Genomic DNA, 1091190 nt, shown 5'->3' with positions numbered 1-1091190 from the left:
ACCTTGAACGGTAGCCAGAGAGCTTATGTTACGAGAGAATTGATTCCGTGATTCATGCTACATTTAATTCATTTAATTATTGAATTGATTGCCGGACGTCAAAAATACTTGAATTCCGAATTTATACTCGTAACAAATGGTAAAAGAACGCATTCCATCCGGAGCTTGAGCCGGAGCAGCTCACTGATTTTAATCAGCAAAACGAGGAAGGATATTCGCATTTTATTTGTAAATCCCCAAATATTCGAAGATAACGTCTTTTCTCATTCCTGTGCTCTCGAAGTATATTCAGTAGCAATGTTTCCTTCACACACACTCGTATGCGTGCGTTGTTCAGAAGCCGAAATTATAATTAAATAAATTTATGCCCTGAAATTTTTGGGGCTAGTGATTTAAAGGTATCTCCCTGAAATATCACGAGAAAGACGCTTGTAAATCATAAAGAGCGTATATAATGTTAAAAAGAGGGATTGTATTTATTGCTGTACGAGTAGTATTATGCGAAATTTACAACTGCGTCGCGTGTATAGCCAGTGGGCCTTCAGCCGCGATTTTGTGAAAAAAGGCGCGAGAATGAGAAAGAGAGAGAGAGACGTGATAAATAAGGAGAGAATAAGCATTTTGTATGCTCGCGAGCGCCCTTTCTTTTTCTCTCGCGAAATAGCCGTACTCTCTCTTTCCCATGGGAACTTTTTCCACATATTTATTTACTTCCTTATCACACCGTTGGCCCCACGTTTCTCGTTCGTTTCCTTCGGGCTCGTTTTTTTGGATTCCGGAGACGGTATTTACGACTGCGTCTTTTCTTTACCACCCCGTTCCCCCCCTCTTTTTCCAAGCTTCTTCTCTTAGCGTATATACCTATCACGAGATAACGATCTCTTTTCGTTATTTTCCTGCGTGCATTTATTTCGGTAGATGCCGCAAAGATATGGAATATTCGTTCGATCGATACTTCATTATTTTTGAACGGTGATCCTCGCCCGTGGTTAACAGTGCGATGACGAGCGAGGAAAAAAGCATTTTTTATAAATTCATTTTTGTCTTTCTTCGACTCGAAAATTCACAACGTGGGTGGCAACAATAGCTCTGTCACGTTACGGGTTATGGGACGTTCGTTCTCGCCCGAAAAGCAGCTACGAAAAATGTCTTCGAGTTCTGGTAGCGTCTCAACGGTAACAGAGATCAAAAATATATACACACTTATAATATACGTGATATATAATCGAGTTGAAGACTCGACCGTCGAGCACAGCAAGATGATCGATTGCACGAAATGAACGACTGTCAAGTTGGAGAGTTGTCCAGTGTATCGAGCCGTATACAGCAGCCAAGAGAGATCACGAGTCATAGGGAGCCATACACGCATCAGCACGAGAGATCGAAACACTCGCAGCATGATGTACATGTATATTTCTCTTTCTCTTTTCATACACAAGTATTCGTGTCAGTGTGTATCTGCATGCCTCTACATAAGCAGTATGCATGTGTGCGTGTGAATTCCTACACACGTTCGAGAACAATCGTGACTCGATATATAGTTGAATCTGCCTCTGCTGCTGAATCTCTTTCTCTTTTATTTGTCTCTCTTTCCCGACGTATCGATCCCATAACGATGATCCGACAGATCCTCTCTCACGTCGCCCCAAAGATTTTATCTGAATTTAACGCGTTCGCGTGTGCCTTGCTCAACATTTTTTCCTCTCTGCTCCGAACTCTGTACTTTCGTTCATATATACTCGTCCCGCGTGAATAAAGATACTGAATAAATTATTGTTAAAACCAAGGCATTTTTGTTGTATGATAATATCGATTTGCTGCTGGGCGAAATGCTTTTCGGATTTTTCAGAGATTTTCCTCCTTTCCGAAGTCACTCAGTGGACATTATTATTCGTTGGGTCTAAAGAGAGTGAGACATTTATTGCCGCCGCGTGTATTTATTCTCAGGCGATTTAGTTGCTATTTATTTATACAGATATTTTTGGAATAAAAATTCTAGTGCCCATTGAAAATAGTTTGTGCGCGGAGTAGTCAAGACAGCTCAATGGGAAAACTCCTATAAGCGCGATCAAACATTTTTTAACGCTTTTCCGTCCCTCTTTTCCATTTTTTTAATGCGGCGCAACCCCCTCTTGAGAATGGCCGTAGGGTCGCAAGGGGCTCGGGAGGTGATTTCTCTCATTTTAATACAAATTGTTCGGTAGCCACAGGGTGAGCGAGACTGAACCGCCGATCGTTCAAATACGGAGCGAGGGAGATAAAGGGAGAGAGAGAGAAGAACGCGGTACGAGCTTACCACATGTCGCTCAACAACGAACCAGCTCTGTGGTCTCTCTCATTACGGGCACGATCCCCGAGCACGTGGAATAGCCGGAAGACATCGAGAAATTGTCTCTCGTTTGTTGTGAAAAAATGTTGGAAGGAAAAAATGAATGGAAAATGAGAAAAATAATTCTCAAATTACTAGACACTCGATGGAATCGGTTCGAATGACAATTTTTCAGGGGGAAAAATTCTCAACGAATTCCAAGAGACGAGCGAACATTGAAAAATCATTCGAGAACTGGATACCGCGGTAAATTCAAACATACAAAATATTTCTTCGCGATATATATATATTCGAAAGTAATGCCGCGTTTTCGTTTCAAAAATTGTTCAACGTAAGGAGGATTAGTATATTTGAAAAGCAGTCCCTCGTTATCGCATGCGCGAGCGAAGGAATAAAAGTGTGTCGTTTCTTTTGTATCGGGTTACTACACGTACACTTTGTCTCGTTAAATTGGAGCTTTTCCTTCGTTCCCTCTCTCCTCTCCTTTTCCAACTACCCTTAACGAGAAATCGCCTTCACGGGGGGAGTCCCGGAGAGAGAGAGAGAGAGAGAGAGAGAAAAAGAGGGGCTGGAATTGGGGGATGAGTCTCATCAGCGTGATAACCCCTGGAGGAGCGCGTGTCGCCCACTCACGGTGATTGCGCTGCCAGCAGGCTTGTATTAAACATGCACATATACGCTTATATATATATGAACACACAAATGTATATAGTCAATTTATCCCTTCCATTCTTCCTCTTTTCAGGCTCTATCTCGCTCCAACTTTGCTCGCAATCGTTCGTGAACCGCTACTATGTGTTTGTGTCGTATCATCCCTCCGGCTATTCTCTCGTCTCCTCACCTTCGCCCTCGCTTTATTTCTCACCCTGTGTGCGAGTACAAAGCGCGGTGGAGGGTGAAGGAGACGCGGCTGGGTGCGAAGAGGACCGCGAATCCGTTCGCCAAACTCCACCATCGCTTTCCGTTTAATTCTCTCTCTCTCCCTCTTGTGCTTTTCTCTCTTTGCCAATCTGCTCTTATCAACCCTCTCGCTCCTCATCCACGATTTCCCAGCATTCGAGTATATGTCGAGGTTGCAGCCTCCCCTTGAAACGACCGAAACGAACGGACGGTTCGTTCGTACGTCCGACCCTCGTTCCATTCGATTAGATTACAGTACGACGAGCCGTGGTCTTCCATATACGTATTGATAAACAAATACATGTATAGAGATAGGATAGAAAATGTTGAAAGAGCGAGTGGGGAACAGAGCTTTTTTGAATACAATTCGTACGAGATCCCTTTTCGAATTTGAAACTCCAAAACTGTGTCGATATATATATCGAAAAACTACGAGATTTCGGCAAATAATCATTTGCATCAATCGCAGAGTTTACTTTTTCGTTTATGTTTCTTATCGAATTTTCTAGGCTAGATTTTTCACATAAACTCGGATATTTTTGTAAAAAAAAAAGACCTTTTTTGGTTTTCGTTGTGTTATTCGATTAGAGTGATGTTTTTTTTTTTTTTTCATGCTCCTTGGGTATATTAAATTTGGACATATGTCGAAATTTGTATATACAATGTAGTGCAATTATTAGCATTAAGCACGCAGATTCCCAATTGTTTCGATTAGAGAGAATTCAATTATCTTCATTGGCTAAAAGTAATGAGGGTTAAGCGGAAAACATGCAAAGAACAACCCTTGGGACCTCTAATAGTGCTCACTACTTATATTCGATCGTTCGAGAGTATCATGTTGATTTCTCTCATCACGATCCCTTGCACAAACCATTGAATATTCAAGTTTTTCAAGCTTAAATTAGCAATCGACGCTAATAATTGACAGTTAAAAAAATAATTCGGCAAATGTATTTAATCGGGAACTTGCAGATCCCTGAAATTCGGAGTTTTTTTTTTTTTTTTTGGACATTCTTGATAAATGCCACGAAAAACTGTTGAAACCTATGTATACGCGCATACATAAAAGAGGAGCCATTAGGCAAATTGCCCTCTGACGAATTTGATTGGGCGATTAGACTAAACCGTGCGTGATCCATTACCACAAAATTGTTATGATTATTCGTAACCAATCAATTTTATTCTAATTTGCTTGTAGTTTTACGAATTTCGAGCAGATGACGTTGATTAGTCACGCTCTTCGCAAATGGATAGTTTTGATTATTCTATTGTTTGGATCGTTGCTCGTAGCGTGTTTGGAAGTGAAGTTTTTTCGATAATAATCATTAAAGTGCGTTACATAATATAATAACGAAACTTGATCGAGCGTTTACACATTTAATTCGTATTTCTCTTATTTAAGTTTCACAGCACCGAGGCACACATTGGACAACTTTTATCGTCTCTTCCTGGGCAGCTTATATATATAAAGTCAAATCGTATCGAGATAAAGGAGGATACGCACAGCGAGAGAGCACGAGAGAGGAGCCGAAACGTAAAGCGGGAGTTAAAACGCGATCCAATTTCTCAGGCCATTGAATGCGGCGACTACCATCTGTCTAACGCCCGCACTGTCGGAGAAAATACGTACACGCAGAGATAGAGAGAAATACACAAGTGAGCAAAAGAGAGAAACCGAGTTCCTTTTTTTCTGCTGCCTCTCTTTGTCTTTCATTTTTTTCCTTACAACCGAAGCGTGAAATGCGCGCAAACAGAAGCTCAAGCCCGGAGAGTCTACGTGCCCCGGGACTCTCGTCGTAGTTGCCCGCTTTACATTTTAATCAAATCATTTCTCTGTTATGCGCGTCAGGCGCGAGCGAATCTCTTTTTCTCTCGTCGACGCTCGGCGAGTCAACCTCCACGGCCGATCTCACGGGACCGAAGGGTTTAATCTCGTTCTCCGTCCTGTGCTACATCTCTGCTCGTCTCGTTCCTTCTCGCTGCACTTCTTTTCATCCGTTCTCCCTCGGTCACTCCCCCTCCCTCCTTTTTCCTCTCTCTCTTCTTTATCTTTCTCCTCGTTGTTGTACGCGCGAGCCGCAATTAGAAATAGTTCGAGACGCTCAATAGCGAGGGCGCTCTGTGAACCAAAGCGGAAGTGATCTCGTGCGAATTCACCGTGGAAGGTCGTTCGACTTAATTGCTGCTTCTTTTACGGTTCTTCTTAACTCGAGCGCGTATTACACAGTTTTGCGTTAGTATACATATAATCCGGTGCGCGGGTATATGCGTTCTATCGATTAATATTATTGCACGTGTATATTAAGATACACGAGATAAAGAGAGCGAGATCAGTTATTGTTGATACAATTAATAGTTTCAAGTAAGCTATTTACAAGATCGAATTAGTGGCTCGCGTTAGACGGAGCGATTCGTTCTCTTCGTTCTCTGCCAGCATGATTTAAACCGCGCTCTGGGTATTGCTCACTGATCTCACTGATCTCATCCGATATTGCTGATAATGGCTCTACATATACTTCTTCCAAGTTATTCCAATCGTATAGCAAAAGTCTTTCATGTCTGCATATACATGCATGCCAGCCGTGTATACATGATGCATCGAGCGGTAAATTATGATTGAAGGTAACTCCGAATGGAATCATCTTCCAGAGAAACTCTCTCCAGTAGCGCTCAGTCGTTTATATATCAGTCGCTCTATATATATATATGCACATATTTTTTTAATTGTATTGTAATAGCGTGGGAAGCTTATTCGTATTATAGGGACGTTCGTATTATACGAGCTATGTATACGAACGCGGTTCTTGTCTCGATTAAAAAATACCAAAGTGCGCCAAAGGTCGGTTCCGCACTGTATATACATTTTTTAAGCTCTTTCGCACAAGAAAAATAAGCAACTTACGACATTCATCAAAGTTAAGTACAAAGACGTTCTACTTGAAATTTCGAACTTCGAACTGCCGTTATTTTCGTAAAAATTAAGTTCCTCGTAAAATGAAACACAATTTTTCTCGTATTTTTATGAGCTCTCTGAGACAGTTACCGAAAATATCGACCATACTCGCCAGGCCGTTATGCGACAAAGTCAAAAAAAAAGGAGGAATTTTTTGACAAAGCTATCCGACGAACTGAATTTCTTAAGATAGTTTATCCACGAAACGATTTTCTTAAAAAAAATACACGAAAATCGTTTATCTTTCCATATAACGAATGAACGCTTCTTATGAAGTTTATGAAAAAGTAGACATAACAATAAAACAATGAGACGATTGTTTTATTAATAATAAAAATATATTACGTTAAGGTAGATGGGCGAATATTCGCTATCCAAGATTACGCGATGATATTTTTGGTAGGCAAAAATGAATTCGTACTGGATAGATTTGCAAAATTTCGACGCTAGTTACCGCGTAGTTTGGCAGCAAATCAATTATTGAATATCGACTTTTCTCTGACACTTATCACTCCGGCATATGAAAACCGTACACACATGAAAAGTTATTGAATTTTTTCGCTAGTTATATCCAAGATTTCGCAAAAAAAAATCGATCGTTGTATTTCGTGGATATTCAAGAATACATGAGTATTTTAGTTTTTGAATCTTATTGTTGAAAATCGGCTGAAATATGAAAAAATATCTGATGAGAAATCATTCGGATTATACGACAAAAATGGATCAGTAACGTTTGACAGCGCTGCATTCAATATACGTTCGCATGTGATGACAGTTCGACCTTCCTTTTTGATCGTTCATTTTTTCATTTTCCTCCACTGTAATACCACTTTGAACAGTAAACTTACTTTATAACCTATAAAATTTGTAAACAAAAGTGACAGCGTGACATCAATAGCAGCGGCAGCTGTTGATCGACACTAGTCAAAATGAACCCTTCAAACGTCCTTTTTATAATAAAATTGTATAAAAATGTTGGTTCTTTACCGCAATTATATTTCTAAAATAATAAAATTATTGTTTTCAAGCAAGTTTCGTCTTTTGAAATTTTCGAAAAATATAGTTGCTGCAAAAATCGAGTAGCCGTCCACCTTAAAGAGAACGAAATTGGTAAAATGAGCACTCGTAACCTCAAATTTGCTTATTTCGGCATATTTTGTTTCTTCTCGGCTTTGTAACGAGAACGATATACGCATAGAAGAAGAGAAAGAAAGAGATGAGTAGAGAGAGATAGAGGTGCGCAAGCATGCAGGGGAGCCGAAATCTGATGACGAAGTACCCCGCGTTCCAAATTTGAGGAGAAATATTCGATCTTGGAATCTTGGAGTTAGTAGTCCGACTGATCATCGACGAGAGCGCACGAAAATCGCAAGGGCGCTCGCGCAAACAAATTTCAAATTGAAACAAATTACAAGAACAATTTGTCCATACTTTTCTCAACTCATCGGGACCCGTCCTAGATCAATCTGACCTCAACGATCTGTCAAAGGATTTGGAGTCCATCGGAGGACATTTGTTCATCCTTAAAAGAATTGAAATCCTCATCGATATACCACCATCGTCCTGCATATATTCAAGAGGGTCATTTACCGTCGATATCGAGCGCAAAACGCAGGTTGTTATGTCAATCCATCTCTCTCTCTCTCTCTCTCTCTCGTCCGATCATTAATTTATGAGAAAACAAGAATTAGCCAATGTAACAAGAAATAACCGATTATTGTATAGAAAAGCAAAGGTGTTAACAGTATCAGATCGAATGAAAAATGTTATTTAACAAATGTTGAATCTATTTTTTGTCATTTAGTCCTGTTAGTACCATTGTTTCTACATTTACGCATGTTTATTCTCACTTGTCCGAAAAAATATAAAAAATCGCTACAGCTTGAACCATTCCTGTCATAGACATCTGTCTTTTTATTAACCCTTTTTTCTTGGTTCATATTTCCCTTTGCGATCTCTAAAGCGATTTTTCACATAAAAAACTGTAATATTTAGCCAGGGACGAATAAAATTTCGGGTTCAGTCAGTGCGATGGATCCCCGTTTAATTAGTGGCTTGTAATTTCATTCGCCAAAAAATAAGTTGCAAAAATTTATTTACAATTTTGTATTAATAACTGTGACGCGATAATATCTTTAATAAGGAATTAAAAATCGACCCAATTTAGACACCCATGAGATACGATCTTACGGGGGATTAAATCCATGTCGTTAGAGTACGAATATTAAGCGAATTTGTTAATCAATTATTTTTCATCAATTTTCCAAATATTGACCACCCACGTTCCGTGCAAAGATCCTACTGCAAGAATGCTCTTCGCCATGTGATACCCGAAAGAGTATATAAATATACGAGGTAGTTCTTTTTCTTTCACTCAGCAGAGTTAGTACGGCCGAAAATGCGGCGTGAAACTTGAGTGTATTACTGGCATCCTTCTCCATCCCATCGCTGTCGAATCCTTAAGCTCGATTATCTTCGTGAAAGCATTCGGCAATTCGGCAAGCGCGAAGAGCAAACGACTTTATCAATGTACATGTAAGTTTTGTACACCTTTTGCTGCTTCGTACCGAGAGATGGAAATAGCGAGGGTGAAAGCAGAGGGACGAAGAGACGGAGCAGGTCTGAAAGTCGACTGGGTTTTCTCGCAAGGTCGACTGCCGGTACACATGTACAAAAAGCGAGGGTGCAGAGTTGAGAAGGAGGATGACGAGGGTTCGGGGGGGCGAGAAGCAGAAAGGAGGTTGGCGTGTGGCACAAGTTTGCCCTCGTAGTCTGGCCTTCTTCCCTCCTTCTTCATCTTCAATGAAAGTTCGGGGGTGAAAGGGCGCAGAGCAGGAGGGTTTGGTATAGGCAAAGCGTTATTATGCGTGCCTTTTCTATATTTGGTGGAAGTTTATATAGCTCGGGGAGTGAAGGAGAAGAGTGGCTGAGTCGTCGAGAGGGGTTGACGTAGCGAGTTGAAGAGAAGGAGAGGCGAGAGAGGGGCAAAAGTGAGAGAGAGAGAGGGAGAAAACACGTTTCGTCGGTCTTCTCCGGTCAGGGATGAAGGGGGTGAGTGAAGGGGGTCGATAAAGCAGCGATCGCGCGCACGGGACTCAATTACACGCTCCGGTGGTCCCTTCCTCGCAACCCTAGTGTTCCCACCCCCGAATGCACTGACAGATATACAGACATAGAAATAACGTTGATATTACTATAGTTAACATTGCCAGCATCTCCCTTCGTCGTTTTATCCGCCGGATCTCGTCCCTTTTCGACCTCCCACCCCGAGCCTCTCGGATACGCTTCATCCCGCACCGCTGTCGTTTTTTTTCTTCTTCTTTCAGCTTCGATCGAGACGTCCTTTCCTACTCTTGCTCGGTCTCAACCCACGACGAAGGTCCTTTCGCGCTTCCCCGGCGAGCTCCCGTGCCAACGGAGCACAGCAGTTTCCCCCGGCACACCGTTCGACCTATACAACCCTTCCGGGAGAAGAGAAGACACGCAGTCGAGTTTTATACACGCAGAGGAGGAGCAACCCTCGATCTACTTCCTTCTCTTTTTCTTTCCTCGCATCTTCCTCCCCTTCTTTCGTCTCCTTCTCCCGCTCCTTAGTCTTTCTTCTTGCAAGTCGTTCGAGTCTCTTACCCGCAATCTTGTCTCTTTTCCCACTATTTCCAGAGAGAAGACCAAGCAGTGAGAGAGAGAGAAGGTGGAGTGTTGCTCTCGCCATTTCGTAATCGCGGCAAGAGTGCGCGCACCACGTTTTACCGCCATTCCTTGCGATTCTCTCGGGCGCCTCCATTGCTTCCTACGGTTATGTCGCACCCCAGCTCTCGTTCTTCCATTTCTCCTCTTGACGCCTCCCTCCTCTTTTGCGGTCTCTCGCACTCGTTTCTCGAGGGAGGGAGGGAGAGAGAGAGAGATCCGGAAGAAGAAGGACGTACTCGGAGGCGCAGCGAGGAGGGTGAGACTTCCAGCATCAGCTAACGCCGCGCCAACCCTCCTTCTGCGCTTGCTCGCGATTTATCGTTTGCACGAGCTGAATACGCGCCTGCTTCTCCTCTATATCCTCTCTCTCTCTCTATCGCTCATTCCTGCTGACTGCCTTTACAGCTTTCACCCAGTCCTTTCTAACCCCACGCCAGATGGCGACACTCTCGGAAAGCCACATTGCTTCACAACCGAAGAGAGGAAGTGAGCTTTGGGGATGAAAGATTCCTATATATGGGTGCGGACATCGGTGAATCTTGAAATCACCGAAAAACGATCGCCTACGACACTTCTCGATGTCGATTCAATTTCCGTCGACAGAGGATCTAAAATAAAAAACAAAAATTTCGGAATATAGCGCCCAGTAAAGAGTCGAGTTAATAGACGTTTTGTTTTGTTTTTTGTTTTTTTTTTTTTTTTAAATAAGTCGATCGCGGTAGTTGGATATTGCACATTTAATCGGGACAGCCGAGCAAGCACGGTGCAGGGTCAATAGTTCAATTTTTATTGGGATAAGTGCTCGTTTATCCCGGAAGCGATAAACGAATTTATATCTCGTACCCTCTCGGCCACAAACGGCTTTGTATAATCGTAAAAAGCTCGCAAACCACGTGACATGTATACACGTTCATCGTTTGGCTTTACATAGGAAAATGCCACTTGGTTCCCCATTCAAGCTATAACCTGCAAAACGTTCTCCTTTATTTCCCCTCTCATACGCACGCATGCGACGTTGACGTATTACGAGCATATGAATGTGGACGCATGAAGTTCGATGGGCAATGTTCAATTTGATTGACAGGGCGGGATAAAAATGAGGCTTTTTTCTCTAATGCATGCATCTATTATATTATGTCTTCTCTCACTTCGATTGGTCATTGACGTATGCGCGGGAGCCTTGCGTCGCCCGACCTTAATATATCTTGTTCCATTCCATCGTTCCAACTCCTTTTCAAATATCTCATATTAGCGCCGAAATATCTAGGGAATATTATCAATTTGACAATCATATATAATTGATTCGCAAGCTTTATTTTAGACGTTCAAGATTAATTCATGTTAAATTTGAAAAGGAAGAGAAAAAAATGGCTCGAGACGACGAGAGGTGTGCACGGCGAAGATTCGATTATGCAGCGATTTAATTAACAGAGCTAATTCAAGAGCATCCTGCAAGTATAGAATTGCGAGAATCTCGTGAATATATGTATAGTTTCATGCATATATATTGGTCGAAGGGTGCGATGCTGCGTGCTTGGAAATCCCTTTTCCGTACCTCGACGTCAACTATGCAAGTGCATGCTCAATTAGTAACGATAGGTGAGCAAATTAATTATCGTACGCGCCAGGTCGCGATCCATCGCTACATACCCGAGGCTTTCGTACGCCCGCATGAGCGAAAATTAATTTAATCGACTCGGGCTCTTTTAGTATCTCGTTCGAAGGATGAATTTCCAAAAGCTGCAATTGTTATTCAAGGCAAATTATTCTCGTTTGGTAAAACTCAAACGATTTGCTCGAAAAGAAAAAAACAAAAATAAAAATTCTCAACGCTGCAAAAGCGAAGTACTCGGAGTTTCTGTCAAAAAAAAAATCGATCCGAGTTATCGAGACATGCTTTTAAGTATTCAGCTTCAAGTGAGCTTGCAGCAGAATCACAAGAATTCTTCCCGACATGACTGTTTCATTTTCTGTCTGGACGATTCGGTATTTAATTAATCGTAATTCCAGCCATTGCTGTATTTTCGCCACTTAAAAAAAAATCGCATGTAAACGTCTCGAAAAATTCCGAGATGTCATATCTTTTGAAGCATATTTATTTATGTTTAACGAGCGCTCATGAGACTGATTAATATTGAAATGATTGACCCGAGGAATTCATGAAGATTTAAACGCGCAACGTATACAAGCGCGCGCGGCCATTTTGGTACTTTTATATAATGGTCTGGGAGAGCCAGAGGGAGCTCGTCGTTTTCGCATACGGTATTTATATGCACGGGGGATGATTCAGTAATGAAATACGTCTGGTGATCGCTCGTAATGTCTTCACAGACTCCATACTCTTTATTTTCATCGTCCCGAGAGAGGAAAGAAAGAAAGAAAGAAAAAGAAGGAAAATCGTAATAATAATAATGGCAATAATAATAATCTTGAAACATTGGGAGAGGTATTATCGCATACATGCGCGTATATGTATATGCGGTTACGCGTGTGTGGCGGACAATAATATTTCACGTGGGGCGCGAGGCTAATTGAATGCTACCACGGTAGTTTCAAAGCTTAGCCATAGGCGGGCCCAACTTTCTCTTTCTGTCTTTCCTCTTCTCTTTCTCCCTCTCTTTCTTCTCTTTGGTGCTGCTGTAAACATAACTCCGTGTGCTGGATCCTTCGTTCGTGTGTTGGCGCGCATCTCTCTCGGTGTGGAAGTAGCTTTGGTCCATCGGGATGAGAGTGTATATGAGAGTGTACGAGGAATTCCGAGTGGATCGACGATAGTTTTTATCCACACTCGCGATTAATCGCCTCGGTCATTATTCATAAATAATATCTGCTAATTCTACGGATTACATGACAAATATTCACCGTCTCATTAATTTCTGCGGCGAAACATAAAAATCCGGATTCAAATCGGCCTCCGCTGAATCGCTGGACGTTCCAACCAACAAAATAACTGAAAAATTCGCTTAGTTTTCATTGTGCAATTTTAATAAAACTGCACTTTCAAAAGAAACAAAAATTCCTTGCATCTTTACTGCGAACGAGTGTATTAGAAATTTTCTATAGAAGCGTCGCGAAAAAAATAAGAATATCCCAAAGCCTGAATCTCAAATCAGTTTATGCAGTAATGAAAATAACTTGACCAACATGGAATTCTAGAATCGAGATTTTATAATTAAGAAGAACCCATAGATCGAAGCACACGTGCATAAAGCATTACAAGTGTTCGTATGATACATACATTTATCTGCAGGGATGAGTTTTCATACGAAGGGAGAAAGACGAGAGGGAAAGAGAGAGAGAAGAGTTTTCGAAGCCTCGGATGAATATGAGAGTGCTCGGGAGGGACAATAATTAAACAGGCGGTTAGTTTACGTCGACCTCCCGTGGTTTTTCGTAGCCTCTCGTCGCACCAGAAAAAGCGAAGGACATATACACGCGTGTAAGAAAATTCGTGTTCGCGTTGGACGACGTGAGTGTGTGCGTATAGACGTTGCGAGGCAGCAGTTTTCGTGAGACCCATTGGGCCCCACCGTGAGATGCATAAATATCGTTCGCGTATATAAGCGCCCCCCGTAGGTGTAGCCGGAGAGTGAGGGGTCACACCTTCTTATAATTATTAATGCGACAAATGACCATGCCACGCTTATGTATACGACGATCCAACGCGTTTCATAAAACATATGAGCTCTCTTCATTTCTTCCTCAACTCTATCCGATATTCCGCTTCAAAATCACCTTGTTCAGCCTCAATAAAACACGGAAGCGGTGTTGGTAACGAAATTTATCGGGTTGTTGAAAAATCAAATTGGCTTTATTTTATTATTTAAAAAGCTAATAAGCGGAATAAAACGTTGAAATTTTTATACTGTCTTGACAATTTTTTAATCGATTTTCAGTAATTCCATTAAATTAATCGCGATTTTAATGCGATAGTGATAATTACACTAGGAGGTACTATTTGCTCGCTATTTTATGATATGCGAATCCTTTGCGACCGCATCGATAGAATAAAAAAAAATACATCTTAAAACGAGAACTCGGTTAACTTGAATATTTTTTAAATAAAACAAAAACTAAAGAATTATTAATAAATCAATAAAACATATTTTATCGAACAAGTAACGCTAGACGCGTCATGGATCGAGATATTGGGTTTTTTTTTCTTCATTCGTGTTGACATTTATCGAACAAAATCACATAAAATTCGTTTAGTTGAATTCGTCAGTATCACTTATACTGTGGAATTCATTGAAGGAGATAATTGAATCTAATCGATCGGTTAAATGGTATTTATTGAGGTGGAAAACGTTGTATAAAGTTATTGGGTGCGTGTGGAGACTCACCTCGATCATTTCGTTCCTGTGTTGTCACACCTACAAGCTCCGTAACACCAGCATCGAAGGAGGCTTTTGATATTCAACACTATACTCGATTGATTTGTGATCTTCGACTTCGACGACGAGACGTAGGCGGGGCTGAATTGAGAGCTATCGTATATACAAAACAGGATCCTTGAGATGAAAGTATATGTGCACACGCGTACATGAATCCATTTGGATAAATAAATGTAGCATGTAATAGATGTGTCGTGCGTGCATCGTAAGAACGAATAAAAGATGAGAAATTTTAATAGATCGTGCTGGATGATCGGTGATTGTCTTGAATTTTGGAACACCTGCTCGACTGCTGCCCTCGTCGTGTTGATGATGTACAGCGGCCCGAGGGCTGTTTTTAGAGAGCACTCTAATTTTTTTATGTCTTACGATTCAAGAGTTCTTTTCTATGACTGAAATTTCAAGACGCTCCTCATCGACTGTTTGGTTGAAACATTAACAGTCGAAAAGTACAGAAATTAAGAGTACGGATCAGTCGACTAATCTCACTTGGAATTTTCGAAATCGAAATTCTTTGACACACAGTTTGATCGATTAAAAAAAAGGCTCTGTCAACGTACGCAGAACGATGGCAAAAATCGACTGACAGAGCCTTTTTTTAATCGGTCAAACTGTGTAAAAGAATTTAGATTTTGAAATTTGCAACTATCTCTCTCGCACTCACGGCTGCGATATACCGACTGTGATCCATCCTGCTTGTGGCCACAACGATTTACTGGCCCCTTCAACCATCTTCCTTCAACTCAAAATTTAATATATTTTTAAATTCGATGTCAAAGATTAAAACCATTATATTTATATGAATTGAATCACGTGAATAAGAAATGTTAGCCCAATGGAACAAGTGACAGCTGTACTTTTTAAGGTTATATACGGTGATCTAGCTCTGCGTTCAATAACGAGACTGCGTTCAACGTTGTCAAACGTTGCCTTTTCGTAATGTACTATCGAATCATGTCGAAGACTCGAAAAATATTATTTCATGATTGAAAAATGAAGATAACGCTTTTTACTAATGACCGAGATAATTCCTTTGAAGAAATATCGAAAGACTAATAGTACGCGCAAAAAACTAGCCCTTTGGGCACATACAAAATTCACCGGAAAGAATAAGCTATCGATCGAAGATGGAATAATTATTATTTAATGATTAAAAAAATAATCCGACGAAAAAGAGAGATGAAAAAACGTGTGGGTACGAGAGACAAGGAGACTCGAACTTGGCTTCGCGCAGACTCCTTTTTTACGTTATTCCAGGCGAGAGAAAAAATCTGCAGGGGGTAGAAGAACGCGCGCCGTGCCATGGGGACCGCGATATGGGGTCTTGAATCTTTTATATATATAAATGCCAAGAAGATGCCGGAGAACGAAGGTATAATGCTCGGAAGAGGCAAAGATCAGGGTAACCTGCCAGAGAAAAAAAGAGGGAGAGAGCTTGTGAATGATTTTCTCAGAGAATATGTGCGTGGCTTTGACTCCTTTCTCTCTCCCTTTTTCTCCCAGTGTACACATACCGACCATTAACCCACCTCACGTCATTAAATCATCGTTGCTGTCATCGTCTTCGTTATATCCACAGCCTCCGAGGAATCTTTCTCTTTTTTCTCATATACGCATTTACACACTTGGATGTGCATGTGTGCGCGTGGACGTATCTAAAGCAGAGATCCATTTGTATAAACGTAATCGCATATATTTTGCGAGCATGAGAGTTCGCTTGTGCGTGTCCGTAGCTCGACGATCAACTCGAATTCGCGTTTATTGAGTCAAACGAATTCAAGTTTATCGAGTGTAACAAAACACACAAGTGTTGTGGATGAAAACATTTTTTTTGTTGCTCTGTAAGATTGAATCAACAGCTAAACGAGGTGAACGCGCGCAGAGTCTATGAGAACTGCAATTATCTATCGCGTGATTGATTAGAGGAACATAAATTTCGTGGCATTAAGCACGCGGAGAAAATAACTGGGAGACATTTTTAAATGGGAGGAAAGAAAATTTGTCATCAAGTTCGTGTGAACGAGAAAAGGGACTCGTAAAAAGCTGTCGAAGATATATTGAAAGGAGGAGCATAAGAAGAAAACGAAACGATGTTTTGGGCAAGACGCCCGTGTGTTCGGGAGGTACCCGCGACGGGTTACTCGCGCGCTTTTTTGGCCAAAGTCGTTCGCGGGACCGCGCGCACATATTCAATATGGAAGACGAGCAAACTTCCATACGTATATATATTTAAATAGCTCAGGAACAGAAGGACTCGGGCCATCCGAGTTTCCCAAGTGAGTTGAGACGCTCTCACGCCATTTTGGTTGCTGCTGCTCGCACACTAGTGCTTCGTATTATAGACATGCGTATACATATATTAAAAAGTATATACAACGAGTAAAGACGAAGAGTCAAGGCGTAGGCCCCGCGGGGGGTACGTCACTGTCCTCTCGGATGCTGCCGAGTGTGATGCCGGACCAGCGGACGCGGTTGAGGCCGCCCGATCTTCGGGGCCTTACCATGGGCCTGCCGGTCACCGCATTCCATCCCTTCTCAAGTCCATTCATATGCGTATACATATATATATATGTATATTTGTATTAAAATAAAAAGTAAACGAAAAAATACATTTGTATATGCGTGTATATGTAGATTTTGTTGGTCGTTTTTTCGTCGAGCAAAGAAAAGGAGAGAACGGATTCGAAGGAGATACTCTGACACTCTCGTACGAGGTATCATCGTAGTTGCTGCTATGTGGGCTCCGGCTTTTATCCCACTCCAAGCCAGATAACCATCGCGTTCACTCAAGAAGAGAAAAGAAGCTGCTGCTTTTTCTTCGTCTTTATATTTTGCTGGATGTGGGTAGCGCACTTAGGAATATCCATACGCACGCGTGAGAGAATAAGAGAACGAGAGGTTAGAAGCCAGAGAGACGGAGATGCATGGAAGCACCGAAGAAAGAGAGGGAGAGACGAAGAGACCCCACTGAGCGAGATGCTGCACCGCGGTGGGTATTCCGGGTACAACCTGCCACTCGTCAAGCCCACCCTCGTAAGCCCCCTATCCATAAGCACATCTGTATAGATATTCTTCCTCCTTTTTCATCCATGATCCTGTTGAGTAGCGAAGAAAGAGACGAAGCAGTTTGCTCGCCTCTTTTCTCGTTGATTCCTCCCCGTATAACACAGTTTATCTGTCAATTTCTCACTGACATAAGGGCCTAAAGTACCTCACTTGACGTGTTATATTATTTGGGTTACGACCTTTTCGTATCTCTCGCTCGAATAGCTATACGCGTATTTTCTGCGATGATGCTCCGCTCTCTTAGACCTCTCATCTCCGTGCCATGTTCTCTCGCAATACACTTATATGGGCTTGTGTGTGTGTGTGTGTGTGTCAGAGTTACTTTTCTCTCTCTCTCTCTCTCTCTCTCTCTCTTTCGGTTCACGCTTATATGCATCTCTTTATGCGTTTTATATGGCAGAAGAGACTCTTATCTATACAGGGTGGTCCACGCAACGTGTGCATCATTTTTACGACCAAAATATGCGTTGCACGAAAAAATGTTTGATACAAAAGTTGCATGATTTCGAAGGCTTCATCATGCAGTGCATTTGTTTTTTTCATAGATAGAGACGCTTCGAAGATTCGAAGGTCACCTTTGTTTTTTCAAACGAAACGCTATATTTTTTATAGCTTAATACGATAGAGTATCGAATTCTGAGTAAAAAACTGTAGACCTTTGTTAGCTCTAAACCTAATAGGTACCGAGTTATTTCACTTTTTAACATGGAAATTTTCTTCATGTAATATCATGTTAGAGATTCAAATCTACCGCAAATTTTTGAAGGACAGCGATATTTACATTACAGTATTTATCAATATGGAAACATTTACATCACATTTACACATACACACACATTTATTATGATTCTCAATCTTTGAAATGTTTTTGTAATACAGTATCGAAGCTTCTTCCGATGATTGTGCGTGATAATCACAAAGATATGAATGTAAAAATGAATTTTCGTAATGGTGAAAAACTTGGTATCCTTTTAGTGCATGGTGAGTTCTATAGAAATGCAATAAAAGCTAAAAGCTATGTGTATGCCGAAAGGTATCCTGAACGGATTCAACCGTCTCAAACCATATTGCAAGTGGATAAAACATTTCCCAATTGATGGATTGGTCGTGGAGGACAATTTATGTGTAGCCTCCACCCTCATCAGATATTACTCCTTTTGATTATTTTCGTGAAACACCTGAAAATATGAAACCACGTGTATTACAGTAGATCCGGATATGATTCAGAATGTAGTTTCTTCATTAGTTAATAGATTGCATCACCGCAGTAATGCCAATCGATATCACGATGTCACTTTGAACGCTTACGTTAGTTGCGAAGGTCAATACTTTTTTACTCATCGGAATTTGATACTCTATCGAGAGACTCGGTAGTAGAGTCTCGGGCCTCGGGACAAGTACATTGACAGCCCCCTGTCGTCTGCTGGCCCGAGGCTTTTGCCAAGATTTTTTATACTTTCTCTGAATAAAACGATTCGCGGTGGTGGAGGTAAAATTGGCATGTGATTTTGTTGAATTACGAAGCTCAGGAGTCATTTAGCAACTTGAAAATTGAAGTTCAAGCCAATCAAGAAATTCTCTTTCGATTGCGCCGAAAATCAGTACGATCGATGGCGCGATTGCTGAGATAATATTTTTATTTTTGCGCTATAAAAAAATATAGGGTTCTATTTAAAAAAATAGAGGTGACCTCCAAATCTTCGAAGCACCTCCAGCTATAAGAAAAAGAAATGCACTGCATTATGTAGCCATGTAACATTTTTTATATGTAACATTGTTTCGTGCAACGCATATTTTGGTTGTAAAAGACGTGCACACGTTGCGTGGACCACCCTGTATACACGCATAAGATCGCTGAAGCGCGCGCGAGAATGCACGATCGTGGCCCTGATATTGAGAGAAATAAAAAAGTTGCCTGAAGCCTTCCTGACGTATTCTAATAGGTACGAGAGCTTTCGCACTGACTACTCATCTCATCTCTTTCCTCCCTCTCTTTCTCTCTTTTTATTCCTTCATTTTACTCCTTTTTCCCTCGCTCTTACTATTCCAATATTCTTCTATGGAATTTTTTAAGTTCAAACTATTGGTCTATTTATATTGTTTCTATCGATGCTTGCTGGAAATGTGTAATATGAAAAAAAAACGAATTTTATGCCGGAATAATAAAAGAGACGATATTTAGCGAAGGGTACAGACTGACTTTTTACAGAACTTTATTATGCTTAGTGAGCAGCGTTAATTTTCATTTTTTTAACTTAGCCGCGTGATCAACAACCGTGAAATTTTTTTTGCACGTTTTCAAGTAAGCTACATGCTTTGCCACATTTCGGAAAATTTATCATAGAAATTGCAGTATTTTATGAAACCGGAGTAAATTTAGATTCATATCTTCCAAGTTGTATATTCAACTTCTCTGTTTAGCAATTATTTTGCAAAAACAATGTTCTTTTTTATAATTCCAGACAAGCAAAATTGCGACATTGGCGGATGATTTGAACCTTGAGAACTATTAACTGATAGCCATTAAAATTTTTTTTTGTTTTCGTAAAATTCTACGATTTGAAGTTCACGTTTCAATGAAATTTCGCTTTCGAATATCGAGATAAACAAACAAAATAATTTCAAAGTAAAATTCGCGCAACAACAAAATTCTGATGAAACTATAACGAAGAAGTGATTTTACCTAAATGTCGACCGAGTATTTATAAAAATGTGCATGAATTTGCAAATATTGAGTAACAACGAATCAGAATTAAGGTCTAAGGCATAAATTAATCACGATGAATTAATTGGTTAAATGGCAAAACTGTTTACGCGTCAAAGCTCCACAGGAATGAAAATACTGAAAGAAAAATTGATTGGAATGGTTTTATAAAAAGAGAGGAAGTTAACGCAGATTGGTCGTTGACTGGATGAGATCGCTAATTCACAGTAGAGTTCCTGGATATATAGACAGAGTGAACAAGTTGTTTTATTCGTTTGTTTTATATATACGCGAAGAAAGAAGAGAGCTAACAAGACGTTTCACGGATCAGCATAGTGCCAGCGAGAGCAAATCTCTCTGTTCATTCAGTTTCTCTCTTTCTTGCAAATGTATTTCGTAGGTGATGCTGTGCTCTCGGGAGGTCTCTCATTCCCGAAGCGGAGCAAATTTCAGCTCTTCTGTACGATTCCTCTTCTTGAATCCCAGTCGTGTCGAGAAGTCAAGCAAAAGAGAAAGAGAAAGAGAGCTAGAGAGAGAGAGAGAGAGAAAGAGAGAGAGGGGGGGGGGAGTAGGGGAGACAAGCAGGAGGAGCGGAACCGAGCCAGCAGCAACGTCACAGCAACCAGCAGGCAAAAACTCTGCATACATTAATAATTTCCAGGAGCCGCACTCACTCCGAAACTCTTTCTGTCCCGCTCTCTCGAGAATTAATTCTCAGGTTTAACTGCCGCGCGTTCTCCTTTTCCTCGTCTTTTTTTTCTCTCCTCAAGAAGAGGCAATGCTTCCCTTTTCGTTCTTATTTTCATGCCAATTGCGACTCCGATTCGTCGAAGTCTTTCGGTATACATGGCGAGTTCCCGCAAAATCTTTGATTCCATTGGTTTGCGAATTCTCAAAAGGTATCATAGATTAGAATTTTGGCTGGAAAATAACTTAATTAAATAAAGAGATTGATGAATTTCAATTCCAGTTTAGCCCGTTCGACGCAACACGCAAATTTATGCACACATTATATATTGCGTTCAATCATAATAAATCGGAGTTTGTAAAGAGTGATAGGAAGCATTTTTTCATGAATGTGACTGATGACCGAGCAGATGGATTTTTGAAATATTATTTTAAATATCTAGGTGTCCCGAGGGATACACGATCGAAAAAGTCATACAGAAGCGTCGTTTTTTCCCCGCTCCGCGTTTCATTCACGCATGATTCACGTCTCGCAGTAAGATTGAAAGGAGTTGAGACGCGGTGACGGGAGGGAGGGGCGGAGCAGTTTTGGAAAAAAATTAAAAAAAAAAAAAAGCAACAGAATCGAATGAAAGAAAGAGGAGAGAAGAGTCACGAACGAGCAGTCGTTCAGATGGATTTGACGCTTATAAACGAAAGAGCTCCTGCTCTATACATTACCGAAAAAAAATGTATACGCATATATCTTTACGTACTAAAACGTCTGCGAGAAACAAGATTAAAAACTGAAATATGTGATACGCGCTCCTGCTGTTAGTGGATCTCGCAGGTCGCGGGACTACCTGCTGCACGAGAATTGAGAAACAATCCGGGGTATAATTTAGTCCGTGGAATTTTTATACATTTCAAAAGCACACAGATGTCGTGATTATAAAAAACGATATTTTTACATTTCACATTGTTTTTTCTTATTTCATCATTGACTAGATTCGCCGATCAAATTTTTCGTTGTCATCGAAGCAGCAACTGCTTTTTTTCACCTTCAACTCGAACCCCCGCTATATATCCATCCAGCATATATTATAGCCTCCTTTAACTCGTTCAATCGACTCTGCTTGCTGAAATCTCCGGATGAGTCCACTCGCAATTAAAATACTTGCGGATTCGATTCTTTGATCGAGGTACTTGACGTTTTTTCATCGAAACTACTTTTCCTTTGGGCTCATTTGAATGAGCAGAACGGCAAGAATTATTAAGAGTCGAGATGAGTTTCGATGGATTTGGAATATAGTTGCGTATAAAAAATTTCACCTCCAATGAGCGACGCTTCCAACGAGTTAAAGAGAAGAAGAAGAAAGCGTGTACGTTTAAGCAACAACGAAAAAGAACCGAAGGAAGTAAACTTTTGGAAGAACAAGAAAAGGGAAGAAAATGGGGAGGAAAGAAAAAAGGGAGATTAAAAGAGAAAGAGAAAAAAGGAGGCAAAGCGCGGAGAAAGAGCGAGACGAGAGGCTGCAAATAAAGGTATATGAAGAGCAAGTGCATGGCGAGCAGCGGATTGCACGTCGTAGTTCGTACGTGCTGGGTCACCGTGCAAGCAGCGAAGAGAGGATCGAGAGTGTGCCGCCGGGGCAATAATTCCGGCGTTATATCACCTATCGACCTAAGTATTAGGCGGCGAGCTACATAATGACGTACATCAGCGACTCTCCATCGTGTGTGAAATATTATCCGTATCGGTGTGCGGCTCCGTCTGTGTGTACGTAGGGCTGGTTGAATTTTGCGTCGAGAGGTGAACCGCGCGCGGCTCGATTACACGCTATTGGGAACTAATTCGAATCAATTTAGTTTGGAGGTGCTGGTGCCGTATCGTCCTACTGGGAGACCATATTCGACTCTCTATATTTATCTATATTTCTTCAGTATATCTATATACATTAATTGCAAATCGCTTAAACATATTTCTATATTCATCGATTATAATCTGCACTTTTATTGTAACACGACGCTTTCAATCGCGCGTCCATTGAAAAAAAGAAATTGAGATCGAACTCATCGATACGACAATAATCTTGAAAAGTTGAACGTTGATCGGATTTTTTCATCGAGTGTAAAGATTAATATATTTTCCAGTTTTTTTTATAGACTCAAGAAATGAATTTGCGATCTATGAATAGTATAAAATAATTACTCTGATGCGTTTGTGGATTCTGAATATTTACGTGTTATTGTTTGAAACCATAGATTCATGTGCTAATGCTTTTTTTATTTTTCAAGTAGTCAGAATCGTTTTGGAAGAACTGAATAAACTCTCGTGGCGCAACCGCTGATGGGTCGAAGACTTTATCGGAAAGAGTACAAAATCAAATTTAGTGGAAATGAAGTAATCGATGGACAATTGCGATGAGATATCAACGTTTTTGAATATAACGATCAAATTGATACTAAAATTCTGTGCTGGTGAGATTTTTTCACGTCTGAAGATCCAGAAGTTCGAAAAATCCCAAAACGATCCGAAGCGATTCCACGCGATTTGTCTTTTACGTTTTTTTTACTTTATCTCTTCGACTAGAGAGAGAGAGAGAGAGAGAGAGAGATATGTGAAATAAAAAATATTTTCTCACCGAGTCCCTCGCGTGTGGGCGAGATCGTGAATCCCACGATGGGTCGATGGAAAAAAAAACGAAAAATTTAATGGCTGTGAATTGCGTCGGGTTTTCCATTGTGTCAGAAACTTATCAAAAGTTCTTCTGCTCCCAGCACGTACGCTTGATATTTTGGTACGTTCGCCGCGTACATGTTTCACGGCTCAATTCGATCGGTGTTGCGAAGATCCACCGTGTTTAATTTGTCAATGGGGTTAATACGATTATATATAAATATTTCACGATATACACAGGCGGTGTACGTATCGTGAAAATCTACTTTGTAGAGGCGGTACGCAGGGGATGACGTTTATAAATTGAAGGGCAAAGTTGGTGTTCTTTATCGTGGTACATATACGTACGTATTGTGGTATTTTCAAAGGGGGCACGAGTCAAGGGTTCGACCAGGGCACATGAACTTTTTCCTCACCCCCCTCCCCCACCGCCACACTTTCTAAACAGTTTAATTCTCCACGGAGATCGACGAAAAGCTTTTGGAGTTGGTAACATACACGAGAATCCCCCTTTTCCGCACTTGGCCGCGCGCGCCAGTCCCTCCTTTCTACGAATAAACTTATCACATATACATGTATATACACTTTGATATCGCTCGAAAGCTACCTCATCCCCTCCAACTCGTAAATCAGGGATTTAAAGCGTAAGCGCGTATAATTCGCCGTAGTTTTGACCGTAAACGCTTTAATCGTGTCAAGCACTGCGAGATCGAAAGAGCGACCTTGTCAAAACAGTGGATTATTCACGGTGTTGACTATTTTTTATATTTCGGTGCAGGAAACTCATTCGTTTTTTTTCTCCATCCAATTTCGAGGAATACCAAACGACGGATTGCTGTATATCAATTTATAATTGAAAAGAGAAATATTTATTTTTATATTTTTCATTATTTATTGTGCTCAATTTTATCGCGCTGTTACGATTTTTTCAACGAATTCAACCAAGTGTTCGAGGTCAAGTGTCATCATTTTCGATGAATCTTATACACCAAAAGATTTTTACGTGCATATACTTTCACAATAATCTCCGAAGTTTTGATTGAAACAAAACTTGATTCGGTCCATTCATCGATTACAGGTATAACGAAAGGATCGAGGGAAAAAGTAGCGGAAGTGGAAAAAATGATTCGCGGAGATAAAAAGTAGTGAGTTTTCGTAAGATGTCCCGAATCTGATGCAGTGAAGTAATATCAAGTTTATACCGGATGGAGGACGAGATGGGTAAATTGTATGTACGTCGAGAGAGACAAAAGAGAGAGAGAGAGAGTACAAGGGGATGAAGACTTGTATAGGGAGATAGGGCGATGTGGCGCTTATTGGACCCTACCAACGTAATAACGACGATGCAAACGGAATTAATTTACGAGAAGGTACCTCCGGAGCATCAAGAGCAACTATAGTACATACAGGAGGGAGAGAGAGAGAGAGAGAGAATGTGAGAACGAGGAAGAGCGAGAGAAAGTGAGGGAAACAGCGTAGCACGTTTCGTCGAGGAGTTGAGTATTAAGCGAGACTATATAGTGTACAGAACGTGTGTGGTAGGCGTGAGAGCATATCCTCCTATATCGATCGTCTGCAGAGCCCTCTGAGCTGAGGGTCGTCGGGCAAGGATATACACATGTATGTATATATACTCATAGATATACCGGAGGAGACACAGGTGACGCGTTCGAAACTTTTTTTTCACCCAAATTGTCAATTTTCTTTCTCGAAACTGGTGTCGACCTCCCTTCTGCTGCTATAGTATTATAAGCTGAGCGAGTTTGGTGTATTAAAAGGAGGGTATTCACCCGGCCCTCCTCCATGACTGTAAAATTCGTCTGGGCGAACTTTTGATGATTAAATAAGGAGACAAACATCCTGTGGGTCACACGAATTTAATAAAACTCGGTGTCTATCAGTAATGATTTCGTCCTCGTTGAAAAAAACATAAAGCGATAACTGATTTCCACTAAAGGACTTTCGGCTTTGTTAATTTAACGGAGATTATTAGATAATAGGATTCGCCGCGCGGATAAATGATTTCGTTAACGACGGAGATGAAGATGGCGGAGAGGATGCATTAAACATGCTAATTCGATATATCGAGTGAACCAGACTGTTTTAAAAGGATAGCGGCGCTCTCGGCATTCGTAATTGTCTCGGGAAGATGGAGAGGGTAGGGAAAGATATTCCAAGGGGTGTTTGCGGGCCTGATGCTGGTTGGTTGAATTTCGTATGCTGTCCAACATCACAACATGCTGCGTTATCAAAATTATTGTTCTCGCCCTTTCCGACCAATAGCACATTGCGCAGCTTCCCAGTTCCCTCTCTTCCCAATTCCATCTCACCCTCGCTTAGCTCCACTGTTCCACGCCACGAGCTCAAGAGGACACCGAGGACAAGAAGAGGAACGAGATACCCAGGGGATGGTTAATGCGACGCGTTAACATTCGCAGGGCACCCTGCGAACCTTGAAACCTTGCAAGCTGTGGCTCCTTACACTCTATACTTTCTCGCCTTTGTGTATATGTCCATACTATTGTTCAGAAAGCAGTCTTCGGTTCTGGACTACACGGTGGATGTGCCCTGGCGTACCAACCCCGTGTATTGAAACTTTTAATAGCGTGAATCTTCGAATGCAACACTCTTTCCCTGAACGAACTCCGTGGCAGTCCTGAGTACCGCGACGAAGTGCATTTGTTTTTCTATACAAAATGCTTCGTTTTTAAGGATCGCGACGATACAATGTTGCCATGCTAACCCATGTTAAAAATATTAAGAATTTCAAAATGATTAAAATTTAAGAATATTTGGTAACCACACGGCTCTCGAGTAATCGAACACTCAAGTTATGAAGCATGGAGTTTACATATATATGCAGTTATACATCTCGTGCATACGAACTTGGATTTAACGCTAAATTATTCGATAACAATGCGGTAAAAAAATTGACAAAAATAGTATTTGTATACTTGATGCCAAAGAATGTTATCACCAAATTTGATCAAATTCTCATTATTTTTATTTCGTGTTCCACCCTCCTTAACTTTTTCATTGTGAAATGACGACTTTGAATTCGTTTTTCTTCGTATCGATTTTTTACTGTACGATACTCGATCTGCCCACTTTTTCGATCAGTGCCGAATTCATCCGCGGCTAACGATTCTCTTGATGATTCAATAAACATGTGTTGGACCACAGTATAAATATTGCTTAAACATAAAACATAACTATTTCAATATCTGCGCGAGCAGTGAGCTGCTCAATGGCAGGTGTAAATTTTAATAAAAACTTTATTGATTTTCACAGTAGTTTTAGATCAAATGGAACGCTGCGTCCTTAAATTTCAAAACAATGAACGATTAAAAAGAGCTTTCGTGGGTTAGATAAAAAATTGCCGAGTTCTTGTCCCGAAATTGGGAAACTGCACGTATGCACGTGTATCTGAGAGAGGAGGGTCCATGGCAAAGGGTCGAGAATGCCCACGACCCTTACAAACCAAACGAACAAGGTTCCATCGACATGTGTAGACAATCATACATTTTCTCATGCGAATTGAATTTACGCCCTGCTTCCGTTGGGTACCAATCGAAGTGTATTTCTGCTGATGCTGCTGGTGAAGAGGTTTGTACAGGGTTTGTTGCGCTGTCGTTGCAGAACGTCACGTGTATCTCATAGGATATGTTCTATATATACGTAGTATGAAAACATATTGTAGCATTATTATGATTCGTTCGAGAGGCAAAACGCGAATATACGTGTACATTTCTAATACATATTTATACGTGTATATAGGAATCTGGAACGTTCATCTCGAATTGGCGGTCCATGTGGACTGTAGAAAAAGAGAAAGAGAGATGCGGAGAGGAGCGATGCAAAAGCTGAGGCTTTCCCGCACACTCGGTCCACTCCATATCCGTTTTCAAGCTCCGACGAAGGGAGGAGGCGCCACGTGTCTCCCTTTACACGACGAGAAACACCACTGGAGAGATCTCATATTAGAGGGTATTAGGTATTCTGTATTCCGTGTATATTCTACTCTCCTCTATCTCACATACTCTTCTCTTTTACCTTCCTCTCTGTCACTCTCGCTCTCTCTCTCTCTCTCTCTCTCTCTCTCGCTCTTGGCTACGAACTACCATTTTCCATCGAGTTATGACCGATACACGGCTGTGCTGTATAACCTCGCACTATTATACATGTATATGGTCAAATGTATATATATATATATTTAAATATATATACAGCATCACGAATTCAAACACTTGTATTTCGTATGACAACGAAATATATAGCGGGTGCACGAATAGAACCATCCTTAGAGGCCACCAGCTGACAAAACCCAACATCCACAGCATCCACCGCTGTGCCATACATCCTGTTAAAACAATATGGAGCTTGTAATATGCCAACAATCAGAATTTATCTCTCTTGCATCGAGTTAATATAAAAATCGTACGACCTTTATTTTTATATGCGGAAAAAGCGAATATATATGTATCTTAAGTTTCTCGATGGCTGGCCAAAGCGTTGTTGGATCGGATGAAAAAAATTCATACGAAAGATAAACAACGGATGGAAGATTTTTTCGAGTTCAAAAAATCATCGACATTGTACGAAAATAATTATTTTCCGAAACGCTTGGAGCGAAAATGTTTTTGCAAATCAGGCTTCGACTTATGAGATTCTTCTTTACTTACCCGATAATTGAACACAAACTTTTGTACATTGCACATACAAGCTTTGCTGGGATATCCCGCGGTGTGTGAAATCGAGAGAGGAGTTTAAGAAAACGATCGCGAAGAGGCCGAAGGTTCGAAGGTGGAGCAAAAGGGTACACGCGTATATATACTAATAGGTATATAAGATTCTGAAGTTATAGTATATAGTGAGGAGGAAATCTATCCTCGATGGTGTTGAGGATGAACAGCAGCAGCTCGCGCGCTCTCCAACTCCTTCACTCCTTTTCTTTCTCGCACTCTCTTTCTCTCTTGGCTATATATTCTCGATCTTTCTCTCGTTTCTTCGCGGCATAGCACGACTTTAGCCTCACCGCCCTGTAATCATCGCGAGTCAGTGGCGGCGGACGCTAATTATGTTTCATAACACTTCTTACCCCCACCTAATATCCACTCCCTTAAGGGCACCTCATCATTTATTTACATCATATTTATCCCGGGGGATACGCTGTTTCTTTTCTCTCTCTCTCTCTCTCGTTCCTTCTCGCAGATACTCATGTGTGCGAGTTCACGTATAAATATATCGGACTCTTATGCGATCGCTACCTTATATACGTTTATTTTATATATACGAGAACAGAGGCCATCGAAGAACGCTTCGAAACGCTCCGCCTGTATTCGTGTATTCTACGATATGATACCCGCGTAAACGTGAAGATACACACCCGAAGACTTTGACTTTTCGCGAACCCATTTCCGTAGGACCGATTTCACCGCTCTTCAATCCTAAATGTATGTATGTATGTGTATTAAGAGTCTTATATATACATAGAAGGCTTTTTCGCTTCTGATGCTTCTGCTCCGTTGCCAATTTTCGGAGCAAAAAGCGTGAAACATGACCCGGGGTGCCGCACTTGTCGATGATCGTCCCGATCGCCGCGATCATCTTCTCTCCCTCTCGCTTCTCTCTCCGCGAAAGCAAAATCTCATTATCCATGTTCTTTGCCACACTCACCTCTCTCTCTCTCTCTCTCTCTCGATGCATGCCTCTGTACAATATACATTTTTCTCAGAGTCATGTCTTTTTTCGTTTCCTTTCTCATTCGATTTATGTACTACGTATACGCAACCTTCGAGCAAATTTTCCCATAGTTTTCTCATATTTTTGTACGAAGCTTATCGAGACGGTGCAGAATAGCGATATAAGATGAGACTTTTTTTTCCCATCGGCGTTAAATGCTTTTTTGCCTCCCCGTACACAGAACACTTCGTTTATTTATTTAATTTTTCTCATTCAGTTTCGTATATCTGGGTAGAAGAAATGTTATTTTCTCGCAGATGGAAATAAAGCCTTTTTGCAGGTTTCGTTGCGAATAATTAAGCCCGAACGATAGATATCTTTGGGTCATTCATCGGAGCGTGCATACCCATTAGTGTCAATTATTTTTCGTATTTTTTACGGATTTCTGTGTTATACGATCGGAAGAAGAAAAAACTTGGTTATCTTCATCTTCGTAATATTATTTATGTATGCACTTAGGATAAATAAACATGAACGTGTTTGGTGTATTTGGACAAGTTCTCAGTAGCCGCAGATGTAGATGAGCGTCCCTTTACCTACCGCTCGTAAGATACTTCGCCGGAAGTTAATTAGGAGCGAGAGCGGTTAGCGTTATTCGATTAATTCCACGGTCGTACGGTTCTCTCTGGTACTTCACGACCAACAGACAGAGAAATCGTTTAAAGCGTTAAAGCAGTATCAGTAGGTACCTATCGGAGGGAATGGCTGGCGGGTATAAAAGGGAGAGAGAGAACGAGTGAGACACTGTTTCACGACACGGATTTTGGGATTAGCTTCCTCGTGTGGAGTTGGAAAGGTCCGGAAGGTCCGGGTGCCAACTGTGATGGTTTCCCTTCTTCGAGGACCAACTATTCCGGCCTCTCTTTCACTCTCCCCTGCATAGCTTCTATCCAATATCCGTTCTCTCCGTCTTCCTCTATATCTCTTACTGATATGGTCTGGGGAAAAGCTTTCTCGAAAGACTCCGACTCGCATCCAGCCACAGTAAATTGGTGGCACTTCTGCGATCCGGCGATTAAGTGGTCTTAGAAACGAGGCAACCCTATCTTTTCTCATTCACTCTTGTGCGACGCTCATTCTTCGTCTTCGGTAATTTACCGCACACCCAGTTCTCGACTCGTAACGCGGTGTCACCGTTCTTTAACGTTACCGTCGTTTATTTTCTCTCAACGAAAATTCATATCGAATAATCTATAGCATTGGAAGCTTGTGGCATTCCAGTGTTAATACAAAAGTGGATCTTATTCTTTAAGAATAAAATATTACATTTTTATTTTTATATTTATCATTTTGTTATATTATTTATTGTATTATAATACACAAAAAATATAACCATTCTCGTTCAAAAGCGTTAAATTTTTTAGAAAATGCGAAAACGTCTGAAATGCATGTTTCCCAAATTTCATGTGGTTTAATAATTATAAAATTTGCGCTGTATCGCGAGTATCTCATTTATCCTATTAGACCCAGTATGCAAGAACATATCGTGGCTTGGATAATTTACTAATTGCTAGGAGGGAGACAAGAGCCCCGAGCAAAATCCCATAAATCATAGATCCTCTCGCTCACCAGGCTGATCTTCGTACCCGACCAGCGTTGTATGAGAATTTTCTGCATCGTTTTTCACTCGCCGCGTATGCGAAGCTTCAACTTCGAGCAAGTTCATTGGCTGTAGATGCGGGTGAACCAAAAAAGTTGCAGAGAAAATAAAAAAACTCATCAACGAAGAATCTTTTCTCTTTAAAAAATGAAAAATAACTTGATTTTCACAATCAAACATCGAAAATATGTCGACTTTTAACGCATTCCTTCAAGATTCCATACGAAAACACTTGAATCCTATTTCAATAAGATTTGCACTCTGTAAAAAAGGTTCGAACCGTCCCCGTCTCGGTCGCCGTGCAATGATTTGAATTTTTAAAGCGAACCTAAAATAATTTAGTGTCAAAGTTTTTCAATTCAAAATGAAATTTTGCAAAAGGGATGACGAGGAATTTCGACGAGATTATTGTGCGTATAAACATTGCACGGGTGTTCGGCCAGTAGCGCGATTTACCGCGTTTTTATATGCACGTAATGCGGAGGAAAAAGAAGAGAGGGAGAGAGAGAGAGGCCGACACGGAGCGGTAGTGTGGCGCGGCTACCTAAAACTCGAAACTTGGATCCGATCGTGTTATACGATCGATCGATCATCAGGAGTTTTGACAGGTTCGTTTTGTAAGTCGAGAGAGGGTACGTAGAGCCTCCGCCCCTTTTTCTCTCATGTCAATATCTGCGAACGGCGTGGGTGCATATATGCGTATAAGCATAAACACGTACATATATATACGGGGCTCAAGTGTATACAAAGCTGAAACGTCTGTCCAATAATATCGGTAAATTATTAATAGCGAGAGCCGATAAATTGAGAGGAAGGATAAATTTTCGAAAGGATATATTTCGGTACATTTGAAAATGGCTCATGGAGCAAACGCGTGTCTTTGCCATCTGGAAAACTTTGTCTCGTTTTCAATGCGATCATTCGCCAGAATATCTGTCATTGGCACAGAAACGTGTATGAAGGTTCTGGATAAACGAAATGACGTAGCTGTCGAGAGCTTCGAGATAAGCGAGTTACGTCTTTTCGTACAGCCGCGTGCAATGTGTTCAAATATTATTTCGTTGTTTGTGCTCGCACAGTCGCGTTGCGGGCTTCGAGAGAGAGAGAGATTAATCGTTCAGTAGCCAGAAAGCGAACAGAAGCCGGTGACTTTTAAGCGAGCATTATTTTCCTGAGTTAACAGCAGCAGCAGCAGCAGCAGCAGCAGTCGGAGCTCTAGCTCGAGCTTGCGGCTCTCGTCAAAGGCTCCATTTATGTTTTTCGAGTGTTTGGAGACTGTCGGACCGTCACGCGAGCCTGTTTAACTCTCGGCTACCACCTTCACCCTTGCAAACGTATCTGTATATGTGTACACAAATATATATGATACTTAAAAACACGGTTCGAGCTAATATAACACGTCTGCATATCCGTTGTACTCTGTATGCCAATCGGCTTTGCTCTATTTTTCATAATACCTCATTTCATATCTCGAAGCCTTTTCGAAACGACATACAAGCGTGCCTACCAACGGCTTCGCACGTCAAAAATGTGATTTTCATTTTGTTCTTTTTGCTTTGTTTCTTCCAATCTATCCTACCGCCATTACGATCCATCGACTCGAAGAATCGCCGACTAATACGTGCTAAATCCTATAAAACGTATAATCTAGTCCGAACGACTATCCCCGCGCACATATGTTACACGATGCATATCAAGAAACCCCATGCAGGATAAATGGCCTGCGTGACTCCATAGGAGAGAACTCTCTCCTATTTATTGTTTTTCTGCGTCGTGTGCCACGCACAAAAAAGAGCCAATTTCGTGATGCATTCTCGTCAGTTTCGAATTACGAGGAAACCTTTTTTCTTCTTTTATTCTCATTTTTTCTCTAGTTTTTATCCACTTTGGCTAAATAGACTTTGACGACCGCAACTTTCGAAGATCGATCATTCTTTTACGAGAATTTTGGAGAATGCGTCAATCACCCCTGCTTCAGGTTATTGTTACTTTCGCCAATGGGTTATTATTATGTGTGCTCGCTTTGTCAGCCTCCACAATTCTTCGATACAATTCGCCTCATCTTTTGCTGCTCCTTACAGACACTTTTGACCACGAAATACTGCCAGAGACTGCCAAAGAGAACCTCTTTAGAAATTACGTCCATGGCTTTCGTGCTTGCCCTCAATTGTGCGGCAATATAACCAAACAGTAGATCCATGGAAACTCCCAGAAAAATGGATCTAGTCGAATTTGAGATGTAACAAGAGCCCGAAAAGCCTAGTCGCACGAGCCTCGAGTCTTTGGAAGAATTTTTTTCTCCACTTTGTACGTCGATTGTACACGAAAATATTTCCTCGTGATTATTTTTTCAGGATCTATTTTAAATCATTCGTTCTATTTCAGTTCCGACATTTTTCTCTCAGTTTGATTTCCATTTGAATAAAAGGGGAAAGTTAAGTTTATGAGAAATGAATAACGAAGATTTTCCGATTATAAAGCAACCGATTAAATTTATCAGTGAGCATTTAAGCAATAGTTTTTTTCTCGAGCCAAGGGTTCGTCATTTTTTGGAATCTTGAGGTCTCTTCGGGTACTCTATAGGATATATTTCCCGCGTCGTCGTATCGGTAACGGTGATCGAATCGGGCTTGAATAAGAATGACAAGAAAATAATCATGAAAGGGAAGAGAGATCGAAATGTGAGGAAAAAAAAGCGCGATTCCATGGGAAAGAAGAGCGGAGGAGTATTGAAAGGCGAACACACGCGCGCATTCGGAGCAGAACTACTGTGGAGGATGCGTACAAGAGTGTGTATATATGCCGCGTAACCGCGGAGCGATTTGTCCGGATCAGCGTCACGGTCTAAGGAGATTATATAGACATGGTCACTTCCCTCATCTCCACAGCTCCCGGCAAACGAAGCAGCAAATGCTTGAGGCTTTGCATCAGATATTCCTTTTTCAGATGTAAATATACGCGGTCAAGAGTGCTCTTTATTTCTCTTTCTCTCTCTCTCTCTCTCTCCTTTTATTATGTTTATTATGTTTGTATTTTATAAAAATGTTCCCAAAGGCAAGTGGGCATAAAAATTATCATCACCGTAATCTCTCTCTCTAGTAATCAAACCTTTTCTTTGCACGTGATCGACGGTTCTACGCTCCAATTTCGACCATTTTCTTCTTCGAATACGGTTCCCACGGGGGTTCTAAAAATTGCTAACTTGATGAAAAAAATGATTTACTTTTGTTCAAGAAATTTTGCATATCGCAATAGATTATTGCAAATCACTATTCGCCTTCGGATTAAAACTTTCTTTTTTTTTTAAATTAAATTCGCTTACACGAGACTCCGTAACAGTGGAATGAATCGGGTTTTTGTATTGAATTCCAATTCGAAGTAAATTGTGTCCGATCCAATAGAATTAATAATGAATTTGAAAACGATTTATTTAGATTTAAATAAACATCTCGGTTGGAGGGCGCAACAGTTACGAAACGCACGAAAAGGAGACCTCACAGTTTAATATACAAAGTATAGGAAGTTGGGATAATGTAGATCGAGAGAGAGAGAGAGAGAGAAGGACGGGAGAGGGGAAGGATAAGAGAGTGTAGGTAGCCGAGCGTGGGTGATGCCTCCGGGGCTGCGTAAAAGATTTTTATCCGAGCGAGCAGCTCTTTGCTACATGTCGATTTAAAAAACTAACTTTTCCCATTACCATATATTTAGGTTAACACGTGATGCGTATCGCAAGCAACCTTAGCAGAGGCAGCAGCAGCAGCAGCAGCAGCACAGCGAAGCAGCTACAGCGAGAGTATGAAGAAGGCAAAAGTGCTATCACAAGAAGGATGAAAAAATAGCCTCTCTCTTTCTCTCTTCGACGCTCACCCATCGCGGTTTAACAACCTGTCTCTTATCTCGGTGATGTAATAACGCGGTTCCTATATTTACGAGTTCCGAAATTGTGGCCACGGGAAAACTTTGAGATAAAAAAGGGTCGTCAATTTTCGACTACGATGCTTCATGGGTGATGCTCCAATAATAAATCACAGACACTGCATATAGAATTGCATTAACGAAATTATGAATGAAATTTTACTCGAGCGATTTAGTAATTCAATACATCCAATAATAATAATAATGATAACCGTAATCATTATGATAATAATAATAATAAAAATGTTAATGACAATAGTAGCAACTCTTTGCGAGGAATGCTAACCCAAACAAAAGTACCGACGCAATATTACCGTGTGTATACTTTAATTCTCTCCCATAATCTAAAAGCTTCGTAACTTTTCAAAGAAGAGCCGCCAGCGGCCGTTTCCGGTCGTTCGGTTCTTCCGGCCATCGTCTCTTTCTCTTATCCATCGCACGTCTGTTTTGTTTTGCCCCCTCCCCCTGCTCCTGCTACCAATACATTCTGCCATTTTTTAACTTGTTTTTTATTGCATTTTCGAGCTACGAATAAAGTTGTGGAGGTTTATTATCGTTATTACACGAATTATGATCAGGTGAAGAGACCCAGACGATGTTCGTGCTTGCCTGCGCCCGAGCGTTTACTGTTATTAGATCCAAAAACGACTTCAAAGTGAGCGAAGCCATATAGCGGTGAGTATAAACATGTGGAGAACTCGGGAGTTTAAGAGGTCTTTTGAAAGGTGTAGAAGGATAGACTCGACGCCATTTTGTCGAGTAAATAAGATATCTGGCATCGTAAAGGTTCATTTGTAAAAAAGAGAACGCATGCGTTCTCTTTTTTACATCGCGACGAGCTCGGCTTATCGGAGAAAATGGCTTTTGCGGATGTGAAAAATGTTGTAGCATCAAAGATGGCAGATGGGTGAAATCATTTTCGAGGCGAATCAAGTATATAAAAAGAGAAAAATATACTGCGCGCGCAAAGTTTAATTCGTGTATTAATCCGTACATAAAAAAAATGCTCGTTCGAGCCCAGTCTCATTTCTGGTAGTCCGCGCATCAATCCCTAGAACCGCCATATTGTTTGGTGCAAATTTTCACCACCGAGCGTCGCAGGTACGCGTCCGTTTGAAAGCACATTTATCGTACCACGCGGGATTACTGAGAATACAGCAGACATTTTTAAAGCTCTAGCGATCCCGAGCATCGTTCAGTTGGTAAAATATATCATCCGCCGTTAGTTATTGCAGATAAAACAACAGCTTCTCCAGTGCACTGCACTCTTCCCGATATTTCTTTGCTGAGAACAATAAAACAATACGCGTCGAAGCCCTCTCGATCTAAGATCATATCTTTCACGGTCCGATAATAACCGCAGATTTTCAAACCGGGACAGTGAAGATGGGTCGGCGTTGAAAAACACAACTATAGGAATTATTATCAGCACGATTGTAGCCGCATTTCGTACTTCGCTACATTCTTGGTATGGCAAGAGCCACGCTCATTTTTCGCGCTCTAATTGATATCTGAGCGCGGGATTCGTGACTCGTGTTGGCATTAAGGAAAATCATAAGACACAATATCTCCGCAGTGAGAATAATCAATGTAATAAGCACCGATGAAGTGTATACAGAGAAGACTCGACAACTCTGTTACCCAGACATTATTCAATGTCGCATTGAATCATAAGCCTGGCTCGATTCTTTTATCCCATTATTTTATACAGTAAACTTCCACCATAGATAATACAGCTGTTTCGCGCTCTTTTCCCCTGTGGCATTTTCAACCGAACTTCTCCGTAGTAAATACGTCTGAGTGTAGTAAACGTTGGTACTACTTGCCATCGCTCTACCGCACATATATTTATATATTGCTCTTGTGCTATCCCGGACGACGCCACTGGTACACGAATGAAAAAAAAAAATGTTCACCCCGTCAGAGTACCGCATTGTGCAAATGTAAGCTCGAAGCTCGGTTAGTAAGTAGATACGGATATCGAGAAGAGATGGCCGCTCTCAGGTGTCAAGTGTTGGCTGTCAATTAGCCTTGGCCAAATGTGGATTCGCGAGATTCAGCAGGCAATGTCTTTCTATTTTCTTTGTTCTTGAGAAGATTAATATTTCATCGCGGGCAGTGAAAAATGGATCGCAATTGAAATTGATGTAACGGACGAGCTGATGTTTAAATTATTTCAATAGCAAGTTGGATCTTATATTTACGAAAACAACATACGTGTTACGCGAACGAGAATATTTTTTCAGTTTACGCGAACGAAAGGAATTTATGCGAAGCCTGAAATGAATTTGGATCCTGGTAAAAAGCACTCTAAGCTTTTTTCTCTCATCTGACGATGAATGCCTCGCATGATTTGCCATTAAAACGACGAAGCAATCCTTGCAGCATCTCGCATCGGTACGTGGATCGATTGGCTTAAGAAAAATGTTGATTGTCCCATCTCCCCTGGGGTTCCTTCTCTCCTGGAATAATCCTATACGCGCGCTTACACATCGGAAATCGTGCTCAGTCAGCCCGCCCAACGCCCAACACCCGCTCCTCCCTGCCCTTCTCTTCATTCTCTTGATCCGGCGTGGGAGGCGCGTTGCCGGGCGGCAATGCCGTCGCGTTTAAAGTCCGACAGTAAAACAATAAATTGCTACTCAGCCGCGCCGCAGCCCTGAAGTTGTGCGGGGCAACGTGCGGAGGCGCTGCTCTCTCATACTCGCGGAAGGGAGGAAAAGCGGCCCCTGTCAGCAATTGCTGCCCCTTCTCTCTAGAGGGAGAGAGAGAGAGAGAGAGCCCTTCGCATGCTCTCTTACTCTCTATCTGCCGCGAGTCGTAAGAAAAAATGGCAGCTGGTGCTGGCCCCGTATGTGTGCGCCGGGGCTGCGGATGGAGGGTCTATGGAGCAGCTTGCACGTACGAGAAAAGATATACGAACCCGTATATATATGAACGAGTTGGTGGAGGTACAAAATGCCCCGATGCTGTCCGTACGTGTACACGAATCGTCTGTCGGCTTCAACGCTAGCTGAGAGAAGAGAAAATGTGGAGGTGGATAGTGGTTTCCGCGCTGTATCGAGTGCCCTAGGAAAGAGGAGGAGGAGAAGGTGAAGGAGGAGGACGCTACCGGTACTCGCGAACGTTCGCACGTACACGCTCGCTCTTCAGGATCGTGTTACTCAACTCTCTTTTCTCTCTCTCTCTCTCTCTTCCCTTTTTCTCTCGAGTACATGCCACTTGGCAGGATCTCGTTGCAGCGTAACATGTCGTGGAAGTGGCACACGGCGGTGGTAGAGAGAAGCGCGAGCATTCGAGCAGTACATAACGTTATGCTATCGGTCTCGATGTGCGGAGCGAGAAGGAACGTATAGAACGTTACGAAGAAGAAGCTGGAGGGGAACAAGAGGTGGCTTCTCGCTGAGTGGCGCTCCGATCGTCTGGGCGTGAACTTTCTGACGAAGCAAACTCCGCCGGCCACGCCCTCAAAAACACTCCGAACACAGCGGTGTGTGTCTCGTTCTTTCACCGCGCTCTCTTCCAACTTGTGTGATGATGGTGGGGGATGTGCGGGGGGCCGGTGCTGACGAGAACCATCCCGCCGGCATCGCGGGTCAGTCTGTCAGGCAACCGGTCTGTTACTCGGTCCGAACCCCGATCGTCGTCTGTCCACGGCTTATTTCAACCGGACGACAGCATAGGCGGCGGCGGCGGCGGCTTCCGAACGTCCTCCATGTCTTCTCCAGCGCCGCTGCCACCACCACCCGCGTGATTTTTTTTCCCCCTTTGCTCTTAAACTACCCCCATGAGAAGGAGTTACGCGATCTCTCCATCAACGAGAACTGCCGCGACGATCGCACTTCCGATAACTAGTCGCGTTCAGTGCTCACCATTATCAAGCCCCGTGCACTACATTAATATCGCGTCCTCTATTCCAAGATTAAACATATGATATTCTAACTTTGTGTGTATTGTGCCTTGTTCTTCATTCGAAACAGTGTCGTTCGCCGTTCCGCATACGAAAGTTCCTCCGGACAAGTTGCCCCTTTTGTTAGAAATTTTAATCGTCGAGTGTTCGGAGATTTCGGCTTGGACCATTTGGTCAGAGTTTTTTTTTCAGCTCGTATAGGATATGACGAGGTGTCGGGTTTTCGGGTCCAAGGGCAGCATCGTTGCGTCCTGACCGCGCTCGTACAGACCCTAAAATTGAATGTCCGATTCGTTTAATTCGCGACGCTGTTCATCCATTTTCTTATTCCCTTCCATGATTCGCCAGTTCATTTGGAAATAAGTGCGACGTAAGATCCCGAACAAGCTCTCCGCGAGGTGCTCTCGTAATTGTTTCTATTATTTATTATTTATTTTTTTAATTGGTGAACGAACGCCAGGTGCGAAAAGGAGTGTGGTGGGTGATGTTGCTGGAGTCGCGAGGACACGCCGGTAGGAAGCAGAGAAACGGTCTGACGCTGAGTTCTTACGGCGGCATCGGGGGTGTTGCTGGCGGCGTCGGGGTCGGTCCCGGCGTCGTTAGCGGCGTTGGTGTTCATGGTGCTGCTAGCGAAGAGGACGACGACGACTCGCGATCGTTGTTGCTCGGTGCTGTTGGAAAATTGTCAGCCGATACAGCACCGACGACAGCAACAACGACAATGCCGACGAGTCCGGGTGATTGTACGCATACGGATCACGAGGGAGAGGACTGCAGTTCCAGTCCTTCGCCGAACAATAGTCTATTGAACAATCTAAACAACAATTGCAGCAACTCGAATCGACAGTGCGCCACAGACTTTAGTATAGCTGCGATAATGGCTAGAGACTCGCGTCAACAGCAACAGCAGCAGCAGCAGCAGCAGCAACAACAGCAACAGCAACAACAACAACAACAACAACAACAACAACAACAACAACAGGATCATGAGCAACAAAGTCCTAACCATCACCATCACCATCATCATCATCATCATCACCATCATAGACACTCGCAGCAACAGGCCGTCGGTGGTGGGAAGCTTCATCAGCATGGTGAGTGTGTGTCTTCGAAGCGCGCGTAGGTTGCGCCGGATTCGCGTGTGCCAATGAATAATCATAGCGTCATAAGATATAATTTACAACTATTATCGACCCGGTAGCTATAAGAGGATTTCAGTATAAAGCGTATTGATTAATGATCCGCGCGATTAGCCAGGTCAATTAGTATGATTGGAAGCCTAGGATGGAGCCAAGTTTGCGCATTAATGCGTTTGAAGCATCTTAGTGACTTCATCGTCACTTCTCTTTAGTGGCAACTCTTATTATATACATACACGTATAAAGTGTCCCTAGTCTCTATATAATAACGCTAATCTGTACATCTTGGAAGGTGTCTGATACCGGTTGTTAGAATTAAACGTCCGACGGCAGCTGGACGAGAGCCCTCTACCCGCGGTAATAGACTCAATCAGAAATGGTGGAGACCATCGGTGCCGTTATACTCAAAAGAGACACACATCATTCTCCGATGATGGCGAAGACGACGGCATCAATTAATCGGGGTATAGCCTCTGTAACAGCGTGTGTGGTGTAACGCTTCTTCGATTGTACACGCACGTTCGTCGTCGTTGAAGGAGCCTGGCGCAGGCATATTTATATATTTATATCCTATATACGTATAGCACATTGCAGATATTCGAGATGTAATAGCACGGATGCAATGACGCTGTGATATCAGTTTTTATTCGCTGTTAAAGATATGTTCACGCGACACGACTCAGCCACGAAGACACACGACAGAGAGAAGAATCGTGGTTGTTAATGCTAATTGCGACCGATAAATCCCTGTTAATCAGTGAATATACCATAATTACGAGTCACTGCCGCGATGATAGTGCTCGGCAAGCAAGCAAGGCTGTACATCTCCGACCATTTACTAGAATCTCTCTCAACTTGGAATGTTCACAGCATGTGAGTGCAATAACGCCGAGTTTTACGATCTCGTCTCCTTTTCTTGGCACGTAGGGATGACGCTGATGACACTCCGCGGTGGATCGCTAGCGGCCAACAAATCTTCATTTTCGATTATTCGTCCTTTTTTTTCCTCCACGATATCCATGTTTCCCGTCGTTCTCGTTGCCGAGAAAAAGTTTCTTCTCCAATCTGTACGACTCAATTCACTCGAATTTATTGTAACTTTGGACTCTTTCGAGGATTGCACGATTATTTACGGAATATGAATGAAATACGTATATGAAAGGAGAATAAAAAGCGTTACGGCGAGGACCTGTGCGCGCAGCACGTGGCATTGGGTTTCATTAACGCGTCTCGAATACTCGTGCCCGTAGCCCAACCGTCCCGGGGACTGGGATGTAATAAATAGCCAATGACTTAGTTAAGCGACGACGACGAAGATGAAGAAGAGAGGCGGATGGCGAGAATGAAGTGAGATTGGAGGACTCGAGCCTGCGTTGGATGACTGCTGCACAGGAAGAAAGAGAGAGAAAGAGAACATGCGTGTGCCTCTCTCGAGAGCGCCGAGTTACGAGGAGTTCGCGCGCGCGCGCGCGACAGGTCAGCTCTTGAATTTTCTTTCTTTCTTATGAATACTGTCGAACCGGTCAGCAGCAAAACGGAAGACGACTGCTCGACCCCGCGGCATCACCGGATCATAATGTACAATGAAAGGGAGAGAGGCAAAGGGAAGCAGCGAGAATTGGAGGGAGAGAGGAGAGAAAGAGAAAAGGCAAGAGCTACGGCGAAAAGTGATAAAGGTCCGGTGGAGCCTGCGTGAGCGCGCGTATTGAGGAAGCCGAACCGAAGAATGCGAGAGACGCGTGAGCTGACGCCGGACCAGCAACAGCAGCAGCAGCAGCAGCAGCAGCAGCAGCAGCCAGAAAAAGAAATAAATAATAAAGAAGCGAGAAAGGAGAATTCCAAGCTGCCGGTTGGAGTGGGAATTCCTAATAAATTAATTCCACCGCGGACCCAACACTTTCGGGAGGGTCCCGGTAAATCGTATAATGTTTTGTAAACAAGCGGTCATTGGGTTGTCGCCAGGAAGATCGTGGTCCTCGAAATGCCAACACAAAAGAAGAACAAAAAAGGAAAGATGAGACGGGTAGATAGCGAAGGTGAAACGGACAACACGACTCTCCAGGATGACCACAAGCGTGGGCAAATATTTGAATTTTTTCCTCATGATTTAGTGACGAAGTAATTATGAGTAATGGCGAAACAAATGGAAATAACGAATTCTTTGACACGTAGATGCAGCATTTTTGACTAATCGCATACGACAATGTTAGCTCATCGAAGACATCGACTTATTCTCCCTCATGAGATTCTCGACGTTAGAAAAATGGATGTTTATCCTTCATACGGTTTTCTTATATACTGCTTGGCTGAACGACACCATTGCTGTACCTTGGCCACGACATGTTTAGTGACGCATCGCGGAGCCGTCCAGCTTGAGGAGAGAAAATGGAGCGAGCAGTGCATATAGTCCCGAGTCATGAGTTTAGAGGACGTTGCAGGCACATAACGGGGGCTGGTTTGAGGTTCCATATTAGCGGCGTCAGCGACGGGAGACGGGACGAGAAAATTATGTAGAAAACTCGCTCGTAACACTATACGAAACACTGTAAATTGTCTCTAGATATACGGAGGCGCGCGGCAGCTAGTCTGCATGTGTGTGCGCGCCACGTGGATCGGTTAGCCATTATATCCTCTCTCACCGATGGTGTTTAACGGGAGAGGGCGCGCGCAAGTGAGCGGGGGTTCTCTTCTCTCGTCTCTCTGTAATTTAGAACCCGATAACCTTTCTTTCCGCGGACCCCGTGCGTTTCGTGGCCTCTTCAACGGCCTCGTGCGCGCGGCGGTCTCTCTTTTGCCGCGATGCACGCGAGCTCTTCGACGGCAGTTAAAATTGTATAGGATCACTCCTTTATGCATCTTGTATGTATATATACAAGTGAGCGTACAAGCGTTTACACGTAGATGGTGCTCGCAGCAGTGTATTTTCTCAACTACACAACTCGCCAACGACTCGCAACTTAACGGCACATCCTATGGTCCCCTTTTGTCCTTTCAATCTCTTCTTCTCTTTCTACCTTGCTCACTCAGTTTCTCTCTGCACTCGGATAAACAACGAGGCACCCGTCAATGGAGAATAAAATTTCGATGAAATTGCCGTGTCCAGCTGTTAAGCAGACGAGAGCGACAACTCCTCTGCGTATGCCTGCTGCCAGTGTGAAAAACTATATAAATCTATTCAAGCCATCAGCGGCCCAATGATTTCTAGCCTCAATCTCATTTTGCATGACGCACCTCAGCCAATCGTCCTCTCCGACGCTTGAGATTAAGCAATTTTTTGCCGATCGTTATTTTCTGCTTCTTCGCGCATTCGCGATCTTTTATGTTTTTACCTTCACTCCATTTACATTAACGGAGCCCGCAAATATATAAAGATATGGTAATTCATTTTTGTAGCAGCCAATGATTTTCTCATTGATCAAGTCGCTGCTCGTCTAGATCAGTATTTCAATATGAAGCTGAATCACATAGTCATCCGTATATCAAATGTCCTATCGACAGCTGCAGGGTCGTGATGATCGCTAAAATCTTCACTGTATACTCGCGATCTACCGATAACGTCAAGTTTCACTGAAATTACGACAAAATTTGCAATCATTTTCCGACAGCGCTCAATTATTTCTCAAAGATGTAGAAATGGGTTTTGAACATGTGATAAGAGGAAGACAAATCTCAAAAGTTCATGCGACGTGTGTGAAATGATAAACAATCGATGTCCTTGCTAGCTGACAGGAGAAATAATCGACTCGGAGAATTGAGCAAGATGTCTGACTGTCAATGAATTAGCTGATGGTTGAGAGCCCCCTTCTTTAATTCGTCGGTGCGTATACACGGGAGACCACACAGGGGAGTATGACAACACAATAATATGCGGGAGGATACGAAACACACTGTGTTGTCTCTTTTTCTCAACTTCATCAGCACACTGCTCCAACAGGCTCGTATTTTCGCCTCGTCATCGTTGAAGCTACACTTACTCTTGCGCTTCGGGTCCATGCACGCGAGCCACGCGTGCGAGTCATTAAAAAGGTTTTTTACAGGCTTTTTTCTGACTCTTTTCCGACATTCACTATTTTTCTGAGCAGGCCCCATTCATTCATGATCGCGATATTGGCTCGAGAGTATAATATAACTCTCAAGCACGAGGTTGCAATGAGAAATCGCCAGTAAAGACTTTTTGGCAGAGAGAAGACATAAATAAATAGAATTTTCACGTCAAGTCAACAGATGTTGCGCGATTGAATATGCTCAATGGAACAGAGAGAAAACGAAAAATCTATCTTTTCATCGTATTTCGCAATTCTCATTTTATACGAATGTGCATAAGTTGGAAAGTGATAGTACCGCGGGGCTCTATTCGCACGACGTGAAAAGAATGACTTTCATACGTGTGTTTGTGTCTGCAGGTTTGATGATCCAATTACGAGGAGAGAAGTAAGATTTTGACTGGGCACACGGCTGATGAGAAACGATTCTTGCAAGCTTTGGGTGGTGTTTTCATTTTTGTTGCTCCCTGCATCCTCCTCTCTTGACGAACTCATCGCTATGGGTCGCCAGATCTTTTCATTTTGATGTTTCCTTAACTATATATATATTCGCGTCTTGAAAAGTCGTTTTTCGCTTTGAAGAACCTTGGTCGGAGCAACACGAAGTCTTAAAGTTTGTTCTCTTCCGTTCTCTGTCTTTTTTTTTAGAAACTGCAACAGTTCTTCTCTCACAGTAGAATTTGTGCATCTGAGAACTCTCGACGAAAGTCTCAACAGCCACACACACACACACACACACTCGCATTGGCGTAAATGTTTCTCCCTCGTAAATAACGTCCCACACGTCCGGTAATACCGGTGGTGGATGTCTCTCCCTTTTGCTACATACCATCGGGTACACACTATAATACTTAAACACAAACGCATATATATATAAACGAAGGAGAGCACATTCGCATCGCACTCCTCGTGGTCGTTCTTTTCGTCAGTCGTTTAACACCGGCGTTGACGTTGTCGAATAAAAATACTCGGGGCTGTTCCCTTTTCCCGAGGACCACACGCGCGTCTAGCTCGAGATACGCGTATGGAGAGCGGCCAATTAAGAGATACCATTGCTCGCTCATCCGACGTGCTAGGCTCCTCTCGAAAAGCAGCCTCCGAGGAAGAATCTTCGGAGGAATACCGCGAGACCGAAACTGACAAGTTTTTTACCCGAATTTTCAACATTTTATCCCTCGCGCTCGACGAGGGTTTTATTTAGCTTCGACTATTCGTTGCAGATTTTTTCAAAGCGGAGAATAAGAGGGAGAAAGGCTAAGGAGTCGAACAGGACTCGCGCGATTCATCGCAATGGCCGCTGCAACTGTAACCACCCACGCGAGTCCACGCGATTTGTAACGGAGAAGGAGAACTGACTCCAGCTTCAATGTGTGTCTTCGTTTAAGGTTACAGTGCGTTGTGTCGTGATTTTCCAAGATTATACGACAGGCCCGTATATACGTATATAAATAAATGTAATATTTATCCGTGTGTGCGTGCGCGACAATAACGTTGCAGAAAATGGCTCTCTCGGCATTCAGGTCTCGCAAAGTGAATGCTTTGAATTATCGACTGTTACTCAAGAGCCTTTTCTTTCCCTATATTCTCTTGGCATATACTCTATGATCATTTTGTCGCGACTTCGCGAGGTTTACGGTCATCGTTCCACTTGGAATCTAGAAACACACTTAGAAATCCATCTGACTCGTGTATTTCTTTGATTTATCCACGGAAAATCATATTTCAAACATATCATTCAGAATGCATGCGAAAAGAAAAAGGCAAAACGTTAATTTTGCTCTGTTTTTCCAGCAGCACTGACGCATTCTCGTCGGCCCGTGTTCCGTTCCTCACGGATAATAATTATTCGTCGAAAAAATTGAATTTAATAAATAATCATTTTTGAAGAATACACCTTTCCCGAGAGTATGGCGCTCACGTCCTCGAATAAATTTACCCATTAAGCCCGTTTACGCGCGGCGTACAAGCATCATCGGGATCGTCGTCACGGCTCGGCTCGCTCTCATGTTAATGAAGGAATATGCATAAATATACGTGCGCATGTAATGCAAGCGTACACATATACATGTTAAAACATATAAACTACGGTTGCACAGTTTCGAGGCAATAAGTGGATAATTAAGCCTTTTTTATTATATACGGAGCGTAGGTGTTATTACATCTTTTACGGACGAGCTCTCTTCGACGTTTTGCTACCGTTCTCTTCCTCAAATCCTTCGGAATCAAACCTCATCTTTATCGTCTTTTCGGTATTCACGAATTTAACCTCGTGAGTCAATGCTGTACCGCGCGGACGAAGTAGACGCGAGCTTGAATTATTACTGTGATGAGGAGAGTTTGAGACAGCAAAAAACACGGTACCGAGAGACTAAGAGCGATTAAGAGACTCGAAGAGTTAAAAAAACAGAGGGAGAAGAAAAAAATCGAGGGCTCAGTTCGTACGGTTCTTGACGACATGTGGGTGGAGGATGCTTCTGCTTTAAAATACATGGAACGTTTTTTTGTATTTTTGATCTTGTCTTCTCGTCGACGGAGCTTCCTATTTTTTTTACGACTACTTATTCCTTAGCTTCATCATCGCAGCCGTGAGAGACGATGAAGTTTCTCGAGGATGCGCTCGCGTCAAAAAATCTCCCTCATAAAATTAGGGTTGTAAGATAAGGCACACACACACACGAGGAAGAGCGACAATTTACACGTATAACGATCAATTAACATTAAGATTGAACTAGTCATTTGAAGTTTTAGGGATTCAGAGGGCGACGCGTGTGTAGACTCATCGGGATTATTCTCTTGTTGCAGAGAGGGAAGCAAGCGGCTCGGGAGTCGGTCGTGTAAGTGCACCGCCGCCGAGCCAGGATTCCTCGGTCGACATGGACGACGAGGTCGAAACCGATGACGCCGGTAGCACCAATGGCAAGGCTGCCTCGCCTGTAAACCCCTTGCTTCAGGAATATTCCAATTCTGAGGAACTAAGGCACGTCGTGTGTCATCTCGAGACTAAAGATCTTTGGGACAAATTCAATGAACTTGGCACGGAAATGATCATCACGAAGACTGGCAGGTGAGTCCATCTATTTCACTTCATTTGTTATTCGGCAAGAATCATTATTTTTATTCGTCTGTTTTGAGTAGATATATAGGGTAACATGGGGAAAAATGGACACTGCGTACGTTTTGTCCCACAAAGTTGAATTCTGGGGCAAAACGGACTTGTCCGAAACTCAAATTTCATAAAGCGCATAAAATTTTTTTTTCGGTTCCAAATCATGTCCTGACCGTAAATCATGGTAAATTGTTGAATTCCACGGTGACGTCCCCAAAAAATTCAAGTTTCAGAGTAAAATTGATTCCAAACTACTTTCTCACTATCCATCCGCATTTTCGACTCATATCAGACAAGACAAAATCCTGCATTGACGCCGAGGTGAGCGAGCAATTTGCAATGTTACGCTCAGAACAATCCCTGAAGAATCCACAAAGATAAATATTTTGGTAGAAAACCCTGCATTGACGCCATATTTAGAGGAGGTGAGCAAACTATTTACAAATTTACGCTTAGAACAATCCGCAAAAATATTTTGGTAGAATGGCAAATTTCGGATGCGCAAAAAAGATTGAGTGGATACGAAGCCCACTCTCCTTATGAAATGAGTGGGTGTTCATTTTTCCCAAATTTTTGTTTCCAACAAAAACGCTCTCAGGATCTGCCTCATTTTTTTTCATTTACATTCAAGGAATAGAGCCTGAGTGATCCCATTTCTTTTCCCATATTACCGAGTTGACATCCTATTCGGAAACAGTCGCTTGGAACGGCTGCATTTCAAAAAATGTCGATTTTTCGATTTTTATGCCTCTTAGAGGCTGTGTCCGTTTTGCCCCGAAAATTTTTTTGTTGAAATTCCCGAAACTAGGACTGCAAATCGATTGTGGGACTCCAATATAGTGCCAACACCAAATATACCCCAGCACGATGGACCCAGAGTTGATTTTTTGCATGGCCCAAAAACATGAACTAAATGCGATTTCAAGATTCGGCTCATTTATCTTTCTTTCATGCCAAGGTGTGGGGTCCGTTCCTTTTGTTATATTGCTGAGTTGACATTCTATTCGGAAACAGTCGCTTGGAACGGCATTATTTCGAAAAATGTCGGTATTTCGATTTTTATGCCTCTGAGGGGGCTGTGTCCGTTTTGCCCCAAGTTTTTTTTTTTACGAAATTCAGGAAACAAGGACTGGGCATCAATTTTGGGACTCATAAATAAATGAAAGACTATATATACTCATCAATGAAACTTGCTTAAATCCTTAAGTGTCCATTTTGCCCCATAGTACCCTATGTTGAAGTAGTTCGGCCGTTCTACGACTAGTCAAGTTTGCAACTACTTTATGTTGATTAATTTTAAGTCTAAATTATTGATAAAATTGACAAACACTTACATTGAGAATATTTTTATCACAAGAATGTAATAAAATGCTTGAAAAATATCATAAACGATAAAATTTACACTTCAACTTGACTAGTTAATAATTTAGTCCGACACTTCAAATACACATAACCAAGAAAACATTTTTATTGTGCGTAAGAAAGTTTATATCGGTGTAACGGCACCGAGAAAAAGGGATGATCAATTCATGGAAAAAAAAGCTAAGCTCCTAGACGAATGAAAGCACGTGAGTCAGTTTCAAAAATAAATTTGATGAAATTTCCGCGATTCCCCAATTTGCCTGAAGTTTAATCAGCTGTTACCAGCAGTCCAACGTAATAACTGACATCCGCTTTCGACGCGTCAAAAACTCTACTTTTTTCATGTTTTCTTTCTCAAAAGCCCCGTAAGGTAATGTTTTTTTTTAAAGGAACGAAATCTGTGATAAATTTTCTTCACGATATAAACTTTTCCGAAGCTCGAACACCGTAAAACTTTTTCACAATAAATATTATTGCGAGTTCTCTCATAGAGTACCGTGTTAAAACTCAAAATTGTAAATGTAATAATTCAAAACTATGCCCCGTAAGAGGCCCCGAAACTGTATTTATCGTCCTCAGGGGACCTTAAACTATCATCTACCGCAAAAAAAATGGATCTTCACCGAACTACTTTAATTTACCGAAACCAAACGTTTTTCATGCATTATCGTGATTTAGCAGATTCATTTATTTTATCATTACGTTTGAAATGGTTTTTTTTATAACCTTTAGTAATGAATTGTTCATTTGAGGCACGTTTCGAGAGAATAGATCGAACTACTTCTTCTTATAAATCATCGTGCAATTGTTTTTTGGACTACACGAGTAACGCGTAGGGTGTCACTGAGACTACTGTCCAGGTGACATAAAACATGCTAATTTACTGAAATGATAAGGACTTTGATGTCATTTTTTTTCGATTTGAACGCTTCTTAAAACCATTTCACAATGAGAATTGATATGATAAATTTCATTGCTGCACGTAACTTAAATGGAAAATGCTTTCAAACTCGATTTTTCAGTTTTTCGTTTCTCACGTTCTATTAAATTTCTTTTTCACTTTACAAAATCACTACAGATTTGTATTTTTTTTTACTATAATGTTTTTTCATCATTTGTTAAATTTTTTCTGAATTGTTGTGTTGACATTATTTACAGTTGGTTTCGTAGTTTTTTTTACATACCACTATGTTTTAAATGTTTCCCATTCGTCATTCGATGCACTCGTCACTTGCGCGTTTATTTGACAACGTTTTGTTCCTTTGAACCAAACGTTTTTCTTGCATTACCATGATTTAGCAGATTTATTTAATTTTATTCATTATACGTTTGAAACGGTTTTTTTTATAACCTTTAGTAATGAATTGCTCATTCGAGGTGTTAATTTACTGGAATGAAAAGAATTTGAAAATCGAGCAGATCGGAACGAAACTCATTCCTCAAAGTAAAAGTTACACTGCGCTCGCGCGTTTTTGTATCCGAATACAAGTTTTTCATGATTAAATAATGAATGAAGTAATCGATATTGGAAGAGTTTAGTATCGGGTAGACGCTTCCATTTATTTGTTGCGAGGACAATTGAGCCGTGTCGAGAATTGCAACCCTTTCTCTAAAGAGAGGGGGTGGGTGAATATAGGGGTGAGATTGGTTGGTTCGGTGACACACGTCTGGTGAGCAGAGGGTGAATGTCTCGGGTCGTTCGAGGTTGTTGTTTTCTAGCCGGTTTGGTGGCGTGCACAATGCCGTTGGTGTTGGAAGCGTTTGTTGGTGCTCTTGCGGGTACTACATCAATGTCTCGAGTCTCAACGTGTCAACGTCATTGGTCTCGCGACTCTTTCTCATTACGGGGGTAGAGAATCGACCGGTTGGGGTTCTTCCAGGCTATGCCTTTCTCTCTCTTATTTTCCTTTGGATTAGAAAAGCAATTGGGGAGTGAGTTGAGTGCGCGAGCAGTCGTGTCGACGAACCGACACTTCTTTTTCTTTCTCTCGCTCTTTCTCCGGCGGTTGAGATTCAATCAGTGAGCGGGTTGGTCCGAGAAACAGGCAACTTTGACCAGTTGACCGTCCAAAGTGGTCGAAAAGCGAAACGAGCTCGGAGATGGATTGTCCCAGATTGAAATGAACGATTGAAAGAAAGATGAGGAGTTGAGTGAAAAGAGTCAAGTGCTCTTTCCCTTTCTCCTCTTTCTCTCTTCTCGGCTACTGGGCAAATGACTATATATTGACCCGCGGTCAATTAGCCCCGAGACCTCACGCCGAGCTTCGAAAGACCTCTCTCTCTCTTCTTCCGCTCAAATCGCTCGAAATAACCTCACCTATTTTATTCTTTCTCTCTTTTCCCGCAGAGTTGCCCAGCAGAGTTTTCCCTTTTTGCGGTATTTCGAAAAAGAAAACTGGTGAACAACGCATTAGAAAAAAGAGAAAGTTTCCGGGAGCAAAGGTTCATCATTGAATGCGCTCTCGGAGAGACTGAAATCTTAGCTTTCGCTCATCCTAAACTCGTACCTCTATTTTCTGCTGATTTATTGATGCATTTCCGGTTGGCGTTATTTTTTAAAGTTTATGCGTCAAAAGTGCTGGTCCTTTGAATTGCAAATCTGTCATTTGGAAGCAAAGAGATCTTCGGAACGAGTCGCGAGAGAAGTAACATTTTCGACTACGCTGTAGAAAAGGGTGTTTTTTTTCTAGGGTGAATTATAATGAAACTTGAGATACGTCATGAAAGACGAGAGCCTAATTGCTCAGGCGGCTATTGACAACAAAAATAAAACCCCCTTTTCTCTCATCCTGGAGAGTGAAAAGAAAAGTCGACGAGGAAAAAAGGACGTCCGAGACGAGATGCTCGAAAATTTTTTCGTTCCCCTGAGAGGGGAGGAATTGTGCTCTAGTCAGTTGAGTGCTTACTCGTCCATCAGTAATTAGATCATTCGCTCTCCCATTCTCAAGTCTCTCGAAAAAATCGAAAAAAACAACTTCCCCCCCCACACTCTGCGCTTCTTCACTATCCACTTCCCCCCCCCCCTTTCCCGAGGCATTTCCTGCTCTGTTTCAAGGGGCAACTTCCTACTGCTGCGTGAGTCGGGAAAATGTTTTTGAGGCGACCAATCTCTTCGGTGGTTTCGGCCCCTCTCGAGAGGGTGTAAAGAGGGTGGCTTTATCCTTGACGAGTATATACTCATAGTTCACGCCCTCTTTCGTTCCCTTCGATCCCTCAACTTTTCTCTCATTCTTGCTCTTTTATCGTAAATGACGGAGACGAGGGTGGAGTTGCGATTCTTAGTTAATTCGATGAAACAGCGAGGGTGGTTCTTTCGGTCCTAGGACTTTCAAATTTATGCGCGTATATTTGCCGAAGAGAATGGTCATATAATTGGCGTAAAACGTACAATCGAAAAAATTATAGCTTGCAAAGAAGGAAAAAATGCCTACCAATATAATTGGAAGAAGCTCCTGCGAAATGGCGATGATAAATATAACGAGTAATTAAGCAGCGATCAAAATAATATATACCCTTGATCTTGCCGATCTTTGTGACGAATAAATAAATAATTAAAAAAATTAATTATCACTTCAAGACACGTCTGGAATATACATAAATCGGCTGATACGGCTATTCACGAGGACTTCAATTTCACGGACGAAATAATAGAGCAGGTATATCTTTCGAGTAGTGGGATGGGAGAGGGAGAGTTAAGCGACAATTTCCAGCGTTACGGGAGCACTTTCATTAACTAGAGAACGGGTTATCGCCTCGGTCATAGTCAGGGTGGTTAAATTAATTGAAGAGGAAGGATGGCAAGAGAAGCACGAAGAAGAAGAAGAAGAAGAAGTGGAAGGAAAAGGAGGTGTATCTCGTGGTTAAGACGACGGCCTGTGCGAGATGTCGCCGGAATAGCGAGAGGCAAAAAGTTGCATACTTTGTTTAAGAGAAAGGGAGAGAGCGCGGGCGTTCAATTCATTAACAAAGGGTGAGGGCGCTTGATAAATAAAAGCATTACTCGCAGTCTCGTTGTGGTGAACGATCGTACTGGATGAATGCATACCAAAGAGAGTCGACAAGGGGGCCGTGAGGACGAGTCGAAAAAAAAGAGTGAGCGAGAGAGAAAGAGAAAGAAGAAGCGAAGCACACGAGATAAGATCGGCGGGTGTCCCCAGCGTTTTAGTGGTCGAGCAGCGGGGGTTCCGACACGATATTAATGTTAGCTTTCTCTCCCTCGCCTCTCTTTCCTTCTTTCCCGCTTTCTTTTTCATCCTCCTTTTCTCTCCCTCTCTTTCCCTCCTCCTTCGCCCATAAAGGTCAAACATGAAGAATCCTCGGAAGGACGAGAAAACTATCCTGACTACTATGTTCCAAGTAGCGGCTGAGCAGAGAGAGCGAGAATGGACGCTTGTAGGGGGGGGGGAGAGAGGTAGGGAAGGCCGCGAGAGCATCGCGAAACTTGCCACAGGATCGTGCGGTCATGTTTGTACGACCAAAAGACAGTGCGCGCATCAGTGCAAAGGGTACATTCTAACTCTGTGTGTATCAAGAAAGCTTATGAATCGTCCTCACCTTGTAAAACGCGGCTCTCCAGTCGGGACCACAGTCGAATCCCTGAGTCTTGGCTTACTCGCTTACGACACACCGTTTTACAGACTCGAAACCAGTTGTCTTGGATTTCGGGCGTAGTTTTGTGATCCGTCGATTCGATTATTCGAGCTTGGGTTGCCTTTATTTTTTCAACTATTTCACGGAGCCATAAGCATATCTTTTAACGAGCTGAAAATCGAAATACAAATAAATTAAACTTCGGTATATGCTTTGTTTCGTCCTCTCAACGAAATAAATGATTATTTTATCGATATTTTTTCAATGAATTTGGCAGACGAATGTTTCCAACGTGTCGAGTCTCTTTCGAGGGCTTGAGATCCGACGGTCGTTATGCCGTACTCATGGACATTGTGCCCGTCGACAAGAAGAGGTATCGTTATGCGTATCACAGAAGTTCGTGGCTCGTCGCCGGCAAAGCTGATCCACCGACCCCTGCGAGACTTTACGTACATCCCGACTCGCCATTCACCGGCGAACAACTTCGTAAACAAATTGTCTCTTTCGAGAAAGTCAAACTCACGAACAACGAAATGGACCGACACGGACACGTGAGTAAAATTTCATGATTTCGTTATTGTACTTCCGGTTCTTCCAATTTACAATATCAATTCCTTTATTACCATAGTATTTAGGCATTAATATTTAATCCCTTCGGTGCTGGCAGTGACGCCATTTGACGTCAGATCAATTTGTCCATTTTGCTCCGCCATTTTGAATTTCTGCAATTTTCGTAGAAATCTTTTTGGTCTTTCTTTTTTTTCAGCGTTTTGGGGACTTGGAGTGAAAAATGTCTCGTCGCCGCGAAGGGGTTAAATAAATGCATTCGCATTCGTTTTAGCGATAAGAAAAAAAATTGAGTAGTAGTAAGATTATTGAGAAAAATTAGGATTAGCCAATATTGACATTGATTCGAAGAATTTTCAATCACTACTGAATCGCATGCGCAATAATCCAATATTGAATAATCATTGGACTCTGCGGGCAGGTTTATAATTACTGCGATGATGTTACATTTTCGAAAAGTTCATATTTCTCAATGGCAATTACTTCTGACATTAGTGTTTTCATTCAAGTGACGAATCGGAGGTGGTTTCTTTTCCCATTATTTAAATTGAATTGTGCTGATGGCCGGGGCGCGCGGCGAAAATATCGGGCTTCCTCGCGTCACACAGCAGCAGCCTCGCGAGTTCCCTTTAAAGTTTCAGGACCACCCCGAAACTCGTGCGAATTTGGGCTGGCTCGCTCGCCGAGCTGTCTCGTGTTAATTTATCCGCGCAGGAACGAGAGGATATTGAATTGCCGGATGGGAGAAAGAAAGAGAGAGAGAGAGAGAGAGAAAGAGGGGAGAATGCATTTCCCTGTTGGCACAGGGAACGTAGACACGGGATGTCAGACCGTCGGCAGACCGGTCTCCGTTAATCAGTCATGCATTTATACCGCCTGGCGTATTACCGATAACGAATAATCCGATTGCTGCATCCACCGTTGCAGCCCTCTCTCTTTCTTCCTCTGTCTCTTCCTAAAATATAATATCGTTGGCACAAACGTGCTCGATTGCAGGTGCATAGGGAACGCTCCCATGGATCGGTAATCAACCCAACGGAATTGACGTCGAACGTTTGACTAGAAAATCTTCATTATTCAGTGGCAAAGGAAAGGCGCGCTCTCATCTGTCTCTCGATGCAATATCGAGTATCTTGATCGGTTGCTTCAACTATATATTCTTCTCACAAAAGCAAACGTCATCCTGCGTGCACTCTGCGTTCGCCTCAAAAATTCAAACGCTTCCCTTTTCCTCTTCGTTTCTCTGCTTTTTTTCTCTATCTCTCTGATGGAAATAATTATCGTTAGAATTATCAGGTTGACTCGATCAAATGCTTAAAAAATCATCGCATCTGTCTGCTCCCTCTGAATCTAAAATTCATCGCCACTAAACTTCAATCGACATTCTCAGGAGCTCTCCAAAAAAAGGATACCTCATTTTTCGTAAGACATATTTAAAAGTCTCGCGTCCTCGTTCGTTGGGCGAAAAATTATTCGCACACGCTTTTATCGCGACGACCAATCTATTTAAATGTGAGGCTACCTTTCCAAATTTTCTGCGCTACGACGTTGAACCCTTTTATTAGGAAATAAGAACGGAAATGGCTCAATTAACAGCCACGAATTTGGATACCGCGGAAGTCTGATAATAATATAGGTGCGAAATTGGAATAAAGAGTTTGACGAAAAAAATGAGTGAATTAATGAAATCCATTTGTCTAATTAGACTACGAAGTGCGTTCCGGAAATTTTTTCTCACTGCGATATTACTCTGCTGGTGATGCGACAGGACCGCTTTGTCGCAGTCTTCGCTTTCTGCGAAGTCACTTTTCGTTGAAACCCCGCGTTTGATTCATTTTACACCGATTTACGTGCGATGTGATGTGTGCGAAAGGGGATCAAAATTTATTCCAAAAAAAGGTGTCGGACCATCGTCTCTCGGGCTTTTTTGTCCCTCTCGTAGCTTCACGGCTTCTTAATTCGTTCGCGGATTGACGCAAATACGAAAGACGATCAAGGATGAAAAAGAGCCAGCAGAGAGTGAAAAGTAGAAAGAGAGATGAAGAGTAACGCGAGTTCGAGTTCATCTCCCGTTCGAGAAGCCGGCGCGTCGTGAGAGACGTCCATGGCAAAAGTTATCTCTTGAATGGGATTTCGCTGGGACGCTGTAAAGCGTACGAAAGTGACGAGCACTTTTCCATTCCCTCTTTTTCACCTTCTTCTTTCAAGTCTTTTTTAGTTAAACCGTATTGGCCTTAAGTTGACTCCATTCTTCAATCACACTTGTCAAATTTATGAGCTATTTTGCGGTGACGGGTGGAACAAATCCTTTCAAAAAGCCAGAAATAGCTTGGACGGAAGATATCAAAAGACAGAGGTACTATCAATGGTCGGAACAAAAATAGTGAAAAACAATGGAGTCTCGTGAGAATGCGCGAGAAACGAGGCGAGGAGAGGAAGAGGAGAATGATGTTAAAAATGACATTGAGCATATATTTTTGAAGGGTAATTCGTGCTCGTATGTCGCCTTTTGAAGGATTATTTCGAGAACTCGTGCGCGGTGTAACGAAAGCGATCGGATGATTTGACGTTTTGTTTTGACACGAATTTTTCGTTATTGTTCAAAAGCTCGGAAATCTTCGGCGAGCTCTAAATATCGTGATTTTTTTTGCGGTTTCACCGTGTGGTACGACTCCGACTTTAATTCGATCGTAAATCCATCACTCGAGCTTACGAAACTTTAGTATACGCACTTGTACTTGTGCTTTTTTTGTACGCGCGCGCGCGCGTGTATTCGTCTCTGATATATTTCTGGACTCTTTACAGCTGGTTCTGAACTCGATGCACAAGTATCAACCGAGAATCCACCTGGTTAAACGTCCAGAGTCCGGGCACAAGGATCCGATAGAAGATCTCGAGCGTGAGCCGCACAAGACCTTCGTATTCCCGGAGGCCATTTTCACCGCCGTCACCGCCTATCAGAATCAGCTCGTGAGTATTTTATTTACCAACTTTTATTTTTTCTCCCTTCTCTTCCTCTCTCCCTTTTTCTTGTTTCTCTAATTCTCCCTTTACATGCACCACCTTCTTCTTCTTCTTCTTCTTCTTCTTCTTCTTCTTCTTCTTCTTCCTGCTACTGTTATCCTTTCTCTCACTCCCCTCTCCCTGCCGCTGCCTACCTTTTTGCTCTCAATGGACCCGCTCGACAGAGGGCCTTTCCTCTCGCATCTGTCTCCCCCGTGTATCTCTCGCCTCGACCCAATTCCGCATTTTTCATTTCTTCAACTCGGCACGCAAGAGCAATATCTCAAAAGCGAGTTAGCTCTTAAGGAGCACGAGATTTCTTCTCCCGAGTCACGCCCTGCTTGCGAAGCGAATACAAAATGTGCAACAATTTCGAAATTACTTCGAATCTGATAATCTAGTAGAAAAAAAGAATATTGTAGACCATTCACCGACCAAGTATTGTACCGGGAAAGTTGAAGTGCATTGTCGTATCGTATTAATCAATTGCCATTGATTCAGTTTTCGGAGTTTTTAAAATATTCACGGAAAAATTAATTTTTGTGGTCGAGAAAGTGTACGCAGATCCTGAAGTCGGAGGAGAGCGGGAAGAACGATGGAGATTCTTAGGTCCCCGGGTCGTTCGGTCTACCGTACATTACCATATTTTACTATGGTCGTTTGGGGAACGGGGTATGCAGGAGGGGGTGGGTTTCTATTTCTCTCTTTCTCTCTGATATGCTATGTGTCCCTGGACGTTGGATTCTCGTCTTCTGCGTTGGCTTCTTGTGTGGTCCGTAGTCGTCAAGTCTCGTGGCCGTCTCGTCGACGTCTCGCATTCCCGGGGCGTCGGGACGCCTTCTCAGTCTCTCTCTCTCTCTCTCTGTCATTCGCTCTCTCTCATCTTTTATATACGTGCATATAAATATATATATAAACATCTTGGGTGTTTTATAATCGTGGTTTTGCTCGTCGCCACGTGTCCGCATGTACGAAACGTTGCTTTTGCTCGAGCGTGTTTGACGATCGCGATCAAGAAGCGGAGGAGAACGAAGAGGAGAGACGATGATACGAAGAAAATGCGCGGAATTTATGCCGATGTTTCGTTGTATCCAACGAACGATCTACGAGGGTGACAATAGACGAATGGGAAATGCGGGCTTCGAGTTTCCACCTCCCCCCCCCCCCCCCCCCCCTCATTTTTTGACTTGTCTCGTTTTTAGAGTTAAAATGAAATTCGAGTGTACTCATACGGGACAAAGGATGAAGAGTGAAAAAGAGCGAAAAGTTGTGAGAAATTTTGACGCGATAGACGGGTTAACGGGTGGTCCGCGAGCACCGTTTTACTTTCAAAGCTCGCTTCTCTCTCTCTTTTTTGCATTGTGGCGATATATATATGGGTAAAGGATAGGAAGATACGTACGAGAGAAAGACGACGACAACGACGTAGCTGTTGATGATGATGATGAGGTGCGAAGAGATGCCTCGGCAATTACCGCCCTCTCACGTTTCTTGTACTTTTCTCTCTACCTCTTCAGCCTCGTCCCTCTCTCTCTATCTCCATCTTTCCTTTCTTAATACCTTTCTCGCTTTGACGATTTCTCACTTCTTCGGAACTTTCCGGGGCACTTTTGCAGATTCTTCATCGTCTCGCGGCTCTCTAACAGTCGAGACTTTCGTCATTAGAGTTCTCGTTCGTTGTTCTCTTCGCTCTTCGTTCTCGAACGCACAAATTACAGATATGTCGAAAAGATCGGGGTAAAATGGAACGCTCGCGGAATATGACGGAGCAAAAAAGAGCACCGTGATACGTTTACCGTCTTGAAAAGAGTGTGAATTAGAAAAAAACACGAGTCTTGGAAGTCTATGGAAACGGGAAAGCGCCTTTGGCACAAATGGGAGTTGGACGCTCGGAGCGAAGTCTTGTGCTTTTGATAAGGGCCTAAGCAATGGCTCTCCGCGAGGCCTTCGTTTCTCGAGATTCTACGCCGCCATTTTGTTCAGAGTCCGTTGAATCGGGTACACGCGGAGCTTGAATTTCTTCGCTCTTTCAACTTGACTCGCGGAGTGTCGGATGATGATACACGCAAATGATAAATATATCCAGAGCCAGCAGCGAGAGGGTATGAACGTCGGTGGCTGTTAACGCGCGCGAATGTTTCAGGAACAAAAGTCCCGACGGAGCACCGAAAATGACGAGCGAGTGGTCGCCGCGCGCTTGCCTCGTTTAACAGGCTTTTTTGCCGCGACTTCCGTGAGCGCTCCAAGGGCAAAAGCCCTGAAAGGGTCGCGCGCTCGCGCACGCCAAAGTAGTCGAATAAAAAATATGAAAAAAAGGCAAGTGAGAGAGGGAGAGAAGGACTCGTATGTTGGTATCGTTGCTGCGGACGTTTTTGCCTCTCGCCACCGCACCATCAAAACCATAAGAGGGACGAGAACGAAATGCTACTCGCGCGGTAACGACCTCCTGCGTACGACTCGATCTCCCTATTTTTTTATTTCCCTCTTTCGCTTCGTTTCTTCTTCCTCCTCTCGCGCTTGTAAGCTGCTCCGAGGGTGAGAGAGAGGAGGCCGTACACACGTCATAATTCATAACTTAACTGCTACCTCGCTCACTTTTTTTCCCGCGTCCTTTATTCTCTTCCGTTCTTCTCTCGTAGCTAACTTGTTGTTCTCCTCGCTTCTGCGTACGAGTGCCCCTGCGAAATGCACTTTGCGCGGATGACCTTTTCCCAATTTTCAGCGCGCTTTGCAAAAGCGAAGCCATTCGGTATTATACCGCCAATTGAGCTTTCGCAAAGATTTTTTTCTCGTCTAACATTCCGTCATTTTCGCTCTCCGTTTAACTTTTTGTTGAATGGAACGAAGCACTTTTCGATAACGCGAGAATGTGGTCTCGTTCTTAAATCGCGGAAGTGACGCTCCATGAAATTCAGGCTTTTAGCCCGAGTGATTTACAAAGATTAACACGAGCAAGCGATGTTTTCGCAATAAGCACTTTTCCGGTTAGAGGCCCCCGATTAGGTGCTCTCGGGAGTGCGACCGTTCCGGAGGTAAAACTCCGAGGAGCGGCCGCGGCGATGTGCAAAGAGAAAACGAGACGGGGGGATGGAAGTGTCTGTACGCGCAGGCTGTGAGACTTTCGACTCCTTTAGTCTCCGAATAACGTGATAAAGACGAACGCAGAGGAAGGGAGAGAGAGAGGGGAGACAAAGAAGAATAGGGGAGGGCGGTGAGTTGTTTCTTGGTGTGAGCACGAAGCGAAAAACCGCCGCGTCTTTGGAGAACGAACCAAGTTGAGAGCAGAAGAGACCCCTCTCAAGGGTGCGTGGATTCCGTGCAGTCGAAGCTCTTCTACAAAATATTACATGAGAGAATTTCGGTAGATGCAATTTTCAATCCTCATAAACCGAGACGCCCTTGGCAAATAGTCTATTTGGCTGCATTTTAAAAATAATTCGGATGGGCTGACTCATGGAAATTAAGCCCAAAGTCGAATTAATCGGTCAATTTAATTGACCCTGAAAGAAGAAATCTGTTTGAAAGATTTTCCATTCCCTGCTGTGAGACGTATTTTTATAAGATTGACAGTTATAAAATTTTTGAAGGACACCCTGTATGTAGGCGCGTATATATGTAGCATGGAAAAGTATATAGAGGCATATATAGTAGCACGCGGATAATGGCATCTTGGACGTGGTGCGTGTTGGCGCACATGAAGAGGGGACTAAAGGAGGAGCCGATGGTTTTAGTGGCTGCAGGCGTCGCGGCCTCGTAGTTGTCGGCTTCGTCAGTCAACTCTTCCTCTCTCTCTCTCTCTCTCTCTTAAAGCACAAAAGAAAAACATAAATAATCGGCCTCAAATGAGACAGGAGAGACGATGTTACAACTGCTGCTCACACGGTGTGTGTCCCCGTGCGCTTTCTGCCTACCGCGCGATTACACTGTCCTAGTTGTTACTGCGCCATCCAGCCTCGCGTTTCGTACACTTCAAAATTTAAGATTTACCTCAACTTCAACCTCAATATTCACGCAATGAAGTGGGTTGGTGCGAGAAAGATTTGCAGATATTTCTTACGGATTAATCATTGAATTTTGATAACTATGACAACTCTCGTGGCTCGGCCTCAACGCGATTCCATGTACCAGGAGAACTTTCAGAGGACTCGATTATTCTGTTGCGCGTGGGTCTGAGAAGTCTTCGGGATACAATTAAATGAAGAATTAACTAGCTGCACAAGTCAGCCGGATTCCGAGGGAAGCGAAAATGATCGTGATGCGGCTTAGCCATTTCTCAGAATGCATTTGAGCGTCGAATTTTTGGCAATATTTTTTATGATGAAACGTTCGTCTCACACCGGAAGGAATAAGGCGCTTGCCTTTTGCGACGGCGGAGCAAGTGATGTTCCAATAAATAGTTGTGGTATAATATGATGATATATAAGAGTGGTTGGTGCGCGGGCTCTCGTGATGATAAAGCGGTGTACGTAAATTTATGAGGGTCGCAAGGATACATGGCAGGGCCTAGAGTTGAACATGGCATGCAGCACACGATGTAAAATCGTTTTTCCTTGCACGAGTAGATTGCAGGGTTGGTCACAGAATATGTGGGAGAAATGGCACTCAAGTTTGTCTCACATTCGCTTCGACACGTACGTGAATACACTCGTATTCGTATGAGCGCAAGTGTGAGATTCAGAGACGAGAAGAAAGCAAGGAGAATCTTGTGCACGAGTCCCCCCCGTGAATGTACAACGGCCACCAGGCTCGAACGTCAAACGAATCGTGTTCGGTGTACGAGGGAGTAAGAAAGATTCTTTTAAGGGGATCAACCAGAAGGCGGCAGTTAAAGCGTGGCGGGCGCGCGACCTCTTCAATGAGCGTGTCTCTATTAAATCTATTATTAGAGAAAGGCAGCAGATTTCTCTCGCTCCCTCTCTTTTCCGCTCTTATTACTTTTATATCCTTTTTCTTTTCCTATTACGAAACTATATCCTTTCCACAATAATTGTGTACCGAATGCTCTTTTACTGGGAACAAAGTCGCTGTTTCAATTTGTTTCACGAGTTGCCTAATCAACCCTCGTACAATTGTGCAAAAATGATTGATTCTTTCGCGGCTGATGCACAAAATATCGAAAATCGAATCAGAGATGTTGGCGCGATAGATCCTCGAGGACGAATTTTCGATTGTAATTCGATCGTCCGCTTTTCCTGTCAATCTTATCGTTTTTGAACGAAAATATAACTGTCTCCGTTCTCATCCATTCTAAATTCAAGAGGAGAAAAGGGGATGAATCATGATTTGCGATTCAAGCCTGGGGAATGACTATCAGTTTAACGATTCTCCGCATTTAAATTGATTCGACGATCTGGTAATTGCGTTTTCGTTGTAACCTAATGAATAACCTCCCGCGAGTACCAATAGTCGAATTAGCTGGCGTCTATTATCTCATGAAACCAATCAAGGCTTGTACAGATATGTGGCACTGGGATTGAGTGGAATTTCGTATCAAGCTTTTAGTAGTCGCATTCATAATTCAATTTGTAAGGAGCAATCGAGAAATTCTCAGCTTCAATAAAAGACGCGTCGATTTGAAGCACCGTTGAACCATCAGCCTGTCAAAATGGGACTGTAAAAATGCATTCTTTTCAAACATTGAACGAAATTTCGTTCGTGCGAACTCGACAATTGTTTTGGTCTCTATGAATGATTAATAAAAATGTAAAAAAATATTAACAGAATCAAGAGTCTCGAGAATGTGAATCTCGCGGGTCATGCAGGCCCGGTTGATCCAAAGATAAAGTGAATTTCAATCTCTTTCTTCATATCAGATTAACGGAAATGCGTGCAACTTCAATTTTATTTGCACGTATGTTTAAATGGTACGAGCAGATTGCTGGTTTAGTATAAAAATAAAATCAACTTTATAGTTTCGATATATTGGGACGAAAGAACGATCGATCATTTTTCGGCATTTATTTGAGAAAAATCTTCCTCGAAACCGCAAAAGTCACTATATTCACGAGTAGTAAATCGGTCGGCGCGTTGAGGTAGAAGGGGGAAGCGGAAATAAGATGCGGACAAGATGAGAGGAATGGAAGTGGGCCAAACGTGGTTGCTGGATTTCGGCGGATATTTCGCGTCGTGTCAGCGAAGCCGTAAACCGTCGTGTGTGTGCTCGTTTATTCTTCGTCCATATCTTTCGTCTGCCCCCAACAACGTTAAAACCTTAAGGGCGTAAATTTACTCCCTCTCTTGAGACAGCTCATGCCTTTTCGGCCATTTTTTTGTCGCGAAATTCTCATTCGCGTTCTCATAATTCTCTCTTTCTCGAGATGCTTTTCTGCGCGTGGAGATCACGAGTTCCGCTGTGTATATATGCGAAGCTCTGTTGGACGGAGCTCCGTTCATCAAAGGATCAAAAGAGCCCGTTTTGCACGAAGCTGTTGGCGCCGATGTATATACGTTGGCAAAGTATTGATGCAGCATGGGAGACGATCGTAAAGTATGAGGCTTCCTAAGTTTATGTACTTGTGTACATTCTCAAATGGACATTAAATGAAATAAACACCAGGAAGAATGAATATATCAAATTTGTACGAATAACAATTTGAACTGCTGCGCATAAACTTTCGAAAAAAAAAAATGAATCAACATCAATTTTATTATTAGTCGCTACTGCGAATATGATGATGCTGCGCAAGTTTGAATAAACTGACACTAACCGGAGAAATGATAATGTTAAATAATAAGTCCAGTGAAATTGCACGCGCGTTCAGTCGTATCAAATGAATGTTGAATTTCGTCCCGTCACGTTTACGAGTACTCGCCTGCAAAAATTAACGTCAATAAAGAGCTAATTGCAAAGTAATAAATATTTAAATACCATTTTTCCCCTAAATATATATTTACATATATACACACAAGCTCAAATAGTTGAATGATATTTTACGTGCACTTATAAGACCGAGGAACATAAATTTCTTTAACACGCTGCATACACTAATTTTTCGACGTCGTCGTCATACTAAAAGAAACTCCGTAGAGCCGATTTACCTTTGACTTTTTTTTCTAATCGTATGATACCCATAAAAGTTATCCCCGACTCATCTAAATTTCCCACCGCGCGAGCCACGCAAACGCTCGTAAACGTTAGGAGAAAAAAAATCAAAGGAAAAAATAATTGTTCGTGATAATTCGTTTTTTCATATCGTCCGTCGTAACAATCGGTATTTTCACGAGAATTTCCGTAACGGGGCTCGTGTGGGAGCGGGCGAAAGGAGTCGCGGCGAATAAAAAGCGTTGAATTGGCGCTAGAGAATTGCCGTACGTAATACAATGGCAAAAAGAAAATGTGCTTTGGGCGCATTCTCGTTTACGAGGTGCATGTGTATACGATTCCGGGGCTGAAGTGAAGGGGAGAGAAAACGAAGGAAGCAGGAAAGTAGAGAAAGAGAGGATGCGAGGGGGGGGGGGGGGGGGGGGAATGGGCCAGATGTTTGGCTAATGATGTCAGCGAGGAATCGTAACTAAAACCAAGCCGTTCTCTCGCGAGGCTAAGCTCGGCTCAGAGTCTCGTGTCTCTTGTTCCCCGCGTTTTCGTAGTCGTCGTCATAGTCGAGATGCATTCGTCGCCCACCGCCTTGCACCACCACCTTCTCCGCATCCTTCTCCGCATACGCGTTATTAAGGCTTTTGCCAACCGAGGAAAAGAGCTACGAAATAAGATAAAGATAAAGAAGAAGCGGGAGCGCTGCGGATAGGAAGAAAGAGCGAGAGGCAAGAGAAAAACAGGAAGAGAAGAGCCAGCGTCTTATTACCCATAAGCAAGAGAGAAGACTATCCCGCCCGCACGTGCACACGCGTTCCTCACGCGAGAGAACGACCCGGAGTTCCTCACCCATGCTCTCAAACTCGGATCCCCAAGTTCTTGAGCCCGGCCCTGGCGAGAGAAACCCGCCAGGGTAATTGGACCACCCACTTGACGCTTCGGCCACCCCCGCGCGTCAAACGCTTAATCGCACACTTCTTTAACTGTACGAATCCGTCTACATAATACATTGATACGCGTGCATATGTAAATAAATAGGTTACAACGCTTCTCGCCTACACTTCGATCTACATTCTTCCAAATCGTTCTTTCATAATCATCTTCCCATTATGATTGAACTGGTACACATGCAATTAAATAACTTTACATGTCGAGACACCGATTCATCAAATTTATCATTTCGTCTCTCGAAATGGAGAAAAGGAACGAAACAAGTATACCAAGGTCGATGGAACTTTTTTAATCTGTACAAAAATGCTCGAGAAATATATGTGGGGGGCAGATCCGTTACTTTTCAAGGAAAGTGCGTGCGCGCTGGATCAGCGATTTTGATGCTGCCCTTGAAAGTGGCGGGAGAATTTTTTGAAATTTTAATAAGCTCAATTTTTAAATCATTTTCAAAAGTTTTTATTTCAGCTGTTATATCACTCAGAGATCCATTCAAACTGCATAAGTGATAAACGCAAATCCGATTCAGTTGGAAGCTATCAACTGAATCAGCAAAATTTTATCTGTTTTTAAAATTCTCCCAAACTTATACCAGTTGCCGAAGTAGAGGGTTAAATAACAGCTGCTTTTTTGTGAGGGTACATTCTGTTGATATCTGCCCTAATTACCCTGCTCGACTGCCTCGATTTCGTGACTACAGGGCCATCCAAAGATGATCGATTCTTCAAAAATCGCTATGTTGTTTAGAGAACTGTCATTTTTTTCAATTTGGAAATCGAGCTCGGATCCGAGTTATGAATTTTCGAACATCCCGGAAATTGCACTAGAAAAAAAAAGAACAAAAACTCCCGACTGAAAAACGCCTCCACTTAAGAAAATAGTAGTAAACTTTAAAAAGTATAAAATAAAATAGATGTCGAGATTTTCGTCGAAAGATGTCTTTACTACTTATTCGATTATTCGATTTGAGGTTTCAAGTTTACAAGAGTTGAATTGGTTCGAAAAGAAAGTTCTCGTTACACTTATTTGTGAGCCTTGAATCTGATTCGCCATTTTCGACACTAAGAAAATCGGAGCAGCGATTCATCGACGACTGCTGGAAAGTTCGCGACTCGTCGAGACCCCAGGAATAAATAACTTCGCTCGATTACACTGACAACGTTCGCATACGAAAAGAGATTTGAATGCAGTTCGATTTGGGTCTACTCGCCTATTCTTGAATCCGATTTTAGGCTGCAGCTGGAAAGCAAAAAAGACATGTGAGAGCTAACGAGGCGATCTAATAAGTGGGATTCTCATATAGAGTCGAGCTACGAATAGGAAGTTCTCGTTTTACTGTGTCAATAAAGAGGCAAATGAGAAACACGAGCAAAACATGATGGGGGAGTTGTGCACTCGTATTGCATGTGTGCCACTGGGGGGATTTGAAAAGAAAACTTTCGCTCGTGTCGAAGTAACAAATGCAGGGAGTGTATTTGAGAAAGAGATTATGGAGCGGGCAGTCGTCGAGGCCCTCGGCAAGGTCGGTGGTCGTGAGGAAGGACTTTTCGGGGCTTCGAAAGAGGCACAAAGTGCCTGTCAAAAGAGAGAACGATAGGAGCCACCGGGATCGCTTTTTTAATTTGTTTTTCCCTCTCCGGTATCGCTCATTTTTCAGTCTCTGCGATATGCACCTCCGGAAGCGTTGTGGCATCCTTGAAGGAAAATATTCGTACAAATGTAGTTACGCGGAGCGAGGAAGAGGGAAGCAGAACGAAAGAATTTGTCACTCGAGACCAAACGCGAGTAAAGTCCTTTCGGTTACGAGTCGCTGATCCGAGTGTAATATACAAATGTGCCCGTATAAATCAAGATCCTGAGCAACGTATAGAGATATTAAATATATATAATATAGACATCGTAAAGGATGTTGAGCGTGTACGCGTTGTCCTTCCGGCGCGAGAACGGGGCGTTGATGATCACATCCGAAATGATTAATGACTTTAGTGCGGTGTGATGCGTGCGATAATCTCTGCGAGATTCTCCCCATGTCCGGTCTCTATTCTCTCTCTTTCCCACTTTCTCGTCCTTAAGGCTGCGTTTTTTTGTTTCCTCACTCCCTAACGCAAGAGTATTGGGCGCGCGTGAAATACCACGTGGAGATTGACGACTCTATCTCTGTTGATTCGTTCCAAATCCGTGGGCCTGCTGGCTGTGCCGACTTTACGATCAATCAAATTTTCCCTCTTTTTCAATGGCTTCTTTTCCTCTGCTTTTTTCCTCTTTTACACAATAATTAGAATCATCATTTTTTTCATAGATCTCGTCGACGAGACTTTGACTTATTTGAGTTCACCTCATCGTCTCGACTTATCTGATTACTCGTTCTGCCTCGCCATTGCACGTCCCATATGTTTGACCCTCTTAATATTACCCAGGATACGTGCGTGTACGAATGATGTGGAAAATATGTCGGGAGGCTGCTCGTTTTTGAAGGCCACCTGCGAACATCCTCTTTGGCTAAGCCAAATAAGGAACACACTCGCACTGTCTGGGTGGCCTCCGGCGTTGTACGCGCATATCGAAAAGCAGGACTCTAACTGCGCGGGGGTAGGTTTGCGGTTTGCCGGGGACTTTGAAGCTTCTCCTGGTTACTCGCACAGCTCATAGGTTATGTTTATATATGGTCTGCGGTGTACAGGTCGCCGCGCGAAAAGGGCGCAGGAAGTTGGACGCGCGGATATGCGGTTATAATTTGATACCGCGGACAGTTTCGCCTTGTAGTGTTGAAACGGAAGCTCACGTTCTTAATTAAGGATAAAAAAAAGCATGCGTCGGGTAGTGAGATTAGAAAAATGAATGTTGCTATCAACAGCCTAATCAGATGAACTAAAATATGTTGTTTTCGGTTGTTTTTTATACATTCCCAATAGTGGATGTATACGCATATTCGTTTGAAATGAAGAGCTCAACATTTCGATTAAGGAGGGTGGATCGCGAGGATACAATGTTGCCATGCTAAACCATATGTTAAAAATATTAAGAATTTAAAGGGATGAGAATTTAATAGAACTTGGCAAATGTATTCTTTACAAATATTTAAGACAATATAATTCTTTTAAGATTTTTCTACCAGATAGCTCTCGAGTAATTGAACACTAAAGTTCACGCGTATAAGCATAGAGTTAACGTATCAATTATGCATCTCGTGAATAAGAACTTCGATTTAACGCTCAATTATGCGATAACGGTGTGGTAAAAAAATTTGAAAAAAAATTGTATTTGTGTACTTGATGCCAAAGAATGTTATCACGAAAATTGACCAAATTCTGATTATTTTGATATCGTGATCCACCCTCCTTAAGTTGAAGTTAAGAAAAGTTTACAATGTGACGTAACGGTGCTTAGACGTTGAAAATGAAGGGCAATTGGTTCGTGGTGATTCGTTGAGAGATCTCTTTGAATAACTGCGCGAGACGTATTCCATCAAAATAAACTGCATTGAAGTGAATCACATCATTTTTCCTCGTCTCAGCAGTCATTACACGTCTATATAAACCTTTACGCAGTGGCCCTCTTTTCTCGCTCCCTTTATATACGTATACGTATAGGAACGTGCAGTCCTTGGCACAGTATAATAAAGTATCTGTGCAATTTTAAATTATATCATGTGGGTCGTTTTACCGAGAGCTTGCTCGGTCTCTCCACGAGAGCTCGCCAGCTTTTATTCCCATCAAGGAAGATAAATGTTTCGTGGGGATTTAACCCGGCTACCAACACGGCAAAGTCTCCGGAACGCTTCGGAAGATTTGCAGTGCTGCAATAATTGAAACGAGCGAGCGAGAGAGAAGGAGAAAAGAGGAGAAAATGAGGCGGAGGGGGCGAGAGAAAGCGCGCGATAAAGTTGGTGCTGGTGATATGCTGTTATACACAACGTATATTCTCTCTCCCCTTTTGGTGTACGAAGCTGCGATTTCGTTTTGTCGCGCCTCCCCCTCCCATAGTCCTCTAATTTTACGAGCCGTTGACTTCCGATCGATCCCTGGCGACGAGAGAACCTTCTACGTATATTATATACCGGTAATACATACACACGTGCGCATACGTGTAGTAGTAATGCAAGAGAAGCTTTCGTGTCCGCGTGCTACGGGTTCGTCCACGCCGTTTTCAACGATACGGATCGTTGACGATGTCGCTTGTACCACCGACGAACCGACGCAATTTCGTAGCGAATTGCCATTTGACGCGGTACCCGCGACGATAACAAGACTCTCTCTCTCTCTCTCTCTCGAAGGGTGAACAATCCTGCCTATATACAGATAAATGTGTATATACGTGCGTGTATGAATGAACATGTGTACGAAGCTAAAGTTCCCTTCTCCTCAAGGTCCTATCTCTCTATCTTTCTCCGACTGATCATCAGATAACTCTCGGAGCAAACTACCCATAAATTTAGTACATCTCGTCACAGTTCTTTCCAGCGTTATTTCGACGAGTTTCCATCCAAGTTTTTTCCTTGAGTGTGTGAAAAACACTTTGGAATATGTGAGAGAACTATTGTTGGGTATATATATAGAATTTTTCAAGCGTTGCGGCGCACGTCGCTTCGGGAAACGTTCGTTGCAGAATTTATGACGATGGATAACGTTTGATTGCAGATAACGAAGTTGAAGATTGACAGCAATCCGTTCGCAAAGGGCTTCAGGGATTCTTCGAGATTGACTGACTTTGAGAGGTGAGTCGTACACTCTCTGTTTCATACGGATTAGGTCAACAAAATAGATTCCTCATTTTAAAATATAGCTCATTCGACTTCAGCAAAGAACGATTAGTTCGAGGAAACATCGCTATAACAATAACTGCCTGACATGCAATTGATACTTTGTTCCTGGAACAACATTAAATGGAATGAGAAAATCGCGGATTGCCCGAGTCCTCTAATCCAAAAGAAACATATAACATAATCGAGTAGTTTCCCTTTCAGGGAAACGATGGAGTCGATGCTGGCCGAACAGCAATCGTTGAGGTTTCCACACCGATTGCCCTTCGAGATGGGTCAATTGCAAGCGGGCGCGACGAATTTGAGCTTGGAGGAGAAGGCGCTCTGGGCAGCGGGTTCGCAATTCTTGTTAAGGACAGTTGGCCCTTACGCGCAGTTGGTAAACCCAGCTTTGGTATATCCTGGTGCATCGGGAGCAGCGGGCACGAGTCATCAGCAGCACCAGCATCAACAGCAGCAGCAACAGCAACAGCAGCAGCAGCAGCAGCAGCAGCAGCAACAGCAACAGCAGCATCAGCAGCAACAACAATTGAGTCATTTGTGGTGGGCGTCGTCTTTGGGTCCGACGTTATTTGCCGCGGCTCATCATTACCAACAACAACAATTGGCAGCTTCGAGTTCACAACAAAGTCCACCGCCGGGTCCAGCAGCACCGCGACCGATTTATCCCTCGGCCCTTGCGCTCGCCCATCATCGTTTCTCTCCCTATCCATCCTCAGCGATCAGAAAACCATCGACCCCGGCGAGCGCCTCGCCTTCGGCATCGAGAAGAGCAACGCCATCGCCAACCGACAGCCTTTATCGCGAGGCCCAAGATCTCTCGCCCTCGTAGTAGTCGTCGTGAAGACTCTCTCGTGATCGCGAACAATTATCACAACTCCACTCATATTCATTACGATAATTATATTAATTATATTAATATCAATAATAATTATAATAACGATGGTGCGACGACGAATGCCGTTGATATCCCGGTGAGATATTTTTTCAAACATTCCCAACAATCATTTTTCGCAATCGCTCTTATACACACTGTTCTTCTCTCGAATTCGTTTTTATTTCTTCTTTTTTTTTCTTTTTTTTATCATTTCCTTGCGACGACGCACAAGTGGATCCGCGTCAAGTATCGCGCTCAGGTGAATCGAACTTTGATGAATTTTCTTATGGCCCCAGGAAATTACGGAATAGAAATGTTTTCGACGCAATTTCACTCCAGTCGTTAAAAAGTCATCAGTAGATAATTGAGCACGAATTATCGAGGGGGTCGCATGAAGAAAATCGACAAATATCTTTCCTCGCGCGAATAGAAGATTTGCCTGTAATATACGTGCACAGAAAATGCATAATTTTTCGTATATAGAGCGAGGATTTACGCGCGTTGTACACGAGAGGAATTTTCTTTCATTTTTCTTCTATTTTCTTCATTCCCTCGTGTATGTGTAATAATCGGGTTCTCCACTGTATATATATATAATGATATTCACGAACAACGGGTTAAATCTCCTTTCTATTGTAACATAATAAGCTCTATTATATAAATGTATATGTAAAATATATATATAATGTATATCGTATGATTATACTTATTGTTATCGTTATTTATGATTTGTCCGTGTCTCGGTTGATCGCTGGCGTTCGTTGCGATCGCGATCGCGACGAGCGATAATAATATTTGATTTTCATCGATTTCATGAGACGCTAAAAAAAGAAATGTTTCTCTTTTACAAAAAAAGAACGAATTGAAAGAAAATTCGCAATGCGACGCGTATCGCTTGAGCGATCGACGTCTCAATTTGTGAGTTCGATTAGTACTACTATAGTGCGTAAAAAAAAAGTTATTGTATTGTTATAACGAACAAAAATGAACATTGCTTGTTGTTTTTATTTCGTTCATGTTTTTTTTTTTTTTTTTTCTTCGGAAACGCATTGCAAACGCCATGAAATCGCTATGCAAGCTGTCTTCTGTCTCTGCCCACCCTCTCCCTGCAATGTAAATAAAAAAACGACCCCGAATAAAACGAAAAAAGAACTCTTGTACCAATACGTTGATGAGAAGTTTCCTGAATCGTTCCTCAGCTCTCCGATACTCGGCCCTCCCGACCGCGTCTCATGCTTTATAGAACTACCGAACTCTCGCGGGCAATGGAATTCGCTCCTCTGAGCTCTCATCAAATTTTTTTCACCTCGTTTGTTTTTTCTCTTCGGCGATTTCCTTACTCCGTTAATTTCCTCGATCACGGCCCACGACATCGGCAACGAGAGAGTACACCAGACTGCGCAAATGTTGGCGTAACAATTTGATTCAATCGGTCTCCATCTGCCCGGGATAAAGAGAGCGCGCGAGCGAGAGGCGAAGGAAGAAAAGGACAAGTTGCGCTGCGGAGAATCACGCGATCCGCGAACTCGGCCTCTGGACTCGATCGAGCGATTCGCGGAATCAACGAATCGCTGAATTCTCTCGTGTCCGCAATTCGCACACGCCCGGACAATTTCTCGTACAGTTGTTTCGTCGTGTGCGGGTGGCTCGCAGGTACACTCGTTTATTTTTTACTCAAGTATACTCAGCGCTCACGTGTGTATACGACCGAGTTTGCATTAATGTGTTTGAATAAATAAAACGAGTGGTAAGAAAGCGCATGCACTTCCGGTATATCGTCAGCGGACTAAACGCTTCGGCGATTTTCTCAGACTGCACTACATTCCTTCTGTTTGCTCTCTATCGATTCTTCCTCATCATTTTTTAATAGTACAAACGTATCCTTCCTGAGATAGCAAATTACCTTTTTTATTTCGATCTAAAAAGCTTGTTTCATCGCCGTTGATTTTTCGGTGTGCTCGAACACATCAATTTCTAATTTCTCGTTCACATATTCGTGCAATTCATCTCGGAGAATGCGAAACTCTTGAATCGAGATTTAAAATTTGTTAGCTTTTGCTCTCGTAAAGGGGTTTTCGATTCGACAAAACTTTTGTAGAATCGACGATATTTTCGTTGTATTTTGTAATGAGCAACCTCAATTGTGAAGCTAGCAATAAACTAAGTTTTAGAAACATTCGGATTTTTGTCGAGTCGGCAAATCTCGCAAATTTGATGGTATGCTAAACAAAATATTTGTTTGATCCACAAATTTATTTTTTCAACATTGAAGGGCAAAATAATTCGGGTGCGATCGGTCATAAAAATTCTTTTTTCAAGCTCTACCTTCAAATCTTTGCATTCGAAAAAATATGTATTTCATAGCTATGGAAATCGAACTTATTCCATCGCAGAACAGGGAAGCAAAAATTAAGTCGCAGGTTTTTTAAGGGGCCTACCCTTAAAAAACGTTTTTATTGCGTTTTTCGAAAGTATACATATTTAAAAGAATCATACTAAAATTTTATGAAGATCTGAGCGCACCTGCGTCATTTTAAAATAACGCGTTTGGACAGCTTATGTTGATAAAAACTCCGAAACTATTCAACCGATCCTTACCTCAATTTTACGACATTTTTGAGTGGAAATGTTTTTTAGTTTTTGGAAAAATGGCCGCCATTTGGTAATTTTTGAAAAAAATCGAAAATCGTACGATATGCCCTACAGCTATTCACCTATTGAATCTAAAATCCTTTTTTTTTCTCCGATCATCCATTCCAGAGATTTTGTCAACAGCGCGCCACCATATTTTTTTGGACCTGTTTTCTCCCCCATTTTTCTGTACGAAAACTTAGTAAAATTGAAATAAAAAAAAAACAAATTTGTATATTTTAAGAGTGTATTTTTTAGGCCTAACACTTTTTTAAAATAAAATTACCGGTAAATTGGAGAAAAATAGTATAAAGAGGAAATTCGTCAAGTCTTTATTGAAAGTTGTGTGTATTCCTTTTTTTTGAGCATCATATTGAGTTATCAAGGTTGATGTGAAAGTGTTTCTACCCTGAATGGGGAGACTTCCGGTAGGAGAGAGCGAAAGATGTCGGAGGCCAAGTGGGTATAAACGACTGGAAGTCACGAGAGATTCCTCGTGAGTGAGAGCGAGGCGCGCGTACGAGTGCGGAAACGTTCTTTCCGCTGTAAATCAAAAAACCGGGCGGGTGAAGCAAAGAGGCGAAATGTTCACGAAGATATTGCAGACATACGGACATTTTACCGACAGAATAACGCCGCATGAGCATCTTCGCCAATTACATTTACGCCCGACGGCATATTTCCCCGTAGTTGTTGGAAAACGCGCACGGAGCCCTGGGTTTTGTGTGCGGCGCGTTGAAATGTGGCACACGCGGCCCGTTACGTGTGGGGACTCGCGAGGAAAATTAGCGCGGCGTCGACATAAATATATCGAAGACGAGAGAGGCACACAAATTCATCGCGGATTCACGCTCGCCTCCGAGCACACTTCTCATACTCGCATTATTTCTCGACGAAAAATCATAAAAATAGAACAAAATTCGATTCATTTCGAGGTGTCATTCGCGGTGTTGCGAGAATCCTGCGCAAAAATTTAAGCTTGGAATAGAATTTCCTTCAAATGAACTTTCATTATTTTTAGTATAAATATTCAAGGAACCGCGCTGAGCTCCCGAAAATTTCAATTTTCAACATCGTCGATATGCGGAAGAAATAAAAAAAAGTCAAACTTTCTATTATCGTATGAACTTGAATTGGAGACGTTGAAAAAGCGCGCTGAGACAACGACGGTCGGTATAGTACAATGTTCAATAATGCACGAGACGTAAATGAGATTTTTCGGAGACGTTCAGCCAAGTGAAAAGAGTTTGGAGCGTAATCGCCAAGAGTTCTCGACGCGTTTACACGACGAGATCGCAGCAGGCAAGGGCAAAAGTCGAGTGCTACTTATTCTTGTCATCTCCATAATCATCGAAGTCTCGAACTTGAAGTTTTTATCGGGAAGATAAAAATTTTTAAGGGCCCGGAGGCAAGTTTATAAAATCAGAAGCGCGGTTGGTGCTAATGTTGTTGGAAAAAAAATTCGCGTCATCATATCGCGTCGAGCGTTGGTGATAAAGAAGTTAAAGCAGGAGAAGAGAGCGAGAATTAAAGGGTGGAAAAAGGGTCTCTCCGCGGGGAGAGTAAGACGGAGAGATTCATTCCGGACTCGGGAATTAAGTAGCGGCGTTTTAATGCGAAATGAAGGCATTATAAAGCCATTAGGACGAGAGTGAGAAAGAGCGAGCAAGAGTGCTTTGCGGCTGAGGGAATCCTCCGCCCATGTGTACGTCTCGACTGCTGCTCTTCTACGCGTCCATAAATATGGAGGTGGTACACGCTGTTTTGCACTTGCGTGCCAATGCGCATCAACTCTCTTTATTTGAATACACAAAACATTAACGGCTCTTGCTCGGGCCCCGAAGGACGAAAACGTTGATATAATGCGGGGGGGAGTGCTACGTGCGAGCTGGGGGGGAAGAAAATAATACGAGAATGAGGAGAGAAAGAAAGAAATAGAAGAAAATGAGTGAGTTGAGAGGAAGAGAGAGAGAGAGGAATGGAGAGGTCAAAAGATTTTTTCCTACGCGAACGAATGAAAAGTTTAGCTCAAGAAAGGAGAAAACGAGAAAGAGAAAAATTAAGTGGAATAGGTGGAGAGAATACGTTGCTTGCTGGGATGTATATAAATGGAAGGGCGAGAAGAGGCTCGAAGAGAGAGACTCTTTCGCGTCAAGCTTAATAACAACTTGGTTAACTGATGTGTGCTGTGAGCAGGCGAGGAGGGTTTGTGAGGGGGGAAAGAGAAAACTGCACCTTTGGAGCTCTTTCGGTCGATGCTCATTCAGCGTGTCTGTTAAATCGTTAATTACCCTGCTGGAAGAGAGCAAGTTGCAGTTAAATCGCAAGAAGGAGAGGAACTCGAAGATACGGAGGTTGAAAAAGAGGACTTTAAGGGGTGTCGTTTCGTAAAAGATGGAGATAAAGACGAGTGAGAGGGAAGAGCGCACCTATCCGGCAAAGGTTCCTCGGGGAGCGAGAAACCTCGAGGAGGAAAGGGCATGCACAGGCAAAAAAGGGAAACGAGAAGGAGGCGCAGATATAGGAAATTCTCTTCAACAACGCATGCAGGCGAATGATCGAGGCTGCTCCCTGCTGCTGCACTCTCACGACATCTTTCTCTCCCGCTCATTCTTCGTGGATGCAAACTCGACGCCGAAACGCCCACTTCCGGTTATGCACACTCGGGCTATTTTATTCGCAAAGTTGTATTCGCTCGAGAACTTTGCAGCTTTCCTGGATATAGCGATAACTTTCGTAACAACTTCTAATTACTCCTGAGCGAATTCTCATTTTTTCGGTGTATATCCCCGTGCCATCGAGATTGCTGCGCGACGTGCATTCGTTTAAACGGTATCCGCAACAGCAGGCAGATTGATCGATTTCTCCAAAAGTGTCTCCCTAATATTTCCACTCGTCCGCATTCGTATGCGTATAAATGCTCGGGAACGAGTAAATTCACGACTGATTGCTTCAGCGGCTGCCAACTCGTCGGAAGTTGATGCATCGAAAAGAAGGCAACGCGTAATGGCAAAAGGGAGTGAACGTAAAACCGTAGATCGCCGCAACTCCCATTGCTCTACACTTAAGTGTGCTGCACACACTTGCAAAGCCATGCAAGGAGAAGAGCTGCCAACAGTCATCAAGAATTGCAGTGCGGCATGCAAGCGCTCGCCGGAAAATGCGAATGTACTGCTCCGCCGTGTATTCAAACGTGTACACACATCCCGAGTATTCTCTCTCCGTGTAGTATTATTTACTCGCGACTCTCTTTCTCCTCTCTCGCACGGCTAATTTGCCGTAATACGTAATTTGCCTGAACGAAGGCACGCATTGCGAGTACAGATATATTATACGCATGGGCTATAGTTATAAACTGAATACGCGCGCTCGGAGCACATTGTGTACCGCTTTTATATTGCGTGCAACCTGTCTACGTACCAATGTACATGAATTTTTACTCCTATATGTTTATGCCCGTATATATCTATGTATATTTGCATGCAAACTTCAGGACACACCGAGAGACCCGCTCACCGTCGTTATACTCCTTGCATTTCTCCCTCTCTCTTTCTATTTCCCCTCGCCTAGGCGAGCATTAATTATGCCTGCTTCACAGGTGCCAACAACTCGATTATCAGGCACGATCCGATCAGATCGCTCACTGAGATTGCGGCAACGCTCACGCTCGCGCGTGTGAGATAGCGAATTCTCTCTCTTCGTTCTGTGGACTCTCTCTACCGTCGCCCGCTCTTTCACATCATACCGCAAATGCGTGTGCATGCATGCAGGCTTAGATTTTATATAGTATGACGATGAAACACCCCCTTTGCGTGGGCGATTCTCCTTTTCCCTGGACGACGACGCCGCATCCGAGGCTCGCACCTATCGCTTCTTCCACCGTTTATAAAGCAACCTGGGCTTTTTTTTCGTTTTTATATACATGACTGGCTCGCCGTGAGAGTTGAGCTCGTCTACGGTCCTAGAAACTCCAAGTTTTTTTATTCTTTTCCGCATCATGTTCCAGACAATTGTCGCATTTTTAAAATGATTTTTCTTTTAATTTTTATCGCATTAATGCGAAAACGCTATCAGAACGGTAAAATAACGACAAGTTTTTCATAAAAATTTGAGCACCAGCAAATATTTTCTTCAGTCCATTAAATTATTTAGAGCTGTGCAAGATTTAATTTCTGGTCGTGTTCGAGTTGCCAATTAGTTTTATTCCTCTGCACCCGAATAAATTGTTACACGACGGATAGGCCGTCGGAGTTGAGGCGTGAGAAAAAGTGGATTCGCGTTGAATAAAATGGCCGCATCAGGCCGATCGCGCGGGGGTGGCTATAGCGAAAGAAGAGGAGGACGCGACGAGAACCACGACAACGACGACGACGGCCGGAGAGTATCGATTCGGTCGACGCTCGAAAACTCTGCCATGTCAACACTCTAAACGTAAAACTCGATTTCGTCTGTTTACTCTTTCACGCAGCTAAGTAAAAATTTCAAAAATGTCCTCTCGCTCATCGCCCTAAAAACTCGATTATTAGTTACATTTGCATATTCAAATTGTTAATTTCGGTATTTCCAAGAGGCAAGAAAATTTCTATATGTATGTTTCTACGCGTGCATATAAAAATTGAACAAAATTAAAATAAAATTAAACGAAATACGAAGCACAACTCAAAATCTTTTTCCGTTAATTGTTATTTAAATCGCGACAAATAAATTTCGTGATGGGCAATGAATCGGTGTGAATCCGGTTCTGGTCTCTTATTCGGTTGTGACGAATGCGTGTACAATTTGTGATAAAGTAAACTTTGTGACCGACGTAAAAGGTGTCATGGGGTAGGCAAACTTCTTCGTATTTTCATTTATTCATTGCGTCGATGAGATAAAAAATCTGGTGTTCGAAAACGGACTACAGTCGGGATCGGCTAATTGAATCACGTCTTTTGATATTTTTTATATTCGCGTAATCGTTATATTCGCGACGAAATCCGGTAGAAACGGATTTTAGTTTGATTTTTGGACACTAGGCGCTGCTGCGCTGGATAAATTTCCAAAAATTAAAATATCCGTATTAATACGAAAACACACCGATTCCACTGATAAAATGTAACTGCATTAGTTTATGCATATACCTGCGTAGATATGTGAATCCAGATAAATTTCTCATAATCATTCATAGCACGTGTATTAATCGAATGGATTAATTTGCGAAAGCGAGCATACCCCTGCGTCTCTGTTTCTCGCGGCGTATCGCGGTTCCAAAAATATCGAAAATATAGTTTCGAGCGAATATTTCGTATTCGTAAATTAGGAAATTTCATAAATCTATTTTAACAATTGAACGGATAATTTCTGGTTATATGCCAGAAAATACGGCGATGGACGATTTAGCAGAAGATATTTCTACGATTTTTGCATCCTATATTTGACACCTCTACGGAAGCAGGTGATCATATTTGCCGTTTATAAAAAACGTAGAAATTGTAGCTGAAATTCATTTATATTTTGGCAATATGATTTAACTTTGGCGCACATATGGTATTTTTTGTTTTCGCAAGCAACTGAAAAAGTGCTGAATTTATTTTATTTTATTTTGTTTTCTCGTTCTTTGGGTGGTGCGTAAGAGCACGCACGCACGACACGACTCATTGAAACCCAAGACTCAAGCGTGATATTTGATTGGATATCGAAGAGTTGATTTTTCCTTCGGTCATAAATTTTAAGATTAGTGACGCGCGGTAGGTCCAATACGGTGTTATATACACGACCTGCGAATAATATGTGAATGAATCAAGTAACTTCATATATGTATGTATATAACGTATAAAGTTAGAGAGAACACTTCGAAGTGGACTCTCGGGTTTCGCCCTTCAAAAAAACCTCTACGAACGTTCTCCGCCAGCCGAAATGAGCGAGATGAAACGAGGGAGAAAAAGAGAGCCGAAGAATGGTCTCTGAATATTCTCGGCTCGCTCTAAAGCTCCTCGAATATCGCGTAAGTCCGATCTAACGAGGGAAACCCCCAATCTCCTTCTCCTTCTCCTTCTCTTCGCCCCCTATCTCACACGCTATATCCTTCTCAACAGCTCATCTCCCTTTCTCCCCCCCCCCCCTCACCCCACTCGCTCTTTCTCTCTCTATCTTTGGAGCTTCTCGTTTGTCATCGTTTCTTCGCTCCTTTCTTTTGATATCCACTTCTTTCGGTGCTAACAACAATGAACGGTATTTTTGTCAATGTCGAAACTTTGGTTTAAATATTTCGAACAGAATGCAACGTTTTGTTCCTCTTCGAATTGAGGATTTAACAAATTTCGTGTCTTCGGTCATGAGAGTTGACGAATGTGCAGGCAAAACCGAAACTTTTCTGTCTGCAACAGTTTCGAACGATCTTTTGAACGGTTGAGCCTGACCAATGAAAATTATGCTGAATTTGCCTGCGTTGAGCTGCATCATTGAAAGATATTATTGTGGGGTTGCATGCAGTTCCCACACGTGGAATTCGAGGCTTTTTTTTTATAACCGGAGAAACACTTTGCAAGTGAAAAAAAAACGTCATTTTGGTGCTGTTGCTGTGTGAATTGTACGCAATTAATTAACCAACTCGAAAATGATTTTTTTCCAAGTTTTAATGAAAACCAGGTAATATCAGGATTCCGTGGGAGAAAATCCTTCATGCATTTATTAGGAGACTTATCTAGAGGTAAAATAAGTTTTGAAAATTTAAAGTAAATCGGTGAAATTATTTTCTAAATATACATCATAAAACACACAAACTTTGTTAGGCAGTTGGATTGAGTGACGAATTTTGGCATAAATAGTGGTTAAAACATCCGTGAAGTTTCGTATTGTACTAAAAATTCTACTTCCTTTTTGTAAAATAAATTCATTTCAGCTACAAAATAATTCTCGAATTCCACTTGTGTATAGGAACTGCAAATGATTCTTCAAATTGTTGAAGACGCGAAATATAGACAGCAGCGAAAATAATAATAACCGACGATGAAAAAGGGGTACCCAGAGTCTGAAAATGTTTCAACATTTTTCCTCGACGGTACCCAAGACGAGCAGGGCAAAAGCGCGTGTTTATCCATGGAATAAACTGATTGCTCGCAGATATTCCAACGAAACTGTGATCTCGAAATTCTATTAATTGTCCTGAGATCTCTAAAAAAATGTTTAATTTTTTTCAAGCGCGTGTACAAAAGTGGAAAAAACGTACAATGCTTCATATTGTTCGATCCACTATATATAGTGTTATATACATTGGTGCTTAAATGCGTTAGTGCGCGTGAGTGTATGTTTATAGAGGCGATCGTTTAAATGGTCGAGTGTGAGGAACGGTGGTAAACCGCATGAGCGGTCGTCGAGTACCAAAGATATTTCCGACGTTCAATAATACCTGCCAAGCGGCTCCGCGAAATCGCACGCTTTCGATATTGGAGTACATTACGAGTGCAATACCGCCGATATTTCGTCGTCGAGTGTTTGACACGCGGCAAGATTTGCGACGTTTCGATCGACCAAATATCCTGGCTACGTGCTCGTGAAACTCCCAACAGCACCTTAAATATTGAAACTTAAAAAACGTTTGTATGAAACTATTTATTCACGTCTCGCTCTCTCGTAACGATTTCTTTTTATAAATTCATCCATTTCATTGATTTTTATAGCAAGTACTTCGGTTCAAAGACTTTTCCATTGTTTTATTTTCGAGGAATCATTTTCTATTTACATAGTTTATTCCTAAACTGTCCAAATCTTTACCCAATCTATTTCTGTTTATATCAATGAAAAAGAAAGGAAAAAAATGTACTTTCGTTCCAGCAGTTTTCGTGTCAACGTCTTGTTCAGAAGTAAAAAAACGTTAAAAGGTTCAAGAAAACAGTTCGTTAAATCGGTGGGTCCGATGCAGACGACATAACCGGTTGGATAGGAAAGCAACGCAGTGAATAAAAGTTCGATAACTCAAGAAAAACGTACCACCACAATGAGTTTGATCGATCCATCCCATGAGTTAAAAATATACATAATTTATATTATTTTCCATATCAAAATAAATACACAAATAATACCGAATGAATCGAGTGCCTGATGTGAAAAAATGATTTCCCACAGGTTGACCGATGCACGGAGGTGAGGATGCAGAAAAAAAAGAAGAAAAAGTGTAGAAAAATCGTTTGTTCAATTTGACGAGATCGCGATAACATAATCGATGGGACGGATGAATAAGTGTGTGGGTGTGTTTCCTGGTACGGTGAGAATAAAAAATGTGTCTATATGGGGGTTGAAAAAGCTGCCCGCTGTGACAATCAGGTCCTTAAAAAAAATAAATGAGTCTATATAAAAATATTCAAGGGCAGCCCCACTGGTACGCTGAGATCTGATGATCTTTCTACGTAATCCTTGACATCTTAGGAGCGATCGATCACTCTCGATCGTGGATTCGAGCGATTTTGCTAGATCCAAGGGCGAGGAGCGAAAAAGAGAAAAAAAGGAGCCCACCCGGATGGTCAACTCGAAGAAATCTGCGGGTCGTTTTCTCTCTTTCGAGAAGTCGAACAAGGTTAACGATTTTCAAGTTTTCTTGTGTATCATTTTTTTTTTCATCGATCAACTATGTTTGTTCGAAATTTCCGGCTGATTTATGAAATCGTGAAAATCCTCGAAAATTTATCGTCGATTAAAGGCTTTTGATAAGAGTGAAAAAACTGGTCGATTCGACTGGGATTAAATTTTATATCCTGATAAGTGTTTCGTGTTTCGTCTGGCGGGAAAATAAAAATATTTCTGTGAGTCAGGAGAGAAGAGCGTGAAAAACGTCGACGGTAAATCAAATTTTTGGGACTCAACAGAACCGAAACGCTATGAAGAAAATACGAGTAGTTGTGTGCGTGTGGACAAAAAAAAGGAAGCTTTATGACGCCAGATAACGAGCTTCTTTCACGCTTCTCGTCTCAACGGGGGAGAATTTCACGCTTTTCAAAAATCGGATGTAATCCCTGAGTAGAAAAATTGTCTACGCGTGTAAGAGGAAGAGAGGCAAAATATGGATAAAAAATGTGTGTGTGTGTGTGTACAAATAAAAATGTATGCCGACCACGTGAAATAGGGACGGGCGAACAGAAAGGGATCGTCACCCTGCATTACCTGCGGTACGTGGCTGTGAAAATATTTGGAGTCCTGGGAGAATAAGGGCCATTGTATAAGTACAGAGAGGAAGGGCACGCCCTAAAGTCACGGAGTTTCATCCTTTTTTCTCAATATCGATATATGTATGCACTTTCTCCAGGCAATGATCATGCCGGGCTTAAACCACCTTTGTCCTCTTATTATTCATTTTTACGGAATTTTATCACACGAACTACATCACTACTGGAGATTTTTTTGAACACTGATTGAGAACGGTATATCGGTGACCAAAGCTGATCTCGTTTTTCTCAATCGTTCGATACGAGCAACGAAATATTTCGGAACTATGACACAATTATTTGCTGAAAATATAGCTGAAGAAAACGTTCTCTTCAATGAAATGGATATATTTCGCTCATCTGTTGTTTTTCCTATAGTGAAATAACGCTGTCGAAAAAAGCTTTTTATTCGCTGTCATATTTACGTTTAAATTTGCTGATTTTAGTGTCAATTTTAATCAATCAATTTGGATTTTAATCAACGTAAAATCAATTTAGTGAGATTTTAATGTCAATGATAAAATGCGTCAGGCAAATTGAAGGTACTGACTATTTTTATTGTTCTTCTGTTGAAAAGAATGATCCTCCAAATAGGGGAGATTGAGTACGGTTGTGACGATTTTCGTTAGTTTTATCAATATGCTAGAAAGCTTAACGAAAAGTATTGTTTAATGTACATTGGTATACTTACTCAAATTACAATGATTTTCCTAAGTACAATGGTTAGTTCATATGAGTTAGGAAAAAAGGGAAATTGTCACAATCGACCACATCCCAAGGACGGTTGTGATAGTACCTGGGGTCAGTAGATTTGCAAGCAATATGTAACGTAATACAACATAACGCAATAAAACTTTTTCAGAAACCAATTAGAACTTTGCAACAACAGAAATAAAATCTGGGAACGTTTCAACCGAAAATTCTCAATTTGGGGCTTGAATTTTGTTTCAGTACGCTAAAAAACATTATGGATTCTACTTTTCATCCCATTGTAGCTTTGTTAATGCAAAAAATTTACCTTCAAAACATGTGCTACAAAATCAGCGATCTGGGTCATTGGTATCTTACGTCACAATCGTACCCAATGCACTTTTTGCAAACGAACAAACGCCATGTCAATAAAAAACTGTCTATCGATAAAGCAAGCACTCCTGTTTAACCACCAATGTTTGACTTATTTCGAGGAAAAAACTCTCATTTCTCTATCGGTATATTTGTGTAAAAACTGCAATCCTTTCGAGTTCTCTTTATAACCGAGAATCTATAAAAGCAACAAAATAAGAAGAAACTGTCGTTGTTCGTTTTGTGAGATTTTAGACTCCATGTCTGCAGTCAAACGCATCTTCGGTGTCAAAGTTATGCAGGGTGGGCCCACACGATTCTTGGGCGGGTGTTGCAGAAGATGATGGTCCCCGAAAATTTGTGGAAAAAATTACCCATTTTACAAAAAGCATAAAAAAGAAAAAAAAATGAGATTTTGCTTTTTTTTTTATTTTCGAAAAGTATTTTTTGTGTACCCTGCGTTTCCATAATACTGTAATTTGTATTTTTGAATATCAACCGATCGCGATGTTGTTCTATCGAGAATAATTTTTTCGGGAGCACAAGAAGAATGTAACTATTTGTTAACATCTGAACGGCTGCGAGACAATAACGTCGATTTTTCGAAATGCCGGATTTTTCTCTTTTCTTCTTCTGTCACGATCGTTCATAAGTTGCTCAATGGGACAGTCGAAAAAATCAAAGTTACGCGGGCACAGCTTAAGGCCCATTGAATTCCGTCGGTCGTTTGACGAGCAGAGAGACTCAACAATTGCGGCCATGTTCCGGTTACTTTCCGAACATCGAATCAAAGTCACAAAATTGTAAGAGGAATACGAATAAAGGAGAAGGGGAAGGTGAGAGAACAAGAAAATAAAAATAGAGAACCGCGCGTGTACGCTATGTTGACACTAAATCCCGCAAAGTTTTGACAGTTCCATGCATGTCCCGTGGATGTCCCTTTTGTCAATCGGATTTTACCGACTCCGAATGTCCCTGTGCCTTCCTGACAGGTTCGTGATGGAACGAAAAATGATTGCGTACTCGTTTTGACTTCTTATATTCAATCGTAGGGTGTTTTTTTTTTCGGGCGAATACTGCCATTTTTAACTTCCGTGAAGTGAAATCCGATTTTCAAAAATATAGATACGCTGCAGCTCTTCCTTTTACTTATTTGGTTTCAAGACGCTACAGCAGCGTCTCTTGATAAATATGACATTAAATTGACTCGAGTATAATCATCGAATTCCGATCATTTTTCACTGTCTGCACATTGATGAACACAGTTCTTGTTGGCTGATTTGCTATCAAATGAGAAAAAAGTCATAAAGGTTAAACATTTCGAGTCATTGAGCAAGAGTTTCATTGACTTTGCTCTGCCTTATAAAATAAATAGAATGTTTGTATACGACGCACCTAAAACTCATCAAATGTAAGTATTCGTAATAAAAAATGAGTAGCGTTACGATTTACGAGATTTGGAAAGTTAGCTCGAGGTATTTCATGGTTAATCCGAAGAGATTTCTTTACGAGAAAGAAATCGGTGGAATCGAGCGGTTGATCGATCAACAATAGTTGTCTAAACAGTTGTGGAGTGAGTTCGGTATAGAACTAGGGAGAGCAAGAGAGAGAGAGAGAAAGAGAGAGAAAGAAAAAGATCTTTTAGTGCGTGTTTGGTATGACACGAAGTGGAGAGGAGACAAAATTCGTGTGGTATCCGTGACGAAATTCACGACTGCAGGTGGCCTACAGATGCCTGGGATTACGGGGTTTATATACCCCAGCGGGATATTGATCCTATTGTGTCGGTTGCGCTGCTGCTGCCCGGCGAACGAGCACTCCCAGCCCAACTCTGCTTCGAGTCTACAGGATTCCGTAAAACGGTCAAGGCGACATTCTTAATTCTCGCACTAACCACAGATTTAGAGTGCGAAATATCTAATTTCCTTTTTTTTTCTATTTTGCTTCATTTGTCTAAATATTTTCACAATTATTTATGGACCGATCAAATTGACGATAATTTTTTTTCTTCATTAGTTCTTATACCCGACGAAATGAAGATTTGTAGTTATTCTTTTACAAAAGCTGCATAACAATCCTGACTAGCATAACTAATATTATAAATGCGAAAGTGTTTGTTTGTTTGCTCTAATCTAAGTAACCAATCTACTTGATTTTTGGCATAGAGTTGAAAGGACGGAGAGTAACATTATAGGCCATTTTTCGTCCTGGAAAACAATTAAATTCCCAAGGAAGATTTACAGGAATATTCGTAAAATTGTCCTTTCTTCGCGTCCTATCAAACCAGCCAAACGACTTGATTTTTATCATAGCAATAGTTTAAAAGACGGAGAGTGACATATACATCTGGTCTCATGGAAAAAAACTTTAAGTGTCCAAGTGAGATTTACAGGAATTTCGTATTTTTACAGTAAAAATCGTTCTTTTCAATGCTCGAAATTTACGTCTCATCGGTTAGCGTTCTTAAATAGTGCACTGTTCTGTATGCATGGTCGGTGTCTTCTTGGCAAAATTTTTCAAATTACAATGCGCGAGCCAAGTCGCGGATAAAAGCTGGTTGCGCATTTGGTTCGCGTTACCGAAAATAGTGTGTTTTCGAGTTTGCGTAGCAAATTAGATTATTTGTTGTCATAATGTGACACAAATCATGGAAATGTTTCTCCCAAATTTTTCATATTCCTTTTTTTTTCAGTTTGGAACGCCTGAGCGAAATTTAGTTTTCGATGAATTGTCAATGTTATTGAATCCTCACAAAAATTTTCCTCACAAATTCGACTTGCAGGCTTTGGAATGAAAGGAATAAAAAAAGCGTAATAATGACGGAATTTAGAAGAGGAAAAGGAAGAATCGGTGCATGGCTAACGAGGCAACCGTGACGAGGCAGCAAAGTTGCTTGAGAAAGTGAAGGAACCGCCGATTTTCATTTTGCCCGAGCTAAACGCGCTCAATTGGCCGGGAATTAGCCCAGAAGGAAGCTGCCCATTTGCCTCGAGCCAACATACGGCAACACGCCACGTCAAAGCTTCTCGATAGGAACGAGGTTTTCGCGATAGCCTAACAGGCCAACGCCACGCTCCTTTCCCACCTTCGGGCCAACCTATTTCTCTCTTCCTCTTTCTCCCTCTCTCCTTTCTCTATCCCATGTGCACACACGCGGCTTAATCTTCTTCTTGCGCCCTCTTTCGTGAGTTTGCACACGTTTTCTTTCCCGTAGATTTGGACTCGCGATTGTCAGGAAATTGGGTACTTCTTTGCTGAAAATTGAGATACCGAATTCAATATAACCGCGAGTTTGATTACGCATTTTGCTTGCTCCTCCAGAATATATATTGAAATATATTTTTTCGCCTCGGCAATGAAGACCCGTATTTCAATTATCGTATCGATGCTTCACATCGAAATTCCACAAGTCTTCAAGTTCGATGAAATATTGTCAAATATTTTCACACTCATAATAAAATTATTATTCCTCTACTGAAACTCATGGGTCATCATATTCGTCGGGTTCTTAAGAAATCATTAAAAATAATTTTCACAAACTCGCTTACATTCGAGTAAGTGTATATGTAGAAAAATTGTTGGATTTGAAATCGTCAAAGTTCAACCATTTTTCCTCATCAGGAACGATAGAATTTACAGAATTGAAAAAGAGACGCTCGTATCGGCTCGAAGCCAAGCGCATCGAAAGAAAAAGCGCCGGCGCTTTCTCTGCCGTATACTCTTACGCGAATATGCCGGTTTTGCGACGTTATAGAGCGCGTTTTCAAAACGCTCCCACGGATGATCCGTTCGGGTGAATAATCCGAGCATCGGTGACGGACGAAATACATACTTGCCAAGTTTTATATAAAAGTTAAACAATAAAAATGGAGAAAAAAATGTGACAAGTTGGAGAAATTGTAAGAATAATTGGATCGTGATGTATCTGATTAGGGAGTAGATAAATCTGGATGATTGGGGGGGGGCTCTGAACGACCGAATACTTTGTTGAGATCGTCGACGGGAAGTCCGTGAGTATTCTTGGTGAATTTTCTCGAGGATTCTTCGAGGAGAGTGGTTTTGTGAATCGATCGTTGTGTGTTCACATGGGCGGAACACACGATCGGTGAAAAAGGATGAGATCGAAATCCAATATAGGTATGTATACGGATATTCGAAGAGGTAAAAAAAAGACATACTATATAGGTAAGAGGGATACCACGAATTCCACGTTTGTAACTCGGTTACACTCGGCGAGGCACGAGCCCCGTCAAGGAAACGCGCCAATTTGCCTGTCGCATCGTACAACGAGAGGCGTTCGAGTCTCGAGTTGGCGTTAACGCGAATACACAATTCCCCGTTGTTGTATCCTCGATACGTGACCCCCTGCGCCCCTCGGCTTCTCTTTTTCTCTCATTCCCTCGATTCTATTCTCTTCCTTTCTCGTCTCGACATCGAATGGCTGGCGTACACGCAAGTCCCTGAGAAATAATCGGGACACGATATAGGTTCTCCTCCTATCCCCCGAACGAATCTCGCTTCGCTTGTGATTGAGCAAAACAATCCGAAGGTGAGAAAATTTCGCACTGGAAAAGCCACACGAAGATAATGGAAATGGGAATAAAAAATACTGCGACTTACAAAAAGAACGCCCAATTGATTATAGTAAAAACAATGGAAGGGAAGGAAAATTGGAGAAATTGCTGTTGGTATACAAAAGCGAGATCGCTCCGAATCGAGTATCTTTTTTTGGGGCACTCTGTCATGAAATGTTGTTAGTGTACACACATAGCTAATTGGATCGTCGTAGAGAGCCGCTTAATGACCGAAACGCTCGAGAAAGCACCAGCGGATTTCCGGATATACGATTCCTAGCTCTGTTCATATAAACACACGAAATGGGGTGGTAGAGGAGCGTTAGTGAAAGGGGCAAGGCAGAATAGAAGGACAAATCCAAGGGTGTGGTGTTAAGGGGGGCAGACGTAAATTACAAGCAGAAGCGAACTAAGCGATCCTCTCTCCTCGATCTACGTATAAACGTGCTTAGAGTTGCATTCGCTCAATGTGTATATAAATGTATGTGTGCCCATGCGTCTAGTTATAGCGAAGCTTATTTCTCGGCTGTAATTAACTCGCCGTAGGAAGTTTCAAACTATCTTCGCAGACGAATCCTGTTCGACGATGAATCTCACAAGGATTCTTTTCCTTTGTTTCCACATTGAGTTTCTACTACCCCAACAGATTTATCTTTTTTTCTGTAATCACTTAGATCGCTATTTCTAAATGTACGAGTGAACGTGATTTTTTAATAATTGCGCGGAAAGCCAGAAAAAAGGGGGTGCAAAACGAGAGCCAAATGGCAATAATAATGAATAATCGATATGAAAATTGTCAAAATAAAAAAAGAACGTTCAGATTGAGGGAAATGGAGGAAAAACGTTCGAGATTGAAAACAGATTGAGAAAAGTAAAAATGGAAAGAGACCGGCGAGAAATGGGAATCCGGATGATGAAAATGGTACGAAATTGGAAAGGAGAAAGAATGAAAAATAAGAAAGAATCAGAGAAGAACGACGAAGTAGAAGAAGAGGGAAAAGTGGAGAACGGAGAGAAGAAGAGCAAAGCTGAGAGTAGTGCAAGAGCGGGCGGATGTGTCTAAGGTAATTGAGGCTGAGGGGTCATCCGGGTCGAAAGAGAGTCACGAGTCACGAGCGAGCGGTTGCGAACAATACCGTGTTTTAACTCTGCAAAGTTGCTTCTTCTCGTTCTTCGCGTTCCTCCTCTTCCCTTTCCTCTAGCCGTTACTCACTTCTCGATGTATTCGCACACCGCGAGCGAGCAAAGCATTTTTCTCTTCCGTTTCTCGTTTTCCTTTCTCTTCGTTACACTTTTTTACTCTCTTTTATTTAAACATATATATTGCATGAAAAAAATACATGTATAGTAAGTACAAGAAATAAAATCGCATTGCCCAATGAACTTTGGAACTGTGAAATAAAACCTCGGCTCTTCCTTCTTACGCTTAGCACCTCCTCCCTTCCTGCCGCCTTCTCCTCCGTTTCGCCTTTTTTCATTCTCACCACTTTGCGATACAACCCCATCGGCATTGATCCTCGTCGTCTCGCTGTACTTATTAGATTTGATCCGCAGTACAGATTAACATTGAAACAAACGTTATTTATGACGCGGTCATTACAAACGGGCGTATAATATATCCAAGGAATATACACGATGACCCACGATATTCAGCGCATTCTTCCCCTACCGAGCCCTCGAGCGGTGTATCACCTCTCGTTTAATATTACGCGAAACAGAGAGAGGAAAAAAAGAAAAAAGATTATGTTAGACACGTCAAATCGCTTTTATTTATTATATTTTTATTCTTAACATCTCAATATTTATATCTACTTTTTATGTGTTATGTTCCAGATGAAAAAAAAATACGATTGAACGATAAATGGATTGACATTCGCCAAAGGGAATATTGAGGTATAATGCTGACAGAATTAACGGAACAATTTTTTTTCCAAATTTTGCAATACAACTATTGAAGGATAACAAGTAACAATCACATTTTTTGTATTATTCCTTGTATGTTATGTATTTATTAGAAAATATTAAAATAAAATATATGTTTGACATTCAAAAAAACGATCCTATATGATCCGATATATTATATTATTTGACATCGTCCCGCGGGTATTTGATATAGAATTAATATATAACGCTTTCAAACGGTTTTCGAAGTATTGGATTTTTTTTCTAATAATAATAATGGGAAATTTGTGTGAGTATTAAACCGTTTGGTCTCTTCGGGGCAAGGCGTGAGGCACGAGGCGCTGGGGTAACAAAACGTTCTGGGATTCCAACGACTCGATTTCTTTTTCAGAATTTTTAAGAAATTTCTTCATAAGAGGGCACTTTGTTGACAGTCATCAGAGTGACCAAAAATACGTGATCTATGCGTATGCGTGGGTAATTTATAACGTATCCTCTCTCTCATATACATGCACAAAAACTTCCGTATCTCCGAAACTGTATATTGGTGAGAGCCGAACCGTTTTCTAAATATGACGCAACCGTGAATAAACGAATATTTGCCACTGTTACGTTTCTATGAAGACATTCCAGTTAAGGTTGATGGGTGACGGCTACGTGATTTTTGCAGCAACTATATTTTTCGAAAATTTCAAAAGACGAAACTTGCTTAAAAACAATGATTTTATTATTTTAAAAATATAATTAAAATTTTTAAATATAGGAATGGAATAAATATAAAAAACCAATATTTTTATACAATTTTATTATTAAAAAAACGTTTGAAGAGTTCATTTTGACTAGCGTGGTGCAGCAGCTGCTGTTGATGTCACGCTGTCAGTTTTGTTTACAAATTTTATAGTTTATGAAGTGAATTTACTGTCCAAAGTAGTATTGCAGTGGAGGAAAATGAAAAAATGAACGATCAAAAAGTTTAACGGGATAAAAATCGTCGTTTTGTAAAAATTTACAAAAAAACGTGGCGAAACTAACGAACGACAAAAAATATGACCAAAAGGTCGAACTGACGTCACATGCGAACGTATTGTAGTGTAATCCGAATGATTTCTTATCAGATATTTTTTCATATTTCAACCCATTTTCAATGGTAAGGTTTAAAAACTAAAATACTCATGTATTCTTGAATATCCACGAAATACAACGATCGATTTGTTTTTGCGAAATCTTGGATATAACTAACGAAAAAATTCAATAACTTTTGATGTGTGTACGGCTTTTAAATGCCGGAGTGATAAGTGTCAGAGAAACGTCGATATTCAATAATTAATTTGCTGCTAAACTACGCGGTAACTAGGGTCGAAATTTTGCAAATCTATCCAATACGTATTCATTTTTGCCTACCAAAAATATCATCGTGTAATTTTGAATAGCGCATATTCACCCATCTACCTTAATATAAAACATGAATGCATGTGAAAGTCATGATAAAACACGATCACTGTTGTATAGGGATCGCAACAGGTGTCACGACTGTCACGTTGGCATTTTTTTTACTGAAAATGGACTTGTGTTTATTGTGTCTGTAGCGACTCCTAGCGTTTAGTGGCGGATTTCGTCACTTCCGTTCCACAGCATTTTTGCAATGTCCGCAGGCGCATCGCTCCGAAGATAATTGATTTTTCACTGTCGAATCATTAGTTTTTTAATCAACTAGCTCAGGCGCGAGCTACGTGCGCATTCTAGTCGGTTTTTCTAGACAAATATATATCATGTTTGTCAAATTGTTAAAAAATAAAAATTTAACCGAACTTATATCAGGTGATTTTGATAAGAATTCTTATGTAATTTCAATCAATGAATGGTACTTTCTAATGTATTTTCATTATTCTTTAATGAAGTTTCTAACAAAGCAATTTAAATAAATTAAGTCATTGATTGTATCTAACTGTTTGCGTACATAAAATAAGCTCTGGAATGGAATGTAAGATAATGAGTGTGTGAGGGAACCATTAGGAACAATTTTATAATAAATACATACCATGAAAATTAGAATTTATATGTGGCTGTTTTAATATTGAAAAACCATTTTATTCCTTTCAACTGAATTTTTCAGGCACTTTAAAAAACGAAAAATAACTTCATTATGACGACTAAATGTTGGTTTTTTCTTTCGTGCCTGTCATTTCCGAATAAGCGTATAAAATTTTACAGGTTATCAAGAACGAATCTTTGTAAATCATTCTGACTTTAATGCTAATGAACCGTCACTGGTGACATTCAGTGTAGTATTCATTCATTGATGTATTATTAAAATATTCTGTAGGCATCACCGTGCACATTATTATCTGAAAAATGAATCTCATGCCAAAAAAATAATAAAAATAATTTTAATAAGAACATTATTGACAAGTTTGGTTTTGAGATTACCTAAAAGCTTACATATGAAATAATATTTTCACCGAGAATAAAAAAAACGACTCCGTAATTGCCTTTCGACTAAGGGGATTCTGATTCATCAATTTCTTACACAATTTAATGTGACATTGGCTAGCCAGATTCGATTTCGCAAAATTCTTCCCTTTAAGTCGTATTTGAAGTTAATGCAAACAAGCTCCTCTCACTTTTATTTTTTTCCGAACTTGCATATTTGTTTCTAAACTGAAATCGTATCTTTACTCGAGATTTGGTCGATTTCCCCTTACTCGTAAAGTTGAAGTGGCCGCCATTTGTTAAGAATTTTGTAAATGACAGCATATTCAGACGTATTACACGAGGCCAACCGGAATACCAATAAAACGACAACGATAAAACTCGCAAAATTCGATATTGCGCACACGGATTTTTTTAGTTAGGATTGCGTTTCGTTCATAATGAGACAGAAAATATGACGTTAAATTTTTCATTGATATGAGCATATTCGCGCCTATACTTCGCATTGTGTCGGTGGATATTTAGATCCGACGCTAGTTCGTTCAGTGTCTGGGTATTGTTTAGTGTGATAAATATTCTGACGATGTCAGGCAGTTTCGCACTCGTGCTCTAAAGTGAGAGATTTCGTTGTCATGGAAAAATTCCAAGACTTCTTTTGCAATTTTTGGGTATATTTCCGAAAACCGTAGCCGCAGATCGGATACAAATTTTGCACAGACCTTTATTTTGGCATTTTAAAATTTTCAGCGCGACTCGAATAGTTTTCGAGAAATCAATTTTTTTTTCTTTTTTGCGATGTTAATAATAACAATGATTTTGTTTTGTCATGGGCGTAATATCGTCCTCTTGTCATTGAGAAAAAAATACCAAGCGGAAAAGATCGAAAAAAACATCAAGTTAGTGCTGTCTCAAGGGCAATAAGTGATTTATTTAAAGGATTGTTTATTCGACTATTTCAGGTGCGTTGAACGAATTCTGCACACATGTCCAAAGATGTTCCGGGCCCACACAACCATTTCCACATATAAATTTTAAAGTCATCGAACTTATCATTATCGATGGACTTTCTGTTTGATGAATTTTCCAATCGACGAATTGTACTCGATAAATTATTATTTGACAGATTGTAATCGCTGTGAAAGTTCCGCCAAAGCATTGAGAGGTTCGTGCAAAGTTTATATCTGGTCGGTTGAATTTGAAAAATTGTAGAAATGAAAAAAAAAATGAAAATTCAGTTTTTCCGAAACTATTGCGAGTCTCTAAAAATCCTTCGATGGTTTCTTTTAAAATAGTAAAAAGATGCTTTTCCACAAAATTTCAGCCCGATGGTATTCGGAAGTTTGTCCAAAATGTGAACGCGTTCCACTATGGTGAAGCGATACAATTTCTTTTTCTTTGCATCCGCGCCTCCAAACGGGTTTTCGATAGGCATTGAACTTTAGTAAAATAACATGGAAATAATGTAAAAGAAGACAAAATAAAAGTAAAAATCTCCCACGGTATGATCAGTCGATCGCAATCGAAGACAAATTAGTGTTGCGTGATGCGCGTTGATTCTCTCCGATAGCAAAATACAACAGCGGACACGGTACATAGGCTTGATCGTCGATCGACTTGATTGCATTCGGAAAGTATAGAATCCGTATAGATATACATGAATTCATAGGCATGAAGAAGTCGTAATCCGAACGATTTTATGCACACAATTATGGTAAGTGCGCCTTTTCGACACAAAAGTTATCGATTCAAGTAACATTTGCTTTCACAAGAAAATATAAAACGTGTTATTTCTTTAAAAGGGAATAAGCCTTGGAAAAGGTATTTTAGATAAAGTGCATTTTAACGAATAACGAAAAAGCAGTTTATTTCATCGACAGTCAATTTATAATTTTAATTTTACAGTTGACGCACGCGTCTTTACGGAATTTAATTAACGTTCTTTTCAGACTTTCAAATGAATTTCGAATTATTTGTAATTCTCGGTGCTCTGCTATGCGAAGAACCAATCCGTACGATGCATGACGATGCATCACTAGAGTTTTGTCTGCATGGCGAAAATGATTTTGATTTTCAACTATTCGATTTTGTGCATTTGGTAATGCGCGAACTCACACGGTTCTTCGATAGTTTATTTTTTGACCTCTCTGTATACCTACATTCGCTGCGAACTTTTAAAAAGTAAAAGAGATAAAAGAGCGGATCACGCATGTGTTCTTTGTTAGAAATTTTCCCATCGCCGCACTAGCAAACAGACTGCGTGGTGTAAAAGGCAAAATATGCATAAATACAAGTTACAAAAGAGTACAAGGGAGGAGCGCTCTCAATCTTAGCGCACTCGGGCATAAGGAATTATAAACAAAAGATGATGAGCGGTGCCTTCTATCAAAGGGAACACGCGAGCTTTGGCGCCAACCAAGTCCACACGCGTCAACTCTTTTTCCCTTTTCTTCTTTCTTTACTACTAATTATAATTGTTTATTCCTCACTGCATTTTCCGCAATTTTTTTCCCCGTTTTATACACGTTTTCTCACCATCCCCGGAAATTCTCTTCGAGAGTTCGCGATCCATCGTGTCTGTGTTTTGTGTCCCGTGATGCGCTTTTCCGGTTGGGCGGGGCTCGTCTCGCGTATGTACTCATCTTTTTGTGGGGCAATTGGAACTTTTCGATTTATTATATTTTTGTAGTTACTCAAAAATTTGCTCAATTTCGATTTTTCACCAATTTCTGCATTTCTTTGAATTCTTTTTTTACCGATGTCCAATGACTATGGAAAATGACACAATTACCGAAATGTCGATTATTTCACCAACTTTGAGTATAAATTCATGATTTCCCATAAACTATTTTTCTAATACTTAGCAGTCAGAGGCCGTCGCCGCGTCGTTGGATCATAAAAGTTACAGGTTTTTGACGAATGGACTTGAAAATACGTACTTCTGCAGTATTCCAAGAGACTAAAATTGTGCGAAAGTTGATGCGATGAATTGTAGATCATTTTTTTTCTCAAGAGGCTCATTGAATTATCGACAATTTGCGTAGTCTCGGGGTGAACGCGAACGAGAAAATGCCGCGACTTTCCTACGAAAGGTGCACTTGTAAACACAATGTTTATAAAGTGAGCTCTCGACTAAAGACAGCCCCGGACGGTATCGCGTGTCCCTGGTACACGTGCAATTATTATACGACGTTGCGTTTTCTCGTACCGATCGTTCACTCTATATCGCGTTTAATTCTTTTTTTAACCTCCCCTCTGTGGCTTCATGCTGATGAAAGTACGGGAATGTACGAGCGCGCTTTACATACCATTACGATAGAAATTTTTTCGTATTTTATTATTAAATAATTGAATAAATAAGAACATTCATTGGCTGATGTCACAAACAGTGCAATTTTGTCCGATTTTTTTTTAAATATTTTACGAGATTGATTATTTGTGAATGAAAAATCACGAAGCGAAAATAAATGGATAGAAAGTTAAAAACCTTCAAGACTTGATTCGAACTTCGACGAAAAATGGAGGCAAACGTATTTTCCCCCAAGTTAATCCACGTGCTCTGTCGAGCTACCGGAATCGTGTATTCCTCTTATCATCAACACGATCTAAACATGGCACAGTACACTTCTAAGCGACGAAACGAGCTGCTGCGGTAGAGCAGGAAGGGAGAGGAACACAACTTTTTTATACCTTTTATTGTAACCGAGGGATTGATGGAAAGAGTTTAGGATTTGAACGGTGGGACGGTGTATAAGAATATCTAAATATTCTTTATGCTCGTATTTTATGCTCGTCACGACACCATTCCTTCGATACGATTTCTTAGGACCCGGATGGCTTTCGATTTTTCGAAGAAAAAAAAAATTATTTTCATGTTCATCCCCAAATTGGGAACAATATGAGAATAATTGAATTAACAAATTGATGACATAGAAAATTGAACAGTACCTTCAAGTGGGAAAAGAAATTTGTTCGCGCGACGATAATTTGGTTGTTTCAAACACTCAATAATAATTAATAAAGCAAGCTCATCTATTTTTCTCCCCACGACGACGGGAAGATTGTAAAATCGCCGAAAGTTTTGTGAACCGACAATTTTCGATTTGTTCGTGACGAATTGTTGATCCAACAGAAAAAGTTGCTCCATCAATGAACTTCTTTTCCTGGTGTATACAAGTTTGATAAATGTCTTCAAATTACATAAAAAGTATACTCAGAATTTAACGGACCCGTGGGTCCGATTTTCATTTTATTTCTTCTTACCAATGCCTTTTTTCCTTTTCAGTCAGTGATACATCTATAAAATAAAAGGACCACGACTCGGTGTAGCTTATCTTAAAAGGGAGATCTTGAAAAGCGGCCCCCGCTTCTTCTCTGCTCCCCAAATTCTCGAGAGCTCCCGACCACGGAATGTCGTTCAGGACGCGTGCGTCTTTCTCCATCTACCACTAATTTCTGTAAAAACAAGAGACCATTCGAGACACTTGGTTTTTTGTGTTATATTTTTTTTTCTCCGCCCTTTCTTTTACACGCGACGGAACACGTGACACGATTATTTGAAGATTATCTGAGCACCATCTACGGAGATCTTTCAATTTTCACTCAATTGACCCGCTAATTTCGTCGACGAGATTTTTGTCATCGATCCACTAATCACGACACCTGTGGCTTCTTCGTTTTCAGAAGAGAATTTCTCGTTTCAAACAACCCCGGAAATCTCAATATTCGAAAACACTTTTCTTCATTTCTTTTGATAATCATTCTCGACATATTTCGGTGTTCAATTGTATTCCCTTTCGATTGAAATGCATCAATAATGATCTGTGTCAAGATTAGTCTGTTAAAAAAAAAAAAAAAAAAACAAAAATAGCGATTTACGAGGCCAAAAAATTTACAAATTGAGATGGAAACGAGAAATGAAGAGAAGCGAGATTGTGATTCGACAAAAATTTCAGAACAATGGTAATTGAGTTTAAGACACAGGACGATCGAACCATTCCTGGAGGTGAAATTGTCGGGGTAGAAAAATGATGAAAGTGGTAAAAGGAATGAAAACGCAGTCGGCGTTGGGTTTTAGTGAAGTGTCAAAATAATAATTGGTTATCAACATCGATGGGGCGACAGGCATTGAAAATAAATTTATACGTTCCGGTGAAATTCCTCCAACGTTTTGTCAAGAGCCGAGGCGAAGTTTATTTCTTTTTCATTTGTTCGTGCCCCATAATCATCCCAAGCTAAGTATAATTGAGGCAATTAGAGAAATTTTGGAATAAGTGTCAGGAACGAAATAAAACAGAAAGAAAGAGATAAAAAACGAGGACGATTTTGACGCACCTGTCTAATTCCTTTCCAAGAGACATTCGAGACAAAAGAAGTCCCTAAAAATTAAACAATCGCGTTTTTTTAACCGTTCATTTATTGATACGAGACTATGGGACTCGAAATCGTGTCCATATGGTGAGTGAAACAGCGGGACCACAGAGGTTGAAATTTTCTGACTTTTTCACCCACGAAAACTCGACCCTTGTCGTCGTCTCGCTTCGATGACTCTAAAACACAATTTTTCTACTTCATTTTTTCCTCTCTCTCTCTCTCTCGCTCGATCTTCATAGCTTCCGGGCAACCCTGGGCGTGTTCCGTATAAATCTATTCTGAGAGTAGAACGCATCGAACCTCACACTTTTACCAACAGTTTTTCTTTTCGCCTTAATAGAGAGGTGTGTGCCGTAAAATGTGGCAACGTTTATTATCCGCGCCGCGCTGTTCCTCTCTCTCTCTCTCCTTCTCTGTATCTATCAATTTTTTCCTGTAACGGCCAACAGACCAACTGTCCTAACGTCTAAAACTTCAAAGCGAAACGGAAAAGATTCATCGATTTTTCCACACCAAATGTGCAGTGTCTCGAACGACCAACATTCAAAATAAAAGAAAAAACAACAGAAAAATGATTAGAAAAACGCGGGCTCGAGCTATTGCTATTTTATATTGAGATCGTTTTTCCTCGCAAGGAAATTTTGAGTAAATACAATAAAATTATGCGACACACTTTTATAGACTGTTCATTTATTTTATTATCAATAATGCGTCCGCAAATTAGGAATACATACAAAAAAGTTTTTCGTACCAACAATTGAAATAAAGAAAATAAACTATTTGATCGGACAAAAATTTAGTTGGTTAGTTAAGAAATGAACAAATCCGTTTAACTCAATTATACATAAAATATGCCGAACTTTCTTTCTAGGTAGACATTTGTATAGAAAATTGATTTTATTCGTCATCGATAAGATTTTGTTAAGTTACATGAAGACAAAATCCGACTATGAAAATTATTTATTATTTTCCACAAATCATGTTTTGGATAAAGTAATAATACGAATTCTAAGTTATATTGAACTGACCAGTACGAGTCGGTTTACAAAATATTTATTATTCACAACAAAACCGTTAAGATACTTCGGTACTTGATATTCAAATCAATATATCATAAATGTGTACGTGAATTAAGTAGAAATAAACAAATATTCCGAGTTCTTCGAACAAAAGATTTGGTTTCGCTCGTTTCGTCAATTCGCATAAACAAAAATTTAGTGATTCTTAAATCAAACGACAAAAATATCGACTAAAAACATTTAGTTGTTGTAACGATTTTTTTCTCAGTGTATCATCGCCATATCGAATATCAACGAAAATTCATTAACTTGCAAACGTTTCGATTTTTCTAGTCAAGCGATGGGAAAATTTGCTGATGAAAAAAGAACCTGCGATGTTTTTTTTCCCTCGGGCACATGCACAGCAGGTCGATTTTGGGGCGATTTAACGACAATGCGGAGGGTGTGAGCGCAATTTATCGATGTTGCTAATTTTTTGAGTCACGTGACCCTTGCTAAGAAAATCTTTTTCCACAATAAAGAGAATTTCGAATAACCGACTAAATTTGTCTGTGTGCTCGTTTATCTACAGACAGAAATACAAAGACGCTGTGCTACGAGCATTGGGAGAAGCCTCCTGGCACGTGCTCGTTTCCACTCGGCGCGTGGACGAAATAGGGGTTGCAATAAAACTGAACGCATCACACTTTCGTGTGTAACTGAATGGGTGGTGCGCAGCAGTGCGGATAACCTTACGGAGATAAATATGATGTAACGAGGGAGGATGTGCCGAGCCATCATCCCCAATTGTATTTATTTATTGCCTTACACATGCAGCTGCCGGGTGTATAGTCCTTCCAGCTAATGATCGAGGAAGTCGTTGCACGATCGTCTAGGAAGCCTCAACTATCGTGTGTATCAGATTTGAAATTTGCATAGCTGATCGGCGATTAAAAAGGAACTTTACAAATCAATGCACAGTGCACTGAGAACTTTTTCACATCGATGAAAACGTCGTCGAATCAACATAATAAATTTTTTTTAATCAATTATTTTCGTTTTGCCTGCTATAAGATTTGCTGATTTACCTAATTTTTTTTTGTTTAACCAACTATTTTTTTTTTCACCGCGTGACGAGTTAATTACCTTGATCTTGTACTTCAATCTTGTACTAATTCTCTGCACGTTTGAGAAATTTTCTCGATAACTCCGTGTGGAGTGCTCAATCACCCTGTTACCATACTGCTGTAAGATCATTTCGAAGCTTCACCAATTTTCAAATTGTTCCAATTTTTTGTCTCTTCGAATTTTTCAGTTCAGAAAAAAATGACACTCCATTTTCGCCAAATACTGCTTGGGTATTTCAGACTCTGTTATAGAATAAGCAAATAATTATGTTGTATTCCAACGACGTATAAACTTCAATACCTCCGCGTGTTTCGATTTGTGTTATTAAGGTATTGAAATGATTGGAGAGTTTTCAACAGAATGGCATTTAGTGCAGGGACGCAGGAGAGGGATTCATGGTGCTGTTGATTCCTCAGAAAATCCAATGTCGATAGAAAAAGTTTTGATGAATACATGTCGTTCGTTTTATAGTTTATTGTTCGAAAAATTCGATGAAAAATTTTAATACTGTTTTTGAATGAAAAATGGTTTTAACGGAGGGGAGAATTGTTATTCGAAGATACAAATGGGAGAGATAATCGGAAAAATAGAGAGAAAGAGGGGCGCACGTTTTAATACCATTAACGAGAACCGTCGCGGTGGCACGCGTCGAAATTTCTGTCCTCTTCTCTGTTTCGCGTATGGAGAATGATCCTCGGTCGTCACGGGATCTAAATCATTCAGAATTTAATGCCCCAATCTCGATCACATTGTTCTTTATCGACGTATGGGCACGCGTATATATATTATATATATAATATAAAAAATAGAAAATATTTCCTGGCTCAGTTATTTCGACTACGGGACGATGCTGAGTCAGAGGTCTTCGGGTCTTCGAGCGAAATTTGTCATTGAAATTTTGTTTCCAGCATCCTCGGCGGAGCCGACCGCACACCCATCCTTCTTTTCACATTCTCTTCAAAATCGAGTCTTCGTTCAAAGGGTATTTAAAATTTTTCAAAGAAATTCACGCGATCCGCAATAAAAGGGTAATTTCAATATGTCAGAATAGCGTGGGTATAATTTTTATGATACGCCAAGACGAGGAAACATTTTGCATAAATAAATTCCAAAGGTCAGTTCCGCGAAACGCTTGCGATTGGCCCGCGCTTAGGCTTCAGCGATTCTCAACAACTCGACGAAAATGTTGATTAACGGGTGTTTTACGCGAGTGAACTCATTGAGGCTTTCCATTTTGTGTCGTGATCGGGTATCAGTGAATTCGCGTGTGCTTAACGAAAACTCACGGCATGTATGAATTGTAAAAGTGACGCAAGGTGTTTTTACCAAACAGCCGGAGCGAAAGATCGAGGAACAGGGTGAGCTCGATGATTACCAGGCTTCGGAATACTCTGTCCGCAAACACCGCGTGTGGCGAACTCAATGTATAAATTCCTATCCATGCATACATGCAGACATCAGTATTGCCCCGATCACTGCGCGCAACACAGCGAAACACGGTTGTTAAGACAATTTGACGAGTTACGGGGCCGTGACTCGAACCACTGGTACTGACAAGAAAAAAACAATGACAATAAAAAAGGGTATCATAAATAATTTAATTTAGGTCGCGATGTAGAGGAAGTGCAGCATATATCAAATACCAGTTTGTTTTTAACGAATATCTAAAACATTACAGGAGAGAACATTGGGAAAACTGTATGAAAGCGTTAAAAGAACTATGAAGCTTTGATCACCTTGAGCAAAACATTTTAAAAAACTTGAGAATTGCGTCAAATTTTGAGTTGAGCAGAAAATGTCATTCGACTTATAGTGCAAGTAAATTGAAATAGGCGTATTCCAAATTAAGGAAGTCGAGACATATTAGAATGAAAATGGTGTCATCGCTTTTAAACCGATTGCATCTTATAAAGTGTGGAGTGTAAAAAAAAATCAGTTAAATTTTCAGACAGTTTAGGAGAGCGTCGTTGCTGAGAAAAATCAATAATAATTTGGGCCAAATAACATGTAACCTTATGGAAGTCAAGACACATTCGGTCATATCTCCGTTAAAAATTATGCTAAAAACATGAAGCTTTTTGGGCAGCATGAGCAAGGCTTGCCGAATAATGTCAATTCAGTACATATACGGTTCAGTATATATAAAATAATAAATTTTCAACATAATCGACAGAAAAATTGTTGCTGGAATATCTAACGATATATATAGTCTTTTTCAGATTATACATCTAAAAGGGGCGGTTGCCAGCAACATCAAAAAACCACGATTCAATATAGGAAATACCCCCCGGTGGAGTTGATCATTCGAGAGCATACCGTTATTGAAGAAAAGGTATTTTTCACCGACTTAAGTGACGCGATTTCTCAAACGCCCGTTGTGGTTAGCTGAGAGGACGTCGCGGAAATGGAGGGACAATACATCTGTAAATATTATAATAATATTTTCATATTGCTTCGGTTGAATATTTTATCATCGTTTTGAATGTGAAAATATAAATTTAATTTGTACCAAAAAAAATTGTGAAATGTTTTTTACAGAAATCGCCGGCTGGGTAAAAATGTTGTTTACCGAGACCAAAAACAAATCAGGAGATGCTATTTATTCCATCGGGGCTATATATCGGACGGTGTCGAATTAAAGCTCGCGGTTCGGGTCATGAGTTCGGCTAGCTTGCCGACAAACATATTTGTAGGATGTGCAGTGACGGTTAAAGGACTCTTACAATATGATGGCGTCTGTCCATTCTTAAAGGTCTCAAAGGGTTCGGACATAAAGCTGACGAAAGGAAATATAATCGACCCGGAAACTCTAATGGACGCTGCACTGATACCAAAAAAGGTACCAAATAATTCAATTAATTTATCTATAGCAACATATGCGAATCTTTATAAATTTTAAATTTAAATTATAAATTTTCCTTTTACAGAGGGTACAAAAAGAATAAGAGCCGTACACCAGAGAAGATCACGGACGAAAAAAAGGGAAAAAATGCGAGATGAAATATGAAGAAATTAGAAAGAACAGACAAAATAATAAGAGGCCAAGGAAATTGATGGAAATTATGGGCGAGAAAACTAAAAGAAGGAGAGAATGCAGAAAAGATGATCAGAAGAGGATGAAGAAAAAGACAAGGAAGATTGGAGGACAGTGATAGAAATGAAAAGCATGGAAAATAGGAAGAAAAACGAAGATTACGAGGGAGAATAAAAAGAAAAAGAGAAAAGAAAGTAGAGTTTTTCATTTTGCACATTCATTAGTTGAATAATAGTTGATATATATTGTGATGAACGGTAAAGTTTCTCGTTTTATTTTCAATTTTATCGCACACCTTGATAAATCAATAAATAATTGGTTTTTTTTCTTTATTTTCATAGTCACATCGATTTGTTATGTATTCAACAAGCAAAGTGTTCAGCTGTATAGCTACATTGCTTTCGTTCTCTTCGGGCGTGGTCGAGGTTCATTTCTCGATCCTCTCTCTGTCAAAAGGTGGCTTTTCTACAGGTTATGTGATCTAGGTCATTCTGTTAGTGATTTTCAGTGTCCAGGTCGACGGCTCTTCTGTTTTCAGAATCCTGGTCGATGACTGTGGTTTTCGATGTCCAGGTTGACAATTTTTTATATCTGAAGAAGAAAAACGAAGAGAACGCGAGGGAGAAGCAAACTTTTTTGCTTTTGTGTATTGATTTGTTGAATAAGAAAAAAAAAAATTCAGTGATTTTGTAATTAATAGAAAAGTTTTATTATTTTATAAAGTGAACATAAAAAACCAAATAATTACCACAATACTCGTACACTTTTTGTAGCATATTCTTGTTGTCAAATACACTCTTGTCGATTATCCTGCTGGTAAATACACTCTTGTCGACTATAGCCTGCTATTAAACTCGAAGCGGATTACACTCATACACTTTTGAAAAGTGGGACTTAAACAGGGGATCCTCGCGTTCCATTCGTACAGCCGAACGACGAATCGCAAGCAACAGGAAAGCCTACAACCGTTCGTGTATACACAACTGTCAAATTAACGGTATACAATTGTCAAACTGACAGCGGGACTACGAATTTGAAAGCCTTAGCAACCAATCACAGCACGAATAAAACGACAACAATGCCCCCCGTTGGCGACCAACTTCGGGCGTTACTCACCAACTTTTTATAAGGGGAAATAAGGGGATTTTTTTTTTGCGGATAGCATTTTTTACGCCAGAACAGTGTCATAATGCATTCTTGACACTAGAAATCAAAATAGGAAAAAAACCTTCATGAAGATTTTTGAGAATATGAATTCAGCCACGCTGTGCGGTTGGTCGAGATCCACTTGTGAAGTGTGAGAAGATTGAGGTCTCGAAAATTCGTCACCGCAATAAGGAGAGTCTCGAAAGATCGTCGAAATTGATGATACTAAACTTGGCAACCGCAAGTTGACGTTGGAGTCGAACAAAATGAATGAAAAAATTATTTGTAGTTGCCCAATGTTTTATTTCACGAATCATTTGTACAGGTTGAGAAACTACGAACTGCAAATAAGGAAGGTAACAAAATTTGATAATTGCAAATCGTTTTTTTCGTTCTTTTTGTACGTACAATCGCGGTTGAGTTATTGACGGCCTTTGGATATTCGGTGGCTTTGAGCGGGCGTAAAATTTTTTGGAAAAATAGTTATAGTTGTCTCATGGAGAATACATTGTTAGTATTATTACGATTGCTGTTTTTGATGTGAATATTGTCGTGATTTTCAAGTTTTTTTTTCATTCTATAGGAAACAAATATCTAAGGGTGAACCATTCGGTCAATTTCGTCGATCTATACGTTCGGGAGCGTATCTATGTACCTGTCGTAAGTTTGTACGAAAACGTTATAATGAGTGTCCTGAAATTCGTCACTAACGAATGTAAATAACCTTGTCTCTGGCTATTGGAAATTTAATGAAACTATTTCGTTCTTTTCCGTAATGACAAAATTCTAAGAAATATACGTAGTCCTCAGTCGATTCTTTATTTTCATTGATCGTTTGGAAGCTGCATTTTTTAATTAATTTTTTTTCCTTCTACAACTTTTCATGTAGGTTTTTTTTCTAATGGTATTTTACTCTAAAATCTATCGCTATTCGACATTAAATTAAAATTTTTTATGCCATATGTGAATTTTGATAAGTTTTTCCGTTAAACAACATTTTTATGCGAAAATTCCAACGTAGCCAACGAATTATCATCAACGGGGATATTCTCTGAATGTAGTGGAAAAAAATTATTATAATTTTTTTGGAAAAGTCCATCATTTAGATGATTATCGATCAACTGAATATTTGTTGAGTTTCGCGAATTTAATTTTGGTCGCCACGATTCAAATACATCAATCAAAGAGAAATAAATTTCGTTTCTCATTAATCGATTTTGAATCATTTATAAACGAAAGTTACTTCGTTCCTCTGATAAGTTATTTGGGAGTAGGGGATTATTTTTATTTGAAATAAATTGCAATTGTCATTGGTCCGGTAAGTTTTGGCGGTCCAGAAAATATAGAAAAATAGCACTGATCATGTGCGCACGTTCGATAGGACAAATTTCATCTTGCTCGAATGCATCTGTTGTGGTTTAGTCTCAGAAATTTATAGCCATGACCCCGGCGGATGTGTAATCTCTATCGAAGCGTCTAATGACCATCTCGAATTATCCCGGACACCCTCGTGCGCGGATCTCTCTTCTGCGCCTCTTCTCCCCTCTCCCTCTTTCGTTCTTCCTTCCCTTGGTGCAGATTTCTCGATGTTGGCTCGAATCTCGAAGACCACTCAAGCGTGATTACATCGAGTGAAGTATCGGAGAGAGAATAATGTGGATTAACTGTGTAAAGTGCAAAGAGAGAGAGAGAGTAAGAGAAGAAATTTTTCCAAATTCAATCCAAAGCAGAGAGGAAACTAAACTGCAATAATCAGAAACTCGAGGCAAAATCAGCAAGGACAAGAAAGCGAAAAAATCGCTTTCATAAAAGGGTGAAAATAAATAAGAGACCAAAAGAATGATGCAAACAATGGAGTTGGCACATTTTTTAACCGGCAAAGGCAATTGCCAGAAGTAAACGAAAACAATGACGAAATAAAGTTAGCAATTCTGATAAATTTAGAGAAAACCACGAAAAGGAGGCGAAAGCATGATGGAGAAATGAACGATTATTTCGCATTTGTCAGCCAGCTGTTGATTCCGGGGTCATCGACTAATCCGATATTCCCGGCTAATCCGTGCCACGCGATGATGGCCGTGTATGGGGGATGCACACGTGGCTAGGAGAGTGCAGGCCACGAGAAAAACTGCACTGCAATCTCCCTCATCGTTGGTCGCACATACGGTTAGGGATAAAGTTCCTTATTTTTCTAGTGATCGTTCCGTACTTTAACGCGAGACAAGTGACGGGTGTGACGAGTACACGCGCCACCCAGCGGGACAACTAGAATAACACACTTGACTCCACTTTGTCGAATGAATATGCCCAACTTGTTCGCCCTAATAATACCCGCACTTACAACGGATTGACGCTTTTTAATTACTTGAGAAATCCATTACGTTTCACGCTCGCAACTGAAACGGTAATTTTTTTTTTGATCAATCAAAAAACTGCGGTAGCGTCTCGACGCCAGCAACCAGCTATTTTTCATATTTTCTCGTTCATTGTTTGAGCGAATGACATCCATTGTGTCAGTTTTGATATGGCCGATTATTTTAATTCGATGGAGAAGAATCAATCAACAAATTCATGAGTGAGCGTGTCAAGGAGCAATTTTAATCTGTACTTTTTTAAGGTTCGCGGTTATCCGTTTTTTCTTTCTCATGAACACGTTTTAACGTATAATTGAGTTGATATTCTCGTGGCAGCATCAACTTCGATTAAAATTCGTAATTGCATCAAATTTGTTCGAATTTTCTGCTCACGAGTAAAATAGAGTAAAAAAATTGATCCTGTATCGCTTCGGAACAGCTGCGAATTTGTAAGGTTATGACTTAATGGCAATCGCGAGACGAGCTCACGCGCGCTGTGTGATATCAATCTGCGGTTCAAATCATCGCATTAATTCCCTAATTTTCTTTTCATCGTTTTTATTCTTTCTCGTTTTTTCATTCTTCGAAAACTGGTACAATAAAATTTTATTGCCGCGCATAGTCATCGTATTTTTTCGGTTTAATTTTATTTTTAGGATGGCCGACTACGTTGGACAACTGTCCCGGTTTATTTTTTCTTTTTTTTAAGGGTTCGGCTCTTGTGACGCCAGAAGCACGCGCGCGTCAGCCGCTCAAAGAGCTCCGCAATTTAAAATGAAAATTTCGTGTAGAAAGGAAAGAATGAGCAATATCATATTATTATTGAGAGAAAGGAGAGTTTCGATGGCTTGAGTCCGAAATAAATTCAAGGCATGGCGAGAAAGAGTACCGACGCGAAAGAGCTTTTGGCAGCACGTGCCTTTCTCGACCTCGGTACTTTCTTTCGTTTTTTAGTCTCGCTTATCTTTCATACACGAATATTTTTCTTCGAATGTATTTTCAAAAAAGGACGATCGTACAGTCACATCCAAGATTTTGACTTAAAATTTAAAAGTGATTTATACAGATAATTTATGCGTTCATTGCAACAATTTGGAATTCATCAATCGGCTGGTTTTTGTCACAATAAAATTGCAAAGTCGCGGACTTTTTGAGTCCGAGCACAGTTTCTTTAAGCAAAAACCAAGATGAGCCGCTGAAAAACTGGCCGCGGAAGTTTAAACTTCTGGCCAAAAACGAAATCGCGCCGACAGATTTGGCATTCAGCTTTAACTCTTCGATCGAGTTACCAAAAATCCAGTTAATCAGTTTTTATTTTCGTGAATAAAGCATTTACCACAATCGACGTACGTTAAAAAAAAAAACGCAGAAATGAAGAATGTGAATATTGGATCCGAATCAGAATGAACTTGGACATTTTTCATTGGAGCTTTTCCTTTATTTTTCTGTCTTCCTTTTCTACAAAAATATTCTTACTTCCTGAATGCTCAACAAATATGACAGAGCATCTCCAAAGGTTGCGATCGCATTTAATCGCAATCCTCGGTATTACATTCACACTGTTGTGCGTCATCCCAGTTATTTATTCTCTTAACGATGTTTTTTCAATTGGCCGAGTGATTATAAAAATTCAGCGACCATTAAATATTTACTTTGCCAGACAATTTTGACCCTAAATGTCACGTACCCAAAAAAGATCTGAGCTTCCGCATACGTGATGTCGGAGGAGTAAAAAAAGGATCGTTACCCGTGTATTCAGGTACACCGAAATTTGGGGAAACGCGTGAAATAACTGTGAGATAAAAAAGAAGGTTTCGTGTACCGCGCGGGCGACCACACACACACTCACGTTTACATATACGAATGCTCGTACACATGTGTACAGACATAAATGGTTACGAGTAATTTTGGGGTGCGCACTGTTCGTCACAGGTGAATAAGCCTCGCGATTCTCGCACGAGGGACCAGAATTTCGCGTGCATGTCGCATTGTTATGCACACACGGACGGGGGAGAAACGAGAAAGCAGAAAACACAGCCCCCGCAGTAGCTCTACCGCGAAAAAATCCTTTCTCCTTCGCTCCCTTTCCCTTCTGCTGGTCGCTGTTGCGAGTTTTTTTTTACTCATCGCTACCTCTCTTTCTATATCTTGGACTCTTTCTCGCATAATACGGGGAGAACAAACTTATTATTTCGGCCGTTAAGAAAATAAACACACGAGGCGTAAGGTGGAAGAAGCAACGAAAGAAACGCGGTGCAAAGAATAACGACGAAGAAGCCTTACTCGAGAATTGAAGAGGGAAAAAATAGGTATATATGTTTATGGATAAGGAAGAGGGCTTGGAGAACACGCTTTTGCTGCACCGACGAAAATTATAGGCGAGCAGCCAAATGGCTTGAAAAATGCTTAACCACAAATCAAGGTGGTGCGTAAGGCGTGGGAGCCATCTGTCGCTTCGTCGCCGTTTCTCCGGTTTCTCCTCCTCCTCCTCCTTACTTTCTTCTCCTCCCCGCTGTGGCTATTTTACCACTCCGCAGAGGCGATACTTCCTTCCAGCATTTACTTATAATACTTGAACGCCTAATTACCTCTCGACTATCCTTCAGTGCCACCTTTCCCTTCTCCTCGCCCGCGCGCTTCGCGTACTCTCGAATCTTCTTCCAACACCTCGACACAATGTTTTTCCCCACAATCGCAATGCGAATAATAACAGCGCTATTTTTCTCGCTCGAAATCCTTCGGCGATAGAACATTTCATCGTAACGCTTATCGCTCCTAGAATTTTATTCCGCCTTGGTTTTTACTCTTTGAGAGAATACTTTCTTTGTCGGTTTTCTGTCGATTGACGTTCCTGTTATTATATCGCTCCAAATTGGCCCAGCAGGCCTCTTCCTATTGCTCATATCTCACCCTCCCTTCTCCCCGCCATTTTCCTTTTCCCCAGCCGCTTCGAAGAAAAGATCTAATGAAAATTATGATTCGTCGGAAAAAATAAGACACTTACAGCCTTCTTAGAGCGCGAGCTTTGGTTTATCATCTTCTTATGTGTTCCGCTAGATAGTAACCAACATTATTCCTCGTTGATTCCAAGTAAAAACTTTAGTCATCTTCCTTTCAGTTATAATTTAAGAAGTTAAGATTTTTGACCGAATCAAGCGTTCCCGAGTTAAATATCAAGTGCATGAAAAAGAGCCAAATGCGACATATCCTAAATAATATTATAAATGCCAAAATGTGTTTGTTTGTTTGTCCTTTCTTCACGCCCTAACTAAACAACCAATCGACTTGATTTTTGGTATACAGTTAGTTGAAAGGACGGAAAGTAACATAGGCTACCTGTGGCCTGGTCGGTGTCTTATTCCTTCTGGCAAAGTTTTTCAATTTACGACGCGAGCAAAGCCGCGGGTAAATTCTAAAATGATTAAATCAAATGAAAGTGTCTAGTGTACAAAAAAAGAGTGTCGAATCACGACGAAAGGAAAAGAAGCAGTCCAAGACTGTAAAAACAGAGTGCCCACAAAAGTGATTTTACCATATTTGATATCGATAAAAAATTAAACATTCGGGGTCGCAATTCACCCAATTGATCTTTTTTTTCGTCTGTCATGATAACTCACTTCTCGTCGTCGTTTCAATCTCTAACACATGACCGATCCGCACCGTGCACCCAGCTTCTCCTTCTTTCTCCTCCTCACTTTAACACGCTTGTCCGAGGAGTGAAATACGAAACCTTTCGTGACACGGCGGAAAAGTATCCTCTCTTTTTTCTCTTGTACGTATAGACAAACCTTCTCGCGCGTTCACGATTCCCTAAGTGTTTTGTAAATAAATTATTTCGTTTGCGGGCTTCTCCCTCGCGGATTCTCCTCTGGGAGCTGTGTCCACTCGAGTATATAAACTCTGCTACTCTCTTTCGACGAACTAATACACACGACACGAGGCAAGCTCCCTTCCTTCCGCCAACCGCGCTTGCTTTTCTCTATTAGCTTCATCCACGAAGAAGAGACTCGTAACAGGATTTGACCGAGGGTATCACACTTTGCGATATATCTCGTCTCTCTCTCTCTCTCTCTCCCTGTCTCAGTCCATGACACACCCTCCCTACCAAGATTTTTATGTTTCACGCAATTTCTATCTTCCTCGAATCCATTTTTACCTTCAAATCCCCGTCCCTATCTTTTTTCCTCCGTACTGCCACACTAGAGACATACCTTCGTCTTGTGCGATCCAGTCAAGGACGATAAGCAGTTTATTACATGTGATATTTCTCTCCAATTTTATTTCAGCCGAGGTCCAACGAATGAGAAGCTGCAGAGAAACTGGAAAGCCCAAATCGATTAATTTTGTCAAAGACATAGACACAAAAGTTTGACGGATTATCTTAATCTTGAGGAAGATTACGAGAATCCAATGGAAATAAAAAATTCCAACTTTAAGAGTTGAAATTTGGAAATATTTGCAACTATTCCCGGAATTATTGTAGAATCTACCGTCTGGTTGTCGAGAAAACAATTAACGAAAATCACATTTTTTGAAGGGTTGTGTATACACAGGCTCTTATCGCAAGCACACCTCCTGTGCAACGATTCGGACTTAATGAAATAGGATCCTCCCAACTGAGTGAGCCAAAAACGAGAATAAGAAAATATAATGTTTTCAGATATCTATGATGTCTCGAGAAAGCCTTGTTATCGGTGAACATTATTTGGGAATGGAAAAATAAAACACTTATTTGAGGTTAACGAGTAATAATGACATAAACGGTGGAAGGTTTGACAACATCATGAGCCAGTTGGTTTAAAATATAGATATGCATACGCATAGAGGAGAGACCGGGGCAAAACGGGATACCCGAAAAATGAGAGAAATTTTTGGCTTTTTTTTTTCAATTTATTTTATAAATGTCCGAAAAGAACATGAAACATATTTTTTCCAAAATATCTGGTTTTTTCGGATTTTGATTTTTTTTTTTCAAAAAATTCGTTTTTTTTTCAAATTCTCTTTTTTTTTACATCACTTCCAAAGTGAAAATGTTTTTGCACAGATATACAGAAAGTATTTGTATATCTGCGATTACTGCCTTGCAGATTACTGTTTATGATATGTTTGCGGATCATCATGCGTGTGGTTACACTTGCACATGAATCATGTGCCCACTCCGCACAATTTTGGCACTGAATCCATGATTTAGTGGATAAAGAATACAAATTTTTACAAAATAAACATTGACAATCTTCTTTTATATTCATATAATTAATTTTGAATTGAATTACAGAGGGTGCGTTCGACGTACGTTAGAGCGTTGTAAGCGCTGAGAGCGCTTACAGCGGTAAGTCGGAAGCACTCGGTTACGGGTGCAAAATGCACCCAAAGTGCATTGAATTAAATTTATAGTAAAAAAAAAATTTCATGAGTTTCCCAAACTTCTGAAAGGTTCAATATTTCCTTAGGTATCCCGTTTTGCCCCGGTCTTCCCTAAATAGAAAATGGCTGTTGTCACATTTTGCTTGACGATTTTACTACGAAAATATTTTAATATTTATCATTATATTAAAAATGTATCAAGTTAAAAAAAACTTAAAAAAAAACACATAATTTTAATAATCGCAAGAATGAATTTTGATCGTTACATTGATCATTAAAAGAGCAAAAAAGTTCAGTTGCTTTTTTCAATCACAAGTAACGCATATGATTTTCCTTAAGATGTTGCGTTATATTTTTATTGTTTTCAAGTAAACCACCAAATTCACATTGTAACATTCCTTCAGAAGCAAAAGAAAACATTCTGTCGATTGTTCGGCGAAAACTCATCGTTTTGTTTGATCGATCAGTGAATAATTAATAAACGATCATTTTTGGGAACCGTGATAGCGATCGTCTAATTTGTAATTCCATGCTTTTCTTACAATTTTTTCATACTTTTTCTCAATATTCCTCTCATAATACCAATGTTCACCAACGACCGTAGGCATCTTGCTATGTAAAAACGTGTTTTTTTAATTTTTTTAATTCACGAAAACAGGGTAGACTATCGATCGAAAATTTAGACGGGACGCGTTCAGCACATTTTAAAGAGTTCACCGTGTAAATTTGAAGAAAATGGTGACATTTCGCCACTTGTCCCGAAACTTCTCAACAGTGAATTCTCCATGTAATTTAAGGAAGTTGAGGCCTTACAGTCATTTTTTTTACCCAAAAGTTATGACCTGTACCCTTCAAAAGTTAGGCCAGTTTACAGTTTGGCAATGTTGCATACACTTTAAAGAAGAGTTGGGAAAAAAAAGACGAAAAACTGGTGAAAGCTCAGTCGAAAACACGGACGGTGACGATCCTAGTCTCAAAAAACTGCACGGGAAATAAATTATTATTAATATAATCTCAGCAAATTTCCTAATAAATCTGAAAAAATAGGCATTATTCAGCAAGCCTTACTCATGTTGCCCAAAAAGCTTAATATTTTTAACATCGTTTTTAACGGAGATATCACTGAATGTGTCTTGACTTCCATAAGGTTACATGTTATTCGGCCCAATTGTTATTGATTTTTCTCAGCGACGACGCTCTCCTAAACTGTCTGAAAATTTAACTGTTTTTTTTTACACTTAACTTTATAAGATGAAATCAGTTTAAAAGCGATGACATCATTTTCATTCTAATGCCTCAACTTCCTTAACGTATTCGTACATCCACAAAGTAACAGTTATGAGAAAACTTTTTTTAATTCAACGAATTTCTTCATAACGTGAGACTGGGATTTCCGCGTCTGTTCTATATCGTCCATTCTAGCCAGGCTGCTCCGATAAGCCAGTTTCCCAATATCTACTCGTCGTCTCTTATTCATCCACATGCAGACTTGTACCGTTCCTCTCTTCCTCTTCCTTATCCCCCCGCCCCCGCCCCCGGTCTCCTTCTCCTCATCTTGCACACTGACTATATATCGTCTGAAACGATACATAACAGCAGCTCTCGCCGTCTATACCCTCTATCTTTCTTCCTGTTTCTCTGCTGTGCGCAACGACACGGAGGATCGCGTAGCCAATCGTGTCTCGACCCGAGGGTCCTGGTGTGTATACACGGGGAGCGGACGATGCGATACACCGGCCATGATTGCTCCCTAAGCATAAAAGAGTGGAGCCGAGAGGTCTCTCGCGTTGCCAATAAAAACGTTGTCATCTCGGGGTTGGGAAGCACGTGCCCTGGCAATGCCGCACCCTCACAATCTCCCTCTTTTCGAATTTTCTTTTTTCATCTCTCTCGTAGCTTGCCCTTCAACCAGAACATTTTCCTCTTCGCTCTTCCTCCTCTCTAGCCCCGGTGCTGCTGGTCATCGCACGAAAAAATTCCAAACCTGTCGATATTTATTAGAGCCGCTAAACGTGCGGCGGTCGTCTCCAGTCTCCACTGCTTCGAGCCAAGAGGGTTTCTTTCCCCCATACTCGGAGAACTTTCCTGCCGCAAAAGCCTCTTTGGAATCACACGTGAAACATTTATACAAATACTGGTCGCAACTGTGTAACCCACATAAGTGACTCTTGCTTATGAATTCCAGCGAAAAGCAGCCTTATACGCTGGAAACCTCCGCCCCACCGACAACAACCAACCCTATACCTTCCATATATCTTGATTTCACGACCCTTCGCATGGGTATCAGGTTCCAAACACAAATCGGGAAACTGCTGGTTCTGACTCTGCTTCTCCTACACCAGCGGACACCCCACCCTACATCCAGCATCCGCGCGGCCCTTCTTTCATAATCCAATATCTCTCCAAACTCCCCGCTTTTCTTTCCCTTCCCTTCTTATGTGCTTTTACATGCCATGGGAAACAAACCGACCGAACCAATTTCCAATCCCTACATATTTTCTATTCCCCCAGACTGAAATCCACGATTACGGATAATCATGAGTAAATTACTCACGCATCTGTGGAGTTACACACTTTTTGCTCGTTAAACTCGACTTTTCGTTACGCTTTTGTACAAACTGTACCAGCCTTCGGTCCTCGGGTCGTGAGAGCTTCGATCATCGAAACTTAATTGTGTCCTATATCACTGCTAGTTTCTGGGGCTATCTTAAAATCCGTGGAATTCCAACTTTTCTCCTTCGATAACATCATGACCGATGATGAATTGAGTTCACACAAATGCAATGCTCGAGCAGGATGTATCGACGTCTCTCCATTACATGCTCCGCGTCTATGCGATTCACATTAGAATTGTACATCTGGCTAACTTTTATCGAAACTAGATGCTAGACACACCGCTCCCAGACGAGCAGCAGCGCAGGGGGAAGATACGACTTCTGACTTCTCGTCTCTCGGGACGATTAGGTGTCCATGATATGGTGAGAAACAGGATTCGTTTTTCCACGTATCTTCGGTTTCGCGCATCACGTAATCGAGAAAAGCGCACACGTTATATCGTCAGCCACTGAGAGATGATTGAAATTTTAGTAGACTCTTGGGCATTCGGAGGGATATTTCATGATGAAAAACTATACTATATCGTTGCCAATGAAATTCGAATAGCGATCTCATGTTTTCCCACAAATGTAACATGACACCGTAAGATGTTGTATTTTCGACTGTTGACATCAAATTGCTTTATGCCTCTTGCGCTAATTCAAAGTTGAGTTTCAATGAGCGTGTTATCTTATTCGTATGCGGGGTGATTGGCCGTTCATACATTCTATGCCATCCAGTTGATAGATTTGATTAAATGTCTGGAAGATGGTGTGGAAAGCGAGCGCGCACTATCCAAAATCGACGCGATATGGTTTTCGGCTGTTTTCCCCGCTGGTGTGAGACTCGAAAGGGATTAAGTAGGCCAGGATTCGACGAAATACGTATTTGGTAGTGGCGATTTAGTCGGACATGACATCAAGTTGTTTCCTCATAGCTGCCGCTGTTGAGCTTGAAAGACCACACGCGGTAGCGGGCACGCCTCGTTGGAGGAACGCGCCGCTATTTAGCAGCCCTTAGAAGTGATTTAGTGACGGGGCAAGGGCACAAGAGACAGAGAAAGAGATAAAGAGCGGGAGGGAGTGAGAGGAGTCGAGGTATTATAGTGGCGTCGTCGGGGGTTGCGTTACGTTTCCGTGTAGTCAAGGCTTGTCGGGATCCCCCATTGTAACATGAGCGGCCGACCACACGAGGGGTAGCGAAGTGTGTTGCTCGGGTAACTTGCGCGTGGTCTGCTAATATTGGACGCCTCTGGGTTCCACCTCAGGGCGTTGATATTCTCTCGCTTCTTCATCCACATTCTCTTCTGCTTCCTTGTTCCTGTTCTCTCTTCCTCTCACGCGCGTGCTTTGCGTTCACGTCCCTTTTCGATCTTGCGTAACAGAGGAAAAAGGAGGAAGGCCACCCACAGGCGAGGGTTCCTAGCTCCGGTCCTCGTTCATCTTTCCTACTGTATATTATATGTTCGCTTATGCCCAACCCCTGTAACTTCCTGACCCCTTAAAAACGCCACAGCATCCCTCTATGATTATTTCATTCTGCGCGGCCACTATATACATCCTGTGAATCCACCACAAAAATGCGTGTTCGCCGTAGCGACGCGCATTATTATTGTATAATGCAACTCTTTGTGATTAGGATCGCGGAGGGGCGGGAGAAATGTTAAAAATGGCTTTATTATTGGAAATTCTCTACTCACATTTGTCGGGACTTCGAGCTTTATTGATGGCACTGTTTTCTGCCTTTTGCACACACGACCGTGGGACTGGTTTCCTACGGAAAAATAAGTTGACTTAAAATTTTTAGACTTTTGAGAAAACGCTGCTCAATATTTTCTTCAGCAAAAGATGTATCGAAGTATTGAAATAAAGGAGCGTCAAAGTATTCCTCGCAAATTTGTCGATGGAAGCGCGTGTGCCGAGAAAAGGTGGCAGTCAATAAGGAAATCGATGAGAAGATATTGAAAAAAAGAAACAGTTGGACGAAAGAAAAGATCAAGGAGAGCGCGCTTGGGTAGAGACTATGTATATAGGTACGTTCGAGCGATGAACGAGTGAGAGGAGGCAGGAGATGAAATGCTGCCGCTCTTCAGCAAATTGCTGCTCTCCCTGAGAGAGAGAGCGTGGAAGAGAAAGAGAGAGAGAGGAAGACGAACGGGAGAGTAGGCAGCATCTTCTGTGAGGAACAGCAGCAGGAGCAACATGGCCATCGGTCTCTGGAACGCGAAAGCGCGCGCGTCCATTGCCATCGGTCGGAAATCAATTTACGAGCGTAATGCATAGGTATCCGACTAATTCCCCGTCGAAGTCGATGGAGGGCAGGGCGCCCGTGTTTCTTCGCTGCGAAGGGTGCATCACACGTACGCGCACGGTCTTCCACGAAGAATAATGAAAAAAGAAACGATGAAAGAAATTTAAAAAAAGTCGAAATGGAAAGAGACTTTGCGTCTTACCTCTCCATTTTTCTCGATCCCGCACGTCTTGCTCTCCGCGGTGTGGAATAAATGAAGCAAAGGCAAAAGAGACTCGTGCGTCGTATGAAAAATCCTACTCGTGAGACATTTCCGCTAAGTACGAGGGTACGAACTAGATCTTTTTTTCATCCTCTTGCTTCTTTTCTCCTTTTTCTTCGGTTGCACTTTTCTTTGTCTCCGCAGCGGAGACACGTACGCAAAGATTGAACTGGATTCGCTCTCTTGCTGGGAGCTTAAACGCGAACGTGAATTTGAGCTCTAATTCAAACGTTTGGAGCTCGCATGGTAATGCGAGCGCAAAACCTCCCGTATTAATACTCTCTTGCTCCGGTTCTCTTTCTCTCTCTCTCTTTCCCAATGCAAGGTGAGTTGATGGCGCAAGAGTATATTGTGAGAAGCCTTTTCTTGCACGCTGGGATTTAACGCTGCCGCAAGGCCTCTTGAACAACGTTTGCGCTCCCTCGCTACTGCTGCACTTTACAGCAACAACCACCGAGTCCGGCCTGGTGGGACTCTTCCATTCCTCCTTTCTCTCTCTCTCTTTCTTCCTCTTCGCTTCCTACTCCCTCTCGCCTCGGAGTATTGGTCAGACGAGAGAAGATCTCGCCGACAAAGCCGAAGATTTCCCGGCTAATTACTAGGAGACTAATTGAATGCCGCTCTCTTCACTCCACCTCTTTTCTTTTCTCTTCTCTTCGTCTTTCTGGCTCTTTCGTCTCTTCTCCTGCTGCAGTACTCGAAGCTCACCTAACTCTCGCAAATTCTACGCGCGCAGTCGCACCAACAAATTGCGTGGGGCTTTTTCTCTCATATCCATCTTCGTATCCTGCTCGTCCTCTTCTTCTTCCTTCGCTCTCTTGTTCCTCTCGTGCAACTCTCCGCTCGAACTCTATTTGAAAGTTTGGCGAGTGAGCTCCGAGAGACCAAGGACGCCAGTGAGCTTCTGCCATTGCGGTCATTCTCCTGATCATGCGTGACTCATTCATATTCATGCACTTGGCTAATAGTCTCTCTCGAGGACTACACCTCTCTTTCTCGCCCTCTTCTTCTTCTTCTCTTTTCCTCTTCTCACCCTCTCGTGAAAAACGCCTCTGGCGCGCATCCACTTTTTGCCCACAGTTTCCTCTCCCGCCGTCTTCTCTGGCGCCGCTAACGCCAACTTTCATTCCTTCCTTATTTATGAGAATTTCATTGCAGTCCTGCTACCTATTTTTTCACTTATTTATCGTTTCGGAAGAAACCTAGAGACATCTTTTTCTTAGAGGTCGGAAATTGAGTTTTCCGCAAATCTCATATAGTTCAGCCGTTTATAGCCAATCGATAATTCGTTCCCCAATCGATCCTATCGAGCAGAAGAAAAAATAACACAGTGACCCAGTCTGCGAACTAACCTTCGGCCGAGAAAATCCGAGGTAGAAACGATCCCCTAGGAGTTTAGAAGCGACTGGAAAATCGTAAACACCCTAAAGTCGGAGGTTAATCTCGGGTAAGTTGGTGGCGGAACGAGCGACCGGCTAATCCGGCCTCTCTCTCTCTCTCTCGGAGTGAAAATTCTTTTGACTTTGGCCAATGGAGAGGATTGACTGGATGAAAAATTCGGTCAGGGTTTATTTACACACAGGATACACGAAATGCATGAACATTTATTCGAGGCAGGTGACAAAGAGCCGATAATCCAATGTTTTCCAAACGTTCAACGAGTAGAATGAGAAGAAAAATAAAGTTTTGTCCACTGTTGTACAGTTTGATCTGAGACGAAAACACTTTGGGCTGTTCAGGTGGTAGGCAGTGTGCGTGATCTAACGTGGAAAATCGTTTGGAAAACGAGCGTGACACGCCTACGTGAGACTCAAGATTTTTTGATGAAAGGTGGCACAGGCCTCCAGGGAATATCATGAGAGACTAAGAAAATCGTCTTTCGTTTTTCCAAGTCTAGCTGCCCTCTCTCTCTCTCTCTCTCTCTCCCTCGCTCTCACCACAGGGGTAGATGACTTTTCGAGGCTACTTGGGAAAACTTGGAGGCACAATTCCCAAATGATGTGTAAAAGGACAACGAAAAGATAGATAGACGCGGAAAAATAGCCTCAAGACATTGACGCGTTCACAAATCCTGGTATTTTCATCTTGTCAAACCGCACATCTACGGGATCAAATGTACACATGTAAATAAATGATACATACGCATACAAATCTACATGCGACGGAACAGCGGTTGTCGTCGTAGGTCCAAACGCGGCGTGAAGTTATCCATGAAAATCCCATTTTCGACAATGTCAACTGTCGAATAAAGATAGTTCGGTTCGGTCACTCTGCTCAGTCCGCTGATGTTTCGGCTCTCTCGTTTCTAAAAAACTTGTCTCCATTGGGAGTCCAACTGAATGTTTCGACAACGAGAAAAGTCTCGGTGAAACACGACGTGTTTCGACCTTCGAATCGCGTAGAATTCAAGCTCGACCGAAAAAACTCTGGAGAGTAAGAGAGAAGAAGAGCGACCGAATGACAGAGTACACGCAGGGCGCGTTTATACACACGCAGTCTACTCACTCGTCTGCCATTTAACGTCGAGTTAACGGTTCGTTTACTGAATAGAGCACGTCGGAGCCTCGGCTTTTATTTTTATTGAAAAGATGTTTGGCCTCGCCAACAGTGGAATCGTGCTGCGACCCCGGGGGCTGGATTCTGTGTTTTTTTCTCTCTTTCTCTCTTGACGCGGATACCGTGGCGTCTACAGGGACTCGGGGACCACACCGTAGAGGATGTTCGCATGCACCCCTTGGGACAACAACGTGTCGAGCGAGTCCTCTATACCAAACTCTCTCTCTCTCTCTCTCTCTTGCTCTCGCTCTTTATTCTTTCTTTGTTTTTCTCTCTCTCGGACACGGTTCGCGCGTGACGAATCGCGGGGTAGTTTTTGTCGCGTTCACCACAGAGATTCGGGACGAGTCAACATTCGACGCAGCGGGAGATATTCTCTCCCTCGTCATCCACCAAAAATTCATTCCTCCTGTATATACACAAAACACCGCATATATCTATACGCATTAACAACCCGCAAAAAAGAGAGGCGAAAACGTAAACGAGACTTTATTCGTGTGTAACTTACGCCCTTTTTCGTATCGTAGCGGGAAGTCTTATTTTTCTATCGACAATGATATTATAGGTTCATTCCTGTGTACGTCCAAGAGCTTTACAGGCTTTGACCATATTTCCGATTACGAAGGACCGGAAATTCTAGGCGGGAAATTAAAGTACTTTGCTCCTCGTATTTTCGGGGCTCGAAAAGGGGCGTGATTCTCGTGTCACGTGTCACATGATTTCCTGGATGTTCAGGTACGGAGTAAGGAGAACGAGGGAGATAGAACTACATACGAGCGTGCTCTTTGTATTGACACTTGCATTTTTGTGTGCCATGTGTATATTGAACAATCTGAACCATCGATCTAAATTGCAATGGGCAAGCACAGCATTAATCCGATCGAAGATACCAACACCGCTCGCTTTTTTAGCTCCGTTTATATTTCTTAGTTTCATCCATACATTGACTCGTGTAAACTTGGACCAGCTGGCCGAATTATTATCTAAATCCCCTTTTTTCTTGCATCGTTGATGAGATAAATAATTTTCCTCTTTTAAGGATTGAAATCGAAATGATTCGTTCTGCTTAAATATTATAAACGTGGAAATTTTCGAGGATGTTTCGATGTTTGTTACCTAATCTCACGTCAACCGTTGAACGGATTTAGACTATACTTTGCACACAGTGACATCGCAGTGCGTTTCCTTGGCATAATGCTTTAAATTAAATATGTTAGTTTAACAGCGCTTCAGTTCTGAATAACTTATTAATAGATTGTGCTATCCGAGAACGTTGTCTTCACTAAACTTCGACTTATTCTTCTTGTTTCAGGCACTGTCATTTCATTGGTGGTTCATTTTGATATAATATTTTAATTCTGATTTTTTCACCACCGATGTGGCGTCCGAGTTGATTTAGATCGTGCTCTGGTTTCGTTATCGTAATTCAGTCAAATAAGGCGAGTCGTCTTCCCACCTTATAATCAAAAATGTTCGGGCTTTTCAATGAAGTTTTGGAGATTTTCGTTATACGTATTTCGTAAAATTTCATTAACATGAAAAAGGCTACATTTTTAGAATTTTTCATCTCGTAAAAAGACTTTGCACATCAATCTCTCGTATTTTCTCGCGATTCAATCATCAATATCGTAAAAAATCCATGGTTCAAATTGACACAAAAATCTCTGCAGGAGAGAGCGGGCTAATTTCAGACGCGGAGTAAATATGGGCACTGCAATATCTTTATATTCCAAAATCCCCACGTTCACGCGATTGGACTCATGTCATAGTCCTATCGATATTTAATAAATTCACATTGTACGAGACATCGATTGATATATTTTCGTCGAGGTAGAGACGATTTTAAAATTACACACATTTTGATGTAATTTTTTCCTATAAAATGTATTTATGAAACTGCAGAATAAACGGTTTCGATGTTATTGAGAAAATAAATTTAATATCCTAGTTCCATATGAGTATCATAAACGCAGCTCAAATTTTGGCTTTTCCCACCGTTTTTTAACTATCAATTAACTCGTGAAATTTCGCAGTTTGGGTTTGGGGGAATTCCGGACGTTCTGCTCCTACCCCATATTGATTATTTTTTTTTTTTTATTTCAAATACCTCGTAAATACATATGAAAGAACACACCAACTTATGATATTGAGTGCATAAATAAAGCAGTGAACGATGTGAAAGCAAAAAAGTTATTTTTGCTTTGAAAAATATGAAGATCCATTATCCGAAGACTGGATTATGTGAATCTAGTGTGAAATGTGGGCTCTGAAAGTCGCACAAGCGAAAGTACGAGTCGAGCATTTGCCACACGTGTAGCAATTTTTAATGCAATCTAGATTTTTCCTATGGGCCGTCTGGAATTACTCAGGAGGTTTGGGGTAAATCCGAATTTACGGAGTGTTGTTTTTTGCTAAATATTTTGCATTTTTTTTATCTATCAATTAAAATTTACATCGGAATTCGTAAATAAGATATAAAAGAGATATCAAACATCGAAAATTTATTTTGTAATTTCATCATGCGGTTCGTTATTAATCAATTTCCCTTAGGCTGTCGGAATTATCCCAATTTCCCGAACGCGTGTTCCGATGAATACCACCGATCTGGAACTCTCTTTCAGAGAAGATTACCTATAAATTCGATAGTTTGAGGCAAAGATCTGCGCCCCAATGTTTTCAATTATACATAGAAATATAATTTACATTAAACCAAACCGTGAAGAGTAAATGAGCCAATCGCTAAAATAGTAGATCAGCACACAAAATGGTGTCTGTATACTTTGCCATTGAAGGCCTCCAGGTATCAATTATTTCACATATTTATGTGCATATAGACGGTACTCACACACGCCCATCATTTCCAATTTCCTGCCCTTCTGCGTATATACATATCCACGTTATATTTATGTTTATATCTGAGCGTTATAAAGTATAGCAGTCGAGTCAACAATGACTGCTCATTATCCCTCTCGTAGATCTCACACCGAAGACTACCTCGTGAAAAACCAACCGTGAAGAAATAAAATTCACGGTTATATATGTGTGAGAGGATATATTATGAACGATTCTTGGTAACAGAAGAGAATCACTGGAGGTTTCAACTCCGGATACTCGCAGGATCGAAAGATCAACAATAAAATCTCTACCAATTATTCGTTTCTCTATGGGTTTTAATGGTTTTTCAGTGATTTTTCACAGCTTTTTAGTCCGGAAACTCGCTGATTTTCGAAAGTTTTCCATCCGTTTTTTGTTGATTTAAAACGAATGACCGGAAATTGGCATGAATGTTGATAAAAAAGAGATTACAAATTCTGTGCATATTCCTCTTTATCGGAGACATTACTTCCGTAAGACGTTGAATTAGAATAACTAAGCAGCGTTCAGAGCGCTGACTATCCCACCGGTATTTATATTATTTGTATGACGGGGTGAGATTTTTTTTCGGAAATGGGAAAAATATGAATGCGGACAGGTATCTGAGGGGAGAAAAGGAGGTTTGGATTAGGTCATAGAGACCGTAAACAGCGGGCCGCAAGATAAAAATGAGAATTTATGGTGAAAATATTTGTGCGCATTCCCGGACGCATCGTTTCGTCGAGGTCCACGAAGTCGAGCCCGCCCGTGGTCCATCCTCGGGCTCCCGAAGTTCACTCCACCAAGTGACTCGGGGAAAAACGACGAAAGGAAAAATAAAAAGAGAGAGGGAGGGAGGGCCAGAATCGAAAGAGCACGAGGAGAGCTAGTTCTCGTCCCAAGTGAGTGTGAGGGTAGTTCTCTCGTTCTCCTTCTCTCTTTTTCTCGAGCATTGACAGTTTTGTTGAAAGTTCGGGTCATAAATCCCCGTGTACATTGTTGGACTTTCAAGAGGAAACCCGCAATGCCATTGTGACACGCCTTACCGACTGTTGTAAATAATAAGCCCCCTTTTTCGTCTCTCATTCCGTAGAAATCTTTCCTCCTTTCTTTCTCTCTTTCTCTTATCTTCCCCGCCGGAGCTTCTTCCTTCTCTTTGACTCTCGTCGCAGTCGCCTTTCGAGCGCGAGTGTCCTCCGGTCTGCTCTTCGGATTATATGGCATTTTATACAACTCGTTGAGCTCGATATATACGCAGACAGGGTTGACACCAAAAAAATCGTCGTGTCAACAAAAATTCGTTTGGTTGAGAAGCGAAGGGAGGCGGTTCATTCGCTGCGTCATTTAACTCATGCTATTACTTTTTTTCCGAGTTCCCAGTTAATACGTGTAGTCTTGTTAATAAAATGTTAATAAAATTTGCATTTATCAAAATACTTGTACAAATTTCAGTCTCTGCTTTTATTCTTTATGTATACTTAACATTTTATACATTTTCTTTCAAACGTGCTATTATTTAAAAGTTCGAATATCACTAAATATGATTTGATGACTATTCGCGTCCCGCCGACGTTGCAGGAATGAATATTGAACTTGATCTTGGTATAAAAATAAATTTCTCCGGGGCCTTTTTTACGTGTGGATGTGACAACAAAAAATGGCACCGCTCTCTTCCCCGAGTACCACCCACGTTGAACAGCTTAATTCTTTTATTTCCCCCCCCCCCCCCCTCGCGACGCCCTTTCTAATTGATCACACCTAATTAACAGCGTCGCGATTTCATAAGTTATGGCTATACAGAGGCTCATTCCTTATTTCGAAGACCTTTCCACGGCGTTCGAAAAAAACAACTCGCTGAAAAAGTCGAACGAGAAAAAGTAAGCAACCGACGATGATGCTTAACAGAATTTTGCTCGCAGAATTTTTATCTGACACAGATTTATACGAAAATTAAATGAATTTTCAGAACTCATCAAAATAATTCAGATCCTGAATTATTTTACTACATCTACGTGATTGGTTAAATGTTAAAATCCTTATGCAAATGCCTGTAATAATATTTATATTCGCATATTGAGAAATACATCAACTTTGCCGCGACGAGTAGGTAGTCGCTCGCGAAAAGGCGCACGACCAAAGGTAATTGGATGTATTTCACGCTCCCTCTTGCCTACTCAAAAAGCCTTCGAGTGCAGAGGTGTCTGACGAACGCGACGAGGGTCGCCTAATGCACCCTCGAGCATCGTACCTCGCATGCACTGCTACGAACATGGACCCTCCCTGTACTTTTTTTCATTAAAATGGAGATCTATGTTTTCTTCTGTGAGAGATTACTGTCAAGCGATTGCGAAAAATCTAGCTTCGACTTGATCCGAAAACCAAAATTAACGCGCACTGGCAGATACACTTTTATTCATTGGAAAATGTTTCATCGCAATAAATTGAGCGCCATTGATAACGAGGTCCGTATTACCACGAACGCGCGTCTCTAATCGTCGCGAATTGGTGTGAATCCATTTAAGATGAGATGCGAGACGACCTGCTGGCAAACGCCGTCTTGCTCGTAAAATTTTGTTCGCACAGCGTGGCTGTATCATGCGAGTATAAATATTTATTTATCCTTTTTCATGCCATTTGTTATTATTATTTTCCTTTCTTTTCACATCTCCGCGGGTTTTCGTTCCTCACTTAATTCCCTTTTCTAACGTGGTGTGTCCTCTCACCCGGTTAAAACCACCACGACACCGCACCGTATCACATGCGCGACGCTCCGCTGCTGCTACTTACTGATATTTATTGCACCCAGAAATGTGTACGGCACTCATAAATCTCCGCATTCACACGGGCTTTCTAATTTACATATTCCCCGGCTCACCCTCATCTCCTGAGAACACACACTCGGCATTTTTTTATTCATCTTTTATTCCCTTCTCCTTTATCACTTTTTCTCTCTTGACCATGATCAAGTTTTCACGTATGCTTAGGCTCTTTTAATTCTCTTAATTCTCTTGACTAAAATCGCATCTTCTGATGGCGTCTATTCGTAATAAGAAAGCCGTCTGCGAGGATCTAAGGATCCACCTTCCATTATTCTTGTGAGAGCAAAATTTGTAAATTCACCAAAATTTTTATTGATTAACTAATTACGATAACCAAATGAAATCGATAAAAAAATCGGTAATCTCAAACACTTCATTTGTTGGCCCGAACAAATATTTCGGGCCAAACATTTTCATTTGCACGTAGCAATTGCACCAGCCAGCACAAAAGTTTGTTGAACCTACAAATTTTTTGTCTTACTTTTTGTCGATTGCATTTATAAAAATTTCCATTCATACTTATAATTTGTAAATTTTCATATTTCTTGCTGGTAAAATAGGATCGTTGCACGCAATTTGAATTCGTAAAAAAAGAAAATTATTTCAAAATCTTCCCTGATCGTTCAATATTTACTCGTACTCCAATTCGCCCGCCACCTCGTTCATTTCCTTCAAACAATAAAGCAATAAAAAATTCACTCCATAACGAGCATGCGGCTTATATTTCGGAAAAAATTTTATCGCTAATATTTCCTTCCTAAGAATTATTAATAATCTTTTGAAAACCTGACCCGACAGCAAATGGGGCAAAATTATTGGCAACTTTTCATAATCTTCGACCGAACACAAAAGTACAAATGTTCCTCTCGTTGATCAGGAACCGGGGGGTCATTCGGGACGACGAATATTCAAGTTGTGGATATTGCGCCGGGGATAATCACGAAGACCACCGTGTCGGGTCTGCGGCGTGTTCGCCGGGCAATAACGCTCGGGACACGATCAACGCGGCAATTTATATTTCACACCACAGGCGCCGTGATTAATTGGTGAAAAATCAAAGGAACTCTCTCGGTTTATTCTCTTTTTTTCCAAGGTGATCTCAGTTTTGAGGATAAAACGGTACGCTCACCTATATGAAAATATTTTATTCGATATAGCATCGCCACTATATTTGTAAAATTATCATTGAACTTTTCATACGATAAATTTTCTTCCCATTTGAGCCATGTACCATTAAAAATATTTTTCATTTCATTTTCTGTTATTTTTTTGGTGGACATGAGAAAAAAATTATAATCGTTGGGTGTGATCTGTAATAAATAATTTTTTTTCAGTTTGAAAATTTGAGAGAATTAGTTTCGCAATAAATCCTAGTATTTGAACTTTGATAAACACGTTTTATCCCAATAAAATTTTTACCCAAAATTTTAAAAGAATATCTGAACGCCATCGGAGACTCCACAAATTTTCTAGTAGACCGAAAGGGTGGGGTTCAATATGTCGAATAACTGAATTGTAGAACGGTCGATATTTCGAAATTTTTAAAATTGTGATATCAGTTTGGAGAAAAATAAGTAATTCGAAATTCTTATTCCCGATCGACTATTCAGCAGATTGCGCGTTTAATCAAATATTCCTTCTTTGAATTCGTATTTACCCGAAAATATATATTTCAATAGTTTTCATTTCGATTGCAATTTTAACAGACCATCCGAATGTCAAAAGTTCATATTTTCGAATTCAAAATGGGGAGTAATTGTTTTACAGACAGACCAGAATATGGAGTAGCAAAAAATCGAAAGTGTATTTTTCGAGCTTATAAAACTTAGATATGCAGAATAGCGGCAGCTCGAAAAGGCGAAAGTCAAAATGGCGATGTTTAAAATTCCGGATCACCGGTCTGAGTAAGTGAATGAGTGAGACGCGCGTATTTGGAGCTCCACTGCATTTCTTTATTTTGATCGATCGACTTTCTAACGTTTCGCTATTTTGACTGTTCGACTTTTTGGTGTTTCAGTATTTCAACCTCATTGTCAGTAATATTTGGTCTTTCGTTATTATATTTGCAAAATTGTGAATTTTCACAGTATCGCTGACCGTAGTAATTTATGAATCGAAAGAGTGATAGTCGAATTTTCGTAAAATCGATATTTTAGTCATCATCCTAATGGGCGATTGTTACATTCTATTTTCGATGTAAACGTGCTTCGAACCTTGCAGTTTCTGCTTTATTTATTTTCGCCATTCAAAGCTCTAGTCGAATCTATCCGTCTCCATATTATCATTTAAAGTTTATAAACTCGAGATTTTAGCTGTTCGAAATTTTAGTCATTCCAACACTTGATCCCCACCCTTTTTTTTTATCACTCCAAATTACACGGATATTCATGAGCTTTTGTACCCATGTTTTTGTGGAACATGCATTTATACACGTGAATTGATGGATATTTCGTTTCTTCTCGAATTTTTCCTGTCGAGTGGGCGCCACAAGGCGACGCTGCCCACATAAATTTTTCAGCGACTCCACACACCACTCTATCCGTATATCTATACGTCTCGGATTTAATATATATGTATATATAATGGAGCGCAGAAGCACCGAAACGAGGCGTGAGAAATCATTACGGTGTGTTCTCCCTCTCCCTCTATTTTCTCTCGCGGATGATGGGAAGGTGAGAGAAGAGGCCGTAGAACCGTTAACGACTGCACGACCCTCCAGGAATATTGCAGCGAGATTCACACAGGCGCACGCACACACCGGGGACTCTCGTTTTGCCCAAGCACTTGTAAAAAATGCACTCTTCGTCGTCGTTTTTCCAAATTTTTCAATAATTCCAAAGCTCCCGAGAGTTTGAGGCTTTCTCATGCGCACATGGGAGTGCGCGTAAGCATTAAAATTCCGTTGTAAACTCCGATCAGTGAGTGATCGCGGAAGATACGTTTGAGGGGCGAGGGTTGTGGCCAGGGAAAGAAGGGCGTGCGGAAAGCTCCACGAGTCGCTTTGTCGAATAGAAGGAAAAGTGAGAATAAAAATAAAGGGAGATGAGAAATAGAAAAGGAATTGGGAGTGTGGCGAGAGTGAGCGCCTCGATGAGGGGGATGAAGCGAGAAAGAGAGTGAGAGAGGAGGATGGTCCAGCATCGGGAATGACGCTCGACGCATCTTCCAGAAAAGAAAGAGACACGAAGGGTTGGGGCGAGAGAGGAAGATGCTCGTAAAATGGAAATCAATTACATCTACACTTAACCACTTAAACTGGTTTCGCCACGGTCCTAAAGCGCGCGAGCTCTCGCGTCTCTCGTTCTCTCTTCCACAGGCGTCTCTGCTCGCGCGATCCACCATTCTCTCAATATCTTTGTGTTAACGTGTACGTGTGCGTGAGTGGCTCTGTTAAAAATACGAGTGAGATTCGGAGGCTGCGAGACAACGTGAAAATACTTTTATACTTTCGAACGTGCGTATATATGCGTGTTTAAATGTGAATGCGCTTCGGTGATGGTAGTAGAGAAAAGAGAAAAGCGATGATACGGTATACAGAGGTCGTATAGCAGCCGGTGAGCACCGCTGGAGGCTCTCCAAAGCGGGCCTCTCTGCGGCTCGCCGCAGATCATTCGTATCAACATAATTACAAGCTCGGGAGCCGCCTCTCTGTTTCTCTCACCTCGCTCCACCCATCACAACAGTGCACGAGCTCGTCCTCCGACTCCGCGATATATGCCGTGTCGCTATGTCTATACCTGTATCCGAATGAATATACGTGTAAATTTTCGTACGAGTGTTGATAATCGCGCATGTGAGTGATTTCAGAACCAAAGATTTTCTCCGTCGCTGCAGTAGTTCGGGGGAGGAATATTTTTCCTCTTAAATTCAGTTATGCCCAATATTATTCGTGGATGATGAACCGTGCTTCGATTCAGCGCGCTAAAATCATCGATTGATCGATTTGTAAGAGAGGAGGGAGAGAAACTTTTATAATGACAAAATACTCTGAGTTGCAGTATATTTGTGAATTGCGATTAGCGCAATAGAAAGAGCTTCGTTGATGTTGTTTTTTTCTCCTTTGTTTTTCTCAATGGAATACGCTCTGAAATATATACGCATAAAATAGGTGTATATCACAATCGCATATATAGACGCGAGAAGTAGTGAACGTCGTCCGTGCGTCTCGGCGCGGACGTGCGCTCCCGGTGGTTCGGGGTCCTCGCCGCGCGACAACGCCCCACACACATGCACTTGCTGTACCCGCGAGAGCGGTGTTCGAGTTTTCTACCCTGATCCGGGGTCGAGTGTTAGTCACGCTATAAGAGCGCAGGCTTGAAGAGAACCAAAAGCCAGAGGAAGCGAGAGAGAAAAAGAGCTTTAAAAATGCGGCTGCATCTAAAAATAATTGCGCGCTGACAGGGCGTGAAATGAATTTATTTAATTTCAGATAGGTATAACAGAATTACACGGCAGTTGAAGGTGCGATGAAGCTTGGGTCGCGCAGGGCGAAGGAACGCTCAATATAACCTATACAGATCGAGAAAGAGAGTACGAGAAAGAACGAGAGAGGAGGAGGAGGAGGGAGAAAGCTCTGGAAAGCGAAACAGCGAAACTTAAGATGAGGATATATTACCATTTGAGGTGGGGGGAGAAGGGGTCTGATGCTTGAAAGGGTCGTCGAAAGATCGAGAGGAAGAAAGTGAATTAGAGCGAGAGAGAGAGAGAGGAAGAGAGAAAAAGCTTCTCATTGTCGAAAGCCTCGAGTCTTTGCGGACGTGAAACGAGAGAATATCCTGGTATGGTGAGAGTTGCCCACGGGCAAAACCTCGTTCCGTTATACAGGCCCCGAAAGTTCAGTCTGGAAGAATCGGGGCTTCTCTATCGATCGAAATTCACGAACCGACTGAGCGAGAGAGGAATAAGGACTGGAGAAAGCGAGATGAAGCTAAAGGGTAGCGACATGACGAAGAAGGGAATTTTAGTAGGAACAATGAGGAAGATTGACCAAAGAAATAAATAAACCCGCGAATTCATTCACTTTTGACCTTTTTCTTCTTCAATTTCTCCAGACAACACTTCGTGCACGCATTACCGTGCAAGTTCCACGAAGATGAAGAAATCGCTAGGCTCATGGATTGTTCAAGTGAAAATTTCACCCCAATAACGATACTCAACGATCGATTACTTAAAAACCATTTATTTTCTTGTTTCATATACCCACGAAGTTTTTTTCCGGGTTTGTGATATTTTTTTTCTTTTTTCCTTTCGTATTGGTATATTCTCTACATTTCATTGAGACGCATTCTCGCTACAAGTACATGCTTTTTTCATTTTTGTCTTCTTTTTTTTATTTTATTTTATTTTATTTTTTTTCGTTAAATATATCATGTATTTATAGTATTTACAAACGATCTCGTCAGAAACTTCCGTAAGACACAAACAAAGTATTTTTTTTGCCTCATTTCCGTTTCCTCTTTATCCATATAATACTATCGTGGTATGGTATGCAGATCCGATTTTTTTCGGACCTGAGAATTGAAAAGGGTTACGGTTATGAACGAAAAGTGAAAACCTATTTCCTTCTTTCTTGACGGATGTTTCATGAATTGGTTTATCGAAGTGTTTTTTTTTTTTTTTTTTCTATTCGAAATGCAGTAGCGTGGCAATTTTTAATCGAAAAATGTATGAGGTGAAATAAAATAAAATTCATCATTGATATTAATATTAATATTTTGAATGGGTTTTTTTTCAATTCTTCACTTGAAATTGTTGAATTGTTTTAAAAACTGTGGAAATTCGTAGCTTTTTCGCTCAAACCACTAAGATACGAACGACGATACCCGTACACACACTTTTAAACAATCGATCGGCAAGATATTTACAAAGTTGATTTTCGATCGAAAACGAATAATAAAATAATCACTGCTTAAACTTTCGCTTAAATTAAAACTCTTACTTCCGTTCTGTTCGTTTCAAAACGACGTTTTCTGTACACTATACATCTACTTACACCATAAGTAACGACTACCATAATCGCAGGTGGGATAATTCTCGGTGTCTTTCAGTATATTTTTTTTGTCGCTGTATCGTAACAGTTGTTCCATGCAAACTTGTTGGATAAATTCAATGGAGAACTAAAAATGGTTTGCAACTTTTTGTCCAGTTGGTAGATTTGAAAGAAATAATTGGTCCACCTCGAATTATCCCGTTAAGTAATATCATCACATTAAAATAGTTACGACTATTACAACAAATGCTATATCGTTCCATCGACTCGTCGCAACGATCGCGAGGTTTGAGACGACGATATAGTTCTTTGGCTCTTGAATCATTTTCATATATATTTTTTCTCATATATAATATCGAAACAAAACAACGATGAAACAACTATTTTCTTTTTTGTTATCGTCACAAATTACGGGACCAAAATGTATCGTTTTGTACCAACTCTACGAATATTTTCACTGAAAACCGTCTCAATCGGACACTCGAAGAATGCTTTTTTTCTCGACCCGATACAACTCATTTTAATGAAAATTCTTTCATCCGTTCGTCACCATCCGCAAGTTCAGTGAAAAATTCAAAAATAAAAACATCTTTTACTCAAATCCGAATAATTAACTTGCTTCCACTCAATAAATTTTGTCGGAAATACAAATGAAAATTAATTTCACTATTAAATACCGTTTTGGTCCTGAGATAATGTAAGAAAAAAAAACATTAACTTATAAGAATAGTAATAGAATCATAATATCAATAATAATAATAATAATAAAGTGTCACTGGTAAAAAGTGGATATCTGGATCGAAAAACGCAGGAAATTGTTTGAACACGACTTTTGAGATTGAGAAATTTTGTTTAACCCTCGCGTCTTTATCTGATGCGATCGGTGTCGATATTTCTCGTGAATCGTGATTGAGAGAGGAATTGTTAATTGGGGCTATTGGTACGTTGTCGCAAAGGCGGAGTCGTCGAATTGGGATTATGATAAGGTGCATATCTGACTGGTCCGCTGGATGGTATGGAGGAGGGCGAAGTACGTCTTGAGATAATAGAAACTGGTGGTGGTTGCCATGACCAAGATATACCGTGATAGGGAAACGCGGCTGACGGTTGGGGCGGCGGCGGTGGGGTCCCATAAGGCGATGGTGTTCCACCTCTGCTCCCGTAGAGCAACGCTGCTGCGCTTGTCGGTGACGTTAACCAGGGTGATAAGGGATGCGGAGGATGCTGACCACCGTTGCTCTCGTGTTGGGCGTTCAACGCAGCCGCCGCCGCAGCCGGCGACGTCATTGCTAAATGCTCGTACAGTCTTACCGATGGCACTCCACAGCGCACCAATTGTTGCTCCATCAATTCCATTGGATCTCTGCAAAAGAAAGGAATAAAGTATTGATTAGAATACACCTCAAAAATATACGGAGTTTTAAAGCGAACTGCGGATGTTGATGAAACATGAAAATCGGTGGGAATGTGGAGCAATGTGCTGCGGGGGTGAGAATAAAGATCGACAGGATGGTTCAACTATGATGTAGTTGTTTTGTTTTTTTTGGGAAGCATCGATCGATTGACTTTGCTTTCAAATTTTTGAACGTCGATCCAACGCATCGGAAGTTTTTTTTCCCAATTGCAGGTTATTTTTATGTAATCATCCGATTTTTATATCAAGTTTGACGTGAGTTTGGTTAATTAAATTGATTGTATTAATGAATTCATTTTACGATGATTGCTGTGTCCGGGATCGAACTTTTTGTTTGAGGTTTCATTTTTCAACCGTTGTCCAAGCGATTCTTAAATGCAGGCGCTGCGAAGAGTGAAATTTTGAAGAACGCTTTGTACGTTTCGAATTTTCTGGTACTTCGATGACTCAAAATATTCACCAAACCACTGCTTGTCAAATATATATTTCCTCGGATAAAAACCTTTTCAGTTTTTAAATTTCGTCGTCGGGAGGCCCGCGCGCTTGTGCACGGGTAAGAAACTTCCGGGAGCTGCCGGCAGCTTTCCTCCTCTGTAATGTGGCCAACGAGGCTTTGACTCTTTCTCTCTCTCTCTCTCTCTCTCTCTCTCTCTCTCTCTCTCTCTCTCTCTCTCTCTCTCTCTCTCTCTCTCTCTCTCTCTCTCTCTCTATGTATATATTCAGTGATGTATACGAAGACCGAAGTGGTTGGCGCCGCGTGATGAATGATTTCGTGAGCCAGCCAGCCACGCTTAATTAGCCTCAATCAGGATTCGATTGTTAATCGATTTGACGCTTGATTATAATCGACGGGGAGAACGTTGACTACGGGATACTATATTATTTCCCTTTACAGTTTCATATTGTACATACATAAGAATATATGTAGGGGAGAGCGGGGTAAAACGGGATACCCGAAAAATTTGGTAAGTGTTTTTGACTTTTTTTCTCAACTTTTATATTTGTCCGAAAATGAACAAAAAATGTATATTTTTTTAAATTTCTGTTACTGTCTACGACAGTAATCACAGAAATTGACTTTTCACGGTAATTTTTCATATTCTGTTAAAAAAAAAATTATGGAGCAAAGTGGACTTTCTCTCGAAAAAAATGCTCCACTACTGACGATTCTGAACAGATGTCTCGAATATACGGTGAAATTGAATGAAATTTGAAATTATTTTAAAAAATAGGGCAAAGTGCACTTTTTGAAGAAAAAATTTCGTGTCCACTTTGCCCAATTTTTTTTCATAAAAGCCAGATTTTATTCGATTTCACCGTACATACGAATGAAACAAACATCTCCGTTTCTTAAACCGTAAATTAAGACACACCCTTCGTTCGAAAAAAAGTTTTTTAAAATTTATATTATATTCTTCTACTTTTGGCAAATCTCCTTTGCCCCAAAATTCAAAATTTCAGAAAAATCCACTTTGCCCCAGCTCCCCTATTTTGGTGGGCCGTTATCTGTGATCACACTTGCACATGTGCCCACTCCGTACAATATTAACACTGAATCCATGATCCGGTGAATGAAGAACACAAACTTTTATAAAATAAAAACACACCCAAGGCGCACTGAATGAAAATTGTAGTAAAAAAAAATTTGTAAAATTTTTTAGGGAAATTGCCACGGAAAAGTTTTTTTTTTTTTTTAATTGAAAAAAAATTCAGTACATTTTTTGGTTTCTGGGAGTAAAGAATAGACGAAGCTTTTCAAACTCCTGAAAAGTTCAATATTTCCTTAGGTATCCCGTTTTGCCCCTACATTAAAATATATCGATATTCATGGATGTATGAACGAGCGTTCATATATATGTATGAAGCTCGTCGTATTCTCTCGCGTCTCAAACGATTGGGACACTGTAGACGTTTCCTTTTTTTCCATCACAATTTTTTCTTTCGCTTGACCCCCACTGTATATTAGGATTCTTTATCTCTCCTCATCGTTACCAACGACATCCAATGTGTGTTGTTCGTTAATGAAGCCACGTCATTTCCTACCTTCGTGATTGTGCTCGTTCGCCTCGCATGAAGAAATACGGAAGACGAGAATAATGAAAGAAAGAAAAAAAAAGGGAAAAAGAAACGACGACAAGAAAAAAAAAGAAAATGAAAAATTAATATCAAGTTAGTAGAAAAAACATTATCGCCTCTGGAGATTTGAGCAAAAGAAGCCGTGAGAAATTATGACGTTGATCGTGTGACAAATCTTTTGTTGTTCGCCTCAGCTGTGATTATCTCGTGATCTCTTAATTATAAGTAATTCGACGATAGAGTTATTGAGAAATTCTCGATTTACTCTCGTCCCAAATTTTCTGCTTGTTAAGTTTTACTGATTTATCTTGAAGGAAAATAACTACTCGAGAAATAGAGATTTTGAGGCGTGGAGAGCTTTGATGTAACTTATTCTCGAAGGTCTGGAAAAAATGAGACACTCGCGTGATTTTAGTAATAAAAAATGTAATAAAATTCAATAAAAAGTTGTTTGTTTTTTTTTATGGAAATTGAAGATGAGTAAAAATAAAGTCTCGGAAGAGGAGGAAGAATGAAAGTTCCGAAAAAGAATAATCGTCGACGTTGGTTATCCACGATCTTCGCGGAATGCGATACGTTAGAAATGATTCAATATACGAAAAATCCATAGCAGCCTTCGAGGGTATCCCTCTCAAGCTAACCGGATGCGAAAAGTGTTGCTTTCATAAAACAAAAACAAAAGTGTCTCGGAAGAAATAGAGGAACAAAAACGGCACGTAAACATTGTAGAGGCTCCGAACGAGAGGAAAGGAGACGGATAGATGGAAAAATGGGTGGAAAAAAAATCGGCAAACATTGGAGAAGAGAGAGGTGAACAATAGAGATTCCGCGGCGTGTGTGTCCAAGTATATGTTTCGGTGGTGGATTTGAAGCGCGTGGAGTTAGAGCGTCTCGGTTACTACTGGCAAGCTCTGCTTAGCACGTAACTCGATAGCCGAGCAGCAGGAGCAGCAGCAGCCCTGGACGTCTCTGCTCTCTTCGCCCTTTTTATTTTATATATGCACGCGCTCTTTTCCTTCGGATCTTTGTGTATGTCCATATACACATATATGTGCAATCCTATACCGTTTTCTTATTCCTTCATTTTTAATCTGTATTTTCTCTCTTTTATTTTCCACTCTGTCTTTCTCTCGGTCGAAATGTTGCAAAAGAGAGAACTAAATGACGAGGACGCGGCGTCACCCTTGCGCATGTTTATATATAATATTGTTCACGTATGTGCGTCATATCGCATATACACGCATATACTCGAAAAAAGGGCAAAGGGAGAGAGAAAGGGATTAGGGGGCCTGGGGCTAATCGCCGTCCGCTCTCGGACGTGCCAGACCACACACCGTCGCGCACCGCCGACGTCGTCCTCTTCTCGTCGTGTCGTTTTCTCGTTTCTGGCTCCTGCTGCTGGTGCTGCAACCGCGATATTCTCCTGCCGCTTACCACCCTTCCATCCTCCCTTCGGATCCTCCGTTCTCATAAAATGTATACGTCTTGTTGCGTCAAAATAAAAAGGCTGGTACCGGACCGCCGAACTCTATATTAGGAAAGGCGCTTTCAAATTGCCAATCCTCGATATGATTTTCGATCGCGATTGCGACCAAACCGGGGTTGTGCTTTCATTTACGTTTTCTTATCTCGCTGAAGATTTAATGGCCCGTGAAGGTAGTTTATTGTGATTGAGTTATTAAGTCGATGGCCTTTTCGTGATGGCTCAAATTTCGATACGAAGATTCATCGATTAATATTGGAAATACACGTTTCTCTTCTTGAGATGGTTCAATCAACGTTCGAACAGTCCGATTCAAAATGTCTTGTTTGCAATCATTCGAAAATGAATTCCCTAGAAAATTGAATAATCCCGAATTCTGTATCAAGTCCTACAATCAGATCTCATTCCGCTAATGTTCGTTGCATGTTAATTTAACATGGGGAAGCGCGACGGAAAGTGATAATTTTATCCGTGCGCCGGAAGAGCTCGTCCCAATTCGTCACAAATCGGTCAACGATAAGAGATAATGGATGATATATTAATAATTCAATTAAGGAAGATGTACGGTTTCGTACTTATCGAAATATTTCATCTCCATTGTCTTTCGAAAATTCAATTCCACATGTGCAACGGAAGTCTGCTCCTTCGTTTCGGAATATTCATATATACGTTATATAAAAACGGATCGTTCTTTTTTTAGTTATTTTAATTATATACGAAGAGTTTGAAGGGACGTTGTGACTTTTTTGATACGAGAATGACGATTCGTCGCCACGGCTTCTCTCGACCGGTATAATATTAACGCTCGTGCACACACCTGTAAAGCAAACGGAAATGACGGGGCACCTATACTACAGTCTTTATATGTTGCTGGCTCATCTCTTCTTCTTCCTTTTCTCTTTAAGAAATCTTTGCAAATTTCTCTTCCTCTCTCTTCCCCGCTTTCTTCGCACACTCTCTGCCCCAAGTCGTACACAAAAATGTAAACTTGTATATATGTATAAAGCGGCTTTCGAAAAGTGGCCTTGAATCATCGTTAATGTTTTCATAAAGCTTCCTTACGCTCGGACAATAAAAGTCCTAATTACATGCAATTGAGCGCGGTCTCACTATATCACATTACCCGATATACCTATGTACGTGTAAAGGGAGAGAGAAAAGTTGTTTAAAGATATGTATGCGCGCGCGCGCGCGCGCGTATTAGTGGAAGTCTTCGGATCCCTCAATTTAGCGAGCTATCCGTCTTCTCTATTATTATTCACGCGCCTGCCGGGGCGATGCACGTTATTCTTCGATATTTCATTGCCCGGGATTTCCATGCTTTTCCTCATTCCTTTTCTTGTTACCAGTTGAACCTGAGATTCAACGTCAGTGCCATCGGATGCAATAAATACTATTCATTCCTCGCGATCCTCCGACAACTTTCAGCCCACATTTTATCGATAATGATTCACTCATGCCCGCGCCAAACCTTCTAATTAGAAGATCCTCATCGATGTTTAGCTCCTTTGCTCTTTCTCTCTTTTCTCTGTATCGAGATATCTCGCTCGCTCTTTCCTTTGCACCGGTTATACACTCCTGAGGAATATCTTTTAAGTATTTATCTTTCTCTCTTCTATGGTAATAAAAATTGAGATATTGCGATGAACTTTGCGGGTGGAAACAAAGTACCTGAACACGGGGATTTTTCAAGTTCACTTTCAACGAACGGATTCGATATAGAAAATGGGAGCTGCGATCAGCGCCGATTTTTCCATGGGCCAGAATACACAAGTTACCCGAAATAAGATTGAGAACCAAAAAACTTGCGAAATTTTAGTCATATTAGCTGATCCGCCGGCGCAGCACGATTCAATTTTATTCTCTCCCGATCTCGTTTTTGTTTTTTCAAAATTGGTATAATCGCGACGATACAATGTTGCCATGCTGAACCATGTCAAAAATATAAAGAATTTCAAAATGATAAGAACTTAATCAAATTTGGTAAATGTATTCTTTCAAAATATATAAGACAATATACATTTTTTAGATTTTTCTACCACATAGCTCTCGAATAATTGAACACTAAAGTTCACGCGTATAAGCATAGAGTTTACATATATATACAGTTATACGTCTTGTACATAAGAACTTGGATTTAACGCTCAATTATTCGATACCCATGTAGAAAAAAAATTTGAAAAAAATAGTATTTGTATACTTGATGCCAAAGAATGTTATCACCAAATTTGATAAAATTCTCGTTATTTTGATTTCGTGATCCACCCTCCTTAACGACATCTTACGAGAAGTGAAAATGACATCGATCGTTCGTATCTCGTATATTGAAAGACGTTTGAATAAAAACGATCAAGATTTGAGAGATCGGGAAGCAGAGTATCGCGAGCTCGTCAATCTTTGGTGTACATAGGCGACGCGATGGCGATATCTATAGCAAAAGTGGCTCTTCTATGGTCTGTGGGATGCTCTCATCTCGTTTCTCACGCGATCGCCCTTACGGCTTTTGCTCGATCTCTCCTACTCATCGTCTTGGTCGAGTTCGTCGTCGTCTCTTCGTCGTATAGTCGTCACGAAAGGCGGCACCGACAGTTTAACGCGAGAGGGAATCGAAGCCGCCTTGTCGGCTCCTTAAGCGAAAGCCTTTAGCGGCTTTGAATGCTCTCTCATTCGCGGCCTCAACTCATTCTCTCTTTCCTCTCTCTCTCTCTCTCATTCTCTATTCTCTTATCTCCGTTTTCCTCTCTCCCCATCCTTCTTCCCCTCTTTTTCCTCTTTTCTCTCTTTTCTTCACTTGCGTCCTTCGTTTTTTCCAACCCCTCCCCCTCGCTCTACCTTCCGTTCTTATACTCTTAGCCCTGCAGCAACTCGCCTTCAATTTTCGCCGAACTCGACGACACGTTCCACGCGAGAGATAAAAACGAGGCTTCAATAATGAAGCAAAAGAACGAGAGCTCGTCTCTCTCGTGGCCATGTGCGAGACGCAAAAATGAGCCTCGGGCTAATGTCCATCACTCGTTCGACAGTGTGAATGTCTGATCAGCCAGATTGGAGCTCTCCGCGCGCGCGCGCAGTGCATCGTTTAGGTGAAAAATCATTAGCCATCGTATTACGACGAAATAATGATAAAGCGACATTAAATCACGACTTTCCTCACGTAATTACTTTTGTGGAAATAATGACGTTAAGGGCTTTCATGTGTCCATGAATCATGAGCCTGTGTGTCGTCTAACTACGCAAGAATTCAAACAATCAACATTCCCTTTCTCTCATACCAGTCGAGCAGGGTATGAAAATAATTGTTTGATTTCGCTCCATGAATCTAACCACGATTCACTGACTTACGAATGATCTCAAACTTTCATCGGGTTTCACTTCATCGCATTACGAAAATGTCGGAAAGATTTTTACACAGAGAAATTTTTTTCCACCGGGAATCTGTAGGAATCTGTAAACGCAAACTCTTTCCCCATTGATTTTCAATGCTAAAACCTAAATCCTCGATTCGCAATGATTCGTCAAAATTTTCCTTTCTACCGAGATGTTCTCTGCAATGTATGGAGTGGAAAAAACGCCCTTTCTCGTCGAATAACTCGGTGTAAAATTCTATCGAGCGAGGCACGTATTAGGGGCTCTCTCTGTCTTTTGCACGGCGTTATACCTGTTATTCTCGCCCTCGGGCTGACACAGGGCATTAGGTAAGTGGTAGATAATAATAGGTTACACCCCGTTGATGGGCCGAGGAGCCCACGGTCAATCGGGCGGCGAGGAGAGGCGGGGAGTGGAGGTAAGAAAAAGATCTCTTTCTCTTTCGCTCGATGTTGGGAAGCTGTGCCGAAGCGGACCGAGAGTGTTGAGACGGGATATGCGCCACGTAAAATAGGAGTGTGTGTATGTGCATAGAGTGCGAGGAAAGGGTGAAAAAGTAAGGAAGGAGAGACAAGAGTAGGAAGGAAAATGTATATCGCGAGTGCTGATGGTCCTGGAAGCTGAGAGTAACTCTTTCTCGCGCAAGAAACAAAATATATAACTACATACATTGGGCGATGTCCATATAGAAATTTACCAAGTAAAGATGGTATAAGAAGGAGGTGAAGAAGCAATGGAAAAAGAGGATGATGAGAAATGGAAGAGTGCAAGGAAGACGATCAGCTGAGAAAAAGAAGCTAAGAGTATAGTTGAAGAAAAACAACGACAACGAGACGAAACGAAAAAAAGGAGTTGCGAAAATAGAGGAGAGGGAGCGAGACGGATAGAGTAAGTGCGAGAGAGTGTAACGGCAAAGAAATTAATAGCCATAAAATATGAATAGAAATTAGCAGGTTCGGGGTGGCGTGACGCGTTTGCTCGCTCATTTCCTTTCGGCGCGTTGAAAAACAACAAAACAACGAAATACGGTTCCCCGAGCCTGTAATTTACCCGGTTGCCGCCGACCGCGAGAGTAGAAGGCCCCGCGAACACGCTGGAGTTTGCGTCAAGGGTCTCTGCAAGAGAGAGAGAGAGAGAGAGGAGGCAAGGGAAGGATCTCTTCCATACACGCTCGCAACGAGTTCGATGAAGCTTCCTCCATCTTCTTGAGCCCTCACCAACTTATCATCTACACATACGTGATGATCTTCGCTTCTCTACCTCTCTCTTTCTCTCCACCTTGCTGCGAAGAGATTCCGAGATCTTCCACCAGGTAGCACTCGTCTTGCTAACCCCCTCGTCTCTCGCTAAACCGTTTTTTCCTTTTTTCCTTCGCTCTTCTCCCATGCATGGACCATTTACCAGCGATTGTTGAGCGTTTAGAAACGTTTTAAAATCCCCTCGATGCGCACATACTCTCTAATACTCATCGTATCTCCCGCGGCGTTGAAACGCGCGCGTGCATTTGAATATAAGCCAAAGCGTTTTACCCCGTACAAAAAAAAAAAAAGGATACGCGGCTGCGTGTCACTGCTGCTCAGCATTGAAATACTCTCATTTGTAGCTCGCGCAGTAAATTGTACGTCTCTCTTGTTTCGAGCGAAATCGACCTTGAGGCGTAAAATGTCTTCGCGAAGATTTAATTTCGCAAGGGAGACTGGAGAGAGATCAATTCGGGGAGTTGCTCGGAATTGAGAAAAAGAAAAAGAGCGTGAGAGGTACGTACGAGTGGCAGGTAATGAGTCGGTAATAACCCTAACGCCTTCATCGGTCATCATTGACTCCGACAATTTTTTCTTTCCGGAGAATCGCGCGAGAAGAGTCGAAGTTTCGTCATCTTTACCTCTTTTTTATCGACGGTGGAGAAACCACCGGCAGAAAATCTCTTCAGCGCACTTCCCTATCTTTCCTCGCGTCTAGGCGCATTCGCACAAAATCTTCTCCAAGTTTCTTCCTCTCCCTTCTCCGCGAGAGAGAGAAAGAGAGAGAGAGAGAGAGCGCTTTTGTTTTTGCGTTTTTAACAGCGGTTATTAGCTCCGTTGGCGTTGCCCGCGGCTTCCTCTCCGGCTCTTGTTCGGAGATCACTCTTCCATCTCCTCTTCGCTCATGGAAAAGGAAGGAAGCGAGTAAAGAAGAAGGGAGAAAAGACTCATCCCCTTTTTCTCACCCCAGTCACAAGGACAGAGCAGAATCCTCCTTGTCCCTCGTCCTTATCGTTATACTTTTTTCCTCTCGCTTTCGCTCTTCCTCTCGGTCTCGTGGTCCTCCCCCTCTCGCTTCTTTTCGCAAGCTCCTTTTATTTTTCACCGTTTGCCCCCCGCTCCTCGGGACTCTCTCGCTCCTGCGGTAATATGGCTCGCTAATGGGCAGAAAGAACAGGGACGAAACGCTCACCGAAACATGAAACAAGATGGAGCAAAGAGCGAGATAAAGAGAAGGAGAAAAGTGGCGGGCGAGCAAAGTCGCGGACCGCGCGGGACTCCTCTTTCGGGCTCTGCGAGAGAGTAAGAGGAGAAGAAAAAAGTGAGCGAGAAAGAAATCTGAGAGTTGGGCCATATCAGCGGAGTCGGCTACGGTAATGACAGGCCGCCCGCTCTCGGAGCTAATATAGATGAATGCCCTGCCCTTTTTGCCCTGCGGCCCGGGCGCGCGTTCGATATTATACATACCAATATGTCTGTGCATGTATATAACGCTGTGCGAGAGTGTGCGCGAGAACGAGAAGAAATTAGGGGAGAGAGAAAAATCTGTGTCTGCACGAAAGACCACAATTTATAAGGAAATAATTGTTCGAAAAATCTTGACGACGGATCATCGAGCACGATAAATGTCCTCTTCGTGTATCTCAAAACTATAAGATTGCTTGATCAACCGGTTTCACCGTTACAGTTACAGAAGAAAATCCATGTATTCGTTTTTATTATTATTTTTTTCTCATTTAGCGAAGAAGTGGACCGAGAGAAAGAAGTCATTGCAACTACGAAATGTGGCATTACGGGGTGCCAATGATCATCGCAAGGCTAAAAATAATTGAATGACCAAAATTGTTTTGGTTCAAACTACAAATTCATTCTGTCCAAAAAAAATTCAGTTTAATGAAGAAAACTCTTCCAATAACATCAATTTCTATTGAATCAATCATTTTTTTGTCTCAGTGTGTCCGAAATTCTTCATATTTTATGTTCGGAGAGATTTCGAAAAGTCTTTACACAAAGATCTACGTGAAATAAAATAGATATTGAATGGCGAGAGTCATGAAAAATTAAAGTGTAACTCGACTGGCATTATTTTGATAAATTCTTTACGAAAATAACGCGCACAAATTAACTAAAAATTCCGAGCCTCTCCCCTCGGATGGGTCGAAGGAGATTTAGTTAGAAAGAGGAGGACATTGAGAAATCTGCGATGTGGAAGATGATCGAAAGTTTGACCATAAAAAGGGGCAAGTTTTGAGGGGGTGGAAAAGGGGTTGAGGAGTATCGGGAGCATCGCTTTCATTTTTTCTCTCCCTCGCCTTCTCTCTCTCTCTCTCTTTCGTTCGATCCCAGGGGCCGGTGGGTTCTGCGTTGTGGTCCATGGATGCGGAGTGAAAGAGAGAGGAAGAAGAAAAGCATGCGAAGAGCGGAGGCCGGAGGGGCATCTATCTATCAGCGCCGGCGTGAAGTGGGCGGGAGCATGCGCGCTATTGCCGCGTAAGGCCACTCTCTCATTAACTCTGGACGCCGACGAAGCCGTGCGCAGATCTTCCTCTCTCTCTCCCTCTCTCAGTCTCCCCGCGTTCTCTTTCTTCTGGTCCTTTCTCGCAGCTTTCTTTATTCTCTTCTTCACAGCCTCTCCCTCTTTCTCTCGCTTCTGCTGCCGTTGCTGCTGCCGTTGCTGCTGCGGATTCGCGATCTTTCATCCCTCGTGCATGTACGCGCGTGAAAGATCAAGAGAGAAAAACGTATACGTGACTCTCACAAAGTCATGCGCGCATGCTCCAACGTTACGTGTTATCAGAGAGGCGGCGAGTTTTGGCTTTTAGCAAAAGCCTATCTTTCTCTCTCTCTCTCTCTCTCTCTCTCTCTTCCGTTCGCTCCTTATTCTCGTTTTATCTTTTCCTTGTGGCTAGAGTACGACTTTGAATCCCTGCAAATGTTCCACTTGCGGATAATAAGAAAGAGAGAGAAAGAGGGAATGAGAGATGATCTTCCGAAGGGAGACTCATCATCGAACATATTCCGATATAATTCGCACGTGCGCGAAAAAACCGCGCCCTCGACGCTTTCGAATTCTGAGCTCGCGAGTGTTTCCATGTGTTTGTGCGCATTCCAATCACTATAATAACTTTTTTCCGTATTCCATCGGGTTCATTTTATAGCAAATTATTATCCAACTAACAATCGCACTCCTCCTTCGTTGATGATTGTTTCGATTCGCATAATTTAACGAATTCACTACTGGTAAGAGTAGTTTTATTCGGTGTTCAGTTTTTTCATTGAACACACGTGTGTTGAGATCCTCGCCAATTAGCAATTATTTGTCCCACGACTGTTTGATCTTCTTTGAGTTGTTATTTGTGTTTTTGTTTTCGGTTGCGCGAATATTTAAGGTGATAGGGGCGATGTGATGCGATGAGGGGGGGTCCGACGAATTCAATTTGACTGAAAACAATTTACATACATAATACAAAACAATTTCTCCTTTCGACAACAAGAACCCGATAACTTGAACGAGAGACTCGTTTTCGGGGAAGAAATTAGAGATTGAATTAAAAATAAACAATTTATATATCAATAATTTAATTTAAATTCTGACCCAAATACGTCGTTTCGCGTTATTTTATTCGTCAAGAGCCAGGGAAGCGGGGGAATAAGGAGCCAAATTTGCTTGGATTTTTTATTATACGCACGGAGAAAGTGAAAGACGACAGGGATTACCTGATGATGGGAACTTCTCTCGCCAGCCTCGAATGTGTACCGCATTATATACAATGAATATATAGTTATATTCGTGTGTGTGTACGTATATAAACTCGCGTGTTCTTCTCGACTTTTTCGAGCCGGGTTATAATAAAGGGACAGGTGTTGATTTGTAGGAGGTGGGCCACAATTTCTTTCTTTCTCTCTCTCTCTTTTCTCATTCGATGATGCGTTGGGGCGTTATAAGCTTTTCGTCGGGTATCGCTAGTGCCCGATTCTATATACACACGATGATTCGAGGATCAAGCATACGTGTGTGTCTACTAAAAGTATATATTTTATAGCTGCGGATTCGTTCGTGGACGCGAATAAGAAATCATCCCGTGAGATACAACAACGAGAACCCAAAAAAAGGGCCTCCGATGGGTCTGTGCCTCATCGTTGATGAGTGACCGAAATCTTTTTCCAAAGATTATAAACGTTTATGTATATACATATATGTACGAAATATGGGATTAAAAAAGACAAAGTGCTGTGGTCGGAAATGAAAGAACAAAAATTTAACTCGCAGACAGGTGTTTTGACACCCTTTTCGAGAGTGCGCTTACGCATAGGGGGTTGAATATCGAAAATGGATCAGCTTTCTCCCATCATTGTTTGACGTTCGAGATGAGAGATCGTAACAAACGCATCGAATTTTTTCAAGTTATGCTTCCTACGGCAGATGCACCAGGAAAATTTATTTTTCTTTTCAATACACTTATGACTAGTCATATTTTTTTCCCGATGGCATTCGACGAATAATTGTTCTACTCGGATCCTGCAACCAAAAAATCCAGAGCACGAATTTCTGAATGACCAATTGTAGCAAATAAAAACATTTTTCTGTAGTCACGAAATGTTGAAAATTGCCTTCTGTCTCGTTCGAAGAATTGCTATTCGGGAACCATGCAGTGTCACAGTCTCAGGTATATATGTGGAGATATATATATACATATATACAAGTGTTCATGGCAATATCGAATCGGGACTGGGACAGCACGTACCCTCGCGATAATTGGAGTCCCGGATCAAATTACTTCGTTGGGGCGAGCCTCGACGAGTTTTAGGACAAATCTCTCCGAAGAATATACATATGGAGGCATTTATGTGCGAGCGCGTGTACGTATTGGAGTCGAAAAAACCCTCCTCTAATATCTTCAAGGTCGCGAGATTCAACGATATTATGGGAATTATTTCGTATTCGTTATTCCACAAATTTCCATGCCTCTGATGCTTCGCAAAACATTTTATTCTCATTTTTATGTCGATATAACCTTTTTCTGTCAGTTGCCATAAAAAAATGACACTTTTCAGATTAATTAATAACGAATATTTATTATTCAAACGTTGTTACGATAAACTGGAATTCGTGCTGTGAATGTCAGTTAATTGAACATTCAATCGTGACAACGTCGAGACAGGCTTGTCATCAGCTCCGTCTACTACGATCGTAAAGGAGAAAAACAACAAATTCGTAGTTTTTAACGCGTCGATGCATAAAAATGAGTAGGACGCCGTTCGCTCTTTTCTGGAACGTGGGTAACTCGTTATTTTTTCATTTCATTACACTTTAACCGTAATCCAAAGAACGACTTGAACGAGCTGGAATTTATTGAGGTGCAGCTTTTGCGTTCACGTTATTTTTATTTGAAGAACGAGAAAAAAAGAACTGCGAAAAAGGGAGAGGGGCGCTTGTCCAGGCGTCGTTAGAACGAGAGAGAGAGAGAGAGAGAGAGAGAAATGGGCTACCGATAAGCGATTAATTTATCAGAACAGTCGCGAAATAATATACATATATAGGCATCCGTATATATTTAAGTATACATAGCTATGTCTTCCTGGATTAATAACGGTATACAGTCAATCCGCTGACAGATATATTGCGATATGACGCTGTGCCACACGCTACTGTGGCTGGCCACGCTATCTTATCCTGCGTGCACATTATTCCTCTCTCTTACTCTCTTTCTCTCACTCGCTTTACAAGTTTCCGAGTGAAGTCGCCGTAAGATCTCTCGCGTGATCGCGTTGATGAGGAGCGAGAGAGAGAGAGAGAGAGAGGGAAGGGAAGAAAGCGCCGAAAACCGAATGTCTATAATATCTACAATCATATTTGGATGTGTATGTTATGTGGATTTTAATGCGATCGTATATAGATCCACTTAAAATGAAATACATTGCGATAGGAGTGCTCGAAGACAGCAGCAGGTGCTGCATCTACTAATATAACTTGTGAGAATACGAACACGTGTTTCTTTCTTTAATCGCTTACACGATAAGCGAGCCTTTTTATAATTATTGTTCAACACAAATTTAATATCGTTTAGATTATCGGTGAGTATGTTTGAGCGAGGAATTAAAGGGATCGCGAATCCGCGCTCGATCCAGTTCTGTTATTTATTCAACGACTAATCTGATGTTTACTCACCGATCGAAATCCGTTAGTCTCGACGAGTCCCGGAAACCTTTGGCGAATGGATTACTGTCGATCTTCAATTTGGTGATCTGTAAAAAGAGAAAAAATTCATAAAATAAAGAAATTCGAATTTTTTTGGGAATTCGAATTTACAAATATTCTACTTACCAACTGATTCTGGTAAGCGGTTACAGCCGTGAATATCGCTTCGGGAAATATGAAAGTTTTGTGTTCTTCTTTGCTGAGATCACTGATATGGTGTCCCTTGTCGTCCTCGTGACTCCGGAGTTTCACAAGGTGTATTCGTGGCTGATATCGATGCATCGAGTTTAAGACTATCTGCAACGATGGATCGAGAAAAAAAAATTGCGATTATAATTGATAAAAAAAAAAAAGCATTAAAGGAGAAAGAAAAAAACGCTGCATCAGTTTCAAGACAAATTGTCAAGTTTTTTCAAGATCGGACGAGTTGTATCGATAATTAATTTATGAGCTGCACGCATTATGTTCTTATGCGTTTTACGAGATCGATGATTAATGGGATAATTAAATGTCTCGGTAAGAGGCGAGCACAGCGGGTAGCTTTTGCCTCGTCCTTGGACTGTTGTAAAACGTTCGATTCACCGTATTGATGAGCGATTATCTGTCGATGTCAACGGGCACAAGTGACCGATAAAAATGAGCCCCGCGTTACAGGACGTGAAAAAGAGTTTTATTTGCGTCGAATAATAATGAGATGGCGATTTTTTTTTATCAAGTTTGGAAAAAAAATCTGAAAAAACCCGAAAATTCGTCAACAATGTGAGTTATTGTCAAATGATAATACGATAACAGGAATAATAATAATAATGACACTTTTGTACGGTGCATCGAGTCGCGTGAGCCGAGTTTACCGTACCAACGGCAATGTGAGCAAGAGAGAGGGAGAGAGTAAATGTTGTACGCGCTTTTATACATACAGAAACGATGAAACACGCGATCGACCGATAATGTGCCAAGTTCGCTCTCGTTATATCGATTTCCCGTCCGAAGCGACGATGCTGCTCTCGCAGCGCGACAGAACAAAAGCGAAACTCCTCGTTTATAAATCCGCGTGTGTATAAAATCGGTTTATAACGTGGATATTTTTCATACGCTATTCGTGCTGCCGTGAGCATGAGTGCACAATTTAAAAGAGGTGATTTGTACAAACGAACTCGGAAAAATCATGTGTGCAGTGTAATTAGCAAAAAAACAAAAAACCGTTGTCGAAGACAAAAAAATGTTTCTCAACAATTTTGTTTCGAAGCTGATAAATAAAATTGTCAAGGGGATAATTTTGAGGGAATACGAAATTGAGAGGGTTGAAAAAGACTCGGCTCTTTTGTTGTCAGCTGTGAGTTATTTATTCGGCAGCAAATAAGAAAAAAGTAAAGCGAGCATCGGAAAAAATAGTGTAATATATGGTAGGACGCGTGAAATTATCGGTAATATGAAATATGGGAGCGGCTGCGTGATGCCTACCGTCCGTGTTACGTACCCACATTAAAAAATAAATTTATATATTTATATTATAATGTATAGGCGGTTATATATGTGTATGCATAGTCGCGACTGTTGAAACTTTTAACGGACGCAGGTGGCCCACAGTCTTGAGGCCTGGACGACGGAGACGAAGACGAGAATGTCCTGCAACTCGCAAGTTCTTCGTCTCGTTGGATGTATCGAGGTGGTAGCGGTAGTTGTAGATGTACCTTGTGCTTGCTCGCACGCCATACACCTCGTTTACATATGTAAGTGCCTCGGAGAACGAGAAGAAGGTAGGAAAGAACAAGTCAGAGGAAGCAGAGGGAGAGAAATAAAGAAGGCAAAGGAGGAAGGACCTTCTAACGCATAAAGCCCTCGCTCGTCGAGCCTTCGGCATCTGATAAACCTGTCGTGGCTATCTTTAATTCGATGACTTACTCCGTCGTGAGCATCCGCCGAGATATCGGCAAATAAATGAGAAGTAGGAGGAGCACCACGGCCGTACGCGTTTCCCGAATTCGCACGGGAATCCACCTATGCACCTCTTTCGCTATGTTTATAAATGTATTTATTTTTACACGCATACAGGGTGTCGTCTCGAAGGAAATAATACATTTCACAACAGCCGATTATTCCTAGTTCAATTTGGAAAGGAGCTTTTAAGGTCGTGTGCTGGGGCCAGGAAGAAACGATGTCACCGAGATGAAATTTTTTGTTAACGTTCGTGACCCCACTAACAATCAAACTGTCAAATTTCAAAACGATCCACAGTACAGATATTTAGAAAATAAATCGCAAAGTCGGACTACTTGGTGTGCTCATCGCATTGTGCGTTTATGGAAATGTTCCGAACATTTTTCAGTACATTATACAGAGTTATTAATGATTATAATCGCAAATTTTCCCAAATATTGAGCACACGAAATGTAAGGCTTCGGAATCATGGCCACAGCGTATAGCGACACAAGCGCTCCCTACTTCAGCGAAAAAAAAGTGTCGAGAAACAAACACTTCGACTTTGAGGTCAAAGGAACGAGGCGCGTATATGATAGCTGTGCGACACTGCTGCCAACCTAAGCGTATTATCATGGGTTATTATTTACGTTGTTGCCAGTTCGTCTTGCAATAATTGATCTATAACAAATTACCGAAAATAATGCCATAAACTAATAGAAATAATTCCTGTAACCATAACTTTGTCAAAAATGCATATTCTTTAAACTGAGGTGGATTTTTTCCTCGAAAAATTACATCAAATACGACGATAATTTAATGACAAACAGTTGGTTCTGTGCATAAGCATAGGGCGCCCCCTTCGCGCTTCACCCCCGACGGCTAGACCCAACAACAACCTTAAAAGCTTTATTTCATTGTAAAGGGGCTAATTGAATTCAATTCAGAAAGAATATTTTATCAATAAGTTTCTTTTTCTTTCTTGCTGTTCGGCGTTTCAGCTCCGTATCGCGAAGTTCTGTTGTTCGTAAAATGCTAATGGATTTTTTTAATTTATTGAGAACACGGAAAAAATTAAACGGTACAATATTTAGCGTGCAATCGACTGTAAAATTTTAAAACTTCACTGAATTTTCAGTTTTTATAATAATAAATATTGCAGATAGGACCGCAAAATTTACTAAATACTACGGTAAAAGTTCCTAATTTGAAGAATGAATATTTAATTTATAGGAAAATTCAATGTTGTCCCATAATAATATCATGAATTGCAGCTCGTCACTGCACTGTCGGTACTCACGGTAATTTTTCAAATTGAATTCTCTTCGTGAATTTTCTTTCTATTTACTATTGCGACACCCTGTATGTAAATTCATAAAAGTACACTCGCACGCTAGCGCCGAAACTAATGTCATCGCGCGCATAATTAAAGAACGTCTGCCGGCACATCCGCTGCGTGCAACATTGTTTCTCATCGCGTACAAGCAAACGCTTGTCCGGCAATTGTGAATTACGATAACAAATATGTGGTTTTGTAAATTTAATAGACGCATGAAGTTCGAGCCACGAAACTGCTGAATCATCACGACGAAAAGTGCGAGGTTCTTTAAACCAACTCGACTGTTTTACTTTTATTTCGTTGATTACGTTTTTCGTTCGCTAATTGAGCAAAAAGAAATGGGCCTGTCCGGCAAAGACTTGCGGGCGTTTTTATTGGTTCGTTATCGTGCGCGGTACGGAGGTAATTTGTGCACCGAGCAACGAGAGATAGGCGCTGAACGAAAACGTATAAAAAAATGTTTTCCTTTGCAATAATCGGTTCTTTCTTTTTCGCTCTCCTTCCCCCCGCCCCTTTCGCTCGCTCTCTCTCTTTCTACTGACCCAGAGTCGCGTCACGAAATCGGTAAGATCGCATGCAAATGTCGCGATTGTAAAACACGTATTACATTTTCATTTACATGGGCAATAACGCGATAATATTCAGGCCAAAGTTTTTTTCATATATTTATATATATATGTATATTGAGAGGCAAAAAAAATTGTTTGAAATGTGAGTACGAAGATCGATGAGTGCGCGAAGCATGAATGTTATCATTAATCTTAATGGTAATTATAAAATAGAACTGGGAAGATACGATGATGATTCAAGAATCGACATCATAATTATGAAAAAAAAAATTATTCGCGGATGAAACGTTTTCAAATTTTTCTCCCCTTAATCTATTTATTTAAGGCACTCCTTGCTTTGGACAAAGCCGGTTTTCGAGTAAAAAATAATTTCGCTTTCGAGAGGATAACTAATTAATGCACGTTAATTATTTCCGAATAATAATTAATACGAACTCTCAATTAAATCGATATTAATTAATCCTGAAAAAAATTGGGAATGGCACAGGCGCGAGCGACAAACTTAAAGTATTTGTGAATCTCTCGCATCAATCAACAAGCGGGGCACGTCCCAATAATTAAATTGATCAAAATAGTCGAGTTTTTAGATTCGAAGATGAAAGTCCTCATACTTTATGACCCTCGTACACACGCACGCGCACACACACACACACACACTGAGATACTTTAATTTTTGAAATATGCTACCGAACACAAGAACGTGTGTTTTCGATAACGAAAATAGTAAAGTTAAATACATGCATATGTATGTTTTCCCGTTCTCTCTCCCTCTCACCCGCTCAACGGTCTTTCTCATTCTTTTTCCTTAACGTCGAAGCCTAAAGTTTTAGGTTTCCCGTTGCTCCTCAATTTGCATGTGGCGATTTATCAAACAACGCGCCATCCGTGTAATACACGTTGATAGCGACATTACACGGGCGATTTATGGCCGGCGCTCCCACTCTTTCTCTCTTTCTCCTGGAACATACTCGTACATACAAAAGTGTGTATATACAAACGTATATATATATAAATTTCGAAAAATTTGTCTCTCGTATTTTTTCCTCGAGGGTATTTCGACTGGTTGACTACTGCTGGTCTAGTAGCCGCTCTCACGTACACGCAATTGTGTTAACGTTGGATACGAGTGAGCGTAAGTCGAGGGACCAGTTGAGAAAAGGAGAAAAAGAGGAGGACGAGGAAAGAGACGACAGGATCGATCGACGAGCGGGTCTCAACGCGGTTGCTACCGGTTATATAATTAGTCGGATCTCACTTTATAATAGCCAAGAAGGAAGGTATATACGTGTGTAAAGCTACGTGTATAAATACGAGCGAGAAAAAAGGAACGATATAGAGAAGAGAAAGGTGAAAATATTTTCAAGGATTAGCCCGACTTGTTGCGCGGCGCGGATACTTGGAGAAAAAATGAAGAATTAAAGAAAACAAAAAAGCAGAGCCGTGAGGAAGGGGAGAAAAAAGGAAGATGATCTCTTCTCGTCGTTACACGATCTTCTCGTCGCGGAGACGCCATAGCGAATGAATCCGGGCCTATATAAGTAATTCGCAGGCACAATACCGATAATTAATGCGAGTTTGTAAATGAGAATAATAAGAGAGGGAAAGAAGAAGAAGCAGAAGAAGAAGAAGGAGGGAGACGAGGAAGAAAAAGGAAACGTTGAAAAATCGGCGGGGAAATATTGCATTGATTTAATTGAACGTGTGTGTCCACAGCGTACGAATGAGGGGAGGATAAAATTTCCTCGTCGTCGCTTCAAATTTTTTGCAAATATATATGCGGCTGCATACGTGTGTATGTGTGTGTGAGTAACGTATAGAATTCTGGTGAAAAAACGAGGGGCTCGTGTATAGTATAATAATTGAGCGAGACCGCCGTGAGCCCCGAAGAGAAGCTACGACGATGATCATCGTCGTCGTCGTCGTCGTCGTTGTCCCGAGTCTGTGCGACTCAACTTCTCTCCTTCTCTCTCATCCTCTTTTTCGATCGCTCACACATTTACATGAGCCCTCGTCGAGGCGAGCCGAGGTGTCCGGTGCCACTTCATTGATTACGACGTGATTTCGAATTCGCCCCCTTCGTAAAGTCTTCTACCACGGGATATCTACAGGCTTTTTCATAGACAGTTAATTAAATGTTTGCTCAATTTCTGTTCTCGAATCAGCGAAACTCTCACTTTCAAACAATTAATTTAAACTCATTTTCAAAGAAGATGTAATCCGTAGGATAGTCCGATTGAACGATTCGGTGTAAAAATTATTATGACTTACATCAACCGAGCGGATAAACGTTATTTGAATAATATCCCGTTAGGGTGGTCCATGAAATTTTCGTTTTTCAGCCATGAGAAATTTTCTACCAACTTTTTTCAACTGTCCGAGTTCTCAAGTACTTTGTCAAGGGATTTGGAGCGTGAATAAATTTTTTTCATCATTTAAACTGAGAAGATTTAGAATGGTGTAATAATAAATCAGTAGGTTTTGGTATTTCGGAGAGAGCTTGTTAGTGTTGATTTTGGACCACCGTGTAGGGCGACAGTGTGCGGGACTCTCTCGTAGCACAGGCGGGGGTCTTATAATATCGCGTCATACGAAACGATGAAATAGTGGCCGTAGCAAAGGAATGTGTTCTCTACCACTTGAGTCGTCGAGTTGAGAGTTGACTGGCGTTGCTTGCGTGCTTCTATATTTTTCCCCTTTCCTCCCCTCCTCTCTTCTTCTCTCTTTCTAACACACATAAACTTTTTTTCAACGGCAACACCACGAGACACGACTGCTTACCTCTTCTTCTGCCACACGATCTCGCTCCTGCTCATTCACACTCTTTTCTACGCACACTTTTCGTCGAATTTCTTTCTTTTTATTTCATCATCGTCTTCTCTCTCCGTTCTCCGTTTCTCTTATTTTTTTCGTCCCTAACGCACGAGCCTGCCAGAAGAGAACCAAATCTCCATGAGCACAAGTGTTTCTGACTTCTCTCGTAAGTGGAAACCTCCGGCTTATAAGGTATAACGCTATTTCTGAGGGTGTTAAAAGTACCGGTGCACGTATACGCGATACGTCATCCAATCTTTCTAATAAATTCCCGATCAACTCTCAATTTCATGGATTCGCCTCATAAATTTATTCGAAAATCAGTTATAACCAATCGTACAACCTTTACGAGCTTGTTCGGCTTTTATTTATTACCATTATCTTGAATTATTCGTCAAACTATCATTTAGACATTTTTTCCATCATTTTTTCTTTCGCACTCGGTTTAGTGCGAGCGAATCAATGCGAAGGATTTTCATTCCAATATCGACGGGAACTTGGAAATTTTATATCGCACGTTACTGAAAGTTGTCGCCGCATCAATTTCGTTGTTTGGCTTATAAAAAGAATCAAGTTGCCGGAAATAAATAGGAAGGAATTTCTCTGTATATGCTCTGAAAAAGCATTTTTGGACACCTGCTTCGGAAATTCCGATCGAAATACCTCTCATTTGTACACGATTCCGTATATAAACTAAGTAAGAACTATTTTCGTTGCGTGCAATGTACGAAATGGATACGTCAGTGGATACGTATTTAGCTAATAATATGCGTTAGGAATCAAGAGTATTTCGGAAACGAGAAAAATATTTTCTTCATTCGGCTGCTGATTATCTCGATAAAATGAAGGAAAAAAGGGGACCTTCGAATTACATCGCTCATTGATCTGGATACCGCGAGGAATACGGCGAGGAGAGAGCGGGAACGGAAGCATGGTAGTCTGCCGAAGATTCAAAAGGTTATCTCTCCTCGTATAGAAACTTTTATTTTGGTCGGTTTGTGGTGAGGCTTGGGCCAAAACGAGGCGATCATCATGACAAAAGCATGGCTGGCAAACATTCCCTCAATTTATTATCTCACGGGCATGTGCTGCCGTTGTTAGAACGATGCGAGTCTTTTTTCCCCTTTACTTCTTTACAGACAGTTTCATATTTTTCCAAATGTAAGTTTTTTTTTTTTTTTAATCCACTGTGCCCTCGTGTGCGCCTACGTTAACAGTGATCGAGCTGCTTCTGTGTTCGCCAAAGATCAGCATATAATGCTGATTCGTTCGTAGACTTCTTTTCAAAGCATTTTTTCCAATTCTTTTTCTCTCCCACTCGACGCATAAAAGTCTCTCGACTCGGGTACACACGATTTTTTCAAACCGTTCATTTCAGGCAGGTGAGAGAAATTGCGTGATAAAAAAAAGTAACCCAAACAAAGACGAGCTGAAAATGTAAACCGGTCTCGAACTATATACTCCCGAACATATATGCATATATTTATTTATCCATACATTTTCTTTTCTTTTTTTTCAATAGAATTGTGAAATTCGGAAGTTTACTTGTTTAGCTCCGGATCAAGCTCACTTTCGTCACGGAATTTTATGGGTATTCTCAAAAGAACTATTCGTGTAGCTATCGGAGACCGAGCATGTTTTATCAGTTGTTCCGACATAATGCACTCGTCTCTTGATATCTACCCTCGTTCCTATGACCAATGTCATAATAATTCTGATCCATGCCTACTCCTCCACTGGAAATGAAGAAATGTATGATGGTAAATGAGTGTTTTTTTACTTTTTGTGGGTAGTTAGAGGCTCTGCTTTAAACATATTTATACGTGTATGAATATAAAGAAGGGAAATGGCAGCAGCTCGTATATATACTTGGTCTGATAAAACTAGTTGTCCTATCACGATACGTGTCCCAGGTAATATAACTGCTCGGTTAGCGTGTTTCGATTTCTCACTTTCTTCCCTCTCTCTCTCTCCCTTAACGCAAACATATCGGAGCAGTTGTTTTTATTTCATATTACAGTACGAACCGTCCCGGTGTTATGAGAGAGAAAATAGGCAATAGAGCTAGCGATGCTCTAGGTGTGCGCGCGAGAGAGGTTTCGAAGGGACGACAGTAACGAGGAGATTGCCTTGTCATCGATCGTACGAACGAGCCAACACCAGCAGTCGCAAAAACTCTACGAGGCGGAGAGTCTGTTCTGTAGCTCGCTTTGTATACATGCATAATCGATCCCGCTGAGCATACTATTTTTTCTTTAGAAAACTCTTCTTTTATCAAACTATCGATGACGAGTTATTGACTCGAGTTATTCAGTGCTCCGAGTGCCTTTCATCGAGGTGGAGTTTCCATCGAAAAATTCATTTTAAAGTAACTCCTGTATTGCATGCTAGTCAAATGAGTGCTAAATTTTCAAAACGCTTTTAGACCAAGTTTAACGTACCGATTAAATGTATTCTTAGTGGATTTGTATTACAGCATATCTCATGAGGATGTAAAAATATTAAAAACCCTAGTTTTGCAAAACCATCAACTGATTAATGCAAATTTCCACGCTGACACATTTTCACTGGTATTTTTCAAAGAATTATCTGCGTTTTTTCATCGATTTTATTGCAACGAGTCTCATTTTGTTCGTCAACCGGTCCTCTATGAATCCACCGTGTAGTTGTTTTTTTAACTCGATCGTTTCACTGTTGCAGCTAATTGTTCATTAAGTGAAAAAACTTTTTCATTCATAATTTTTGAAGGAATGAGTTTAAAGGAAAATCTACGTGGTGAATTTGTAGAGGATCAGTTGAGGAACAAATAATGAGACTTGGTGCAATAAAATCGGTTTAAAAATACAGAAAATGTGTCATCATGGGAATTTGCATCTATCAGTTGATAGTTTTGCAAAACTATCATTTTAAATATTTTTTCACGTTAATAAGATATGCTTTAATACATATCTACTAACAATAAGTTTAATCGTTACGTTGAACTTATTGGTCTAAAATCGTTTTGAAAATTTAGCACTCATTTGACTAGCATGCAGTACAGGAGTTACCTTAATTGCCTGAATCGCACAGATCAGCATTTTTTATTTTGTCGATTGATCTGACAAGTGAAATTCCAAAGGAATGAGAGAGTTTGAACGACAGACACGATATATATTGAGGAATGTCATTAGAAAATGTTTCCCCTTACCTGGCCATGTTTATCCATGTCGTTATTCGTCAGCTTGACTTTCTCGAAAGACACAACTTGCTTTCGCAGTTGTTCTCCTGTGAAGGGTGAGTCAGGATGAGCGTAAAGTCTCGGAGCTGCCGGTGGATCGGCTTTGCCGGCGACGAGCCAGGAACTGCGATGATAAACGTATCTGTACCTCTTGTCGTCGACAGGTACGATGTCCATGAGGACTGCGTAACGTCCATCGTTACGTAGGTCGCTGAAGGACACTCGACACGTTGGAAACATCCGTCTGCAAAAGATAAAAGCAAAACTGAAGATAGTCTGAAAGATTTGAAAACAAAATTGGTCTCCGAGTGTTTCAGAGGCTCGAGGAATATCAGAGAATCGTTGGTAAATAGTTCAAGTTATTTTTTCTCATAAATATGAAGCCTATTTGACTGACTGGAGTCGAGAAAAAACCGGACGTCAGATTAAATGGGGTTATCAAAAGACAAGTGAAGGTTGACGAAAATTAAAAGGCAAAAAAGACCCGCAGCACGCACGCATAGCCACACACACACACACACACACACACACACATACACACACACAAGGACAAACAGTTTAGAAATCCGCTCGACATAACCCCAACCTCAAGAGGCCTGAATTACAATCGCACGTTTGGGGATTGTCACTTTGTCCCCTTGAAAGCCCCTTCCGTGTTCCCGATGGACTAAGAAATAAAGTATAACAATGCGTTACGCGTCCACGGGATAGCGAACTAATTTGTGCCGATACACGAACGACATACGGTAGATGGGAGCTCGATTTTATTTTCCATTATCTTTTATAATCTCATCGTTGTTGATCCGGAAAGGGTGGAGAAAAGAGAGCCCTCGCAGCCAGAAGAGAGGACAAGGACAAACGGAATAAGTACAACGCGGAGATGTTCTGTCCCACGCAGAGACGCACGAGCCGAGGAAGACCGACCGTCTGTCCGGGGCCATGCAACCGCCACAATAGATGCCCCGCGATGGCGCGTTCAAGGAACAAGCTCGTTGACGGCGAGTGCATGATTTTGAATGTCCCAACTTCTCCGGCACGCAAATTACCCCCGATCGAAAATACTTTGTCGAAACCTTCCTCAAGCTCGGAAACGTTTGATCCTGAAGAGGCGGGAAAATCGCAAAACAAGGTCAGGAGTCCCGTAGCGAAATGTCGCAAAGTTAGAACTCCTCGTCAAGAAGGACGACAGGGTTGCTCCGACGAAACTCCAACGACTTCGAACATCCAGGGAGTAAAAGAAAAAGTTGGTAAAACCTTGAAGCTCGTCTCTGCGAATTCATCTGCGGGAGGAACCGATGGACTACTCGTCAAGGTCCTCAATTTCCCTCGTTTACTGACCTCGATCGCGAACGACTGCGGGACCCTGGTGACTGATATTTCACCGATGAACAAGTGTCTCGCCGCTGGAGTCATTCTCGTTGGAGGTCAAATAGTCTTGGCTCTGATAGCTTGGGAACATCCGCTTTGTCAAGGCTTTTTTTTCGCCGAATTCTTCGGATTGGTGACTCTCGTTGTCTGGAGCGTTATCGGTTCCATACCTCTCTAAAAAATTCAGGACCTTTTTTCCTCTTCTGTAGCCTCAGTTCCGTGTGAAATAAAATTTGACCCTGACTCCTTGCAAAATAAAGTGAAGATTGACAAAAATATCTCTTGCTTCTTTCGTTCATCGGTTTCGTCTGCACGCGACAGAAAATAATCACTGGACAAAATAATAAATGCAAAAAGCGAAGAAGAAACGAAAGCAGTGCTCCAATTGGAAAACCTTAACACCGCATTAATCGACTTGACTGATGAGCTGTTGAGATACAGAAAGCGAGCGCAGGCACTCCGTTGTCTAGAGGGTAAGAGAGAAAATCGTTCGGCTAATTTCGCCGGATCCTTTGCCTACGATATATACAATGGCGGAAACTCGCTAACGTGGAAAACGGATGAAGGTGTTGCGCGAGTGTCGAACGAGGCTTCCCAAGCAGGCCAGGGAAGCGGGTCGAACGAATTAAGGAAAGCCAGAGTGTGGATATTACAGAAATGTTCCAAGAGAGAAAGAGAGAGAGAGAGAACAACTCGACAAACGATCGAGTAGCCTGGATTAGAGTTACTCGACCATTACCTCGACTAATGACTTCACCCGAGCGACGCCAGGTGGTGTCACCATCATAATTAACAGGGTTCGTCGTTGTCTCTATTCGCCTCTCGTATATTCTCGGGGGCGATCCTTCACGTTCTACACACCCTTAACATATTATCTCCGACATAGACAGCTCTCGTTCTCATTCTAATCGATTTTATTCCTCTATAAATTCAATGCTCCGACCGTTTAAGTTGAACCTTCCGTGCACGTGTATAATAATGACTTTATGTCGAAATGACATATGGTTTTAACATGAGCTAAGCAAACGATTGTCCGAGCTCTGTTACACAATGCTTAATAACCTTTTCCCAGTGACTGAAAATGATAATAATGAGACAATTACAGTGTTAACTGGACTACAAAGTGTCATGGCTGCAAGTTTTCCTGATACGGGTCGGTCAGTTGAAACAAAAGAGTAACGAGTTATTCCAGTGGAAGGAAAATTATCGTCGAATCATTATGAGTCTACCGAACACGTTTACAAAGTTAACGAGGTTCTTTCAATTCTTGTTTAGTCTTCTTTGTTCCAAATTTCTTTTCATTTCCTCTTCTTCTTATTCCAACTGCCAGGCAGAAATGTACATATTGTCCGGAGCTAAGCTTTCTTTAAGGTTCCTTTTCAAACACATGAGTGAATAACTCACGATGCTTTTTTTCATTCGCTCCTCATTCGTTTCTGGCTCGTTTGATTCGTTTGTCCTTTGTCTTCGACAACTACTCGCTGCATCGTGCGCAAGCCAACAGCTAAACAAGGGCTGTGTGCTTTTAAGCCTGAAAAGCTTCAGGGATCACATTTGAAGTTGCCATCGCGTTTTTTATCCTTCATCCTCATGTTTGTTTCAGATTCGTGTCTGTGTCCTGTGTGTTTATGTGTGTATATCTGTGGATTTAAACATGGAGCGTAATGTTGGTTGTTGGAAACGCTGATGAAGGGTTCGCGTGACGAGTTTGTGCTCCTATCCTCTGTTCTACACCGTATTACATACTCTATACTCTGCTTCGCATCCTGTCCTTCTCCTCTCGCCTGGAAAAAGAAGCGTGTTACCAAACGTGTTATTCCCTATCTTTTACATTCGTGGCCACTCGTTTCTTTCCTTTTTTTCTCTTTTTCAAACACTTACACGTGCGTGTAGCCTTGCCTACATTCATTCTCACGTTAAAATAAACCACGTGGAAGTGTTTAAATCGCAACTCCATCGTGAGGATATTGAGAGTGGCATGATTGCCAATAAGCTTTCTTTTAATTCTCATATTTTCTCTCTTTCGGTTCAATTTAAACTGCTCGTTATTGGTGCCGAAAATTGTCAATTTTTCTTCACACCTTCCGAATTTTTGCCTTTGCTGGGAAAGTGAGAGGGCAATAGTTGACAAACTCAAATTGAAAACAAATATTTTAACTTATCTTTTTCGACGTATTCGATAATAGAGACCTTAGAAAGAATGAACATTGACGAGCTATTATTTTTCTACGGTGGATTCCACATTGCGAATGAGACAATGAAAATTTATTCGAAGATCGTTTGCATGCTATTTTTTGTTTCCAACGTGTCATTGTCTTAACAACTCGAAGCATAATTTTTCAAAGTTCGTCCGAGAAGCGGAGAATAAAATTCATTGATATTCTTTTATTACGATGAATTGCCACGCGTGTTGGGCGAGACAGAAACAAAGAGAAAGTCGAGATACGAGCAGGGAGAGTGGCGCGATATTTTCGAATAGCTTTGTTGTGCGCGTTACGCGAAAAAGGGCTGAGTCTCATGAGCTCGAAGACGAGAGGAGAAGGTCGCTGATGAGAAAACCTTCAAGACGGGTGCGAAACGTGGGAAAATGGAAAAGATTTTTGGGGGGGCTCTTTCGTGAGAGACATGCTGAGGGTTTGGTGGAGAAGTCGACTTCTCGACGCCCCGTTGAGACTCCAACAATTCCACCTGATTGCTCGAGCGCAGTGTGTCGTATATACGAATATTATTCACTCCGTCTCTCTCATTCTCGTTGACGTTCTATAAGCGTGAAAAGTCGTGTTAGCGTCGAGACGTGAAATTTTCTGGCTTGTTATACAATTTAACGACGCTATTTTCTACGCCTCGAGTCTCGTCTTTCATCCACATGCCAGAGGACCATCGCCACCATTTTATTTTAATTCTTTCACGAATACGTGTCAACAAGCAGTTTTTGAATAATGCTCGATCGATTCAAAGGGCCCTCACCCTCTTCCCCTTCTCCTCACTCTTTCTCTCTCTGTCGCGTGTCTCGGCGATCTCGACGACGTTGGAATTCCCTCAAATTTCACGCTTTATCGAAACACAATATCTTGCTTTCGGATGGAGAGATCTACCGAAGGTTAAAGTCAAATTTTTTAGGCGCCACTCGCTGTTTCATCTAAATATGTGTTTACACTTTTATTTTATTTTCAGTCCTTGTCCTCACGTTTTCACCCAATTTTAACGAGACCGTGAAACTTTTTTTCTCTGGAAAAAAAGAACTCTTCGGTTGTAACTCTTCTTAATTATTGCTACGATCTCCGAGGACTCTTTTTTTACAACGTTTCTATAAATATAATTAGAAATAATATATGAAATGATATTATAGAAATAGTATAAAAAAGTAAAATGTATCGTTCGAACGGAATGATGAAACTCTCAATTGCTAATTCCACTGATTTTTTTTCAATCTAATCTATTGATAAATACTCCATTCCTCTTCCCTTTCACTCGTTTTATTTCAACAATCTAATTGTAAGTATATTCATCTTGCGTGAAGAGTGGAAACATTTAATATATCTTTTCTCGCTAACAATTCGTTTCTCTGCTGCATAAATACAAGCACGCAGCTGTTAGCGTTTCATCCGGGATAATTAATCATTTTTATGCGACGCGGTAATTAAAACTCTTGCTACTAATGCTCGATGGTGGAAACAAAGAAACGGTCTGATTGACGTATTGAGCTGGGAATGGAAAATGAATTAAACAAACCCAAAAAGTAATTAAACAAACCCAAAACAACGAGTATGCCGGAGACTACATTTTCTTCTGTCGAATTGACAATTTATTTATTCTTGATGCTCGAATGTATTTCATGACTCAATTATGTCGGACGATGAATAAAAAACTTGTGTAAAATTTAATTTTAGCAGTTCAAGCACCCTTCGAATAATTCGTTGATCGTGCTCACCGATTATTATATCAATTTTGAGTGAACTTCACTTTCTCCAGGGTAATCTCAATAATTTCACAATTTCCTCTCTTCTCGAAGGGTCAAGATGGATTATTGATTGAAATTTGTATTTTTGGACGGGCGCAGCAGCGGGTAGGAAGAAGGAGAAGTAGAAGCGGATAGTTTGCATTTTCAAGGCTGTGACACGAAGAGGGTCGTTGTTCCTGCGTATATTGAAACGCGTGGTGCATCCACGTTCTTCGCGCCCAGAATTGTGCTGCACCCCTCAACACATACGTAGATATCTATACGTATATATGTAGATATGGCCGTGTATAGTAGAAATATACACGAATATACTCGGCAGGTAAAACGTATAAGCACGAATATCTCATAATTCCGACGTGGTCACGCATCCCAGGAGCGCGCGTGCAGCTGTCCAAGCCACGAAAGATAGAGAGCGGGAGAAAAAGAGGAAGAGAGAAAGAGAGGAAGAGATCCTGGACTTTATTAGCATAGCCTATAAAAATGGACACCATTCGCTCGCGCGCTGTTTGGCTCGCGCGACCGTTTTCTCGCGTAGCTTTACGATGGGACACCATAAATTATTTTTTTAATTTCTTCGAATATCTCATAAAAAAAAGGGAGAAGCCGGAGTGAGGGGGAGAAAAAATAGTTGAGAGGGTGAGAGAGAAAGAAAGCGCCTCATCCGTTGATGACTCGGCACTCGAACGCTTCCTAAATTATATTAAATAACTGCATAAGCCCAGTGGCTCCGATAAATAATACGTTCAGATAAGTATGAGATACACGCATTCGTTTCTGCGTGTATATATACATTCAGGCACGAAATCTTTGTATGTTGAACTCTCCGTGTCAGGTCTATTATACACGCGCGTGTGTTAACCTCAATGGTTTTGCGTCGAGTACTAAATTAATAAGCCAAGCTCGCGAGAGAGATCGAGAATACGAGCGAGAATAAAAGAGGTAGAAAAATATCCTCGTCGCGGGGGGATCGCGAAAATTTATTCTCTCTCGATGCGTATACGTACGTATTAATATGTAGGTATATATTTTTCGTGTGTACGAACGTGTGTAAATATGTGTACACATGCGATGACTCACCTGCCGGTCTTGGTGATGATCATCTCGGTTCCAAGTTCATTGAACTTGTCCCAGAGTTCTTTGGTCTCAAGATGACACTCGACGTTTCTCAATTCCTCCGAATTACACGTTGTTCTATGACGTCTCTGTTGCTGTTGTTCACGCTCCCTCAACTGTTTCCTCGTCAAGTTGCCACTGCCGTTCCTCCTCACACCGCCACTCTCAATGTCATTATCCAGCGAATCCAATTTTCGGGAATTCGTTATCTCGTCGCTCAAGCTCGGTGGACCACACTCGTCTAAGCTGCTGCATTCTTCGACATCGACTTCCTCCTCGTCGTCACCACCGTCGGCCGACTTTGCCTCCTCGCTTTCCGCCTCCCCCATCCCTTCGTCTATTTCGTCATCTTCGTCCTCGTAAAGTATCGGTCCTTCCGTTACTACCGTCGCTGTTGCTACGATATTCACCGGAGACGTTCTCACCCCTGATCAACAGACAAAGTTCGAGGGAGTTCAATATTTCGCCAATTTTTTATCTCCTGGGCCATTGTTTAAGTTATTCGACTAGCAAACGCGCTATATCCTTCTACCGACCCTCGATATTAACCCTTAGTGTGCATCTGGGGTCAGGTTGACCCCAAAATTTTTTTCTCATACGTGAATAGCATTTACAGATGAGCATCTCATAAGTAAAACCCTCAATATTAAGAAATCGTTATCCCCTCTCTAAAAGTAGGGAGCATAGCCAACTTCATATACTCCAAAATAAATACACTTTTTGGAACGGTTGCAAAGTGGGACCCTTGTCTGTAAAACTCCGTAAGGATTCTTTTCAAAACTCAAAATTTAATTTTTTACCAGAGATTTAACCGAAAAAGTGCTTTTTACGCGCACTATCAACTTTGAGCACGTTTTTGAACAATGAAGAAAGATTTTTTTGGAAATCCGACTTTGCAGCCTTAAAGTTGGATCAATTCACTGCAAAAAGTGACTAAACCTTTTATTCCGAAAAGCGCGTAGTTACCGAGATATTCGATGTCAAAAATGACCTGGGCTCAAAGTGACTCCATGTGCACGAAATGTCTCGCTGTCAAGGTGTGCACACTAAGGGTTAAAATATCGATCGTCCAATTATTGCGAATTGACTTGATCACTAAATTTCCAAAAACCTCTAGAAAATCGATCCTCTGAAAAGTATTTTTATCTGCTGTTACAAAATCACCAAAATTTCACGAACGAGAGTAATTCGTATTGAAAAATAACAATGTTTGTTATTCTATCCAACAAACCATCGGATAGGACGAAAAAATGTTTTGCCTCTGACATTACTCGCGGCGGATGCGTATATACACGCGTTAAGGGTGTTGGTGCCCGTTGCGATAATAATTAACGCACGCCGAGAATGATTTCGGGGCAAACGTTTCCTACTCTATCTCTTCTCGTACAAGAATACGAATATAAACGTGTAAACACATTTCAGTGAATGAGAGCCACCAATATATAAATACGTAGTAGAGAGAGAGAGCCAAAATTTGCTCCGGTGTGGTCGAGTAAAATTAGCGAGAATATTGCACGCAGTGTACAATATTTATTATTTATTAAACGGGCGTATCGTTTCGTTGGGCTCGTTTCGATTAATGCAAAACCCACGGGGGAGTTGCGCGACGAGCAGGTATTGTATGCGTCCCACGGACATATATATCTATACGGTTGAGAGGTGTGGCGGGGTTTGTATAACTCGGTCTTTCTCTCATTTACTCACACGCTACTGTGTGTGTGTGTGTGTGTTCATTCCATGCCAGAATCGTTAAATTATCCGGTTGTATAGAAATCAGCGTGTATATAAGAGAGCTGGAGGGAGGATTGAGAGAGATAAAGTGCTCCCTGCACGCGTGCACGATGCACAGTGGGTGCGAGAGGATTCTCGCCAATCGAGATCGTGAAATACCGCGTAACGGAATCGCGACTCGGCGACTGTGAGAATCCCAAGATACGCCAAAGTTTTTCAGTTTCGATATCATCGCATTTTTCATCAAAACATATTCATCAGAACGTCGATTTCTATAACACTTTGCGTTCTACATGCCGATACGGAGGTCGATCGAGAGATACAGTGATGTACGAGTAAAAATATTAGGGCGCGAGTTCCGTATAACTTTATTGTCAAAACACATTATATATATCGCGCTTGATTCAGTCAAACGGAAAATATTCTCAAGTATTCAATGGATCGTTGACAAACGATCGGAATGATAAAATTATTCAATTGGGAACATTATAAGGCACTCAGACTTTTTGATGAAATTAAAAAATAAATAATTAATATATTTTCAATGCGTTGAGCTACAGAGTTCGAAGAGGTCGCGATCGAAAGGAAAAAAAAATAAAAATGTGTCAACTTGCGGTATTCACTGAACTAGCCGCGCTGAAGTTTCCAACATTATTGGAGTCCAACGAAATGATGTAAAAAAACTCTTGAATTATTCCGGTGAATCTCCAATTTTGGTCCCTGCTGGATTTGAAATTCGTAGTTTTTCAACCTACACCAGCCATTCGTCAAATAAATAATTAGTGAATTACAAATCTTTTTTCGTTCATTTTGTTGGACTCGAACGTTGCAATCTTCAGCGTCGTACTGAACTACCGTAATTATTTCATTATTAAAGAAATAAATTTCTAAAGTTATCGAAAACAGCTGAAAAATACTATCCCTACTTTAAAGACTCCCTAGAAGCGACTCGTCATAACACAAATGTGGAGTACTTGTCTCAGAGTCGCTACCGCGACTCTAGATAGTCCTGTTCCATGAGTAGTTTATTTGTAATTTCGAATCGTTGTTCAAAGTTGTTGATTGTAATGAATCAAGTTGGATGAGAATGAGCAAGCGTTAAAACTCGATTCTTCTATATTCAATGGGGATTTAATTTCAATTATTTTTAATCAACTCTCATGAAAAGTATCAACGTTGCGAATATACGTATACGCGTGTACACGCACATAACTTACGCTTCATTTTGTCAGGTATTATTAAGTGCTTGTAAAGCCCAGCAGTAGCGAGCGTGGAGTCGCATCCTGTGCAGCGTCTCGAGTTCAATTAATACTCCCAATATATATAATAAAAAAAGAAAGAGAGAGAGAGAGAGAGAGAGAGAGAGAGAGAGAACGCAACTCGAGCATTTATTCCTGTACGGACTCTCACAGTGCGATATAACCATCGATGAAATACATTTGTCACTCTACCCGCGTGAATGCGTTCGAGGCTTAATAATTACCGGACTGAATCGAGCACGACAAGGACGAATGAAAAAAGGGGGAAGAAATGAAAAAATAAAGAGCGAAAAGCTATAAGGACGATGTAGTTTGGGCAGTCAACGCCGGACGGAACGAACTTGATGTCTGGTGGTTAAAAAAGTGAAAAAAGTTCGAGCACTCGTCGCGAGAAAGGCAAGACCGCGAGAAAGAGAGAACGACGAAAGCCAACGAGTGAGTTTCGTGCGGGGAAAAGGTTTGTCTATGAAATAAATTAGAGCTGTTGTAGGAAAAAGTGTGAGTCGCTTCTTAGTTGTATTGCTCGTCGGGAGAGAACGCTTATCGCGCAATTATATTGACCAGCACGCGAACTTGCCATTATTATATTTCTCGTTAGAGAGCAAGAGAGAGAGGCAAAGGAAGGGAGCGAAAAGAAGAAAAGGAGAGGTTCTAACACTCGTGGGTGTTTAGAACTCGAACTCCTGTCGCGTATTGCTATTCGATTTTATATATATAGCTATATCCTTTTAATGATGGAGCTACACGTATATATTTCTATATACCATTACAAGTACAACCATACAAGTATCGGTATAGATGTATATTCTTAACACCAGCATTATACGCTGCAATATCTTGTTGAGCTCCCGGCCACTATCATTTCCCATCAATTTACAAGTTTATGAACTTTACCACGTATTATATACCAACCAGAAGATGAGAACTTCAACGAGACTTTAAATTCAACTTGATTTCGTTGTGATGTAGACTTTATGCAATTGTATTTAACAGCTAATCAGCCATGTCACGCTCTTCTCTCGTCGCATATTAACCCGGTGGTCTTTGTAAATCTTCATATTCATAAATGCCTCGTGATGATAATTTTTTTTTCGTTTCGTATCCGCGTATGGGGCCTTTTACATTCAATCTATTTGTAGATCTCCAGAACTAATTATTTCTTTTGAATTACAAATTCCTCATAAAAAATAATTGGTACAGTTAATCTTTGGGATTTTTCTAATCTGCGCTGCGCTTTAATTGCCGCTCTTTTCTTTCCAGTTTTCTTACACATTTCATACAATTTTTCGACAGTTCCTCGTAAAAAGTATCATAATATTACGTGCCAAATGTTTGGACACGGAAAAACAAGTTTTTCGAGGGGATAAATCGAGGTTAATGAGACAAATACATTCTAGAGAGCAACTGTACGTTTGCATCGACACTTTATTTTCATACGCGGAAAGCCAACGAATTGAAATATCGAATTGAATTTTTGGTGAAACTTGAAACGCCTCGTGCTTCAGAAAGGAGCAATTCGCTTTCGCAATTCGCGATGCTTTTCGCGGGACCGAGAGCGCGAGAACTCACGATTATTATATTTCTCTCGTTAGAGGAATAATGCACGACGACGTGAGAGCTGCGCGCTTTACAGGCACGAACTAAAGGGTGCGAGGGAGGCAACGAAGGGAGGGGAATTTGCCCGCACACGTTGACGTGAGTTAATGCAAACTATTTACCTATCTCGCGAGTCCTCGCGAACGCGCCTCACACAGCAGCCGGATCACAATTTAGTATATTGTACGTGGGCTTTATATACATGTGTATATATCAAGCACATATAGACCCGAGAGCTCTCGAACTCCCGCTCTTTTACATTCGCACGCGTATACACATAGAAATAGAGGGAGAGAGAGAGAGAGAGAGGAACGGCAACGAGCACCCGTGAGGATTTACACCCGTGATTAATTTCGGCCCCGCAACATTTCGAGTTCTTCGCGCAGAAATAATCATCTGATTTACGATCGTTCATTGAGAATAAATATTACGGTACTGTTGCTACTCCTGACGCGGTGAAATAGTGAAAATTGTGCGAGCCCGCTTATGTGTATTCGTACAGGGAGAGAAAAAGCGTCTCGAGCTCCTAATTCTATGACGAATGCCAAATCATTCAAACTCCATTGATTATTTGTATTTTAATTTATTCTGTTTTATTTGCTGACGAGCTCCGTTTGACGACGCGACGCGTCCAAATTACGATTTCAAATGAGGCAGGTTAGCGAGACGACTGTAAAAACGTGCGCGACGGAGCAATGGAAGACTTTCCGCGCTTCTAAATTTCTTGATGCTCGAATGAACGTAGAAGAGTCACAACACTGTTGAATAGAAAAATAATGATGGGTTTTTGTGAAGAAATTGATAAATTGATCAAAAATAAAACGATAAATTTGTGAAGGTTAGAGCCCGAGCAGAACCTCAACGCTTTTTATTTCCACGTCCGTGCTCAAAATATTTAATGTTATGGTTTTAGTTATATCGGATAATCACGCATTCCGATTATTTCAGGTTATATCTATTTACATCTATTTACAATTTATGGCAATAATTAGTCCTCGGTCATTAGCCATGATGTTACATAATGAAGGAATAAAAATATTGCGTCTGAATCGGGATTGCGCGATTCCCGCACATTTTACACGACAATTTCTTTTCGAAAATTATGTGACAACGTACCGATCGACACGTACTCTTGTCACATAATCTTTCTCTCTCGCTCTCTATCTTCCTTTTCCATGTTTTTAAATCTTCTCTTCTCTCTTTTTGTGGAGAGCAAAATATCTTCAACGGGTCTCTCTTGTTAATATATGCATCCTCGTACACGTCGTATATATCGTCGAACAAGTTATCCGAACATCCATTTACTTTATCATATACGATACCGGTGGAGCACACTCCTCTGCAATGCGAGTGAGTTATTTTCATTTTTTTTCGTATTCTTTTCTTTAGCTCCACTTCACTCTTCGCAGGGCTCATTTTTGTTCCTTTTTTGCATGTTCGAAGGGATGTTATCTGTCGTGAATGGCGAAAATTTTCCGGCTCGAGAGTCCTCGCGCGATTACACGCGCGGTCAAATATTCTCGATATTATTTATACACCGATCTCAACGTTTCTGTACTCGCGATCGAGGAATATTCTTGCCATCGATCTCACCTTCCATATTTTCCATTACCGCGTTTTGTTTTTATTGAACAATATTTTTTATACACTTTATTCGTGCATGGAAAATTCATTTCACGTTACTGTATTTTATTTCATTGATTCTGCAACCCTCCTCCGATTTGTTAGGCTCTAAATCGATCATAAATCAATTATAATCAGAGAAATATATTCCAATTAAGGTTCCATATATGTTTCTTCGCAATATCCTCTTTCACGCATTGATCGAAGGAGAACGAAATTTAAAAAACTTGCACAAGTGCGAGCATAAAATGTGAAGGTAGTTAGTGAAATTCGAATAGTCATATAACTTCGCTCGAGTTTGCAATCGAGGTGTAGTTCGTGCACGAAACGATTTTCTTAAGAACGTCTTGAAATTTACACAGAATTAAAATGGGTAGTCGACTGACAAGCATTTCAAATTTTGAAGGATTCGTCTTATCGGTTATTGTGACAAACGTTTTTAAATATGAAGAAAAATACGCAGAGTTATAGGGACGATGCGTAAAAAATCGTTTATCTTTCCGCATATATAACGAATGAACGCTACTTACGAAGTTTACTAAAAAGTACACAATTACAATGAAGCATATAACGAAGGTCTGGAAAAAAATTCGAGACGATTGTCTTACCAGTAATAAAAATATAATACGTTAAAGATTGAACGATATTGGTAATGAGCACTCGTATAACCTCACATTTGCTTATTCCGGCATTTTGTTTCTTCTTGGCTTGGACGATTCTTGGCATAGCCTACTGTATTTTTATTAATACTTTTTTCTTGATTCATTTCCTTTTGTGTTTTCCCTTTGCACTCTCTAAAACAGCTGTAGTATTTTTGCCAAGGACGACTAAAATTTCGGGTTCGATCAGTGATGGATCCCCGATTAATTAATGGCTTGTAGTTGCATTCGCCAAAAGATAATTTGAAAATATTTATTTAGAATTTCGAATTAATAACCGCGTGACATCAATTTAAAGTGATTATATCTTTGATTAGGAAGTAAAAATCGATCCAATTTAGACACCCATAAAATACAATTCTTCAGACATGATCTAATACCTTAATTACGTGCAGAAACAACGATTCAGAGGCTTCCGAACGTGTTTAGAAGGAATTTTGAGAGAAACCATCCACGTGAGAAAAAATTGTATTGATTTTTTGTCCCGGTTCGTCGTACCCGTATATATTTCCGATCGCGTTTCATCCGATTTTAAGGGTGTGAAGGAAAGAGGAAAAGAAGGGAAAGAAAAACATCGCGTCTCGGAGGATCGCATGTCCCCATAAATAGCACATAAATAGCGTATTTATGTGTAATTTAGAGGAAACCCGTTCCTTATTCTTTCCTCGGGAAAGATATACCCGCACGGGGATTAAATGCGCCGACGGGACGACGAACAACCTCGGACATGGAGGAGCAATCCTGCTGCGTTTTCGCTGCGCTTCTCTCGCGATAAACTCCAACCTCGGAACGATTTTTCGCTCGCGCTTACAGCATTTATATATATTAATAGATTCGCATGAAAAATCTACACTTTTGCTCGATACGAACACGCAATGAAGGAAAAAGTGAATGCACCTTGTGTTTAGCGACACTCGGCGACATGATGTTTTCATCGCTGCATCTGCGCTCAAGTATGACGATTATTTTAAACGCATGCGTTAAAGGATTCAACCTGATTTCATTCGCATTCGATTATCATTTATTTTCACACTTTTTCTCATAACTTATCGCGCGTTTTTCGCTCGTATTTTTCTTCCGTTTACACGTGATCGAACCAGTGCCTTGCCTCACAAACGTGCTCGGTGCGCAGAGTCGATTTCCTTCTCCGCATTAATCCGCGTACTTGCGTTGGATTAATTTATGAATTTTCGAATGTTTTACCATATCATTTCTTCCCAACAGGACTTCAGTGCTTTTCAAATTCCATTTGTTTACTTGAGTGCCTAAATCATTTTTTTTTTTATCTCTTTAAAGAAAACTCGCTCTGCACGACGTCAATTGATAAGTCGAGTTTTACGTGATTAATATTGATTTATTTATCTGCGTACTATTATTATTATTATCAGTCAAACGACAAAACGAACATGATGAAAAAACTGTTTTCCATTTCGACATCTTCGCTCGGGTGTATATACAATAAATATTCGAGGTAAGCGAAGAAATATGAAATTCTTGTATCAATAACGAAAAATTATATAGTACCAACGAAATATCTAACGTGGAATTAGATGAAGGTGAAGAAATGTGCTGGTTCTTTTTTCGTCGTTAAATCACGTTCTACGATACGAAATGTGCAACAACTCGACACAACACTGTTGTGGAATAAAGAGAACAAACCGATCGGCTTTTTTTTATTCCTTCGCCCATTAAAAATAAGAGCCTTTTGTCACTCATACATATACGCGCCCGCTGGGTCTTAAGGCGCGTACGCGCCACGTTTCAATTTGTACACGTGGGTAAATCCACTGCGTGTTATTTTCCATTCGTCTATTTAATGCATGCATAAGTATACTGTATTTTGAGACTGTTTCGTTATGCTTTTGTGTTTACGAAGGTACGAGATTCGACAAGTATCGAACACAAATTTGGATGAACTGAGGGCGGGAGTCGAGATAATTTCGTTCGCGACCGCAATCTTTTTCATTCACTTTATTTCATTTCTTTTAACATGCGTTCAATACCATTTCAACGGTCTCAAGACTTTTAAAGAAAATATTAAATTTTGTTAAGTGAGAAAAGTCCGAGAAAATTTTATTACGAGTATCGCGCGACGTAGCGATGATTGTCCTGTTAATCGAAGCGAAAATAAGTGAACCGATGGGAAAGGTGGTTTTACAATAGCATCGGAATCTGTTGTGCGGTCATTAGACGAATTCGAAGCTGAACGAGGCGTCATAAAAACCAGAAGAAAATATTTTACCTGCAGAATCATATTCTTTTTCTTCTTCAACGGACCAGAGACGTCGTATATCTCTACGATCTTTTATGGCTGAAATATTCTCGTGTTTTTCCGCAAAAATGTACATTTTTTTCTTCTCTCTTTTTGACTCCGAAGACCGGTGAATACCGCAGTGATATTTATAGCCGCAAATGCTCAATCGTTTTACCAGCAGCACGTCTGCGGATGACGAAGTTTCAGCCACACAATATCGCAGTTTTCTTCCATAGACATACAATTTACCTTAACTCCGGATATAGCGAGTTACAACTTTGGCAGACCCCAATTTTAGGAGCTCTCGAGGCTAAAACTTTGTTGGAAAAACACTTCTTCCCCGTGAGAATAACTCTCTGAATTGTACATGAATTCCGCTTAAACAGGGGGGCTCATAAATTATTTTTGTAACTGAAGAAATCATTGAGAGCTACCGAATTAACCTTAAATTAACCTTCCTCCGTAATTACATCTTAAAATATTATGCTTCGAGGAGTCGTTGAAAACTTGGCTGTTCCGCGGGATGTATACTCGAATTTTTATTACTTCGATGCATGCCTTGGGTGAATGTTTATTTCGAAATGCTTCGATTAAATTCGACGGATTATTCGCGGTAAATATATTTGGTATTTCTAACTTTTAGTGCTCATATGCCGATCTCATTCCCTGGTCCACATTCCAGGCGCAAAAAAAGAGTGAAAAATTGTTGTTGCGTGCCAACACGTTGTTCCTGTCAATTAAAAGTATCCAGCAAAGCTAAAGAGCGATCCCCGAGCAGCCTATGAAGAAATACGAGGAGAAACGTGTGCGAAAGACGCCGGAAAGTTGCCTGCTTTTTTGTTACGCGTATGCTGGCTCATGTACGGAAAGTGTTATGTACGTGAAAATAAAAAAGAAGAAAAAAAAAAAGAGGGCGAAGGAAAGGGACAACGCGGTGCAAGCAAGACCACCCAGAATCCTGTCACCATCGAGCACGACAGGCAAAAACGAGAGAGAGAGAGAGAGAGAGAGATAGGAGAGGAAGGAAGAGTGAGAGGGAACGAGAGGCGCAAAACTGCGCGTGTATATAGAATCACACGCTGCGAAAGGGTCTCGAGTTATATTATACGGAGCTTGGCAACGGAGGGAGAAAAGGGATCGTCCGGGGCACTTAAGATCCTTTGGCGATCGCGTTACTCAACACGGAGCCGGGCTCGCATCTTTATTTCTGTATATGTATATGTAGTTCCTTTTTTTCCTCATTCGCCTCGAGGAAGAAGCGTTTCTTCTTCCTTCGCGAGGTTTATCCGTTCATCAATCGTCCTTAGAGATGCATACCACAATTTGTGAGTTTGCCTCGAAAGTGAAGTGAAGTTAGACTCTCAGGAGATCTCGATCTCGGAGCTTCTGCGTATATAAAGCTTTTTGAATAATTTGAGCGAGGCTTTTGCTCCAGTCCGAAGCAACGCTCCCTCATCCTCGACCTGCTTCGGACGCGTGTGTCAATTCTTTCGAAAGATTCGGAGCTCTCAAAAGCAGTCTCGAAGTGTCCAAGTCGAGGATTCTTCAGGAACTTTGAGTGCCCGTCGGAACGAAAACACGAGCGAGAAATGCGGTAAGCACTGTCTTCAGAAATCTCCCTACGAACGATCCTTTTTCTTAATTTATTCTCACGGATACCGCGTCATCTCCGTTGCGCACTGTTTCTTTCCAGGGTGCTTTTAAAAAATGATAAATCTGATGTAGTGCGATAAATAGGAGCGAGACTCACGATGATCGAGACTCGAGGTGGTGACGAAAGGTTTGCCGTTGCATTCCACGGTGTTGGCGGCCGTGTTACCAAGACCCTGCAGGTGGTAATGTCCGAAGGACGGACCCCTGGGCGCCATGATGGCCGCGATGCTGAAGTCCGTTGCTTTACCCCTCTCCCCCTTCGCAGGCATCCCTCCTGCCCTCCTGCTTCTTCGGGGCGTTTGTAAAGCACAAAACTACACCGCACCCGCACCAGAAAAAACAACAATAACAAGGGGAGCAACAATTTATTCAGCAAACGACGATTCCCGGATTGTTTTTATCGAGGATTTATCGAGAGGAACTTTCGCGCTGTCCAGATTCTTTCGAATGTAGTCGTTTGGTGTTTCTCCAAAGATTCCAAATCTCTCGATAACCTCGTGCTTCCACGGTAATCAAATTTGAAATAGGGGATATTTTGAGACGAACACCAAATCGAGAGTGAAAACCATCGTCGTTGAGTAACCGCGCGCGCGCGCTCGCTATTTCATTCCTCGTTAAACTGCCTGCGATCGATTCGCGTTCGCCTCGTTTTTAACACACGATTAAATAAATATATAAAAAAGAAAAGCCGATAAAATAGCGGTGGAGAATTCGAAGGAAAATTTCGTTGGTACGAAGTGTGTGCCGACGAAACCGTATATACGCACTATCTGGCGTTTGGGGTTTATAAACGGGAAAGATTGGACGATCCGGCTCGGCGCACAACGCGTCTGCGCTCACCGACTTCCCGAACTCCACTGACCTCCTACTCCTCCTCCCACGTTATTTCGCGCCCCACCACCGTGGCTGAGCGTCCACAACGGAGAACAAGTTGACGGAGAGACCGAGTGAAAAGAGAGAGAAACGGTATAATGGGGCGGGGGGGGGGGGGAGAGTGAGAGTGAGAGAGAGAGAGAGAGAGGAGCTGATGTTTCTTGTCCGTTTGGATTTGCTGCGCCTCCGATACGTCCGTCACTTCGTTCGGGTAATCCCCGTTGCGCTCCCGTTCACGCTCCGAGCTCGAATGCGCGCGCACCAGGCCCCGCTCACACCTTTTTTCGTGCGAGCGGCTCTCCCCACTCCCGGGCGTTCCATCGTTCCTCTTACTCGCTCCAGCGGTTCATTCGCGGCTCCGTTCCAAGCGGTGGGCGTGGCTCGCTCCTTCGACGAAGGGGAATTTCGATCCATGCCTTTTATTACACCTCACCACGTTCGCCAATCCCGTCTCTTGCTTCAATAATCAATGGGCGGTAACGCGTCAAAACCCGCGGGGATTCACGCCCCTCGCGAATTGAAAGGGCGATCTCGGGAGAGAAGAAATAAAATGAAAAAAGGGACAATTTTTATCGCGCGACGCCGGGGATACAACGCGTACACCGACTAAATCGGCGCGCGTTTCCGCGCTTCGCGGAAAGAAATCGATCGCGGTACCCCGGCGAAAAGAATAAAAAATATCACAACCCTCCGACGCTCTTTTTCTTTTTTTTTTCTTTTTTTTTTTTTTCTTTATCCAAGAGGTGATACAACTCCGCATGTGTACTGCAGTTTTTGCGTCCTTCTCGCTCTATTTATATTTCACTCGTCTCCGGGTTGACGCGAAAACGTTCGTTTTAAAATGGAGGAGGCAAGCTCCAGAGAAAATTCACCAACTCTCTAATAAAAGTTACACCGCACGCCCCCCCCCCCCCCCCCCCCCCCCCCCGGAGACATTTACATTTTGAGGTGTGCGGCAAGCTTCGCTATACAGGGAACTTTTGGACTTGCGAATACTTGCGAATCGTAATTTCGCTATTCCAATGCAATATCTTAATCAAAATGCCCAACGCGCACGCCGAGTTTGAAAAAAAAAAAAAAAAACAAAAAAACACCAAAATATTCTCATTTCCCATCGTTTCTCTTTCTATTTGTGAATTGAACTTTCCGCATACGACGAGGAATATCTTGCCACCAGAAGCACAAGAGGATCGAAATTGCACCGAAATAACGTATTCATTGGACATTTTGGTCGTTCGCAGGAGATTCCTACGTGGATAAATGAAAAAGTGTGAAATTAGTACGAGGATAATCGAGTATGCCAATCAATATAATTGAGAACGAGAGCTAGGAAGCCAGAGAGAAAGCTTTTCGAGTTGAAGATGTAGCCGAAAACGTGTGTAATAAAGACCGTTACGAGAATCTTTCCGAGTTAAGTATCTCGATCGATCACGGGCATGCCATATTTCGTGCTGCTGTTGCTTCGGGATAAATATCCCTTCCCTCCGTGGATGTGAAAAAAAAAGAATTTTTTCCCCCGAGAAGAGCGACCTGAGAAGTCGCAAAGGGAGGAAGTGAGTAAAATTTAAAAGGAGAGAAAAAGGATGGAGAAGGAGCGAGAGAGACGGGAAATAAGTACGGCCACCAGGGGTTGATTTACGGCGTGTGTTTAGGCACTTAGGCGCTTTACTGAGCCTCCTTTATTATACTAATTTCTCGGGCATGTCAAAATACCTGTAGGATATACCCAGTACAAGAGAGAGAGAAAGCCTCGAGCGCCCTCTCGCGGTTGTCGTTCTCGACCTCATCGTCGTTCCCGTCGTCTTTTTCGTTGCTGGTATATTCTATTCGACACGCTAGGTGCACCCGTAGCCAAGAGTATAAAAGGTAACCTCCCGTTATAAAATATGAAGCTCGGTTCGCCGCATGCCACCGCACTCCGTGTCATGTCCCATCCACCTCATATACTCGCGGCTATTTCCGCTGACAATTTCCAAAAGGACTCAACTTACATGCCCCTACTGCGGTAATGTCACCGAATATACGCCATTACGCTTTTTTTTCTTCTCTTCCCTCGATATAAATGCTTACGCGTATACGAGCATCACTGCTATTATATTTAGGTAGCGAGGAGAGCTCATGTCCAAAGTCAAACCACGGAATAAACTGTCATGGCTTTTTGCTGTCTCTTTCTCTTTTTTTTCATCATGCTCTGTTTCAGGCAGAACCGTTTTTTCTTTGGATATCGAGCAGACTCTCTCTCTCTCTCTCTCCTTCTCTCTTCGCAGTTTTCTCTCGTGCTCAGACTCATTTGAACGCCATTTTCTTCTCCATCATTCATGCCCTTCCCTTTTTTTCTCTCAACCACTCGAGAGTTCTATTTTTGACTTCTTTTTTTTATGTACGCAAATGTGCAACGTGTTGCTGTACGACATCAGATCTCTCTCATTCTCTCGCCTCGTGTGTCTCACGCGTGGATAATCGGTCAGATCTCCGGACAGTGATAAGTGCTCCGCGACTGGACCACAAAAATGTATTTCACGATTTATCGTGACATTCGTAGCTTTACGCTCGAAAAAAAACTGCTTTCTTGACCCTTGAAACAACAATGCTCGAAGAAGCCCTTCTTGGAAATACAGTGATCATCTTCGACTACTTTTTCCGAATTCCATGGCAACGCAACGGTGTTGAAAATTCGAATAGCGGGCCATTTTGTCTTCGTTTTGACAATTTTTTTCTAAGGAAAACCTTTTTCGCCAAAAATGGAAGACTCGCGAAAGCGAGATACAATTTTTCTCGTGTTCTCATCATTTTTCTCAAATATTTCCCAGAGGATTACTTTCATCGAACGTTTATAAAAACAAAAATCTTCATTTTCTCGTTAAAATACATAAAAATAATGAAGGATCGAATGGGGGTATGATTCTGTTGTGTTCGCAAAGACTGTCACGAAGGGACGAGTTATCGAGGCGTTTAAGGGGTTAAGGCCAAAAGAGCTGAACTCCAACTCGATTTCTTACAAAAATAAGTTCGTATAATAAGTTTATTTAAGAAATTGCAAATTCGAGGTTGTGTTGCCTCGAGACCACTCGTTACAAATTCTCGTCAAGCACTGGCGATTTTCAGTTAATCAATAATGTTGTCTCGAACTTTTCCTTCTGGAAGTTTCGATGCTGACATCGAGGGTCGATATGCGCTCGTTCAGGAACGTCGATATTTCGCCATCGATGCGTCTACCCTCAGAGCGCTTAATTTGTAAACTCTTTATTTTATGAGTGCGATATACGGACACAATAATTCAACATTTCCGTATGACTCCATGTTCGAAATTTCGACCCGATGGCATTTCCGACGAGCGGCGTTTTAACTCCATCATTATATCGCGGAATCATCCGACATTCTGTCATTATTACACACGCATGCAGTCCCTATATAAAACTCTTCTGACGTCAGAGAAAATTCCAAGTATTTACATACTCCTATGTAATCATAATTCACGAGGACATGATATTTTTATGCGTGTATGTGTGAATAAATTGGTAAGATCGGTTGATACGGGAAAGTCACAAGTGGAATAAGCTCGAGGGACACAGAAGCGAGAGCAATGTATAGTGTAATACACAAGCTGCGGTATGGAGAGCGAACTGAGAGTGGGAAATGTTGGTGGTAGCGGAGCAAAATCTTGAGCAGCTTCCACGGAGTGTGTAAGTCTGCGTGCGGATACAGCTCGGGGGCATGTGCACACGTTGCAAGTCGATCGGAGTACACACATTAGAGAATAGCAGCGTGTGTGCGTCGACGCGAGTTTTCTCTTTCTCTCGGCGGGATGCAAATGATTTGAACTGCGGGAGCAAAAGGAGCAGATATGAGGAAAAAAGGAAGAAGGGCTCGAAGAGCAGGTAAGATTTCGCGAGAGAAAAGAGCCGCGTGGAGGTGGGAGAGAGGGTTGAACGTTTATTCGTGGGAGGAGAAGGAGTGGCGATCACTTTTTATCTCCCTTCCTCTCCCTCTTTGGCTGCTCCGCGAGAGCGGGAGGACGATCTTTCGTCGTCACGACGATCGAATGGGCCGAGCGGGGATACCGAGCGCATTGAGTTATATATATATGCATACACGCATGCACGTGAGTATGGTGCACAGGCGTTAGGAAAAATTTAAACGCGGCAGGAATATACAACGAGAGAGCGCACACCCAACACCCAATGCGTAACTCTCATCCCCAGCATGCACGCTCGTGAACCGTCTCATTCATCATTCAACCAGGAGATGAGTGCGAGAGGGGGAAAGATGAGGATATTATTACCGGGAAGAAAAATACCGGGGAAGGGACGATGAATCCTGAGAAGGAAGAGCGATGGTCGGTCTTCTGTAGGTGACGTTTATTCCGCGTGGAGTAGGTACTCGGGGCGTTATTGAAACAGGTAGGAAAGATCGACACTTTGTTTTGTTTGATTTCTTCTCCTCCATTGCTCTTCGAAAAGGATTTTAACACTTTTTTTAATCGTTAATATTCTGATTGGTTAAAAGTATAGTCGTCGTTTCCAACATTTGAGTTTGTCTTTAATAAAATTATGTTATTCGTTGTATTCAATAAAAACCAAATATTTGAATTATTACGTGAATTTTTTTCTGTCATCCATTTCCGCTGTCATGAACACGCAAGGGAGAAGAAAAAAACATTCAATCAACACATCGATTTGCTTGGGATTGGACAATACATAAATTGTGATCGAAGAAGAAATGACAATTGTGTAATTGTGTCGTGATCGATTTATGGAGTTTGACGAGAATTTATTGTTGGTCCATTTTTTCTCAATTTGTTAATCGGACTCTGAAGTCAATTTATATTACGTATAATTAAATGCACATTTTAATGGCTGGTGACGACCACCATAAACACCGAATTGTGAACGCATAGTTATGCTTGTTAATTCGGACGATTTGGTCAATGTTTCTCTCATAAAGTGCCAGTTAATGGCCGCCGATTTTTTGCAATTTTATTCATTAATTAAAGCGAATGAATTTTCCCTATAATAACAAAAACTAATTGGCTTATTTCGATATCAGGTGAGAAGATTCATATCTTTTGAACTCATCATTCAGTCATCGCGGATGTTTTAACCAAACTTCAAGTAAAGACGATATTATACAGAGTTTCGTTACTTTGATTTTCTTTTGGTAAAATAATACCATCTTTTTCTCGTTTTATATGGAGATCGAACGTGGCAATTGTAGCGATGAAAAGTTCTTGGTATTACCGAGTCAAAAATGCCATAATTCTTGGAGCGATCATCCATATGTACCGTTAATATTCGTCCTTTATCGATTGATGAGTATGCCACAGGCTACAATAATCGCGTATAGGTATTGAAACGTTCGCAGGCCACCCAAGTACGAGCTCGAGATCGGTGGCGATCCTCGAGATATTCCACCGTATTTTATATATGTATGAACATTATTTTCTCACTATTTCATCTTCTCTATTTCAGTACAACGAATACATCTTAAAATACACCCACTTGTAACCACCTCAAATATTGAATGAAAGAGTATTTAGCCGAAACAACAGAGTACGAGTTTTCAGCGAAGATATTCGAACCGACACAGTTTTTTGAGATTCCGATTGATTGTACAACTCGTAATCGTTCTCAGTTCATCCGGTCATATTCATTCAGTTCGAAGGGAGATCCGCAGAACTATATATAGGTGAGGAGGAAAAATGGGCTGAAAATTCCAAATTTCTTGCAATTCACACCCATCGCAAAAAAATTGAAATTTAATCTTCACCGGGCAGCAATTTATTCTTCAACATTTTCATAGCCAATCGATGACACTATTCAAAAGTTGTTGAGCCAGTCTCGGAAGGATCACCGCGGGATGCTGCTGCTGGCAAGCATAAAAAATCAATGCCAAAAAAAATAAGAAGGCGAATGAAAGGAAAGAAAAAAAGGTCTATAAACGAGAAGCAAGTTTTGTACGTCGCCGTTGCGTCTGTTGGCGCGTGTGCGATAAATTTAAAAATGATCGTAGTAACGCCAGGAAATCGGTATTTTATGTCCGCGCATTCGAATATCTATAAATTCTACGGTCTTCAAGCTTCGTGAAAAGAAGACTCAATCTCCAATTCATAAATGGGAATTTCTCGTTTGGTTAACAGTCTTTGTAGTGTTATTTACACATATGTGCATTTATACGTGCGTGAATAAAGGAGATTCCCTTCCCTAATGTGTGTGTGCGTGTGTGTGTGTGTGTGTGCACGCGCGCGCGAGTATAAGTAGCGGAAAAGGTGAGGTCGCTTCTCTCGTAACGAGAAGTCACGAGTTGTCAAGTGCCCTTAACGATAATTCATAACCGAGGAGATTACGCCTTGGATATTAATGTGCCATGGTCATGGCGTGCGGTATAACGGTTAGCCATATCCGAATCACATCAACACCGTCGTACCGGTGTATGTATAAAAGTATCCACATATTCGAAGCTTATTCTCAAAGTTTAATGAAACGTTAAACGTGTATGTCAAGTACGCGTCTCAAATTTTCTCCACCAATCAAATGCGGACGAGAGAGCGATGAGCTAACTTGACGAGTCTTGGGTTGTCATGGTGGAAGACTAGACAACAATCGTCCAAGCCCCCCTCCTTGACACTATACGATATTCCAAAGTATCTACAGCTCTTACCGAACTGACCGGTTGGTAATCGAGCCGGAGCCAACATTTGTTATACCTGATTTTATTCACCAGTCATCGTTTGACCATTTCGAGCGTTCGCTATCACCCACATTCCGTATTAACGAGATTCATAAGTTGTCCATCATTTATTATCGAATGTTCTTCATTCCGTTTTGACACTAAAGAAAATCATGTCCGGGCGGAAAAAAAACAGCGAGCCTCCAATCATTTTGACAGTTGTTCCAGACAATTTTGTCTTTGATACCAAATCATTGAGCCTTTTTCCATGATTACCCGGATAATAATTGAGAAAAAGAAAAATCCGAACAATTGCCCGGTCAAACTGTTCGGTGAATCGAACTTGTTGCCAAGATTCGCAGAAATCGGTGAACTTCATTAAAACGTATCTTATCGAGCATAAACGTGAAAGCATGAACGCGGTTGAAATTTACTCTCGAAAAGGAGAGAGGATAGGAACGCCTGTGTGTGCAGAGCGTCCAACGAGGAAGAGCAGCCAGACGTTATCGCGAGTCTCTCGCACCCACCTACGTTCCTACCTGCCTACGCGCCACGATCCATGTATTCCTTAAACTTCATACTTGTTCGTATTAACGTATATATGCACAGTAGTTGGGTATATATAAACAGCATGGGTGGCCACATGTGGCGAGGGTGTCTGGTGACACATTATTTTCGCTCGCCCTTTCTGGCCAATGATGCAGTTTGAATTCGCTCTCTCTCTCGCTCTTCCATCTCGTTTCTTTCTTGCTTCCTCTCTTTCTCACTTTTATTTGAAACTTTTTGTGACCGCGAGGACTCGAAACCCCATACAGTCATCGAGCTTTCGTTGAACACATTTACTTTTATTGTCTCTCGGGTACTTTGCCATTATTTATGTTCCTGCACAGAGCAGAGCGAGGCATCGTTAGCTCTGCACTTTTCACCGGCGTACACGTACGCTTGCTGGCGAATATGAAAAATTATTTACAAAAATACCTCTTTATCGACGTTCTATCGAAATTCCCATGATTCCTCGAATTCCTCTATTATCTCTTGCCCTTAATTGGGCACACTACATTGATTACAGTTGGGAGTGAAAATAACGTTTGACTATGTATTTTCGTATCGTGGAGGTACACCCGATTCGATATAAATCATGTGATTAGATTCGATCTTTACAAATTATCAGCTCTTCGCGAGCTTATCGCACAGAGAGGAGAGAAAATTGGTTTTAGATTAAATGAAAGTCATTTATCTGAAAGTCAGAGGTGGAAAGATAATCGTCTTGAAAAGCAGGAAGAGTCTTGCGGTGGATATATAGAAATTGAAAAGGATGTCAGATTTGTATACACTCGTAGTACAGATATTTATATATATATTGCGCGTTTGAATGTACAAGGGCTATATGTACAAGTTCGTTCACCGATTTCGTAAGTTATGCTGATCCAGAAACCGCGTCGACGCATTATCGCTTCTCCTCTGTTTCTCTCTCTCTCTCTCTCTCTCTCTCTCTCTCTCTCTCTCTCTCTCTCTCTCTCTCTCTCTCTCTCTCTCTCTCTTCGCTTAGGCGATCGTCGTTTCAACATCAATAAATAAATATTAAAAAGATGGCTCAGCACTTTCGTTTCGTTTCACGAATATCTTCTCTTCGTCTCCGTCTCGCTTTTTCTCGCACATGATCTTCGTCGAGAGACCACTACATTTGTCATACCGGCGATAATCCTCCTCCGAGCCTCTCTGTGCTATCGACTCGGCCTCACACACCGGCTCACCCGTAGAGATTTTCGATTTTTTTTTAATTCTTTTACGATTCGACGCGATTTTCTGCCTCCCCGTTTCATTCAACAAACAATGAATATAATTATTGAAAGATAGGAACGATGATCGTGGCCAGTGAAGGATAAAAAATAAATTTCTATTATTATATATGACGAAACTCGATTTTCATCAATCTCGCGTAATCGCCGAACGCGAATAAATAACAAATCAGTATTTTGCTACAACGTAGAATCCTAATGGATGTAAACATGAGTTATAGTATAGAATACTTGTTAGGCAAAGAGGCGTGTCCGGAATGATTATAAATATGTTAACGCGTCGGAGAAATGGGAATAAGTATGGATTATTCATGCCTCGTCAACGTTCGGGGATCGTTCCCGCCCCGCGATATACACGTGTTTTAACACCAATTCGCGGACTAGAAACGCTTGTGCGGCTGCACGACTGCACCAGCAGAGAATCGTCGTGTTTCTTCTTGCCGGAATATCACGTATGCCAGAAAAAAAAACGAATGCGCGCATATATCTATATTTGTAAACCCACGCAGCCACTCGAATGCACTCGTCAGAAGAAGCAAAGTCGGGTTCTCATTGTGCCCTTTGGAGAGTACGAACGAGAATTCTCGACGTCCAGACAGACTGTGGCGTTAAATATATACAATATAGAGAATATGCGCATACGAAGGAATTTATAGTTCACAATATACGTGGATTTTGAGATACTTATCCGCGGCGAGATACTATTTTTAGATAGGAAAACTTTTTTCAACACGCGTAATAAACATGAGCTTAACTTTTTTCCTCCTGATCGTTCTCTCTCCGTTTCTCTTTTCTTATCTCGGGTCTGTCGGATAAGTAGTTACACACCGTACACAGTGTATGCATAAGTACGTGAAAGTTAATGTGGAAGCATCAAGAGCACGAGGATTAAAAAAGCGAAAAGTCTCTCGGGAGCGCGTTGGCGCCGTGGTGCTCTTCATAACACAACCCCTAAAAAGCCTCTTGAGAATAAACTCTTCTCAACTTCGGGGATGACGGGTTCCTTTCACCCCAACCCCTTTCCTTCTGTTCCTACGATAGTTTAACTCGAAAACGGACTGAACAAGTCGCGGACGAAAGTTATACTATCTAATTCGGAAATCTTGGCTCGCGTGCAAGACTAGAATCGAAATTAACATTGAAATTAACAAATTTGCTTGCGCGTAGAACTCCAATGAAAGAATAGAAAATAAATTGAACGATTCTCCGACTATTTTTTCATTCGATCAGAAATTTCTTGTGAATTATTTTACCCATTGCGTTTAATTCGATACGATTTAATTTGAGCCGTCACGGAGTGTGCACTGGAAAATAAATTTATCGATTCAACAAAGTTTTTATTGCATCTACAAATCGTGGGGAACAAAAAAAATCCGCGGAGAGAGACCGAACGAGAATCTTCGCAATCGACAGAAATATCGTATAAACAAAAGTTTTGTTGGAGCAATAAATTTTATTTTGATCGTCGCGATTACACTTGATTTTATCGAAAATTCTATATTGAATAAATCATGCAGTCGTTGATTAATTCTGAAATTTAAAGAAATTCGGCCAACTGCGAGATGAAAAAATACTTTTTCGAATTTCTCAGTGATTCCAACCCTACGAAGGAGTTATACACACGAATCCGCCTACGCGAATGGAGTCTCTCGAAATTAGCAAGTTGGTGCATCGCGCCGGAGATGCTGCGACGAATATTTGTTAAATCTTATAAGTAATATCAGTGGATGCTGATTTTTTCATTGATCTTTTTTCAATGGAAAAATAGATTGTGTACAAGATGGTGCGGATGATCCTATACTGTAATGCGTAGAACTTGAGAGAAAAAAGGAGAAAAAGGGGGAACGAGAGAGAAAGGCTCTCGACACCCCGTGGCGTCTAGCGGGCGTGGATACTTGGACCACTATTTGTTATTCTAATGCGCTGCGGTGCGCATTATATATTTGTTTGGGCGTGGGCGCGCGCGATCACATTCAGAGGCCGTTGGGCTCGCGATGTGTGAAACACGTTGTAACCCTGCGGCGGTTTCACTGCTGTTGGAATTTTTGCCTCGCGACTCGTTTTTTTTCAACATTTTTTTCTCTTCGTACTGTTGCTTCTGTTGCTTCAACTCTTTTGAACCTGATCCTCTCGACTCTCGGCCACCACATTTACGCTCTTTTTTTCTGCAGCCGCGCTTTGAATTCCAACAAAAACGTAACTTTTTTTTTCACAAACAGTTCTTCGCAAAGCTCTCAAACCAATATATACATTTTATATTGAAAGCATCGATGCTATATGCTTTTGAAATATTCAATTAAGATCATAGCAATAATGCGTTGGTATTCAAATGTTCTCTTGTCACATATTACATATTATTCTTCTGGGAGGTCGAAATTTCATGATGTTTTTCAAGGTCTCCAGGTGACATTAGTCCGAATGGAATTGTCTTATTCTTGTTTTTTTTTTTTTTTCGATATTTCATTTTTTTCGTTTTCATTTACGGAGTAATCTTCATGAAGTTTTTGACCCAAGTGGTTTCCTCACTCAATTCATGAAAATTTTACAAAGTTTTCCATTCCAGTTATGCTTTCAAAGTTTTTTGCAATAAAAGCATGTTTCACGATGGAATTGAGTGTTATCTCTGGCTTTCTCGATTCGAGAGATCGTTGGGGATATTTTTTTTTACCCCCGTCTCATAATTGTTTGCGGCTGGGGAAGCAGGGCAGGTGGGAGTGCGATGAGGGCGCTCCTGGTGGTTCGCTGGAGGCGAGGTTGTCGATAAGCTCCTCTCTGGTTCGAGGCAGAGAGAGAGAACGAAAAATAAAGAGAAGAGAGAAAATTGTGATTTTCTCTGTGTGCTGATGGGCTCGACCGTTACAGCGTTTCGGTCCCCTCCCTCTTCTTTTTTCAACCCCCTTAAAGCACGCCGCTCACTTTCCTGCCACGTCGTCCAGTTACGATGCTAAATGGCCGAGCTGGGACTCTAATCGAAATTAGTTTTTTAATTGGGAGGACTTATTTAGTCGTTAGGCATGCGAAGAACAAGGGGGAGGGGTCGTTTCTTTTTTTCCGTTCTCCAACCGGTGGGCGTCTCTTTTTCGGGCTGGGAAGGATGCGCAAAAAAGATGTATATTCGAAAAACAAAAAGAAAACGAGCCGAATAAAGTGAGCTCTTTCGCTCTCTCGCACCGCGTAGTCTTGGTTCGCCATCTGCTTTTTACGCGAACGACCTGAACTCTCTCACTGTATAAAAGAGAAAATACATACATAGCTTAACTTCACTCGAGCGCTTATAACGACTCTGGCCAGAAATTATCCAAGATTACGCGAATTTTTCTCGACGTTCCACGAATAAAGTACATGTACCCGTCTGTATGTAGAGGTGCAAGTAAAGCAAACTGGTGAACAAAGGGGGATCAGAATAGAGAGACATTACTCTTCTCCTCCTCCTCATCCTCATTATTGTTAGAAAAACTCACGGTGATTGCTCGCCAATATTCGTTTTTCTTTGGTTCTAAAAAAGTATTGACTATCAACGGAGCTCTATTAATCCTACATTAATTTTGTATCTTAAAATATGCTAGCAATCGAGCGACTCTTTTGATTCGACGAAGAAGCATAATAATTCGCTGCTATCCTCGTAACTAAGTTTCACAGCGACGAAGTCCATTAACTTTTCCGTTGAAAATACGTGCGTTTCGATGATTTTTTCAAAAAGAGTAAATTGTAGACGGCGTATCATCGTATCATACAAAATTTTTGCACGCGGTCCAGCGAAATATTAATGTTGCAATTAAAGATAATCCACGAGAGATTGAATTGGACGATAAATGTTTGAATAACACTGTATATACACCATCTCCGTAACGCGGTTGGTGTAGCAAGTAATGAGGAAAACGCGTTGGGAAACCGGTATAATGTACATCTCGTCGAATTAACCGAATAAGTTTCTCAACGCTGCGAGGGAAAATACAGCGTAATTTCTTACTTTAAATTTGTACTTTCTATATATACACGCGGTAGAGAAGAAATTTAATGAGGAGGATGAAGACGGTGTCGGCATAATTCGTCCTCGAAGAGTTTTCAACCCTTCGCGGCAGAAGAGGGTGTGATCTTCGGGGATAATTTTGCATTAAAAGTGAAGCATCTCGAAAGAGAAAAGCCGACAGAAGAAAGAGCAAAAAGCGCTTCGAGAGCCTGGTACGATTATAGTAATTTATATTAGTTAAATCGACATTATTGCATTTGGTTTATGTCGAAAAAATGAAATTCAATTGAATTTTTAATAACGACGATCATCAATTACTCGATAAATCGAAGGATGAACTTAACACTGCTGAGTAATTCGCATTTCCTCCTTTAGATTTCGGATCATGAAGCAAAATAGCCGGGATTTGCACGTATATATCAATGCGGAACAGAATCGAAAAGCTAAATTTGATTAGACGATAAAGTTTCTCCGCGGTATCTCGAAAGTTTATCTATGTATTTATACAGATGTATCCTGTAGATTAAGAAGAGCATCAAATCCCCTGAATCCCAGCAATGAAATCAACGAGCTTGGAGAGCCAGTGATTCGCCTCTCTGGCAATTTACGACACATTATTGCGTACAAACACATTGGATAGGCGCGCACGGCTACGTCCTTTTGTCGCGGGTAGATCAAGTTGTGTATGAAGGAGAAAGAGCAGAAGCAGGGAAGGGAAAGAAGGTAGGATTTAGGATCGGAGCCAGAGACTGTCTTTCGCTTACCAGATTTTTTCCTCCGACTTATTCCAACTAAATTCCACCGTACGACGAAGGAAAAGACAGAAAGGGAAAGAAAGTGGGGTACGAATAAAAGTAACCTCGGTAAGACGGTCCAAACGTCTGTCTTTCACAGAAGCGAAAAGAGCTGAACAACTTGCTCTCCTATCCAGTGTATACATAAGGAGAGAAACCATCATCTCGTTGCTTCTTCCCTATATCACCGCTCGTCTTTTTCAGCCAACCCCCCTTCGAGTTCTCCCCTCTCTATACATCCGCTCGATAAAACAATTGCCGTGGGGATAATCGGCATTATTTACGCTGGATTCACTCGGAGATACAAAAGAGCCCTCGTCCCTCTTCCAACATTCGTAAACTATACGATTTGCCCTCTCCCCTTCTTTATCTTCCTCTCTCTCGCGCACACAAACTTTCGGTGTGCCCGGTGCGTTTATATATACATGTGCAACATAGTCAAGAAAAGTTGACGGCGTGTACGTGGTCCACGGATGCGGCAAGGCTGGCCGATCAATCGCGTAGTTGTTTAGAGAAGGGCGTATCGAGCATCGAGTTTCACGCGGATACGAAGCTGCCTTCGAGTTACGCTGGACCATAATAGAGGAAGAGCCTTGTGAGCAGAAAGGGCTTGAGCCATAGGAATATGCGCGTCTTCGACGGTACGATTCGCGTCCTTTTTGTCAGCTGGGGTTGAAACGACGAGGAGAGTTTGCGACCGAGGGTGGATTGTCCGTGGAGGTCGAAGCTATATCGCAGAGGGAGAAAGAGAGACACAGACGGGAGCGAGAGAACACTTATAAGCCGAGGGTGATCTCTCCGCTGCGCACAATTCTCTCTCTCTCTCTCTCTCTCTCTCTCGCTTCCTCTTGCTCCGGATTCTCGTGGAAACGCTACCAGCTCCAGTGTACACTGGCTTACGGCTTATCCCGGAGTCCGTCGTCCACCCACGATCGTGGGGAATGGAGCTCCGAGAGCAGGACACCCCGAGCTAACTCTCCATCTTTCTCTCTCGTCGCTAAAGTGGCCCCCAATTAGATACGTCACGGGATTTCGATGTCGTGCGCCCGGGGAACCGAATCCCTCCCTTGGGAGTTATATATACGCTCTTCCTAGCTAATATACCTTGTGTATACATGTACATATGAAATATACTTACACTTATGTGGCCTTAGTTATATCTACTTGGTGTAGTTGCCGGCCGTAAACCTTTTCTTACGAATCAAATCCCCGAATCTCCTCTCTCCCTCGTTCTACGCGCACTTGCGATGATCGTTTGGGTGGATCTGTTTACAAGCTGTGTGTCGTATGTAACTCAGGGGGATGTCTTTTTTTCTTGCTTCGAGCCTGCGATCCATCTATTGAGGGAGAGCGAGGACTTAATTCGTGGCTGACAAAGTGTTATTAAAGGCAGTTCGATGATTGATATTCCTGCGCGGAAAGCAATTTAATTTTTGCATCTTTTCAAATATGGTTGTATACGCACGCGTTGCCTTTTGAAATTTTTCGCATCCGAAACGTATCCGAAAGATTTTTGGAGCGAAACTATAAGCAGAATGGTTTGGCATGAAATTTTTTTAGGTGGAAATGTCGTTTACGACATTATAGTATGCACAAAAGATATCTTTCATTGTTATTATAACGAGCTGCGGGATATCGCAAAATGTCCAATATGGTGACACATTCGTGACTTCAAAGTCTTTTTCTTCGATGCTCGCTTTTAATGGCTGACGAACGTACGACATTATGCATTGTGTACGCATGCGTTTAACTTCGTCGTAATTGCGCAGTTCCTCGTGTAATTGTCGGAGGCCACGCTTAACGTATGTCTTTCGTCATTTTTCCTCTCGCAGCTTTTATGACGAAACCACACATGTTTATTTTGCGTTTTGTTTGACTTGGGATTCTCGCTTGGTTTACCGTACCAATCGAAAATGCCTCGTCGCATTTCCTTCTCTCTCTCTCTCTCTCTCTCTCTCTCTCGTACCGACTCCGATTTCCATCGGGACTTACCCTTCCCACGAAACATGTCGCTTCTCAAACCTACTCTGGAACCGCACATCGACGTTCATTCTGTTGCACTGTTCTCTCCTCCTCTGTTGTGGCGTGCACGTCGTTTAAACGACGCCGTGGCCCACGATTCCTCAACCGCAAGAGCCCGCCATTGTTCGCTGATTTTCTCCTCTTCCCAACCTTTCTCTCTTCCTCTCTTTCGGAAATACTTCACGATCTGTCGGTACAAACTCCCATCGAAACGTGAATGTACACTCGTGCACGTAACCCCATCGCCTTTCTCATTTTGCCGCTTTACAAGTGCTCTTCCGCCATTCTACATTTCTACATATACAGTCCGATCAAAAAATCGAAATATATTTCAGGATTTCTCTCTGAAAAACCTTCGATTTTAACGACAGAGATTAATTGATCGATAATGCGGAAAGATTTTGGGATAATCGTATAAAATCAAAAGGGTAGAAAGCACGTGCAATAATAACACACGATCAAGACGAAGGAACCATAATATTGCAGGGTTGGAAATATGAAAATGAAATGAGAAAGAAAAACGTGAACGCAGAAGTGGTTTATCCAAGCGCAATGGCGGATCCGATTGAGGAGGCGCGAGGGATAAGTTGCCCACAGTAAAAATAAGACGAGCGCGTGGCACTTTCTTGCACGAAAGAGCTCTCGATAATCCCCTTGAAAACATGATGGCGGGCGCAGAAGGCGCCTTATTGATAAAAAAGGGAGAAGAGAAAAAAAATGAGTGAAACAACCGGACGAAAATGTTGAGTAAATTTGAAACTGAAAAAAGAAGATAACATTTGCGCGCAAGTGGTCGGAATAAGGAAAGAAAATATGAGAAATATATAAAGCTTTGGTTGGGACACGTTGTACGTATATAAAAAGTTTGCACCCCTCGTCGGAGTTTGCGTCTCAATACGCGGAGAAAGCCACAGCGAGAAATCTTACGAGGGCTTTTTTTTATACGCACTAATGTGGAACGACGCCATCGCCACCCTCTGTACGTTCCAAACGATTGAGAGCTTCGCGAGTGCGAGAGAAAAGGAGAGAGAGAGAGATTGAGACGGAAAAAGATAATAAATTCTGTCATTCTTGTATATATACACAGACAACCGTAAAAAGAATAAGAGAGAGTCTGTCCGTTGGCGAGAAAGATGAAGAAGAAAGTGTGGCCTCGAATAAAATGTCCTCCAGCGCGCACCCTCTCGCGCGCAATAGAGGGTGCAACTCTCTCGTTCCCTCTTTATCTGGGAGAACAAAAGTGCAAGTGAGACGGGGAGTACATGGGGGTTCTCTTCTTCGATCGCGAGTCTCTCGAGGCAAGTTTCTCTCGCGTATGGGCGCGACCTCCCCACACCTTAATCGCATGTACATAACGATAGAAGGCGCTTTCTGCGAGGCTGTCTACCTTCTCTGCGTATACCATTCACGGTATGTACTCGCATACACACATATATGTATATATAGAGACGGGCGAAGGGTGGAGAGCCGAGGGATAGAGAACCCCATTACCCGGGAGATTATGGTAAAGTGACTAGCTGACACTGAGAAGAGAGAGACAGTTGGAGTTAGCTCCGAAGGGAGGGTCCGGACAATTAGGGGTGGCGAGAAGTGGGAGGGTTTACACACAGAGGGCGGTTTACGCTTCCCACAACCCCCTAAATCCCTCCGGTTCTAATGTGCCTAAATCTATCTATATATATGCTCTGTGTACTATCTTGCACGCCGAGTTCTCGAGGGGAGCCGATTGTTCTCCACATAAACGTATCTGTATTCCATCTACCCGTTAACATCCAGCAGACGTGATAAAATGGACGGAGAAATATTTCGATGCGACTTATGAAATTAACTGCTCAGGTAGAAATGTCAGCGAAATATTTCTCGGCTTGTTCCACCTTTGGAAAGTGTCTCTCTATCCAATAATCACTAACTCCCAACACCCACTTATTCTCCAGGTGGGATAATTATCTCTTCAATTAATCCCTTTACAAAATGGCTCCCTAACGTCTGGACGTTGAAGAACAAAACTTAAATTCAATTGATACGAAACAAAGATATTTTCATCAAAACGGATACGAGGATACCCGATTCATTACGAGTATAGAATCCGAAATTTCGCAACTCCCATTATGATGAAAAATACGGAAAATAATGCTACCGAACGACCAACGTGCGGTGTATTGAAAGACTAAAAAAAAAAAAACAAGCCAACGAACCCGTAAAGAATAATAAATGTCATTGTGTGTACCTTGACGTCGTCGTCTACCCTGCAGAGAAGTGTCAGTCAGTCAGTCACTCAGTCAGTCAGTTCGTAGCTCAGTTAGGGGTGAATCCGTAATAAAGTATATATAACCGCAAAAGAGAAGAGAGTGATGTCGTCTCGGAAGCTTATGTAAACGTAGATATATGTCCATTTATATATGATGGCGACGAGGGACGTCAGAATGATGATGATGATGATCCGTGAGCGTATAGAATAGTTCAGAGCCCCTCGCTTTTCAGCCCACCTCAGCACCCGTTTCTCTGCCTCCCGTTTACGTACGGACCCCTCACTCATTTTTTTTTTTATTTCTCGCTCTTTCAACTCTCTACCAAACGCACTGGTCGTGATCCCTGCGCCACAGCCCCTGTACATACGAACACACGGAGCAACAACTATTTGGCTTATTTGGGCAAACTGTCGGCAGGCTTGGGGTTGCCTCCAGGGATGACGTTTCGTGCAAATAGAGATCGAATACACAGGCAACATACATCTGCATGCACATGTAGGAGAAAGCTGCGCGCATCTCATCGCGTTCAGCAACGGTCTTTGGCGGGGGATGCTCATGGAAACCGGTGAGCCGCACCCCTCGATGGATTTACAGGAGACACTCAAATGCCCGAGCGATTCCAACTTCCTAACCAAAGTGAAGACTCCCAAACACCCCTTTTCTCTTATTATCTCATCTCGATTGCGCCCTTTAACCCTGTGCTATTCGAAAAGTGGATGAACTCGTACAAAACGCCACCTAAAATTATTATCAGTTAAATGTGAGTTTTCATCAAAATTAATAAAATCTTCCCTTTGCGTGAATTTCAACTCCAAAATTGGAGTGTGATTATTCCTGCACAAGGGTAGAAAAACAATTTGGAACTCGGCGTAATTCCTGAAACTCGCATATACAATTCAGTTGCACTGATCGATTTTATTCGGAGATCGCGTGGAAGATATAAGCTTGACGATACTGCGTAAGCCGATTGTCTCTTGCTCTGACGTATGTGGGGATCCGTAAAACACACGCGTCACACGCGGTTTTGTTTAACTACGAGGGTGGAAAATTCGTCCTATCCGTGGTTGTACACACTTGCTTTGGGAATGATCCTATTTATATGTTTATGTTTGTAAACGGGTGATATAGATATACATACGAATAGAAGCATAACTTCGATTAATCTAATCGCCCCGCCAGCATCGCACTCGCTAATTTTCATCCCTCTAATCTCATGTACGTGAAACTTGGTGTTTTATTTTGTTCGTTTTTGTTCGTTGAGTCGTCGGAGAACGAAGAACTGCGGATGAATCCCCGTGGAATTTTCACCCCTCCCTCATCTATAATCCCTCAGATTGTACCGCCTGATTCTTCGAAAATGCTAATCCGATTTGTTCGGTATGCGATGAGCCAGTTCAAAGACTCTCCCGATTCGATCTTTTTGACTCCATGAACGAGGGTGGATTTAGCCGCGTTTCTCGAATAGAGCGTTTGACCCACAAAGACCAAATACTATATATCTCAGTCTTGAAAAGAAGTTCAATACATTGTTTTTTGTCACAAAATTTTGCAACAGGATTTCATAGGTTGAAGGCTCTGCGTCAATCGAATTAGCGTTAATGAGGCTTTCAGAACACGATAAAGGTGCTCTGATCAAGTTTTAATGGTTTCCTTATTCCCAAGCGCGTGCTGCAGCAGAAAATAAAAAAAAAAAAATATAGCTGGAAGACTACAGGGAAGGAGAGCATTCAAAAATGCTCGAGTAAACGTTGCATTCGTTCTCGCACATCTGCTTCGTACAAACGCGACAAGATCATCCTCGCGCGAGAATTTCTAGGAGGGTGCAGGTGTTTTTTGGTCTCGACATATATACAGACGCGATATATTATGCCTATGAAATCGCAGCCTTTTTTAATAGTGGTAATGCTTCTTGTGAACTCTGCCTCTTCACTCTTGTCTTCACTATCGTTGATCTCTGCTTTGAGATCTCTCCGTTTGAGAAAAGTGCCTTAAGACTCGAGAACTCCCTCTTTAAAATGCATACAGATGAGATGCGGGCACAAATTTTGTTGAGAACAAGTCCAGCCTCGCAATGGAAGTTTTCTCATGGTCAGCGCGCACAAAAGAATCATTGTTAGTTTCAAAATCTGAAGGATGTACGAATCAATGGTAAAATTAGAATTTGCATTTGATCGGAGGCCAGCTTCGCTGTTATTCCAGTCGATTTTTTTTCGAAAGCGTCGAGGTACTTAACGCATTCCTTTCAATTAGAATTTGGAAATATTCGAAGAATTAGTTTCTTGGGAATAAAATGAGATCAGAAACAATAATTTCTCCACTGCAAATACGTCATCGGCTTTTCTACGATTGATAGAAAATTATTTCGAGTTATTTCCGTGCTGGGTAACGTTGAGTCACACTACATTTCTCGATCGACAATCCCACGGATGAATTGTCGAGTAGGAATTTTGTCTCCTCGATCTCATAGGCTGTGGTGAGGGGTGTGGTGTCAAAATGTTCGGGAGTGAGGAATTTTCGTTTCGGGTTTATGAATGAGGTAACGATAAGCGTTGAGAATTATTTATTTGAATGAGAATGCGAGTGATTCGAAAAATAAAAAATAGTGGAACGAGAATTGAAAAAAGCGCTTGGACACGTCGTAACAAAACGAAAATGACTTGCCGAAAGTCAGTTAATCTACATGTACAATTTATACATAGATAAAAACGTTCGAAACGTTCACCTGGTCGAAAAACCGTAGTCCAGACAGCCGAAGATCGGGACATCATTTTTTGGATATATATAGAAGTCCCGACGGCTCGAATCGATCGAAAAATCCGATATATCCGCGTCCGTCGCTCCGATTGACACGTTGCTTCTCTATATAAAGACCAACGTTAGTGTTCAGATCAGACGAGAACTTCATCCCTTCGGTCCTTCGTCCCTTCGTTTCGCGTCTCCATTATTTTCCCCACAAATAAATATACCTCCGCCGGCACACCTCATAAATTATCCTATAAATCGTAACGGTTTGCGTACTTACCGATACAACTGTGAAAGTCTGAACGATTCCAATTTTCGATCAGCAGTGATGAATTATAATAATTAATCGGACATTCAATATCCTCGAAATCAATTATTCAAACTCGTCAATGGTAGAAATTAGGTTATCGTCTGCCCATTATTTATTCCAATATAATTCAGGTTTTGAGATATTTCATTTAAATGTACCAATATTTCACGAACTACTAATTCAACAAATGTCGTCTACGCAAAGTGTATTTTGCTATTTGTAATTGTTATTATTAACGGAATTTTGTATGACTACAATGTCAATTGATAATGAAAATGGCTTTCGTCAGTCGCAGGCATTTTTTGTATCTGCTTGCTCAAATGAAATTGATATTTGTAGGTATATTTACATAACGAACGATTCAACTTTCAATATTCCATCGTCATTGATTATTTCACTTAATAAAGTCTCAAAACTTCTGGTTGTAATTTTTGTTTACCAACTTCAGCCTGACCGTAATCAACGAATTGAATGCGTTGCTTTTGCAACTTTGGCTATCTGCGAATTTTATTTTCGGCTCGATAACGTCGTAATTAAATTCGAATAGCGATTCATTCACGCACAGGTGGAGAAGACCATAAAAATATTCTCGTGATACATTTTTATCAGCAGTCATATATCGTTATGAAATTCAGGGCATATATGAGGAGTGCAAAAAAATATCCCGCACCAGTCGTAAATCTGCCATTTGTTTTTTTCGCCTTCTCAACCTTTTAATAAAGATCTCCAGTTTTCATTAATGATTTTTTCACAATATATCTTAGAATAAAACACTTTTGGCGAAATGTATCTGCGCAGTTGTTTGCTGGCGTAGAAAATCACTTCGATGTAAAAATAAATAACATTTCATTGGCATGAGAAACAACGAAGAGAGTTATTATTTCGAAAACAAAAAAGAATAACTACTCGAGGTCTTGAAACTGTTTTAGAATCGTTCCAAGTCCAGGTCTTCCGCATGGACACGTATAAAAACAGACTCCAAGAACGTAGGCTACCGCCATCTGTGCTTCTCCACCAGAAGCTGCTCGAGCTCATCTTTCATTCTTCCATTTTTGAGCTACAAAAAAACAATGATAAAATGTCGCCCTCAATGAACTCTGCATTCCCGAATAATATCCGTTTTCGCTTCTTCATTAAAAAAATGCTTTCCATTTACAAAAAATGCTTTCCACCCGATAAAGAACTGCCAATCGTTTCATTAATCGCCCCAAATTGGGAAAACGGGGGTAGATCATCGTTATTCCAGACAAAATAAAAATCAACTTTTGCTAGTACTTACATTTGCAAAATTAATTGTTTCCTAACGTTGTGATGTACCGAAAAAACTAAGTTCCAGCGAGCCCTGATTAATTAAACTCGAACAAATGATAGTATGACTATTTCTATTCCGTGTTGAACTTCGGAATGATATTAAGGTAACTCCTGTACTGTATGCTAGTCGAACGAGTGCTAAATTTTCAAAACGCTTTTAGACCTAGCTCAACCACTGATTAAAATTATTGTTAGTAGATATGCATTAAAGCATTTTTTATTAGGGTGAAAAAATATTTAAAATGACAGTTTTGCAAAACTATCAATTAATAGATGCAAATTTTAAACGATTTAATTGCACCAAGTTTCATTTTGTACCTCAACTGATCCTCTACGAATTCACCACGTGGATTTTTCTTTGAATTCGTTCCTTCAGAAATTATGAATGAAAAAGTTTTTACACTTAACGAACAATGAGCTGCAACAGTGAAACGATCAAATTTAAAAAAAAACTTCATGATGGATTCGTAGAGGACCAGTTGAGAAACAAAATGAAACTTGTTGCAATAAAATCGATGAAAAAACGCAGATAATTCTTTGAAAAATACCAGTGAAAATGTACCATCGTAGAAATTTGCAATGGTTTTGCAAAACTATCGTTTTTAATATTTTTACATGTTAATAAGATATGCTGTAATACAAATCCACTAACAATACATTTAATCGGTACGTTATGAAAATTTAGCACTCATTTGACCAGCATGCAGTACAGTAGTTACCTTAAGGAAGTTTATTTTTCTATTTCCACTCCAATTTTTCGTATTCTTGATCTATTTTTTATTCCGACTTTACATACATTTTCTTGTTCAACTCTGTGTATTTCGATGGCAGGCAGAGTCGAAGTTAAATTCGACGTGAGAGAGAAAAAAGAGGGGGCGGGGGTCAATGTTAATTTTTGATAAATACGAGGGATCGAAGGCTAACAAAGAATGTTGATTTAGCGTGGTAGTTGGGCTCGTGTTTGTTATTTTGATGAGGTATAATATGGAATGGATCTTGGGTGTTGATGCATGGCGCGTAGCGGGGTGCCTTATATACACAGCCCGTCTCTGTCTTTCGTTGGCGGGAAAGCCCGCGAGTATGGTGCGCGATGGTGGAGCGCCCTCTCGAGGCGATTTGCAGTTTGCGTGCTTCTTCAGAGACCCCCGTAGACAGGTATACAAGTTAGAGACGTCCATCACACGTCATTCTTTTATGTATTTAGACATATCTCAACGTGCATAGCATCTTCTATAATATTCTTCCCTCTTTCTTTCTCCTACCATCGTTCCTTCATTTTTTCCATCATTTTTCCTCTCTCTCTCTCTCTCTCTCTCTATCCCTACGAACGCTTATCATTCATCGGTCTCTCGCGCGCGCATATTTCAACATTAATTTCCCGGATGATGATGCATAGACCCGCGTCAATGGCCGTTTATAAGCGTGCCCTTCCATCATCGTTCGTTTCATGGATTCCGTGCACTGTCCAACGAGATCGACTGCTTCTCCTTTCGCGTTTTTTCCCCTTTTTTTTTCAATTCTTTTCCATCATTATTTGAATTATTTAAATGATCGAGCTCATGCTTCAGCGCCTATGGCTCGATTATACCTCATTTATATCACGCAGTGCTCTTGGCAGCCCTTCGGTAGTCGCACACGCGCCATCATATTCACGCATCCATGTGCGTGTGCTTGTATTTTTTTATGCGCTATGCGTATGCAGCGAGAGAAACTATTCCGATTTAGTTCCTATTTTTTCTCATGTCATTTTTAATTCGTTGAATTTATAAGTACGAATTTGACCTCTCGTCAGATCTTGTGATTTGTGATGCTTCTCCTTCTCCTTGGGACTCGTCTTTTCCCTGTCCCGTCGTGATCCAATCGCGGCAAATGGATTTGACCAATTTACATACATTTTAGTCCGTGAGAATATGCTCGACAACTTTTTTCCACAGAGAGCAGCGTTTGGTAATTAATTGTTCAACGGATTTCGGTGTCAGTGGGCTCAAACGTTTTTGGGACTGGATCAAAATTATGGAAATATTCGCATATTATTCTTTATTCGATACAAATAAATAAATATGAGTTCTCTTACTCGATCATACTTTCTCTGTTATCCAATTTCTCATTCTTCCAATGGTCGACAAACGAAAATATCTTTTGGTAAATATAATGGTCATATCACATGTGTTGAATAACGAAGGAGGAAAACACAATGTATATACGTTTATGTGTAATTCGAAGATGCACGATAAATGTCCGATTGTCCAATTCGCAGTCTATAATGAGCTCAATAAAACTTTTTTAGCTCCGTCTCTCTTTTTCGTAATAAAACGACGATAAAAATGATAAAATGGCACATGTATAAATTTATTCTAATGCGCTTCTCTCCTTCAAGAGATCTCGTTATCGAGGGTCGGATCGTCAGGCTTGACCATAAAATTCACGAAACCGTCCACGTCCTCCAATTCCTTGGAATAAAATTTCGCTGCTATCGTAGCTCGCCCGGGCAGTCTGGGGGTCATCGAGAATGTGCAGAATGCTTCTTCGCCGGGCTGTACGCTTTCGGACAATTTTATCTTCAATTGCTCCTCGAGGCCTGGGCCCTCGATCAAAAATTTTCCTTTTCTCAGGGCTATCGGCAAGGGATTAGCGAATCTTGCTGAAGCCTCCAGCTTTTTTCCTACCATTGCTTCGTCTTCTCTCTGAAAAAGAAGGAAAATACGAACACTCGAAAACCGTTACATTATAAAAATGATTTTCAATCAATCGTGAAAAAAAATCCTGTCTTCTAAGCCATTCGGTGGATAATTATCGACCTCGTGTTCTATTTATGAATGTTGAAGACCTTTAGAAAAACACACGCAAGATGCAAGATTAATTAAAAGTTTTTTCCCCTCATATTTTCCCGACGCGTATAAAGAAACATACTCTGCGCTCGAAGAACATCGAACCACTTTTCCACGATCAAGATACTTGTAATAAAGGTAATTGCAGTGCATCAGACATTTTACCTTGATTTTAATGTCAGGCTTTCGAACTCGAAAGTCATCCTGTGCAAAATACTCGAAGTTGGTGTCCTTGACGGTCGCGAGGCAAGCGATGTTGAAGGCGCACTGATTCAATAATCTCGGCCCATATTCCTCCCACGAAAGTTCCAGTTTCACCTCTTCAACGTCACCCGGTCTGACTAAACGTTCCGTTTCCGATCTCTTGACCGGATCACCGACGCGGCCGGTGTAAAGCACCACCTCAACTCGCAGAATCACCGAAACTCGGTATTCCAATTCGCTGCTTCGATTTTTCATCAACAATATCACGCTGAAAAAATCGTTGTGATTATCGATTGTCAATGAGTTTTCGAACCCTCTTAAAATTCATTTTCCGCTGTCAATTTCTGCGTTTATTCTCTTTTTTGCTTTTTTTACCTGAACGGTTCACCAATTACTATGTCATCGAGCAATTCAAAGTTGAACATAACATCGTTGAACTCTTCATTCAAGTAATAACGGCTGAAGAGAGACTCGCTCTGACGGAGCGCCTTTAGCATAGCTTCCCGTTCCTCGTCCGATTCTGTAATGTCAGCAGCGTGATCATTCACCCGGCGCTAGTCGGTATTTCTATTTTCATTTTATAACCGAAAATAATCGTTTCAAAATCACCAAAAGTTCGGATGTTGCAACAAAATCGCTTTATAGAGCATATTCTTTTCTTTTTTCTCAGCAAGGAATCTCTCCTGAAAAATACTCACTCTCAGGAAATTTATACAAGTGTGTTATGTCTTCTCTTTTCCACTCTCCCACAGCTTTCGTGCTTATGAGTTGGCCAATACTAAAAAGAAGAAGTAGAAGAAATAGTAGATCGATCACAAACGTTATCATTCCAACTTTTTATTGAAACATTCAACTGATTTAAAGACTTACCCGTACATGTCCTTACTGATCAATTTTAACGGCTGCGTAGGTCCGTTGTAACGCCAAAAAACCTTATCAGCGTTAACCTCAGCAAAGAGGAAACCATTGTCATAAGGACGAAGAACTTCACCATTTTTGACAGCAACTACAGATGCTGGACCACAACGATAAGCATCTTCACTGAGTTCTTGAGGCGTTGCATCAATCGCTTGCCAACCCGCATATTCGGGCCCTAAATCAGGTCTTTTCATCCAAACTTCGTTCCACACGTGAAAATTCCTGATGACGAGAAAATCAATAGACCAAATTATCAATCAAGGATCGATGATCAATGAAAGAAAACTCTTGAAAAGTGGAAATTTTAACCGAACACAGACGAATTCATAAAATCCATGATCTTGGAGTCGAATAAAGACTGCAATTGTTTGACATTGAAATATCAGTCTCTGCGGTGTGAAAAAACTTCCGTTATGACGTAATTACCAGATAGAATCGCTGTTTAGTTCCTCCATAATTTTTCCCTCGGCGTCAACGAAATAATCGACCGTCAGACTGTTTTGTGTATCGTGCGCACTCGAATAATTCGTAACGACGCGACACGGAATTCCCAAAGCTCGACAAACCGTCGCTAAAACTCCAGAGAAAACCCAACATTGTCCATACTTGACAGGCTTTTTCGTTCTGTAATATTCTTGAAGAATTTTCATCGATCCGATCCACTTGGTTGGAGGCGTACCACCACCGAAGTCGTTCGACCAATTGCCCATCACTGCTCCCATGTCGTCCGGAGAATTTACCTAGATTATACAATTTAATTGGAAAAATTATTTTAAAAAATGAATTTTCCAACTAGCTGTCTCAATCGAGTGCGGAAGAAATTAATATCAACTTACCGCAGCTGACAGAACTCGACAAATAACGACTGGGTCGTTCCGGGAAGTTGCTCGAGTCTTTCCAACTTCGTTCATCATGTAAAGAGCACAATCCAATATGTCCCGTTCGAATTGCGAATATTTCCAAACTGTTGGCCTCAATCTGTTGTAACTTCCACGCCAAATTAATCCTGTATCTGTCATCACGTACTCCTGGCGTCCTTCTTCGCCATCGAGATAAACTACGTCCTCTAAAATTTATAAAAATAAAATGAAACATTTTTCTAGATCAAGCGGATTTCGGAAAGGTTTGTCGCTAAGGACAGAATAAAATGAAATATAAACGCGAATGCACTGGTTTCATGACGGGGCATAGCGTTTTCAAATTAATTTCACAGCCAGGCGAATGAAGTATATGGAATCTGAACGGTTTGTGTTCCAAGTTTAGCCATCTTGAGATATGATAATTTAAGGATTGAAACTCGAATGTTTCAGGATATGTCTATTATAGAATGGGGGGAGCAAGGAATTAAACGTGTTGAATGGAAACATCATTGATTGTCATTGTCGATGAACTGTTAAATATTTTACCTCTGCACCAAGGATTGAAAATGATATAGAATGCTTCTTCAACAGCAAAGCTTACAGCGCCCTCGGAATTCTTTCTTTTGCTGTCGATCTCGATCTTCCATTTTCCCACCAGAGCATTGCCTGGTGATTTAATCTGAAAAATTAAAATTCCTCATTCGAAAATCAATTCTTTTTCATTTCGGATTGAGGCAATTTGTCTCCTCTAACCTTAATTCTAATCATATTCGCTTCGATAGATTCGATCGTAGCTTGCCACGATCCTTCCGAAACATCGCCAGGATTAAGCAGTGGTATCACAATAAAAGTTCCATGTCCGTACTGCGGTTTTTTAATTCCATCGAGCGTAAAAACAATTGAAAGACCATCGAACGTGGCATCGTAGTCACGTGAAAGCGTGAGATTCAAATAAAACTCTTGACCACGGCGAATAACCAATCTTGACTTTCCACCTCTCCGATTCATGATCTCGTATCTCGAAGTTCGATGAGCAATCCCATTTTCTTCGAAACACGGATCCACACTCACAATCGTAAGAACCGGAATTCCATAATCTTCCCCTGCAATTAATTATGTCCAAATTATAAATCACTCTTCACCGAGACGCCTCATTGGAATAACCATGCATTTATGTTGTACGCGAGTTGTACGTCTCGATCTCGACGATTAGATATGGATATTAGGGTGATGCAAAAAAATCGGTATTTTTTTTCTCTGAGCTCCAACGGAAATCGTTAGTACATCAAAAAAAGTAATTTTCCCAAAATTTTCGCCAAAAAGTTCGCTTCGCGAACATTTTTCTTTAGCTCTTATAGCAGAAAGTGTTAGTGTTCGATGGAATCATGAATCTTATAAAATTTTGTCACTCCCGAAAAAATTTAATGGCTGCCCCGCATAATTGATTTCTTTTTTTTCTGTATATTTAACTATAAATCATGGGATTAAAAAACGTGTGGGTAAAGATGGCAATTTTTGTCGTCCTTCCAGAAGAAGAGGTGAATGTACTTTGCAAAGACATAGTTTTTCAAAATTACGTCTTATAACAAATATTTTTGCGTTTTCTCGAGCGATTGATTTCAATTTTCTTGTATCTTATATACAGATATATACCTTCATGCACGAAAACTTACTAGGGCATCGTAAAAAAAAGAGAACATGCCAAATAAAGCTGTATTTTGCCGAATTCAAATTTTTTATTTCAAAGTCTGATATATTTCACTGCAGAAGACGTTAAAATTTAGGAATTTTCTAGTTTCCACGTATATATAAAAATTAATAAAATATTTCGACGGAGTTCTGTTAGAAAAAAAATGGAGACTAACGGATGCAAAATCGCAAATATTTTTCATCAAACTTCCAAAATCGGTCTCGTAATTTTTGCGGATATAAAAAAAAATGAAATTAACCAAATCGTGAAAGGTTTATTGTACAAAGTTGCCATCCTGTACAAACTCAAATGGTTTGATTGTAAACAAACAGTTTGGAACTGAACATTTTTATACATTTATATTTCATCAGAATTCAGTGAAAATATTTTCATCATTTTTATATCAAATGGGAAAATGGGAAAATTACCAAATTCTAACGTCTTCTACGCTGAAATATCAGACTTTGAAATAGAGAATTTTAATTCGATAAAATTTTGAAAAACTGTTTTTGCAAAATACTTTCATCCCTTCTTTTGGAAGGATGACAAGAATAGTTATTTGTAGCGTTTTTTAATCTCATAATTTATAACTAAATATACAAAAAAAAAGGAATAAACTATACGAGCTAGCCTTTAAATTTTTTTGAGAGTGACAAAATTTAATTAGATTTATGATTCCATGGAGCATTAACACTTTCTGCTATGAGAGCAAAAAAAGGATCGCTTCGCCATTTTTGAGAAAAAGCAGAAAATTATCGAAAAGTGGTTTGAGCACTAACATTTTTTTTTAAATCTGAAATTTTGAGAAAATTACTTTTATTTGATGTTACTAACGATTTCCGTTGGAGCTCTGAGAAAAAAAATATCGACTTTTTTTGCATCACCCTAATGTATTAGTACCAGAGTTATGCCTTGATATTCACAACCATTTAGAGCTGAAAGAGAAAAAAGACGGTTTATCGAATGTCTCCGATGGTCCGCTTACTCGACTCTCGATCTCATATTATCTCGTTATGTGCCGAAGGTTTTTCACACGCGCAGAAATTTTTTTTACGAATAAAATCGAGATAATCAACGATGAGCGAAGAACAGAAAAGTAAAAGTCACGATCATGATCGAGAGAACGTTCAAAAGGAGAAAATTAGACAAAAAACAAAATTCAGAAAATCGAACACAAATTGAAAAATTTAACGAAGCTCATCATACATAACTGACAGAACCGAACATTTTCAAAAACATTTTAGTTTCATCTCCCTCTAATCAGGAAAATAAAACTATCGAAGGTAAGAGAAAATCCTGCATGACTGTTCCTACGTACCAAACTTTAGAAATATAATTATTGAAAGAATTTATATTACAATAGTTCTAATAATCGCAATAAGCGACAAATAAGCCAGACGGTTAAAGAAACATTCAGCATATCAAAAAATTTGCTCGTTACTCTTAGCTCCCAATTCCGAAAAATTTCTCCCTCCACCCCAGCTTATTCCTAAACCAAATGAAAACTTATCATCATGCAGTGGCAAAAATTCACCCACTGGCACAGAGTCTTTCAATAATGGCCTCAAAATTATCAGAATTACCTGAATAAAGATGTTTCGGAAAATTCCGCGGATATTCCTCTTAATTCAATAACTGATTGTAAGTCAACAATTGAACACTTAAATTCGACAATAAATAAAGTCTCGTTTAAAGATAATCATCTTTCATAACTCCAATTAAAATTACTCTGAACAATATCAGATCGAGAGTCAAATGAGCAGACCATCGGAGACATCTGATGAACCGTTTTTTTTTATTTTTCAGCTATAAACGTTGTGAAGTAAAAACATAATTGGGACTAGATTCTACTATATGTAATTATCTTCGAACGAGATGTTACAAATAATCACGATCAAACTCCACCCGTCTTCGGCGGGTTCGATTTAATCGGCGTGTTATCCTCTATAGAATTTCAACGCGAACCGCATTTAATCAATGTCAGATAATAATTTAAAGAATAAATAAGTGACCTGCGAAGGGCGGAAGGGGGAGGGGGGAATAATCGAAACAACCTCATTGTCAAAACCACCGCCACGCAAGCTCGATTCGATAAAGATAGAAAAAAATGGAGTAAAAGGCACTGTAAAATTGTTATATACAAGTAATCAACAAATGATTTTGCGATTCATGACTAAATATTAAAACTTACAATGAAATCTGAATGGAAAAGATCGGAGTCGTCGGTCGTTGAAAGCGCGATATCGGTCGTAAAATCTATAAAACATCGTCGAATTTCAAACGATGCGACGTGTCAAAATATTTGGAAAATAGGTCTTATCAAAATTTGGCCACGAATAATAAGACTTATCGGAAATGAGAAAAGCGGTTAATCGGCGTCGGGTCCGAGGCTTTATCGGAGACACTGCGATCTCGTCCGACCAAGCACGTCCGTAACTACTGACTCCTGTTCAACGTTTATGAATAAATTAGAATAAGAATCGCAGTGTCGAAGAGGTGGGTCACACCTGTGGAAAACGCACGATGTATCGAGCGATTCACAAGAGACGAATGAACATCACAATAACGTTCATTCGGTGGTGCAATCGCTAAGCAAGAGATAGAAAGAGAGAGAGAGAGAGAGAGAGAGAGTCAGGAGAGGAGGGAAAAATCGTGAAGTTAATGCTTCGCATGAGAGATGCATTCAAGGTTTTACCTCCACGCTTTTAACGTTCTTCTTCGCGCCTTACCATAACTGGCACCCACCAAAGGATTGCGCTTCTGCGCGTATGTCGACGATTTACTGTTGTCAGAGACGCATAAAGTTTCATTCGTGCGTCAATAGGTGGTGGGAGTGCGCACGGGCTATGAAAGAAAACCCGTCACCCACTTGGCGGTACTCATAAATAAATAAAACGTTTTCAAATGAGCTTAAATTTATTGGAATTCTCGCAGATTCATCTCATCACCCCGACGGCGTGAATTACTCGGGTGCTGTTTTTTATGGAGTGAAAGAATAATTGCCGCTGTATTGGACAGCCCGTTTTAACGATCCTTCTATCCTTAGAACATCATTTTCCGCGTGAATATCACAATTAAATTCTCAATACGGTCTTGGAATGAAAAAACGGATAATTCCTTTCGCACCTTTAAAAATGCCGCTTGAAGAACGTTCCGATGACGGATAAATCATGAGTCGTGGGTCAATTGAAATTCGAAAAATAATTAACTGCGATGTAACGTACTTTTGTGTTACGATCTATACGCTCAAAAATTTGATGGGTGTTGAAAACAAATTGAAAATAACTCAACTGAGCTATAATTTTACCCTAAATTTTCTTCTCTCCAGGAAACAGTTTCGATCTTCATTATGTGACAAAAAACGAAACGATGTCAATAATTGTTTATGCTAATTTTCGATTTCTCCTTTCGTTGGGAATCGAAATTTAATTTGTTCGTTCAATGAAATTGATTTTTTAAAGCAGCTTGAAGCAAAACAAAATGACTCGAAAGTATTGTAATGTCGTTTGTAATTAGCCAATTTGCATGTAAAAATCAATGACTCATCTGATCCTCTTATTCTCGAGCACGTGTTGAACGAAGACTCTTGATGAGTTTGAGAATCCAATTGCAATAATGAATAGACGCGGTTATGGGCGGTGAGCGTCACGTTCCTATGAAGATTCTTTTGCAGACATATGCACTTATGCCATATATTTAAAAGAACGATTCAATCCTATACGAGATCCAGACGTACGTGAGACATTAACATTACACTCTAAGTATAATTGCAAAACGCTTTGGAAAGAGCCATATTAGTATATTTCTCGCGTGTGAAATTGCAATCTTAAGTAATCATTCTTTCATGGTAGCTCAACGCGATAATTGATAATACGTGATTGGTAATGAACGGTTTGCCCAAAGCAGACAGAGAAGAAAGAGGCTCTTTGTAATCGTAGCACATCAGCGATATACTTACACTTTATGTGTAATGATAGACCGAGCCAAGATGTTCACGTGTGCATAACGGTTTCAAATTACAAAGCTCAACTCTTTTTCGGCCTGTTTTTTTGTTTAATCAAAACAATAGCAAAACGTTAAATATCCTTCTCAATTTCTACACGAATTTCTGAATTGGGTCAAAGAATTATATACGTTTCTCATTGAAAAACTGAAATATATTAAAAATAGAACATTTGTTGTCTGTAATTGCAGAAGAGTTGAAAAAATTTTCAAAAAAAATAACCAATAAAGAAATAAACCATTTTCACTTTTTTCATATCCTTTAGTAATATCCTAAAGTTATATCTTGTTTGGGAAGACAGTGAGAAATAATCGTGAGAATAATCAAGGATTACGACAAATCATCGCGGCAGCGGTAGCAGAAACTGGTATCGCTATTAAAGATTTATGTCCTTAGGTCGAAGATAATGTCTCGTGTATGCGAACGAACAAGTCCATTTGTGAAATGAGAGTTAAACACATCGAGGGGATCGTGTACGTGACGCATCGAACCTTTTTACTCGACCGTATACACTCATTGCTTGATAATTCGTCACGAGAAATCGTTACAAATTGTCTTTTCATGTACTGATATTTACGACAAGTATACGCCTCGGATTATGTCTCTCCTCTCGTGAATTATTAAATAAGTATAATTAACAGTGTCGTGCTCGACTAATCTCGCCCACTCGCGACATGCGCACCTCCGGAGGAACCTCGATTAAATTTGCATTTCAACGCATTCGGATTTGACAATGAGACCTTTGAGTTTAAGGCCTCGTTCGACGAATTATGATTTCATCAAGGCCTTTAATTAAAATAATAAAATAAATGGATCATTCGAATATGATATTTCTTGGAGAAATTACACGCACTTTAATGTCTCCTGCATGTGGATTTATACATTTTCGCATACGTCATCTCTTCGAATATATTATCGATTGATTACCCATCTCATAGTAATCACATATGGAAACAAGATCAATCAATAAACATTATGCAAACAGACCTTCAAAGTTTATTCATTCAGGAGGAAAAAAGAGAGCCTCGCGGAATTCCGAACGATATATTTTGAGGAGCAATTATCGAGAGGAAATCGATATACAGTTCAAATCTGCATATCACACGCTCATATATACCTTCGTTTCATGTTAAGGAGGATGGATCACGAAAAATAATCAGAATTTGATCAAATTTGGTAATAACATTCTTCGGCATCCTGTGTACAAATACAATTTTTTTCAAATTTTTTCACCACATGGTTATCGCATAATCGAGCGTTAAATCAAAGTTCTTATGCACGAGATGTATAATTGCATAATGTATGTAAACTCTATATGCTTATACACGTGAACTTTAGTGGTCAATTACTCGAGAGCTATGTTGTAGAAAAATCTGAAAAAATTCATATTGTCTTATATATTTTTAAAGAATACATTTACCAAATTTTATTAAATTCTTATTAATTTTGAAATTCTTAATATTTTTAACACGGTTTAGCATGGCAACATTGGATCGTCGCGATCCACCCTCCTTAAATCTCTATTTGTGTGCCAATTACATCAAAGTATTCTACAGATATTTCAATAACATTCCAAACTGATTAGATTTTCGTTTTTACTCAGAAAAGTGAGGATTCTTCTCTCCGCTTTCGTTTATACGAAAAAGATTCGATAAAAATCAACGATAAGATAAAAATCATGAATTTATCCGGATAAAAAAATTCAACAATGATGTTTAATCTCACAGACCTGGTATTAAAAAATTGACACACATATTGAGTGTATTCTCATGATTGTTGAATATTAGTGTGAGCCCACGATGTACTTTATTGTACGACCATAGTCGGAAATGTAAATGGAAAAAGCACATTCTCCAGCAACTTGTGTGAGAGTTGTGCAACGATTGTGTATTCCTTTGGTCGTTTAAGAAACTGGTGTGTGGGTTTACACACTATCACAACTTCCCATCTGTGCAAACAAAAGCTGAAAACTTCGCAACCGTTCTTTTCTCCATTCTCGAAGTACGAGCGAACGTGAGTTGCCGACAATATTTCTATAAATAAAATATTTCGTAGAGAATTGACCGATTGGCTTGTTTGGCGCAGCGGATGCTGCGAGAGGCAGAGTGCGATGTCATCACTTGCGTAATTATAACGTAACTTTCATTCATCTTTCACTCAGAAGCCTCGAGGCTACGATGAGACGGTACAATCTGCGTGAGTGCAATTTCCTATATCTATATATGAATATAATTAAAACGTGCGCCTCGATCATTGCTATCGAGCGGAAGCAATGATGCTTCCCACATGTTCGAAAAGTTCTCGAGTTTATTTTCATTTGAGAAAATTCTCACCGAACTAATCGACGATCTTGGAAAATAATAAACCTGCCAAGAAAGAACCAACAACGGAGGCTTTTGTTATCGTTGAATGCACGATTTATTAAAAGCATTAAAAGATCCATGAGGAGAGAAAAAAAAGAAGAATAGCGTCGATTATTCTCAATATAAACAAAACGACGTCTTTGTTTACGAATTCCTGCAGCATGTTCTACAACGCGTACATTGTTCCTCTTCCCTTTCAATTTCGTTGGCTAATTTTTAGAGTAGCATTCGTCATCGATCGAGAAATATCCCAGAGTGGTTCAACACGTGAGATTCCTCCAGTCGATACACATTGCCCGTATACATATGTTTTGATACATTGCTGAGTTTCGCAACTAGGCTCGTTCCTCGGTCTATTCTCGGCAAAGTGGTCAAGGCGACCGACGGGGATTACTAGCATTTTGAGTTACGATCCCAGGGCGTTTCCACTAAAATTATTCCGCACCGATTTCCAAGTACCTTCGATTCTGTCACCATCGGAAGAGCTACGTCGAGAAATGTGAACGCGCAGATGATTTGGTTGGAGAATTTTATGAGAAGACATTCACCGATGATGTCACGACCCTGACGTTCCCTCTGACAGGAAGTAAACAATGCAGGTGTCCCTGGATATTGGATATTGGTTTCTCAAAGATTACTTAATAACAATTTTCCGCTCGTTAATATTCTGAGTTACGTTAAAATTCTGAGCTAATGTTACGAAGCAGTATTCTAGGATTTTTCAGACATTACAGATGAATTACTTGATTCAATATTGCGCAATTGACTCCGAAAGAAATATTTGTTTCTTTTTTCATTTTTTTTTTTTGCCAAAATCTCAGTTTCAACCGACCACGTTTGTAGTAAATTTGTCAAAAAAAGCGTCCACGAGCTGAGACGTCTTTTGCACAAGAACTCACGGACCATTAACCCCTTTTAACGGCAGGGTCAAGCACGCGGGGCTGTGGGCCCGTGCCTTGAATTCTCAAGTTCATTAGAAATATGAGACAGGATTTTGCCACTCTCCGAAATAAATTCGTCCTGATCGTGCCGTTTTCGAGAGCGGAAGATATTGCATTTGAACCCCTTAACATAAACATCTGGAAAATGTCTGTACATTTTAGTGTCCTACTAAAAATATCCGAACCATTTTCAGAGCGTTGTAAATGAGTTTTCGAAAAAAAAAACATGCAACAATTTTTTTACTCCATTCGAATGATGTCCTAATTTCGTTCCTATTCAAGTTTCAATTTTTGTTTACGTCAGCCAGCAAACCAAATGAGAATATTAATCGTGAGCTTTTAGATAAAATTTGATGAAAAACGAGTTTCGGAGTACTTCAAGAATCTTCTTCGTTTTATTTAATTTTTGACAACACTCAATGTACAGTATAATTAACACGAAGACTTGTCACTTATCTGTTTATTTTGTCATGACATTAAAATAATAAGGCTGAATGAGATAAGACTCACCGTTGACAGAACTCGTTGGCGGTTTCGGTAAGCATTCTGGCCGGTCGCAAACGGGTTTAAGATCGAAGCCTCTGTCGTGGGGTCGGAAAATAGCTCTGAATTTTGAAAAGCACGAGCAACAATTACCCATGTTTTTGAGTCCTTTTATATAAATTTCACTTATCGACAGTAAGTTGCACAAAACCAATAATGCTGGAATATTGTTCGATCCAGATCACTTTTTCACTACTTCTACGTCGAGTTTTTTCGACAGACAGTTTCTTTATTGATCATGTCACTTGGAAAACGTGGCTCAAGTGTGGAGAGAACTAGAAAGCAGATTCTTATGCCTCAAACACAAAATTATGGAAACAACATCTTTCAATTGGCGATTGAGAAATAAAACAGTTTAATGGATTATCTCAAGATCGATGCTGATTGAAGTCGGTGGCACGAGCACGACTGTCATAATCGACAGTCGTACTATCGGTACGCCACGATACCATCTCCCTACTTCGAACTTTTGGCGCCTACCGAGACTAAGCCAACGCAACACAACTGGCGTTCTCTCCCTCTTTTTCTCTCATTCTTACTCTCCCGTGCACTTCATTCTCTCTCGTGCATACAGCAGGGAATTCCTTCTACCTCCGAGTGACAATGACTCCGAAGCTGTGAAGATAACTTGTGAGTAATACGACCTCAAATAATACATTCGTGTCATTCGTAGAAAGTGAATAAAAAACTCAACATCTGTTTGGCAAACCGACCGGATACGTGCTATTCCATTTTTTCCTATGAGCTCAAGCATGCATACCATTTTGACCGCGTAATGCCACATTTCGTTGTTCCAATGACTTTTTTTCTTAGTATACTCATGGATTTCATCGACTGCTGTAACTGGCCAATAAAAAATCTTTCGTTGCCAGATGAATTCAATTTTGATGGGTTTCTATTGAATAACAATAAAAAAAAAAACTCTTGAAATTTTATGCTGAATCATTATAATTCTTTTCGATTAAACATTTATTTTAATCAAGATAAAAACCACAATCACGTTCTAAGGATACATGAAAAGTTGAAACATCGGAAATTCGTACGAAGCAATCAATGGACGTTAATTTTTCGTCTAATGAAACTCCCTGTAGTGCAGATTTCGTTGAACTATCAGAACCAAACGGATGTCACAACACGTAAAGCGTCATTTTTAGAATCTACTCATTTGCTAGTCATCGTCCACTTTGGTCTGTCTTCGTTCCTCATCATTTTTTTGACGAGATGCGTGCATCATTAGTTTATCATTACAAAGCTTTGAAGTCCGTCTCGATGTACGTGCCATGTAATCGGGATGCCTAGTCGTATTACACCGACTTATTGGCACGTAGTCGTTATTTCTTAACGTCTCTTGGCCACGTACGATACAAGAACAAAAAAAAGTAATTCTCGTTGCACCCAGTATACAAGTTCAATCAAATACGTGGCTTATTGAATTACAATTTAAATCAATTAATATTATTTTCTCGAGGCCATGGCTCAGAGATCGAAAAAGTAGGTTCTCCCCAATTGACGATTCGTGCAACAAAGTAACATTTAAAAAATTCGAACATCGACCGAGAGTTTTCTAGTGAATTTCTCGACATGGCATAATACATCGCATAATCAATAAATTTACGTCGAATATCCATGTTTTCAATTTTAATAACCATTTTATCGCTTACTGTAGAATAATCTAAGCTCGTCAATTCTTTTTAAAAAAAATTTCAATTTTCAAAAAAAAAATAATTGTTTTATTTAATGTTTAATTTTTGAAGCTCGTCCTCCAGTCGAATGACAAAAACTTTACAACTTCTGATGGGGGAAAAACATTCTCAATATATCTATAAACTAAGAACAAGATTATTATATATTTTAACTGTGAACTAATCAGAGCATTGCCAAGGGTTTTTAACGAACGAAGAATACTTAATTTCCAACAATATTTAATGCAAAAAGTCATCAAGTTTTGACCGAAGTTGTCACCGTTACGTTCGCACTTGTAAATTTTTTTCTGATACACACAGTTTCTCGACCTTTTTGGAATTCGTCGACTCTTAAGGCAAGGTGTGATTCCATTGTTGAATTTCGATGAATTTCTGTTTATGTATTGTTGAAATGAGTAACTAAATTGATAGAAAAGATCAAAATGATTATTTTTTCCAAAAAGAAATAAAAACCTTTTTGACATTCTTACGTTAAAGGATCTACCCTAACTAGAATTTTCAAAAAATCGATTTTTTTATTGCATTTTCCGAAAATATGCACATTCAAAAGTATGATAGTAAAATTTTATAAAGATTTGAACAGTCTAAGTTTTCTTTTGAGCGACGTTTACTTGGCTGTCTGAGCACGCTAATGTTCGCTCCGTGCGCGTACACATACTACTTTGAAAGTGAGCGTGTGTCGTGTATACGTATTCCTCCAAAAACGCCGGAGCCCCCTTTATGATGGCGCTGACAGAATGCATGAATACACTCATACTATTAGTGCAGTAGTATTAGATTTTTGGCTCCGCCCACGCGCACAGAGCGGCGCGTACCTGTCTTTGTTTAAATGAGTTTTTCTCAAAATGACGTTTTTTGACAGCTTGTTGATAAAATCTCCAAAACTATTCAACCGATCCTTACCAGAATTTTACCACATGCTTTTTATGACTATAACTATAGCGTGAATCATACGAATTTTGAAATTTTCAGTGGAACTATTTTTTATTTGCAAAAAATTATGAAAAAAACGTGCTTTTTCGTAGTTTTTGGAAAAATGGCCGTCATTATATCATTTTTGAAAAAATAAAAAATCGCATGACATGCGCTATAGCTATTTATCGATTGGATCTAAAACCAATTTTTTCCGATTATCTATTCCAAAGGTTTTATCAACAGCGGACACTCATCTTTTTTTTGGACCTGTCTTTTCTGTACGAAAACTGAGTAAAATATAAACAAATTTTTTTGTGTATTTTAAAAGTATATTTTTCAAGCCCAACACTTTTTATATCCATATTTATAATTTATACCGGTCAAAAAATTCGTGAAAATAGTCTTTTTTTGCCCGTCTAATTAGGGTAAACCCCTTAAGAGTTCTTTTGAAAACAAGTCTAAAGAAGTTGTAGAGTTTTTGGTGCATCTACCCATCGTATAAATACACCACAGAAAATTAAAAACGAAAAACTTGTACTCAATCTGATTATTTGTTCCATGTGTTTAATATTTTCTGATAAAATTCTCTGAAAAATTGTGTGTCATCCTACCATTAAAAATATCAAAAAATCCGAATGTAATAATGCGATTTCATGTTAGTTTCGTTATTTGGCAAACCGTACGGGTTACAGTTCTCAACTTGGGTAGATGATTTTATTAAAATTATCATTATCGAGAGTCTCACAATCGGTGATTGCATGAGCAATACAAGGAAAAATGTTATGATAAAAAGACCTACAATGTTTCACATTAACGTGATCGCAGAAGTTGTATATTAAAAAGTTACGACAATGAGAGAATGGGCTCGTTGTTAAAATTGTTTGGTTGCACTCCCGACCCCGACACAGCTCTTTTGTCCTCAAGAACTATTACGTTGCGACCAAAATCTTCCAACTGGATAAACAAATACCTGTACTCGTATTTACCATACGCGTTCTGAAATGAAAGAGAAAATTTTGTACTACGATAGACTTAAGGCCAAACAAATCAGAAAATGTGCTTATGTTTATCTATTTTTTTAAATTTCTTTGATCATATTGAAGTTTTGTTCCTGTGCATTTTTTTTTCTTCTGCTTCTCTACCCTATTCAGATGTCATGAATTGTCAATTATAATAATTATTAATTAGGTAGAATCATAAGGAAAAGTCTCAAAAGATTTTCCAATTGATATGATACTTGAAGGAGAAAAAAAGATGTCTATTATTCTCTCATTATTGGCACAAAAATTTCATCAGAAAATTTCTATACCTCTTGAACTTCCAAATGAACAGTGCCTCGCTTACGACTTCCTTGAATATAAAATTGCATCCTCATATGATTGACACCATTCTGTTCGTACAATGTGTGCTTCACATGGCCTCGTCTACCTCTCCTTGATTCCTCTCCATAAGCTTTGATTGGTTCGCCCAAAGCATCTTTAACTTTAGGATCCTCCATACAACGATCCACAGCTTTAGTATAAACATTGTTGGGACTTTTGCCTGAGAATAGTTCTCTAAGTATCGCGTAAAACATTAGAGCGGTAACTCCAACTCCAGCGACGATTACACTCATGTACCAAGCTGACTTTGTGTTTTCTTTGACTGCAAAATCATTTTTTACTTCAAGGATTCTGTCAAAATCAGAAAATATTTTTTGATTTGTTGAAACGAAATTACCTACTTCTGCAAAGCCGGTTTGCAGTTGAGTGCCGGATTCACTGTGTTCTGCTTTCGATAACGATTTTTGACTAGAATATCGTCGAGTCAAACTTGCTGGGACTCCAGGGCAATAGGAAGAACACATAATTGAGTTGGTAGAAAGTATCGACGATCTTCGTAATAAATGGTTCATGGCTCTCGATGATGCCATTTTCTGAAATGAAAAGATCAGTGTTTTTTTCATTCTTCATGGTTTGTTTTTATGGTCGTTAATCAATTTCAAAAATTTTTTACCCAATGTTATGAATAAACGGAATTATGAAAATGGAAATTTTGAATACGATTTTCTTCGATTACGTCATTACAATAACATCACACATAACCTCAAATACTCAAGATGATGTTCTATGTTCTTAACTGAGAACGTAGAAAACAATGTTCCACAATGATAATTGAAGAAAATAGATTTAAAAAGTATTTTGCTTGTATAACAAAACGATAATCAATGAATAATGAATGGTTTGAGTGCAACCGTCAAGTATTTTTATTTCATTCACCTCCAGAACTCAGACGTCCGAGTTTTTCAACTGAACTCTATTGATATTTGAACCTGGAACGACAACTCGGCTTACTCGGCGTTTCGAGAGAGACAGTCGAAGTGTGTACAGCTACCTTTGTCGGTACAGTCCACCGTAAAAAAAATTGAGAGCTCAACGCTTCAAGGTGGCACTTGCACCGTGATTCTCGCCGAGACTTAACTTGTTCAGTATTTTAAGTCATCAAGGTAAATTCTTTCTGTCTTTAGAAAAAACACAATTATTCTTAAATAAAATTGTTAACATATATTTATTCATACACTCATACGAAACGCATAAGAGAATGCCGTGCTCAAAGGATTATAAACAATGGAGGAACCACAAAATATCTGTTAACACAACAAAGACAATTACCAAAACGATGGTTTTTTCTTCGAAACGTTGTAAATCCGAAACTAAGGCTCAAAATGAAAAAAGTTATTCTTCTTTTTCGTATTTTTTTGGCCCATTTTTCATAACCCAACCATCAAATGCAGGCGCCAAAGTTACCGTAATCTCCCCAAAAAGTTTTGTTTGCTGCTCTTTATATAACTGCCATGTGCGAAAATGGATGGCAATTTGTTCAATGAACCATCGATCAAACAGGCAAAAATTATTGCGCATGTTGAGTTGGATGGGTTCTATTTGCGCAAAGTACCGTTCAAAGCTAAAATCTTTGTAACGTAATTGTATTTTTTTATATTTCCAAAAAAAATCATTTACGTTTAATTTCATGAGTGAAGCAAGTCGGTAAACTCTCCCTTTACTTTTACCCTTGATTACTATGAGAACAAAACGAAAGAGAAATCGTATCCTATAGGTTTTAAGGTAGGAGTCGCACGACAATCGATATTAGACGAACTCGTGATTTTTAAATTATATAATTTTTACGTGATAAACTTTCATAGGATTAAACTTTCATAAAGGATTTAATAGGTTACCGAAGATTATATCAAGAAATTTACGATCGAAAATAGAAATATAACACGGCATCTTATGAGAAACCCATCCCGCCAACACTATGATTGCAGAATTCATTTCCTTATCGATTAGATACAGTTTATGTTAAAATTGCTCCTCATAGATTATATTATAAAGATTCCAATGTGACAATAAAAATATAGGACCATCGATTCATTCGAAGAGAATTTTTAAAATAATCTCGATGAAAACTCAGAAAATGGCAGGAGATCGACTGCCATGAAGTGGCTCGATATACTTGGCAACGTTAAGGAGGGTGGCTACCGACGATACCATGTTGCCATGCTAAACCATGTTAAATACATTAAAAATTTAAAAATGATAAGAATTTAATAAAATTTGTTGAACATATTCTTTAGGGCCAAATTTGACAATACAAATTTTTTAAGATTTTTCTTCTGTACAGTTATCGAGTAATTGATCACTAAAGTTCAAGTGTATAAGCATAGCGTTTCCATATATATAGGTATACATTCCGGGCATAAGAAATCTGCTTTCAATCCGTAATTACTCGATAACTAAGCAGAAGAAAATTTTGAAAAAAATTGTGTCTTCGCACTTGATGTTGAAGAACATTATCACCAAATTTGATCAATTTCTTATCAATTTGACGAACGTAGCCACCCTCCTTAAGAGGATGGATCAGTCAGTATATCGCAACCGCGAGTGCGAGAGAGATAGCTGCAAATTTCAAAATCGAAATTCTTTGACACAGTTTGACCGATTAAAAAAAGGCTCTGTCAATCGATTTTTGCCATCGTCCTGCGTAGGCTGACAGAGCCTTTTTTTAATCGGTCAAACTGTGTCAAAGAATTTCAATTTCGAAAATTCCAAGTGGGGTTACTCGACTGATCCATACTCTTAAGAATGTTTACATATATGTATACTTTTCGTGATAGCCGGCGAATTTGGAGGCTAGGATATCTGTCAACTGTCAGGTGAGAAGAGAACCGATATATATATATATATATGAATAAACCAAGTCAAATAAGCAATCATAAGATATTTCTAATCATAAATTATTAAATATGATCTTGTATAAATTTATACGAATACAGTTTAAATTGCCCTAAAATTTACTCAATACAGAAAACCTTTCATATAACCTATTTTATTTCGACGATTAATAAATAGTCATTTGACCATAGAGTCGCGCGACTCTTACCTTAAGAGGATGGATCAGTCGGTATATCGCAACCGTGAGTGTGAGAGAGATAGCTGCAAATTTCGAAATCAAAATTCTTTGACACAGTTTGACCGATTAAAAAAAGGCTCTGTCAGTCGATTTTTGCCATCGTTCTGCGTAGGCTGACAGAGCCTTTTTTTAATCGGTCAAACCGTGTCAGAGAATTTCAATTTCAAAAATTCCAAGTGAGGTTAGTCGACTGATCCATACTCTTAAGAGGCGAACTTGATATTTATTGCCTCTCCTTTTCTGAGCCAGAACAATTCAACGATCTAAAAGATTGTATAAACAAAAGATTACAAACAAAAGCCAATGTTGTTAGCTGAAAGTGGAATTCAAATATGGAAACAAAATATGGAATCAAAAAGCTACAGATTAAATGGGAGCCAATTATGTTTGTTGATAACACTTGTAAATAAATTAGCCAAACTTTCAAATAATTTAGTCGAGCTAATCGTATAAAACGAATAATGAACGTTGACAAATTTAATCTAGGTCCGAACAAGGAGGCAACCAGAGAACGATTGGGGCCTCTCGTCTCTCAGTTCGAATATTTATGTGTGGAAAACAAGTTAACAAAAGAGCAGCTGTTTCAAAAAGACACACTCAAACCGCCTCAAAGGGGATGAAATTCGACGATGATACAATCCAAATACTTGTAAACGAAGGAACTGTACGTATAACAAACATCCAATTATTTACTCGTTAGATCACTTTGGCTTTTACTATTCGACAAACGTGACCATATAACTTGCTCGAAATTAAAACACTTCCGAACGTAAGAGATTATTTATTTTTATCCAATGGAATGAGTCAATTTTTCAACCATTCATTATGACCGGAAATTCGCTTTACTTTTTTCAGCTACGAGAAACGCCGGAAGCAAATTTAAGATTGACGGCTCAATCAATTGGCGTACAAACGACTGGATTGATGGTTCATGACAATCATTGATGGTTCAATTCCAACGATTTTCAGTGACGAACAGTACCATCGCTATTACTATAATTTTTTGTTCGACACTTTGTTTTTCTTTTCGCATTTTTGGTTTACGATATAAAAATATTTGTTTCGTTCGATGTGGGTGGCTCAACGATGTGGAAAACAATCGACACTCGGTAAAATCACGATTATTTAATTGCGAATTACAGTCAATTGTTTTCCAAGGCTCCGAGTGATCGAACGTTATCTGGTTTCTTAATAAAAAAAAAGTTGAAGGGATCCTGGCTGGACCCACTACAGTGTTCAAATTAGTTTTGTAATTCTTTGAATTATCTAGCAGTACTATTTTTGTAATCACAATAAATATTTTTTCGTACTTTCTCATACATTTTTTGTCGGACTGGCTCGTGAGTTTCCCTATTTTAAGGACTAAAAGTTGTGTAATGTGAATCTTCTTCTAGAGACGGATTGCAAACCTGGCTTAAACTGCTTTTCGCACATTTTAGTTCTTCCTCGAAATCCATCCATATTATTTTCGTATATAAAGTTTCAAAAAACGCAGGCACTATGCAGGCGTTTTAGCGACATGAAAACTAATAATAATGCATAGCAATTAAGCGAATAGAGATTTCACATTTCGAAATATCGAAATGTTTTTTAAGGAAGGAATATGTAAGAAATTAGAGAAAAATGGTACTCTTTTTTGCTGAATTTATCGATGAAAATCCTGTTGTAAAACTCAGTCCGTGAACTCAGTCCGAAAACCGTCTTTTAATCCTTGACGCACTCTCAAGTTTTTTTTTACATTCTAGAAAACCCCAAGTGCTGTTAAAGTTTTTTCAGCTTTCATTCAAAAATCAAACTAAATTATTCGAGATGAATTTTTATGAAATTCGTTTAAAGTTCCTTGCCGATTGGAAATTAGAACTATGTGCGAATTTTATAAACGATTTTTTGTTGAGAAGTTTTTATAGAACGTGAGCTTTTTAATAATGTTTTTAAACTTTTTTAATGATGTTTTTTGAAATTTATTGCCAGGACAAAACCACACAAAAACATTGATATTCTATTGCCGACTCAGCGAAACATCATTTTTCAAGAGTTTGAAACTTCGGATAGGGAAGTTACATTAATCATTTGCTTGGTTTGTCATTTGAAAAGAATCAATAAATCATTTTGAACCTGCCAAATGCGTCCAGTCAAAATACCCTATCATCCAGTAAAAATAGTGTTTTTTACCTGTGAATCACAGTAGCGGTTGATTTGAAGGCTCTTTCTTCAACACTCAATAATTTATTAATCAATGGAGCCCCGCGATTGAAATCCGTACCAAGAATTTGAACACTTATGGTCCAGAGCTTGGCCCGATCGGTCTCTCGTGCTTTAACTAGGAGCATCACACGTGCGCAGTATGGTCCTTCGATATATCGTTCTTGTATTTTGAATTTTATTGAAAATGCAAATATAGAAAATTATTTGAAACTAAGGTCGCGACTTTTTAATACTTGACGTTCCTTTTTTATTTTTTGAAGTTTTTATATTCACTGATTTCACTTCTTTTTGAGAAGCGTGACAACTATACAGGAATCGTATTTCATTCACTGTATTTGGCAACGTTAGAAAACAATCTCATTTAAAAAAAAAATAGATTATAAAATTTTCTCATTTTTTTTATTTTAAAATTTTTTATTGAAAATGCAAGTATAGAAAATCATTTGAAACTAAGGTCGCGACCTTTTTAATACTTAGCGTTCCTTTTTTACTTTTACTGAATACTCCTGTATCGCTTAAATAAATTTCAATTCATATTTCCATTTCAATGGTCATTCCTACATTTATTGATTTATAATTGGAACAGTAATTAATGACATTCCTCGAGGAAATGTTCGAAACACGAGAAACTTTTACACCATGAACATCTTCAATTTCACGTTAAGTTTAGGATGAGATACCAACAGCAAATTCAACAGGGTTTTCGAGCTGCTTATTTAGGTCGTTGTTTGCAATGCACCCACTTTTTTGAGAAGGCTCTATAATGAAGAAAACATTTGAAACATTTATCGCTTTGTATTTTTTTTTCCAAGTCAAGTAGTTGCATGTTTATTTTCAAGTATGCCCTTTCGGGTTTTTACATAGTCCCCCCCCCCCCCCCCCCCCATATTTATCGCTTTGTAGGGTAATATGGGGCAAAACAGACTTTTCCGAAACTGAAATTTTATAAAATGCATAACATTTTTTTTTCTGTTCCAAATCATGTCCTGACCATAAATCATGGTAAATTGTTGAATTCCACGCTGACATCCCCAAAAAATTCAAGTTTCAGAACAAAATAGATCCCAAACTACTTTCTCACTATCTATTCACTTTTTTGACTTATTTTTAAAAACCACAATAGTAATTAAATTACGAACAAGGATAAAAGGTTTTTTATTCATTTGTTACAAAAATCGCACTCATAGCTGACATCTTCGTCTTCAATACTTGTACACAAGGTGCCCATTTTTTGCATGTTAAACAGTAAATCCAATCTTCGGAGGACGACGAATATAACCCTTCGCAAAAAATGCAAGAAACGTCTTCAGAAGACGAGGATTTGGCTGTCTTGGTGAGCTTTTTTTCTGTCTGCTAAACTGCTACATTTCGAAAAATGTCGATATTTCGATTTTTATGCCTCTTGGAGGTTGTGTCCGTTGTGCTCCAGAAAATTTTTTTGAAGAAATTTCGGAAACTAGGACCACGAATCAATGGTGGAACTCCGATATAGAGCGAACACGAAATATACCCCAGCACGATGGACCCAAAGTTGATTTTTTGCATTCCTCAAAAACATGACCGAAATGGGATATAAGATTTGACTCATTTCTTTTCATTTACATCCAAGGAATGGAGCCTGAGTGGTCCCATTTCTTTTCCCATATTACCGAGTTGACATTCTATTCGGGAACAGACGCTTGGAACGATTGTATTTCGAAAAATGTCGGTTTTTCGATGTTTATGCCTCGCTGAGGGGTTGTGTCCGTTTTGCCCCGAAAGTTTTTTTCTACGAAATTCGGGAAACAAGGATTGGGCATCAATTTTGGGACTCAAAAATACTTGAAAGACCACATGCTCATCAATGAAACTTGCTTAAATCCTTAAGGAAGTTGAGGCATTAGAATGAAAATGATGTCATCGATTTTAAACCGATTGCATCTTATTTATGAAGTGAAGTGTAAAAAAAAATCAGTTAAATTTTCAGACAGTTTAGGAGCGTCGTTGCTGAAAAAAATCAATAACAATTTGGGCCAAATAGCATATGTAACCTTATGGAAGTCAAGACACATTCAGTGATATCTCCGTTATAAATGATGCTAAAAATATGAAATTTTTTGGGCAACATGAGCAAGGCTTGCCGAATAATGTCATTTTTTTCAGATTTACTAGGAGATTTGCTCAGATTATATTAATAACAATCTGTTTCCCGTGCAGTTTTTTGAAGCTAGGATCGTCACCGTGCGTGTTTTCAACTGCTGAGCTCTCACCAGTTTTTCGTCTTTTTTTTCCAACTTTTCTTCAAAGTGTATGCAACATTGCCAAACTGTAAACTGACCTAACTTTTGAAAGGTACAGGTCATAACTTTTGGGTAAAAAAAATGACTGTACGGCCTCAACTTCCTTAAGTGTCCATTTTGCCCCATATACTACCCTATATTAGGGTGTTTAAAAAAAAAATCGATATTTTTTTTTATAGACTGAAGAGGGATTTATAGTATACGTAACAAAAGTGATTTACCCAAAATTCGGGATTTTTGGAAAAATATTTGAAGGTCCCTAATAAAACCACTTTTCTATATATTTTCCTGTTTTGGTAAAAATCGTCGTGAAAAAAATCATGAATCGTTTATGCAAACATAAAATAGACTTGAATAGTGAGTTGAACATGTGCATTTCAGTATACGACTCAAATTAATTGCAAAATTTATATATTATTTATGAATATTCTGCTGAGAAATAATTCTTCTTTATTTTACTGATAATAAGTAGCATATTTTACCCGCATTTTTCTCGAAAGCTCTAAAAACTTCGCGTATAGCTGTTGAGCTACGTCCTTGGCGCGGTCAAAAGCGACTCTCTATATATTGGCATTGTTACGGGGTGCATACTTGGTACATTACTTATTGCATTACTTGCTACAAGTAGTGTATTTGTTATATTGTTATAATGTTTGACAGTTTCCAGACGCCTGTATGTAAAACCGTTGTGCCACTCCTAGTCACCATATGTTGTATACGCAAGCGATTTTCTATTCAGACTGTACAATAAGAAATGCGCGTGCGCATATAGACTTGCGATGATCGAAGCAAGAATGGCTCAGCTCTCACGCTCTCAGCTGCATGGTGGTTTGAATGTAGGTAGGCCCGCTACACGCACGGTCAATAATATTGCGCAATATAGATGATTGCACAATATTATTGAACGTGTAGATGTAGTATTGAAACATTGCGCAATCATTGAACAGAAGTTTGAGCTATTTTAAATTTATGGCGCACTACACGCTACACAAACTCATTGTGCAATATTATCGACCGTGTGCAGCGGGCCTAATGGAGTGCACGTTCCAGCATCATTCCAGTTCAATGCCTTGCCTCACTGCCTCGTCAGTTGCTCACAGACGTTAAGTTGCGTTAAGTGATAAGTCGAGAATATGAGGTAGTAGAGTCGAATGGGACGCCAGTAGCGTGGGCGTCAAGTTGAAGTAAACACGCAAAATTGACGCGCCCGATCGATTTTATGTTTTTTTTATCCGAATAAAGCTTTAATTTAAAAGCACGACATTAATAGCGTGGGGATGATATTTCTAATTCAAATTGTTCAATCCTTCATGAGCATTTCAATGCCATTTTATCGAATGAAGCGTTTTAAAACACCAATAGAACAGGACGATTTTAAAATGTGACGGGACATAACCTTGAAATTTTGGAAATTTTATCTCAAAAGTGTTTTTTTTTCTTGTGTGACTACAATACTTGTTGAAACGTAGTTCAAATAATCTCTTCGCAGTGAAATTATGTAGTTCTAATAATTCAATTCACCAACGACAAAACTAAAAACTACAATGAATTTCACGTACGAAGAAGTTACCATAACGGATGTCATAGGATGGATCGCTGTTGCGGTTATGGTTGTTGGTGGTGTTGTGCCATATATCCCTCAATATAGAGAAATTAGACAAAAAGAGGATACTGACGGATTTTCACTCTACGTTTGCTTAGCTCTTCTTATTGCTAATACACTTCGTATTATATTCTGGTTTGTGTTTATCGCTTTATTCTTTATTTATCAATCAGCAGTTGTTTTAGTCATTGCCTAACTGTATTTTAATTGGTTTAAAAAATTATTTGACAGGTTTGGAAAATTTTATGAGATACCTCTTCTTTTACAAAGCATTTTGATGAATTTAACTATGCTCTTGATGGTTAAATTGTGCGTGGACATACGCAACAAAAATCAAATAATAAAATCAAAACGACGCGTGTTTACAGGTAAATACAAGCACAGGTGTGTTGAATTCTTTGTGATTAATTTTATTGTTTTGCAATAACGATTTGTAAACGCTAGATTTACAGCCGTTCTTGGAAAACTAAACTTTTCCACTGTCGATCGGTTATATTTGCTCCGCTCTGTAAATTTAGTTTAAGGTGTTTATATTAGTTGAATCAGTTTATGCGAATACTGTACTATTGTGGTTGCCCTGTCTAATGATGGTTCTATTAGATTTGGACACTAAATACTTTTGGAAATGGACAGACTTTCAATCATATCTGGAATTCCTCCTACTATTTGGTGTACTGAGTGGAATACTCATGTACATTTTCTCGAATAATGTGATATTCGTTGAAGGAGTTGGCATGATGGCTGCATTGACCGAAGCAATGTTAGGTGTGCCTCAATTTTTGTGGAATTTACGAAATAAATCTACCAAAGGAATGAGGTGAGAGCAAACATAACTAAAATAATTATCTATCGTTAAAAATGAAATTATTTCAAAATTTATTTCAGTCTAGCCATGGTTATGATGTGGATGGTTGGAGATACATTCAAAACCTGTTATTTTATACAAAGACAAGCTCCTCTTCAATTCCGAATATGTGGAGCTCTACAAGTCATCATTGATGTCTTGATACTTGTACAAGTCTATATTTATCGTAAAAACCCTCCGCCAGTGCTGACACTGGCACGAACAGACTAAATCAAAGCAATCAATAATTGTCAATTGTAACCTAATCTTCCTTCATATCAAACTAATTAATGTAAAGTTGTACAAATCTATTTTGTATGTGTTATACTAAAATATATGTGTATGTGATTTTCATCAAAGAGCAATTAGATATCTCCGAATCCAACGTAGCAGAAAGTTTAAATATTATCATATAGCTTGCGTTTTTTTTTTTACTGATTCCTAAATAAAAGAGCCGTTCCTGTCATCAATGAAAACAGATTACCATCAGTCGGTAAATAGCTGCTACGACTTTTCAACATTTCATTTTCTTCAATTATATTTTCGAGAAGTGTTACACTTTTTGATCATTGACCAAACAAAGGATTGACGTTTGGAAAAATTAAATTCGTTTAATTTTAAAAAAGTTACGACTAATTTAAAGCTATTTTTTGTTTCATATGTTCGTCAAAATATATTATTAAATAAATGTTTTTAATTAATCAAACATTCATAAATTAACGACAAATAATGAATAAATTTGAAAAAAAAGGCGAAAGTCAAAATTGAGTGGGCAATGAGTTTTGGAATGCAGCCGGTATCAATTCATTCTTAGGTTATAGTTGCAAGATTTGCTAAAAACATTATCAGAAGATACGGACTTTGGTATCAAATCTTGCTCTATCTTGAAGTCAATTTGACGTAAATTTGTTTATGAATTGTTATCGGGGTAGCTTCATGATGCAACTAATGAAAATTGAGCAATTTTCGGAAAAAAGTCTTCTTTGTCGACTGCGAATTTTGATGCGCAGTGGCATCTAGAAATCAAAATTGTAAACAAAATCTCATTTCGGAGGGCGAGTCGATAAAAACTTTGCATCGTCTCGAGATTTTCGGTCCGAAAGTTGCCGAAAAGTTGTGCTTACGACGTTGCGCGTTACTCTGTCCGTTCTGTCCAGAACGTCCAGAATCAAGAGACTCGGTAGTTTATTTTTTTTCCTAAAACGAAATATTGTGTTTACCTTTTTTTTAAGAATCACTTTGTGCCAAACAATACCTAACAAAGTCATATTTCTTGTATTTCATGGGACCTTGAAATACGTGAATGTTTGAATATAAACACACTCGTTGAGTGTTGCATCGAGAGGTTATATGATCTTAATACTTCACGCATATCAAGTAGATTGATAATCAAAATGTCTAAACGTAAATTAGATGAGTATTTGGAAACTCCTTCGAATCCTACGTATTATAAAGTTCCACCCAATAAATCCACGACTGTGCAAAATTCTCTTGACTCCGATGAGGAAGATGCTGAAGTGAACGAAGACCGATACAATGTTATGAACGAAGAGGAATTCGAGGGTCAGTATTTTATTCGCATAAAGTGTGAATTATCAATCGTTTGCAAGAAAAAAATATCTACAAGAGTCATAGGGAACAATCATTTTGTTTTTGTTCTCTTTTATACCAGTTTTTTATAAAAAGTTCACAAGCTTTGTACTTTTTTTAAGGTATCGACGATGAACCCTTGACCGCTGAAACCAGTGCAGGATTCACTGCATTCAATATGAAAGAGGAACTTGAAGAAGGTCATTTTGATAAAGAAGGACATTATCTTTGGAACAAGGAAAAAGAAATCCGAGATAATTGGTTAGATAATATAAATTGGGTTCAGGTATGCGATTGCAAAAAAAATCTTCAAAATTAATCATTCAATGAATTCATGGATACACTAGCTTTTATAGAAAAGATCAGTTGGCAGTCACAAAATATTAAATAATATCTGGATAGATGGTAAATTAGATTTTTGTGTTGAATTATTGACATATATAAACATAGCAGTATTTTTTATGGAAAAAAGACATAGAGAACAAACAAAAGGACCAAGGTTTCCAGTTTTCAAGTATTTGGTGGATTTCTCTGGCTCCAGTTAACGATATAATATTTTCAGATTAAACCCAGAGCCGAAGGAGAAAAATCAAGTGTCAAAGACAATGAATCTAAAGGTTTAGCAGACAGTGACAGTGAAGATGATGACGATATCCTTTTTGATCCCACCCCTCTTTATAAGCAAATTCTCGAATACTTAGAGACAGGGGAAACAGTATCAAAAGCTTTGTGTAGGCTCGGCAAGGGTAAAAAGAGAATGACAACAGCGGAAAGATGGAAAAAAAAGAAAGAACTGGCGAAAAAGCAAGGAGCCGAAAACGAAGGGGGTTCTCAAAAAGACGCAGATCCCAAAAAACCAGAGGATGGAAAAAATGCAACTGTTAGCGACGAAAGTTCAGACAAAATAGTCAAATTGACTGAGCTTGCTAACGAACTACTGACACGCACTGGAAATATGGACATTTACCAGGAGAGTTATGATTCCATCAAGAAAAAGGTTACAATTTATATTTACTTTTCTACCAACATAAAAATCATCAAATTGAAATTGACTAATTGAACGAAAAATTTTCGTATATTTTACAGGTCGAAAAATGTGACAAACAAGAAGCCGAGTTGGATATGTATGCAGATGATTTCGATACGAAAGAGAAGGCCAAATTCACAGAGAACAATTTGACGAGTGGAGAGAAAACAATGGAAACAGAAGAATCGAATCGAAAAGACCAATCGGATGATGAGAGTGTGACGTGGGAATTGAAATGGTCACAGAACGACGATGCTGAGATAAACGGTCCTCATACAACGGAACAGATGCAGGCATGGTCAAAAGAAGGATACTTCAAAAGCGGCGCATGGGTTCGACGAACCGGCCAGCAGGGACAGTTTTACAGTGCTGCGAGGGTTGATTTTGAGTTGTATTTGTAAATTATTGTAGATCTTATTTGCAAGTAGACCAAAATGAATTATTGAAGATTTTACGAGCTTTTAATTTTCTAGAAGTTCACGAATGATTAGAGAATGCGATTTTTTTCAATAACGAAAATTTATTCCAGATTTCATAAATAATTTGTTGGACTCTGTCTCCTCAAATCTCGTGTCTTTCTTCCATGATTCATGTATGTTGCGTTTGGTCCAACACACTTTTTGTAATAAGTAATGCAGTCTTCATTCTCAAATTTTGTTGAATTTCGTCTTGTAACGCCAAACCTAAAAGGATATGAGATTCAGTTATGGAAAATTCAGTTGAAACAACAAAATAAAAGAACGATAATTGTGTTTTTTTGTTGGCACTGTACCTTGTTAAATAATGAAAAAAGGGGGACCTCGACAACATCAATTCCAGTTCGCATATCAAACTTGATCGGCAATCTTCCTTATCGACATTCACGAACGCATGTATGATTTCCATCGTATTTAGGCTGGAGGATCAAAAGATCGAAAGGCTCAAGAGAAAAATAATCAGTTTGGAGAAACTTTAATTATTATTCCATGCAAAAATTTTTTATTTTCTATCCTAATTATAAGTGTAAGAAAGAAAATATCAAAATATATCGTGCACAAATTATAAAACTTTCGACATAATTTTTCACTAACTTCTTCAGATTTCTTCTTGATCTAGAATACGATTCCGGATGCGGAGCCCAATCATTGCTGTAAACTTCGTGCTCGTGATGCGACGAAGCATATCCTGTTAACGGTGGACCAGGGTAACTCGAATATTCCGGCGGACCAATCGATGGGTAATCATTCTTGTAAAAATAACCCGTGTACTTCAGCAGACCAAGCAATTTGAATGAGAGTGCGATAAAACCGATCAAAGTCACAACTACCAACACAATCTTGATCTTTATCACCACGAACGTAACCAAACTCTGCAGTCCTCCCATAACTGTGAATAATTCATGTGTTTTTACGATTTCTTTGCGCTTCTGACTTCGTTTACAATTTCTTAAAAAACTGTCAAATATATACGAAACATTCGAATTGATGAATTCGGAGAGAAGATAGAAGTGAAAATCCAAATTCTCACGTATGCACCTCATAAATTTTGATATGAATCTGAAATTATTGTTTTACACGATAAAAAAAGTAACGTGCAAGAAAAAGGGAGTTTTGAGAATCACTATCCCATAATTAATCGCAGTCTTTTGTCTCAATTTGCATAAATTCTGGTACTTTTAATATTTTGGGCTCAAAATGTTGGATATTATAATTTGACTTTTTCACTAACGAGCCTCCGGAGCCTCGACGATACAGAATGAACTTTTAATGGCACAACTAATGACAACTTTAAAATAATCATTTGAAGCGAATAATTACAAGCAATGCGATGCAGAGGATTAACATAAACGGTGCTGAAGCCGGACTTCCTGACGGCTGAAAGTTTCATGAAATTTATATTGATGAATGGCCCAACAAGCAATTATGTTCGTCGATAATTCCCTACACTTCGGAGTGAAAATTTCTTAACGCATCGTTAAAATTCACTTACAGAGAAACAGATCGTGATAGAGCTTGTGTTTTCGCGTCTCAACGTAGTTTGTGATCTTTTTTTCCTCGTCAAAAGCCTTTGTCAGTCGATTTTTAGGTCGAGATATTTCGTGACCCATCGCGACCAAAATTACAACGAAAACCACCACGATTTGGGCAAACTTCATTTCGAATTTTCTCGTTATCGATCTTTTAACGAACGAGTGGTTAATGCCGAATACGCGAGTTGACTGAAATCCATGCGTTCTCGAAATACTTTTATACGAGGCTAACAAACGTGCTCGAAGGATAAAAACAGGTGACTTAATAATTTTTTGTTCAAGCAAGGTCAAAACTCTCTTCGCTTTTCTCCGTTAATTCTATTATACTTACTTTACGGAACGGAATGAGTTCACGCGTATTTTAGAACGAACGAAAGAGAGAAAGCTGTTGATTCGAGTGTACAATGTTTACTTAGGAACGAAGCGGCGTAACTTTCAAATTCACCCACTAAATTACTCCCAATCTCGACCTTTTGCTTCGTCACTTTTGATGGAGAACGAGAAGAATATTTTCTATCGCTAGTTCAAATTGTCAGCGAGTCGATAATTTGATTTTAACACTTCGGAGTGTCTCACTCTCGAAAATGAATCATCGATGTTGTATTTCCAAATTTATCTTTTATTCTATCGTAGAAAATTAACATTTCTATCAATATAAACATTTTTAAGTGTGTTTTGTGTATACAACGTCTTTTAGTTTCTCTTCTGGTGGTTCGTCAACAGGAAATCTCAATTTTTCTTGTGACGTTGCGTAATAATTTCCGGATCAATTCCAGAGCAGGATATAACTGTCTTTTCACCTGATATAAATGAATCACAAAAATTATTGATTATACTATAATAAAAACAACTGCAAAAAAAAACAATTCAATCCGCAGCAACCAAAAACAATTATATAGTCATCATTTGGTGTATCGAATCCACAGTCATCACCAGCCAAAATTGGGATATCAAGTCATACGAAGAGAGCATCATTTCGAAATCGAAATTCTTTGACACAGTTTAACCGATTAAAAAAAGGCTCTGTCAGTCGATTTTTGCCATCGTTCTGCGTAGGCTGACAGAGCCTTTTTTTAATCGGTCAAACTGTGTCAGAGAATTTCAATTTCGAAAATTCCAAGTGAGGTTAGTCGACTGATCCATACTCTTAAGTAATCCGCGGCCATCACCAGCCAAAAAGAGTTAAGCCATGTAATGAATTAATCAATCCGCGGCCATCACCAGCCAAAAATAATTGAACCATGTAATGAATTGCGATCATCAAGAATAAGAATAATGATATGAAAACCATTACTTTAGATCCTGATTTCGTATTTGATTTTGGTTTTTTTTCTCTCAATACGCACATGCATCCTCAATCAACTCGATGTGTTGGCTGACTGTTTTTTTTTCGTGTCATTTCGGGTTCATGACAACGGACCACAAGAGAAAGAAAAAGAAAACACTCGAGCGCGAGCGTTTCGCCAAGTTCACTCAATGAATAAAAATAATTTATTTGCAATTATTTTCCATTGAATTACATTGGGTTTTTTTTTTTTTTTTTTTTTTTTAAACAAAGTGAAAATATGTAGTACACGATTCGGTTCAAATCCGCAAAAGCAAAAATTTTAGAGTCACGTCGATAAAACTACAATCAAATTAGCAAACTCTCTCCTTATTAGATTTTTTCGTCAGATCGCATTTTAACCTTAATCCAATGAGCAAGTTAGTCTGGAATCGCAACGTTGGGCGGATTGTCCTTTCGGAAAATGAAAAGAAGAAAAATATTGGTTATTCCCCAAAAAGGAAGTGGGGTCACTTCCGTGATGTCGGGGCGTTCATTCTTCTTATCTCTCGTCCCATCGCATTTCTCGCTTTCCCTCTTTCGAGCCTATTTTACTTATTTCCTTAGCTGTTGTGTCCTCACCATTGTCGCGTTGTTTTTCCTCGACCATCCTGGCGATACTATCGCACGGAAGAGCTCCTGTCCCCTTCTCTCTTCCTCGCTTTCCTTCTCTTTTCAACGGCCTTATTATGGACGATGGGGAATTGGGGAAAACTTTGCTATCTACTTGCGGACGTTGGTACTTTATCTTCTCCCTTGTGTTTCCATACTCAAACCGATTGTATTACGTTATATATATATATATCCGGCGAGGAAATTTCGGTTCTTCCGTCATTTATCCTTTTGTCGAGGACTACTTTGATCCCCAAAACCACTTGACGCTCAACTACTTTCGTGTGAGTGTGATCCGTACTTACCGAATTTCGTTTATCCTGCTCTCACTCGTGAGATTAATATTCTTTAAGAATATAAATGGGACACAAATATATGGAGTATTTCGAGTTGAATTAAACACATCGGTTTCGTGAAATGACATTTACCAATGCGGGTCAGATTCTTCGAAAGCTTCCGTCATTCGATAACTTAATAATTTCATCGATAATTTATTGAATTTGACAATTTATTGAATTTGACATACGCGATTCGACCAATTCATATTTCAAGCTCTACAGGCGATGTGAACTTTCAAAAAAATTCGATACGACGTGAAAAATAAATATCCGTAGCTGCGATATATCCTTGCCTCCTTTTATTTACGTGTGCTCAATTGGATATAGGTCAGTTACGAAATCGGAATGATTACGGAGACGTTGTTAATAATTGAGGTTAATTTGTGATACGAAGATGAAAACCTGTTTGGCACGATTATATCGAAGATTTTTGGATGAATATATATGGGGCATTCCAGACCAAATCGACCACTTTTGAACCCGACTCCTTTCGATTTGGCGGAAACTTTTTTATCTTTTTCTACTGTACCAAAGAAATTTTTCAGAATTTTTTCAAATTTTTTTCCCGACCCAAAAACAGTTATGAATTAAAAAAAAAAATGGCGTTATTTTTATTCGTTTTTTTTTAAGTTTTGTCTTCGAATGTACTTTTCAGAAGAAAATATGAAAAGATCATATAAATTCATCTTCAACGTTTTTTTTTTTGAGAATTTAGATAAAAAACGAAAATTTTGGTATGATTCCATAAGGAACTTTGAAGTTTTCTACAAGTTCTCTGAAATTTTCAAAGTCGAATCTTTTCGCTTTCCATTCTTTTTTTCACTACAAAAAAAAACTTTTTCTTAAATTCAGCTCATTTGTAATGACACCGCTTTGTAAATCTTCTAGGATGTACCGAGAACCTTAAAAGTTGAAAAGTAATGATAATTATAAAAATAAAAATCGGTAATCATAGGAAAAATTTTAATTTTTTCCAAAAAAAAAACCAGAAAAAATTAAAAACAGCCCTCAGTATATTATTTTTTTAATACCCAAAAAAACCTAGTTTATTAAATCATTTCAATTACAGAATCTATAAAAAGAAAAAAGTGTAGAGTGTATAACAGAGAGAAATTGAAATGAATTTTATCCCGATGAACCTACTTAAAAATTTTTAAAAGCTTATAGTTTGAGCAAAATCCTACTTTGAAAATTTGAAAATTTGGGGCCTGGAATGCCTCATATATACACTTGTGAAATTTCAGACAGGAAGTGAACCGTTGGAAGATCCGATCGATAAGCAATGGGAAACGTCAGGGTATGAAATATAAAATACACAAGAACACGTCTCCTCTACTCAATATACAATATAATTTTATTACAAGTTTTGAACAATATTTTCTTACTGTTTTCATTTTCATCTTTTCTTTTTTTAATAGCAATGTACGAAATTTTAATATAGGATTAATTAAAATATTCTGGCATGGGATCGAGCCCAAATATTTGTAGTCTGAATGCACTCGCGACTTAGTTTTGCCAATCGAAATAATTCCGAGCGCGAAGGTAGCGAATCGCCGGAATTACACAAATTGACGATTACATCGTAGTTTTATAAACCTTATTCATAACTCGTTACGTCGATTATTGTTTAGCATTTTTTCCGAGTGCATCGGTCGTGCCGAAAAGTTTTTGAAGATGATACTACAATATTTGCTGCCAATAAGTGTTAACGATAAAAAAACTTTGTGGCCTGAGATGTTCGAAATCTCATTTTTTTCTACCGAAATCAAGCCCGATAAAAAACATGATATAGGTTAAAACATACGTAACGAACGGAGAGAGCCCGACAAAAGATCAGTCCCGGGACGCGGCTGGTCCCAATTGTGACTCACTCGAGAAAATATCAAACGAACCGCGAAAACAATTTATCTCGCAAAGTTCGGAGAGACGCGGGAACGAGACCGAGAGATCGTTCATGCCCAGAGATTTTTCATTCTGATTATACATCGACGCGCATGTTACCATCGATTTTTAATCGGTTTTTATGTCTCGTTGACGATGAGTTTAGACACGGTAGCGTCACAGTCATTGAAACGTCTCTGGGTGACTAAAAAAATGTCCGTATACTTCGGTGACGGTGATTAATGAATGCAATTTCTGTGACGAAATCTTCGTGTAACCACCGTTTTCGGACAGTCCATCGATAATTGACCACCGATAATGAAATACGACGTTAAATTTTTAATTCATTCATTTTTATTTGGTATTTCGCTGGAATTTAAAACTCAACAACCATTAGATTCGTTTATGAAACAAAAATAAGGTAACGACAAAGGAAAATGAGCGAATGAGCGATAAAAGCGAAGCATAATGTGCCGGAGATTCGAGGACTTGGCGTAAAACGGCACGTGCGTTATATACTATAGCGTAGAGATGTACATATATGAGGAAAGGGGATTGAGCTTTAGGGTAATAGCAACATGTTGATACAGATGGGTCTATCGAGTACGAAGACGTGTATATACAGAGACAATTAATTTGGACAGGACAGAGTGATACATCGGGATGAAAACATGTGTAATTTCAGCACGTTTATTTCATCTCCGTTCTTTCTAATTTATATATATATATATTTTTTTTTCAAATATATAAGCATTATTCTGCGGGTTGTCTATTCTGGAGAGTGAGAAAATCGGAGTTATGTGGACCGAAATAGTCGTGTGAAATTAATATATGTATAGGAGCTATGTGACAAAAAGAAAGAAAGAGACAGAAGAGAAGAAACAGAGGGAGAGATTTGTCGTGTACAAAAATAGCGACCAACCGGCAGTCCGCTGAAAACAGATTAAATAGATGGGCCAAGAAGGAAGCTTCGCGGTAAAATGACAAGGGAATAAAGTTCCAAGGAATATTACACGTGAAAATGGGGAAAAAAAGGAGGAAAGAATTCGAAAAAAAAAGAAACGAGAGTGAATTTTCGTGTCGTGTGAAGATTGGGGAAAAGAGAGAAAGAGAGAGAGAGAGATAAAAAGGGAAAATCTCATTTTCATCACTTCTCTTTGCCCTTCTTTCTCTCATTCTTTCTTAAACCCAAGTGCTCTCTTTCCTTTTACCATTTCGAAGGCATCACCCAAACACAAGATGCACGGAGCATGACTAAGAGCCATGACTAACTAGCTCGGGCGAAATGCCACCCGAAGAATTTACCGGGTTAAACCCCCGCCCTCGGAATGGTTGGAAAACCTCGGAGGTTCACGGGCTCCGAGAAGAGAATTATTTAAGTTGGATACAGCACTACGGAGTAGATGGATTCGAATTTAAAAATCCGTTAACAACGCTTCCTAATTACGATAGAAAATAATTACAGTCATTTATAATCAATTAGACACTGATTTATACCTACTTTTACCGCGGGCTATCTTCCTCTTAAAATATACGCCCGAATTCCTTTTTCTTTCCTGTCTCAAATGATTCTTTCAAATTCAAAAAAATACTCATAGCCAAAAGAGAAGTACATCGTAGTGTATTGCAGACAAATTTTATTCTACACTGATTTTTTGAGGACCGATAGTGCTGAATCCTGTCAAATTAATTCCTGTCGATTGAGGATGAAAGAAAGGGTCAGTTGAAAAATAGCCTATCCCGTTTTTACAATTCGTTGCTCCGCACCACCGATAAACCGTTTATCTGCTTTTTTCTCCTCGATACTCCTTCGTAAAAGGGTACATGCGTTTTCATTCGTTATCGTTCGTTTGTTTTTATTTTCAACCCTCTCGGACCGTATGTTGCTTGTACGCGACACACGCTTCCAGGCCTCATAAAACGGCATCGATCAGTAAGGTCGAGTTTTTAACTGCCCAGTTCCATCAAGCAAGGTTAGCTTCGTGTTAAGTTGGCGCTGCTGTGTGAAAACGTGCTTTAGTTATCACAAAAGAAAAGTGATTACACATTTGTTTTTCATACCCCCCTCCCCAAGCCTTTGAATCCTTTGAAAGGTAAGCTAATATGATGCATTTAAGGTAGATTCATTCGTAAATTTTCCTTTCCATTTTAAATTTTCATTCGTAAAGAAAGTATTTTGAGATAAAATTATGAAGGGAATAATTTTCCTTCAATGCGTGAAATAGGCCTCGGTCTGAGAGGGTTAATACGAGTTTGTTGAAAACATACATACTTTATTCGTTCTATTTTCCCATAGGTATAATCGACATTAAAAACGTAACATCTCGTTCCAAACGTAACATCGCATGAATTAATAAATAAATATATGAATAGAATAATCGTTTATACATAATATGCATACGAGTCTCCTGCTAAAAGTCGAGACAAATGCTCGCTTCATTACGGTTTTGCGAATAACGATTTTTAGCAGTTGACCCATGTGCAACGTGTTACCTTACCGCATGTGTTTTCATGTGTATTTTGGCGTGTAAAAATCGTGAATAATGCAAAAATACAATGAATCGGAGGCGTGTCTCGTGTTACATTTTCGTTTGCTTTTTATTTACTCAACCTATAACGAACTGTTATTTGTTATATTGCTTCAAGATTAAGGTATCCGCGCATTTCGATATTCGCGGACGAGAGCAGAGGGCAAGAGGGCAGATGATAAATCGAGGCGAAAGATCGTAGACGCACTGGTGAAAAAGGAATATACCGAGGATTCCAATATGGAGTTATGGTTAGGGTTGATGGCAGTCCGACAGTACGATACTTGTTTTCCGGTCCTCGACCCCAACGCATCAGTAGTTAGTCCTTCCGTCTCTTTCGCTCTCCGCAGCTCTCAGTCTTGTTCTCCCAGCAAGTTTAACTCTATATTTCGCACCGCCGCCGCCCTGGGCGCGAAGCATATTCCTCGGTGCTCTCATCCACAGCTTCGTTCCGAGACTTCCGGTATCGCGAACTCCCGTTCCGGGTCGTTTGTCGAACGCGCGAGATTTTCACGCGACGAGGCGAGAGATCTTTTTTACTCGAGTTACTTTTTCTCTTATTTTCACCATTTTTTTATGTCTCCCTGGCTGGCACCCTTTCGATTCAACCAATGGCATTTGCCAACCGATGCCTCCCGCCATATCCGTTCACGAGTGTCTCTTCTCCGGCGAGCCAATTCTCGTTTTTCTCGCGCGCGCGACGTTCCGTCTTCTCCCGCTTCTTTGAATTATCCGTGTACAAAATTGTACAAGCGTGTCTGTTGTTGCGTGTACGTGTATGTGGGTGGCTGTTTTTTGTTGTTCTCGGTCCCCTTTCACCCTCGCTCCTTCGTTCTATACGACTCGGAATCACGCAAGATTCTTAAGGGGCGCATGAGGTGGGGGGAGCAAAAGAAATATAATTTTGTTCCGACCGCGTTCGTTAACGGGCCATGATTAAGGAAAAAAACTGAACGAACAAAAAATAGATGTGTGTCAGCTTAATATATACCCGTGTGCCCCAACGAGATGATCTCTTCTCTCGTTCCGTCCGCACTGTGTCTTTGATTAGTGTCACTCAAACGTGCTGAAAATGTTCTCTCGGCTTTGTATGCGCGTACTCATATATAAATACATGTACATACAATATGTGTACGTACATACGCAATCTCGGAAGACTTTTATACTCTCATTCGCGTATACGCTTATTGGCCTATATTTTAAGTACTCATTGCCCTACGGTTTCATTGAACGCGTCTGCTCGCGTTGCGAATAACTGGAATGATTACACACGTTAATTTATGCACGTTCCAAGATCCGATCAGTTTCGATCATAATTCAAAAGGCAAATTCGCGAGATTCAATTGTATTTATAAAATTCGCAACAAATTGCGGCCACTTCGACTTCACGTTATTTTTAATACCTCGGCGTCAAGACGCCGCTGTGTCTCTAGATAATTGCAAATTTTCTTCTCTGTCCCGTTCAATCGAAGTATTTTTTTTTTTTTTTTTTCGAACATAACAAAATCATATTTAGTGTTTGATTAATTGCTTCGATCAATCGTTGCGGAGGGAAACGAAATGAAAATAAAACTCATTCAATTATAACGTAAGGCAACGGTGACTCTCGAATCAAATGATTTATAGAGTATTCGTAGTAATATGAGTGTGATCTTCCCGTATCTGGGGAATTGTTTATCGCAACCTGCATCTTATTCGATATATTACCCGCTTTATTAGTGTCATTAAATTCGAAGTTTCGATCGGCGCAACATTCGTGCAATTATTACGCAGTAATACATTTTTTTACATTGCTTATGTGTATATTTATATATAAATATTCATTGGCACTGGGAACAAAGTTTACAAGAGAAAGTGAGAGAGGGAGAGGGCCGCGGCGGTATTGAACGGATCGTAAATCGCACGTCGTATAGGTTGCAAACGAGAAGAAAAAGCAGCCCTCGCGGATCGTGTATTCAGAATAAAGGCTACGAATTCGTTGGCATTGGCCCGTAAACATGACTTCCGAAACTTTGTGCAAACGTTGAGCGAAGTCTACCGCTCTCTTCTTCTTTACGCTTTGATAGACGGGTCTTGCTTTCAGTCGATCTTCTTGATCTCAACTTTACTATGACTCCGGCGCGTCGAACGAGGCGAGTGAAAACGGTACAGCATATTACATTCCTCAAAGTCCGGCGCTTTCTCGGATAAGGAGCAAAGATTATCGGATCGAGGGATGAGGGCAAAGGCAAAATTGAGATTTCGCTCTCGATCGCTCAGAGCCTTGAGGCGCTCGTACACACAAACGTGCATTCACACGGTCACTCGCTCGTACATACAAAAGAAAATAGCACTCTGAAATAGCAAGGCCAGAAATCGATCACGCGGTTTCGAAGAACCAACGAACCGGAAGTCCGGTATATTCGTGCATCACTGACCAAATAAAACAACGATAACAACAATAAAAACAATTTGCCAAAGTTTAGGTCGGAAACGAAGATCCTGATGGAGCTGCATTTTCAAATGAAAACGCAACGATTGATGCATTCGAGTTTTCTTTTTTCTTTTTCATCCGGAAGTTCATCCTTCCAATCACTAATTCATAGCAAGCGCAAAACAAAAGATCATAGACCATTATGACTCCGCTCTCTCTCTCTCTCTCTCTGTCTCTCTCTCTCTCTCTCTTTCGCTTTTATCGCAAACAAAACAAACGCGTCTCGTTGTGTAAAAGTTTTCAAACAAATACGACGTGCGGTTTTTCCGGTATGGTGGTTCTCTCGTATTCGTAGTCGTAGTCGTACTCGTAATCGTAATCACCGTTTGTCCTTGGTAATCTAGTTTGTTGTTGTTGTTGAATAATTCTCGATCTAGTTGATGGTTTTGGGCTTTGAATTCTGTAGAGTGAAAGTACTTCCGGTGGAGCTTCTCTGAGGGAGGTTACATCGGCAACAGCGTAAACACCAACATCCTCGTTGTTTCTACGCTGCTGATCGTAACGTTCATCCGGCGTGTTCCTTGCCGGTGTACAAGTTTCGTAAGTTTCACGATGAGTATTGACACTGGGATATCTCGAGGTTTGGTAGAAACTCGTTGGTTCCGGTAGAGAAGTGTCGAAACGATGCTGCGGCGAAGATTCGAGGGGGGGTTTGGCACGAGGCAGATCGTACAGCACTTCCTCGTTTCTGGCTATCAAACGTCTACTGTACGACTCGGGGTTTTTGTCAGGCTCGTCGTGGCCACGACCAACGTAGACTAACAATTCGGGTCTGTTCGGTGGTGCGTAAGCGGGCCTCTTTCTCCTTTTGGCTCGCGTCACATAAGCTATGAGAGCGAGTATCGTCGCGGTCGCGACGAGACAACCGATCGCTGTAAGTGACAAGTACAACGGACTCAACCGACATCGGAGTGAACTTTCGGACAGAGAGGAGAGAGCTTTGCCCGAATATTCCTCGTCGGCGCACACAATCTCTTTCGCGTCCAATTCGAGCCTCGTCTCGTTTCTCAACTTTTCGGCGTTGATGACATTCCATAACCAGTGAACCGAACAATTACAAACGAACGGATTACCGCCGACGCGTAAAACGGACAAAGCGTCGATCGGAAAATCTGTTGGTTGCAAACTGGCGAGGCCGCATCCGCGCAAAGATACGTACTTCAAATAACGCGCGTTGTAAAGTATCCGTCCTGGTAATTCGGCGAGTTCGTGATTACCGTCGAGATTGATGCGCTCGAGATTTACGTTGTCGGCAAAGGCGCGTGGCTCTATTTTTCCGATCATACATCTCTGCAGATCGAGGCTCTTGAGCTCGTACAAATTGCGGAAAGCCAATGTCTCGATAACCTCGAGCGGATTTCGTCCGAGCACAAGACTCGCCAGTACACTCAATCTTGCCAATGATTCGGTCGGTACCGTTGTTAAATTGTTGCCCTGAAGATCGAGATGCGAGAGGGCCGGAAGATTCGCAAAAGCGTCATCCCCGATGTTTCTTATTACGTTGTTGGCGAGATTCAGGGTTTTGAGAGAACGCAGAGTCGGCAATGAATTCCCGTCGATCTCTTGTATAAGATTATCCGCAAGATCGAGGTGCTCCAAGCTCGTTGCTAACGCAAGATTCTGAGATGGCATTTCGAGTAAAGAATTTCTTCGTAATACGAGTGTTTCTATACCGTGAAGATTCCTTAGTAAACCATCCGGCAAACTCGTTATCGAATTTCCGCTTAAATTTAGAAATTTCAATTCGCTTGTTTCCCGGAACGCCAACTCGTCGATGTCGGTTATGTTGTTGTTGCTTAGATCGAGCTCGCGCAGCGACGTCAGACCCTTCAACGCATTTTTCGTCAATGTTCTTATCGCGTTGTTGCTCAAATTCAAGCTCGTCAAGCGCTGCTGGAGAACGAAATTTTCACTGCCAAGCTTGTGTATCAAATTCGAGCTCAAATTCAGACTCTCGAGATTGTCGTAAAAACCAAACGTCAGGTGTAGACTCGCCACTCGATTTCCCGATAAATCGAGATGACGAATTTCCGGATTCAATTGTATCGGGACGACATCGAGACCGGCGTATTTGCACGAGGCACGCAGATGTTCGTCCTCGCAATGACAGCGCGATGGACACAAACCGCTCGACGTCACGCTCGTTATTGCCAAAAGATTGAGGAATGCTATCGCTATCGGCAGTGCCGTGTACTCCGATTGCCTCGGTGCCATTCCATACGACCTTCTTGCAGCTCTCGTCCCTTTAACCTGTCAACAATCGAATAAACCTCATTTTAAACTCAGTATCAAACGTTTCCAATTAAATTCACAAATAATACGAAAAAACACTTGAAAACTTATGCCGAGCGCACGTTTTTACGAATTCATCAAAAATTGAGGCAAAAGTTTCTTCGCTCATAGGATATTCACGATTGAATAACGATTATTATTTCCATCCGAATTCCCCGTGATATCCAATAAATTCCTTCGTAATATGAATTTTAAAAACGACCAGAATTTGGAACTCTCCAGCGCCGGCGGAAGCGAATAAATCAATAAATAAATTGAACATTAAATTCCTGACTATACATACGAATGTTCGGAATGCGTCCGACAATAATAACAATAACAATCAAACCGAACTTCATTAACTCCGATTCGTCCAATTATTGTTTGAAATATCAAATTTCCCGTGTCGCATTAAAACTTTTGTCGGCGTAAAACAACTGTGGTCACTCGCCCAATAATTATTGTTGTGAATAATCGAGCGAATCGACTTACGAGAGAAAGGGCTCGAGGGGATTTTCGCCAAGTTTCCAACTTTATCGCGAGCCATACCGAGCATCTATATATATATACATATATAATATCCGCGTAGACAGTAATCTCTCAGTTTCTTTTTGCGTAAGCTACAACGAGATGACTCGTTTTCTGCACGGTGTAAAAGTAATAAGAAAAAAGGATCGGGGCGGAAAAGGTATCGGAGAGGGAGAGTGAGGGAAGAAAAAACGCGAGGCTCCGGAAAACTGTACGAACCGCACCCGACTGACAGCAATCAAGACGGGCCATCCTATCGTCGAGAGTGCGAGTTTTCTCCCTCGAGACACACGAGAGCAGTTTTCCCCGATCTTTTTCACGCTTGGGTTCAGCCCCGATATCGTTATAGGCGCGCTCCTACATAATGTATATATGTATACTCGTATACACAGATGAATGCAGAGTAATCGGCGTGAAATCTTTTCCAATATAGGCACGGAAGCCAATAGAGATCCGCATCGATTTCATTCCCATGGAGAGAGCATCACCTTTTATTTCGCGAATCATTCGCGACTACGTATGTACTGCCTATGTGTATATGTATATATATAAATGCATAGTTATAAAAACGAAAGGTCTTCGCGCACGTTTACCGCGAGTGTGTGCATCTCGGATGTGAAAAATAGAATAAAAGCGGCTCGCGAACGGTGCGAGTCGATACGCGAAAACGTTTCAACTGATCGAAGGGCGGGGCGAGAAGGAAGAAAAAACTGTGCAAAGTAATTCAGATGTGGGATTTCAAACTTGAGTTCCAGAGATATTTTAATGTAGCGGACCGGGTATATAATTGTATTCGAGTTGACAAATTAATTTTAGAATGAAAAAAAGAATAGTTGGGGTAAAAAAAAAGATGTGTGTTATGGAGAACTCCTGCTCGTGTGGGAAATGCATGCGGAAAATTTCCTGCCTCTCTTTCTCTCCTAGATACTCCACACTTTTATTCGCTGCGATGCACCACAAGCTGTCTCGTCCTCTTTCTCACTCGCTCTTTTCTCTCCTTTCTACCCTCGTCTGTAGATACACTGCACACGTGACTAGATAGATACTATACATGGAGGCAGAGTGGCAATAGAGCTTCGGCGGCAGTCTATTTACGGATAGATGCACGGGTCACGTCCGTTTTCTCTTTCAAATTTTGCGCACGGTCGCGTTCTCACTCGCTCGCCCTCTCGTTGATTTTATAGAGAGAAAGCGAGAGAAGAAGACGGAGAGAATCTGCAATCTCTCGCACTCACCGCTGCTGCTGCATCCAACCGTCCTCCTGCCCCCTTACTTTCCTCGCTCAGCCCAAAGGCGATATCTTTTTCGTCCAAAGCTTCATAGCACAGATGCACTTTTCCAACCAATATATGTATATAGCTTCGATATAGAAACTCCTCTATACGTACTTTGATACAGAGAGGCGTTTGTGAATGCCCGCTTCGATAACTCGGTCAAAGTCTCTTTTTCTCTCTCTCTCTCTCTCTCTCTCTCTCTTTCTCTCTGTGTGTGCTCCACGAAAGGAAAGGGGAAGGAAATGTACCGAGGGAGAATAAAATAGCGAACTGATGGACCCGAATGAATGGAGGAAAATCGGATAAACGTGTGTAACAAAGAAAAAAAATTAGCGGAAGGAAGAGAAAGAGCTTTTCGGCTCTTTAACAAAATACCCGCCCCGCTGCATATCACCGCGACGATTTTATCGATAAAAGATGGCGAAAATTGAAAGAGAAATCTTGAATTTCAAACTATTTCAACATTCTCTGTGTACAAACACGTTGAGATCGAAAAAAAAGTTTCAATACACCGCGACAAAATTCAAGTCGACCGAACGCCGTTTTTTATGTTGCAATCAAACTGCATCGGATGACAGAAATTTCTATATTTATTTCAAAGATTTTTTTTTCATCGACCACGAGTTATTTTAACCGCTAAATTCATATTAGTTTGCTCACGCTCTGATTACTTTGATTGGAAAAAATATTGGTGTCTATTTTATTCTTTTCTTTTTTTTTCTGTAAAAATATCCTCTTTGATTAGTCAACCAGAGATCGTTGTTTTTATACTGTTTCATCGCGAACAATTTTTTTCGGATTATTCGACATCGTGAACTCCTCCTAGAAGCATTTTTTCTCAATGATATACATAAACTTTCCGTTTGCTTAATTCAATGAAAAATAGGGAAGATATACAGTGCTATTTTTCACACACACACTTTATCTGGTTTGAGCAATGATAGCTCGCTATAACAGAGTTACTTCTTCGATCTTCGGGAAGGGATGGTCGCGATAGTCTCCTAGAAACGCCTGCAACTTTTCTTCTCGACGAATCAAATCACACATGCTCTTTCTGTTCCGGCGAGATTACTCGTAGCGTGTTCTCGACCGACGCGCAAAAATCCTATAAATATTTCTGATTTACTTATCACCCTAAAGCTGTACGGCGAGACGCCCAATCTCCCCTCGTGCGCAGGGAATAAATAATATATATGGGCAAACAAAACCAGAACCACTCCCCTGTCTGCGGACGAAAGAATACAATTAAAAACGTCCAATATCAACAATAAAAAAGTCGAACGTCAATATTGGATGAGAATTCCGAAATATTTCAAAATTCAATAATAATCAATCAAGTTTTCGTCAGTATACCCATTGACTTTTTTCTAATTTTATAATCGAGCGCATCGTACGATATTATTTTTATAAGAATAAAAAACAAATTGCTCCCTCAAGATGGTCAAGATGCACGATGCTCGAAGCTTACTCTATGAGGTGCTATATTATTCATTTTGGCTTACTCACTGAGGAAGCTTCGAGCATCGTGCATCTTGACCATTTTGAGGAAGCAATTTGCAAATTTTTATTTGCAGCATTTTTTTTGTATACAAGGAAATAACGTATTTTCTCTACCTTCTTTTACGAACTTTAATTTACTTCTTTGTTTAAATTCATAAAAGAAAAACTAAATGACGTGCCATCAGTAAAAACAAACTTTCAATTTTCATCGTTTTTCTATTTACATTGAAATTAAATAATTCAGACAACTTTGCTGAAAAGTATAGAGGAATTTATACTCAATATCTTATAAAATTTCCAAAAATTGAAGCGGTTAGGCGATTTTTTGAAAAACTCATATTTTCTTAAAATTCAAAATGTCATAAAATTTAAACCGCTCAACCGATATTCTCCAAATTCAATACCAACCTTCCTATTATGATAGTCTATTTATAAAAAAAAAATCATTAATAAATCTTAAAATTTTCGAAAGTTAGAGAGTTTTTATGAAAATTTCAAAACGTCGTCAGATTCGTAATTTTTTACGAATTCTGGCAAAGTTATCAGAGAGTGAAGAGCTTGTATAGATTAACATCTGTGCAAAACGGTAGCCCTGTATCTCAAACCGTTTCCGAGTTATAAACGTTTGAATTTTGCAGTGCCATAACATACACACACACACACACACACATCCGGGCATTTTTTCTAGATATGATTTTTCGATGTTTTGGAACATTTTGAGCACATTGACATTGAAAACTGGAAAAAAAAATTTCATCGTCACAAAGCTTGCTCGATGAGGAAGCAAAATGAGATAAAATCAAAGATCGGAAATTCAGGGATCTTTCCTCGCTGGCCCCAGAACCAACGCAGACGATTTTTTAGGCCGAAAAGTAGCAAGGGGTAAGTGGGAGCCGGTTGGGTGAACGGTTTTCTCTATGTGAAAGAATCCGCGACAAAAGGGCCGGAGACGTTTTGCCACCGGCCCGGAAAGAATGGCGAGCAAGCACGGTGTGTCTCCGTTCTCTCTTTTGCTTCCCTACAATATATAATGCACGGATTTACAACCGCTTTCCTCTCTCTCGGCCTTTGCCGCCGGGGGCGATATTACCCTCGCTTTCGGCACGGTTATAGATATACCTAAAACGAAATTCGTCTATAAGTATATACACGATGAAAAGCGCGCGTATCGCTGCAATCGCGATAGCGACAAGGGGCGGGTTAACGAGACTAATCAGTGGCCGAAATGCGCGTAAGGCTTAATTGCAAGCTTTCAAACAAAAATCCCAAACCACAACTTCGTATATTTCCCTCAATCAAGAAAAACGTACAAGCACCAAATAACTTGAAACGATAAAAAAATGAAATGAAACGACGCTCCGTGCCGAGTATATCGAAGTAGTAGTTCTTTTATCGCATTTTTTCCATCCCACTTTTTGACGGGTTCATTTAAAAGGCTCGGGGGCGAGCAAACTCTTTCATCGAAATATCGTCGCAGCACTTGGAATTCGGAATACTTCAGCCACATGTCCTGCGTCACACAGCTCTGTGTACTCGCTTATAGATCGCTCGGGGCTGGCTTCCAGGGTATCCGGAGCGCATAGATCAGAGTAGCGCGGGTAACATCAAACCGCATAGTTCAACTAGTATACAAAACGGGGGGGGGGGGGGGGGGGGAGCACGTCCATATCTATACACGTGAAATGATATTCGGTGGAATAAGAAGGTGTTGCAAAAAGTGGCATAACCGCAGTAACATCCGGCCACACTTGCCAACCGCTTGTACAACACAGCCATGCACCATTTCTTCGGGTATGTATATATATACGCGTACATAAGATTATGTACGTGAATGCTTGAGTGTACGTCGTTTCCACCGCAGGCAATCAGGCAGTTTTTTTCTCGAGCCCGAGATTGAGTCAGAAAGAAGGTCGGATCGTCTGGAAAAATTGAGAAAGAAGCTCGAGACGTAGAGCGCGGTCCGTATTATGGAACGTTCGGGTAGTTTTCGTGGAAGGGTGTAAAACCGCGTTTAAGATATATACCCGGCAATCGAGCTATACGTATACACACCTACGTTGTCCACGTATCGCGTCTTGTATATAAATATAAATATATATATATATATATATTCAAGTGAGTAATATAATCTTGCATCCTGCTCCCTCACCGCTCTCCTGTGCCTCGCGTTACTTCTTGAAAAGGCAAGAACCCTGCGCGTCTTATACATTCCGAGAAAACTCTCACCCTTCCGATTTTCTTCGCTTCGTGTATTTCCTGCGAGGCCGCACACGGAGCGATTGAACGCTCTGCAATCCTCCTGTTAGCCCCTGCTCCACTGGGGGGAAAACACCTCTGAATTTTCCCTGTGTCGGATTACTGGTTTCACATTTTTTCCGTGCCACTTTTGGAGGGTGTGAAATAGTTTAGATGCCTCGATCTTGCTCGGGGAGCGAGAGTTATTTTTCGATGATTTGTCAAGGCTTAAATGACGCATCTCAAATTCGCCGTAGTCGGATTTGTCAAAATTGTCACGATGTTTTTCCATTTATAAATATATTTTTCGTTTCAACGCACGGCGCACCGACTCGCGCGCGGTTTATGAAGACATTGCGCAAACGCGGGCGTTTTCACCCTCGCTGAAATTGCTCTCGATGTCTTCTTCACAGGAAACTAACGGAAAACTGCACGAGTGGTAGAAAAAGAAGAAAAAACGTATTGACGTGTAGAAAAATCGTAATAGAACGGCACCCTCGGTCGGCCGACGTAAAACTAGCGACGAGCGAGGGGGCTGCTTGCATTCGGATCGCGATTACAGTCGCGTGCTCGAGAGGTGAAAAAAGCACGGCACGGGTTGGCAAAAAAAACGATCGATGAGCCGGTAAATGAATGAGTTTAAAGAGAATCGCCGAGAGCTGTACTGGCACACATAAACGTTAAAAGCTTGATTCCTCAACACAATATCGGAACGAGTTTTTCGTATTTCTATATACCGCACCCCTGATCACACTGGCAGAAAGGATTTTTTTGTTTTTAATTCGAAAAGAGGGGATGGAAGAGTGGCGTGCACAAGTCTCGTCAGGGTGCACGTTTTCTCTCCCGGAAAATTCTATCATTCGTTCCCGTGCTGCATGCACATGCAAAAATTCAGCAAGCGGCTCGTCTGTATATAGGGTGGCGCACTCGACTAGTTGGTCGATGGTCATCGACCTCGAAACTCGACTGCACATAACGAGAGGATACCGTATATAGTTTAAAACGTAAAGCAAACGTCTATATACGTATATACACGAATGTGTGTATATATTTTGTATTAATATGTCGATGTGCAGGTCCCCGTGTGTGCTTGAATCTCGCAGTTAAAAGAGTTCAGTAAACTCTTGGCACACGCAACGTGACATTTGTCGATATGCTTCTAGATTCACGAGTTTCCTGCTACGATTCTCGTAAAAGTATACGTATATTTCACATTAAGGGGCTGTGCGCGCGCGCGCGCGTCTGTGCGTCTGTGTATCTACGTATATTCGCAAAGAATCGTTTCTCTTTGCCAAGTGGTTCTTCTGCTTGCCAACCTATATATTATCCGTCTTTTTTCCCATGCCACTCTACGTGTATACGTTTTTCTGAATACGTTAGTAGTTTCTTACGTAGCCCACATACGCGAATCTACGTATAGGTGAGCATGAAATAATATCTGTGTTTCTCAATATGAATAGGACGAGTTGAAAGTTTTTGCGATAGAGTGCTCGGAACAAATATACGCGAGTACGTTCGCTGCGTTTATAGCGAATGCATGTATTCGTCGTTATACGTGCGTGTATTGCGAATAAAATGAAGAGGTATAGCCTTGACGTCGTAACTTTATTGGCCAAATTAATCGGTTTAGATCCTCTTTCGTTTTCGATCCTCTCAACGAAACTCCACTTCTTTCCAATCGTGAAATACTAGCCAGCCCTCGCAATTTACAATAAAAATGTGTAGTAATGGCGGCATAATATGCGTGTGTGCACGGGGCACTCCGCATTTCCAGGTCAAGTCAGCTTCGAAGCGGGCAATGGAGACGGACTAAAAGACGCGAAGAGAACTCGCGAAGACTGAGACACAGTAGTACAAATAATACAATTTGCCATAGCATGCATTATGCATGAAAATGGCATCGGCCAAGTGGCTAGACCGCCCTCGATCCTCGTTCTCTGCTTTACTGGGCATAAACATATATTTGTGTGTGTGTGTACATGCACAAAAATATATATCTATTTCCACGCTACGATTTTTTGCCTCGTCTTATCCTTGTCTGTAATAGAATCTTCGCCATTCACTCGATTTCTCAACGAGCATGAAAGCGCAGTCATCCCCTCACTCGTCTTCGTCGTTGCCAACGTCTTCGCGCGAGTTGGGCGTTCTCCAACCAACTCCCGGATTTTCATCCGGTAAAGCATAACAACTAGGGGTGCATTCGATTCAAGGAATTTCCCTCAAGCACCTCTTTTTACTCCTGCGTATCTTGACAGTAGCACGGAGCTATCCTCCATTCTATATTTCGTCGTAGAGCTCTTCAGATATTTGTATATAGATACCAGCAGTAATTCCACCCCTCGGCTGGTCGCCGTTTCGACTCGCCAAAGTCCTTGAAACCGATTTGAAGAAAGTATCTGCGGATAGCATCTAGCTTTTGAGCAGTCTTTCAATCCCGGCAAAATTCATCTCAAGTTTCGATAGTTTCATTCGAAATTGAAGAACGTGATTTAACAAATGAACTCGAAATTTCAAATGACTTCGAGCTACTTTTCAAACCTCATATAGTATACTTTATTCTTGTTTCCGCCGTTCATTTCCCTACAGTATTTGTGTAAGCACGCATGGATATTGATGCAGTACGTATATAACCCTGTAGACGGCTTCGTTTTCAGGCCTCCGAGAGTCTCGATTCCGCATATCCCAGCGCCCTTTCGCCCGAGGCACCCTTTCCTATTACTCCTCTGTTATGCTCCCGTCGTGTCCTCGTCCTCTTCGTGATTCGGGTTTTCTAAGATCGGTACAACACGAAATTACCCTGAAGACTGGCCAAACTCATTCCAAACTTGGCTAACCCCGCTTTTGGAGAGCGAGACTACATGAACGAGGTTTGAATTTGGGAAGGGCCTAATATTTCTTTACTTAACATGAATCGGAGTATGCGAGATATGCTCTCTTCAATTTAAGCGGCGGCGACATGGATTTTGTGTACGCGCAAGAGTGATTTTCAATCTTATTTCTCACAGAACGCGTACTCTGCCTCGCCATACATACGCGTTTGTTTAAATAGTATGTATACGTATGTGTGTTACATAAAATATGCATGCATATATGTGTTTACCATCCGCGACATAGCTCCGCACAATCGTTGGAGCGCGAATGCAGTCTCAGTCCGGCGAACTTGAATTTAAACCCGAGGAAACGCCGTATAGAAATACACGGAAGCCTCAGCCGGGAGTTTAAACGTAGCAAATGCTCGACGTCGGCCGAGAGACAGAGGAGAACGAGAATTGCGGGAGCAGTAGACCAGAAAAAGAGAAAAATAAATGAAAAAGAGAAGGGAAGAAAAAAATTCAGTAAAAAAATCGTATTTCGTGGCAAAAGCTGAAGCTCAGCATTATTTTTTTTGCTCTAACTTTTATTTTGTGCTCTCCTTTCGAGCCCTTGTTACGTAGACGATTTTTTAACTCTTTTGACCTAGAGTTTTTCATTTACGTGTAAATTTCAGTAAATTCAATAATAAATTGGAGCTTGTATCAAAGTTGTATTTGTTTTTGCATCTACGATTCGAGCTTTATTTAACTATTTTCAGCGAGAAACTTCGAAATTCTGCTGCTGAAAAAAACCGAAAAAATTTCGTCGTGCACACCCTCAGAAATGCGTGCTCCGCCAAATTATATTTTTCATAGAACGACGAAGAATTTCATTTGGACAAATGACGACCAACCGAGAAATTTGTTCCCACGTAATCCGCGGGAAATTGTTGCCCGAATTTCCGAAAGTCTTTCCCTAAGTAGATTAACGTTACACAAGGTAATTCAATCAAATGACGGATCTCACCGGAAATACTGAAAGACGACCAGTGTTTTTAACAAAAGTACAATTAACCGTAATATTTCCGGAGGAGCGTAATTAAATGTAAATTCAAGGTAAATAAGTTTAAAATCGTGGCGGGGTATGGCCTTGGTATATACGTATATAGATTATGACGTACGTGGAATATCGAATGAAATAGTGCGCCACGGGGGCTGCTCCCGTAAAAATACCATCACCTAACGAGACACCGCATGCCATGTACGTAAATGAAGGGAGGATACGTTTCCATACAGCCAAAAGCACATCCACACAGGCATTCGCATGTATATACAGATATAGAGATGAAATCCATGATTCGGAAACACGGAGAGAGCAACCGCGAGGAATAAATCAAATTAGAGTCTGATAAATTCGGAGCACGCGACTCCCCGTTGGCTATCCACTTTGTACATACACACGTTCGTTCTGGGGCAGCGGTACCAGAGAAACCAGAAGGATCAGACCCTTCTCCGATACATTCGGAGACACGTACATACATATATTTATGGATGAAATAGGCATACGTATGTATAGTCGAGATAAAACATGGTATACGTGGATTTCTCGTGCTTCGGACCTCCCGTTGCTCTCTTCAACGGTTCCGAGGCTGATGCTCGGGTTGCCGGCGCGAGCATGTATACGTGTATATGCACGTCGATGTGGGGGATCGGATATGCAACCGCCCCGCTCCGTTCGTCGATTCCACGAGACAGAGCGCAGCAGCCCTCTCGGATCGTCGGCGGACGCGGTCTGATCGGATTCCTACATTCGCTGCGAGCAGCAGCTGTATTCCACCTGTTCGGATAGAAAACTCGCTCCGGGTAACCTATTCGCCCTTTTTCTCGGCTACGTCGCTGATGACGATGCTGCGCTTCCACTTGCGCCCATCTTCCTGCTCTCTCTCCCTATGCTGCTGTCCTATCCTCACTGCCGAGGAGCCGAGGCAGCTTTGTAACGATTACACCCTACCCGCGGACCGATTTCCAACCGGTTCCCATAAATCTCGGGCACTGATCCCGAAAAGATTACACCGAGACTCGTTCGGAAAATTTTCGTGATCAAAAAGAAAGGGGCGGCAGCTCTCGATCTTTCACGGTTATGCGTCACCTCGCAATCGTTTTTTTTTTTTCATTTTTTTTTTTTGGAATGTCAAGCTCGCGGTATTTTGTACCGGGACGAGTTCTCTTGGTCGCTTTCGAGAGATGGAAAATGATCCCCCGCTTCTTGTCCAGAACAGTCCTTTTGTAACGAACGTTTTTTTTCTTCCGGTCGGCGTCATCAATCGAATGGCAAATGAAGCTTCGGATTCGCCGAATTCATCAATCTTGAAAATATTTTGATCCGACAGGCCCCATCACTTTTTTCACCAACTGATTTATCGACCGTCGTCTGCTTACACGAGAATCGAACCCCTCACAAAGTCCAATACTCATACAATACGGAAGCATCTTCGATGTACGTTTATTTATATATAAGAAAAAAGTGTCAAACTTTATCAAAGTTACGCGAAAGCGTTTCCCTTATCAGACGTTATACCGGTGATCTATAATGTGTGTAGCTCGCGATTAATGGAGCGTTCCTGTCACGCGGCAAACCACGATACGCACACACACACACACACACACACATATCTTTATAAACGTGCATGTATATAAGTGACAACAATTTATATACTATACAGAGTCTAATACGATGATCCATCTCTTGTGTCTTGGCGACAGTAATTTCGTGCGGTGGCAAGCTCAAGAGGCGAGGCGAAGTGCCGAAGAGATATTCGAGAATCCCCGTGGGGAGGAATGGGCCGTAGGATTGGTGACGATAGGACTGACGATGGTGAGCGGTGCTGGCGGTGATGATGCTGGCGGTGCTGGTGGTGGTGAACATGTTAGGTTCTGGTGCGACAATCAGATTAGAGAGACAGCCCGGACTGCCGCAAACTCGAATTCTCGGCGCATTATCGGCTGCGGAGCGAGAGATGAGAGAGAGGAAAAGCGTTTCCCGAACGCGTTCGCACCAAGGCGTACCAAGCATCACATCGTACATACGATATATTTACACACACACACACACACACACACACGGGCGCTTACGTGTGATTTACCTATAAAGTACATTGTGTTTCGTACAACAGGGTACATCCGTGTATAACGCTATTTCTCAAGCGATGCCAATCGCACATGTACAAGTACGTTGCTTCATGTATGTGTGTACATGTTTGTACGTGTAGGAGAGAAACCTGGAGATCCCATCTCACGGATGGTCGCATTTCGCAGCTGCTCCTCTGTCCGCTTTCCTCCACTCCACTCCACTCTCCAGAAAACGTTATACACTCGACGCTCTCTCCATCTCACCTGTTTCGAATTTAAAAAAAAAAAAGGAAAAAATCGTGTCTCTGGCTTCAGAGAAAACACCCTCTTGCACACTACGACCTGGCTACACCGATTAGCCGTTTTCGATAGAAAAAAGGGAAAAGAAAAAAGTAGTTTGATCGATGTGTACCTCCTTTGTAGACGGAACGATTTCGTTCCCCAAAGGAATGCAATTATTCGATTTAATGGAAAATTCCGATTGCCATTTTTATGCGATTGCCGTTTGTTATTTTCCTTCCAAACTCTGCTGAACGCTCTTCGTGATGTCCCGGAGCTATATGAGAATATGCGCTTTTAAATGAATAATCGGGCGCGATGTTACCGCGCGGGGGTACGTCGGGAAGGACTCGGTCCTCGAGTTCTTGTTCACGCATATATTTCTTGTCTAGATGCCATTTTTTTCGGATAACGTTCACCTCCATAAACGTTCTGGTGCAACTGAAAGTATTATAAAAAGGAAAAATTGTGAAGGTAAAAGTTGATGTAGAATTTTATAATATTACTAATATCGTTCCATTGCAAATTTCATAATCCACGCTGGTTAGACGATTTTTCAGTTCGTTTGTACTTCACCACTCTAGTCTACATTTAATCCTTATTTTTGGCATGAAATGTAAAAGTAAGAATCGGAATTCGGAATGTACTCCATTCTGAATTCAAGGACCTCATCTCGAAGATACAAACTGCAGTCAACTCGAAGCTCATCACTCTTCCCATGCGTTATACGCTCAGTTTCAGAACTAACCGAGCAAAGAGGGAGGCAGGGAAATACTCGAATCTGAATACGAGAGGTCGAATAAAAGAAAAGTTTCCATCGCGCAGCGAGTACCAGCGGAGTGCTCGAGTTCCACCGTCTCATCGGTTTTTCTTTACTTTTTAGTTTGTTTTACATTCGCAAGAAAGTATATGGGGGCTTAGGAGGAAAAGTGTAGAGCAAAAGTGGAGACACTATCAGTCATATATTCCTGGAAGAATAAACGTACGTAAAAAGGGAAAAAAGAGGTGGCAACGCAGTTTGCGAAAGGATGATTTATATAGTCACTCCATTTGTCATCCGGGATATCCAGTCCTCGAGATCATTTTATTCATGGGACACACTCTACAACGAATTCTGCAGCGTGGAGCATGCACTTTTTCTTCATCAATGTTTCAAAAATATGGGTTTTTAAATCCAGCGCAAATTTGACGCGAAGGAAAACGTAGCGATTGAAGAAAAAGTGAAAATTGAGAAGAGCGATTTGTTTGTTTACCGACGAATACGATTCGATTAGTCGTTTTTCCGTTGCCCGATCGCGCTCCAGGACAAGTTTCCCGTGAGCCCCGGGGCTTTGATGATCCGCCATCAACTCGAAGTTAAAAACAAATACTGCATTATTGGCGAATATGATTCGAGTACCTACCTTTTTCCAGGTCAATTCAATTATCCACGAAATCGAATTAACTTTCCAACTAAACATCGCGTTTCGTGTATTTTTATACTGTTTGAGAAACACATGCGTCCTTTTTCGATAAGAAAATCAGATTTCTCGATCTATTTCAAGCGAATCGAAAAAAAAACTGCTGGCAGCACTCTAAATTTTTGTTTCCATAAAACTCTCTTTCACTCTACCGTGGGATTTGCTAAAAGAACCAGTGACCCACATATAAATCTTCCAAAAAAGGAATAAAAAATACAACGAAGAGAATAATACAAATTCGAGTTTTCCGCAGTAGATAAAAGTTTGCCAATTTTTACTTGACTCCTCTCCCGTAAATATCTCGTAATTTTATTGCGAATGAGTGAAACCAGAGGAGAAGAAGAAGGAAAAGGCGAAGTCGTTAGTGGAAAAAAATCGAAAAGGCAAAACAAACTTGCTTTCCTGTCTCGTGCATGTTTAATGAGAATTAGAGAAATGGGAGTAGTGGAAAAGTGGAACGTGGTGCGGGAAGGAAATTATTCGTAATAGTATATACATACAAAGTATTTCAAGTCTGTACATTATAGAGATATAAACATTTAAAAAATATATACACGCGCGTATACATATATTTGATCCGTATAAAACGAAATATTTCTATAGAAACGCGCGTCAGTCGATAAACCGCGCACGCGTATCTGAAATTTCGTTCAAGGACGCGGTGATGCACAGTGTGCTCTTCGCAAAGAGCGAACACCAAAGCTCCCCTCTCCGTTGGCAAAAGCAGCAGCAGCAAATGCCAGAGCAGGCTTCCGGTCCTCGCAGTTGCACTTATACCAAGGTCTTTGGACCGTCCAGGAAAGCCCTGGTAAGGCGTTGCCATTTTCCAGCAACGGATTGAAGATGTATGAAAGATAAGAGAGCTCAGACTCCCAAGATTCCCTCTCAACAAGCCCACTCGCATTCGCTCTCCGAAACTCTCGTCGTATCGAATGTCCCGATCTCCGGTGCGGTGTACTCCAACGTGTGTTTATTCGTGTAGGTTTTCCTGTTTGCTCTACTGACCCTTTCCTCTCTCTCTCTCTCTCTCTCTCTCTCTCTCGCTCCTCTTTCAGTGCTCGATGCTTTCTCGTCGAAGCCCTCTGTCTTTATGTCCCTCTTGCCATATCCGCACCACCTGCCCTCCATTATATCTTCCCTTAATACCCAACCCTTTCGCGCAGCTTCCTTTGTCCGGGTTTCTATGTGTTTTTTTCCTCGTTTTCATTTTCTGAAATTCTCGTTTCTTCACGTGGGTCTGTCTCTACTTACATGGATATTGAAGTATTTTACTTGGGGTGGTACGTTTTTAAGACGTGGGAATTTTCGTTACCACAAGTACGAGCCAGAGGAAATAAAAGGGAAGAAAAGGCTCGCTTTAGAGCTTGCTTTTCAAATTTCAGGCCCCTTTGTTCTTCGACTGCACTAAGGCATTTTAAATACACCGCGTGCGCGCGTATGTACTTTGCTTGAGTAAAATTCAATCTTTTTCGAATGAACTCTCAAGCTGTGCACTCCGCACGCTTCTTGTTCTCAGACTTTTTTTTAATTACATTCCCGTTAATGCGGAAGAGAAAGTTTCTGTGTCAAGCTATCGATCATGAGAGTTCTCAGGCATTTTAATCGCTGGAAAAAACTGCCAGGCTTTCAAAGGCACGATATGCGAACAAAGTCCGAAATCGTTTTCACTGCTGTGGCATTATCGCGTTAATTTTCACCCAGAGTGAAACCCAAATTGACGAGAGTCGAGAATAAACGGGAATTAATAATTAATAATTGAACCAGACCGATTAATTATTCGAATGATTTCCTGATCGACGAAGACGAGAACGGCGAAAAATAACTTTGACATTCAGCGTCTTCGAAGTTTCTCACTCTCCGCGTATAATACGAGTTCTCATTTGAGGATAATAATGGACCGCAGACGTCTGATGAAATCTCTAGACGTTCGTGATTCATGAAAGAAATGTCAGGGGCGAGAGTGGGGCATTTGGGAAGAAGGTTTCACGTGGGGAGGGCGGAAAGCAAGCGTCACGGATCGTATATATTAAATCGCATATAGATTTATATTATACCCTCGTGCCGACAAAAGTTTTCATCCCTTCTCACAAAACAGCTCGATCGCTAATGGTCATGCTCTCGAAACCGTTCGATCGATCTGAGTATTATTAATACTCAGCTCTCTCCGTCTGTCTGTCTCTCTCGCTCTCTCGTCCTTTTCCTCAACACATCCAAATGATATACACGTACATTCTTCCATACCGGAAAGTTGGAAAAAAGTTTTTTTGTCCGCGAGATGACAAATTATAGCGTGGAGAGGCGCCGCGTATATACTTTGGGAAGGGAGATGAAAAAAGGGGGTGGAGTGTAAAAGCAGGAGCTTGCAGCGGGCAGGTTTGCAGGAGAAAGGAAGTTGAACGCAACATATACATATACTATAAAAGATGAGAAACCAAGAGGAAGAGAGAGGCGTTGGCCGCGAGGCAAATCTTCTCTCCTAGTGACGATACAACAACGCCGAAAGAGGAGAATTGATGGCGCGACGCGCGAAGGCGAAAGAACGCGAGAAAAAAAAAATCAGCGAAAGCTTCACCCATATACTTACCGGAATTTGACAAACTTTTTTTCACTCCTGTATTTATTATCTTTATTATTTTTTTACAACTTGGAAAACGAGACGGATTATTATTTGGCGAAGCAAGACTCCCTTCTTCAGTAGGGGGTTACAGAACAAAAAAACCAAGGAAGAAGAAAACGCGAATAGAGTTCGGTTGGGAGGAGGGGGTTGTGGGCGAACGCTCGATGGGCGTTGCCCGCACTGTCCGCCAGCGAGTGAAAAACCGACGACAGCGAAGGGAACGTGGTCCATTCAGAAATTGATGGGAGACGACGACAGACGTGCTTTTGTACATTCATATATTTATATATAGCAGAGAAAAACCGACTATAGCTACCAAAAATGTATACGGTCCATACGGGATGTTCCGTACGAAGTCGATGTATTTTTAAAACTTTATTTTAAATTAAAAATTAAATTAAATTAAATTAAAAATAAAAATTAAATTAAAAATTAAAAAAATATATTATATTATTTAAAAAAACAAGTATTTTCATTATATTGTTATTCTTCTGGATATCATGAAGCCCCACGATGATTCATTTCCATAGAAAAATGAGCCCTGCGTAAAAACTGCGACGATGAATCTCAAGACCCGTAAAAATATACTTCAACTACACGAACGATTAATGGATTTAAAAATATTTCATTAAGCAAAGAATGTTGATCTTTCGATATTTTAATTTTTCACATCTGCAATGAATAACGAAAGAGTCGATTTTAAACAGAGCCATCAATTAACGTGCTCATCATCCAAGTAGCCATGATAGCAGAGCGAATGAATCCCGGATTACAGAAATCGATTTGGCCCGAATATTTACAGCTCGACATACCCGCGAAGCTCCTATGGCCATTAACAACCCTACCAGGATTCGATCTTCCCAACAGGCCTATCAAATTACAGGTTCGCCAGACGTGAGCAATGGCGAAAATCCATACGGGAATAATGGTTTGACGAACATTCCTATCCAATTACACTTGACGACGTTAATAACGATTCGACGCGTCCTGAATTATAACATGAATTTCGCATTTTTACATTCTCTAAAAATAGCATGAATCCCGTTGAATAAGTCGAAGAATTCGAGACTGCGGTGAAAATAACAATAAAAAGAGATTGCACGAAATCATGAGAGTGAGGGCGAGATTGAAACTCTCGTAAAATCGGAGCAAAATGTCGAGGAATATATTATTTACGTGGTGACTTTGCCCAGACGGTATTCCCCGTTCGAGTGAGCCTTTTGTCGAGAAAGATCCTAAAAATTCCGCATCGTCAAAAAATGGCTCGACTTCCTACGCGGAATATCCCATGCCCGTTTGTATAAAAAATGGTGAGTATATGACAATACAGCTTAAAGGAGAAAGAGGAAAAGCAGGAGCGAGAGTACATCGAAGAAAAAAGACAGAGCAACAAGGTGCTATGTACTCTATAGATATAGCCGCATGCATTGAGAATCTATACGCGTATATAAAGTACATGCTGGTATTCTCGCACGATCTTTCACCTCAGGCTGGGTCAAGTCACCCCGTATGTACGCGGGGATAGAAGGACGCGTCGTCGGGAGCGTTCACCGGGGCAAAACATATTGCCTCTCGTTTCCTGGACGGTTTTCTCACGCGAGTCGACGTCCGACACACGTTCGCGGTGGATGACTATACGGTACAGCAATTTCACCATGGAAAACCACCGAGTACACTGCTGAGGTAGTGTCCAAGTTTTGGATGCACAAAAGCAACAGCAGAGAGCTTGTCTAGCCGATCTCTGTATACCTATATCCAGGCCCATCCAACGCGCCGGTACAAACTATGTATGTATATAAATCATATGCGATGATACGTGTATAGGTAGAATTTTCGTCGGGGCACATTATGGTCTTTCGTACGTTTGTGGAGAATACACGTATACAATAAACTATACATAATCGTGGTCGCACGTCGCATCCCCTAAATTCACGAATAAAAACTCTCCCGGGAAGGCATATGTCACCTTACGCGTATTAAGGGAGCCCCCTAGTACCATCCGGGATATTTATGTGTCTCTCTTGTATATTCCCTCCGACCATGTTCCCTCCTGTTCCCCGTCTCTCCCCTTCGCTCTCCTTGCTCTTCGTCGCCCTAACCCGAAGCCCTTGAACACGCTTTTCGCGAGCCGCCTGGCAAAGAGCCGCCTAGCTCTTGAGACTTAGACAAGAGAGAGAGAGAGAAAGATGGAGGACGCTGAGGACCACTATACGAGGGAGAGACCGTGAGGAAGAAGAAGACGACGACGAAGAAGAAGAAGAGACCCTCTGTCACTGTTGGGCAACGTTGGGTGCAGCAAAAGCTCTTCTCTCATTCTCCTTCCTCCGCGAGGCTCCTCCACGACTAGCTAATCCTAATTTATTTCACGCCGAACTACCGTGGGCAACTCTTCTCCCATCTCTCTCTCTCTTGGACTTTCGTCTTTCCCTTTTCCTTCTCTGTGTCGCTTATGGGTGTAAATGAGCGGCCCTAAATGGGGTTCCTGTGGGCTTACGGTATGCGACCTCGCTATTCGACCCTTATAACATCCACGGAACGAGCCTATATTCATGCATAGACATATATACACACGCATCTACGTGCGCCCGAATATATATATCTGTAGATTGAACTGTGCTATGCCATACTTATGGGGGATTTCATTCCAACTCGAATAACTTTCGATCTTTATTAAGAATACGATCTCGAGACGAGTTGAGAAGCTCTGAAAAGCATCCTTTTATCCCCGCGTTCAACCAACTATATTTCCTGTCTTTATTTTTCCCTTATTTTCTTTTTTATTCAATTCTTCTCGTATAAACTTATTACAGGACAATGGTGATAAAGATTTGTTTAATCCGGGGGAATTCTTTGTTGAATGGGAAAAGGTTCATTTTTATGAAAGCATTTATTGACGAGTGACGGTGCTCCGACTCTCGACACGCACATACGGAGCTCGTATCTTTAATACTCAAAACTTGCATTATTATTTTTCGATTCGTATATAAATTAATATTTTTTTGTCGCTGCATTTTTTGTATAGTTTTCGTTGAATGGGTCAGGGCTTCGGATCCGTGGAGCCTGGGAAGTAATTCACAGACACCATCGTATTATTTAGGCTCCGAACTCTCGCGATTTCTCTTGTTGAGCCTATAAAGACACGCTGATTGGGAATTTCGAGTGAGGACCGTATCTCCTTTATTCTCGGGCATTCAGGAAAACTCACAATCTCCAAATCGTTTTCCCTTGATAGCGTGTAATTTCGCATTCGAATTTGGCACGCCCGTAATACCGTTTGCCGGCGCACAAGAGTTCCCCTCGCGCCCTCGCGTATTAATTCCCTTTTCCTCCCTTTCTTCTATTCCCGCAATATATAAATTCCCTCCTACTTCTTAATCCTCCGATTTCTTTTGCTCAAAACCGTATAAAGAGCTCGGTGTATCAGGGAACATATAGTACACAGAGTACTCTTTTACATGAGCCGCGAGAACCGAGAAGCTCACGGATAATCCTAATTTATTTCCTCTAAAACCCAAAACTCGTTTCGGATGCGCGCGAACCTGTGCACACGAAGCAGGCTACCAGCAAGGGGCAAATATAGAGCATTACTCGTGGATTTTTCATTCGGTGGCACGGAGAGAAGGAACCTCGTCAAAAACCTTTAAATACCCGAGGCTTCCACGAGAACGCCACAATAATGGAATGTGGGGTAATCGAAAAAGATCTTGATTCCGCATTCAATGAATAAACTTTGTTCTACGAGTAACAACATTTTCAGGGGATTGATATAGGGTCCCGCGTTAATTGGATTCTTCTTCTTCAACACATAAAAGCGAGCATAATAAGAAAAGGATGTAATAAAAGAGAGCGAAACAAGTTGCACGAAAAGGCTGCTCGTTCAATTTTTACGAGTCTCTTTTGATGTTGACCAAAGTCTATGTTGCAAAGTAAAACGTCAAGATTCCGGAGAATCATGACGTACAGATGTTCAAAAGCGGTGCTCCTTGATGAAATTTGCCGGCATTTGGATTCCTCCTTATGTACGTTTGTGAAAAGAGAAAAAAGCGATATGCACATTTACGTATATACACATTGGTAGGTCAAACACGCGAGGGTTTCTGTGCCGACGAGGAGAACAGTTTATTTTGGGCTTATTCCAATTCATTTTGCACGCTTCTGTAGAAAAAAAAAAAAAAAAAAACGAAAAGAAAAATGAAAAAGCGGAGAGACGATACTCGAGGTATGAAGAGAAGAAGAGGGGTTTGCTGCAAATGAGGCCTGTCGCGGTATGCTCCGTCGTTAAAGGCACTCTCAGCATGTTGGACGCTCCGAGGGTGGTTGGTGTATAGTTCTGCAAAAGACGTCTGTCGAGAGCCAACAACGAGGATGGAATCGCGACACGGGGATAACACGCCACGAACGAGCGAGAAGAGACAGAGGGAAAAGGAAAGTGGCTTAAGAGAGAAGGAGAGAGACCTCGACGCGATTGAGATAGACCTGGAGCGCGTCATTTCACGATGAAAGCGAGGTCTCTCGTGGGCGCTTAATTTCACGCCACACACACACACACACACTCACATTTTCTCTTCGTCGTGTCTGTCTCCTCCTGAATGCATAATTGCGGGCGAAAGAGAAAGAGAGAGAGAGAGAGAGAGAGAGAGAGAGAGAGAAAGAGTGACGAACGCCGGTAAGCTTTGATGGCGTCTCACGAGGGAGCGCCTCACACTCAAAGCGATCCAATGAGCATTTCGGGCACTCTGTCTTTATCGTGATACACAATCGCGAAAAAAGATGACTTAATCGACGCTAAAGCATCTTGTGATTCTCTGTAGCTCTCGCAGCTTCGAATTATTCAAGCTCGAACTAAGCTGGAGTGATTGAAATGGGAGGAAATGAATTTCAAGATTTCAGGCAACTCCTCGTGACTACGAAATTTTGGCTTTAGCTCTAGCCACATCTAAACATGCGTGCGGTGATCTTTATTCGAATGCAGAGAATCGTGTGTTGGAGAATATCAAGGATGTCATAACAGACTGGCTGGTATTGGATGAAAAAAATGTTTTTCCCGACGCACTTGGAAGTACATGTTTTTTGTAATCGTAAATATTCGAGCATCTGGATTGAAACGACCATTTTTTCCATGTCCTCCATTCCGTACAGGATGCTGAAGATTTTCAAAAGTTTTACACGAATGTCTGACTACTTGGGAGAAAAACGAGGGATCTCGGTTGAACGAGGCGGGCGAGGGAAATGGTCTTTTTCGCGAAAGAATACAAGGCTACGCGAGCGGAGGGCGAAAAAAGAGAGTGAGCATCCGAGAAGAAAGTTTCGCGAGCAAACAGCTGCCCTCGCATCGCCCCTGACCTTCGTACAAGTTGCATCGGTATACTGACATTACGATGGCTTCGTAACTAAAAGTTTTGCACAACAAGAGGCGAGTAGATAGTGTCGCTATGGGAGACACGACAGGGCTATAAAAGGCTACTTCGTTCAGTCTCTGCGTGTCCTTGTATCGGGACAAGAAGATTTATATATAGAAGGAGGGACCAAACTTTCAACGAGCTATTTCTATCGCATAAAATACCGGATATATTCTATAGTTGTCGTGACAGCAAATTGAATGACTTAAACGAATGACTCTTCACGCACCGACGATTATCAAAATTAAGTAGACATCGAATACGACTTTAATGATAATCGCATTTAAATTTTATTGTACGTTTGTGATTATATTTATCGAACCCGCATACGACGCATACTCTTATCGCAGACCATATTTTTTTCCAATAGTTTTCCAGTTACGAATGAAATTTCCTCGACTCCCAGAAGAAAAGCGTTTTGACTCAAAATCAAAAAGGTGCTCGCCCTCCTGAAATCCGACTCATCCACGCATGAATGATCCTCTGAAGAATTCCTTTAAAGATGAATCATCGATGTGTCATAAAAATCCAATTTAATTCGACCGCGGGGATATAAATACGATGATCTTATCGATCGGAGTAGCAGGATAGAGGAGCGGCGGAGGGGAGGAGTTAGTCGATTTCCAACATTCTCGTTGATATCGTTAGATCTGGACTTTCGAATGAAAAAGTTATGGTCGAAAGAATACGAGGGTTCTTTGGGGCCGAATGACGGTAGGTGCAGCGTGGAAGCTCTCATCGACGATGTTGAAACGAGCTCTTCGTTCTCTGTTGTTCGTTCATCCAAACGAGATTCCAAAGATCACTGAAACGTTTACGAGACGTTACAGTGATGTATTTCGTTCTTACTAGTCTTTAGATAACGCTGGCTATCAAATTCCCTTTTGGGAGCGCGGCGCCGATAAAGACGAACGAACGACAGTCAGAGAGATACAGAAAAAAAGAGAGAAAGAGAAAGGGACGGGGGGCGGGGGGGGGGGGGGGCTGAAGAAGGAGAGGATGAGATCCGAGTGAGATATATGCGTGTACGTAACATTAAGAAATGTCTGTGGAGGGTTTCGAATCAGATTTAAGTGGAGTACAGCGGCAGGTGCATCGAAGAGAGGCGAGGAAGTGAAGGGAAGAACGGTAAAGCCTAAGAAGGAAGAAAGAGCGAGCGAGAAGGAGAAACGGAGATGCAGAACATTCATAGCGCGAGAATGCGATCGGTTTTCGTTAGATGTATCGATAAAGGGCCAAGGATTAACTACACATTTAGATTCATGGTCATATATTTATACGTATATGCATGTGATAGCATACGTTTAATCCTGTGGCTATAGCGTTGATGTGGCTGCTATGTTGGTTAACTACAGGAAGCAACCGCAACTCCCTTTCTTCCTCTCTCCCTCCCTCTTTTCTCTCGGGTCTCTGGGCAAGGGATAGAAGCGTCGATTGCACGCGCTCGAGTTCTGGCACGAAAATTGAATCCCGAGGGAGGAGGACTGATCACGAAGAGATCCAGAGAGAGAGAGAGAGAGACGGAGAGAATTGCCAAGAACGAGCCCGACGCTCGACGAGTTTGAGAGCCATCGCACCAACCAAGACTCTGACCTCAAGGGTTCAAATTGATTGCGTGCTATTTAGTTATATATACACATCTATTGGTACAGATGGAAAAATGAAATTTTCTTTCTTGATTTATATACGTAGCAAAGAGGCTTTAATAATGCGTGAATTTACAGCGATTTCATTAAAATATGTTAAAAATCATGAATTCTGAAAACGTTAATTCCAGCATGTCTTTCAACACCTACAAATATTTACCAACGCATATTATTTTGACTGGATTCCTCTGAAATCCGATTCCAAAAAATACATTCCATTCATGTCGATATTCTGACCATTGAGGTGCAACATATTGCACGTTTTTACAGAGATCGACCGTTAATTCGTCTCTTTAAGGTCTCAACAAGACTCTTGACAATGAAGAATACAACAAAGCATAAAAGCGTCGTTGAAAAGAGTACCAAAATATCCTTAAGCCAAGATACAAATGGAGCATCGAGCCGCAGGTGCTCCAGAAGTCAGTCCTCCGTGTCGAATGCCTCTATATATAAGAAACCTGACAATCTCCACTATTTTCGGGTCCTGTGCGCATTCGTAATATACAAGGGATTGTTCAGGCGTGAAAATCGGGTCTGCGAGTGGTTTGGAAGTCGGAAAAATCGTCGTGTCGACGAGCTATTAGACATACACATATATTTATCACTGTATATAAAAGTATATGGGAGAAACATCGAATCGGGACGAGTTTCGATCACTCGGAAAAGGGAGAGATACGAGCTGATGCTCGGGGAGCAAGAGAAAATCTTCGGGAATAAGAAAGCACGAAACAGCTGCAGTCATTTAGGAGATCTGGGGACAGTGCGAGGAAAAGACGAAATGATTCTTGTTCGTTTTTTTCGGAACAGAGATTGCTCTCTCTCTCTCTCTCTCAACGGATATTTGTCGACTATACAGATAGAGCATTTAGTGCTGCTTAAAACGACAAAGATGCGAAGACGCGTATCTCTGAAAATAGTATCGCGGGGGAACGCAGCACGTATTGTGTGCCGACATGAAAAGGATGGGGACAGTGTCTCCAAGATTTTCTCGACTGGTACTGTCTATTTATAAAATTGACACATATATAGATGTACATATTGGTCCATTTATCTGTCTTTCTCTCGGCGGAGTTAACGAACGAACGAACGAACGAACGAACGAACGAACGGAGGATCCGCGCGGTGTTGTACGAGTACACGACATCCGCGCGAGATGTTTTCTCCCTGCTCGCCCCTCGCCGTGTATTCGTATGTATGTATAAACGTATATCGAAGTGAGGTCTAGAATATTTTTCTTCCTTTCTCGTATCGTTAAAGAAAAACGACCCTCGATATAACCGTTTAGTCGCAACGTCGAGCCAAATTGCTTATTGATAAGAAAGTTATTACCAGAAAACGAGGTACCGTCTGGCTCTTTATTAGCTACGTATAACTCGAAAAAATGCCTCCAGCGAATATGGAAATACGTTTACTCGGAATAAAAGTTTGGTAGATTTTACATTTTGCGATATTTTTTTTGTAGAAAGTTTTTCGAGAATAAATGGTCTCGCAGACAGTTGACGTTTCGTGGAAAAATATTGCTAACTCAGGACAGAATCATTTATTTTAGTCAATCCCTTGTGACCTGGTTTACAATATTTTTATAATATTTGCTTCACTCTTTGAATTCTTCGTGACAATTATCGGTCGTAATAAATGAATTTCTATCGAGATGGCGTACAGACGCAACTGAAGTGTTTTCTTATTATTATTATTATTATTATTATTATTATTATTATTATTATTATTATTATTATTATTATTATTATTATTATTATTATTATTATTATTATTATTCTCCCCTAATTTCTGCCGCCTTGACGTGGTGGGGGGGCTTACGTGTCCCTCACTATTCTGAGCTCAGCCCAGAGAGGGGCACAACTAAATGGCAGGACCCGGGTGAAGAATCGGACTTCACTGCGGCACGTCCCCTGGCTGGTCAACAGGGGATGCCCTTTTACTCAGTAGAGTTTAAGGGTAAGAGGAAATAGCTCCCTTACGCATCGGACGACCGAGTTTTGGCTCTCCGGTGGGTATGTCCCCGAAACGGGAACGCCCTCTAGATATAGAGGGTAGGAGTGAAATAACTCTCGTGGACCAAAGCAAACCGATACCTTCCATGTGCTGCCTGCTACAGGTGGGAGGGGCCGAGCTCCGATGAACCCCTGAGCTATGCCGGCGGGGCCTTCGGGTACCCATAGGTCCTACCATGCCGGACAGGTCGGAGGCGAGGAGCCAGAGACTTAAAAGTAGCACTCGGGGAGACAACCCTTAAACAAAAACATTTTGAAGAACGATGCAATGAGTAAGAACTTAAATTCTTTACCTCAAGCGAGCAGCCTCAAAGAGGTGAATCTCGCCGTCGATTCCGATCGGGTGCAAGCCCCGGTGGTCGGCGTAAATGGTCCCACGGATTTTGGGGGGGACCAATTATCCATTGCAGGCGAGGGGAGGATGGGAGGCAAAGAGGCGTTGCGGAGCTACGCGTCGGCTGCGAAGTCGAATACGGACTCGGGCGCACTCGATTTGACGTCCCCCGAGAACGGGCGAGACACAGAAAGGCGTAAGGGGAAAGAGGGCTCCAGCTACAGCATGGTAGCCAATAACGAAGGCCGCTCGGCAGAACAACGCCGAGGGAACCTCCTAGACACGAAGGCAGCGGCTCAGAAGCCGAATGGCGCGAGGAAGAAGCGGCAGCGTTTGCAGCGCACGAAAGAGGAGCTCGTCGAGTTAAGAGAGCTTCTTATCGTTAGCGAAGAGCGAACGCAAGCCGGTCTCGCTGAAATGAGGAACCTGGTCCGGAAGATGTTGGATGCGATTAAAAAACAGCCTAACGTCAACCGGACCGTGAAGGACGGCATCCCTGCTCTGGTGGAGCAACTAGAGCAGTTGGAAGAATCCAGGCGTCCATTACAGCGGCTGAAAAGCTTGCTGGACAGCCCGGACCCTCCAGAGCGGGATGAAACAAGCCCCGAAGCAAGCCCCGGTTTAACCACGACAGAGCCCACCCCATCAACATCACGGGGAGGGCAAAAACGCTCGGCAACGAGCTCTCCCGTGGCCCCAACACCACTGGCCGTGAAGAAAAAGCGGGAGGGTGGCTCCCCAAAAAACAACGAGGGGGAAGGCTGGACCGAGGTTGCGGGGAAAAAGAAAAAGAAAAAGAAAAAGAAGAAGAAGAAGAAGAAAGAAGGAAGCCCAAAGGAAGGGACTGCAGTAGTAGCAAAAGAACTGCACACTACAGTACCCCCAGAAGGCACAACGCGGCGAAAGAAAGCGGCTCGACCAAAACCGGACGCTATCCTGCTTAGGCCAGCCCCGGGGAAGTCTTATAAAGACGTCTTGGGCTCAATTCGTAAATCGATTGAGCCCGAGACATGCGGGGTCGACATAAGGGAGATTCGGCGAACGGTTGCAGGTGACGTCCTGGTTGAGCTGCAGAAAACCACGGCGGAGGCTAGGGCCTCCTTCTTCGAAACCGTCAGAAAAACGGTGGTAGGTGCAAGCTATGCCAGGGAACTGGTCCCCAGGACAAAACTGGAGATCGACGACCTGGACTGCTGCACCACGAGGGAGGAGGTCGAAGAGGCGGTGCGAAGGGTCCTGCCGGAATACGCTGGGGTCCTGCAGATTAAACTGACCCGGCCCAATTCGCGCGAGCAAGTGGCTGCAATTGTGACCGTTGACGAAGAAAGCGCCAAGGTACTTTTGCAGTCCGCCCGCGTAAAGATCGGGTGGGTCAGCTGCAGGATTCGGCGGCGGGTGGACGTACCGAGGTGCTTTAAGTGTCTCGGCTATGGCCACCACGGCCATCGGTGTACCGGTGTGGACCGCAGCAAGGCCTGCTACCGGTGCGGCGCAGGGGATCACACAGCATCGGGCTGTAAGGAAAGCCCGAAGTGCTTCCTCTGCGCTGAGGTTGAGAACGACCCTGAGGTCTGTCGTCACATTGCGGGGTCGGGCCGATGCGGAGTATTCCGTAAGGCCCTTGCAAAGGCCAAGCAGTGATGGCGGTAGTCCTCCAGGGGAACCTCCACCGGAGCAGGGTGGCCGATGACCTCCTGGTGCAGATCTGTCTCGAGAAAGCTGCTGATATTATACTCATCAGCGAGCAGTATCGGGACAGGGAAGGCCCAGGATGGTACTCGGACACCCTCGGCACGGCGGCTATATGGGTCCCGGATCGACGACGTCTCCAAGTCGTCGACCATGGTTCGGGCTCCGGCTTCGTTTGGGTGAGAGGCGGCGATGTTACTTACGTCAGCTGCTACTTCACTCCGAACGAGCCGATCGCGGATTTCCAGGCCAAACTCGATGGCCTGGAGGACGCAGCCCGGACCATGGAGGGCGAGCTGGTAGTGGCCGGAGACTTCAACGCCAAGGCGTTGGAGTGGGGGGAACCCTGGCAAGACTCTCGGGGTGGTCGAATCCTGGACACGACGTCCAGGCTCGGGCTGGTGGTCCTTAACACCGGCTCGACGTCCACCTTCCGAAGGCCAGGGTTCAGGGAGACGATCCCTGACGTCTCCCTAGCGACGGAAAACCTGACATCACGAGTCGAGGACTGGAGGGTGATCGAGGACTATACAGCCAGCGATCACCAGTACATCACGTTTCGTATACGTGATGTAGCTCCAGTCCGGGCCCGACAACATCAGGGCCCTGTCAGGTGGAACGTCGCAAAGATGAACCCCGGAAAGTTGTCTCCGGCCCTCATACGTGGCCAGCGAGCTCTATCCGGGACCCGACAAGGAGGAATCCCGCCCATGCAGGCCGAGGAGACGGTGGAGGTGGTTATGAGCCACCTTCACCGGGCCTGTAGGGACGCCGTGCCGCGGGTGAAAGCCCGGGGTGGACGACGTCCCGTATATTGGTGGACGGACGAAATCGCGGAGCTGAGGCGGGAGTGTCTCCGAACGAGGAGACTCGCCCAGCGAGCACGGCGCCGCGATCCCGACGCAGCCTCGAGCACTGCCGCCTACAAGGCGGCGAGAAAAGTGCTCCGCCGGACCATCGCGCAGAGTAAGCACCGCTGCTGGAAACAGCTTGGAGAGGATCTCAACAACGATCCTTGGGGATTAGGGTACAAATTGGTCCTCCGAAAACTGGGAGCCTTTTCCGAAAGCGCTCCCATGGACGCGAGGATCATCGGCAATATCGTCGACATCCTTTTCCCCGATCATCCCAAGCTGCCGCGCCGCCCTCGAACACCGGAGGACGCACCACTCCCCTTCTTTACAGAAGAGGAGTTAAAGTGCGCGGCGCGGACCTTCAAAAACAAGAAGGCACCAGGCCCAGATGGCCTGCCAGCAGAGGTGCTGAAAGCCGCAGTTGAAGGACATCCGAGGCTCTTCCTGACGATGTACAACGCTTGCCTGGCTGCGGGGGTTTTCCCTCGCCGCTGGAAACGGGCAAGATTGGTACTAATCGGGAAGGGCAAAGGCGGACCAGTGGACAGTCCATCGTCCTACAGACCCCTGTGCATGCTAGACACAGCCGGCAAGCTCCTGGAAAAGCTTCTTCGACCTCGCCTCCACGCGGCCCTCCAAGCCGCTGGAGACCTTTCCGCAAGGCAATACGGCTTTCGGAAAGGGAGGTCGACGATCAACGCTATCCAGGAGGTTGTCGAGGCAGCCAGGGGCACGGAGCGGGGGAATCACTTCTCCCGCCCCGTCTGTTTACTGGTCACGCTGGATGTGAAGAACGCGTTCAACTCGGTGCGGTGGAGCGACGCCTTGAGCGCGCTGGAGCGGGATTTCAGGGTCCCCGGGTACCTTCTCAGGATGCTCGAGGATTACCTGAAGGACCGCTCCTTGGAGTACACCACCGCGGATGGTCCGGTGAGCCGGGAGGTAACGGCTGGGGCAGCCCAGGGCTCCATACTGGGTCCCGACATATGGAACGTAACGTATGACGGGATCCTCCGTATGGAGATGCCTGAGGGCACTTTTCTGGTTGGGTATGCGGACGACATTGCCGCCGTCATCATCGCGAGAAGCGTTGGGGCGGCACAGATGCTGCTCAACCAGGTAATGCGTCGGGTCCGCTCTTGGATGGATGACCACGGCTTGGAGCTAGCGCTGGCTAAAACCGAGATCGTCCTCCTCACCAAGAAGCATATTCCGCTACAGCGGGATATGCAGGTGGGAGAGGCGACGGTACAGACGACGGCGTCGGTTAAGTACCTGGGGGTGAGTCTCGATTCGAGACTCACCTTCGGGGAAGAAATAAGGAGGAGAGCAGACAAGGCGGCTGCGATAACGACGTCTCTTAGCAGGGTCATGGCCAATATTGGCGGTCCCCGACCTTGCAAGAGGCGTCTCCTCTTACGCACCGCCGAGTCAATAATGCTCTACGGCGCCGAAGTCTGGGCCGATGCGCTTCGGTACGACATATACCGCAAGCGCATGGCCGGAGTACAGCGGAGAGGGGCCCTCCGCATCGCGTGCTCCTACCGTACGGTCTCGGAGCCAGCCGTGCTCGTCATAGCCGGGGTCATCCCAATTGACCTCCTCGCCCAAGAGCGGAAGTCCGTCCACCAGGGCAACCCGGAGGACCGGGCTCGGGGGAGAGAGCTTGCCAGGGCCGTGAGTATGCGGACCTGGCAAGAAAGATGGGAGGGGGATCCGCGGGCCAGGTGGACAGCGAGGCTCATACCTCAGCTGGACGCCTGGGTCAACCGTCGGCACGGGGAAGTAAATTATTACCTCACCCAGATGCTGACGGGGCACGGACGGTTTCGGGCCTATCTCCACAAAATGGGGAAGGTTCCGGATCCGTCCTGCCGATGCTGCGGATCTCCGCGGGACGATGCCCTCCACACGTTCTTCGAATGCGAGGAATGGAGAGTGTGGAGGGCCCCACTGGAGGAAAGGTACGGGAGCATAACTCCGGATAATATTGTCCGGGTTATGCTCCTGGGCGAAGAGCCTTGGGCGGAGGTCGACCTCTTTGTTGAGGTCGTCCTCCGCCGCAAGCGGGCCTTCGTGGAGGATGGGACGCCTTGAGGGGCGTCCAGGGAGATAGAGCGCCACCCCGAAGTAATGCGAAAGCGGTTCCGGGGTGGTTTGCTAGGAGACCGGGGATGGGGTTTTTAGCCGGTAGTTCCGCTAATGGAGAGTCCGGCACACAGGGGGCCTTAGAGGCCCCCCCAGTGCGTAAATGCATTTTCCCCAGCCCCGGTATATAAATAAAAAAAAAAAAAAAAAAAAAAAAAAAAAAATTATTATTATTATTATTATTATTATTATTATTATTATTATTATTATTATTATTATTATTATTATTATTACTGGTGTCTATCAATTAAATTGCGGATAAAATATTATTTTAAGTAAATTATTAACTGATCGGAAAGTTTTGGGCACCATAAAGTTTTCGATATTTGGGCGATCTTATTTGCGAGCATTTATGATGTGCCGTAAAATTTTTATGAAGTAAAAACTCTGTTAATATCTAATGATACTTTTACGAGCGTTTGAACACGAAAACTCGTTCCGTAATGGACTATTTTAAAGAGACATAAAAAAAAAATATATTTTTTCTTTGGATAAGGTGAGTGCGGTAGGGAATTTTCAGATCCTATTATTTATTAATCTAGCTGGCTCCCATAAAACTCGAGCGTGAATCTGGTGATCGGGAAGGGAGAGACGAAGGCGCGATGTATAGATGAGAAAGTTGATCGTCGTTGTGAACCCAACGGGGGTCGCAACCGAGTTTGGGAAAAGGCCAACGGGGGGCGTCTAATTCATTCTCCGTACCGCATACAAAGCTAGCACGAAAAAAAAATCATTTCCGGTCTATGTACCGAAAAAGAGCCGGAGACTAATCGCTTTCATTTTTGGTGGGTGGTTTTCTCATTTTCGTGAGATGGAAAATTGATGAGCGGTTTCATTAGTTCCACCACTGTGGAATAAATTTTTATTAGTATTATCTATTCTGATATTTTCACGTCATACAAGTGAGCGATTAAAATATGAAGTTATTGAATTTTTTTTTCTATTTGAAATTATCCGAATCTGACTGAAGGAAATTCGAAGAAAAACAGTAATAAAAAGGAGAAATATTTATGCCGAGAATCGACGATGAACTAGTCAGAAACGGATCGATCGATACAGAAGCACATTTGGCCGAAACGAATCGTCCCTCGAAGAGTTGAAAAGAGTGAATTGGTCGAATCCATGGGAAGAGAAAAGCTCAGTTCCACGTTTTTGGTTCTAAAACCGTAATGAAGCGTGGAAAGAGCCTAATGACAATGAAAGGAGAACTCTGTGAGAGCAAGTACATGTAGGGTAATATGGGGAAAAATGGACACTGCGTCCATAAAGTTGAATTCCGGGGCAAAACGGACTTTCCCGAAACTGAAATTTCATAAAATATGCATAAAATTTTTTTTTCCGTTCCAAATCATGTCCTGACCATAAATCATGGTAAATTGTTGAATTCCACGCTGACATCCCCAAAAAATTCAAGTTTCAGAACAAAATAGATCCCAAACTACTTTCTCACTATCTATTAACTTTTTTGACTTATTTTTAAAAACCACAATAGTAATCAAATTACGAATAAGGAAAAAAGGTTTTTTATTAATTTTTTACAAAAATCACACTCGTAGCTGACATCTTCGTCTTCAACACTTGTACACAAGGTGTGTGCCCATTTTTGGTTAGTTAAACGGTAAATCGAATCTTCGGAGGACGACGAATATAACCCTTCGCAAAAAATGCAAGAAACGTCTTCGGAAGACGAGGATTTGACTGTCTTGATGAGCTTTTTTTCTGTCTGCTAAACTGCTACATTTCGAAAAATGTCGATATTTCGATTTTTATGCCTGGCTTGTTTTTTTGAAGAAATTCCGGAAACTAGGACCACGAATCAATGGTGGGACTCCGATATAGTGCGAACACGAAATATACCCCAGCACGATGGACCCAAAATTGATTTTTTGCATTCCTCAAAAACATTACCGAAATGGGATATAAGATTTGACTCATTTCTTTTCATTTACATCCAAGGAATGGAGCCTGATTGGTCCCATTTCTTTTCACATATTACCAAGTTGACATCCTATTCAGAAACAGTCGCTTGGAACGGCTGCATTTTGAAAAATATCGATTTTTCGATTTTTACGCCTCGCTGAGGGGCTGTGTCCGTTTTGCCCCGAAATTTTTTTTTTTTTACGAAATTCGTGAAACAAGGACCTGGCATCAATTTTGGGACTCAAAAATACTTGAAAGACCATGTGCTCATCGATGAAACTTGCTTAAATCCTTAAGTGTCCATTTTGCCCCATACTACCCTATATAGGGATGAAGAAGAGGGGAGGAGAGGATGAGACGAGTGAAAAGTGAAAGGGGTGAGAGGTAGGCTAAAGGAGCTAGCGAAATAAGAGGAACGGGCTTGCCGGGGGGTTTGGTCGGTTGCCTTCGTTGCGAAAGGAGATCGACGAGAAGAGGAGTGTCTCGAGAAAAAGCCCAGTAGCAGAGCGGGCACGACTGCGGGCAATCTAATTCATTTCTCAAGACGAAGACGAGAACGAGGACGAGGACGAAAAAGCGCGGAAAAAGAAAGGAAGTGGGGAGAATGGGAAAAAAATTGAAGAAAGAGAAAACGAGAATGAGCGAGTGAGGCTCGAGAAAACCCATTTCCTTTCTGAGCTATTAATCGATAAGCTGAAAATCGTGTAACTTGGGAATGAAAAAAGGGTGCGGGAAACTTTCTCTCCTATTCTATGCACTTTTTCTCTTTTCATCTTTGAATAAGTACTCGTATAGGGTTACTCGTGCTACTTTGACACCCTTACTTCCTTACGAAAACGTATATATCGTGTATACATATTTATGTGCATCGATATACGTATGGCGATATTGCGGAATCGAACACAGCGAAAAGCTTTTGTCTCAATAAGTAGTGTCGTTTGTAAAATACGTTTTTCTTCAACGTCCCACGCAGTCGATAATTCTCCCCTATTTTTTTCCTTTTCTATATCCATCCACTGCATATAGTTGAAATAAAGAGAATACAGTCATTTCAAGAGATCTGACATACGTATGAATTGCACGAGGAAAGTGCAAAAGGAAGAGGGAAAAGAGTGGATTTTTCTTCAAAGACATCCGATGCTTTTGTACTGAAGAGTGTTAAAATATCCATTATTCGTATCGACTTTCCCTGCAAATTCGAGAGCTCTACTTGCATGCGATCTTAGTTACGTATATGATGCTAAAAAAATTATGTTTTTTCAAACACAGAGATCGAGATACGGAATATAAATAATTCAAACTGTTTTCTATCATAAAGATATTGCAATTCATATCGAGTCGGGAATTGTCAGTCGCCGCAGGAAAACTCACTGATTTGCAATAAAAACACGAATAAGTTTTATGAATATCCTCTTGAAAAAAAATTCCGTTGAGCACAATCAACGATTATGCGAACAGATTTTTTGACTCTTCTTCTCTCCATTGATTCGCAGCTACTTAAAAATTTAGCGATGAGCCTCTTGCAAATAAATTATGACTATTTAAATTTTGAAAAACGTACGATCGCTCCAAGTGCCTTCGGTATAGTGAAATTCAAGCGAAGGTAACAGACGACTGCACAGCACGACATTCGTAATTATTCAGGCACACGGACCGCCTCTTTCTAGCACGGATGTTAATAATTATTAGACTTCATATCGGGTTTATGACCAGACACCGATCGATGGAGAATAAAAAATGTTCCGTCGTGCTGACGGAACGCTGTAAAATCTAACTTAGGTGTTTTTTCGTGAGCAACATGACGGCTGCGAGGCTTGTGTTAATTGCTCAAGCAGAGCATCTGCAAAAAATAGGTAAAAAGGAGAAACTCATTTTATAATATCTTTGCTCCGCATCGTCGTGGAAAAAATCAGTTTTTTCGAATTCAACGATTTAAAAAAAAGTAAGGCAAAATATACGGGAGAGATTTGTTGAAAACGAGAATAATGCGAAGGAATTAAAGCAAAAGAATAATGGAATCCTCTGCGCAACATAATTAAATCCGGAGATTTGGTAGGAAGCATTAACAAAGAATTAATTTTATCATGGAAGAAGAGAGAGAGAGCGGATAATTTTCTTTGTAATAATGTGAGTTATTTGTGAGCTGCGTCCCCATGGAATTTTAAAGAGAAAGAGCCATGGAGGGAGAGAAAGTGGGAGAGACGACATAATATAATGGAAGGAGCGAAAATTCGGGGATAGGAGCGAGAGATGTGCAAAGTCCTCGAGTGCCAGGACGAATCTGAAAGCTCTCTCACGAGGTTTGTGTGGCCTTGCTATTCATTCATTCTGCTGTCGTCGCTTCGACAATTCTTCATCGTTCTGCAAGCGCTTTCTTTCTTTTTTCCATTTTAATATTTTTTCTCTCTCCGCCCTCGAAAGAGAATGGAGAGCGTAATACAACGACGCAAAGCTCTCCATTTCTCTTGCGTGCACGCATCACATAATGATGAATTTAATAAAGAGTCTCCCCTGAAGCTCGCGAGGGAAAACGAAGCGCGAGCAAGACTGCTACGATGTCGCTGTTTCCGATGCGTTATATACAACACATATACACACAAGCTCTCTATGCAGTACGTATATTTATGGCAATTGCGATTGATCAAAAAGTCGTATAATTTGTTAACTCGCCAATGTTAGATACGCCCTTTTAACATTGATGCGCATAATATTATACGCGTGTGTGGTGCATATGCTCGTATTTCACAGTGATGAAAACCCCGAGCATGTATCGCGAGCGTATACGTACTCGAGAGTCGAGTGTCACTCGCGCGTTCAACTCACGGCAAGCTTTGACGCCGTATATGCTTTTCCATAGTGCTTCTTCTCTCCCCGTACAAGTAGTACCACTGCACAACCGCATACGATATATTTTTTCTCCTCTCTCGTTTGTCATAAAAGTCTCTGCTCTGGCGAGCTATCCTCTCTCGCGGCTTTTCACAAACGTTAAAAGCTCCGCGAGGACTCAAAGTGAAGTCATATTTTCGCTCCTCCCTAAAAAATGCCTGTGTATACTCTCATATTTGTTTGCATGTGTATCATGATTATAAACTGCGCTGCTTTTCTTTCAATTCTTTTGTGGATTCCCAGGCAAGAGCCTCGGTGCCAGACGCCGAAGAAAGAAACCATTGGAATATTGTACTCCTCGGCAAGAGTTCGTTGTCCCTCCGGAAAAGTGCTCGTTTCATACCGCGTTCTTTGCATTATCGCTTTTCACATCGTTCGGAATTAATGATGAATCCGTACTTGGATTGTTTAGAGATACGTGAACAATTTTCGAGCAGATTCGTCATCAATGTTTTCAAACGATCCAAGTTCGTAATACAACAAAATTCGTTCCTATTCTGCTGTTACGTTTGCGCTGTTTTAAAAAAAAAACAATTCGGCCCTTTGTGATGCTGGACTCTCCAAACGAATTCTGACGGAATGCACGCTTCGATTGTAAAATATAAAATTGAAATTCATGGAAATACAGCGATGGGACTTTAGGACCTTTTTCCAATCGCTTTTATCCCTTGAAAACATCGCCAATGCTTACAATATGGCCGACTCCCGTGACAATACTGAACCCCCGACCATTGAAACCCATGACTGAGCCTACTTTGTGCCATATTTACTTACCACCATGTAGCCGATTGTTAGATCGAGTATTGGCGTTTTACTGACGACTGACGATGCGCCACTTTTGGCTTCATAATTGATCCCGATCATAGGTGTCGAATTTTATGCCGGACGATGGGCCGATCATTTGCATCATTTCATAACCGATGACTGAATGAAGAATTGGGAATTATTGAATCCCCAGGGTTGGGCCACTGCTATCTCGTGAATATTAATAAACCTTGGCACGCATGTATGGCCCAACTTTGAACCAACTATTTTTTCAGTACCGTAGTTTATGAGTGTTTCGAACATATATATTTTCTGTTAGTTATTCGACTTATGTATACATTTACAAAGTCACCTTTGTATAGTACCTCGTACGTTTGACTGCTTGAGCTGCTTTGTACGCGTGTTACGTTCCGCGAATGGTCATGTCTTTCGTAATAGTCTTGCCTGCACTGTTCGTGATTTTGTTAGTCTCTCATATAAGCTATAAATAACCACTTTTCGCGAGTTTGAGATATGACATATTTCTTACATATGTTACAACCGTATTATTAATCTGCGAGTTACCGTTTTAGTGCCAGCTTGTCTTTTTATTTTCATTTTTCTTGAAGTGAATCCTTCGACAACGACCATACGCGTATTCGTGGCAAAAGATTATTACCCAGTGTTTCTCCAATGTAGGCCCACGTTTGAGCAATAAAGTTTTTTGAATTGTGTTTATTGTAATGTAATATATCAGCACAATGTCAAAACGATATTATCGCATTAAAAAAAATCGAGCATTGAAAAACTTCCCTGATCCTCACGTTTTAGTGCCGGAAAAAAATATACAAATTCCAGAAACAGAAATATACGATGATCGTAAGCGTGAGAAAAATGAGAAAAGTTTTTCTATTAATACAGATCGCAATAGTGACGGTGACTGCAGTGAAAAAAGTTTGGAAAATCATCATGAGGAAATTGATATGAATATGAGCCCCGATTGCAGTGGTCAAAACAGCGGAAACAGTAATCAAAACAGAGCATTTGGAGATCATTTACGCGACGGCAATAGTACTAATAATGAAAGCATACATAGCGAAGATGAACAAAGTGAGCAACGGTACGACGAAAATCAAATTTCGTTCGAAGACAAATTAAGAATGTTCGCACTAAAACATGCGAAAACGTTGAGACACAATGTTTTAACCGATTTGTTACGGCTTTTACGATCTGAAGGATATAGTAACCTTCCACAAACGGCAAAAACTTTATTGGGAAACGTTTCTTGCACCAATAAAAAGACAATGATTAGCCGAAAGGAAACCGAAGGAAGCTTCGTATATATTGGTATAAAAAATCAATTGAAAAAGACAATCTTACCGGAAATATACAAAGATAGTCATATTAAAGTTTTCGTGAACATTGACGGTGTACAATGTTATAACAGCTCCAATAAACAGTTTTGGCCTATAATATGTAAAGTTTATCATGAAAACTTTGATATTTTACCGTTTGTTGTGGCGATTTATTTAGGAGACTCGAAGCCGAACGATGTTGAACACTTCATGACAGATTTTATTTCTGAAGCCGAAGACTTGACTCAAAATGGAGTTGTGCTCAACGATAAGAAATATACATTCGAAATTGCAGCAATGATTTGTGATGCTCCAGCACGAGCGTATATAAAGTGTTGCAAGAACGCTACCGGATTTTTCGCATGTGAAAGATGTGTTGTAAAAGGAATCACAATTGAGAATAAACGTGTGTACCCTGAAATTTATTGTCAGCAGCGCACGAATGAATCTTTCCGTATGCACACAGGCGGCGATCATCATTTGCCAAATCTCTTGTCGCCACTATTACGTCTTACAGATTTCGATATTATTAAAGGAGTGCCATTGGACTCGATGCATTTACTGCTTTTAGGCGTCATGAAATTGCTTTTAGAGAAGTGGACACAGGGAAAAAGTCGGCAACGTCTAACACGAGCGCAGTTGAACCTTTTAAAGCAATTACTGGATTTATTGAAAGGTTCAGTACCTGCTGAATTCCAAAGAAAAATATTTGAAATACGCGAAGTGGCAAAATGGAAAGCAACGCAATACAGGACCATACTGCTGTATGTTGGTGCAGTGGTTCTTCGTGACGTATTGCCACATAAATATTATCAACATTTTCTGCTGCTGGTAGTGGCAAGTCGTATTCTTTCCAGTAAAAAACTTGCTGTGCCGTATGCGGATTATGCGAATATCTTACTACGAGAATTTGTATCCCTAATGCCATCATTATATGGACCAGGCTCACAGGTGTTGAATGTCCATAATTTAATTCATATTTCGGACGACGTAAAACACTTCAAATTGCCACTAACCGAAATCTCGGCGTTTTGGGCAGAAAATTTCTTGGGGCAACTTAAAAAATTGATACGAACTCCGAAATATCCCTTAATTCAGGTGGTAAAACGACTAACGGAAGTCGATTGTCTGCCCGGCCAAAAAATACGTATTCGAAAAAAATGTAATAGCATGGTTCTCGAAGGGGCCGTTATTAAAGGAGTTATGGTGGGAGAAATGCTTATTAAATCAAAACGACCAGATAATGTTGTAGAATTAAAAGACGGAAAATTAATGATAATCAACAACATTGTGGAGAAAAAACAGAATGATTTAACGAATGAGCAGAGTAGAAAATTTGCTGTGGAAGGATTTCCGGTAATAAAAACTGGTGATCTGTTCTCTCGCCCAGATTCATCTCAGAAATTTGGTTTCAAGGAGATTCTGGAAGTTTCCGACAAATCAATCGTCGTGCCTATAGAAGAAATCTATTGTAAATGTTTTGAAATACGAACAAATTCTGCTCGATTTGCTGTTAATTTACTTCACAATTAATTCAAACGAAAAATGATGAAGTTGGTTTCCGTTCAAAGACTCCCGATACGAGTACGTGTTGAAGCATCGGCGCCCATTTCTTCGCCAACGTAAGCCCTCCGTAGAAAATCGTCGGCTTTCTTCGTTTCTACCGATATGCGCCCATTAATGCGCAGTACTCGAAAATTCAAGATTTCGTGTCAGTCCTCACTCGGTGTTTTCGGTGACCAGACCAGTAATTACGTGCTAACGTGTCGAACGTGTTGAATCGTGTCATTCGCCCCGGAAAGATACTATTCGCAGTATTAAAACTTACAGGTAAGAATGATCCGTTATTAATATAGCGATTTAATACTTGCCGTTCAGCCACTACCACGTTTCTTGATCACCAAATTTTGCATTTTTTCTGTGTGTTTCAGGATGGATAATATCGAAGATCAAGTGAAATTTTTCGTCGTTGAATTCGACGAATTCACTGAAGAAAATTTCCCGGTCATTGATTTAGTTCCACGGTCATGGGTAGTATCGACGACCACTGGGCTACGTTGTCAATATCCGAACGCGAGTCCCAGCAAAATTCAGAAATGGGTGAAAAACCAAAAAGAACCACGTTCGAATTGGATGGATTATGCTGTTGTTCGCATCATTTTTGAAGCACGTAAGTATAAATCATTTACAAGTATCTTTTCATTGATTCATTATGTGTCCGTGACCATATATATTACATAAAATTTCTCATGAACACGTATCTAAACGTTCAGGCCCATTGTTTCGCCAAGGTTTGCCCGCATCGGGTATAAACAAAATTTTCGGTGGTCACGTGATCTAGCGTTGGTACCCGCACAGTCTCCCGATATACGCCCGTAGTTATGCTGCGAACACAATATTATGGTTTCGTCAGCAGATCACACGAACTTTATTGCTTGCCTTTTTTCACTTCATTTTCAATATCCTATGTATTGGTTCAGCATTTTATTATATGTTTTATCCAATTACAGATGACTATGAACAAGGTTTTCGACGTCTAAAAAGATGCCTAAAAAACATTGAAACGGCACCAAGCACTGACACTGACAACGACGAAACAACCCTGACACTTTTGGATTCCGTTTCGGAAAAACAACTACTGTCGTATCTCAATAAAGAAAATCCTCTACCTGTCAATGATAGTCTCCATTTATCGAATATCTTGGGTATGTTTTATTTATTCTAAAATGTGTAGCAGTTGTACTTCGGATTGATTAACGATAGATTCTAATAATAGGTGATACGCAAGGGATGCCATCGCCAAATAAAAATAGATCCATCAACTGCGACCGTGTATTATCAGATGGAAACGGAAATTCGAAACGCAACGAAAATGGTAGGTCTAATGTTAACGCTTTTCCGGCCATTATTATTATTGTATCATTTGCGAGTTTACACAATTTCTTTCGTAGATGATTTAAAGCGTCATATTGACGAAAAATTAAATGAAATCAAACGAGATCTGATGCGAGCAATAGATTCTGCAAAAAGAAGTCTCCAGTACGACTTGGACAAAAAAATCGTCGAAATTAATAATAATATCATGTTTTCGTCGAAATCAGCATTGAAGCATGGGTCAGAAGCACGAAAAGTAATTACTACCGCGCTTCCTATTAATAATTTGGAAGATTTCTTGAAATTCGACAAGTCTCTACAGGATGAAAATGCAGAAACAAAAAGTGCACTGGTTAGTATAAAAATGATTCAGAGATTATTTTCAAGCTTGTGAGTATAGTTAAAAAATTAAAGGTTTTTTTTCACTTTGCAGATTATCTTACTAAAGTCTTCTGTAGCCGGAATAACTTCGATTCAAAAAGACATTGGTATCATGGTCTCAACGATCATGAGTAAAGCTGTACAAATTAAATACAGTGGATGCGGCCGAAAAGTCAAGAACGCCGAAACAAAATTGAATTTCAGCGCAACATTGACATTTGAATGTATGAAAGGTAAAGTGATAGAAAAATTTTACATTTTCTTCAATCTTAGTTCTTGTTTTATCAACGTATTCTTGTTTTATTGCAGAAATTTTGCGAGAAAAGTATTCTGATGGTCCGGAGCTTGTCGGGCTTTCAACGAAACTAAGTCGGTGGTTCGCAGGTGCTGGTGACCGAGAAGGTGGTCGTCGTGAACGCACCAATCAGCTTCCTACGCCTACCACTGAACCCGTTGCGACATCCGATATAGAATAATCGGTTTCTTACATTGCTAAGAAAGTTTTCGTTTCCCAATAATTTTCTATGTTCTTTTTTGCTTTATTTTTAAGATTAACAAAAGATACAGTTGAAAGTTTTTTTTTCTTTTCTGCTGGTACTTCGAAAATCGGTAATACATAGTTCATATACATTCTTCATATGAACAAAGTGTAATTTCGTAAAAAAAATATTTTCTTTTCGTTGGCTTATTTGCACACATTTGGCTTCATAAATATTTATTTAATATTATTACTTTTATTTTTAAGTTTTTGTTGAATCCCGAAAATTTTTCTGGATGATGAAAAAAATAAATAATGCCATTCACTGCTACTTTATGAAAGAATGCTTTGAAATAAATATCTGCATTAACAATGATACGATTGTATATTTAAAAAAAAATAAATTTACATCCTTCTACCGGTACTCATGATCGGTCCACCATGTGACCGAGGACCGGTCAACCAATGAAATTATCTTGGGCCAACGAACGACCTCGATACATCCGGCCATTGGCTTGCTGTTGGGGAACTAATGGGCAGATATTGAAGACGACCCTGGGCCAACTGTGAGATTCACCATTGGACCCAAGTTATCATTCAGACTTTCACCCAATCTAGTTTCAGCACATTTTTCGATGGTGGGCCGATGGTTGAGTACTGTTGTCTAGGTACTGAAACCTTGCTGGGCCGTTTGTCAATGTTTTCAAGGGATGCTCTTGATCAATTTTTATGTTCAACATATTTCGAAATGTCTGAATTTTCATGGGACCGCGTTGTTCTCACGTTCCCGATATACAAAGATTGAATATTGAGTGGTAGCAATCGAATCTTTTTTTGAGAGCTTCAATTTTTTCCCAAAATCATAAATTTTTTATACGCTTTTGTGGATTTAGCCAATGAAGAAATTAAACGAATCCGTGTTACAATATTCATGTTTTCGAACGCACTAAAAGCGAGGTTTTTCGGACTATTCCTGTCCTCATTTTGTATTATTTGTTGAACCACTAACGGAATCGTTTAATTGTACAAAATTGATCGATTCTCAATCTCTTCGTCTACCTACCGATCCAATGACAAATTGCTTTATCTTGTTTTACGAATATATCCGATAATGAGTTAACACACGACGCAACGAGTTCAAAGATCAATGGAGAATATCAGTAGATTCATGATTAAATGGTTGAACAGTAAAATGGGTTTAATTTACTCACGTCCAATGGTAGAGTGTGCGATTGACGTGTCTCCGGCTCGAGAACATCGACTCTCGTTTAAGCGTCGATGCAACGTGTGTCCATAGGGAAAATAATTCCTCCTTTTAATAGTTAATTTCACCGGTTAAAAAATGAATAACCCCGAAATAAAACGAATCACAATGAAAACTGTCGTCAATTTATTCCCCGGCGTTTCGTGTATCGTTGGAAAAATGCCTCGCATTCTTCATCCCTTAAGGAGACGTCTCGAAGGCTCGTATTTTTTAATGACAGGAAAATAGGCTCAGAGAGACATTCGTGATTGTTGATTGAATGAGGTTTCCTCGGGTCGTCACGAACGTCGCCTTCAATTGAGCTCCCTGTAAGACGGTGAATCTCGTCTAGCCTCTACGGATCGAGGGAATCGGTGTAATGACACAGAGCTATCAGTTCCAGCGGTGAAATAGCTCCGTTAATGATGGTAGCTAGTGAAACGTTGGTATCTGACAGGAATGGGATGAGGACAGGACAAGGGATGCAGAACTACGAGCAGGAGCTTGAAGTTGAAGGGGGTGATGAACCATCACGATGTAACCGCACTGTGTCGTAGGTTGACCACTACCCGAACAGTAGTAGGTTGAAATCTCTCTCCCTCTCTCTCTCGCTCTCTTCGCCGATCACTGCTGTACTCTACAAGCCATGTGTACACAAATAAATTCATGTATGCATATGGAGACACATGTATATATTGTGCAAAGCCCGCGTGTGGCCTTAATCCACGTGACCGAACACTATAGACTGTCGACAACGACCGAGCATAAAACGTGCTTGTTTCTCGTATAAGCCCTTCGAATAAAAGTACTCGTAATTTGGATTAAAAACACTCACGCACGCACACACCGGAGCATCGAAACTGTATTTCGACACAAATGAACCCAAAGTTCTGGCGGCTCGTTATTTTCCGTCAATATCTCAATCACCTAAACTTCTTTTTTCATTACTTAATTCCGGTACAAAGTTTTCTTATCGCTCGAGTCTCGATCTGTTGGTGTTTCAACTAAAGGGAGTTGTGCACGCACCTTGTATTTTTTCACACAGTCAGACAACGTTTACGTGCTCTTTCGTAAGGGTGGCCTAATGTTTGCACGTCGAAGTTCATATTCTTTTGGTTCGCAACGTCCCCGAAGAGGGTTTCCGCGAAGTGTATTATAGCACGCGTTAGAGTCTTGGCCAGGTAAAACCCAGGAGGGAAAGAGAGAGGGTTGCGCAGGTAAGCCAGAGAGAGCGGATGAGACGACCGACAGGCGCGGTGTCTCGAACGGAACTGGCTTCGCCAGAGAGGCCGGAGAGGGTCGCGTGTGTAAACTCTGCCGGGCGAACAAGGGGAGAGAGGCACGAGCAGCGAGAGACCGAAGAGGGGGAAGGGGAAGATTTTTCTCGCTCTTTCCCTTGATCTCTTTTTCTCTCGCGCGTGTACTTTCTTAGGAAAAACACGGCGAAGCCGTCCGCCGCGTGCTGACGGGGGCTTACCGCGAGGATCCCGTCCGCGGGAGCCTGCCAAAGGGCAACTATAGTTGGGCCACGAGTAGTTTTGATACTCAAGAAGCGGAGGCTGTGCTTCAGTGGCTCGATAACGACGGAATTTTTGAAATAGTTCGTCGAGGCGAGGGCGAAACTTTGCAATCGGAATGAAGAGGAGAAAAAAAGGAGAAAGGAGGAGAAGAGAGAGAAAGGAGAGAGAAAGAGAGAAAGCGGAGAGAAAATAGGCACGAGAAGTTTCGGAGAATTCGAATGTGAAGAGGACCGCGCGTACTGCAGGATCGGAGGATCCGATCCGCACTGATTCCACGAGAGATGCGGACTCTATGTTCCGTGTACTCTCTCCTCCTTCGTCCTCCTCGCTTGCTCTTCTCTTCATCGCCGTTTTTCCAGCGATCGCCGTTCACTCGCCGTCTCCGTCGTTCGCTCGGTGAAAGACTCCGGGATCTGCGCAGTCGGCAGGCTCTACGATCACCGGCAGCAGCAGCAGCAGCAGCATGGCTATCCAGCACCAACCTAGCACCGCACCACTACCACCACCGGCATCAACCGTTGCCACCGCTGCCGCCACCGCCTCTGCCAACCCAAAACCCCTGCGGCACCCCTTCGTGCCGTACCCGCAATCTTTCTCCCTCTCCCTCTTCCTCCTCTCTTTGTCTCTTTCTCCCCCGCCCTGCTCCCTCCTTTCTCCTCTAGCGCGAAATATACCCTGAGTAACGTTGATGCAGCCTGTATATACGCGACGATCTCCACTGTATATACACGATAACGGGGAACGCAGCAGATTAGCGAAAGATTCGAGTTTCTCAAAAACGCAAACAAAATACTAATTATCGATAATTTCCTTAAATTTTCATCGTACCGACATCGATTATTATTATACGGGGAAGCAAAACGCGAATCATCTACAAAAGGTTTACATAGAAGTTCTGCTGTTTGGGCTGAAAAATTATCGACGTTTCATCCCGGACTCGCTGCACTTCGTGGTTCATCTATTCGATAACACAAATCCAACTGTTTCCAAGATTTATTGATTCTCAATATAAAATGTAACACGACCGTAGTTGTTTTCTCATTCGTCTGACGCGATAATAATGGCTTGCCTCAGAGATCGAGAGGAAAATAGAAATCTGGAAGGCGGTAGAGGTTCGTGAAACCGGTTATTAAGAATTTTTTTGGCTCTTTCTCTTTATCTTTTCTCTCGTTTTTTGCCGAGGCGCCAGGTTGCGAGCGTTAGTCCGGAGCAGGTGCGGGGACCGGACGTTTCGCCGGGACATCGATGGCTTTTTTTTCTTTGGGATCGATGGAGCAGGTGGTAATTTCCAATCTTCCCTTTTATCTTACCATTTAACGGTTATGTATGCTCGCACATATGTACGCGCAAGATTTGTATCCGGAGAATCCTCGAATGAAAATCCTTCCAATTTCGGGGCTGTAAATACTACGGGAGTTCTATGTATATAACTAAAAGTGGTATTCCGCTTGAGGGCAGCTGACGGGGAAACCTTTACGATGGCGAACGGGTCAGCGGAGCAACCTGTTCATACGGTCGCGCTCCTCATTTCATAATTCATAACTGAGAGAGGGAAAAGCGATATACACATTGGCGAGGTTTCATTTTCGTGAATGAATTTCGTCGAAATTTGCGGCGCGTTCTACCGTTTTGGGGGAAAAGCGAGTGTATCGATATACGCATTGATACGCGAGCGGGAGATATGTAGTCATTGTCCGACTCCCACCTCGAACAGGCTAGGCTTGAACATAGTATATAATAGTAACAAGAGGGACGGCAGGGAGGAGAGCGACACGCTTCCCCATTCTCCTCTGGCCCAATCCGTATTGCGCGATATTCATTCCCCTCAAAACCAAAACTCATTTGCCTTCCACTCTCACTCTCTTCAGGTACACGCACACTATGATTTCCGCACCAATCAAACGTTCCGGCTTTTCCATTTTTTGTTTTATTATTATTATTATTTTCCTTTTTGTTTCTCGCCGCGCACAATGCTCTCTCATCAGTGAAAATCACTATTTTCATAACCCATGATTTTCAGAAAATATATGGAGCCGATGAGATTTAACTCGGTATAGCGCGCGCTGCTGGTAATTTCGACGACGAGTCGACGAAAACGTCGAGTCTGTAAATGCGGCTGAAGCTCCATTTCGCTCTTCATTTTTACGATGAATTTTTTTTTTTTTTCCAATGTGACAAACTTTTTATTCCGTAATCAACGATCCGTTGGAATAGCCAGAGGTGACTTGATTTTATTACCAAAGAGAATTTCGGAGCTGAAAAATGACTTTCAAGGCTCGAGTGCAATTAACCGTTTCGCATTGTGCCACAAGCTATCAAAAAATCTGTCACCTCGAATCTCGTTAAAGCGGGAGTCCAATTAACGAGAGATCAGCCTGTAAATTCGTGCAGGAATGTCGACACGAGGGGCAAAGGAGAGCAAGAGGAGGGGGGAGCTTGCGTTGAAACACACAAGAAGAAACAATGCATCCATTGAAACAAAAAGGAAAATATGGTTGCGAATGGTGTTTCATACATAATAGCACACTCCTATTCACAAACTCGTTTAGCGTCTCGCGAAATGCGTAACCGCAACAAGAAGAAAAAAAAGCAAAAGCGAAATCCTGCCTCGGGAAATCCCCACACTCCTTCGTCATATCCCTTTTCTCCGTGTGTATCCGTGCTCCCAAGCCCCTGCGGTCCGTGCGTATAGAAAATCATAAATAAAAAAGCGCACACTCGCGTTGAAGCGGAGCGCGTGGGGGACGCGGCCGATTATATCGCGTAATGTAACCGCGACCGTCGCGGCGCTTATCTCACCTATGCCAGAGAGCACAAAAACGGAGCAGCGCCGTGAGAGAGAAAAGAGAGATTCGTATATACATATTATATGTGTATAAACGTTTTTCTTTGCCACCCTCACTCACGCAGCGTGTCACGCAACTGTTTAATGCCACCCAACCCTCAACGTCTGTCTTTATGTGGCAATTTTTTCCTCCTCGTGCCTCCCCTCCTCGTTTATTTACAAGCGATTTTTTTAAACTTCCTTCCTGTGCTTTTTACTTTATAGCTGTCGTTGCATACGCCCGATCGGCTGCACGCACGCCTTGACACGAGTCCTCCGGATCACGACATAAAAAACGAAATGTGCGATATTGTATGAATATTATGATAAATATACATGTTTTTTTTACTACTAGTGCTGTTGCGGATGCTGTGAAATGTGCTCCTCCGAGACTAAGAATATCCCTGGATGCACTGTTGCTGGCTCGTCGGTATAAAATCGAGGTCAAGAAATGGTGCAAAGAATATAATTTTTTTATACGCTCCGTTATCGTTTATTTTTTTAGTGGCATGCACTTATTCGCATAGAATATTCCTTCGGTCAAAAAATGTCCCAGTTCCCGTGGAATAAGTCAGTCAAGGATCTACCTTTTATTTATGCATATTACATTTAGTCTATGTGTATATATTATGACGATATTTTTATTCCCCGAGTTCTGGCGAGCCTCGTCACGCGGGAGGGCGGTTCATTTGAATTCATAAATCATAGAAGGAAGATCCGTCTCGGTACGAGACTCGGGGCACACTGCTCTGCTGCCAGGAGAGCAAAGAGCAAGACTCGAGAGTTACAGAGTGAGGAGAACGAGGAGGCCAAGTTTCTTCAGACTTTGACCGAGCGCCTTATCCATTTTAATAGATCTCTCCCTCCCTCTCGCTCCTTTCTTCCTTCCTTCTCCGGTATATCTTCAATTCTCCTTCGTTTCTTTACTTAGTTTTCTTGTTTCTTTCATTCTACGCGCAGCTATCAGCTTTTCATCATATAATAGGAGCGGGAATAGTCGGATGAAATCGCGACTGACGCCTATAGATCAGCTCACTCGGTCGGGACTCCCGCGACTTCCCGGCCCGCAGTCATCCAATTTGTACTAAACCATATAAGCGAAAGCTCCGCGTAACCCGGATAGATGTGGTGAATCAGACCTCGCCTCTCGGAAAAACCCGTTCACGTGTACCTGTATGCGATATAGCAGTACATGTATATAGCGGTGAACAAAGACTGGAGAAAAGTAAAGAAGATGAGAAAAAGAGATTCTTCGCTAATCTCTCAACAATCGAATAATAGCTCGTACAATCACATTTTCTCCACTCCTCACTTTTTTTTTCATCCTCGTACACGCGTCATTTACGAACATAGAGAAAGTGCAGCATGTGTGGAGTACACTGGAGGTAATTTTGGATACTGAAACTTCTTGATAACTACTGACGCCGCATCTCCTTTTCGATGACTCAAACTTAAACTTAAGGCCTTATATATGCATTTGTAGCAGGCAAAAAACGTGATTTTCTTGATTTTTCCTTCGGCAAGAAGTTGGGATCCAACTTGTAGCCTATTCAAAATGGCACAGAAAAGCACCAGTGACATATATGAACATCTTTTATGTGTCACATTCATTTTCTGTCAAAATGTTCCTAAGCTTAGAAAATGTTTGTGTTTGGGCAGGTACAAATCCTGCCCAACGTAATGTTGTTAAAGGCGAACGGGTGTTAGCAGCTCGTTACATAATTAAATGCGATTTAAACTATGAAAATGAATCAAGTGACGAAATCGCGTCACTTGCGCGTGGGGCGCGCGAAGAATAATTTGCCGGGTGAATTTTTACCAGTTTCATACAAATTTCCTTGCAATTGATCAAGAGACGCGGTAGCGGCTCGACGCCAAGTATTAAAAGGAAAAACTGCAGCGCAAAAAAAAAGCCAGCGCGAGCCCTGCCGCTACTCTTATATACGCGAATATGCCGGTTTTATGACGTCACAGAATTTTCAAATGGCTCTCACAAATAAATAAGAATTTACAGAAGAACACGCATTAACTGTCTATTCTAATGCCTCCTTTTTCTGTTTCCACCCTCGGCCACTAGATGTCATGTCTCTTTATGTTGGATCCCAATTGGAAAACTGTAAACGACATTCGTTAGTACATATATGTTCATGTACTTGTGCAATTTTGTTCATCAAAAAATTTCACAAAATGGCGAAACTCCAGCACCTTTTTCAGTAGCACCTTTTTTTGAGCATCCGTTGCGGTGGTGATGTTAAATAAAAAACTATTAATCCGATCCATACCAGATTTATACCACTTATTTATATAATAGCTTAAACCTGGACAAAGGATTTGTAAAAATTTTGATTAAAAAACAATTGCGACAGTTTTAACAAAAAATATTCATTTTTGAGATGCTAAATTTTCGGTTTTTTGTTACAATGCTTTTCCAAGACAATACGAAATCCTTCGTCCAGGCCCTAGCTATTATTTTAATAAATAAGGGGTATACATTTCTTTTGGATCGAATTAATAGCTTTCTAGTTATCGGGTCCACCGCAAATAAGCTATTTTTTAAAAGATACGATTCTGAGATGAATCTAATGCTCCAATCTTTATGAAATTTGGTGAAAATATTCTTCAGACATTGTACTTGAAGAATATCTAATAAAAAAATTTTCGATTTTTCCGCCCATCACAAACAAGGCCTTAATATGGCTACTGAACAGTGAGAAGTGTTAGAAAGAGCCGCTTTGTTGTTATTTTACATCGTAACTGGTAGAAGGAAAAATCGTCGATGTACATCGTTTTTCGGTAAGAATCCCATCAAGTCCAGCCACACAAACTACTGTGCTAAATTTATATACAAATCGTTTAAAATATCCAATAGTTTTATCACTTTGTCGTTTCGCATTAATTTGTTATAATTAGCGCAAAAATAATAGATGCTTTTTTATAACGCAAAGGTTAGGATGCTGCGTGATACTTTTTTGAAATACGGATGATACACTTTGGAATATTTCGAATTATATGCATTTTTTCGATTATTTCGTGAAATGAAATACCGCAAATATGTTCGCTGCAATTGATGCTATCCGCAAAAAAAAAATCAGTTATTTAAAAGCGGCTAAAATTTTTAGCGTATCAAGGTTGACGTTGTTTCGATCAGCGAATGAGGAATACGGTCCTTCTATTGCAGAGCTTACGAATAAAGTGATTAGCTGAAAGCTCATCTTCAACAAAAACATTGAGAATAAACTTGTAGAATACGCTCTGGCGTTGGAGAGTAAATTTTACGGTTTAAATCGAACGGATCTGCGAAAGTCGGTAGCGCAGTTAGTCGTGAAAAATAACATTGAAAAACCCTTCATGAATTAATTCACTGGCAGATATTGGTTGAAAGGATTTTTAAAACGCAACAAACAAATCTTGTCTATAAGACAGACGACAAGAACCTCGCAAGAGAGAATCTCGCGGTTTTACCAAAAATAAAATGAACAAATTTTGTGATAACCTTGAGAAAATTTTATCCGAAAATCACTTTTCGGCTGCGCGTATATTCAATGTAGATGAAAGGGGGTCTTACTCATCGTTCAGAGTAAGATTCCAAAAATCATTGGTCGTAAAGGAAAAAAATAAATTGCAAGTATGACATTGACCGAAAGAGAATCACTGATAATTGTTGTCCGCTGGTAACGAACACTTTAATGAGAGATACTTTGATGATTTTCCAATTAATAAATACGAAGTAAAGTTAATTTGAAATTTGCCTATTCCAATTTTCCTGCACCCTAAGTAAAAAATTATTTTTTGGCATTTCCTGATCATCTCAAAATTTGACGGAGTTCTGAATTTAAAAAACATTTTTTTTGCTCAGGTGATCAAAGCTTTATAGTTTTTTTAACGTTTTCATGCAGTTTTCCTTATGTCCTCTCCTGTAATTTTTCAGATATTTCTTGAAAACAAACTGGTATTCCACATATGCTGTACTTCCTCTACGTTTCACAATGCACTCGAAAAATATAAGAGAACAATTGTTTTCGATCGCCCCCTCCCTACATTCACCCGAATAATCAAAATTATTTCATCCTTTTTATTGAAATTTTTTGATACAATTGAGAACATCCTGCATATTACACTCGGAGCATCAATGTTTTCAACCATATCGAATCCCCTGCGATTCATTGCTTATCTAAAAATATAATGACGACGACATTGATAGCGAACAATGAATCGAAGTAAGCCGCGCATCAATCGCGTAACGATTCCCAAGTTTTTGTTTTGTTTCCTTCTTCTTCTTCGGCGACAGGACGATTCCCCAATGCTTCTTGATATTCGGAGATCGAGCGTGGATAAGAGAGCGGTTAGAAAAATACATGCTTGTTTCACGGGTGAATATATTTAGGGAGGAAGGAAAAAAATGGTAAAATCAAAAGGGGCTGAAGTTATGAGGAAAACGCGAGATGAAAGATCGCGTCTTTACTCTTGCTCCGAATATCGGAGGCATCTACGCGTTGAGCCCCGACGCGAAAAGACTAACGAAAAACCCGGCGTACAGTGAACTCGCCTCCGAGGATATCGCATCCTCTCGCCAAAAGCTTTGGCTCCAGTTTCACTCCCCTGACACCCTTATTTCGACTGCTCCTATCTCTATATATCAATCTGCTAAAACCGCATCTCTCTGCGGGGCTCCATAGCAGCCTTCTCGCGCCAAAGCGGAGAGAATGCGTCGCGACGACGACGTCGACGTCGTCTCCATCGACGACGATCCCGTTGGACGATATATACCAGGTTACGCTCTCCGGTTCCTGGCTCCTATCCCGGCGAGTTCATCCCCTCAAGCCCATCCCCCTCGCCCGAGTAAATTGTACGCTCGCTCAACGGGAGTCCCCTCCGCAGCCAACCACCGGCCGCGCAAAAACTTGTGATTGAAATGATGAAAATTAAAACGCGAACGATAAGAACGGGTCAGCGAGGAACGGTGCCAAACCCCTGGAACTTGTGGCTTCACTCATCGTGTACTTTACGGGTTACACGTTGAGCATGTACATTTGAGCTCGAAATATTTTTAGTACGTCACTTTTACTGCAAATTATATTATTTGGTCTGCGCGATGGATGAGTTCCTAATGAAATTCTTTCTCGTCAATTTCACTTTCGAATCGAACGAACTTTTATTTGGCATACATGATTTTTCAAACTGATAAGTGTTTAAAACAATTTCGGTGAATAAACCCCTCATAGGCGACTTTATTGAGCTTTCTATTTCGTTAAAATGAACACTAAATTCAGAAAAATAAAAGCAAATGTCAAAATAGTACAAACGAAAGTAACCGAATTCATTTTAATAGATGCAATAGCCTGATAAATGTATTATTTGATAAAAAAAGCTTCCTTAAAATACACGGAGAGGTTTGAATATCGAAATAAAAGTCATAAACTTATTTTAATCGGCTTACGACTTAGTCCTAGATTTCAAAAAATCATAGACACAGGGTTAGATGCATGTATGTACGTGTACCAACGTATGTAATTGAATTCAAGTTTCCTCCCATTTGCCTCCGATACAGGGCGAATACAGAGCGTTCTTACCGAACTGGTTTCGAATAGAGGGAGCAAGAACAACAAGAAGAACGTAAAATAGCAAAATTTGAGAAACTGGTGTGTATGGTTTACTTGCACACCAAGTTTTCAGTGTTTAAAAGCTTCAATTTTTTTTTTTTTTTTTTCAAACATAAAAATAAGAACAAGCATCACTTGTACTTGGCTTGATCGAATTGATATGATTATATTTTTGTGAAAAAAAAAACAGAATGAATAATTAGATGAAAAAATATAATAAATATTATTACAAACAAGGTTACGACTTTTTAATACTTGGCTTAATTTTTCCACTTTTACCAAGTTTTTGCTGGAGTATATTTGAGCTCAAACTATTTTTAGTAGTTCATTTTTACTGCAAATTATACTTGGTCAACGCGATGGATGAGTTAATGTTAATGAAATTCTTCCTCGTGAATTTCATTTTCGAATCGAATTAACTTTTATTTAGAATACATGGAAAAAGTAAAATGAGCTCTGTGCTCGATCAATCGAATTCGAAGTCCATTGGACAAGTGTTCGACCAGCAAAAACCTTGAATTTTGAGTGAATTTTAAATTGACGATAAAACATGATTATCCTTCGATGCTATGTTCGGTTTTACATTCTCATCTAAAATGTGAAGAGGAATATTACTTTTGAAAAACTGCGAGCACAAAATAATTATACAATCTGCATAATAAAGCTAAATTGTTGATGGAACATACGCGCGCGGTTCCGAGTATGCAAGGACATGAACACGGGTCTGTCGAAAGCGATAATAATGTTTAAAAAATAGCGAATATTCGAACGTAATACGATTTTATCGCAGGCTGCATGCTCAACTCCCGGACTGGAAATGAATATTTTAATCGGATTACGAAATTGCATTTATTATCTCTCTATACAGAGGTATGGCGAATATTTAAAGAATGACGAAACTGCATCATAATTTTGAAATTTAATCACCCGCTATCGTGATTTCCGATTGCTCAAACCCAAAAGCGAAAATCGTTTCGAATCCTCGGTCCGCAAAACAATTTCTAGAAAAACGTCGTAACATTGAAAAAATTTGGCGCAAAATCCATTTTTGCTTCTCCACTCCTCATTTAATTCAAAAAATATAGTATCAGGGGCGTGTGTTACAGCGTCGCATGAACAATTTCGTGTTTGAGATCGATCGAGCAGTGCGAATTTGTGCAAAAATTGATGTTACTCAAAGTGAGGATAAAACTATGAATAAATGGAGAGATAAAAGGAATAATTTTGGTAATTTTCCATGAACAATAATTTTAATAATGCCCCCCTGTTTCTTCAAATTCGTTGTGGGAATATGAGCCCGTTGAAAATGGTACACGCGTACAAAAGCGAAGCGTGTAGCCTACATCTGAATATGGTGATGGTAATGCCTGTGGGACGCAGAGCAGTCGCCAGAATGAGAGTGCTCTCTCTTTCTCTCATGGCAGCCACGATAAAACGAGATATTTATGCAGTGACGTGGAAAATTTTGGAGCCCCCCCCTCCCTCTCTCTCTCTCTCTCTCTCTCTCTCTCTCTCTCTCTCTCTCTCTCTCTCTCTCTCTCTCTGGCAGAGGGTAGAGCGTTTGTAACGATTCCATGCTCGTTTGTAATGCCGAATCAGGAGGGGCATACGTACAGCGAGTGACCGACGAGGGAATACGTAGTGATTACGTACACGGTGGCCAATATGTAGTCGTAGTTACGTAAAAAAAGCTGACTCGTACATGCGGAGGAAAAAGTGCATCTGTACGAACTGCGAATGACGGCCGATATTGCATTTCGTTTTTAAACACGAAAAATGTCTTGTACATGGACGGATTTTATAACATGTTTTCCACCTTCATTCCAAATCTCCGTTTGGAGTGTGTACACCGGATGAAATTCTATAGACTCACTAAATTGGGACATGTCGTAGGGAACATTGGTTATGAACCTCTCGAAAGAGCTTTAAAGCGTTTCCCCTAAAAATTCGTGTCACTGGACGAAAACGAGAATTTTCGCTCCGGTGATTGGATCGAGACCGAGGGGAATGCGAAACTAAAAACATGGTTTTTTTATTCGTAAAAGCACGTTCAACGTGCGAAAGTCTCCCCGCCCGTTCTCACACTCCTTTCTCTACCCTTCTTTTGTATTTAAATGGATGTGTGTTAGCTTATAACCGCTACTCCGTATCCCACCCCCGCGTACACTCCTCCGAAGAAAAGAAAATTTCGAGTTGTTTTTTTTTCTCTCGGCTACGGTCCCGTGAGAGCCTAGGAAACCTTGTCGAAACCCTCTCTCGGTAGCTTTGACGTCCCTTACGCATGGGAGAAAAGAGAGAAAGAAATACACAGGGCAGACCGCACGTCGACGAAAGAAGGAGACCGTCGTTGCAGGGCTGGCTTTCGGAGGGGGTGTAAAAATATAGCGCGTCTTCTTTTTTTATTCATTCACGTAGGTTCACTCAGCCCGAGGCGGAGTACGGGGGGCAAATGGACTTCCGGATACGTGTGTTTATTTTTTAAGCGGTCCAATTTTTTCTGATAAGAGGTCTCCCTGTGCTAAGGATAACAAAAGAATGAAAAGGAAAGGCGGGAAAAGGAGGAAAATGGGCATTGAAAATGTCATCTGTTTTGCAAAAAGAGTATTTCCTCCGCACAATAGAGACTGCGAACCGCGCGCTCCGATAAAATAAGGCCATAGAAAAAAGACGGGGAATTAAAATTAATATTGAAATAAAAAAGCGGGCGGCTATACCAAAAGTCAATCTGCGGAATTTTATTGATCCCCAAACTTGGAGCTCGAGTATTTAATTAATTCGAGAAACGAATGGACCATCGAGGCGAACGGGAAGTTCGTTTCAATCACCTTAGACACTGCCAGCGCCCTGAACTATTTTTACTATTTGACTATGAATACAGCTGCTTCCCAAACTCCGGTTAAAAGGGAAAAAACTTTCGAATTCAAATAAACTCACTAATGGTATCAACGAATCTGTCAGTCGTAAAAAACCGGAGAAAAGAAAGTACAATGAAAAAGTCATTTTTTAAAATAAATAATTTTTTAAAAGAAAATCATGAATAAATGGTGAAACACCACGATCAACCGCGAAGACCGACTTCCGGAAAATCTGGTAAATATATGACTGCGATAAAGTACGAGGCCTGTGAATAATAGATAACGCGAGATTGAATTAATAAAAGAGTGGAAATGAAACATAAAATCGTGAATTTTACTCGGATATAATTATACTATATCCCGGAGGTGAAATGAAAATTGACATTTAGCTAATGCCACGTTAAACGAGCTTCGGAATACGAAAATTTCACCCGTTTTATCGCTGCGAAATTACGCGGAATTCTACGCTTATACAGAAAATTTCTCGCAATTATTAAAACGAACTGAAATTTCTCGGCTGCCTCATATCCTTGCGGGAGGTACTTACGCTTTTCCATTTTCAGAATCGTCTTCTCTATACCGTTGAGGGAAAAATCATATTCGCTCTCACATTTTTCCACCCGCCAAAATCAGGTTGATACGCGACCGAAAAAGTTCGAATTTCGCTCGACAAAACAGTAGTAGGGGGACATGAGGCAAAGTGTTCACTCGGGGCAAAGAGGACTTTTCAAAAATTGAAGATAAAATGAATTAAGATTTTTTTTTTTCAAACTCAGCATGTGTTTTTTTGAAGATTTTTGTTATAGTATGAACGTGTTACTGAACAACAATTTCGAAATAATAACGAATAGAGTTCCTTACAAAAAATACAGGGAACGTCTGGTAAAAAAAATTTAGCGACTTTTTTTAGCTTTTTTCGTTTTGCCAGCTAATTCAACTTGATATGACGACTAGAATTTGAACGTAACCCTCAACAGTTCTCGAAATAAGCGTCTCAAAATAATGTTTTCGTACGCACTCGCGCGTTGAAATATTACAAACATAATGCGGCCTGGGGAAACGTTCTTCTTTCGTTGAAATAGAAAGTTAAGAAACACGACTTTTAACAACATTTTCAATGGTCCTAAGTGGACACGATAAAAAACTGCTCTACCGACGATTTCGACTAATTTTCTCAAATCTACGGTGAAATTGAATTAAATAGAAAAAAAAAATAGGCAAAGTGGTCACAAAAATTTTTTCCCAAAAAGAAAAGTCCACTCTGCCCCATTGTTTCAAAAAAAAATGAAATTTCATTGATTTTACCGTACGTTCGAGAAAGTTAATTAGAATCGTTAGTAGAGCATTTTTTTCGAGATCAAGTCCACTTTGCCCCACAATTTTTTTTCATGGGATATGGAAAATAAGTGTGAAAAATCAATTATTAAACACAGCAGCAGTACTTGACGAGCACAATCTAAACCGACACATCTAGCTTAATTGCTTATGATGTCCAATTTGTCCCATGTGTTCCCCTATAAGTTTGAAAAAGAGTAAGAAAAAACAAGAGCGAAAGGTCGGAACTCGTAATAACAATAATCCTCGGACACTCGTAATTTCACACGTTCGTAGCTAAGAATAAGGAAAACTTTTGTCAGGGATGGTTAGCCAATTCCATTGAGACCGTCGCATAAAATAATCCCAGCGGTGAGAATTAATGTGTGAACATGTGAGGAAGCAGTCATGAGAATATATGCCGGAGAATAAACGTGGAAAAGGAAGAGAAAGAGGAAAAAAGCGAGAGAGAGAGAGAGAAGAGTGTAAAGGGAGGTTGGAGTGTCTTAGCTCAAAGAGATTGACGGGAGTTGCAGACACGGATCAATTAAGATGATGGAGCCTCGTAGAATCGTGTGTGCTCGGTGGTAATCATTGGCTCGGGCCAAGCTCAAGTTTATCTTGTACTTCGACGTTGAGCCACTACGGGGAAAGGGAGAAATTCGTTTCCCAATGTATGAGAGAAATTTCTGCGGGTACTGCAACTTCCCTCCGATGTAAGTGATCTTTTCTATACGTATATACTGGATAGGGATGCATAAAAACACCATTATATGTACGTTCAATGTACGAACAAGATCATCAATAGGAGCAAACTATTGAAATATTCAAATGTAATTATCGGAGAATATTCAACCTTCGAGAAGACTACAGTTAATTATTCTTCGTTCCAATTTTCGGATTTATTCGCATGTCTATGCTATCGGTAATGCTGTATTAAAAGTGGATCACTTTTGATTAACCTTCGATCCTCTTTTGTAAGAATATACAATTTTTTAATTCTCTCTATTATTAATTTTTATTTACTGATTCATATCCAATGAGTGGCAAATTTCAAAAATCTATTTTCCATATTCAATCATTTCATATATAATATTCAAAAAAGCGAAATGACCTCGATCGTTTGCTCGAATTATTACTGATATTCCAGTTGACGTATTTTCTTGTAGTTCTGTTTTTCTACTCTTTCGTAAAACCATTCCAGTTCCCATTGTCATTTCATTTTCCAGTTCACGAGCAGAAAAAATTCAGATCATTTTTCGTACCCCCATTTTCATCCGGCAACGAAAAATTGAGAAGATTACGCGGAAAAATGTCGAGTGGACATTTTTCAAAATCACTGCACATGCACGTGACTAATTTTACAACGAAGCGAGGTATTCCAATTTGAAGCATGACGTGAGTTATATGTATTCTTCCGCTTGTCCAATATATCGACCGAATATATAAACGAAGGTTTGATGAGGATTCTCTACACACTCCAAAAATAAATTCGGCATCTTCACCAGTCATAAAAGAATAATAGCGAATAATGTCTCGTCAATTATCGATCATTTCAAGAGGCCTTGATTCCATCACGATTTCGTAATTGAGAAGGAAGAACGAAATTTCGAGATCAGTCTTCATTTGGCACATCGAGTTTTCTCGTTCGTCTAATTTTTGTTGCTGCGAAAAGAATCTATAGACCAAACATGGAGATCTTTGTCATTAAAATTCCAAAGAACATTTTTCATGAATTACTGTCGCCGGTCAAATCTCCTCGATGAGGATTCAAACGAATGAGGCAAACATTTTTGTTCAAACGATAACTTGTTCATAAAAATAAAAATTTATTCATCACTGCGCAAAAAGTTCAATAATGAAACGTCGAGAAGGAGTGGAAAATAAATGTTCCACCAGCAATGCCGAGATTGAATTGACAAATTTTTATGCGCGTCGATTTTTGAAATACAATACGAATGGAAAATACAGAATAAAAATTTTATCATACGGAACAAATGCAATTGTGAGCATTCTTTTTCAGTTGAAAAAAAAAACAACGCATGTTCGTACATCGTCGTTATTTTTTTTTTTTTGTTTTCCCATGTCCGTATAGGAGCGATGTACACGATCGACGAGTGAGATTCCCCAGTCATTTGAGAAGCAATAAATGTTACAAAATTTACGAGTATATATCGCGAACGATGTAGACTCGAGTCGTCAATCACCGGACGTGAAAATTTCATGGACAAAACTGAAAAGCTCTCACTGCGTACGTTTTCACAATGGGCAAGTGCTTATCCATGTATATGTGGCTCTCCACTGTAGTTTATGAATCCCCTCACAATTCTTCCTCGTCTTTCACCCTTTTTTCGCGTCTTCATACTACACGATTTTATGGATTTTTATTTTTCTCTCATTCCAATACGACACGTTTTTTGTGTTTCGACTCGTTCCCTAAATAAAACGATACATGGCGCCAGCACGTCGAGGAGAACATTATTTTTTCTTTTAATCATGTTTTATATCCCTTTTTTGTTAATATATTTACGAATATTTCTCCTGATTTCCGTCGCAGAAATCAAGGCAATTCAAAGACGATTAAACCTTTGAAGAATTTTTACCAGCCAAATTCTGCGACGATCTCTGCCCTGGAAATGTGATTTTCAATTCATTGTCAATTTTTATTTCCATCCATCAGCTTCATCCCGACTTCCAGATTATTCATAATTCAACTAACTTAATTTGACTATATAATTATAACAAAAATGGTCGACCCTGATAAGTATAGGGAGATGAAAACAGAATTGAAATGTCGATACTTCCGTTGAATGCGGCTAATTTGAGTAACTGTTGCGAGATTCAGAGCTCAGAGAAGTTCGGATTTTAGGAATTTCGACACGTAACTCGATATCCTCGATGTTCAACAGTCATTGCAACGTGTAGCCGCGTACATCGCTGAACGTCGAGATTGTCAAACGGAAGAAAAGTCTCACAGGAGGGGGGGATTTTCGTAGAAAGAAAATCGAGTGTGATCGAATGACGGATTGTTTCTCGTGTACAATACTCGCGTGAGAATGTGAGGGACGAAGCATAAAAGGGTGATGATGCGACGGCGCGTCGGTGGCGGTGGCAGCACGACGGTGAGATTGAATGGAACAACGAGATCTGCCAAGTTCAGACCGCAGCATCAATTCACGGATTGATCGATCTATTAGGTCGAAACGTATAGGCAAATGCAGATGCCAATTTTGACAGGTGCTGCACAAAAAGGCGTAAATTTGAGGGATGTTGGAGTAAATTTGGGCAAATTATGCCCTTTCGAATGCGAACGATCGATCGGCTTGTGGATGCGGATGTTTGGCTGCGTGTGTAAATTAGAGGGTTGGGTCATTCGTCGCGGCTGGTTGCAGTAAATCACGCGCATATAGTCCCGTGAATTCCGCTCGCTAGACGTTTTCCTCCGGGCGCGCATTATCGAAGAGGCTTCATATCGTTGAGATCCAATATACACACTTTTTCAATTCAATTCACGTGTTTATGCGCTGAGTAAGTCGTAAATTTATCGCGCCTTACGACTCGCGCGAGCGCGAAATAAACTTCTTCATTATATGCTCGACGCAAATGATCAGTGACGCTTGAAGATTCAAACTGGATTTTCTCAATTCTTCACACATTCTTATCAGAATTATGAGAGAGAATAATTAATTGGAACAACTGAAGAAGGTTTATCCCTGTAGTGAAAAAACTTTCTCGTCTTTTACTTTTTCAATAAATGATAAGGGTAATAATGATAATTTTACATTTCAATAATGATAATTGGAAATTGTAAAGGTAACTCGGAAATGAATATTGCTTAATAACGCAATTCAGATCCAACAAATATTATTAACAATAATAACGTGCAAATTTCGACCCCAATGATCAGTAATAATATGGCTTGGGATGAATATATCTGGCCTTTGGAAAGCCAAGTATGGAATTTTCAGTTTTGCATCATTGCGTTTGTGTTCTGCGCTTTGTAATTATTGTGAGAAATATTTTAATAATTAAATTATTCAGGAACTCGTATTTATTCGACTCGTGAATTGCGTATGAATGATTTTTGATGCATCAGTATCAGTATTGGTTTTAATTTATAAAAGTCCATCTCAAACGCATTTCCATTCTCGTAATACTATACATTCTCGTGTACTTTATCACCGAGATATAAAACGTAATAAAAAATTCACGGAACGGAAATAAATATCAAGTTTTTGCAATGAAAATTGTTGAGAAATATGGTTTTGGGTAATTTGAAACGGAGAGTGTCTCGAATTTTCGAAAACGTTATTATACGTCATCGGATATGCTCCGTCGTCTTCGTAAATCAAATTCATTATACGATATGTGAAATATTGGAAGCAGCGAGGACTCCTCTATACTTTGCGTTTCTAAAATTCACATACACGCATTAATATGGTATGGTATTGAAAGAGTTTGTGAAAATCGCGCATAAATCTTCGTGCGGAGACATCGAGCATATAACCAAATTCGAAGCAGAGGGAGAAAAGGGAACAAGTACATAAATCCTGTGTTATTATACCGCCCGAAATGTTCCAGTATTTCATTTTTCGAAACGGTCTGCTACCACATACGCCATTGGATAGTCGAAAAATGTACGTATGGAGTATTTATTTGTCACAATGACAGGAGTGGCTTTAATTTGAACTACTTTCCGATCAACTGCGCCGAAAAACACAGTTTATGTCCATAGGTTTTTGTTATGAAAAAGTATTTGTGTTATGATTTTTTATGGCAATTCGACCAAGAGAAAATTTTTTTTTGTACAATCAAATACACTAGGTGGTCCAAAAAAAAGGGTATTTTCACTGTGATTTCAAAAGTTTCTGGGAGATTAACAAAAATTCTCCTGCAGGGGCAGCTCCATGATTTTATTCTACGAGACGCTCAACGGATTTTCGTTTTTCCATATAAATAACACGTAAAAATGTTTTTTCTTTAAATAAAACTATTGAAAAATTTTTTCCCACAATTTCAGTAAACATGTTTTTGTAGGAAATTAAATTCTCTACAAAAAAGCTCTAATGTAATTTTCTCATAAAGCTAATTGGTAAACCGTTATCAGACTTTGAATTCGAGCAACTAATTTGATTTTAATCTAAATGTTATAAATAGTTCCGGATTTCGTGACTTAATAAACAGAAATTTACGTATAAGTAAATGCTTCATAATTATATCCTCCAATATACGCTCCTGTGCAAAAACTTGGGTTCATCTGCCAAAATTCTGCACGCAGTAAAAGTTTGATAGTTCAGTCAAAATTCAGCAGAATCAAATTTAATGAAAGTAATTTTGAAGTGGACAAACAGAGCTTCCTTTTGCCATCTCGTAAGATTCTTTACGAGTTTTTCCGACAAATTTTTGGTCTTTGTAAACAAAGATAATTTTAAAAGCAAAAGCTGCATTTTTATTTTTTAGAAAGTATCGTACCATTTTTTTCAACAAAGTTATTCTGATTTTATTTAAAAATAAGGGTTTCCGAATTTGTCATGTATCTCTAAAATTATGGGGGTTCATAGGAAATGCCATAAGGACCAAACATTTTTTCAGTTCATAATACACTTACTGTAATTCTTTTAGAATTTGTCTTTGAAATTTTTAGTTTCGATATTTTTCGTAAAGTCTCAACTGAGAGAAGCCGCGTAACTCGATGAGTATTATGGAGTTTAGAATAAAATTTCAAGATAGAAAAAAGTTTCGATTTATCATTTTTAACTCACTGACATTGAAATTTTTTTTTTTTTTTTTCAAATTACCTTATTGATTAAAAAAAATCAAAAAATGTTAGTGCCTTTAAAATCATAAATTGAAACTTTCTTCTCTCGTGAAATATTGTCCCAAACCCCATAATTCTCGAGTTACTCCGCTTCTCTTTTTACCCACTGTGTAATTATCCGCAGGATAAAAGCAATAGATAAATTATCCAATAAGGTCCAGTGAAATAGAAAATGCGTCCTTTAATTAGATATGCGACTAGTTATAACTTAGTTGCTCGTATAAAGTTTGACAACGGTTTACTCATTAGGTGTATGAGAAAATCACATCGGAGCTTTTTTGTAGAAAATTTAGTTTCCTACAAAACCATGTCCATTAAAATTGTGCGAAAAATATTTTCAATAGTTTTATTTGAAGAAGATGGAAAAAAATGTGTTCACATGTTATTTATATGGGAAAACGAAAATAGAGTCAAAATATGGAGCTGCCCTTGGAGGAGAATTTTTGTTATACCTCCTAGTTGAGATGATAGGACCGGAAAAAAATAAATGTTTCTTTTGGACCACCCTAAAATACACACTATTTTATTTTGGGAACAATCATTTTCTATTATTCGAGAAAATAACTCATGGAAAATTTCGTGGGAATTGGAGGTCGATTTTAATGAAAGTTTGAATTATGATAACATGAAAAACAGACTGTCGTCTGCGCAAAAATTTGTCCGGCAGTTCCATCATAATTTATGTCCCACTCATTGAAATAATGGGACCTAATACAGCGACGATACCCGGCCAATTTTTCTTTGCTGCAGCCCTTTATCCGGTGAGTTTTATTAATGTAGTATAAAAGAAAAACTGCCGCAAGAAAATATAGAACGGGATTCGAGGTCAATAAAATGAGTAAATTAAAAATGTTCTGTCAATAAAATTGACCTAACGATTAAAAAGACTGAGTGAGTGAAATCGAATTATCGGTTGAAAGTTGAAACGGAAGAATAAATCTAAAGGAAGAGAAAAGTCATGTGCGACTGACACAAGAGTCGTGGACTATTTTTCGAGATGTCCAGCACGCTTGTGCGCAGTTACGAACGAGATTTCGGTCGTTCGATCGTTCTACGGCGCATGTATTTGCGTCGCACTCACACTTCTCTCTTTCTCTCTTCGCCTTTCGTCGTGGCGGTCGTGGCGATCACGTGTGCCTCCGAGTAGTGTAGAAAACTGAGAGACGCAGCGAACTCGTGTGAATCCAAGCACAATTTTCATCGTACCAAAACTTTACTCGAATTTGCGCGTGCGTTTGTTGTTCCTATTAGCAACAAGACGAAATAGTGGCACGTTCTTCTCGTCTTGAGGAAAGTCGCATCAGGTGTGTGTACGCAGCAGAAAAAAAAGACGAGAGAGCGAAGACAACACCGGAACGATAAATAGAAAATCAAAGCTTTTCTTAGTGCCGATAAAGAGGGGATATTTCTCTGCGTAGTTTTCATCAAACGCGTTCACAGTTCACAGTCCGATTCGATCAATACATACTAAACGCATATGCGTACGCGTGCACGCGATTCTGACTAATCGCTTCTTTTTTCATCGTTTTATTTTCTACGAATTGAATACCGGAAATTCTCGCTGGGTTTGTTGATTGTCATACGCGTCGGCTTTTCGACATCGTCGCTCGCTGCATCTTCTCTCTCAACTGCGGAGAAAAAACAACGTGACGAACCGAGGTACGATCGAATGAATATGCAAAAGAATTTTCGAGTAACCAACTCGCGTGTGTAGCAGGGTAGCTGGCTTTGTAAATAAACGAAGGTACGCTGTGCACGCCGGGTTGACACATGCGCAGTGTTCTACGCCGCTTAGGAATATATCTATATCGTATTCCTATACGAAAACAAGTGATCCGCCTGTGGCAAGTACGCGAACTAGATTTAGCATTTCGAGGTTCTTCTATTTTCGACAGACTACAGTAGCGTATTTTCGGAAATTCGAAACGAATATGAAGAGAAAATTCACGGCCTGAAATGTCAAAGTTTGTATTTGCCGATAATGTTAATTCGCTAATTTTAAAAGTTCATCAATCTTCTGATCGAGTTTCTCCAGTTTTTTTTTCATCGTATCCCTTCGCAGTTTCGTGGCCGGTTTGTAACAGCTTTTAAACTGGAATTGAGCTTTGAAACGCGAATCAAACGAAATTTTTCGGCTATCCAACTAATCGTCTAACACGATAACAACAGAGAAAGCCAAAATGAAATAGTTTGCTTCGCATCTCGATCAGCATATTTCACGAAAATTGATGCATAACATCGTTTTTTCAGCGATTCTTGAGCAGATGTCAACAAAGTTTTATCTCGTTATTGAAATATTCTCAAGATCAATTCTATGGTACAATAAATCTGCAACTTCGTACATATCTCCGGTAGTTATTGACAAACAGTTTTTTCAGCCCTCCGGGCGGAAAGTGGCAACTTTCGGCCCGCTGCGCGTGCCGAAGTTGCCGCATTCCGCCTGCGTCGGACAGAAAAATCGTATACACTCCACGGGAGTGAAATTAGACCACCTCAAACCGCGTGCTTATCACCCTCGCCTTCGGCTCGGGCGACAATTCTGCCCGCGGTTTGAAGTAGTCTATTTCCCCTCCCTAGGTGTGTAATATACTATTTCTTTAAAGCAAAGAAATTCATTTTACCGACTTTTGTCGGTAAATTTCGGAAAATTATTATTCGACAGTGCGATACCGAAATTTAGACGAAACAATTGTCATTTCTTCTCAAAGATCTGAATTCTGAATAGCAATATCGGATGGAATATGATTTCTGAAAAATGTAAATAATAACAACGGTTTTTCGCGTTTCATTAAATTATGGCTTTTACACGTGATACGAGAGGCATGAAAACCCATTGATCGTCACCCGCTCAGATCTCTCTTTGAGTCTGACATGTGTAACGAAATGAAAGAGTATTAACAAGCGGAGGGTGACGAAGGACTATCGTTTGTGATGACTACGAAATGAGAGGAAGAGAGCGAGAGAGGGTTTAAAACATTGACTAACCCCGGGGCGAGGAAGCTCGCGCAAAGGCGAGAGTACACGCGGTACGTTTAATCTTCACGAGGAACCTGACAGTGACCTGCGTGATTCGAGCCAGACGGTCTTCCTGTCTGCCAACAGCTTGCTCCTATGTGAAATCAAAAGGAAATGAGAGAATAGAAACGTAGAAAAAGATAGTGGATGGAAATAGAGAAGGGATGATGGCCAGACAAAGGGGGTAAGGGAGCAGAGAGCGATAGCAGCAGCGAGGCAGGAAAAGAGACGACGAGGCAAAGAGAAACAATGACCGAAAGATAAAAATAGGAAAAAAATAAAAGGGTTAAAACTGAAGAAGAGGCAACGATAAAGAGAAAAAAAATAAAGAGAGACAAAGACGAATGGAAGAAAGGGTTAAGAAAGGAGAGATGGATAGAATGAAAAAGCACTAGAGATGAGAGTTGAGGAGAGAGGAGATCGTTAGCGCAAAGGGTTGAAGGAGCTTTTCGTCTCTGCAAAGGGTTTTGTCTCTTTGCCAATCCTCACACATCACGCATACGGTTTCTCCCCCCGTACGCCCCGCTATGTGTGTCGCTGTTGCTGGCAGGTGAATATTCTTGAAGCTTCGCCACAATCGAGCCAGATTACGCATCAGTCACGAACGAACACGTCCTCCAACCTTGAAACAAGATTATTCTGCTTTGTAACGAAAATTTTATCAAATTTAACAACATTTTTTATTCTTATCTATTTTTGTTTTGCGAAAAAAAGGTTGTTTTAGGGAAAAAAAAGTTTCAATTTTAGAGTCAGAGTGCGCAGTCGAACATTCCAGCTGTCACTTAAATTTCACGTCGTTTGGAAGCTTATTCTCGGAGCGGAAACTCGCAAAGTTGCGTCTTTTTGAGCGCTCGTGACTCTGCAATCTTTCATGGACAGAATCATGCGTGATCTCGATAAACTAATATTCATTTCTGCCATTAAATTTTTTATGTCAAACTCACCGTGTATTTCAGGGAATGGTGCCGCTCCGCAATAACGAAGACCGAAATCTTAACATTGAAAAAAATATTCCAGCTTACTTCGTGATTAATATTGAAAATTGTGCTCAAATAATTGGCTTGTACACGAAAATGTACACGCCGGCGACGACAGTTGGTGCATTTTTCGGAGTGACGTTTCTAATGTAAAACAGCCGAAAAATTCTCCCACCCCGATCCCCCTTTCTAAACAACCTTGAAACTGTGGAGCTTACGAAAAAAGACTTTATTGGAGACGAAGGAAATTTGAAATCTTGAAGCGAAATATTTAACAAAACTTGCTACGAATTGAATCGTAACTTATCTCGTGCGCGATGCGTCATAGGACACATTTTAATACTTCATTGAGAGAGATGAGCCGGAGAATCATGCACTCGGAGACGTTCTCAATAAAAATCCCCACTCGGTGACCCGAGTTACGTACATTCGCGTGCATTCAAAGCGTCAGGCATTGGCTCATTCACTGACTGGACACTCGGTATGATATCTTGGAAGATCGGAGAAGGGATTGAGAGTGTCACGAGCTTTAGCGTCGTAGAGAAGCATTTAGTCGGATGTTAGATTTTCAACGGACTTGACTACGTCCATTCGTACCCTGACCTCGGCAACACGAGGTAAATCGACTAAAGCACCGCTTTATATTTTTCAAGCTCAATTATATTTTATTTGTTGCCAAGAATTTAAGTGAAACGCTTTCGCGATATTCATCCACTTTTTCTCCCTTTGGTTCCTTATCATTGCTGCGTATGTCGTCAAATTGTGAGAAAAACTGCCATTGGTACGTACTTTGATTACACACATATTAAAAATAATGCTGCGCTTGACGCGTGCAGAATTTCCTAATTTTTAATTCTTATAAAATTTGTTGGGGTTTAATACAAAAACTCGAAAATATTTTATATGAATCTCAGAATTGCTCAAAACTCAAACGAGGGGATAAAGGAATAATAGCGTGCATAAAACCGTGAGGGAACCAAAACAGCGTGAAGTGTTTTTTTTCTTGAGGCGCGCTAATTGCGTCACGTGAGCGAGATGTGTTTTTTTTTCGGACGAAATGTTTCACAAGCAGAAAGTCGATTTGAAAGGAACCTGAAAAATTCAACGAAACGAATCTCATATTTTTCAAATGAGAGAGCGCGTAGGCTGTGAAAATATTTCGTTGCCTGCATGCTCAAAATTCCAAACCAAAGATAGACGCGTCTCGCTTCGACGAGAAGCGTATTTTCACCAATACGTTATAAAAATTAATAAAATTCTGAATTTGCCCAAATCACGACGCCGCCTTCTATAAGAGGAATTACCGACGGGATGAGTAAAAAAAACCACAGCGGATAATGCGAAAGGCATTAAATTTAGGAGTTTGTTCGGGGCTGTTCAACGCCGACACATTTATTGGGGCTAAAAAAATTGTGGGGAAAAAATGATAGGAAGAAACGTTATCAGTATTGTTGCACGAAACACAGAGTAGATTCGGGTGGTCTGAGCCACGGAATATCGACTCCGCGGTTTATCCAGTTGAAGGTAGGAGAAAGTATATTAGCTGTTATCGAGTGAGACACCCTGTATAATTTGGTACAGGGGAATCGAAAGAGAGAGAGAGAGAGAGAGAGAAAGAGAGTCGGTAATCGTGATCGGTGGAACGTGACACGAGACCGGATTAATACGAGGTTCGGTAAATATTTGTCGGTGCATCCCTCCCTCCCGTTGGTCTTGTCGTCAGGGCATCAAGGCCTGAAGTGGTTCTAGCGACTGTTCGTGTTTCCGTATGTGTATATTTTCACTCGACGTATACATGTATAGGTGGTCTCTGAGCGCGATATCGAAAGGGAGATAAAAACACACGTATGTATATTCCTGGAGAAGTACTCTGTTGCAGTAGCAGTCTGTAGGGAAACGACGAGCAGCACGGTGAATGGCCACACGAGACGAAAAAAGCCTGTAATTACAGTACGATGAAAGCTCACCCATGTACAGTTACAAACGCATTCGCCATTACTGATGCGCTTGTATTAGTCAATTAAATTCGGTTTGTTCCACTCCTCTACTCAATCCGACGAATCCACTCGTCATTCGGATTTCGTATCGACACTAAATAATTACTCAATGATGAAAATTCGAAGCAGAGCATTATAATGAAGAAAAGTTTCAATGTTTTTCGTTAATTCAATGTTAATTGGAACTGGATATTTTCTTTCCGTCGCGTATTATACTTGGAATGGGATTTTTCAATATAATGAAAAATGCATTACCGAAAGTTAGGGGTCTGCGATCTTTGCATGGTTACGGTGATGTCCCGGATCAGCCAGGACCAATACTTGGATGGATGAGCGGCGCTTAGCCATATGCAACGGCTCGCTCCGTCAGTCACTGGGCTGAGGGCAGCCCACGACGCTCAAGTTTGCTGAGGTCCAACGAAATGAAGGAAAAAAACATTTGTAATTCACGAATTTATCGGTGCAGGTTGAAGAACTACGAATGGTAAATTCGGCAGGGAACGAAATTAGATAATGACTCGAATTATTGGAGGGTTTTTTTTTAACATCATTTCGTTCAACTCCAACATTGCAAACTTCAGCGTCATGTTTTTCCAAGTTTCCCATTACCCGAAATAATTGATTTTATAGAAGAACTGTTTGGTCAAATAATTTAGTAGAAATAGCTCACAAATTGTATTGAACGAAATCATTGTTACGATCGAACGAATATGTAGGTATTTACATTGATGAAATCTTCGTCATTCGTTTGATTAAATTCGACACGAAATAAGGTGATAATGGAAGGAATTGAGGGTGACAAGACAAAGGTGTATAGTAGAATATATAAACAGATCGAAAACTGTGGACGATGCTTAATCACAAACATATTTAGTAACAAATAGGTTTTTGTCCCTTGTGGGAGCTGCCAATCATTCGTTGTGCGGTGACCAACCGTATCCCTTGATCTACAAAGGGTGGAAATAGGAAGGAAGGAAGGGCGAGATGCGAGAGTTTGGGGGATACGGGTCGAAGTATGCGCTTTCCTCGTCCTCGAAAAACAGAGCCTCGCTCGATGAAACTCTTGCCGTTTGAGAGTATATATACCGCACTAGTTTACGCTCGAAGAGAGGAATGAGAGGAAACATAGCAGGAGAGCAGGCTTGAGCTCATTAGCGCGAAGGGGGTTGTACAAGCGTATAAATAATCTCTCGTGTGATATATGATCCCTCTTTTGGAAACATCCAGTCTCTTTTACTTTTTTCATCTTCTTCTTTCTTTTTTTCGATCTTTCGAAAGTCCGGAACGTATTAATACCGCCGGTGACTCGAAACTTTTTGCTTTTTCAAGCATCCCTCTCAGGGAAATCCTCCTATTAATGTATATCTGTATTTACTTCATTTTTTTTTCATAAAAAGCCAGTCATCTTTGCGATCATTATCGATTAAGCTGCGGATTGAACTTAAAAGAGAGCGGGACAAGGGTCATGATAGTTCGAGCCTTGGTATTATCTACGGATTTGTGCATACATATATTTATATCTGAATTTATACACGAGCTCCCTCTTCAACCTTTTGCCCTCTTCATTTATTCGCGTCGGATCCAGACGTGCACCGTCGTCCCGAATCCACGTGCTGAAGATTCTCTTCCAGACGTCCGAGAAAAGGTCCGTCATCGATATCGATAGTCCTTGATTTATGTATCGGGAGCTTTCCATTATTGTCCATTCAGGAAGACGTGCAGATTTTTAAAGGTCTACGAAAACTATAATAATACAATCGTAATACAAAGTTTAATTTAAAAATTAAATAAACAATGGTAAATAAACTGTCACATAATATTTTATTTAAAGATTTGATCAATTGAACGATTCGTAATTTAGTTGGAAGTAAAATTTTATAATTCGTTGAAAAAAAAAAATCAATGTTTCGTTGCTTCCCGCAAGCAAGGAAAATATACTTGAACTTTATAGCGGACAGGCAAATTTTCTTTCCCGAGTGGAAAACCAAACTGGAACGTAGTGCAAAGTATACTTTCCATATAGTGATCTCGTAAAAGGGTTAATATACTTTCTGGTAATGGGGTTACTGCCATTATCATCCCTTTCTTCGTTATTCCGGTTCACGGTTATTGTGTCCGATGCACATTATACTCTCCTGCCTCTGAGTTAATAACACACGTGCGTAATCGTACATCGGTGCAAATTATATGGATTATATATACATATGTCGATGCAAAGAGAGGTAGAGGGTGGGAAAGAAGATGGAGAGTCAAGAGAACATGGGTGTGAAATGGGGGTGCTCGAGGCGAAATGGAATGCTTAGCTCAAACTTTATTGTTTAAGGTATTCCTTTCGCATAACCGTATTTTTTGGTGGCGCAAATATGGGGCACTCAAAATTTGACTGATTTCTATAACCTCTGAAAAGTCATACGCGAAAAGCTCGTGGTTCTGCCATTTTTTCAACTTCTATCGTTAATATTTATTTTTATCGTCGCTATGGTTTCCTTAATTTTTTTTATCTGTGGGACAGATTGAATCAGGAATTTATAATTATTTAGTACATGAATTATTGAATAGAAATTTGATGACGATGAAATCTACTCCGTAGGATCTTGCATAAATTTTAGGATTTTCGAAAATTTTCATTCTTTGTTAAATGTTCGATAACCTGACCTGAAATTTCGCCAATCTATTCGCATGCACTTTTACTTTACTGTCATTTAAAATCGAAATTTTCGATCGAAATATTCATAGCGAAATCCTTAAAATATGAGAAATTAAATGTAATTTAAAAACAGACATATGCATAATTAGTAAATTCGATTGAAATTCTATTTGGCCTGGATTTCTTACATTCTGTCGGCCGCAAATGAAGATAAAGCGAAATGATCGTGGCTCAGACTCCGCTATCTATATGACTGACATTTTTAGACTCAAATTCGATGAAAATACGACTAAAGTCTTATGAGAGTGGCCTTCTTTTTCAACCAAAGGCAGGTATCGAAAATGCTAAAAATATAAAAGCCGGGTTGAAGTGTCCAAACATATGGATAATTAGTAAATTTGTTTAAAATTCTATTTGCCTCGGATTTCTCGTACCCCTTCGCTCGCACGTATGGAACGTGGACATCGGTAAAACGCCATTGAAGGAATATTCTGTGCCATTGGTACTTCCCTTTTATCCACTTTTCCTCCCTCCTTCCTTTTTTGTCTGACTATCCGCGTATTATGAGTATGCAAATGAGCAGCTAATATTGAACACGCTTTATGAGAGGAAAAGTTTTCCCGTCTGGATATCCGTGTGCCGAGACACTGTTTATACGTATATATTTATGGATAGTGGGAGCGCGAATGGTAAATTGCCCACCAGCGCCAGTTCCATTTAATCATTATTCGACAAAATACGCGCGATTAGCACGAAACTCGATTCGCGTTGCGTGTAAACAAGAAAACCGCAGACGTGACTGGACAATTTAAATATACCTGGTGTACTCGGATTTTACATCGAGCCAAACTTCCGAAGCGCCATTTTTTTGTCCAGTAACGAAAAATCGATAGCTCATTGTTCTCCAAATGTATTCAATCTCATTGTTTTACCGTTGAAATTTTTCTACCCATTGTTTTTTATCGAACGTCCTTCCTGTGAAATCCAAGAACTTTATAACAGCATTAGAAAAGTGAGAGAGGAAACACATTTTTGTATGTTTTTAAAAAATTGTTTTTTCACATAAACTCCGGTGATCTCGTGCATTCGCTGTCATTGCACGGCGGCTTCTCACTCGTGCGAATACAAAGGTGCGTCATCGCGAAATTAGATATTCCCATACTGACGAGCGATCTTAAAATTTTTATTCCCTTTCACGCTCAAACACGTGAAGGTAAAAAGTGAAGATCGCGCTATGGGCTACTACTCGATTGGCAGCGGCCCAACGACATCGTTTGGGTCAGCACCCGGCGCGTATCGAATGTAAAGAGGCAATTTCTTCTCTCGTCGTGACAACACACAGCGCGAGAATACACATGTACGAATAGGTAAAAAAATCTATATATATATATATATATATATAAAGAGAGAAATAAAAAAGAAGAGTGAGGGATTAGAGAGGTTGAACCAGAGAGCAGCGTCCACTCGGTTTTTGTACAATCGACGCATTTAAGCTACACACTGCTGAATCCTCCGACAATGTCTACAACCTCGAACGATAAGAGGACGAAACGATAAAATCCCAGACTCGCTCGATTGTCGACTTATTGGCCGTTTACTTTGCTCCAAGGCTGGAGCTTCCTGGGCTCTCTGCAGTTACGAGGAAAATGCCTATTCTATACTCGCAAGATATAAGAGCCATACACATATATAGGTATGCGCATGTGTGCGCATGAAGCAAGCGAGGGCAAAGGAATGAGACGAGAAATAGCTTACAGAAGGGCTTTTTCCTTCGCTTCGTTGGCACACATGCAGAAGTACACTTGGCCTATATTTATATATTTATATTAGGTGTAGGCTAACTCCGGACAAAGGGAGAAGACGCGGCATCTCTTTCAGCAACAAAAAAATGCCTTTTTTCATCCATTTTCTATTTATCGCGAGTCGAGAGTCCTCCGAAATGATTATTATCAGCGGAGACCGTCGGAAAAATCAAATTAACTTTTTCCTTGCCATGATTCGCTTCCTCGCCGAGAGACTCGAACTTTTTGTTGAATATTTTTAGCCGCATAGCGGCGCCAGACGGGATTTTAACGCCGCATCAACAGCCCCGTTCGTTCTCCTTGGCGAACGCGGTGTCCCGTTTTACCCCCAATGTCCCATTTTCCCCTGATCCATGAGCTGCAGCACACAAATGCCAATATTTCTTGAAGAATAAATCCGTATTAGTCTTCCATCTACTTTCCTTATTTCCTTCCTCGTACTCCCGACGCGATGTCGACCCTCAACAATGAACAATTTTCTATTAACTCTGGCAAACCAGTTGTGTAAATATAAACCTCCGGTATAGTAGCTTCGTACAAGTGTGTACCACGGCCAAGGAGATTGAACGAAGGCCAATAATGCTCTTGACTGGGCCATTGTTCCCTCACATGCTCGAACAAACATGCATATATACGAGGAACACACTTTATTAGGTTGAAAGGGTGAGGCCTATTGTACCGCGCGGACCTCCTTCTCTCCTGCTTGCCTACAGAATATACCTTCATACGTTGGTATCTACGGAGAAGAGTCTTTCCCACGTTCAGAGGATATTCGACGCAAACTTTTGCATATCACGTGTACGAACACTAAGTTTATCGTGCATGTAATGTACGACATGAGACAGAGAGCCCGTTGCTCTTTGGTCAATTGTCCACATTGTTGTGCAGGTAAATCGAGAGTACTGTACTGCTGAACTGCTCGAGTGTCCTACATCGCCGGCTTTTTCGTTGTCAACCATTGAATATCGAATTACCGGTTGAGGGCACCGCTTATTTATTCATTATTATTCGGTAATTATGACTTTTTATGAGCTTGCTCTATTGGCTTTCGTGGAAGAGTCATTAAAGATGTATAAGCACTAGGCTCCATTTCAGATGGCACACTAATTTTTTTGTGTATTATAGTCCAAGCCTAAAACTTAATCTCTGTGAAATTTCAAGATCTCTTAACGACTGTTTAATCGAAATATTTTTAGTCAAAAAGACACTGTTTTACGTGTCATATATAGCCACAATGACTTCGAAACCTGTATAAATCAAAATTTGATGTATTTTTATATCAGATGTTAATCATAAAGAACGTCTATTATATGCATTGAACCCTGAGGATTTTAACGGTTCGTTAAAAAAAGGGGGTCAGCGGACATCTGAATTAGAAGTATCCTTTCATAAAGGAACAGTTGTCACGAAATCTCGAAGTGCGAGTTATTTTTGAAGCTTCTATAGACGTACTTTCATTGGTTGTTGATGATGTTGTGCTTGGAATTCGTTCACGTGCGTATTTGAGATCGTAGAAAAAAGGAGGAAACAATTGCAACACATTCGATCGCGATCGTGTCAGATAAATTTATTTAGCGACATAAGAGTGAAATGATGGAATAATTTAGTAAGAGTGATCTTACGCAATTATTATTCGACCGTAGGTACCGTGATTTTTGCAATGAACTATTCGAAACAATAGTCCTGAGTGATATTTTTATTTAAAAAGTGTTGAAACAATTAAAGACAAGCGCACGCTTGCGCGCGCGGTGACCCTAGTACAGTTATAAAGACGAAAAATGCTCACGGAACCTCAGGATTTCATAACCCCGTGAAGTTGTGGCAAAGTCGCACAACCTATAAATGTAAACATTTGCACAATGCTTTATGGAACTTTTTTGTCGTTATGGTAAGCTCTAACCTCAGCTGTCAACTGACTACGTCCGATGTTATCAGACGTAAACTTTTCACACTGCACTACCGCGAATCGTGTTAATAACTCTGCATAAAATCCTTTTCGTAATAAAATCAACTTAAATATTATTTAACATTAAAAAATCATTACAAGATTTCTTAATAATATTGTGCCCGTGGTAATTTCTTTGAAAAAATATGGTCAAAGACTGTCCATTGACTAGTACGAACCGCTTTTCGGACAGGAGAATGATGCACTTTTTGAGAGGACTCGATTCGGTTTTCAAACACTGTATGTATACTCGAGAATGCATTTTCGGTCCGAAATGTGTCGAAGGATTTCTCAATGCATTTTTCTACTTATCGACTATTCAATGCTTTTATCGCCGAAGATTCTCTTGAATGTGCGTTTGAATAAATAATCTATTATGACAGCTCGATGTCATAATTTTTCCTTCTCAAAGATCAGTGAAATTGAAATCCGAGTGGATTTGCGAAGCTCGAGAAAATTTTATTTTAGATGAACACTATTTTTGTTGAACTTTATTGTTACGAATGAACTGGAGCAAAAGTGCGTTGTGATTCGGACGATTGCTGAGCTCGTCTGACCTTGTATACGAATCGAACATATACGTAGCGAAATAGCGTGCTGTAACAGCAGAAAATTCTCGGGATCGCGTCGCGGACCGTACGGTTGTTAGCGCGATTCATTACGTCAGCCAGAGAATTTATTATCGCGTGAAACTTCTCGTTATTTTGATACGACTTTTCGAACCAAAGTGTGATAAATTGTAGAAAAATGCATTGAAAGAATGAAGAAAAATAGAAAAAAATCCACCGAGTTCTTGGAATACTTGTTTTTCACTTTCTTATCCGCTATCCAGAGTTCAAGATCGCGGAAAACGTTCGAAACTCTTGTTATTAACCTCGTCGTTGCGGAACTTTGACCCCACAAAACTATCGGAAAACTCGTGTCCTATAGCACATCATGAATTGTACCCCATAAATTGTATAATATCTCGAAATGTAATGCTCGCGTATGAATTCTAATAATATTTGAAGAATTATTTTCTCGTAAGATACGAGTTGAATATTGATTCGATGTTTCAATAAGTTCTGGCAACGTTCACGCGCATGAATAATAAGATGAATTTCAATGATTTGGAGATTACAAATTATCTATCAGAGTTTACGTAAAAAGAAATCAAGGTAGTTCATGCACGAAACGATTTTCTTAAGAAAGTCTTGAATTTTACACACAGTTTAAATGGTGGGTAGTCGACTAACACGCATATCAAATTTTATAGAGTTTGTCTTATTGGTTTTTGAGATAAATGTGTTTAAATATTGGATTATGGAAGCAGGTTTCGAAATAAATGACACAAAGTTTAAGCAGAGCAATTATATATTTTATTTAATGAACTTTACTCTAGGAGATCTATCGATTAACTGAGCGTTGCAGTGGTCGAAAAAGTGAATCTAACTCTAACGACAAAGGGCCTCGTGTCGACCTCTTTCTTGATCTGTATATTCGTTATATAAACAAATTTATAGGACTGCGAGCACGCTCACATGTGTATTGTTCAATATCAAGTTTTATTACTATGCTGATGGATTATTTTTGCTCATATTCCAATATTAAATATCAAGAAAAATACGCAGTATTCTATAGGGACTATGCGTAAAGAATCGTTTATGTTTCCATATAACGAATCAACGCTTCTTACGAAGTTTATGAAAAACGTACACAATAACAATGAAGTATATAATGAAGGTTTGGGAAAAAATTTGAGACGATTATCTTACTAGTAATAAAGATATAGGGGAGAGCGGGACAAAACGAGATACCTGAAAAATTCGGGAAGTGTTTTTGACTTTTTTTCTCAGCTTTTATATTTGTCCGAAAATGATGAAAAATATATTTTTTTCCAAAATATCATGTTTTTTTTTAATTTCCATTACTGTCTACGACAGTAATCATAGATATAGGGGAACGCGGGGCAAAGTAGATACCATAAGCAATTAAGATGATGGATCAGTCGGTAATCACAACCGTGAGTGCGAGAGAGATAGCTGCAAATTTTGAAAAGGAAATTTTTCTATATCGTTCGTCTGATCGAAAAAATAAAAATGTCATCGGATTTTTGCGATCGTGCTGCGTACGATGACATTTTTATTATTTTAATCGGACGAACGATGTCAAAGAGTTTCAATTTCAAAAATTCGAGGTGTGATTCCCGACTGATCCATCATCTTAAGCTAGATGTATCGGTTTACATATGTGCTGTCAACTACTGCTGTGTTAAAAAATTGATTTTTCACAGTAATTCTTCATATTCTGTCAAAAAAAATTATGGTAAATATTTACAATACTCACTTTTGCTAAAAAGCATGCCAAATTATTTTTCTTGCTCCCCTAGCCGAAAGTACGCACTTTCCGGCCGGGAAGAACATTGATCGTGGCCGGCTGACTCGGCTAACTTCAATGCGCTCCGACGATATTTTTTCGGCCGGTGATCCTTTCTTTAGGACGTTCACGACTGAAAATCGAAAACAAAAGTTCCGTATTCTCTCGGCTTAGTTCAACTGCCGCTGTGTAGCGCGCGCCGTTCTCCTTACTTCGAAACTTTTAGCACGGACTCTACGCACTAATACGAATAAGGCTCTGGCGCACCATATACACAAACACTAATACTTAGAGCAATGCGGAGATCTGACAACCTTGCTTGCCTGCCACGTACTTTCAGCTCACGGTCAGTATAGTATTCCACTTCGTATAAATTAATTTATTTGTTAATTTATTACTAATAATATTGCTGTATTATTGTATGATATTTTTGTGTGTTTTTTTACATTTTGTTTATGTTTTTAATGCCCGCCCCCTCACGATTACTAGTAATTATTGAACGTATTTCCGGCTACGGGATCAAGAAAAATAGTATACAACCCACGGTTGTATACTATTTTTATATATCATTTTAATAATTTTTTAATAATATACTATTTTGAGCATTATCATTGATGGAAAATGATACTACGATTCATTTTAGGGAGAGGGAAGGTAAAAATTTGATTAAAAATGTTCTTTTTAAATCAGAAAAAAATACGAAATAAGGAAGATGTTCCGAACCCACCCAACGATTATGCACACATATCGAAAGATGTTAAAGACCCACCCAAACACTTCTACGTGTTAAAGATAATGGGTTGTATGAGTATCGAACAATGAACACCGAAAGAATGAATGATTAATTTCGATTTTAATAAATTTAAAAAAATGTTGTTCATAAAAACACAATTGTGTTTTTTTTACCTTCCCCATTCTTAAAATTCATCTTAATATAATTTTTTATTAATATTACACGTAGCCAAAAATTTTGGGACCATTTCTCATTGATGACAGTAGCAAAGAAACTGAAATTTCATTCGGATTTTTTCAAAATTTTTTTTTTTAGTTTTTGTACATTTCCCGTGACTAAAATTATTCCCCATATCATTTTTCATTGATAATAATACTGAAAAAAAAAATTTAGGACCATTTTTAGCAAAAGTGAGTATTGTAAATATTTACCAAAATTATAGGGCAAAGAGGACTTCCCCATGAAAAAAAAATGCTCTACTGACGATTCTGACTAAATGTCCCTAATGTACGGTGAAATTGAATGAAATTTGAAATTATTTTTAAAAAATGGGGCCAAGTGAAGTCTTTGAAATAAAAAAAATGTCGTGTCCACTTTGCCCAATTTTTTTTCATAAAATTCAAATTTAATTCAATCTTACCATATATCCGATGAAAACAAACATCTCAGTTTTTTAAAACTTAAAGACACATCCTGAGTTTGAAAAAAAGTTTTTGAAAACTTATATTATCTTCTACTTTTGGCAAATCTCCTTTGCCCCAAAATTTAAAATTTCAGAAAAATCCACCTCGCCGCAGCTCCTCTATTTTGGCTGACCACACCTGCACATAAATCATGTGCCCACTCCTCACAACTTTAACACTGAATCCATCATTCGGTAAATAAAGAATACAAACCTTTATAAAATAAAAACACGCCCAAGGTACATTGAATAAAAACTATAGTAAAAAAAAATTCACAAATTTTTGCGGGAAATTGCACCGAAAAAGAATTTTTTTTTTTTTAATTGAAAAAAATTTCAATACATTTCTCGGTTTTTGGGAGTAAAAAATGGACGGAGCTTTTCAAACTCCTAAAAAGTTCAATATTTCCTTAGGTAATCCGTTTTGCCCCGCTCTCCATTACGTTAAAGATTGAACGAAATTGGTAAAATGAGCACTCTTAACCTCATATTTGCTTATTTTGGCATTTTGTTTCTTCTTGACTTGGGCCATTCCTGTCACAGCCTTCTATTCTTTTATTAATACCTTTTTCTTGATCCATTCCCCTTCGCGCTCACTAATGCGATTTTTCACATAAAAAACTATAGTATTTTCTCCAGGGACGAATAAGATTTCGGGTTCGGCCGGTGATGGATCCCCGATTAATTAAGGTATTCCTTTCGCAGGACCGTATATTTTGGTGTCGCAAACTAGGGCACTCAAAATTTGGACTGATTCCTAACCTCTGAGAAGTCGTTGTTGTATGGGAAAAGCTGCTGCTTCTGCCATTTTTCCAACTTCTATCGTTAATATTTTTTTTCAACATTCGATTACCCTTTATTTTTATCATCGCTATGGATTCCTTACATTTTTTTCTATCCGTGAGACAGTTTGTATCAGGAATTTAGAGATATTCAGTGTATGAATTATTGAATAGAAATGTGATGATGATGGAATCTCCGTAAGCTCTCGTATAAATTTTATGATTTTTAAAATTTTAATTCTTCATTAAATGTTCGATAACCTGATCTGAAATTTCGCCAATCTATTCACGTGCACTTGTACTTTACTGTAAATTAAAATCAACTTTTTGTAGAGAGTTCGAGTTCGTGAAAGGCTTAATGGCTTGTAATTTCATTCACCAAAAGATAAGTTGAAAAAATATATTTATGAGAATGTGGGGCAAAGTGGACACACGCTTTAGCGAGGCTAAGCCAGATTGCGTAGCGAGAAAGCAATGTAGAGCATTAGATGCTCCTATACCGGACGAAAATATCCGTTTTTGAAGGTCGAGTTCGAGCCAAGCTCCTCGAATTGCAAGATGGGGAAATCTGAAGGCTCATTGCAAAAATCTACCGGTCAGTGCACGAACCTGCACACTGACACTTCTCCTACGTGAGAGAAGAGGATCTAAAAAATCCTAAGTTCCGATATTTGGGAATTGACCCCCTCCCGAATATCGAAACGTTTCATTACCTTTTTTGTAAAATTTGTAATTTTACGAAATGGTTATTTTATTTGTATTAATTACAAAAATCGCATCGGTAACTGACGTCATCATCGTCGACACCTGCACATGACGAAAATTTAGCGGGCTTCTTCGGCTTTCTCGATTTTGTTGATTTTTTTTATTGTAAAAGAAAATTTCACGTGCCACCCGTGAGTTAATTTTTTTTTTCATTAATTTTTGTACGAGATAGTCAAGAAAGAAATGGGATAAAGATAGTTTTCTGTGAAAGAAAGAGTTGAGAGCTAAGTTTCTGATGAGGGAAGGAAAAATGGGTCCAATGGCAAAAAATTTGGAATTTTTAATCGAAAGTGAGATTGGATCGGGGCTGCCTTCTCCTCCTTGCAGTGTTTAGTTTCTCATTTTCTTTCAATATTTTCCAGGTGACGTGATGCAGTGATTTCGTAACATTTTGAACCGTGCGGATGATGTTTATTCTTAAAGCTAATTTTCAAATCAACTACGCACATGAAAAGGTACAATTCATATTTTGAGGCGGGTGATTACTATGTGAGTTGCGTTTTGCCAAATGGAGGTAAGCGCGAACATTCACAATTTTAATAACTTCCTCTTTCCAAAATTTCATTATAAAAAAAAAGGGGCAAAACGAAAGACCATACCGATACAAATAACCGATATGTGTAGCATAATCGCTTAGGGTGCCCACTTTGCCCCACATTCCCTTATAATTTCGAATTGATAACTCTGACTTTAATTTAAAGTAGTTATATCTTTAAGTAGGAAGTATAAATCGATTCCATTTCGACATCCATAAAATACGATCCTTCGGGCATAATCTACCTTGAAAACATTTATTCTGACAATTGAAAAATGCGTTAAAAATATTTATGAAAAATTGGCTTGATTCAAGACCGAAGATATTTCGAATAATAAATAACTCATCGAGCGAAACAATTAAGAACCGACGGACTTTGACCCCGCTGAGAAAGCCACACGAAAATAACGTATTTTCGTTATTGAATAATGATCAGGGCTTTGATTAATTCATTTCAATTTATATACATAATAATATTTGTATAAAATATACATGACGAAAATATTGTGCGAGCAAGAGGAGCACTCTAATGTTCTAATCGATCATAGCAAGTTGCTCTCAGGTCTCGGAGCAAGAAGATGATAGACCTGGCTGTCTGGAACCTCTCGCTGCTTTGGGGAATCGGGGGAAAAGAGCGAATGGAGCTGGAGCGGAAAGGTAGCGGGGAGGAAAAGTAGAGAAGAAATTGATGCAAGTCCATTAGCACCCTGCGGTGATTCATAGGCAAATATTTGTCGGTTCGAGACATCAAGAACATCGAAATTCCAATGGAAAATATAAACATCGTGATATATAGAGAAAATAGGGAAGGAGAATGAGAGAGTGGGCAAGTGGAGAAAAGAAAAATAAGTTAGACGCACCGTCATCGCAGTTTCGGTCGCAACGTCAGAATATCCCTTCCGCGATGTTATTTTTTTCAATTTTCCTTCTTTCCGTCTTTCAACTGCGCACCAGAGTGGATACTTTTTGACAAATCGAGAGAAACGTTCGACAGGAGCGCGTACGAGGAATTCTTCTATTCTCCCTCTTGCCCAACGTTTTTTTTCCTCTCTCGTCGACACAACTTTATAAAGCGCGGAAAAAGGCTCGCCTTCGAAAATACGAAGGAGAAAGAAAAAGCCGGGAACACGAGAGAATGAGGGAGAAAATAGAGGGTGAGAAAAAAAGGCCAACGGACGCGAAAGTGAAGCGAAGGAGGTGAAGCTTGAAAAAATATGGGATCGAAAGGCACATGCCGCGAGATAGGGTCAACGAATGTGGCGTGGCTTTTCCTCCACCCTTCTTTCCAAGGGATGAGAGCTTTCATTTCAATGCTGCCCGCCATTCCGTCTACCGACTCATACCCTGTACTATGCTTTCCACTCGTTGCGATACGAACAAAAAAACAGCCAAAAGAATTGCCAATAAAAAATTGGCACATTGCTTCCTTATGAAGTTAGAGCATGAGCAGCAGAGTGTCGTAAAAACAATATTTTTATCGGTCAAATTTATATGCGTGGGTATGTGTGTGTAGAAATTTATTTAACAAAAATGATCTCGAAGGAAGGCGGAATCATAAAATTTTTTGCATCCTCGTACAACACTATCGATTTGAAATTCTTATTCTACTCCGCTTTTATCCTTCACTTTAATCCACAATTATTTCATTCTTATCCACACAGATTTTTCCAGTAATCTCTTTTACTCTCTATATTTTTGAAGCCATATAAAACTCTCTTCCGTACTTTCAATAACGTTTCTATATACTCTTACGTTGTGGGTCAGAAAAAATAATTGAACTAGTTTTTAGAAAGTATGGGGCGGTTTATTATATAACAGAATACAAGGTGACGCTTGAAGTTCGTACGTCTTCTGTGTCTTTTATCTTGTTTATTACAAAGGACTGTCAAGGAACATAAGATCTTCATTTTAGTAATAAGACAAATACATGCACATTCAAAAGGGGCAAACCGTAACAATACTTGTTTTCCATTCACCACTAATTGATCAAAAAACTAACCCAACGATCTACGAACTCGTTAACTCTCTCAATTCTCAAATCTATTATTTTTTTCTAATCGTTTCTGAAGAAAGAAACTTCAAAAGACCATTTTATATTTTTTTTGTCTTCACGTCTCGGCGTTCGGTAATCTTAGCTTCTTCTTTTTGGAATCTTCGTTGCTTTAGCTGGGAAGAAAAAATCTAAATAAAGCCGCGTTTCTACCAGCTGCCTCGATGCTTCTTGCGATAATCAGTAGAGCGTGGTAGACTGAAAGGCCATGAATCAGTAGCGCAACGAGGCTTGGGTATAGAGAGGGAGAGGGAAGTGGGAATGAGAGGATATTCGAACGCACCCTCTTCTCTGTGTTCGGGGGTTTCGAAACGCTCCTGGCAACGAACCATATCCACATACATATATGTATATGTAAATATATATAAGTGTGTCTAGGATAGAATCCTCAAAAAGTGTATGAATATCTCGAAAGCTCTAGGCAGCACAAGAGGCGATATAAGGGGGGGGGGGGGGGGGGGGGGTACGATGGAGAAATGCAAATGCTGGAACGAGAGTAAAATCGTGAGGAGGGTCGTTGCAAAGGGGACACATCGAATCTTCTCCCTGCACTGTTGGCTAAAACTCAAACGAGGAATTTCTACCACGGTGAATGGCATTCGAAAATAAAACTGCCAATCATTGTCTATTTCCGACGTTCACGTTTATTTTGCTCTCGAGCGATAATTTCAATTTGAAAATGCCATTATATACTTAACGAAGCCCTATAAGTATATAAATTAGCTGCTTATTAGGGTAGGCGACAGCATCTGACGTGGAGTATTGGGAAGGAAATTGATTGCCTCGTGGAAACTCTCGTCGCTCTCTCATTCTCACAGGAAAATCTGTTCCCGATCGATTAATTTTTCATCCATTCTCATTTTTATGTATATAATCGGCACTGTAAAATTCAATCAGGATATATGCGGCTACACGAATAAATTGCTTTTTGTTTGTAATCAAGTTTTTTTTTTTTTATAAAACTTGTCGAAGACCGAGAGAGAATTTCAAATAGGATCATTGATGCCTTCGTACATTCCTTATGAGGGCCTTAAAGTTTCTCCGCAAAATTACTCTGCATCGAAAAACACGGAATGTAAACCTGGTGATTACGCATGTACGAAGACACGACCGTAACTGGAGCAAAAGAGGGACTGTTTTAATATGGTTCACTCGAGCAACTTGGTTGAGCAGCTTGATTCTTTTATAAACTGGATTATGCACATCGAAACTTCGATTTACATCGGTTCTGTTGGAAAGTGCCACTAACCGTTAAAGTTGAAATATAACAGAAGTAGAGTACTCGCGTGTAAATTTAGGTATCTCGGAATGACTATGATTAATTATTTCAACTCGGATTAGCCGGCGAAATTTCGATGAATCGTTCTTGTGCCAATGACTGCAACGTTTGGACGGAAGTACGAGAAACGATGTTTTACGTCTTTTGTACGAATCCGCGGAAAACGGGACGGAGCCGTGTGTACGCGCCTGAAGAGAAATTCACGCGGCGCCAAAGGCGGAGCTCGCCAACGAGTCGACACTCAAATCTGCTTGATGCATATGTATATGTTCATGGGTTTATAGATTGCTCGTAAACGAAAGGACTTGGGGCACATAAATTTACGCGTTAAATCGATTGACCTACGCCTTTTTGTCCCCTAGGTTGAGAATTGTGTGTGTGTGCGCTCGCGAAGAAAATACGAGGCTGGGCGTGTGCCGCACAAGAGAGACGAACGAGGAGAGCTGCGAGGAAAAGATAGAAAAGAATAAAAGTAAGAGAGCTCGCTGTATATAAATAATATGAAAGACTCAAGACTCGCACTTTGTTCTCGAGTGGCAATACGAGAGAGAGAGAGAGAAAAATCTTCTCTCCCATTTCCTCTTTTTTGGTAGTCGGCCGCCCTTGTAGTTCTTGTTGCCAGTCATGGCCAAAGGAGAGCAAACGAAATTCTGGCATGTGCGAAGAGCCTGAAGACAAGGCAAGGACTATCTCTCGGGCGTGTAATGCGAGCAACCGACAAGAATGAGAGCGATAAAGAGGGAAAGAGATACGGAAGCGGGCCTATCTAGCCCGTTATATAGTAAAAGCGAGACGGGGTGCGGCCGTAACTACTGAATACACGTGCTGAAACGTGCCGGGTGTATGCAAGTCGTCGCAAACATCATGTCAAAATTTCATGGTACCGATTGATCATCAAATTCCGAATAGGAAAGTCCTCACAGATTTTCCCATCGAGCGAACCGTTACTATACGAGCCATTGTTGAACTCTGCCAACCCAACGCGATGGCTCCGCCCCCTCCGTCTTGCCGATGCTTCCAATTGGCGGATATTCGATTCTTCAATATCTCGCAGTAAAGCTCCATCGCAGAAACGAAGCTCCACACTTTTCTCTTGGAAACTTGGCCCTCTTCAATCCCCGTGAAGTTCTGATCCTCCGTATATGAACTTCGGGACACCCTCAACACGTGACAAAGCTTCCGTATAGAGGAGTTACCACTTCAGCATTCTGGCTTCTGACTCTGTGTCCTCTTGCCTCGGGCCACTTCCAAATTTTCATCTCCATATGATACACCTATGTGTACGAGGTGCAAAACATATAGCGAGCATGAAGCACTGTGTGCTACGTACCAACTGTCGCGTAACTTTTAACACGCCTGGGAAACCACGAGTTTCGTGGAGAACATGCATTTTACTCAGCGTGTAGTACGCAAGCTTCGTGTTCTACACATACATACTCGTATATTCGCGCGTGTGTATATACGTGTGTAATTAGCATTGCGTTATTAATATGGATGTGACAGAGAGTTGAGTAAATAGAGGAGCACATTGGAGACACTCAACTTCTTAGAGCTCAACGTTACGTCGAGCTTGCTACTTCAACTCTCTTTTATTCAGACTTTGAAGGCTTCGTTGAAATGAATAAAAGCGATTAAATTAAGTAACAACGACGCTTCATATTTTCCAATTACCTCCTTCGCTAATCCCTTTGAATAATATTTGTATTCATTGTCTATTTATTTATTGTAACGGCACGATTGTGCTCGTGCACACCGTCACGCGTGAATTTTATTATAAAGAGAACGAGCAGCACGAAAGAAAAACGAAAATGCGGTGTTTTAAAATTTTTAAAATAACAAAGAATTTATTCAGTGATAATTATTCGAGCTTCTATTTACAATAATAAAGAAAATTCAATTTCAAATTGAGTATCGTTTGATAGAATTTCAGAATTTTCTAATGTTTTATTTTTAGTAATATCGTGACTGTTTAAAAAAAAAATCAATTTTCCTATTATGAGTGGATACAAATGATAAATTTTGTGATTCGTTTTTAATTTTAATAATTTTGCAGTTGATTTTGTTACGTCCAGAAGGGACGAACGTAATCGGGAAATTTACTTAGTTTTCGCTGCCACCAACCTACACAAAGTGTAGGATTTTTGAAATGTGAAATATTTAGTAGATATTTTGTTTGGTCTAAATGAAATTAAAATAATTGGATAATTATGAGAATAACCGAAATATTGCAATATTGAAGTGATTAAGTATCGAAATAATTTAAGAAATAACGAAAAGGTGCCTATATGGTCCCGTACGGGCCCCGAAGCAGGAGATTGGGTCGCTCAAATAATTATTAACCGGGAAATTAGATTTATTGACATAGAAACAGAAGGTTCGACGAGAACAGAAGTAGATGTGAAAAGTATGCGAAAAGGAAAGATACAAAAAGGTTTACAATTTGAATGACTCGAGGTACGATTTTGAAGACGGAACCGTGAATTAACATTTACTCCCACTTACTCTCTCACACGAACGGGAACAATTCTCCCGTTCCGCTCCGCACACAATAACCGCGCCTTCGTTTGACGCGCGGTTCACACACACGCACAGAATTAACTTGATTTTAGAAAGAATAACAAATTGAGAAATAACTTAATAGAAGGTGCACGCAAAAGTCTGCAAGACTCGGCAATAGAACGTCCGTGAGGCAAGGAGCAGTGTGTTGCTCACTTCGCGTTTGTTATCGGAGGTTAGGCTTACGGGTCCTCTATGCAGTTTCACCGATCTTTCAGGATTTACTAAACCGCCGCGAGTTGCTAACCTACGGAGTTATCCACGTGGACGACCGAATGTCAGTGAAGATCAAACGGAACTGATGTACAAAAATCCTCGCCACGGCGACGAGAGCTCGAAAGCGATCGTCGTGACGGGGTTTTCAGTGCATCTCAGCACTTTAGTCTCTAAGTTATGACTTTAGTCGTTACCAAGGGTATCCACGTGCCACCTTGGAGGTCGCGATCAGGCGATGCCGAATCGGCGGATTCCAAGCGGTTGCTAAGGCACGAGGCATCGCGTACCCACCGAATCAAGAACGTTCTAGCAATAAAAGAAATATTTTAAAGTTGAGAGGAATCGTCGTCAAGTCTCGCGTTTAATGATAACTAAAAGTGGGACGTGCCAATTTAATTTTAAAAAATGATTCTTTTCTTATCAGACTCGATATAATTTTCGTAGAAATAATAAATTTTGCAATCGCTTTTGAAGAATAAAAAATCAAATTCTTTACGATAATTTCCAATTAGTTGTCTTGTTTCAAGAAAATAAAATAATCAATCGTGAATTTAATTCTAAAAGAATTCCTTTTCATTTTGTTCGCCACTCGGAAACCAATAAAAACAATAAAAAATAAAAAGGAGAGAATCATACCCGGAATCTTGAAACGGAACGTTCCTGAACTGTTCCGGCCCTCCTGGTATGAAGGAGAGGATTCCACCCAAGAATTTTGTGACTGAACGAACCCGAACGGCCACAGCCCTCTTGAATAGAAAAGGAAAGGTAATGTACAAGGAATCTCAAGACAGAACGAACCCGAGCTGTTCCGACCCTGCTGGCTAGATCGGAAAGGAAAATTTGTTATTTTCGTGCTTAATTGCTTTCTGAATGTTTTTTTACGAAATCAAGATATGAGTCAGACTTGCGAGACAAGACTGCCTCCCAAAGGCTCTGCGCTCGGCCTTTTATACCCGACAAGACAAAGAAATAATAATGATAATCCTACTGGACTTTGACCGGTTCTGTGATTCGCTTAGAAATTTAATCTCGCATCCGGCATTCCCCGTCTAAAATCGTTCATTGGTGTTTAATGAGATCATGGCCACTATTTAAAAATCTGCAGAAAAATCTGATTTTTTTACACAGCATAGAAAAATGTTCGAAAATGACGGTAAAAAAAATTGAGGGGAGGTTACCGAACATTTAAGCAAGAAAATAAGTATTAAAAATTGGACATCGTAGTGGCAGTAAATGGATCGTGATTTTTCAATTAAATTTAAGGGATCGTAAATGCTGGAAAAAAAAAAATTAAATCATATACGTATTCGTTGAACATTTATGTTGTTAATGGCGTTATAAAAATATCAGGTCACCGAAACTTTAAGAATGAAATCATAAATTAACTACGATTATCGCTCACGATGAATCGTTGAATACTAGGTTCGGTACGACATCGGCAACACCGCTCTATCAGCTGTTTATATATATGTATATCGACGTATATCGTGTTTAGTTGTGACGTGCTTACATTACTGTATCGGTACTGTACAGGCGCGTATACTTTCTCGGTATAATTAATAGAAAAATGTTTTTTGTTCATATTTATACAAATATTGTGATAACAAAAATATTTGTAATCACAAATAATGACGTAACCTCAAATTCAAATAAATTGTTGGTTATGTGTATCAAGTCATATGTGAGTGACAAGCCATCAGTTTACCGTTGGCAAGGTAGATATATCTCTCCACCAACAACAAAGTTCCCAAATCAAAAAGTTAACTAGTCAAATTTTTACTAATAATGATATTTTTTTTATATAATTGATAATTACAACGGACTAATTGATTAGTTATGTTAATTTTTAAATCTATAAATTTTGAGAGAACATAATAGCACCAATCCCTTATCATGACAAAAAATTCAGTTGTTCAACGCTCGTGTGGTGGGCATGATCTCATTAATTTTTATGACTGAGTCGCTATTAGTCGAGTAGACCGATGTTCACATCGCGCATGCGCGAGAATTTTCTATTTTCGAAATAAATTGAATTTAATACAAATTTTGAATTAAAATTTCCACCAAATTACTAAAAATAATCATGACCTTACAATTTCGTTTAGCATCGCATCAAAAACTGAATTATTTAATTAATTTAAAAAAATAAATTTACGCAATCATGAATTTTAGTTTGTAATAATGCCGACAGGCACCGACATAGGCGCGTCACTAGTGCCCCTTCACGCACTCCCCGTAACTAACAGCACGGCACTAGCGCCGCGTAATCAACGCGCTCATCAGCTGTTGACAGCTTTGCAACATGGCCGCCGATGTCAACAATCCAGCGTGCCATATAAAAAGGGTGCGTTCGACTTAAGCGCTTACACGCTTATGCTCATGCTTATAAGCGGTGCTAAGGGACGTTGGGTCGAAGTGAGCGCACACCGACGACGAGCTAACGCTTTCACAACTGAAATCGTGTGCTCAGGTGACGTTGTGCTCACGTTCGTTTTGACAAAAGCGCGCTTTCAACATTCACGCTTTTGCTACCTCACCTCGCTGGGAAAAGCGTTTGTGATTTGAACTAATTGAAAAATGTATACTATCCAAGTTACGTGCAGTATAAAAATGTATGATATCAATTGGAGGCCAAGTTTTTATTGATAATTTGGAATATTTACCGAACAAATTGGAAATTTTTATTGAAAAATTTACGTTTTATCCATAGGAGCGACTAGTCATTCATAATAATTATTTTCGAGGAAAATCAAGTTCATGAAAAAAGTCATAACGGAAGTTACGTGTAGTACTAAAATATCAATTCGAGGCCAAGTATTTATCAATAATTCGAAATATAATCTCCGGGGACGAATGAGAAATTTGAATAAGTTCTAATGATATTATAGAGATGGTAAATAACTTGAACTGCTTTGAACGTCGTCTGTGCAAATTATAAATTCATTGCAACTTTTGCTCAAATTTTAGTACGCGAATCTTGATCTCTTAACGGTTATTCGCAACAAATCCAACCTACTTAAGGATGTATATAAGGTCAATTCCACAGTACATCTATTTATTTTTTAAGGTTATGCCTTATGTTAAAATGTCAATGGCGAATCATTTCTGTTTGCATTTTATAATTTTTTATAAAAAACTATGTCATTTTGAATCATAATTTATGATTTTTAATAAAATTAATATCCAATTTGATAACTGTAGTCAAGCACAAGCGAGCCAATTGAATTACATGTTCAATATGGCGAACGTACTAACTACAGAACGCCGCTGAAACATCAAAAGTTAACCCCAAATATCTCCACAACGACATCGGAAACAGTGGGTTTTTTTTGCGTGAAAAAATCGATAAAACTTTGAAGTTTCTAAAAATTTTTTTTGTGGCCGTGCGTTGACAACGATTCATACACTTTTTTATCATTTTAGTTCGATCTTGTCAACTTCCGGTACAAATGGCACGGATTTAAATGTGGCTTTAATTCTTAAATATTTCTTTTTAACCATCGGCTAAGTACCTTTTTCTTTTTTTCAATCGATGCAGCGTGATCAACTCTATTGAATATTTCAAATTCATGAAAAATTTGACACGTCGATATTTTTTACATACATCCTTAATAATTCGTTCTTTTGGTATAATATATACTCTTTCGGCAATACTTACAATTTCGAATAGTTCAAAACTTTGGTGCATCCATATGTCGTTTTTACAAACCTACTATTGGGACAATCAAATGAAATTTGGGAATAAAATATTCTGTCACGAAAATGATATGTATGAAACAAGTTGCTTTTTCATCGTCGACAGTTTTTAGACGTTCGCAGTTATTTCGTTGACTACTTCTATTGTCCATAAATTCTTCGCGGCTTCTAAATCTAACTCCGTCCCGCGTGTATTCGCAGTATTCTCTTCCCTTGAGTTAATTTCTCAAGTTTTTTGTCGAGTATGAGAAAGAGTAACTCTGGAAGTGCAATCGAAAGTCGAGGACTTCGAGTCAGCTTGTAGTTGGTACTTGAAAGAGAGTATCCGGACGAAGGGTCGAAAGTTGTCTGGCAGAACTCGAGGAACGAGCATCATCCCTTCGCCTCTTTCGTTGAGGTTCAAAGTACGGTGTACATGTGCGAAAAGGGTTGAAAACTGGTTTGCGTGCACCCTGCGCACATACCATGGGTAACGAATTAGGAGGCGGGCGGACGGACGGGCAGGCTTGTGGCTTCGAGCACTTATAGCGCCGCGATTGACCCTCGATTATACAGTTGGGGCGAGAGTGTGAGAGATCGACGAAGGGCAACTATTGATGCGTGTACAGGATCGTTATATATGCCAGGGGAGATAACTAAATGTTCGAGAAGGACAATTGACCGAGGGGGAGTTATGTGTGTATTGATACCCTGTGAAATGCCCGGTTATGTATGGAATAAATGCCACTCAAGTTACAACACTATCGGAGCGTGTAATGACTCGTTAACCTGATGCAACTTGGAAGAGCTTGTCATCGCTTCAACGTTGGCTAATGGCAACGAGATTGGTGGATTAAATACCAGCACTTTGGATCGATTGTTCGGCATGTTGAAATTGTACGATCCTGCGCGAATAAATTTTACAAATCGCCCAATTTTCTCGATGCTCAGTTTCTCTAAAATTCTGCCCAGCCAAATTTTATATTTCCATGGAAAATTTTATTTTCGCGAATCTTCATATTATTATTGAAGGAAAAACTTATAAAACAATCATCAATAATATTTGATCAGATTTTTTATACAAAAAAAAACAAACTTTTTTTCTAATCAGAAAAAATGACTCCGGAGATTGACTGACAATCTTTCCCGACTCATGTCAGTGTGAGGTCGGGTTTAGGAAGTCTTTGGCTTTCAGCATGAAAGAATGCTTGGATTCACGGTCAAAGACCTCTCGTCGCACTGAAAAAACAAATATATTTTAATTTCTGTTATCATACAAGCTCACGAGAAGCAGAGATTAGTGATCAAGATAGGGGCCGTGCGCAGCACGGTCTACAGTGCCACCACACGGCCTATTCCAAAACTTCCTAGGTGCAATTTAAAGCAGGCGCATATAGAATTATCAATTTTTGCATTATTTAACGAAATAAAATTATTATTTTTTATCATGTCTCGATCGAGAAAATATTGTTGCATTCGAGGGTGCTCTAATGCTCAATTTCGACGTCGAGACGTTGAATTATCAGTAAATTTTTATTGTTCCCCGAAGGGCACAGGTCCATTCTCCATGGAAAAGTGAGAAACGAGCCAAGTGGATCAAAAGCTTAGACACTGTCGATTAATCGACTTAACTTCCTGTTTCAACGACGTTTAAAACGTCATTCGATTCAAACAGTTTTTTTCCGTTATTTTGGTCTCGAGTGCGATCGTTGTTGATCGCGGACGAAAAACGTATTTGATTGTTTTAAAAATTATTTTTTTCCGAAATTTTCATTGTTTTCGTAGTTAAAATAGCACCGGACAAATCGCACATTCAGATACAAGAGACATCGAAAAAGAAAAACTTTGTCACAGGCAAATTTGGAGGATGAAAGACCGATTGTGAGAAATAATGACTACTGACCGATATTTTATTCTTTTCGAAATAGCACAGGTGAATAAAATCCTGTTGATTGAATTTGTCTGGAATATCTAAACCTTAAAGGATGAAATAAATCGAATCGAGAGAAAGCCTTCCTCCAGAATTCTTCTCCGAAGAGAAAATTCATCTAAACAAATGGAACGGTTTTTCTTGACGCAAAGTGAGTAAGGATAGCCAATGATTGAAGGCCCGTACTGTGTGCGGTATGGAATAGAAGGGTTTTAGACACGTCAACGAGGGTGATTCTCTCCTCGAGCATCACGAAGCCAACCCCGTATATTTTGCACACCCTTTGGTCTTCGCCATTCCTCTTTTTTCCTCTTTCACTACCAGCCGCCGAGCGCTATACCGATCGTCTTGCTGTCCTTACTATTGGAACGTGTAGATAACTTTTCACACTAGCAACAAAAAATCCACGCTGATACATAGAGACTTTGGCATATGCTTGCACGCATATATACATACGAGGGCGAGGACCATAAAAGAGGAGGGAGAGCGAGTGAGAGAGAAGCCTGCTGGGGCGGGGGTTGGAATTGAGGCTTCTTTCGTCAACCACGCAAGCCGGCTCAACCGAGCCATCCCCTTCCATTTTTACCTCATCATCTTCCTCCGGTTCTATCTTCGGTTGCTCGCCACCGACCCCGCGAGAAATCCCCGGATCATCCCCTGCCTTTTTCTTCTTTTCTGTATGGATATACATGTATATTTATTTTGGGAGGCCAAAAAAGGGCCAAAAATACGCACCGGGGGCTTTCCTCGCCACGATTCCGCCGTTTTGCCTTTGCTCGGATTTTTGCCTCTGGAGCCTTATTTCATAGGAAAAAACGGGTGAGAGGGCAGGGAACTCGATATTCGTAAAATTCGCCTAAAATCTCCGGCGTTCTCGGGAGCTCTCAAACTCTCAACGGTCTTTTGTGCTCGAGGACGGAAGGATTTTCTCGCGGAAGGGATAGAAAAAGTAACGAACCTGTATGATAACACTGCGTCGAAATTAAATCGACATACGCCGAAAAAATATTGAAATCCAATAGCATTTTCGATATTGGCAAAAATTCGTTTATTTGCGGCATGAACTCCGATAATTGGATATTTTAGTTAAAATTTCGTTCGGCTTTCATTTCTGTAAAAAGAAGTAATGAAACGATAAAAGATGAAAAAAAAATTATCCCAACGTCAATTTGTCCACTAAAGTGAATCGAATCCAACAGAAACGTTGACACTCGTGATGAACGACACGATTTGCAGTTTCAGTCGACATTATATACTCGATAAAAATGGTCTGCTACCAAGAGAACGTGAGCACATAAATTTGGGGCGAAAAAAAAAACAATAATTTCGTATTAGTTGAAGAATCGCTGAGAAGCCCGAGTCCCTTTGGCGGAAGGATATATGGAAAAGTCTCATAATATGCGAAGTCTCACGTGTGTTCTTCGAGTCAGCGAGACGACTCGAGAGTGGTACGTGACAAAACGCGTGAAGGATGATGAGATACAAATGGGGAACAATAAGATTTCACAGCCCCGTGTTCGAGCTTTAACCCTTTTTTTATGTTTTTCCTCCCCCAGCCCCTTTTCATCCGCACAGCTGAAGATTCAGACACTCGTAAATACACGCTGTCTGCGTGTATGAAGTGTACTCTATATCCAGATATACGCACACACAAAATACATGGGTGAACGTGCGAATCTGGGGATTACGAAGGGCGGAAGCCCTTTATCCTTCACGGGCGTCTGCACGACGACCGTCGAACTCCACCGCTACGAAAATGAGACTTTTACACTCGGCTCTTTCTCTCTCTTCTTCGCGCCCTTTCCCATAATAAAATAAACCCTCTCGCGCTCGCTCATTTTCTTTCTGTACGCGGCATCGCGAGACACTGTACCCACGCTTGAACGACTTCCGTTTCTTCAGCTATAGCTTCTTATGAAAAAGAGACGAAAACTGTTTTCCAACTCTTAGTCCCAGCAGCCCGTTCCCCCGCAAAGGCAAATTTCATCTAACGTCATCCCTATTTTTCTCTCACCCTTTTCTCCATGGATTTTCGAAGGCAAACCCCTCGAGCCATTATATGGACAAATTTACAGCAAGTTACGAAAACTGCTTTCCTCTTGTCTCGTCTTATTTTATTTTCCATAAATTCTCAGAGCTCGCCTTAAATTTTCGAATTTTTCGGAAGCTTTTGTGAGCCAGTTTGTTTAGGATGGTATATTACGATCGTTTTGGGGCTCTCTCCCCTGCTTTTTTGAGGGCTCAAACGTATAGGGTCTGAGATCTTTTTCAGACGTTGAGGAAAAATAAAATGGAAATCTTGGAACTCTCGGTTGTGATTGAGGTTACGCGATATCGTGGCGATAAATATTTGAATCCAAATATTCTTATACGAAAAATTTCATTCGTCTCTCTGTCTCGATCGAAATATAAATAATCACTAACGCCAGCTGCGAAACGGAAACAGTCCAATGGCTCGACAATTAGTTCAACATTATATAATTGATTATTTCTGCGTTTAATAATTATGTAGATTATCGAGAAAATTCAAGCGAAAGAAATAATTTAACACATCGCATTGAAAATGAGAACGAGAATGGTCAGTCAGGTCATCCCAAAATTACTTAAGCTCAACGACCTGTAACACCGCCTGTCTATTATCACTAAACTCTCAATCAACAACCAAGCTTTATTCCCACTCTCTGACCATCGCTAAATCGCGCCAATTTGTCCAGTCACAATTGTTAACTGACAATTGGCCCACTTGCGACAGTCGCTTTTATAGTAAATCTCATCTCTCTCTCTCGCTCTCTTTCTCTCGTCGTCGTCACTCTACGAGCTGAAAAATGTTTGTCAGTATTTTTCCTCTTTGGCATCTGCTATTGAGATATTTTAAAAAATATTTCAAGTCATCGTTTTTGAATTTACGAAAATCTTCCGCTGATCAAAATGAGTATTTTTTTGTTTTTTTTTTTTTTGTGTTTATGAAAATGAATGAATAATTAATTTGTTTTTCCAGGTGATCCACAAACGAAACTTGGAAAAATATTTGGATTAGATTTTTTTGAAAATGGCCAACAAGGCCAACATCGTCTTGACGATCCTCGCAGCAACGTTTATTTACGGAAATTGCGAGCTCGTCGAGCAGGAATGTCCGGAGGCTTGTCACTGTCATTACTTTCGTATAAATTGGGTCACCGACTGCTCGGAGAGCAATCTCACGAGCGTACCAACTTCGGAGCTAAGTCCAAATGTTTACATCCTCGATATGAATGGAAATAATATTGAACACTTGGCTCCTTTTCCACCTGATATCAAACTGCGCCGCTTGCAAATGGCACACAATCGGCTTACTAAACTCGAGAAGGAATCCTTTGCAGGGCTTTCGTACCTCATCGATGCTGATTTTGCATCGAACGCTATCACCCATGTCGATACCGAAACTTTCAGGTATTTATTATTCCGTTTGACAATTGTTTAAATAAACAGTATTTACACTTCGTTTTTACGAAACGTTTAATCGTTTGCACAAATTTTGATAATCATTTTTAACAACAATCTTCACATGCATTTGGGTCAAATTTCAATGTTAAGGCTAGTGATCTCTCATTATTTCATGTTGTGAAAAATACTCGGAGAAAAATTCAAAATTTTACAACTTTTTACCATCTCTTTGAGTTTTGTTACACAACCCATCAATTCGTATTCCGTAAAATTTTCAAATTGGCAGTTAGTTGAATGAATTATTGAATGAACCAATCGAAGAAATGATTCAAGTTGTTTTCTTTACCGCAGTTTCGTAAAAAAACAAAACATGAAAGATTTGTAAAATCACAAAGACAATTGAATAATAATTTTTAATCTGGATATAATCTAAAAACTCAATTGTTCAAATGTCAACAGGGACAGTCCGGGCTTCCTTACACTGGAGCTGCAAAATAATCCATTAGCTGAAGTGAAAGGCCCATTTTTAAATTGCCGTACATTATTGTACTTGGATTTGAACACCTGTGGAATACGTCGTTTGAACGATCGCTTTTTCTTCAACACGACAAATTTGAACAAGCTGGATTTATCGAACAACCCCTTGGAACGTATAGAGCCAGGGCCTTTTGATTATTTGATGAAGCTCGAGTATTTGCAGCTGAAGAGTTGCAACTTGAGTTATATATCGCCCCAGGCGTTCGCGAATTTGGAAAATTTGCGAGAGCTCGAAATGAGCGATAATCAATTGACGACCCTGAGTTGGACCAATGTTTTGGCGCCTCTGGTACGTCTGGAAAAATTGAACATTGGAAATACGGGAATAAAGAATTTACCAGGCGACGCATTCGCCAAAAACACTCACTTACGGGAATTGTCGTTGGCGAACAACGAGCTCCATCACCTCGACGTTGGCAACACTCTCGGACACAATTTACACAATCTCCAGTCACTCGATCTTTCCTACTGCAAACTTCAAGATCGTCTCTCCGAAGAAGCCTTCAAAAACGCTAGTAAACTGAGGGTTCTCAATTTGAGCGGAAATCCCATGTTCGCAGCTGATTTGACAGTGGTACTGCGTCACTTGCCGAAGCTCCATAAGCTCTCGTTGAGCAATTGCAGCCTCCGTAGGCTCCCAAATACTTTTGACGTCTTCGAGCACCTCGAGGAACTCGATATTTCGCACAATCCGTTATCAGATGCGTTCGTCGGGCTGTTGAACCCCCTGAAATCTCTCGAGTATCTCGATATGTCGTATTGCGATTTGGGCTACGTCGGTAACAACACTTTTGCCCAAATGAACGAACTGAGACGATTGATACTGTCGGGCAACAAATTGCACACATTGGAACAAGGTCTTTTCCAAAACCTGACGAGACTGTCGAGTCTCGAATTGAACAATTGCGATCTCAAAACCCCCCCGGATCCGGCAGTCTTCGGTAATCGTGAATCTACGAATGTTGTTGAATTGCAGCTGAGCGGTAATCCGTTGGAAGTGCCGGAGCACGGCTCGTTGTTGCCCAGGCAATTGGCACGCCTAGAAATGCTCGATCTCAGCAAATGTAATTTGGAACACCTCAACGAGGACGTATTTACCTCTACGAATAATTTGACTCAGTTGAATCTGTCAGCGAACAAATTGACGGGAAATAAAAATTTGGCCTTTCTGAGTAAATTACGGTCACTGGAGCATCTTGATTTGAGTCAGAATCGCCTTGCTACCATAAGTCCAGAAGCCTTACGATCGAATCCCCGTCTCCTCTCCATCAATCTCATCGGCAATCCTTTCGTATGCAATTGTTCGATCCACGACATGTGGAATTGGGCTTCGCAGGTGAAGAACGATCTTCACGTTCTCGTCGGTAGCCGACCCTCCGAATTTGCCACCGGTGCTGCCAAACTCCGAAAAAGTCTCAGTTGCTCGTACGACGATGAAACTTATAGAAATCTCGTGCACCAAGGACGCAAGAGTATTGTCACACCGAGCAGAACGTGGGCTAAATACGTTCGCGAGTCGAATTGTCCTGCCAGCTCATGATCCATGGGGAAACGTCTCGACAACTATATCGAGAAAAAAAGTCACAGGATCGATCTTTGATTTTTGCTCGGATGCCTGAGCAACGTTGGATGTGGAATACTTTTATTTTTACCGCGATTGCCATTTTTTCGTTGTGTCAATTTTCGTCGTTTATAGTTTTTAAACTTGAGCACGTCTATATTTCTTTTTACAATAAATCTCAATACTGCTGGTTACCACGAATGAGAATGAGAATAAAATACGCAGTTGATGTTTTACTCCAGGTTGGGTCGAGTGAGATAAATTGGCTAATTTCTCAGTTCCTATATATTCATAAACGATGATATATTTTTTCCATGTTTCGAATAGTAATAACTGCCGTTTCTGCAAATCTTAATTTATGAATGACTATAACTACATACCTAAGTTCGATGAAGATAGACGTTACCGGGCATAAAAGAGATAAAAATTACAGTTGTACCAGAAATCATACGAGCAAAAAGTATCTTTGTAATGCATGATTTTATGTACCGACAAAATGAGTTTTAATTTTTGAATAATAAATAAAAAGAAACAATCGAATGATGAAAAGAATAACTAATATATTCATCGAGAGTCCAGAGGGGAGGACGACCGGAAGCTGAATTACGAGGATAAATCATGTTCTCGTAGAAATTGAAGGTTAATTCCACCGTGTCAGGCGTCACGCCCTCTGTGGCGTAACGGTTGTACCGCGTCGCCGGAAGTCGCGTCGACTGACGATATCCAGTTGTCGACTAAAATCACCTCGCAGCTGAAAGTTCGTCTTCGTATGCCGAAACGTTTACTTTTTTCTAATTATTTTCAACTCCAATCGATAACGTCTGAAACGAGATTTTATTCTACTCTTTTTTATTCTCTTTTTCTCATTTTTTTTCTACTATTCGCTGCTCCATGCATCTGAGGGCGAGCCATCGATACTTTTATTCGTTCACGATTGATATGACACTCGTCCCGCAATAGAATACGCGAACGTGACAAAATGACAAAAGCCCTTTTGTACGCGAAGGAAGACTTTTAATAAAGACTCGATTGATTTTCCGAACTCGCTCCGTCTCGCTCACTGCGACTCTCTCTTTCACTCCTCTTGTATACTCTTCCGACCTCTCCTTTAATTGACTATATCAGATTTACATCGGGCAACCTTGTTTTTTTTCTCGTTTTTAACAAACATTACTGCTGGAATGTTTTTTTTTTTACTCACTTCTCGTTATATTGAAATTTTTCCTCCATCGGCATTGTGCAAGAAAATGCGAGCCTTTTTCGATCGATGCTCCATTAAAAGAATTGCTTGCTAAAATAAAAGTATAACAATTTTAGCTCTTCTGACAGCTTAATTAATTTTTTTCATTGAATCTCTGAACCAATAAATTCCCCGTCATTGTTTTATTTTGCTCTTTGCAAATCATCGAATAAACAAATAAACGGCGTGGAAAAACAATCGCGGGTGCTTTTTTACTTTACACTGCGAATGAATCATCGCGGAAATTACTTTTATTTCAAAACTAGGCCTTCAACGAAACTATTCACTGATCTACCGCATAGATGTAATATCACTGCACGAATTATACGAGCTGCAACGTATAGATAACGCTAAAATCATGTTTCTTCGTACCAGCACGAAGACAAGAACGCTGTCGTTCGACCGTCCACTCGATATCGAAGGTAACGGACAATGCTTCAAAATCCGAACACGTCATTCCAAATAGTATAATTATCGTACAGATGTAGATTAAACCTGAAAAAAAAGCATTCATATTCTGCATGTTTCCCTGATACCACAACGCATTTGATATTCATATTTTTGCCAGGTCAACTGAAAATCAAATATATTTATGACTTCTCTGAACATTCCTCGTGTCACTTCAAAATTTTGCTACGGTAAAATTTGTGGGCGGGGGGGGGGGGGGGGTGATTGTATATCAGAGTGAAAAAATCATCAATAAAATTCAATGAATAAATATGTAAATACGAAATTATGTGTATAAAATTGTTCCCATCCTAAATAACCTCGTTCAAAATAACCTCGTTCAAAATAACCTGGTAAAATAACCAACTAATATCCCAAAAACAAGCAAACAGGCGCGCACACACGCAGACACGGACGTACCAATGCGAAGGAAGAAAAATTGCAGGGTGGATATGTTCTCGAGACATCTAGCGATGTTGAACATGTTAAAAACAATAAACAATAAATTTATAATGAAGCATTTTGAGTCTATAGTAATGAAAATCCCGCATAGGGTTTCATATTTATCCGCAATCAATATTTCAAATGAACATTTCAATTATTTTTCATATACGAGTAATTACAAAGAATTCATTTTAAATGACGATTATTATTCTCGTGGTTATTTTACCAGGTTATCTTAAGCGTGGCTATTTTGAGCAAGGTTATTTAAGCCAGACTTTTAGATCAGTCGGTATATATCGCAAGCGTGAGTGCGAAAGAGACAGCTGTAAATCTCGAAATCGAAATTCTTCGACACAGTTTGACTTCGAGAAATTTCGGTTCCGAAATTTACAGCTGTCTCGTTCGCACTCACAGTTCCGATATACCGACTGATCCATCCTGTTAAGCACCAACTATGAATACCAGTGTAATTACAGCTGAAATATCCAGCGGAGTGGAGGAAAAGTAATCGATGTAACCGCAACGGATAAGGAGGATCGTATTATCAGTGGTCGTAACAGAAGGAAAGAAAGACGAAGGCAAAACAAGTTTTCGCGTTGATCGCTCGTAGCGAATCCGTGCGGTGTGTTGAGAGCAGTTGAGAGAATGTCGGAACGGCAGAGCGACATACGTGGAGCGAGCGAGAGAGCGGTAGAGAAAACGTGTGAGAGATGAGGAAGCGTGATACGGCGTTGCCGATGCCGAGTTTACATAAGAGAATAGTGTTTTTTTTCTGCGCGTTTCGCGCCGCATTGGCCGAGAGAGGAAGTTGATGCAGGATTTTCGTCATCTATGACACAAAAGTACTGGTGCACCGCGCAAGAAGGCCTATACAAATGACGCTCGTACAATCTCGGTAGATTTAATGTGCGCATAGATATACATGTCTGCATAAAGATAAAACGCGATTGGACAGGGCCGGCCGGTCTAAACGAGACAGCAGGGAAGATTTCTAGTCTTCGCTCGTCCGCGTCGATCGTAACGTCATGCCGCGTTACCATTAAAATTGCAATCTCGTACGCTTGCACCGATCCAAGTCAGTGGTTAACCTTCGCCACTGCTGTTTCGTTCTTCGTTTCTTCGATCAGACGTATACACGTTTAATTCTTTGCCTTTATTTAGGCCGAATAAAACGTGACAAAGATGCTGCACATTGTTGAAAGCGTACTTAGCCTACCAAAATTGTACTATGGAGCTCTCTTGGGAATTGGATTTTGCGCTTATTATCTCTGCGAGGTCGTCCAGGTGAGTATCATTATTTCGAGAGCATGCAAACGCACGTGCTAGTTCGTACAGTGAACAAATGAGTTATCAAATAAAACGATTGTTGCTTAAATGAAAATGGAATGAAATAAAAATCATTCCTCCAATGTTGAACGTTCGCGTTCGACAATCGATTAAATTTTTTGGTTACGTTGGAGAGGGAAATGTTCATGATCAGAAAAAGGATTTACGGCCTGGTTATTTGGAAAGATCATCATTTCAAATTATGCTTCGCTGTCACAAGTATATCAGTGTATGTCTTTTTAGACGATAAATCCGAATGGAAATTATATTTTTTTCAAACTTTTAGTTCATTAATTTCTTGAATTTTGCATCTATAAATAATATCCTATCGGCTTCAATAATTTATTTTTCGAACTTCATCGGCTGCGCCACGTTCAATCGTTGTCGGATGTAATTTTCTTTGATTTATACCGCTGTGAACTAAATTTCAAAGTAGAACGTTCTGCGCTACCGCAGTCACGTGACGAGTAACGAGCCCAAAAAGCCCAAACGCGTTGGTGAAACGATTGAGAGAAAATTTCAAATTTCATTCAGAACCTCATAATTATTATTTCATTAAAATCAAAGCAATTAGTCGGAATAACAATTTATAACGAATGGAATACCGACGAAACGGCGAGTGTGAAAGGCGTGATCGGAGTCGAACTTTGGAGCTCGGTCCCCCTTTGTCACACAAAATACATAAATCATCCTCGTATAAGCGGCAATTGCATAACCTCGCATAGCTTTAACTTTCTCGCAGTTCAATTATCCCAAACGATTGACTCGATAATAATAAGCAGTCCGGTCGCATTCGATACAATTCGTGTGTATCCATCAATTAAATATTAATCCGCACTAATTCCTCTATATTTAATTATCTCTAGTAGTTACACCAAGTCCAAAAATAAGAAAAAATACAAATTACGAATAACGAAGCATTATCGGGATATAATAATTGCAAAGTGCTTGTTCATGAGGTACTAAATTATACATATCGTCACGAGAATTTTAGTGGTGCAGCTCGACTAGGTACCCCCCTTGCGGTGGAATTCAATTAATTTCGCACTCTAGATATACGATTCTGCACATGGTCAAAGCTCTTTTTAGAATAATATATAATATATTTTCTTCAATGCACAACATGTCTCATAGATATTTATACTGTTCAATTGTTAAAGTTAATATATCAGTGTTTTATCTCGTTCATCGATTATGATCATTCATCGACCTAATAAGCATTTTTGGTACATAGTATTTGCCCGTTTATAGAATATTCCATTATCGTTGGTATTTGTATTATATCACCTGCGAGTTGAGCCGCTATACCGATGACTCTGATAGTTTCCAATATATGTTCGAAACGTTATATAAATGTATACTAATAAGACTACGAATGTACATTATTCCACAGCACAAAGAGGGAGTGTAGTTCCCAAAAGCGCATATCTTTTTGTCCCCTTAAAATTTTGTTTATTCATTTTTTTATTTTTTAATATGTTTTCATAGATGTAAAAAGAAGTCTTTAGCTAAATTTTTAGCTCATTATTTCCACCCGTTCCGGAATTGTCGATTTTTGCTTAAAATGTATATCTTTGACTGTAATTATGATAATGTCGTTTAATACGAGTCATTTTTTTTAATTTTCAACCCTCTTTCTAAATAAAAATTAAAAAACGGAAGAATAATTTTTTTCAATACTTTTTCGGCTATTTTAGTCAAAAAATTGGTTTTTCGTTCGATGGGACACTTTCGGTTTTTTTCAAAAAAATTCACAAAATTCTGGGTTAAAAAACAAAATTTTTGAGCCTTATTTCAAGATGGGCTTCAAATAATTTCTTTTAAAAAAAATTTAAAAACTTATTTTTTTCTGTTATTTTGATTTATTTTTCTTCTAAGATCACGTAATTCCTTCAATGAGTCTAAAATATTGAAGGAATTACGTAATATTGGAAGAAAAATAAATCGAAATGATAGAAAAAAATAAGTTTTTTAATTTTTATTCCTAGAGATTATTTTTGAAGTCCATCTTGCAATAAGGCTCAAAAATTTTGAGCTTCAAAATCTTTCGTTAATTATGTCGTTTAATTAGGATCAATTTTTACTTCCTACTTTTAAAAATATAGTCGCTTTAAATTAATGTCAGAGTTATATTAATTCGAAATTGTAAATAAATTTTTTCAACTTATCTTTTGGCAAATGAAATTACAAGCCATTCATTAATCGGGGATCCATCACTTGCCGAACCCGAAATTTCAGTCTTCCCTGGCAAAAATTCTATAGTTTTTTATACAAAATTATCGCATTGGAGAGCGCAAAGGGTATACACAAAGCGGAATGAATCAAGAAAAATGGATTATTAAAAAAACAAAAGACTGGCAGGAACGGCCCGGGCCAAAAGGAACAAAATACCAAAATAAGCAAATGTGAGGTTATACGAGTGCTCATTGCCAATTTTGTTCAATCTTTAACGTAATATATCTTTATTACTAGCAAGACAATCGTCTCGAATTTTTTCCCAAACCTTCATTATTATTAAGTACTTTTTCATAAACTTCGTAAGAAGCGTTCATTCGTTAGATGAAAAGATAAACGATTTTTTACGCATAGTCCCTATAATCCTGTGTATTTTTCTTCATATTTAAACAGATTTATCTCAAAAAAATAAAAATCAAACCCTTTAAAATTTGATACGCGTGTCAGTCGACTAGCCATTGAAACTCTGTGTAAATTTCAAAACTTTCTTAAGAAAATCGCTCCGTGCATGAACTACCTTAATACAGACACGAAATAAGGTTGAAACAAAGGAACCAGTTAACAAAAATGAAAATTAAAAGACTCTCGGATAACCGAAAATTTTGTTTTTCGTCGTAGCTTTTCTTTATTCCAATTAGATGATCGATATTATACAGAAAATTATTATACAATAAATTCGCAATTCTTATCAATTTGACCTTAAAGGTACAGCGCTTCGGTCGTTAACGAAGGCCAACCAGCTCGGTCGGGCTGACTGACTCAGTAATTGCTACTGAAAGTGTGAGTCCGAGTTTTCATGTGTGTGGATCTCCCTCTCTTTCTTTCTTTCTCTCTCTCTCTCTCTCTCTACGACTCTACGAATGCGTGTGTGCACCCATTTGATAGAAAAAGTCGCATGCACTGCAGGTGACGAGCCTTTTAGTTCTTCATAAAGTCTGGATAGTCAATTGACCTGAACAGCCCGTTATTGTAATACACGTAAACGTCACGCGAGCCGAGAGCTCATCTCGACAACTCGCAATTGACATTATATGTCTCGTCGATCTATCGTGCAGCATGCAATGTTTTTTTATACGTTCCTTTTGTTCTATTAATCGTTCGCTAACGCAATAATGAAAACAAAGCCAGCACGTTCAGTGCTGGGGAATAAATACTTGGACTATTTATATTCGAAAAGGGATTTTCTTTAGGAGTCGGCTTTCCATTAATATTTAATCGTTCGCTAACTGAAACCATTTCTTTCGTTAATTAGCAGAATTCCTGAGAAATAAAAATAATTCGAAATAATATCAATTTCATTAAATATTTACATTTGCGGTGAACTGGTGAAGGATTTTAACCGATTCAAATCAACATTCATAATTTTGCTAATCCACAATAATTAAAATTTTTGTCAATTTTCACAGAAACAATTAGTAACGCCTGATTTTATGAGCATCAGTCTAAACAAAACGTTTAATTTTCGTAACGGAAAAGCAAAGTTCTGATTGCGAGATTTCATGAAAAATAAGCATATTGATTGATCTTTATAAAAATTTATAAACTTTCTGTTGTCAGGCACCTTTGCTGGTGTGCGCGGAAGGCCCATTCCGCAAATTCTTAATGGATAATGTTGATATTGTTAAAAACAAATATTGGCCAACTCTGTGGTGTTTCGAATCGCGTGCCCAAACTGTTTTAGCGAGCCTGCTGCGTTCTCGAATTTTGCCGCATGTACAATATAGAAGGTTCGTATGGAAGCCCACATTTTTCAATGACCAATATATATGCGGACCTTTGGTCGAACCGGATGAAAAGTACACGTGTGGAACGAAATAACTTTGGCCTTGAAAACTCTATCTCACATATCTCGAATTAAATATCTCATATATTTCGCTAATATATCAGTTTCTCATTTAGAGTTACGAACCTCCTATTCATTAATATCTTTTTCTATTTGAGACCTTTCAAAATATTTCACGAGTACAGACACATAAGAAAAATTGACGGTTCGGTCAATGTCAGTCGGAAGGAAAAATGTTAAATGCTCATTTGACTCATTTCAAGTGATTTTTTTCTCGCGTTAGATGTTTTCTTTAACCCTAATTAAACGAGCAAAAAAAAACACTATTTTCACGAATTTTTTTGAGCGATATAAATTATAAATACGGATATAAAAAGTGTTAGGCCTCTGAAATGCACTCTTAAAATACAAAAAAAAAAAAATTTTATATTTATTTCACCCAGTTTTCGTACAGAAAAATGGGAGAGAAGACAGGTCCAAAAAAAGATCTGAAAAAAATGGTTTTAGATTCAATAGGCTATAACGCATATCATACGATTTTTGATTTTTCCAAAAATGACAAAATAGCCACCATTTTTCCAAAAACTACGAAAAAGCACGGTCTTTCATTGTTTTTTTTTTTTTTTAATCTATTCAAAATTTCAAAATTCGTATTATAACGCGCTATAGCTATAGTCATAAAGAAGATGTGGTAACATTTTGGTAAGGATCGGTTGAATAGTTTCGGAGATTTGATGAACGAGTCGTCGAAAAACGTAATTTTGAGAAAATGCGTATCAGTGCGCTCAGACAGCCAAGTGTAAACGTCGCTTTGTAAAATTTTAGTACGATACTTTTAAATATGTACACTTTCAAAAAATGCAATAAAAAAAAAATCGATTTTTTGAAAAAACTAATTAGGGTAGACCCCTCAATATTTGAGTTCAAATGAAAAATTAGTCGATATTATTTCGCTCGTGAGAACTGGTTTCCCCCGTCTTTTATGGAATTCATGAAAAATGGCTCGATTGCGCATCGATGCTTCTCAAAATTTAATTTCCGAGGACATTAAAAAGAGCTGTTTTCGCATCCTTGAATTTTTTGATTTCGACTTGAGAAACTCGTCGCTTAATTTCATTTTGACATTGATAAATTTGAAAACGCAGAGAGATATTGAGTCTGAAAGATGGAGGCGAAGTGGCCTTGGATTGGGCGGATCAACACTCGTCGCAAACGTCACCAATCGTCATCATATTACCAGGATTGACGGGAGCTAGTGGAGCAGAATACATAAAATGTCTAGTCTGCGCAGCTAAAAAGATCGGTTTGAGATGCGTCATTTTCAACAATCGAGGTCTCGGGGGTGTCAGTCTTAAGGTAAGCACAATGTAATCATAAAATGAAGAAAATTCCGCAACATTTTCGTAACCAAAAGAAATCGATAAAAGCCCAAGCATTTGTATGATAATAAAGAATAATCGAACGTGATAAATTGCAAACGGAATTTTTTTCTTTAAAAAATTTAATAACTTTGCCAATCAGTTTTCGATAAATTAAAGTAAAGCGAAATGAAATTTACTCTGGTTATCGTTTGAGTCAGACGCCGAGAACTTATTGCGCATCGAACTGCGAGGATTTGTCCGAAGTCGTGGAGCACGTGAGGAAACTTCATCCCAACGTGCCTCTCGGGGCAACCGGTATCTCCATGGGAGGGTATATCTTTTGTTGTGACCTTAACCATTTATTATCTCGTCTTTTTATTATATTTATTGTATCATATATTTTCGTCAGAATGGTATTTCAACGAATATATTTATTTATTGCAGATTAATATTAGGCAATTATCTGGCTCAGCAAGGCAAAGCGGCTGTGAATAAACTCAAAGCGAGTCTCATCATTTCCGTACCTTGGAACGTTTTCGAGGCTACGAAGAGTATCGAAAAGCCTTATTTGAATTTAATGCTGAACAAACACTTGGCTGGAAATTTGTGCAGAAACATCGAAACTTATCATTATTCTACGGAAAGCGGACTTTTTGACATCGATATACGGAACGTTCTTAAGGTAGCGCGAGATTATTCATTTTTCAATGTTTTTCATATGTTTCAGCGATTCTTTCAACCCGAAACTAAAAACGGATGCTCCCGCGTTCCAAATGTTGTGCACTTTCAAATTTTCATTTCACAGAGCAGAACAGTCAGGGAATTCGACGCTAATTTTACGGCTAAACAATTCGGATACAAAGACGTCGAGGATTATTATTCGAGTGCTACGCTCCACGACAAACTTCATCTCATCCAAGTGCCACTTCTGTGCCTAAACGCTGCCGACGATCCATTCCAACCGCTCGATGGTAAATTTCAAATATTTCATCTTTTCACGATAAAAAAAAGCTGATCGCGCGGGATATTTTTTAAGAAATTAAAGGTCACCGAACGTTTGAATTTTCAGCGATACCTCTGAAAGAAATAAGCGAGTCGAAGGTAGTGGCTGCGGTCGTAACCTGCCGAGGAGGCCACATAGGCTTTCTGGAAGGATTTTGGCCAGCGAGAGAAGAGCAATACATGGGCAAATTTTTCGCTCAATATTTCGGGGGCGTATTTATCAAAAATTTCGATCCAGTAACGTATAAAACGTGATAGAAATTTAGGGGGAAAGGTTCACTTAGAATTCTGTCCAAATGAAAACGAAAAAACGAAAACGAAAGAAGGAAAGAATTTTTGAACGACACACGAAAATATTGTGGTGATGATAGTAACAAGAGCACCATTCAAGCGTGCCTTTTATCATGTCTCCAAACGTTGCTCCAAATTTTTCGCTTCACAATGACGCTCGAGAGAGAATCCCGCACAGTTCGATCGAACTAAAGAGAAAAGAAAAAATATTGCAGTAATGTAGCGCTGTGCGGATCGATTCGACGCATTTTAAAATTAATACCACGGGGAGAAAATTCCAGTAAAAATTGCTATGCTGCCATGGGAGTGGGGTTCTGTATCGTAATATTTATTAATTCTTACGAACATACACAGTCATTTTTTGTGAAGCGAGAACTCGATGAAAATTCATGTGCGATGCCAAAAAAAATTATCGTACAAACGCGAATGAAATTCTGCTTTGAATCATAGTGTAAATTTCTAAACGCTTTGGAGAATCATCGATGCTCGTGTTCGAGCTCCTCAAATTTGACTATGCTCGACGGTGAAAAAAGTTTTCGATTGTTAAAACAGTACGAACCGTAGCAAAACCGCCTTAATAATTGTACTTTGCAACAGTTCGTCATCTAGTCGACATAAATTTTACGACGTTTCCTCGGTGAATTGCGTAGGAAAAAACAATAGCACAGTTCAAACCTTCAAATTACAATGTTTTTGGTAGAAACCTCCAAAATGGGCGATATAGAACCCCGACGCTGCGGTGTCGTGGTAATTTTCACAATTTTTTTCTCTCCGGTTAAATATTCAAGCGCGAAAGAAGTTCACGCTGCCATGTGCAAATTTTCAAACATTTCGGCGGTTCGGCGGAACTCGTGTTCGAGCTCTTGGAATTTTGCTATGTTCAACTGTGAAATAAGCAATTCAGAAATTTGAATTTGCAAACGACACGAAAATTACAACGTTTTTAGTACAAATTTTAGTAAAAAAAACTCTTGCGACTTTTTTCTTTCCGCGTACAAAACAAATTCGAGAGTTCCAAGGGCTTCGAGACACAAAAAACAACAACTTGTCAAAGAAGCTTTTGTTCCGGCCGGCTTGATTGATTAAAGCACAGAAAAAAGTATCCGCCGAACGGTCGGCGGCCGTGACGCAATAAAACGCTGTGTCTGAAGGAGCGCGTTAATAAATTAGTCAAATGCGCAACACGTAGGTATTAAAATCATTTGAAAAATGCTTGCCATACGATGTACGAGTTTGTAAATACTTGCCAGTATCAAACGCACTTTTCAAATAGCTCTAATCATCCGGGCTCCAATATTGCATAATTCATCGTTGAAAAATTGCCGTGAAGTTCATACAAACGAAGAAGCAAAAGAAAATACTAACGTTAGAGATGAAAGGATGTTTCCTTAAGACGAATTGAACATCAAAAAGTGCGCGTATTTCGTCTCGTTGAACATTCATCAGTATTTATTAATTTTTTAAAAATATTGAAAAAAATGATTTTCAATGAAACTGACGGTTTTTAGTTGGCTTATTTTTCACCGAGCGTTATACGTAACGTGCGAGTAACGAATACAAATGTTACGCTTCTTCCCAGCACGTCCGAGCGTTTCACGGTAATTTGTGCGTCAATGATTCGGTGTAAATATGAAAAAAAAAAAAAAAAAAAAAATGTTTCAATAGAGGCTATTTTCGCGCGTTAAACCGTCAAGTTCGTTGATCGGTTAAAGGAAAGTTATACGATCTTGAACGTAAAAATGTAAGGCGTTGTTATATATAAACGCCTGGATGAAAAATGCTAATTTTTCGTGTGTGCGCGTGTATGTGTTTTCTTTAGTTGTCCCCCAACGAATCGGCGGACCCAACAATTTGACGATTCCATTCCGGCGTTTCTCATTCGTCAGTCGGTGTACACGCCCGTAACCTTGAACCGTAGAAATTCAGGGCAATATTTCTTCTCTCGATATTTCGTTGTAGCGAACATAATGAGGGAGAAAAAATCTTGGTCGGCTTTTTTTTGGTGACGCAGCGCTAATTCGAGCGAGTAATTCGATCGTCGCAAGTGGCTCATTTATCTCGACATACGTTTTCCCTTCGAGTTCGTCGCTTATAATTATTCGACTGATATTTGAGTAAAAGCGTTTTTGCGTCGCTTTACCATTGGCCCTAAAGATCCCACCCGTAAATCCTCTAGAACTCAACTACGAACTTTTCTCCTACTCGTAGATAATGAAAAAAAACGTTTTTAAAAAAAACATCTTCGTCTCGAATACATGGCGCAGCCTCGTCTCTGTACGGGAATCGTCACGATACTTGGATTTCTTTTTTCTTGCTCTTTCCTATAACTACGACGCATGGATGAGAAGCAGCTTCAGACATTAGAGAAGCGCTTGTCCGAGCACACGTGGACACTTCGTTTTTTCTAAGACCCCCGACTTCACGAGTTTAAACGTCGCAATAAGTTTTTCTAATCATGCTCCCTTCGAAAACTCTGTTCTTTGCTTTCACTTTCTCCATCATTTACTTTACCCAATCTGCCAACGTTCGTGACATTACTGTGACTCGAGAGGATGCATCGTGTCCGACGCTTGTACGTATTTTACATTCAAAACATCAACTTAGACTGTAGCGATCGATGTGCCGTCGATGGAAAAAAAGCTGCTTCGATTTATTCGATCGAACTTTAGAAACTTTTTTCAATTGCCAAATAATCATTTTTTTTTCAAAGCATTTTTCAAACATTTTCAATATTTCACTTTTGGTGTATAATCCACGTTATGTTACTCGAATAGATTTTTTATTGAGGCGATACAGAATCAGAATAGTTATTAAAATCACTGAAAAATATTAAGCAAAATTATTGTCATAATACGAAACAATATCCTGCAAAAACCACCCATTTTTCGAAGTACGATCGGAATATTTACTTTGAAAATAAAACGAGAATGATAATGTGTTATTTTAGTAATTAAAGGGGAACTCTAGCGTGAATAAAGCGAGAAGAGAATATGAAGAAAATTAGAAATGGAAAAATTTGTTTGTAAAAAATCAATGATGAGCAAATGAATATAATTATATAATATATTAACATACAACAAAAAAAATCACCATTACTAAATTTTATAATAATATAATATAGTGAATAGTGATACGCATAAACAAAATCAAGAGATATTATTAATAATAAAAATAATAATCATGAGATAATACACGAACTTTGATAGTAATCCCGTTGAATTTACCGTTCAAATCTAACATATATGATATGTCTACAACGAACGCTATTCATAATAAACTATAGAAATAAGAATTTCATATAACCTGTTTTTCTTGATTATTAAAAAAACATGTTGAATGTCCTATGATACTTGACGGAAGTCTCGCGGTTAAACCAGTATGTTTTCCTCTACCAGTCTCTTCAAAGTCACGTGTACATGTGTCCAGCCAACCCCAAGCTTCAAAGTGCTCGGATGTGTGTACACAACGTATAGACGCACGCTGTATATACTTACACACACGTAGTTATAAACGTGTTCAGAGTTAAACCGAGTCTGTCGAGTCATTTTTTTCTTTACGGGGGCTGGAAAACAGTGCTGATGCTGACTGGCAAATTGCGAGGTTGCATGTCGAACATTGTAAGAGGTGTTCTCAATAAACGTGTTATCAAAGCTGACAAATACTACGGTAAAAATTGTCAAGTTCCCGTTTGCGCAACTCACTTATCAACATATAGAGTGAGATATAAAATTATGCGTAAGGTTGCGCATTATTATAATTCGTTGCACGCTGCACTTTGTCAATTAACATCAAAGTCACGTTACACGTTACTATTCGTCTGACTTTTATCACTTTTGCCAAGATTCCTAAACCCCGGCGCATTAAACTGACTCTTTTATTTAAGTGTTTTATGCGTTGTTTGTGGATACAGGAAACACATCGAATTATTGACAATTCTATCAATAAGAAGGGAACCATGACGAAGATTCAATATCCTGAAGCTCGCAGAGATGAAACCGTTATCGACACCTATCACGGTTTTGAGGTTATATTCTTATTCATTTTTTATTGTAGCGTTCTTTTTTCGCTTACTTCATCGATCAATTGTTGTATATTTTACCATCATACATTTTAATTGTTGTTTGCAACATTTCAGGTAGATTCAATTTTTTAAATTGCATGACAATTCAAACAATCCTATTGTAAAAATTAGGCTCATTGTTCGATGCTGAAGTGCTAAAAAATTGTCATTTTCTGAGAAATCACAATTTTCTATTGTTCCAGGTCAAAGACCCTTATAGATGGTTGGAAGATCCAGATTCTGAAGAAACTAAAGCATTTGTTGATGCTCAAAATGCATTAACAATTCCATTTCTATCTGTTTGTCCCGTTCGTAAACAAATTAACGACAGATTGACCGAACTTTGGGATTTCCCCAAATATTCATGTCCAGCAAAACATGGAGATAAATATTATTTCTACAAAAATACCGGGCTCCAAAATCAAAGGTCAGAATTATAAAATTATGATTCTCTCTTGGAAATCTTTAAGGAAATTCTTTATTTGTGTTGTCTTCTCGACTACAGTGTGCTGTACGTCCAAGATACACTGGACAGCGAACCCAAAGTCTTTCTTGACCCCAATACGCTTTCTGAAGATGGATCGGTCGCCATTTCCAATAGCAAATTCAGCGAAGATGGTAAAATCTTGGCTTATGGTCTGTCTAGCAGTGGCTCCGACTGGAGCACTATTCATTTTATAAACACGGAGACAGGTAAGGCGGGCGGAAGTTTTAACCTGATTCATGCTACACCAGGTCCGTGCTGTGAGATGAGCAAAACCTGGTTGACGATTTGTATGTATTTTTCGAATTCTCCAGTTGATGCTACTCCGAGCCACACCCAAACAGTTATGACTCGATATAACATAAATCTGTGTCGTAGAAAAAAACATGCAATTCTAAAACCAGGCCTCATTCGTAGCCCATCTTAATATCGACACGCCGCATGAATTGAGCTTATCGTTACCTTATGAGTTTTTTTAATATTGGCGCTAGTTGATGAAATTGTAAATTTGCAGGACTTAATTATCTGACAATTTTTTTTTCTTTTTATAATTGTCCTCGGTAATGATACGAAAAAATGTTGACTCAATTTTATTGTATAAGTTGCATGAATTTAAATATATCATTTTCATCATCGAATAAAATTTTACAGGTGAGAAGTATCCTGAAGTATTGGAAAAAATTAGATACTCTTCGATAATGTGGACAAAGGACAGTAAAGGCATTTTTTATGGCACTTATCCCGAGCAAAAAGGAGTTACCGATGGTTCGGAAACTCAAGGAGTTAGAGATCAAAAACTTCTTTACCATATTGTGGGAACTCCACAATCTGAGGATGTTTTAGTGGTAGAATTTCCAGAAGAGCCTTTGTGGAGAATGTAAATACAATATTAAAATAATCTAGCAACTTTGCCACTATTCGAAATCAATGGTTAGAGGAATAATTCTAATTTTTCTTTAAATTTTAGCGGAGCTCAAGTGACTGATTGCGGCCAATGGTTGCTGATTTTTGCAATGAAAGATACTCGCGACAATTTGGTATTCCTGACGAAATTGAGCCCCAATGGAGAAATCAAAGGGAAATTCAATTTGACGAAAGTCGTTGACAAACTCGAAGCGGACTACGAAGTAAGTAGATGTTTTTCTCGTATCGAAACAGGTGGCAATGACTGTGGGTTCGAATTGATTAGAATCAAATATTTCAGTACGTGACGAACGATGGGCCAAATGCAATTTTCCGTACGAACAAAAATGCACCGAATTTCCGACTGATTAGGATAAATCTTGAGGATCATGCGGAAGACAAATGGACTGTTTTATTGCCTGAACATCCCGACAACGTTCTCGATTGGGTGGAAGCTGTGGATGGTGATAAATTCGTCGCTTGTTACATCAAAGACGTCAAAGTAATTTTCCAAAATATTTCAACAATCATCCAATAGGATTACAACAAATTTTAATGATCATTTCGTTTCTAGGATGTTCTCCAACTGCACAGTCTGAAGACTGGAGAACTTATAAGAACTTTCCCGCTCGATGTCGGCACAATTGCTGGATTTTCTGGGGACAAAAAATATTCAGAAATATTTTACAAGTTCACCTCGTTCCTAACCCCCGGAATAATTTACACCATGGATTTGGCGAAAGATCAAGAACCTAAGGTAATTTTTCGGTGCTTACTCATCATTATTTCCATAATAATTCAATAATTAGTTTCCATTCGTTCGTTTCACTGTTTTTCCTCATATTATTTTGATATTTTTTCACCAACAGATTTATCGAGAAATCAAAGTCGACAACTTTGATCCCAAAGCTTACAAAACAACGCAAGTTTTCTATCCAAGCAAAGATGGAACACGTATTCCTATGTTCATCGTCACGAGAGCGGTACGCATACATTTTTTAAGTTGAGAAATAAAATGACAAAATGCTTTTTCTCTACAACGAAAAGTATTTCAGGATGCAGTTTTGGATCGATCGATGCCAGCTCTTTTGTACGGATATGGTGGTTTCAACATCAGTATACAACCATACTTCAGTGTAACGAGACTCGTATTCATTCAGCATTTCAACGGCGTTTTAGCTATCGCTAATATCCGTGGAGGAGGGTGAGTCATTTCGATCTTATAATGCTCTATGACATTTATATTTTATAAAAAAAAAAATCGGGAAGCAATAAATCGATATTTTTTTTTCAGCGAATATGGAGAACGATGGCACAACGGGGGCAGATTTTCAAACAAGCAAAACGTGTTCGACGATTTCCAGTATGCCGCCGAATATTTAATCGAGAATAATTACACTACTCCGTCAAAATTGACTATTCAGGGTGGCAGCAATGGGGGATTATTAGTCGCCGCGTGTATCAATCAACGACCAGATTTATTCGGTGCTGCAATCGCACAAGTTGGGTACGATTTTTTTTTTTTTTAAACTTCCATTAGATAACTTCGGTGAAATTTCTTATGCTCGAAAAATCAATTGGAAATAATATTTAAAAAACTATGCATTTTTTTACTTCACGTTCTTTCATTAAAATTTTTCATATTTTGCTGAAATTTTGTCACTCATCATGAAAAAATGGTAACGTTTCTACTCAACAGAGTGATGGATATGTTGAGATACCACAAATTTACAATTGGATATTCGTGGGTCTCCGATTATGGAAGTTCCGACGATGCTAAACACTTCGAGAACTTATTGAAATATTCGCCACTTCACAACGTTAAACCACCACCCAACGGTGTTCAATTCCCAGCTACACTTTTACTCACTGCCGATCACGACGATCGCGTCGTGCCGCTTCACAGCCTTAAACTTATCGCAACGCTGCAGCATCATATCGGCAAACTGCCTAATCAAAACAACCCGATTTTGGCAAGAATTGAAACAAAAGCAGGCCACGGAGGTGGAAAGCCGACTGCCAAAGTTGTAAGTTGAATAGAATTTTATCGAAACGTGTATAAACTGTTGTTATTCATTCTCCGATCAATTTCAGTCACATCGGATTGAGATTAATTATTCCAAATTGAAAAATTTACTTGAAAATTACTCACTTTCAATCTTTTTATGTAAATTAACTCAATCACGATGAATCTTGTGGTTTATCTTTTTCCAACTCTGTGAAATGAAAAATTTGCCGGGAACTCTATGAGGTTTTAAAATGGTTGAAAAAATTCCAAGTTGTCGATTTTTATCTTTTCAACTTTTATCCTTGAAGAGGTTCATTTTTCAAATTAAAAATCCGCAATTTAATAAAAAGGGAAAAATATTTGTTTCATATTGTGTTCCAAGATAACTAAAGAAGAGATAAATTTCGAGACAAGACTCTGAATCTTGCGGATAAATATCTGGCAAAAAGAAAAAATGCGCAAAACGCAGCGAATAATAGAATAAAAATTTTGTAAAAAAAAAACCTAGAAAAAAGCATAGACGGTAATGATCCGAGCCGTGCGTAAAATCCAAATCGTTACTCTTAATTAACCTAAATTTCAGATCGAAGAAAACACCGATATCTTGACGTTCATTACGCAAACATTGGGCTTAACGTTCAACAAGTAAGAAGAAGATAAAAATTGAAGTGAAGAGAAGAAGATGGTGAAGATGTTTGTCGAAGCTTGAAGATCTCTCACGTCACGGAAACGCGTTGTTCCGTGTCGATAAGCAAAAAAACGTGTCTCATAACACGTACCGACTGTTTGGGAACACGGGACGAGCGCGTGAACACATCGTTTGCGACGGTTGAGAGCTGAGAAGGAATTACAGCGAGTACGAGGTAGAGAGAAAGAGAGGGAGGTCACGATGTTTCAAACGAGTGAGGTGATTGACATTGTGTAAACAAAAAACAACAGTGCTACATACTCATCATTTCAGAAAATTTCCACTTTCATTTTGCGCCGGAGGCAAACATAGTATTTCGAAAATAATAATCATTTTTATCAAGCTTATTTTTCCAATAATGGAATATTTCCATTATTCGTGACGCCATGAAACGAGTGCTTTCTCTGTAATTCAGCATTTCTATGTATGATTGTATTGAAAAATTTCTAATATCAAGTTGAGAAAAAAACATGAAATTTTCCATTGTTTACCGTTAAAATAATACTTTTTTGTAAGTCCATATTTCCAATTACAATTGTATTGAGAGAGAGAGAGAGAGAGAGAGAGAGAGAGAGAAAATACAAAAATAATAAGCAACACAAGATGAATAAAGAGGCTTAAGCTTTTCTAACGAAATTGGGTCAATGAATCGACGCGCTGGTTTCCGCTTGGTCACGATGAGGGTTCACACAACTCTAACAATCAAACAATATTCATTTAATTCATAAGTTGCATTTCCTGCATCGAACTCTTGAAAAAAAGGTTAAAAGGTAAAGAAAGAATATAGATATCTTCAGAGTTTCATAATAAATGTCACAGAGGAATCAGAAAAATCGACTATCGTATGATACATTGTAAGAAAGTTGATTTCAAGGAACGATATTTTTTTAAAAATAAAAGCGTGGATGATTTGGCTGATTGTACGCACGAAGTCGTCATCGGGGTCAGATCGTTATTGCTTCGAATATGATTTTGCGTTTCCGTATTGCGAGGCTACGGGAAAAGCGACCGGAGGTCGTTAGAAAATCGCAGCTCAGCGCTGTAGAGACTCTAGATTTGTTTCTGCTTCGAACTATTTTTAAACGATTAGAAAATTTTAAACTGCGAGAAGATGCTGCTGCATGGACGCACGCACGCCCGTTCTTTTCGGGGAGAGAATGCAGCCGCACATACGCCAAGAGATAATGATGAATATAGGATAATATATGGAGGAGATGGGTGGCGTTGAAGAAACTCCAAGCAAACTTCTTATCAGTCGACCTTAATAGCCCCCCTCGTAGCATGCGATAAAAACGGCTGTGTCCACGATTCCAGCTTTACTCACAACTTGATCTCCAAACAATGTCCATTTTCCCTTTTCGCAACTATCGAGAGGTTCTCCCACCGTTTTTACTCCTTTTTTATTCGCTGGATTATACAGAATTCGTTGACACGAAGATTCATTGCTTCCCTCCACCACCGACTTATTTTTAGAAGCTATTCCATAGTATACGCGTATGATATTTTGAAAAATGTACTCGCACGACTCGCACTCGTGTCGACTTGGACTAACACACATACAGGTAATATAGGATAGAAATATGGTCGCAAGAAGGTTCCAAATGTTTCGTTTGACGAATTTTTAATCAATATTATTTGCAGGAAAGCTTCATAAATGCGTCATCGTTATTTTAACTATATTTTTGTTGCGAACCCTCTGGGAGGGTTCAGACCCTCTGTTTGAAGTTTTTTTTTTTTTTAATTTATTATCCCTTGCAGGGGACACTTGATTCGAAGTATACGAATTTCCATCACTTAACCTAAAATTAAAATTCTGATAACATTGTAAGATGGTTAATACAATGATGCAATTATTCATTGAAATTACCACTCGTTAACGCAGAAACTTCGAAAGGATCAAGAGGAAAATTCAAAGCTGTAAATTTCCAAAGTGAAAAACGCTGAAACAATTGCATAAACGTAACATCCGGTTCCCAGTGATGAGAGCAGAGCGAGAGAATTTTAACGAAAAAAAAAAAAAAAAACTCGAAACGGCGGGAAATCTGAAAAATTGACGTGTTCAGTTGTGAGATTTTCGACTATAATCACAAAGACAGGAGAAGGCGGTAGGGAGGATAGAAAAGGGAAGATATCGTCATCGTCGAGGCGTAGCACGCGCAGATCAACTGTACTTTGTGCTGCGAACTTCGCGATAACCTCGAAGAATTTCCCTCCCCGTGTTCGATTCTCCCACCCGTAAGCAGTTGCAGCGGTCGCAGCAGAGACATATAAAACACATTGTAGAGTCAATGTACACTTTACAAAGTTACTGCTGGTTGCCAAGTATTCTGGAACGAAAAAAGTCACTCGAGTGAAATGACAAAAGTTGTCGAAATTTGAGAATAAAAAACGCAGTCAAAACCATTGTTTAACCTCCAATAGGAGAACATCGCATCTCCTGCTGTGTTTAAATCGTTTCGCCTTTGCCTCGACGTTTTCGTTCGTCGATAAATCGTTGAATATACTCATTTTGCATATTAGAGAGTTTAAACAGAAGTGTCTCAATTGAAACCGTCGCGCCAGTGATAATTTTCACCTCCAATCTGTCAGCACACAGAGGAATGCAAAAGGACTGCCGAGATTGTTTGGGTATACGTTACCGTATTAATTCCCTGGATCAAACGTGGAAGTGGCTGCATCAGACAATCGCTTTACACGATTATCTCATCAGCATTACATCGAGCCAGTGGGACGTAAACACAAGTTATTGTCTCTAAGCACTTGAAACGTTGAAAAAAAACAACAAGCAAGAATCAACGACAAAAAACGTGAACAGGCTTCGAGAACTTCGCAAAAGGACAGAAACAGTATATTTTGAAATAAACGAAATATATTGGAGAAAAAAAATATATATCGAAACATTGTTTAAATTATTTTCATATAAAACAATTCACCATAAGATTGTTCAATAAACAATCCGTGAATCTCGGTGACGGCATATTTTTCCTCGCACACACCGCTGAGAATAAAAGTCAAAGAAACCATTGACAAAAATTAAGGGAAAAACATTTTTAAATCGGATGCCAACGGAGACTGAGAAATTCATGTAGGAGAGCAAGCCCAAGAGACTGGCGTATCGGAAAATAATAAAAACAATCCTTGATACGGTATCGTAACCCAACCAAATCCCAAAGTTCTTAAAATAAAAGACTGAATAAGTTAAAATCTATAAATCAACACTTTTTCATTGAATCATAATTCATTGTTCGAGTTGGTGAATTTGAGGAAGAAAACGCCAAACAATGTCGATTTTGAGTAGGAGTATATCGGTTTTGACCATAAGAACTTGTTCCCTTCGGGCCCTGACAAGATCAGCAAGCTTCGACAGTTCCAAGGTCAAACAGGTCGCAGAGGATGATATAAAAAAATCAGTCTTCATTTCCCAATCCACAGACATTCATACTAATTTAGCGCTGGAGGATTGGCTGTACAGAAATTACGACTTTACCAATCATCACGTTCTACTCCTATGGAAAAATGATCCCTGTGTGGTTATCGGACGTCACCAAAATCCGTGGGTCGAATCCAATGTTAGCGCTGTAGAAGAAATGGGCATATCTCTTGCCCGGAGAAACAGCGGGGGTGGCACTGTCTATCATGACCATGGAAATGTTAATCTTTCCTTTTTCACTCCTCGTGAAAGATACAATCGAAGATACAACTTGGAAATCATCACGAGAGCCCTTTACAGAGAATGGGGACTCAAAGCTGAAATTAATAAACGCGAGGATATCATCGTCCAGGGTAATTTCAAGGTACAAAAATTGGAAGCAATTTCTCATAGAGATTTTTATTCTTTTTCAATTTTCTTAAACATGGACTCTGGTCTATCTTATTATTCTAAAATTTATTATGCCTGTTTTCCTTAATTAGATCAAGATATTAAAGAATAAAAAAACAAAAAAATTCCTTGTACCAGAAATTACAAAGAATCAGTTTAAATCTATCGACTTTCCTTTGAATACTTCCCAAAATATCTTTTTCTTCTTTTTCTTACTGGCTATCTCTTATTTTGGTATCCATATAAAAAGTATAAAGAAATGTTGAAGCGATGAAAAGCAAGCAATAAATAATAAAGATGATTGAACTTGAGCTAGAATATTTTTCATAAATATTTTCATGTGGATGGAATACGAGTAAATGATAAAAATATCGTATAATGATATTCAATTCTTGAAATTATTCAGGTATCGGGAACTGCTGCCAAGCTAGGTCGTCCAAACGCTTATCACCATTGTACATTGTTGGTGGGAGTGGACAAATCTTTGCTGAGCACCGCACTTGAGAAAAAAGAGGCAAGAGGAAAAAACAAGTACAAATAAATGAAAACACGTACTTAATACATGCTTGTCACGCGTGAAGTTTCGTACTGATATGTGTGTATGATAAGACAGTATACGAGGAGAAATGCAAACGAGGAATAAAGGAGAAAAAAGTCCCCCGTCAAGTAGTATCTACGAATGAGATTTCAGGGTCCTAGAGATACGAAACTCCATTAGCTATTTTATAGTTTATTTTTCTTCATTATTGTCGATGATCAATAATTTAGCTTTGCCCCTTTTGAACGTTATCGTATTAGATTCGAAACATCTATTATATACAAGTTAAGATCGAAACGCTCCTTGTTTCGATCTTAACGCTCAAAGGTCGAGAGTTTTGGTTAAATAATCTCATTTTCAATTCACTCTTTACAATGCTATTTTTTTCATTCTTCGTCTTCGCTTTCTCTCTTACTGGCATTTTGTTTTTACTCACACATCTCGTGTGCATCTTGACCCAGAATTTGGCCGAAAAATATGTCATTCCTTTATATAACGTGGATAACACTTTCCTTCAGACTAATTGACCTGATAACCGACTAGCCTTGACATACTTATTAATGCTTTCTTTTGCACTTGTTTTGACATTCTTTGAGTTTCGATTAAATTGTTATACCGTATTTTCAACTTGACTCGAGATCGCGAATTCACTTGTAGAGCGGGATTGCGACAAATGCGACACAATCTGTACGTTCACCGGTGAAGAATCTGATGGAAATTAATTCTCAGATACAGACCGATGCTCTCATGAATGCACTTGGATGGGAATATCTACGCACACGAGCCCTCAACCTCGTTGACGGTGGACACAATCTTGTCTCACAGCAAAAAGGCTTTCAGATGATTAATCCCACTGAAGAATGGTTCCCAGGTATAATTTTTTTTCTTATACAATTTGCATGACATTAAATTGAAACGTTTGAAAAATCAAGCAATTTTTTCACTAGATATGGGGACGCTTTTCAGAAATTGAGGAGAAAAAACGAACAAACGTATATTTGAAAGCTTAATTTCAAATTGGTCACCAATTGTTTTTATTTTTCAATTTAATTATTTGAAAAGAAGTTCAGTAGTTGAAAAAAAAAAAGTAAAACATTACCATTGATTATATTGACGAAATATTGATTTTTCACTCACGAAAAATAGCGTTTAACGCGAGTTCAGACGTAACAATTTCAGAGAAAAACATGAATTATGCACAATTTTTTAAAAAATTTCCAACACTCTTGTGAGATTTCGATAAAAAGAAAGTACGCTATTCTCCTTTGCGAAAGGTGAATAAGAAATATTTTCATACGATCGATCGACGGTCCAGACTTACTGACAATTTCAATGACATCTTTGATATTCTCGATAGGAATAATCGACTTCTCAGCGATGTTTTGCTTGGAAATTTTATAACGCGAGACTGAACGATAAATTATTGTTAAAGGCTTGGAGAAACTGAAAAACGAGTACAAGTCATGGGACTGGACATTTGGCAAATCACCAAAATTCACGGTAACGAGAACGGTCGATATGCCAGCAGAGAATGGTCAATTCCACGCCCTTACATTGACCCTGAGTGTGGAAAATGGTATAGTCGAGGACATAAAGATGAGTTTACCGAAAGACGTTGCTCAGGCAGACGGTATCGAACACGCAAGTGTAATAACGAGCCTGCGGGGAAGCGAGTACAATTACGGGATAATGGATCAAATAATAACGGCGATGGGTTGCAAAAGCGCGAACGCAACCAAGAACGTCAATAAGAGCAACATAGCTGTTACACTGTGACGGCAAGAGAGCGAGCAGTCAAAATCTGATTCGAAAAATGATTAGAAATTATCTATTTTAATTACATTGTATATTATTTTTTTGTATAAAAATACAAGAAACAAAGAAAAAACAAAGAAAATTTCGTATCTATGGTCCGGACTCTCGGGATCTGATACAATCCTCTAACGCTCAACTCTTATGACGCTCGCGGTGAAGAATAATTAATAATTAAGTTCGAATTAGTATATATTAGAAATTTTCATAAATATTTCCGTTGTTATTCCCCCCTTTTCTTTTCCATTATTATGAAAAAAGAAAAAAATCCCTCGAGAAACTGCGTGGGACGCATGTATTATAAATAATAAATCGTTTCCGATATTCTTCATCAAATGAATTGAGATGAAAAAGTCAGGTGCTGCAATTTTGTTTTCATTTGTTAACCCAAAACCGGTCGTTTTAAAAAGAGATCGGTATGGCAATCAAATATATATTTTCGTTGGGTCTTGAGAATGCAGAAAAATGAAATACCATACAAAAATCGTTTGGCGCACGTGCACGTTTGCCCCCTTCGGGGTCATCAAGCACGATACGTCGCGCTAAGACATGGCGGATTTCGTTCTTCGCTTCTTTGTTGCGAGGCACACGTTTTTTTATCATTGTTGTTCGTATTGCTTGCGATTATTGAGGTTTAAAGATAATTCGTGTGTAGTGTCTACGAAGGCGATCTCTCACTCATGTGCAAGTTCATCAACCGTAAACGCGATTCATTAAATGAGCACGAAGTAACGGAGAACAAAAAAATTGTTCAAAGGGGTCGCAAGCAAAATGTATCGTCGAGCGCTCTCATAGTGACTTGCAAATTTTACTCGTACACGTGACTAGAATTTATTTTTGGAATTATTGTCAGAAGATCAACAAGCTGTTGCTTCGTTTATTAAATAATTATCATTATTTATCTTGTAAAAAATTTTCTATATCTGCTCCGTCGAATAACGACGATGCTTATTTTTGAATAACCTCGGACTATATCACATGCTCGTGATGTAATCAACGATCTTTCGAACTTTATTGAGCGAAAAAAATGATGTCATTAATATTGACGAAGAAACATTCTCCTTGCAATCGAATTTTTTGCCACGAAATTTTCTTGATTAATGGCACTTACATTTGTCGGTCTTGACATTTTATTTTTGGGCATCGATGCTTCAATTATACTCACATTAAATTGTCCGATAATTACCACACCGAAAGAGGGTTCAATCTTTTTTTATCAGTAGAAAAATCCATATGACCCACCAAAATTCACTTGTTTACAATCGTATCATTAATCTAATTTACTAAAATTAAATATTCATTCATTTGTACAGAATTTATCACCAAACATTTTTTTCTGCATAGTTCAATAGTTAGTCCATTTGCTTCATGGCACACTCCTCAATTAAATTTTTTAAAGAGGGGTCCTGCTTTAAAATGTCTAAAACATCGATTGTTTTCGGATCGACGGAAATAACTTTCGATCATAGCTTTTCGATATAATTTCAAGAATAGTTTAATAATACAAAAACATTTTTTTAATTTGAGAAATATTTATTTGTGCATGGTTTATACGTCAAGTCTAATTGTCAAAGTCTCTCAGCTGCGTACAATGTGGAGATCGTCATTATTGTCTGCAATAGAAATTCCAATTGTTTCTTTCCATTTTCACATATTTTCCTTCCATACGAACCTATAAAAACCCGAAAAAATTGCGAAATTCTATATTTTTAGCGAGTTTGAGAAAAAAACGCTTCTAAAGAAAAAGAATATCACTTCAACGTGCTGTAAATATAGAATTTTGCAATTTTTTCGGGTTTTTATAGGTTCATATGGAAAGAAAATTATGTGAAAATGGAAAAAAAAATTGAAATTTTTGTTGCAGACAATAATTACGATCTCCACATTGTACGCAGCTGAGAAACTTGGACAATCAGACTTGATGCATAAGCCAAGTACAAATTAATATTGCTCTTCTAAAGCAGGATCCCCCTTAAAGCATCAAATTGTTCTTACTTTTATGCCCACTAACGAACGAATACTGATACAATATCTGATAAAATGAATAATTCCATTGTCGCATCCGGATATTGAATGAATTTCGATAGAACTAGAAAAAAGAAAAGAACTCGCGATTTCGAATCTGGGCCAATGGTACTAAACAGCCTTGAGAAATAATTATATTATTTTTGATTCGGAGTATTTTAAGCACCGGGTCTGGGATATCTATGAGAATGAAGAATAACGTCGCGGTAAGGCGGAGGCGGTGTACCAGGACAGAGAATCGACGATCGAGCAGACTCGTCATTATTTTGCCAAAAATATTGAAGGAGATTGGCCCTTTGATTGGCAGCCTCGGACGATTCTGTGTCGATGATTGCCTCGCGCTCAACTGACGACCTTGAAGATTTTCTGGTGAGCCACAGATACGTGACGACAGTGCTGAGCGCCGATCCAACAAGAAATCCAACTGCGAGAAAGCAGTACGGTGAAATATCGAGAGAACTCACCGAATCGCGAAGAATTTCTTTGGAGGGAACTTTATTCAGGCACTGATTGGGGCTCTTTTGAGTCTTCGTAGAGTTCTTCAAACGTTTAACTTTGGCGAGCAAGCGATCGGAATTGCGGTCAGTTTCAGGCTGTGGATTCTTATCCTGCATGGTCATTTTTTCCATTTTTTTTGGCACTTGGTGTGATTCTTTGGATTTATTATCGTTGCAAACTTTTTCGAAGCTGACTCCCCTTGTTTTCAGACGTTTTTGTAAATTGCTCATTTGTTCGTTGCAGGACCACGGATTTCTGGAATGTTTTCAACGCGCGAATCAATCATCGTGAAATTAATAACCCGAAGGACAAATAATGACTCCTACTTTTCGATCACGAGGACCGCGAGATGCTGCAACCCTTTCGAGAAATCCAATTCCAATTGGATCATCACATTGTTGGACAGATCGAGGGCACGGAGATGAGGCAATCCGTCAAACGTGTCTGGTGCCAAATGACCTATCCCACAATTACTCAGATCCAACGACTGTCGAGATAAGAAAATTTAATTAGAAAAACACTTGGAAAATCGTTACTAAGCTTCGACAATGATTTTTTCATTTATTTGCTGCATTTTCTGCTTAGAGTGATAGTTACGATAAAAAAAGTAATTTTTCAAATGAATTGATTCGAGATATTTCGAGACTTTGCGGGATCGCTAATTTGTGGATAGTCGTTAAGTTGTCGAACCCTAACAAAGTACATCGAAAATGAGGTTGAAGACTTACTTTAAAAAGAAAATGATTAGTTTCGAAGTTGCAGACTCGAGAATCTCGTTAAATAGTCATAAAGACGTTAATGAGCTGAAACATAATTTTCGAATCGATCGACAATATTGCGACGGCAAATAAAATAGAGGCATATGGGATATAGGGAGAAAGGGAAAGAGAGAAATAGTGATGTGGGAAGCCTGCGGGAGTCGAAGAGTGATATTGGCTCGTTGGAAATTGACGAAAGAGTGGATAATTTCCATTCGTTTGTCGTAGCCTTGCTCAGGGGGTAAGATTTTATCTTAAAAAATTGCTCGTGGCCATTATCCCTCGAAACATTGCAACTTCGACTCTCCCACCGCGTTCCCTTTTCTTTCCCCCTCCCCTCTCTTTTCCCTACCCTATTTTACGAGGCAAACAACATAACGAGAAAAGTCGTTCGCAGCCTGCTCGTAATTTGTCGTAATCCCCATTGCATGAGCCTTCCAACCCATCTTCTTTATTCCTTTTACACTATTTTACTTTTATTTTACACATTTCGTGCAACGACTCGTGTCACGCGTTGCACATTCGCACGTGTTTCCGAGTCGCTCTATCGATTTTTGCGCGAAAAAAAATTCGTCCACGGTAAAAACATCGTCGAGCCAACAAATGTACGCTGCTGCACCACAATTCCTTCATAAATTGTATCGCAGAATTTTTCTTACGCTATGAAATTTTGCTCCCTTTTCCCCATTTTATTTCCCAGATTCGTTCAAACAAAACAATCAAGCTTTATCTATTGACGTTTTTTTTTCTTTACTTAGAAATCGGGCAACTTACTCCGAGAGACGAACTCTTCAGTTTTGGTACACGATGATCCAAATTGTTATCCGCGAGCTCGAGGACCTCGAGTCTTTTGTTCGTGATAAAAGTATCCGGGAGTAAGGAGTACAGATGATTTCTTGACAAATCAAGGACTCTCAATTGTGAGAGATCGACAAAAGCCATTGATCCGATCTCGTTGATTGCGTTCGACGATAAATTCAGCAACTTCAGTTTCGTGAGACCGGCATCCTGAAAAAAAGAACAAAACAAAAAAACAGTAACCCAAAATAAATTGAAAACCACCGATGGGGGCGTGAAAAATGAAAACGAAGAAAAACTTTCGACAGTTGAGAATGCTCGTTTTCTCTTCGCATCGAAACGCGATTCCAAATGAATCTGCAAGATGTCAACAAACGCAACAAAAAATTAAAAAAAAATATTCACCCTGAGCTCGTAGTTGCTTAGTGAAGAAACAGAATTGTTGGAAAGATCGAGAGCTTGAACAGCGTCGTCGATGCCGATTTGTACGCTGTAGACTCGATGGCCGGTGCAATCGGCCCATTTAAGGCCATACAAGAAAAAGCACTGGCAAAAATCGGGACAGTAATCGTGATCCCATGCGCGATACTGATTTAAAAATCCGAGAATAACAATGGCAGTAGCAAAGCGAACGAGAAACGATTTGTCACGGTAATTCTGATGGCACGCCATATTGTTTTCACTGCGAAAAATCGTGAGGATGAGTCAGTATCACTATGGCCACTTTGGGGATGAGGTCATTCGAGGCGGTGCGAAAAATGGCGTTTCCGGTTCGTTCATAGCGGGGGCAAAGATTGATGACAAGACGAAAAGTCGATCAAAACTATACTCGATATCGAAGTTGACACGGTTGAAACAATACCGATGCCCAGGCGCCAAGAGAACTTTCAGTCCTGACTGTTTTTAAGGTAGAGATTCGAAGACCGATCTTCCACAAGATTCGACCTTTTTTCTCTCTTGAGACTCTCACGCCAGCACGAACAAACTCGTTATCTTATCTGCGATGGATCGCGCACTTAGTAACGAATTCTGAAGCACGTAGAAACCGATTGTAACCAAGCGAAGCCCCGAAAGAACGACGTTGTGAAGAGCATTCGGACGAGAACACGTCACCGATGAAGTTATGACGTTTTCGATCCCTCGTTGACGTCATCGTCGTGATTGTTTCCTTCAACCGTTATTGGCAAACATTTTACTTTTACTGGGGGTTGCTAAACTGTGCAACAATGTTATTCAGAATTTCTGCTAAATCAAACGTTCGCAGTGTTTGATTGTGCTCTCATGTTTCTGCGGTCATTTCCTACGCTGGTCCAACGCAACGATTTCCATAGCATTTGAATCACGGCTAAAGTCACAGCTAATGATTCACTCGCAACAACAAATATTCACAACGTACGCTATCGTAGTTCTTTTATTTTTTTTTTTCCCCATATTTTTTTTTCTTATCGCAGATGCTTCGATGTTGCGATTTGGAAATGCACTCGAGTTCGTTGCTGTATGAGTAACGCTGTTATTTGCTTCGCAAACAAATTGCGTGTTTGAAATATTTTCGATGTGTTCACTGACGAAGAATTTTGTTCCTCAAGTTGGATCATTTCAAAACGAACTTTACATCGCGTTTGAAAATTAGAAAGTTATCCTTTGCATTATCAGGCGTAATTAAGCAACATTTAACATGAAAAAATGACAAGGAATTATTCTCAACGAATATTTTTAAGACCTCTCCGATCGAGAGGAAGTTTTTTAGTTGGTTATTCTTTAAAAACCCACATTTACTCACTGAAACATGCCGAATTTTCACACAACATATTCCGTGCCAAAAAATCCTGGGACAAAACATCCTCAATTTGAAAATATCCTACACTTGCAAAACTGAATGTCTTGGATATTTTTATCCCTATTAATCAAAGAAATCATTATTATCATTATGAGCGAAACTATGGCGGGACCATTGATGCCCTCCACACGTTCTTCGAATGTGAGGAATGGAGAGTGTGGAGGGCCCCATTGGAGGAAAAGTACGGGAGCATAACTCCGGATAACATCGTCAGGGTTATGCTTCTGGGCAGAGGTTGACCTTTTTGCTGAGGTCGTCCTCCGCCGCAAGGAGCGTCAAGGGAGATGGAGCGCTACCCCGAAGTAATGCGAAAGCGGTTCCGGAGTGGTTGCTAGGAGACCGGGGGTGAGGTTTTTAGCCGGTATTTCCGATTTGGAGAATCCGGCGCACAGGGGGCCTTGCAAGCCCCCCCCCCCCCAGTGCGTAAATGCATTTTCCCCATCCCTGATATACAAATTTTAAAAAATGCTGGAATCATATTTGAAAATGTGCGTGCGTGCGCGCATGTGTATTTTGCCTGCCTGGCATAAATAAACAAAACAATAGAAAAAAAAAACAAATAATCATTAAACAAAATTATAGAAGATATTATGTCACGGGATATTTCGTCCCGGGAATACTTTGATCCCCGGATATTGTGTTTCGGGATACTTTGTCCTGGGACCCACGTAACCAATTTTCAGAACTAATGTGATAAAACCAAGTTCTACAGAGGGGAAAGTTTGCGATAAGAAGAGATTATGCCCGTCGTTTTAGCAATGTGGATATTCTTGTCGAATGCAGTATTGAATGAGCCAACTGGGCACTGCGCGAATAAGAATGTCCTCTGTCTGCATAGGATGGAAAGATAATGGTGCTGGATAACAACGGAATCGTTCCACAGTCGGAATAATTGATAATTACGGTTCCAATGAAACACGCATGATGGCGCTACTCAAGATTCTGCATTTTTTACCAACTTTTATTAACAATGCTGCCATCAAATAGTGAAAGGCCGAGAATAAATAGAAAGAAACTGAGATTTCAATCTGTTTCACAGTTTTATCATTAATAAACATCGGAATATTTTCTTTTCAGCAGTTCATTATAATGTTTTCCAAGGAAACGTGTGTGACGAGAGTAAAGCGCGCTAGTTTTCATGGCTTTTTTTATCAGCGAAAATTGTTTACATTTGGATTTTCGGGTCAGACAATAATGCCTCAAAGAAAGGCGTCCGGTCGTCGAGATTTCTATCTTTCTGAAAATCTAATAATTGAAACAAAGTTTCCATACATCGTTTCCTATAATTTTGTTCATTCTCATAATCTTATTTTTCTTTGTCATATCTCGTCACTGAGTGAAATAGTTGAAATTTGGCGGAAGTGATCTAAATTATCGATCATTCAGTTTTGTCATTGACAATGTCGTATTGAACGGTCTCGACGGATCAAGAATAATGTTTTTTCGTGAAAAATATTTAAAAGCTGATGAAAGAACGATAGAGATGATTATCCCAAATCTAAGCATCTCGATTTTTATGTCAAAACTGTTACAATGTTGGCAAAAGTTATTTTAATGTTTGAATTTCCATTGGACGATGAGAAAATGGATTTCAAAGTGCCTGACGAGTTAGGAAATTGGAAAATGCCTGCATTCTCGCACTATCAGCTTTTTTCTCCAAATTCTTTATGTGCTGCAGACAAAGTTTGGGAGGTCGTTGACGCCCCACTAATTTTAAAAGGACTCGCAGTAGTCCACTCGTAGTCAAACAATGACTCCAAGATATTCGGGGCAAAGAATTTTCTCACCGACGTTTCTGAACTCTTGCGTTTACATATTTCACAGCTAATGCATTCTTTTCAAAAGCAACAGGAGTTTAAAAATTTTTTTTCCAGTTTTCAATGTCAATGTGCTCAAAATGTCCCAAAACACATCGAAAAATCATATCTAGAAAAAATGTCCGGATGTGTACGTGTATGTTACGGCACTGCAAAATTCAAACGCTTTATAGCTCGAAAACGATTTGAGATACGGGGCTACCGTTTTTCGCAGATGTTAATCGATACAAGCTCTTCATTCTCTGATAATTTTGTTAGAATTTATGAAAAAAATACGAATCCTACACGACGTTTTGAAATTTTCAAAAAAAGGGTGTCGACTTTCGAAAATTTTAAGATTTATTAATATTTTTTTTTTTATAAATAGATTATCATAATAGGTATTGAATTTGGAAAATTTCAGTTGAGCGGTTTAAATTTTATAATTTTTGGAATTTTACGAAAATATGAGTTTTTCGAAAAATCGTCTAACCGCTTTAATTTTTGGAAATTTTGTTGGAACTTCCTCTATACTTTCCAGCAAAGTTGTCGGAATTATTTACTTAAATGTAAATAGAAAAACGATGAAAATTGAAAGTTGCAAACTGTTTTTCTGGTGGCTCGTCATTCAGTTTTAGGAACAGTATATAAGCCTAAAAAAATAACAAATTGTTTTCTCAAGCTTTTAGAGCAATACTGAAAGTTTCCTCTATGAGGAACCCAAAATGAAAAATGTAGCACCTCATAGAGTAAGCTTTGAATTTTCAGCATTTAAAAAAATTTTTTTTTGAGCCTGGGTTTCGAACAAATGAATTTCGGTTTAAATTTTTAAGACTTCTCCGGAATATTCAAAGCCTCGAAGATAACGAAAAAAGAAACTTTTTAAATGAACTTCAAAAGTCAGTCAAGCGCGAGATATAAGAATTTTTTGAAGAATTCAACTGCCAAATTTTGCTCCTTCAGAAAATAAAAATGTAAATCAGATTTCGGCAAATCTGATAACTGAATTTGTTTTTCCAGTATCGGAAGTGCGAGATCCCGTTTTCTACGCAATTTTTCGAATGATTATGTATAATTTAGAAACAGCGTAAAAAAAAATGTCACGTCATCCTGGAGTGTTTTTAGTACTTTGGTGAAAACGAGTTGCACGTGTAAAGGTATAAAAAAAAAATGATTATTTTTTCCCATGGAGTGAAACCGAGAGCGTCGGCGGAATAATTAGCGAAGAATTAGCGTGTAAAAGAGGGAATCTTTGGTACGAAAGAGGGAGGAAGATGGCGCGTGCGCGGGAGAGAGAGAGAGAGAGAGCGAGAGCGACAACAATCGGAGGTACGAGCAGTTTGCGAGAAAATAGGTTTAGCAGCGAATGTGTGTGCAAATGTTTTGTACGAGTCGATCTCGCGATTCGAGGAGAGTGAGCACTTGCGTTGAAAGAAAAAAGAGAGAGAAAAGACCGTGCGGGCTTATATATTTTACTCTAACGGACTAAAGTTAGCACCGGTGTAAGAGACGTTTGCGCCGTTTACTTCGTCGTTCGTACGGTACCTGTTGTATGCAACGGCTCTCGAGACTCGAACGCCTGTCATCGCTTGTAGAAACAGCTCCGAAGTACCTGCTTTCGAAAATGAAAAAAAAAAAAAAACAGACACGATCGAGAAAATATTCCTACGATATATGAATTTTCGTATTTTTCTCAAAAGACACGTGTTTTTTAAAATTATAATCAGAAAATGGCTTCCGATTGAAATTGTGAATGAAAAGGGAATAAAAAAAACATCTTAATGTATCGAGAATAATGGCCAGCGTAATATCAGCGAAAGAATGTTTCCTAACTTCGAAATCAGTGAGCAACCGCCTCACAATCGTTACATCGAGCGCGATGCTCTAATCCTCTTTCCTTCCTTATTCTATGGTAAAGTGGAGGTGGCTCTCCGCGACTTGGAAGCAAAACATTAATATGCTTATGAATCCAGCAGGATTATTTGAAACGTGTATCCTGTGCATCAAAAGGTTTACATGTACTTGCATATGGACAGTTCAAGATACACGAATGCTCACCAAGTAGCGTATATAACGGTGAAGTAGGTTTCGAGCAATTTACATTCCACGAAGTAGCGCGAGCGAGCGAGCGAGCGAACGAACGAAGAATCACACAGGCGTGGCGGAAGTCCCTCTATAGTTGCAATGCTCGCTACGTAGCTCTCGGAGCCATGCAGCCCGGCAACGATTTACGTCCGTATGTTTACACACATACTCTCGCACAAACATGCACACATACGATTTTGTATTATGACCCGCAAAGTCAACCTACGGGCTCTCCAGCTGGATATCGTAGAAAATAATGTAATTTACACGCAAACCGTCGCACGCAACTGTCGAGAATCTCTCTATGCACGGGATATTTAGCGTCGACTCGACTGCTTATATCACCTTTGAATTTCACCTTTGTGAAATATTTTCTCCATAAACTCATTACGATTGCACATTTTTTGGAAGATTCCTCATCCACATTTTCCAATTTATTTCATTCGACAATCTCTACTCTCCATTTTTTCCATCATTTTCTGCGTTTTTTAAAATTATTTTCAGCACGTGACTCCGCATTTATTTCCGGCTCCTTCATTCGAATCTCGATTTTCGTAAACGTGTAGGATGACTTTTATCGCGTTTTCTTCAAACATTCCAGAATAGGAATCTCAACTTATTTGTCAGGCGTCCTTCATAGTTAAAACTCTTAAAATCGATTATTATGGGGAAAAAAAACAGTTTTATTTTAATTGACACATTGCACTATTTATATGCATATAAAACATTTTTCTCACGCATACTGTTCGCAGTTTGAAGAATGTTCCCGAAAAATCTCAAATTTCGCATTATTTGAGGAAGTTCATCTGGTAATCGAATAACAAAGAGATTTCGATTTTAAAAAATGAGACAAAAATTAAAACGGATTCTCTAAATTCTCTTACGGGTTTCAGTGGTTTTCCCGTCTTTGTGTATGAAATTTGCAGGCATTGACAAACAATTCTTGCAGAAACTTCCATAAGTGATAGAAAAATATCTGAAGAATACGTTTACAGCTTCGTATTCAATATTGGGGTCTAATTTAACTCTTGATTAGACGGCCAAAAAAAGACTATTTTCACGAATTTTTTTGACCAGTATAAATAAAAAATGCACTCTTAAAATACACAAAAATTTTTTTTTCGTATTTATTTCACTTAGTTTTTATACAGAAAAATGGAGGACAAGACAGGTCCAAAAATAAGGTGTGCGCTGTTGATAAAATCTCTGGAATTCGGAGAAAAAAAATGGTTTTAGATTCAATAGGCTATAACGCATATAATACGATTTTTGATCTTTCAAAAAATGCCAACTGGCGGCCATTTTTCCAAAAACTACAAAAGTCTTTTCATCGTTTAAAAAAAAAAAAATAGTTCCACTAAAAATTTCAAAATTCGTATGACGTCGTATTCGTAAAACATCTGTTGAATAGTTTCGGTGATTTTGAGAAAAACGCGTTTAAAGAAAGGCAGGTTCGCGGTACCGCACTGGACGCAAGTGCGCTAAGACGAGTAAACGCCGCTCAAAAGTACGCTTATGCCCGTTTTCTCTAATGTCAATCGATTCATCTTATCGCGAAACTATACGAAAAAAATTGAACTGAGTTTGAACCACGTCGTAAAAAACGGTCATTACCCAGATCTTTTTCAAATTTTAGTACAATACTTTTAATTTAAATACGTATACTTTCAAAAAATGCAATAAAAAAAAATCGATTTTTCGAAAATACTAATTAGGGGAGACCCCTTAATGATTTTTTTCTCGCAAACTCGGTGATTATTTGGAGGTTAACAACCCATATATCGCTCTCACGATGGCAACGTTGCAACCGCGCGCTTTTTGAAACCGGATAATTTTCCGATAATTGAGAAAAACTTTTTTTTTTCGACGTTTATGCCATGTTTCGATGATACCAAGCCTTTGAACGCTGATTATGACATGAACGCGCGTGAAAAATTCTGTCAATAACAGCCTGTATAGACAGTACACAGGTTACGAGGTCGCGGCATTGCCAAACTCACTGGACCGTCTATGCTAGTCGCAATAATTTTTCTATTCGCACCAACTCGATGCCAGATGCATTCCCTCAATAAATTTTTTTAGATGTATCGAATCGAATAAAAAATAAAAAGAACATTATGTTGATATACAGTTTAAAAAAGTGAAACTCGAAATAGTCTGAATATATTTAGTATATTTTTAGACTGTAGAGTGGACTGCAGCACACAAACGACCGCACGGTAGTTTGGCCTTTTAAAAAGAGGAAGTCAAAACGTGCCACGGTCGAAGGGATCCGGTTACGTTGAGATCCGCCCTAATTCGGGGCACGCATCTTGTCAGCATCTAATCCAACGGTGGATTGAAAAAATTCAATAATCTTCATTTCCGATCGGCTCAATAGAAATATTATTTTTAGCGTCCTTCAAATCATTTATCTTCATCACTCCAAATATTTTGGTGAAAATCCTTTTCCCTGCCCATTCTCGATCCTCGATCGGTCTTACGTTGATAACAGAAAAATTTCGATTTCGATTAATTTCGTTTCAACAATGGTTTATATTGTTTTATTTTTTTCGATTTCACTGAGCCCTTGGCAAGTAATCGCGGCGCGTGGCAGCGCATATATCGTACACCGGCTAATAGCCAGAGCGGTTAGTTTCCCTCTCTCTCTTTCTCACACATGGACACATTCTCGGGTCTATCTCTCCGTATCATTGCGCAACGCGTTCACGGAAATAAATCTAGGATAGGCTGCTCTCTACTACTGGTGATGCTGGTTGTGCCAGCGGGGAAAACGCTGCTCCCGCTTGTTATTTCACGCTACTACACTCGATACGATTCCCCCTCGTTCTATATATTTTTCCCTTGTCTTTCACAGCTCCATATATATACGTGTGCATCGATAGCTATACGTGTACATAGAAATTCAACGTTCTCATTTCTATCTCGTGTATGTACTCGTCACGATCTTCGCATGTCTCTCTTCCGGCCTTGCATTCGTCGTTCCCCTTATCCCGCCCCAACGCGCCTAACTCGTTATCGTACTTGATGATGTTTCGTAAATTTCACATTGCCCACACACGCGCATACGCTCCGGCTTATTGTCACTTTGTCACTGTATAATAATCGTTACGCCACGGACAATCAATTCTCAAATTTTTCCGTCGTAATTACACCGAAGACACTTGGTATAGAATTTATCTAAGCGGCAATAGCGTAAATGAAAATCGATTGTTCGATCCTGGTACTTATCACACATTATTTTATTTCACTTTGTTCATAACGTCGAATATATTATAGGTCGAAAATCATGGCTGAACCGACCGGGTGCCAAATTTTTAGGTTATGGCCGCTCGATCCTGCTGCCGCTGTTGTTACTAGCGGAAAACCTGAAAAAGTATGTGTAAGAGGGCCGAAGAACGAAACTGAAATCGTAAAAGTTCTTTATATGGATCGTTGTATCGTAAAAATTGACAATGAGTGGCTGCAATGCGCAACGTAACAAAGGATTTTTGAGGCACGTTGCAACGGACATACGATACTCGTGACGAATTTTTGCTCGTAACGATCATAGAGGAAAAAGTACGATTTCATTGTTCCCGTTCATGTCCGGTGTCTCGAGTTGATCCTCCGATGCTTCGTCCCCTCGATATTTTTCATGAATTTCCTCGAGCACACAAAGATTATACTTCACCGTTCACTCTTGCCTCATTGACTCGTCTCAGTAGTAGTCTCGGAATAGGAAGAAAAAAATGTTTCGATTTACGATCGACGAAATCGCGCGTTCATACCGGACTCGAACTGTGTGCAACGCATACATACTGTACGAATTTTACGATCTTTTCCACATGCCGGCCGGCTCCGAGCCAACGATGTTTCGGTACTTGTGGCCTCTTCTCAACAAATATATATAAGACGAGGTATTCCACTTTCGTCTCGTTTCGTCATCGGCTTACCGCCAGCTGATGCTCCCGCGATGTAATTAAGGCAAGAGATGCCCGCGATGATGAGACAGCGAGGGCCCAGGAAAAAAGAAAGAAAAACGTTTGCTTGTTTCGTAAGAAAAACGGGATCGTTTCTTGGAGAAAAAATAAATAAACTACCGAACTTGTGATTAAAAAAGCATGAAATTTACACAGAAAATTTAAATAGAACAGTTCGTTGAGCAGAAAAAAATACAACGATTAGACTAGGAAATGACCAGGATTCGGAGAAATTTATTGTAGGTCGTTGAATAAGTGGAACAACTTGTGGAATGATGGGGATTTTATTAAGCAAGGATGATTAAAATGGTCGATATTTGCAGTGAAACTCGAAGAGAGTTTCTTTGTGCATCGAAAGAGACGCCGGGTAGAATCGTCGCGGCTTGTCGTCGACGCGTCGTTCGCGTAGAAATTCCACTCTTCTTTGTGTCGTCATCGACGCCCTCCAGCTGATACAAGATGGCCGCCGCGCATCGTCAGCTGAACAACAATGCTGCACGCTGCCGGCGTTTTTTTTCCGGGAGTTTCTCCTTCTCCGTCCGAAAGCCCCTTTCCGCGCGCGTCGCAACGCCATCTACGCTGGCACAAAGTATAAAATGTACTCTCGTTCTCAAGCTCAATTTTATTTGATTTTTTTATTCATACTCGCGACGCTTTTGTGCTTCTGTAAAATAAAACCTTCCTACCTATATGTACGTGTACCAAATATCCGAAACATTATATCATCGCACACTGACAGCGCCGGGAAAATAAAAACATTGCGTGGACGGAGAGATTCGTTCGATCGAGCCACCATGAAATATACATGCATAATAACGACCCACACACGTACACGAGAAACTCCGTCTCTCTTTCTCCTTTGAGAACCTCGTTACCTCCCCGCCGCTAGACTCGCCCCTTCCACTGCCTACCGCCTTCTTGCTTCTTGCCACCGGCTTCGAATGTGCGCACGCGCGCCTTCTCTCTCGATCGTTTCGTCACCAGGCGTCTCTCAGCTGATGACAAAATACCCGCTTCGGTTTTACTGCACCGTGACAGCTGAGATCCGACTACGTTATTTTACACCATACGAATCGTCCGCTTCTCCCTTTGTTACAAACTTGACGATTCTCATTTTACGATCTTTGCTATATTTACCGTAATTCTCTTATACGGAGAATACATATATGCATATACATACGAATGCGAGAAAGTTGATAATGAAAAAAAAAAAAAAAAAACATCATTTTCAGTCTTTTTATTGTAGCGTGTCAATATGCACAATTGCATTCACGCATTCTCGATTTACCGAATCATTTTTTATTCTCTAATTGGCTCGGAAACTAATTGGAAAATGAAGAGTTTTTCCCTTTGGAATTTAAACAGTTCAGAAATTTCTAGTTGCATGCTCTGCTTTCGTTGTTGCCAATTAGAAGGACAATCATCATTAAAAAGCAGTAGAACATATTTCTTTAAATCCGGCTCGGAACTGAAGAGCTGTGCGTTAAATCCCCGTGAGTGTAAAAGTAAGAAGAAAAAGATGGAAACACAAGGAAAGATAAGAAATAAAAGTACAAAGACCAACCGGTAGGTTGCAACGGGAGGAGGAGGGGCTTGCTGGAAGGCTCGACTCGGGTCAGAGTGGGAGCGAAAATGAGATAGAAATACTCGGCGCACGTACATGCGAAAAAGAGAGAAACAAAACGTTGCAGCGCGGGTCGTGTGTCGTAGCACTATAGACATCGCTTCGTACGCGCTTGGGAACATGGATGACGCTCTCACAGGCAAACGCAAGTTTGACTTGTGGTTTTAAGGCTCTTTCCCAATCGAATACAAAATTGGCACTCCATTATGTCCATTACGAGATATGAAAATGATTCGAGGCTTCCGCGGATAGATGTCGCGTGTTTCAGCGTGTTGTCACGATCGAAACCTCAAACTTCCACCACAACAATAAGACAGCCTTCAAACTTACGATATTGAAAATTTACTAAACAACGCGTTCAGCGAGTTTTTTGCAGGTTATGTTCACGTTCGTGTCAAATCTTCGTGCAAATATCTTTTTCGGTCAACCAGAGGTTTAAACTTTTTGTATTTATTGCCTCACCAACGTTCGTTAGTCGCGTAGGTCGCGCAATGAGAAATTCTCTCAGCCAATTCCTACGGCGCGCTCCCCTCCAATCGCACCGGACACTACCGGACAGCGACCGAGTCGACCCGAACCATGTACCCCCACCAACCAATTTTAGTCGCGCAGTGAGTCACACGCTGCCCGGTGGTACGAAAGAAAGTAACGTTTTTTTCCGGAAAAAAGATATTTTAAAAACATTTTAGAAGCACTATTCTAAAGTGCAGTAGCTGTTTAACAAGTAGAAAAAAACATTCAGATTGTTCTCTCATTTTTCGAGGTAGTTTACCTCGAAAAAAAAATGTAAGAGAAAATCTCATATAGCGCGACCATCGACGGGTTAAACATTTTGTGTAAAATTGTGTGTATACAGGAACCATATATACATTTTCCCCGATATGTTGGTACAAGTTTTCTATTTCAGTGTCGAATGTCGTAACATTCGAAATGAGCGAGTGTAAGTGGGAAAAACAAGCGTGAAACAATACCGAGGTTATGCACGAATTTCGCATTCTCATATTGTTGAACGATCTGGCTAATGAAAATCAAAGTAAAATCGTTTTACGCGAAAGTATGACGAAATCGACATTTTCTCAGCCGTTTTGAAATATTTACAAGTTGGGCTCCACCTCGAAACGTAAAATACGTAAATCTATGTTGAAAAATTGATTATTATCAAGTATTTGCTTTATACATGAAAAGCAACAATTGGGTGAAGCGGGGGCGCGTAAATTCATGCAGAACCGCTGTGAACGCGCCTTCAAACCTATACCAGCGCGAATGCGTCGGATAGTGGTATTGGTGCGAGGAGTGGGAGGAATAAAGAGCGAGAGAGGAGGGTTTCGTATGTTCGGTGGATTCTTTGAAACGAAGCTGTTGGCGTACCGATTTATGCGCCGTGGTGTAAGTGCACTTATACCCGGAGAGAAGAACCAATCGGAGTAAGTAGGTCAGAGTTTTGATCCAATGAGCGCTCGAGGCCGTGGTCACGTGGTTTTGTTGTTATCTATCAGCTGTTTTTCCCAGGCGTTCGAGGAGGCTCTTGCGGCGCGCAGAGAGAGCGAGTGAGACGGTAGAGTAGGTGGTGTGTGGAGGGGGTAACTGAAATTGTTGGGCCGGCCGGCGCAGTGAAAGCCGCTTTTATAGTGCGTTCGGCTGAGCACACCGCTTCTCGCTCTGGTGTTCAGTCCCACCCGGTCCGTCAGCTGTGCGTCACGTGTCGAATAATACCGCGCGTTGTATCGCAGTGTTTTGCCACGCCTGTCGCTCCGTTCAATTTATAAAACAACCGGTATAAAAATAAAAACAAATAATATAAAGTTGAATAAAAAACGAGTGTGTTACGAAAAATGTTTTGAAATACAATTTCATTATAACGCGCTTCTGTAAAAGATAATAAATAATAAACATCGTGACGTTTGCCGACAAAAAGACACTCTCGTTAAAGGAAACCAGCGTTAACGTGGCGTATTATGCTGCTTGAGACGATACGTAAATACGCGCGTGTGACTAAAACGCACGGGAAAAATGAGAAATATGTTGTACGCGGCGTGACTATAAGATACATAAAACGCCGTGCAATCGGCAAAAATTCATTCATCGTTTTTTCAAGGCCACGGAGACCACCGCTCGGTGTCGCGTTTTAGAACAAAAAAACGAAACTCTCGCGTTGTCCCCTCCCCTTGCTCCTGAGCAACCTGTTGTTCGGAGTGTTAACATGAGGATTGAGTGAGATTTGCTGCTAAAAAAAGGAAAAGTCATTCCGCGTTTCGTGGTGATCGAAATACGCGTGGTAACATGAGCTGAAGAGACGCGAGTTTTTTCGGTCAGGGAAAATAAGTGATTCGTGTGTGATTTTTTCAATCGAGTACTGTGCACGCTCGAGTGTGATTTCGTCAGGAAAATTGGTGACGCACAACACCGTTGGTCAGCGCGCTCTGTATCAACGTTCAAAGTAGTCGAAGCCTTCGTAATACAAAATTTAGCTTCGATATCGTTCACTTTTTCTCCTTTATAATCCCGAGTGTACAATCCCATGTACAAACTGTGTGCTCACAAAGAATTCAAAGTTAACAACAACGAGAAGTGTAAAAAAGCTGCTCGTTAAGTCCTCGAGCCGAGAGACCGAGTTCAGCTGTGTTTTTCGTCAGCGTCCGCCGATCATCTCTCTTTGGCTCGCGTTCGCTCCTGTGCTGTGCGCTCGTCTGTCCCGGCAAAGAAGCGTGCTCGGAGGAAATCGGGGCTAGGTTAACGCGCATGCGCATACAGTAACCCTGTCTTTCGTTTCGGTTCGTGTTTATCATTGTTATTATTATTGGTGTCGGTTCAGTATTGTGTGTGCGAAATACACACGTGGAATTCAAACGTCCCTCGGCAACCGCAAGGCGGCGCACCGCTCTCCTCTTACCGGGGCTTCGGAGGGAGCCCAACAGGCTTTTTTAAAACTTTTTCACTCTCTCTCTCTCTCAACCGCCCCCTCGCCCTTCTACTTCGGGCCGTTTTCACGATTTTCCTCCGTTCTAGCGTAGCGGAGAAGGAGAACGAGAGGAAACGCGAGTGAGCGTGGAAAAATTTTTCTTGCCGGCCGGTCTCGCGTACATACTCGTGTCCAAGTTATCTCGGTTTTTCGCCTTTATTTTCACCTTCGCGCGCCCATCTCCGCGCGAAAAATAATAGTTGCATCAATCACGATTAAGGGCCGCGAGTTTTGTGATCTTACCAGTGTCCAGAAAAGCGGCACGATCCTGGAGAATTCACGCCCTAAACACGTACTCGTAATAATGTCGACCGGCAAGAGATTGGCTAAGCGGAGTATTATCGGTACGAGAGTCGCTGCACCCGGTAACGACGGCAAATATTATACCGGCTCGATTCACGCACTCAAATCACCCGCTTCAGCCTCGAGCGAAATCGGCCTTAATATCACATCCAAGACTCGCTACGTTGTCAGATTCGACCAAGTCCCGGGCGGCAGACCACCGAGCCCCAACACCGAGTACGCGCGCAGAGATCTCATTGGACCTGGCTTCGGTCTCGTCTCCTCAACCTCCCTCGTTCCCGGACAAAAAGTCTATCTCACCTACAACGGCAGAGAAATTAACGCTGAAGTTATCGAACATCGTAAACAGCTCGAAGAAGTTGACGTTCTATTTGCACCCAGCGGCCATGAGGTGAGTTCGCTCTTTTTCCATACATTTTATATCCTCCATTTTTCCTCGATTTTATTCCCTCGTGGGGATCAAATATTGGAATTACTAAAATTTCGAACAGCTCAAATCTCGAATTTATAAACTTTGAATGATCATATGGAGACGGATAGATTCGACTAGAGCTTTGAATGCCGAAAATAAATAAAGCAGAAACTGCAAGGTACGAAGAACGTTTACATCAAAAATAGAATGTAACAATCGCCCATTGGACGATGAATAAAATATCGATTTTTCGAAAATTCGACTATCACTCTTTCGATTCATAAATTACTACGGTCAGCGATACCGTGAAAATTCACAATTTTGAAAATATAATAACGAAATACGAAATATTACTGAGGTCGAAATACTGAAACACCAAAAAGTCGAACGGTCAAAATAGCGAAACGTTAGAAAGTCGATCGATCAAAATAAAGAAATGCAGCGGAGCTCCAAATACACGCGTCTCACTCACTCACTTACTCAGACCGGTGATCTCCCGTTTTAAACATCGCCATTTTGACTTTCGCCTTTTCGAGCCATCGCTATTCTGCATATCCAAGTTTTATAGGCTCGAAAAATTCACTTTCGATTTTTTGCTACTCTATATTCTGGTCTGTCTGTAAAACAATTACTGTCCATTTTGAATTCGAAAATATGAACTTTTGACATTCGGATGGTCTGTTAAAATTGCATTCGAAATGAAAACTATCGAAATATATATTTTCGGGTAAATATGAATTCAAAGAAGGAATTTTTGATTAAACGCGCAATCTGCTGAATAGTTGATCGGGAATAAGAATTTCGAATAACTTATTTTTCTCCAAACTGATATATCACAACTTTTGAAATTTCGAAATATCGACCGTTCTACAATTCAGTTATTCGACATATTGAACCCCACCCCCAGGGGGGAGCGGGGCTATTCCGGACGCGGGGTAAATACGAACGCTGCATTATCTTTATATTCCGAAACTCTCACGCTCACGCATTTGGACTCGTGCGAGGCGTCAATTTATATATATTTTCCTCGGGGTAGAACCGATTCGAAAATTTCCTACATTTTCATGTTATTTTTGCCTATTAAATGCATTGATGATACGGGTGCGGTGGGGATACAATATTGGAATTACTCAAATTTCGAACAGCTCAAAGATGGAATATAACAATTACCCATGGAACGACGACTACAATCTCGGTTTTGCGAAAATTCGACTATCACTCTTTCACATTTATCACAATAAATTACTAAAATCAGCGATACCTGTGAATATTCGCTATTTCGGATAAAATATTATAACGAGAGACCAAATATTACTGCGAGGTTGAAATACGGAAACACAAAAAAAGTCGAACGGTCAAATTGAAAAAATGCAAACACGGAGCTCAATATACACGCGTCTCACTTACTCAGACCATTTTGATTTTCGCCTTTTCGGGCCATCGCTGTTCTGCGTATCCAAATTTTATGGGCTTGGAAAATTCACTTTCGATTTTTTGCTACTTCATTTTCTGGTCTGTTTATAAAAAAAACTACTCTCCATTTTGAATTCGGAAATATGAACTTTTGACATTCGTATGGTCTGTTAAGGAAGTTGAGGCATTAGAATGAAAATGATGTCATCGCTTTTAAACCGATTGCATCTTATAAAGTGAAGTGTAAAAAAAAATCAGTTAAATTTTCAGACAGTTTAGGAGCGTTAATGCTGAGAAAAATCAATAACAATTTGGGCCAAATAACATGTAATCTTATGGAAGTCAAGACACATTCAGTGATATCTCCGTTAAAAATGATGCTAAAAATATGAAATTTTTTGGGCAACGTGAGCAAGGCTTGCTGAACAATGTCAATTTTTTTCAGATTTATTAGGAGATTTGCTGAGATTATATTAATAATAATCTGTTTCCCGTGCAGTTTTTTGAGGCTAGGATCGTCACCGTTCGTGTTTTCGATTGAGCTTTCACCAGTTTTTCGTCTTTTTTTCCCCAACTTTTCTTTAAAGTGTATGAAACATTGCCAAACTGTAAACTGGCCTAACTTTTGAAAGGTAGAGGTCATAACTTTTGGGTAAAAAAAATGACTGTACAGCCTCATTGCATTCGAAATGAAAACTATCGAAATATGAATTTTCGAGTAAATACGAATTAATAGAAAGGAATATCCGATTAAGCACGTAATCTATTGAATAATCCGTCGGAAATAAGAAATTCGAATTACTCTCATTTTTCTTAAATCTGACAATACAACTTTGAAAATTTCAAAATATCGACCGTTCTACAATTTGATTATTTGACATATCGAACTCTACCCGATGAAACCGCAGGACAAACGGTTTTAATGTTATTGAGAAAATAAATTTAATATTCTTGTTCCACACGAATGTCGTAAAGGCAGTTCAAACTTTGGCTTTACCCACCGTTTTTCAACTATTAATTAACTCGTGAAATTTCGCAGTTTGGGGTAATTACAAACTGGGGGAATTCCAGACTTTCTGTTCCTCGAAAAAAATCAATTGATTTTTTTCAAATTTCAAATATCTCGTTTCAAATACACGAGAAATCGAACGAGTTTTTTTTCTTTTGAAAATAATGCTTGAAATGTGGGCGCTCTCAATGCGAAAGTACGAGTCGAGAATTTGTTTGCGATATGTTTAGCAATTTCTAACGCAATATAGATTTTCCCCAAGAGCCGTCCGGAATACTCCGGAGCTTCGGGGCAAATCCGAATTAACGGAGTTTTTGCTAAATATCTTCCATTTTTTAATCATTCCGTTAAAATTCACATCAGAAACCGTAAACAAGATATCAAAGAGTAAAAATCAATCGAAAATTTATTTCGCTATTTCGTCACGTGGCTCGCTATTAATTCGGAATTACTACCCCAATTTCTCCAACTTTTAAATTATATTATCGTTTTCCATCCACAACGAAGACGTGTTTCGGTGTGGCGAGAAAGCAAAGCGAATATTTCCAAAAACCTTTTTAGTCAGCTCGCAGCAAGCGTTTGTCCGGCCACGCGAGCCGCGATGTATCGTTATCAAAAAAATATCATTCGTTTCGAACAGAGAAACGCGGGCGGTTACTGCCTCGTGTTCGTGCACTTTCTTCGTTCTTTTTCCCCAATATTATGTCCTCTGTATATATACGAACTTGGCTCAAACGTGCTTAGTAGTAAACGAAGCTCTACACCGTTTTTCCAGTCTCTCTTTTCCACCGTTTCGTGGAAGCGACGCATATTATTCGTGGTTGTAGTAAAAAAAAAAAAAAAAAAAAAAAAAAAAAATCTTGGGGCGTTCTTTTTATGTGCAGGAGCAACAAAATAATTGAGGGTGAACAAAGTACGCGTTGGAAAATGGAAGGGGAAGCGGGATCATCGAGATAAATTTTTGTTCTTTCAAAAACATTAGAATCGAAAGCATGCACGTAGAAAAAGGAAGATCCACGCGGCGGGGTCGTTGGAAACAATTACGATGAGCCGTTTAAAGTGAGCCCGTCGCGTTGCATTCGAACGACGTAGCACGCTCATTGATAAGCCCCGTCACGCTATCAATTCGTGTATATATACAAATATGCGTATGTAGCTCAAATATTAGGACGCAAATGTAAATAAAACTTGGAGAGAAAGAGAAAGACTTTGCACCGTATTTTTTAGATAGCCGTTGCGATATTATTTCTCCGGCTGATTATTACTGCAAATTGTTTTTTATTGCGTACACATTTGATGCGTTTTCTGTGATGCGATCGTTAAAAGCGTTGGGCATTGAAAATTTTACGCTCTGAAATCAGAGAAAAATCAGTTGACGACGCTTCGCGATGATTCCGCATCATCGTCTTCTCGTTTTGTATTTTATTTTAATTATTTTTCTTTACGAATTTCCATCGGAATCGATTGAATTATTGTTGCATTACACTTGCGTTTTTCGTTTTTCGGGAAATCCTTATTCATTTGTTTCGTTATTCCATTCAACAAGAAATAATGTTCGTTCTCACGATGAAAAAATGGAGTGTTTTTTTCGTAAATTGCATCGGGATGAGGGTCAACGTCACCATGAATAATTCATGCATATAATCTGACGTGTTTATATAGGACATATCGGGCCACGTTTGCATTCATTTTCGTGTTGAAACGGGGCAGTAGCGATTGGAGCACAACCGGATGTTCACCTTTCGAGCCAATGTCCGCGACGAAACGCTTATCCCGAACGGAAGCTCACTTTTCCCCTCTCGAGAGAGCTCTTCCTGAAGTAAAGCTCGCGTGCATGTATGCGTCGCTACGCACGCTCGCAGTTTCGAATCTGTTTCTGTACAGGGCGTTTCGTATGCAAATGTCCATCGAATCGAAACGTTGTTTTGTTTTGTTTTGTTTTTTTTTTTACTTTCTTGTTTAGGTTTCGAATTAATTTAGGTACGACCTCGAGTGCATTCTTTTCGCTCACCTCTCAAAAGAATTCTATCCGTTCATCGGACTTTCCATACTCAAATTCACGAGACGAAATTTTGGAATATTTCCGTTCTGTCGCGTCAGAGCACGATGAATGATAAATCAGGCCGATTTTTCTCGAATTTGGAATACGAAGAAGGAGCTTTCATGTTGAAAGGAAAAAGGTGGTTTTTGAAGCTCCGGGTAGAGTGTGGAGTCGCGGTTTAGAGCAATTTCTCTTATGTCACGAATGAAATATTCAGTACGGGCCAACTCTCGATGCGGTATTCATCGCTCGCCGGGATAAGGGGAAAAGTAGCACGGAATATCGAAGCGCAGAACGGTGTCGATGTTTTCGCAGGCTCAATCGCGAAAGCGAATAAAACGAAGGTGCGAATGATATTTTTCCTTGCAAATTTCGTCGCCGGCGACGACGACGACGACGTTGGTTCATCAGGGAAATATTATTTTCGTGACCCCGTTCCTAAATGCGTAACGTAGCCCACGAGTACGTGGCCCATTTATGCAGCGCGCATGTGCGTTCGCGTATCGTATAGACGGCACCCTCCCCCCTCCCCTTTTTCTCCTCGCTTCTCTCCTTTCTCGTATTCTTTCTCCTCCTCCTCGCTATCAGCGTCGCCGTTTCTCGCGCGCGTCCCTCTCGCAATAACCTGCGCAGGGTTTTACAAACTTCCAACTGTTGCCCCACAAGAGTGAAACCGGCCGCGCTGTAGAATCGTCGATCGTCGCGGAACGAAAACTCCCCCCCGCACGAATCAATGGGAAAGGGAAGAGGAAATAAGCTCCGGGATTGATCAATGTTTGGAAAAATGCTCGTCTCCGAAGACGCTTCATCGCTTTTACGCTCATCGCCCGATTGTTTGGCAACAAATTAAAAGGCGTGGAGTAAATATATTTTGTTTTCACCGAAATGACGGTCAATGTAAATTTGCCGGAGCATGCAAGCTCTCAAGATTTTTCGACGACAAACTTGACTGTCGTTGGAAAAACTTGATCGAGCGAGACAAGAAGCGCGATCGGCGAAACGCACGCGCGCACCCACAGGGATAATACGCAACGACAAAAAGTGTACTAAATAAATATGATGGAATGAGATCGTCGCGAGGCCACGTGGACGTAAAATGTGTCCGCACGTGGCCTCGGTTCCGCTATCCGTGGGTGCGGTTACACCCGTGAAGACTCCTTTTTTTTATTCTCCATTAGCACACGATTTAACGCGCTATAAATATGTGTGATCGATCGAGCAACTGCATCCACTCATTTTTGTCTATGAACGACTTGAAAATTAAATTTTAATTTATGCGTGCTCACCTTGAGCTGATTTTCATCATTATTATCCCGACTATCGAACGATCAAATCGCACTTTTTGTACATCTCACGCACGCGGCACAAGGCTTCAATTTTTCGAGGCTCAGGGATACGACTTTCGGAATTTTTAATGTACCCACGAGTGCAGGGCTTTCCAGGCGGCCGCGCGCGTCATCACGAAATATCCCTTTCTAAGCTGCACGATAGTCCTTGCGCGTTTTACGCTTCGGTGGATGGACAATTACCGGAATTTTTCACCTCCTCGAGCAACCCCGAGTATCAGTGGGAATTAAAATTCACTCGAAAAATAATGACGCTGAAGTTTTCGACTTTGGAGTCCAACGAAATGATGTGAAAAAAGCCTCCAATAATTCCAGTTATTATACAATTTCGTTCCCTGCCGAATTTGCAATTCGTGGGATTTTTCAACCTGCCCCAATGCTTCGTGAAATAAAAAATTGGTCAACTAAAAATTTCGTTTAATTTCGTTCTCTCGTTGGACTCGTTGAAATTTTGGGTGGGGTTCAATATGTCGAATAACTGAATTGTAGAACGGTCGATATTTCGAAATTTCAAAAGTTGTGATATATATCAGTTTGGAGAAAAATAAGTAATTCGAAATTCTTATTCCCGATCGACTATTCAACAGATTGCGTGTTTAATCAAAAATTCCTTCTTTGAATTCGTATTTACCCGGAAATATATATTTCAATAGTTTTCATTTCGAATGCAATTTTAACGGACCATCCGAATGTCAAAAGTTCATATTTTCGAATTCAAAATGGAGAGTAATTGTTTTACAGACAGACCAGAATGTGGAATAGCAAAAAATCGAAAGTAAATTTTTCGAGCCGATAAAACTTAGATATGCAGAATAGCGATAGCTCGAAAAAGCGAAAGTCAAAATGGCGATGTTTAAGGTATTACTGGATGGATAGCCCAGCCGCCGATAAATTGTACTTGATCGGAATTTCCGTACTTCGTGATGCAATAAAAATCTGAAAAAATTCAGCAACATTTGGAAAGTTATGAACTACAATTATCAATAATAATATTGCCCAAAAGTTATTAATAACCTGTTTAAATAAATAATTTTTTAACAATTTCACAGTAAACCCTTGTTTTTTTTTTTTTACGAATCGAATGTGCGCATTTTTCTGAATGCTCATGATTTTTTTCAGAATTTTCGTGGATTTTTGAAATTCCCTTTTTTAAATTTTTTAAGTGGCTCTATTTGTACATTTTTGTTCCAGTAACCTTGAGACTTTTCAGAACTGATGGTAAATATGTCCTCTAAAACATATGCAAAATTCAAATTTTTAAAAATTTTTTTCAAAATTTTTTCAAGAAATTTCAAAAATCCACGAAAATTCGGAAAAAATTCATGAGCATTCGGAAAAATACACACATTTAATTGTTTAAACAATTTGTTATCAGCTTTTGGGCAACATTATTATTGATAATAATTGTTGTTCATAGCTTTCCAAATGTTGTTGAATTTTTTTCAGATTTCTATTGCATCACGAAGTACGGAAATTTCAATCAGATATATAATTTTTGGTCCAGTTATACCTTAAAATTGGAGATCACCGGCCTGAGTAAGTGAGTGAGTGAGACGCGCGTATTTGGAGCTCCGCTGCATTTCTTTATTTCGATCGATCGATTTTCTAACGTTTCGTTATTTTGACCGTTCGACTTTTTGGTGTTTCAGTATTTCAACCTCAGTAATATTTTTTGGTCTTTCGTTAATATATTTTCAAAATTGTGAATTTTCACAGAATCGCTGACCGTAGTAATTTATGAATCGAAAGAGTGATAGTCGAATTTTCGAAAAATCGATATTTCAGTCATCCTCCTATGGGCGATTGTTAAATTCTATTTTCGATGTAAACGTGCTCCGAACCTTGCAGTTTCTGCTTTAAAGTCGAGATTTTAGCTGTTCGAAATTTTAGTCATTCCAACATTTGTTCCCCACCCGAAATTTAGTTGATCGTATCGTTCACGTGTAATTTTCACGTGAGACATTTTTATTCCTCGTCATCGTTATTATGCTCTCGTTTCGTCGAATTGGAGAAAAAAGGAATAAAGAAAAAACGGCTGGAAGACGTAAACGATGAGTTATTTGATTGGTATGAAAATTTCCTCGATGCCGGCCGGCGTCTTGACACGTGGGTCGAGCAATTTAAAACGTACACACACGCGCACATTGATGAATAAGTAGATATACGCGGATGTGCAATCGTCATCCTGTTCTCGCTCGCGCGCGGCTAACAATTTTATTCCGATAACCTTGATGAAGAAATATAGCATCGCTATATGCTCCGATGTTCGACCGGCTCACGGCGAATAAAAAGACTCGTGGCATAGTTCTGATTGGAGAATTCGATAGTGCCAAAGTTTTTATTTATCGTTATCGCCTCCGCAGATTGATCAAACGCGCTTTTGACTTTTTTTGGTCTTTGCACATGACGAGAAAAGAACGAAATTATTCCGGGACGCTTGTGATGATCAAGAAATTAAATTGACAAAATAAAAAAAATAAGGAAAAAGAGATGTAACGTCATATCGTTATAACGCGTCACGCTTTTGCTACGACGTTTCGTTTTACCGCGAAGCTGGCTTTCCTGGTAAGTACAGTATTGAAGATAGCGGCGACGCCGCGTCGTTGCGGACATCTGTGTAAATGTTATTTTGATTTTAGTTCCAAAGATAATTGATCCCCGCCAAAAATGGAAAAATCGAGTTGGAAAACTCGTGATTGGGGGTGTTGACGAAGACGCTGAAGTTTGCGACGTTGGAGCGACCAGCGAAAAGATCTAAAAACCTCTTCAATAATTCCAGAAACTCTCCAATTTCGTTCCCTCCAGAATTTGCAATTCGTGATTTTTCAACCCACACCGATGCTTCGTGAAACAACAATTTGGTGAATTGCAAATCTTTTTAGCCTCCGTTTCGTTGGACTTCAACGTTGCTGCAAACTTGAGCTCTGCGTGCCGCTGATTCTTCTCCTTCGACGCTAAAAAATATCGAAAAACGTGCATGCGTATGAAATAAAATTTAATTGTAATGCCTTACCGCTGTTAATTCTCACGAATACCGTATCGAGTTCGAAGTAAGGAACGATTAAATCACAAAGATAATGTAAATAAAGTACATAATACCGGTCGGTCAGGTTTTGCACTCGTTATATATTGCCGGCAAAAGCGTGTGCGCGAACGAGCCGGTAAATAGGTTATGCAATATAAGAGATGGAACGCACTCGCGTATGGCGATATGTTAAGTCACACTCTGGTGGGTTGTAGAATGCATTTCGCGACGTATATTCTAAGCGCATACGTTCCTTACTCGAGATATATGTACACACGTCGTGCTGAACGCCCGCGCACAATGACAGTGACGCGGTCGTCACTCGTGGCTCGTTTCCTACACGGATAACTCTGTTACAAATCGAAAAAAGTAACAACAACAAAAAGTTGAAAAATGATTCGCGATCGTCGCGTTTCGAGGTCGTCTTCTGCAACGTTCCCCGCACGCTCGTGCATAACACGATCATATGCGTCGACTTGAACGAATAATATTATTATGAATTAGCAATAATTTAATCGGTTACGTTATTAGTATAAATTATGCTGCAGCGTCGGGTCGATTGATATCATTTTTCTCACTCGCGTTCTGCATCGTCTACGCGGAGATAATTAAACGGTTATATTTAGCGTTAAATTCACTGTAAAATATTTACCGGATGTAAAAACGCACTGTAATATTTTCAATATTTTGCCGAATTTTCAGTTCTATAATCGTGAATATTGCGGACAGTGAAACTCACGGTGAGCGTACTAAAATTTACAAAACTTTAAGCTAATTTTACGGCGCGTCACGCCGTAAAAGTTTTAAAAGTTGCTACTTTGAAAAATGAATATTATTTATTGCACATGAAAATTTAATTTTTTCCCCGTCACAATATCATGAGCAGCTCGTCACCGCGCTGTCGTAACTGGACGGTAATTTTTCAAATTTAATTATCTCCGTGCAGGAGAGTACGTTTCTCTCATTTGCAGTGGATCCGCCGGTATCAATCCGTGACTCGATAACTGCGAATATAAATTGAAATAATATCGATGAAAATTGGAAAATATTGTTTTCTTTTGCCTCTGTATCGCGGAAGAAGATAAACGACCTCAGTAAATCGAGTTGGTCGTCGTTTTTGTTAATCTCCCTCCTGTTTCGATGAAAAACTCGAACGATCGCGAGCGACGGAGGGGGAGGTAAAAAGGAAGAAAACGCGCAGATAATTAGAAAGAAATAAAAAAGAGGGAGAAATAAAAAGAGGGAGCTAGCAGGAAGAGCGAGAGAGATGTCGCGAGATCGGGCAGCAGCGTGAGGGATACGCGAGCAGAGATGAGATGAGAAGAGATCGTCCCGAGGTCAACGAGAATGAAGAAAAGAGAAGGGCTTGTGCCGCGCGCGCGGCTTGATAAAACGCTGCGTAGAAACCGAGTGCAACGCCGCGAAAAGCCACTATTGTAAACACTGAAATTTATGCACTCGACGCAATAATACCCTCGACGACGAATCGCGTCGAGCGTCTTGATAAATTTTATTTCCGCGAGCTAATATTTCGCAATCCTGGCGAACATCGAAAATATAGATTCGCTCTCGCATCGGAAACTGCGTTTTCCTATTCAACTTGCCTCCGCTTCGTTTTCCCACCAACTTCGCTCTTCCTTCCATATTCATCTGCAACTGGCACACGAGCTGCTCTCCAAGTGGGTCGCTCGTGGCGACGCCTAGGTCAAGTTTATGCCGTGAAAACCGGGACAAAAGCGAGAGTCGAGATGGCATATATGTAGAGAAAAATAACAAGAAACTCGTGGAAAATTCATTTTTTCGTCATCGTACGTTCCCCGTTTGTGATCCTCGTGGAACGACCTGGAGCCAAAAATTTCGCGAAAGTATTTCTTTAGCCAGCATTATCGTAAGTATTTTCAGTTTCAGTGTTTATCAAACGGTCAGGTTTATCGTCCGCAAACAATTGAATTCTCGATAAACTCATGGCGACGCAAAAACCGCGCGTGTGAAAAAATACTCAAATGCTCACGTTCACAGTATCGAAGAAAATGAAAATGCGAACGATCCTGATCTCGGAGAGCGATTCCGTCGACGCTCCCGATCCCGGCCCGCCCTGTCCACGCCTGACGCTCAATCGCGCCTGAGAATATTATTTACAAAAGAATCAAAGAGGAGAGAGAGAACGAATAAAAAGTTTCTCTCGAGTCGAGCGGCGAGGGGGGGCACGTAGAGAAATGGCCTCGCGTACGCGTACTGCACTCGCGAGTAAAATCCCGGCATTTCTCCAACTTGGAAATTGAGGTCGTGTGTCGTACTAACGTACACTTAGTAAATGTTACGTTCATCAATTCGTAACAGACATAAACTTGCTAAGCAAACGAAAAAAGACTTTTTTCAATGCAGAATTAAGGGGAAAATGAATTGAACGAAAAGACAATTTTGTTTCAATTTTTCGTCGAGCGTATGCTCCAATTTTGGAATTATTTAGTTGTACATTGAATACAATGACAAAAAATAAATGTTTCGCTTCGAATGATGGTTCTCGCGGAAAAATCGATAAGGAAAAAGGCGCACATTCGTGCGATCGCAGTGTCCGCTATAATACTGTTTCATAAAAATACAAATATACGGTCGATGCATGAGAAACGTACGAGGAACAGCTGGACCGTATTCATTCGGGGTCTCCGACCGATTCGCATCTTTGCAACACTCGCACATCGAAGAACGTTCGCTGCACTCGTGTGCGCGTGTGTTTCAGTATTTATACATTTTTGTGCGACTCGGGCATATTTGAACAATGGATTTTTCAGCTCGGCCCCGTAATGTGGCTTGCGCGACACTATGTTTTCCTTTTAACAGTACACACTCTGTCCCCGCTGTTGTGTAACACACGCGGATATGTTTTCGTGCGAGAATACATAATAGCAATAAAAAAGAACAAAGTGCTGTACTAAAATGCAAGCCTAAGCGAATTTACCGTAACAAAAATAGAAGCCGAGGCACATTTGCGTGGGACTTTTCTTACACGCACACTCGGCCGTTTATTATTTAGTTGCCGGCGCATCTTTTCGCGTTCGATTTAACGTTCGTCCGTGGAAATCGCTCGTAAACGCGGTGAGCAGGAGGCTTTTTTCCAAGTACAATCGTGTGTTTTCGTACGCGCGGGCTCAGTGGAGTTATTCGGGACATTGAAACGGACCGTAGAACAGATCGCTCGTCGTAAAAGGTCTCTAAAGGGAAGGCTAACGAAACTCTGTTTCCACCAAAGCAGAAAGGGCAGGAACAAAAGTTTGACGTATTTCGAGGGAGCGGGAAAAAATGAATATCGAAGAGCGAGTGAGGAAAGAAAGGGCGCGAGAAGCGAATAAAATAAGTGCGGCGTCGTAAGGGCGTAGCTAAAGCTTAAGGAATGCGGAAAGGGCAAACGCGAGAAGGGCGAGCGGAGGGGAGCTTTCCCGAAGGTTTGTCGCTCCCGTCCGCGTCGTGACCGGATGTGTCGTGCGGTAATTCGAGTCCCAGTCCAGTCCTCGGAAACTTTTGCTGTCACGTCTCTACGTTCGGCCGCTCTCGCTCTTCCGACCTGCTCGCGTCTTTTGCCTCACGAGACAATTGAACATTTAATTTTAGTCTTTAGTCGCTTGATATTAAGGATATATTGCACAGGCGATACAATGTTGCCATGCTAAACCATGCTAAAAACATAAAAAAATTCAAAATGATCAGAATTTTATAAAATTTGGTGAACATATTCTTTAGTGCCAAATTTGACAATACAAATTTTTTAAGATTTTTCTTCTGTACAGTTATCGAGTAATTGATCACTAAAGTTCACGTGTATAAGCATAGCGTTTCCATATATATAGGTATACATTCCGGGCATAAGAAATCTGCTTTAATGCGTAATTACTTGATAACTAAACAGAAGAAAATTTTGAAAAAATTTGTGTTTTCGCACTTGATGTTGAAGAACATTATCACCAAATTTGATAAATTTCTAATTATTTCGACTTTTGTATCATTCACGTTTAAGGGGAAAACGATGAGTTTATGACTCAGTGGAATATAGCGACGAGCGCGGGGCTCGCGATCGGAGACGAACAAATTCCCGAGCAAAAGATCGACCGCAGGTCGGTGGTTTCTTTGATCCGAACACGAATCGAGTTCCGGGAGTCTCTGTGCGCTCATCATCGAGACTGCCCGAGAGAATAGCCATTCGCAATTAGCCCTACATGCTGAATCTCGCGTTACGAATAAATAATAATATGTAATAACAATAATATTTGATTGAGGTCGCGTTGCCAAGAGGAATTAGAGCGCAGCAATTGAAGCTAATTGTTCCCATGCGGTTGCTACTGCGCCAACAAAGCTGGAGAAGTGAGAAAGAGAAAGAAAAGTGTGCGCGCGAGGAGATAGAGAAGCCGCGCGTCAGTTTCGTCGTCCATCCACCAAGACTGACTTCACCCTCGCGTTTACGCTCTTCAGCATCGAATCTCCCGTGCATACGATATTTCGAACCACACCGATCCGAATTGAGCAAACAGGATCGAGCTCGAGACTCGAATGATGCGCTTCAAACAAATACGACGACGGATTATCTGACGTTCTTTTTTTGCACCAGTTTTTGTAAAAATGTATATAGCTACTCGTCGATTAAGGATCATTTGCTACCGATTTAGTCAAAAGACAAATTGCTGCGACTAGCTCCCAATAATCATCATTTTTCGTGAAAAAAAAATCATGAATTTCGAACTTTATGAGTATTGAGTGGATTTTACGAAGCTGTCAACATATTCTTCAGATATTTTTCTATCAATGGAAGTTTTTGCAAGACCTATTTGTCAATGCCCGCAAATTTCGTATATACAAAGATGCTGGGAAAACCACCGAAACCGGCGTAAAAACCGCGTCAATTTGGAGAACTCGTTTTAATTTTATTCTCGCACGAACAAAGTATCCTCGGGCCTTGAAATTTTGACAGGACATTTTTTTTTTCTATTCATTACTGTATTTAAATTTTTTCATCGAAATCTCTTTGTTAGTACAATTATCGGATGAACTTCCTTAAGAAAAATACGAGCAAAAATGGCACAATCGTGCCAAAATCTCATGAACGCGTTTCCCTGAAAGTTGCGCCAAAATCGTGTGCCAGTAATAACAATCTGTGCAAGCAATTTGTGAAATAATTAGCCACTCCGAAACATCGCGAAAAACGATTGTGTACACTCGATGTGTTTGCCTCGAGCGGTAGATCGAGTTAACGGTCATCGTTGTGCACTTCGAGAAAGGAAAGACACCTCCCTCACACCTTTTTTGTGGAGTGTGCACCGTAATCCATCGACTCCGCTGTTGGTTGATTGACGCACGTATATGTTAATATATTTATGTCGCGTAATGATACTGGTGCGAACGGAGATGGTAAACCTCGCGGATGCGGGACCTTGAATTTCGAACCGTGATCGATCCATATGAGCAAATACGCGATCGATTATTTATTATTCACATACGTGTTCATTTTTCCAAGACGAACGATATTTTTATTATCGACGAGGGTAAAACAAAATTGATTAACAAACTCTAATCGATATAATCGCGTATAAAAAAAAAACGCGAATTAAGGAAGTTGAGGCATTAGAAAGAAAATGATGTCACCGCTTTTAAACCGATTGCATCTTATACAGCGGAGTGTCAAAAAAATCAGTCAAATTTTCAGACAGTTTAGGAGCGTCGCGTTGCTGAGAAAAATCAATAACACTTATATATCCTTATGAAAGTCAAGACACATTCAATGATATCTCCGTTAAAAATGATGCTAAAAATATGAAATTTTTCGGGCAACATGAGCTTGCTGAATAATGCCAATCGTTTTTTTAGATTTATTCCCGCTTTCACCAGTTTTTCGTATTTTTTTCCCAACTCATCTGTGTATGCAACATTGTCAAACTGTAAACTGGCCTAACTTTTGAAAGGTACAGGTCATAAATTTTGGCTCAAAAAAATGACTGTACGGCCTCAACTTCCTTAAAGAATTTTCCAACGATGAAATATCGGCGATGCCAATAAAAATAAACGAATTCCGATATCGAGTTTTAAAATCGGTTTATTAAAATGAATTTGATAGAGCGATTAAAATAGCGGTGATTACCGCGAGAGTAAATTTGTTTACGGCTGAGCTCTCAAGTGCGTTTCGAGTCGATGAAAGCGATTTATAAATTCGTCAAGTACACGCCTCTCCTTCCCCTCGGATTTCTCACTCATTTTTTATCTCCGTTTCCCCGACTCTTTTCCTCGTCCGTACATGCTCGACTTTTGATTAAGTGCAATGGTTGCAACCAGCAGCCGTAAAAGAGCCCGTGGCCGCGTGCGAGCCCTCTCGACCCCCGCGTCGCTCCCTCCCTCGCCACTTTCCCCGTGACCACGCTATGCTCATGCTTGAATCGCGGGGCACCGAGCCAATTGCGAAAGAGTTTCTTTCGTGGGTTGCGCGCGCGCACGCGCGTGCCGGTATGGCAACCCGGAATCTCCGATAATCGCAACCGGGCACGAACGCAATCGCGATCTCTTACACACAACGGGACTGAGGTCTTTATACCAGAGACCATTTTTTCTCCTTCTCTCTCTCTCTCTCTCTTCCTCTCGCCCCTCGAGCCAACTTGTCCGCGTTGGCCGCCTCTCTCGTTAATTAAATAAAATGTATTTCACGGACAACAATTTTTCGTCCGTACTCGCGATCGTATGCGCACTTTTCCGTATACTCGTTGCATTCCTCAACGAATCCATGAAGATTTACTACTCCCCATTATCGAGGGCTAATATTTTTCTCTCTCTTTTTCAACATTCATCCGGAAAAAATGGCTTATTTTTATTGGCCTCTATTCTCGAAACGATCTTTCTTTATTTGTCAATGAGTGACAAGCCGACTATTTTTCCTGTACAACGAAATGATTAAGGAGTTTCTGTACAGAAGTCTAAATATTAAGAAATCGATCAAATTTGGTGATAATGTTCTTCAACATCAAGTGCGATGTTTTCAAAATTTTCTTCTACCTAGTTATCGAGTAATTGCGCATTAAAGCAGATTTCGAAACGCTATGCTTATACACGTGAACTTTAGTGATCAATTACTCGATATAACTGTGTAGAAGAAAAATCTTGAAAAATTTGTATTGTCAAATTTGGCACTAAAGATTATGTTGACCAAATTTTGTAAAATTCTGAACATTTTGAAATTTTTTATGTTTTTAGCATGGTTTAGCATGGCAACATTGTATCGCCTGTACCGAAACTCCTTAATGGACTTTTTTTTTCATTCTCCATTTTCCGAGTCTCATTTTTTTTGCTTCTCGATGTTGTATTCGCCGTTGTCCTGTCAATCGAAAATGAGCCGCGAGCGGTCTTCGGTGTGACGCACTTCGGTAATTACCCCCCTCTTTTTCTACTCGCCCCTCCTTCGATTCCTCGCCCCCCTATTCCCAGCATCTAAAACAGAAAGGCGTCCACATTTTCCCCCCACGAGCAAACAATAATTGCGCCTTTTCCGCCGATATACATCGCTCTCTTAATTTTCTTTCTAACCGCGGCGCTACGTGATTCCCGTTAGATTCATCCGCGATGATACGGTCAAAAAGTGTGAAGCATCGCTCCGAAGCCAGCCCCGAATGAGTTTTCCCTCTGTCGAGACCTCCCATTCGCCCTCGAAAAACTCGCTTTTTCATCATTTCACTCGATTCAACAATCGAGTATCCCAACCTTTTTCATCGCTTCACAACCATCGTTTTACAGCTGCCCGCATAAGCGCTTTTCATTTACAAGAATCTACCTCAACCGTTTTTCTATTTTTTCCCCCCTTAAATATGCTCATTTTACTCGACTCGCGCGGATGCGATGAGAAGTTTGTAACGGATGCGGATTTGTGTTTGCACCGCACGGAAAATTCTATGCCGTGTCCGCCGGGCTAAATACATATAATAATCTCCGTACACCTTCTCAGCGATTTCCTCTCCCTGATTATTTTATTATACACGTACACACACACGCACACACACACACACACACTCGTGTGTGAATTGTACCGATGCTCTCGGCCTTTTATTTATTCTCTCAATTTTCTGCACTCGTATCTGAGCGTATAGTATAAACGTATGCAATTCCCCTTCATACACGTCGATATTAGTCCGTATATAGAGATGTACTTAATACCGCGAATCCAGCTGATGTTCCTGTTACACGTACGCGGAAAACACGATTCTCGATCTCGCCAAGAGCCTCGCGTATACGAGCAAGAAAACTTGTCCGTGATCTCGAGATCGGAGTGGATAAAACGAATGCGCACGCTACACCCATAAAAGTCATAAAAAGAATAAACTATCGCGGGGAATCAATGAACCCAATATTTCCAATGCGATCACCAAAGAGGAAGTTGAATTTCATATTTCAATTGATCGGTGACCTTTCGTTATTGGAATCCAATTTATGCTTTAGCTCACTCTGATATATTAGCCAAATTTTAGAGGGAGAGGGAACTCGAACCGTTTTCGTTATCCGAGCGACAGGAAATTCTTCACGCCCCTGACATTCGTTTAAACCGCAAAGAGATATAATACTTTTATTCGAAAACCGCAAAAAATACAAAATTCGATGGTCACTAAAAAATGTTTTGATCCTCGTTGTTTACTGCGCTGGACGTTATTTCGCAAGCTTCCGGAAGATTGCGGCTTGCTCACCGGGCTCGTTCGATACGCACGCCTCGCATTATTATTCGTTCATCCTCTCACTTGCAATTCCATATACATATTAATAATACGTGTATGTATTAACGTGTTACAAAATAGCGAAGCTCGCGTTGTAACGATACGCGCGCGTGACGTAACGAGAGCGAGAGCCCAGAAACCGCGGATGCACCAAACGGTCTGCATGTATTTATGCACAAAAGATATAGAGTGAGCGCAGCGAGCGAGTTCCATGGCGTCGTAAATAACGATCGATAAGGCGACCTTGCACTGTGCAAGGTAATACACACCGATGCACACGTGCGCGCTGCTTCGAAATAACATATAATGCCCTCAGAAGCTTACGATCAGAGTATTTTGTTTGCGTGTATCTCATGCGCCACTGTCCATTTTGTACGGGTCGTTTAACGTGAAATAGCGAAAAATAATAAATTCTTCCCGCACGTTAATACGGAAAGAAATGCATATTCGTGGCTTGGGCTTTTTTATGATTAAACTTCCGAAATCGTCGCGATCCGAGGGACGAATGCGGATGGGTGAAAATCACTTCTATTCTCAAAAGATAAAATGCATCGAAATTAAGCGTCGAGGTGTTATTTCAAGTCCCATTCGATCTGAAAAGACGACGAAAGAGAGCGACGATTGGACCACGTGCATATAGCGAGGAGTGAAGCAAAGAACGTGGAGCCAGAGATAACGGGAGCTTAATTCGGTTAACTCGTTTGGAGTATTAAACGAGCGAGGGGAGGAGAAAGAGAGGGAGAAGGAAAACTTGTGTTTCTTGCTCAAGTCTATGACTGGAAAAGAGGCGATGGTAGATAACTCTATATCTGAGCCGCTCTATACAGGGTGTCCGCTCATCGAACTTTTGCGTCTCACCGGAACCTCCGGGGTATTCCCATATGTGAAAAAATCGAAAAATACACCTTTCTTTCGAGTAGACGAACGAGTAATCTCGTGAATCAAGTTATTGTACTTGGATTTTTATGAAAATTTATCATTCAATGCGATAATTCCAAAAATCAAAATGGGATCCAAAAAATTGGTGAGAGTTCGGGCTCAAACATTTTTTCGATGCGCAGAAGCAAATATACTTGTTTCTTATCATCGCTTCTTGGGCATCCAGCAACCTCGCAGCAGACGCAACATAGTCGCGTATTATGAATCAATGTACACAGCAAATTTATGCACACACGCACTTGGGTGCACATTTAACGTAAACGAATATGATGAAAAGAAGAAAAAAGCTAGAAGGAGAGGATTCTCAGTGCGCAGTCAACTGACTAACAGGGACATTGTTACGGCCAATTATGTAGAAAGTATTCCGTTCTCGTGTCGAATGGACTCGCGAGCTTCGTCCGCGCGTGTGTCTGCTTTGTTGGTATTCTCAACGGGATTTACAGCTACGTATAAAGAAGGCGCTTTCGATCTGTACAGCTTATTTTTTTCTTTAACCCGAAAAGCAAGTTCCGTTAGAGCTCTTGCACGAGAAATTTTCTTCTCGTGCAAGAAAAAAGTTGAGTGATCAAGATCAACGATTCAACGAATCAATCGGCAGTGCTCAAATTTTTCGAGACATCCGAGAATCACAGTTTTCATTTTTTCATTTCCATTTCGGTTAGTTATGAAAAAAGTAATGGCGAGAATCGGTGATTCGAACCGGCACTCAATTACAGATTTTTCCACATCGCGGGACTGCGCGAGTTTTGTCAGTTTCAACAACTTTCACCCGCACTTGGCTCATTCGAGGAAGACTCGAGTGAAAAAATGATAATAATACGATGACGAAATTTCTATACTTTCCCAATAATGTTACTTTCTCAAATTCTCGAAACATATGACGAAAGAGCTCCGTCGAATTGAAGCAGAAGGGATTCAAGTATCGTATAACAGATATCACGCTCTTCCATATGGATCGGTTAGACTATCGAGTGCCTCGTGGTCCCCCGTACGAGCGTCTCGACAAAAAGGCATTAAAGCTTAGAGAGTGGGAGGTCCGTGCTGGAGATTCCACAACGCTTGACCCATATATATTCTGTGTACATTTTACTATATTGAAAAGAAACAGCGATTGCAAGAGTCTAGTTTAATGCTCGCCATCTTTTTCTTTCCCCTTGACTCGCTTTCTCGCATCGAAAGTATTAATAAGTTGTACGATATTACGCACATATACGATAAGAGAAGATGACCACTTTTTCAGTATATATTGTAACTCGGACTTTTCAATAAATTAATAACTGCTGAAAAATCACTTATCGCCTATCGATTGTGTTCGTTATTATTCATTTCGCGGAAGATAGGCCAATTGAAATTGAGGCAGCGCACAGTATATTGCGAGCGACGAATAATCATTGTGCAACGTTGTAACATTTCGAAATTATTTGTACACGCGTCGCGAGTAAGAAAAAAAAGTAAGACCGATCGATCCTAATATCGATCGCGAGTGGCCCTTTTTTGCTTGGCTCTCCACAAAGGATGCAATAGAATTTAGTTTGACATAAAAACACGTGAATTACGTAAATTCTTCGTGGGTTCTTAGAGACCCTTTGTGAGAGATCTGCATCTTGGATAGAAAAGAGGGCAAAGTGACGAAAGGGTTGAAGCGAAAGGGGGCCACACGGTTTAACTCGGAAAAAGAGATGGAAAGAAAAGAGTCCGCAGCAGAGAGTGCTTACTCGAGAAAAAAGAGAGATGGATATAGCACGGGTGCCAGAGTGTTTTACGCAACAACCATCGTTATATCACAACGGTCTCTCTCTCTCTCTCTCTCTATGCTCTCTTGACTATCCTTACCCCCTTCTTTTCTGTTTCTTCATCCGCGTTACTATATTAATCGCGTCGTTTTCTTTCTCTTTTTATCTCCTTCTTTATCTACCGATTTCCCTCTCTCTCTCTCTCTCTCGCTTGATCCATCTTTCTCTTTCTGTCTCGAGATCTATGCAGCATATTCTCGAGTGGCAACAACGCTCGAGCTTCGATGCACTATGCGAGAGCCGGTCAATTTGTCGTGATGATACTCGACGGAATAAAATACCAGAAAATATCGTCCGTAGCTGGTTGACTCAAATTTATTTTCATTTCATTCGAGGGAGCCTGCGTTCGAGTCGATTTTTTTTGTTCACCGTTATTGTGGATCGATTACGATTTCGATTGAGAGGAAAAGTCGATTTATTCATCGTCATTTTCATTCTTTTATCACGTTTTATTTGAATTTGTTTTTTTTTTTCACTTTACAAAATTACAGTTTTATATTCTTTTTTTAATATAACGTTTTTTCATGATTTGGGCAAATTTTTCTGAATTTTTGTGTTGAAATTATTTACAGTTGGTTTAACATTTTTTTTTTTTACATACCATTATGCTCTTAATTTTTTTTTCATTCGTCGTCCGACGTACTCGTCGCTTTTGCATTTATTTGACAACGTTTTTATTTTATTTTATCTAATTGAATTATGTCTAAAATGGGTTTTCTATAACCTTTACCAATGCTCATTTAACCGGTTGATTGGTTAGCTTTTTTCCAGTTTTTGTGCCAAAATTGGTACGAGCCAATGTGTTACCGAAAATCACGATAATTTATTTCTGAGGGTTTTCAAGGTTGCTGATTCCATTTTCATGTGACAAAGCATGAAATTTTCGCAGTGAAAAATTAACAAATTTCACCCTGAACCCTGAATTTTTCACATTTTTCGGGGGTAGCGAATTTTGTTTGATTTCGATGAAAGAGTCGAGTGTGATGAAAAACTAAAAATTTTCATGTCATATAGCATGAAAATCCATTGAAAAAACGAAAAATTTCACCCTCAACCTTCGATTTTCCCCATTTCCAAGGGTAGTGAGGTGAAAATTAAGTTAAAAAATCGACTCAGCGACCCAAAAAACCATTGTATACCAATTTTTGTCCAAATCGGTTGAAAATTGATAAAGTTATTTCAATATGTACACATATGATACAAAATCAGAATGGGCCCGACTTTTTTTTGTACATATATGATCCAATACCAGTCAACCGGTTAAGACAAATTTCGAGAGAATAGATCGAACTACTCCTTATTCTTACAAATCATCGTGCATTTGTTTATCGGAAACTACTGTCCAGCAAGTCACATAAAACGTAAATGCACTCGTCTCAAATTTCTTAATATTTTCATTCTTTTATCTATTCGGGAGTTTCTGAACTCTGCGCGCGAGAATCACCCGTTTATAATTACGAAAAGCAGGAAGTCGAAGAAATCGTTTCCCAAATCGCGATGATGATAGTACACGCTGTTGACTGCTTCCTAGACAAAATCGTTATAGATAGCGTTTTACCGGCGTTATTGGCCCTCGGGATGACTCTCTCGCGGAGCTCACAGAGAGTTACTTTTGCTCGCCCCTCTCGTCTAATGACCCAATTGATGTACGTACGTGACGCGATGCGTGTGCCATGCTCCAGATTCCATCTTTCGAACCGGTCCTCGTCACATCCCCGTATCTCGGCCTCCCTCCTATCCGCTCCTCCGCGATTTCTTTCACCGAGCTTCCGAATTTCACTCTCGATGTTGCTCGGGAGAGCACAACCCACACCTTTCTCTCTGTCATCACAGCCCTCGCTCTTGCATCCATCTTTATATCATACAGTTAATATACACGAATTTATACATACGTCTGCGTTATATGCGCCATGTACTAGTTTCTTGTCCTCGAGACGCGATGTACAAAAAACTTTCCCCTCGTACGATTTGCAAGAGTTATAACTACGGATTGCAACAATTTCCATTTCTAAATAACGCACCAACGTTTAACGTTAAATAACTATTTTTGTGAACGTTTTTTAAACCGCAGAGGAACGAGGCGAGATTTTGTTTGGCATTGTTGAAAATTAAAGCGTAGGTGCTACATTAGGGTGATGCAAAAAAATCAATATTTTCGATATTTTCGAAACTAAATGTTCGCTCTCGTAGCATAAAGTTTTAGTGTTTGATGGAATGCTATTGTCGTATGGATGCAAAACTCCAAATATTTTTCATCGAACTTCCAAAATCGGTCTCGTCACTTTTGCGGATAAGACTATTGTACAAAGTTGCCATTCTGCACAAACTCGAATAGTTTTATTGTAAATAAATAGTTTTTAACTAAACATTTTTGTGATTTTGCACTCATTAGCCTACATTTATTTTCCATCGGAATTCAGTCGAAATGTTTCACTAATTTTTCTAATCCACGAGAAAACTAGAAAATTCCCAAATTATAACGTCTTCTGCACCGAAATATGTACCAGACTTTGGAATAGAGAATTTGAATTCGATAACAAACAAACCCAAACAACAAGAATAGTTATTTGTAGCCACACGTTTTTTAATCTCATAATTTATAGCTAAATATACAGAAAAAAAGAAATAAATTATGCGAGGTAGCCTTTAAATTTGATAGAGAGCGACAAAATTTTATTAGATTCATCATTCCATGGAGCACTAACACTTTCTGCTACGACGATTTTTGAGAAAAAAACAGAAAAAAAAACTTTTAAAAAATCGGAAATTTTGGGAAATTTTTTTTTTTTTTTTTTTTTTTTTACTAACGATTTTCAACGTGCTTCGGGGTTGGGATTTCCATCGCGCGCGAGAATTTTCGTATGCATAGATCCGATTGCCAATTTGCCATATCTTCTCGGAATAATAATTATGGCGGGCTACTTTTCTTGCAATTAAAAATAATCGTAATATTTGTCTTACTTATAATTTTATGTCGCGGAGAAACATTCGGTTCTGCAAGTTTATCTTCTTTGTTATGGCGGGGAGGTATTAAAATATTGAGCACTATAATTCGACAGAACGTACACATTTGTGAGGGCGTAATTATTTTCGTGTCGTATTTTATTAGCCAGTTGGTTGAGCAACGATAATTCGGTAGATTCGTAGATCGCATGTCGATGCTGAGGAGAATACTTAAGATCGAAAGTGCACCTCCCTCCGGTTTATGTGCACGAGAGACTCGCGGCATGGAAATATATATTTAGAGGGGCGAGAGAGGGGGGGGGGGGGCTAAAAAGGGAGGTTGAAACGTTGGAGGTTTGAAAAAAAGAAACGAACGGGGGGGCTCACACGAACGAGAGCAATGGATCGGGCAACGCGAGTCCTCGTCGTTTCAAGTGTATGCGCGTTTGAACTACTAAAACAACCGGTCGGTGTATTACACAGTTTGAGCATTATGTATGCAAAGCCATAATACAGGATAGTAGGCGAGTTTAGTTGTGTCGTGCTGTACTCACGAATATGCAGCGACCTCGTACCGCCCAATTCAAAAACAAACTCTCTCGATTCTCTCCATTTCATTTGATCGCGACGCGACATTTCGGCTGCTCCCCTAATTGACACTATATTCGCAATTAAGCAACACCGCGCAAATGAACCCATTAAATTGAAAGGTCTGTTAAAACTGTTCTGAAAGTAAAGACTGGATAATCGGAATGCCCGCGGTCTTGATCAGCGTTCGGCATATTCGACTCGTGCCAGCACATAAAACTAATGGCACAAACGAAGAAATCACCATCGACTTGTCTGTAAAATTCGAAAGGCTGAAAACAGACTCGATTTGTGGAGGAACCTCTACATGCTATAGCCACGTTTAAGTGCTGTACCGGGGGACTCTGCCACGTGGACGCTGTTGCACCGTCACTCTGTGGGCTATGCGCTTGAGCTCTCCCGTTCCGTAGCTGCTGTTACTTGTTACCGCTATCTCCGGCGTGTGACCTCGTTCGAGCCACGGGTATAAAATTTACAAAGTACATAACTCCTACTAATATACAAACTCGTATGTATATTTTCATGCACATTGGAGACATCAAACACATGGAAAATGCATGCAAGTCTCCCTGTGTGTAAGAACACACAAGCGTAACTGCTGCGCCTGACATTTTTTTTGACCTTTAAGCCGCAAATTTACCGAACACTAATCATTTATTCTTCACGGGAGCAGTTTTCTTCTTCATCGTTTTTGGAGCACCGAAAACGAAATCGTTTAACGCGTGAGACAGTGTTACGAGCGTCTGCTGTCTAACCGATTCAACATCTTGACGCTCAAGTTTGCTACGTTGGGGTCCAACGAAATGACGACAAAAAACTCCCCAATAATTCGACAATTTCGTTCTCTGGCGAATTTTCAATTCGTAGTTTTTCAATCTACACCGCGATGAGCCGTGAAATGAAAAATTGGTGTTAGTTACGAAAGTTTATTTCCGTTAATTTCGTTGGGCTGGGACGTTGCCAACTTCAGCCTCGTTTCAAAATCATCTATAACAGCTTTTCGCATATTGAACGATTTCGAAACGTTTGTTCGGATGATTACACTTGAAATTCAGGAAAGAACGTTAATCGTATTTCCAACGTCATGCTCTTTGTAGTTTCTATTGAACATTGACGCGATTGGCAGCTGATCATAGTCGAAAAAAACTATTAGACTTTCGAGCTAACTCTCGTTTTTCCTCCATCGATTCCGCTTATCGTCAACAAAGCACACATCCACATGTGCATGAATAGGTATACGAATGAATGTGTTATACAAGAAATCCGCAAGCAGCTTGTGCGCAGTTTGTTCGTGAGGAATCGCTCGTCTCCGGGGTGTTGAGCGTTTTGACGCTTAGCTCCGGCGACTACTGCGTCAGTAATAAAACGTACGCCGCGCTAACGTAAGCGACGAGGCTATATCGCGGGTTTAGTAAAATAATATACCGACGCCGAAAAACACTCGCGAGTGCACTCGCGGTGGAGTTTTAATGTCACAAAGTTCCAGTGTCGCTCGCTTATCGCAAGACGCGGTGAATCGGCTCGTTTCATTGTGAATTTATTCCCTTTTTTACGCAGCCTCCTCGTTCGCCCGCGTGACATATCATTTCGCCGGTTGAAAAGGTCGCGAGGACGCGAGCGCGCTGACGAGGTTCGTTGCACCAAAAAATCATGAAAACATTTTCTTTTTCTCTTCCTTTCTTCCGTATCTTGGAAGCAACAGGCGAACTCGGCTGGAATATAAATTCAACGACGAACAGCCTGCAACGAAGTAAAGCGAAGTAAAGCGACGTAACGCGAGCTGCGCTAACGCGATCGTGTGATCGACCCCGCGCGAATACGGATATAGGAGACAGCCACGCGGACGCGACGGGGAGAAACGAGCGTGAAAGAGAAAGAGAAGCGAGGGAGGGGAAAAAAGTGCAACTCTCTGTTGCACCGAGTAGTATAGTCGGCGAAGAGAGATAGCCCGTGGACTCTTACGACGTCAATTGACTCTCTTTTATTTGTCATCGCCGCTTCTGCGACTTGTGCTCTCAAGTCGCTTGCAATAATCACCTACACATATAGGTGTACATCGAGTGTGAAAAATTCAACGCGGACTTTTATTGAGGAAGACAAACTTATATTCACTCCAATTTCAAACTTGGAAGACAAATTCGTGTGGAGACTTATTTTTTCATTCTTGTCGCAGAGTGTTATTGATTCTTGCTTACAATTTACGTCGATATTGTGCTCGAGGGAATCCCGGAGTCATGGAGGTACTTAAATTTTATATTTTTAAAGAAACTATTATTTTTTCTACGCACCCGAATTTTCATCTTTCCTATCCATTGAAAACTTGTCGGCGAATTTTCTTAAATTTTTGATCTACTTATTTGTGCATTCGCATTAAACGGGAAATTCACACTTTTCGAGGGTGATGCGGAGACCTCCGATGTCTCGCTGCGCGGCAAGATCGAGCCACCATGGTCGCCGCATGCACTTTCAATGTCGATTGATCGTTCTGCTACCGTATAAGTGAGAGGACAAGATGCAGTTCCGGTTAGCCACCATAACGCACGCGCGCGATATACTCTCGAACGTGTATTCCGAGGCAACGTTAGGGGCGTTCGAGGCGAAATCGCATTCGCCGCGAAAGAACAACTCGAAAGTGATTCCGGCCAAATTTTTCAAGCTCAAAATAATAATATGATGGATCCGTTTTTTCAATAAGCGATCGGAATGTTCCTCCCGTAGAAATACCTTTTTATGGGAATTTCGAGTTACAACTGCGGACAAGGAATATCTGTGCCGAAGTTGACGATCCTTGAGATTTGTCCTAGAATTTCCTACATGCGCGTATGTACGCACGTATAAAAGACAAATTTATGTATATGCAGCCTTGTCGTTCGGACTCGGGAATGTTTATATATATATAAATATCGTGCATGTTTACTGAAAATAACGCTCTCGGCGAAACTTGGCATTTGGCTGCGAAGAGAGAATGGAAATTCCGATTTCTCGCCGATTTATAAGCGAACATGTGGCAATTCCGCCTTTGGGGGCCACATACGACAACAATGGACCTCGCGAGACTACCAAATCCGTATCCACGTACGAATACGCATGTATACGAGGCATGATGAAATTTATTATTATTCTTGTTATACATACATGTCCCTCCCTACCGCTGTATTTATGTTGAGAGGAGATACACAGAGGGAGATATAAAGGAGAATAAATAAAGGAAAAAAAGAAAATTTATGCGCAGCTGTGCCTCAGACGCAGACTTTTTCGATTATCGCAAATCGTCAAAACAATTCAACGTTACTTAACTCCGAACGGTGTGGTAAATATATATTGATAAAGTCGAAAAATTCCGGTTCATTGATAGGCTGATTCGGATGCAAAATTCCGCTGACGTATTTTGGCGATACGCTTTTTTTTTGGTGTCGCTTTTTCATTTTTTTTCGACGCGCGCGTGTCATTTCCGCTTACGAAAAAATGAGGAAGTGGTGGCCCCTGGAAACAATATTTCACATCACTATCGTCACGTCGCGACGGTACTGCGATAATGAGTGTGAGAGAGAGAGAGAGAGAGAGAGAGAATTGTCGAGCATTAATTTGTAAAATATATCGAAAAAATGACCGCGAAAACAATGATCGCAACGTGCCGCGTCGACGAACAGGAGAAACCGATGCCCCGAAGACTTTAAACCTCGCGAGTTGTCACGACTCTCCTTTTCTCCATCTTTCTTTTCATTTTTTTCTCCTAGTTTTCTCGTGTCCAAAGTCTCTTGAAATTTTACGAACCGCGATCCTAGACTCCGTGAACGAAAAAGAGCGAGAGAGAAGCTCCATTTTGGTATATAGGTGCACAGAAGGTGCACGAAGACCAGCGAGCAGACGGCAAAACGCTTATTGCGGGTCGTTGAACCCCGACGAAAACAGAGAATGACAAAGATAGGGAAAGAGAATATACGAGGAAAAAACGAGCCATTGCTGACGATTGAATTAAAAACTATAGGCATGGACTTTGCTTTTCCTTCGATCTTCGCGCTCCTAAATAGAGTTTAAGGTAGTTCAGGCACGAAACAATTTTCTTAACAACACAAATTTACAGAGAATTTAAATCGGTAGTCGACTGACACGCATATCAAATTTTTAAGGGTTCGTCTTAATGGTTATTGAGATAAACGTGTTTAAATATGAAAAAAAAATATATATATACAGCGTTATAGAGGGACTGTGCGTAAAAAATTATTTATCTTTCCACATAACGAATGAACACTTTTTACAATGTTTATGAAGTCTTGCTATTTAAAGATGTATATGAGCACTCGTATAACCTCACATTTGCTTATTTCGGAATTTTGTTTCTTCTTGGCTTGGCCCATTCCTGCCACAGCCTTCTTTCTTTTCGTTAATACTTTTTTCTTCATCCATTTCCCTTTGTGTTTACCCGTTGCGCTCTCTAATACGATTTTTTACATAAAAAAAACTGTGATATTTTAGCCAGGGACGAATGAAATTTCGAGTTGAGTAAGTGACGATTAATTAATGGCTTGTAATTTCGTTCGCCAAAAGATAAGTTGAAAAAATGTATTTGCAATTTCGACATCTACCTCAATGTAAAACCATTACATGGAAGGATGAGTAGCCAAGATTCAACTCGATCACTGAGCTCGAACTTTTCAATATAAATTTCTTATTCGAAAGCTTCAAATCTTCCGAAAAAAAAACGAATCGTTCTACATAAAAAACTAAAATAAAGTCGGAACGATTCGATGAATATTCAATTTAAAGAGGATAAATACATTTGCTTCTTGTCGAAGCTTTCTCTTATATCAAATAATCACATAATAAATATTATGATTTGATAATATATAAAAAAAACGTCTACACAGAAGGAACTATTGAAACGCGATAAGATAATCTTTGGAGAGTGGAAGAAAAACGGAAAATAAGTGGGTATGCGCAGACCGAGGAAAATCCCGATGAATCGCCCACAGATTTTTGCTGGCTCAGAAATTTGTCTCTTCGACCACACTGCTTCTTACAAACGTATATAAGGGAGACCGGGGCAAAACGGGATACCTAAGGAAATATTAAACTTTTCAGAAGTTTGGGAAGCTCAAAAACTAATAAATGTACTGAAATTCTTTTCAATTTTCAAAAAAAAAATTTCGAGGCAAAAAGCTCTCAAAAACTCGTGAAATTTTTTTTACTATAATTTTAATTCAATGCCGCTGTAAGCGTTGGAAAGCGATCTCAGCGCTTGCGGCGCTCTAACGTACGTCGAACGCACCCTCTGTAATTCAATTAAAAATTAATGATATGAATAATAACGAAGATTGCCAATGTTTATTTTGTAAAAAATTGTATTCTTTATCCACTGAATCATGGATTCAGTGGCAAAATTGTGCGGAGTGGGCACACGATTCGTGTGCAGGTGTAACCACACGCGACGGTCCGCAAACATGGTCGCGGTAGTTGCAGATATACAAATACTTTTTCTATATCTGTGCAAAAACATTTTCACTTTGAAAGTGATGTAAAAAAAGAGAATTTGAAAAAAACGAATTTAAAAAAAAAAATCAAAATCCAAAAAAAAAACGAGATAGTTTGGAAAAAATATGTTTCGTGTTCTCTTCGGACAAGTACAAAAATTGAAAAAAAAAAAAAAGACAAAAAAATTTCTCTCATTTTTCAGGTATCCCGTTTTGCCCCGATCTCCCCTATACATCGGAATAAATATAGGAGAAGAGAGAGGGGGAAGCACCAATGCGTGGCCTCTGATCTAATGTTCCAATGAAAATAATAACAGAGATGAATAATCGAAGCCTTTGTCCCTGGCAGTGCGATCGAAGATCACAGATTTTCCATTTTCCTTAGCTGCGTCACGCGCAAATGGGGCGCATATGAGAGAGGGAAAAAATCCTCGTTACTCACGTTCAGGTGCAGCAGTTTGCACGTGTAAACGGAATTACGCGGCCTGTTAACTGCATCAAGACTCGTAAGCGAATTTTCAAGGAACTTAAACTTTTATAGACTACTTTCTATGCGCGCGAATTCACTTATTCATACATCTATCATACATATATACAAAGATCCGCAAAGATCTATAATGTATGGAAATAAGTACCTATACACGTGTTAAAATATAATGATAGACAAGCACGCGAATAACGATACAGATATATATATATCGATAGACGAATTTTTAATTCGGAGCTACCGAGATCTATATAATTAATAATTTGTCATGATCGTTGACGTGCGTATATATGCGCGTGTCTCGGAGTGCTTTTGTATCGAGCTTATGCACTTGGTTCTTCTTGCAATTATTGCTGCAACTGCGGCATGGTATGGTGCGGAGGCCGAGCGCTTAGAGCTCAAAGAAATCGAGGAGAGTCGAACAAAGAAATCCTTGAACAGATTCCGTTGTGCAAAAGCACACATGTAGTACGTACATGTATATATAAATAAATGTACTTACGCGCCTGTCTATACGTGTGTGCGCGTGTATATAAAAGCAACCGTCAAGCGACCGGATCGTAAGACCGGTGCCCCCGTTTTTGCTATATAGTGCAAATACCCAATAACGCACATGTATTCAACACAAAAGTCCACGAAAATATAACGTTTATCGTTTCATTTTTCGGCGCAGAAACAGGAAAACAGGAAAGTATTCGAATTCCCTTGAGATTTTTAAGGTAGATCGTGCCCGAAGGATCGTATTTTATAGGTGTCTAAATTGGATCGATTCTAATTAAAGATGTAATCACTTTAAATTAATGTCAGAGCTATTAATTCGAAATTATGGAAATGAATTTTTTCAACTTATCTTTTGGCGAATGAAAATACGAGCCATTAATTAATCGCGGATCCATCACTGACTGAACCCGAAATTTCACTCGTCCCTGGCTAAAATACTACAGTTTTTTTAATGTAAAAAGTCGCATTAGAGAGCGCACAAAGGACAATGGATGAAGAAAAAAGTATTAATAAAAAGACAAAAGGCTGTGACGGGAATGGGCCAAGTCAAGAAGAAACATAATGTCGAAATAAGCAAATCTTTAACACCGCAGTATATCTTTATTACAAGTAAGACAGCCGTCTCGAATTTTTTCCCAAACCTTCATTGTTATTGTGTACGTTTTTCATAAACTTCGTAAAAAGCGTTAATTCGTTGGATGAAAAAATAAACGATTTTTTACGCATAGTCTCTTATAACCCGGTGTATTTTTCTTCATATTTAAATAACACATTTATCTCAACAACCGATAAGACGAACCCTTAAAAATGTGATATGCCTGTCAGTCGACTATTCATTTAAACTCTGCGTAAATTTAAAGACTTTCTTAAGAAAATCGTTTCGTGCATGAACTACCTTAAAATAGATATTTTCGTTTCTCTAGTTGCGAAACAGACCATTCAAAAATCGAGACGCTCTTATTCATATTATTTGGACAATCGGAGATGAAAATCTTACGACTGATTGATCACCGCTCGAACAATAAGAAGTTAACGAATGGAACGAGAACAATGAAGATGCAACTACCAACACGATCGTTCGGTTTAACGTGCCCGTGTCTCTGTGGGTGGCTTACGAGTGTGTGCCGCATGTCTCTAATCGATAGAACAGCGCTTCAAGTATTGCGAGACCGTTGCAAAAGATCTTCTTGTTTGCCGTCGTCTGACCCCATTTTTACTAATGCCACAAGAATCTTCTTCTACCACTCCATTATATACCTCATCCATCTTTTTATCCAGATTTCTCTTTCTCAACCCATTAATCCGTATATTACGTATGACACTGTATATTTTTATTTTATCAAGAGAAACAAAGTGCGTGATGCGTGCATACTCGCACGACGCGATTTGAAGCGAAATTATGATGCAAAAGGAAATGAAAAAAGTTTGACATTGCCTAGCTGTGAAATATTTGGACGAAACTCGTGCCGATATTCGAGCGTTGGTGCTCATCCTCGGAGAGTTTAATGACGTCTGAGATACGGCGATAAATACAACGCGAAATATCGTCGATCGTGCCCGAGCAGTCGTTTGAAAAATATTGATAAAAAAATTGGAATTATCGAAATAGAGGATCATGGCGACTCGGAGATTATTCTCTTTCTTCCTCCATCGTTATGTCGTAAATACGTCGGATCGTTGCGAAAAAAAACGTACGTCAGAGAATCGTACACATGCTTGTATCTACAGATATACTCCAAGTCCATCGGGCATCACAGCTGATTCATCGACACGCAACCGGTATACCGGCAATGACAAAGGCTGCGAGCATCCTTGAACCGACGAGAGTCTCTCGCTTCGCGCTGACGTTTGCAATCGCTCTTCTTCCTCATCCGTCTCTACGCATCGGGGCGTTGATTTATTTAATATCTGGACAAGTTGTAACCTCAAGGATGAGGAAACACTACTAATTTTCGTAAATTTAACAAATATCGTTTCTTTCACTTTGCTACACTATGAACAACACCGAATATTCGATGCCCAATTTATTTCAATTCTACCGTATTCCCCGGACTGACCGAAACCAAGGAAAGTTTCGACTCGAAGCTGACGCGCGTTTGACACTTTTCAGAATTGCCTGCCACGCGCCTACTTCCGCCGCTCGAAATGCCAATTTGGAGGTTTTACTTATTTTTCTCTTTTCTCGTCGCGCGCATATTCACTCGCAGTTATGCATATGTTTGCGCGCAGCTACTTGATAGCGTAATTGGCGAGTTAGACAGAACATATGACCAGGTGTTAAGTAGAAACTCTCGGCGTTTACTGTTATCACATAACGTATAACGTATATTGCATTTATATATGGGTAAACTGTTTGGAATGCGATATGCGAGCATTTCCTTTTATGTAGTACGAATATGGTGTGTCGTATGAACGCTTGTGTACGCCAAGACTCGTCCATTATGCACGCGATAGAAAAGATAGTCGCGAGGGCGGGCGCGCGCGCTCGCCATGACAAAAATTACGAGACCAGCTGGTCGGGAGTGACGAATTATTATCGGGGACATTCGACACTCGTTTCTCGTACGTTGAGCGTGATATACTTCGGGTTGAGTATATCAGTTGAGCACCGAGGAACACGCGTCACTCCAAACCGTTTTCTTGTCCAAGCTTATCAACACGTATTTCCCCCTCTCGATCTTGTTTACTTTCTTTGTCAAGCCTCTTCCCTCGGCTCTTTCTCCCATTGTACGCGGCGCGACTATCGGTGCGACTGCACGTGGCAAAAACGACTCGCGCATTATTTTCACGTTTGTACGATTGCGTGTCCGCAATTACTGCTGCCTTTCGTCTTTTGTCTTTTTTATATCTCTTCCTCTTCCTCTCGCTCTTTTTTTTATTCTTCTCGTCGTTTAACGTTCGTGACTTTGGCCTCGACGGAGTGCGTCGAATCGTCATAATCCTTCATTGATCTCACAGTAGCAATGAAAATTTCAAATCTCACTTTCTATTTCATTTTCCTCGGACCATTCGAGACGATTTCGTTCCAACGAAATGATCACTTTCATCGGCAACGGAGAAGATTTAACGAAATAGAATATAACTTTAACTTGAAATCGTAAAGAATCTGCTCCGTGTAAAAACCAAACTATGAGAAAATTCATGAAAAGTTGATTTTTTCCGACAATTTATAAAAATTTCGTCCGAACGAAACGATCATTTTTGTTAGCCACAAAAAAAAAGATAAAATAAAACTAAAACGTCGGAATCGTGTAAAAGTCGCTGCGAGAGCTCGATGGACAAGAATAACAGCTATTTTTACAGACCGCTGATGAACGAAAAGTTTTTTCTTCGTGATTCAGTAATTTTCGTGTTTTCTTGATTGGTAACCGGGAAAAAGGCCGAGGAATTGTTTCCAACCATGGACCAACCAATTTTCCGATCGGACATTCGTAGCTTATTCCCTCCGAGTGGCGGACAGTTGTAACGAAGCAGTTAAAAGCCACCGGGATTGCATGCCTCGGCGTTGTACGTATTCGAGCTTCCATGCGTCCATATACGTATGTATATATCGCCTAGAAACGTGCTAGAGCCCGGCGTGCATGGTGAACACCTTGTGAAATGAAGCAAATGCACTTTCACCTGCTTTATCATGTTTATATACATTTATATGAGCCACATGTGTATATGTATATATATACGAAGTCATACGTGAACGTGATTGTATTCGTGCACGTGTGCGCTCACTGATTATGGCTTTCGCAACGAAAGAGAACTCGTACAAGTGTTATAAATATTGTAACACTTCAGTTACCAACGGATTATTACGATATTGCTTTTTTTCAACTTCTTTATATTGGCCAATTGACAATTTTGTCAAGCCGAAGTCTACGAGACAGTTTAGAATTCGATTGCCTTTTTTTATTAATCCTCTAAGACCGAGGCCTATTTTAGTTTTTTTTGTTGGGAAATACGAATTTTTGAATGTTGGCTGCGCGGCGCAGCACTCGGGTGTAAAATCGGAAAATTTTACGAATGAATTTAGCACCTAAGTTTTCTTTTTTTCTTTTGCGATAAATAAAACACGTTTCCACCGCGGAGCAGGGCGATTTGGCGCGGCTGTTTCGGCGCGAGACGGGCCGAATTAATCGAACGTTTATTTTTTTACGCGACGATTCTTTTTGCAAAACAAACCCACCCAACGATTCCACACACACACACACACATCGAAAGTGTTCCAAGGAATTTTCCATAAATCTTCATTTCTTTCATGACATTTTTTTACTTTATTTAAATATAGTATTCACCGAATTCGGAGGAATTTTCAAAACATTCCGCTCAAAAATATCCGTGGGGGCTGGAACGTCTTTATTTGAAACGTTCTTGCGCCGAAACGTGACGCACACGTTTTCACACAGCGCCAACTCAACACGAAACGCCGCCTTCGTATTGATATTTCGATGGGTTAGAGCACTTTATCTCTCGGTTTTTGAGTATCTTGGTGCAAACTAGCCTTGCTTGAGGCAACTATATAGGCAGTTAGAACCGATGCAGTTTTACGAGGCCCGGAAGCGCGTGTTACGTATCAGCGTAAAAAATTTCTGTATGAAAATTAATATATACGTTTAGGAAATTCTTACGCGGACACGGTGTGTGAAACTTCAGATACGATTTTTGAAATCCAAACTGGGTATTGTGCCAGTAAAAGTGTAGCTCATAAAAATTAATTATGAAAATGAATGCACATGCGATGAAATTTTGACTCTCATGTATATAAACATAAAAAAGTTATTTGCTAATATTAATAATATACTTTTGTATATTAAATTTAATGTACACACACTTAACTTTAGTTACCAAATCGTTATTCTTCTATATTTTTGTTGTTGATGTAGCTAAAGATACGACGAAAAAAATGTTACGTTTTGAATATTGAATATCACGTATTGTAAATTTCACATCAGTTATAGGAATTTATAATACCGTTTTAAATTTACCCCACAAGTGTATTAATTTTCATTTCATATACCCAGTTTGTAAAATTCATACACCGCGCTGTATATCTAGTAAAAGTATTGTAAATTTCATAAAATTTTTTACAGTGAGAGACAACATACGGTCCGAGAGGGTTAAATTAGTAATCCTTGCATTAGCTGCATTCAAAACTGAGTCCGAACCGTTTGAAGCGACATTTAGTGGATGGCAATTTGAGTAGTTTATGATTTTTGACGCATCTTAAAAGACCGAAACGACAATCCTTCGGCCGAAATACCCCGGCGGCGATTTCTAAAAATCAAAAATTTAAAAATCGATTTCTTTTTTCACCTGCAGCGGCGTGACGTGTGAATCTAGGCCAACTATTGAAATTTCAATCAATCAATCTCACTGTCACTCGGACAATTATACGTCGCGGTTTCACGTATCACTCGTTCCTACATACCTCGAGGGGGAATTCGACGATATCGAGAACCCGAGCGATAAAAAAAATCACTTTTCGTTAACCCGCCGTGCCGTTGGATTTTGTTTTTGCTGTTGTTGTTTTTTCAATCCTGACGAAAGAAGCTCCTTCGAGTAATATTTCATTCGTTATTCGAAATCAGCGTCAGTGTGTCAAGAAACAAGTTTGTCGTTTCAATTATATGAAAAAAAAAAAAAAAAAAAAAAAAAAACGGATAATAAACGAGAAAAATATTGCTGGAAGATTATGCAAATGCGAGCGGGGCTCGAAGATTTTTGTTGTGTTCCTTCGAGAGGAAAACATGAGACCGGCGCGAGGATCGATCGAACGGGGATTCCCCGTTACGTCGACTCACTCTCAGCACACACATGTTGATGATTGCTCCGGCGAATACGAGGGCGTGACCTGTCTCGTTTAACCTGCAAACTCACGTCGGTTAGGCCTTTTTGTTTCTCAGCATACGGACATACCAGATTCCCTATATAATCTTGTTTCGATACTCAACCTTTCTGCACCCAAGTGCAGTAAAACTGAGATAGCGACTAATCGATCCCGGAAGAACGTGTTGGAGCGCTCCGTCGGTTATGTAGTTTCTTGGCTATCACGTGCTCCGAATGGGCCTTAAGATCAACGGAGCTTGAGTTCCCTTCCTCGTATACAGACTGACGCAAAAGCAGCATCGAAACTTGCTCGAAAAGATTCCTCCCCAAATTCCGAAGGTCAAACTTCTCTCTTGCATTATTCTCGTCGATCGATCCCTTCGCGAATGACGAGTAAACGAGCGTTGGCCACGCCCACTTTATCGTTTCCCTCGACGGGATTCGCCGCGACACAAACTCAATGAATATCTCTCGAAGGGCGCCTTAAGCGCGAAAAACTTTTAGGAATTTCCTCCCCAAAATTTCGTCGCCCGACACTCCCTCGTAAAGCGGCCGGTTTCGCAGACTGCCGGTACCATCGGAGAGAGCCATTATCGCAAAGTTCAATCTCCGCGAGCAGGACTGATTTAACGTGCCGTTCTCTCACAGCCTTCGATCATAATAATTTCCCATTTATACGAGATTGTTCTCGCTCGTTTACACAGTAGTTTTCTGCTTCAAATTGTACGCGAATGTGTGCTTTGTGGGATCTCAAGTCCAGCCAAAGAGCGCTCGCGACGACGAGAGAAGAAAATTTGAAAGTCGGAGAAAGTGCAGTCTGCTCGACGTTGCGTGGCTCTCAGCCAACTCGCCTCTCTCTTTCTTTCACTATTACTACTATTACTGCTATCACTTCTGTACTAACGTTGCCCCCCTCCGCCGTTCCTCCTTCGTTTTTATTTTTCTTCTTGCCGATCTTTTTGCCGTGAAACTCTCGTCCTCGTCCTCACGCGCAAGCCTCATTGTTGTGTATTAAATATTCAGTATGTAACATAACAGGATGTGGTGAGGAGGAAACTTTGCGCCGGATCGCGGTTGATCTTCCCCAGAAAAAAGGCCGCATAAAGCCTGATGGAAACGTTACGACGCGCGATTTGACGAAATGAGCTTCCGGTAAACTCATCGAAAAGTTTCAAATTTTTGGCCCCCGCTGTCGACTGCGCGCAAGGATAAAGGAAAAGATTAAAATTCATTTGGGAGCATGACCGTCAGAATTTCACTGCGACGATGACAGGAAGCGTTATTGGTTCGATATATTATCGTATTGAGCATCAAAAGGAGAAAGCAAAGTGCGTCATTAATTGGGTAAATGACTCGATGTTGATCGCACGAAAATGTAAGATGAAACATTCAGTTGCATATCAAAATAGGCGAGAGTGATTTAATAAATCATGATTTTTTCGACGTTTACGAGTCCGAAATCGATTTTTTTATAATCTCCCTGGAAGCGCACGCACAGCGCACAAGCGAGTTGGGCACACCGCAAAGAGAAATACGCTCTTCTCGCGCCCTCCCCGCTCTGTTGAAAGATCGAATGTGTCCGATCGCATGCTGGACTTGCGTATGGTTCGCGGGCTCGTCTCGAAACAGCATCAGCTGGGACACCCGAAACCTCACCACCCCGGCGAGATGCTTTTCCATCCGCGACAACTCCCTCACATTTTGGTTCTACCCTCTTTGACGTATCGCGTTACAAGAAGCTTAGACAACGCCGATGGTGTAAACGTCCCCGGGAACCGCGCCGTTACCGTACACATGAATTCTCAAACTCCAAATAAAGTTCTTCAAAATAACTTTACGAAGCTGTGAATAAATGCATGGTGTAATGAAAATTACGACTGCGATTCAGAATCGAATAAAATTGCGGGAGATCGCGCCTTAGTCTGACAATAATTGACCCCCGAACAGAATTTTTATCAAATTTTTATCACCATCGTAAACCGGGATCAGAAAAAGTTTTGCGAAATCACTTTATCATGAGATTCATTAGGCTCGACCAAAAAATGGGAATCTCTACTCCTTCGAAAGAGAAGAAACATCACGGACAAAGCAGCTTCTATATCTTCGTGTTTTCTGTGATAGTGTATAATCGAACAACCAAACTGGGGATTATAAAAAAAATTATACACGAAATGAAGCTGAAGTTTCCAACGTTGGAGTCCAACGAAAGGATGTAAAAAACTCTCCAATAATTCCAGTAATTCTCCAATTTTGCTCCCTCTGCCGAATTTGCGATTCGTAGTTCTTCAACCTGCACCGATGCTTCGTGAAATAAAAAATTGGTGAATTACAAATGCTTATTTCGTTGTGCCCCAACGTTGCAAACTTCAGGTCGTTGCACGAAATGAGTCAGTTTTTTTATAAATTTTTAATTAAAAAAATTTTTTTTTTTTCAATAAATAAAGTATTTTATAAAATTTATTTTATAAATTGATAAAATTATACAAAAAGTTGATAAAAAAAAGTGCCGATCGTAAATAATACTCGAATCAGCGATCGTAAAGTTTTAATACTCGAATTTATACGAGTCGCAATGATCTCTGGTGACGCAATATAATTGACGAAAGATCACGTATCAACGGTTTCCGGTAAATTTTCATGGGACCCTGCGTCGTCGTTAGCACATTCACAGAGAAGACATATCGTCCACGTATCTTGACCGATCGATGTAAAATTCAGCTATTCCTGTGTTATTCTTCCATCATTCGCGCATTGGTGAATTCGCAAAGTGAAGAAAATGAGGCACTCGTGGAACGGATGCTCACGTAGGTGTGACGAGAGGCTCGTTGTTTGTGTTGCATTTCGCGATTTCTCAGTGCACGAGTGACCCGTAATTGCCCCGCGGGTGTGCCAAACCCGCTCGTAGGCACTCGAGATCGAGTACTCACCGAGAATAATAATGGATAAGAAATAATACTTGGGAACGAGAGAGGAAAAATAAAGAGGAAAAAAGTGGGAGAATGGAAGGAGGAAGAAGAGCGAAGAAGCTCGTTTTTACATACGTACAATAATATATTTATACTTACAAATATACACGCGCATGCATGTATTAAAGCCTATAGAGTAATACCACTCGGTTTATCTTTCTTGTGCGTACGAGGAGGCGCGGTAATGGGAAGATAATGACGAGTTTGCAAAACTCCCTCGGGTCATATTATATGCATCCTTCACGAATACTCCGGCCATCAGGAGTTGCGCGAGTACACGCGCGCTTCATGTTTTTCCTTTGCAATATCTTCCTCTTTCTCTCTCTCTCTCTCTCTCTCTCTCTCTCTCTCTCTCTCTCTCTCTCTCTCTGACTGCTGCGGCGCTCGTAAACCATTTGATCTTGTTTCCCCATCTCGGCGCTCTCTCTCTCTTTCCTATTTTCTTTTCCATCCCTTTTATTACGATGACAAAAAGGTTATTGGGAAGAAAAACTGGCGGAAGCAAATATAGAAAAGAGCGATGATCCGTGATTTGTTTGCGTACATTCGAATCTGTGGAAAAGTGCACGTGTTTCGTGTCTTCGTGTCGTAACGATTGAGGGACAAAACACACACGACATATAGTTACACTTTTTGCTCTTGACTGTTGGATTTAATTTGTAGGCTCATTCGTGTATGGTTATTATCATCGTGAGAGTCTCTTTACGGTTGCGTAGATTTTCTATCAAGTGCGTTCATAAATTCTTGTTTTTCGGAGCCAAGTCAACGCAAGAAGATTGAAACTATTATTTCTGTGCTGTAAATCATGTTTGAATTAGTTTTTCCAGCATATGCATTGCGGCGAGTACACACTTTCGTTTCGCGTGTCGGATTAATGTGCGTGAAAGTTTTCGGAAGCAATCGACCGTAGCGATAACTGACTGGTGCTCAACGCGTTTTTATTGTCGATTTCGGAAGATCGAATCCGGTCGCGCGCGCGCGTTTGCGCGCGTTTGCGTGTGTTTCGATAGTTTCAAGCTTTTTACCAACGATCTCTGGACCAAAGTTGTTTATTCGTCGACTACATATTTGTGTCTCCGAGCGATTTTAATAGATTTATTTTCTTCAATTTCGAGAGATAAGAACGAGAATTTTATTTGTTTCAGGGCACAATGACCTTGACGAGACGCATCGACGAGATCAGACTTTTGGAGTCGCGCAAAAGTGCTCGGCTCGCAGACCAGGACACCGATTTTGCAAGGTTGGCCGACATGGCCGGCGATCGTAAACGCGCATCGTCGCACTCGATCGAAGTGCCTCACGTACCCGGGTAAGTCGAATCATTATTTGATAACATTTGATTAAATCGAGAGTAAAGTTGGCTTTGAAAAATATGAAAAGGTGAGCCGGGTAGTGCTGGTTATTTACACGCGCGTTCTCGCTTATTTACAAACTCGGAAAGCGTTGTAAAAGGAAATCGAGGATAATGAGCGCCTCGCGCGGGCTTTTGTCAACGGATTACGTCGATTCTGGCTCGACGATCCGTGAAAACCGCCCTTCGCGCGTGCAAGCCTCTCACCTGTCTCGATTTTCGCGAAGGTTCGTACGACCCTCGGATTTCGCTTTGCCTCTCGGTTAGCTTTTACTCGTGCATTTCTCCTCAAACGTCTCGAAGCACACGAGCGTGCGAGAAAATTTTACGAAATATATTCGAGCTGCTTTATCTCTCGTACTTGAATATCGATCTTTTCCCCTCTGTGTCACCGCCGTACACGAATTTCCGAAGGAAAAGGACAAAGATGAAGGGACTGTATGAGCTCCCGTGCACACCGCGTGTATCGTCGATCCATGAGATAATTGTGTAAAAGCGTACGTCGAGCGGAGAACGAGGGAAGAGAAAGAGTTCAACAGCCTTCGTCGTCGAGGATGAACATCTCGCTGCCCCCTAACGATCCTTCGAAAACTCGTTTCGATCGTTGAACGATCGTAGCTATAACGACAATTTCATTTCCCTTTTCTCATATACGCTAAATCTCTAGAATAGTAAAACTTGTGCCTTCTTCCCGCTAAAAACAAAATCATTTTTCAGTATCTCATGGTCGAGTTACCAGCAATATTGCGGTATGCAAAATCTCGGAACGTCGACCATTTAAGAAGGAAGAGAATTATTAAAGTTACGATTTTTAAGGAGGGTGGAACGCGACGATACAATGCGTATTAAGAATTTCATAAAATTTGGTAAATTTATTCTTTTATATAAGACAATATGAATTTTTTTAGTTTTTTCTATTACATAGCTCTCGCGAGTAATTGAACACTAAAGTTCACGTGTATAGGAATAGAGTTTACATGAATTATACATCTCGTGCATAAGAACTTGGATTTAACGCTCAATTATGCGATAACCATGTGGTAAAAAAATTTGGAAAAAATTGTATATTTGTGTACTCGATGCCAAAGAATGTTATCACGAAATTTGATCAAATTCTGATTATTTTTATTTCGTGATCCACCCTCCTTAATCATGTGGAAAAATATTTCTCCAAACACGTGTCCCAGTCGCGCAACAGAAATGGAGGGAAATACTTGAGTGCCGTTCTTCAGGTTTGAAAGGATTCAGAATATATGAAAAAAGTTTGGGGTTATCGCGACTTATGTGAAAAGATATTGACTATTAAACTGCGAGATGCGCGACATTTGAGGCACTGTCAACTCCGAGGACACTCGCGGGTTTATGAATGCGGGAGAGGAAAATCAACGGACGAAATGAGATGGAGGATTGCAACACATTTTCGTGTGTAGAATCGTAGCGTCAAATCGTACGAACCTTTTTCGGTTTTGTTTTAAATCGCGATCTGCCCAATGATTACTTCTATATTAAATTATCAATAATATTGTGTATTTAAAAAAGGGGGTGCCTCAGCGAGCGAGCTCCGTCCCGTCAATTTCGGCGAGCTTGAACGAAAAATTCAATAATTGCATGACAATTTAATTGATGAAAATTCGGATAATGTTTTGTGAAGTTCTTACACGGAGAGAATTAAACGGTAATATATTTAGCGTGAAATTCACTGTAGAATTTACCGGATGTGTTCGACTGCGGGGACAAGTTAACAAAAAAAATTAATTCCTGTAGCGCGCTGTAAAATTTTCAATATTTTGCCGAATTTTCAGTTTTATAATCGTAAATATTGCGGATAGTTAAACTTACGGTACGTATACTAAAATTTACAAAACTTTTAGCAAATTTTACGGCGCATCGCGGTTAAATGACTTTGGCCCAATGTAAGTATCGATCGCTCGCTTCCGAATTCCGTAGCACACTAAATCGGCGATTCAGACACTTCGAGAAAGAGCTGAGCATATTAAAAGAATGGGGAAAGAGGCCGATATAGCGACAACATCCCCCTGCCATGTTCCTATTATCGTCGCATCCTCGCATAAACATTCGTACGGAAATTTTAACAGTGCAACGCAGTAAAATTCACGCACGGTGAATTTGGATATAAATATTGAAATAATCTTCAAAAGTACGGCACCTTTAACCGGCCATTTTTTTAGACGTACTTTTAGAAATACTCCGGTAAAAGTGCCTACTTTGACAAATGAATATTATTTAATGTATAGGAAAATTCAATTTTTTCCCCACCATATCACGAATGGCGGCTCATCACCGCACACGGAGAGACTTTTATACGAATATTTCGGATGAATTTGCTAGAGAAATTTGCTATGTTTTATAGCAGCGCTGTTCTATATCGCCATTCAATTACATTTCACCAAAGTGCATAGCAATTTTGATGCCGAAAGCAGGTGTCTCAAATTTTACTATGTACGATAGGTAAAATTTAGATCTGGGACATTCTTACATCGAACGATGCATCGATATCCGAATGTCACTCGTGTCTTTGGCGAAATGTTAAAAATTGGTGAATCGGACTGGACAAATTGCTATATTGAATCGAATTGAATTTTGCTATATTATTGAGCAAACTTCAGTACGGTGAAAGAGAAAATACGAAACTATGTAATTTTTCGTATAGCACAGAAAAACGACTGCTATGGTATCTCCTAAATTTTCATCAAATCGTTTCATTATTTACTATGTTTTTGATGAAAATTCGTTCGGTGTTGATTTTTGATATAGTACAATTGTGGTAATGGTTCCCCAAACTTTTGCATTATTTGACACACTCCGTAGCGATTATTATTATAATATCGATGTGGTCCGAAGTTACTATAAAAACATAGTAATTTTTGCTACAAAAGTCTCTCCGTGCACTATCGTTACTGGACGGTAATTTTTCAAATTAAACTCTCTCCATATATGAAGAATTAGAGCAGTTTTAGTCGAGTCGCATGAGCTATGCGGGCTGAAAAAAAATCAACATCCTAATCGGAGGTTCGTGAAAGCATTTTTTTCGAAGCTGGCGAACCTGCAGCGAATATTGAACAACAAGGGGGTTTGTCCCTTTCCTTTTATTCGGGGATTTGGAGAAACTTTCTCGTTCGTTGCCATGCAGGGGACGATGCGTTGCAGGTGCGTGCACATCGGTGTAAAGTCCCGAAGGAGATTTTCGGGGATTAAACCACTCGAACGATCGAGCCTTTCACCCACGAATGACGTATTTGTACTTTTTATAAATCGTTCGTGAACGTAGCGTTGGAGCGTGCGAATGAACATTAGAACAAATTAAGAGCGTCTCGTTCTCGTCGATTCCAAACTCTACCCACACATATATGTAGGCACGAAAATGACGCTGGAGTTTGCAACGTTCGAGTCCAACGAAATGATCTGAAAAACAAAAGTCTCGAATAATTTTAGTAAATCTCCAATTTTTATCTCTAGCCAATTTGCAATTCGTAGTTATTCAACCAATGATGATGTTCCAATGATTCGTGAAATAAATAATGAGTCAATTACAAATATTTTTTTCGTTCATTTCGTTGGACTCGAACGTTACAAACTTCAGCGTCGTGGCACGAAATCTAAACTCCTCGACGTTGAAATTCAAAATTGATTCGAGCCTGTGGGCTCGAAAAGAGGGACTCTTACTTTGCCCATTGGTTTTTCTCCTTTATCTACCTGAAGGCATCAGATCTGTTCGCTCCCCAAAGTATATCCATCTCTCTACCCGCCGAGCCCTCATTTCCCCTTTCTGGAATCCCAATTCTCTCCCCTCCTGACAAACATACCACGCACATACCGTACGTCTCGACTGTGCTGAGGTCAATCTTCAGACATCCCTTCGAAAGCCACGAAGGTTCCCATTTTCCCTGCAAGACTTTTCAGACGGAATTGATCGGAGTCATTCGTTTCTCGTTATTATGCGCCATTTTTGTTCTATCCGTTGGAACGCTTAGCTTTATGACTCCTTTTCAAATGTCTTTTGCTCACTTTGAATTGCCATTTCAGAACCTTTCATTATATGACTCGGCGTATTTTTCGAGGCTGGCTGTTTTTATTATTTCTTCAAAAGTTTTTTTAATCTATCGCTCAACGATTATTTATGATCCATAATTTTAGACAGTTGATTGTGCTGTTTTTCTTTTTATGTTTCCAAAAGCATTTGAAAATAAGAAATGTTCGATGGAATTTACGGAAGGAAGTTTGCGTTCGCTTGCTGATCAATTTGGAGGCGGAACGCCCCGTAGAAATATCTCAGAACTTCTACCCCGAGTCACATGGCACGTTGTGACCCTCCAGACGAGTCTTCGAAACAGGACATCGTCACGAAAGTTGAGGGCTATGAACAGTATAAACGTTAGAATTTTATGTGTCCTTTGTTTCCTTTATAAATAAAGATTGGTTAGACGGATTTACATGAAACGTCGTGTACACATTTTTGACATATTCAGAAGTACTGAAAAAAATTAAAAAATTTTTTTAATAGTATATTTTTATACAATGATGTGTTGAGTTTTTATCCCAGCGACTTTATTTAAATTGCATTTTGTAGGGAAAAAGTATGTTTTTGGATAACTTTCCTACTGAGAAATCCACAAAAATTGTGACTTTTTTTCTTCAAATGGTCGCTATTTTTTTATCTAAACAATATTTTGAAAATCCGCCACGTCGTGCGATAGTTAATAGCATATATTTTAAGAATCTTTTTGGTTGTTTGTCCTGTGCCCATTCAAGGGGTGCCATTTACAACACACCGTTGCACAAAAAAATTGAAAAAAAAAAAGAAAAATTTTCTGTTACTTCTGAGTATGTGAAAGATGTGTACAAAAAAGCGAGGAGCACAATATTCCAATGAAATAATTTCACGATAACCAGCTCAAAAGAAAATCACCGATGAACCAAAACCAAGATGTTTCAATCACTTCGAAATGAATTTTCGTCTATTTTCGATCATCGTCTCCAAATAATATCAAGTGATTTTTGAACCTGTCAAGTCCCCCTTTCCCTCTTTTTTCTGCGTCTCCTCCAGGCACTGGGAGCACTTTTGACCGTCGAAGGACTCGCTTCTTCCGGACAAAAAAACGTCTCCTGTCAAGTGTCTCCTCCCCCCATTTTCCCCTCGCCTCGCTCTTTCCCTCCTGGAGCACCAAAAGTGCCCATCGGGCGGATTCTCTCACGAAGGTCATCGTCTCGTCGTAAATTCTCGTTTATCGTTTTCGCCTCGTCGCTCTTTGGCCAGTCTGTGAATACACATGCCCGCATGTGTGTGTGTGCACTATGGTCCCTCTGTTGTGTGAGCAATGTAGTGGGAGAAACGAGACGGGGAGGTCGGGTCGGTTACCTGTCCGACCGCACCTGGCCCCCGTACGAACTCGCAGTCCTGACCTACGGCGGAATAATAAAAGCAAACCTCCGAAGGGGAAAGAATTGAAAAGCTGATTATATAAGCGATGCTCGATTCGCGGTGATACAGTCACGAGCTTTTTTAATGCACACGACTTTCAAAAATTATGGAGCTCGATTTTTGTCTACTTCATGAGCTTTTGTTCTTCCCTTGCGAACCGCAGCACCGCGAAAGCGAGGGCTGGCTGAGCCAGTGGCGCAACGCATTCGTTCGCTCGTTTCGTGGACCGAAAAGATCCTGAAATTCGACGCCACGAGTTTGCACGTGGTATATCGAATCTTCGTCATTGTTACACGAACCAAATAACTAATTCGTGGACGCAACATTTCGTCGCGAAACGAGTGCAATTTCTACTGTTTTTACTCAATAGTCGAACAACTTTTGTCGCTCCTCTTTCTTTCGATGTTGTTCAACCTCCTTTTTATTATTTGGATACTGCTTCTTCCGTCCCGTACATCCATCAAGGTGGGTGACGGGTATACGTGATTTTTGCAGCAACTATATTTTTCGAAAATTTCAAAAGACGAAACTTACTTGAAAACAATAATTTCATTATTTTAGAAATATCATTGGTAAAGAACCAACATTTTTATACAACTTTATTTTATTAAAAAAACGTCTGACAGCGTCAGTTTCATTTACAAATTTTATAGGTTATGAAGTGAGTTTACTATGTCCAAAGTAGTATTGCAGTGGAGGAAAAATGAAAAAATGAACGATCAAAAATTTTACAAAATTTACAAAAAAACGTGGCGAAGGAAACGAACGAAAAAATATGAGCAAAAGGTCGGACTGACGTCACGTGTGAACGCATGTTGAATGCAAAGTTGCCAAACGTTATACCGATCCATTTGTCGTTTAATCCGAATGATTTCTCTCCTTAGATATTTTTTCATGTTTCCGCCGATTATGAACGGAAGGTTCAAAAATTAAAATACTCACGTATTCTTGAATATCCACGAAATACAACGATCGATTTTTTTTTTTTTGCGAAATCGTGGATATAACTAATGAAAAAATTCAATAACTTTTCACGTGCGTATACGAAAAGTCGATATTGAATAATAAATTTGCTGCTAAACTACACGGTAACTAGTGTCGAAATTTTGCAAATTTATCCAGTACGCGTATTCATTTTTGCCTACAAAAATATCGTCGCGTAATCTTGGATAGCGAATATTCACCCGTCTACCTTAATATCGTCTAAGGAAGGAAGATTAGCCGTTCTTAACGAGCTTTTCGCTTTGAAAGCCACGCTACGCGCGTACTCTATCCTCGAGGATGAATGAGCTGCTCGCATAATGTTATGGCTCTTTAATTGATCGGCTCCGGGGCGATCGTTGATGACTTATCATCGCGCGTCGTCCACTGCACCTGGGAACGATTGAAATTTCATTCCTGTGCCTGTACGCGTCTTCTCTTCAGGTGGTTCTAACATTCTCGTGCAACACGCGCATAGTCGTTCATATTTATTTCTATATATAGGAGAACTCGACAGAGTTATGCCTCGATAGAAAACCTCGGGATTTCTCGTTCGGTTGGGCCGCACCTGCGGCCTCGAGGGGCCTCTTTCCCACTTTTCAATCATGCATACACACTGCACACATGCTATCTATATATGTAGATCTTTCTCGATCTCGTGGATAAAGGAGGAAGCAAGAGGATGGGAAAGGCCTCTCGCCCGATCGAAACTCGATTTACTTCGTTTGAGGCAACAATAAAACAACGCTGGAGGATGCGCGCCAAGATCGTAATAGCGTAATGACTTCAACCTCCATCGGAATTAAAGTTATTGAAAAACAAAATAAAACTCGCCACTATTTCAAGTAGTTTATTCTCATCGACGATTTCTTTGCTTCCCCGCGAGCTTCCTCTCGAGGTGTGAGTTACTTTTTTGGCGAAAATAAATTTGCTCCAGCGTTGTTTCAACTCACATTTTATGAGGACGAGCCTTTTCATAAGGCTGAGCCGACTTGAAATATTTAACACGCGACAAGCGTGATAATGGAGAAAACCAAGCTGTTGAACAGTGTCAAGCTCTGTCAAGGGTTTTCATAATTAATCGAGACTCCGCGCAAGAGCTGAATTGCTCACATCTGAGTTACCAACTTTCCTCATCCCGGAAACTTAGAACCGAGGCTCGTGTGCCCTCCTGATGTATACATAATAGTGATATCAAATGTACGAAGCAACGAGTAAGGAGGACTCGTTCGCTGCCTAATTGGCTTTCCAATTCTTACGTATGCGAGGCTCAATCGCACATGTGCACGGCGCTCCCTCCCGAGCGTTCGAAAGTCGCACGCGTTTTCAAATGAAGAATTTTATTATTTTTTCAACTAATTAATGTCACGAAATTGAAGAGATGTGAGAACGACGAAATTTCCCTTTCACGACGAGCCTTTCGACTTCTTCATAAATGATATATTTTTGCTTCGTAATAACTTATTCGAATGACGTCGCGGCAGTCGACAAGCCGAATAAAAAATGAGGAAAAGTCGGGAAAAATTCGTGCAAAGTGTTTTCAGTAGTTTTCGCAGACGTTTTGTTTTTTGTATGCGACCTCGAACTATCAAACAACTTGCTGCCTCTCTGAAAGTTGGAATTTTCGACACGAATTGCCGAAAAGTAGTTTTAACAGCGATCGGGGCGTATTTCTATGGTGTTTCCTCAAAATGCCACGTTTTCAGATGATTTTATTCAAGAAGCATTTGCACCCGCAGCGTAACAGCGATTTAGCAGGAATTTCGCATTCCCAGCAGGTGTGTGAATTCGATGCGCTTGTTGCTCGCCGGGACTTGCGATTTCGGCCGCGTGGTTTGTCGGCCCGAGGAGAAAAAAGGAGGAAAAATTAGCGTGGCGTAACAATCGCCGCCCTGCTTCTCGTACAAAACATAATTACTTGAAAACGTACACACCCTTGCGCATCTATAAAGTCGTGTGTAAACGGTGTGCGTAATGCGAGAAATTTTATGGAAATTGAAATGAACACAAAAGCCCTGCTCTCGTATACGCATTATTTCACCGACGTATGCGAGAGTGTACGCTTTAACCGTTAACCGAAACAATTGCTTTTTTTTTCATAAATATACAACGCTATCTCAATAACATCAGTGCGATAGCCAACTGTTGTTTCTTCTTGTTTTTTCTCGGTCCTCTATCTTTTGTCGTTGCACGATCTGCGGAACGTAATTAATAATTGTTCGAAAGAACGGGATAAAAGACTAGTGTTTGCTTCGGCATTAACGAGGGCTCACGGAGTCGTTCCGTTCTCCTGGAAATGTATGTTTTTTTGCATATCTGTCGCTCGTAAAACGGCCTCATTGTTGGCGCAGTAATTCGCCACCAGGCAATTATTGAATTAAAGAAATAAAATAATGAATTAAATTCCTAAGCGCAGCGAACCGATGGGCCGTTTGCAGTTTTTTTCATAACGTCGGTGAAGGCTCGCGCGATAGAAGCTCGGCGTCCCGGCGAGAGGGGACGCAACGAGGAGCCAACGGGCCCGATTTCCAAGTGAGAATCGCGAGGCGTGTCAGGGACGTTGCGCGCATCAACTAGACGCGGTTGCCTTTCGTCGCTGGGCATCGCAACCAGCTGCGGAGAAAACTCCTTCTCCATATGCACCGTAAATGTGTAGAAGAATTTTATAAAATATGGCGTGTGCTCGCCACAATGACCCAGAAATTCGCGTATCGACGGGGAGACTCGTCGTATTTCAATAAAACGAGATTTTCTAGAGAAGATCATTGGAGCTTCTGCGCGCTCTTTTACTCGGAAACTAAACAACGAAGCTCAACGCCGACGAACTGCTCTTTTGTACATACATACTTGGGCGAACGAGCTTATCAACAAATATTTCAATTTAATGCGAGAAAGTATCGCTCTAGAGTGCATATTTTTCAAACGCCTCAGTCTGTTGGAAGCGATACGAATTTTCCAGAACCGAGCGATTCGGTCTCGAATTTATAAGAGAAAAAGTACACGGAGAAAACGAGGCCGAAAATTCTAGAGGAAAGTACTAAGAATATATTATCTCGGGGACAGTACAGAACTGGATTGCAGCATTTATTCGAAGAGCAGTAATAAGAATTATTGTATCCACCATAGTAAAAAAGACCAATACTCATCCCTTTTATTCAAAAGACTTGAGAGTGTTTTTCTCTATAAGTATTCGTGCATTCGTGTATTGATCATAGAATTTACTATGCTGACAGTGAAAATTTGTGATTTACAATACATTTCCACTTATCGCGCGGTAATTGCTAGTCTGGACATGACGAATAGCACTCGAAAACAAAACCAAATATAGTTCTCGCGCGTGCATCACTTTTTGCTATGCTCGTGAAGCTGTTTAGAATTGAAGGGATGAAAAATTGGAAAATTCAAAAAATACTACGCCGTTTGTAATCGATGCCTAAATACTTTTAAAATTCTTGAAAAAAAATATATCCCTCGCTATACAAAACTAATCCGTTTTCTCCGTGCACGAAAAAAATCGATTTCACGTCCTTATTTTTTCTTGCCTCGTTGCTCAATCGGAAAAATGCTTAAAAAATGGACAAATTGTTGGAGCGGTTTAGCCCGAATCGAGGTGTCGCGAGGGTCATTGGAATTTCATTGGAATTTCATGGAACAGTATGACGCTGTCATTCTCTGACGAATCTCTCGGCCTGGCGCGAAGAAATAATCTTTTCGCTTCCTCTCTTTCTCTCTCTCTTCCTCGGTATATTTCGTCCGTGCACGCGTATTTATCGAGTCTGTTCGTCCGTGAGACTCCGGGGCGGGAGAAAACCGATGAGAGTACAGTAGTAAAGTAGTATTCGGAGTCGTAGGCAGTCGCGTCATCGTGACGAGAGCTTCCCGCTGAGTCAGTAGGTTAGAAGATTACGTAATTTCGTTGGCCGCGAGTACATACTTCGCGTCGAAACGTTGCGACGTCGCGCGACCCCCGATACGTGCGTTCCTTCGCTCGCGTAGCTCGCCGCTCCGTACGCGTGCGATGTGCGCAGAGGAAAAAAAACACAGAAAATGTAGTGAAAACCCGGAGCATCGTCGCGAGCCAAGCCGAAGGGAAATTAAACGAGAGAGAAAAATAGAGCCGCGCGCGCATCAGCTCCGCTCGCTCTCTGTATCGCCGGCCGGCCGGCCGGCCGGCCTTTGTGGAATTGGGTCGATCAATACGCCTCCTCTATATGGGTCAGGTGCACTACACCAGCCATTCGAGTCCTCGCACCTATCGGTACACGTAAATGCACGTATATACTAGAATATGTACGTTCACATGGATTTATATATTTGTGTCGAGAGCCCTGACAATGAAAATGGCTTAACCCGCTCCAATTTCACCCCTTAAATCGACGGAATAACGCCCTTCTCGCGATCCGCTATCCCTCTGCAACGAGAACCCACAAGTTTTACGAAGATCGGGAGGAGGGCGCGCACGAAACGAGACGCGGAGGATATCACCATTTTCGTCGGCAACCCTCATCCCCCCAAGAGCTTTCACCAGACTGGAGGTTCACCCTTCGGAAAAGCCTCTGACTAACGGCTTTTCTCCCTTCTGCATTGTAACATTTTTTCGAAATCTTTTTCATCCGGCAACCACTTGCAACATTATTGATCAAGCTCCGAGAAATGGGGCAGAAAGTTTTTCGGCTGCGTCGGCTTTTTTTCAATGGACGGATCGCGAGACGACGCGTCGATGATTTTCCTCTCTTTTCATAAAATATTGACAATTTGAATTTTTTTTTTTTGTTAGATTTTTTTTGTTGCCTTAGAGAAAAATGAATGTTTGAGCTCGCGGCCAGTAAAATCCAGTCGCGAGTATATGCGTCCCACGCGTTTCGCTCGCGACGATTTTGCAACGAGAAAAACCGTCGCAATAAACACACACGCGCACACACGCACAAATGCGCAGAAACGGATATACTCGTGGTGAGAATTTCACAGCGAGCGTAAACAAGGAGGCTAAGGCCACGGGAATTGGGGAATCTCTCTCACACCGAGATTTTTCTTGGAGCGTGTATTTTCGGAGATATGGCCAAGTGCGAGTGAACCAAAAAATTCTTCACAACGAAGAGCGACCTTCCGTTTTCCAATTTGTCGTGGTTCACCTCGAATACAGAATAAATTGCACAGGATTATGACCGCTCGTGCGATTGCTACGATAATCGCGCAAACAAAGTGTATAGAGAACCGACCTAGCCCAATCCGGACATTGCCAAACTCAGCGAAATCCTTGAAAGTTCAAGCGGCACGCGAGAGTGCGTAACGTTACGTGTGGAAAGACTGCGAGAGTGAGAGAAAAATATTGAGAGAGAGAGAGAAGAGTGAACGCGTAAAGAAGGCTCGCGAGTCGCAAGGATGTGCTGCTCCTCTTTGAACAGTAGACGAAGCGTATCCATTATATGCTCATCGATACATGTTCGTATAGCAGCTATTTATAAAAAAAATCATCCACGCATCAACGACATCGTCCATACGTGTGTGTAGAGCTCGAAGTTAAACGAGAGAGTGGCGGAGACTCTCTGAGAATGGTCTCGACCCGTGTACGACCTAGACACGATCCCCCGGGGGCCTTGAGTCGAAAAAGTAGGTATATAGGTGGCCCGAGAGTATGCACGAGAGAGAAAGACCGAGCGAATCGATTCTCTACGTGCCTATCAGCCTTTACGCGACTCTCCTCGGCGATACCCCCATCTTTTTTCCAACACCTTTACGTACACCGTTCTTTTTTTATTTTTATACACATTTTTGTCGTTCCAGTTGACGGCTCGAGGCTGATAAAAGGAAACAATAATAACAATAATCGTCGTACGTTTGTGCGAGTGCGTTGACGAAACGCGAAAATGACCAATGACATTTCGCCTCGAGACGAGACACTAATTCGAGGTGAGAGGTTCTGTCGATTCGTCTCGTTTTTTTTTTCGAGCGTAAATTAATGTAACCGCGACTAATTATCGTGTGGGTTCGAGTGTCTGCACTTGCCAGACTTTTGTACGTGCGTGCGTGCGTGTGTCTCAGCTCGTGTGGACGATGATGATAATAATAATGCTTCTGTTCGAAATTCGCGAGCTCGTGAAATCTCACACAATCTTATCCTTATCTCGAGAGTACACTTGTTGCTCAACTCCGTTGATTCTGAAATCACATTCGGCTCTCGATCCTCCCAAAATCGAGCGAGATTTTTGAGGAAACAAATATTTTTTCAATGTCAAAACCCGAACGATGACGGACTCATTCCTGCGGAGATATTCGATCGTTTTTTATTCACACGAGGCCGAAACACGACGAAGGAGAAATAACTTGGAATTGCCTCGCGCGATTATCAATATTATCCGAGATATTATCCGCCGAATGATCGAATCATGAATGAATGGAAATGGAAAATTGCACGGAAATTGAAGGGTTGGAATGATAAAAAATTAAAATCCCCCGCAGCTAACGGTGCTGGAAAGTCGTAAATCGTCGAGAGTCAATGGCAAAGCGAACGCGAGCTTTAAATTTATACCGATTACATATCCTGCGACAGAGCCGAAATTTACTCGGAACCCGTCGCAATATCCACTCGCAATCCCAAAGTATCACCGTCCCATTTGTTTATACAGATTCGGACGATGAATAATGATTTCGCACGCACACGCTTCGAGTTTCATTGCTCATAGCTCTCGCTGTAACTAGCATCAAACGAATAAGTGAAAAAGAGTCAGATAGAAATGAAAATAGGATCGAGAGGGAATAGGAGAGGAAGAGGGCGCGCGCGGGTCTCGCGGTAGGGGATGACAAATTGTACGTGGGGTCGGTCGCTCTCGGTGCCAGGCTGGGCCAACACCGCGCTCGGATCGAGGTCGATCGATGCAGCTCTCACTCCGCGCTCTCTTACTCCTCTGTGTGGCTATATACCCCCTTAGCGAACTCCATACCGTGGGTGGAACAAGAAATGGGCGAGAGTCTGGGATAAAAATAGGTCGCGACCCTCGTCATTGTGTACGTACTCTCGTTCTGTGTCGTATAAACACACACACACACACACGTACGACGATTCTCTCACCCTCTTCGTCACGAGTGGCAAGACGCGCTCCCCTTCTATTTCGTGCCTTTTCTCGCCCTCGCGTTCGTTTCTTCTACGATAATGTTGCTTCGTACACCGTTGCACCTTAACGTCGTCTCGCCCTTTCGTCGCTGTTTTCTCTCCTCTCATTTGACTCTTTCTGCTTTCTCGTCCATGCATATTTCCTTCTCGCTCCTCTTTGACCCATATACGTGATTGACATTAAAAAGGCGCGTTACTCACTCGAAATAAGTGTGACCTCGACGCTTCCTTCTTCTTTCTCCTTTCGGCCCTTGACGGATCAATGATGCTTCAACCGCGGAGAGACGATCTCACGAATTTGACCCTTTGACCAGTCGCTCCTCGTTCTCTCTCTCTCAGCTAAACTCGCTTATTGTCCTCATTAGAAATGAGAAAAAATTAAATTGACGCGCCGCACGCATTGAAAGTTGGTGCGAGAAGAAGAAAAAATGGGCGCCCAAATTTGATCCGAAAGGATCCGTTGCGGATTCATTTGCTTTACTTTACGGTGAAATTTCGGTGGGCCTGCGGTAGAAAATTTCTCCGAAATGTACTAATTCGAAGTGAAGAATCGAGAGTCGACCTTGGCTCGAGTCGAGCTCAAAAAATGCGGTTCGAGCCCTGAAAAGGGACAGTCAGACGTTGAACAATCGCGAGTTATTCGAGAACGCCCTCATCGATTTTTAATCTCTCAGCGAGATAATAGTAAAGAATTATAAAAATTAAGAGAAGCCGTTCGCAGAGTGTGTGTAGTGAGAAAAGAATCGAAAGTAGTGGAAAGGAGGAAGGGAGAGAAAAATTGGAACGAGCTGTCTGAGCATTACGAGTCTTCGCTACTTGTTGAGGAGTGAATCTCGAGCGCGAGCAGCCGGGTCCGAGGCTCCCGGCTCTCGTTCGAGAGAAAGGGAGGGTGGGACGAGGCGTCGAGTCGCTTCGCGGGGTTTTCGAGGCGGGGGTCGGGGGATGATTTTCGGTGGTGGGCAAAAAAGGGGCAGCGAAAAGAGTGCTCTTTCACGAGGGAAATGGAAAAGAGAGAAGCGAGGGCGCGCGGGAAGCGAAGGAAACTGGGAAAGCTTGGGCATGGCTCGAGGTTGCCGGGGACGCTGCTAGTGCGAATAGCTCTTCCCGGTCTTCTTGCACCGTTGAAACGAGACCGGGAAGCCGGAAAGTAGGACAATGGGTCGAGTGCGCCAGTGGCGGACCGGGTGAGGCGCGTGTGCGAATTTCGCAATCCCATGGCGCGCGCGGATTTTGCTGCAACTCCAATCTATATGCATGCTGACGAAAGAAGGCGCCCGCGCATACACGTGCACCGACACGTACGCGTATAGCATCGCCTCCGCGGGGTCGTGCACGTGGCACTCTTGTCCGAGAGAAGTGGAAGGAGAAGACGAGATTTCTATATACATTTCCCTTCCCCTTCTCTTTCTATTTTCCGCTGCTTATTCTCCTCCCTTTTTATCTTCCATTTTTTATCTTCTCCTCTCTTCTCTCCGTCGTATTTCCCTCTCGTGCGAGTGTGTCGTCGGCACACTCACGGATTTCTCAGCCGAAATACGAACTTATCTCCATTTATGGCACACTCGTCTACACCGACAAAAGCCCCGTTATATAGAAACTTCATCTCTCTCGAACATATTGCGTTCCGTGCAATATATCTGTGGATTAGCGCATCGAAAAGGTGTTTATATGAAAGCTTATGTGCGTTTGCCCGAGATTTTTCTAAATAAAATCCCTACCGCACGGAGCTCAATCAACGGAGACTAAATTATTCGAGGAAATTCGAGGAGAAACGTTGCGACCCATCCCCGTTAAAACGCTTTGTATGTGCGGAGGCAGCTTATGTAAGAGCTTTTGGACGATTACCGAGTCGAGGATATTTACATGCTTTCAAGGGTAGTACAAAATCTGGTCAAGGTTATCTATTGATCTGTCTCCGCTTTACCGAGATTTTCCTGGCCTAGCAAATACCAAGGGGAATCCTCCACTAATTAATGCCTTTGTTTTTATCGGCGTTCAATGCTTTTTCGATATTACCAAAGACAAATAATTCTCGATCGGTGAATAAGGATTTTTCTGATCGGTTATTGCGCATTGAAAACATTGCGGTCGCGGTTTTATTTATTATTTGCGACGCGCGTACTCGTCTCTGTCTCGAATCACGAAGGAAGGAGCGAACGCTGCTCGAGAGGAAGACTTCTCGTCGCATCTTCGCTCACCGAAGGTTCGCCTTGAAAAGTTTTATCGTTTTTTAAGGGTGTGGCATTTCAACGCTGCAGGCGCAAGAGCTGAGACGGAGAAGAGAGAACACAATTCACGGTTTGTTCGGGTGCAATTGATGAGAGCGATAGTCTCGGCTCGTTGAAAATGGGCGCGTATGCGACGAAGGACGTAACATAATAGTACGTGTAATGTTACGCTGAATATTCATGGAACAACCTTTGAGCGTCGACCTTTCCTCGATGCCCACTCAACCACCAATTTCCTCTCCTTTCTCGCTTTAGCTTTTACATTTTTACTCCCTTTCGCTCTTTCTTTCTCATCAACTTTTGCACCGCGCCATAAAAGCTCGTCCGCATGTACGAGCGACGACCCGCGAGATCGCCTAATACTTGGCTCTAGCGATCGCTCGCCGCGGCAACGTCAACATCGGTCGATCTTCACCGCACGCATACGCGAAACACCACCCAATTGGATTGATCCCGAGCACGCTCCGAAAGTCAGCTTTCATTAAAAATCTCCGAGTTCAATTTATAAATAAATGAATTTACGATCAAATTTACTGCTCGAGATCGCAATGAATTTTATCCCCCGACATTTCTAGACTCGCTCTCCGCATTATATATTCGGGTACTCAAAAATCTAAAAATCTGTGCTATCCAATCGAGCAAAATTCTCAAGGCCGATTCGAATCGAAACAGCAATACTGCCAGCGCCAATTGAAACAACAACCGCAATAAACGTAATTGAAAAAGTTTTCGTCTAGCTGACGATTAACGATGATTATGACCTCCCCGAATCCGTCGTTCCCGCGCCATACGTGTGCACGCGGGGTCAAGCTCGAGAGGGACGATTTTCTCGTTGCCAGGGGCCAGTACGCTCCAGAAATTGGGGCAACGATCGAATTGCTCGAGGTACATACGTACAGGGATAACCGGGTTGCACATAGAGTCCCGGGTTGTAGCATATTACCTAACATACTCTCTACACGTAACACCAAACACATGGATGTATGTACGTAACTATATATGCACGCAGTAGTACTATCGACTATGTACAAACGCCGGAAATTGGGACGCTCGATCCAGGTCGTCGTCATCTCCCTCGCCCGCTCCCTTTTTCTCTTCCTCTCTCTCTCTCTCTCTCTCTCAGCCTCCCTCCCCCTTAATCGTGTTCCTGTCGCTTCTATATGTGTTAGAAGAAGGAACAGGTACACGGTGAATTCGACTCGGTAACCCGGATGCAACGCTTTCGAAAGTGGGTCAATGCTTTTCCTCTTTCCGCAGCAGGTGTCGCGTCATGGAAGCGATACGCGGAGGACAAATGAACAAAATGTTCTTTGTTTATGATAACGGGGTAACGAGGTGTATATCGTCGCGGAAGTGGGAGATTGAATTGTTTCAAAAATACCATCGCTAAAGGATAATAGTAGGCGGAATTCATTAATTCATTATTTATTTATTTATCTTATATTTTGCTTTTCGAGAATGCCTTTTTGCGCGGGTTTTTATGAAGTTGCCGTTTCGAAGACTCGTCCCGCGTGTGATCGACTCTTCGGCGATCCATTTTTTCTTTATCACGCATCGCTACCCTTTATCACAGTGCAAACATGACGCGCGCGAGAGCACGCGCGATATGTCACTTTAGGACAACGAAGACAGGCCAGGTGAATAGACACCGCCGCCGTCGCCGCCTGCTTTTTTTATCTCGAGCGTGTCGCAACAGAGATTTTTACGAGTCGCGGACGGAACGGACGCACCGCTCTCGCACAGCGCTCTCAAATAAGCGGTCCTGGGTTTTACTTTTTCAATAGAAATACAAAGAGGTTAATAGATAGACGAGACAGAGCGAAGAGATAAAAAAAAAAGGAAAGACACTAGTTTTAAAGAGACCGGACGCGAATAGAAGAAATTGGGTTAATGTTTCCTCATTTTCCAAGTCACGCTTGGACCTCACCCGTACCAACGAAAAGTCGATTCTGTTTCAAATACAGCCAACGATTGGAGGAGAAATAATAGGCCATCTTTTAAGGATGATCATGCGTTACTTGTCATTGAAAAAAGCCACTCAACTTTTTTCCTCTTTTCATGATCAAAAAAACGATTAAAATTTATTCTCGCAATTGTTGAAATAATGCGTAACTTGTTTGTTGAGATTGATCAATTTTTAATATAATGATAGCGGTTAAGGAGGTTGGGTACAAAAGTCTAAATAATTAGAAATTGATCAAATTTCGTGATAATGTTCTTCAACATCAAGTGCGAAAACACAATTTTTTTCAAAATTTTTCTTCTGCTTAGTTATCGAGTAATTACGCATTAAAGCAGATTTCTTATGCCCGGAATGTATGTGGAAACGCTATGCTTGTACACGTGAACTTTAGTGATCAACTACTCGATAACTGTACAGAAGAAAAATCTTAAAAAATTTGTTTTATCAAATTTGGCACTAAAGATCACCAAATTTTATTAAATTCTTATCATTTAAAAATTTTTAATGTATTTAACATGGTTTAGCATGGCAACATTGTATCGTCGCTATTTTTCCATTCCCGAGTTATTATTTTCACAAGGCGTTCTCGAGACATCATTGATGTATAAAAACATTATTTTTTCTTATTCTCGTTTTTGGCTCTTTCAATTCGGGAGGATCCTATTTCATTAAATCTAAATCATCGAGGGAGCGTGCCTGCCATAAGAGCCTATGTAAAAGGCTTTTAAAAAATTCTATTTGCACGGTGTGTATTTCTAGCTTATTAAAGTTGGAACTTTCCATTTCCATTATATTCGCGTGATCTTCCTTAACAGAAAAGCAAACAAAATTTCGCTCGAAATATCGCCCTTTCCTTTTTTTCCGATTCTTCGTTTTCTCATTTTGTATACGCGCGCGACTTTTTTCTGAACGAAAAAGCGCACTGTTTGTCACGGTATTTCACCTTTTTCAACGACGTTCCCGAGTTCGTTGAAAAATTCACGGGAATATTATACACTGCCGTATACGCCACCCCTCGTTTTACGTGCGTATCTCGCCGTGTATTTCGTTTGTAAAATTGTGGTGAATTCTCGCGCCGGGGCGTCGTTAACCCGACCTAACAAACCAGAGGACCGGGTAACCCGGATAGGTAAATCCGGGTCAAGCGTACCCGAGATCGTTCAAGGATTTTTCACCGATCCACTCGATTTTTCAACAGGATTCACTCGCTCCATTCATCCTGCAACTACTCATCATGCTCGACTCATTTCGAGACCACGTTTCGGGAGGCAGAATTAAGGGGTCTACCCTAACTATAGACGAGCAAGAAAAAGACTATTTTCACGAATTTTTTTCACCGGTATAAATTATAAATATGAATATAAAAAATGTTGGGTATAAAAAATACACTCTTAGAATGCACAACATTTTTTTTCCTTCATTTTCATTTTTCTCGCGGTTTTCGTAAAAAGAAATGAGCGAGAAGACAGGTCCAAAAAAAGATGGGTGTGCGCTGTTGATAAAATCTCTGGAATGGATGTTCGGAGAGAAATAGCTGTAGCGCATATCACGCGAATCCTGATTTATATTAAAAAACGACAAAATGTCGGACATTTTTCCGAAAACTACGAAAAAGCACGTTTTTTTTTCTCATCGTTTTTTGCAAAAACAAGTTATAATTCGATGAAAAATTGCAAAATTCGTATGATACGCGCTATAGCTATAATCATAAAGGGCGTGTGGTAAAATTTTGGTAAGGATCGGTTGAATAGTTTCGGAGATTTGCGGAGAAAACGCGCGAGTACACTGAAACTGCTCAGATCTTAATAAAATTGAAGTACCATACTTTTAAATCTTAAATTTAAATTAAATTTTGAAAAATCTAATAATGGTAGAGCCCTCAACACACAACGAAGACTTTTCGAATGGACTTTCGTTATCGAATGATCGCCGCGCGACTGCGAGAAATGTTTCCTTCAAATATTTCTAACCCGACATGCTGCAATAACCCAATTGAAAACTCACGCATTCGAAGCAAGCCAGTTTACGATCATTTCTCTCGAACATGATACAGACTCAGAAGCACAACCGCCTCCCTCCCCCGATTTTTCTCCCGAGTAAGAATGCGTGCGTACATAAAGTCGCCGCGAAGAGTTTCGCTCGTATCCCCGCGCCCTGCTCCCAAATCTTAGCCACGCGATAATTAAATGCCTGCCGAAAATCCCGAATGCAAGCTCTGCAACGGCATTTCGTACGAGCGGACGGAGCGTCGTCGATCGAGGAAAGAGCGAGAGGTCGTAGCCCACGTAATCGAACACGCGGGGTTATGGAAAGCACAGCTTTTTGTTTCTAAGCAATATGTCGATATACGGGAGAGTTAGGTGTCGGCGCGTGGCAACCGCTCCTGGATGCCCGAGAGCCGTATTACTTCTATATAGAGCGAGCGCCGTCGCCGGAGAGAAGCAAAAGCCTTCCTATATATATCGAATACATCGCGTGACCCAGTTTCTCCCTCTCCCCTTCCCGCCCGCCCTCCCTCTCGCATTCGTACACACATAGAGGCATCTCCAAACGAAGATGCAGAAGTGCAAGTGCGCTTGCGCACTTGTTTCCATTTTCCTACGTTTCCAGCCACGAGTTCTCCCCCGGGAATTCCGGCGGGAATTTAACGCTCGACGATATAGAACTCGCCAACATCCCCTCCGCGGCGAAACTCTCTCTTTCTCTCTCCCTCCCCGCCGCCCTCGGTGCTCTCTCCCTTTATGGCCTCCCCTTTATGGACTGATTTCTCGCGGGTGAGCCACCCACCGGCCAACAAGACGACCCATTTCCAGGGCTCGCTCCGAAACGGCGCCCCTCGCGATATGGGTCACGGAACAGCCAACTTCCAGCGTCTCCTTCGATCCTCTCTCGCCGCTTCACTTTCATCCCTCGCTGACAAAAAGCCGTTACTTCTTGAGGAAGCAACGATCGCCGATGCCCCCCTTGAGCCCTTATCGACTCTCGACTCATATTCCTATGCACATTCGTACTCGCGCGCGCGCGCTTATTACTTTTACTGCACTCGGGTGCAAGTATACGGGCATGGGGTTTTTGCTGCAGTTGGCACAACCGGCGGCACCCGGCTGTATTCCGCTCTCTGTCTCTCGGAACCAGGTCATCCGAGTACTCGTGTCCTGGCTCTTGCACTCGCCAAACACACCAACACGTGTTAACAGTCCCGCTGTACAGGAGATTCGCGCGTCCCGGATCCCGGTGACCTCCTTTTTCATCTATCGCTTCCCAGTTTTATGCGGATTCGCCACTTTTCTTTTTCATCTTTGTTTTCCCTGCTCTCAAGTTATACACTCCATTTTTTACATTTCGCTCGAACAGAAAGCTCGAGATATGAAAAGATTTCGGCGCGTTCGCTTCGTTACTTCTGCCCGGACCACTCTCGCTGCGCTGATCGAATTTTTTACATTCGCCGTTCGTTCGCTCGTGCGTTTACTCTGAGGCGATCTTCTCGAGTCTCCAATAAGATTCGAGTTAAATCTGCTCCCTCCAATTCTTCGCATTTATTTGCCCGTGACTTTGGCCTAGTACACGGAGAAAACGGATTCGTTTTGTATAGCGAGGAATATATTTTTTTTTCAAGAATTTTAAAAGTATTTAGGCATCGATTACAAACGGCATAGTATTTTTTGAATTTTACAATTTTTCATTCCTTCAATTCTAAACAGCTTCACGAGCATAGCAAAAAGTGATGCACGTGCGAGAACTATATTTCGTTTTGTTTTCGAGTGTTATTCGTCATGTCCAGACTAGCGCTTACCGATAAGTGTTTTGTTTTTCAGGGTTGCCCGAGCATACTTTGCAATACAAACATTTCAAGTGACTGCAAAGATTTTTTACTATGCTCATAGAGAAAAACACTCTTAAGGATTTTCGGTACAGGCGATACAATGTTGCCATGCTAAACCATGCTAAAAACATAAAAAATTTCAAAAAGTTCAGAATTTTATAAAATTTGGTGAACGTATTCTTTAGTGCCAAATTTGACGATACAAATTTTTAAAGATTTTTCTTCTATACAGTTATCGAGTAATTGATCACTAAAGTTCACGTGTATAAGCATAGCGTTTCCATATATATATTCCGGGCATAAGAAATCTGCTTTAAGGAGTTTCGGTACAAAAGTCTAAATATTAAGAAATTTATCAAACTTGGTGATAATGTTGTTCAACATCAAGTGCGAAAAGACAAATTTTTTTCAAAATTTTCTTCTACTTAGTTATCGAGTAATTACGCATTAAAGCAGATTTCTTATGCCCGAAATGTATACCTATATATATGAAAACGCTATGCTTATACACGTGAAATTTAGTGATCAATTACTCGATAACTGTGTAGAAGAAAAATCTTAAAAAATTTGCATTGCCAAATTTGGCACTAAAGAATATGTTCACCCAATTTTATAAAATTCTAAACTTTTTGAAATTTTTTATGTTTTTAGCATGGTTTAGCATGGCAACATATTGTATTGCCTGTACCGAAACTCCTTAACCCTCTCGGACCGTATGTTGCTTCTACGCAACACGCGCTTCCAGGCCCAATGAAACTGCATCGGTCAGTAAGGTCGGGGTTCTAACTGCCTATTTCAATCAAGCAAAGTTAGATTGCACCTTAGATACTCCTAAACCAAGAGATAAACTGCTTTAACTCATCGAAATATCAATATGAAGTCGGCGTTTCATGTTGAGTTGGCGTTGTGTGAAAAGGTGCTTTAGTTATCGCAAAAGAAAAGTGGGTATAATTTTTTTTTTCGTACTCCAAACGTTATTTCCTTTCAAAGGGAAGCTAATATGATGTATTTAAGGTATTCGGTGCTAGATTCATTCGTAAATTTTCCTGATTTTGCTCCCCAAGGACCTGGTGCTGCGCGCAGCGAACATTCAAAAATTCATATTTCCCAACAAAAAAACCGAAATGTCACAATGGATTCGGAAACTAGAAAGTATTTTGAGATAAAATTATGAAGGGAATCATTTTCGGTCAACGCGAAATAGGTCTCGGTCTGAGAGGGTTAATACGTAATTACTCGATAACTAAGTAGAAGAAAATTTTGAAAAAATTTGTCTTTTCGCACTTGATGTTGAAGAACATTATCACCAAATTTGATCAATTTCTTAATATTTAAACTTCTGTACCGAAACTCCCTAAGTCTTTTGAATAAAAGGGATGAGCAGTATTGGTCTTTTTACTATGGTGGATAGAACACTTCTTATTACTGCTCTTTGAAGTAATGCCGCAATCCAGTTCTATACTGTCCCCGAGATACTATATTCCTCTAGAATTTTCGGCCTCGTTTTCTCCGTGTATGAATATCCGGTGCAATATCGAAGCGCGCAATGTTTGCGTATATTTGAACGAAATAATGACTCGGTAGGAGGAATACTCGTATTTTTTTATCAACGGCAAATGTAAACACGCGGATATGGTTCGTGAGAGCGTTGATATAGGTCAAACGTACGTTATGTATTTTGTTAAATAAGCTCCGGAGTGGGTGGCGTTCCACGTATATTCAACGAGCTTCTGGGCCGTCCAGGTACTCCTGCTCCACTTTGGCTCAACCGGAGCCGCGTGTACGTGTAAAAATAGGTCACGCAACACGGATTCACCCGATCCCGGTGGCCTGATTCTTCGCCAGGGCTTTTTTAAAAGCGATGAAATTCCTCTTAAATTGAGAAAAGTCGTAAGTTTTTAAATCATTTAGAAACGCGTGCTATTGGGCTGTGCGGGAATACACAAAATAACTCGACGTAAAGTCGGGATGCGGTGAAATTTATTGGTGTATTTACCTGTGTGTAGGTAAATGGACGTTCTCCACTTCCGGGTCATCCAGGTCTCGTGACCTCGTTCGTAGCGCGCTCGGGAACTGCGTTCGCGTAAACGGGTTATCTTGTACAAATGCATTGACCTTAATTCTCGATTTAAATTTGCATAATAATGGTATACGCGGTGAAATTCGAGTGAATTACGATTTGATCCGCATCATTGTTAGCTCGGAAATGCTCGAATCCATAGAAATCCGTTGATGAGCTTAAAAAATTTAGGCGGAATAACATTTTCACGATAATACGGGAATTGGAAGTACGGCGGCTTAGTTTTTCACTCGATCGGTTTTTCATTCGTCGGGGACGCATCGTCGTTGGCTACAAAACGATGTTAATAAATAGTAAAAAGCTTGCAACGAGGGTTCGGTAATCCGAACGAATCGAAACTTCTCACGATCCCATTTCGCATCTTTTTAACTTTTTCATTTAAACGCTCGTGCGTGCGTGCGAGCCCTCCCCGCCTTTTTGCAGCATCGGAGTAACGAGAAAAATACCAAGACTCTCAAATTATCGTTCGCAGCCTTCGCGATCGCTGCGCGATAGACTCGTTACGAGTGAAAGAGAACAAAACGATTTTTTCACTTTTTTCTGCCCCTCCCGGCCCTCTGACGCTCTTTATTTTTATTTTCCTTACGCGAACTCTCCCGAGAGACTCTCTTTCGTCAATGCCCCAATCTTTTCCCTTCCCTGTCAAGTTTCGCGGTACGGAGAGAGAGAGAGAGAGAGAGAGAGAGAGAGAGAGAGAGAGAGAGAGGCATCGAACGTCAGCTCCCGTGACGTTAAATATACCCGGAAGGTCTTGAAACACACTCGACTTTCGAAATGCCCCCGAATCACCTTCCTCCACAACAGCTGAGGAATCTGAAAGGTGAATAATAATCCGAACCGCGAGGACGTTTCGCTTTCAACGTTGTTTATTTTTACTCCATACGTTCCTTTGGATTCTGCGGAGTCTTTTTTCGTCGTCTTTCGATCACTCATCGATCGACTGACCCCGCAGCAGAGCTCGTGTAACTCGTCGTATCCCCTGTTCCAAAATGTTCTAACCGCATTAAATTTTCATTGCCAATAATGCGCTCCAGCGTAGTAAAATGAGGGAAAAAAAATGATAAACGAAAATCGAAGCAAATTTTTTCTTCGTTTGTGATTAAAAATCTAGACTCTCTGCCCTCCCTGGGATCGTTAACCTCTTTTCTGACTTTTTGTACACACCAGCTATGGGACTACTTGTTGCCGATAGATACCGTTATAACGTGGACTAGAACGAAGTGAAAGAAAGAACAGGAAAAAGGTGACGCGAGCCGTTTTCCTACTTCGTTCGTTTGTTTTTTCTCCTTCTTCTTCTTCTTCTTCTTCTTTTTCACTAACAAAGGCTGCACGAAAGGTATTTATCTTTGCCTCGGAGATTGAGAAGGAGACCCGGAGAGAGGGAACTTGTGTATCTGGAGTAAGACGAGAGTGACATGGCCAGCGGAGCGCGTTACATACACGGTGACTGAAAGCGCGACGGCCTTGAGCGCAGTCTCCTTCGCTCTGCCCCTTTGACTCTATGCCATTTTGTCATATGCGTGCACACACTCTCGCCCATTACCACATACCATTTGCGCGTTAATTAAACGGTTCTCCGGGACTCGTCCACCTCGTATTATCTCCGAGTTCAAACGCCCTGCGACAAAAGTTATAAAATCATTGTCAAATAATAAGAATGAGGAAATGATTGGACGGGTTTGAATTCCCTTCGATTACGAAGTGGCAACGCCTCTAAACACGAAGAGAGTTCTTTGAGCTCTCTCTCTCTCTCTCTCTCTCTCGATATGGCTCGACGGTGCCGCTGCTCCGCTCGCCGCACTCCGCTAACGGTATATCCGTGAAGAAACTCTTCGAATGGGAAAAAAAGAGATTAAATAAATATCGTTTCTCATTTATATCTCCGAACGGTTAACCTTGATCGATACTACGAAATTCAGAATGTGTGCCTGTCTTTTGTATTTCAATTGTAGCGCAAATTTACCGTTTTTTATTCACCGAAGAAATTTCATGCTCGACGATGAGGTAAAACATGTTTTCAGCGGCGCTTGCTCATACTTTTCTTTCCCATTTTAAACAAGTCTGTGAGTTTTTTTTTCAAACACTTGGATCAAGAGTCATTCGAAGATATTTGAATTTTCGAAATATTCCGATGTGTGTTCGCGGCCTCGAAGTCGGTTTGTTTTATTAATCGCGCGTGGAAAACGGAGGCAGAAAAAATATTGGACCGAGACTCGATGCATCATTGTTTTAATTATTCAAAGTCACTAAGTATTTGCACGAGTTTCACTGCACGCCGATCTCCCGAGATGAGAACAAGCCCGAGGATCCTCGTGGGCCCCCGTCCCGTTTGAATCCACGTCGACGAAGCTTCTTCGACACGTGTGGAAAAAGTGGAAGCGCTTGTAAAGTGACGGACAGTACGATTGAAGAATAAAGAAGCGAGTTTTGCCATCTGGTTATTTTTACATAGTACACGGTACTCGATAATGTACGTACAATTTTTACGTTCTACGGCGCGTACTACTCGCGCTGAATAATTGAAGCAAACATTGCACGTCGAAGGGTGAACGGACCCTTTTTTCCAGTGTTATTTACAACTCAATAATGTTGATTCGACTTTTCCTCGTGGCTCTTTCTCCTTTCTTTTCCTTCTTTCTCCTTTCCTCTTTATTTTTTTTTCAACCTCACTCGTCACATGACCCTTTTTCACATTGCATTTACCATTTTCTCTCGCGATCGGTCTCTTTTTTTCACGCAGTAGAAGACACGCGAACTACTCACAGCAAAGAGACTCACGCCGCTCTATATACTATTCCGTGCGGATGTACGAACTTATCTTTATATATTTACTCTTCTATGTATCGTCCGAAAACATGAAAAAACTCGTGTACATAGGTATAAAACGATGGGAAGGCAGCAGAAGCACCGGCGAATAATCGTCTTCCGTGAAACCGTAAAGGTCTCTTCCCCCTCCTCGCCTCTCTCTCTCTCTCTCTCTCTCTCTCTCTTCCGTGCGATGTATCTTTTTTCCTTCGTTGTCTCTCGTCGCTGTCGAGATAATTCTTTGCGGCGTCCCTCACCAGCTGGAGGTACCATTTACCCGTGTGCACTTTAACGAGAGAGAGAGAAGGACCGCAGCAATCAACCTCGGTAAATTCTTCAACATTGTCCACGAATCCTCTCCAGAGAATTTATTTCTTCGTCCACTTGTTTATTCCTTTTTTTTATTTGCTTCGTGTTAAAAGTCCTCGCCGCGCAGTGCCTCTTTATCTTATTCTCATATTTTTTAGTACTTCGGGCCACTTGAAATCGAGGGAGCAGTCTATTTTTACGAATATTACGATTGACAAGTTTATTTGGGTGCTTGGAACGAAATTTTTTGTGGAAAACGATTGAGCCGTCGCAGAAAATAATTTCGATGAGCATTACAGTTTAAGGGTGCGAAAAGAGAGTGCAATTTCAATCAGTCGCGTATCCGCGATCTCGAAATTGAAATGTTGCAAATGTTTGATTTCAGTTCGAGAAAACGACGACCGAGCACCAGTTCGGATTACGAGAGATCGTACAGCGGCGGTGGGAGCGCGAGTACCAGCAGCGGGAGTGGTAACGGAAATTCCGGATCGAGTGAAATAATGGGAATACCACATCGTTGCGGACGCGAGGGTTGCGCCGGGTTCAACGATAAGGGTGACTGCATGGACGAGTGTGCAGCAGCTCTCGTCCTCATGTCGCTATCTTGCTCGCCTCACAGTCCTCATGCGACACCGTTTCACTGCCAGCAAAATTACGGTCAGTGACGCATCATCTTCTCAATAAGTACTACCATCATTAACGTCCTCATTATATTTCAATTTTCAACGCTGTCCATCGAGAAAATCCTATTTCACTATATCTCTACGAGAACTTTTAAGGTATTCCTCTTTCGCGTGACGGTTTTTTTTTGGTGGCGCAAAATGGGGCGCTCGAAATTTGCACTCATTACTTACCTCTGAGAAGTCGTGCGGTCATATCGAAAAAGCTTCTGCTTCTAAAATTTTTCCAACTTCTCGTTAAGAGCTAAACTCGCTTGGAATTTTCGAAATCGAAATTCATTGAGGCAGTTTGACCGATTAAAAAAAGGCAAAATCGCGACTGACAGAGCCTTTTTTCCCGTTTTATCATTATATTCGCGTCGAGGTCCAGAACAAAATTAGTACTCGCTTTTCAATTTTATTTACTATTTACTTCGGAATATTTAATTGGATACGAATGACTTCAATCAATCCTCAATTTTGAACTATCAACAAATTCATTTTCGTCAGTTTGATTTTTTTTCCACTTCTTCAAAGTATACCAGAGATAAATAAAATCGGAGTAGAAAACATTTTCGAATGCGTTGGGCCAAACAGAGATCTCGTCGATCGACCCCAAATATATTTTCTTCTGAATACATTTTTATGTCCGCATGAAAAAAAAAATGAAATAAAGTTCTAAACGAAAACAAGTTTTATATACATGACTGAGCAGTTGATTATTGCAAAAAATTGAGGTGTTCCGGTTCGATTGATTTCCGCTACACACCGCACGTTAAACTACGCGATATCGGTACGGCCGATGCGAGTCTCTTTCTCGAATATCGTTGATATCCTTGATAGTGAAAAAAAAAAAAAAAGAAAACAAAGAAAACGAAAGAGAGGCTCACGCTCGTAGCTCCTCGAGAAATAGTGCTTCGAAACAAGGAGAGAATAAGTAGGACGAAAAAAAAACAATAAAGAGAAAGAATGACTTTTTATTGTAATCGGTAACGAAAGCACTGGCGCGTTCGACTATGGTTTTGCCGTTTTTTTCTGTAACGGTACTTTTGCTTCATAATTTATGAGAGTTTACGAAAAATGGGTGAAAAAAACGAGAAAATACGAGCCGAGTCATTGCGTCTACTGGTGCGTTCTAAAATCATTTTTATTAATAAAATCGCTTCGCTCTTGCACGGTCTCTACTGACTCTCCAATAATCTAAGCATTGCGTATCCCTGTGGTCCCTTTATTCTTGATTTCTGCATCGTTCTCGATGGTTTATTGATAAATATTTGTCCCCCTTCTCCTAAACTCGAAACACTTTTCGAGCTCCTTTGTTTTCATCCCCAGCAGTTTGGAAGTTACTTTTCCCTTTTTTCAGGATAATTTGATGACGAAACTACCACGATAACTCGTAACGGCACACTGTAATTGTTTCGTGTGGCTTTACTACCGACATTACGAGAGAAAATGATGGAAAGAAAAAACCATTCAGGGGTTTTATCGTCGCACCAACATCCAGAAATGAAAACTGTACTTTTTGTTTGACAAATTATGTATCGATTCATCTTATTCGCTGCGTTTTTTATTTTTCGCCTATTTTAAAAATGTTGCCTGTTTTTAAATTAGCCATTTCTCCGAGGCGCATATTCTCAAAATAATGAGGCCCGAGTACTCATTATTGAATTAGCTACGCGACCAACTCGACTCGTGTATATAATTTTCTTACAAACTTTAACTCGTCCGAAAAAATGGCAAAAAATATTCGACCCTCAATAATTTATTTATCAAATAAATTTGATAATTTAATAAATATAACTCGATGCTCACAAGTCCCAACAAGAATTGTTACAATACTCCATTTTTATTTATAGGTCAAACTTGAGAATTTCTTAGGATTTCATGATGCCGAGCGCGTTTTGTAACAATTTGCTGATTTTTATTAGACAACGATCTCGTACGCGTACAGAAATTTATATGTACACCATCGAATTATCCTTGATCCGTTTTTAGTACGAGTAATAAATGAAAATTATGGCAAGGCTTGGAAAAAGAAAAATAGTTTCGAGGTTTTTATACGCTTTATTATATTCTCGTCAACTCCTAATCGAGAGTAAACGCAGTGAGAGCTCGGTACTACGAGTTGCAACACTCTTTCTTTCCCTCTCGCTCGCCCGCTCGCTCTACTCCGAGATATAGTATACATAAATTCACTGCGATCCAATTCATATATATATACACATATATATGAGACTTTCGCTTCTTAGGGAGCAACGAGCTGTCTCTCGTTTCAATCTCCGACTGCTGCACCACGTAAAGAAAAGTATCCGTGTGTACAAATGGAAAGACATTCAAACGCTCATTTTCTCGCCCTCTCTTCTTCTTTCCCTCACTTTTCTTCGTTCTCCTTTCACCGAGCATGCGAATAAACCTCCATTAATTTCCACATCCGATTATGAATTTTGACACGTAAATTCAATCAAACCTCGAATTCAGGTTATTCGATAAAAAATGATTCCTTTTATTTCGAGTCGTTCCGAGTGCCGGAATTGACGGGATTTTCGATCATTTTTCTCGAATACAATGAAAAATCCATAAACCCCTTTTTCCCGTATTCCACGTGCGGTTACACTCGATTAATTGTTCGTATTTGTGTTTTTTTTTGCTCCATTATCCGTTAAAGGTTCTTGGGGCGATCAAGGAACCAATGCCCCGATGGTCGGCTCACCGAGCGCCGGCGGTGCCTCAAGCAGCAGCAGCAGCGGAGCTTCATGGCGTACCGGAACTCCGAGTCCGTCGCTCAGCGAAGATGGCGTTCCGACCAATGGCTCAATATGGCCGATCCCGGCCCAGCATCCATCGCACAATCAGCTCGCATATCCCGGAATCGTTTCCGGCTTACCCTTCGAGGGCACACCAAACGGGGCACTCGACGAAGGCATCGTTCCTGATTACCTCGAAGACATGCATCCACAGAAGAAAAAGGTGAAACATTTATTTATTTATTTATTTATTCTTTCGCGTGGTGGAGACTCTATCCATTTGGCAATCCAAATATATTTATTCCAGCTATGGCACGCTACGCTCCTAAAAAAAAAATTGGTCCCCATCGTAAACAACCTCGCTCAAAATAACCATTAACAAAAAACCGATGAACAATATTGTCGTGATGAATAATATCGCGATATACAAAATAATTCTAATATCCCAAAACAAACAAACAAAAACACACACACACACGAACCTATCAATAAGGAGGAAAAAAAATGCAGGGTGCTGGGTGTTCTCGAGACATCTCGAGAAGTTAAACATGTTAAAAATAATAAACAATAAATTTATAATGAAGCATTTCGAATCTAGTTATGAAAGTCCGATGAAAATCAATGCTTCAAATGAATATTTCAATTATTCTTCATATTCCAGTGATTACAAACTTGAAAGTCATTTCGAATAACGATTATTTATTATTCTCGCGGTTATTCCGTTCATGTATTGTTCATCGGTTTTTTTCTTCATGGTTATTTTGGGCGAGGTTATGTAGGCCGGACACCAAAAAATTAACGCAAATCATGACGACCACGCTCTGGGATCTGGAGGGAAACTCCTTGACTCCCGACAGAGTCTCCATTCGTCCGATGTTTTGGTTTTGGGCCAAATTCTCAGTGCGCGATGATAGCGAAAATTGTGTCTTTGAGATGGGGAGGGAGATGGCCCGTGAGACGATTCCAGGACAAAAAAGAGCGAGATTTTTCAAGTATTCGTGAATTCGTCTTCAGCCCTTTTAATTATTTCATGTTTGGTATTCCGAATCTCGTGTCAGGCTGTCGAAAAATATTAAAATTGATCAGCAGATCTTGATCGATTAATGTTTATCGCTATTTGAGACTCTTTTACCATTTAATTAAGGTAGGAGTCGCGCGACAATCGATATCAGATGAACTCGTCATTTTTTAATTATATCATTTTTACGTGATAAACTTTCATATGCCTGAAGGATTTAATTAATAAGTTACCGAAGATCATATCAAGAAATTTACAATCAAAAATAGAAATATAACACGGCATCTTATGAGAAACCCATCCCGCCAACACTATGATTGCAGAATTCATTTCCTTATCGATTAGATACAGTTTATGTTAAAATTGCTCCTCGTAGATTATATTATTAAGATTCCAATGTAAGAACATACAAATATAGGGCCATCGACTCATTCGAAGAGAATTTTTAGAATAATCTCGATGAAAACTGAGAAAATGGCAGGAAATCGACTGCCATGATGTATACATATATGATACTTTTCGTGATAGTCGGCGAGTTTGGAGGCTAGGATATCTTTCGACTGTCAGGTGAGAAGAAAACCGATATATATATATATAAATATGTATATATTGAAAAACCGAGTCAAATAAGCAATCATAAGATATTTCTAATCATAAATTATTAAATATGATCTTGTGTAAATTTATACGAATACAGTTTAAATTGCCCTAAGATTTATTCAATACAGAAAACCTTTCTTATAACCTATTTTATTTGGACGATTAATAAATAGTCATTTGACCATAGAGTCGCGCGACTCTTACCTTAAGAGGATGGATCAGTCAGTATATCGCAACCGTGAGTGCGAGAGAGATGGTTGCAAATTTCGAAATCGAAATTCTTTGACACAATTTGACCGATTAAAAAAAGGCTCTGTCAGTCGATTTTTGCCATCGTTCTGCGTAGGCTGACAGAGCGGTCGCGAATGAGTTTGAAACAATGGAATCTATTTGAAAATTGTTAATCAACAAGTTTCCCGCCCCGAAAATAACGGTTCGCGTACTTGAGCGTGGTATTGACAATATCGAGGATTAAAGCATAACCTTGAAGCGCGCTCCACTACCCCTTTATGAATCTAATAATATATCGGTCAACGGCCACAAACGCGCTTCGAGCAGCTTCGAGCTTCAACATAGCCTTCAACGTCGATCATTCCCGCTTCACGACGACCCGTGTTACATTCTCCGTCCACGCGCATCAATCGTCGTTATGATTGTCAAGGAGAAAAAACAGCAGAGTCTAAAATCGCTACGATGAATACTAATGAATTTTTGCCCGGCGTTTATCGATCGTTCGCTTCTGTCGAGTTCTTCTGTGTTTTAATTGGCTTGGTGATTTTTTAAAATAGATAATCGATTATAAGGGAGTTAAGGAGTTTCGGTACAGGCGATACAATGTTGCCATGCTAACCCATGCTAAAAAAATTAAAAAATTCAAAAAGTTCAGAATTTTATAAAATTTGGTGAACATATTCTTCAGTGCCAAATTTGACTATACAAATTTTTTAAGATTTTTCTTCTACACAGTTATCGAGTAATTGATCACTAAAGTTCACGTGTATAAGCATAGCGTTTCCATATATATAGGTATACATTCCGGGCATAAGAAATCTGCTTTAATGCGTAATTACTCGATAACTAAGTAGAAAAAAAATTTGAAAAAATTTGTGTTTTCGCACTTGATGTTGAAGAACATTATCACCAAATTTCATCAATTTCTTAACATTTAGACTTTTGTACCGAAACTCCTTAACGTGAATCAAATGAAAATCGAAAATTCCAACTTTACGAGTTGAAATTTGGAAATATGCTAAAAATATACAGTGTGCATCTGTTCCCGGAATTCTTGTAGGATCTTCCGTCTAGTTGTTGAGAAAACAATTAACGAAAATCACATTTTTTTAAAGCCTTCTGCACAGGCTCTTATCGCAGGCACACTTCCTGTACGACGATTTGGATTTAATGAAATAGGATCCTCCCAACTTTAGAGAGCAAAAAGCGAGAATAAAAAAATATAATGTCTTTGGATATCAATTTTCACCCTCGTTTTACTTGGGAATGGAAAAAGAAAAACACTTATTTGAGGTTAACGAGTAATGACTACACAAACGGTGGAAGGTTTGACAACACCGTGAGCCAGCTGGTTTAAAATATAGATATGCATGCGCATGTAAATAGAGAATATGGCTGTTGTCACATTTTGCTTGACGATTTAACTACGAAAGTATTTTAACCGCTATCATAATATTAAAAATTGATCAATCTCAACAAATAAGTTACACATAATTTTAATAATTACGAGAACAAATTTTAATGGTTTCTTTGATAATGAAAAGAGCAAAAAAGTTCAGTTGCTTTTTTCAATCACAAGTAACGCATGATGTTCCCTAAGGAGGGTGGATCGCGACGATACAATGTTGCCATGCTAAACCATGTTAAAAATAATAAGAATTTAATAAAATTTGATAAATGTATTCTTCAAAAATATATAAGACGATATAAATTTTTTTAGATTTTTCTACCACATAACTCTCGAGTAATTGAACACTAAAGTTCACGCGTATAAGCATAGAGTTTACACATTATACATTTTTAAAAAATTTTAGTTGTATACTTGATGCCAAAGAATGTTATCACCAAATTTTATCAAATTGTGATTATTTTGATTTCGTGATCCACCCTCCTTAAGGAGGGTGGCTAGCGACGATACAATATTGCCATACTAAACCACGTTAAATACATAAAAAATTTCAAAATGATAAGAATTTAATAAAATTTGGTGATCTTTAGTGCTAAATTTGAGAAAACAAATTTTTTAAGATTTTTCTTCTGTACAGTTATCGAGTAATTGATCACTAAAGTTCACGTGTACAAGCATAGCGTTTCTATATACATTCCGGGCATAAGAAATCTGCTTTAATGCGTAAGTACTCGATAACCAAGGAGAAGAAAATTTTGAAAAAAATTGTGTCTTCGCACTTGATGTTGAAGAACATTATCACCAAATTCGATAAATTTCTTATCATTTTGACGAATGTAGCCACCCTCCTTAAGGTTCGTTCTGACGAAATCATCGACGGCTGTCAAAAAAGATGATAATTATTCGGCAACAAAACAGTTTCGATCCGATTATTATTTGTTCTTCGTAAGAAATTCAATGTTTTGTTTTGTCTTCCTCGTGATAAAGTTATTCGTCTATCCTCACATGAAACTCTCATTATTATAATAGTCGTGTTCTGCGTTAATTATTCCGTGGATTAATTTCAATGAAAACATGTCATCGAACGAGACAAGAATCGTTGATGACGTTGATACGGAATTGTGTAATACTCACTCGTCTTTGTTTATGAGCCAATTATGGCATGCATGGGTAAAACGAAACGGAATTAAATGCTTACGGAGCGAGATATATATAAAGAGAGAAAGAGTTGTTTTGCAGAGGAGAAACAGAAATAGAGGGGAAGAGCGAGAAGGAGAGAGGAAGTTTCCCTCTGGTGGTGGAATACCTAACCTTGAGGGAGGTACCGCCGCGTGCGTGTACGCGCGTGCAGGTATTTTCTCTGTCTCTGTCGCTTCGTGAAAAACTCGTTGCTTTTCTTGCACGAATTATATCTCTTTTTGCCCCCTTCGTCTTTGTGGAGTGAAAGTTTTCCCTCTCTCCCTCGATTTTCCTTTCACACACGTCGTTTTTCTTCGGCTCGTGTTTTTCTTCATTCGATTTTTTTTCAACGCCCAACAGAGTAGTTACACTTATCGTGTATAATTGTAAATCCGTATACGATTGCTCGATTCCACGCACGCAAGATATTCCACGAGCGCGCCAGGGAAGAGTTTCAGAAACGCGATAAAAGCAGCGCTATGCGCGATCTTTATCGATCGTTTAGAAACTCGTTTTCTCTTTTCAAAGTTTCTCGAGACGAGATATAGCCCGACCATGGGAAGCGGAATGAAACGGAAAAACATATGGGAAAACAACGGGGCCACCTCAGTTTTCATTTCGTCATTCGAACCCACACCGCAGTCGGTTCGCTCTGTTTTTACGCGTTTTTCACAATGTTTTTTTCACTCTCCGGTAGAAAACGTGTTCTCGTAATTTCTTCGATAACACAGTTTGCGGCCTTTGTTTATGAGCCAGCTTCACACCGAGCGCTCGCACCTTGAGACCCGATTTTTTCCTTTGTCCTATCAAGGTCGACCAAGGCCACGACCAATTACTGATATTTATTTTATTCGCTCCTTCATTTTTCTCTACTTCGTCATCGTTAACGAAACAAAGCGGATTTTCTCTCTAGTTTCGTCACGTATAGGACTTCCCAGTTCCCAGGGAGCAGAAACCTTGACGCGAATCCCTCCACCTCTCGCCCATTCCCGTTAAAGTTAAACGATTAGGCCCTGAGCGAACCGCGCGTGCGCCGCGTCATAAGTCATAATATTGTCACGAACCACGAGATGGCATTATATCGCATCTGGCGTTCCAAAACAAACAAAACGAACGTCATCGAACCTCTCTTTTTTTTACATTCTCTTGTCTTACCTTTTTTTCAGCACGACAAGTGTCTAATCTTGCATTTCAGACATCTTTTATCTTTTTTCTTTCTCTATTTCTTTTCCTCTCTCTTTTTCTCAACGCCCGCTTGTTGCACACCGCTCAGTTTCGAACCTTGAGGTATTATCGCTTGCCTCTAATCTTGGCTCGGACTACTCGCGCGCAACACACACTTCGTCGTAGTTCTCTCTCTCGCTCTCGTTCGCACTCACGTTCGAATTTCTTCCATCTCTATTCGTATGAAAATAGAGAAGCAATCTCCACAAATGACACTGCCGATCATGACGATTTTAACAACGGGAGTGAGCTAAAAAAATATCGATTGGTATCGAAAAGTATCGATTGGACAAAATTTTGCGCAGAAAACGACGAATTTGGAGGATAAATATTTAGAACGAGCTTCGAAAAATTCTTTGACAAATCTTTATAAATTAAGGTTCGACAATTAAGTTTACTCGTATAATTTTTTACCTTTTCGTATCATTGCAGATTCGGTCCCGAAATAATCGCGTTCTCGTCGAAAACAACTCACCGGTAAGTAGTTCAAATACGACCGAGCATTCTTTAAATTAATTTTCCGTTAACATATCCGAGAAAGGTTCGATCGGTGCGCATCTAACGTGAATTCGATTAAGAGGCCATTTTTGTTGGCAGGTTATAAAAAATCTATCGAATCCGAATAAACTCGAGAAAGTGATGGAAAAATATCAAAAATTCATAAATTATCGACCGAATCGAAGAGAAGCAAAAACAAAATACCGATTTGAAGGTCTTGCGAGATGAGAGTAAGAGTTAATATGCCTTTGAACTGCGATAAGGGGGATGCTCGCGAAAAAAGAAACAACGGCGACATTACGTGACACAACCGCGGCTAAGTCGGATCTGACCCAATTGCGAGGAGCCTCGTTGTTTCGTTTGATGTAAAATGATAAAATGAGCTCTCTCGCATCAAAAGTCGTTCACGGACGTTTTTCCCTTTTCGGAAGATAACTCGAGTGGGGTACCTTGACAAAAATGTTGAAAAAAACGGAAAAAATACGAGCTTTTGACGAATGGAAAAATGAAAAAGTTGTACGAACGATATTGCTTAAAGGCACAGAGGAAAAATTAACACGGACGGAAAAAGATTTGCAAAGATGATCGCGTATCGAGCCAAGAGACCCGCGCGCGATTTCTCGCCGCGCCTCTCTCTAACCGTATCTGGCAAGCTCATTAGGAACGAAGAGACGAATAGAGAAAGAGGGTTGGTTCAACTACGATGCATTTTTGTTTCGTGCGCGCTTGTATGTGCACCAGCACGATCATTCTGGAGCACGAACTTTCGGTCCTAATAATAGTATCCAAACGGCTACGAAGCATCCTCTATTCGACACACATGCAGAGTAGCCCCACGGGCTACTCTCGTGTCCCTGTATATTATCGCACACGGCCTTGCATGGCTCGCCTGTTACAGTAACCCAACTCTCGTCACAAATTTCAACCGCGGATCTCGAATCGGTCATTATACATTTGCAAAAAAAAACCATTGTACGATTTTATCATTGATTTCGATGAAAAATACCCTTTCAGCGAGTCCACGCGTTTCTTTTTTAATGCTGCATCGCGCATCGCGGACCATTTTATTTCTTTCAATTTGATGCAAAACTCGATCGAAAAGAATCGCCGGAATCGATATTTTTGTCGGTGCAAAGAGAAAACTAGTCGAAATAAGTTACTCCGGTTCCTTGGATTGGGAACGAAAGTCTCCCTCGAACGGCAAATTAACAACGACGGTCCGTCAAAGAGGTCAGCAGGAAAATACCTCGGGAACAAGTATAGACGATTGTTCGAATAGAAGCGATGGAGAAAAACAGCCTGTGCATGAGCGTAGTACCTGAATAGCACAGCGGGGAGGGGGATTACTCTTATCCGAAGATTGAAAAATCTTATCGTCTCTCGATTTCCGCAAGTTTGGATGCGACGCAACGTACGTAGGCGTCAATTCGCGTGAAGAGACGGAAGATATCGAGAAAAAAAACAATGAAAAAAGAGTAAAGAGAGAGAGAGAGAGACGATCGAGACCTCGAAAGTGGGTAAAGTTGTGCGAGTGCACGCGCCGTTTTCTCACATTTTCTAGTACGTAGTTGTGAACTGGTGTGTTGCTAAAACGTGTACGAATGCTGGTATGACTCTATCGTTGTTTCCCCCAGCCTGCCCCTCGCCGCGAGTTTATCCTCTCGTTGCAGCAACGAAGCAGCGTCGCGCGGGGATCGCGCGTGTGCAGCGACGGAGCAGCGGCGGAGGTGGAAGCGGGAACGTTGCGGCAGCAGCGGCGAAGGGTGGGGGGGGGGGGGGGGGGGAGAGTTGCGATGCAGCAAAAGTATAGTAGGATGAGGCCGGCCGGGGCCGGGCGACGTGAAGAGCGGTTCGCTCCGCGTGACGTCACTACTGGCACGTGTCCCTTTTCCAATCCCCGCTGCCTATCGTCCTAACTAACGCTCCGAGGCACCGGTCGTGGTTGGCGGCTTTTCTATACGCGATATGCAACGCGCCGCTGCAGTTTCTATGCAGCTCCTTCCTTCTCTCCTCCTTTCCTACGCCGCTGCCTCGCGCCCTCTCTCCTTTCCCCTTTTGCCCCGATGGACTGTTTCGCCGCCCGCTTCGTACTCCGAGGACGCTCGGGCGCTTCGAGCCTCGTTCTGTAGAGGAAAACTCGGCGGGTGGGGGCGAGCTGAGGTCACGGTGGCCCTGACTGCACGAGCGCGAAATCATTCTTCTCTATATATGCTTACTAACTGCAATACGCGTCTTCGCGTCCTCTGTTTCAAAATACACTTATATATTTTCGATATTTTACACATTTCGACTGATTTCCGTGCCTATGGACGTCGATTTTTTTATGTTTTTCACACTCGTTAACCTCCCAGCTGTGCGCCGCTCGCTCCGCACACCGAGACTCGAAACTCGAGCCGCACGGGCCGTTATCCGTTACGGAAAATTTATTTGCACTGTACAAGCTCGTGCCTTTCAACCTCAGCATCGACTGCTGCCCGATCGTTTTTCGCTTCTTGGGCGAGGACCTTTGCAATAAAGTACTAGGAACGATGAGTCTCTTTTCGCTTACACGAACGACTAGTTTTTCACGCTTTTCAAAATGTCTTTGTCGTCCAGTCACACTTGTTTCAGGTGAATCGTGGAGCGATGATCGTCGACCTTGATCACGGGTCGATGGGCAAATGTACACGGAGAGACTTTCGTAGCAAAGATTACTATGTTTTTATCGTAACGTCGGACCACATCGATATTATAATAATAATCGCTACAGAGTGTGTCAAATAATGCAAAAGTTTGGGGAACCATTACCACAGTTCATAGTAAATAACGCGCTGTACTATATAAAAAATCAACACCGAGCGAATTTTCATCAAAAACATGGTAAACAATGAAATGATTTGATGAAAATTTAGGAGATAACGTAGCAGTCGTTTCTCTGTGCTATTCGAAAAATTGCTTAGTTTCGTATTTTCCCTTTTACCGCACTCAATTTTGCGCAATAACATATAGCAAAATTCATGCGCTCATACCAATTATATACGAGGCGTTGCTCCGTATAAACATGAAAATTGACCAGTGGCACATAGTAAAATTTCAAGCAATTTGTCCAGCCCGATTCACCAATTTTTAACATTTCGCCAAAGACGCGAGTGACATTCGGATATCGATGCATCGTTCGATGTAAGAATGTCGCAGACCTAAATTTTGCCTGTCGTACATAGAAATATGAGACACCTGCTTTCGGCATCAAAATTACTATGCACTTTGGTGAAATGTAATTGAATGGCGATATAGAACAGCGCTGCTATAAAACATAGCAAACTTTTCTAGCAAATTCATCCGAAATATTCGTATAAAAGTCTCTCCGTGTGGGGCTGAGCTTTCGCTGCGAGGGACTCGAGCGAAAATAATCGCTGAAGCTTCAAAAATTCAACCGTTTTGTGCTGGAATTGGGGGGAACGATTTGTCTAGAGCGATTCGGTCCCGCAAGGTCGAACGCGAGCGGTGAGAATTTTAGCTGGCGTTCCAATTGGTAAAACCACGTAAATCGTCGCTTCGCGTACGAGTGGGTTTGTCGAGCGCGCGAGACAGCTCCGGCATAGTTCACTTTTTTCTTCTCCTGCGTTCTCCGGTTCGCCTATCGAGAAATGGACTTTGAATTTGCTCGGCCGGTGTGTTCGCGCGCACCCGGAAGCTTCGCGTACCACTCCGAAGGCTCTCGCGAGCCTTAATTTTAGCAATTTGTCCATTATTCCACGATCGACGACACTCGCGGAAGAGGAAGCGACACAAAAAGTAACGTTAAATGGTCTTTCCTTACGTGGAATAAGGGAACGCGAACGAAACGCTTTTGATTCGTCGATCACACGAGATTCACAACCGATAGAAATTCTCTGGCACTTTCTGTTCGAATATCTAACGTTTCGCGAGTCCTCGATTCCAGAGGTAAAACCGAACAAGGTTTTTGACACATTCTAACGAGCCTTGGAGTATAAAATCAGAGAAAGAGCATTAAAAACATATGTTCAAGGGAGGCAACTCGAGGGACAGCAAATAAGAAACCGTCAGAGTGGGGAAAAGATTTCATAAGAGTGCTAAAAGAAGTAGAAATCTACGATCATCAAAAGAAGAGAGACAAAAACAACAGAAAGTAGTGTTGAAAAATTTTTGATAAATTTAATAACGAGAAACAAAACTCAGCGTGTGCACACATACAGAAATAATTGAAAATGAAGATAAACCTTGGGAGTACTGGGAGGCGAAAAACGTCAAAGAAAAAAATGAAGAAACGTGCAGGATGTGCAAGCATGAAAATGAAACATTGGGACATATAATCATTTGCGAAAGAGGAAGGCAGTCAATAGCAGAGAAAACAAAATAGAAGTGTGGACAAAAGAGGCTAAACATGGGTACAAGGGAAGAGTTGATAAATACGTTGAGGGGAGAAATTAACGTGCAGCTCCGCCAGTTTTTTAGAGAAACAGAAATAATATGTGGAAAAGGAGAGAAGGAAAGTGCTGTTGTTATTGTTAGGACGTATGAAAATAACGTAAATTTTGTAAAAGGCCGCAAAGCTCGTGCAAATGAAACTCATTAGCAAATAAATTTTCCGAAATTTTCGATCTTCGCGTCGTTCTACTGTCATCGATCCTCTGCACTTCCTGCTCCGATATTTTTCGTCAGATATACTCGAATGAAAACGCGCGGCAGAAGGAACGCGCGGTCCGCATACATTACGATGCTTGCTAATACAAACATATGCGATAGATAAAGGAGTTGATGAGTTATTCATGCGAATATTCCTTACTCGATCGTACTCGCTCCCGCTCTCCGAACTGCACACCAAGTCGCTAAATTAATTCCGATTTTATCGATCGTACACAACCGTCGAATTAATTACGGTGGGAAGGACCAACGGATAATTAATCATGCGCGCAGGTATCGCAGGCCGCATTAAAACATCGGAGCCTACCTCGCCTCTCTGCGCGACGTCTCAATATTCAAGAGGACTCGTACGCGTATACGACCAAGCAAATTCACGCCATTGTTTGTACGAGCTTTCTTTTCTCTTTAAATCTTATAACTCGTCGGATTTACGAGGGTGAAAAATTCTCGGGTGACACAGAGAAAGATTGTGTCGACGGGGACTATTTTCGAAAACGTCAAAAAAAAAAAAAAAAAATAAAAAAAACACTTCGACGAACCGTTCCCCAGGAAGGTGACAGAAAAAAGAAGCTTCTTATCTCAAGTTCGTCTCTTATTATCGAAATCTAAGTTATCCGGTTAGCTGCCGAACAATTACGCGGTTGAAGAGCTGACGATTCACGGCCACCGAACGTTTCTATATAATTAATAGACGCGCATGTATCGGCCCATTGGTGTAGCACGTCGGTGAAGATGTGTGGTTGGCATTGTATCGCCAGACACAGCGTCGTAACGCGCGTCGATCGTCATTGGGAATCGAGCCGCGCGCAAAAAATCTCCACCTCTCCGCGATCCGTCACTCCGCCTCGGAATTTCCCCTCGCGCGAATCTTCAACGGAGATCTTCGGCACTTTTTCACCCGGGCGCTTGCGTAATCGCTCGAATATTGCGTAAAAGTTGACGCGCGAGCCGACTCGGCACGTATTTCCGTGCCCGGCAACACAAAACACGGACGAGCCAAAATTCCTCTTCGTGCATACGTACACAAATATAGACGTACTCTGGTACGAGTATTTTTATAAGTTTTCATAGTCGCGTTGATAGAATGGACCGACGTCTCTTACGAAATGGCGCGGTCGATCACCGGCAATTCGATCTTCGAAAAAAGCTCTCTCCAAAGGAGTTATCGAAACGGTTGAAAAGCGTACGGAAACTCGTTACTTTTCAATATGTCCCAGCTGTGTTTTTTCCCCTCCTCCAAATCGAGAGTTGACCAACATTTTCAAACAAAATCCACTCGTCACCGAATCTTGAATCAACAGAATTGTACGAAGTTTATTTTGCTCGAGATTTTGGAAAAATATATTTCCACCAATCGTTTCTTCCCGTCTAAATAACGAATCATTATAAAAATAATTCGTGCTGAAAATTTGTTGCACTCAGTCCGACGACTTTCATCGAGCGAAATGAACGCTTTTCGAACGATAGCGCATGTAAAAAGGCGATTCCCTGGGAATAAGAAAAGCGAAATAAAACGTAACAGTGACGCCGAGCCGGCCGGCCAGCCGGCCGGCCGGCATGATAATAGTTGTCTGAGTAGGCGCGTGGCGCGCCTAACTCGGCCTCGGTTGAGTCGGGTTATGCAAAGACGTGAGATCACCGTATGGAACGCCAGCACGGAGAGCACAAAATTGTTTGCAGTGTCCTTGGCAACTACGCCAGGACCAACGAGCAGGAGATCTCGCTGTCTACGACAGCAACGCCGAGGAGTCGATCTTCCAAATATGTGTTGATGCATCGACCTCGCGTATTAGTCGACGCACATGCGTCTATGTACTTCGCTCCCATATGTTCGAATATACGCGGAGACGATATTCGGAGTTCACTCTACGGAACGTCTGACGAAATGTACACACACGCACACGGACGCGGGATATTCACGCGTGTCTAATTTGAAACTTACTCGACGTCTGAGACCTCGAAATGAGCCACTTTGAATATTTATTTTTGTTATCTTCTTCTTCTTCGCTGTTCGTCGAGTTATGCATTTGTTTATTAAAAATAAATTTCACCTCGAATTATCCGTAGGTTCAAATTATTAGGAGGAACAAATGTTCGCTTTTCGTTTTTCATTAATTTCATTGGTTTACGGTGTTCCGACGAAACTTCATCGAATTCTTCGCAGTTTGGATCGAGTTTAAATTAACTTGTCGTTCGAAGGGGTGTTGGTCGATCCCAAGAGCGCGAATGATCAATGCAGCATCTTGAATTCGTATCGCATTAAATTCCATTTTCTACAATCATGCTTTTCCCTCGTTCATTATTCATGTGATTCGTTGTTCTTGTCAATAATCAATAATCTCGTTTATACGCTCCGCTAAAACCGCTCCGACGATGACAAAACTTTCCGAACGGTTTATTATCTCCGAGGATTTTTTCCTCTCCGTTCTCTTTCGACATCGAAAACATCGGGCCTCGCGATGCCTAAAATAGTATTCGTTTCAAATGCCAAGATTCGATCAAATGCCGAGGTCTATAATCTAAGGGCCAAGGCAGCCTTTCTCTCCTCTTTTTTTGTGCTACAACAAAGTTACGAAAATCCCAGAGAGAGAGAGAGGGAGAGCGGAGGCGAAAAAAAATATTTCGTAATCGTTAGCACACATAACAGTGGAAGTTTCACTTCCCGCAACGAAATTCTGCTCGAGGCAAGACTGCTGTAAGGAAAACAAGAGAAAAAGCGTCTCTGAACGTCATTGGGGGAACTGACGTCTCAATGTGTACGACCACGAATATCAAGTCCGCCGACATTTTGACGAGCTATATCCACAACAAAGAGGAACACCTGACAAATTGTTTGTTGAGTAAGACACATAAAATAATAACGAAACATTGTCGCACTCGACACATTTTTTCATTCCTCCATATATTTCATTTGCATTGACGTCCTTTCAGTGTTTTCTTTCAGTTTTTCCCCTCTCGCTCTTCGCGCACCCGAAATTTTGAAACAGCACTGAGAAAAAAACAGCAGTTTACCAATACCGAAGCGAGTCGGGGATTGGGGCTTAAACGAAAACCGCAGACAGCGTGTTGAAAAATTCAATAACGAAGAATATTTCGACGTCTGAAACTCCAACGAATGTTCCAAACGACAATCAAATGTTCTGCAACGTACCAACAAATGGAGAAAATTTTTTTCAATGTTTTCAACCAAATAAATATAAAAATTGTGCCAATGACATTGAGACGTGACAGAAAAGGATAATTATCACCATCGCGATGACGAATTATCGAGAAAAATTTGCTTGTCAATGGTTTTTTTTGCTGTTGCCTATTGAAAGACTCCGGTCGTTCGTCATTTTGTACATGAGGTCACAGAGAGTCGCGTGCACCTTGTACCAGTACGAGGCACGAGTTATTGTGCTTCCTCGTACTCGTGTCACTGAAAATACACAGTAGTCAAGTTTTACTGGTATTCCGTGTGCTATAACCAGCCGAGAAGTAATAATTATGCGTATTCTTGAAAGCCAGGGACAAGGTCACAGCTGATGCATCGGTGAACCTTCCTTCATGCCTCTTTTCGTCTCCATTATTCTTACTAATACATTTTATTGTCTCGATAATACAGTCATTAAGGGCGGAACCATTGAGGCCCAAATTTAAGCACTTTTTCAGACGCTGCAGGTAATGGTAAATGAATTTTATTGATTGTGACGTCACGTTACAATTTATGAAGAATATTTCCTGATTTTTTAAAGCCCGAACATCGATAATTAACTCATCGATGGTAGCAAATCTTCAGAGGCACTTCAGAAATAAGTTGTCCATCGTGGTGAAACGGTATAAATCGAAATCTACTCTATTGACCAGGCATCTACGAGAGGATAATTGTTTTTTCGTTTTTTTGCATTTTTTGTGACATATAGAAATGAAAAGACTCAGTTTCGCCTGAAAAATGAGCCTATATTTGTTCTCGTTTCTAAAAACTTCGAAGGTAGGAAAATAAATATTTTGTTTTATTGCATTTTTCGAAAGTATACATATTTAAAAGTGTCATATTTTACGAGGATCTGAGCAGTCCAAGTGTACTTGCAGCTTGCAAGCGACGTTTACTTGGCTGTCTGAGCGCGCTAATATATATACGTACCTGCCTTTGTTTAAACACGTTTTTCGCAAAATAACGTTTTTCGACGGTTCGATGATACGATCTCCGAAACCATTCAACCGCTCCTTACCAAAATTTTGCATAGAACTATAGCGCGTATCATACGAATTTTGAAATTTTTAATGGAACTTTTTTGTTTTTTCAAAAAACGTACTTTTTCGTAGTTTGTGGAAAAATGACGGTCATTTTGTCAGTTTTGAAAAAAAAAAAATCGTATGACATGCACTACAGTCATTTTACTTATTGAATCTAAGCAATTTTTTTTTCTCCCTTCATACATTCCGCAGAGACTTTATCAACAGCGTACACCCATCTTTTTTTTGGACCTGTCATCTCCCCAATTTTTCTGTTCAAAAGCCGAGTAAAATAAAAATAAAAAAAATGTTGTGAATTTTAAGAGTGTATTTTTTAGGCCTAACACTTTTTATATCCATATTTATAATTTATACCGGTCAAAAAAATTCTTGAAAATAGTCCCTTTTTTGTCCGTCTAATTAGAGTGGATCCCTCCCCGGAATTTTGAATTCGTTAAGTGTTGGTTTAACTAATAAAAGGCGTACACAGTTTTTCACGATTGTATGAAACAGTTGGTTCGGCGATTGTTATTCTGAACAAGACTAACTAATGACAATATGTACGTCGGGCGAGAATGAAAACAGATTGAGAAAATAATTTTAATAGAAATATTTATTCATGAGATCATTGCAATTGCGTGTTTTTTAAAGTCGGCCGAAATTCTTTCGTATATTCGTAAAAATGTTTTTTAACGAATAAAAATGCGGAACGAAAGAGAGGAGAATGCTACAGGTTCAAGAGCTATTGTATTTCGCGTGTATTTTCGTCGTCTCCTGCCTGTTTCGTTACGATCATAAGGCTCGAGTTATGTAAGAATGTGGCTATGTAGTATAATACGAGAAAGAGGAAGAGGGGCAGCAGAGAGCGCGAGATTGAGTGGCAAAGTTATGTCATGTCAATATGGAGGCGCGGGCGCGAGGTATAATAATTTGAAGACGGGAGCTTTGTATACATAGAGCAAGAGAGAAAGAGGGAAAGATAACGCTGCTAAAATCGTATCCACGACCTACGCTCGATATTTCGCATGTAGACGCGGCTAGAATTTTTTCTGCAGTCTCTCGCGCCGCTGCTCGTTTTCGCTCTCCCTTCTTATTTCGTCCGACCGAAGTCAAGGACGCGGGAGAGATTCGACGTGTGCGCGTGTACGCGCTCGCGCGTTCGGTGCGCCTGGCTTGGCGAATTTCAGCTGGTGCGAATATACGCAAATGTCAAAATACGAATGTTCTGAGAAAGAAAGAGAACGAGAGAGACTTCCGTCTCTCTCGATGGAGAAAGGGGAGCGGAGAGATACGCTTGGCCCGCCACCGCTTCCACCCACCTCCGACTTCCCCTGCGAGCCTTTGAGCTACAGGCAAACAACGCGTCGACGCGTCGCGTTCGTTGTCCTAGGCCCTGATCGCCTCTTTTTTTACGCACGCCAAAACTCTCTTCGACGTTCCCAATATAATTCCTCGCGCATCCGTATCCGAAACGACGCTAGTTGTGACGGATTTTCGTACTCGTCACGCACGAAGAGAAGACACAAATTTTACTGCGTTCCTAGAAATTTTAACGAACTCCTTTCTTTCCTTATGTTCCTCTTGTCTGTTTTAGAGCTCCGAATACTTTCCGCAAATTTGGAATCGTATTTTTTTTCTCAATATTCTTTTCGGTATCTTCTTCGAAGTAATCATTCGTGAGCTCCTCCGACCGTTACATTTTCCAACGTATTCAAGTTTCATTCTGTTCTACACACAACGTGTCATTAGAAACGGGAAATATCAGGAATAAAATATAGGAAATGTGCTTTTTATTTTATTTCTACACAACTTCCCACGGGAGTGTCAAATCATCTTAAGACGATGGATCAGTCGGTAACCACAACCGTGAGTGCGAGAGAGATAGCTGAAAATTTTGAAAAATAAAAATGTCATCGGATTTTTGCGATCGTGCTGCGTACGATGACATTTTTATTATTTTAATCGGACGAACGATGTCAAAGAGTTTCAATTACAAAAATTCGAGGTGTGATTACCGACTGATCCATCATCTTAAGGAAGTTGAGGCTGTACAGTCATTTTTTTTATCCAAAAGTTATGACCTGTACCTTTCAAAAGTTAGGCCAGTTTACAGTTTGGCAATGTTGCATACACTTTGAAGAAAAGTTGGGGAAAAAGAGACGAAAAACTGGTGAAAGCTCAGTCGAAAACACGAACGGTGACGATCCTAGCCTCAAAAAACTGCACGGGAAACAGATTATTATTAATATAATCTCAGCAAATCTCCTAATAAATCTGAAAAAAATTGACATTATTCAGCAAGCCTCGTTCATGTTGCTCAAAAAATTTCATATTTTTAGCATCATTTTTAACGGAGATATCACTAAATGTGTCTTGACTTCCATAAGATTACATGTTATTTGGCTCAAATTGTTATTGATTTTTCTCAGCAACGACGCTCCTAAACTGTCTGAAAATTTAACTGATTTTTTTTTACACTTCACTTTATGAGATGCACTCTGTTTAAAAGCGATAACATCATTTTCATTACAATGCCTCAACTTCCTTAAGATAAAATTTTCATAATTACTGATTCGGAAAGGCTACAAATGTGAAAAAATGAAAAATTAAAATAAAAATTTGCAAATTGATTCCTCAAGGTGGTCAGGATGCACGATGCTCAAAGCTTACTCTATATGAGGTGCTATATTTTTCATTTTCTCACTTTCAGCATTGTTCGAAAAGCTTGTGAAAACGATTTGTTACTTTTTTAGCCTTATATACTGAATCCTCCTACAACTGAATAACGAGCCATCAGAAAAAACATTTTGCAACTTTCAATTTTCATCGTTTTTCTATTTAGTATTTAAATTAAATAATTTCGAAAACTTTGCTGGAAAGTATAGAGGAAGTACAGACTTGTACACAATATCTTACAAAATTTCAAAAAATCAAAGCGGTTAGACGATTTTTCGAAAAACTCGTATTTTCGTAAAATTCAAAAAATCATAAAATTTAAACCGCTCAACCGATACTTCCCAAATTCGATACCAACCTTCCTATCGTGATAATCTATTTATGAAAAAAAAAAATCAGTAATAAATCTTAAAATTTTCGGAAGTTAGAGCGTCGAAACCCTTTTTTTGAAAATTTCAAAACGCCTTAGGATTCGTATTTTTTTTACAAATTCTGACAAAATTATCAGAGAATGAAGAGCTCGTATAGATTAACATCTGTTCAAAACGGTAGCCCTGTATCTCAAATCGTTTTCGAGTTATAAGCGTTTGAATTTTGCAGTGCCATAACATACCCACACACGCATCCGGACATTTTTTCTAGATATGATTTTTCGATGTTTTGCAACATTTTGAGCACATTGACAATGAAAACTGGAAAAAAAAATTTTTCATCATCACATAGCTTCCTCTATGAGGAAGCAAAAAAAAGTCAAAGAGAGAGAGAGAGCCAAATATAATAGTAAATGAAGCTCCACAACGCCACACCGTCTAGGCTCGTAAGAAAAAAAAATCTTTATCGTCCTCGGAAAGAGGATTCGTTCTCCATCACGTTTTTTTCTCCTCCTTCGACCCTTCTCCCCTTTTATTTCCTTTTACAGCCGGCCGCCTCATTCCCAAATTTCCCCTCCTTTTCGCTCTTTCCCCAACTTCTCATCGCACCTCAACAATTTTGTGAGTGCGAAACTCGTACGCAACTACCGTTGCCTATAACGGCCTCGGAGATTTTCGGCTATGCCCACCACCGACGTCACTTTATCGACGTCGATTTTTCTCCCCCATCGGCTTCCCCACCGCGTATAGTATACATTCGCACTCCTCGCTTGTTTACCCCGGCCCGGCCTCCACACATTGCGACCGTGAAACTTTAGCGAAGCCGTATCGCACACGCCGCGCTTGCTTATACGTGTGAGCCACCATTCGCTCTTCGACCCAATCTTAGGCATTCACGATCGTTCGTCACCGCGCGTAACTTTCGTCAGCATATTATAAATCATATAAAATGAAAAATACGATAATTGCGCTACTTTGAAAAAGTAATCTCCATATTTTTCTTCCTCCAGTTTACGGTATCCTTACCGAGAAACGGATGTTAATAATTGACCGCAGCGAGTCTATGAAAAATGAATATAAACCAGGCGAACGGAAGGACAGCTGTGGGAATGTAATTTTCAGTAATCTTTACGTAATTACGCGAAATTCATTCTCACTTCCGAATTTTTATCTCGTTACGCGTTTTACGAAAGTCTTCAAAAAACACTTTGACGCGTGAAGAGTGAACTAAAAATGTGAGTGACATTTGCAGAAAATTGAGTTAAAACAATTCGAACGTTTGCGACGCCATTTTGTAATGCTCGATTCGCAAAGAAATGCCTAAATAGTGGCTCACTGTCAAATATATATGACGAAGTGATTGGCAATCGAAAGCTGAATAAAAACGGTAACTGAGACAGCGTTTGAGATGTAAAATCGGAGGGACTCGAGCGAGAAAGTCGAGAACATACGCGGTGCCCGCCAATGGTGCGCCCCAAATCCTCGTGTATCGCTGCGATAGATTTTTCTTCTCTGCCATTTGTAACGCACGAAGATAGGAAGTTGAAGGAAGGCGAGAGGGACGAGGAGAGGGGAAGGAGTGCCGATATGCGCGCGAGTTTTCTCGACGTTGCGCAACACGAGTCGTTTCGACATCGTCATAAAAGTCAAGACATCGCGGGCCCGTGGTATACGCGAGAGCATATGCCTTGCAGGTGACTTTCTCTCGCAAGGCGAACAGATACCGGTCGAGAGGACCGGGCGAATTACCACGAGATGGCCACGGCGGAGGGGAGCAAGTCCGAGGGAAAATACGCCATTCTCCTCGTTGGCTCCTTTCTCGCGCGCTAAATCACTTGGCAGTGAACCGAATAGTCGAACGGGGCAAGAATTAAAAGCCCGAAGGACGCTACCGAAAAAGGTAACGTCGTTCCTCGTAATGAATATCCTTCACTTTTGCCTTCTAACGTTCACAAATGTGGAAAACACTACGAGCGAAACGCTTCTCGGTCGACACGTTGAGCTCGATTGGCTCGAATCGCGGGCTGCTGGGGACCCGATCACCGGAATAAACACTGTTTCGATTTTCCTTCGCGCACTCATTGTCGCACACACTTTTCTCTTACGGCAACAAACCTATACAACCGTGACAACAGTTACGATATATTTTTTAGTCCAAAAAACTGATTTTAAGATTATCGGGTGAAAAGAACACTCGAGAAACGAAAAATGTATTTTTCCCATTCCCCGTTACACGTTACTCGTGACGAACGACGTTGGTCTTAATTTCCAATGTGCTCCCGTCGAACGACATTTCTCTTTCGACTCGCAGCATGTTTGAAAACCGGTTAGTACAAAGATGACAATGAGCGAAGCCTCAAACAAGTATCCCGTGTGATTTTATCATTTAACACACCGTCCCGATGATGTTATTTTTGTCGAGAAAACGAGAACTTTGTTACATCGGGACTAACGTGACCTCAGAACTCTCAGATAAGTGACCTCTGAACGTACGTATCTGTACTTCTCCCTTGTTGTCCCCTACGCGACTACGAATCGTCTACATTCAAGGTGACTCTATCGCTTCAGTCTAGTCGTACCATCGCTAATATCCAATATTATTGACACGGAAAAAAATTATTTCTAGTAACTAACATTTTTCATGTGTAATCCTTCAGATGAATGTTCGCATTGAATTATATAAATGAAAAAAGTCAGTCCAACGATTCGCGTAGTATCCCTGAGTTTACGACTTAGCAATATCGGCTCTCCGAGTCTTCTGCAACTCGACCAACTCGACCACTCGCGAGTGTTTAACCTCTTTCCCATTGATCTGTCAAATTGAGGTTAGGACTATACACTCAGCTGCTGCCTTGCTGTCGCGTCTCTTTATCGTAGCGAGTCGCAGAAAATCCAACGGCGGAAGTGCAAATTAAATCTAATATTGCATTCAAAATAGGCCGATAAGTGCAACGTTTTTTTGAAAGTATTAGATTATTACAAGTGTCAAGTATATGAATTTCAGTTTTTTCCTCCAATATTTCGTGGATTTTCATGCAAATATGCCCTTTCATAGCAACCGGAAGCTAGGTTTTTGTATGCCGTTTTGAAATCCCTTCACAAAAACGACCCGGCTTTAATAATTAATTTCTCTGAAATCAGGCCGACAACCGAGCCCGAAATTCTGCTCAGCCTTTTGTTAAAAGTTAAAATCTAGCATACAGAAATTCGTTTTGGAAGGAAAATAGTAAAATCTTCTGAAATTCAACTCCAATGTTTTTTCATCCTCGTATATTCATTTGTATTTCTGCTACGAACATTATTTCCACCATTTAAAATGAACATAACCTCAAAACTCCGCGAATGCTCAATTTACCCTCACAAAGAGTAATTGTATTATTCAACTGGAGGAGTAACAATTATTTCAACGCAAATTACGAGAGGTTCGTCGTTGAATGCATAAATTGATAACTACACCCGCGTAATTAACGAGTAATCAAGATCGACCAGCAGACAAGTGATTAAGGTTCCTTGTTCGAAAACTTGGAAATTCTACACACGACGGTCGTCGAGCTTTCCGTTAGAGGGCGGTTCGGTAAAGTGGCGAAAAGAGGGAGCCACGATCTCGGGGACTCAAGTGTTGGAAGTCCTGCCCTAGGCTAACGTTATCCTGCCAGACGCTTCGATGGTTTTTTCCCCCCACCAGCAATACACTTTCGCGAATCGTCCCTCGGTTGCTATTGGTCGAAATTTCCGGAGAGAAAAGAGCGAGGGAGAGGAGAGTCGCGTTCGGGTGGTGGTTATCGTTCGTGCCGTTTCGCACGGCTCAGCAGAGTTTTGCGAGCAAAACACGCGCACACACCGCACGAACCGATGTACACAAAGAAAGATGAGAAAGGGAGCGGCGGCGGTGGCGGCGGGGGGGGGGGGGGGGGGGGAGGATTTAGTCGCGAACTTGAACGACGGAGTCGCCACCGTCGCCAAAAATTCGCAAGTACGTGACCTTGACTCACCGCACCTCAATCTCCTTCCCCTTCCCTCGTCGAAACGAGCCTCGCATCGTACGAAATCTGCCCCCACTTCTTTTGCCGTGAACGATCTTTGTGTTTGTGAGACTTGACGAGGACGGGAATCTAACGGTCGATGTACTTCCTCACCTCATTTAAGAACATGGATCAGTCGGTATGTCGCAACCGCGAGTGCGAGAGAGATGGCTTCAAATTTCGAAAGTGAAATTTTCCACACAAATGTCTGCCCATTTTTCCCATCGGCCTGCACGGACTGGCAGAGCTTTTTTTTTAATGGTCAAACTGTCTCAAAGAAAATCGATTTTGAAAATTCCCAGTAAAGTTAGGTGCTGACTGATCCATTATCTTGAGGACGGAAATTGCGCATACGTTGTAGCTGACTAACGAAAAAAAGGACAGAAAAGCTGTTGTACAGGTCGACTCGTTAGAATCTCTCCCAAATGTCTACCGATCGTCCATCTTGCTCCCTCAGTCTCGTTTCTTTCCCCATTTTTTATGCTCTTTTTTTCAGCTCGCTGCGCGCTCTCTCTCTCTCTCTCTCTCTCATTTCTCCTTTCAGTGAGCTCTCCGGCAAGACTTCTCTACCTAAAAATTTCCAAGTTCGTTACCTCTCTCGTTCGATATCCTGACTCCTCAGACATGACTTGTAACACGCAGGTTATCGTCTCTTTCTCGCACCAGTCTTTCTCTCGCTCTCTCTCTCTCTCTCATCTTCTTCGAGTGTCTAAACCTACGGGCCAATCGGGATAATGCTCCCTGGGCCAAGAGGGTCCTTGGACTCGTCTGCGTCGACGAGTCGAACTGAGGTTAGCGACCGGCCTCACCGTACACTACGTTACTTCCAATCTTTTTATCTCTTCCTTTTTTTCGTCCTATTCGTCTTTTTAATTCCCTACATCTCACTCGCTCGCACGTACAGCGCGGATCGAGCGTTGACTAATTTTCTTGGAACTCGTAATGCGAGACAGGCTCGAACCCGCCCGCTCTTTCTTTCTCTCTCTCCCTTCTCCCTTCCTTGTTTCCTCTATTTCTCGCGTTAACTCGAGGTGTAAAAGACCCCGGCGAGACGACGAAACGGATAGGAGACAAAAAAAGCCGTGCGAAAGCGGATATGCGTACGACAAAGGGAATTTTGGAGGGATCACCGCGTGTAAAACGATCGGACGAATCGTTTCGTGTTTAGTAACTTAAAATTTCAGCGTCGAATTTAAGCAGAGGGCGACACCTGACGAAACGAGTCAACATTTTTATACTTCACTTACAAAATAGTAGTACGAAATCTGTTAATTTTTTGAGGATTAAAACCACACGCATAGCACGGATGAAGAAAACTCGAATGATCCAATTGCTTACGGTTAGCTCCAGTTCGGACGCTGCTCCGCACAGATGGCGCCACGTCTCACTGATCTAACGAAAATCTTTTCAAAACTCTTTCTTACGAGCGCGCGCACGAAACACAAAGTTCCCGGTGATAGTCGCAAGTTTTTTTTTTTTTTTTTTTTTTTTTTTTTTTTACTTCTATGTGGGCAACCTTCGACGGGCGTGCTTAGGTGAGATCGTGGTACCAGATATTGCGTCACGATCGTACAACACCATCGCCGCCAGCGGCGATACAAGGCCGCGAGAACCGAGTCTTTTCTCATTCCCTTATCAACGCTCACCTTTCTTGCATATTGTGTTATACGTGCATGTGTGTAGTCTGTTCGAATGCCCATGCGCGTTATACACCTGTAAACATTGTTCAGCCCTTCAACGTAGTACTTGCGAAATACAAAGCGTAGCCTCAAAGCACAGATCTTTATTATTATTCGCCTCCGCCTACTCATTTATAATCGAGTACTCGCGAAGCCTTAAGGAGAAGAGCACGCGAATCTAATGAACATGGAAAATTAAAACTTTAAGAATTGAAATTTGGAAACGTGCTAGAAATATACAGAGTGCATATATTCTCGAAATTATCACGGGATTTACTGTTCAGTTTTCGAGAAAACAATTAACGAAAATCACATTTTTTTAAGGGTTTTACACAGGCTCTTATGGCAGGCACACTTCTTGTGCGATGATTTGCATTTGATGAAATAAGATCGTCCCAACTTTATAGAGCCAAAAACGAGAATAAGGAAATGACTTTGGAATGGAAAAAGAAAAACACTCATTTGAGGTTAACGAGTTATAACGACATAAACAGTGGAAGGTTTGACAACACCACGAGCCAGCTGGTTTAAGGAAGTTGAGGCATTAGAATGAAAATGATGTCATCGCTTTTAAACCGATTGAATCTTATAAAGTGGAGTGTAAAAAAAATCAGCTAAATTTTCAGACAGTTTAGGAGCGTCGTTGCTGAGAAAAATCAATAACAAATATAACCTTATGGAAGTCAAGACTCATTCAGTTATATCTCCGTTAAAAATTATGCTAAAAATATGAAATTTTTTGGGCAACATGAGCAAGGCTTGCCGAATAATGTCAATTTTTTTTCAGATTTATTAGAAGATTTGCTGAGATTATATTAATAATAATCTGTTTCCCGTGCAGTTTTTTGAGGTTAGGATCGTCACCGTCCATGTTTTCGACTGAGCTTTCATCAATTTATCGTCTTTTTTCCCCAACTTTTCTTTAAAGTGTATGCAACATTGACAAACTGTAAACTGGCCTGACTTTTGAAAGGTCATAACTTTGGGTAAAAAAAAAGACTGTACAGCCTCAACATGAGCTTGAAAAAAGTGGTGATAGCTTTGCGAAACTTTTAGAATACATTTTTGGATATATTTTCTACAGCCTCTCAAGTTTTTAATTCATTTCATTCAGCCAGTTTTTAGTAAATCATTTCCAAACTTGGAATATTTAACAGCTACGCATAGGAAATAACTCCGCAGACCCCATCTTTTCATACTCAAAAACAAATAAAAAATGGTGACAGTTTAGAAAAAAAGTACTATTCCACCGTTTGAACTCCAAAGAACATGTGTGCAAAATTCGAGGTCGTTTAATTCTGCCATTTTTTTATACATCGCATAAATTCCGACCACAAATGACGTATTTTTGGGGGTTAATCCCATACAATTAAAGCAAACAGGGTTTACATAACCTAGATAATTTAGATAAAAACGTGAAGCTGATGTTCCTCCTTAAAATATAGATATGCATACGCATATAAATAGGAAATGGCTGTTGTCACATTTCGCTTGACGATTTAACTACAAAAGTATTTAAACCGCTATCATAATATTAAAAATCGATCAATCTCAAAAAATAAGTAACGCATTATTTGAACAATTACGAGAATAAATTTTATGCGTTTCTTTGATCATCAAAAGAGCAAGAAAGTTCAGTTGCTTTTTTAAATCACAAGTAACTCTCGATCTTCCTCAACCTCACTTATTGGTTTCCTTTGAGTTTTGTTTTTAAGAACAAGAAACCCGAATTATTAACGATGAAAAATCATCGAATGGAGTTAATCAATAAAGAATTCCACGTGAACTCGAGTTTTGACCGATACCAAGTCCGAAAGATAGACGAAAATGAACGTTTCGTTTCATCATTCTCAATGTGGAACGAAATTATATATATATATATAATTTATTAATTATCTCCTTTTACGACGTTTCTTCCACCGAATTCGTCCATCTCCGGCGAGACATTTGCTTCTACCATTGCCCTCTCATATCACCGGCAATTCGTCTATCTCGATGCACGATGAAAAAGTTACTTCGGCGTGACACCATATACGTACAATCGTTTGTTTTCGTTCGGAAATACAAATGAACAGCGACGCGCGGGCGCTCAGGGGCCCACGACCTTGACAATGGTTATTGAACCTCATTCGCCAAGTTCCCGGTGCGAGAGCGCGCGCGCGCGCGAGAGAGAGAAAGAGAGCGAAAGTGCATCGACGTTTCGGTGATGATAAGAGCATCTGCTTATTCTTTGTGGCATATTAACTGGCGATAAGACACAGCCGAATAAATATTTTCTCGTCGACTTCGTCTCGCCGTTTTTCGCATTTATTTCAATTTTCCATATCTCCGTTGCCAGAAAACTTACCATTGTTATCTCTGAACATTTTCGACTGCTTCGTATTCAGTTTTGTCGAAAAAATAATAAGTAACGAACGATCAACTCATTACGGACATTTGTTGTACCATCGAACCTTTATTGTGCCACGTTTTTTTTTCGTATTCTCAAGGAAGATCTTGCGTTACTTGCGTGATTCAAAAAGCTACTGAACTTTTTGCTCTCTTGATGATCAAAAAAACGATTAAAATTTATTCTCGCAATTATTAAAATTATGTGTAATTTATTTGTTAAGATTGATAAATTTTGAATATTTTGACAGCGGTTAAAATACTTTCGTAGTTAAATCGTCAAGCAAAACGTGACAACAGCCATTTTCTATTTATATGCGTATGCATATCTATATTTTAAACCAGCTGGTTCATGGGGTTGTCGAAACTTCCGCTGTTTCTGCCGTTATTACTCGTTAGCCTCAAAAAGTGTTTTTCTTTTTCCATTCCCAATTTATTTTCAACGGTAACAAGGGTTTTTTAAGACATCATTCGTTTTTGGCTCTTCAAAGTTGGGAGGGTCCTGGTACATTAAATTCAAATCATCACGCAGGGAGTGTACCTGTCATAAGAGCCTTTCAAAAAATGTGATTTTTGTTAATTGATTTCTCGCTAATTAGATCCTCTAATAATTCCGGGAATTCCGGGCACGGTGTATATTTCTAGCATATTTCAAAATGTCAAGTCTTAAAGTTGGAATTTTCGATTTCCATTAGATTCGCGTTAACTTCGTTAAAAACGAAAAAAGCAAAGTGGACGACATTATCTCGGGGAAAATCGATTACCGGATGGTCACCCATCCGAATAGTGGACGAAAACACCGCATCTTGGCACGCAAGACCACCAGAGCTGCGTCGCAACCCCCAACACGACTGTCTCAGCAATTATTTTAACTGTTATTACCGTATTAAATAGAATTGATAAAAATCTTGAGGAAAATTTATAATCGTTATTTTATAAATATACATCTATAGACACGCGCGTATAAAAGACTGCGGGTGCGAGTCGCTTTATAGTTCGACTCGCTTGAGTCATCGCGGTTAGCTGGTAGCCGGTTCGCCAGGGCGAGCCAACAGTAATCTAGTGTACAGCAGCGTGAGTCCCTCTCTCGCGTTCTCCACCGTCAGGAGAGGAGAAAGATACAGATAAACACATACGCTGTGCGCGTATACACATCCGTACACATTTCCTGTGAGGTTGCACCTGCGAGGTTCGCACTCTTGCCTGAGTCCACGACGTTACGGGTGTATCCTTCGACTGTGTGTGTTATTTTCCCCAATACAGAGACAGACGCACATATAGATGAGGAATGAGGTACGTAATGCGGGGAAAAGTCTTTTCTGTACCGGTTGCCAGGCAGCCATATTCCTCGATCCAAGAAAAAATCGCTTCGCCCCCATCCAATTGGGATGCTGTCGCGGGATAAGGGGGGAAAAATGAAAAATCTGTTTGGGAGGAAAGCGCCGGCGAAGAAGTCAACGTATATATATTTACGTTGTAAACGAAGATGACACTCGTTCGCAACGCGATGTTTGTTCCTTCTTTCGCGTTTTTATTTATCACCGGATTTTTGTATTCCAATTGAGACAAAGTCGAAGGCTCTTCGATAGAAGCGATAACGTACGCGGTGAAGAAATTTCGCGTCCCGTATCTCTGTCAATCTGACGTTTGACTTTTTTCCTGTTCTTCCTTTTTTTAGTTGTAAGTTTCTTCTTCAACGTCTAATGAAGAGTCCTCATTGCCATTATTCTCATATCGTAAATGCACGAGAGAGAGAGAGAGAGAGAGAGAAATCTGCTCCATCACTGGGCAATGCTCGACCACAATAACGACGTAAATAAGAGCTACCCCCGATATCCACCTTGGCTATGCATCTACTATATATAGATTTATACTCCCGAGAGAAATGTCCGAAGGACTTCCAGTTTATTCTCGAACACCTCCGATATATACGCCGATCTCGTCGTTGGTCGGCTTATATTTATATCTATACCTCCGCAATCCAACCACAATTGAACCGTAGCAGCCCTTTCACTCCTACCTCCGCGTGTGAGTCCTGCACATGCTGTGTGTACGCGAATATTGACAATTTCAGGCTCAATCGATCGTAGATCTCACGAAGTGGGCTGGATCTCGTCGATTTGTCTTGTTCCTCGCCTATCGATGCCTTCATTTTTCTCATTAATTTCTGTTTTACATGTACAACGAAATTATGATAATGAGCGTCATAAAATTCCCGTTCTACGAACTCTCGAGGCACCGAGTTGCAGAGATCATCCTTGAACAACTCTGCACTGTGCGACTCTGCATTGTAATTTTCGTATTTTCGATTGAGACGAAAAAAAAAAAAAACATTGAATTGAAAAATATAGATTTTTCGCGCCAGTCACAAGTGAAATGCTTCGCGCCGAAAGAGCCCATACGTATTCGCGGTTTGTTTATATATACATACGTATACACAAAGTACAGATGGTAATGGCGACGTAAACAAGAACGGCGCGCATGCGCAGAAGCTCGGCCGGCCGGCGCGAGATAGCGTCTCCCTCGCGCGGTCCTTTTCCTCCAATCTCCAACGGCCGATTCCTCGTCCTTTTTCTGCCTGCTCGGCAGTGCCCTTGCTGCAACGAGACTTGCCGGCTCACGCGTTCGGCCACCTAGTCACAGCATCCCAACCGACGTACCAAAAGAAAGGCTATTTTACTTTACGGCGGAGTGCCGCAACGAACGTGAGAGAAACTCGAACGCGAGGATGAAGAGGAAATGGATTCGGGTTGCCAATTTTATGCGAACGACTAAGACCGCGCGATCGCAGTGCTCTCTACGAACGAGCGTTCCAACAATCGTTCGATTGAAACCCCGTGAAAACGTCAGGATTGACGAAATACGATATTTTGTTTTACACATTTTTTATCGATTCGCACGAAATTAAATCGGTTTGAATTCGTCGAAAAAAACCTTTCGTCTCTGCTGTTGAACCAGTCAAATATATAATGAATTTATCGCTTAATCATTGTCGGCATAACGTTTATCGGCGAAAGTATAAAAATAACCGGATCCATGAAATTCCTGAGACGGAAATGTTGAGGATGACGAATAAAAATATTTTGCTCTCGTCCCTGCTACAGATCGCGATTATTTCATGGACAAATTTGGAGCCGGCGAGAGTTCTCGTTGCAAAAGTTGTCTTCTCTTCGGTGGCTCTCTTATATTCTGTTATATGAATAAAATGAAAAATAAAATATTCGAAAGACTCGGTCTCCCGAGGCCAAAGATTGCGTAGGGCGAATAGGACCCGAGCGGAAAATCTCGACTCTCCAGTCCGGGGAATTACTATATAGTTATATTTTCTCTCTCGCTCGCTCTTTCCGTCGACGATGAGACGTCGTGACTCACGAGTCATCGCCTTTTCTCTCGCTCCCTCTCCGCAGTTCTGCCGGCTCTCTTGCCCATCGTCCTCTCGTCCGTGTTCAGGCAGGACGATATTCTCTCCCGGAGACGCGAGAGGTTCGTCGACCTCGTCGCCAGGAAATTACGCCGAATTGCGTATTATTCCCGGCGGTGCAGCAAACTTGGCCAATCGTGTGTCTCGACACTATCAGCCGGTCTGGCAAATCCCGTCTTTTACCGCTATTTCATACACACTTTGTGCATATACATGTATATGTGTATAAGCATGTAATTGAGTCTGTATCGCGCACGTTATCGCGCAATCGTGTTATATACGACGGAGGAAAATCCTCACCGTTCTAGAATTTCATACACCAAATATTTCTTCCTCCCGCTCTGTGAGCGATGTAAGCGAAAAAGGGAGCGGGGAGCACTCCTGTTCTTTTCCTCCGCTCCGTAGCCTTTTTCGTAAAAGAAAAGAAAAGCTGTTTGCAGCTTTCTTTGAGCGAATGAGTAAAAACGCTTGAATTTATCTCGTTTGCGATAAATTTAGAGTTATTAAAATTGTTAATTAGCGCATATTTCCTCCTCGAGTCGGTACCAAACTGATGAGTAGACTAATCAAATATTAAATTACTTTTTCGCTTCCCCTTATGCGATTATTAAGATTTTACGGCTTTAGGAAGATTCCCTGAAATAATAAACTCAAGGTGACCTCGAATTGTTGACGAAAAAGTTAAATAAATATATGCGTAAATATGGGATGAAAAATAAGATGGAAGCTACGGGGGAAAGTGTGAGGGAGGAGGAAAGGATAATCGGCGACGAGGACAAAGGATCTCCCGAATCCAGAATCCAGAGGCGTAAGTCAGTAGAAAGAATCTGATGGCTGTTGGTCGTTTTTTTCGATTCTTCGATAGCTCACCGCCTCCGTTTCGTCGTTTGTTCTCGCGGACGAAACGAGCAGAGAGGAGTTAACTTTCCTTTGTTACATCTGTTTCTCCTTCTAACGTGCTCTCGGGGTTCGCGCACCTTATATTTCCAGGGGAGACTTATCCTTCGGGGCGCCTCCTGAGTGGTGCAGCTTTGAAAAAGAAGAACGAGAAAGCTATAAAAAAAAGCATAACTACGCAGTACCGTCAAACGTCCTTTTTCATTCGTTTCTCTTCCTCCTTTTCTCTCACGGCGTCTTTGTTCGTCGAGCGATGAGCGAGCCACGTGCATTTCATCTATACGTCGTCTCCCCCACGTCTGATCTTCTCGCCCAGATAATATACTTGCAGGCTCCTTCTGTATGGACCTCTGTACCGATCGGAACAACTCCAAATTCGCCAAGTTTTTTTCATCAAATTTTCGATTTCAAGCTCCAAAGAATTTCTTCCTCTTCTCGTTCGCTATATTAATATTAAAACTAAATGATGGAATTCTTTTTTCCGATTTGCAACATCGTGTTTAAGAATACGTCGAAAATTGAGTGAAAATGCTGTCCGGCTAGGAGGGCATATTGAAAAAAATCATCTTTTAGCATATCACGAATTACGGGCTTTTTACGTGCCAATTATGGGCGGAGTTAAAAAATTTTTGGCTACCTGAGATTTTACAAAAATCCGATATAAAAAGCGCTGCCCACGAGTATCAAGCTAGCGAAGAAGTTCGTGAAAAAAAATGTACCGCAAAACCGATTGCTCAAGAATTATGGGCTCTTTAAATGCCGTTCGCGCGTGCAATTTGAATTTCTACAAATTCATATTTTTTCGAAAAAAAAAACTTGAAAACCCTTTATATCTCACCTCTCGAGCTAGCAGCGCAGCAGGGAAAAAGAGTTATTTTGTAATTCTGATATAGCGTCATGTAGAAGGCTGCCTTAACACTGTTTCCCTCTGAACGCCACACGTTACCAGTAACGCATTTCTGGCGCAGGTCCAACGTGGTTTGGTTATCCGGGACTTAAAAAAATTTTTAAGTTTTCTTTAAAAATTATGTAAAATTGAATTGATAGTAAAAATCGAATAAACAGTTCGATTGCGAAAAACGTACGAGAATGCACTCAGTCTCATCGGGAGAGGGGGGAGAGGGGGGGGGGTAAAAAAATATAAATGGTAATAATAGAACATGTGTATAGTTCCATAATGAAACTTTCACATGAGGTGTCTCATTCAAATTGTTTTTTCGACGTCTTGCACTTGGCAGAAATCGATCTCGGTATGTCAACACGTTGACGTGTGGTTTAACTATAAAAAGAGTCTAATTCGGGAGAAATTTAGCCCAACGTGTAATTTTATTATGCTAGGTTTTTATGTTTGAGCGTTCGATGTCCGGGGTTAATACCAACTGTAGTGGCGTAGACGCACAGCTGTTGCAATTGCTGTCACTAGCGCTGTGTACCATGCAATATAAATGTCCAAGCGTTCGTGCTGTCTATAAAGCGTATAATCCGAACTTCTCAATCCCCCCGATTCTCCTTCATGTCGTTATTTCTCTCCCCAAGACTCAAGACGTCATATCGCCTCTAATGCACTCTTCACGTTTGAAAAACACGTTCTTGCACTCCCCCGTTTCGACGATGTTCCTATTTTTTGTAGCTCTCGGTTTTTCCCTGATGTACAAAAAAAAGAGCGTGCACCGACGCAGCAGCACTGTGGCACATCGAGACACGTACGCACACGAGTGTATACGTCGATATCTTACTTAGGGACGCGCGTGACTTCTTTGCATCGTTCCAGACAAGAGCGCCCTCAATCGCAGCAGCCAAAACTTTTTTCACATCGAGTTTTCGTGTAAATTCGTGACACCGCCATCTAGCGGAATTCAATGAGTGCGAGTGATTTTTCCCTCGATTCCTTTCAAAGCGCACACCCGAGCATTTATTCCTTCATTTTTTATCTACAACATATTCGTCTTTATACCATACGCATTTTTATTTCCACCGGCAACCACTAGTTTCAGTACACATTAATCGCCATGTACCCGCACACACGCGCGCGCATATACGTAGGAAAAATATATGAACGCGCATGCATACGTTGAGACGCGCGCGAATTTCGCGATGTATAATAAACACATCGAAAGTTGCGCCCATATTCCTCGTGGCAACGCGTTATTTTGCTTATGTGTGAGTGTTGAGAAGGGTCAACGCCCGACCCTCACCACAGGCTGCGAGCTGACGCGCTTATACGCGCCAACACACGGCTTGCCGGTTTGTTTTGGTTCCCCGGGCGTTACCCCCGGTTCGTTCCCCTCCGTGCCCCACGAACCCCTCGATTTGCTCCTGTTTGGCTCCCCACCACCGCCACCCTCCTCATCCTCCCTCGCAACTGTCTTTTTCTCTCTTCCGCATCTTCGTTTCTTCTCGCCCACGACCCGCTAACCCCTCTCTCTCTCTCTCTCTCTCGTCGAAGCTGATATTCGCGATATACGTTTATACATATATTTGTCTGTAGATATATTTTTATTTATATCTGTATACATGTATACGCATGTACAATAAAGCGTATAGGCTACACAACCGCTAAGAGTCAGAAGCTCACGATATGCGCCGCAGCAATGTGAACAAGAAGAATAATTCCTACACCGCGTGGTCGATTTAACTCTCCCCTCCCCCCGCTGCTCTTTCCCGGCTTCGAAATTCTCCAACACTTATATTTTACCGGAATAAAAACACCGGTAGTACGAAAAAAAAGGTTTACGAGTATCTCGAATGCCTGCTGGATATGTGTGCGGAAAAACGAAAAAATCGTAAGACGAGTGTACGAAAATCATGTATGGATCGAAACGCAGTGAACGTAGCCGCGATCCTAGCTACCATGCACGTGCTCTCGAGGCTCTCGGAATAAGTCCGCTCTCGGCAATAGCGCGGACAGAAAGGGAGGCGGAGTCGTGCGAGAAGAGGGAATAGGAGAAGCCCCCGATGATCCCTACCAACCGAAACTGTACACAAACCTATCTCTCGACGAAGCCCCGTGCGAGAGAATCCGAGTCTCTTTGTTTCGGATAAAATATACAGCAACTGTCAGCAGCCACAGTGGGAACAAAGCAACGTTTTTGCGAAACGGAAATTCGTACAGATTGTTGTAGAGAAATGGGTGAAAATACCAAATGAAAGTTCGTATTGAAAAAGGAGTTGCCCAGCACTTGTTTCTTCGTCATCGTTATTTATATTGACATTCGTGAATTTTTACGTAACGAGTCTCGTTATATGTATGTATTTAGAAAAAATCATCAATGAAAACACACTCATGGTTGATTACCACTTCCATTAGCTTTGCGATGTACACAAACTTTTGCCATAGCTGTCGTGTTCGTATACACGAGCTTATCCTCTCTTTCTCGCAAACGTGGTTGCGTTTACTTTCGTGTATGAGTTAAGGTCGTTGTGTACCGACACACCAGAGGACAGTGCACTCGCGTGAGTTTCACGAGAACCCTATCGCTTACAATCTCCTCTTTTTCTCAGCCTTTCTCTCTCCCTCCCTCCCTCCCGTCGACTGGACGACGAATGTGCGTTTGTGTTCGCTGTCCGGTGTACTGCGCCCTCTGGCGTACGCTGGCTGTTCCGTTGCTGTAGCGTCAACCGCAAGAACCTCGAGAATAAGAGAGAAAGAGAAGGATAGCACGAAAAGGGAAACAGCCGGTCCGAGGACACAGCCGCAGAAGAAACGAGAGAGAGAGAATATGCCGGTGAAATCAGCCGGCGAAGCGGCCTCGGGGGCAGCAGAGCTCACCGATAAACGATCGATTTTTATCGCTCTCGCTTTACAAGCGTCCGTCCTCCGCTCCTCACATATACATAATATGCACATATATACGGGACAAATTTTTTAAAACTTCCTCCGCATCGACAAACCTGTAGAACTGCGAAAAAACGTCACAGCGTTGATTCACCTTTCGCAATTCTTTCGAGAATCGACTCGACGAGAGCACATACGCAACAACAAAAAATCCAATTGTAACTTGAATACGCGAAGCGGTTCGTAATCGATTTAATCGAAATCGAACGGAAAACGTGTTATGCTTTATGAATTAAAAAATACCTAATATCGAGGCAGAACATTTTGGGCTTTTTTCATAATTAAATCGGATTTGGAAGAACGGGAGTTCAGGAGAGAGAAGAAAAGGCGATTTTTGGGGGAAAAATGCGTCAGCGGGTTTCTCCGTGTACGGTATAAACGAGACACCGGTGTCACGAGGATATTCGGACAAAAGGAGCGTTATAGTAGCGTTGCTGCCGGGTGTACGGCGTACGGCGCCGGTTTTTAGCGCACATGCACTTCGGGCGGGTATTGGAGAACGAAATAAAGCGGAAGAAAGAGAAAGGAAGATGAGGAGCGAGGGAGAGCGAGAGAGAGTGAAAGAGAGAGGGCGCAGTAAGAGGTAAAACGTGTGCATTCAGCAGGGTGGATGCCCCGGCGTTGTAAAAAGCAGCATACACACACACACACACACACACGTGAGGAAGAGATCGGCCTTCGGACCTGCGCTTCTCGTTCCTTGCTTGCCTTCCCGTTTGCCCGTATGTTTCGAGGTTCTCCCGGCATTCACAGGGACTTTGTGCATCTCTCTCTCTCTCTCTCCTTCTTTCGTTTTTATTTGGGTACACGTGCCTGCATCCCTAACCTTTTTCAAGCTCTCGAGACCAATCGCATCTCTTTTTATTTCCTCTTTTATCTCTCTATGGCCATTGGGTGCTCGGTTCTGACCGGCAACATCGTATTATATTTTTTCCCTCTCTCGTATACCTCCAACTTTCTCGCTCTCTCTCTCTCTCTCTCCCTCTCTCCGAGCGTGCATCTACAGCTACAGAACAGGCAAACAGAGAACGATACTGGTGCCAGTGTTTTGTAGCGGCGCTTTTTCGAACTAGCGCTCCTCGCTCTCCGTTTCTCTTGCCCACATTTGCCCAACGAGCTTTTATATCTCTTTGTTGCTGGTGTTAGTATCCACAGGTCTTCGTACCTCGTGGAATCAGCACGAATACTCGGCAACCCTGTTGCCAGACTCATCCCTCTCTCCGTCGAGAGTCCTGGATTCTCTCGATGTTTACCTCTCCCTATCCTCGAAATATTTGCTATATATATATATATAATACGTATCTACCCTGTTGCTACGTTATACAGTCGGCGTCTGTCCTCGAGATCATCCACCCCAACAGATTTCATGTTACCAAGTGCATCTTTGTAATGTAAACACACATATATAGTATATTTATGTCACGTGGTATTCCTCCCTCCACTGAGAACCTCCTCATTCTCCATTTATTCAATACTTCGACGAATTTATTTTCTTGCGTTCTCTTTGTGTACGCGCGCGCGTGTGTGTGTGTGTGTGTGTGTGTGTGTATGTTCAACTCTTCGAAGTTTTATAAATAACTGTCCTATTTCCGTCTCCCTTTAACCCTTTCGTTACACAACTGACCCCACGTTACACGCTGCTCAAATTTCCCGCAGTTTTTGACGTTATATTTAATCCGTCGTAAACCTCGTCCAAACAGTTTCAATCGTCTATCGTTTATACTAGTGCAGCAGCAGAACCTCTATTTTTTACCATTTCCCTGATTCTTTGTCCCCACCTAATGTCGTTTGGCCATAGCGGGACGGCGGGCGTTGTTTATCCCCACCACCGTCTTACAACACGCCGGCGACGCCGCGCAGTCGTTACGCGCGGTTTTGGGTATGTACAGTACGTATAACCTCAAAACGCGTGTGGCACATTCCCTACATTATTGAAGGGAGATAGCCATAGAGGAAAAGAAGAAGGAGAAAAAGGTTTTACTGTATTTAGTTATGGCTGTCAAATTATTTATTTATTTCGATACTTTGCTTCTCATTTATTTTTCATCGTCTCCCTTCGTATTGAGATTTTGCAAAGCTTGTGAGATATATCTGGTGTTGAATTTTCAAACTATAACCGAGGTGCGTCGCTCATCGAAACATATCAATCAACATTAATGTTTTTGCGCGAAATTAAACAAAAAATGAAACAAGTATAGGTGTGTTTACACCTTGTAAAAAATTCCAAAAAAAAGAAAAAAAATATGAATGAGATAAAAAAAGAAGTTTCGATGATTAGGAGTTGAAAACCAGACCATCGGCGAATATCACTTATTGTTAAAACTACCATTATTTATCTTAAATATTTATAACTAATGCTATATTTACACGGTGAGCCTATGTTACACGTGGACTTGAGGATGCGCAAGCGTGAGGGCTGTTTTTAGATAGCCCTCTAATTTTTTTATGTCTTACAATCCGAGTGAAAGTTTTTGGGAATCTTTTATCATTGATTATATTTCAATCAAAGTATTAAAAGTGCTAGCCCAAAATCTTACAATTTATGACATTAGAGGCGCCACGAGTACTTTCGATCTGCACCATCGCTATAGACTGTTTGGTTGAAATATTAACAGTCGAAAAGTACAGAAATTAAGAAAGTTGAGGCTGTACAGTCATTTTTTTAATCCAAAAGTTATGACCTGTACCTTTCAAAAGTTAGGCCAGTTTACAGTTTGGCAATGTTGCATACACTTTAAAGAAAAGTTGGGGAAAAAAAGACGAAAAAAACTGCACGGGAAACAGATTATTATTAATATAATCTCAGCAAATCTCCTAATAAATTTGAAAAAATTGACATTATTCAGGAAGCCTTGCTCATGTTGCCCAAAAAATTTCATATTTTTAGCATCATTTTTAACGGAGATATCACTGAATATGTGCCTTGACTTCCATAAGATTACATGTTATTTGTCCCAAATTGCTATTGATTTTTCTCAGCAACGACGCTCCTAAACTGTCTGAAAATTTAATTGATTTTTTTTTACACTCCACTTTATAAGATGCAATCGGTTTAAAAGCGATGACATTATTTTCATTCTAATGCCTCAACTTCCTTAACATGTCGCTTATGGCCACAATAACTTCAACCATCTTCAATTCAAAATTTAATATAATTCAAAATTCAAATTCAAATAAGATTAAAACCATTATTAATATGGATTGAATCGCGGGGAATCCAATGGTACGTTAAAAAAGGGGGATCTGAATTAGAAATGTTGGATTTGAAAACGACAAATGGTTACAGAATCTTGAAATTTTGCAGGTCTATACGTCACTCGTCATATATTGTCAAACGGTGCCTTTTCGCAATGTAGTATTATCGAATCATGCGAAAGACTCGGAATGAAATATGTTCTGCAATGAACTCAACTTAAACATTATTTACAATTATAAAATTAAGACGACCCTTTTTTACTATTATTGTGTTATATATTAATGACTGGGCCAACTCTTTTAAAAAAACATGGAAGTGATGTCAAGTGACTGGTACGACGCGCACTCGCATCCTTAACTGGGCGATTGCACCCCCGTCTGCGCCATATTATATTAAGGCCACACCTCCATATCAGATCCCAATTATATCATCTCCGTAACTTTGTTAAACCCGAACGCAATATTTGTCAACGATGCCGTTTAGTGAATTAATATTCAATTTTGGACTGATACGCGTCTATTTTAATACATATATATTTTTAAAAATTATATTTCTTATTTATTATCTCCGTATTTTCGCCGCGATCCCTGCCACATGGATCCCTTTAGTCTCGATGTTTGAATTGCGCACCCTTGCACTGGTAGAGGTAATTGCACCTCCGCCACTTTCTTCTCCCCTTGTTCTGCGTCCTTTCGTCGAACCCTCGGACATCTTTAGATGTAACTGCAACACAGTTCGTAGCCGTGATGCATGTGGGGTCTCGGTCATATCGACTCGTTTTCACGTTCCATTTCCTTTGCTATATACTGTGTATGAGTGCGTTTCATCGCTGCTCTTCTCCTTTGTGACACTCGTTGGGTCTCCCCACCCCTGGATCACATCGAAAGGTCAACGACCCCCGGTTCGTTGGGTACTTGACGTTTGTGCAACGAATTTCCGTCGGACCCTCCTCCTTCTTTCTCATTTCCTAAAATCTTATTTTTTCTCGGGTTCCAATGATTTGACGAAGGTACTACTTAAATTGTGCATGGCCACGGCGTAAATCTCGCCGTATAACAAACTCGTTCATATCATATGGCGCAAAAAAAAGGTCCGCGGGAGTCATTTACCGCGACGCGCAGTTCAGTTCAGTCGAACGCGCTTTTTTCTTAGCTCTTTTCCCTTTTTGTTTTTAGTTTTAATTTTTACCATAAACCTCCCGCAGTAGGCTGTTTATGACCGAAAACGAGATATATAAGACACGCGGGAGAGAATATTTGAGTGCCGGTTAAATTTCTAAATTTGGATGGCGCCCACGTTTTCCTCATCATCGTTATTTTCTTTCTTCATTTCTTATTTAGCATCATGCACGTATTTCGCTCACTCGTGCCCTCACTGCGCTGCCTCCGAGGCAGGAACGCGTGCACCCCGAGCTAAGAGGACAACTCTTTATTATTAAGAATCATCGGAATGGCTGCGACATTAGTAATCCATAATTATCGCGAGTAATAAACTTCATCGATTGGTTATTCGCTACCGGTAAACGCTCAACTTATCCGACCTTCGTGTGTCTTTTTTGTGTGCAAATTGTCCGTAATTCGTTCTTGTCAAATTAACCGTTTTTTGGGGCAATTACTTCTCGGTAATGTTACGGTTATTTCAACGAAACAAACGTTTTTTTCTTCTTTACCATACAAAGGAAAAATAAGAATGAGCAGGACGAAGAAGGAAGTTGTTATTTTTACCTGTTTCATAGGCTCGAACCCGATAGTTTTACGCACTCTGTGGTAAAACCTAAGGAAAGAGAAACCCCAGAGAGAAAGAGGAAAAAAAGTCAGCCGGGAGCAAAAGCTTGGAGAGCGAACGAGCGAGCGAGCGAGCGACCGGCCGGCCGGCATGGATGGAAGGTCTGTGACCTCGGCAATGCTTGCCTCGAAGTTGCGCTGCTGTTCGTTTCACTACGTCTTACATATACGTAGAAGCGAGAAAAGGACTTTCTTCTCTATCTTCTTTCTTGCCTCGTTCCTCGCTCTTTTACCCTCGCCTTTGCTCCTCCTATCATCGTATTTTCTGCTCCTCCGCGTGTTCACCTCAGAAATGATGTCACACTAGGTTCCTCTCGTTGCGGGCTTTTCCGTATACTCGGAAAGCCCCGCGTTCCACCCGGAACGAGGGTGTTGGGCGTTTCCATAATTCACGTCAATTCTAATCGCCTCTCTCCCCCCCCTTTGCCTATTTTTCTCACACGAAACAATCATTTACTAACTGACGCAGTGGCTTCTACTTTATTGCGACATCCCCATGATGCATTGCGGTAATTTCATTAGCTTTTGATACAATAACTAACATCGTCAATAGCAATTATTTCTCCTTCTTCGGGGAAGATATTCCCGAAGTTTATTCTTTACCCGATTTATCTATCGACGAATCCAAACGGCAATAAAATTTGTCACAGCATTTGCCAGGAAAGCCTACGAATTGCATGTTAGAGCAGCGTCCACTTGAGAACGCCTAACACTATCGAAATTGCTTTACATACTTCCAAATCTAATAATCTCAGTCTTCTTTAAGTTTTTTCATTTTGATGAATGTGCAAAATCCCCTAGAAATCCTTGAGTTAACCAGCCTGTCATGGGGAAAAAAGAGGCAAAACGTTGGGATTTATTTATTGCTTTCCGCTTCGTGAACACCGGTTCGACTTTGGAGCATCATGAGAAGAGCTATTCGATATCTTCGGCTACGATCGCTCGTAGAAACAATGATCATCAAAGTCGCATTGATCGTTTTATGCGTTTTCGTTTATGTCTCTTGGGCTCCGTGTGCATGTGTGTCACTCATAACGAACAGTCGGAGAGTCAACGCAGAGACAATAAATGTAAATATAAATGTATTGCGTCGATGTACACATATATTTATTATAAAGGCGCAGGAATTCCCTTCCGTTGTGCGAGAGCATTGTTTGGTGCAACGACGCGCAGCTCGTTAGTCATTGCTCAACGAGGAGAAGGAGAGTTGCAGAGAGGCCGCGGTCATCCGGTATTATAAACTGTACACACGAACCACACAGACACACGCACGCATGTACTTATAGCCAGGCTTTTATAAATGTACGATAATGTTCGAATCTCTGGGAATGACGCTATAACCTTCACGCAGTTTCTCAAAACACGAGCTCAGCGCTTCGGCTCGACACGAGAGGGGATCTTCCGTCGATCGGACACACGATTGACCTCGTTATTACACATTCTTTTATCTCGTCATCCCTTCGGGTCAATAAAAAGAGCTCCGATATATCAATTGCTCGTCTCTTGCTTTTTCATCTCCACCTACGTTAAAAGCATTTAACGTAGGTCTCCACCTACGCACAGAGAATTTAATGTCGTCACCACCCTCTCCTGCTGCTACGTCATCGCTTCTTCGCCCGCGTATATTCGCGTCATCGCACCGCGTGTGGAAGAAACGGACCGAGATCTATTTTCATCCCCTGTCGAGACAAATAGTTCCGTTGCGTCTCGACGGAGAAAGAGGCGCAACGACGAGGGGCTTTTGTAATTAGCTTTTGGGAGAATTTAGTCTTCCAAATACTCTCATACATTTTTGGACACATTCGAATGGCTTTCAATACATTGTCGAAGGAGTGATTTGGAAAATTTTAGAATCGAATGAATCCGAAAGTGGAATGGAATATTCGCAAAAATTCTGGAATTTTCAAAGGTATACTCGTCGATTACGAATCCGGCATTGGATTTTGAAAATTCAAAATGGTCGATCCAATATGGTGGTGGACGTCGAGTTTTATATATTTTATTTCTACTCGATATTTCGATCTGAATTTAGTCACTTGAAATATTTTAATCGGAACTGTATTATTTATAAAATCCAACATGACAAATTCAAGATGGCGGGGACGGAAAATTGAAAAAAATTAACAAACTCCGATAGGCCAATACGAAACTGGTTACTTGAGGGTTCTTAGGGGTCCTGGTAATGAATCTGAAGCTAGAATTTTATAATTCCTAAATTCAATAAGCCGGATCCAAGACAGTGGATGAAAAAATGTACTTTTGTTTGTTGTGTTTTTTTTTTGGACTTTCATGTCTGCTATATTGGATGGGCTATTTAAAATTTTGAAAATCGAATGCCGGATTCGTGATCAGCAACCTTGAAAGCCCACAAGTACACAAAGCTTTAGAACAATTAATAAGTATTTGGAATTTCACGTCCGCGATATTGGATCCACCAATAAAAATGTTTTTAAATTTGACTCAATATTCGTGATCAGTTACCATAAAAATCCCTCGATACTCCTTTTCAGTGGAAAAGGTTCGATATTAGAGCTTTTGCGTAATTCTTTGTATAGGGTAATTCTTTCACTGTTACTGAAAGGGTTAATAAAATCTGTGATTGAGAATGCCACCGGAATGTCCGACCCCCGTGAACGCAATGGAATCTCGAGAAATATTTAATTATATTTGGCCATTTGAATTTCCATTGTTTTTCCAAGTGCGTCTCGTCTGTGCCGGAAAGCAGCGCGACGTAACGCTTCGCATTTGAGGAATCGTGGTGCGTGGAATAAGGAGACAGAATAAATCTTTCGATGAGGGGAGCAGTGCACGAGGGGGTTCATTAAATTGGGCAGAATGGTAGGAGGGTACCCGCATCTTATTCCCTTGGTAACGTAAAGAATGGTCCATGGTCCACCGCAGGAGAGGTTCACGAATTAGAAGAACGAAAGTATGAATGTGTGCGAAAAGAGGGCACAAAAAAAGCTATAGAAGCGGAGATGTTCTCATAATGAATCGTTGGAGGATCGTTTAGTTTGTTGTTTTCATGGGTATCGAGGCCAATCGTGTTCTCCGGTAGGTTCGTCGTGACCGCAAGACCCGCGAGAGCTCGTATAAACAAAGAACCGGAGGAGAGAAACAGAAGAGTCAACGCGATTACATCGTTGTCCGATCAATACCACGTGCAAGCTCTGTTGCAACTGCCTCTTTCTCTCTTTCCCGTCGACACACACAAGCGCTTCCCGTAGCTTCACAATCCGCTTCTCCGGGATGTAAACAAAGAAGCGTGGTTGAGGCGCGCGCGCGCGCGCGCTCGCTGCGGGACGCTATGGAAGTACAATGCACGCGGTTCGAGCGCGCGCGCCAACCCTCATCGATTTTCTTGTTCCCGCGCGTCGCGACGCCCGGCGTCCTTTTTCTTTCGTTGGACACTCGAAACATGCGCTCGGCTGTACAAAGCTTATCCGTCACCGGCGCTATTATTATGCAACTTTATGAGTGGAGAGAAACACTTTGAGAGAGAAAGGGTCGCGAGAGAAAGATGCGAAAACCGGAAGTCGCGGGCGTCCAGGCTGAACGAACCCTTTGCCGTTTGCCTTCCTGTTTCTCGTACTCTCGGTTGATGCCCTTTTTTTCCTCTCGACACCCCGTATAGTTTCATCCACACTTCCCTGGCAACTCTGAATAATCCACCATGATTTATAATACGTAACGCGTTATTCAAAACTACCGCTCGAACCAACATTGCACCGACCGAACACTCTCGTTTTAGATTTAAGGCAACTCCTGTACTGCATGCTAGTCAAATGAGTGCTAAATTTTCAAAACGCTTTTAGACCAAGTTTAACGTACCGATTAAACTTATTGTTAGTAGATATGTATTCAAGCATATTTTATTGAGGTTAAAAGATATTTAAAATGATATAGTTTTGCAAAACTATCAACTTGATGGATGCAAATTTCCATGATGACACATTTTCACAGGTATTTTTCAACCGATTTTATTGCATCAAGTCTCATTTTGTTCCTCAACTGATCCTCTACGAATTCACCACGTAGATTTTTTTCAAAATTCATTCTTTTCATTCAAATTCAACTTGAAACGATCAAGTTAAAAAAACAACTACATGGTGGATTCATAGAGGACCAGTTGACCAACAAAATGAGACTTGTTGCAATAAAATCGATGAAAAAACGCAGATAATTATTTAAAAAATACCAGTGAAAATGTGTCAGCGTGGAAATTTGCATTTATCAGTTGATGGTCTTGCAAAACCAGGGTTTTTAATATTTTTGCATCTTAATAAGATATGCTGTAATATAAATCCACTAACAATACATTTAATCGGTACGTTAAACTTGGTCTAAAAGCGTTTTGAAAATTTAGCATTCATTTGACTAGCATGCAGTACAGGAGTTACCTTAATCCAACTGCTAAATTATATCTTCGTCCAGATTAATCCCAATTATTCCTCTTCCCCCCCTTTGTATATTAACTTGACTACAAAGAGTGTTTTTTTTCTTCATTGTTACAGACCAATCGCAAAAAACTTTTCAAATGCAATTGGCGCGGATGTGGAAAAATCAAAGCCACCTGCCACCTTATCGAAGATCATGTTCGTCAAGTACATTTAAGGTACGTTTCGGATGATTCGTCAAAAAACAGTCGTTCTGATGAACATTTTTATTTCTTTCATCATTTTTACGATCTTTCATATCTCTAAAAAAAACGTTTTACTTTGTCATCAAATTTATTTCTCGATAGTTTCGTTCAATATCGATTTTAATTTATTGCAACAACTTTCAATGTTACCCCAGGAAACCCAGAGACATGAAGGCTAAAATAAAAGATGAGGAATTTTATTACGACGAGTTGACGCTCGATCACGTGAGCTCACCGCCGACGATGTCGCACCGCGATATGGCACGACCACCCCACGAGGATCCTGAATATCAGAAACTCCTACGTCTCGAGGCCGCACCGGTTGCAATGATGAGCAACGTGAATAATAACATCAATGGCTGCACCAATAATAATCCGAATGCACCAAATGTCACCGTTTCCGGTGGTGTCATAAGGAACGGTTCCAACACCATTTTCACATTCGGAGTTTCACCCTCGTCGGTGAGGACAATTATTCAATATTCAAAATTCAAAGGTTTCTTTTGGCCTCAGATAAACGTGTGATTTCATCATTTTCTGTATTTTTTATTCATCACTTTATGGTTAAAAATTTCAATTGAAAAAAAAAAAAAAAAAAAAACAATGAATTATTTGTATTTTTTCCACTAATTTTGAGCGTTTGCTCCACCGTTGAATAATTGCTCATAAAAGCATACTGTGACTTACTTGACATCGATGTTAATTGGAAAAATTCATTTGCTTGGCAACAGGAGTCTCAATTTGCCCAGCAACACGTAGAGGAAGATCGACAAGACGATCAGGACCGATTGCCGGATAATCAAGAACAACAGAACCTACAGCAACAACACCATGATCAAAAAGAAGAAAATGAGTCACACTTGAGTCTGCAGATGCAACAGCAGCAGCAGCAACAACAGCAGCAGCAGCAGCAGCATCATCAGCAACAAAAGGGAAACAACGGTGCGGTGAAGCACATAAAGCTTTCGCCAAGGCCACTCCAAGTGTGTCAGCAGAATGTTCGTCTTTTGACCGTTTCCACTGGGAAAATGACATCGTCACGAAAAATTCGCAGTGACACGAAGAAATGTCGTAAAATTTACGGTATGACGAACCGCGATCTTTGGTGCACCCAGTGCAAGTGGAAAAAAGCATGCACTCGTTTTGGGGAATAGGAAAAGTGTCCGCCCCGTCGTCATCGCGGGCGGAATTTCTCGCCGAGCCGACTTCAGAGTTTTCCACTTTAAATAAAAAGAAGAAAATTAATATAACAACAATTACAACAACAACAGAAACAACACCAACAGGTTAAATGCAAAACAGATAATAACAAGATAAAAATAACCGAAAATAATATATGACTACGAAACAATCGGCAACATTAACAATAGAAATGTAAGAGTTGGCGAAAAGACCTCGAAATGAAATCTAGAGAGGAGGATTAAAGACGAATGAAACCTGTTTTTATCGAAAATGTTACACAGGCCCTAATCAACAAATACGACGATAATTGACGATGGAGCAACAACAGATTGAGAAATAAAAAGGAGAAACAGCGAGTAAAAAGAAATGAATGAAGCAGCGAAATATGAACCTGAAACACTGCCGAATTGCCAACGGAGAAAGTTCACATTTCGTGCTGCTTGTGCATTCGAATGGACGATCGCGCAATAATAATATAAAGAGAAATAAAAGTCTTGAGAGGCTCGATTTAAAAAAAAAAACGGATAAAAATTGTTATTACGCATAAATGATAGTGTGTATTTATACGTATGTATAGCTTCTTTTGATCCGTTTGATGAAGCGTCGTCCAACGAACTTGACAATCTCTCTACCGACTGTCAATCCATTCTACAAGCCGCACTCTCCGTGAAGCTCAACGATCTCCCAGTGCGGCAACAATTCGTAGAATACTGATACGAAGAAAAGAGCGCACCGTTGCGTACGAAAGCGCCCGCAAACACTCGGCCGAGGTGACTGAGAAATCCGTGACAAAAAAAAATGAAACAAAAGGAAAAAAAGGAAATCCCATGACGGATGGCCAAAGCTCCCTTTGACGGAGAATCGCGAATCAAATCTTCTTCCTCCCTCAGGAACAATGAGAGACAAACGATAATAAACTTACTTGTTTTAAATTCACTAAAAAAACACGAGAACAAAAATAATGGAAGAGAAGGAAAAACTTTAAAACGAGAAAAGAAGAAAGAAGCAACACTGCGGAAGGAGGTTTCGGTAGAGAGAGCTCATGACTCGCACGCTCAGCGTGCTAATTATTGAGATTCATTTGTTTGTTATTTTATTCGATCATTGTTCTTTCAATTGGGATGTTATGATCGAAAGTGGATTTCGATTGAGACGCTAAAGAATGTCGCGTTCGATGAGTAATCTCATGACGAATTTGAAAAATGACTGGAAGTCGAGAATCACGATCGGCCTTTTGAGACGTGAATCTTTTTGGACAGAAAGAGCGAGAGAGCTCATATAAAAATTAATACATAAAAATAATCTTTGAACGACTTCCGGTGAGCTTTCGGTCATACGCAAAATGGCGTTGATCCTTGAAACGAGCGATCGTGAAATATTTCGATGCCAAGTACTGAGTGAGGCAATAAAGAAACCAAGTTCGAGAGAAATTTTGATTTTGCATCTGGATCAATGTAGATCGAAATCGTGAAAAGAGTAGCGTCCAAAGAGTTTTGCTACTGCTTGCGAGTCCGCGTGTCTCTGTTGAATATCGATTGAGAATAAAAAACCAGAAGTGCGAGGAGAAGAAGGGAAGGAAGGATGAAAATAAAAAGAAGACACACGAGATAAGAGGTCGATAAGGCCAAGGTCAAAGTTAAGCGAAGAAGGAGTCTTGCTTTCGTTATCGATTGGAGATGAAACCGGAGCACATGCATGAAAAGAAAGGGAAAGCTTAAAGAAAGTGACATTGCAAAGCTGGAAGTAATTGTGATATTTTTGATTACTCGCGTATAAGCCCCCTTCCGCGAAAAGAAGTGGAAAAAACGAGCGCGTTAAGGAAATCACACACACATACACGCGCGCCCGCGCGCGCGCGTAACATTCTCGCCAACAAAATCACGTTCGCATACACGTGAAAAAAAAACACAACGTTACGAGAAAAGCGCACGAATAAGATTTTGAATCTCGAGGGGCTTATCGAGTTATTACAAAAAAATAAAAAAAGAGAAAAACATAAATTGTTTCGTATACACCAATATTCAATACTGCCAGACAAATAATAAGAAAAAAAAATTAAAATGCGAAAAAAAGATTAAATAAAACTATGATCTTCGTTAAATGACGCGCGAGCGCGCAACGAGGCGACTCGTCCCGTCTGCTGGCTAAGCGTATAGAGAAGTAAAGAGAAATGAAAAGGAGAATTTAAGAAAAAAAAAAAAAACAAGATGAACGATCGAAAGATCGATCGATCGATTTGATTCGATCGCGAGCGGATTCGATGATTCATGACGACGTATCACGCGCGCTCCATAGAATAATTGTAAATACAAAAAAGATAAATATAATTATATTGTTAAGTAAATAATTCCTATATATACAAATATATATATATATATATATATAAATTAAGTTAAAAGCCGGATGTTATCGGGTTTATAGCTAAATGAGAGAGTTAATCCAGAAAGTGGCAACGAACACGCGCCTGAGGGATACAAAACACTGGCAAGGCTGAAAAAATTTAAATCAATTACCACCCTTTTTATACACACATATATATATATATCTATGTATATCTATATATATATTTATTTATATATACTTACGTAGATATATATATATATAAACGTATGAATATTATAGATTTGATTGAGTTTTACCGTCTCTCTGATAATTCAGCAATACGAAAAAAAGACTGATCGCTTGCTCTCACCTTCTTCAGCGTTGCGTTCCCTTTCTCTTTTTTTATTCTCTCTCCCTCGTTCTCTCACTGTCTCTGTCAATGTTCTGTCATTTACATTAAGCACCTCGTGTTTTCGTTAAATATACTTGTTTGCATGATATTTATTGTTCAAAATGAAAATTTCCAATTGTCGGACTTTGCATCTTACATCAACAATGTAAGACTCGAAAACGATTTGTTGAGTTGCGCCACGAATTTGCTTTTTTTTAGCGAATAATCGAAATGAATATTTTTAATGTTGATAAAAAAAAATAAAAAAAATAAAAAAAATGAACGTCAATGGGAGATACAGAATAATAAGCACCTTCCGTCAATAAGACATTTTTTACTCGAGCTAATGATTTTTTATTTCAAGATTTTTCAATGTAACGTAATGGTAGAGAATAAAAAATCCGATCTGTGACGTTGAACGAGTAGTGATCGTAATTTTATTGATAAAAAATTGTCTATTCGTAGTAAATAATTTTTGTATTGAAAAGAAAAAAAACGATGAGACGAAATGAAAAATAAATAACAACAACAATGACCGTCCAAAACGCGGGTTACCCTTTTTATACGCGAGCTTAGATCGATCATTCGAAAAATTGAGATAGCGCGAAAGAGAGAGAGAGAGAAAGAGAGAGAAGAGGGAGGGAGGAGAAGGAGGAGGGAGACAGCGACAAAAAAGGTCCGAGAGGCTGAAAAATGACGGAGCCTGAAAATTATAATATCCCAAAGCGCCTGACTCTCTTTCTCCCCATCGGTACGTGGGTGTGTCTCGTAAGGTCAAACTTTGTCCTGACTCTTAAGCGAAAATACAAAATTACGAAAAAAAAAAAAAAAACAAAAACAAAAAAATCCGCCTCGCTTTTGCGTGTCGCAAAATAAAAAAAAACTGTGGAATCCATCGAAGAGTCATCGCAGTTCCGAACGGTACTTTCGTGATTTCCCGTTTGAAATTCTTTGACGCGCGTGTGTGGATGTCCGCTGATGAAAAATGCTAAAAAAATCGAAAAACTGAGAAAAAAACATTGATCTAATATGAAATTCATATTAAACCAATACCGTCCTATGGGCGAGAAAGAGAAAGAGAGAGAGAGAGAGAGAAACAGAGGAAAATATATTAACTGAAATGAAAATCGAGGAAGAAAAAAAATTATTTAAAGAAAAAAGAAGATATTGTCGCGGATATATATATCTATATATTTAGATCTTGTATATTTATATATAGCCGGGATACATCATACCAAAACGATCTCATATCGATGTAATGGAAACGCAATTTTGAGGCGTATGGCCGGTCTCGGATGTGCTGGAGAGTCGTTGGAATCGTAGCGGACGAAGAAAAACGATTGAGGAATAAAAACGATCGAAAAAATCGATCTTCTTCTCCATGACCATTTTTTGTGCGTAATAAAAATCTTGAAAAATGAAACAAAATATTGTGGAAAATTAATGGACGATACGATTTTAATAAAGGGATACAACTTGACACTGAAGACTCGCCGGGATCTGCACAGACCGACCTTACGAAACAAAGTATAGTTATTATTCTCATTATTATTATTATTGTCATTCTGATTATTATTGCGATTATTATTATCCATGCTATAACATTATTATTAATTCTTACGTAATAATTATTATATCGTCGTCATCGTCATTATCACCAAACCCCCGGAGAAATGATTAAAATAAAGGAAACAATAACGAAAATTGTAGCTGTAACGTAGTTGGAGCGCAATCGTAGACTATTCGGACCGATGCCACATTAATTCCCAAAATCTCGAACAAGAGCGATGAATAATAGAGGACTGAAATAATAGATGAATGTTATAACAATTGTTTTGAATTTGTCCGCAACGAATGTCCAACGCTATTTGTCTAAATGAATTGTAAAAAGAAAATATTGTTACGATGAATTTCTAATCAACTGGCAACAGTTTGTGGAACAATGACAAGCATATTATTGCCGAGGCTCAGGAAAATCCGCAATGACGAACAACCCACGGAAAGAAAGATATCTGAGCCAAAGAACAAGAGTAAAAAAAATATACAGAACACCCCTTGGGGGGGAAAAAAAAAAAACAAAATCCACTCTCGTAATTGTTAGAGAAGAAAAACCACGTAATTCAAAATAATATATAGAAAAACACTTTAATCGTTTAGTATTCCGCAATATTCCGTGCATTACCGCGGCTCAACAAAGGAACGATGATCGAGTTCACGTTTTAAACCCATGAAATGAAGATAATTTTTTATTTTTCTGACGAAAAAAATAAAAACGAAAAAAAGGAAAACATTGATGCACCAAGGCAATTTTTCTCTTGCTAAATTGTTAGGCGAAAATGACGTGTGACGAAAGTGAATGAATAAAAAAGAAGTACTAATTTAACAGTATGTAAATTTAAGATTGTATTGCGACTGAAAGTTTTAAGACGCCAACCCCAAAATCGTGTTTCTGTCGACGAAATTAAAATATTTTTATTTTTTATTTTATAATATCCTAAGGAATCGTAGCCGATTACGTAGATGCTAATTCTCATTATACTAAGCATGAGAGTGATCAGAGAAGATTTTCAGCAAATCTTTCTCACCCAATATAATGAAATGATGAAAAATATATAAATAAATAATAATATATATTGTATATACTATATATATCGGCGAGCGCAACGACCTGTACGAAACGAGCGCTCTTTTACCGTTTGTTCGAATCACATTGTACTGCGTACACTGAATAATTGTACGCACTGGTTCATTTTTTCGTCTCTTTCGATACGAAAAGAAAAAAATTGTGTTTTTTTTCTTCCTTTCATTAGACTTAAGTTTTATTGGTTGAACCGTTGAATCATGTTTTCCACATCGATTTTTACCGAAACCGAACACACGTCGCAGGGTGGATAAACGTTATTGACCATACGTTTTATTAAATCCGCAATAAAAATCACAATTATGCGTGAAATATATATATTCAAAAAATGATAAAACCAGAAATTTCTATTGTTCGTTTATTCGTTTTATTAATAATATTATTCGATTCATTTTTCAATTGCCGATTTTATATACATCGAAATAGAAGCATCAATTGAACATAACTTCGAACCGTTTATCTCATCGATGTGAATACGAAATTATAATGCGAAAAAAAAATGTTTACAGCGACGAAACAAGACAAAAATATGATAATAATTATAAGTTTTAATCGTTTTCTCCTATCATTTTTTTCAAATGAAATAAAATCATAGGCAATTCGAGATCGCGTTGGCGGCTGGTGCTGTATTAACCATCATGCCTAAAAGCGCTTTATTATATATTGTTCATTCATTCGTATACATATACATATGCATGTTAGGGTGGGTCAAAAAAATCGACTTTGCTTTTATTCGGATGCAACACAGGAAAACTAGTTCCCATCACTAGAAAATATTCACCAAAAATGAGCTCTTAATATTAAGGGGAAGATCCTCCTTATCACGGTTTTCTATTTTCATTTCAGTCTCACAACAATGAGCATATTTCATCTTTAATCGATTGATTTGACAATAATTATTTTTCAGTAAGTAACCAAACTAATAACATTTTTTTTTCTCAATAAATTCTTCTACCTTTAACCCCAAATATCCTGTATAAATGGTTAGTTCAATGAAAAAAGTGTAACAGGCATTTTTGTAGAGCGTTCAATTTCCTACAAAAATATGTATCGCTTAACAATCGATTAAAAATAAAATATGGTCATTTTTATATGAGAATGAAATAAAAATAGAAAACCGTGATAATGATGATCGATCTTCCCCTTAATATCGAGAGCTCATTTTTCGTGAGTATTTTCTAATGATGCCTGGGAACTAGTTTTTCTGTGTCGGATCCAAAGAAAAACAAAGTCGATTTTTTTTTTACCCATTTTAATTTATATATATATATGTATACTATATGTTATTACGTTAAAAAGAAAATAATGTAAGTACCTCCATGGCATAATCATAAGTCGACAATGATGTTATTATCCTCGTCATCGTCGTTAAACAATTACATATGCGTTTCTTCACTTTAATTTTCTGCCGTTTCTTTCGTATTTCGTCGTTCCGAAATAATTTTCCTCCAAACCGAGAAGGATCGAAGGGCAGACGAGAGAGGGGCGAACAAAAAGAAATGGTATCGTGTGGTTTAAAAAGTAAGAATTCTTGGCTATAAGCTCGAAATAATTCAAACAAAATACACACAACAAAAATCTACTCTAAGTTTACGAAAAGTAAAATAAAAATGAGGAATAAAGATATATATCTACGATTTTATGCATATATATAAAAGAGACAAAAATATATATATATCAATATATATATATATGTGTGTGTGTATGCATATAACATATATATATTTATTATTGTGGGTAAGACAAAGATGTAAGTTTACGAAAAAAAAAAAAACAGAAATAAATATTCGCATGTAGGATTTGTGCAAGAACTAAACGGTTTTGGTTTTTTCTTCATTTGATTTTGATTTTTTTTTTTTTGTCAACTTGCTCACCGATGCAGTAAAGAAACATGAACGTGAGCTGTTTTTTTTTTTTTTTCACTTTTCAGAATTTTTGAAATTCCAACATTTGCAAGTAAGCGAAAGTTTCAATCGTTTTTTCTATTCCCTATTTGTTTTACCGGGGAAGAAGTTGGCTGTACAAAATTCTCTAACGACGAAGTCAAAAATTGACGGCGATGACGACGATGAGAAAACCGAGATATATATATAAATACATATATCATCTGAAAATACTCAAATAAGTATCATGTTGTATAGAATATATATGTTACTATACGACTCCTTCGATATTATCAAACTTCTAATACACTTCGTTTTTTCTTCTACCCTATCTCCTATATACTTCTTCCTCCAATAAAATACAGGCGAATCGACGTACGGTTGTTGTTAATCGAACGTTAGAAGTAAATATTACGCTAGTGATGGTACATTATTTTCTTGCCTGCTACGCCTGGGGTTATTCCTTTGTTACTTTTTCTGATGGCAGTGCTAGTCGATTATACTGTATAAGCGTGTGGCTCTTTTAACCTTTGGATGGTCGAGATTTGAGAGTTAATATCGTCCAGAAAAATAAGTGTCCAAATTAGTGTCTCTGCGTATCACGTATCAACTATATATACAAAATATAAAGTTTCATAACACAAAGGACGAGCTGATAGATCGGTTTTTCGGTTGACGCTAGGAGTTAAATCTTATGACGTTATTGAAGAACCCATGTTTTTATTCACGTTATATACAAATATCTAATAGTAAAGTAAAATGTTGAGCGAAAAATTGCCGAAATTTTTTGGGCATCAGTGGCGCCACCTATGTCCAAGATCGTCAAATAAATCGGCAAGTAAGTATAACTATGAACCGACAGAGAATCCCAGTAAAAAAATATCCTGTGTTCTTCATTAGTATAATGTAACAAAAGTCGATATGATCTCTTAATTGTGTTAAATAATGAGCTAGAAATTTAGTATACCAATTTCCACTCAGCGAAGATCACGGATTCAGAATCCAATAAAACAATGATGGTTTGAAGGTGAGAAGAATTTCGAACTTCTAGTTGCGCATGCGTACTCGACGAACGTTAAGAGTACATAACCTCAATAGCGTAGCGTTGTTGCTGTTTGTTGGGTACAAGGAGGTTGGGTATGAAAAACCGATATGAAGTGAGAAGCGCATGCGTGAATAAAAATGAAATGAAAATAATGCGGTGAAGAGAGAGAAAAAGAGCAGCTGGTAGAAGCTTGCTGAGGCTGAGTGACGGAGAACGGAGAGAGTCAGTTAAAGCAAAACCTACGGATTGGGTGGTTTGGAATGGCCGTTTACGTCAACCTAAATTTGACTTGAAAAAGTATAATTAATTAAATTGTTTGAAAAAGCGTGTATAAAACGATACAACGATATGAGCAAAAAAATGTCAGTCAGTGTGACGATCAATGGTAATCCTGTTTGTGTAAGACCCAGCCAAATGTTTCTCTCCGATACGGAGCAAATTAAAAAAAATGAGCGCGAACGAAGAAGGAGGTTACGCCTTGAACAGGTGGGTAGATGCCAAACTTTTTTTTTGAATCTCGTTTTTTTCCTCAACGTTTGACTATCAACCTCTTTTTTGATAATTGAAATTTCAGTTTGCCAAGAGCTTGGATCTTCAATTTTGAAAGAATCGTTAAATTCCAATGAATACCTCAAAAAATGTTTGCAGAGTTTGACTATCAAAAACTTGTTTGATTACCTTAACCCCAAATGCTATTTTGAAAAATTATTTTTGATGAATAATTCGAAATAATTTTGGAAATTTTTTTATATTTCATTTTCCAATTTTTCATCGTTCCAAAGGCATGAAATAATACAAAAAAATTATTTTTCTTCAGGTTCGACAACAATCTAAAAAATTGTCTTCTGAAGTACTTAAAAGAGCCAAGAGTGCAGCCAAAAAAGAGCTCAATAAATGGGAAAAAGACTGCAAATTCGAATTAAGAAAAATGCATGATATGAAAATAATGGAAATTCAGAGAAAATTGCAAGAAGATATGGATGATATCGGTTTGGCGCATAATTCGGCAGCTCTGCAGCCCAATGTTGATGAAATAATTACGGCGGATCAACAGCACAATCGAATCTGTGCCACTGAAAGAGGCAAAGAAGCGATGCAACGTTTGAAAGAATGTTCTCAAGTAATGTCATATTTTTTGAAAAATTTGTTGAAAAATATTTTTCCACCAGTCTTAAGGATGATTATAAAATATGTTTTAATAATTGTCAACGCAGCAACCAGATTCAGCAGCGGTACGTCAAGAAAGATTGCGTCAAGTCAGAGAAGTTGAGAACATCAGATCGTCAATGGTTGCACAATTATCCAATAAAATGTGCATTACAGGAGAAAACAACGGAGACACCAATTCGTCCGAAGTTGATGAAAGTGTTGTGGAAAAAACTATAATAGCATCTCCAAAAAAGAAAAAACACAAAAAGCTTGTTAGAAAAAAATCGCCTGGGAAGGTTGTTTCGAAATCGAATGTGAAGGTGATTTTCATCACTGGAATGAAATCTATCTGTCTTTAATGGAAAAAGGGTTATTTTATTTTTTGCCAATTTTTCAGGTTGTTAGTCAACATTCTAAAGCCAAGTCCCAGAGACGTGTTGCTGAAGTCGACAAAGGAAGTTCAAAGTCCCCTAAACGAACGACGACCTCGAAAAGTAGAAAACCCGCCAATGCGACCATAGAAAGTTCAGAAACAACGAAAAAGATCGAAACAGAAATCGAATGCCCAAATCCAAATTGCAATCGTGACAGTGAGGATCGGGAGCCCCGCAAAACCGCACCTACGACAAAAATGACTCCGACGAAGGCTGACAAAGTCGCGAGGTAAATTAACACACAAGAATTGATAATTTCTTAGATTCTATTTTTTTGAGCTTTGTTTCTTTTTCATGTTCATCAAATAGGTACAACCCGAACGATTACAAACAAAAAACGTCTGCATCAAACAGTAGTAGTTCGAGTAGTTCAGTGAGCGACGATTCGTCGTACTTTTCGGACGGTTGCAGTGAATTGGTAATACCGAAAACAACATTCAAGCCCCAAAAACCAATTTTACCGAGCAAAATCCAAGTTTATGACCATAGTACGCGGCAAAGAAATTCTTATGACCAGCCGATCGGTCTGGTCGAGAGACTTGACTTGAGAAATGAAGTGAGTACTCGGTAAACTGTGTCAACATTTAAAATCATCAATTTCTCGTCTTTATAAAAATGATTTGTTTTCGTTTCTATTTAAATTTATTTGATTTTGAAAAACAACTCAAACGAAATTCTTTAGCCGAACGCGGTAGAAGCAGCCTGCGAACTCATCGAAGCAGAAAGTCTTGAATCGAGTTTGCTCGAAAGTCGGAGAATAGCGGCTCAAAAAAGAGACAACGATTCGATGCTGCGTCAGTGTGTCAGGCGGGATTATAACGAAATGTTGAAAAATTCTGAAAACAAAGCTCGCAATGACGAAATAAAAAACCCTACGGTTTGTACAAATCAGCACAATGTAGAATCACGAAGGAAGCACTACGAAACGGAACGTCACAGAGGCCAAGAGCCGGTGTGTGAAATTATTCTCCACGATACAGAACAACCTGGACCCTCGCGACTTGAGGATTTGGATGAAAGATCGATAAGAATTTCTTCTCGGGATGATCGAGAACGTCCGACAGTTTGTACGCGATCGCACCGACAAGAACCGATTTACGAGCGACCACCATGTTGCGTGAGACACGACAGCGCCGAGGAAATCCTCAAAACATGGAGCAACCTAGAATGGATTAAAAAAATTGAACAACAGAAGAGGCTTTTGTTACGTGAGTTTGGAGCAGATCTTCCAAGCACTATTTTCAATGCGAGCATGACTCCGCTTTTCGAGAGTCGGCAAACTACCTCGGTCGAACGTCAGACAGCGTCGACTGCGGAAAAGCAACCACCACCAGAAATTAAGACGATTAATATGTCGAGTTCGGACGAAAACGCGAAGAGAACGTCCACCGGCAAGAAGAGATCCAAGAAAACGAAGGCTCCAGTTTCTAAAACGACAGAAACGGCGGTCCAAACATCAACGATGGACGAGATCGGTGCGGCCAAAGACAAGAGCGTGCAGGTAGAAATTGTGAGAGAAGATTGCAAAGAACCGAGACGCAAATCTGAGAGCCCTCAAAGCGTGACTCAAGCTTCGGAAAATCTGGAATACGTGGAGCCCCGAGTGATCGTTTTAACGCCTCCGGAAGCTTGTAACTCTAGCAGTGGTTCCTCGATCTCTCGAGATATCTTAATCGAGCTTGACAACCATCAGGTCAAGGTAACCCCGAAGAAGCGAAAAAGTTTAATGGAAAAAAGTGCCAAGCGTAGGTCTCCCGTCCGCTCGAAACCTCGTTCTTTACCTTCGAGCCATCCTGGATCTCCGGTAAAAAAACATCCGACATCAGCTCCGTCCTCGCGTTGCGCAAGTCCTAAAAAACACAACTCCGGACGTTCCACGCGATCGCGAACTCCGGAGAAAGTTGTTGATATCGTTGTCAATAAAGGAACGGTTAAAGTTCAAACGGGGGTTATTGAGAACTCGAGTCACGAGAGCACTATGCCTGATTCGACACCGGAATTCCAAGAAAATGGTACGACCGCGGGCAAAACTTATCGCATTTTCAAACACCCAACTGTAAAAAAAGTTTCGGAAACGAGCAGAGATGCCTCCGATACTTCGACCTCTTACGCCAGTTTGCCAGCTAAAACAGCCCCTCGATATCCCTCAGCCAGACACCAAATAACTCCGATTTTGGAAATGCTTGATTCTTCGGCAAATGATAGTGTTCGAGATGGTAGAATGAACGTGAGCCCGGTCTCAACACCGGACACACCTTCGCCTCGTATTATTAATGTTCCGTCGAACATGCCGCGTCCTGAGAGAATCGGTCGAATTCTCAAGTTCGATAATTCGACAATCGTCGAAACACCGGATCCAAACGGCACACTGTTTTCTTCGACGCAACACGAACACTCCTCCTCTGATCCATCCTATTCACAAGATAGAAACGGAAGACTCGTTAGTGCGAATTCACGACGTTCTGCAAAATCTTCCGATCATTGCTCGTGTGCTAATCCAACTTGCAAACTTTTGCACGATAATGTCAACGACGTTCAGGATTATGCGTCGACCAATCACCCCGAGGTTCTAGAAAAATATGAAGATCTTCGGAATGTCTGCACCGAAAGAATTGCCTCACTTACGGAACTCATTCGAAAAGTTCGAAACGAACAACACGGTGAGTTATCTATGCTTTAAAATAAAGAATACAAACAGTGACAACTAATTTTTCGATTGTGTGTAAAATTATACGTGAAACAAGATTTACAATCTAATCACAATTATATTTTTGCAAAATGATTGAAATCATATTGCCTACTTTATTCCCTTTTTATCTCTTTTTCGCTTAAATGAGTTGAAAAAAATTGTTCAATTTTTTTTGTCCCACCAATTAGAAGATTTCGTGCAAACATAAACTATTTCCTGTTTGTTTTTCCATGGTTGCATGATGAAAATGATGAAAATTTTTTGCAGGTATGGAATTTTCCATGATAAGTCCAGCGGACGAGACAAGTCTAATGCAGCTACCTCCTCCGAAACCGTATTGCAGCGATTTTCAAAGTGTCCAAAGACTGGTCGAGAGTATCGAAGCGATTCACAGTAAATTGGCGCGAACTCTGCGAGAATCTCAAAAAATAATAACCGAGGGTACGATGCAGAATTCCGAGACATCACCGAATCCTGAAGGTCCGGCAAGTTCGACTTCGTACGAAACGAAATCGAAAGGCTCGACAAGCACGAGTACCGAGGAAACTCCAGTACCACTGTATTCTTCAAAAACAAAACCGAGAATAGTTTCAAACGAGGCGATAAAAATAGATCTTGACAGGCTAAAACGAGGACGAGGACCGTACACGACGATGTTGGTTACAACAGAAATCGGTTCGTGGCCTTCGCCCGGTAGTACTCCACGTCGTCATGAAGAAATAGTTGCAAAATTGTATCAAGAAATTCTGGAGCAGAGCAAAACAGTGGACCATTCGCAGGAAAACAGTTCTAATGGTGGCAATGTATCTCCAAGCGGCCGGAAAACACCCTCGCCACCACGAAATCTCGTAGGTGAAAGGAAATTCAATTCTCCTCGAAAAACCATTGAGGACGAAGTCACGAAAGACGGACGGCAAAGCCCGCGGGTAAATTGAAAAAAAATCTTAATCTTTTTGTTTTTTTTTTCGTCATATTTCAACAATCTAAACTTTCACAAAATTTCGCTTTTTTATTCATCATTGAAATGACAACGAAATCTCATAATTAACGCGGTTAATATTTTTTAACAAGAAGATGCAGTGAAGAGCGTACTGAAGAAAAATTAACTTTTCACTCGAAAAGGCCTTGAGTTAAAAAGAAGCGTCAAGAATTTTACTTGTTCCCCTGTGGAAATGAAAAGTTTTAATATCTAATTGCCGTAAATTTTGTATATATTTTTTCTACGCAGCTTAAAAAAGACGAAGAATTCGTGCCTTTGTTGGCCGGCATCCCAAAAATACCTCGAGCTTTACCAAGTGTGCAAATGGGTACGCGGCCACGGCCTCCGCCTGCTGGGAAAACTTATCGGTGAGTAATTATCTATTTATCATAACTGACAAAAAAAACGGAAATATTGATGTGCGTATTAATGAATTTTAGATCCGAAATAAGTTCGCCGGTTCACGAATTATCGACGATCGTCGAGTTTGATACACCGGACACAGTGAACCGTAGTCAAGGAAGTACAAGAAGTCCGAGTGGAAAATCCCGCCGGGTTCTGCAGCTTCAATCTCCGGCGAAATCGAAATCAAGTCCACGTTCGGATAAAGACGTGAAAACTCAAACAGATTCTAGAGGATCTTCCAGCAGAGGTAGATCAGTGATAACGGAAAATATGCCGCATACGATTCCGCGAAAATTGACAGTGAGAGATGCAACTTCGCCGGATCAAAAGTTCGTTATAAACGGTGATAATGATAGGGCTGTGTCGGAGCGTGCAACGACAAAATCTCTGTTATCGCAGGGACCGATCACTCCAATAGAGGCAGAAAAATCGAGGACAAACGGTGATGGAAGATCTACGGAATGTTCGATAAGCGGTATTGTGAAAAGTGGGGAAAAACCGAAACGAGAGGAGGCTTCGAAAACAGAAAGTAACGAAAGTGTTGACGATAAATTGGCTACACTCTTGGCGAACAAACTGAACATAGATTCGGGGCTTGGACGTGAGAATAAAAATGAAAAATTAATTTCCACGAGTTCTAACAGTTTTTCTGGATTATCCGGTATTTCTGAAATCGTTAGTAGCCCAACGTCGGACTTGGTCAAATGGGCATCGTCCTCCGAGGAAATTGAAACTGCCCTGAAAAAAATGGGACTCGGATGGGCGATTGTTACTTTGAAAAAAACTCGAGAAGCTAGCGCTCTCAGTTCATCCTCAAATTCTGATTTAACTCCTATTAATATTGCTAGACGAACAAAATCACCGAGTAAAAAACCAATTACCGATGAAAATCTCTGTGGCTTACCAGATTTCATTAGCGATGTCTCTTCCATATCGATCAAAGAAGCTAGTAAAAGTACCGAAAGAGCTGTACTCATGAAAGCACGTACATCAACACCGAACATACAAAATTCGCTTTCCACGAGTGAAAAGTCAGCCTCTGCTACGACCAGCTCGTCGGGTATTAGTGTACAAGATCATAGCGATAGTTTGACTGCTCCTAATATTTCACTCACTAATAATAAACGGTGAGAATGAAAGAATATATAAAAAAAAAATGTCTTTGAGAAGACTGCTGCACAATTTAATCGTGAAAAATGAGAATTTTGATATGTATTGGAGAAGTCGTGTCCGCTCGAGGTCAACTTCACGTATTATATCTTTTATAAATTGATGTATATTTATGAAAACTTACTGCAATATTGCTCACCTTTTGATGGGCAATTGTAAACCAAGTTATACATATTCACCGGCAAAATACTTATTTTCTGTATGCTCAATCTTATTCTAATATAATTGTACCGATATAAATGAAATAAAATGAATTTTGAAATCTGTCATTGCCATCGTTGCCATCGTTGCCAGAGACTCTAGACCAATCATGACTTTTCAAATAATTTTTTAAATAATTGTGCGAGTTCATAGAATATTGCATTTTCACATATTTTTTATTTTTCATTCATTACTTTGTTTCGTAATAGAAAAATTATATTCTCTATTCTTGTGCCTGAAAGAAAATGTCGACTTTCAACTATTTTGCGGTCTTGTTTCAATTCGATAATTTTGAAATGGTTGCAGTCCTTCGCGGTACTACTATACGCGTGAATATGGTCGAAAGAAAATGCGCAAATGCATCTTAGAATAAAAAATTCAATATTTTTATATCGAATTCGACATGAAAGAATAAATCAATTGAATGTAACATCCATTATTTACTGTCATCAATCATAAAAACCTTACTTAACAAGACTCGATTTGAAAATTTGCTATATATTTTGCACTTTATTTTTGTCGACATCTCTTCTAAAATCTAAAATCTAAAAATATTCTATGTTTTTCATCATTTGTAGTTTTATTCGCATCGCTCATTGCTGTCTTCTATTTATTACTCCTATATGGTGGTTAATTTATAGAATCAAATATCATTTATGAAGTAATTCGTTTTGAATTACGCGGCATTCAGGGCGGGGGGTGGGGGGATATTTTACGGAAAAGTCCGGCAGATGGCGAACCCGACAAGTTTCCAAAAAAGCCTCTAGTCTGATAGGCAGAGCCAGAGCGAGCTAGAGGATTCCCCGCTCGTGCTTACTCGTGGGCTGTATTATAATATACGAGAGCCGCGCATCTGTGTCCTGTGCTGCCCTGCTCCGCGCGAATGTGTGAATATATAGTACATACATAATAATAATTCTATCGTCCTCGGTGGTGCTCTGTGCCCTGTGCATTTGATGTGTTCCGTGTACGTTATATCGTCGCTGATGAACTCGTATGAAAACTACGAAATTTTTAATTCCTTGATATATATATTGGCGTGGCGTATGTCGTGTGTGTTGAACGATAAGTAAACGAAGTAATAAAAAAACGCATTAAAACAAAAAATAAATCAACGGATCGATTGGACCTTACGACGGATTTTGTGTCCGCCTCTGGTTTGGCGACACACGTCGAAAAAGCTGTCCCGCATCGGCGCTTTTTTCACCCCCCAAGTGGTATCAATGTTGTCTGGCAATGGTGTGTAAGGAGAACGTGGTATCATGGTTTGGGAATCTGTCCAGGTAATGCATCGGTGTCGAAAAAAAATGTATATACTTTTTTCTTTTTTTCACCTTCACGTCGTACATGGTATTCATGTTTTTTGACATTCTATTCAATTATCGAATGAGGAACGGGGCCGTAGAAAAAAACAACGGGTAACGATTCTGTCACGCGAATATCCTAATTTTCATGTAACTCGTTCTCTCTCCCTCCCCCACTTTTCTTCTCGCCATCTATATTTCTATATGTGTCTTTCTCTTCCTTTCTCTCTCTCTTTCGCCAACTCCTATCGCTTGCCTCGATTCTTCCCCCTCTTCATTCTCTCTCTCTCTTTCTCGCCACTACCTCATTTTCGTTCTTTGAAAATTTCGTACCAACACAAACTCGTACCAATGCTCCTCTTTCGATTCATCCTCCTAAACTCATCTGGCGGAACCCCGCGTAAAAATTATTTCCGACGCCACTTTACTTTAAAACGTTTTACTTCCAGTACGCATTTTCGATCGAAATTTCTCGGCTGTCCTCTTGTATGTCCTGTCGCTAATCATTTTTAACAATTTTCAACATTGTTCTCCGTCACCCCTCTTTCTCTTTTTCTTTCTCGCCCTTCATCACTCCCTCCACCTCCCCTTCGTTTTTTCCCGAATCCGAAATCATTGGAGGATTAGCACGCTTGCCAATTACTCTACGGTTAGGCATGATTTTTTCACCCTCCCCCACGCGCCTTTTTTCGTAACGCGATACTCTAATGGAACATATTTTTCATGGGAATTGCCGGAGATGGTTTGACTTGTTTATCGACTTTGTTTCGAGCGATAATTCGTATATAGGCTTTTTTTTCAAGCTGAAAATTTTACATCCATGTGACCTAAATATTGCCTGATTTTTTTTGTTCTCCAACTTTTTTGGTTTCATATTTTATTGAAGATATTTATGTGCAAAGATTTTCTATTAATGGACTTTGTAGAGTAAGTTAAATTGGAACTTAAAATCTTTAATTTGATCAAATAAATTATATTTTCCTTCCACAGTTATAAACGCATAGATGTGATGTGCACTCTGTTAAACATGTGCTTGCCGTTTGAAATACGTTACCTTGGCACATGTATCGAAGATATTGGAAAGCGTGATTATGCGGATTTGCGAGAAACCGAAGATCATGCTAACAGCACAAACGAACTTGCTGAATTGGCAAATCTGGGTATTGGAGATAAGAGAACACGAAGAAAATTGGCTCTCTACATGGCGCTATTGAGATCCTGCAACTACTCTTGCGCCATTATATTTCACAAGATTCTTGCTAATCTTGATACTCAGGAAATCATAAATATCCTCAACGGAGCTGCTTTTGCACCGGACGATCAACCCATGGAAGAATTACTCTTGCTTTATACCATGGCGCTTAATCATCCTGCTTTTACTTACGAGCAAAAAAGTACCTTTGGTAATATTTATGTCAAGCTCCAGGAGGAAGAATCTCGTCTTAATCTTCCAAAAAATCCAGCCGCTGTCAATTCGTCCTACAAATCTTCACAAGTAAATATTTTTTAACACACTTGAAAATGTCATAGCAATTCCCATCACTGGTCATTGATTTCAATCAGCAATGCTCCTGAATATAATTGAAATAACAAGAGAACTTTTTTTTTTTAATCAATTCAATAAAAACCACTATTTTTCCATACGCTATTGAAATAGACATTTTTTTTTTCTAAAACCACGAAATTATAGAAATTCAATTGTTGATGATTTTCTATGAACACTATGGTATTTTTTATAAATACAAATAATTAACAAGTGAAACACAGCCTAATGATAACGCTCGGTGTTCAGGGATGCGGGCCATGCGGAAATCCAAGTGATCGTCCGGTATCAGTGGACCCGAGTGTGGAAATGCCAGTGAATTGTTCGATGCCACCACCGCCAATACAAACGTACCACGGTAAAGCGAAGAATAACGTTAAAGCGATCACAAATGAAAAGAGAATGGTTCGTTTATTGAGGATCTTTCCAGGCGAAATGGGAGGAATGCGAGGTAATCCAATGGTGAGCGGTGTACCACCAGGATTGTCGTTGCCACCACCGGGATTATGTTTGCCAGGACACGATCAAATGACGATGGGAACAACGCCGGCGGGAACGCAGTACGTTCACCTTGGTTTTCCAACCGTGAATCATATGGCACCATGGACAGGACAAGTGATGATGGGAAATCCATTGATGTATCACACGAATGATATGTTGGCTTGTCCACCATCACCATTAGTCAGTAGGCAATCGTCGCCGTCCCATTCGCGGTCACCGAGTCGAAGCAATTCGCCACTGGGTCGACGCAGCAACAATCCAATGCCTCGTACTTCATCCCAAGTTATACAATCGACGTGCAACACGCTGACGACATCGACCGGCTCGTCGAACAATCAATCGAGTATAACAAGTACAAGTGCAACACCTCATCATCAACCTCCACCTTCTTCGATCGGTTGCACGACCAGAAGTCTTCCTGGTGGTCCACCACCCATGTTACCACCGAGATCCGCACCACCGCCAATCACAACCACAAATCTCTCTTACTCTCGTCACAACAGTATCGATAATACCTCCACTGTTGCCGCATCAGCGACCAAACAACCTCCACCACCTCCGCGGTTACGAGCTACCGCTTCGGGTGGAGATTCTTCTCAACGTGACAACACTGCCAAGGATGTGAATAATTTCAAGGGAAATTTACCGAATACGTCGTTCGGAGAGGTAAGCAATTATGACAGGGGCTGCAGGTTTTTTTTCCATTTTTTATTCGAACAATCTAACATGGTAGACATGGTAACGTTCATTGTTAAAATTGAACGAAAAATCACCGTTCTCGCTCTTTTTTATAGTGCGCTCGGTATTCGCTATGTTCTAGAAATGCGAATTTTAGAGTAGAACAAAATTGGATTATTCGGTAAAATCTCCTTGCTTTCGTTTATGTTGAAACATTTTTTTTTTTACAGAACAAATCGAGTTATTTTTTCAACCGATACAAATATTTTTAATTATTCCCGGTTTGGCAGGAATGTGTTACTCCAAATAACGTTATTTTCGTTCACCATCTGGCGAAAGTAAACAATTTTGATGTTTCATTTGTCTCCGAGGTCATGTTGGCTTTATGAAAAAAGTATGCAGATAATGCGTAGATCATAAAATTTTCGTGCGTACATTAAAAATGGATCTCGATACGGTCAATGTTTGACGAGAACCGATATTAATATTGAGTTTTGCTTCGTTGGGCGTTTCTCAACTTTGTTTGATCAACGATTCGTGTGAATAAAAGGTGAGCGTCGATAAAAGAGTGACCATTATTGTGAGAAATATTCAGGATCATTTGAAAAATATTGAAATGTATAAAATTTCTGATTTCATTATAAAAATGAAAATTCAGTCGATTCTATGCCTCAAATGTTACATGTTGTATGCTATGTTTCTCTTCGACTGTTTGAACGAAAATCATTGTTGGCTCGGGTATTGAAAAATTTCGGTCGCGTAACAATTTTGAAATTAAAAAAAAAAAAAAGGATTAATGGTGTGGCCGTGCTGTGAATATAGATTAGACGAATGAGCGACGAGGACGTCCGAGATATGGAGATGATGGCGTTGGGTCAATTGAGGAACATAGTGAGAAGTCAGACGACCAACGGTTTGAGTCAACTTGGAATCGACAAGAAGCTAGAAAATACAAATAATGTGACACATCCTGTTAACGAACCGATCGGGAGTGAGGTACAAATCAAATCGTCCTATATTAAAATCCGCAATAATGTCACTATTATCCATTTTAATCCAAACGCTAAATAACGATACATTTGATAAAGCACCTCTTTGACTTGGCCTCGTTTCCGTTACGAAGTCTTCTTCACGGGTCATACGGATACGGCTATACTTGAAAAAGAAAAAAAAAACTGAAGAGCAGTTCCTCAGCAATTATAAAATTCGGCAATATTTCAGGAACAACTGTCTCAACAACAAACGCTACAGCAACAACAGCAGCAACAATCAATGCAACATCATCCACCACACACTCACATAAACGCTGTCAATTTGAGGCGATTTCCCCACATGTCGGCACTGGAGCACTCTCAGATGCAAATGTATTCTCCACCACCGATGTATCCACCAAATGTTCATTGTTATAGTTGCATAGGTGTGCCAGTTACCGGTTTGCCTACTCGTCATTCCAGGTATTTATTCAGAACTTTTTTTTGCCTTTATCTCAAACGTGATATCGAATATTACTATTCCGTTTTTCACACACTTTTTCAATTGTCTCAATTACGCAATTTCCGTAAACAATTTATCTGAGTCGATATGCATGGGTTTTTAACTGAAGCTTTCGATCAATATTGTTACTAATTAGGATTGAGCATAGAATCAATTGTACAACGCTGAAGTTTGCAACGTTAGAGTCCAACGAAATGAACGAAAAAAAGATTTGTAATTCATCGTTATTTTTATTTCACGAATCATTAATGTGGGCAGGAAAGAAAATTGGAGATTTACGGGAATTATTCGAGAGTGGCTTTAGATCATTTCGTTGGATTCCAGTTCAGTTGTACAGTTTTTTTCACTGACGATACCAGCTAATGGCTTAATTTTGAAATAATCTCCAGAGTGTACAAACAGAAAAATGACTCGCCGAGATTCACAGTATTTTTACATTGGATATAAAATTCATTGTTTCATGAATAAGTGTGAAAAAAAAAATAAGTGTGTACTTTTTAAGAGTTTCGAAAGCTTCTGTACTCTTAATCACCAAGAAGCGGTGAAACATTTCTTTACCTCAATTTTAATCCAATGCATCTAACTTTATGAAGCAAGAAAAGAAAGAAAAAAATCGAATTCTTTCAATATTTCTTATATTCGTCAAATATTTTTACCGTTTAAAAAAAATTCGCCCATTTTTGAGTTTGCTTTGAAAAAATTCTGAAAGAATTCCTTTTTCTTCGTCTTCTGCAAATATATTAAAAATGTCGAAAAATTTCAATTTTTGAAGTAGGTTTGCCCTGGTCTTCCCTATACAATACCATTAAATAACAAGTTTAGATATCTTGTGCAGTATAGTTGCGCGAAGAGTAGTTGTGTAACGAGAATCCTAAGTAGAAAATGTGGGACAGCCCAAATTCGACTTTTGCTCGGACGATTGAGGCTTAGTTCTATCTTAAGGATTGATTCCGACAACAAAAATAAAGTATGAGGCATCGAAGAAAAACAAATTGAGCAATTGATTCTGGATAACTAATCCGATTCGTTTTCTTCCAAGGTGTAATGCTCAGCATCTCTACTGTACGCAACTGCAGGCATTGAGTTTAGATCCGGAAAATAGTCGTCACTGTTCTCAGAGCAGTAGTTCGGAGAGTACGGGAAGTCGTTCACCGCCGGAAACCCCACCGGCGGTGCCGTGGGTGAGCAGTAGTGGGTCAGAAACGGCGCAATCGTCGACGACGGAGCATCAGGCATCGCCAGGAACGTCATCGCATCATTCCACGATGTCGCAGTCTCATCAGGGAGCTCAATCGATGTCACACATGTCAGAGAGGCCGAGAAATCAGTCGAAGAAACATCAGTCGCACGTTATGCGACAAAAAAATCAAATGGTCAACGGTGTGACGTCGGGCGGAAATGGAAACAACTGTAGCGGTGGAAACAACGGTGGTATACCAAATATTCCACACTGTGTTTCGTTTCCCGGACCACCAACACCCTCCCCAGTCACATTTTTACCACACGCTCATTTCTCACCGCTCAGACCGAGCAACGCCATTTATTCGAATTTTTCCCACGCCGCGTACAACCGACCACCCACTTTTCCGACATCTTATCAACCCAACGGCGAAATGATGTATCAATACGCTGGACCTGGTGGCACACCTCCTCCTCCTCCACCTACCGTTGCCGCCGCACCTCCGCACACTTATATGCCATCGGCGCCTGTCGTTACATACACACCAGCTGCCCCACCTGCCAAAATATCGTGCTACAATTGTGGTAGTAATAATCATGTGGCAGCTGATTGCAAGGACCAAACCATGGAGGAGCTCACAAAAAGAGGTATATTCAAATAATACCGAAAAATTTCAAAAGAATTTTGAAAACGCGATCGCTCCTGTCAAGGGTCCCTGGGAGCGACTCGATTAAACTTGTCTCAAGTCGCTAACGCGACTCTAGATAAATAGAAGATCAAATGATGTCAATTATTCTGCATGCGATCCCAGTCATGGGGGCTATAGAGGAGCCGGAAGTTGTCGCGAAAAAGTCTCATTCCGCTAATTCAAGAGGTCTTTTGTCCCTTTGTTATTAGATTTTTCAAACGAATACAGTTGTTCTGGGTTCCATAATAATTATGATCTGTTTTCCGACTGAGTTAAAAATCGACTGTATCGGTTTGACGAGATATGCATTCGATAAATATGATCGGCCGAAGAGTCATTTATAAAAGATGCTATTTCAATTCGTGTTGTTGAGAGCAATCAAGTTTTACTCGTTTTTGTTACTATCAAAGCTACCAATTTTTATATTATAGATTTTCTACCCGAAACTCTTAAATTTTTCATCAAATATAAATTTTACTAAAATATATTGGGGTAATTCTGATTTCGAGAGACACCGAAAATCGAAATTAAAAACACAACTACAGGGAGAATTTTTAATTTAAAAAAAATGGTTAAAAACCCAAAACCACATGAACATTTCCAGCTTGACTTTCATTTAATGATAAATAAAATTGATTTTTCAGCAACCTATCGATTGGATTACACCTTGATGAAACAGTCAGGAGAGTGCCCGAGTTCCGACAAGTGATCCCCTGCCATAGACCACCCGAATAATCACTGTAGACAGCATAATCGAAACCGTCACAATCGCAACATCATGTATCGGTATAGTCAAAATCATCAGCTAAATTCTCAGCGTCATCATCAACAACTATGTCAACAACGCCAGCCGCAGCAGCAGCAGCAACAACAACAACAACAACAACAACAACACCAAAATTATCATAATAATCCCGTATACAGTACGACAAGCACCATGAACACGCTCGAGCCTAAAATCCAATCAAAACCAGACTACCATTCAACGTGTAGGCTCTCGGTGACTTTTTTAGATTATCCGTATATTCGTGACGAGAATTTTTTTAAGGGAGATGTTTCACAGTTAACGGTACCAGGTATACTTTTTACAAGTTCTTATTTATGATAGCGATTATTATTATTATTAATAATATTATTATTATTATTACCTATATTATTATTGATATAGTTATTGAAGAAAATATAGCGTCTGTACAAAGCATAACGGAATACGATATTATTATCTATATTTTTAGCATATATTTAAGACCATTTTTTGAGATAAACTCGCGTTGAGAAATGCTCGCGAATTTTTCATTCGTGTTTCCCTTCACAATCGTCATTTGCCCCTTAAGTTTGTTGAAAACCTCCACAAAAAAAGCATTGAAAAGTCCTTCGATCTCCATCTCTACTGGTGTATAAAAAACAAGTAAAAATAATTTAAAAAATAGAGAAAAGTGGACGAAAAATAAAGCATATCGCGTCTCAATTAAAGCGATCTTGCGACTACTTAATAAAAAAAAAAAAAAATGAAAAAAAAAAGAAATACTATACTGTTACTGCTACTCTCACTATTTACAGTTAACGGTGGACACGACGTACCGAGTTCTTCGATGTACATTTATAAATATACATATGTATATAGCACATACGTTTAAAGAGAAAAAAAAATTGTTTTTTTCCTTTTTTTTGCGTGTTTGCGACGAAGAAAGAAAACCATAAGTGTTCGATTTATTATCTAGCTGCCGTTTCGCGCTCACGTAGCGTTGTGTGTATAAAAGCCTGACGAAAACGAGAGTGAAGGCAGAAAAAACGAAGAGGCGATCAAATAAATAAAAATGACAAAACCTCAAAAAAAAAATGGAAATAAGAAGAATTGAACAATAAAAACGAAAAAAATAACGAAAATACACTGCTCATCATTCACTCGATATAAATCGTCGATAGCTATTGCGTAGTTAGAGGATTAAACTCTCTCATCCTATTTATTAGTAGTTATCAACGAGCAATCCACATGTGCAACTCGAGCAATTTTGTACGACCTTTTATCGATCTACCCTCTTTTTTTTTTAAGCGTTCAATCACTTTTGCTATATACACACAAAAATACACTCAAGAGGAGAAATCTATCAATGATTCGAATGCATTATCATTAGATTTTTTATTCGTAGTCTTTGTCGAAACCAAGGCAACGTAATGCCCGTTGCATTTATGACCTTTTGTCCTCGTGAAATTCGGCTTGAAGTTTTGAAGCATATTCAAAAGAAATGAAATTCTATCCTGATTGCTCGTCCGAATAAGTTGGAAGAGAGAGAGAGAGAAAACGAGAGTGAGGCGATCAAGTGATAAAGCCGTTTGTTTGACTGTGTTTTTTTCTTTTTTTCGGTCGTTCGTTTGTGAATGTAGATTAAGTACGTAATAAGTACGAAGAAACTGTGAACGATAGCGGGCGAGATTTGAACGTGAATGAGTACACGAAAAAGAAAAAAAAATATATATCGGACGAAAATTTATAGCTTTTGAGTGTTCGTCAAATGATTTCGAGCTTTGATTTTGTCGATTTGCGGCAACTAGTCAGAGGTCGACCCTCTTTTTAAATATTTATAAAGATAATAATAACGATGATGATAATATTTCCTTCTTGTTTGAAACGAATGAAACAGGCATGTACAACGAAAACGTAAATATCTGTGTTTGTCTCTCGTCCGCCATCTCTACGCATACTTGTCTGAATGAGTCAAATTTCAAATGTGACGATATAACGGCGATTTCTTTGAGAAAAGATCAAACGGTTGCATATGAAAAAGCAGATAATTAGGATAATGGAAAACGAAATATCCGCCACGAACGTCAATTCGCGCGATTATTGTTTTAAGCGCGAAAAACTAGTCACATGTGATACTGGCAAATATTCTGTTTTTTTGCTCCCAGAATGGTCATTGTTACTTCAATAAACTCGCGCTTTAAACACATCAACAAACACACCTGCCCATATACACATCGGCAAATTCGTGTATAACACACACATTCAATAATATACATACAGCTTCGGGAGAAAATCTTCGAGTTCCTATGTCGAGCTTTCTTTCCCAGTGATTCTCTTAAAAGAGCAATGAAATATGTGATCTTCACGAGAAAAAAAAAAACAAAAAACGAGAGAATTATCCATTTTTACAAATTTGTATTGATACTTGTAGACAAGGATTGTTTGATCTTTCTTATTTTTCTTTTCGTTCACGATTCATGCCTTTTGAAATCACGATGAAAATATTTCGTCTCCCTTTACATTGTTCTTGAACTCACTGTCTCTTTGCTACTCATAATCGTTAAGAAAATTCGAGCTATTCCTCATCCTTCTGTTCAATCAAACGAGCGTTATTTCTAAACGTAAATAATTAAGTCGTAATTTAGAATAATGTAAATTAAAATATAAAAAAAGACGACATCGAAACGAAGGAAGAAGTGCATGGGGATGCTAAAAACGGGACGGAGCCTCGTGTCTGCACCGAGATGAATACGTTTTTGGAATTTATCTATCTGAAATTTCAAGTCCAAGCATCGGTTGGTCATAAATCATTTATATACATTCGTTTTGGATAACATTCCGATCGAATCCTCCATGAAGTGTCTTTCGACAAATCAACTTTTTCTTAGCCCATTTTCGAGTGCTAAATAAAATCAAAAGGCTTTCTCGGTGTTGGGACAGAGTTTCTTTCTTCTCGTTTTTTTTTTTTAAATACACGAGTATACGTCCGAACTTTGTAACTAACAATTCACGGCGGTAATTACTTCTAAAAATGGATCTCTGGAAAAAAAACAAAACAAAAAAGATTTAGTTTCTATTGACAAATTCATGTAACTTATGATTTGGTTGTTGATATCGGTCATATAAATTGTAAAAAGCGTTTTACTCGTGCTTCGAAGAAATTTTCGCTGATCGAGAAAGAGAAGAATGGAAATTGTTGATATCATTTTGTTTGTCCACTCGAAGGATTTAGATACGCACAAAATTCATACTTTTAATCAACAAATGGAAACAAAAATCTTTGAGATTCCATCTCAACAGCGAAAATTCGTCTCGTTGAAACTAAGGCCCGGTACAATAATGAATGAAAAAAAAAAAATAAATATGGACTCGAACAAGAGGATATATATATTGAAAAGTTGAAATTTCACTTGATCAAATCAGTATTAAAGGTTAAGGAAGAGAACGGAGAGAGCAAAAAGAATAAAGAAGAGGATGTGGTAGGGGGGGGGGGGGGGGGATGAGAAATCAAAAAATTGCAGAATCATATCACTCACAGTGGAGTTTTAACGAAGAGATAAACAATTATGTAAAAGGGTCCGAAGAGATTAAAGAGTTGTATTAATAACGGTGAAACTGTTATAATTCAACGCGTCATAACGAAGCATCAAATTTCGTGATAAATAAAATGAGACGTTTGAATGATGGTACAGTTAAGTCTGACAGCATTTGAAAAATACTGTCTTTTCGGATTGACGAGGAAAATTGATTTTTCGATACAAAAATGCATTATTTAAGTGAAAAGTCATTATGAGAATTGGTGGGGATGGGGAGAAGTTTCTCCGAACAAGATTATGCCGGGTTTCGACGGTGGTCGTCGTTCCATCCTTTTTTGAATTAGTAAGAAATATTCAATCACGGTGACGGAATTGACTATTTAATCCGAGGAAAATCGTCGTCTTCGTTTGAATAAGACATTGTTACTTGTAAAATGATTAATTCAGGCGCACCAACCGAAACGTTGTTGCGTCACCTCCAGGGTAATTTTATTTGTGAGTGTTCTTTTAAAAAAGCCAAACAAGCAAATAATTTAGCCCCAAAGAAACGAACGAGCAGACTATTGAATGTAAAAGCAAAAAAAAAACAAACTGTTTTTTTTACATGTTGCTCGTTGGATTCGTTTGTCGAGGTTCGTTTGTTCGTTTGTTCAGGGTTGAGCTTTTTCAAGGAGAAACACAAACAAAACATATTTCCCATTGCGAACGACGATTTTCCTGAGGTCGAACCTCAATTCGCATTTACCGCGAGAGGATGTTTTTTTTTAATTCGAAAATCAAGAGGATCTTCGGGATAAGATAGATTTGGGAAAAATATAGAAATCGATTCACAGTAAAAATGAGAACATTTTGTAGATTTGAGTTTCTAAATGAAAAAACGAACTTAAAAAATCAGTAAAATTCAAACGAAATCAGTTTGATTCGAGCAACGTTCAAACTTGACCAAATAAAATTTCATACGTTGAAAAAAATCGATTTTTCTCGATTGTCAACGAAAAAAAAAAGAATAAAGGACGGAATTGTTCCCCGTACGCAAGCCGGAAGTATCGAAGAGGCGAGTCAAAACGGGAGCACCCTGTAAAGAGTAAACAATATTTTCGAGCCGGCATTAAGTGACTTACGCACGTACAATTGTATTCTAATCATTTTTATTGGGTCTCGCGATTTCAAGGTCTAAAGATATGTATTTAAAATATGTCTATCATTATTTTCATTGTCAACTCGTATTGAACAAGTCATTTTGCGACACACGAATTGCTTTTTTTCGTCGATGATTATCATTTTATGTGTATTATCATCATCGTCATTATTATTATTATCATGATTATTGCTGTTATTATTATTATTATTATTATTATTATTATTATTATTATTATTATTATTATTATTATTATTATTATTATTATTATTATTATTATTATTATTATTATTATTATTATTATTATTATTATTATTATTATTATTATTATTATTATTGCGATTATTGTCATTATTATTACTGTCATTAACACGATTGTTGTTGGATGAAACTGTGAAGGCTCGAGCCATCTAGAGACGGCTGCTACGTAGAGAGAAAAAAAAGTTCTTCTCCTTGAGATGTAAAGGAGATGAAAAAAGAGGAGTGAATGGGTATGAAGAAAAAACGAAGAAAAAAAACAAAAAAATGAAGTTATTGTTAGGATGGTGGTACCGAATGGAGACAATATACGTGCTTAAAAAAAAATCGAGTGATTACGAAAACGAAAATGAAAATGGTGATAAAGACTATCCGAAATATTTCAGCGCAAATCTTTTGATATTAAGTACGTAAAAATGGGGAAAAAAAATCAAAAAAAAGGATGAGAAGAGTGCCAGGAGAACGCGAAATTGCAAGGAAATCCAATGTCGAGTGCGTCGAAATTTTCGTGACCGTAAGAAATGTAAGGAAGCTTACGAGAGACCGCGATTAAGTCTGACGGATTGTTTTGGAGTGCCTGAAAATACGCGTGTGCTTGGGTGTTTGTGCGTGTGTAAAAAATGAGAAAATGAAATTGTATATTAAGAATACCGAAAAGAACAATACGGTTTAACGAAAAACGAGATAATTCAATTACGTTGATAATTGTCCATATTTGTTTTTGAGATTGCTCGAAAAAATCGAATTCTGCGCTTATATAATTTCCTATAAGAAACGAGAGAAAATCTTTAAAAAAGCAAAAAAAAAAAACGAATTGAGTGTGAATCTAAAGAACGAGTATTGGTTGGATTAATAAGAATTTTGAGAATCTTCAAAAAAATGAGTTAATAAATAAGAGAAATAAAATCGTGCGCGAATTCGTGCCACTCTAGGTCATGTACATATTGAAAGGATAAAAAAAAAAATGTTTACATACAAACATGTGATGTGTATATACACACTATATATATGAAAATATTGAGATATATTTGTAAATTCTGTTATCTGAAAGCATTATAAATATTTTAACCTCCTGTAATAAAATATTTAATAAAAAAAAAAACGTTACCAACCAAAATCGAGACTTCATTTTTACTCCCATACTCTGTTTTTCTGTACGACGCTGTTACAAAAAAATAGCTTGCAACAGAAAAAATCGATAGATTCGCTAATTCTTTCAATATGCACCGTGAAGAGACCTCGAAAATTTATTATACAGACCGCTCGACTTTTCAATTATGCTTTTAATGTGTTAAGGCCTTGTATACACTTGCAGCGGGCGAAAAACGTGATTTGCTTGTTTTTTTTTTTCGACAAGAAAATAAATGTTTATTGAAAAACTGCGAGCGACATTCATTAGTACATTTGTTCGTGTACTTGTACAATTCTTTTCATCAAAAAATTTCTCATAAATGGCGAAACTCCGGATGTGTTCCAGTAGCACCTTTTTTTGAGCATCATTTTTCCTGCGGACGTGATGACTAACAAAACTATTAATCCGATTCATACCAAATTTATACCACTTACTTATGATAATAATTGATTAAAAAAAAATGGCGACAGTTTTAACAAAAAATTCGTTTTCTGGGGTGCTAAATTTTCGGCTTTTCGTTGCAATTTTTTTTCCAACAAAATACAAAATCGATGCGATTAATAATTTTATAGCAATCGTGTCCACCGCAAAGATTTTTTTCAAAAAGACGATAATCGCGTTCAAAGATTCAAGTATCAGACGACCGCGCGCGACGGGCGGTAGGTTGAAATGCCCACAGCTACGAATCTAGTGCTCCGATCTTTATGAAATTTGGTGAGAATATTCTTCAGACATTTGACTCGAAGAATATCTAATCAGAGAAAGTCTCTGCCGAGTCTCTTGTCAAAAAAACGTTCGATTTTTCAGCCCATCCCAAGTGTATATAGGGCCTTAAAACGACGTTGACAACGACTTGACAAAAAGCATTTTTTTTTTTTATGAAAAAAGAGATTACACAGGTTCAGCAGATATTTGGGGGAAAAATGTACTATAAATATAAAATAAATATAATAAATTGAAAAAACTAATCGAAAAAAAGGTTGCTACGATTTATAATGAAGAACGTACAGTAACTTTCGCAGGCACTCGTCATTGGAACAGGAAGGGAAGAGATAAAACACCGCTTATCAGGAGCTTCGTTATCACAAGCAGTAGCCGCAATATCCGGTCACGATTCCTCCGATATAAACCGAAGGGAGTGTGTACACACTTTAATGGTATCTTCGACAAGGGCGTAATGATGCGATTAAAGATGTGTGCTGGCTGGACGTTACGAGGCGAAACACAACGAGGAATCGCCAGGGAGTTTGGCCGAAGCTTCGGGCAAGAGGTTGATCATTCGATCTTGAGTATTTGTACGGGCCGGTTGAGACGGCGATGGTCGTACGAGACCCTGACAGAAAAAAGAGTCCGCAGCCTCTTCGCCGGTATATCGAAGGCCATTCTGAGTGAACTTAATAATATCCGGTGTTGGAGCTTGGCCAAGGTGTGGAGAAATTAATTGGGGAAACTCGATAAATATCGACGACTCTTTGGTCCGTTTAATCGGAAATAAAAAAGAGTGGAAGGGATTTTAAGGGCGGACTGCTGGCTCGGAGAAATACAAAGTTGTCACACGTCATTTTCCTTTCGATTCGATAAACCGGAAATGACGGTTTAAAAAATAAAAAATGGCGCTAAAATTCGGCGTGAAATTCACTCTTGAATTCACCGTAAGATATTCGACCGCAGGGACAAATTAACGAAAAAAGCATTAACTCCTGTAACGCGCCATAAAATTTCAATGATTCATAAGAATTTTGAGTTTCTAACAGTAAATACTGCACATAGGACGCAAATACTCCCGCGGAGCTTCCCAGGAACAAACATTATTTAATTTACCTAAAAATTCAATTTTTCTCCCCCACCATCATGAATTGCACACCTCGCCCCCTCGCTCTCGTTATACTCACGCTCCTTTTTCAAATTTCATTCCCTCCGCGTACTCGGAGCATGAGGTGCCACACAGAGCTCGGGAAAGGACGTCGAAAGGAGAGACAGCGCAGGTGAAAATCTGGACGAAACGACTCGCAGAGGGACTCGCGATTGAGTAGAGAGGGAGAACGAGGATATGACAGCGGAGGGCAGACATACGATATCGAGTCGATCGAACGTGTGGAGCATTGGGGGAAACGAAAGAGGGTTTGGAGAGCGAGAGAGAGGGGCGGGGGGTCACAGGAGGAAAAACGAATACACAGAAGGAGAAACGAAGAAGGATAACGAGAGAAAGGGGGGGGGGGTGAGATAGAGAGAGAAAGATCGAAGCCAAAAGTGATTTTAGAATCGTCATCGAGGAGTGAGAAAAAGAAGAGGAAAAAAAAGAGGATCGCTGTCTCTCCGTAGCGCAGGGGACCGAGTTGGGTCTTCGGGGGTTGGTTTTCTCCGTTAGTGTAAAATCTACGAGTTTGCGCACTCCGTGCGCAGGGTCGTAGCTGATAAGCCGGGGTGTGGACGAAGGGCCGAGGGGCTCGGAAAATGAGCCTCTTTCTCGCTCTCTCCCCCTGCCCGCCTCTCTCTCTCTCTCTCCATCTCTTGTACTCGATCGCTCAATATTCATCCCTTGGCCGGACGAGTGCGAGCGCTCCGCGTGGGGAGCCCGCGCACCATCCGGGGGGACGTTGGAACGGTTCGAGCCTCCTTCTTTTGCGTCCTCGCCCGCGAAGCCGTTCGATCGCGGCAGAGTTCTCGTCCGCGTCGAACCATCGAGACACCATCGCCGCTACACAACGGATCCGAATAAAATAATTGCTCACTCGCGGACCGAATCGTCTTTCGGTTCTCTCGTTATTCCGCGGCTCTTTATTCCTCGATCGACTCGTACGGGCTTAACTATTTTTAAATCGCATCCGCTCGGAGCTCGAAGAAACCATTATTTCCATAGAACGAGGCGTGACTCTTGAGTAGAGAAGAAGAAATAAGAAGAGAAGGAGAAAAGAAGCAAGCATGGATGACAAGAACAAACAGGTCGTCGAACAATACTACAGCCCTCCACCAAAACTTGGAAAATGGGAGGGCTTCAGCCTCTTCATGTGGAACTCCGAAACTGGACAATTTATGGGCCGTACAGGCGCCAGTTGGGGTAAGCTCGTATCTATCGTTACGTAACTTCATCTCCTTACGAGAGGTCGGTAGAGCCCGCCGAGACCCACTTCCCATCCTCGATTTATCCAGCTCTTTTCTTCCACTTATTTTTCGCCGTTTTTTTTCTTCACTATTCTCGCTTCTCTCAGTTTTCGCTTTTTCGGTTTGGAGCTTTTCTGTGGGTGGTGGCTCGATGTGCATCGATCGAATACATTTCTACTTATGTTTCGTTCCAAGCTTTACGGTTAACGAAATAAGATTTAACGTCTTTTCGTAGCTTTTTTCATTCCCTAATTTTTTCATTCCCTCTTGGCGCGCAATCGATGAAAACCCTCCGCTGCCCCCTCCCTGCTCCCGCCCTCTCTCTTTTTCACACACATACTCGCTTCTTTGTGTCTCTCTCTCTCTCTCTCTCTCTGCCTCGCACCCCCGGTCCCTCGCCGTCAGCGGAAAATCTTTCGCGGTTGCTACGCCCATAACGTTGGGCTACATTCGCGAATGCTAATGCAGCCAAAATTCGTTTTTCCCCTCTGCCTTCGCCCCGTTCTCCTCCGGCGCGGGGAAACGAGCTAATAAGAATTTGAAGAATACCAAATGTCAAAGATTCGTTGGATTATCCGAAAATTGCGGCCCACCCGGAGCACTATTTTTCTTTCCTATTTCTTCACTTGTCTCGTTACGTAACCACGACAAATCGGAGGACTCGATCCCCTGAAATTTCTTATTCCCTCTTTGAAGAGCCCCTCGAACTTTCGTTGACATTTCAGTGACTTCCGATTATAAGCAGACAAAATCACGTTACGCAAGATCCAATAGGTTCTATTTATCGATTCGAGGGCTTAATTATGGCGAAACAATCGTGAGAAAAACTCGCTCGCGTTTGTTTTTTTTGTTGGATAGCCCCCCTGTCATACTTCAGCACGAAAGTGCTGGATCGTGCAGCTAAAAAAAAACCGGACCCCTTAATTGCCGGGGGAGTGGGGGGCACGACAGAGGGTGTACGGAAAAGTTGAGAAAAATCAATAAATCCCTTTCCCGTGATCACATGTGCGATGCATACGTAGGGAATGCTCGACTCGGACACCAGCCTGGACGTTGAGCAACGCTTTAAATTATTAAAATTTGACAATTTCTTTAGCACCAATGAAAGTCGCACGATTTTCTTTGTTACAAGGAAGGAACTGAATCGTGACGTTTTCGAGCATTCGAATTATAATCGGTCGAAATGAAATATCGTGTATAAAACAGTGATTATTTTCCGTGTTCGTTTAATCGTTTGTTAATCGCACTTTATCGTGCGATGGAAAAGTCCATTTTTTTCGAGTTTTATTGCGCTTGAGCTTTGGCGGATTCGATAGTTTCGTTGCCGAATTTCCACTCCTCGATTTCGAATTTTCTCACTTTTCACGATCCCCCCGTCTCCTGACGGCCATCCGCGGCCAGTGCGCGCAAGGAAAACGAACAAAGAAAATCGAGCAGGTTCGACGTAACGTGTGCGATAATATTGCCATTTTCTTCCGGAGCTCGAGTCACCAGAAGGGCGAAATTCTCTTCGCACGATGAAGGCTCGATCGACCTGACGGCGAATCGATAATATTCTGTCTACCGAGTCGTCTCGCCGTTTTGAGCCAGTCTACCAGACGCCATATCGTTACGATGCTCTCAATTGCCATGGCACCGACGATCCCTCACCTTTCCCCCTCGTCAACAAATTCACCTGGAGGCTCGAATCTTCGATCAAATTCCTTCAATTTGACCAAATCCGAAACAGACTTTAGTCTGTAATCGAAAACGAGATTGATTAGATGGACAAAAACGAATGAAAAGAAAAAATGGACCGAGTTGAATTGTTGTAGCGGATTCTCGCGATGCACCGACCAAAATTTTCTTCACTGAACTCTACGGAGTGGAATAACGACATTCGATACCGAATCTTGGTTAACGAACGCTGCTGTATAATTCATTCGATTTCACCGGAAATCCTCTTTCGTAAAAATGGAATTCAATGGAAAGTTTGTTTCGCGATTAAATCGAAAGTAAAAACGTCACCGAATCGAATTTGGGATATTTATTGACGAGATTCCGAAGAAAATTCATTCGAGCATTTTCCAATCGTTCAAACTTTTTTCTCATGTTTCACCATACGAATTCACGACAGCGGAGAAACAGAAGAATCAATGTTATTTTTGCCCGGCTCAAATTTACCGAAATACATTTTTAAATGACGAAAAATATTCTTTCCCTCCATTTTCACCATGCAAATTAACTTCATTCGTTTTTTTCCTGCTAGTTCGTTGGAGACTCGACACTTTTTACCAATATTTTTGATCGATGTCGTTGACACGCGTATGCACAGAGAAATGAGAGAAAAAGAGTGAAGCCCTTTCGAGTTCTAATGGGCTCTATTAAAAAGTGGGTCATCCATGTTTGTTACGTGCATATTAGCAACCTCTAACATTTCGAATCTCTGTCTATCTCTCCCCTTCGTTCGACTTTGTATCTTTCTCTCATCCTCCCATTTACTATCCATGGGGCAATGGGATGCTCCGAAACACTTCCGGGACTTCTCGTACTCGATCGATCGCAAAGACGAATGGCCGGGGCGTTCAGTTGCACCCCGTACCATCGTCTTGCGAGCTCTTAACTTCCGGACAACCTCCCAATCATAAATACAAGAGCAGGGACGAATCCATTCCATTTATTACGTTTTTCCCAATCTCTTAAGGTCGATGAAATCGCGGTTCGACGTCGAAAAGCGTTGTGTCCACATTTCTCGTGTCGAGTCTTCTTTCACGAGTGCTTTTCAAATATTTTTTTCTTCGCACTTCTCGTCCTCGAGGCCGCACTTGGGAACGAGAATTTTCCGCAAAAATTGTTCGACTTTCATCATTTTTCAAGCTCATACGGAGCATTGAAAAAAATGCTCAAAAATTAGATTAACTTCTACTCATTCGTCAGGGGAAAAGTTTTTTTCATGATCCACCCAATCGAATAGCTGGCCGAAAGAAAATATTCTTTCGATTCTGAGGAACAAGACTCGTGGCAGAGCTTATGTAAAAATAGGAAAAGAGTTTCAACTCTCCTCCAGTAATTCTCGATTAAAGTTCAAGGATTCATTGCTCCGCGTATTTAAAGCTCCGCGTATCGATGGCACACGAGTGTGGCTTCGGGAAAGACTTGCCAAGCGCGTGAAATTCATTCTGAAAAAGCTTAGAAGAAAAAAATAAAGAAAACGCTTCTTTGTGAATTCGACGTTAGGTTCGAAATGTGCGACGAGGTCCTAGAAAATTCAGATGCTCGTCCGATCGATGACGAGGATGTGTACGAGGAGAGGGAAAGAGGGAGAGAGAGATGCACTATAACTACGTAGTGACGTAAACGCTTTAGGTGCACCAGGTGACGAGAGCACGAAGCAAATCTTCACCACCAACTTTATTTGAGGGCATAAGCAGATAAATTTTCCGCTAGCAACGTACCACTGTACACCGAATAGTAGTGGAAGGACGAAAAATTTGATGAAAGTATTTTAACGTCATTATTTAAAAATCGCTAAATCATTGACGCTCGCGTAAGATCATCGCTATTGAATCGCTAAGCATGCGCGTCGAGCGACATTTTTAATTTGCTCGACCCAACGTCGAGAGTTCTGCTTATTTTGCACTGAGAAAAAAATTGCTTGAAACACTTGAAATACTGAAACTAAAATATTTAGTCCCATACGCACGACGAAATGTTTTTTACAAAATATTCAACGATTCAGATGGCGATTTGGATTACCGAGATTAAGGGTTGTGTGACGATATTTAGTTTCGTTAATTCGCGTGGACAAAAACCCAGTGGTTCGGACAACTGCACTTATTGATCGCAAGCGCATGTCAATTTCGATCCTGCAACAAAAATATCAGACATTTAGTTGCCGCAACGATTTTTTTCTCAGTGCAGAGCCCTCGAAGTCGAAACTTAACACCCGATTTAAAAATGGGCTCTGCCGATGAGTTTCACCTCTCCTACTCATCCTTCGTGACCTCGTGACAGGAATTCAAATGCACATACTGAAAATAGAGCCAGTTGCCATACGATTTATTCGTGCCTTCGTGCCTCGGAGCTTCGCTCCCAGGGCGAGCTCGCTCCCGAAAAATCAAAAGCTTCGAGCCCTTTTTCGATGGGATTTCCGCCTCGATTTTCAAGTCTCGTTGCAAAAGAGACGACTTTTCTTCGGCAGTCCGATCAAAGTGCTCGATATTCTCGATAATAATAATCGAGCTTTCGCTGCGAGGAGGAAAATACGAGAGAAAAAAGTATGTGGATCAGTTCTGTTGAACGTTCTTTGAAAAGTATCGGGAAATGTATAGTGTGTCACGAAACACAATGCGGATATTTGTGCCGGGGGGCCGGCGGAGAAGATGGACTCACGCGCCGTTGGGGATCAATAACCTACCCCGCAAGCACTACACTCGTCGCTCCACGCTCTGCTATTAGCGTTGAAACCTCGATTTCCCCTTCGCTAGTCCCTCCACACTTGTCTATCTAACGCGCAGGGGTAAAAGACATGAAAAATTTAGGGTGCATTCGAAACTATGACGATGATTCACTCGCACTGCGTTTCCACTATGTCGTTCCTACCGAGCATAATGCTTCCGTTTTTCCAAGTTACGTGCTCTGCTCGGAGGATTATACGAATAATAATGATGCTGCAGCCTCGATGCTTATGGTTTTTGAACCAAAGGCTCAAACGTGGAAAATGGGAGAGGAAAGTTTGAGGAAAGCTCCGAGGAAAATCTGTATTCATTTTATATTTTGTGTCAAATTGCTGGCATTTACGAATTTCACCATTGGAGAACGACGATTTTCAACGACTTTTTATATCGCGCTGAGTTTCCCCGCGGCTGTTTTGTTTTTTCTTTTCAATCGTTATACGAGCTCTGGTGTGCTTCTTGAGCGCGGGAGAAGCCATCGCGAAACCTTTACCGCAAACCTTTTTGGCCTCTTCTCGACGCTGGCGGAAGTTACGAAGACGGAAACGACGGTCCGAAACTCTCGAACGATAAATATTCAACTCGCACTTCGTCCTAATTGAGGATTTACGGAAGTGCGGACCTCACGAATGCACCGAGTTTTAAATCTCTTGCCTCGCTGCAGCAAATGAAACTTTTGATCACGAACAAATATTCGAAAGTTTATGCGAAATCGAAAGTTTACAAAGTAAAAAACAAATCCAATAAATTTGACAACGCATTTCAAATTCGTGCTATTTTCATTTCACCCTCCAACAACGGTTTCTCTTTATTTTATACCATCGAGCAAATCGTACTGCCTTCAAACTATTCGATTAAGCATGTACAGGGCTGTTTGTAAATTTCACTCTAATTTTTATGTCTTACAATCCAAGATTTCTTTTCTACGTTTGTAAAATTTCAAGACCCCTTCTCGACTGTTTGCTCGAAATATTAACAGTCGAAAAGTACAGAAATTAACGTCTCGATTATGGCCACAATGACTTACTTCAACCATCTTCGACTAAAAATTTAATTCATTTCTAAATTAAATGACAAAGATTAAAACCATTATTTACGTGAATTGAATCGCGCGGAATCTATTAACCCTTAGTGTGCATCTGGGGTCAGGTTGACCCCAACATTTTTTCCTCACATGAATAGCATTTACAGATGAGCATCTCATAAGTAAAACCCCCGATATTAAGAAATCGTTATCCCCTCTCTAAAAGTAGGGAGCATAGCCAACTTCATACTCCAAAATAAATACACTTTTTGGAACGGTTGCAAAGTGGACTATTTTTCCCTTAAAGCACGGACCCTTGTCTGTAAAACTCTGTAAGGATTTTTTTCAAAACTCAAAATTTAATTTTTTACGAGAGATTTAACCGAAAAAGTGCTTTTTACGCGCACTATCAACTTTGAGCACGTTTTTGAAGAATGAAAAAAGATTTTTTTGGAAATCCGCCTTTGCAGCCTTAAAGTTGGATCAGTTCACTGCAAAAAGTGACTGAACCTTTTATTCCGAAAAGCGCATAGTTGCCGAGATATTCGATGTCAAAAATGACCTGGGCTCAAAGTGACCCCATGTGCACGAAATGTCTCGCTGTCAAGGTGTGCACACCAAGGTTTAAAAAAGGGGGTCAACGGTCATCTTAATTAGAAATATTGAGTCAAAGACGTCGAATCATGCTGTCAATGACAGCTGTACCTACTTTTTAGGGTGATCTCTGATCAAATCCGTCAACTGACTACTTTCAACTTTGTCTTGCCTTTTCGCAATGTACTATCGCGAATAATGCGAAAGACTGGGAGTGAAATATGTTCCGCAATGATCTCAAATTAAAAATGATTTACAATTAAAAAATTAATATTACGCTTTTTCACTATTATCTTATTAAATATGAATGCCCGGGCTAATTTTTTTTAAAAATATGGAAAGATTGTCAGTACGACGCGCATGTGCATCCTTAATAATTGGCAGAAAATGAGAAGAATAATCGTCAGTCCATTTTCGTGAGATTCGCGTCGATCTATAAACAGTTTACGCGGACTGGAAGCAGAATAGTTGAAGATCGTTGCGTGTGTCGCAACGTTAAAATGGTGCCCGACGATAGGCGTCTCTTTGATTGACGCTAATTACAAAGTTTAATGATGCGGAGCACCTCGTCACGACTTTAAACGAGATTAAATTTAATGAGCTTTAATATTAGACCAGAAAGAAGAGGAATTTCGGTTAAACTGATTTTAACGACTCGTTTAGTCGAACGAAGCTCAAGCACACGGTTATTCGGCATCGAAGAAATAAATAATTTTTCTCGAAATAACTGTGAAAAATATATTGCCTCGCGTCGAAACGAAAAATCTGCACAAAACTCGAGAGAGATAAATAAAAAGTAAGAGAAACATCATCCACGTGCTTGTCATCAGCTGTGCCCCTGAAAATGAGGAACGTCATCGTTATATCATACTCGAGTAGCGCGGAATCGTTTGATCCAATAGGAGCCTCATAAATCAATATACAGATATAAGTTTGGAGGGAAGGACAATTTTGCAGCGGCGTCGATCGCTTGCGCTGAGAGATGCTTTTGTTACTTCTCTATTAATATATCATCGCGGTTAAACAAGACGTCCAACGTTCGACCAGCTCGATATCAATTCAGGCCAATTAGACAGCGTATCATAATTGTCACAGTCTTCTCCTTCGTAATGCACGTAAAATAGTATCGTCGTGCAACTATTCACGAGAATTTTTTTCAATAACGGCTATCAATGAGCTTTCAATAGAAAATAAAAAATGAGGGAGCGAGATTTTTATTGAATCTTTTAACGCCCTCGTCGATTTCTCTTTGCGAGAAAATATGAGGAAAAAATCCGATCTTCCAACTGCGAGGGACCACTCAAGATCATTTTTTCTCTCACTAATTCCGATTTCGAGTGTATACGGAAAGCTTGAGAATAAAAATGGCGTTCGAGCCTCGGGCGCATGCGCCTTTGTCTTTTGGAGGTTTTCCAAGAATTGGAGAATCTTATCCGCAATTGATGATACCAGTTTCAAAGGTCTCGAACGGGCTGAGCTTATCAAGCTGACGGAAAGAGCAGGAACGGTTATCACTGATTTTACAGTCAACTCCCTTCCGTCGTGCACGCTTTTAACGCGCTTCGTGTTTTCACAAATCGATTCGTCGAGGAATTCGTGAATCCAATTTCGCGCATGCGCAGACGGAATTTTCTTTATTCATTTTTCCCATTAAAAATATTCGCAATCCTTCGCGGTTTCCTATCGAAATACATTTCGATTTGTTCAATCGACCACGATACTTTTTTTCATCTTATTCTCATTTATCGATAATTATTTATTGATGCACTCAAATTTTTCGAACCGCATTTCATCGACGCTTTCATAATAAAGCTTAGAACTCGTGATTCATTTTTATTCTCATCTTACAATTAATGCCATTTTCGAGCCCACGTTATTTGGGGACGTCAAATAACGAGCAGATTCGTCGCCATGCCAATTTCCTCGTTTTTTTATAACGGATAATTCAATTTAATGAAAAATAAATTGATGAAAACGCGCTTGAAAGTTGAAAATCTTTAAATTGTTCTTATTTATAACAGTATGAGCAATTCGTTCGCTCTCTCAATCAATTTCTTATGCAGAAAATTGATCCGTTATAATTTTAATAATATTATTCATAATTGAAAATTTTTATTTGAATTTATTTTTCAATTTAAATATCAATATTTTAGATATAATTTATTTATGACCTTGACTCTTGGCATTACGACAAGTGCGGGAAAAATGGAATATTATTACTCAATTGCTATTGAATTATAAATACAATGATTGAGTTGACGTTGAAAATGCCGTGGATGTTGTTAATTTTCAATGAATTAAAAATTCCAAGAATTTGACATTTTTATTGAAATGAAAATTTGTACAATATTTCAGCCAAGATTTTGCTCTTCTACGTAATTTTCTATGGCGTACTATCGGGCTTTTTCGGTGTGATGCTCGCGGTGTTCTTCCAAACGTTGGACCACAGTGCCCCAAAATGGACATTGGACCAATCGTTGATCGGCAGCAATCCTGGTCTTGGTTTCCGACCGATGCCACCGGACAGCAACGTCGAGAGTACTCTCATCTGGTACAAGGCTTCTGACAAGGGAAATTATGCTCACTGGGTCAGAGCTCTCGACAAGTTCCTCGAAGGTATGATGCTCCGATTGATTTATTAAGCTTTCCAAAATATATATCATTTCTGCATATTAAGATTTATTGAAATATGCTCGTCGCCGATCAACATAAATCTAAAGCATTTTTTACAATTGTTGTACGATCTAAAACTCGTTTTTTTTCACTCTTGTACGAACGATGATTTGTCTGCGCAGATTACCGACCGCCAGCGGCGGGAGCACCTCTGCCACCGGGCCACGAGCACAAAGTGCAATGCGATTATGGAAAACCCGCGCCCCCTGGTAAATCGTGTGACGTTAACATCATGAAGTTCAGCCCGTGTCTGTCGGAAACTCATTATCAATACGATGCTTCCAAACCTTGTATTTTCCTCAAGCTTAATAAGGTAAAAAAAAATAATAATAATTTATTCGTGCGTATTCACTGTGAAATGACGTTTACCAATTGACCCGAACTGCTGGCAATTCGCTGCAAAATTAGAGTCTATTTTTTGAAGAAAAAAAAAAAAAAAAATATATATACACATTCAATCGTCAACAGATCTTCGGCTGGCAGCCAGAGTTCTACAACGATACGGACAACTTGCCGAGCAACATGCCGACCGACCTTCAAAATCGTATAAAAACAACGAAGAAGCGACCGGAAGAGTTGCAAACGATTTGGGTGTCGTGCGAAGGTGAAAATCCGGCTGACATTGAAAACATTGGCCCCATTCAGTACAAACCGAGTTCCGGCTTTCCTGGATACTATTTCCCCTTCACAAACAGTCCTGGCTATTTGAGCCCTCTAGTGGCCGTTTGGTTCGAAGCACCGAAACGTAAGTACTGAGAAATATAAAAAACTATTACAATTGCATTTGTAAAAAGTTTGTCGTTGGTGAACGTACGTGCGGGGCGTTCCAGGCCAAATCGACCACTTTTTAAACCGACGCTTTGCCATTTCGCGGATACTTTTTTTACCTTTTTCTACTGTACCGAAGAAATTTTTCAGAATTTTTTCACAATTTTTCTTCCCGACCCAGAGATAGTTGTGAATTTGAAAAAAAATGGCCTTTCTTTTGTTCGAACTGACGGAACGTTCTGGGAAATTGACTTATTGAGACGTTTTTTTTTCAAGTCTTTTAAAGTTTTTGTCTTCGAATGCACTTTTCAGGAAAAAATATCACGAGGACATGCGAATCCATATTTAACGTTTTTTTTTAAGAGTTTACGTAGAGAACAAAAATTTTGGGATGATTTACTTGGGAAAACTTGAGATACAAGTTCTCTGAAGTTTTCAAACTCGGATCATCTTTTCGTTTTCTATTTTTTTTTCCATTACCAAGAAAAATTGTTCAGTTCAACTTATTTCTAATGAGATTGAAAATTTTCTAGGATGTACCAAGAACCTTAAAAGTTGAAAAACAATGATAATTATAAAAATAAAAATTCGTAATCATTTTTAAAAAATTTTAATTTCTTCCAAAAAAATCAATAAATGAACGACAGCCCTTAATATCTTTTGTATTTTTCTAAATTACATTTGAACACAAAGAAAATGGAATAAAATTTATGATTTGGCCAATTTTCGGTGAAACTATAAGCTTTTAAAGATTTAGATTTAGGTTAAAAGGAATCAAATTAATTTCAATTTTTCCCTCATTACACTACGCTGCTTTTTATGTACTTATAGATTCTGTAGTTAACATCATTCGATAAACTATGTTTTTTGGGTATCAAAAAAAAAGAAAACAAAAATATTCAGGGCTGTCTTTAATTTTTTCTGATTTTTTCGAAAAAAATTGAAATTTTTCCAATAATTACGATTTCAATTTTTATAATTATCATTTTCTTTCAACCTTTAAGGTTCTCATTACATACTAAAAGATTTTCAAAGTGGTGTCATTAGAAATAAGCTGAATTGAAGAAATTTTTTTTTTGTAATAGAAAAAAAAAAAGAATAGAAAGGGAAAAGATCCGACTGAAAATTTCATAGAACTTGTAGCGAATGTCAAGGTTTCTTATAGAGAAAAGAAAAAAAATTAAAAACACAATCTCATCCCAAAATTTTCGTTTTTAGTCTAAATTCTCAAAAAAAAATTTAAGTATGTTCTTTTGATATTTTTTCTGAAAAGTACATTCGAAGACGACTTGAAAAAAAACATCCCAATAAGTCAATCTTCGAAAGCTTTGTATCACTTTGAACAAAAATAACGCCATTGTTTTGGAAAATTCGTAACTATTTTTGGGTTGAAAAAATTCTGAAAAATTTCTTTGCTACAGTAGAAAAGTTAAAAAACTTCCGTCGAGTTCAAAAGTGGTCGCTTTCGCCTCGAATGCACCAATAATATTCAATCACCGGAATTCGCATGTATGACGGTGATTCTTTCATCGTTTCGAACGAATTGTTTTGAACAAACAGAAACTTTGATTACACTGTGTACTTGCGAACGCCTTGAAAAAATTTAAGAAATATCAAATTTCGTACGATTATCGAAATTTCATTATATACATCGGCAATGTTTTTATATTTTTCAGGCAACGTGCTGATAAACGTCGAGTGTAAAGCGTGGGCTCGAAACGTAGTGCACGACCGAGCCGATAGACGCGGCTCCGTCCATTTCGAGTTGATGGTCGATTAAGTTGTTTAAGCGCGAGCAGGCATAAATCAAGAAAAAAAGAAACCAAGAAAAAAAACGAAAAAAAAAAGAAATCTTTTTTCATCGCCATTTAGCGTGCAACAGCAGAAAGATCAATTCTACCCAATTGCATCGAAAGCGTGTTTTTCTCTCTCTTTCTCTCGTTGACAGTTACAGCCCCCTCTACCGACCATCCCTTGTTGAAAAAGCGAACGAAAACCATAAAAAAAAAAAACATTCATCGCCTATGCATATGCTCGCAGCGTCATCGTTCTTTGTCTCTCGCTCTGCATTCGCTCACCGCATCATCTCATCAAAAATCCACGCGTCTTATACCTCCTCCTTCTATTAATTTCGTCACATTTACTATTTTCTTATCGTTAAAAATATCATTTCACGAATGAAAAAAAGCTGCCGCGATCTCACGCCGGGATCCTCCTCATCGTCATCGTTCACGAAGAAACGACAAAAAAAGCTAATAAATAATGAACAATTCACAAATTCGAGCGTACGGAAGTAAAAAAAAAAACACACAAACACGTATACAACGTCGTTGGGTTCTATAACCTCAAACAAGCGAAACAAAAAAAGAATAAAAATCGTCCTTACACACGTACCGCATCGCAGAGCACAAACATTTACGAATGAGAGAATGAGAAAAGATAAATGAGGAAAAGAAACAGTACGTAATAGTAATATAAAGTATTAGAAGGGGGACAAAAAAACAGTTTGCGAGGGAGAGAGTTGGATATCCAATAAATGCACAAAAGCGCGCCACGGTGAAATGTCTCTCCCTCTGCTCGGTCTCGCTCTCTCTTCTCTCTCTCTCTCTGACTCCCTCTCTTTCTCTCTCGCTCTTTCTCACTCTACACTGAACGCAAACACACCCGTACAACACCGCAAAACAAACGTTAGTTCAGCTTTGTCCACGGTGGGTAACGACGAGAGGGATGGTCGGTAGTATTACGAGAGAGGTTAAAGCCCAAAAATTTCGACGTGTTTCCCGACTAGATATTTTAGATATAATTTATTCCGTCGGAAGAATGATTTTCTTTGTGTTTATAAAAAGAGGAAAAAAAAACAAAAACAAAAGCTGTAGCACTAAAAAAGGTTACGGTGTAAAAAAAAACGAAAAAATGGGTCATCTCGATAACACGTAGATTAGTACGGCCGTGCGGCTGAGATCGAATAGTTAGTCCGCGGAAAATCGAGGAGAAAACGATAACGAGGGAGTGAAATAAATAAAAAATGAGAAAGCACGAGAGTCGAGCGTAAATGTGTGTTTACTTCGAGAAACGTGAAGAACAATTTGTGCTCGGTGTTAATTCGCCGAGGATAAAAGATCCGCAATGTGTACTTAATAAACGAACGAAAAAAAAAAAAAAAGAAAAAATACGAATTTAAGAAATGTTCCAGAACGAGCGCTGCGCGGCGTAACGAATAACCCGAAAACTTAAGTGTAGAATCGAGTGCGAGAGTGGCGTTTAAGCGTTCCAAGAGTTCGTACTAGTCGAAGAGATCGCGCGTCCGTTTAACGAAACCAAAGAGAATAAATAATCCGTGATGAAGGACCGGAGATACGGAAGGAAAGCGAATTATTGGAAAAAAAGAAAGAGAGAAGCAGACGCATAGAAACCGAAGGAAAAAGCTTGAGCTTTGAGATCCGATCGAGATAAACGCGCGAGAGGATTTATTCTGCAGCCTATAGTGATATCCGTATATGATCATTATACGAAGAAATGTTTATGATTATATTGTACTTGATATATATATTATATTAGTACTATAATAGTACACTACACGACTACACACACTCTCTTACACAGACACGATCGATCACAGTCGTATCATAGAGTCGAGAAAACTTAAGAAGAAAATAAATATAAAAAATCACGAAAAATGTTGAAAAAAAAAATAGATAATTTGTAGATGCGGGCTGATCGAAGAGATAAAACAAAATGGTATCGTCGACATTCGCGTGTATGTGTAAACGTCAAAAGGTCAAGGTTTTGTGTATACTGAGAGAGGAAGAGAAAGAACGAGCGAGCAAAAGAGAGAGAGAGAGCGAGAGAGAGAGAGAGTGGGAGAGAGATCTTGACGACCGAGTCGGAGATTAAAAGATAAATAAACAAAAAAAACTACATAAAAAATGTTACGATATGTACATGAGCGATTAGAGAGAAAAAAAAAATCATCATTGGTATGTGCGAAAGAGAAAGAAAGAAGCTGCAGCAAAACACGAATAATTAAAATAGTTGATATAAATATGTACGGACCCACACACACACACACACACACACACACACACACACAACGCGCGTGCGCGCGCGCCCATGAACACCTGAGCAAAAAAACGAAGAATACGAAGCGCGATGGTAAAGATGGCGCCCAACACACTTGAAAAGCAAAGCAAACATCCGAACATTGGGGCAGATCCTCTCGTCGCGTAATTCCGGGAACAAAATGGCGGCCAAAAAAGTAACGAAAAATAAACGAAGGATCTGGCGTTTGAGTTTTTGGGCGCTGGATTTACTATCGGGATGTGTTGAAGACGGAAAAAACAAGAAACAAGGCAAAAACTGCGGCACAGCATTCCATCGATACTACGACGCATTCTCTATTATTGTTCTAATTTTAATCGCTATATATATTTAACTGCCCGATATGATCGGACGAATGATTGATTATATAAGAGATTTAAACAAAAAAGTGAGAAAAAAAACCAAAAAATTAATTAAAAAAAAAAAAAAATAGTATATCGGGCGTGTGAGCCTCGTTGATATGAAAACAAGAAAAAAAAACAACAACAACAACAACAACAACAACAAAAATAAATATTAAAAAACCACGAGAGACGAGTACCCTTAGATCATTTGCGATTATTAAATAATAATGATAAATATATTAAAAAAAAAAAATAATAAAAAAAAATAATAAAAAAATATCAAAAAACAACAAAACCAATAACAATCGAAAAAAAGGATTGACTTTGAAAAAAAAAACACACACACACAAAAAAAACAAAAAAACCACGCGTTTCAGGCATTAAGTATTTAATTAATTATTAATAGTGTTATTTATTGTGAAAAAAAAGCAAAAAGTGAAATGGATTAATAAAAACGCGATAAAAAAAAAAAAAAAAAAAACATACTGAGATTGATGAGAGCCATTATATATTCATCATTGCAGAGATGAACTGTTTATAGTGATCGACACCTAAACGTTGTTGAAGTATTAATCGTATAGAAAATGAAAAGGAGAACGAAACAAATGCGTCGATGGACGAGACTGCAGCGTGACCGAGCGAATGCGAAGAGAGAGAGAGAGAGAGCAAATGACAGTCAAAGGGCGTGAAAGTCGGTGCGAATGAAATATCGAGCAGAAAGTTAATCATTGTTCCGATGCTCGTGCTAAAAAAAAAACTCCGCCATCAGTCCAAGATTCGATAATTTGCTTCGATTGAATAAAACAACAATCGAATTTATGGAGGATTCACCCAAAATTCGGCGTAATTTTGAAATTCAAGTGATCGATTCGTTACACTGTGTTTAATATTTTACGTTATTTATATTACGTTTTTCATTATCGTTGATATTTTTAATTCAACTATGAAAATACTCTGGCCGAAATCAAGCCGTTGTAATCCAACGTAGACGTTAATATATAGATATGTGTGTATATATGTATCCATTCGATTCGCGTGCGCGTATGTATGTACTTATGTATATGTACATACGCACATGAATCGATATATACATTTATATATATATATACGTAAGACATTAGGTGTACGAAATGAACGTTGGCTCTCCCCCGCACTAACTACGGTAACTCGCAAATGATGTTTAATTACGATCGTTATGGTGGCCAGGCCATGGGGCGCAATTTTGTGCAAATAAGGCTCGGAAAATCGATGACGAAACGAAATCGATATATTAACAGTAAATTACGATATCACGCATACACACTCACACACAGGAGAAGAAAAAAAAAAAGAACAAGAACACGCGCGAGCACCGTAAACACGTTAATCACACGCGACGCAATGTGTACTAATGTATTTGAAGAAAAAAAAAGCAAAGATATGCGACTCAATAACGAAAAAAAGGAGGAAAAAAAAAACACAAAAAAACAAACTTTACTTGCTTAGACTTTTATTACGCCTACTGATAGAAATAACGGTAAAAAAATAACAATTTCTTCGTCACTGTAGAAAAATACGGTTCAAATCTAATATTATCTCGAAATAATATAATATTAACGTTTTAGAGAAAAAAAAACACGTGACACGTGACAAGTGTAGATACATGTTTCTCTATTTATTTACGTATTTTTTCCATCTTGTTAGTTTCCTCATTTGCGGTAGATTAATCAGTGTCCAGCGGATGCCTAAAACTAATTATTTTCGTAATGCAGGCATTACACAGTCGTTTTTATAGTTAGATTCGACGAATATTGTGAATTTTGTATTTCCATTCCGAGACTCGTTACCTCCGAACCAATCGTAATGAGAGTTCGACGAGCTAAACTTCGTACATACATTCCAGTTTATAACGTCAGCCGCGAATCAACGTTCGAGACATTTTTCACGTTTTTTCATTCCACGCGGTATGACGAATTAGTGTATACTAAATAAGATAAAAGTTAGGGATTCCGACGACTTTTCGCGAGGGCACCTCAACCGTAAATAAAATATTTTTTTGCTATTTCGCTCGGTACCTCGAAGCTCCTTTTGCTGTTTAAATAATCATGCTTTTTTCATTTTTTGTTTTTTTTAACGCTTTTCATTTATTGCCGAACACGATTTTGAGTACCATTTTGGGGATTATACGGCTCACGATCAATATGGAAGAAACGATTTTCCATTTTGTACACATATATATCGATCTGCACACTTACCCAACGCGATAATCCGAGTGGTTTTTTTTTCTAATAATTTCGCCAAATTTACCTGAGATCTCTTCATTCCCCAGCGGAAGGAAAGATTCAAAAAGACTTTCTTGTGTTTGCTGATGTTTCGAAATGCGATACGGAGTTTTTCGAACGAATATATACATAATATTTTTTAAATGTTACGTAGGAATGAAAATATTCAATTGAAATTGCGGCGATACAGAACCGACGATTGTACAATGATTTACCCGAATAAACGTAACAGAATGACCTTCATCCGATTGCTTGTAAGTATCAAATACGAAATTACGTCACAAATTCTGTTTTTCGATTATTCAATATCTCTGTGGGGAAAAAAGGTATCGGTCGTCGTGTCGAGCTACTGAATCCGACAAACGTCCAACCAGTTGCCACGTTCCTCCGCTAGATGGTCGCAGTATCGTCGATTCGACCGTTATCGTTCGTAACAGTTTTTCTCGCTGTGAATAATAGCAGTACGGTCGTCTGCTAAAGAAGGAGTTTTTGTACATTTGCTGATTTTCAACACTGGATTCGATGCTTACAGAGCCCACGATTATCGAAGAGTTGATCGACTATTATTTCGTGTGAGCTGCGAATTCTTCAGTTGAGTATATGCATGGATGAGCCGGCATCCAACCTCACTTTGAATTTGTGAAATGAAAATTCTTTAACACAGTTTGACCGAAAAAGGTCAGCCCAGGATGGGCAGCAAAAATAATAGACCGACAGGGCTTTCGTATAAGCAATCAAGACGTGTCGATCGATTTCAATTTCGAAATCTTTGCAATCTCACTGTGGCGAGGGATGTACGGACTGACCAATTCTCTTTAGAACGAATCCAAATGAAAGATTAATTTCTCGTTTTTTTCTGATGACACGAGTACATTTTTTTTATTGTATCTTCCGGTGGCGCCTGGCTTTATTTGCTCCGTCACTTTTGACGAATAAATAATAGGAAAATTTGAAAAACAGGTTCGAACTGGTTGTTCACGAAAAGCAAGCATAAACCGAGGCGTCTTTTATTTGAAGAAAGATTAAACGTTATCTAGAGTCGTTGACACACCGATCTCTCGGTAAAGTCGAGGTTTTTTTCAAAATTTTCCAGTTGTAATATCAGATTAATTCATACGTGGTTGAATGATCAAACATTAAATTGATTACGGCGTGTGTGAGAAATTAACAATAAATTGGAAGTTCAATATTTCCTTGAACTGTCAAATTTCGAATTTTTTTATTTGCATTTCGATGATTCGGCAATAATATGAACTCCAAAGCTTGACTGATGGGTTTTCGAATTCGACTCTATTCACAATCTCAGCTGGATTGACGTCAAACCGTCGAGGATGCTGTCGCACGAGTCTCAAAAGACGGAATTGAGAAAATGTAGATGCAAAGCCGGTCGAGGGCGAGCATGCGGTAGCTTTCGTAAATTTTCCTTCCCAACTCCCTATACACAGAATACGTACGGCAATGACATTAATGTCAGTACAACACACACCGAGGGACAGGATGTGGTCAATTCAGAAGAGCCTCGTGTCTCGTGTGTGACTCAGATTATATGACTACTCCGCTTGCCACTGGTGACGCTCGTAACTGAATGGACCCATAATGTCCCAAGAGAAAAAGACAGAAAGAGAAAGAAGGAGAGAGACGGAGAGCGAGGGAAAAGAATGGCTAAAACACCGCCGGGCTGGGACAGCCTCGGGGCGGGGGTGAAGAGTTGGCGACGAGAATTTTATACACACACCGCCACTCTCGAATAGGACAATCGTTGCGATTCACATGACTCCTCCGTTTACATGCCGATGTTTCGTGGACGTAATCCTCTGTCACTAAACTGATGCTCAGTTCGAGCCCACTTTTCGTCTGACCTTAGCCACCACCGGCAATTTGTCCACACACACAACACACACACGCACACACACACACACACACATACACATTCACGTGCCACATATAAACGCCGCTTTTATGTATCTACACGATGCGTTTTAACGCGCGCGATTGTTTCAATGCATGAAAAAATCTGCCCCCTCCCTCTATTCAGTCGTTCTCACTTGTGACGAGAGCAAACTTCAATTTTACTTCCGGACACGAGGTTTAGCCTACACGACTGATAAAAAGCACAGTTTCATAAATCTTTGAGATCCTTCAGTCGTCAAATTGTTAGAAATCACTATATGACGGGGCTTATGATCGTTGCCAATCGGAATTAGTACAATGGTGCTCGTACTTTGTCGGTTTTCACACCACACGTGCGGCGGTGCAGAAGCAGACACACGGTGGCGAAATGAACTAGTGGCGCTGATATAGCACTTTGTACGTCCTGAACTGGACGCTGGAAAACACAAATAAAAGCGATACACAATATTTTTTCGTTCTCCGACATTATATTTCGCTTGACAAAGTTATTATTGCCGAATGCTTATTTCCAAATCTAAATTTATCAATTATTTTTGTAATTGAAAAAAAACTTGTATATTTGGAGTTTACAAAGTTTTAAATAGCATGCAGTTCCATTTGCGACCCTAATGCCCGTTTTCTCCGACGCGGTTCAAACTCAGTTCAATTTTTTTTATATAGTTTCGAAATAGGATGAACCGAGTTTAAACTCAGATTAACGTTCGAGAAAACGGGCATAAAAGATCGGTGGCCGTCTGGTGGTGTAAATTAAAACTGTCGGAAAGGTGATATTTACGGCTCGGAGTGCTGCCACCTGTAGGATTTACAGACCCGTGATATACACTCAGGTGTCATTTGACGAGCCGAAACTCGGAGCCCCGTTTTTCGGTAAATTGATAAAACTCATTAAAATATTAGAATATTGTTGAAATTACAACATTCCTGAATCGACGACAGCTCCAAGAAATTTTGCTCACTCAAATCCCGTTCAACTTTTATTTCAACTCAGCAGACTGCACTGGGGACATCGGAAGATTCAAGGTCATGGATATCGCGCGGAGAAGGAATCGTCCGCGATGAATTCCTACCATTTTTCTGTTCCTCCGATGTCGTGTTTTTAAAATGGATTTTCGTCGACCTCGCCGATTTCCCGAGCATAAAAGCGTTTAATCGTACAATGAGTCAAATTTTTAAATTGAGGATGTGCCGCTCCTGGTATCAATGGCTCGGAAAACTTCCGCAAACTGCCCAAGTCCGGATCTACCAAGATCGCCCACACTCGGACGTTCGCGCAGCTGTAAATCGTTTAAGCTCGCGTTATTAACATTACAATGAAATAAGACGGCGACGTACATTATTCGTTACAGCTGATATTAATCCACTTACAAAGCTTTAAAACGTTTATTCAGCATAATCGATCCAATTTCGAATTGATCGGTTTAATCGACCACAGCAATCTAAATTCGACGATGACATTTTGGTTTCTCATCCGCTACAAGGATCGCGCGGAGTAATTGCTGTCAAAGAAAATAACTTACGCTACACTCCGCAAAGCGCCACTTATGGGCCACTTGGGTCAGAACGATAAGACCGTAGAAGTGACGTGTGTTTTTCAACAAACGTGAAACCCTACGACCGATCGTGCGGTTTAGTGTTGCCGAATAATGCGCGGGAAATAAACCCCTCGCCAGATTGACAGCAGGGTGTTATAATCCTTTCGCAACATAAATACGCGTCCCATATTTTATTGGTGTTTTGATTGTGGCTTCTTGTACGAGTGAAGTTCATTTATATTCCGTGCATAATTTTCGAAAGCTCAAGAAATTATTTGTCACATACTGTCGCGTGTGACAGACTGGGCTAGTAAAATAAGAAGAGAATGGAAAAAATGAAATCCTGCTTCTGCGGTTAACCTCAAAATTGAAAAAAAAACGCGCCAGAAATAGCTCCGAATCATGCGGAAAGCCATTGTTGTTCCGTGTTCGAAGAACGCACTTCGAACGAATAAAGGGGCGCCTCGGTAGACTTTTTACTATACAACGGTAAATTTGAAACGTTCGCGGAAAAAATACTCGAAAAAAAAACAAGTACACGAGTGTCGCGTACGATGGAGAATCCGGCGTAAGTAAAGTGAATGGAAGGGATTTGGTCGTGTGGAATGAAGCAGGAAAGACCATGGTGAGTGTTATATAGAAAGCAGGGGGGCAAGTCGGTTGAGAACGAGTGGTGGGGAGTTTAAGCGAGTAGCTGAGGCTAACGCCTCTTCAGTCAACCTGGCATCGTCGTAGGATAATAAACACGGAGTCGCGGAGCCTCCAGGTCATTTCGAAAGCGTGTTTCTCATTCGGTGTTTAACGCGTCTTTCAGAAACGATTTTCCCCGACTCTCCATCACTCCTGTCTCTTTTTCGTTCGATCTTATTCTCGATGTGTTCACGCTTCGACTCGACGGTTCGCTAGAAAAAGTGCCGAGACCGTTAAAACGAATAAACTCATCGAATAATCCATCGTTCGTGTTGTTTATTATACCACTCTAAAAAAATAAACAATATAATTCAAAAAGTTCAAAATGGTCGCGAAAGATCCGTCGAGAACGTTGGTCACGGAGTCGATGAACCCGTATGAGAAACCGCCCAGTCTCAGCGCTAAACAATCGGTTAAAGCTTTTATTTATAATAAACAGACAGGTGCGTTTATGGGAAGGACCGCAAGTAGTTGGGGTAAGTAACTTCCTTCTTTTATATCGAACGAATTTTTATTTTTAAGAATATCGATAATTACGGACGCCATGACGTTAGCCGCGCGTTCTCATGCGATCCACTGTGAAAACATGGCTTCTGTATACAAACACGAATATATATGCACATTGCATATATATAAATTTTGTTTGGAAACAAAATCGAATACGTAGATAAAGAATTATACGGGCGGACGAACAGAGTCTACGAGCGTTGGAAAAGTATGGGCGTAACTTTTTCGCTTTCAAAAACGTGGCTCTCCATCTTCTTGTAGAACATCAGCGATCTTTTACGAAAAAATCATTGTTTCGTACAGAGAAAAATACGAATTGCAAGAATATATCGCCAAACGTAATAACAATAATGAATAGCTGCAACGTGTGCTCTGGCGTGTTTCGTACGGTACGCGAACTCCTCGGAGCACGCCCGGTCCCCCCACCTTTGCCCAGCCAACGGAATGAGCCTTTATGTTCGGTATGTTCACAGGTGGGTATGCATACATACACACGTATATGGACGCGTATCGACGGCGTGATCGAACCGTGGTAAAGATGTCTCTCTCGCTCCCTCACTATTTTCGATCTTCGATTTTAACGAGCTATGACACGATTCTAATTCTGGAACTTTACAAAAAATCAAAACAAAACGTGACTCGTCGACTTTTTTCGGCTTCCCACGATCGCGAGCATCGATTCACTATTAAAAATAAAATATAACGAGCATGAAAATAATCGACTCCGCACCCCGCGTCCTCGGACTATACCGGCGGCGTGTCTCAGAAAGTTTATGAATCATGCTCATTACGATATGACTCGAAGTATAATGAGAAGTAGTGGAGGGGGGCGCCGGACACTGGGAACGACAATTACTCGCACTGTGTGTATGTCCTGGCTTATTTGCTTGAATATATCTATATGTATTCGTGCGTACTTGAACGTACACACACAACCTGGCTGAAAGCGCGTTCTTTCGTTCACTATCACTCCAGTGCTTCGTATCCGTACGGAATGCAACTGTGCAACTAAACGTAACGTCCATAATGGACGTATGCGGTAACCATGGTTACCGATGTTGTACGAAGACACTCGACCACTCCCGAACGGGTTCGTTTACTGGACACTCTGGGAATGGGACATTACACCGGTAGATATTCATTTTTTCTAGCATACGACGATCGAAATTCAAATCCTCGATACATTTATTCGACATTTTACGTTTTTTTCGCTCTCTCTTTTCAATGAATGTGTTTTTTTTAAATATATTTTTATTAGAAGGTTTGTGGGGTTTTAGCGGATCTACCGAGTTGCGTCGGGTTATTTGCTCTGGATTTGGTAAATTTTTGAACCCAAATTGAAAGTCTCGCGAAAAAAATGAGATCGAAGATTCAACATGGCGGACGATAATAACAACAGATGTTCCCGGTTATCGAAAGCCACTACGAGAAGCACGTGTATGGTCGAATATTAAAACTGCGAGAATTGGAAATGGCGGCGGTCTTGTTCGTGTGAAGTTTTTTCTCTTCGTGTGTGCGTTACGGTCGCACGATTTATGCGGCATTCCACGAAACACTGACCCCCGTAATTCAAGACTCACGAGACAGATGTCATTTCAGTCGGGGATTTTTTAATTTGGGCGGGACTCGTAGATATTTAACACGCATTCTACCAAATTATTGGACTCTTATTCTTTTATGACGTTTCCAATAACTTTTATGTACATAATAAGAATGTATGAAAAAAAGGTTATACAAGGAAATTTAAACCGCCCTGAAATAAATCGAATTTTCCATCATTCTGACACTCGGTTTTCAGTCATTTCTATGAGAGCATATGAAAACAAAGTCCTTTAAGGAAAATCATGCTTTATTTGTGATTGAAAAAAGCAACTGAACTTTTTCCCTCTTTTGATGACCAAAGAAACGATTAACCCTACACCTCATGTGCCTTTTTTCATACCCTCAACCTCATGACCGGGGTTTGAACGCACCCCACTCTTTTTCTGCTTATAAATCCGGTCCTACGATGCTAAACTGACTTTATCCTACACCATTTTCTTCGTTTTTTTATAACGAAAAGAATGATGTACGATAAAACTAATTTCAATTGAATTTATATATAAAAAAATCCGTCGATAATCATTCGATAATGTCGCTTGTTGGGACAGGAGCGTAGTTTGAAGTTCGCTTGGGGTGTGCTCACACCCCAGTCATGCGTTCTAGGGTTAAAATTTATTCTCGCAATTATTCAAATTCCCTACAGCCATTTTATATTTGTATGCGTATTATTGCGTATGCATATCTATATTTTAAACCAGCTGGCTCACGGTTTTGTCAAACCTTCCACCGTTTGTGTCGTTATTACTCGTTAACCTCAAATGAGTGTTTTTCTTTTTCCATTCCCGAGTTATTTCACAAGGCTTTCTCAAGACATCATTGATATAAAAAAACATTTTATTTTCTTATTCTCGTTTATGACGCTGAAGTTTGCAACGTTAGAGTCCAACGAAATGACGAAAAAAAAGTCTCGAATAATTCCAGTTAATCTCCAGTTTCGTTCCCCCCCGAATTTGCAAATCGTACTTTTTCAAGCTCCACCAATGATTCGTGGAATAAAAAATTGTTTTTATTTTTTTTTGGCTCTTTTTTGGCTCTTCAAAGTTGGGAGGATCCTATTTCATTGAATCCAAATCGTGGCATTGGGAGTATGCCTGCCATAAGAGCTTGTGTATAAGCCTTCAAAAAATGTGATTTTCGTTAATTGTTTTCTCAACAACTCTGACGGTAGATCGTATAATAATTCCGGCAATTTTTACGGTGGATATTTTTAGCATATTTCCAAATTTCGATTCCTGAAGTTGGAATCTTCGATTTTCATTAGATTCGCGTGAGCTTCCTCAAGGAAAATAATTTCTATGGAATCGGAACGGCGATTGTTTCGAATTTATTTATTTAAAATTGTTTGAATTCGAATTGAGTGGAGTTTGAATATAGGAACGATGATTTTTTGGCAAATAGATCATTCTGGAAAAAGAATGAAGAAAATTCTTTTCGCATATTCCCACAGTGGCTACAATGGTTTGGAATCATAACAAAGGTAAAAACATTTCATACTGTGTTTACCTATACATGTATGCTGCAATGTTTGAACAGTGGAAATTCTGAGGTGATTTTAAGAGCGCCAAAGTTGCAGGAGTTTACAATCAACGGGCTGATTCTTTTTATCCCTATTTTTGTTACGAACTCAAACGAGAGAAAGCATTGAAATTAAACATGAAAAAAAAAAAAAAAACAATGCGCAAGTGCTTATTTTTCAAATATTTTTCGTCAATGTTAGAAATAAATACAATAATATTCCAAAAAATATTTATGGGAGGAAATGAAGGTGAAATTGTCGTGCCCGCGAAAACATTCGCTAAATTCGATTGTCTCTCTTTTTACGGCGCTGAAATTTGCAACGTTGGAGTCCAACGAAATGAAGGAAAAAAAGATTTGATATTCACCAATTTTTTATTTCACGAATCATTGGTGCGGGTTGAAAAACTACGAATTGCAAATTCGAGAGAGAACAAAATTGGAGTTTTACCGGAATTATTCGAAAGTTTTTTTAGATCATTCGATGGACCCCAACGTTGCGAGCTCCAGTGTCATCTCTTTTTCTATAACAAAATCATTTTCATACGGAACGATTTTTTTTTTTAAATTCACCCTCGAAATGATTATATTTTGTAGAATTTTTTATTGAAATTGAAACACTGACAGGAATTCGATACAAAGCCCTTAATAATTCGGGCGAAAAGGGCTGCAAGAAATATCTAGGAAAATTAATTCAACGCTTGAATAACCCTGAAACGATTCTCGGGGTGTCAAGTTTGAACAGATTCTCAATATTTCGAGCGATATAAAATAAATTTGAAGAATTAAATTTTTGCTGTTTTCCCTTCCTTATAATATGAGCATTTCAAGTGCGGAGAAAATCGGTGTTCAGATCATTCGTATTACTCAGAATACACCACGTGGAGGTTGTCTGTCTTAATTCTCCTGGCCCAATGATTTCACGCACACACTACTCTGAGACACTCAAAACTCACCTCAACATTCTCAAGTGTCCAACGACTCTGCGCACACACCGGGAGATGCTAAACACCCACCCTATTATTTCTGTTCTGACTGAAAAAGATGTTGGCTCGTACAATATTCAAAACCTTAGGTTCACTCCTTTGAAGGTGAAACTTCGATTTCGATGACGCTGAAGTTTGCAACGTTGGAGTCCAACGAAATAATCGAAAAAAACTCTCCAATAATTCCAGTAATTCTCCTATTTTGTTCCCTGCCAAATTTGCGATTCGTAGTTTTTCAAGCTGCACCAACGATTCGTGAAATAAAAAATTGGTGAATTACAAACGTTTTTTTCGTTCATTTCGTTGGACTCCAACGTTGGAAACTTCAGCGTCGTCGATTTCGGCCACTCGAAAAGTTTCTTTTCGGGTTCACGATGAAGACTACGTCGTCGTTAAGTATCGCTGCAATAAGGAAACATGAATTTATCAAAATAAAAAAAATAACGTATTCTTCGTGCACTCTATAAAATTCTTGAAAAATCGTAAATTCAGCAATCGTACTCTTGCCCTGAAATGTCCTCAAAAACGATATTTAAAAAAATGCCTCAATTCCCGCCCATAGAACGAAAAAATTTCACTAAAATTGATTAATGAAGTTCACGCGAATCTATTGGAATTCGAAAATTCCAACTTTAAGAATTGAAATTTGGAAATATGCTAAAAACCGTGAATTTATTCCCGGAATTATTACTATCGTCTAGTTCTCGATAAAGCAATTAACGAAAATCACATTTTTTGAAGCCTTTTACACAGGCTCTTATAGCAGGCACCTCCCTGTGCGACGATTTGGATTCAATGAAATAGGATCCTCCCAACTTTAAAGAGCGAAAGACGAGAATAAGAAAAAATGATGTTTTTAGATATTAATGATGTCTTGAGAAAGCCTCGTTACCAAAGAAAATCACTTGGGAATGGAAAAAGCAAAACACTCATTTGAGGTTAACGAGCAATAACGACATAAACGGTGGGAGATTTGAGAAAACCGTGAGCCAGCTGGTTTAAAATACAGATATGCATCCGCATACAAATAGAAAATGACTGTTGTCACATTTTGCTTGACGATTTTACTACGAAAGTATTTTAACCACTATCATGATATTAAGAATTTATCAATCTCAAAAAATAAGTTACACATAATTTTAATAATTGCGAGAATAAAACGACGCTGAAGTTTCCAACGTTGGAGTCCAACGAAATGAATGAAAACAAAATGATACATCCATCAGTTTTTTATTTCACGAATCGTAATTGTGTAGATTGAAAAACTACGAAATATAAATTCGGCAGGAAATAAATTGGAGAATTGCTGGAATTATTGAACAATTTTTTAGATCATTTCGTTGGAACGTTGCGTTCCAACGTTGCAAACTTCAGCGTCATAATTTTAATCGTTGTTTTGATCATCAAAAGAGCAAAAAAGTTCACTTGCTTTTTTAAATCACAAGTAACGCATGATCTTTCTTAACGACGCTGAAGTTTGCAACGTTGGAGTTCAACGAAATGAACGAAAAAAAGATTTATAATTCATTATTTTTTTATTTCACGAATAATTGATGTGGCTTGAAATATGACGAATTGGAAATTCGGCAGGGAACAAAATTGCAGATTTACTGAAATTATTTGAGAGTTTTTTTAGACCATTTCGTTGGACTCCAACGTTGGAAACTTCAGCGTCATCTTTCTTAAGGAGGGTGGATCGCGACGATACAATGTTGCCCGCTAAACCATGTTAAAAATATTAAGAATTTTAAAATAATAAGAATTTCATAAAATTTGGTAAATGTATTCTTCAAAAACATATAAGACAATATACATTTTTTTAGATTGCTCTACCACATAGCTCTCGAGTAATTGAACACTAAAGTTCACGTGTATAAGCACAGACTTTACATATGTAGAGTTATACATCTCGTGCATGAGAACTTCGATTTAACCCTCAATTATTCGATAACCATGTGGTAAAAAAATTTGAAAAAAATTGTATTTGTATACTCGATGCCAAAGAATGTTATCACCAAATTTGATAAAATTCTCATTATTTTGATTTCGTGATTCACCCTCCTTAAATCGACATTCCTTAGGGTGTTATACCCAACTTATTAACAATGGATTGTGTATATATACGGAAATATATAGGATAAACATACGAGGTACAAAATTATTCAATTGACATAGTTAACTGTTATAGTTACGAGAGAGCACGTGTACCAACAAGTAGATTACTCCATACATATGCATACTGCGTGTTAGCAGTTCCGTACAATCAAATCTCTACTGCCCCAGAGTACAAGACCTTGAAAGGTTGCACTCAAGTATCAAACAAGTGACGATGCTTCAACGGTGTACAAACAATCATTTCTCATCATTATAATTGTGATTTGCTTCCGTCACGCGCATCGTTGTTAAATCAATTATTAACGCTTTTTGTCGTAAAATGAAAAATAATGAAAAATTTAAGTATTTTTGAATCTTTATCGACATTCTTCCAGAACTTCTGTGAACGATAAATATTCATTAATTTTAATTGCTCCATTTCTTATTTTGCACAGGATATTGTTTTTTTTGTTTTTCTTCAAGTTTTGGAAAGGCTGAGAATAGAGAGAAAGGCGGGAAAAGTGAGGTTCGAGCTCGAATGGTATAGCCACAGAAGTCTGGAATCGGAATGCAGAAGCCCTATGAGGTGGGATTGAGGGACAGACGATCCTTCATTTGAAAGTTCCTCGTAGTAAATTCCTCGCCAGTTGATATTCCGCTGTCCCATATATACTGTGATCACAAGCCCGCAAAGAGTTAGATCCAGGGCGTATCACACTCATAAATCGACGAACAAAACGCATTGTTTGGATCGTTGGAGTCGAACGAAAAGTTCTAAAGAAACTCTCGAACAATTCCAGTAAATTTATAATTTCGTTCCCTGCCGAATTGAAATTCGTTATTTTTCAAGCCACATTAATGAATTAATGATTCGCGAAATAAAAAAATGATGAATTACAAATATCGTTTTCCTTCATTTCGTTGGACTCCGACGTCGCAAACTTCAGCGTCGTTGTTCGAAGATACTGTAAAGTCCGCTGACGCGGTTCGCACCTTCGAATACCGTCCCCGTACGCGCGTTACCTGCCGAACTTCCAGTCGTCCTCACAGATGTCGCAAGAGTCCAACTCGCGAGGCGCGAAATTTGAAGCTTTTATTCTCCATGAAGGAAAATAATATTTTTAATTCACTAATTATTTTGGTGCAGCTTTTGAAAAACTACGCATCTATTGCAAAAACTATTGCAAATTCGGCAGGGAACAGAATTCGAGATTTACTCTAATTATTCGAAAGTTCATTAAAATCACTTTGCAAACGTCGCAAACTCCAGCGCCATGTTTCCTCAGGCAGAATCCGCCCGAAACGAAACTCGGAATGGAAGAAAGGGGAAATAAAGTTGAAGCCGTAACGAAACTATATAACAGTCGAGTTACGATCACGACCCGTCGAGAGAATCCGGAAGTACTTTGATGCACAAGGTTCCAACGAGAAACACGTACCCGCACATTCGCCGTGTATGCACTTGCATCCGTGCGCATTCAAATGTGTACCTACGCCTATTTATACACATACGCATAGGTCTCGGTGTGCGTTTTACATGTGCACATATAAGTAGAAACGTGCGTGTGTACGAAGTCTCGGCTGAATGGCAATTGTTGAACTTCCCTTAGCGCAAACGTGTACAACGAGGTCAATTGGCCTTAAATGGAAGCATTACGAGATTACGTAACATAGGGCCATTCCGAAGGGTACACCCACGTTGGTACGAGCCAGTGGGGCCTTTTACTCCCATAGCTTGTGCCTGTGCCGCGATCCCCGACATCGCGAGTCTCTTCATTAACACGAACCCGTAACCCACAGATTTTTATCGAGATTATCAGATTAACACGATATTTTTTTATTTTTATTTTTAAAACACCAGCATCGAGCCATTCCGGTCCGTTTGAACTTGAACCGTTCGACAACGAGTCCCCGCTCCGCCGCGCGGATTCTTCGATAATAGTCTCGCCAAGGGATTCGCTTCGACTTCGTTAATCCGATTTTCCGATCGGAGCAGCTCCTCCTTCGGGTCTCGATCGATTTTTTCCATCTCAATGCTGTGCATTTTTTTAGTTTCGGAATAAAAAACATGGAATGGGCTTCGAAATGAGATTGGAATTGCGGAGCTTCGAGCTCGTGGGGACAATGCAGAAACGCGTTGACCGAGAGGCGCAAAACGTGCACGTTTATCGTACTCTGTTTGGTAAAGTGACACCGAAGGGATAAGAGCTGACTACCGAATGAACGAGATTGTACCGTCTCACGTTTCTCAATCCGTGCACAGTCACAGGGATCGCTTGTTGTGTCTTTTCAAATCTTTTACACCTGAGACATAAGCAGGATTATTGAACCACCTGGAAAATCGATCCTGATGAGACGAATGTAGATTAAAGCGATTAAAATGCAAGCGGAGTAAAAATTATTGCGTAAAATTGATCGGATACGCTCATATTATTGAAGACTCGTATCATAAAGCAATCAAATGACGCTGAAGTTTGCAACGTTAGAGTCCAACGAAATGACGTAAAAAAAGTCTCGAATAATTCCAGTTAATCTCCAGTTTCGTTCCCCCCCCCCCCCCCCCCCCCCCCCCCCCGAATTTGCAAATCGTACTTTTTCAAGCTCCACCAATGATTCGTGGAATAAAAAATAGGTGAATTACAAATCTCATTTTCATTCATTTCGTTGGACTGGAACGTTGCAAACTTCAGCGTCGTGGCAGTCAACGGAATTGGAGGGCTTCATTTTCATTCTGTATTGAGCGATGTAAGGTTTTTTTTCTTCGTGATGGCTTTCGGAATGTTGGACACGTGGAAGGATTGGCTTATCGGAGGCTCGTAATTCCGTGAATTGGAAAAACGACGTCTCTTTTATAGAGCTAAGAAGAGTCCTACACACATGTGTGTATGGTTTACGTGTGTGTGCATTGATGTTACACATAAAACGTCCTTGCGCCGTAGCGGCGAGACGAGAGAGCATCGAATCAGCGCGTAATTGGATTGCTCCATTTGACAAGGCATTTTGATCCTCTTACAAATTGAACCACGAGAACTAACATAATTAACCCCATATGCGCCATCGCAAAAAGCACTATCGCCTTTCAAAAAATTCTCTCCCGTTTCACAATCAGACGAACCCTTGTCTCGCATTTGTTTGTGCATTTGATCCCAGGGTCGTGTCTCTCATTGGAGCCTGATGGAAACGAAGGATCAGCTGCGGCTGGGGAATCAAAAAATCATCCTTTCCAATCTTTCAATTAAGGAGGTTGAGGCGTATCTTATGTTAAAACTATTTTCCAACTTTGCACATTAAAATTTTTTAAACAGAAAGCTTAAGACGGTATTAAATTTCTGGCGGGATATGCCGGTGATTCACCGTCGTGAAATTGAGATATTTATTGTTGAAGTTAGCAATTTTTTGAAAGCTTCCATAAGAGCCCATGTTTAGTTTTGTCATTTTCAACAATGAATATCTCGATTACCAGGCGGTGAAACCTCTCCAAATTTTTCACACATAATTAAGCGCTGTTCAAGAAGATTCACGTAAATTTTCAATTCATTCATTCGGAATAATAAAATCTAATGTATTTTTCGTATGATGTCCTATATATATCGCTTCAACTTCCTTAAACGGCTCAGTCGTCAACCCGAATTGCTGCGTGAAAAAAGAAAAATCGATTCATTTTTTCTTCCCGGAAATCCGCTCTTACGTGCCTTCCAATGCTCCTGTAAAAAAAAAAAATTGTCAGCGGATTGTATCGACTGGAGTAATTCGAATTGGAAAAAATAAAGGAAAAAATTGTACTTTAGTAGAAATAGGAATGGATGGTGCAATCGAAATATTCAGGGTGTCTATAAATTTTTCTTTTTTTTTTCGAAAAAATTGAAATTTTTCCAATGAATATCGATTTTTATTTATATAATTTCATTATTTTTCAACTTTTAAGGTTCTCGGTACATCTTAGAATATCTTCGAAGTGGTGTCATTAGAAATAAGCTGAATTGAAAATGTTTTTTTTTGTAATGGAAAAAAAAGAATAGAAAGCGAAAAGATCCTACTTTGAAGAATTCAGAAAACTTGTGGAAAATGTCGAAGTTTCTTATAGAGAAAAGAAAAAAATTAAAAATCACAACCATCCCGAAATTTTCGTTTTTTATCGAAATTCTCAAAAAAAAAAAAAAAAAAAACATCTTCGACATTTTTTCTGAAAAGTACATTCGAAGACAAAATTTTAAAAAAATGCCATTATTCTGAAAAATTTCTTTGGTACGGTAGAAAAGGATAAAAAAGTTTCCGCGATATCGAAAAGGGTCGAGTTCAAAAATGGCCGATTTGGTCTAGAATGCCCCATAAATGTTATTAACGATATAAAATACGTTTGTTGATAGAATTTGTGAGGTAATGCTTGTTATTTGATTATTGTTTCAGGAAAAATTGGTCTCTTCTACTTGGTATTTTACGGAGTTTTGGGCGCTTTGGTAGCAATCTGTTACTGGGGATTTTCGCAGACTCTGGATCCAAGAATTCCGAGATGGCAGCTCGATCGCTCAATCATAGGGACCAGTCCTGGTGAATATTTCAAACCGCCGATACAAATCGTATAATCGTTACCCAGACATACGCTTACAAAATCGTTCACGTTCTTGTTAAATAATTCTATGAGATACGTGCAAACTCGAAATAATTTACTGATTATGTAAATGAGACGCGTTCGCGTTGACCTTCCCTAATTTTCTATATGATTCATTCAATTTCAACGTCCTCGCTCTCGCTCTTCGCACACTTCCCGTTCGTCAATTCACTTTTACATCGACCACGTCATGCTTTTCCTTCATTGATGTATTATTGTACTATTTTTACTGACCAGATTCGTCCTAGATAAAAATCCATAAAACTACATTGAGAAAAAAAGTGATTGGAACATCGAAATGTGGAATTACGGGGTGCCAATGATCATCCAAAAATTAAACATGATTAAGCGAATAAAATAGTTTCAGATCGAACTGCAGATTCATTCTCTCCGAAAACATTGCAGTTAAGGAAGTTGAGGCCGTACAGTCATTTTTTTACCCAAAAGTCATGACCTGTACCTTTCAAAAGTTAGGCCAGTTTACAGTTTGGCAATATTGCATACACTTTGAGGAGTTTCGGTACAGGCAATACAATGTTGCCATGCTAAACCATGCTAAAACCATAAAAAATTTCAAAAAGTTTAGAATTTTATAAAATTTGGTGAACATAATTCTTTAGTGCCAAATTTTTCAATACAAATTTTTTAAGATTTTTTTTCTACACAGTTATCGAGTAATTGATCACTAAAGTTCACGTGTATAAGCATAGCGTTTTCATATATATAGGTATATATTCCGGGCATAAGAAATCTGCTTTAATGCGTAATTACTCGATAACTAAGTAGAAGAAAATTTTGAAAAAAATTGTGTTTTTGCACTTGATGTTGAACAACATTATCACCAAGTTTGATCAATTTCTTAATATTTAGACTTTTGTACCGAAACTCCTTAAAGGAGAGTTGGGAAAAAAAAGACGAAAAACTGGTGAAAGCTCAGTCGAAAACACGGACGGTGACGATCTTAGCTTCGAAAAACTGCACGGGAAACGGATCATTATTAACCTAATCTCAGCAAATCTCCTAATAAATCTGAAAAAATTGACATTATTCAGCAAGCCTTGCTCATGTTGCCCAAAAAATTTCATATTTTTAGCATCATTTTTAACGGAGATATCACTGAATGTTTCTTGACTTCCATAAGGTTATTTGGCTCAAATTGTTATTGATTTTTCTCAGCAACGACGCTCCTAAACTGTCTGGAAATTCAACTGATTTTTGTTTACACTCCACTTTATAAGATGCAATCGGTTTAAAAGCGATTACATCATTTTCATTCTGATGCCTCAACTTCCTTAAATGAAGAAAACTCTTCAAATAGCATCGATCGCTATTGAATCAACAATTTTTTTCTCAGTGTACATTACAAAATTTCATTTTCTTATTTTTTGACATTCGAAAAAATTGTATTGTATTCATTGTTGTTCGATGCAACAATAATTATGTGGGTTAGCATGTTCCCAAAGTGCTAGTTCAATTACCAATTTTTCATGTCGTTCAAGCCATCATGATATAATGAGCCCTTTTTATTTTCTCATTAAAGGTCTTGGATTTCGACCAGCTCCACCGTCGGAAAATGTCGAGAGTACTCTTATATGGTTCAAGGGAAGCAACCGAGGAAATTTCCAGCCCTGGGTGGACTCCCTGTCAGATTTTCTTAAGGGTAAGACCGACTCCGAATTCAAATTTGCAATTTAGACTGAAAAAAAAATCTTAATCAATAGCACAAATAGTTTGTTCAGCAATTGTATTTGAAAAAATATATATAAATGATTTCTCTGTGCAATCAGTCCGTTTTTGTATCCCGCACAGTTTCGAAGGGCCGAATGACTATTTGAAAGAACAAAACTGTCGGAAAAAACTAATAATTATCTTATTTAGCTCGACAATTGCAAAAAATGAGCAAATATGAATGCGAATTTTTCTTTCGCATCTTCGCGATGTACTCAAGTGCTCATTATTGTTTTTGTTCCCAGACTACAGAAAGCCAGGTAGGACTCCCGGTCGTGGTGCGAATATAAAACCTTGCGATTACAATCAACCCCCGGCTCCGGGACAAGTTTGTGTACAATCAGTCGACGATTGGGATCCGTGCATCGAGCGTAACTCTTATAATTATCACAAATCTGCGCCTTGCGTCTTCCTGAAGCTGAACAGGGTAATGAAAAAAAAATAATAATTTAGAATCAAGAGATAGAAAAAGAGCAAAAAATTAAAAAAATAAAGACTTCAACGATAATGAAATGAAAAAAGTGTTTGATTCTCATTTTTTTGGATTCGTTTTTTTGTTTTTCAAGTGGACTGTTGATTCTGTGTCGTTTTGAATTATGATAATTTCAGTGCACTGCAATCAATGAAATGCACAAATGGTACATATTTTTTTGTTTCGGGTTATTACAGATTTATGGTTGGATGCCCGAATTTTACAACGATACATCAAACCTCCCAGAGAATATGCCACGATCACTCAAAGATTACATAATTAGTGCCAAAAGCCCGGATCCGAAAGCTCTGAATACGATTTGGGTCTCCTGCGAGGGTGAAAATCCGGCTGATATGGAAAACGTTGGACCCATTCGTTATATACCACGTCAAGGTTTCCCCGGTTATTATTATCCGTTCGAAAATTCAGTCGGATACCTTAGTCCTCTCGTAGCCGTTTATTTCGAGAGACCACAGAGTGAGTTGTATTTCAGAAATTTCATTACAATTTCAACTATGAAGAAATGTCATTTTTTCAAGGCAATGACAGATTCACTGGCAAAAGTATATTGCTCGCTTAAGTTACTGTTACGATTAATTAACCAAACCTCATCAGAGTTAATTGAGAATGGAATTTGATCATCATTGAATATTGAGGAAAATTTGATGTTTTTTCTCACAGCTGGTGTTTTGATCAACGTCGAATGCAAGGCTTGGGCGAAGAACATAAAACACGGCCGAAACGAGAGAGTAGGCTCAGTGCATTTTGAGCTTCTGATCGATTAGAAAACGGAGAGACGACGGAAAAGAAATGGAAAAAGATTAAGAAGAAAAAGCAAGAGAAGAAGAAGAAGAGCCACGAAAAATGGAAGCGGTGGAGGAGGGAAGCGTAGCAGGGGTGGACGAAGCGGAGAGCGTTTTTATTTTCTTTTCCTCACAACATCCAGAGAGGCCTCATTAGATATTATCATTGAATCTCAGAACGAAAGAAAAAATACTTTTCGTTTCGTACCAACGTAAAATTTCATCTCGATGTATTTTCACGGGGGCGCGTATAAGTATGATTGAATAGGAGATGAACGAAAAGAATGATTCGCGAATGATGGAAAAAAAAAACACAGTAAACCGAAGTGGAAAGTCTTTTTCCGTCGTCTAATTTATCATTAGAAACTCGATCTGAAAGTTTAACGATATTTATAAAAGTCTCTTCAAAGAGGCATGATTATTTTTTTTTTGGTCTAAACTAGACTAGATGCGCGATGATTTATTGTAAATAATAGTACGATCTTTCAGATCGTTCTCGAGTAGTCAATCGGTTCTCGTTGGACTGAATTTCTTTTGGTCGTTTGTTCGTCTAATGTATATCTTTTTTTCGATTGATATACGACACGATAAATCGCGAAATAATCCGCGACGTAAAACGTCTCAAAACACTTTTAAGATTCTCAGTTTTCTCGCAAATTAATGACATATCAGGATAGACTATTAAGATAATATTGTTCTCATCGTTAGACAGTAAAAGATAATAACACCATGCTCTAATAACGATTTTGAGCTCGGTGTCGTTGGAATCCAACGAAATTCCGTATGTTTTTTGCTCTCGCAACACTTTTGAGCTGTTAAAAACTAAATCTGCAGAAAAATTTGGAGAATTTGAAAAAAGTTACAAACTAACGGATGCATAACTACATTTCGTCCCATTCCAACGGCCCACTAACTTCAATAATCATCTCTTACACACGTTTTCCATATCATTCTTAAGATTCCTCTCTATTTTTATATTTCGATTGATAAAGATTTTTTAAAATATAATGATTCAAAGAATCAAAATTTGAATTCTAATTGTGAAATTGTTCTTTCTCTATGTTATAGTATCTGAAAATGGAAAAGTCATGTAAACCGCTCTTCGTTGAGTTGTTTCTCGTTGATTATTTTTCCTGATTTTTTCTACTTGATACATATTTCGAAAATCATCCTGGTCGTGTCGAAGCATTAACAGGTGGAGAGCTTGGATCGCAAACTCTTTCTTTTTTTGGTTATTTATTACACATGGAAAAAAAAGTAACGCGCGCTTTCATAGCTCGACACTTTCTAGAATTTCTCAATTTTTTATAAGTGAATAAAAAGAAAAATTTGCTAAATTTACCGATATTTACATGAAATAATAGCGACGATTTATATTGGAAATGTTTTTTATTCTAATAAGAATTTTCTTCGTTCGATGAACTGTTTTTACTTGCGTTGTTGACAACATTGTTCTCTAAGTATTTTCTGAAATTGTGACCAATTCTTTAAAAATAAGATAATCTATACAAAGACAAATTATTTTTTCCAATACATTAATTATTTTTCCAAAAGAAAAAATAGAAAGAAAAAAATTAAATAAAATTTTACCATTTTATTGCAGGATCTTGTGCTAAAGTAATACTAATATTGAAAATCATTTTTACATATATTCATTTTATGTACGATAAAAAAGTAGTTGAGTGTATATTGATATCGAAATATCCACGAAAAGAAGGAAAAAAAGAAAAGAAAAAAAAAACACGAATTACGAAATATTCGTACGTGAATATTTTCTTATACACATTGCATATTTGATGATAAAATTTTTGCATAGACATATTATTCCGTACTGGAAATACTGCCAATATAAAGACCAATATCATGTACCGTTTGATCCGTAGTAAGTGTTAGAATTAACGAAGCTGCCACGTGTTGAATAAACATAAAGGAACAATATTCATAGTGCTGCGATATAAAAACGAGTAGTGACTAGATATTTGAGCATGGCTATCAGAGCTCGTTCGTGATTTTTTAGAAACTCTTGAAAATATTATATTCATTGACAAGTGCCATGTCAATATTTAACAATTAAAAGAACTTTCAGAAGTAACGTTTGTATGGGAACATCGATTTGTCCATTAGTGAACTTTATGGTTAAACGTGTACCCGAATTTTCTATACTTTCTCAAAAGACAGTCTGTTGGCAAAAACAATATTGACTGTGAAATCCATCGATTGAAATGGCATGGAATTGATAAATGAAGTTTACATCCTTTCAAGCACTTCTTAAATAGCTCTAGTTATGTATACGCCTATAATACCAAAAATTTGTAGAAAGACATGCATTTTTTCCCCAAATAATTATTTATTGACAATGATTAATTTGTAAAAAGTAAAATCAAACTGTTTTGAATCCTGCACGAATTCATGTTCCCGGGCAGTGGCAAAGGCAACGGAACAACGAGAGTTCATTTTGGAAACGTTCGGCTCTTTAATCGATCTACCGAACACTTCGACATTTTAGTAAATTTCCAAAGGCATTTTTTTTCAATTTCACAATCGATTGGTACAAAACGGACCATAGTTTGAAGGAAAAAAAATCTTGTACCATTTTTTCCATCGGTCGTTCCGTTTTTCGATAAAAGAGATTATGGAATTCGCTGCTGTCACACTCGTGACAGTGTCACGTCCAGAAGGGACGAACGCGGTTGAAAGAAAGATTCGAGAAATAAAATTTGGTTCCGTACGGAACTAAAACAGGCAATTCTTAATTAAAACTAATTTGTTTCAATCCTTTCCCGAAATTTGAAAGATCACAATATTTCGATATTAAATCCTAGACCTTTCGGCCAGGTTGGTGACAGCGTAAGTTACTATAAATTTTATTTTCTCGAATCATTTTTTTAACCGCATTCGTCCCTTCTGGACACAACAGGTCGAACACTATTGCAGATCATTCTGAAATTGCAACTGAATAACAAATGTATGCCAATATTCTAGTAGATTGAGTTTCCGAAATCACACCTTACTTAGCCCAGGTCTATTGAACATGTCATCAATTTGATCCCATATTCCCGCAATCGTATTTAGTATTTTTTGAAACATTTGTCTATTAAATTCATCAAGTTCATGATCTATGACTCATTCCAATATTAAAGAATATTAGGATCTGAAAAACACGAAATGCGTAGGATTTTATCCTTATGCTGAAAGGATTTAAGGCTTACGGTTTGACCCTGAAACTTAAGTAAAATTGAGTAAAAATGGGAGGAGTGCTCAGGAGGTCTTTTCTTGAATTTTTCATTCTTTTCTTCAATGACAGTATGATTATACTTGATTTTTAGCCATCGATGAAAAAAGTCATTATTACGAGTGGTTCGTGATGATTTTATTACTCATTCTCCCTTAAGAGGATGGATCAGTCGGTATATCGCAGCCGTGAGTGCGAGAGAGATAGCTGCAAATTTCGAAATCGAAATTCTTTGGCACAGTTTGACCGATTAAAAAAAGGCTCTGTCAGTCGATTTTTTCCATCCTTCTGCGTAAGCCAACAGAGCCTTTTTTTAATCGGTCAAACTGTGTCAAAGAATTTTCGAAATCGAAATTCTTCGATCGAAAATCGAAAACTGTGTCAAAGAATTTTCGAAATTGAAATTCTTTGACACAGTTTGACTGATTAAAATAAGGCCCTGTCAGCCTACGCAGAACGATGGCAAAAATCGACTGACAAAGCCTTTTTTTAATCGGTCAAACTGTGCCAAAGAATTTCGATTTCGAAATTTGCAGCTATCTCTCTCGCACTCACGGTTGCGATGTACCGACTGATCCATCCTCTTAATGACACTGTTTCGTAGAACTCGATAGTTGGGAAGTAGTATTACCTGACGAACTTTACTCTATTAGGGATCATTGCTCAGAAATATAACTAAGAAAATATAACGTCTGTCTAATTAGTTATTTATCTTGCAGCATTAACACTTATCATAATTTCAAACTCTCCTTAATCACAAATTGCGGGGCTGCGATGATTACACATCACAAGTATATACAGAAAAAGTTGTGTTTATCAATTTTTTATTTGGGCTAAAGCAAAGGCTATCGATGATTGTTTAACCCTCTCAGACCGAGACCTATTTCGCGTTGACGGAAAATGATTCCCTTCATAATTTTATCTCAAAATACTTTCTAGTTTCTAGTTTTTGCTCCCCAAGCACCAGGTCCTTGGGGAGCAAAATCAGGAAAATTTACGAATGAATCTAGCACCGAATACCTTAAATACATCATATTAGCTTCCCTTTGAAAGGAAATAACGTTTGGAGTACGAAAAAAAAATGTATACCTACTATTCTTTTGCGATAACTGAAGCACCTTTTCACACAACGCCAACTCAACATGAAACGCCGACTTCATATTGATATTTCGATGAGTTAAAGCAGTTTATCTCTTGGTTTAGGAGTATCTAAGGTGCAATCTAACCTTGCTCGATTGAAATAGGCAGTTAGAACCCCGACCTTACTGACCGATGCAGTTTCATTGGGCCTGGAAGCGCGTGTTGCGTAGAAGCAACATACGGTCCGAGAGGGTTAATGGACCGTTAACTCTATTCGACACTAACGTTTCTTTCGAAAAATCATTTTTGAACAAATAAAGAATGGAAAATGTGAGGTTTTGAGGCTGATTGAAAATCTTATGGAGATTTATGAATAACAATGAATTCGGCGGAAAAAAAAATAATTTGTAAAATTATAAATAATGTCCATGGTGAAAAAAATGGTGTTGAGAACCGAGTTTGCTCAACTATGTCCTGAGGTCTGGGGCCGGCTATGGTAAAACCGATGATGCAGTTGATGCGACCTCTACAGGTGGTGATTGAAGGCATTTCGTTTAATAAATTACGTCTACAATTTGGAGTCGAATACTCAATGGAAAAAAAATTGATCGGAATGAAACTCAAACAATATCTGAAATAATGTCATTGACTTGATTATTTTATTTAAGTCAATTGTATCCATCATGTTTAAAATAGATAAACTGTATTGTGTAATGAAAATGTACAAAATGATTGAAACGAACGGTTATGATTTTAAAATAACTGCGAAATTTTTAGAATTCTTTTTATCGTATAAATTTTCCATATATCATGTGTCTAATTACATATTTCACAACATTCAGTAGTAAATATAATCAATCTATTTTTAAGACTTTTTTTCGTTTTCGTAGAAACGCTTATCTTGACATAGTTTTAACTTGTTACAATTCAAAATCAACTTGTTTCGATCGATAAAAAAAAATTAGCGTGATTTGATTGTTCGATACGACCTTTTACACCATTTACGGGCTTCTTTGGGATTCACTGGTCGGAGTGATTGTTATTTAGACAATCAATTTCGGAGCTTATGTGCTCACGGCTGAGGTGACATTTGTACGCACAAACTCCTCGTTTCAAACAATTTTGACAGTTTTAGAAAATAAAATTTCCTTCGAAATCTCTTTATTGGAAATAACTTCTGGATAAATAATTTTATCATAAATTTTATTTCTATGATCAACGAGGCCTCTGAATTCGAATTGCTAAAAGAATAACTAAATTTGAGACTACAATTTCATTATGATCCTTAATTCAATGGATTCTGTTTTTCCAGTTTTCTCGTTAATTTTTATACAATAAAACCTTTCAACTTGGTTGCATCACATGAAATAAGCTCAACCAAAATCGCAATTTAGCGGAAAAATCATTGTCTCAAGGGCATCATTTTCAATAGATTATCCACCGGATGGTTGAGGTAACTATTGTGTACTGCATGCTAGCCAAATGAGTTTAATTTGCAAAACGTTTCTGTGGTTCTTTTTCCTCACCGCAAAAAATCGCGAAGAAACTCCAAAAAATCCGGCTGCCCCCTTAATATATATTTATTATTATATTTTGGATCTATTCAAGAAGATTTCAAAATATTAATATCGTTAAAATCATTCATCGGGCTTATATCACTGAAATTTCTCTAATAAAAAATATGATTAATTCGAAAAAACATACAAGGAAAAATAAGCCCACGATGAGACTTTTCTTAAAAATCGTAGAATGGATCACTCTATTTTAGAGAACTTTTTGGAAAAAAGAAAAATGGCATTCACCTTTAAAAAAAAATGTTTTGTACTTTAGAAACAAAAAAACGTTGACTTTGTTTATTAACATTTTTTTTTTATATCTTTAAGTGAAAGTGCTTGTTAAAACAAAAAAAAATGATATTGTGATATTTGTTGATATCTCAATGAGTTCAAAAATTATCGGGGTTTAAAGGTTTTCAAAACTTCCAAAACTCACATTTTTTCGAAAATTATAACGCTCGACCCAGAAGAGAAAAATCTCAAAACTGGTGTGGATATTTCTTTCATGGGGTACCATTTAAAAAAAAAAATGACGAAAATAAAAAATAGTCGGTGTCACAGGTTAGGTGAAACGGCGTGGAATGCCTCATTTGCACTAAAGCGTATTTTATTAACGTAAAGAAGTATTAAAAATGATAGTTTTGCAAAACCATCCAACTGATAAATGCAAATTTCCCCGATGACAGGTATTTTTCAAAAAATTATATATATTTTTTAACCGATTTTATTACACCAAGTCTCATTTTGTTCTTCAACTGATCCTCTACAAATTCACCACGTAGATTTTTTTCAAAATTCATTCCTTCAGAAGTTATTGATTAAAAAGTTTTTTCGCTTAATGAACAATTAACTGCAACAGTGAAACAATTAAGTTAAACAAAAATTGCATGGTGAATTAGTAGAGGATCAGTTAAGGAACAAAATGAGACTTGATGCAATAAAATCGGTTAAAAAATGCAGATAATTTTTTCCAAGAAATACCATAGTGAAAATGCATCATCGTGGAAATTAGCATTCATCATTTAATAGTTTTGCAAAATTATCGTTTTTTATATTTTTACATGGTGATAAGACATGCTGTAATACAAATCCACTAACAATACGTTTAATCGGTATGTTAAACTTGGTATAAAAGCGTTGTGAAAATTTAGCACTCATTTGACTAGCATGCAGCACAGTAGTTACCTTAATTAAACGTATATACGATTGTTGACGCAGTGGGAATAGTCCATCCTTATCGTTTAGTTGGCAACACCTTATATTTAGTGATTTTGAAAACGCCTAATACAGCTTGCAAAAATAAGATAAAATACTATCAAGTGCCATTCATCCAGTTTTCACACGAAACTTTAGGACTATGGTGTAACACTCGAGTATTCACGACATCGATGACTGAAAGTAAATTTCCACAAGACACAAAATTGAAATATAGTCTAAAAAATCATTGTAAATTACAAGGAACAGAAATTCTCACAAAACATTGATTTTTTATTTTCTCAAGGAGAATCTGTTGACTGAGATACGAATCGATCACGAGATACTCGGATTTTGAAAAGTGAAAGAAAATTTCGCGATAGTCAAGAATCATATTCTCGATACGTTGCGCCCTCCTACGTTTGTCTTCTTCACATTCAAAATGAATAAAAGAGAAGATAAACTTTGATCGTTCAACGCATAACAAATAGTTGTGTTCAATAAAACAATAAATCTTTTAGGTTGACACTATTTAATCTATCAACAATTCGAAATGGACCATTCCCAATTTTAAATAAGGATCATATTGAATGTTCTTGGCCCAAGCTCGACATTCCACTGCGATTATCACATGTGCTGCAAACAAACAAACAAAAATTTACATTTAAATACAAGCTGTTATTTAAATGAGTAATTTAAAATGTAATCAATAAAGGCTCGTAGTAAAAACAACATCCCATCTCGTTTCATATTTTCGAAATTATAGTAAACAGACGACAGGACTGTCAAAGTACTTGTCCCGAGACTCTACCGAGTCTCTTGATTCGGTATTTATTGTTTCAAATCACTCCAAAAAGCTCCAAATATCCTTGTACTATCCGAAAAAATAAATTATCAAATAGGAAAAAGCAATTTGAAACAACGAACCAATATTTTTTTGTTTTCTACATATTACTCAATCACAATGTTATGTACTTTCCTTTTGGGGAATGGAGATGAAGAAAGCAATGGAAGAAGTAAGCGAAGAGCAAATATGGCAAAGGATAAGAGAAGGTGATAAAACAGAGGTGGAAAATACAATAGAAAGGATAACACAAGTGAAGATGGAACAAGAACTGCAATCGAACTGGACAAGGATGGAGGAATCGAGATATTGGAGCGAATATAAAAAGAAGATTGGAATGAAAGAATATTGGGAGATGACGGGCACACGAATGGAAATAAAAGAAACATGGGCGAGAATGAGGTGTGAGAATATAGGAAGGGAAAGATCCAAAGGGTACAGGGAAAGCAAATGTAGAAAATGTAAGGAGGGAAGAGGAAACTTTAGCACACATTTGCGAGTACAGCGAAATAAAAGCGGACATGAGGAAGGCAGAGGTAGAAGAACTAGAAAGATGGTTGGAAAAAACAACAAGAGAAGGAGTGGAAGAGAAAATAAATAGAGCGCTGAAAGGAAAAATGAGTAAGGAGTTATGTGAGTATGTGAGAGGATATTAATGGATCATGAGTAAGTGAAAAGAATAATTGTAGAAACAACACGGAAAGGAAAAAAAGATATTTAGTAGGTAAACAGGGACTTTTGCAAATAGGGCGGGGGGGGGGGGGGGACTGTGTAAAAATCCGTAAGGGTATACTTGAAAATAAACTACTACTACTTACTTTTAGGTCTCTCAAACTGAACAGCCAGGAGAGGGCTCAAGTACCCTGGAATGTTCTCATAGGGATAGTAAAATCCGGGTAGTCCTTGGGGAAAAAATTCGGGAAAATATTTTATCGGGCCGATATTCTCACGATCGAATGGATCCGCTCCTTTGCAAGAAATCCAAATCGTATTAAGCTGCAACATATATTAATTGAATTATAGGTAACGAAACGACCAAATCTCCTGGTTAAATTGATTACACAGCATCACTTAATACATGATGGGTCGTGCCAAAAATTTAAAATCTAATTATGAAGTTAAATTGCTCTAAAAGATTGACCATTCGTAAACCCCATTATCGCAAGGACAATTTTCGATATCGATCGACGATGTTCTTCGAGTTAATACTTAATTAAAATTCCTGTTAATTTCGAGAGCGCATTACAGACTAATTATCACAATAAATGATTCATATCACCGCAGTCCGACTACGTAAACGCGACGAATAACCTCGAATCGAACGGGGAACCCCTTCAAATATATTCTCTATGTAACTTTTCTCATTAAAAAATTAAATTGCAGGATTTCATTCTCGAAATAAGATGCCAGAAAAAATGCTCCGGTGAAATGTATTTCTGACAGATAAAATCCTGATAAAATTTGTATATGGCTGATTAGACAATGTAAGTCAAACCACATAAATTTCAAAACATTTCATAATGAATAAAATTCAATACATAATCATGGGGCACACTTAAAAAATTATCAACTTTTAATTGATTGCATTGAGATGATATTCGAATCAATGATTTGTGGCTCATTTATATATTTCAAACCAGTTATCTCGTTTGACGAGCTACTGCGAAAAGTCATCCTTAAAGAGAGAAATCCCTTTAGAATTTTCAAAAAATCAATTTTTCATTCTACATATTTCGAAAATATAATACCTGAAGAATAGTGTGACCAAAGGAACACTCGAAATAATGAATATTTGCGGAGTTATCGCTGACTAATCGGCAAGTCACTACAGTTAATAGTTTTCACATGTTGAAACTTTAAACGCGATTATCTCGAAACTACTGTCTCAAAAAATGCTCGTGTTGTAGCTCAAAAAGTTATCGACCGATTTGGATGAAATTTTAGGAGGTTACTTTCAGTAATATTATGATCACAAGGATATACGTAAAGATTGAAAGGTAGTGTGGAAGTAAATGTTTTTTAGGGTCAAATATGTCGAAAAAATCGTCGGAAATTAAAACTTTGGAGTACAAAGACTCTGAAATTCGCAATTTTACACTTTTTCATCATTTTTCTGTTATACCCTTCTCCTTAATATAGAATCAATAAACGAATGACACATAGAAAAAATATTTCATATGAACGGAAAAGTGACAACTGAGACTTAATAACACCGCCATTTTGTTGGTCATGCCGAAAAAAAAAAATTTTTTTTCAACTTGAAAATTATAATAAACTCATGTCCAAATTTGAAAATGATCAGATTATTTTCTCTCCTCTAAAAAAATCCCGAAAAAAACCTATTTTTTATGCTCTTAAAGGGATTTCCCGCCTTAATTAGTCAATGAATACATTTTTCTTTCACTGTATTGGAAAAATTGTTTGTCAATAGCGGAATTCATGAATGACCGACCCACGTGCTGTTGTACGTTTTTATTCTGGCGATCAGATCTTGGGGCATCTCTTCCGGAAGTTGATTTGGGTTATTGTAATAGTCGGGGATCCATCCAAATATCTGAAAAGGTAACAAATTTATTTCATCAAATAATTACAGATCATCGTCACAAAATTATTTTGCAATTTATAGCTTAGAAACGAAATGAAGAAATTGACAAGAGCCAGTTAACAATGCTTCTTTGGAACAACAACAAAAAACAATATTTATCTTACCCTATTGAGCTTGATGAACACACAAGGAGATGAATTATGAAAACCGTATTTTGTTTTTGGTGAGCAAGGACCAAATTGATGAACCTCTACTGCACAAACATTTCCAGGCTCAACATTCTGATGTTCGTAGCTGCATACCTGTTGATTTCTTCCACCGTTCGGTAACTTGGATGAATCCCTGTAATCTGACATCCATCAACAAAACTGATTGAGTATATTTTCAGTTTTTACTAAATTCCATGTTCAAACATCCTCAGTTGCTGTTGAATTTTAATTGTTTTCACAAAATCTTTCTGTTCGTAAATTTCTTATGAAAACTCATTTTATGATTTACTTAATTATTCAAGTGGACAACTTACGTGTCAAAAATTCATCAATATTTGAGACCCAATCGTCAACTTGCGTTGCGTTTGTTGCGTTGTACCATATTAGAGATCTCGCTTCGGGGATTCTAGGTAAGGGTCGAAATCCCAGGCCTGAAAATATTTGTTGAGCAAAAAAATGAATGGTCGTGAATCTAAATTTCAAATTCTCCTTTATACACTAATTATGACATTTTTTGAAAGTTGAAACATTTTTAACAAATTTTCCGGTTTTTTTTTCACAATATTAATTTTTCGTCAACTGATTTTCTTATTTTAATATGTATTCAAATTCGCATCAGTGTGAATGAAGTGAAAATTAAGGAGTACGGCTATTACTTGAAATCCAACTTTTGGACGTGAAATTTTTACGAAATATAAACGAATACTTTGGGCAACTGTTCTCAAAATTTAAACAACATTGACCATTTCATTTGTACGCAACAAATTTTCAAAGTCAAACGTTTTAAGTTGACAAAGCACGTCCCCTTACGGAGGCAATTTCCGGAAGTTCAGTTATTACAGTTTTTGATACTTTTGCATCCAACTGAGGTAATCCAAAAATTGAATTTCAGGAGATGAGATATAACAGATATTGTGAAAAATCGAGAAATGCTACTTCACCGTTTTAATTAATTACTACATTACAATAAAATTTCATTTCATCATCGATGATTGTCGGAGAGAGAAATAGTGGGGGTTCAGTAAGCCGTGCGGGCCATGAGCTAGACAAGAACAGCCTCATGCGCACGCGCAGGCCCGCGCAGCTCACGGAAACCAGCCTAACAGCTGATGCGACTCCGAAGTCGTTGAGAACCGAATTATTCACACTTTATCTCTAGCTACTACAAATAAATTATTTATCAAGAATGTGGCACATTATAAGTAATCATAATCGACAATATGAATATTCAACAGAAAACAGAATAATTGTGAATACTTTTAATTTAAGCTCTTTTTGGCCTTGAAATAAAATAGAAATCGCGAGCCCGAAATACATTACTTTCAGTTTGCAAGTTATTTCATTTCCGTTTAGAAATGAAGGGTATCGAGAAAGCGTGAAGCACCGACAACAAAAGGGTCAAATTCAATCAAATGAATCGCAAGTATAAAAACGTCCCGAGTGCTTTGAAGAGTTTGAAGAACTCATCAAAGAGAATGGAGATTTTCCACGACAACGAATTCAGAGAATCGTTTGTGTTGCTTGGATTTGATCGTCAAATCTTCCGTTGTTCTCTTTGTTGCATCATTCTTACCTGGATTCGTTCCTATTAAGCTACTGTCAAGAGTCCATCGGGGCCTCTCGTAACTCAGAGTCGCCATGAACCCGTGATAGCACATAGCGCAAAAAACAGCAAGGCAGCTGAAGAAAACGAGATAGAAGAGCCCCGTTATACCTACAAAAGGAAAAACATTTTATTCGGCGCCACGAAAAGATCGGAAGTAATAAAACAGGCGTAGGAAAACATGTTTTTTCACGGTCAAATGTCAAAGTGTTTTGGATATGATAACTTCGGGGACGCCTCCGCCCGGTGGCGCCTCGATTCGCTATTTCAACGACGCTTCCTCATTTATAACATTTCCCCTACTTTTCTCTGCAACGTGCGTAACTGAAATACACATGAATCTGGAATTTTGCCAATGGAAACTAATTCACTATATTTAACTATCTTAAATATGTCTCGGATAAGAAATGGAATGAACCTGCATTTCGTGATAATATAAGCTAAAAACGAACACTAAATCTGACCGCTTCGAACCGTTGAGCTAATCGGGAAATAGCCTGAAAGCTTCGGGCGCGGATATCTTGTCACGTCTACGTGTGGTACAAAAATAAACAGAGTTTATATGCGCTGTTGGTTTGAGTTATTTTTTCAGAGATCAGAGTTGTAATCTTGTTCTTCGAAATGTTATCTTCTTCACTTATACTTCAATCAGTTAATTGTTTACCTTGATAAAATGACCTTCGTTATTTTTTTAATCCAGAGATTTTTCTTCTTCCATTAACTTTCGTTTATGGATTAGTTCTGAAACTATATTTGAATCTTTTAATACCTCGAACTATTAATGAAGATTTTTTGAAAACGCAAACTCTCAAATATAAGTCGAAAGCAATCTAATAACAATTGTGCTCTTGAAATATTTTGATTGTCAATCTTGCAATCGATTTTTTTCTCTATCAAACTGCAACTTCCGTTCCCCATTGTGGAGTTGGAGAGAAGGAAAAATGAAAGTATTTCGAAAATACAATTGTTGTGATCATTCAACATGCATTGATTTTCATTGATCTAAATACCAAATGTATTTTTATCCATGTGATAGTGACAAAAATATACATTTTGATGCTATCAGATTTAGAACCCTGTAACCCTGAAATGAATGAATAAGCTTACACACATATTTTTATCGCTACATCACTCCCACCGGTCGGGATTGATATATTTTTATGAAAAAGACTTTTGAGATACCTTCGGTAGTGGTCATATATTTTTTCGTTAGTATATGTTAAGGAAACGACACGAAGAGTGTGCGGTTTCATAATAAAAACTCATCTCCCCATCTCGAAAACCTTCTGAATTTATTTGTCTTGACGTTGACACGCTCTCTCGCTCTCTCTTTCTCTCTCAGTTCGTCTCGCATGCGTTACTCGATGTTAGGTTTCGAAGGCCTGGTCAAGTTTGCCTACCGAAGTGAGAATTTTGTTGCGAGTCTCAAGATAACTTGACAAACAATGAAAAGGTTTTATGGAAGGAAAAAGTGCAGACAGGCAGATCAGGAAAATATTATTCCGAAATATGTTTCCAGAATTCTCGAATACTGGGCGAAAATAAATTTCTTTTTGTATTGCAACACAATTCGGTGCTCGAGTTAAAATGAAATTCAATGTTAAAATGAATACAAACAAATAATTCATAGCGCATTAATCGTGCCAGTATTGCGTCAAATTGCTCATTCATGAATAATAAATTTACATTTATAAATTGCAACATCCTTTACATCTTGTTTTCGATTTCCCATCGAGTCCAATGAATTTATGGCGAATTTAAGAAATCTTTCATTTCGTGTCAAGCGTCATTGGAAATACACGTAACACGAATTTGCGTTGATCCGCTAATCTTCTCAGAGGCTATTTCGATTTTTTTCACTTATCGTTTAGTTACACGAGATTTATTTTGCGTCTCGATCTTTACGAAACTGTGTGAGAGGCGTAGCAATGTTTTATGCACTCCAAAAAAATATATTTCACCGTTCTTATGTCAGCAGTGAGAATCAGAAAATTAGTGCACAGAATTACACTAAAAAAATCGTCTAATTCTGAACTCACTGTTCCTCCGAATCAAACAGATCCTACGAATTATTATTTTATAGTTTGGGAGCAGCACGAGCAATGAAAAATTTCACTGATTCGAATAGTATCGGAACACTTGACCGTAAATTTCACTAAAAAGATTGAAACTTGATTACATGAAAGGAACAATTGATAACGACTCAAAATACTGTGAAGTTTTTCTTATCCGCAGATCGGTAATTCGGCTAATGAATGTGCGTTTCGATATCCCCAACGCGTACGCGCCTAAACGGTGTCCGAGGCATTTTGTAGGCGGTGAATAGTCGAATCGATAGGAGCTTTTCTCTTACATTTTTTCAAGCCATCATGTTTACTGCATCGATTGGTATACGCGTAGAATGGATGCTCGCTGTGTCTATGCGTGCGTGTGTGTTTTGTTGACGCAACAGGAGAGGCGCGTGCAGGAGACAGACCTCCGAACGTAAATACGTGAGAGGCTTCGATAAAATTAATTTGTCTCTGGCGGAGTTGATGCGACAATTTCCTACACCCCTTCGGGCTCATCTCTTTCCTGCTATATTGGACTTTCTTAATATAGCAGATATATAAACAAAAAAGTTTATATATTGAAGTAGAATCAGGCCAAAATGAGATGAAGATAATAAAGAGGATTGAGAGAAAAAGGAGAAATAAAGGAGGGGGGGGGGCAGAGAAAGAGAGAGAGATATTTGATTTGTTTGGTATATTTTTGCGTTAGTGTCAACTTTTAGGCAACTAAGCATGTTACGCAGAATAATATAAAAAACAAGCTCAAGTATATAAAGAATACAATATGAAAATCGAGATGGTGAATCGGTGATACGAGATCATAGAAATCTCTACTAACTACACTTGAAATAATTAAAACAAAAATTAGGAATGATAATAATAAGCATATTTCTGCTCGTGCATAGAAAAAATATTACATCTGAGTCCAGAGATCGAATCAAAAAATACAAACAAATAAAGAGTGTTGCAGAAATAGTTATAGTATAAACAATTGTATTATAAATTAAACAGCACTCCTAGGAATGTTTTACTATGAGTCGTGAAAATACAGTTTTATTCGTTGAAATCCGCTTTCTCTAAGATTCCCAGTAGAAGAAATCGTTTCCCTATATTCGGCGCTGTCTCACTGCAATAAAAAAAAGGACCTGGAACACCACAGTACGCGTTCAGGAACGATATAAAAATTTGACTCGTTTACGTAAATTATGGTGGAATGTAAAATTTCAAATAATAATTTTTAACGAATTCATTTTCTTAAGTGAGCTCATCTAGTTGGTTATTTCATGAACATTCGGCCTCACGTTACCTCCCGGCTTCCCTATATATTTATACCTTCGTATGTATCTATATCTGTTGCGTATGTGGGTAATGTTTACCAGCCTTGCCCACATATCGTAAGTTATTGGCGCACACGAATAGACACGTAGTTTATCAAGGACACCTCGAACTGGGGAAGCTTATTTCTTCATAAAGGTATTTTTCCTCTATAGATTTTTTATCCTCAGTGAAATTGAGTGCCAGGAATAGAAGGAGGTAAATTTGTGTTTTTTGTTTGAATTTAAATAGCTGAAGAAAACTATTTCTATCGTTTGACCATCAAGTTTTCTTTAGTTATTGAAGGTGACTCTTATGATCGAACGGGAATAATGATTTTCTAACAAATTGGGAATACACAAAGCCCATGTTTAGATCGTATCTAAATAAAATCTTGAACTCGATCTTCGAGTGAATGAGGAATCTCTTTTCGTCATCATGTTATTTCTTCTTTCAAAATAAGGGGGTCAGGGGCCATTGACCGACGAAAATACGCGTGTCGACCACGTAAAAAAAGGTGAAAATACAACGAACACGCACATCGTTCGGAATACGTCAAGTTAACCTAATTTTTTTATCATCCGCGGAACATAGCCCCCGAAATACTAAATATATTTATTGTGTACTTGTCGAAGCCAAAGCTAATCGAATTGAAAGTTCAGGTTTAACCCGGCGTGTGTATACTAAACTAAATTTTAGAGTGCACGGTGTGTATACTGGGTATTTTAGAGAACACTCGGGTTTAGAATGTTTCCTGGGATCCCGAAAGTTTAAACCGTTGTTAATAAAAAATGAACAATCGATGAACATTTTATCGATGAAAAAAAATTCTTCATGCTTCACGCTTTCTACTCATTGGATCTCTGCATAAAATTTAATTTTCGAAAAACCTAAGATTTTGACACACATTTTGTAACACAAATTCTAGTCAAGCTGAGTATTAATTTCGACATTCCTGCTCACATGCAATAATTATTCGAGTGCTTTCCTTAACCCTTAATGGTCATGTGGGGTGAATTTCATCCCAGCCGTTTTTCGACCAACGATACGTAATGGAAATTTTTAGGAATAGGACTATGGCGCCCTCTGTCGGTAGTTTGAACCTTCTAGTAAAGAGCCTTATGGTTATTATTTGGAAGGACTCGTTAGTTCAGTTTTGAAAGCCATAGAAATCAGACCTTGTAAAAATTTGGGGTGCCTACAACCCCGTGTGACTAAGGTGTCAAAAAAAGAGCTTCGGAGCACATTTATACGAATTCTGCTATGGTTGGTAAAAAAAAGTTATTCTTAAGTCGGAAATTTTTTTTCAAAATTACTTACTAAATTATAAAATTGCAAGATGACATATAATCTGAGATCGAGGAGATAGATGAACAACTTCCATGTTATGTCCGCGAAACAAGAACCAAAAAAACTAGGATCCAGTGTCCGAGCTGCGACCTCGCAATGTGCGATATAAACCGCACTTACACATCTGCGTCGACTGCAGTTTCGGGAGGGGATAAAAAAATTCACGAGTTTTTGGAAGACTTTTTTTCAATTTTTTGTAATTTGGAAATATTTTGAAAACATTTTTAACAATATTTATTCAATAATATATGATTCAATATAAAAAAATTTGCGTATTATTTTGTCTGAAGAAACTCACACTTCAGATGTTAAAATAAATATACTTTTTGGAACAGTCGCAAATTTAACCATTTCTACCTGGAAGCGTGATATTTCAGGCTTAGAAAACGATTTGATTTTTTTTATATTGAAAATTACGAATTCTACATAATTTTTTGTAAAAAGTCATTTTTTTCGACATTTTTTTTAATATTAAAAATTGCACGAATAAAATAAAATCGTCATGGTCGTTTCTCAAGAGTTGAAAATACATTGTAGTATTTTGATTTTGTTATTTTTTACAATTTTTTGTTAACTATTTATCGCTCTCCAAAGTGAGTGGAGTGGATTACACCCCACTCACTCACAAATGACTATTACGTCACAATCCGGAGGTGTGACTACTAAGGGTTAATATCTGCCTCATGCTGACTCATTTCCTGATAAATAATCCACGTATCCTCGGTATTTCGACTACACCCTACGAAACCAACGCTTTTTCATAAGAAAAAAAAGAAAACGAATCTAAAAATATCCCACAAAAAATAAGGGTGATGCGTCCGAGGCTCTTTTGTAAACGAAAATGATAAAATAAAAAGAACTAAGGGAAAGCCACGTCGATTGGTATCGATCGTTTCACGTGTACGGAAATCTCAAACACTTTTATCTTACCAATGATAACCATGAGTAATCTTTGCTTTTTCTCCTCACACAATGGCCAATTTCTACTTGAATTCTTCTTTGTTCAATACACACAGATCTTGTCTTGTTTCTATTATACGAATAGCAATAATAAAGTAAATTTATTTTTCAATATTAAAAAAAAAATTCTCTCATTGATCTTGTATATGACGTATCGAGTCTCTACGAGATCATTAATCATTCTATCACTTTAATTCCACTTTAGCCGTTTTCCCCTAATGCATGCTTTAGCCGAGGGAAACTGTTGAAAACCTGCCGATTGCAGGCACCTTAATTTTACTTTTATTACAATTGTTTTTTTTTCAAGGACGAAAAATTACAATTAAACATACAATTGTACAAGTGTTGAATGGATTGTGAATACAAAATAACAACTATGAACAGCGTCGATTATTCAAAAACAAAAATATCCTTTCGCTCACTGCGTAAAGAAACTAATTATTATGTTCATGTTTTTCGGATTACCCATCAGTCAAATAGCTTTATCTTTATACACTGAGAAAAAAAAAATACTAGAACCAATAAAATGTAGTTTTGAAGCGAAAAAATCATTTATTTCATTATTCGCCAAAACATATTAGATCGGTTCCCTCATATATTTACTTGGTTAATTTATTTCAGTCAATTTCATAAATTTTTGTTTCCATAACAGTAGTTGCTTTAATCTAACAATTTTATATCAATTATATATGTAATATGTAGTTTGAATCGATGATACATTTTATGATTCAAAACATGCATGTTTTTGAAGGAAGCACTTATTCTTTTTATAAACCATGATTTTAACTATATTATATTGTTTATGTATTTTAACAGTATTATGTTATCAATTGCAAAATTATTTTTCACTGCCCGTGATGGTCGTCACAGTTTATGGTACATCTCTGAAACCATTTTAATCGAAGAAAAATTCTAACCTGCATGGGGATTCGCGATACCTACCTACATCTTTCTAGGTACGCTAGACTATCACGACTTTGTTAGATATAAACTGAAAAAGGAATTATATAAGTTGCGAAAAGTATTATATCGATTATTTATTTGTTGAACCTTGACAATTACTGTTAATTTGAAAACATATTTTCACGGATGTATCACTTCATCATATTGAGTTCTTATTTAATAGTAACAATTAGATTAATTATTTTAATAAAAATATTTTTAGAAACAAAATGATGATGAATTCATTGCAAGAAAATAATTTTTTCGAAAAAAGCAATTTCGTATTGAAGTCGTTTTGTAGATTCAAATAATATAATGTTTTTGATGCGATAAATGTAATTAATCCAAGCAAAAAAAATTTAATCAAATCTATCATGCATCTAATCGATACTACCCTTAGTGTGCATCTGGGATCAGGTTGACCCCAAAATTTTTTCCTCACATGAATAGCATTTACAGATGAGCATCTCATAAGTAAAGCCCCCAATATTAAGACATCGTTATCCCCTCTCTAAAAGTAGGGAGCATAGCCAACTTCATACTCCAAAATAAATACACTTTTTGGAACGGTTGCAAAGTGGACTATTTTTCCCTTAAAGCATGGACCCTTGTCTGTAAAACTCTGTAAGGATTTTTTTCAAAACTCAAAATTTAATTTTTTACGAGAGATTTAACCGAAAAAGTGCTTTTTACGCGCACTATCAACTTTGAGCACGTTTTTGAACAATGAATTAAATAAGAGTTTAATATAATGAAGTAATAGATCCATGAAAATAAGTTTTCAAATCAAGAGTGATTCGCTTGGTTCAACAAATAAATAATCGAAACAATACTTTGATTTAATAAGTAAATACATGTTCTCAAATTTAATAATTTTTTCTCTCAGTGTATTTTTAGGTGTTCGTCGTTCGTTTTTTTAAATTCGTTTAATTTTCGTTAAAAAAAATTCTCACAACAGTTTAATGGCTCCAGTTATTTACGTGAGAATAAAAATGATGGGAAAATAGTGTTTGGCTACAATTGCAGTATTTCACTCGCACTGTCGTACGTGTAAACTTGGTTTTTCTCTTTTTTTTTGTCACGAGCTTACGTGGTGATAACAAATTATGGTCGAGTCAGAGAAAAATGCGTATTTCGTTCGTGTTGATTCGAGAGAATTATGACATTTGTAACTTGTCTATTTTACTCATTGTTTTTAAAATATTTTCCTTCGCCAACAATTTAATTTATTGCGCTGAAATTATTTCACATTGGATTGGATCGCACCGTTTACACTTTAAAGATATGCACACTGAACGGTCACATATTCTTGTAACCAGAGAACTTTTGAGAAACATGGCTCGAGTTACATTATTTGATTATTTCGCAATAATAACAAGCACGTTATTATCAGCAAGCTTCGAACAATGGGCTGATGGATATCGATATATTTTCGTCAATAATGCAACACAGACATAATAATTTTATTCATCGAACAAATTCAGTTGGGAAAAAATGTTATGGCGAAAAGTTAATTCAACAGCACAGCACTCGAGACGACCGCAGTTTCGTTTTTTTCCAGCACATATGCGCGAAACGGTGGATTCGTTTTAAAATATATTCAGAATACATCATTTTTTCATGCTGTATAAATAAATGATTTTTTTTAGATCATACTCCTGTTCTTACGTTGGTTTCGAAAAGAATGACATTGAAGTTTACAGCGTTCGTGTCCAACGAAATGAACGAAAAAAAAACATTTGTAATTCTCCAATTTTTTATTTCGCAAATTATTAATGTTAATTGGCAAACTACAAATTGCGAATTAGAGAGGCAAGAAAATAGGAGAATTATAGATGTTTTTTTTTCATTCATTTCGTTGGACTCCAACGTTGCAAACTTCAGCGTCATCGAACTTTTTTTTTTACCGGAACTTATTTTCTTCAAACACTGTTTTGCCTCCAGCATAGAAATTCTGGAAGTTGAGAATTGGGAAGTTCTTGCCTTCACGGTGAGAAATGAACAAAAATATATTTCTCGAGAACGTTATAAATCGATTTCTCGAACTCGAGTATATACGCACCTCCGATACGAGATAAGAGAAATTCGGAATTATCAGGAAAAAATTGAAGACTGAATACATTTTCATTTATTCCGATCGAAATACAAAAATAATCCAATGAACAATCTCAGTGTTTTCGGGAGTTTGCTTTCAGTTCAATTACAAGTGAAACTTGCTTCGTATCCCATGAAAGGTTTTTTCAAAGCTTTGTAGCCTGATACAAATTTATTCATTTTATCGTTGCACCAGATGGTCCAGCTTGACTCACAAAACACGAGAAAAAAACCCATCCTACGAGGGTCCATCATCGCTGAAAGCGCGTTTCAAGACTCAAAGAATTTCGTCGTGGCTATGTACGAGAAAAGACGTTTCATATTTTCTTGTGTTACGGTTGAAAAAAGTGATTTTTTTCAAAGTTCTCGTGGCATCATAATGAAAAAGTGATTTATTGAATATTCGCTATCCAAGATTACGCGATGATATTTTTCTAAGACGAAAATAAATATGTACTCGATAGATTTGCAAAATTTGGATGCCAGAGTTACCACGTAGTTTAGCAGCAAATCAATTATTGAATATCTACTTTTCTCTGACATTTATCGCTCCAGCACATGAAAGTTGTACACAAATCAAAAGTTATTGAATTTTTTTATTAGTTATAACCAAGATTTCGCAAAAAAAATCGATCGTTGTATTTCGTGGATATTCAAGAATACATACGTATTTTAGGTTTTGAACTTTACCGTTGAAAATCGGGGCTGAAATATTTAAAAATATCTGACTAGAAATCATTCAGATAACACGACAAATGGATTGGTAAGATTTGGCAACGCTGCATTCGATATATGTTCACACGTGACGTTCGGTTCGACCTTTTGGTCATATGTTGTCGTTCGTTTGCTTCGCCATGTTTTTTTGGCAGTTTTTACAAAACGATAATTTTTATCTCGGCAAACTTTATGAACGTTCATTTTTTCATTTTCCTCCACTGCAATACTGCTTCGAACAGTGAATTCACTTCATAACCTATAAAATTAGTAAATAAAAGTGTCAGCGTGACATCGTCAACGTTTTTTTCATAATAAAATTGTATAAAAATGTTGGTTCCCTACCGATTATATTTCTAAAAAAATAAAGTTACAATTTGAAAATAAAATATATAGTTAGTCCAAAGATCACGTAGCCGTCACCCATCTACCGAAAAAATTACGTATTTTCAGTGTTCAGGTTGATGGGTGACGGCTACGTGATTTTTGCAGCAACTATAGATATTTTTCGAAAATTTCAAAAGACGAAACTTGCTTGAAAACAATAATTTTATTATTTTAGAAATATAATTGGTACCGAATCAACATTTTTATACAATTTTATTATTAAAAAAACGTTTGAAGAGTTCATTTTGACTAGCGTGGTGCAGCAGCTGCCGCTGCTGTTGATATCACGCTGTTACTTTTGTTTACAAATTTTATAGGTTATAAAGTGAGTTTACTGTCCAAAGTAGTATTGCAGTGGAGGAAAATGAAAAAATGAACGATCAAAATGTTTACCGAGATAAAAATCGTCGTTTTGTAAAAATTTACAAAAAAACGTGGTGAAGCTAACGAACGACAAAATATGACCAAAAGGTCGAACTGACGTCACATGCGAACGTATATTGAATGCAGCGTTGTCAAACGTTACTGATCCATTTGTCGTGTAATCCGAGTAATTTCTTATCAGATATTTTTTCATATTTCAGCCGATTTTCAATGGTAAGCTTTAAAAACTAAAATATTCATGTATTCTTGAATATCCACGAAAAATACAACGATCGATTTTTTTTTGCGAAATCTTGGATATAACTATAACGAAAAAATTCAATAACTTTTGATGTGTGTATGGCTTTCATATGCCGGAGTGATAAGTGTCAGAGAAAAGTCGATATTCAATAATTAATTTGCTGCTAAACTACGCGGTAACTAGCGTCGAAATTTTGCAAATCTATCCAGTACGTATTCATTTTTGCCTAAAAATATCATCGCGTAATCTTGGATAGCGAATATTCACCCATCTACCTTAAAATCACCGAATCTGATGAAAGGCACTTATTCCGCATGATTCAACGTTTTTTTCAAACCTCTTTGGCTTCGAAAAAAAAATTACCTGATCGTCAACAGATGTAACGAGACGATAAATAGAGAACGCGAAATGAAAAGGAATACAATTCTAGAAGCACTATTCGCGTCGTCAGACTCACTGGCGTCTTCGAGACGAATTTTCTCGCATGATAATGTATATTTCTACAAGTCAACAGGCGTAAACGGTGTGTGTGCGTGTGTGTGAGCCATTTTTATTTATGTGTTAGTTTGCACGAAAACGGAGATAAGCGTATATCAACTAATGTGTGCAATTTCGATATTCACGTGGCTATGGATACGTATAGCTCGTTTCTATTCACAAACTGTTCTATTTGTTATATAACAAAATTGTATTCCATTCAATGAGGGACGTTAGTATTTTGTAGGCGCTTGTCTCGAGTGTCACTTATCATGGAAAATATGAATAACGAAAAAAAAGTGAGAAAAAAATTCCAACAGTGTAAAGCCCACAATCTTCATAAGCTGTCGTTTTGTGCCTGCTTATTATGCGCACAAAACATCGAAGGAAAATAGAATAAAAATGTAAAAAGTTTTATCATCAGAATTTTGGCGGGAATATTGTAAATATAAGCAACAAAAAATTTACCCCATTGTTTATTGGTTCTTCCTAAAACCGTGTGCTCATTAGGATTGTAGAAAACATCTCTTATGGCTTCCCATCGAGTTTTTTCAACAGGTATTCGCATATAGTCATCGACTTTATATTGCCCCTGGGACGCCTCATTTTGAGTATTGCCCACCGTCATTTTTATAGAATTTTACTAAGAAGTTGTTATCCAGCTCACACAATTTCACTTCGGTTTAAAGTTGATTGAACTATACAGTCAGAAACTCACACCAAAACTACAGCAATTAATAACGAATATATGACAAAACACTCGGAATCTTTATAACTAAGAACACAGTTCATGGAGTTTCAATCTCCATTTATTTATTCACTTTTATCTTTTCTATTCATTTATGTTTGTACACTCTGAAGCTTATTGTTGACCAGCGGCAAATAATAGAAAGAATGAAAGTTGACGGAGTGGGAAAAATAAGGTAAACTACCGTGTGCTCTAATAAGTTTGGAAATCACAAGTCACGAGACCAATGGCAAGAGCTCTGGCAGTGGCCGATCTATCGGCGACTAATGCCGAAAGCACACTGTTCTTCGCTCGTCACGGCGAGCTCTCCTCTCTCCACGAAAGTTAAAGAATCATTCTCTCTCTCCCTTTTTGTGTCAACGGGAGCGACGAGCACGTTCGTTTTTTTAAATTTGTATCGCCTTGTTTTATTTCGCGCTGTAACGCGTTCACTTTTATTTTACATTTTATTTCCGTTGTTCTCATTTCCAAATATTTTTTCTTACGCCAAGTATTGTTTGTTTTATCTTGAGGTCGCGCTTGCTCCTAAGGCCAGGAGGTGTGTCCGAAAACCTTGAAAACACATTTTTTATTCTGAACATCTCGGCTGGTTATCTTCAAACACTTTTGAAACAAAAATGAGACAGTGCTCAACAACGCGAAACCGGTTTTTCATACAGCCAGTTACCTACGGAGGAATAAGATTAAAGGGAGCAAATCTCAATAGCTCAGTTTTGGAGGAATCGATTTTTACGGAATCTGGGATCAACGGTTATCTCATCACGCATTCTCCACTTTGGTATAAAATATCCCTTGTACATGTGATGATAAGGTTAATTATGAATAATTTGATTCGATTTTCGATAACAACAGGAATGGGATGAATCAAGGTAATATTCAATGGTGAAATCTCTGGATCAAAAAGAATTCTTCACAAAAATTGCTTCGAAAAAGAAAATTGACGTGTGCCTCAATTTTCTGGAAAGCGTCCTCTTTGCACGTTTATTCGATACAGAAAACCAAAGAACTTTGAAACTGAAAACTGCGCCATCTTTCAGGTTAGGGACTGATAGTACCGTTTATTCACTAGCGCAAAACCCACGGTCTCCGCGATACGAGCTTGAAATATCATCGGCGGAGCGGGATGGAAGGGGTCGACCAGAGACACTAATTTTATTTTGATAAAAACCGCTAGAGGCGCGGTGAGCAATACAGAATACAGGGTCGTCGTGTGTTGTTGTCAGTTGTCATTGTGTAGTGCTGAAAACGCTGCGTCCCGAAACGCTGCGCAATCCTAATGGAATAATGGCAGAATACTGTTTTTACTGTAATTCAGGCTGTCCTTGGAATATTAACTTTTGAAAAAATGTTCTGTAAAGCTGTCGGAAAAAGTGAAAAAGATGAGTGGTAAGATAATTTCTAAAAATGGTGTGGAAACGTCTTTGGAAAAACGCTCGGTATTTCGGATGTCGAAAGAAATTTTTTGGTGTTTTAAGTCATTATCCAATTTCGTATTAATTCACCTGAATGCGAGAATAATATAGAAAATAAAGAGGAAGTCCGACCCATAAATTTTGTAGTTTTTAATTATCCAAGAGATAAACCTGCAATTAGAGCCCTTGTCAATTGTTGGAAACATCCCACTCGACATTTAGGAGAAAACTGGTGTCTTCCTGTTCTTTCTCTTTGGCGAGAGGAAAAAAAAGTTGTATGTACCCGACCGCACGACGAATGTGTAGATGATTATTCGGGAGGATCGCAGATAAGAGATGGCCTTGAGGCAATTTTTAGAGTCTACTATCCCCATTAAAATAACTATCATAAACATATCTGTATATAAGATGAAAAAGTAAAGCTTATCGTGTATGCCCATTCACTTGACGTATTCTAAAGAGCATATTTTATTAATATATGTGACAGCAATTATATGGCTCTGCTTTTGTTACGTTTTCCGGTATTTCAATCACACTTTTTCAAACACTAAATGGTAGGCGTAATAACTTACGCTTTATGGATTTTACAAACGGAATTTTACGCAATTATTTGAAATGGAATTCATAGTGTCTCTATTAGGGGCTGATAGCGAGAGCAAGAGCTCGCAAGATAAGCTAATCATATAAAAAAATGAGGGATTGAAAACAGCTAGATTTGATTGTCAATTGATGAACAAATTCATTCTACTTGCAAAAAGCAAAAAGGGATAAATTATTTTGAAGAAATAATCCGGCAAACAGATTGAAAAGAAAACAATGGTTCGGTGAGTCAATAAATCTGTCATTATACATTCGACTAGTAAGATCGAGCGACGATCAACACTCGGTTCGTATACAAATCACGAGACGACTCGAAGGCGGTCGTGCTCCGTCACGTCAATCCAATACCGATATTTCGTGCCACAAGGTTTTTCATTCCTTCGCCGCAGTAATTCCATCTTTCTCGTTGCGGTTATCCAAGTGAAACATACACGTTGCGCAATTTTGCTCAGCGCTACTCGTGCCACGTGACTGACGAACTCATTAATGTTATCAATCAAGATGCCTCGAGAGAAGTAGAAAATCTTGTAACAATGAGGGATATTGAAATCCAAAAAAAATGTGTCGTCCAAAAATAATGATCAGAATATCCAAAAAAATTAACAATATTATGGAATCCTGACTAAAAAAAATTCCTGCGCTATATCGAATTTTGCGGGTTTTATTGTTGTCGTCTTATTGGTATTCTGATTAGCCTCTAATAAGTCTGATATGCTGTTATTTACATATAGCTTTTGACTTTTGATAATCGCATATAGAAATGACAGCATAGTGTACCTGATATGCTGTCATGAGAAGCGAAAATATTTCTGGTCGGATTATAATTTTTATGCTTGGATTCCTAATCACGTTTCGAGTTTAGAAACAAATATGCGAGTTCGGAAAAAATTGAAAGTGAGAGGAGCTTTCTTTCCATTAATTAACTTCAAATGCGACTGAAATTGAAGAATTTTGTGGAATCGAATTTGGCTAGCCGATATCACATTAAATTGTGTAAGCAATTGATGGAATAGAATTCTCGTAGTCGAAGGGCAACTACGGAATCATTGTATATATATTCTCGGTGAAAATATTATTTCAGATGTAAGCTTTTAGGCAATCTTGAAACCAAACTTGTCAATAGTGTTCTTATTAAAAAATTTCCTATTATTTTTTCGGCATGGGATTCATTTTTCAGACGATAATGTGGCGATGCCTACAGAATATTTTAATAATATATCAATATTACACTGAATGTCACAAGTGAAGGTTCATTAGCATTGAAGTCAGCATGATTTGTAAAAATTCATTTCATTTGAATCTCATATACTTACATATAGAAAAGAAAGATTATTTTATAAATAGATTGGTTAATGTTGTTTAAAAAGTACTTCAAACATAGAATTTCAGTTCCCAATTTTTTACAGGATTCGATTGGACTTTTAATAGTTATGGTCAAATGACTATTTATTAACCGTCCAAATAAAATAGGTTATAAGAAAGGTTTTCTGTATTGAATAAATCTTAGGGCAATTTAAACTGTATTCGTATAAATTCAAACAAGATCATATTTAATAATAATTTATGATTAGAAATATCTTTTAATTGCTTATTTGACTCCATTTTTCAATATATACATATATAATATATATATATATCGGTTCTCTTCTCACCTGACAGTCGACGACAGATATCCTAGCCTCCAAACTCGCCGGCTATCACGAAAAGTATACATATATGTAAACATTCTTAACGTTCCCAGCAAGTATATCGAGCCACTTCATGGCAGTCGATCTCCTGCCATTTTCTCAGTTTTCATCGAGATTATTTTAAAAATTCTTTTCGAATGAATCGATGGTCCTATATTTTTATGGTCACATTGGAATCTTTATAACATAATCTATGAGGAGCAATTTTAACATAAACTATATCTAATCGATAAGGAAATGAATTCTGCAATCATAGTGTTGGCGGGATGGGTTTCTCATAAGATGCCGTGTTATATTTCTATTTTTGATCGTAAATTTCTTGATATAATCTTCGATAACCTATTAAATTCTTTAGACATATGAAAGTTTATCACGTAAAAATTATATAATTTAAAAATCACGAGTTCGTCTAATATTGATTGTCGCGCGACTTCTACCTTAAACATAGACATATTTTGGAAAATGTGTGATCGTTATAACCTATAAAATTCCATACGCTTATTCGGAAATGACAGGCACGTAAGAAAAAACCAACATTTAGTCATCATAATAAAATGGTTTTTCAATATTAAAACAACCACATATGAATTCTAATTTTCATGGTATGTATTCATTATAAAATTGTTTCTAATGGTTCCCTCATACAATCATAATCTTACGTTCCATTCTAAAGCTTATTTGATGTACAAGCAGTTGGATGCAATCAATGACTTATCTAGAATGCTTGCGTAGCGCGCGCCTGAGCTAGTCGACTGAAAAAATTCGGTAAAATTTCGAGTTTCATGCTTTTTTTTTCATTGCAGTGACGAATCGTCAAAACGATTTCGTTTTATTTAAAATCAAGAGTATCGCTTATTACGCGAGTATTCGAAACACATAATGTTCAAAAATCACCAGCAAAAAAATTTCTAAACCATCGAATTTTGCAGTGCTTCGTGTAATCAATCAAAATCCATAATATTGTCGATGTTTTCAAAAATTAAACAAGCATTATGAACATTTTGATTTTTTTTTTTTTTTGGAAAAAATCGTCATGACGCATGTAGAAATAAGGCCTACGTAGATCACAAATAAAGAATCCAAATATTGTGTATTATCTTCAGATGCTTGTTATTCGTTGAAATACAAGCCATTTGTTAAAATTCAAATACAAATCGTGATGGAATAATTAAATTAATTTATAACACGTGCGTATGCGATGTTCATATTATCAGAAAATCTTTGTACAAAGATAATCTAATCTGCTCGCGCTGATAACGCATTATTATTGAGCCTCAATTCTTCGTCCAGAAGACGAAAAAAATACGATGCAAGGAATTAAAGGGGTTCTTCTTGTATAATGGTAGGCATCAGGAATTCTTTCATCTTTTCATTGGATCGCATAATTTATTTTCCTGTAATAAGTATTAATTCGTTGAAAAAGACATGAGCGACGTTATAGACGTTCTCGCTAAAAATCTCATACGTACAATTGATCAGCCACAATTGCAGTTTACTTCGAAGGAAAATTAAACGTCATGAAAAATGATTTTCATTATAGGCTGGTAACTTTAACATTCGTTCAGAAATTCATTCGGTCTCAATCCTACATTTATACTAACTCGCGATTTCATCCATTAAATCGTCGAAATGCAAAAATTCTTTCACTATTTTGTAGTTAATAATGAGAAGTTTTTTTAAAAGTAATATCGTAAGATAAGAAAGTTTGCCTATGAACGGAACCTCGAAGCGTTTCTAAAAATAAAAACGCGTTTCCCCTCTCCGAATACTATTTCGGTTCACCGAATTTCGATTCAAGACGTGGCACGATTCATGTTTCGGAAATTGCTCGAATGAGTTTTGCCCCAAGTTCGAAAATTTCTATCACATTAATCATTTTCATTGACTGAATTTATTCATTGATGACGACTTCTTCATTTCGTGCGTTCTAAAATTTATTCGGATTGTGTGCACAAAAACGAATTGGAAGTTTGATAAATTTTCTGTACTCCATTCTTCCAATTACAATCCAATAGAAAAGTGTTCTGATTTCAAATTTTTGTGTTTAAATGTATTGATATTTTTTTTATGACCCACCAATCATGATCTGAAAATCCAAGCAATAGCGACGATCCTGTCTGATATTTTGGGCCCAAAGGGAACATTCCACTGTTACAAGTATATCAGCTACAAGAAAACAAAAATGAATATTTGGAGAGCAACTGTTCCGAATCGGAGTGCAGTGCAAGCTTTTGTACCAAATTAGTTCACAGTGCGAAAGCATTACCGGTGAGATTTTTGAAAACGAGACCAACGAGAGGAGCCAAATATTCCGGGTGTCCCATGAATGGAAAGAATTCCACGGCGAATCCAGGAGCTGGATAATACTCGATTTGACCCAAGTGCTCTTTGTCGACGTTCGAAGCACCGGCACATGACAACCATACTCTGGACTGTAATTCACATTCATTTATCTCGTATCATTAAAGTGTTTTTTTCCCTCAATTCTGTCGATCGTCAACGGAGCAAAAGACGAGCTCGAACTTCTCTTCCGTTTGAAATTTTCTCGAACGTGAAAATGGTCTTTAATAATAGAATGAATGTTTAGTTATTTTTTTAAAAAGGTCTGGAACCGATCAACCCGATTTTGGTATACATCTGATGCTGAAAGTTCGATGAAACGAAAAAAGCTTTCGAAGAAATACGAAAGAGAAGTTTTGCACTAAAATGTTGAGAGAAGTTTCTTCGACCTCTTGAGATGCCCTGATTGTTTGGCGCAGGTTGTACGGCATCATTTCCGGTAGCTCTGACGTCTGATCATAGTAAATTGGTACCCAATCGAATCTCTGAATAATTAAACAAAAATTAATCACTCGTTCAACACAATTGCGATGGGGGCATTTTTTTCTAACGAATTTCAATCGATTTTCATGTTTCTCGATACTTTGTTGAATTTTAGGAGGACACAAGGCTGGTATGGGGAACGATATCCGTAAGGAGGGAGTGAACAAGGGCCGAGCAGATCGGTGTTGAAAAAACATGGTCTCGTGAATTCTGATCGGAATATTCCTTCCGAACAATCCATGTCGTATTCCGATTCGTTTCTCTTGTATCCTGCAATAATTTTACGTTCAATTCCATCAAACTTCCTCGAATTTTTCAACTTCACGTATCTTCATGCAAAAACTAATTCTTGTCAAAGGCTCGTTTCTTCTGACACATTAATGCATAAAACGGGTTGCCATGTTTAAAATTTAGGATTTGAGCGCATCGAATTTTGTGCAGGGCTTTAAGGGCGGGGTCACGTCCATTCGGTGGAAAAAGGCCCAATTTAAAGAATTTTTTTAAATGCTACAGGTAATAGCAAATACATTTTATTGATAGTGACATCATATTACAATGTGTGAACAATATTTCCGGAATTTTTAAAACCCGAACACCAATAATTAACTCGATGGTAGCAAATCTTGTGAGGCCTTTCAGAAAAAAGTTGTCCACCAGTGAACCGTGTAAATCGAAATCTACTTGACCGATCCTTTTGAAATTTGGCATGGTACTTTCTTAAACAACTGACCAAGTATCTACGAGAGCTTTTTTTCGATTTTTTGAATTTTTTGTGACACTTGGAAGTGAAAAAATCGATTTTCGCCTAAAAAATTAGCCTATTTGTTATTGAAAAATTAGTAATTATGAAAAATTGGGAAAAAGCTCTCGTAGATACCTGCTCAATTGTCTAAGGAAGTACTATGCCAAATTTCAAAAGGATCGGTCGAGTAGATTTCGATTTATACTGTTCCCTGATGGACAACTTTTTTTCCAAAGTGCCTTTACGCCACCACCGGGTTAATAATTGGTATTCGAGTTTTTATAATTTAGAATATATTGTTCATGTATTGTATTATGATGTCATATAATCAATAAAATAGATTTGTATTATCTGTAGCGTCTGAAAAAATTGTTAAAATTTTTTTCACCGAATTGACGTTAGCCCGCCCTTAATGAAAGAACTGGAAAAATATGGTAATCTTGACTCAGGACTATTACCGATTAATGACCTTTTAATTATTAAATCTTATGTCAATGTACTTGTCCGGAGACTCTACCAAGTCTCTTGATGAATAATGAAAGGCCAACCTCTATTTACACATAATTATTCTTTCAAAGAGATGACATTTCTATTGATTTTACCATCAAGAAATTTCCTAATGGCTCCAATGTACGGTTCCGGCTTTGATCTTCCGTTCGTGTTACCGACCCAAATAATGGGGGAAGTGGAGGGAGAAAAAACATTGGGGATGAAACCTAGACCTAAAAAGCATCGTATTTCACGAGAACGTTAAAAACAAATGTTATACAAGTTCGAATTCTCATTCAGCCTGCTGGAAAATAATTTTATTTTTGTTACACCTTCCAACAGAATCCATGGGGGTCATTGCCAAGGTCGCCGAATAAATTGGTGACCTTGAATGTTATGAAAAGATTCGAAAAAAATCATGACAGCCATCGGTTCTGTCGCAAGATTGACGACAGTACACATTCAGCATGTTGTGATTCTTTCTCTTTCTCGGAGACAGTTGATACGTTCTCGAGTATTGAGTAAATTTCAAAAATATTCACCAGGATTGTCGAAAACAATAACAGAAGATTGCACGAACGATCTGCCTCTGCTTCCATGCGAAAAACTGCCAACAGTTTTAGCGTTACGTTGCATGTAAGGTTTCTCGAGGTATCCTACAAAACCGAGGGCAACCCACATTTGCAAGGCGAAAAGGGAGAAAAGAACTCCAAAAAAGCACAAGTAAAAAAGTCCCAAGACACCTACAAAGCACGGCATACAATTCCTTAGTGATTTTCTGGAAATTATCTCTATTCCAACACTTTTGAGTCGACAAAAATTTTTCTTTCTAATTACTCCAATCCTTCGCTGTACGATCGAGAAACGCTCTTCTCTCGCCGTCCCAGATGAATCGCAAAAAGTTTTTCCATGGGCCAAGGTCTTTTATAGGAACTCGACTTCGGTAATAAGCCTCATCGTGCATAATCATTGTGATAATTCTTTCGTTTCTCGAGCGGCGCAGTTATTCTTCTTGACGGACAGTGTGAAGAATTCTAACCTCTCTGTGTCTCAGTTTTTAAATCTTCAAAAACTGTTGCGATGTTTCGTGTCTTATGAGGAGAGAAAACTCTTTCTGTCATCTGGCGGAGAATCCGTGTACTACTAACTTGAAGTTGTGACGATCGATATATCGGTCTATTGAAATTGAGAATTGGGTTTTGTATAGAAGAGATAAATATTACGAAATAAAATATCAAGTAAAAGTCCTTCGCTGTTTTCATGATTATTATAATAATTACAATGGCAAAGAACTGCTAGAATTGATAAATAAATAAAAGTTTACATATTCATTGGAAATTGGTAATATACGCCATCTGCCGGAGGTCAAAAGCAATGTTATTAGAGGAATTTTGTGTGCTCGGTCGGTGCTGATATACTGACCGGGAAGGGAACCGTTTGTTAAAAAATTTCTCGCTCGAATCTCCCTACTCGTGTTCTTTCTTTGCGCAGCTTCGAACTTTAGCAAGAGCAGCACAATACATCCTCGTGAGTTTTCCAAGTGTGCACCCGGTACGACGAAAGAAAAAAAGAGAGCTCGAAGAAGTGCGAAAAAAGGAAAAATATTGTTATAGAATCAAGGGGAGGCGCGCTGCTGTAGTTATGCCGATAATATTGCATAGTACGAAGTTTGTGCAGTGAGATGACGCCAGGCCGTGGATTGACATCGCCAGAGTCTCGTGAATGATAAAAAAAAGAAAAGAGAGAAAAAAAAGACAGAAAACTACGATCCGTGTGTGAGAAAAAGAGAAGCACGAGTGGAGTGAAGAGAATAATAAAAAGAAGATTAGAGAAAAGGGAACGAGAAGAGCGTTGGCATGTTCCTGGCGAATGTGTGAAGCGCGCAATACCCGGAATACCATGTTCGAGGTAGGTCTTCGTGTTTTATTGCACGTACTCTCGAGAACGTCTCAAAGTCGTGATTTCGGGTGGTTCTTAAATTGTTTTTTTTTATTTATTTGTTCTCGCCTCGCCTTTGCACCTGTACATAGTTGTATACATCTCAATATCAACACTGTATATACAGATATACCTACGCGTTTTACACGTATTTATACATGTATTCACAAACGCGAGTGTTTCACAATCTTAGCTGGTGTTTTAGTCGTGCCCTGGCGGATTCGCCGTCACTCCTGGTGCATCAAAGCTATTATACGACAATCTTAGAAGTGCAAGAGAGATGGATAACAGAGGAAACATAGCTATATATATATATATATTAAGGAAGACGTTAAAATGACGTTGGGAAAATAAATGTATATAGTGATTCGTGTCAGTGTTCGGCAGTGCCAATTATTCGGCTTTTCGTACGGGCTAGCCCTAAAACTGTACACTTAAATCGTTTGTCTGTATTTCAGTGTTTTTCTTCTTCTACTGTTCTGTGTCTCGATGTTACGCTCGTGTATATACTGGTCTCGTGAAAAGGCGAGTATGAATTTGGACGAAATACCTTCGGGAGACGGGAAGAAGGAAGGGGTCGGGGGGGGGGGGGGGGGGGGGGGGGGTAATAGTGTTTTCTCAGCTATCAACTCGACCCACCAAAGTTACAGCTGTGAAGGAGAGAGTGTGCGCAAATGTTTGGTTGTGTGTGTGTGTGTGTGTGTGTGCGTGCGTGCGTGTGTGTGTGTCGAGGTTTGTGTAGGTGCCTTAGAACGAATGAGAGAGAAAGAGAGAGGGAAGAGGAGATCGGAAGACTCGAATCGATCGGCGGGAGTTGGTCTCGAGCTTTATTACGGGGGTGTCGGTGGTACGTTTTCGCGTGTTAACAAAGTATCTCGGGCGAACCTCGAAGGTCGTGACACAGAGAATCTATCCAACGAGTGTTTTTTTTTCTATTTTCTGTTTCTTCCAGTCAAAAATTTAACTTTTTTTTTTCTCGAACATTTGTACTTCCTCTAGTATTCTTCGCACCTTGCCCTCACTTATTGTTTCTTCAAACGTTGTCGAAACTGACTCCTCCCAGATATTACCCAGAATCCCAAATACACCACGAGATCGTAAACGGTTTTACAATGTTAAACGTTTATTTTATTTCAAACTTTTTTCCAACTGAGGGACCTTCTTCAATTACAATTCCCGTTTTTTATTCTTGCCGTTAATATTGAGCTTTACCTACGTGCCTGTACGTATATGTGTGTTTTTATTTATAGGGTGGGGGGGATTCAGTGAATGACCGGTCACTCTTTCGATGACTCGGTTCCATGAAAAATATTTACTTTGTTTATTGTTTATCCAATCGTCCCCTGCGAGGATTCTTTCGGATCTTGGATTTTATAAGAATTAAGGTAATGTTTTTATTTTTATATCCATTAGTACATTTATGTTGCCATGTGATGTTCGAATAAAGAGAATTTCAGTGTTGTTTATGTCGATGTGAATAGGTTAGAACGTTACGATATTTTGGTCTCTTCAAAGACGGTGCCTTGTTCGATTGATGCTACGAATATTTTGAAAAATCGTTGCTGCGATCTTAAATAGAGAATAATTTAACATTAAATTTATTAAATTAATAATTGAAGAAAATCGTTTTCACCAGATTATCGATTTGAAAAGACTTTAATTCATTTATTTGATTTTTTTCTTTTATACGAGTCTCGAATAACCTGACTTCCGATCAGAAAATTCGTACGAATAAAATTATTGATCCGAGTCCGCGTGAATTTTCAATGTTACAGCGATATTTTTTCGTTTACTCGTAACATCGAGATCAATAAAAACAAACTTGGACTTCTCGAAGGAAAGTCAAATTTCGCTATTTTTCCAACGAGGTCTCGCACTGAATATTCTGAAAAAAATGCCACACCCTTTGAAAAATGTTTTTATGCTTCGAATCCTTACGATGCTCTGATTCTCTGAAATGGTAAATCGCGAAGGCATTAGGAAAAGTTTCGATACTCCGACCGTTGATGTGCTATTGCAAAGATTTCGGTTTACGATCGTCCAACATTTATCTTTCACTCTCAGCCTATTTTAGTCTGCAAAGTCCAAGAATTTTTCTTTTCCCTTCGCATTTGTTGTTTCGTAGAATCAACGTTGACAATCCGTTCGCAGAAATTTTGTTTCGCACCCGATCAAACGAGAATAAATTGGTTACATAAAAAGTTGTTTGTTTATTTCGTAAACCCCATTTCGAAGGGGAATGCGATGAGGTACTCTCGAACGAATATTCCAAATCGAACAACTAAACTTTAATTCAATTCGAGATTTAATGATCTCAACGATCGCTGTGTATAATTTCATTGAAGACTCAACAACAGTGATAAGAATAAACCATCTCATTTATTATGTTATGGCTGTACGGATATTTTTAGGCCTTCGCATTGCATAACCCCACTTTTGTGGCGTAAAAAAGTAGAACCGAAGAAATTAGTAATGTGTGAAAAGATCGGTTTACGCTTGGCAGTGAAAAGAGAGAAAAAAAGCTGTGAATCTTTTGGATTACGTATATATTTGTGAAGAGGCGAGATTCCACGCGAGAGATGAAAAATTTCAAGGTCATTCGGTGACTAGCTTCATAAATACATCTGCCCAAAGTTTCTCGCAAGCATTTTTCTCACGCAACTCATTCCTCACGCCCTTTTTTCGACAGGCACCCAAAAGAGTGGTTGAAAAAATGACTCGGGACAGGAAAATAATAGTGAGAAGAAAAGAAAAATTGTAAAAAATATTTGAACAAGTGTCAGCCCGAAAATGGTCAAAAGTGGGACTTTTCGTGGGAATCCACGACTTTGAAGGTCCAAAAACGTGCTCGTTAACGAATAAAAAAATGACGGTCAGAGAAAAAGCTTCACAACAATTGACACTTTTTCTTCCAAGAACTTTACGACCCTGCAACCGTCAAAACGTGCGTTCTCGTTACTTTTGAGACAACTTTCCAACGACCCCTCTTCCCTAACGAGCCTTCGGAAAACAAAATTCTAAAACTCGCACCTCGTCATCGCTTTACAGTCCGATCGACGCAAGGATTTTTCAATAATTCAAGAAGGTGCTGTTTTTCGTTCGTATTTCCTTTCCGGGCTTGAGCTCGACTGTCATTAATATAGATCAGCGATGAAGGGGTTCACTCGACGGACCCTGCTTCACAGTGTATCTACACATACGCGGAGAAGGCTCTCGTACGTGGCGACGAGAGCCCTCGCTTGTCTAGTTACCTCTTCTTCTACTGACCGCGCTAATGTCTCGTTCTCTCTCTTCCTCTTTTTTTCTCTTTCCTCTCTTTCCCCCTCGCTCTATCTCGCTCGTATCTCTATTTCCATCTTTCACGTTACTGTCTATTTCGCTCTTTTTCTCTCTCACTCTCTTTCCCTCCTTCTTTTGCCCCAGGCTCCGCCCTGTCAATTTTATCTCGTTAATCCGAAACCACGATTTCATCCGCATTAACGGGCAATGTCAGCTGCTGCTGTTACTGCTACTACCAACGGCTCTAGTCCACCGCTCTTGACGCGTCCCTCCCGTACATCTGCGTGTGCACCATTTCTACAATTCGTACACGTATATGCACTCTTTATAGATTGCCTATAAACGTATACTCATCACAGGCCCATTCGGAACAAGTGTCGTGCGAATTCGGTGCGCCCTCACTCAAACGTCGAGCATTTCTGCCATTTTCAACGCTCTTAAGGAGGCCCAGGTTTATAGGGAGTCAAAAAAATCTTTTGTTTTCGGCAATTTTTTTATGATGGACGGAAATAACTCGCGACGGCGAACTTTTCGGTATAGTTTTAAGCATATTTCAAAGGTACTAAAACATTTTTTTAATGTGGGAAATATTAAATCGTGCATGGTTTATGCGCCAAGTCTGATTGACGAAGTTTCTCGGCTGCGGACGATGCGGAGATCGTAATTTTGTCTGCAACAAATATTCCAAATGTTTTTTCCATTTTCGTAGATTTTCCTCCCATATGAAACTATGGAAAGCCAAAAAAATTGCGAAATTCTATATTTACAGGACGTTGAAGTGCTATTTTTCTTCTTTGGAAGCGTTTTTTTTTCAAACTCGCTAAAAATGCAGAATTTCGCAATTTTCTCGGGTTTTTGTTGGTGTTCATATGGAAGGAAAATATGTGAAGATGGAAAGCAAATTTGGAATTTTTGTTACAGACAATAATTACGATCTCCACGACGCTGAAGTTTCCAACGTTGGAGTCCAGCGAAATGAATGAAAACAAAATGATACATTCATCAGTTTTTTATTTCACAAATCATAATTGTGTAGATTGAAAAACTACGAAGTATAAATTCGGCAGGAAATAAATTGGAGGATTGCTGAAATTATTGAACAATTTTTTAGATCATTTCGTTGGACTCCAACGTTGGAAACTTCAGCATCATCGATCTCCACACTGTACGCAGCTGAGAAACTTCGACAATGAGAACCGTGTACGAATTAGTATTGCTCGCGTTAAAAAAATGTTTTTGTACTCTCGAAATATCCTTGAATCTACCGAAAAGTTAGCTGTAATGAGTTATTTCCGCCTATCCAAAAAACGATTCCGAAAACAATCGATTTTGTCGACTTTTAAAAGCAGGACTCATCCTTAACCGAGGTGAGATTCGAGGGAATCTCGTGCATCGAATTTTCGAAACGAAATGTTTTCGAGTGCCAAATAATCGGGGAGAGGAAAATTTCAAAAAATTTAGTAGAGATGAAAAAGCGAAATTATCGAGAAAAATGACAGGGGATTACCGGAACAATTGGCGTAAGTACGCAATTATAAACAAATGCCAAGTCGCAGACGAAAGCTTGCTTCGGTGCAAGCAATAATATTGCAGTAATGTGAACGAAGTTTGACACCGGAGGAGCTCGGAGCACGCGCGAATCGTGCGCATATTTTCTGCACCTTGTTTTCCCTTTTTGCCGCGTTTTACCGACACAAAACAGGATTATCGAGGTTAGAAATTTGGCTTAATCGGAAGCTCACACGTCGCGTGTGCTTGACGTGAGATTATTTCGTCACTCGGTTCGGCGACACGACGCTGAAGTTTCCAACGTTGTAGTCCAACGAAATGAACGAAAAAAACGTTTGTAATTCACCAATTTTTTATTTCACGAATCGTTGGTGCAGCTTGAAAAACTACGAATCGCAAATTTGGCGGGGAACAAAATAGGAGAATTACTGGAATTATTGGAGAGTTTTTTTCGATCATTTCGTTGGACTCCAACGTTGCAAACTTCAGCGTCATTTCGGCGACACCCCCTTTTTTATCAGATAAAACGCGCGTCGTATACGAATACCGCGAGCTTTATTCATTATTTTTTCAATTTCACTTTGATCTGTATCGAAATGTGTACATAGAAACTTTTAAAACTTTCAGATTTCACGTTTAAAATGCTTGTGTGTTGAGAATGAGTGAAACTCGAGTTTTGCTCTCGTTCCTCTATACTGTCCACGCGGGATGAGCGTTGCGAAATTCTTGCAAATAGACGCTCTCCTCGCTTACTAAATGATTTAACCCGTCACACGAGCCTTCTGTGCCTCACGTTTTGACTCAACGACCGAACGAGAATACCGACCCAAAAGCTCCAATTATCTTTTTTTTTTTTTTTTTAGAAAATTTATTATCCTGTTCAATTGGGATAATAATGAAAGTGATTTTCCAGTGTTTTTTTTTTTTTCAATGGTTGATCCAGTTTTTGGGGCAATGAGGATCGAAACTAGTTGCATAGCCCTCTGACAAATTTCGAGCTTCCTCCCGCTCGAGCGAGACTCGTTTTTCATCCGACCACCCACCCGCAATTCCCTTCGTTCACGAATTTGTCCTCCCTCCGGGTAAACCGGTAAAACCGCCCACTTACTATCCGTGGTCCTTGACAAATCATTAATTCACATTGGTAATGACATTCGCGTATCGTCGTTCGCCACATTGTGTTTTAGAGATTTTTTCACTGCACAAAATCAAGTGTATTTTTTAAGTAAGATCACGCGTTACTTGCGATTGAAAAAAGCAACTGAACACTTTTTTTCTCTTTTCATGGTGAAATAAACGATTCAAATTTATTCTCGCAATTGTTAAAATTATGTGTAACTTATTTTTTGAGATTGATCGATTTTTAATATTATGATAGCGGTTAAAATACCTTCGTAGTAAAATCGTCAAGCAAAATGTGACGACAGCTGTTTTCTATTTACATGCTTGTGCATATCTATATTTTAAACCAGCTGGCTCATGGCGTTGTCAAACTTTCCACCGTTCGTGTCGTTATTACTCGTTAACCTCAAATGAGCGTTTTTCTTTTTCCATTCCCAAGTTATTTTCACCGCTAACAAAGCCTTCTCAAGGCATTATTGATATCTAAAAACATTATATTTTCTCATTCTCGTTTTTGGCTCTTCAAAGTTGGGAGGATCCTATTTCGTTGAATCCGAATCGTCGCACAGGAAGTGTACACAAGAGCCTGTGTAAAAGGCTCCAAAAAATGTGATTTTTGTTAATTGTTTTCTCGAAAACTAGACGGTAGATTCTATAATGATTCTGGGAATTTTCGATTTTCATTGGATCCTCGTAAACTTCCTCAAGTCTTACAGTTTTAATATTTAATGATTTTTTGTGAAATCTTATTTTTTTTTTATTTAATGATAATTGGGTACATCGGACTTTCCAGTTATAAGTTTATATTCATTCGTTATGGTTCTTTGTTTCGTTGCACTAATGTTTCAACTTTTTTCCTTGAATAACAGTTGTTGGAACATAGATTCTAACAATGACTTTCTTACTCGGCCACTCCTTAGATTTTAAGAGCTGCCAAGATTTTCCACTCATTTCTCGGTATAAAAGATGTCTCACCTGTGATGAATCTTGTTTATTGCCCTCTCCGTATCTCTCTTTCTCTCCCTCGGCGTTTTTCTCTCGTCATTCTTTGCGCAGATGCATATTTGGCACGATATCCACATTTTTCGATGGAAAAATACCGCGGTTCGATCGACTCGATCAATCATTCGGTGCGAGTCGTTCGATTCCAATGAAAATCAGGGGGAAGAATTTCTGCGTGGTGGAATAGCAAAAAGTCGAAGATAATGAGCTCATTTGGGAGGTTGCGGCGTACGCGAAAAAGCAAAAGCTAATAATACAGGTATAAGAGGGGATCATGTGATTTGGATAAGAGCCATCTAAACACCTGATCCATTCGTAGCGAGGGAAAGACTCGAGTGCTCCTATCATTATCGTTCTATAATCTCTTCCCATCTTCCCCTATCTCGATAGAAGAAAAGGAGCGATCAACTTTTAAATAGAGAAAGCCAAATTTGCTTAAGGAAGTTGAGGCTGCACAGTCTTTTTTTTGACCCAAAAGTTATGACCTGTACCTTTCAAAAGTTAGGCCAGTTTACTGTTTGACAATGTTGCATACACTTTTTAAAGAAGAGTTGGGGAAAAAAGACGAAAAACTGGTGAAAGCTCAGTCGAAAACACGGACGGTGACGATCCTAGCCTCGAAAAACTGCACGGGAAACAGATTATTATTAATGTAATCTCAGCAAATCTCCTAATAAATCTGAATAAAATTGACATTATTCGGCAAGCCTTGCTCATGTTGCCCAAAAAATTTCATATTTTTAGCATCATTTTTAACGGAGATATCACTGAATGTGTCTTGACTTCCATAAGGTTATTTGGCCCAAATTGTTATTGATTTTTCTCAGCAACGACGCTCCTAAACTGTCTGAAAATTTAACTGATTTTTGTTTACACTTCACTTTATAAGATGCAATTGGTTTAAAAGCGATGTCATCATTTTCATTCTAATGCCTCAACTTCCTTAAGGTGTACAACAACAAGAAAAGCGAACGTGGACGATCTTGTTGTTGGAACAGATGCGCGGACATTCTTGTTTTTGAATTATGGCAATTTGGGGGGTCTCCATTATTACGGTGATCCACGAAAATCCAGTAAATTCCGCGTACCGTTGAACGAGCAATGCGATCAAAAGCACTAGGGCATCCTGTTTAAAAGAAATTCGTAACTAACTCGGGATTGTTCTCTCAATCGTCACGTACGTGATTTGCCTTTTTATCTTTTCGCAAGCGAGAATTCTAAGAATTGTAAAACATGACCAATCTAACATATTCGTTCCACCTCCTGTCGTAAAGATCTTAATCCTGGTAGTTGCGTTTAGCAGCCTCAAGGCAAAATATATTTATAGTCTCGAGTGTCTCGAGTGGGTACGGAGTTATGAGACGAGCAGAGCCCTTACTGTTCGTGGCTACCGGAAATATCGATTAAGTATAGAGCTAGAAAAGCGCGAATGCAAAAAGCTTGTGGAACGATGAAATAATTCGTTCCTCTCTCTCTCTCTCTCTCACTCTCTCCTCCCCACTATTATTTTAATCTTTCTTTCGATTGAGAGGCAAGGAAAGGAGAGGAGAGACGAGAAAGATTGAGTTTTTAATTTAATTGCGATAAAGCTTCGGCTTGTGGACGGAGATTGATAAGGTGGTAGTTTAATAATCGTTCTTAAAGCTGCTACACGAGTGACAGAGGAATATTATGTAGCATTGCGATCAACAAACTGGGACATCAATGTTCTATCTTTCCCTCTCTCCCTCTCCTCTCTCTCTCTCTCTCTCTCTCTCTCTCTCTCTCTCTCTCTCTCTCTAGCATCCTCTCTTCCCATCTTTTTCCCTCTAAATGATTGAGCTTCAAACTTAATACCGAGATTGCCACTCATCTCGCGTATGAAAAGTGAGACAAAGCATTACTTCATATGTAGATCATCAACAGGGGCAATGGCTGCTTCAAACTTACCAACTTTTCCCCTCTTCATCATTATTTTCTTTATATTTTACCAACCGCGAGATATTGTGTCTCGTCAACAATAATACAACCGCGACACGCCATGGCTGCTTCTTTGAGATAAAAACCGAAGATGAGCGAAAAGAGAAAGAGAATTAAATTGTACATGTGGCAGAAAAGATTACGCGTGCTTTTCATTTTCTCTCATTCTACTTCGTGCCTATAAATACAACTGTTTAACGACGAGATTATCGTCGTTCATGCTAGAAATCCAATGTGCCACATGCAGACTCGAACGTTTTATTGCTCTTTTTATTTTCCATTCGAGTATTATTCTTAATTTAGATACAATATTGTAAATCCTTTCTTCCTCTCCCACACTCATTAACAACCAGCAAGAAACACACTGAGGTCAATGTCTCTTTGCTCTCGTGGCTACGCTCTCTCGCCACAAAAGAACGAAAGAAATGCCATGTGCCATTCCTTGCACTCTCCTGAGATTAACAACAAAACCCTTCGACATATGCTCCAGGAGAACCGGAAAAAAAAACAATTTTGCCGAATCAGTTCACTCGGGTGGTCACAACGCATGAGAAATTTTCGGAGCTTTGAAAAATTCGATTATTTCAAATTTTCTATTAGGAACGTTAAACGCATAAAAGAAAATTAAACGCGTAACCATGAACATTCAACGTTTAAACGTGATAGTAACGAAACGAGCAATTCATTTGATAAATAGATAATAAATGCGCTCTCCCAATGACGTAGAATGAGAGAAAAGTTGAAAGTAAAGAAAAAAAAAACACAAATAAACGATTCGCACTATTAAAAAATAGCTCGATTACTCGATCTTTGAATAACGTGACTGAACATGTGTTTTTTATTGTTGCCTTTGTTGTTTCAGATGAAAATTGACACCGCAGTGGATTTGACATAGGTTAAAAAGAGAGAACGTGTCCGAAATCGGGTGCGAAAATGGACAATTCGCAGCCGTAGTTGGGGAGCAGGAAGAGAGAAGAAGAAGACATAAAGGAGAATAATAAGAAGAGAGAAGGTCAATCGAAAACGAGGGAAAGCGTTGACAAAATGTTAGTCACTCAGTCTCCTGCCCCTGTGGAGACACTGCCGAACGTGTTGTCGGTACTCGAGGAGGAGACGAACGCTGACATCGGCGATGTTTTTCCACCGCACGTAGATACCTCGAATATCGTAATATTACCTGAGTCACCGACAAGCAAAAAGCAAACGCTCAAAACTTTCAACGAGGTGAACACTTTGCTTCAGGCCGGTCGAAAGAGAGAAGTCAAACTCATCATAAGGGAAAATGCTTGGCCCTTGAACAATGGTATAAGGACACAGTTGTGGCCAGCACTTTGCAATCAACACGCTCATGGCAAAAGTATGCTCGATGGATTTTATTGGGACATGGTCAATCAAGTCTTTGGAACGACGGGTCAGTTTTTCAACATTTTTTACACAAAAATACAATTGATTTTTTGAAAAAGGAAATCCAGTCAAGTCTTGGTGGGATTCTAGCAAAATATTGTTTATTTTTTAGTTCATTTGATTTATTGAAAACGGTGCAAAACTGTTGTTTATTTTGACCCTTGTCAATCACTGTGAACCTTGATGTTTTGCATGTCCAAAAGTTACGATGAAAACATTCAATTATTTCAAACAATCGGTATATGAAATAATGTAGAGTTACGTTATTCGAATATTATGAGACCTAATAATTGCCTACTCGATTTAGCTCTCAAAGCTCTAAACTATATTTACTCCAGGCAAACAAAATTGGCTCGGGTTCAAAGATTTTTTCATTTTCTTATCGGTGCTCTGAGGAAAAGCTCAATCCTATCGAGCGATCCACGATCTGTGTTTCGAGACGTGATTTCATTGTCTGAAAAATCTTCCTGTATCTAAATTTTTGCCTGAGTTACTGCTTCGGAACATAAATAGATACAGTATCGAAATGTTTTCGAACTTGACAATGACTCGATAATAAATAAAAAAAGAATATTCAGTATTCAAAAGAAACTGAATTTTAAACAAAATTCTCCGTCGATGTGATTCAAAATTGGTCGCGTACACATAAAAGCTTATGCCAATGAGGAAAAAGCATTAAATGCCAAGTACCTAAACTTCCTATTTATGGATCACTCTAAAAACAGAATGAACCGGAATTGTTGTGGTACGAAAATAAACAGGTCGTCTACGCGTCTCATAAACTTCATTTATATGACAAAATAGACTAAATAAAAAAACAAGATAAAGTAGGATAGGATATCAAACACGGAGAGGAAACGAAAAATTTGATGATTTTTTTTTGCTTACAGAGCTGCCAGAAAAATCGATAATGTTGCCACCGTTCGTGGACAGTACTCATTGCCTCTCGTACAATCTTACGAGAAAAGGTAGAAGCGTTGCGGATCGGGTCGTGTCTGTACTCGGTTATGCATGTCCCGATATAACTTTCAGTCCATCCTTGTATCCCATAACGGCTCTTTTGCTGCACTTTATGCCAGGTTCGTTCCATCAAACTAAACTATCATTGGGCAGTACTTTGAGACAAAATTACTTTACGGACAATGTACACCATGGGACTACGAATTACACTACTTTTTTCTGTTTTTTTTTTTTTTTTAGAAGAAGAGTGCTATCATTGCATGGCAAGTTTAGTCGCAGCTAAGGAAAAAATGTTCATTACTCAAACGAAACTTCTTTACGAAGTAACGTGGAAGACTGTCGAACAAATAACGAAGAAACACGTGGTGAGATTGTTTATTCTGAATTTATGATGGATTCCGAGACAAGCATCGACAAAGTTAAATTATTTGAAATTTTTTTGGTACTTTTAAACAGTCTGAAAAAATTCGCTGCTTATTCAGAGTCAAAGGTTCTAACATCTTGAAGCAAATTACGAGGAAAATTTGTTTCGCACTTGAGTTTATCTTTCATTGATGTTTCATTTGAAAAATGAAAATTTTCTGTTTTTCAAGAAATCGGCTGCGGTACACTTAGCAAGACATTGTTCGGGTTCGAGAGCCGAGAGAATTTATATGGATTGGATTTGGTGGATTCTTCAATTACTACCTTTTCAGCATCTAGTCAGGGTCATGGACTGTTTTTTGCACGAAGGTTCTAAAGTAAGTTGAAAGCTTTAACAATTTAACTTATTAAAACGGGGAACGATCGAAGGGGTCGTCAAGTTTCGTTTTTTAATTTTTTTTAAAGCTACGAAAAATCTGTTCATTTGTCAAATTATTTTTTCAAGACAGCGATAAAAATTTAACATCTGAATGGACATTCCAACCTCTAACAAAAGAACTCTTGAATTTTTATTGGGAGTAAAAAGCATTAAAGTTTTTTTATACAATAAAAAATGTGGAATATTTTTGATTGCAAGGTTTTTTATCGAGTAGCCATGGCAATCGTGTTGCTGTTCTACAAGCATTCATCGTCACAGAGTTCGGAGTGGATGAATGAGATTTCGAAGAATGGAATAGACGCTGCGTTGTCGAAATTCTGCAGGCAAATACCGGTAAAATGATCTTAATGCTCATAATGATGAGAGAGAATTTCAAAGAAATGGCAAATTCCACACGGATTAGTGTTCAAATAGAATGATTATCACAGGTGAGCCCGGCCAAGTTTTTACGTACTGCCTTTGGAATTCGTGGACTGAGCTCGGCTTACATATCAAGAGTATTTTTGCGAACGGAAATGGCACTCAAGAGCCGTAGCGTACTCGCAGGTTCGAGGTCACTGGCGAGATCACGATCTACCGACAATTTGCCAACGAGCCAGTCTCAGGTCAACATACAAATGATGTCGCATACGCTCACCATAAGAGAGGTAAGTTCAAATAGCAAAAAGCGCAGAAAAACCAAATGCTGTTCCGGCATTGAAAGATTTATGGTTATTTTGGAAAAGAATTATCATTTTGTAAATGAAAAATCAATTTTGAAGAAAAACTGTTGAACGAGCAAAAGATATAAATGCTCGAAGCTCCCGAATTCAACGAATGCTAGGGTGCCCCACATGCGCGCGCGACGAACCTTTGAATGAGTAAATGGTGATTAGGGATCAATATTTGAATAAATAAATAAATAAATATACGATGCAAAGTGAAAATTACGGATGAGCTGTAATTTCTCGTACGTTCAACTGTGTCTCTTTCGTTTTTAGCCACTGCTCTATACTTTTTTCAGTTGTTTTTTTTTTCTCATTTCTCGTTGTATGTGAGAGTGTGAATTCATTTCCGATATCTTCTGTGTCTCGTCTGGTAATACGGTTATGGGCTAAACTAACTCAATGTAATTCTTCGGTGTATCATTATATATTCTTAAAAATACATCCCCCCCATAGCAGCCACTTTGCCTCTTTTATTCCACCAGGGGAATAATTTTTTACGTTCAGTCGCAACAGCAGCTGAAAAGAGTTTAGGAATTCGAATAGACGGATGTTACTAACTTAATTTGCCTCGTGAAAGATTGCGTTAATCAACTATTTTGATGGGAAATACAAATATTTTTTTCATTATCAAACTCCTTTTTTATGAGAAGAACAATCAATCACGAGTCAACGAGCTACCGGCTGTACAATGGAGTGTGGGAAAGTTGTCAATTGGAACAAAATATTGTTGAACTTTTCGCAATTTACGTCAATTGTTCATTAGTTCAGATTCATATTTGCAGTAATATGGAAAAAAAACTTTGTTCGTTTTGACAAAGCGATGAATTTAATCTTTTTTTCCAGCGATATATAAAATCTTGAGAGAAGCCACAACTTTTTCGACTCTATCGTACACCAAGTATGTTTTTGGATAACAATGAATATTAACAATCATTGGAAAAAGAAAAGAAACAATGAAAAGCATTAAATCGATCTAATGAACATCGAAAAAGTGAAGATTGTGATCGGAGAAAAAGAAAAAATCGTTCGAATATTTCAATGATATGAATTTGTTTTCAGAAAGAGTGTGAAGACACGTACAAAGACAGGGTATTGTATGATTATCTTTTTGGAAAATGTGTCGTTAGTTTCATGTGCTATCCTCTGTCCCTGAACTATTTTTGATCTATTTTTTTTTTTTTTTTAATAATTATCTTTTTTTTCCATTATTATTTTACTCACACCATAATCACTCATTTGTTGTTTACCATCGCGTCAGCTTATTCAGCCGTTTACCATTTTTTTCCATATTGCAACCGCAGTCATAAAAATTATATTATTCATCGAGAGTGATTTATTAATAATTCGATATTGCAGTGTTATTTTTATTGACAAAAGCGTATTAATAATAACATCGACAACATCAACAACAAGGAAAAGACAGAATTCAGACTCTGTGCTCTTTTTTGCTGTCCTAATCGCGTTTGTTTGTTTATTTAACAAAAACAAAGTGCAAGAAATACAATGTTGCAGCGTTCTACCAATTTTCTAAGGTTCAATTAGTTTTTATTATTTTCTCATCGCCCTTTCTAGTTGGTTAGTTTGTCGAGTACTCTTGTCGCAGCAGGCTTTTATAATGCGATATATTTTCTCATCGTCATCGAGGCAACATCGTCGAATTACTGTTTTTTTTCTCTTCTCGATTATCACAAAGCTTTCTCGTCAAAAGCTCGTTTCTGAGGGTGTTGTTTCAAATATTTTCCGCATGTATTCTTTCGGTGTGAGATATCGATGCGAAAGAAGAAACCATTGAGATGATGAGTTCGACCAAGGAATCTTTTGGTCATGAGATTATTGGAAGAATACCCAGGACAAAAAAATGTTCATTCTCGAATCGTTTCCAAGCGGATAAAGCTCTTTGAACGATTCGTCTCGTAAACGTCGTCGGGGCCTGTGAATGATTGAAAAAGAAAATATACTTTGTTCGTACTTGTAATTGTATTTTTTTTTGTTTTTAATTTTTTTTTTCGTCTTTTCGAATTTATAGCATGCAATTGCTGTACGAATGTGTTGAGCAATCAATTTGCCAGTTCTAGTGATTAACAAACTTGGCAGGAACAAAAGATGGATCGCGATCCATCTTGCATGTTTGTCTGTACACTGACTTGTGTTGAACAAAGAGAACAACAACAACGGAAATAAACGAGATATTATTGTTTCATTAACATGCGCAAGCGTTAAATTTAGTCGTCATAGATCAAACATACATTTAAAATCGTTTGGTTTATATTTTTCCAATGTTTACCACTATTCAGTCGAATTTTAAACATGTGCGTATATATTTTCTCGTACCAGAATGATATGCCAAAATTTGATTGTATCCTATGGGGTTTTTGACGTTTCCAGTCAGAATTCATATGTCGCAATTTTTTTTTACGATCCCGCTTTTCAACGATTATGAAACTTGAAGAGAACTTATTTTTCCTTCACAAATTGAATTTCTGGCCCTTCCAACGCGAAAGTATGATTACGTAAAAAACGTGCAAGAACATACGATGGTTCGTAAGAGCTCTTTTATTTATTTTCTTACCTCTCGCAAGTGGATTGAAACCACACGAGAATCTCTTTTGGCGAAATACGAGAATAACTCTTGGGGGGAGGGGGGGGGGGGGAGAGGGATGAAAGAACGAATATTTGTTCAAGCTACCGATTTATACCATTTGTGAAAACTGATAAAGTCCAATCTGTATTGTCTTCTGTTACGCTGCAATTTTGGAATGTTCGCGATCGATGCTGGATTCAAACTTGATGAACTTAGGGGGCGCACAGTCCTGGACCTCGTGCTCTTTCCATGGGAGTTTTTCCCATACAATCAATAAACTCACTGATCTTAGGTGCGGCTGATGTAAGTACTCGATCAGCGGCTAATCGTACCAAGTTTTATGGACTGAAGCGTACAATTTTGTTCGTTATTTTTAAACCCATCTGGTTTCGGTGATATTTTCCTTTTCATGTACTTTTCAGTATTCACGGTTGAAAGAGCTTTTGGCATGTAGAATAGGGTGGTCGTTATTTGGGGTCAAAATTTATTTTGCCCCTATCGTTTCCTAAATCGGTTCGAAATACATAAAAAGTAATGCTGTTATTTTTTTAGGTTTTTAATACAATGTTGAACCTTTGACCACGGGGGTTGAAGTTTTCCATTTTAAATACATGGAGTTTTCCTGCGTTTGCAGTCATTATTTTATTTCGGTCCTAAATATGTTTGTAAAATCTGGAAATTTTCAGAAATTAGTTCGCAAGCATGTTGCTATATGAAAAAAAATCTCAAAACCCGTACCCTCAAAATGTTGTATAATATTACCATAATAATTTAGTTTTTTTAAATGTTTTTTTTTTTTTCAATTTTGCTTCCTTGTTTTTTTTTTTGCGTCAGCAGCGCCAAATAACGATGTGCAGTTTTCGAAAAACCTCTAAAATTCTAAGTCGATTGATCTAGAGATTTCGAATGTCAATGTTAAATAATTCAGGAACCACTTACGGTACCTGAATACTGAGGCAGCTGCCAAGTCATTTTCTGACGAGAAATTGTCATCAGATGTTAAGCGCAAGATGGTTTTGGGATTGAATCCACACGAAGAAATTGATGAATCATTCCCCAAACGGATCCAGATCAATTTGAAATATATTGGTGGTTACTATGACAAAGAAATGGATCATTTCGTAACCCCTCAAACGCTCAACTTTTTCCGAAGGAATTGATCGCGAGTTTCTCAAGACTGATCTACCTGTTTGGAGTGTAAATGAAAATTGTACAATCGGTCTCAAAATCACAAAACAATTAACAGTGATTAACGATGTCGCGGAAAGAGCCGGGTACAACGAAATACTCACACGAAACGAATAACAAAAACGGTTCATTTTAGAAATTGTAAGTGGATATCGATAAAGCAATGACGCAAAAAAGAAGACAATACTCAAAAATTCGTTACTCGTTTAGAAAATTATTAAATTGTAAATACCTTTATAAATAAATGCTGAAGCAAAATAAAAAAAAAAACTTGAAATTATTACGATGTTTTTATTATCAAATTTTAAAAATAAAATTAAAAATGGTATATAATTTTTTTTTCATGTAGCAACATGCTTGCGAACTAATTTCTAAAAATTTTCAGATTTTACAAACATATTTAGGCCCAAAGTAAAATAATGATTGCAAGCGCAGGAAAACCTCATCTATTTTAAATGGAAAACTTCAACCCCTGTGGTCAGGGGTTAAATTTTTTTTTAAAAACCTGAAAAAATTACAGCATTACTTTTTATGTATTTCGAACCGATTTAGGAGGCGGGAAAGAAAAAATGAATTTTGACCCCTAATAACGACCAGCCAATGTAGATTATTCATTTTTATTTTTGTTCCGTTTGTGTTGAATTTTTACGAAAAGCGTCGAGTCGATCAATTTTTTATAAAAACAAATGATTTTACATTTTCTTTTAATTTAATAATAAATTTAAAAAATTAATATTTTATTTATTTTTTTAGAAATTTTATTTTCAGTTAGATTCAATTTAGTGGACCGGTTTATTCCGAAATTTGCATTTTAGTATGGGAGAAAATCCATAGATATTTTTTGTTTTTTTTTTTTTTTTATTTTTCTGCGCTTTTCGTATCGGTAAAACCAAGTTGAGTTACGTATCTGTCTAATTCGAAAAATCTTGGCCATTTTTTGGTTCTGAAAACTGTATTTTTCGCCTACTTTCGTCAAACTCTTCACTCCGTTGGTTTTTTATTGATTCGTAAAAATCTTCGTCGTTTGTATATTTTTTTGGATTTTTTCGTTTCGTTAATTTTTCGTTCAATCTCTTCGTAATTCGTTCTCGTTGATAGTTATGTGTTGTTCTGTGTTAAGATTGGTCAGATTTGCAACTACGTTGTCTTGTTTGCGTTTTTATGGTTTGTTTAGTGATTTTGGTAAATAGTTTATTCGTAGATTTCGTAATTTGCACTGTAGTCTTAAAAATACTTGGAGATTCACCGACTAATCGATATTAACCCTTGATTTGATGTAATTTATGGTAGAATTGTTATTATTAATTGTACATTTGATCGGGGAAATGAATAAAATACGGGGAAATAAATTTAACAAAACGATGGAATAGAGATTTGAATAAAATGAATTATCACGTCATCTTGCTTATGAATTCATCGTGCCATCGTCACCCCTTTTGAAGAGATTTCATGTACTGTATTTTCGTCTTGGAATGTCCTTGATATCCACCGGAATGGCGCAACATTATTCTGTTGCATGACGAATGTGATAACTGTGCAATGAAAACTGAGAGTGTGCATGCAACGACGGTATTTTACACCCACAATATTATTTTCAGCTTACTTCCTTCGAAAAGCATGGTCATGTGAATATTTAAATTTGTAATTATTAATTTATCACGCGATATTTTTTGTCGCACCAATTGGCAAGATGAAATATATTTGGCTCGTACCGGATGGCTCGACTAGGCTTGAAAATTATTATTTTTTCTATTTTTTTTTTTTTTTCACTCTTCTGCTACGATTTATCGAATATTCCGAGGGCGCCGAAACGTTTTATTATTTTTGGCCAACCTTTCTGCAAACAAGATTTTCCTCGATTTATTCGTTGCTTTAACAACGAAAATTGATTCGCAAACTTCTTCAATATCGTTTATTTTCTATTTATTCGACGCTATTTTATCCAACGTTAAACGAGTAAGTTTATTTGGACTTATCTTCGATTAATATATTTGCAATTTATCTGCTATACGTTAGTAATCTATTTGATTTTTTTTCTTTTATGATGATGGGAACAAATGCAGTAACGATTAATTCGATGGTCCAATCGATTTATTTCGCTTCGTTATAATAACTGGTATATTTTGAATCTCAAAACAAGCGCATGACTGTCGCTCATAGTGGACGTTTTTTTTTTTTTTCAAAAATAATGTTTACATGTTCCTGAACTACAGTAAATAATCTTCATTAATATAGCTTTTTGAGCTACTGATGAAACTCTCAATCTCTGTGACATGGGATTTACCACACAATGAAAAATTTTGTCTCCTTTCTTATTTTTCATTTTTTTCCTTCGTTTATTTAACAGCTGTTCACTCTATGGTCGTGGTTGCCCGTAAGGATCACAATGTATCAACCGATTTTGTTGTACACGACCGAGGAGCATGGCTGTTCACTGACTACTTTTTACGTTCGCGTCGAACAGCACGAGCCAACGCTCCTCATGATCAAAACTTGCAACAATGAGGTAAAATATTATTGAAAATGCATTTTTTTTTCAAACGATCCATCGGAGTAATGAAATTAATTATTTTTTAAGAGTACAATTATGATTCACTGGAAAAACGTCGATTTCTTGTGAAGTTATGAAACAAATATTTATGAAATCCGCGTCTGTTTTCCGAAGCTGGTTTTTTTCCAAAATTGAATGATGAAACATTGTTCGAAATAATATATATTCTGGTTTTTTTTTTCAATGTCAAGGTTTTCGGGGCATACTGTTCGACTCGGTGGTGCGAGCGTAATTTGAAGGATGATAAAGGCCAGAGACAGGCTTATTTCGGTACGGGAGAAACATTCCTGTTCAGCTTGTATCCGGAACGTGCCAAATACCCCTGGATTGGCATGGATTCTTCACACAACGATACAAGAGTGCATCATTCGGCTGAACTTTTCATGGCTGCTGATGCAAAAATGATAACCATCGGCGGTGGGTAAGTATAGTATAAAAACAATTCTGAGATAAATACAAAAAGAAACATGAGAAAATAATAGAGGATCATAAAATAAATTGACTGATGTACCATCATGTCGATAAAAGGGGATCGATGAAAAAAAAAGAATTATGTAATTGTTCAGGTAAAAATCACACGCTTTTCAGTGAACAATCATTTTACAACAGAACTACAAAATTTCGCAATTGGTAAAAACTGAGAAATCTTTGTAGTTTCCCGAATTTAGAGCTTTCATGAATTGTTTATCAAAATTTCGATAAAACAGTAAACCTTGATTTATTTTTCAAATTATAAATTTAGAAAAAAAATTGAATGGAATCTTTTAAGAAAATAGTTGGGTACAAGAAAGAAAATTATTTTTAGGGGAGGCCAAGCAATATGGATGGACGAGAACATACGGTTCGGTAAAACGGATCACTGTTCGACATTCAACAATCCGCCGCTCTGCGCGAGCGGTGATTTCGAGATAAGAGTACTGGAAGTGTACGGCTTTTCGGGAGCTTAAAAGAGAAAAAACGAAAATGAAAAGAGACCTTGGAGAGAGAAAGCAACAAAAAAAAAGAAAGCAAAACGAAACGATCGTTAAGAGTTCTACGAAGCTCGAAGCGAAATATCGTTGAAATTGATTCCCTACTGCCATTATTACCAACTCTCTAGACGTGTGCATGTGCCTGTGTTTATTCACACACGTATATCCAAAAAAATATACACACAAGCGTGCACGCATAAATGTATATTATCGTTCTGTCATCGATGTGTAATTTTCGCGAAAAAAAGGAGAAGGATAAGAAAAGAACGGAAGAGGAAAAGGGAGAGAATGAAAAAGAGAAGGAAAACAAAACGTACGAAAATGGTCGTGTATCCTCCGTTGAATATATAGATATATAAATAGTATTATTAGAAAGTGATTATCGTGATTGCGGATCGTAATTGATCGTATCTCCCTTACCCCTCGAAAAATAGAATGAATATTGTGAAAGAAAAAAAAACAAAAACATGAGAAAAAAATCATTTCAATCGTAAAAAATATCGCAAGTTTTTTCTCATTGAATTACGCTTTGCTCGCATTCTTTAGTTCGTAGATAAGAAACAAACAAACAAACAAACAAACAAAACCAACCACTACCTTCTATTAATTTATCTTTATATTATAAAAAAAAATCTTTCGTTGTTGTTGTTGTTGTTGTTGTTGTTATCGTTGCGTGCTAAAACAGCGTATGCAATCATAGACGCATGCATATCCGTATATTATTCTCCCCTCTGAGCCCTGTAACTTTTACAGTCTCTCATCGAACGTCACAGTTTTAATTAGTTACGTGCAAAGTATGAGGCTTTCGGATGAATACTTGGAATGAAAAAAAAAACAGACACATACCTATAAATCTATACATATATATATATAAATATATATATATATACGAAATATCAAATGTTGACAAACTCCGCATGCAGGAGAGCAAATATAGTGAGAAATTGAAACTTCTTATTTAACGAATAATAAGTTTGTATAGACTTTGTATTGATAAGCGATAAATCCTAGTCCCCGCAACCCCTCGCCTGTGTCTGCATTACTCTCATTTTATCATTCTTTATGAATTAATATTGCGTTTATCTTTAAATATAATCTTGTTATTTTGTATGGAATCGGGCATGATGTTGTAACAAGCCGAGCTCTCGATTTCGACGTTCATTATTGTCTGGCCCACTAAGAGCCTCACAAAATTTCGGTGCACACAGCAGCAAACAGCGTTTATTGACAATAATGTTTGGAATAATTAAATATCTAACAGGAATGAAAAACACAGGTTGACTTTTAAGATTTGTTTCAAACGTGAATATTCTAGGATTCATCGGACCAGAATTGCCGTTACATAAATGTACAGTAAATAGTTTTCATGATCCATATACATATATATATATATAAACGTATACATAATTAAGGTAGTTTTTATTATAGGGCGGTCTTGAATTTTGACTCACGTAATCTTTAGACCGAATCTAAATAAATTAACAAAATGTCCGACAGAGGGTTTTCCTCAATTCCAACGAATTCTCCCGTCCCAAGAAATGACTTTTTCCCTATCCGGACACCACATGGTAGCGTCTTGACACCAAGTATTAAAAAGAAAATGTTCGACTACGCAAGGCAGGATGAGCCCATGTGTCTATATTTGAATAACTTAAGTTTCTGGGGTGTTTGTTCTGTTTTTTTATTCTTCTGCATACGCATTAATTAATTCAGGCAAAAAACACGTATTGAAAAAATGTTTCATGCGGATTATACGACGTGGCCTAGCGTTCAAAAGTTATGAACTGTCATTACATTAAATCAATCCGTAAGTCAAAGTATTAACGTTTTTCCCTGCAGTAATTCATCATCGTATCGTTATTCTGTTTCTTTCGTTCTTTGTTCAAAATTCATATTTCTTTTTTATATTTTCATGTAGAAAAATAATGAATAAAAATTACTATGTCCAATTGTCAACCGCGTTAGTAAAAAAATGCGAAATTCAACATTGCCAAGTCGTTGGAATCTTGATGTCTGGGAAAAGTAGGCACTCTCAGTAATGCATCATTACGAGAAACGTATCCTGTGCTATGAAAAATCTACTGCGGTGATTTTTGTGCGACCATTTCAAAGTCAAGTTGAACCTTCGAACAAAAATCATTTTCCGATCGTAGCTAAGAGTCTGATCGGTTCTCTTCAGTCCAGGTTCGCGCGAAATCGTTTTTCAATCTGGTGGACCTGTCTCTCTCTCTCTCTCTCTCTCTCTCTCTCTCTTCCTTTAAATATATATGCTCTTAAAGTAAAAATTTTGACCTCAGAAATGAGTTATATTTCAGAGAATTCAATCTTACAGCAGATTTGGGGCTGCAACTGACATTTTAACAGAACAAAGTGCTTTCGGTAGAGTCTATGGAGAGGAATAAACTCACATTTTGAAATAAATGGCTTTTCTTTGCATCAAATTTGTGCTGTGAAATGAGTAGAATCGAATTTCTTTTCGAAATAAAATAGAAAATACTTCTAGTATCTTATAAACAATACACTTCATACGGAAATATAATAAATAGCCTTCGAGAGTCTTCGAGGAGTGGTCGATTTCACTTAAAAAAAAATCGTATCTTGTTTTAATGCAGACGGAACTATTTCCCTTAGACTCTGAGGGATTATTGGTTATGGCTTTTTATTTGTAAATTGTTAGTTATAATTTGACAGGGGTTGCAATGTGCCATTTTTCTTGAAATCCATTTACCAATGAATACACTTGATGCAGAATTTTATTGAAGAGTAATTGTTGAGAATGGATTACTTTAAAAATGTTTTTTTTTTCTTTTCTCATACATACGGATTGAAAGTAATGATAATTAGTTACTCACTTTTATATTTGTGAGCACAGAATGTTCTTAGAGCAATGTTCGTGAGGCGAGCTTAAACACTTCAGAGACATGTTTTATTTGAATGGAGCTAAAGTCACACCTTAAGACGGGAGTACTTGTTAGTATTAAGATTCATCCTTTGAACGCATTTTTATTCATTTGTTTCAAATTGTTTAGAAAGGTACGTGAGTTAAAATTCAAGAACCCACTTAGGGACTACCCGAATATGTGTGTACAGAAAATTATAATCCAACATTCTTCAAAAACAATGATTTTTATTCACATTTGTATAAATGTATTGCTTTCCCATGATCCATTTGATCTAGCTCTGTTTTATTTTTAGCTATAATATCTTAGAGAGTTTACATTTATTTCATCCATATACATTAGGTTGTGCGGGAAAAAATCGATATTTTCTTTTCTTTTGCGACCATGCAGCCGAGAAAGTTGTATTAAAAACCACAAGAATATTTTTTTACAGTAAATTTATTTCCTTACAAAAAGTCCTAATGAACAATTAGCTCGAAGTAACGTTTTGGTGCTATCACCGTTTGAAGTTGAACCGATAAAAAAAAAAATTTCATAAGACTGTAAAAATCAAATTTTTTGTTTCACGAACAAACTTTTTGGTATTTTTTCGTAGAGAATTACTTCTTCTATTAGAAAACTGTTATAATTATTGTAATTTTACAATTTTTATAAAATCACTGATTTTTATAATTTTCATAGAATTATTGTAAACATGTTTCGTGCTTGGTTTTCATAAGATAACAATGTTTTACACTGATTGTAAATGAAACACTCTCCCAGGTAGATAACATGCTAAGCTTTGGGGGTTTATTTCATCAATTAAGAGTAATTTGGGCCGATAAAAAAAGTGTCTCTTGTTTTCGATCAGCTACATTCTTTAAAAAAAATATTGAAATCGGAAGGGGACAGTACCCAAAATAAAATTTGACCTTGAGTGTTTTACCTCCTTAATTTTTATGATCCGAGGAAAACTCAAAAACATGTCAATTTTTTTATGCTCTGCAAAATGGGGTTTGTTTTATTAAAATCGGATCATAAGTTTTTGTTATACGACAAAATTCTGGATATTCGGGGGTGAATCATCTCTATTTAATGGGGTGTATAAGAAGTTGGACATGTTAGATAGGTTATTTGAAATGCAGAAAATTTTGCTATTTCGATTTATTGAGTGCTCCTGTATGAAACACTCTATCAGATGCAAAACATGTTCAACTTTGGGAGTCGATTTCACCCGCTAAAAGTAACTTTAAGCCGATAAAAAAATACGTGTTTCTTATTTTTCGACATATAAGGAAATTATCGAAATCGAAGGGGAAAATGAAGAATGTTTTCTTGTCAGTGAAAACCAAGCACGAAACAATAAAAATAAGTGATTTTATGAAAATTTTTAAATTACAATAATTGTAATAGTTTTGTAAAAAAGTACCAAGAAGTTTGTTCGTGAAACGAAAAATTTGATTTTTACGGTCATGAAAATTTTTTTTCGATCGATTCAACTACAAAAGGTGATAGCCCCAAAACGGTTGCTCCGAGCTAATTGTCCATCAGGACTTTATTGTAGGGAAATTAATTTCCTATAAAAACATATTCTTGTGGTTTTTGTGTGATATTTTCCCAAAGAGTTATGATACGATGATCAGAGGTCTCAATAGTTTCCTGGGTTATTCTTATGGAAAATCTTGAAACGCGATGCGTCGTTCGAAATAATTTTTTGGTGAGCTCTGCTTTTGGGGATCTTTTTTTTCACCTTAATTCGACTTTCTCGGCTGGATGGAAAGGAAAAAAATATAGTTTTTTTCCCACACATCCTAATATACATTATGCATAAAGTTCTTTGTATATATTATATATAAATATCTATTCTCGCGTTTGTTCATATACATCGTGATTAATTGCTAATTACATACAGAACGGCGGAATCGGCCAATACCAATATTCGACAAGTAATTATCAACGGAGGTCGAAGGAAAACGATGGATGATTGAAAAGGAGAAAATTTCTATGGCACTGAGTCCCTAACTATTCCAATTATTCGCTCCGTTTTTTTTCTTAAATACTATTTTTATTTTCTATTGTTTCCACATCTAAAACTTCGTCGCTACAACTTTGGTAGTTTGGAAGAGAAAGTTGTAATTGTGATTCCATTGAAAAAGTGTGCTCAGTCACTACGAATAATTTTGCTTGACGAAAGAATATCATTTGTCATCCTATTTCATTCATTCTCCAACTTTTTTTTTTATTGTACTTGAAAGAAATGTTAGTTTGTGGTGTCTGAATCTTCCGAAATTGATAAAGGGGCAACGTGACATAGAAAAAGAAAAAAAATTGAAGCAATTAGAATTATTCAGGAATATTTGAAGTGCGATATTACGAAGAGTGGCTGGAACCACTTTACTTCCGGCGATGCTTTATAATCCGAGTGTGTATAGCTTATTCTAGCACGTGTATAGATTATTTTTACGTTATTTCGTTACTTGTGCCCACGCTCACGGACTGTAACTGTCCATCGTTTTCTGAAGATGTTTTGGTCGTAAAATATCATCTAAGAAAAAAATCAATTTCATTTTGAAATAGGTACGCATGAACGAATTTACGACCAACTTATCCTCGACACCGAAAAAACTGCTTCACTTTCTCGTTTTTTTTTCTTTTATTATCAAGATTTGATAAGCTGAACTAAATGCAAAATTTTGCCATTAAACTCCATAGTTCAGTCCATAATTTATGTTAAAAAAATATGTTCCGGCGATGAATAAGAATCACCGCGAAAAATGGAGATTACGAGTTTAGAACGAGAGGGTGCGAAAGTGGAGAAGGATGTCTTTGCATATCAGGTTTCCTAGATTCAATAAAATCGTACAACCTGCTTACGTGTTTATCGCAGACTCTGAATGATTGAGAAAGTAAAAAAATATATGAAGCGAAATGATAATTTATTATTCGTAATGTAAATTATATATTATATAAGGACATAATGAAAATGAAGCTTTCTTCAATAATCTGATATTTGAAAATTCTATGCGTAACTGTAACACGATGAAAGAAGCCTAATTAATTCACATGCTAATAAATCTCGATTATTTCGATGCTCGATTTTGTTATATCGTCGTACCGAAATTTTTGCCAAAAAAAATACGTATTTTTTTGCGTTTCACGACGTATATTTGGATTTCGCTGTTTGCATTTTGTGAAATGACAGAGAAATAGAGAGGAAACGAGGGAAAAATGTCTTGAGGAATTAGTGAACGGCTTATGCGTATGATCTCAAAATAGGACGACGAATGTTCGACGAAAAGTATTAAGAGGGGCATGAATAATTCTTTTGTCTTTGCAAAATAACCGAAAAGAGAGAAGAGAAATGAAAACCAAACGTTGACACGGTTAAAAAGTACGAAAATGGAAAAAACTTTGAATATATGAGTAGAGTTAATTGTCTTTAAGGATATGAAAAGCGTGTATGAATAATATAAAGAGGGCGAAACGATCACTGCAGCTCGTCATTTGCAGAGTCGGAAAACTTGTGTTTTTGCTTCTCCATGATATAAACGCGTTTTCGTACGCGCTTTAGTTCGATAGCTTATGTGCGCTACGACGACGGCCGTATGTAAAATCTTCCAAGCGACCTAAGTACGACTTAAGTGAATTTGTGTTGTTGTTTTTGTTACTCGAGATCAACGAGACCGAATGTTTGTCAATCTCGTGAACAATAATCGAAAAAGCAATTGAGTCAATCGGATAGCTTGTGCGCACATACTAATTGACGTTTTGGGGATAGTGGGCCCGTGTCAGCTGTCAATTCGTATCGAGCCATCAACTTTCATCGTCAGGTGCAGCTCACTGTGAATATTCGCTGATTGAATAATGCGGAGGGAAAGGATGAAAAACAAAACGAAAGAACGTAACGATACAAAAAGAGAAGAGGAGTGGATCACTTTATTTATAAATTTGTTAACAACATTTTTGTGTTGTTCGTAAGAGATTGTAAGTGACAAAACGTTATTGTAGAATGTAGTAGATCGATAAGAACACGCTTATTACAAAGTCCTTTGTACCTTTATTGTTGAAGAATATGTTTTTTGATTTTCTCGTAAACATTTTAATGCTCGAAGGTATGCCATAAGCGAAAACAATGAATAAAGTGAAATAAAACGGTATGGTAAACAGATAAACGTTTCATCCAATCGATCGGATCATGAGAAACGGCAAAATGACGTTTTCGGCTGGACCTATTTCCTTCGCGAACGACGTCGTCCCTGTTCAGACGAATTTATAAAAAAGTCATGTCAATCGAACAAACCCAAACCAATATTCAATCGGAATTCGTAACACGATAGATCGCATCGAGAGCGTGAATGTGAAATAAGGACAAAATTTTGAAAACTGGAAAGTATTATTGTCGAGAAACGTTTTTTCAATTTAGGAACGAGCGTAGCCTAAAAGTACACAAGTAATATACATATATACAAATATATATATATATATAAACACGAATATATATTGTTACTGATAGAAACAAGAGAGAGAGATAAAACATAACGAAATGGAAAGTTAACGAAATCTTTCTGTGCAAAAAATATAATTCAAGCGTTGTTATATCGTTAATCTACTCTGAATATACATATATAAATATAAATATACACGTATAGTTGAGATTACCAAGTGGTGAACGAGTGTGTAATGGTATCTGAGAACAAACGAAGAGAACGAATGAGAGAGAAAAAGCGAAAGAATGAGAACTTATTTCCGAGATGAAAAATTGTCGCCTGCCGATGCTACATCATCATATCATAATCGTCGTCGTGTATAAAATGATATTTAGAAACATTACGAAATGAATAGTGTATCAAAACATATAGATTATAATAAAAACGTTGTCCGGTGCAAACAAAGGTCGAAATATATGTTCATCTTATGTATTTTATCCTATTCATATAAATATAGACATATATACGTTTACAAACTTTATTATATTCATCGATATGAATCCGTGAAGATAGGACATGTATATTAATGTGAAACGTGAACGAGAAACATGAATTTTGTGTGACAGACACTTCGTTCGTTTAGCTTGACAAATAAAACGATGCTATTGAGAAAATATCCTTTTTATTTGTTTCGTTTTCATGATCTTGGCTATGTGCCATGGCCAAGGGTCGTTCGCTTCATCATTAATTGTATTTTTAATGGTACTCGTTGACGTACTTCTTTTGCACTACTTCCAAGTATTATCAGGTGCGAGGACTTGATTGAACAATAGATCGGTGTTTGAATAATTATTTCAAATGATGGTCCGAAAGGTTCGCAAATATAATAACAGGCTCACAAATAAAAATGTCTGCGCCACTGATACAATTATGATATTCTTACGCATTTGTGCACTCTGAACACGTATCCGTAGCCCGTTTTGGGCTTGCATGGCAAGATTTTTTTTTCAATCCCAAAAAACACTTTTAAATCCACTGAAACTTCACATACATTACTTTGTCAATAAAATTATTTAAAACTCATAATCTTTTGAATTTTGATCTCTATTACTTCTCAGCTAATCATCACTTCACTCTTGCACTCCCGACTTTCTTACAGTACCGCAATTTTCGTCACATTCTGTATTAAGGGGCTTTTAAAAATTTTCAAAATTCTAAATAACGGATCCAATATGGTCGACGATTTTTTCAAAAACCAATCCATTAGGCCTGAAACTTTTACTCGGCTGTGTTTTAGAGTCGCTAATGACGAACCGGATGTCAGATTTTTCAAATTCATAATGACAGATCTAATATGGCGGACGGAACAAACGGAAATAATGGATCGACTTTTAAAAAAGTCATCCGCTATTTCGAGTTTTGAAAATTTTGAATATCTGACATCGAATCCGTAATCAGCGACCCCGAAAACCCCTTAATACAGAATGTGACGAAAATTTCGTTTCTGTATAAGAAAGTCTGGACTGCAAGGGTAAAATAATTTGATCGACAAAGTAATGTATGGGAAGTTTTAGTGGATTTAAAAGTGTTTTTTGGGATTGAAAAAAAATCCTGACGTGTAGGACCAAAACGAGCTACGGGTACGTGTTCAGAGGGCAAAAATGCACAAGAATATTATAATTGTATCAATGGCACAGACATTTTTTTTTGTGAGCCTGTGTAATGAGTATAATTGAAACTCACAATTTAATATAAATTATTCGAAATCACGAGAATTGAGAAAAAATGTTGAAGAATGATTTTGGGACGATGGATGAAAAATTTTATACATAGATCGATATTGTTGGTCATGAGCGAAGACGTTTAACAGAACTGATATGCACTTTGCTGCTGAATCGTTAATAAAGCGATGAAGAGGACAAAAGTAGAGGTCGTAAAGAGACCACTTACCAGAGACACTCGAGCCTCGAGCTCTCTTATGAACCTCATTACACCTGACGACTTCGATAGCGGGGCAAATACAAACTTCTCACATAATCTCTCTCTCTCTCTCTTTTCTCGTCTCTCTCGCTCCTTCGGCAACGTAAGCGCGCAATCTTTTTTTCATTACCGCAATGACTTCTGTCCTCTTCAGTTGAGCACTAAACTTTCGTACGAACGGGTGCGATTTCTCCTGTCTTTGAGGCAGCGAAATGACCGTCGCGATTGTGTACTCGTTGTTTTATTCGTGAAAACCTGGAAAGTCAGGATTTATTCAAGTCAATTGTTCTCGCTCAGAAAGAATTGATCAAAATAAATACTGCGAGTGTTAATTTCAATTTATCCACCCTGCCAGTTCAGTCATTCATGTTTCATTTAAAAAAGGTGAATTTTTTCAAAAATGCTGCACCGCCGATTTTCTTGATTCACTCATTCTTCACCTGGCGTTCGATGTCAGACTTGTGAAATTTGCGAACGCAACGAGGGCGTGCTGAAAAAGAAACACACAATATTAAAGTGGGTCTCTCGCGTGAGAAGAAAAAAAAATAATGCAAACTAGCTCGTGACTTCAGCATCCAATGTCTTCGAGCCCTAAATAGCCATGAAATTTAAAACCGACGGAGCGCTGCACGTGCTCTTTAATGCCTCGATGCCGCATCTTTCGTGTTCACCATTTGCCAATATTTTTCAACGCGCCACCAAAACATAAGAATCCACGTATGAAGCGATTTGGCACGCTCCATGAGCCAACGTACATTTGTTGTTAAAGTGGTCACGCAAGGAGATCCCCGGGCTCGTTAATCCGTCTAAAGAATCACGTTTTAGAGCGAGGTCGCGACTTAGAGATATCAATGCTCGAATCGTAGGATCTTCTTGATCTGACAAACGAGAATGAATTACGTTGACAGGAGAGATTTTCAAGAAAAATCTCGACGTGTAAATTCCGTTTTTTTTTCCATTACCGATTCTCTGCTTCGTTGAAATTGTTCGTCACAGTTTCTCTAAACGAGAAGTAATTCGAATTACGATTCATTGATATATATCGAATCTATTTGGAGCGAAAAATTTTAAAAAATCAATGCTCCTTTGTAGTTATCCGGATATTGGAGTTTTCTATACCATAAATCTGCCTTTTTTCTTGAATTATTCAAAGAAATTCTTCACTCGACTCTTCAATAACATCCGCCATAAAAAATTGTTTATTTATTCCCCGAGTTTCATTTGCACAAGTCATTCTATAATTTATAAAGAAAATTCTTAAGAGAAAGAAAACCATAAAAGTTGTTTACTCCAGTGTTGGTCCGGTTGCTTGTAATTTATCTTTTGGCCTCGAATTTTTCCGCAATCCCGTAATGCAAAAAAAAGCTTAGGACAGATGCGGTAATGAATACTTAACGTGCTTTTTTCGCACTGATATTCACACAATCGCTGCGCGCACGTGTACGAGGATGAGTGACAGTACGCGAGCGTTGCTCGCAACTTGATGTATAGCCGTACAAACGCATTGATAAAAAAAGTAATAAAAATGAAGCACAAACCGAAAGTGATCTATTTGTGTTTTCGACGAATCGACACGATGACACAACGCGTGAAACACTTTAGTTGAACGTTACATCTGTGTCCGCAACGTCGGTATTGATAAATTGCAATTGATAAAATATTTTATTATTTATTCTGCTTGGGGACTGCTCGTACTGATAATTGTCAAGGCTAAACGATATTTAAACGCTTCTGCATTTCATGATAGATAGAATTTTGAGTTATTTGTTGAAACTGTATTTTTTTCACGGGCTTTGTTAGAGAGCACATTTGAATTGATGAGTTGATTTTTTTATTTTATTTTTTTTTCATATACTCGGGGATAGGGTACAATTGCAATGAGAAATATAATTTAGAAGCGAGTAGAAACGACACGAAACTTTTGCTTTCGACGAGCCGGTAAAACTCAAATTTTGGTGTATTCCTTTGCGAAAACAGAAGAAAAGAGATTTCCTTTATACGTAGTTTGGAAATTTGCAGAAATCAATAACACGAGTGAAAGTCGACATTTTTTCTAAGCTCTGCAACAAAAAACTTGCTCACTTTAGGTTTGTTAGAAAAAGTGAAATTTTAATGTACGCGAGAGTGTTGAATAACCGCGCGCGGGTTTAAGGTCGCGCATAACACCTTGAGGCTTCCCTTGCTGAATATTTACAAGGCCCATTTTGAGGAGAGCCGCCAAAAAAAGGCCGCAGGCGTAATAGGGGTCTTGACGCGATGTACGATGAATGATAATGATACACGACTCGAGTGTAATTCTCTCTGGTATCGCCCGAAGCACTTTACAAAAGAGTTACTCTCGCTATTTTTCATTCTGCCAACTGAGAAAGGTAAAAAAATCATATAAAAAAGAGCACGTGCCATATACGGAATTCTTTCGATAATAGATCCTCTGAGTAATTATATTTAAGTGTCGTGAGTATACTTTGCTACGTCATTGATTTAACGTTTCGCGATCATTGTAAAAATCGAATGAGTCCTATTGAGACGATATTATGGCTCTGTAAAGTCATCTTCAACCGCACGGACGTCTACACACTCATTTATGATCGTTCATGACGTACATCTGCAAAAAAAATCTGCACAAAGGCATTGTTTCATTCTTCGAACTCTCGGCACACTTGTAGCAATATTTTTTCATCGTTCATTACATATTTTGTTACTCTCTTTAAAAGCAATGACGAAGAGTATGATGAGTTACTCGAGGACGTTTTTTTTCTCACGTCGGCTTTGCTTTTTCACCGAAACTTTATCGTTTTTTTTTAATCATTGCTTTGCTTCCTCCTCGGAGCACGATAATCAGAGACCTCGCGAGAGCCGTTGTCCAAACGAGTTTTTCGGAGCGACTAGCGCACGCGGAATCACGTGTCAATGTGTAATTACAAATTGAACGGTTTTTCTTATTTTTTTTCAAGATACGCGATGAACGAGTTTTTCGCAATTTTCTTTGCACCTCGAACGTGTGCACACGGGAGATAAATAACGGGGCCAGAGATTCTGGAATGCTGGAGTAGAGTGTGTTTGAAAAAATGAAGAGAAGTTTGTGTGATAATTTATGCGCTATAAAGACCGAAGTGAAAACAATGCAACTGGGATTCTACGCGGATGGGAGCTGCCACTAATTTTGAGGAATGACAACACAAATGGCTGGCACGAACACCAATTTGAAAGTTCCCGATGACCAACAAAAATCTCTTCATTCGGCTCAACCTTTTCGAAGAAATAGCCTTGCTATTCCTCTTCTCGTTGGACCGGATTCGCCATTTCACGTCGTTGGCAATGCCAGAAGACGACTCAGCAATGTCAGTGATGTTGTTTCGAGAAAAATTTCACACACCATCGGATGGAGAAGCGTTTCGGCTTCCGTTGAACTCACTGTTTCTCAGGTTGATTTTTCACATTTTCTGCTTTTCCTAATCATCGCGGATAAAGATTTGATCAAATTTTCGCCATTTGTTTTAATTTTTATAAAAAATAACGTCCTTTGTTCGAACATTTTTTAACTATTTTATTCAAGTATCGATATTCAATTGTAACAATTGAAAATTCTTTATTCAATTTCGATTCGAATATCTCAAATCTCGTAATATGACGAAACTTTTTCTCTGAGAAAGTAAATTAGAAAGTAAATTATGTCATCGCTTTTAAACCGATTCCCTTCTTATGAAGTGATGTGTAAAAAAAAAATCAGCTAAATTTTCAAACAGTTTAGGAGCGTCGTTGCTGAGAAAAATCAATAACAATTTGGGCCAAGTAACATGTAACCTTATGGAAGTCAAGACTATAAAAATGTGAAATTTTTCGGGCAACATGAGCAAGGCTTGCTGAATAATGTCAATTTTTTTCAAATTTATTAGGAGATTTGCTGAGATTATATTAATAATAATCTGTTTCTTGTGCAGTTTTTTAAAACTAGGATCGTCACCGTCCGTGTTTTTGATTGAGCTTTCATCAGTTTTTCGCTTTTTTCCCAACTCTTCTTCAAAGTATATGCAACATTGCCAAACTGTAAACTGGCCTAACTTTTGAAAGGTACAGGTCATAAATTTTGGGTAAAAAAAATGACTGTACAGCCTCAACTGCCTTAAACACAAACTGCCGTGTAACGGTTGCAAATATAGACAAGACTGAGACCAATTCTGTACAGCATAAAATTTACCACAAAAACGTTCTCTATGGAATCTTGTTATGGTAAACATTTCGAAGTGTGACTTCCGAAAATCGATGCAAGAATTTTTTTTGGTATTAACTGCTTCGATTAGTCAGCATTAATGAAATTTTGTCAGGAGAGGCTGACATTTTCCATAAAAAACCATAAATTATGGGGTTTTGAAGTTGTTTAGACCTTTGTTGGAACAACACTCTTTCCATGTATTGATCCAACTAAACTATCAATGGTAGAAAAGAACTTTGATGAACTTCTTTATAGGAAATTTTAGTTTATAAGCAGCTTTGGTGGTATGGACTTTTAAGGTTGACCTATCGCAGCAGCTGGTCAAGAGACACCCTATTATTTTGAAACTTTAAATTATACCTATAGATGATGGATTTATATATTATTTCATGAGTATTACGAAAATCCATGTTTTTTCAAGTGTGTGTCGTGATGATTTATGGAACATAATTTATTATGAAGTCTTTAGTTTCATTCTGATTTGACTGAGATCGTCCAATCAGCCATACTCCTAATACATATGGCAACGCTGTTTTCTTTGGTTACCATTTACCATCGCTTTGTGCGACGAGGTTATGTTTGACCATGGATCGACACAGTGTTCGGCTTGACCAAAAATATTTTCTTCAAACAAATTTATTTTTCCTAGCATTCTGCATGTTTCTCTGATAAGAACCCTCAATTCCACTATTCAATGAAAACAGTTTGATAGTTCACATATTCGAATCCGTTCCGTGTTATTCGAAGTTATGCATCGTTGCCACTTCTAACGCAGCCAGAGCGGTAGCAGCATAAAAAGACGACAAGGCATCACGTAATTGACTAAATCGAAAATTTTTATTTCAATTGTTCGGCCAGCTTCTTTTTTTATTCAAAAATGATCCTTATCATTTTTTAACATTTGAGAATTTTTTTAAAAAACATATCTAACCAGGAAAATTATTTATTCTTGGCTCAAATCTTAGTTGGAGCGCAGTCTCCGTAAGCTGTGTGTTAAATTTCTGAATTTTATCGATTATTTATTAATATAACTAGTCAATGATGTGCCCAAAAGTTTTGCAGGCGTTTTCCTGTGCACTTTAAGGTAACTCCTGTACTGCATGCTAGTCAAATGAGTGCTAAATTTTCAAAACGCTTATAAACCAAGTTTAACGTGCCGATTACATGTATTTTTAGTGGATTTGTATTACAGCATATCTCATTAAGAAGTAAAAATATTAAAAACGCTAGTTTTGCAAAACCATCAACAAGTGATAAACGCAAATTTCCACGCTGACACATTTTTACTGGTATTTTTTAAAGAATTATCTGCATTTTTTGATCGATTTTATTGCAACGAGTCTCATTTTGTTCGTCAACTGGTGATCTATGAATCCACCGTGTAGTTGTTTTTTTAACTCGATCGTTTCACTGTTGCAGCTAATTGTTCATTAAGTGAAAAAACTTTTTCATACATAATTTTTGAAGGAATGAGTTTAAAGGAAAATCTACATGGTGATTTCGTAGAGGATCAGTTGAGGAACAAAAAGAGACTTGGTGCAATAAAATCGGTTAAAAAATACAGATGATTCTTTGAAAAATACCTGTAAAAATGTGTCAACATGGAAATTTTCATCTATCAGTTAATAGTTTTGCAAAACTATCATTTTAAATATTTTTTCACGTTAATAAAATATGCTTGAATACATATCTACTAACAATAAGTTTAATCGGTACGTTGAACTTGGTCTAAAAGCGTTTCGAAAATTTAGCACTCATTTGACTAGCATGCTATACATAATAACAATTACCTTAAGAGCTCTGTCAGCGGACGCGGAAAGATGGCAAAAATACGCTGACAGGGGCTTTTTTTTATTGATCAAACCGTGTCGAACATATTCAATTTCGAAAATTGCAGCTATCTCTCTCGCACTCACGGTGGCGAGATAGCGACTGCTCCATCACCTTAAGAGGATGGATCAATCGGTATATCGCAACCATGAGTGCGAGAGAGACAGTTGCAAATTTCGAAATCGAAATTCTTTGACACAGTTTGACCGATTAAAAAAAAGACTCTGCCAGTCGATTTTTGCCATCGTTCTACGTAGGCTGACAGAGCCTTTTTTTAATCGATCAAACTGTGTCAAAGAATTTCGATTTCGAAAATTCCAAGTGAGGTTACCGACTGATCGATCCTCTTAAAAATCATAAAAAAATATCACGTTTGTATCTATCAATGAAGTTTGCCATAGGTCGACCTTAAGTAAAGCCTCTCTAACGCCTTCAGCAGTAAGCGCATTGAATGAAAGGATGCCGATTCGCAAGTTTCAAACTGAACGAGACGTAAAATATATGATTTTTGCAGGGCTCCTCTCTGTGTGCTCAATACATAAGAAATCGGCTGAAGAGATCAGGAATATTCCAGCGGAAGCTTGGTCTCAAAAGGATGAGAAGTGCGATGTTATTGCCAGGAGGTTCGGTGGTCGGTGAAGTTTACCCAGAATTGACAACAGTCGGTTCGGAGCTAGAGAAAATGCATCCGAATCTCTTCACTCGGATAGGCCGTCAAATTGGCTCGAGTACATTCACTTCGGAACAATCCGCGGCCGAAGCACTGACTGATATTTCCCGAGAAATGTTGCGATCAGGCGAAATGACATGGAGCAAAATAATCGCCCTTTATGCAGTTGCTGGCGGAATCGCAGTCGACTGTGTTCGTCAGGGAAAACCAGAATTCATTCCAGCTGTTCAACGCGCTATGACAGAAGTTCTTGAGGAAGATCTCGCCTCGTGGATCCAAGCCAATGGAGGATGGGTCAGTGATTTTTCTACCTCAAATTCAAATTTTTTCTCTTCTATATTCTTCATTATTGTCGACGCTCGTTTCATACTTTTGCTTCATTTCGTTTGGAACACTTTGTATATTTTTTCCTTTTTTCTTTTGTAATAACGATGAAATTTTTTTTCCTCAATGCGAATAGCGAAGTTCGACATCATTTTTTTCTCTTTTTCCATTCAAAAAATTAAATCCATGTTCAAATTTTCTGAATACTTTCAAATTAATAGGATTTCGAATGGAAGACATTTTTATTACAGTGTGGAATAACGAACTTTGGAAAATGAATTTAATTTTCTCTCTACGTCACTAAAGAAAAACTTTTAAAATGAATCTATGTATGATTTAATTCCACAGAGTTCTCTCGTAACTCGTTATCGTCCAGCAGAAAAAACTTCGCCTTGGCAGGAACACAGACTCGTGGTCTATCTCATCCTCACAACAATTGTCGTCATTTTATTATCGATCACGATTAGATCTCTTGTATTTTAATTTATAAATACTTCTGAATATTAAGTTAATTCACTGTTGTAGTATATTTGCAAAAATACCCATCGGCATGTATATTTTTTGTTATCGTAAATTATTTTTCGTTCGGTACATCATCTTTGTACTAGGACACGGAGTTTGGCGTTGCCGGAAGCTCCGGGGTCGATGAGACGATAATTTTATCAATTTCCATTTCCGATTTCTCCTCGTGTTCCGTCATTTTCGTTTCCTTGATAATATTTGGCTTGATGAAAAAACAACAACAATTTTAATGAAAAAATAACTCTTGTCATTTACTTTAATGAAAAAAAAAAAAAAAAACAACGAACGAAAAACTTACGAGAGGTTTAGCTCGGCTTGCGATCATAGTGAGGAAGCTCTGATTGCTTTCCTCTTTCTCCAATATCACTAAATAATTTTTTCTCTCCTCCAAAACTTCGTCAACTAGTTTTTTATGCCTTATAGCTAACTCCAAAGCCCTTTAAAACATTGCAACAGCAATAATAAATTATTTACAACAGTTTGTACGGAATTGAACGAGAGACGTCATTGAACACTCTAACGAACAAGAGGATTTCGAAGAAATACCTGTTCCATTTGTACACCTTCATGTTGATCCGTATGGCTTCAGAAACGAGACCATTCTGCAACAGTATTCCTTCACCTGCCAATAAGTCACCAGCTAGCAAAGCCATTTCTGCCAATTTCTCAGTTTTGTTCGGAATTTTCTACAATGATAAAATTCCAATGATTTTTCGAATTTTCCAATGCCTTAGAGTGAAGATTACATTAATATTTTCATCGGAATAAAATATTTTTATCTCTCTCGTTAAAAATCTCTTGGAAATTGTACCTTTATATACTGTATATAGTCAACTTTGTCATATCTCTCAATAGCAGCGTAGGCTTCTTCGGCAGCATCCAATTCTTTACCGTCCGTTGCTAAAACCGCCATACAGGTCCAAAGTATTTCATTCTGAATCGATAGAAATGAGAATTCATTGAAATTTACTTACTCACATTATTATTTTTCAAGCTGTGATATTGGCATTTTTTTTTCGTGTTTCAAACTTCTTACCTGGGCAATGCGGCAGAGGGAAAGAGCATCCTGCCATTTGTTACTCATTACGTGTTTGTGTAAAGTTGTGAAAAAAGTATAGAAAGAATTAACAACGAGGGCACCGTCTCCGCGACGCACAGTGACCATTCCATTCCGAACACTCACGATGTTCGGTTGTTTGCCAAATTCACTAAAATTTTATTGATATTTTCATTAATTATCTTTATCATTTTCATTGGTTTACATAACGTAAGTGATATGTTGATGAACATTGAAAAAAACTTGTGTTTAATCAATAAAAAATGGAATCAGACTGTAATTAGTTTCCAAAATCGTCAATGTTCAGTGTAAGTTGGCCCATCCGAACGTTTTTTACGAACTTAATATTCGTAACGGTAAAAACTGTAACGCAAACCTATTTTCTTTATCGATTCGTGTTTTGCGTATAACTTTTCTATCGCTGTAATGAACGCAATTAGGGCAGAGCCAAACGGACAAATTAGAATCGAGCATGGCAGCCAAAACATTGGCATCGGTAGCCCAAGCCACGTTTTGTGCCATTGCAGCTGTGAAAGTGAAAGAGAACAAATTATTCATCAAATTATCAAGTAAGGAACGAAAAATAGTTTAAGAAAATGTTTTTCATGCGAAAAATATCGTTTTCAAGAAAAAAAACAGAAAAACGTGATGATAATTTTAAAAAACAAAGTGTGAAAAAAGGCTTTTTACCGATTTTACAAACTCTTCCGAAACCGGAAGTTCGAACGGAAACGAGGAACAAATCTCTGTTAGCATCGATTATGGCCAACTGACGATCATTTACTCCGCCAATATAATTCAGTGCCAAACGTGTCACGCTCGTGAGATGAGAGTGAGATTGAACTTGGTTTATCGGCTTGTTCGTTGATACCTCAAGGACGTGAATTACTGAAATTCATTTGATTCGTTCCCATCGAGAACAATTAGAATAATTTCCAATCTGCTGAGCGAAAAGCCAATCGAGTGTCGAAAAATTCTGCTCACATTTGTCGTTGCTCTGATCTCTTACTGTCAAAGTATCTGAGCACAGAGAAATGCAAGCGGCATTAAGGGGTTCTTGTGTCATGGTTTTCCACCTAGGAACTCCCAGCAAACGACCTTGATAATTGTATAGCGTTAAGGCGTTCATCTCGACAATAAGAAAGTGCCTGTGAAGTAATTTTTATCACTATTAAACAGTTTTTTTATTGTGACATCTTTTGTTTCATTTATTAATTATCCTTCTATTACACTCGATTGATTTTGTATTGGGCTTACTTTTCCGAAAGTACAACAGCGGATATCGAACCACTCTTCAGGTCAAATATGGCAGGAGTATTCCAATTAGTCACCGAATAAACGTGACATTGATTTGGTGTTATGACAACCAAATGATCGAAACCAAATTCGAACAAGACTACTCTGTCAGTTATTTCAAGGGTCTCGTAACCCTCATTACCGATTTCTCGTACTTGGATTGTTTTTCGCCTGATCAATGTTGCCTCCCAATCGTCCCACTCGAGTGTCCGATCGATCACGTGAGCTGTCAATACTAGACCACTGCCACATGCCATCGCTACTTGGGTACTGTCACTCGACCAAGCCATACTGTAAATACTTCCGGTTGTGACCTTCTCCAAGGAATGGGACCACTGCAAGAATCCATTTTTATCAAATAAAAATATTTGCAACCATAAAAAAGTCGTCTTGAGCATATAAATAGTTTTTTTTTTTTTTTTTCAATGGAATCTAAATCCTAAACAAAATACATTTTTATCTAAAGCAAAATAATGGAATATTGGTTTTACGAATTTCAAATATCATTTCACGAATATACTTCGTTTTTTTTTTTATGATTCCATTCGTTACCTACCCCAGTTTTATCACATAATTTTATCGTATTGAATGATCCAACAGCAAAATAACTTCCCGACGGACACCAGCTGGCCGAGGTCAGCGGATAATCACCTGGGCTGCTATTATACATTGGATTTCCTGTCGAATCCCATATCTGTAAAAATTATGCTGCGTTACATTACCTTTGTTCGGCTGAAATACGGATGACCGTGCGATCATCCTTGAATTTGAAAATTATATCAAGTTCACGAATCGTTGAACGTAATGTGCTATTTCGTTGAGTAGAAAAAGAATGGAAAAAAAAAATGTCTGTTATTGTGACATTTTTTCTCTAATTTCGTTCAGAAGATTTGCAACTTTTGAAGGTGTTTGAGAATGCAGACTACCTTGTAACGACAATCTTCGCCCCCGGAAATGATAAGGCCATGATTTTGATTCCAGGACACAACGAGCACTAAACCTTCGTGAGCGTACCACTGAAGAATTGAATTAACTTTAGTCACGTTTCGATTATCCTTGCTTTTATCAGGTTTTTTACCTTCGAAGGCTTCGAGTTTGAATTCAATGACTTGATGAGCAAATGTGAGCCCTGAGAATATAAAACGCTGGAGCAATCAGGACTCCAAGCAGCCGTTAAAATTGATAACGTTCCTCGCACGACGGTCGAACGGAGCATCCCACTTCGGGACCATATTTTTGCTGAACCATCCTCTCCAGCTGGGGAATCAATTTGGGTCGTTGTAATTCAGGCTTTTCAACATTTTTCATTCATTTTTATAGCCGAGAACTTTATTATCATTGATTTAGTACCTGTCAGTAAAGCTGAACCGTCGTAAGCCCATTTTCCAACCAAAGTTGCTCCTTTATGAGCTTCGACGCTTTTTTCTACTCTTCCAGTTTTATTAACCAGGTGGAATTTACCTGTCAACCAAAAATAGAGGATTCCGTAACTCAATCATTGAAGTATTGAATAGTTTGGGTGTGAAGAAAAAATGAACAATTTTCGTTCTATTTCATAGTTAATTATTGCGACTCAAATTAGTATGCAACGATTTCTCTAGTCGCTGATTCCATTTCTGAAATTCATTTTTACCTTGCTACCCTTGAAAGGGGTGAAAATCGAGGGTTGAGGGTAAAATTGTTAGATTTTTTTTTCAATGGAAAGTTTTTATCCTATATTACATAAAAAATGTATATTTTTAGGTCTCCAGACTCTTTTATCAATATAAACGAAATCGCTACCAGCCAAGGGGTGAATAACGACCGATTGGGGGGTGACCTTTTCAGATTTTTCACTTGCAACTTTTTATGCTATATGACATGAAAATTTCAAGTTTTTTCAGACACTATACTCTTATCGAAATAAAACAAAATTCACTACTCTCCCAGTGGTGTCAAAAAAAGGGTTCAGGGAGAAAATTGCAGATTTTTGCAAATCGATCGACAATTGATTAAGTTTTTCGAATTTATACATTATATTAACTGACTGGAAGAGGACAGGGAATTGATTTTATTCTGTGAATAAAGGCGTCCAGGATTCTAAAAACGTAGAGTCTCTAAAAAACATAGCATAAAACCTACCCATTGAGGAAACACCCATTTAGCCAATTTTAAATTTCAGAGTGAAATTTTTTAATTCAAGGGTGACGAATTTATAATTTTTCCAAAAAATTAGTCTAGTGTTATAAAAAACGTAGAGGTTTTATGAAAAATAGCACATATTTTTATTTCTTGCTCCCTTGAGGATAGCGAGTTTTGTTTTATTTCGATAAAAGAGTTTAGTTTGCTAAAAAACTTGCAATTTTTATGTGATATGACATAAAAACATGCTATTGAAAAATCTGAAACTTTCACTTTCAACTCTCATTTTCACCCCTCTCAAGAATAGCTTAGTGATAATTAATATTGGGAATGGAATCAGCAACCGCGAAAATATCCAGAAACAAATTTTCGTCTATTTCGGTAACTTATTGGCTCGTAGCAGTTTTGCCACGAAAACTGAAAAGAAGTGTTTATCGATCAACCGGTTAAGAAAAAAGTGAAACTTTATTGAGTAGTTTGAAAGAATTTCTACCATCGGCTGTTGTAATAAGCAAAATATCGAGGGATTGTTTTTTGACTGAATTAACGAGACCAGGTCGTGGATGCCACTGCATATCCGTCGGATAGAAATTTACTGGAAATTCTACGACTGTACTTGCTCGAGCTACTCCGCCTTCTAATTGCCAACAAAGCAGTCGATGATCTTCCCTGAATAGAATAACGAGAAAAAAATCAAAATGTGAATAATCGTAATCGATCGTCGCGGGTCTTTTGTTTTTTATTTTGTTCACACTTCTGGAGGAAAACCCGTCACCACTCACCCACACGAGTAAATCTCTTCCGCAGAATTCCATGCTACACACGACACTAAACGATTGTGGCCGTTGCTATTTTTCAAAGATATTTTGAATTTCATTTCAATTGTTTCATTAATGAATTTTCTCGTGGAAACTCTGAAAAAAGGGGATTATATATCAATGTTCACCCTCGAGAAAAACTCCGGTCAAACTGATGTCCATACATGTGTCGTTCGGTCACCATGGAAACGACTAAATCGTAACACAGCTTTCTAATACACAACTTCCATCTACAAATTCCAGTACTGCCGAGGAACTAATGAAATTCCGATGAGAAATGTGAAAACACACTTTGCAGGGTTCGAACTTGATAAAATTTCATTTTCGAGTTCGAATTATAAACAACTGAAATTGCAGTGAAAATATAATTCAACGACGAATTTCAAAATAAAAATGTTTTCGGCAAATCCTGAAAAACATGGATTAAATCCTTTTTTGTTTTTACGAAACAGAAAGATATCGATTTCCACATATATTTATTAAAGCGCCCTTGATACAATCCTTAAAATTTTCCTTACTCTTACAACCTCAGCAAATTCTTTGATTTCAAAATTTTTTTTTGTGACCCGACGATTTCCTGAACACTCGTGATTCGCCTTGGTAAATTGATGAGTTTTGCGGATTTTTTGCATCACATGTTTACAACCCATCAGACATTTTTTTTAACGACGCTCACCTTTGGTAGATCGGCGCGATGTGTTATACCGTACACCGTCCATATGTGTCTACACTGTTTCTTCATCCACTTTAGGAAAATTGTTGTAATATACAAAATAGAGTTTCTGTTCAATAACGCTCGAATCTACACAACGACAGTCACAATAGAATCAAGATATTAAGGTTGCACCATGATTGAGCTAAGGATTACTCCATCACACTTTGTTCGTTCAAAAATGTAGTCTCTACAGAATGTGTTTTATGAAAATGATCGAATATCGACGAAAATGCGGTATCACTGCGTCGTTCAATCTTAACTCGAGGAAAAAATTCAAAAATTATTCAAATGAAAAGAGCAAACAATAATTCGTCTTCGGTGTACTTTCTCGGGTTCAAAATTCGTAAAATTTCTATTTCATAGCTGCAAAAATAGTAATTGCTCCGTCGGGAGAATGGAATCGATCAGCACGAGGTAAAAGGTCTTGATTCCAAAAGTGACTGAAACATGATCAAGGAAACATTATAATAAGACCCTAATTGGCAACGCAGTGAAAAAAATGTCGAATGAAACATCTTGCGTCGTAAAATGTATAGATATATATTAAATGTATATGTTATAATATTAGATACAAATTTATATATTCATAGCGCATACCCGGGAACGGAAACGACGAAGGCAAAAAAGTACGATGTTTACAATCCGTTTCAGCACTTGCTAGGAGATAAAGAAACAAAAAGTGTTGAAACTTCTACAAATTTTGTTTCGTAACTGTCGGGACAATTGATTTTTCTTCAATCAAGAGACTCGGTAGAGTTTATTTATATATCGGAGAGTTTCAACGGATTTTAACATATTTAATACGATAAAATGTATACACATCGCAGCGTCGTACGCAAAATCGAGTGTTCGTTTCGAGCGCCGTATTTTTTTCTATTTTCCATAGTGTTTCTGTTCTTTTTTGTTTTTACTTAGGAACCATCGTATATAATATCAAACCTCGAGCTCTCGCCTCCAACCAATTAATTAATACTGTTATTTATACATATTGTGCGAGACCTAGTCCAGCACCGACCCGTAATTTAGCCCACAACCACGTAAAACAAATTGATTTGAATCTCGAGTCGAGCTGAAAGGACGTGATTTTTATTGTTTTTGCTCTTCCTTTCTTCACATGATCACACGTTGATTCTTGTCTTCCCTTATTTCAGACATAATACAACTTTAACGGAAAAAATCCCCGAGGAGAACGAAAATATATTATATTATCGATGAAAATAAATTCCACCTCGAACGAGAGATTCGCCCATGTCGACTTTAACAATAAGACACAAAAACCATGTCCCGTAGTGAATATAACCGTTTTCCTTTTTCTTTCTAACTTTTACAAAAGTGTCTTCAACGCTCATTAATTAATACATTAATTACAGATTCATTATATACAAACTTACAGTCTCGTCATGGAATGGTATGACAATATATATACACATACTTATGTATATATAATATATATGCATATTAATTATCCTATATATTATGATCATCGATACCATAAAATCCCATTAGAATCTATATTACAAATATCGGCCTACCTACAAGGAGGGATTTCTTCAAATGCTCGTGAATATCTGAATTCTCATTTACATCATTATCATTGTACATGAAAAAAAGAGCAATAAACAAATAATGAATCAATGATAAATCACTTATGATTCTGCCTGTAAATCGTTATGCAGATCTTTATCACTGTTTCTTAATTCTATTCGAGTTCTCCTTCAACTGGTTTTGTTAATTGAGAACAAAGCAAAAAATTGTAGACGCGATTGTTGAGAAGAAATTAGAGATTTTTTTAGCGTGGCAGATCATTTCGAATTCTGGTGGGATATTTAGACGTTTGAGATAAAATTGACACTTTCGAATTCTTCCCTTTTTTATGATTAAATTCCACGTTTTTTTGAAGCTACTACTCTGATTTTTGATTGAAACACTTTTCGTTCACGTGCATCGTGGATTAAATCCCTTTTTCAGATAACATTTTTAATATTTTGAAAATTGTTCATAGCGTTTATAAACCACTGTGCCGCCATTTAAATATAACGGCTGTAGGGCTCTGCATTGATTATGGCCAACGACGACTCCCTGCTTAGAAGACGAGGGAGAATATTTTATTTTAGAATAATTCTCATCATCTTGGACTTTTAATGCTTTATAAAAACTCACTTAGTCCGATGGCAACTAAGGATTTCCTCGTGTAATTTTACGTATTTTCGAAATTTTATAAAATTGTTACTAAACAGAGGAATGTATGAAATTCCATTGAACATGATGAATCGACCAATTTCAAACACGTTTGAAGACGCCATTAAGTTCAAAGAATTTCCATATAATTTATAAATGCTTCTGTCCCTGCAGAATGCAATCGTCGCTTGGATTATTTCTAAATATCGTGAGGACGAATGTGTTAAGTTAAAAATTGTGTAAAACACGGACTCTTCCTCGTCTTTCGATGACGAAAATTCGGAAAAAATGAAAAGGAAGGAAACTGGTTATTGATAGAGAAATTGGATTTCAAAAACAACGGAAAAATATTCGGAAAAAAGTAATCATTGAAAAAATATTTTCTTCACTCGAACGTATTTTGGAAAATACATCAATGTTTCTGAGCTGTCGTTTCAAAAAGATTCGAAATGATGGAATAACAAAAGAAACTCATAAAACGATAGAGAGCAAGGTAAGCTCAATTAACAGCGTGGCTGTTTCTGCGTCGTAGGAACACTCGACTGTTAACAGGATAAACGCGTGTTAAAAGAATGAGAGAGCTGCCGAGGGCCAACTTGACAGGAGCATGTCGACCGCCAGGTAATCTTATAAATACGGTAGCAACGGCAGCGACGCCATCGTCGGTTGGTTCAACCGCGACGGGTCTGACATCACTGTGAAAATTAACGAGTTTGTTCCGTCTTCCTTTACGTTGCGGAGAGCTAGGACTGCACTCGTTGCCATCGCGATCATAGAGTATAGTCGCCGAAGCGAACGGTCTTTTGGCCATGTGAAGCATTTCTACGACGTGCCTTCGTCGAGCACGTCGAATATCAGCCGCTTGTTTAGTTTTCCAAGCGACGACGCACGCCGCGAGAAAAAGAAAGAAACACGAGAAGAAAACCGAAAAAAATACAAACAGATCGATGTGTAATTGATCCTGCCTGAAAAATATCATTCCATAAGCTGCACGCTCGTTCGTCTCAGAATGAGGCGGGTCGATTGCTCGTAGGGCAATGTGGAACTTGGTTTGACCGAGTTCATGCTTGTCCTGTGGCAATGTCAACACCAAACGATTCGTTAAATTTCGCACTACCAAAAACGTGTTTCTACGGGTTATCGTCAAAAACGTTGCCAGCGCGTCTGCTTGACGCTCCAACACGAGATACTGCGGCCCCATGTTCCAATTCGATTCGCCATTCGATGAATTACTCCCGTATGGAAATGCACTGTGCGAATGAAACTCTACCACTCGCGCACCTGGCGGCGGATGCTCGCCTAACCAATTCTCGTACGGATCCTTTCGCCATTTGAATCTGTGATCCAACTCGACCTTGAAAACAACAATAATTTCATGTTTTATCGTTTATTGAATATTTTTTTTTTAACTGTGGATCACTCTCAGTCGTCAATTTCAACGGTATCTCAAAAATGTTGTGAAGAATCTTTCGAATTTGAAAAACATTTTCCAAAAAAATATCGAGCTTTTCAATGAACTCAAATTCAATTATTCTTTCTACATGTATTTTTTTGTGTGGGTTAATCGGTGTTGAAACTGTGATGATTTAAACTCACGTCTTGGTAACCAGTGGTCGAGTTTAGTGTGACTACGAACGAGTCGTCGCGGGGACTGAAGAATAAATCGAGAGCTCCTTGAGTGACATCGACCATAACTCTAATATCGACGTTCATGAATCGGGGTTGTACCATGTAAAACACGGTTTGTCCAGGGTTCAAAGGTTTCGGTTTCATCTTGCATTCGTCTGTAAAATGTAGAAAAGAAGGTCAATGAAAAAAGTTGAACGATGGAAGAACATTTTATCGAGGTCACGATAGAGGGTACGAACCGTAAGATCCTCCAAAAATAACAGAACGTAGCAGTTTAACAGGAAGAATGTTGAATCAAGTTTTTTTTTGGAGCAAAGTGGGACAGAATGATAACGTGCCAGGAGTTTTATTCTTTGAGTTCGGGATATTCCGTTTATATTTTTTTTTTTTAATTTGGAAATCATGAGGTAGAAAAAGGGTGGAGAACAATTGGATTAGTTGTAAAAATCATGCATTTTTCAAACGAGGTACAACTTACCGATTAATTTCGAATCAAAGCACATTTTGTTGTCCACGGTTACTGTTTTGTAACACTGATGACCTCCCGTTGGTGTGCCTGCGTAATTTTCACGACATTTACTGCACTGCACCATCCAACATGGTACACCACCAGTGTTAGTTCCTTTTGTCGGACCGCTTGTACACGATGGCTCACTTTCGGTGTTGTTACCGCAATTACACTTTTCACCGGTCACCGGATCGCAAGTAAAACCGTGACCGTGACATTCGCACCTGTTGAAAAATGATAGAAATTTATAGATTTAAATTTTCTACGATACTATTAATTTAATTAAATTAAATTTAATTAAAAGTTGAATGGAAACTTAAAGAATATCTTCGTTTTTGTGGAACTGTTTCAGTATTATCATCAAGATTGTCTGACAAATAAGGCTTTTTTTGAAAATTTTCGGATAATCGTTCGCAAAATGCATGAAATGTTCTGTTTTGTATCTCGAAGGTTCACTTGTTTCAAGATTACAGTATAAATGATGACCTTTAACATAAGAAAATGTAGTTTCTGGACCAAAAAAGTACATAAAAATATTTACGGTCGACAAACATCGCGCAGATCTTCGGTACCGCGAAAATAGCCAGAAACACATTCGCCGCATTTGTCGCCTCTCGTATTATTGCCACAATTAACACATTTTGCTTTAGCTACCGGTCCTTCGACTAGCTGTTTTGTCAATAGTTCGATCGACATTTTGTCCACCGAGTTGGGGTCCTAGGAGGAAAATTTTCTTATTATTCGCTTTAATTACACGACATGCTTTTGAATTTTCGAATTGAAATAAGAATGAAATAATTCGAAGCTGCGTTTCATTACCGTGATTATTAAAGTAACATCAAACTTACGGAAACAGTCATGCTCTCGTTAATACAAATTCGGGTGTGTCCATTACAGTATTCTAAGCACGGTACGCATTGCCCATTATCAGCTGGATTCCCGACGTATAGTGGTTCGCACTTGTCACATTGAGGCCCCATGGTATTGTTGTGACATTTCAAGCACTCGTCAAGCTTATCCGGACCAGCACAATTACTGTGGCCGTTGCACTGACACTGTATCGAACAATTTGCACCGACGTATCCAAAATCGCAACGACAAACATTCGGCTCGACACAGGTTCCTCTGACACATCCTTGTGTACACATGGGCACGCAAGTTTTTCTTCCAAACTCGTTAAAAGACCAGGTACTGGTAAAAATGACGAATTATTTTATTCCTCAAATCAATAATGTACGGCAGCAACTAACGTAAGAGAAAGACTAAGAGCTTAGCAGGTCCGGAAATTGTGCTCACTCTATCATTTTCGAGGATCGGAGCAGGAAAAATTTGGCGGGGACAGTTTTCGATTCTTTTCAAAATTCAAGGGTAGAACTAGAGGTAGCCAAAAATACACGCAATCAAACTTACGTTTCAGTCTTGTATCCGTCACCGCACATGCACTCAAACCCTACGTCGAGATCGAAACATTTTTCGCTTTTCGGTGAACAAGTGTGATGTCCGTTCATACATTCGTTCTCTGGTGGGCAACGTACGTAGTGCCAGGAAAAAACGGTTTTTGGCAAAATTACCATAACCGCTGTTTCGTTTTCTTGAGCTTCGGAAGATTCCAACTCTTGGGGTATTAGCGTCGTTGCAATTGCTGGAAAATTGTTTAAAAACTTTACTTTTACAAAGTTTATCACCGACGTCATAAATATTTTATTTTTCCGCATTACTTCTATGCAAATTTTTATTTTAAATGGTATTTTTTGTTTTTGAATTCAACTCACGAGCTTCGGTCGGAGGATTTTGTTGATTGTACAACATTTCGCAAGTTCCACCAGCCGGATGATCAGTCGGTGCTTCGAGCGAACCCTCGGTACAAATTCCTTGTCCGGTGACGTTTGCGGAATCGAGAGAGCACCAACCGCAGTGAGAATGTTTCAGACACGTGCTGCATTGCTTAAAAACAGCACAGGGCTCGGGACAATGTTCGACGTCAGTGTTGCGTAGTACCAAGCCACAAACACCACCGGCACAATACAGAGGTTGATAAGACGGAGATATGCACTGAAGAAAAAACCCAAAAAATGGTTTAGATAATCCATAAAATCATATAGTAGAACGACGAATTCATGAGTTATTCTCTGAATTGGTTGTTTTTATAGTTATACTTAATTGAGTAAATGTGAAGGTGCATTTACTTCGTTTAATTGGGTAGACCATCGACATTCTCTCCAACCACCTTCGGAGCCCGTTCCCCTTAAACAACTTCGACAATCCTTGTGATCCCCGCATCTCTTTTCACACTCAGTGCTGGCCATTTTAAAACTAAATCTTTCGAAAATATCTTTTGGCACACAGTTCCAATCGTATTTTGGCTCAGCAGTTATCTCGACTCCTTGTTCCGCTAAAATAATATAAATCAATTAGTCGAGGATATCTGAGAATTCGATTGATTATTTAATCATATATTTATCGATTATTAATGATATATTTAATACTTATTGAAAAGTAAATAATTTATAATCTGCAAAACTGAAGTTTGACAAGCGTGTTTGAATCTATGCAAAATAATTTAAAACAAAATTTCAAGAACCTACAAGTTTTTAAGACTTGTCGAGTCCAAACGCAATCACCAAGATTTTTGCATTTTTCGCAATCACTGGCCGGGCATCGACTCTCCCCGCATTGATTGACGTCGGTAACGGACATTTGTCTAATATTGCACTTGTGCAACTCATCACAATCCTTCTCCGAAGGTATACATTTTCCGTGTGGACAATTTGTGCACCATTTGCAAACCTCGTCGGCGCCTTTATAATACGGCCATTGGGCTAAGCACTCGGTGCACGTCCTAAAATTTTGACACTTTCTACCAGCCATCCATTGGGAATTGCAGAATATTCCGTTCGATCGTTGGGCCTGGGTTACGTTAATATCACATCTGCAATTAGAAAAAATATAATATTTCATTTACAAAACGTATCAAATCAATGAAAACAGAAAAAAAAAACACTGACGCTGATTAAAAAAAAAAAGTAATGAATGTATTTTTCATTGCTCAAGCTAGAACAGTGAATTTTTTTCTATAAGTATAGAAAAAAAGGTTCTCTTACTTGTCGTCTCTATTTACGGATTCTTCGTTGGAGAAGCAATACGAGACATTATTACCAGCGATAGTGGTAACAGCGCAGAACGAGCAGCCGAAATATTTTCTGCATGTAGTTTTGTCGGTCCACAAATTGCAGAGATCCTCCGGAATGTTGATAAGAGTAACGTGACTCTTGATGCCGCCGTCGAAACCACCAACGACGTAAATTGCGTTACTCTCAGGATCGGCATGTGTCATCGCATGAGCGTAAGCCGGAGGTGGTGGATTCCCGATGATTTCCATATCTTTTGTTATTAAACGGATCCAAAGATTACACGAATATTTATACGCTATTAGAGCATCCGTTGTGTTGTGTGGATTCTGTCGTCCTCCGAAAATTACCATGTATTCGTCTGTCGTCACTGCCGAATGGAGGAAACGTGCTTGAGGCTGAAACACAAAAAACCGTCATGTGAGTAAAGAAGAAACCTCTGCAAGAAGTGTTTTATCAAAAAACTACTCAGTGCTTATTTTTTTTTATCTTTCAACTATTGAACACACATTTTCCAACCAAAATTTTCTTTGTTCATAATAATACAAATTCTTCTTGTTTAGAGAGAAATTTGTAAAAGTAATAATTCCTGGAAATTCGAAAGAAATCTTTTTGCACGAAATAGTAGTTAACTTTGTTGATTGAATTATTTAAAGAATCAAAGTTTATAATATTTTGAAATTTTTTTTTTTTTTTTTTAATTTTTCTGATTAAGACACCGTTAAAAAAAGTTAAAAAAAGCAGCTGCGACTTGAGAATCATAAGGATATAAAAAACTTACCAAGCTACTGCCGTCGGAGAATTCATCCTCGAACGGTGGAAGAACGGACCAAGCTCGAGATTTGTAGTTAAGAGCATACAATTTGTTGGATATAAAAGTACGATTGATGGCGTAAGTGTAACCACCGAAGATATAAAAGCTATCAGATTTACTATGATAAACGGTGCTGTGCCCATAAACACCCAAGGGTCCATTGCCGACGGTATTAATAGTGTCCCAGACTTCAGTTTCGAGATTGAATTCCCAAACTGTATCAAGATAGCCATATTTGGGGCTGAAGCCACCGAGGAGGATGAGGCTTTCGGATTCGCCATCTCTGCGAAGAGTGAGAGTGTGTCCAGCGAGTGGAGGAGGTTCTTTTTTAAAAGTATCTTGTTTAACGAGGCTCCATCGTTGATTTTGTAAGCTAAATTTCCAAAAGTCACTCAGAGTATTGTTCGAAAGGCCCTGGACACCTTCTTCCTTCATGGACAAACCGCCGGATACGTAAATCTGTTGACGACTGTGAACGATTTCAGCAGCATGAAAATATCGACCTTGTGGCATGGAAGCTTCAGAGGTTGATTCGACGGTGACGGGCATCCACGTATTGTTTTTCGTATCGAACAATCTAATGTCATTCAAAGGTCCGTGGCTGAGAGAATAACCACCAAACATCCACAAACTGCCACGACGATCAGCAACGAGACTGTGTCCGAAGCGAGGAAGAGTTTTTCTCAAATGATCCAAATGATCGGCCAAGTATTCAGAATTGAATAGCTCGGTGAATACCAATTGGTTATTTTTTATTTTAATCGAACAATCCCGGCCGCCGAATCCCGGTGAACAAACGCAATGTCCGTAGCCCTTATCGCAAATTCCTTGTTTCTTGACGGAAGTACAGTTCTGTGGACACAATTCGATGTCGCAATTTATCCCGACAAAGCCAGTTTTGCACAGGCAATTACCACTTCTGCATTCACGATTTTCCGGACAATTGCCACACGTCATAACAGCGTAACTGGCATTAAAACCTTCGACTTCGTCCAATTGTTTGTAATGAACTGTAAGAAATCCTGATTTAGCTTCAACCGTAACGGGATAATTGGTACTTTCCGTGCAATAAACACCGAGCAATTGGCTCTGATGGCTCGTCGTGGAGGATACGAATTCAGGGAGACCGTCGTAAACGTAAACGCTGTTTTCCTGGCAACTGATGTTAATATCATCGTGGATCGTGAATTGTATAACGCTTTGTATACTCGGGGTCATCGTGTCGGGTGATAATCCGGTTTTAGGGCTGACAATCCAGAGACATTCTCGAGTGGGCGTGCCACCCAGATGTGTTTCCCAAAGGGACAATTGCGAGTGACGACTACCCAAGCCCTGTTTTCCATTTTCAGCTCCACCCAACATGCCTCGGGACATACAACCATAAAAGCACATGCCGCCGTCTCGAGGATCTCCGTAATAACCCTTTTTACATCTTTGACAAGTGTCCCCTTCGGTATTGTCACGACAGAAACAAACGCCGGTTTGGCGATCGCAGACCTCCAAATCTTTGTCTCCGTGCTCGTTACAGTTGCATTTCCTACAACCAAGAGTTGTCGTCGCATTACCGTAACTACCGGCTTTGCAAAACTCGCAATATTCTCCGGTCGTCCAGTCTTGACAGTCGTCGCAAATTCCAACTCCCTGAAGGCACGTCGAATGGTTGTTACAGCCGCAATTCGTACGACAGTCCGGACCTGTCCAGCCGAGATTACATTCGCATTTGTAGTCGGGAGCTTCGCTGCAGTAGCCGTTTACGCATTTCTCGTAGCAAGTTTTCGTGCAGTTTTCTTTACCGTCACCGTTGAAACCGCGTTTACACTGGCAGCTGAAACTTCCGTGGGTGTTGGTGCACACGGCATTGGGATGACAATCGTGAAGGCCCAAATCGCATTCGTCGACGTCGGGACACTGTGCGTAAGCCCAACCGGAATCATCGAGGCCTAAAAGAGCTGTTGTCTCATTTTGCAGATCGTTTATCGTTGAACTACAGTTCACGTGAGGCTGATTGAAATCACCCTGAACGCAAACTCCGGTGATTGGGTTTTCCAGGCTGTAACACCAGCCGCAACTCAAGGAGTGTAAACAACTCGTGCAGTTTATGTGTCTACTACAACTTTTGCACTGATCGTTACCGGTCAACGAAGAACCGGTTCGCGATGTTACTCCCATCAATCCAGCTTGATCCATCCATTCGCGACACAATCCAAATTGATACTCGGATGTATAAACCGAAAATGAGAAACATTCTTCGGTCGCTTCGCACCAAACGCACCGACCACGCTCATCCAAGCATTGCGTACAATTGGAACGATCTCTGCACGGGATTGGGCATTCGTCTAAGCTCGTTACGGCGCTCGGAAGACGACCCAATCTTGCACAGCGCGCTTCTTCTGTCCACCATTCGCACAAATTACTACCAACACAAGATTCGCAAGAAATGTAATTGGAACAATTGGCACAGGCGAACGGCGTTATCGTCAAATAGTGCCACTCTGTTATTGGCTCGTCGTTCTCATCTCTGTCAACTTCTATCGAACACGTTTCTGTTTCATTCGTCGACCGCGACAAACACTTGTTGTTTATGTCGCACCAACCGCACGAAGAATCCGTCAAACAGTGAAGACAATTTTTGTACTGTTCGCATGTACCGTTCTGATAAGGCTCCAAATATTCGAACGTAAATACTTTCGGATTTTCCATCTTTTTGTTATGCGTTATCTCCATCTTACTCGGCTCACGATAATTCGCTGTCACCATTCTTTTTGATTCGAAATCCAAAAGATAACGACCCGGTGTCAATGTCATTTGTTGACCGTCGCTCCAACTTGTTGGTATACATTGCGATGTTTCCGCTGTTAAATTCGCTACGAGCTCCTGAAAATATATTTTTTTCATGCTTTTCTTTTATGACTAGTAACGCCACCAAATCCTATTTATAAACTTTTGAAAATTTTCACCGAAACGGAATTTTTTAATCTTTTCAAATGTGTTACAGAATCAATAGGGTTGCATAAAAGTTTTACTCGTACACTTTTGAAATATTTTCTAGATTAAAAAAAAAAAATCAAAAAAAATTCATGTGTTCCTACTTTTAAAACTTTGAGAAACCAAAAAATGTTGTTTCGAGAAATTTCAAAGAAATTGAGATGACAATGAGAAATATATAAATTTCGACATTAAGAACGCTTTGAGATTGAAGAAACCTATAATCATAGCCATAGTTTTTTGGAGCCTCAATAATGGGCTCGATTCCGAAGTAATAATCCCAAATCCACGAAAAGGAAAATTTCGATAGAATGAAATATTTATGGTTTAAAAAGTAATAACGATGCTTACCAACTCTCCCGGGTCGTTGTTGCAGGAAACATGAAGCGTAGCGCTGTTGTAACTAACGCATATTTTCAAATGTTCAGCAGAACTGTCCCAGAAGTATTGAGGAGGTCTTAAAAATCCGGTGAGCTTTGCGATCATCTCACCGCCCAAGGCAGATTCGGTTTTGGCACCTTGCATCGATGGTACATTGAAATCTACGGTCGTAGCATTAACGATAATAACAGAATCGGGTTGACTGAAGTTGACGGGCGGTTTGTACTTGAGGAAAGTTAGACCGGGTCTTTTGTCCATCTCACGACATTCTTCAACTTTGGCTATTTCTGTCCCTTTCGGGCCCCACCAACCAGGGATTTGTGAAGGCGTATCGTCCCTCAAACCGCATACTCCATAATTATCGTCTTTGTGATGACATCGTGCATTTTGAACGCACCAAGTACAAGTCCCAAGATTCAATTTGTTGGAAACTGAACTTTTGCCGCGCGAGTTCGTTCCCCAACCATCACCCGGTTGACCGTGTATCAAACACGAATGACAATCGCCCAGAGCTGGACAAACTCCAGGGCACCGTGTAGTTTGCAAATTTGTTGTACAGTTACTGCCGATTGTGCGTCCGTAACAGATCTGCAATTGAAATGAAAACCTTTCATTTATTCAACAAATAAAAAAAAAATAATAAAAAAACATAACGCAAAGTTTAAAAATTCTGCTTTGTGAAAAACCCTAGAAGGTAGCTGAAAAAGGAAATGAAATTAAGAAAGTGCTACGATTCTTCTAGTATTCAGAAGAATGTTTATTATAATTTTAGTGAGACTTTGATTTCGATGTAATTAGTTTCACAAATTCTGGAAACACCGTTTACACCGCATTTCAGAATTTCCCATGGAAAACAAAAAAGCCATTTTTGAATGGAAAAAATTTTACCTCATCAGCAGAGCACCAACCGCACTCAGGATTGGCAGCGCATTCCGAGAGACGCTTATGTTTCCAGCATATTTGTTCAGGTTCAACGCCATCGCCGTCTCCTGGTGCGAGCATCGAGGGCAAAGTATAAGCTAAAAGATCGGCATTAACGTTGCCATGATATCCACCAACGAGGAGCAGAGTATTGCCATTTCGGACGTCTGCGGCATGGGCAAAAACTCCCTGTTGTTTTGGGTAGCCTGAATCTGAAAATGCAGCAGCAATAACGAAATAAAATTTCGAAAACAACGAACAAGCAATATTTTTTAAGAGGAATGTCTCTTGAAAAGTACCTTTATCCGTGGAGCCCAAAACTTCATGACTGACCCAGGCGTGGCAACCGAGATGATAAAGATACATTTGATTGTCATAACAAATTTCCTCTTTGTTGTGTCGATGAGAATAACCGCCGAAAACAACGAGATAATTGCCGATAATGTTACAAGTGTGAAAAGCTCTTTCTCTCGGGACATAAGTGTCAGGTAAATGTGTTCGTGGATAATGTATCTCGGACCAAACTTTGCGATCGAGTTGAAAGACGAACATGCGGTCGGAGAGTTTGCTGAATCTTGCAACGCTAGCTACGACCCCACCATAGACGAGAAGAGAATTGGTAGCTTGATGATAAACGGTGGAGTGAGCGACCACTCGAACGTCCAATTCTTTGCCACCGCGAGGACGAACCTCTCTCCATCTCTCGGTACTGGCTGTTGGATCGGTGAGGTTTAACTTTATCCTGTAGAGACTGGACGAAAATTCGCCATCGACAGTGCTACCCCCAAAGAGGTAAATATATTCATTGGCCAAAGTGAGACTGTGCCTGGTCAGTCGAGGTGGATAAAAAGGTGAATTTTTCGCCCTCAATGTCCAGTTACTTGTGTTTACGTTGTAATGCCATAATTCGTTCGACAATGAGCCATCGTCGACCTTTCCGCCATAAATCACGAAACCATCCTCGTACTTACACGCCGCGTGTCCGTAACGAGGACTCGGTTTTGGCAACTCGTCGTCCAGCGATTCTGTACTCTCTTCACTCGATGTACTCGCCGTTGTGATTTTAGGCTCTAAAATTTCTTGTAAAAAGGCATTTTCCTGCGCCGGACTCTCGATCACACGCTCGCGCCACGTCACTCCGTCGTCTTGTATACTTGACGTGTGACGCTGCCTGTTCGCCAACGTCTGCGAATAACGCGGTCTCGTACGTTTCGGATGCTTTCTACGGATACTCTCGTTCCTCTCGATCCTCTCAGTTGTCTTACGCATTTCCAATTCTCTTGCCTCCTGTGCTTTCCTTTCACGCTCACGATGCTCCGGCGTGTTACGCAATTCTCGCCAACCGTCCTGTGCACCACCGTCGACCGTTGTTCGCTCACGCAAACTGAACGTCGTGTTCTCTTTAAATTTGTACAATAATTTCCACACGAACGACGTCTTCGGCAAACCATATTTTTCAGCTCCCGGACCGATTCTTTCCAATTCACTCGCTATCAACATTGGATCTAAATATTCGGCAGAAGATGCACCTTCTGTGGAAGAAAAAACACATTCCGTTTTGTTTTCGTTTAATTACATTTTTAGATATAAAATAATGAGAAATGATAGTAGGATTCAGATTTTTTGAGAGTTGTTTCGAAATTGTCGTTTCTATTGCTGAATAAGATCGGTTTGTGAAATAAATTTGCGTGAAATTTGAAAATTATGAAAGAGGAATCGAAAGGCTATTCGCTGTGCTATTATTGAAAAAGAAAGCAAGTATTATCAATAGAACGGGGTATGAATAAAGAAGAAATGCAGAAGACTTACATGATAATCGACCGTCCAGCATGAATCATTGCGTAAACGTTGATAAATTTTATCATGCAAGGTTTTAGGATTGCGATATTAGAATGTATTTTGTTCTGTATTATCTTACCCAATATAACACCGTATTCGTCCTCCCATTGGCTGGTACTAAAACGATATACTTCCAAATCGCTGAGAACGTAATTCAGATCGTATCCTCCAAAAACGTAGAGGGAATCCGTCTCACTTGAGTATATCGCGGTATGAGCAGCTCGAGGAGTCATTCCACCCTCCGAATGTGCGAGCCAATGCCACCTTCAGAACGAGAAAATTCAAACTTTATCATTATCTAAATTGCTGAACGAACGTTTTTCTAGTTTTTTTAGCGGCATGAAAAAAATATCGATCTGAACGGAAAATTGAAGATAATTCAACCGTTATGATTAATGTCGCTGACGAAAATCAACTATGAAATCAAGAAAAAAATTCAATTTACTTTGTTAAACATAATTAGAATAAAAAGATTCATTTCGTATTATTATTTTTGAGAAAAAAAAGCTTTATAAGAATGATTATATTATTTCGATTAACTTTTTAAATTTCTTCCAATTTATATTAAAGTTTGGGAACAAAATAAATTGATGATCCAATGAAAAACCAACCGATTTCCTTCAGGATGAGATCCATTTAAAGAGCAGGATTGTCCTGTATAACCACTGTGACATTGACATCGCTTAACACCACAAGTGCCACCGCTCGAGCATTTGTTTGGGCAGAGAGCTCTGGAGCAATCTTTGCCACCCCAGTCATTTTCACAAAAACAGGTATTGTTTATGCATTTTCCATGTCTTGTGCAGTTGTTGGGGCAATCCGTGACGGAAAATTCTGCATGAAAGCCATCGAGTACATAATTGGTGTCGCTGTACAGTAGAATCAACATCTGAAAAACAAAAAAAAAGACACTTCCATTTATAGTAAAAAAATATTACTCAATGGAAAAAATGGATTTAGCATTATGGAAATCATGATGGAAAAAGCGACGTATAGACTAGAAAAATTATCATAACTGAAATCATTACTGCCTCAAAGGCGGTGTACGTTGTTTGAAAGTCATGCATGCATTCTGTATTAGCATGTTTAAGGACTTTGGCATTGAAGTCTGCTGATAGGCAATTTTCCAAGTGGAGGGAGAAAGCTATATGGATATAGACTCACATAACCAGACGATGCAGTTACTTGTTGTGGCTCTGTTTTTCCACTGAAACTTCCCAATAGCGGCGATCTGAAGGAATCTCCATCATAGACAAAAACATAGTCGTAGCTGCACTCTGTTCCCATGGTTCTGAAGCTCAGAGTGATGAATTGGCGACTATTGTTTGCTGTTTGAAAAATATTTTGATTAGTGTACTTTGCAGTGAACTCAAATCAAGGGAATTTGATAGCAATGATTTTTTGTTTTTATACCCTTAATAAGCCATTCACAATGAGAGTCCTGAGTGTAATTGTAACCCATAGGCCCATCGCTTATCATGCCCCATGAGTCTGTGAAAATTTTCCGTGTCTTGTCGCAAGGAACCTGCTTGGAGTTTGCCTGAGGAGCCAGTTCCAAGCTCCTCATCAGGCAGATCCACGTCACGGCCCATATTGTAGCGATTCCTACCCGCCCCATCACATAACATACAACTTATTGACCTCCAATAACATATAGCTCATTGTCCAAGCTCATGAGTCTTTTCAGTCTTGGATAATATGTCTCTTTATGAGATGTGCTTTTATTTCTGCAAATGGAAAAAAAATGAGTCAGTTCTGGCAATTCCATCAAATTCTTAAATTAAAAACAAAATATTATTTCAAATTGTTTAAACTGCTTCTGCACAACTAGATATGAAATTACAGCTAATAGATTAGCAGCAATTCAACATTTCATACAAAATTTAACTTAGGCTTAATTCGAGTTATTCCACTATTCATTCTAGAAAAAAACAATTATTTTAAAAGTATACCATGATTCACAGATTTTTATTTTATTTTATCCAATTGTCAAAATAGTTATCATCTGAATAATATTAGAACATCATTGCTTTTTCCTTGTCATGCTATTGAAAAGAAAACAATTTCAAGCCAGCAGTAAATTAGACACGATTGAAAAGATGTTAAGTCTTTATTTGATGTTAGTGTTTCAAGAAAATCTCCTAAGCAGTAACTTGCGACTGCGTTCAGACATTAAGCTTCCTGAAAAATGATAACATATAATTTCCATGCTTCGGTTGAAAAATATTCCAATATTGCATGCAATGCCTTCTCAAAGCGTTCTTTCCAAAAATAAATCATTGAAATCGCAGTAGAACAGTAAAGAGTTTAACTATAATATGTATAAACCATGTTTGAAATTATAAAACCTGATACTGTTTGAAAAAATTCTCTTAAAACTTTTGTATATTTTAATAAATTTTTATAGGAAAAGTCAAGTTATTTGGTTATTTATTTATTATTCCAAAAAAACTGCTTCAAGTAGTCCAAACCAACTTGAGAACAAATAAAAATAGTAAATTCTGGATTTACATGAAAATTCTATGTTTAGCTTTGGTAGCAGAATCAATTGAAAAAATTGGCAATAAAGCTGTGGAGGTCATGAAAATGTTGAACATTCACTGGTATTCATATAATAACGTGATAACGTCATAAGAAAAGAATGAATAAATAGACTTGAAGCAAATATTGATAAAAACTAAATGAAAACAAAAGAAAATCTAGACGATTTGTTCTCGTGAATCGGAAATATCCTGTTATGTATGGATGAATAGTGTTTCAGATGTAAAAAATAAAAAGGCAATAAATTGGTGCATAGATGCAGTCAGGTTTGACATTTAAAAATGGAGAAGATACCACAATGGCTAACCTCGAAACTGTGACACTTTAAATCCGATTCTACGAAGCTCTAAGAGCTCATTTGTCGGTGGTTTTGTTGGATGCTTTATCCTTTTTTCTATTAGCGTATGTATATATGTAAAAAACAACGCGAGTTGTTCAGCAACGAGAAAGATCGGTGGTCACACCTTTATTGGCAAGGCCGAGCTCGCGTAAACATTCGCAAAAGTTTAGGGATTATGTTTATTTGTTCAATAAAAATCAGTGTTTTGGAGATAAATTGAAACATTCAACTGCGAAATGTAAATGATTTTATCACTCAAACTCAACGTAATTGACGTAAACGAGCAAATTAAACATCAGACCCGAAAACAAATTGTATTTATTATTACTTTTTTCACCGCACTTTGCGCACCAATGGTTATTTTAGCTATTGTTTTGTTTTTTATTCAAATTTATGTTGTTGTTTAAGCCGTATAAACGTTTTCTTCACGGAAATGAACGTTTACGATTAATAGAACGTTTTTATTTAGTGATACATACAAATATTCGAGCATATGCTTGTGTATGCTCCTATCACTGAACGTGAACGTACTGGCAACTGGCTAACGTAAAACTTCAATAACTCCATGCACTCCGGCTAATGATAATTTAAGCGGCAGAGGGGAGAGATAGGGATTGGCAAAAGTTATACAGAACCTACAGAACAACTACACATTTGTGCGAGTCAAACCCAGAGGGCGCACATATAACCTCGATCCGATCCCTGAACCACAAATGAATCTGGAAATTTCACGCATTTCACGTGACACACTGACTGTCGTGTAGCTTATTTCTACTTTCTACAGATATGGCGATATCCGAAACCGGAGTTATTGACAAGTGCGTACAGTAAACCGCTTTTCGATGATGGTTATTTTGGGAAATAAAAAATTTCATACCACGAAACTCGGCTATAGCCGTGATTTGGTTTCTACTAAAAGCAGCCGCTATAGCAGGTTTTGTGGTTCGTTATAGTAGCCATATTCGTTAACAACGGTGGATCAAAATTCTTATAGATATTTTTTGGGCAGTTTTCTAGTGTGATGGTTGTCGGTAGGTTAGTGACCTTTTGTTCGATATGAAACCCAAGTTGGGAAATTGTACGATCGGATCTTTTTTTTAATCGTTACCGTATCGCAGAGACTCGGTGGAGTCTGGGTTCCTATTTTCTATGAAAAAATGTTAATAAAATATTCACTGTTGTGGTTGAATTGGATTTTTCGAGAAAAATTTCTTTTCATTAAATAAATGACTGAAATCTAAGTACTATGAACTAAACGACCAAAGATGGCGATATTTATTAGAGGTAAATATGTTTTATGAAATCAGTATTATTATTTGCATTTTTGTTTTTTTTTGTATTTGTATTTGAGTTTTCGTATTTTATTCATTGAGTTTGGTTGGTAACGCAGGGAGGACAGACAGAGACAGCAGGAGGTGGCGTCCTCACGAATTTCAGTGGGAAACTATACAGTTACGCGATGTCGTACGGATTGCATTTGTACATCTGTAATGGAATTTCATATTAATTTGACAAAAGGTAATAACCGTAATATTTGCTGATACATCTAAATATTACACCATGCTCCGACGAGATTGACAGTCTTTTTAGCGATCGTAGTATTTTTCTCTCATAAACATTTATATCTACGCGATGGTACTGAAACGAATCAAACACAAACTTCATCGATTGAGTTATTTTCGTAATCTCGGAAAACAAATAAGCTTCTCCATGGATGGTATTGGTGACTGGCTAAAATATTTAAGATTACAAATTCACCAATATTTGTACAGAATTTGTATTGGAGGAAAATTGTCTTGTTTATTATTGCAATATGCATGAGTATATGATAATTCGGCGTCATGAACACCGTGAATCGTTGGCGACAGCTTTTCAGGGGTTTTAGGTTATTTTGCCATTATTTACGTTCGCGTCAACAAATATTTATGTTCGTACGAATATAATACACGTTGAGAAGGGATCGACACTTTTTTTGACGGTTATTTCTGGTCGTTAAAAGATCTCTGCGATATGTGTGAACGGAACAAAATAAAACGCTTCCTGCTTAAAACAATGGAGATAAACAAAACTCGGAGAAAATACGGTCGCGAATGAGTTTTCTAATCCGCGAAATGGGACGAGGATAAAAAAAAAGAAAATCAGAGGATAAAAATAAAAGAAAAGGATGGCGATTGTAGACGAGGGCTATGCAAATACGCATTGTGCGTTTTAATTAAAAATTCTATGAGGGGTCGTTTCATCCACCAACACGCGTGCCAATCATCTCTGAAATCGCGTCCTATAAAGTGCACTACGTACTTTCTTCACTTCGTATTTTATAAACCCACTCGTTCTTAATATTTTATTGTTTCACTACATTTCGTATATTTATACGAGCTTCAGGGTATATTTTCGAGTGAACACATGACAAGTCTTCGCATGACAGGTCAGGCAGTGATAACTTCGGAACAACGATTTTTCAACCAACCTTTCATTAAGGAAGTTCACGTAAATCTAATGGAAATGGAAAATTCCAACTTTAAGGTAACTCCTGTACTGCATGCTAGTCAAATGAGTGCTAAATTTTCAAAACGCTTTTAAACCAAATTCAACGTACCGATTAAACTTATTGTTAGTAGATATGTATTCAAGCATATTTTATTAAATAACGTGAAAAAATATTTAAAATGATAGTTTTGCAAAACTATTAACTGATAGATGCAAATTTCCATGATGACACATTTTCACAGCTATTTTTCAAAGAATCATCTGTATTTTTTAACCGATTTTATTGCACCAAGTCTCATTTTGTTCCTCAACTAATCCTCTACGAATTCACCACGTAGATTTCCCTTTGAACTCATTCCTTCAGAAATTATGAATGAAAAAGTTTTTTCACTTAATGAACAATTAGCTGCAACAGTAAAACGATCAAGTTAAAAAAACAACTACACGGTGGATTCATAGAGGACCAGTTGACGAACAAAATGAGACTTGTTGCAATAGAATCGATAAAAAAACGCAGATAATTCTTTAAAAAATACGAGTGAAAATGTCTCAGCGTGGAAATTTGCATTTATCAGTTGATGGTTTTGCAAAACTAACGTTTTTAATATTTTTACATCTTAATAAAATAGTCTAAAAGCGTTTTGAAAATTTAGCACTCATTTGACTAGCATGCAGTACAAGAGTTACCTTAAGTTGAAATTTGGAAATATTCTAGAAATATACATCGGACATCTATTTCCGGAATTATTATAGGATCTACCGTCTAGTTGTCGAGAAAACAATTAAAACGAACATCACATTTTTTGAAGGCTTATACACAGGCTCTTACGGCAGGCACACTCCCTCTGTGCGACGATTTGGATTTAATGAAATATGGGATTCTCCCAACTTTAGAGAGCCAAAAACGAGAATAAGAAAATATAATGTTTTTAGATATCAATGATGTCTTGAGAAATCTTCGTTACCAATGAAAATCACTTGGGAATGGAAAAAGAAAAACACTTATTTGAGATTAAGAGTATGGATCGGTCGACTAACCTCACTTGGAATTTTCGAAATCTAAATTCTTTGACACAGTTTGATCGATTATAAAAAGGCTCTGTCAGCCTACGTAGAAAGATGGCAAAAATTGACTGACAGAGCCTTTTTTTAATCGGTCAAACTGTGTCAAAGAATTTCGATTTCGAAAATTTCAAGTGAGGTTAGTCGACTGATCCATACTTTTAAAACATAGAACGCGTTAAGTTACAGAGTTCGAAGAGGTCGCAGTCGAAAGAAAAAAAAAATAAAAAATACGTCAACTTACAATATTCTCTGAAATACTATAATTAATTAATTATTAACCCTTTCAGACCGAGCCCTATTTCGCGTTGACGGAAAATGATTCCCTTCATAATTTTATCTCAACATACTTTCTAGTTTCCGATCCATTGTGACATTTCAGTTTTTTTGTTGGGAAATATGAATTTTTGAATGTTCGCTGCGTGCAGCACCAGGTCCTTGGGGAGCAAAATCAGGAAAATTTACGAATGAATCTAGCACCTAATACCTTAAATACATCATATTAGCTTCCATTTGAAAAGAAATAACGTTTGGAGTACGAAAAAAAATGTGTACTCACTTTTCTTTTGCGATAACTAAATCACGTTTTCACACAACGCCAAATCAACATGAAACGCCGGCTTCATATTGATATTTCGATGGGTTAAAGCAGTTTATCTCTTGGTTTAGGAGTATCTATGGTGCAATCTAACATTGCTTGATGGAAATAGGCAGTTAGAACCCCAACCTTACTGACCGATGCAGTTTTATTGGGCCTGGAAGCGAGTGTTGCGTAGAAGCAACATACGGTCCGAGAGGGTTGAAGAATCAAATTTTGAAAATTTTCGAAAACAATTGGAAACGCTATCGCTCCGGTGAAGAGTCTCTGGTAGTAACTCGCCATAACATAAATGTACTCGTCTCAGAGTCGCTGCCGCGACTCTAGATATGCATATGCATATAAATAAAAAACAGCTGTTGTCACATTTTGCTTAAGGTCGATCCCCTACGACAGCTCCAATCAAAAGTTATGTACCGTCTGCATATTAAAAGGGTTGATAATTCGTTCGGATCGTAATCAATAACTTTGTAAAGAGCCTATATACGTACTCGGTGCCAGCAGATATAGTACAAATATCATTTGCTTTCGTAAAATTTATTCTAAAAGTATCTTTGATTTGACATCGCGAGTAAATTTTTTGACGGAACTATCGCTTGTTCGTTTGCAAAATATATCGTATGCAGCCTGAACCTTCGTACTTCTCGAGACTATATCTGTCAAACTAGATGGTCAATCACCTTGATTTTTTTTCACAATATCTGTGATATCCTGCTCTAGCTCCTCTTCGTTTTTTATAAACTTCCTAATTTTAGTACTAGCGGTAGAATTAATAATGTGCTGTTTGCCTATTCATGGTCCATATCGACGGCCGCGTGGAAAAACCGGCTGTTTCAGACTTTGCTCGAAAAACCGGCCATCTCACGTTTTGTTTGGAAAACCGGCTATCTGGAATTTTGCTTTAAAACCCGGCTATCTCGGATTTTGCTTGGAAAACCGGCCATCTCGGATTTTACTTGGAAAACCAGCTATTTCCGAGTTTATTTGGGGAACCGGCTATCTCGGGTTTTGCTTGAAGAACCGGCTATCTCGAGCTAAACTTGAAAAACCGGCTATTTCAGCCGTGCATTTTTTCCGCCATAAATTCAGTTGGTACCACTGTCAGCCTATATATACATATAATATTATAATACAAAATTCTCCGTGTTATCAGTATCGCTGATAAAAAAATGCTTCAATCCGCCGAATAAATAATACAGACTTTCAAGGATTCAAGGGAAAGCAGACTCCTATGAAAAATTCAACAACAATAATTCATATATTTTGAATAATAAAACTATCAAATTTAATATCACTTAAAAGTTATTTGAAAAATTGCTTAAATAATTAATCATTTAACGATTAATAGGACAGTTTTTTTTCTTATACGGGTTAAACTTGTGCATTTTTCTGAATGCCAATGAATTTCTTCCGAATTTTTTTTTTCAATTTCCTTCTCAAATTTTTAGAATTGCTGCAGATATATCATAAGGTACATTTTTCGGCCGGGTGTCTTTGAATCTTTTTGAACCGAATGGTTAATAACACTGAAATTCCACTTCTACCACGCGCACGGAGTGTAAGCGCTCTCGTTTTTCATTGTAAATACGTTTAATTTGATCCATTTCTTTTTTTCCGAAAGTTAAGAAAGATCAAAAACCTCTGGCCTTTGGAATCCGTGATATTGATCGGTTTTTGCAATATATCTCTATTTAAGCATGCATCGAGTCACCATCATTTTTTGTGTGTGACCCGTTTTCAAATATCTTTGTAACTCCAAGCAGTGTATTGCTAAAATTAGAGCGATTCGACGATTTTTACGAAAACTTAGAATATTTATGATATTTAAAACTTGTGAGTAATATTGTTCGAATGCAGTACTAATGATATACATTCAATGATACTTTATATGAAAAAATCAGCCGGAATATTCAAAATTTACGGAAAAATAAGAACAGGCAAAATGTTTAACTTACAATTTTTATTCCAACAATTATTAATAATATTCTAATCGAAAAGTTATTAACAAATCAGTTAAGGTCATGTTTTCTTTTTTATACCAAAAAAATGGACGATTTTCAAGTTTCATTAAAGTCGAAAATTTCAGTTTTTTCTATTCGTCGAGAAACGTCAAGTTTTGGAAATTTCATAAGATATTATGTATTAATCTGTACAAAGCTTTCTCTATGAGAAAGCCAAAATAAAAAATATAGTTTGTCATAGAAGATTATTTGAGCTTTGCGCTAAATTTCTGGAAAGCAATTTGAAAATTTAAATTTGCTGCGTATTTTTTTTTATCGACAGTCAACAGCCAATGTCGTGAGATGCCTACGAAAATTCTATAAACAATATTAATCATTTTTCATGTTAGTGCAATGATAAGTATGAATAAAAAATCAGTAGCTAAATAATATGATTCAAATACGTCTTCTAACCAATGAAATTTCAATTTGGATCTCCTTAGCAGATTTTTATTTTTACTAATGCCATTTACATAATTTAAGTGCCATTAGCGAGTATGGTCGCCCAGTGCTCAGAAAAATTGAAACATTTTTTTCGATCAAGAGATGCGATAGCGGCTCGACGCCAAGTATTGAAAGAAAAAACTGCAGCACAAAAGAAAAGCCAGTGCGAGCCTTGCTGTACACTTATATACGCGAATATGCCGGTTTTATGACGTTCTTCTATACTTATTTTTGATCGGCACTTAAACCGTCAAGTTCTATCACAACCAGTATGAAATTTTTTTCCTTGCCAAAGGATTTTCCTTTCTGAAGACCCCGGCCTCGCCTGAGTTCCGCGCCTTTTTGGCAGCGTCGTCGATCCACTGATTCGGCTGGTTCGGACGCTTCCGCAACTTTGTCGAATTTTTTGAAATTTTGTCGCCCTTGCCATCATTGCCATAATTATTTTTAGAGAATGATAATTCTCAAGTTCGATGAAGCGCCATCGGGTGAAACGGACAAGTTGCACAAATCTATTTTTCCGTCTTTTTTATTAAGGGATCATTCCAGTGTGTCGGATCGAAAAAAAGCTGTTTATCGATATTTTTTTTGTTGAAAAAAAAATACTCAGATCAGCTTGATTTTTGTATGTCTCATTAAAATACTCTCCAAGAACAGGAAATGAATTTTAAACGTTTATTTTCATTTTTTCACATTGTTTTTTTTATCATTAACAATGTCTTGTAAAAACAACTGGTTCTGACGGTGCCTACGATTTCAGCTGAAATTATTATCTAAAACGAAATTCTGAAAAAAGATTGCGATACTCATGAAAAATAATAATCTTTAGAATTTCGTTTCAAATCACAATTATGGCTGAAATCTTTCACACCATTTGTTTTTTATTAGAAATTTTCACAGATGGAAAAAAATGCAAAAAAAATATACATTTAAAAATTCAGTCCCTGCTCTTCAAGAATGTTTTAATTCGGCATAAAAAAATCTGACTGATGAGCGTATATTAACCTATGAAAAAAATCGTGAAACAAAAATACTTTTCGATCCATCACACAGAAACGATCCTTTAATATTTTCTAGCGACAGAGAATGGTATCCAAAAATTATGGTTGAATGGCAAATCACGAGTACCGTTCAGCGTGCTCTTAACATTGCTTGTTTTTTCTTTGCTAAGTGTTTCGAACGTTGCCGCACGATTATGATTATTATCGTTCAAGACGATTTTCACTGACGTTTTTACTGACGTTAACTGTCAGTTTGATGTTTACAAAAGACTGCGTAAAAAGATAAGTTCAGAACGTGAAACATCATACCAACAAACAACAGTTCTTTTTTTTTAAATAAAAAACTGCGCGTTTGTGTAGGAGAGAGCAGCAGCTATCATAACGTCAGCAGAAACGTCAATAGAAAAATCATATTTTCGTTATAAGCCACATTTCTGTTCACGTTAATAATAACGCAAAAAGCTAAAAAGCTTAATATACGCATAGCCAATGGATTGTGAGTATATCTGCAATTATATTTATGAGCATATCCATTGAATTTTTTTGTCTATTTTTAAAATGATAATTCACAGAAATTCAGTATGCCATTTAATTCGTAGAAAAAAATCGTTTAGTAATCCAGGCCAAAAATCCTTTTATGATGACCAAGTTGAATAAATTTAAAATCTCGATAAAAAGGCGATTTTCAAACTGATGCCACATATTTATTTCTAGCCTAATTTACTCCTAACATGGCTCATTCTCTCGTTTCCCATATCTTTCAAGCGAGTCATGACAAAATTTTTTATTGCGTTAAGGAGCCTAAAGATAATTCACTCTAAAGTCGGTAATTTTCGAAATTTTACGAAAAACTTTGACACTGCATTTAATGGATCTGCTTTTATATATTCAGGCAATATTTGTCTCCATAGCTGTACATGCATTACGATAAAAAAATTGATATGTTAATGATTAATAAAATGATCTGATCATTTGATATATAAAATTTGAATACAGACTTCGATGTTTATCACGAACAACGAAACTATCCGGAAAGAATAAATCTTTCGCCTACCACGGTCCTCAACGATGATAATCGTGATTCGGCAACGTACGAAACCCTTCAAAAAAAAAATACAAACGATGTTGATGGAACGCTGGAAGGTATTTTTTTGTCAATTTCCATTCAACCGTAATTTTGGGATACCATTCTTTGACGCTAACAAATATTAAGGGGAGAAAGGTGAATTCGTGAATATTTATAAATTCAGACAATTTTTGTCCCCATAGCTGCACATGCATTACGATACGAAAAAAAAATTGATATGATAATGATTAAGGAAGTTGAGGCTGTACAGTCATTTTTTTTATCCAAAAGTTATGACCTGTACCTTTCAAAAGTTAGGCCAGTTTACGGTTTGGCAATATTGCATACACGTTAAAGAAAGGTTGGGGAAAAAAAGACGAAAAACTGGTGAAAGCTCAGTCGAAAACACGAATGATGACGATCCTAGCCTCAAAAAACTGCACGGGAAACAGATTATTATTAATATAATCTCAGCAAATCTCCTAATAAATCTGAAAAAAATTGACATTATTCAGCAAGCCTCGTTCATGTTGCCCAAAATATTTCATATTTTTGGCATCACTTTTAACGGAGATATCACTGAATGTGTCTTGACTTCCATAAGATTACATATTATTTGGCTCAAATTGTAATTGATTTTTCTCAGCAACGACGCTCCTAAACTGTCTGAAAATTTAACTGATTTTTTTTTTTCACTTCACTTTATAAGATGCACTCGGTTTAAAAGCGATGACATCATTTTCATTCTAATGCCTCAACTTCCTTAATAAAATGATCTGATCATTTGATATTATATAAAATTTATATAATATAAAAAATAAATCTTTCGCCTACCACGGTCCTCAACCATGATAATCGAATTAAAAATAACCGATTTTTTATTTGAAAAGTCAGAAACTTTATTATTATAAAAGGAATTAAAATCATAGCAAATAAAAAAAACTCGATAGCGTCATCTTAATGAATTTATTAACGTATAGAATCTCTTCTTCTTTTATCATATACTGTTCACATAAATATATGTATATCAACTATGTCGTCAAAAAACAAAAAATATCGTAAATATGTTTTTCTTATAGCGAATTTAACTTATCCCTTCTGCTTTAAAGAGTTACATCAAGTCGGTAGCCGAAAAAAAGCGGGTTTGGTGATTTTTTTGGGACACTGGTTGCAGGTTTCAAACTATTTCTTTTTTCACAGTAAAGAGTATATTTTTGAGTACGTTTAACAATTTTTTTATTGGGAAAAATTCATAAATGTAAAACATATAGGCTGCATTCGTTGTGGGCGCTTACAGCACTCTTAAGCCCTATCTTTTGCGTATAATCGTGAGCGCTGAAAGTGTGTAAGCGCCCAAAACGAAAGCAGCTATAGTTTATTGTCCGGACCGCTGTTCAAAAGAGCTCTTCCGACCAGAGTGATGCAATAAAAATCTGAAAAAATTCAACAACATTTGGAAAGCTATGAACAACAATTATCAATAATAATATTGCCCAAAAGTCAATAACAGATTGTTAAAACAATTAATTATTCAATCATTTTGCGGTAACCTATTGTTTTTTTTTACGAATCAAATGTGTGTATTTTTCCGAATTCTCATGAATTTTTTCAGAATTTTCGTGGATTTTTGAAATTTCTCGAAAAAATTTTGAAAAAAATTTTTAAAAATTTGAATTTTGGATATGTTTTAGAAGACGTATTTACCATCAGTTTTGAAAAGTCTCAAGGTTACTGGATCAAAAATGTACAAATAGAGCCACTTAAAAAATTTAAAAAAGGGAATTTCAAAAATCCACGAAAATTCTGAAAACAATCATGAGCAGTCAGAAAAATGCGCACATTCAATTCGTAAAAAAAACAAGGGTTTACTGTAAAATTGTTAAAAAATTATTTATTTAAACAATTTATTAATAACTTTTGGGCAATATTATTATTGATAATTGTAGTTCATAATTTTCCAAATGTTGCTGAATTTTTTCAGATTTTTATTGCATCACAAAGTACGGAAATTCCGATCACGTACAATTTATCGGCTGGGTTATCCATCCAGTAATACCTTAAAATACGTTCATCAGTCAAATTTAATTTTCTCTAATTGAAATATTCTTGATGAGCAGGGAATGAATTTTTTAATGTATATTTCATTTTTTTTGTACATTTTTTTTATTATTGAATTTTTTTCATAAAAAACAATTGGTGTGCACGATTCCAGCCTTAGTTAGTTATTATCTGAAACAAAATTCTAAAAACGAATATTAATTGGCATAAGTGTCATGATCTATTTTTTATATTTTCCTCTCAGATAATAATTACGGCTGAAAACACCGTCAGGGCGTGTTTTTTATAAGAAATTTTTAATGATAAAAAACAGTGTGAAAAAATGTTTAAAAAAGTTCAAAAATCCATTGCCTGTTCTCAAAGAGTATTTTGATGAGACATAGAAAAATCAAGCTGATTGAATTGTTTTTACAAAAATAAAAAAAAATCGCGAAAAGCAGCTATTTTTTCGACCTATCACATTGAAATGATCCCTTCACAAACAAGACGGAAAAATAGATTTGTGCAGCTTGTCCGTTTCACCCGATGGCTCTTCATTAAACCTGTCCCGCGGATCATCATTTTCTGGGAATATTGATGGCAATGATGGCAGTGACCACATATCCAAAAAACCGACAAAGTCGCGAAAGCGTCGGAATCAGCCAAATGAGTGGATCGACAATGCTGCCAAAAAGGCGCGTAACTCAGGAGAGGCCGGGGTCTCCAGAACGGGAAATTCTTTTGCAGCGAAAAAATTTCGTACTGGATGCAATAGAACCTGTCGGTTCAAATGCCGATCCAAAATAAGCATCGAAGATAGAAAAAAAATTTTTCAATCTTTCTGGGCACTGGGCGACCATACTCGTCAATGGGATTATATAGCCCGATATATGCAAACCTCGTCACCAAAAGAAAGAACATCAAAAGCAACAAATAATGAACAGCGCAAACATCGATCCCATATATTTTTTCTTGCTACCTCGACAAAGCAAGTCAAGGTTTGCCGGACGATGTTTGTCGATACATTAGGTTCGTAAAAAGTAAAATTTCTCTGATAAAAAGATCGAAATTGAACTTTCCTTGGCTAGGAGATATTTTAAAAATGATATTAGCTAATGATTTTTCAACTTACTGTTATTGTAACAACATAAATAATCATGAAAAATGATTAACGCGTCATCAGCGGTCGCTCTCTGAGACTTTTGCTCATGCTTCCGTGAAAACGATGATTACTCGAAAATTTCAAATGGAATGAGTAGTTGCAAATTTGTCTATATACAATAAATACATTTCCCTGTATAATAGACATGTTGTATTTTTTTTCACTTTTGGCGCCCTCCGATAAACATCGGTAACGCATAAGAGAACTTGTAGGTTTTTATAAATATTGTTCATTAATTTTTTGTAGGCATCTCACGACATTGGCTGTTCACTGTCGACAATAAAAAAAACAGCTGCACAGACGGACATTTTATATCGGCAGATAAGCGTGGGTCTCATCGAAATAGACCCAAAAAAATACCGGATGCGGTGACTCAATCCGTTCGTGACCACATCAATACATTCGAACGGGTTGAATCACACTATACACGAGAAAGTACGAGTCGGGAGTACTTAAACGAAGATTTGAATATTGAAAAAATGTATCGGCAATACATTGAGTGGATGTCCGCTAAAGAAAATGCCACTGTTGCCACAGCACATCATTACAGAGACATTTTTAATACATTCAATTTGAGCTTTCATAAACCAAAAAAAGATCAATGTGCGAAGTGTACACATTTCCAGTTCCTTTCGATCGAAGAAAAAATGATAGAGCAGGAGAATTATGATGCCCATCAGAATAATAAGAAATCGTCTCGCGAATTGATGCACCAAGACAAGGAATTCGCAATACAGGACAGGACAGTGTGCACTGCTTGTTTCGATCTTCAAAAAGTAAAAAAAACTGAATTACGACTAACATTATAAACAAGAATTTTAACAGCGTGGATTTTGTATTATGTCTAAACTAAATTTTAATTTACAACTTTGGTACATAATTTTATATAAACTTGGTACATAATTTTAGTTCAATCAAATTTTTATTAACCGGTTGACTGGTATTGGATCATATATATACAAAAAAAAGTCGGGCCCATTCTGGTTTTGTATCATATGTGTACATATTGAAATAACTTTTTGAATTTTCAACCGATTTGGACAAAAATTGGTATACAATGGTTTTTTTGGTCGCTAAGTCGATTTATGAACTTAATTTTCACCTCACTACCCTTGAAAATGGGGAAAATCGAAGGTTGAGGGTGAAATTTTTCGTTTTTTCAATGGATTTTCATGCTATATGACAAACAAATTTTTAGTTTTTTTATCACACTGGACTCTTTCATCGAAATCAAACAAAATTCGCTACCCCCAAAAATGTGAAAAATAAGGGTTCAGGGTGAAATTTGTTAATTTTTCACTGCGAAAATGTTATGCTTTATCACATGAAAATGGAATCAGCAACCTCGAAAACCCTCAGAAAATAAATTATCGTGATTTTCGGTAACATATTGGCTCGTACCAGTTTTGGCACAAAAACTGGAAAAAAGCTCACCAGTCAACCGGTTAATAAATTGAAATTATGTACATAATTTGAATTCGGAAATAAACCTCGAATAAATTAACATTTGAACTAATTAAAATTTTGATGAACGTAAATAAGGTACATAATTTTAATTCATTTCAATTTCAATTCTCGAATCCAAATTTGAGATAATTAAAATGATGTACCGAATTTTAATTCCCAAATTAAAATTTTGGGAAATCAAAATTGTGTACCAAATTTCAATTCTCGAATGAAAAATTGGGGTAATTAAAATGTTGTACCAAATTTTGATTCCCGAATTAAAATTATATTCCGGAATTTTTATTCTTCTGAATTTTATTCAAAGAATTTAAATTTTATACCAAATTTCAATAACCGCAAATTTTAATTCTTTCCAATTTCAATTAAGCCATTGGGGATATGTTGTGCACATTGACATTGAAAAGTGGAAAAGAATGTTTCACCATCTCGAAGCTTGAGCTCTGAGTATTCATTCTGATATTCTTTCTCTCTCTGAATATTTTTTTAAAGGTTCTAGCTACACCGAGGTCAGAAACATCAGTGATGTATTATTCCAGAAAACTTGCCATATATAATTTAACGGTATTTGACATGGGAAATCACAAGGGAACCTGCTACATCTGGAATGAAACCATCGCTAAAAGAGGAGCCAATGAAATAAGTAGCTGCATTTGGCAATACATTGCAACAAAAGTTGAGTTAGGAACCAAGGAATTTCGATTTTATAGCGACAACTGTGGTGGCCAAAATAGAAACCAAATTCTATTTTCTATGTATGTGAAAGCGGCTATGGACTTTCAGATAAAAATTACCCACAGGTACTTTACATAAAGCACGCCATTACGAATGTTGTAGATGTACAGTCCCAGACAATTATTGTATTCGATGAGAATTTTTGTACTTTTAATTACTTATAATAGTATCATTTTGAAATTCCCATTTTGAAATTTTTACAATAATTGCGTTTATGACATTCCTCGTTCAGTGTCTCTGGAACTTTTCAGAACCGATGATTGAACTGTCTACGAAAACATATATAAAACTTACATTTTTTTTCATATTTCATACATTTTTTTTTATTTCAAAATAATAAGAAAATTCTGAAGAAATTCATGAGTGTTCAGAAAAATGCACACTTTTGATTCGTACAAAAAAAACAGAGGTCACGAGAAAGTTATTGCTAAAATATTCGGTTCAACAATGTGTGAATAACTTTGGGCGATATTGTTGTTCATTATTTTTATCGATGTCATGCCACGTGTTTAGTTTTTTTTTTGTTTTTTATTGAGTCACGAAGTATAAATATTCTCATTGAATTGAAGATTCGCGGTAGCGAATTGAGACGAGTACATTTTCACAATGAAAAAACAAAGACATGATTGCCGCCACTCTATATACTGAAAGGACCGTGTTCTAACCAGACTTTTAAAACTAATCAGAATTTGAAAAAACTGTTATGGTGTCGAGAAATATAATGCCATCAATTGATAAATAGAGTATCATAAAAGATGTATCATCGGTATTGCATTCGAAAAATATTGGTTAAACGGCTCAAACGTTATAAATATTCGATTTTTTTGCGGAATTGTCAAATCGCTCTAATTTTTGCAATACATTGCTTCGACTTAGATATTTGGAAACGGGCCACACACAAAACGATGGCGACTCGATGCACGCTCGGATAGAGATCCATTGTAAAAACCGATCGATATACACCCAAGAAGAGTGGTGCAATTTGATCCGTGAGGCGAAAGTGACCGAGCCGCATTACACTGTTCACGAACTCCAACAGCCAGAGGTGTTTGATTTTTCAAAACTTTCGGAAAAGAAAAAATGGACTAAATTGAAAATATCTCAATTAAGGGAGATAAATGTAAATGAGAAAGGAGAAGTCCATTATAAGCATGGATACCACGAAGAACTGCGAACCGTGTCAATGGGTACTGCGAACAGCCAAAACACAGAGCTGAAAAGAGCTTATCGTTATAAGCTACAGCTCGATTCGAATAAAAAAAAAGATTTACAATCGCTACTCGACAAAGGCCTGATTCCTCCGCATTGTCGAGATTTTTATGAAAAAATATTGTCATAAATATTGTGACATAAATAATGTTATAAAATCATAAATAAATAAAATGACATATTACAGTTCAATACAGTTGGGTTTTTAAAATGTCTTTTGCTGTGTAAAATAATGTCTCATTTAATTCGGAATCTCGCTATAGTATGTTTTATTATGAAATGTGTACTGCAATAATCAAGGTGCAAAAATATATTATGAGGTATTCCACGTGATTTCGGCGGACTTTATTACGTAAAGGCATCTTCTCATTTTTATACCAATAATTCAACGATTTTGAAGATTAGTTTTTTTGTCAATGAATTTGTTATTTTTGGGATCAATAGAAAGTTTTTCATACAATAACCTTAAGGATGTATGCGGGACACTTGCCCGCAGAGAACTGTATCTGTTTGAAATTTTTGTTTTTTCCGATTTAATGAAAATCAGAAAAAATTCAATAATAATTGTCATGCTATGAGCAACAACTATCAACCTTAATATCACTCAAAAATGATCGACAAATTAAACAATTTGTCGATGTTTAAACAAACAATTAATTATTTAATAACATACTGGTCAATTATTTTTAATCTCATACAAATGAAACTTGTGCCTTTTTCTGAATGCTCATGAATTTTTTCAAAGACGTTTCCCACGTTCTTGAAATATTATGAAGAAACTATGAAATATTAACAACAAAAAAATGAAAATTTTAGATATTTTTACTGCGGACAGGTTTACCATTAGGTTTAAAAAGTTTCAAAGACACTCGATCGAAAAAATGTACCTTATAATATATATATATATATATATATATATACAGCAATTCTAAAAATTTGAATAAGGGAATGTGAAAAAAAAATTCAGAAGAAATTCATTGGCGTTCAGAAAAATGCACAAGTTTAACCTGTATAAGAAAAAAAACTGTCCTGTTAATCGTTAAATGATTAATTATTTAAGCAATTTTTCAAATAACTTTTAAGTGATATTAAATTTGATAGTTTTATTATTCAAAATATATGAATTATTGTTGTTGAATTTTTCATAGGAGTCTGCTTTCCCTCGAATCCTTGAAAGTCTGTATTATTTATTCGGCGGATTGAAGCATTTTTTTATCAGCGATACTGATAACACGGAGAATTTTGTATTATAATATTATATGTATATATAGGCTGACAGTGGTACCAACTGAATTTATGGCGGAAAAAATGCACGGCTGAAATAGCCGGTTTTTCAAGTTTAGCTCGAGATAGCCGGTTCTTCAAGCAAAACCCGAGATAGCCGGTTCCCCAAATAAACTCGGAAATAGCTGGTTTTCCAAGTAAAATCCGAGATGGCCGGTTTTCCAAGCAAAATCCGAGATAGCCGGGTTTTAAAGCAAAATTCCAGATAGCCGGTTTTCCAAACAAAACGTGAGATGGCCGGTTTTTCGAGCAAAGTCTGAAACAGCCGGTTTTTCCACGCGGCCGTCGATATGTTACGTGTTAATTGAGTCAACTTCAATTACATATATCTCGGATTCGGGATAGTGAAACTTGTTAAAATTTTATAGAGGTGTTGTTCATATGTTAAACAATACGTATGCCAAATTTAAATAATTTCCTAATTTAACTGTCTCGTGGAGGAACCACCTTAACGATTTTACTATGAAAGTATTTTAACCTCTATCATTATATCAAAAATTGATCAATCTTAATAAATAAGTTACACATAATTTTAATAATTGGGAGAATAAAATTTAATCGTTTCTTATTTGATCATCAAAAGAGCAAAAAAGTTCAATTGCTTTTTGAATCGCAAGTAACGCATGATCTCAATCTGCGCTTCACTTCTAGTACGAAAAATTCTGAACGAACTCCAATGGTTTCGTAACTTAATAGCAAATAGCAAATTTCATTCTCACTCTTGGAATCGTGTTTGTTCATTATCGATAAATTGGAAGTGTTTCGAAATTCCACGAGTTTCTTGTTATTTTTTTCGAATCCTGAAGTGTCTCAATTCTGTTAAAATAAAATTTCTCCAAAACTAGTTTGGATGCGAGACGTTTTCGTTTCTCGGCAAATTGTACGTTTGTACGACCTCTATTTCCTTCATGCATGATACTTTTTGATTTTACTGATCGAAAATCGGCAGAAAGGTGAAATAAATTGGAAGAAAAATTCTCGTGTTTTACGTGTGTTTCTAGGTCATCGTCGAGCCTGTATACAACATGTACAATTGTAGATAGTGAGCAAGTGTGTTCCTCAAATTTGCACAATTTGCATTTACGCTAATTTCCCTCTGCGTACAAGAATTGCATCGACGATTGCTTTCCTCCTATAATCAAATTTTTCCTCCTGTTTGTGATAATAGTTCTCATTTCGTGTGTCCTTTGGGTGTAAACATGAATACGCGTTACGGGTATTGGGAAAACAAAGGAAAAGTAAAATAGCGCAAATGGATAAAGCGATGGTGGAAATGTAAACGTTGAGTGTTTCCGTACTTTCGATCTGATAATTGTCTATTTTTTTTGGTAAATGATGAGAGTAAGCTCACAATTATCGGTTTTCCATTATTCGTTAAATAGCGAAAATTCAATTTTAATGAAACAGATAAAATTGCTAATTGCTGAATATTATTACGTGCATTTCATAACATACTGAATATTAATATGCGCAATAAATGATGTTGAATAACGTTGAGATTTCGGGATTTCTTAGCTGAATTGAGGGTTGAATTCCATGTGAATTATTGCCATTGAAATTCGAATGAAAATTGTTGTTCAAAGTAACGAATGATTTACTTCGAAATTAATCATAGAAGTAAAAAATGATCTAAACGATAAATTGCACTGGCATCTCGCGAGATTAGTATTCATCTTCGAAATGTTGTCCACCATATCGATTTCCATCAGTCGAGCTACTTTTCCATAAAACAACTGGGAAATTTTTATTTTGCCATTGACTTTTCTATTTGTTACGTTGGAAAAAAATTACGGTTTTTTGAAGAATTTTTGTTTTTTTTAAGTGCATAGAAACACGTTACAAATTTTTGAACATTCTGATGCCAATATTGGCGTTGGAGGGTAGGGGAATTCATAAAAGAAGCCTTCCCACAAAGTCTTCCTCTTCCTTTCCGTAGCCCCCGCTGCACGGGCGTACTCTATTATTTTTGAAATTCCAACATCGCAATAAAGAAATGGTTCACATCACATATATAACAGCAGCTCAAATTTGCTTCAATTCTTATTACATTCTCAATCGATAAAAAAAGATATTCCATAACATATTAGGAACAGGAAGACTTCCAAGGCAATAAAAAAACGGACAATGTTGAAGCAAACCGATCTAGAGATACCGCGATAGCAACTCGGAGACAAGTACATTTTTGAAAGTGAGTTCCAGAGACTTTACAGGACTCATCGTGATTCCAACTGTTTTCGAAATTTGGTATTAATAATAAAATGTTTACAGTGGTTCAAAAACGTTTTAAATTTCGGTCGCATCGAAGAAACCGCCTTTGATACTCGCGGCACTTTTTTTTACAATTTGCGGCATACTTTCCACAAGTTTCTCAAAAACGCACTCTGTAACGCACGTTACTTTTCGAAAAAGTTCGATATCAGCTTCGTTGATTCCATTTCCGAGTAGATTTATCTGAAACACAAAAACTAAGAGGTTTTGAGTTCAGTATGGTTGTGACTGCTGTACGGACTAGAATTATTTATTTATCAGCAATAGCCTGATGGCCGCAGTCAAAAGAATAGTTGTAGAAAAAAATCTCAAAAACTCTAACTATTTGAAGTAAAATTCTGGCCTAAAAAAAATTGAAATCGATATTTCCCAATAACTCGGCAATATTTATTCGTATGAAAAAAAGTAGTTGAATTTTCGTAAGGATCGACTCCATAATAATAGAGAAAAATTAGCGAAGCAAAAAAATAATTGATTTTGAAAAAAAAAACGTGTTAAAAGTTTTTTTTTTACTGAAAAATCAAACTCACTGTTGATCTGTGCTGTTGACGCCATAATTTTGAAAGTGGTAACATTGTGGAATACATTGGAATGATCTCCAAATTCATCCACTCCTGCAGGTATCAAGAGACTCGGTAGAGTCTCGGGACAAGTACATTGACAGCCCTGTCGTCTGCTGGCCTGAGGCTCTCGCCGAGACTATCTTTTCTCTGAATAAAACGATTCGCGGTGGTGGGGGTAAAATTGGCATGTCATTTTCTAGGACTGCAGAGCTCAGGAGACGTTTTGTAAATGATCTTTAATCGTTAATACATTTCCACACGTGAGGGATGTTCCGAAAAATATTAACTTCAAAGTATGTTTATTCAAAAAAATTACTATGTTTCACAGCGATCCAGAAACTCTACTCATAGGTTCTTTACTTCAAGACAACTTTGCTCTAAAATGTCTTTATTCGTTATTACTAATTGATATTTCCATTACTATTTTTACATTGCATTTTATTTTTACATAAATTACACTACATCGTTATTAATAAAAACAATAAAATAGTGACAATAGATTACTATTTTTTTATTGGGTGTCCCTACTCGTATGCCTTTCGGTTTTTACAATCCCCTTGCCTACATTCCACTTTCCATTCTCATTTCCATTGCGGCTGCAGCCGACTTACTTCCCACTGCATCGCATTTGCTGAGGGCGAAGGGAAACTGCAGAAAACCTTGCCGATACAGTCGGTACCTGGTTGATCCCATCGGATAGCAATGCCAGCATGCTCAAGCGTGGCCACCAGAGGTACTTAAATGGAATTATTCGAATTATTCGAAATATTGCAACGTCGTGGCTTCAGTGGAAAAATTTTAACAGAGACAATCGAATGAAACTAACAATCGGTACTGAAGTATTTGAACGAAAAGGATGAGAAAACGAAATGATAGGATGAAAAATCAACAAAGCACGAAAAAAGTTTCTTTTCGTGGTGAGAAAACGAGACGATCCGTTTATGTTTTGCTCTGCGAAAATGTTCAATCTGTATGGACATGAATGACCGTGCATTTGAGGGAAGACTATCATCGGAATCATACAAAACCATATGATGCTTTCTGTCGCCAGCAGGCATTTACTTTTCGGAATGTCGATTCCGACTTAAGGGGGTCACCCCGTGGGGCAGCCAGACTTTTTGGGCTTTTTTTGCGGCGAGGAAAAAACATAAACTTTTGAAATTTGAACGGTTTATTTATTGGTATTTCGACTCTAAGATAGAATTTTTTATCTCTGATATCTCGGGTGGATTCGGTGTAAAACTACTCCAGAGGAACCCATGTGTTTCTCCATGATCTCCACGATTGGTTTAACTGAGATCAAAAAAAGGGTTTTGATTTGTAAAGCAGCGCTAAAATTATACAGAAATATTAAAAATTGACGGACTCTCGCGCTTTGAAACATCGTTGAAAATTGAAATTTTGTGTTCCAAAGCCCGAAAATCCATCAATTTTAATATTTCTGTATGATTTTACTTCAGGCGATGGCCACCCGAGATATCAGAGTTAAAAAATTCTATCACAGAGTTGAAATACCAATAAACGAACTCTTTAAATTTCAAAAGTCCATGTTTTTTTTCATTGCAAAAAAATTGCGAAAAACCCCAAAAAATCCGGCTGCCACACGGGGTGACCCCCTTAACATCCTTTAGTCACTGAGTTCAACGACAAGACAGGTGTTTTTAAGAATTGAGAATTTCAAAATAAAAGTACTGGCGATTATACAGAAGTGAACGTAGAGATTTTATGGATTTCGGAGTGCGGAGCTCGATTTCAGAAGCAGAGTATTTTTCAAGTAGAACCTTAAAGAGGAAAATTGTCATTCCGACAAAACACGTACAAATGTTTGAGAAAAGATATATAGGAATGTCGTCATATAGTTTCGTACGATTAAGAAAAAGCGCACGTAACAAACTCCTGATTGGCAACCACCGTTCTGAACGTAGCGTGCATCCGAAAAATACACCGAAACCCCAACATATTGTTAATTCTCATCAGAGTCGTGGGTACACCAGAACCAGATAGAAAACATATTCTTTCATCACTTAAACGCATGATAGTTTTGACACGACATAATTATCCATTTTTCACGTTTTTTCCCCTTTAACTAATGTCTGAAAAAAAACAACCATTTCAATTCGAAGCCCAACGTTTTCTACCACGAAAAATATAGCGTCGTTTGCAGCGGGCACAGCTCTGGAACTGTTGGTGATATTTTTGCTAGAACTCTCAATAATCCATGAATTTATATGTTTCGTTCGTCTTCTAATATGAGAGAATAATTGAATGGGAGTACTAGACTGCAGAAAAATAATTGGACATACACCTCCGGATCGATGTTGACCTGAAATTTATCTTGAAAAACGGGATTTCATTTTCCACCACGAGCTAAGAATACGGCCGTGGTTATATTATTCGTTAAAAAAAAAACTGTATCTCAATGAGAAATGGTAATGATACCGAAACGGGCGCAAGTATGTAATAAGTGGGTGATTGAAACTCGGTTCAAAAGTATCAAGAACTTATGAAGACGAGTAAAAATCGAGCAGAAATATCGTAACGAGAAAGAAATTATCGCGGAGCAAAAAATCGTCGCATCAACAATTTTTTATGTAACCGTATAGAAACACAAGATTTGAGATTTGAACGCATGCAGAGAGAAAGGTTCTAGGAATTTATAAATATTCAATACTGCTGTTCAACTGATAAAACGTGATTGTTTTCGATGCAAGTTTCTCACTCGATGAGTTCATCCTTCCGTTTTTATTTTAGTTTGAAATATCGAGCACAGACATGTCAATAAAACCGAATGTAATGGATCAGCACGCGGGCACTTACCGCTTGTACAAAGAAAAACAAATAAAAATTCTGGTCATCGAAGAGTGCGGGTTGCAACAAAAAAGTGCGCGCTGGGCCGAGCCTTTTGCTGGTAAAGGGACCGTTCGGTGGCCGCTTGGGTGCGCGCGAGCGGCGCCCTACCGCAGAGACTACGCGAGCGAGTGAGCGAGGCTGAGCGAGAGCGCATGGGGTTGGCCAATAGGTATCAGAGAAAGTGTGTGTGGAAGCGCGAACGAGCCAGAGAGAGAGAGAGAAAGAAAGAGCGCGGCGCGTCGGTGTGAGGCATGAAAGAGAAGTACCGAGTCAGTTCGACGGCGACGCCGGAGCGAACGAACCGACAGCAGCAGGACGTGCCTTCCTACCTCGATCGTACACGTCGATCTTCCGATAATTTCTCGACTCGTGAAAAACATACACGATAATACACACACGCACACGTATATATATATAGAACTTGATAAAAAAAAAATAGAAAAAGTCTATATATATGTATATGAATCTATATATAAAATCGTAAGAATAAATAAATACGAAAATATATAGAAAAGAAAGAAAATTGGCACAAATTGTCCCATTCGTCGCTCTGCTCATTCCGCTTTGTCTCATCCATCCTTTTTCGTTCCCACGTGACAACGGCCGTATAAATAACTCGATTATTTATTCATGGCAGTGCGACTTTGAAGTATTTTTATTTTTCAACGCTAAATATTCGGAGACTTGACGAAAAACTGTTGTTTATGTACTATTTGGTACTTGCTGACGAGAACCGAACGATTGTCTCGCCTCTGGATCGGAAAATCGGTAAACAATACGCGCGACTGGCCGTGTTTGTACTGTGGAGTTTCATGGACTCTTGCGGGGTGCTGCAGTTTTAAAATAAGAACGAAAGAGGAGAGCTCCGTTGAGGAATGCTCGGAGAGTGGAATTGATAAAAGTGCGCTTTTCGAAAGTTTCCTCACACTCCCTCGGTCCGAGCTCTTGGTGGGGCTGTGGCAAACGATCGACACTTCGGATAGGCGCGGTCCCGGCGACAATCTACCAAAGCATAAGCAACGATTTTCTTTTTTCGGCTTCATTTTCGCACATCGAAGCTGCCTGTTCTTGACGCTGTCAGAGAAACTGTCACTCGGACTAAAAAGCTTCAGACTTTTCGAAGATAAATTATTATTTGTGTGGCTAAAGTGCAACGAACCAAATCGCTCGAGATTTTACTGTCTTGCTTCGGCTCAACGTTGTGCCGAATACTGATTTTCGTAACCTCGACATATTCAGAAGCTCCGCTGTGTCTAACAAGTGACTTTTCCGAAAAGTGCACCTTCTCCCCTCGCCCAGCCCTAACAGCCCACTTGTTACGGACAGTTATATCGGGTTTTTGCAAAAACCAGTGAAATACACAACAAAACAATGGCTTTGAGGATGATCGCGTCTACGAGGCTCACTTTACTTCCCGTCTTTTTCGTCAGCCTCGTACTCTGCATCGGTGAGTCATTTTTCCAACAACTCCAATTCGCTCTTCGGCACCAATTGAATTCTTTGCATTTCGCTAGAGTATTCTCCAAATTCCCAAAAGTTTTTCCTTCCCAAGTTAACAATTTTAATCGCTCCTAGAAAAATCCGTGGGTTGTGTTTTTGTGAATGAAATAAAAGAGCGAAACGAGCCTCAAACTGAAGCCGGAAAAACGTGCAACGAATGGAGCACGAATTATGCAAGACCAGACCGACAGCTTCGCAAAACTTGACAATCGTTTCACCCCGTTTGAGCATAAATTAATAAAACATTGGCTTTTCCTTTGAAAGTTCGTTCCAATCAAGCGTAAACATTTGCAGAGAAATTATTTCGTATCGATCGGGAATGTTTCCGGTTATACCTTTATTTATTTTATATCGATAGGAATTTTTTTACAGCACGTTATTCCAGATGCTTGAAAATAGAATTTTTTACAAAAGAGAAAAATCGGGTCGACGAAAACGAGAAGGAAATTGAAAAAAAAATACAAATTATTCAAACAACCGTGGGACAAAGAAATATGAAATTGTGTAAAAAATCGTCAACCTGAAAATCCAAGGGTTTCGGTAGATTCGAGAGAAAAATGATGTAAAACGGAATGACCCACATATCGTGTGTGAAACGAGAGCAATAAAAGTATGACTGTAGTTTGTTGCTCAAATCTATTATTAGAGCAATTTGTTAAACACGTACAAAGATTCGTGTGAAAACCGAACGGAACAAGGTCGCGATCGATCAATTTAATTAATCGTACTCTTCCCTCCCCCATTTGCCGCGATCTCTTTTCCTTTTTTCGCCAACGGAGAGAGACTCCGCGACCATCTCCTTCGTTCCCTTATAATTCGCCCTTCCGCAGCCCAACACATTTTCGTCTTTCGTGTGTGCCGTAATACGCTTCTCGATTTAAACTTGATTAAAAGTTTAAGAACCGCGAGAGTTTCGTGCACCTCGTCAAATTATTTTCCGCGAGCACACGAGAACTTCTCTAGCTCTTCGTTCGATCTCTAACACACCACGCGTAGAGACCGTTTTTTTGCTTAGAGAAACTTCGGGAGCTTTCTGGAAGTTAGAAATAGGAATTTAATATCAATCGAAGAGGAATCAAGCGCCGAATTTGGCTAAATAATTTCGATTGAATTTCCTGTTCACTTGCTGGTACGACGAAAACACAAAAATTCAAACGTTTTTCAGAGGTCCATTTTTCGTTTGGAGTCCTCGAAAATTACGATGACTGATATTTCATTCGAACGTAATGAACTTTACTCTTTCGTACAGTTCGTATGACACGTTCTCCGAATAATCGAGGACTTTATGAAAAACTAAAAAGCCCAAAATTTCCCTATAGGGAAAAAAAGGTTGGGACAAGTACATTGATGGTCCCTTGTTTCTGAATGGAATAGAAAAAAAATTCAAAATCAGGAAAAAATGTATATAATTGAAAAACCAAAAACAAAAAACAATCCTAAAAATTCTATTAAAATATAAAAAAAAAGTATAAATCGGGAAAGAAATTCTATTAAGAAAAATTGTAATTTTTTTCAACAATTTATAAATATTGAACAAATAGAAAAATTTACTATCCAAGTTTTTATTGATAATTCGGAATATTTACCGAACAAATTGGAAACTTTAATTGAAAAACTTACGTTTTATCCATAGGAGCGACTAATCATTTAATAATTATATTCGAGGAAAATCAAGTTCATGAGAAAAGTCATAACGGAAGTTACGTGTAGTACTAAAATTTATTATATGTACTTGTCCCGAGACTCTACCGAGTCTCTTGATAACTATTAAAAAATATATAATCGCGTGGTTAGAGGATGATTTATTCAGATTTAGAATCGCGGAGGTGAAAAAGTTTAGCTTCAGGAGCATTAAACGAAAAAAATGTATCGAGTCGAAACAATATAAATAAATCTCGTCATATTGTTGAATATTCACTTTTTACATTGAGAATTTACAAGAATATTGAAAATTGGGACGAGACTCATTGGCACGACGTTAAAAACACAATTTTTTGAGCAAATTCTATCGAGTGAATGTGACGAGATTTTTTTGGATGATCATACCAGGAATGATAATAAATCAGGAAGAAAATTGAGTCGATTGGAAGGTCCCGGGATACTTTGATTTGCTAAAAACCCCTGTCGAAACTTTTGGTCGAGTATTATCGACTTACGAAGACTCTCATCCTCGTCCTTATATATTATGTTATCTCGTTCCTATATCGTGGCCTATACGTATGTATGAAGCCTGGAACGCTCTTCCAAGTGCTTCTCGAATGATGCGAGCAATTTTGTTGGCTGCTTTCACCCCTCGCGGCCTCTTCGTTTCTCCCCTCGAACGTCGCAGCATCCACTCGATAAACGAATTTGCGGTTACGGCGGTGATCGTGGTCCACGTGAGTGGGCTCTGGCTTTCGTCCTGGACTATCCAGCATTTTAACAATGAGCTAACATCTCCATCCTCTCATGTACCAAGCGTATAATAAAATTCAATAATATTCAACCTGAGTTCGTCGAAGATAAACGATAATGGAGCTAAATACGATGTATTACATTGGTCAGGCGGGAAATGTGAGATTTTATAAAATCTATTAAAAATAATAAATATCGTGGACGGAAAAAGGTTTAGGGCTGTCGGTTAAATCATTCGAGAACATGTCCGATTTCTGTAGAGAAAAACTTTTACTTTTTTTTAAATTCCTTCGTACCTCTTCCGTTTTACAGAGTTTCCGCAGAGAAACGTCAGCTGGATGCAATTTCATCGTACACGGGACTCTTCGTTATGCGAAGAAGCAAAGAGAATGATGTATAATTAAACCCTATTATCGCACACGTGAAGCGATTCATGCTAAAGGGAAGATTCGAGTCGTTTTCGACCCGGTTGCAAAGTCAACGTTTACTAAAAGTGCATTGTTAATGTAATAAGCTCAGCGGATTTAAACGAAAACTGGACAAGATACAATCATACGAGGCATTCCATGCCATTTCACCCAGGCTGTGACCCCGACCATTTTCGCGCTTTGAATCACAAGATTTCCATTTTCAAATATGTTTCATAGCCCAATAATCCTTCAATTTTTAATATTCCTGTATGATTTTAGGTCAGGCGATAGCGACGATTTTGTAAATTAAAACGCTCTTTGGTTTTTACATCTCAGATCAACCAATCTTCCGGAATCGTGGAGATTGTGGAGAAACATATGTTGGGTTCCTGTGGACTAGTTTTACACTGAATCTGCCCGGGATATCAGAGTTAAAAAATTCTTTCCTAGAGTTGAAATACCAATAAATAAACCCTTCAAAATATCCGGCTACCACGCGGGGTAACCCCCTTAATATATATTTATTGTTATATTTTGGCCCTACCTTAACTCGAAAAAACATACAAAGAAAAATAAGCTCATGATGAGACTAGTCTTAAAAATTGTAGAATTTTTACTCTATTTTAGAGAATTTTTTGGAAAAAAAACCTTTAAGGAGGGTGGCTACCGACGATACAATGTTGCCATGCTAAACCATGTTAAATACATTAAAAATTTCAAAATGATAAATTGAAATTTTGAAAAAAATGGTGTCTTCGCACTTGACGTTGAAGAACATTGTCACCAAATTTGATCAATTTCTTATCATTTTGACGATTGTAGCCACCCTCCTTAAGAAAAATGTTTTGTACTTTAGAAGCAAAAAAAACGTTGACATTGTTAATTTAAAATTTCTTTCTTATGTTCAAGTGAAAGTGCTCTTCAAAAGAAAACAAAAATGATGTGATATTCGTTGATATCTCAATTAATTCAGGAATTATAAAGCTTTTGAGGCTTTCAAAACTTCCAAAATCCACATTTTTTCAAAAATTATAACGCTCTACAGAGAAGAGATAAAGATCTAAAAATTGGTGTGGATGCTCCTTTCATGGGGCACTATTTTATGAAACAAAAATGAGAAAAATTAACAATGGTCGGGGTCACGGCCTGGGTGAAATGGCGTGGAATGCCTCACACACAATGTGCATGGTTTATATTTTTTCATCAGACAAACGAGTTACTTGATAATTTACTCCTCTCAAATCTTCAATCCCTTGCAGGTTCTTTGAAATATAGGGGAAACCGGGGCAAAACGGGATACCTAAGGAAATATTGAACTTTTCAGATGTTTGGGAAGCTCTGTCTATTTTTTACTCCCAAAAACTAAGAAATGTACTGGAATTCTGTTCAATTTTCAAAAAAAAACCCCTCAAAAACTCATGAAATTTTTTTTACTATGATTTTAATTCAATGCACCTTGGGTGTATTTTACACCCGTAACCGAAGGCTTCCGACTTACCTGAGATTGCTTTCAACGCTTACAGCGCTCAAACGTAAGTCGAGCGCACGCTGTGAGCGCTCTCAGCGCTTACTAACGTACGTCGAACGCACCCTCTGTAATTCAATTCAAAATGAATGATATGAATAATAACGAAGATTGCCAATGTTTATTTTGTAAAAATTTATATTCTTTATCCACTGTATCATGGATTCAGTGCCAAAACTGTGCAGAGAGGGCACATGATTCGTGTGTAGGTGTAACCACACATGATGGTCCGCAAACATATATCTGCGATTACTGCGTCGTAGATAGTAATCTGCGAGGCAGTAATCGCAGATTTACAAATACTTTTGGTAATTATGCAGTTTGATTACTTTTCCGAAAATCAACGAAAGAAATTTTTTTTTAGCATGGACGACTTCGATTAGTTACCATTGATGATATTTCGTCGGGGGAGGCTAACATTTTCCATAAAAACCATGTGTTTGAGGTTTTGAAGTTATTGGAAAAATATGATGAAATATGGTATATTTGAATATTTTTGAGTTCACAACACGACAGAGCGCGCGGGCGCACACACACACACACACACACACACACACACACACACACACACACACACACACACACACACACACACACACACACACACACATCAAAGGTATTCTAAACCCGCCCAGCAATACCACACAAGCATCAAAAATGCTCTGAATACACCCACCGATTTCGCATAAACATCGTATTGGTTCAGAACACTTTCGATGTGTGTGCGGAATCGTTAGGTGGGTTTAGAACACTTTCGATGTGTGGGTGTGGTTTCGCTGGGCGGGTTTAGAGCAACTTTGGTGTGTGTGTGTGTGTGTGTGTGTGTGTGTGTGTGTGTGTGTGTGTGTGTGTGTGTGTGTGTGTGTGTGTCCACCTGTCCTAATGTGAACTCCTAAATAGCCTGATATACGCCAAATCCCCGCATTTTGACAACAACTTCAAAACTTCATAACTCATGGTTTTTATGGAAAATGTTAGCCTCCCCCGACGAAATATCACTTACTATAGTCCAATCGATAACTTCGAGAAGAAGAAAAAAAAATTCCATTGATTTTCGGAAAAGTAGCCAAACTGCATAATTACCATACTTTTTGTATATCTGCGCAAAAACGTTTTCATTTTAAAAGTAATATAAAAAAAAGAGAATTTGAAAAAAACGAATTTAAAAAAAAAAAAAAAAAAAACAGAATCCCAAAAAAACAAGATATTTTAGAAAAAATATGTTTCATGTTTTTTTCGGATTAGGATAAAAATTAAAAAAAAAAAGACAAAAAAATTTCTCTCATTTTCCGGGTATCCCGTTTTGCCCCGGTCTCCCCTACTGTAAAACATTTTTTTCCTCTTCGTATAACGATGTCTTTCAATCTACGTATTCGCCCAGGTCTCAGATATTGATTGTATGTGGGAAGGAATCGAAGAGGCAGTTTAAAGGTCTCGAGAGTAAAGTGTGCAACTGTGTATAATTGGGAAGCTCGTTACTTTGGTTGAATAACGAAGAGAGAGAAAAGAAAGGTGGGCGTGCGTGGAAAAGAGGGTGAGCGGGTGAATGCGAAGGGTAGAAACCGTTTCGAATCGTTGCACAATGTGTGTACCAATCGTGCGTTTCGTAGCATCATAACATCATCGTATAATAGAGAGATCGCGCACATATCTCTGTAGCACTTTAAGGTATATGTATATATTTGCATTTATTATCATCGATGTATGCGAATGTGAATGCATCGAGCCTTGTAACAGGGCCATCTCGTGTCGAGATATTGTCATATAACTGCACAGATCTCTCGTTGTTACGAGTATTACCCACTAAAATAGTACGTGAACTACCGAAAACGGGGTGCCAATGTGAGCGCATGGAGAGCAGTCTGTACGAAAAAGGGCACAACAGAGGGGAAGGGAAAAACGAAGATTCAGATCGGAAACGAGTAGGAGAGACAGAGAGGAAGGGCTGGAGACACGGAAAGAGGAAATGAGAGAAAGTGAAAAGTGAAAAAATGAATGGGAAGAGAAAAGAGAGGTTGGAGGAGATCTACACGGAGTAAAACAGCAAGCTACACATTCGTAAAATACGAATGCTTTCTCGATGAATTTGTACGGTTCGCGCTACTTGATTTTACGCCTCGATATATCGACTTTGTATGCCGAGGATTCGGTGGAACACGTCGATATCGTGATGCGAAAAAACACACGCACGGAAAAAGCCCAGTTTTCATTTACGAGTAATCATTTTCCACTCGCTCGTGGGTTTCATGGATTGTGCGAGTGAAAAAAAAAAACGAAAACGAAAACGAAAAAACGAAAAAACACAGATGGAGTCCGCATCAAGGACTCTCTTCAGTGCACACACTCATCGCCACGATAACGATAAATCTTGCACACATGCTCACCTCTTCGCTCACCTTGATTCCTCTTTGAGCTACTATCGTAGATTCGTGGTTCAGCAAATTCGTCCTTTCTCTTTCTCTCTTATTCTCTCCGTGCCTCTCTTCCAGCCCGCCACACAAATCTCAGCTATACTCCATTGATACCTTCTCACTCTATATCTGTACGTGCCCTCGATGCCAGCGGGTAAAACGGAAAATTACTGCAGGATAATAGAATATGTGCCGGTACTAAGTTCGACCTGTGAGAGCTTTTCGTAATTCAGTAGCGAAACTCGTATTCATTCCTATAACTGGCTATATACGTATTCAATTATGTTATATACGACTCTATAGATGTACGTATCGAGGGAAGAAATGGGTGAAACAGTTCGGTTCCGTTATCCCCGAAAATCTGTCTCGCTATACTCATCATCCTATATCGCCGCGATTCGATGAAGCTTATTGGGTTCGAATAATCCTGATTTGATTTGAAAATTCACGAACGTGTGTAACGCTCCGACAAAACGTGAAAAATTTATTCCTCGTCCTTTTGTCGATTTAAATCCGTAATGCCCAAACGATGGATCTGTACTCGTTCTGCATTTTTGGAATCATTCTCCCCCGGGAGAAAGACCGTTGAAATTCGGGCGTCCGATCGACGTGGAATAACCCATACTCTATTCCTTATCGAAACGCCCAATCCGAAGAGCCTGAAGGACCTATAGGTAAACAGGATTTGTCGAGCTTTGATCTATTGTTGATACAATTCCTGTGCATTCGAATATGTACAGAAACTGTGCCTTCGCTCTCCCTGATGTTCCTACGCTTTCGATTCGCGTCGTACGTACCGTATAAGTCAAAAGTCACGTTCCAGTCGCACACTCGATTTATAGATCGGGAAACTCTGGAAATTATTGTCCCGAGGTTTTTTTTTCTACTTGAGATCGTTGCTGAGATGATAATCGCTTTGTTGACACAACCAGCAATCGAGTCAACGCAGTGGGGTATTGAAAAGTAGTGCGAGGGGTGCTTTCTTTACTGTTTGCTTAATGACGCTTCAGATAGACGAGCATCCACTCATTTATATCTTCCGAAAGGCACGTCAAAAGGTTGAATCACAAAGGACTGGTCTTCACAGCATTTCGTGATTTACTTGCTCTGTAAATTTTGGACGCAACGCTTGAGACACTGCGTATATCGATACCGCAGTTTGAAATCACAGAGCGAGAATCCTCGGAGCTTCTGCTTCGCATCAAAATCACGAAAGACTGATTTATGGGTAACACAGGGAGATACAAGCTGCTCTTCCCTGCTGTTCTCTCTACGTACGAGGTGCTTCGTGTCAAATAAATCTGGAAGATTCTATATTTTTCATCTCTTCCTGTACTCGGTGCGCGCGGGCCACCGAAAAATGGTGCGAAAATTAGCGTCGTTGAAACGAACGAATTTCTTTTTTTTGCCACTTTCGTTTTGTTCGCTTTCGAAACAAATGCAGTCCAAATATTTTCAGGCACATCTTCGGAATTTTGCTGAAAAAATGGTGCATGCCAGTGGTCCACGCAATAGTATTTCATCAATTTCTAAGCATCGAAGCCAGATACGAAAACCATAAAATTTTATCGTTTCTCATATTTATTCACTAACAATACATAAAATTTCATTGCTCCCGTTAGCATACGAGAGCCACGATATTTTATAGTGTATTTATTTACTTGGAACGTATAAAATTTTATTGACTTCGAATTCGTTTTGTTTTTATGAGGAGTTTGAGTGAAAAAATTCTTACGCAATTCTATTCTGCAGACAATTTTTTCCAACTTTTGGGAACCATGCAAATCTTGTGCTGCGCCAAAATAAAAAATATTTCGACCCTCGAAATACCGAATAGAACGAGCGTCTAGAAGTCAAAGACCAAGTTTGTTCCTGACATATTGTGACTGATCGTTGCGGACATCAAACCACTTCCGGTTGTATCGATACAGTCACATCTACACGTTTCCAGGTTCATCCGATAGATATAGAGTATTTGTGTGGTATCGATTGAAACAGACGTACGACAGGAAACTCGTAAAGTCATCTACCGCGTAAGCTAATGGGCCAATTGGTTAACGAGCCAACCACGTCGTACGGTAACAGCAGTAATAGCGTCAATAGTAGATAACAGCTTGCTTAGCCAGTCGTGATGTAATTGCTTCGATAGCGAACGTTTTGGTCTCTCTTGCTCCTTCGCATTTGCTTAGAGGGAGTATCTCTTGGCGAATGCGACATCTACGATTTCGATTCTCCTTAACGATACAATCTCAGAAAGCTTCATTATTCACGGTTCTATTGATTAATCGCTCTAAACTTTGATCCAAGCGTGTAGCGATTGATCAGGCGTTTCAGCTGGTTGGAATACTTCTTGAAAAATTCGAATAGGCCGCGATCCTGTTGAAATGTCAATTTGAAGTTGTTGCGGGGTGTTTGAAATTTGATGTTTTCCCGATTTCAGCGACCCCAGTAGTGGTAAGAAAAAGACATTATTCAAGAGTTGCAATAGCAAAGAAAGCCTCGAGATTAATTACGGGGACCATGGAAAGTTTTACCTCAGACAATTCCACATTTACGTTCGTCTCGAAATTCTAAAAAGCTGTAGCCTTTCGCCAGAATTTTATTACTTTTTTCCTCTGATAGCAGCAGTAAAGTTTCAAAGTTCAAGCAACTTCGGTGTGTGCACGTTTCGATTGAAAGAGAGCACAAGGATATCGGAGAGACATTGATGTAAGCCCATTGAGTGATGTTCATTCCAATCTTTTTTCCTCTCTTTCGCAGCTACGTGGTTTAACGACCCTCTCTCATTTACTCTTATCCACTTTTCGAAATAAAAAAACAACTTGGAGTTTCTCCAGAGCGGAGGCGCTTTTGTGCCTTGACTTCTATTCGATTGGATAAAGGCTTCAAGCCACCACGGAGTTGTGGCGCTTGTGGGCTATCAATGGCGAGCACGACAAGGGGAGACAGTCGAAAGAGGATTTCCAGTTGTCTACCGATAGGTATCAAGGCTCGTCTGTATATGTACACATACATATATAAATTCAGTAGGGTAATATACATCGTGAGTGAGGATAGATTTTGTGGGGTGCGAATATCGTGTCCTGACCTCCTTATCTTCATCCCCAGTGGTATCTTCATTGTCACTGTCGTCGCCCTCCTCATTCTCGATCTCCTCGCTCTCTCTCTCTTCCATCCTCTGAATGTACGCGTACGAACCTTCTCCTCCGCGCCGTCTCGCAAGTTAATCATTCCATGGTTATGTACCATATTTATCTGTATATATAAACCTGAGTTGTGCGCCTTGTCCGGAATCGTCAACGCGTATAAGCTACTTGCGCGCCTCCTGGAAGGACGGATACGTGATATTGTCACTGCTACCCAGATGTTCCTGGCATTATTCTCGTAGGAAATTCTGCCTCGTGACTCCCTTCCCCACATCACCATCTGCATCACGTGTATGCTCGCAACTCATGTTAATTATTGTTAATATAATTCTTGTACCGTGGGCTTCGTTCGTGGTGTTAGACGCACGAATGGTAGATTAGAAATTTATTTTCTTCGTGCATCTGGATTTAGGAAAAGAGACGTGTGCGAAAAATGCACAATTTTTTGACGAAATTAAAAAATAAATAATTCATATGAACTTGCAATATCCCATGATCTTGTGTAATTATTTTTTTACTAAGAAATTTTAAAAACAATAGAAACTCGATGGGTCTTGTAAAGAGTGCCCAGGCGAGCGACTTGTTTAAACATAAATGCACTTGTCTTGAGTCGCTGACGCGACTCTGTAGTTCCGGAGAGTAAGAATATTTGAAAAAAAGAGAGTAATGAGAAAAGGAAAACTGAGTTTTTTCAAACGGAAGTATTTTTTCGGCACATTGATGAATTTAAGCTACGAGAAGACTGCAATGCATTTCCCGTCATTGTTACTGCAGAGTTTGGGTCTGGGTATGAAATGGAGGAGCTGGAGCAGGAAGAATTTATCAAGATTTACGGCTGACAAAGGATATCGCGAAAGACGTAGAAATATCGCGATGGAACGTTAAAGGACACGCTATTATGCAACTGTAAAAAAGCTCTCGCCCGTCCAAGGTTCATATACGCGAATACGTTTCGTTTTATTTTTCTACAGTCTACCTTTTTTTCGTGATTTTTCTTCCGCAGGGGTTTCTACATTTTTTAACATTCACAAGGAGAAAGACGGCTTCAGCGTTATCGCTCACTACACCCCACATCTGTATGTGTATATTACTTGTGATAAATGTACACACACGTAAGCCCAACGTACACGAGACATGCTGTGTTGGACAAAACGAATGCGTGGAAACCTCGCGAAATCTGAAAAGGGACGAGGATAGTTTATAGGGGAGAAATGAGAGTCTGACGAGCCAAGAGATATCGAGAGATATTTTGGAAAGCGAGATGAGAAGAAGCGAGCCCGAAACCATATGGGGCGTGAGAAAAACGTGAAGGTAAAAAGTGCAAAGTACGATTTTTCTACTACTCTTGCTCACTCTTCTCCCCTCGCTCCGGCTTTTGCTCTTTCGTTTGCTAGTTTACCACAGGGCTGTGTATAGCAGAGGGGCCAAAGGTGAAACGGGTGGCGCGATAAAACTCGCTTGGCTTCCACGCCAACACGTGTTCCGAATCCAAACTCTCGTCTCTCTCGTCTCTCGCCCATCTGATTCACGAAAGGCAAAAAAAACATAGTTTTTTTATACACGCTAATACTCGCATAAATGAAGAGCAACGAATAAAAAATTGCGGAGCAATGCTTCACGCGTCTGCAAATACTTACGCAAGGGAACGTCCTAAATGTCCTGTACAGCTTGCTCTCTTTTTCCACTCGAGAAATGTATCCGCCAGTCTGTTTCATCTCGTATCAAAGATAGAGAGGAACACAGCTCAAATGTACGATTTGTGAGGTTTGCGAAAAATCTCCTATAAAAAAGCACTTGATGCTCTGCATTCTCTCAATTTACTACACTGCCACAGGGGGCTTAACAAATTACTTGCGTTCAGGGATGCGCTCTTACGGAAAAGTCACAGATGCCAGCAGTCACTCGTATCCTCATTTCTTCTTTACGACTTCGTTCTTCAATTGCCAGACTGCATTGCACCTGTGCGTAAATAGAATGGTAATAGTGGAGCTGAATGGGTCAGGAGAGCAGAATAAGTAAGACTTTTTGAAAGATTTACATCGTTTGTTGGCTTCTTGAAAAAATATACTACGTAGGATGGTTATACGATAAGTGAGAAAATTGGGAAAAATGAATAAAGGAATCTGGTGATGAGAAAAATAGTTTAATTTTCTTTTCATCTTCTGGCTTGTTCCATCCGAATATCTCATTTTGGGCTAATCTCTTGTGAACAGCGATATAACCGCGAGTCTAATGGAATAATTCGATTAATCTTGAATCTCGTGCCAATTCATTTGTCGCGCTGCCAACGCGCATAAAATGGAATGAGGCAAAGAGGAGAGAGCCTACCGAGGAAAAAGAGGAAATTGTGAGGGGAAATAATAAGATTCGCGGGCAGCACGCTCGTTCGTGGTGTATAACGGTTGAATGACTCATTTATTGCAAGGAATCTCTCGGAGGACAGGGAGGATGCTGCGCTCTGAGGAACAGCCAAGCTGAGGATTCAGGTAGGGGACCGAGGGGGAAGAAGGAGTATAAGGGATTCCCACAGGACAGGAAGGAAAGCTCGTGGACTATGATAATAGATGGGATTCTCGAGGACCTTGGCAGCGACCAGAAACAGTCTATAGTTATACGCTTCTAATCGCCTCAGGTTGTACGGAGTATGCATTCTATCATCTCTGAGAGATAGCTCGAACGCAATATCTGTGGCTAAGATGATCCGCAAGCTTGAACCACGAATACACATCGCAGACACCCGGGGACGTTAACAACGCCGAGAATGACGAACCGATATCCCATCATCAATAAATCGGAACGACATCGAAAAATATAACTGCATTAAAGTCAGGCACCCCTCGCCTCTCCCTCGCACAAAATGAAGAATTAAAGTAACGTCATGTTTATATAACGAAAAAGTCGAGACGCCCTTCTCCGAGCCTCGTCTCTTCTTCCGAAGCACGAAGATCGAAAAGACGAGAGGGACCCAAGCCTTCGTCAAGAGCAGGACGACCCTTCACTAAAACTTGATCAAACTTTCAACAAGATTCCCCAATAACTTTACTCATTCTTAAACCCCTCTTGGACATTTTTAGCCTTCAACCTCTGCTTCCTTCGCTTCTCCTCTTTCCCTCTCTCTCTCTCTCATCTTTCTTTCGTCTCACTCTTTTATATCCCTCTCTTCGATTTGACTCCTCGTTTCGCACGCTTTTCGAGAAAACTATGCCAAGTACCTATAACCATCGGATCCATGACTGGTGTATCCGGAGAGTTTGTAACTTTTTAAGAGTCCGATGAAAACGTGCCAGGGAATTGCGAAAAACAGCGAGACTTACAAATGGAAAAAAAGAGCTCGGGAACTGCGAAGAACTACTGGTAAACAATGCTACGTCGTTCCACGGTTATGGCAACGCGTTTGGTCATTCGAGATTTTCCGATATTCGGATTTTTCGATCTTGCAAAGGTTTGATCTTTTTATTGATTTTCTGGGAAATGGATTATTTTTTGGGTTCTCGCTTTCGAATTTGAAAAATTTCTCAGTCTTTTACAGTGACCCGAATATTCAACATTGCGATGTTAACAAAAACGTTTCTTATACATCAGGAAGAGGGAGAAACGAGAGTATGGGGGAGAAACACGTGAGCCGCAAGTCAAAGCTTACTTTTCAATTTCTCAAATGCGCGTGACAAACGACGCAATCCTGACCACGACGACCAAACCCAACAGAACCTTTCGTAACCATTTTTTTATTGTACTGAGTTAAAACGAACATTTTTACAATAACCGTCTCCTATAAACTCTCGTGCCTCGGACTTTTTACAAATGCCCTCAAAGATTTTGCTACCTTTTGCAGGATATTGCACGAGACATTATTAATTTCCAACAGGCTATGATAGACCTCGATTGTTGTACGATGGTTAAAAAAGATCAAATAATAGTAAAGGTCATAAAAGTATTGAAATTAAAAATTTTTAAAAATTATTTTCATATCAATTTTTCTTAAAGATTTCAAGTCATGTCAAATTTTGGGCATTCCTGTCATCGCGTATTTCGCATTTTTTGCTTATTCATTGACACATGTGTATTTTCATTTTGTACAACAGATGTTAGGGGAAAGAAAAATTTAGTATACTTTGATTGCCTCGCGTCTATAGCGTTGCTTTGTAGAGAATGAAAAATTTGTTCAACATTTAAAAAGTTCTTACAAGAAGAATAGCAAATCCGTTAATCAGACCAGGAAATATTCATGGACATCCACACTTTTATGAAGATCCTTTTTTCCTCTCGGGCATTAATTATTTTTATTCGACAAGTTGTCACAAAAATTACTGAGCGAGACGCATTTGCAATGCAAAATGCGGTTTTGTCGTATTTCACAGTGCTCCATTACAAAAGACATCTATTTTGTTTGATCCCCTCTACTTCGCGGTTCAGTCTTGCATAACGTTTCGTCAATTGCTTCGATCAATAAGACCGGAATCGCAGACGTCGATTTTTTCTATAAACTGTTAAAAGCGTGTTTGATGTAAGGGATAAAATAATTGAAAAATATCCATTAATTGTTATTTTGGTATGATTGTTAGTTTTGGGGGTTTGCTTTTAACGTAAAACTACTTGTTACGTGTGCAGTTTAAAGTCAATAGCATTTGGGTTTCTCCTGTAGCAAATATCAATTTACGCTAAGAAAAAAAATTGAAAGGTTAAAAAATTTTTCCGAATTTTTAGTGGTTTTTCAAAATGCTGTAGCGTAATGAAAAATGGTCGTATCGAGGTCTAAAGAAAAGCATTTCGAAACTTTATGTTTCTAGTTTCAAGATATTGTGTCAAAAAACGATGCAGAGAGCTGCATGTTGTGCGCAATTTTGAGAAGTAGTGTGAGAAAAAAATGTGCAAATTTTTGTGCTTTTTTTAAGTCCACAGGCATGTTTATGCAGCTTCGATTTGCTTTTATTGAAAGCTCGATAGGACCATTTTTTGCTGAAATGTTGAACTTTAAATAAAAAAGGAGCCTTTTGCCTTTGATCGACGATATTTCAACAACCAATGGTCGCACAGAAAATTCAAGGGCAGCTCCGAAAACTGGAATGAATGTCCTACACAGTAAGGAAAATTTTTTGCTTCCATCCTTGTCGGGAATTTGAAAAAACAGGAAAAAAGGTAATTTGTGGTTTTTCAGAAAATTAACAGCTAATCTTGAAATAATTATGCAATGACCAATGTTGAGGATAACTTTCACAGCTGAAGAAACCTCCAATGAACTTGCAAAGTCACATTTCGATCTAACGAACCGCTCCCTCGTTGCAACCGGTCAAACTTTTCTAAAAATTGAGGGGTAACGTTTTTTTTTACCTTTAACACGTCATGATCATGAATAAAATGAGAAAAAAAATTCTCGAGCTTTTTCCACAGATACCGTTGAAATTTATAAAAAAAACTTTGAAATTCTTTTCGAAAATTGATTTTTTTTCTACTATTTTTCAGTAGCTTTCAATTTAAAATTCAATCAGAGTAGTTTTTCAACTACTTTGATCTGACAATAGATCTGGTAATATTGAAGGGATAAATTTTTATGCAGAAGGATTTGCCGAATAGTATAAATTACGCTGGAGTCAACGGTGGTGATTTTCATTAAACGCCATGGTAAAGTTGATACTTTTTGTGAAACATTGATTTTTTGAACTAAAAAACATTTTACTTTCAATAAATGTGATATTTCGCAGTGAATATCACTTCGAAACTGATCCTCCGGTGAGTGAGCCAATTTTTTCATTTCGAAAGAATTTTCGATTTCTGAACAAAATCCATTTTTTCATTGAATATTAAGTTTTAAACTGATGTCCTGAGAGAAATGATCAAGTTCTGCAACTTTCGATAAAAAAAAATCGCAAAAAATAATGTTCACAGGTACGTGTATTGAGCACAAAGGAAGTCGTATGAATGATCAAAAGAAGCAAAATAAGGTTAAGATTGTCTACATCAGAACGGCCTTAATTCTATTCAGTGATGATTTTTTTTATCGAGATATTTGACTTTTTGTGAGAATCAGAGGTTCACGGTGCCTGATGCTTCGCCCACGGTGGTAATATTTACGAAGTTCAACCGTAAGAAAATCAATTGCAATACACCCACCTGGTTCCTGGAGATACAGAACCGTGAAAATAACAATAAGAAGAAAAGACATGCGTCGTAGCCTGTACGGGACACCCTATGTTCACGGAAACAAGTATGAAAGAGCACAAAAAAAGGTAGATAAGACGAATCTTGGGGTAAACACGCGTCATTCGTGCGGCAAGCAACACTACGTGTTGAGACGTCTAAAAGCTCAAGGGATTCCCTCAACTATAAAAGAAATCACCAAGCCGAGGAAAAATAGAGATAAAGAACCGGAAGGAATTGCATTGTCGAAGGATTTCGTATGTCAACTCTCCTTTCATTTTCCGTTTTTTTGCGGGGTATGTGATCGGGTATAAAAAACTTGGCAAGCTCAAGAGAAGGGGTTTTTCGTGTGTGTAAGGAAAGGGAGCTTTGTTTAGTGTACGCAACTCCTGTATGTATGTGCATGCATCTTGCACAGGATAAGAGTCGACAAGCTCCGAGAGGAATTCTTTCTTCTTGTTGGACACGCTTTTGGGTCTCTCGCCCAACGTCATTGTTGGCCAAACTACAGGCCCTTGAGACGTTCCCTCCTGCTTTCTCTCTTTCGCCCCTCTCTTCCATTCTCCTCTTTTTCTTATACTGCACGTTCTCTTTCCGAAAAGAGAGAGAAGGGAAGAAGAGAGTGTATACAAGAGGTAGTGTTACGTGCTCAAACGCTTCAGCGAAAATGTGTGTAAACTCGTTGAAAAATAGAGCAGCTTGGTAGAGATTGCCGGAGGGCGTTAAAATCCGTGTTTTGCCTCTTCTTTTTTCAACTCTTTATACTCTATATACATGTACATCAATGTCGCCTCAGTGAGATCTCTCTCAAGCCCTCGAAACCTTCAGTCACTCACTCATCCACCTCTCTCTCTCTCTCTCTCCTCCATCTTCTTCGCTTTCGCACTCCATGAGAGTCCAGAATACTGAGTGAAGTCTCCATATTCATACGGACTCTTTGGAGCCTCTTTTTGGCTTCAGAAACATAAAGATTATCTTCGCAATACGTTATTCGAAACAAAACCCATCGTCGTTTTATTCTAACTTCAACGTTATCATCTCATGCTTATTTTTTTTATTGTCCCCCCAGACTTTTTCGGGTTTTCACCACTTCATCTATTTACTCTACGCCGACTCCTCTTCACTTCATTATCTTTTATGTTCCTGTAATACACCACACAATTACTGCCTGCACGCACTCATTCCAGATGCACTTTTCACTGATTTCCGTATAAAATATGGACGAAGCCTGTGCGAAGGCCGGCAAGTTCAGGTGGACTGTTTTATAGTAAGTTTCAAAATATCAGAAAAACTTCAAATGGTATCTTCGTAGAGAAACACAAATTCTAAAAAATGTCTTTCAAATTGACTCTGTAGTCACTTCTTTTAGAGTTATATAGACGATTAATGGGAGCAAAACTTTCACTATTATTATAAAAATCGATTTTTTTTTACGTATTTCGAAAGTATTATAAACAGAGAGTATATCGTGAAAAGAAAAAATCGAAAAATTGAATATCTAAGGAGTTATCGCACATAGTCGAAAACGCAGGGACAGTAGATACCATCAGGTAATGAGCCAGGCACTCGGATTGATAGAGGCGAAGGAATCTTTGCTCCACAATATCCTCTTATTTGCGTTTTCAACAAGGCTGCATGGCTGGATTTCGAAGAAATTAGAAGTCCGCTGTACGCGTCTGGAATCACTGATTGATGGGTAAGACAATACAATTAATAGTTTCAGCATGTTGAAACTTCAAACGTGATTATCTCGAAACCACTTTTTCAAAAACTGTTCGTGTTGGCGCTCATCGATCGATTTGGATGAAATTTCGAGAGGTTACTATCAGTAATATTATCGAAAGGATTTATCTAGTGTTTTAAGGAGGCTCGGTCGCGTAGGGCCGGGTTCTGTGGGTGCATGAACGGGGCACCCCGTTTTTTTTTTTAAATGCGCATATTTGCATTACCACAATGCATTATAAAACGATTATTAATCATTTAAAACAGAAATAATCAGTCACACATCAATCAAAAAAGAATAGAAAAAAGGCACAGTTTGACGTTACGATCCTGCTCACAAAAAAGTGGCAACGTCGAAATATAGAGAAAATAATTCAACAGCTGAAAATGACTTGATTTCATACAGAAATACTCAACGATCTATTACGTTTTTTTTCGGTCTCATTACCTGTGATATATAACATTATTTATTATTGTTGAAAAATAAGTATATAAATTGTGTGTTAATCGTTAAAACTTGACGTTTTTATACAATTAATTCGTTTTTTAACCTCTATGTACGCGTATACACACGCCCGGACGTGCGTGTGTTTTTCACAAATTCCAGGTTAGACAGTCGATGCTTCAAATATCGCGCATGCGCTTCAGCGCTGTGCTGAACATCTGATTTCTGCGACGTTGCGGAATTGTCTCACCGTCACGAAACGTCCCAGAACATCCAGTTTGTAGACATTTTAACAGTCAATATCTTTTTAGATAGGTCGATAACTCCAAACTTTTTTGATATATTCTGAATCCTTACGATTTGGAGAACAATACTCTATTTTTTTGTTTATTTCTGTTGCGTAAGTGCATATATATTCCTTAGGACACGCGTTTTGAGAGTGACTCTTCCATAAGACCCGTGTTAAAAATCCTAACTTTCACTATTTTTTTCGTTCTTAAATGGTCGATGACCCCATCTGAAATTTTGCACATGTCATTATTGATAATCTAACTATGAGATATTAAAAAATTATTTTTTTCTGTTGCGCAGGCATTCGCGACCGAGCCTCCTTAAGGGTAGCGTGTGTGAATAAATAATTTTTTGGGGTAAAATTGTTGAGAAAATAGTTGGAAACTCGAAAATTTGATTTCAGGAAGTTGAGGCCGTATAGTCATTTTTTTACCCAAAAGTTATGACTTGTACCTTTCAAAAGTTAAAGAAGAGTTATTTGGAAATAAAAGACAAAAAACTGGTGAAAGCTCAGTCGAAAACACGGACGGTGACGATCCTAGCCTCAAAAAACTGCACGGGAAACAGATTATTATTAATATAATCTCAACAAATTTCCTAATAAATCTGAAAAAAAATAACATTTTTCAGCAAGCCTTGCTCATGTTGCCCAAAAAATTTCATAGTTTTAGCATCATTTTTAACGGAGATATCACTGACTGTGTGATATCCATAAGTCTTGACTTCCATAAGGTTATTTGGCCCAAATTGTTATTGATTTTTCTCAGCATCGACGCTCCTAAACTGTCTGAAAATTTAACTGATTTTTTTTTTTACACTTCACTTTATAAGATGCAATCGGTTTAAAAGCGACGACATCATTTTCATTCTAATGCCTCAACTTCCTTAATAATAGAAAGAGACGACTCTTAACTACATAGTTGGCCTTGTTAATGTTATGTTAATAAAAATTAATCGAATTTGCAAATCAAATTCGATATATATGTTGTCATTATATAAGTTATAAGCCATATTGTTGCAAATTGTAGCGTAGCCACCTTGAATGCCAGTGCGGCTTTCTATAGCCTTCAACTTCAGTTCAGCGCAGTCTTGGCAGGAAAATGTTTCCTGCGTTGTATGCAAACAGTATGAAATCATGGTTCATTGTCAGCCAACGATATCATCCAGTATTGTGTGCAGGTTGTTTACAGCCTTCGGTCATTATCAAGTACATTTCTGAACCCAATTAAACTGTGTAGTCATACTGTGGGTTGTTATTAGAAACAAATCCTATAATTCTTCGTTTATATAAGAGGAAAAAAACAACAACCTGTAATTAAATAAAATTAAATTACAAGGCACAACCCCCAATAACAAAATAATTTGGATTTACGAGCGAGCAGTACGAGTGAATAAAATAAAGCAGAATTAGGTTTAATAATTCATTAACGAATAACGCTAAGTGATGAGAATTACGCAATTTCGCTAAGCGACATTTAAACGACAAGAATCATAAGGAGCAACGAACGATAACTGATTGGATTTGAAAGCACTTTGCGTTTAAAGCGAGAACTTGTATAAAAGTGTAAGTCGACCCGGTCATGATCACCAATATCGTACGGTAGCGATGCTGAATAAGAGCGATAAGAATGCGTGAGAAGTTATTAAGCAGTTTATCTCTTTATCTCTTTATCCGATAATGTGGCAAGGGACCGTTTATCGAGCCCTGAAAGTGCGAGTCGGCTTGGCAGCTAATAGATCCGGATCTTCACGCTGACTCGATAGAGCGGCTGGGCGAGGAGGAAATCTGCCTCGGTCGAATCCTCGTCCGATGGTTGCTATGCTGGTCGGAGCTTTGCCGATCTGATTGCGAAGTAGTTGCTTCGAGGAACCGGATAGAAAAAATTATACGAGGAAGGTGAACTAATCTGAAAAGATGATTGTAGACAGAAAGGATAGTTTGCCAGTGGAAGAGTGTTGATCGTCGCGAGACGCTTGTTCGACGCTCGCTCCATCGGAGAATGAGCCTAAAGCTTCGAGAGGAATCTCTATTTAAGGAGGGTGGCTACCGACGATACAATGTTGCCATGCTAAACCATGTTAAATACATTAAAAATTTCAAAATGATAAGAATTTAATAAAATTTGGTGAACATATTCTTTAGGGCCAAATTTGACAGTACAAATTTTTTAAGATTTTTCTTCTGTACAGTTATCGAGTAATTGATCACTAAAGTTCAAGTGTATAAGCATAGCGTTTCCATATATATAGGTATACATTCCGGGCATAAGAAATCTGCTTTAATCCGTAATTACTCGATAACTAAGCAGAAAAAAATTTTGAAAAAATTGTGTCTTCGCACTTGATGTTGAAGAACATTATCACCAAATTTGATCAAATTCTTATCAATTTGACGAACGTAGCCACCCTCCTTAATGTCCGGCCAGTGTCATTTGATTGTTCGGCGCCTCAACGCTGATTATATAGCGTGCAAGTTCATCTGCCCTTTCTTCAACTACTCTACGTGAGTGATTTTGTTTTTATGAAACTTATAACGAAGAAAAATGAATTATTGTTAACCGAAAAACAATAATGCGGCAATTATACAATATTCTGAAGATTAAACATGCGAAATGTTTGTAAAAGTGCACGGTCCTACGGACATACCATTCGTCAAAGACGGAAAAAAATGGTATAATTCCTCCTCGAAACTAAATTGCAAAAACTTACGACTGTTTTGATCTATCTGAAGCTACTATCGCTCTCACGGAATCCTGAACCTCATCGTGATTTCTTAACGCTGGGCCCTTGGGCATTGCTCGTTCACTAACAGGGTTCGCAGTTTCAATTTCGTTACCGCTTACGCAGCGTGGTAGCGTATAACAAAGTTTTCGCTTATCTTTTCCTACTCGGAAACAAAATAACAAAGTTTGCGAGCGGGTTTGATTTTGATATCTTTGCCTCTTCCCTTTCGTTGATTTTTTCCCTAGAGCTTGCGATTGCACCAGCAGGCGATTTTCTTGTTACAAACGCCTTCTTCCTCTACTGTGAGACCGCGCTGGATGTTGTCCACCTGGTGCACCCTTTGAAATCTTGCAGAAGGGCTTTCTAGTTTACCGGAATACTTTTTTTTTAAAGGAGTTTTTTTTTATCGTCTGCAGGGTCAGATCGAGACCTGTTTTTTTTTTTATCGTTTTTGCTGATTATCATTTTTCAGACAAGTCCTCAACAAACAGATATTTTTCTGTCTTGACCTGTTCAAGATCGATTGGCTTTGCTCGCTTGTTCAAGTCTGGCAAAATAATGGCTTTCCTGACCATTGACCATCGATTTTTTACGATCGACATCTACTATAAGTTTTCCTCCGTTGCATATGAGTTTGAGGACGAACTAGCAAAGTACCTCGCTATAGTACATTATACATTCAGGGAGGGAAAGTAGACTGCTTCAAACCGCGAGCATAATTGTCATCCGAGCACGTGGTTTGAGGTAGTCTAATTTCATTTCCGTGGAGTGTATATTATTTTTCCATTTGCCTTTTTTCGCATCCGATTTCAATTCGTACAAAATTTTTGGTTCCATTGTTCATATAGAGAAAGTAACGACATTGTTGAACTGAATTTTTTTTTCATCAGCATTCGAGATTATTTGAAGATTTCATGAAATACGAAGCCTCCTGTCCTACCATATATATTTTAATATGGGCCGATTTTTATTGTGACTTTTCTCGAAATCCAACTACAGCTTTTTGCAAGGAATGGCTAGTTTTCATTTCAAGTGAATTATATTGAAAAAAATTTGAAGGATTTTCTTGGACATTTTCATGGACAGAAATTCCCGCAGTGTATGTATATATTCGCGAAGGATAAGAGAGTTCAACAAACGTACTTGCTCATGTTTCGTTCTCCGGTGGGAAGTTACTTTATCTAAGGGTACAAATTTCGGTTTCATAATTACTAGAAAGAAAACTGAAAACTCTATTCTGTACTTCTCAGCGAGTAGAATGGACTAGGTGTATTTTAGATTTTTTTAATTTACACTACGTGTGTAATAAATGTTTACTTATGGCATTGAGAAAATACACGTATGATCCATTTAAAAATTCAGTTACTCGATGACATGGATTCTAATTATCCGAGCACCTCCAAGTTTTAGGTAGATTTTTTTGTTTGTCTTGATTGTATTTTTTTTCAAGTCTGGCAATACCTTTTGTTGAGTCACATAATTCTCGAACATAACTCGTGATATTTTTAGTATGGTAACATAGTTCAGAAAGTACATGGTGTTGAAATTGCTGTCGATATTCTACGATTTTTATATTTGACAAATGTATTTGTTAGACTATAAAAATATTTAATTTCGCAATTTGTTGGCGATACCTTTAGAAAGGTCACCAAAAGCTGATACAAAAACTTTCTAGAGACCGCTCGTGTCAATCGGGTGGGGATTGGAAAAGGAAAAATTGCTTCAAAAGATTTTACAGCGCGGAATAATGTAAAATATACAGAAAGTTTGAAGTACAGTTTTTAAATCAGAGAGTTTGAATTTAGCGACAGTGAAGTCGGATTGGCCGGTGGTCTCGTGGTGGGGAACGCGGAGCGGCGGTGATGCCTAAGTGGTTAGAAGACGCGGAGTGGGGGGCGCAAAACGGAGGTGAATCCCCATTGGCGCGCTCATGCTGTGGAATTAACTTTTCTTAATACTAAGTAAGTGTTTCGAAGTTTCGAGTTATTAGTTTGTGGGTTTCTGGGGTTTTATTGTTTGGATTTTTTTATAATATTTGAAAGAAAGAAAATTAAATGTTACCAGTCTGAGCACGCTGAAACGTGCGTATAACAAAGCTTTTATATTATTTTTTGAAACATTTTTTCTCCAAGAACTCTGATTTTTTCAGATACAAATTTAAAGCTATTGATGCCCTTTTCGAAGATCTCGTCGCACAGCAAATTGTGAAATTACAATGTTTTTTTTTTTTTTTTTAGTTTAGTGAGTGTTTTTGCAAAGTAAGGAAATAGTGAAAAATAAACATTTTCCAACATGATGTGCTTTTTAAGTTTTGGAGCCTTGCGAAAAAAGTCGTAGCAAAGTTTTTCGAAATCAAATTAAGACTCTGGAGATATGCTCTTCAAAGATTGTATTAGTAAATCTTGAGCTTACAATGTTTACAAAGTCTAGCAAGCGCTCTTGCTAGGTGAAAAAATCATGATAAATTTGTATTTTCAAAATGACGTACTGGGTGCAAAAAATAACTCGTTGTCAAAAACATAAGGAAGCAAAGTGAAGCTACATTCCTTTCGAAAGTCTGTTCGTTAAATTGGCTTTTGATACTTTCTTGTTGAGATATTCTATTCTTGCCCGCCCAGAATACTCACAAAGTGCGCAATATTGTTGAAACTATGTATATTTATGAAAATATGAATTTTGATTGTGTTTGATTAGTACATATTGCTTCTTCCCAGTTCTCCATGTGACCATAATATTGCGGATAATGTATGAACTTATGTGGACTTTCGCATTATTAACCCTAGAACGCATGACTGGGGTGTGAGCACACCCCACGCGAACTTCAAACTATGCTCCTGTCCCAACAAGCGACATTATCGAATGATTATCGACGGATTTTTTTATATATAAATTCAATTGAAATTAGTTTTATCGTACATCATTCTTTTCGTTATAAAAAAACGAAGAAAATGGTGTAGGATAAAGTCAGTTTAGCATCGTAGGACCGGATTTATAAGCAGAAAAAGAGTGGGGTGCGTTCAAACCCCGGTCATGAGGTTGAGGGTATGAAAAAAGGCACATGAGGTGTAGGGTTAATTACTGGTAGTTCTTATATCGCGTTCGTCATTTTTATCCCAACTCTTTGGGTTTTCCAAGAATTCGCTTCATTTTTATTAAACTTGTAATTTCCCCTGTTTTTCTTTTTGTGGCATAAATTATTCGAAAGAGCAACCTTTGTACATACAAAACGAGGACAACGTATGACCGACGAAATCCGAAGTAAGACTGTGATACCAAAAGTGAGAAACTTTGATCGTTCCGTTCGCACTCCTCGCTGTGGGGTGTATTAGGGCGAACCTGAGACCTGAGTCGAAGTTATTCTACCAAGTTTACCTCAAGTACCAAAGGAATTCCGTAGTATACAGTGTAAGAGTCCTCCTTTCCCTTCCCGCCCCTCTGTCTCTTTCACCTCCTATTTCGAATTACACCACCAGACCAAATGTACAAACAGCAATGCTCATGCAACGAGAACGAATCGAGCTAGAATTTGCACTACTCAGTAAATAAGCACTCGACTATGAGTCTTTCCATGCTCCATTTCTGGCTGCACATTTCAATAGTTATTCGGATTTTTCATATTCATATATATAATTAAATATGAAATCACAAAAATAACCACAGTTAGTATGCAGCACTTTTTTATATCCGTTTCTTGCGAATCCCTCTCCGTGTTCTACGACCTCATCTCATCATTTTATGCCCACTTTCACAATCACTTTCTGACCTTCACATGCTTTCTGAGAGTGTTGCCCACAGCTCTTCTTCCCTGATACACTACTCGCTTTGCACGAAGGCCAAGTAAAATTGAGGAAAACTCAGCTAAAGCAGGTGGCTATATTTTTACCGAGTATTCGCCCACTGCAACCATCAGGAATTCGAAAAAACTACTTCCCGCCTAGTGATTGATGCGTAAGTCGGTGCGTGGCAGAGCGGCCATCCATCCAAATGTTGACCTCGCCTTTGGAGATCGCCGAAGTCATGCACCGGAGGCACATCCATCTCTGGTGGTCAGTTTGCAGTGAAAATATTTATTGGGTATGTGATTAGATGATTAATTTATTGTCACATTGACAACTCTCTTTGGAAAATAACGTTTACACTGTACTTTGATGGCAATACGAAGATTCGTTATTGAATTATTATGAGAAGCGTGAACGTGTTGAAAAACCATTGTTTTTTCTATTGATGCAAATAACATGCAATGTCCTTTGGAATTGATGACTTTGTATTTGACTATACGCTTTCATGTCAGAAATATTATTATACTTTATGAATACATGAATTACTTGGATTGGAAAATTATTCAACTACGCAGTAAAGTTTACGTCCGAGGCACTAAAATCTTCCGAATATGAGAGCCAGGAGAATGAAACTTTTGAGAATCGTTTGAGTCGGAAATTCGTACCTCAGCTTTTGCTTAAGCCAACTTACTCAGATATGCTACAAGATGTTTTGTACTTCGGGGTTTCTCTCAGGTTCTAGTGGATGAGAAGACATCTGGTTTACTTAATGAACACAGTACGGCCCATTTATTTTTGTGAATGAGCATGTTTATATATGTATATAATTAGTTGTTGGGTAAAGAAAAGAAATCGAAGGCAGTCGAGTAAAAAGTGAATTTCGTAGATTCAGTTGGTAATTTGTAGGACCGGATGCTGCTCCAATTCTCTTTTCTCTTAGGTCTGCGAGTAGGATGTGAAAGACTATTGTATTTTATACAATACCAGAAATAGTATTGTAAATATAAATATATAGATTTGAATAAAGGGAGGTGAGGTTGTGGACTGGTCGTCGCTGCTGGTGAATGTTTATTTCGCTCGAATTATCATCATCTCCATTTTCGCGTCTCTTTTGTTAGAATCGTAATTATCGGAAAGCAGGGAGCGCGCGAGGCAACGGTGACGACGGCAGCTTGGCTCGCCTCGTTGGCTTTTGGGCTCTTCTATACCGCACTCCTGCCTTCCATGCTTTTTCCACCTATAACTATAATACCCTACTAATGGCAGTGGAATGGTGGCGAAGCGAGAATGTCGCGGTGCTGGGCCGCTGGATGGTTTGCTCCGGGCTACGGAGGATATGCCATGGAGTGTACATTGCTAAAACCACCACAGCAGCCAGATTCACTACTGTGCTTGAATCCAGTTCTCTCTTTTTTCCCTGCCTCCGCTTCCTATTTCTCTCTAGTTCTTAGTCCCTTTATCTTCTATCTCGACTCTCTTTGCCCTCACCGTTGAGAGACGAGCTTATTTTTGTTTTCACCCCGGGGCATCGACTCTCCATCTCTTTCTCCCTGTACCTGCGTTTTTTACGCTCCACGAAAACTTCTTGTACACGATCCACGCCCACCTTGCTTTCGTTCTTTTTTACCTCCTTTTCTCCCGTGTGCTTGTTCCCTTTAACTGAGCCTTCTTTATCTCTATCCTTCTCTTTCTCTCCCTACATATGTAGCTATACGTTCTGGAGGTATGCATTGAAGTAGGCTGGAGTCACGAGTCTTTCCAGATAGGTCGTTCGAAGCTTTCTCTGGCCTACCGGAACCGTGCCGGTGGTAAGCCGCGAGGGTTTCCCACGTAGAAACAAGAGACAGGCTGAATCGTAGATTACCTCAGCTGCGATGTATCAGCTTCACCAGAAATTTTCCATTCTCTCAGCGGAATAGAACCCGTAAAGCGAAGACATGAAAATACGTGGAACTTTGTATGGGATTGTAATGGAAAGCTTCGAAAAGTGATACGAGGGTTCTGAATTATTGAATGACCTGCTCCGACTTTATTCTTCTTCAGCAAATACTCCAAGTAATAACGGATTATGCAATCGGAATTTTTACGTTCCGTAGTCAGCATTATTCACATATTTAGACGGTCGAGACATAAAAATGAAAATGTTGTTGAAGCATTCTTGCGTCGAGGCTGCATTCCTTGCTGGAATGCAACAATTTTCTTATTCTAAATGCCTCCTGAAATTTTTTTCTAGATTTATACCGCCAAAGATGAGGCCGAAGTACGAAAGATTTTACAAATTCGCAGAACAGAAAAAAATTATAAAGAGTCATGACGGTAACGGAAGATTCCGTTTTGTATGATGACTTTCGAAAATATACCGGACGATATTTTACCATAGAATACCCAAAAGTGCATAACACTTGAACGGTACCAATTGTCTCGCGTTTATTCCAGAGGGATCAAATTTTATCTTACGACAAACAGTCGCTGAATCAGCCTAAAATATGAATTTTTATTATAGCTCCACTTTTTCGACGTGCTTCACACTGTTATGTGAAAAGATGCTCTAGTATAAGAATAATAATGCGGGTGATGGCCATTTGCTGACCAACATATCGCTCGGCCAAGCTCATATCTTAAGGTGCTCTTTAAAGAGTTTCCGGATTCACCAGTTACGAAGCTTTTGCGCTTGACGTGCTTGAAATATTGGAACGCGAGATAGTGTCCGAGGCAGATATGAGATTGCGGCTACTCGTGTGTTCTCCAACGCTCACTTCCTCTCTTCTGTCTTCTCTCACTGTCCAATTTTATATGGAAGCCACGCTTTTTCTCTGTGCTCTCTCCTTTATCGCACGCTCGTACTAACCATTTCGATAATCGTTCTCTTCAATACGTTCGAAATCTTACATTAGATATGCTTGCATGAGTATTTTGCGTTTTTTGAATTACCTACAGAGAGGATATTATTGTAGAATTTGAGGATTAGTCCCTCGACAATTACATCATACAATACGGAACCCTTGTGTTGAAGTACAAATGCTGTTGCATCAAAAATCATACTCCATTATGAGGAATATCTAACGAAAATCTGAACATCCGCATTAGGAGTTTCGGTACAGAAGTTTAAACATTAAGAAATTGATCAAATTTGGCGATAATGTTCTTCGACATCAAGTGCGAAAACACAAATTTTTTCAAAATTTTCTACTACTTAGTTATCGAGTAATTACGTATTAAGGCGATGCAATGTTGCCATGCTAAACCATGCTGAAAACATAAAACATTTCAAAAAATTCAGAATTTTATAAAATTTGGTGAACATATTCTTTAGTGCCAAATTTGACAATACAAATTTTTAAAGATTTTTCTTCTACACAGTTATCGAGTAATTGATCACTAAAGTTCACGTGTATAAGCATAGCGTTTCCATATATATAGGCATACATTCCGGGCATAAGAAATCTGCTTTAATGCGTAATTACTCGATAACTAAACAGAAGAAAATTTTGAAAAAATTTGTGTTTTCGCACTTGATGTTGAAGAACATTATCACCAAATTTGATCAATTTCTAATTATTTCGACTTTTGTATCATTCACCCTTAATGCCATTTTTAAAATTATTTGAATTGAAATTACGTATATCTTCCAAAATACTTATTCATGATCCTGTATTTTCGGGATGAATATGAAGCTGCAAATGTCTCAGCTACTGAAAAGTAATCATTTCGATAACTGAATATTCAGATAACTCATGATATATCATGAAGAAATTGTTATCACCGTTTGCTGATGTTTGGGTTACGCGTTGACAGAGAAATGAAGGGTACAATAATACACGAGTAAGGGCTTTCGATTCAAGGGCTTTAAGGGCGTGACGGCCATTCAGTATTGTTGTACAAACAAAACTGCTCTTGACAATAGATTCTCACGACGTAGCGCGCTTTCGGTGCCAAGGAACAACAACCTATAATTATCCCTGAAGCCCTCAATGTCTTTTAGTCTGCACACATAACGGCACCAATACGACAGAGCCTCTTTTCAATAGGTTCAGCCTCCATACCTCAAACTATAGACTTAGATGACTATGGACTTTTGTGTTATAGTGATTGTGATCAAGCTTCGAACAGCCACAAGTGTTGTACGATTATTATCAACCCATACTGACAGGCGATGCGAGGCTTTTTTTTCAAATGAATTTCCTTGAATGCAAATGCATTTCCAAGCGGTTTTTCCTCAAATATAAAGAATTCTAGTCTTTTTATACATTTCAGTTCTCTCATGATTGAAATCTTTGCAATCGTAACAATTTTTTTTTTGCTGCTGTAGCCTTTCTTATAGCTTAATGATGTCGAATTTATGTCATTGAACTATAACGTTCAATAAAGCTGTTTTAGAAGTCATCGAAAGCACCTTTGAATACGAATTCAAATATAGCACTTTTATCAACTTTTCAACAATGTTAGCGAAATTACTTGTTCTAACACCAAGCGATCATAATCTATCATTCTCCCGGCCATCTGAAAAATATCAACTGTAAGTGTTTCGAAAAATATTTATTAATGAAAAGATTATTATCATTTTCCTCGAGAAAATTCTTGCAGCATCTTTTATTCTACTTACTTTTCCTCTATTTTTTTATCATTCAACTCTCAACAGTCGTTTGTTTTTGCGGGGTTGGAATAATATCGCAGAATGTTCTCATTAAATTGCACGAATGCCGAAAACCGTATGAAAGTTTCCAAGTCCGGCCGGATCTCGGTCGAAATGACCTTTCATTTGTACACCTTCGTAGCGCATCATCATTGCCGTATCCTACGAAGGTGTGAAAACGAAAGATAAAAAGATAGTGTGATGGAGCACTGGGGTATTAATTGTTCGTGGACAACTTAATAATGGAGGAAAACAAGGCGAGGAGCACGCGTTAATGTAACATTTATCATTGCGACCTCTGGTAGAAATAAAAAAAAAAAAAAAAATAATAAAAAAATAGAAACTGCTAGATGAAGAGGTTCAGAGGTTAGCGTTTATGGGAATTCCCACGTGTGTCGCATTATTCGACGGGCACTGCATTCGGTGGGCGGACAAGGTATTGTACTCGCGGGAGCAATGTATACATTCCTCTCGCTCTCTTTATCTCTTTCTCATTCCCTTATTCAGTGTTCACGCTATTACCGCAATGTTCCTGCGTGTTAGCGTCGAAACTCGAAAGCTCGCCCGCTCGTACGAGCGTGAATCCGTTAAGTGTGGCGATGCTGATGTATACATTACCGCGAGATCCTCTAGATACTCACGTGAAAGGAAACGGGTAAACAAGAGGGATCGATGACTCTCCATCCTCTTGTATATGTAATAGTCATTGATCTCAGTGCCATCAGTGCATTAACTGGCAGAAAGAGAGAAACTGAGTGGCGGCTTGGTTAGAAGAACGACACAAACCAACCGAGAGGGCAACAGGGACTAGGGCGATACACATTGGGAGCAGACCAGGGGATTTGTAACGTGTGCAAGAGCGTAGATTAACGGATTTCGGGAGAAATCTCTACACACCGTACGCAGAACAAGGGAGAGGAAGATATCGACGAGTGATTAGTAACGCGACTGACTTTACGGTTGCACCTTCATACACAATCGACGGTAATGCGTTATTGTCTCTAGTTTTTTACTAGTATATTTGAAAATAGCGGGGCAAAACGGGATACCCGAAAAATTGGGGAAATTTTTTTGATTTTTTTTTCTCAACTTCTATATTTGTCTGAAAATGAACGAAAAATATATTTTTTCCAAAAGATCATGTTTTTTTTAAATTTCTACTACTGTCTATGAGAGTAATCGCAGATATAGGGGAACGTGGGGCAAAGTTAGATGTGTCGGTTTACATATGTGCTGTCAACTACTGCTGTGTTCAAAAATTGATTTTTCACAGTAATTTTTCACATTCTGTCAAAAAAAATTATGGGGCAAAGGGGACTTCCCCTCGAAAAAAATGCTCCTTTTCCACAAGCCGCACTTTTCCCTTTTCCAATCTTCCCCAGCTCCCTTATTTTGGCGGACTATCATCTGTGGTCACACCTGCAAACAAATCATGTGCCCACTCCGCACAACTTTAACACTGAATCCATGATTCAAGAATACAAACTTTAATAAAATAAAAACGCACCCATTGTGCATTGAATGAAAATTATAAAACAAAAAATTTCACAAATTTTTGAGAGAATTGCTCCGGATTTTTTTTTTAATTGAAAAAAATTTCAGTACATTTCTTGGTTTTTGGGAGTAAAAATAAACCGAGCCTTTCAAACTCCTGAAAAGTTCAATATTTCCTTAGGTATCCCGTTTTGCTCCCCCCCCCCCCCCCCCCATATGAATTTGTAAAAACGCACTTTGACAATCGTGAAGTTTATCGTCGATTTATTGATCTTCATTATACATTGGAGAGGAAACACCGAAAAATATCCCTCCGGAATGAGCCAATTTGTTCAGTCAGATATTTTGTTTGCATTCGAAATTGTACCTCCTCTATTTTTATTGTAATTCTTCGCATGTTTAAGTAACTATATTCTGTCGACTATAACCTCTCTTGGAATTTTCGAAACTGAAATTCTCTGCCACAATTTGACCGATTAAAAAAAGGCACTGTCAGCCTACGAAGGACGATGGCAAAAAACGGCTGGCAGAGCCTTTTTTTAATCGGTCAAACTGTGTCAAAGAATTTCGATTTCGAAATTTGCAGCTCTCGCACTCACGGTTGCGATATACCGACTGATTTATTCTCTTAAAGGGATTTCGATATTCCAGAGGCGAGTTATGTTGTCAATTTTTCTACACTAAGCTTCGTTGTTAAGTCATCATCTCGTTGTTGGAGGGAGCCAATACAGTTTAGTGTTATGAAAAAGTGGGCGCGGCTCGCGCCCCCAGCCCCCTCGATTCGTACTCTTGGAAGATCTCTACGACCATTGTCGAGCCTCAAAATGATGTGATTTGGTTGGTCCGTTAGTCTCTAACGTGACTCGTGAGATATTTCGTTTATATATCTGTATAAAGGGTTTCCTGCACTCATAGTACGTTGCAGGAGGACTGCGACATCTCGAGATTACCACCGTTACGCATACATGCCTGTGAGATGTCGCTCACAATTAGTTTCCGCTGGTGGAACACGCCGCTTTACTGTTCCGCCACAGAATAGACCTTTTCAGCAAAATATACGTATTATGTATGCCCGTATTAAATGTCGAGTCTGCACCAAGAGTCGTAATAGCTCTTTGCCTTTGGCAAAGAAACCACAGGGAAAAAATATTAAGACAAAGTAAATAAAATAATGATAGAGACAAATAGAGCACTGGGCAAACAAGAAGCGAATAAAAAGTTTGGTATCGTGAGAAAAATCTCTCGAGAGGTCTCGTATATGACTCTGGATGACTCGAAGTTGTGCTTTCTGAACTGTGGATCAATTCAACCACGGATATATTAATAATACATATATTTGTATATTTCCTCAGTTTTTATTTCTGTTCTCCTTTTTTTTTATCCACTTCTTTGTTACTATTATTTTTTTTCCCTCGATATTCTGTTTTGTCCTTGGAAATGCATGAGCTGAGGTCCATTTTTTTCTATCCACGTTCACAGGCAATCTCGATAAAGTAGAACTTTTTTGTGACAGTTGGAACAACAAAAAAATATGCACGACAAAGATTTGATTTGGAATTAGTGCATAATTTATGGATTCTCAACTTTGATCGATACTCTCGTACTTCACTCGAGGCTTGGATATTTAAAATTAGATTTTTTCAAGAGCTACGAAATATATATAGACAGTAGAAATTCGTATTTTTACAGAACCGAACATCAATCTTTTTCTTCGCGAGCTAGTTATCTTTGGCGACAATCTTCATCGAAAATGAAAAAAGTACAGAGTGGTGCGAATTAGTCAATTTTTAGGCATCTCTGAAGAATAAAGTTTTGAGACTGTCCGATCTTTCACAACTTTCAGACATTTTTCCTGTCTCCTTCGATCGGTCTCCCTCCGCGTCTTTATCTCGAAGCTCTGTACGTGGCTCGAGTCTCAAACGAATTTGCCTTCGCTTGCTTCGTCTCTATATGCTCTCCTCCGTCTCTCTCCTCCTCCCTCTAACGCTTTCTCTCTTTATCTCGGTATAGTTTCAAAGATTGCAGAGCCATTTCTACCGAAGGTTACGTCGATTCCTCCGAACCACCACCCTTTTATGCCCCTTCTCTTCTACGTCTCGCTTTTTTCTTTTTCATCCCCGTTTTTTACCATTTTCGTCAGATTGCTTGAAAGCAGGTCGGAGATTTCTGACAATGACCGAGTTTTCATTTCGCGCAAAAATATTTTCCTTTGCCTCCAATGAAGACTGAATGTTAATACTTTTTCCCATCGCAATTTTACTTTTATTTATTCCCATCACATTTTTTACTTATCTTTGAACAAATCCATCAATTTATTTTCCCATTATTTGACTCGTTTGCTCACTCCTTCATTTTTTATTTATCGCTTTTCTCATCTGTGTTAGCATACCCTGCTTTGTGCAACGGGAATTATACATTTTTCATTTTAATTTGTGCCTTACTCTCTCTCTCTCTCTCTTTCTCTTAACCTCTTCTTCGTTCTCTCTTGAGCTCAATAGCTATTCGTTTCGCAAGCTCAGTGGTTCTTACTGGCAAAAGCCATAACAGAGAGAAAGACAGCCTCGCGGCGGCCGAGCTGCGAGATTAAATCGTACCGTGGCCAAAGAGCTAATCTCCCTTTCCAACTGCTTTTTGTGCCTTTCTCACTCGTAGTGCAATCTAATATACAACAGACAAACACACAGTGTATCTATATACACAAATCCGTATGTTTTTGCAAGTGTTTGTGTGTCTTTCTACAAAACAAACCTCGTATTAACTCCTCCGAACTCGATAAAAAATTGAATGCTAATTGATGAAGTTTGATATTTTTCAGGCTTGTAGCAACGATTAAATTCTAGCTGACTTTTTAGATTGTTTTGTCTGCTTTGGCGTATCTCAATGACGCCGAAGTTTTCAACGTTGGAGTTCAACGAAACGAAGAAAAAGAATTATTTCTAATTCTCCGATTTTGTTTTCTATTTAATTTGCAAATAGCAGTTTTTCAACCCACACAAATGATTCGTAAAATAAAAAATTGGAGAATTATAAATGCTTTTTTTGTTCATTTCGTTCAACTACGAACGTTGCGAACTTCAGTGCCGCGAATCTTGTTCACAGACTCAATTAACTGTTAATATTTTAAACCGACCGAATTTTGAAAGTATTTTCAAAAATTTGAAAATCTTTAAAGTGCATACATACGTTTTTTTTTTGTTTTTCGAGGTTAGAGTCTAAATTAGAAATTCCAAAAGACTGCAGATTCATCAGCTTATCTCGTGTACCCAAACAAGCAGGACTCGTATATTCAGGTATAGCAGCAGATAGAGCTCGTATATTCGAATTCGTATCGTCAAACATTTGTTCTTCTGCGTGTACTAAGAAAAAATTGAAAAATCGTGAAATTTTAACTGCCCTCAGGTTCAAAAGAAAATGTATATCTAAAAAATAGTTGAATGTCCTATGTAGACTTCAAATAAAATTTTTAGTTCCCTTAAAAAAGATTTTCATATTAAAGAAACTAACTTTTGTTTTCTCCAATGAGTCGTTTTTTTTTTGCTCTCATACTCACTGATTCGGAAAAATCGTAGAAATAAAAACTAGAAACAATGTACTTCATACCTTCTCGACACGGTGACACGACATAATAACACACGACAAAATATCACTGCGACCAAATATCACACAACAAAAAATCACCGCGATAAAATATTACAATGACTATTCATCGAAGCCAGGCAGGAATTTTTCAAATTGATTGATGTTCAACACTGTTTTGCGTACAATATTACTTTGTAAGAAAACAAACGATATGTAAAAAATATGATGGTGTGAAATTATATATTTTTGGACATATTCGCATATGTTGATAATGCGTGCTGATTTTTAGTCTTGTCCTGCATGCATTGTTGCTGTTATTGCGTCACCGTTTGTTTTTTTGTTTGAGTTTGTATGCGTGCGTATACGCACGCGTGCACACTTCGTTTCAATCTTCGTTTCATCTTTGTTTACGCGGTGTTAATTCCACATAATCTTCTGCATTTTCAGTACGTTTGATATACCACAGTAAATCACAGATTACTGTGTGTAATTAGATTGCACGCTTATCTTCCGCACTTCTGCAACCCTTCACCTCGGGATGTCTCACAGCATTCACTTTGACTTCCGGATTTGCTCTAGGTGAACACTACAGAACAGAGGAAAAACGCTGTCGAGAAGCACAGCTTTTATTACTCTCTTCTCTTTCCTTTTCTCTTGCTCTGCCTCTTTCGCCGACTTAAGTTCTTTCTCTCGTAGGAATAAAGAGCGTTGAATTCCATATTTGGACGGTAGTAATTGGCCCTGGATCCTGTTGATTCGCACGAAAAACAGACGCTTCGGTTGTTGCTATGTTACACATTTTTCCACGAGCACACGTGTGTACACATTTTCTCGAGCTTACAGTACATAATTCTTAAATTCTCCATTATTAGAGTCTGGGTTCACAACTCAGGAACCAAAGGAGCCAGCAATTTTTTCCCAAAAAGTACACTTAAAATATATACCCAAAGGGAAAGCGAGTACCTAGCAAAAGAGATATGAGTTATTGTGGAAATTACGAGTGCCCTCGCTCTCGAAGCTTACGCGGCGATGACCTCCATCCGAGTCTTCTTTGTGAGACATTCTATATTCGTTGAAAAATCTAGCTGAAATAAAAAAATATTGAAAACAAAGAACTTTGTGCTTGTGTGAATTAATCTCCGTCATGACTATATGCAGAAGATTCATCAAACACTCTAAACGTGGTAACGAATTTTTACAGCTTGAGTTGTTCCGCGAAGGTCTTGGCGATAAAAAGATGTAATATCATAGTCGTGTTTTTATTCAATTATGGGCCCAGTAAAATAAAATTTACGAGAAGTAATGAAACGTTTTTACCACTCGCGATGGAGTATTTTTTTTTATTTTTGTGATCGTATAAAAGCCCTGGAAATTTCGCCAACCATGGCCCCATCGATGTTCAAAACTGTAGTAGGAATTCCATCAAAATTTTAGTTCCAATGATGGGTGGAGGAAAAAAAATCATCACTTGAAAGTTGATAACACAAGTTCATTCGTCCGGAACACTACACCTATTTTCACTCAGCGAATCGAGATGATCGGTCTGAAATGTCAAGCAAATAATTTTCGCACAAGAGAGAATAACGATCGATGATCATTGCAATCTGGCTTGAGGAAGACATGAGAAAAGGAAGAAAAAGTTCGAACGAGCACGAAGAAAAGCGTATGAGGAGGTAAAAGAAAAAGGGAGTGATAAAAAGGTGTGGGAGAGGGAGGAGGTGGTATTAGAGATGGCATGATATAGACCGGATGAATTTATATTATACAGACATGTCCACAGAGTCTTGAATCGGGAACTGTGGGGGATTTAGTCGAGTGAAGCGAGTGCATTCACTGGAAGTTATCTGGGTCAGTTTGCCCAACCCCAGATGTCGAAGCTTCGTCCTTTTCCTTATGTACTCTCATCTCTCTTCTCCCTCTCTTACTCACTTTCCCATATAGCAGCGGATGGTCCACGTCTCTTCAGCTCACTTGGATATATGTGTATATTAATCTATATAAGTAGACAGCATCGGTTTAGTCACTCGTTTCTTCTTTTCGGACGAATTCGAGCGATCGAGATGGCGACGTCGTCGTTTCGGACGTCTCTCTCTCTCTCTCTCTCTCTCTCTCTCTCTCTCTCTCTCTCTCTCTCTCTCTCTCTCTCTCTCTCTCTCTTTGAGAAACCCTCTCCCGAGCTCCACCCACTATGATAGCTTTAGAGAACCCACACACACGCGCGCGCACGCTTAACACATTTGATTCACCACGTCTTTTCCACTCCTCTGTCTCTCTCTCTCTCTCTCTCTTTCTCACTCCTCCTGTTCCCTTTTCCAACATCCACTTCACTCTTTGCCTCGGTCCACTGCTGCCTAGTTATCTTAACGATCCTCTTCCTATCGCTAAAAATATGTATTCGTTGCTGGACCCAACATCGACCGGTCGACCGACGGCGACGCGTCGGATGTGTTGAAAATTTTCAAATCCTTCCTCTTTGGTCATACACCTCCCTCTCAACTTTCTATCTTACTCCTACACTACAACGCCTTCTTTGGTACGATACCCTCCAGCAATTCTGGGTGGGTAGAGCTTGTATCCGAATTTAGCATTGAAGCAATTGTATGGACATTTTTGTGGTACATTCGGAGTTGAGATTTTTTTTTTGGATTTAATCTCGAAGAATTTTGTGTAGATTTCAATTTAACGGATAATTATGAAAGGAAAACTGTTCTATTCGATAACACGATTGTTATCTCTGATTTTCTTGAAGGGAATGTGAGTACACTAAATTGGGATATTACATCGTTATAAAAAAATCAAAATAATGGATAATATACAAATGGCGAGGTCAATAAAAAGGCCTACAGAAACTCGACAATGCGAAGATTGCAGATTCGGCACGGTTAGTCTTTCCCTAGCTTTTTTGTTCACGCCACTCGAACTCAAGCCCCACGATGCAAGCAATTCGTGTAAGAAAAAAAATCAATCGAATGTTTACAATGAGTCGAATGAATCGAATGATGTTCGAACTGTACAGTAACGTACGCTTTGACTTGGGTTCGAGGTCAAACTTCAGAGCATCTTTGTTTACCCGAGTGTCCTAATGGCTGGGTTAAAGTTGTAAGCAAGTTTTCTGTTCAGTTCAAACAAAATCAGAGCTCGGGTAACCAATTATTCAACTTTATTGCAGCTTGCACTAGTTCTCGTTGTTTAAACGGAGAGAAGAAGAAAAGCCAAGTCAAATCTTCAATAAATTTCTGGATTTACTTCTTTCAACACTAAATGCAGGGTATACTTACTTCGAAGGATTTTCATGAAAAGCAAACAGTGCGCATTGGAATGAACTTTACGAATTAATTGGAAGTACAGTTGTTCAATTTCACCGAAATTCAGCATGCAAACAGATAGAATGCGTTCGATTTGAACGCATTTACGGCTTGCTAATCAAAGCGCAATGTGTGCAATAACACTGTTCCGCAGTCAAGCCATGCTTTGATCGCGAAAACGTCCGAATCGAACGCACTCATAAACACGTATTACGAGACGCCGTATAAGCTTATTAGCACGAGATATCAAAAAGGAAAGCCGACGGGAACCTTCATCCTCTTATTTTTAATAGAAATCAATATGAACAATTAACGAAAAAGTACGAGATGAAGACTATCGCGGTCGAAACCGAATAGCTCACACGAAAAATGAAATGCTTTGAAACAAAACAAGTGTTTAGAAAAGTGGAGGGTCAGAACTCGAATTTAGAGGAAAAAAGTTCCATGCTAATTAGACATCTCACAATCATTCCTAGAAACTTCCGTTCAATTTTGAAACACTGCACTTTTCGAGGGAAAACTGGTGTGTTACTCAAGGATTAATCAGTAGTATTGAAGGTAACACTCGTTTTGACCCGACGACAATAAAATATCCGCGACAAAATATGCGTGATAAAATATCCAACGACACAATATCCGCAGGACAAAATATCCTCATGATAAAATATCCGCAAGACAAAATATCTGTCGATAATTAAATGTTGAGGTGTACTCTTGATCGATTGATCTATGATTAATATCATTACTCTTAAACTAGAACAACTTGCTTCATGAGACAGTCAACGTTTTCCTCTCCGTTGTGTATGTAGTACAGCTTAAAGTGTATAGTCATGCCGTTGAAATTTATTCCGGTACAAAAAGGAGGAAAATTTTAAATATGTTCCTTTTTAATACAATAATCAAGTGATCCGAGTCATTCTACCTGTTAACGCGCTTTATATCAGCACTAGCAAATATAATTTTGCTTCAATTTCACTATCACGTAGCAATCATTATTTTTATTACTACAAGAAAAATGATTTTTTTAAAAAATATGACAAGTTTTACCAATTCTCGAAAATATTAAACACGGTGGACTGGGTTGAAAGAGAGGGGAGAGAGTGAGAGTCAGTCAGAGATTCTTGCAATGAAACTGACTTGTGGGATGTGCATGGAGCGGTTGAGAACGCCGCAATATGGCGGTGTATATCCCTGGCGCAATGGGCTAAAGGGGTAGATTCCATGAAAATTGGGATGGCTCGTTCCTCATGAATTCCTCTGCGTAGTTTCGTGATATTGGGTATCCGCATTATACGACGAAAATCTTCATATAGCATATACATACACCTGTATACTGTTAGAACTATCACTCCATGTGAAGCGAAACCGCAACGACGATGTTTAGGCGACACACAGAGGATGTATCTGCATATGTGTATTTTTATCTGTATCATTCCGTTACAACCATGGTACTATTATTGATTGGAAGTTTCCAAATGGAAATGTTGGTTCGAAATTGTTTGGGAAATTTAGGATGACGTATCAAAAGAAATTCATATTTTATTTTTGTGCTCCACAAGCATTCATCGTCGTATTATGCTGAAAGATAATGCCACCTTAAAGACGTAGATCTGAAAATTGTTTCAAATAAGGGGTATAAACAGTGTAAACATTGGAATCTTAGGTTTTTTTTTTTTTTTTTTTTATAATTACAAATCGGTTGGATGGATTTACATAAAACTTTGTACACAACTTTTGTATAGTTACGAGTGCTAAAAAAATGTTTAATTTTTATTTTTCTAATGTTATATTTCCGCGTGTGTTGAAAATAACACCTCTCGAATCTGGCCTCAGAGGCGATGACAGCAATTCACTAAAATGGAACATTTGAGTGCGAAATCGAAAAACTTCCTTTAAGAAATATGTTATTAGCTATAGCCGGATATAGAAGATTTTCAAAATATTGTTTGGAATAATAATGGCGACTGTATGAAAAAAAATCAAATCTTTCGTGTTCAGTAAAAAATTGCTCATATACATGAAAAAAATTTGAAAGAAAACGGCTACATTTTTGGCTAAGAAGATACGTTTTTTCTACAAAATTGTTTCTGAATCAAGTTAATAGGATTATAACTCTCTTCGTTTTGCTTTCAACGTGGTAAAAAAAAAAAATTTCGAGAAAAAGGTGCTTAAAGTTTTAAAAAGTTAAGGTTGTTGCTAAATCTTTTTAGGGGGTGGGGGTAAGAGACAAAACTCCTATGCTAATACATCGAGTGACGTCAGCCTTGCCACCTTATAGATACCGAATGATTACTATTCATTCAGATAAACAATGCGAAAATGTTCAAGTGTGTGAATGATAATTTTAATTATTATTAAGAAATACGTTTATTTTACTCACTTAAGTCTGCACGAGTTTTTGGCGTTGACATAATAACTTGAGGTTATGGGTACTTCAACGCCCGACGTTGTCAGACGTAAACTTTTCACAATGCACTACCGAGTCATATTAACAACTCTGCACAAAATCTTTTCCATGATAAAATGAACTTGAATATTATTTACCGTTCAAAAATCATTATAACATTTCTTAATAATATTATGCTACATATAATTGCCTGTAGTAATTTCTTTTAAAAAATATGGTCATTGACTAGTACGACCCGCTTTAACATCCTTAAATTGCACCTAGGAAGTTTTGGAATTGGCCACGTAGTGGCACTGTAGACGCTGCGCACGGTCCCTATGGGACCATTTTTCTGCCGATGTGATACAACATTCATCGGGATATTTTTGACGTGTTATTGGTATGGAAAGTCGAAGTATCCGGTAGGTCGTATCAAAAAATTTGGTTTCGAGCTGTCTTTTTCGATGGCTTTATCTTTTGACATAGTATTCGATGACAAATGCATGTGGGAGCATGGAAAACAATTCGAATAATCCTAGAATCGATGACGCGTGAATTTAGATGATTAATTGGTTTGTAAAGAATGAAGAACAAGTCGGCGGAGCATTAGAGCGTCTTTCAGTTATTTTCCAAATTGAGTCACATTCTTAGAAGTTCGGGAGTCAGGGGAGAAATGGAAGGGGCGAAGGGGCGCTAAAGGAAGAACGCACACGGGCCAAGTTTTGATTGTTTTCGGAACGACAGAACGACCTCGTGTCGCGCGCGTTTTCCTTCCGTTCCCCTCTTCCCGTTTCCATCCTCCCACTTTTTTTTTTTTAACTCCGCACCCGATGTTCTATAACCTCTCAGACAAATGTATAGTGAGACTCGTTCATAGCGGGAGTTTCACACGTTCCCTTCGCTAATTCAATCGCATCGTTTGGTAACTTCCGGCTGTTACTAGTCTACCGCAAAATAGTAGCAAAAGGGAGCGAGGGAGAGAGATAGAATGAAAATGGCACTAAAACCCAAACGGCTTGCAGCAGACACTCCGCGAAAGGCATCGAAAATTCCGACCCTCCGTCGCTTCTTTTGCTGCATCCGTAAGTTTCCGGCATTCCCAACTGGAATCGACTCTCTCGTTCTCGTTTTTTTTTTTTTTTATTTATCTTTCTTCCTCTTGCTATTTTTCTCCTTCCCTTACTTTGTCTTGCTGAACCATTAGTTCTCCGACTTGCCGCTAGCCAGACTTTCAGCATTCCATCACACGAACTCCTACCCAGCACCAAGAGCCTCGAGAACCAGTGCGAAAACTCTTCAAGAATTATCCATCCCTTCGACTCGACGCCGTACAATTCTCTTTCGTCTATTGGCTCGAACAAAAAAAAATAAATAGAAAAAAAAACAACGAGAAAAGAAAACGTATTTATTATCCGAGGAAAAAAGAGTGGCGAGCTTGAGAAAGCCTTCGCGATATATACAATAACACAATGGAATCCGTAGTCTGCTCTGGCTTTTCCAGGTTACTCGTTTCGGGCTATTGGAACCTCCAACTTTCTCGATGGCGATGTGCTTCCCTTCGTTATTCCAATTACGCTTTTCGATAATATAATTGCACGTCGATCTTGCACCTCGCAGCTCTCCACCCCCTCGTCCTCTCCCGCCCCATGAATTTAATTCTCGGATTGAATTTTACGACTCAATCGATGGATTTTATGCTTGGCTATCAAGAGGATTCACAAGGGTTCGCTTACAGGAAGTTCCGACTCTTCTTGATGACTTTGCCGTACACTTCACGTGAATAACTTACGAGTCATTTGATAGGAGCCGTCAAAATATAACTGCGACATCGCACTTGTGAAAATTTATGACTCTTCGAAAGTGCGAGGATTGGAATTCCATTTTCTAATTCCATTCATGAAGATTGGTCCCATAAATGTTTCATAAACATTTTAGAAAACATTCAACTTTCAATTTGGTCATGGCACTCCAAACGTTCAGTTAACTATCGTTCATCGAAGAATCGAGATAAATTCGTGATTCTATAGATTTTCCTGAAAGACACCAAGCACTCGAAATTCTCTGGTAAATAATCGATTGGAACTCGACAACCTTACAGCCCAGGTCGCTTTCTCGCTTTTAATTCCCCATTATCTACCGAAATCAATGATCGAATTGGTTCGGTTCTACTTCGTATATCGTAGATAGTTGTCTGGCATGAATTTTGAGAACCAAGGAGCCGCATATAACACGCTCCAAATAGTAGGTTCGAGAATTAGGATGCGCTTCGACTATCCTCGCGTGCAGGGCTCTATGTATATGCCTGTGTATTTAACCTACATGCGTCACCGCAGTTACATACGTACTACCTTATACGTCGGTACACACGTGTCCTCTTTACTAGGACGTACCTAATGTTCTCCAGGTTCTCCGTTCATCGCTATCTCTCTCTCTCTCTCTCTCTCTCTCTCTCTCTCTCTCTCTCTCTCTCTCTATCTCTTCTAGGAGGCTAGGGATTCCCCAATACGAGAGTGAACGGGCGACATGAATAGTAACTTTGGTAGGGCATCGAAGCTCAGCAAATTCTCGCTCTCTCTCTTTCTCGCACTACTTCTTCATCTTCCTCTTCGTTTTCCTGGTGGCAACACCACTGCTACTCAACTGTCGACTGACAACCCTAGTTACTCGCACTCTCGTCCCATTCTCTCCCTATCTCCGCAACCTTCTCTCACATTTTCGTCCAACTTCAGGATATCGTGAAGTGCAACGATTTACATACTACAGCCTTATGATGATGTTTTGTCTACGAAGTTCCCCAAAGCAGACATTGCTACCCAGCACTTACATTCTGGAACAAAAGAATGTCACCCTCGGCTCGTATGTCAAAAATTGACGATATTCGCATCTTTCAAGAAACTGTTGGAACCGCATCGTTCCTTCCGATAAACTTTATTTTCGATTGAAAAATTTGATGGAAAGGGTCATTAGGGTGGTCCTTAAAAAGGGTGTTTTTGAATTTCTTTGCTCCCAGAGGCTCAGATGCTTCCAAATTAATAATAAATAATTCCCTGAAAATTTGAGCTCTTAATATTAACTCTCAGATACACTCTCGTCCAAAAGTTTGGGTTCATCAGTTGAAATTTTTACCCACACTAAAAGTTCGATAGCTTGGTCAAAAATCAATGGAATCGAATTTAATAAATGTCATTTTGAAGGGAATAAGTTGAGCTTCAATTTGTCGTCTCCTGAATTATTTTACAATTTTTTTTTTAGCTGGCACGCGTTTTAGAACAGCGCCGTTTTTCGACAAATTTTTGGCCTTCGTAAACCGGCTGCCAATGTAGTAGACATTTTTTTCGCTACTTTCCTTCATGACAGCTTTGAAGGGAATAGAAAAAGCTTCATTTTTGTTTTTTAAAAAATATCGTACAATTTTTTTTCGCACGGTTATCTTAATCTCAGCAAAAAATTAGGAGTTTCAGAAATTGTGGCATATTTCGAAAACTTTGGGGGTTCCGAGGAAATGTCATGAGGGTAAAAAGTTGCGTCGGTTTATAATAAACTTGTTCCAATTATTTTAGATTACGTTTCTGAAAATTTTTTTTTCATCTTTTTGGTCAAGTCTCGACTGACAATAACTCGAGAAATATGGGGTTTGGGATAAAATTTCAGAAGGGAAGAAAGTTTCAATTTGTAATTTCGAACTCACTGACATTTTTCAAATTTTTTTGTCGATTTTTTCAAAACAAGTGAGATACTTGTTTTTAGATTTCATCGCAATCCCCATATCATTTCGATAGAAAACATTATTCTCTTAATCTCTTACCTTATTTACACTTGTTTCTCATCGAAAAAGCGGCCTTTGGATTTGAGGACTGCGTTGACGAGTCGCAGCATACGCTCGATTAATTTGTTATAATTATGTGGCTTGGTCCAAACTCACCCAAACGTTCTCAAGCTTTCGCCACAAATCGCTGGCAGAAAAAGGACAGATTGTTCTTACTTTCTGATCGAGCTTCTCCCACAGAAGCTCGATCGGATTCAATTGATTCCGCTCTCCTAACTTAAGTTAGGAGATTGTGATGGCCAAGTCGTATTAATGATCGCTCCTTTTTTTCTGAGAGCACGTTCTTCTAACGTGAACTCGTAATTGAGAATTGAAAGATAAAAATTTGGGTTCTTCCGTCTACGCAGTATATTCCTCCACTGACACACTTTTCATCCATGATGTTATAGCACCCATTGGTATAGTTTTTTTTTTTATTAACTAGACACAGTAGCGGTTTTTTACAGCAACACACTGCTGGTGTCAACTAAATTTGCCAAGCCATAATAAACAAATCAATAGAGCGAAACAGGTGTAAATAAAGTTAGAGACTAAGAGTTTTCTATCGAAATGGCATGGGGATTGCGATGAAATCTAAAAAAAAAGTACCTCGCTTGTTTTGCAAAAATCGACAAAAAAATTTGAAAATATGTCAGTGAGTTCAAAATTACAAATTGAAACTTTCTTCCCTTCTGAAATTTTATTCCAAGCCTCATATTTCTCGAGTTATTGTCAGTCGAGATCTGACCAAACAGATGAAAAAAAAAAAATCAAAAACGGAATCTAAAATAATTAGAACAAGTTTATTATAAACCGATACAACTTTTTACCCTCTTGACATTTCCTCGGAACCCCCAAAGTTTTAAAAATACGCCACAATTTCTGAAACTCCTAATTTTTTGCTGAAATAAAGATAGCCGTGCGAAAAAAAAATCGGACGATATTTTTTAAAAAACAAAAATGAAGCTTTTTCTATCCCCTTCAAAGCTGTCATGGAGGAAAGTAGCGAAAAAAATGTCTACTACATTGGCAGCCGGTTTACGAAGGCCAAAAATTGTTGAAAAACGGTGCTGTTCTAAAATGCGTGCCAGCTTAAAAAAAAATGTAAAAAAGTTTAAGAGTCAGCAAATTGAAGCTCAGCTTATTCCCTTTAACATGACGTTTATTAAATTCGATTCCATTGATTTTTGACCAAGCTATCGAACTTTTAGTGTGGGTAAAAATTTCGACTGGTGAACCGAAACTTTTGGACGGGAGTGTAGTCCGCATTCCAACCCAAGATTCTTATGAAAATAACATGAGAAAAATTCCTTTCGTTCTTTAGTATTTCATAACGCTGGGACAAATAAATTCAAAATTTCAAGACATACATATTTTCATAGAGAATTTGACGCTCTACAAAAAAGGCCTGTTATGATTTCTAGCTAAGTCTATTGGTTTAAGAGTTATTTGAGCTCAAAGGTTAATTTTTTTGTAGCCAACTGTAAATAATTTCAACAGAACAATTGGAAAAAAAATTCACAAATTTTGAAAGAAAACTTTACATTAAAAAAAAATACAAATCTGTAATTCGTTTGTAAAGTGAAAAAAATTCAAATAAAACATGAGAAATAAAAAACCGAAATATATCGCGCTTGAAAACATTTTGAAAAACGATGCCTCATTTTTCTTATCTTATTCTGACAACTAAATCAATTAAAAAAAAATTCCATCTAAGTTACTTACAGCATTAAAATTAATAATATCAATTCGAGGCCAAGTATTTTCTAATAAATTGAAAAAAGTTACCATTTGAGTTACGTGCAGTACTAAAATTTATGATATCAATCGAAGGACAAGTAATTTATGAGTAACTTCAAATTTCAACATTATGGAATTGTTCTAAGAAGCTTTTAAATCTAAAAAAATCACATGCAAGCTCGTAATTTCTTACTCTATGGTGGCAGAGACTTATAAGAAAATCGATTCTTTTCAGACTTTCAGGATCTTCTGGTATTATTCACAATATTCGACGTCGATTGGATCGATACAAATTATGTTTAAATATGAGTTAAAAGTACTTGTCCGGCCCATAAATTTTAGTACTGCACGTAACTCAAGTGGTAACTTTATTCAATTTATTATAAAATACTTGGCCTCGAATTGATATTATTAATTTTAATGCTGTAAGTAACCTAGATGGATTTTTTTTTTTAATTGATTTGGTTGTTAGAATAAGATAAGAAAAATAGGGCATCGTTTTTCAAAATGTTTTCAAGTGCGATATTTCGGTTTTTTATTTCTCATGTTTTATTTAAATTTTTTTCACTTTACAAACGAATTACAGATTTGTATTTTTTTAAATGTAATGTTCTTTTCAAAATTTGTGAAATTTTTTTCCAATTGTTCTGTTGAAATTATTTACAGTTGGCTACATCATTATTTTTAAGGAATTTTTATTACATCTTTCGTGATATGATCAGGAAACACGGAAGCATCAATGTACTTGTCTCAACCTTTTTTTCCCTAAGGGTTTGATGAATATTCTTGATAATATTGATAATGAGAAAAAAAATTAAACTTTGAGCTCAAATAACTCTTAAACCAATAGACTTAGCTAGAAATCATAAGAGACCTTTTTTGTAGAGCGTCAAATTCTCTATGAAAATATGTGTGTTTCGAAATTTTGAATTTATTTGTCCCAGAGTTATGAAATACTAAAGAACGAAAGGAATTTTTCTCATGTTATTTCCATAAGAATCTTAGGTTGGAATGCGGACTATCTGAGAGTCAATATTAAGAGCTCAAATTTTCAGGGAATTATTTTCCATCAATTTGGAAGCATCTGAGCCCCTGGGAGCAAAGAAATTCGAAAACACCCCTTTTAAGGACCACCCTGAGGGTCATACCTCTTCGGAATATTCCTACTGTGTTATTTCGTTCGCTTGTCAATCTTGCGATTGGATCTAACGACAGAAATTGTGCGAATGTAATTTATAGAAGACGCGAGACAAATGAATAATGTCCTCCCGAACGAGAGGACGCCTGTGGACGAATCCGTCGGCAAGGGTAAATAGGATCAGGTGTAGGTTGTCCGGTAGTGGGTTTCCGAGAAATTGGAAAAGTTGCTGCTCATCGTGGAGCATTGGTTAACAGGGTTATATATACATGTATTGAGAGGAAAGTGATAGCTTATGGAGCGAGAACCAAAATATTGTATTGGAAATTGAAAACAAACTCTAGAGATTGGTCGCACGTATTTCGCGATTCCTTCAAGTTTCACAAGCTCCGACTGCGAGTGATGGTAACGCTCGATTCTCTAACCCCCATACGTATCGCATCGCCCAACACTTTTCAATCCTCCGTGCTTCCCTCCTGGGAATTTGGGTGTAACCCGTAAAAAGGAAAGAAGACGAAGGAATAAAATCTTCAAATAATTCCAGACTTTCTTCTTCTACGTCTTTATTGGTGATTTCATCTGTAGCCATGTCAATAACGTATCGAAAATGTCGAGCGAGAGGGCGATGTAAAATTTGCGGTACTCTTTAGCGATGGAAATTTTGTATGTGAAAAAAAACGGTTCGTACGTGAATTTTGATGTCGTGGAAACTGCTCTAAGCAAAACATCTGCTGAAGGTCAATAAACTTTGCATGCTGGGGCCAAACCGATTGTCTCTGAATCGAAATCTGGAAATACTAGACGTTTATTTAGGATGGCACTGAAAAAAGCTTGTGCTTGCGCCAGTTCGAAACGTGTTCATCGAATTCAAGGCATTTGACAGTTTTGCTGCCCCTGGAAATCATACAGGAATGGGAAAATCCCAACAGTTTACGAGAGGGTTCGAGCATTAAATGAGATTTTATGGACGATCGAACTACTTTTCTTATATATTCCCTCATGATATTTAAAAAACGTGACAGAAAAGCGTGTGCTTCTGGGTTCGTCTGGTTGGACAGCTCGAAATTCTTGCTTTAAATTGTGGCGATTCACGTATACATACTCCTACATTTACGGATATAAAACAGAGTATGAGGAAAACAACCGGTTTTTTCTTCTCTGTACGCCCCGGACTGGCCACCCTCGTTGCCTCGTTGCTACTCCCTGCTTTTCACCAACCACTCTCCTTGATGTATACACACGAAAACACACGAACACACACACATACACATCATTCCATGCTTTCCGAACTTTGAATTTTATGGCGGTTGTTCTCTGCGCTAGGCGACGGTTCAGAACTGGCCATGTTCTACGGAAACCTCTCTTTCGCTGGAGTGCCCTGTCGCAACTCATTCTCTCACTTTTTATTCTAACTTGACGCGATATTATATAATCCAGATATATAAACGACTGGGGCAAAATGGATCACTGCTTGAGAGTGTGCCGTCGAAAACAAGATTTCGGTTTTCGAGGTAGAGTTTACCGAAACGTTTATATTTAAGAATATGATTCATATTTTTGAAATACTGAAACTTGATAAATATTCTCTCGAACGAAAGATGATATTCCTATTCTTTTTTTTTTAACTCGTGCTTTATATCCTGCCTCTCAATTCCATATTGCCCCGGTTCTCTTCTTGCATATTTGGATGCGGCGAAATTTACGTGGCTCAGCATTCATTTTTCTCCCGATTTTTAAATATTCTTCCAACATCTCTCCCATTTTCTCTCTTTCATACCCACCCTCTTCTCTAACCGCTCTTTTCTCTCTCTCTCTCTCTCTCTCTCTCTCTCTCTCTCTCTCTCTCTCTCTCTTTCTCTCTCTATGTCGGTCTATACGTGCGCGTAAATATCCATTGCACCTCTCATAAATCATAGCATAATACGATCAGCCCTCTCTTCCGAAGTTTATCCTTATCTTGTCCAACATCGTTATTGCAACAATACGTTAAAGGGATATCGGCTCGTTGATTTATTGACCAGCACCTGAATTTTCCAGGAGATACTTGAAACCTTTTCTGCTTCAACAGGACTCCGTGTTTCATTATATCGAAGTTTACATTGTTGGTTTACAACGATGCTGCCTTTATTGTGCTTTACTCATCATTTTTACTTACAATTAGCACGAAGTTGCTATCAGAAAAATGCAAACCCCAGTTTTACCACAATCCTTTTTTCTCCACATTTTCATCTGGTTTACAGCAATTTAGAACCGAAAAGTCGAAGTTTATTTGTTGATTTGTTTTTTTCAGGCGTGACACATGCCATAAGATGTTACAAATGCGGACAGTACAATGACGGAGTCGGAAGCATCACTCCGTGCATCAATTACACGGCTTACATGCACCTTGAAGAATGTCCACCTGCATCGGAATGGTGTATCGTGAGTAACATTTTATCGTACTCATATTTTATTGCAAACTTCCATTGTTTGCCGACTAATCAATTTGAAAACTGATATTAATTATTTTCGTTGTGTCGAATGATTAGAAAAGGGATTGGACGGAAAGCTTGCCAGAATCTCCGCTCAAATGAAATTTTTCCTGTTTACATAATATTTTCAATAGTTAAATGGTTATCTCAGAATTCTTGAATCCTCCGGGTACAAAGGGATATGTTGCAAGAAAGTTTGGCCCATAACAGGATAACCGAAAAATATGAAAAGAGAGAGGGAACATCTAGAAAAGCCACTCGTTATGTCTAAATTTAACGGACGTCCCGGCGCCGTGGGCGTCTTGACATTTTTCCAAAGGAATAACAAATGACGTTATTTACCGTCGCGCTTTTACTTCTCTCGTTCCGATCGTTCGAGAGACCCTTTCCGATGCGGAGACACGAACTATCTATGAACGTCTCTCCTTTTGAATTTCATATCCCTTCCGATATTCCCCTCTCCTTTTCCTTCCTTTCCTTACATGTGATCGATATACATTTTTATCTGCTTCGTCTCTTCATTTTTTATTCTCCCTAGCAACGATTACGATATCCTCTCACCATTTCCTTTCCACGTTTTTATCACGACTTACCGAAAAATTGGCTCGATCTTTTTCGTTCAGTCAACCCTGCCTCTTGACGTATCTCCACTCCATCAACTACCGAATACCCTGAGGTGTGAAAATCACGAGATTTTACAACTCCCTGACTCCACCCTTGAATTTTACAACGTACTTCCTCTCACTGCCATTCTCTTGCATGTTTGACGAAAATACCACCACTGCCTAATAAAAAATCAATCTTTTCTCATCTCTCTTCCTTAATCAGCTGTGCCGTCTCATTTTTTAATATTTTTCCCCTTACGAACGATCGGGGATTTTATTTATTATAGTTTGTCGATTGAGAATTTGTCGAAACGATATTTGCTTTACGGATCGATTCAGATAATTTTACTTTTTTTTATTCTACCCTCTACGCAATCAACTCCAAAACTTTCTTTTTCCCATTTCATCTTCAATGATTATTCAGCAATTTATTCGATTTGCTGAGCGAGAGTTTGACAAAATCAGATTTGCATTATTCGGTGATGTATTTTTTGTGTGGTTCTTCGATTTGAAAATCCAACGAAAATACCACAGAGAGAGTTTCCCCCTCGATAATGGTATTTCGCGCCTTTTCCTCGAGATCAATTGATATACTACTTCACACCGATTTCACCACATTTCTTAAAGCTATTTGACTTGAGATGTCGATTTGTGTACTCTGAATATGCATCCTTCGATATGAATACGAGAAAATTTGAAAAAATTAGCCAACGCAAAGAGAAAAGTGAAGCACAGTTATATATGAATGAGGAAACGAGAAATCGTTGTCATTCATTTTTTAAAACTTATTCGATACTGGGAAATTTTGAATTGAAATTGTAAGATTTTTCATCAGGCCAAGCTATATAATTAAGAGACTCGGTAGAGTTTCGGTAACTCCTTCACAAGAAAAATTTACACACGTATACATGTCGTTCAATGTTGAGGAAAAAATGCTCTTTGTAACAAACTAGATGCTCCACTTTGTTCTTACGAAACGAAAGAGCGAAACTCAGCGAACTTTTTCATGGACCAGAATTGGATATACAATTCTCGTAGAATATTCTCACGAAGCTCGGACTAGTCGAAGTAGCCATTACAAAGGTACTTTAGTGCTTTATTGAAAAAACCTTAAGTTGTATATCATTGATAAAATACAGCATTAATGCTGTAAAAAAACTAGAGACTACGAAATAAAATATCGGAAAAGAGATTGGACGCAAAAAATTAAGATGACAAAAATTACAAAAAAACTTACAAACGAAAAAAATTGAAGACCAAAAAATTGAAACAAAAAAAATTTGGCCCCTGGGACTTGACGAATTTTTTTCTTCTAGCTCGCATTATCTGAGCTATCCTTATCTTGGACTCACGAATTCGAAAGTCGAGTACAACGCCATTTTCATTCATGCTGTATTTTAGGTTTATTTGACAACTTTTTTGCAATCTCAATCTGAAATTTTATGGGATATATTGAAAAATTGAAACAATGATCGTGGAGGCTCACGAAGCTCTTCGCTACGTTACGAAAATCTGAAGATAGCACTGGCACACAAAATAAAGCAGTCTACACATTCATCTACACCCATCTTTCTGTATGTATTTTGTCACGCTAAACCCGAATTCGGGGTCAAATTGGTCAATATTTCTTCAAAATTTCGAGTCAATTCCAAAATTCCGTAGAAATGGATGAAAATTACGAAAAATCGCCGTTGTCAAAAATTTTGTTGACTCAGATCAAGTTTAATTTCCAGAGTATAGACGTATGTTTCGTCCACCCTTAAAACTTTGAGTAAGTTGCAGAAAACCACTGAAAATGCGTGAAAATTGTGAAAAATCGCAGTTGTGAATATGAGAATTTCTTTTTTCACTTAGCCCATGTATGTTTATCATGTATCTTAAACCATTAAATCCGAATTTGGAGTCGGCTCATCTTAACCATGTATCGAGAGTGGAATGCAGCAGTAGCGATAGAGATGTTGTGAGAAAAGAACTTCATTGCTGATCTTTCACTGTTTTTCTTTTGTAACGCGCTCTTATTTCTTCGAATGACCTATGCAGAGGGTTCTCCTCTATCTCTTCCTTGTTTCTCTTTTTTTATCTCTCGTGCTTCAACAATTTAATCAAACGATCAAGACACGAGTGATATGGAGAGTCGGCATCGGGGAAGGTAGAATATCAACATGATGAAATCCTTAAAAAATGGCACTTTATGTGTGTCAATAACATTTCTCTTATGCTTATAACCAAGACTCTTCGAATTGTTCACCAATTTCCACCGTTTGTTGCAATTTATTTAACGCTTTGAGGGTGTACTGGACAACCCAACCTCGGATTTGAATTTGCCATAAAATATTCTCTGAATCGTTTACTCGTTTGATTTCGTTGAAATAAATTCATTTGGAAATTTTGATTGCGATTAGGGAAAAACTAATTATCTGACAGCGTCTGGATTTTGCATCCAGGAAGTATCTATATTGATTCTTACTATATTGCAAATAACCACTGTTCGAATTCTAAAAATGACGACTATATGGATTCGTGAATAAACAGGATTCGTATTCGCGGATTTTTTCTCCATTAATGATCGGGACGTTTCCGCTGATCAGGGGAAAAATGAGTTTTTCCCTGATTAAAGAATAAGGTTCAAAATTAATTCAAAACCCAACTGACACAATAATAAACGGAAATCCACGAACATGTCTGTAGTAATAACCTCATCGCTGCTACTGCGATTCTAGATCATTTTCCTAGTGGCCCCCATCGGTTTTTGAATGATGAAGGAAGGAAGAGACTAGATCGATTTGGAAAAACCAAAAACCAAAATGAAGCTTAATCTGTCTAGAATACGATAGGATTAATTTTTTTTTAAACTATTTGTCAAAAAGGCACGGAAACAAGCAAAGTCGTGAAAAAAAAAACTTTTTTACATAAAAAATCATAACTCGTCAATTTTAAAGATAGTTGAATGAAATTTTCAGGAAAGTACGATTACTACATATAAGTACATAAAAAAATAGTACAATATTGGCTAACTGAGGAAAGGTATTTTTTTGAACTAATAAACATGAGAGACTTTGGAGTGAAAAACTGTTTGTTTAATCAAGAAAATATATTTAAAAAAGTATACATACAAGTTCTGCATGGTAGAAGAAATGTCTTTCAGTTTTTGAGAACGTTTGTTCGATATCTCCACACTAAATACACAGAGCAACCCTCTGTTCATCGCAGATTGGCCTTTGACAGAAGTGACTGAACCGTCATGTATTCCGGTCTTTGTGTCATGGGTATAGTCTGCACCATTTGTGAAGTTGAAGTGGTCGCCATTTGTAGACAATTGGTCGGATGAAAAGAATGGAAGTCCCATAAGAGGATGTGATTCCGATGATAAGAAAAATTTTAATACAACGCAACCACGTTTTCCTCGCTTCTTCGAGGGTATCTGCAGGACTCAAAGTAGGCATTTTCGCAACTGCCGAAGAAAGTAGTAGTCGTTTATGGAGGGATATTCGAAAAAGAACTTTCAACTCCCAGGAGTTAAAAATGCTTTTTCTCGTTACTGCCAATCGAACGTCTCGGAAGAGGTGCTCACCCAATTATGGCAAAACATCACTTTAAGTCCGTATGTAATCATTAAATTTTTGTGGCTTCTCCATCTATTTTTCACGGTGTTTTTTGTACATTTTTTTGTCAATGCATGCGGACCTACCGTTCTGGAATTTTCTTCGCCTTTCATAGTTACGGATTTTGTTGAAATTTCTCTATACACACAATCTCAATGGAATCGAAACTATGTGTATATCGGTGATCCGTTATCCGCCATTTAGCATGTAAATTGACAATTCTATCTCCGCCAAAATCGGTCGGAATTTCACATGAACTGGTACAGAGTCATGGAAAATCTACGCGTTGATCTTGCGAAGCGAGAGGCAATTTGGAGATGCCCTGAAACACGATTACTCACCGAGTATTAACGGATAAATGAAGTCGACGCATTGATTGATACGCCCTGGTTCTCTCACCGTGCACTATCTTCGATATCTCTCTCTCTCTCTCTCTCTCTCTCCCTCCCTCCCCGAACTATCCTCTCGGAAGTTGTGTCCTTCTATAGATTCTCTCAGTTAGCTCAGGGCAATGGAAAATCGAAGAGGTGAATTCGTACCCTCGGGGGGTTATGGCTCGCCATTCCTCGTGAGATTTAATCCTCGTGTTGGTTCAAACAGTTATTGGAGCCCCGATTATTAACGCCACATCCACCTCTGAGAACTAGCAATAAAGAAACTCGATCGATGTTTCGGTGTCGCTCGAACTATTGAAATATAAAACAACTTTGTTTCTCGTAATTCCAGTTACATTTTTTGGCCCGATAAAATATCGGAAATTGGTGGGAATTCGTTTGGCTCCTTCATCACATTCTAATTTCACGCAGTCTCCGTCCGAAATAAAGGCAATTCGATTAATTCCAGGGCTCCAAACTTAAATGCTCATTCAATAAAATGAATTTTCGTTCAGCCAACAATAAAAGTGTTCGTCTTTGTGTAGCTCTCTTTTGTCGATTAAAGTTATATGCTAAAAGTCCTATTCTAAAGTGAAATACTCCACGAAGAAAGTCACAGAAAAAGACAGAAGGTTGAACCGTCCGAATAAATGACTGAGACAAAATTGTGGTGCGTATAAAATCGGGTTGCTGAAACACAAATATTTAATTTGGGTTGTGTCACCGTTTCGGTCGATATCGATGGTTGAAATAAACGCGTTGAACGTCGAGACTTCAATTGACGCTGTAATAGTTCATAGGTTCTGGAAGCCGCGACCTTTCTCTCTCTCACACTCCCTGCTGCTCCACCGCCCCTCTGTCGCTCTCTCGATTGCATTATTAGTTTCGTCGATTTCGTGACTCAAGTCCTCAGGGGTATTGAGCTTGTTCCACCCAAGAGTATGGGCGGCATCATAGGGTCAGTATTTACGAGGATTGGGCTGCTGTACAAGATTCGTTGATATATATGTCCACATTGATAGCAACTCTACGAGCCTGTTTCATAGTGTGTGCAGCCGTATGCATGGGAATGGAAGAGAGGGGAGGAATGAGGCACAGTCTCTGGAATCGATCGAGAGAGAAGCTTCGTGATAAAGGGAAGGAGTGAGGCTCGCGAGAGGAACGACGTAACTCAATGCTACATGCGGGGTGGCTGGCTGTATAAAAGAGAGGCAGGGAGAGCGTGAGAGAGAGAGAGAGAGAGAATTGGGACTCTCCCTTGGCCCAAGTTCGTCCAGTTCGCCTCTAGAATCGACTATTAATTAATGCTCAACCGTACGTCTGCCTTACCTGTATACATACAAACGATGATTTCACTCCTCTCTTTCTCTCCCCGGAGCTGCTTATTAACATCACGAACTTGTCGCTTTCTCTCCACCCTTCCGCTTTCTCTTGGTCGTTCTCTGTAGCCTCCTTGCGTCAACGTCTTACCAACAAAAGGGCTCAACTAAGATCCCTCTTATCAGAGCTTGCGGAGAGTTGTCCCACCGGAAAATCATACGTGCAACACCGGTCCACGAACTCACAGGAAATCTCAGGAGATTAATACCGACGTATAACTTGTAAATACCATTGTGCTATATACTCTCCTCCTTCTCCCACCCTCTCCCTTGACTCACATTATTCCGGCTACGTACGACATTATATAATTCGACGTATACGTCCACCTCGGTTAACTCTAATATATATAACAGCTGTTGGTTACGTGCTCTCCACTATTCTGTCATTATACGTCGTCCCACATGCTTCCCCGTTTTACCGGTAGGAAAATTAGGACGCTAAGGTTTACGCAATGCGGAAAAACTCAACAAAAATAATATTCCTTCTACCGTTATGAAGCTTCTTCTCATGTGCTCTCGTTGCTTTATTTCGTGTGAGCCAGCTGTCAATTCAATTCTCGCATATTCATAAAGAGAATTATTAAGTTGAGTTTATGCTAAAGTTGAGGGTGAAAATCACTGATTCGCGCAAACTTAGGGGCTCGTGTAAGCATCGTTTTGTTATTACTTGTAAAATATTTTCTCCAGTTTACAACGCGTTAAAATTCAAGCGCACCATTCTATGGCTATGCATAAAATTGCTGTACGAGGGTTTTTATTTTGAAGCACATCATCAAACTTATGAAACGATCGACAAAACTTTTTTATAACATACATCCTAAAATTCTGATGGAAAATACATTTTTTTCAAAACGTTTCGAACCGATAAGAAAAAAGAAAGTGCACCGTAAAATTCTACTTTTATCGTACTATTCTTACATTTATTGAAATATTTTACTGCTGATTGAAATTTAATACCGGGCGCTTGGAAATTTCGTACACCGCACAACAATATTAAGTTTGGGCCCAACCGTAGCCCCGCGCATCACATCCCAATACTATTTTTAGTTCGAGTTACTAAAAAATACGTAATGGATCGAATAAATAAAGTTTAAAATTGTATTGGACAACGATTTTTCTACGAGCGAGTGAAAAAGAGGTAAAGTTTTTTAAAAAATCATCATATTTGTTGTGACGAGACCGTCCGATCGTTCAGTGCTCCGTGACTGCACTTTAATCAAGAGCCTCGTTGTATCATCGCCTCTCAATTCCAATACAATGACAGTTTTAGAGGTATATCTTTATAGAATATCATATATTGATGTTTGAGATAAAATGTATACGTAAAAGAGAGAAAAAATTATCTGTAGAGACATTTGAGAAGTGCGGAAATACGCGAACTGAAACGCGACAGAGAAAAGGATACTTATGCACGTTCATACACAGACGCGTTTAGAAGAAAAGCGCAGAGACAATCTCGGCTACGAGATCGAAACGCGTTCGTTATATTTAGCGCTTCCTGTTCTTCTCTATCCCTGTGCCATCGGAGAGATTGCGCCAGTGGACTTTGCAGTTGCAGTATCGAGGGTACCGGAAAGTGCATCAAGGACTGAAAGGATCGGCGGTGAAAGAGGAAAAGGGAGAGGGGGCGAGAGAGCAAGGCAATAGTTTTGCTGATCCAGCCGAGCCATTTTGAAATCTGCATAGAGATTGACCGCGATGTTGGAATGTCAAAACTCTTGATATCCCTGGCTCTCGGATGCTGTCCATTCCCTTAGCAGTAGCCGTCCATTCGATTATTTACTTTCTATTCAACGAAAAATCGAGCACAATCACTCTTCATCTTTCGACTTTTCGCTGTCTCGCTCTCTATTTTAAATAATTGCAAAAACGCCTTAAACGAAATTCTCCAAGGCCCAAATTCAGGCGTTATGTTTCACATTCAACGAACAGTCGAACCTTGGGAATACACGCTCGATATCGGTTCATCGAAACTGGCAAAAATGCGAAAAATGAAGGAAGGCCTGGAAAATATGGCTGAAGCATCGGAAATATCGCTTTCCGGATATCACCTGATGTTCAACGATTATTGTATATCCCTCGCGATTTCACAAGCTAGACTGACAGCATCGAGCAAAAATTCAGAGTATGTCCTATTCAGCCCACCCTCTTTGTCTCTCTCTCTCTCTCTCTCGATGTGCCGAGCTCTAGATTCCAACTCTAGAATGAAATATCCGGCCTGTCGGGTCATAAATATAAGAACGCAATATTACTGGACCATGTTCAACCGAAACTATATACATGCTTCACAGTCCAGTCCGCCATAAGTTTAACTTATACGGCGCGACCAGGATTAATACTTTTGAGGCCGAAAAACATTCTACATTGAAGATTGCTTTAGCTGCAGGCCTGTATTTCACAAATGGCTTTGATCGCGTATTTCATTCATTTACTTATGATAATCATCGTTTCGATATTCGAATCACGCATCCACTGATGGAGAATCAACGTATCCTTGGATACAATCAACGACCACAGGAACAGCTTGATCAAAATTCTATATTTAGTTTCACGAGACTTCATTTTTCTTCGCATTACATTCGACCAATTTTTGGCACAGATCCAAACTGCTCGATTCTCGTTACTCGTCAATGTATTCGATCAAATTTGAAGCGAATCTTATAGATTTTAATGTGCATTATTATTTATATGACTCAACTTTAGCGCATGACTCTGCTAAGCTCATTAACGACGGTTCCGTACGAGCCTCATATTTTCGTATTTTTTCGACTTTATCTTTTCACGTTCGCTTTCATCACTTCGTGGGGACGTTGGAGGTTCTTGTGGCTCACCATGTAAGTGTGGTGGCCTGTGAGCGATCGAAAGCCCAGATACGAGCAAAGGTCTCAACGATAGAGAGAGGGAGAGAGGAAGATGAATAAGAAAAGATACCTATAGCCCCATTAGGGTTACTGGAACGAAAGACCAAGTTCTGCCGGAGCCCCCGTTATTTTTCACCTCATTGAACACTTCGGGCCATTATACCGCAAATCTCTTCATAAAAAGAGATACTCAGACGTGAAATTTCTGTGTAGGCGTCGATATTTAAGTTTTTTTTTCAAAGATCGAAGAGTTTAGAAAAAATAATCAATGACACTCAAACAAAAGTATTCTTTCGGATCAAAGAATTATAGAAACCGTAAATAATCATCGAGGTAACTCGATCGAAGAAAAGTTCGACGCTGAAAAAAAATCTCACGAAAAATGTCCTCAAAGATGTCTAATTGCTCGGTGGCCTGCTTTTTCATCCCTGTTTATTAACCTTTGCCTGTGGCCATTGCCTCCTTCAAAACTTTCACCCAACTCAAATAGCTCTTTTCTGCTTGTTTACGAAGTATTTTCGATGACCTTTCACCCATCCATCGAAGCTCGTGTGACCGTATCGTTGAACCTCAAATTAGAAGGGCTCAAAGGTAGCAACACATCCTTCTTTTAAAACGCGTTGTTTTCTTTTTTTTCCTCCAAAATCAACACGAATATGGGGGTTTTTCATATTGCCTAGATTCTCAATAGCAACAATTCATTTCATCTCGCATCGTGGCTGAAAATGAGAAAAATAATAAAGAGTACTTTGGTAGAGGGACGCCTCCGTGCTTACTCAGTGCTGGGAATCCTCTTTGAAAAACAGGACACGACGACCCACCATATACGAACCCTCTATATGCTGGCTGTATTGGGATCGATGTTCCCAGCTTTAAGCCAGAGGAAAAAAATATAATTTAGTATGCAGACGAGACGTTGACGGGAGTGTGGGGTACAAAATATATGCCATCGGAATACCGATTAGTTGGAAGAGAAATGCATGTAGGCAAAAGAGTGAACGAAAATAGAGGGAGAGAAGGGGAGCGAGCGCGAAATATAGCAATTATTTTCTCATCAGGAGACCGATCGAACGTTTACTTACCCGTTCCGCGAGCATCGTGCAAACACGAATTCGCCTGCATACACATGCGATTCAATACGTTGCACGAACATAACTTTCTGCCTGACATTGGAAAAACATCGTTGTGCCGTAGGAGTTATCCTGAAATTCACTCTTCAAGCATGGCGGGCCGGACAGCCGCAATAATGTGGATTTTTCGAGTGGAAAGTCCTTTTCTATGTCCGTCTGCGATACAAATTTCTCGAGATGTTAATTGAATTATGAAGACCAATCCGGTTCCTCGATAAGGAGATGTGGGAGTGGCAAGTGTGATGTGATAACGCTTGAACCTATCGACTGCCGCGAGAAAGGCGGAGCTGCTCCTCCCCCCTCTCCGCTTTTCTCTTCCGCACTTCACTCAAATTTTTTTCAAGTGCAACGGGTTGACGATATCATTGGTCAATTAGTATCTCATCACAGGTGCATCAGAAAGTAGAACAACCGAGAGCTTTTTCTCGCTCGACTAAGCGACTTGCACGTATTTGCAAACTATGGCTATATATGTGCGTTAATATGACAGTCGTTTAAATATTTTTGACACTCGTGCTCTCGAAAACACACCTTTTGACAGAGTGCTCGTAACTTTTATGACTGTAAACGAAAAGTTCCTTTTTGTTTACAGATTTTACTTTTCATTTACATTACTTTTAGTTTTACTTATTTATTTGCTGGCTTTATAGTTACGCTTTGAGGTTTGTTTCTCCGCAACCATTTTAAAGGTATCGCGTTATTACGTTTTGGCCAATCCGGTGTTGTTATTTTCCTCAATATCTATCTAGCTAAAAACATCGATCATTCGTCTGTTTTATATCAATTTATATGTAATTTGTATATCTACGTATATTCATTTAAGGTAGATGGGTGAATATTCGCTATCCAAGATTACGCGATGATATTTTTGATAGGCAAAAATAAATACGTACTGGATAGACTTGCAAAATTTCGACGCTAGTTATCGCGTAGTTTAGCAGCAAATTAATTATTGAATATCGACTTTTCTCTGATACTTATCACTCCGGCATATGAGAGCCGTACACACATGAAAAGTTATTGAATTTTTTCGTTATATCCAAGATTTCGCAAAACAAAATCGATCGTTGTATTTCGTGGATATTCAAGAATACATGAGTATTTTAGTTTTTAAAGCTTGCCATTGAAAATCGGCTGAAATATGAAAAAATATCTGATGAGAAATCATTCGGATTATACGACAAATGGATCAGTAACATTTGACGACACTGCATTCAATATACGTTCGCATCTGACGTTAGTTCGACCTTTTGATCATATTTTGTCGTTTGTTAGATTCGCCACGTTTTTTGTAAATTTTTACAAAACGACGATTTTTATCCCGGCAAACTTTTTGATCGTTCATTTTTTCATTTTTCTCCACTGCAATACTACTTTGGACAGTAAACTCACTTCATAATCTATAAAATTTGTAAACAAAAGTGACAGTGTGACATCAACAGCAGCGGCAGCTGCTGCACCACACTAGTCAAAATGAACTCTTCAAACGTCTTTTTAATAATAAAATCGTATAAAAATATTGGTTCTTTACCAATTATATTTCTAAAATAATAAAATTATTGTTTTCAAGCAAGCTTCGTCTTTTGAAATTTTCGAAAAATATAGTTGCTGCAAAAATCACGTATCCGTCACCCATCCACCTTAACTGCACGAGAAGAAAAGCGCCGTGTAAACGTAGTCATAAGCACCGTTCATCGCATTACCAAGGGGAGGAAGAGTTAAAGAGATTGTATCACGAAATAAAAATAATAAAAATTGGCTGAAAAAAATATTATGTTGACGAATAATAACAAAAGACTTCTGCAAAATTTTAGATGTTTTGATCTCGTAGTTTTTCAGTAATCTCACCGCCTGCCTTGCAGACTCGTGATCCGCCCTCCTTAATAAAAAAAATGCTTTTGTTTTTTTGTGCCTCTAGAAATACTAAAGAAAAGAAAACAATTTTTGTACGATGAAAGTACATAAATAATCGTTTTTCAAATATTATGTTTCCAATGTTTTACTTTCGACTCCATGTATTTTACTCCATTTTTTTTCAAAGAAGACTTTTTCACGCACTAATTTTAAAAAACAGTGTACGTTACACGCGTAAAAAAGAGGGAATATTAACTCGTATGTTAATTTTATTTAACTCCCGACTGCCCACTTGACTGAACACTTGTGAGGTAACATACTAATTCGAATGTTTTTATGTCTCTTCTGTTTTGAACGGTTACTTTCTCTAGTCCTCGCATTCATTTTTCTCCCAATTCGAGGATTCAAATGAAATTTATGCAATGAAAGCAACGAATCGCTCGCAATCAAGAGACCGTATCGACTTTCAATTCTGCTCAAACATCATTCAATGAATGATTAACTGTTAATCAAACTTGAGTAATTTCGATGAAACACAGTGACAGACACTTTCAACAGTTGGATTGTAACAAAGAGGAGCAGAGACATCAGCGTCGACGGAAAATCTACTCGAATATATGTGTCGTGTTAAAAATGAAATTGGAACGTACCGCTCAATTATGTATTCATTGCTTGATTGCTCGGCGTTACAATGCAGCTATGCACGAGATCCTCTCTCTCTCTCTCTCTCTCTCTCATTGGTTTCCATTGAAACGAATAAAGTTTCATTCTCGCATGACATTGTTCGTCATGTTTTCTGACTGCAAACAAAATTCAGATCGACGCAGGTGCATCTTACAATGGAGCTATTGCAGAGATTTTTAAACGGGAGTTTCGCTGTTGTATTCATTTCTTAAAAGCGAAGCAGCGGGGCTGCGTACAAACAAAAGTTTTTTATCGGTTTGTCTCGAAGCAGATCTCAAATGGAAAGCTCATAACTTCAATGCGACGGCAAAGTGAAGCACATCGCGTCGAAACGACGCACAAGTAAATGGCAGCACCGACGTCACTGGGTTTCAAGCCAAATGTATTTATGTAATTCACCACGAGGGCACGGAACGAAATTGAACCATCTCAGATCCGTACCTGCTTAAATCGCGTGGGCTAAACCATTTTATTTTTCAGTGCTCGATATAAGTTCCGGTAGACGAGAGTGCATCGCCGATTTGCCAGCTCGCAAAATAACGTGTGTCTGCGTGTGTGCATGCGCAGCTCCAACTGTATGCAGCTTTTTCTCCCTCTTTCTTTTACTCTGTCTCGTTTTTTGTAGTTTTTGTTTTTTGTCTCGTTGCTCATTCTATTTCTCGCGCGCACGCAAATTGCGTCCAACGCGGGGAGGATTTAATATCCGTTTACCGTTTGCTACGACACCGTCGTTCTACCGGAATTTTTGTCCTATCGCAGCCGACCCTGTGCTCTTTCCCCAAACTCTTGCAGCCCCCCAGGACTTCGTTTTCGGTCCTTTCTGTGCACTAAATCGCGGGCCTGAGGCTCGCACTTCAAAGACTCGGGGCTAAATAACGGGAATAAAAGACTGCGCACACAGAATTGCATATAAATGCGGATATATATGCATACATACGTTGATGTAAATGTAGATTGGATAAAAGTAATATTCATTCTCGATTCACCCACTTCCCCCCCCCCCCCCCCCCCCCCGCCCCCGCCCCTCTCTCTTCGCACGTCTGATTACAAAAAGCCCGGCGATACGTTCATTCTCAATTGCAATTAGTGGCACCGACAAACGCTCCACTAAAAGTCGAACATTCTTTTCTCAAAAATCAACCAATTTCCGAGTGTCGGAGGAATTATGAGCTTTACGCATTAGCCTCGACATTCCCATGAAACCCTAATGTGTTGAAATAAAAAGGATGTCGAGTATTAATGTGCCAACGAGCTACTCGAGCGAGCGAAATGAAAAAAAAGTTATCGACTTTATTTCTCCTTTTTTCCTTCTTACCAGCTGCGTTAGCGGACTCGTGGGACTGTGCTTGCGACGGCGGGTGATCAATCACTCCATTCGTAACTTGTTTTTTTCTCAACTCCACTCGTTTTTTCTCATTTAGAACTGTTTTCTATGAAAATGAAACTTTTGTCTTAATCCGGGCTTGCGAGAGAGACTCCTGTAATTCCTGTGATATTACAGAAAAATCAATACGCTCAGTCTCCCCATTTATTCATGAAACGTCACTCGACTAAATTCCAAATTGCCGAACGTCAAATCCTCATTGTGCAAAAAAGCCCGGTTCAGACAACCGGAAAATCGGTCTTACGCTTCAATAAGCATGAAAGAATTTTTGTTGCAATTAACGCTTTTCCTGCCGGAAACATAGATTAAAAAGGTTGCTAATTTTTTACTTTCCACTTCCAATTTTTTAAGTCCCACCAGTTTGATGATCTGCCACATAAAACATGTCATAATTTCGAGTAACCTTTCAATTCCAACACACCAACATTAGGTTCGAGTGCAATTATGCGAGATCTTTTGAGCCTTCACTTTCCCACTGACAGTACACGAATATATAGATTGACATTTCTTTTTGCGATGAAACCTCGAGAGTAGCACAATGAAAAATAAAATGATGATAAAGTTGGTAGTAAAAAGTTATCGAAGGGTGTAAAGAGTGGGTTTTCACATGTTCCTATGTACCTACGCGTTTATGTCCGCAGCCTCCAATCGTTTCTTCAAGGATAAGGGAAGAAGTGCATGTACAAACGGAGCTCTCCATAAATTTAGTCAAGCGAAAAGTTCGCGTGCTGCGCATGACTCATTCTCGTGGCAAATCCTCATATTTTAAGAGCATTTTTGCCCTTTTTCCATTTACTCCTCTCTCTCGCTCTCTCACCATTCCTTGAACTTCCATCGTCTCATATCTTTCTTGCATTCGTGTTCAACGTTCTTACATCATCTCTTTCTTGAACTACGTGTTTTTATGCGATCTGTTTTTTTTCAGACAAACAAACTTACGTGAGGAAGGGAAAAAATAAAAAGAGAGAATAAGAAAGAAGGATAATCTACACTCGTGAACATTTTCCTGATTTTTGATAGTCTCGTTGATACGATAATCCTGCAGTATAGTGTATAACGCTTGAAATCATCTTCGAGATGAGCTCGTTCTCGAATATTTTTCTCGAGCTAATCGCGATGAAAGCAGCGAGCCGAATAAACGAATAGAGTTTTATTAATGCCTATACGTTATCTCTCGTTTTGTTTTACTGTTGCATTTACAACGTTCTAGTATTTTAACGTCTATCGTAACTCACAAAGTTTTCTCTTGCGCTCATAAAAAGTGCGTAAATTAGAAACTCCCACTTAACCCATTTCTACACGCTTTATTCGTCTCATAAATAAAATAGCCGTATGAACGAGTATGAATCTCGCTCGATATCAGATAAAAAATTTTTCGTATAAATAACCGATCCAATATCGAGAAAAATAACAACGATATTTCAGGGATACGTGAAGTTTTTTTTTATTTAGAGATATATATGGATAACTTCCAATTTTGTCCTTCATTCGTTTTATGCTTCTGTTTTTTTCGTGAAATTTGTCGTTCGTCATTGTCAGCCCTTGGCTGAGCGATACTGACACTTTTCACTTTAGTACGTACACAGAAAAAAACGATTCGTTTTGTATAGTGAGGGATACATTATTTTTCAAGAATTTTAAAGGTATTTAGGCACCGATTACAAACAACATGATATTTTTTGAATTTTTCAATTTTTCCTCTCTCTTGAGTTCTAAACAGTTTTACGTGAATAACAAGAATTGATGCACCCGAGAACTATATCTCGTTTTGTTTTCGAGTGTTATTCATCGTGTTAGACTAGTACTTACTGATAAGTGGAAATTTATTGTAAATCACAAATTTTGACCGTCAGCATAAAAAATTCGAATATACACCGAATACGCGTGGCATTTTACCATAAAAGTAGTTTTTTTTCAGGGTTGCTCGAGCATACTTCACAATATAAACATTTGAAGTGACTATGAAACCATTTTTTACTGTGCTTATAGAGAAAAACACTTTTGAGTCTTTCGATCAAAAGGTATGAGTATTGGTCTTTTTAGTATGATGGATAGAACAATTCTTATTACTGCTCTTCGAATTAATGCTGCAATTCAGTACGTATGTGTACTGTCCCTAAAATACTATGTTCGTAGTACTTTCCTCTAGAATTTTCAGCCTTGTTTTCTCTGTGCATATACGGAAAAATGTATATACATATTAATGGTCAGAGTTATTCGGTCTCTTTGTATAGAAAAAAATAATAACTCCATTGGTAAGCAATCTTTTGTTCGTTTACCCTGGTAACACATTTTTCAAAATGTTTACCCAAATGGTTACGTAGATAAAAAGGAAAAGTAAGCAAGTGGTACATCAGCTAGAAATAAAATATCCTTTTATCGAAGAAAACCATCGACGAGTGTTTGCGTTGCTGGTTTTACCGCGGGCGAGACACAAACGCCGAGCTGGGAATACGAGTAAGGATCTCTGGGGAAAATTGCATCCTCCACGGTATATTTTTCAACCGTTAGTCCTCGCAAAAGGGATGTACGAAAGACATTCGAGTTTCAGTAGAAAAGGCTTTTTTGATCAGACACGCCGCTGGGTTATTTTTTCTCTGACGAATACAACGACAGGCGTCGTTTTTATTCGGGACAATCGCGTATCTATTTTTAAGATTCGACAAACATTTAACGTTTATTTTATCATTGTTAATGGGTCTTTTGAATATTTAACTTTTTTTTCTCCCTACAGCCACGATTGAAAATTTGTGAAAAAAATACTACAGCAGCGGCACCGGTGGAAGACCCTTAAAATCTGATTTACTGAATTATTAATATCGGTTTCGAAAGATTCTTTTCATCGAGCGTCGTGGATACACAAAGAATATGGATCTCAGTAGCATAGATCGTTGTCCGGTCAGACGGTTCTATCTGACTTCCCCATATATTCGTCTATTCTTGTACGTGGTCGGTGAAGCACAAGCCCAACAGTATTATCCTCCTTGGTTCTTTTCAGAGCTGACTGTTCGTCTATCTTATCGGCACTCGAGAGTGCATTTAAAGTTTTCATCAAAATTGAAAGGATCACGTAACGTCCCGGCTCGCTCTTTTGAATAGACCATTTCACTCGGTTTTCTCTCCTTCAAGAATTTTCTATACCTATTATATCCAGGCGATGTCGAGTAGTTAATAGTGAGGAAAAATCGTCGATCTCTTTTTTTCGTCAACTCTCCTCTTTTCAGGCGTTTGACGTCAGTCGACGCGGGGGATGAAAAATGCGATCTGTAAAGTGATAAACAAAGCTGACTTAATCTCACATTCTTTCTTATGGATTCGAAATCACCGGTAGAACTAATGATCCGAATAATTAATCACGCCTCCAAAATATTCCTGCCATTTTAGCTCAAGATTGATAGCCTACTCAGATATTTATACGATCGAGATTAGCCCCATAAATAATGATAACCGATAAAAAGAACTTTACGATTTCCCATATCGTTTTACTGTATTTTATCCAGAAGCTCGCCGCCTTATAAAACGCGACATATCGGTCTTGAATTATACACTTAGGTCATAAATGGATTGGAAAAGTCGTTTCTTAGCATATGGGGCATTATTCTGCGTACGATGGCTCAGAACATACGACCGGAATCCTTTGTACAGACACAGAAATTTATTATCGGATTTTCACGCTTCCGTAAAGGCCGGAAACTGAACGTGTCGGGAATAAGAAGTCGGAATCTGCATATATTATCTGTTAACCAAAACTCTGTTTCATTTATGTATACCCAAGTCTTTCTTCATAAATTACGTTATTCTTCGAAACGTTAAAGGGTGAATTTGAATTCGCGATACACCACGATAACCACGAACTCTTAACACTTATTGAAAAAAAAATTAGTAACATTTTGTTTGTAGTACTTTTGTGAAATAAAAGTAAAATTCAATCTTGATATTAGTCGCTCTTGTTTTTCTGAGAGCTTAATTTGTACAAGGGTGCAGGAATTTCGTCGGACTATCCTAACCGTAGACGAAGAGACTTTTATACGAATATTTCGGATGAATACATAAAAAAAAAAATGCTGCAAATTAAAATTTGCAAATTGCTTTCTCAAGATGGTCAAGATGCACGATGTTCAAAGCTTACTGTACGAGGTGCTATATTTTTCATTTTGGCTTCCTCATAGAGGAAGCTTTGAGCATCTTGCATCTTGTCCACCTTGAGGAAGCAATTTGCAAATTTTAATTTGCAGCATTTTTTTTGTATACCAGGAAATAATGTATTTTCTCTACCTTCTTTTACGAACTTTAATTTATCTCTTTGTTTAAATTCATAAAAAAAAAACTAAATAACGAGCCATCAGAAAAAACAGTTTGCAACTTTCAATTTTCATCGTTTTTCTATTTACATTGAAATTAAATAATTCAGACAGCTTTGCTGGAAAGTATAGAGGAAGTACAGACTTATACACAATATCTTACAAAATGTCCAAAAATTGAAGCGATTAGACGATTTTTTGAAAAACTCATATTTTCGTAAAATTCAAAATGTCATAAAATTTAAACCGCTCAACCGATATTCCCCAAATTCAATAGCAACCTTCCTATTATAATAGTCTATTTATAAAAAAAAAAATATTAATAAATCTTAAAATTTTCGAAAGTTACAGCGTCGACACCCTTTTTATGAAAATTTCAAAACGTCCGCAGATTCGTAATTTTTTACAAGTTCTGACAAAATTATCAGAGAATAAAGAGCTTGTATAGATTAACATCTGTGCAAAACGGTAGCTCTGTATCTCAAACCGTTTCCGAGTTATAAGCGTTTTAATTTTGCAATGCCATAACACACACACACACACACACACACACACACACACACACACACACACACACACACACACACACACACACACACACACACACACACACACACACACACACACACACACACACACACACACACACACACACACACACACACACACACACACACACACACACACACATCCGGACATTTTTTCTGGATATGATTTTTCGATATTTTGGAATATTTTGAGTACATTGACATTGAAAACTGGAAAAAAAAATGTTTCATCGTCACAAAGCTTCCTGTATGAGGAAGCAATTTGCTATATTTTATAGCAGCGCTGTTCTATATCGCCATTCTATTACATTTCACCAAAGTGCATAGTAATTTTGATGCCGAAAGCAGTTCTCTCAAATTTTACTATGTACGACAAGCAAAATTTAGGTCTGCGACATTCTTACATCGAATGTATCGATATCGGAATGTCACTCGTGTCTTTGGCGAAATGTTAAAAATTGGTGAATCGGACTGGACAATTGCTTGAAATTTGACTATGTGCCACAGGTTAATTTTCATGTTTATACGGAGCAACGCCTCGTATAATTGGTGGGCGCATGAATTTTGCTATGTTATTGAGCAACATTCAGTGCGGTAAAAGGGAAAATACGAAACTAAGAAATTTTTCGTATACCACAGAGAAACGACTGCTATGTTATCACCTAAATTTTCATCGAATCATTTCATTATTTACTATGGTTTTGATCAAAATTCGCTCGGTGTTCATTATTGATATAGTACAACGCGTTATTTACTATAAACTGTGGTAATGGTTCCCCAAACTCTTGCATTATCTGACACACTCTGTAGCGATTATTATTATAATATCGATGTGGTCCAACGTTACTATAAAAATATAGTAATTTTTGCTATAAAAGTCTCTCCGTATTGCAAATGCACATTGCTATTTTTTTTTGTTTATATTATATCTTATATTTTTCACAACTGAAGACCTTGGGTCTCTGCGGCTGCTGGAGCCGGATTTCAGCAGTTTGTGTTTATTAATTTGAATATTGAGATCTGCTGCATCTAACTTTGAGCGAATCTCGTCTATGCAGCTGCAAATTGTTGGCTTTTGAATCGAGTTGAAAAGCCGTTTAAATGAAAGGTATAAAAATTCAAAGTGAAACTTTCAGATGTTATTTACTACTTTGATGAAAAAGTTTGCCTAGGTTGATCTCTCATTTCTAGTATTCGAATCGGTGCAAGTGACGAAATGCTTGCCCGAGGATATGAGAAACGCTCAGTGGATATAGTTTGGACGAGTACTCAAAGTTTAAGGAGGAAGCTAAAATCGATTCTTGTTTCTCTCACTGGACCGGGGTAGATAGGAAAGTGGTAAAACGTACTGCGTGCAAGAGACCAACCGGGGAGAGTGTCAAAGTAGCGTTTCATAGTAGCTATAACTGGTGGATAACTATGTTATCGTAAATTCGTAAGGAAGAGAGCTGTCGGAGTCTCGCTATGGTCAAGTGAACCGAGATACGAAATCGAGGCAACGGCTGGTCCATTCATCTACGTATAGGATTCAAGTGGAGCGTGGAGTTTATTCTCATCTCTCTCCATCGACATCGCTAAGAATTAACTCTCCCTTGGCTCACCGAGCTGACCGTTACTTCGGTGGGTCCGTCCCTCTTCGGGCAATGCTCGTGGAACTGATTCCCTCGGAGTTGCCATTTATCCTCGCAAGGTCTTATAATACCATGGTGGATTCCCTGAGATCATGTTTAATAAAAGTCTTGAAATTTTCAAGTTGATACGATTCGAAAAAATGAAAGAATTCTTCTTCATTTAATATTAGGGCTTTTCACATTTTCCAGAAAAATTTCCTTCGAATTTTAGTGAAAAATGAAAGTTTTTAAGTATCGTTGGAATTAGCAGCATGAAATTTTGAAGATAATTTCGTGATCATTTTTATATATAAAAACTAGATAAATAGATAGAGATTTGTTTCGCTGATTCTGGCATTGAATTTATGAATGGGAGCCAACAAAAAGACGGCCTATTTTGCAGTACACGTAGCTATGAAAAATAGTGGGCAATATGGAAAAAAAAGGAAGAAACGCTGCATTCCAACAACGCCAAGTTCAACATCACTGAAATGGGCGGTCTCGAGCGATGATTGAATCCTTTTTAGCTTCCTTTCTCCGTCGCAATATAACGACACGATATGCTATACGCGCACAACTGTACACTTCTTTCCGTACTCTCCATTCCCTTCATTCGCGATAAGACTGAGATAAAGTAGAAGATGAAGTATCGCGCGGGTGAGATTGAAAATTGCCGGGGAGTCTCGTCTGCTAGCTCCGTCATCTCACGTGGACCGTGAAGAAGAAAAAAACGAGGAAGTGAAAGAAAAAAGGGTAGAAATGAAAAAAAGGGTTAATGGTTTCTGTGTAGGTTAGGACTCGGTTATATTGCTCTTCGTACTTTTTCGCTCTGTGCACTTCTTCATAGCGGCCTCGGTTGCTCACTTTTCTTCCTCTCCCCCTCCCTCCCCCTCTTTCTTCTTTTTCACTTTTTTATATTTCACGTCACATTTGCCGACTTCTTTTTTCACAGCGCGAGAGCTTTCGGTGAGAGGCCTAACGTCCTACTTTTTTCCCGTTACATCTTTCTTCCTTTCTCTTTGTTTTTTATCGCGATAACTAGCTTTTCCCATCGCTCTTCCATCCCGCGTTGTCTTTCCTCCTGCCCCCTTTTCTCTGCGTTTTTTCTTTCTCAAGGGTCAAAAGAGGCAAAGCTTGAACTGCGTGTTTCCGTAAACGAAAAAATCTTCCCGCGCCAAATGTTGCGCAACCACGCGCTTCGGACCGCGTCGGTGGACGCTTTTTTTTTTATTTCTTCTCTTGTTCTATACACCCGCCTCATCTTCCCGTAACAACCAGAGAACGAAAAATTCTCTGTTATAGCTACTGTAACGCGCTATATACCGGCGAAGCACCAGCTGGCTCGTTGACCATTCGTTGAAGAAACGTAACCGTATAGTATTACTTTGCGGACTTGGACAAGAGGAAGTAAAAGAGAAGAGTTGGCAAATATATACGTGAGGGGGGGGGGACTGTATAATACTTGGAACAAATGTTTCTCGTAAGCTTTCCAATTTGACGTCTCAGCACAACACGTTTTTTCACATCTGCTATTTGACATAAAAAATCTAATTTCGTTTGACATCTTTATTTATATTATTCACAATGAATTATAAAACACTTAAGGAGGAACATCAGCTTCGCGTAAAGTGAGGTTATGTAAATACGAATTTCATTGTTTTTATCTTAATTATCTAGGTTATGTAAATCCCGTTTGCTTTATTTATACGGGATTAACCCCCAAAAATACGTCATTTTTGGGTGGAATTTGTGTGATATATATTTAAAAAATGGTACAATTGAACGACCTTAAATTTTGCACACATGTTCTTTAGAGTTCAAACTGTGGAATAATACTTTTTTTTCTAAACTATCATCATTTTTTATATGTTTTTGAGTGTGAAAAGATGGGGTCTGTAGAGTTATTTCCTATGCCTATAGGTGTTAAATATTCGAAGTTTAGAAATGATTTACTAAAAAATGGCTGAACGAAATGGATCAAAAATTGGAGAGGCTATACACTGAAAAAAAAATGATGTTGATTCAATAACATTGATGTTATTGAAGAAAAAATGATTGATCTTAAATCTAATGTTTTTGATCGAAATGAATGAAATATTGCTTCAAAGAAAATGTGGTTGTTGGTTGTTGTCAATAGCACGATGATATTGAAATTTTTCATTGATTCAACCAGACATTTTGTCCATTGAATAATATATGTAGATGAATTAATAAAATATTTAGTTGTTTCAAAAAGTATATGATTTTGAATTCGAACATATGATGCAAAAAAATATGTTATTGGAATAACAACACATGCATAATTCAATCAAGTAAATAGCTCTAATCAGGTTTGAAATACATTGTTTCTTGGATCCAACAAATATTTTCATTGCATTGATTTATGCAATTTGATAATTGATTGAAGTATATATAATATAGTGTGAACTTCATATTGACTGATTTGAAATAAATATTCATTTCAATCAATCTAATATACGCTTGTTTCAGTGTTCGGCATTATCGTACCGAATGCAGATTCTGTTCTTATGAGCAATTATTTTGTTCGATTAATAATATCAAATATTCGGACAAGAACATCTGCTATTTAGTGAAAAAAATATGTAGTTTAATGAACTACATTTTCCAATATATTCATTTAATTGTACCGATCTTACATTTCGGTGGCACTAATGAATTACAGATTTAATTGAATACATGCTATATTTTTTTGAATCAATTACTTTTTTTTCTCAGTGTGGAAAATATATCCAAAAATATGCTTGTTTCATTCAATGGAGTTTCTACCGTTTTTTTATGTTCGATCACGTTATTTCTCAATTCGTGAACGCCATTTTCATCCATACTTTTCGCAATTGACTTCCGGATACACTTTGTGATTTGTGCTTATTTTGTTTCCAGAACTCCCTTAATTTTACATGCTTAATTGAAATTTTCGCTCGCAAATTGTTTGTGACCGTATGAATATAAGCAAAACTGTTGATATGCGAAATTACTATGCCTATAGGCGCTACCGTGCCAATGGCACTCACCCAAAACGTACAGGAACAGTACGCAGAGAAAAAAAGAATGGGACAACGTTCGAATCGCGGCAAATGCGCCGAAAGTGCCAGCTGCGTGAATCCCATCATAATATATATACCATATACAGAGCTTTGTATTACGATCGAATCATATATACACTCACAGAGTGTCCCAGAATTCGAGGCTCCGATTCGCAATCGAGCGATCCCAAAATCGTTGGAAGCAACTGTGAGACCAGAACTAATCAACGTTTACATCAAACGCGGTTTACATCAATTGTTATGAAACACCGGAAAAAGTTGATGGATAACTGGATTTTATTCAAAAACTCTTTTATGCATGGTGTATAATTGAACTTTTTAATTGCTCTAACGAACGTTTTTTTTTAATCTTGATTCCCAAGTTGACTAGACGAATGGACGGATAAGCGAATGAGTTTATTTCGATGATACTTTGTTGCAATAATTTATCTTAGTATTCACAAACGATGTTTCTCTATGTGAGAAATCTTTTTCGTTCCTCATATCGAACGAAATATTTTTGGTTGAGAGAAATGAAATTAATTTCGTCCAACAAACAAAATTATTTCCCAGAGCATGGAAATGATTGTGTGCGGCAGAGTCTCCCGCGATTAAATCGAGTGAAACGTGTCGAAGGAAAGTGGTCTGTGTACCATTATTATAATTCCACATTCAATTATGTCTTGTAATTGGAAATAGATATTTAAAAAGGATTTCGAATGAATGCTAGGAAAGGTAAATTTGAGGTGAATATCCGGTATGAAAACTTGATGAAGATAGACGTGCCCATGGGACTTCTTGTTGCCGCATTTTTCGGTCGATCGGACAAAAACTGAGCCGGGGCTCGATCCGAAAACGAGTACAGGGAAGTGAGAAGGGGAGGGCGCGCATGTACGAGGTAGCTCGGAGTGTCGACCCGAATTTTACATCGCTCTTTTATTTGTCCCTTCTTTATTCTCCGACCCGTCATTCTCCTGACGATTTTTTGTCTCTGTACCACCTCCAAATTTGCAATCCACTATTTCGAGCTTCATTCTCGTTGATATACACGACTTTTTCGGAGACACGTGTGTTTGCGACGACCCTGTTCGTTGCCACGTGTTCCAAGGCACTCTGTGAGCCTCGGAACGATCTCTCGGGACAAAATGCGATCGTTACGGGCACGCTTTTCGCTTCCATCCTCATTTTTCGCATCTAACAATTTTTTTTTCTTGTGGCACACCGGCTCATTCTTCAAAGGAACGAAGAGACTTTCATCGTCCCAACTGTGGCATAATTACTACCGCCCTCTTTCTCTCTCGCTCTCCCTCTCAAAGAGGGACCAGTTTGGCCGGTAAGAGGTTTTCCGGTGATGTCCGTGTCGTACCGGTGGATATATATAACAACGGCGAAAAGAGGGGCGAGGGGGGGAGAAGAAGGTAAAGCCCGAGGTAAAGAGAAAATTGGAAGGAAACGCCGCGTGACAGCGACATATCCGCCTTTTTCCTTCATTCGTGAATATTTAAATGATTTAAGTTTCCTTTTTTATATCTATTTCCCATGATTTTTAATATTTCCTACGTCACCCCCGCCATGGAGTTTGCGGATATCGTCCGCGTATTTTACGCCCCATCGAACTTCCCGCCGTCGTTGTATTTATTCCTCCACCAGAGGAGATTTTTTCCCATGCATCGCTTACGCCGAGTTCATGAAGAAATAAATTGCTCAATAGAACGGCGAGGTCAATTACGTTACAACGCTGTTAACATGTTTTTTATAAAGAAATATTTATTCCAAGTATAAATACGAATGCCCCCAAATCGAGTTTGCCTGCGAGTTGTTTTTTATCCACTGCCCTCGATCCAGACGACACGGATACGTGCTGTAAATGTATGTTCTCCTTCTCCCGTCCACCTCTCGCTGTTCCACAGAAAAAGGATTTTAAAAAAAGTATGGTTATGCATAGAGGCAGGACAAAAGGACGATGAGAGACATTTTTATATGTATTTCTTTCGCGAGCATACGTTCTCCACGGTCAATAATATTCGGCGAAACGATGCAACGTGAAAAAAAAAAACATGTTGTGTTTCACGTACAGGCAACACGTATGGCAGGTTCATTCGAAAGTTTGGTTGATAGCGGGAGTTCGCGTACTAAAATCGTCTGGCTGCTCGGACGGACGAGGGAGAGCAATGCGACTGAAAATTCCTGTGGGTTGAAAATTTTCCTTGTACATAATCCAATAAAAAATAAACACATATACAACACGTGTTTATATTTATGTATGTCTTTCATGTTGGCATTATAGCCCCGGTAGCCTCTGGATGGCAGTATGCCACATCCTCTAACCCGCTTCGAAGGTACATGGGATAAACTTTTCTCGTTGTAACCGCAAAGCCTCATGAGCTCTCCTCCGTGCGGCTCGTTTGCAGCCCTTCTGCATCGGATTCCGTCCGAAAATACCGCGTACAAGTATCATGGATCCGCCTATGATGCACGATCACCAACGTCCACTTTTCTCAGTTTTTTATTTCCGTTTTACATAGTTGGTCGTATGCTCAGTTGGACGTTTCGCTCCACTTTGTTAATCGGTTAATACAACGGGGACGTTGGGTACACTTTATTCGATGCTCCTAAACTTGTCTCTTCGGATTCATTTAATTATTTTACCTTCTTCCTTTATTTTTCATACACTAACTTTTATTTTAGGACGATTGCTATGTGGGGATGGCTGCTGACTCGAATCGGTGTTCCCGAATCGAGAATTCCAACTGGAAGCACTGTTATCAACTACCAAAAATTTATCATTCCATTGACGAGCATCCCATTCGTATCATTTACTTTCATCAAGTTCTTCAAACGTTTTATTTTATTTTATTTTTTTTTTCAAATACTCGAGCTTTTAAATCATACCTGACGATTTTTCCTAAGAATTCTAATTGTTTCAGTTAAGGATATATTGCACAGGCGATACAATGTTGCCATGCTAAACCATGCTAAAAACATAAAAAAATTCAAAATGATCAGAATTTTATAAAATTTGGTGAACATATTCTTTAGTGCCAAATTTGACAATACAAATTTTTTAAAGATTTTTCTTCTGTACAGTTATCGAGTAATTGATCACTAAAGTTCACGTGTATAAGCATAGCGTTTCCATATAAATAGGTATACATTCCAGGCATAAGAAATCTGCTTTAGTGCGTAATTACTCGATAACTAAACAGAAGAAAATTTTGAAAAAAATTGTGTTTTCGCACTTGATGTTGAAGAACATTATCACCAAATTTCATCAATTTCTAATTATTTCGACTTTTGTATCATTCACCCTTAACGAATGAGAGGATGAGTGCTCATTGCAAATCTAATGGGTGTGGCCAAATGTAACTGGTACACATGGATCATGGCCCATCTATCAGCAGATAACGTAGCAGTGTTTGCGTTCGAAACTAGCAGTCTTCTCTCAGAGCCGATGACAATGGGAGAGTCCATGGGTACTTTGGACGATTTACAGTCTCTATTAAACATTAGTCGGTGCTCGTGACTGGTGCAAAAGCTCTTCCGGCTAGCGAGAGATCGGCTTCTCCCGTTGTGGAATTCAAGAATCTATCTCGTGGCTGGATAGAAAGAGGCGACAAGAGTGGGAGTGATAAAGAGAGAGGAGATGGGACTTGGAAAGTACAAAATTCTCTCCGTTGTATATGTCAGTTAAGAGAAGGGGGAGGAGAGCGGGAGAGAGAGAGAATCGCCGCTGTTCCCAGTTACAATGGAAGAGAATTACGACGGCACAATGTAGTGCATCTACGGCTCTCTCTCTCTCTCGCTCATTCCCCAAGGGAGCTTTCACGCTCAGGGAATCGCCATTCTACCCAGCTCGTTTATTTTTTACATTTTTGTATTACGTACTGTTTTGTGTTTTTTTTTCCGTTCCGTTTCCCGATTTTTCCTCCGTTTTATTTTCGATTTTTTTTTTTTTTTAAATTTATTTACGCTTTAATTCTTTCGCGTATACGCCACAACGAAGCCGAAAAATAACTTTGTGGATAATGAACGCACGAACGGAACACCGCGGGAAATTACACCCGGCGATCAAACTTTATCTACGCTTTAATTAATCGACGTTACTTTTCATACGAAAATATCGTAGATAATTCTTTTTTAAGAAGCCATCGTACATTTTGCTTAAATCAAAGTTCTTCAACACGACTAACAACGTTAAATTCAAAGGGAAAATAATGCGTCTGTCGTGGAGAAAAAAATGAAAGTCAAAAACAATTTTCATATCCCCAACTACAATTTTTCGTAATTTTCTTTTGGTAAGTTTTATTTCACTTTTTTTACAGCGAAACTGGTAAGAACCAATGAGTTACGGAGTTATACGAAAATTTGTTTTTGCGGATTTTCGAGATCGCTGATTCCAATACTAAACTTTTAGTTTTAACTTAGCTACCTTCAAAAATTATATTATATTACATAAAATTATATTGCATAAAAATTTTATGTTTTCTAAGGTACTAAATTCTTTCATCAAAATCAAACGAAATTCACTGCTCCCTAAGGGGAGAAAAATAAGCGTGGAGGATGAAATTTTCAGATTTTTCAATGGGAAGTTTTTATGCTATATTACATAAAAACTATACGCTTTTCAGAGCTCGAGACTCTTTTATCTAAATAAAACAAAATCCGCTACCTGCAAAGGGGTGAAAAATAAGGGTTGGAGGTGAACTTTTCAGATTTTTCACGCGCAAGTTTTTATGCTATATGAAATAAAAATTCCAAGTTTTTAAGGACACTAGACTTACCGAAATAAAACAAAATTCGCTGCCACAAAAGTTTGTAAAATAAGAGTCTATGCCTTTTTTTTATAAAAACTTTACGTTTTTATGACACTAGACTCATTTTTCGGAAAGAAAATAAATTCGTTATACCTGAAAGAGTAAAAAATTAGGATTCACGGTGCAATTTCATGTTTTCTCAATGTGGCGGTTTTATGCCGTTTCATAGAAACTACATTTTTAGAACACCGAACTCTTTTCCTTCAAAAAAAGTCTAGTGGTCTATATAATTGTATTTGTAATATGACATAAGAACTTGCGGTTGATAAAATGAAAAATTGCACACCAAACCCCCACTTTTCTCCTCTTTTGGGATAACGAAAGTTTTTTCAGAAAAATGAGTCTTTACAGTGTCCTAAAAAACTTGAAGATTTTATGTAGTGCAGCATAACAACTTTCCATCGAAAAATCTAACAATTTCACCTTCAAACCTCGATTTTCACCCCTTTAAGGTCAGTTGGGTGAAAATAAAGTTCATAAATGTAATCAGCAATCCAAAAAATGGTTGTGCACCATTATTAGTCGAAATCGGTCGAAAATAAAAAAAATTATTTCAAAATGTACACATATGATACAACACCAAAACAAGCTCGACTTTATAATCGGTTAAGATGATGGATCAGTCGGTAATCACACCTCGAATTTTTGAAATTGAAACTCTTTGACATCGTTCGTCCGATTAAAATAATAAAAATGTCATCGTACGCAGCACGATCGCAAAGATCCGATGACATTTTTATTTTTTCGATTAGACGAACGATGTGGAAAAATTTCCTTTTCAAAATTTGCAACTATCTCTCTCGCACTCACGGTTGTCATTACCGACTGATCCATCATCTTAATGATAACGTGAGCAGTTTTTTTAAGTGTAGGATTTTTTGTATAGTTTGTGTCTACGTCATTTTTTTCTTAATCTCTTACGGACTGGTCTGGTAGAAATATGGACCACTGGTTTAGTCGGACACTCCACGTGAAAACTCATTGATATTATGCACAAATTTTGTGTAAAAAAATGTTGATTTCAACGTAAAAATTCCCGTTCCTGAAAGGTTGAAAGGGTTTTCGATAGCTTATGTTGAATCAATTTTTGACGAACCGTGCAGAGAACGATTAAAATCGAATTTTACTGGAATGGCTGTCCAAAGGCATAAATGTACTTTTGTCTCTAGTTTTTTTCACATAACAAAATCCATGAAAACCTTCACGATTTTCTAGGAATAAAAAAATAATTGAATTCAGACCGTAATCTGCTCTTATTGATGGTTTTTTTTTTTCAGAATTTATCTGAAATTCTCTTGGTAGCATTTGTCCACTGGTATAAAAATGCTCCAGTCAGTGATTTAAAGGATTACGTTATGAAAAGCCATCGGATAAATTGGATGATCCAGGGTCCGTTTCACCGCGATTTATTCACTCACTCACCCCCCACGTAGCACTTATTGGATCGCTATGGCTAATGCTGATGAATCCAATCTTAGATAAATTGATATGTATAAATGTTTGAGAACAGATCGAAGAAAGTGCTGGAACTCGTAGAAAAAGAAAATCTGATAGAGGAATCGGCAAGGTTTGAGTAACAAGAAAATGTGCGAAGCCAATGAGATCTATAACCCGAGAGATCTTTTCTATAAGTGTATAAATTGAGTGTATATATATATTCAGCGGGAGAAACAGCGAGAAGAGTCGGACCGTTCGGCGGTTGGACCGGAATCACTGGGCAATCCCTCCGGAAATTGGAGGCATAATGCCCGTATCTACTCTTCACAGTTCTCCTTCGATTTCTTCAACGTCCAACGCTATCATTCCTTTCCTTTCTCTTACTGTCCTCTGCTCGCTCTTTCTCTCCCCTTAATATATATATCACCAGGTTTGTGATTATGTGAGTCACGGTTCCCATGACCCCGATGTCGTCCCGGTACGTGACGCGTCTTCCACTTTCGGAGGCTCGACAAACTTCTGAGGATTAATATCTCTTCTATATATAGAGCACGAGCTTTATTCCGATCGCCATATCGATCAAGAACGGGATGCATTATCCCTTTTTTTCTTGTCTCCTTCTTCGAAACAAACAGCCAAAGCAACGAGGAAAAAACACGAGTAATAAATCTTCGTCCATCCGTGTCATGCTTAATTACCGAAAGTTGATAAATGGGGCTTTCGCTTTGGAAAAATAGTACGCCAGAGTCGATTACGATAATCGCAAGTATCGTCAGTAATTACACAAGTATAAAATATGAAAGTTGATCGGATTGAAGGTGTCAGAGTTATAATTTTTTCGTCTTATAATGAGGAAGCTCACTCATGATTCCCTCCAAGCTCTCATCACATTTTAATCACGTACACATAATTCCCTCCTGTAGCCACTCCTCTCATAGCCAGCGACGCAACAGTCGTAATCAAATAATTATAATGACACATCGGAAAATATATGATATCCGTAAGCAGAAGGGGAGTAAAACTTTCAAGTTTTTATCTTTCTTGATGAGAAGAGCCAAGAGTACATAAGGCGAACCTTAACGAAGTGTCTGTGCCACGGCCCACTACGAATTATCGAGTTGAAACGTCTGGTCCGACCAACCTCTTAATTGGATGTATACCTCACCCTTTTTTTATTCTCCTTTGAATAGTTTTTTCTACCTTCGCTCGTCTCCTTGACTGTGTTCCAGTTACTTGGACCATCATAGCCTTATTGCGACAAACTTTGCTCCTACAACACCGATAACTATGCTGGCAATCGCTACGGTTTTAATTTACATAGACTTAATTCCTCGCTATTATATAGCGTGCTATATCTAGCTATATATTTGTATGTATCGCCATGCAGATATTCAGTTGGGTATATATATTTACCCATTTACATGGTAGCACGAAAAATATGCTGAGAAAAAGTGTTAGCACACTTATGTTTACCGTATCCCAGCCCCAATGCTTCGTACATTAAAATCTACGAGCGTTACGATCGTGGTACAGAAGGCGCTTAATGAATTCAGCAGTAATTTAGTAACACAGACATTTTCTTGTTCTCTTTTGTGTGTGCCATCGTTGCATTTTACAACGTCCGGAAAAATTTAATAGTTCGCTTTTTATCGACATTGGGATGAGGCAGAAAAATGCAAGCGCAGCGGATTCACGTGTAGGAATAACCGAAGCGATAATTGACAGATTTTATATTTCACTTTACGACCTTAACGTTTCGTCGAACGTCAATAACGTCGAGCTCGATCGATTTGAAGTTCATCACGGTTTATCAATCCTCCCGTCCTGTCATTATTTTTCCTGTCATAAAAACTTTCTTCGGACGAGGTCTCCGCGCCGAGCAGCCGGCTCGGGCGAGGACAATACTTTGATGGGTGACTGCTCAGCCATGCACCGACTAGCGCTGCAATATCGCTCAACGTGACGCAGTTTTTCTGAGTGAGAATCGGTCAAAATATTGCCGCCCGTTCCAACCAAGTTTTTCTCTGTTTTCCTTTATACCTCCCCGTGTGCGTATGCGCGGTACAGTAGCGCATTAAAAAAGAATTCATTTTACTGTAAATTTGGAGTGCTTCGCATAGTAAAGTGAGAAAAAAAGTTGGGTTACAGTGATTAGGAGGGCTCGTAAAAACGTAAAAGAGTACACAACGGACAAACAATAAAAAGCAATGAATTATTGAAAAAAATGATATGAAGTCTACTTGTTTCAAGCCTGATGAATATTCCTCGGCATGTATGTGGCACGCGCCAATAATAAATACGTAACACTGAAATTGGCTCGATCACAAGGTGCAAACTACATTTTGCTTTTCAATGCGAGCTGTAAAGGGGAATCGTGACTCACAATTCTAGTTCCATTTATTGACCGTTCGTCGAACAAGAATGTGAACAAAAAACAAACAAGAAAACAGCATCAAGTAGCCTCGGGTATGTGAAACGAGTCTTTCAATTATTGGAAAGCTGTCTTATTCACAGTCACTTCCGTTTTCTCGGCTCTCCGTTATCTACGAAAAAAAGACTCGGAACAAGAGAACTAAAATGAGAGCAGATCGACCACAAATAAATTGTGAAATCATCCGTTCTCTTTTTTTTTCGTTTTTTATTCGAGACTCCAGGATAAAGAGATCGAATATCTGTCACAATTGGAAAATGGCCTGAAGACAATCCACCTCTTCATCTATATACGGCTCCAAACTAGCCTACTCGAACCATTAAATATTTAATTACCGTAGTAAAAAGCATACAGGCTCCTCGATCCCTTCTAATTATTTTTTAAATCACTGTATACTCATAAGAAATGAATTGCGAAGTGGACCACCGTTCGCGAAGTCTGTGGTGGTTATCGGAACTTTTTTTTACTCGCGTGGTGTCTACAGTGTTTTTTAGAGACTACTTGTTTTTGATGCTCCCTCGATAATGATGTCTCTTTGATCTCACCGGATGATATAATAGCTCAGAAAAGAGCAATGAGTTTGAGCAAGAGAATTGCGGCGAAGATCGAGTCAAAGTTTGATTGTACAATGTCTACCGGGGGGGGATACATGCGTTGAGTTTTTCGGCCAAAGAAAAAGCTCGCGCATTGGCAAGAGCAGGACAAAACGAGAGACCCGAGAGCAAACTGGTACGCAGGATTGAAAAATGGAATTATGTGCTGGAGGAACATTTTGAAAATGCGGGACTCAAAGTCTGTTGTGTTTATGCTTCTTTCGTAATTTTCGCATCCTTCGTTTCTTCTGATTCGCTCGCTTCGCTAATTTGAAATCGCCCGCGTTCACGCGATTCGTGTGTTTTTCAATAAACAGTAAAATCGAATGAAAAACAGATGCCATTGAAATATAGTGGGGCGCATATCGTGCCTCCGTCTCATCTTGCCCCAAGCTTTCTGACAACGCTTCTCTAAAGGGAACAAAAAATATCTATCTATACTTTCGTGTGTGTATATACGTCGATGTGATCTGTGCGAATGCACATGACGAGGACGAAAGTGCAGGGAGAGTGCAAGAGATCAGAAGACGGAAGAAACTGCAAGAACCTCGACGTAATAAGACGAGCGGGTGATAAAAAGCTTCGCCGAAGAAGTTTTTACTCTTCTCCTGAGTCCGGCTTTCACTCTCTTTCTTTTCTCGCATGGACTTGTGTCTCTCTATTTCCCCTGTGAGATCCAATATTCGAGCCAACTTTCGGCAGCCGTTCTCTTTCGCTCCTGGTGTACAGAATTCTGCGGATTCCTCCGCTTCTCCGTCTCCTCCGGCTTTACCCTTCTCTCCTTTCGCCTTTCTATTTTACTTTTTCACCACTCACGCTCCGTTACTTGCCCTTCGGCAGCATCATTCTACGGAAACACAGACGGACACTGCATACTCTCTTTTCACCTATATACTTTCATCCTGCCTTTATACATGTATCCATCAACTCAAAATCCTCGACTAAGAGTCGCCCTTTTTCACTTCTCTTCTTACTCTCCTCTGACTCGCTCCAGCCACACCGCACTCCTTTCTCGCGCTATTCTTCCCCAAATTCCGCTAACGCTCCACAAAAACCATCCGGGTCAAAAAGAAACGAAACGAAACGGGGCATCTTTCAAGCCTCTCTCAGCACTTCTACTGATATGTGCCACGCACGCTTTTTCAACGCTGCCCCTAACTTTTCTCAAGTGTTAACCCACCATTGCACGCGAACTTCCAACAAATGCTGTTCATTTTTTTCAAGCTCCTTATTCCTTCCGAAATGCCTACGCTGGCGTTATTCCTCCTGACATATCGCTGGCCAATATCGTCGCTTTTTTCTGGGGATGATTACCAAACGAATTGACAAAAAGATAAATTTTTTTATCAACTTTACAAAGAATTTATTACACACGCATGACTCTTAAATATTTTTGCATTAGTAACGGCAAAGCTTCGATCCACGCTCCATGGAACGTTAACTGGAAAGTTAATTTCTCAAAATGAATTGAATCTTTCAGTCGTCGACGTTTGACCAAGAAAACAAAAGTGGATAGTTGAGAGTTTGGGGAATGGAATTAGAGTTTCATCCGCCTCTAATTTGCTCATTTACAACTCAAAGTTTTAGCACGTCTGCGCCTTTCTCGTTCCCTTCGACTTTCACTCTCAGTCCTTTCGTTTTGCACCTTGACTGAGTAATAGAGCTTCTTGAATGTTAAATTATGGGTATCCGTCATTTCTGGCTCACTGACAAGCTCCCCTTCCACGTACCTAAAGCGATTTGCCATTAGCCATTAGGGTTTTCGCCGCAGGAACATTGCTTCGACGAAAGCTCCTTTGGTAAGCTTATTCCGGCTGTTCTCGCCGTGTATTACAACGCGTAAAACGTTCATTTGCACATTCCTCGTTGCCGTAGCTTCCTCTCACGGCTTTCGTTGCCTCGAGCCGAGCAAAACGTTCGGGTAAAACTTGAAAACTTGGGGCGCTATGAATGATAAATGTCGCGATTCATCGCGCGACTGGCATTTCCTGAGATTTCATATTTTAGTCCCTCGCCAATTCGCGAAGCAACACAGAGCTACCGCTGCGAAGTTTCGTCCAAGAGTTTCGAAGAAATGAGACGCGAAACGGAGCGATAGTCCAAAACACGGCCAATCTTTTGTTATTCTTAAACCACTAATTTGGATTACTAATGTTTCTCAAAGTGCTGAAAGATATTTGGATAGACATAAAAGTGTGACGAGTGTGGGGTAAAAAAGGGGTAAAAAAAAATTACATTTGGACCCAGCATGGGGATTCGCTCGATGCACAAATATGAAGATCGTTTGGTGTATCGTTGCGCGACAGACACGATATAAACACCGGTTGTCTTCTTGGATGGAAATATATTTTTAGAGAATGTCCTCCGTTTGCAAAAGAGGCCAAAAATGTCGTAAATCTGAAAGATATGTTGGAATCGATTGTATACCTAACCGTAAAAATACTGGGGGAGAAGAAAATGAAAGAAAAAATAAATAGGAAAGAGAGAAAGCATCAACAGAAATGACAAATAGGGGTGGAAAATTCCTTGTCATAAGCTGCTATCGGGCAAGCAGGGGAGAAATTTAGAATCGGAGGATTTTACTGGCTTCGCTGGTCGCTGGTCATTTCGTTTTCTCATGGCGAGCTCAATTTTTTTATACATACGAATATAAATGGATATTATCCATATAGAGGGGTCGCGTAAAAAACGTAGTACAGGTCCACGTGTCTATGATGACGCTGGAGTTCGCAACGTTGAAGCCCAACGAGCTGATGTCAAAAACTCTCGAATAATTCAAGTAAATCTTCTATTTTGTTCCCTGACGAATTTCCAATTTGTAGTTTTTCAACCTACACCAATGATTCGTGAAATAAAAAATCGGTCAATTACAAATGTTTTTTTCGTTCACTTCGTTGGACTCCAGCCTTGCAAACTTCAGCGTCGTGTCTCTACGGATTACTCTACAACAGGATTCGCTGCACCACTTTTTTGAACTTTTGTGAACGATGATGCTGCTTTCAGCGCTGAAGCATTTCTGGAGATACCATTGGTTTTACAAGTATAAACAGGCTAGTTCCTATATAAATCACCTCGTTTTTCAATAACGAATAAAATCGATCTGCAAAAGATTCAATTACTTCGAATATTAGGTGGCGAATAATTGTATAATTCAAGAAAACCACGAACCTTTATTTCCAAGCAAAAGTTATGAATTTACCAATCTAGACTATAAATGAGATCAGATCCCTAGCCAATTGTGAATTTTACTTTCAATTTTAATCCTTCATTAAACTTTTGCTCTTTTCTAGTATTTTACATGTTTACGTGAAACACCCTCTACGGGTGGCCATTGCAGATATTTTTACGAAGTGTAAATGGCAGAACTAACCAATCTGCATCTGCATACGCTACATATATATTTGTGTTGACAAATATATATATATATACGTTGTCGCTCGGAAGGGAAGAGCAACGACGACGAGAGAAACGATCGATCATTCTTGTCGGTGTATAGCAGCCCAAGCAAACCGCATGTATCCCATTTTTCGCATTTACACACTGCTTTCTCAGCTACGTGTTCCGCGTATATTTCGATATATACACATATATGAATGTTGTGGGCGATTTTTAACCGCAAAAACTTCAACAGCCGACCTTCTCTCTCAGCGACGCGTATGAAAATTTATGTGAAATTCGTTTTCACGAATATTCTTCGCGCGCTACACCAACTTGTTCTTTTCTTTTACGTGTTACCTTTCGTGTTACACTTTACCACGTTCTTATATACACGTCACGGAATATTATCTCCATCCCTCCATATTTACGACGAGTGAATGCATTTTGCACTTATTTTCGTTATTACAGACTCGAAAAACTTTTTACCATGCGCACCTTACAACGGTGATGGAACTTTATTTCACATTGATGGTACCATTAAATGAGTTGTTGAACATGAAAGTCTCTGATACGAGATTACGGAATCAAACATTTTTCTTCCGATCCACTGAATTTGGATTTCCATAGAAATTTAACTGCTTTTACGCTATCAAAGTGGAGGTGAAATATTGCACACTTTCGGGCACTTTGCCACTCGAGGACCAAAATTTATCCTCGTCATAAAAACGCCCTAGCCATGCAAACTTTGAACCTAATTATGTGCAAAGAAATACCAACGACTCGGCTTTGGGGATCGAAAAATGTAGAGAAATACTTGCTCATCGTGATAAAATGTTGAAATACACAAGAGTCAGTGTCGTATGAAATTTATATATCAACGGATTGCAACGAATGGCATAAATATTCTGAACGGATTGTGTTTGAATCTGAGGATTGTCTCATCGGAAAGCAGAAGAAGTTTGTTTGTGGGACTGTCTGTATAGAAACTCTGCCATATTTACAAGTTGGTAAGCTGATGTATATAGATGAGTGTGCATAACTCAAATTAAGTAAGGCTGAGGTAGGGCGCAGGTAGTAAATGCTGCAAGCAAGTAAGCAAGCAAGCAGAGGGAAGCTTCGTCCTAGTTGTCTATATCCTAGGACCTTCATACACAGCGTGCATTTCAAAATCCGCTCTTTGCTATCAATTGCTCCCTCTCCATCTCTCCCTCCCCATTTTTCTATCTCGGTTCCTCGTGTATGCACGTTCACATATGTAGGGAACACGCTTCTGCATTTGGTCTCAAAATTTGCATTCTGGTGAGAAGAGCTTGAGAGAGTGAGAGAGAGAGAGAGAGTGCAAGGAGGAGCAGGGCAAGGGAGGGATGCGTATGTATATGTAGGATGGAGCAGCATCGAGCAACGAAGCCCAACCACGTCGTCGGGACCTCTTGTAGTCGTCGTGGTCCTCGTAATCCTTGGTAGTCGTAAGGGACTGCATAATTTCGAATCACTCTGCAGTGGTGGGCTTTTGCCTCGAGTGCATAGCCGGCCTGGGGACCAAGAGAAAAGCGAAAGAGTGAAAGCGGCCAGAATGGGAGAGGACGAGCGAGTGGTCGCGTTAGCCACCTAGAAAAGAGAACTTTTCTATCTCCTTTTCTTCCTCTCGTTCCTTCTCTCTTCCCATCTTTTCATCCCCTCTTTCTCTTTTGTGCATATTTATTCCATCCCTCTTTTCTCATTCCCTTTTTCTCCCCCTCCTTATCTTACACTTCACTTTTTCCAAGCCTCGTTTTTTCCATCTTTGTCCACTCCTATATCCACTCCCCTTTCTTGTTTTCCTTGGATCGACTTCCCTCTGAAAAGAGACCCTTTTGCAAAAAACTCGTTTGAGAAAAACGAGGGCTTCGAGTCCTTAGAGATAACCGGAACAAAGAAAGAGCGGGAGAGAATATTGTTTTAATATATATATGTATTTTTTTTTCTTTTGACCATTCTTCACTGTCCACTTTGGAAACAGACGCATCTTGTGGTCCGTCCAATTATCTAGTCGCCTTCTTTTTTCTTTCCCTTCTTTCCGTACCAATGAAAATAGAAATGAGAATGTGGAGAAAAAGGGAATGTGGAAATGGACTCGTTTACGAGGCCCGGAGAGATAGACAAATTTAAAGTACACAACAAAAAGAGAGAGAGAGAGAGAGAGAGAGATTCACCGACGTGGAATAACCGCGAAATACCAAAATGCTTTTCCATCGCTATATCTCACGTCATATACCTCTTGCCACATCGGAGTTTTGTCGCCCAAGTATTGCTCGGATCGAACAGGGAAAGGCTTGAGAAACTTGGCTCAAAATATCGAGAGTTTCAACACTGAACTATGCACGTGACATAACACAGGAGGGGGAGAGGAAGTTGTGGTAGATTTCGCCTGTGTCTTGTGCAGGCTCTGAGGTAGGCATTTACTGCAGCTTAAACCTCTCGATCCCATGAATTTACTCGCTTTTCCTCCTCTAGCTCTATTCGTTCCATCGACTTTATCACTTGTCGAATTTTTCACGCTGCTTTCAATGTCGCGAAAAAATCCCAGGATTATATCGTTGAATGAAAACTTGATTTTATTGGAAATAAAATCAGTCGTAGCATGAAATTATTTCGAGAGAACCGAAGCGCTCTCTTTCCTTGTTGAGCACTTGCAACAGCCCCACTTTGAACATCTTTAGTATATCGCACTCCGACTACCTTTTCATATCCACTTTTACGCTACTTTACATTCCATATGGATCTCGATTCAAAGTATAATATATTCAACTTGCGGAGAACTCATGGAACAACGACAATTTCGACGTAACTATGAAACCTATCGATATAAGACGACGTTCGGGTAAACGAGAGTTGAAAACGCCTTGCATAAAACTTTAGGGACATAGGACGATGAGCCACATGTCGCCACTTTTGGTACGTTGGCGATAAGGTTTGGTAGATCGTTTTAAACGAGGAGAAATGTAGCCAGCCAGGCAAACTCTCTAGACTCACCTGTGCTGCGCCTCCCCCGCATGTCCCCTCGCTTTCACCCTCTTATAAGAAGAGTCAACGTTCCATGATCCTTGCCATCCCAGAATCCCTTAGAGCTCGTTCACAGTTTACACGCCAATTTGCCGTTTATTATACCGTCAGTGGGAAAGCCTCTCATGGTTATTCTCTCTCTCTCTCTCTCTCTCGTCTCTGGCTTTAACGATAGTATTATAGAGCAACCCATGCCCGGCCGACGACTCTCGTAGCTTACGTGTGGTTTAAACATTAAACAACACGTGTGACGCTTTCATGAGCTTTCGTACATACCGGCGTGTGTGCTTAAACGCTACTTATTTCTTAACTTAAGTATTTAACCACGAGGCTCATATAAGCACAAGTTCACGCTCATAGAATTATATTCGGAAAGTTACGAAAAAGAATGAATAATTTGAGAAAGTTGGAATTATTGTTTATTTGAATCTCAATTATTCTTACGTTCGGTTAAGTTTGTGGAATAATGTCATAGTCGAAAGTTCGTTTATTTACGTTGCGAAAAAGATTCTTAAATGGATTCTCAGAGTGATATTCTAAGAAGTAAAACAAATCGATACTCGTACCAAGAAATATATCACACGGTGAAGAACAATTGCCATTGAAAAGTTGCAACAGTTTTTCCTCCTCTCGCTGTAAACAGCGCGCACTCTACGGGTCTATTTTCTCCTACACTTAATTTGAATAGCGAGTTGAAACAAGCTGCTGTCTTGCCGTGGAAGAGATTCTTCCGATTCTTCACGGGATGATGTTCCAGCATCATTGAACCGGGCATATCTGACGTAATTAAAGTGCGGGGAAGAGAGAAAGTGGGGTGTGTTACAGCGATTGCGAGAAGCGTTGCAGCGCGTTGAAAGAGCTTAAAATCTGTTCGGAAACGTAATAGCTAAAAGACGGGGAAGACGGATTCCCTGAAAAAGAGAAAGAGACGAGGGAGTAGGGGACGAAGCGGTGAAGAAGAGAAATCGGGGCCAAAGTTTGAAAGCTCGATTTCTCACTCGAGCAGGAAGGCTGCTAGAGAGGAACAGGGATGGAAGAGTTGGTCCATCCACCGAGGCTGAAGGCGCCTTTCATTTGTCTCTATTATTCCTTTATTATGACGTCACGTCCGCGCCAAGTTCTCCTGTTCCACCGAGCCTGCATCGAACATATATATACACACATACACATAAATATATGTATGTGTGTGCATACCGTTTTAAGGTGAAACACGAATATAAGGCTAATGTCGTATTCGTGCCTAGCACCGATATGGTTAGACCTTCCAACTCTCACGGTCTACCGGGCCACTCCGTAGGTATTAACGTCAGCACACAGTTCTCTTCTCTTGACTTGATCGCCCTTCTCCTTTTCCTTCATCTCCTTATTCTCTCGAGCTTCCCTTTTCTTACTTGTCCTTTCGAAAGCTCGCAGACCCTCGATAAGCTACCAAGAATTGGTCTTCGCCATCCTCGAACCTCACCTCTGCGCTCATGCCCCGCGTGCAAATTACTGGAAAGTCGTTTAACCCATCCAACCCTTGGGAAAACTCCCTTTTTTTTTCTTGCATCCCCATATTATGTCCCTTTCGTTCTCTTCTCTCTTCTGCCTCCTTTCTCTAACTGGTATTCTCCTCCCTATTTTCTGCCTCGTATTTTCTCTGCTTGCTCCCGAAATGAATGGAATTAACTTTTCTTCGTACGACTATGCGCTGACCTTTCCCACTCGCCGACAACACTGAACTTAATTAAACGAATTTAATCAAGGTTTAGCCGTTCTTTTTCTCTCTCTCCTCTCTCGCTCGGTATTTGGTTTTGTTTAATCAAATGCACTTTTTTATAGCAACAATCTTGCCTAAACTCATGTTTTCATACGAAGAATTGGGAACTCGTCCGGGTCGTATTCCCCGAATTTTTGTTTCTACTTTCTGGCATCTTTAACCGTTTCGACAATTGATTTTTTTAAGTAATTTTTTGTCTCGGTGACACGGAGCAAAGAAATTGGATGATCCAACAAATGTTTGTCAGAACAACGAACGGAATCTGCTCACTCGAGAAAAATTTCGTCGATTCAACACTTGCTGGTTTGATGGCTCAAATCATTCTTCCCATGACAAAAAACATTGAGTTTCATTTTGTTCACTGTACTCCCTCGATTCAACGAAAAATTTCATCGAATCGACGGCTTTCTTTTCTTACAGCGAATGATGGAGGAAAATTTGTATCGGACGATAGAAATCGTTGGAGAAAACGGTCAATTACACTCGAAAGCGTGATTTATCGTAATAACGGGAAACACTGGGCAAAGTATCGGCTCATTTAATACAAGATTACCCAATTTCCCATATCAGGTTGAAACACGGTTCGGTACACGACGAATACGTGTAGGAATATCCGTATCCCTATTATTCCATAAAGTATCCACGTACTCGGTGATATTACCCAACTAAAATGTTATTCGTGCGGCACTCTCCGTGGCCGAAACTTGCCAACCACGTAGCTCCAAGTAGACCCCCCGGTTCCATAAAAAACTTTTCACTCCGAAACGTTTCATAAACGGTACGCAAAAACATCCCGCAATGAAACAAAAGTTCAACATTCTTAATAACAATTTTACTATGGTGAGAGCAGCAAATCTGAGAGAATTCTATTTTTGTTGCTCCAAGTACTATTTATATGCTGAAGCATGCTGAGTTATGGGAAGTTCAATTTGTCAGTGTATACTTAACTTATACGATGTCTTCTCCCCCGTGAAGTTCTGTGAATTACGTATATCGTCAAACACATTTATGATTCTATAAAAACTTTGCACCACTGTCCCTTCGAAAACACTGCACTTGCGTGCAGTGTTTTCGAAGAAATTGCAATTCGCTGTTTACCAAAGTAATATCTCAGGGGTGCAAAAAATCCCTCTGATTCCAGTTTAAGGTAAATCACATTGTTCTGTTTTTAATGGATAATCCAGTGTTGCGTATCCTCGCAAGTGAAGAAAACATTTAAGGTTGTTGTGGGATCAGGACGAAACGATGTCACTGAGATGAAATTTTTTGTGGACGTTCATGATCCCTTTAACCTTCAACCTGTCAAATTTCAGAACGATCCATAGTGCAGTTATTTAGAAATAAAATCGCAAAGTTGGACTATTTGGTGTGTTAATCACATTCTGCTTATAAGAATGTTCCAAACATTTTTCAGTACATTATTAAAAAATTTCATCATAGGAAGCGCATAAATTACGTTATCATATGGCACTGTCATTTTTTCGAATAAGGGGAAATCGACCAATCTCGAGTTTTGACGGCTCAAGCCGAATACACGGCTCGTTTTGACCCGCTCTGCCTACGAAATTTGTCTTTTTGTGATACTTGGCGTCAAGACGCCGCCGCGTCGCTAGATATATCTGCCAAGAAAACGATGCCACAGAGTTAAAAAAGTGGAATATCGGACTAACTTTTGGTGCCTTGAAAATAATTATTTACAGTACCGACTCAGAGTTATTAAAGATTATAATTACGATTTTTTCCAAAAATTGAGCACAAAAAATGTAAGATCTCGGAATCATGGCAACAGCGTAGACGGCACAAGCGCTCCCTACCTTAGCAACATTATTTTCCCCCGGACCGATATTCATGCGGTCGAGAAACAAACACAGTTCGTCTTCCAATAATTGATCTCAAACAAACGAAAATAATGCCACAAACTAAAAGAAATAATTCCTATAACCATAACTTTGTCAAAAATGCATATTCTTTTAAACTGATGTGAATTTTTTTCTCGAAAAATTACATCAAATACGACGATAATTCGACGACAAACAGTTGCTAATAATTCATCGATTTCGTGCATAAACATAGGGCGCCCCTTTCACGCTTCACCCCCGACGGTTAGGCCCTATAACAACCTTAACGATAATATTTTCTTTATAATTTCGATGAATAATTCGTTGAATCTATCGTCATCGTCTCATGCCATTGTGCACATAATTTGTAAATCAGTAAAAACTATGAATATTGTTCTAATTATCGTATTATTTCGATTGGAAAATTGGAAAACAAGTCAAATTTTCCGCCGGTTTGTAAAGATGCAGCTTCCAAAGTATAGTTTCTCCGTCACGAAATCGTTAGCTCACATTCACGAAACTGGAGCGTGCCAGAAAATCGACGTAATAAATCGTGTCTTATCTCTGCAAATCTGGATACGAGGACGGAAAATGAAGAGGGAAGAGAGCTCAGAGGTGATTTTAGAAGCGATAGGCGTGTGCGAACATTGGTAGAAGAATCTCGGTGTATGATTCCTTCTCCGATAGTACAAGCCAAAGCGTGTATGTATATAAATAAATATCGTGTATTGAGAGGAGAGAACGTGCAGGATCGAATACATCGAAGTCTACAGAGATGCCTGCGAGAGGGGAGAAAAACGTGGTAGGAAAAACGAGGAAAAACAAAAATAGGTAAAGATTCATAGGGGGGGGGGAAAAAAATAGTGAAGGTTGAGGGTCCGATAAGTTGGCAGCGTCGCCGAGGGCCCGATCGAGCTTGAAATCACTTAATCTCGAACAAAAAATAAAGAATAAAAAAAAATGAAAAGAAAAACAAAACAAAACAAAACAAAACAAACAAACAAAAAACGAAAGCTTTTGCTTTTGCCAAAGCCGCGTCAAATCCAGACAAGGCCTTTGTCGAGCGTATCACTTCTACACAACCCTCGAGAGCCCAACACACATGAGTCCTCTCGTTTACTCTTATGCCTTTCCCTTTTTTATACCTAGTATAACTATGTTTGACAATTCCTGATACATCTCGTGGCCCAACTCTCACTCGCACTCGTCGATAAATGTATAGCTGTAACTTAACCTTTTCTACGTGCAGTTACGTGGCAGATTTTTCCTCTCGCTCCCTCTCCCAGTCACTCTCTCACTTCTGGTCTGTCCATGCAACCTGCTGTGGATAGATTACATAGGAAGTAGTTTCACCTAGTCTCCTATATATTTTTCATCTCTCGCTTATGTGTGTACGTGTAGATATGTATGCTTGTTCCTACCTGCTGTTGCCGTTTGATGCAGTAAAAAATCTCTCACTTTTTACACACGTTGGCCCAAACGGTAACGACTCTTTGCATTTTCCGTATGTTCCTCGATGTGAGTAACACATTCGAGCAGAGGAGGCAAAAGGAACTTGGGGATACAACCTTTTCAAAATTATGCACGACCTTTCATAACACTCCGGGGCTATCGCATTCGCACTCTTGTCTCGATCTATTTTTTATTCGTTTATTAAGCCCTTTGACCCATCGTCGGACTACTTTGAGCCTGGACATCACACCTTTTTTGTAGTCATTTGGACAGTAAACTACTCTGCTCCCACACTAATACGGGGCTTTTAGAATATTTATGAATGTGAAAAAATATATAAAAAGTCATTTTTTTCATCTGTATAAATGAAACATTTTAGTGAATAATGAAATTTCTTATTTTTTCATGATAAAAGGCATTTTGTAATAATCTGCTTGAGCGAAAAGCTCTCGAGAACAAAAATTCAAGTCAATCACACGTGAGAAAAATGAATGGCTGGAAAGGTTAACGATTGATTTTTAAGGTTCACTGTTTTTTGCACATTCGACGAGTATTACTCACGATTCCAAGCTTTCGCGATTCATTCACGACTCAGCAATCGAGATGTACCTCAAAACATCCGTACCAAGTACAATAAACAATTCAAGGGAATTTTGGAAACCTCGAAATAGGGGAAAAAAATGTGATCGATTTACTGTAAGAAATATGATTGTCGTAAAGTTTGACACCAAATTTTTTGTTTTTTGTTGTTTATCAGCAGGCTAACGTGGCTCAATATAGTATCAGTTTTATTCAGCCTTTTTCCGGATTTTTCAGAGTTTGTTGAGTGTGTGACAAGGAACTTTTTTCTACTCCTTTTTGCCCTTCATACGATACTCAAAGGACCTCTGAGTTGAGGAAAGTTTGCAACGGAACAAAGCACTCAGACGGAGCGAACAAACCATTATCAGCTTGACAGCTCGCGGCCATTCGTCAGCTCGCACCTCTGAGCGATCGAGAGACTTTTTTTATCGCAACGATATAATAATATCAGAACGAGAGCGAAAAATTTGTCGGTGTTAGTTAATTTTCTGTGGGTGGGGTACAATGTGTCGAACAACCGAATTGCAGAACGGCCGATATTCGAAATTTTCGAAGTTGTGATGTCAGATTAGAGAAAAATAATTAATTCGACGTTCTTATTCCCGGTCGACTATTTAGCGCATTACGTGTTCAATCGAATATTCCTTCTTTGAATTCGTATTTACTCGAAAATAATATTTCAATAGTTAACATTTCGAATGGAATTTTTACAGATCATATTACGAATGCCAAAAGTTCATATTTTCGAATTCAAAATGGACTGTAGTTGTTTTATAGACAGACCAGAATATAGAGCAGTGAAAAGTCGAAAGTGAATTTTTCAAGTCCATAAAACTTAGATCTGCAGAATAGCGATGGCCTCTGAAAAGGCGAACGTCAAAATGGCGATGTTTGAAATTGGATATCACCAGTCCGAGTAAGTGAGAGAGTGAGACGCGTGTCTTTTGAGCTCCGCTGCGTTTTTTTTATTTCGATCGGTCCGCCATTTTGACCGTTCGATTTTTTAGTGTATCAGTATTTCACCCTCAATAATATTTAGTCTGTCGTTATTATATTTTCGAAATTGTGAATATTCACAGTATTGCTGATTGTAGTATAATTTATGAATCGAAAAAGTGATAGTCGAATTTTCGGAAAATCGATATTTTATTTATTTTCTTTATTTGCTTTCAACATTCAAAGCTCTAGTCGAATTGATCTGTCTCTATATTATCATCCGCAGTTGCAAACATTTATTATTTTTTCGTTTTCTTGTGGATTAAAAAATGTCCTCAATGGGCTTAAACTAACGGATATCGGGATGAAATCAGGTAAAGACGATAATGGAAGCCTCTGAAAAGCCTCGAAAATTCAGACCTGCGAGAGGATCACCTTCGATGTTCAACGACGTTCCTATTTGGATTTTAGGCAAACCTTCCTTCGCTCCAATGGCTTTAAGCTCCCTTTCTGCATGGAATATACTTCTATATATACATATGAATATATATGTGTAAGATTTTGCGACAAACTCCCAATCCCGATGAACGGGGTTATAACCACATGGAACTTCGATCGCTTTTCTCGATTCGCACAGCCGAGAATATCGTTTCTATTCGAGCCGTTCCCTATTTTGTTGCTCGTGTACCCTCCAAGATCCTTATCTCTCCGTCATCATCGACTCTCCCCCCTCCTTTGGCTTTACTTCTTTTTTTACCTCTCGCTCATTCTCATTTTCTCCTCGACCTTTTAGGCCTTCAGCCTTCCAAGCTCTATGCACTTGAAAGGTCCTACAGTTCATGCCGCATTGAGAATATCTAATATTCGAAACAGTTGATAGCGATCTATCGATTTGGCTTCTCGACTACGGCCTTCGTGAAGGCTATCAACCAAATAATATATAAATATGCTTGATAAATAATGTGACTTCGAATTGTCGACCGTTTTACCATTGATAAAATCCAAAGTACATTTTTACTCATCACAATAAACATGAACCATTTTATCGCCATTTTGACTTTTTGTTCTGAGGATGCTTTTTTCCCAGTATTTCCGGATTTCTAGATGTTCTGATACGCTGGAGTCCACAAACAAGATCAATTACGGGTCAATTGCTAAAAAAAATTTGTAGGTTCTTCTGTATATTTATAGGGTATACAGTTTTTTTTTGAAAACTGTTTTAAATTAATCCTGAGATCGTAATAAACCAGCAGAATTTTTATTTTTATTTTATAAGAACGAAAGGTTTCTTAAAAACTATTTTTTATATATGATTTCGAAATTTTCGCGCGGAAACGCTAGCCGCCATGCTGTTTCGGTTTGTGACGTCACTCCATTAGTAAACAATACGATTGCGAAAGATCAAATAACAAAATTTTTGAAAATAATTATTTATAATGTATATCATTGGTGTCTTGTGCCTGAAAGCAATAAAACGAGTGTAAAAACGCCACAAAAATTGTGGACTGATCGCCGCACCATTAACGTATTTATCATTGGTAGATTTGTATATATTTTCTGCTTTCACAAAACCGTCTTCGATGATATGATTTTACAAAATAAATGAAAAAAGTCCACAAACGTAATAACAACTTGTAAAATTTCAAAATAACACGGATGCACACGATAAAAATCTAGATTGTTTACTATCGGAGTGACGTCACGTTGGAAACCAATATGGTGGATGGCGCTTTAGACACATTTGAAAAACAGAAAAAAAAGAAGATTTTAAAAATTGAGTTACATTGCATTTTTATGAATAAATATTGACGTATCTCGTTTACTTTTTACGAAATCTATCATAAACATGCATTTTTATAATTATTCTTACACGGTTTAAAATACCCTATTTTCGTTGTCCTTCGATGAAGCTAACATCAACGTCCCAATAATTGCAATATGGCTTATCATTTTTGGCGACATTAAAGTAGTTCTGCCGTTCGATAAAATATGGTGAAGGTCTACTTTTTTTGCGGTAAATAATAGTTTATCCCTGATAACGGTGAGCACAGTTCCGGGGCCTCTTACGGGTTAAAATTTGCTATTATTTCATTTACAATTTTGAGTTTTTGACACGATACCCTATGGGAGAACTCACAACAATATTAATTGTGAAAAAATTGTACGGTGTTCGAGCTTCGGAAAAGTTTCTATCGTGAAGAAAATTTATCACAGATTCCGTTTCTTTTTAAAAAAACATTACCTTACGAGGCTTTTAAGAAAGAAAACAAAAAAACTTGAGTTTTTGACGTGTCGAAAGCGGATGCCAGTCATTACGTTGGACTACTGGTAACAGCTGATTGAGCTTCGGGCAAATTCGGGAATTTCATCAAATTTATTTTTGAGACTGAATCACGTGCTTTTATTCGTCTATAGTAGCTTCGCTTTTTTTTAATGAATTGACCATTCCTTTTTCTCGGTGCCGCGCCTAACACCGATATAAACTTTCTTTCGCACAATAAAAATGTTCTCTTAGGTTATGTGTATTTCAAGTGTCACCGGTATTGACTCAATCATTAACTAGTCAAGTTGAAGTATAAATTTCATCTTTTATGATACTTTTAAAGCATTTTGTTACATTTTTATGATGAAAATATTCTCAATGTAAATGTTTATTAATTCAATTAATAATTTAGACTCAAAATTAATCAACATAAAATGGTTGCAAACTTGACTAGTACTAGTCATAGAACGGCCGAACTACTTGAAGGATTCTAACAATGTTTGACAAAGGATTATCCATATAAGAGAAGATCAAAAATATCCAATCGCTCATTGCTCGTCGCATTTCGATTTTACCCATGGCTCAAACCGATTTGAACGTGTACGTTAGTTCGTCACTTAATTCCCTCCAAGTCCTCGCCACTGATAGCTTCGATTCGTTATTCATAGCATTGAAAGAAATTCCAATTATCAGAAACACACTGGAACGTGTGTTTCGATTATTTTTTGGTTCAACGTTGTATGAAATCGTAGCACGTTTGATTGTTCAATGATTGCAAGACATACAATTTTCTAGGTTTTTCCCTTAATGCAATCCATTAAAAATGCTAGACACGGATCGTGCACGCGTTTGGCACTATAAAAATATCTTTTTATCTTTGTTCACCATTTCCCCTTTTCTCTTTTCCTCCCTCTCGCCCTTTCTCTACCGCTATTTCTCGTTCTGTCTTTCGCATTGTGTTTCTTCCTGTCTCATTGCAATGTGCACGTACCTCCTGTCTAGATTATAGATAGGAGGTGCTTGATAGTGGGTACGTGTCATACGATACGAGAAAGTGTGCGTGAACATCCACCAAGAGAGAAGGGAGGGGAGGGGGGAGGAGAGAGAGAGAGAGACTGGAGAAAGAAGAGTGTAAAATGCACCAGCTCGTGTCTCTCGACCAAGAACAAATTCCACACTGTTGTATACTTGCACGAGGTGGCGTATGCACACACGTATAAAAGATACAAAACTATGCAACATCAAATATGCGGGCTCTCATGAAGCCTGCAATGCGAATACACCACTCTAAATGAACTCGGTATTTATAGTGCGAACATACTTGAACTCCAGCATGAAAATTCTTTTGTACTTCGATTAATGAGACATCGGAAACGTGCTCTTTTTTTATGTTACGTTCAAAATGGAACTACATTCTCAAGGGATGGGGTTCTAAACTCCGAAGGATCGCTGCATCTTTAGTAGAGTCGTTGAATTTTTATTCTAAAAGTAAATACTTTCATTGTTGCATACTTGCGATTGCGTCAATGATAAATCGCTATTGATCATGGGAGCTGAAAATTCCAGCGAAAAAATTTGTTTTACAACCCTGGCTCATCACGACTCTTCAGTTTTTTCATAAGCATATTTTTATACTGCTATTCCTACCGGAGCGCTAGAATTTTTTTTCAACATTCCTTCTCGTACGAAGTCGTTAAATTCTCCATTGTTTATGCGGCAGCGACCGTAATGCAAAAGCTTGTATTTATACCGTACGGGAGATGGAATTCAGAGGGCGATAAAAGCTCGGGAGAGCACGTTATCAATTATCAATTTTGTCACGTTCGCGAAGCTCGTACATGTGGCAAAAGCAAAACCGACCATCAGTACATAATGCAGCGGCTGCTGAGCTATATATTCCACCATTTACGTTTGTTAATATATTTATACATACAAATATATAGCTATGTAATCACAATAATCTGACATCTACAGCGCGACGCATTCGTTTCTTTTTTACGCTTTTTTTTCTTTCCGTTAAATAAATGTTTCTGGGTCAGTCTGCGTGAAACGGATGCCCACCATTTTCAAACACCATCGCAGGCAAAAGCTCGACTTTTTTTTCTGCAAACCGACAACCGACTGCATTCTGTTCTAGTTTCCCATGTAGTGCATCGTCATTCTGACACAAAATCATTATCGATCCCATAAAAAATGCATAATGCACTGACGCACGTGTATCATAAATTGCAGAGATATTCCACATCTTTCATTTCCATCTGCTTATTTCTTTCTGTTACAGAAATACGTCAGCGAAGGCTCAACCGTAAGGGATTGCGTGCCAACCTGTGTGGAAAAGGGTGAGTCGTGCTTAGATTTTCATTTTTACAAATATTTTTTTACGTTCGAACGAGAAGTAAAAGTAGAAAAAAGGGAGGGGATTGCTGATTCTACGACTCTGTCGTTTTTGTTTGTCGGAAAATAAAACTGATGAATTTCAAACGATTTGGTTGAAAATTTTGGTTGATTTAAATTATACTCATTCAACGGGTTGGATGAAAAAATGGTTGGGAGTTAGAAAATAAAATACGGGAGAGAGGAAGCGGAGAGGCGGAAAGGAAATCTTGCAGATTCATTCACAATGTCGTTTGCGAGGCGAGTCGACCTTTAAATCGACTCCGGAGCTTTGAGACTTGAAACATTCCCTCTTCCCTCCCATCAACCTCGCTCTTTTTCTCTTTTCTATCCTGTATCTCACAACGAGCTTTGAAGTTCCGACAGACTGCCTGCGGATGTCGGGGAATCGCCTGTATGAACGCAAAAAAAAATCCTTCGAGAATCAGGAGAGCGGTGCGGAATCGCAGCCCAGAACTCTCACAATCTCTCCGATTGCGGAATACCTTTTCGTTTCTTTCCAATGTCCTCCGTTCATATATATTCGCGTATATATACGAGCAAATTTTGCAGCTTTGTACAACCTTTCCATTCACGTATTTCGCATCCCGTCTCTATCCGTCTCGTAACTCTCCCGGATTTTCTACATTTCCTAAATTTCTTCAATTTCGTCAATCTGCCATAACTTTTTCAATACAATTTCACAACACACACTGCTATTTCGGTATTTACTACATTAAGCTTGTTCAATAGCAACACTCGATTTCTTACGGAAATATTGAAAAAAATATATGTCGTGCAGAAAAATCTAACGAATCGATTTAAAAATTATATCTGATTGGAATTTCCGTACTTCGTGATGCAATAAAAATCTGAAAAAATTCAACAACATTTGGAAAGCTATGAACAACAATTATCAATAATAATATTGCCCAAAAGTTAATGACAAATTGTTTAAACAATTAATTATTCAATCATTTTGCGGTGACCTATTATTTTTTTTTTACGAATCATATGTGTCTATTTTTCCGAATGCTCATGAATTTTTTCAGAATTTTCGTGGATTTTTGCAATTTCTTGAAAAAATTTTGAAAAATTTGAATTTTGGATATGTTTTAGAAGACATATTTACCATCAGTTTTGTAAAGTCTCAAGGTTACTGGATCAAAAATGTACAAATAGAGCCACTTAAAAAATTGAAAAAAGGGAATTTCAAAAATCCGCGAAAATTCTGAAAAAAATCATGAGCATTCAGAAAAAAATGCGCACATTCGATTCGTAAAAAAAAACAAGGGTTTACTGTAAAATTGTTAAAAAATTATTTAGTTAAACAATTTATTAATAACTTTTGGGCAATATTATTAATGATAATTGTAGTTCATAACTTTCCAAATGTTGCTGAATTTTTTCAGATTTTTATTGCATCATGAAGTACGGAAATTCCGATCAGGTACAATTTATCGGCTGGGCTATCCATCCAGAAATACCTTAAAAAAAGTAGTTCTACCATACAATTTTTAAGATATTGCAAAAGTTAAAGGTGTCTTCATCTGAACACATGGCAATCGTCAAATAAAAAATGTGTATCGAAATAACTCGAAAATGGTTCTTACGATTTTGATTTCAAACAACACAGTGTTAGAGTATCTTCTGAAGAAAAAATTAAAAAAAAAAATAGTATATTACGACCCTAGGCCCGAAAGTTGGATTTCCTGGCATGTGCTATATGAAGGCCGAGGCGAAGCCGAGGCCTTCATGTCGCACATGCCAGGGCATCCAACATTTGGGCCGTGGGTTGTATACTATTTTTCTTGATCCCGTAGCCGAAAGTACGTTCAATAATTACTAGCAATTGCGAGGAGGGGGGGCGGGCATTAAAAACATAAACAAAAAGTAATAAAACACACACAAAATATCACACAATGATACAACAATATTATTAGTACAAATAAATAATTCGTTGATACATGTCTGATTCAAAGTCCCATGATAGTTAACAATTTTTATATATGAATATTTCCCGCTATACTTGACAATTTATATGAATATGTGCTTTCCTATGAACCTGGAATTTGGCAATACAACATTATTCCGGACGACCATATTCATTTTATTAGTTCGGTTGCATTATTTTCTGTTTTCGCATCTGAACGAACAAATGTATGTTATTCGTCCGGGTTCATGGCAGTATAGCGCATAACATGAATGATAAAAGCTACGCTATACGCGCCCGCTTGAAGCAAATAATAATGATACTTGGCAACGAATAAACAAAATCATGGCAACGAATACAGGCTTCACATTCATATATCGAAATGTTAAAGGATCACCGGCCGCAAAAATATCGTCAGAGCGCACTGAAGTTAGCCGAGTTAGCCGGCCACGAAAAATGCTCTTCCCGGCCTGAAATGCGGCCGGAAAGTGCGTACTTTCGGCTAGGGGAGCAAGAAAACATGATTTACCGTCTAGTATTTCAGAAAAAAATTATTGTAATAAAAATCGTATTAGAATTTTAGTAGGAGAATTTCGAGGTTCGTGACGTGGCAACGCCGTCGCGTGAGACAAGCCATGATTACCACTATACTTTAGGACGCTGCGCTCGTCTCAGACTGTGTACAGTGTTGGCACGATTCATGCGCTCCTGAGCGTTCATTTGTATGTTCGTATATGTGCATACGGCATGAAGTGTATTCTGGCAGGGGCGTACGCAGAAGAAAAAATATAAAAATTCCAAAATCACGAGCAATTATGAAATTTTAATGAAATATCGTAAGCATATATTTTTTTACTGATCATTAACGATAATTTGAATGATTTTTGGAACATATTTCACAACGAATAATGCTCACACAGGAAGGGGCCTGCACCCTATTTTTTATACGGCACTTAGCTATCGAACTACTTTAAGGTTGTTTAGAAGCAAGGGTGGGGATGGATCAGAGTAGGAGAGATTTTCCTATGCTTATACATTGAGCGCCGTGGTTATTTTTTTTTATGCCTCGCAGGCTATCGACGCATGAGTTTTTTTTAACTCGAAAATTATGATTGAAATTCACATAAAATGGGGATTTTACCGATGTTATTATAATATCTCAGTTTTGCTCAATCTTAAATGATTAAACATTGCGATAATGAAAAATCTTGAAATTGGAAAAAATTGCGGTAACGTTGGGGCTCTTTTGTCGTTCGGTTCCAACAACGTAAGCTTGAAGTTCGTTACCAGCCCGGAGTACACATGTAGTACCATAACCTCAAAAAATTACACAGCGGTGAAATGTTTTGATGGATTGATTTAAGTGATTTACCCATTCCATTTTATTCCATTATTCGAACCTCATTTTTCCCAACGTTTTTCAAACTTCAGTCGATTACAAAAACATAAACAAAATAAATTGTATGTATTTTTCGGTTTTTTCAAATTTTTCAAATTTTCCGCGCGAATTCGATATCCACACTCGCTCAGTCCTTCCACCCCTTCTTTGTCTCGAAAGTCCGGCGTTGCCATGCCTGTCATATGCTCGGCTGTTCCAAGTAAATTTTGACGCGATTTATAACGCACATGTTGCAATTTCTCCGAAGAAAATCTCCAAAGACCAATAATTTTGATTTTGATCGACGCAGAAAACTTCAAAGAATATTCTCTTAGTTTTTATTACTGAGATCGTACACGGCTCTGTCCATTAGCTTCAAATCGATTTAAAATTCTACACATAGTTCCAATGTTCAACTAAGCACTGTAAAAATTAAAAAATTTTGTCACAAAGCGTGATTTGCTTCTAAACAATCTTAATCCTTTCGATCTCTAGTCTACGGTTATTATCAGCCGCGAAAAAGAATTTGATTTTAGGATATCCAAAACGTGCTTTTATAACTCAACAATTTTACAAACGAGTTTAAGGAGTTTCGGTACAGGCGATACAATGTTGCCATGCTAAACCATGCTGAAAACATAAAAAATTTCAAAAAGTTCAGAATTTTATAAAATTTGGCGAACATATTCTTTAGTGCCAAATTTAACAATACAAATCTTTTAAGATTTTTCTTCTACACAGTTATCGAATAATTGATCACTAAAGTTCACGTGTATAAGCATAGTGTTTTCATATAAGGTATACATTCCGGGCATAAGAAATCTGCTTTAATGCGTAATTACTCGATAACCGGGTAGAAGAAAATTTTGAAAAAAATTGTGTTTTCGCAATTGATATTGAAGAACATTATCACCAAATTTGATCAATTTCTTAATATTTAGACTTCTGTACCGAAACTCCTTAATTTTTCTGACAAACAGTCTCCACCCTCGAATCAATGTAACAAATATTCTGATTTGGCTGAAAGTCTCAGTAAGACCGGCCAACAGGAATTATTGAAGTTTGAATAACATTGGCAGACTTTGTGGAAGGTAAATGTATTGTATGATCGCCCATTGTCTCCGTGTTCTAAAATTGGAAAAGAAAGTTTGAAAAATGTAACAGAATTGAATAAAAATTCTGTTTCCGTCCAGGTACGCAGTGATCGAGTTTCATGTATGAAGATTAAAACTACCTAATTAGATTTATTTTTCTTGGCACTGATTCAACTGACTTTGGTATTGTTTCCGGCAAATCCAGTGTAGCGAGGATTGCCTGCTACGACGTGGCATGTGATAGCTCATACATTGAAAGTGAATGGCACATGCGTGATGATGGAAAAGCAATAGAACTCATGATGGACGGCATGCATATTGTGAATTTATGTTGTTAACAAGGTCGAAGAGGAGACAAAGAGAAAGGGAGAGACAGAGGGAGAAGAGACAACGTCTCATAAAGGGAAGGGGCTGTAGTTTGGTGGATGATTCGCTATGAGAAGGAAACTACAAGAGGGAGCTGTGTTTTACTGCACCAAAGAGTTCGGCCTATAATAGTTCCTCTATCCCGCTTTCATTGAATACAATTTGCGTCAAATCCCAGCGTGGTCATGGGTCGAGAGAGAGACACGATAAAAGTGATTTATAGGACGTACGTGACTTATCACAGATCGACAAGCAGAGCCGCAGACGTTATTCATTCGCTACGGTCTCGTCGCCTGGCAATTCGTTTCGTCTCTCTCCGTTCCTCTTCCACTTATCCTTCGGTATTTGCCTTAGCCATTATTCCGTTTTTTTGTTCGTCTTCCCAGTTCGAAACCACGTCCAGTAGATTAATAAAAGATGAGCGACTCGCGTTGCCTCGAACACAAATCCTCTTTTTTTTACATTCCTTTCGAAGAAATGAAATTTAAATCTTTTTTTCTTTCCCTTCGAAAAAATGGAATCCCTCCTTCGTCACGAGTTTTTATCTGGACGATAAAGAAAATAGCAAATTTTGAGTATCGTCAACAGCGGAAACGTGCGAATGTACGCGGGATGAGAACATTTTTTAAATGAAAACATTCATCCCTTTATCGCGAAAATTTATACCTTTGTCATGAGGCAGCGTTATTCAAATTTTTTATGCATTTTTCATTGCGCAGCGGCAAGCTTAATCTTGGAATTTTAAATTACTTTTAATATCTTACGTTGTAAGCGTCTTATTACGTAATATTTTCATTCTGTTGACTAAAAATGTTATAGTAAAAAAAAGCTCGGATGCTTTAAGAGCGTGATATTCTTCCAGAATAAGAAGCATCGAATTTTTTTATTACTTTCTTTCAAAAAAATGAATATTTTTTTCCATTATGATTACTTTTTATCAAAACATCCACTTTTATACAGATTTAATAATAGACAAATTTAAGATTTAATGTCGCCGCTTGAACGAGACTTGAATACGTTGAATATTTGTGGCACTCGGCCAATAGAAAATTTTCAATTTAATTCATTCTCCCGTTGGCGTGACTCTTTTTTCCTGTATCACTTCACCCTTCATAAGAAAGATGTGATATTTCAGCTTACCCAAAAAAAACGTGAAACTATGAAGTTTTAATGAAGAAAAAAAAATAGAGATTCCCTTCGAACACTGAAAAAACGACAATAAAATTATTATCATTACAATTTTGAAAATGCTCTCTTTGATCCGAAATTAAGGTCGATCCCCTACGACAGTCCCAACCAAAAGTTATGTAGCATATCAAAAGGGTTGATAATTCGTTCGGTTCGTAATCAATAGCTTTATAAAGACCCTATATACGTACTCGATGCCAGCAGATATAGTACAAATATCATTTGCTTTCGTAAAATTTATTCTAAAAGTATTATTGATCTGACATCGCGAGTAAATTTTTTGACGGAACTATCCGGGCTACGCTTCGACACACAGAAAAGGTTGCGTATATACAGACGACATTCGCTTGTTCGCTTGCAAAATATATCGTATGCAGCCTAAACCTTCGCACTTCTCGAGACTATATCTGTCAAACTAGATGGTTAATCACCTTGATTTTTTTTCACAATATCTGTGATATCCTGCTCTAGCTCCTCCTCGTTTTTTATAAACTTCCTAATTTTAGTACTAGCGGTAGAATTAATAATGCGCTGTTTGCCTATGCATGGTCCATATGTTACGTGTCAAGGTAGGAGTCGCGCGACAATCGATATTAGACGAACTCGTGATTTTTAAATTATATCATTTTTACGTGATAAACTTTCATATGGCTAAAGGATTTAATAGGTTACCTACCGAAGATTATATCAAGAAATTTACGATCAAAAATAGAAATATAACACGGCATCGTATGAGAAACCCATCCCGCAAACACTATGATTGCAGAATTCATTTCCTTATCGATTAGATATAGTTTATGTTAAAATTGCTCCTCATAGATTATATTACAAAGATTCTAATGTGACCATAAAAATATAGGGCCATCAACTAATTCGAAGAGAATTTTTAAAATAATCTCGATGAAAACTCAGAAAATGGCAGGAGATCGACTGCCATGAAGTGGCTCGATATACTTGGCAACGTTAAGAATGTATACATATATATTTACTTTTCGTGATAGCCGGCGAGTTTGCAGGTTAGGATATCTTTCGACTGTCAGGTGGGAACCGATATATATATGTATATATTGAAAAACCGAGTCAAATAAGCAATCATAAGATATTTCTAATCATAAATTATTAAATATGATCTTGTATAAATTTATACGAATACAGTTAAAATTGCCCCAAGATTTATTCAATACAGAAAACCTTTCTTATAACCTATTTTATTTGGACGATTAATAAATAGTCATTTGACCATAGAGTCGCACGACTCTTACCTTAATTGAGTCAACTTCAATTACATATATCCCGGGTTCGGTATGGTGAAACTTGTTAAAATTTTATAGAGGTGTTGTTCATATATGTTAAACAATACGTATGGCAAATTTAAATAATTTCCTAATTTAACTGTCTCGTGGAGGAACCACCTTAAAAAATATCGACAGCCTTATAAATAACGGGACATGTGAAATATTCAAGGTGACAGTGGCACTTGGCCAATTGCAACGACCAATATACTTTATTACGTAATACGCTATTTCCGCTGACTAAGGACGTTAAATTTATCTCTAAAAAGCTTAAAAGAACTCGTCGCTAAGCCGTAAATTAAACGGAGTAAAATATCGCCCCCCTCTCCCTTGTTTTCATTCATACTAAAAATTTCAGAGCAGAAAAAAAATGGAAACAGTAAGACGGCAAAAAAATAAACGAATGCTTCAAGCAGCCCAACGAGGTTCGTCAGAATTTTATTCGCTCGTCGATTCATACGCGAACAGTAATTGAATTCATTTCACGTAGTTTGAACTCTCAATGAAAAATTCATTTCTCACGTTCAATCAAGCATTTTAAATACACGATCGAAGTAATTGGAGCTTCAAAGCTCTCACGTGATTCTTGCTTTTCTCGCAATTTAGTAATCGTAAAAAAACTCCCTCGTCCTCCGCGCCACGACCGTGCAAGTTGGATTTCTCGACTCCGTGCAAGCTTAAGACACTCCAGCTGAAAGAAAGACCGGACTGGAGTTCAAATTCCGAGTAATAGGTATTACACACGTAGCTTCATTTTCTCAACGACATTACGAGCCCTTTTCCCAAACGATTCTTTCTTCGTCTCCACACTTCCAATGTCCCGTCTGTCTCTTTTTCCTCATTAAAACGAATGGTCGAGCGATTACATTAACGAGCTGTAAAATCTTGATCGTTCGCGCTTTCATGCAACTTCCCTCCTTTCCTCGATAAACTTTACTTAATCTGACTCTAATGTTTCAAGTAAAAACAAAACGATAGTAACCTTTCAGCTCGCATTCATTGTGATCATTTAATGGAATACGCGAGCCTCCATTCGTCATTAAACTTTCGAGTAAAACTGTTTTTTTTACGCCAAAAAAAACACCGTTTTTCTAATACAAAGTATACAGCAAAACATAAAGACCTTACGAAAGGTACATTTATCACCCTCCTATGGATTTCGTCACACACAAGAATTAGTGGAAACGACACAGCCGACGAAGCTGCCAAAAATGGAGCCACCAGTTCTAGCAACGTGATCCAAATCATCCCACTGATTATCACTGAATTAAAAAAAAAAACTATAAACCGAGAAACCGAAGAAAAATGCAATGACTCATGGCAAGCCGCGCCCCTCGCTAAACTCCATAGTATCAGAAACACCACATGGGACAAAGCACCTGGCAGCGCAGATAGAAAGGAGCAAAGCGTTATTGCACGCCTCCGGATAGGCCGCACCAAAGTCACGCGTACACGCCTCATCGAACGCAAAGTTGGCCCCAATTTGTGACACGTGCAATATAACCCCGCGGTAGAGCATAGTCGATTGTGCCAAATTTCAAAAGACATCCGCGAAAAAATAATCCTACCAAGTTCGCTGAAACTAGCCTTGACAACCACCGACTCATGTAGAAAAAAAACAATCAATTATTGCAAACAAATAGATGTGTACGAAAAAATCTGAAACAAACAGACAATCATGTATCACGATACAAATGAACTACACGCAATTGGCCTCAAATAATATAAAAACTGTATATAGACCATTCTTATACTACCATACTGTAAAAATTATGCATATACTTCAAAATGGTCGCCAATAATCTAGATATTGACGCGACCAAATAAGTAATTAAATAAAAAATAAAGAAATTAAAAAAACAACTGATTTTTCCGTTGAAAAATGCTGAGTAGGCTGCTCTCGTTTTCGATGTAAAATGATAACGTCACGCTTCTATCATCCCACACACTTCAATGCTAAATCCTCCTAAAACATTTTATCCTCAAAAGCTTTTAACCCAAAACTAGCTCGGTTAGAGAAAAAAAAACGAAAATAAAAGGGACACGATTTGAGAAACGTGACGATTCATAAAGCAAACTCCTCTTCTGCTTACGATTTTATGCTCTATTTATTCTCCTTATGACTGCCTTTTTTCTCTTATTTGTTTTTACAACTGGTTCATACTCCGGGTCACGGCAAAAGATAAGAGACAAAGCTCCCGCTCTCATTTTCTTTTCATCTGTATCTCCTCGGCGTTCGTCCTTCTATCTGTATTATTAAAAGCCGCTGTGAAACGATCAAAACTTTGGCAATCCCGTGGAAACACAGTTTTCCAACACAAATCAAAGCTCCGCCTAAAGTCTTGCGCCTTTTTCCTCCTCTGCCAATCGCGTATGTCACACCGAAGATGTCAAAAGTTGTTGAATATCGTAAGAGGGCGTAGAAATTTGCTGGCGGAAAATTGTCGAGCTCGTGTCTAACTGATTTTACCTTCTTCGCGTCTCGCGTTCATATTGCGAAAGTACAAGTCGAGGAACGAGGAATAGGCGTCCCCGATAAAACCTCAATGTATACTATATCCGTCTTTCGTGTGCCGCGCTGCTGCTGCCGCTGACGCTGCTGCTATAGAATTTATTAAATCCCTCTCTTTCGGGGCCCAAGTGTGCCAAACGCCATCCCATCAGAACAGTCGCGACGACTAGACCTACACAGATGGACAGACATTTCGTCCATTCGGAGAATGGATGGGAGTAAGAGAGAAAATTTGGAAAAGAGAAACGAGGCCGGATTTTCGAGGTGGAATCTCTTCTCCCCTCTTCCCGGTGTGTGTCCCTCAGGAACGTGTGTATCCACGAACCGAATCAACGTCATCGATTTCTGATTGCATCTCGCCCGCATCGCGTCCACTTTTCTCTTCTCTCATTCTCTCTTTCCCTTTTTTTCCAACTTTTACGTATCAGCTTGTCCGACCCTTCCACCCTTTTCGTTTGTGATTTTCGTCGTCACGCCACTGGCCGAAAAAAACACGATGACAAAAACCAGCGAGCAAAAGTAAAAGTAGAAAAGGATCGGCTGTTTGTGACTGACCGCAAGTGCGACATGCCCGTTCAACCGGTTTTTACCCTTTCGAACTATAAAATCCGAGTTTCACGTTTTTTTCAACTTACAAATTTTTCCACAGCCTCCGCAATTCAACTCCTTTTACCTGGTCATCCAAAACCTGCAAATTCATTTTCGGTTGAGCGCGATGTACGCAATAAACACAAATTCAATACTTTTCCACGTACGTTACCGCAGGATAATAAAAATAATATCATTTCTGAATTTTCCTTTGTATCGATTTCTTAAACGATACAAACGGGACGAGTTATCGAGGAAGAGTATTTAAGGGATTAAAGCCAAAAAGAGCTGAACTCCGACTCGATACTTTCACAACAATTTAACAATAACTTTATTTAAGAAGTTACAAATTCGAGATTTCATTGTCTCAAAACCAATCGTTACGATTCTCGTCAAAGACTGCCAATTTTCGGTTGATCGATCATTTTATACAATCAGGGATTTTCCCCCTCTCACGCGGATCCTAGATTTCCTTCTGAAAGTTTCGATGTTGACATCGATCGAGGGTCGACGCGCTCGTTCGAGAGCGTCGACGATATTTCGCCACCGTTGCATTTACGCTGAGAATGCTTAATTTATATACTCTTTATTTCGTGAGTGCGATTTACGGGCACAATATCATGAAAAATTTCAGCTTTCAAATGCTGTCAAAATTCATTGCTCTCAAGACGCGTGCACTTTTAAGATATCGTTGTGTCACACGAAACGATTTAATAAAAATTGACAAACTTGCTTCTTTCGTCTATTTTATTAAAACTAAACTCATGTTTATAAAGATGAAAAAAAAAAAAAAAAAAAAAAAGAAGAAGAGCCAAGAAAAATTGGCAGCTGACAAAATTGGACATGTCGTGTTACAGAGGTATGGAGCACGAGAACATATTGCTGCCAGGAGGAGGGTTGCAACTCCGGTCCTTCAATGAGATCGACATCGAACGTTCTATGGGCGTTTGGAATCTCGACGATCTCCATTATCCTCGGCTCGAGTGCTCTTCGTGGCTAACTCCGACCCATCTTTCATCATTTCAACGACATCCTAAAAAACTAAAAGAGAAGAAAGAAGGGACGAAAGAAAACCTCGAGCAGCAGCAACAACAACAGCAACAACAACAAAAATGAGGATAAAAATAAACCCACAAAATATATATAAAAATAATTATTATTATAATTCTACAGAGATACGGAACTCGTCGTCGCAACGTGTAACGAGATTCGTGAGTTATTGTCAGCTGTAGCAAGCGGAGATGTCTCGAGTTCCCTCAATCTCCAGCTCAGCATTTGTTATAATTATTATTACGATATTATTGTTATTATTATTATTATTGCGATTATAATGCTTTAGCCGATCATTCGGACAGAATATTCTGTCTTCCCTTCGAAGCTTTTCATCACGAGTCGTCTTAAGCCCCCCCGGCCCCGCTCCTTTCTCGCATTTGTACACTCACGTTATTAAACTTATAATATTAGAGTCTGAAATAACGTGAAAAAGCAACAGGACCGAATGAATATACATATAAATATCGATAAAACAAACACATATTTAAAATCATTCATTAATCGCGTTAGGTCTACCGTCGAGCGACGAAAGAAAAATAATAATTACTCTCGTTTAAAGTATGCATTATTCATTTTCAATCATGCACACTCGCGACTCTCGACAACGATGTGCGAGATCTGAGTGAGAGAAAAGAATAAAGGAAAACGGATAATGAAAAAAAAAAAAAAAAAAACAAAAGTTTGTAAATATAAAACGGGGGAGGGGTCGCGGCAGGATGGGAGAAAAGCACATTGATAATTGTCGTAATTTATTTCCCAGTAGATTCGTAAAAACGTTTTCACGTATGTACACATTAATATACACGAAATTCGGGCGTTCGTCGGCTAAAAGAAAAAAAAAGAGAAAAACCACATTGAGGGAAGAGAAAAAAACGTTTTACACGCTTGAATTTAATAAATCTTTCATTCGCCGTCGTATGTGCGCCGAGAATGGGCAAGATTTTGAGAAGCATTCATCAACGCGCCTGCGGCTTGAACGCGCTTCACTCGAGTTTTTGCACCTTCGGACCACTATTAATGTACCAGATTAATACCGAGAGAAAGAGAAAAAAGGAAAAATATTGGCGTTATATAGCGGTGCGTAGACGCGTGGAAACCGAACGAGAAATACAAATTTCACGTTTCCGTTTCGTGTGGATTCCACGGATTCGGTGAAGAGCACGTTGTGTTGTCAGTGCGGTTGCTCCGAGACAAGTTCACGAGAGTATGCAAAGGTGTGTACACAACATTCCTGTAAAGAGATACGAGCACGTGAGGCAGAGAGAGAGAGAGAGAGAGGAAGAGAAATCTGTACGGAAACACCGAACTCTCCTCCACCGCACCCAGGACCAGCTGCACTGCGGTATAACACTTTTACCGCTACTCTCCGAACCATCTCGTTCGACCGAACAGCCGTATATATTCCTACCAAGATACGACTACCTTCCCAACTACCAACGAAACGCACTGCTTGCTCTGCCATAAAACCTTCTCAAATGTCATACGAAAATGAGATTCCAAACAAAACTTGGGAATCTCAGCGGTAAAGTTGCCTCGAAAAATATCGAATATCGCAAAACGTTCGTTCTGTTATCGTTTTGTCTATTTCCTTGCGAGTTATTACATGTTTATGTGAAAAAAATAAACTTTTTGGAGGATTGAGTTTTTGTAATATCTCAAACACTTTTTCATTCAGTTAGGGATTCGACTGTTCGTTGAATCATTAAAAAAGTGCAGAGATTGATTACGATTCGTAATTCGCGTGAAGATTTTCCCTCGTAGCTCCGAAAAGTCGTCACCGAATCGATAAATTCGAGACTGTTCAAAGACCACTTAAATTTATTGAAAATCAATCGTAATTACAGATCTTGTTACACGAGCTTCGTAAATCATTTTCTCCCTTGGTTCAAACGGATCGAAAAATTCCGAGATTGTGGACAGGTGAGGAAGAACAAACCCAAATCAGTAACGACGACATTGGCCAATGAAATCGCGATCGATTATGAATATCCGTGTAAAAATCTCATGCTCGCATGCTCGCACGCGGTTCAGCTGAATGTCGAAGGTTGTTTTAGCCTACCGACGCCGAGTCGCGAGGCACTCGAGAGCTCTTTCACAGAACGACGAGAGGAAATTTAAAAAAAGTAAAAACTTAGAGAGAGAGCGAAGAAACAACGTATATGAGTATAAAAAAAAGAAAGAGGAAATGATTTTTTTTTTCTTTTTTTTTTTTCAAAAGGCTCGCAAACCTCGTCGTACTTTCAGCTTATGCACAGGCTCGCCGATGAATGCCCAGCAGCCCCGGTTACACGTACTTTTTAAAATCGTAAGCTTAGTATTGATTACACGCAGCCGCAAGCAATCACACGAAATGAAGAATTCACACGCAGACAGGAGTTGGAAAAAAAGCACGAATAAAATGGAATTTGAAGAAAAACGAAAACGAATTCAAAGTCGACGCCCACGTAAGCTATGCACGATTAATATAATATATCAATTATCCATACACTACTATTAAAAACTACCATTACCTACTACTTACTTAATTGCTACTTAAATATCAATGAAATAAACTACTAATAATAATTTACATATTATTGCGACTTAAAAATTAAAAAGAAAACGAATAATAAATATAGAACAAAAAGCGATTGCATACTGAGCGAGGAATCTTACGAAAATGGTTGACGACGAATGCTTGAACAACACGACTATGTTGAAGCATTACTTTGACAAAAATGAGAATCATGAAATTACTTGCGAAAAAAAACGCATTCTAACGTTTGTGTGGGAAAGCTATGAAGTTTTACAACCGATTCCATCTCATTCGATGATTCTCCATTTTCGAAAGCTCTTGGCTCTCCCTCTCTCTCTCTCTCTCTCTCTCACTCTCCCTCCCTATTTGACTCTCCACAGTCCTATACATCGAGAAACGATATTTGAAATTTTCGTAAAAGTGTCAATTAACTTTGTGAAAATGAAAGATTCTCGAAAATACGAAACTTGGTCGAATTTTCAACATAATCTTCCAGTTGAATATTTTTTTTCTCACTTTTGTCAGAGATACCAAGAATGATGAAAACTGCAACGAATTTTTGGCTTGGCAATTGTCACAGCCTCGTCATTAACATCAGAGACAATAACAGCCTTGTGAAAAAAGGCCCGTTCTACAAAAACTCGTCGAAGATTTTTCTTTTCGGACTTGGGAGAGGGAAAATAGGAGGGAATTTAAAAAGAAAAAATATATGACTAAATTGATAATAAAAAAAAAAAAAAAAAAAAACTTTGATCACAGTGTCGCGCCATATTGAATAATCGAGACTCGCGTATCGATTCATTTTAAAGACATAAACGCATCGTAGATCGATGATAGATTATTACGATAGTTATTATTAATTTTGTTATCATCATTATTATTATATATATTATATATACATAAATATATATTATATAAAAATTATTGATATTATTACCAATGATCGTAGCTATAACGAGAAATTAATTGCTTCATTAGCGTTAATCAGCGATTATTCATAAATACAGAGCTACCAGTTGCACACAAGTTTCACTCCCTTTCCAGCATCCTTTTTCCTTCCCCTTCCGTCGATACATCGAGAAAATGGAGAAAAATAAAAAAAAATTCAATAAAACCAACAAAAAAAAATGTAACTAGCGTTCGCGTAATTATATATACTTATCCGTTATATATGCCAAGATCCAATTAGTAGATGCGGTGATATGTCTGTACGATTGGCGCCCACATTGCCAGATGGAAGTTACACACTCGGAACCATACACGACATTTGTACGTAAACAAACGAAAAAACCAAATAAAGAAACTTCAAAATAAAAGGAGTCGATCGCGTGTGAGGGAAAAATGAGTTTGGGGCATATTCACTAATAAGAAACCTCACAACCAACCACGTAATCATGGAAAAATCGTGAAGATAATATCTATTAGGGTGATGCAAAAAAAATCGATTTTTTTTCTCAAAGCTCCAACGGAAATCGTTGGAACAAAAAAAAAGTAATTTTCTCAAAATTTCAAATTTTCAAAACATTTTTTAGATAGCGCTCAAGCCGCTTTTCGATATTTTATTATTTTTTTTCTCAAAAATCGCGTAGCGAAAATTATTTTTTTGCTCTCATAGCAGAAAGTGTTAGTGCTCGATGGAATCATAAATCTAATAAAATTTTGTCACTCTCAAAACTATTTTATGGCTACCTCGCATAATTTATTTATTTTTTTCTCTGTGTTTAACTATAAATTATGAGATGAAAAAACTTGTGGCTACAAATAACTATTCTTGTCGTCCTTCCCAAAAAGGCGTGAAAGTATTTTGCAAAAAGAGTTTTTCAAAATTTTGCCGAATTCAAATGATCTATGTTAAAGTCTGGTATTTCACCATTTCATAATTTGGGAATTTTCTAGTTTTCTCGTGCGTTATAAAAATTAGTAAAATATTTTGACTGTTTAGATTGACTTGACTTTTACTGTTTACAATCAAACTATTTGAGTTTGTACAGTATGACAACTTTGTACAATAGACCTATTTCGATCTTGTTAATTTAATTTTTTTTCTGTACTTGCAAAAATGATGAGACCGATTGGAAGTTTGATGAAAATGAAAATGAAATGTTGAGATGATGGAAGTTTGATGAAAAATATTTGCAATTTTGCATGTATTGGTCTCCATTTTTTTTTTAACAGAATTCGGTCAAAATATTTAAATAATTTTTATAACGCACGAAAAAACTAGAAAATTTACAAATTTTAACGTTTTCTGCGATGAAACATCAGAATTTGAAATAAAGAATTCGGCAAAACACAGCTTTATTTGGCATTTTGTCATTTTTGTACGATGCCCTAGCAAGTTTTCATATGCATAAAGTATATATCTGTATGAATAATACAAGAAAATTGAAATCGATCGTTTGAGAAAACGCAAAAATATTTATTATAACACAAAATTTTCGAAATCTATATTTTTGCAAAATACTTTTACTCCTTTTTTGGAAGGACGACAAGAATAGTTATTTGTAGCCACACGTTTTTTCATCTCATAATTTATAACTAAACGTAGAGAAAAAACAGAAATAAATTATGCGAGGTAGCCAGCATAAAATTGTTTAGAGAGTGACAAAATTTTATTAGATTTATGATTTCATGGAGCACTAACACTTTCTGCTATGAGAACAAAAAAAAACATTTGCTACGCGATTTTTGAGAAAAAAAAACAAGAAAATATCGAAAAGCGGTTTGAGCACTATGTGAACATTTTTTTTAATCCGAAATTTTGGGGAAATCACTTTTTCTTACGAACCATTTCCGTTGGAGCTCCGAGAAAAAAAAATATCGATTTTTTTTGCATTACCCTATAATATATACACAAATGTATATTGCTTGCCTCGATTAATCACATCGTTTTGTAATATTTGTAGTCAAGACGAGAATCAACAATCATCGCTCATGCCATGATCGATCCTAATTTCTGGTCATCGATCATGATCTCATTCGCTCCTTCTCTGCAGAGAATCTGCCTGAATCGTTCGTTCAAATCTGTTCGACTTTTCCATATCGCTCTACGAATGATCGGCGTTCATTTCAAGTTTATGTCAACAATCACCGCAACGAATATGTTGTTACGAAATTGTGCGATGGAGGATGTGCACGAGAGGGGAATAAAATGGTTAGACCTCGAAAAAAAAACTCGATACTTTGTGTTATCAGGTACGGAAATTGAACAAGAAAAAGAACAAACCGATAATCATACGGTCTTCATCGCACACAGGGCAAAACGCTGATATTTGGAACACGAAGTTTGTTACAAAAATAACCGGGTTTGATCTTGTAGCTGCACTCTCGACCGGTCCAACCAAGCCACAAAGAGCTCCGTGACATTTTCCCAACGGGCGATCTCGTGGTTTCTCTCTCCCTCTCTTTCTGTACGTGACAATTAACCATTCCGAAACACGAATAGGCCAAAGTACACTATTGACGGTTCGAGCCCAAACCCTCGCTGCCCTCCTCCTTCTTTTTCTCCCTTTCATACGTTCTCGTTATATACACTCTCCACGCAAAATTCACCGTTGAATCAACAGAAATTCATCATCGAGTTTAAACGCGGTTCCTACAAAACGTTCCAAAACGAAACACTCGTTTCTATAATCGACCTTCGCTTTTCGAAATAACTTCCCCGACTATTACGATCTTTTGTACTTCTCAAATGACAGAAACGACTGTGAATTAACGACCGATGCTTCCTTCCGTAGCAATTAATTCTCTCCAAATTGAGACAATTGTCATCAAATACTCGATCCCTTTTTCCAACAATTTTCGACGGGAAAAATTCCGGATTTTTCTACTTCCCACATTTCCGATGCATTGGGTAAAAAAAACTTTGTTTACTGAAATACTTTTTAGGTGAATAAGTGAAATATAATGTAAAACGAATTTTCTCTCGGAAAAATTCAATTAAACGGTGTTATCGTTAGTTTCATAGTGTCTTCCATCGCGAATAGATCGCTTCGTCCATTCGTCGCCTTCTTTAAGGTAATACTGTACGGCATACTGGTCAAATGAGTGCTAAATTTTCAAAACGCATTTAAATTAAACGTATTGTTAGTGAATTTGTATTATAGCATATTGTAACAATATAGAAAACGACAGTTTTGCAAAACCATCAGCTGATGAATGCGAATTTCCGCGATGACACATTTTCACTGGTATTTTACAAAGAATTATCTGTATTTTCCAACCGATTTTATTGCACCACGTCTCATTTTATTCCTCAGCTGATCCTCTACGACTTTCCCACATAAATTTTCAGTGAAATTCATTCCTTTAGAAATGATTAATGAAAAAGTGTTCTTGCCTAATGAACGATTAGCTGCAACAGTGAAAAGTTTAAGTTAAAAAAACTACATGGTGGATTCGTAGAGGATGAGTAAAGAAACAAAATGAGACGTGGTCCAAGTCGGTCAAAAAATGCAGATAATTCTTTGAAAAAAACCAGCAGAAATGTGTCATCGTCGAAATTTGCATTTGCCAGTTGACGGTTTTGCAAAACTATCGTTTTTCATATTTTTACATGTTAATAAGATACCCTGTGATACGAATCCACCAACAATGCGTTTAATCGGTACGTTGAATTTGGTATAAAAGCGTTTTGAAAATTTAGCACTTATTTGACTAGCACACGGTAGAGTAGTTACCCTAATCAGAGACTCTGCTTACTCTCATTTACGCAGTACCCTCGTGACAATCGAAGTGGTGCTGGACCTGGTAACGTGAACGTGGCGTTTGTTACCAAGTTGCTTCTCTGTTTTTCACGCGCGCGTCGTCCGATGCAAACTAATTTTTGTTACTCTTGTCCCATGTCTGCGACGGCGTTGTACACGGATACGTGTATATAGAGAACTTGGTGGCATGAAGCTGCGGAGACACGATAACGAAACGCTGACGTTCGAGGGAAAGCTCATCCCTCTCTTTTTCTTGATAGTCGAGTGAAGATATAAGAAAAATAGGATTGGAAAACGGAGGGGCGGGAAGTGTGGAGGCAAATGAGCAAAGATCGGTCCCCAAGGACGAGTTGTGATTTCTGTGGAGATCGTAAAACTGGAAGCAAAGTGAAGATCGAAAGAGGGAGCGAGAAAAAGAGAGAGAGAGAGAGAGAGACAAAGTTCCGGGGTCGTAAATGCGAAGATTGTGTCACGAAAGAGCTGGTGCAGCTACGCTCGTCGCTCCAAATTATCCGGAAGGGCACCGCGATTCTCCGCCTCATTTTTTCTCTTCGTTTTAACTCGCATTGCATTTGTTTGGATGAACTTTGAATACGAAAACGGTAGAAAAGAGTGGAGTGCGTATGAATCGTCTAAAAGTAAACATAAATTTAAGCAAGCATATGAAAAACGACAAAAACCAAACGACTAAGGGAAAATTAGCTAACAAATACCCTCGATGAGGGAACACCGCGAAGCAGTCTGATTGATAGCATCTTTCTACGAAACATGCACTTTAACAAATATTATTCGCCCTTCAATTCGCCGTGAATCGAATTCAAACCTCGAGGTCTTTGACTCTCTTGAACAGAATAAACGCTATAAAGAAAACACACACACACACACACTGAAAAGGAGGAACATAGAAAAAAACTGACACTAAAGCCGATGTTGACCAAATTCGCAACGAATCATTTAACTTTGTACACTTCGCGGTAGTGTTTCGAAGCGATCGAGATACTGATATCCGCGTAGTGCTACGTCACTTTAAATTTTTAGCATTTTTAGGACGATAAACGAAAAAAATAAATAAAATGTGACACTAAGAATTTCGCAATATAGTAAAGAGAAAAAGTGACTAAGAAGCGATGAGAAAAAATATACAGGACGAAAGAATACAGTGAATTATAGATCTATAAGCAGAATTATCATACATATGTACTTATGTCAAAGTTGTACATTTATAATAGACCCGCAATAAAAATAATATTGAAAAAACATACGCTGAGCGTTGTGTGTATCCGTGTGTGCGGTGCGTATGAGCGCATTAAAAAGAATCGCAAGTTTGTCGTGCGACAAAATCTCGACGAAAATCAAATTAGTGCGGGGTCCGTCTGACTATCGTTTAACCGGACTACTGCAGTCCCTCGAGCATCCGAGCGACGCTACCGTATCGTACTACTGAACTCTGGCCAGCGGCGTCTGACTAATTATTTACCTGAAACGCTATGACTCTCTCTCTCTTTCTCTCTCTCTCTCTTTATTTCTCTGTCTCTTTCACCTGTTTGCACTCAACGTAACAAACTTCTTACGATCGGCATTTATTTTAGAATTAGTACGCTCTGTTGTGTTTATGAATGTCACAGAGCGCACGAATTCTTCGATAAGTGTCATCGACTTCTAGCAACGATGGGATCAAGACGATTGCATGAACATTTTCAATGCCACGTAACATTGGCAAGATCGCTCGAGGTAAGCAGCTCTGCTTTGTTATTTTCTTCTACTTACGTATGATCGATTTGTTAAGGTTGTTCAATAGCGAAACCCGATTTCCTACGGAAATTTTGAAAAAAATATATGGTGCGCAGAAAAATCTCACGAATCGATTTAAAGAAAGTAGTTCTACCATACAATTTTTCAGATATTGCAAAAGTTAAAGGTGTCTTCATCTGAACACATGGCAATCGTCAAATAAAAAATGTGTATCGAAATAACTCGAAAACGGTTCTTACGATTTTGATTTCAAACAACACAGTGTTAGAGTATCTTCTGAAGAAAAAATTTAAAAAAAAAGCATGATTTACCGTCTAGTTTTTCAGAAAAAAATTATTGTAATAAAAATCGTATTAGAATTTTAGTAGGAGAATTTCGAGGTTCGTGACGTGGCAACGCCGTCGCGTGAGACAAGCCATGATTACCACTATACTTTAGGACGCTGCGCTCGTCTCAGACTGTGTACAGTGTTGGCACGATTCATGCGCTCCTGAGGGTTCGTTTGTATGCTCGTATATGTGCATACATCATGAAGATGTATTCTGGCAGGGGCGTACGCAGAAGAAAAAATATAAAAATTCCAAAATCACGAGCAATTATGAAATTTTAATGAAATATCGTAAGCATATATTTTTTTACTGATCAGTAACGATAATTTGAATGATTTTTGGCACATATTTCACAACGAATAATGCTCACACAGGAAGAGACCTGCACTCTATTTTTTATACGGCACACTTCGCTATCGAACTACCTTAAGTGAAAAACTCTATTAGGCCTATGTTTGGTTAGAATCTCTCAATTTCTTCGTTACATTTTTCCTTCCCTGAGACCCAAAAAAGTGGTGAATTCCATTTTTTTTGTTTACGATCTTTCTTGACAATATAGAAATGTTTTTATCTTCTTTTTTACAAGAAAAATCACGATTTTCGAGGATAAATGAGGGAAAAAAATATTCGCAAAAAGAAGCATGGAACGGGGGGTAAGGGTGAATAACCTTGATAGTTGGAAGAAAAAAAAATTGCTCCGCGGAAAGGAATAGATTCGGTGAATATTTCATTCTCTTGATTGGAACGACGCAGAACTCAAATAAAAGCGTCACAAATTCAGTGTCCAGTAGACTCTTTATTTCACCGTATTATAAGAGAAATTTCATTACGAATCACATTGGCGACTCATATATAGTATCGATTATCGATTTATATAAAAGTCTATCGTACCTCCTCTTGATTATCCCTATCCGTAGAGCAGAGTTTTTATTCGAGTTCAACGAAAAGGTAAGTTCCGCGACGACGTGACTGACGTCTAATAAATATGCTAATAACTCGAACCTCTCTCTCTCTCTCTCCTTCCGCTCTTCTCTTCTCTTCATTTCTTCTATCTTTTTTATAAACCGACACACGCGCCCAAGAGAGCCCATTGTCTTGGTACGTTTGCTTAACGCCTTCTTCAAATATAAGCCTGTCTATATTGATGTATGCTTTAAGGTCTTCGTTCTCGGTTTCAGGGCCTCGAAAATCCTCTCACTCAGCCTCATTCATTTATCGTCCTTTTCTCTCCACTTTTCTTCTCACATCCAAAGAGAACCTCGTCCCCGAGCTCAAGGGGGAGTGTTGAGAGTCCTTGGCTTGATCTTGGGAGCACACCGACAAACCTCACCGACTTTCTGCCGCTTCGTCTGTTTATTGGCACCAGGAACGATAGCCGAGGCGAACCTCCGCAATTATTGCATTATCTCTTTCTCACTCTCCTATTTCCTCGTTTTCCCTCCCTCCACTTTTGTTTGTTCAACGAAACATACATTGTGCACGAAGTTTGTGACCTTATTTTCTCGGCGGCGAGCCTTCCGCAAAACCTCTGGAGACGCTTCACCTTATCTCGAGTCTCGAAAGCAAAAGGAAGGGTCCAAATGTTGAACTTTTCTCGCGACACTTGTTATCACGGGAATTTCAAGCATTTTTTTCTACCAGCAGTGGAGAACGGCATTACGAAAGAGCTGCTAAACCACCGGGGATTCGGGGCTCGTGATCTTCACCGGGAAAACTTTTCTGTGCGTGCGCCGCGCTCGCATTCGTTTATACGGAGCATCAACCCCCAGCGCGGCTTGCTCACCCGAAAATAATTCATTCGAGCTTCAATAGTTTAGAATAGCTTGAAATAAACAACAGAAAACTCACCGCGTGCTATTAGGTCCAGGTTGGAAAGAGGGAACGAGAGAAACGTTAGTGAAAAAGAGGCATCAACGCAAACGGAGTTGAGAGAGTTTTTTTGCAGTTATTTTCGGAGCGATCTACCCAACTAGGTAACAGCCAGGTAGAGCAACGATTCCCGTGAATGCTGGTAAACGAGGCACATGGTGGGAAGCTCGTAAAGCTCGATTTGCGAAAGAGAATGCTCGAGCTAGAGACAAGTACCCGTTTTGTCCTCTGCTCGGCTACTCTATCGCATAGATGTGTACGGATATTCAACCGGAAATAGAAGGGAGAACAATGCGAGAACTGGTCGTTACTGCTCCTCGTTGGCTCTTCCTTCCCCGTGTGTTTTTCTCTCACACGCATTCAACCCGGTCATTTGTGCGAAGCTAAAGCGTGTACCAAGATCGTCGAGGACGTTTATCGGTTATCGTTTATCACCAGGCTAAGCGAATCGAGTCTCCGAAAGCCCATCTCTCTTTTTCTCCTTTTCTTGCTCTCTCTCTCTCTCTCTCTCTCCCTCGAGCTCCATCTCTTTCAGTGTCTCACTACGCTCTTGTCCTCATCGCTCCCTTAACCCTTCGATACTATTTGATCAACGTGTATCTCTCCCATCCTCTCAATACCCAAATCCCTCCGCTATGTACATTGCTCTACGTATATTACCTGAGCTATAGGTACAAGCCTACACGTGGTATGAATATGCAACTACGTATACAGTCACATGCGAAGGGATTGTGCTGGATGGACAGGCGTGAGAAGCCAACGACGCGTGTTGCCCCGCTCGATGACTGATCGACTATTGGGGAATTTGCTGGGCATTTCGCTCTGTCGTTTTGACCAACAGCATTGAGTTTAAGCGAAATCTATATACATTGGGGTGATTGAAAAGGAAAAAAACGTTCCTCAAAGTCGCGGGTGATTCTGTTAATGCGTGATAATGTCAAAGTAATTCTCTCAAAATTTGGGCGATCTAAAAATATTTTTAGAGGGGGCGCCAACGACGTTAAATTTTTTTCTTCCTTAGTGAATAACTGCGATTAAAAAATATTGATTGTTCGGTGTTGCAACGACATAAGTTAGCACTCGATCAAGAGTTGATTCACTCAAAATTTGAGCTGGTTTTTCTAAAGTTTTTCTCCCATTTTTCGTAAACGTCTCGAGATAAAAAAATGATTCGCTTTGTTTCGTAGGTTTATATGTTAACATGTGATGAAAATATTATTTTCTCAAAATTTGAATCGTCAGATAAATTTTTCAGAGGCGCCGCCAGTGGGATTTATATATTTTTTTCATTCCTCTGGCACTAACGATAAGAAATGAACAAGAAAATTTAACGTCGTTGGCACCTCCTCTAAACATTTGTTCAGATGGACCGAATTTCGAGAGAATTACTTTTTCATTATCTATAACATAATCACTTGCGAATTTGAGAGAAAAAAATATATTTTTTTTAATCACCCTATCTTTAGTGGTTTCTTTTTCTCACTGTCGGCCATACTCAATTTATTCGTGTAGCGATATCCTGTTTTTCTTATTCATCTGTGGATTGTGAATATAAGTATGAAATTTTTTGACAATTTATCGAATTATTCATCTTACTTTGATGTGATAAAAATTTACGAATTTCTCGGTTTGTATCAAAAACGTAGATGTTCGTAAACATCGATACAGCATCATTTGTTCAGGGAGCTCATACGTGAATACCGAATGAAGAAAATAAAATTCCGTAAGAAAATGTTTCATTCCTGTGTGTTTTTTTTCATGAAATTTCCTCGGAAAAACTAAGTTACCGGAGTCTATCGCGAAGATGCATTACTGCGAGGTGGGTTCATTTCCGTAGTAGAGCTTTTTCTGTTCCTTCGGATGGAACGGTTCTGCCAGAACTGCGCATTCGATACGCGTGTGCATTCGACGAGAGTATCGTACTGCACGACTGCCATTAATCTTTTCGATCCAATTTCTCGAACGACTGAAAAAAGGTTTGAGAGCGAAGTTCCATCCGAGTTTATCATTTATTAATAGCGACATTATTTACACCTTTGATTAATCGGTATTTATTCGAAACGTTTTTTCAATGTGATCGGTGCGACGAAGAATGAAAATACAACAATGTCCTTGTTTCAACATTTTATCATTTGTTTCCACGACTGAAGCTGTTCTTATCATTTTTCCTAATACCGCATCGTTCTAGTCTTGAAAACGTATTGGCAACGATGGCTAAGGTCACCGATGAAATAATCCTGCGAACAGGGCAAACCACAAGAGGATTTCTCTTTCCATTTACTCGATATTAAGTAGATTGATGAAAGCTATCTTTCCTTCTGCCTTTCTCTCTCTCTCTCTCTCTCTCTCTCTCTCTCTCTCTCTCTCTCTCTCTCTTCGACCTTTGCAATTGTTTAGCAATCGCCTCTCCGCGATCCGAGAGACACACACACATACAGACATACAAAAATGTACAAAAGCCATCGGAAATACCCTCCGGAGGTTACGAAGCTGAATTTCTCTATATACGTAGGAAACATCGGGCCATATCTCCCACCAAAACTACTTGCCAGCACACACAGGGCTGTACCACAGCATCCGCATTCATATACCACAGAGAAGCCTCTGGTAATATGGCCTGTTTCAGGATATACGTACAAACCGATGAGCAGGAGAGAGAGGAGCGAATCAGGGAGAGATTAATGCCCATCGTGTGCCACACGCCCTGTAACATGCCCGCTACCATTATCGTAAACATGCTGCTATCCAATCGATTGAAAAAGAAGCTACCACTGATTCGACTGTATAATGCACCTGTCGGATGTGCCACAGCCACATATCGTCATGCTGAACCACCCAAACCTAGATTAATGCGTTTCCATACGTGCCACTTATTTCCTCAGATTTTTTATTACCATTTCCACCAACGGTGGAACGACGTAAAAACTGAAAAAGACGTTCGGGTCAAATGGGTTCGAATGGAAAATAAGCTGCTTCTGGCAGTTGGGAACCAACAAATCGTGGAAATATTCTGTGCCCAAAGGCAAATGAAAAAAGTTCTCAAAATATTGTTTTTTTTTTTCATGATTTTTAACTGTTACATATTTTACGGAAAATCAATCTCTCAGTTGTAAAAATTCTATTTTACTTTGAGAAATTGACGATAATAATTTTAAAGATCGAACAAAATTTATTCATCTGTTTACTTATTTATATCATCCACAATATTAAAAAAACAGAAAACTCGTATTTTTATTTTCGTTATTTCAAATCGTCGCTTTCAAGTCCTGTGCGTTTCGTCACACCTATTCGTTCGATCGTTCAATCACTACCAACGCAGACTTCAAAGATCTGCCTCGACTCGACAAAACTTGGAGAGGAGTCGAGGAGAAATATTTGACTCGAATTATACATTGGAATTTCGAGACACAATCCGTGTTTCAATTTCTCATTGCACTCTAATGCCAGCAACAACGGAAGTAACTTTTTAAAAAATCGACTTTTAAACATCGGTTGAAAAGTGGGAAAAAAAACGAGACAACCATTTCGGTCGGGGATATTGGCTCTCTGGTAAGTACCCGCCCGATGCATCGCTCACGTTTCTTCCCTTTGACCGTGCACGAGAGAAGGGAATATATGAAAGCTGGCCGATAACTCGGGCAGATTGGAGCTGCAAGGTGAATTAGGACGAACAGGGAAGCTTCGTAGCATACATGCATACAATGTAGATAGTGGATATAAAGCAGGCCTTTCTTCATTAATCAAATTCTGACACTTTTTGTTTTGAAGGCTTCTGCGTTTCTTTCCTGTCGTTTCGTGGCTAAACCTAGCAGTCTAAAAACCCAATGAAATGGAGTCCTCAATTAATAGCTCATTCATTCGGTGAGAAGTTATTGAATTATTCATAAAGGATCTGTGAAAAACGTGAGCTTTTATTTTAGGAAATTGGACGAGAGTGTAGAAAATAAAAATTTAAAAATCTGAAGTTTAGAGCCCCAAAGGAAGCTTCGCGTAAAATATCCTGCGAGGATATGGGAGAGGGAGTTTGGTGATTGTGGTGAAGCTGGTCAATCTCGGAAAGCCTTGGCGACGGCCTCCACGCATCTGCCTCTGCGTATGGATGGATGTTCCCTATATATTTCCCGAGATTCAATTAATTCTGGCGTTTTAGTCGAGTTCCCATATGCCCAACGGTGGCTGCACGAACTCACGCATCCGAAGCCTCTCGGTCTCCTCGTTTTCTGGCCTTCTGGTAAAATCAACGCTTTCAGCTCCGGCCTGGACCTTTGCGAGATGTATTTTCTTCTTTCTCTCTCTCTCTCTTCTTCTCTCGACTATTTATCTCTTCGTTTTAACCAGAAAGGGCGACGTGGTGAAATAATGTATGCATATAGCGGCTCGGCGATCCCGTATAATACCACACGTCGTCACAGTGAGAACACCTCTTTTCTGGATGTATATATGGATACCTCTTCCATGCAGAGGCTTCGAAAGAGCCGTCGACGAATATTCAAATCCGCTTATCAGGGCGTAGCCATAAATTTGCCACAAATTTTATAGCTATGCAAACTCAACGTCACCAGAAGCGAAAGCGACACGCGACACGAACGCTTCCTTTCTCTCTCTCTCTCTCTCTTCTGTCTCTGTCGACTATCCCCTATTCCAGATGTACTACACATAATTCATTCTCCCAATGTCTATGACCGCTCTCTACAATTTGTTTCAAGTACCCAAACCCCCGAATTACCGGATATTCGATCGTTTCATACGGGAGTGATTAAACGCGAGGAAAAACTCAAACTACATTCGTTAATTAGACCTTTGTCAATTCAATTTGTTTGCAGGTACTTGCATAGTCGATGAACGTTGCTTCGTTTGGATTTAGCACACGGGCATTTCACACAATCTCTTTAAAATCCATTCTTTTTTCAGTTTTTGCTTCAATGTACCTTTACAATTATGATAATGACGGGATCGTTCGGACATTAGTCTTCCACGAATAATCAAAGTGTTGTTTCAACGACGCGTTAGACGAATTTGTTCTTTTTTGCTTCCTCACAGAGGAAGCTATGCGATGTTGTAAATTTTTTTTTTCCAGTTTTCAATGTCAATGTGCTCAAAATGTTCCAAAACATCGAAAAATCATATCTAGAAAAAATGTCCGGGTCCGCGTGTGTGTGTGTGTGTGTGTGTGTGTGTGCGTGCGCGCGCGTGTGTGTGTTATGGCACTGCAAAATTCAAACGCTTCTAACTTCGAAAACGATTTGAGATACAGGGCTACCGTTTTACATAGATTTTAATCTGAACAAGCTCTTCATTCTCTGATAATTTTGTCAGAATTGGAAAAAAAATACGAGTCCTACGACGTTTTGAAATTTTCAAAAAAAGGATTTCGACGCTCTATCTTCCGAAAATTTTAGGATTTATTACTATTTTTTTTTTTTATAAATAGGTTATCATAATAGGAAGGTTGGTATTGAATTTGGGAAATATCGGTTGAACGGTTTATATTTTATGATTTTTGGAGTTTTACGAAAAAATGAGTTTTTCGAAAAATCTTCTAACCGCTTTAATTTTTGGAAATTTTGCAAAATATTGTGTACAAGTCTTCTTCTATACTTTCCAGCAAAGTTGTCGAAATTATTTAATTTAAATGTAAATAGAAAAACAATGAAAATTGAAAGTTGCAAACTATTTTTTCTGATGGCTCGTCATTCAGTTTTAGGAGCAGTATTGTAGGAGCCTAAAAAAGTAACAAATTATTTTCTCAAGCTTTTATAACAATGCTGAAAGCTTCCTCTATGAGGAAGCCAAAATGAAAAATATAGGATCTGATAGAGTAAGCTTTGAGCAATGTGCATCTTGACCATATTGAGGAAGCAATTTGCAAATTTTAATTTTCAGCATTTTTTGAATGGTAGCACTTCATTTGATTTTTCATATTTTTTGCGTGTTCCTTCCTTCACTTCTCCCATAACAAGATTCAATCTTCCAATTGACGGCAATGCACCTTCTTCGAGTATTTAATGGTGCTGACCGGATGAAACTCGGTAAAAATATGGCCGTCGATATCCGCTCGGGTTTTTCGCAGTTTCGCTTGACCGTTGCGCAAATGCAACGGAGTAGTGCAATAGAAAAGAGTGGCAATGAGCATTACTCTGAACGAGCCTCACAGGTACATGAAAATTGATGAAATGGAGTTGAAATGATTGGATGGGCTCGTAAAAAGCCGCCAAGATTTACGCGGTGACGTTAAAAACTACTAAAACTTTCAGTCTGCATTGTAAATGATGGAAAAATCTCATTGGAATTGAGGATGTAATATTTCTCCACGAGGATCCTTGAAACGTAAATTTTGAGTCACGTAAATTTTGAGTCACCTAAATAACTATGAACGTTCGAGGAACAATATTCGTTAATCAGCCACATGAATTAAAGCTTTTTGCGTATCGGAGCGTTAAAATTTAAACGATGGCCAAGCAGAGAGAAATTTTATGAGGCTCGATACTTTGACTCGAATATGCGAAGCGCGTGGATCGAGTTTACGTGCACGAAATGCAAATAATGGATGACCGTTTCGTGGTGCGATAGTTTGACAGTTGTATTGACGTGAAAGAGTGAGCGAGAGAATAAAAGAATGGTGGGAATATTGAAAGAACGAGGGAAATTCAATTTCGATGGTGAATTCTAACGCACGTTTAACCGATAAGTATGAATTTTCATTTATCAACAATTTCGTTTGTTTTTCAATCAATATTATTTTTACAATACAGTTTGGCCGTTCGATAAAATACGGTGAAGGTCCACTTTTTTTTGCGGTAAACGATAGTTTAAGGATATATTGCACAGGCGATACAATGTTGCCATGCTAAACCATGCTAAAAACATAAAAAAATTCAAAATGATCAGAATTTTATAAAATTTGGTGAGCATATTCTTTGGTGCCAAATTTGACAATACAATTTTTTTAAAATTTTTCTTCTACACAGTTATCGAGTAATTGATTACTAAAGTTCACGTGTATAAGCATAGCATTTCCATATTATATATAGGTATACATTCCGGGCATAAGAAATCTGCTTTAATGCGTAATTACTCGATAACTAAGTAGAAGAAAAATTTGAAAAAATTTGTGTTTTCGCACTTGATGTTGAAGAACATTATCACCAAATTTGATCAATTTCTAATTATTTCGACTTTTGTATCATTCACCCTTAAGGTCCCCTGATGATAGCGATAAACCCAGTTCCGGGGCCTCTTACGGGGCAAAATTTTGCATTATTTCATTTACAATTTCGAGTTTTTAACACCCTATGGGAGAACTCACAATAATATTAATTGTGAAAAATTGTACAGTGTTCGAACTACGGAAAAGTTTATATCATGAAGAAAATTTCACAGATTCCGTTTCTTTAAAAAAAAACATCACCTTACGGGGATTTTAAGAAAGAAAACGTGATGAAAAAACTTGAGTTTTTGACGCGTCGAAAGTGGATGTCAGTCATCACGTTGGACTGCTGGTAACAGCTGATTGAACTTCGGGCAAATTCGGGAGTCGCGGGAATTTCATTAAATTATTTTTGAGACTGACTCACGTACTTTTATTCGTCTAGTAGCTTCGCTTTTTTAATGAATTGACCATTTCTTTTTGTCGGTGTGCTGACTCAATAATTAACTAGTCAAGTTGAACTATAAATTTTATCTTTTATGATGATCTTAAAGAATTTTATTACATTCTTGTGATAAAAATATTCTCAATGTAGGCGTTTATTAATTTTATTAATAATTTAAACTTAAAATTAATCAACATAAAGTACTGAACTACTTTTTAATTTTTTTCCCCCTGTTCTCTTAACTATACAGCTTCTAATTATAAAGCCCTGAGTTCTTTTCAAGTTTTTTTAAAAAAAAAAAAAAACTATTCTTGTCATTTCTTATCTTCCCGTTCCTCACGTTTATGAATTTCAAGAAATCTTGAAAATTCCGTTATGACAAAAAAAGGATTTGCAACCAATTCGCCATTTGACATTGAGGACGAAACAGCTTGATCGAAAATATTTGACCCGGATGAGAAGTTTTTTGAGTCGATATGTTTTTTTTTCATTATTTTTTTTTGCTGTTAAGGTATTAGAGTCGGTGCTCAGAAACGTTTTGTAATAACAGAAGAAAATTCACGAGCGATCGAGGACACGAACTTATTGAAATATTTATTCTCGTCTTGAAATCTTGAGATAAGAAAATAAGGAGAAAAAATAAAGTAGTTCGCTCATATTTTCGAAAGCTCATGCGATTCATTCAAGATCTTCGATGGGAAATGGTAGAAATAAAGGTCGATAGGAATTCGATAATAGATATCGCTGTCTGTCGACACAAGTGAAATTTCATATTTCACACAAATGTTCGAAGAAAGTAGAAATAAAGTGAACAGGAAGAAAGGTTTGCGAGTCGTTGAAAAAAAACGCCAATTTCCTTTGTATCTCCGTCCTTCTATTATTCAATAAACTCTATTAATAAATATTACATTCGATCGGTTCAGTTGAATGGTGTACTAATAAAATGAACCAATAAAAGAATTTGTATTCTCCGAGCTCTCCGAGCCATTAATTCATTTGAAAATTTACAATTTTTATCGGTTTTAAAATAAGAGGGCAGTCTGGTTCTTCTGGCTCTCGAGCTGGAACATTTTTTGTTGGATACATTTTGTTTGTATTTATCATGGAAAAAAAAGCGAATGAAAAGGACGGGAATTTGACGATGTTTCACGCCGTTAAGGTGGACTCAATAACAAGGTCATTTTTAATACAAATTTCGATAGTTATTCAACGTGTAACTGGCTGAACGATCTGTCGATCTTCCGTGATTTTCTCTATTGCTGCACCTGGAAAAATAACAACAATTGTTTCAAATTTTTTCACCAACCACGAGTGAATAGTTTCATTTTATGAAGAAATTATTATAAACGAGTTTATCTTTGATGCTTTTTTGCAAAATTCTGTTCACCGTATGGAATTACAATATTTCATTTCGAATAAGTACGAAAAGAATATAAAGAGGATTTTTTCGATACGCGCGCACATGCACACACTAAAAAGAAAGGATGCGAGTTATTGGATTGCGATAATCCAATACGGATTGGTCCATACGTTTGGGAAAGCTGCGAAATATTTTACCTTCGAGTCTCCACCACCGAGATACACGAGTCCCATGGAACCGGCGTACGCTACCAGTGTCTCAACCGCCTGCTGCGTTTCCAAAAGAATTCGAGTCTCGTTCATCCAATCCCTGGCGATGGAGCGTGGTGCACCCTTCAATAAATTCATATAACGCAATGTCATTTTGAAGTCGCCGCGATCCAGCCAATACCTAAGTACAACAGAAAACGTATTCGTGAAACGGGGAAAAAACAAAGTAGGGGGAAACTGAAATCGTCCACGGAAATGTGTTCGAGCGAATAAATTTTCACAATAAAAAAACGTATTTAAGCGAGAGAAAGATACGTTATTTCGAACGAGCAAACGAAAGAATTAAAGCACTACAAAAGATAAGAAAGGACAAAAATTACTTGTGTGAACATTAAATATAATGCAAATAAAATTGATATTTTTTTTCGATTGAGAGTTAATCTTTTATATATTTTTTCGACTTTTATCAACGTTCGTGATATTGAAATTTCGATTTTTTCCTTTTGCTTAAAGAAATATAAGTATTTGACGAATCAATGATTCATCCGAAATTCAGGTGTTTGAAAAAAAAATTAACGTCCTCGCAGGCCAGTTAAAATTGTTTTGTCTTTCGAGCTGAAAATTATATGCCAAAAATTTTGAGGATATTGGCACTTTGTGAAAAAAACGTTCTTTCAAAATTTGGGACGTTCAAAAAAAATCAAAGGTCTTGCTAATGACTTTTCATATAGCTCATTGTGAAATTAATGAATTATTTTGCCTAAGGAATAAACAAATAACACATTAAACATATTTTTTTATTTTTATTGGTCCGTTATTAATAATACGTCATTCATACGTCGTATATGATAAAATTGCGTTCGTGTTTTCGAATTCCAAGTTGTTCGGATTACCCAAATCGAATAACCGAAATCAATTACAATATCTTTTGTAAGTCGTCAATGAACATCGACGAGAAAATCCCGCTGCTGAGAAGAAAAAATCATGTTGCAGCCACCACTTATCACGGTAATAATTTGAATAATTGAAAATATTGGTTCATTATACGTAAATGTCTATTGTTCATGTTCGAACAATAAACATTTATGTGTAATTAAATGAAAAGAATAACGGAGCGATGGACAAACTCTAAAACGATTTTTATCACGATTAAATAAACGCGTTGCAGGGGAAGGAGAAAATATTATTCAAAATAGGTGCGATGCGCCAATTTCGTCCGCTCCGGGTCAGTGGAAAGTGGTTCCATTGGTACGATAATTTTTTGAATGCCTCGGAAGTGCAACACGAAAATTCGGTGTAACGGTAAATCAGATAATTATAAATTATTTATTGTTTCGCCCACGATCTATAAATTCTCAAGTTTAACCAACGTTCAATTTCCCTCAGGTACTCAAGATCTATGAAGGTTGTATATGGCAACGGGGGTAAGTCTATCTCGATAACACGCCGCGCATCAACGTGGGAGAAACCGACGGATGAGTGGTTGGAGATGGCCAAGCTTTCGCTCGACTACAGCAAATTGAGACGAGCCCCGTTATTTGGGTCATCCATCCGGCTCTCATACACGACGTATCTACTCTCTGACGTACGATATCGCAGCTCAAAAGTTTGGAGCTCCGAGCCCAACAGCCCGTTACACCAACGGACCATGCAAACGTAGAGTTTTCCACTCGTCTCCACTATTTTACTCTCTTGCCGCAGTGCTGCTACACATTCATGAATATCTACGCGATCACTCAAAATTATTAAGCTATTTCGACTTAAGGAAAACGATACACTGTTAAAGGTGAATTATTAATCTAATTATGGATCGACGAAAAATGATTGCTCATCTTTTAATTTGGTAATTTGCTTTAAAAAATGTTCGTTGCCACTCTGTGCAAAATTACGAGCTCATTTTTCATCGCTCAGTATTGTTACATTTTTTTGTTGATAGTAAGATCAATATTCATCGTCTAAAAATTTATTTCTCCAGTGATGTATTGACTTTGATGTATTGAAATTCAATTCCTTCATTCATTAATCATCATCGGTGCTTCGTTTATTCGTATTGTAGTAAAATATAAATTTTTACAAAATTTGTAACGAAAAATGAATACGAAATTATTTCAACAACATCAATAAATCGAGTACGAGGTGGATAAATAATTTTGAGAAGAGTTGTACACGGAGAACGAGATAGACCAGGATCCGACGCCTGTCATTGGTCACTATCCGCGCTTCGTTAGTCGCATTTATCAGATCATTAACATCATTCATTCAGCGAAGATGAGCATGCGTTATTTGCACTCATTTAACATGGATTTGTGATCAAGTGTTTTTCCCTGTCTTCAAAAAAAAAATTTACGGGAAGTTGTTCGTCGTTAATCGTCGTAATTGGTAAGACCGAGAAACAAAGAATAATTTATTTACGAAGAGAGCAAGAGAAATTGAATTGAATTTCTTACCTGGCACGATTCAAAATGTCGTAAGTGTTGAATTTGCTCGTGTCGATGGGTTCGTCGCTCAATTCGCTTTTTGATATAGGATTGATGGTTTTTATAAGTAGAAAACTTTGCAGATAACTCAACATGTAAACTGGCAAGGATGCACCCTCTTCGGGCACCAAGGCTAATCGTCTCGCCATATTTTCAACCTTAAGAAAATCATCAAAATTTATCATTTTATTGCGAATTCCAGATTTTAGGAGATGTCATTTTCGATTCTATTCATTTCGGAATAAAATGAAATAAAATGACAAATTCTACGAAAATTGCAAAATGATAGTTTTATCTTCAGAACACATACGACTCTTACTGATTTTTAATATTTTAAAATTATTGACATCTGCAGCAGCGTCTGCACTACTTTTCAATTTTCTGATACCGCGACTGCCAGAATTTTATCTGAGTATTTGGAGAGCAACTGAGTTTTATGACTGCTTTTTCAGGTTGAGTAAATAGTTTCAAAAAAAATGAAACCCTTCGAGCAATAAGTTTCGAATGTCATATTTATCGAACACGTGAGACATATCGTTGAGAATTTGGGCAAACTTTTCTACCTTAAGGAATCTCTCGCGGAGAGCATCTTCAGGGAAAACTCCACGTTTGGAGGCTTCCTCCGGAATTCCTTCTATCGTAGCTTTAACCAATGAATCTTCTTTGGCTGTGGAGAAGAAAAAAGATAAAGAAACAAAAAATGAGAGAGGGAGGAAAACGTGGAAAGCGAGGATAGCGCGAAGGAAGGTGTGGCGTTTGTTCATTTCAGGAGACATTCCCGACAGAACGTCGAGAAGTTTAAGTGCAAGGAAGTGTGACAAAGCAAAGGAAACAAAAAAAAAGAATATGGTAAAAGGAAGAAAAATGGGGGTAAATGAGAAGATGGCCTGTCACACTCACGCGCTACTTTGTAAACCGCCTTGATCTCGGGTTCCAGTGGTCTGACCGCCTTGTCTGCAGTTGCTCCGGGTGGTGCTACCTTGATGGCTCTTGCCAACGCTTGACAAGCTGCCCAAAGCATCTGAGCGTCACAGGCGCCCTTCTCCTCGTTCAATCGTACTGTGAAAAAGAATAAAAAATTCCCCATTTTTACCATATTTCACAGAAAAAAATGAGAAAAAAATATGGCGGAGATAGATTAGACGTTCGTGATGTTTTTAAGCTTCTTCTCGTTCCTCTGAGTAAAAATCCTTTGAACCGAGAGTTATTATTAATACAAACAGGAAATGAGAAAGGGGTTTAAAGACAAGAGAGGCGAGGGATGTATGATGGAAGTGGGAAAAATGAGAGTCTCCTCTTCCATGCTTGTTTTATACTCCGAGAATGGTATTTCCTCTGCGGTACAATTGAAGAAAGATTGAGCGCTAAAAGGAGGCAGAAGCAAACGAGTGGTTTAGAAGGGATTAAATGAGAAATGAAAAAGAAGGTATAGGAAGAAAAAAGGACGCACTCGGAGCTGCCTGGAACTCGGCCGCTTTTTCATCCAAGTGGCAAGATGCCTTTCCCACCTGAGTGAATCGAGCATCGGAGCGGGAGAGAGAGAGAGAGAGAGAGAGAGAGAGAGAGAGAGAGAGAGAGAGAGAGAGAGAGAGAGAGAGAGAAATGAAAAAAGTGACGAACACTTCGAGAAAAGTTTTGAAAGAGCGCGACGTCGTAACGGAGAAATCCTGCCAAAAGACCGTTTTCTCTGCCTTGGCGACCATCGACTCGTCCTTTTTTCCAAGAAAACTTTACCTGCGGCTATTTTTCGCGACGTTACGTAATTACGAATTATCTCGAAATCGAGAAACAACAACGCCTACTCGAGTTTCAAGGTAAAGAGAAAATGTGATTAAGAATGGAAAAAAGGCGATTACGATTACTCGCGGGACGAAAAATAAAGGTATCGCCGCGGTATCACTTTTCTGCTTTCATCGTCCTTTTCATCCCTCCAACGACCATATCCGCTCGGAATATCATCCATAAAGATGTTATTCTTTTACGACGCTCACAGTTGCCATGTTTCTCTCCGCATATATTTCACTTCTCTCGTTCTAACGGATTGAAAAATACGAGAAAATGGAAAATACAGAAGTACAGAAAAATCGATGGATTTTACTACTCAGTCTGATCGAACTCTGACTCGTCTACACTGGAAAAAAAATTTATTTGAAATACTCGAAAAATGTTCAATTTAAAGTAACTCCTGTACCGCATGCTAGTCAAATGAATACTAAATTTTCAAAACGCTTTTAGACCAAGTTTAACGTACCGATAAAATTTACTGTTAATAGATTCGGATTGAAGCATGTTTTATTAACGTGAAAAAATATTTTAAATGATAGTTTTGCAAAACCATCAACTGATAAATGCGAATTTCCATGATGACACATTTTCACAAGTATTTTTCAAAGAATTATCTGTATTTTTTAACCGATTTCATTGCACCAAGTCTCATTTCGTACCTCAACTGATCCTCTACAAATCCACCACGTAGATTTTTCTTTAAATTCATTCCTTCAGAAATTATTAATGAAAAAGTTTTTTCGCTTAATGAACCATTAGCTGCAACAGTGAAACGATCGAGTTAAAAAAACAACTACATGGTGGATTCATAGAGAACCAGTTGACGAACAAAATGAGACTTGTTGCAATAAAATCGATGAAAAAACGCAGATAATTCTTTGAAAAATACCAGTGAAAATGTGTCAGCTTGGAAATTTGCGTTTATCAGTTGTTGATGGTTTTGCAAAAATAGCGTTTTTAATATTTTTACTTCTTAATGAGATATGCTGTAATACAAATTCACTAACAATACATTCAATCGGTACATTAAACTTGGTCTAAAAGCGCGTTTTGAAAATTTAGCACTCATTTTGAAAATTGAAAATTTTCATAAAAATTGAATTAAATTCATGAAAGAAAATGAAAATTGAAAAATTAGCATACAGTACAGGGGTTACCTTAAGGAGGAGGAGAAAGAAAAGGTTGGGAGCCTTATAAGCGTACGAATGGTGCTCCCCGCTGACGCGAGAGCGCTCGATCCGTAGCCCTCTAACAGACTTCTGTGAAACCAGAAACCGTGCCAGGAGGTAAGCTGTCCCGTTACAATATAATTATTTACTATAAAAAAATGATCCTGTCGTCCAGCCTGAACGTACCGTTGATAAAGTACGGTGGAGGTCTACTTTTTTTTTGCGGTAAATGCTAGTTTAAGGTCCCCTGATAACGATAAGCACAGTTCCGGAGCCTCTTACGGGGTAAAATTTTGAATTATTTCATTTACAATTTTGAATTTTTAACACGGTACCCTATGGGAGAATTAACAATAATATGAATTGTGAAAAAATTGTACGGTGTTCGAGCTTCGGAAAAGTTTATATCGTGAAGAAAACTTATCACGGATTCCGTTTCTTTAAAAAAACACATTACCTTACGGGGCTTTTAAGAAAGAAAACATAAAAAAAATTAGTTTTTTACGTGTCGAAAGCGGATGTCAGTCAGTACTGCTGGTAACAGCTGATTGAACTTCGGGCAAATTCGGGAGTTGCGGGAATTTCATTAAATTATTTTTGGGGCTGACTCGCGTGCTTTCATTCGCCTATTAGCTTCGCTTTTTTAAATAAATTGACCATTTCTTTTTCTCGGTGTACCGACTTAATAATTAACTAGTCAAGTTGAACTATAAATTTTATCTTTTATAATGATCTTAAAGCATTTTATTACATTCTTGTAATAAAAATATTCTCAATGTAAGTGTTTATTAATTTTATTAATAATTGAGACTTCAATTTAATCAATATAAAGTAGTTGTGAACTTGACCAATCATAGAACAGCCGAACTACTTTAGTCGAACTAGTCATGCATTTTCAAGGACAAATCAGAACTGTCACATTCAAAAGTTTCGTAGTTTTAACAACTCTTTCTTTAACCTCTAAAGAACCGAAAAACCAATATATCGGCTCGCCCTGTAATTTCTTTTCACTCGTTTAGTTAATTCACATAAACAAAAATTTAGTGATTCAGATAAATGAACCTTTTTTATAGCAAGCGAATGTTAGTTAGACCAAGCAACATATCAAGCAAAGACATTTAGTCGTTGCAACGATTTTTTTTTCTCAGTGTGCTAGAAATTCAAGTCTCGATAGGACTCGTTGCTTTCAATGCAATTCTTATCCAATAATAAATAAGCTGCACTCAGTTGCCGTCTTCCCCTTCGCTATTTACAATCTCGATGAACGTGGGGTCGAAAAAAGTAGGAATATATTGAGAATGGTGGACAGGCTGCGCTGCTCGGTCCGAGTAAACGTGACTCGAACTACTGGAAGCGTTCGACGCGATTTCGAATGGAATTTTCTTCGACAATAAATAACCAAATAACGAGTGCGTACGAATCGATTGGAAATGCATAGTATCCTGATAACCTGTTTTTATCAAACATTTCACAGAGGCCAAAGCAACGAATATCCGTTTTAGCAAATGGTCCATCACTAATGCTAATTCGAAAAGGTAATAAAATAAATTGTTCCCGTTTGAGTGATAATGCAAAAGGAGGAAAATAGAGAACAAATCGTTTTACATCGACTCAGAATGGATGAATCGTTCATTGCCGATTGGTTTGATCGTATTGACAAATTACGCCAAATAAATTTACTCCTATTTGCAAAGTCACGTTTTGTGGGAATGAAAGAGCTCACATACGAATCCTCTCAGCGACTGGTACTGCGAAAACTGTACGTGAGCCTCAGCAACCCTCTTCGTTCATCAGCACACATTTGTGCAAATCGATGTCATACACGTTCCCGGATACTTGATTCGTTATCCTTGGTATAACGATCCCGAAGCTTGTATTAGACCAACAGGAATGGGCAGTTTAACGATCATACATAGGAATGAAGCACCGCCTGCGTAAACCCGTTTTCTCTCTCGCTCTCTTCCCTGCTTTCAAAATCCAATGGGAATTGAAGCGTTATAGGAGTGTGAGTAAATTAGATAGCGATTAAATCAGCCGGGGATTAAACCTCAAAAGCCGACAGTTGCCCGCGTGACATTTTACGCTTCGTACACACCTACTCGACCTCGTGTTGTATATCGGAATCAGGAGGTGTGTTACCAGCTCTTTTCCCTCTCCCGAATCCCCGGGAAAAGACAGAGAAAGAGAGAGAGAGAGAGAGAGCGAGGAGGCTAAATGTCGCGATATCCGCTGGGACTTTCGTCCCCTCGACGAGTTTCGCCAGCCTCGGAGACTGCTGAAACTCGTGTGTATACGCTATTGGATTTTGCACCGTTCAAATCGAACGAATTTTCGTTTTTTTTTTCTTTTTTTTTTCATCGTCCTGTCTCAAATTAATTTGCAGCTCTGGACCAGAAAAATTCGTGAAACTTTTTTTGTACAGAGAAACTAAATCCGCAAAAAATTGAGTTGGCACCATTGAAATTGAACGATTTTTTTTGTTTCAACACAAAATTCATTTGCAACTTTGCGCTATAAAAATTTGTTACATTTTTATAGGACGGGGAAATCAACGCTACGAGAACGATGGGAATTGAGAGGAGAAAATGCTGGAAAACTGCTCAATCGAAATACGAGTTTTCGTTGATTGAGAACAAATCTTTTTTTCTTTGATGTTCCAGCATTGATTTTTCCATTGATTTACACGATGGAAATAGAGTGCAAAACCACGTACCACGTTCAAAGGTAAAAAGACAAATTAAATTTCATATGAACGACTAGAAAACCTCTCTGATGTCGATTTAGTGGCAATAACATCACATGAAAAAGCAATTGTCATAGTTTCCTTGCAGAATCGTTAATTGGATCCACAACCGATGCTTTTTTCGAAACAATTAACTGCACTGTACATATTTTTCATTGAGGTGTTCAATATTGAAAAACATACGAATTGGCTTTTTCCCTATTTATCAATAGTTGGAGGAACGAGAGGTTGTAGAGAAGCTCAATCGGCGGAGCGAACATTTTTATAAAATTATGTATGCAAAAGAAATCCCCAGAAACCGTCATACTTTCAAAAAAAAAAAAAAAACTCTTATCGGGATTGTTATTGAAACGACACTCCCTTTTTTATACTGCAAATATCGTATTCTGAACTGAGCGCCACCCGAGTCAGCGTTTAGCCACTCGAGGCAACACCCAGTGGCAAAACTCTAAAGGCTGCGTGCAAATATGAGTAATCTGTTTTTCCGAAATTTCATACAGTTTGTGTTATTACATCTTAATTAATTTCATTTAAAAAAAAAAAAAAAAAAACATGACATAATCGTCTAGAAAAAGTCATAATTAAGCATTAAAACATAATTTAAGGTAACTCCTGCACTGTATGCTAGTCAAATGGGTGCTAAATTTTCAAAACGCTTTTAGACCAAGTTCAACGTACCGATTAAACTTATTGTTAGTAGATATGCATTCAAGTATATTTTATTAACGTGAAAAAAAATTTTAAATGATAGTTTTACAAAACTATCAACTGATAGATGCAAATTTCCATGATGACACATTTTCACAGCTATTTTTCAAAGAATCATCTGTATTTTTTAACCGGTTTTATTGCACCAAGTCTCATTTTGTTCCTCGACTGATCCTCTACGAATTCACCACGTAGATTTTCCTTTAAACTCATTCCTGAGAGAAATTATGAATGAAAAAGTTTTTTCACTTAATGAACAATTAGCTGCAACAGTGAAACGATCAAGTTAAAAAAAACAACTACATGGTGGATTCATAGAGGATCAGTTCACGAACAAAATGAGACTTGTTATAATAAAATTGATCAAAAAACACAGATAATTCTTTGAAAAATACAAGTGAAAATGTGTCAGCGTGGAAATTTGCATTTATTAGTTGATGGTTTTGCAAAACTAGCGTTTTTAATATTTTTACATTTCAATAAGATATGTTGTAATGAAAATTCACTAACAATACATTTAATTGACACGTTAAACTTGGTCTAAAAGCGCGTTTTGAAAATTTAGCACTCATTTGACTAGCATGCAGTACAGAAGTTACGGTGGTAATATTAGGTCAAAGTTCAATTACAAACTAGATCCAACGGAAACGGCCAATCACGAGTCAGAGTTTGCATCTAACGAAAATAACGGTCCGAATCGTTCACAATTTTTTAATTTATTATTTTCAAAAAGAAATTTTAATTTATTTTCATTAAACAAGGAAGAAAAAGAATTTTGTTCTCCAAAAACATTTATTTTTGTTATGGAATTATTATTTATTACATGAGCAATGGAAATCAGCCTTAAGCCCACCCAATCGCGTCGCGACGACAGGTTGGCTGGCCAATCCGTAAATTTAGCGACGAAACTCTGGTTCGAGATTAATTTTCTGGGCAATCCAAATCCGAGTTATTTTTAGAGTGAATTATCATTATTATTTCTTTGTCTAGGCGCGTGTATAAAAGGCCGTGCGGAGCAGCAACGGCAGCTCATTCTTGAATCAGCTCTCGCTTCAAGTACACTGGTAGTGACTCTGGAAAACAAGCTCCAACAATTTAAAAAAAACCCACAATTCTCCAAATTTTACACCAAGAGGGAGGGGATTGTGCGATTCCGTGCAGTCTGCAAATTAAAGGGTGAAAAAATTCCTATCCAGTCACACGAAGAAGGGAGGGACCGGTGCGATTCCATATGATTTGCAGATTCTTGGCATAGACCCTTAATAACATCCTCAATAATTTTTTTTGTGAAAGCAAAGAAAAAGTTATTTCGAAAAAAAAAACAATAAATTCTCACTTTCCTCTTTGAAGCGGAGACTGTTTCGGTTAATCAGTCATAATTGAGTCACATCGAGCCATAAAAACAATTATTAAAATTATATAGAATCGTAAATTTTCTCAGATTGATTGAACCACTTTCTGAAATCAAATGATTTATTTGAGACAAAAACGAAATTGGACAAGTCTTAGAATCGGATAAATTTGTTAAGAAACAATAAGGAGATTTTAAGAGAACAATTTTAAGAAAGATAATAAAAGACGAGGAACAAAATTGAACAATCTCTCGAAAGAGCATTGAATTATGAGAAAAGAATTCATAGAATTGGACAAGTTTAGTAAGAATATTGATTCCTCATCAAAACACACCTTTTGTACACAAACTCACTTTCAGTTAAATAAACATTATTATTTATTTTGTGACATCTAAAATCTCGCATTCTCGCTTCTTTCGATACCTGCTCCTAAACTTTTAGTTGCTCGAATTCACGCGTGGCGGGGAGACGCCGGGGGCGTACCGTTACATTATTCGATAGGAAATTCACTTGTTTTTATGGAGGAATCACCTGAGGCGATTGCATGTTGAAAATAAAACGATCAATAAAAACTGGAAATAAAAAATTCGATTGAAAAACATTTGCACCCTCATCCATAAGTTTGAACGGACGAGACACGGTATGAAAATACTGTGAGCTCGATACATTTCTCGCGGAAACGATGTTTAATCAAAAACAGAAGTTCAAAAACCAATGATAACTGGTTGACCTGCGACGTTTAACTAACTTTCGTGCAGAAAACCGAGCACGTTATACAAGTCAAATAGACAGAAAGCAACAGGAATGAAAAAACAAGGAATACAAACGAAAAGAAGGACAGAGGAAAAGGGAACGAGAGAGAGAGGAAGGGAGACTCGAGAAGGGCTTTTCGAGAATTTCTGTTCGAGTCGAGGTCGTGGGTTTGCCGCGATTAGCCGCAACTTCGTGAATCTCGTTTTGACCGCTTATTTTGGCTGCGGTTACAGAATCACTCTCTTCTACCCCGACAGTGAAGCAACGACAATGGACAACGTCCTTCCTCTTTTGCTCTGACTCTCTCTTTCTCTCTCTCGATCCCTCTCTTCGCCTCTCTTATACAGAAGACTTCGAGGAACGAGTTTGCCCACGGTAATCGAGCTACAACAACAAATACTATTTCCTCTCTCACACGCCCACACGAATTCTCGAATTTCCCGGTGAACTCATCTAGAGAGGGTTTCCATTTATCTTTTTGCCAGATAAAAATAGAGTTCACGTTGTTAACGTTGAATTTTGCGTTACGAAATAAGTTTCCTTCTGTGATCCTAAATATTGTAGTTTTGTATTAATTTGTACTGGCGATTGATTTGTGAATATATTTCTGTTACAATTTCTTTTAAAAAATAGAGGCAGAAAGAAAAGGGATGACAGTGCAAATGGGGAGAAGAGCAGCGAAATTCCTAGTACAAATTATGAAGATGGGAGAAAATCGATGGTCGAAAAAATGCTTAAAAGAAGAGGCGCGAGGAATCCTAAATGGAAATCCGTCAAAATGGGGAATGGAGATGAAGAAAGCAATGGAAGAAGTAGGAGAAAGGCAAATATGGCAAAGGATAAGAGAAGGTGATACAGCAGGGGTGGAAAATATAATAGAAAGGGTAACACAAGTGAAGACGGAACAAGAGCTGCAATTGAACTGGACAAGGATGGAGGAATCGAGATATTGGAGCGAATATTAGAACAAGAAAGAGAAGATAGGAATGAAAGAATATTGGGAGATGAGGGGTACACGAATGGAAATAAAAGAAACACGAGCGAGAATGAGGTGTGGGAATATAGGAAGGGAAAGATCCGAAGGGTACAGGGAAAGCAAATGTAGAAAATGTGAGGAGGGAAGAGAAAACTTTAGCACGAATTTGCGAGTACAGCGAAATAAAAGCGGACATGAGGAAGGCAGGTAGGAGAACTAAAAAGATGGCTGGAGAAAGCAGTAGAAAGAGTGGAAGAGAAAATAAATAGAGAGCCAAAAGGAAAATTGAGTAAAGAGTATGTGAGAGGATATGAGTGGATGATGAGGAAAAATGCTAGTGAAAAGAATAATTGAAGAAAAGATAAGGAAAGGACGAAGAAAGGTTGATAACATTTTTTAAAAAATTCAATGTACTTGACACACGACAGAATGAAATAGGCGAACTCGAAGCAGCAATGTCTCTTGGTTGGTTAGGATTCATGGAATATTCGGATTAATTTTTCAGCTACTCAAAACCAATCCTGATTCTTACAGATTAAAAACAAAGGAAAAGCAACGAGCAAACACAAAAGTTATGAAATCTTGCATTGATTTTTGTCAGTTCTCTTTCCATGACAATGAAAAAACGACACTGTTGAGAATGACGTTGAAGGAATGATATAAATGCACGCAGGAAGTTGAAAAAAAAAAAACGTAACGAATCTATAAAATGTGTGTTGGCTATGAAGGCGATAGATCGAATACTTTTGTGAATGAAAATTCCACGAGAGTTGCACATTCCTCGATCATTATTTTGCTTGGATCGTCGGCTTTGGTGGTTGAAAAAAAAGAAACAGATGAATAAAAAGAAATATGGGTTTGCTGATCGGGGAAATTTGTCAGCGAGATAAAATAATGAGGAAGTGATGTGCGAGTTTCTAATTTGCGCGTGTTTTTTTTCTCTCGTTTTTCACGAAACTGCCTCCGTGCACGAATCGCTATTGGCATTCGATGCAGAACTAACGATTGATAGATGAAAAGGGGGGAGGGAACGAGGTCGAGATGGAAGGGATGCGGAAGGATCGAAGGGTTGGAAGTTGTCGAATCAGGGCGGGGGTTAGTGCTCGCCACGAAATTGAATTCCAAGTTTTTTACTGGTGATCCCTTTGGGCTCCAGAGGCAGAAAGGAGTATGAGAAAGAAAGAGAAGAGCAAGACGAGAGGAGTGAACGGATTTCTCTCCCCGTCGAAGCGGTGTCTTTCTCTCATTCTCTCTTTTTTCCTCTCAGTATACAGCCGACGAGCGTATGCCGTGGCATTCATGACTCCTCCTCTCCATATCGATATTGCAATTTTTAGAGGTTGCCTCGGTGCGAGCAAAAAAAGATAAAAGAGGCAGAAAAATCAGCAGCCATAAGGGAATCCCCGCAGCATTGATCCTCCGCGAAAAGCTGATTTTGCCAAAGGTAATCCGACTGTTTTTGGCCTGTTAAACCTTATCAATTCTTCATGAGCATTGAGAAATGTACTCCTCGTTCGAGCCAACGCAAAAGATATAAAAAATTTCAGTTAGCCGAGAATGCAACGTGAATTCATTTGTTCCAATTGGCAGATCAATAGATTATGCAGATTTCTCTTCCCCCCCAATTTCATGAGCACTCGAACAGAGACCAATTTTCAACGGGAACTCGTCGACTCGCGCAGCTGCACTTCTCCATTCTTGGTGCAAAAAGATATTAGAGAATGAATGAACGAAGGGAAAATAATAAAGGGAAATCGGAGATCAGGGAGGACGAACGGGGGGGGGGGGGGGGGGGATAGCAAACTCGAAAACGATAGCTTCTCATGCTGGATCGTTGCTCGATCCTTGTGAAACTGGACACAGATTTATAACTATCCCGATTCTCGTCCCCTGGATTTGATTGTCTAGCTCGTCTCTCACTTTTCTTCGTTGGAAGAATATTTATTTGAAGTGTCTCGTCTTTCTCGTAACGAAATACGAGGGCAGTAGGAAGATTTACTCTGCGCTACAGTCAGACAAATCGTGCGTTGGCAAGAGGATGAGAGAGAGACAGGAAAAAAGTAAGTATCGCAGCGAAGATGAATCGATGAAGGAAAACGTTCGCGAATCTTCGAACCGTTGACGTACAGCCACAAAAAAGACAAAACTTTCAACATCCTTTTATCCTTCCAAGATGTCTGGAGATGTGACAATGAGAGGAAGAGCCAAAAGACGAACGAGTCGTGAGAATGGCTCGACGAAAAGAATAAGAATAAGAAGGGAAAAAAAGGAGTGGAAAAGGGGGAAAAGTCTTGGTCGTATTTCCTGCTGCTCGTCTCATAAACGAGACACGGATAATCTTCAACCTTGCGTCAGTTTCTTCACTTTCACTCGTATTCTCATTCTTTCGAGAATAACTATTTTCCCCTTTTACCACCTTTTTCGAACTATGAATAAGGAAAATGGAGTCTTCCTAACAAAGAATATCTCGTTCTTTCCTTTTTGTCTCAACGAAAACTGACTTTTAAGTAACTCTTGGAACAAAAATGGGCCATCCCGAGCAGTTTTTCATTGATGGAATTTTAATTTCAAAAGTGTTGATGCACACACTCTCCGAGTGACATTTTTGAATCTAGTTCGAGTAAAAAATTAGGCAGCGAGCTGAAACAGTTGTATCGAAGCTTTTTTGTGCGTTTAATCACACGGAAAATCATGCACGTGCAAAGAAAAAAAGGAAGAAGATATGAGCCAGAGGAACAATAAAATGGAAGGCTGTTTGTGCAGGTCTGCATTTAACGTCAGCGTTTTTATCGCAAATAAAATAGCCTGCTCCTGTGTACGGTAATTTGCAAACTTGCCGGGGTGTGACACGTTCACGGGTTAAGGGCAGAACTCGTGTATTACGTCCCTCGTCCTTCCTTCCTCTGAAACAGCTTTTTTCACTCTCCCTCTCTCCGACTCTTTGAGTTTCAACCCGCATCGTTGCGCTCTCGAGCCCAGCAACATTTACAACAAAACTTAACTCTCGTACACAAATTTTTATGTTCACTAACCCGGCGTTTGTAGGGATGAATGATTTACTGTGTAACATTTTTATTCCAAGCAACTCGTAACCTCTCTTGAAAATAAAAATGCAAAATATCTCCACACGTTGTTAAATTTCAAGTGCTTCATCATTCCTCAACAGTGCGGAAGAGTGTTAACAACTCTGCTTGGTATTATACGTCAATAAATTAACCGTGAATTGAAAATTTCAATGAGCTTCAAGATAAATCTCAGCTCCAATGTTTTGCAGCTTTCACACATTTGAATCGTTGAATTTTGCATATTTTTCAGCCCAATATTTGAATGGAGGAATAACTTTCGACGACTGAACCGCAAAAAAGTTATTGGAAGGCTCAATTTTAACTTTTGATAGCTCCGAAAATGTATCACCAAAAGTGCATAAACTCGTTATTAAATTTACTTCAAAACTTCAAGAGAATATGAAAAATTCCATTCCATAAAACGGGAAAAATAGTCTAAGGCATTTTTGACGAAGCTTTAAAGATCATCGCGGAGCTTCATAATTTTATGAAGTATTCGTCAGGCCTCATAAAACGGCTGAATTTTGAACAGTTTTTCGCAAACGACGAACGAGTGAAATTTTCGTGGAATGCGATTACAGCCATGAATAACTTTGTAATCCATTCTCAAAGGCACAAAAAAGGAGATAAAAATAAAACAGCGATTAATTTTCAGAGCAAAGCCGGAGTCTGAAGTGTCACAGAATTTTTTGTTCTCTTATCGGTTTAGTGGCTTTTCAAGCGGAATGAATCGAGGGGATAAAAGGGGGAGATAGTGTGAATAAGCGAGTGGAATATCTCATGATCGATTTCCGACAAATTATAAAAGTACAAAGATATCGCGAGATTGGCTTTTGCGGACAGTGAAAATCTTTGCTTTATGTAAAACGCGATACTCACCGGCGAGAGCAGCGTCAAGACCTCGTAACCTTCCAACAACCGTCGCTAATTGTGCCTTGTACTGGTTCGTATCGGCCTCGACTTGTTCACTCAAAGCACGATCAATTGCTCTCTGTGTCTCGCGCTGTTTCGCCTCCAGCGCGTCCTTTAGATGATCGCTGCTCACCTGTGATTGGAGTTTCAGCTGTTTCCGCATTTCTTCGTCAAACCTCTTTTGTTCTTCCAGTAGCTATGAACAGAGAGTGAAAAAAAGAAAATTAAAAAGAAAAAAAACACACAAGGTAAAAAAATCAGTTCCAAGAGTGGAATTTGGTTTTTGTACCATTCGCTAACCGACTCATTTCTGGATTAATAAACCTGAAAATTCGTTGAAAAAATCTCACAAGATGTTTATTAAATATAAAAGCGTGTCTTCTTATTCGAAATGAAAAGTCTGACGAGTGATTGAACGAAATGAGAAGCCGGTAAACTTGTGAGAGACGAATAGTTGCGCGGTCAAGATCGGTTCTCGCGGATCGTGGAGCATTAACGTAATGAGACTTTGATTAATTATCCGGAGCTCGAGAGCGTGCAGAGAGGCGAGACAGAGGCTAAGTGGGAGTGAGAAAGAGGAAGGAAGCGAGGTGGGGTTGTATGAGAAAAGGTGAAGGCATGGTTGAATCTCGGTGTGGCCTCATTGGCAAGTGACCCAAACGAGCGAGGTGGCCCTCTCACTTGGTCTCTCGTAGGTCCAGCGAGGCATTCTCTAACCTTCATCTATCGTAGCCCTTTCTCTCTTCGCCTGTAGCAAAGCGCTTCGGCGACCCTTTCGCACCAAAGCCGTATTCTCTTCCTTCTGACAATTGGTGTTGGATGTTATTCGCTTCTCTGTCTTTCTCGTTCCGAGACTGAGCTGCACGCCACGTTCCTCTCGTTGTTACTGTGCCAATACACCGCGGTTGTCCACTACCAACGTCCATATATTTTGTGTACCTCTAAACAGCACGAAGCACCAACCTGCCGCGTTTCAACAGAACTCTCTTCTCCGCATACTCCAAGTTTGTACGGATATCCTTCCCATGAAGACCACCGAAGGCGTCCAACGCTCAAGACCCTTAGCTCAACCCCTTCTCTCTCTCTCTCTCTCTCTCTCTCTCTCTCTCTCTCTCTCTCTCTCTCTCTCTCTCTGTCTCTTACTCTTGGTCAAAGTGTGAGAGAGATTCCGATTCGACACACATCCCCCAAGCTGTTTCGTGATCCCTGCGACAAGCTATCGAGGCACATCTGCGGCCTGTGCTTGTCTCCCCCGATGTACGACGTGGGCCTAAAGTGTCAATAATTAACGCCCGACGTAACATGCGATCCATCGACGTAAACTCCTCCAACACATAAGACCAAACCACAAATTTCATGGTTACCGAGGCCAACCACCCCCTTCATACCGTTCAAATTGTAAATTGGGAATGTACGAATGGATTTGGAACTTTCATTTTTTTCAAATATTTTGTAACTTCCTAGACTAAATATCCACGAAATTTATGATTTTCATGGTGTATTTTTACGTAAGGAAATAGGATTTTCATGAAAAAATTAATGATCGATTAAGGGAAACTAATTTCGAAATCGACACGAAATATTATCAAACAAATTATAATTTCATCATTGATATTTTATGTTTCGTGAAACTTCAAACGTCGCGATCTTTATTCGGGTAGATCATGCCCGAAGGACCGTATTTTATGGGTATCTAAATTGAATTGATTTTTACTTCCTAATAAATATATAATTACTTTAAATTAATGTCAGAGTTATTAATTCGAAACGGTAAATAAATTTCCTCAACTTATCATTTGGCGAATGAAATTACAAGTCATTCATTAATCGAGGATCCATCACTGACCAAACCCGAAATTTCATTAGTCCCTGGTGAAAATACTGTAGTTTTTTATGTTAAAAATCGCAATAGAGAGGGCAAAGGGAAAACACAACGAGAAATGGATCAAGAAAAGAGTATTAATAAAAACATAGAAGGCCATGACAGGAATGACCCGAGCCAAGAAGAAACAAAATGCCGAAATAAGCAAATGTGAGGTTATACGAGTGCTCATTACCAATTTCGTTCAATCCTTAAGGTGATATATCTTTATTACTAGCAAGACAAGCATCTCGAAATTTTTCCCAAACCTTCATTATATACTTCATTGTTGTTGTGTACTTTTTCATAAACTTCGTAAGAAGAATTCATTCGTTATATGACTACCCATTCTTAAACTCTGTGTAAATTTCAAGACTTTCTTAAGGTGGTTCCTCCACGAAACAGTTAAATTAGGAAATTATATAAATTTGGCATACGTATTGTTTAACATATGAACAACACCTCTATAAAATTTTAACAAGTTTCACCATCCCGAACCCGAGATATATGTAATTGAAGTTGACTCAATTAACACGTAACATATGGACCATGAATAGGCAAACAGCACATTATTAATTCTACCGCTAGTACTAAAATTAGGAAGTTTATAAAAAACGAGGAGGAGCTAGAGCAGGATATCACAGATATTGTGAAAAAAAATCAAGGTGATTGACCATCTATTTTGACAGATACAGTCTCGAGAAGTACGAAGGTTTAGGCTGCATACGATATATTTTGCAAGCGAACAAGCGAATGTCGTCTGTATAGGCAACCATTTCTGTGTGTCGGAGCCCGGATAGTTTCGTCAAAAAATTTACTCGCGATGTCAGATCAAAAATACTTTTAGAATAAATTTTACGAAAGCAAATGATATTTGTACTATATCTGCTGGCACCGAATACGTATATAGGGTCTTTACAAAGTTATTGATTACGATCCGAACGAATTATCAAGCCTTTTAATATGCAGACGGTACATAACTTTTGGTTGGGGCTGTCGCAGGGGATCGACCTTAAAGATAATCGTTTCGTGGATGAACTATCTTGAACTAACATTATTCTTAAAAATTTCCAGACTGGTGAATTACAAAAATTCTGGAATATTGTTTAAAAAAAGTCAAAACTGCCCAATAAGTCTGGAATCTTCTTCCATTTCCCTACAGGATTTTGCTTTTTTTCAAATAATTACGAGAAATTTGTTGAAATGAAAAAGATAAGTTCCTTAAGGAGTTTCGGTACAGGTCATACAATGTTGCCATGCTAAACCATGCTAAAAACATACAAAATTTCAAAAAGTTCAGCATTTTATAAAATTTGGTGAGCATATTCTTTGGTGCCAAATTTGACAATACAATTTTTTTAAGATTTTTCTTCTACACAGTTATCGAGTAATTGATCACTAAAGTTCACGTGTATAAGCATAGCATTTCCATATTATATATAGGTATACATTCCGGGCATAAGAAATCTGCTTTAATGCGTAATTATTCGATAACTAAGTAGAAGAAAAATTTGAAAAAATTTGTATTTTCGCACTTGATGTTGAAGAACATTATCACCAAATTTGATCAATTTTTTAATATTTAGACTTCTGTACCGAAACTCCTTAATATTTTTAATAGATCGTCAACGTGTGGAGCTGGTGATTAGAGAATCTTCTCGAAGAACGAGCGTTCGAGTCGAAATGATGATGCTGCGATATTGGCAACAGAATGCCACTATTCTCGCCACGAACCGCACAAATGATTTACGACATGACGTGAAAATAGGCTTGGAGACTGGTAAAGGGATGGGAAATGGGAGAGGGAGAGGCGGAATATCACGATATTGACTTGGCCGATATTCCGAGCGATATTTTTCCTATCGACGGATACTTCCGCCGTTAAACTGGATATACGACCGGTTGATTTCATCCCCAAAAACCATATCCCGATTTTGGTACGAGCGAACAAAAAACATACGAGAAAAATCCGTGCAGCGTACGTTATTCGAGAGGGTAGAAAAATAATAGAGGAAAGAAAAAACGACGAAGTTAAGCTCGTGATTGCTGTATGCGTAGAGAAAAAAAATTCGCACCATCCCAATTGCGAAAAATGTTTTGTTACTTTGTGTGTCAACAAAAAATGGCTCTTCCGATCGAGAATTTACCGAAAATATTTCTGTTTATTGGAAAAACAGATTTCGTCATAGCGGTATTATTTTCAGTTATCTTCACTTCACCTACAGTTTTGCGGCTGAAAAAAAATTCCAATCGAAATCCTATGCGTTACAAAGATTTTTTCACTCTTCGATTTTGAGCTGCGTTTTTGAAACACGAAAGTAAGACTCACATTTTTCGTAACTTGCAAATATAAAATGAAGCAAGAAAAGTTGAAAATTTGTAAAAACGAAAAAATTAATTCATTTTCAGCAGGCTTCGTACAACATGAAAATCCAAGAATACACGAGGAAAATACTTTTTGTGGATTGAGAAAATGGGAGTTTCGAGGGTTCAAGTATCACGACATTCTCGCAAATAAAGAGAGTAGAAACATCGAGAAAGCGCGAACTCGAAGATCGCAATAACACGAGAGAGTTTTCCTGGATTCTTCAAGTGCAATAACGTACATAAAAGTGTGTGTGCGAGTCAGGAAGCGAAAGGAGATAATACCCAAACTGAAGAGTAAACGATCAGCACTTATTGGTGCGAACAACGCCACTGAATATATTTTTTTTTACTATTTTTTTCGAAAGAAAAAAGAACGAATTGACAAATAAGGCAGAGCGCGAGTTCGACAGAAAACTTTGTATGACCTCGGTATTTCTTCGTGTCGGAGAGATAGAAAAAAGCACGAAACTTTTGATGCCAAAGAGAAGCGAGGACCACGCAGTCTCGACATTTTTGGAGCATTCTCCATCGATAGTCGAGAGAAATGATAATAAAATAGAAAATGAAAGTAGTAAAAGAAAAAAGTTGCATGGCAAATCGTGAGGCCTGCTAGGATGGCAATTTTTCTCGTATTGCCTTCGGATTGCCCCTGTCTAATGTATTATACACGTAATACTAAAAGTACAGAGGGTACAGAGCAGTATCATATGAGGCCTGTTCTAAAGAGATCATATTGCTCCCAGGCTCTCTCATTCTCTCTCTCTCTCTCTCTCTCTCTCTCTCTCTCTCTTCCTCTCTGAATTACTGTAGCGAATATACATGTTTTTTCCTCACTACCTTGCCCTTTACCGTCCCAATGCTACCGAAATACTGGCAACGATCCAAATGGAAATAGATAAAAAGCTGGAGGGATCGCGTACGAGAGCCTTCTCTCCTTTCTTCCCATCTGTTTCCTCTCTCTCTCTCTCTCTCTGTCTCTCTCTCTCTCTCTCTCTTTGTCATCCCCGCAGGCACGTTTCCGTATATTTTCCATGTTAGCCACATAGGGTATATTTTTCGTGATGGTGTGTGTTACATTTCGTGGATCGTGCCACGCCAAGCCTCTATTTCTGTTCCCTGTAGACGTTCTATTCATATCCCGCCTTGTATTCTTCCAGATCACGGTCCTCCGGCGTTGTCTTTCCATTTCTTTTCCTTCCTACCACATTCTGTATTACCTACGTAAACGAGGATACACTGTAAGGGATTAGATACCGAACTCTCGCGTATGTGCGCCTCGTGTAGGAAACATGACCGACTTGATCGGCTAACAGATTCCGTACTTCTCGGTCAACACCTCCTACAACTCAAACGGATATTCATGTCATTGCTAAAACGTCAGGTACACAAGAAACATAACTGAATAAAGTGTATCAATGATTGCGAATTTTACAAGCTTGGAACGATGTTTCAGGCAATAGTGTGCACATGGAATATTTTACTCTTCAATCGCATATCGAAAAATCTTTATTCTCTTTGTCGATTTCTTCACTCGTCGGTAAGTTTTCCTTACTTTTTACAAATCTCGTAATTAACAAGGGAATAAAAAGTTTGAGCACTTTAACGAAATGCACAACGAAGAATTTTTTCCTGAGTGGCCACACGTGGCTAATTCGTGGAGCTGAATCTCGAGAAATCTTAATTGGTTGTTTCAACTGTTCTAACAGTTGGATGGATTTGAATATGTCGAATAACCGAATTTTAGAACGGTCGACATTCGAAACTTTAGAAGTTGTGATATCAGGTTGGAGAAAAATAAGAATTAGAAATTCTTAATCCCGATCGATTATTTAACATTTTAGGTGTTTAATCGAATATTCTTTCTTTTAATTCGTATTTACTCGAAAATATACACTTCGATACACTTCGAAAATTTGCTATGTTTTGTAGCAGCGCTGTTTTATATCGCCATTCTATTACATTTCACCAAAGTGCATAGTAATTTTGATGCCGAAAGCAGTTCTCTCAAATTTTACTATGTACGACAGGCAAAATTTAGGTCTGCGACATTCTTACATCGAACGATGCATCGATATCCGAATGTCACTCGTGTCTTTGGCGAAATGTTAAAAATTGGTGAATTGGACTGGGCAAATTGCTTGAAATTTTACTAGGTGCCACAGGTTAATTTTCATGTTTATACGGAGCAACGCCTCGTATAATTGGTGGGCGCATGAATTTTGCTATGTTATTGAGCAAAGTTTTCGTATAACACAGAGAAACGACTGATATGTTATCTCCTAAATTTTCATCGAATCATTTCATTATTTACTATGTTTTTGATCAAAATTCGCTCGGTGTTCATTTTTGATATAGTACAGCGCGTTATTTACAATGAACTGTGGTAATGATTCCCCAAACTTTTGCATTATTTGACATACTCTATAGAGATTATTATTATAATATCGATGTGGTCTGACGTTACTATAAAAACATAGTAATTTTTGCTATAAAAGTCTCTCCGTGTGAATTTTTCGAGTCTACAAAACTTAGGGACCGTACGCAGCGTCTACAGTGTCACTATGCGGTCAATTTCAAAACTTTCTAGGTGCAATTTGAAGCAGGCGCATATGGGAATTATTACTTTTCGCATTATTTAACAAAATAAATTTATTATTTTTTATCATGTCTCGATCGAGAAAATATTGTTGCATTCAAGAGTGCTCTAATGCACAATTTCGACGTCGAGACATTGAAGTAAAATTTTATTATTTCCCAGAGGGCACAGTCCATTCTCCATGGAAAAGTGAAAAATGGACCAAATGAATCAAAAGGTTAAACACTGTCAACTCATCCACTAAGCTTTCTGTTTCGACGACATTTAAAACGTCATTCGATTCAAACAGTTTTTTTCCTTTTACGTCATTTTGATTTTGAATGCGATCATTTTTGATCGGACAAAAACCGTATTTGATTACTTTAATCATTATTTTTTCCGAAAAATTAAATATTTTCAATGATATACAGTCAAAATATCATCAGAAAAATTGCATATTGAAACACGAGAGAGCGCGCTCATCGACTGTAGCGCTGCTCTCTATAGCTCACGCATGGTCCCTGTGAGACGCGTGTAATAATTTATGAATCAAAAAAATAATAGTCGAATTTTCGGAAAATCGAGATTTTAGTCATCGTTCTATGGATGGTTGTTACATTCTATTTTCGATGCAAACGTGCTTCGAACTTTGAAGTTTTTACTTTTTTTATTTTCGACATTCAAAGCTCTAGTCGAATTGATCTGTCTCCATATTATTATTCGAAGTTTATAAAATCAAGAATTTAGCTGTTCGAATTTTTAGTCATTCTAACATTTTATGAGCTCGTAATATTTTGTACTCACCTTTTTGCTGAATTCTTCTTCAAGTATGCGCTTCTCCTTGTTAACTTGATTGCAAATCAGTGCCTCGATCTTCTCATCCTTGGCAGACTCGCCAACCGCTTTCAACGCCGCTTTCAATTGCGCTTCGTCGATTGTCTACGAAAGAATTCAAAATTCTTACAGAATACGTTCAACGATATTAAAAAGATTTTCGTTTTCAGCGGTTCCAAAAGATTTTCTTCTCATTCAAGATTCATGCTGTTAAAATTCATTAATTTTTTCCATTTTAAGTTGAATTTTTTGTTTCTTTCGATTTAATTTGTCAATATCAATATTATTTGTAAATAGTAAAAACATTGTTCACCTGCAACTTGGCCAGTTCTTTTTGCAGGTAATTCACTTTATTGTACATGTGAAGAACGAATAAGTCGAAAGCTTCTTCGTTAACGGAGAATCGTTTGTCGTTGATGTTGACATTGGGGAAAAGAATTTCAAGTTCCTCGTTCAAAGCTTCACGAGCAGCTTTCACCTGTTTCCAGTAACGTTCAGTGATGTTTGCCGAACGCTGTTCAGACTCGAACTTCTTCTTCGCCTCATCGACGTCGTTCACAACTTTCTTGAGGTTTCTCCTTGCAACGGATTTGATTACCGGCGGTGCATCGAACTGAGGATCGTCGATGAGCGACGACAATCTCTTCAGAGACTGGAAAGCATCTTCCGCGTTTTCTTCGGCTTCGCCGAGAGCTGCTTTTCGTTTTTCAGTGGCTTCTTTCAGTCTGTGAAAATTCAATAAATGTCAAAAAACTGATAATCGGCAAAAAAATTTCAATAAACTTAAAATCGTTGTATTAAACACGTTTTTATGGCGTATTCAATGGAAAAAACATGAAAAATTATCTTGATCCGTGGTATTCACACGTACCTTTGCCATACCGGAGCTCCGGCTTTGCCAGCTGTTTCTATGACTTTTGTAACGTCTTGATTGTACTCTTGGATCGCACAAGTTGCCTTCGTATAAGCCGCGATAGCTCGAGAAGCAGCCTGACCGCAGTAAGTTTCGAGCTCAACTAGATTCGCTGGTTTCAGCTCGTCCGGTACGTCCTTCTTCACTTTGACTGGTTTTTCAACGACTGCAATGGCAAAATTACCCGCAATGATACAATTTTCTTCTGATAAAGGGAAAATAATTGATCGATCATGATGTAACCGTGCAATGATTCCGAAAGAGAAGGAAGACTTGGATTTTATTAAAAATTCGACCAATTTTTTTTTCATTTTTCTATACGATTGCCGAAAATGTGTGTGAAACGAAAAAATTTTTCAAACGTAAACCTAAATTAACCAACCTACCGACTTCAATTTCATCGCCTTTTTCTTTGCTCAAACGAATTTCGGAATATGGTTCGTTAATCGGTGCATCCTTAACGTCAACGAGAGGCACGAAAGCTGGTTTTGGCGCTGATGTACAAAGGGACACACAATTGTTAGTTGGATTGGAGCTCTGAGAAACTCAAGTTGCCTCGTACCTTTCATGGGCCATTAGGCATATTAATCCATGAGGCTTGATTAAAATTTTTCTACACCAATACTTTCGTCATCAACACAGTAGAGGAGATCAATTGAAAAAATCGAATAAAACTATCAAAAAATCGTCAGTATTGCCATTAGTATTAAATTAATATCGTACGATAAAAAACACCGGCACACAAAAAAAAAAGTTGTCTGTACTTTTGACGGGACACATATATTCCCATGTATTTTGACCCGCTGAATCCGAATCTGAGGTCCGTTTGACCCCTACACCCTAGAATTTTGAGAAAACTTTAAAAAACCGAAAAAAATCAACAAAATCGGCGGTTTTGATGATTTAACCATTTTTTTCGACCTAAACTAAGCATAATTTTCATGTATTTCGATCCGCTAAATACTTATCCGAAGTTTATTCAGACCCTTAGCCATTTGAAGTCTAAGTAAATTCCAAAAAACTCCTAAAAATTGCGAAAAAAGCTAAAAATTCCCAGTATTGTGATTGAAAAAACTTCATTGAGCTAAATAAATAATTATTTTCATGTATGTTGGTCTACCGCATATAAATCTCGAATTTCCATGGCTCAGACATTTCCAAAACTTTAAATAAATGGCAAAAAACCAATAAAAATTGAAAAAAATCGAATTTGGTATTATAAAAATCAATTTGTAATTCAAAATAAATTTAAAAGATCATACTACACGATCTGTGTTATATAAGTGAAGAAGATTTTGGCCTAAAACTTAAAAAAAATCAATCTTTTAAAATAATCTTATCAATAACGTTTGATTTAGAATTTTTATTTATTCTCCGCTTATATCTCACTCTTTTATCTTCGAATGTCCTGCACAAAGGATTTCTTTTGCGTTTTCTTACTCCTCCAGGTATATCTCTCTTCAGTGTCCAACAATGATCTGCCATCATATTGACGTCCCACTTTCCTTGGTAACGTTTTTCCATTACACTGTTGTCTTGATGGAATCTTTCACCTTGCTGAACGAATTTGAATCCTGGTTCTCACAATGTTACGCGAGAACCTCTAATTGATCCATCCAAGTACTTGTTACCACCACTTCATATCAAGCTTGGCCTTTCGAAGCAATTTGTGAAAGCTTTGGATAAAGATGGCAACTGTTTTACGTACTTGGGCGAAAAATTTCCAGCGTTAAGTGATGCTAAGTTGAAAGAAGGAATTTTTTATGGAACCCAAATTCGGACATTATTCCAGGACGATGATCTTTAATATGAGATGAACGATATTGAAAGAGCAGCTTAGGGAAGTTTCAAAAAAGTATCACAGAACTTTTTAGGGAATACGAAAAGTGAAAATTACGTAAATTTAGTTGACGAGTTGTTATTCAACTATGACACTTTGGGTTGCTTAATGAATTCGAAATTGCACTATTTACATTTTCACCTTTCATACTTTCCTGAAAATCTTGGTCATTATAGTGAAGAGCAAGGTGAAAGATTCCATGGAGACATCAGTGTAATGGAAAAACGTTACCAAGGAAAGTGGGACGTCAATATGATGGCAGATCATTGTTGGACACTGAAGAGAGATGTACCTGGAGGAGTAAGAAAACGAAAAAGAAACCCTTTGTACAGGACATTCGAAGATAAAAGAGTGAAATATATAAGCGGAGAATAAATAAAAATTCTAAATCAAACGTTATTGATAAGATTATTTTAAGAAATTGATTTTTTTTTAAGTTATAGGCCAAAATCTTCTTCATTTAACACAGATCGTATAGTATGATTTTTTAAATTTATTTTGAATTACAAATTGATTTTTATAATACCAAATTCGATTTTTTTCAATTTTTACTGGTTTTTTGCCATTTATTTAAAGTTTTGGATATGTCTGAGCCATGGAAATTCGAGATTTATATGCGGTAGACCAACATACATGAAAATAATTATTTATTTAGCTCAATGAAGTTTTTTCAATCACAATACTGGGAATTTTTAGCTTTTTTCGCAATTTTTAGGAGTTTTTTGGAATTTACTTAGACTTCAAATGGCTAAGGGTCTAAATAAACTTCGGATAAGTATTTAGCGGATCGAAATATATGAAAATCATGCTTAGTTTAGGTCGAAAAAAATTGTTAAATCATCAAAACCGCCGATTTTGTTGATATTTTTCGGTTTTTTTAAGTTTTCTCAAAATTCTAGGGTGTAGGGGTCAAACGGACCTCAAATTCGGATTCAGCGGGTCAAAATACATGGGAATATATGTGTCCCGTCAAAAGTACAGACAACTTTTTTTTTTGTGTGCCGGTGAAATTATTTCATATTACGAATTTCCAACACAAAAGAAAAATAGAATTGAAACTTTTGGGGAAGGATAAAAATAGGGTCTCACGTATGTAATCTTCTATATTCGTGCAGACTATACTGTTTCTTGAACTCTGACCTGCTTTTTGTTCGTTCTCTTTAACCTCACCGAAGATCATCTTGAGTAGACTGTAAAAAGAAAAACAATTATTCTATGAGAATATAATTCAGAAAAATAATGTGAATGAACGAAATTTCTGTCTCATATTTAGCAACATCGGATAACGAAAGAAGAAAATCTCACGTTTGCTTGATGTTTTCGAAAAATTCGCGAACGATGTCGAAATACTTGTTCTCCTCTTGGAAAATGATACGAATTGTACGATCCGTGCCTGGTATCCATTGTTCCAGAGTTAGTCTGAACTCGGGATCGTTTTTGGCATAAGTTAGCACACCAAGAGTGCCCAAAGTTACAGCCCCTATTGCTATCAGGCCACCCGAACCTCCTCTTTTTTTCTCGCTGCAAATAAAAATATCCAAATATAGAAAACCATGTGTCAAGAATTCGAATGATATCAAAGTCGCTGAAAAATGCAAAGCAAAAACGAACATGTGAAAAGAAATCACAACCTCCTATGATTTCAATAAAAGCCATCATTCAAGTGCATCAGAGACAAATAATATTTCTCATAAGTAGAACAAAATACTGAATACGTGACCAAAGCCTGGGGACTGAACACTGAAACATGCAAAATGAACAGTATTGAAGTTTGGATCATCGTCATACAAGAAAAATTTGATTTTGAAATTTGTATTTATTGATTCCTTCCTAGAGTTGAATATTTTTTAAGCACTTTCATGACCAGAGCATTGGAAAAAGGTCATGAAGAAAGTACTGCACATTTCAAATATAATAGATATCTGTGATTTGTTTTGAAGAAACCTTAGTAATTCAAAAAATATCTCTTCAACGCGTTAAGCTACAGAGTTCGAAGAGGTCGCGATCGAAAGAAAAAAAAAAATAAAAAATACGTTAACTTATAATATTCTCTGGAATACTATAGTTAATTAATTATTAAAGAAACAAATTTTTGAAAATTTTCGTAAACAATTGGAAACGCTATCGCTCCGGTAAAGAGTCTCTGGCAGCAACTCGTCATGTTGTTATAAATGTACTTGTCTCAGAGTTGCTGCCGCGACTCTAGATGATTACTTATCAATTTTATTTCAGGTTCAATCATTTGAATAAAAAAAAAAACAATTTTATTAGATTCCGATGATGTAAAACTCAATACTGTTATAACCTCAAGAAATCCCTTTTTCTCTATACCTTTTTGGTGATTCGGTTGAATACCTAAGACCAGAGTACCTGGACATAAGTTTAACGTCTTTGAAGAGTCTAAAAAAAATGATCTATTAGTTTTTATAGCTTTAAATTTTTGAATATTTTTTTTTTATTAAACGTGATCTATTATTATTTTTTGACATTAATATGTATACTATTCAGCGCAATATATTTTGTTTTCATCAGAGTCGAGAAAATTCAATTTTTGGAAAAAATGACTTTTTACTACAGCGACAAAAATAGAGAATCGCAGTGTTTTGACATTTGAGAGCAGAGGGTGTTTACTCACCTGCTTTCTGGTTCGCATTTGACAGAAGATTGACTCCCATGATATCTGGCTGTGAAATAGATTTTGGAGCACGTGTGTTTCTTGACCTGTTATGAAAACGGATATTGTCATTAAGCAAACGAAAATTATGTAAGCATCTACAAAAAGCCATCTTGCCCCACGAGGGACAACCTTGACGTACGAGAGTATAAATAGTGATTTTTAACCGTAAATATTTAACAAATAATATAGTTATTAATAAGAATGAATCAATTGGAGATTATGAAAAGAGAAAATAACCCAATGACACAAGGTGAAATGTTAAATTTTGAACACAGTTTGACGAACGAAACTTGACGGCTCGCCAATGTCGTCAATGAACAGTGTATTCAACCGTTGACACTGCTCCATTTTTGTAATAAGTTTATCATAATTCGCGATACCGGAGATCGAGTAGAATTCACAGTTTTTAAATCTATATTAATTATGAATATCACTTACCCGATTAATACCGTTGCACGGAAATTTTAATCCTATTCGGAACATCTTTCGGGTGGCCGGGTCGCGGACAACCAAGGGGAAAAAGGGAACGACGGGACAGGACAAACTGAAAACAGCTGTAGCCGGCGCTCTTTCCTTCTTCGCTTCTCACTCGTTCCTTCTCTCGGTCTATCTAGTTTCTCTCTTACACTTGCTGTCCCGTGGATGCTCTGTCGCTGAAATCTTGTACCAAATTATCTCGTTCAGTCGTCGCGAAAAGAAGAATGTTACGCGTTCTCACCGCTGTGCTCCGAGGTAAATATTGTTGAATTTTTCCAAAGTTTTGTAAAAATATTGTTCGGAAGCGAACAAGCAATCGTTACTGTTCCACTAGGATTTATAAACTTGATGAATTATTATTTTGCTGTTAAGATTAATCGTCAATTTGATTGTACATTTGAGGTTAGGTTACTGAATTTTACGAAACGCCATGTTGATTTTATGGAAAAAAAACACGGAATTCCTGCGGAATCGGACCTTGATTTCCCGCGTTTACTCGAATTTTCAAATGTCGAATAGTGATAATTTTACAACTTTTATTAATGTGTTAATCATTCCTGAAGTTTTGCGTAAATATTAATCATGTTATTTTTCAGGTAGCACGCGCGCTGTGGCAAGCGTTCCTATAAAATCAGCAGAATGTAGAATTCCATCAATTTTGAAAAAATCTGACGTTTCCATTGTCGGGTTTAAGTCACAAACCAAATATTTTTCTCTGTTATGTAAAACATCTTTGAATTCAACAACACACAACAATAATGAAACGTTGCTCAGGTAAATTCAAATGGCGATTCATTTACATCGTATTTTTTTAATTGTCAATCAATTTGATAATAAATCAAAACAATTAAGATTTAACCAAAGCATTAATTGACAACAAAATTCTAGACCATCTGCATCTTCGAGTGTTCCACAAATGAATGGCCAAGTGACAAAAATTCCGATCAGAACTGTAACGAAATATACCAGATATAAGGGAAAGCGACAGTCGGTCAAAACGGTGCTTCGTCGATTTTATAGACTCAATTGGTAAATAACTGAAATTTTTTAAACTGACCATATTTTTTGAATGATATTTTCATTTAAAAAATTCATTATCATGGTAATGTTAAAAAAGGGAAAAATTTTTTTCTGTGATTTGCAACTTCCTACACATACGATAATGTTACTTGTTAAAATGACGGATTCCTCACAATTTGGCATGTAAATTCCCCCTTGAAATATCAATTTTGGTCACTCCATTTTCGCACTTTCAGGGGCATATGGATAAGAACAAAAGCTGGTCGTCACAAAAGATTGTGGAAAAAAAGTGCAAACCGAAAACAACGTCTGCGTCGTCATGTATTCACGACTGCGAGTCAGTCACGTTTATTAGACACAATGGTGACCAAATTCTGGAGACGTCCTAAGTACTATGTTGACGATCCTTACAATCCTTATCACACTCGCGATTCGTTTTATTTAACTCGGAGAGTTCCCCGAATCCCTTAATGGGTGCACGGGTATCCCGTTATAATATAAGAGAATGAAAAATAAAACATGGGTCCGCTGCAATCAAGGTCGAAGTTTATTGTCACCCTCGTAAACCCATAGTAATTTTCAACAATAGCTTATTCCTTTTTTTTCATCTTAAAACTTCTCTCGAATTATGTGCGTATTAACTAAAAATAACATGAAATGGTTGGAAAAAAACGTTTAAAACATTTCCCGCCAACAGTTGAATAACTGCACACCAAATCGCCAGGTGGCACTTCATCGTAAATCAGCTGTCATGCAATTTTACGCATTTTCAACTGTTGGAAAGAACGAATGTGAAATGTAATCAAATAATAGTGTAATAACCAAAGTCCAAAGTTTTTGAGAAATGAATTAATGTCACATAATTTCCAATATTATAAAATATCAAAATTTTATACGAAAAAATGGAAGAAGCTAGTTTGACGAATAAATTGGAAGATGCATCAGAAATAAAGAGTTCGAAAATTCAGGACCAATGCATTACGTCAAATTGGATGCTAACTCAGAATAACAAACGGTGGAGCGATGCAATTTCAATTGTTACCGGTTTTGAGACCACTGAAAGGTTAAAATTGCTCCAATCAAATTATTCAATAATAAAAACATTGAATATAACCAAATAATTATTTTCATGTTCTAATATTTTCAGTTTAACCGTGGACGATATTGTTACCGAAGATTCGTATGTGATACTTCAACCTGTGAATGCAAACTTGGATAGCAAGCATGAAGCCTGCGTAATTAACATAAATTTAACGGGACAGAAAATCTTGAAAATCGGAGTGGTATCCGAAGCTTCGGTTCTAGAATTTTTCAAGGAATCGGAAGAGTATGCGGGAACTGCATTTGCTGAATTAATCCTTGAAGACGAGGGAGCCACTGCCTATCTGGCGGACTTGAATTTCTCAAGACCAACTTCGCAAGCTAGTATAAAAGTAAATGAATTATTTATTAATCACATGTGAAATCCTTGGGTTATTGAACTTTTCCATTAACGAAGATTGATGAAGTACAAATCATATTTTTTCCTATAAATGCCTCGATAGAAGTTTGTAAGGTTGACATAAAGAATATCGTGTTCATGCCAGCGTATTGCCTTTGTCATGAGTTATCGCTTGAAATGAAAAAATATTTTACTTAAAAACCCTTAAATCACTTAAGAAAGACTCACAAAAAGATTATTGTCCAATTTAACTAAAACAAACATTCTTGTGTCAATGTGATTATCCATCGGTTGTTCACAAATATTATATATCTAGAGTATTTTGAATTTTATGCAACTAAACAACTTTACCGAAATATTTTTCAGTTTACAAGGGTACACAACGATTCTCGTTCGTACATGTACCTATATGGGATGAGACTTGTTGTAGAAAACGTCACTGACTCGAAATCAAACCAGCGACTATCATTAGAGGATATATTGTCGAATTCTTATGGTGTAAATAATGCACTAGGAAAAACGGCGCTAATGGTTCCACCAAATATGGTAGATTTTGCTGATTATGATGGTAATTTCTCTACAGAGATTGATGCGTTTCTAAGAGGGTTTATGGAGAAAACCTTGAGCATGCGAGGTGAAAGGCCAAAGAAAAAACAAGAATCGTTGAAGCCCGTTACCCAACTAGCGAATGAAAATAGTGGGAGTCAAACGAACAAAGAGTTGCAAAGAGATATTGAATCTGATATAGATAAGAAATTGATGGACATGGAGAAAAGGTTGATGGAACGAATGGACGAATTAGAAAAGAAAACAATGGAAAAATTAGATATTATACTGAACAGAGTAATGTTACTATAAAACTAGTTTGATAAGGAGTAAATAAATTTATAAACCATTAAATTACCTCGGATTTTTTTTGTCCTCTAGTCATCGAGACAAAAATGAACGATTAATATAGATCAGAGCAATCTTCATTACGGTAGATGTGCAGGAATCGCAAACCATTCAATTCGTATTCGCGTATTCCAAGAAATATATATTTCACACATGAGGCTCGTACATCCACGTACAAATTGAAAATAAACACGGCCTGTCTGTATTTCGTATAAAAACCATCGAATGATAGCTCCAACATTTATTTGTAAATTTATGAACTTATTTCGCTAGAGCTTCTTTTTTTTCATGATTTTCTTTTAGAGCGATATTTGACTATGAAAAAGTTGGATTTTCGGATTCCTCTTTCGTGCCATTTTCTTCTGGAGGATCCCAAGTATGAAGCTGTTTTCGCCATAACTTTACCATACCATCCCACCCTCGTCTACTATATTTCGTGTATTTTGGCGGCGTTTTTGGATGCTCTTTGGTTCTTTGGTGTCTGGAAAATAGGTTTTTCTTTATTATAAATAACTTTTGTTCCATGCTGAAAATTGAATTTTTTTTAATGGATAAAAATTTTTCCTGAAACATTCCAATGTAATTTTACAGCTGAATAAACTTTGCATGATTCTCTTCCAATTTTTCATTATAAAAGAAAATGTTTCAAACTTACTTAGGAACCATTTTGATGTATCTGTCATAGCCTATAGTATTTTTTCCATAATCTATATCTTTTTGTCTCCGGGCCAATACAGCAGGGTCATTTTCAAATTGTTCTGATTTTTTGCCAGCACCTGAGGAAGTTGTGCTGGAGCTTGACCCACTGTTTTTTCTATTTCTGGAGACTCTTTCGTTGTACTTCTCCAAGCTCTCTTCTCTTAATCTCTTACGCGTAGTTTCATTATTTTCCTGAGTGATAGGACTTCTACCACCGTCGCGCAAGCATTCATCTCTATCTATGCTTTCATCACTCTCGATCCACTCCAATCCAAGATCTTTTGTTTCTACTGAATCTTCTTTATTTTTCATATGCTCTACTACAATCGCTTCGTTCATCTCCATTTTGTTTATCAAATTCTCTTCAGAGTTCAATTCTAATTTCATACTTCTATTTTGCTCGTCATTCACAGTTACACTGTCCATCTTGTCTCCGTTATTTGTATCATTTATTTCTGATTTAGCATTTATGCCGCAAATCACCTCATCCAGGAGAGCATCCTCTTCATCCAAAACTTTTACCGAATGATGGGAATCATTTTCGTTGCTGCATTTTCCACTGATTAATTCTGCCATTATTGCTGACTTGACAATTCTACAATCAAATAATATTGATGGAAATCATTGGGAAGATTGTTTCATTTTCAGTTTAATTTTTCAAATTTTTGCTCATTATCCTACAAGACATGATAAATTTTTTATTACAAGCGAATTTCAAATTATTGTAGGTTTATTAATTGTCGCCTCATGGTTTATTAAAAGGCCACCAGCTTTCCCCTCTCACAAATTTATTTTAGGAGTTGGAAGTAGGCACATCGATTATTCGAGCTAGTTTATTGAGGCTACAAAAAAAATGTCTACAAATTGAATCAATATAAAATCAGATGTCGTCAAATCCGTATGCAGATTCCGCCGCAAAGTAATTATTATTTCATGGGTCAGCATTTTGTGTTAGAATAAAAAATTTGTTTTACTATTTTCTCTAAGCAATGATACAAATGTCGAGATACTTCGACGCTCCAAACTTGAAAACGAAAGAAATAAGCCATGAAAATAATACAAAAAATTTCATAACCGATAAGCTCACCTTAAATCCTTGTGTGATAATAAGACGAAAATGAACGGAAAGATTTTTTTACATAATTTTTGGAATAAATATTCGTAATATAAAGGAACAACGAGAACGTAATGAGAAAAAATTTTAGCCGCAGCGCGTAAACAAGTCGAACCAAGAACGCGCGCCTATTATTGTTATGCACGATAATAGTAAGCAACAAGCACACAACTCACACATGAAGAACAGCAAAAAACAAGATTAGTGTGAGTCTTCGGCGATTTCTCGTTCCCTACACGTCCACGAGGTGCGTGGAGATCGTTGAAAGAAATGTAAAAAAAAAAATTCCGATAGCATGCGATTGGCGACAATTTCATCGTAAAATTGACGAATGGGAGAAACACATTGGGTATATTATACACGCGTTATTTTTCCCCGCGTTTATCGGTTATTTCGTCAGAAAAACGCACGATCGTTACGATAAAAGAAAAAAAAGTTTGTTAAACAAAGTGTTTGGAGTGGAAAAAAGATATTGGGGATTTTTCGTTGACTCCAAATGTCCGTATTGTATATCTCAAAAAGAGTGACATTCTTTTAGAGCGCTGAATTTCGACCTAGTATCTTGTCAAAACTAACCTGTTAATCGTATACTAGATTTTCATTTTTTCAAATTGAAAAACAACGAGCAGTAGAGCGCAGATGGTAATGGGAGATAAAAACTCGATGGATTGGTGTCCTTTTGTTTACGGGGGACTAGCTTCGATAGTTGCAGAATTAGGTAACGTTTCATGGATTTTTTTCATAAAAATAAGATTGCTCATTTTATTGTATCTCGTTACAATTTAATCGATTTTTTTTGTCCAGGTACATTCCCCCTAGATACGACTAAGACTCGTCTACAAGTTCAAGGCCAAAAGTTCGACAAGAAATATGCTTCTTTACGATACTCTGGTATGACAGATGCTCTTGTTCAAATTTCTAAACAAGAAGGCTTCAAATCACTGTACTGTGGGTGAGTTGACAAATGATTTTTTTCTACTGCTTCAAGCTTATCTGAACTATATATTTCATTGTATGAAGCTCTTTTATTGCTACATAAAAATTGCACACTCTACACACGCATGATAGTTTACGCAAATCAATATTAAGTCTTTATGGTTTGGAAGAACTGATCAAAAATCAAAAGAATTTTGACATGCTCAAATTTTTTAACAAAAGTGAAATGAGAAATGAATTTTTAAAAAGTCAAAATTCAAGATGAATTTTTTTAAATTTTACCACAATAAAATATAGACAGATTTCCTGTATCATAAGCAACAAAATGACATGCGTCTAGAAAAGACAAACAAAATAATTAAATTAAATAATTAAAAAATTCATATCCATAATATCAAAGAATATTCCTTTTAAAATTAAATTCAATCTATGTAAAAAAATTTGGCAAGTAAAAGCACTATTTGCTCGACTAAAATGATTCAAATAAAATCTATTATTTCTCAGAAAAGTTTAGAAAACTAGGAATAAAAATATTTCTGAAAAAAAATTTGCAAGCTCCCTGAAATGACAGCACCAAAAATAACCATGAATGAAGCAGAATTTATAGTTGAGTTCTTTTTCTTGCAATGAACTGTTATTTATGGGGAACTTGGTGACGGAAAGCCAAAAGTTGTCGCGCTGTCTATAAATTCATGTAATAGCTGTGGTGTTCTAGAGCGCTGTAGAGCTTGGAATGGAAAAAATTAAAAAGTTGAAAAAAAACTCTTGAAGATCCTTATAAATGTGACTTTATCTTGCGCGCCAAATTTTTCACTGAGTTTCCTCTTCTTTTTTTCCTCAAGAAAAACAAAACAAAGCATTTTGCTACTTTCTCAACCACGGGCATTTACTAATCACGAGCACTTTAGGTAAAAAAAAACATAGTACGCACCAAATGCACCAGAGACGAGAATTTATCTTTGTTGCTGTAAGCAGAAAAAAAATTTTGAAAGAATTTGATTGGAAATTAATTGCGGAAAGTCAATTTTTTGTTTGTTTTTTTTTCTCGCATCAAAACAGGATCAGCTCGGCAATACTGAGGCAGGCTACATATGGAACAATTAAATTTGGCACATACTACACGCTTAAACGAGCCGCTACCGAAAAATGGGGAACAGATGATTTAGTGCTTATAAATGTTGTGTGTGCAGCGTTAGCAGGAGCTATTTCAAGCGCAATCGCTAATCCAACTGATGTGGTGAAAGTTCGCATGCAAGTGACTGGTGTCGAGGGGAATTTGTCTCTGAGCCGGTGTTTCCGGGATGTATACCAACATGAGGGTGTACGTGGATTGTGGAGGGTAAACATTAATCAAATATACGAATTATACGAATATCCTTTTCCTTATGAAAAGCCATCAGTAATTATCATTGAACATGTTGCCATTGTTTGGCAAATTCTAACATCCAATCTATTACTCACAAAGTAATTATACATCCATCAACTGATTTTTTTTATCTCTAAATATTCCCTGCCTTAGAAAAGTATGAAATAATTCCTAGTGCAAAGAAAACTCTTTATTATCCTTTGAGAAAATTGCATATGTTGTGTTTGATATACTTTTTTCATGACGCTGAATTTTGCAACGACGGAATCCAACTAAATGATCCAAAAAAACCCTCCAGTAATTCTAGTAATTCTCCAATTTTGTTCCCTGCCCAATTTGCAATTCGAAATTTTTCAACCTGCACCGATACTTCGTGAAATAAAAAATTGGTGAATTACAAATGTTATTTGCATTCATTCCGTTGGACTCCAATGTTGCGAACTTCAGTGTTGACTTTTTTTGATATGTTATCAAAGATTGTATCATTGCAAAGTAACGAGATATTTTTTCTCGTCTTTACAACGTTTATCTACAACAATTGTACAATTCATTTTCGGGACGTCACAACTGAGAGATTGCAAAAAATGCAAAACATTATTTTCAGTGAATTCAAACGATGCTGCAAGCTTTGATAACATTTGATTCGCGTTATTGCATAGTCGATCTTAGAGTAATAAAAACTGCATATAAGAACGAATATTTAAACAAGAATAACAATTACAAAATTCAGGGGGTTGGACCAACAGCTCAAAGAGCCGGAGTCATTGCGGCAGTCGAATTGCCTATTTATGACTTTACAAAGGGCAGGTTGACGCGAATCGTAGGAGACAGTGTCACTAATCATTTTATGTAAGTTGCAACGTTTTTGTCCTACATTTCATTATCCTTAATAAGATTTTTTGCAACAGAGCAATCTATAAATTTATCAAAAATTAATGCATGGATGCCGATTGCCCGACTGAAAGGTTTCATCATGAAAATAATAACAATAACAGCAACAACAACATGACCTTGCATGATTTTTTCCGTTTCTTGTTGTAAAAGTGATCATTTTACTATCCTAACATTTCAATATTATTTCAGGAGAGAAACAACGTCTCCGTCGCTAATTGTTTTATTAAAAAAAAGAGACCACAGGTCTCAAATGGATCAACCCTTATCCAGGCAAATTTTTCTATCCAGCCTGACATTGCTACGCAAATAACAATTTTTGTATCGGCTTTTGTTTTCTCTCAACCGTTTTTGGCGTATTTTTTCCATCATTGTTCATTACTACTCGCACTATTCAGAGCCAAAGAAATACCATAACTTTTTTCCTGTGCACTCAATTTCGAGTCGCGTATGTTCATCTGGTACAAATACCCCCCCCCCCCCCCCCCCCCCCCCAGCAATAATTCTGTATACAAAAAGCTTTCATTCATAATGATATGAAAAATAGTGATTCTAAGAGAAAAATTTATAGATTCAAATTCGACCCGGTCGAGTGAAAGATAGACAATTTTTGGTCATAAAGTTTCATTTTCTTTACAGGTTCATTGACAGTGTCGTGCACACCAGAGCACACACACAGAAAGAGAGAGAAAGAGAAAAAAGTGTACATGGAGGTTGGACCGCAATAAACATGACATGAAAGCAGCGAGTTCGATCCTCCGTGTCCTATTTTCACGATCTTAAAAAATAAACGAAACAAAAATCAAATAAACAAAACAGAACGAATGTTCACCAGATGAATTTATCTTCATCTACTTCGCATAGTCTTCTTGGTTAGCATTTTTCTACTTATCCATTTTATTTTTTCATAATATTGTTTATTTTATCATGTTTGTTTTTAATCCAACAATACCCATTGAGCTTATTTCAAAATTCAAAACAAACACTAGAAATTCAACACTCGGACTAACTTAAAATCTTTTGAAACTTCTACTTTGCATGCATTTTCGTTGTGTTTGTTTTCGTTGTGGGATTTTGATTATATTTTTGTTTTTCGCATTTAGCCATTTTCATAATTTTTAGACGCTCTCGTGTTGATAAATAGTGCCTGGATAAGGGTTGATGGTCCGTAACTGTATTTATTGTTTGAAAAACACAATCACTCTATAATAAATGGCAACGGATAATCTCCTTAATATTCGCGGAATTTAATAAAATTTTCTATTGTACAACACTATGCTTCCATCGTGTTTATAGTTCTGTTTCTTTTTCTTTCATTAATATTGCAGCTCGAGCTTTGTTGCCAGTATGGGGAGTGCTGTAGCTTCGACTCCGATTGACGTTGTTCGGGTGAGTTACAAATTTCATAATAAAAAACAATATTACTCTGCAACAAGGTCAGAACTTTCCTATCGGTCATTTTTTCAGTCATAAAATATTTGTTCATTTTTTACCTTCTTTATCGATGAATATATTTATCTCAATTCTATTCAAAAATGATCATCTCAATTTCACTGATTACTATGAAAACAATAATAATAATGAGTTGGGTAATCTCATTTCAGACTCGATTGATGAATCAAAGAAGAGTTCATACAGCTTGTGGAACTCTCCCGTCCCATATTTATAGTGGAAGTATCGATTGTTTTCTGCAGGTAAGTGCGGACAAACATTTTGCAAAAAAATATTCAGCATTTTCTACTACACGAAAACATAAACATAATTTTGTACGAAAAATAGAAAATAGTACTTTGTGTACCAAGGAAGCAACGTGAGCCGAGGAGTTCAAAGTTTTTGCCTCAGAGGTGCACACGATACTTTATATAACAAACGTGGTTGCGTTGTATAAAAGGATTTTGCCAGCCTAATAGTTCAAAAATGATCCTTTCAACTACATCTATAATATAACATTGATTTTTATTACATTTTGTTAGACGATCAAAAATGAGGGATTCTTCGCTCTTTACAAGGGTTTCGTTCCAACGTTTCTACGAATGGGCCCGTGGAATATAATATTCTTCATAACTTACGAGCAATTGAAAAAGCTTCATAGTTTTTGAGGAATCACTGTACAAAGATGTAAATTTGTGTGAAACTCGCGGTAATATTAAAATTGTAAGATAATAAAACGAATTCACTGAACATTACTAAAACTCCGTGCCCACAGTGCTCACGAATAATGAACAAAATAATAAATAATCGCTCGAATCAACAAACTCCTTAATATCGTGAGAAGCAATAGAGAATATTTTATTTACTCACTCTATTTCGGCCGTTAATACTATCAAAATTGGTCTACCATGTGAAGTCATGATATCACTCATTCTTTTTTCTTTTATTTGGCTATCGAACTTTGTTGTCGAATTAGTATTATGGAGTATCAAGAGTTTTATAATTTTGCAGTTCTCAAAATCAAACTACTTATTTGTTATTTCCGTTTTCATGAAATATTTGCTTAACTATACATTAATGGAATTTTCTTTCAATCCTCCTGAAGTACGAATTCAATATATACAATATATATTTCAATATCAACGAAGATATAAACTTGATGAATGATTCTCAGAATTTGAAGGTCATTGGCACGTCCAAACAATAATTTTCTTGTCGACTCCACCCGTGATAACACGGCTTTGATCGGGTGTCGTGGTGATTGTTGTAAGATTACCTAAAAAATGAAAAAGACTTTAACTTCGATGGTTTCCTTATTTATTATTTATTTATTGAAAATTAAAGTTTAAATTACCTGCGTGACAATTCAGGGTTGAAAGGAAAAGAGCACCTTGAGAATCCCATAAACTGAGATTGCCTCGTGTGTCACCGATGAACAAAATTGTACTGTTCCAACTGAGAGCGATTGGCTCGTCCTCCAAAGTTGTACTGTAAATTCTCGTACTCGTTTGTATGTCGAAAACGTTAATCGCCATGTCGTTCGAACACGAAATTATATTTTTCGATTCACAGTCAAATTTAATTGCATTTATCCTGCCGGTGTGACCTTCGAGAGGGCAAATTAAAAAAAGAATAAACAACGAAAAAGAGCGGATTCGGAGGTGTTTTTTTCGTCAGACAAATCTTAGTACCTTTGATCGTGTACGTAACGTCATACGAATCCGTATTCCACAAAAAAATCTCTCCGTCGTCCGTACCGGACACCAACAAATTTTCGTTTCTACGAAATGAGAATAATCAAAATATTTATTAATCAATCAACGCGCTTAATATTTCAGGGTTTTCGAAATTTATAAATATCGAGGGTTCGTTAACTTTACGAGTTGTTTGATAGAATATCATCGAAACAATCGTAAAGATTGTGCTCTGATCGTAAAAGTATTACACTAAAGTTATGATAATAAAAATATGTAATAATTAATTGCGTGACGGTTGTACAGTGGTTGTAAATTGTGTCGATAATAAATGTACCTGGACACGTCCAATGCTATAACTTTAGCCTCGTGATCCAATTGAGCTATAAGACATTCCGCTGGTTTTATTTTCGATCCTGAATCATAACTTCGCCATATTTTAACCGTGCAATCCCACGAGCCTGACACGATTATTTGACTAGATGATATCCAGGCTAAACAGGATACTGCGTCCTCGTGGCCGTGGAGAGTATCGATTACACGGCCGAATTCAACGTCATAGAATATTCTTTAAAAATCGTCAGACAATTGAAAAATTAATTCATTTTCTTATCAAAACTAGTAATATTTTATATTCATTTGAGAATTGAAAAAAATAAAGTTAATAATTAATCGAAAAAACTGTGAAGATGATTCAAAAAACAATAGTATTTTTGTAGAAGTGCGAGATTTCTAGATGAATGCCTAAAACTTCTATAATAATAATACGGGCGTGACAGCCTCAATACTAGAATCTATACTTTTTAGTTATATCCAACGAATAAGTCGAAAAATCGGTTGTATCAAGAAGAATTGTTTCTTACTATTGGATTATAGAAAGCAAGTTTCGAAACAAAGATGGAACAAAATTTCACCTCTAGAAGACCGGGAAACCCATATATGGGCTTGCTCCGTGATATCATAATAAACTTTGTATATAGTTGATATGCGATACTAGACACTAATTCCAGCACTTTTCAAGGGCGATTTTAACTCTCAAATACCGGCCGTCTAAAGGTTGAACAAAAAAATTCTTTTTTTTTTATCTAATGAACTTAATGAGATCTATCGAATAAGTACGTTGCCATGGCCGAAAGAGTGACTAACTCTAACGCCAAAAGGCATCCTGCGTCGACCTCTCTCATGATTTGTATATTCATTTTATAAACAAATTTGTAGGAATTCGAGCACGTTTTTTTTTTGTATAATGCTAAAGACTGAATGTCATTATTACGCTGATGGATTATTTTTGTTCATATTCTAATACTTACAAAGTGTTGTCCCAGGAACCAGCAACAATAATATTTCGTCCAGTGGAAGTTCGATACGAAATACACGAAGATAAAGGTAGCGAGGAAAGATTTACACTTCTTGTGGACTTTCCAGTTTTCACCGAATATAATTTGAGGACACCGTCATGGCCAACCGAGGCAATGTCATCGCCGAATCCTCCATTCATCAAGCATACACTCGAAATGGCTTCTTTGTGAGATGGAAATATTGTCAATTGGTGTAACGTTTGTCTTTTTGGCAGGGACTTGTTTTCTGTGAATTGAGCCCAAAAAATAAGTTCTTGAATGTTGTTCTGCAAATGACTTCGTAATTGTGGTATTTTCCTGAATTGAACACGATGAAAATTTGGCATACATTTATATACGTGTAATTCATCCACAATTAAATGCAAATAATATATTGATTTCACCTAAAGTTGGACTCTGCTCTGAGCTCGACAAGCGCTGGTCGATCGTTAAATTTTGCAAAGACACCAAACGTTTTGGATGTGGAAGGGTAAAAACCTGTTTAGGAATTTGTCCAAATTCCATTATTTGTACTTCGAGGCCATGACGATCATTAATGTCGTGAATCGTGTCAAGATCCACTGCCCCCTCGTAACACAGATGGAAAAATACTACAAACAAAAATAGATAATGAAATTTCATTTGTTTGTTGCTCCAAAAAATTATTTATATTGATTATTTGGCTCTGAGAAATTTGAAATGTAATAACCATTGTCAGCTTTTTCGGCTTCGATGCCTCGTTGCTTGTAACCGAATATCAAATCAATCCAATGATGCAAATTCTGCGATACCCAGTCGCTTTCCATGGCGTTTCTCAATTTTTTTATGAAATCAGCTGGCCCTACAAGAAAAATGAAGAACCAAATTTAATGGGAATGCATTTGAAATAATTCCGGAAACTGTTGTAAACGATAATTTTTTTTTTCATAGAGCTAACCCATTGAATGTTTTTGGCGTTACAAAATCAAAATTTGAAAAAAAAATCGATTGAAGTTTTGCGTTTTTAGCATTCACGTATTAATTTTAGAACTATTCAAAGATCCATTAGACATATTTTGAAATGAAAAACAAAAGTTTCCGAAATTTTTGTTGATATTCTGATGAACCAAATATCAATCTTACCATTAGCCCAAGGCGGTAGCTGTACATCACCAATTTTGGTACCGTCATGTCGATATCCAAAATCGATACCATAGCTATTCACTAAAAAATCCCCACCGTTGTTCGTGTCATAAAATTCGGGTATCAGCTCTTTAAAGTCCGACATGTTCATCAATACATTTTTCCATACGTCGGCTACACTGTTAGGTTTTTTCTTGTTAAGGAGTATAACAATAAATCGATTCTGCAGAGTTCGGTAAAGCAATAAAAGATATGTATTGTCGATTTGAGCGCGAAACTTTTTAGAGAAAACCACAACCTCAACCCTCCCCCGAAAATTTAGCAACGATTACGATGCATGCGAAGCGATACAAGATTATTATCTTTTGCCAATGAAAACCACAGAATAAATCATTGAAACACACGTACTTGTTGAACATTCTGTCCGGGTGATCAAATCGACCGTTTTGAAGACAGAGCATGTACTGAGGATATTTTCTTACTAAATAAAACAAGACGAACCCTGGAGCGCTATAATGAGATCCGTACAAAAATTTGTTTTCCGTCATCTCCTCATATCGTTCCTGCAATGAAATTTATTTGTTTTAAAACTCGTATAAATAGGAAATTCGAATTGAAAATTACCTAATTTATTCCTGAATTGAAATTGTAGATTTAGGTTAGTCATAATATTGTATATTATCAACTGTATTAGGTGTACCTAATGTTTCGATAGCTATTCCGAAAATCAACTATTTTTATTTATTTTCTTTTTTCCTCAATTATTTATTTGTTTATCCGAGAGATTAGTAACTTAAAAAAAATAAAAAATACGTCAACTTACAGTATTCTCTGAACTACTGTAATTAATTAATTATTAAAGAAACAAATTTTGAAAGATTTTGAAAACAATTGTAAGCGCTATCGCTCCGGTAAAGACTCTCCAGCAGGGATTTGTCATATACATAAATTTACTTGTTTCAGAGTCACTATCGCGACTCTAGATATTTGTTATTCATTATTTTTTTCTCAGCTCGCTCGTTCTCACATTCGGGCATAACACAGATTACCATATTCGCAACTTTCGGCAACGAGAAAAACAAATTGAAACGGTTTAACAGCTTTCTCAATCAAAAAAGATCTTTCAATGTTCTCATTTAAATTATTTTGACGGTCAATCAATTGTGTCGACTATCGAAAAATATTCTTCTACTTTTAGTCTGCCCAAACGATTCGGCTCCAAGGCACCAATAGGTTTCGTCAAATCTCTGTAAATATTAACGTCATTGAAGTCCAGCGTCGAAGAACTATAATCCCGAATAATCCAAGGCATTACAGGATACTGAGTCAAATCATGGAATGTCCGATCAGCTAAGCTGCAAACAATATTCGAATAATATCATCGAACTATACATCACAAGCTGATATTCATTTCGTTATTATTATTTTTCAACTCGTCACAATCGACATATATTTAACGGAACATTTTTCTACCTGTTGATATACAAAAGATAATCATAATTCGATAAAGCTCCGTTTTGCCACTGTAACGTCATTTGGTTTTGAGGAATCGTATCAAGTCGAAGTTCTGATTGGCTCGTTAAACTCTCGAAGAGATTATCTCTGTTTTCTTGATTTTTGAACGACAAAAAAAGAAACTCATTCTTATTGTCCGGTTGACGATTCCATTTTATTTCCAATCCCTAAAAAATCTCAAGAGTTTAAAGATTGCAAAATAATTCAGATATGTCTGTCATCACAAGCGCATTTCACTTTTTCTAGCACTTACCACTTGCCTTAATAGAAATCGACGTTTTAAAACGCTCTTCACGTTTTTTAGATTAATTTTCAAAACCGGATGCTAAAAATGAAATAAAATTATTTTTTTACTCAATTAATAAATTAATAATATACTTGTTCGTAGATATTCACGAGTGGGGCTCCACGTTAAAACTGCTCTAAATTTTTTTCGAGAGCTTATAACGAAAGCATAAGATTATTTCTATTTCCAATGATTCGTCCGAAGACATTTGAAGAAATTCCGGACCCACCCAACTATTTCCATGTGTTCAACGAATCTGACACACATTCAAAGATTTTTGTGAAATTTTTAGACATGTAGAAATAGTGGGATGAGTACAAATATTGTATACAAATCAGTTTCCAAATGAAAATACATGATTATCAGGATTCAAATATTTTTGACTTTCATATCACACTTTTTTCTCAAAATTTTTTTACATATTATACATCCTTTCACCACTGTAGTAAAGATATTTCCAAATCATAGTATAGCTTTGAATTTATTAAAAAATTGAAGCTGTTTTAAGGTTGAGACCTGCTTGTAAATATTTACCACCGGGGAATTCAATGATCCATTATTTTTATTGATAATTTACTTACCTGATCCATATTGTTGTATGGCTGAAAGTAGATCCTACTGTTTGTCAACAATATCCTGCCTGGGTTAACAACGAGGGGAAGAATTTTGTTGGCCTGAATTTCAAGAACCACTTGTTCGTATAAATCTTCGAGCCATGATGTATCAAACGAAACTCTTGATTGTCTCGAATGTACTATAGCCATAATCTGCATATTTCAAGTATACTTGGATTATATACTATGTTGAGGTATTGATAACCAAAAAATTTTACAATAGTTTAGTATATAATGAAGAAAAATGTTATATCCTTTAAGGGAGGATTCGAAAAATCATTACAGGTTTAAGTAGTTAAAAAATAAATGTTTTTTAAAAAAGTTAGTTAAATTGAATCCTTGTTTTCATATGCAGTTGCAAAAACTCACCATAGCGTTTTGTTCAGCAGTTGGAAGAGTAGCTGCTCTAAGTAGTTGCATGATATGGGGAAGACAATCCTCAACATTTGCGTAATTGAAGCTGAACAGGAAAGAGGCGTTTCTGTGAATAAATTTGTAGGGTTCGAGTCGATTACCTTCGAACATTTCGACATATTGTTTACAGGTCACAGCCAAAAGATTAGATCTAAAAGCAAAAAGGGGATTAAACAAAAAATAATGCTTTGAAGCAAAATATTTCTCAATTCATATGAAATATTACAATGAAGTACTGACCCAGATGCATTGTTGTCAGTGATTTTCTCCACTTTGCATGTTTCTTTCAATTGAACTTTAATAAGGGGTTGATTAATGTCTTTGCTGACAAAAACCAAAGATTTGCAGCAAAGTTTCAATCTTCCATCTACCCACTCGACTTTACTGGAATTTGATGGATCTTGAATTTTCATGCGAACACTATAATCTTCGAAAAAAATTTCTCCTGGTTCCAACAATAACATGGTGAATCTATCAATAATTGACATAATGCAAAAGTTGAAAGTTACACAATTTTTCAATTATTTTATTAATAGTGACATTTGCTGTCGCACAAGAAAACGTAATTTTATAAATGATCTATCAATACACTCGCCTTTCTTTTTCCATCGTTGATTTTCGCCTACATATGCTAATTAAACTTGATTTAACGTGCACTTGTCACTTCCAGATACAAACACAGTTAACTGAATTGTTGCGCAATCCGAATGAAAAACATTGCAAAGTTTGAACAAAGGAAAATAAAGGTAGATAGATATGAAATGTGGGTCGAGAATTTGAAGGTTAACCGTGGTGAAATGTCATCTTGTAAGCGACACCCCAATAAACGACGGAATTTCAGAGAAATAAAAAATATGGAGGAGCATGGAAGAAAATTTTCTGAAATCAAAAGTGATTTCAATGATTTTTCTTTTTGTGAAATTGGGATCGAACATTCGAAGCAACTCTCAATTAACGAAATATGAATCTGCAAATAAAAAATGGTCTGTTTTTTTTTTCTAAATTGGGTTTTCATCAGCTGAAAGTGATGTTCCACAACTTTTCTTTATTATTTTTGGTTTTTTGAGAAAAAAATCTCTTCTAAATATATTTTACAAACCGTTCGATCCACTGACTCGTTATAATTTCTTTTTTTAATTTTATCTAAACATTTTTGTGATCATAATCCCGTACCACCCGGTAACGAGATTCGTCTTTGTCTTTTTTCATATTATTATTTTTAACACGATTCTAGGATTTATCCGATTATATGTGTCATATAATCTACGTATTTACAGCTCTCGCACGTAAATTTCGCAGTAAAATGAAAGCGGAAAGAGAGAAAATGTGTAATGAAAAATTAATTTAAGTTTCCTTACAAAAAACGAAGTTTAGATTTAATGGAGAAAAAATGAAAGAAAAAAACGCATATTACTCCGGTCGCAAAGTACTCAATAATAGCCTTAAGTATTTTTCATGTGTTATAATGTTTGTTTTTGTGATTGTTTAATCTAACTCGAGCTTCATCATCGGATGACTCGTTTGTACTTTTGATGTTCTCATTTTGTTGACTGAAGTTACAAGATCTTCCATCGTTATTGGGCGCACAGCGTCGTGAAATTGTTCTTCGTCTTCATCGTCCGTTCCCCCGCTAGTTTTGGAGGTGGATCTAATATAAGGGAGAAAAAGTATCGTGAATTAATCAGAATTACGAATAAATCGATATTTCAGTTAAATTGAAATTGCCAAATGAACACAATGATTATGAATTCAGTTCGATTACAACATTATACAATTTTTAGCATGGTGAACATTGAAAGTTTATGATTTTTTTCCATTGTTTTATATCAACTCACTGTGTATGGTTTCGGAGATAATCGCGAACTCGATATACTGAAGCGTTTCGACACAATTCATGCAAATCTGAGCTCGAAAAACCTTCTGTCATTTTTGCCAATCTTTCCATGTTTATATCTGGATCCGTGGGTTCGTTCATGAGTATTAAATCCAGGACCTGCCGACGTTGTTTCTCGTTCTAAAAGACAAAAAACAAACAGGTCAAAAATTTCCAAATTCAAGTTGAACAAAAGTTTTGGAAAACATTTCCTCTATGAGAGCTTGAATACGTTTAAAAATATGAATAAACAGAAAACTTCACCGGTAAACCGACGTGGAAAGTTGCTGGCATTCGTCGTAAAATAGCCCTATCGAGATCCTGAGGTCTGTTTGTTGCCCCCATGATAATCACGGTGCATGTCGGGTCTGTTATCAGTCCATCCCACAAAGACATGAACTGTGCCTTCATCATCGCTGTTGCTTCGTGATCGGTTGAATTACGAGCTCTCAGAAAGGAATCTTCAAAAAAAAATTGAAAATTAAAGCAAAACATACATGCATTGCATGAATCTTAAATAAATTGTATCACGATAAATTCTAAGAATTCATATGGGAAAAATTGACTAAGAAATAATGAGGCTAATATAAACAGTCAGTATCCAATGAAGAAGAAAAATAATGACAAGAATATTCAATAAAAGAGAGAATCTATTATTCGCATGTTCGTTACAAATTATAACGACTTGAATTATTTTTGGAACGATACCTTAGGTTTAGACTTACCTATTTCATCTATGAATATAATGCAAGGTTGAAGCTTAACAGCTAGTGAGAAAACAGCTGCGGTTAATTTCTGACTCTCTCCATACCATTTGTCAGTCAATATACTAACATCCAAATTTATAAATCGTGTGTTTGTCTCTTTGGCAGTAGCTTTTGCTATCATAGTTTTTCCACAACCAGGAGGACCATGTAGCAATACACCCTAAGAATGAAAACAAATTTTGTAAATGTTTAGTTTCAGAATAGTTACTTTATGTTTGTAATGATTTCTTTTGACTTATTGGATTGTTTTTTTCTTTATATGCTATGACATTCCATTTCTAAAATAATGAAAAATATCAGAAACAAAATAAGAACATTGCTAAAGCAATGAAAAGTGGTCATGAACGTTTTTTTTGCCAATTATTGATTTTACTTTTTTAAAGAATACAAACTTTGGGTGCATGAGTTAGCTGCGAATCTTCAAAGAGATCTTTCCTCTGGATAGGTAGAACAACGGTTTCCTTTAGTTCCTGAATAACCGATTCGAGACCAGCAATACTGTCCCACGACACAGTGATGTCATTGGGATTGACAAGGTGGCTAGCGATCATCATTTCATGATCAGTTAACTGATCAGTATCGATTGCAGTACCAAGAGCATCAGTCTTGGCTAATCGTCTTAATTGTTTCTCTGCCTTTTCCAACAAGCACAAGAACAATTTCAAATTATGTTCATTCAAGCAGTTATTTTGAGAAATTTGACAATTGATACTTGATTATATGATGTGCGCAGAAAGCTTAGGGAGAAAACAAGAAATGAAATATTTCTTTTGAAAACTAAGACCAAGGTGAATGATATTAGATCAAAAAAGCAAAATGAAACAATTGAGTATTCATATATCTTCTACGTCATAGAGACAAGTTCGTACAGAAATATAAAAAAAAATGATAAAATAAATTTATTCAGATGATGACACCATGATGCAAGAAATGATAATTATTTTTTAACAACTTCGTTGCTAGGACAGGTTATGTTGGATGTGGAAAAATTTAGAAACTGACAGCATGAAATTTTAGCCAAGGTAAAAGTGCTTTTAGAGTGAACGAACCTTTTTCTTGGCTTTTTTCTTAGCTGCATTTGTTGGATCAATTTGACTGACGATCCATCGCATACCAAGAAATCCGATGGCTGTTACGAAGGTAAGCCGCGCCACGAGGCCGAATATTTCGGATCGTGAGTAACCAATTCCATCGGCGATGTTCATTTTATGTTGTTATTGTGAGAATAAAAAACGTGTTTGCCTGCACACTATTCTCACCATCAAACGCGGGCACGAAAAGTGCCCTGAAGAAAAAAAACACACCTTCACCGTGATGATTTTGAAGCCGCTGATCACGATCACGATACTTTTACACACACGCCTTTAGGATAGCAGCACAGTGCACAAAATTCTTCACCAATCACGGAACTCAATTGGCGTGTATATATAAGCAACATACATTTTTTCTTTCTCCGATAGCCCATGATGAGGAGACTTCAGGCCATCGGGATCCTAGGATATTCTGAACAGTTTACGGCGAATAATTATAATTTGTTAATTAATTTTGATAATATTAGAGAATCTTTCATGAAAACTGTGTCATTGAAGTTCGTATCATTGTTTTGCGAAAATGTATACCGATTCTGTGACACTATGAGATAACTGCAAATTTCGAAAGAGAAATTACGATCAATTACAAAAAGGCCCAGTTAACTGCAGATTTTTTCCATCGTTTGGCACTTCTTTGTACAGACAGATGAAAAATCAAGCTTATTTGGAATCGGGGTCAAGTCAAACAATGTCGAAGAATTAGAAAAAGTTCGAAGTTCGAGATTAGATGTTGATCCATATTCTAAGGTGCGTTCAGGGTGTCGCAATATGCGCTAAAAACGCAAAAAAATAATAAAATGTCAAAAAAAGAATGTAAAAAAGCAAATATAGCAACATTACTTGACACGTAATGTGAAATATTTATGCCATTTAAAAGTCCCGCGCAGAGTCAAAAGCTAGTGTTTTTTTTTAGAGATATTGGTCAACATGGTTGTTGACCAAATAAAATCTCCTTCCCCCCTCCGCCCGTTTGTGTCAATCTATCTTTCTCACGTTTCCAACCATAATCGTAGAGAGGGTAGAGAGAATAATAACATCGTCAGCGCCGCACAGCCATTACAGTTAAATGTGCTGAGATGTAACAGTCGAACGATTACTATACGATTTGTAAACGAGTGTTTTTTTTAATTTAAAAGCGTGCAATTAACAAAGATAATTGATAAATAAAGGAGTGTTTGAAGTAAAGTGTCAAGGATTAAAATGCACCCAGTGACAGAATTGGAAACGAGTGTACCGGCTTTCCTTGGCAAACTCTGGAGACTTGTCGAGGATCCGGAGACTGACGACCTTATTTGTTGGGCGCCCGTGAGTACCAGCAGTCCGAAAGCTATTTAAACTCAATTTCACTTTCTTATCTCATCCTACTCGATTGACTCATCGATTACAAAAATAAATAACAAAATCAACGTGATTTCATTACCAATGTCAACACTCTATCGTTTTTTACACATGTTTTTTTTGTATGTAACGGAAATTTACGATATACGAAAAAATTCATTTTGCGGGTTAATGAGAAGGGGGAAGGGGAACCAAAAAACGACGTTTAGCTACAATTGTGGAAAATTCTTTTTTTTTTGTTTCCCTCCAAATATCTGTTTATACGTATTTCTTACATACGTCACACAAACGTATGCAAAACGTTTGACCAAAAGACGAGAAAGAGATACAAAAGATACTTTTCGTTTTTCTCTCTTTTCATACATTATGTATTGGGTTTATTGCGAATAATTAATAATGAACAATAACTCCATAATATGATGTAGAAGTCTAGCATTGTCTAACTGTTGTTGACAAAACATCCAAATTAGTCTGAAATTTCAATAAAAGAAAACAATGAGGAACAAAGATAAGACTCTTGAATTTGCAACAATCACAAATTTTTTTTCTCATAACTCATCACAGTCGCAGACTAGTTTTACATATAAGTGTTTACCAGAATAGAGACTGAGATTATTACATAACTGACTCACAGATGGAATCGATAATGGCTACTGATCACGCAGCAATTATAAATCGATTAGATTAAAAGAAAAAAACTCATTCTCTCTTGTTTTTCTTGTTTCTTACTGTATCCCCTTGTACCAGACTATTTTCACTGATTAAAACTTATTCATATTAAATAGCCAATCACAATGTCAGAATTTGTATCGGTAGAATGGAACAAATTTTTTTTCCTCATGTATGTTGCGTATTCAATCTTTCGTTCATCATGACAATATGAAAAGCGGAATCACAATTACGTTTTGTAGCTCAAAGTTGCAATAGATTTGATGAAAAATGACATCAAAGATTTAAGTTTTTTTTGAATGAGAAATGAGGAAATCATTTGAGTTCATTATAGTTTTCAGAAAAATATTTCAGAGTAATTGAAAATGGATACTCACGTGGGTAGTGATATAGTTTTATTTTGTGAGCCGCTAATAATTTCTTTACTTATCAAATAGCGTATTGTCATTCTGACAGATGTCAGTAGTTCTATTAAGTTCAATGAAATAAAGGTTTTGAATTTTATTTTTAACATGCATAGTATTTTTGTTTGCATTGTTGTTACTCAGCAAAAAACCTTATTGGTTAATTTTATTGTCCTTGGTACTATTCACTCACGAAAATTAATTTTCAATACAACCCAAATGAAATTTCACTATCTAATTTTGATGTTTTTCCTTGCAGAATGGACGAAGTTTTTTCATTAGAAATCAGGCACAATTCGCTCGAGAATTGTTGCCGCACTACTACAAGCACAACAACATGGCCAGTTTTGTACGACAATTGAATATGTGTGAGTGAAGCAAAAAAATCTGAAAACAAAAAATAAAAAACTAGTCATTCTCAATATATTCAGACAAGCTTTTTTGTTTCTATAGATGGATTTCACAAGAAAGTTTCGGTCGAATTAGGTGGCCTCAAGTGTGACAGAGATGAAATGGAATTTGCACATCAATATTTCATCAAAGACCATCCATATTTACTTGATCACATAAAACGAAAGGTGAACTATTCAATTGTTCACAAGTTGCAACAAGAAATTAGCCATATTCCACCACAGAACCACTTGATGTTTCAATATTTACAGATCGCTTCTACAAAATCTCAAGATTCAGGTCGTCAGCCAATGAAATCAGAAATGATGAATAAAGTGTTGTCTGAAGTACGAACAATGAGAGGACGCCAGGAACATTTGGATTCTCGATTGGGTGCGATGAAACGAGAGAATGAAGCATTGTGGAGGGAGCTGGCAATGCTGAGAAGAAAACATCTGAAACAACAGGAGATTGTTAATAAACTAATACATTTCCTCGTTACATTGGTACAGCCAACGAGATCTGGTGGGTTACCGGTAAAACGCCGATATCCACTTATGATCGACAACGCTAATCACGTCCGCAACAAACAGAGCAAACTGAGCAAGGTGATGGTCGCACGAGTTCATGAAATTAATGACGAAATAATTTTGGCGCGGAAGAATTGATTTTTCTTTATTTAAGGCTGAAATTTGCAACATTTTTTCATTTTTTAGCCCGAAGCTTCGCCGACTGGTCCAGTCATCCATGAATTGGATGCTTCAGAGCATGACATGGATCCTGAATACATCAACATTGAGTAAGTTATTATACTTTGAAATTATGAAAAAATGTATTGTTTTCTGTTCATTTGTCTGATTGTTCTATTCAATTTCCTATTGATTTACTTTTATTTCGACGTAGCATGTTCGACGGTCATTCTAACCCAGCAATACAAAGTCCCGAACAAGACGAATTCTCAGCGATGGCTGATGACAATTTGGTGACTGTTGAAATGATGGAGAATGCTATAAACACGCCTGAGGACGCTCGTTGTTTGAGAACGCAAGTTTCACAGAAAATAAAGCCAAAAGGAAAAAAAAAGTAAGTTGTGATCGGTGGCGTTAACTCGTACAAGTGTCAAACTCAACTGGGACACTTGAAAATATTTGACATTCTGAAATCAAAGAATTTAAAACCCAATCGAGCGCTATATCGCTCTTATCTTGACCCGGATTTCGGTTTTTATAACGAGTTCTCTAACACTTATGTGCATGCTTTGCGTTCCAAGTGAGAAGAAAACAACGAATCGTGGATAACAAACTTTTGCTTGAATCAACGAAGCACCAGGCTTTATTTTCAATCACAATTTCATTTTCCATAACACCTCGAACGCATCTCATTAACTCATTTCTTAACCCACCCGTTACTAATTGTCAGGAATTTTTATCACATTAGCTTGCAGTGTACAGAGTAAATGAAACGAAAACTATGAAATTATATCTCGAAATGTCGAATATATCCAAATATGCATTTATGCCAGGAGGAACAACAAGCTGCCTGTTAAAATTCTCATCCCTGCCACCGAATCCGGAGAGGAAGCCAGGTTGTTCATTTTTCACACCTTCATTGATATTGTTATTAGTGTCATGAAAATTATCAGCTTTGTAGACATCTCTAATATTATGCCTCAACTACGTTGATCGTGTGTGCATTACTCGCGTTTTCAAATCCAAGATCGCATTTTTCGAGTTTCTTCCCGATGTTATCGAATTAGAATGATCATCTTTCGTGCATCATGTACACCCCTCGTAGGTTTTCCGTTCGATTCACGTTCAACGCAATCCAAAGGACTCTTGAACTGATCTAGTATCGGATAAATGAACAATATTTTTTCAATTCCGGTATCATTAAAAAAAAATACATGACGTTATTTTTTTCAAACAGTTTTGCTGGAGAATGAGCTAAGCGTGGTTTAATCAAACTAATTACCTAACGTGAATTTAATGTTATTGATAAATAAACTAATCTCGTAAAATCAATTTAAAAAGCTTCTCGTACAAATGATGGGTTATTTTGGAAACTAACAAGAAACGAGCAGTCCCGTTTAATATTAATTTAATGACAAAAAATGCATGAATATTAACTAAGATACATGTAGTTTTTGATCCAATTAAAGTGTAGAAAATGATGACCACAAGTTGTTACTCGACAGTTTATTTCCTGATCAATGAAATTCGTTGAATCTTACATTGTGATGAAAAGTAACTGAATGATCAACAATTACTTGGGGGGTCATCATCATTTTCTTCTCTCAATTTCATTCTCGTACACGTACACGATGATTTCCAACAAATTTTTCACCAGTAGCCTGAAAAATAGGGCTATCTCTAGAATATAATAAAATCGACATTGGCAACATTACTGCCTCGATTTTTAGGGAAGAAACACTCATGCTAGAGATGAATCCAGAAAACGAAGAAGCAAACATGCCGATGATCGTGATGGAAGAACCGACGAAGCAATTGAAACTGGTGCCAGTTAAAACGTTGAGGAGTTCGAAACTGAAAGCAATGGCAGCGAATATAAATAAAATGAACGACGCTGAGGACCCGGATTCGTCAGAAGATGCCGATGATGTCGAGCCGAAAGAGCCCGAATCTGAGATGACAAAACTCGAGGATATTTTCATATTACCGGACGATCTCAGTGAAACGGGTACTTCGAGTGATGTTAAGAAAACAAACAATGGCTCGAATTGGAAGAGCATGAGTGGAACGATGAATTGGACTAAGAAAAATACTGAGCAAAACGTGGAATATCAAACAAGCGATGGGGATCCAGACTCGTATTTTCAAACGGATATCGATAGCGACGCGAATAGAAATTCACCAGCTAATTCGGACTCAAATTCAAAAGATTTGTCTGTGAGTCGCGTCAGTCCTTCGGGCAAAACTGACGCTTCATACACCAGGTTAGGATCAGTGTAAGTCCAACTCGAACTAAGAAGCGAAATGCCAGGATCGAATTCGGTTTATTTTCATTTATTCTTTTTCTGTCTTTCTCTAACTTTATTAATTCCTTTGACAGCTATCTCCTTTGCAATTAATATTTTATTATTTCTCCGTTGCTCAATACGCCTGGAGCTTCGAGTTAAGGGTATTGCTTTGGTTTCAGTGCAATGCCTTTCATGTTTTTATTAATTCATTATTTGATACATGAAAAACATAGATCTATCCATGTTGATTTTTTTCGGATGAAATTTCACCTCCTTATAGATTTTTTTTCTCTTGAACGGCACCGATTATAAAAAAAATGTTGTAAAATTTCGAAATTAGCTGTTTCCAGAACTCTGTTAAACGGTCTGATCACTTTTCAACCTGAATTGGATTGATCTGATAATTTTTTTCAGAAATGTCATTTTTCCCCGGAAACACATTAAACTAAATTTCGTGGGCTAACGAGATATATCGTCGAATAATTTCAAAAATGTGTACAATCATTCCTTTTTTTGTTTTAGAAGGTTCTGGCATAATCAACGACATTTTCGAAGATTCTTCATTGAACTCCGAATGTTTTTGAAGTTCCCATTGCATTCTTTGAACTACTGGAAATTTATCATTTCCGAAAAGATTACAAATGATATTATTGCCCTTCAAGATATGAAGCTTTCTTTATCGAGTTAATTTTTCAATCGGAAATCCTTTCGACTATGAATTTCACCTGAAAAATAATTAAATCCTTCAATTTCCGATACTTATTTGATCGAAAATATAGGGAAGACGTGGATAATCATCTGGAAACGATGCAAACCGAATTGGAGAATTTGCGGGAGGTCTTGCGAGGAGAAGGTTACAGTATTGATGCCAATACTCTACTTGGAGTACGTATTAAAACGTGAATTTGAGTCTACATCTTATGTAGTATTCGAAAGTGTTGAGTGAGCCATAAATTCCAATATTAATACTGCCACGTGTGAGCGTACTGAGGGTAATTCAGAGGGGCAGGTATGAGAAATCAAATCGTCAGATTAAGAAAAAAAAACCATAAAAATCAAAAGAACAAGATCAATTTCATTCAACACTCATAATATTTACGTCAAATTTATGACATTATGTAAAAGCGGACCTATCTTATTGGTTTTGCTTATCATTTCAAGCCCATCTTTGTAGGATATCGAACTCGGCTGTAACATAAATATCAAAATTTATTCGTAAATTTTTAGTCTCAGCACTAACGGAGATTGTAGAAGTAAAATAACGGTCAACTGATCGGCATTTTTCATTTTCTTTTCTCTCACCTATTTATAGCTTTTCGGCGCAGACGACCCAATGTCTTTCGGGATCCCTGTCAATCCTGAGCTCAATCCGCAACGTGATAGGGACGAAGATGAACGGTCTACCGGTAATTCTTATCTACAACAACAACTTCTTGGCAAGCCTCGAATATTTAAATCCATGCTTGAAAATATTGTTTTTACACATTTTAAAAATGATCGTACGTGTTTCTGAACCAAAAATTTTATTCTAACAGATTTTGAAACTCGGCATATCGGAAAAAGATCACCCATCTTTGAAACTTGACATTGATTTTCAATCGTTGTATCGTCCCGAAGATGGTGTCAATCTTTTCAAGAGCCGCCAAGTATTGGAATTCTTATGAAATAGATTGATTGGTATGAATACACGTGCAAGTCATTTTTGAAACTTCGTTGGGCAGAAATGAAGCGCGCCGCGTGCAGTTAATCTCGAAAAAGCATTAACCGTAAAACTTTGATTTGGAAAAGCCTTCGATACTCTCTTCCATGACTGTCCACTGAATATCAAGCTGTAAAAACCGTTTTTCTTTTTTCTCGAAATTGGTCATCACAATTGATGAAACATTCATTTTCTCCTGCTCTTAGATAATTCAAGTTACGTGAACGCTGGTGGGGAGCTCATGAGTTACACGCCCTCGACGAGTTTGCTAGACTTTGATGACGACATATTCCTGGGTCAAACCAGTGGCAATTCTCCGTCCGGTCAGATTGAGAATCCGATCGCAAATCCCTACTACAACAACGAAGATTCCTCGGAATTGAACGATAGTAAAGCATCACTTCTCGCCTCCCTCGTTGATACGAACGACGTGAATACGACTTAGATGTTTTCGTTCTCGAAAATACATATATATTTTTTTTAAGTTCATTTTTTCTTTTAATTTTCGATGAGTTGTTATAACATCATTCAATCGTCGAGCGAATGTAGAGTGCTATGTATTATAAAGACGTAAAAAACAAATGGAGTAGGCCGCACAGCCACACTACGACTTTATCCGGCTGTGAAGAACTGATATCCTTTAGGGCAGTATATTAGTCTCACTTAGTTTTGATATTCGCAAGAGTCAACAAATCGTACATCATTTTTTTTCTCCTTCGTGTTTAACCTCTCTGGAAGTAACGAGAGGAACAGAAGAAGCGAGTAAGAGAGAGAGAGAGAGAGAGAGAGAGCTTTACGATATGCTGTGAATCAGATTTTTCATTACTGCATTGTAACGAGGAATTTGAACGTCTAATTTTTTCGTCGTTACATCAACTAGGTAGAAATTAGCTGAGTCGCAGCCAAGAAAAAAATATTCACGACTCCAAGTCCTTTTTATTAAACAAACACAAAAAGGCTCACAATTATTTCCCGTAAAGCTCTCTACATTTTTGTAATAAGAAAACAAAAACGAAAAACAAACGATCGATGATTGAACTGTATTACATGATAAATCCGTTATTACAAGGCTCAGTACTACGACGACATAGTTTTTCGATAATTTCGTATAATCAAAACTGCATAAAACTCAAGGTTTCTTGAATATGTGCTGATTCATTATTATTTCGTTACAATAAGAAATTACGTAAGAAAATGTTCATAAGTGAAACTTATCATCAACGTCACTATTACAGCATTAAGAATGTTTGATATATCGTATTTTTGTATGTTCGTCTTAGTATTGAATGATTAAAGACGAAAAAACACTAAAAAATGATTAATCTGTCGAGTGAAATTCGCTGGTTCGAACACGCGTCGAAAATCAAAGTTAAATGTTTTTTTTGTGTTGAATTTAACAAAAATTACAATCGGATTTCGCATAATTATTGAATTCGTTCAACCGTGTCCAGCGGCACCTTTATGGAATATGATTAATCGCGTAGTCCATTTCTTTTCGGTCTTCCCCATTTTTTACATTTTACACCAACGTTTATTTTTAGTCGTTTTATTTTAAAAAAATCCGAAATTAATTTTTTATTCACTTATTATTCGTAAGGAATTCTAGTGCTGTTAGTTTTCAACAGAAAAATAGCCTCCTTCATCACATAGACGGTTCACCTTGTGGCATTGACTAAGCAAAAAATTCTTAGAGAATCGACGCTCAAGAATAATTAGGAATGGCAAAGAATCAATACGGATGCTTCATATTGGTCTCAAAAGAGTATAAAGAGAAAGAAAAACTTTTTTATATGGACCTAAGTGCATTTAACCTGAATCACACTTGTCAATTGATTCTTTGGTGGATTCTGAAACGGAATAGTTGGTGCATCTCAAATGATCGTTTCCCATATTTACTATGAAAAGTCGTGGAAGAAGAGGAAAAAAGTTTTAGCAAGTCTGCAACATTCGCGAAATATTTTACGTTCAATTTTCTTGCAGGAAAAAATGGACTTGAGGAATAAGAAGAAAATAAAAAGTGGCGGACAAGCATACACACTCGCCCAGCCTTAGAATTAGGAAGTAGATTTGTTTTACTATGTACATTGCACTATTCGCTTTAAAGGGGAAGAATAATTCATTGATGGAAGAATACTGTTCAAATTATTTATCACAGTGTTGATCTAATCGATGTATTGGAGAATACAGTCATTTGCGAAACAACTAACAAATTCGAATAAAATAAAGTATTCTGAAGAAAAAAACAAACTTGAAAAATGTCCTTCAGTTTCGAACTTGTGAAAATTTGACGCTGCGTAAAATATCTGAAAAAAACTATTACGACAAATTTATTCTGAGCACGTCCAATCGTGAAAAAAAACGAATACTTCACATTGTACTTGGTTGTAACTTATCGATTAAGAAAAATCGTTGAAATATTGTAAAAATTTATAAATTGACATTTTATCGTGTCAATGTCTCAAATATTCTACTAATAATATGTATATATACTGCATTGTCTCGAAGTTCAAAAATTGTGAAATACAAAGTGAACGATCGATTCAATTGACGGATACGGTCTTTTCTCTCAACTTCCCAAATACCCTTGCAATAAACGTAAAGTTAGGGTAAATTAGTTTGTAATCTTTATATAAATCCTCCAAATCTATGAGTTAATAAAGGTTATTAAAAAACACGAATCTCAAAAAGCTTTTAAAATTTCATTCGTTTGTTACTTCACCTCTTCCATAAATATAGTAAACAACGTTATTCTCCAATCATGAGAACCGTTGAATTTTCAAAGAATTTCTGTCAAATCCGCACAACCTTTCACATTCCAATGAGAACAAAATCGTAAATCGGTTCATAAAATCCGATATTCGGATTTAACGGACTCACTCTCATGCTAAAAAAGATAAATTTCTCGTAATTGGTGGTCGAGGGAGGGGAAGAGGGATTCTCACAATTGGGAATTAAAAAATTTGCTATCAATGAGAAAAAACAATTGCAAAAGTATTTATTGCATATCATGAGATATCTCAATTAATTGCAGGAATAAATAATCGTTTAAAAAAAATAGAATACAGTATGAGTTAATTGGACCCTATCTAAAACATTGAATTCTGGACGTTTTGACTAGAATAATAACTTACACGAACCTGTTCATGTAACTGTTCAAAATACTAATTGTGAAAATCAAAGAATTAAACCTTGGTTGCAAAATGGAAACGAAACGATGATTAATTTTTTCTCGCAGTAATTTTGGTGACTCATCGAACCAACACTACACGTGCTTCATCTCTATTTTCATATTACAAAAAGTATAAAATAAACAATCTTATCATTCGCAACTACAAGATAAGACTATTCGACTCGTGTTTTTCTAGTTTCAAACAAATCGTAATAAGTTCAATTATCCTACACGAGTTATTGCACTATTAAAAATTCATACATCCTGCAACCAAATACTCCGTTCACTATAGTAGTTCGCTAAATTACAGATTGCCGAATTTTTTCTTCACAAAGAAACATTTGATTATTTATACTCAGTATCGATAAAAAATATATCAATTTCTCAACAAAGCTTTTGCAAAGCATTAAAAAATCTGAAACGCTTAAAAATTACTTTTTTATCAATACTTTGTCTTCGTACCAAGTTTCAGTGAATTTCATCTTTATAAACTTATAACTAAGATAAGCATTTCTCGAAATATCGAACAATGAATAATTGCATACCGAAAATGATTTGATTACATTTGTGGACAAATTTTCAATCAAATTTATCGTATTCATAATTTTCTCTGGATCGATGCTCTCGAATGAATTTCTGTCATGCCAATTCAACTTTCATTTTCATATATTTACATGGTAGATTATAACAACGTCGAAAAGGCTATCGTTCATTGAAACTGTTTACAAAAGCAGATATCTCAGTCGAAGAAGGTGTTAAAAGTATGAATTTATATGAAATCGTTAGCATTCCTCCAAAGTGTCTAAAAGTGACGTAATCAATTAAAGCTACAGTTGAATAGATAATTGGACATGATTATCTACGCATAAGAGGTGGCTCGGGTATTTCGAAGGCGTTGCCTAATATTACATCTCTCTGTTCGGTATAATTGACGTGCAAATGGCAGAGGCTTTCAATTCCAGCAATAGATATACTGCGACAGTTTCGTACATCGAAATACTGCAGATTTTTGCAATATAATTTTATGGAATCCAAGCTGTGATCCGTAAGCTGTGAGCAACTCTACAAAACAAAACAAAAATGATAATTATTCATATCCCTTTATTTGTGTAAACACGAACATTAACACGGGGTTGATGATCGAATGTGAACTCGATCTTTCGAAAGAAAGGAAAAGAAAATAAATAAGAGACACAAGAAAGAGAGGACGGAAAAAAAATGAAAAAAAAACAGAGAGAGAGAGAGAAAATAAAAGAACGGAAAACAATCGTGTTCTTTCTTTACCTGTAAATGAAGTCGTTTTAGTCTGTGTAGCCTCTGAGAAACGTACAATATTCCAGTGTCAGTGACATTGTGACATTGCGAAAGATTCAAGTCCTCGATAGCTGGATTATTCTTCGTCAAATAATCCAATCCAACGTGGGTAATCTAAAATGAACAGTACAATAGATCAGACGTTAAAATTTTAGAATCATGTTTCATTATATATTTTTTTATGTACTTACTAGTCACAATGTAATAATTGATTTTGGGTCGTAGCATTGCATTTAATAAATAATTAAAGAATAAATGGCTCACAAAATACCGTTAATTTAAAAAAATATATTTTCCTTATTACTTTTCAAAAGGAAAGCTTCAGTTGAAAAAATTGTGATATTCCGACTCGGAATGAGTGAAAAAAAAATATCCGCTATTTTTTACAAATGAAAATCGAGAAGAAATTCATTTCAATTACCTGTTGGCACATGCTTAGATCCAATATCCGTAATTCAGAAAACTTAAATGCGTGCTTGAGACTGACATCTGTGACGCGATTACATCCGGACAAATTAAGTTCCTTTATACCTCGTAAGCGAATTAATGAAAAACCTAGAGATATTTCATGATCTGTAGGTGTTATTGAATCTTCACACATTTCCATAACTTCTCTCTTTCGATGTGCATCTAAAAGAATGTCTTCTTCAGCTCGAGATCCTAATCTTATTTTTAGCTTCGAACCAGGCAATTCGACGCTTCTGTCAGCTTTTGTCGATATTACAACGTTCGTTCGTGAACTTGCACCCATTCCTGTCAGTCCTGCGTCACTCACTTTGTCGCATCTACTTATCCTCAAGCTTCTCAGGAGTACCAGCTCTTTGAATATCATCTGTAAACACGTTTATTTCTTACTTCTCAGTTCAAAAGTTCAAAGTTCTCAGTTCAAAATATATACGGCAATCTCAATTTTGTACATGTTTTATCTGTCTTTTGTAATCTCAATCTCACTTCTCAAACGAAAAAGCATGGTTCTGGCGTTGTTGATTAAATTGAAAAATTGCCTGATTTTGGCTAATCGTTGAGAATAAAAAATTCCACTACTCAACGGTTTTGGAACTAGCAGGATTTACGATATTTTTCGAGATTTTTTGATAATCTCAAACTGACAAATTTTTACTGATATTGAAACGATTTTCTACGATTTCACGCTCGTATGGTGAATCATTCTTTCGCATCACACGATATGAATCTGGGCCAAAAGACATGGACATTGAAAATTTGGTCGGAGAATGTGTTTTAATGAAGCAATTTCTTAGATTATTATTTACTTTTCAACTTGAATGTGAAAAAAGGTAAAGTGGATATTTTTACCTGGATAGTTTTGTCGGTAACTGCGCTGAAGCAATACCCGATATCGAGTAACTTCAATTGTGGAAAACTGAACGCAATGCACTCGATAGCTTTTTCATCGAGATTGAGAGCATTGGCGGATAAACTTTCCAATTTACGATTAACGAATTTGTCTGTATCGGAAGATTCTCTATTTTCTTGTTTTTCGACGTCCTTGGAATTTGGGTTGAAATTTTCCCAATTTTCGTTCGATAGTTCATCGGTTGTGTTGGTTCTATAGAAGGGAGATTTGCAGAGACCTTCAACGATGCATTGGCCGGTCAATTGATCGCATTCGGAAATATCCAACGAACAGAGTTTACGAAGATGGTTTAATTGAGAAATTCCAAGGTCGGTGATACCTCGACATCGTCGAATAATGAGAATTTCGAGATTGGTCAGATTTTGACTGATGCAAACGAGAGAAGCATCGGTGACTCTGCTGCAATAACTCAGATCGAGTTCTCTGAGGGTCGATTGATTAGCGAGACATCGAAGTCCTGCGCTCGTAAGTTGATCGCACGATGGCAATCGCAATGATTCAAGTTTCAAATTCTCCACCATTGCCAAAGATCCCAACGCGACTCCGTCGATCAGCGTGCTACCGAAATTAACGTGTTTCAAATATTTCGCTTGCTTCTTTATGTAGCTCAGAACGTTGATAAATGTTAGCACTGATTCCGATGCTTGCTCGACTGAGCCACTGTTCGGATAAAACTTTTTGTACAATCCTGAATGAAAAGAAATTTGACAGTCGAATAGACTGAGGGATTGAAGATTCGGACATATCGAGACGAGTCTGTTGAACAGAGCGTCGCTCAAATATCGATTCGAACCCAAACTCAGTTGAACCAGCGAATGGAAATTCGATGATATCTCTTTCACGTCTTTCTCGTCGTCCAATAATCGCCCGAGCATTAAACACTCCCGACAAGCATTTATGTGTAACACTCGCAAATTTTTACAACATTTTAGAATTTCTACCAGCGTTTTTTCACTCAGGGAACAGCAAACCTGCAAAAGATTAGTGATTTCATTAGTGAACCTGCACATTTTTGCGGCTCCGTAAAAAAGATTTTTTTTTTAATCCAAGACGGTCACACGGGGTGACATGGTGTGACACACCCCAGGCCATCTGTGCACCGAATGTGCACTGGGCATTCAGTGAATTTATTTTTATAATATTATTTCGCTGTATTATTATTATTATTATTACATTACTTTTTTATTTTTTAATAAAGGAATTATCATCTTACAAGAAAAATCATTGACATCTTGTACATCATTTTGCCGCTGAAACCCGCATGTTCATAGTGCGGAATAAATATACTTTTTAAAAAACCCACAAAAACTATTATACTCGCCAGAAAGAGAATGCTTTCACAAATCAGACCCTGCTTGAATTTTGTTGATATGTCAAAAAACAAAAAAATACAGCATTTGTTGTAAAAAAGGGCTTTTTCGCGAATTTTTTTTTCAAGAATTTTTTAAACATACTTCAAACTAAAATTTTCGTTCCGTTCTTGAGTAGGATAATAGAGAAACGTTTGAAATATGTTCTCAATTTTTGTTGAGCCCCCAAAATAATTCTACGAAATGCTACAGCACTCTAAAGTGCCCCATGTGACCACCACGGGATTCTCATGAGGTGTGACCGTCTTGGGTTAAATAGTAAATCTATCGAAAATAGATGTTTACCAAAACTAAACTTCTCATGTTGGCTCCAAACCGATCCCAAATGGGTAAGCTTCTTCTAAGCTCCACTTCTTTGAATACGAAATGAAGAAACGGTCTGTAAGAATTTTTTAATACTGATACCATCCTCTTCAGATTGTCTTCTGAGCCTCTTCTGTTCACAATCAAAACTTCTTTGTCTATGTACTTGGAGCTCAAGGAAGCATCGTGCCAATCTTTGCACACTAGACGAGCGTGCATTCTATCCGATACCGAGAGATACGACATGATGTCCATGACAATCTGCAAATAGATGCAAAAATGTTGCATACATGAATGAGAAATTCGTTTCCATTGAATAAATCATTTGGTGTCTCGAGCGATTCCAAAGAGAGATAAAAATAAAAATTTTCGAGTCCCGAATTAAAGATTTAAAGGCTTCTCCCCAATATTTCAAAAAATTTTCTAGAATTCACGGAAAATATAATATGAAAAAATTATTTAATGTTTCGACCGCATTTTCTTTCGTGGTCCATTTAATATCATCGTCCAACGCTTTTCTTTGAACAATTTAAAATAAAGTGAGTGAAAACAGCGATTGTTTTTACTAATTTTACATGTTGTGAAATAACTTAATGGTCCCAACACAGAATCAACATGAGAACAAACTTCTGTTTGTTTATTTTCACGTTCCGGATTTTCTATCAACCGTATTCACGAATTTGTATTACGATATATTGGAGCGTTAATAGACGAATGATGAGAGCATATATTTATTTTACGGAATGATCAATAATTGATAAATGAATCTGTCAGTTAAAAAAAATACTGAATTTTATTTCACTTCACTATTTTTTGTATTCAAAACGAACTATTTTAATCATCTTTCAAATACATACATTTATCGAAGTGGCATTGTCATCGCGATTAAAACTGTGGAAGGGCACGTGCATCACTTGATATTGAAGGGAAAAAATCGGTTCTTGCCAACGTTGTATATTTACGGGTGTAGAATTGTTTGAAGAACAAAAAAGAGCTTACTTCCACGGGTAACTGTACGAGTTTGTCGTTTCCCATATTTATACACGGATTGTTGTTGTGGAACAGTGGAATACTGCGCACCCGTTAGATTTTTAACAGTGCACACTGGTTGAGAATACTACGATGATGTTCTTTTGACAGTTCCGCAGATGAAAACAAAGAAGAAAAGGAAAAATCAACGACGACCGACAACGATCGTAATGCTCACTCTCAGAGATATACTTGACAACTGACGAGAGAGAATAAGAATAAAGAAGATAACATTTCTTCGAAGCGTCGCCCCGGACCAAGATTATGTACACTTTAGCACCACCCCCACTTCCAATAATAGCATGTATATTTTTTATTCTCTCTAAACTTGTCTCCACCGAAGAGAGACGAGGACGGTTAGATCATCGTGGTGACAGATCAGCTGATTCTCGTTGTCTTTCCATCAGCTGAAGGAGACCGAACGTATTGCTGGGTAAATGATCCCTCAAACCTCAAATGCGTCGTTTGATTCGTTTGATTAACCAAATTTTTACCGTGGCGCTAGTGTACCACTTTCACCCAACTGAGAGCACTGAGAGCGAAGGGGATAGATTTTGACAGTAGGCGTAGGCAGCTTATAAAAAGTGAGGTTATACTGAACGTGTCTCGTTATTCGTTCTATGGACTCATTTTATATTTATTTCCATACAGAATAGTGTTTTTTTTTGCTCGTTGGTATCAACGAATCTGGAAAACTATGAAAAATACCAATTCTATATGTAAAAACGAAATAAAAAGATTTTAATTTATAACGGAAGTTGATTTTTTTTTCTTTGGATTGGACAAGGATTCACTGTAAAAAACAAAACAGTGCTAGAATTTTGATAATGATGATTTTATTGGCAATAATAGTTAGTCAGTTGATAAAAAAATACTAATATTGGTACGTATAAATCCAGTACCAGTTTTTATTGGGGACTTATTTTTATGAGTTTCCGCTACTTCATCCAGGGCTCCATGGCAAGGCACAGTTGAGAGCAGAAACTGCATTTTCAACTCTTATAATGAAGATTTCCCACCTTGCTTTATCCATGAATAGAAAAAATGAACATTTCTTGAAATTTCATCTACTCAGAATTATAAAACAATCATTTTTCTAACTTGGAATTGAATTTTATAGATGCAATAGAAAATCTCAATAAATGGAAGCCTAATTTTAATTGAACCTGTGAAAAATGTCATCACACTCATCACAAATGTTGCGTCGATGAACTTTTGGTGAATGATCCCAATTAAGTGCTCGATCCTTGATTTTCATCCTGTGAAATTTAGTTGCTAAGCCGTTTCGTTTACTTTTTCTGGAATTTCCCTGCGACATCAAGAACGACTCGGACCACTTTTTTGGTAAGCTGAAACAATTCTTCACTCGGATAAATTAAACCACCGAAGCGATTCGTAAGTACGACCACCTGATCTCGTTAGCACGCATCCGTTGTGCTCAAACACCTAGCACGTCATGAACCGCATGGTCTTGCGTGCAACGTATATCCAGCGACAAGCCTGGACTAACTCACTCGTTTCGACAACATCGTAATCGTGACACGATAGATGCTGATCGTAATCAAATTCAGTTTGACGACCATCATACACGTGGTTTTGATCATTGACTGCAAAAGACTTGCAATCATCTTCGTGGCACGATTCGAGTAATAAGCGTCCAGTTTGTCCATGATTTCGTTTCTGGTTTTATTACGAGACTGCATTGAGTTTTTGGTTTTCATTAAAGTCCACAAAAACTCCATCCCACTGACGTTTGAGCCTTTAGGTGGTTTCACCAGAGAATAGGCCAGCAAGAGACGAATAATGAAAATAAACGATTAAAAGAAATAATAATAATGATTTTTACCGTCACTGAAAGATCGCTGTTTATCTTCAAAATCAATCGTATCATCAAGGTGCTTGGTTCGATCTGGGCTCAAATGATTCACGGATCATCTTGCAATTTGTATATCCAACTCCAAGTTTTTTGAAGAGGTTGTTGCTCAAAGTGCGCAATGATGTCATCAATTGAAACGCCAATTGTACTTTCAATGAACTCGTCCTCCAGTGCTACTAGTTCAGCACTGTATAGTCTTTCTGCTTCATCCAGTCCATCCACTCCATCCAGTCCTTCTGCAGACGATTCCATCACCTCCATTGTCTCTTCCGGCACAGCCCCAATAATCGCTTCGACACTTTTCTGAAAACACATTTCAATAAATTTATATATTTCATTCATCATTACTGAATTACTAAATAAAAAATTCAATGAATGCCATCATGCCTTAAATCTGTATAGAAGTAATTTACCTGATTTTCAATAGCCATTGGTACTGCATCCTTTGCTAGTCCATAATTGCCACAAGGAATACAGTGGATGGTACCATCAGGCATCGCAGTTGCATATTCCTTCAGCACACTATCCGGTGAAAAGTGCAGTTTGCAAACCACATCTTTCGCTGTCAAATTTCTCCGAAGAGCTCTGCTCAACTTCAAAAGTCCATCACTCACCTCTTGTAGCAAAAAAATGTAATATTCAATTGATTCTGTCACCATAAAAATACAATTATAACAGAGGAATCATATGGTAATGGAGGAATTGAAAACAGAGAGCCCCTTGAAATTTAGAAGTTTCAAGAGGCTTCTTGAATTCTTCAATTTGAAAATATCAAAACACAAATAATCTCACTTTTGGTACAGCAAACATAGAAACTTGATGCACTCAATTGCGTCGTCGCTCCTCTCTGTCTGCTTCGTGCCCATTCGGACAGTTCAAGACAGCACATGTTTTACCCATCTGTAATAAAAATTGTGAATATATTGTCAAATTCTAAAAAATTGTGTTCGACGTAAGAAAGTCTTGGTTTGGAGTAAATGCCATGTTCTATATCGTGAGTTAGCTTAAATTATTATAAGTTTTCTGGAAATAAAATATACATTAATAATTACCTTTAGACGCAATCGAAATTCTGTGAATTCTGAAGAGATCTGAACCTTGCACAGCAACGTGAACCTGAAAAAGAATAAACTGAAAGAAAATCTGGCGAAGACAAGTGTCTTATTCGTCCAGTTAAATGTCTGTAACCAATGAAACCAATGAAAATTAATAAAGAAATATATTTAGAATTGTCAAAAAACACGCTTAGCTCAACGTCACAACACAATAACTGTTTTATTAAATTAATGTTAATTTATTTCGTAAATATTCCAGCTGTTTGAAATTCCCAGTCGCTCGATAACACCGTGAAAAGTTGAGAAACTCCAAATTACTCCGAACTTTCAAATTCGTACGGTTATTTGTTGTTTTCAGCAGGATCATATGTATAGATATATTAAACTACGGGTACAAGTCGAACACATACGCCGCTAGTGGCGAAAACATGAAGCACTTAGTATACTGGTTTGAGGGACCGCCATGCTGCTGACTTCTATCTATTGCTTCTATCCCGTTCGGTCTTCTGTACGTTGCCTGTACTCTAGTCTCCCTGATTTCTACGCACCGCAATAATATAATACTTATAAATTTTCGGAGTTCATCGTTAGCGGTGTAGTTTTAAAAAATTGCGTAATTCCACGATAAGATCAAGTCGCGGATCCCGTGTAGGGTGGATTGCGGCGAAATACGTGCGCAATTATAAATTCGCTCCATTTTCTTCGTGATATTGATTTGAAAAAAGGAAACCTGTGCGCCATCGTCGTGAAGTAGTGTGGCTTACCGCATTCGTGTGTGGTGCGTGTGTGCGTGTGTCTTCAGCGAGTGTTTTTTACTCGCCGAAGAAATATACTGTAAAATCAACGTAAAATATAATTTTTTACGAAATATTCGTTAGCCTTGATAACGAAAATGTCTGTGACGTTCGCTCAACGATCTCGGCCACCGAATCCAGCTCAAATACAAAAGGTAAGAACGCTTTGATATATCCATCGTTAATATCTTTCTGGAATCACGTCGAATTTTTTTTTTGCAGTTTTTCTTTTATCTTAATTTCTTACTCCAAAGTAATTTCTTACTAGCCAACAGTTTTATAGTAGCTAAAACTTTCCGCAGAATTTTATCTCTATTTATAGTAATTCATGAGTAGCAGTGAAAAAAATTTTTTTTGTTCAGATGCTGGATGAGAACAGTCACCTCATTCAGAGCATTCAGGAATGTCAGAACAAAGGAAAATCTCAAGAGTGTATACAGTAAGTTTTGTTGAATGAAAAAAATATTTCTCACCCTAGAGATTTGGCCCACTAATTATTAACGATTTTGTCTGATTTGTAACAGGTATCAGCAAATGTTACATCGTAATTTAGTCTATTTAGCATCCATAGCCGATGCGAATCAGAATATTCAAGCTCTGCTTCCGGTAAGAATCTACCAATCAAGATATTATGCAAAAAAAATAGTATTTATCAGAAAAATTTATTTTTCACCACGCATGCGCCGAAAGTTCAACTTTCCAAAATCGGAAGGTTGAATTTTCGGTGCATATGTGGTGAAAAATAATATACACTCCACGGGAGTGAAATTAGACCACCTCAAACCACGGGCAGAATTGTCACCCTCGCCTTCGGCTCGGGTGATAAGCACGCCTGGCTTGAGAATTTTTTTTCCGTAACACCAATTTCTGTTTTTCCACGAACAGAGCTTTCCTCAGCTCAATGAGAACTATTTGCATGAATGGATAACGGATTTTTCAATATTTTTCGTATATTATCCTGCTCTAGATTTTTTCCATTCATATGTGACATTTACTTAAGTAATTTTGTAACAAAGCCTCCTCAGGGAATGCAAGCAATGGCTAACGGACCTCAACACAATATGATGGGACCTCAAGGACCTCAGGGTCCCCCCAGCAGCGCAGCAGTTCCTGCTGGACCTGGTGGTGACATGCCTCCAAATTCTCAACAACCTCTGCCTATGTCTGGCTTCTCTCAAGGTCAGCCTATCGCTCAAGGTGGATACAGAGGGCCTGTGATACCGAGCCAAGGGCCAGCCATAAATCGTGCGTATATGATGAGAAGATAGAAAAATAATTTTTAGGTTTGATTTATTTCACTGAGTTTAAAATTCACTACAAAATCAATGACGATCCTATTCTTCTTTCCGTTACAAAAATTATTCTTCGAATACTATGAAAACGTTTGATTACACATCATTCGCTTCATTTTTTAATGACAAAACTAAGATGCATGATTAAATTAAATACAATGGAAAATTCGTCATAAAAACCGTAAGACAAAGGAATTTCAGAGAAACAGCAATAAAAGATATTTTACCTCAAACAAATCGAGGTCGTATTTAATTCCCTTATAACGATTTGGGATTAATAAAATTTCAATCATTTATTGCAATAGTTTATTTTAAAAATGATTTGGTATTTTGGTATCTCAAGATTTGTATCATTACTCCAGAAATTTCAAACCGATTCTTAGTTGAATATTCACTAAATTTTCAATAAAACTTGTCTACATTCGATTTTTTCAAACAATTCTCAATGTCTGTGCGTGCGATAAAAGGACCAACGGCAGGCCCAGGACCCCAGCAATACAGAGGTGGACCCCAGGTGTATCCACAACAGCCGAACCAACCTGGTTATCCATCAGCATACAGCAACCAGAGTCCAGGAGCAAATTACCAAGGGCCACAAGGTTCGGCATACACGCCAGGTCAGCCAAATCAGTACGGCCCACCGAACGCGTCGCAGCAGCAGGGATACCCAGCGGGTAATCAACCGACAGGTTACGGACCGCCGACAACAGTGAACAGTTACGGTCCGCAGCCAGGAGGATACCCGCCACCAGGTGGATCTCAACCTCCAGCGGGTTACGGTCCACCGCCACCGAATCAGCAGGGTTATCCACCGCCGAGCGCGTCGCAGCAGTCGTTCCCACCGAACAGTCAGCAACAAGCGCCGGGTCAAGTTTACGGAAGTCCGAGTCCGCAGCCGAATTATCAACCGCCGACGCAAGGTGGACCGCCCCAAAATGCGTACAGCGCTAATCAATCGGGCTCTTATCCGCCGCCATCTTCCCAAGGTTATCCGAATAACGTACCGGCCCAAAATTATCCTCCACCACCGACCTCGAACGCTACGCAATCGGGAGCTCCACCTCCTCAGCAACCGAGCGGTCCCCAACCGAATTACGTAAACCAACCGAGTCCCGGACCGGTTCCATCCCAATATGGAGGCACTTCGACCTCACCACCGTTCAGCACAACGTCCGTCAGCGGCGGTAACACTTACGCACAAAGTACTCAACCAACGAGTACACCCTCCGCCTCCACTCAAACTTATCCTTCGAGTAGCGGCGGGCCACCGCCCTCTTCTCAAGGTGCCACCAGCTACGCACCACCAGGACCTTCCCCGACGGGCTACCCTGCTCACCAACCTTCCCATCCGCCGCCTCATCAATCTTGCCATCAACCTCCTCATCCTCCCCACCAAGGCGGACCTCATCAACCCTCTCATCAAGCCTCCCATCAACCTTCTCCTCATCAATCGCCTCACCAAACTGCTCAACAATCCCAGCAACAGTCTCAAACTCCCCCTCAGTCCCAGCAACAGCCCCAACAACAACAATCTCCCAGTCCCGCGCCCAGTGGCTTTCAACCACCTTCCGGACCGCCTCAAGGACCTTCCGGACCTCCACCCGGTCCGCCTCAACCCCAAACTGGCTACGGACCTCCTCAATCCCATCCTGCAACTACGCAAACTTACGTACCACCCTCCCCAGGCGGGCAACCACAGGTTTACTCTCCTCATCCTCCCCAAGGCGGTCAACACTACGGACATCCTCAATATCCTCCACAAAATTATCCTCCCCCACCCGCTGGTCAAGGATATCCTCAATATCCTCCACGTCCTCCAGGAGGACACATGCCGCCACCTCCTGGTCCTCAAGGTCCTCCTCCCCCGAACCAATACGGCGGTTATGGCGGTTATCAACCGCCGCCTCAGTGAGACAACGCATTTTCTTCTCTCAACCTATCAGTTTCCTACTCGAAAAAACCTCGTTACTGATAATCATCGATTAATCATTGAAACAAACTGCGAATTATTCAAGCTGATAAATGCCGAAAAAGGTTTAACAAAAAGACGATTTAATGGCACTAAAAGTATGCAATGTTCCGTTATGATAAATCATAAAAAATCTTTCATTTTTATTTCTACATTCGCGGAACGCGTCAATGCCTCCTTTTCAATTGTAAAAATATATTCTCATCTTCTTTTCGTATAGGTACAAAATAATACCATTTAAACACTGTTATTCCGAACTTTATATATAATTTCTTCATCAACGAATTGAAAGATTCGATAAATCGATCGACTCAACGAGACTATACTTAGTAGTTTTTAACATTATCGTCCGTAGATTAAAAGTTTTAACATTGTATAAGGTAACTATAGGAAATTGAATAGGCACCCTTTTTTGTGAGTTTGAAGTAACCTGTTCGTCAACTTTGTTTTGATTGCGTGTATAACTAAGGAATTTTATTTTCTTAATGTTAATTTCGGTTGTTCATTCCGAACTGTAAAAGCAAAGTGATCTCGATATTTTTTTCTTTTTTTGCACTGCGAACTATTAAGTCCTGTTTATTAGAGCCTACATTCCCATCCGATCTTCGCATAATAATTTAATGCTACACGTATTGTAAATTATTATATTGCGCCTAATGACCGAAAATTTCCTTCGGCCGCCAATAGTTTTTGTATTTTTCTAATTTAACGTAAAACAAAAAAAAAGAACAATCGAAGTAGATACGTAAACGAACTCGAATGACCGCTCAAACAATGAATTTTTGTGCTCTGCGATAGATTTCCGTATGGATATATGTTATTTCGTTTTTCTTATTATTCATGAATAAACATGAGAATCGTGGGGATGCAAAACTGAATTATATGCTACCGTCGAATTTAGCGAAATGTCAGTGAATCCTTATGATCAACTCGCGTATGTGTGATTGAAAAAAATGCAAATATACGTATGTATACATTTACTTTGGATGTTCGATGCTGCGTTTATTGTCGCTCGATAATATTTACTTAAAACCACTATAAATCTTCTTTGGATTTCGTAAATTCAGTCTTCAACATTCTGTGACACTTACAGGAGTAATCGGACTGTGGTACTTCCTCCATGCCATCCAATACTCGTACTTCGGTGCTGAGGCGTTTTCTCCATTCCTAAAAATCGTAGTAGAAATGATCGATTCTTCCAAATTCTTCGGAAAATCAGTATTTTTCTTGATAATTTAAAAACTTTTCTGCACTCACTCGTAGCAAAGTAACGTGATAGCAAAAGACGTCGCGAGGGAGTGCCAAATCTCTCATCGCATTCCGTCCAGCTTTTGCAATTTTTTCAGCTTCTTCATCGTTCTCTTGGGCCCATAAAATTTTCTCAACTAAATCCGAAAGATCTTGTTTAACAGCAATGTAATGTTCGCCGGCTGCTATCTGGTTGTAGAAATACTCGTAATATTTGGAGTCTTGTTTCATCACTAGGGAATCACCAGCGAGCAAATATGGGAATCGATAAGCTGCCACTGTGCCATCAATGCTTAATTGATACTTGAACTGTAATTTTAATAATGTTTCTTTGATTTATTGTGCTTCGCAATTTTTTGATTCACCGACCTTCATACCTGGAAAAACTTGAAGAAAGAAACGTGAGGCACTCCAGGACCGTATTTTTCTATTTCATCTTTGAAAAAGAAAAAATTTGTGATCGACGTGTTGAAAAGATCAGGATGTTTTCTTGATATGTCGATCAGATCGAGTCTTTCTCTTCGTGAATCACGCCCTCGCCAGAATAATTTTTGAATTTTTTTTTCCCATGGAGTTTTCGTGTTTCCTTGGACCGATAACATATCCAGCATTACTCTGGTAAAAGAAATTGAATAAGCTTCGATAATTTTTTGTTTTATGATTTGATTAAAAAAATAATTTTTTTAAACGCTCACCTTCCCATATTTTCTATGGAGGATTCAGTGATATCGTAAGTAGGTAACACGATGTCGCGTGTTTCGTTCGAGCCACACCACGAAAATATTGGGTACAATTTTTTTTTATTTGGCACTAATGGCCAGTCACCTAAATTCATAAAAAACTCCACATCCGGTAACACCACTTTTCGAGCCAGAGACAACAGAGTGGAATCCATAAATATCTTGAAACCAACGTGTTGACCGTAACATTTCCTGTAGATCTAGAGTATTTACAGAATTAATTTTCACAATTTCAGTTTTTTTAGCACTATTTATACTACTTTTTCAAAATTTCTCTTTTCATTCACGTTTTTCAGTTCATGCTCTCCTTGTCATAGTTTACTACGGATCAATTCAGAGCAATTTAAACATTTTTTTGAAAATTTCGTTCCATCTATTGAAATGAATCATTCCCATTATAGCAAATGTGACTTGTTCATTTTATCGGATTTTTTATTCTTCCTGATTTTGATCATTTATAAAATATGCTGGAGATTATTTTTCATAATAATATCAAATACCAAGATTATTTGTGAGTACTGAGAGAATATTGACTGGAGTTCAGTGGAAGCATTTTCAAATGAGCATTTTTCACAATTGATTGTAATACCATAAGCTTTCAGATACAAGAAATATGAAACAAATACTGTAATTCAATTCACCTTGTTATTCTTGACAACGTAATGGCAAATACTGACGCTGTTCGGTTTGTTATACTCTTCAATGAGCTCATTTCTTATTTTTCCAAAATCAACTTTGGGAAAGAGCTTCAAATCATTGTCAATTTGTTGGTAATTTTGAGAGCATTCGTAGTCTTTTAGCCATGTTTCTAATACAGGACTGGGACAATAGCAGTCTTCTTCAAAAACAGGACCTGAAAAAAAGATTGTGAGTCGGGAATCATTTAACTGTGCAAAATTATTTATTGCAAAAAATTACCTATTTCTAAATCCTAATATTCAATAAAAAGAGCAACAATAAAAATTAATATCCATGGATATTTATAAAAAAAAATTATCTTACTCTTCTCATCTTACTTACCCCTGAAAACAGGTTTCGGCAGATTTATATCTTGATTTTTCACTTTAACATTTATGCGAAGGTCATAACAAGTATTATGAATTTTGTAACGGATAATAAAGCTACCATCATTGCAATCTAATACTTGAGTCCAAATGTGACAGGCGTGATTGTGTTCCGTTTGTCCTTTTATTTGTACAGAAACAACATTGTCTCCGGGAGATCGTGTTAAACTGAAATAATAGCATTCATAATAAACATTTACTTTGATATCTTCAAAACAAAAAGAAAAACAACAAGTATTTACTTTTTTCCACTAGAGTCGTAGAGTTGCAAAAAAAAATATCTAGCCCGCATTGTAATCTTTTCAGCATTCAATCCCGGTCCCCACAATAAGGTTCTCGTAGGATCAACTTCAGCATTGTTTCCCATAGACGCATGAATTTTGCAACAATAACTTAAAACCAACAGCACAAATGCTATCGTCGTCATGTTTTTATTTTTTTACGGCAAGAAATCAATGCAAATTCGAGTACACCGGCTCGATTCGAACGCCTTTGAAGTTCGTTTTGATCAGATATAGATTTGAGACAATAGCGAAATCGAATAACTGATTAATATATGCAGAAATTCAATGTTTTTTCTTGCAAGTGCCTTTCATTGTGATAAATTACTTGCGTGATTTAAAGCACAACAATGCTTACAAGTGAAACGCTATCTGTACCATATAACCTCAAATAATTATCAATTGTATATAACTGTCAAAGTGACAGCCCGGTAATTCAATCGCATTTGACGAACGATTCACCGAGTTTTGAATTTTCGTTTCTTTATCTAGGAATAATGTAGTATTAAAAATTTTCAAGTTATTGAATTACGTGCGGGAGGGCTGAAATATAAACAAACGATTATAAATTTACAAAATCAAACTTAGAATTTGAATATTGGCGCGCGCAGCGATATCGGCGCACATGCGGGTCACGGGTCACGGCGGACCATATTATTTCGGACAAATGATGAGTACATCTGCGCGCCCGGCATTTTATTTTGCTGCAATTTGAAGTTTGTTTTGTTATTTTTTAATGAACTTTCTTTCGAATTATCTATCTATTTACCAATGATTGTGTAATTTGTTTTTTACACCACTGACACTCGTATGACGTCAGCCTAAGATTTATAGTTCAAAAATATTTGATAGGCTATTATACATATATACCCGATCAATGTTTACATTGAACACACACGTGTCGTCCCAACCGTCTTGAGCTCAAACGTGTTTATATTTTTTAAATTTCGATGTTTCCATTAGTTTCTAGTGCGTAGCATGATCATAAATAGTAATTAATGAAATGAGAAACACTCAAACGTTAATAATATTTACGTGACAATCGGGTCAATATAAGTCAAGTATCATGGAAAGGGCAAGCGAGGAACCAATAATTTTACGAATGGAAGATGAATCATGTGAAAATTCATCGACAACAAAGAAAACCATAATAGAACATGAATTCAATAAAAGTAACAATACCGAAACGATAGAAAGTGAATTATTAAGCAAGAGACAATTGAAGAAGATCCGGAAAAAAGAAAAATGGCTCGAGCGGAAAGGCGAAAAAAGGTTAATTCATATACTTCTATTTGTACAATATTTCCTCCCGTGAACTGGTATCAATTTTGAAGATCAGATTATCATTTTACATCATTGTCACAGGTTACGTGAGAGAACAAAAGCTAAGGAAAAACGTGCACACGCTCGAGCCAATAATATTGACCTTGGTCCGTCAAGAAAAGCATTGAAAAAGTGTACTATGGCGGAAAGTAGTTGCAAAGTAACCATTACTATAGATATGTCCTTTGATGATCTCATGCAAGACAAAGACGTAGCTAAATTGATCAAACAAATATTAAGGTGTTACACCCTCAACAGAAGAGCCATTTCCCCTGTACAATTTTCCTTAACCGGTTTCAGCGGCAAATCGAAACAAGAGATGCAAAAACATAACGGATATGAACACTGGGATGTAAGTTACGTTATGTGGTTTTCACTTACACAAAACACATCTCATGTATTATTGAAAGGATTTTTGCAAATTTTTTGCCAAGGAATCGTGTAATATTGAGAAAATTATCTTCATTTTATAGAAACTGAGGAATTGTTGTATAAGCTATAGTACACTTCCGACGCATTAATGCAGAACTTAGAAAATAATAGAACCTCATGACCGATACTGCCAGCACAGATTTTATAACATAATTCTGCGAGTGGTATTACTAAAATTGAACACTGATTTTATCATCCGAAGATGTTTTACAGGAATAATTTTTTTTTTATGATTTATTCTTCTATTTATCACACCTTGCAATATTCATTACAATATATTGCTTTGCAGTTTGACCGATTATTCTTAATGATTCCAAAAATTCATTTAGAAACCTACAGCAATTCAAAAGTCTATTAATCTAGAGAGTCCCAATTTTCCAATGAATCACAAAACTTGTGCGTTCTTAGGTGCATATATTGAATGAAGAAGTTAATGCTCGTTTTAATTAATAATCATTACAGAATTGTGTTAAAACATCTGTAATCGAAATTATTCGTTAATCAAATGATTAATAATCAGATTACTAATATAAAATATCGAATAATCATTTGTAATATTCTGTCATCATTTGAACATAAAAACAATTGACAGAAATTTCTTCTCAGGTTAAATTTTATCCAGACTCGTACTTAAAAATGTACAATGATAAAAAGATTGTTTATCTGACTAGCGAGTCGGAAAATGTAGTAGACACATTAGAACCGGACTGTGTTTATGTTATCGGAGGCTTGGTCGATCACAACAGCCACAAAGTAATTATTTCTTGATTTTTCGTAGTATAACCCTCGTTTTTTTCTTCATTTCAATCATATTTACAATTTAGGGATATTGTCACAAGCTCGCGATTCAAGAGAAAGTACGACACGCTCGTTTACCTTTGGACAAATTTTTGAAAATGAAAGCGAGAAAAGTTTTAACCGTGGACCATGGTGAGAAAACAATCGAAATTCTCTTATTTCCAGACTCGGAAAATTCGTTTTCAATTTTTGAACTATTGATTTTGTGTTACAGTATTTGAAATATTATTGAGAGTGACAGAGGGAAAAACTTGGCAAGAGGCATTTTTACAGGTTTTACCAGAGAGAAAAAATGCCCAACCTGTAATACCAGCAAAATCTCATTTCCCAGAAGATTCGCTCGATTGTAAAAGTACGCTAAATCATGATGACGTAAAAGTCACCGGGGAAACAATGAACAAAACAGAGATGGAGGAAGATAAAGGAGCGTGATGTAATTGGCTTTTATGAGATGTCAACACGATATCGAATCTACATAAATAAACCGATGTAATATAGTGATTTTTCGACTTTTGCGCTACCCAAATTCTCATAGCAGAACATTCGTTTCATTCTCATTATGCAGCAGAAAGAATATAAATAATTCATTTTTTATTTTGAAAAACCGAAATTTAGGAATTTTGTATTTTGAGGGAGGAGCAGGTAATAAATTTTGCTCAAGTCGTTAACTTGTCAGACAAATTCCGCTAGCTCAATTGCTTGTTTTTTTTTTCTTTTTAATATGCTCGTATATGCATATACATATCTCTATACATAGGAAAAAATATATGTATCAATAAATAAATTGTTCTCAGGATATCGTTTTGACCCTGGACGCACGAATGATCGATCGAATGCGTCCACGGAGAATCCAAATATCTCGGAGCTTTAATGTACATCCTTCGTAATAATTTTTCATTTATTTATTTTTTATGTAAAAATACCATTATGAGAGGCTGTCAATTAGATCGATTGTACACATTGCCGTCGAGATTTCATGAAAATATCGATAATTTATCAATTTTTATCATTTTTTTCAAAGTCTTCAAAAACCGAGAAACTAAATACGCACTGTGTTGCGACTAGACGCGGAATAAACGTTCTATTCTTGTCGTTTTTCAATACGAATTTACCTATTGCGTTCATTTTTATTTAAAACAGACCGGGGGACGTATCCTTTGTATCGTTCGACTATTTTTCACGTCATTGTTTTCTTTCAATCTCTTTATTTATTTTATAAAACAGCCACTAATGATCAATCGACAACGAGATACCTGGAAAATACATTATTTTTATGCCTCGGAAATTGAATTCCCGATTGACTTTTCTTCCACAAGCAAAATAATACGAAATATATTCATATTCCTCTTGCTCTTGTTCTTTCTCTATTTTTTCTTTTATCGCTTTCGTAACAACTGACAATGTTTGCATTCATTTTAATCGAAGATTAACAAACATTACGCTCAAACTAATAACTAAAATGACACAGCTACCAAAAAGCGCATTTGAAACAGTATCTGGAAGAAGTTTTTTTCCTTTTGCCATCGATTATTGGTTTTGGCGATTCTCGTATATTCATCGAAAACACTCCCTAAATATATAAAAACGAGGAAAAAAAATAAAATAAAATAAACTCTTTCTCTTTTTATAATATACAAATGATCAGTTTTCTCTGTGAAGTCAATTGTAGAAAATGAATCTCACGAATAATTGATATTGTGAAGAACAGATGAATAATAAGTGTTCACAAATAAATGTAACGATATCAGAGTCGTAAAAGAATTCATAGTGGCCCCTGCTTTCGCAGTTCTGTTGAAGAAATTCTCAATAAAACAAAAAAAAATGAGTGTACGAACTCGTAATCATAAAAATAGCAAAGGAAACCCGTCATTGAATGAATGAAAAATCTTTTACGCGTGGCACTGGATTTACAAACGTTTCTCTTCGTTCATTTGATTGTATTATTTACATGGCCGGATCGAAGGGGTTTCGACAGCGTTACTACTATTCCGCGTTCTCCTTAAATGGGCTTTTAAAATCTCGAGACACGACGTTTTCGTTTTCAATATCAAAAGGAAATTGATATGCCACTATTTATATAAGAACCTACAAGATATTCTAGTTTAAATGGTCATTATTTAATAAATTAAGCTCGAAACTGGATTTTTTTCAGTCAAAAAAGCGTTTTTTGGGCTGACAACCTCTGATGAGTTATGAATTATTACAATTGACCAATTTATTCACTTCAGATGAGGATGTTACAAGTAAAGGGCACAAAAAGTTGAAACTAATTTTGTAGAGGGTAGAATTTTTTTACAAAAATGTTCCTGACGATCCAGTTATCATTTCAGTAATTCAACCCTGAACCCTGAACGCGAGTTGATAAGCAAAAGGGCTTGATATTTCAAAGACAAATACGAGTTACACGTTGTTCTCTTTTCAACAGAGAAGAAAGTGGAACTGGCATTTTTCCCGATATAAAGAGACTCTGAGGAGTCTTGGGACAAATACATTGACAGGCCTGTCGTTTGCTAGTTCGATCAAACTGCTCTCAGGATTAAAATACTGAAATAGGAATAATGCTGCAACGAACATTTCTGTGCAAAATTGTATGCTCCACAAAGCTGTTGCTCCTATGCGTTTTTAGTTTACCTGCGACCTTTTGTACGCCAACAACCGTTCAGTGTGCAGGATACCAATTTAGAAAATAAAAAATCGTATTGGATCTTTCGACACAAAATCCGGTCTCGAATTTGAATGAGCGTTATTGATATTAATAGACCATTTAACCTGAGGCTTTCTGTAAAGTATAATATTACCGCGAGTAAATTGATCTCGTCACCGGATTCGTGATTTGTTGATATATCGTGTGTCTCTTCGCATTATTTCTGTGTAACTACACGTACAATGATAAAACTTTGTGTCGGGCCAACGGTGGCACAACGTAAAATTAAAAATTGAGGACGATAAATATACACGTGTCTTCTCAGACGTCATCCAAATTAGCGATTTCTCGACTGTCGATTATTTCAAATTCGCTGTCGCTCTCGTCGTCACTATGACTCGGCAATTTTCTCGATACCGGCTCAAGATCTGCCTCCTCGTCGGACGATGAGCCCGGCTCGAAATGCTCGCTCTGCATTTTAATCGAATCCACGTCGTTGTCTCCTGTGCTCAATTCCAGCTCGGATACGTCCAAACCGTCCGTGCTGCCATCCTCGTGAGATGGCATTTTAAGTCCAACGAGCTCGTCCTCGTTCAAAGGATCTGGAAAATAACAGCTTATTAGACATTTACGTGACCAACAAGCAGCAACTTTATTTCAAGTTTTCCTTTTTCACGATCATTTGTGTCTGTCTTGATACGCACAGCTCACATCGGGCATGAGAAATTAAAGCCACACTCGAAAATTGCTCGTGAGAGACAAAAAATTAAAAAATGTGCACGATTGCAGTCAACTGGGCACCAGTTTTTGTCAAAATTCATATATTAGGATGACGTTTTTCGACTACATAAAAACCACTGTATTATTTTTTAAAAGTGAATCAATTGTATCGTGAAACAATTGAAAATTGATGCGTGAAAAACACTCGTCGAAGGAATGCCTCTGGTTGACGCGATTTATTCTTATTTTTCGAAGCTTCGTCAAAGACAACGATTATTTTTGAGTTTTTCTACGAATATACATAAATCGTATTTGATAAATAAAATTCTTCTATTTAGAATGGATGTAATGTCATAAAACTGATGAATCAACAGTCACAAAACGAATGAGTCCACGATTCATTCGAGCCTCGAGTTTAAAAAACCCGATGAAATTACGACGCTGAAGTTTGCAACGTTGGAGTTCAACGAAATGAACGAAAAAAAGATTTATAATTCATTATTTTTTTATTTCACGAATTATTGATGTGGCTTGAAATATGACGAATTGGAAATTCGGCAGGGAACAAAATTGGAGATTTACTGAAATTATTTGAGAGTTTTTTTAGACCATTTCGTTGGACTCCAACGTTGGAAACTTCAGTGTCATATGAAATTCATTCCGATTGAAAAATATTTTGTTGCGTATGCCGATTGCGAATTGGTTCTTCAAATTCAATTTACCAATTTGGTTTTCCGTTATTGCACCATGAGGCGTCGGAGAGTGTTCTCCCGTTTCACCCGCCCGTTGCAACACCTCGAGGTTGTCCTCTGTTGCAGCTGGCAAAAACTCTTCTATCTCGTTGTCCCATTCGATCGAGTACTCGTGGCACAACTCTGCATTTTCCAAATAACATCAATCAATTTTAAGCCATACGTGAGTCCCACTTTATTCTGAGTAAGGAAAATATCGAAAAAAATACCTTTCGGTGAAAAAATCTTGCAAGGTACTCTCAAAATAAGAGCTGGTCCGATCAGAACTGTCATACATACTATGTATGTAAGGAGAAAACCGTTTATTGTACTGCCTACGATCCAGAGGGCTATTGAAAAAGTACAAACTGTTGCACAAAACTGTAAACAAAAAAAAGTAAATTAAATACGATGCCTGAGTGTCTTTAATGATTGTATAGTAAAGTGATTTATTATCATTATAATATTAGTCATTATTTGAACATCCTTCCATCGCTGAAGAGTATTTTGTTGAAAAAAAGTTAAAATTTCTTGAGCAATTTCGAATAGTTTTTGCAGAGTCAATTATTTGATGATAAATTGGATTTTTTACCAGTCCTGGTTGATTTATTCGTAAAAGTCTCAAAGCTTCAAGGCCGCATCTGGCCTTTCGCACGATTTTGCTAATCCGCTCGACCTTAGGTTGTGATCTGTAAACATAGTTCAAAATATGAGGATTTTATAAGAAATTGGATCGACCGAGAGGAAAGAAAAACTGATAAAGCGAGCACGAACCATTAATCTTGAGCAACGTTAGTTTTACGTGAAAAATTATGGAAAAATAAATTGTATAATGTGAACGCAAATGCAGGCTCGTAATATCGGTCGATCGAGTATTCGCGAAAATTTAACGCAATACGATGCAAAAAATAGAGCTAAATTTAACTTACATCGAGGTATCTGGAGGTTTGGTGTCTCTCTGAATTTGAGCTTCGAGAGTGCTGTAACCGAGAACCGCGAAAAGCGCAGCACTGCTGGCCGCCGCAAATCCACGGACCTCCAATACAACAATACCCCTGAAATTATAATTTTCATTAACTTTTATTAAAATTTCATTTAAAATCAAAACTTTTTTCAAGTTTCGCATAAAAATTTATCAGTTTTTTTTTCCATGGAGCAAAAATGAATTTGATTGGAATGAAAAAAATGGCGGACGAATGAAATTTTCAGTTTACACCGAAATGCTAAATATTCCAACGTGAAAAAAATTTTTATAACGATCATCGACTGATCGAAAGTGAACGAGAACATCACCGATAAAACGTCCGATTTTTTATTATTTCGAACTTCATTTCTAACGCCGTATAGAGAATGAAAGAAGTAAAAAGAGCGAATTCGTGTTTCAGTTAGCGCGGATGTTGCGCATTCTTGCAACATCGGAAACCGGAAAACGGCATATTGAGGTATATTTACGCAGATGATGAGAGAAAAAGATGATGTTAGACATAAAATTGCGATGTCTACCGAACGAGCATTATTTTTAAATCCAGTACGAGTATCGTGATAAGATTTATCATAAATATATTTTCGTATTCTAGAAAAAGTGCTGGTTGTTCCGGAAGCACGAAGAGTTGCAGTAGAGGGCATCGATGAATGTGAATGTATTAAAAACAATTCGTACGTTCAAAACCCGAGAGTCTATAAAGAAAAAAAAAACATTTGTTTTTGTTAAACGGGTGTCAAACAGTCATCCATCAGTAAAACGAGTATTAAATTTTCCCAATTTTTCCATGTCAATGACAAATGATGGAACGAATCGAGCGTATTTACAGCGCGTCTGATTGAGCTAGAAAAATATTGATAGCTTTGGATTTACGAAAGAACAAATCGTCAATTCGTCAAATAAAAATATTTCATCATGTTTTCACGATCGGCTGTAGCGGCTAAATCGGTGATAAAAAAATTTTTGCACAATTTCCTGTAGTTTTTCCACGAACCGATCCGGAAAAAAACGCGACGCGAAGTGACCAAGAATCTGTCGAGGAATGAAGAACGACCGTGCAGTACTAAAATCGATCGAATAACTCCGTTCAATTAGCTCACGAAAGTTCGCATTCGAATTCTCTTGGTTAAATGCAGGAGAGAATATTCCGAGTTGAAAACCGACGAATTTACTGCGGAACGTGAACCTCCCCGTTTTTGTTTTGAAGCGCTTCTCACGAAGTCGGCTCTCTTCGAAGAAAGCAGTGACGAGGTGAGGGGGGGGGGACTTAGCCGGAAAAGGAGGGTAGTACCATTAACTGGTATTAACTGCACCTTCGTGAGGAAGACAATTTTTAAGGGCGCGATAAAACGTGAAAAGAGGGCAAGTTCTGAGTTGATTAGATGATATTGCAGAATACATTTATCGCAGCGCTTTTCGTGCATCAGAGGCGATCCAAGATGGCAGCCGTGATTGTCATGAACGGAGCGCGTAGTGATCTTGTGATTGTAAAATAAATAAGTGTCGGTGCCGAGCGGAAAATACTTTTTGCATGAAATTCCTGAATATAATTACGTTCCATAGAAATGTCGTTAGAGTTCCGTAATTGCATAAGCATCGCAACAAACTGCATAGAAAATTTTGTTTTATTTTATTATTATTTATTATTTATTTCTTTAGGCTAAAACGTGAGCGTTTTCAAGCGGATGACGAATACAAATCCACAAGTAAAATTGTATATGCTAAAAGTTGACACAACGAAGTTGTCACGTTGACGCAAATCGATCTTAATGTACACGCGAACAGGACGAAAAGAAATAAAAAGAATATTTATCGCGACTGCTAATGTAGCAAAGCGAATTATTGCGAGACGTATAAATGATTGTTGAGCGTAAATAAAACGTCCGTGGACACGATTCAGCCTCGATACACATTCTTCTTTGCTATTCGATGAGGGTTAGGGGCGCGGAAAATGGACAATGACTGACAATTCGTGCTCTCCCCTCTCCCAAAACGGTTTTTTCTCTCTCGTCAAGCATGTGAGGTAGCCGTTCGTGTATATTAGTGCGATTGAAAGTCTTACTACGTTCTCTCTCACCATACATTCTCTTGTGCCAAATTTTATTTTTACTTGAATGCCTTGGATGTTCAAGTTAAAAATCCAATTTCACTACTGGATATCGACTTTTTTCATTTTCATTGTCATTTTCATTTTATGAATTTTTTCGAATCTCAAATACCGGGTCAGTGAAATTTTCTTTTTCATATCACCTCACGCTTTTATTAAGTGTTCATTTTTCGCAAAATCAATATAATCAGTATTTCTCAAGCACGATGCAGATATCGGGATTTTTATATTCATGATGAAATTTTTCCCTCCGACAGAAATTGTTTAGAATATATATTACATATCTCATCAAGAATTTCAATTGGCATTTTAGCCTTGGAACTCGTGTGGTTCCGAAAAATCATCGACTCGCTGGAAAAAGCTATACTTAGTTCGAAATATTCGAGGAAATATTTCTATAGTTTTCCAGTATAGCGGTAGGCTAGCAGGTAGTTTTGAAGCGTCCGGGACTGAGATTATCCTCGATTATTATCGAAAAAACAAGAACTGGAATGAAGACCGGGGGCAAAAATAAAAAAAAAAATGGAATGAGAAAAAATGCGTAAATATTTGGACGCCTCATTGTTAACGAATCAAATTTTCTCGTTAAGCCAAAACATTTTTTTTTTTTTTTTCATTTTCGTAAATCCAGCGCTCATTTGATTTATCAGTAACACCATAAGAGTCACGCGACTGCTTCTTGAAAAAGTTCGAATAAAAGTGGCAAGGGAAATTTTATTTCTTTCGACAATTCATTGGAGCGAGAAAATACTGGCGTATTGTTAAATAAGTGAATGAAATACGATGATATAGACTGAGAAAGCACATTTTTCGAGACAAGCATACGATTGACCTTGAAATGGCACACGTGCCACAAATTTCCGTTAAAGTTTAAACTTGCTGTGAGAAACTTGTATGATGAATGTATTGCAGTGTGATCGAAGAAACAGTGAGAAAGATACGAATGAATCATCGAGCAAACGATTAATAACCTTATCAGTTTGATTATCTTTTGCGGAGACGGAGAAATTTTTGAGGTCAGTCGCGGGATTTGAACTTGAAAAAAGTGTGCTCGAATGTATGAAAAAGTATAAACACTATCGTGAAGTAAATATACCTGCGTATGTGCTGTTAAATCGTATATACAGGATGAACATATGTATAGATATGTGCTTTTTCAATGTAGAGTGACGATATAGATCGATGTATATCTATACGAAAGAGGAAAAGGGGGTTACGCAGTTGGCGAAGCGTAGGAAAAAAACAAACGTTTGATAGAGACGACTCACCAGAAAATGATATGAAAAACAACGACGACGGAAATACTGTTGACAGTATTATCCCAAAGTAGTATACTCTCGAGTACACTAAAAATTCTAGTGGATGCTTGAAAATCACATTCAGAAATAACACCACGGAACCATGTTCCCTTAGCGGGAGTCTTTGCTACGTCGTCGTGCTCGTCGTCGTCGTCGTCGTACGATGACGATGGTTTAACCGATATTCGCCGTTGGAGCTCGTCCTCATTGTAGCGACGTAAATAATGTACGAGTTTTGATAGTTTATCCATCGTTATAAAAATAAAGGGGGAGGGGGGGGGAGGGAGGGAGAAAAACAAAGAAAAATAATTTGCCGGGGTTTTTCGATTCGTGTTAAAATTCCGTGTCACTTTGCATTATAAAAGCTCGACGACTTACGAGCAATGTTTTCCTTTTCTTTTCGGGTTCTCGACACTCGCAGTGATATACACGAACCGAGAACTTTGAGAGAACAAGGAAAAATAATGTGCACGCTCTCTTCCTGCGGGAGCCTCTTGAAACACAACTCGCGCGCGCGGCGCACAACGCGAAATAACACACACACGCGCGCACACACTAAATCACCAACACCCCCTTTTTATTTCTTTGTGTTATTCGTCTCTAGCGCTCTTCTCGAGTTTCCTCACAAACGTGTTTAATTTCGTCCGCGCACAAACACGCACTTGCACACATTCACGAATTCTCCCGTCACGAACCAACACTTTTCCTTTTAGCGTCTTTGCCCCGTTTTCAATTTATATTTTTGTAAACTCTCCCTTGCCCGTCCGCTTTTTCCGCTTCCCTTCTGTCTGCTCGCCTTTCTTTCTCTAGCGTTTGTTTTTTTTTCCTATACGTTGTTTTTTTCTTCTGCTTTATTCGTATCACTGACGTAGGCTCACGCGATTCCACGTGACAATAATCGAAGACGACGAAGCTCGCTGCCGACGGAAAGCGACTCTTCCGTAAACTGCGTAAATCGTGTATTATTCACTCCAATGGCTAGAGAAAATTGCGATGTTTTTCGCAGCGGCGCAGCGGTATTGGGAACCATGTGGTTCTCTCAACCCCCCACCACTGTCAAAAAATTCACGACAGTCTCGAATATCCCTTCCATTTCTTTTCTCTCTCCCTCGTTCTCTTCCTTTTTCTCACTCTCTGTCCTTTCCCCGTTCTTCTCTTACGATTTTCCCTCCCACTATCCCTCTAGCGGTGACTCCGGACTCGACAACCAGCTGGTCGCTCACTCACTATACGTTTAGTTTCGTTTATAGCTTTTGTACATACTGGATACAGTTAAAAATCCTTTCCGAATTGTTGTCGGCACCCAGTAGACCCAGACCTGTCCCCATACTTGCGATAAATTGCGACGTTACTTACCCCCACCCTTCTTCATCGTAGGTTAATGTCCCATTTAACGTTGAACTCGTATACACAAACTTGGATTCCGCTGCTGGCGATGTTTCTTATGTCCAAAATAACTTATTCGAATTTGGCAACATTCAATTGCCAATGAACTGTTTTCCACTGAAATATTTCAATCGCTGAATCAACGTTACAAACTGAAATTTCCGGGCTGCCTCGAGGTTGTTTTTCTTATTTTTTTTTTTTTAATGTTAGCGACCCTAAGAGTCATAAGAATATTTGAAACTTTGAAACCACAAAGATCGTGAAAATAATAGGTGTTGTGATATTTTTATGAAGTCATTGAAATTTTTATTTTTCTCCAGTAAGTGTTTTGACTTAAAACCTCATTCGACTAGCGGAGTTTCGACTGTACAAAAACAGTTCGAATGCCGTGGAAATATCCATCGTTCATTCAGTCGAGCTCTCGACTCATCTGACGTACAGTCACGTTTTTAATAAGAGAAAATTTCAATAATGACAAAAGTTCATTGTCAATGAAAACTATAAGTATCTTTACTAAGTGTGTTTTTATACACGCAAAAAACGCGGTGCTCGAGCCAAATATTCGTTGGATCTCTCTCTTTCTCCCGTGAGTTTAGTGTATTTCAATCCGGTGAGTTCTAAGAACTCCCTATACTATAGTGGAGTTTATATTAAACGATCACGTTGTGCCCTCTCGTGAGATGTTTTCCTTTCCATTCGTTGTTGCTTTTAGAATTGACGTTGATCGTTTGACCTTTTTTGCAACCTGGAGAGTTTGCGAAATTCACGACGACGTAGAGGAACAGCTTCGCTGCCTTCACTTCGTTTTCTCCAAAGATTAAAACAAAATTTTCACGAAAAAATCATTCCCATTTTTATACGAATCATTCCAAAGAACTGCCACATTCAGATAGCCCCTCGAAAATTTAGTTACAAAATCATTCAAAGGAGCTTTTAAATTAGTCAAAAGATAAACACGTGCCGATGATACCTGAAACTGGTCGTCTCCATAAACGGTTCTCATCGCCTTTAAATCCGATAAAAGACAGGATCGGTCCATTGCAAACTATGGTGTCCTTTCACTTTACATTGACCTCGTTAGACGCCTGAAGCGAGAGAGAGAGAGACAGAGAAAGAGAGAGAGAGAGAGAGAGAACCGAGGCACAACACAACAACTTTGGCTCAAAAAGCTTGTTGTCTATATCGAGTTCGAAGCACTAATAAATTCGGCTTGGCAGAAAAACATTCATGAAAAATTCAATAAAATTCAACATATCTCAACTGTTACAATTTCTTTTACTTATACATCTTACATACATAAAATTGTTGTTTATACTTTAACAATAAAAATCTATTCATTCAGTCACATGTACGTAATAATCACTCATACTTCTCGTTAAAATCAGCTATTGATGAAACAAGAAAAAAACCACGATGAAATATTGAAAAACAAAAAATTCGTAAAAACTCATTTTCGGAGGAGAATCAATTGAAATGACTTATCGATCATTCGTAACGTAGTATCGGAGCGGATAAAAAAGTTTGGCTTTGTATATAAGATTCAAGATGCAGGCTCGTTCATTCACGAAAAATAGGGGCTGATTCTCGTTATTGTTAAATGTTTGCAAAACTTTCTATTTATACAGCAATTCGATCAATAAATAATATGGATTGTTTTATTTATATACGTGTATATATTTATAATATATGTGTTGGCCGATCATTAATGAGATTTTTGCACCGCGTGCTCAACGATTAATACATACACGCATATATTATAATACATGCTATTATGTATGCATATATTTGTATGTATTTTTAGGATCACTGAAACTTCGATTGACCCAGTATTCGAACGAAACATTCCCTCGTATGATTTCAATGCTTTCATACACGTAATACAAATGTCTAGGTCAAGGTTGTTCTAGATATATTAATGTGCGTTTATATCTACGACAACCTTTGAAATCACACGAGAGGAATGTTTTGTTTGAATATTTTGACAGTTGTTTATTATATTGGAACGCAAGCCTGCTTGAGTGGCAAAATGTCGTCCAAGCACGGGGCAACTATACGAATGTAGCAATTTTACACCTTTTCGTATGCGCGCCCAGCTTCGAATTGACAACCCGTCGAAGATGGTGTAGAATTGTTTAGCCAGAGAGATTTGGCGTGTTGTTTTGACAGCCTGCCGTTTGACAGTTCGGATTTGCGATGCAGTGGATTTTCGTTCCAATATTCGTAAAAAGGGCACAAGGTTGTAGCGCTTATCACGCGATTAATGCTTCACTCACTCGATGGAAATTTAACAAATTCACTTTTCCTCTCGCTCTCACTCATCTTTCACTCCAGCTCGTCTTGACTCACTTTCGCTCGGTCCCACAGTCTTACAGCTTCTTTTTCTATTTGAGATTGTTTGATGGAAAAAAAGAGAAATGATTTCACAATTTTCGATGATTAACGCTACCGTAAAAAAATGTTGAATCGTTATTCGGCGTGATCTCTATTCGTGGTTCACGACTCAATTTTAGATTGGATTCTTCGAATGAAACATCGTTCAAACAATCGATTTTTTTGTCCAGTGATAATTGTCACATTTGCTTTTTGAATTATTTATTAAAAATCGACTCTCGATGTCCGATTTTTTCGACCACTTTTCACCGCATTCAAATAACGTGGAAGCTCAAAATACTTGTACGTTAAAATTCCTGCTTGTTTAGAAAATAAACGTCAACGCGCTTTCGTTACCGGAGACGCAAATCGGAAGATTTCAATTCAGATTGCACAGATACCTTAATTAATATATGACGAGATGCTATGTTCGTTCAAGAAAAAAATAATAATAAATACATTCACGAAGTGTACACAGTCGTAGTATGAATGAGAAAAATGCAGAGTGAAATTTTCGTGTCAATCGCACACTCGATATCTCCAGTTCAAATGAAACATCGTGCTTTGTTTGTTTTTTTTCCCCGTAGAAAAAAATTCCAGTAAAATTCACGTTCAAAAAGCCGTGAGAAAGGCACTTTAGAGAAAAATCACGTCTAAAGTTCAATCGAATAGGCACTAATACATTCGTTCTTTTTTTTTAAATCTTTCTCTTTCCATTCGTATAATTAATTAAGTTACTAATTAAGTGAATAGCGATGAATAAAATGGTAAATAATAGTAGCAAAACGATATCAGACAGAGATATCCTTGTTCAATCTCGTTTGTCTCGTCCTTGCAACTTCTTCATTGTCACTAAGACGTTCGACTAAAATGTCTAAGTATTATGGCAGTATTACCTCTCGGTAAACTCAAGGTTTTTATTATATTAGTCGTAATTTGCTCCGTTAATTTTTCATACCTTTTTCTGTTTGAATAGCCTATATAATTTCTTTTTTCTTCGCTTTCTCCCGGATGAAACAAGGCTAAGTTTTTTACTACTGCACAAATAAAATCAATTCGTTACATTGTTAAAACGCGTCATCCGACCTATTCTTGTTTCTCTTTCGTAACGCGACGTTTTTTCTTTTTTATGGATTTCCTGATGTGGAAACTTTTCTTTCATAAGCATTTACTTGCCGGCGTAGGTTGGATTCTTGAACGTCGACGTTGCCTGCTTGTAGATTGGATTCTCACCCTGCAATAGAACGAACGAAAAAATTGGAGAGAATTTTAAGGCACGTTTTGAGAAAATTCGTGCGATCGTTGAATCAAATTTACTTGCGGTAACTTTTACAGAAACCAAAGTAAATGATCTATCGGAAAATCCAGCGAAATAATATAATTACGCTAAAATTGAATTGAATAATGTAGAAAAATATATTTTTACCGTATCCCATTTAGCCATCATTCTTTCCCTCTCGAATCTAGCGAATTCTCGCCTGTCGTGAATCGTCATAGCCGCTTTCCACATGAGAAGTAATATGAGACCGACGATAACAACTGCGGCAATGACCCCAAGAACAATACCGAGGAAAAATACTTCGTGGGGACAATCTCGCTGGCTTTGAGCTCGTACTTGGAGACAATTAGTTTCGTCATAATAATAGACGTATTGATAAGTGCAATCGTCGTCATCGATCATCATGCAAAGAACCTCATCCTTGTCAACGTCAACCGTTACCACGGGAACAGCTTCTGGCACAAATTCTTTGCAGTTCTTCGCGCACTCTTCCTCTGTGTAATTACCAACTTTGTACATTTGACATTGTACGCAAGGTCGCAGTTCCTCGCATCTGACTGGACAAGACGGGCACTTGTTGCAATATCTTCCTGAATAACGAATGTCGTTCGTTTCGTGACATTTACATTCGCCACATTCACAATCACCCTGTTTCGGAGTATAAATCACGGGATTAGCAACAGATTTGTTTCATTTTCAAGTTTTCTCACCAATTTCATCACAAGTATTTTTTGTGTTTAAGATTTTTTCTTAATAATAACGCAGTGTTTCTGTATTTTACAAACGGGACATTAACGACGTAAATGCTTCTTTTTCGATAACTTACGTGGCCTGAGCACAACACTCCGTTGGTAGTTCCCGGTGCGATACAAGTATCCGTGGAGGTTGGACAATGACAATCGGACTCTTTCCATCCAGCGTTACAAACGCAACGTCCGCATTCGCATGTACCATGATTAGCGCACATCAAACCTTGGTATCGCTCGCAAGAGAAGTTATCGCATTCGCAAAATTGTCCCGATATCGTCTGCGAATTAAAAATTTCATGAATCACTTATTATTATGCATGGGAACGGTTGCAGAGTTTATTTTCCGCCATAATAAATAGGAGAAAAAACTTTGTTGTTCATCATCACTTAAGAACGTTGGAATTTAGATGCGAATATTTTTTATAATTTTATGAATAGCTTACGTGTACCTTTAGGTTCCAAAAACAGCAATTCACGAAGTGAAGCTATTTTAGAAAATCAAATGATTTTTACCTCTTCAGGATTTTCTCTTTCCGTACATTCGCACTGACCGCAAGTGCACGTACCACGTCCAGAACAATCGACAAGAGACTCATTAGTGGGTTTGCAAGAAGTGTCAAAATTCTTATCGATGCCCGATGAGTCAGGATGAGAGCTGCACTCGCATTTTTTGCCAAAAGCACGTTCGTTACAGTCGCAAATTCCACATTTGAGAGTACCAGCGCCACTGCACTCAGCAGAATTTTCCTCGTACATAGGACCACTGTGCTCGCACTCGCAATCACAGAGCATCTCGAGATTAACCTTCAGAGTTTCGCTCACTCCAACCTGAGAATAGCAAAACATACACAAATAAGAAAACAAAATGAAAAGAGGAAAATCTGAATTTCTTTTATCTTTGTGAAAAAAAATGTTACCGGATAAATTTCGAAGGTTTGTTTCCATTCTGATCGATTTTTCGGACAGCTCGTGACTTCGATCTCCGCGATAAATTCGACTTTAGTGCCGACTTTGAGTCCATCGCATTTGGAAGTTTCAACGGGCGGTCCGCCGCCGAGACAGCTCGAGAGATAGCGAACTTTGATGGAATTACTCGCAGTGTCTTTCATCTCAACCGAGCTGGAAATTTTGTCGTACTGTTCTCGTATGAGTTCGACAACGTTGCTGGAATCATTGGCTAAAATACCGGCGAAAGAACCTTCGACGTGTTTCGACAATCGCTTATAAATACTGATTTGTTCGTCGGTCACTGCCCAGATGATGTTGATCGCATTTTTCTTAACAGCCAAATTGATTTGTGAAATACTCGGATAATCTTGAAGAGAGGAGTGCGTGTAAAGGCCGGTATTGTCGAGATGACACAGTCCGTCGTTCGGCCGTATAATTCCACCGAGTTTTCCGTCACCGGCGTAATGGAAACCTGCGTCGGTTGAGAACACCAGAAGCCTACGAGCTTTCTCGCGCCAACCGATGTTATTCCGGCACACTATGGCTTGCATGATCGCATCGAACCCTCCCTCAGGAGCATCCAAGTTTCCTGATACTGGCGCAGCTCTCACGAGACTCTGTGTTATAGAAAAATCAATGTAAATTTGACATTATTTGGCCCAATTATGTTTTAGAAATGTTTTCTACTCACAGCGAATTGACTCGTATCCGTAGATAGTTTCATGACGTGCTTGTATCCATAAGGTGGTGCGCAACCGGTGCAAGGCTCAAGAAGACTAAGAGCAAATGAAAAGTTATTTTCCTCGACAAGTTGTGTATTTGTTTCTCATTTTATCAAAGTCTCAATTATAAGGAGTTTGGTTTTCATTTCATTGTCTTTCTTGCCAGAATATGTTTTTGCAAGATTTTCATTCACTATTTTTCTTATTTTATTTATTTATTCTTATTTGATCAACAAACTGTACTCACGCTTGTGGCATTGTACTGACATAGGGCATGACAACTTTGTCGACGAAACTGCCGAAACCTAAACGAAAGTTGCTCGTTATTTTGCTCATGCTCTCGACGAGGAGTTGTCCAAGATCGGAAAGTTTTTGCTTGTCCTCCAACATGGATTTACTGAGGTCCATAAGGTAGTAGAGATCGACGGGATAATCTTCGGCTTGGGAATATGCGAACGACATACGATATGCTTCATCTGTGAATACATTGCAGAAAAGAACATTATGACAAGTGAATGAGATAATATTTCGGATCTGTTAATTATTTATATGAATACGACAAACTGTTTTCTGAAATTTGAGTAAAAATATCCTTTCTATTGCAACAAGAAATTGTGAATAGATAAATTGTTTCAATGTTGTACCACAAGGGAAAACTTTGCAAATGTAATTAAGGAGTTTCGGTACAGAAGTCAAAATATTAAGAAATTGATCAAATTTGGTGATAATGTTCTTCAACATTAAGTGCGAAAACTCAAATTTTTTCAAAATTTTCTTCTACTTAGTTATCGAGTAATTACACATTAAAGCAGATTTCTCATGCCCGGAATGTATACCTATATATATGGAAACGCTATGCTTATACACGTAAACTTTAGTGATCAATTACTCGATAACTGTGTAGAAGAAAAATCTTAAAAAATTTGTGTCGTCAAATTTGGCACTAAAGAATATGTTCACCAAATTTTATAAAATTCGGAACTTTTTGAATTTTTTAATTTTTTTAGCATGGATTAGCATGGCAACATTGTATCGCCTGTACCGAAACTCCTTAATTCCAAACGTGACGAAAAATTTAGTGGATTTGTTTCAATAAGTAGAAAGAGTTAAGGAATAAATAAGTACATGACCGTGACTCACTTATTCGCAATTTCAAATTAACCTCCTGTGGCCACATTTGAACGGCTTCCTGACCACTTGAGTAACCTCCGCTACTGCTGCTGCTGCTACTGCTGCTGCTACTACTGCTGGAGCTACTGGAGCTACTTGAGTTCGAGGACCACCACTCTCCTCCACTTTCAGAGTAGCCACCTCCGGATATGAAGTATCCACCTCCTTTTGTAAGATTGCGATGTCTCACCATGCTGAATCGGTTATCAGGATCCCACGTGTATTTTTCAGGACAGGTAGCGTAAATTTTCGTATTTACGTTTGGAAGGAAGCACCTTTTTTCAGGAAATTTCTGTTGATGCAAAACATTGTCATGATTCATTTTTGCTTTCGGGCAAATATGCATATTTCAAATTTTGGTGAAGCAGAAATTTTCTTGTATTTCAGTACTGACGGTTAATTTGATATTTATAAGAAGCGATTTTGTTGATAACTCCATTCAACTACAGCATGTTATGATACATTTTTTCACTAGATTCGGTAGATCAATTTTTTTGAATATCATTGATTTCAGGGTGTGCAAGTTTATTATAAAAAGTCTGTGGTCCATTTTTTCTTAAAGGATTGTGAAAAAAAATAGTTGCCAGAAGTGACAAAAACTTACGGGAGCGGCGCACCAAGCACAGTGTGGCGTTTGTATGCATTCGTGACAGGTCTGCTTGCTGATGCAGGGATTCATACCTGTCAATCTTTCGGGAGGAGGATAATTTGACTTGACGCCAATCGTACATGCTACGATCACCAGGATCGTAGCCCATTTTAAGCTGCCCAGCATTTCTGTGAAGAGGTGAAAAGGTCTTATTGATTTCTGCCAATCAAAATTTTTTATGACAACATATTCAAATTTATGCACTCAAAAAACATTTTTGAATACAAAACTACTTTTTCTTCCTGCTCCCCAGTGTTCCATTGCTCAGATTGATTTGGAGCTGGTTTTCTCGACTTTGAGTAAATTCTAACCTACTATAAAGAACATATTGAGATCCAGTTGCTTCACTTATGACTGATCTGTATTTGAAGCTGATAGTAACAATTTGAAGGCTTTTACCAGTTTGACAAAATTTCACTGTTTGTGGGAAAACCAATTTTTAGTTATCAATGTCCAACATTTCTGAGGAAATTTACTTAAACAAAAAGGAAACTGGCTATATGGTTACTTTTGCTAATATTTGTTAGAGAAATGATATTTCATGATTCAAATTGAATTGATAATTGGTTTACAATATAAATATTGTAAAAATTTTTGTTAATTCATTGAAAAATTCATAGAGAAGTGAAATATGGGTTTTGAGTGCAAAAGTATAAAGATGATCAAGGACATTAGTCACTTGGATTGTATATATTTGATGCTTCAAGTTATTCTTGAGCTGGTGAGTCAGTTTTCTTGGTGAACTCAATTTCTTCCATGTCCTGCACCTTTTTTTTTCATTCACTAAAATTATCATTGCACAGAAACGATTGGGAGCTTCGGGTAAACAGTGCGCGTTTGTATGACAACAAAGGACAGAGAGAGGAGAGATGAGATAAAAACTGAATTTACAACCTGAATACGCTAAAAAACACTGCGCGCGTAGTTACGTATATATAGATGTGTGTGCGTATAAATATATAACTCGAGATACGAAAATAGCGATGAGACTGTTGCGGCAGCAGAAAAAAATGTTTCCTTAGGATGTTATATTGTATGTTGCGTGAAAAACGAAGTTTATAGGTGCGGTCGAAACCAGATCTCCCACGCTTCGTTCTGAATAAAATACGCGGCGTTGCTCAATTTTCCATTGAACTGTTCGTTCAATGACGCTTTCCCGAGGTATATGACGCTCGGAAGAAAAAAAGTCCAAGAATTTATATTTTTCACCCGATTCGAAAGATTAGTAGAAACTTGAAGAGCATTTTTTAATTTTTTATAATGTACTATTAAAAAATTAGAAGAGCGTCCGGACGTCCGAAACGAGATGTCGTCACTTTTATATTTACAACAGTATCATCACCACTCACTGGTATACCCGAAACTCCGTCTATATTTAAAGCCGCGATAAACACCGTAAAGTTGTTGCGCTACACGCGTCGAGTCGATTTTAAAAAACTATGAAAAAAAATTCTTCTTACTTCGATAATTATATCTTGATTGTTTTTGTCACGATCACTTCTCAACACTCCCGTTGCATTACAATCTTCAGTTGAATGTTTTTTCGTGAGCTCTCTGGATCACCATAAAAGGCAACCCCACAATTCAGTCGGAGGAACTTACTTCCTAATAAACTATCAGCACGGTGCTCTCCGAAACGGCACTCGGAGCCAGTTTACCCGTTCTTTTGTCACTGCGATTTTGCCCCCCCGCGGACATTCGGCGAACTTATGTTTTCCCACGAGTTCCCTAGATTCTTATGTGGGGATAAATGATATTGACGATGGGCTTTACGCAAGAGGGCGTGAAAAATCGCGGGATACTTGAATCAAACCTTTTGAATTGCCCTAATTGTTGTGAATAAATCAACCGGTCATTAAGAATTTCTATGAAAAATGAACTTGAAAATATTAAGTAGAATGTCAAAACACATGAATATTGATATTTTTTCTTATAATGTGTTGCTTTTATGGTAATTGTCGAAAGAAAAAGACTGCTATTTTTAGAATTTACGATTAGGATTTTAACCAAACATTTTTCTATACATGCAGAACTAAGACCGAAAAACCGGTATATTATCGTGAATACACGCGTTCGTAAAGGGCCCTATAATAGTTTTTCTTCGAAAAATTATGATACGAATGAATTTATCATAAAAAAACGAAAGTCGTATGCGAGATGTTCAAATAAACGGAGACCTGGATATGTACGGTCTTGTTAAATTGATTATGTGTGGCATTGCATGCTTTGTTTGTTACGCAGAGGTGATTTATTAAGTGGAAAAATAAATCTTGAGTCGATTAACCACGCCACCACAAAAACTTCGTTACATCATTAAAATCATGTTGTCACCCAGATCCAGGAGGGCGCCACCATATGGAACTACGCCACATCCAAATGGCACATGCATACGTATACACATTGAGGAACGGAAATAAATCGCGCGTGTGAAGTTGGATGAGATGAGACTCGTACGTAGGCATACTAGGCAGTAGCTACCCGTGTGTGCGTATATGTGATATCAGTGCTTGAATGTCTTATTTTTTTTTCCAACTACGTGCTCCATTCGATTGCCTCGCTGCCCTCGCTGTTCAATCTTCGACAATCTGTCGACAAAGCGCGTAAGCAGCTGTTAGTTTACATTATTGAACACTGAATAATTGACGTTCGAAAGCAATCGTAGTTAAAAAACTTCATTGTTTCCAACGTAAAAATAAACAATGTCGAGTCCCGATGAGTGTAAACTTAAAGGGGGTCATCCACCGGCGGGTAAGTACGATTTTCGTGGTTATGGTTAAAGATTCGAAATATGTTTGGTACGTGACGTAGCACGCACTTATTTGAAGAGATAAAATAGCAATTTTGTACATATAGTTATAAGCATATATAAAAATACATTCCAAGTAGTGTATTGAACTTTTTCTCATTAATAAATAAAAAATTAACCAAGTCGTTATGGTAGCTAACTTCATTTTCAATTACATTAGATTAGCATGTAGGGGAAGAAATTTTTTTTTCCGCGTATACGGATAAATCGAAACAGATGCGTATGCGAATTGTATCAAATATTTCGGATCACAGTTCCAATGTTTTCATTGTTGAAAAAAAAAGAAAATATATGCCATCACTGTTTTGATATAAAAATACTATCACTCCTGTAAAAACTCTCTGGAAGCGACTCGTCATAACATCATAAATGTACTTGTCTCGAAGTCGCTACCGTGACCTCTGGATATTTTGAACAATAATGTCGTGCCCTTGAAATTTTTTTCAAGAATGAAAATACATTCTTTTAGGATTTGTGGAAATTTGGCTATTTATTTTTACTAAATGTTCTAAAATTCTAAGGATAGTCAAGGCTTCTTTATTTTGCATTGCATACTTTAATTGGTTTGACCTTATCGTTAATAGTGTGAATTTGTTCCAGTTAAAGCTGGTGGTATGAGGATAACGCAACATAAGAATCCTAAGGAGGAGAAAGAAGTCAGGTCTAGCAAAGATGCTGAGGAGAGCAGCAAACCCTCTACTAGGTAAATGAAATAGCACATCAATAAAAGTAATAACTTTTTTCATTCATCAACTCGGTTGGTTCCGCCTCGATAGCGAATTTATATGGAAGTAGCAATTTGTGAAATTATTTTTGCCTGCAATAAACTAGGAATAGAAATCTTTTTTTTCATGGATGAATCTAGTACAATTGAGTTAAACCAATGAACTAATCAGTTTAACATCATTAACACGAGTGCTAAATTTTTGCCAACGTCATTGTTCTATTGAATTCCAAAAACTTTTGTTTCTTGGTACATTGTTTAGACAACTTCATTTCAATTTTTACTAAATATTCCCTCTTCTAAGAGAGTGTGAGGTATTATTTTTACAGCGATACATCGATGGTGAAATATCATTGAAAATTTGTTTACAGTCCACCGAAAACAATGTTAATCAGCGGTGCAATTGCAAGAGGGAATGCAGACTTTCCGCCCGAGGCTGTGCAACATTTTCACGAAAAGCCAGCACCGACGCACGACGCCCGTCCAGCTCATTGTTCTCGTCCCATAGTTATCCAACAGCCAAGGAAGTAAACTGGGAAAAATATTGTTGCAGCCAACGTAAAAAAGCTGAAAAGTGAAGGTGCAGGAGAGAGGCTTCGGTGGGGATGACGAGCAAAAGGTCCAGAGGGAGAAATGGTCCAGAAATTACGAAGAACAAAAAATTACTGTTTATGAGAGTTTATGGAACACTAATTCTTCGAATTTCTGTGAAAATGTGAAAGAGATGATGACGCAAAAGAAATAATAGTTTTCAAATCCCGTTATATTTACCAGATTTCATATGAAATACTACGAGTGTCTCGCGGTAGATCGTACAATTATATTTTTAATTTCCAATCGTCTGTTGGGACCATCCTGATAAAAGCATTTGTTCTTCATTATTTCCACACTGTGTTTTTTAAAAACTCGTGGAAAAAATTCCATAGATATACATTTATAAAATATACGAATATTTTTCTTTGTTTTTTTCTTTTGTTTATCGAGAAATGGTTTATTCACGTTGGGGAACGTGAGGAAATAGATACAAATATATATATATAAAAATATATCTTTTCGGGTTTGGCTGTGGGTAAAAAACTAATAAAGCGTTGTTCACGATCGAGTTATGCGTATAGGGTTTGCAACTGTTATACGCATTTGAAACTATCTTTAGCTATTTGTATGCTAGGGTGAGACACTGAATAAATACATTTTGGGATAATTCGTTTGATTTAATCCTTGACTCTTATTATATTGCACGAGGAATGCAGGAATTTCGGAAAACTGTCTGTTGTTTAATAAATCGATTAATCCTTTAATTTAATGTTCCACAGGTAAAAACCGTATGAAATAGGAAGAAAAAGAGCGGCTGGAGTGGGTGGTGGTAAAACGAGGGAACGGACTCGTGGCTCGGTAACCTTGGAGACCGGGAATGTATACCTTATAAACACAACCGCATCGATGTGTCAAAAGTTTACGTTTTTTCTTCTATTCTTTCATTCTTTCTTTTGGTTCTCGTATACCGCGCGGGAGTGTTGCGACTTGGGTCGGTTGATTACGGATTATTTGATAAAAAAACGGCGTGTTATAGGGATGGAATGTGCGGCTGGTTTCGTATCGAGTCGGCGAGGCCTCCAACGATACATTTAGAGAAATGTGAATGTGCTCGACAAGAGGAAGAAGACTTAGCCGTCAAAGGGAGAGAGCGAGCGTGACACGAACCTGGAATAATCGCTCGCTTGGAAATAAATTTTTGTCGGCACGTTGGAGAAACAAAAAACACACAACAACGGAGACGCGTTCAACCAACCAAGGATAAAACGTCATTCGCTAACCTTGAGTCGTCGGACTCTCGCGGACGACATTCACCGGGTGCGTTGAGGATCTGCAAGAGAGAAACAGACCGAAAGTGTCAACATGTCCGGAAAAAGTGGCAAAGAAAAAGAAAAAGTTACGGAGATCGACAATCATGTTACAGAGAAATACAATATCGTCCGACGACTCGGCAAAGGGGTAAATCGAACCATTTTTTGCAACTTCTCAAATATTTCGTAACTAGCTCCCTCTCGCCTCCTATAATTCATTTCATAATTCAACCATTTAATAACTCCGAGGTCAGTGCCCCCTCGAAACACGTGTTGGTATCGCCTCATTTACACAGGCCTCTGTACAAACTTTTCTAAGCATACGACGTTCGATTTGTTTCATCGCTGTGAAATAATTCTCGCAGGTAACGCACCAACGCACATTTTAATCCACACACGTGCATTTGCGTGGCGTGGCACTACTTGGTGATATAGATAAAACAACCTCGTACCACTGACTCACTGCTTTTTATGGATCGTTTCTGCAATTTATATGAATTATATATATTATCACGTAGCACGTACATTTCCTGATAAGATATTTTTTTACTTTTTATCCAACTTTTTTATGGGTTTGATTATAAAGAATTTTCGTTATAAATTTAAACCTTATTCCTCAAAGTGTTTTGGGGCTTCGCTTCAAACGAATTTGTCTATTGAATAAAAAAAAAATAAAAATAGTATTTTCGTATTGAATTTTGAATTATTTGAATTTTCGTATGAAATAGAAAAATATTTCATACTCGTTAAGGGGGTTGGATAACGATTTCATTGGCAACGACGATCGTTCAAGTGATTTTCACATGGATACCATCGATGAAATATTAAACGATTTTATTGATCGAAAATGAGTGCGGTTATTGCTCGTTACCCGGTTTCTCGAGGACACTACAGCGGTACCGATCGAATTTATAATTCATCGTAAAACATGACTGGCCTTTTGACTCGACAGGCTTATGGCATAGTATGGAAGGCCGTTGACAGAAGATCGAAGGAAACGGTAGCAGTGAAAAAGATCTTCGATGCGTTCAGAAATCAGACGGATGCTCAACGTACATTTCGCGAAATAATGTTCCTACTGTCGTTTGCGAATCACGAAAATATCATACAGCTTATCGGTCTACACAAAGCCAATAATAATCAGGACATTTATCTCGTTTTCGAATACATGGGTGAGAAGTAATCAATATCGACGATGATTCTGCTTGTTTTTAAAAAAAATTTTTCCAAAAATGAGGTTTTTTTTTCATTGGCTGTATTTGCAGATACGGATTTGCATAACGTTATCAAAAGGGGCAATATCCTTAAGGATATTCACAAAGTATTCATCATGTATCAATTGTTCAAGGCAACGAAGTACATACATTCGGGTAACGTGATACACAGAGACCTCAAGGTTCGTTGTCCTCAGTCATCACTTTTTTCTTTTATGCATTTCAATTGTGAAGAAAAATGGGGAAAAACGAAATTGGAGTAAAGCAATCTACCGAGAACCCTTCAGCTTCTGACTCTGCGGACTTTTTTTATCCATGCCTTTATAGCCGTCGAACATACTGCTGAATACACAGTGTCACTGCAAAATTGCTGATTTTGGATTGGCACGATCGGTCACGCAAATAGGCGAGGGAGACGCCGATTCCGGCAGCGATCCGACTCTGACCGATTATGTCGCGACTCGCTGGTATCGAGCGCCTGAAATATTGATAGCTTCGAAGAGGTAAATTTAGTTTTCTTTTATTCTCGTTCTTCGTTTCCCTGTTTCAACTCAATTTTCTTTCCGTATTTGGGATAATAGTAATTTGTGATGAATGGACAGAAAATATTGCTTCAACACGCGAATGCATGCTTCACTCGGACCTTCTCCAATGCTCTGCTATTTCAGTGCTTTCCTTTTTTCACCTCAGGTACACCAAAGGAATCGATATGTGGTCGCTCGGCTGTATTCTCGGTGAAATGCTCCTGGAAAAACCACTTTTTCCTGGATCCTCCACCATCAATCAGGTCGAAAGAATTATGGCCACTTTGCCACCTCCAACACCCGAAGGTAGTTCGAACAAAAATAAAACTAATTCTTGTTTTATCAACGTTGTAAATCTTGGAGCACGGAATTCTTCGTTTGAGCTCAAGAGTCTCATTTTTTTACTCAAATTTTCATTTATTCATTTTTGACATCATTCAAAACTCCGAAAACATTTTTTTCTCAATTTTCCCTTCCAAAATGGCATGGCCATTTGTCAGTTTTTGCAACAAATTTATTTCCGCAAATTCTCAATGGAATTCTCTTCGAATTTACATTTTGAGATCACCTGAAAAGTTACTTTCGAATTCAGTTACACCAACCATGGAAATAATTGATTGTACTCATTTTGTTTTGAAAGATAATATTTCATTAATGAATACAATAATATTCCATTAGATGTGGCGTCGATTGGAGCTGGATACGGTCTCAATTTATTGGAGAAAAGGCCGTCTGTGCCCCGAAGAACTCTCAGAGAACTTTTACCTCCGAACATACCACACAGTGCTTTAAATTTGATAAATACTCTCATAGTCTTCAACCCTAATAACAGGCTTACAGCTGTCCAAGCTCTGGAGCATCCCTACGTTGCTGAGTAAGTATAAAAAGTGTGCTGCATTTTCATTTGAAATATTATAATTATTTAATTTCGAAAATACATTGAAATTCATTTTTAAAACTGTACCGAAGTCGTATAAGTAAAAACATCAAACATTTCCAATTGCGTTTTAACCGCTGTTTCATTGCAGTTTCCACAGTAGAGCAAACGAGCCAGAAAGAGGTGCGAGCGTCGTGCCACCCTTGAGGGACGATGTGCAATTATCGATTGAGGAATACAGAAACAAATTGTACGCGATGATGGACGAGAAGCATCGTAAACACAAAAATATGTGAGAAAGCATTTTAATAGAAAATACAAAATTATCGAGAATCAATCAATCCCAACAAAATATCTAAGACATTAATATCCTGATCAGATATGTTCGCAGACTAAATATCTTCTCGAAGAGAACTCTCAGACACAATATCCGGAAATTGAGAAACATAAGAAACTACTCCAGTATCAATAGTTCTAAAAGTTTCAAATTTTTTAATCATTAAATCAAATATCGATGTATTATGAATTTTCAAAATTTGAATGGAACATTACTTTGCTTTTCAGAACAATAAATTGCATAACACAATACGTAGTAGATCCATTTTTTTGAATTTCTTCTAAAATATTATACAAACAAAATTAAATTGAAGTTATGTTATTGAATTATTCACTCGAGAAAAGAAAGGTTTCAAAAAAATAGCTGAAAGCGTTCAACAGAAACACCGAATTTCGGCTACACTCTTTAGGGGTTTTATCGAAAGTAAATAAAATGAAAGAAAAGTGATGAGTCGTGGTTTGTTGAAATATCAAAAAAATTGAGCAGGAATGTTGGAAAAAATTCTGGCGAAGGAATTGTGTCTGGAGAAGTTTGATCCGGAGATATTTCGTCTGGATATTATGTTTTAGGTAGCATCGTCGTGTGTATTTTTTTTAAGCTGGGAAAAAAATTGATCGTTACTAGGTCAAAATCGAGGATACGAAGATTGTCGGAGCACATAAGAAAAGAGACGTGTCAGAGTGTTGGTCAGGGTGACATTGGTGTAAAGAAAAATTTTTATCCATCTTCCGACGATGTACGACGAGACCCATCGAAGGAGGACCAAGCGACGACGAAGCATCAAGGCTCCTTAAATCCACCCGCTCATCATCATTATAATCAGAGTTTGATGAATGGATCGTTTCGTAATATTCCACCAGGACAAGCGAAAAGTTGTCTCTATCTGAGCCAACAGCAACAACAACAATTGTCCAAGTCTCAACGTTCCATACAATCGGACCAAGTGAACGCGGTGAGATCGCATTTCCTAGATAAAATATTAGCGATATTAGAGAGGAGGGTTGCTTTGCTGGAAAATCAAACAACAATAAAATTGTACTATCTCGTTGCAGGCTACTTGTCATATGGGATATATTTAGGTACTGTAAACTCACATGTGACTCTGAGATTAGATGTTGGGGCGGGCGAGCATGCTTTTTTTTATTCCGAAAGGACTATAGTGAATAATTTGATTATTTTTATTAACAAATTTAAAGTTTGTTGGAAAAGAACAAATTATTTCAAAATTATTACTGTTTATTGAAACAAAGATTTGGTTGAGTTTTGGATTCTTGTGGTACCTCAAAATGGATGAATCAGGAAAGCAAGAACGCGGAAAACATTTATTTTCCAACACTGCCATTTGACAGTCGCACAAATTCAATTAACGTTCAGTTCCATACGTGCTGAGAATTGGAAAATTATTGGTAAAAAAATCTGTTTCCTAATTCCGGTCAATTGTCTGATTCAAAATAATGAAATGCTTCTCGTTGGAAATGGAATTTCACTATGGGCTGCCAAAGTTTAGTTCGAACAGATTAGTTCGAAAATGGGGGAAAAATTGATGTCAAATAGAATGTAAAAGTTGGATGTAGAAGAAAATTCGTTTTGATAAAAAAGTAATGGACGAAATAACAATGATTTTTCAGTACGGGCCACTCGGTAGATCTCAAATACCCTTGTGTCAGCCGAAATTGAGAAGAGGCGTGAAGTCGCAGCCTCTGAACAGATATTCATCGACAAAACCAGCGTTGTTAGCTCCTGTCGATGGGAGCACAACGAACAATAACAATTCATTGTCGAAGTTGACTTTGCCAAAACGTTCGAGTCCCGAGAGTCCGGGTATACAAGCCAAGTACATAACGAGAATGCCAAATAACAACGTGACGAAACATTTCGTTACGACGATAGGGACGGAGGATCAACAAAAACAACGCCAATCGTGCAGCAACATAAATCGTCAAAATTCGCAAAATCGTATGATAAGTTCACAGAGTCGTGTGATACAAAATTATTTGAATCAGACATTGCCAATGTCGGGTCTGCAAACTCGTGAAAAACGTATACCAACTAAATCGCGTTTGAGCGATCGTATGAACATCGTCGAAACAATGGGAAAATTTGATTACGCTCATGGGAATAAGCAGCCCAACAATGTTTTGGATAACCATCGACCTAAAACTTCTGTCATACGAAATCAAACTTTGAAGCCTCATCTACGCCACAGCAGCATTCAAAAACCAGTGGTTGCTGTCAGAGGAGCTCGATCGTTGAATAACTACACTCAAAATCATGCCGTTATAACAGCATCGGCTTACAAAGAGCTGCGAAACAGTACCATGAAATGGTAAAACCTAATGAGAAATTATCTTTCCTCGAAACTTCATTTCCTGAAAAGCGTTGCTGTGAGATTTTCTAGTCACGTTTGTTATAATGCGATTAAGACAAAATTATTTTTCATGTTATATATCGATCAATAATTTCACGTTATTGATATCATCCCCCACCTGGTTCGGTTTTATTTAATCGTGATATCAAAAACTCAAACACTAACACCCGAATAGTGGAACGTCGATTTTCTTTTTTTTATAAAACTCAATTTTTCGATGGATTATTCTACACTAACTTTTATTATATTTATATATACATACCAATGCCTTTATCCATTTGTTGGATATCATTCGCGTCGTCGAGGCTAAGTTTGTACCGTCATCCAATTATTCTGACACTGTAAAATATATTAATCTTCGTATCCTCCGATTCATATATTGTACCGGTGAAAAAAGAAAATGGTTTTAATAAATGCTATGAAAAATTCTACTACTTCTGCATCACGTATTTTCTACGAAACGTTTTCCAGGGTAGTAAGCAAACTTTAAATTTCTCCTACGGAAGATCAATTTTTTTCATAAAGCCTTACGTTTAGTTCTTCCAGATTTCTCAGTTAGTTTTCCTAAGTACCATTTTCAAGTTTTCTTCAAAAGCTTTATAAACTCATTGAAATTTTTCGGTTGTACTCTTGCAGAAAAAATGGGATTCGAGAACTATTGAATACTTTTTACCATTTTAGTAGACAATCTAAATTGAAGAAAATTTTTAATTTTTATTTTAATTAAAGAAAAAATACGCGAAAAGGATTTTTTACGAAAGTAATTGCAAAATAATCTCATAAAATAGTTTATTACTTTAGAGATATGTAATAGAGACAAAATGGTTATCCTTGCAATTTGATTTTATGAGAGCTGAAAGTCCAATTGTAAAAATCCTGTATTCAATATTCGTAATAATGAGAAAATTGCTGTGGGGATCCTTCAATTTAGTTCGTGGATTATACGCAAGCGACGGTAACACGATGCTATTTTGGTTACGTGTAACTTGAGGCTAAGTGATGTTTGATCAATATTAGGTTGACATTGCATGTCTGATCTTCTCTAAATGTCAGATTCGTACAAAGTGAAACGAATAAAAATATGGTTCTACTCACTGCCTCGTACGTTGAGAAAGAATGCTCGAGGACGCAGTCAGAAAAATCGCTGACGAAAGGACTGGAGAAGAATCATCTTAAAAAAATAACACATTTGTACATGAACAATAAATTTATCAGTGCGATCGTGAGTACCGAATTTGTGAATTATTTCATGAAATATCTCGATGTATTCTGCTGATGCTTTGATTTCCAGGGTGATTTGTCACACTGTAAAAATCTCAAAGTCATCTATCTTCAAAATAATGCTCTAACGAAAATAGAAAATTTGGATTTTGCTGAAAAATTAACAAATCTTTATCTGCAACACAACAATTTAACGAAAATTGATAATTTGGGAGCTCTGAGAAACCTGACGAAATTATGCTTAGGACACAATTGTATAAGCGTCGTTGAGGGCTTGGAAAATTTAGACAAACTGTGCGAACTCCACATCGAAAAACAACGACTTCTTAAGGGAGAATTTTTGATATTCGAGCCACGAACATTGGAGGCTTTATCGGTGACCATTTATTCAAATTGAACTACTTTTCGTTATTCTATTCACTCGTTTTGGTCGATGATTCATAAGTTTAAAAAAAATATTCTGAATGGATCGATTTTTCAATTTTAGACTAGACTGAAACTGCTGAACGTAACAGGAACTCGTTTAACGTCATTGAGGCCAATAAGTCGAATCGTAAGACTGGAAATACTAGAAGCGAAAGACAATTTGTTGAATGACATGGAAGACTTGACTGAAAGTTTGAGCAGTATGAGAATGCTCCGAGAATTATTCCTTCAAGGCAATCCGGTCACTCAAAGTTACAGATACAGAGAAAGCATGATCGCGAATAGTGATTCACTGGGTAAAAAAAGTATTTTCACCGAACAATAATGAATTAAAACAATGAAATCGACGGAAAACTATTATAAAATTATTTGAACAACAGTAAATTTGGATGGAAAACACATTACGGAAGTTTCTCGTCAATTTATGAAGAAATTCAAGGAGGAAAAGCAGCTTCGTCAAAATCGAAGACGAACGAAGATGACTTTGAGCGACGATATTACGAGTGGGTTTTTCAGACACGAACATTCAAACGGACACAAGGATACAAAAGTAAGCAAGATTTTTTGTTCAGGTTCATTGAAACTTCCACCGGCTTTCGAGAGATCTGTATCGAGAGCGATAATCCAGCAGCATCCGGGTCCAAGGTTCACAATCAACGTGACTTCCGGTTCGGCTGGATCGCAGCCACAAATATTTCCAGCTTGGAAATCCAGTGAGTTTTTAAAAACTTGAATTTCTTGTTGAAGCAGACGAGACTGAAAGATCACGGTGTCAATTTCGTTTTTCAGCAACCGCGATCGCTGGCACTAAATCCGACAATCGAATAACTCCAAGACCTTTTTGGAGAGGGACATCGAGGTTGAATATAAAAGCTCCAGGACAATCTATGGGAACGAAAGATACGCTCATTTTTCCAACGATTTTTTAATTTCGAACTACGCAAAAAATATTCCTCTGAAACCTAAGATTTTGTTTATTAAACATACGATTTTGATCGAGAAAATAAAATGCATACGTTGTTTATTTCGCCGTTACTTTTACGTAAGAGGCAATATTATTAAATACGTTTTGTCGAGACATGTTTTCTCAACGATACAAACTTAAAAACTATATTTGTACGCTGCCTCGTGAAATCGATAAGATTAATGATGAAAGAACAAATTTAAAAAATTATAAATTCTGAAGTTGAAATCGCGGCGCAGTTCGACAGTTATATTATAATGTTCAATGACGACATTCAGTAGGGTGCACGAATCAAAACATTTCTCATCTCGTATTATAATAAAATATTTAATCAGATCGGAGAGTCGACAATTATTCGCAGTTTCTTCGACGACGAAGTATTTAACGTTTCATTTCTTTCACTTTTTATTCCTTTCTCGCTTTTGTCTCTCGTTACGTTTCTCTAATGCTCTCTCCCACTTTCTGTGCTATCGCGTAAACAAAAGTGCTAATTCATAATTCTCTCAAACACTCCATTTAATCAAATTACAACCATGAACGAAAAGGGCCCAATCAATAAATAATATCCATCAGTCAAGACCTGTTTGCGTGTTCGAGTAAAAGTGTTAGTTTTTTTTCGGTTGTTTTGTTCTCTTTACCTCAAGCGTGGAATGTTACAAACATTTAGTACGAAGGTGCATTCGAATTTGGTTAATACTTACAAAAGTGCTTTCCACATAGACAAGGGGATGGGACGAATACTAATAAATGCGAATAAACTAACAAAGTTTTCAAGATCATTGGTCGGGGAGTACTATTTGAAAAGTACCTACAAAAACCGACAAAATTTTTCAAATTTCGTTCAGAAAAAACATACGATTATTAGTCACGAACTCTACATGAGTGATTTTCGATTTTTTCAAAAGATGTGCAACGCAGAAATCAAGTTTAAAATTTTATTTGTACATGATTGGCCGTATTGAAACAAAAAAAAATGTTTCGACGCCGGATTTGACGCCCAGCAAATTTTCGATCGGATCTCTCGACGCGGTTGCTAATACAATCTCTAAAGATATTAGATCGACGGTGCTTTAGTCAGTCTGCGTGGATGGGGAATACGATAATTGTGAACGAGCGATCCGCAATTGTGGCATGCTCGGTAATCGATTGGATTTTAGCACTTTAAGAAAAATTGAGTTCAACTAAATCCGAGTCAAAGTATGAAAGAAAATGGGAATGAAATGCTTTTAGTCTTAGTGAGTGGTCGCGGTGTATCGTTTCGTGTGTTTTCTCGCGAAACACCCCAAAATGCGAGTTGTCGCGGACGTTTGATACTTTTCGAATGACTCTCGTATTTTTGTTGTCTGGTATCTGGTAGAAATATCAGAGATAAAGACATTGTTCGAATGAAATTAAATAAATATTCTTGGTACGAAAATAATGACTAACAATAATTTGAGAAAAATATTCACTTTACGATAAAAAAATAATCATTCAAAATGACATTCAACGATAAGGAAGAATACGTTTGAGCTCTCTCGGTTTCTACCACCAATGAGCAGCTTATCAAAGATTTTTTCTTGCAAAATGTTTTCAACGTTACAAGCATTCGAATAATGTCCATCCCTGACGGATGGTATAGCCGCGTATATCTCTAGGCGGAATATCTACCATGAAAAATTAAAATATAATTACAAAATACAATACAATTAAATCGAAGTTTCTCATTCGCACGCATACTTTCTAGTAACTACGTAAGCTACAGCTAGATTTAGACATATACGCTGACCAATGCATCGGTTGCCCTTGGTAAATAATCTATCAATAATATAGTTAATAAAATTGCCATATGATGCTCGGAAAGTGAAATCTTCACAATTCCGCGATTTACTACTTTAGCGATTTGATGAAAATCCGCAAAACAGTGTGAGTTTGTCATATAATTCTATCGAGTTATTGGGACTCGTGAAGATTTCGACGATTCGAGCTTTGCATTACGTGTACGCATATATTCATATATATATATATATATATATATATATATAATATATTAATATATCTTATATCCAGACAGCTCTGACTCTCACTTTCTTGCATCGATGAATAATATAATTCACATTTTTTTTTCATATTTTTCCTCGGTTTTTCTTTTTCGTTTCAAAGTTAAAATATTTAAATTGTAAAAAGTGATACTATACATCTGGTATCGCATCGAAGCACACACATCGCGTAGCAAAACAAAATTTGCCGGTGAGCTTATCCGATTTTCGTTTCGTAAAATAGAAAAAAAAAACTTATATAAAATAAAATAAAAACAATAAAAATCATAGTAAAACGGGCGACCGTTATTTGGTAAGGTCATCTGCGAACGACGCGTTCTTATTTTTGTTGTTGTTGTTTTTTTTTTTTTTTTTTTTATTGTATTTACGATTTTGACCATCGCTATTTTTTAAATTATGCTCGCGTCGAATCGTGACGCGTGCGCATCTTCGCACTGATTGCATTGAATTTTATTCGGTGCACCAACGAAGTTATTTTCGAATTGATTTTTCGCTTTACGAAATCTCACGTTCGCAGTGGTCCGTTTGTCCGCTTTTCGTTACTGTTTGACAGTACAATCGCCAGGGTACCCTGTCAACATTTTCGCATTGTTTCGATACATTTATTTTTTTTTCATCTTTCATATGAATATTCGCATTAGAATTATTTCGCACGTGGACACGAAATAAAATGTCAAATTTCGTAGGAATTACGCACGTATAACGTACGTATGTGTTATAAACGTACAAACACGTAATGTTTATACGCATTATCTTAATGTTTCTATATATATTTATATATTTATAATATTTATATACGATAAAGAGTTGTGAATATAACCGGGAGCGCGGGAGGACGCGATGAAAAATGGAAAAATTCGTTTGCGATAAGGCCGGACTACGAGTTTGTTTTTTCGTTTTATCGTAATTTAGAAGCAGCAGCTTGTGAAGCACGCATTTTTTAAATCAGCTTATATCGATTCGCTGCTTGACTTTTCCAGGAATTCGGCCGTTCGGATAAAGTACTTTTTTCGAAAATTTTTCGCCTTTTTTGTTCTTCCAAGTTGAATATCAATAAAAATGTGTACCACGAATTCGAGGTCAGGGTACCCTTAATGCTCTCATAGCATCGAGGGAATCTATTGAAAAGGTTACTGCGCCGTTTGTTGCTGTATTTCAATCTTCTCTACTGTCATGTCAGGATTCATCGCCGTTGCTTCCTGAATTGCTTCGGCTAATGCACGGTCATGGTCGATCGGGTCGCCGTCCGATTGTATGGTTATTTTCTGCTCTACTCTCGTTTCTACTACTCCATCTCGCTCCGTCTTGTACTGTGAAAAAAACGATAAAAGTATTAGTAGAATCGTTATTTCGTTGTCAATAAATTTATCATCGAATGGAAATTCATCAACTCTCATTTTCTTGATAGCATATTTACAATATTTTTTCATGAAGGACTAAAAAAATTCAACGATAGTAAGTGAATGTCAATTTACACAAAAGTGATACGATTGTGATTGGAGTACGTTGGAATTGTCGATCTTGAAACAATAGTTCAGGCACACAGCAACATTTTTCGTCCACGACTTCCAAATTCAATGAATTCATTCGAGGAAAAACTCACAGTGATGGTTTCGACGGTTCGGGTCTTGCTGGAAATAGTCTGTGAACTAACAATTTCACCGGTCGCGCTATAGCTTCCATCTTCGTTTTCCAATTCGACTTTTCGCGTTTCGGTTGCGACTAAAGGTACCGTTGTTGTGGCAGTAACGTTGCTGGCTGGTTCCCCACTGTAAACGTGCTTTTCCGTTGCGACTATTCCAGCGGGTTCCCCCTGCGAATAATTATAACAAAATTGAAAAATATTTACCACGATAAAAACAGCGTTGCTGAAGAAATATTAGAGTTAGGTAGCATTTAGTTATTTGATAATCCAATAAATGTAGCATTGATACCAGTTCGAGAAAAAAAAAAAAAAAATTGAAAAGACACATCATAATAACAGCATGCGATAAGAATTCGATAACTTCCTTATTTTGTGTTTGTCTTACGTTTTCCCGATGTCCCGTCGATAAAAAAAACGTGAACCTTTTTGAATGGATGAGTTACCTGATAATACTGATTGTAGAAAGCTTGTTGATCTTCGTCGAGGTCAATTGGCGTGCCCGAATCACCGCTGCTCGAGCTGGATGTACTTTGACGGCGTGAGTACAGCTACGCCATGCAAATTGTTAGCCAAAAGCCGTCGATTTTGATGAATCAATGATTCGAAGAAAAAAACAAAAAAAAATCGAATGTAATGAAATCGTTGATATTAAAAAATGAACCATTCGTGTAATTCGGCGAGGTCGACAATGATTTTTGTTGTTTACGTGTTGAACAAAAGCGAATTATTCATAATTCGATGTTGTCAGCGTGAATTAGTAGATTTTTTGCAAATTATACTCAAATCAAATGTATTTAATGCACAATAATGAAAAAAAAATATATTTCATGGTCAATGCGACTTTGTGCCCAATGAATAATTAAAATGATGTATGTAGCCACACTTACATAAACGACAAAATATAATTACAACAATAGTAGTAATGATGATAATAACCAAGCGAAAAAAAAATCGTTTCTCCATACCTGTTCCCCTGATAATACATGACTCGTCGTCCTAACTTCCTGTGTAACGACACGTTGCTCTTGCCTTGTAGCACTAGTTGCCGTCGTGTGAGCTACAGTCTTTTCTTCGACCTAAGTTATTCGAAAAAAAATGAAAGAAAAACGAATAAACACCAAAAATAAATGAAATCTATTTTACAGATCCTAAAATTGCATGTTGCAATGAAATGCAAAAATTATACCAAAACAACGATCGGTTGAAATATGAACACAAACCTGACTTGTCTTCTGGTTCTTTTCAAGATCCTCGTGCATTGTCGCCGTGCGAGTCGTTACGGCGGTAGCAGTCATGTAAGGAGTTCTACTGTCTTCCGGTGCTTCGGCCTACACACATACGACAAACTACCATTGTCACTAATACGCAACTTTTTTACTATACGTTTATAAATGGCATTTTTTTTCTAACAAAAATATGCACTCGCATTGAAAAAAAAAAAATATAAACAACACAATGTATCTAGCGTTATAAAAAGTTGCAAACATGCTGAGGAGAAGGGAAGAGGATCGAAGTGGCTTTTCAGTTTGTTAGTCGGATGACTTTACCTTCGAGTGTTACGAGTGCTCATTGCAAATCGATTGCAACGGGGTGTTTCACTATAAACAATTTGGTGCGTGCGGAGACTGATAGAAAATAGAACTGTGGTGACACTAATTGAATGTTCAATTAGAATTAGAATTTTGAATGAACATTTTTGATTATTGGCTGTTAACATCAGATAAAATTATTGAAACAGATAATTTAGCAAATTTCAAAAAGTCTCCCAGGAGACGCAGTGGAAATCTTTCCTTCGTCGAGTCAATTCGACAAAGTACTTTTCCGTTAATATTTTTGTACTTTTGGTTAACGATCAGTCTCAAAAACACGAAATTAATATATTCCTTGCCTTGTTGACTTGTGTCGAAACGACAACTTGTCCGGTGCCACCAGGCGTCAGATCTTCAACTTTCTCTTCAATATTTTGTACAAGTCCTTCTTGATCCTTGACGACGGATTGTTTGGTGGTAGTTTTGACGATGGTCGGAGTGTTGGCCATAACAGCGCTTTTTTTCGTTTTCGTACCGGCATTTTTGGGGGTGGCAAGACATTCTTCGGTGAGCTCATCCCGATCGACGGGCTGTCCGGTTTTCGCGTAAATAACACCGTCTTTGATGAAACTGTCGTCGTCACCGAAGATTTCTTGATTCGAAAGTTTGCCATTTTTCTCGTATATCTTGCCGTTTTTGACGAAACTTCCGTCGTTGCCGAAGGGAGCTTGGGTTATGGGTTTACCAGATTTGTCGCAAATAAGACCTCTTCGCACGCAAGTTATCGTTATTATCGTGTAATATTTGTCGAGAGGTCGTCCATTTCCAGCGCAGACAACGCCCTCCTTAACGATGTTGCCGTCGCTATCGAACGCCGCTTTTTTCAAAGGATTTCCAGATTTATCGACGACCACACCATCGACAACCTTCAATCCTTCTGGCCCGAAAGCCTCCTGCGTTAGCAATTTCCCATCCGGGCCGTAAACTCGTCCGCCTTTGACGTACGAGGTTTCCGGGCTCAAATTACCGAGGCTCAATGGCTTGGCGTTTGTTCCATGAACCAGGCCTTCCTTCACAGAGTAATTATCTCCAAACGAATGAAGATCCAACGGTTTGCCGGTCGAGTCGTATATTCTTCCATTTTTAATGACGCTTCCAGCGCTATCGAAATTTCCAGATTCAATTGGTTTGCCATTCTCATCGCATATCAAACCATAACGCACGAAAGAAATGGTGATGGTCGATCGTTGTTTGTTGTTGAGGGGTTTACCGTTGGGTGCGAAGATCGAACCACCCTGGATGTAACTTCCATCCTGGCCGAAAGTACCTCGAGAAAGTGGTTTCATATCTTTTCCATAGATATAACCGTTTTGAATGAAATTGCCATCGGGACCGAACGAGCTGTGATTCAATGGTTTGTCGTCCTTGCCGTACAATCGACCTTCCTCGACGTACGATTCTTTCGGTAATTCCGTACCGGCGTTGAACAGCTGTCCACCCCATCCGTAAATTAAACCGTCCCTTATGTAAGTACCGTCCGCTCTGAACGCCCCTTGTTTCAAAGGTCGTTCATCTTTGTTGTAAACAATTCCATTTTCAATGTAACATCCATCGGGCAAGAGCGAAGCTTGATTTTTGGGGATTCCTTTCTCATCAACGATTCTTCCTTCTTTAACTGCCAAGTTGTCGGGGCCTTGATTGTCCTGAGTCAAAAGTTTGCCATCTCTGCCGATGATCAAACCATCTTTGATTTTGTTACCATCAGGACCAAAGATTCCCTCGGTAATCAAATGGCCGTCCTTGTCGTGCAAGACACCGGCGGCTACGTAAGAACCATCAGATCCGAAGATATCTTTGTTGAGCGGTTTACCAGCTCGATCGAATATCACGCCGTTCATGATGAAGCTATCCTGAGGGAGTGATGAGCTGAGATTCAAAAGCTTCCCGTCTTTGCCATAAACTTGTCCGTCCTTGACGAAACTTCCGTCGGGTTTGAAGAAAGAAGCTTTCATAGGCTTTCCATCTTTGTTGTAAACTCTGCCTTCCTTGATGGCCGCACCTTCCGGCATGAGGGAATCCTGATTCAGAGCTTTTCCGTTTTTCGCATAAACGACGCCTTTCCTTATGTAATTTCCATTCGAACCGAAAGATTCTTGTTTCACCGGTTTACCGTCTTTGCCGAGAACAAGACCGTCCTTAATCGTCAATGAATCATGACCGAGAGACCCGTGGGAGAGCGGATGACCCTCGGCGTTGCAAATAAGACCTTCGCGAATGACAATGTCATCGGGTTTAAAAAGACTTTGATTCAATGGACGACCGTTTCTGTCGTATATCGAGCCTTCCTTGATGAAACTTCCATCAGCTATGAGAGGAATTTGGCTCAAAGGATAAGTGTCTTTACGATGAATTATTCCATCTCGCACGAAACTACCGTCCGTTTTGTAAAAAGCGTGTTTAATAGGTTTGCCATCTCTGCCGACGATTTTACCATCTTTTATGTGCGAGCCACTTGGCAAAAGGGAAGCTTGGGTGAGGAGCTTTCCATCTTTGCCATAAATCAAGCCATCCTTGATCACGGACCCGTCGGAACTGAAGCTTTCATTTTTAACGAGTTTACCGTCTTTTCCATAAACTTTACCCTCGGTTATGTAATGTCCTTCGCTTCCAAGATCGCCGCTGGAAAGAGGTTTTCCATCGCGACCGTAAATCAAGCCATCGACGATGTAAGTTGCGTCGGGAAGTACGGCCACTTGATTCAAGGGTTTTCCAGCATCGTTGCAAACGATACCACCGACGATGTGATTTCCATCGGTACCATAAGATCCCTGAGTCAGTGGTTTTCCGTCGTGAGCAAACAACAATCCATCTTTCACGTAAGTTCCGTCGATAGCTAATTTCTCGAAAGCCAAAGGTTTTCCGTTCTTCGCAACGATTTTACCGTCACGAACGATAGCGTGGTCCGGACCAAGTCCTCGCTGATCGAGAAGGTTGCCATTGGGACCGTAGATGAGACCGTTTTTAACGCAATTACCGTCGGTCCCGAGCGCAGCTTGATAGAGAGCTTTGCCGTCTTTGCCAGTTACGATACCTTGAACAATGTGAACGCCGTGCGGTCCGAAGTCAGCCTTTTTCAGAGGCTTCTTATCCTTGCCAAAAACTTTTCCCTCAATTATGAGGCTTCCCTCAGGCCCGAGGGAGTTTTGATCCAACGGTTTTCCCTCCTTCGTGTAAATGATCCCACCAATTACCGTCGAACCTTCGGGCAACGGTAGGACTCGATAGGCCGGTTTCGCTCCTGCGCTTCCTGGTATAATAACGCCTGCTTTCGACGCTGCGTTTTCTGCCCGTTGTTCCCCGGCGATCATAGCTGCCGAAGCATTTTTGTCGTCAGGCTCACCCGATGGAATTCCTTTTTGAGCTTCCTTCAATCCCGCCGATTCGACGTAATTAAGGCCAGGTGTTTGTAAACCGGCTGGCGCTTTATTCAACGCGAGATCTTTTGTCTTACGTTTTTCCGCTGATTCAGCTACTTTTTTCTCCTCTCCTGGAGCGTAATTGAAAGCTAAGCCTGTAGCTTTTCTACTGGCTGATGTTGGTGACTGCGGATCGTGAATCCCCGGTGACGCGGGTCTGTCCTCGTAAGAGAAACCGTGTGGCGTGAAAGGCTTTCTCGTTGGTGACGATTCCGTCTCTTCGTAGTCATAGGGCTTCGTGTAACTCGGCAGCTTTTCCGAACCCGGCGAACCAGCTGATTTTTTACTTTTTTCGTTCGTCAATTGTTGCTGTTGTTGAGGAGTTTTCTCGGTCGCTGAAATATTTGATTCTAAATCACTCTTGTCTGTTGATTCGTCCAATTCCTTGTTCTTCTTGTCCTTATTCTGCTTCGATTGATCCTTGTCGCGCTTCCGGAACAGCGGAAAACCACCGACGGGACTCTTTGTTTTCAGAGGGAAATAGTAAACAAATGAAATAAAAAGAAAATCAAACGAGACATGCGATAATTCATACATGCTGAGTCTAATTACACAATGCATTTTTCACGCTTTATTCAGCACTTTGGAGCGTTTTTACTCTACCATCTCATGCAGAGATTTTCAAAATCGAATCTTTAACTTTAACATTTGAGAGTTTTTCCGAAAGATTTCGAAAGACTTTTTCAATTGAATAAACATTCAATTTCGTTGACTCTGATCTCAAATCTACAAACAAGCTACAAAGAAATCGCTCTCGAATTAAATACTGTGACGTAAAATATCTAAAATTGCAAAATTTAATTTTCCAACCTGACGCGATCTAACGCCGGAGGATTCTTCGCTTTACCTTAGCTTTTTCCTTCTTCTCTTTATCCTTTTTCTCCGGAGATTCATCGATTTTCGGTGTTTTTTTGATCGTTGAATTTTCATCGATGTTGCCAACGACCAAGCTGTCGTTAATCGCGTCAGAATTGTTGAGATCGTTATGATTCTCCTTCTCGTTCTCGTTGTTCTTGTCCTTCTTTTTTTTCGAAAGTCCACCGGTTGGAAGAACGGCTATTCCTCCGACGGGTTTCTAAAACGAAATAAATCGATTGAACAACGCAGAATTGATAAAAAAAAATATCCACCAACTTGGGGTTGGTGTTGAGAATTACAACACGAAAACATTAAGCTTTCTCAACTTACACCAATAGATACAGGCTTCTTATCTTTTTTCCTTATTATTTCTTTCGAACATGCATCGCGCGTGTATTTTTTCAATCCTAAACACCTCCTCGAGATAGTTCATGCAATTTTTTTTCGAGATCGTAGGCCTTTTATGATGAATAAACAGCAGTTTTACACCAAATTGGTACGAGACGCAAGGAAAACAAATAAAATATTTGAAAAGTTCTACATAGTGCGATATAGTGGTGAATATGAAACAGAGATGAGCATGACACGATTTTTTGGTGATTTTTGTTTCTTTTTCTTTTTTTTTTCTTTTCGTCATTGTATCTATACCTTTTGGACACGATCCGCGTCATACTCTCCTTCCAGGCTACTGGTACTGCTAGCCGATGTCGTTCCAGCACTTGTTTTTCGAGTCAGCTATCGGTGTTAGTTACGTGACGGTTAGTTATAATTGTGAAATGAGAGTCGAAAGTTACGGATGATTTTGTGATGTTTCGTGTGTCTGTGTCTTTTCTCGTGTTCTTTTTTTTTCTTTTCATTTCAACATTTACTGTTTATTACGTATTATAATACACGTATGAAATGTTGCAAGGAGGAAAATCAAGGAGTGACAACGATTCCCGCCAAATAAGTTGTCTCGACTTGGCTCATGCAATTTCTAATCTTGCAGACTCACTCAAACTCACGCGTACTTCTCTCCTAAATGTGTCATGGTTTTTCGTTTCTTCGTTTCGATATGGAAATATTGTTTTGAGTGGTCGCTTCGAGCTTGCTAACGAGACAATGAAATAGTAGTAATTTCTTTTTGTTTTCTCAAGCTTTCATGACTTCTTTTGCGATCGATGATTACCAAAGCAACGAGATTCCTTTGCATTGTTCGCAATTCTGTGGATACTGGAGCGTCGTTTTCAACAGATTTTGTTTGTACAACGACGTAAAAAGATAGAAAGAAATCTCGTTGCAATAGCAATATAAAAATTTTTTTTAATTCAAACTTGCAGCTTTTAAGAACTATTACAGCGCTTTTATCAAATAATTTGAATGTATTAATGAATCGAAGGTTCTCGAAACAACCAGTGATAAAAATACGTTCATGTGTTCGAACATATAATTCAAGAGAGTTCGTTGCACATTCATCAAATTTCTATATAAAGTCGGGCATGCCTATGAGTGACATGCCAAACTACGTATGAGAATATGACTTTTCGTCAGTTTCAACTTTTTGAGGTCTGATCATTCGATTAGACGCAAATAACTCTTTTTTCTCAATTTCATTATTGAATTCCTTTTCTGAGATGACCTCAAAAAGTTCATGAATCTTAGCTAAAAGTGCACAGTGATTTGAGTGTGTGTTCTTGATTTTCGTGTTCTATGAATTGCTGTAAAACCTCTTTCTTTTCTTTTTTTTTTCATTTGCATCGAATATTGTACCAATTGGTGTCCCGATATCGTTATTTCATGTTAAGATGTAAAAAAACCGAAAATGGAGCATTTCAATTTTGTGATAAGGTGAATATAAAATGCTAGGAAAACCGTCATCGAGATTGTTGCGCTCTTTACAACGGTCTCTTGAAACTAATCAAGAATTTTTGGAAAACATTTTTTTCGGATGCTCTTTCTTTTTAGTCAGTTTATCGTATACGATTTTCTAGACTGAACGACAGTCGTATCGAAATGAATCGTTTAAAAAAAATAAAACAAAGTCGTCCAATATGTTTACGAGTTTTGGTATAACAAAAATTACCTGATGAAAGACTGATTTGAAAATATCAGTAGAAAAGTGCAATCGAATGCAGCTCACCTTTTCTTTTTGCTTTTTGATCGGACTGGGTTTGTTGTCGATGTGTTCCATGTCTGGGATCATCGCGGGTTCGTAACTCATGGTGTGTCTCTTGCTCGGCTCAGATCCGTAAGTTTCGACTGGTCTGGGTCCACCTAAAGCTACATGGTCAGACCACGTGTTCGAGGATAAATCGGGGAATGACAGGAGCAACTAATACGTTTCGTACTACGAAGGATTTTCGATGTAGAAAATAAATAAAGAAGATGATTTCGAAGTTCAGATCGTTCAAAAGCAACAAAAAAGCATCATATCCATTTGAATCGTTAAAATGATAAACTCGATAAAATTAAAAAAAAAAAAAAAAATGAATCGCAAATGGTTCAGAAAAAGTGTAAAATGGATTTCCATAACTTGAATTTGCCTAGGACGTGGCAAGATTGAAAAAATTTGGGTTTCGAACGATGTAAAATTCGACAGCATGAGAGAACTGCAACGATTTTTTGATACTCACCATCCATGCTTCGCGATGTGAGTCGACGTCCGCTCAGAGACCTCTCAAATTGGGGGGGTTGTCTCTCGATAGGAGTTTTCTTCGTCTCGTAATGGGTTCTCCCGGAATACCGGAAGCGTGAGCCCAAGTGAGGCAGTATGCCGACTTTTTTCACGGGTTCGGGGCTCATGAGTCGGAAGAAGGTGTGATGTTCGACGCACACCTTCCACAGTTTTTTCGCTGCTCTGTGGTTTGCGAGCTTGAAGCCAATCGTTGATTCGAACTGTTCGAACTCGCCGGGTCTTATTTTGATGTAAAAATTGTGCCTCTTGTACGATATCTTGAGAATCTTCGGCCAAGCGAAACGATTTATTCGCAAGCGATCGCGGTGGACCAGCAAACCGGACGAACATACACCGAGCAATATGTCAACGCCTTCCGAATCTTTTGCAGGATGAAGATCGACACCGTACATTGCTAATTTTTTTGCATTCTCGAGATAATTAAGCTCAGCCTCGGATGGCGTCTGGCCCCTGAAACACACGCAAACTTTATTTCAATTTGATTGACTTTTTTCTTAATGCTGACTTTTCGTGAAACCTACTGACTGAAGAATCGAGACTTTTTTCTACCATTTTCATTATTTCGTGGATTCGCGAAGAATCAGATTCTTTGTGAACATAAAATCTACCCAATTAGTTTCTAACGAAAGTTTAATATTCGGTACTAACATTGTCTTGACAGTTCTTCCTTCACACTTTTTTTACTGTTCAAAAGAATGTTTGACCTTCTGTCGTTTGACTTTCGACCTCGCTTTCTTTTATCGTTTTGCATTGATAGAACTCCAACTTCGTTATAATTGTATCAAGTCAAAAAATGAAAATGATACGAAAACGTGGTTCCTTTGAGATTGGATGAGGATAGAACTTGTTTTGACTGCGAACAATTTTTCTCCCCAATGCTTCACTTACTTATGCGATTTGTGAAGATCCATAACCTTTTCGACCAATTCGGGTGATTGAATAGGAGCGAATTTAAAATCCTTGAGATAAGTTTTACCGTGTTCATCAGCATCGTAATCACCGACTTCGGATTGTACGAGATAAGACCCCAAAAGGGCATGGGTCACGAAAGAGCACGGCAATCGACCAGTTATTATGTCGTTTCGTATTTGCAAACATAACTGATAGCGCGTTATGTCCTCTTGCAATTGAGCTGGGTCTGGAGGATAAAATTTCACTTCGAAGTTGAATTTCCAGGGCTCGGCTGTTGAAAAAAATTTTTAAATCATATTAGAATAGGAATCGAGAAGAAAATTCACGAGAACACACATGGTTCATGAAATTAATCAATTTCTTTCATTCGTTCTGTTACATCATTTATTCGTGAACTTACGAATTCGTGAAATTACGTTGAAAAATGGCAAATAAAGTTTTCCATTTCATTAGCAAAAGTTTATACAATGGAGATTCTTAACTGCGTCATTCTAAGAAGAAAGTTATGAAAAATTGTATACTCACTTTTCATAAATTTGCTAATTCGTCTATCAAGATCGAGCCAGTTTCTCGGATCGTGTTTGTCTTCATAAATAAGGCCGAAGTAATCCTTTTCGAGTAGATTCATACTCTGGCATATTTTGTCAAGAAGTTCTTGGCCCTTGGCCTTCCTCTGGAAAGCAAAAAAGTAGGATGATTAATAACGAGATATGGGATCGAGAAAAATGTTTAATTTATATCTGCACAGCTTACCTCGATGGAGAAGTCTTTGACAGTGCCATCGGGCAGGGTGACCTTGGCGATGGTATTTTTGCCCTTGTTGATGGGACTCTTGTTCGGAGAGCTAGTGCCATTTTCTGCCATCGCGTCACCGGCTTGTCCTCCAGATTTTTGCTCTTCGGGCATCCTCCAGTTTTACTATAAAACCAAAAGTAAAAGCAAACAATAAATAATTCATTCCTTCGGAAGAATATTCGTGCGCGTATTCGAAGCTCTTAGCATTCTCATGAGCCGTTAAACTACTCCTTTTGCGAGGGAGCTCTAACGATTTTTAGTTGAAATATGTGAAAAATACGGCTGCTCGAGAAACAGGCAAAAAATATCGCGTGAGACACCTGTTAACATTCCATTTACAAACGTACTGTACACTCCTCGAGGGTAGACAGTGTACTGAAATAATCAATATTTTCTGTGAGGGTGCCCACACTTGGTAAGTTTGTGGAGGTGTGTACACGCGAGTGTGTATCCGCAGTCATATGAGAAGCAGACGACAAGCGAAGCTCGAAAAAGGGCTGTTCGTAACGACGTCAGAAACGTTGTCGTCCGTTGGCTCCTCGCTATCGAGGATTTTTCGTGTCAGCCAGCCAGCCAGTTCCGTAACTCTCACAGAGTTCCTCGACGTAGTTGAAACTCTTGGTATACACTATCGCGATCGAAATATCAATAGTAGAATATTGCTTTTGATAAGTTATCTCTTACGAGGCTCGTACTGAAATCACATTCGGGGCTCTCCCTACATATACTTCCATTTCCGGTAACTACACGAGAAAATTCTATCCTACCAACGAAACCGAGCAACGAGCACGCTGTACCTGTCTCCTTGGAGATTCCAATCTTCAAATTTTCACAGTTTTCCAACGTTCGATATTCCTGGGATCCGACTGTACAGCTTCGTGACTCGAAGCGATATTTCTACTTGCTTCTATAAATACAGGTCAAAATAATTGAACCACCGAACACAAATACTGATTTTCACTTAATCCTCGAGACTTTATGAAATTCATAAGTTTCCATCGCTTTTGAGTAACGCGGACAAAAATTGGAGAAGTCATCCAAACAGAATTTCGTGGGAGCTGAATATTTTTTGTGCGCATTCAACACCATTTTCCCGAAGCTCAATCGAAACGATCAAACGCTTGTCAACGAAATATTTGAATGTTGCAACAAAATGTTTGCTTCGATCGAGTTTGTTCGTGACTCGTTTGAAGAAGTGAAAAAATATTTGAAATCGAAGACTAGCATCGAACGGCGAGAAATTTAGTACCAAAAAACTCAACGACGAAGAAGCGCATTCGCAAATTTACTTTCATTAATCGTGTCCTCGATAATTGCAAGTAACTGAGAAGAAAGAAAGAAAAAAGTGGGGAATGCTAGAGATCGTTGAATGCATTTTCTGCACTCGTTTGAAACGCTCCTCGCACGAGGATGCCCCAATAACGGAGAGACTCCACGACGAGTGCTCCCTCTCTCTCGTCATCCTCTTTCATTATCGAGTTCACTGTGTCTCGAGTTATAATGACTCAATTATGGCGTATAGTAATACGTCGAGCTAAGGTACCGAGTACGACACTAGAGCGTGGAGGAATTCAACGATGTCCCGTTTCGCAAGCTTGAGTCTTTGTCATGCGTTGAATTTCTCGGTAAACATTTACGTTTCACGACTTTTCCTGTGGACTAACGTTTTGTCTCAGCACGAAAGATAAATTATTTTTTTTCTCAAGTTTATTTTTTCTCCGCGGCGTTATTATCTCGGAGCGTCTAAATGGACGAGGCTCATTTTGTGCTATCGCGGGGAGAAGAAACGAGACCTTTGAGTCGCCGGAGAAGGAATTTCGACTGTTTTGTTTGGGGGAATATCGTTTTCTCATTGAAAATCCTTTGAGGGGATTAAAAAAGTATTTTCACGTGACGAAGGGGGTTGAAATTCCTCGAAAAGAATAGAAGCAACGCTCGCGATTCAACTGGAAATACGAGAATCGTTTTCGAATAATTCTTGATTTATGTGAAGTTGGAGATTCGAGGACTCGAAACGTCTCGTAATGAAAGAGCATCGCGCGTTCCACGTAAACGCGGCTCGCCTCTCGCGACTGTCTCCCCGCAAGTAAGCAATGGCTCAAGTACTTATACGGAAAATATACGAGTGCGTATAGATATATAGAAATTTGGAGAGCTCAAAAGCAGTCGAAAGAGAGTACGATCTCCGATGTGTTTCTCATACTTGCAGCAGCGAGTCGCACGTACGGCGTCTGGTTCAACGAACTTCGACAGTGGCTGCTGAGAGAGTCTCTCAAAAGCACCTGTGCGGAATACTGCCTCTGACTATTTTATTTCTGTACATAACTTCTCTCGTTACGTCTGGTTACTTGAAACGCGATATCGGGGCCCGGAATAAATCTTTCTATAATAACGGAAAAAGGTCCTTAATCGATTTTTCTTTTCTTTTTTCAATCGGAAATAACTTCGCGAAGTATTCGCATTTGCAAATTACGCTGAATGGTACCCCAATTGAAACAATTGACTTTCGAAGATTAAGGTAATTCATGCACGAAACGATTTTCTTAAGAAAATCTTAAAATTTACACAGACTTTCAATGGCTAGTCGACTGACACGCATTTCAAATTTCAAAGGGTCCGTCTTATTGGTTATCGAGATAAAGGTTTACAAATACACACATGATTGCAGATACTATGCGTTAAAAATCGTTTATCTTTCCACATAACGAATGATCTTACGAAGTTTATGAAAAAGTACACGATAACAATTAAGCACGTAATGAAAGTTTAGGAAAAAATTCGAGACGATTGTCTTACGAGTAATGAAGATATATTACCTTAAAGATTGAACGAAATTGGTAATGAGCTCTCGTATAATATCACATTTGCTTATTTCGGCGTTTTGTTTCTTCTTGGCTTGGTCCATTCCTACCTAGCCTTCTGTCTTTTTATTAAGGAGGGTAGATCGCGACGATACAATGTTGCCATGCTAAACCGTGTTAAAAATACTAAGAATTTCATAAAATTTGGTAAATTTATTCTTTAAAAATATATAAATGAATATACATTTTTTTAGATTTTTCTACCACATAGCTCTCGAGTAATTGAACACTAAAGTTCACGTGTATAAGCATAGAGTTTACATATATACAGTTATACATCTCGTGCATAAAAACTTCGATTTAACGCTCAATTATTCGATAATCATGTGGTAAAAAAATTTGAAAAAAATTGTGTTTGTATACTTGATGCCATATCACGAAATTTGATCAAATTCTGATTATTTTGATTTCGCGATCCTTAATATTTTTTTCTTGATCCATTTCCCTTTGCGCTCTCTAATGCGATTTTAAAAATAAAAAACTGCGGTATTTTCACCAGGGACTAATGAAATTTCGAGTTCAGTTGGCGATGGATCCCTGATTAATTAATGGCTTGTAATTTCATTCACCGAAAGACAAGTTGAAAAAATTTATTTACAATTTCGAATTAATAAGTCTGACATCAATTTAAAGTGATTATATCTTAAATTAGGGAGTGAAAATCGATCCAATTCAGACACCCATAAAATACGACCCTTCGGGCATGATCTTGATTCAAACGCACGAAACTTTTCTGAATTATCAAAAGCATTTCTTTGGCTAATAACAAGCGTCCATTTACTTGAGAGAATGAAACAATGTCATTGGTGCGGCTGAATATTATAAAAAAATACATCGAACGACCTCACGATGCTCCGAATGACAATTATTTGTTTCAAATTCCATGCGGATTTTTCATTCCTGGACTGCTTTGCTATGAAGAGCTCATTGATCGTATTAACGAAAAACGTGTGACTCGTACTTTGTAGTACGTAATGCGAGGCCTCGAGAATCACTCGGTTTAAATTGCCGTCAATTGCGCGGGCTAGGTCAGCGCAAGTGAGCGTATCCATTGGATTGTACGAGTTTACAAGAGTCAAAAATGAAACGCCGAGCGCGAGGGGGATCCATTGGCACATAAAGTCGAGATTTTGTGCTACGTTAAATCTGAAAGCTCCGAACGACACGATGTTGTGCATGTACATATAAATGAAAGATTCGATTAAATTAACGGGGACAATGGTTTAATGTATAATGCGATGAGATCGTATTGACGAATAACTGGGTGAGTCACATCTCGTTTTAAATCGGTACGGATACGAGATATATACAGACAGAGCGACGTATTATATCACTCGTTATTTGTACAGCAAGAGATAACTCGCTGTCCCCTCGACTTCGTCTGTCGTATTATTGTTCCGGGCTCTGAATATCGTAACAATGAAATTTGGCTTTTCGGAACTCGCATCCGGAAGAATTTCGCAGTGCGATTAGGAAGCCTTTTTTGCATCGCTCGGATGTACTGCCACGTTTTTTTTTTTTTTTTATTTTTTTTTTTTATATTCAAAGATTGAGTTATCGAAATAAGAAAAATGATTTTTTGCTTTTGATTTTGCAAAAAGTTTTCGAAAAATCTTGACTTTTGGGAATGTTTTCACTAAAATTCGAAACGGAGAACAAAATTCGATGGTTCAGCTGCCGCGGAAGTACCACAGTGCTGCTTTCGCAAACATCCTGAAAGGCCTGAAGCTTGTTTTTCCGATTTAAATTACCGTGAATGCTCTCCGAAATCATTGATTTCTTTCTGAGATTCAAAGTGCAACGGGATTGAAAACGACGCTGAATTCCGCGAAGAAAAACTTTTTCTTCGGTTTTTTCCGATTTTTCTCGCCTCATCGAGGTTTGTCACAGCTGGATTATTGCTATCATGATTTCCTGCGTTACGGGAAGACAAAAAAAATAATGAAACCTGGTTATACGATGACGCTGAAGTTTGCAACGTTGGAGTCCCACGAAATCATCTAAAAAAAGCTCTCGAACAATTCCAGCCAATCTCCAATTTTATTCCTTGTCGAATTTGCAATTCGTAGTTTTTCAAGCTACACCAATTATTCGTGGAATAAATAATGGTCGATTAAAAATATTTTTTTCCTTCAATTCGTTGAACTCCAACGCCGCAAACTTCAGCATCGTTGAAAACGTTCATCGCTAATATATTTACAACGAAAGCACGATCTTCAAACGCATTCGAAAACGTCTGCTGAGTCATTTCAAGTTCGAAGTTATCTCCGTTCAACCTGCACACATACAGCTCACGAATTCCCATAAATTGCGGTGCAATTAGACGACGCTGTTGCTTATTAAAACCGCATTGCACATTAACATACCAAAGTGCAGCAGACCATTGCGACCAAACTCCCCTTCGCGAATGCACAACAATTTTGTCATTGTTTCTATGAATCTTTTGTCCACAATACGCATTCGCGAATGCTTTTCTACTGCACGCAGAAACAAAAGAATTGAAAATCGAGTTATAAGTACTGCGAAAAGCGCGCCATTTTTTGTATATTCACCAAGAAAAGCAGTTTTTTCATTCAACATTTTTTGTTGGATGAATCGTGGCGAAGGTAAATGAAGTTTGGTTCATTCGGAAACCTTTTTTGGCTGCTCACCGAACAAAGGTTTAGTTGGATCAATGAATTTCAATTTCTTAGCCACTGTCGGGCTCGATCTGACGCGAAGATTCGGTCGAATCATCGAACGATTTTTCCGTCAGTGTAAAAATATTTCGAACTCAATACCATCGTTGCAGGTTACATTCGACGAGTCCCTGAAGCCGCTTTCATGTTTTTCGTCACTTAGTTTCATGAATGAATTCTCACAAGCAGTTTCCTCGCTGATTCTACTCGCTCGGAAACGCTCAAGTACGCGGGAACGTTGAGATTCGATGGTCCGGACCTCTCGGAGCTTTTCGGCATCGATATATTCGAAGGGAATTATGAAAATAGTGGAGTTGGAATTGGGATACTCGAATGGTGATATAAGCCACGAAATTGGGCCTTCGCGGTGAAGTTTAATCGAGGGAAGTGCCGTCAGCATCCAGACCGGGCGTCCTTTAAGTTTCGTACTGACGAAGCAGCAGCAGCGGCAGCGATGAGGTAATGTGCCCAAGGAGGGAACGCTGCTGTGTGAGAGAGCGTGAATGAAGCGATGACGCGATCCTTGACGCTTCGTATACCTGTTTATATGCGGACGCCCATTCGCGAATGACGTTTTGCATTTGTATTGTGTGTATTATGGAGGCATTTACTCTCGTATGGATTCTACAGTTTAAAACGTGCCAACAAGGTCTCGTAGCGTAACGAAATGGGTTAACCATTTCGCTCGAATTGAATGACAATTTGACAACATCCGATTGCAACGATTGTCAAAGCGTTCTATATCCCCATATAAATAAATCGCTCCATGTGCCTAACTTTGATTGATTGATTGATTGATTGAATATATATTTGGCCCTGGAAGTATCATCCATAGGGCAGTTTTAACAATCATAAATTTTCAGTGGAAAAACAATAAGTATTATACAAACAATACAAGTAGAATAAACAATAAAAATAAAAATTAAAAAAAAATAGTATAAAAACAGAGAGTTGATGAAAAATAACATCGAAAGGCTATAGATAAGATTAAAATAACAACGATGAGAGATAATCTATACTCAAATTTATTATTATTATTATTATTATTATTAAAATTAAATACATTAATTACTTAGATTATTTAAATTAGGGTCTTCACGCTCAAACAGATACGTAAAGAGACGAGACTTAAAATTCTTTAAAGTTTGAATTGAGCGTATTTCAATAGGTAATTGATGCCAAAAGTAGATTGCCACCAAGACAAACGATTTTTGAAATGTAGCCGTACGTTGTGTCGGTATATGAAAAACATCTCTCATGCGTCTACTACTTGAGCGATAACTTTGGTAAGTTTTGAGAGAAAAATTTCATGCGGAGTAAAAAGTTTAGGAAAATTATTCTAATTTAGAATGTTCCAAAAAGAAGATCGCGCGAATCTAATGAAAATCGAAAATTACAAATTTAACAGTTGAAATTTAGAAATTTGCTAGAAATGTATACTCTGCGTGCATCTATTCTCGCGGGGTTATATTATTAACGAAAATCACATTTTTTGAAAGGTTTTACGCATAAACTCTTGTGGCAGGCACACTCCCTGCGCGACAATTCGGATTTAAGGTAGTTCATGCACGAAACGATTTTCTTAAGAAAGCCTTGACATTTATACAGAGCTAGTTTAAATGGGTAGTCGACTGAAAAACATAACGACGCTGAAGTTGGAGTCCAACGAAATGAATGAAAATAAAATGATTTATCCATCAGTTTTTTATTTCACGAATCATAATTGTGTAGATTGAAAAAATACAAAGTACAAATTCGACTGGAAATAAATTGGAGAATTACTGGAATTATTGGACAGTTTTTTAGATCATTTCGTTGGACTCCAACGTTGGAAACTTCAGCGTCATAAAACATATCAAATTTTATAAATTTTTAAATCGTTTATCTTTCCATATAAAGAATAAACGCTTATTGCAAAGTTTATGAAAAAGTACACGATAACAATGAAGTATATAATGAAGGTTTCGGAAAAAATTTGAGACGATTGTCTTACTATAATACGCAGAATGCCTGTTCGAAATTTTAGTCGTTCTAACTTCTGATCCCCACTCTTACTAGTAATGAAGATATATTACCTTAAAGATTGAACGAAATTGGTAATGAGCTCTCGTATAATCTCGCATTTGTTTATTTCAGCATTTTTTTTCTTCTTGGCTCGGTCCATTGCTGTCATAGCCTTCTGTCTTTTTATTAACACTTTTTTCTTGATCCATTTCCCTTTGTGTTTTCCCTTTGCGCTCTCTAATGCGATTTTTAACATAAAAAACTACAGTATTTTCGCCAGGGACTAATGAAATTTTGAGTTCAGTTAGTGATGGATCCCTGATTAATTAATGGCTTGTAATTTCATTCACCGAAAGATAAGATGAAAAAATTTATTTACAATTTCGAATTAATAAGTCTGACATCAATTCAAAGTGAAAATATTTTTTTAGGAAGTAAAAATCGATCCAATTTAGACATGTATAAAATACGATTCTTCGGGCATGATATACCTTAATGAAATAGGATCCTCTCAACTTTGAAGAGCCAAAAACGAAAATAAGAAAATATAATGTTTTAGACATCAAAGATGTATTATTGAGAAATCCATCATTACCGATGAAAATGACTTGGTGGAAATGGAAAAAGAAAAACACTTATTTTAGGTTAACGAGTAATAACGACATAAACGATGGAAGGTTTGACAATACCGTGAGCTAGCAGGCTTAAAATATAGATATGCATAGGCATATAAATTGAACACATTTTGCTTGACGATTTAACTATACGAATGTTTAAGAGCATGGATCAGGCGAATAATCTTACTTGGAATTTTCGAAATCGAAATTCTTTTACACAATTTAACCGATTAAAAAAAGGCTCTGTCAGCCTACGCAGAAAAATATATTAAAATATATATATTAAAATATTTTACACATATTTTAATAATTGTGAGAATAAATTTTAATCGTTTCTTTGTTCATCAAAAGAGTAAAAAAATTCAATTGCTTTTTTCAATCACAAGTAACGCATGATCTTCCATAATTAAACAAGGTTATGAAATTTTCCGATTTTATTATCATCCGAATTTTGTTATTGTTATTTCCGATGTTTTTTCAGTTTTTGTTTCCCCAAGGAATTGAATTTGCCGAATTAATCAAAGTAAAATTATTCCTGTTTGAATCCTCGACACCAAAGTTACTAATTTTTTCATTTTATTTCTATTTCCGTTGTCGGAGAGCCTACCGTACAGCTGTGGTTGTACGGAATCGCGTTGGCGACGTCGCCACAATAACGTGAAACAGTACAATCAAAAAATTACACCCCCATACGTCTGGATCAACGGGAGAAGAGATCCAAAAAGAGAAGATTAAAAAAAAAAGAAAAAAAAACGACTGCACCGAGCCAGCGCGTGTCGTTGTCGACGGAAGGGATTGTAAACGTACGCCCGGCACGGAAGATTCATTGTACTTGGACTACCAGTGTACGGGGCCTTCGACGTCGACTCGAAGGTTTATCTCGATACGACGAAAAACAATAACCGAAATCAGTAAAGCAAAATTTCCCGTTAAATTCATTGCTAGAAGCTGCAAAAAAATTGACGAATCCAGAAATTTTTAAACTTACACCACCCCGATAAAATTTCTGTTCACCGCATTCAATTTTGATACGCCCTTAAGGAGGTTGGATCACGAAATCAAAAAAATCAGAATGTGATAAAATTTGGTGATACGAATTTGAAATACAATTTTTATCAAAATTTTTTACCACATGGTTATCGAATAATTGAGCGTTAAATCAAAGTTCTTATGCACGAGATGTGTAACTGTATATATGTAAACTCTATGCTTATACACGTGAACTTAGTGTTCAATTACTCGAGAGCTGTGTGGTAGAAAAATCTAAAAAAATGTATATCGTCATATATATTTTGAGAGAATACACTTGCCAAATTTTATAAAATTATCATTTTGAAGTTTTTAACGTTTTTAACGTGATTTAGCATGGCAAAATTGTATCGTCGCGATCCAACCTCCTTGATGAGATAACGCGCCAAGAAACCGTTCAAACGAACCAGCTCATTGGATCGTTTGATCAAATTTTCACGCGATTCATTCATAAACAAGAATTTTTCGTCATGTTTACTCGGATCAGGGGGGTTTTTTAAATAATTCGAAAATGTATAAACTTATTAGTCATAAAACCACAGGAGCCGGAGGAAAGTTCAAAAAATGAAAGTAAAGTTTTCCCGCGTAGAACCGTTTCGTTTAAAAATCTTCTCGAAATGTCACGGTGAGAAAAAAAAACGTTTGGAAGGGTAATTTCGAGCCCGATATTCCCCATACATACGCTCGTCTCAGTTGCGAGCACGAGAACGACGCGCACCGGGCGTTCCCGTCTTTGAAGCCTCGTTCCCCTTCTTTTTTCGCTCCGCACCCATCCCCACGCTTCTATATCTTTCTATATACAGAGAGCAGTGTGTGTTTCATTTAGTCGCGTGTCAAAGGGTCGTCTGGGTAGAATAGGGTCACGTTGACATTTCGTACCACATGCCCACGCGTACGCAATCGCGTCTTGCGCACAGTGTAAAAAAAAAAATTAAAAAAAAAAGAGTCTGTGCAAGCGCACTTGACGATTTCAACTTTTTATAAACGAACGAGGATCGACGAATTTGTTTCCTCTCTCTTCTCGATCTTCCGCACTTTTTTACGAGCATTTGAACCATTTTAATAATTCGAATCATTTTTTTTGTTATTGACCAAATGACAGCTCATCGGGCAGAAGACAAAATGACGCTGAAGTTCGCAACGTTGAAGCCCAACGAAATGATCTGAAAAAACTCCCAAATAATTCCAGCCATTTTCCAATTTCGTTCCCTGGCGAATTCGCAAACTTAAGTTTTTCAGTTTTTCAATCTGAACCATTGTGAAATAAAAAATTGGCGAATTATAAACACTTTTTTTTATTTCATCTCATTCGACTCTAACGTTGCAAACTTGAGCGTCGTGGAGACAAAAAACAAGCCGATTACGTTTGGGAATAATTTGATCAAAGTTCACCATCGTGCTCGACACAGACTCGGCCGTTTTTGTTGGCCGATCCTCCGGCCCCGTATGGTAATGAAAATCGAAAGGAATTACACTCCGTTGATTCGGAGAGGAAACCTTGACTTTTATATTCATCCGAAAGTACACACACACACACACACGAGGAACTTTCTGTATTGCAGCAGCTCATCCTCGCACATGTGTACAGCTATAAATTCTACGTATGAATCCACGGAACGAGGCTCCTGGAAAAAAGGCGTAACGGACATTTCACATCGCCTTGGAAGGTTCTCCGCTCCTGCCTTTTTTTGTATATACCTTTCGTATTTAGCGAGTTATACAGTACGAAGCGTACGCTCTTCAAGCGTGAGGATGAGAGCGCCGTTAGGCGTTAAACCCATCAAGTTCATTGTTACGGAGTTCGGTCACGGAGTTGGTAACGTGGCTCACCGCGTCGCTTCCCACACCACTGACGCCCCGGACTTATTCCTCTCTTTCACCTCCCCCGGCCTTTCTCTCCTTCGCACAATCTTCGATAAAATTTTCTTTTCCAACGATTTCGAAGCTCGGTGAACTTTTTTGTTTCCATCCTTTCTTCCGTGTTCGCGTTTGATTCCTGATAATACGAGGATATGCATGCGTCATTCTCTCCGCCATTTGCTTTGAGAAACTGTCGCTGAATTTGACTGAATTAAATGACTGCGAACTTGGAACGCTTCGCGTCCAAATTCCGGGTTTCGATTCCCCGGAATTTTTTGAACTCCTGACTTCCCAGTCCCCGTTCCAGTCACGTGGAAAATGTTGACGATTTTTCAATCTCTATTATAATGAAACGTTGCAACGACGATTTCACTCGCGCGTACAAACTCGATTTCGCTTTTCCTTCGCACCATCCTCGTACTGCTGATTGATCCGTTCTTTTTATAGATCGTGCATCACCGGCATTGTGGAACCGCACGGGATCGTTACGGAGCTGTCTTATTTTCACGACGCGACAAACGACGGCGCTGTTTCTGCGCCGAATAATTCGAGTGAAAATTGCGATCTTTACCGGAACGAGAATTTTTCTCATCGTTTTTTTCCTCATTTTCCTCCGTAGATGGAAATATTTTTTAATTAAAAAAGTTCACCCGAATCTATAATGGAAATCGAACATTCCAACTTTATGAGTTGAAATTTGGAAGTATGCTAGAAATATACACCGTGCATCTGTTCGTCGAGAAAACAATTAACGAAAATCACATTTTTTTAAGCCTTTTACACAGCCTCTTATGGCGGGCACACTTTCTGTGCGACGATTCAGATTTAAGGATATTTGGTACAGGCTTACAATGGTGCCATGCTAAACCATGCTAAAATCATAAAAAATTTCAAAATGATCAGAATTTTATAAAATTTGGTGAACATATTCTTTAGTGCCAAATTTGACAATACAAATTTTTTAAGATTTTTCTTCTGTACAGTTATCGAGTAATTGATCCGAATTGATCACTAAAGTTCACGTGTATAAGCATAGCGTTTCCATATATATAGGTATACATTCCGGGCATAAGAAATCTGCTTTAATGCGTAATTACTCGATAACTAAATAGAAGAAAATTTTGAAAACATTTGTGTTTTCGCAGTTGATGTTGAAGAAGATTATCACCAAATTTGATCAATTTCTAATTATTTCGACTTTTGTATCATTCACCCTTAAATAAAAAGAGATAGAGAAGGTTGGAAAAATCATTGAAATTTGAAGTATGATCTTAGTTTTCATTTTTGCGAAATTGATTTGGTTGCTAAAAAGAAATTTAATTTGTACGACTAATTGGATGATGCGTACGCGAAGCTCGTTTCGAGCGTTTGTTCGTGCATCGCGCACAGGACGACGAGAACAGGAAGGTTGCGTAACGGTAAAGACAACACGCGGAAGAAGGCCTGTGGGAACAAAGTGGCAAGCAGGACTCGCCCATGCGAGTGATCGATTAATTGATAAATCGACAAATTGCGCTCGCCCTTTTACAAGCGAAATTACCGAGCTCGGTGCGTATCGTCGCCTCTTCGGGTGGGTGTGTCCGAACATAAATGCGTGAACGTCGAGCGGGAACAAATACGTGCCTAAATGTATTTTTCTCTTTTAGCTTCTCCGAGTTCACCATAAATCCCGAACAAGTGATCTTAATTAAGGTCAAAGTGAACAATTATGCGAGCGCTGTGTGTCCACTCGACGCAGGGTCATGACTATAAAATTACATCATTTATTAATCTATTGAATTAGCCTTGTTTTTTCAAGCGCATTTCAAAAATTTGCTCCCGCAGCCAGCAACGGGAGAGCAACTCCCGCTGGCTGATATAAAGTTGATGAATGTTTGAATAAACTTTGAAATGTTACTTGGAAAAAATTGGCAATAATTCAAATAAAAATAATGAAAATTCTCAAGTCAGCCTGCGTCCTCGAATAATCGTGTTTTAGAGAAAAAATAAGCTTTTGAATTTTTCTAACGTGCAGGTTAAAAATTTTCATAAAAACGTTTTTTTCAAAGGCAAACCTTCTTGCCTGGTAACCTGCACGGTTCGAAGTATATTTTAAGTTAAAAAATGCTTTTTTCGTAAATTCGGTGATTTTACATTTCAAATCGAATAACGATATACGAAAATGACTTTCGAGTTTTCATCGGTGTTCAAAGGTGTCAGAAGTTGCAGTAATTTGGAAAATTTTTCAAATTTCCCAAGTTACGAAATCCAGCAACATTCAACAGACGGGAGCTCGAATCCGATGTTTTCCACCGACGCGATTCGTAAATTTCTTTACGGTCGATAAACCGCCGGGGTCAACTCGCCTCGAAATATTCTCCTCCGCCTTTTCCCTCAGCCGTTTTTCAGCCAGTTTCTCTCTCGACGATTATTCCCTGCTTCCATGCGAAATTCATTATTCAAGAACAAGTCACGAAACGTCATTTCCGGGGCGCGATATCCCAGTCCCATAACGAAATATTTACTCGGTTTTTCCACTCGGGAAACGCGGAGATGATCGTCTTTGTCTTGAGTGCACCCAACGCTGTAGCAAGGTCATCGATCAACTGCATAGCCGCAATAGCCGTGAGGACATTCATACGAGCGTAGCGATTGATTGCACGCATTGAGCGTGATGCTAGTGCGAAAAAAAAGTTTCGTATTTTTATGAGAATTGCTAGGGGATACGCACGAAACAACAAAAATGATGAAAAAGGCTCCAAGTATGTTGCATTCTCGACAAAATTTTCCGCTGAATTTCAAAGCTTCGCGTGCCTGAATAATGCGCTCTCGTGCCGTCGAGCGATTGACCTAATTTACTGAATCTCAGAATTATTATTTCGGTATCCCCCGTCGGAATGGCACTTGAAAAGCGAATATTTGACTCGAATGTACGAGAAACAGGTGCCAGAAGAAATTTGGAGCAATGCACGTGAAGTTTGCAGCGTCGCAGTAGAACGAAGCGAACAAAAAAAAATCATTGTTTTAAGGTAGCTCATACACGAAACGATTTTCTTAAGAAAATCTTGAAATTTTCGCAGACTTTTAATGGCTAGTCGACTGACACGCATTTCAAATTTTAAAGGAATCGTCTTATTGGTTATCGAGATAAAGGTTTACAAATATGAAGAAAAATACACACATGATTACGGAGACTATGCGTAAAAAATCGTTTATCTTACGACGCTGAAGTTTGCAACGTTGGAGTTCAACGAAATGAACGAAAAAAAGATTTATAATTCATTATTTTTTTATTTCACGAATTATTGATGTGGCTTGAAATATGACGAATTGGAAATTCGGCAGGGAACAAAATTGGAGATTTACTGAAATTATTTGAGAGTTTTTTTAGACCATTTCGTTGGACTCCAACGTTGGAAACTTCAGCGTCATTGAACCATGTTAAAAATACTAAGAATTTCATAAAATTTGGTAAATTTATTCTTTAACAATATATAAAAATGAATATACATTTTTTTTAGATTTTTCTACCACATAGCTCTCGAGTAATTGAACACTAAAGTTCACGTGTATAAGCATAGAGTTTACATATATACAGTCATACATCTCGTGCATAAAAACTTCGATTTAACGCTCAATTATTCGATATTCATGTGGAAAAAAAATTTGAAAAAAATTGTGTTTGTATACTTGATGCCATATCACGAAATTTGATGAAATTCTGATTATTTTGATTTCGTGATCCACCCTCCTTAATATTTTTTTCTTGATCCATTTCCCTTTGTGTTTTCCCTTTGCGCTCTCTAATGCGATTTTTAACATAAAAAACTACAGTATTTTCGCCAGGGACTAATGAAATATTGAGTTCAGTTGGTGATGGATCCCCGATTAATGGATGGCTTGTAATTTCATTCGCCAACAGATAAGTTGAAAAAATGTATTTACAATTTCGAATTAATATCATAAATTTAAAGTGATTATTTCTTTAATCAGGGAGTAAAAAATCGATCCAATTTAGACACCAATAAAATACGATTTTTCGGGCATGATCTACCTTAAGTAATTTTTTATTTCACGAATAATTTGCAAAGGCTGAAAAAAGATGAATTAAAAATGAGGGAGGATCGTTGTTTCGTAGCGTAAAAAATTCTTGCTTTCTTTATATGCGACGAGGCTATTTTTCCATCGCCGAATTTGCAAGATGTTGATCAAAGAAAAATAGGCATTGTTGTTGTTGTTGTTGTTGTTGTGATTACGAGGCTGAATGAACGTTCGCGAGGCGGCTCCCCTCGTTCGTACACCAATTGCAAGTGATTGCGGTCGAAGAGCGAGAGCCAACCGAGTGTGTGCGTGCGACTGTGTGGGAGAGAGGAAAAAGCTGCACCGCTCAGCAAAAGATTCATTGTGTCGTATCTGAGTAGCGAAGCATACGGGGGCAAAGATGCGGCGCGTGACTCGCTCAATATATCCTGCAATAAAGCTGTCCCAACTTCTCACACGTTTTCGTACATTATATGCTAGCAATACGTCCGAAATGTCAATAACGAGTGACGAAAGATGATTTTTCCCACGAAATTTAACAAAATTCAGCAAAACGATATTTTCGATATTTTTATACCAATAACACCAATTAACATCAATTTGATGTAAAAATTTATTTATTTATCTATGAAAATATGAAAAAAAATTCATTGCAAATACAATAGCTAATAATATAATAATCGAATATACAGCCAACGTCGTTTATAATCAGAGCAAGCATTCGGACCTACTCACACAAGTGTCAAAACTTTTGGATGAAAGGCACAATAAAGAATTTCGAAGGAAGTTGATCGAGCGATGGTCTATTTTGAAACACAAAATGCCAGATGTCCATCAATGTCGTCACGGGAGTACATGTTCTTTCTCTCTCCGGGCATTCTAAAGGTTTTCCTTCGTCTCGATGGGTGCTGATTGAGAGAAAAATGGAGAGGATTCGCGAGAAGAAAGTTCACTTGTCTCGAGAGATTTAAAACTTGTTATTAAATATTGTATTGTTACTAAAATTCATGGGAATTGGAATAGTAATGCGAGCGCTCGTTTGGGATCGTCGACTCGAAACAATGCTCGACGAAAAAGATAACGAGTCCAAATGCTTTGAGAGGCTCTCATTCGATCGGAAAAAGGAAAAAAATGAAAATGACACTCCCAATTACCCTATGACGAGCGAGACTTTCTTCGTCGCGTTGTTGATGATTCACCAATTTTCCAAGAATTCTCGTCGTTTCATTACAAAGATAAAATTCTTTTAATACGCAGCGAAATCCCGGCGTGACGAGTCAAGAATTTGACGCAGAGCTTTCCCTGATTAAACTCGCCATTTAAATTGGAAGCCAACGAGTCTCGTAATTTGATAGTGGGCACACGAGAGACCGAATCAAGGATAATGCTTTCGACTGATTCGTCTCCCAATTTTTAACTCGGTTATTTATCCCTGCAAATTCTAATATTATTTTTATACCGGAAAACATCGATTCGCGTTTATCGAGAAATACCACTGACACTCCCGATTATTAATCGTTTGCTTATAAATACAGTAGGGCGAACAAACACGATATTTGTAGATAACCAACAACGGTATGTAACTTGGAACTCAGTGATGTGTACACACTTGGATCGATTGCTCGAAAAAAAAGCACACACACACACACACACACACACAAACAGAATGTTGAATAACGAAGTAATGCACGTGTGCAACAGGCAAATGTAAATAGAACCGGATGACAACACTAAATGTGGTTAGGATCGTTTAAAAATGTATCGTCAACATTATCAAGCTCAAACGTTAGTTAAACTTATAATAAGAATACATATCTGATATACATTTGTGTCAAATATCGTGATGACGGAATTTGATTAACATTTCAAACGGGGGATGATCCCGTCACATCGAGTACCAAGGAAAAGAAAAAATTGAATCGAACGCGAATCGTTCGTACGCGATGTCGTAGAAACTGGTTTCCGGTCGCAGACTGAATGAAAACTCGAGTTTTCCAATCGGGAGCCGCGATCTCTATGGCTTCGAAATACTTCGCATAATACGTGAGAAACGTCATCTCAACAACAGCGCAATGTATAACCTACTTCACTGTATTTCAATGAAACGTTTTTTGTGTTTGCGTCGAGAGAAATCTTGGATTTTTCGGACGTTTCGTAACGAAATTTTGTTGGGACGCCTCGCGAGACTTTCATTCGTTTACTCGAGCTCTCTTTTATCGTGATCAAAAACGTATTTATACGACAGAGAAGCTTGTTAATTGCTGGGTGAAATTTTTTTTGACATGTACCGTGTGTTGGCTCTGAACTTTTCACACCGTTCTACGAGATTACACATTTTTTTTGTTGGAGCATTACCGTTAAACCACAACGTTACTGTGAGCTGAGTATCACATAGAAAACACGCGAGGTATACGCACGTAGAAAAGTTAAAATAATGTAAACTGCGAAATTGTGTTGGTTAAAGGCACTCACCTTTAAGATTCCGTGGCGATGCAGCCTTTAAAATGTGTGTTCCTACTCTCTGTGGCAAGACAGTTTTTTTGTAAAAAAAAACGCTTAAAATTGTAGAAAAAAAATATCCAAAATGCACAAAAGTTTGCTTATACGAGTATGAAGCACAACGACACGCCGCAACACTGGGGGTTTTCCTTTATTTTTTATATTTAAAAAATAATTTATTGTGTCGAGCGGGGCAGGGCACTTTGCACTAAAGGCATAAACACCACTCGCGCGTTCCAATTCTACCGGAGAGCGCTACGAACACACAAAACAGGTTCGCCGGAGAATCGCGGCACGACGCTTACAAACACGAACTCGCAAGCACGCACACACACGTGCGCGCGCAAACACTGTAATCATCAACGTATACCAACGCCATATAAAAATAGTTCCATCACGACGTTTTTACAATCATTGAGTCCATCAAGGCTCATTTACAATTGTACCTTGACACTCGAATGTGTGCTAATTTTATCAACATACGTTACACATTATCACTATTTCATAGTGAACCCGTAAATAAAGCTTCGAATTTCGAACGCCGTAGCGACGATGGTTCTACTTTTGGTGTTACTACGCGAGTGTCAAAATGGTGGTGGCGCGCACAACACCCGTGGAAAATTGAGGTTTCTCTTATGACGCAATCGAGTGAGAACGCCGCCCCATTGGGAAATGAATTTTTCAATATAGATGGCTCTACTTCACAGTTCGAGGATAATTGAATGTAAGAATTGTATTTTAATATACCAACTGTGGTTTATTAATGTTTTCAAATTTCCTTACAATCCAGAGAAAGCAAGTGAAAAAATAAGAAAGAGATTGCTCTCATCATCAACCGGCTTGTGAGTACTTTTAATATAATTCATCTAGAAACAAGCTCATTTAAATCCATGGTATTTATCGATTGTACGTTGCTGATAGGTAAAGTAGCGATCTGTGTCGTAATTTTTTGTTATTCAACGTAATCAGCATAGATCATACTATAGTAAATGAATATAATTTTATGGAATTATGATTTTCTCCAAACAACTGCGATCGCCAATTATTTCACTCAAATGTCCTCCGACTTGAATGAAATTGCAAAAATTACTTCTGTTACCATCGATTGATATACGTTGGGATTTGGGATATGTATGTATAGGAAAAAAAGAATAATGCAATTGTTTTCATTATTTGTTTTTTATGTTATGTTATGTGATATTTTTATTGTTCGAAAGAAAGCAAATTCGTTCACTCTAAAGATTCATTACTATTTCGAATTTCATTTCGATCGATTTCTATTTCTACATCATTGAATTGCAAATGGCGCTCAGAGTGTTCGCAATGACATTGACTTCGTTAACAGAAATTATATTTGAAAAAATATAGATTATCCCTCGGTTGGAGGTTGAACAAAATTGCAATATGTTATACAAACAGAATGTGTGCTTGCAATAACTTCCGCATTCATGATCATTTTACAATAATACCGTGTGAATTTGCTTATCCAGAGTGTCAATTCTGCAGGTGAAGTTCATCAGTTGAGAGGGTAGAGGTTTTGATACATTTTAGTAGTCACGTGGCTTTCATTTGCAATCGAGAATTAAGTATTTTTTTTTCGTTCGTCGTGGATGGGTACTCTGAACGTGCCAAGTGTCAACGTTGCACAATGACGTGGAATGATCGGAAGAGACGACGTTATCGCTGGTTCCTGATAACGTCAGTGTTCCTCCATCCTCTGACAGGAGAGGTTAGATTGCTTTCGTGAATTTTTAATTTTTTCCCTCCAAATAGTGATAAAAAACACTTTCATAAACAAACCGAATTTGCTTGAGTGTTCGCTTCATTTTTGTTTACTTTCAAAGAAATTAATTTTAGTTTTCCATTTCTAACTAAATTTTTTCGACTTTTTGCAAAATTTTAAACTTTTCTAATTACGTGCATGACTTTTTATCGCTTTTATTTTGAATTTTTAGTCTACATAGCTTGAAAATCTTTTATTTTCTTTCGTACAAACTGTTACATAATTTTTTTGCACTTCATCAAAATTTATTATCATCACCGCTAAATGATTCTTGTTTGATCACCTTTTTGGGTACAAAAAATTTTCCCTACTTTGCACCAATGTTTTCACCCTTCAATTTCTAGTTGCCACTTCTTCCATTGCTTCTGACAAATATAATCACAAAATAACGCCTCTTTAATAAACTCTAATTCTTTTGTATAGAAATTTTCCTTTTGTGTGAATCTTGAAAATTGAAGAGTAAAAGATAACGAACGGAGTGTTGAAAATAAACAACGCAGAAAAAATATATACAGACAAACCTATTGCTATAAGATGGCAAATAGTCCATGGAATGTACTGGTGACGGGGGGTGCTGGTTATATCGGTTCTCATACCGTTTTGGAACTTATCGGAGAAGGCTTTCAGGTGGTGGTCATTGATAATCTGGGCAATGCTTATAAAGGTGAGATAAACTTTATGACAGCCTGCTATAGGAAATCATTTGAGCCTCGAGATAGTTTAACTTATCGATTATAATTCTAAACTAGTGAGTTACAATCATTTTTGTGAAAGAGAATAATATTCTTGAAAACTGTTATAACCTATTCAATATTTTTATAGACCTGCACAGTGAATATTACAACTTTTGAATTAGCCTAAATATGGTGTGCAAATAAAAAGAAATCCACAATAAAGTAGGAAGCAAATTTAGTGATTCTAAATAACAAAGGTTCAGGCTTAGTACAGTATAGGTAAATATTCTGTAAATGATGGTTATGCTTGTCAAGCAGAGCCATTAAAAACTCATTTCCTAAATTTCTTAGAAATACATTCAAATAATCATTTGGAACGGGCGTCAGAAATGGATTTGTCATTTTGATTGTGAAAATGTTTTTTTTTTAAATATTTCTATATTGACCGAACAAGAGTCTTTCGATTGTAAGAAAACTAAACCAACAAGTGTTTCAAAATATTGATCAATAGGAACTGAAAGCGATAAGCCAGAATCTCTGAGGAGAGTGGAAAAGCTCACAAACAAAACTGTAGCATTTGAAGAATGTGATATAACGGACAAAAGTTCAATTACCAAAGTATTTCAAAAGGTAAAGTATTTTGGTTCAATTTTTGAAGTGACTAAAACTGAGACTTTGGGTATTTGTCTGATAAACATACCAGGAGTCGTTAGAAAGAATGAACGCTCATAAAAAAACTATTTTATTACAGTACAAATTCCAATGTGTCATACACTTTGCTGCACTCAAGGCCGTTGGCGAATCATGCGAGAAACCTCTCGAATATTACAAGACGAATGTTGGTGGTACGCTGAATTTATTAGAGGCAATGAGAGACAACAATGTTAAAAATTTCATATACTCGAGCAGCGCAACTGTCTATGGTGATCCTGCAAAATTGCCTATCACTGAAGACATGCCAACGGGAAATTGCACAAATCCCTATGGAAAAACCAAATACATGGTCGAAGAAATACTCAAGGATCTCTGCAGTTCGGATAAGGTGAAAAATGATAAATTTCCCTAGTACACTGAAAATGATGACGATGCTTTTGTAAAAGGATTAATGAAAAAACGATTACTGTTTGGAATTACCGAAATAATATGTTCCTTTTTCTTAGTCGTGGTCTGTGATATCCCTAAGATACTTTAATCCAGTTGGGGCTCATCTGTCAGGGGAATTGGGAGAGGATCCCAGTGGTATTCCCAACAATCTGATGCCTTTCATAGCTCAGGTTGCTGTTGGAAAGAGAGAATTGCTGCAAGTTTACGGCAATGATTACGACACGCCTGATGGAACTGGTAATTCCATTTCGTTTACATAGATTTCGTGGATGTTCTTCATTTTATGGTTTGGAGTTGTGGAGGCTCGTACACTGCCAAAAAAAACATTTAGATTAGCACTAATGCTATTTGGGGTAATGTAAAATGATTCGATCAGAACCGAAATCTTGTGAGAATTCAGTTATGATAACATTTCTGAAGTATCGAAAATTGCTCAGTCGAAATTGGTTTTGTTCAAAACACACGTGCATTTGACACATTTGAATGGAATTTCCCTTAACAGGCGTTCGAGATTACATTCACATAACAGATCTCGCTCTCGGGCACGTGAAAGCGATAGTTTATCAAAAATCTCGAGGCGCGAATGGCTTCAATCCTATAAATTTGGGAACAGGGAAAGGAAATTCGGTTCTCGAAGTGATACACGCTTTTGAAAAAGCCTCGGGAAAAGTGATCCCGTTCAAAATAGTGGCTCGTCGTCCAGGCGATATTTCTGCCAGTTACGCAGACGCAAGTTTAGCGAAAAAAGAACTCGACTGGACGGCTACAAAAACCATGGATGATATGTGTAAGAATCAAAATTTCAATTCACCTTCCATACTTATGGCATTGGAGCTAAGTAATTTTACTTTTTTTTCACAGGCGCCGATACTTGGAATTGGCAACAAAAAAATCCTAACGGCTTCAAACCTAAAGTAAATTGAACATAAATATTTTTTGTCTCGCCTACCAAAAGACAGACCAAAGTAACAAAGTATTTAATATTTGGATGCCATATTTGTTTGATACGAGAAAATGCATAATGTAAATTATAGAGATGGAAAATACAATGACGAAGGTTTACTGGAAGCATCGTTCGAACAATTTCATTGGATTCGAACAAAAGTTTAGCTGAATGATTAATGATTTCAATACACTTTTTGGTTTAGGTGCCATTGAAAAAATTCTTTATTGCTAGTAATTTGTATTTGAGGTTTTCAATTAATTGCCAGACTCTCCTATAGAATAATTGTTAACCTGATAGTGGTTTGGAGAATCTTTAAAAAAAAAATCTTCGGGGCGTACCGATGTCATGTGTATATGTAAATGGGTCCTAAGTCTTATCGACGTGTACAAATTTAATAGGGCAATAAAAAAATACTGTTGTTAGTATAACAACAATATCTCAACGCTTTATTTATAAATTCAAATTTATATTTCTTAAACGAAGGTGCAGGCGACGAAATTTAATAATCGTCACAAACATTAACGATTGTTACTATCATCTTTAGATATTCTCAATTTTCATCAATCTTTATTATTAAAAGGTCAGAAGAAATTCGACTCTGGGTGCATTTTTCACTTATTCTTTAACTGTCATTCCTCCATGAATATCGTCGAGGAATTTTTCCAAAAGTCGAGTAGCTTTTCCAAAAATGTACAGTAGTTCAAAACAAAAGAGTCGCTTTCGATGACACTCTTGGGATGGAGGGGAGTGTCTCGTGGGGTAAATATTTAGAAGTGCGGCTTTTCCCAAAAATGGTGATAAATTTTTTTTTTTCGTCTGCACTGCTTCAATTGGTCACCACTAATGATATTCCGTCGGGGGAGGCTAACATTTTCCATAAAAACCATGAGTTACGGGGTTTTGTAGTTGTTGGAAAAATGCAGGGATTTGGAGTATATCAGACTATTTAAGAGTTCACATTAAGGCAGGTGGACACACACACACACACACACACACACACACCCGTGCTCGGGCGCGCGCACGCACGAACGCACATCAAAGGTGCTCTAAACCCGCCCAGCGATACCACACACCCATGAAAAGTTTTGTAAGCCAACTCAACGATTTCGCACATCCATTGAAAGTGTTCTAAACCCACACGACGATTCCGGACACACATCGAAAGTGTTCTGAACCCACACGACGATTTCGCACACACATTAAAAGATGTTCTGGATACACACACGCGATGTTCATGCGAAATCGGTGAGTGTATTCACAGCATTTTCGATGCGTGTGTGGTATCACTGGGCGGGGTAAGAATACCTTCAGTGTGTGCGGTTCCGGACAAGGTGTGTGTGTGCGCGCGCGCGCGCACCTGTCCTGTTGTGAACTCTAAAATATTCAAATATACCATATTTCATCCTATTTTTCCAAAAACTTCAAAACCCTATAACTTATGGTTTTTATGTGGAATGTCAAGCTCCCCCGACGAAATTTTATTAGTGGTGACTAATCGAAGCAGTTCATGTCAAAAAAAAATTCTTGCATCGATTTTCGGAAAAACCGCACTTCTAAATAATTACCCCTCGTGGAAACAAGTTCATGACTTAAGTACAGGCAATTTAGGATTAAATAGATCGGACGAGGTCATGGAAATCCGTGAGGGTTCACCTAAGAACGATATAAAATAATATTGCCATTACTTGTACCACTGAAGTTTGCACCATTGCAAATGAACGAAAAAGATATTTGCAATTTTCCAATTTTTTTTTCCTCCTTAATTAGCCATTCATTGTTTTTCAACCTTTGCAAATGATTCATGAGGTAAGAAATAGGAAAATTACAAATTTATTTTTTGTTCTTTTTGTTAGACTCCAATGTTGCAAATTTCAGTATCATTATGACTTGAGCCCTGTATAAACTATGTTTTGACGAGTATATATCAATAGTTATCAATAGTTGCTTTTAATTGAATTATAAGCAACATAATACAGTCAAAAACTCCGATATATTTGCTTCGTATCTGTTAAAATTACCGAGAAAATGAAAAGTTGTTTATCAGAACAACTTCGATCGTAACGTTATTTACTCGTAAGACTTTTTTATCGCCCTAGACGTGCGCAACGGCTGTTGATCAGGGAAGCCGAGCCACGCTTGAGCTTAAGGGAGCTTTCCAGTGTGAAATTTTCATAAAATCGATTTTTTTTGCTTTATCGAATAGTATACACTCTTCCGAATATTCCCTGAAATTTTCATGCCGAAATTCAGATTATTTCAGTTTCGCTGATTGACCGTAAGTAAACGATTTATCTAAAATTTCCTCACTTGAAACTTTGAACGCGTTTTTCTCGAAACAGCATTTTTCAAAACGGTGTCCAACTTGGAGGACAAAGTTTTAAAGCTATCGAGTTGAATTTTTTACACAATATTCTTAACCCTCTCGGACCGTATGTTGCTTCTACACAACACGCGCTTCCAGGCCCAATAAAACTGCATCGGTCAGTAAGGTCGAGGTTCTAACTGCGTATTTCCATCAAGCAAGGTTAGATTGCACCTTAGATACTCCTAAACCAAGAGATAAACTGCTTTAACTCATCGAAATATCAATATGAAGTCGGAGTTTCATGTTGAGTTGGCGTTGTGTGAAAAGGTGCTTTAGTTATCGCAAAAGAAAAGTGGGTATAAATGTTTTTTTCGTACTCCAAACGTTATTTCCTTTCAAAGGGAAGCTAATATGATGTATTTAAGGTATTCGGTGCTAGATTCATTCATAAATTTTCCTGATTTTGCTCCCCAAGGACCTGGTGCTGCGCGCAGCGAACATTCAAAAATTCATATTTCCCACCAAAAAAACCGAAATGTCACAATGGATTCGGAAACTAGAAAGTATTTTGAGATAAAATTATGAAGGGAATCATTTTCCGTCAACGCGAAATAGGTCTCGGTCTGAGAGGGTTAACGTCATTGTTTATCGTGCTATGGAAGCTTTTTTTTTGACATCTTCCTATTTTTTTGTAAAAAAAACTGCCAAAAAAATGCTAAAATCGATACTTTTTGTTCAAACCGGCGCCATTTTTGCAAAAAAAAAGCCTCCATAGCACGAAAGCCAATTAAATACCGATCAATAATCTTTTTGTGTTTTTTGTTTCAGATCAAAATTGTGACCCCCAACGTGGACACCACATCCAAGTGAATTTTCTGCAACAATTGTTTCATCATTTTTATAGATATTAATTAATAAATAAATCGATCATTAAAAAATTGTTTTGTATTCTTCAATACCCAATTAATATACAAAAAAAAACCAGACCGATTAGATTATTTTTTCTTTACAAAAAAAATCGCGAAAAACAGCGATTTTTCGAGCTGTCACACTGGAAAGCTCCCTTAACAAACCCCAGATAGTCTGAAGTAAAAATACGAATGAAATTATTAAAAAATATTATTGGAAACCGGTTTTTTTGACGATAAATCAATTCGGGAAACTTTGAATTGAAAATTATTTGATGGGTTTATATAAAAACTTGTAAGGGTGCACGTGGGAATGACTAGAATTTAAAAAAACGGGTATCAGTGGAAAATATACTCAATAACCATGCACAATAGCAAAATCACGATTCGTTTAATTCTGCTAATTCCGTTATCTGTTACTACTCTGAGTAATTTTCAAACATTGTTTAATACACAATCAACTATTGTACTGTTTACATTTCTGGAACAATAGAACCAAAGAACAATCAACTCAGTTCAATTCATAACCAAATTATAATAAGACATGCAACAAGTTAGTGTTCAATTGAATCGAGTTTATTGTTTATGGAATTAATTGTTCTAGAAACTGAATCAGTACGTGACGATTGTTGATTTTCTTCAACTTGGCAGTTCTCTTATGTTTTTCTCTATTGTTATCAAGCTACGTCAACTCTACTTTTTTCCTGTTTTCGTCCTTCGAATCCTCATTCTTTTTTTAACCTTCGAAATGGTGTAAAATGGACATTAAACGAAACAATCATGTAGAATTGCGATTGCTAACATTCTATTGTTACAGGACTTTGAGAAATCGTGATACAATTTCCATACAAATCTTTACACCGAATTATCCAGTTTTATCTCACAATGTCAATTCAATTCCGAATAATTGTCACAATGGACTTATCAATGCTGAATAATTTATGAGGTTTTCTCCACTCTTAATCATTCTTGTGTCTTCACCTACACGATAAAAATCTATAGATAACGATTGAATCTTAACCGGTTGACTGGTATTGGATTATATATGTACAAAAAAAAGTCGGGCCCATTTTGGTTTTGTATTATATGTGTACATATTGAAATAACTTTATCAATTTTCAACCGATTTGGACAAAAATTGGTATACAATGGTTTTTTGGGTCGCTGAGTCGATTTTTGAACTTAATTTTCACCTCACTACCCTTGGAAATGGGGAAAATCGAAGGTTGAGGGTGAAATTTGTTAATTTTATCACTGCGAAAATTTCATGCTTTATCACATGAAAATGGAATCAGCAACCTCGAAAACCCTCGGAAATAAAATATCGTGATTTTCGGTAACATATTGGCTCGTACCAGTTTTGGCTTTTGGCACAAAAACTGGAAAAAAGCTCACCAGTCAACCGGTTAACAAAAATATCTTAAGATCTTAATTAAGAGTAATTTTCGAATCGTTAAGGTTGATCCTCTGCGACAGCCCCAACCAAAAGTTAGTCTGCATATTAAAAGGCTTAATAATTCGTTCGGATCGTAATCAATAACTTTGTAAAGAGCCTATATACGTACTCGGTGCCAGCAGATATAGTACAAATATCATTTGCTTTCGTAAAATTTATTCTAAAAGTATTTTTGATCCGACATCGTGAGTAAATTTTTTGACGGAACTATCCAGGTTACGCTTCAACACACAGAAAAGGTTGTCTATACAGACGACATTCGCTTGTTCGCTTGCAAAATATATCGTATGCAGCCTAAACCTTCGTACTTCTCGAGGCTATATCTGTCAAACTAGATGGTCAATCACCTTGATTTTTTTTCACAATATCTGTGATATCCTGCTCTAGCTCCTCCTCGTTTTTTATAAACTTCCTAATTTTAGTACTAGCGGTAGAATTAATAATGTGCCGTTTGCTTATGCATGGTCCATATGTTACGTGTTAATTGAGTCAACTTCAATTACATATATCTCGGGTTCGGGATGGTGAAACTTGTTAAAATTTTATAGAGGTGTTGTTCATATGTTAAACAATACGTATGCCAAATTTAAATAATTTCCTAATTTAACTGTTTCGTGGAGGAACCACCTTAAGAATTTCTCAATACCTCGTTCATTTATTTTAAATTGCTGGGGGCCGCAGACATGATAGGGATCGAAATAAATCTCAACTGCGGTTTCCCATATCAATAAATAGAAGACAGGTATGAAAAAACCAAACTCATTACAGTTTTATCAGATTTTGGCTCTGTTAAGAGCCTTTTGAAGACGAAAATTTTATTTAGAATACAATAAAAATACACATGTCAAATAAACACATGAAATTTCTGCCCAATATTCAACAACGATGCTGGTTATAAAATAGAATAGAATAGTCACAAATGTCAACTATTTGCGGAAACTACGCCTTCGCATTGTTTCATTCTCAAGCTTCTCGTTGCCTTGTCGTGAGTTTCTGCCAAGTTTGAGCTATCGTAGGCTGCCCTACTTCCATCAAAGGAACATTTTCAACTTCCAAATCCCCAGCAATTTTCTCGTTCTTTCTCGTTACTGTATCGCATTTGCACACGGAGCAAGGAAAACTGTGGAAAACCCGATCGATACAGCCGGCTATATATTTACTGAGTTTCAGCTGATCGGGTCCGTAAAAAATTCAAAAAAGCTGCTTGCCAATTGGGGCTCGAGTCGGTGCATCGCTCAGAGGTCACCCATCCAAGTATTGGCTTCGTCTGAGGCCGCTTGGTGATCGCGGGAGTCACACACCAACTCTCAACTCATCGCCGTTCGTAAAACGCTAAATCTACTATTGAGTGTGTCTAAAAAGACAGTGAACGTCTCGATCGATTCTTTTCACTCAAATATGGATCACATTCTTCTTCGAATCAATAAATTTCTATTAAGGAGGGTGGATCACAAAATCAAAATAATCAGAATTTGACCAAATTTGGTGATAACATTCTTTGCCATCAAGTATGCAAATACAATTTTTTTCAATTTCTTTTACCACATGGTTATCGAACAATTGAGCGTCAAATCGAAGTTCTTATGCACGAGATGTATAACTGTATATATGTAAACTGTAAGCTTATACACGTGAACTTTAGTGTTCAATTACTCGAGAGCTATGTGGTAGAAAAATCTAAAAAAAATTATATTGTCTTATATATTTTTAAAGAATACATTTACCAAATTTTATGAAATTCTTATCATTTTGAAATTCTTAATATTTTTAACATGGTTTAGCATGGCAACATTGTATCGTCGCGATCCACCCTCCTTAAAATGCAACAGTATAATAGCAAGTGTGAGTAAACTTCGTAACGCTAAACCGGATTATGTCTTATTTCCTACGAACTAACATTATCGATCCACTATTTCTGTATTCTCCTAATGAGGATCATTTTAAAAAAAACCCCCGCGTCGTTTTTCGAGCCATTCGAGTGTACCTGCGACGTCGTTGCTTCGCCTTTTTCCCCTTAGTTCAACAACTTCATCGTCAACTCGAATTTTTTCGTAATCCAGATCCTGGTATTCACTCGATGCTGCACCGGCCTCGTCGTCAACTCGATTGCTTCTGTCCCTCGAGCGAGAGCTCCCTTGAATCGATCATCGGTGTTGTAACGAGGATATTGTTTTTTGATGGTTCGTAGATAATCTTTCGGGATGTGACAATGCGTGGCTTGTGATCCGCTATTTCTTCGCGTTCTACAGAATCGTTTTGCCGAAGAACGTTCCTCGGAGGGGAAAGTAAAATTGCTGCTTCTTCATTTAGAAGAGCCTCGTAAGATTTAGCGTATTTAATCAGCTCCCGCGGCGACGTCAGCTTCTTTAGAAGCATAGGAAGAATTTGCAATTAATGTAACGGATTGTTCATTCGTATGGTGTATTTTTTTGTCCGCGAGAAAATCCCGAACTAAAGCAGGTAAGGCCAGTTGTCCTCGTGCTGCTCGATCAGGATAATTGTTCCGGATTATTGGAAGGGAATCCGAGAAACCTGCGATTCCTGTCTTCTCGATGGCTTCGACCAAGAGGACGAAGAAGTGTAACCTTGCGGGATGAGCAACGAGTAAAACTCGAGCCCGCGATCACTCGAGGAAATGGAGAAAATGCTGCAAAACAGTTTCTATGAGTTCGGTCGGCAGCGGCTCATTGAAGATGGAAAGTTCGGACGGTCTTGATGGTTTCACCCAGCGATCAAATATTCTGTGGCCGAGTAAAGCTGTCAGTTTTAGGATGTTCGCATCCTCGTTGTAACTCGATGAAATCATTTGAAAGTAAACGAATGAACAGCCATTTTCACACAGAGCCATCTCGGATATTTGCACCTGCGGGATCGAATGTCGAACAACGCGAGACCTTGTTAACTTCAAGTACATATTTGGAGGTTTATTATCAGTCATTCGACAAGAATTTCGAATGCAAAAAATAACCAGCACGACTCTGATATTCGTACGATAACGATTTTTGTACCTACTTTTTTTTAGCAACCCTCTTTTGAAATTCATCTGTTCAAATTCGATTTTTCAATGACTAATCGTTTTCCAAGAAAAATTTGTTCACATTGGGAAATATTTCCATACGATAATATGACTTTGGATATCGTTTTTTCCGAGTATTTTTTTCTCTGACTCGTTCCTTTCAGTGGAAACACTTTTGTCGTATTTAATAACAATCTTGTATGAAAATAAACCCTGAAAAAATTCTTTGAATGGTATTGTGTTTTAGATTTTTAAATAACTAATCTAACGACACGTGCGACTTGTTTCTTAACACAATGACACGTTAAGTAAGTTGAGGCATTAGAACGAAAATGATGTCATCGCTTTTAAACCGACTGCATTTTCAGACAGTTTAGGAGCGTCGTTGCTGAGAAAAATCAATAACAATTCAGGCCAAATAACATGTAATCTTATGGAAGTCAAGACACATTCAGTGATGTCTCCGTTAAAAACGATGCTAAAAATATGAAATTTTTTGGGCAACATGAGCAAGGCTTGCTGAATAATGTTAATTTTTTCAGATTTATTAGAAGATTTGCTGAGATTATATTAATAATAATATTTCGCGTGCAGTTTTTTCAGACTAGGATCGTCACCGTTCGTGTTTTCGACTGAGCTTTCATCAGTTTCGTCGTCTTTTTTTCCCAACTTTTATTTAAAGTGTATGCAACATTGCCAAACTGTAAACTGGCCTAACTTTTGAAAGGTACAGGTCATAACTTTTGGGTCAAAAAAATGATTGTACAGCTTTAACTTCCTTAAGATTTCTTCGGAAGTGGAATGATGCTTCGGTACCATTGTTAAGGGCTTAGGGTAGTCAGGATCGTAAAAAAGCAAGTATTTTTATTCGTTCTCACAAAGCTATTGGAACAAAGTTTTTAAATCGAGTATCAACTTCGTTTGATTAAAACGATATTTATACCGACATCTTTGTTGGGGTCCCGTTTCATTAGTAATGCTTTGCGGTGGCCATCACAACATTTTACTGTTTCATTTTAAATCAGACTAAAAAAATGATTTATTCAATAGTTGATCCTGTACTTGATCTAAGCTTATTTTTTTGTAAATAAACAACACAGTGGCATTTCAGTGTTTACCAGCGGATTTTCAACAAAGAAGAAAACATGATTTCGAGATAAATGCATTTCAAGTTTGAGCTACCAGTCGTGGTCTTCGTAGAATGTCCCGAAAACATTACACTTCAAAAAATCAAAATATTTTGTTTCGGCATTTTCTTTTGCACTCCTAGCCCTTTAATCGAGTATTAATCTTACAACGATCCCCTGGATGTTGAAGTCATCGGCCATTGAAATTCCATGATTAATGTACATTTTCCAGCTTTTGAGGCAAAAAAAATTGTTCCCGGTACCCGCTACAATGTGATGGGAAGTGTCATTTTTCTCAACGATGAAATAGCTCATACAAATGCCTCACAGAGAGCAATACTTTAGTTGCAATCCTGTTCGCAGCTCATGCAACAACAAAAATGTTGATTCAACAACGAGTGGATTTACCAGTAACAAAGAAAGAAAAAACTAAATCGTTAATAATTTCTCAATTGGAATGTTAGACGTTTTGGAAGGTCCGCTATACGTCAAATTGAATCTGTCCATCGCTATAATCTTTTCCCATAGGAAAGATTGTTTCTCCGGATTTGAGAATGAAAATCTCTACAGTAGCATGGCCTTGGTTTAGTTCCATGCGGATTATCAGTTATTTCCATGAATAATTTCTGAGAAAAAGAAAAAAAAAATATTCTTTCGATCTGAGAAAAATTCTATTTAACAATACTGCTTTGTATACTTTTATGTTTTAGACGTTTAAACAATTGAATTAACGACACGTCCAACTTATTTCTCATTTCGAATATATTTTCTCCGTGTGTTGCATACGCTTGTGCATGGTGATACAAAAACCACACTCATTACGAGTAAATAACGTTCCAAAAGTTCTTTTTATGAAAAACTCTTTATTTTCTTGATAATTCTAATGGTACATGTAAAGTCAATAATTCAAGTTTTCATTTAGAAGCTCAAATTATAACAATATGATTCACCATTCCTTTGCGCACCTTTACGAGTTTCCATAGTCCATCTTATATCTATCTAAATTATAAATTTCCCGTGCTTAACTAATTCTCTTATATCTATGAGATATGAGATCTCCCCCATTCCCCATCGTAAGAGTGTTGCCCACAGCCACTCTTTTTTTTGAATAAATTACTGTACCACATTCGCTCAAGGGCTCGGGGAAACTGTGGAAAACCCGGCCGATACAGTTGGTTATATATTCCCTGATTTCTTCGTCGAAATCTCAGAGTTATTGCTTTACGTTCAGGGATCGTGCTCAAGCTGGTGCATGGCTAACGTTCGACCTAACCAGGTATTGGCTTCGGCACGAATTGTTGAAGTAAAACCGCAGGAGCCAAACACCGACTGTGCATGTATCAATGTTCGCAAGAATTACGATTATTATATTTAATGGGTATATTTAATCCTCATTTAACTATTTATAAATATTAAAACGTCTAAAATATTAATACCTTCACCACTGCGAATCGTTTTATGAGGAAAAAACACAGATGAGCTAAATCGATAAATCGCCTGTTTAAAACAAAGTAGATATTCACTGAATTTCGAAATATATAGGAAATTTAATTTTAAATAGAATATATTCCATACTCAAAATGATCATGCGCGTTTTCGGAGAAAACAAAACGTCGTAATAAATTGTGTTTTTTCGTTCATGCACACTGATTTCTTTGTATAAAGTAAACTCTTGTTTTTTATCTCATGTAAATTTTCGTGAATCGGATCGTCTTTCTCGGCAATGAAAATTTTTGTAAAGTGGATTCTTCCCTCCTGACCGACAAACGATTTCGCGGTAATTCCATTTGATAAGTGCACCTGCGGCTCATGATCTAAGGGAAGACTGAGTCGAAACGAGTTTTTTTAAGAAATATCGTACTTGTTAGCAGTTTGAGAAGCTTCATTTATTTCTTAGCCTCGAGCACTAAGAAACGTACTGTGATTATTTTGCAATTATTATTTTGCAAAAAGCGAATAGATAGTGAGAAAGTAGTTTGGGATCTATTTTGCTCTGAAATTTCATTTTATGAAATTTCAGTTTCGGGAAAATCCGTTTTGCCCCGGAATTCAATTTTATGGGGCAAAGTGGCACTGTGTCCGTTTTGTCCCCATGTGTCCATTTTGCCCCATATTACCCTATATTAATATTAAATGTCTAAAATATTATAATACCCCGACCACCGCGAATCGTTTTATGAGGACAAAACACAGGCAAGTTAAATCGAGAAATTTGCTCATTCGGAACGAAGTAGATATTCATCTCGGAAACGTATGTAGTTAATTTTGAATTATATACGAAATTCTATGGTTTCTAGAAACAATTCAGAATCAGATTTTTTGTAAAGTGGATTTTCTTATCTTCTCCAATGTGTAAGTTTTAGTGAACAAGATCATCGTCTCGGTCATGTACATTTTTTTGTGAAGTGGATTCTTCCCTTTTGACCGATTTCGTTACTATTTTTCCAATTGATAAGTGCATTTGGCTCAAGACCTACATTGAAGAGACCGGGTGACCCAAGGTGCTATCCTATATTTTTTTAAAGTTTCAGAAACCTCGCATCTATTTTTTTCTTTCAGCATCAAGAAACGTATTGTAATTTTTGTGCAATTTTGAAAAAACAATGATTTTTTTGGGGCTCAATGGAGTATCCCGCATGAAATTTGTGAAATTTTTCTTCTTACTGCAATTTGATTTACATTCACTTCAATTTCTTCTCCAAATAAGCAGTCAAAAAGGAATCAATAGAATTATATTAAAATTTCTTGTTATTTTTTTCAATTTTATTTTTACGAATCCGGGAAAAAAATTCTCCTCATTTGGATTTTCTTTTTGAAAATCCTAAAAAAATTCCATTTTTCTCCTCTATGGAAACATATGAAGTTTCAAGAATGGAAAAAAAATGATATCCAAAATTTTTGAAGCACCCTATTTCGATCCGGTACTGCGTTTTGCCCCGGTCAACCTCAACTGAAGTAAATTAATACTCGTAGGAAGATAAAACATTACATAAAAACTAATTTCGTCTACGGGAAATTCGAGTTCAAGTACATTCGAGTCTGCCTACCTGAGTGAATTTCTCGAAAAATTGTGCTCCATAAAATTTGATGCCGATGGATCTTACATCACATCATTGAAGCTCGGTCCTCCGATCGAAATCAAACCCGTATCGGCCACGTCGTTTATTAACCCAATTTCGGCTACCCCGACGGCCGCTGGCATTCCTATATTGAACCGGCGGTTCTGTCCCCGACGGACCATCTTCATCGTCAAATCCAAACTGATTGGAAGTGCCCTGCTGGACTGTTTTCACGCCCAAAATAGCATTATGATAACGCTCGATACTCTCGGCGATTATATATGGATCAATATTTCCCATTATAATTTCACGCAACAGTCGTAAATACTCTGATGCTATGTGAACTCGCCCCGAGTACGTTTTACCTAACAGATGTCGTGCTAAAGCTGCTAACGTGAACGTTTTGATAGACGGGTCGTCTGCCAAGTCTATTTGTATAGGCGGAAGAGTATCTACAAAACCGAAAATAATACCATCGAATGCCTTCGCCATGCCTGTTTTTTTTATGGCATCAATGAGGAGCTCAAATTCGCGTTTCGCATTATGAGCAGCAATGGTAACTGGACTATCGGCAAATTTCTTAACTTGCATGAGGAATTCTCGAAACCTTTTCAAAACTTCTTGTATCGAGAGAATCGGTTCTTGTAGTTTACCATCAACGAAATATCGGTAATTTTGACACTCTAATCCTGGCACTCCCGACCGTTCTGTATCCAGTGATGATTTCGAAGGTTTTATCCACATGGAAAATTCATTCTCCTCGAATATTGCCGAGATTTTAATGAGTTGTGCTTCGGCTCCGTAACCCGCTGATAACAGTTGGCTGAATACAAATTCAATCATCTCGAATATCAGCTTCTAGAAATTAGAGATATCAATTAGAAAAGATATAGGGGAGACCGGGCCAAAACGGGATACCTATAAGGAAATATTTAACTTTTCAGAAGTTTGGGAAGCTCTGTCTATTTTTTACTTCCAAAAACTAAGAAATGTACTGAAATTTTGTTCAATTTTCAAAAAAAAAAAAAAAAAAAAAAAAAAACCGAGGCAAAACGGGGTACCCCTCAAAAACTCATGAATTTTTTTTTACTATGATTTTAATTCAATGCACCTTGGGTGTATTGAATACACTCTGTAATTCAATTCAAAATTAATGAAATGAATAATAACGAAGATTGCCAATGTTTATTTTGTAAAAATTTGTATTCTTTGTCGACTGGATCATGGATTCAGTGCCAAAATTTTGTAGAGTGGGCGCATGATTCGTGTGCAGGTGTAGCCACACATGACGGTCATGATGCTGAAGTTTCCAACGTTGGAGTCCAACGAAATGATCTAAAAAATTGTTCAATAATTTCAGCAATCCTCCAATTTATTTCCTGCCGAATTTATACTTCGTAGTTTTTCAATCTACACAATTATGATTTGTGAAATAGAAAACTGATGAATGTATCATTTTGTTTTCATTCATTTCGCTGGACTCCAACGTTGGAAACTTCAGCGTCGTCGGTCCGCAAACATATATTTGCGATTACTGTCATAGACAGTAATCTGCGTGGCAGTAATCGCAGATTTACAAATACTTTTTGTATATCTGTACAAAAACGTTTTCATTTTAAAAGTGATGTAAAAAAAAGAGAATTTAAAAAAAAAAACGAAAATCCAAAAAAAAAAGATATTTTGGAAAAAATATGTTTCATGTTCTCTTCGGACTAGGATAAAAATTAAAAAAAAAAAAAAAAAAAAGAAAAAAAATTTCTCTCATTTTTCGGGTATCCCGTTTTGCCCCGGTCTTCCCTACGTAGTATAACTGTTACTTTTTAGTTTCAGTGTTATTCGGTCGAGCCGGGTGGTTTTCACCGCTTTTCCGTTTGAATTCGAAAGATAAAAATTGACAAAATTTTTCGTAGGACCTTGATTTTCATTCATAGATTATGATTTCATTTTTTGGATTTTCAAAAAATAAAACTCTTCGAGAGCAACGGAATTGCATTACCTGAGATGAATGTCGTTGGTATTGGAAAAATGATCCCAATGTTAAAAGAGATTCCACTAGGAGGTGATCTCAGGCTTTTCGTCTGAAGAGACAAACGAGGGTCAACAGTTGCCGTCCGGATGTTTTTCAAACGGTTTTCTCGGTCCACACTCCACAACACACCCGATTCTTCTGTTCACTTTACTCGATTGTATCCCGTAATAATGGATTTGGTAAAAGCACAGCCGATGATTAACAAATACGTGCTTTGAATCGCAAATGCGTTCCTCTTTTTGGTCCATAACTTTGGTGCTAGCTCCAAGAAATTTTTTTTCGTTCTTTATTCTTTGGGATTTGGTGCTCGAGACTCGTGAGTGCAAATAATAACGTATCAATTGATATGCTTGGAACGCTTACCTCATTTAAAAAATGTTTTTCTTTTATTTTCTTGGAACAACTAATGGCAAGATTTGCCAAAGAAACGATACGAGAATAAATACACGCTACGAAAAATCTTAGATTTGAATAATCAGAAAAATCAAATGATAATTGTTGTGGACCTGCTTTGAATCTCAAATCATTTTTCCTCTTGTTCCATTGCTTTTGTGCTTACTCCAAGAAATTGATAATTGTTCTTTATTCTTTGAAATTTGGTTCTCGAGATTTATGAGTCCAGATAATGAAGTATCGATAGCAAAAACGTTCTACGAAAAATTTCACATTTGAATATTGAACGATCAAATGATGATTCAACATCGGACGATAAAAAACTTCACGAACCGAGCATACGCGGTGCGAATGTTATACGAAACGAAGGTTGAAATATGAACTTCGCTGGAATTATGAATATCAAACGATGCTGAAAAATCCTTTTCCTGGGTAGAAAAAAATCCATACTGCTGATCCGAGGCAAAAGTATCCGAACAGAGCGGTTCTGAATTCAATTGGACAAAATGTGGAAATTGGAAAAAAAAAATTTTTCTTTTTGCCATCGGTGACTGAATTTATTCGACATTCTTCAATAACAATCTATTTCTTAATGACTAAAACGGCTCCGTTATCTCCGTGTGTGTTGCATACGTGCATAGGGTAATGAAAAAAAAACCATACTCCTTACGAGTAAATAACGATCAAAATTGTCTTTATGGAAAACTCTTTATTTTCTTGACAGTTACAGGGGTACAAATAAAGCCAGTAATTCAAGTTTTTAAGTGCAACCGTCCATACATTCAAGTCAATACATATCAAGAGACGCGGTAACATCTTGACGAAAAGTATTAAAACGACAGGTCAAGACGTGCAGTGTACCTATACGTGAGATTTACAATGATATAGACATCGATTAATGGTACTCAACAAGCTCAAATCATACCAATATGTTTCGCCATTCCTTTGCGCACTTTTACGAGTTCCCATAGCCCGTCCTATATCTATCTTAATCATAAATTTCTCGTACTTGACTAATTCTCTTATTGCTACCCCACACCTCATCCCAAGAGCGTTGCCCACAACCACTCTTTTTTTCAATGAATAACTGTACCGCATTCGCTCAAGGGCTCGGGGAAACTGTGGAAAACCCGGCCGATACAGTTGGTTATATATTCCCTGATTTCTTCGTCGAAATCTCAGAGTTATTGCTTTACGTTCAGGGATCGTGCTCAAGCTGGTGCATGGCTAACGTTCGACCTAACCAGGTATTGGCTTCGGCACGAATTGTTGAAGTAAAACCGCAGGAGCCAAACACCGACTGTGCATGTATCAATGTTCGCAAGAATTACGGTTATTATATTTAATGGGAATATTTAATCCTCATTTAACTATTTATAAATATTAAAACGTCTAAAATATTAATACCTTCAGCACTGCGAATCGTTTTATGAGAAAAAAACACAGATGAGCTAAATCGATAAATCGCCTGTTTAAAACAAAGTAGATATTCACTGAATTTCGAAATATATAGGAAATTTAATTTTAAATAGAATATATTCCATACTCAAAATGATCATGCGCGTTTTCGGAGAAAGCAAAACGTCGTAATAAATTGTGTTTTTTCGTTCATGCACACTGATTTCTTTGTATAAAGTAAACTCTCGTTATTTATCTGATGTAAATTTTCGTGAACCGGATCGTCTTTCTCGGCAATGAAAATTTTTGTAAAGTGGATTCTTCCCTCCTGACCGACAAACGATTTCGCGGTAATTCCATTTGATAAGTGCACCTGCGGCTCATGATCTAAGGGAAGACTGAGTCGAACCGAGTTTTTTTTAAGAAATATCGTACTTGTTAGCAGTTTGAGAAGCTTCATTTATTTCTTAGCCTCGAGCACTAAGAAACGTACGGTGATTATTTTGCAATTATTGGAAAAAAACAATGAAATGCAATAATGAAATAATGGAATACTTGTAAAAATATTTTCATCGATTTGAAAAAACTCCCATTTTGAATTTGTTGTGTTAAACTTCTGGAAGAATTCATTTTTCCCTTTTCCCTAAGTACATGAAAAATAGCAGGGATGAAAAAAAAAATGATTCGGCAATTTATGAAGTACGCCGCCAGTTCTAGGAACTAATCCAGTTCCTAGAAACGAATCTGCGCGTACGGGGACTCTTCCTTCTCGAATGTACCTCCTTCATACCCTGAAAAATCGAGGTCAGCATAGTGTGATTCCGATGGCCCTGCTGCCAGTGAAGACCGATCCTCCTTGGAATAATCAAACTCGGATTCTCCACGTCGTTTTTTCTGCCACTCTGGAGTTCGTTCACTCCGACTCGTGTCGCCGCGTCTCAATTGAACCATCGGTTTTGCCATCGATGGACCAGCTCCGTCGTCCAGTCCAAACCGATGGGGAGTACGCTGCTGATGCTCTCTTTTAGCACTTGAAAGAGCTTGTTTATAACGTACCATATCCTTAGCGACTCTAGATAGATCAAGGTTCTCCATTACAATCCTTCTGAGAAGTGGCAAAGTATGCGATGCTCTGTGAACTTGTCCCGAGTATGATTGACCCAACAGATCTTGTGCCAAAGCTGATAACGAGAATGATCGGGTACCCGATTCATCTGGGAATTTTCGTTTGAAAGCCAAGAGAGTATCTACAAAACCGATAATAAGACTATCGAACTCCTTCGCCAAGCCTGCTCTTTGAATGGCAGCGATTAGGAGCTCGAAGTGCAGCTTCGAACCATGAGCAGCAATTAAAACTGAATTTCCCACAACATTAGTAATGAAAGTGCGAAAATTCTGCAAAGCTTCTTCTATCGATTGAATCGGTTTTTGTTGTTCACCGTTAACGAAATATTGGTAATTTTTACATTCCAATCCCGGAACTCCGGACGAGGCTGTATGCAGTGTTGCTTTTGAAGGTTTTATCCACGTGGAAAATATTCTCTTCCCGTGTATTGCTGAGATTTTAATGAGCTCTCTGTTGCTCCCGAAACCCGCTACTATGAGTTGGCTGAACAAAACTTCTGGCATCTTGGATATCAGTTCCTATAAATAAGAGATAGCGACTAAGTAATCTCTGCGCAATACAGTTGTATGTTTATCTTTATAGGTTCATTGTTTTTCATTCGATGTAAATGGAAATACAGAATTAGCTCTCGACGCATCTCCATTTGAATTTGAAGGTTAAAAATTGACAATATTTTTCTTGGGAGTTTAATTTTCAAATGGTTGACAGATTATTCCTTGGTTATCCAGAAAAAAAACGAATTCTTCAAAAGCAACGGAATTGCATTACCTGGGATGAGTGTCGTTGATATTGGAAAGATGATTCCGATGTGAAAGGAACTTCCACTAGGAAGTGATGATAAAGGGGCAGGCAAGGGTCGACGTTTGTCGTCCGTTTGTTTTTCAAGCGGTTTTTCACTATCTACACTCCGCAACACACGCGGCTCCTCCGTTTTACCTTATACGACTGCATCCCGATGACATGGATCTGGCTAAATTATAACTGATAATTAACAAGTACGTGCTTTGAATTCTAAATACTTCTCTCCTGGTCCATTTATAGCTTTTGTGTTCGCTTTGAGAAATTGTTCCTTGTTCTTTAATCTTTGGGCTTTGGTGCTCGAGATTCGTGAGTGTAGATAATAACGTATTAATCGTTACTTTGAACTTTTTTATCTCATTTATAAACATGTTTTTGTTAAATTTTCTTGAAACAACTGTTGACAAGATTTGGCAAAGATTTGGCATACAGTTACAAAAACGTGCTTCGAAAAATATCGGATTTGAATAATGGACAATCCGATGATGATTGTTTATTACGTGCTTTGAATTCTAAATGCTTCTCTTATTCTGGTCTCTAGCTTTTGTGCTTTCTCCAAGAAATTGTTTCTTGTTCTTTATTCTTTGGGCTTTGGTGCTCGAGATTCGTGAGGGCAAATAATCGCTACTTCGAACTTTTTTTATCTCGTTTTTAAACATGTTTTTGTTCCATTTTCTTGAAACATCTTTTGGCAAAATTTAACAAAGACATTGTGCACTAGTAAAAACGTGCTACGAAAAATCTCCGATTCGAGTTATGAACAATCAAAAGATGATAGCTCATTACGTGCTTTACTCCTTTTTGTACATAGCTTTGGTGCTCGCTTCAAGAAATTGATTCTTATGATTTTTTATTCTTTGCAAATTCGTGCTCGATATTCGTGAGTGCAAATAATACCGGGCTGTATCAATTGCTATGCCTCGAACTTTTATCTCATTTTTAAACATGTTTTTGTTCCATTTTTTGGAACAGCTATTGGTAAAGTTTGACAAAGAAACTACACAGCAGCAAAAACGTGGCTATGAGAAATCTCATTTGAATAATGAACAATCAAATGATGATTCAACATCGAACGATAAAAAACTTTGCCAATCGAGCATACGCGATTCGAATGTTATACGAAACGAAGGTTGAAATATGAACTTCGCTGGAATTATGAATATCAAATGATGCTGAAAAATTCTTTTCCTGGGTAGAAAAAAATTCATACTGCTGATCCGTGGCAAAAGTATCCGAACAGAGCGGTTCTGAATTTAATTGAAAAAATGTGGAAATTGGAAAAAAAAAAATTTTCTTTTTGCCATCGGTGACTGAATTTATTCGACATTCTTCAATAACAATCTATTTCTTAATGACCAAAACGGCTCCGTTATCTCCGTGTGTGTTGCATACGTGCATAGGGTAATGAAAAAAAAACCATACTCCTTACGAGTAAATAACCATCAAAATTGTCTTTATGGAAAACTCTTTATTTTCTTGACAGTTTTAGGGGTACAAATAAAGCCAGTAATTCAAGTTTTCAAGTGCAATCGTCAATAGCTATACATATCTCAAGAGACGCGGTAATATCTTGACGAAAAGTATTAAAACGACAGGTCAAGACGTGCAGTGTACCTATACGTGAGATTTACAATGATATAGACATCGATTAATGGTACTCAACAAGCTCCAATCATACCAATATGTTTCGCCATTCCTTTGCGCACTTTTACGAGTTTCCATAGCTCCTCCTATATCTATCTTAATCATAAATTTCCCGTACTTGACTAATTCTCTTATTGCTATGAAATCTCCCCCACACTTCATCCCAAAAGCGTTGGCCACAGCCACTCTTTTTTTCAATAAATAACTGTACCGCATTCGCGCAAGGGCTCGGGGAAACTGTGGAAAACCCGATCGATACAGTTGGTTATATATTCCCTGATTTCTTCGTCGAAATCTCAGAGATATTGCTTTACGTTCAGGAATCGTGCTCAAAGTGGTGCATGGCTAACGTTCACCTAAACAGGTATTGGCTTTGGCACGAATTGTTGAAGTAAAACCGCAGGAGCCAATCACCGACTGCGCATGTATCACTGTCCGTGAAAGCTTATATTATATTTTTACGATTATTAAATTTAATGGAACGATTCAATAATAATTTGACAATATATAAATATCCAAACGTCTAAAATATTAATACTCCCACCACCGCTAATCGTTTCACGATGAGTAAACATAGACTCTACGAGTTGCTTGATATTATTATAATACATCGTCAAGCTAACTCGAAGAATCGCTTCTTTAGAACGAAGCACATATTCATCTCAGAAACAATTAAATTTCTCATGATATACCAAATCCAATTTTTTTTAGAATTTTATACTTAATTAATTAATAATTAATAAGAATTGTATACTTAAAACGAAGCACCGCTGTAATAAATTGTGCTTTTCTGTTCGTCCACTGATATCTCTGTAATGTCGATTTTCTTACTTTCTCCAATGTCAGTCTCTGTGAACTGGATCTGCTTCCTTCTCAGTAATGTACATTTTTGTTAAACGAATTCTTCCCCCTTATACCGTCTGCGCTGTTATTTTTCCATATGATAACTGCACCTAGCTTTATATCGGAGAGATCGGGTCAATCCGGGTCACTTAAAGAAATATCGTACTTTTCAATAGTTTCAGAAGCTTTCCGTTTATTTATTATTCTGAAACATCAAAAAACGTATCGCGATCTTCACAATTTTCGAAAAAAAAACGTTTTTCGTGAGCCTTAATGGAGTATTCCGCATAAAATTTGTGAAATTTTTTCTTCATGCTGCAATTCAAGTTCAATGCACTTTAAATCCTCATATCGAGAAGCAGCCTGAAAGATAACAATGGAATTATTTCTGATATTTCTCGTTTTTTTTTCACCAATTCAGGGAAAAATATCCTTTTCTTTTGAATTTTCTTTTTGAAATTCTAAAAGAATTCCATTTTTTATTTTTTTTTTTTGGAAATATATAAAAAGTTAAAAGAATGAGAAAATATGATTTCCGAAATTTTTAAGCATCCCTTTCTTTCCCAGCATCCCGTTTTGCCCCGATCTTCCGTAATTGCAGTAAAAAAAACTCCGAGGAACGTAAATCCTCTATTTTGCAAATGGAACTTTACGTAAAAACTAATCCCATCTCTGGGTGGGAATGAAGCTCATGGATATACGGGTCTTACCAGTGCATCCCTGCGGTTCTCCGAAAAATTAATTTAAATACGATGTCGATGGCTCGGCCATCAGTGCAGCCTGTTCCTCCTCCGAATAATCAAACCTGGAGGGTTCACCTCGGCTTTCGTTCCAATTTAAACTTTGTCTACGCCAACGGCCGCGGGGGTCCCTCGATTGCACCGTTGGTTCAGCCCACGATGGACCAGCTTCGTCATCCTCGAATACATATGGATTTGGATTACGCTGCGGAGCCTGACGGAGATCGTGCTCACGGTAGTAGTCCGTGTCTTCCCTCGCGGATGCATCTCTTCGAATTTTTGAAGTACCAAGCTCCGAATCATTTGATCTCGTTGCTGCCCGCAGTGAAGCCCAATCCCCGAGATAATCTTCCTCGTACAATCCACGTATATTAGCTTCCCAATCTGAATTTTGTCCACCGCGGCGTCTAAAATGAACCGTCGGTTCTGCCCTCGGAAATTCAAGTTTCATAAAATCTGAACTCTCCGGCTCTACCTTCCGTGGCCGAAACCAAGGTAGTCTACTACGTCCGAGGTTCTGATTTGAACTTTGTCTATTCCAACGGTCGCTGTCCCACATTTGATCCATCATTGCTGTCCTTGATCGACCACCTCCGCGTTCGCGTCCAAAAAAACCAGGAGTACGCTGTTGAATTCTTTTGACGAACGGAACAGCTTTTCCATAACGTTGGGTATTCTCGGCCATGGTACTTGGATCAATGTTCGTTATTGCAATATCGCTCACTGAGAAGTGGCAAAGTATGTGATGCTATGCGTTAACTTGTTTCGAGTCTATACTATACTCAACAGACTTCGTGCTGATGCTGCTAACGAGATTGATCTGAAGCCGGTAACTTGCGAATTCTTGTTCCAATTCCCGGAGAGTGTCTACAAAACCGATAACAACGCCAAGTAATAGAAAGAATAGAAATGCCATAGGTTTATTACTATTCATTCGATGCAAACGGAAATACAGATCGGCTTTCACTGCCTCCCCATTCAAGGTTTAACGATAAAAATTGATAAGATTCTACTTGGAATCTTGATGTTCAACTCATTGGCGGCTTGTTCTTTAGATTTCGAAAAAAACAAAACATTTCGAAGTTAACGGAAATAAATTACCTGAGACGAGTGTCACTGATATTGAAAAGCTGATCCCGATCTCATAGAAGATTCCACTACGAGAGGTGATCTCAGCCTTTTCGTTTGAAGGGGCGTAGCGAGTGAATAAGAATGATTGCCTTCCGTTTGTCTTTTTCTCGGTCTACACTCCACAGCACACCTGGTTCCCACGGTTTACTTTACTCGACTGCATCCCCATAGAACGAATTTGGCCGAATTATAATCGATGATTAACAAATACGTGCGCTTCGAATCCGAAATCATTTCCTCTTATATAGCTTTATTTGTGCTCGATATCCAACAAATTGCTTCTTGTTCTTTATTCTTTGGGCTTTGGTGCTCGAGATTCGTGAGTGCGAATAATCGCTACTTCGAACTTTTTTATCTCGTTTTTAAACATGTTTTTGTTCCATTTTCTTGAAACATCTTTTGGCAAAATTTGACAAAGAAACTATGCACTAGTAAAAACGTGCTACGAAAAGTCTCCGATTCGAGTGATGAACAATCAAAAGATGATAGCTCATTACGTGCTTTGAATCTCAAATGCTTCTGTGTTCGCTCCTAGAAATTATTTCTTGTTCTTTATTCTTTGGGCTTTGGTGCTCGAGATTCGTGAGTGTGAATATAATAACGTATTAATCTCTGCTTCAAACTCTTACCTCATTTATATTCATGCCTTTTTTCAATTTTCTTATTGAAACAACTATTGATAAGATTTGGCAAATCATAAACTATACAAAAACGTGCTACGAAAAATATCAAATTTGAACAATGGATAATCTGATGATGATTGTTTATTACGTGCATTGAATTCTAAATGCTTCTCTTATTCTGGTCTCTAGCTTTTGTTCGTTCTCTAAGAAATTGTTTCTTGTTATATATTCTTTGGACTTTGGTGCTCGAGATTCGTGAGTGTGAATATAATAATCCTATTAATCTCTACTTCGAATTCTTGCCTCATTTCATCCATGTTTTTGTTCAATATTCTTGGAACAGCTGTCAACAAGATTTGACAGAGAAACCGTACAGTGAAACAAACGTGCTTCGAAAAATCTCAGATTTGAATTATGAACAGTCGAATGATTATTCAACGTCGAACAATAAAAAAGACTTTGCCTACCAAGCATGCACGGTGCGAACGTTGAAACAAAATGAAGGTGGAAATAAGAACTTCGTTGGAATTAAAACAATGGGATTATATTAAAAAGTCCTATTCCTAGAAAAAAATTCATACTGCTGATCCGAGGCATATACGCAAAACGAGCGATTTTGATTTCAATAAAAAAATAAAATAAAATAAAATTTAAAAAAGTTTTGTGCTTCATGCAATTAGTGATTTAATTCATTTGACATTATTCAAAAACAATCTATTTCTTACTGAACAAAACGGCTCCATAATGAATAAAAAAACCATACTCCTTACGAGTAAATAACCATCAAAATTGTCTTTATGGAAAACTCTTTATTTTCTTAAAAGTTACAGGGGTACAAATAAAGCTAATAATTCAAGTTTTCAAGTCCATACATTCAAGTCAATACATATCAAGAGACGCGGTAACATCTTGACGAAAAGTATTAAAACGACAGGTCAAGATGTGCAGTGTGCACGTATATGTGAGATTTACAATGATAAAGACATCGATTAATGGTACTCAACAAGCTCCAATCATACCAATATGTTTTCGCTATTCCTTTGCGCACTTTTATGAGTTTCCATAGCCCGTCCTATATCTATCTTAATCATAAATTTCCCGTACTTGACTAATTCTCTTATTGCTATGAAATCTTCCCCACACATCATCCCAAGAGCGTTGGCCACAGCCACTCTTTTTTTTAATGAATAACTGTACCGCATTCGCGCAAGGGCTCGGGGAAACTGTGGAAAACCCGGCCGATACAGTTGGTTATATATTCCCTGATTTCTTCGTCGAAATCTCAGAGATATTGCTTTACGTCCAGAGTACGTGCTCAAGGTGGTGCATGGCTAACGTTCACCTAAACAGGTATTGGCTTTGGCACGAATTGTTGAAGTAAAACCGCAGGAGCCAAACACACCGACTGCGCATTTATCACTGTCCGTGAAAGCTTATATTATATTTTTACGATTATTAAATTTAATGGAACGATTCAATAATAATTTGACAATATATAAATATCCAAACGTCTAAAATATTAATACTCCCACCACCGCTAATCGTTTCACGATGAGTAAACATAGACTCGGCGAGTTGCTTGATATTATCATACATCGTCAAGCTAACTCGAAGAATCGCTTCTTTATAACGAAGCACATATTCATCTTATTGTTAGAAACTATTGAATTACTTATGATGTACTGAAACCAATTTTTTATGAAATCAATTCCATACTTAAAACGAAGCAACGCTTTAGTAAATTGTGTTTTTCTGTTCGTCCACTGATTTCTCCGTGATACGATGGCATAAGTTTTTGTAAACTGGATCGTCCTTCTCGGCAATGTACATTTTTGTGAAGTGGATTTCGCTGTTATTCTTCCATTTGATAAGTGCACTGGGCTTACGGTCTATATCGGGGAGATTGGGTCAAAACGGGTCACCCAAAGAGATATCCTACTTTTGAAAAGTTTTAGATGCTTCGCGTCTACTTTTCACTCTGAAAAATCGAGAAACGTAGTGCGATTTTCGCAATTTTTGAAAAGAAAGTATTTTTGGAGTACTCCATATAAAATTCGTGAAATTTTACTTTTCACTGCAATTCACGTTTAATGCACTTTGATTCCTTATTCTTTCAAGAAGTAGTCAAAAAGAAAACAGTGGATTTATTTTTAATATTTCTTGTTTTTTTTTTTTTTTTTTATTTTTCATCAATTTGGGAAAAATGTTCTCCTCTTTTGAATTATCTTTTTGAAATTCTAAAAGAATTGAATTTTTATCTTTTTTTGAAAAGATATAAAAAGTTACAAGAATGATTTCCGAAATTTTGAAGCACCCCGTTTTGCCCCGATCTGCCTTAATTGCAGCAAACTCAAACCTGAGGAAGGTGAATGGTCTCTTTTGCCAATTTTTCACTACGTGAGAACTAATCATATCTATGGGAATCAAGTTCAAGGATATTCGGGCCTTAAGAGAGCATCCGTTTAATCCTTCAAAAAATCGATCTGCGAAAGATCTGATACCGATGACTCTGCCAACAGTTGAGCCCGATCGTCCTCTGAATAATCAAACCTGGAGGATCGGAATTCAGCCCTCGATGGACCAGCTTCCCCATCCTCGAATACATATGGATTTGGAGTATACGGCGGCGGAGCTCTATTAAAATCTAACTCCATGAGATCCGGATCTCTCCTCATGAGTTCATTCCTTTGAAACTGCAAAAAGTCAATATAATTCGGATCCACTGCCGCCAGAGAAGCCCGATCCTCATTGGAAAAATCAACCTCCTCAAATTCACGTGATTCTTCGTTCCTAAGTGGACGTTGTCCACCGCGGCCCCTGCCACTGCCCCCCCTCAATTGCACGGTCGGTTCAGCCCACGATGGACCAGCTTCGTCATCCTCGAATACATATGAATTTGGAGTATACGGCGGCGGAGCTCTATTAAAATCTAACTCCATGAGATCCGGATCTCTCCTCACGAGTTCATCCCTTTGAAACCGCGAAAAGTCAATATAATTCGAATCCTCTGCCGCCAGTGAAGCCCGATCCTCATTGGAAAAATCAACCTCCTCAAATTCACGTGATTCTTCGTTCCTAAGTGGACGTTGTCCACCGCGGCCCCTGCCACTGCCCCCCCTCAATTGCACCGTCGGTTCAGCCCACGATGGACCAGCTTCGTCATCCGCGAATACATATGGATTTGGATTACGCCGCGGAGCTCTACGAAAACCGAACTGCATGAAATCCTCATTGGATGAATCAACCTCCTCAAATTCACGTGATTCTTCGTTCCAAACTGGACTTTGTCCACCGCGGCCCCTGCCGTTGCCCCTCAACCGACCCATCGTGCCTGTCCTTGATGGACCAGCTCCGCGGTCGCGTTTAAACCAACCAGAAGTACGCTGCTGAATTCTTTTGAGGAACGGAACAGCTTTTCCACGACGTTGGCTATTCTCGGCCATGGTACTTGGATCAATGTTCGCTATTGCAATATCGCTCACTAAGAAGTAGCAAAGTATGTGATGCTATGCGTTAACTTGTTTCGAGCCTATACTATACCCAACAGCAGATAGCCGGTAATTTGCAAATTCTTGTTCCAAAGTCCGGAGAGTATCTACAAAACCGATAACAACGCCATGTAATAGAAAGAATAGAAATGCCATAGGTTTATTACTATTTATTCGATGCAAACGGAAATCCAGATCGGCTTTCACTGCCTCCCCATTCAAGGTTTAACGATAAAAATTGATAAGATTCTACTTGGAATCTTGATGTTCAACTCATTGGCGGCTTGTTCTTTAGATTTCGAAAAAAACAAAACATTTCGAAGTTAACGGAAATAAATTACCTGAGACAAGTGTCACTGATATTGAAAAGCTGATCCCGATCTCATAGAAGATTCCACTACGAGAGGTGATCTCAGCCTTTTCGTTTGAAGGGGCGTAGCGAGTGAATAAGAATGATTGCCTTCCGTTTGTCTTTTTCTCGGTCTACACTCCACAGCACATCTGGTTCCCACGGTTTACTTTACTCGACTGCATCCCCATAGAACGAATTTGGCCGAATTATAATCGATGATTAACAAATACGTGCGCTTCGAATCCGAAATCATTTCCTCTTATGTAGCTTTATTTGTGCTCGATATCCAGCAAATTGCTTCTTGTTCTTTATTCTTTGGGCTTTGGTGCTCGAGATTCGTGAGTGCGAATAATCGCTACTTCGAACTTTTTTATCTCATTTTTAAACATGTTTTTGTTCCATTTTCTTGAAACATCTTTTGGCAAAATTTGACAAAGAAACTATGCACTAGTAAAAACGTGCTACGAAAAGTCTCCGATTCGAGTGATGAACAATCAAAAGATGATAGCTCATTACGTGCTTTGAATCTCAAATGCTTCTGTGTTCGCTCCCAGAAATTGTTTCTTGTTCTTTATTCTTTGGGCTTTGGTGCTCGAGATTCGCGAGTGTGAATATAATAACGTATTAATCTCTGCTTCGAACTCTTATTTCATTTTTATTCATGTCTTTGTTTGAATTTTCTTGAAACAACTATTGATAAGATTTGGCAAAGTTACAAAAACAGTTACAAAAACGTGCTACGAAAAATCTCAAACTTCAATAGTAAACAATATCAAGTGATGATGCAATACCGAACAATAAAAAAATTTTCCGAACCGAGTATAATGCGATGCGAATGTTGTAGAAAATGTAAATTCAAAGAACCTTGAAGTTGTAAACTTCGCTGTAATTAGAACAATCAAATGATGTTAAAAACATTCTTCTTGGTAAAATTCGTGCTGTTGAGGCAAGTTTGTCAGCAGAAATTCGTTTATTTTCATAACTTAATTACAAAACAAAAAAAAAACTTTACGAATTTTTCAACAATTGCTAATTTACAAGACAAACATTTTATTTATCGATAAAATATAATTTCATAAAAACGCGAGAGGAAGATGAGAATTGTTCGATTCGAAACATGACTCCGACCTAATTTTCAATCATCATATGATGATTGGATCCCTCTTTTTAAATGAATATGAAAAAGTTCCAATTGCAATGGAACAATTTCAATTCTCTGGTAAACTTATACAACGTGACAGTAAATCGACAGGATAAATACAGAGTTGAAATTTCCTCACAGCTTCGCTCGTACATTCTCGTGCTGATCGAGGCGACGTAAAAAATATTTCGAATCCCAGAAGATAACATCTCCTTTCAGTAAGTAGTAAATGAAAAGATTAAGACACTCGATATTTGTTTTATTTTGTTTAATTAACAACATTGCGGAGCATCGTTTCATCACTTTTAACGTAGAACGAGGATAGTCAAATTTCGAGTTCGTACGATGAATATAGTTTGTCTATTTATTGTTGAAAAAAAAAATACGATAAAATGATTTGTAACAAAGTTAATTTACAGCTCAAACGAGGCTGATTATGTTTGCGTAAAAGTTGAGACTCGTTCGGAGATTTACGTAATCGTTGATTTAAAAATAAATGAGAAATAGTGGTACGAAGATAAGTTGTAACTCTTCGGTGAATGCAGAAATTTTTTGTGCGATAAAAGTATCACGAAGATCCGAATTCGCTCATCCATTTTTCATACTTTTCCAAATCCTCTTGGGAAACGCTTTTGTTGCATCGATCAATGGCTTCGAGAAAATCATCAGCAGAGACAGGAAGATCCAATTCTTCTTTCGGCAATTGTCTAATTTGATCGGGTTTCAAGCCGGCTATTTTTCTTCGCATTGACATCATGGAGGCGTCTCTACAGACATTGGTGATGTCAGCGCCGGAGTATCCTTGTAATTTCTTAGCAATGTCAGCTAGATTGACAAGTGGGTCTACTTGCACTTCCCTAAGATTAATTTTCAAGAGGGCTTCACGACCTTCTCGATTTGGAAGAGGAATGTAAATACGTTTTTCCAGACGTCTTCGAAGAGCCTCATCGATATCCCATGGAAAATTCGTTGCTGCAAGTACCATAACGACTTTGCTAGGATCTTCGCTGTTTGTGCTTATTCCATCCATTTGTACGAGCAATTCGGACTTTACTCGTCGGGAAGCTTCATGCTCCGATTCAGAACCGCGACGAGAGCACAGAGAATCGATTTCATCGATGAATATCGTGCTCGGGGCGTAGAATCGTGCCATTTCAAAGAGAAGACGAACTAGTTTTTCTGACTCACCACGATATTTGGAAGTGAGAGTCGACGACGAGACGTTGAAGAAAGTTGTTCCGCACTCAGTCGCTACGGCCTTGGCGAGCATCGTTTTACCTGTTCCTGGCGGTCCTACCATTAAAACCCCCTTCCACGGCCGTCGAATACCTTTGAAAAAGTCTGGCATCCACATCGGCAAAACAACCGCTTCTTCCAACAAACGTTTAGCTTCGTGCAGATCCGCTATGTCGTCCCAATGGATATTTGGATTTTTCTGCACAATGTCTCTTTCCAACAAATCAGCGAGGTCACGATCGTTACCTGCTGGCTCGAATCTTCGATCTTCCACTTCCAGATCTGATTTTTCTGCTTCCTGCTTTTCCTTCGCATTGTCCTCCCTCTTGACTGGTTTTTTTTCATCTCTCTTTGACGCAGTCTTTGTTTCAGGCTTTTTGCCTGTCGAGGGCTTACGCACTCCCGAACGGTTTTGATTCTTGTTTGAAAGTTTTGGCTGTCTCGTCGTCTTCTGTTCCATTGGGCTCAGCGGAGGCCAAACATCTGGATCGCGAACCACCGGTGGGCTCCACGCTGCTCCTGGATTCACACAAGACCACAACATTGGATCACGCGTTGGCTCTTCGAATGATAAACTCGACGAACCTACAAATCTCTCGTTGTGCGTGTCCGATTTGAATAACTGCAGAGTCGTCGAGGTGGCTTTTACTTTTTCAAACTCTTCCACTATCTGATGCTGTACCAATTGCCATTTGGCTTTTCTTGTCGCATCCGCAATACTTGCCAATAATCGATGTATCTGTTGAACTACTCCTTGATAATAAACTCCCGATGTGTCGTAATTTCCAGTTAAAGCCATTTCCCGGGCTAATTTTGTGTTCTCGCAAATTTCGCTTATAGGCACCGCCATTTTGGATTCTAAAAAATTTAACCAATCGATCGATTGATAAACTGTTTCACCTTGAAACGGAATCCATCCGCGAGTATCTGAAATAGAGAAACGTGTTAGAAAAATTTTGATTTTAGTTTTAATGTCAAAGGTTCGTGATTATCTAGTAATTTGGGATAGGAATTTTGATTTTTACTTATTTGATCATTTTTAGAAGTTATAATGACAATTATTTTTACAGTGTGTCGACTTTGCACTCTTCCATACGAATAGTTTTGATGTTGCACATTCTTGTCACTTTTATCCCATTCTAATGGTTTTCTAAAGCTGCGAATGAATTCAAAAAATTTACCACAAAAATTTGTATCTTGATATAAATTATATAAATCCAATTCTATCCAGATTTAAAAAATTTGATCGAATTCGCTCCGTTCGTGTAAACGTTCGAAGAATAACCAGAGATTAATGTCACATACTGGCTTCTTTTTTATGCACCCACACCTTCCGAACGACACACTTGTTTGAATTTCAAATCCGGCCTCAAGATCAGTGAATTAATTCAATATTCGATACTTTGATTACGTACGAAGCATCAATGATTTCTCATGTAATCCATAACCATGAAATAGGAGCTTACTACTTTGTTTGGCTTGGAACTACACCACACAAATGGGCAGTAGCGATTGATGATTGATGACAGAACCTTTTGGTGGCAAGAAAGGAACGTCCTTCAAATTGGCGCTTCTGAGGTGCGGAAAATCTGAGAAGATGTCAATGTTTTGGCATATTTTGACTCAGCTGGGCTTGCAGATCCGTTTGACCTTCAATATATATAATTATGTCAGGTTTGGTGCTCGTATAATCGAAATTAACAATTTTTGTTTCGCTGTTGTTCCATTGGAACAGCAAAATGGAAAAAATCTGAAGATCTGCATCGATAAGATTTTACATGTCTCACTTTAGTATACTAAAAAAAAGTACATTTTTTTTTGAGATTTTGTCTCACGTTTTGAGGGTATATTTACAAAAATTCATTTCTTCTTTTCAATAAATATGATAAACTTCATTCAATGTTTTAATTGCTACGGCGCAGATTCACTGAAAAATGACTGAACGATTTTTACATTACAAAAATAAACCTTTTATTCCTGCGTGTCTTCCCCAGAACACGTTGATCCAATTTTTATTCAACTCAATTCATCCCATCTTCAAATTATACTCAAAAAATAGATCCGAGTTTAGATGGCATCGAAGAAAACGGCCATATTGCTCATTATTATTGTATTTTACTATTTAAAACTATAATAGGATAAAGAGAATCTGCAAGTCCGGTTGAGTTTTGTGCCAGGTTTATCTTTTAATTCCCGAGATGGCCACTACGAAAAACGAAAGCATGAAAGTGGTGTGTCGTATGCGCATGCGCCGTCGTGTTGTTTTTGTTTGGTTTTCATTTAATGAACGTCTGAGTTTTGCAAAGAATCTTCAGTTGTCAGTTTGATCGAAAATTTGTAATTAAACTTTTTGTTATCACTCGTGTCGACCTATTGAAAAAAATTCCACGATGCCTTTGAAGCCGTTATGGCCGAACTTGCAGCCTCGGGCGACTGATCCGTTATGGTTCAGTGCTGACAAACCCTGCGACAACGAATCTGAAGTTTCAGCACTTGAAGTCGAGCACGAAACCTGGGTAAGTAATTCGACTTGATATTTTGCAGTAAAAAAAATGTATGAGGATGTCTTTCTTTACATTTCTTTGGTGAAATAGCAATCCGCGATACTGGGTCATCAATCTACTCGATTGTTTTCGTAACATTCATTGATAGGCATTTAGCTTCCTTCATACATATAAAAAAATAATTACAATAATTGTAGCTAAGTTATAATTTAATCGTCATCACTTTATTTTTCATGTCGTGCTTTCATCACAGAAGGAACAAATGCGGAGTATTGGATGCGATCAAATTCCCGTTGGAAAAACCGCTAGCGATGTACGTTAACCTCACTTTTTATTCTTATATGATCCTCTTCGATTTTAATTTTTTTGCGGTTCAATAAATTGAGTGCGTTTAAAAAATGGATTCGAAAATGAAAAAATAGATGCGTTTTCAGTTGTTTTAGATGAAATGTCCTCAACCTTTCAAGCACAATGTTACTTATTGAAAACAGCTGCAATTTTTGGTGTTCTTTCAACAACAAAATTTTTTAATTCGGTTTTGCATTTGCGGTAATAAAACTTTTTTTCTAGTTTCGTGGCTCCGAAGAAGAAGAAGAAGAGGAAGAGGAGGAGGAGGGGGAAGGTGAAGAAGAGGAAGAATCAGATACTCACGAAGAAGAGGAGGAAGAATTTGACGATATTGATATGGAAGTAAGCTATACGCATCAGCAGCAAAGATCCAGTCCGACGGACACGGTTACAGATCCAGTGTCTATAAGGATGGTCAGCGCTCATGCACCACGATATTCTTAAAACGAGATGAACAAAAGACTGAAATCAATCGATTTTGATTGAATTATTTTCAATTTATTTTATTTGTACATTAAGTATAAAGATTTATTTATCTTACATAAATTTCCCAATTAGAGCATTTGATCATCATCGACTTACTCTACGTGTCATCGTTGTATAGGGAGACATCACCCATTTTAATTAATTTCACATGAATATAGAAAAACTTGCGATTATACACTAAAAAATATTGTTACACTATTACATCTTCTCCATTACAAGGATAGTGGATTCAGCTGGTAGTGCAAGAAAAAATATATTTTCAATTGAATTTCGGCTTTAACAGGAAATCACAGTTTCCGATATTATCCAATTACCTTTTCTAGTTTCTCGTATCGCACGCCAGAAATCATGAATCCTTGATTTTCAGATTTAATCCCCTGGCCCTCTCCTTTCCCTGCCCTGAGCCAGAGTACAAGAACGAAGATTCTGAATAATCCTCTGTCCGGTCCTCAACGATTGACAATACTTGGGGAACCAACTTTTCAGTGAGTGTTTAGTTATTGTAATTTTATGACTCAATTTCTTATTACCTGTCAGCAGTCATACCTGATGTCAGATAAAACTCATTGACACTGATTGAAAGTTGTTGGTTTTGAAAATTTGAGAGAAAAACTAATTTTCCTTGAATTTATTTCTTGTCAGCAAACTTTCCACATGTATGCGTTCAATTTCACAGTAGTTTTTATTGAATCGTACAAAAAAATTAATTCCTAACAAATGTTGTTTTTCCTCAGTAACGTTTATACAAATATATTTGATTTTGAATTCACTGCATTATTCATCTTGTGCTAAAATCTTGTTATTGTGTCCTACCTTAGAAATTCCAATTTTTATTCATGAAAATGTGCGAGATGCTTCAACTAAATGTTACAATTAAGAGGCGATAGAATCGAAGGATCGAAACGATTTGTTTGATTGAACCGTCCGACGAGACTACAGACGTTTGAATTATAATGGCTCAAACTTATCGAAATCTTTGAAGGGGTTGAATCAATTTTTAGCTTTACATTATTATCGATACTTGTAACAAACAATTTGATTTTTATGTAACGAGTTGATTCAACGAAAAAATAACCATTGAGTGGAGAACTGACGAACCTAGTGATTTTTTAGAATTTTTTTTCCACAAGTAAAGGTAAAAGAAATTTTGGAAATTTTTTCATGCATTCCACTTCAGGGACAAAATAATAAATTTTATGGATACGCTGAACCCCAAAAACACACAAAGTGTATAATTATAGTTCCAATTGTGCTGTAGATTGTGCCTCGAATATTCTCTCTTTCTACAATTTCGCTTGAAGAAATCCCTCGTTTACGTAATACATCGATGAGGTTTAACGTGTATTTACGTGCAGCTCAAATCGTGTGCTAAAGTATACAATTGTGTCTTTACGAGCCCTTTCTATCTCATTTCCACGTTACAAATATACAAATGCTCTGGATTACCGAGAACTTTCCATCGAGAGCACTCCATCTCGGTCCGTTTCGTACGAGAATAGCAAATTAGAATCGTTTTAATACTTCAAAGTAACGATTCCCCCCCCCCCCCCCCTGCCCCATTATCAATCAACTTAATTCGCACTCTCGGATCTGAAAAACCATTTCTCACAACGATTGTGTATCCATCAATGAAAATCCTCGCATAATAAGCTTCAAGAAGGGACTTCAAATTCTTTTTTTTCCTGCAAATCGATACTTATTCGTGATTATTTTTCATACCAACTCAGTTCCAACTGAAATACGATCCGTAGATTTTCTGAAACGAAAAAAGTAACTTGCAAAATGCTTTTTCCTTATTATTTTGTATAGAAACTCATACGTTTTTGGAATAAACGATTCTCGAATAGCGAGGCCTCACAGACGCAGAGAAAAATCACTCTCTCGTGGATTATCAGACTTCTCGCACACCGGGACAATCTCCATACACTCTAAAGTGGTCTAACTCCATACTGTGTAGGTATATGCGAGGTACAGCTACGAACTGTGTGCTATACCTGGGTAATATCGTGTATATATAGAGACTACCGAGACTGTGCATACTCACATAATAACACGAGAACTTCCACGTGAATTCGACCTCGGGTCTAATAAGTTAAAAAATGTACTAAGGTAGATGAGCGAATATTCATCGCTATCCAAGATTACGCGATGATATTTTTTGCAGACAAAAATGAATGAACTGGAACATAGATTTGCAAAATTTGGACGCTAGTTACGCTAGTTACCATGTGGCGTAGCAGCAAATTTGAATGATTGAATATCGATTTTTCTCCGACACTTGTCATTTCGTGGATATTCAAGAATACATACGTATTTTAGTTTTTTAACCTTACCGTTTAAAATTGACTGAAATATTACAAAATATTTGATGAGAAATCATTCAGACATAACACGAAAAATGGATTGGTAACGCGCGTGGCAACGCTGCATGTAATACATGTTCACATGTGACGTCAGTTAGACCTTTTGGTCATATTTTGTCGTTCGTTTACTTCGCCACGTTTTTTTTGTCAGTTTTTACAAAACGACCAATTTTATCCCGGTTAACTTTTTCATCTTCATCCACTACAAAAACTCACTTCATAACCTATAAAATTTGTAAACAAACTGACAGCGTGACGTTGGTGACGTATCAACAGCAGCGGCAGCTGTTGCACCGCGCTAGTCAAAATGAACTCTTGAAACGTTTTTTTAAATAATAAAGTTGTATAAAAATGTTGGTTCTCTACCGATCATATTACTAAAATAATAAATTTATTGTTTTAAAGTAAGTTTCGTCTTTTGAAATTTGCGAAAAATGTAGTTGGTGCAAAAATCGCGTAGCCGTCCTAACCGTATTTTATACACTCTTCGGATCGACTAAAAGTCACTTTTTCCACTTGATTCGCATTTCTCATGACTGTGCTATTTTCATCAAATTTTATTCCAAGAAACGAAGAAAAATAGCTCGAATTTCAACATTGCAAATGCTCAAGACTGAGAAAACTGAATCGAGTATTTCGTCAGCTGTTCTCGGGTTTCAGAATAAAAAACTGATACATTCTCGTACAGTTTGTTAATATCGGCAATGAATTTGTCAAATTTATTTCGTGATGTTTCTTCACCGCAGTAACAATTCCCCTTATTTCGATAAAAAATCAGTCCTTCAAAGTTTTTTCTAACGCACAGTATAGAAATTGAAACGCTTGGGATTCGCAGCCTCGAGATTCGCGAGCGTAAATTACCAAACAGCATTTTTCCGCAAATGATAAAAAAAGGGTAAAAGTGTCACATACAAAGCACTTTTCGTCGCATCACCTCGTTTCCCGGATCGTTGTTCGTTTTATCAGCAATTTCGTAATCGTAATTTTAATAATAGCGAAAGCCAAATAATTTATTCACGGCGAAGTGGCCGACCGCGAGAATAGCCAACGGAATGAAAGAAATGGAGCATCGGAAGTAAAAAAAAAAGGGTGAGAAACGATTTCTACCCGAGAAACAATAAAAAGGACGACGAGTCCGCCAAAATTTGTCGTGTCGGTCGTGACCGAGCCCCCCCCGAGAGGGGCGAGAACCAAAACGATCGCTTTTAAAAATACTTCGAGTTGCCTCGACCCGGCGCTGCGTGGAAGCAGAACTGACGTGAAAAGGAAAGATAAAAAATAAAGACGAATTGCAAGCCGAAGGAACGAACGTCTGGGTCAAGTTCGCGTGGATTTGCCTCTACGGGTTTATATATATAAATATAAAGTATGGAATGGAGAACTCGAGTGCGCGAGAGCGGGCTCTCTGAGCGAGTAAGTGAAGTAAAGCCAGGTTGGTGCCCCCGGTAGGGTGAACGAACGGGTACACACGGCTCAGGCAAAAGAGAACCCGCGTGCTCGATGCAATGTTTTTTCTCTTTCTCTCTCTCTCTCTCCCTCTTTTTCTCCCGTACGAAACGAACGAGATTCACACCGAAGCACGAGGCACAGCAGGCGGTTCTTTCTCTTTCTTCGTGACGTCACAGGAAAATTGTGCGTCTGTGAGAGAATCGAGATGGAAACGGCGAGGAAAGTTGACAAAGGAGAGAAAGCGGTGAGAGCTAGCGCAAAAAAAGGAGTTAAGAAATACGAACATTTGGTGAATCGTGTCCCCGTGACCCCGGACTGGTTTCAATCTCCTTTTTCAACCTGGTTCAACGCCGCGCGTCTGCCCTTCCCTTAATTCACACTCTTTACCATCTCGTGGAACGTGGAACGTCTTTAAGGGGTTGTTTTTATTTAAAAAAATGAAACAAAACAAAATCGAATCCTCAGTTTATATTTTGTCGAGTTCGCTCCTTCGAATTGTTTTATCAACGCGAGCATGATTAACTCGACTCGACTCACGCGCGCACCCATAAATTATCATTTTCCGCGAGAATTCTCGATCGCTAAATTTTAATAACTCGTACCAGCCTTCCCACAGCCGCTCACCTACGAGATTAAATATTATCCGTGTGATTATTCATCGAACACGCGATTTCCCTCTTATTCATCGTCTCTCGACTCGTAACAGTGACAAATATAGAAATTTTATTTTTTACTCACCGCACGCTCATATCATTTTAGATATTTGTTTCTGTTTTCATTTAATCCGACAGAGTGTGTATAACGGTATTATCTCGAGGAAATTATGCACGACGCGAAACACGCACACAGAGAGAGAGAGACACACACACACACCGACGAATCAAATGCTTTTTTCTTCATTCGAATGTTCAGTGCTCAAGTGAATTTCGGCATGCGTTTCGATCGAACGACCTTACGATCATCCCACTGTTTTTCGGTATCGAAATTTCTTCATAAAAACGATTTTGATCGCGGTTTTTTTTCAAGGTAACGAAAAAACTAAATGGGACGAATAAAACTCGGCGATGTTTGAAGATTTTTCGTCGTTTTTCCTTGTTCTTATTCGTCTTACGCGGAATGAGATATTTCGTATGGAAAATTTGTTATTTTCAATGATTTTTATAAGGTTTTTGTAAAATTGTCAATAAACGAAAATGAGCGAACAAAAATTTGGCGGCGTTTGAAAATTTGTTGGCTTTTCTTCACTCGTTAGAAGTGAGTTGGTGAGCTTTTTGGCGAAAATGTGAGGAAACGCGGTTGAGCAACGAGAGGCCGAGAAAGGACGGCGGCGCACCGAGACCGATCGCTCTCCGGTTTAACGCGCTTCTTTCCTTCTCTTCCTCCTCCAACTCCTCGCCTTCTCTTGCCGCCGATTTATTATCTCCTACGCCGTAACTTCTTTTGCGGAAGGTTAGGGCCGCTCTTGACTCGGCATTAACCTTCCGCGTCCCCCAAATATGAATAATCATATCTACTTTTGGAGCCTCGCGGGAGCCCCTCACCCGACAATCGTCACGAGCCTTTTTTTCCTCGCGCCGATAAACACCTCCGCGTCCCTCCCACCCAGTTTTAATTGCCTTTCTATTCAGTTTTTACGAATCTTCGCGATACTCGAATTTTAAGTGATGCTTCGTCCGCATTATTCACGCGCTTCGTCATAAATTGTTTCCTTCATAATAGATTTTTAATTGGGGAAAGTCTGTTCGGAAATCACGCCGATCCAATTGCTCGATTCGACTATATAATTTCAGCCTCGAAAGGTTGTTCCTTTTCGAGGTTTAAATGAGCGAGAAAATTAACGAAAATGATTTTTCACGCTGCAGTTCAACAGCAGAATTTCATGAACACACTAGAAAATTGTTTTTTTTCTCTCCCTGTTTTTTTTTTTCGCTTCCGAGAAACGATGCGCGCAAATTGTTATAAAAACATTGAGCCAGCGGGTAAACGCCGGCGACCGAACGTCCTGCGCGCTGAGCTCACGAAAAAACATGAATGCAAAAATCCGATGTTTTTTTTCAGCCTCGAAGATGTGAGCGCAAAGAAGTTAGAACTTTCCAATGTTTGGAATATTTATTTTTGACGTGCACTCACTCACCGCGAGGCGGGAATTTGAGGGGCGAACTCGCAACGAGAATCCAATTTGACAGGTTGAAAAAACGAAAGATCGTTAAAAAGAAAAGAAAAATAATGGGAAAAATGGAATAGAGATTGAAAGATCGATGGAATTGAATAAAAAATGTGAACAATGGATTCGAAGTGCTCGTTGGAAAACAATTGGAAGTTGTGCGCGTTAAGGTAGGCGCGGATGAAAATTAATCTGGAAGAAAATCGCGTGACAAATGGAGACGTGGACCGTCCGAGCGAGTAAAAGTAAATGGTCCGCGGTCCGCGAGGGAGGAAGAGAGAGAGAGAGAGAGCGAAACGGTAGAACATCGCGAGGGATTGCAAAAGAGACAGAGGGCGCTTGCGCGAGGGCGAGAAAGAGAGCGAGTGCGAGTTGCGCGGCGCGGGATCAGGAAGAGTTGCGCGTTGAGTAGCGAGCGCGATCTGTGAGAGTCGCGAATCTTCGGGTGTTCAGTCGAACGCGAGTTTACAAGGAACGCACGACGCGCGCGCCTCCCGCAAGTCCCGAAAGTCTTCGCTGCGACCACGTGTCCGCTCTCTCCTTGGAACGACCAATTTTTTTTACTGGAAACAAAGCGCTCGAAAAACTCGAAAGTTCAGCTGACCTTGGTACGGACCCTGGGAGCAATGAAAAACTTGGAAAAAATAATTGACATCGACGCTTGAAGAATTAGGTTTTGGGTTCCTGCCACGGTCTTCTTTCGGTCGATCAAAAGACACTGTGCGTGTGCGATGTTGAGAAAAGACTAACCGTGGAGAGCGATTGTTCGATTAGAAAAAGCTCTTACCTCGAAAAAACTCGTGTTCGGATCCGTTCAACGGGGTTTTTCCCGGCGTCATAAAAAAGAAACTAAAAACTGTGAACGTGTGCGACGATGAAAGGAACTCAAGATTTAGAGTGTTATTTGTGCGACTAAAAGAACAGTTTTATAACAAAAAGAATCTTGTTATCGATAGCTCATTTGATAAAGTAATTGGAAAGTTTCAAGTATATCGCGTGATTTAAAATAAACAAGGAAAAAAACAAACGCAGTGCTTGTGTCAGTGATCGACGACGGTGGGTTACTCGTGCGTGTATGTTAAATCAGCATAGTGCGTAAAAATAAAGCAAACGGAAAGAAAATACTCTTTTTCTTAACCGACAGTTTTTTTTTCACGCTCTCTCAACGCTCTCCACATTAATTTGTATCCCCCGTGGATCACCTCGAGATTTTATTTTTCGTGGACGTTTCGCACGTGGGCTACTTTCGGTGAGCGTTATTCATTTATTTCATTATTTTTATTCAAAATTAGATTTTGCAACTATTTTCGTGTTCAACGTTGAAAGCTTGCGAAGGATCGCGAGTGTTTAGAAATAATAATATTCGAACGGAAAGAAAAATGATACTTTCGGGGAATCGGATCGAACGGGAGAGAGATAACTAAAAAAAGTAGGTACACCGTTTTCTCGGAAACGTTTGATATTTCGTGGAAGTGCGGAGTCGCGCGCTGTTTCTTTTCGACGCGGAACAACACACTGAAAACTATTTTTTCTCGAAACATCGCGTGTGCTGGGCGAACGCTAATCATTTGTTTTGTTTTATTGTTTGTTTGTTTATTGACCCCGAGACTTATTGACCGGCTCAAACTTGTTGACGAACCGTGAAAATGAGATAAAATGTGTGTCATAAAAATAGCGAATCGATCCCACGGATTATCCGAAAAAAAGTTTCGCCCCAGGAACGTGCGGATTCGGTGTAACGTCGTTGACACTTTTAATCATCACTTTCTCCGAATTTTCAAAAGTCCAAATTTTAATCGCAAGAAACGACGCTCCAAGCCTGTTACTCTGACGGAATAATAATAATTTTGATTTTCGACGTCGCGTCAGTTCAGTGGCTGACGTTGCCGAGCATGATGTAAGACAATATTTTCTTATCTCGTTGCAGAATCGATGCCACTTTAGTCACGCGAATACGACGCACCGAATGATACTCTATTTTTTTTATCTCGCTCGCTGCGTTCTCTCGAAAAAGCTCCGTCGAACAACAACGCGTACACGCATATTTCTCTAATTTTTTTTCAACACGAAAATTCGGTCAACTGACATCCGGAGTGCTTTTCAAATGAGGAGCATTCGCGTTATTTATTCGCTATTAGAAATTTTAATGAATTTGAGATTTTTCACGTTCAGAGCAATGCACGGATACTCAGCGCGAATTGTTCTCGTTGCAAGATTTGCCTGGACGTATTCTCCGCGCGTGGGAAGTTGCCGCACAGTCTCCGTGAAACTGATAACAGCGAGAAAACGAGGAGACGACAGACAGAAACGGAAAAAGTGTGTGAGAGAGACGGAGAAGAGTATTTATATTTATAACCGAGCACGAGGAGAAACAATTGTATCGAAGAGCGCAGAGGAGTCGGGGGAGAAGCAGAAGGAGAGTGCACTACGCGCGACGCGTTCTCGCCAAGTCCATAGTCAAAGGAAAAGATAGGAAAAGAGAAATTACGACTCGTGCGAGCGCTCCGATCGCCCGCCCAGAGACACGGAGAAAAACCTTTTCCTTCGTCGTTTTTCACTCTCGCGCTCCTTCTCGCCGATCCGGAGTCTAATATTTTTATTTCTCTCTCTCTCTCTCTCTCTCTCTCTCTCTCTCTCTCTCTCTCTCTCTCTCACGCTCAGCCAGTGTCCCGGACGCCAACAATTCTAATTGCCTCTACGATTAATTTGAATTTTCCGCGCGCAGACGTGCCCCAAAGCTACGAGCACAGACTACCAATCCCTTATCAATCTTTCTACGATTTTTTTCCGCTTTTCTTCTACCACGTCGTCTCTCTCGCGCTCTTTATTCTGCCTGCGCACGCACTTTGTATTTTTTATTCTCATTTTCACTTCTTCCGTTTCCAATATTCTTTTCCGGCCACCTCGTTTCAGACTCGTTTTATTTTACCCCTGTGTCTCGTAGCTTAATTCCCGATTATTGAAATCCACCGAAGGCTTCAAGCTCTGCGGTTCATTTTCGTCTGTTCATTCAAGCTTCGTGCATCTCCTTCGAACTTGACTTTGATGATTCGAAAAATAAAATATAGGAACGTCGGACCACATCGATATTACAATAAGAATCGAGAGAGTGTGTCAAATTATGCAAACGTTTGGGAAACGCGATGCGTTGTATAAAACATCGAGACCGAGTGAATTTTGATTAAAAACACAGTAAACCACGAAACGATTTGATGAAAATTTAGGAGATTACGTAGCGATCTCTGTGCTGTAACGAAAAATTCAACAGTTTCGTATTTTTCTTTTTACCGCCCTGAATTTTCCTCAATAACACAGTAAAATTCTAGCGCACACCAAATATGTGAGGTGTTGCGATAGTGAAATTTCGAGCAGTCGCTTCCTTCATGAGCAGACTCGCGAAAATAAGTAAACGATCTATTCGACAAAGATTTACTAAATTTGACAAATTTCACCAGCTTTTGTAGTGACCAATTTTTAAAATTCCACCAAAGGTAAGAATGTCGCAGACCTCGTGACGCTGAAGTTCGCGACGTTGGAGTATAACGAAATGATGTAAGGGAACTGTCGACTAGTTCCAGCAAATTTGGAATTTGTCATTCTTCAACCCACATCGATGATTCGTGAAATAAAAAATGATGAATTACAATTGTTTATTTCCTTCATTTCGTTGGACTACAACGTTGCAGACTTCAGGGTCGTACAGACCTCAATTTCGCCTGTCCCACATAATAAAATTTGAGAGAACTGCTCTCGGTGACAAAATTACTATGTACTTTAGTCAAATATAATACAATAATTTCTATCCAAAAAAATTTCTCCTAAATATTCATATATAAAAGTCTCTCCGTGCGGTAGAAATTTGTCAAAATCATGACGCTGAAGTTTGCAACGTTGGAGTCCAACGAAATGATCGAAAAAAACTCTCCGATAATTTCAGTAATTCTCCTATTTTGTTCCCTGCCAAATGTCCGATTCGTAGTTTTTCAAGCTGCACCAACGATTCGTGAAATAAAAAATTGGTGAATTAGAAACGTTTTTTTCGTTCATTTCGTTGGACTCCAACGTTGGAAACTTCAGTGTCGTGTCAAAATCAATAAAAAATAAAAATAACGGAAAATTCGATCGCGAAATATTTTGAAGGGTAGCTCCGAATGGGAGCTCTGAAAAATGTTGAAAAATATTGATGGAAGAGAGAAATGTACGTACACCGGTGGCGACCGTAGCACGAGCGGGCACGAGAAGCATTATTGAGCATTGTTGCCGGTCCAGGTTAAGATAGCAAAGAGAGTTGAGGCGAACGAGCGAGCGAGCGAGTGGGTAACGCTGTACTCGCGCGCGCTCTCTCTCTCTCTCTCTCTGTTTGTGCCGGCCCTGCGGGGTCTCTGACCGACCGTCCGCACCTCTCAACTCGCGAGACTCGCTTGTCCACGTTTTCTCTCTTTCTCTCCCTCTCGGCTCTCAGCAAGTTCGTTAGCTTTTAGCGTTTGCACATTATTAAGTTAACACACATCCATTTTTTTCTTTCCAACGAAAAAAAAGTACGTAAGAATCTTTCCACACAAGAACGCGTATTTGTATTCGCATTGGGTACACACACTCGAAGAACTAATACAACACACATTGGCGAATTTCAAAGGCGTGTCGAATTAATATGTGAACGGACTCGCGTAGATTTATTTACATGGAACAGTAGCCGGCACTCAGTTTTTCCTCTTCGAGAGATTGAAATCGATATAATTTCGTGTCTCGCCAGCCGCGGAGGCCCGCGCTCGGCCCGCCGCCGTATTACGTAATGCTCCCGTACAACCGCGAGAGACGAAAAAGACACGCGGAGAGATTCGAGTGCATTGCATTCATCGGCGCTCTCGCGCGCTACTCTTTTTACTACTTTCGTATTTTCACGCTCCGTTATTCCTGCGGAACCCAAATGATTTTTCGATCGGAGGCAACTGAGATTTCAACATTTTTTCAAAAATCTACGAGCCGCGCAAAAACGGTATGAGGAAACGAGACCCGTAGGCACCCATGGAAATGAAAATAAATCGGTTTTCAAAATTCCTTCAACTTGGCCATTTTTATATAATAAAACTAGATTATTCCATTTTTTAAATCCTTCTAATCGCGATTACTAAGGAATTGTTACCCCCAAAAAGTGCAAATTTGCACCAGTGTGGCGAGCGTGTGACCTCAAATGACGCTGAAGTTTGCAACGTTCGAGGCCAACTAAATGTTGTTGTAAAAAACTCTCGAATAATTTTCCAGTAAATCTCCAATTTTGTACGACGCTGAAAAGTTTGCAACGTCGGAGTCCAACGAAATTAACGAAAAAAAACATTTCTGATTCGCTAATTTTTTATTTCACGAAAACATTGGTGTAGGTTGAAAAACTACGAATTGCAAATTCGGCAGGGAACGAAATTGGAGAATAACTGGAATAATTCGAGAGTTTTTTTCCATCATTTCGTTGGGCTCCTACGCTGCAAACTTCAGCGTCGTAGAGGGAGTGCGGTGTCAAAAAAATTTGAGATTGATTCACAACGCAGTTTTTGAGAAATAAATTTTTTTTATGAAGCATTTTAACACGGGCTTAGATGGTACAAACCACATTTTTTTTGTCATAATTTAAAAAATGCTTACACATTAAAAAACGAAGTTGAAGTTTGCAACGTTGGAGTTCAACGAAATGCGAACGAAAAAAAGATTTATAATTAATTATTTTTTTATTTCACGAATTATTGATGTGGCTTAAAAAATGACGAACTGGAAATTCGGCAGGGAAGAAAATTGGAGATTTACCGGAATTATTTGAGAGTTTTTTTTAGATCATTTCGTTGGACTCCAACGTTGGAAACTTCAGCGTCATATTAAAAAGAAAAACACCAACTTCCACGTTGTATTTAACTGATAATTTTGTCAAATTTTCAACAAGTTTCTCTGCATAGTTTGTTAGATTTTCGTAAAAACAAATTACTGAACTGCTCATTTTCCATCGACTCGCCACGGTCGAAGAAAGTAACGGCAACGTTGCATTATGTCAGGATCGGCGCGAAATTTCAAACGGTCAAGTGGAGTGGATGGATGAGATTATGTGTGTCGCATGAAACCGAGCAATATTCATATTTTGTCGCCAACCTCTGTCTGTTTCACTCTTTTATCATCAACAGCTTCGGTCACCCATTTGCCTTTCCACCGTTTTCTTGGCACCATTACGATAATAACAAAAAAACAATTCAACACTACTGACAAAATGCTGATCGCGAGGTTGAAACTTCGAGACCGAGGGTTAGATCGTCCACGCAGCTGTTCGAGAGGACCTGTCGACAGAGCAGCAGGCCGGGCCGGTCACTACACGCGAAACGAAACACGACGGAGCAATGTCGCGGTTGTCTTAAGTTCGTGTCACATTTTTCGCTAATTTTTAGAAATAACATAAAAAATATCCATAATATGTAAAGTAAACTATAACATTCATGATTACAGAAAATATCGATGGATACATAATTACACACACGTATTATTCGTAATAAAGCCTACTCTTAATAATGAAAAGTGAGAGTGTAGAAGTTGGCGCCCTGCTAGAATACAATGGATTTGCCACCCTGATCCCCCCCAAAGATAAGCTGTACCGAAACTCCTTAAGGAAAAACTGACGACGCTGAAGTTTCCAACGTTGGAGTCCAACGAAATGAATGAAAACAAAATGATACATCCATCAGTTTTTTATTTCACGAATCGTAATTGTGTAGATTGAAAAACTACGAAATATAAATTCGGCAGGAAATAAATTGGAGAATTGCTGGAATTATTGAACAATTTTTTAGATCATTTCGTTGGACTCCAACGTTGGAAACTTCAGCATCATAAAAACTGGAGGATTTACGGGTCGAAGATATTCGTGCCGATTTCTTGTTCCGTTTCTTGCTTCGATTGATAACAAAATTGTTCTTTTCATTGAAGAGAATACGAGGAACAGCAAACGACGTTGAGTTTGCTTGGATGCTTCGTGAACGTGAAATTTGGAAAGGTCGAATTCGTACGACGAGTTTCAATTCGTTTATTCAAAAAAATCGGCGTGAGAAAGTCGTGTTTCGAGATGCAAGCGCACAGCTCCGCGCAAGGTTTTCTCTCTCGTTATCAGCGATCCAACGGCCACGCGACCCGCGTCTGACCACATCGCGAGCGTTTCTACTTGCCCCCAATATCCACGCTCTCGGGGATACCTTTCCTTCTTTTATTCTCTTTCCCTCTCGCGATCCATGCGTCTACGAAAGCGGCGCGGAATCACCGCTGCATTCGTTCCCCCGGACGGCTCGCACTCGGTCGCTATTTTTCGCGATGAATTCGATTCACTTTGGGGCTCTTCTCACCGACGGAATCGCTCGTTCTCGACGCGTGCAGTTTCATCCACGCTCGCGCGATTTTCATCCGATTCCACCGGGGACGGTTCGTCAAAGTCCAATGAAACGTTTCGTCGCGCAGTAGCTCGTCCGCGAGGAGATTTTGGATTCGTGGTTTTCGTCGGATCGTTGGGATTCGCAGCACTCGCCTCGCACTTGCTTTGTCGCCGGTCTCGTTGGCATGGGATAAGAAAAGCGCGGCGAGGAGGAGCCACGCGTTTTCACGAGCGTCGTCGCGACCACGGGGAGAACAATAAAAATTATTTAATTTATAGAAAAATACAAGTTCAACTACGCTGAAGTTTGCAACGTTCGAGACCGACGAAATGGACGAAAAAAACATTTGTCATTCACCAATTTTTTATTTCACGAAGCATCGGTGCACTGCGAATCGCAAATTCGGCAGGGAACGAAATTGGAGAATTACTGGAATAATTGGAGAGTTTTTTAGTACCATTTCGTTGAACCCCCAATTGCAGCTCGTCACCGCACTATCGTTAGTCGCGCTAATTTAAAAAATCTTATTTTCTCCGTGAGCGAATGATCGATAAACGTTTTTTTAAGGAAGTTGAGGCCGTACAGTCATTTTTTTGACCCAAAAGTTATTACCTGTACCTTTCAAAAGCTTAGATCAAGTACAGGATCAACTATTGAATAAATCATTTTTTTAGTCCGATTTAAAATGAAACAGTAAAATGTTGCGATGGTCACCGCAAAGCATTACTAATGAAACGGGACCCCAACAAAGATGGCGGTATAAATATCGTTTTAATCAAACGAAGTTGATACTCGATTTAAAAACTTTGTTCCAATAGCTTTGTGAGAACGAATAAAAATACTTGCTTTTTTACGATTCTGACTACCCTAAGCCCTTAACAATGGTACCGAAGCATCATTCCACTTCCGATGAAATCTTAAGGAAGTTGAGGCTATGTACAATCATTTTTGTTGCATACACTTTGAAGAAGAGTTGGGAAAAAAAAGACGACGAAACTGGTGAAAGCTCAGTTGAAAACACGCACGGTGACGATCCTAGCCTAAAAAAACTGCACGGAAAACAGATTATTATTAATATATTCTCAGCAAATCTGATAAATCTGAAAACAATTGATATCATTCAGCAAACCAAAAAATTTCATATTTTTAGCATCATTTTTAACGGATATATCACTGAACGTGTCTTGACTTGTTACATGTCGTTTGGCCCAAATTGTTATTGATTTTTCTCAGCACCGACGCTCCCAAGCTGTCTGAAAATTAAACTGATTTTTGTTTACACTTAACTTCATAAGATGCAATCGGTTTAAAAGCGATGACATGATTTTAATTTTAATGCCTCAACTTCCTTAAGTTTCAAATTGACGGCGGGTCTGTTTGCATCGTAAAGAAAAATTGAGGAGTTGTGGAACGACGCGCCGGGGAGAGATGATAAAAAACGAGAGGGAAAAATGTTTCGCCAATTTTTCTTCTCGCCGTTGCGGCGGCTCTCGTCTTGTGAAAGTGCGAGGGCGTCGGGCGAACGTCCGCGAACGAGAGGATAACAAAGTGTTGGTAGATGGACGCGCGGAGACGCGTACGCGCAGAAGAAAAATCGAGCTTCCCTCGTAGCCTCGCTCTTGGCACACCTCGGTGACGCGGGCAGGCCTCTCGCATCTCTCACGTGGGTGAATTTAACAGTTAAACGGATGCAGCTCGTCCTCCGAAGAATGGAAATGTCTTTCTTCCCATTGGAGAATACTCGCGCTAGCGAAATCACGTTGAAAGGCGCCTCCTCTGTTCCCTCGCTTCCATATCGAAACCGGAAGTCGAGATTCCATTGCCGCGCGGTGCAGAATGCCTGGCTCGAGAAATTTCATAAAATTCGATAGTCCCAACAAACGAGTAAATTCTCAAGGTCGAGATCGCGCCCGTTTCTCGACTTTGTTCCCGATTTATTCGCGCCTCTGAAAACCGTAAACATTCGTGACTCTTTATCTGTGCTTTATCGCGCATCGTCAAACGCGCCCGCGCGCGGTGAGGCTTTTTTCTTTCAACGTGTTCCGCGCGAGTACGACCTTCGTCTCTCTCCCTCCGAAAGAAACTCACCTTCTTCGGCCTGATTTATCGGAATACTCGATTCCTCGCATCGGCGAATCCTCCGAATACATTTTCAGCGGGAATCGCTCATTTTTCGAGCCCGTTTGCTCCAAATGGCTCTCCGAAATCCGTAGAAAGAAACGGGAGTTTGGAATTTTCGGCTCGTAGAATCGTAATCTCGCTTCTTCTCTCCTCCTCTCGCTTCCTTCCTTCTCCCCTTTTTATTGCTCCTCGCCCGTCTCGTTGTTACATCATCGAGAATCGGCTGGAGTTTCTTCCTCTCGTATTTCGTTACACGCTTTCGTATCATTCTTCTCTTTCTTCTCCGCTCACAGCCATCCGCGTACGAGAGAGGGACGAGTAGAGTTTAGCCGAACTCTCGTGGGCTCGAACTAAAATGTCCGAGAATAGAACGCACCGGTTACCCAGACTTGGCGAGCGCGCGAGCGCGAGGAGACGCTGAGAAGAGAGAGCCGCGTGGTGCTTTCGTGTATTCGCGGCGTGCTTTTTCTCTCCCGGCGTGCACCGGACGCGTATCGCGGGCGAGAGCCCCGCGTCTCTGTAATTTGTGCACGCATACTACGCGTTACGGGCAAATATATCATTTGCATATTCATTTCTTTATTCATAAGTGTGCGCATTCGCTGGTGGGATTCACGTGTTTGTGAGCGAGATCTCGTTGCCGGGGGGAGGCGATGGCCCCGAGGCTCGCGAGTCCTCCGCACGCTTTGATCCACTAATCCCAGCGATTTTATCGATGATGAACGATCGAATATTCAAATCAAAACGGCAATATATATAGAGTCGATTAATAAATTCGTAATTGCGATATTTACGAGTGTGCATGTGCGCTGGTGGCGAATTTAAAAGCGCTTGGCTCACGAGATTGAAGCTTTATCGGGGCGACCCCGTTTCTCCTTTTTCTTTTATTTTCTCGCCTTTTTCGTTTCGCGACTTGCAATCTTTCCCCGCGCCTCCTATTTTTCCTTCTTTTCACTTATTCTCATTTTCATTTTTTCGCATACTTTTATGCGCGAGACTTTAAAAAGAGCCTTAAATTTAATCTTTATGTTTAACGCTCGAGTCGTTACGTCCCTCGAGGATGATTCAACGCGACTCGTTTTCCTCGCCGCCGACAGCTCACATTTTATATGACGCTGTTACATCTTCCGTGCAACTTTTTACGAGTGCTTTCCTTAATTCTCAGCTTTTTTATTTTCCACAAATATTTTACGCAATCCGAAGAACACACCGAGTTTGAGAGAGTCTTGGCAATTCTACGCAACAGGAATTCGAAGCACTTTTACTGTCCATCGAGATGCAGATTTTTGCTGCAGCGATCGCTCACGCACACCGAGAAAAAAACGCTTAGCTTAACCAAATTTATTCGGCGGAACGAAAGTTTGATGGATTCAACGTGAACTTTTTTTTTTTTTGGAGCACTAACAATTTACTTCGTTTTTAGGCAAACCATGAAAATTGTCAAGTGAGACACTTGACAAATGTTGAATTTAACTAAATATTTAGTTTTATAGTCAAATATTTAGTGGATTATTACGAAATTGAGGGTTTGGTAACGATATTTGGGATACTCTAACGTCATATTTTGTTGCTACGGAAATATTAGTTAGTCCATCCGAAAACTAAGAATACATAAAAAAAAAATTTTTGCGTACCAACAATTGAAATTAAAAAAAATCAACTATTTGATCAGGGAGAAATTTAGTTGGTTAGTTAAGAAATAAGCAAATCCGTTTAAGGAGTTTCGGTACAGGCGATACAATGTTGCCATGCTAAACCATGCTAAAAACATAAAAAATTTCAAAAAGTTTAGAATTTTATAAAATTTGATGAACATATTCTTTAGTGCCAAATTTGACAATACAAATTTTTTAAGATTTTTCTTCTACACAGTTATCGAGTAATTGATCACTAAAGTTTACGTGTATAAGCATAGCGTTTCCATATATATAGGTATACATTCCGGGCATAAGAAATCTGCTTTAATGCGTAATTACTCGATAACTAAGTAGAAGAAAATTTTGAAAAAATTTGTGTTTTCGCACTTGATGTTGAAGAACATTATCACCAAATTTGATCAATTTCTTAATATTTTGACTTTTGTACCGAAACTCCTTAACTAAATTATACATAAAATATACTGAACTTTTGCTTCCTCATAGAGGAAGCAAAATGTGACGATGAAAATTTTTTTTTTCCAGTTTTCAATGTCAATGTGCTGAAAATGTCCATAAACATAAAAAAATCATATCATAGTGTATGTTACGGCACTGCAAAATTCAAACGCTTATAAACCGTTTTGCATAGATGTTAATCCAAACAAGCTCTTCATTCTCTGATAATTTTGTCGGAATTTGAAAAAAAAATACGAATTCTACGACGTTTTGAAATTTTTAAAAAAGGGTGTGTCGGGGCTCTAACTTCCGGAAATTTTAAGATTTATTACTAACTTTTTTTTTATAAATAGATCATCATAATAGGAAGGTTGGTATTGAATTTGGGAAATATCGGTCGAGCCGTTTAAACTTTATGATTTTCGGAATTTTCCGAAAATATGAGTTTTTCGAAAAATCCGCTTTAATTTTTGGATATTAATTTGGAAAAGTTAAAAGTCGATAAATAAGTTGAAGTTTTATTTAAAAAGAAATTAAAAGTAACAAATTGCTTTCTCAAGCTTTTAGAACAATGCTTGAAGCTTCCTTTATGAGGAAGCTAAAATGAAAAATATAAATAGCACCTTACAGAGTAAGCTTTGAGCATCGCGTGCATCTTGTTTTTCGAGGTAGACATTCTTATGGACAATGCATTTTGTTCGTCAATCGATAAGATTTAGTTAAGCTACATGAAGAAAAAATCCGACGATCATAATTATTCGTTATTTTTCACAAATCACGTTGGCTAATAATATAATAAATACATTTCAACAAATTTTGGGTTACATTGAACTGACAAGTATGATTCGATTTACAAAATACTTATATCATTCTCAACAAACCCGTTTAAGTAAAAATAAAAAATAAACAAATGTTTTGAGCTCTTCGAAAAAAAGATTTGGTTCCACTGAGTTTAGTTAATTCACACGAACGAAAATTCAGTGATTCGGATAAATGAATTGCTTTACCGCAAGCGGATGCTAGTTTAATCAAGCAACAAAAATATCAACTAAAGACATTTAGTTTATTCAACGATTTTTTTTCCCCAGTGCCAGTATAAATACTTGTCCGAGTCTCAACCGGAATAGACGCTAATAATTCGAATGAATTCGGGATTAGTTCATTATTTTGACGGTATTTTCCGTTGCCTCAACGCGAATTTGATGAGCTGCGCGGCAGGGCTTGTGATCGTGCCAGAATTCGCAATCTTTTTGTTCTCAGAAAAATGTTGTTGTGCGCATATCAAAGTAGTAAACATTTCGCAGGAGAAAACGAAGCTTGGGTCGATCAACGAAGTTTTCTTTTCTCGATTAACTGTTCGGAAAGACTCGAGTGAGACGAATACTCGATGCGCGCCTCGTTCCATCGATAATTTTCAAACACGCGCCGTGCCAAATTCTTCGGTTAAGTTTGGTTTAACAAAAAATCGAGAAAATCGTCCCATCAGCGTTCGTGTCCAACGAAGTGGCGGAAAAAACATTAGCGATTCCTCAATCCTTCGGGGCACGTGAGCGTACCAAAATTTCGAGAATACCGCGAAGAATTACTGAAATTGGAAAATAATATTACGAGCAATACGAATTTCCCCGTCTTTATAACACAATTTGCTTGTTCACGTATCCGAGAGACAAGAAGAGGACCGCGGGAGAAGCGCGGTCGCGAGTGAGTATATACAACACGGGAGATGATAGTATAGCGAAAAGCGTTTGAGTGGTTGGGCCGTGCGAGTAGATGCCCTGGAAGAAAAGCCGAGCTTCTTCTCTCTTTTCTGTCTTTCTCTCGGGCGGTGCATTGACCGCGGTTGACCACACGTCATCGAATGAGTGACGTCACGGTTCGGACGCCCGAGCTCGAACGTCACGGTTCGTCGAGTCGCTCGTTCTCGCTCTTCTCTTCCTCGTCTTCATCGAGGACGTCTCGAAATTCTTGTTTCTTCTTTTCCCTCTTGTTCGACGACGACTCGTGATTTTTTCTCTGTTTTTTTTTCGTGGCAGCCCGGAGCTGCTCGTTTCTTTGGGTCTTTCTCTGCGCGAGGTTCACTCTCACCGTTGTGAATTTTTTCGTGATATTTTCCGACGTCGTTGCAGCGCTTTCGATGTTGAAAAATGCGATTTAACGTTTTGGCCTTTTTCGCACTTTTTTCGTCGCTTTCATTTCGTAACGATTTTCTTTCTCCTACGCTTTTGTTACGACGATCGCTCTCCTCCGCGGCGGCGCGCATTCCCGGGCTCCTCTCGCGAAATATATGGCACGGACGTCGGATTATTTTATAATTATCCTCAATTAAAACGTCAGTTACACACCGAGCGGACGAGGAGGGCCGGGAAAGCGAGGGGAAAAAACAAGGCGTTCGCGGCCGCCGCCGAGAGAACCCGCTCCGCTCCACATTTCTCGCGTCACACACACATGCTACGTGGAAATTCATTTTGTCCGAAAATATATACGTGGATTAGCGTTTATTCCCGAGCGCGAGTATCGGCGAATCGCAGCAACGAGGCCAATCCGATTCGCCCGCTGCGCTCTCTCCTCCTCCGACGCAGTTGTTTATCGTTATCCCAGCTCGGCCCTTTTGCCTCTGCATTTATATATGAGCGCCTCGCCGAACGTACTTTCGTCGCGGCGCGCTCTCGCGCGCCGCTCTATGTGCGTGGTTATCGTTTGAAATGCCCGAATGCACATTGAATCGCTGCCCCGTCTATAAAGAGCGGTGACGAGATCGCTTTACATGGAATTTATTAGGGGCGAGATCTCGCGCGGTGTCTCCGCGACAGCGGAGAGACGGCAAGCTTTTTCTAAATCACTTGAAAGAGCCGTTTGTGCTTTGCCAACGTGAAATCGGCCATTTTTTCATTTTTCGCTTCAACCATTCACAGCGCCCTGGTTATCGCGATTATTCGCACTATTCTTCATGCGACATGACTAAATTTATGGAAATTGAAATTTGCAAATTGCTTCCTCAAGATGCACCATGCTCAAAGCTATATTTTTCATTTTGGCTTCCTCATAGAGGACGCTTTAAGCATTCTTCTCTAAAAGCTTGAGAAAACAATTTGTTACTTTTAATTTTTTTTTAAATAAAATTTTAACTTATTTGTCGACTCTTAATTTTTCCAAATTAATTTACCAAAATTAAAGCGGATTTTTCGAAAAACTCATATTTTCGGAAAATTCCGAAAATCATAAAATTTGAACCGCTCGACCGATATTTCCCAATTTCAATACCAACCTTCCTATTACGATAATCTATTTATAAAAAAAAAAAATTAATAATAAATCTTAAAATTTCCGGAAGTTGGAGCGTCGACACTCTTTTTTAAAGATTTCAAAACGTCGTAGGATTCGTATTTTTTTTCAAATTCCGACAAAATTATCAGAGAACGAAGAGCTTGTTCGGATTAACATCTATGTAAAACGGTTTATAAGCGTTTGAATTTTGCAGTGCCGTAACATACACTATGATATGATTTTTTTATGTTTTTGGACATTTTGAGCACATTGACATTGAAAATTGGGGAAAAAAACATTTCATCGTCACAAAAATGAATGAAAATGAAAATGTTTGATTTACGAGGATCGATCGCGAAGCAGCAATAAAATAAAAAATCACTGCGCACGTGAAAAAGATGAATAAGCTTATAGCAACGACGATTGCGCGGTTAACGCGAACCGCATTCGAAATTGAATTTGCGATCGATGAGATATCTAAATGGAAAATCCTAGTCGAAGATTGCGGATCGAAGAATGCGCAGAGAGCTTTAAAATATATCCGTGGGATTACGAATTCGAGGAGGACCGTTTGCAAAAATTTTATTCTTGTGGGTGCTCCCAGAGAAGTGGGCATTGGATAAGACGCTGATAGAGAGAATGAGGCAGAGCGAGCGAGATAGAAATAATGTACCGTTAGGCGTTCGTAACTGCACTGGGAAGCCTCGCCGGGCGAGTGTGGCACTTCTCTCGAAGCCGGAGGTCGTAATGGCCGTAGGTCCAGGCCGAGCCGTACGGAAATGTTATAGTCGCGCAGCGATATCGAATGTTCCCCTCAGCGAAGTAACGCATAAACTTTCGTTGAATATTATTCAATTTTTCGAAAATTCCGTCAAAAGCTCTGCGCTTCGTTTCAAAAATTGCGGTTGCCTTTTTTTCTAAAACTCACGAATTTTTAACCTTTGAGGAAGTTCACGCGAATCTAATGGAAATCGAAAATTCCAACTTTGAGAGTTGAAGTTTGGAAATATGCTTGAAATATACAGCCAGCATCGTAGGATCTATGCTCCAGTTGCCGAGAAAACAATTCGCGAAAAACACATTTTTAAGGGTGGATTTCATAAAATAGGATTCGGCCAACTTTACAGAGCCAAAAACGAGAATAAGAAAATATGTTTTTAGATATAAATGATGTCTCGAGAACGCCTTGTTACCGTTGAAAATCACTTGGGAATGGAAACAGAAAAACACTTATTTGAGGATAACGAATAACAACGACATAAACGGTGCAAGGTTTGACAACACCATGAGCCAGTTGCTTTAAAATATAGATATGCATACGCATATAAACAGAAAATGGCTGCTGTCACATTTTGTTCGGCGATTTAACTATACGAAAGTATTTTAATCGCTATCATAATATTAAAAATTGATTAATCTCAACAAATAAGTTACAACGACGCCAAAGTTCGCAACGTTAGAGTCCAACGAAATTAAGTAAAAAAGCTCTTGAATAATTTCAGTAAATCTCCAATTTCGTTCCCCGCCGAATTTGCAAATCGTAGTTTTTCGAGCTGCACCAATGATTCGTGAAATAAAAAATTGGTGAACTTCACAGCTTCGTTAAGTTACACCATTATTTTAATAATAGCGAGAATAAATTTCAATCGTTTCACAAGTAACGCACGATTTTCTTAAAATCGTAATGTTCGACGCTTCGCCTCAAACTTTCTTCGAGGAGCATCCAAATAATATTTCAATCAAAATTCGAGAAAATTTCCAAAAACAAATATCGATTTGTACCACGAATTCATATTTTTTTTTCTCGCTATAAATCTCGGTCCCGAATGGTCGATCGGTCTTTTGGGGCTCTCGCAGAGTGGAGTGACATTTGAGACTGAGCTATCGTCGGTGTGCATATACGAGTGGGGAGAGTGCGAGACGGACTCGTGGAGATTCAACGGTATGATCTCTAAACGAGTCTCCTCGGGGCCGTCGCGCGGGACGTCAGGTTCGTGGGTGTGGAGTCTGCAACGATGTACAAACCAGTCGAATGAGCTACAGGTATTTAACGTTGTGCAGACGGAAAGCAGCAGGGAAAGCCTTTTTTCTGCATGTTTTTAGTTCAATGCTACGAGGCGGAGAGACGAGCGGCTTCGATAGAGTCCGTTTCTCGCGGAATTTATAAATTATTATTGATCTGGAAACATTTTCGTGTTGTGTAAACACGGAAAGGCGATGATCGAGGAGCGACTCGTATCGGGGATCGAAATCGCAATCGCGCGCGAATATTAAGCAACGCTTCGTTTCACCGGGGATCGAATGGCCCCGTAAAATCTCTCAACTCTGGTTACGCACATCTGCCATAGACGAATGAATAAATAACGAATTTAACGAGTCAAATATAAATATAACTGCGAATAAATGGAAAAGGTGCTCTCGCCGTGCACACTCTCGCGCCCTCGTCCCCGTCTCCCCGTTCGGCTCTCGCTGTCCCACGTTGCCTGTGTATGTGCGACTATTTATTAAGCGATTGCATCGCGGCGCAGTGCAACGAGCTAAGGAGAGTCAGGAGAGCAAGCATCGAGAAAGTCCCAGCAACTTTCTCCAACGCGATCGCGAGCTCTCAACCTTTTTCTCTCTTTTTCTTCAACATTTCCATCCTGCCCTCCTCGCTCCTCGCTCTTTCTCCTCGCGCTGCGGGCTCAACTCGCGCACCACGGGTCACCAGCCATCGGCATTAAGAGCGAACGTTCCCGAGCACGCCCGCGGAGAGAGGGAAGCTGCGTTGTCTCGTAAAGTGAGACGAAACATCGTTTTGCACGAGCACTCTTACACGTACACGGGCCTTTCGATGTCCGTGGACTCGAACGAACCGCCCGAAGGATCCGAGTCGTGGCTGTTCTTCAAAAAAGTCGATCCGAACTAGAAAATCTCAAAATTTCAATTCCCAGAAACTTTTCAGCAGGGAAACAAGCGCTTGGACTCAGAACTGACCATTTTTTTTTTTTTTTTTTTTTTTTTACTATTGTTTTGCAGTCTCGATCTTCCTCGTCGCCTTTCCGCAGTCGATCAAACTCTTTTCGCAATGACTATCGAGCGACCGAGTTTAAAAAATACGCGATCGATCGTCCCGACTGCCGACGAACCCGCCGATTTCACATCGAACTTCTCATGCACACGTGTATATTTAATAAGTGGACGTTTACTCTGGAATAGATAGGAGAGTATGAAAGCGCACGCGGACGAACAGGCGGACAAGTTTCGTTGGGGATAACGGTGCGCGATTCGTGCGCGGGCTGGACTTTTAAACGAGGACGATAGAGATCTTGAAGCGCTTTTTTTCATGACAAAGTCTTGGAAAAGACAGCGAAGATTTCACGTTTAATACGAACTTTTAATATTCTGCTTCTTATCGCATTCTCTATGATGATGGAATATAAAGCAGGGAAAAGCAACGCAAAGAGTCGATTTTATAGAGGAAAAAATATTTTTCATTCTTAACGAAAGGAGAAAAGTACGTGCGAAAATTGAGAAATAATGTTTTGATTTGAAAGCGATTTTACAACGTTGACGCGCTGTCCGTTGGGGGAGAAGATTTTTAAAATGTCAAACTTGAGCTTGGTCGATTTAATTTGATTGTTGTTTTCCTTGGAGGACTCGTGACTCTGTAAACTTACGTGTGTTTCGTCTAGCCTCTCACTCATAAATTGCCCACGTACGATTAGAGAAGCGAGAAATGTGAAATAGAAAGCAAAGAGAGGCGAGTCTCGGAGAAACAGGCAGCTGCGGGTGCCCCATTGGGATGACGAACGCGTTGCATGAATTATTGGCAGCTGTCTCGGTCGAACACGGAGATCGATCGACCCACCGAGATCTCTCGAATTTACAATATTGCGATCGATTTCTTCCGAGCAAGTGCCACTTCCGGAATATTCTCAATGGTTACCAATTTTTCTCATTCGAATGCAAACTCGTTGCTTATATCGAACTGCTGATTTTTATTATTCGTAGGAAAAAATCTTGAAGATTTTTTACAATTTTTGATCGAACGAAAATCTTAAGGTACGAAACGATTTTATTAAGAAAGTCTTGAAATTTACTGAGATATATGTATTTAAAGATGAAGAAAAATGCACAGGGTTATGGGACTATGTGTTAAAAAATGGTTTATCTTTCCCTATAGCGAATAAACGCTACTTACGAAGTTTATAAAAAAGTACGTGATAACAACAAAGTATGTAACGGAGGTTTGGGAAAAAATTCGAGACGATTGTCTTACGAGTAATAAAGACCTAGGGAAAAAAGGTTGGGACAAGTACATTGATGGTCCCTCATTTCCTGATCATATCACGAAAAATGTGAAAAAAAATTGCATAAAAAAAATGATTCAACCAACTGTAAATAATTTCCACACAAAAATTCGAAAAAAATTTCCCAAATCATGAAACAACATTACATTAAAAAAATCCAAATCTGTAATTATTATTTAAAGTGTCAAAAAATAAAGATATATTACCTTAAAGATTGAACGAAATTGGTAATGAGCTCTCGTATAATCTCACAGTTGCTTATTTCTACATTTTGTTTCTTCTTGGCTCGGGCCATTCCTGTCACAGCCTCCTGTCTTTTTATTAATACTTTTTTCTTGATTCATTTCCAGTTGTGTTTTCCTTTTCCGCTCTCTAATGCGATTTATGGATCCCCGATTAATCGATGGTTTGTAATTTCGTTCGCCAAAAGACAAGTTGAAAAAATTTATTTACAATTTCGAATGAATAACTCTGACCTTAATTTAGAGTGATAATATCTTCAATTATGAAGTGAAAATCGACCCAATTTAGATACCCATAAAAATATGATCTTACGGGCATGATCTACCTTAACAAATAAAATTTTTATCTACATGAATTTTGGAAATTTTATCAATTTTTCCTTTTTACTCTCATTTCTCTCGATCTCATTCCTTCTCCTCTCGTCAAAAATTCTGTCCAACAGCACTCCATTCGAGTCAAAAGTTTAATCGAAAAAAAAACGAAAAAAATCGTCCTCCTACTCCATTTTGAGAATCGACGAATATTTCAATCGGTCAATATCGTATCTCTAAATAAACGAGCAATACGTAACAGGTGCGACTGGCATAATAATACGAGGCTCCAAAGTGCATGTAGTGACGCCCTTACTCGAGAGCTATTCGATCGAATTGACATTAGGCAATCACTGCCGCAGGATTTCTCTCTCTCTCGTTCTCCTTCTCTTTTTCTTTTGCTTTTGAACTACGTCATTGTAGCCTCGTAACATTGGCCCAAATATTGGACAGTGGCCCCACGTCTCGATGCGATTAACTCCGTCTCCGTGCTACACATACCGGGTGGCTGGAAAAAGGAACGTGAATTGAACGCTCGACGAAGAATTTTCCATCCTGCAAAATATTTCTTATACGTATTTTTCATCAGATTTTTTTTCTCCCTCAAAAAGTGCGTTTCCCCTTCAGACAAACACAACGAAATCTATGCAATTAGCCAAAAATCAAAAATACTCAGGCGAAAATTTCATTAAATTTTTGTAAAACGTTCATCGAGGAGCCTCCAGAAACTTTGGCTTCAAATTTTTCAACACTTTTTAAACACCGAATCAACAAATTCCATTTCCTCGTGTGATTAAATAAAGAAAATTTAACTTAAATAAAGCGTGCGATTCAATGTTTTATTGAATTTTGCGAAATTCCTGAACTGAAACAATCCCCATTATTTCGACGCTTTTACAAATGTGTGCGTTCGCACAGTGTTTAAAAGCTACCAAAGCTCGAAGCAGGCTCGAGTTGCAAATGTGGCAGTGTCGTTGACTGACACTGGCCCACTATTCGTGCGTTAACACCTGCTCTCTGTAGGTCACCAGCCATTCGAGCAAGGGAACCAGAAGTCGGCTCGAGAAGCACTCTCTCATATACACAGGTTTATATTTGTCATGAAAAAAGTGGCCAGAAAATGTGCAGCGTTAAAAGTAAAAGTGCGAAAATTCATCGCGAAAGTAAAACCTTCTTTTTCACTTTTACGAAGCACGCGATTCATCCATTTTCCACCTTTTTCAGTCGAATTCATTATTCCCGAAGATCCCAATTTTCATAACTCAATTACGTCTCAACCGTACCCCGATGATTTATCACCAAAGACTTGATCATTTACGCACACATTTCCAAACGTATTTTCGCTCGAATGAGCAGACCCAAGTAGAAATTTTGTCAGTAGTGCGCAGGTCGTATTCTTTATTCGTTTGAGATCAAAACAAATTCATTTTCGACCGAAAAATCTTCCTTCGAATCAGCGAAATCCCCCGACCATTCATTAGCTCATTAGCTCATTAGCTCACCAACAATTCAGTCGGCGCAAGCTTGGAAATGGATTTTTTAAAAACACCAACAAAAGAATAAACAAGAGTGAAGGAAAAAGTAACGACGATCGTTCGTCGCCGAGATATGAATGAAAGTCTCGACGTCAGTCACGTAGGAAATAGATGAAAAGCGAGAGTAGACACAGGTGAAGGCATTAGCCAAAGCCAGACAGACAAGTAGTCGCTATTTGTGAGCGCTCGTGCGAATATGTACGCACATGTGCCTTCTTTTGTACGAGTGTGTGCTGTGTACGTGAAGACTCAGGGGAGAGAGGGAGGCGCAGCGGGGCAGGGCGGGGGGGGGGGGGGGGGGCAGAACCTGTGCCAGGAAGCGAGTCTCTTCGCTCCACTGTATAAATTCAACTTCGTGTTTCAACCAGTCAAATCCATTAGAGGAAAAAGTAATGAACTGTGAAATGATGCAAAAATGCGCGAAAAATAGAAATCCGGTGAATGAAGAAGCCACAATTTCATTTGGCTAATTGCACTTCTCCATTTCATTTTCATCAAGTTTATCCGGAATTTTACGGAGCGACGTAGATGCTTCTTGATTGAATCAATTGCCGAACTGGTTACATGCGCTGCGGTGGAGGTTTTTGAGTGGAAATATTGACATCCGACGATGAAAGTCGATTGATGAAAAACTGATGAATCGAATGTTGAGACTACAAAGTTTGTTTGATTTTATGAATTTGAGAATAATGAATTTTTAACTCCGCAACTGAATAATTGATTGAGTTTACCTTATCATTCGATTTCACATTTGCTGGTCACGTCTGTTGACAATATTCGTGGAGAGTCCAGCTGACAAAGCAGCGGATTCGAATTTAGTTTGTCGCGATTAAAAGAGCAGGAGAATAATTCGAGGAAATTGGATGGAATCGATGAAAAAGGGAGTAACGGGTAGAGTGGAATGGAAAGTAGTAAAAAGGGGGCCATGAAATGGAGTGCGATTTTGGGATAAAAATAATGAATCGTGCGCGACTCGTCGGTAGGTCGAAGAAATTAAAGGTTTTCCCGCAGGGATTTGACGTTGTCGAAGCATCATGGAAATCGTAGTGAAACTCGTTATACCTCAGAGGATCCAGGACGAAGGTCGGAATATGAAATAATGTGAATTGTTGACTCGAAAAGAAGAAGACGAAATTCGTTTGCATTCGTCCATTGAAATTCGAGCCTGTGCTAAGAGTAGAGCGTGGCCCCTTTCGAATATTGTACGGAGGATTATGTGTGTCACGGTGAGTCGTTGGCCAGGACCTTGACTGCATGCCCGGAGGGAATTTTCGTTCGAATGCCCCCCCCCCCCCCCTAAAATCGAATATTAGGCATTTTGTTCGCTTCTCGGACAAACGATAAGTGCAAAAAAAGGGAAAAATGTATTTCGCACTCTCGCCTCTCGCAAGATATTATTCGAAATCTGGAGCGAAGGTCGAGCAGCAGCGAGCTCTCCTTTCCCGTACGCGCACAGACTTTCGAATCTCTTTTTCATTCTCCGCACGCGACCTTCCGTTTTCATCTGCCATTGAACGCACCGCCGACTCAATTCACCTCTCTACGCATTCTTCGTAAGAGAATTAAAACGTAAAAAACTAACGAGAGCCATGACGACATCGATTTTTGCGGCTTTTAAATTGTCCCTGATCATAGTTTTACGACGAACCTTCTCACCAACTCCAATGATATATTACTCCTCATTATTCAACGAGCGATTCCACTTTGCAACTTTCAATCGATCTTTCTCGAGAAAAAAACGATCCTCGCCGTTGTAAACTCCTATGACTTTTTCACGCCAGCCAAAATGAAGCATTCAACCGAAAATAGAGCTCGATTGCTAAAAACGATTCTGCACCTTGTTTTATTCTCAAATCTTCATTGAACTTTTTCACAATATTCGGTGCACCGAGAAAAACATTTTATTCATCAAACAAATTCTCATCAAGGTAGTCCATACACGAAACGATTCTCTTAAGAAAGTCTTGAAATTTACACGGAGCTTAAATGGCTAGTCGCGACTCGCACGTATATCAAATTTTAAAGGGTTCGTCTTATTGATTTCTGAGATAAACGTGTTTAAATATGAAGGAAAATAACAACGAAGCATGTAATTAAGGTCTGGGAAAAAAAACTCGAGACGATTGTCTTATCAGTAATACTGATATATTACCTTAAAGATTGAACGAAATTGGTAATAAGCTCTCGTAACCTCACATTTGCTTATTTCAGCATTTTGTTTCTTCTTTGCTTGGCCCATTCCTGTCACAGCCTTCTGGCTTTTTATTAATACTTTTTTCTTCATCCATTTCCCTTTGTTTTTTCTCTTTGCGCTCTCTAATGCGATTTTTTAAATAAAAAACTACAGTATTTTAGCCAGGGACGAATGAAATTTCGGGTTCGGTCCGCGATGGATCCTCGATTAATTAATGGCTTGTAATTTCATTCACCGAAAGATAAGATGAAAAAATTTATTTACAATTTCGAATTAATAACTCTGACATTAATTTAGATACGATCCTTCGGGCACGATCTATCTTAATTTGGACGAAAATTGGGTGAATTTGATCGTTGTTTCGTTGAATGTACCGAGTCAATTGGCATTTCGAAGAAATATTCTCAAATCGACCATTTTCTGGTCCAACTATAAGTGGAATTTTGTTCAACAAACATTTTCTTCTCAGTGAACTTTTCAACAATATTTGAAAAGTTGACAAGTTTGAAGGGAATTTGAAATAAAAACTTTCAATTTCAAATCGTCCGGGCACTTTTTTTTTTTTTTTTCAAGGAGAATGCAAAAAAATGTGCTCTCGTAGAAACTATTGTTTAGGAAAAAAACTTGAGCACTCGGGTGCAAAGTACAATCATAAAATTTGCAGTTTCATGAAATACGGATATTTCGATCTATCGAACGAACTCTCTGCGCCATTGGCTATTTATTTATATATACATATATTAAACCGCGTGTATCCTCCAGCAAATAGTCTCTTTCAATGTAACACGTAGTGTACATTGCTGCTGGCTATAAACAGGCTAGACTCGACGAAGGACACTCGTCTGAGTTATTCTTACATAACTCGATGCTCGTATACACAGTATTGCAGATGAAGAGTCGACAAGTAAATCGTTAAATTTCCAACTCGATGCGCGAGCTGATTTTGTGCCGCTTTACATTTGTTCACCGGCATTTATGGTTTTCCGGTTTAGAAAAGATCTTTGCACTCCTCCTGTCGCAGGCTTTCCGTCTGAAAAAGAGTAACGCGAGCACGAAAAAAGTGTCGAATTGATTCTCAGAACGTTTTTCTTACTGCATAACTCGACAATTATTCGCTCATTTAGTCCAGCAGGGGCAATTTGTCACAGCAGAGTGTAAAGGAAAGTAAAACCGGAAACTGCGTGCTTCTTGTAGCGACCGAATCGATCCTCGGAAGAGCGAGAAAAAAAACACCAGCGAAAGTTTCTCGTTAAATTCATGAGGGAAAAAAGTATGAAAATATCGCGATCACCGAAGTTTCTAAAAGTATATCGTAACCCTCTCGTTAATCGATCATCGCGCTCATCGAATTTCGCGTTTCCACTCGTTTTTCTTCCGACAAAATAGCGTCCGATCGTCGCGTCCGAGTTTCCAAGAATTTTCCGAAATTTCGAATCGCTTTCAAAGGGACAAAATTCGAGAGAAAATTTTTCTCGAGTCCCCACTTTTAATCGAGGCAGTAAGAAAAATATTGAAATAAAATCTCTCAGGATAGGAAAAGGTTGTTACGCGAAGAGCTGGTTTGAAAAAAGTCACTTGCACTTTCGTTAGAAAGTGGAGAATCGGCGGCGGCGGGTGCGCGAGACTCTCCATCCGTGGCGTAGCAGCTAGACTCTCGTCGTGTGTATACCGGACTGTCTGACTGACAGATGGGAATGCCCTCTTCTCTTCCTCTCCGTCTCTCTTTTTCATTTCTTTCAATGCCCTCTCTCTATTTTTCTTTCTCGACTAATGTCTCGAGGTACGCACTCTCGCTCGCAGCCTGGTCTAACCAAACGCGGAGTCTTACTACTTACTACCGTTACCGCAATTCTTAATCGGTGAAGAAAAAAACACGCGCACGCGCGCGCGCGCGCACACACGCGAATAGGAAAAGAGGAAAACTGCTTCGCTTTTCCTGCAGTTGTTGTGCAACGAGATCAATGAATTTTCAGAGGAAAATTTCATTATTCAATTGCCGTTGATAACCGGAAGGGATTCCAATGAGTTTTCGAACACTTTGCAATTTCATTGAATCGAGGGATAAAAAAATCGGAGAAATTCTTATGAAAATGAAAATTCTTCCCGTCAATTTGAATTCACAAATCGATCGCGTCTCTTGCCCTCCTGGTTCTGTGAAAAAAAAAAAAAAAACAATGAAAAGAGAAACAGAACGAAAAATGTTGAATCACGATGAGAGAACGAGTCGTGAACTTCATTTATGTGACTTACGTATCGAACTCAATGCCAAAGTGCGACGTGAAAAAAAGGAATGATTTAGCAGCGAGTCGATTTAAAAAATTCCTTTTCTTCGCATAAATGTATCATTAAGTTTGGTATAACGCGCTTTGTTTTGTTCCCGAGGGGCGCGGCGAATGTAGCAAACGACACACGATCGTCCATTATCGTATTTATTAATTCTTCGAGCGATAATTCTCTCGCTGGCATCGCTGTTGCTTTTTTACTACGTTCTAATTGATTCTCCTTCTCTCTCCCACGCGCTCCTCTCTCGAAATGACTCGCGTGCGCCATTCCCATGTTTTCCTAAGCTCTCTTTTTCTATTTTCATTTTTTTCTCGATATTTTCTCTCCCTCGATTTTTTCCCTTGGCAATCCGATCGACAACTTTGTTACACGATCGCGCTCTCCATCCCTTTCGCTCGCTCGCACGCTATTTTCACGATTCCCGTTACTTTTTCAAGCGTCTACGCGTCCTCACTGGCGCTCTAATCTTGTTCATGTATCGTCAAACGGAAAATAGACGGAGATAGAATAAATATTAGCGTACAGAGGATCGTCTGTATCTGCGCGTTCGTGTGCGCCTGTGTTGGCGGATGCACAGTCGAAGAGCGAGAGCGAGAGAGAGAGAGAGAGAGAGAGAGACGCACGCGTGGATCGCACCAGCCGCGACCTTCGATAATGCGCCCATAAAATTCTGTTGTATGCAGAACGAGCACTGGCGCGAGCATGATCCCACACCATTTCTACTTGTAGCTGCATTGCGGTGCATGTAGCTTTTTTTCATTACGAATGTACGCGAAAATATAAAAAGTGACATCGTTGTCTTTCAGGCATAAAGGCAAAGTTTTCAAATTGAAAATAGTCGCGCGTTCCTGCCGTTTTATCTGCCGAGTTTGCATTCTCCGATGCAACGAAACTTGCACTTGGGAGCGTTAATTCAAAGGTGGGTGACTCGCGTCGTCAAATTTCTACTTTTTCCGTTATTTTTTCAGTAAAATTAATGTTTCCGGAGAGCCCAATTCGAGGGTTAATCTCGTCCGAAGAGACCTGATTTTACCTCGACAAATGAAATGAATCGTAAGCAAGTGTTTGGTGCCCGAACCATTTCGTCGTTCCTCGCAACTCGGGACAAAAGTTTCCGACTTTTCCAACGGTCGTTGGGCGTCGAAAAATCTCTCGAGCCCCTCATCGAGGATCGCGCAGCGCAAACGGAAATTCCCAGCACGAGCGCGCAGAAAAGAGTGCCCGATGGAGAAAAGTGAGAGTGCAAAATCGGAGGGGCAATGGCAGCAGCAAACGTTGAAATAAATCACACGTACCGAAAAACCATGAAAAAATATTGAAACTAGAAATAAAAAGAACTTGGAATGAAAAATGTGAAAAAATGAGTGCACCGACAACGCGTCTGTGTATCCAATGTCACTTAGACTAGAAAATTTGCCAGATACACGCACGCGCGCCTTCATAATCGCATGGTAGAATGCACGTGCGTGTGTTATTGTGTGAGAATTTATGTAGTGGGTGTGCGAGGTACGTGGATATAGAGATATAAAGTGCGGCACACATAAGAGAGCCTCGGGACTCGGTGGCCGTGGCTATGGCCTTACGGAGTCCCCACTTCGTGGCCTTACCGAATCCACGCGGCGTGTGTATCGCCGCGTATCGTGCTCGCTCCTCTCTCTCTCTCTCTCTCTCTCTTTCTCCCTCCTTCTCCTCGTCACTTTTTCTCCCACTCAGCCCAGATCTGAGAGAGTTAGGAAGAGAGAGAGAGAGAGAGCGAGCTCGATGCGAGTGAGTGGGAGTTTGAGCGAATAAGACAAAACTCGCGCCACTCGCACTGGCTCGATGTATGTACATGCGCTTGATGAGAGAGAGAGAGAGAGAGAGAGAGCGTAAAAGATACGAAGAGTGTTCTAACCCAAGTTATATAGTACGTTGGTGTTTAGCGCGCGCTGTGCTCGCGCTACTCAAGAGAGAAGTTCTAGCCTAGGCAAACTTCGAGTCCCGCGTTGAGAGCACGCTCAGTGCTAGTTCGGGCGCGCGCGGGGGACAACGAGACGCGGCTAGTATCAACGCTCCTCATCCCTCTTCCGAACCTACAAAACTCTGTTGTTTCCACCCGTCAAGGGTCCGTTTGCTCCGTTTTTTGTGAATTTTTATCACCAGTTTTCGTACAATCGAAACGAAAACGCGGGCAAACTTGATAACCGCGGTGGAAAATCGACTGGGAAAAGTGGATTTTCCTTCGAAATTCCCGCCAGTTGTGTCACGCCTCGAATACCCTCGTTCAGTGAATTTTTTCCAAGTGCTCGTGATCACTGTGAAAAATATTGGAATCAATCGAAAGAACGAATGAAATTGCGCTCGACGTGGACTCCCGGAGGTCGGCGCTGCCGGGGGATGCTTCAGGAGACTCGCTCAATCACGGATTCGCGAAAGTGCAGTTTTTACGCGATTACGATGAAACTTGCGGCGATGCGCGTACTCGAGAATCTCGAGCGAGAGAAAAAAAATTGATGAATTGACGATAAAGTGCAAACTCGGTGTTTGGATTCACGTTTTTATATATACACACATACACACATATTTGTAGTGTTTTGTTTGCTCGTGCTTTTGTGCGCGTGTGTATCCGTCCGTGTGCGCGAATACATGGAGGAGGTTTGGTGCATCGTTGTGTTGGGAGTTGGCGCACGTGTGACGTAAGCATTGTAATCCCAACGCGAGGCAAAACGTTCGGGGCTTTCGCAACACTTCGAGAAGAACACGATCAACGTTTCTTGACCAAAAGAATAAAGAAATAAGAGAGAAAAAAACAAAACGTTCACCTCGTCGTCTTTCTTCTTTGTTTCGTATTCTCTTCATTACTTATTGCACTCGCTCTTTCTTTCTCTCAACATATTTTGATTTTTCACAGCGCGCGCGTGTGTGTGTGTGTGTTTTGAAAAAAGTCTTTTGCTAAACATTTGCGCTTGACCGAGGCCCCCCGAAGTTGGAGCTGATTTCGAAAATCGTGTTTGCTAAAACTCCCTTTATTCTCCGATTGTTTTCACAAATACGAGAGAAGAGAGAGAGAGAGAGCGAATGAGCAGTTGAAATTTATGTATGTTTTATAAACGAAAAAATCTCGCATACAATCGCGATCAACGTCACACGTTGATACGGTGCAGCAAAAAAATAATAATTACACGAAAAAAGTGCTAGTGTCGCTCCGACCGCGAACGTCGACAGGTGCAAATACTTTTTTCCCCTTTCGAATTGAAACGCGACTCAAATATCATCCTCCAAGGTCGCCCATCTCCCGGATTATCGAGATCTATAGAGGAGACTACTTTTCTCAAACTATCTTTCTGCTCCAGCCTAACACCGATTTGGGTAAGCATTGTACAGCTCTTTATTCGCAGTCGAAGAAACAACGCGGCTTCTTCATCTTTCATTAACTCCCTCCGAGTTTGGTACACTCGAAAAAATAAAAACACGACGCGCTGCGCGAGCCCGGGACGCGTTCGAATTCAATCAATCAACCATTCAACAAGTGCCCTCGCTGCGTCTATATTTTTGAACGATTCTCCGACCTGCGATTAATTCCTCGCCGCGATAATGGACACCGACGTCACAGAAGTGCCCGCTGCACGCTGCTTGAACTAACAAACTTGCCCGTTTCTGCGAGCTTCTTCCCATCGAAGCAAGATTTCGACCTTAATTCAACGAAATTTCCAAAAAAAGTCGGGAAAATTATCGAAAATTGGCAATGCTTCGTCGAGCTCGCTTTAAAATCATCCTGCCTCGTTCCCCAAACTGAATAAATTCGAATAAAAAGCCCTCTCAGTGCCAGAGAATACTGCAACCGGTAAGCTCACGTTGAAAAAATAATAAGCAGGGAAAAGGGACTTAAAATATCACCCGTTTATGAATCAACGTTACGACGTGACATTAATAAATTGATGGAAAGAACAAATATAGATTTATGAATGGAGTAATGGAGAGTGCGGTATAGCTGAGTGAGTGGTGTCTGGTGTTAGCACAGAATAGAGGTGAGTCTCTTACGGAGAGCGCGAGAGCGCGGAAAGGCTTTTGCGAGTGAGTTAGCCGCAGCAGCGGAGCTCAACGAACAAGCCATTTACAAAGGTCGAGGCAAGGTAAGATAGAAGCTGCACACGCAGCTCGACTATGCGCATATGCACGTGCCACAAAACACACTCGCACATGGGCGTCCACGTTACTCGCGTTGATCGAAACAGCGCCAATACTTTGACAGCATTCGTACATAGACGTTGTGTCCGAACGAGCGTATAAATAAATGTGTACGGACGCGACTACATGGGTTAGAGAGAGTGGAAAGAAAAAGGAACGAGGGAGCGAGAAGCCTGGTGAAGTTCAGGGAATATTGATGCGCGAGGACGGAAGCTTTGAGTTTGCGTATCGCAATTTAAAAGTGAATTAAACAAAACGAGGAAGTGCGAGTTGTATAAATCGTTGGAAAGAATTTCGTGGAGATTTGAAGAAATTTTTTCGTCTCGCGAGGTTTCTACGTTCAGTGTGAAAAAGGTGGGAACATTGGGTGGAAAAAGTGACGGTAATGCGGACCGCAAACGACGGGTTTCGTCGACTAATTTATTCGGTGACAATCTCGCTTAGAACTCGCTCAATGAATTCGTCGATTAAGGCATCGATCGCGAGGGGGAATTATTGACGAGATAACCTCGCGCGAGGAGAATTATTCGGAAAGTATTTGCAATTGATTCTTGTCGAATTGAGCTCTCGAGGATCCCATGAAAGATATTTGACGAAGTAGACCAGCACCATCGAAGCTTTTTTGCATCGTATTCCGAAGCCTGATAATCGCCGATCCGTTAATCGCCGAGCAGTAGCTCCAACGTACGTGTTTTTCGCCGGTAAAACTTATTATTTTAAAATACCTTTTAATACAGGAATCGAAAAGTCAAAGGTTATTCTATCTATAAATTATCGCGCTCAAGGTCACGTGTCAATGGGAGAGAGAGACGAGTGAAACGTGACGCGAGATGCCGAACGGTGGTAAATGAAATATCCGCGCTGTCATTCCGGTTGACATTTCATTTGTTTCCTTGTTGCACACATTTATTCAATCGTGCACATTCCCCCGAGCATTTCGACCAAATAACACAAATAATTTGACCGCGGAAGTTGAACTCGAGCGAAAACTCAGCAGAGTTGCCGGCTGTCGCTTTCGTCGTAACAACATTTTTTATCGAAAGTTTTATAACCCGGAGAAAGAGATAGAAAATAACTCGAGATGAGGAGATAACGAAAATTCTTCGAGTCTCCGGGGGAGCCTCGGATCTTTATGAATGGAGATGACCGTTTTGTTCATACACCTCCGATATCTCTTCCTCGGCTTTCGACGCGATTTTATCGTCACGGTTTTGTTCTCTCGCGATGTTAAGAGGCGAGAAGATCGTGTCTCGATAGCACCTAAAGAACCGTTTCGATATTATACGCGCTTATATATACTCGGCGAGTCCCGCGAGTGTTGCAATACGCTATCCCATTCGAGATCGATCGAGATTGATACAGAATTCGTGCAGGCGGGATGGCTCTCGTCGGCGCTCCGCTCCGCATCGGCCTCAAATCTCATCTCGAATCCTTTTTCTCCGCTCGCTTTTTTTTTTCATTCGCATTCGCGCGTATTCCCTCCTCTATTTTTCGTCTCATATTTATCTCGTTTTTCATCGGCGGAATTCCATCCTTTTTTCGTGCGCATTTTATTCGACTTTTTCATCCGCTGCATTAGTTTTTCCTCGTGCAAAAGCGCACTCGAAAAAATGTCGAACGCTCGGAAAACAAAATCGGTCTCGATGAGCGCTCGATCTTCGTCCCTAAATAATCGACTTTCGAACTAAAGCAAATTTCCTTCGATCCGATTCCTCATTTCGTCTCGCTACGAGACGCGTCTATCGGCGTTTCCAATGCCTACTGAGATCACACCGCTTCACACGCGGACTCTCGCGCGCGGGGCTTTGGTATAGCGTCGGATGAAATTATTTTCAGCCTAGGTCAACCTTCGCTTTCCTCTCTTTCTCTCTCTCTTGCTTCCTCTCTTTCCTCCTCCACAGTATCGCGGAATTATATTCACATATATTTATAATCCTAGCTTACACACAAAATATATAAATATCCGTGTCTCCGTGATCTTCGGCTGCGAATGATTATTCACACGCGTATGGCATAATGTAATTCTTATCGAGGCAAAGATACACTCGGAGATCCGAAGCGTTCTCGCGATAACGTACATAGTTTACAGTTATGGGAGATACTTTCGTTTTATTTTCAAGATTATTTCACGCTACAATTTTGTTTCGCGTGTCTCACTCGAACATTTCGACTCAACTGTTTTTTTCTGTCCTCTCCCTTTCTCTTCCGCGCTCTCCCTCTCTCTAGGCAAATAAAAAGCAAACTGCGAGTTATTGTTGAAGCGAATGCCGACAGAAGCACACGTCGGACTGGTAGCACTGCGGTACGTTTTCGAAAAACGCAGAGTGCGGAAAAAAGTTTATTTTATCAAGGGATAAAAATGTATATTGGGTTACTCGTTGACGCTGAAAATGGTGAGCAACCGGTGCAATTTAAGCGTATGTCAAAGGAGTTTATTGCGTCTACGGATAACGAAATGTATTACAAATGGCTGAGAAAGCTAATAAATATCAATCAACCCTCTTCATTATATTTTATTATATTTTATTTCATCTCTTTCTTCGATCTCAGGCGCTGGAGTCAAAAATTCTTGTTATTTGTTTTATTTTATGCCTTTACTTTGTATTATTTCCAAGTATTTTTCTTTCTCCTTTTGTAATTAATTATCGGTTGCATTCCGATTGTGTTTTTTTTTCTCGGCAATATTGCCTCAAAGTTCAACTGAGGCAATAAACAACTATGATCTCTCGCTTCTCTCTCTCTCTCTCTCTTGCGCACGCTTCTAGATACTCCCGCTCGGTTACGTGGCGGCCTTCGTCATCGGCCCCAGGGCCGAGGGCCAAAACTGTCTTGTGTGTTTGGTATTGAGCCTGCACGTTCGATAAATATCGGACTCGAGAAAGGATAGCTAACAGCTAAATTACCAGCGAATCTATGTCTGTGTATTTCACGTTTTATATCTGCGTGCGTTCCTCTATATGTTTATGTGCATACACACACGTGTGGAGAGTGAGCGAGAGAGTATAAGGGCATCGCGTGTCCTTCGACTTTTGCCCCTTCTGGCTCTCCTATCTTCCTAGTCCCCCATTGCTATCCATGACTGCGTTGATATCTGCCCATGAGACTTTCAAGTACGAATCAATGGAATTTCAATGACTGTTTTCGTTGGCGGATGCTCGGCATTTTTGTTGCTGGACCGAAACGAATTTTCGTTGATTGGTTCTCGGTCGATCCTTCCATTTTCTCATTACTTCATGAGGCAATCGTTGTCGACAAAAAATGGGATTTGAAGATGAGAAATTTAACGGGATGATTCTAGTTGGCGACGAAAGCGATCGGATTCGACTGACATTCGTCATTGAATTCGATCCTTTCTGCGTGCGACTGTTGAAGTGATTTATGGCCGTCCTGAGTCAGAAACGTGCACCGCGCAGGGACGAATCGATTATTCATCTTTTCTCCCCGCTCCTCGATGCGGAATTTTCGTTTTTCGCGCGCGCATGAATCTCAGCTCGACGCTCACGATTTGAGAGGAAAAACTCGAGGGCACGAGCAATAAAGGCTTTTGCAGTCGCGGTTATTATCAGCCGTGCGCGCACGCTTGTACACCCACGCGTCGCACTGCCCCGAGAAAAAAGTGCTCCTCGCCGTTTCCCCCGTCCAGCCCGATTCGAGAGACGCGCGTCCTTCTACCTCATCCCGCGTCTTCGCGACGCTTCTCTCGATGCTCGCCTTGTAATACTCCGATCTCGGATATTCGACCCTGTCGCTTCCTCCATATCTCATTTATTCACGTAGCTCAATTTTCGTCACTCGCTATTCCGATTCTCTTGACACCGACGAACCGGCCGAGATCCTTTGAGGCTCGGCACTCCGATTCGTTCGGTTCTTGCGTGTGTTTCGATCGGGACCACTGAGAAAAGGGCCTTTCATCTGGACCAAAAGGATTTCGTGAGAGAAAATACTTTTTCAGCAACACGATAGGAAGCAACTTATCAAAACTTTGCGAAGCAGAATTTTCTGCTTTCAAAGTTTTGAATTTTAAAAAATGTTCCCTTTTTTCGGGACAGTTCTCTCCTTCGCCCCAATCTTTTCCATTCGAAGTATTCTTTCGAACATTACATTCGAAGTATTCCACGAAGTAATTTGGTTGATTAACCTATTCTCTCCTATCTCAGCGATCAATGAACAATTCGTTCAGCTGTGGAGAGCTGCACAATTCTTCAACTGTTGGATCGAATCGAGCGACAACTTTTATTCGTTATTCGAAAATTTGTTTGAAAATTGTGAAATTTATTTGAATCGAATGAGTTTTGTTTGCACTAACCCTGATTGCTTTCGTTACGCGACAAAATTCACTCGAGTTTCGCAACTGATTCGAATTCTCGTGGTTGCAAGATCCTCGGGCCTTGGGTCCTCCGGCTCGTATCCCATGCGTGCATATACGCAGAGACGCGTATACACAAGTCGGTAAAAGTAAATGACCTTAAGATTCGACGGGGAGCGAGGATCCTACTTTTATTTATCGTTTTTCTTTCCTCTGCTCTTTCGAATAGTTATTTATTTTCGTTGTTTTTCATTGAATCTTATATTTCGCTCCCTCTTTCAAAGTTACGTGTACATCCTCCGGTTGTGCGTGTGCCTGTGCTCGTGCGCGTCGGTCTTCGAACCCAAATTGGGACGGGACCTTGACTCGAACCCTCTCGTGAGCTCATTTCGCTCGACTCCGCACTCTCGGTAAATTCTTTTCTCCTTTTCTTTCTCTCACAAACTCTCAGTAAATCACCGAGCGGGCTGCGGCGAGAAACTTTTGCTCGTTGGCTCATCGCGGGGTTCTTTAATTACTCGCAGATTCGGGGACAATTGAACAGGTTTTTAATAATCACAGGCCAAGAGTTTCGTGGACAAACTTTCCGTGCAAGCTTATCGGGATCCGAATTTTCCTGAGAATTCAAATTTTTCCTTCATCCGCTCCGAAATTCGAACTTCTTTCAATTTGGTCGATCCAATCGGGCGCGAAGCCCCCCCGAAAGTCCTCTCGTTCCCCGCGTTGGATGCACCGTCCGGAATTCTAGTTTTACGAACTTGTTTTCGGCCCTTGAGACTCCGCAGTGACGCCATAGTGCGGCCGCAAGTATAAAAAGTATTGCCACGAAATGTAATCGATTTCGTCAGTAGCCTCCAATTAGCGATGCGTCCTCTGAGAGATCGCGGTGTCTCTCGTCCGTTCAGGGACACGTAAAATCTAATCTTTCGATGCGGGCCTTGAAAAGCCTCGTCAAGTCCAACCGCGCCGCGTCTCGCTGACAGTCGTCTTTCTTTTTATTTCTCGACTCGCGAGCGCAACGTCGCGCCTTTTCTTCCCGTCGATTCAACGAGAGATACCGGAAAAACGAATAAAACAATGGAAGAAGGAGAAAAACTGCGTGAGAAAGAAACCGCGCATCGGATTACGCAGGGGCGCGCGCGCGGGCCTTGGAAACGAAAAGAAGGAAAAATGTCTCGGCTGAAAATTCGGTCACGGCTCACTCGTAAATCAGCAGGCTGCTCCGTGTGTGCACACCACGAGATCATAATACACCGAACGAGAGCTTTGCGGCATTAAAAGGGCTCCGGTTTAACACACTCCCAAGTTTCGTAAACTTTCGTAAACTTACAACTTTGTTTATCCTCATTCTCTTTTTCCCTTCCTTGACCGAGAGCCACGCGCGGGCCTCGTTCGCACACGCCAAACGAAATATCTTGAGCGAGCTTCGTCGAGCAAAAATAATCAAACGATTGAGCTAAGCGATCCGATTCGATGATGATTATTCGAACCGTTTCTTCAGCGCTGGCCTTTGTTTTCAATTGAAATGAATAAAAGAACGAACTCTCATGACTTTTTGACGTTCCAATCGCCTCGTGCATTTCTCCACTCCACTTTTCTTCGCGTAATCACATTCCTCGTTCAACTCAAGTTACTTCAAGTTCAAACGCTCGATGACTCCGGACTACAGAAAAGTTGAGGGACTCTTGCACGATCGTCCACGCACATTGAATCACCAAATCCCCCAATTTCGTTGTCTCCTCCTTTTTAATCTTTAATCAAGTTGCTGATTCAGCCAATGAATATATGCACACGTTTGCGCATCCGTGACACACACTTTCGGGTTGAGAGATCTGTCGCCGGACTCCCGAGACTTATCCCTCCCAGATACAAATTGATTTATAACCGAGCGCGAGTCCGGTACGCGAATAGTGCGAGGAGCTAATTACGAATAACTGACGCGGGAGGTCAATTAATTTTCATTTAAACTCGTCCTCCCAAACGAAATTTAACGTAAATACGCGAGCGTACTCGGTTCCGAGGTTAATTCTCATGAATCTGCAGATAAAAACCGTCTCTTTGGTCGTTTTTTCAAAATCGAAGTGTAAAATATGGAAAAATTAGGAACTGATCGGCTGGTTCGATTTGTGCAAGGACAGTGACAAAACGAGGGTCCTAGCGTTTTTTTTATCCTTAAGCTACATTCGTCAAAATGATAAGAAATTGATCAAATTTGGTGATAACGTTCTTCAACATCAAGTGCGAAAATACCATTTTTTTCAAAATTTTCTTCTGCTTAGTTATCGAGTAATTACACATTAAAGCAGATTTCTCATGCCCGGAATGTAAAATTCACGCTATGCTTATACGCGTGAACTTTAGTGATCGATTACTCGATACCTGTACAGAATAAAAATCTTAAAAAATTTGTATTCTCAAATTCGGCACTAAAGAATATGTTGACCAAATTTTATAAAATTCTTATCATTTTGAAATTTTTCATGTATTTGACATGGTTTAGCATGGCAACATTGTATCGTCGCTACCCACCCTCCTTAAGGAGTTTCAGTACAGAAGTCAAAATATTAAGAAATTGATCAAATTTGGTGATAATGTTCTTCAACATCAAGTGCGAAAACTCAAATTTTTTCAAAATTTTCTTCTACTTAGTTATCGAGTAATTACGCATTAAAGCAGATTTCTCATGCCCGGAATGTATACCTATATATATGGAAACGCTATGCTTATACACGTAAACTTTAGTGATCAATTACTCGATAACTGTGTAGAAGAAAAATCTTAAAAAATTTGTGTCGTCAAATTTGGCACTAAAGAATATGTTCACCAAATTTTATAAAATTCTGAACTTTTTGAATTTTTGAATTTTTTTAGCATGGATTAGCATGGCAACATTGTATCGCCTGTACCGAAACTCCTTAATAATCCTGGATGAATCCCATTCGACAATGTTGCCCGTCGCAAAGTTAGTATGTAGAAAAAAAAGCTGTGAATAAAAAGAAAGACGTGTGTGCACGAGTGCAATACAGTGTTGAATCTAGTCGCGTTGTGTTCTGGAGTGGAGGAGAGAAATTATGGCAGTCAGTCAAGGTGCAACTCGAGCGCGCTCGAAGGTTGAAGCTCTTGTTTGAGGTCGTGATCGCGATCTCTCTCTGCCTCTTTCTCTTTCTCTTTTTCTCTGTTGCTCCCGCGCGCTGCTCGCTTGCTCGCGAGCGGCTGAGAGAGCGAAACGGGAGAGCGCGCTGTACGGCGGAGCGGCAGTAGTAACGGCGACGATCCACGGACAGACAGACGGGACAGAACAAAACGGATGAATCGCGCGCGTTGAGAGATTGCGCGTATGCGCGCTCGGCTCCACGTCTCGCATCCGAGTTTTCTTCGGGACTTTTTCCCACTTTTTTCACTCGCCAGCCGCTCCAATGTCTCGCTCCAGCGTCGAACAAGAGAACATCGCCGACTTCCGGGGATGAGACGCGATGAGCAAAGTTGTCGATGTCTTCAGTCCTTCATCCGTTTCAATCTCGATAATTACAAATTGCCAATTAACATTCGTCGAATTTCGATCAGAACGTTGCTCAAATTACAAGCTTCCCTGCGAATAATCCATTTGTTTTCGATCCGTCTAGCTCTCGACGGAGGTGCGCCCCGCTCTCCCGGATGAAAATCCACTTTTGTCTCCGCTCCACTTCCGGTGCACCCCTCTCCGTTTGCGAGTATCGACGATTTTCATTTGATTTTATAGGGAGATATAAAATTGAGATTGTACGGAAGCGTAAATGTATCGGGCCTCCTTTCCTGACGATCTTTCCGGCCGGAAACATTTTCGTGAAACTTTGAAATCGATGACGAATCGGATGAGCAAGAAATTTGAGCGGACTGTCGCTGAGGATCGTCCCCGAGTTTCAAAATACCCATGAATTTAAATGCCCCATGCAAACTCAGAAGCAACTTTTTGATTGGCACGAATCAATGCCCATTGCGGATAAGAGAAGGGGAAAGAAAGAGAGAACGAATATTGGGAGGAACGGAGAAACTAGAGATGTTAATCTCTCGCCTTGCTCGGGGCAATCTCACCAAGGCCCTTCTTCGCTATCCTCAAGCCCCCCGCTCCTCATCCTCGACAAAGTTCCCTCTCCTCGCGACTCTTCGTGGCACACGCATGACTCAACTTTATTATTATTGTTTTGTTTTAACGAACACACACGAAGTATCCACGGATGCGAGCGACGAAGCGATCGGAAAAGGCTTTTCCGTGCTTTTTCTTCGGCGGTCCTCCTCGCCCCGCCGCGTAACGGGGATGACAATTAATGGAAATGGATCGTTATTCGCTGGGGCGTGATTCACACGCGCGAATAATTCACAACGCGCTCGTTTCCACTCTTGTTGAGCCAGCGACAAAAAATCCTTCGGATTTCAAGTTTCCGCAGTTTTTTCCATCGATTCATATTGAAATACGTAAATTGAGAGAACGAGACCGAGATTCTGCGAGAGCCCGCGGCCTTTCCTCCCGGAACTTAGCATATATGTGCGCTCTCAGCTCCGCCGAAGTGCGCGAGGCCCGATAATAGTTCGTCCGCATCTCTGCGACGTACGTCAACGGTGCTCCAAATCGTTCGATGTTTTCGCCGTCTTTTTCTCATTCTCCCCGATCGCATGGAAACCTCCGCGTACTGGACTTTCCAATCGAGAGAATATCAACACTCGTCACAGTTTTTATTGAAGCGTACCGCAAAGTCTGTCGTTCGAAATCGGGAGTCGCGAGTGCGCCTATTAACCATCGCAGGAAGCCAATGAAAAATCCTTTTTATCTCGGTTCGACGATCCTTTTTAAATCTTCAAACATCCAATTAAACGGCTCGCTTCTTCATTAACGCTCGAACAAACTCTCCACCGTTTTTCAAAGCTGAAGAATAAACAAAAAATTCACTCGTCTTACGAGTACGGGATCGCAGGGGCTCGCGATCGTTTTCGCATGCAATTGCCCATGGATAAATGTAAATTGTATCGAAGTGCGTGTGTAACGTACTGCTACTTCGGTGTCTCTTCGCGTGTACGACTAGGAAGTGCAAATCACGAGCTCGAACATACTATTCCCGGCAAACTCAACATTCTCACCTCGTCAGGGACGTTTTAAAGTTTATTTTCAACGCTGCTGCTCTCGCACACTCGCGCACACGCTTCGCGACATAAACGGCTCCGAGCTCGCAGAGCATTTCAAAACAACAGCAGTTTCTCTCTCTCTCTCTCTCTCTCTCTCTTGATTTTTGAATCTCTCGCTTCACCCTTTTTTCTTTAACGCTCCTTCTCATTTGTAATTCGTCTTTGAGCACATAGGAGGAGCGGTGAGCACGTTGGTGGGGTGGGGGGTGAATCAAAACGCGGTTACCTCCGCAATAGATTTATCTTTGAACGTTGATTTTGGCGCGTTTCACTGCTGCGCTTCCATTTTCATCACGCGATGAGTACCATTCCTGTGAATATAAAAGCAAAATTAGTGCGTGTGCAAAACAATATTTCGTTTTTTTCCACCCTCCGCAGTTGCAAATTTATGAAAAAATCGTTTTTTCCTCATTTTTCTCGTGAAATCTGACAATTTTAGTGAAAAATGGCAATTTTTATCGATGGGGAAGGAATAGAAAGGAAGAAAGCCTCCCCCGAAAAATCTCTTTCCATAGTCGTCTGTTGGCTTAGCTGTAAAATAATTTGCCGAGAGAAAACTGTGGAATTCGAACGTTCCACAGCAGAAATTTGCACCGGTTATCGAACGAAGATGCACTTAAGATTTCCATGCACGAGCATTATAAATGCGGGAAGTAAGAGTTGTAATTTAATAGGAATAAACGGGCAGAGAAATAAGAGAGAGAGAGAGAGAGGGGAACGAAAAAACTGGGGAAAAGTCGGTGTACTCGGTTGCGCAATTCTCGTTGTGAGAATTTTCATCCGCGGCGTGCACAAATGCAGCGAGCGTCGTCGCGGTCTCTTACCTGTATATACTTGCACTTTTCTCCTCTCGATCTCTCGGGCTAATCCGTTTCACTTTCACCTTCTCGCCGTCGACGATTCGTCGATCCCAGATCGGTAATCAATGCTCGACGACGTGTGGGGTAATCCACTAATGATTATCCATTTTCATAAACTTTCGCATATATGCGCGAATGCAAATTATGGGATTTTCGGTTTAACGAGCCTCCGTAGCCTCAACCGAATCACTGCAATTTTTCTTTCCATTCAAATTTCAATCAATTTCCGATTTCATTTCAACGTTGAAAAATATGCGCGTATTGATCCGAGTGAGCAATAAACGACAATAAAATCCTCCAATTACTATTTTCAATAACCATGAACATATTTCACAATTCTATCTTCAAATAAAATGATTAACATAACGTAAAAATCGAATAATCCTTCGATTACCGAAATTGCACGGAGAGAATGAAATTTGAAAAATTTACCGCGGAGTTTATTTAATAAATTTTGACGTCACGGTGAATTTTAGAGCGCTGCACTGTACAACTTTCCGTACGAATGTTTGTGCCAGGAAGCGACTGTACTGGGGACATCTCGTTGCTATATATCGGCCCATTTCCCCATCGTTTTTATGCGCTCAGCCCTCCGTTGAAGTGTGTAAATCACCGATTCAGTGTGCTACGAAATTCGGAAACGAGTGATCGATAGCTGCGTTAGGGCAGAAGCATTTAACCGCGATGCACCTTAAAATTGGCTAAAAGTTTTGTAAATTTTAGCCTGCGTACCATAAATTTCACTGACTCCAATATTTACAACAATAAAATTGAAAATTCCCCGAAATATTGAAAAATTTAAGAGTGCGTTACTGGAAGAAATATTTTTCTCGTTAACTTAATAAGTTAAATACGATTGATCAACGGTGCAAACACGCTTCTCCATAATAGTTTATCGATAAAATTACTATTGCTTGTATATTTGTATGTACATATACGTACGAATGTGGCCCTCGTTCGATTTTTTGAGCACGTCGCAACGTTGACGAGATCTCGAGCGTGGCCGAGAGGGTTCCGGCCTCGGGACACACACGTTTTCTATAAGATCGTTCATTATTATACGCCTCCAAGGCACTCTTGGTGCTGTGCTCGTCGGCCCTGAATTGTGCTCGAAGCAAGAGTTCGAATGAGCGAGTGAGACAAGCGAATGAGATAAAATACACGGTCAATATGTGTGTGTGTGTGTATTCGAAACGTTGAGATTTTCCTATTATTATAATTGCTCGTTATAATTGCGGCTAGAATTCAGCCAATTATCTTCCTCGTTATTGTTATTTGTGTACGACGATCGTTTGTTTTTACAATAATCAATCAAGTCAAGTACACAATTATTCGTGCTGAGAAGAAGTTTTGTCGAGAAAGAAAAACAAAAAAAAAAAAAAAACAAGAAACATTAAAAAGTATTCGAGCTCAAATAATGATTCGCCTTTGACGAAAGAATCGTTTGTGTGTTTGAATACGGAGAGGTAAATCGTCGTCATTTGAAATGCACAATAAACATGTTGCTCAAAGAGGAAACTTACGACGCCGGAAAGCACACGTTGCCGGAAAGTGTACGTTTTTTTCCGGTTGACCGTTACTTTAGATCATTTTTCGTCGCATCCATTATTGACGATAAGTATTCACCCCCTCGCGGGAGAGCCGCGGGAGCGAAAAATATATTTCGTATATACACGTAGCGGTTACGAAAAGACGCCACGTACAATAGCTGAAAAAATGCTTGGGGGATAGAAAAGAGAAGAGAAAAAAAAAGTGCGCTAGGTGCATCGACCTAAGTTGCGTTGCGAGCCGTTTCTGTGCTCGTTCGCGCGGCGTCTCGAGAGAGAGAGAGAGAGAGAGAAAGAGAGAGAGAGAAAGAGCCAGGCTGAGAGAAAGGGGAGAGAGCGAAGCAACGAAACGTACCGTCGTCGTCCAAGCACCTAACCTACGCTAGCCAAGTCACAAGTTACCACTGCCCGAACCTTTTTCTCTCGCCAAACTTTGCATCAACGCTTATAGCCTTAAGCACAAATCATCGAACGTCGATCCCCACCTTTTCGCATCAAAGTTCGACTGAATCAAGGAAAAATAACAATTTATAACAAAAAACAAATTCACACCTAGTTTCACGCTCCGTTTCGTATTTATTCGAGTTGAAAATGTCACGAGTATAAATAAAGCCTAATTTTGATGAAACTATCGTTTAAAATGCTTTTTTCTGCTCTGTATTTTTGCACATTCCCGAACGAACCTCTAGAAAATTCGTAAGAAACAAAAAGAGAAGAAAAAAGTTCTAGCTTTACAAGTTTTGCTATTTCTTTCAACTCCCCCCCCCCCCCCCCCTCTCCCCCTCCGCACTCTCTCTCTTTCTTTTTGTGTTTAGTCGAAGGCTTTGAACACCTAAGGTTATGGTTCTAGGAGTGCATTAACCCCCCGCTGATGATGTTCTCTCCCTCTCACGTTTTGCCGTCGCAGTGTGCTAGAGACCAACAAAGAGAGCGAGAGAGAGAGAGAGAGAGTGAGAGAGTAGAAGTGGAAAGAGTGAGTGAGCCCTCCGGGGTAAATAAAACGAAAAAGAAAAAAAAAAGAAGGGAGAAAAAACATCCTAAGTATAGAGTCATGGGGACGCAACGAATGTTAGCCTTTTCTCTTGGCTTCGACGTTTTCGCATTTTTGTTCTCTTTCTTGGGTAGAGCGTGTAATCGCATCAGTTCGTACGAGCGCGAAAGGACGCGCGAGGTTAGAACGAGTGATAAAATACACTAGTGAGCCCGTTGCATAAAAAAAAGGTAACGGATTAACAAAAAGCTGGGGGAAGGAACGCGGAGGAGCGAGAGGAAGAAAAAAGATTGTTGAAGACGAGAAAAATGGCGCAGGATTAGGAAAAAAACGTGTCTTGAAGTGGAGCGACGGGAATGGAAGATTGGCACGAAAAAAAATGAATAAATAAAAATATCGGAAGACTCAAAGAGATGAGAATAGCGGAAGAAAATTATCTCAGATGAGAGGGAGAACGGAGGAAACAAAAACAACGAGAAAAGCAGGCAAATGGAGAGACAACAACGGGAAAAAATATGACGACGCAACGAAACGAGGGCGACTCGACTTTCGTCGTGGAATATCGTGGAACGACAAGAATGCAAGAAATATTAAGGAAGAAAAAACAAGGATGTTACGGAAAAACACGAAATAAGGAAAAAAATAGTAAAAGAAAGAAGCAGCGGATCGTAGCGAAAACGAAAAGAAATTCGAACGATTCGAAACAACTTTAAACACTATGAAGGAAAAAAAAACACTCGGCACCGAAGGAGAGGAAAAGGAATGAAAAATCGCTGAAAAAGACGCGGCAAAATCGTCCGAGAGAGAGGGACAGCGCCATGAAATTACCGCAAAGCTCGATTTCTGTATACAAATATAATAATAATAATAAAACAAACAAAAAAAGAGTTGATCGAGCGGCTCGTCGCAGGCTCAACACGGTGGCTAGACTTTCTCCGGAGAGCGAAAGTGAGAGGGAGCCCCTTAAGACCTCGCATACACTCACTATTCTCGCCCTGGCTTTGCCCCTCTCGCTCCTCCCGGCGTCGTCGCACCTTGCCATTTCGTATACTCCTCTCTTCCCTTCTCCGCATCCTCGCCGCCCCCCCCCCCCCCCCCCCGTACCCCTCTTTGATCTTGCCCTCCTCGCGCTCGCGATTCTCATTGCATTCGGCTTGCTTTCACCGCGTGTGCCCGCTCTTACCCTCCCCCGCTCTGCGCCCACCGCCTCCTCTCTTGCTCCGTATGCGCGCGGGCGAATACGCGTTCACGGAACACAAGACGATGCACTTTCGGTGCATCGAACCGCCCGCGGTTCGCAGATATAGAAAAATTTCTTCTCCGATCTTCGGCCGCGCGAGGCCCAAATTTAATTAGGCCCAATTCTTGTCCCCGAAATGAGCGACAAAAAATCGCCTTCGCAGGCTCAACATTTTTGCCGATTTCCCGGAATTCGCTCAATTTTCTCCTCGTCGTCATTGAAACGAATGAACGAATGTCGCAGTAACTCGAATCCACTGGAAAACCAGCGCCGATCCACCTTCAGTGGAATCCGAACTCCGACGATCAACTTTGGGCCTGGAATAACTTTGTGTGCACGTTTCTGTTGCACTGCTGAAAACAAAATTCGATATTCGATATTCGATATTCGAAAATTTTTAAGTTGTAACATCGGATTGGAGAAAAATGAGTAATTCGGAATTCTTATTTCCGATAGACTGTTTAACGGATTACGTATTTAACCGAATATTTCTTCTTTGAATTCGTTTTTACTCGAAAATATATATTTCAATAGTTTTCATTTCCAATGGAATTTTAACAGACCACACGAATGTCAAATGTTCATATTTCCGAAGGGAAAAATCGAAAGTGAATTTTTCGAGCCTAAAAAATAAAAAAAATATGCAGAAAAGCGATATGGCTCGAAAAAGCGAAAATCAAAATGGCGATGTTTGGAAACGGAGATCACCAGTGTCTGAGTAAGTGAGTGAGTGGGACGCGTGTATTTTGAGCTCCGCTGCATTTCTCTATTTTGATCGGTCGACTTTTTCATGTTTCATGACGCTGAAGTTTCCAACGTTGGAGTCCAACGAAATGGTCTAAAAAACTCTCAAATAATTTCAGTAAATCTCCAATTTTGTTCCCTGCCGAATTTCCAATTCGTCATATTTCAAGCCACATCAATAATTCGTGAAATAAAAAAATAATGAATTATAAATCTTTTTTTCGTTCATTTCGTTGAACTCCAACGTTGCAAACTTCAGCGTCGTCATGTTTCGCCATTTTGACCGTTCGACTTTTTGGTGTTTTAATATTTCAGTAATATCTAGTATTTCGTCATTATATTTTCGAAATTATGAATATTCCTAGTACTGCTGATTGTAGTAATTTATTAATCGAAAAAGTGATAGTAGAATTTTCGGAAAAACGATATTTTATTGCTCGTTCTACGGACGATTGTTACATATTCCATTTTCCATGTAAACGTGCTTCGAACCTTGAAGTTGCAGCTTTATTTATTTTCCGCATTCAAAGCTCTAGTCGAATTGATTTGTCTCCATATTATCATTCCAAGTTAGTCATTCCAACATTTTATCCCCACCCGAAAAATTCTTCAACGACTTTTTATTGCAACGACTTAAAACCTCCAAAAATCGTGAAATCCTCAACGAAATCTTTGAGAATGCCTGAAAAATTCACGCCAATCGGATTAAAATATCTTTGAAACGTAAATTCATTGAAAAAAATTGACGCCGCAGTTCGAGGCTTTTAACTCGTGCAGCTTTACTTTCGAATGTGCGGAGGCTTGCATCCGAGAAGCCGGACTCGTACACGATTCATATATAGCGACGTACGTAATACTCTGGCGCGCGCGAGCAGTAGATAAAGTCGTTGTTGGGCCGGACAAGACTTAACTTCGCTAATAAACTCACGCGTGCTTGTAAAAACAGCGGGACGCGCTTGCTTTTTTCGTTCGTTCCGACACTTTAGAGGTACAACACGTGCCTCTCAACAAACACACGGCGATAAGGTTATTATTCCGTCCTCCGAGATTAAGCACCACGATCGTGTGCGTCTGCGTGCACAATACACATTCGTCACGTTACGAGCCTCGTTTTTGTGGCTGTCATTTGCGCCACGCAGGCCGAGTGATGAATGATTTTTACACTTTTCGATCGCCTTCGAAATAATAAATACGTTCGAGTAAAGCTCGTGATTGTTGTCGAGATAATTACCTTTCCATGAGTTATCGTCGAGAATAGATTTTCCCCTTGAAATATTATCCGCTATTTTCCGATCTAACGGCTCGTTTATTTTGTCAAAACATTCGAATTTTTTCGTCTCCGAGTTGGCTTGCCTGGGATCGGGACAATAATTAATCTCGATAAATTCATTTTGCTAGGAAAGAAATATTTTTTCAGTGCTGGCACTCGAGGAGCTTTGCCACGAAGCTCGGCGTCTTGCACGATCGATGTGAAAAACGTTTGAAAAATCTTCCGTCTCGAATGTCACGTGAGCAATCGCGTTATCGCACGAAGCGCGATTTTTCTCTTTTGCCTCGAATATACTCGTCGATTTTCTACACACTTTATGTTTGTTCAATCGTTGACCTTGCCGATCTCGTAAGGATCTTCGAATGCGCGGTGTAACGCAGATTAGAGAAGCAAAGAATTTTCTTTCCCGGGTAGATGGGAATCGACCTTGCGGCCTACCGGTTAGAGTCCGAGAGTTCGCGCGTTTGCACACAACTTTTTTCTCTCTTTATTCTTCTTCTTTTTATTCGGTGTTTTGATTTTTTATCCTGTGTTTTTCTTCTGGCCTTCCTTCAAGGTATTCCCTCCCGCGAGTGTGTTCGCCTCATTATTCCATCGTAATTGTTGGGCTCGCAGACACCGGGGCTGCTGGAAATACTTCAACATTTTGTATCGTCCCACCGCGCGGCCGGAATAATTGATAAATCACACATCCCACGAAATCATGCTCGCGCGCTCGTTGTTTGCGTTAGAAGACTCGCGCCTGTGCAACGGTTGTTGAGTGTGTGTTGCTTTATTTTTGTCGCCGCGTTGCCAAGCTTACGCACGCCTCATTCTCCCGTGAATCCTCCACAAGCTGCGGTGAATCGCTTAAAACAAGTGCTTCGCACGAGACGATTTGACGATGCTGTGAAATGTACAATTATAAACGGCTCATCTCGGAAGCAACTCGCACCGCCCAAGGTCAGACGAGATCTGCCTAGTGGAGCACACGATTGCATTTTTCCTTCGCGCATTCAAACGGTTTTATCGAATTTCATCAGAATTTTTTATCGCGAGCTCTTCCTCGCTTTCACGGACTCAGATTTGACGGTTTTCTGACCTTTCGACTTTTTATTCGAAGTCGATAAACGTTTGGAAAGGAGAAAAAGAAAAAACGTCAAAATAAAAGTGAGCGCGATCCGTACGAGATAATCTGGCTGGCAAGTGTGCTCGCATGAACGACGAAATGGAGTAAAAAAACATTTGTAATTGGCCAGTTTTTTATTTCACGAAGTATCGATATTCGGGTTGAAAAACTACGAATTGCGAATTCGGCGCGGCGAACGAAATTGAAGAATTACTGCAATTATTGGAGGGTTTTTTTTTACCCCATTTCCTGGGCGAGCCAGTACCTCGATGGGTGATCGCGCGGCTTCGATCGACTCGAGTATCGAGTGCTCAATGAAAGTTCGTTTCTTTGAGATCCCGGAGGCGACGATCGACTCAAACTTCGTGGCATCGGAGCTGCTCGTCTCGCGGGGGCTTTGGCGAAACGCCAGTTCAACGTTCGATATGAAAATTATTGTTTTTACAATGAAATATTATTATGCAAAACTTGAATTTCGTCAAAAACTATGTATTTTGCAATATTTACAGTTGGCACGTTACTATTTTAATATACGATTCATGCATTGACGATAAAAATAATAAATAAAATAAAGCGTCACGTATTCATCCGTTTCGTTACGGAAGAAATTTCAATGGAAAATAAAACACGAAAAATGCGGATTTTTCTCATAACGTGACAATTTCGTTCAATTAATTTTCATTCGTCACGAGCGAATATAAGCCGATCTTATATAGTTTACAAAAATATAAAAAATGCACAATTAAGTGCTCGTTGAAATCGTGAAGGCAAGAGGAAGGAAAAACAATAAAAAAAAAAAAATAGTTCGCAAACTCAGACAAAATTCTGTGATTTTGGTTCGAACTTTTTTTTTCGTGGCTCAATTGATTTTGACAATGATTGCGATTTGCTCTCCTCGAAGCAGCATTTGCGGTACGTGCCTTTCCAAGGTTTCTTCCTTTCCGTTGGAATCCTTAACGATGACCTTCGGAACGTCTTCATCCCTCACCTCGAATTTCACCACCTCCGGAAGACCTGCGTGACACAAATGCCATTTTTTTTTTTTTCTTTCATGTTTTCACCAATCACCCTCGATCGCTTCGCAATAGAGGGAAATAGCAGCTTATTATTTTCCCTTCGGATCAATGACATAATAAATGCTTAATATATGAACTCTGACGAACCCCGCTAATCGCTCTCGGGGGGGGGGAAGTAAATATTTGTGCTCAAATTTATTAAGGAAGCTCGCTCAAAGCTTTTCGTTGGAAATAGACGAGATTGAGAATCCATTTTTCCATACCCGACGCAACGTCCCGGCTCTCGAAATATCACGACGCTGAAGTTTCCAACGTTGGAGTCCAACGAAATGAACGAAAGAAACGTTTTTAATTCACCAATTTTTTATTTCACGGTGCAGCTTGAAAAACTACGAATCGCAAATTTGGCAGGGAACAAAATAGGAGAATTACTGGAATTATTTAAGAGTTTTTTTCGATCATTTCGTTGGACTCCAACGTTGGAAACTTCAGCGTCATGAAATATCGGAATGTTTTATAAACAAAAACAAAGAATCTAAATCCGTCACAAAATAGCTTCCTTTGCCATAATTTCCCAACTTCCGTATAACCATTCCTTTACTTATCAAAAGCTCATTAAACTTCAAGTTCGATCGAAAAACAGCATTGGACTTTCGACCTCTTTTTTCAAAGCTGAAGCAACGTTCTCGGGCTCGAAAAACATTAGTGTTTTTCAATCAAATGAGAAGGAATCGAGGCACACCGAGTTACAAAATGGTTGTAAAAAGTGAGGAAATTTTTGTCAGCATTTTGGAGACTGTTGCACCAGCGCCTAGCTTCTAACTCGATCGAGTTTCCTTCCATCTCGTTCGGTCGGAGGAATCGGAAGCAAGCTCGCAAGCCCGAGTGACGGAATAACGAAAAAATTTGGAAAATTATTCAGGGGGTGGGAATGTTTAACCAGGCTCGATGTTCTTGTTTATGGTTCGGTGGCACGTGTCGAAGATTCTTGAGAGGACGTTGCCTCGCACAAGGGCCCCGGAGAAGGGACAAGGACAAGCGCGGAGGGCGTCGAAGGAGAATAAGGCGGCAAAGGCAACGGATGGACACGTGTACCGGCAACAATCGATCCGTTCAAGCTCTCCGGCGCCCTTCCCTCGACCGCCCGGCTTCAAGGTCGCGTTTCACCCACTACCCCTTCCCCCTTATCCCCGAGCCCCCCCGTCCTCTTTCCTCTCCGTATCAATGACCCCTCAACCCCGGGATCTTCGAAGTACGCCAGTAGGGCAAAACCCTCTCCCTCCCGTGACTTTTCCTTCCGATTTTCTCACGACGAGGAGCAGGCGTCGTCGTTTTTTCCTCGGGCTCCGCACACGCTCCCCAGCCCCTTGCGCGACATCTCCGTTCCTTTCTCCTGTTTCCTCGTCTCCGCTCTTCCTCTGGCGTTTTTTTTTTTTTTATCTGATCTTCATTTCCTCTCATTTATTTTCTCATTCGTTTTTTTCCTGTTTTCCTTATTTCCTCGGTGCCTCATTGATATGTTTCTTAATTCTATTTTACGAATCGCTACTTCGTGCGCTTTCTTTAACATAATAACAAGCGCGACCGCGAACCTTCCGACAAATGGGATTGGGATTGTCAGAGTTTATCGAATTCTTCTCGCACTCTCCTCGTTCATTCGTTCGAACCTTCGTCGATGACGAACGATTTTTCTGACACTCCAAGAAATCGAGCAAACGTCCTTCTCCTCTCCCCGGAAACGCTCTTCCGATGCTCGATTCGAAGGGCCGATCGGTCCTACGAATTCCTCTGAGAATCACTGCTCGACTTCGTCTAGGAATCGCATTTTCTATATTGATCCGAAACGACAATGATATTTTGAGCAACGCTCCATTTTCGTCGGATATTCCGAGAAAATAATCCATCAGGCGCAGCCCTCGATCGGTGCCGGCGGGGCAAGCAATTTTCGTCCTTGCGAAACAAAAGGTGCGAGACGATGAGGACGACGTTTCTTGTCCATTGGGAATAAAGATGACACGAGGAGCGTGAGGTACGAGGACTGAACGGAAAGCTCCGAGGTGTCGAATGAGGAGTCCGTCTCCTCCGCGCGGCGAAACGCTCGTCGAATGGAAACGTGACCGTGCCTCGAGGTCGCTCATAGTTTTCCATCCCGTTTCTCACGAGCTTTCTCTTTCGGTGAGAAAAAAGGAAGGAAAATACGAAACAAAAATAAAGGAACGAATGTAACCCCGAGAATGGAGCAACTCGAGCAAACTGGCCATTAATTCTCCTCGCGATTAACAATAACGAGGAAGGTGTAATGAGAAAAAAATGAATCTCTCCGTATTTTTCATTTGCTCGAAGACTGCGAATGCGAAAAGAGTAAAAAATTCACGCAGCGAATCGGGCACTCGCTCCGAAAATACGAAATTTATTACAGCAACGAAATTGGCTTCCATTTATACGATTTTTTCAGCTCAACTCGAGCGGAGTGAGAATAAAGAGCGCAGTCGCCTCTTTCCCTGTTCACGATTCCTCGCGATTCTTGGGTCAACGTTTTCGCGGTTTATTTTTATCGCCACGGCGATAGCTGCCTAAAAAACAGGTGCGGGGATCGCGAGCGCCAGGGAGAAGGAGAGTTGACGTCGCGTTTGGTGTAGGGATCTCGTAGCTTGGGAAGGAAAAGCAGGAAGGAGAACGAACGATGGCGAGAGAGAGCGCAAAGAAATGGAGACCGAATGGAGGGAAGGAGAGCGAGAGCAGGGGTGTGATATTACGCGAGACACCTTAAGGGCCCCCGCAACGGCCAAGGGGCAAGGACCGACCTTGACTATACGCAGTTGTGCCACGTTCGATCCGAGAGGTCCACGTGCCTTCCCATACCCACACATACATTTTTATACATCGCTGTAGATACACGCATATCCATGTAATTTCCTTCCGCGCTCTCTTTTCTTTCATTCTCCTCGTTTTTTCGTTCGCATGCGTGCCACTATTACACACGCATCCTTGCTCACGAGGCCGATGACGTCGTCCCCTCATTTATCACCACAATTTGTTTGATTCCAACCCAAATACGATCAACAACGTATCCACCGCGAGTGGTTGAGCGTTGTAAGTCAATGCAAAAAATGGAAAAAATGTAAAAAATCGTAACGAATCGCGTCTCAATCCTGCAAAGATCTTCGAAATCATTCGAAATCGTGGATCGAAAGTGCGAGATGGAAATTTCAGCAGCCAGAGATTCTTGCGAACGGTTTCCTTGTTGTTTTTCTCCCGTTGGAGAATCGAGATTTGGAAACTTTTGTTCCAGTTTAAAGTTTCATTTTTCGAGCTTGAAGCGCGAGCTTGTTGGAGGGGAAGAAAAAATTGGAGAAGTTTTGAAGGAAAAAGGAAATAAATGTTTCAACTTGGCGATTTTTGCGTAAAGCAAAAAAGGAAGGCACGAGGATCTTGAAAATGTTATCGATCACAAATTGACACCGCAAGGAGATTATTGTTTTGTTATTAAGGGCTCTACCCTAATTAGAATTTTCAGAAAATCCATTTTTTTTTATTGCATTTTTTTATTATTTTTATTGCATAAGTGTACTTTTGAGAGACGTTTACTCGGCTGTCTGAGCGCGTTAATACGCACCGCCCAGTGCGATCCCCCGCGTACCTGCCTTTGTTTGAACGCATTTTTCTCAAAATTACGTTTCTCGACGGCTCGTTGATCAAATCTCCGAAACTATTCGACCAATCGATGCCAAAATTTTACTTTGTTTTGCAAAAATCGATGAAAAAGACGTGCTTTTTCGTAGTTTTTGGAAAAATTTTTTTTTTGGACCTGTCTTCTCCATTTCTCTCAACGAAAACTGAGTAAAATAAACATAAAAAAAATTTTTGTGTACTTTAAGAGGGTGTTTTTTATTTTTACGCCCAACACTTTTTATATGTTCATATTTCTAATTTATATTGGTCAAAAAAATTCGTGAATATGGTCTTTTTTGGCTGTCTAATTAGAGTGACCCCTTAACCTCGTTGATCGCCGTCGCGATCACGAAGCTCGGTATAATCGCCAGTAAAAACTGTCGATCGTAATGCAACGATGTTTCTGTAAGCAGTTACAATTTTTCGTACCATTATGTTTCGTATCTTTATTTTCATTCAACCGAATAGCTCAATAAAGATAATACTTTGGAAGTAAAACGGTTGCAATAATCGTAAATATGAAAGGAGGGTTCGGGGGTTCCTGCGCGAGGGACTGAGGAAGCGCTGCGAACTACGAGCCAGTCCGATGAACATCCAATTTGCGAATATCTTGCCCGCGACGAAGTTTCAATCGTTCGTGAGTCACGTGAAAAAAGTTCTACCGCTCTATTCCTTCTTTCCCCGAACGTTTTTTCGTTTGTCATGATACACATTCAATCCTACTTTATTCATGGAATATTTCAGACGCGACGGATTCATGGTTCTATGACGAAAATACTTTTGTAGAAACGACGAAAAGAGAGGAGCAAACAAATTGCTTTGTTCCTACCTTAAATAGTTTCTTCTTCCAAATATACTCGATCGGGAAATATCTTTCTTTGCGTAATTAAGGATGTACTGCCGCAAGGGCTGTTTTTAAATAGCACTCTAATTTGTTTATGTCATACAATCCATGGTTTCTTTTCTATGCGTACGAAATTTCAAGACCCCTTAACGACTGTTTGCTCGAAATATTAACAGTCGAAAAATACAGAAATTAACGTGTCGCTTGTGGCCACAATGACTTACTGGCCTCTCTAACCATTTTCTACTCAAGAATATTTACTCTTGAATATATTTATAAATTGAATGTCAAAGATTAAAACCATTATTTATGTGCCAACTGAATTATAAAAAATATTGAGTCAAAGACGACAAATCGTTACAGAATCTTGAAATTTGACAATGGAAGTGACAGTTATACTTTTTAGGGTGATCTCTGATCTAATCTGTCAACTGACTACGTTCAACGTTGCCAAACGTTGCCTTTTCGCAATGTACCATCGACTCATGTGAAAGACTTGGAATGAAATATGTTCTGCAATTAACTCAACTTAAGGCAGGGACTATGCGTAAAAAATCGTTTTTCTTTCCATATAACGAATGAACGCTTCTTGCCAAATTTATGAAAAACGTACACGATAGCAAAACTTCGATTCTCATGATTTTCCAAGGAATTATATGACTCGTGAGAACAAAATGATTTTTTTCGTCTCTCGATACTGACATTATTGCGAAAAGATTGAGCACGATGAACGATCGGGGCGCGATAATGATCGAGCACCGCTTATTTAGCTTGAATTTTAGTGTATACTCAACCCAGAGCTGGTGCTTTCCTCTTGACCTTACGAGTCCACACCTCGAGGCAATCCTGAAGCGCGAGGTTCCAATGCTTGTCAAAAGCAGCGACGTAAGCCTCCACGAATCCTCGCACGCCTCGTGCACTTCTTGTGTAAACCTATAATGGAAAAATCATCGAAATACAAAGATTGATAACTTTCGATCGACCATTATACTGCGACGCACATTGATAGCTTTCATCGCGAGTTTCAATTGTTGGAATAAATATTAAGTAAAATTTGAGGATTTGAGGTGTAAAAGTGACTTTGAATGAGTTTTCCATCGACTGAAATGCAAAAATCATTTTTTTTATTTGTCTTTGGGAAACGTGATTGTTGGCATTGTGTAAAGTTGACGGATCTCTTTATCATTGGGAAATGAGAAAACAAAAATTTCATTCCCTTTTGCAACGAAAGTGGCCTTGTGCAAATTTCCATTTGTTAATGTTTTCATTAATCTCTGTTTGACTTCGTTCGACCCAGTTTTCATTGAATTTATAACATATATTACTTAAATACTCGTTTCGACACGACAAAAGTTCAACAAACAAACCACAAGGATCGTTATTGTTTTCATCCACTTGAAAATATACTCCATGAGGAAGTTGAAAATGTTTCGTCGCATTCGACGAAAGATTTCGTGCTCGTTATACAAAACTACGGATTATTACCAAACAACTGTAATCTTTGATTATCAAACTTTCTCAACGAAACGATATAAAACTCGAAAGTCTTTTCAAATATCAAAATATCTCGTGTTGCATCATTCTGATTCATGTGCACTAAAGTGATGCAAAAAAACGATATTTTTTGTTTTTCTCGGAGCTCTAACGGAAATCACAACGGAGCCACAAATGGCAATTTTTGTCGTCCTTCCAAGAAAGGAGAGATTTTTAAAATTTTTTAGAAAAAACAGAAAAATATAGAAAAGTGGTGGAAGCACTAGCTAAAAAATGTCGGGAAAATTATTTTTTTGCATGACCAAACGCGCACGCTCATCGAATCCAGTCTCGGTCATCAGCCAAACGAATTCGAATGAAAATTTACAAATTTTCGAAGCAACGAGTATCCTCGATTCCGTTAAATTCACAAATTCAAGCTTTTTCAGTAATATGCGAGCCCTTAAAACTGCTCGCACTTTGCGTCCCTGCACAGCCAACGGAATGAGGAACAACGAGTGTTTTCCCATGTGAGCTATTTCCCATGAGAAATCCAATAACTTTCATCGAATTTGAACAATCGAACGTGAGCTTTGAACGAAACACAATAAATCAGTTTCCACCTGATTCGTAATTCGAGAACGTTCGAAGCGTTTCGACGCTATACCAACGCTTAAATCTCCCCCCGTTTTATTATTATCCTAAAAACATTCAGATCCGAGTGCTCGTCGTGCGTCTCGTGTTAATTAGAAAAGTCAATAAAAAAAAGTACGACGGCGCACATGGGGCGCCCTCCTCGCGAGTCGAAAACTCGGTAATTCGCGTCAACGACTTATATGACGCTCAAGTTTCCAACGTTGGAGTCCAACGAAATGGTCTAAAAAAACTCTCAAATAATTTCAGTAAATCTCCAATTTTGTTCCCTCCCGAATTTCCAATTCGTCATATTTCAAGCCACATCAATAATTCGTGAAATAAAAAAATAATGAATTATAAATCTTTTTTTCGTTCATTTCGTTGAACTCCAACGTTGCAAACTTCAGCGTCGTCGACTTATTGCTTAACTGAAAATCATTGTATGCTGCGCTCGCTCTCTCTCTCTCTCTTGCTCGGTGCGGGGTTCGGGATCTGCTTTTCTACAGTTCGAATACGACCAGGGACGAGATAACAGAAGCGTGATACACGCGGAAGTGTAAAGCGACGGGCTGTTTGAGGCAAGGCCCTCGTCAATGTCTCGGCACTGATACTACGAACGCAGACAAACATACACACACACACAAATGACCCGTTGACACATAAATAGGCTTGTGAATATCCGTTAGTGTGCAAGGCTCATGTGGATTGTCACTAAACTATGTGCAGCAGTTGTTGCCTCGGCAAATAGTGCTTGGCCACGAAGCTGCGTGGCGGGAGTGCGGGCAAAAAACGCGCGCCGAGGCCTTCGTTCTGCACTCGCAATCACTCTTGGAAAGAAATGAAAAAGAAGCAAAAGAAGCGCGAGGAAAAAAGGAGGAGGATGAAAAAATGGAGAATCGCGAGGCTCTCCGCGGCCAATATGATCCGTCGCACACGAGCCTATCTCACATCGAGGCAGCGAGGAATTCCACATCTCGCGCACTAACGGTCAATGACGACTACGATGACGCGGGAATGACGAGCGCCAATTGCTCCAACATTCTCTCCTCTCGGAGCTACAACTACGAATCGGTGATTGCCTTAGAATCGAGGAATTCTCGCGAATGGCGAAACGTCTGCGTGCGGTGATTCGTCGCGACGAGAATCCAGGGGTTGCATTTTCCTTTGTGACATTCGTCAGTTTTTCTTTTTATTTTTTTTTAAGTCTCCGACGATTATTCAGAATGGAAGTGCGGACGCGTTTTTATAAGCAAATTCTACTACTTTTACTGTCGCGTTTGATCGACTAACGAAGTCGACGAATCGCGACTATGAAACTCGCCCGCATACTTGCGAGATTCGATATTTATTCAGGGATAACGCAATCACTCGGGCGACACTAGTTCGACTAATTTTTCTTCGTCATCGCGTAATTATTTAATGGGACGCGACCTCCACTCGTTAAGAGCCTTTACAATTCGAGATTTTTTGCTGCCAGGTGAACACCTCGTGGCCGAAGGTTCCACCGCGAGGTCTCCAAAGACGACGAATAAAAATGTTTGATCGACTTTTAATTTTTATTGCTCCATTACTAAGTAAAGAGAATATTACACAAGAATTTTACGACGTCTGTAGATTTCTCTGCGCTGTCATTTTTATTTTCATCGCCTCTCCCATCAATTTTCTAATGTTTTTCCATCGATCTTTTGTTCTCGAATGTAAAGGAAAACAGACTTTTTACAAACGTTCAGGTACGAATGTAGAAGCCCTGAATATGGAGGAGCAAAAAAGCTCGATTCGTAACGAAGTTAAAATTTGTATGAAAAGGTTTGTTTTTCCAATTCTTCCGGTATTGCAGCTTCGAATATCAAACGTGTACGGGTATCCTCGAGTGTTTGATGGCGGCCTTGGATCGAGGATGAAACGGTACGATCAAGGCCGTACGATGAATCAGTTTTATCGCGTATTCCCGCTGCTGCAGCTCTCGCTGTATACTTGTGCGTGTACAATAAACTCGCGCGAGTGTTTCGCCACGCACAAATCCAAGGCGGAAACTGCACGCAACGAATTAACACAGAAACTGCATCGCAGAAAACACGCATTTACGTGTAAACAAATTTTCGCTGCATTTCCTGCTTAAAACTCATTTTATCGTAAAAATAATGCAAAAATTACGTTCGCTGAGAGCACGAAGGTGCGGAATGAAAAAAAAAGAGAGACAAATTTGAGACAAAACGGAAGAAAAAAATCGAGGCAACTCCGAAATTGGAAACAGCGTATTAACCATTCGAAACTGCTTTGGAATTTCTCGCTATTGGAGAATTGACCAGGCGAGAATAACACGAGTCTCGATGCTCGTTAATTGGCACTCGGGGGTTGTTACGATTTAATGGCTTCTCGTAACGGACCCCCAAATGACCATGGAACTGGAAAGAGACTTTGAGAAAAGAAAATCAAAGAATCATAAATTCTTAGTCCATTATTATCGTTGTTGTTATCCGGACGTATGCCCGTAGGTGAAATACGTCGACGAAGGTTGCTTCGGATAAAAAACGACGACAACAATTGCAATTATCATGCAAACGCGTTATGCGCATTTATGCGTAGAAATCTCGAGAGTTTTTCGTCCTTTCAAAGCACCGCATTCGCAACGGCGCGCTGTTCACGGGAGGAAAGGTGGAAGCACGAAAAAACAAACGACAATCCGGAAGTTACAGTTACGCTTCGGCCTTCTGCGGATGGAATTTCTTCTTTATCTCCATAAATCGCCCATCAAACGGAAATACTACAAAGCGACGCAATTCTTTTTTATCCTCGAAAAATAAAAGGACCTGCTCGAGGATCAATTTCGTCGGATCGCTTCGACGTTCAAAAGATCGATCCCCTCGCCTCAATATGTACGCGTATTCGCGGCTGTTCGACCGTTTCATCGAGACTCTAATTCGGAAAACTCTACCAAAATTTTTCTCAAATTTTCATAGACATTTTTTACGTTTCTTCAGATCCAATTATCATTTGCGTCGCAAGAGTTCCTCCTTTAAGGTGTCCTTGAGACTCGTTCGAAAGTGTGTAAACTATTTGCTCACGAAATTTTAACGGGTTCGACCATACCGTTTATGAGAAAACTGATTTAGTTCTTCACATCGGATCTTATGGAAAAGCGTAAAGAAACGGTAAAGAAACATGGAAAAACTACTGTTAAAAAAGCCACTTTCTGATGAAACGAAGTTGATGAATCAACTGTCAACTGTTTATCTGTAATGTGCAAAAGAAAATGAGTAAACGAAATTTGTCTCTCTCTCTCTCTCTTCTGGCGGATACAGCTTCAAACGCGGCAACGTCGCATCGATCAACGCACTCTCGTTTAGCTGTATATAAACAGTGCGATTTAAAGCTTGCTCTCGAGTTTGAGCAGAGCAGCCAACAGTCAAAAACTGAAACCGCATAACCCTGCGCTGCTGCTGTCAAAGCAAATGTTTGAAATGTTTGATACTGTGAAATATAAAGGAAGAAGCTTTGTTTTCGCCAAAATTAGGAACGCATTACCGTTGAAATAGTTATTTTTTCATGTAAAAGTAGCCGATGAATAATAAAAATATTCGTTTGCAGTCACGTGGAAAAAATCGGGCAAAATGGGGCTGTTTTTCAAGAAACTTTCTTACCGATCAATCAATTCCTGCTTTTGACTTTCTGCGTGTGGAGAGCCGCAGCACTCTGTCTTTATTTTCTCTGGTACGACATTAACTTTTGATCTTTGAGCTTTCCAAAAATAATACGAGAGTGCAATATGCTCTGTGAGGATCTCGAGAATAAGAGAGATGGACCAAATAGCGGAGGAAGAAAGAAAAGAGCAGCCACAGCGGGGAGAGGGAGACCTTTCTCTCGCAGAATCTCGCAGGTCTCTGGAATCATTGAGCATGGATCGTGGACCAGCGAGGAAGAAGAAAGTAGGTTGCTCGAAGGATCCTTCAAGAGCACGAGCAACACTGCGCGAGACGTGTATGGAATTCAACAGAGAAATTTCAATTCGTTCTGCATCTATTGTTAAACACTCGATTCAGACAAAGTCCATATTTTTCACCCATTTTTCTACGAACTTTGAATTTCGTAAGTTTTTTTCTTCATCGTCGTTTACCGACGGTTTTAGAATTCAATTTTTCTGGATGCGAGTGATTGTTTAAAAATAAATTCTTCCCTTTTCATGTCGGTTTAAGGGTTTTTCGAATGTTTCTCCAATTTATTATTGAGAGGCTCACATTTATAAATATTTAACCGCGTATAATTTGCGATAAAAGGTCCAAAAAGACGCGCGTTTGAGGGCGAGGCGTCGTCGTCATGGCTACGTGTGTTGACCCTAAACTTGGTCGTCGCCTGGCGCAAAAGGGCACTCTTCCTATCTCGTTATCTCTCTCTCTCTCTCGCTCTCTATCTCAGAATTGTGGCACGTTTTGCGAAAAGTGTGTCAGGCGCGTGTGCGCTCCTCGCTCCCTCCTCGCGCACCTCTCGGCCGCGAGCAGGCTAAAGTGAAGGAAGGAGCTCGCGTGGGTGTCGCGCATCCCCTCAGCCTGTGTAGCTCACAGCCGCGGCAAAAGGCCATAAGAATTGGGGGAAGAAGCGAGTGAGCGCGGGGTCGGAAAAAGCCTGCACTAACAACGCACGAGCTTATCCCGGGACGTCGTCGACCCCCACCGTCAAGGTTACGCGCGGTGCCAAGTTGCTGGCAATACTTTCTCGTTTCCCCCTTTTTTCTTCCTCCTTCCTTCGAATCAATGTTTCAGTTATTTCTCTTATTTTCTTTCTCCCTTTCTCTTTTCTCGAGGCTAGTGTCTCCGGATCGTTCGTTGATCCGAGTACACACGCGGAACGAACGCTCGGAACTTTCTGGGGTGGAAATGCTCTGCGCGACTCAATGAATTTCACCAGTTTTATTTTATTTTATTTTTTTTTTTTTATCGACCTTCATTCTCATCGCGGTTACGAATTTGACGAACTTTCAAAGTCGATTTTTCGTCAAAATTATTGAGGCTGCGATCGATAAAATCGATAATTTTATTGATCGGCGCCTGAATCAACGATTCGAAAGTCCGACGATAGGATCGTCGGGTCTCTCCGTTTCTCCGCGTCTACGTTCACTAATTGCGTTGAACTTTCCTCGAATTTGTACAATACTGACCTTCACGCGTGTCTTCTTTTCCATGCACTCGTACATCATGCTCAACGGTCCGAGAGTATTTTTCATCTTGCCAAGAATATTTTTCTCCCCGGCTCCAGTCCATCCGTCTCGATTCCTCGCCTGTACTGGTCCTGGAAAAAAAACCGATTACAGAGAACGTGGCGAAAAACATCCGCAGCGAATTCCTTACGCACCATAATGGCAGGCGCGTCGAAAAGCATTTTTGAGTTTGGCGTACTCGAAGGTCGTGCTCGAAAAAGCTTTTTCCGAGTGGATCCGCGCGTCCGGAAGAAAACGATTCGACAATTAAGCACGCGGAGAAGCGCGCGTGTACAAAAACATGCTCGAGGCGTTGATTTTCATGCTCGATCACGCGTATGTGCCGAATATTACGGTGTTAACGAGGTGTCTCGATAGTACGCGGGACTTGCATTTGTCACAACAGCGCTGTCAGCGGCTCCGCTCAGCTATATTTATCATAATTCCTTGTCGCGGACCGATGAAAAATTCATGCGCTCGATGGTTTTCGCGTACGGAGTTTGAAGCGCGTGCGCTGGGAACGACGAAAATATTGAGGAGGCATCGAAGCCTCGAGAAAGCGACTAAAATCGAGTAAAATAAAAGTAAGGAAGGACGAGTTTGAAAAATCGGAATTCGAGAGGCAGATATAATTCAGCAGCAATCTGCATTAATGAGACGAAGAAATAGAAAATCCATTTGGATTCGTTATTCGATGTTGCCTCCTCCGCCGAGTGCTCACAACCAGAAAGGCACAAACGCACGCACAATTTATCACTGACTCGAGCGACTTAGTTTCCATGCGGATGTCCACGCGGGCGCACATTTCCGAGAAATTATAAATTACAAATATCATATATAAAATTGTCGATGCACGTATACCAAGTATAGACATTCGACTAGATACGCGTGTCTATATAATAAATCGAGTCGTGCAGACGTCGAGATCGAGCGTGCCAATTGGCTTTCTCCAATAACTTTCATCCTGCACCTCAAGGCTTCGTTTAGCTGCACGTTGCATTTTTCCTCTCTTTCACTCTCTTCCACGTTTTTTTCCTTCGTGGAAGCTTCATTGGCCAACAGTCATCCAGACCAGTTCTTTTGCACTTCTTTTCAACTTTTCTTTGTTCGCGTAGCCACACACACACACACACAGACAAACATACACGTATCCAGAGATAAATATGTATGTGTATAATTTACTCGAAGCCACTTTCACTATCGCTCGATCCAATTGAGAGGGCGAGAGTAAAAGTACGTGTATATAAACTTGGCTGTGAGTATTAATATTATGTGCTCGTCTATGCGCATAAAAAATTCTTCACTCCCGGCGTGTGTCCGTGTGTGCGTTGCTCCGCGTGTCCGCATTCGTTCCTTTACACATGAATTCGTAATTCTGCGTGTGTGTGTGTGTGTGTGTGTGTGTGTGTGTGTGTGTGTATATAATTTGTACGCTATATAAAAGCGGTAATTGCAAATGTACAGAGATGTGTGCCATCGCACAAGCTCGACGGCGTACCGCGTTACCGCGATACTGCGCGATGCATATCCGCTGCACCAGGCACGTTCAACCCGTGAGAATTCACATAGTCCTCCCGTCAACCTCCACTTCGCTCACTTTTTCTCTGGCTTTTGTGTGCTCTAAACGCGTAAAGCATTGTGTACGCGAGAACCAATGGTATTGCAGCGACGAGTTATGACAGCGAAATGAAGGCGAGCACGGAATCGATCGTCGGAGGAGTTCGAGGCCGGTCCTTTGGCGGATCGAGCCTTACGGCGGCCTGGAGGATCTCGATCGCGCAGAAATTCTTGTGAAAACGTTCGGCAACGTTCGGAGGAGCTTTCGGTGGAAATTGAAATTTTGTTGAATTTCTTTGAAACTTCAGTGGCCTTTGGATTTCCAGAGATTTCCAGAGGAAAAAAAGGTCACTGGGATGCGGAAGAGAAAACGTGGCGCTTTCGTTCCGTCAAATTTGATCCGTCCGACGCTTGCCATAGTCACGTTCGGTTAACCCGATGAGAAATAATCGGGCCCGCGATTCTCTCTCGGAGTCGAAACCCTCGCAGGATAACACGACCGTTTTCTCCGATCGACAGTGGTCGCGCAGCGAGCGGGGTAAAAAGTGTCCGGAATCGTCGAAATTCTGGTCTCGCTGGCCCGTGACCAGGGGCAGCGGGTGATCGGGCCGACGAAATATCCCCGGCAATGTTGGCTCGAAGAGCGGCATAAGCTCGCGACGACGACGAGCACATCAGGCGAAAGCTACAGTCGCGCGAGAGCGAAAGAGAGATGCCGAGAGGGAGAGAACGAGGAAGATGGGAAACGAGCGTGGCTTGGCCCTCTTGGTTCACTCGTCCGATGTGTGTTGGGCGATTGTACGTATTCCGGGGTCTCTATACCAGCGGATGATCCCCAGGTTGAGTCGCGCTGAGTTCAACGTCCTGGCGGGCAGCGCACCCGAGAGAGTGCCGAGAGAGGCAACACACCAACACCGCCATCGACTCACAGAGTAAGCCTGGCCAGCCGAGCAACGAGCCAGGCTGAACGAGCGTGCACTGTACACCGCAAAACTCTCATCCATGCACATACGTGCATATACTTTATACAAGGTGTCCCAATACCAGGAAGCCAGCGCTCGTTTGAGCCTCGAACCGTCGGAATCGAGGTCCTGCAACGATTTTATCTTCGGGAAATCCTTGCTCGGGTGTGGGGGGTGATTGAAAGAAGCGAATTTGGAGGGCTCGGCTGACCGGCTTTTACACTCGGGACATTTTCTTGGGACGTATGAAATGAGATTTTTTAAATTAACGAGAAAACGAGCCGAAGACGTTTCTCTCGACACCCGGTATCGAGCCGCATATGTGTACCTGGGCTCACGTGTGCGTCCGAAGCCGTGCAGACCGCCGGGGAGAAAGAAAAGGGCGCAATTTGGCGCGTCGAGGTATCCGGACTCTTGAGTCATTGGTTCGGAAAGTCAAAAAATGAAAGAAAAGCCTCCTCGACTCGCGGACACGTGTCGGCGCTTTTTTATTTTCTTTTCTTTTCGTCCACTCGATAAATACTCCGAAGCATCTCGCACAGAGAAAAGGAAACTAGATTCTCCGTCCACGCTTTCAGTCGAGGCTGCTTACGCCCCTCTGGCTCTCGGACGATCGCATGCGCACTTGAAGAGACGTAGATGGTTATGGTTACTTCGGTATGTGTGTTACATCGCTCGTAAAGAGCTTACAAGCGTTTGCTTTACGCGGACTAGCCATAGGTACTGTTACTTTCGCGACGAGAGAGGCCCTTCGAGGTCCTCTTCCTCTTCTAACCCTTCCCTCGCTCTTTGCATACTTTCCTCTCTCTCTCGCTTCGCGTTATTGCATTTGAGGCTCTCGTACGTATGTCGCGGCTCGGCCGCTGCTTTTATCTCATAGGGTCGTGCGAGTCCCCTCGCACGAACGTACGCACACGCGGCGAGGAGTACGCAGACGAGTAAGCTCTCGGTGGATGCACGTACACGGGTCTCCGCGGGAGGGCCTCAGAGACGAGAGAAAACCTACGGAGTCTTCAATCGAGCGAATTCCTCCAACGTTTTCCCTGCCCACTCCCCCCTCCGATTTTTCTCCACTCGCGATCCGCCACGGCTGCGAATGCCGCGCGATTACGAATTCGATTTTATCGCAGGGCCACGGAATTGTGTAGCTCAATTGGAACGAATGCGATAAGAAAATATGGTAACGGAGCGCGCGGACGAGCGCGAATGAACGTTCGAGCGAGCGGGAATATAAGTTTTGGGTGACAGTTCACTCTACCAATTCGAAAAGAGCTGCAAAACGGAAAAAATTACTTTCATCGGGTTCGACTATCGTGCATTTCCATTCGAATGGTCCAAGCAAATAATCGCTCGAGGGCGATGCAAAATGAGAAGAAGAAAAGAATAAGTTGCTTGTCGAACCTTACCGATCCGGTCGGGTCGTCCTCCTCGTCGTGGGTTCGATAGTCATCTGTGAATGCCTTGGGATAGGTCCGGATATACAATGTCGCTGTATATACGAGAATACACGTGTCCGACGAGTTGAAAAGAGCCAAAGATATCCGAGGTACTGTGTCCTCCAGTTTCTACCGGATCTTTTTCAAACTTAGGCTCGCGTTAAACTCAACGAGACTCAACCCAATACGCGTCAAACCGGATGACGAGTTTTCTGTACTTCCTGCCTCGCGCGCAGTCTCGTTCATTCGCCTCTTTCAAGCCACCGAACCACAATGTTTTTCTTCCTCGATTCAATCTCCCTATTTTCTTCGTCGACACGTTGTTTTTTTCCTTTTCTACTCCGTTTCGTTTCTCCGAGTCGCCAGTTTTGGGGATCGACATCCCGGAGGGAAAACGATCCGAGAATTTGTAACTCGTTCTTTTGCGAAAGTCGATGAAAGAAAAAAACTTGCTTTAAAATTGAAAATATGGAAAAATCTGTTTAAAGCAGTCTTCCAATCGTTCGAAACTTACTCTCGTTGATTCTTCACCAGCAGCCTTTTTCTGTTATTTATCCTCCGAACAATGAGAATTCTCATTCATGGAACGCGAATTCGCTGAGGGAGCTGAATTTTGAATCGAATCTCATTGAATAATTCTCGAAAAAATCGAATTTCGTCAGTTTCTTGCAAACGAATGTGCACGTTCATTGGTTTGTATGCTTATATAGGTGTATTACAAAACCGGGAAGGAAGTGAGAGGAAAACAAACGGAAGAGAACACAAGACCCTTCGACCGGCCATCCCCTCCTCAACAACTTTTATTCTCGTTCCTCTTTTTCTTCCCATTTGTTTCTTTTTCCTCTTGTTCTCCTTCGCTGGCGAGAGCTCGCGCCCGAGACTTCGCACAAGTTGGATATATTACGCAACTCTTTCTCCCTCTCGCTCGCTCTGTTCGCTCGCGAGCGTCTGCTTCTCGCGCCCCGGCGAATCTACCCGGGAAAGCATCGTCATCCGTGTAGCATATGACGCAGTAGCAAAACACGCGCGAATTCCGTTACCGGAATTCCAGAACTCGAGCAACTTTTAATATCGAATTAAAAAGTCGACAACGAGGCAACGAAATCCAAACGGTTGTGGGGACAAAAGAACATTTTTTTTTCAAGCTTTACGCGTGCTGTTGAAAAATCAAGTTGCATCAATAAGTCCCTCAAGATATTTTCGGATTCGTTGAGATATGAAAAAATTTTTAAATACGATTTTGAGGCAAGTTATTGAAAATTCAAAGGAAAATGAGCGTTGCCCACATCCACGTTTGTTGATCGTCATAAACGAATCCAAATTTTCTACGATTGCCCCACTTCGAATTGACAGAAACAGTCCCAGATTCGGATCGTTTAAGCACTCATATGTTTTCCCAACTTTTTTCCTTCACCGCGTCTCGTTGCAAATAATTTCAAAAATCTTCTTCCAACCGAGATAAATCTCGAACAAATTGGTTTTCCCATCTCTCGATTCCTTCCCATTGAATATTGGTTCGATGCGTTTTATTGTCGTAATACTTGCTTTGAAATACATTCGTCAGCTCCATATACGAGCAGGGCACAATAAATATATTTTCTATCCCTTTAACTCCGGCCTCGGTCTATCTCGATATTCCTCTGTGAGTAACGCGCCGACAATCGGCAAATTCGTAAAAGAGTATGCGCACATTCTAGTACGGAGATGGTGGTAGTGTAGTGCGATGAGAAAGAGATGCACTCGGTACGAAGCGCACGAGGGAGGGAGAGAAATCTGCGAGGTCGACGCCCGGGCGCAACAAGTGCTGGGAGAGCACTCCGAGGCGGCACGCTCGTCGTCGTCTTGGTCGTCGTCGTCGTCGGCGTCGTCGACGACGTCGTGCGTGCCTTCTGTTCTGCTGGAGTTGCCTCAACGGCGCTCCTTCAGCGTTCCGAGCCGGGCAAACGCAGCATCTCATCTGTGACGCGATTATTATCATGCGTTCGTGATGTTTTTTCCCTCGGCCCTGCTCGCTTCTCTTTTTATTTCGGCTAATAATTGACGCATGGAGAAAGCGAAACGATATTACGGAGTCAAAACGAAAATGAAACGTGTCGAACTAATAATAACTCGGAGACTCTCGCGTGACCGAGAAACGAGAAAATGAATAGTTTGACAGAATTTTAGCACCGAGCCCTCGAGAAATTTCAGTGCTCTCGCTCTCTCGCAACTTTAATCGACCGAAGCTTCTTTCCCGATGCATATTTTCAGTGTGCAATCTCGATTTACCTGCTGAGAAACTTCACGATATGACCGAATGGATTGACCACAACGACGTTTTTTCCTCCGGCAGCTGCGGGACGAAACGTCACGTCGAGTAATCCAAAAAAATATCTTGAAACCCAATCCCGGAAAAGATTGCTCGGTTTGCCAAAACAAATGCACGAAATCTAAATAAACAGGAGAAACGGGAGAAGCTGAACAGTTAAAAAAAAACACTAGAATCTTCAATTTTTGTGAGACGAAAAGGTGGACCGATGATAAAAGTCTCCTCGTTCTCCCCCTTCGTTTCCGTAGCGTGACGAGTGCTTAATTTTGTTTGAAAATAAAAAAAAAAAAAACTTGAATCCCTTTTTCTTCTTTCCTTTTTCATCGGTCAGTCTTTATTCTCGAAGCGTGCTCGTATCTGTGACGCTCGAGCGTATGATCCCTCCTCGATGTGAGAGCAAAAGAGGCTATGCGCGAGGAGACGAGAAGTACGTTCCCGGTTTTATTTCGCGGAGGGATGAGAGAGCGTGAAAATTTTCGGGCCAAGTACGAGAACGTGCTTGAGGAGTTGAGGTAAAACGTCGTTGCACGTTTGTCGGAGCAAAGAGAGCGAGAGAGAGAGAGAGAGAGAGAGAGAGAGAGAGAGAGAGAGATCACGCGACGAGCAGCAACGACCAGTTCTCGGGAGCCTCGGGTTGAGTCTCGAGGTCGACGCCCGGGCGCAACAAGTGCTGCACTCTCCACACCGAGAGAGCCGTACATACGCGCCCCGCTTCCCTAACACACCCTCCCGCCCTCCCGCAAGAGTAAGTTGGACGGATACACGCCGGGCCCAGCATGCACACGTACTACGGTAGTAACAGCATCAGAACTATCCTCCCCCTCCCCGTGTACCATACTCTGCCATTTTCCCTCACCCTTTTTCGCGAGCGAACTAGCTAGTTGGCTTAGCTAGATATCATAGCCTAACCTCTGTGTCTTTTTCTCTCTCCTCTCCGTCTCGCTCTCTTTCGCTATTATCGCGTTTCTCCTCCTTTCTTTCTCGCCATAGCTCACGACGCGCAAACTCTAGCTAATTCCAGCACATTTCGCAGCGCGCACCTCGACGCCGAGAGGCTCTCTCTCTCTCTCTCTCTCTTACCGCTGCACGAGTATATCTGTGAGCTTGGCACTTTGCATTTACCCCCATGGGCTCGATGCTCGCACACTTTTTCGTCACAAAAACTGTGACATTCGAAAAATTCGGTGCAAGCTACACCCCGACGTTCCCTAGTTCGATGGCCCGCCGCTTTACGCGGGCCGAAACCAACTTCGATCTCACATGCGACGAACTACGCCCCCGAGTACTTATAAACCTCACAGTAGGTCACGCGCTCCCACATTTATAGCGGGTGGAGCACGCGGCTTTGGCTCGAGGCCAACTGAGCTCATGCCACCCCCTCTAACTTTTACTCTCAAGGGAAACAAATCTTTTGTCCGGGAACTCTCCAGGTTTGAACGTTAAGGTCCTGCTGAGTCTTGTGCCAATTCACGTTGTAAAAGCCTTTTTTCATTCCGCGATAAAAAATTGTGACAGTTTTGATGATTTGGGAAAAATTTGGAAACTCGGGCTTTGGCATATCGATTCAAAAGTATTTGCTAGAAAAGACAGTGACTTTAGCGACGTCAATAATCAACTGCATACTTTTTCGTTTTCTAATTTTTCGTCAAAATTCCCAAATTACGAGAGTACGAATAAAAGTTTTGAAATTTTTTTGCAAATTGTTTCAAAAATTCCATTCACTTCGTTTCGAAGTTCAAATCAAATTGAAAATCGAAACGGATGGAACGAGACGAAAAATCCGAATCGCTCGACAGCTCGCAGGAACGAAAATTGTCACGGCAACGCCATCTAGCGTTGAAACGTCCCAACTTCAAATCGCAAACGCACATAACCTCTAAAACTACTTTTCCGGAGGCTCAACGTTTTTCTACGAATATTGAGACGAAGCTGCCAATAAAAAATATTTAAAAAACTCACCCTGATGAGGCAAAAACTTGCGCTTCGGAGCATCGCCCTTATCTGCCTCGCTCGATTTCTCTTTCGCCTGAAATGAAACGTGAAAAATGTGTGATCGTCGATCAACCATCGAAACGTTGAATTCGTCGATGCGCGATACTCACCTTTGACGGTCCTGCTGCCGATCCTGTCAGCACGGATTCGTATTTACTCAAATTATCGTAAACCGGCGCCGATGGCATCGGTATTACGAGCTTTTGCGAGTACAGAGCCTTCACAGGGTCGAACTTTTTGCTGCTCAAATCCAAGCTCTCGTCCGACGAGCTATTTCCTTCGTCGGCCATTTTCATACTGCACACAACAATCGTATTGCCCAGGATTTCAAGCGCTTCCATTCGCCACCGCGAAATTTTCACTATTTTTCAGTACTTTTACGAACGATTACAATTCCAGCGGTACAACCGCTCCCGTAGTACAAACGAAATGGCAGCTCTCTAGAAACAACAATTGCATTTAAACAATCAGCAAAATAACACCGAGACAATGGAATCCATCGGGTTGAAAAAGTTGCGAAAAGCTCTCGAGTTTTTTGACGTTGAGTGATCACGATCGAATGATGAAAATTAAAAAATCAATGAACTCGCGCAACATTCTTTAAGCAGATGTAATGATTTGAGTAAAAAAAATGTTTATCGTAGGAAACGCAAAAATCACATTGTCATGGGTCTTTGATTTTTTTCATTCGACAAATTCTCTACAAATCGCGGTCACTTAAACTTCACAAGTAAGGGGGGGAGCCGAGCTTGATTCGCTCTGCCTAAATTTATCTTTTTAATACTTGCTGCTCGTCAAGACGCTGTCGCGTCTCTAAATTGTTAAGGAAAAAAATGTTGAAATTTTTCGAAAACAGTTGGAAACGCGTTCGCGCCGGTGAAGAGTTTCGGAGCGTCTCACAAACGAACTTGTCCGAAGTAACGCCCGAATTACCAAATTTTCCATATTATTATGAAACCGTTGATTTCGTTTATTCTCCAGAATCGAGATGACGCTGAAGTTTGCAACGTTAGAGTCCAGCGAAAGGATGTAAAAAAAAGTCTCGAATAATTCGAGTAAATCTCCAGTTTCGTTCCCCTCCGAAATTGCAAATCGTAGTTTTTCAAGCTACACCAATGATTCGTGATATAAAAAATTGGTGAATAACAAATTTCATTTTCGTTCATTATTCGTTGGACTCGTTGCAAACTTGAGCGTGGTGAATCGAGTCTGTAGCCTCATTACCGGAAGCATCGAGTCCTCCCGCTCCCATTGCAATTACAAACTGTTGAGCGAGCATCGACGTTTGATGATTCTCGTAATTGCAAAAAACGCGTGTTCCCCGGCGTTAGAAAGTGCGGTCTGAACTCCTGCAAGGACTCTGAGTGTTTTCGATCGAGAGTGCACGAGAGAGAGAGAGAGAGAGATTCGACAAAAAAATAAGAACAAAATTGGTTAGTTCGTTGACTCCTCAGTGCTTTTGGATTTGGGTGGAACGTCGATTAGACTGGTTTGCCGTGTTCTCTCCGCTAATAAGCCTCGCTTTAATAGCGCACTTTGATAGACACGCGTATGGAGAAGAAAGAGGGAAAGAGAGCGGAAAAATGGGGGAGGGAGGTTGGATACAGAGGATGTTAACCCTCGACTCGATGGAAACTTTCTTTCTTGGTCGGATTACGTAAAGTTACTACAAATACCAGTATTTTATGAAGCTGTTGTGGTTTGTACGTGCACGAGGTTGATTGCTGAATAGAAATGCACTCGCGCGGCGGCGGTGCAGCGCAAATAGACAGTGAGACGGGTGATATAGCTGAACAGGCGAGGTTACGCTCACAGGAAGTGAAACAACCTACAGAAAGAAAGTTTTCGCTCAGGCTCGCGCTTCAGTTTTCACTTTCATGGAAATGCCACGTTCTCTCCCTCCCCTTCCCCCTCTCCTTCTGGGGCCCTCCGGCTTTTTCCCCTTTTTCTTCTTTCCATCGACCATCCGATCGCACATCTCGTGCTATTACATGCATTAACTGTGTATCTAAACATTGGCATCGTCTGCCACGCTCGATGCCAGCCAAGAAAATCATCACCGACGACTGTCCATTCCTTTCTCATCTTCCTTCTCCTCTCTCTCTCTCTCTCTCTCTTTCTCTCTCTCTCGAGCATGCGGTCCATAATTAAGTTGGGCATCGAGCGTAAACACGTATCACACACTCGACGGTCTTCGCGCGTCTTTTGCTTAACGATATGGCAGCGAAATATCACGCGAGCATGCCTCCAGCCGGACTCTTTCTTCCTCGTAACTCCACTTGCTGGTCGCGCTTCTCTTTACGTGTTTTCCGAAAAGTTAATCAATCGAGAAGGAAAAAATTTTTTTTCACCAATCCTAGTAAGGGTTACGTCTGGGATTCAGATTTTCTGAATGTTCATCGATCAGTTTGTACTCTCAATCCTCCATTACGATTCTTTCGAAAAAAAAAAAAGATATTGACCGACCTTTCCGTCGATTTTTTCATCGAATACTTGAAAAAAGCTCGCAGATTCGAAAGATTAAAAAAAAAATGCCAATTCCGTTTTTTTTCTTGTCACAGTGACAAATATAATTTCCTGTCAAAGATTCGTTTGTTTCTGCTGATCCTGAAGGATAAAATAAAATTTAGTCGTATTAATTATGTTCCAGAGGACTCGCGTTGAACATCGAGAGCACAAAGGAAGCAAGGCGAATCAGGAAATAAAGTTGGCGAGGGGCCCCGCGGCGACAGGGGCGAGGGAGGGGTGCGAGAAAAGACGTCGGTGATTTTGGATGTTAGCAGGCGCGGGGGTGGCTAAAAAGGCCCCACCGCAGGGTACGGGTCCCAATGCCGGTCCCCGTATCGCAAACGCTCACGCTCACCTCCACCCTAGTACCCAAGGAGGAGTCAACAATGCCCTTTATAGACGACGAGCTGCTCTGGTGCCCTGACAATGACGGAAAAATGGTAGATCTGACTCAGTGCCTTCAGGTATTTATTTCGTTTATGATTTTATTCACGATCTTTTATATTCTCATGCACTTTTCATCTTCTTTTTGTACGAATGTTGATCAAAATTTTATTGACCGTTGAAACGAGCTGTTACACCTGAATTTATCGAGACATTTCGAATCCCAAATTCGTCAAATCATCGTGTCGTTGTTGCGTAATAAAAAAAGGTTTTTCAGAACGGCATTGAGAGCGTTACTCAACATGAAACTTAATTAATACTCCATTCTAGTTTTCTTATCGTTCACTATTCGGGTATTTCGTTATAATTAGGATTCTGCAATGGATAACTCGTCACTGTAAATATTGAGTTTGGGAGCGAATTGATTCTTTGAAAAACGACGCAAGCAGTCTTTTCGGCTGGAAGCGTTCTTCGCTCGCGATGACGAGGTCAAACTCACACGATTTCCTTGATTTTTGGATAACGAAAGAAACTGTGCCACGATTGAGCCGCACTGGGTGACCTCGAGCGAAGCAAACTTGTAGAAGCGCGATTGAGCCTTTTAAAGAAGCGCCAAAAATAAGTTTCCTCGAGGAAAATTCATTGCGGTCGAAAAACGTGCAGCTCCAACAGCGATCAATTTTTAGTAGTTTCCTCGTTCTCTGAACCAAGAATTTGCAAATTTTGAATAATTTTTTGCGTGAAGGAAAAAATATGAGAATTGTGAAGAAAATTTTTGTTCGCCCCGAAGGAAAGCACGACCGGTCAATCGGTGGAGTTTTCCGCAATGGAGCTGAGCGCGCTAGTCGGTGCTCCAGCTGCCTCGAACGTGCCTTCGGAGGACGGCGAGGGCGAAATGTCCGGCGTGAATGAGGAACCGTTCGACACCCTTGACACATTTTTACGCGAATTACAAGCCGATCTCGCGGAGCCGAGTCAACCGACGTCGACGACAACTCCAACGGCGATTACGTACAGGCGGCAGAGGTACAATATCGCCGCGGCGAATCCACTGTTGGCAGGTACGTCTTCGAAGATCGATAGAAATCGATAGAAAAAAAAAATGAAAAACTCGCAAAAATTATCGTCCGGGAGACGAAAAAATTTCAACCGTTTAGTCAGCAATCGCGAATATTTTCCCGCCCGATCGTAGTCCCGACTGAGTATTCTCGTTACAGAGAAGCTGGCAGCACCTGCGGCTCAAATGTCACATGCCTCCATTCCGTATCCCACGAGAACGGAGATTAAAACGGAAATCGTTCATCCCGAGAGCAGCAAAGGTAGGAATCTCATTTCTAGTCAAAAATGCCATAATTTTCTTGTCCGATTCATTCGCAGCGATCGCTTTTACCGACTCCTTCAAACATTTCACATCGCAGTCGTTTCTCCAGGCATCGATCTTACCGACTTTCGGTGCATTACCGTCGGCCGATACCGCCCGACTTACCGGCCGCGTTCGCCTGCCTTCGATCGGTAAACGAGGCGACTTTTTTCCCATCCTTTGACCAGCGATCGGTACAACAGAATTCGACGTTTCTAGCTCGCAAAGTGGAAAAGCCCCCCCCCCCCCGCCAACTCGCGATTGAACCGCGCGCCAGATCTCCGCTCGAGCTCTCGTTGAAAGGGAAACCGGCCAAGGCCCCCGCGAATTGCGAACAGACATCCGCGTTAGCGATAATCGCAACAACGCTGAAAAACAGAGGGAACGAAAAAAAACAACGACAACAACGTCGTACGAAATAACGATCGCGCGAGGGCGAGATCGACGCCGCGAGGGGGGGGCTGCGAATTCGCGTCGATTAACAGACACGCGGCAGGCAGATCTCGATACTTGAACGCACCACTACCGGGCGGGGGGGGGGGGGGGCAAAAGGCAGGGGCGAGGTGGTAACATTGCGTACGTGCGTGGCCCAATTCTTACAATTTACAGCCGCAAAGGAGAGGAGAGAAGAGAGAGAGAGAGAGGGCAAGAGAAATAGTTTCGTAACTCTTGCAATGTGTGTACACGATTCTTGCTCTCCCCACCCGAAAACCCCTCTCGAAAACTAAACTCGCACGTCGTTGGCGATCGGAACACGTTTCAAGCCTTTTTTTCGTAATTACGAGATCCCTCGATCGATTATTTTTTTCTTTTTTTTGACAACTTATTATTTTCCCCTTGGAATAATGAGGCGCGCGCGCTCCTTCGATCGGAATGAAACGTTTTTTTCTCCAGTTTCATTTCTTCCATTGAAATCTCGAGGGATTATTAAAATCTCGCACCAAGCTTGATCAACGAATTGAAAAATGACGTTAACGTGGAAATATTCGCAATGAATCCGACGAATTTCTCGTTAATGAGAACCTTTCGTAAGATTTTTTGACTCGTTCGATTCTGCGGAAAGAACGATTTTTATTGATCCAAACGCAGGCTAACGAATTTGGTTAGAAAAATTGATTACGGGCATGAAAATCACTGATTTATGTTGATTTTCAGGAATTATTTCGCAATCGCTCGACTCGTTTCCTTAACACCTGTTTGCCCCATCATTTATGAGGGAAAATGCTTGATAATGAATCATCCGAATGACGAATAAGAAATGTCGGATTCGCGAGAGTTGTTCTCGTAAAAACTTTCAATCGAAACATTAGAGAAACGCGTTTTGGCGCATTACGAGAAGTGATAGAGCGGAACAGGAGAAGAAAATCGAGCACACATTGCGCTCACGCAATGGCTATTAGTCATATATGCGAGAGATGAGAAAGAAAGAGGGAAAAATCGAGAGAATTTGTGAGCAACGTCGTGTAATTAACGCTTAATTTATTTTTCCTTCGTTCGTTAGATAAACTCTCGTATCACTTTCGCCGTGCTCGTGACGCGTGACAAAAATCTTCCTTTTCTCGCACCTCGATTCATGCTTTCTGTGCATCTGCACTCTTACAAATAACACGAATCTTCTTCACTCTCGTTAATAACTGGACCGAGTAATTTGTTGTCGGATTTTACAATTAATTCAAGCGCCCCATCATATTTTTTCGATTCTCCGTTTATTCGACATTTTCGAACGTTCTCGCGCCGTTTTTTCAATATAAAAACAAAAACCTTTACAGAAAGTAGGAAAATTAAAAAAAATTCAAGTTACGAAAACTTGGAACAAAATAAATTGAGACACGAAATTAAATGAAGTAAAAAACGAGAAAAATGGCAAAAAAAATAGGGGAAAAAGGACAATCGTTGTTTTCGTTTTTCTTGCACGTTGCACTTGTCACTTGCTCGTGCACGCGCGTTGTACGTAGCCCTCGACGACTTCCCTTGACCCTCCCCAAACACATAAATCGACTCGGCGCACACGTCCCAGAGGCGTCTCACACTCGGAAATAGACCAGAGCATTTAATAGCGTTTTAGGAAAGATCAACGGGTGCTGCGCGAGCGGGCTCAGCGAATTTTCGAACAAGCTTTTGATCGAAGCAGCATGCAAATCCTGTTAGCGCAATGCCAAATTAAAATCAAAATAGAATCCATCCAAATTTACGACATTTAAAGCAGTAATGACGAATCAAAAATACTTCATCGTCGATCGAGATTAAGGAGGGTGGATCACGAAATCAAAATAATCAGAATTTCATCAAATTTCGCGATAACATTCTTTGGCATCGATTACACAAATACAATTTTTTTCAAATTTTTACAAACAATATACACGTTTAGTGTTCAATTACTCGAGAGCTATGTGGTAGAAAAATGTAAAAAAATTTATATTGTCTTATGCATGTTTAAATAATACATTTACCAAATTTTATGAAATTCTTATCACACTGAAATTCTTAATATTTTTAACATGGTTTAGCATGGCAACATTGTATCGTCGCGATCCACCCTCCTTAAATCTCGAATCCGAAAATTCCAAAAGTTCCTAAAATCATTGAATTTTCACGAAAATACCTGAAGCTTAAAATCGATCAATGGGCGATGGAAAATGGATGAAAAAAAAAGTAAAATAAAAATAAAATTTGTCATTGAATCGCACAGCGACAGTTTCACAATGCACTGAATTGAAGAACAAATTTTTCCAAAAATAATTATTCAGGTAATTCGAGCATCGGATTCGGCAATTTATCCATATCTTCGAGACGTATTTCAAAAGTTGTTTAACCCTTTAACGCCTCAAAGGCCACCTTTCGCATGTACCCTTTTCCGTTAGGTTGTTGCAAAATGGAGCAAAAAAACTAGCAATTTTCGAGGTTCATTTTTCTCAAATTTTCTCAAAAACTTTATTATTTTTCAATAATAAAGTGCATAAATCGTGTCCTCGATGTTTGTACTTTCAAGGCGTGTACTTGGTTTTTCTTCTCCTAGGCTTACCCGTTGCAGATAAACGACACAATTGCTAAAATAAAATGTTTAATTTTCAGGCTATTTGCGATGAGAACGAGTATTTTTGGGTTGATATAAAAATCGCACATAAAGCCCAAAACTTTTTGAGTCGCTGATCACGAATTTGCTATTAGTTTTGCAAAATGAATTTGTTTAATAAACAATATATCAAAACAAAGTTTGACAGAAAATCAATATTTTTCGAAATTGTTCCCAGAGTCATGATCTACGCGGAAAAGTACGTCTGAAAAACATCGTTACCTAGGTCATTGATATTTAATGACAAGCTCTCGGTCATTTGAATCATTCAATAGTCGTATGTTTATTTTCTCAAAATGAATTTCTCCCTCTCCGAGTATGTTTCTTCCTCGCAGTCGTTCGCTTCATAAAACCACTGACCCAATAATTATATAACCGGCACAATGCTTAGCGAGGTATGAAGTCGCTTTGCTGTGATCGAGATACCGAGAAAGAGAGCAAAAGAGAGGGAGATAATTCGAACACATTGAGCAATTATGTCAATAGAGTGCAACGGTACACTTTGAGTCTCACGTTGCTTATTATTATACCCGCTTCATCATAAATATGTGTGTGTGTGTGTGTGTGTGAATAAATAAATACGTGTAACACTGTGCATAATCGAGTGATATCAGTTCTGAGGATTACGAGATTCGTGCATTATTTTTTCTCGGCCTGTTACACCCGACAATTGATCCGTATGAATTTTTGTTTATTTTCATTATCAACAACCAGCTTGTTTGGTGATAAAATACGAAGACTTGTGAAAGGATAAATTTATTAGGAATTCATTGTAAATGATTACACTCGCTTTTGCTTCTCATATTTTTCTCCAGCGTTTCGGAAAACCTGCTGTTTCGTCTCTGCTACGTGACGGTGCGTTATAAATCCGGAATTCGAGACTCGAGAGACTGAACGCTCGAGACATTCGCACAGAATTGGGCAATCGGTTTCCTCGTATCGCTACACCATACTCGTGGGGCTTCCCTTCGAGAATTTCACCCAGCGGCTCTCTTCTTGGATCGCTCTCCGCCCCCACTCTCCTTCTGTCCTCTTTCCCTCGCAATCTTTTGCTCCTTCGTTTGCCTTTACCACACACAGCAATCTCCGTGCAAGCCTCGAAAGTAAATTCAAGATGGCCACGGAATTGCGCACTGATGCAACCAGCACTTGTGATTTTACAACGAGTTTCAATCGATCTACCGATTCGAGGCGAAAATGGGACTCGGTTAAATTCGATTCGTTAACGATCATTCGCCGGTGCATGTCTAGCGAAGAGAAAATATTCTCGGTTCTACAAAACAATACAAAAATTTTGCTACATTTCCAAAAACCTTTGTGCCCTCCGATGCGAGATTAAATTAAAAATTAAATGCAAATTTATATGACTTTTTTTTTGACTGTGCCACTCCGCCGCCGGTTTGAAAAATGAATTTTTCAAAGGAAAGAACAAAAACGTGAATTCGAAATAAATCGAGGGATTTATATACGTGGATATATATAGACGGATAAAGTCTTGCAAGATCGAGTCTCTCTTAGCTGGGCAATCGTACATTCGTTATCCTCGTTCGTCGTGATGTATTTAACACACGTACATAGTCAGGTGAATGCGCATACAGACGCACGATCCGCAAAGATCAGCTCGACTGCCGGCACGTCGGGTGTACCAGAAGAGCGTGTGTTGACATTTTCTGTAATCGGGGTCAGGGCCCCCTGCTGCCAATGCTTGTAATTTTACTTTTAACCAGCCCTAGGGCGAATTCACCATTTCTTCATTCTTTTGCCATAACTGCTAACCGCGATGGTTTCGTATTTTTTCTCCTTTTTTGCAAGCAGAATCTAATTCGATCATTATTTTATTGAATGTACCAAGGAGACAAGGAAATTTCATCGCGACTGAGTTTCATGCAATTGCGAAATAAACGTGATTGTTTTACCTCTCATCCCTCGAAGGAAACGTGCACAAAAACGTACATTTTGTGATAAATAAAAATGAGCTGATAAAAATACTTTGAATTTTTATCGAGTAAAAAGAGACTGGAATTGAGATTCGATTGAATTTTGTTTCCTCACATTTCAGTTTTCTGTCCACTCGTCCCCGAATACAAACACCAAAGTTTCCGATAAAATAATTCACGACTATTCGCGTACACACACACATTTTGACGTAACTCGTAAAATTTATTGTGCAACGATGATCGCAAGAACTTCAATGAGATCGATTTTACACGCACGCCGGCTTCGTGGAGGCTCTTCTTCGTCTTGTACCGAAAGTACAATGTGTAACATTCGTCCTTGAAGAGGTCTCGGACTCTGCCAATCGATCAGCTATGAACAAAGTATCGAGATATACATCGAGTGTCAATTCAGTCAGGTTTTATTTATAAATATAAATAAAAATATATTTATATCTCACCGACAACTACTGACCAAGTCAAGGAGGACGCCGCGGTATTCTCTTCTGGTTTAAAATATATGTAAATATATATAGACTTTTTTTTTAAATATATATTTTTGCGTCAGAAGAGGAGACTGCAACATCCTCCTTGACTTGGTCAGTTTTTGGCAGTCGGCCTGACGATCCACATTGAGAATAACCTGAGCCAACGCTCCACCTGTTTACTGATCATTCGACGCCTGTATTAAATGATGACGAGTAAACAAATATATTTGAGTTTATAATAAAGATTCATGGGGGTAGGAAAGAAAGGCGGATTTGTTTCTGGTTGTTTACGATCCGTGGAGCTGATGTAGGAACTGAAAATTGGGGACTCTCAATTCCAAGCCTCGATTTTCACATTTCAAAAGATTTTGGATGAAAAAATTGTGAGACTTTCAAGATAATGAATGTTTTGGGGCGTCAGAGGCTTCTTCCACATTGCCCTCGAATCGCTCGTGATCATCGAGCACATGTCACAGTTTTACTAGCCCAATCCAGGGGCCATTTCTCTTTAATTTCTCTTTCCTGCATGGATCGAGACGTTGTCTCTGAGACGCAGCGACAGGTGGAGCCTGCTGTAAGAACTTCTCGTCAAAGGGGTTCGAAAGAGGGGAGAAAAAAAATGGAGAAAAAAGGAGGCAACGAAAGGAAACTTCGTGGCGAGACATGACCCATAGACATGATTTTTTTTTCTTCTTTTTACTTTTTCTTCTTCTTTCTGACACTGCCCATAAAACAGAAAAACGTCCGCGTAATGCACGCACACTCATTTATTCGAATGCACGATCCCAAATGAACACGTGCACTCTCCCTCGAGACGAGATCGTCGGGACTTTTCATCTCTTTTTTCGACTCTCTCTCCGACTCTTTCGAAGAGGAAACTGGCTAACGAAAATAATACAAAAAATACCGCACTCCCTCGGCTTATTTATTTGCGTTAACAGCGTTCCTGATGTTCCTTCGTTCTTCGACAAACCACCATCATTTTACGCGGAGAATAAACAATTAATGATCGTAAATAAAAACAGCGAAATAGCCCAAAATGAATCGGGGAAAAATGGTTTTTCTTCGGTAGCGAACAATTTTCAGGTACTTTGGAAAGAATCGGCTTCGCCGTTTGGCCGATCGCGCGCTGTTATTCACTAAAAGTAAAATAAAAAAAAACCGAAAATCAATCGAAGGTCGTCGATACGACAGCCTCGTTATCAAACTGTCGAAGAAAGTCAAAAATATTCTAAATTTGATTTTTTTTTTTTCGTTTACTGTTTCGCTGATTCAGGCACTCGAATTGAATTTTATCAAATTGTTTTCTCACACATTTTTTTCTTCCCCTTCCTTCGATGAATTCGCAGAGAATATGAAAATCATTTGACTGTTTTTGAATGAGAGGGGAGCAGGGAAAATGGCAATACGAAGGCACGTTTAATTATCGCGAATAGCCGGCAACATTTTTTCTTCTTTTCAAAAGCCGTGACGTAATAATCGTTTCAGCCAACATAATACCTCGTGAAATTACGACTCGAGGCTATGATAGCTGCGACTATAAATATATTTGTATGTGATATTGTGGAGAGAGGAAGAAATAAATAAATGAGCGAGGGAGAGCGAGAGCGAGCTGGACAAAGAGAAACGGAGAGAAAAGTGGGGGCGAAAAGCGAGTCGCTCCACAGTCGCACCTGTTACAAACCCCCCCGCGCGCATAAACACGGAGCAAGCACACACGCCTCTCGACATTCATAAAAATTCTCTGAGAAGTCTCGACACCGTGCTCGAGCGAGCAATTCTAATGCGCGCACAATTTCCGTGAGAAAAATTGTTGCGGACTCTCGTGGCCCTTCTCCGCGTTCTCCTCGCTTCGTGAAACTCTCGCGTCGATTCTCAAAAGAGTTGCTGAACGTTCGCGATCCGATGAGACAACCGGCATCGAGTCGACGAAGGAATGTGGGGTGAGAAAGCACCTTAACGAACGAACTTGCCAATTTCAAAGTCGACTGTCAACGCAGTGAAGTTGAAAAGAAACTTTTCATTTCATTCGCGTTTTGTCAACATTTAACCACCGAATATCTCACGATCGATAGCTTCTTGTCAATATTTCAGGGCGAATTTGTGCTCCGTTATTTATAAACGGAGGAAAGCTCCCGGCGCGCAGTGCTTCGTCGATAAAAAATATTCGCCTTTTCAGTATTCAAGCACCGCGCGCGGATTAATACTTCGTTGAGAAAATCGCTCGCTCGCACGCGCGCGCGTGCACGCACGCATTGCTTGCGGAGTCGTGCTCGCTCGCCGCGTGCAGCCAGCCAGCCAGGCCATGTAATCCTTTATCCTTGGACCTATCCTATACGCCAGCCGGTAAACAATTTCGCAATGAGAATCGCGCCTCGATCGGGAATTTCCTTATACACACTGCCATAAGTTACGACCGCGTGTTATCTGCGAACGAACCGAGGAACGTGTCCGACCAAAGCACCAATCAAATCGAAATACGAGATTGAACAAAAAATACACAAACGCATTAATTGGGCCAGCTTGAATAATTCTCGTTAACCAGAAATAGTGTTGTTTTCTTAATTAAACTATTTGGCAGCATTATTTCTCAACCTTCCGTTATGTTGCAGCGAATGATACTCGCGGGGCTTGGAATTATTTCTTTTTCACTGAAATTATCATTGGGAAAGCTCCAAATTCGATTTTTCCATCGATTCAATGACTTTTCCAAGCTCCGATTCCAAAGCAGAAACTTTGGGGAATAAATTTTCTTCTGGAATCGTCTAAATATGCAATTTCTCGACGACGAAGCGATAGAATTTCCAATATTCCTAAAAGATACTGGTTCTTTAAACTCCTTATGAAAGTTCGATTACACGAAATTCCGTAATGTGGTCAGAGAGCCAAAAATCTGAGATGTTTCGTCGTCCTCTAATAGCCGGTTTTCGCATTTTAAATATCGTTAATTAAATTCAAAATTCTCATTGAATAATTCATTTGTCTCGTCGAGTCGTGCAGAAATAAACGTTCGCAGGAGAGTTTGGAGCGTTAAAATATCAAAGAAATTCTACTCAGGCTCCAACCTGATTGCAGTTCAATATTCAAAATAGCTGTTAATGTCCGAATGACCAATAGCGAATTGAGTACGTTAAATGAAAAAATAAATGACCGGTGGAGCGCGGAGAGTCCGGAAATTCTCGAAAGATCGCGTTCGCGTCTGGTGAACTCTCGAGTATGTTATACGAAGGAATTGGTACACGTGTGCGCGCAGTACGTCGCCTCGGCGTGGAAAGATCATTACCTCGAAACTCGGGGCTTGCCGCGTAACGCCAAGTTTATTGAAGTAAGACACAACGAGATGGAAAAAAGTAAATAAATGAAGACCGCGAGGGCGAGAGAAAGAAAGAAATATCTGAATCGATGCCGAAGTAAATAACGCGAAAAGGTGGACGAGGCGGAGGGGGAGGAAAATATAAGGAGACGGCAACGCAACAGTTTAGAGTGAAGCTCGTTACGTCAGTGAAAGTGTTATGCCAATGTGGGCCGAGGCTAACCTGCTGCTGCCTGTGTTGCTTACGATGGTGCTCGCTGCCCGTGCTCGCGCTCCCCTGGAGCTCTTTACACACGTTTATTCACACACTTGTTTACTACACGATTCCCTCTTTTTCTTCCTCCTCCCTCTCTTTGCGAGTCTTTTCCCTCTTTCTCGATCTTTCGGCCCATCGGTGTGGGTCTCCGTGTCCTCTTTGTTCTTTCTGTTTGCCCAACTCTCTCTGTTTCTCGTTCCTTCTCATAGCCTCTTTGTTTATTCTTTTCCTTTTCGAATTCCTTTCCTCGTTTCCTTCCTCCGTTGTTCCATTGTACGTCTCGTTCCTCGTCTTTCGTCATCGCTACTTTTTTGGTTAGTGCTCCGATCTCTCCGCTTTTCTCCATTACGAGTTCGTCCCGGAATGTAAAAGGCGGAGAAAAAAGTACTCGGAAAACGAGTGATATCGATTGCCCCCCTCTTCACTCATCTTTTCATCGGAGTTTCTTCGAAAAACTTGATTGCAATTTCTTTGCAGGAAGTGTCGAGACCTTTTACCACGGAAATCGAGATCGAATGTAGCGCGCGCGCGCGCGCGGGCAGCTTTGTGCCCGCGCACGAGCATTTCCGAGCTGCCTCGTTTCGCGTATTCGATGTCGCGAATCTCATTCGCGAATCAATCGAAGCGTGAAAATATGGAAGTCTCGTATATATACGAGACGATATTTCACTTCTTATCTCCGAGATCCCGATCGCTTTACACGCCGTTCTCTCTTTATGCGTGTATAGATTTCACGATTGGGAGCGCAAACACACGATGGGAAGAGTGCGCAGCTCCGGAGAAAGAGACAATCGTTGCCGCCTTCATATCGTAATTAATTATCGATTTCGACCGAGCTGATAGAAAAAGCTTGATCACGAAACGAATCGTCGGAAGAATCCCACAATTATATTTCAACAACACACGGAGCAAGAGAAACATCGAATCGCGATTTTCCGTCACCGTACTTTCGCTTAGGGTAGTTCATACACGAAACGATTTTCTTAAGAAAGTCTTGAAATTCACTCAAAGTTTAAATGAATCGACTGACACGCATGTCAAATTTTAAAAGGTTCGTCTTCTTGATTATTCCGACATTAATTTAGAGCGATCATATCTTTAATCAGACACCCATAAAGTGCGATCCTTCGGCCATGATTTACCATGAAAGAGCCAAAAAAGTGCTGGAAATGATTGTAAAAAAAGATCGATGCGAAAAAATGATGAATCACGAAGAAATTGGCCAAAAACCAGGCCATCGCTTTTCATAACTTTTTTTCAAAATCGCATAAACATAAAAAAGAGAAACGATAAATAAGGAGAAAGAAAAAACGATAACGGGGGTACGATGAATACGTATCGAGGGCGCGGGGACTGCACGAGCCTCTCGGCAAGCAGTGATGATACATGCAAGCGTGTCATGCACCTTTTGTCCTTTAACGACAACGACGATCCATACATTTATGGATGCACCGCGAGCATGCATCAATGTATGAGTATGATAACCAACGGTGCAAATATAATGCACCATTGGCTATACGTGTATGATCGGGGAGTGAAGAGACACATGGAAGACATTGCTATCTGCACACGTGACTCGCACGTTCGTACTTTTACAATGTAACTGTATGTGCATCTTCTTATTTATACTTGGTAAGGATATTTGCCACGCTGCTTAGATTCTCGATCATTGTTGAGCGCACACGCGAAGCTCATTTAGCATGTTTTTATGTCGTGCACACGCAGATATGTAAAAACTTCAAAAATCCTCAACGTTTTTTTGACTATCGCTCAATTTCACTTTGTGTCGGTGCAGTTTAATGCACAATTTTTTCATTTTCGTTTTTCTTTTTCAACTTTTTCTTCACACTGATCAAGCATTTTCATTTGGTAGCCAGTGAGTCGAAATTAAAAACTTTTGCGACTGTGCCTCACTCTGCTGAGTGTCTTCAGAATGGTTGACCTCGAAAGTTCAACCTCCTCCTTTCGATATATTTTCACCAATTGTAGAAGCTTCCTCCAAAACGCGACGCTGCGGAGTCCGATGCAATAAACAAACATTTTTAATTCTCCCATTGTTTTTTCCCACTCTCTAATTTGGAATTCGTAGTTTTTTAACCCACACAAATGATTCGGGAAATGAGAAAATTTTGGGGAATTGAAAATGTGTTTTTTTTTCTATTTCTTATTTATTCCCTCAGGGCTTGAAAGTTTTTCATTCCATTTTTTTTCTCGTCAATGTCTTTTAGTTTCATCGCGTCCATTATCGGATGAACTTGCTTTATAATAATTAACGACTAATTGGAATTCGAACTCATTTTTCTTAGAATCTGAGTCTTGGCTCAGTTTGGACCTCACGTGCTTTTATGTTTGCCAAAAAAATTCAATAAAAAAAGGGAAAAATGAATAAATTAACCCAGACACTCGACATCACGGCTCGTTCCTCGTATTCCAAACGAATTGCGTATTAATTGAGCCTCAAACACGCTGATCGATAATTTCATGAAAAAAAAAAAAAAAAAAAACATGGAAATTCTCATATTTCCATCCTCAACTCTACGGTGACTCTCACTTTTCATCGGTCTGGCACTTGTCACGGGAGTGACGAACCGGACGTGTGGAAAAACACTCGTCCCACTATTTTCAGGGGCTGCACTCGAGTTTTTCTTCGAGTGGGCACTTTGTATCGGGAAGATGCGTGCCTTGCACCCTCTCGAGGCCATCTGGACAGTAGACTGCCGCGCTCGCAGCCGACCTGTTTCGTGCACATGCGCGCGTACACGTGTGCGAACGTATTCTCATATTTGAGCTCATTTCGAGTCCTGTGAAAAAAATGGTCGCGCGATAATTTGCTCCTTCTCATGGCCTACCGTTAAGGGGATCATTATATAGTTTTGATGAGAAGATCCTGCTCTCGAGATCTCTCCTCGCGAGGGAAAGCGTACGAGATTATTTGTTTAGGAAGTGAGAAACCGGAAGTCTCTGCTTGAGACGACGATCTCGTACTCGAGTGTCGATACACGGAGAGGGACGCAGTTATCTTCAAATGAAAAATAACCGAAAATACTTGTTCATTCGTTGTCAAAAGGATCAATTAAAAATGAGCGTCATTTCCTGCAACATTTCGTATGAAGAAATTGAAATGTTTATCGGGCGTTGAAGTGACTTCGAAACGAATATTCTTCGTAGTGGAGCGAGTAATGATTGAATGAAATACTAAAACCGCGAATTCGAATCGAGTGGAAATCGCTGATTGCGTCGCTTCCTCTTCGATCGGAATGAATAAATTTCGAAAATGTTTTCTATCAATCATGCAAATCCATTCACGCTGATTGTTAAAACAATTGAATTTCGAAAATCCTTCGGATTTATGAAGGAACGAGAAAGCAGCATGACTTCTGGCTTAAATTCATCAAAAGTCCATTATCAGAATGCCGGAGAGAGAGAAAGAGAGAGAGAGAGAGAATTTCGCAGTTGAGCAATTATCGAAGGCTATTCGAGGCCTGCTTTTTACGTAACGAGTCGACAAGTGAGCGAGATATCGTGAAAATCAATTCCTTCGTTATCTTTCATCCAATGAAATTTCGTATGATTCAATCCGGAGATCGCGACATTCTGGTTAATTAAAAAGAAACTGATAAAAGAATTTGTGATTTCCGGGTACGCGCGTCATTCCAATCGAGTCGCGATCGACGAGAGGGAGAGAAACTTGAATCTAGAACGTTTGCAGCATCATCGATCACAATCTATCGAACGAAAGATGAAAAATATCGAATCATTGCTCTCGTAACTGATTAAATCGAACTGGGTCGTTCCGATGATAATAATTGATGAGCGGCCACGCACGGACTTGGCCGGATCGCTCCAATGCTTATTCCCCGTCGATCAAAACATCAACAAACTTCTCGACTAAACTTTTAAACGAAAACTCAAAACGCGCTCGCGATCGTTTGAAAAGTATTTGTGCCTTAATAAAAGCAAATAAACGTGCACAAATCGGGGGCTTCGAATCTTTTCCGGGTTCTTCTCGGGAACTCTTCGTCGCCTCTTATCATTTTGCTTAAAAAAATACGCTCACACACACGCACGTGAGAAACGTTACGTCACGATTCTCACGAGACCGAATTGGAGGGGAAAAAAAAACCACAGGCGTTGGCAGAGTATAAATCACGAATTGGGTCGTCACCGCGGCATCGAGAGACACGAGATTACGAAGTTTCCTTGTACGATTATCTCTCACTCTTTCTCAAATCCGTTTCCTTTTCTCTTCTACCGTTCCCACTAAAGTACTCGTTTCGATCGTTTTTCCATGCACACATAATGCGACAGCTTCGTTCCGATTCGCCCCGACTTTTCATTGTGCTCGAGCACAATATTTCGCGTTGCCTTTATGCGCGCGTGACGAGAATGCGCGGTTGAGTATTTCGTAAAAATCCGAAATAATAATGTACGAGCTCGTTGGCTTCAAATTCCAGCGCAGCTTTTTATCGAATTCGACTATAGATTATCGACACTTTCTCCCTCGGTTATACACCAAACTGAATTTTGGATAAAACTCTGTGAGTTTTCGTCCCACCGACTCGTCATGAATAGTTTGCCAGTTTCTTTATCAATTAAAAACCCAGAAATTCGAAGCTCCGCACAAGGTCCGAGGTTACACAGAATTCCAATCGATTCCGCGCCCAGTCCCGAAACCGCGTTTTAACATTTCTCAAAAAAGCTCAACTCGAAAGCGTCGAGTTGCTACGACAAAAAATAAATAATAAAAATAATAATAAAAAAGAAAAAAAAAAAACAGCGAATCGAATAGAACGGCAAATTAATTTGTATCCCTCTTTCCTTTCGCCGTGTCGTTTAAACTCGTATCGCGTCTCGCACATTAAAGTACCAGTGCGACAAATAGTATTTCTATCTATCCATCCTCGCATCGCGTCACGAGTAGAGTCTATTAGCATCGAGCGTGGTTGAGAGCCGGAGGGCCTTGACACAGTGCGTGTCAAGCATTGCATGCTCGATAGCGGAAAGCGCAATCTATTTATCGGGATTTATCGACGATTTCACGCTAACCGTTGATAGGCACGAGAGATATTCAGCGTATGGACATCCACACGTGAAAAATTCAGATGCGAATGGATTTTGAAAATGAGGACGAACGAATGATCGAATGGACGATCGCGATCAAGCGCGTTACGTTCGAGGGATCAATTTTGTTTCTTCATTACGCGGCGCGAATGATTTTTATAATATCGATTCGAAAAGAATTTTTGCTAGGCGTATAATAAATTACGTTTTTCTCGGCCCTTTTTTTGCCCTCGTTCAACGAACTCCCTCAGTTTGTTCCTCCCTCGCTAGCTCTCTCGCCTCATCTTTTCCTGCTCGCTCATTTTCGCGTCACCTTGCGATCTCACTTGCCAAGGTGTGGGATTGGTCACGGGAGATAAAAAACGGTCTAGACGAATCGTAAGGTGGGATTTTCTGGAGGGACTCCGAGAATGGCGAAAGAAGAGTTTCGAGTTTAGGAGAAGAAATATAAGTGTTCGGTTGGAACGCAAGGATTGGCCGGGTCTTCGAGTCGGTTCGGGGCGGAGTTGAAATTCCGAACGGTGAGAAATCAGAAGGCTCAAAAGTCCGAAAATCTAGCTGGGACTCGAAATATATAGATATATCGCACTAGCGCGGTTGTCGGACTTTTGAGCCTTCTGATTTCTCACCGTTCGGAATTTCAACCCCGCCCCGTCGGTTCGATGGATCCGTAACAAAAGATCGTAACTCGCGAATAAGAAACGTTGCTCGTTCTCACTGGAAAATATTTCAATGGAATTTGCACTCGGTTGACGACTCGCTTTAAAACGGAAAATTTCAAAACTCGAATAAAGTAACGACCTCGATCCCCTGGATGGCGACGCGCGCGGGGTTTGTCGCTAAAATAAACGAGTCATCGTTCGATAAGAATATTAAGGATTAAGGTGACCGGTGCCCCCGGCCTCGCGATCCCCCGGTCGTCATCCCTGCCGAGGCACACGCTTAGGAAGTGCCAGCGAGTATGGCAAAACGTCAATGTACAAGCTGGAGCAGGGGGGCGAAGGGGCGACGAAAGAGAGGAGGAAAAAACGCAGCTAACGCGGGCGTTATGACCCACATAACGCGCCAATTACTCGATTGCTTTCCCCATACTCAATAACATACGATAAATAACCTCGTTAAGTCGCCAGAAAGAAATGAAAATTACGAGACACGTTTTCCTTTTTTCCGCCTCTTTTCTTCGTCGTGTAAAACAAAAAGGAAAAAAAATAGAAAACCTCGTCACAAGACCGTTGTTCCTAGCTTCGATGTCGTTTCAACAAAAACATTGGACTGCTGCCACTGCTGCTGCTGCTGCCCGTTCTCGAAGACTCGTAGAAACAAAAAATAGCGTGGACCAAAGTACAAGCGTTGTTTGTTCGATGAAAAAGCTCCGAGCTCCCTTTCTCATCCCTCAGCGTAAACTAAATAATGTAAAAAAATGTATTAGCTCCGAGAAAAAGAAGAGGAAATGAAATAAAAAAGGGTCTGCCCGTTTGATATAATCATTGAAAAACAACAGGGTCGTTATAAAACTCACTTTCTCCCTCTCCGTCTTCGTATTTCTCTAATGACTACCCTCTCGTATTTTCAGTCTCCGACAAAAGTTTGAAGGCTCGTTCGCGCGCTCGCTTTGAAAAAGCTTATTAAGCTTTTTTAACACACGGAGCTTTTTCCTTTCTCCCTCGATTTCTTCTCCCGTCTCCTCTAGCAACGATCGGTTTTTCGCAAAACATTTCGCGCTCCCGCGAGCTTACATCGTGCTCCGTTCCACGTATGACCAAGCCCGCGCGCGTTCGTCCATTTTTCCGTCCGCTTTTATACCTTCGACGTGTATCGTAACTTGCGGATAAAAGTGTCCCTGCACCGCGCGTACAGAGGAAGCTCCGTTGCTCCGTCTATTTTCCGTCAACGCCTCCCGAGAGTTGACCGCAACTCGCTCTCCGTCAGATGGGCAATGAAAAATTTAATCGTCCGATCGAAAATTCCTAAATCACCTCAAAAATGATCATTTTATACTAGTTTTGTAGTAGGCAAATGTCCATAAACGCCGTTTACGAAACAACGGTAATTTACCGCGAAGAGCGAAACAGCGTCGAACTTGCTCGAATTAAAGCTCATACTCGCGAATCGGGATTCGATAGAATATAAAGCAAAAGATAAATTGAGGCATCGATGGAGCCACGCGTCGAATTATTTTACGCTCCAAATGAGCTGTCTCACGAAAATGATATCTCGAGTACGCATCAAAGAGATATCCGCGAAGCCCGCGGTAGGGAATCGGCTCGTTCAGACATGCTAATTCGGTTTGGTAACAGCGGATAGAGAAAACGCGCCCCTCGTCCTCGTCGCGGGCCGTTGGTTCGTCGTCGAGACACATTGCCGGGACGTTAACGTCGACGATCACAATGAGCTTCGATCGCGGGAGGGTATATAAAGCGAAAAAAAAAGTCGGAGTTTCTCGGGCATGCGAGCCTCAGTGGCAGAAGAGCGTAAGGGAGCGTTATTTAGGGAGTGAACCGTCGGGGCAGCGAGGTCCTCCGTGTACTTGGAGCTTCGAGGCTCGAGCAAGTTCGCGTAATTTTCGTACGGCGGGCTTGTCCTCGCGCGCGGCTCTCTCATGCCACTCCGCGTTTTCGCGCGTTCTCTCCTTTTGCTCATCCTCTCTTTCCGCTCATTCGAGCGGCGCTTCGTCAGAGCTTCATGTAATTTTCATGGAAGGAGAAAAAAGAAAGTTGCGAAATGATGGTGAACGAGCCTCGATAAAGTATCGCGCTCGCGTCCTCGACCGTTCGATTCCAATATACCTACATCGCGAATCTATATATTTATACACGCCGAGTTTTTCCAGACCATGACGCGTTGGGGCGCCCCCTCGCCCGACCGACGGCCCGGAACGAGAAAACCATCGGTAAAAAATCCACCGACATTGTCTGCGCGAGGAGAGGAGCCGTGAACGAATTGAAAAATAAAACGACACGCAGACGAGTAAAAACAGCCCTCCCCGGTGCGCGTACCGGCTATTAAATAATAATGAAAATACGGGAGGGGGTAAAAAGAAGGGTTCGGAGGAAAAATTTACCAACGATACATTGTTCCTTTTTTACTTTCCCCGTTCCGTCGTGTTTATCTCTTATTTTATTAAGCGTTTCTCGCAAAGGGTCGTGGCCTGTAAAAGGTCGATACGTTCGAAGGCTTTTTCGCGTTCTTCCCTTCCTTTTGCTCGCTACTTTTTATTTGCGAATACAATGTTTTTTCCTCGATCTTGTATAATGGAGTAAACCCACCCGGTGCTCGCGGGTGCACACACGATCGCGTATTTTACACACTTTGTGTATTAGATCCGCGGAGGGCTGCCGTGCGCCGAGGAGGCTTATACAGTAGCTACCGTTGCGCTCACGCCGCGGTGTCTCGAAGCATCGTCCGCGTGCACACACACACACACACACACACGCGCGCTTGCATTCGTCGTTGCAGGGCTTGTCGACGGGAATTTGTTGGACCCGCCTAATGAAAGGGCTATTGCAACAGTTCCCGCGTGCAATATACATCCTCCGGTCCGCGTATAACTATGTTTAACGCACCGGGGGCCGACGTGCAAAATAAAACGATCGCTGTGCATATCGGCGCAAACCGCGCACGTATATTTACATAAAGGGGGTCCGAAAAGCGAGCTGCGCTCTTCGCTCTTTTTCTCCGCGCAGCTCGAAATTTCGCCGTCACGTTTCTCCGGGAGCTGCGATTAACAACGGAAGCTGATAACCCTTGAGGAGCGAATGAGAAACGTCGACGAAGGGCTGCGCATGGGCGTGGCCGTCCACTCCGAGCAGCTTCGGATTATAGCATCGGGCACTGGCCCAACGGGGTGGTTCTCGCGCGAGCAACTTTTTGGGGACACCCTGCGAAGAAAAATGAGTTTACGGATAGGAAGAGAGAGTTTCACGATTACTACCGCGTCATGGGGAAATGCACGTGAGTCACCCGTTTCCGGCGTTTATTCCCTATAATTTTCCGCAACCGGGTATACGAGCATCGCGATGGGGTATGGTCGGGAGTCTCCTTGCGAGAGTAGCTCGAGCAGAAGAGGGGAACAAACTGGGGAGGGGAAGGAAGCGAGAAAAAAATCAGCGAGCAGCGTTTTGCGCGATATCCTGCTTCGGTGCTAAAAATAACTGGGTGAAAAAATGAAGCCGCTTTGGAACGAAGCGCGAGGGATGCGAGCAGGGAGAAAAGGGATGCGCGCGGAGCACACCGTGTGTATCGCGAGGTATCGACCAGATGCGTTGGAACTATCGAAGCACGAGAGAGAGAGAGAGAGAAAAAAACGTGAAAAATTGAAGAAGCGAAACGTTGCGCAGCCTTCACTTTTCTCTACCGGCGCGTCCATCCTTTTGTTTTTCATTTTTTTCACCTAAAACGCCCCCCGTAACTATTATAATAGCTCAGCCAAGATCTTAAGCCGTTTCTGTCCGTATGTACTTGAGCAAAGTACTCTTTATATTTCATCGAGACGCGCGCGCGCGCGCGCGCGAACGCATCGACGAGAGGAGCCCTCGGAAGACGGGGGAGCTTCGCTCCTCGCGATACGTAACTTTATATTGTCTCAAAAATACGACTCTCACGCGCGGCTTCTCGGCTGTGGAGCAGCAACGCCGAGCAGCGCGCTCCGATCCTCAGTAGAAATTACTGGCACACATGTACACACATTCTCATATACACTCGCGGGAATATGACGTACTCGTATACGTGTACGGCGAAGGAATATGCTCGCAGAAAGCGGATGTGCAGCGTTTTTTGCCAGCCCGACTCCCCCTGCTGCTGCACTGGGAGCGAGCGAAAGACGCGGACGCGGTTAAAGTGTTGGAGCGCGAGAGTGAAAAATGAGTGAGCCTTCAACCCGGCTATGAACCAGAGCCGCGCGCGAACCTGTTCGTAACGAGCCGTTTTATTCCATCTTTCGTATAGACTCTTCGCTCCCTGCTCTTTCACTTATTCTCTTATTCTTACCTTCGCACACAGATATGGACACGCGAGTCGGAAAAGAAGGGAGGACGAAAAAGCGCGAGCGGATAAAATCGCTATTGAGGAACGATGCAACGAGCAAACGCCACTGCGGTTACTCAAATTTCGATAAAAACGAACAACTCGAGCGACTCTGCGGACCCTGTGCATTTTTTCGCACTCGCTCCATCCTCGGGCAGCGTACAGAGTCGACGAGCTCGTGCACGCATCTACGGAGCAACGGATTCGTGAAAAATTTGATAAAACGGCCAAGTAAACTCTCCATTTCGGGGGATAGGAATATGGAAATGTTTCGAAATGTTTACAGGCAGGAGATGAAGGGAGACGAGGGTTGCAACCAAGTGAGGTAGGCCCAGGATTCGCGACAGGGAAGCGTCCTGAGAAAGCGCCTTTTCATCCCCCAGCACATCTGCGCTCCTGTCTCTGTTTTTCATTCCCTCTCTCTCTCTCTCTCTCTCCCGAGTTTCTCCGTTGCCACGGTTTTTTGTCTCCCTTTTCGTTCGAGGAATATATATACGAAAGCCGAGCTTCATCACAGCCCGGGAGTTTCGGGGTTTTTGGCTCGGTGTATGGTAGGGCTAGAAGCCGCGGGGGTTCTTGTACCCGTCGCGCGTCCCAAGGTCGTCTGGTGGGCGGCCCTATCGATTCGGCCCCCGAGGCACCGCGTTTCTACCCTCCCAAACCCGAGATCGCGTACTCACACGAATCCGCGCACCGGAGACGGATGAAAAGGGATGAAAACACGGGCGCGCACACCGCGATGAAACCGAGTCCCGTGCGCATACCGCAGACGCGTATCCTTATTTCGATACTCGCGAATTCTCGTGTATGGGTGAATGAGAAAAAAAGGAGGAATAAAGACACACACGCGCACGCACGCACCGCCTGTCAGATCCGTAGAAGCGATTTATATGCTTTTTATTTTCCTTTTTTCTTTCCGGAGCCCGCCAGACTCGCACTTTTATCGTCACAGACACGATATCGTTGTGCCCTTCGTTGGGGGGGAGCGTAAGAGTTTTCCTCGTGTGGGTGGACGCGTTTGCGTTACGATTCAAGGACGTCCTACCTTTTTCCTTCAGGGTTAACACCTAAGAAATAGCGTCCTTCTTCGACCCTCCTCCCCCGCTATGGAGAAAAAGAAAATCCCTTGGATCTTACTTTTTCAAGCCTCAGGGCTTGAAAATAAGAAAATCCCTCCCCAGGGATTTTCTCGAGACCGTCTTTAAGGGATGGACTTTTATCTGAAATTCTAATCTTGAAATTTCATACTTGTTCATTATTTGTTATAATAGAATTGAACATATTCAGCCTCGTTTCCTTGCCTGCTCCGCGCCCCTCGAAAATCCTCGAGCCTCCCGGATTGAAGGGTTCGCGCGAGGAGCTTTTAATAGGCTGTACACACAAGCAGCTTGTTAATCGACTTGCTCAACGAGCTAGAAATATTTGGACCCTCGTGTCTCGAGAGGAGATACAAGCGGGAGTGATTCAACGAGCTGTCAATAATTCACCGCCGGGTTCAGGGCTCGTTTTCTTCAGCTCTGCTGGCCGGAGAAGCACCTGCCCGTTCTACTTGTTTCTGTACTTTGACCAATGCACGTGACCTCGATTATTAGGTCAGGATGCCCTTTTTTGCAATTTACCTTTCCGATTACCGTTGTCGGACCTTGGGAGAGGGACGAACGCTCGGTTTCCCCAGAAGCCAAATTATTGTCGCTGGAATCGTCTGATTAACGAGAACTCCGAGAATTTCCCTTTTCGTCCTTCTTATACTCTCTTTTGGTACATTAACTCGCGATCGACCAATCTCCCTCGTGAAAATGTCATGAAAAAGCTCAGCCCGCTCTCCGGGCCAGGCGATATTCCCCCAAGATATTAACGAAGAAAATAACGAAGACGCGCGTTAAAAGACTTTTTAAAATCCACCTTCGTTTCTCCCTGGACGAGGGAGATCGCAACCGAAACGATTACTGCTCGGATAAAAGTTTGGGAGGGTGGCTCTTCAGCAGGGGTTGGTCTGGTCAGTGGCCAGACGTTCGCAATTACATTTTCTCGGCTGATCCGTCGGGAACTAGCGCGACAAGCGTATTTTCATCCATTTCTGACTCTCGGCTGGATGCAATGCGAGCATTTTTCGGGACGTAAAATGAACGATTCGGCGGAAGGCTCATCGCGCGATCGGTATTCGTACTAAACGGAGAGTAAGCAAAAGTAAAATTTCCACTGTTCACATCCGATTGAGTTTCCCGAATAGCGGACATCACGTTGGAAGTTCAACGGGGTTGTCTTTCTTGTCTCAAAAGTTCAAACCCTTTTCTCCGATGTTAACGAACTCGTTAAGCATTCCGAGGGGTCTCGTGACCTCGAGCGCGTGTGTCCAGTCGCAGCACCACACGCTAATCGTACGACGAAAAAACAATGGGATTAAA

The 1091190-nt window shown here is 39.3% G+C and overlaps 54 protein-coding genes and 6 long non-coding RNA genes across 119 annotated transcripts in view; 32 read left to right on the top strand and 28 right to left on the bottom strand.

Moving 5' to 3' along the window:
• The first annotated feature begins 38257 nt into the window (after positions 1-38257).
• LOC122411127 (T-box protein H15-like) lies at positions 38258-71142 on the top strand. 3 transcript variants are annotated; one of them, XM_043419678.1, is made up of 7 exons: positions 38258-38919; positions 39010-39643; positions 46534-46795; positions 53067-53340; positions 56162-56326; positions 68978-69054; positions 69292-71142. In XM_043419678.1, the coding sequence occupies exons 2-7, from the start codon at positions 39034-39036 to the stop codon at positions 69929-69931; spliced, it is 2028 nt and encodes a 675-aa protein (XP_043275613.1). In that variant the 5' UTR covers positions 38258-38919; positions 39010-39033; the 3' UTR covers positions 69932-71142. The 3 variants fall into 3 exon arrangements, with proteins under 3 accessions (XP_043275613.1, XP_043275614.1, XP_043275612.1); XM_043419679.1 differs by having other exon boundaries at positions 38258-39643; positions 69304-71142; XM_043419677.1 differs by having other exon boundaries at positions 38258-39643.
• A 58501-nt stretch (positions 71143-129643) lies between these two features.
• Positions 129644-174163, bottom strand: LOC122411097 (T-box transcription factor TBX20-like). The gene is made up of 6 exons (XM_043419638.1): positions 173416-174163; positions 162508-162970; positions 156072-156345; positions 146375-146545; positions 146219-146295; positions 129644-131832 (listed from the first exon to the last, which is right to left on the bottom strand). The coding sequence occupies exons 1-6, from the start codon at positions 173585-173587 to the stop codon at positions 131394-131396; spliced, it is 1596 nt and encodes a 531-aa protein (XP_043275573.1). The 5' UTR covers positions 173588-174163; the 3' UTR covers positions 129644-131393.
• A 23911-nt stretch (positions 174164-198074) lies between these two features.
• On the bottom strand, positions 198075-211231 carry Tg (Transglutaminase). Of its 2 annotated transcripts, none has more exons than XM_043419205.1 (10): positions 210372-211231; positions 201618-201967; positions 201411-201543; positions 200841-201070; positions 200431-200744; positions 199957-200226; positions 199785-199864; positions 199462-199606; positions 199048-199354; positions 198075-198738 (listed from the first exon to the last, which is right to left on the bottom strand). In XM_043419205.1, the coding sequence occupies exons 1-10, from the start codon at positions 210499-210501 to the stop codon at positions 198427-198429; spliced, it is 2271 nt and encodes a 756-aa protein (XP_043275140.1). In that variant the 5' UTR covers positions 210502-211231; the 3' UTR covers positions 198075-198426. The 2 variants fall into 2 exon arrangements, with proteins under 2 accessions (XP_043275140.1, XP_043275141.1); XM_043419206.1 differs by lacking the exon at positions 210372-211231 and adding an exon at positions 204746-204969.
• Positions 210955-218692, top strand: LOC122410781 (uncharacterized). The gene is made up of 4 exons (XR_006261015.1): positions 210955-211034; positions 215287-215507; positions 217961-218138; positions 218330-218692. It is a non-coding gene; the product is annotated as an uncharacterized lncRNA (long non-coding RNA).
• On the bottom strand, positions 211335-215387 carry LOC122410780 (mitochondrial import inner membrane translocase subunit Tim21). Of its 2 annotated transcripts, none has more exons than XM_043419207.1 (4): positions 215281-215387; positions 214742-214937; positions 214332-214666; positions 211335-214018 (listed from the first exon to the last, which is right to left on the bottom strand). In XM_043419207.1, exons 2-4 carry the CDS (start codon positions 214932-214934, stop codon positions 213866-213868), a joined length of 681 nt encoding a protein of 226 aa, XP_043275142.1. In that variant the 5' UTR covers positions 214935-214937; positions 215281-215387; the 3' UTR covers positions 211335-213865. The 2 variants fall into 2 exon arrangements, with proteins under 2 accessions (XP_043275142.1, XP_043275143.1); XM_043419208.1 differs by lacking the exon at positions 215281-215387 and adding an exon at positions 215018-215258.
• A 4294-nt stretch (positions 218693-222986) lies between the features above and the next one.
• LOC122410797 (solute carrier family 66 member 2) lies at positions 222987-224759 on the top strand. Of its 2 annotated transcripts, none has more exons than XM_043419235.1 (4): positions 222987-223696; positions 223793-223929; positions 224195-224378; positions 224447-224759. In XM_043419235.1, exons 1-4 carry the CDS (start codon positions 223503-223505, stop codon positions 224634-224636), a joined length of 705 nt encoding a protein of 234 aa, XP_043275170.1. In that variant the 5' UTR covers positions 222987-223502; the 3' UTR covers positions 224637-224759. The 2 variants fall into 2 exon arrangements, with proteins under 2 accessions (XP_043275170.1, XP_043275168.1); XM_043419233.1 differs by having other exon boundaries at positions 222991-223696; positions 224162-224378.
• Positions 224760-225512: 753 nt separating this feature from the next.
• Positions 225513-227774, top strand: holn1 (CD2 antigen cytoplasmic tail-binding protein 2 homolog holn1). The gene is made up of 4 exons (XM_043419232.1): positions 225513-225968; positions 226118-226281; positions 226558-226992; positions 227082-227774. Exons 1-4 carry the CDS (start codon positions 225800-225802, stop codon positions 227421-227423), a joined length of 1110 nt encoding a protein of 369 aa, XP_043275167.1. The 5' UTR covers positions 225513-225799; the 3' UTR covers positions 227424-227774.
• Positions 227555-229201, bottom strand: LOC122410878 (uncharacterized). Its single transcript, XM_043419330.1, has 3 exons — positions 228991-229201; positions 228093-228387; positions 227555-227705 (listed from the first exon to the last, which is right to left on the bottom strand). The coding sequence occupies exons 1-3, from the start codon at positions 229154-229156 to the stop codon at positions 227555-227557; spliced, it is 612 nt and encodes a 203-aa protein (XP_043275265.1). The 5' UTR covers positions 229157-229201.
• Positions 229202-232637: 3436 nt separating this feature from the next.
• On the bottom strand, positions 232638-284003 carry LOC122410798 (carboxypeptidase N subunit 2-like). 3 transcript variants are annotated; one of them, XM_043419236.1, is made up of 2 exons: positions 282203-284003; positions 232638-240436 (listed from the first exon to the last, which is right to left on the bottom strand). In XM_043419236.1, exon 2 carries the CDS (start codon positions 240398-240400, stop codon positions 238427-238429), a length of 1974 nt encoding a protein of 657 aa, XP_043275171.1. In that variant the 5' UTR covers positions 240401-240436; positions 282203-284003; the 3' UTR covers positions 232638-238426. The 3 variants fall into 3 exon arrangements, 2 of the variants coding, with proteins under 2 accessions (XP_043275171.1, XP_043275172.1); XM_043419237.1 differs by lacking the exon at positions 282203-284003 and adding an exon at positions 240950-240962; XR_006261018.1 differs by lacking the exon at positions 232638-240436 and adding an exon at positions 279402-279642.
• On the top strand, positions 276554-278939 carry LOC122410877 (uncharacterized). The gene is made up of 2 exons (XM_043419329.1): positions 276554-278729; positions 278830-278939. The coding sequence occupies exons 1-2, from the start codon at positions 276665-276667 to the stop codon at positions 278937-278939; spliced, it is 2175 nt and encodes a 724-aa protein (XP_043275264.1). The 5' UTR covers positions 276554-276664.
• LOC122410799 (uncharacterized) lies at positions 278706-281104 on the top strand. The gene is made up of 7 exons (XM_043419238.1): positions 278706-279088; positions 279190-279428; positions 279769-279963; positions 280035-280133; positions 280210-280484; positions 280566-280746; positions 280823-281104. Exons 2-7 carry the CDS (start codon positions 279191-279193, stop codon positions 280987-280989), a joined length of 1155 nt encoding a protein of 384 aa, XP_043275173.1. The 5' UTR covers positions 278706-279088; position 279190; the 3' UTR covers positions 280990-281104.
• Positions 284004-303307: 19304 nt separating the features above from the next.
• LOC122411561 (toll-like receptor 6) lies at positions 303308-338167 on the top strand. 3 transcript variants are annotated; one of them, XM_043420457.1, is made up of 3 exons: positions 303308-303824; positions 335105-335535; positions 335989-338167. In XM_043420457.1, exons 2-3 carry the CDS (start codon positions 335156-335158, stop codon positions 337604-337606), a joined length of 1998 nt encoding a protein of 665 aa, XP_043276392.1. In that variant the 5' UTR covers positions 303308-303824; positions 335105-335155; the 3' UTR covers positions 337607-338167. The 3 variants fall into 3 exon arrangements, with proteins under 3 accessions (XP_043276392.1, XP_043276393.1, XP_043276391.1); XM_043420458.1 differs by lacking the exon at positions 303308-303824 and adding an exon at positions 306684-306774; XM_043420456.1 differs by lacking the exon at positions 303308-303824 and adding an exon at positions 306692-306938.
• LOC122411564 (uncharacterized) lies at positions 326065-327427 on the bottom strand. Its single transcript, XR_006261175.1, has 2 exons — positions 327138-327427; positions 326065-326807 (listed from the first exon to the last, which is right to left on the bottom strand). It is a non-coding gene; the product is annotated as an uncharacterized lncRNA (long non-coding RNA).
• Positions 338168-340598: 2431 nt separating the features above from the next.
• Positions 340599-351053, top strand: Hydr1 (phospholipase Hydr1). 3 transcript variants are annotated; one of them, XM_043420460.1, is made up of 8 exons: positions 340601-341042; positions 344025-344099; positions 344877-345046; positions 346248-346458; positions 346682-346794; positions 346908-347145; positions 347269-347434; positions 347533-351053. In XM_043420460.1, exons 3-8 carry the CDS (start codon positions 344922-344924, stop codon positions 347718-347720), a joined length of 1041 nt encoding a protein of 346 aa, XP_043276395.1. In that variant the 5' UTR covers positions 340601-341042; positions 344025-344099; positions 344877-344921; the 3' UTR covers positions 347721-351053. The 3 variants fall into 3 exon arrangements, with proteins under 3 accessions (XP_043276394.1, XP_043276395.1, XP_043276396.1); XM_043420459.1 differs by lacking the exon at positions 344025-344099 and having other exon boundaries at positions 340599-341042; XM_043420461.1 differs by lacking the exons at positions 344025-344099; positions 344877-345046.
• LOC122411559 (prolyl endopeptidase) lies at positions 347737-356459 on the top strand. 5 transcript variants are annotated; one of them, XM_043420452.1, is made up of 13 exons: positions 347737-350328; positions 351667-351780; positions 352020-352243; positions 352322-352509; positions 352952-353177; positions 353268-353427; positions 353490-353705; positions 353778-353960; positions 354073-354186; positions 354259-354407; positions 354498-354710; positions 354903-355230; positions 355795-356459. In XM_043420452.1, the coding sequence occupies exons 1-13, from the start codon at positions 350212-350214 to the stop codon at positions 355858-355860; spliced, it is 2298 nt and encodes a 765-aa protein (XP_043276387.1). In that variant the 5' UTR covers positions 347737-350211; the 3' UTR covers positions 355861-356459. The 5 variants fall into 5 exon arrangements, with proteins under 5 accessions (XP_043276387.1, XP_043276388.1, XP_043276386.1 ...); XM_043420453.1 differs by lacking the exon at positions 347737-350328 and adding an exon at positions 351291-351422; XM_043420451.1 differs by lacking the exon at positions 347737-350328 and adding an exon at positions 351320-351472 and having other exon boundaries at positions 353505-353705.
• A 2201-nt stretch (positions 356460-358660) lies between these two features.
• On the top strand, positions 358661-362426 carry Lipt1 (Lipoyltransferase 1). Of its 2 annotated transcripts, none has more exons than XM_043420463.1 (4): positions 358661-359693; positions 360126-360233; positions 360987-361128; positions 361690-362426. In XM_043420463.1, exons 1-4 carry the CDS (start codon positions 359181-359183, stop codon positions 362031-362033), a joined length of 1107 nt encoding a protein of 368 aa, XP_043276398.1. In that variant the 5' UTR covers positions 358661-359180; the 3' UTR covers positions 362034-362426. The 2 variants fall into 2 exon arrangements, with proteins under 2 accessions (XP_043276398.1, XP_043276397.1); XM_043420462.1 differs by having other exon boundaries at positions 360915-361128.
• Positions 362427-363941: 1515 nt separating this feature from the next.
• On the bottom strand, positions 363942-367545 carry LOC122411447 (receptor-like protein 45). The gene is made up of 4 exons (XM_043420220.1): positions 366554-367545; positions 366125-366358; positions 364919-365079; positions 363942-364847 (listed from the first exon to the last, which is right to left on the bottom strand). Exons 1-4 carry the CDS (start codon positions 366818-366820, stop codon positions 364253-364255), a joined length of 1257 nt encoding a protein of 418 aa, XP_043276155.1. The 5' UTR covers positions 366821-367545; the 3' UTR covers positions 363942-364252.
• LOC122411448 (uncharacterized) lies at positions 364554-365127 on the top strand. Its single transcript, XR_006261152.1, has 2 exons — positions 364554-364675; positions 364836-365127. It is a non-coding gene; the product is annotated as an uncharacterized lncRNA (long non-coding RNA).
• Positions 367546-376093: 8548 nt separating the features above from the next.
• Positions 376094-377028, bottom strand: LOC122411449 (uncharacterized). The gene is made up of 2 exons (XR_006261153.1): positions 376515-377028; positions 376094-376402 (listed from the first exon to the last, which is right to left on the bottom strand). It is a non-coding gene; the product is annotated as an uncharacterized lncRNA (long non-coding RNA).
• A 2060-nt stretch (positions 377029-379088) lies between these two features.
• Positions 379089-499666, top strand: LOC122411446 (Glucose transporter 4 enhancer factor). Of its 3 annotated transcripts, none has more exons than XM_043420217.1 (8): positions 379089-381105; positions 421340-421503; positions 448671-448942; positions 451610-451911; positions 457781-457825; positions 495489-495589; positions 495772-496078; positions 496348-499666. In XM_043420217.1, the coding sequence occupies exons 1-8, from the start codon at positions 380716-380718 to the stop codon at positions 496768-496770; spliced, it is 2004 nt and encodes a 667-aa protein (XP_043276152.1). In that variant the 5' UTR covers positions 379089-380715; the 3' UTR covers positions 496771-499666. The 3 variants fall into 3 exon arrangements, with proteins under 3 accessions (XP_043276152.1, XP_043276154.1, XP_043276153.1); XM_043420219.1 differs by lacking the exon at positions 379089-381105 and adding an exon at positions 406302-406582; XM_043420218.1 differs by lacking the exon at positions 379089-381105 and adding an exon at positions 406589-407192.
• A 4858-nt stretch (positions 499667-504524) lies between these two features.
• Positions 504525-512175, top strand: LOC122411445 (serine-rich adhesin for platelets-like). The gene is made up of 9 exons (XM_043420216.1): positions 504525-505566; positions 505898-506200; positions 506295-506549; positions 506627-506892; positions 506973-507219; positions 507346-509323; positions 509620-510278; positions 510581-510699; positions 510772-512175. The coding sequence occupies exons 1-9, from the start codon at positions 505429-505431 to the stop codon at positions 511865-511867; spliced, it is 5061 nt and encodes a 1686-aa protein (XP_043276151.1). The 5' UTR covers positions 504525-505428; the 3' UTR covers positions 511868-512175.
• A 763-nt stretch (positions 512176-512938) lies between these two features.
• Positions 512939-523663, top strand: LOC122410629 (verprolin). The gene is made up of 8 exons (XM_043418913.1): positions 512939-513390; positions 514402-514906; positions 515204-515312; positions 515385-516121; positions 516956-517129; positions 517355-517587; positions 518667-519454; positions 520140-523663. Exons 1-8 carry the CDS (start codon positions 513344-513346, stop codon positions 520202-520204), a joined length of 2658 nt encoding a protein of 885 aa, XP_043274848.1. The 5' UTR covers positions 512939-513343; the 3' UTR covers positions 520205-523663.
• A 5260-nt stretch (positions 523664-528923) lies between these two features.
• On the top strand, positions 528924-545844 carry LOC122411630 (sodium/potassium-transporting ATPase subunit beta-2-like). The gene is made up of 5 exons (XM_043420586.1): positions 528924-529362; positions 537813-538073; positions 538253-538443; positions 538599-538875; positions 540575-545844. Exons 1-5 carry the CDS (start codon positions 529227-529229, stop codon positions 540676-540678), a joined length of 969 nt encoding a protein of 322 aa, XP_043276521.1. The 5' UTR covers positions 528924-529226; the 3' UTR covers positions 540679-545844.
• A 3941-nt stretch (positions 545845-549785) lies between these two features.
• LOC122411629 (sodium/potassium-transporting ATPase subunit beta-2-like) lies at positions 549786-566410 on the top strand. The gene is made up of 6 exons (XM_043420585.1): positions 549786-550210; positions 560846-560986; positions 562588-562707; positions 563021-563202; positions 563445-563724; positions 563929-566410. The coding sequence occupies exons 1-6, from the start codon at positions 550060-550062 to the stop codon at positions 564030-564032; spliced, it is 978 nt and encodes a 325-aa protein (XP_043276520.1). The 5' UTR covers positions 549786-550059; the 3' UTR covers positions 564033-566410.
• A 2589-nt stretch (positions 566411-568999) lies between these two features.
• On the bottom strand, positions 569000-588239 carry LOC122410522 (sodium/potassium-transporting ATPase subunit beta-2-like). Its single transcript, XM_043418712.1, has 7 exons — positions 587696-588239; positions 576284-576424; positions 575025-575141; positions 574666-574850; positions 574409-574510; positions 572775-572952; positions 569000-571748 (listed from the first exon to the last, which is right to left on the bottom strand). The coding sequence occupies exons 1-7, from the start codon at positions 587853-587855 to the stop codon at positions 571645-571647; spliced, it is 987 nt and encodes a 328-aa protein (XP_043274647.1). The 5' UTR covers positions 587856-588239; the 3' UTR covers positions 569000-571644.
• Positions 581371-587209, bottom strand: LOC122410523 (uncharacterized). Its single transcript, XR_006260968.1, has 3 exons — positions 587114-587209; positions 584838-585320; positions 581371-584553 (listed from the first exon to the last, which is right to left on the bottom strand). It is a non-coding gene; the product is annotated as an uncharacterized lncRNA (long non-coding RNA).
• A 114-nt stretch (positions 588240-588353) lies between the features above and the next one.
• On the top strand, positions 588354-589526 carry LOC122410524 (uncharacterized). The gene is made up of 3 exons (XR_006260969.1): positions 588354-588753; positions 588828-588844; positions 589013-589526. It is a non-coding gene; the product is annotated as an uncharacterized lncRNA (long non-coding RNA).
• A 2529-nt stretch (positions 589527-592055) lies between these two features.
• Positions 592056-596700, bottom strand: LOC122411175 (sodium/potassium-transporting ATPase subunit beta-1-like). The gene is made up of 8 exons (XM_043419780.1): positions 596567-596700; positions 596272-596472; positions 595843-595962; positions 594599-594768; positions 594405-594500; positions 593942-594107; positions 593752-593841; positions 592056-593069 (listed from the first exon to the last, which is right to left on the bottom strand). The coding sequence occupies exons 1-8, from the start codon at positions 596697-596699 to the stop codon at positions 593062-593064; spliced, it is 984 nt and encodes a 327-aa protein (XP_043275715.1). The 5' UTR covers position 596700; the 3' UTR covers positions 592056-593061.
• Positions 596701-597186: 486 nt separating this feature from the next.
• Positions 597187-625682, top strand: sky (GTPase-activating protein skywalker). Of its 7 annotated transcripts, none has more exons than XM_043419774.1 (12): positions 598300-598559; positions 598918-599052; positions 607401-607949; positions 608833-609021; positions 609143-609267; positions 609496-609642; positions 609903-610037; positions 610133-610351; positions 613209-613295; positions 616528-616686; positions 616923-617152; positions 617537-625682. In XM_043419774.1, the coding sequence occupies exons 3-12, from the start codon at positions 607583-607585 to the stop codon at positions 617676-617678; spliced, it is 1800 nt and encodes a 599-aa protein (XP_043275709.1). In that variant the 5' UTR covers positions 598300-598559; positions 598918-599052; positions 607401-607582; the 3' UTR covers positions 617679-625682. The 7 variants fall into 7 exon arrangements, with proteins under 7 accessions (XP_043275708.1, XP_043275709.1, XP_043275710.1 ...); XM_043419775.1 differs by having other exon boundaries at positions 598300-598889; positions 599046-599052; XM_043419779.1 differs by having other exon boundaries at positions 598300-599052; positions 607401-607687; positions 607781-607949.
• Positions 625683-627539: 1857 nt separating this feature from the next.
• On the top strand, positions 627540-636797 carry LOC122411176 (bcl-2-related ovarian killer protein-like). Of its 2 annotated transcripts, none has more exons than XM_043419783.1 (4): positions 627540-629357; positions 629943-630413; positions 633546-633995; positions 634374-636797. In XM_043419783.1, exons 2-4 carry the CDS (start codon positions 630159-630161, stop codon positions 634506-634508), a joined length of 840 nt encoding a protein of 279 aa, XP_043275718.1. In that variant the 5' UTR covers positions 627540-629357; positions 629943-630158; the 3' UTR covers positions 634509-636797. The 2 variants fall into 2 exon arrangements, with proteins under 2 accessions (XP_043275718.1, XP_043275716.1); XM_043419781.1 differs by having other exon boundaries at positions 627540-629442.
• Positions 634550-640130, bottom strand: Oseg5 (intraflagellar transport protein Oseg5). The gene is made up of 15 exons (XM_043419784.1): positions 639804-640130; positions 639515-639690; positions 638251-638361; positions 637979-638157; positions 637827-637916; positions 637457-637594; positions 636862-637235; positions 636589-636752; positions 636295-636492; positions 635981-636131; positions 635584-635755; positions 635359-635481; positions 635094-635233; positions 634846-634984; positions 634550-634749 (listed from the first exon to the last, which is right to left on the bottom strand). The coding sequence occupies exons 1-15, from the start codon at positions 639896-639898 to the stop codon at positions 634630-634632; spliced, it is 2370 nt and encodes a 789-aa protein (XP_043275719.1). The 5' UTR covers positions 639899-640130; the 3' UTR covers positions 634550-634629.
• A 168-nt stretch (positions 640131-640298) lies between these two features.
• Megf8 (multiple EGF like domains 8) lies at positions 640299-658358 on the bottom strand. 3 transcript variants are annotated; one of them, XM_043419769.1, is made up of 20 exons: positions 657786-658358; positions 656351-656664; positions 656102-656265; positions 655549-655826; positions 655017-655201; positions 653398-654630; positions 653066-653310; positions 652148-652765; positions 648779-651685; positions 647971-648395; positions 647455-647798; positions 647056-647261; positions 646642-646921; positions 646280-646511; positions 645718-646060; positions 645411-645586; positions 644840-645093; positions 644601-644609; positions 644329-644516; positions 640299-644086 (listed from the first exon to the last, which is right to left on the bottom strand). In XM_043419769.1, exons 2-20 carry the CDS (start codon positions 656553-656555, stop codon positions 643232-643234), a joined length of 9147 nt encoding a protein of 3048 aa, XP_043275704.1. In that variant the 5' UTR covers positions 656556-656664; positions 657786-658358; the 3' UTR covers positions 640299-643231. The 3 variants fall into 3 exon arrangements, with proteins under 3 accessions (XP_043275704.1, XP_043275706.1, XP_043275705.1); XM_043419771.1 differs by having other exon boundaries at positions 653398-654603; XM_043419770.1 differs by lacking the exon at positions 644601-644609.
• Positions 658359-659262: 904 nt separating this feature from the next.
• Positions 659263-801239, top strand: LOC122410628 (uncharacterized). Of its 3 annotated transcripts, XM_043418911.1 has the most exons (5): positions 680337-681495; positions 730901-731031; positions 781264-781321; positions 792564-792698; positions 795387-801239. In XM_043418911.1, exons 1-5 carry the CDS (start codon positions 681420-681422, stop codon positions 795398-795400), a joined length of 414 nt encoding a protein of 137 aa, XP_043274846.1. In that variant the 5' UTR covers positions 680337-681419; the 3' UTR covers positions 795401-801239. The 3 variants fall into 3 exon arrangements, with proteins under 3 accessions (XP_043274845.1, XP_043274846.1, XP_043274847.1); XM_043418912.1 differs by having other exon boundaries at positions 792564-801239; XM_043418910.1 differs by lacking the exons at positions 680337-681495; positions 730901-731031; positions 781264-781321; positions 792564-792698; positions 795387-801239 and adding exons at positions 659263-659336; positions 671632-671939; positions 672751-673416.
• Positions 801240-812374: 11135 nt separating this feature from the next.
• Positions 812375-842692, bottom strand: Mitofilin (inner membrane mitochondrial protein mitofilin). 4 transcript variants are annotated; one of them, XM_043420573.1, is made up of 15 exons: positions 842537-842692; positions 842057-842142; positions 841753-841821; positions 840727-840942; positions 840511-840611; positions 837968-838075; positions 837540-837747; positions 836982-837393; positions 836639-836773; positions 828999-829227; positions 816469-816627; positions 816132-816235; positions 815539-815726; positions 813080-813272; positions 812375-812787 (listed from the first exon to the last, which is right to left on the bottom strand). In XM_043420573.1, the coding sequence occupies exons 1-15, from the start codon at positions 842579-842581 to the stop codon at positions 812776-812778; spliced, it is 2265 nt and encodes a 754-aa protein (XP_043276508.1). In that variant the 5' UTR covers positions 842582-842692; the 3' UTR covers positions 812375-812775. The 4 variants fall into 4 exon arrangements, with proteins under 4 accessions (XP_043276508.1, XP_043276509.1, XP_043276511.1 ...); XM_043420574.1 differs by having other exon boundaries at positions 840562-840611; XM_043420576.1 differs by lacking the exon at positions 837968-838075 and having other exon boundaries at positions 840562-840611.
• A 5-nt stretch (positions 842693-842697) lies between these two features.
• mRpL35 (mitochondrial ribosomal protein L35) lies at positions 842698-844129 on the top strand. Its single transcript, XM_043420583.1, has 4 exons — positions 842698-842830; positions 843172-843349; positions 843464-843604; positions 843832-844129. The coding sequence occupies exons 1-4, from the start codon at positions 842800-842802 to the stop codon at positions 844064-844066; spliced, it is 585 nt and encodes a 194-aa protein (XP_043276518.1). The 5' UTR covers positions 842698-842799; the 3' UTR covers positions 844067-844129.
• Positions 844130-844281: 152 nt separating this feature from the next.
• On the top strand, positions 844282-845936 carry LOC122411624 (uncharacterized). The gene is made up of 3 exons (XM_043420578.1): positions 844282-844658; positions 844743-845028; positions 845403-845936. The coding sequence occupies exons 1-3, from the start codon at positions 844498-844500 to the stop codon at positions 845892-845894; spliced, it is 939 nt and encodes a 312-aa protein (XP_043276513.1). The 5' UTR covers positions 844282-844497; the 3' UTR covers positions 845895-845936.
• A 115-nt stretch (positions 845937-846051) lies between these two features.
• Slbp (Stem-loop binding protein) lies at positions 846052-847939 on the bottom strand. The gene is made up of 3 exons (XM_043420582.1): positions 847717-847939; positions 846586-847224; positions 846052-846411 (listed from the first exon to the last, which is right to left on the bottom strand). Exons 2-3 carry the CDS (start codon positions 847203-847205, stop codon positions 846246-846248), a joined length of 786 nt encoding a protein of 261 aa, XP_043276517.1. The 5' UTR covers positions 847206-847224; positions 847717-847939; the 3' UTR covers positions 846052-846245.
• A 134-nt stretch (positions 847940-848073) lies between these two features.
• Positions 848074-853117, top strand: Bmcp (uncoupling protein Bmcp mitochondrial). Of its 4 annotated transcripts, none has more exons than XM_043420581.1 (8): positions 848074-848092; positions 848338-848461; positions 848548-848695; positions 849739-850018; positions 850776-850894; positions 852265-852325; positions 852541-852630; positions 852910-853117. In XM_043420581.1, exons 2-8 carry the CDS (start codon positions 848383-848385, stop codon positions 853033-853035), a joined length of 903 nt encoding a protein of 300 aa, XP_043276516.1. In that variant the 5' UTR covers positions 848074-848092; positions 848338-848382; the 3' UTR covers positions 853036-853117. The 4 variants fall into 4 exon arrangements, 3 of the variants coding, with proteins under 3 accessions (XP_043276516.1, XP_043276515.1, XP_043276514.1); XM_043420580.1 differs by lacking the exon at positions 848074-848092 and adding an exon at positions 848099-848241; XM_043420579.1 differs by lacking the exon at positions 848074-848092 and having other exon boundaries at positions 848099-848461.
• Positions 852874-860078, bottom strand: LOC122411621 (protein FAN-like). 2 transcript variants are annotated; one of them, XM_043420570.1, is made up of 16 exons: positions 859945-860078; positions 859590-859820; positions 859305-859500; positions 858903-859088; positions 858289-858360; positions 857994-858202; positions 857713-857875; positions 856929-857083; positions 856521-856699; positions 856108-856239; positions 855803-856009; positions 855372-855645; positions 854399-854629; positions 854059-854147; positions 853722-853973; positions 852874-853643 (listed from the first exon to the last, which is right to left on the bottom strand). In XM_043420570.1, exons 1-16 carry the CDS (start codon positions 859956-859958, stop codon positions 853552-853554), a joined length of 2682 nt encoding a protein of 893 aa, XP_043276505.1. In that variant the 5' UTR covers positions 859959-860078; the 3' UTR covers positions 852874-853551. The 2 variants fall into 2 exon arrangements, with proteins under 2 accessions (XP_043276505.1, XP_043276506.1); XM_043420571.1 differs by having other exon boundaries at positions 859305-859416.
• nmd (no mitochondrial derivative) lies at positions 859848-863373 on the bottom strand. Its single transcript, XM_043420577.1, has 6 exons — positions 863039-863373; positions 862382-862624; positions 861948-862149; positions 861487-861683; positions 861185-861363; positions 859848-860997 (listed from the first exon to the last, which is right to left on the bottom strand). Exons 1-6 carry the CDS (start codon positions 863192-863194, stop codon positions 860835-860837), a joined length of 1140 nt encoding a protein of 379 aa, XP_043276512.1. The 5' UTR covers positions 863195-863373; the 3' UTR covers positions 859848-860834.
• Positions 863374-864093: 720 nt separating this feature from the next.
• On the top strand, positions 864094-873235 carry LOC122410950 (heat shock factor protein-like). Of its 4 annotated transcripts, none has more exons than XM_043419452.1 (11): positions 864094-864385; positions 865751-865859; positions 865945-866069; positions 866154-866489; positions 866598-866680; positions 866785-866964; positions 867404-867466; positions 868301-868846; positions 869638-869743; positions 870171-870264; positions 870764-873235. In XM_043419452.1, the coding sequence occupies exons 1-11, from the start codon at positions 864281-864283 to the stop codon at positions 871000-871002; spliced, it is 1986 nt and encodes a 661-aa protein (XP_043275387.1). In that variant the 5' UTR covers positions 864094-864280; the 3' UTR covers positions 871003-873235. The 4 variants fall into 4 exon arrangements, with proteins under 4 accessions (XP_043275387.1, XP_043275386.1, XP_043275385.1 ...); XM_043419451.1 differs by having other exon boundaries at positions 864095-864385; positions 868301-868834; positions 870171-870294; XM_043419450.1 differs by having other exon boundaries at positions 864095-864385; positions 870171-870294.
• Positions 873236-873527: 292 nt separating this feature from the next.
• LOC122410949 (F-box/LRR-repeat protein 20) lies at positions 873528-879572 on the bottom strand. Of its 2 annotated transcripts, none has more exons than XM_043419448.1 (6): positions 879088-879572; positions 878071-878349; positions 876355-877386; positions 875462-875872; positions 875011-875154; positions 873528-874788 (listed from the first exon to the last, which is right to left on the bottom strand). In XM_043419448.1, exons 1-6 carry the CDS (start codon positions 879121-879123, stop codon positions 874582-874584), a joined length of 2109 nt encoding a protein of 702 aa, XP_043275383.1. In that variant the 5' UTR covers positions 879124-879572; the 3' UTR covers positions 873528-874581. The 2 variants fall into 2 exon arrangements, with proteins under 2 accessions (XP_043275383.1, XP_043275382.1); XM_043419447.1 differs by lacking the exon at positions 879088-879572 and adding an exon at positions 878946-879075.
• Positions 879573-879931: 359 nt separating this feature from the next.
• LOC122410955 (uncharacterized) lies at positions 879932-882582 on the bottom strand. Of its 4 annotated transcripts, none has more exons than XR_006261037.1 (5): positions 882046-882431; positions 881786-881893; positions 881407-881642; positions 880964-881296; positions 879932-880797 (listed from the first exon to the last, which is right to left on the bottom strand). XR_006261037.1 is itself a non-coding variant. In XM_043419459.1 (5 exons), exons 3-5 carry the CDS (start codon positions 881880-881882, stop codon positions 881042-881044), a joined length of 588 nt encoding a protein of 195 aa, XP_043275394.1. In that variant the 5' UTR covers positions 881883-881893; positions 882046-882109; positions 882459-882582; the 3' UTR covers positions 879932-881041. The 4 variants fall into 4 exon arrangements, 2 of the variants coding, with proteins under 2 accessions (XP_043275394.1, XP_043275395.1); XR_006261038.1 differs by having other exon boundaries at positions 879932-880466; XM_043419459.1 differs by adding an exon at positions 882459-882582 and having other exon boundaries at positions 879932-881296; positions 882046-882109.
• Positions 882566-887083, top strand: LOC122410951 (basic salivary proline-rich protein 2-like). The gene is made up of 5 exons (XM_043419454.1): positions 882566-882997; positions 883205-883281; positions 883367-883448; positions 883859-884087; positions 884602-887083. The coding sequence occupies exons 1-5, from the start codon at positions 882941-882943 to the stop codon at positions 886044-886046; spliced, it is 1890 nt and encodes a 629-aa protein (XP_043275389.1). The 5' UTR covers positions 882566-882940; the 3' UTR covers positions 886047-887083.
• On the bottom strand, positions 887066-890159 carry LOC122410952 (protein O-glucosyltransferase 2-like). The gene is made up of 7 exons (XM_043419455.1): positions 889398-890159; positions 889112-889323; positions 888733-888944; positions 888047-888291; positions 887729-887966; positions 887361-887660; positions 887066-887270 (listed from the first exon to the last, which is right to left on the bottom strand). The coding sequence occupies exons 1-7, from the start codon at positions 889580-889582 to the stop codon at positions 887139-887141; spliced, it is 1524 nt and encodes a 507-aa protein (XP_043275390.1). The 5' UTR covers positions 889583-890159; the 3' UTR covers positions 887066-887138.
• A 165-nt stretch (positions 890160-890324) lies between these two features.
• Positions 890325-892490, top strand: LOC122410954 (tRNA methyltransferase 10 homolog A). Its single transcript, XM_043419457.1, has 5 exons — positions 890325-890708; positions 890802-891111; positions 891798-891944; positions 892016-892121; positions 892204-892490. Exons 1-5 carry the CDS (start codon positions 890503-890505, stop codon positions 892419-892421), a joined length of 987 nt encoding a protein of 328 aa, XP_043275392.1. The 5' UTR covers positions 890325-890502; the 3' UTR covers positions 892422-892490.
• Positions 892491-892653: 163 nt separating this feature from the next.
• On the bottom strand, positions 892654-901740 carry LOC122410953 (uncharacterized). The gene is made up of 6 exons (XM_043419456.1): positions 900442-901740; positions 897014-897139; positions 896677-896773; positions 896315-896465; positions 896076-896228; positions 892654-895235 (listed from the first exon to the last, which is right to left on the bottom strand). The coding sequence occupies exons 1-6, from the start codon at positions 900720-900722 to the stop codon at positions 894955-894957; spliced, it is 1089 nt and encodes a 362-aa protein (XP_043275391.1). The 5' UTR covers positions 900723-901740; the 3' UTR covers positions 892654-894954.
• Positions 901741-903113: 1373 nt separating this feature from the next.
• On the bottom strand, positions 903114-911416 carry mys (myospheroid). The gene is made up of 10 exons (XM_043419445.1): positions 911205-911416; positions 909700-909872; positions 909066-909387; positions 908173-908401; positions 907895-907979; positions 907173-907820; positions 906769-907083; positions 906333-906533; positions 905654-906154; positions 903114-905461 (listed from the first exon to the last, which is right to left on the bottom strand). Exons 2-10 carry the CDS (start codon positions 909868-909870, stop codon positions 905396-905398), a joined length of 2538 nt encoding a protein of 845 aa, XP_043275380.1. The 5' UTR covers positions 909871-909872; positions 911205-911416; the 3' UTR covers positions 903114-905395.
• Positions 911417-912215: 799 nt separating this feature from the next.
• LOC122410956 (death-associated protein 1) lies at positions 912216-914475 on the top strand. The gene is made up of 3 exons (XM_043419461.1): positions 912216-912492; positions 913151-913253; positions 913646-914475. Exons 1-3 carry the CDS (start codon positions 912444-912446, stop codon positions 913803-913805), a joined length of 312 nt encoding a protein of 103 aa, XP_043275396.1. The 5' UTR covers positions 912216-912443; the 3' UTR covers positions 913806-914475.
• A 131-nt stretch (positions 914476-914606) lies between these two features.
• Positions 914607-920869, top strand: Erk7 (Extracellularly regulated kinase 7). The gene is made up of 9 exons (XM_043419446.1): positions 914607-915266; positions 916071-916290; positions 916384-916514; positions 916660-916835; positions 917023-917162; positions 917535-917730; positions 917885-918025; positions 918695-919022; positions 919699-920869. The coding sequence occupies exons 1-9, from the start codon at positions 915171-915173 to the stop codon at positions 920398-920400; spliced, it is 2130 nt and encodes a 709-aa protein (XP_043275381.1). The 5' UTR covers positions 914607-915170; the 3' UTR covers positions 920401-920869.
• Positions 920870-921442: 573 nt separating this feature from the next.
• On the top strand, positions 921443-923601 carry LOC122410421 (protein phosphatase 1 regulatory subunit 42-like). Its single transcript, XM_043418534.1, has 6 exons — positions 921443-921660; positions 921730-922035; positions 922147-922381; positions 922466-922588; positions 922658-922798; positions 922875-923601. Exons 1-6 carry the CDS (start codon positions 921520-921522, stop codon positions 923012-923014), a joined length of 1086 nt encoding a protein of 361 aa, XP_043274469.1. The 5' UTR covers positions 921443-921519; the 3' UTR covers positions 923015-923601.
• Positions 923090-955117, bottom strand: cora (coracle). 5 transcript variants are annotated; one of them, XM_043418531.1, is made up of 14 exons: positions 954519-955117; positions 936936-937100; positions 936708-936855; positions 936159-936453; positions 935209-935720; positions 934716-934849; positions 933245-933331; positions 932586-932813; positions 928622-932200; positions 927954-928061; positions 927699-927809; positions 927177-927281; positions 926692-926901; positions 923090-926398 (listed from the first exon to the last, which is right to left on the bottom strand). In XM_043418531.1, exons 2-14 carry the CDS (start codon positions 937086-937088, stop codon positions 926219-926221), a joined length of 5850 nt encoding a protein of 1949 aa, XP_043274466.1. In that variant the 5' UTR covers positions 937089-937100; positions 954519-955117; the 3' UTR covers positions 923090-926218. The 5 variants fall into 5 exon arrangements, with proteins under 5 accessions (XP_043274466.1, XP_043274463.1, XP_043274465.1 ...); XM_043418528.1 differs by having other exon boundaries at positions 934716-934855; positions 954519-955116; XM_043418530.1 differs by lacking the exon at positions 954519-955117 and adding an exon at positions 942619-942763 and having other exon boundaries at positions 934716-934855.
• Positions 955118-955839: 722 nt separating this feature from the next.
• Positions 955840-959488, top strand: LOC122410422 (UDP-glucose 4-epimerase-like). Of its 2 annotated transcripts, none has more exons than XM_043418535.1 (7): positions 955840-956274; positions 956752-956992; positions 957514-957632; positions 957754-958044; positions 958163-958343; positions 958609-958893; positions 958968-959488. In XM_043418535.1, exons 2-7 carry the CDS (start codon positions 956863-956865, stop codon positions 959027-959029), a joined length of 1068 nt encoding a protein of 355 aa, XP_043274470.1. In that variant the 5' UTR covers positions 955840-956274; positions 956752-956862; the 3' UTR covers positions 959030-959488. The 2 variants fall into 2 exon arrangements, with proteins under 2 accessions (XP_043274470.1, XP_043274471.1); XM_043418536.1 differs by lacking the exon at positions 955840-956274 and adding an exon at positions 956280-956360.
• Positions 959489-968707: 9219 nt separating this feature from the next.
• LOC122411716 (uncharacterized) lies at positions 968708-973108 on the bottom strand. Its single transcript, XM_043420733.1, has 2 exons — positions 972920-973108; positions 968708-971781 (listed from the first exon to the last, which is right to left on the bottom strand). The coding sequence occupies exon 2, from the start codon at positions 971764-971766 to the stop codon at positions 970975-970977; it is 792 nt and encodes a 263-aa protein (XP_043276668.1). The 5' UTR covers positions 971767-971781; positions 972920-973108; the 3' UTR covers positions 968708-970974.
• Positions 973109-974034: 926 nt separating this feature from the next.
• Positions 974035-976826, bottom strand: LOC122411715 (uncharacterized). The gene is made up of 2 exons (XM_043420732.1): positions 976638-976826; positions 974035-976387 (listed from the first exon to the last, which is right to left on the bottom strand). The coding sequence occupies exon 2, from the start codon at positions 976370-976372 to the stop codon at positions 975476-975478; it is 897 nt and encodes a 298-aa protein (XP_043276667.1). The 5' UTR covers positions 976373-976387; positions 976638-976826; the 3' UTR covers positions 974035-975475.
• Positions 976827-979327: 2501 nt separating this feature from the next.
• On the bottom strand, positions 979328-981229 carry LOC122411718 (uncharacterized). 2 transcript variants are annotated; one of them, XM_043420735.1, is made up of 3 exons: positions 980996-981229; positions 979865-980761; positions 979328-979517 (listed from the first exon to the last, which is right to left on the bottom strand). In XM_043420735.1, the coding sequence occupies exon 2, from the start codon at positions 980577-980579 to the stop codon at positions 979893-979895; it is 687 nt and encodes a 228-aa protein (XP_043276670.1). In that variant the 5' UTR covers positions 980580-980761; positions 980996-981229; the 3' UTR covers positions 979328-979517; positions 979865-979892. The 2 variants fall into 2 exon arrangements, with proteins under 2 accessions (XP_043276670.1, XP_043276669.1); XM_043420734.1 differs by having other exon boundaries at positions 979328-980761; positions 980996-981228.
• A 1208-nt stretch (positions 981230-982437) lies between these two features.
• On the bottom strand, positions 982438-989971 carry Kat60 (Katanin 60). 7 transcript variants are annotated; one of them, XM_043420728.1, is made up of 5 exons: positions 989834-989971; positions 989171-989515; positions 988891-989021; positions 985478-988792; positions 982438-985243 (listed from the first exon to the last, which is right to left on the bottom strand). In XM_043420728.1, exon 4 carries the CDS (start codon positions 988713-988715, stop codon positions 987198-987200), a length of 1518 nt encoding a protein of 505 aa, XP_043276663.1. In that variant the 5' UTR covers positions 988716-988792; positions 988891-989021; positions 989171-989515; positions 989834-989971; the 3' UTR covers positions 982438-985243; positions 985478-987197. The 7 variants fall into 7 exon arrangements, with proteins under 7 accessions (XP_043276663.1, XP_043276666.1, XP_043276662.1 ...); XM_043420731.1 differs by lacking the exon at positions 988891-989021 and having other exon boundaries at positions 985478-988487; positions 988590-988792; positions 989281-989515; XM_043420727.1 differs by lacking the exon at positions 988891-989021.
• Positions 989972-990024: 53 nt separating this feature from the next.
• On the top strand, positions 990025-991980 carry LOC122411719 (anaphase-promoting complex subunit 15). The gene is made up of 3 exons (XM_043420736.1): positions 990025-990381; positions 990623-990682; positions 990940-991980. The coding sequence occupies exons 1-3, from the start codon at positions 990256-990258 to the stop codon at positions 991159-991161; spliced, it is 408 nt and encodes a 135-aa protein (XP_043276671.1). The 5' UTR covers positions 990025-990255; the 3' UTR covers positions 991162-991980.
• Positions 991981-997622: 5642 nt separating this feature from the next.
• The window catches only part of Eip74EF (Ecdysone-induced protein E74), a 180610-nt gene continuing 87042 nt past the window's right edge, over positions 997623-1091190 (top strand). The window contains exons 1-5 of one of the 4 annotated variants that reach the window (XM_043418720.1): positions 1024845-1025584; positions 1025800-1026257; positions 1068037-1068358; positions 1069069-1069339; positions 1069496-1069597. In XM_043418720.1, coding sequence (XP_043274655.1) covers positions 1068215-1068358; positions 1069069-1069339; positions 1069496-1069597 — 517 coding nt within the window. In that variant the 5' untranslated portion in view covers positions 1024845-1025584; positions 1025800-1026257; positions 1068037-1068214. Of the gene's footprint in view, positions 998429-1024844; positions 1026258-1068036; positions 1068359-1069068; positions 1069340-1069495; positions 1069598-1091190 lie in introns of those variants that run through there. The other 3 variants (XM_043418721.1, XM_043418719.1, XM_043418722.1) reach the window with 3 other exon arrangements.
• The window catches only part of Lsm11 (U6 snRNA-associated Sm-like protein LSm11), a 118699-nt gene continuing 72276 nt past the window's right edge, over positions 1044768-1091190 (bottom strand). The window contains exons 2-7 of one of the 2 annotated variants that reach the window (XM_043418724.1): positions 1084981-1085166; positions 1065497-1065826; positions 1065354-1065420; positions 1057093-1057223; positions 1050626-1050764; positions 1044768-1045313 (exon numbers count right to left, since the gene is read on the bottom strand). In XM_043418724.1, coding sequence (XP_043274659.1) covers positions 1045159-1045313; positions 1050626-1050764; positions 1057093-1057223; positions 1065354-1065420; positions 1065497-1065727 — 723 coding nt within the window. In that variant the 5' untranslated portion in view covers positions 1065728-1065826; positions 1084981-1085166 and the 3' untranslated portion in view covers positions 1044768-1045158. The remainder of the gene's footprint in view (positions 1045314-1050625; positions 1050765-1057092; positions 1057224-1065353; positions 1065421-1065496; positions 1065827-1084980; positions 1085167-1091190) is intronic. The other variant, XM_043418726.1, reaches the window with a different exon arrangement.

This window comes from Venturia canescens, chromosome 5 (genome assembly GCF_019457755.1).
Source record: "Venturia canescens isolate UGA chromosome 5, ASM1945775v1, whole genome shotgun sequence".
Classification (NCBI taxonomy): Eukaryota; Metazoa; Arthropoda; class Insecta; order Hymenoptera; family Ichneumonidae; genus Venturia; species Venturia canescens.
This window is presented reverse-complemented; position numbering and strand designations above follow the sequence as displayed.

What these genes read in the sequence shown, in the direction of transcription:
- LOC122410878 (XM_043419330.1), bottom strand. Translation starts at nt 229,156, where the DNA reads ATGAAGTTTGCCCAAATCGTGGTGGTTTTCGTTGTAATTTTGGTCGCG. An exon ending in CTATCACGATCTGTTTCTCT is followed by an intron (nt 228,388 to 228,990) that starts GTAAGTGAATTT and finishes AATTATTCACAG; the next exon opens with TTATGGGAGGACTGCAGAGT. An exon ending in TCAAGAAGAAATCTGAAGAA is followed by an intron (nt 227,706 to 228,092) that starts GTTAGTGAAAAA and finishes ATATCCTTTTAG; the next exon opens with GTTTGGCGTTACAAGACGAA.
- holn1 (XM_043419232.1), top strand. Translation starts at nt 225,800, where the DNA reads ATGTCTAAACGTAAATTAGATGAGTATTTGGAAACTCCTTCGAATCCT. An exon ending in GAACGAAGAGGAATTCGAGG is followed by an intron (nt 225,969 to 226,117) that starts GTCAGTATTTTA and finishes ACTTTTTTTAAG; the next exon opens with GTATCGACGATGAACCCTTG. An exon ending in ATAATATAAATTGGGTTCAG is followed by an intron (nt 226,282 to 226,557) that starts GTATGCGATTGC and finishes TAATATTTTCAG; the next exon opens with ATTAAACCCAGAGCCGAAGG.
- LOC122410949 (XM_043419447.1), bottom strand. Translation starts at nt 878,999, where the DNA reads ATGCACGTGCCCTTCCACAGTTTTAATCGCGATGACAATGCCACTTCG. An exon ending in TTACCGACAAAACTATCCAG is followed by an intron (nt 875,873 to 876,354) that starts GTAAAAATATCC and finishes ACGTGTTTACAG; the next exon opens with ATGATATTCAAAGAGCTGGT. An exon ending in TAAAACGACTTCATTTACAG is followed by an intron (nt 874,789 to 875,010) that starts GTAAAGAAAGAA and finishes TTTGTTTTGTAG; the next exon opens with AGTTGCTCACAGCTTACGGA.
- LOC122411447 (XM_043420220.1), bottom strand. Translation starts at nt 366,820, where the DNA reads ATGGCGTGCCATCAGAATTACCGTGACAAATCGTTTCTCGTTCGCTTT. An exon ending in TGAAGAGTTCGTCTCTCGGA is followed by an intron (nt 365,080 to 366,124) that starts GTAAGTTGCCCG and finishes TTATCTCGACAG; the next exon opens with TCGTTGGATCTGAGTAATTG. An exon ending in GCGGTCCTCGTGATCGAAAA is followed by an intron (nt 364,848 to 364,918) that starts GTAGGAGTCATT and finishes AAAACATTCCAG; the next exon opens with AAATCCGTGGTCCTGCAACG.
- Slbp (XM_043420582.1), bottom strand. Translation starts at nt 847,205, where the DNA reads ATGGCAGAATTAATCAGTGGAAAATGCAGCAACGAAAATGATTCCCAT. An exon ending in TACATCAAAATGGTTCCTAA is followed by an intron (nt 846,412 to 846,585) that starts GTAAGTTTGAAA and finishes CCTATTTTCCAG; the next exon opens with ACACCAAAGAACCAAAGAGC.
- LOC122411446 (XM_043420217.1), top strand. Translation starts at nt 380,716, where the DNA reads ATGTCGACCGGCAAGAGATTGGCTAAGCGGAGTATTATCGGTACGAGA. An exon ending in GTTCGTCAAGTACATTTAAG is followed by an intron (nt 495,590 to 495,771) that starts GTACGTTTCGGA and finishes ATGTTACCCCAG; the next exon opens with GAAACCCAGAGACATGAAGG. An exon ending in TCGGAGTTTCACCCTCGTCG is followed by an intron (nt 496,079 to 496,347) that starts GTGAGGACAATT and finishes GCTTGGCAACAG; the next exon opens with GAGTCTCAATTTGCCCAGCA.
- LOC122410798 (XM_043419236.1), bottom strand. Translation starts at nt 240,400, where the DNA reads ATGGCACCGAGGCAATCGGAGTACACGGCACTGCCGATAGCGATAGCA.
- LOC122410522 (XM_043418712.1), bottom strand. Translation starts at nt 587,855, where the DNA reads ATGACGGTGGGCAATACTCAAAATGAGGCGTCCCAGGGGCAATATAAA. An exon ending in CTTAATAGGAACGAATCCAG is followed by an intron (nt 575,142 to 576,283) that starts GTAAGAATGATG and finishes AAATATTTTCAG; the next exon opens with GCCTGGGATTTCGACCCTTA. An exon ending in AAACGTACAACAGCACGTGG is followed by an intron (nt 572,953 to 574,408) that starts GTCGGTCATTCA and finishes TATATGTTGCAG; the next exon opens with CTTAATACGATTTGGATTTC.
- LOC122410797 (XM_043419233.1), top strand. Translation starts at nt 223,503, where the DNA reads ATGAATTTCACGTACGAAGAAGTTACCATAACGGATGTCATAGGATGG. An exon ending in ACACTTCGTATTATATTCTG is followed by an intron (nt 223,697 to 223,792) that starts GTTTGTGTTTAT and finishes ATTATTTGACAG; the next exon opens with GTTTGGAAAATTTTATGAGA. An exon ending in AAAACGACGCGTGTTTACAG is followed by an intron (nt 223,930 to 224,161) that starts GTAAATACAAGC and finishes TGGTTCTATTAG; the next exon opens with ATTTGGACACTAAATACTTT.
- LOC122411718 (XM_043420735.1), bottom strand. Translation starts at nt 980,579, where the DNA reads ATGGCCGAGAATACCCAACGTTATGGAAAAGCTGTTCCGTTCGTCAAA.
- mRpL35 (XM_043420583.1), top strand. Translation starts at nt 842,800, where the DNA reads ATGTTACGCGTTCTCACCGCTGTGCTCCGAG. An exon ending in AATAATGAAACGTTGCTCAG is followed by an intron (nt 843,350 to 843,463) that starts GTAAATTCAAAT and finishes ACAAAATTCTAG; the next exon opens with ACCATCTGCATCTTCGAGTG. An exon ending in CGATTTTATAGACTCAATTG is followed by an intron (nt 843,605 to 843,831) that starts GTAAATAACTGA and finishes TCGCACTTTCAG; the next exon opens with GGGCATATGGATAAGAACAA.
- LOC122411097 (XM_043419638.1), bottom strand. Translation starts at nt 173,587, where the DNA reads ATGCCTGCGAAGGGGGAGAGGGGTAAAGCAACGGACTTCAGCATCGCG. An exon ending in ATCATCACCAAGACCGGCAG is followed by an intron (nt 156,346 to 162,507) that starts GTGAGTCATCGC and finishes TATCTTTTGCAG; the next exon opens with ACGGATGTTTCCAACGTGTC. An exon ending in CCGCTTACCAGAATCAGTTG is followed by an intron (nt 146,296 to 146,374) that starts GTAAGTAGAATA and finishes CTCTTTTTACAG; the next exon opens with ATCACCAAATTGAAGATCGA.
- LOC122411715 (XM_043420732.1), bottom strand. Translation starts at nt 976,372, where the DNA reads ATGCCAGAAGTTTTGTTCAGCCAACTCATAGTAGCGGGTTTCGGGAGC.
- LOC122410955 (XM_043419459.1), bottom strand. Translation starts at nt 881,882, where the DNA reads ATGTGCTGTCTTGAACTGTCCGAATGGGCACGAAGCAGACAGAGAGGA. An exon ending in CTATGTTTGCTGTACCAAAA is followed by an intron (nt 881,643 to 881,785) that starts GTGAGATTATTT and finishes TTATGGTGACAG; the next exon opens with AATCAATTGAATATTACATT. An exon ending in CAATGGCTATTGAAAATCAG is followed by an intron (nt 881,297 to 881,406) that starts GTAAATTACTTC and finishes ATGTGTTTTCAG; the next exon opens with AAAAGTGTCGAAGCGATTAT.
- Bmcp (XM_043420581.1), top strand. Translation starts at nt 848,383, where the DNA reads ATGGTAATGGGAGATAAAAACTCGATGGATTGGTGTCCTTTTGTTTAC. An exon ending in TTCAAATCACTGTACTGTGG is followed by an intron (nt 848,696 to 849,738) that starts GTGAGTTGACAA and finishes GCATCAAAACAG; the next exon opens with GATCAGCTCGGCAATACTGA. An exon ending in CTCCGATTGACGTTGTTCGG is followed by an intron (nt 852,326 to 852,540) that starts GTGAGTTACAAA and finishes ATCTCATTTCAG; the next exon opens with ACTCGATTGATGAATCAAAG.
- Lipt1 (XM_043420462.1), top strand. Translation starts at nt 359,181, where the DNA reads ATGTCGATTTTGAGTAGGAGTATATCGGTTTTGACCATAAGAACTTGT. An exon ending in TCGTCCAGGGTAATTTCAAG is followed by an intron (nt 359,694 to 360,125) that starts GTACAAAAATTG and finishes GAAATTATTCAG; the next exon opens with GTATCGGGAACTGCTGCCAA. An exon ending in CACTGAAGAATGGTTCCCAG is followed by an intron (nt 361,129 to 361,689) that starts GTATAATTTTTT and finishes TTATTGTTAAAG; the next exon opens with GCTTGGAGAAACTGAAAAAC.
- LOC122410954 (XM_043419457.1), top strand. Translation starts at nt 890,503, where the DNA reads ATGGAAAGGGCAAGCGAGGAACCAATAATTTTACGAATGGAAGATGAA. An exon ending in TCGATCACAACAGCCACAAA is followed by an intron (nt 891,945 to 892,015) that starts GTAATTATTTCT and finishes TTTACAATTTAG; the next exon opens with GGATATTGTCACAAGCTCGC. An exon ending in AGTTTTAACCGTGGACCATG is followed by an intron (nt 892,122 to 892,203) that starts GTGAGAAAACAA and finishes TTTGTGTTACAG; the next exon opens with TATTTGAAATATTATTGAGA.
- LOC122410952 (XM_043419455.1), bottom strand. Translation starts at nt 889,582, where the DNA reads ATGACGACGATAGCATTTGTGCTGTTGGTTTTAAGTTATTGTTGCAAA. An exon ending in TACGACTCTAGTGGAAAAAA is followed by an intron (nt 889,324 to 889,397) that starts GTAAATACTTGT and finishes CTATTATTTCAG; the next exon opens with TTTAACACGATCTCCCGGAG. An exon ending in GCCGAAACCTGTTTTCAGGG is followed by an intron (nt 888,945 to 889,111) that starts GTAAGTAAGATG and finishes TCTTTTTTTCAG; the next exon opens with GTCCTGTTTTTGAAGAAGAC.
- LOC122411561 (XM_043420457.1), top strand. Translation starts at nt 335,156, where the DNA reads ATGGCCAACAAGGCCAACATCGTCTTGACGATCCTCGCAGCAACGTTT. An exon ending in GTCGATACCGAAACTTTCAG is followed by an intron (nt 335,536 to 335,988) that starts GTATTTATTATT and finishes AAATGTCAACAG; the next exon opens with GGACAGTCCGGGCTTCCTTA.
- mys (XM_043419445.1), bottom strand. Translation starts at nt 909,870, where the DNA reads ATGCTGGGCAGCTTAAAATGGGCTACGATCCTGGTGATCGTAGCATGT. An exon ending in GTGCTTGGTGCGCCGCTCCC is followed by an intron (nt 909,388 to 909,699) that starts GTAAGTTTTTGT and finishes TTGCATCAACAG; the next exon opens with AAATTTCCTGAAAAAAGGTG. An exon ending in GAGTGTTGTGCTCAGGCCAC is followed by an intron (nt 906,155 to 906,332) that starts GTAAGTTATCGA and finishes ACTCCGAAACAG; the next exon opens with GGTGATTGTGAATGTGGCGA.
- sky (XM_043419773.1), top strand. Translation starts at nt 607,583, where the DNA reads ATGTTAGTCACTCAGTCTCCTGCCCCTGTGGAGACACTGCCGAACGTG. An exon ending in TTTTGCACGAAGGTTCTAAA is followed by an intron (nt 609,643 to 609,902) that starts GTAAGTTGAAAG and finishes TTTGATTGCAAG; the next exon opens with GTTTTTTATCGAGTAGCCAT. An exon ending in TCAAAACTTGCAACAATGAG is followed by an intron (nt 616,687 to 616,922) that starts GTAAAATATTAT and finishes TTCAATGTCAAG; the next exon opens with GTTTTCGGGGCATACTGTTC.
- LOC122411559 (XM_043420450.1), top strand. Translation starts at nt 351,335, where the DNA reads ATGCTGACTGGCAAATTGCGAGGTTGCATGTCGAACATTGTAAGAGGT. An exon ending in CTCACTTATCAACATATAGA is followed by an intron (nt 351,473 to 351,666) that starts GTGAGATATAAA and finishes TTGTGGATACAG; the next exon opens with GAAACACATCGAATTATTGA. An exon ending in AACTCGAAGCGGACTACGAA is followed by an intron (nt 353,428 to 353,489) that starts GTAAGTAGATGT and finishes CGAATTGATTAG; the next exon opens with AATCAAATATTTCAGTACGT.
- nmd (XM_043420577.1), bottom strand. Translation starts at nt 863,194, where the DNA reads ATGAACATCGCCGATGGAATTGGTTACTCACGATCCGAAATATTCGGC. An exon ending in AGAAAAAAGCCAAGAAAAAG is followed by an intron (nt 862,625 to 863,038) that starts GTTCGTTCACTC and finishes TTGTTGGAAAAG; the next exon opens with GCAGAGAAACAATTAAGACG. An exon ending in CTTTCCACGTCGGTTTACCG is followed by an intron (nt 861,364 to 861,486) that starts GTGAAGTTTTCT and finishes TTTGTCTTTTAG; the next exon opens with AACGAGAAACAACGTCGGCA.
- LOC122410956 (XM_043419461.1), top strand. Translation starts at nt 912,444, where the DNA reads ATGTCGAGTCCCGATGAGTGTAAACTTAAAGGGGGTCATCCACCGGCG. An exon ending in AGGGGGTCATCCACCGGCGG is followed by an intron (nt 912,493 to 913,150) that starts GTAAGTACGATT and finishes AATTTGTTCCAG; the next exon opens with TTAAAGCTGGTGGTATGAGG. An exon ending in AGCAGCAAACCCTCTACTAG is followed by an intron (nt 913,254 to 913,645) that starts GTAAATGAAATA and finishes ATTTGTTTACAG; the next exon opens with TCCACCGAAAACAATGTTAA.
- LOC122410628 (XM_043418910.1), top strand. Translation starts at nt 671,665, where the DNA reads ATGTATTATTCCAGAAAACTTGCCATATATAATTTAACGGTATTTGAC. An exon ending in CAGATAAAAATTACCCACAG is followed by an intron (nt 671,940 to 672,750) that starts GTACTTTACATA and finishes GCTTCGACTTAG; the next exon opens with ATATTTGGAAACGGGCCACA.
- Megf8 (XM_043419769.1), bottom strand. Translation starts at nt 656,555, where the DNA reads ATGGGGCGGGTAGGAATCGCTACAATATGGGCCGTGACGTGGATCTGC. An exon ending in TTGTGAATGGCTTATTAAGG is followed by an intron (nt 656,266 to 656,350) that starts GTATAAAAACAA and finishes TTTTTCAAACAG; the next exon opens with CAAACAATAGTCGCCAATTC. An exon ending in CGACCACTGGTTACCAAGAC is followed by an intron (nt 644,087 to 644,328) that starts GTGAGTTTAAAT and finishes GTTGTTTTCAAG; the next exon opens with GTCGAGTTGGATCACAGATT.
- LOC122411176 (XM_043419783.1), top strand. Translation starts at nt 630,159, where the DNA reads ATGACAACACAAATGGCTGGCACGAACACCAATTTGAAAGTTCCCGAT. An exon ending in TTGAACTCACTGTTTCTCAG is followed by an intron (nt 630,414 to 633,545) that starts GTTGATTTTTCA and finishes TGATTTTTGCAG; the next exon opens with GGCTCCTCTCTGTGTGCTCA. An exon ending in TCCAAGCCAATGGAGGATGG is followed by an intron (nt 633,996 to 634,373) that starts GTCAGTGATTTT and finishes TTAATTCCACAG; the next exon opens with AGTTCTCTCGTAACTCGTTA.
- LOC122411719 (XM_043420736.1), top strand. Translation starts at nt 990,256, where the DNA reads ATGCCTTTGAAGCCGTTATGGCCGAACTTGCAGCCTCGGGCGACTGAT. An exon ending in AAGTCGAGCACGAAACCTGG is followed by an intron (nt 990,382 to 990,622) that starts GTAAGTAATTCG and finishes CTTTCATCACAG; the next exon opens with AAGGAACAAATGCGGAGTAT. An exon ending in TTGGAAAAACCGCTAGCGAT is followed by an intron (nt 990,683 to 990,939) that starts GTACGTTAACCT and finishes CTTTTTTTCTAG; the next exon opens with TTTCGTGGCTCCGAAGAAGA.
- LOC122410950 (XM_043419450.1), top strand. Translation starts at nt 864,281, where the DNA reads ATGCACCCAGTGACAGAATTGGAAACGAGTGTACCGGCTTTCCTTGGC. An exon ending in TTGATCACATAAAACGAAAG is followed by an intron (nt 866,070 to 866,153) that starts GTGAACTATTCA and finishes CAATATTTACAG; the next exon opens with ATCGCTTCTACAAAATCTCA. An exon ending in AAGCCAAAAGGAAAAAAAAA is followed by an intron (nt 866,965 to 867,403) that starts GTAAGTTGTGAT and finishes CATTTATGCCAG; the next exon opens with GAGGAACAACAAGCTGCCTG.
- LOC122411716 (XM_043420733.1), bottom strand. Translation starts at nt 971,766, where the DNA reads ATGATTGAATTTGTATTCAGCCAACTGTTATCAGCGGGTTACGGAGCC.
- LOC122411629 (XM_043420585.1), top strand. Translation starts at nt 550,060, where the DNA reads ATGGTCGCGAAAGATCCGTCGAGAACGTTGGTCACGGAGTCGATGAAC. An exon ending in AAGGACCGCAAGTAGTTGGG is followed by an intron (nt 550,211 to 560,845) that starts GTAAGTAACTTC and finishes TTATTGTTTCAG; the next exon opens with GAAAAATTGGTCTCTTCTAC. An exon ending in TCTTCCTGAAGCTGAACAGG is followed by an intron (nt 563,203 to 563,444) that starts GTAATGAAAAAA and finishes GGGTTATTACAG; the next exon opens with ATTTATGGTTGGATGCCCGA.
- LOC122410421 (XM_043418534.1), top strand. Translation starts at nt 921,520, where the DNA reads ATGGTTCTACTCACTGCCTCGTACGTTGAGAAAGAATGCTCGAGGACG. An exon ending in ATAAATTTATCAGTGCGATC is followed by an intron (nt 921,661 to 921,729) that starts GTGAGTACCGAA and finishes TTTGATTTCCAG; the next exon opens with GGTGATTTGTCACACTGTAA. An exon ending in CGCGAATAGTGATTCACTGG is followed by an intron (nt 922,382 to 922,465) that starts GTAAAAAAAGTA and finishes TTTGAACAACAG; the next exon opens with TAAATTTGGATGGAAAACAC.
- LOC122411445 (XM_043420216.1), top strand. Translation starts at nt 505,429, where the DNA reads ATGAGCAAAAAAATGTCAGTCAGTGTGACGATCAATGGTAATCCTGTT. An exon ending in GTTTGAAAGAATGTTCTCAA is followed by an intron (nt 506,201 to 506,294) that starts GTAATGTCATAT and finishes TTGTCAACGCAG; the next exon opens with CAACCAGATTCAGCAGCGGT. An exon ending in TTTCGAAATCGAATGTGAAG is followed by an intron (nt 506,550 to 506,626) that starts GTGATTTTCATC and finishes CCAATTTTTCAG; the next exon opens with GTTGTTAGTCAACATTCTAA.
- LOC122410951 (XM_043419454.1), top strand. Translation starts at nt 882,941, where the DNA reads ATGTCTGTGACGTTCGCTCAACGATCTCGGCCACCGAATCCAGCTCAA. An exon ending in AAATCTCAAGAGTGTATACA is followed by an intron (nt 883,282 to 883,366) that starts GTAAGTTTTGTT and finishes GATTTGTAACAG; the next exon opens with GTATCAGCAAATGTTACATC. An exon ending in CCAAGGGCCAGCCATAAATC is followed by an intron (nt 884,088 to 884,601) that starts GTGCGTATATGA and finishes GTGCGATAAAAG; the next exon opens with GACCAACGGCAGGCCCAGGA.
- cora (XM_043418528.1), bottom strand. Translation starts at nt 937,088, where the DNA reads ATGCCCGAAGAGCAAAAATCTGGAGGACAAGCCGGTGACGCGATGGCA. An exon ending in AATTAGCAAATTTATGAAAA is followed by an intron (nt 936,454 to 936,707) that starts GTGAGTATACAA and finishes TTTTTTCAACAG; the next exon opens with CCGAGCCCTGGAAATTCAAC. An exon ending in TTTCGACACAAGTCAACAAG is followed by an intron (nt 928,062 to 928,621) that starts GCAAGGAATATA and finishes GTATGTGTGTAG; the next exon opens with GCCGAAGCACCGGAAGACAG.
- LOC122411621 (XM_043420570.1), bottom strand. An exon ending in CCGGACAGAATGTTCAACAA is followed by an intron (nt 856,700 to 856,928) that starts GTACGTGTGTTT and finishes AAAACCTAACAG; the next exon opens with TGTAGCCGACGTATGGAAAA. An exon ending in ATAGCATTGGACGTGTCCAG is followed by an intron (nt 854,148 to 854,398) that starts GTACATTTATTA and finishes CTCATTTCGTAG; the next exon opens with AAACGAAAATTTGTTGGTGT.
- LOC122410629 (XM_043418913.1), top strand. Translation starts at nt 513,344, where the DNA reads ATGGTGTGTAAGGAGAACGTGGTATCATGGTTTGGGAATCTGTCCAG. An exon ending in CGAATACGTCGTTCGGAGAG is followed by an intron (nt 516,122 to 516,955) that starts GTAAGCAATTAT and finishes CTGTGAATATAG; the next exon opens with ATTAGACGAATGAGCGACGA. An exon ending in ACGAACCGATCGGGAGTGAG is followed by an intron (nt 517,130 to 517,354) that starts GTACAAATCAAA and finishes GCAATATTTCAG; the next exon opens with GAACAACTGTCTCAACAACA.
- LOC122411630 (XM_043420586.1), top strand. Translation starts at nt 529,227, where the DNA reads ATGGATGACAAGAACAAACAGGTCGTCGAACAATACTACAGCCCTCCA. An exon ending in CCGTACAGGCGCCAGTTGGG is followed by an intron (nt 529,363 to 537,812) that starts GTAAGCTCGTAT and finishes ACAATATTTCAG; the next exon opens with CCAAGATTTTGCTCTTCTAC. An exon ending in TTTTCCTCAAGCTTAATAAG is followed by an intron (nt 538,444 to 538,598) that starts GTAAAAAAAAAT and finishes AATCGTCAACAG; the next exon opens with ATCTTCGGCTGGCAGCCAGA.
- Erk7 (XM_043419446.1), top strand. Translation starts at nt 915,171, where the DNA reads ATGTCCGGAAAAAGTGGCAAAGAAAAAGAAAAAGTTACGGAGATCGAC. An exon ending in TCCGACGACTCGGCAAAGGG is followed by an intron (nt 915,267 to 916,070) that starts GTAAATCGAACC and finishes TTGACTCGACAG; the next exon opens with GCTTATGGCATAGTATGGAA. An exon ending in AATCGGACCAAGTGAACGCG is followed by an intron (nt 919,023 to 919,698) that starts GTGAGATCGCAT and finishes ATGATTTTTCAG; the next exon opens with TACGGGCCACTCGGTAGATC.
- LOC122410953 (XM_043419456.1), bottom strand. Translation starts at nt 900,722, where the DNA reads ATGGATAAACTATCAAAACTCGTACATTATTTACGTCGCTACAATGAG. An exon ending in CAAGATTTTTTCACCGAAAG is followed by an intron (nt 896,229 to 896,314) that starts GTATTTTTTTCG and finishes TGGAAAATGCAG; the next exon opens with AGTTGTGCCACGAGTACTCG. An exon ending in AATAACGGAAAACCAAATTG is followed by an intron (nt 895,236 to 896,075) that starts GTAAATTGAATT and finishes GTTATTTTCCAG; the next exon opens with ATCCTTTGAACGAGGACGAG.
- LOC122411127 (XM_043419678.1), top strand. Translation starts at nt 39,034, where the DNA reads ATGTTGCTGGAGTCGCGAGGACACGCCGGTAGGAAGCAGAGAAACGGT. An exon ending in AAATGGACCGACACGGACAC is followed by an intron (nt 53,341 to 56,161) that starts GTGAGTAAAATT and finishes GACTCTTTACAG; the next exon opens with CTGGTTCTGAACTCGATGCA. An exon ending in CCGCCTATCAGAATCAGCTC is followed by an intron (nt 56,327 to 68,977) that starts GTGAGTATTTTA and finishes GTTTGATTGCAG; the next exon opens with ATAACGAAGTTGAAGATTGA.
- Hydr1 (XM_043420459.1), top strand. Translation starts at nt 340,941, where the DNA reads ATGCTGCACATTGTTGAAAGCGTACTTAGCCTACCAAAATTGTACTAT. An exon ending in CCGCATGTACAATATAGAAG is followed by an intron (nt 345,047 to 346,247) that starts GTTCGTATGGAA and finishes TTGAAAACGCAG; the next exon opens with AGAGATATTGAGTCTGAAAG. An exon ending in TCGGGGGTGTCAGTCTTAAG is followed by an intron (nt 346,459 to 346,681) that starts GTAAGCACAATG and finishes CGTTTGAGTCAG; the next exon opens with ACGCCGAGAACTTATTGCGC.
- LOC122410799 (XM_043419238.1), top strand. Translation starts at nt 279,191, where the DNA reads ATGGATAATATCGAAGATCAAGTGAAATTTTTCGTCGTTGAATTCGAC. An exon ending in CCATTTATCGAATATCTTGG is followed by an intron (nt 279,964 to 280,034) that starts GTATGTTTTATT and finishes TTCTAATAATAG; the next exon opens with GTGATACGCAAGGGATGCCA. An exon ending in CAGAAACAAAAAGTGCACTG is followed by an intron (nt 280,485 to 280,565) that starts GTTAGTATAAAA and finishes TTCACTTTGCAG; the next exon opens with ATTATCTTACTAAAGTCTTC.
- LOC122411175 (XM_043419780.1), bottom strand. Translation starts at nt 596,699, where the DNA reads ATGATTATGCACGATGAGGCTTATTACCGAAGTCGAGTTCCTATAAAA. An exon ending in TCGTACAGCGAAGGATTGGA is followed by an intron (nt 596,473 to 596,566) that starts GTAATTAGAAAG and finishes CGTGCTTTGTAG; the next exon opens with GTGTCTTGGGACTTTTTTAC. An exon ending in TCCTCCTAAAATTCAACAAA is followed by an intron (nt 594,501 to 594,598) that starts GTATCGAGAAAC and finishes TTAATTATTCAG; the next exon opens with AGATTCGATTGGGTACCAAT.
- LOC122410877 (XM_043419329.1), top strand. Translation starts at nt 276,665, where the DNA reads ATGTCAAAACGATATTATCGCATTAAAAAAAATCGAGCATTGAAAAAC. An exon ending in GCCTATAGAAGAAATCTATT is followed by an intron (nt 278,730 to 278,829) that starts GTAAATGTTTTG and finishes TTCCGTTCAAAG; the next exon opens with ACTCCCGATACGAGTACGTG.
- LOC122411624 (XM_043420578.1), top strand. Translation starts at nt 844,498, where the DNA reads ATGGAAGAAGCTAGTTTGACGAATAAATTGGAAGATGCATCAGAAATA. An exon ending in GGTTTTGAGACCACTGAAAG is followed by an intron (nt 844,659 to 844,742) that starts GTTAAAATTGCT and finishes TAATATTTTCAG; the next exon opens with TTTAACCGTGGACGATATTG. An exon ending in CTTCGCAAGCTAGTATAAAA is followed by an intron (nt 845,029 to 845,402) that starts GTAAATGAATTA and finishes AATATTTTTCAG; the next exon opens with TTTACAAGGGTACACAACGA.
- Tg (XM_043419205.1), bottom strand. Translation starts at nt 210,501, where the DNA reads ATGGGTAATTGTTGCTCGTGCTTTTCAAAATTCAGAGCTATTTTCCGA. An exon ending in CGAATATGATTAGAATTAAG is followed by an intron (nt 201,544 to 201,617) that starts GTTAGAGGAGAC and finishes TTAATTTTTCAG; the next exon opens with ATTAAATCACCAGGCAATGC. An exon ending in GTAATTGGTGAACCGTTCAG is followed by an intron (nt 199,355 to 199,461) that starts GTAAAAAAAGCA and finishes CGATTTTTTCAG; the next exon opens with CGTGATATTGTTGATGAAAA.
- LOC122410422 (XM_043418535.1), top strand. Translation starts at nt 956,863, where the DNA reads ATGGCAAATAGTCCATGGAATGTACTGGTGACGGGGGGTGCTGGTTAT. An exon ending in ATCTCTGCAGTTCGGATAAG is followed by an intron (nt 958,045 to 958,162) that starts GTGAAAAATGAT and finishes CCTTTTTCTTAG; the next exon opens with TCGTGGTCTGTGATATCCCT. An exon ending in CGACACGCCTGATGGAACTG is followed by an intron (nt 958,344 to 958,608) that starts GTAATTCCATTT and finishes TTCCCTTAACAG; the next exon opens with GCGTTCGAGATTACATTCAC.
- Oseg5 (XM_043419784.1), bottom strand. Translation starts at nt 639,898, where the DNA reads ATGAAATTCAAAATATCTTTGAAAAATAGCAACGGCCACAATCGTTTA. An exon ending in AGATCAGAGCAACGACAAAT is followed by an intron (nt 636,493 to 636,588) that starts GTGAGCAGAATT and finishes AATGAATTTCAG; the next exon opens with TAATTCACGTCCTTGAGGTA. An exon ending in CGGAAGAGTTTGTAAAATCG is followed by an intron (nt 636,132 to 636,294) that starts GTAAAAAGCCTT and finishes TCACTTTCACAG; the next exon opens with CTGCAATGGCACAAAACGTG.
- Mitofilin (XM_043420573.1), bottom strand. Translation starts at nt 842,581, where the DNA reads ATGTTCCGAATAGGATTAAAATTTCCGTGCAACGGTATTAATCGG. An exon ending in GGAGCTCCGGTATGGCAAAG is followed by an intron (nt 837,394 to 837,539) that starts GTACGTGTGAAT and finishes GAATTTTCACAG; the next exon opens with ACTGAAAGAAGCCACTGAAA. An exon ending in TCCGCGAGAGATTCCTTAAG is followed by an intron (nt 815,727 to 816,131) that starts GTAGAAAAGTTT and finishes GATTTTCTTAAG; the next exon opens with GTTGAAAATATGGCGAGACG.
- LOC122410780 (XM_043419207.1), bottom strand. Translation starts at nt 214,934, where the DNA reads ATGGCATCATCGAGAGCCATGAACCATTTATTACGAAGATCGTCGATA. An exon ending in AACCGGCTTTGCAGAAGTAG is followed by an intron (nt 214,667 to 214,741) that starts GTAATTTCGTTT and finishes ATGATTTTGCAG; the next exon opens with TCAAAGAAAACACAAAGTCA. An exon ending in TTCATTTGGAAGTTCAAGAG is followed by an intron (nt 214,019 to 214,331) that starts GTATAGAAATTT and finishes CTTTCATTTCAG; the next exon opens with AACGCGTATGGTAAATACGA.